The sequence below is a fragment of the Homo sapiens genome, chromosome 3 (genome assembly GCF_000001405.40).
Source record: "Homo sapiens chromosome 3, GRCh38.p14 Primary Assembly".
NCBI lineage: Eukaryota > Metazoa > Chordata > Mammalia > Primates > Hominidae > Homo > Homo sapiens.
The window spans coordinates 155,020,631-156,103,390 of NC_000003.12; the positions used below are offsets into that span (position 1 = coordinate 155,020,631).

Consider the following 1,082,760-nt stretch of genomic DNA (forward strand, 5'->3'; position numbering starts at 1 on the left):
GGCTTTAAAATAAAACTGGAGCTATATGGAAAAAGAAAGAGTGAGAGAGAAAGAGAGGGAGAAGGAGAGAGGGAAGGAGAAGAGATAGAGAAGGAGGGAGGGAGAAAAGGAGACTTTAAATTAGCTTAACAAGGTGTGGCTGGGAGTGGGCTTACGCCTGTAATCCCAGCACTTTGGGAGGCCGAGACAGGCAGATCACCTGAGGTCAGGAGTTTGAAACTAGCTTGGCCAACATGGTGAAACCTCGTCTCTACTAAAAATAAAAATTAGCCAGGCATGGTGGCACATGCCTGTAATCCCAGCTACTGGGGAGGCTGAGGCAGGATAATCACTTGAACCTCAGAGGCAGAGGCTGCAGTGAGCTGAAATCGTGCCACTGCACTCCAGCCTGTACGACAGAGCGAGACTCTGTCTCAAAAAAACAAAACAAAACAAAAAACAGGGTGCATGCTAAGACACCCCACTTCAAATAGTGTTTTTCGAGGTGTCTCAGCCAGTTCGGGCTACTATAACTGGCTGAGTATCATAGGCTGGGTGGCTTAAACAATTAAAATTTATTTATCACAGTTCTGGAGCCTGAGAAGTCCAAGATCAAAGTGCCTATGGATCCAGTGACTGCCATCTTTTCATTCTACGCTCACATGGTGGAGAGTAGAAGGAGAGGAAGCAAGCTCTTGTCACATGCATCCGTGTGACGAGACCACCAACAGGCTTTGTGTGAGCAACAAGGCTGTTTATTTCACCTGGGTGCAGGTGGGCTGAGTCCGAAAAAGGAGTCAGCAAAGGGTGGTGGGATTATCATTAGTTCTTACAGGTTTGGGATAGGCATACAAAGTACATTCTCAAGGGCAGTGAGAATATTACAAAGTAACTTCTTAAGGGCGGGCAAGAATATATCATATCAGTTAGGGTGGGGCAGGAACAAATCACAATGGTGGAATGTCATCAGTTAAGGCTATTTTCACTTATTTTGTGGATCTCCAGTTGCTTCAGGCCATCTGGATGTATACGTGCAGGTCACAGGGGATATGATAGCTTAGCTTGGGCTCAGAGGCCTGACAGCTCTCACATCTCTCTTCTTATAAGGGCACTGCCTTAGTCCCTTTGGGTTCCTATCACAAAATGCCTGAAACTGGGTAGCATATAAACAACAGAAATTTTCATCGCACACTTCTGGAGGCTGGGAAGTTAAAGATCAAGGCTCTGGCAGATTCGATGTCTCATGAAGGCTCATTTTCTGGTTCATAAATGATGACTTCTCACTGTGTCTTCACATGGTGAAAAGAGGGAGGCAGTTCTCTGGGTTCTCTTTTATAAGGGTACTAATCCCAATTATGAGAGTTAAGTCTCACAAAGACCCCACTTCTCAATATCATCCCCAAAGCCCCACCTCCCAATACCATCATCTTGAGGGCTGGCATTTCAACATATAAACTTGGAGGTTGGGGCGGGGGGCACAAATATTTAGACCATAGCAGGCACTAATCTCAACAATCAGGGCTCTACACTCATGACCTTATTACCTACTAAAGGTCCCACCTCCTAATATGAACATCTTAGGAGTTAGAATTTCAACATATGAATATTTGAGGGACAGAAACATTCAGGCCAAAGCACAGAGTCTTTTCCATGGAGCCTTACAAATCAGGGAAGGAGTCAAATACAGACTTCAGCCCCCAAATCCATATCTGCCCCTCAGTTTTACATCTTCAATATTTTTAGTTTCTGGATAAGATTTTTTCTTTTAAAAAATGCCTTAGATTAAAAATAAACATAAAAGAGTGAAACTACTACCATAAAGTATGTTATACCAGGAAATTCTTGAGAGAGATTTGCTGAAGACTGCTGATAGAAAAGGTCAGGATCACAGAAAGTGGACTATTCTCTGCCTTCTCTCAGCATCTAGGCTTCAGGTTGTAAAGAAGCTTGGGAAAGAGAGCAGAGCTAAAGCAAAGAAAACGAACATGTTCTTTAGGGAAATGTGTAACTGAACTTGGAGTTGAGGTGGTCTGGCTGATGAGCCAGGGCTGGAAGTAGCAACAAAGAAAAGCCCTCTTCCAAAGACCATTCAAACTTTTATTTGTGGAAGTGAGTGTGCTGTGCAGTGAGTTTACAACTTCAGAGGACACCGAGACAAGAACACAAAGGCATTCTTGGAAATAACTCAGAAAACAAGAGTTGAGAATATGTGGAATGTAGTGGGAATACAAAAGCCTTGTAGTTTTTAGTATTGGGAACAGTGGTGTGGCCTCCTTCCGGAGTGATATACATGCTTTCATCCACAGTTCCTGTCTCATAAGTCCCATAGCCTTTGTTATAATGTTGAGATGCCTTAGGCCTCAGAAACAGGCCTCAGAAGACAGGATCTCTCTCTCTCTGACCCTCCCCTGCCCTCCTTTTATGTGCCTGAGGCAGGACTATAATCTGATTTTGGGTCATAAGACCCTCATTCCAGAGAACCTTCTGCCCCATACCCTGGAAGAAGGATTGCTCCACAGACATGCCAAGAAGAATCTGGACAGGCCTTGCTGGGTTTTCCCACTCTGCCTGTTTGTACTAAATTATACCTTTTTGTCCAATCACATTTCTACATGATTGTCAATCATGCTTATCCAATGAAGTCTTCATAAAAGATCCAAGAAGACAGGGTTTGGGGGCTTCTGGATAGCTGAACACGTGGAGGTTTATAAGAAACCAAACAAGAATTTATCCATGTGCCGGGAGGGTGGTGCACCCCAACTCCACAAGGACAAAAGCCTCTGTGTCCAGGATCCTTCCAGACCTCACCCTTGCATCTCTTCATCTGGGTATTTATTTGTATCATTTAAAATATCTTTGTAATAAACTGGTAAATATAAGTTTCCCTGAGTTCTGTGAGCCACTCTAACAAACTAATTGAACCCCAAGAGACGGCTGTAGGAACCCCAGTGGAAGCTGATTGGTCAGAAATTCTGGAGCTTGGACTTGTGACTGGTGTCTGAACTGGGTGGGGGAAGTCTTGGGGACTGAGTCCTCAACCTAGGGATCCAAGGCTATCTCCAGGTAGTGTCAGAATTGAATTAGAGGAAACCCAGCTGGTGTCCTCTGCTTCATGTGTGGGGAAAAACCCACATACATTCGGTCACAGAAGTCTGTGTCAAGGCCAGGTGCAGTGGCTCACGCCTGTAATCCCAACACTTTGGGAGGCTGAGGTGGGCAGATCACTTGGGGTCAGGAGTTCAAGACCAGCCTGGGTAACATGGTGAAACCCTGTCTCTACTCCAAATACAAAAATTAGTTGGGCATAGTGGCGGGCCCCTGTAATCCCAGCTACTCGGGAGGCTGAGGCAGGAGAATCTCTTGAACCCAGGAAGTGGAGGTTGCAATGAGCCGAGATGGCACCATTGCCCTGGGCAACAAGAGTGAAATTCCATCTCCAAAAAAAAAAAAGAAGTATGTGTCAGTTGTTGTAGTGAGAGCAGAAAAAAAACACCCAGTGAGTGTTGTTTTTTCCACATTCCTACTGAGTATGACGAATGGTTGTTGATGGTTATCACTGGAGATTGAAAACTGGGATTCCTTTTTCACCAGGAATTGGTGCCTACCATGGCTGGGGATACACAGTGATGGATTTGTGACTTGCTCCTCTGAAAGCTGGCCCAAGGGTGTACAGCATATGAATGTGGGGGAGTTTACACTACACACGCTCTTGGCTGTAAGTAGTTGAGTTTCATTTTTTAAATTTATTACTAACTGCTTAACTTTAGTTGAAGCCTGAGAATCTTATCTACACTGATATAATTTATGCTGTTAGCATTTCACTTTATGCAGCTCTTAATCCACTCCCATGCCCCAACTTGATGCTTAATTTGGTGTATGTATTGATTTATGTTGTTTTCACAAGAATAATAAATAGAGCTGGCAGTCTGAAGAGAGGACAATAAAGTTGTAAATAAAGGAGGGGAGTAATGCCATTCAACCTTAACTTTATATATTGATATCATTCCACTTTTTCTGCTATATTATAACTGATATTATCAACATGTGTCTATTTTATTGATACTTTTTGCACTGATCTTGCCCTGATTTGGTCATTTTTGGTGAACAATTTTAGAAATAAGAGCATAACATAGAAAAAGGGACATCTGTCGTAGAGATACATTTCCTATAAAGGTGCATACTTATGTGCACATAAAATTATATATGAATGCAGAAAATGTCTACAATGAAAAATAAAAATGGTCCTGCCTATGGTAGAATTACTGCTGCAGGAAGTAGAGGGGAATTGGGGTGATATCTTTGGAAGCATAGGAAGGACCATCAAACAACTCAAAACCATGCCACATGAAAAATAGCTGAAAAAGTGTGATTTTTTCAACTTGGAGAAAATAGACCCACTGAACTTAATAGCTGTCTCCAAATATGTGAAGTCTGTCTCGCAGAAAGATCAGGCTTGTTAGGTAGGGCCCCAGGGGCAGATAATGAGGGATGCATCTTCCTGAAAGGTGGAGCAGAGTATCTGCAACACTCAAACCTCTTACTCTGGCTCTGAGAGGAAAAACACCACCCAGGGTGCAGCCCAGCCTTTGCCACTATATGCCTGCCAATGGGGAGGACACATCTACTCAGCCAACTGTGCCAGTGACCAGAGATAAACTCTGATGGGTTTGTGCTTTATTCTTCTAAAATTGGTGTCAGGGTGCACAGTAAATGAATTCTGGAGAACTAGGGGAAATTTGTAGGCAAAAGTAGAGACAAAGTATGGATCACTTTGGGAGGCCGAGGTGGGTGGATCACTTGAGGTTAGGAATTCGAGACCAGCCTGGTCAGCAAAGTGAAACCCCATCTCTACAAAAATACAAAAATTAGCTGGGCATCGTGGCAGGCACCTGTAATCCCAGCTACTCAGGAGGCTGAACCAGGAGAATCACTTGAACCCAGGAGGCAGAGGTTGCGGTGAGCCGAGATAGTGCCATTGCACTCCAGCCTGGGAGACAGAGCGAGACCCTGTCTCAAAAAAAAAAAAAAGTAGAGACAAAGTAGATACCAAGTGGTATCAGATTTTTTCTTTCTTTCTTTCTTTTTTTTTTTTTTTTTTTTTGAGACAGAGTTTCACTCTGTCGCCCAGGCTGGAGTGCAATGGCACGATCTCGGCTCACTGCAACCTCTGCCTCTTGGATTCAAGCAATTCTCTCCTGCCTCAGCCTCCCAAGTAGCTGGGATTACAGGTGCCCGCCACCATACCCAGCTAATTTTTATATTTTTAGTAGAGATGGGGTTTCACCATGTTGGCCAGGCTGGTCTTGAACTCCTGACCTCAAGTTATCTGCCTGGTATCAGATTTTTGCAGACTAAAAGATATCAGGTATCAGGTTTTAGCAAACCATAGAAATATTAATAATCCTAAAAAAAAGCCAAACACAGAAAGAAAGTACAGATTCTGCCCCTCTTTTGCCAGTGTAGCCATGGACATTCTAACAGCAGTTACATTGATCTGTTCTGCTATAGGCATGCTCCATGCATTTCCCTTGGGAAACTGAAGCAAACAGGATTGAATGCTTAGGGTTTGTTTGTTTGTTGGGGTAGGGGGGTGGGTGGAGTTGTTTTAAGGAACACTCCCAGCTCAGTGTCCATTTATCTATTCATTGAGGCCCTCACAACTTGTCAGTCAGGAAACTCAAATGGGTTAAAAAAATGAACTCTGGAGCCAAGGTGCTAGGGTTTAAATCCCACTTCTACCACTGAATGGCTTTTTTTATTGTTATTATCACTAGTCCCTCAAGGTCAAAGACAGAGTTAGATCACTACTTCCCTGTAAGAAAAATAAGCCTTGGCTGAGCGCAGTGGCTCACACCTGTAATCCCAGCACTTTGGGAGGCCGAGGTGGGTGGATCACCTGAAGTTAGGAATTCAAGACCAGCTTGGGCAACATGGTGAAATCCCGTCTCTACTAAAATTGCAAAAATTAGCTGGGTGTGGTGGCGCGTGCCTTTCATCCCAGCTACTTGGGAGCCTGAGGCATAAGAATCGCTTGAACCCCACAGGCAGAGGTTGTACTGAGCCGAGATCATGTCACTGGACTCCAGACTGGGTGACAGTGAGACTCTGTCCCATTCCCCCCACCTCCCCCAGAAAAGCAAGCAAGAAAGAAAAAGAAGCCTCTTAAGTAATACCCTCATCCAGCTATCCTAGTATCTGAGTGTGATTCTTCATAAATAAAGCTGTAGAAACACAAATGTCCAGAAGCAGGTTGATGATGTTTCCTAACCTCTTTTTCCTTTATGTCTTTAAACAAAACAAGAGTTTACAATAGATTTGCTACTTTATTCTGTCTATCTACTCAGACAGTAATAATAATTTTAACAAGCATTGATTCAAATATTAAATTACCCAATAGATCTATTTAGCCTGGGTATTTTGCAAGCACCTCAATTTCAACATCCCAGAAACTGAAGTCTCAAGCTTCTCTTTGCATTTCTAATATTTGTCAATATACTTAGACATTTCCAAAATCATTTTTGGTTTGGCAGTGCTACCCTGCTAAATTTTTCTCAAATCCATCTCTTCCTTGGACTCATTTCAGAACTGCCCTGAGTCAGGGCTTCTTGATATATTGCCTGGATTCCTGCTCTAATCTCTCAATGCTTCCTGTCTCTCTCTTCTCTTGTACGTAACACTTCCCTCATCTACACAACCATAAGGAAGAGCTCTCTAAAATGCAGATCTGATCTTACACTCCTATTTCCTGTAAAGTCTAAAGCCCTGGGCAAGGTTTTTATGGTTCTTCAAGGTTCCAATTTATCTTTCTAGTCCTGCTCACTCCCTGCTGTGCTTGTTCAGCCTTAAAGGCTATTAGCGGATTTCTCCCAACCACCTTCCCTGCCCTCAGCACATACAGAGTGCCAGGGCCCTTCTGGGCCTTTGCTCATGCTACTTGCTTTATCTGAGTGCTCTTCCTCCTTTCCCTGATCTGAAAACCTCTATTCAATCTTAAAGGCCCAGCTCAAATATTACTGTTGTTAAATTTCTTTGTGTTAGGATTTCTTCTATAGAATCCCTTAACAGTAGGCTTAGATAGAATTTTAGCATTTTAATAGCATTAAAGGTATAACTGGCTAAAAGGCAACAGATTAAAAACACACAAATAGTTTACTCTGACAATGAGATTAGGTGCTTTTTAAACTATATGATTTATAGTTTTATGCATTTTAACCTTCACAGCTAGCCCAATCCTAAGCACATAATAGATACTCAAAAAGTTTGTTGACTGAATAAATGAAATAAATCTTTTACCTCAAATATATTAATATTTTTACTTTTCATCAGCACAATCAAATAGAGATGTACTTTTTTGCCTTGTATTATCTGTTTACTAATTTCTAGCAATCTATTCATGCATGGGTAAATGTAACCCTAAAGAGAGAATTCTGCCTTCTTTTTAAAATGGGAATGGACTCAGTGAAAGGAAAGGGGTGAGGACCATCATTTATTCATTCATTTGATGCCTATTATCATGCACCTTTCTAGGCTCTGGAGATTTAGTGAAACAGACAACATTTCTACTCTCCAGGATCTTCTCTTCTATAAAGATAGGACAGAAGAGAAACAAGTAAACAGACAAATAAGTTAATTGTGTTTAGTGATAAGGACTAAGAGAACCATAAAATGGATTAATGTGGCACAACCTAATTAGAAATGGGGAATACATGAGATTGGGTGGTTACCTTGCCAATGAAGTGAGAGCTGCATGTTGAAAGGAGCCAGCCATGTAATAATCTGGGAATAGAGAGGACAGTTAGGGTAAAGCCTAAGGACAGGAGTGAGGAAAAGGCAGGAGGCAATGTGGCTGCTCATTATTAGCAAGGGGATCACCTGGTGTAGCAGATGCTGTACTACCTGCTTTCCACATTTCTACGTTTATGTCTGATTATATCTTCAGAAGGCTAGCCACACTTTATAGATGGAGGAACAGATCATCAGAGCAAGATAGCAGACTTTTCCAAGTCTTGTATCTTGGAAATGAAAGGTGTAATTATTCTAAATGAATTCTGACTGTCTCAGAAGTTTAGGATCAAACGTCAGGCTAAAGTAAAATGATTTTTGGTAGCATTACATCTTTATTGTCAATTGAAATGTCAACCTAAAGTAATCAAAAGGGTCAGCATTTATTTTTAAAAAGAATTCATTCCAGTCTAAATTTGCCTCTCTTGGACTTCTAGGGGTTTCTTTTTGTTACTTACAAGTTAGTTTGGGCTACAAAGACTTAATTTTAGTGTTTGAAATTTGATTTGGGGAAGTACAGCAAATATCAAAGGTTTAAAACACTTCATATCAAAACAGAATCACAGGTTATGGTAAAATAAGTCAATCATTTAGCCAAAGTGATCATGTAAAGGTTTCACAAAAAGCAAAAACTTTTAATCTTTGATAGAAAGGAGATCAAAGTTATTAAACAAAGTCCTAATAAACACAACATGAGACCAACAGAATCTGTCTCTTCCTTTGTCCAAATTTTTGCAGTTCATGCAAAAGGGAAGCACAATTTTTCTTACTATTTCTTGTTAATACTACACAAAAAGGAGGAAACCAAATTTTACTTTTGTATTAGTGTATTATCAATACTAAAGCCAATTTTAATAAAACCTTAAAAACAAATCCATCCAATCTCAACCAACTTTGACCATATAAGAGTTTCATAAACCTTTTATAACTTCTTAAAAAATTTTTTTCTATTTATTCCTTTCTCCAATATTTTAGGTCCTTTTAGTTTTATTTATATCATAGTCCTTTAATTTAAATAACCTCTTAAACTAGACAAATTAATTTTTTACTAAAAAACCACATTTTTATGTTTTTGTTTTTTCTAAAGATAAATCTTTTTTATATTTGCATCAAGACTATTTTTCCCGTATCTAGTATTTAATTACACATAAAATTAATTTAGCTCAAGCCAAGTCAAGCAAGTATCAAAAGTATAACAAAATGAACAGTTTTAGGACCTTAAAATATCTATTAGAAACAGTGTAACCCTGTCTGAGCAGTAGACCCTGGCAAAATGTATGAATTATATTTAATACTAACAATTCTGAAGACATTTACATGTTATTTTGGCAACAATTTTAAAACTAGTTCTACTTGCCAAAGAATACTAAAATCATGTGAACGAAAAGGCATTTGAGTTAGTTTCTATTTTTCTGATAAAATACTTAAGTACTTAATTTTCCTCTAAGCCAATTAATTAAAGTTCTTTCCCACATTTTGATAGTGAAATATCACATACTCATGACACATATAAATATATAGACATATAGGCACACAGACAGAAATAGATCTTATGCCTTTAGAATATTCTTCATTTACCAATTTTTAAATAGTTTTTCTCTCCCTTTAGACTATTGAGGCCTAAGCAATTGTTAGTTAGGCAATCCTCAATTTGCATGCCCAAAGACATGACTTTTAGGTGAACATTTACATCCCAAAGGCACAGAAATTAGATCTAAACGCCATTATTTGTTCAGACAAAAAAGGGAATAGGTAAAGATTCAATCAAGATAAAATGGTTGAGAAAAGTGTCTTAAGAATGGTAAATTATATAAACTTTAAGCCAATGTCTTCCTCACTGTAAAAGTTTCTAGTGGTTTAGGTACAGGAGGGAGATGCCCTTACAAATGGAGATTTTCTTTGTAAGTATAATTTTTTCTTTTATATAGAATTTCAAAATAGCCAGCTAAATCCCAGAAAGTCATATTTTGGAGACCAATCTACACTTAGGTGGTCTTTTCAACTTTGCTTGTTTTGTTTTTGTTGTTGTTGTTGTTGTTAGATTATTGACTTCAGGGTGTAGCCCTTTAATCGATAGGGCAAAGAAAGCATTTTCTGTATCTGTACTCAGTGTAGATAGCTCCGAAAAGAAACAAGAATACTTTGCCTGAAGTCCTATCTTTTATAAACACTTTATCCAGCTTTTTTTTTTCTAGTTTAAACCAAGAGTATTTTTTCACAAACCAATACATCTTAACAAAGTTTATGACTTAACTGATAATAAGCTAGGCATCTCCAAAGAGGTGCCAAGCAATCCTCACAAGATATAGGATCACCCCAAAGACAGCTCAAAGAAAGAAAAGTTTTGCTAGCTGCAAATGGAATACATGTCACATTTCTGTCTGGCTGTATTTTCTACGATCTCAGCTTGTCAGCTAAGTGCCTATGCATGAAGGTCCAAAAGCCTTGTATGCCCCACAGATGGAGAGACCGGATGTGAAAATCTGTCCATGGAAGAGGAAAAAAAATCAATAATAAATGGTTACTCCAAAAGATCAAGAGTCATATGAATAATTTAAAACAAATAAGACTGGTTCCCTGATAGGGAATTCATCCTGGGTCACAGTCATAGCAGCACAGAATCTTAGCCATAGACTGCAGTTTGGAATGATTTTCTTTAAGTCCTACAGGGGATCCAAAGAGGGAACTTTGAGATGTAAAGGATTTTAACTTGTTTCAGCTGTAATGTTGCTTAGCTAATCCCTTGAATGTTAACATTTTACAGACATGTTAAGCTTTACATCTTTAAGAGCAGGGTATTTAAAGGGTATCATCTGATATTAGGTCAATAAATCATAAGTGTCATTTATTAATTCCAGTTTAGAAAAAAAATTGTTGGATCTGTATTTTATAATTTCAGTAGTTTCATTTTCATTCTGTAGCAACTCTGTTCCCTCTGGTCCAAATTTAAATACATTTTCCCCTTTTGAGAGAAAGAAAATTGTGCAATATGGAATTCCAAAAATTTGCCTAAGAGATGTGTGGGAGTTGAGGGAACAAGCAGAAAGAGGTAAGTTCAGATCATAGAGGAAGAAGAAGGAGTAGTTGGAAATAAAAGGGAGAAAACTTTGAATGTCTTTTTAAATTTAGAAATAGTTTTAGGCAATCTCTTGTAAAGAAATGACTTTATCAGAATGTCTTTTAGAAGCTTCTAAGTACCATTGAAAAATAGCTCTCTAGGTTGTTTTGTTTTTATTTTATAGCCAGCTTTTGCTTTTTGTTTGTTTTGTATTGTTTTGTTTTTGAGACAGAGTTTCGCTCTTGTCGCCCAGGCTGAAGTGCAGTGGCAAGATCTTGGCTCACTGCAACCTCTGCCTCCCGGGTTCAAGTGATTCTCCTGCCTCAGCCTCCCAAGTAGCTGGGATTACAGGTGCCCACCACCACACCCGGCTACTTTTTTGTATTTTTAGTAGAGACGGGATTTTGCCATGTTTGGCAGGCCGGTCTCGAATTCCTGACCTCAGATCATCCGTCCGCTTTGGCCTCCCAAAGTGCTGGGATAACAGGCATGAGCCATCGCACCCGGCCACCAGCTTTTGTTTTTAATTAAACATGCAGATAAACTAATGTAGCTATTTCCAAGGTACCCCATTTTCACTATTTTAGTTTGGGGTCTTCACAGCTTAAGTAAAACCATTTTTCTAGATATTGATGTGAGGTAACACCATAAATATTATACATAAATCTCACTGTAGTTTTTAAAGATAGATCTCTCCTTTAGAGGTACGATAGTCCATAATTTAGATTTTCCTTTTGAATGACCAAAAAGATCTTGTAGGAGAAATTTTGTTCATTTAAGGAGAAAGATTAGATTTGTCAATTGAATCAAGCTTCAGAATCTGACCAGTTTTAAAGATTACAAATTTTCCCTTAAGCCACAATTATTTCACTTTTTGTTTTTAAAAAGAAGTTGTTTCTCCTTGACCAAATTTCATACAACAGAAAATGTTGCAAACTCTAACAAGAAAGACATTCAAAACCTCAGTAAAAAGTAAAAATCCCAAATCTGCAGTCAGCAAAATCTCTAGAAAATAACCAATGAAACTCCTATCTTAAAAGCAGAGCTTCAATTCCAACTCCATTGACTGTGAATTAGGTTGCTTGAATACAGTCTGAATCTCAAATCAAAATCAGGGAGATTTGAAATCTGAAAGGAGCCTCAACAGATGCCCACTGGCTCTGGCAAGGTCAGATGAACAAAAACCATTCGTGCTGGGATCAAGTCTCTAATTGTGGGCAAAATGACAGGGATCACAGGAGGCTTGCTTCTGGTCCCCCTGGGTCACCAAAATGTCAACCTAAAATAATCAAAAGGGTCAGAATCTAGTTTAAAGAGAGTTTATTCAAACACAAAGTTCGAGGATAGACTATACAAGAAAAAGAGATTACAAAAAATGGAAGCCAATGTTTTGAAGCACAGAAGTTTGGAATCACTTATATAGACAAAGCTAGAGAAGTTTAACAGAATTTCAACCTCTTTCTATGTAAGGCTTAATGCATAGTTACAATGATCTAATTAGCTGAGGTGGTCTTTTTCTTTTGGGAAAGGCATATTTAACATTCCATACTAAAGATGTAACTGTCATGGAATCTTGTGTGGCATCTGGTCTGAGTTAGGTACAGGGCAATAAAGGAGAAAGTTAATCTATAAAAAAGACCTGTGATTGGAAGAGGGGAGATCTGGTTTCTGTCTCTTTTAGTCATTTACAGAACAAGAACATTAAAGAAGAGAGTTAAGCTATAACCTAAGAAGCAGAATTGCAAACATGCTATGTGACTCAGGCTCCAGGGCTTAACTTCCTCTTTGGCACCATAAATTTAGAGTGTCCTGAAATTTTGTTCTATTTCATAATAAACTGCTGTGAACATGATAAGAAGAAAATACAGTGAAATCCCTTAATATATTGCTGACGTTAGAATAGACAATATTGCCCACCTTCAAGTTTAAATCTATTATATTAAGCTTTTCTTTATTTGCAAGTTATATGTTTCAAAAACTGTTTTCTATTCATTCAAAACTATGGTGGAAACTATGTAACAAGCTTCATTATAATGGAATTTTAATAGATCAAGTGAAAATGCCTATTGTTATAAATACTAATAAAGTTAAAACTCATGGTTAGATGAGAATATCAACTACTTGAATTTTTTACAGTTTAAAGATAAAATAAGAGAGACTTCAATGTTAAAAGGCAACATTTGTTGGCTAAACATTGCTTCCTATTTGATGTTAAAACAGTCTATCAGTTCTTCAAGGCTGAACTAGCAGATTAAACAAATAAGAAAATGCATCCACCAAGCAATTGAGGGCATGTCAAAAGAGCAGGCAGTTTGTAGTGAATACAATGAACAGATATACCTATGTTTTATTAAAAAAAAATGTAGTCCATCAGGGGTCAGTAACCACCAAAAGCCTAATTAAAATGTTGATAAAAATCCCATATAACTTTCTTCCCTTGGACCAGAATAAACTTGAGGCAATATAGAATTCAATTACACCTACACTGGGAGACATTCCTTAAACCTAAGATACCAACAGATTCAAAATTAGCGTATTATCTCAATTAATATATGCAGCACACTAGGTCAATTGCCTTAAGAAATTAGGCCACAGATTTTTAAAATGTACACAGGGAAAAAGACTACCTCCAAAGTCATTTCTAAGAAGCATGCCTTCCTCCTCAACTTAACAGTAAGATGTGAGTTTTGAAGACCTGATCTGTATACAAGATTAAAATAGAAATCCTTTACCTATATAGCAAGTACCAGAGCACTGTAGCCACAGTTCACAAAGAGGATTTGGGTGGGTGTGTTCTCTGACCATCAAAGAAACTTACCACCAGTTCATTTCTGAGTCCCAGAATGTGCTTTGGTTGTTTTCTGAGATTTATTTTCCCTCCAAGTATGCTTTTTCTGCCCAAGTGGAGATTCCCTGGCAATAATAAATAATTTCCTTTATACCTAAAAACCTCATTAGAAATACAGACCATAGTTATCAACTTGATTTTAGGAGCAAGAGGTTAGAAGTGATGTTTTCCTGGCCTTGTGCAGTCTGTCTAACTTTAGAAGAGGTACAGAGCCTTATTAACAAGGAAGAAAACAATTTACAGGGTTTTTTGAACATGGCTTCAATATCTGTGATTGATTAGATTTCAGAAGGTTAAGAGGGAATATGATGCAATTGAGATTTTTATAAAGCACAAATGAAGGAAAACTGGGTGTTTCATTTTGAAATAAACCCCCTAGGGTCTTAATAAAATATCTAGCAGTCATTACTCGATATACTCACTGCCTCTTCTGCCCCTTCCTAACAAAACTGGAAGAAGTTTAAAGAACTTTAACATTTTACCCCATGGGTCCATGTCTGTTAGTCAGTTTGGAAATAAAGCATAAAAAATAATGAAAGAAAGTTTGAATTTACATCCAGGATAACAAACAAGTTTCATATTTCCTGACAAATTCAATCAATTAGTGGTGGTGCCTGGAGTTCTGTGTTGAGCAGAATGGCGAAGTACATTGGTTCAGTGAGAAAGCCACAATGGATTATTTATGTTTACCATCGACTCAGGAAGGGAATGTACCAGCACTCATACTATGCACTTGCTAAATCTGATAAAGACATTCAAAGAAATAATGGAGATGGAATGTTTATTTTAGAAATCACGATGGAGAAAAAATAAAACTTTCATACCAAAAAGGGAGAAAAGGAAAAATACGTGTGTGTGTGTTTTCCATGTAATGCTTCTAGAGTAAAGCCATTCATATATTCCTTAAGTACATATTTATTTAGTACTTATTTAATATTAATAATACTATAATGTCTATAATATAAATATAAAATATTTCATATTTAATGTACTTACCTATAAAGCACATTAAATATAAAATGTAAATTATATATTATATATAAATAATAAAATAATAAATATGTATTAAGTGCATCATTCCAAGGTGATAGAGATATGATAGGAAACAAATTTCCCACCCTATTATCATCCATGTGATGAAAAATCAAGAAAGCAATTGAACAAGTTAAGATATTCTGGGAGTTATAATGGCTGAGAATTTTTTTAAAGCAAAGAAAGTGAACAGAGATTATGGAGGGAGTGATTTCATATGAAATGGTCAGGGAAGGCTTCTTTAAGAAGGTGGCATTTGAAGAGAACCTGAAAGAAGTTAGTGGAAGGGCTGTGTAGATATATGGGGGGCAGGTACCCAGTTCAGGAAGGAGTGATTTGGGAGTATCCTTGACATGTTTAAGTTCAGCGTAGCTGGCCTGTAGAGAACATTAGGGAAAGTGGAAGAGATAAGGTGAGAGAAGTGGAGGGGAGAGGCTGCACCGGGGAGCAGATGATGAGGGACCTAGCTTCATTGGCCATTGTAAGAGAGGTGTCTCTTATTTTGAAACAGAAAGTTGCCAGTGGAGAGTTCTGAGCAGAGCAATGACATGGATAACTTGGCTGCTGTTGAGAAAAACTGTGGCATAAAAGGGAAAGGGTCAAAAATAAAAGAAAATACACCACTCAGGAGGGTGCTGCAATAATCCAGGCAAAAATGATGGTACCTTGAACCAGTATAGTTGTGGTGGAGGTGATGAGAAGGGATCATATTCAGAATATTTTGAAGGTAAAGCAGATGGAATTTACTAATGCATTGGAGGTGAGATATGAGAGAAAGAGAAGATTCCAGGAAGACTCCAATATTTATGGCCTGTGCAACTAGTAAAATAGATATGTCATATGTTGTGATAAGCAGAATTGTGAGAGCAGCATTTTCAGTGAAATCACTACTTAATCTTTGAATCTGTTAGATTCTTTTTAATGTTTTAAATCAACTTCGTTAGATATAATTCACAATCAATAAAATACACCAATTTAAAATGTTCAGTTTGAGAAGTTTTGACAGTTTTACGCTTTTATGTAACCATCACTGGAATCAAGATATAGAGTTTTTTTTATTAACCCCAACATTTGTCTTGAGTCCTGTCCCAGTCAATTACCCAGCCATCACAGGCTCCAGGCAACAACTGATCTGATTTTTGTCCCTATACCTTTAATTGGTCTCTTCTAGCATTTCATATACATGTGATCATACAGTATGTAATTCTTTGGGTTGACTTCTTTCACTCAGAGTAATATTTTCAAGATTTTATATATATTATGCATATCAGTAGTTCATTTCTTTTATTATTTTTTATTATTGAGTTGTAAGAGTTCTTTCTATATCCTGATATTACTCCCTTGTCAAATAATGTGTAACAAATATTTTCTCCTAGTCTGTGGCTTGTCTTTTCTTTTGAATAGTAGAACTTTTAATTTTGTTAAAGTTTGATTAATCAAATTTCTTCTATAGTTTGTGTATTTAATTTTCAAAAATTTTTTTACCTATCCTAAGGTTGTAAAACCTTTCTCCTATGCCTTTTTCTAGAAGATTTACAGTTTTAGTTTTAAGTTTAGCTCTATGATTCATTTCAAGTTAGTTTTTGTATATGGTGTGAAGCTTATTTTTTTCCAAATGAATATCTTCTCCAGCACAATTTTTTGAAAATAATTTACTTTCCCCATTGAATTGCCTTGGCACCTTTTTAAAAAGTCCTTTGACCATAGATGTCAAGGTGTATTACTGGACTCTATTCTGCTGAAGTCATCTATATGTGTGTTTGTCAGGCAGTACTGCGCTGTCCTGAAGACTATAGCTTTATAGCAAGACTTGCTTTGACCCTCTAGTAAGTGGCAATGACTTATTGTTTTTACTAATACCTGGGTTTCCTTACCATCCATTGATTGTCTTCTCAGCTCTTTTACTATTTAAATGCATTAAGTTCTCTTTATTGTAAATACTGGAAGTGGTTTATGTTTTTTAGGTTAAATCTGATAAATAGAAATTCTCACAAAATTGCTCGGTAGGTACTAGCAATTTTAATTATCCTCACTTTAGAGGAGGAAATTGAACTACAAAGAAATTGAGTAATTTGCCCCTGTTGGAAGAGACACAAAATGGTGGGGGCAAGATTCAAAGCCAGGCAGTCTAGCTCCAGAGCTTGTGCCTCTAACTTCTGCTCTCCTGCTGAAGACATCATTGTACAGATGATATTCAAACTGAGTGAAATCACAGAGAACGGGGGTAGGAAGAGGTCAGTAGACTGAGCCCAGGGGAACTCAATTGTTTAGGGCTCAGAAAGATGAGGAAGAACTAAGGAAGGAGGCTGTAAAGAAGCAATGAGTGAAGGAAGACAACCGTGAGAAGGAATTGTCCCAGAAACCAGTGAAGAAAGTGTTTCAAGAGAAAGGACATAATAAACTATGCCAAATGCTGCTAGAAGGTCAAGTTATGTGAGCACTGGGGAAACATTGGATTTGGCAACAGAGGTCATTGATGTTCTTGATAGGACCAGTTTTGGTAGAATTGTGGGAGAAGAGTTAGCCCAATTAGAGTGAATTCAAGAGTGAATAAAAAGAGAGGAAATGGAGACAATGAGTATACACCACTCTTTAGCTGCGTGTGTGTTGGGGAATGGGTGAGAGCTGTGGGTAGGAAGGGGAGAGATGAAGTCAGGTATGTGTAATGAAACAGATAGTCTAATGAAAGAGAAAATATTGATGATGTAAACGTTGGAGACAGAAAACCACACACTTTGAAGTGTTTCCAAACACGTAGTTTGCTACCTAGTGCCATATGTTTTTCAGTGATAAGAACATGGAGTGTAATTCCCCTTCCCACAAGAATGTCACCTCACCTATATCAGATCTACATATGTGAGTTATTGGCCTCAACTACCAGACTCCAAAATGCTTGTAAACCCAAGGTTTTGGACAAACATATTGAGAGCTTAGGCCATGGCAGGACTACACTCTGTCAGCTGCCTCTCTGAAGACCAAGAGCCCAGGCTGTGGCAGGACTACTCTCTGCCAGCTTTAAGCTACTCTCTGAAGCCTTGCCCACCAACCCTGGCTCTGCTCACTAGTGTCTAGGACCTTGCTGGTCATTGCGGATCCACACTGTGTTTATCAAACTGTCTCTTCCAAGAACCTTTCATAGAAAGGTACACCTCAAACTTTGATTAGATTTTCGATCTACAGAGGCTTGTTTCTATCCTTATTGAGCAACTAGACTTTAATAATTGGACTCTAAATGAAATTAGAACTCACTCATGATGTGGTTAATGTACAGTAGTTACTGTTTATCCTTGAGGAATATGCTCCAAGACCCCCAGTGGACTCCTAAAACTGCAGATAGTACTGAACCCTGTGTACACTATGCACAAACTTCTTTTTTCTTCTTTACAATTTCGTGTATAGAAGACTCATGCTTACCATAGATCTTAGCAACCTCAGCATACATTTTTTTTCTTTCCTTATTAAGTTGACAACTTTCCCCTTTTCACTTAAAGGTAGCACTTTACGGCCTCTCTTTTGAATATCTGGGTTGTCTACAATCACTACTCCTTTGCTTTGGGGCATTATCAAGTAAAATACAGGTATCTCATTTGTTGAGTGTATTCCCTGTGATATTCATTCTCATTATTCTCCTCCATTTGAGCATTGTGTGGAGGAATAAAAAAGAACCTCATTGTATGGCAACAAACCATGTGATTCATAAAACCATACTGTGATCTTCTTATTTTAACCACACAAAACACCCCAATTTGGGCAGGACCCAAATTCATGCAGAGACAAATGAGGAAGGGGGCCAGACCCAGTGCCAAGAGGCAGAGTCAAGTGCAAGAGGAGGAAAAATAGCCCATTCGTAATGGTGGAATAAGGCAGAGGATATAGGAGCAAGGTGGTTTGACAGACGATGTGGTGGGAAGGTGTGAAAGTCCTCCTCTAGTGGCTTCTATTTTCTTGGGAAAATAAGAAGTTAGATCATCAGTTGAGAGTGAAGAGAAGCAAGAAAGTTGTGGAGGCTTAACTAAAGTGGAAAAGGTATGAATTAGGAGACTGGAAATTAAATAGGTCAGGGGTATATTGTAGAATTGCGCAGTGGCAGCATTAGAGACCTGTTTGGGTTAAAAATTGCAAATTTAACTGAGATTCAGTCAGCTGATACTGAATAAGTACCCTTCATTTTCTAAATAGCCACTTTTTTTTTCTAATAACATAGTTGGAAAAGAATAGTAAGGCAGATCTTTGAATTTTAAAAACTGACCAAAGGAATCTCCATAAAATTTGCCAATTAATCATAGTAGTGTATCAAAGATAATTTTCTGATTTTGTTAATTTCACTGCAATTATGTAAGAGAATTCCTGGATTTTAGAAAACAAACAATGAAGCATTTAGAGGAAAAAGGGATAATCATGTGTGCAGCTTACTCTTAAATGATTTAGAAAAAAAAGTAAGTATAAAATGAAATATATGTATATTTTTTCTTCCCAGTTTCATTAAGATATAATTAACAAATGAAAATTATCTATATTTATGGTACACAACATGATGTTTTGATGTGTGTACACATTTTGAAATGACTAAATCTAACTGATTAATATAATTTTGAAATAAAGATAAAATTTTTTTAACAAAATGAGCATGTAAAAAATAAAAGTCAGGGGAATATATCCCTTATGGCATTGGGTACTTTAAACTCTGCTATACTGAGAGAAACAAAGTAAGACAAATCATACTAAAAACAAAGGAGATGAACAAACAAAGTGGGTTTTTTCCAAGGCCAGCTGGATAAATTCGTACACAGACTAATCAGTCTGTATAGAGGGTTGTGGAAAGGAGAGGTTGATTGGCTTAATGCAAGATTTCTCACCTTTAGCACTCTTGACATTTTATGGTCAGGTAATTCTCTGTTGTGAAGGTTGTCTGTGCATTGTAGGTCAGATGGTTAGCATCATCTCTGGCCGCTACCTACTACACAACAGTAGCAAACCCTCTCAAGTTGTCACAACCAAACATGTGCCCAGACATTTTCAAACATTCCTTGAAACAATACCACCCCAGGTGAGAACTGATGCCTGAACAGACACTTGCCTATGATGTCTATATTTGGAATTTTAGAAGCTAGGATTAAATATATGTTTACATATATATACATACATAAATACACGCACATATATATAAAATACACAAACATATGTATTTATGTATATATAATATATTTACATATTATGCATTATGTGTATGCATGTAATATATAGAAAGGGAGATAGAGAAAGACTGAGACAGAGAGAGAGTGAAAAAGGACAGTACAGTAGATGTAATAAATGTTAATATTTGGAAAAATATGGGTTGAAAGTATCCAGGATTTGTTTATACTATTTTCGAAAATTTTTCATAAGTTCAAAATAATATCAAAAAAAGACTGGCCTATATTTGAAATGAAATGCATCTGGAAAACTACTAAAGTCTTATATTGTATTATCTTGATTCTCCCATATAACCTTATAATGTCATGATTCAGAAATTTTAAGAAACTATTACTCAAAATTTATATTTGAGAAAAAAGTCAAGGCAAGGCTGATGGTAGTTTGTTTTTAATTTGTGGCTCAAACCATTAGAGAAAATCTGTCACTGAGACATAAATTTCTATTACGAAGAAAGAACATGGATATACTGGTTGTTATAAAGACTCTCTCTATATGTACATTTTCCTCAGGACTCTCCCACACAACAGAGAACATCTTTCTCAAGACAAAATTCTAGGAACCATCCTTGATTCTTCTCCCTCACCCTCCACATCTAGTTCTTCAGTAAGTCTGTTGATTTGATCCCTCATATCCCTACTGAACCCCTCCATTCTCTTTGTCTCTATAATCATCAGTCTGGTCCATGTCACCATGTCACTCCCCTGTAGACCTGTTTTCATTATTGCCCCTTCCCCCAATCCATCTACACAGCAACTAAAGTCATCTATTTAATATCACTCTTGTTTAAATGCTTAAATATTCAGATGTGCTAGAATTTTACAACATTTCACCTGTAGTCAACGATAATGTATGATTCACTTAAAAATTTGTTAAAAGGGTGGATTTCATGTTAGGTGTTATTACCGTAATAAACTAAAATTAACAAAGAAAAGAAAGCTATGTGGCATTAAAGCTGGTTTACATCTTTAAAAAATCTATTAAAATAAATTTTTAAAGAAAAGGATTTTTCCATAAGATTAATAAAGCTAATAAGAAAGAGCAATCAAGACATGCAATTGCCACTTTAATCTTGAAGATGGTGGTTCATATTTTCTTGCAGGGTATTTAGAGCATAGCATCTTACCCAAATCCCTTTTGGAAGTTGTCGTAAAACTCCAGGGTCTCTGTTTAAATAGAAGTGCACAATGAAGTGGCTTAGAGAAATTAACAAAAACAATGAAGGAGTTCAATTTTAATAGAAGATAAAGAGCTAGAGTGGAGAGAAAGGCAAAAGATGAAAACTTTAAATTCTTATGTACCATATCTTAAATATCAAAGACCCAAGATCTGTATATGAACCTAAGTTACTGAAAGTTATGGTCATTTAGAGACAGAAAAGGAGATTGTCAGTAGCACGGTAATATCTCAAATCTGGGAAGAAAACTCTAAATATTTCTAAGCTTTTATTGAATCACAAAGAAACTTTCTTGAGATCGAACTTTGTCATTTTATAAAAACTCTATTTAGCCTTTAAAGATTATTTTAACAAAAGAATATTTCAATTTAGGGTTTTACAGAAATTAGCCAAATGGAGATGGCTGTCTTAATGACCACGTTTTCTTCCATTTTCACTGAGATAATGTGCACAAACACTCAGGAACTCAGAGTTTTCCCAATGCCTCTTTCAAATTTTCACATTGTGTAGATTCTGAACAATTGTTGCAAACTAGTTCCTGACAATTTTTATAATGGAATTTCTTCCATCAGCTGGGTCAACTGTTTCTGTGTGTCTAGCTAATTACTTTTTTATTTTAAGTGATATGGACCCACAATTTAACAAAACCAGTAAGACAGAAACATATAATGAAAAGAAAATGTCTTTTCCTATGTCATGCCCAGTCTTTCTCCTGAAAGGTAAGCAATTGAGAAGAGTTTCTTATAGATCCATCAGGGAGTAGAAGAAAGATAGGCACACGCATGTACACACATGTTTATACATATGTGCATAACATTTTGCACAAATTGCACTATATGCCAAAGACTGTTTGAATCTTTACATTTTTCAATTTGAATAACTTGCTAAGTTACCTTTCAAGGAGGTTGTGTATTTTATTTTCCTACCAGTAGTGTATGAATGTATCTATTTTTTCATGCCCTCCCCACCATTGGATGTTAACAAATGTTTTGAATTGTGTTAATCTGAAAAGTGAAAAATATCACTTTGCTTTCACTGACTTTATTTAATTATGAATGAAAGTATCTTTTCATGTTTTTGACCCTTTACATTTCTTTTTCTGTCAAGTGTTTATCATCTTTGCCTATTTTCTGCTACATTTTATCTTAAGAGGCCATTCAAGTAAACCCCATGTAAATTTAGAAAAATTACCAATAGTAGGTTTTATATATATATATATATATATATATATATATATATATATGTATATATATATATATATATCACATTTGTAAGTATAGAAAAATCACCATTTGTAGGTTATGAACACTTTTCCAAGATACTCACATTTTTTTGTTTTTTTAATTTTGTTTTTTACAAAATTATGCTTAGAGTCTTTTTATGGTATAATTTTCAACATTTTATACCTGTTTCTTTATGGCTTTGGTGTTTTGTGCCCTGCTTAGAAGGTCCTCCCTGTGACAAAATTTATGTATAAGTTTATCCAACTTTTCTTACAGTAATTTTATAATGCTATTTTAAAATTTTTGATATAGCCAGATATTATTTTAATATTAGTATTAGACAGAAATCAACTTTAGTTTTCCAAACTTCTAGCAAATTTTTGCAGTATTACTTATGAACCTCTTTTTCTTTCTTTCTTTTTTTTTTTTGAGACGGAGTTTCTCTCTTGTTGCCCAGGCTGGAATGCAATGGTGCGATCTTGGCTCACTGCAACCTCCACCTCCCAGGTTCAAGCGATTCTCCTGCCTCAGTCTTCCCAAGTAGCTGGGATTACAGGCATGCACCACCACGCCCGGCCAATTATGTATTTTTAGTAGAGATGGGGTTTCTCCATGTTGGTCAGGCTGGTCTCGAACTCCCAACCTCAGGTGATCCACCCGCCTTGGCCTCACGAAGTGCTGGGATTACAGGTGTGAGCCACTGCGTCCAGCCTTATGAATCTATTTTTCTTCACCCATTTGCCACCTTCATAATATATTAATTTCCCATAAATAGTTGTATCTATTACTGGACCTTTTATTATGTTTCCTATATATAATTATTTTATAGTACCAAATTCTTTTAATATTTTTACTTGATTAGACGTTCTATTATCTGATAGACAAGTCTTCTGCTGTCACTTTTCTGTTTCAAAATTGTCCTTGCTATACTTACATGTTTACTTTTACGAATTTACTCTGTTAGTATTTTGTCTGATTCATCCCCAAAAGCTTTTGCTATTTTAATGAGACTGATGAACTTTAATTAATTTAGCATTAATTGCTAGCTTTGCAATGTTGACTTTACCTATTCATAAGCCAGCTTCCATTTTATCAATCTCAATGAAGTTAAAAATGTAGTCATAACAGTTTTATAAATTTTATACATTCCTCATTAAGTATTTCTCTTTTATAACTATTATATGTTGAATATTTTCTTCCTTTTTCTTTTTTTTTTTTTTTTTTTTTTTGAGACAGGGGGTCTTGCTCTGTCACTCTGGCTGGAGTGCAGTTGTGCAATTTCAGGTCACTGCAACCTCTGCCTGCCGGGTTCAAGCAATTCTCCTGCCTCAGCTTCTGGAGTAGCTGGCATTACAGGTGCACGCCAGGACACCTGGCTAATTTTTGTATTATTAGTACAGATGGGATTTCAATATATTGGCCAGGCTGGTCTTGAACTCCTGATCTCAGACGATCCACCTGCCTCGGCCTCCCAGAGTACTGGGAGATTACAGGTGTGAGCCACCACACTCAGCTTTTGTTTTTCTAACATTTATTGTTTACTGCTAGAGCAGCTTCTTTACTGTTGAGAAAGATTATATATTATTATTGCTTTTTTAAATTTTTATTTATTTATTTTGAGACAGAGTCTCGCTGTTGTTGCCCAGGCTGGAGTGCAATGGCACAATCTCAGCTCATGCAACTTCTGCCTCCCGGGTTCAAGCGATTCTCCTGCCTCAGCCTCCTGAGTATCTTCTTAATTGGAATGTTTATAGTGTTTCTCCATTAAGCAGTTTCATTATGCTGGATTTTTGTCAAATATATTCAACATCTATTGGGTTGGGATATTTTCCCCCTGTTAGTCCAATATTATGAAAAATTATATTAGTTAATTTTCTAGCATGTAAATATAGTTGCATTCTTAGGATGAACTGCACTTGACGAAGAAGTAGAATTTATTAATTGATCCACTTAATGCTATTTACAAATGTTTTAAATACATGCATATTAATAGTGTAAGTGAGCTTGGTCTGCAATTTTTTTTTTTTTTGGTGGGAAGTCAAATTTTAGTATCTTTTTCTGCTCAAATATGTAGTTGAAAGCTTTTCTTCTTTCTCTGTTCACTGAGATACTTTAAATCGGGTTGGAATTATCCATGAATTATCATTGTCCATGAAACCCTTTAAACTGATTTTTCAGAAAGTAGTCCTTCTATCTTTTCTGCAAATTTGGTTTGATTTCTTCTTTATAAAAAGACTTTTTTTTTTTTTTCAGACGGAGTCTCGCTCTGTCGCCAGGCTGGAGTGCAATGGCACGGTCTTGGCTCACTGCAATCTCTGTCTCCTGGGTTCAGACGATTCCCCTGCCTCAGCCTCCTGAGTAGCTGGGACTACAGGTGCCTGCCACCACACCTGGCTAATTTTTGTATTTTAGTGGAGACAGGGTTTCTCCATGTTGGCCGGGATGGTCTCCATCTCCTGACCTCATGATCCGCCCACCTCAGCCTCCCAAAGTTCTGGGATTACAGGTGTGAGCCACCACGCCTGGCCTATAAAAATACTTTTAAGTATTTTTAAGTATAAATGTCTAGGTAGTTGTGGTTTGGATCTTTCAAAATTAATTATCTTTTTTTTTTTTTTTGGTTTTGAGACGGAGATTCACTCTGTCACCCAGGCTGGTATCAGTAGGCTCTGTGGTGATCATCTCTTTTTTATTCTTGATCTTGATGGTTTATCTCCTTGTCTTCTTGATCACTACCTGAGAGTGTCAATTTTGTTGGTCTTTTCAATGAATCAGTCTTTGGTTTTGTTCATTTTCTCTAGTCTGTTTTCCATTTTGTTGATTTCTGTTCTTATCTTTAATATTTTCTTCAACTGACTGTGTATAGTTTGCTTTTTTTTTTAGCTTCTTAAGGTGGGATATTAGGCATTGACTTGAAATATTTCTTCTTTTCTAATATGAACATTTAAAAGTATGAGTTTCCCTCTAAGGATAGTATTAGATTTATCTGTTCATTATAATTCAGTCAAAAGTATTTTCTGATTTTCTGTATTCTCTGTGATATTCTTTGAGTTCATCCTATTTGGAGTTTGCTGAGCTTCTACAGTCTATAAGTTTATGTCTTTCACCAAATTTGGGGAATTTTAGCCGGATTTTCTTCAACTAGCTTTTGTGCCTCTATCTCTTGCACCAACTCTCTAAGACTCCTATCCATGTATGTTAGACTTTTTAATATTGTCCTATGTGTCCCTGAGAGCTGAGAGTTTTTTCCAACTTGTTTTCTCTTTATTCTTCAGGTTGGGTAATTTCTTTCAACTTATCTTAAAGTTTACTGACTGGTTCCTCTGTCATCTCCTTGCAGCTTGTGAACCTAACTATCCAGTAAGACTTTTAAAATTTGAATATATTATACAATCTTGTGCCACATAATGACATTTCAATCATCAACAGATTGCATATATGAGGGTGGCCCATAAGATGATAATGGAGATAAAATTTCCCATTGCTGGCCGGGAGTGATGGCTCATGCCTGTAATCCCAGCACTTTGGGAGGCCAAGGTGGGTGGATTGCCTGATGTCAGGAGTTCAAGACCAGCCTGGCCAACATGGTGAAACCCCATCTCTACTAAAAATACAAAAAAATTAGGTGGGCGTGGTGGTGGGCACCTGTAATCCCAGTTACTTAGGAGGCCGAGGCAGGAGAATCGCTTGAACCCAGGAGGCAGAGGTTTCAGTGAGCTGAGATCACGCCACTGCCCTCCAGCCTGGGCTACAAGAGTGAGACTTTGTCTCAAAAAAAGAAAAAGAAAAACAGTTTCTACTGCCTAGTGACATTTTGATTATCCTGACCCTGTGTAGGCCTAGGGTTAATATGTGTGTTTGTGTGTTAATTTTTAACAAAAAAGTTTAAAAAGTAAAAATAAGTAAACAGTTGTAAAAATAGAAAAAAGTTTAGAGGATAAGGTTCTAAAGAAAAATAATTTTTGTACAATTGTACAATGTTTTGTGTTTTAAGCTAAATGTTATTACAAAAGAGTCAGATAATTTTAATTTAAAAGTTTATAAAGTAGAAAAGTTACAGTAAGCTAAGGTTTATTACTGAAGAAAGAAACTTGTTTTATATAACTTTAGTGTGTACAGTGATTATAAAGTCTACAGTAATGTACAGTAATGTCCTAGGCCTTCACATTCACTCACCACTCACTCACTGACTCACCTAGAGAAATTTTCAGTTCTGCAAGTTCCATTCAAGGTATGTATCCTATACAGGTATTCCATTTATTATCCTTTATACCATATTTTCACTAGACCTTTCCTATGGTTATATATGTGTAGCTAAATAAATACTTTCCATTGTTTTACCACTGTCTATAGTATGTAATAGAGTATTTTACCACTGTCTATAGTATTTAATAGAGTAACATGCTGTGCAGGTGGTAACCTAGGAGCAACAGGCTATCCTATATGGCCTAGGTGTGTAGTAAGCTGTATCATCTAGGTTTGTGTAAGTACACTCTATGGTATTCACACAACAACAAAAATCACCTAACAACACATTTCCCAGAACATATCCTTGTTGTTAAGCAATGCATAATAGTACTTATCACCTCTAAAATTTCTATTTGGTTCTTTTTAAAAAGACAAGTCTCTACATGTCTCATGAGACTTTCTCTCATTTCATTTTTTTCAGGAGTGTTCGCTCTACAACATGTTGCCTTAGTTATATTAGCTGCATTAAAGTATCTGATAGTTCCAATATCTAGGAGGATCTCAAGGATGACAGGAGTTCATTGTCTTTTCTCCTGACGATTAGACACATGTTCTTGGTTCTCTGTATGTAGGATAATTTTTTTTTATTGTATCCTTAACATTGTAAAAGATGGATTGGGTAGACTATGGTTTCTGTTTTAAGTATCTGTAGAAGCCAGTCCGATTCAGGCAGTATGATCTGTCTCATTTCTGTAGGTGGTAATTTGAATTTCAGTTCCATGTTCGGAGCCTTTGTTAATCTGTTGTAGGTGTTGCTCATGTATTTATGGTTCATGGATTAGTATGAGGGTGTTTTGAGTAGTCTAGTTATCATTTCAGTTATTTTATCCATTATTTAGGTCTTTCCTGAGTAGGCTTTATTCCAGGGGGCATTATTCCTGAGTTAAAGCAAGAGATTTGTGCATGGAGATCAAAGCTCCGTCCCATTTTGAAACCTCTGTTATGTGCTAATTTGGTCTGACTTGTACATGCATAGATAGGAGTTAGGCAGAAACCTGTGTAGGATCACATACAGAATTAGAAAACTTCTCTAATTTTCTCCTTCCTAAGAATTTCCCCCTAACTCACTTCAGCTTGTAAAGTCCCCTTTTCCTGGTTTCTATGGGGCCTGCTCTTAGAGCAGAGTCACAAAGGAAAAATCAATTAACAAATAAATGGGAAACTCACTCAATATGGAACATGTCATTCAGTTTTTGCTCTCTTCTACAATCTGTCTTCTTTTGTTTCTTTTCAGTGTAATTCAGAATTTTTGTTTGTTGTTCAGAGTTTAGTATTGGGAGAAATGGGTTGTAGTAGGATTATTTTCTGAGATTTTGGCATTTGTTTAATGATACCTTTTGTACTTAAATGACAACAAATCTTGAATTTTTTTTATTAATTCATTTCATCAGAGCTCTAGAGACTTTGTGTCACTGTAAAATTAGAGGGAGTCTGAAACTACCTGCATACCGTTTTTTTACACCTGGATCCTCATAAAATTCTTTGTCCTTGAAGTTTAGAGTAGATTATTCTTGATGATGAACATTCTTCATCAGTTTTTCTTAGTACATGGTAGGCCTCTTGATCTGTGGTTTCAGTTCTTCCTTTTCATGTAAAAATACTCATTATTTTGTCTTTGAATATTTTTCTCTATTCTAGTGCTTGGTTTATCTTATCCATGCATACTGAAGGTCTTCATATAGAATTATTGTTTGCTTTCCATATCTTTTACATTGCCTCTAATTGTTTTAATCTCTGTCCCTTTCATATCAAATCACTGTTATTATCTCAAACCTTCCCTCCATTTCAAAAACTCTGTTTTTAACATGTTTAACTTATTCATTAGTTCTGTGTTAAGCACCCCCAGTTTGGTGCCTTAGCCCTGAAATCTCCCATTTTATTTCTTTCTATTGCTTCATTATTTTATTTTTTATTTCAATTTTACTGAATGTATGTTCTTCTTAATTCTTCTGTGTTCAGATCTCTCATGTATGTATAGTGAATTGAATAGTGTTACCCCAAAATTTACGTCTGGAAACTCAGAATATTACCTTATTTAGAAATAGTCTTTCCAGATGTATTTAAGATAATAATTGAGATAAGATTATGCCGGATTAGGATGCACCCCATGTCCCAAGAGAGTACCCTTATAAGAAACGGAAAAGGTCAAACAGAAATACCTAGAGAACAAAGCCATGTAAAGATCAATGTACAGACTGGAGTGATACATCCACGAGCCAAAGAATGCCAAGGATTGCCAGAAACCACCAGAGGCTAGGAGAGAGGTACAGAAGAGAGGAAGTAGCTTTGGAATTGGGAAATGAGTAGAGGCTGGAAGAATTTTTAAGCCACTTTATAGAAAAAAAAGTTTAGATTGCCTTGAAGAGATGCTTGGTGGAAATATGAATGTTAAAGGCAATTCTGCTGAGGGCTCAGATAGAATTAAGGAACATGGTAGAGAGATCTTCTATCATCTTAGTATATCTATCTATCTATCTATCTATCTATCTATCTATCTATCTATCTATATATAGAGAGAGAACAGAATGTTGGTAGAAATATAAGTAAAAGGATGTTTCTGGTGTGATCTCAGAAGGAAATGAGAGGTATGTCATCAAAAAATGGAAGAAAGAAAATTCTCATTATAAGGTGACAGAAATTGTTTTTACCTTATTTTGTTATTTTCTTTTAACTTTTGTTTAAGGTTCAGGGGTACACTTGCAAGTTTGTTATATACATACACTCATGTCACAAGGGTTTGGTGTACAGATTATTTCATCACCCAGGTACTAAGCACGGTACCCAAAAGGTATTTTTTCTGATCTCGTTCCTCCTCCGAACCTTCACTTCCAAGTAGACCCCAGTATCTAGCATTCTCCTCTTTGTGTCCATGTGTTCTGGTTCTTTAGCTCCCAGTTGTAAGTGAGAACATGTCATATTTGGTTTTCTCTTCCTGCATTAGTTTGCTTAGGATAATGGCCTCTAGCTCTATTCATGTTGCTGCAAAGGACACGATTTCATTCTTTTTTATGGCTGCGTAGTATTCCATGTTGTATATATACCACATTTTCTTTATTGAGTCTACCATTAATGGGCATTTAGGTTGATTCTGTGTCTTTGCTATTATAAATAGTTTTGTGATGAACATATGCATGCATGTGTCTTTATGATAGAATAATCTATATTCCTTTGGTTATATACCCAATAATGGGATTGCTGGATTGAATGGTAATTCTGTTTAGTTCTTTAAGGAATTGCCACATTGCTTTCCATGATGACTGAATTGATTAACACTCCCACCAGCAGTGTGTAAGTATTCCCTTTTCCCTGCAACCTTGCCAGTATGTTATTTTTTGACTTTTTAATAATAACCATTCTGACTCACGTGAGATAGTATGTCATCACGGTTTTGATTTACATTTCTCTAATGATTAGTGATGTTGGGCATTTTTTCATATGCTTCTTGGTTGCATGTATGTTTTCTTTTGAAAAAATGTTTGTTGATGTCTTTGCCCACTTTTTAATGGGGTTGTTTGGTTTTTGCTTGTAAATTTGTTTAAGTTCCTTATAGACTCTGGATATTAGAACACTGTCAGATGTATAGTTTGTAAATATTTTACCCTATTCTCTAGTTGTCTGTTTACTCTGTTAATAGTTTATTTTGCTGTGCAGAAGCTCTTTAGTTTAATTCAATCCCACTTGTCAACATTTGCTTGTGTTGCAACTGCTTTTGGGGTCTTCATCATGAAATTTTTGCCGGTTCCTATGAGGTGACAGAAATCTTGAGTGAATTGTGTTCTATAGTTGGGCAGAAAGCAAAACACATAAGTGATTAACTTGGATGTTTGAGCTGAGGATATTTCTAAGCAAAGTGTGGGAGGTTCAGCCTTATTTATCTTTGCCGCTCGTAGAAAAATGTGGCAGAAAAGACATAAATTGAGGAAGAAACTGTTAAGCAAAAGAAACCAGAGTTTGATGATTTGGAAAATTCTCAGCCTATCAGGTAGTATGCTCTAGAAGTAAGAACAAACATCCTGAACAATATTTTGCTGAAAAGATTACATGTGTAACTCAATAATCAGATCAACCTTCTCAGCAGAAGCCAAAAATTTAGATGACATTATTCAAGAAAATGTCTGTAGAGGACTCTTGTCCAATAGCATGGACTGCTGTGAATTCCATGGGAAACCAACAAGGCTTTTCAGAATGCTACACTAGCAGAAACACTATGTGATAGTTTATTTTCACACTGCTGTAAAGACATACCTGAAACTGGGTAATTTATAAAGGAAAGAGGTTTAATTGACTCACAATTCTGCGTGGCAAAGGAGGCCTCAAGAAACTTACAATCATAGTGGAAAGCAAAACAGGCACATCTTACAGGTGAGAGGCAGGTGAGAGAAGTGAGTGCCAAGCAAAGGGGACGCTCCTTATAAAACCATCAGATCTCATTAGAACTGACTCACTATCATGAGAACAGTGTGAGGGTAACTGCCCCCATGATTTAATTACCTCCCATAGGGTCCCTCCCATGACACATGGGTATTATGGGAACTACAATTCAAGATGAGATTTTGGTGGGGATACAAAGCCTAACCATATCATTCCGTCTCTGACCAAATCTCATGTCCTCACATTTCAAAACACAATCATGCCTTCCCAACAGCCTCCCAAAGTCTTAACTCATTCCAGCATTAACTCAAAAGTCCTAGTCTGAAGTCTTATCTGAGACAAGGCAAGTCCCTTCCGCCTATGAGCCAGTAAAATTAAGAGCAAATTAGTTACTTCCTAGATACAATGATGGTTCAGGCATTGGATAAATACACCTGTTCCAAATAAGATAAATTGGCCAAAACAAAGGGGTTATACGCCCCATACAAATCTGAAATCAATAGGGCCGTTATTAAAACTTAATGCTCCAAAATAATCTCCTTTGACTCCACATCTCATATCCAGGTCATGCTGATGTAAGAGGTGGGCTTCCACAGCCCTGGTCAGTTTCACCTGTGGCTTTCCAGGGTACAGTCCCGCATCCTGGCTGTTTTCACAAGCTGGCATTGAGTGCCTGTGGCTTTTCCAGGTGCAGAATGTAAGCTGTCAGTGTATCTCCCATTCTGGGATCTGGAAGACGGTGGCCCTCTTCTCACAGCTCTACTGAGCAGTGTCTCTGTGGGGACTTTCTGTGGGAGCTCCAACCCCACATTTCCCTTCTGCACTGCCCTAGAAGAGGTTCTCCATGTGCACACCTCTGCCTGGATATCCTGGCATTTCTGTCCATCCTCTGAAATCTAGGCAGAGGTTCTCAAAGCTCAATCCTTGTCTTTTGTGCACCTGCAGGACAAACACCAGGTGGAAGCTGCCAAGGCTTGGGGCTTACACCCTCTGAAGCAATGACCTGAGCTGTATCTTGGCCCCTTTTAGCCACAGCTGGAGCTGAAGTAGCTGGGATGTGGGGCACCACGTATTGAGGCTGCACAGGGCAGGGGGGCCCTGGGTCCAGCCCACAAAACCATTTTTTCCTCCTAGGCCTCTGGGCCTGTGATAGAAGGGGCTGTCATGAAGGCCTTTGGCATGTCGTGGAGACATTTTCCCCATTGTCTTGGTGATTAACATTCAGCTCCTCATTACTTATGCAAATTACTGCAGCAGGCTTAAATTTCTCCCCCAGAAAATGGGTTTTCCTTTTCTATTGTATCATCAGGCTGCAAATTTTCCAAACTTTTATGCTCTGCCTTCTGTTGAATGCTTCGGTGCTTAGAAATTTCTTCTGCCAGATACTCTAAATCATCTCTCTCAAGTTCAAAGTTCCACAGATCTCTAGGGCAGGAGCAAAATGCCACTAGTCTCTTTGCACAGCAAGAGTGATCTTTACTCCAGTTCCCAACAAGTTCCTCATTGCCATTTGAGACCACCTTGGCCTAGATTTTGCTGTTGATATTACTATCAGCATTTTGGTTAAAGCCATTCAACAAGTCACTGGGAAGTTCCAAACTTTCCCACATTTTCCTGTCTTCTTCCGAGCCCACCAAACGGTTCCAGTCTCTGCCCATTACACAGTTCCAAAGTCACTTCTGAATTTTTGGGTATCTTCACAGCAGCACCCATTCTCTGTGGTACCAATTTACTGTTTTAGTCTGTTTTCATGCCGCTTTAAAGACATACTCAAGACTGGGTAATTTGTAAAGAAAAGAGGTTTAATTGACACAGTTCCACATGTCTAGGGAGGCCTCAGGAAACTTACAATCATGGCAGAAGATGAAACAGGCACGTCTTCCATGGTGGCAGGTGAGATAAGTTAGTACAGAGTGAAGGAGAAGCCCCTTATAAAACCATCAGATCTCTTGAGTACTTATTCACTATGAGGAGAACAGCATGAAGATAACTGTCCCAGTTATTCAATTACCTCCCATAGAGTCCCTCCCATGACTTGTGGGGATTATGGGAATTACAATTCAAGATGAGCTTTGGGTGGGAGTGCAGCCAAACCTTATCACACTACCAGCCTGGACTGAAAGGGGCAGAGAGAAGACAAAATGAAGGAAGGCCACCAGATTTCTGGGATTCTAGCAAGAAATGGGCTGATAGAGCTATTCAGTCACAAATATTTGTTCATCTTTAAGAGAAAGGAAGAATTACTCTGAGGGCAGAACCACAGATACAAATATAAAGGCCAGAGACAGCAGGATGACTACCATGGGCCCAGAAAACAGAGGATCAAGCCTCAGAGGATTATTTTCAGACCTTGAGCTGAATGCAGTTTGTCCTGCCAATTTTTGCACTTGCTTCAAACCAGTAACCCTTTTATAACTTCCAATTTCTCCCTATGGAAATGAAAATGTTTATCCTATGCGTGTCCCAGTGGTCCACAGATGGAGAGGATTGCTAAGAATTGCCAGCAATCACCAGAAGCTGTTCTCCAGAACTGTGAGAGAATAAATTTATGTTGTTGTGTTACCCAGTTTGTGGTAATTTATTTCAGCAGCCCTAGTACACTAGTACAGTGTAGAATTAACTTTTATTTCTTTCGTATTATTTTCCTATATGATGGATTTCAACTATTGGATTTTTTGGGACTATGTTTCCTTCTTTAATCGTTTTTATTTTAGTGCTTTTTATGTAGGCTTTATGCCATTCCTTTTTCCTTTAATTATTTTTCATTTGTTCTATTAAGACCTTCTGTTTGCTCCTAGATAATTTTGGAACATTCTTCCTCTCATGTTACTGAGAGGAATTTTTTATTCTTCACACCTTCAATATGAGTATTTTTATATTTCTGATTTAGCATGAAGAGGAAGAGTGAAGTCAGGCTATGGACAATCACGGATAGATTACTTTGCCTGTGCACTCTCCCATATAATTTTGTTAAAAACTCACTGTATAAGAAAAATGGCTAGACTGGGTGCAGTGGCTCACTCCTGCAATCCCAGCACTTTGGGAGGCCAAGGCCTGAGGATCACCAAGGTCAGGAGTTCGAGGTCAGGAGGTCATGGCGAAATCCTGTATCTACAAAAAATACAGAAATTAGTTGGGCATAGTGGCTCACCCCTGTAGTCCTAGCTACTCAGAAGGCTGAGGCTGGAGAATTGCTTGAACCCAGGAGGCGGAGGTTGCAGTGAGCCAAGATCACACCATTGCACTCTTGCCTGGGCAACAAGAGTGAAACTCTGTCTCAAAAACCAAAACAAGCAAACAAAACAAAACAAAAGGCTAAAGACTTCAGTGAGACCTCACAAGAGCATATCCAAATGGCCAATTAACATATGACTAAAAAACACTGAGTTTCCAAGGATCTAGAACAATCCTAAATGTCATTGATTGCTGGCATAAATTAGTTAACCACCTTGAAAAATTGTTTGGAGCATCTATCTATATGTATGGTAATATATCATGTGTTTGCTCTATGAACCAGCAATTAAACTTCTAGATGAATACTCAACAGAGGGGTATTTATGTGTTCACAAAAAGACATGTAAAATATGTTCATAGCATTTCCAAACTGAAAGCTGATCAAAGAACTCAACTGTAAAATGGAAAAAAAACGATTATATGCTCACACAATGGAATACATACAGTAGTAAGAGTGGACAAACTAAAACTACACACAACAATATGCTAAATCTCACAAACATAATATTGAGCAAAAAAGAGATTTAAAAAATCTATTGTATTGACCAGGCATGGTGGCTCATGCCTCTAATCCCAGCACTTTGGGAGGCCAAGGCAGACGGATCACTTGAGGTTAGGAGTTCAAGACCAGCCTGGTCAACATGGTGAAACCCCGTCTCTGCAAAAATATAAAAATTAGCCAGGCATAGTGGCGTGTGCCTGTAATCTCAGCTACTCAGGAGGCTGAGGCAGGAGAATGGCTTGAACCAGGGAGGTAGAGATTGCAGTGAGTCCAGATCATGTCGTTGCACTCCAGCCTGGAGGACAGAGCAAGACACCGTCTCAAAAAAAAAAAAAACTTTTATATAATTCCACCATTTACATAAATTTCAAAACCAGGCAGAACTAATCTGTGAAATTAAAAGTTAGGATAATGTTTATTCTCGGGAGAGATGGATAATGACTAGAAAGGAGCCCAAAGAGGTCCCTGAGGCACTAGCCGTGTTCTGTTACCTGAAGTGATTGCCAGTTATGCAGGCGTTTAAACTTTGTGAATATTAATTGAGATGTATACTTACGACTTATTCATTTTTCTAATTGTATGCTATGACTCAACATTATAGGGTTGAATTATAGGGTTTTTGTATTATTTTAAGTTCAGTGCCTTTAATTTACTCCTTCAGGTTAGGCCATTGTTTGTTTGTTTGTTTTTACTTTAACTGCTCTTAGGATGTAGCTCCTCAATTCACTTACCATCACTCACCAACTGCCACTATCCACCCCATCCCACCCAATTTTTCTTCTCTGTTTTTTAACTACAAATTGTTGGTTCATAGAAAGGGAAATTGAATTCTACCTGCAGCACTCCAAATGCCTCTTCCCTCAGATAATGTTGTTTTATTTCCTCTTCTAGCATCCTTTTTTTAAATTTTATTATTATTATACTTTAAGTTTTAGGGTACATATGCACAATGTGCAGGTTAGTTACATATGTATACATGTGCCATGCTGGTGTGCTGCACCCATTAACTCGTCATTTAGCATTAGGTATATCTCCTAAAGCTATCCCTCCCCCCTCCCCACACCGCACAACAGTCCCCAGAGTGTGATGTTCCCCTTCCTGTGTCCATGTGTTCTCACTGTTCAGTTCCCACCTATGAGTGAGAATATGCAGTGTTTGGTTTTTTGTTCTTGCGATAGTTTACTGAGATGATGATTTCCAATTTCATCCATGTCCCTACAAAGGACATGAACTCATCATTTTTTATGGCTGCATAGTATTCCGTGGTGTATATGTGCCACATTTTCTTAATCCAGTCTATCATTGTTGGACATTTGGGTTGGTTCCAAGTCTTTGCTATTGTGAATAGTGCCGCAATAAACATACGTGTGCGTGTGTCTTTATAGCAGCATGATTTATAGTCCTTTGGGGATATACCCAGTAATGGGATGGCTGGGTCAAATGGTATTTCTAGTTCTAGATCCCTGAGGAATCGCCACACTGTCTTCCACAATGGTTGAACTAGTTTACAGTCCCACCAACAGTGTAAAAGTCTGATCTTTGACAAACCTGAGAAAAACAAGCAATGGGGAAAGGAGTCCCTATTTAATAAATGGTGTTGGGAAAACTGGCTAGCCATATGTAGAAAGCTGAAACTGGATCCCTTCCTTACACCTTATACAAAAATTAATTCAAGTTGGATTAAAGACTTAAACGTTAGACCTAAAACCATAAAAACCCTAGAAGAAAACCTAGGCATTACCATTCAGGACATAGGCATGGGCAAGGACTTCATGTCTAACACACCAAAAGCAATGGCAATAAAAGCCAAAACTGACAAATGGACTCTAATTAAACTAAAGAGCTTCTGCACAGCAAAAGAAACTACCATCAGAGTGAACAAGCAACCTACAAAATGGGAGAAAATTTTCGCAACCTACTCATCTGACAAAGGGCTAATATCCAGAATCTACAATGAACTCAAACAAATTTACAAGAAAAAAACAAACAGCCCCATCAAAAAGTGGGCAAAGAACATGAACAGACACTTCTCAAAAGAAGACATTTATGCAGCCAAAAAACACATGAAAAAATGCTCATCATCACTGGCCATCAGAGAAATGCAAATCAAAACCACAATGAGATACCATCTCACACCAGTTAGAATGGCAATCATTAAAAAGTCAGGAAACAACAGGTGCTGGAGAGGATGTGGAGAAATAGCATCCTTTATACTAGATCTCTAAACAGTTTTAAAGATCAATTGGTTTAGATGATTGTCATCATTTTTCAGACTTCTTTACTCAGCTTGTCCCACTGTAGTGAGCTCTGGTAGACTTGCCAGCCTCTGGTGCATTGGTAGGGAGTGAGTTACATTTTATACTCTCAGAGTGTTTGGTGTGTTTTCCCCAAGCTGACCAGACACTTCTGGCATTCATTTTTTTTTTTTTTTTCTAAATTGTGGTGACTTTGAGAGGGCAGGGAAGAGAGAAGTAAAGGGAATGGAGATCAGCGACATTTTTTAGGATCTAATTCATCTCCTCTCCCCATACTGCTTACAGGATGAATGGAGGAGGAAATCTTCACTATGCCTGTCATATTTTGCCTCTCTTTCCCTGTCTTGCTTATATATCTATGTATTTGATTCTTGCTGCCATACTAAATTATTCTTTTGTACATCTTATAGTTGTTGTTTTAAACTTATTATTTATTTATTTTGGAAGAGAAAGGTCTATCATACAACTTTTTTCCACTATCTTTTCCCAGAAAGCACAGGACAAGTTTCTCTAAAAGCTACTATATATTCGAAGGTACACCAGTAGAGAGTCTACACAAAAACAAACAAACAAACAAAAACAAGACAAAAATAAACCTTGTATTAACCCCTGTAAATAATGATAAAAATAATAAATTCATACAGCAAGTCAAAAATTTTAATGAAGACTCACGCAATATTTGACCCAAGGTGTTAAATAGTAGAATTCGATCAGTTCAGGTCCAGAAGTAGGATGAACATCTCCCTCTTCTCAAAAGACAATTAAGCACTGCGTATTTTCTCCTTGAAGGCAATGACAGTGTCCTATTTACTCTTCACTCCCCTACCCCTACCACTAAGACTCTGGACAAAGTCCAGTTCTAAATAAATATTTGTAATTGAATAAATTAATGGATGAATGAGAATGTAATCTTAACAAATAAAATATAAACATAGCACGTTAATGTTAGAAAAAAGAGAAAAACAGAAAATGTCTCTTTACCATTCCCTTATACTTTTTAAAACAATTTGCTAGCATTGTGCCAAAGAACAAATAAGCATTTAACTTAATAATTAGGAAAAGAAAAGCCTAAGGAAAAAATATTAAAAAAGGCAACATTGGAATTGAATGTATAATAAATAAGTAAATAAGTTGAGAAAACCATAAACTGACTCTCAAATGAACAAAGAAATAGATTTTAAGCCTCACCAGGAAAGGATTGAAAACTAAAGCTCCACATTGATATATTTGAAAAATCCGAATATTTTACCAATAGTAAATGTAATTTCCTAGTAAAACACCCATTTCCAAAACTGCTTCATGAAGAAGAAGAATCTGTGAACTTGTCAAAGTATTCTCTCACACAAGGCACAGGTTCCAAATGATTTCATAACTGAGTTATTTTAAATTCTCAAGGAATAAAAAATTCTTCTTCCTCTTAACTATTTCCGGATTATGGAAAAAGAAGGATTGGCCAGGTGTGGTGGCTCATGCCTGTAATCCCAGCACTGTGGGAGGCCAAGGTGAGAGAGGTCAGGAGTTTGAGACCAGCCTGGCCAACATGGCAAAACTCTGTCTTTACTAAAAATACAAAAAATTACCCAGGCATGCTGGTGTACGCCTGTAATCCCAGCTATTCAAGGGGCTGAGGCTGGAGAATCGCTTGAACCCGGCGGGCAGAGGTTGCAGTCAGTGAGCCGAGATCACACCACTGCACTCCAACTTGGGCTACAGAGCAAAATTCTGTCTCAAAAAAAAAAAAAAAAAAAAAAAGGAAGGATCACTTTTAAGTGCACTTTATAAGGTTAGCATATTGATATCAAAACCTGCCCAGAATGACATCAAAAAAGCTGATATTTATAAAGAGCTTTCTGTATACCAAGAACATTGTAAGTGTTCTAGAAATTTCAATCTATTTATTCCACAAATACTTACGAGACTGAGCATTTCTCTCATCTTACAGATAAGAAAACTTAGGGAAGTTAAATAACTTCTCCAGGATTCCACAATTAGTAAACGGTGGGACAGAGATGGAACCTAGGTAACTTGCATCGAGGAGACAAGCTATTAACCACTATATTTTATGTTTCCCATAGAAAATAGAAACTATCGGCCTATTTCATTTATGAATGATGATGCCACCATCTGAGATAATTTACTAGAAAGTTTATTTCAAAAGTATATTAAATGAAAAAAAGAAAACACATCTACATCATGATGAAAGTAGGGTTTACTCAAGAAAATTAAAAATAGATTAATAGTATAAGAACTATATAATTCTTAAATTGCCATCTGAATTTTATATAGTCTAATCAATCAGAAAAGATATACATACACATATGTGTAACAGAAATTATCATTACTCATAACATAATAAACACACAAATAAAATGAAAAAAATTAAACAATATGAGAATTCGGTACAAGGGTTGCTGAGTAGATTTTGTTGGGCAGGCAACTAAACCCAGAGTCTCCAAGTAGGAGTTGTTAATCAGTTGATTACTCTTTTGAACAGTAACAATAAGGGTAGAGGGTGACCACAAATACTTTACTTGCCACTTAAAATTACTTTGGCCTACTAAGTCATAGATTACTGACTTTAGGAATAGATCTTCATACCTGCCCTTTGGGAGACTGGGAACAAGAATAACATGCTGAGAGGTTGCAGCAAAATTATGATTTCACAGCTGTGAGACAGCCACTTTGATCTGCAAATGTCCTCCCTTTGGGCTTGCTGAAAGCTGAAACCCCATTATTAAAGATCCTTCTTGCTGGCTGGAAGTTTTCATACTGTGTTAAATGAAATGCTTATGGTTAAGATGGTTTACTAACTTTCAAAAGGCATTTCTACCTTAGGACAGGTAATTAAGGGTAAATATATTGGTTTTTCTGGTCCTTAGTTTACTCATTTGTAAAATGAAGCAGTTTGAACAAGATAATTTAAATTTTCTTCCATATCTAACACTTCACGATCCTAGAGTCCTCACAGTCTTCCCTGTAAGTAGGTGCTTACTGTTGTGATGGAGCAGAAGTTCTGAGACCCTGATGATACCAAGAAGGAGCAAAATGGTGAGAGTGGGGAGATGTAAGGACAAGATTCAGGGAGGGTGTCTCACTTTAGGCTGCAATAACAGAATACCATTTCTCACCTCAAAGAATTGCCGCAATAAATATTTTGTGGCTTAACAAACGTGTTTCTCACAGTTCTGGAGGGTGGAAGTCTGTAATCACAGTGCCAGCATGGTCAGGTTCTTAGTGAGGGCCCTTTTTTCCTGTTTATGTTCTCACCTGGATTTCCTTGGTGAGTACCTGCAGAGAGGCAGAGAGAGAGAGAGAGAGAGAGAGAGAGAGTGAGAGAGAGAGAGCACTTTTGCTCTATTCTCTTTCTCTTCTTATAAGGACACAATCCCATCATGGAGGTTCCACCCTCATAACCTCACTTAATTACCTTCGTAAGACCCCACCTCCTAACAATATCCCTTTGGAGTTTTGGTTTCACTGTACTAATTTTGGGTGGATGCAAACATCAGTTAGAGGGCTAAAGACAAATTCTAAATCTTTCAGAACTTTGAAGTGTATACATTATCAAATGATCATTTGCATGTAACACTTTTAAAAATTGTATCAAGTTAAAAGCAGCTGTATAAATTAAAAGTATCGCCGGGCGGGCGCGGTGGCTCACGCCTGTAATCCCAGCACTTTGGGAGGCCGAGGTGGGCAGATCACGAGGTCTGGAGATAGAGACCATCCTGGCTAACATGGTGAAACCCGTCTCTACTAAAAATACAAAAAATTAGCTGGGCGTGGTGGCAGGAGCCTGTAGTCCCAGCTACTTGGGAGGCTGAGGCAGGAGAATGGCGTGAACCAGGGAGGCGGAGCTTGCAGTGAGCCGAGATGGCGCCACTGCACTCCAACCTGGGCGACAGAGCGAGGCTCCATCTCAAAAAAAAAAAAAAAAAAAAGGTATCAAGCATTATTCATTCAGCTTTATTCTGGGACAGGAAGTGACAGAGGGGAAAGCTAAAACTTTTAACAACCACATTACAAACCTGTATTTGTTATTGATGTATAGAAATAAAATTAATTTTTTGGTGACTTTGTATAACTCAACCTTACTAGATTTACTTATTAATTCTAACAATTTATCTGTAGGTTTTTTTTTTTTTTTTTTGAGACAGAGTCTTGCTCTGTTGCCGAGGCTGGAGTGCAGTGGCACAGTCTTGGCTCACTGCAAACTCTGCCTCATGGATTCAGGCCATTCTTGTGCCTCAGCCTCCTGAGTAGCTGGGATTACAGGCACCTGCCACACTCTCAGTTAATTCTTGTATTTTCGGTAGACACAGGGTTTTGCCGTGTTGGCCAGGCTGGTTTCGAACTCCTGGCCTCAAGTGATCTGTCCGCCTCAGCCTCCCAAAGTGCTGGGATTACAGGCGTGAGCCACCGTGCCAGGCCAGTTGTCTACTCTGTATGTTCTTTTACATTTTCTAGGTACATATCATATTATTTGCAAATAACAGCAGTTTTATTTTCTCCTTTCCAAACCCTTTAACATTTTTATTTCTATGTATTGTGCTTATCACCCTAGCTAGGATTTCTTATTCAAAGTTGAATAGGAAGGGTGCTAAATAGTATACTTGCCTCATCCTTGCCATTGTAATTCTATTGTTTTACATATTTAATATTAATTTATATGTATCTATCTACTTACCTTTGCATTGTTCTTTCTGAAATTTCACCTGCATTCTTTTCTATCTGCAAGAATACCCCTTAATATTTCTCTTGGTTTGGATCTGTTGCTAACAAATGCTATTTAGTTTATCTTTATCCTTCAAAAACATATTTTTTCAAAGCTTTAAAGGCTATCTTTTTATTGTCTTTGGACATTCATTCTTCCTGTTGGAAATTCAGCTACCAGCCTTATTTTTAGTTCTATGAGTTCAAGATTGTTCTTCCTTCATTACCAACAAGAGGCAAATGTAATGCTCTGTGAAGAAATATAATATCAAACTAAACTTAGAATTATTTCACAATATTTTACATACAATTTCCAACATTCAGTCAAAAATAACAAGGCACATGAGAATAAAAAAGAACAGAAACAAAACTTTGGGGAAACAATAGGCAATAGAACCAGGCAAGTATCCAGAAGTAATGATATTATTAGAAATATATTTTAAAATAATTATGTTTATTATGTTCTGAGACATAAAAGACAAGCTTGAAAATATTGACACACAAATGGAAACTTTAAAAAGGAAAGAATTGACTGGGCGCAGTGGCTCACACCTGTTATCCGAGGCCCACGGATCACAAGGTCAGGAGTTCGAGACCACCCTGGCCAACATGGTGAAACCCTGTCTCTACTAAAAATACAAAAATTAGCTGGGCATGGTGGCACATGCCTGTAATCCCAGCTACTCGGAAGGCTGAGGCAGGAGAATCACTGAACCCGGGAGGTGGAGGTTGCAGTGAGCCGAGATAGTGCCACTGCACTCCAGCTTGGGACAGACTGAGACTCCATCTCAAAAAAAAAAAAAAAAAGAAAGGAAAGAACTACGTCAAAACTAAATATGTAATTAATGACCTTATTAATTATATAAATATATGTTATATATTTATGTTATATAATTATGTTATATATTTATGTTGTATAATTATATATATTATATACTTTGTAATATATATTATTTATATATTATATAATAATATACATATGTATATTATTATATATTATATAATAATATACATATAATGTATATTATTTATATATTATAATATATACATATTATATAAAGATATAATATATCATTTATAATATATATAAATATATAATTATATAATGTATATTATATTTATATATATTTATATATAAATATATATTTCATATATATTTTATATTTTATATTTTATTCATAATAAAAATATTATATATTTTTATTTAATATATTTATTTAATAAATATATTTTTATTATTTTATATATATATATTTAAATATATATATTTAAATATATATATTAAAAATATATATTTAAATAATATATTTATTTAATAAATATAATATATTTTATTAATATATATAATAAATATATTATATTTGATTATATAATATATAATATATTATATTTGATTATATATTATATTTGATTATATAACATATTATATATTATATTATATTATATTATATTATATTATATTATATTATATTATATATACCATTGCTTTCTTCCCCCAAATGAGCCTTTTCCTCCTCTGCACCTTTTCCCAAAAAGATGCCTGCATATAGGGGAAGAAAGGGTTTATATGGTCTCTTGGTAATGGGAAAAAGCAAGCTGTTATGAACTGAACTGTTTTGCCCTCAAATTCATATGTTGAAGCCCTAACTCTCAATGTGACTGTATTTGGGAGATGGGGGCTTTACAGAGGTAATCAAGGTTAAATGTGGTGGTATGGGTGGTAGTTTAATCTGATAGGACTAATCCTCATAAGAAGTGAAAGAGAAGGCCCAGCATGGTGGCTCATGCCTGTAATCTCAGCACTTTGGGAGGCCGAGGTGAGTGGATCACCTGAGGTCAGGAGTTAGAGACCAGCCTGGCCAACATGGCAAACTCTGTCTCTACTAAAAATGCAAAAATTAGCCGGGCATGGGGCAGGCACCTGTAATCCCAGGTAGTCGGGAGGCTGAGACAGGAGAATCGCTTGAACCTGGGAGGTGGAGGTTGCAGTGAGCCGAGATCCTGCCACTGTACTTCAGCCTGGGCAACAGAGTGAGACTCTGTCTCAAAAAAAAATTATACATATATAATATAACAAATATATGTATATATGTAAGCACTGTTCTAACCCTCTGATTTGCAAAATATTCAATAATGAAGGCACAAGAGAAGACGGCCATGCAGCCGCAAAGTCAGAGATTGGGAGATTCATTAAGTGAGGCTAAGGAAAAAAGGTTTGTTTCATTTCTCTTGTTGATTCTGAGGCATATACGAAATGTGTGAAATAATGAGGACTATCACACACTGTTTGTGTGTATGTTATTTATTAAACTGCACATATCACATTGTATTTAGGTAACTCAATTATGTTGATGAGACTCTTCTGAATACTCTTTCACTCCTGCATGCCTTTGAACATACTGTTACCTTCACTTGGAAAATCTTTCCCCTCAATCTACTTAATGAGCTCCTAGATATGTTCTTAATTTTCCAGGGATACTGCAACAAAGTGCAACTGGTGCTTAGAACAAGAAAAATATATTGCCTCACCAGTCCGGAGATTAGAAGTCTGAAATCAATGTGCTGGCAGAGCTGTGCTCTAAGATTTTCTAGGGGAGAATCCTTCCTTGACTCTTCTAGCTTCTGGTGTTTGTCAACAACCTTTGGTGTCCTTTGGCTTGTAGGTGCATCACTCAATCTTTGCTTCTGTTATCACATGGCCATATTATCCCCGACTAAATTAGTGTCTCTGTTTCTGTGTGTCTTCTCTTCATCTTAGAAGGACACCAGTCATACTGCATAAGGGTCATCCTACTCCAGTATGACCTTTTCTTAGCTAATTCCATCTGTGACAATCCTGTTTCCAAATTAGAGTACATTCTGTGGTTGCAGGAAGGACATGAATTTTGCAAGGACTCTATTCAACCCAGTAAAGTATCCTTTGGCACTTTCCTCAAAGACAGTCTCATTTCTGAAGTGTGTGTGTGAGTGTGTGTTTCTTTTAACTAACCACTTTGGACATTCTTTCATCAAGGCACATATAGCTGTAGCTACTGTTTCTCTCTCTTCCTCTCTCCCTTACTAGACTAAGACTTAAGAAAAGGGAATATTCTATTTATCTCTATGTCTTAAGGACCTACCAGAATGGCTAGCATATGTGTGTACTTAGAAAATATTTATGAAATAAAATGAATAAATTACCCTTCCCTGAAGTCCTAAAGACTACAGATATAAAGACAAATGGAGACACCTCCCCCAGCACGAGCTACAGAAAAGTGGAACAGGATATAGTCACATTCAGCCTTCAACAAAGAGCAGCTTATAGTTATCTTTAACTTTTCTTGAAATCTATATAAATAAGGTGAAATTTTGTCTCTTTATCTGCTAGTACATAACAACAAAAAAAGTTGCATGATAAATTCTTAGCAAGCACAAAGGTTAAGTTTTGGATTGCCTAACTTAAAACATGAGTGAGATGACTTATGCTCATGTGGAGCCCTGGGAGGTGCCTTAAATAGACAGGCAGTCAGTCACCCTCCAGAGCAGGCTGAGCTGAGGTAAAGTGAGAGGGTGGTGACTAATTAGAAGCATTTCATACATAATATGACACTGTGGTCATAAAAGACAGTGCTTTCAAATATGGACTCAAGTTGTAGATATATACACTGATGTTCCAAATTGTTGTAGTTGCTGTGCAGTGGAGCTACTTCTCACATAGGCAGTTCCATGAACTGCCTTTCAGGGTGAATAGGACAGGGATTTAATTATTTAAGTAATTCAGGAGTGTTTCACTATTCACTTAGCAGAGCGAAGGGCTATTAGACCAGGAAGACAATTCTAGATGTCGTCTAGTCCAATTTTCATTTTATATAGAAATGAAGCTAAGGTTTACAGTTTAAATAAATATTCTACAGTCCACAAATTAATTTTTAAAGAGCATTTAATGACAGAAAATTAGCATTTTATAGTACTAGTTTAAGTATGTAACATTATGACAATGTAATTTAAAAAATGTGTATGAGCTTAGAAAAAGATTGAAAGACTATACAGTAAAAGGAAATAATCACAGATGTGAATATGCATGATTATTGCCCTCTTTGTATTTTTTTGAAGTTTCCTGTTTTCTATAAATAAGTAATATGAGTTGCTCTAGTTGATTCCAGGGCTGGTTTCCTTAAACTTCTTTGCTCACTCTCTCCTTGCCTGCTCATTGCCATCTCCTCAACCCAATAGTGGAGGCACCTCCTTGTAAACCCTAGTTTTCCATGGAGTGAGTATCGTCGTTTGAAAGTAATTGAGCTAAATATTAAATAATTTTTCCCCAAATTGAGTCATTTGTGTATTATGGTAATAACTTTTGATGAATCTGAATATCAATTGAATATTACTTATGTAATGTGTTTTCTATCAATAAACTCACTTCCTTTAACTAAAATACATGGTGTAATGACATTTTATATTGCTGTCACTGGATGACTGATTGAAAATCTATGTCACTTACTGAAAAAGTAAGTACAATGAAAAAATTCTAGCTTGGTACTCTCATCTGCTGAAAGCCTGAGACTAAGGACTGCTCTCTGTTGAGAAAAGTGATCAGCTATTACTACAGAGATGTTACACAAATATAATTTCCAAGATGAGACTTTTTTCTTGACCTAAGTGAATCTAAAGAGAAGTCAAAATAGAATACCATTCTTACAGTGAGATTTATCCTTATATAATAACTCTGTATACCCCTACAACCATCTCACCTCCTAACATTAGAACGCATAGCATGTTTTAGAACTCACCGATTTAGAGACTATAAAGGAACCATGAGTAATAAGGCAGAATATTTAGGTTGGATTCATATAATGTATTTTCTGGATGTAGATAATGTTGAAGAAAGCTATGCTTTCCTTGTGCTTGCAAAAGATTCTCCCAGAGACTTTATTTGTAGTTATTATTCCAACAATTATTTGGGAGAAAACACAGGCAATTTGAAAAAAAAAAAAAAACACCTCTCATTCAAAGATAAAATAGATTTTTGTATGTTTTAAAAATTTATATAACAGATTTAGCTTTTGCAATTTATTTTCCTTTTTTTTTTTTTTTTTTTTTTTTTTGGGAGACTGAGTCTCACTCCATCACCCAGGCTGGAGTGCAGTGGCACCATCTTGGCTCACTGCAAACTCCACCTCCCAGGTTCAAACGATTCTCCTGCCTCAGCCTCCTGAGTATCTGGGATTACAGGTGCGTGCCACCATGCCTGGCTAATTTTTGTATTTTTAGTGGAGACAGGGTTTCACCGTGTTGGTCAGGCTGGTCTTGAACTCCTGACCTCGTGATCTGCCCACCTCGGCCTCCCAAAGTGCTGGGATTACAGGCATGAGCCACTGTGCCCGGCCCTTATTTTCCTTTTGAAATACTTTCAAACACTTCACCAAAAAAGATATATGGATAACAAATAGACACATGAAAAGACACTTAACATCATTAGTCATTAAGGAAATGCAAATTAAGACCATAATACACCATCATACACCAATTACAATGGCTAAAACTAAAAAGATTGACTGTACCAAGAGTTAACAAGAATGTAGGGCAAATGGAATGCTTATACAGTACTGGTGTGAAAAATGCTACAACCACTTTGGAAAATAGTTTGGCAGTTTGTTAAATAGTTAAACATTACTGCCACAGGATTCGGCTATTGCACTCCTAGATATTTACCTAGGAAAAGTGAAAGCATATGTTCATGTAAAGACTTAAAAATGAATTTTCACAGAAGCTTTATGTGTAATAGCCCCAAGCTATAAATTAAACAAATTTCTATCAACAAGGGAATTGATAAACAAACTAAGGGATATCCATTCAATGGAATACTATTCAATAATAAACAAAAGAATGAACTAATGCTACTATGTGAATGAATATCAGCATAATTATGCTGAATGTAAAAAGGCAAAAAAAGAGTGTATACTGTGTAATTACATCTATATAAAATTCTAGAAAATGCAAACTAGTATACAAACGGTATAGTAACAGAGAGGCAATCAATGGTTGCCTAAGAATAAGAGATAGGTGGGGAAGAGCAGCAGGGAGACATCACCAAGGCACAAGAGGTACTTTTAGAAGGTGACGGATAACTTTATTATCTTGATTGGATGACTCTTTCATGGGCATATACATAATAAATGTCACATTTTATTAAATTATACACTTAAATATGTGCAGTTTATTGTTATGTCAATTACGCATTAATAAAGCTGTTGAAGCCAAAATAATTCCTCCCAAAACTTGAATATTTTAGGCTGGTCTGACACGGTGTCACTGGTGTCATGATATCAGCTACATTTTTTTGTTTCTATACTTTTAACTACATTTCACATTCTAACAGGCCTAGCATAGCATGTGCTAAAGTAGCACAAGTTTTATTAAATTAGGCTTAGCAGGCATAAAATCTGAAAATACAGAATTTTGCAGACCTAGAGAGTTATTGAAAGTTTTTGAACATCTGAGTGAGTAAAATATTCTGAGTTTCTATTTAATCGACCAGGAAATAATGTGAACAATGAATTGAGATCAAGAAAAGATGAAATAGTGTCTTTCTAAGGATAATGTTCAAAATGTTAGTATAATAATCCAGGGAAAATAAGAGAATAGAATTTCTGCTGCCTAATGTTGGCTTTGGAAATAAAGTGTAGGGAAAAAGATTCAAGAGATCCTGTGGAGTTGATAATGCTGAGATTTGTAAATTCATTGTTTGTTGGGGAATAATAAAGGACTCATCGAAGGCCACTGGGATGTGTCAAGCCTAGATGAACTGGAACAAGGCTGAGCCTGTAAAGTATATAGGTTTCACGAGAGCATGGGTTTGTGAAGCATTCTACAAATGAAAGGAAAAGGGGGGAATATGTTGGACTAATTTTTGTAGGTTTGGGAGTTGTCTGCCATGAGATCAAAGCTGAAATAATGATATGGATAAAAACAGTCAAGGAAGAAATTCTAGAAAGAGAGAGATGAAAAGAGAAGAAATGATGCTTTATTTAGTAGGCAAATGGAGGACAAAGAGGAGGGAGAGACCAGTACAATGTTGTAGAAGCTAAGAGAACTGAAAGTTCAAGAAATAGATGTATTAAAGATTAAGAAATGTCATCAGGCTAGAAATAACAGAGAAAATTAAAGATGCTTTCAGTGAGAGGGATGAAAGAATTGATCAGCTCGTGGCAACTCAGAGTTGAGAGAGGTTTGTTAAGGCCCAGGATGACTGAGCTCACAAGTGAATGACTTGGAAGGAAGATGAAAATCCCAGTAATTGAAGAGCACTAACCTGGCCCTTTTTCTTTGAGACACCTTCAAATAATATTATTCGTATCATTCCTTGTTATAATGTGAAATTTTGCCTTAGCAATTTATTCATGATATTACAGGAAGAGAAACATTGTACTTTATGGAGAACCCTTCTTATTTTATTAACACCTACTTAAATAGTGACTGGAGAAATTAATATCACCCTGAGTTCCTAGGCAGGAAGAAACTCACTGGGTTTCAAATGAGTAAAAAGCAATACCATCAGATTAATGGACTAGGAATAGGCTCCATTACCTTCAGCTATTTTAATATCCTAGTACTCAACAAGAATGTGACTCCCTTGCCCTTGTCCATGTGATGTTGGTTAACGTCAGCAGAAGGACCTTATTGAGAACTGCCTCCCTACCCAGCCCCAGAAGCAACAGGAAATGGGTATGACCAGAGGGAACAGGAAGAGATTGTTTTCCTTTTGGAATGTAACTGCCGCCTCTACCAATAACCACTAGATAAGACAGGTGGACGATGCAAACAGACAACAACTCTCCTATAAGAATATAGTTAGTGTGATTGAGACAAAAGCAAGACAATCATATTGTTTAATGTTTTTGGAGCTATTTTTCAATTATATACAATATTGCACTAGTCAAATGGGCTCTCTTAACACTTTTATTTCTTTAATTTTTCTGGCCTAGTTTTAAAATTTATGGTGCATTAATGTGCATTGAATAAGCTTTTGTGAAATAACATCCTAAATCACTATACTTGAAAAGATTTCTTACATTAAAAGCATCTTGTGACAAGGAGCAGTTCGTTTCTTTAGGATTTGACTTTGAGATATTTTAAACAGTATAATGAAAGTATACACCAGAAGCCACTATGTACATACATCTGCATAAACAGATCAGGATGAGTTTTTAAAAGTGTTCTTTTTGCTTGGACTTAAAGGATCTAGGTAAATGCAATAATCTGACTTGGTAAGAATGCTTGTGGTAAGAATGACCAGCTGATGAAAAGGATTAAGAATGATGGGGTTCAAGATAAGCTTTATCTTTGCAAAAGGATTGGTACGGTATAAAGCATAAATAAATAAAGCATGGAACATAAAAGTCTAAAATTTAGATATTTCTATTTCACCTGGCACTTTTCCTGGAAGCATTAAGGATCCAAGAGAAGTTGGGAATTGATTACATTTTGAATATGATTTTTTCAAGTTAAGACATATACTTTCCCACTCAGGAGTTGCTTAGAAGACGCATTTCTTCACCTTGCTTGTCCTAGTTTTGATTATCTGGAATCCGCACCTCTGCCAAACATCAGAGTCAGAAAGAACCAGAGATTTAAAGGTTAATCATGCCAAAATTGAGCAGATGTCCCCCTGAGAAAAATCTGGGGTGTTTGGGTTTATTCCTGTGGCTGCTGCTGTGTAGTATTCAATACCCTGCTCTCGCCCCCAGAGTCAGGGCCACAGCTGTCCACAGGAAATGCATCAGAGAGGTCTAATGTGAATGAATCATATGCACATGTTCCTTGGTATGTGGTGATGGGCATACCAAGGGCTCAAAATCAGCCCTCCCTCCAGGCCAGAATTGGTTCCAGGCTTGTGAATGCAAACTATCCACACAAGTTGTGCTGTGAAACTACCCTCCTTTCCCGTTTCTCTGCGTATTGCCAGTAAAGGAATTTTAGTGTGTTGCTGGGATGAAACACATAATCATCTGGGAGACATGAGGGGATAAGCATATCTCTGTAACTGAGCTTAGTCACATCCTCATACGCGTAGCACGTGCAGCATGTTAGGGAGGGACTTTCCTGCCCGACCGTATCAGCACATGGAACAGTTTAGCCAGGGAATAGGCCCAATTCTATGTTTTGAAATTTAATTTTCAGTCACTCAGCTGTAGTCAATTGAAAAACTGCTTAGTGAGTGACTGTTTTCAAATAATCATTTGGTAATTATAGGGTATTTTTTCTTGAATGAAATTTGGAGGTATAATATTTCTGAGTCGTATTTCTCCCATCATCACAATTAATTATTGCATTTGGCATGTAACAAATATTTAGATGTTTTACCAAATTGTCAGGAGTGGCAAATATCTCATTGTATGACAGTAATGCTACAATTTCAACAAGATGTCCATCATCCTATCCACAACTCACCACCACCACCACTATCAAATGTTCCCTATCTCAATGAAGTGACAGATCTATCCAGTTGCCTGATACTGTAGGAGTCATTCTGGATTCTTTCTACTTTACTTTCAATATGAAAAAGTCGCTAAGTCCTATGGATTTTACCTCAAAAATCTCTCCAATTGCCTTAGATCACTTATTTATTTTTAAAATATCTCTCATAAGAATCACTGTCGGCCGGGCGCGGTGGCTCACGCCTGTAATCCCAGCACTTTGGGAGGCCGAGGCGGGTGGATCATGAGGTCAGGAGATAGAGACCATCCTGGCTAACAAGGTGAAACCCCGTCTCTACTAAAAATACAAGAAATTAGCCGGGCGCGGTGGCGGGCGCCTGTAGTCCCAGCTACTGGGGAGGCTGAGGCAGGAGAATGGCATGAACCCGGGAAGCGGAGCTTGCAGTGAGCCGAGATTGCGCCACTGCAGTCCGCAGTCCGGCCTGGGCGACAGAGCGAGACTCCGTCTCAAAAAAAAAAAAAAAAAAAAAAAAAGAATCACTGTCCTAGCCCTTTAACAGATCTCCTTGCCTCCATCCTTTCCCATCCTCCTCATTCCCATCAATGCAACACAGGCATTATAACGGACACTCCGACTTTATTGCTCCACTGCACAAAATTCCACCATGCCAAAAAGAGTAAACACTTTTCCATCACATGCAAATCTACTGTAAATGCTTGTTTGCATTTTTCTTACCCACTAAACTGTGGATTCCCTGATTACATAATCATTACATCTTCTGTTTTCTTTGTATCTATAATATTCTACACAGAGTTTTCTTGCTTTTTCATTCAACATTATTTTTCTCATTTGCTTAGCTGCAACTGGTTATTTTGTATTCTGTGTAGTTTAGCTGCAGTTGGTTTGTTTGTTTGGTTGGTTGGTTTGTTGGTTTGTTTAGGGCAGTTGGTTATTTTGTATTCTGTGCAGTATTCTATTTTATGAATGTATTACAGTTATCTATCCATTCTCCTATCAATGGACTTTTGTATTGTTTCTACTTTTTTGAAAATTATTATAGACCATGCTGCTACAGAATCTTGCACATATCTGCAGGTTTTTTCTGAGACTGCACCTAAAGGTAAATTTGTTGGGCTGTAAGTCATGTGTTTCTTTAAAAATTCTGGATAATATAAATGTTTTCTAAAATTGTTTACCAAAGTTTACCAAAGTTTAGTTTTTTAAAAACTATGTTGGCCTCTCAAAACTTTTATTAGCCTATAAAATGTAATGTTTAGAGTTATCGTTTCCTTGGAAATCAATAGGATCTCTGCTGGAAAAAGTTCATTTGCATGGTTTTAAACAAGAATCATTTGTATTGTTATGTTTCCTACAAATTACTAAACTAATCCATTTTTATCACTACCGGTTTCCAACAAGGGCAAATTTTTCCGAGTTGTGGAATAGCTTGGTCAATGAAAAGTCAACCGAAGGTGCATATCCCAATAGAATCACATAATCTCTGGAGGATCTACTAGCCAGGGATCTGCAAACTACAACCAGTCAGCTAAATCCAATAGAGGTCAGTGGCCCATTTCCGAGCCTACAAGTTAAAAATGATCTTACATTTTTAAGAACAAACAGACATTAAAATGAAGAATAAATAGAAACGACCACAGCACAGGAGATGTGCAGTCTCATTAATTAATAAGTAAATGCCAGCTAAAACTCCAAATAAAACCAAGTCTTACTCACCTGACTTCTTATACACCACTAATAGAAATATCAATTTAGACACTAATCAGTGCATGAAGTCTACTAAGCCTTGTGCACCACATTAATTTGCTGTAAATAGAATGTTTTAAACAATAGTAGTGGGTAATAATAAAACACAATGACATTAATTTTAGAAAAGAGTATCAATTTGTACAATCTGCCAGAAGAGGAAAAAAAAGTGTCCTTGTAAAGAACAAAACCAATTATTGGCTGTCTTTTCAGTAGAATTCTGGCCATTTATTATCTGTATCAAGCCAGATAATAAATGTTTTAGGCTTTAAGGATGATTTAAGTCTCTGTTGCATATTCTTTTCTTGCCTTTTTTTTTACAATGCTTTTTTAAGGATATATCTATATATTTATACCAATGCCTATCTGTCTATCTATCTATAGGACTGTAGATGGGTCTTTTAAGGTTGTGTTTTCTCATGTTTTTCTCTTGTAAAAACGCAATTAATTTTTTAATATTGATCTTTTATCCAACAATCATATTACTGTCTTATAAATATGAGTAATATTTTGTAGATTACTTTGGTTTTTCAGTATTGATGATCATACTACATAATTTACCAATATTTAATTAGTTATTTCTTCTTTTCTATTGACTTCTCTTCATCTCTCCTTCCTTTTCCTCTCTCTCTCTCTCTCTCTTTTCCAACTACACCATCCAGGCCTTCTAACACAATACTTACTACTGAACTCATATTTAATTTTAATTTGAAGGTAAAAGAAAACTATCTCTGGTCATTTTTATGTACTACTGCATTCAGTTTACTTTCTTAGGATTTGTTGTTTTCTTTTTCTAACTTTCTAAGTTATATGCTCACCTCATTAAATTTTAGCTTTTTCACTCCAAAATAAAATTATTTAAGGCTACAAATTTTCTGCTATTGATAGATACCTCAATTGACATATATTGATAAGAAATATTTTTATTGCATTCAGTTATAGGTTTCTTCACTTCCGTTATGATTTGCTCTTGCTCTTTGATTTATGTGTGTGTGTGTGTTTCCTTTCTTTCTTTCTTTTTTTTTTGAGACAGAGTCTCACTCTGTCACCCAGGCTGGAGTGCAGTGGCATGACCTCAGCTCACTGCAATCTCCGCTTCCCACATTCAAGCGATTCTCCTACCTCAGCCTCCTGAGTAGCTGGGATTACAAGCACGTGCCACGACACCCATCAGATTTTTGTATTTTTAGCAGAGGGGAGGTTTCTCCATGTTGGCCAGGCTGGTCTCGAACTCCTGACCTCAAGTGATCCTCCCGCCTCAGCTTCCCAAAGTGCTGGGATTACAGGCATGAGTTACCACACCTGGCCAATTTATGTGTTATTTTAAGGTGTTTGTGTGCATTGTTTAACAATTTCTAGATATATATGTGGTTTTATATTTATTTAATCATGTTAAGGTCCAAAAATGTGTTATGAAAAGTCTTTGAGATTCACTGTAGCTTATTTAATAGTTTGGCATATAATCAATGTTTATAAATATTCCATAGGTGCTTAAAAAAATATACAGTCTCCAATTCTTGGGTGAAATGTTCTATATATTTCTATTGGATTATCTTTTAATATTGTTATCCAGATCTTCTATATCCTTACTGATTTGTGCACTTGACATATCAAATATTGAGAAAGGTGTATTAAAATCACCCATTAACATGGGTGATTTTACCCTTTTAATTCTTATATTATTTTTTGTAGTATTTACTTAAAATTTATGATACTAGATGTAATCAAGCTTAGAATTTTATCAATGTTATCAGCCTGCTGAATTGATTAATCTCTTTTTTTGGTAAAATTTTAGTTTTATTACAACTTTACTATACCAGCAATCCTTCACTTATATTTGTTTGATATATTTTTTGAACTATTTTACTTTCAACTATGCTATAGCCTTATGTTTTAAGTGTGTCTCTTTTAAACAGAAGACAGCTGAATTTTGTTTATTTGTTTGTTTTATGCCAATCTGTGTCTTCTAACTGGAGAATTTGGTCCAATTATATTTATTGCAATTAATATATTTTGATTTATTTCTAGCATTTTATGTTATACTTCCTATATGTTCTTCTCTAATACTTTTTATTTTTCTGTCCTCCTTTAGATTGACTTATGTTTAATTTTGTTTTTTCTTTCTGCAAAACTTGACCTTATGCACTCTATTTTTATCTTTTTTGTGGTTGTATTAGTACTTTTTACATACATAATTAACCTAATAAAGTCTAAAGTATATAATTAATCAATATCATTATCCTTCTTTCCAACAACATAAGTAAGGACTTCATTTTATTTATTTAGCCAGGGTCTCACTATGTTGCTCAGGCTGGTCTCAAACTTGGGCTCAAGTGATTTTCCTGCCTCAGCCTCCTGAGTAGCTGGGACTACAGGTGCACACCACCAGGCCTGATTGAGTAAAGACTTCAGAGTGCTTTAATTCTAATTAAACTCTCCCAGCTTACACACCCCGTTGTCTGGTTTTTTAGTTGATCTTTTTTATCACCATTCTTTTATTTTTGTTAATGTTTGCTTAGATTTATTTATGTTGTTACTATATTCTTTGCTTATCATTCTTTCTCACATATCAGATCTTCCATAAACTATTATTTTGCTTCCTAAATTCATTCTCAAGAAGTTCCTTTGGTTACAGTCAGTGGTGGGAAGTTTTTCAATTTTTATTTTGAACAGTCTAGCTTGGACTACTTTACCATAGATCTTTAACTTGGAAATACTCAGGCTACACAATTAGTATAAATTCTATTCCTACATCCATTTGAAGTCTGGCCAAATCATGAATTCTTACAGAAAGTTTTTGTTGTAAGTTTACCAGCCTGAGTCAGGACTGAAAAAAGCAAGTATATCTATGTTTCTTGTGGAAGAGTAGGGGTGAGGAGTCGGAGTTGGGGCTGAGTTTCATTTTTTGTTAGCCCACATTTTCACTTTGCCCTGGACTACACTTTGTATGAAGTCCCTTGGCACTTGCAAGTCCTGTTAAAGTGAAAGCTCTAGGTCGCTTAAGTCCAGTGAGGCCTCTTGAAATGGATAGATACCACCAGGACAGCTACTGTTTTCAGCACTCACATATCCTTCTTGATTTTTTTGTCGGTATTACAAGAAAGACATCTTGATCCAGACCCCAAAAGAGGGTTCTTGGACCTCTTGCAAGAAAGAATTCAGAATGAATCCATAAAGTGAAATCAAGTTTATTAGGAAAGTAAAGGAATAAAGAATGGCTACTCTATAGGCACAGCAGCAGCATAGGCGGCTTGACTGAGTAAACTTACAGTTATTTCTTCATTATATGCCAAACAAGGGGTAGATTATTCATGAGTTTTCAGGGAAAGGGGCAGAGATTTCCTGGAACTGAGGGTCCCTCCCCTTTTTAAACTATATAGGTTAACTTCTGGATGTTGCTATAGCATTTGTAAACTGTCATAGCACTGGTGGTAGTGTCTTTTAGCATGCTAATACATTAAAATTTACATATAATGAGCAGTGAGGACCACCAGCGGTCACTTTCATGGCCATCTTGGTTTTGGTAGGTTTTGGCTGGCTTCTTTACAGTATCCTGTTTCATCAGCACAGTCTTTCTGACCTATACCTTGTGCCAACCGACCTCCTACATCATCGTATGACTAAGAAGGTCTCACCTCCTGGGAATTCAGCCCAGCAGGTCTCAGCCTTATTTTACCCGGCCCCTATTCAAGATGGAGTTGCTCTGGTCCAAATGCCTCTGACAGCTCTCTTTGTTTTTGGCTTCTAAGATTTTCTTTTACTTGCCTGCTGGCTCAATGGTGCATATAAAAATGCACTATAGCATTTTTAAAGGACTTAAAAAAATTCATCAAGCATTTGTGTCACACACAGTGGTTTTTAAGGATCCATTCTGCAAACTGCTAGAACCAATGCATTCCATTCTTAATAACTTATGTATGGCCACCAGGAGGGCTACTTTCTCCTCCATTCCTATAAGTGGCCAAACTGAGTGATCTTGGACCACCTCAGTAAGCCTCAGTTGTCTAAATTTACTTACTGTAAATAGTTGGGGACTCTTTAAGATCCCTTAAAAAAATTATCTCAAACTTGCACAAACTTCTGGGAGGAGATTTAGCATTCTTGATTTAAAAACAAACAAACAAACAACAACAACAAAAACCCTAAGTTTCTAATCAACTTTAATGAAATCAAGATATTGTAAGGGAGATGTGGGTAGTCCAAGCTACTTAAGAGGCTGAGGCTGAAGGATTGCTTGAGCCCAGAGTTAGAGACCAGCCTGGGCAACACAGTCAGACCCTCATCTAAACAAAAAAAAACGAACAACAGCAACAACAACAAAAAACAGAAAGAAAAGAGAAAAAGAAAAAAATATTTGTTCTGGGAAACCAGTTACCAATCCATACTGTCGACTATCAGCTGAAAGTCAGAGTCTAAAATTAACTCTAAGTAGGCATTTTTTTTTTCTTTTGTCATACATTTTAAGTAAATCCTTTTTTTTCCTTTAAAAGAGTCCTCACCGCCAGGCATGATTGCTAACACCTGTAATTCCAGCACTTTGGGAGACCGAGGTGTGTAGATCACTTGAGGCCAGGAGTTTGAGACCAGCCTGGCCAATATGGAGAAACCCCGAAAGTAAAAGTACACACACACACACACACACACACACACACACACGCAAGCAAAATTAGCTCGGTGTGGTGGTGCGTGCCTGTATTTCCAGTTGCTCAGGAGGCTGAGGCAGGAGAATCGCTTGAACCCAGGAGGCAGAGATCACACCACTGCACTCCAGCCTGGGCGACAGCACGAGACTCTGTAGGAAAAAAAAATTCCAGTTGAGATGCTTTCCAGGGCGCTAGTCAAGCCCCGCATGCTTATTTGTGGGAGTGAAAACACCAATATTTCGGGATTGTTGTGAGGACTAAATAGTGTCTGTAAGATGCACAGAGAAAGCGTAAATAGACGTCAATAGCACTTGTTAGGTCTACACACTCCATTTTTCCTCTATATTAATCGAATTATTTAAAGATTGGTTAGCTTTTTGGGGAAATGTCTCTCCATTGTATTCCACTTATTAGGATGAACTACCTTTTCTCCTTGCTTTTCAGCTTTCTCTGCTATGAAAAAGATGGAAAATTTTTTAGCACAAGGGGACTCTTCTCAAGCAGCAAATCATTTTGATATTAAAAACAGATAATTGCAAACCCAGTTTTATTTCAGTATGAATTCCGCAGTGGAGTGTGAATATGTGTGTGTATGTGTGTGTGTGTGTGTGTGTGTGTGTGTGTGTAATTACCTGTGATTCAAAAGAGGAAAGGGATCAGTATTAAAGGTACTTGTACACTGGAAGCAAAAAAAAAAGGAAGTTTAGTTCCTCTGAGCTCCTTGGCAATTATAGCTGCTAAAGGTAGCTTTTACAAAGAAACTGCCTTTGTGCCTAAAGTATTTATTTCCTTGTTTGTATTTACCCCTTTGAGGAGGAATCGCTGTGTCTTGAGTGAAAGGGGTACGCTGCTTGCTTGCATTAAACTGTGAGGGTCCAGGCGCATTACGGCTGATTTCAGTAGGTAGAGCAGACACACTTTAGTTTATTTTTCTCTTTCTCACTCCCCACCCTCAACCTCCGATGTACACACGTTTTAAGATTCCCTGAAGTCAGGAGGTGGGAGCGGAGAGTTTCAGTTCAGATCTTGACATGAGAGTACTTCGACCAAGGAAAAGAAAGGGAAGAAAGAGGGAAGCGGGGTGGAGAAAGCAGGAGCAAGGAAGGAAAGAAGGAAACGGGGAGGGAGAGTAAGAAAAAAGAAAACGAAGGAGGGAGGGAGAGAGGACATTTAAATGAAGAAGGAAGGAAGCTTGGATTCAGGGAGGAAAGGGAGCGGGAAAGAGAGCGAAAGAAGAGCGTGAGAAGAGGCAAGCATTATAGTCTCCGGTCCACAGGGGAGAGATGGAGCCCCCTCAGGACTAGAGAATCCCGAAGAGCCCGTGTATTGTTTTCTTGAAAGCCCCGAAGCTAAGCAATTCTAAAAATGTTTAGCAAAGCCCTTTTGGGAATGGTGAGATGGGGGGTGGGGAGGATGGGACATTTTCATTGCCACCGCCCGCCCCCCGTCTCCCCGGCCCCCTCACATGAAGTGACTGGATTTGGGAGACCTAGCGGAAACCTTCAGGTCACCCAGGGAACTGCTCCTCTCTCTGGTCCTGCAGCGGCGAGGCGGGGTAGGGGGTGGGGGGGGTGGGCCGTGAGAGCGCCGAGACGCGCGGGGCGCGGAGATGTGCAAGTGGCGAAGCTTGACCGAGAGCAGGCTGGAGCAGCCGCCCAACTCCTGGCGCGGGATCTGCTGAGGGGTCACGGTGAGTCTCTGTGGGTGCGGGTCGGAGGGATGCCCAGGTGCCTCGTCGCCCCACGGCCCGGGCGGAGGCGGGTCCGGAACCTCCCCCAAGTCCGGCCTCAGCCTGGAGCCCGCGCGCCTTGGGCGGATGCACGGACTGAGAGGCGCTTGGCTGGGCTCTCAGCCCGCCACTGCCACCCGGCCCCGTGCGCTCATTGGTCGGGATGTGTCGGCTCAGCAGCCTCCAACTTCTCCCGAATCCCACTGGTGAGTCCCAGGAGAGCGAGCTGAGGGAGAAAGGTCCAAAGGGCGCGAGCGCCCAGGGCGCTGGGAGCCCGTGGGACGGGCACGGGGAGGGCAGAGCCAGCCGAGGGGAGCGGCTGCCGGGAGGTGCGCTGAGCAGGGTCCGCAGCTAAGGTCCAGCGCGATCCGAGCGCCCAGGACCCTGCGGCCGTGGAGGAGGCGTGCCCTGGGAAGGAGCCGCTACTGGGACCTGAAGAGTGAGGGGAGGGAGAGGGGCCCAGAGGGTGACCTGGAGGAGGGCTCTGGAAGTCACGTCAGGTTGGCTCTTCAGGTTCATTTCCATAGTTCCCTGCGGCCTCTGCCTTGGGGAGTTATGTTTTGTTACCGAGATCCGCGCTACCAGATTGCACCGGGGCTGATTTGGGGGCTGGGAATTTGCCATTCTGCTGTACAGACACTGATTTTTTTTTCTTCTTTTTAAAAAGCAAGGTTTGTTTTCATTTTGGTTTCTGTCGGATTTTCTCATTTGTAACTCACTTTTCTATTTTTACTTTTCTTAACCGGAAGATCTTTTCATTATCCCACCTCTTCATCTTGCTTTTAACCTGATTTCCTATTATATAATTAATGCTTAAATCTCACAAGGGTTGGTCGGTGCGGGGCTGGTGTGTCCTTTTGTAGATGAAAGTTTAAGACCTCTTAACTGGTTTCAGTCTATTTGTCTGGTTTCAAAATAAGGGTAATTGCAACCAAATATCCCTCTTTAGCTTCTCGATCAAGTCGATTCCTCCCCCATATATGATTCAAATGGCAATTTTATTAAACTGAAAACTAGTACCTGACTTGCAGCGTCAGCATTTGGAAAGTGCTTGTCGGCAAATCGACTGTATGAAGGCGTGTAGCTTCATCCCCTGCCATTTTTGTGGGTTCTAGCACTTTAAAAAATTGTCTGGTAATTTCTTGGACTTAACCCTGTGTCTTTGGTTGTAGAGCAGCACTAACCAGGGGAGTAATATGGTTGGCACTTCGTGTCCAGAACTCCGTATTTCAGGCTGGGAAACACCTAATTAATGTCTGGGAAACAAGAAGATGATTTATCCTGAGTACCTCTGTCCTCAGCTTCTGCAGACACAGTTTAAATATGGAAACTGTTTCTCCTTCTTCCTGTGCCTCAGTTTCCATAGAACAAACTGTAATTGCATAGCACAGCTTCAGGAACCTGCAGATATAAGTTAATGTTATAATGTGCAGTGAAGATGAAAACTGCTTAGCTAAGTCTAAGTCTGTAAGTCAATGAGATTTCCTTTTTAACAAATCAGTTATCCAGGTTTCCTGCTTTGACTGTCTGATATAGTAATGCTTATGCTCAACTGGTATAAGAATTGCTGCTTTACATTGCTTTGAAATTAAGCTTACACTTAAAATAGTAATTTATTCTGTTGGTAATATTGTCGAGCTGAAGTTTGCAGGTTCTTGTTATCTTAGACCTCCTAATTCTCTATTCTCGTCTGTGGCAGTGTCCACTTTTCCGTTTAAACTTTTTATTTAACACATCTTCAGTTGAAGTGAAATATTTTAAGAATACAGGTATGTTTTTGCGTACCCTGCTTTATATGGGACTATAAGCCTCAACTTGGTATTTTTTTTTTTTTTGTATTCTTTTGTTTACTTGTCCCCCTTACTCTTCTCTATGGGATTGGGTGTGGTTAAGTTGGATATTCAGGTATTTGGGGTTTAGTCATATGTTCCACAGTGAGATTCCAGATACTGTCCCCTGATGTCTTAAAGAAAAATTGTGAACCTTCCAGAATTAACTGGAAATGAACGACAAAGTTAATTAGGAGATTAAACTTGCATCATTTCTGCTTTTGCTCAATGCTTTTGAAAAAAGGCTACTAAGAGCAAAAGACTTCCTTTAAGAATTTACAGGGCATTTACAAGAGGGGGAGATGGAGGAAGACTTTGCAGGTGATTCAAAGATTATATTGTTTTGATGCAGCTTCTGTCACTGTCTTCATTTCTCTGTAACTGTTTCTGCAAACTTGGGTGCTGACCCATTAAGAGCCCAGCTGCTTCAGTACCCAGTCTCAAGGGTAAGGAGGAGAAGCCAAGGGAAAGTAACTTACAGGGAGAAAGAAATGCTTATCCACTAGCTTTACTACACCACAAGGCATGGAGTTTCCACAGAGCACCTGTAATTTAACCCTGAGGCTGCCCTGGTTCACCCCTTCGCTTTACTTTACAGGGACACTGACTGTCATTTCTAAGGAAGAACTAAGAAAAAAAAAAGTCCTTTTATACCAGTAAAACATTTCTCTACATTGTCTTCTGACATATGCGGGGGGAACAATATTCAGGAAAGGGAAATACTTTAGCAAATGTGCTTAACATTCAGGTGTTCTTTAGGACAGTCATGAAACATGGGGAGACTGGGAGAATTATTATTGTTTACCTCTCTGTAAAGTGTCCAGAGTATTATTAAATTTGTTCCCCTCTTTCCTTTGCCCAACCAATACACTATTAAAATAGGACTACAATCAATGCAATTCCATATCATAACCCCAGGGGTGGTGAGACTAAGCCAGCATGCCTTACATAACCATTAAGTAAGACATTTTAACATTCAGGTACATTACATTCCACTTTTATTTAGCAGACACGGTTTTCATTGTGTAATAAAATATTTTTATTTGATAGTCTGTCCTTGCTTATAGCCTCATGTAATCAAGGGGACAGCATGTTTAAGACTTTGTATCCAGAACTTTAAGGTCTAGCTGTGGTTCGCTTATTAATAATTCACTGGGAAGGTTAATTTCTAGTTTTCTGCTGGGTCTCCCAGACCATACTTCAAATGTAGAATATGTTTCTTCTTTCTCCTATGCCTCAGTTTCCACAAAACACACCCTTAGAGAATTGTGTGTGTTCAACAAAGATCTTTAACTATAAGAGCATTTCTGAGCCGCCACTTCATCCTGGGACCAAATTCTAAGAGCAATTTGTATTGAGCTATAAACAGCTAATCTGCTAGTTTAAGATGTTCTTTTATACAGTCATGCAGAAAAATGGAAATTGTGTGTTCTAATCCTTGGAGACTGGCTGATAAAGTGTCACTAGGCCCCTGATGAAATTTAATATTTAGGCTTATATCCCCTTAATTTTCCCCCTAAATTTCTACAGTACGCTTTTACTGCATGATGATACAGCTTTATTTTGAACAGTGACCAAATGTGTTCTTTACAAAGAATATTGACGAGTTGTGTAGTCTTGAACACGTTGCCTGACTTCTCTGTGCCCCAGTTTCCTAATTCTTTATTCTATTCTGTGGCAGTGTCCACTTTTTGGTTTAAAGTTTTTAACACATCTCCAGTTGAGGTGAAAGATTTTAGGAATACAGGTATGTTTTTGCATACCCTGCTTTATACAGGACTACAAGTATCAACTTGGTAACTTTTTGTACTATTTTGTTTACTTATCCCCCTTACTCCCCTCTTAAATGGGATTGGGCGTGGTTAGGTTGGATATTCAGGTATCTTTTGGTACAGTGAGTGACCATTTTCAGAATGTTGTCTAACCAGTTAATAGATACTGGTATCAGTAGTAGTAGTAATTTTGAACTGTAAAAATAAAGGTTGTTTTTATGACTAAAATAAACTACTTCATGTGTTCATTCGTTTTGCTGTTTATCTATATTAATATTTCAAATTATTGCTTAGTCAAAACCTCAAGGTATTAGTCACTGGTTTTTGAGCTTATAAAGGAAGCCACTGGAGCAAGATATAAAATTAACCATTGATGTTAGTCCAGAGTTCAAAAGGGTGAGTTTAAAACTTTCTTAATGATGGTACAGCAATTATTTGCTTATAAACTGCTGAATTAATCCTACTTGAGTATTTAACCAAGTCTTACTGTCTAATTTTGCTGAGATTTTCAGTGATATACCAAAGCAAAACAAAACAAAACAACAGCAACAAAAAACAAAAGGTTGTGACTGAGACCTGTCAAATTCATTTGGCTCTATATACTTTGCATTCAGCAACAAAATTTTGACTTCTCAACAGCAAAAATGTATTTCTATTTTAAAATAACTGAGCCTTTTACTTTTATCCAGCCACATTAAGCATTTGGACATTTTCTTTTTTATTTATTTGTTTTTCATTATTAGTATTTTCATTTTTTGCAGATTTTAGGTGATGGGCAAGTCAGAAAGTCAGATGGATATAACTGATATCAACACTCCAAAGCCAAAGAAGAAACAGCGATGGACTCCACTGGAGATCAGCCTCTCGGTCCTTGTCCTGCTCCTCACCATCATAGCTGTGACAATGATCGCACTCTATGCAACCTACGATGGTGAGTTACTCCCACACCTGTGCATCCATAAGTGCAAAAGAGAAGGAAATCTTCCTCCATGCTTTTACCATCTATCCAACGAATGTGTTAAGGATAGAGGCACTTAAAGACTGACAAAGAGATTCATTTATAAAATGTAACATCAATATGTCAAAATAATTAACTTTGAAGTACGGTGCCTTTTATGTTTGAGCTAAGTTATTAATTGCAAGTATATTTAGTGCGCTCACGCTTACTTATGAGGAATCTAAAGTATGGTTTTATTTGATTAAAATATACACAATTTTATGGCCAGCTTTAGTAATAGTCATTAGTCAACTTTTGTTGTGTCATTGAAATTCTAAACGGCTTCACAGGAATTTAACAAATTTAATTTGAGTCTTGGAAGTTTTTTACAACAAGGATGAAAAAAGATTGATTGTTTAATGGTTAAAAAAATGATTACCAAGCAAAAACAACTGATTATTTCAATTTAATAGGCCTGGGGCTTCGTTGGTAGAGAAGATATAATAACACATTTTTCTTCATAATCAAAATTTTAAATTTAGATTTTACTTATTTTATTTTCTTATATTTTTTCTAACCACTGACAATGATATATAATGTTCAGTTTTTAGTTCTTGCTTTAAGAAATTGCTTATTTAATTGGCAGTTTTTAAAAGAACAAAAGAAAAATAGAAATTTAAAAATTTGTGTTGCCAATATTTATGTATATTCTCTCCTTTTTCTAGATGGTATTTGCAAGTCATCAGACTGCATAAAATCAGGTAAGAAATGGTTTTTACGTGTAATAGTTATACAACTGATGTATAATATTTAAAATTAAATGCTAATCTTAATTTGCTTTGTTTACACTTTTATTCATTGTAGATCAATTATTTATGTGTCTGGCTCTATAATCAATGGAAATAAAAATATATTTAAGTAGTAGATTAATTAACTTGTTTACTCTGAAAAATATATTACTATTTTCAGCCCTGGGCTGTATAGCAGGGCAATAGAAAACTATATCGCTATTTGTATGGAGCTTGCCATGTAGTTGAAGAAAGAAAATGAACACATATGAAATGGTAAGTTTCGTATCATTGTGTTAAATGTCTCAGTGCACCTCACTAGGTGGGTGAGAAGAAGGGAGTGAGATGTAGGCATGTAAATCTAGGTGGAGAAGTTAAAATCTGGGAAGAAATTTCATTTTATTTATTTTTTTTATTTTTTATATTTTGAGACAGAGTCTCGCTCTGTCGCCCAAGCTGGAGTGCAGTGGCGTGATCTCGGCTGACTGCAATCTCCGCCTCCCGGGTTCTAGCAATTCTCCTGCCTCAGCCTCCCAAGTAGCTGGGACTACAGGTACCCACCACCACGCCTGGCTAATTCTGTATTTTTGGTAGAGACGGGGTTTCACCATATTGATCAGGCTGGTTTCGAACTCCTGCCCTCAGGTGATCTGCCCCCCTCGGCCTCACAAAGTGCTGGGATTACAGGCGTGAGCCACCGCACCCAGCCTTAAATTTGGGAAGAACCTTGAAGCAGGGCTAGAATTTAGATGTGGCGGTGCAGAAGAGGGAATTCCAAACACAAAAGAAAGAAACTATGTTATTGAGAAGTAGTAAAAGTGTACGCTTGATAGAAGGACACATTATGGAGAACCTTGAAATCCATGTTTAGCCTTGATATTGTAATACAGGAGAAACAGATATTTTTGAACAGAGGAGTGATCAGGCCAAAGGTGAAAGATGATTCTGCGAATGTGAGGTTGACTGGATTGAGTGAAAAGGAGGGCAGGCAGGTGGGGGCTGCTTCTGTACTCCAAGTGTAAGCTGAAGAGGTTGGCCTGTGGTGAGAGAAGAGTACTATTGAGATAATGGGGAGGGAGAATTGGGTGACTCAGTAGAACTGACTTGCTAAATAAAATGAATGAATTGAGAATGATGCCAAGTTTTAAAACCCAAGGGACTAAAGAGAATGGAGGCAGCCCACACAGAAATAGAGAGGTTATGAGGTGGATGTGGATGTGTTTGGTCTAAGATGAAAATAGACAGGAGGAAGGTAGAGATGAGGTTTAAGAAGCTGGAATTTGGATTTGAGATCTGTCAGTTTAGGAGTGATAGTGGAAGCCTTGGAAGTATTTGAGTTCTCAAAAGAAGAGAAGAGGTTCAAGGGCTAAACTTAAGAAGAGGTTCAAGGGCTAAACAACATCAATGATTAGAAGAGAAGAAAAATAAGTCAGAGCAGAAAACAGAGAAGTGTATGAAGCTATATAAATCCCATCAATTGGAGTGTGGTGAAAATGGGAGTATTTCTTCTTTCTTCAAGAAAAAGGAAGGTGGTAGCTGAGGGCAGCACCTGGGATATGAACACAATATTTGTGTCCTTTAACAAGAGATTCTAAACCTCCTTTCTAACATCTATGTGTCTTATAAGAAATAAATAAACTGTTCCAAATAATTTTAACCATTTTCTGCTGGATATTTTTAATTTTATTTATTTATTTATTTGAGGCAGGATCTTGCTCTGTCACCCAGGCTGGAGTGCAGTATTGTGATCACAGCTTACTGCAGCCTTGATCTCCTGGGCTCAAGGCATCCTCCTGCCTGAGCCTCCTGAGTAGCTGGGACTATAGGCACCTGCCACCATTCCTGGCTAGGTTGTGGGTTTTTTGTTTTTTTTGTTTTTTTTTGTTTTTTTTTTTTGTAGAGACAGGGTCTCACTATGTTGCCCAAGCTTGGTCTTGAACTCCTGAGATCAAGCAGTCCTCCTACTTGTCTTCCCAAAGTGCTGGGATTACAGGCATGAGCCACTGCACCCAGTCTTGGATATTCTTTACTTGGATTTTTGTTATTCACTGAACTTTGCAAAAAAATGACGGGAAAATATCTGGCAATTCTAGGTTATAGTCTAATATCCTGAATCTGTGCCCTTTGGTTTTTTTTTTTTTTTGTATCGTTTTTTGATGGATTTTTTTGCTCTGGGTCACAAGAGCAATGACTAGACACCCTGAGATGTGATGTGGGGAGCGTGAGGGAGACTTGATTTAGATGTTAGCCATTTGCTGCTCGACATAGTAAGTTTTTCCCAAAAACGAAGTTTCTTTATTCCCCAGGGAAATGGCTGCACAGGTACCTTGGCTGGGGGATCTCCGTGGTCATGTGCAAAAGTCAGCATGTGCCCAAGTTGTCAAAGTTAACGTTTACTTCCTCCCCAGATCCTCCTATGCTTCCTCTCTCTACCAGCTACCCTATTATATGCTCAGGCTGTCCTGTTTCGGGAAACTTCCACTTACATATTGACTACTAAGGGTTAATTCCTCTGTCTTTAATACACTTGACATGTCTCTTTGGTATCTTAATCTATAGATTCTCTCTTCTCTCACTATTTTTCCTTTTTCTCTTCTTTTCCTTGAATTTTATTTTCGAAGAAACTGGATTTTTTGACTAGGTAGGTGTATTTCTATAAACGACAAGTGATTTTGCCTCAGAGATCTAGGCAGGTTTTTCCTCCCAAGGAGCAATGTGACATTCAGAATCTGGAATCTTAAATGTGACTTAATGTTTAGAGATAGGATTTTTAAATAGTGTTTGGCAAGTCTCAACTCACTAAAATGTATTTAACCTGTATCCTTTAATTGTAGCTTAGAAATCAAACCAAATGTAAAACACCTTGCAGGATGTATCTTGGCAGAGAAATGTATACAATAGAAATAACTTCAGTGGTAAACAAGGTTGCTGTATAGCTGTATATTTTTCTTCATTCTGCTCTGTTGGTTCACAAGCCATTAGAATACTTGTTCACATTGGTAGTTACTATTCTTCCTAGGAGAATAAATAAGATGACACACACCCTCATGGATACACTCTGCATACTCATAAACACACACACTCGTGCGCGCACACACACACACACACACAGTCTTCTGCTGGTTAGGAAATCTTTTCTGCCACAGAAAAATACAACTATTTCTTTTAGAAGTTGTTGCAAATTAGGAAAACCCTAGAGGAAATCTTGGACAAAAGCAAGTATTAAAGAAGAGTGGCCAGAGTAGAGTAGATGGAAAGAAAAAGAAATGTGAAAAGAGAAGGCTGGGCACGGTGGCTCACGCCTGTAATCCCAGCACTTTGGGAGGCTGAGGCGGGCAGATCACCTGAGGTCGAGAGTTCAAGACCAGCCTGACCAACATGGAGAAAACCCATCTCTACTAAAAATACAAAATTAGCCGGGTGTGGTGGCGCATGCCTGTAATTCCAGCTACTCAGGAGGCTGAGGCAGGAGAATTGCTTGAACCCAGGAGGTGGAGGTTGCAGTGAGCTGAGATTGCGCCATTGCACTACAGCCTGGGCAACAAGACTGAAACTCCATCTCAAAAAAAAAAAAAAAAGAAAAGAAAGAAATATGAAAAGAGAGATGTTGAAAAAATATAAAATATCTTACCAGCAAGTCTATAGGTCACTTTAAGAGAGTGGGTGGGTTCAAACCTGAGCTCAGAAATTCTTGAGAATGGGAAAAGCAAGTATTGACACTCAGGGTGCTTACATTATATGAAAGATGGCCCCAACTTGAACCTTTCTTCCAGTGGAAGGGAATGTCATAGCAAATGTACTTATCTTTGATTCTTTGAAGTCAAGGAATACAGAAGTCAAGCCATACCAAGACAGAAGTAAAATATTGCAGAAGGCTGTTTCAAATCTGTTTGGTGTTACATATTTAAAATCTGAGCATCTAGGATTTAAATATTTATGATGTACATAAAATGATGTTTATGTATACTTTAAATTAACTTGCCTATATGTGTAATGCATCAGTATGAAAGATTACACCAGACCTAAAGTAAAACAAATACCACTTAAGAAATAACAACTTAAGGCAGGGATCAAAATGCTTCAAAGTATTATTCATCGCTTATTTACCCTATAAGGTCATCAAAAACTTAGAGTTATAAAACTTGTATGTGATTTTGCAGACTTTTCCGTGTAAGTCTGAATCCTGAAACTGATTTCCATTGCATTGTAACCTCCCTAACTTAGATTTCAAGGAATCTTGTGCTTTAAATCAGGGTTTCTCAACTCAATCACTATTGATATTTTTGTGCTAGATAATTCTTCGTTGTGGATGCTATTCTGTGTATTATAGGATATTTAGTAGCATCCCTGGCCTCTACCAACTAGATGTCCAGTAGCAGTCCTCTCCTAGTTGTGACAACCAAAAAATGTCTCTAGCCATTACTAAATGTCCCCTGCAGGCAGCACGGTCACTTATGACTGGGTACCACTGGTTTAAACGGTCTCAAGATGTTATCAATGCTTCCCTCTTAACGGTAGGCAGGATAATGGCCTCTCAAAGATATTCACACCCAATTCCCAGAGCCTCTGAATATGTTGCCTTATATGGCAACATGCCTGTAATCCCAGCACTTTGGGAGGCCAAGGCGGGTGGATCACTTGAGGTCGGGAGTTGAAGACCAGCCTGGCCTACATGGTGAAACCCCATCTCTGCTAAAAATACAAAAATCCAGGCATGGTAGCACGCGCCTATAATCCCAGAGGGAGGAGAATTGCTTGAACCCAGGAGGCAGAGGTTGAAGCGAGCCAAGATTGCACGACTGCACTCCAGCCTGGAAGACAGCGCAAGACTCTATCTCCAAAAAAAAGAAAAAGACAACAGAGAATTGAGGGGTCTGCAGAAGCATATGTTAGAAGTGTGGTCCTAAATTATCCAGAGGCCAGAGAAGCCAAGCTAAGACGTGATCAATACAGTTTACAAGAGAAAGTGGGACCACCTCCACCTGTATAGTCATGCAGGTTGTACACTGCATATTTGTCGATGGCAGCCTTGACAGACAGGCTTGTGGAACATCAAGACCTGGATGAAACACCTCTCAGAACTGTCCACTCCTTTTATTTTAATTCTGCACATACCAAGAAAACTTTTGATGATTACTTAATTATTAATACAAGGAGAGGTGGCATTCTGTTACTTGAAAGATATTTTCATCATGGTGAGATAATGCACAGCGGTCCCCTTCTTATCCTCTGAGGATCCCCCAAGACCTCAGTGGATGTCTGACACTGGACTGAACCCTATATATGCTATATTTTTTCTGTATACATACCTATGATAAAGTTTAATTTATAAATTAGACAAAGATTAATAACAATAATTAATAAAAAATAAAACGATTATAATATTATTCCAGCATCACTATTCTTATGGTTTGGGGCCATTATTAAGTAAAATAGGGTTACTTGAACACAAACACCATCATCCTGCAACAGTTGATATGATAATAATGGAGAAGGCTCCTTCGTGACTTTCATCATGCTACTCAGAATGGTGCGTGATTTAAGACATATGAGTTGTCTGTTTCTGGAATTTTCTATTTAATATATTGGACTGTAGTTGACCATGGGTAACAAACCATGGAAAGTGAAACCACAGATATGGGGGAGACTACTGTACGCACATACTGATTTAATCAGATTTGTGTGCTTTGAGCTATGACCCTGGAACTGAAATGAAGCTTGCAAATGTCTGCAAGGGCCAGATCATGGTGATGCCCTAGGTGATGCATCTTGGCAACAGCTAGCCTTCTCCTGGCTGTCACAAGGCATCTCTGCCTTCTTGCCTGTTAACACCTTGAAACCTCCATGAAGGAAAACAGCACAATTAGGTAAATACAGGAAGGACTGATGGCTAACTCATGGGGGCTACTGGCCCTGTAGCAGCCTTTTAGTGTAGGAAATGAGGCTATTTCATTATGTAGTTAAGTTTGGAAAAAATCCTTCATGGAATAAGAAAGCAGCAGACATCTTAGTAGGAAGACCACTGAAGCACACCTTTGTTAATTTAAATGTGGCATGTGGCAATTTGCTTTGTGTGGCTTCCCTGGCACAATTCTCGTGAAAATTGTGTAGGGATATTACCTTACATTTATCCAGTCAAAATTAGCATCTGTCAATCAGATCCTTTCCAAGAAAGGGAATCAGTTATATCATAAATACACAAATATATAACATGTGTTTTTTACCCTCCAGGGAAACTTTAAGCAAGTAGTACACCATCATTTTTTAATGAATGGTCAAGAAATTGAAAACATATATAAGTTGAGTTAAGCAGTTAAAGGGAAAGACAATTAGCAATGCCTGGTAAGCTAAGTGGTACTCCAAAGGTTTATTTTATAGCTACAGAAATTATCTACATGTAGAGGGGGTGGATACAAACTAGCTTAGACTGGGGTGAGAATCCTGGTTTGACATTTAACATTTTAGAATAAGAGATATAGAAAGATTCCTCTGTAGTTGAAGGATCCTGTTTTGTCCTACTCATAAGCAAATCCATGGGGTAGCAAGGTGCTTTCTGGTAAGCCTTTGATATGATATGAAGCTCAAGTTGATAAAACAGATTAATTGAAGGAAATTGAAAAATACGCAATTTAAAAAACCATAAGGAGAATGTTGCACAAGCTTTTGAATCCTGTAAATTTTCATTCTTTAAGACCATTCAGAAAAGGAGATTTTGTCGGGGGCCAGTGGTGGCTTGTTTTGATCCTATTTCTGAACCAGCTGAAAACTAGAATACGTTCTTTCTGTTCAAAACATCCTAGATGGGCCACATATTAGTCAGGCCTTCTCCAGAGAACAGAACCAATGGTATATGTATATAAAGTCTCAGTATCCAAAGGCCCAAGAACCTGGAGTTCTGATGTCTAAGAACAGGAGAAGGTGGATGTCCCAGTTCCAGAAGAAACAGAGGATTTCCCCTCCCTCTGCCTCTTGTTTTATCTAGGCCCTCAACAGATTGGATGATGCTCAGCCACAATGGTGGTAGAGTGTGGATCTTCTCTACTCAGTCCACTGATTCAAATGCCACTCTTTTCCATAAACATCCTCACGGATGCACCCAGAAATAATGCTTTAGAAATAATGCTTTATCAGCTATCTGGATATCTCTTAACCTGGTCAAGCTGATACCTAAAATTAACCACCACAGGCTACAGTGAAAAAGATAGTTCCAACTGTGAGTGAGGATGCGGAGAAACTGAACCATCATACATTAATGGTGGGAATGTAAATTTTAGTACATCTGGATCAACATGTTAGAAACATTTTGAAAAACAGTTTGATAATTTTTACAAAATGTTAAATATATACTTTCCATACAACCCAGCAATTCTACTCCTAGGTGTTACTTAAAATAAATGAAAACACATATCCTCACAAGGACTTCATTACAGCATAATGCTGTTTTTATAAATAATTTATAAAAGCCAAAATATGGAAATATCCCAAATATGTATTAACAGGTGAATAAACAAAATGCCATATAGCTATAAACTACGATACCACACAGCAATAAAAAGGAGCAAACTACTGTTATGTGCAATGGTGTAGATAAACATCAAAAACATTATGCTGAGTGAAATAAGCCAGACACAAACTGCATATTGTAAAATTCAATTTATATGAAATTTCTATAAGAAGCAAAACTATAGGGGCAGAAGACAAATATTGGTTGCCTGAGGCTGGAGATGAAGCAGGGATTGGCTGCAAATGGGCATAAGGGGACTTCTTGGGGTAATGGAAGTGTTCTAAAATTGGACTGTGACAAATTCTCAGCTTTTTGGCTAAAGATCAAGTGTAAATTGGATTGTGGTGATGGTTGCACAACTGTGTAAATTTACCAAAAATTAATCGGGTGAATTTTATGGTATACAAATTAATAACCCAAAGCCGTTAAAAAAAAAAAAGCAAACAAAAATTCACCTTCATTCTTTCCCCCATCTCTCCAATGTCCATTTTTACATAGTTATCTCATGTTTTGATCTTATGCTTGCTATTGTATGTTGAGTCCATTGAGCTCCATTTTTGCAGTTTAAATGATTATATGTAGTTTTCAATGTAGTTTTCAAATCTTCACTAAATAAACTCAAGCTTTTTAGTTTGAGTGAGCCTCTATTATTTAATTATATTAGCAATATATTGACGAAAAGTCTCTGGAAATAGTAAATCAACTGGGAAGTTAAAATTATTTCAGGATTAGGTGTTGGAAGTCCTGTTTTCACCCCCTGGGGTTTCACTTACAGAGGAAGTCAAAGACATATGTGTCCAGGTGTACCAGCCATCTGGATCAAAGCCAGACCACTTGGTCTACCACAGAGCAGTTAGCAGTTCCTGCTTCTGGAAAAATGTGTTGGTTTTTCACACAGGTGCTGCGAGATGTTTTCCTTTTCACCTTAACTGATAGAAAGTCAAGAGCCAGGACGGGCGTTTTGGCTCACGTCTATAATCCCAGCACTTTGGGAGGCCGAGGCAGGTGGCTCACGAGGTCAGGAGTTCAAGACCAGCCTGGCCAAGATGGTGAAACTCTGCCTCTACTAAAAATACAAAAACTATCTGGGCATGGTGGTGGACGCCTGTAATTCCAGCTACTCGGGAGGCTGAGGCACAAGAATTGCTTGAACCCAGGAGGTGGAGTTTGCAGTGAGCTGAGATCTTGCCACTGCACTCCAGCCTGGGCGACAGAGTGAGACTCTGTCTAAAAAAAAAAAAAAAAGATTGAAAAAAAGAAAAAAGAAAAAGTCAAGAACCAAATTTGAATTTAACTTGAAATTGTAGGACTTCTTTGTATAAACTTGCTTCATCAGCTTTATTCCTATTCCTCTTTTCTTTCTCATACAATGTATATTAGTTTATTTTATGTATCCCTCTAAGGCCACTTTGAATTATTTTAGGAAGAATGTAGGTTAATAATCAGATGAATAGAATATAAATTCCAACAACTGATATGTGCAGGAGAAGGGCTGTTAAATTATAAACTTTATTTCAAAGAGATGCAAGTGTTATGAGTAACGGAGGCACAATTTTTGGAAGCTTACTGCTTCTTTTTCCACTAAGCCAACTTTTAGCATGGGAGATCTGGGATGTAAGTTTTGGCCACATCCTGTGTGATTGGTATGAGATCCTAATTAAGTCAGTTCAGCTTTCTGCATTTCATTTTCATTATCTACAAAATTGGAATTGAAAGTGTCTCATTTTACAGGGAAACAGCAAAGACTAACGACAGCCTATTTCATGTTACACGCCCTTCAGGGAGATGCACCATAGGTATAATGCACAGATAGGATTCATAGACATCTTATTTCATGAAAATTGCAAATGCACTATTTAAAATTTTTTATTGAGAATCAAATAAAAATCAAATCAAAAGGCGAACAGTGTATTTTTAAAGAGGAAGTTGTAGCCAGAAACAGAGAGAAAGAAAAAAGAGAATGTGGTACATTTTACATATTCTCAAATAAAAATGTGTCATCCTTTATGAACAACATTTGATTTGATTGCTGTGCTCTGTCTTAGTATGGGGGTGACAGTTCAGGCTTTGAATCAATTAGAATGAGCACAATCAGAAATGAACACTTGAATCTGTGTTTCCTGTAAAGAAAAGCCTACCATCAGGGACACCTTAGTTTGTAAACCTAGCTAATCTGCACTCACCCTTGCCAGTACCCCTTTTCTCACCTCTGATTAATCCCTTGAAGTAAGTAAGTCAGAGGTCTGCATCAGGAGAATGACTAGATCCTTGGTATTCAATGCGTGGTCCATGGACCAACAACAGCAGCAGCCACTGAGAATGTGCAAAAATGCAGTCTCGGGCTCCGCCTCAGACCTACTGAATCTGTGGCTGCACTTTCAGTAGCCTCTTCAGGTGATCTGCAAAATAAGGTTGAGAAGCACTGAGGAATAGTGATTTTCAAATATGGCTGCTTATTACAATGATTTGGGAAGCTTTTGAAATGTACCCATACTACTAAACCTTCCATTCTTCCTGGGCACACAAAGTTTCCATTTCTTCAGTGGAGTAGTTTCTGTTATGTGTTAGGAGGAAAAGCAATTTAAGTAAATGAATAGATGTTAAGGGGTATAGGAATTGCCTGGATATTTGCATTTTTAAAAGAAGGTACATATTGACCAACTGATTGCTTTAACAGGTTCAATTTCAGACTGTGTGCTCAGTGAAGACTTTAAGTTAGAGAGGAGTGAAGACTTTAAGTCAGAGAGGAGAGACACTGAGCCTGATTTTCTGCTTATCGTGGACAAGCTGAACCTGGAATATCTTCCTAAATTTCCCCAGTGTAATGCAGGCATGCTATTTCTGTAGAGACATTAGAACAACTTTTTGCCTCTTCCATTCATTCATTTATTGATTTATCTATTCATTAGTTAATTAATTTTATTTTTTATTTTTTTTAGAGGCAGGGTCTCCTTATGTTGCCCAGGTTGACCTCAACCTCTTGGGCTCAAGCAATCCACACGCCTCAGCCTCCCAAGCAGCTAGAACAACAGGCACATGCCACCATACCTGGCATTCATTTTTTTTTCCACAAAAGCATTAATCAAGCAGCTTCTAAACATTGAACACTAGACATTGGAAATATGAACTAAAATACCCCCTGCCGTCAGGAAAATGAAAACCTGGTCAGTGTGACAGACATAAACAACATTACCATATGGTTTGATAAGTGCTATGATGGTGATAAGATTTGTGTGCTACAGGTGCCCTGAGAGAGGAGCACCTAAACCAGAGCGGGTCTGGGAGTGGGCAGCTAAAGTGATAGCAATGAGGCCGGGAAAGCAGTCGCACTTCACCAGCTAAGTTCTGAAGGATAATTGAATTGCCCAACCAGTGGGAGCAGAGGAGAGCATGTGCATAGTCTGTATGCAAGATGGAGGCAAGAGCTCAGGAAGTTTAGGACCTACTAGTGGTTCATGATGGCTGGGATGTAGAAGCTAGCAAGACTTGATACTAGAGAAGTAACCAGGGCCCAGGTCACACAGGGTCTTATATGCCATGATAAATGGGTTGCATTATCTCCCGAAGTCTACAGAAAATGAATAAAATTAAAATGCCGCAGGGGACATCTAAGGGATTTTAAATAGGGATGTGTGACATTGTCAAGATTGGCTGCTGTCTAGCTCAAGCCTGGTAAAGTGGAGGCAAAGATTTACCCAAACAAAGGAATAACATTTTGGTGCCCCTGGTGTGTGAGAGAGCTTGGCAATATTGAGAAACTGAAAGAATATCTGTAAGGCTATCATAGAGGGTGTGTATGAAGATATGAGAGTGGAGGCAAGGAGAAGTGTTCACTATTGGCAAAAGAAATAAGCAGGAATTGGATTTTGTAGTCTGTGTTAAAGTGAATGCACTTCCTTCTAGTAGCGGTGGGAGGTCACAGAAGGAAGGGTTTTAAATGACGCATGACTTTATCAGAATTATTGAGAAAGATCACTGAATAGAAATAAAGAATGGCTGTGGGCAGGAAATTGGGCTACTGCACTTATTTGGATGAGTATTATGGTTGCCTGGATTTGAATGGCAACAGTTTTTATTGTTGTTGCTGTTGTTTGTTTGTTTGTTTGTTTTGAGACAGGGTCTCACTCTGTCACCCAGGCTGGAGTTCAATGGCACAATCACAGCTCACTGTAGCCTCAACTTCCCCAGACTCAGGCGATCCTCCCACCTCAGCCTCCTGAGTAGCTGGGATTACAGGCATGCACCACCACACCCCGTTAAGTTTTGTAATTTTCTGTAGAGATGGAGTTTCACCATGTTGCCCAGGCTAAGAAATGGACAGATTTGAGAAATATTTACTGGGAAGTAGAATTCATAAGGCACAATGTTTCTGTAAATAGGTGAGGTTGTGAAAAGGAAGTGAGGAAAAGGTAACTCAAGTTTCTGGCTTGGTAAATTGGGTGATAAGTCAGCTGTTCACCAAGCTAGGGAGCACTGAAGCAGAGCTTATTGGGTAATAGGCTGGGACCAATGCAGTGAAGAGTTCACTGTGAGATAGTTTAAATTTGAGATACTGGTACATATTCGATGTGGTAGAATTCAGGGAAGATGGTGTTGGAAATAAAGATTCGGGGGTCATCAGCATGTGGATGATATGGTTGAGATTTCTTAGGGAGGAAATGGAGAAGAGAACCCAGAATTGCATCACATAAAGCAACATTTAAAAATGAGAAGAGGAAGAAACTCCAAAAGAAACCGAGAAGTAATCAGAGAGGTAGAAGGAAAATCAGCGAAGTGTAAAATCACCAAAGCAAATGGAGGAGCAGCTGTCCAAAATTAGAGAGTGATCATTGGAATTAAGCACAGCTGAGAGGTTGAGTAGGCTAAATGTTGAAAGCAGAAAGGAAGACATTGAAGATTCAGGTGAAGATCAGGTGGAAAATTGATGGATTTTGTCCAGAGGAAGTAAAAGAGGATGTATATCCAGAGAAAAGAATATAGGATGATTCCGAGATAAAGGATGGCCTCCTCCTCCCCCTTTTATTTAATACTAGGGAGAAAGAAGCCAAGATGGCTGAAATGCAAACATGTTTGGAAGCTAGGAGGGACAGGAAGTTGAATGGGTCATCATCCAGTTGCCTTTGTGAAGTAACAAACAAAAATCTCCGCCTGGGAGTGAGCTGGTAGAGAAAGTAAGTAAGGAGAGTATGAAGACTGGAAAGTGTCCATGTGAGGAGTGGGCCATGCACACAGAACTGATGGCTCTGTTGAAATGGAAGGCTATAACTTGAAATGGCATTAAACCAGGCAGTTGTGGGGTTTCTCCAGCATCACCGATAATGGCTTCAACAGATATTGTCAGCACTGTTTTAGATGCTAAGGATACTTAGCACCTAAACGCAGAGTGAGCAACACAATGTCCCTGCTTACAGGAGCTTACAGCAGTAAAGGAGACAGTAAATAAACACACACACATATAAAAAAACATTATTAGATAGACTAGAGTTGGAAGGGAAAAGGAAGGCAGCTGGATCAATTCAGGGTAGGCTCATTTGCAGGGGGCAAGGGAATGAAATACTTTGGTGAGATGATGGTTTCAGGGATGGCACCACAGGATGTACACTGGACAGAAGATATAAAAGAAAAGTAAAGTAAAAAATAGAGTGGCTGGCTGGGCGCAGTGGCTCACGGCTGTAATCCCAGCACTTTGGGAGGCCAAGGCAGGCGAATCACCAGGTCAGGAGATCAAGACCATCCTGGCCAACGTGGTGAAACCCCATCTCTACTAAAAATACAAAAAAATTAGCTGGGCGTGGTGGTGCCCGCCTGTAGTCCCAGCTACTCGGGAGGCTGAGGCAGGAGTATCACTTGAACCCAGGAGGTGGAGGTTGCAATGAGCCAAGATCGCACCACTGCACTCCGGCCTGGGCGGCAGAGTGAGATTCTGTCTCAAAAAAAAAAAAGAGTGGCCATGGGGTGAGAGTTTTCAGTGAAGTCGAGGAACAGGTGTAGAGGGAATAAAGAAATGAAACAAACAAACAAACAAAAAACACTTCTAAGAATCAGAAGATTCTTATTGGAGAGGGGGGTTACTCGAGATGAAGATTTCAGAGGTACAACTGTTCTGGGTGATGAGAACATTAAGATGTCGTCATGAAAATGTGTAGACTAATGTGAAGTGAAGGTGAAAGTTAGGAGAGTTCAGATGGTCAAGAAATTCTTAAGCTAGAGTGTAGCAGAGGTTGTCCACAGGGTCTCTGATGTTACATATCAAGATGGTAGAACTTATGTGGAAGGGCAGACTGCACAAAGTGCCAGAGTCTTAAACAAGCAGAGATGAATGCCTCTGGAGTCAGTAGAAGACAGAGATAAAGTAGGTGAGGCGGGGATGGTTGACTGGCAGAAGCTTAAATAAGCAGAGTGGACAGTAAGGATTTGGCTATTGCACCAAGTGATAACAGAAAACTAGTTTTGCTTTTCCATGTTGGGGCAAGGTGGAGGGATATGCCACCTGATGGGATTAGTTCATATGGATTAGTATTTTCAGTACACGTGTTGTCATATGTAATTATCACTCAAAAGGGTAAGCAGCAACTAATAAGAAGAGGTGCTGGAGGGCCACCTGTCTGGCATATAGTGTGGGATTCCATTTGATACAATTACAAATGAATTCATTTTTACTCATTTTTATCTTTTCACTATCCTAGATAAAAACTCAAAATGAATCAATGAGTTCTTATCTTAAAACAATATGTTCTGTTTAAACATTTCTCAGCGGTATAATCTTCCTTTAATCTTACATTTCTTCAATCCAGAGGAGTCCAACTACAGTGCCTTCACCGTGAAGCTAATGAAAAGGGAGTTGGTCCACTGTGTAGACTAGACTAGATGATTGCGAAGTTAAATTGAAGTAATTGAGCAGGTACCCAATAGCCAGCAGCGGATTTGTTTCTCTGTTCTTGATGCTTAAGTAAAAACAAGCAAGCCAAGTATTAAATGGTGGAGCTCCTGACAACACAGCTTCATAAAAAAGAAACTGCTTGACTCAAGGAGTGTGTCCTTGCGATAGTTTGCCGAGAATGATGGTTTCCAGCTTCATCCATGTCCCTACAAAGGACATGAACTCATCCTTTTTATGGCTGCATAGTATTCCATGGTGTATATGTGCCACATTTTCTTAATCCAGTCTATCATTGTTGGACATTTGGGTTGGTTCCAAGTCTTTGCTATTGTGAGTAGTGCTGCAATAAACATACATGTGCATGTGTCTTTATAGCAGCATGATTTATATTCCTTTGGGTATATACCCAGTAATGGGATGGCTGGGTCAAATGGTATTTCTAGTTCAAGAAAACCGAGGCAATACCATTCAGGACATAGGCATGGGCAAGGACTTCATGTCTAAAACACCAAAAGCAATGGCCACAAAAGCCAAAATTGACAAATGGGATCTAATTAAACTAAAGAGCTTCTGCGCAGCAAAAGAAACTACCATCAGAGTGAACAGGCAACCTACAGAATGGGAGAAAAGTTTTGCAATTTACTCATCTGACAAAGGGCTAGTATTCAGAATCTACAAAGAACTCCAACAAATTTACAAGAAAAAAACAAGCAACCCCATCAAAAAGTGGGCAAAGGATATGAACAGACACTTCTCAAAAGAAGACATTTATGCATCCGACAGACACATGAAAAAATGCTCATCATCACTGGCCATCAGAGAAATGCAAATCAAAACCACAATGAGATATCATCTCACACCAGTTAGAATGGCGATCATTAAAAAGTCAAGAAACAACAGGTGCTGGAGAGGATGTGGAGAAATAGGAACACTTTTACACTGTTGGTGGGAGTGTAAACTAGTTCAGCCATTGTGGAAGACAGTGTGGTGATTCCTCAGAGAAATAATTTTAATAATGTTTGAGTGAATCAAATATACAAATAGTATTGTGATGCAGTGTACCCACAATCATTAACTCAACTATGAATTACTCAAAGCACTGTAGATAATAGTCTAGCAAGGATCTGACAATATGTTGAGAAGAAATGATGCACATGAAACCTTGAAAGTCACCTTAAAGAAACTCATATCATGCAAATATGAATATTTTAATAGCTACTATAAAATAGTAGAGCTGAGTGCTGTGGCACACACCTGTAGTCCAGCTACTCAGGAGGCTGAGGCAGCAGGATCACTTGAGCCCAGGAGTTGGAGATTAGCCTGGGCAATGTGGCAAGACCCCATCTTCAATAAATAAATAAATAACTTAGTAGCAATTGGTGCTATGAAACTTTTTGATGTAGCTTGGATATTTGTCCTCGCCCAAATCTCATGTTGAATTAATCCTCAGTGTTGGAGGTGGGGCCTGGTGGGAGGTATTTGGATCATGGGGGCAGATCCCTAATGACTTGGCCCTGTCTTTGCAATAGTGAGTGAGTTTTCATGAGATCTGGTTGCTTATAAGTGTGTGGAACCCCCCCACCCACTCTCTTCCTCCCGTTCTTGCCACGTGAGATGCCTGCTCCTCCTTCACGTTCTCTCATAAGTAAAAGCTCCCTGAGGCCTCCCAAAAAGCAGATGCTGGTGTTATGCTTCCTGTACAGCCTGCAGAGCCATGAGCCAATTAAACCTCTTTTCTTTATAAATTACTCAGTCTCAGGCATTTCTTTATGGCATTGCAAGAACAGCCTAATACATTTTGCATGGTGCATATCAACTATGGTAATAAAGTGAAAACAAAGAAGTGGGAAGCTTTGAAAAGTTGACAAATTGGTTGAGTACCATATGGAACTCCAGCTGTAGGATCAGTCCCATTCCAGGCCCAGGCACTCACTGGGGCCAAGGTCAGTAGCTCAAACATTCCACTTCCAGTCAGCCCTACTCTTGGTGATCTGCCTCTGACCCCAGCTCTAGTAAATGGGTTTCTGCCTTCTCCCATAGGGATTTCACTCCTGGCTCATTCCCCACTTCTGGAAAATGAGTTTCTTTTTTTCTTTTCTGTCTTCTGGGACTGAAATCTAGCTTAGCTCTTAACCTCATGACCTTTTGCCAGACCACGGAGAACTGAAGTTTCCTTGGATCAACACACACCATCTGCTGGTTATAGCTCCCTCCTCACAGCTGCCGTGGGTGCCCTCCCTGTGTGACTTATTTCTGTTGCTTGTAGCTGAGAACTTCTTCTGTTGATGGTCCTTTATAGTTTAACTAAACCGGGATTCAGTCTCACTGGGCTAGTCAAACCACTTCTACCAGAGCCCAGTTTATGTGAATGATGAATGTTTTACATGGAAAAAAAATGTTTCTTCATTTACTGAGGAAGGAGCACCTTCACTGATTTTGTATGCCAACACAGACAGCGAAGGATCCTGCTTGTCCTTCACCTATCAGCCATCACACCTATTAGGAGGGGGGAATTGGTCTTTTGTTTTGTTTATTTAGTAAAAGGAAATCTAATTATATATTAAAAGTTAAAAAAATTTTAGATCCTGCCTACATGACTTTAAAATGAGCAATAAAAGTCATTTTTTATTCAGGGATAGTAACAGGAAAAAGAAGCTAGTATCAGAATGTTTTAAGATTCCGATACAGTGCATATGCAGGTTTTAGTTTACAAATAGCAGATGGTGATGATTTACTATAAGAAGGTGTAATTAATTGAGAATGAAGGATCCTTTTGGAGTGTCCATTATGGGCTAGTCATTGTGCTAGGCGTAGGAATTAGAATCCTTTCCCTGGGTGGGGGTATACTTAAAATTATTGCTTTTGTATTCTATGGATTACCTTGAAATACCCTTTGAGTCATTTCTCAAAAATTGTGCATATCATACCGATCTGATAACTCATTGCACTGTTGATCTGAGGCTTCATCCCCTCACCTAACCACATGGTCATCCATTTTGCAGTCCACAAGAGCCCTTCCTGGATTCATGGAAAGAACTTGCTCTCACTTGGGCTTGAGAAAGCATAAGTCAACTTGGCAGGGCATGTGTTAACAAGATGATTTAGAACTTTGCGACCAGCCAGAACCATAAAGACAGCTTGTAATAAAAGTAAAGCTGTTCTCATGAGATGCCCATGATGAGGGCTTCTAGGGCAAGGCTGCTGTTTCTTGCTACCTCAGCAAGAATGAGGTCTCTTTCCCATGATCATTTCCCTCCCCTTCACTGGGCAGGGTGACAAAGACCAGGCCTCTGCTCCCACCAGTCAACAACAGGCAGGGCTCCCAGCATGCCGAAACCTTGAGAGCTACCTCTTCCTCCTTTATCCCTTCTTCAGAGGGTAGCCTACCTGTCCACACCGGCAGAGAGTCACTCTGCATGTCAGTCCTCTTTCGGTTGCCTCTTTTGTCAAAAACGTCACCTACTTTCACTGCCTGGGACACAGCTCAGAACCTGACTCAAATATTTGTTGAATGGCCAACGGAATGAATGAATTGCCCTCTCTCCTCTACCTTCAACTGGTAGCTCCCCCTTCATTCCCAGAGCATCCTATACGCTTTACCTATAACTCATATCCCACTTGTTATTAGTTGTTCAATGTCTGGTTTTTGTCCACTAAAATGTAAGTTTTGACTGTTTCTATTTTATTCATTATTCTATTTCTAGCACCCAGCAATGTGTAAGTTACCAATAAATATTGATTGAATAAATATACTCTCAGGTTCCTTACCTTGAAGTCACAAAACTATTGATGCCTATGCAAGGTGACTTGTAAGCATACCTAATACACAAATATAGCTGCCTCAAGGAAACGTTTTCAGTCTAGCTAGGTCCTGCTTATGTCAGATTTCTCAGTTCAGTATTTCTGTATCAAGCCTCCTAGGTTTAGCCCCTTTCTATCTGATCCATCTTCTTTGCTAGCAATAAAGTCAATTACGCTCTTCTCAGTTGTCTAATTCACCTTGCTAATTCTACCCTCCTAAGCTAGAACTAGGTTAATGAGGAAACAGTTTCCGGATGTGTTTCTATTTCCCACTATTTTTCTGTTTAAGGGAAAATTTCAACTAATTTTCTACTTGGGTGTAAGCATTTCCAGCTCTCTAGGAGCAAAGTCTCTATCAGTCTGGTTTTTCTTTTCCAACTGTGGTTTGTTCTGAATTCCTCCCTTCTCAATAATTTATTTCTTCTCTCTTTTAACACTCTGTGTTCTTCTTCTCTTGAACACCATTATTTAGCTAAGTGTTGCTGTTCTTCAACAACCACCATCCTCTAAAACTCCTCTGTCCCTGCTCACTTCATTCATAACACACAAATTCAAATTCCTAGCCAGCTCACGCATACATGCATAAACTCACTTATGGAAGGACATTACAAGAGACTCCTTACCTCTAGGTTAGGAGGAGCTTTACTTATCAACTGAATACAGTAGGAGCTTTACTTGTCAACTGAACACTGAGTAAGTTTGAGAATTGAAAATGAGACCTGAGCATCACAAAACAACCTTTCATATCTAGATATAGTTACCATCTAGGAGTTCACGTGCATTATAAAAGAAATGGTCTTGTTTAAGATGAAACCCTGCAAGCTCTGTGAGGGCAGGGATTATGTCTGTTTATCACACCATGGTATGTTCAGTTCCTAAGAGTGTCGGGTATATAGAGGCCGTCAATATTTGTTGAAATTAAATGAAAAGTTTCAGTCTTTTCATGCTTCACAAGAAGAAAATCTTTTGGAGAAAGCCAATGATTTAACATAATCTTCTGGATCTTCTATGACAGAAAATAGCTATTTAATCCGTAAAAAATATAAACATATGGAGCCAAATACTGCCTTGTGCCAATCAAATGTTTGGTTTATTAATAGTTACTAAATTTATTAGTGCTCTCTAGAAAAGAGCCTTTTTAGAATTTGATTTCATTTTAGGCAGCATTCGAGAAGCACTGTCGACTCAGCTTTCCTCTGGCTGTTGTCTTTTTGTACCACTCCCTAACCAAAATTGATGCAAAGGCAGGATGCTTTGAGTTACTCTCAGTAATCACATATTATTGAAGTCAGCTGGTTATTCTTGACAGACAATATGATCCAAAATAACACAATGTTTAAACAGAAGGAACATGGGTGTGGACCCCCATTGCTCCCTCTTCAGAGATGTCTGCCAGGGTCCAGGGAACTTGGGATCTACCTGAAGAGTGTTACTAAGGGAACAATGTAGCCTTTTCATGACCTTCTATAGCTTTAGTTTAAAAAAGGAACATTATCATCATTTGCTAACATTACAATCAACAGCAGATCTGATAACTCATTTTAAGTGATATATTGTATTTAAATTACAGTATAATCCCTAATAGCTTTTTGCCAGCAGAGTCTTTCAGGATTCAAAATGCAAATTGCACCTGAAAAAGAAAAATTATTTTTAGACTTATGGCACTTTAACTTAACTGTAACACAGTTAGAATACTTTTTATTATTATTATTATTAATAGAATATGTTTCGGTTGCGAATTCTGGAGGAATCCCTACTGGAAAATAATTGCCAGTCCTCCCTTGGCTGTGAGCCATTCATTGAAATGGACTATGAGATAAGACTGAAGAATTTCACTAATTTCGGGAGTGCCAACTGAAGTTTATTATTGTGAATCCATTAGACATGAGATTTCTGTGATTATCTCAATGAGTTCTAAAATCCAGGTCCAAATGAGGTGGAAAAATTTTATATGACTATATACATGTTATAGAGCAATTAATATTTTAATTGGGTGTCAAGAAAAGCAGTGGTTGCTCTATAACTTAATTTGGGTTCCTCTGCCTCTCTGTAGAGTTTCTGAAAATTTTTAAATGTCATTTGGAGTTAAGGCAGAATGATACTGTGGAAAAAGCATCAGCTTAAAATTAGACCTAGGCTCAGCTTTAGTTGAATTCCTTAAATTTACATTGGTGACGTTGAGTTTGTAACCACCCCATACCTAGATTTTCTTAAAATAGGAGTAATATGTCCTACTTTATAAAGCAGTTCTAAGGAAGAAAAATGATTAGAACCCAAGGCAGTTTCACATAGTATAAGATCCCAGACGCTGGCCACCAGGTTTCTTGAGTTCAAACCCACTGCATTATCCTTTGCCAACTATGTGAACTTGGGCACAAATCACTTACCGTCAATTTCTATATTTGGAAAATGGGGACACAAATATAGTTACCATACAAGGTTAAAAGAAAACAAACATTAAAGAAAGCATTTAAAAAACAGCCATCATGAAGTTGGCACTTGGCGTTTGACATATGTCAAGTGTTGGCTTCTATTGTTATTATTATTATTACATTTAAGCGTCTTTGGCTAAACCTAAATGAAAATCCTATAATTTACATTGTATATTTAAATCTGATAGTGAATTTATCTGATAGCAAATGGATTCTAGGTTGATTATTCATATGCTTGTGCCTACGTGTGTGTATGCATATTTGTTGTATGTATAAGACCTATGGATTTAAGATAAATTAGTCACATGTATATATGAAATATAGTTATAAACTAATTACTCCCCAAACTAGAACAGCAAAAATAGGTCTCCTTACTTAAGAGTACAGCTGTACAGAGTAAATTCACTATGCTTGGAAACTTCTTTCATATCTATTTGTGTAAGTCTGCAGCTAGTTTCTGAACAGTTGTATAGTGATGGTTTCATGGTACTCACCAATTAGACAAGTATAAGTCATGACCTTGGCTTTCTTGGAACGTAACCAGTGGTTGACAGGGAGTGTTTGAGTTAAATGATAAACTAGCAGTCCAGTTTACACTCAGCATCTGGTATCCCCCACTCTCCATCTTTCTTCAACCAAGGCATCACAAAAGCAATTTGGGGGCAGGCATTTTCATTTAAAAATGGAGAGTGGATTGTGGAAGCATCCTGAGTGTTTGTAATGAAAGCCATTTGGTTTTTATTAGCATTAGAGTCTACGTGCTTGCTAGTTTTCAGTCATTTTCTCTTCAAAAATGGTTCCCCAGATTCCAGTTTTCACATTGCTGCCTTTTGAATTGAATCCTTTGTGACCCGTTGTGATTACATTGCATTTTCCTTGTGTTCTTTTAAAAAGTTCTGACTTTCTCTGAATTGTGGTTGGGGGGATGGTGGGAGGAGGGTGGCAGCAAGGGAATAGGGTCACTTGTACTTTTAGAATGTTGTCAAAAGAGATTTTTAAATTGTCAAAAATTGCCTAGAAGTAATATCAAGCTTAGTGTCTGCTAATAAAGCAAGGATTTACAACAGAAGGTTCGGTCAGAAATGGGTGTCCTAAGGTCTTTACAAAAGAGCATTTGCTCCTGGGTTCCCCAACATTTCTCTGACCTCTGTTGGACAATTCTAGAACAGTTATAAATCAGGCTAATTATAATGATGTTAGGATACTGGTGTTGTGTGTTTGGGGTTAGGAAGCTGAGAGCTTAGGCAATTTGAAGACAACAAGCTGAAAACAGCTTTGTTCATATACCATTCCCTAAACATTAATTCAGTGCAGATTAAGAATAGTCAATGGAGGGACCGGGCGTGGTGGCTCATGCCTATAATCCCAGCACTTTGGGAGACTGAGGCGGGTGGATCACGAGGTCAGGAGTTTGAGACCAGCCTGGCCAACATGGTGAAACCCCGTCTCTACTAAAATACAAAAATTAGCCTGGCGTGGCAGTGGGTGCCTGTAATCCCAGCTACTTGGGAGGCTGAGGCAGGAGAATTGCTTGAACCTGGGAGGTGGAGGTTGCAGTGAGCCGAGATCGTGCCATTGCACTCCAGCCTAGGCAACAGAATGAGACTCTGTCTCAAAAAAAAAAAAAAAAAAGGAATAGTCAACGGAGGAATTTTGTCATGGCACTGGGGGTATATATGTGGTATGTATGTTGTAAATAGATGCCTAACCTATTTAAAACGTGGCTAATTTATAGTGACCAAGAGTTTTTAAAATAGAGTAGTAATTGAGAAAGAAATGGTTTGTATCTTTTTCCCACTTAATTTTCTTTCCTGTTTTGTACATTTTTCTAGATGCTTCAAAAAGACCCAAAGAAAAGAGGAATATAAGCACAGTCATTACTCATTATTTGTGGATTCTCTGTTTGCTAATTCACCTACTCCCTAAAATGTATTTATTACCCCCAAATCACTATTTGCAGCTCTCTCACAGTCATTTACAGACATGCACAGACTGGTGAAAAAACTTTGAGTCTTTCTACACACATGTACTCAGCTGAGATTGAACAAGGGAACTATAGACAAGGATCCTTTTTGTAGTCCATTTAGTCAACGTTTTTTGCATTTTTGTGCTTTTTAATGATGATTTCACTGTTAAAATGCTCCACAACCATAGTGTGGAAGTGCTATGTAGTGTTTTGAAGCACAAGAAGGCTGTGATATGCCTTACAGAGAAAATATGAGCAATGGATAAACATCGTTCAGGCATCAGTTATAGTGCTGTTGGTGTGAGTTAAATGTTAGTGCATCAACAAAATATATTAAATAAGGTGTCTTTAAACAGAAACACACATAAAACAAGGCTATGTATTAATCATCTGTGTGTCCAGAAGCCCACAGGAACCTAACCTTGTATTTCCCCTAGGGTCAATGATTCAGTATTCACTAATTCAGTGTAGTAGGGACTTTATATAGAACAAAACTCATATAAATAACTAGAATAAACCACACTTGTTTTTTAATTCCTGTGAAATAATTCATATGGGAAACCATCAAAGACCTGCTAAGTAATGATGAACATTAAAAAAATTAAACTGGGCCGGGTGTGGTGGCTCTTGCCTGTAATCCCAGCACTTTGGGAGGCCGAGGCGGGTGGATTACCTGAGGTCAGGAGTTCGAGATCAGCCTGGCCAACATGGGGAAACCCCGTCTCTACTGAAAACACAAAAATTAGCCAAGCATGGTGGCGGGTGCCTGTAATCCCAGCTACTTGGGAGGCTGAGGCAGGAGAATCGCTTGAACCCGGGAGGCAGAGGTTGCAGTGAGCAGATATCGCGCCATTGCACTGCAGCCTGGGGGACAAGAGTGAGACTTCATCTCAAAAAAAAAAAAAACAAATTAAACCCATATAATAGTACTACAGCACAAAACTTTATGCTATCTATTTTGTTCATTTGCTGTTTGTGACTATCATATTTATGTCAACTTTACCCTGTTTTATTGACAAGTACCCAGGAGCACTTGAAAATGTAGAAATTCCTTTAAACCCTCCCCCCTCCACCAGAAAACAAGCCTCCAGGGAATGCACATATATAAATATTAAGATAGTTGTTGTGTATAGTGCCCAAAATCCTATTTTCAGTTAGCAAACTATTGGTAATGTTGGAAAGCAAGGCATCCAGATAAGAAAGGGGAGATCTTGTGGCTTGGAGGCCATTCAAAGGCAGACTTAAGGTTGCGTCTTCTTAAGGGAGACATGTAGTGGGGGTCCCGTGTAACTGGAATTTCACCATGTCTAATCGTGTCTAGCAGACCAATGGAATGCTGTGCCTCAAGTTTCTTCTGAGAGGCCTATGAGCCTCATGAGATATCAACAAAAATGTTTCTTGGCCATCAGAAGAGAGAAGTGATTTTGAATATAGTATAGTTTTTGCTATTATAATCACTCCAAAACCAGGCCTGTTGGTGCTTGTGGTTCTTGAGAGAGGAGGCCATGGGGGGTGAAATTCAAGAGACCTGTTTACCTATAGGCACAAGAGCCCTCCTCAAGACTTGAGACAATGAAAGATGAGGAAGGGAGGTATTTTCCCTGCATCATCCAGCTTCAGCACCCAGCGGGAACTGGATCATGGGTGGTGTCTGGGTAGGAGGCTGTGGAGGCTAAAGTCAGTGGAGCAGAGTGGAAGCCTTGGGGTCGTGGGCTTATGCATGAGACACATGTGAGGTTCCGTGCAACACTTTACCAGCCAATTATAAGGGACTGAAGTCACTGCAAAACATAGGTTGCCATGATGTAAGCCCATTTGCATTTGCAGACTGAAAAGGCAAAAGGAAATATTCCTGATTCAAGTAAGTATGGGACTATACTTTTTTGATATTGGATCTGTTGGTCCTCATTTCTATGTTTCTCGATTGTCTAATGTGGTGGTTCCCCCTGACTGCACATTAGACCCACTCTAGAAAACCTTAAAAAAATGTCTGGACCCCCTCCAAAGATTCTGACTGAATTGATCAGGAGTAGAATTCTGGGCATCCGTGTGTCTAAAAGGCTTCTCAGATGATTCACATGTTTAGCCAGGGTTGACAAGTACTGTCCTAAAACATATTTCTGAGATTTTTCACACTCCATTTTCCAATGTGCTCCAAAGATAGCTTAGGCAGGAACCCTGCTACATGGCCACTTCAAAAAGATGCACCCCTGCATGGGCCTTTGAGTGCATCCACCTAGCGTGGCCTCCATGCCACTTCCCTGTCTGGTTACTCCACTATAAAAAATTCATCCGCGGACTCTCCAAGTCCTCAAGCTGTACATTGTCCTGCCTTTGTCCCAACAAGAATTGTTGGTGATAAGTCCGACAGTGGAGAGGCTGTGGCTGCAGAGTGGCAGGAAAGAGAGTAAGTAAAGGAGAAGACAGGACAAAGGAAGAGTAAAAGGGTACTTGAAAAGGACTGGAAAGGAGGGCCCTGCAAGGTGCTGCTTCTCACGTGCTCCCCACCAGCCTTCTGCATTCAAAGCAGGGAGGGAAGAGTGTGGGCTCAGAGCCATACATGCTTAAGTGCAAGCCTTGGGGCCCCATAATTTACTAGCTGCTTGATCTTGGAAAAATTACTTAATCTTGTACAGCTAAAAAGTGGTGGAGCTCTGGGATTCAGAACTGGTCTGTCTGGGTTAAAAGAGCCCAAACGTTTTTCCCAGCGTATACTACATCTCCCAATCCATACACACACAATAGACTTTTCAGTGAGGAATACAGTAATTAATAACTTCCCAGATGGTAGTTGAACTTGCTTTTAAATTCCTATAGTCAAATAAGTTGGGAGAATGTTACAAGAAGATTAGTTAGAAAGAAAATGGTGTCATTTATTATCAGCTCGAAACATTCAGAATTGTCATTTGTAAGAAATAAGCTCATTATTAATAGAAGATTACTTCTCTTGTCTTTGTGTGACCATTTTCTTAAATTAAAAATAACTTTTTTCCCTTACTGCAAAAGTAATGCATGTTCATCTAATACAAATTGGAAAATAAAGGTAAGCAAATAATACAAAATTAAACACACTCTTAATCCCTCCGCCCAGATCTAACTGCTGTAAATATGTTAGTATATATCCTTCTAGATTTTCTGTGCTTTTATACAGATTTTAAAAAATCATAGTATATGCTCTTTCACTTTACAATATCTGGTCAACAACATTCCATGTCAATACATTTGCCTTTACTACATTATTTTTTATATCTGCTTATTAAGGTGAACAATTTAGTCTGATTTTAAACCACATTTGTTTACTCAGATGTCAGAGATCCACAGATAAGGAAACATCTGAAGAGCCCAGGTGTGGCTATGTGGAGAGGTTGAGTAATTCAAAACAAAGTACAAAACATAAAAACAATTACGACCAGTTTGACAGTTGTACGTCTGTTTCCTACGGCCTTCTACCCACAAGTCTACCGCTGACTTCAAAGAAAAGTCAGCACAGAGGAGGTCCAGAGGATAAGGTGCAAAACGAGAATCAAACCCACGATAAGAGATTAAAGGAAGGTTGATCAAAGACCCAGCATAAAAGTGCTAGCCCGTGACTTGCCTTGGCCCATGGCCCCAAAATATTCATCAGAACAGAGAGCGCTCTTTGAAGTGATTGGATGCATCCATGCTCAGACAAGCTCGGTGGTCAAAGGGAAATTTTAAAGAGTGGCCCTGGAAGGAGTTAGCAAAGTTGCCTCTTCCTCTCTCTGCTCTGCACATCCCTCACAAACTGAATGTTATTTCTTTGGTTTGTTGTGCAGATGCAAGTAATTTAACTGTACTTTTTGCCCCCTGGGAGATGTGGGAAGTACAGTTGCTTTTACAGGATGGAGAATTTGCACTCATGATCAGAGAACTGAAACTTCCAGCCATCCTTTTTATTCAGAGTGTTTAAGGACCGGTGGTATTTCCAAATAGGCAGTAGGGCTTGTTCATGCTCTGCTTGTTCATTCTGCTTGTTCATTAATTGTTCACTACTTTTCTGAGTAGAGTTCATTGCTCTGTGATGTCGTGACAGAAGCTTTCATTTCCCCAGAAAGAGGAAGAAAACAGAAGTGCCCCCTCCAAATGGCATAGCCTTCACAACATTCAGTTTAAATGTTTTTAAGTATCTTAAAAGAGAAGAGTTATATATTGCTAAGTGTGTTCTTAGAATGTCTGTAGTTAGCACTTCTTTCAGGCTCTAGTTTTCTGGTTTTTCACTTTACATAATAATCCTCTATGTATTTAGGATCTTTATTTTTCACCTTTCCCGTTACCATATTTTTATTTCCTTCAAAATTCGAGGGAATTGCTTTTTCTCTCTACCTTTTTTAGATCAGTTTCCTAGTCTTTAACTGAGGTGTTAAAGTTGGAGTTTTTACTGGCAAGTCTTGACTGAGCACAGTGTTAGGCTCTGTGAGAGAGAATATGCATTTTCTATTTTCACAGAGCCACAGTCCAGGTGAGGAGATAATGAATTTGCATGCGAAAAATGAATATGTTGTGAGCTGATACAGACTTTTGTCAGGCCAGTCTTTCATAAAGAAGTATTTGGAATGGGCTTTGAAAATGCCTGAAATTCCAAAATGAAATAATATGAAATAATATTTATTAGTACGTATAGGGGCTGGGTAACATGCTCAAAGTTACAGAGGCAGAAAACCATAAGGTGTCTCACAGAAACTGAATATACTCATTTAACTGTGACAGATGGCTCATGCGAGAAAGTAGCAAAGGAGAAGCTTCATTCGTTCTATTAGTGTTAGAATGTGCTATGGAATCTGGATTTTATTATGATTGCAAAAGGATGGTATTGAAAACTTTGGAGTGGAAAATGACATTCTGAAGTATTTTGAGAATATGAATCTGCCTGTGGAGTACAGAATGGACATAGGTAAGAAGAGGCCTGGGGCCACAACTTTGTCAAAAGGGCACAAATAGAGTCTGAGAGAAAGAGGGTTTGAGACAGAATGGAAACAATGGGAAAGATGGAATGGACTCTGGAGGCAATGAACTGAGAACGGATCTGACCTCTGTGGCAAGGGGAGAGGAGGTGAGTGATGGGCTGTAAGAGAAGGTGGTAAGAAGACTCATAGATGATTCAGTCACACATAACCATAATTGCACCCCTGTTACCTAGGTGCTAGGTGATACAAAGAGATTAATCACATCAACAAAATGGTTAGGTAGACAGAGTAGGTATTTACAATGAAAAACTCAAAGTAGTCTCACATTGAAGACAGAGTGAGGCAATGAGCTCTCAGGAGTCAAGAGAAATATTCCTTGAAGTTTGGAGTCACAGAAGCATCAGGGAAGAGATGGAACATGAGCTGAATGTTGAATGATGGGTAGAATTTGGAAAGAATGACAGGGGCAATCAAAGCTGTGGGATGAGGAGGTTAAAGCAAAGACACAGGACTAAGAAAACACAAGGAGTGTTTGTGACACATTGACGAGGGCCATCTGGTTGGAACAGAGTTTGCATAAACCACCAAAAGAGGAAAAGGGGAAGGTAGGGTGATACGTTTATTCTGGTAAAGGTTTAGACACCAAGCTAAAGATTTTATTTTTATTTCTGAGATAGTCTCTCTCTGTCACCCAGGCTGGAGTGCAGTGGCGCTGTCTTGGTTCACTGCAACCTCCACCTCCCGAGTTCAAGCTATTCTCCTGCTTTAGCCTCCTGAGTAGCTGGGACTACAGGTGCCTGCCACCATGGGCAGCTAATTTTTGTATTTTTAGTAGAGTTGGTGTTTCATCATGTTGGCCAGGCTGGTATTGGACTCCCAAAGTGCTGGAATTACAGGCGTGAGCCACTGTGCCCTGCCAAGCTTTTATAATTTAACCTGGGAAATGTCAAGCCACTGACATTTTTCAGCAAGGTTGTGGCCAGTGTCAAAGAGTCTTTCGGGAAGTTTGGTTTGTGGAAGATGTGTAGAATATATCAAGATGAAGAACTGGGTGACTTCTAGTCAAAAAGGAATGATGATATAAACCAGGTACCAATCAGAATGAGAGGTATGGAAGAGGGGCAAAGGAATTACCAGTAAACCAAGGGGAAATAGAAATACAGTTTTACCCAAAGTTTCAAATCCAGGAGGCTATGATAGCAACTGTGCTGTATACTAAGGCATACAACTCATGAGATGACTGGTTTGGTAACAGTCCTGAGCGTTTTGTTTTAAAGAGCTGGGTCCTGAGGTTCCAGACAAGCAAACATGCCAAAAAAGTGGTTCAATGGGGGGGCTTGAGGCTCAGCTGGAAACCATGTTTACCATACCAAGTTTAAAAAATCCACACAGCTCAGCAATTGTTTGAAGTTTTTAATTAATTAATTAATTCATAAAGTGAAGTATTTTCAAAAGCTCATCTGAGAGCTTATATTCTCTTGATACAGATGAATTCTCAATTGCTCTTTTGTTTTCATTGCAAAACAGTTCAACTTGTATGAGACTCAAAGTGGGGAGGGCAGGAGCAGAATTTTCTCTGTTCCGGGTATAGACATTATGGGTATTGGGCCATATTCTCCTCTTCGTTGGTAATAATTCCTATTTTATACATCTTTCTATCAATTGCAGCTCCTACCAGAGTCAACGTCTTGATTGTAAATACTCAGTGTTGGTTGATTTGCATTTTCATCATAGTCCTGAAAGATAAAAGTGGACCTAAGAAAAACTAATAAGCTTACAGCCAGTTTTATAATGACAGACTCTATATAAACAAATGCAAATTGGATGTCAAATTTGAATTACAAAATTTATTTGAGCAAGGTCCAGGAAGTAATAACAGTGTCTTCAGATCTTTTCTAAAATGATAAAAATTCATTAACAATCTTCCATGGCTTGGAGTCTCAGAGACTTTCAAAAGTCACAGCACTTTGAAGAGCAGAGTTGGCAACTAAAGTTATCAGAGTGAAGAATGGCATGCTAACCTCAGGTGCAGGATGGCCAACTCAAAGTAGACCTCTATTCTTTGTTCTTCTGAGATAGGAACTAGCCAGAAACTTAGTTATTCAGGGGTGGGGTGGGAAGGCTGTGGGACCCAGGGTGGAAGGACCCACACAGTTCAAAATAAAACGAACCAACTATAGTGAAGGAAAAGAGAACTATACACAGATAGTATTCCTCATCCCCCTGAATTGACTTATATAAAAAAGAAAACGGAGCATCCGACAAATTGATGCAATCAAAAGGGAGCAATAAGCCTTTTTCTCCTTTTAAGCCTCTTAAGAAATAAACCCATCATTTTATCTAGTGTTTTCTCTGCTCTTGCAGCTGCTCGACTGATCCAAAACATGGATGCCACCACTGAGCCTTGTACAGACTTTTTCAAATATGCTTGCGGAGGCTGGTTGAAACGTAATGTCATTCCCGAGACCAGCTCCCGTTACGGCAACTTTGACATTTTAAGAGATGAACTAGAAGTCGTTTTGAAAGGTTAGTAGAGATTGTGTCTGTGCATCAAAGATTTCTCTCTTAATATGTTCATTTTTTAAATATACAATTGTTAGCCATTACAAGGAATGTCACAGAAGATTAAAAAGTTAATAATCCTTCCAGGATTTGTGTACCACCACCAAGTCACTCTGATAGTGGCAGACACTGAAATTAATGTGTTGACATCTCTTAGCATTCCTGCTTTCATTTGTAGGTATGCAAATAATAAAGCGGTATCATCTCTAGAGATGGCAGGTTTGGTTTTTTGTTTGTTTGTTTGTTTGTTTTTTGAGATGGAGTTTTGCTCTTGTCACCCAGGCTGGAGTGCAATGGTGCTATCTCGGCTCACTGCAACTTCTGCCTCCCAGATTTAAGCAATTCTCCTGCCTCAGCCTCCCAAGTAGCTGGGATTGTAGGCACCTGCCATTACACCCAGCTAATTTTTGTATTTTTAGTAGGGACGGGGTTTCACCATGTTGGCCAAGCTGGTCTTGAACTGACCTCAGGTGATCCACCAGCCTTGGCCTCCCAAAGTGCTGGGATTACAGGTGTGAGCCACTATGCCCAGCCAAGATGGTAGTTTTATGCCATTTTACAGAAGAAAAAAAATTAAATGATTGGCACAGAAACCTACTTCTGTAGTCTCCCTACCCAAACCCTGTGTTAAAGTTACTGTAAGATGTTACTAAGATTTGCCTTCCCAGCACAGGTATATTCTAACCTGGCTAAGACTGTCTCCCTGAGAAGTTAAGAAATCTAGCCAAGTCCCTCCTATCCTTTGTTCTCTGTTCTCCCCTCTTCTAGAAGTTATTTTGTAGAAGAACAATTTTTGCTACTTTTTAACATTGAAACAAGTAGGACAATTCAATTCATTCATTTGGAGCATGAACGGTACAGTCACACAAAGATAATTATTTTCCAGCCATCAAAAAGACTATTCATACTAAATTCCAAATTCCTCTGTGTTATTGTTTTTTTTTAATCTCAATTTCAAGAAAAGTAACTGTTACCTATGGCAGAGCCGTATGCATCACTGTTCATAAAAAAAAAAAAAAGATAATCTAGTCAAAAGGACTTTCATCTAAATTGGCTGATTAAACTGACTCCCAGTTCTGTGCTAGGAATGATAATCTGGTAAGGGGTTTGGTTTTTCCTATAATGTTTTGGAACTGGGGGGAGGAAATGAATGTACCTCCAGAAAAGCAAGGTTTTTTTTTAACTGAACCCACTTTGCAAATGTTAATTACTGCAAATGAGCAATTATGTTTGCATAGTGCAAATGAGCAATTATGTTGATGCATTTTATTAAATGTCCTATTTCAGATGTCCTTCAAGAACCCAAAACTGAAGATATAGTAGCAGTGCAGAAAGCAAAAGCATTGTACAGGTCTTGTATAAATGAATGTAAGTGCTCTTCATTTGATTTCATTAGGAGTATATATATATATATATTGGTGCCAAACTATGCCTAGATTTCTAATTGAATTTATGTTTGTTGTTTCCAAAAGCTGCTATTGATAGCAGAGGTGGAGAACCTCTACTCAAACTGTTACCAGACATATATGGGTGGCCAGTAGCAACAGAAAACTGGGAGCAAAAATATGGTAAGGCAATTTTCCTACTAAAAAAGAAATTTCCATGTAAAATCTATGTTATAATATCATTAGTGAACTAAAGCTTCTAAAGATATATTTTATCTTTTATTGCTTTAGGTGCTTCTTGGACAGCTGAAAAAGCTATTGCACAACTGAATTCTAAATATGGGAAAAAAGTCCTTATTAATTTGTTTGTTGGCACTGATGATAAGAATTCTGTGAATCATGTAATTCATGTAAGTTTGTGTGTCAAATAACTAAAGTTACCTTTAAATTGTAATAAAACTTCCACATACATTGTTGTTATTGATATTTAGAAATAATGCTATTTTCAATTGAATTGAATAAGCAAGGAGGTAGTATATCCATGCTCTGTCCCTAATACCTGGAGTTCCAATTTTGAAAGTATTTTCTTAATGCTGTTTTCGACATTCACCCCTTGCTTCTGCTACCTCTGTTTTAGATACCTCTCCCTTCACAAAACAAATGATAAGAAGGGCTCCAGGCCCCTCCTATTCAGAAAAAGTTCCTAATTTCTTTGTATAGTACTTGAAAGGAGCATGCTTTCGTTTATAGAAGTAATGCAGGTCTAGAAACCAAAAAATAATAATTGCTTTCAAAAAGAACACAGAAAAGGGATTTTAAACATCATTTTTTTCCTCACTAAAGAGTATCTGTACTTTTTTCTCAACTAAAGGTAAATAAAATGCCTTTCTTTTAAAATGGATTTATTGTATTTTTACAAATGTAAACAATTTGATTTAGGTGTCACCTAAGACTAGATTAATGACTATGTTTGGAATGTACTGAAAAATATAAAGAGTTTTTCTTTCTTCCTTTTTTTTTTTGTTTTTTTTTTTTTTTGGTTTCCTGTGTAAGAAATTATACAAAAAATTGCAGGCTACTGAATCACCTAATCATATCTGTGTCACTATTGCATAAATCTTTATGGTCGTTTTTGTTAAAATCATGAAAGGAATTGAACCCAAATCTCCTGCAGTGGGCTCTCTCTCTTCTGAAACTTTCTCCTTGCAGGATCACCTTGAGGACCAGGGGGTGGGGAAGGATCAGGGCCCTTCATGTGGAGATATCTTCTGGCTCTTTCCATACCAGTTCTTTGGGTTATGTTTTCTTTTCTATTGGCCTAGGCTCTCCACAGCTGCTAGGATTCTCTCTTTAACCCAGAAATGCTCTGTTTGGCCTCCACACTCATGTTGCCATGCAGTGAGTAGGAAACAATCTTGCAAAGCTGCAGTATGCCCAGATAGCTCCCACTTGGGTATTAAACATGGACCAGACACGTTAGCGCAAAACTGAGTTTCCTCTTTCACACCCTTAACTGCTATCTGGGTCTACTGAGGTTCTTCTGAGCAGAGCAGCTTTGAGGAGAACCAAGGAGAAGTCGCCTCCATTCCCTTAGGGTAGAGAATCTTAAAAAACATTTTCTGGCACAAGTTACATTAGCTAAAAGATTCTGGAGTTACCTTAGAGGTTTTCCACTTCTCCCCTTCTCCCCATCCATCCAAATCAACTTGAAGAATATTAACCCACTCCCACCAATGAAAGGGGATCCCAACTAAGGGTGGAAGCAGATGAGAATGTTCCCAGGGGAGCACATTAGAATCTCAGGAAGCTGAGAAATCTGTGAATATGTAATTTAGAAATTTCCACGTCCTAGAATCTAACATGTTTTTGTTCACTTGCACCTTCTGCTCTGCATTAAAAATCCCTCCTAGTAAATCTTTTGTTCACTTTCTTTTGTTTTCCTTAAATATCTGCAGCACAGTCCTCCAGATTATCTAACTGCCCGTTAGTATAACACTTACAAGTAGTGTAGAAAGCATTTCCTAACTAGGTATTTATTGAGTGTCTGATGGTCACCCCATAAACAGCAAGAGTAGGATCTTTCACATACATAGATAGACATGCTTGTATTTTTCAAACTTTTCTATATTCACTGAATGATTTATTTTCTTTTATGTATATTTTTTATAGATTGACCAACCTCGACTTGGCCTCCCTTCTAGAGATTACTATGAATGCACTGGAATCTATAAAGAGGTAAAAAGAAAAAAAATAATCAAAACCAAACTACAAAATGATCTGGTGTAAACCTACAAGTAATGAAAAAGATAAAGCCAAATTAAATTTAGCCCTCTGATGTTTTTCATTCATGACAGGGACTTAAAATCACACATAATAGTGAGCTGTCTTTGATAGAATGAACATTCTCAATAGAATGAATGAAGGTATTTTACAAAACTAGGAAACTTGAAATTCCTTATTTGTATCTTGGTTTTTAGTATTTAAAACATATGATCGATTTTGAAAAGTTAATTTAAAATATTTTAATCCACCTGTAAACTGCATTATTTAAAAAATGAAAAGATTTATCATGGTCTAGGGTGGTGCTGGTGAGGACCAGAGGGTCAGTGAGAGATACACTCTGCAGCATCCTTCTGGAACCATCTGATTTGACTGTCAGAGAACTATGCAGGTAGTGACATTGGGCTCAGACAAACTTTTGCAGCTACCTTGTGACTCTAACATTGGCCAGGTAGCCAGTGGGCATCATATCCCATAGTGGACGTTTGGATGTTCTGGAGTGCTTTCTTATTGTCTCACAACCTTGCCTCCCTTGGGCTGATGTTCACGTGCTCTTTTTTTTTTTTTTTTTTTATTATACTTTAAGTTTTAGGGTACATGTGCACATTGTGCAGGTTAGTTACATATGTATACATGTGCCATGCTGGTGCGCTGCACCCACTAACTCGTCATCTAGCATTAGGTATATCTCCCAATGCTATCCCTCCCCCCTCCCCCCACCCCACCACAGTCCCCAGAGTGTGATATTCCCCTTCCTGTGTCCATGTGATCTCATTGTTCAATTCCCACCTATGAGTGAGAATATGCGGTGTTTGGTTTTTTGTTCTTGCGATAGTTTACTGAGAATGATTTCCAATTTCATCCATGTCCCTACAAAGGACATGAACTCATCATTTTTTATGGCTGCATAGTATTCCATGGTGTATATGTGCCACATTTTCTTAATCCAGTCTATCATTGTTGGACATTTGGGTTGGTTCCAAGTCTTTGCTATTGTGAATAATGCCGCAATAAACATACATGTGCATGTGTCTTTATAGCAGCATGATTTATAGTCATTTGGGTATATACCCAGTAATGGGATGGCTGGGTCAAATGGTATTTCTAGTTCTAGATCCCTGAGGAATCGCCACACTGACTTCCACAATGGATGAACTAGTTTACAGTCCCACCAACAGTGTAAAAGTGTTCCTATTTCTCCACATCCTCTCCAGCACCTGTTGTTTCCTGACTTTTTAATGATTGCCATTCTAACTGGTGTGAGATGGTATCTCATTGTGGTTTTGATTTGCATTTCTCTGATGGCCAGTGATGATGAGCATTTTTTCATGTGTTTTTTGGCTGCATAAATGTCTTCTTTTGAGAAGTGTCTGTTCATGTCCTTCGCCCACTTTTTGATGGGGTTGTTTGTTTTTTTCTTGTAAATTTGTTTAAGTTCATTGTAGATTCTGGATATTAGCCCTTTGTCAGATGAGTAGGTTGCGAAAATTTTCTCCCATTTTGTAAGTTGCCTGTTCACTCTGATGGTAGTTTCTTTTGCTGTGCAGAAGCTCTTTAGTTTAATTAGATCCCATTTGTCAATTTTGGCTTTTGTTGCCATTGCTTTTGGTGTTTTGGACATGAAGTCCTTGCCCATGCCTATGTCCTGAATGGTCATGCCTAGGTTTTCTTCTAGGGTTTTTATGGTTTTAGGTCTAACGTTTAAATCTTTAATCCATCTTGAATTGATTTTTGTATAAGGTGTAAAGAAGGGATCCAGTTTCAGCTTCCTACATATGGCTAGCCAGTTTTCCCAGCACCATTTATTAAATAGGGAATCCTTTCCCCATTGCTTGTTTTTCTCAGGTTTGTCAAAGATCAGATAGTTGTAGGTATGCGGCATTATTTCTGAGGGCTCTGTTCTGTTCCATTGATCTATATCTCTGTTTTGGTACCAGTACCATGCTGTTTTGGTTACTGTAGCCTTGTAGTATAGTTTGAAGTCAGGTAGTGTGATGCCTCCAGCTTTGTTCTTTTGGCTTAGGATTGACTTGGCAATGCGGGCTCTTTTTTGGTTCCATATGAACTTTAAAGTAGTTTTTTCCAATTCTGTGAAGAAAGTCATTGGTAGCTTGATGGGGATGGCATTGAATCTGTAAATTACCTTGGGCAGTATGGCCATTTTCACGATATTGATTCTTCCTACCCATGAGCATGAAATGTTCTTCCATTTGTTTGTATCCTCTTTTATTTCCTTGAGCAGTGGTTTGTAGTTCTCCTTGAAGAGGTCCTTCACATCCCTTGTAAGTTGGATTCCTAGGTATTTTATTCTCTTTGAAGCAATTGTGAATGGGAGTTCACTCATGATTTGGCTCTCTGTTTGTCTGTTATTGGTGTATAAGAATGCTTGTGATTTTTGTACATTGATTTTGTATCCTGAGACTTTGCTGAAGTTGCTTATCAGCTTAAGGAGATTTTGGGCTGAGACAATGGGGTTTTCTAGATATACAATCATGTCTTCTGCAAACAGGGACAATTTGACTTCCTCTTTTCCTAATTGGATACCCTTTATTTCCTTCTCTTGCCTAATTGCCCTGGCCAGAACTTCCAACACTATGTTGAATAGGAGTGGTGAGAGAGGACATCCCTGTCTTGTGCCAGTTTTCAAAGGGAATGCTTCCAGTTTTTGCCCATTCAGTATGATATTGGCTGTGGGTTTGTCATAGATAGCTCTTATTATTTTGAAATACGTCCCATCAATACCTAATTTCTTGAGAGTTTTTAGCATGAAGGGTTGTTGAATTTTGTCAAAGGCCTTTTCTGCATCTATTGAGATAATCATGTGGTTTTTGTCTTTGGCTCTGTTTATATGCTGGATTACATTTATTGATTTGCGTATATTGAACCAGCCTTGCATCCCAGGGATGAAGCCCACTTGATCATGGTGGATAAGCTTTTTGATGTGCTGCTGGATTCGGTTTGCCAGTATTTTATTGAGGATTTTTGCATCAATGTTCATCAAGGATATTGGTCTAAAATTCTCTTTTTTGGTTGTGTCTCTGCCCAGCTTTGGTATCAGAATGATGCTGGCCTCATAAAATGAGTTAGGGAGGATTCCCTCTTTTTCTATTGATTGGAATAGTTTCAGAAGGAATGGTACCAGTTCTTCCTTGTACCTCTGGTAGAATTCGGCTGTGAATCCATCTGGTCCTGGACTCTTTTTGGTTGGTAAACTATTGATTATTGCCACAATTTCAGCTCCTGTTATTGGTCTATTCAGAGATTCAACTTCTTCCTGGTTTAGTCTTGGGAGAGTGTATGTGTCGAGGAATTTATCCATTTCTTCTAGATTTTCTAGTTTATTTGCGTAGAGGTGTTTATAGTATTCTCTGATGGTAGTTTGTATTTCTGTAGGATCGGTGGTGATATCCCCTTTATCATTTTTTATTGTGTCTATTTGATTCTTCTCTCTTTTTTTCTTTATTAGTCTTACTAGCGGTCTATCAATTTTGTTGATCCTTTCAAAAAACCAGCTCCTGGATTCATTAATTTTTTGAAGGGTTTTTTGTGTCTCTATTTCCTTCAGTTCTGCTCTGATTTTAGTTATTTCTTGCCTTCTGCTAGCTTTTGAATGTGTTTGCTCTTGCTTTTCTAGTTCTTTTAATTGTGATGTTAGGGTGTCAATTTTGGATCTTTCCTGCTTTCTCTTGTGGGCATTTAGTGCTATAAATTTCCCTCTACACACTGCTTTGAATGCATCCCAGAGATTCTGGTATGTTGTGTCTTTGTTCTCGTTGGTTTCAAAGAACATCTTTATTTCTGCCTTCATTTCGTTATGTACCCAGTAGTCATTCAGGAGCAGGTTGTTCAGTTTCCATGTAGTTGAGCGGCTTTGAGTGAGATTCTTAATCCTGAGTTCTAGTTTGATTGCACTGTGGTCTGAGAGATAGTTTTTTATAATTTCTGTTCTTTTACATTTGCTGAGGAGAGCTTTACTTCCAACTATGTGGTCAATTTTGGAATAGGTGTGGTGTGGTGCTGAAAAAAATGTATATTCTGTTGATTTGGGGTGGAGAGTTCTGTAGATGTCTATTAGGTCCGCTTGGTGCAGAGCTGAGTTCAATTCCTGGGTATCCTTGTTGACTTTCTGTCTCGTTGATGTGTCTAATGTTGACAGTGGGGTGTTAAAGTCTCCCATTATTAATGCGTGGGAGTCTAAGTCTCTTTGTAGGTCACTCAGGACTTGCTTTATGAATCTGGGTGCTCCTGTATTGGGTGCATATATATTTAGGATAGTTAGCTCTTCTTGTTGAATTGATCCCTTTACCATTATGTAATGGCCTTCTTTGTCTCTTTTGATCTTTGTTGGTTTAAAGTCTGTTTTATCAGAGACTAGGATTGCAACCCCTGCCTTTTTTTGTTTTCCATTTGCTTGGTAGATCTTCCTCCATCCTTTTATTTTGAGCCTATGTGTGTCTCTGCATGTGAGATGGGTTTCCTGAATACAGCACACTGATGGGTCTTGACTGTTTATCCAATTTGCCAGTCTGTGTCTTTTAATTGGAGCATTTAGTCCATTTACATTTAAAGTTAATATTGTTATGTGTGAATTTGATCCTGTCATTATGATGTTAGCTGGTGATTTTGCTCGTTAGTTGATGCAGTTTCTTCCTAGTCTCGATGGTCTTTACATTTTGGCATGATTTTGCAGCGGCTGGTACCGGTTGTTCCTTTCCATGTTTAGCACTTCCTTCAGGAGCTCTTTTAGGGCAGGCCTGGTGGTGACAAAATCTCTCAGCATTTGCTTGTCTGTAAAGTATTTTATTTCTCCTTCACTTATGAAGCTTAGTTTGGCTGGATATGAAATTCTGGGTTGAAAATTCTTTTCTTTAAGAATGTTGAATACTGGCCCCCACTCTCTTCTGGCTTGTAGGGTTTCTGCCGAGAGATCCGTTGTTAGTCTGATGGGCTTCCCTTTGAGGGTAACCCGACCTTTCTCTCTAGCTGCCCTTAACATTTTTTCCTTCATTTCAACTTTGGTGAATCTGACAATTATGTGTCTTGGAGTTGCTCTTCTCGAGGAGTATCTTTGTGGCGTTCTCTGTATTTCCTGAATCTGAACGTTGGCCTGCCTTGCTAGATTGGGGAAGTTCTCCTGGATAATATCCTGCAGAGTGTTTTCCAACTTGGTTCCATTCTCCCCATCACTTTCAGGTATACCAATCAGACGTAGATTTGGTGTTTTCACATAGTCCCATATTTCTTGGAGGCTTTGCTCATTTCTTTTTATTCGTTTTTCTCTAAACTTCCCTTCTCGCTTCATTTCATTCATTTCATCTTCCATTGCTGATACCCTTTCTTCCAGTTGATCGCATCAGCTCCTGAGGCTTCTGCATTCTTCACGTAGTTCTCAAGCCTTGGTTTTCAGCTCCATCAGCTCCTTTAAGCACTTCTCTGTATTGGTTATTCTAGTTATACATTCTTCTAAATTTTTTTGAAAGTTTTCAACTTCTTTGCCTTTGGTTTGAATGTCCTCCTGTAGCTCAGAGTAATTTGATCGTCTGAAGCCTTCTTCTCTCAGCTCGTCAAAGTCATTCTCCATCCAGCTTTGTTCCGTTGCTGGTGAGGAACTGCGTTCCTTTGGAGGAGGAGAGACGCTCTGCGTTTTAGAGTTTCCAGTTTTTCTGTTCTGTTTTTTCCCCATCTTTGTGCTTTTATCTACTTTTGGTCTTTGATGATGATGATGTACAGATGGGTTTTTGGTGTGGATGTCCTTTCTGTTTGTTAGTTTTCCTTCTAACAGACAGGACCCTCAGCTGCAGGTCTGTTGGAATACCCTGCCGTGTGAGGTGTCAGTGTGCCCCTGCTGGGGGGTGCCTCCCAGTTAGGCTGCTCGGGGGTCAGGGGTCAGGGACCCACTTGAGGAGGCAGTCTGCCGGTTCTCAGATCTCCAGCTGTGTGCTGGGAGAACCACTGCTCTCTTCAAAGCTGTCAGACAGGGACATTTAAGTCTGCAGAGGTTACTGCTGTCTTTTTGTTTGTCTGTGCCCTGCCCCCAGAGGTGGAGCCTATAGTGGCAGGCAGGCCTCCTTGAGCTGTGGTGGACTCCACCCAGTTCGAGCTTCCGGGCTGCTTTGTTTACCTAAGCAAGCCTGGGCAATGGCAGGCGCCCCTCCCCCAGCCTCGCTGCCGCCTTGCAGTTTGATCTCAGACTGCTGTGCTAGCAATCAGCGAGATTCCGTGGGCGTAGGACCCTCCGAGCCAGGTGTGGGATATAGTCTCGTGGTGCGCCGTTTTTAAGCCGGTCTGAAAAGCGCAATATTCGGGTGGGAGTGACCCGATTTTCCAGGTGCGTCCGTCACCCCTTTCTTTGACTTGGAAAGGGAACTCCCTGACCCCTTGCGCTTCCCAGGTGAGGCAATGCCTCGCCCTGCTTCGGCTCACGCACGGTGCGTGCACCCACTGGCCTGCGCCCACTGTCTGGGACTCCCTAGTGAGATGAACCCGGTACCTCAGATGGAAATGCGGAAATCACCCATCTTCTGCGTTGCTCACGCTGGGAGCTGTAGACTGGAGCTGTTCCTATTCGGCCAACTTGGCTCCTCCTCCTTTTTTTTTTTTTTTTTTTTTTTTTTTTGAGACAGAGTCTTGCTCTGTCCTGTCACCCAGGCTAGAGTGCAGTGGCGCAATCTTGGGTCACTGCAACCTCCGCCTCCCTGGTTCAAGCAATTCTCCCAGCCTCGGCCTCCTGAGTACCTGGGATTACAGGTGCCCGCCACCGCGCCCAGCTAATTTTTGTATTTTTAGTAGAGACGGGGTTTCACCATTTTGGCCAGTGTGGTCTCGAACTCCTGACTTTGTGGTCCACCTGCCTCGGCCCCCTAAAGTGCTGGGATTACAGATGTGAGCCACCACACCTGGCCCATGTGCTTTTCTTACAGAAAGTAAGGAACAGCAGGAGACAAAACTAATAATCTTACACGTTATTAGATATTGGGGAAAGGTGTTGGTTCTACAAAGGTTTGTCTTATAATTATTTTGTAGCTCAAAAGTAAGTTATCTTTGATGATCCTAATGGCTCACAGTGTAGTGATGTGACTAAAATTACATTTTAGTTAAAATTACTAGCTAAATATGTTTATGATTGGCATTTATTTTGCCAAATTATGAAGTTCGAATAACATGGAATGAATTCACTGTAAGGTATCTTTTTGAATGACTACACAACACTGAAATGAAGAAAAAGATATATCATCAAAGGCCACAATTAATAGCACAGATAAATACATGGGTATGGGATATTTGAGTTCAGTACAATCTAGTTGCTGTGTGGGGTACAGCTACTGGCTTTAAGAGCAATGCAGCTGCTTTCTGTTACAGATTTGAAAGTGATTGAGGAATTTTGGTTCACTATTGTACATTTTTATCACCATGAACTGGGATGCTTTTCATATTTAGGATTGTGTTCTTATATCAAATTTTTCAAATCCTATGATACATATTTTTTTTACATTTTAATTCTGATATCAAGGTATACCTGGCAGTCGATGTATATATTTAAGGCAGTAAAAGCTTTTTTTTTTTCATTGTTAAGATGTTGCATTTTTGCATTTTATACTCAATGCTATCCCATAATCTCAAACAGGTCACAAACTGGCAGTCTTTGGCTTGAATCTGATATAGAAGCATTTTTGTTTAACCTGTAGTGTTTTTTTTTAAATTTTGAATTAGTTGTCAATATTTTTCAAAATTGAAAGATTTCATTTGAGAATCCAGATTTCTTAGTAAGTCAGTAGAATTTGAGCCCCTAGCTTGCATTCTTATATGGCAGCAATTGACCAGAGTGGTGTTGTGGTTGCTCCTTTTAGAAAGGGCATTTATTGGCTGGGCGCAGTGGCTCATGCCTGTAATCTCTGCACTTTGGGAGGCCAAGGCGGGTGGATCACCTGAGGTCGGGAGATCGAGACCAGCCTGACCACCATGGAGAAACCCCATCTCTACTAAAAATACAAAATTAGCCGGGCGTGGTTCTGCATGCCTGTAATCCCAGCTACTTGGGAACTTGGGAGGCTGAGGCAGGAGAATCGCTTGAACCCAGGAGATAAAGGTTGCAGTGAGCCAAGATCGTGCCATTGGACTCCAGCCTGGGCAACAAGAGCGAAACTCCATCTCAAAAAAAAAAAAAAAAAAGAAAGGGCATTTGTTCTCCAGGTTTGAACAGTTTTGAACAGTCCTCATCAACATGATTCATCGATTTATATTGACTTATCGGCTCCTGTAGGCACTTGATTTTGCATATTAGTCTGGTCTTGGCTAAGCCACAGCAGTAAAAACACAAATACAGTAGCTCAAACAAGAAAAAGTTTACTTCTGTCTGTCATGCCAGTCTGGAAGTAGGCAGGCCATCCAGATGAGGCAGGAAGCTCTGCTCCATGGGAATGTCTGGGAGCCGGCTTTCTTTGATTTTTTGCTCTAACATCAACCTCCTCTGGTGTTTTTCTTAGTCTATTTGGTCAAAGTTGGTTCACCAGTGCCCTATTCACATGTCAGGCCACAGGAAGAAGAAAAGAGAGAAAGTGGTAGACAAATAGTTAACCTTTATGTAAATGGCGCAGAACTTGCATACATTCCGTTGCTTAAAACATTGTCATGTGGCCACAACTAAATATAAAGGAGGCAGGAAAATGTAGTCTTGAGCAGTGGCCATGTCTGTGTCTTGTTAAAACTTGGTTGGCAGAGAGGAAGGTCGTATCATTTAAAAGATGAGGAGTACATATACCAATGTCATTTAGCATACTCTGCCACAGTTTACATCCACTGATCTAGGGAATACTGTATTTGTGATCAAATAACACAGTGGTGATCAAATCTAGAATCAGTAATATGTTTATAGAGTTTATGAGTGAGAAATCTGAGTCTCAGAAGTTTGCTGTCAACACTCAGCAGAACAGTAGTATAGTGGCAAACTTTGGTCCTTCTCTCTTCTTCATTCTACTACATTATTACAATTTCTTAAGAGTTGGTACTTCATACTAGTAGAGTTCTTTGAATGAGCAAATGATAGAAGAAACTAACCTGCACTGGCACTTACAGCCCGGAAGTTATTCTCAGCTTAATTAGGTGCTCTTCAACGATCTGAATCAGACTAGCAAACACGCAGCATGCTTGCTGCCTTGCTCCTCTTCCATAACTATGTACTTTTGGTGACATCCTTCTTTCCTGCTAACCTGAGATCTCAGAATTCTTCTTAAGGTAGTGCTTCAAGCTGTAAGCAATCTCCTTTCAGTGGAAGGGAGTTGCATAAAAATAAAAGTTACATGTCATCCCAGAAATGGGTAATTATCTGAATATTTCTGCACCCTCTCCCTTTTTTTAAATCCATTCTTTTGGGCATGGGGGTGAGAGCGTGTGTAGTTACAGTAAGAATTCCAATGTTACCCTTATTTTTCCCATGATATTTTCTACTCTCTCCTAATCCCTACCACCTGCAATCCCTCAGTTTCCCCTGCATTTCTGGCAAAATTCTAGTTTTTCCACTACTCTGCTATCTTTGAAAGATGTCAACCACCTTAAGTATTTCTGTCTTGTGTCTTATTGCTTCATGAACAAAAAATGGTGCGAAGTGTAGAATAACAAGTTTACCTTCAGTAGAGGAGTTATAAATCTGGAAGGAATGTTAATGTCAGTGTATCATTGGCCTTCAATGATTTTCTCCCTTATAGGCTTTTATATATGCTTTTCCCTTTGCCTAGAACTTGCCCCCCACACACACCACCTGCCTACACTCTTTCCTCTAATATAGTTTTCCTAGCACCCAGGTTTCTGTATACTTCTTATTTAATGTCTTTTTTTTTCTATAAAACTGTAAATGAAGTGGAAGCAATGCTGTGTCTCATTGCCCTTTGCTCTTTTTCTAATACCTACCAAAGTTTCTGGCCCTTAAATACTACAGAATCAGCAAATGAATGATTGAGGGGGAAGATAGCAGGGAAGAGAGGAAACAAAAGAAAGAAGAACCCAATCTTTTGGAAGCCCTCCTTGTTTCCTTCCCTTGATTCCGGGAAACATGAGCTCTAGGGCATCAATAGCTAATAGCATACATTTCTTTAGCATTTTACAAACTCTGTGTTCTCTTTTCTCTTTTCAATCCCCAGTTACTTCTTTGCTAAACTCAGTTTGCCTGAGGTATATTTATACAATCAATGGGTATCATACATTTGCAGTTTACATTATTTTATTGGAAATAATCAAGAGAAGTTTTGAGAATTGGCATAGGGTCACCAACTTTTTTTGTCAAAGAAAGATGGTCTTAGACCAGAGAGGTCTGGCTTCCTTGCCCGTCGCTTTAGCCTATAATTTTAAAACTTTAGTGTGGGGTCTACCTTCTGCAGATATGCCTCAGAGGCTGAGGATCACAGAGGGTCACATTCCCTCTTCAGTCAAAAGTACTCTAATCGTAGGTCTCCTTTATCAGATTATTAACTCAGCCTGTTTCCCCAGGTCTTCTTTGATCCTTCCTTCCAGGATATCCAGGTCATCCAGAGGTATCATCTCCCATAATCTTAAAACCAAACTTCTTATCGACTATGAAAATAGCCCCCACAATTACTAAGAAGATCATTTCACTTTATAGAAGTCATTTTTTTTTTGCTTTGGATACCCTCATAATGGAATTTTTGTATTGTAATATTTGATTATTATTATAATCTAGAAAGGGAAAGTGATAGAGAACAGTTGCATCATCTCAGAAAGGGGCCCACATTCACCGTGTCTGCTCTTCCTAACAAACTGTTCTCAAGATGTTCTCATCAAGGAGCTTCTTGTGCTATATCTTTGTTAAAGAGATGGAGCCTGAGTTCTGAGGTATTCTGATTATCTGAAGAGATTACTTAATGACACAATGCTATCTCAAAGAACAGAAGTAGGGAGATTCAAGACAATTCTATTCCTTACAGAGGTACAAATTTCTATGCTAGGAAAACAATACGAAAGATACACATGGCCCATAAACATAACCATTCCCATTCACAAAATTTGTAAGTGAAACCAACCAGCAACCTCATGTGAGAATGTTCTTCTATATTGATTCACTGAGAGAAATGAGGACCTTAATTTTCTTAAGAAATCACCCACCTTCAGAAGAGTCTGAACTCTGTATTGGGGGTGAATTGGAATTGGTCTCAAAGCTTCCCTTTCTCTACCTTCTTAGCTTTTCAAGAGCAATTGTTATCTTACTTTGTTGTCCTTCATAAGGAAATCTGAAGATTAGGAATCCAAAATATTTGAGCATAATTACATAATAGATATGTTTATGCTCTGTACTGATGTTTGCCTGAGAAGGAGCAATAAGTGAGGTTAGTGGTTTCCAACTCTAAGGACTACTTTGTGTGTGCCAATTACAGGGCTCTGTGCAGAAACACCTCACATGTACACACACTTCAAAAGCCACTATGATTTATTTTTACTTGTGCATTTATACATCCACAAAACATTTCTTTGAGTAGAGCATTTCAGGTCTAAAAGAAAAGTAAGAAAACCACTCAGGCTAGAGTTTGAGAGCATAAGGAGGCGGGAAAGGAACTGGAGAGTAGAAGCTACAGGGTATACTGCTGCAGGGCATGGCTAGGGAGAAGAAGCCAGAGTTATAAAGAAGTGTAGAGCCTTCACAAAATCTGAGGTTCATAAAAATAGAGACATTTTAGGGATGAGGATAGAGGACTTGGAACATGGGCACAATGGACTGAAGCCAGAAAGCGATGACCCAGAGTCTGTGCTCCTAGATCAGAAAAGCCAGGAGAAGTCTCCAAATTATATGTACCTGGGAAAGAACACAAGCTGAGATTGGCTATCCTGTAGATGAGCAGGTGCAAGCTGGAACTGGGATTAAACAAGAGGGGATTTTCTTTGTCCACCTACCCAATGTACAAGCTGAGAGAAACTGTTCAGGACTTGAGCTAAGAATAGAAGTTCCGAGGAAATAGGAAGTGAGAGAAACTTAATATATTTACAATTTAACTTCATTTTTTTTTAATTCAACAGATCTTCATTGAGCTTATGCTATGTGACAGATACTTTTCTAGGCAGTAGACATTCCAAGGAAACAAGGTCCTTGTTCTCATGGAACTCATGTTCTAATGGGAAGAGATAGACAATAAATAACCAAGTAAATAATTTAAGGAAATGAGACAAATTGTGAGTGTTATAAAGAAAATAAATCAAGGTGATAGAATAATAAGTGACTGGGGTAAGGCATGGGTGATTCAATTTGGCTTGCTGAAACCATCTCTGGCTGTTGTTTGTAGAATGTGTTTTAATGGAAGCAGAAAGATCAGAGAAGGCCACATGGTAATTCATGTGAAAGATAACGATGGACTCAGATGGCAGCAAGTCAGATAGAGAAATCTGAGCAGACCTAAGATAATCTTGTGTAGGTGGCTCTATCATTATAGGGAAACAGTTTGTGTACTTTAAACTGCTCGGCCAATATGTGCCTCAGTGATACGTGGCGGAGCTTGTCTCACTGCATAACACAGCTATGACATGATAAGACAGGCCCTGCAAGGGAAACTGCTGACCTCACTTTGTCCTTTCTGGGTACCAAGTGACTAATAGTCAGAAGGTTTCACTCAGTTCAGTAATCTGTGTTTAAGAAAACAAAAGGGGGCTTTTAAACATGAGATTTAGTGAATATGACAGAGAATTTTTGAGATCAACTGAACTCAGTTTGTAAAAAGAGCTAGATTCAGCCCCCCAAGCATGGAATAAACCTTGGAAGTTATGCAAGAAGTTGTACAAATCTTCAGGTTCTTATTGATAACCTGATGAAAGCCCCAAACAGTCCCTATGCTGGTCCAAGTTTGGGTCCTCTTAGGTCCCACGTTCCTCCTGCTCTAGCGTCCTGCTCCACTGGGGGCTATTTTTTATTTCCAGTGCCCAGAAATGGCTGTGTGACTATATGTTTGCAGTCTGTTGGAGGGAAGCAGGTCTCTCTGCTAACAACTGCACACTAGCTGACATGCTGCTTAAATTGAGAAATGTTTCTAAGCTTTTTTGGTAGGAAATAATCTTTCCTGCTTAGTCTCCCTCTGTGTTCCCCCAGCAAACTTCTTGTGTAGCATTATTAAATATTCCCCAACATCAGTGGCCAAGAATGACACAATTCTGTGACTCCTCAGTCACTTCATGCTCCACATTAAGTGGAGTTTCTTCCTAGAATGGGGAAGGCAGAACATTGGTAAGAGCTAGGTGTCTCAGAATCTTTGGAAATAAAATCCCTGATCCATAGGTAGTTGGCTCGCTAGGTTACCCAGATATCAATCTGACAGGACAGTTTTCTGTTCCTCCCTGGGTCTTGATTGTCATTCATTAGGAATGAAATTAAAGTTTGAAGGACAGTAGTCAAATGGCATTCATTTGCTCTCTTCCTCTTTGGCAAATCTAACAAACATCAGGCTTTTTCCAGGCAGGAAGAGCCTCATTTCTAAAGAGCCAATTTATAAATATCATTACCTGATTCTGCAAAATGAAGATAGTCCTAACTAGAGTAACTATCCATGGTGTTGGGTGTTAGTAAATATCATCTCATTGGTAGTGTGTGATTTTAAAACCCACAAAACTGCTATTATATGGATTTTATCTAACTGTTTAAAACCGATGATCACCTTTGAAACTACTGTTACGAGTACTAGGACTTACAATTTTTTTTTTAAGAAAAGCTACATAAATGTTTTGGTGGATTCTTCTTCACGTAAACAATCATTGATTTGCTATCTCAGAGCTTCAAGAAATCTACCTTATGACTGTCAAAAATGAGAGCTGACTCTGGCCTCTGTTGTAATAACTAATTGCTCTCTCAGTCACACACACACAAAATTAAATTTGGGTTTAAAAAGTATCCTGGCCAATCTACTTTTTAAGTGTTAAAATACATGTTGATTTGCCTGACGTGGTGGCTCATGCTTGTATTCCCAGCACTTTGGGACTCAGAGGTGGTGGATCACCTGGGGTCAGGAGTTCAAGACCAGCCTGACCAACGTAGTGAAACCCCGTCTCTACTAAATACAAAAAATTAGCCGGGCATGGTGGCACATGCCTATAATCCCAGCTAAGGCAGGAGAATCACTTGAACCCAGGACGCGGAGGTTGCAGTGAGCCGAGATTGCACCATTGCACTCCACCCTGGGCAACAAGAGCAAACCCCGTCTAAAAAAAAAAAAAAAAAAAAAAAATATATATATATATATATGTATAAAGTTTCTTCCCAAATCATGACAATTATCATCATTTCACATTTTCCATATCTGGAAGTATCATAATAAAGAAAATTAAAACCTTAAGGTAGAATCACATCTCGTACAATGGATTTAGCACGGCAGTAACCTTAAGTTCTGACACCAGATAAATTTGGAAGTCAGGAAAGATAGTCATGATACTAAGACATATGTTTTAATCAGTTACATTGGAGTAGTTACCAGGTAATGGAATTCATTAAAAGAAGTGGTATATTCCATGTAGCTATATTAAATACTCGAGCATCCCAGAAGCTAGTGATACTATATGCTTCCAGTTTTCTGAGAAACTTGACCAGTTTAGCAGACTAGAAGCATCATCCAAAGTTCTTGTGCTTGCCTTATATCAAAGTTCTATAGTCTTTAAATACATCGGTAAGGATAAAGAGACTGGAGCAGAATCAGTTTGCTGAGTCAACAAAGTGCCCAAGATGATTACTGTTATTGTTTTCTCACCTCATCAACAAAAAGCATCCCATATATATATATGTATATACACCATATATATGTATATATACACACCATATATATACACACACCATATATATATATATATATATATATACCATACATATATAGTGTGTGTATATATATGGTGTGTATATATACATATATATGGTGTATATATATATGTGTATATATATGGTGTGTATATATATATGGTATATATATATTTTCCAATATCAATTTTCCAATATCAATCTACTGAGATATATCTCAGTAGATTGATATTGGAAAATTCGAACTACCATTTTGTTTATAGTCAGTAGTAATACCCTGCTAAAGGTCGATTGATTTATATGCTTTGGGAATACAGTTAATTCAAAACACTGCATGCTTGTACTTTGGAATAGTTGGTCCCATGAGGTATGAACTCAGACATACTCGTTTACTTCAAAGTGAAACAAAAATTCTGATTACCTTAAATAGAAAAAAATTGAGTTGCTGAGAATATACGTAAAATTGTCTTTTCATTTCTGTTACTTTAGTGATTAGAGTTTTTTAAAAATATAATTTCAAGTTTTATTTTAGATTCAGGGGGTACATGTGTAGTTTTGTTACATGGATATATTGCATGGTACTGAGGTTTAGAATATGAATGACCCCATCACTGAGGTAGTGAGCATAGTACCCAATAGTTAGTGTTTCAACCCTTGCTCCACTCTCTCCCTCCACCCTCTATTAATCCTCAGCATCTATTATTGCCATCTCTATGTCCTTAAATGCCCAACATTTAGCTCCTACTTATAAATGAGAACATGTGGTATTTGGTTTTCTCTTCCTGCATTAATTCACTTAGGATAATGACCTCCAGCTGCATCCATGTTGCTGCAAAGGACATGATTTCATTCTTTTTTATGGCTGCATAGTATTCCAGGGTGTATATGTACCACATTTTCTTTATCCAGTCTACCATTGATGATTCTCTAGGTTGATTCTACGTTTTTGCTATTGTGAGTAGTGCTGTGATTAACAAATGAGTGCATAAGTCTTTGGTAGAATGACTTATTTTCTTTTGGGTATATATCCAATAATGAGATTTCTGGGTCAAATGGTAGTTCTATTTTAAGTTCTTTGAGAAATCTCCAAACTGCTTTCTGTAGAGGCTAAACTAGTTTGCATTTTCACCACAGTGTATAAGTGTTCCCTTTTCTCTGTAGCCTCACCAGCATCTGTTCATTTTTGACTTTTGATAATAGCCATTCCAACTGGTGTGAGATGGTATTTCATCGTGGTTTAGATTTATATATCTCTGATGATTAGCTATGTTTAATGTTGTCTCGTACATTTGTTGACCACTTGTATGTTTTCTTTTGAGAAGTGTCTGTTCCTGTCTTTTCCTACTTTTTAATGGGGCTATTTGTTTTTTGCTTGTTGAATTGTTTAAGTTTCTTGTAGATTCTGGATATTAGACTTTTCTTGGATGCCTAGTTTGGGAATGTTTTCTCCCATTCTGTAGGTTGTCTGTTTACTATGTTCATAGTTTCTTTTGCTGTGGCAGAAGCTATTTAATTTAATTAGGTCCCACTTGTCAATATTTGTTTTTGTTGCAATTCCTTTTGAGGACTTAGTGATAAACTCTTTCCCAAGGCTGGCATCCAGAAAGGTATTTCCTATTTTGTTCTAGGACACTTAGAGTTTGAAGTCTTACATTTAAATCTTTAATCCATCTTGAGGTAATTTTTGTGTATGATGAAAGTTAGGGGTCCCATTTTATTCTTCTGCATATGACTAGCCAGTTACCCTAGCACCATTTTTGAATAGGGAGTCCTTTCCCTGTTGCTTATTTTTGTCAACTTTGTCACAGATCAGATGGCTGTAGGTGTGCTGCTTTACTTCTGTGTTCTCTATCCTGTTCCATTGGTCTGTGTGTCTATTTGTGTACCCAGACCATGCTGTTTTGACTACTGCAGCATTATAGTATAATTTGAAGTCAGGTAATGTGATGCCTCCAGTCTTGTTCTTGTTGCTTAGGATTACTTTGGCCATTTGGGCTCTTTTTTGGTTTTATATGAATTTTAGAATTGTTTTTTCTAATTCTGTGAAAAATGACATTGGTAGTTTGATAAAAAGAGTGTTGAATCTGTATATTACTTTGGGCAGTATGGCCATTTGATGATACTGATTCTTCCAGTCCATAAGCATGAAATATTTTTGTTTGTTTGCTTCCTCTATGATTTCTTTCAGCAATGTTTTGTAGTTCTCCTTGTAGAAATATTTCATCTCCTTAGTCAGATATACTCTTAGATATTTATGTAATGTGTATGTGTGTGTGCCTATTGCAAATGAGATTGTGTTCTTGATTTGGCTCTCAGCTTGAACATTATTGGTAAATAGATATGCCACCAATTTTTATTCATGGATTTTGTATCCTGAAATTTTTGTGAAGTTGTTTATGAGTTCCAGGAGCCCTTTGGCAGAGTCTTCAGGATTTTCTAGGTATAGAATCATATCATTAGTGAAAAGAGAGAGTTTGACTTCTTTTCCTATTTGGATGCCTTCTCTTTCGTTCTTTTGCCTGATTGATTGATCTAGGTAGGACTTCCAGTACTGTGCTGAATAGGAGTGGGGAGAATGGACGTCTTTGTCGTGTTTCTGTTCTCAAGGGGAATGCTTCCACATTTTGCCTATCCAGTATGATGTTGGCTGTGGGTTTGTTATGGATAGTTCTTATTATTTTGAGGTATGTTTCTGCAATGCCTAGTTTACTAAGGGTTTTTATTATGAAAGGACATTGGGTTTTATTGAGACTTTTCCCACATCTATTGAGATAGCCCAATGGTATTTGTTTTTAATTCTGTTGATGTGGTGAAATTGATTAGGATCTTAATGCAGATTCACAGATGAAAAATTGTTCTATTGAGTAGCAAATCCATGGATAGCAATCACAGCTAGATAGTCACAGCATTACAGAGTATCCATGAAAAGAACTGTTTACTTAGCATTTAGTAAAAGTCATAGAATACCAGTATATAAACCTCTGGACTTACAAATTGATAATAATTTTGTACATTTTTCTTAAGTTCTTGCTTGATCGAATATTTCTATTTTCCTATTAGTTTTAGGTTTGATTAATGGATCACTGTAAATTCAGATGCACCTTTGCACTCACAGTGAATATATGGATGTTCCTTCCACTTCTAATTGTTCCATAAGGATGTAAAATATTCTTAAAACTGTGAAAATGTTAAAGCACATTATAGCACACTTTATAGCCTTTCTTTGTATTTACCCTGCAAACAAGTCTTTGAAGCATAGAAATCTCACCTATCCATAATCACAATTGACTGCTTTACTAAATTTTAAAATGAGGTGGAATCGTAATGTATTTTAATTGCTAATAGGTAATAATGGCTAATAAATAGCAATTGGTTCAAACCTAACAAAAGTGGGACTCCATTTCCTAGTGTTCTTGCCACTGTGAACTTGAATGAGGCATTTATATATTCTGTAAAAGGTTAGTAATACAACTATTCTATAGTTTACTTTTGCAAATTAAGATGTATGTGAAGATAAAATATAAATAATTTGAGTTATCAGAAGAAAACTAATATCTAAATCTATGGTATCGTATAGTGAAATTTTACAGTAACAGGAGCTATTTATGGAATTAACTAAAACCTACAGGTGTGTGTTGGTGGAGCTCCTGACAACACAGCTTCATAAAAAAGAAACTGCTTGACTCAAGGAGACAGATAAAAAGAAGTGTGATTATATTATATGAGTTTGTGGTCATTTTTCCATGAATAGTTGAGAAAATGACTATGAAAAAGAGATTTGGTAAAGAAATGTATTATTATGGCTGAGCATGGTGGCTCACGCCTGTAATCCCAGCACTTTGGGAGGCCAAGGCAGGCGGATCACAATGTCAGGAGTTTCAGACCAGCCTGGCCAACATAGTGAAATCCTGTCTCTACTGAAAATACAAAAAATTAGCTGGGTGTGGTGGTGGGCGCCTGTACTCCCAGCTACTTGGGAGGCTGAGGCATGAGAATTGCTTGAACCATAGAGATGTAGGTTGCAGTGAGCTAAGACAGCACCACTGCACTCCAGCCCAGGCGACAGTGTGAGACTCTGTCTCAATGAAAAGTAAAATAAAATAAAAAAAGAAATGTATTATTATTCAGCGAAAAAATTAGTATATGTTATTGCTTATCAAGTGTTTTGCAACTCATTCTAATCAAGGCAAAATAACTTTATTGAAAATTGAAAATTACAGTCTCCATAACCAAGTGGTTATACATTACTTAGTACTTTCAAAGTGATACCTCATTGCTCTCCTTTAAGCTCTTATTCAAAGATATATTGACTGTCTAAGAATCTGTGCAGGTCATTTCTTTAAATACTTAGAAAAGGATTTTTATTTTACTAAGGTTATCTATTACCAAAAATTAATATTGAAATGAAAATAAATTTTAAGTACCATGATGAATATTTAGAGCTACTCCAACAGTTTAGTGCTATTTTTTTCTTGCAGGCTTGTACAGCATATGTGGATTTTATGATTTCTGTGGCCAGATTGATTCGTCAGGAAGAAAGATTGCCCATCGATGAAAACCAGCTTGCTTTGGAAATGAATAAAGTTATGGAATTGGAAAAAGAAATTGCCAATGTAAAACACATTTTTTTTTCTGATACACTGAATAATGTCAACCGCTTTTTTTCTTTCCCCTCTCTATCATACTTTAAGAGTAAAAGGTACAGCACTTTAACCAAGTAGTAAAAATGCATGGCTTGGTAATAGATCATTGACTTCAAAAGGACCTTTGAAACTAAAGAATTTTATAGTAAACTGGGTTCCTGACATTTAAAAGACACACTAAATTGGACAAATATTAAACTAGAAACACTTAATTGCCTTTTATAAGTGGATTCCATCAGAATTCTACCATTTACAGTCAAACTGTTGTTAGATGCCCTTCAGACTCAGAGCAAATGCAAAGCTGTTTTAGTTTTGATATGTATAGAATATTACTTTATTTTAAAGTTTAAAGTGATCACAGAGATTGTCTCTATTTCTTTGCTAAGAAGTATTAACCCCTGAACATAGCCATGTGGCAATGTGATACTACTGAGTTCAAATTGTCAGGCTGCTGAGCTGACGGAGGGTAAGACAATAATTTTGCAACAAAGCCCAAGGAGTGTATTCCTGAATTTCTTCTGGCTCTAGATCAACCCTTGGAGTCTGAGTTGGCACTTTCTTCCCTGATGATTCTTTGATAGGGCACTGCAGTCTCAAGTGAGTGAACTCTGAGTCTAAGCAGCATCCAGGTTACTGATTAAACCCATCGTCAGAGTCAGTCTAGGACCCACAGAGTTCTCTTTGTCATTGCAAACGACAACCTGCATCCCTGACTCCCTATCTGCTTGCCCCTGCCATCTAAGCTCATCAGAATCTTGAAGAGTTAAGATCATGGAGGGCAATTTTAGCTTTCCTGGGGCTACGTGAAACCAAAAATCTCCTATCAGAACCAGGGTGTTCTTGGAGCTGCCACTGAATGAATGGCATTTGAATGGGTTACATGTGGTTCTGTGTTGGAAACAGACTTGCTAGAGGAGAAATGTTTCCTGCTCTGGGTTTTTGCCACTTGCACCTTCCCAGACCATGCGCTCCTTTGACCAGCATCAGCTCTGTAGTGTTGTGTCTTACCTCAGCATTATGTGTCTATATTCTCACTCTTGTATTAGATTCTTGTATTAGATTGGCATGAGGCCTTAGACGTCTTTGAATCATTTATGCATCTCTAACAAAATCCAGCATAGTATTGCACAAAGGACATGCTCAATAAATAATTGTTTTCAGTAAATGAATAGGTAAGTGACCTAAAGGGGAAACTGGAGCCATTGTCACTGAGAAATAATTCCAATTTTAAACCTTTACCTTTTGTCTCTTCTCACTTAAAATTGCTTTTACTCATTTCAGCCACTAGTTGGGGAGTTGTTATTGCAATTTTTCTTTTTAATTCAGTGAAAGAAATAAAATTGGATGCTGCTGGTCTGGCAGGATAGGAGAACAGTCACAAAGGTCCATGATGTTGCCATTCTCAGATAACTTGCAACCAAATTGTGCTCTGTACTAGGAAGTTTCTCTGTTACTTGCGATAAATTCTTATAGAAACTCTTGCACCTTTTTTTCCTTGCTGAATTTTAACTAGGACACCGAATGGTAATGGTGAAGATGGGAGAGAGAGTATTTAAGAGAGAAATTGGAGATGACTATATCAAAGAAAGTTAAAATATGAAACATTCACAGACACAACTGAACTGGCCATTAGCCATAGCTCATAAATATTGCTTATATGGCTTGGCAGTTGTCAAAATATAGACAGATTTTTTAAAAATTTTAAACTTGACCCCACAGCCAAATCTCAATAATTCTTACTACTTCTACTCCAAAAATCTCTTACATTTCACTTTTTTTGAAATGACAAAACAAATTACAAAAACAAGTACAGAATAGGACTTAAATTATGTTGTACCTATCCTATATTTTTACCCTCATATGTAGTTATATTTTTCTAAAGAATTCTTAATTCTAAAATAATGATTAAAAATTAAATCCATAGGCTACGGCTAAACCTGAAGATCGAAATGATCCAATGCTTCTGTATAACAAGATGACATTGGCCCAGATCCAAAATAACTTTTCACTAGAGATCAATGGGAAGGTAAGTGGTAAGTTTTTTGTGCTCTCTTATTGTGCCGTTTTCTAAATTATAACATTGAAATACTCTTTCTAAAATTCGTCAAGTTTTTATTTATTGAAGTAAATGGGACTTCAATTCCTTTTTTTTTTTTTTTTTTTTTTTTGAGACAGGGTCTCACTCTGTTGCCCAGGCTGGAGTACAGTGACACAATCTTGGCTCACTGTAACGTCCACCTCCCAGGCTCAAGCGATTCTCCTGCCTCAGCCTCCCAAGTAGCTGGGACTACAGGCATGCACCACCACACCTGGCTAATTCTTGTATTTTTAGTAGAGATGAGGTTTGGCCAATCTGGTCTCGAACCCCTGAGCTCGAGTGATCTGCCGGCCACAGCCTCCCAAAGTGTTAGCCACAGGTGTGAGCCACCACTCTTAGCTGGTAAAATTCCTTTTAAGGCAGCTATACAATAATACTAGAAACTCCCATAGGAAGGGGTTTGAAAAATACTAAAACTGAAAATCTTTCTGAGAGGCCATTATGTAGTCATCAGACTTGGACAGTCACACAATAAAAGCACTAGATTTCCTTTTAACTCCAAAAAAGGATAATTTATTCATAGAACTTCCCGTGTTCTCATCAAGGCCATCTACAGAGGTGTTCAGAACAATAATTCAGAAATAGGACACAAATAAAAAGAAAAGCTCTCTCATAGATTCCATTTATAAACAGCAGTTGACTTCTTTTTCCTTACCTAGTATCCAATAATCTCTTTTTGTGGCTATGCATTTATTCTCGTGTATTAGTTGATGCACACAGCCAAGAGATGAAGCAATATCCATGGGAAAACCTACAAACTACCACATTCAGCGATGACATTCTCTTTGGCACTAATTCTAGTTAACAAGGACTTTTCCAAAGGCATAAACTATTGAGTTAGACATCTTACATAGAATTTTTTAATATAATAAGTGTTTAATAAATACGTTTTGAAAGAATGACCTAAACCACCAAAGGAAATGAAGAAAATTGTATAGCATAGCACCCTATACTCAGTAAGTGATGTGTGCTTGTGTCTGTGTGTGTAAAATACAACCTAAGATATTGATAGTCTTAAACATTATCAATTCCCATTTAGAAAGACAAGATTTCATCTTTTGGCAACTCCGTACTTAGCTTCTGAAGTATAAACATGGCATGCCTGTAGACCCAATATCGATAATTGAAAAGATGCTGTTTTCTTTGACTTCATAACATCACTGTACCACTGCTATAACAGTATATTTTCATCTATAATAGGATTTCCACTGAGATGTGTTACTGTGTTTGAATGAATTGTTTATTAATACCCACTTTTAAAAGCTAAACACTTTACACACATTTCCATTTTTGCATAAACCAAAAAAGCTTTATTTTTAAATTTAAATTTAAATTATATTTTTATTTTCTGTATTGGTTAGACAAAGAAGATGACATTAAGCCTAATTTCTAGGTATATGTTCCTTAAGCTTAAAGGCTTTGTTTTCGCTCTTAAATGGTTGGCTTAATTATGCTAGGTAAATAATCATGTTGCAGAACTAGTTTTTATTTAAAAACTGATTGAAACAATTGAGGAAGAATCCCAAGTGAATATCAAACTGATCCAACCCTCTAACTATAACTGAATCTTGGACCCAAGAAGAGAAATCCACAATTTCTGAATGTTTCATGCCTGCTTTTTTCCAGCCATTCAGCTGGTTGAATTTCACAAATGAAATCATGTCAACTGTGAATATTAGTATTACAAATGAGGAAGATGTGGTTGTTTATGCTCCAGAATATTTAACCAAACTTAAGCCCATTCTTACCAAATATTCTGCCAGGTAGGTATGTCACAGTCCCCATGTCCTCAAAGTTTGCATTTCATATCACTCTTCAGAAGCTTTGCAGCCTCATCTTTTCTGTTGCTGGGCGGTGGTTTTTTTTATACAGAGATCTTCAAAATTTAATGTCCTGGAGATTCATAATGGATCTTGTAAGCAGCCTCAGCCGAACCTACAAGGAGTCCAGAAATGCTTTCCGCAAGGTGAAGAAAAAATCTCTCTTTTCTTAAGACTTAAAGCATAAAGTGATACATGGTTATGAAGGCTTACCATGTACACTGCTAGGACATGGTGAACTTTGCAAAGGGACAAAATGCCAAAGTTCGTTATCTTGCACATATTTAGGACATGTTGCTGAGGAAGATAAATCTTCATGGGCTTTACCATCTTATGATGGTCTATGTGGCACGATGATTGCATTGTCCTGTAAGGAGTTACATTTGGTTATTTAACCAGTTCATGAAAGAATACTGTCTGGATTTTTTGTTGTTGTTACTGTGTTAAAAGTAATTTCGGGGTTATCTATTTTAATTAATTTGATTTTCAGGTGCTCATTGCACACTGGACATATACACAGATGGACAATATTGATGTGGGCAGTCTATTGAAAGTACCCCTACCTGGAGTTAAATAAGACCTTTTCTTAGCCTATACCTATATTATTTAAACAATCACTGTTTTGGTACTATGGTGAGGGGAGTAGGCAGTAGGGATTGAGGAAGGAGAGACTCCAGCAAACATGTTAGTTGGAGTCTTGGAAAGAAAATAACGTGGACTGATTAAAATTTCTAGTTTTTATCCTTAAAAAGAAAATGTAGACATCTTTTTAAAATTAAAGAATGCAAAAATGTATTGTGCTAAATCTCCCTTACTTAGGTTATCCTGTTATTCTTAAATTTATACACATACAGGTTCTGTAAGTACTCAGAGTTCAGCTAAAACCTTGAAAAGCAGTAATGTGTTTTCTCATATACCATATTTCCCCCATTACATTTATTGAATATGACTTCACATTTATGTTTGTGCAGTGGTTACAGTGTTGTATGTTTTTCTAACGCTTTCTACAATGATATTAAGTTGTAATAGCAAAAAGTTCTACTGGGGCATCTACTGAAAATATGCCTAGTTTTCAGATCATATATAAGTAAACAATCCATTTGGATTACATTTCATCATAGGCTAGGAACATGGGCCTTGTGAGGAGAAGTGATGAATATTTCAAGAACTTAGATGAGACATTTGTGAAATGTGTGCTCTTAACATGCTCCAGACCTTTCCTTCTGGTCAAATGCCATTTCCTTTTTCTTTTCCGTAGGCCCTTTATGGTACAACCTCAGAAACAGCAACTTGGAGACGTTGTGCAAACTATGTCAATGGGAATATGGAAAATGCTGTGGGGAGGCTTTATGTGGAAGCAGCATTTGCTGGAGAGAGTAAACATGTGGTAATGTTTTCAGAATAATACACTGTCAGTTATACAGGACACTATCAGTTTGTTCACACTGATGAGCAATTACAGTTCTCCATCATTTGGCTAAAATTTTATTAATTTAGGCAGAGAACCTCTGAATCATAATATGCCATTGTTTCCCAATAAATCTTCCCTTGCCTTCCCCAAGAGTCTAGTTATGTTTCTGCTCCTAATACTGTCTAGTCTGAAACCAACTCACCATTTTCCAGAAGCAGTGTATTTGGAGTACCCAGTAACATGTTCTATTGATATAGTCATTTATAAACTCTTCTATTATCAAAATTGCCCCCAAATTAGTATTTTCTTAAAAACATAGAAAGTAAAACAGGATTTATTTGGAGTATAAGAAATGTGCTTTATTTTTCATTGTTAGGAAAATGAAGACAGTGGAACTTAATGGTATGGTGAAAGAATTTATTGAAATGCTACTTTATGCTTAGCTAAACCACTAATGGTAATGACAGCCCTAATATTTTACATTAGTTCTTCCAGTATGATAGTGAAACCATTATATTCTGAAAATGATTTTTACCTTAATGCATATATTAAGACCTATTTAATCAAGAGTGTCGATAATAGCAATATTGCTTTTAAAATATAATGGTCCCATATATCTGTTAGCTTAGGTCACAGTTTGTCTATAAATTTACGTTTATTAACATATTAAGTCATACAAAGATAGCATGTAGCTCTATTTTTAAAAATCTGTGTTACAAAGAATGAATTAATGACCTATATTTGTCTTCTGTTCTGATTTGAGGTCGAGGATTTGATTGCACAGATCCGAGAAGTTTTTATTCAGACTTTAGATGACCTCACTTGGATGGATGCCGAGACAAAAAAGAGAGCTGAAGAAAAGGTAAAGAGCAGACAGCTAACTAGCAAAGAAAAATCTTTGCTAGTATAGGAAAAATTAACTTTAAAAACATTTAGAAAAAAATATAATCAAAGATTGCATAAAAACTTGTAAGCTCCTTCAATATGTAGTGTTTCCAGAAAGAGTTTTTGTGGATAAAGATATATTTCTACAATTTTAATCTTTTATCTCTGCAACCAATACTCTAGCAAGGTGAAAATATTAAGTTTCTGTTCAAGCAAATGTAAGGTGGTGCACTATTGGTGCATTATAAGATCTATAATTAAAGAGATGTTGAAGAAGCTTTTTTATAACTATTCATGCCCACCCATAATGTGCAGCTTTTATTGAGACTTTTACTGAGTTTCATAAGAATAGGTCTAAGATTTCTCAGGAAATCTTAGGTTTAAATTTACTGTGATCATTTGTCTTTATAATTATATAATAACTAGGGGGAACATGTCCTGTGAAAACTGTTAACATGCTTTATGAGCAACATTCACATGCATCCTGACTAATCTCTGTAGTTAGGTTGGCAGAAAAAGCAGACGATTTGGATTGATAGAGGAGACAATAATAAATGTATTTTAATAAGATAATCAACCTTGGTCTAGTTTTCTTTTAGAATTAAATCACATGGAAGGACTATCTTTTTTCAGCTCTCAAAGAGCCCTGAGTGGGTTAGGCCTAGAACCTCTGCCCCCAGTATTGCTATCTTTCCATCACTCTGGCCAGCTCTTCAGACATTCAGGTTGGATTTGCTCCTTTCATGTCACAGCTGTGCATGACATGGCTCTGCTTGGTAAAGCCAGTTGGATTGTTCTGGATCGGCATTTCCAAAGTGGTGTCACAAAATACTGGACATGCAAGTTATTCCACAAGAGGCTCATGGTCAAAAGAGTTTGGTGAACACTTCTTGTAGGAAGGCTTCCCTCATCTCACCCTAGGCTGGGTTACATGCTCCTAGGGTGTGATTTTATTATCATACGTGGGAGTTAATATTTATTTCACTGCTTATCATTGCTGTTTACAATAAGCTCTTTATGGTTGGGGGCAGGGGGGCAGAAAATACTGCCTAGCATTATATCCTCAGCCCTTTATAACATACCTGGCCCTTGGTAGACCCTTGAAATATATTGAGTGAGTAAATTGATAAATTAATTTCCCATCCTGGATATTTATAATAACTTATGATTCTAACCTTATAATCTAACCCATTTTTAATTGTAAGAAGTCCTGCAATAAAGAAACTTGCTTAATGTTTTTGCGACAGCATTTACCCGAAGTAATTCACAATAATTTTTTTGTGTGTTTACTACCTTATACTTTCTGTAGAATTTGTATCCTTTAGAACACTCTTTAAGGAAATGTCTTACAGTAAATAAAGTATCATTAAGTGGGGGCTGGATTGTCATGACTGATGGCAAACCTACAAGAAAATGGGTTTGGCCTCAGTGACTTCAGTGATACATATGAGGCCTGATCCACTGACTGGGGAAATCCTGGGCTCATGTGACAGATTTGTAATAAAACTGCATCCATTTGATGGGAAACCATGTAACTCAGAGATACAGGCTAAACCCCCCATGAAAAATTTAAATTAATTAAATTATTTAAGAGTGATACGAAGTGGTAAAATCAAAAGTCAAGTATCATTGAGAAAATCAAGAGAGAAATAAAATAAAAATAGAAATAACAAGTAGTAAACAAGTGATAATGAAATAATAAAATAAGTAAAATAAACCATTTTAAAATAATTAAAAATGAACTTTAGAAGTAGTGATAAATAGGCCAGGTGCAGTGGCTCCCTGGTGTAATCCCAGCACTTTGGGAGGCCGAGGCAGGCAGATTGCTTGAGCCCAGGAGTTTGAGACTAGCCTGGGCAACGTGGTGAAATGCTGTCTCTACAAAAAATACAAAAATTATCTGGGCATGGTGGTGCATGCCTGTAGTCCCAGCTATTTGGGAGGCTGAAATGGGAAGATCACTTGAGCCCAGGAGGTGGAGATTGCAGTGAGCCCTGATTGTGCCACTGCACTTCAGCCTGGGCAACAGAGCAAGACCTTGTCTCAAAAGAAAAAAAAAAAAGATAGTAGTAAATACATAATAAATATGAGCTGGAATAACAAGGAAAACCTCGTTTTCCACTTAACTAATTAATGTCATTTATTGAACTTGAGAAGATAGGTACACTGACTTTGGAGAATAAAGGAGAACATAAAAACTCCAGGAACCAATATTTAGGACTAGTATTAGCAGTAAACCTATAAGCCCATATCTGTTTTCTCAGTCAAATCAATGAGGCAGAAAGGTAATTATAACCTGCTGGAATGGAAGCTGTAAATATTACTTCTTCTAAAAAATTGAAAAAAAAAGCTTTGAGAGAAAAAGTTCATAAAAGTACAAAATATGTGGAACAATGAGTTTTGTCAGTTTTTATGTTGGTTTTCTTGAGAAAGCTGCAGCCTATAAGGATAAGGCATTAGAAACTCAATTTCAGACCTGATTTTCATTTATTCTTGAACCTCCCAGGAAAGAGCCATTGCAAAGATCTCTGTTTAAGTATGTCAGACACTCATTTTATGAACAGTATGGATCAAGTTATTCAATTGCTAGTCATGGGCAGATTATAAATTTGTATCTGAAAGTTATATAATCATCTTCACATTCAATATTATAATTTTCATAGGCCTTAGCAATTAAAGAAAGGATCGGCTATCCTGATGACATTGTTTCAAATGATAACAAACTGAATAATGAGTACCTCGAGGTAAGTCTCTATAAAATAGACTCTGGACTACTGATACTTAGGGCTGGTAGTAGTGTCATTTTTAGCTATGGGGTGCCTGAAATTATATGAAGTAGCCTGAAACCACAGGTTGTATTATATAAAGCCTTCAACGCTGGTGCCAGAATGATATTTGTTTTAGCCTTTTTGTTTTCATTAGCCAGGACTATATTTGGTTATTGTTCATTTGGTTTCCATATATTCCATTTTAAGAACCGTAAGTAAAATCTGGTGTCCTTTAAAGAGTATCAAGGAAGGGATAGACATCAAGGTGGTGAACAACAGGCAGGCTTCTTATCACATTTTACACAGGCTTCGAGTTTCCCTCCACCTTCTAAGTTTTCCTCTACTGGAAAAACCAATTCATGCCTACTGTATTTTAAAAACAAAACAAAACAAACCCTGATATTTGAGAACTGAAAACTATTTTGTTCTGCCCTGGTAATGTAACAGTTAAAAGAGCAGAGAGTTGCTTAAAGTCACTGCAGTGCTGATTTCAGACTCAACTGAAAGTCTTGCTGCTAACTCTGCAGTCACCACAACTACATGATACCCTGATGACAGCGAGGTGATCCTTGCCCAGGTCCTGGGATGACAGTGATTCCTCATTCATTGATTACTAGTCTAGCATGGGGATTTGCAAACCATACTGCCTTCTTCTCTCTTTCCATTTGCAGAAGAAACTTGACTTTTTCTTTTAAATGAGCTGGTTATAGCTTGCAAGACCCAGGGGTCCTTATAGCAGGAGCATAGTGGCTACGAACACAGACTCAAAACCAAGTTCCTTGATTCCAGATCCCAGTTCCACCACTCATTTAAACTTGGTCGAGTGACTAAACTATATCTCAGTTTCCTTGACTTTAAAATGGGGATAGGAGCCCTTAGTTCATCGGTATTAAATGAACATAATATTAGATTCTATTAGTATAATAGAATTAAATGAGTATAATGTAAAATTTAAAGTACTTAGAATAGTACTTGGCACATGGTAAGTACTAAAGAAGAATGTGCTATTATCCACATGTGTTATGTGAAGATTAATGTCATTAATGTGAGGTTTGTTTGACACTTGGTTTCATTTGATTATTATAAAATAATACACTGAATTTGTGATTTGGCTGGAATACTGACCTGTGATATACTAATAGAATTAGGTTAACTGGAACTACATCCTTTTTTGGTAAGTTTTTTAATGCTCTCTTTTAACTTTATTGACTGATATAATTTAAGAAAATCCCTATGTTTTTAGCAAAAATTTAGAAGATACCGGTTTTAATATTTCTTCCCAAATCTTCTTTATAATACAGTTGAACTACAAAGAAGATGAATACTTCGAGAACATAATTCAAAATTTGAAATTCAGCCAAAGTAAACAACTGAAGAAGCTCCGAGAAAAGGTGGACAAAGATGAGTGCGTATATTCTCATTTCTAATGTGATCATCTAGAAGCAGGTCTTTCCCTCCTTTCTTTGTTGGATTAAGTGAAAGAGCCTCAGTTAGAAAAATATTAAAAAGTACAAAGTCCTCTTTTTATTGAGAACTTCTAAAAGCATCTAATTATGGTATACTAAAGATATGGATCAAGACTTTAACCAGATTAAAATACCTTTCTCATTAAGGTATCCTCAAATTTACATGTCTTTAGTTTCGTCTTATGTCATTGCCTATCAGCTCAATTTATTTGTGAACAAGATTCTCAAAAACCTTAGCTTAAGTAAGCCAATTCATAGCTCCTTTAAGCCTTCTCTTAGGCCTTACTCTGTGTCCAGAATTTTCTTCTGCTGACAGCCCCACCTTTTTTCTATCAGTCAATCCCACAACTCCATCCCCTTCATAGATAGTTAATGTAAGACTTTTCTAACCCTGTGGTAGTCAAATAGGAGATACTAGGAACCATTCTTATTCACAGTCTTCTTATGCTCTTAATCTCTGCTTATTAGTGACATTAGTATTTCCTAATAACTATTAGTTTAGATTTTATTTTTTCTATTAAATAGATATAACTAACATATTTATCAGCATATGTGTTTATGCACCGAAATTCCTAGAACCACTTATGTTGACTTTTTCTCCCTAGGCTCTTAGCCCCTAGACAACAGGGGCTATTCCTTTTGACCATAAAGTCTCAGCATCTAGCATACTGAAGAATCTCAGTTAAAACAAAATTAATGAGTGAGTGAGCAAGTGAAAAATAAATATACTAACTTGATTTGTGTGGTAACTAACACAGTAACATGCCAAAGAGGTGCTTGTTTCATTCATGCATTCATTTATCCTTTCATGCATTTATTAACATTTTGGAACACGAAGTCCAGGTGTCATTGGGTACTGGGAGAATCAAAGGTGAACTTTGATTACATTACAAGAGCAGAAGGTAGACAAGACATGGTGTAATAAACTGCACCACCAAGAGGGAAATGTCGTGCCAAGCAAAGTACAAAGTGCTGTGGGCTTATTTGATGATAAGACTGTTCTGTTCTCAGTAAACCAAGTACAGGTTGGACAAAACTGCTAATGGAAATGCCAGTGCATTTTAATCCTTACTCAACATGTTGAACTCTTGCAACACTGACGTGTCCTGAAAGAGAGAGCAACTCTTTTGCTGACTTCTAAGTTCATATTGGAACAAATATTGTGTTATCTGATGCTAAAAATGGGATTGCAAATATTATAGAATGTTTAGTGTCCCATCTGGGAAAGAAAGAGAGTGAATACACATGCTTGGCATTATAATCAAGTTACCATATCCTGTCTCTTGAAACACACAAAAAGTTATGCAAAATAATTATCTGGGTGAATTTATGATCTGAGAAATTTCTTATAAGTCTGTATATTTGTATTTCTTTAAAAATAGACATACTAAGATTTAATAATTGTTAGCACTATAAAATATCTATAGACAAATACTGTCAAATATTATTTCTGAAATGGCCAAATTAACCAGTACCCATAGGACATCAGGAAATTTCTTCATAATTCTAGAAATAGTTGTTGAATTATTGCTTGATGTTTTCTTTTGAGGTTAACGTAGTGCCAGTTTCATAATCATTTTGTCATATAATTTACACTGTTCATTCCCTTTCATCATATGGGCTGATTTTCTCTGCATTCTTCTCTTTTTAAGATAGATAATCAAAAGCCAAAAGTGTATACAATATTTTAATGAATGAATGGTCAATAGCACACATGCTTCAGTAGTACTTTTTGGTCCTCCCCATGAGCTTCTGATGATCACAAATGCAATATGAATTCTAAGGTCTTCTCTGCTATATGGAGCCAGCTTTCCTTTCTTTCCTATAGTCTGCCTGTATACCAGATACAAAGGTTCAAAACTCTAGCTGCACATGATAATCACCTGGGGAACATTTTAAAAAACACTGATTCCCCAGCTCAAGCACCCTAGAATGTGATGTAATTGTTCTGTAGCTGGAACCCAGATACTGGTATTCTTTTTAAGTACCACCCACCAAGTGAGAACCCCTGAGTTAGTGTTATTTCCCTTTTGTGTGATATCATTCCTGTTCATATTCAATTTTATGGAATTTTTCACAAGATGATGCCTTTAATTTGGCAATTTAGGTTTAAAATTTATTTTTATCTTCCAAAATAATCAGAAACCCTCTGACAGTAATTGCATCAAATCATTAAGACTGAGCCCTATAGGATACAACATGATCGAAGCTCCTCTCATTTTATTAAGGTTTCTTGCAGGGAAAGTTACTGACTTATTTTGAACCTGCTTAATAGTAATAAAGTTGGCTGGACATGGTGGCTCAGGCCTGTAATCGCGCCACTGCAGTCCAGCCTGGGCGACAGAGCAAGAATCCGTCTAAAAAAAAAAATGTAATAAAGTCATTACTCTTTTTTCTTTTCTCTTTTTGTGGAGCACCAAGTTCAAGTCCTTGCTGTGTATGTTTAGACAGATAATTTCTGTTGCTTCTACTTGTCCACATAGCCCGTAGTTACATCTTAGAGAATTACATTTTCAGATGCTCAAGATCCTCACTCCCAAAGTCTTGAAAGAGAAATATGTGTGCATACCCAAAACTGAAGGGACAGAGTTGAGACTTTTGTAGGGTTGTATTGTAGGGCACTTCAGAGAAATGATGATGCATTAAATTTTCAAGACAGCAACTAATGTAAATGAATTCAATTAGCCAAATAGTAAACTTCTAGACACTTTTTTCCCCCAATTCACATGCTCTCACTGGGCAAACTCATTTTACTTCTCGACATCTTCTATCATCATCATGTCAGCTGAATATTTGTATTTGACTCAGATCCATTTACTAAGATTCAAATCCAAATGTCTACATGCTTATGAAACATCTCCATGTAGATGTCTTATTGACCCTAAAAACACAGCATTTGTCATTTAGGCAAAAAATAATATCTGCCCATTTTCTAAAAACCTCCATTTTACTGCTACCAAGACAGAAACCAAGGACTCATTTTAATCATCCTAGACTTATCCCTTTCTGTTATTCCTGACATCTACAGTGATAGTTAATTCAAATCTCCATTTTAAAAAAAAAGTCTGCATCCACCAGCTGCTATTTAAATATTACGTAGGAATGGGAAGAGGGGATCTCTAGCTCACCATTCCCATGGTCACTTCTGTAATTCAGACATTTCTCACTGTTCATTGACTCATCTCAATTATTATCCTACTTTTTTTACCAACCACCTTCTATATCTTCAGTTTATCCTCCACACTACTACCTTAGAGATTTTTTTGAAGACACAAATTGGCATTTTATTTCCTGATGAAAACACTTCAGTGTATCCCTGTTGCCTGTCTCATGATGTGTGACTGTTTTGAAGAGAACCAAGGCTCTTCATACCCCACACTAGCACTCCAGAGTTCCTTCACATTCACCCTACACCTCACCATTGTCCAAAGCTCCAACCATATGAATTACTTCCAAATCCTTTCTCTGTCTTTCTTACATCCTTGTCTCTTACCCTGGACCACCCTTTATGCCCTGGTTCATCTAACAGAAACCTACACATGATTTGATTAAACTTTAAGTGTCACCTCCTTCCTCACAGCACCCCATTGCATATTTCTCTTCACCTTGGGCTGTTCTACACTTTGCACATTTTGGTCAAAGTACCAGTACATTTTACTACGTTTAGTTGGACTAGCCCCTATTGAAAGCAAAAACCAGATATTTGTGTCACCAGAGCTTAAACACTAATGAACAGAATGTAGCTCTTTATGAATGTTTATGGGAAGAATAAATGATAAAATTGCCAATTTGTAATAATGATAATAAAACTAACTCAGCTGCTAAAATAAAAATGGTCACATCTGGCTGGGCCCAGTGGCTCACGCCTATAATCCTAGCACTTTGGGAGGTCAAGGTGGGCGGATCACTTGAGGTCAGGAGTTTGAGACCAGCCTGGGCAACATGGTGAAACCTCGTCTCTACTGAAAATACAAAAATTAGCCAGGCATGGTGCCATGCAGCTGTAATGCCAGCTACTCAGGAGGCTGAGGCAAGAAAATCACTTGAACCCAGGAGGTGGAGGTTGCAGTGAGCCAATATTTTACCACTGCACTCTAGCCTGAGCGACAGAGAGACACTCCGTCTCAAAGAAAAAAAAAAAATGGTCACATCCAAACATTTCACTATCATGGCTGGGGAAGATACACAACATCATCTTTAACAAATTCAAGAAATTGAGGAAGTCAGGAAGTCTGCATGTGAGACACCCAAGTTAATAATTTAGCTAAAAGGGCCTCCCTCTGCTCTTATGAGTGGCTGGCACCTGCAAAGGACAGGGATTTACTTTTTTTTTTTTTTTTAAGACGGAGTCTCACTCTGTCACCCAGGTTGGAGTGCAGTGACACCATCTCGGCTCCCACCTCCCAGGTTCAAGCGATTCTCCTGCCCCAGCCTCCCGAGTAGCTGGAATTACAGGTGTGCACCACCATGCCCAGCTAATTTTTGTAGTTTTAGTAGAGACGGGGCTTCACCATGTTGGCCAGGCTGGTCTCGAACTCCTGACCTCAGGTGATCCACCCACCTTGGCCTTCTAAAGCGATTTAAATTTTAAAAGCTCTTGATTCATGTGGTTTCTGATGCCTAGTATGTGTTTCCAAAATCATCTCAAACATTATGTCTTTTAAGGATTTTGCGCCAGTTTGTAAAGAATTTTAAACATGTCATTATAACATAGAAATAGTGCTGAATCGGGAATATAATACCCTTTGGTTACTTAACAATATTTCTAAAATATTTACTTCTAGTAACATGAATTTTCATTTAGAGTTCATAGAGCAAACATGAATCTCTAAAGAAAAAGATGTACAAGAACAAAACAAAATGAGTCTCTTGTTTTTAGACTTGATGTTATTTTGTTAGTTTCTCAGGACAGAACTTCCTGTGATATAATTGTGATGGGTGTTGCTAGTGTTTGTGAATCATAACTGTTGAGCCCTGGAGTTAACTTTTTATAAAGTACAAAGAGGAATCTCATTGGTGCATCTCTCTTGCTGTTCTGCATCAAAATGAAAGCATACTGACATTGACAGGAGCCAAGTCAATAAACATTTATTGAGCAGCTAGCTTGTGCAGAGCACTGTGCTAAACAAAATAGATGACAAAGAGGAGAACAAGATGTTGCCCTTTACTCGGGAGTCTATGATCTTAAGGGGCAGATGATTAAAAATTAAATCTGATGAAAGGCGGGGTTTGGTTGCTGCTATTACCAGGAAACAAAGTGCTAGAACAGCACTTTTTTCAAACCACAAAGCTTTACTTATTAGTAAAACACAATTTTTCAAACCACAATTAAACCTTTACTTATTAGTAAAACATTCTCTGGAATCAATATGTCAGCATTTAAATTAATATTGAGGTGAGCAGAGGATTCACAAAAAACAAAACAAAAATGATTGGCTCATTTCTGTCTGCCCCTTGGTTGCTTCAAGCATGGTGTTTTTTTTCTAATCTGGTGCAATTGGATGGTGGCACACCTCTGAAATAAGTGGAACCCCTAAAGCTGGCAGCTCAACATCTGTGACTCCGTGGTGCATATAGAAAGTTCCTGAAAGGCCAGCACCACCAAAAATGGCAGAGCAGTTGGCACCCTGGGAAGTGACACTGTAGTTTTGCCACTGCAATGAGTGCCTAATACTCTTTTAGTGTTCCAGTTCTGCCATTCACAACCTGTGGCCTTTTAAAAGCCCTGTGGTTTCCTTATTTATAAAATGAGTAGGCTGTGCTAGACTGTAGAATGTGTCTGAGGTTCTTTCTGGCACTAAAATTCTGTGGACCTTACTGTGAAGTTTTCATAAGAGCCAGGAAGTTTTCCTCCTTGGCTTCTCCGCATCAAATGACCCAAGAGAAAAAAACACATTCTTGAGTGGCAGAGAAGTACCTCGCTTCTTTCTAAAATATCCCTTCTGATTTTTCCACTTCACTAATGTTTCTAGAACCAACCTTCTTTCTAACTAAGTTCTGTATAGTTCAACTTGAGTATCAAAGGAAAAATAATTATGCAGAAATTATATGGGTAAATATGATGGCCCAGCAGTGGAAAGTTGATAGTCTCTCGAGGGTGGGCAGGCGGAGCACCGGACACTTGAGACAAATGACTCTCCATAAATGTAGACGGAGATGATTTGTAAAAAGGACTATTTGACTCAGCAAGTATTAGCCAGAAAGAAGAGATACACTAAACTTGAACAAATCAGTTTAATTTCCCAAGGCAGTATCTGCCATGGCATCCTCATGTTTTGCACATGTTGTAACAGATGAAAATTTTAGATTTTTACGTTTTATGCTTCCATTAAGCCAACAGAGTCTTTGCAGATTTTCATTGTGTTTTGGGGTTGTTAGCAAAATGTGTTCTATTGGCAAAAAGATTTCTGCTTTTTAGTCAGCATTTGATGAGGGATTCTGTTTTGTTTCGTTTTGTTTTGTTTTCCAGAGGGGGAAGGGGAATTAGAAAAGGAAGCCGAATAATTTAAAGGCTGAAATTTTAGGTAGTTCTTTTTTAAAAACAAAACGAAACAAAAATATCATCTTCAAACAACACAATTAAAAGGTCCTAAACTTCCATTTAAACTGAAAGAACTTTGCAAAAGAATTCTGATACATTTATTTCAGTGTCATCTCTTGAAAGGACAACATTCAACGGTGCACAGTTTCTGACAGCCACCACTCTCTATGACGTGCATAGCAATGGTGCCCTCTGCCCTCCTAGAGTCACAGGATGAAATGGGTCAGCACTCTGGGAGCTTGGAGGACCCAATGCTATACCAAGGCCCAAATAGCCAAGTGCCTACTATGCTCCCACCACTGGTCTTAGCCTTAGGATTCAATTAAGAACAAAACATGGAATATTCTTGCCTTCATGGAATTACCTTCTAATGAGCTAGGTAGACAATAGTCTTATGTCAAGTTATGTAAGTACTGAGGGTTATACAGTATGGAACAGGTTTCAGTTCTTTCCTGGAAGTTCTCAGAATTACTTTAAATCAGGAGAAAAGTCACCAAAGAAAATTCTGACAGAAATGATCCACCCACCCAAGTGTCTCCAAAATTAGGAATCTCTCCGAAATAAAGCATACCAAGTGTGTATGCACATATATGTGCATGTACACATATATAAGGTTAGCAAAGACTAAAAAGATTGTGCCTTGTTGCCAAACAGAACTACACACAAACAACTGGTAACATCTAGGAAAACAGTAGTAATTTTCCATTACCTTTTGTTGAAAGAGAAGTGGCTTCTCCCAGTTTAGTGTCAAAATCAGAGTCCTAGCCTCAGACAGATTCAGGTAAGTCACCCAGAGTACTTCAGTTATGTTAACAACCATATGCAACAATAGAAGTTCTTTGGTCCTACTGTGCTTTTGCCTTTGGGTAAAAAGTTACACTTATGGATCATTGGGAAGAGCCTGTGCTGTGGAGTCAGGGGGTGAGGGGAGTAGACCTGAGTCAGAATTCCTGCTTTGCCTCCTAACCTCTGAACCTAGAATTTTTCCTTTATAATCTGGTGATAATGACTTCACTTTTGTCCTGCATGGTTGTGTTCTACGTTGTATAATGCACCTAGAACATAACTTAGGTGCTCATTAAATAGTAACCAGTGTGACACAGTAGTAAGAAATGGTCATCTTCATTTTTAAAGAGGATGGCAAGAAAATGGCATTAATCCCTGTAATGAAATTTTGTGTATGGTGCAGATCAACAGCTTAGGAGTAGGAGATTTGATTGGAAGGTGAGCAGGTTCCTATTCTTCTTAGTTTAAATATAATTTTCCCAGTTATATAACGTAGTTTGTAGGTGTATTAGGAAAGAGATTAATAACCATATTGTGCCTCAGTTTCTATACCTGCAAATATATGGATGGTTTGAAAGATGAATAAAAGTATACAGAAAACTTCGAAGTCTTGATGAGAGAATATTGATAATTGTAAAGGATTAGAGTGATTATTGTGATTACAAGGTAAGAATTCTTTCCACCCAGGCGACTGGAGGAAGACACAGAAAATCTATCGTATTGCACTGCTGATTTCAAAGGAGTTGCTTTGAGACTACTAAATGCTGAGAAATTGAACACTGGCAGTACCGGCTCACTAACAATTTTGTTGTTTTCAGTTTTTAAGTTACACAAGAGTGGGTGAAAAAAATTTATTCTAGGTGCTTTTGCAATCTAGTGGGCTTATAATACCCAAAAGGCTATAGGATCAGTCTGTTGTCTTCTGCTTTTCTTCCCAGCTATAAAAATTATTTCTGCACACTTTCATCAGCACTAAGCTTCTTCAGGGCAATAAGAGATAGAAGAGAAACACCTGGTTCCTCTGTCAGGTATATTTCAGTTCTATTCCCCACCCACATTGTTAGCTCAGCTTTGAGGGCCATACTGCTTCTAGTGGCCCCTCTTTGTTTTACTGCCAAATGCCCCCAAACGAGAATAAGCTTACCTGACAAAATTACATCTCATAAATTAAAAATAAGGTTTCTTCCTTCCTGCTTCCCCACTCTTCACTTTATACCACATACATGCCCACATTTGTATGCATACAGACCACCAGAGGAAGGATGAGAAATGGAAGAACAGTGGTTCATCTCTAAAGTCTGATACTGCTCTGTGGAGGCTGTTAGTGTTTGGCCTCCACACTTTAAAGGTATCTTCAGGTAACCTACACTATCTATTATTTTAGGGGCAAGAATCACCACCATTTCACTTTCTCTTTGTGAATTTTCTCTTCTCTGTGCTGCCAGTCAGCATCAAATTTGGACTGCATTCCAACCAAAAGAACTTACAGTTTTTGTTACATCACTGTTTAGTTGGCCCTGTTAATTTAGTTTTTATATTAACATTGAGATATTTTGTGATTGATCACAAATATTAGACATTCAGTCTATAGTTGTTATCATCACCTTATTTAAGATGTAATGATCTAATCACAGTACTTCCAGAGGTTCTGATTATTACCAGGGACAAAATGTCCTGTGCTTTTGGTAATTCCCAGACTGGTTTGAGGGCACATCAAGAAAGATCTCAAAGAAGAAAAGGCAAATACTACACACTAGTGCTGTGTAAACCCAACCACCATAATTCTAATTTTATTTGAATGTTTGGTGGTCATAAATAGCTACCTATTTTCTTTAAGGTATAATTCACAGTGGACATTTTAATATGCAAAACTCTCCCTGCTGGAAATTTGCAAACATAAATCAAAATGCAGTCTTAAAGCCCTCAATGTAATGTAACAGAAGAGCAGAAAAGCACTAAAACAAAAGGTATGACATTTATTTTTACAAAAGCAATAGACACAAGATGGATAATATATAAACTTCATTCGTGTCCTACTTTTGTGATCTATTGTTATCTGAAACATTAATTTCATATATCCTGTTCCTCTCCTCTGTAATCACAGTTTAAAAACAACTTGGATTGGCACCTTTTCTATTTCAATATTAGGATTTTTGACTAGTCCAGAGCCAAAAAATATGCAACTGTTATTTGTAATTACCTGTAAAACCCATGTAGAATTCACTGTCACTAAACCAGAAGTTCGCAATTGAGAAACTGAACCCTAAAACCACTGGGACCTAGATACCTGTTAAATTAACTTTTATAGCAGTTAAAACTTTAATAACTATAAGCTGTTTACCTAAAAAATTTGCTGCCACGTTTGCTATGAAAATGTCGAGGACACATCAGAATTACCTTTCAGAAGTCATGCAAGGAACAATGTTTCCCCCTAGGAGTAGTAAGAGCACATTTTCCATTTTGACTTTCTTGCCAGACAGCTTGGAATCGTATCTGAACCTGAATTATAGTAACTGTCTGAATATATATAAACATAGTCATAATATATTTCCTAATCATGATTTTTGTTTATTTTCTTTTATAATACTTCGTAGTCACGTCAACGCAATCTATTTGTTCTACATCGTTTCTGATCTCTCAATTTTAGTCTAATATCCCTGGGTTTACACATACATGTTTTTCTTGTGAGTCAACACAAATTATGTGGGAAGCAAATAGAGTTTAATTAAAATAAATAAAATTATATTGTTGTAATCATCAACCTGCAAGAAATACTAAAATACTGATGACTCGGCTGTAATGAAATTAAGGAGGACTGATATTATCAGTCCCCCCCCATCCTGTTTAAAAATGCTTTCTCGATTTAAAACAACAGCAGTAACAAACTAAGGAAGAAACATGTTGATCAATCATTCTTCCCCATCTCCAAGCTTTTTTTCTTCCTAAAGAAAAATTAACAGAAATGTTAACTAAATTTTTTTAAGTCCCAAATCCTTTATATAAAAAGTCTTGATAAGTTGTTGTAGACAAAACCCATTCTTAGAATTTATCAGTCAGTTGTTATATATTGCCCTGTGCTAGTTATTTTTAAGAGATCAAAATAAAATTCACTTCTGACAGCCCAAAATAGTTACTGACATTGTAACTAAAGCAACATTGTAACTAAAGCCTACTTTGTACAGCTCACCTGGCAGAGCAGGGTCTAGAAACAGTTCTGATGTAACCTAATTGTGCTAATTACTGTACACCCCTTCTGTGAGTAGGATAATTGTCATACTAACAGTTGCCATGAAAGTAGAACAACTGCAGTGAAGCCATTAGATGATGATCTCTGACTACCTTAAATGTATGCATGTATGCTGACATTTAAGAGGTTATCTGAAGTCAAGCAGTATCCATTTTTCCAATGAGCAAGTAACGATATATGTAGTAGTCTACTAAGATGAGAACTTTAGTCCTGTTGCGCAAAATTTCTGAACACATGATTATTAATATGCAGTCTTCATAACATCTGAGCAGAGAGACATGGGAACTTTGGCTCCTATCCTCATCCCTCAAATTATCATCTGGGAGCCATTTTTTTCCATTTTTTCATTCAGCCTATAGTTATTTATGCATTTTTCTCATCTCCTCAACTAAACTAGAGTCTCCTGAAGTCAGGAACTGTATTTTATAAAATCTCTGGGTTCTATACAGAGCCTTAGACATGGTATAGACAGACAGACAGACCGACAAATCTACTTAAGAATGACCTGGGTTTCATTTTAAAGTCATACAAAAATATATCTTTGCTCAATTAGCTGGAATGTTGTATTTTTTGAAAACACTTTTAAATGGCAATAATCAGAGACATATTACTCTAAGACAACTACTTGAGATATCTTAGTTCCCAAAAAGGTTCTTTGTAAACCAGGAATTAACTATTTTTAATATACTTGGATCTGAAGTTTTAATGACCCACACTTCAGTATTCTGTCAACTGCTCCAGAATCGTTGTCATAGTTACCTAGTATCAGGAACATAAAGCTAAATAAATTTCAATACAATCTTAACCCATTGCAATTTCTGAAGTGATACATTTTAATAGGTTTTGCAACATCAGAGGCCTCCATAAAAATCCATGCAAATAAAATAAAAGATTACAGACTTGAATATATGCTGATGTTTTTCAAGAAATAGAAATGCTTTCAAATGAGCTCTCACCTAGTGAACTAATTTTAATTTGTTGATCATGTTTCAAACAGAAAGTTAAGATTCATCTAGGAATGGTAATAATGCTTTAATTGTGTGAGTGGGTTGAATCAGATAATGCAGTATCATTTGTAAAGAGTTCTTATGTTTTCTACAGGTGGATAAGTGGAGCAGCTGTAGTCAATGCATTTTACTCTTCAGGAAGAAATCAGATAGGTAAGGTGTATTCTTAAATAATTATTTAATATTTCTCTATCGTTCCCAACCTGTAGTGCATTGTATGACCAATTACAATACCTCTAAACAAGCACAGCTGAGGCTGAGTTATTGCTCTATTGAATGCATTTCTTGAAAGTAAATGCATCCGTGTACCTTCTTTCACTATAGTGGGAAAATTCAGATTGGTACAAATCACGTTAAGTAGTTTTGTTTCTTTTACAATATTCTTATTTATATCTAAAATGGTTTATCTTATTTCTAAATATTTTTATTTTATTTCTAAGTACCTTTTTTAAAGTCCCTTGAATATATCTATATAAAGTCATATTGACTTTAAGACTCATTAAGCATTAGCTTCTTAAAGTGGTTTAAGGTTTCAAGAGCCAACTTTTCACAGATCCAGTCCTCCTGGCAATTCTGTATGCTGGCTCTGTGAGAGATGATCCTATTCTATGTCATCTTCATTCAGGAAGGCTCCAAGGGGTTTAGAAAGTTGGAATCTCAATTATATTCGATTGAATCGTATGAAATTGTATTTACCTAGCCACAATTGATCAAAAAAGAAAAAATTTCGTAAGTTCGCTTATAGTATTATTACAGACATATATATACATTAACACATGAATAAGTTATCATATATGATGAATAACTGAATGACATAATATGACAAAAATATTTTCTTCTTCTTGGGAAGGCCTGGACATCTTTGAACATACATTGGCTCACATATATCACTTATCACATACATTGGCTCATTTTTTTTCAGGGGGTTTTTAGCATTAGAAAGGTACTCAACTGATTCAGTACTGCCAGAAATATTCTAAACAAATAGTAGAGCAAGCTTCTGCAGGTGCACTCAGTTCTCCAGGTACACTCAGTCCTGCCCTTCATTTCTAAACGTGGTCTAGAATTAAGAGAGATGATAATCTCAGCATTATTCTAAACCATTCTTCTTATAGCTCAGAGTCTGTTGTAAGCCTCATTTTTATTGAATTCTATTACCAATTAGATTAGAAATTATAAAAAATCTTACAAGATATTTATCATTGGCTAAAAAAAAACTAACCTTAAAATAAATTGTATATTTTTAGGTTAAAGTTTGATTATACCTTTCCCCGTTGCTTTCAAGTCTAAAAAGAGTTAGGTTAAGAAGTTATCTACAGTTTCTTCTAGTATTTTTATGATTTCTATTTTTGGAGTAAAACCTGAATCCATCTGGAATTTACGTTGGTACATGACCTGAAACTGAATTATATAAAGTAACCAGAAAAGACTGTTTTGTATAACATATAAATAATAAGTAAGATATGTTTACTTGGCTTAAAATTACTTAGCTCAAAGTCTAAGCTAATGCTTTCTGGCTAGGGAAATGATTACCCAAACCCATACCAGAACGTGCTTAATAATCAACTCCTCAGAACCTTTGCAGTCAGTCCTTTATAATATATTATTTGAAACCATTCAAATCTTGTTTTAAAATGCCTTTATCTCTAGAGAGTCTTCACTTTGAAGCCCTCTTTTTAATATTCAGTAGTTCTGTCAGTGTCTAGTTCATTTGGTACTGAGACAAACGTAATAATTAACTTTCAATGGAATCCCAAGTCAAAGCAAGGCAACTTAGACTCCTTAGTGCTGCATTAGAGCAGAATAAGGGATGCAGCTTCATTTCAGTCCAGCCCAGGGAGGACCCTGGATCCTATCGGAGCTCATGCTGGTGCATCCTCAGTAGGACCACTCTGGCATGTTCAGTCCTTCAGCCCTTCTCTAGAGTAGGCTCAGGCATTTATGCCAAGCAGGACCTTGTTTGATTCTGAATTACCCCAAGCCCCTGGAGGTGGCTCCAAATTGGCCCACTTCAGGGATTCCCCGATCAGAGAAGAGCTGAAAATATTTTCATTTTGAGTATAATGTCTTGAAACCAAAGAAGCACACAGAAAAAGGAAAAAGAAGGTAAAAGTGGCCCAATAGTGGTCTATTTCACAAAATAAACAATAATCCTCTGGTAAATCAAGAATTAGCTATAATAACAATTCTGAATATATAAAAAAGACCTTTTCCAAGATCCTTAAAATAAGGATCCAATGGAAATATAAAATAAGAAAACTTGTTAACCTCTTTTCATATGCTTGCCTGGTTCTTGAACAGCAGAAGAAGGGAAATCCTTGAAATGTACACTTTTTTTCTTTCACAATTTAAATCTTCAAAGTGGGGATTGTCTTAACTAAAAATAGTTGAAGAGTCAAATCTCCATCTTTTTTCTTGATAGGAATGTTTATGTGGGCTGGGTGTGGTGGCTCATGTCTGTAATCTCAGCACTTTGGGAGGCTAAGGTGGGTGGATCACCTGAGGTCAAGAGTTCGAGACCAGCCTGGCCAACATGGTGAAACCCCATCTCTACTAAAAATACAAAAATTAGCCCAGTGTGGTGGTGGGTGCCTGTAATCCCAGCTACTCGGAAGGCTGAGGCACGAGAATCGCTTGAACCCAGGAGGCAGAGGTTGCAATGAGCTGAGATCATGCCACTGTACTCCAGCCTGGGTGACAAAACAAAACTCTGTCTCAAAAAAAAAAAAAAAAAAAGAAAGAAAAAGAAATGTGTATGTGTATATAAATACACACATACCTACCTATATACATGTCTTCTGCAACACTGTCTTAATGGATTTGGGATAATGTCCATTATAAAATTAGGGTTGGTATAGAGTAATATGTGCCACGTAAGTGAGCCCCTCCCTCCATACACACACATAGACATACAAATACTCCAAATTAGACTGCATACACTTTCTCACGGGATTGGTCATTTTATGTTGTTATGTTAAAAAAAGAACTTGTTTTGTTATATAGAGACTTACTCATATCAATAATTTCTACTTCTTAATTCAGTTTTCACCATTTTGTTAGAACTCACACATGTAGGCTACATTCCAATTTGTATGCATTCCTACTCTTCATATCAACAAAAAAGTCAATTTCCAAGAAAGAAGGCAAACTAAAAGTGCTTAATCCACTGTTCCTCTTCCTTGCATGTTTACTTCATGGAGCTCTAGAAGGCCCCTGTGCCATGACATTAGGAAAGCTGCGCTTCAATGTTTTGTCATATGGTTCTCTGTAAGTTCTAGGTGCTGTTCAGTCATCTTATTAAACCTTAAAATCGCAGTCAAGGAAATAATTTAGTGTATTCTCCTTTTTCATTAAAATTGCAGAAAGGATCTTTTAAATCAATTTTTTTAATTTCTCAAATGTGTAAGTTCTTCAGTGTGTTCAGTCTGTGTCGACTATAAATACCTTGAGATAGTTAAATTTTCTAAATTGCCTTATTTATTCTTAGGAGTTTTATTTTCAGACTTGAAAATTAAGACTGTTTCCAAACATATTGTTACTCCATTTAATATAAAAAGAATGTTTAGACTATGCATGGTGGCTCATGCCTGTAATCCCAGTAGTTTGGAAAGCTGAGGTAGGCTGATTACTTGAGCTCAGGAGTTGATACCAGCCTGGGCAACACTGTAAAACCCCATCTCTACCAAAAACTACAAAAAATTAACTGGGCATGGTGGTGCATGCCTGTGGTCTCAGCTACTTGAGAGGCTGAGGTGGGAGGATTTCCTGAGCCTGAAAGGTGGAGGTTGCAGTAAGCTGAGGTCACACCACTGCACTTCAGCCTGGGTGACAGAGTAAGACCCTGTTTCAAAAAAAAAAAAAAAAAGAATGTTTAATTATTTTCCACCAAAAAAATTACTTAATTGCTGCCTTAGGCTACATATGAAATATTCTAAAATTGAATTGCTAGCAGCCTTCAGAAAATAAACCACAGAAGTTGTGCTGGGGAGGCAAAAACAGGGGGAAGAGGAGACATGGTCTTTTGCTTCATGGCCCAATGACTTATTTAATTAACTAACTTGTTGACAATCATGAACATAAAAAATGCACAACTAAGCAGTTGGTTATAAACAACAGTTGTGATGCCTACTAGGTAACAGCAATAAGGCTAGTGGGGAAAATCCTCCTTACAGAGATTTAGCTGACAAAGTAAAAGGGGAGGTCATAATTAGCAAAGTTGAACTTGAAGACTAATATTTAATAAGAACCATAAAATCTTATCACTTGCCTGAAGAATGGCATATCAGGGTATGATTAAAGCAGCAGGATCTTTGTAGTTAATATTTAGTCTTGATAGCACATTTCATAACAGCATTTTATATAATGGGTGGATTTTAATCAAAGTACATAGTGTGGGAGATAGTATTCACTTTAACTTAATAAAGTACTGCACATAATTTTTATACTTTAAGGTAAAAATAAGTTCATGGCTCCATTTAGCTCAGGCTGCTACACGTGAGGTATAACTTTCATAAAAATTCTCTAAAGACAAAAGTACTTTTTTGTTGTCGTGTCATTTGAATGTTATGGCAACTTTCCAAATTTTTGTAGAGGTCTGGGGAGCAATTAAATTGCTCAGATGCTTTTTGAAGTCTTCTCTGTAAATATCTAATATTTATCCCTGAAGCCCATGCAAGGTTATACTGTGTTCAGCCCACCTGAAAGACAAAGAAATAACATGTGCTACTCTGTGTTAACTAGATCTTAAATTTCTTAAGGTCAGGGCCCTTGTTTTATTTTCTTAATGTCCTGCATAGCAATGACCCAGGGCTTTGCACTTAATAGGTATTGATACTGAAGGGTTTTTTTTTAATTACAGAAAGTAACGTTTCAGTTATTCAGTGGATGCTAGAGTTTTAAGCCATTAAAGATAGAATTACTAAACTATGAACATTTAATTAATTTAATTTTAATTTCTTTCTAAGGTCAAAGATTAGTTACCTCCAAATAACATGACCCAAAATTTGATTAAACAGGGGAAATATATTCCAAGGGAAGATACTCTCCATCTTTTATTAGTATTTAAGACACATTATTAGTATATTTCAGAAATAGTGAAATATATTTCATGAGAGTATATATTATAAGAGGATACTGGAATGGGGCAGGGAAGGGGAGGGTATGATGGAGGTGGAGAGGTGGGAGAGGACCCTGGGGCCATAGGCCAGAAAGATGTGTTTAGCTAGAGAGCAATGGTAAGCCTTCCAAAGATTTTTAGCAGGAGAATGATGATGCCCAGAGTTGTCTTTAATCTGGCTACAGGATAGATTCAGAGAGTAGATTAGATTTAGAATAGATTGTAGTTGTGTGAGACAGAAAGTGGGAGACTGATTAGGAAATTAAGTCATTCCTGAGACAAGGAATGAGAGTATGTGTAAACAGTAATACTGACAGGAGAAGATAAAGATGCTCCTGAAAGCTACCTCACCCAGCCTCTGCCTAAGCAGACTTGTAAAAGACTGTAAAAGAAAGGAGGCATCTAAGATAAGTAGAAACATTTACTTTTGCTGATAGAGACCCTTCAAGGGCCATTAGCAGAAATAATACAAAGACTGAGGGCCTAGAGGGGAAAATGAATTTGATGTTTGATGCATTAAATATAACACATTTGTGAGACATCTGAATGGAGAAAGTTAGCAAGTTAATGCAGATGTCAGAGTAGACATACTGAAAACTACAATTCATTTATTTATTCACTAAACTCTGTAGGACACATTAGTAAGTTAGGGTGATCATTCATTTATTTATCATTGATTATTCATTGATTCAGCACATTTCCTGAGCCCTGATTATGTTCCAGGTACTATTCTAGTTTTAGGCATTGTTCAATTTTAGGCATTTAGATAATGAACTAGAAAAATGTATGAAATTAAAAAATAAACAAATATATGTACAGACACAGAAATCTCTGCTCTCAAAGGGCTAATATTTGAGGAGCTGGGGTAGGATTAGGGCAGACAAGAAAAGGAAGGACTGTGATCATAAAGAAATAAATAGAATATGAGGTAGTCATAAGTGCCTTGATGAAAATAAGGTAAGGTTATGTGATTGAGGTATACCTTCAATTGAGTGGCAATACTTATTTAAGATATTATTGTAGATGGATACAATTTCTGCAATAACATTAAAAATAATATTGGTGTTACTGAGTAACTATTTCTTCCAAATATTTATAAGGCAGAAAGGACCTTCTGAATGAAGGTTATAACTTCCCTTTGCTTCAAACTCCTTACAGCACAAAACAATCTTGGATTGTAAAGTGAATCGTGATGATAAATCATAGTTTATAGCACCACTCCAAGGTGAACTCTGTTGTCATCCATAATAAAATGCCTGCATTGGTTTCTATTACAGAAGGTTTTTGTATATAACTAAGTGAAACTGACATAGTGAACAGCAGCTTAGCAAGCACAAAGCCAACCCCAAGCCTGCCATCACTGAATAATGCCATGGTGGCATGCGCCTGTAGTCCCAGCTACTCCTGAGGAGGGAGGACTGTCTCTAAGAAAATAAAAATTTTAAAAACTTATGCCACAAATAATCTCTAACTATCTTCTCTCCTTGTAGTCTTCCCAGCCGGCATTCTGCAGCCCCCCTTCTTTAGTGCCCAGCAGTCCAACTCATTGAACTATGGGGGCATCGGCATGGTCATAGGACACGAAATCACCCATGGCTTCGATGACAATGGTAAAGTGCAGTTGACATTTTCCTTTGGCTGAGGTATATGCTCATAAATTTGATTAAGAGTTATTATAATTTATTACTACAAAGCTACATTTATTCAAACATGTATCATTTCTCTAATTTTCACCACACTTTCAATTTTCCCTTTAAATTGTTGCTTAAAGAGATCAGAAAATTCTCATAGTGAGTTAAGCAATGTGTGCTTTACACTCTGGCAGAATGAAGTAAATATTCCCATTGGGAAAATACTATGGTGTTTGTCAGCGGCAGTGATAATACTAGGTCTTAGTTTCCTGGTTGTATATGACGTATCTTGTCATACTCTTAAAGGACAGGCTGCATGTCTATGTCTTAAAATCAGATGTAAAATCAGAAAATATTGCCTCTCCAAGAGCTCAAAAGACTCTTAAGCTGCTTAAGAGACCTTTTTTTTTTCGTCTTGTACCTACTACCTAGTTCAAGTCTTTGCAAACAGTTAGGCACTTAAATGCCACCCTAAATGGAAAAATCAATTTAGAGTTTCAATCAAAGCTGAATTCCTGAGAGGAATAAAGACGTGAAATATGTAAAGAGGTGATAGTTCAATCTATGACAAATTTCATTCACAAATGGAAAGTAGAGAACAATAGAGAGAAAATACTTAATCCCCATTTTAGAGAGCCAGAGAAAGAAAAAGAGACAGAAATGTTAGAATTCTTAAAAAGACTTACTAAGTGTCTATTAACTCAAACTATGCAACAGTCTTTACAGGTAGGTTCTAATACTGTTTCTGTTTTCCAAGTGGAAAAAAATAAAAACACATGAAAGATTTGCCCAAAGGTAACAAAGATAGGAACTGGTAGAACCAGAAGGTGAATTCAAGTAGGTTGGCTACATAGCCCTTTTCTTAATCACTACGTCATAGGCAAATATGAAAAAGATGGTAATATTGTGTCAAAACACATGATACATATAAATGCAATTGGAGCTCAAAAGGGAGAAAGATCGATGTAGTTTGTGGTTGGCAAGGAAGCTGTAGGAGAAAAAGACTTTTTTTGTGTGCTTGAAGTAGAGGGAAACTATGAGTCCACAGTGTCCTATGAAGGGTCCAGGAATATAAAAATGCCAGAATAAAAATGTTGGCCATTTTAAAAATCTCAAAATATCAAACTAAACAGACTTGGGTCAGGTAAAAACCATTCAACAGAACAAGGCATAACTTCAAGAATATTTTGTCTGGCGGCCTCTTCTGAGATATCAAGAGCCAAATGGGTGAAATGTCTGGGTCAATGCTGAGAAGCATTAGCAAAGAAAGCTCTGGCAGTCCAGGCTTTGCCAACTCTGTGATGAGGAGGGATGACAGTCTCTCTCATCGTCTGCCTAATTTAATGTTCTGTCACACAGCAGTATTTCAGTCCTTGCACTTTGAATTAAACATATCTTATAATTCTTGTTGCAATGAGTTCCCATTTTACTTAAATAAATATATTATAGGCAGAAACTTTAACAAAGATGGAGACCTCGTTGACTGGTGGACTCAACAGTCTGCAAGTAACTTTAAGGAGCAATCCCAGTGCATGGTGTATCAGTATGGAAACTTTTCCTGGGACCTGGCAGGTGGACAGCACGTATGTCATTAGCATTCTCTTGAAAAGTTTTAGACATGTTCAATCTTAAGTGTATTATTGGTGGTTTCTTTTTTTAACAATCCTAATAAAGTGTCTTTTTTAACAGCTTAATGGAATTAATACACTGGGAGAAAACATTGCTGATAATGGAGGTCTTGGTCAAGCATACAGAGTAAGTAAAAAAGATTTTCTTTCCATTTTAGTGATTTAGAGTGTTTCTCATATTTAATAATTCATTTAAAACCTTTTGCAAAAAAAGAAACTCATATAAGCAGTAAATGATGAATAGAAAATGGAAAAAAATATGAGAAGAAAGAGTGGTGAATATGCTAACCATAAGGGTCAATACATTGATGTGACGGAGCTGAACACTTAAGTTTGCAAAGAGCCAAGAAGAAGAGAAAATATGGAATATTATATCAGCTGAAATGAGGAGAGAGCAGGTTCACAAAGGAGGCAACATTTTTCTAAGAAATAATCTCTGGAATAATTTTTTTAGAAGAAATGTCCCATAAGAAGGATTATTTCAGGGTCTTTGACCAATATAAGAAACAGGACCTTCAGTTTTGTAGCAGGTGAAGTAGCATTTGGGAACAAAAATCAATGTAAACCACAGGCATATTAAACCATAGTTCATATATGATACAGTAAGGGACTGACGTGATATGGTTCCAGCACATGGCCTTGTAGTCAACCACACTATTATACACAGAGGACTATTAACAGTGGAGCATCCGTTAGAATCCCATTTAGCCTTCCATTCATTCTTGCATTCAATACATATTCATTGAGGCTTAATAGGTTTGGCAGTATTCAAAGAGCTGGAGATAAAGCAATGAATGCTTTATGAAAGGTCATTATTTGAGGATCTGAGCAAGGGTTAAAAAATAGTCTGGTGGATGCCATGTGCATAAGAAAAAGCAGGGAATTTCATAAAAGGGTGGAGGAATGATGGTCTAGGAAGCAACAAAAAGGAATGAAGATGATTTTGAGTGTTTTTCTCAACTATGAAGTAGCCCATATGTAGGAGAAAGAGCAGCATCTACTTGAGATGTCACAAGGAACAACTTGTTCCTAGGCTAGAACTAGGCTTCTCTAAGACAAGGATGGATGGAATGATCAGTGGAGTGAATGAGGATGTAGAATCATTTGTTCATTATAGAAATGTTTGGATTAGAGTGGAGGAGGTGAACATCAATGGTTGGATCAGGGAAGAGGAAGCACCAGAGAAGTGGAGAAAGAGGTGACTGATGGGGCCTGCAGTTTGTCAGTGACCAAAGATGATCAGAGTGTGAAGCTTGGGAGATTAAGTCAGCTACAAGGTTTCCAAAAGAATGAGTCCAACCAGTTCCAGGGACATGGGAGATTGCTGCTACTTTGAATGTTTAGTAATTTTTTTGTTCGATGCCAGACATTATGCATTTTACCTCTTTTTTTTGAGATGGAGTCTCATTCTGTCGCCCAGGCTGGAATGCAGTGGCACGAACTCGGCTCACTGCAGCCTCTACCTCCTGGGTTCAAGCAATTCTCCTGCCTCAGCCTCCCAAGAATTGGGATTACAGGCATGTGCCACCACACCTGGCTAATTTTTGTATTTGTAGTAGAGATGGGATTTCGCCATGTTGGCCAGGCTGGTCTCAAACTCCTGACATCAAGCGATCCACCTGCCTTGGCCTCCTAAAGTGCTGGGAACACAGGTGTGAGCCACTGTGCCTGACCGCATTTTACCTCTTTGGGTCTGGATGTTCTTTTGTTCCTGTAAATATTCTTGAGCTTTATTCTAGGATACAGTTAAATTCCTTGAAAATGGTTTGATCTTTTTGGGTCTTCCTTTTGTAACTTTTATTGGTTGGGATGGGGACAGTGTTCAGTCTAGGGACATTATTCTCAACTGCTGAGATAAGAATCTACTCTGTGAATCTTGGGGATTTCCATTCTTGTCCTGTGTAAGTACCATAAATTATTATCTCTAATCCTTTTGAGATATTGTTTTCCTAGCATTGGGTATTTTGCTCACACACATCTTCAGATCAAGACTAAGCTGAATGCTTGAGGATGACCATCTGTAATCTCTGAGGTTCTCTTTTTGTGTAGCTTTCTCCTCTTTAGTAACCTGTTCTTGGTGTCCCTGAACTCTCAGCTCCTTATCCTCAACTCAAGGAGTACCCCCAGCTCTGACTGGTTTGCTCCTATGATATGGCCTGAAAACTCTCAGGACAATAAGCTCAGCAGTCATGGGACTCACTGAGAGTAAAGTTTAACATCTCTCAGGGGTCATTCTCCTTTTGCCTGATGTTCAGTGTTATGCAAACCATTGTTTTAAATATTTTGTTCATCATTTAGTTGTTTCCACAAGAAGTTAAATCCAGTCCCTATCATTCCATCTTGGCTGAAAGTGGAAGGCATTGGCACTCAATATTCCCATGGTGATTCTAATACACAGCCAGATTGAGAATCACTGCTATAAAATCCAGCCAAAGTTGGGATTGATAGTACTCCCATGGAGAACCTCACCTAGAGCAAGTACAGAATTGTTAATGATGAAGCAAATTACAATTGTGCAAATATTTTATTACACTTTGAAAATATGTAAATTCTTAACGTGTAATGCCTTGCCCCCCTGCTAGATTGCGAGCTCTCTAAGAGGGAGCAGGTGCAAGCCTTTCCCATATCCCCAGCATCTTTACATAGTAGAGGTTCAATAAGTCTATGTTGACGGTAAGTGGAAGAAATGAAATATATTTTCTGCTCATCTAGTTGGTCACATTCCTTTGTATTAAATTGGAAATGACACATCTCAGAACGTTTATTATGAATTCGTTTTAAAAGTTTATTTAGTAGAGGAAAACTCATTTTTTTCAGTAGCATAAATCTTTAAGAATTAAGAGGATTTTCTGACATTCAAATTACCTAAATATTTTCCTTCAAATGTACCTGAGGCTCAGTCCATTTTGTCCTGTCTTCAAAAGACCAGAATAGTTGCATTTTATTATCCTCAGACTCATTGGAGACTAGGCCTCTAAGGGATCTCAAGAGAATCCTTTGACTTGGCAAGAATCACTCGATCTTAGTCTGGTGAGTCTATTTTGCTAAGATAGTAGTAACTAAGTTAAATGTAGCAATTGCAGACTTCCTTGGCAATTCATTTGTCCTGACTGGTCTTATTCATCAATTTATAAAACAACATTTAGATAAGTTTTTCATCACTTATTTAGGTCATCCATTCATTCAGTTGACATTTATTGATCACTTGACATATGCCAGGCTCTTGTCATCTACTATTCAGTAGCTTCTTCTTTTCAAAGCATTTGTAAATAAATTTGATTTGTCTTTCTAATCCATAAAATAGTTGTAGGTTACCATAACTAAATGTATTATCAGGGTGATTTTAACATAAAATGTTAATTACTTGGTGGCATGATCTTTTACATAGGTTTATATATAACCTTAGGAATTAATATTATTGTTTTTCTATTTTATCAACTGCCTAGGCCTATCAGAATTATATTAAAAAGAATGGCGAAGAAAAATTACTTCCTGGACTTGACCTAAATCACAAACAACTATTTTTCTTGAACTTTGCACAGGTATTGTGTCTTTCTTGATTGATAGATATGAAAACCATTTTGAGTTATAATTTCACAGTAAGTTAGATGTCACATGCTGAGTTCCCTTGTTTTACAGAGCATTTGACTTGATTCACTTTCATTGTTTATAATAGACTGTTGGATCATATTAATGATAAATAACTATGTTCCTGGTTGCCTTTCATTGAACATTATTTGAAGAGCGAATGGTTGAGGAATGCAGAATTCCAATTTAATTTTTCTCCTTCCCCTCAACTTGCTCAAACAAATAATCCTTGATTGAACCTGAGTACATGCTTTGCTTTTCCTATTCCTATCTCTAGGTGTGGTGTGGAACCTATAGGCCAGAGTATGCGGTTAACTCCATTAAAACAGATGTGCACAGTCCAGGCAATTTCAGGTGCGTGGATATGAACAGCAATCAAGGTGCTCTTATATTGGGTCCATTGCTTCCACATTTGGAATTTAGACTTTTCTAACTCTGATTCTTTTACATTTGGAAATTCAGTGCTTTTTTTTTTTTTTGAGAGTCAAAGGTAGGATCGAGAGAACACATCGGAGCATTCTACATAAGCATAGCCTTGGCCACTCTCTTTCTTAGAATCTACAATAATTATAATTCCTTAGAATCTACGAGGCTCAGGGCTTGATCTATTCCAACAAAGATGTCGCCTCAGAACAGTGGCTCAATTTAAAGCTAGAACAAAGATATTTCTAAGAGGCTGTGAATGGTTTAGGCCCAGACCCAATGAGCTCCAACTTGCAAAGAAAAATTTCAATATAAAGGAAACTTTCTACTAATTAGAGGTTCTTCAATATGGAATAACATTATTCCCAAAGCTTCAGGAGAGAGTACATTGAAGCACAGCCCATCAAGGATGTGAGAGAAAAATGCTCTACAGAGTAGAAAACTGAGCTAGAAGAAGTTAAAGTTCTTCCCAAATTAGAAAATCAAAGAGAACAATGATTGAAGAGAGTCACTCCAACCAACATTTGAATGTTAAATCATAGATCCTATGTATTTGTTTAAGAACTGAATTCCTAATGCTACCCCTTTCCCATGTACTAGAACACTTAGTCACTCATTTGCTGATCAACAACACCTCTCAGGCAAGAAAGTTAAAAAAAAAAACCTAAAAATTTTGTAGGGTAGTTGGAAAATGAAATTTGAGAACAAAAGAGAACTAATGGGCTAAATTTCAAAAGCTCTACATAAAATGAATGTAAGCATACTGCCCAGATCATTTACTCCTGGGAAAAAACACATTCGATTATGGAGAAAAACACATTTAATTATGAAGCAATAAAGTAGTTCATTTAAAAATTAAAGAATTTATTCAGCTTGCTAGTATCATCGTTGTCATCATCATCATCATCATCATCATCATCTAGTATTTGCCCTAACATTTCTTTCAATATTCATTCACTCAATAACTGCTTATGGTATGCCTATTATCTCTGTAATCCAAGCTAAATTTAGTTCTGCTAAGATATTCAAATTAACTGCTTTATAGGTAATGAGCAACAAAAGTGACTGGATTAATTCCCATTGTGGTTTATTCAAAAAACTTTTAGTTTTAATTTTTTTAAAGTTGTCTTTTTCCTTACTAAAGTGAACTTAAGCTTTGAGGTAAGAAACACTTGAGTTCCAACCATGGCTTCACCATTTACTAGCTGTTAATGTAACCTCTGTACCTCAGTTTCTTGATATGTAAAATAAGGATTAAATTATCATGAGAGTTGCTAGAGGATTAACGTTAATATAAATGAAGAGCCTATTTTGTGTGTGTGTGTTTGAAAGTCCATACTAGGATTATTTGTAGACAAGAGGTATGAACAGAATAAGAATTCTTATGCATTTTGTAATAGTTCCCTATCAGTCAAGGCTTTTTTGGTGCTCATTTCTTATGTTCTGCACATTTCAGAATGTTAGTAACTGATCAGCAGTTAAGTAAAACGTACATAAGTATATAACTGTTTTCTAGCTCCAATTTTAAACTGAAAACAATATTTTGCTATAAATTAGTTAAATTATTTGTATCTTTAAGTCTTTATTGTTGTTCTGGTTCCAAAGATCCCTCATCGACTATTTTTCATTCATAACAACAGAAGCGTGTGTGTGTGTGTGTGTGTGTGTGTGTGTGTGTGTGTGTGTGTGTGTGTGTGTGAAGGGTAAATGGAATGGGTAAATGGAATGCCAACCTTTTGTCAAGGAAATTATTGTTTTCTCTGGAGGTAAGGAGATTTTCTTGGCAAAAGGTTGAGCTTACATTTAGTTTTGGAAACAGGCCACTTCCTGGCTGTACAAAGTAAAACATATTTTTTAAAAAAACTTTAAAAATTAATAGATATCGAGTTGCTATTTAAGAATTGTGCTTGGTGGTTATATAGAAATATTTCTGAATTAGAGAGAGATTTGTAACCTTATGTTTAAATAGCCATAGTATTAAAACAAAAGGCAAAATACACTTGATACAAAGCTGCATCATAAAACCATATTTGCTATGTCTAACCTATTGTTGTTTTATTCTTCCTGACTAAAGCTTTATTTATGTACTTTAAAATAAACTTTAGAAGTTAAGGTATAAGAATCTAATTCTAAGGATAGCAGCTAGCATTTATAAGCTCATAAAAACCACCATGCAACCTAATTTGTCAAGGGTTTGCCCTGCATATCTCCATAAACTAAAACATAAGTCATAAAAACCTAGGTGAATTTCAGTAATATTATTGTAATACCTAGTATATCTACCATCCTCAGAGAATGAGAGGTTGCAAATTAAGTTTTGATAGGTAAAGTTTGTCTCTTTTAAGTATTAACATTTTTATCTTAACCACTGGATTAAAAATTATCTATTAAAAACACATTTCTACCTTCCTGCCTTAAAACAATATCCTGAAAAAAAAAGCCTAACCTTTTTTAAAATTTTGATGACACAGACTACTTTATGATTATTAGTTATGGTTTTACTGTTTATTAATTTAGTCTGTGGAGCTATTTATTCTTATACCAATTGTGATGCTTTTTGACTTATTTTGGGTTTTTATTAGGGTTTTTCTGTGTGTTTGTTTCTTTCCTAGTTTTCTTTCCTATTATTGTATTGCCTGCCTTTAGTTCCCTAATTCCTCCATTTTGATTAGCTCAGAAAACATTTTGTTAAATTTAAATGGTATTTAATCCAAAAACATTCTTCTTTTAATAGTCTAGAAATTGAATCTATAATTTAAATATTGACTTCATTTTGGAAATCCAGTTTTTGGTTAGCCATCTATAGTCATTTCAGGGAATATTTATTATAATATTTATATGTAATCTATAAATATGTTTCTAAAATTATTTAGCTGTAATTTTCTATATAATATGTAAGGGTCTGATAATTTTGTAAAGCAAGTCCAAATAGACAAAATGATTTAGGTGCTTAGATTACTCAACATTATCTTCCAGTCAGGAAGAAAGGGCACTTTTAGAACTGACACCACTATCAAAGCAAGAAATGTTTCTCACAGCTTAATTTCTAATATTTTGAAGGAATATTTTGTCTAGTGTTTTATATAGACATGTCAACTAATATGGCTATTTTGTTCCTTCATAACTCTGTAATTTAGCATGCTAATAAGCCCTCTTTGAAATTCTTCTGTTTCTTCCATTTCCCTTCAATATTAGCATTGGTTCCTGATATTTATAGATATCAATATAGATTTTAGTGAGTTTTGCAGAATTTCTGTTAGCCCCTCCAATCTTTAGCTGATAACTAGAAATCTATTACAGCATTTATTTATTTATGACTGTATAGCAGAACATACACTCATCAATATGACTTTGCTTTGAAAGAATCATAAAAATTAGTTAATGATGAAGATTGGATACCTTATTCCTGAATGAAGGCAGTTAACTATGTAGCCAAGTCATTCATTTACAAGAATTAACAAAAGGTTGTCTGAGGACCCATTAATTGCAAACAGTAATTCAGAAGTCCAATTGTAGTAGGCAGGAATAGTCAGATAGGATATAAAGTCCATTCTTGGTCCCAATGCCAAATCTCTTAGATGTTTTTAATGCAAGTAACTGTTTGCCAAGGGAATAAACATCAGCAGTACAATAAGTTATTTTACATAATAAAGTAAAAATTTCAAGTAAATCACCTTAAGAAATAATTAATAAAAGCTTTATTATCTTCTGTTATTAGAAACACAAGCACACAGTTTTGTAAAGCATGAAAATCATGTACATATCTTCTAATAACAGAGGATAATTCATGTAATGTGATCTCACTCTTAGAAAAAAAGTGTTTTATTAATAATGGATTCACTTTTCAAAATAGATTATCTAGGCCTGGCACAGTCACTCACACTTGTTAATTCCAGCACTTTGGGAGGCCAAGGAGGGAGGATCACTTGAGCTCAGGAGTTCAAGACCAGCTTGGGTGACATAGTGGGACCTCGTCTCTATTAAAAACAAAAAAATTACCCAGGCATGCTGGTACATGCCTGTAGTTCCAGCTACTTGGGAGGCTGAGGCAGGAGGATTGCTTGAACCCAGGAGGTCAAGGCTGCAGTGAGCTGTGATCGTGCCTCTACACTCCAACCTGAGTGACAGAGCGAGACCCTGTCTCAGAAAAAATAGATGATCTATTCAAAGATTTGATGTCATAAACACCAAATGTTAACTAAGAAAGTAAGTGAAGCCCTAGTGTGTTGTTGATCTATTCAGGATCAAATTAGGTAGAGTCTTTGGATGGAAAGAGGATGGGCAGAATGGGCATGGAGAGCTGAGTGCACACCAGGCTGAGTATTTCTGCAGTGCCCACTCTCTGCGGTGTTATCTGAAGACGTTTCTTTCTTTTAGGTGTTTTTTGTTTGTTGTTTTAACTTAATTTTGAGATTTATAAATATAAATCCTAAAAATACTTTTTAAGAAAAATATAGAATTAAGTCGTGGGTTTGGACATTATTACCGAAGTACTTGTTCCCATATGATAAAATCTAAGAAAAAATCCTTTGGAAAAAATTAATAAAATAAAAACAAAAACATGCAGCTCTTCCAGTCAGTGATGCTGATGGCTTACCCTGTCAACCAGGGAGCTTGCTCCCTAGTGTGAGGAATGCCCAGGATGACAGGATGACTGTCTTTAGCCAGTAGCTAGGCATCCTGAATTGGGAAGAAGGTTGCATTAATGAATCAAAGCTCCTCTCTAACATAAAGAATCCTTGAGTCCCGCAACCTGAAAGACTAAAGACCAATGCAAATTCCTAATTTCTAAGCTCTTTTAATTCCTACATAAACAGTCACTTTTGACTACATTATAGAAGTGATTTTTTTTTGGCTCATGAACAATGGAAATTTGTTTCTCACAGTTCTGGAGACCGGAAGTCTAAGATCAGGGTGCCAGCATGATCAGGTTCTGGTGAGGGCCATCTTCTGGTTTGCAGACTGCAGACTTCTCCTTGTACTCTCACATGGTCCAAATAGTGAATTTGTTTTTCAATATTTCAGATGTAAGAAATGGACATTTGTTTTTTTCAATCAAATTAAGCCAAACTCTGAGCTCTTAGACCAAGCTAGGAGATGAGCCATTTACTTTCAGTGGTTTTTCAACGTACTCTTTCAGGGTTATTCAGGAATCTGATATCATCACACAGGCATAGAAATTAGAGAATAGCCTCCATCTTCAGCCCACCGTGGTCACTGCTGAGATCCCTACAGTCCAAATGCTCCAGCTGGAGTCAGTGGTTCCATTTCCTTCCAATGCTCATGAGCTCCAGAGCCTCCACTCTTCATGTCCAGGTTCTCCAACAACCACACGCCATGCTATCAGAGGGCCTCTCGGGGCCTTGCTCAGAGCAGGAAGCATCTTCTTGTCATTCACACAACCTGCCATTACTGGAACCTACCCCATTCTTGGGAAGGCCAATCATCTCCCTGACAAGTGGACTAATATATAAATTCCCCAGCTTCTGACTCCACTTCACCTCAACCCTCCCACACCAGGAGATTATTTTTCGTCTTTAAGACTCATCTAGGAATCCTAAAAAACAAACAACCAGAAAAGATTACATCCTCCATGAAAGATAGGAGAGTTGTGGTGGAGAGGGATAGAGAAGTTAGTTGATGCGTTGATGGGTGACATATTAGAAAGTCAGACTTACAAAAAATCCATATGGATCTCTCTTTTCTGGAATGAGGAAAGGGAAAGAAAATGCTTTCTTTCTCTTCCAGTTGGTCCATAATATCAAACAAACAACAGAAACACTAAGTCGTGTTTTTCTTCCTAATACCCTATTGCTTCTCTACAGGTAATCACTGTGACCAACCAGGTCACAGGTTAATTCATTCAGTATGTACTGAGTCCTGTGCTGGACTTTGGGGGTGCAGCAGTGAGCAAGACATACACAGTACAGCATCTTCCCTCAGCATCTGTGGGGGTTTGGTTCCAGGCTCCCTGCAGATATCAAAATTTGTGGATGCTCAACTCCTTGATATAAATGGTGTAGTATTTGCATATAACCTATACACCTTCTCCCTCCTATACTTTGTCACCTCTAGATTACTTATAATACCTAATACAATGTAAATGCTATGTAAATATTTGTTATACTGTATTCTTTAGGGATTAATGATAAGAAAAGTAAGTCCATACGTTCAGTAGACAAAATATTTCCCCCACATATGTTCAGCCGCATTTGGTTGAATCCACAGATGTGGAACTCAAGGATACAAAGGCTGTATTTTGCCCTCATAGAAATTAGTCTAGTGGGTGTGTCAGGAAGTAAAAAAGGAGAACAAATCATTGTAAATGTGGTAAGTGCTTTGATAGGGATAGTCCCTGTAAGAGGAGTTAGTTTAGATGGCATTCAAAGAAGGGGGCCAAGGAAGGAATATTTAAGCAAAGGCATGAAGGCTGAGGAGTTAGCCATGTACTGACTGGTGAGTAACTTTCCAGGGAGTAGGGTCTGCAGGTAGCAGGAAGCTCTGAAGAGGGACAGGGTTTGGCTGGTTTGAGGAACTGAAGGTAGGTCAGCATAGTTTGAGCCTAAGGAGGAACAGGAAGAGAAATGTACCACGAGGAGGCTAGAGAGGAGACTGGAGCCATCAGGAGGACATTGGAAGCCATGGACAGGAGTTTAGATTTCCTTCAAGTCCATGGAAGGTTTTAAATCTGAGATTATGGAATCTGATTTAAATTTTACAGATCATTCTGACTGTGGTGTGGAGAATGGTTGGAGGAGAGAGAAGTCCTAAGATGTACACACAGTAGTACACCTGCCACGTAGGGAGAATTCCATAAATCAAAATGGACTCACCTGTCATTTGTGCCTAGTCCTTCCAAACCAGTCCACTTGTCTCTGGGCCCCTCCTCCCAACCCAAGCAAACGTGGTAGGCTGGCCTTAGCAGGAGGAGAAGGGAAGGAGGTGGTTCAGGGTTCAGGGTGGGTGTGAAAACATCACCTCTGCATCAATGTACTGACCCATCTCTCCCCTCAAACACTGCTAGGTGCAGATAGTGAGTTGGACTGTGTTGTTTTTGCCCACTGGGGTCAGAGATAAGAGGAAAATGGCATTTTGCCAGCCCTTTCCAGTTATTCAAGCTGAATCCAGCTTCTGATATTTAAGGAGCCCTTTTGGAAAAAAGGAAAATAATCCTCTATAAAAGCAACAAAAAATATCTATTTAAAGTCTATTATATTTAAGTCATTATGTGAGCCCTTTCAAGACATAGTGAGAAATCATGATTATATTCTTTGACCAAACTCTTATTATAATACAACTCCAAATACCTGCATTTTCAAATGTGAATTATTCATGTTTTACAAACACATATAATGCTTATAAATTATTAACTCTCCATGACAACCTTAAGATGCATGTTCTATTGTGCAGAAACCAAGGCACAAAGAAGCTTCATAAGCAGGATTCAAGCCATGTAGTCTGTCTCCCAAATTGCTTTTAACTCCTGTTCTTTGTTACTTCTCCATTTAAAAATTCTGTTAATGAGAAGGCACTGACTCATTGTACCAGGTTATTTTAAGTTTAACTTTAAATTCCAAATTCATTCACTTGACCTGCAGAGGGAAATGCTTCAGGGCTCCAGTGTGGTATGGACGTGAGTATCAAATGCTGACGGTGACTTTTTTTGTTTGTTTCAAAGGATTATTGGGACTTTGCAGAACTCTGCAGAGTTTTCAGAAGCCTTTCACTGCCGCAAGAATTCATACATGAATCCAGAAAAGAAGTGCCGGGTTTGGTGATCTTCAAAAGAAGCATTGCAGCCCTTGGCTAGACTTGCCAACACCACAGAAATGGGGAATTCTCTAATCGAAAGAAAATGGGCCCTAGGGGTCACTGTACTGACTTGAGGGTGATTAACAGAGAGGGCACCATCACAATACAGATAACATTAGGTTGTCCTAGAAAGGGTGTGGAGGGAGGAAGGGGGTCTAAGGTCTATCAAGTCAATCATTTCTCACTGTGTACATAATGCTTAATTTCTAAAGATAATATTACTGTTTATTTCTGTTTCTCATATGGTCTACCAGTTTGCTGATGTCCCTAGAAAACAATGCAAAACCTTTGAGGTAGACCAGGATTTCTAATCAAAAGGGAAAAGAAGATGTTGAAGAATACAGTTAGGCACCAGAAGAACAGTAGGTGACACTATAGTTTAAAACACATTGCCTAACTACTAGTTTTTACTTTTATTTGCAACATTTACAGTCCTTCAAAATCCTTCCAAAGAATTCTTATACACATTGGGGCCTTGGAGCTTACATAGTTTTAAACTCATTTTTGCCATACATCAGTTATTCATTCTGTGATCATTTATTTTAAGCACTCTTAAAGCAAAAAATGAATGTCTAAAATTGTTTTTTGTTGTACCTGCTTTGACTGATGCTGAGATTCTTCAGGCTTCCTGCAATTTTCTAAGCAATTTCTTGCTCTATCTCTCAAAACTTGGTATTTTTCAGAGATTTATATAAATGTAAAAATAATAATTTTTATATTTAATTATTAACTACATTTATGAGTAACTATTATTATAGGTAATCAATGAATATTGAAGTTTCAGCTTAAAATAAACAGTTGTGAACCAAGATCTATAAAGCGATATACAGATGAAAATTTGAGACTATTTAAACTTATAAATCATATTGATGAAAAGATTTAAGCACAAACTTTAGGGTAAAAATTGCCATTGGACAGTTGTCTAGAGATATATATACTTGTGGTTTTCAAATTGGACTTTCAAAATTAAATCTGTCCCTGAGAGTGTCTCTGATAAAAGGGCAAATCTGCACCTATGTAGCTCTGCATCTCCTGTCTTTTCAGGTTTGTCATCAGATGGAAATATTTTGATAATAAATTGAAATTGTGAACTCATTGCTCCCTAAGACTGTGACAACTGTCTAACTTTAGAAGTGCATTTCTGAATAGAAATGGGAGGCCTCTGATGGACCTTCTAGAATTATAAGTCACAAAGAGTTCTGGAAAAGAACTGTTTACTGCTTGATAGGAATTCATCTTTTGAGGCTTCTGTTCCTCTCTTTTCCTGTTGTATTGACTATTTTCGTTCATTACTTGATTAAGATTTTACAAAAGAGGAGCACTTCCAAAATTCTTATTTTTCCTAACAAAAGATGAAAGCAGGGAATTTCTATCTAAATGATGAGTATTAGTTCCCTGTCTCTTGAAAAATGCCCATTTGCCTTTAAAAAAAAAAGTTACAGAAATACTATAACATATGTACATAAATTGCATAAAGCATAAGTATACAGTTCAATAAACTTAACTTTAACTGAACAATGGCCCTGTAGCCAGCACCTGTAAGAAACAGAGCAGTACCAGCGCTCTAAAAGCACCTCCTTGTCACTTTATTACTCCCAGAACAACAACTATCCTGACTTCTAATATCATTCACTAGCTTTGCCTGGTTTTGTCTTTTATGCAGATAGAATCAATCAGTATGTATTCTTTTGTGCCTGGCTTCTTTCTCTCAGCCTTACATTTGTGAGATTCCTCTGTATTGTGCTGATTGTGGATCTTTTCATTCTCATTGCAGAATAATGTTCTATTGTGGGACTTATTACAATTTGTTCATCCTATTGTTGATGGGCACTTGAGAACTTTCCATTTTGGCGCTATTACAAATAGTGCAACTATGAATGTACTGCATGTTACCATCTTACTTGAGCCTTTAATGGACTTATTTCTTCAAATCCTTCCAAAAATTATTATAAGCATTGAAATTATAGTTTCAAGCCAACTGTGGATACCCTTACCCTTTCCTCCTTTATCACAACCACCGTTACAAGTATACTTATATTTCCCTAAAATACATTTAAAACTTACCTAAGTGACATTTGTAGTTGGAGTAATAGGAGCTTCCAGCTCTAATAAAACAGCTGTCTCTAACTTATTTTATTTCCATCATGTCAGAGCAGGTGAAGAGCCAGAAGTGAAGAGTGACTAGTACAAATTATAAAAAGCCACTAGACTCTTCACTGTTAGCTTTTTAAAACATTAGGCTCCCATCCCTATGGAGGAACAACTCTCCAGTGCCTGGATCCCCTCTGTCTACAAATATAAGATTTTCTGGGCCTAAAGGATAGATCAAAGTCAAAAATAGCAATGCCTCCCTATCCCTCACACATCCAGACATCATGAATTTTACATGGTACTCTTGTTGAGTTCTGTAGAGCCTTCTGATGTCTCTAAAGCACTACCGATTCTTTGGAGTTGTCACATCAGATAAGACATATCTCTAATTCCATCCATAAATCCAGTTCTACTATGGCTGAGTTCTGGTCAAAGAAAGAAAGTTTAGAAGCTGAGACACAAAGGGTTGGGAGCTGATGAAACTCACAAATGATGGTAGGAAGAAGCTCTCGACAATACCCGTTGGCAAGGAGTCTGCCTCCATGCTGCAGTGTTCGAGTGGATTGTAGGTGCAAGATGGAAAGGATTGTAGGTGCAAGCTGTCCAGAGAAAAGAGTCCTTGTTCCAGCCCTATTCTGCCACTCCTGACAGGGTGACCTTGGGTATTTGCAATATTCCTTTGGGCCTCTGCTTCTCTCACCTAAAAAAAGAGAATTAGATTATATTGGTGGTTCTCAGCAAGAGAAGGAGTATGTGTCCAATGCTGCCTTCCCATGAATCTGTCTCCCAGTTATGAATCAGTGGGCAGGATAAACTGAAAACTCCCATTTACGTGTCTGAATCGAGTGAGACAAAATTTTAGTCCAAATAACAAGTACCAAAGTTTTATCAAGTTTGGGTCTGTGCTGCTGTTACTGTTAACCATTTAAGTGGGGCAAAACCTTGCTAATTTTCTCAAAAGCATTTATCATTCTTGTTGCCACAGCTGGAGCTCTCAAACTAAAAGACATTTGTTATTTTGGAAAGAAGAAAGACTCTATTCTCAAAGTTTCCTAATCAGAAATTTTTATCAGTTTCCAGTCTCAAAAATACAAAATAAAAACAAACGTTTTTAATACTATTGCTTTTATGCCTAGTCAACTCTGTTCCAAACTGCCAACTCCTGTGTAAATCTCTACCCCATTTATTTCTTGAAAAATATTAAGATTAAATGGAGCTTTTATCTCTGTAGTCTTGCATTTCCCACTAGCTTCAAATTGAATTTTTAGAAAATGAATGATATAAGCTTTGTATCCATTATGTCCTTGTTTTCCCCACCCTTTTTCAAAGATCACCATGACTTTCTGATTGGATTTTTTTTCAAAAGTGAAATGGCCATCAAATGTTATATGGAGTCACTAGCATAATCAGATGACTTAGGCAAAAGCCAAAAGTAAGTGTCTTTATCCACAGTCTCTAGTCTGAAGAAGTTGACCATTTGGTTGGTCAAGTGGACAGAGGAGTCACATCTGACTGGTGGTCAAACTGGCACATGTTTATCGCATTCTAATCTTTTATCTAACAATGGTTTCTTAATTTCTGCTTCTTTGTATTTTGCATTTCCTCTAAAACAGTGAGAAACACTACTTTCACTTTCAACCTCATAGACAAAATGTTGTGCTTCTATTTTGCTTGACAAAACAGATCTTCTCAGTTGTACAAAGGAAGTCTGGCAGAAAAATAATCATTGGCTCTTGCCAGAAATAATGATGAGTTTCCAACTTGGGGAAGTATAGAAAGACTGGAAAGACTAATATTTATGATAAATGTTTATACTCTGGATTTTCCTTCTACCCAGAAACTGACAATTTTGCGGGTATTAGGCATATTAGCATCCCATTTCACTCTTATAAATACACTTGATAGAATCTCCAATCTGACATTTATGCTATATCCAGGAAGACAAATGGAGCCAAGTATCTGTATTATCGTTTTACCTTGGTGTAAATCCTTCTTACATGCTATGAATGCTCTATGTCCTCTGACATACTGCATCAAAGATGTAATGCTAAGACGTATGGCAGCTTTATAACACCAAAGAAATAGGGATTCAAACACTAACTAGGGCTGGGTGCAGTGCCTCACACCTGTAATCCCAGCACTTTGGGAGTCTGAGGCAGGAAGATTGCTTGAGCCCAGGAGTTCAAGACCAGCATGGGTAACACAAGGAAACCCCATCTCTACAAAAAGTAAAATACAAAATTAGCCAGGCATAGTGGCACATGCCTGTGACCCCAGCTACTCGAGAGGCTGAGGTGGAAGGATCGCTTAAGCCCAGGAGGTCAAAGCTGCAATGAGCCATGATTATGCCACTGCACTCTAGCCTAGGCAACAGAGCAAGACTGTCTCAAAAAAAAAACAAAAAATAAACAGAAAACCTGACCAGCAGAAAATATTTAGATGTAGTAAATGAAAATAGAAAAAGGACACAATGTTGAGTATGCATTATCATATCAACTATGTTAAAATATTATTCCATAGAAAAAGAGTTGGAAGAATATATGGCAAAAATTAACCAGGGCTATCTCTGGGTGGTAGTATTATAAGCAGTTCTTATTTTCCTTTTTTGGTTTTCTACATTTTAAGTTTTTCTGTGATAGGAAAATGTTACTCTTAAAAAGTCATTTTAAAAATATTATTTGGAAAGAAAAAGAAAAGGAATATGAAAGGGAGGGGAGTGAGGGGGAAATTGACCCAAAAAGAAAAATATAATTTCCCTAAATAAAAGGGTTGTTAATTCTTTTTAGGACCTATTCAATTTGATGTCTCAGGCAACTTAGACCCAAGGAACCTGGTGAAGTAGATTTTGGTCAAGAGCTTGCTGCCTCCAGGACAGGCCAGATCTGTTTATAAAGTAACTTTGACACACACTGTATAACACAGAATGGAGGAAGTTGCTGGACCTTCCTCTGGTACTTAAAGTGCTTCTGTGAGAACAAAGCATGTAATCTAGAGGAGGTTTTGGGCTTTTTCCTGAAAATGCTAAAAGGTTGACTGACCCAGCCACACTCTCCCACCTGGTCCTCCGCACCTCCCCAACCCGCCCCAAACCCCAGCATTTGCCAAACCCTGACCCAGATGAGGATACAGTGTATGGCTGTGAAAGACAAACCAGTAGATTATGTGGTAATTAGATCTAAATGCTTCACCTGGTAGGCACCACAATTCACCTTGTGGTCAGATGCTAAAATTTAGAGGTTGAATAGGGAGGAAAGAGCAGGATACAGCTAATCCCAGGTGACTCACTGCTTAAATATGCTTAAATTTGGTAAGACTTTAGTTGCAAATGTGAAAGTCAGAATCACTCTAAGTAAGCCAAAACTAGAGATTTTTTTGACCTGCCTTACCAAATATGGGGTGAGTGTGAATAACTGGGCCTTCTTTCCCTGTCTACTTTATTGTTGCAGACTTGCTTTCTCTAAAGTCAAGTCATGATGGTCAGCCACACTCAGGCTCAGAGATTCTCCATTTCCTCTCCAAGAGAAGGATAGATTTCTTATCACAATACACATTTGACAAATCCTAGAGAAAAACCGATTGGCTTATTTTAGAAACATGCCCGCCCCTGTGGATAATGCATGAGGAATTGGGGAGGTTGTAGAATTATGATCTTTCATCTCCTATGGAGCCAAAGAAGGACAATTTCTCAAAAGAAGAAAAGCACCATTCCTAGAAGAAGAAGGAAAAGAAAAAGACATTCAAAACACCAGTAATTACCAGATGATTCTCAAAAGCTTCACAAAACATTTCGGGTTGGATTATATTGTGCATATTACTCTTAGAATAAATGTTATCTTAATTTTCATTTTGATCAAAAAGAAGACATTATATAGTTTAGTTAGATTTAATATTTAAGAAAATGAAGTTATTAATAAAGAAGGATGGGAAGGAAGAACAATGATACTTACTATTTATTGTGAGCCGGGCACATAATTTAAGTTGTTTGCATAAAGTGTTCATTTAATATAGCTAACCTGTGAGGTTAATATTAGTACTCCCATTTCTTTCCTTTTTTTTCTTTTTTTTTTTTTTTTTTGAGACGGAGATTTGCTCTTTCCCCCAGGCTGGAGTGCAGTGGCATGATCTCGGCTCACTACAACCTCTGCCTTCCAGTTTCAAGCAATTCTCCTGCCTCAGCCTCCCGAGTAGCTGGGATTACAGGCACCTACCATCACACCTGGCTAATTTTTGTATTTTTAGTAGAGGCAGGGTTTCACCATGTTGGCCAGGCTGGTCTTGAATTCCTGACCTCGTGATCCCAAAGTTCTGGGATTACAGGTGTGAGCCACTCTGCCCAGCCAGTACCCCCATTTCATGGATGGTGAATTTAAGTTTCAGAGAGTGTAACTGACTTATCCAGATTCACACAGAAAATGACAAGACCAGGGACTAAACCAAGTTATATTGAAGTGCAAAGTCTATGTAAATTTACTATCAAATCTGTACCTCACTATAAAATGCACTTAATCCTATCAAAATCAACTCATTGGCTGGGCAAGGTGGCTCATGCTTGTAATCCCAGCACTTTGGGAGGCCGAGGCAGGAGGATCACAAGGTCAGGAGATCAAGACCATCCTGGCTAACATGGTGAAACCCCATCTCTACTAAAAACACAAAAAATTAGCTGGGCATGGCAGCCATCACCTGTAGTCCCAGCTACTTGGGAGGCTGAGGCAGGAGAATGGCATGAACCCAGGAGGCGGAGCTTGCAGTGAGCCGAGATTGTGCCACTGCATTCCAGCCTGGGTGGCAGAGCGAGACTCCATCTCACAAAAAAAAAAAATCTACTTATTATTTATAGCTAATAATTCCCAAAACATATATCTTTTTAGAAAAATGAATGAAATGAAAAGTAGTATATTACTTATATGTCTCCTATTTTAAAAGAAATAATACACATTATCAAGTATTTTAAGTAATTCTATCAATAAACATTTATTAATCATCTGATACGTTCAAGATACTATATTGGAAACACAAAGTTAGAAAAGAAAAGCAAGATAAAGCAATATTGTTTAGCCAGTACTGTACTTCTCTAATACATGTGTTCACTTATTCACTGGTGAAACATTGAGCATTATTTATGTGTGGTGCACTATACCAGATCCATTAGAAGATAAATGAAAACAATTGTCCTTTTAATATAGTAGAGACATGAAAAATGTACACAAACATATTACACAGCTAAACATGACATGCCAAGAGATATAGAGAAAACAAAATTTGAAAATTGAGGAGAATTTCCTTTCCTATCATGGTAAAGACATCCTGGATGGGATAGAATGTAATTTGCATTTGACAATATGGCTGGGATTTTGGCAATTAAATCAGGACATAAGGAAATATTTTGGCCTAAAGGTATCTCACATGCAAAATTAGATAACAAAATAGTAAGAACCCCATAATTACTCTGTAGCAATGCTAAATCTGAAAGAACATAGCAGTGGGACGTATGCACTCTGAATCTGTTGACACAGTTATTCATTATTTACAGTTGCCTTTTTGATGCCTGTACCAAGAAAAGCCTTCCTTATGTATTTGAACATCTTATGCTACTCTCAAAGTTTATTCATGATGTGAAAAATGCCTTAAGCATTTCTTGGCATTTTGCTAGAAGCGTGATAGGATAACATTTCATCCTATTCCCAAGAATGTAGAACTCTGCTTTTATTTCAGCCCTGTTGCTAATTCATTGCACTGAGCAAATAACTAACTTCTCTGCATTTCTATTGTCTCAGAATTAAAATCATAGTTAGGATCAAGGCCTTGTGAAAATCAGAAGGCAGACAGGCAGAATTTTGCAAACCACACTTCTGGAGAATGGTGAGAGATATCAGAGTGCCCAGGAACTAGAGAACAGTGTTGTGAAACTTCTGAATCCAGAGAGAGTCAGATAGACCTAGGGACACAGAAAGTCAAAGCAAAGACCCTCCAAATGTCTATAAGCATTTGGCTCCTCAATTTCCTCCTCTGCAAAATGGTCATAATCACTTGCACCTCTCTGGGAAGGGTACTGTACCAGTTGCCAATAAATTATATTTGCAACTGCATTAAAATTTAAGACTTTTATTCTTACCTCTGACTTTTCCCCAGCATTAATTAAGCTCTATGGATCTTTAAAAATCAGGGCTTTGGGCTAAAAGACCAGGATTTTATTTTTTGTTTTTTTACCATATTACCTTTCATGTTGCTTTCAGTGAATCACTTGCTTGATCCCTTTTGAATCATTTTTCTCACTAGACACTCTTGAAACAGAAAAGGCACAAAAAGTGCAATCCTTTAAATAGTAAGAGATTTCTTCAAAAGTTGAAAGAGCAAAAGCAGGAACATACTCAAAACAAAATTGAAGTGGTTTTTGTTTTCTTTTGTTGTTTTTGTTATTGTTGTTTGTTTTTGTTTTTGAGACAGAGTCTTGCTCTTTCACCCAGGCTGGAGTGCAGTGTTGCGATCTTGGCTCACAGCAACCTCTGCCTCCCAGGTTCAAGCAATTCTTCTGCCTCACCCTCAGCTGGGATTACAGGTGTGCACCATCACGCCCGGTAATTTCTGTATTTTTAGTAGAGACAGGTTTTCACTATGTTGGCCAAGCTGGTTCTCAAACTCCTGACCTCAAGTGATCTGCCCACCTCGGCCTCCCAAAGTGCTGGGATTACAGGTGTAAGCCAAGCGCCCGGTCCAAAATTGAAGTTTTGTGCAAGATGATAATTTTGGGGAAAACAGTTTATAGCATTATGCAGATATCTTCACTTTGCTCAGAAAATGTCATTGGCCCGGAGACCTCAGGAAAGCTATTTAACGCCTCTGAAACTTAGTTTGCTCAGAAAGGAACTATTAAAACGTAAACACATTTTTGCCATTTAGGTGTGTTGTAGGCAGAATAATGGTCCCCCAAGGATGTTCATATGCTAATTCCCAAAAGTTATGAATATGTCAGAGTATATTGCAAAGGGGAACTAAAGGTTGCAGATGGAATAAAGGTTGCTAATCAGCTGGCATTAAGAAGATGAGAGTAGGCTGGATTACGCAGGTGGATAATAACCCAATGTAATAAGGGTTCTTCAAAGCGGAAGAGGTAAGCGAAAGAGAAAGTCAGAGTGACGTGATGTGAGGAGGGCTTGACCTGCTCTTGCTGATTTTGAGGATGGAAAAGAAGGGTCACAGGCCAAGGAATAAAGGCAGCTTCTAGAGGCTGAAAAAGGCAAGGAAATTGATTCTCTTCTGGAGCCCACAGAAAGGACCACAGTCCTTCTGACACCATTGTTTGGCTGAGTGAGACCATGTCAGATTTCTGACCTACGGAACTGTAAGATAAGTTTGTGTTGTTTGGGGACCACTAAGTTTATGGTAATTTGTTATAGCAGCTATAGAAAACACATAGAATAAGTAATTATTTAGCAAATAATACTTCGGAATTATTTAAACCTTTTGAAAAGAATTCTAATCTCAGATATTCCAGTGGTAAAGTATGTGCAACTATAAAAATTTCATCTCAAACTACTTACTATTCTTCACTTACCTGTTTTTAAATGGTGACTTTAGGGATACAACATCAATTTGAGATAACTAGAGATGAGTTGGTATTATTTTAAACTAAAATTAGTGATCATAATTGATTCACTCATGCAAAGACTAAAACATTGGCCTTTATAAAATAAACATAATTCATCATACAGAGGTTAGGTATTTGGCAATTAACAAGCCTTGCCTCTCACCCGCCTTTCATCACAGCATGCAAACTAACTAACCACTGAGAGGACCTTCCCTGTATAAGCACTAATATGTCAGGAAAACATTTATGGCTTTATCCACTAAAGTAGCTAAAATATAAATTGTTTAGGCAACGCTTTGAGAAAATAGAAACTCGGGACCGTAGAAATACAAATCATAAGGCAGCCTTCAGATTTTACTGCACTTGGCACACTGCATTTTCCTGAAAGTTATGTATTATTTTTACCTTAGGCAAGCTAATAATGAATTGCTCTGTTCTAAGGAACTTCTGCACTTCAGCTTTAAAGAGCATGTCATTAAAAATATATATTCCAAATGCTTAAGCATTATGAATAAAGAAGGATGGTCACACTGGCAAGTGTGTGCTGTCCTTGGTAACAACATAAAGAATATTGCTGGTTTTTAAGTGTACAGCATCTATAAGTTCTATATTTACATTGCTCAGGGCTTCCTCAACCTTTGAGTTCTATAGATAGCAAAGTACATGAAAAAAGCCCAGCCCACAATGTGCTGGAGCCAGCCTCAACAGTTCATGAGAGCTGATTGTTAAATTTTCAGAAATCCCATGAGCTAGCTGATGTCATACTGGTAGCTTGAAATCAGCCAACACTAGAAGTCAGGTTAGGTTGGCTTATTTTTCCTGGAGAATCAACTGTTCAGCATTTGCACTTTACAAAGGCAATTTACAGTCCAGGAAGTGAAACCAGGGCCATCATCTAAAGCATATACAATCTATGGGACTTCTTACCTTAGTTAAAGTAGACTTGCATATTTGTAGCTTTTCAGACAGATGGCTATAATTTTCTTATTCTTATAGAATTGGTATGCTAAAGGAACCTTCCAACAGATGAAAGTCAAGTATCTTGAGGAAGAAGTGCCTTTTTCTACTTCACACAATGGCAATATGTGTGCTAATGCTAACCTGAGGGGTTAACCTAAGTCAGTGCTAGAGACTGAATGTTTATGTCCCCTAAATTCATGTGAAACCTAATTCCTAAAGAGGCAATATTATAAGGTGGCACCTTTGGGAGGTGATTACATCAAGAGAGTGGAACCTCCATGTTTGAGATTAGTGTCCTAGTAAAAGAGACCCCAGAGAGATCCCTGGCCCTTTCTGCCATATGGGGAAACAGTGAAAAGACAGCCATCCATGAATCAGGATGAAGGCCCTCACCAGACACTGAATCTACTGGTGCTGTGATCTTGGACTTTCCAGCCTCCAGAACTGTGAGAAATTTCTGTTGTTTCTAAGCTACTTAATCTACAATTTTCTATAGTAGTAGCCTGAACTGACTTAAGATTATCAGAATAAATAGAATATGATATAGGATTCAATAATGATCAAAGTGATGGAGGAATCAAATGAAGAAATTACATTTACCTATGAATATTTGCAAAGTCTTTAGTAAAATGTGTCATTGAGGTAGGTTTTAAAGATGGAGAGATTTTTTTTTTCCCCAAGAGTGAATGGTAGGATGGGAATTCCAAGAGAAGAATACAACCTGAATCAACATTCGTAATTGGGACAGTTCTTCGAGTCAGTTGGGTTATCTCAAACTAACCAGACAAAAGAGTTATTTTTCAAGGTAGTTCAGAGCCAAACTGGGGGCATCTAGAATTCAAACTAAGAAGTTTTAATTTTGGAAGTGCATTTGAAATTTTAAAGCCATATTTTCTGCCAAAAAGAGGATTGTGCTAACATGAAAATAGAGACCTGGTAGACAACACAAAAGCAGACTTCATGTCTGTTTTTTACCATTGAAACTTCAGGGCTTGTTACAGCACCAGGCATATTTTAGCACTCTTTCTTTTTTTCTGTTTGGGAACTAAAAGGTGAGTTTATGCTATTGTCCTTAATTATTCTACCACAAAACACACCTGTTGAAATATCTTCAGCATATCCAACTAAGCCAACCCCCGAACCATCTCTTGAGTCATTTTATAAAACGATGTTTGTATCCTTTCCTCTGGTAAAACATCTTGCCAGATTAAAATGCTAAGAAACAAAATTAATGATAAGAAGAACATAATTAGAAAAATTGTTGACAAAAGGCTAGAACACGAGAAACTTGCTTAATTGTATGATTCTCATTCTGTCACGGAGCTGTGAATCAGCAGCAGCAAATGGTACTCAAAGTGAGATCAAGGCAGAAAAGAAACTGTAGTTGAATGAAATGAGATACTTTAGTGAAGAGGCCCATTTTATTTCAGCCTCAAGATTGCCTGTTCCTGAATAGAAAGGGTGCTACACTGGCACCCTTCCCTCTTCTGGGAATCCTGGCAAATCAATGACAGGACAAGTATGGTGGGGCAGTAAGGTAACTGGCTTGAATCTCTACCTGATGAGGGCTCAAGCACTAGAGGGAACAGATCAAGAGCACTAACTGTGAGGTCCGTATATATAAAACAATAAACAGAGATGGTAGAGAAAGTGTCACAGTAAATGTCAAACAGTCTGTCTTAACTCGCATCATCATGTAGAGACAAATTCCAGGCCCTCTTAAGCTTCTCTCAAATATTTCTGAGAGTCCTACATGGCCCACACGTAAGTCCCATATACAACCAGGTTTAGGACCCTTGACTGCTAAAGAATTCCCTGCTCCCCAGCTCCAGTCTTCTACAAAGATTTCCTCTGTTAATGCCAATTCCTAATGCAGCAGCTATGCTCCAGTGTCCACAAAGGGGGCTACTGCTGCCAATCCACACCAAAGGGACAGCCACAGCTACCTACCCCTAGTAACATATCTCTGAGCATGCTGATGCCAGACATTGATGGCATTGTCATCTGACCCAAGGGCACTATCTCTTGTTACTGCCAAAGATTGCAGCATAGAATCTTTCCATTGCATCAACTACTAGATGATTGAAAGCTCATGTTCCCACATCTGACAGATTTTTATGGGGGGAGGGGAACATATCTCTGTCTATCATGTTTATTTGCCTGTTTGCTGACTTCTTCACGTGGGACTCAAATTTGAACTTATGGTGGCATTCCAAGTGACAGATAATGCAGTGAGCTTAGAATCTTTTCCTTCCCAAACCAAACTTTTGAATTTCAACTCACTTCCCTTAGGTTAAATTATCTCCTATGAGGCTCCTCACTTCATTCTAAAATTCCTATTGAGATGCCTCAGCCCCTAGACAGGGCTGATACTCAGCTGGTATGTGCCTAGGTAAGTGTGCCATCCATCCACAGCTGGCACCCATTCTGATTGACTGGTGTTAAATATTCTGGCTAGTCCCTTATCTCCAGGCCTACCTCAGCCCTAGGGTAAACACAGTGGAGGCTCACAGAACGGTACTTTTAAAAATATCAAAGGAAAATGTTTTCCATGCCTTAGTTTCTTAATAGTGGGAAAAATATAAGATTGCTACATCATATTAAAGGTATTGACTGTTATTTGAGGAGATGTCAGTGCTTCTCACTTACAGATGAATACACTGCAGCGTAGTACAGAATATGACAAAACAGATTCCTTCTGATACTGAAGCATAACCTAAAGGTCCCAAAGTGGTTTGTCAGGTAAAAAACTACTAATTGTGTCTCAGCATCCATTCTCTTCTTTTTTTCTTCATCACAGAATTCCCCAGTTTTATCTGAGCACATAGCCAACCTGGCTAGAGACTACATTTTCCAGCCAGGAGTGGACATGTGATTAGAATATGAGATGAAGCTATATATACTACCTGGGTCACATCATTTAGAAATGAAGTTGCCGGAACTGCAAGGTGCAGTCTGGACTTGACAAATGTGGGGCTGATGAGGCAGCCTCAAGCTGGGATGGTAAAGTAACAGGATAGAAAAAACCTGGGTCACTGGTCACTCTCACTGTTGACGTATTCTGGACTGTTGAGAGAGAAACAAACTCCTATCTTGTATGAGTTTGACTTGTTAACTTTGAGTTTTTTTGTTTTTGTTTTTTTGATGGAGAAGGAATGTCTCTTTGTTACAGCAACTTAGTCTGTGTGCTGACAAATGCAAACAACTATCAGTCTCTGGAAGAAATAAACAAATGTTTGAATATGTGTATAGGAGTGACCAGAGAAATGCATGATAGAACACCAGGGACTGTGTAGTCAACATGGAAATAATATCTATTGGGAAGAAAAACTGTAGGCCTAAACTTTAGATTTAGATGCTAAAAGCTACATGACAGTCTGGAAATCTACCCCATTCGGGGTTTAAAGACAAAATAGAATTATGTTAAAGTCATTTCTTAATGATGTCCTCTATAGCCACTTCTCTCATATGACCTTCCAGCCAATCATAGGAAAATGAATGAATGAGTTAAATGTTTAAAGTTGTTGGATTTGTTGGGGGCAATTAATACTGGCTACTAAAACACACACTCCCAAAATTTAAAAACAAAATAAAAGTTTTGTTCTCCCTCACACAAAGTCCTATGTAACTAGGCAGGTTTCCTGGAAGGTTCTTCTCTAACCTGTGACTCCACTTTCTGGGCTCCTTCTAGTTTTTTTGTTTTTAAAACAGGATCTTGCTCTGTTACCCAAGCTGGAGTGCAGTGGCATGATCACGGCTCACTGCAGCCTCGACATCCAGGGCTCAAGCAATCCTCCTACCTAACCCCCAAGTAGCTGGGACCCAGGCATGTGCCACCACACCTGGGTAATTTTTAATTTTTTGTAGAGACAGTTTTCCCTATGTTACCTAGGCTGGTCTGGAACTCCTGAGCTCAAACAATCCTCCTGCGTTGGCCTCCCAGAATGCTGGGATTACAGGTGTGAGCCACTGTGCCCACCTTCTAGTATTTTTACTTACCAACTTGAAATTATTTTCTTCCCAACACGTCACTGGAGGGGGGCGGTAGAGAGGGAGCCTGGGGAAGACACGGAGCACATTGAGCCTGGACCTAGAAGCGAGGGCCCAAATTTTCACATGCACTTCATTGATCAGAATTAGTCACATTCAAGACTGGGAAAGGTAGGGAGTTCATAAATATTCATATATGTTCTGTCTCTTCCACAGCAGTTATTTTGACTGCTCTAAAAAGCAACATCCTTAAACATTGGTTGTAATTTATTGTCCTTCTAACTGCTGCTCTCTGCACTTCTGCACTGCAGTTCTGTAACTGCTGCTCTCTGCGGTTAAGTACGCCCTTAAGTGTAGTGTCTAACATATGCCAGAGTTAGGAAGGATCCAGAACAGTCCTCATTCTGCAATGTTAGTCCTAATTTTATGGGAATTAAGAGATTAAAATTTATTTTCTCATTTCATTTGAGATCCTTGGTGAAATGCTGAAATTGCATTCTTAGTTCCAACGCAGAGTTTAGTTGGCCTTATCAAGATATAGCTATAAACTGTTGTGTGATGGGCCAGGAGATGGATGTGTGCACTCACTCAGGCTGTGTCCTTAACTGGCTGAGCAGATTTGGGAGAGTCACCCTCTCTGGACTCCATGTCCTCATCTGGGAGCCAATAAGCAAGCAAAACACTGAAACTGGAGAGGATGGTGTGGAACTAGGTGATTACTGAGGTGTCTGTTCCACTTAATATTCAGTGGATCTCTAATTTAAAATTTTATGTCTTAGAAACCAGGGCTTTTGAAGAGCTTCCTAGACCTTGTGCATTTTCACTTTTAGATGCTCTATTCCTATTTCATACTAAACATTGAAATGTACACAGATCCCACATGAAATATGGTTTATGTATAACTATACAAAAGTTTTCATATGTTGGAGGCAATAACCTTTTCAAGTCTAAACTTTTTTACTGATGTTAACACTGTGCCTAGAGGGCTTAATGATACATTGATCCTCCAAAGAACCATTCTCCAGATTCTCACAAAATGGGTTTCAGTACAGCTCAGTGTGTTCCACAGTGCAGAACTCCTACAAAATGGAACAGATGTTAAAACACTTTATCCCTAAGAAACAGTGACCACACAAGTCACTACCCTCACTTGGGAAAACAAGAGAGGCTAGAACAAGTATTGGCAGAAAGGCCAACCTAATGTGACAAATAGACCCAAAGCTATTTGAGCAATGTGGGCCCACAGCCTGATGGCTTGTACACACTCTCAGAACATGACTGTGGAGAAACTGGGTGTATTTAAAACAGTTTAAAGATTTGCAAGGAAATTTTATATTGTGTGGGAACATTATTTACAGTAGTTGAGCTGCAAGAAAATGGGGAACAGATACCGTAAAAATTAAAAATTACACGGGTTATTAGCCTAAATGGTCTCTGACCTGAACAAATTCAGCAGGCTGAATGCTTTCTACCAAAGATTAGGCAGCTTGCTCAATCAATATGCCACGCTACCCTTCCCGGAGAGAATTGTTGCTAATGTGTAGATTGGCTGTATTACCCAGAAGGGCAATCCAGCTGGAGACATTGCTGAGGGACCTGTGAAAAGAGCAACACTTCTTCAAAAGGACTTTCTCTCCAGGGACCTTCTGCCTCTGAGCTGAGAGCAGGAAAATCATGGCCTGTAAAGCTGCCTCAGCCTAGCCATGCAAGTACCCGCTTACACTCTTCCCTTCCTAGGATTCTATCTCTTCCCTGATGAGTCATCTTGGGGGTCAGTGCAGATAATCTGAACTGATGAAGACTTTGACAATCCAAGAAATTCTTGTTAATAGGCTTAGTGACATGCAATGTCAAAATAAGATCACATTTGTGGCCATGCAGTCTTCCAAAATGTCTATCAACACTGGTTAATCTGGTGGCTAATAGGCTTATGTATCACTTAGGTCTTCAAAAGGAAGATAGAGACTGCTTCTTTCTTGACACTAATAAAACTGGGTATTTGTGCAATAAGTGCCTGCAAGATACCAGCTTTATTAAGAAATATAAAACAGACATAATAATCCCTTTGTTTGTTTGAATGCCTGTGACTTATGAACCTTGAAGAACAAACTTAGAATTACTTGACATTCCCAGCTTTGAACATTGAGATGACTTTTTTTTTTTAATTCTAAGATCATAAATAAACTTGTCATATAAGGCCAGTATTAAAATTTAGTGAAAAATATTTAAAAACCATGGCTTATTCTGAAATCAACTGAATTTGGCAAGTATCTCACTAATTACAAACCTTTTGTAATTTGGAGTTAGGCCAAGCCATTAAGATAGTCTATACAAAACAGTCCAGGCTAATAATGGAGTAACCCAAAAATTAAGATGAACCCAAAAAGAGGAGACCAGCTGCCTAACCCGGAAGTTAATAAAAACTGAAATCAAATGGTAAGAATAGCCAGTGGAATGGTCGAAGCACGTCAAGATGACTATTTACAGACAAAGAAGGAACCCTGCAAAAAAGGGAAAGAATTCAAGTTTCCTGAGCTAATGAAGTCTATTTCAAACAATTCAAGTATAAATCATAGAAAATCTCATTTAAAACCAACATTTAACTTTAATTTGATGGAGGTAGGTAAAAGTAGAAAATCTATGCCCCATTTGTAAGCATACATGGAAAAATTGACAATTAAGAATGTAAATAATCATTTATTATTTTTTTTTTACTAACAACTTCAAAAGGAAAGAAAAGAGAATTGGAAGTAAGGAGATCAGTCCTGAAAAAAACCATGACCTTGAGCAAGTTATTCATCTTCACATGCTTCCATTTCTCATCTAAGTTGAGGGACTTGGACTAGATGATGTTTATAATCTGTTCCAGCTCCAACATTGTTTTTCATGAAAACACTTTTGAAGTCTCAGCATGACTAAATAAAGGGAGTGATACGTTACTGTGAAGAATAAGAACAAGAGCCTGAGGGGAGCACATGCTTGCCTTATTTCTTACCATTGAATTAGGTCCATCATGCCTAAATTCAATGCTCTCTCCTAATTTCCGTAACAGGGCATTGTTACTTGTGCCTGCTAAACAACATGGCTGCCTTCAGGATATTGTACAAACTCCCCTACTCATTTTTCAATGTGCTCTGCTTTGAGGTGTATTTTTCATGGGATACCCACAACAAAAATATTTACCTTTGCCTTATCACAATAATCATGGTTTATTTTTTTTCTCCATCGGGACCAGTTCTAAGGCATTTAATGAAGTGGGTCCTTGGAGCCTTCCCTCTTTGCCCATAGCTTTGATAGCATCCTTTCCTCAAGTTCCCTACCTTTGGCTTCCCCAGCCCTCACATCCAGGAACCTACCTGTGGGGGCAGTTCTCCACATACAGAAGCACAGGCTTCCCAAGGGAGGAAAAGACAAGCTTTTCAAGGGCAGACACCCACACTGATCGCAATGCCTGGCACAGGATAGGAGCTTAATAAATACTAAGTAAACGATTCAAAGCATTTTGGACCTAACAACTCTGATCTCATATTTTCTCAAGACTATTCACTTATCTAATAAACAGCCCCACCCCTCGAGAGCCATTGGATGCTCATATGTTCATGTCACAGTCTCCTAGGTCAGAGGAAAGCATTTGAAAAGGAACTGCTGAGACCAAATGCTTTTACTCTAAATTCCAGGACTCAGAATAGGAAGTGGAAGAGCAATTCAGAATTCTTCAGGTTTTATAATATATATTGTCCATACTGCAACCTCATCCTTCAGTGACTTATCTTTAAAAATTACAGTATGAAGATATAAAATTTTCACTTATTTAAAGTCACTAGTATGGGCAATTTTAAGACTTAATGGACAGAATGAAGAAGAATGGAAAAAGGAGCAGAAGAAAAGGGAAGTCCTTGTTTTGAGCTCTGCTAAATTACAGATACACTTCTGGGTACTTACCTAGGGTGTCTCATTTAAGCCTCGAGCTATTAGATCTTCCCTTTACAAAGAAAACGAGGTTTGCTGAAGTTGGTTTGCTCAAACACGATTACTTAGCTGGAAAAATAGCAGAGCGAGGACTGAAATCTAGCTCTTTTGTTGTTGTTGCTATTTATCTCTTTCAAAAAAGCTTTTCCATTTGTGCTTGACTCAGGTATAACATAGCAATCAAAGGAATCACAGTAAATCTGTATTCCCACAGCTCATGAAGCATTCAGTTTCTCTCCACTAGACCTTGTACTACCCTGTCCCTTCAGGGCCTAACTCAACATTCCCAAGAAATTTCTACTTCTTATTCACCTTACTTTACACTATTGTTTGACAATAATATGCAACTGTTATGATTTAAATTGTGTCCCTCCAAAAGATGTTGAAGTCCTAACCCACAGTACTTGTGAATGTGACCATGTTTGGAAATAGAATCTTTGCAGATAAGGCGAGGTCATTAGGTAGCCCCTAATCCAGTATAACTTGTGTCATTATAAGAAGGGGAAATTTGAGGCCGGGTGCAGTGGCTCACGCCTGTAATCCCAGCACTTTGGGAGGCCGAGAGGGGGCGGACCACAAGGTCAGGAGTTCGAGACCAGCCTGACCAACATGGTGAAACACCATCTCTACTAAAAATACAAAAATTAGCTGAGCGTGGTGGCATGCACCTGTAATCCCAGCTACTTGGGAGGCTGAGGCAGAAGAATCTCTTGAACCCGGGAGACGGAGTTTGCAGTGAGCTGAGATCATGCCATTGCACTCCAGCCTAGGAGACAGAACGAGACTCCATCTCAAAAAATAAATAGAAGGGGAAATTTGGACACCAAGACAGACATGCAGGGAGAATGCCCATGTGAAGATGAAGGCAGAGACTGGGAAACCAAGTCAGGAAACACCAAAGACTGTCAGCAAACCACCAGAAGAAGCTAGGCGAGAGGCATGGAACAGATGCTTCCTCACAGCCTTGCTGACACCTTGAACTTGGACTTCTAGCTTCCAGAACCTGAGATAATTTTCTGTTGTTTAGGCCACCATGTTTGGTGTACAGCAGCCCCAGGAAATTAAGACAGCCATCATTTAGTAAACACTAAGACATGGGGCAAAAGCAAATAGCTGCAAATTACATAACACAAAATTATTCAGAAAAATAAAAAATTCAGAAGGCAAAAGTAATACAATATTTGATCGATATTTACTCTACTCTGATCACTACTGTATTTAGAAAATGAGGCCATCAGACATAAGCAAGTATTTTAATTACATGAATTGCTTACAATATAAAAGCTTTTAGTCTGATAAGTGATTTTAATGCTTCCTAGAACTGTATTTTCCAAGATTCAAGCATATGATATTGACAAATGTATTTTTAATTCACAGAGGAAATTGATATTGCTCAGAAACCGAAAGATGTTTAACTAATACAACTCAGTCATAAATTTCAGCTCAGTGCAGGCAGGTCGTGATTTTGGTGATCCAAGGAGTGAACAGTGACAGGCTTCCTAGATACCTTTTCTTAGAACCTTCAGCACTAGCCTCCAACAGCCCAATCCTGGTCATGCTTTCATATGCATTTCTAGTTTGCTTTAAAAAAGCACAAAGGGAATAGAATTCAAACAGTGTGGAAAATAAGATTGTGTTTTACTCAACCCAATTCAATTCGTTGGCAAATATTGAACTTCATTTGTGAGTTACACAGAAAATTGCCAGAGAGTTGAGATAACTGTGTTTCCACTGTGTATCACATAAGGTTAGTTGGCACCAAGAAAAGAAAAAGAGAACACGATCGTAGCTTATATAGATCAGCACATTCTGTAGGTATTTTTCATCAGTCATCAAACACCATATTTTTTCTGGCCCCAGCTCATTGGAATACATTATTCAAGAAACTATTTAAAAATTAACTGAGCAACTATTAAATTTTTATTTGTTCAACAAATACTTATTTTGCTTCTAGTGTGGGCCAGGCACTGTCCTAGGACACCATGGTAAACAGAACTGATATAATTTCTGCCCTCATAAAAACTACCCTTGAGCTCTTGTGTTTGGTACAAAGGGAGTGCTTATAAAATGTAATATTCCAACAAGAACTTTATGGTGTATTGTAACAGCCAGCCCTACATGGATCTCTCAATTGACAGTATAATATACAACACAGGATTAATGACCCAATAGTGACATTAATAATTATATCTTAGTTAAGTAAAGAAGATTATTGTTTGAAACAGACTCCTGTTGCTTTCCTGCCTGGAACCCCCTTCTTCTAGGAAGTGGCCCATTCCCCATTCGACATCCATAACTAAAGCAGAGGCAGCTATGTTTCAATGTGACCCTGCCCCCAAGACTATACACATCACCTACAATCATTGCTGATGTAACATGGATTGTGATAACTGCTAAGATTGAAGTGAAACTCAGAAGCAGCTAAAGTTTTCCTGTCCCTTGAAATCTAGAGAAGATTGACATAAATCCCTTTTTTTTTCCTTGACTAATGAGCACCTGCAGCCTTGACTTTCTGCTCTGTCAACTTCTTATTTTTAACTCTATGCCTTTTTAGTGTATATTTATTTCCACTACTTTTAAACCAAATATGCCTCTCCAAAATAAATAAAATAACTACATTTTCATGAGGCTTTTGAATGTGCGGCATACTTCACTGAAAGCTTTAGAAATACAGATGGGATGCACAATATAAGGATACAAATGCCCTGAAATTAAGTATTGACATCCCTGTTGTAAGTCTTTAAGCTGCTCTGCCGTGTTAGTCAACTATTTTTGCCCAGTCTCCTCTACCCGCTAATTTCTATTCATTTCTCATTCACAATCATTGGACCATTTATTTTGTTGCCGGAACTTTTGCTAATATGTTACTTATTTTGGGGATTATGAAGACCTTTTCCCAAACAAAGGTGATTTCTTTCCTAAGAATAATTCTGTTACCTGGTAATGAGATTTTTTTTTTTACTCCACTACAGACTATTTATCAAGTACTTTAGGAAAATATGAAAAGGAAACAGTCATGTTGAGAAGGTTTAAGTGAGGAAGCAACAGTTAATTGGGTTTTCAAGGATTAACAAGCTTCTTCAGGCTCATTCAAAAATGAGATCAGGGGTGTGCTGAGTGGAACACATAACATAAGAAAGCATAGAGCAATGTAAGAATACAGAGCAGGGGCCAGGAGCCTTAAGTGATAGTCCAGGCATCTCCCAAGTAGAACTCCAGGACAAATTGAAAAGGTGCTTTGTAGTGAGAGAGGGAGAGCTCTATAAAATGGTCTTGAAAGAAACATAGATGAATGCATAGAAGTACAGCTTTATTATGGATCCCCAAAAGTTTTTGCTCATCATGAAATGAAGAATCTTTGTTTCAAGATATCAGCTTTAGAACTTTGTATCGATTCAATGACACACGTTAGATACTTAGTATGTGATAGGCACACTGTTAAGAATTGGTGATACAAGATAAATAAATGCTCTGAAAGCTAATGTACTGGGAAGAATCTAGTGCAAAACTTCCTACCCAGGGTACTAGGAAGGATATAACACCTGTATCTGTAAATGCTTCAAGATATTGATCTCTTCAGTCTTTGGGACAACTAGGAGGAAACTGGAGTAGCCAGAATCTATATCTGTTTCCAGCCACAAGCACACCTTCTCGTTGACATCAATGTGCAATGCAAACATCTCATGCTGTGGATGCGGTTAAGAAGCACTGGCAGAGAATTATGTTGCCATTGCGCAAGTCCAGATGAGCTGAATGAGGCTGCAGCTGTGGTGATGGCAAAGCACACATGGACTTGGGAGCTACTTATGAGGCAGAATCAACAGATGTTGCTAATTGAGTTCTTGTGGGAGGTAAGGATGAAGGAGAGGACAATGGATTCAGCACGAGAGGTATTTAGAAGGAGGGGTTTCTACAATATGCCATCCATCAGGGAGGAGTAGAGAAAAGTTTGGAGAATTTAAAATGGTTGAACCTGGTTCCTGGGGGAGAGATTTTATAGCCCAGAACTGGTGAGAAGTTCTGAATTGCAATCATTTGTTTTCTTTAAACTTTTCCCTTGAACCTCCCTAAAATATGAACTGACATAGTCTTAGCAATATCTCAGAAGGGGACATCAGAATTGGAAGTTTTTGTTTGTTTGTTTGTTTTTTGGGTTTCTTTTTTTTTTTTTTTTTTTTTAAGACAGAGACTTGCTCTGTTGCCCAGGCTGGAGTGCAGTGGCGCAATCTCGGCTCACTGTAAGCTCCACCTCCTAGGTTCACACTATTATCCTGCCTCAGCCTCCCGAGTAGCTGGGACTACAGGCGCCCGCCACCATGCCCAAATTTTTGTAGTTTTAGTAGAGACGGGGTTTCACCATGTTAGCCAGGATGGTCTCGATCTTCTGACCTCGTGATCCGCCCGCCTTGTCCTGCCAAAGTGCTGGCATTACAGGCATGAGCCACCGTGCCCTGCCAGAATTGGGTTTTTTATAGGACTTTCAGGTCGAAGCTCAAGTTGTTTAAGGTGAGGGTGGGGCTTTCAAAGTGAGGAACTGATTGGGATTCAGCAGAGTCTGTGACATAATAGTTTAAGATTGGTGGGTCCAGCAAGGCAAGGGTCTTAAGACCAAACTTGATATGTAAACCGTGATAAGCAAGAATTTGCCCAGATGAGCAGATTGTTGTCTCCAATTAGTTGATATGTAGGAATTCCCTGAAACAAATAGAAAAGTTATTTATTGGTTAGAGTATTTCTTCCCAAGACAAAATTTTCCTGAAACAAACAACAAAATCATGTTGACTTAGATTGTCTATAGTTTTGTTGTCATAGACAGTCTCAGTTATCACTCTCAACTTTCTAAAAAATGTTGTTTTATGTCTACATCCAACTAGGATGAAACTTAGCTACTATGTCTAGTTACCAGAACCTCCCCATCCACCTAAGACAAGAAATCCCTCAAGTAAATCCTGAGTAAACACACCCACCTCTACTCCACTCCTGGCTGTGAACATGAATTTTTGCAGTAAGGTAATGACTAAGTGCTTTGTAAGTGATGGTGTGGACTGAAGACACAAAGGAAATTAAAGACAGCAGGTTTTTTTGTTTTGTTTTGTTTGAGATGGAGTTTTGCTCTTGCTGCCCAGGCTGGAGTGCAATGGCACGATCTCAGCTCACTGCAACTTCTGCCTCCCAGGTTGAAGCCATTCTCCTGCCTCAGCCTCCCAAGTAGCTGGGATTACAGGTGCCTGCCACCACACCCAGCTAATTTGCGATTCATTTTTCACAGAGACAAGGTTTTTCCATGTTAGCCAGGCTGGTCTTGAACTCCTGACCTCAGATGATCCACTGGCCTCAGCCTCCCAAAGTGCTGGGATTACAGGCGTAAGCCACTGTGCCCGGCCAAAGACAGCAGGTTTTAAGGGCTGTCGTTTTAACAGGTTGCAAGGCTGCTAGAGAAAATTATATAATATAGACTGCATGGTTCCCAACACCACATGAGCTCTCAAAGCTATCTGGAATCTTTCTATATTTTCTTAATAGGTTTATTTCTCATTTTCCATGAGAGGAATTTCATGCATTCTCCAGTTTCCTCATAACTCTAAATTGACTATCCCCTTTTACTCTCAGCATATGACCTTGGTTACTACTTCAAAGATAAAAGAGAATCAAGTGGATTTAGACTCAAGTTGAGTTACTGCCATCTAAGTTAAAACTTACTGTCAGGTGTGGTGACCCACACCTGTAATCCAAGCACTTTGGGAGCCCAAGGCAGGAGGATTGCTTGAGTCTAGGAGTTTGAGACCAGCCTGGGTAACTCAGTAGACCCCATCTGTATAAAAAGTAAAAACAAATAAACAGTTAAAATTTACAAGTATCTGCATTTATCCTTTTCTACTTCTCTCCTATTGAATTGGAGGAGATAGCATTCCTCCTTCTTTATCTGAAGCTTGCTTATCTCCTCAAGTGCATTGTTCTATTCATTATCTCCACACCTCCATGTATACTCCTTTTCTTCTTAATTGAATCTCTGTCTTCTGGTTATCTTTTTGCCAGTTTGCCACTTCTTTCAATTTCTTCTTCAGCTACTTAATCCTTTGACTATTTTGTAAATACTTGTCCTCCTCACAGTTCTGTCCAAAAGTGTCTTTTCTTCTTATTCTCTGTGCTCTTCTTTCATAATCTTCTCTCTATGTATGCCTTGAACTGTCAACTGGAACTCTCAACTTTATGTCATCTATATAGTTGTCTCTCTAGAGCTCTACTCTACACATTTGAACATACATGTTTAATTGGCTATTGTCCTTTCATATGAAACTCAATATGTCTAAAATGGAACCAGATACTTTTCCCTTGGAATCTGCCTCTCTTCATATCTTTGAGAATGATGCTATCATTCATGCCATTACACCCAGTACCTGGCTGTCTTTTTTACTCCTTTTCTGTCATCAATTCCCGTATTCAGTCAATCACTAAATTCTGAATTCTATGGAATTTAATATCTCCTACATGTCTGCATGTCACCATTTCACTGACTCTTCCCTAGTTTAAGCCAATATTACATGGGTTGCTGCAATCACCTTTCATTATCCATTCTTATCCCTTCTAATCTATTCTACAATGCAGTCCTGCATATAACTCTTAATGTCTCTTTGTTTCTCTTTGATAAGCTGCATAATTCTAACCAGAGTTTATTAGGCATTATTTGATCTTTTCTGAATAATTTCTTTTTTAGCCACAAGCTTTTGTGGTGTTCATATATATATATATATATAGAATATCACATATATATATATATATATAGACATCCAGGACAATGTTATAGCAAACATCCAGTGCAGTGCAGATGGTCAATAATATTTGTTGAATAAATAGTTGAATAATGAAATCCTATATTTTTTGATCTCTTTAGATGGCTCTACTCTCTGATATTCTCTTACCTTAAAGAAAATCTAGGACAGGTAATCTAGGACAGGTCTAACCCCTCAAAGAAGTTACAGCTCTTTCATCCTAACATGTCTTCCATATTGGTATCTCAACTCAAAGCGTTTTCTGTAAAAGGATCTGGCTGATCTCCCAGATATCAATGTTTAAATCAAGGCAAGGTCTAGCTTCTCTCTGTCTTCATTTTTCTCACTGTCATCCCTCAGCAGTTTGTCCCACCCTCTTTTTTTTCTTTTCTAGTGCTTCTGGATTTTGTATTTTTTAATTTTTACTTTTATGAAGTTAAATCTGTGCATCACGTAGAAAGTCAAATAGCTTCACAAAACTTGTTAAGAAAAACAGCAATTTCCAGCCCTCTAGCCTATTTCCCACACTCCAGAGCAACCACTTACAAAATTTTTAGCTTTCTAAATGGCATGTTTGAACTGCTACTTTTTGACATTTTATTTTTGACCATTATCTATTGATTTCCCACCATGGAAGAAGAGAATTAACTCTTAAACACACACACACACCCCATTACACACCTGTACACTTCCTTTCCCCCTCTTCTCCAATAGTCAAACTCTTTCCACAATTGAGTCATGTAGTCAGCTCAGAGAACTTTTCCTTCCCTGCATATAGTTTTGCTTCCATGGAGTTAGTAATTTTCTTGCTTTAAAATTTGTTTGGTTTCCTATATACTCCTGATTAGTTCAACCCCAAACTCTCCACTAATTGTCTAAAGCTCCTCTCTATACTTTGCAGTAGATATTATACCAATTTCATCTACTGGAAGAAATTTCTCATGGAGTTTTCCTCCCTAGTTTATTCTAGATGGATTGCACCTTGTTCTCAGTGCAGAATATTTGCCCAAGAATCCTTTTTTCTATCATCATGGAGATTCTTCCTGGCTCTTGTTTCTCCATGTTTACCTTGAATACACTTAACCCGGGAAATAAAAAAATAACCTGGGAAGCTAAAAAACCCTGATGCCTAGGTTTCCTCACAGACCGATTAACTCAGAACATTTTGAGACAGAATGCATCATAGCACTGCAGTCAATTCCAATGAATAGCTAACGATAAAAACCACTAGTCCATCTAAATCTTTCTTTGGGTACTTTCTAATTTTGGTGGAGCACATCCTCCAGAAGCTCTGAGAAAGAACACATAAGAGCAAATTTAGATACTTTGCTTTTCTGAACATGCTTTTATTTTATTCTCCACTTGACTTATAACTTAACTAATGTAGAATTCATACTGAAAAATATTTTTTTTTCTCCAAAGTTGTGATGGCATTGCTCCACTGTCTTCTAGCTTTCAACGATACTTTTGAGAAATTGGAAGACATTCTGATTCCTGATCTTTTGCATATAATCTGTGTTTTTCTCTCCCGATGTTGATGGGATCTTTCTCTTGCCTCAGTATTCTAAAAAATGTTTTAATGATTGCCATAGTATGGGTCTATTTTTACCAATTTTCTTGCATATTCATAGCCCCTTCTAATCTTGTAACTTGAGTCTTTTAATTCAGGGAAATTTTCATAAATTTCTCCATTAATGACGACTTCTTCTTCTTCTTCTTCTTCTTCTTTTCTCTCTCTCTCTCTCTTTAATTCTGGAACTCATTTTTTAGACGCTGGATCTTCTTAATCAATACTCTTCTTGACTCCTATACTGTTATTTTCTCTCCTAGTTTCCATTTCTTTTTCTTTCTTTTCTTTTTTTCTTCTTTGAGACAAGATCTGGATCTGTCACCCAGGCTTGAATGCGGTGGTATGATCGTGGGTCAGTGCAGCCTTGACCTTCTGGGCTCAAGCAGTCCTACCACCTGTAAACCAAAAAGTATCTGAGACAGGTCTCAGTCAATTTACTTTATTTTCCCAATGTTAAGGACATGCCTGGAGGAAAGGAACACAGAATCACAAAAACAGTTTGTAGTCTGTGCCTTTCTCCAAAGATGATTGAGGACTTCAGTATTTAAAGGGGAAAAGTGAGCTGAGGGGAAAGAGGGAGGTATGGTTACACTACTGAATCCACATGTTGCAGGAGAAAAGGTGCAGTTGGGGAAAAGTCAATTGTGTATTCATCTGGCACTCAGTAAATTGGCAGTTTACATTACATAAGGTGAACATAGAGTAGCTACCTGTGGAGATATCTAACCTTTTTTCTGTAACTATCTGCTTAGGAACAAAATGAAAGGCAGTTTCTTGCATGACTCAGCTTTCAGCTTAATTTTTACCTCTTGGCACAGTGAATTGAGGTCCTGAGATTTTATTTTCCTTTCACACACCTCAGCCTCCTGGGTAGCTTGGATGATAGACGTGCACCACCTGCCTGGCTCTCAGTTTCCATTTCTAAGTCTTTTTGGTCTATATTATGGGGTGTTGTGTCCTCTCTCCCCTCCCACCCCTATTCATATGTTGAAGTCCTAACCCTAAGTACCTCAGAAGGTGGTATTTGAAGATAGTGTCTTTAAAGAGGTAATAAAGTTAAAAGGAGGTCATTAGGGTGGGTTTAATCTGATATGACTAGTGTCTTTATAAGAAGGGAAATTTGGACACAATCACACACAGTGGAGGGGGTGGGGATGCCATCTGAACATGAAGATAACCACCTACAAGCCAAGGGGAGAAGCCTTCAAAGGAACCAAGCTTCTTGACACCGTGGTCTCAGACTTCGAGCCAGATCTGTGAGAAAATAAATTTCTATTACTTAAGCAACCCAGTCTGTGGCACTTTGTTATTGCAGCCATAGCAAACGAATACAGTTTGCTTTTCAGGACTTTTCTCAACTTGATTTCCCAACATTAATCTTAAATTTTTCTTATATTCACTTTCACATTTTTTATGTTTAAGGTTCTTTTTTGTTCTCTGAATGTTCCTTTTGCAATAGCATCTTGCTCATGTTTCAAGGATACGATATCTTTTCCTGTCTCACCCAGGATGTTTATGGTAGTTTTCCTCTTCATTTTTTCATGTTTCTGCATAGTTTTGGTTTCCTCTAAGTTATCTATTTTGTGTATATGTGTTTGTTTTAGTTTTTGTCTTTCATGGTAACAGTTTTCTTCAGGTATCTGATTGTCTGCTCATATTTAAGAGTAAGGCTATTTTTTTAAAAAAAGCTGATTTGACAGTCTGCCTGGTAGATGGGGGTTATTGACTATGGTCTCATGCCCTTTGTTCTTTAACCCAAGGGGTTGAAAACTGACAACCCACAGGCTGAGTCTGAAACAAACGTGTTTGTGTTTTGTTTTTCAAGTAGATTTGGATTCCTTTAAGTAAGTATGTTACGTTTAACTACCCATCAACCCCACAAATGCTTTTTGATTGCAACTAATTTAAGGTTTAAAACTTTTACCTAACTTTTTTTTTCTTTTATTATAGAGACAGGGCCTTACTATGTTGCCCAGGCTGGTCTGAAACTCCTGGTTTCAAGTGATCCTTCCACCTTGGCCTCCCTGAGTGCTGGGATTACAGCCATGAGCCACCACACCAAACCCCTAACATTTTTTTCTACCAGTCAAAATCTTCCTTATTCTTTTTTTTTTTTTTTTTTTTTATACTTTAAGTTTTAGGGTACATGTGCACATTGTGCAGGTTAGTTACATATGTATACATGTGCCATGCTGGTGCGCTGCACTCACTAACTCGTCATCTAGCATTAGGTATATCTCCCAGTGCTATCCCTCCCCTCTCCCCCCACCCCACAACAGTCCCCAGAGTGTGATATTCCCCTTCCTGTGTCCATGTGATCTCATTGTTCAATTCCCACCTATGAGTGAGAATATGCGGTGTTTGGTTTTTTGTTCTTGCGATAGTTTACTGAGAATGATGATTTCCAATTTCATCCATGTCCCTACAAAGGACATGAACTCATCATTTTTATGGCTGCATAGTATTCCATGGTGTCTATGTGCCACATTTTCTTAATCCAGTCTATCATTGTTGGACATTTGGGTTGGTTCCAAGTCTTTGCTATTGTGAATAATGTCGCAATAAACATACATGTGCATGTGTCTTTATAGCAGCATGATTTATAGTCCTTTGGGGATATACCCAGTAATGGGATGGCTGGGTCAAATGGTATTTCTAGTTCTAGATCCCTGAGGAATCGCCACACTGACTTCCACAATGGTTGAACTAGTTTACAGTCCCACCAACAGTGTAAAAGTGTTCCTATTTCTCCACATCCTCTCCAGCACCTGTTGTTTCCTGACTTTTTAATGATTGCCATTCTAACTGGTGTGAGATGGTATCTCATCGTGGTTTTGATTTGCATTTCTCTGATGGCCAGTGATGATGAGCATTTTTTCATGTGTTTTTTGGCTGCATAAATGTCTTCTTTTGAGAAGTGTCTGTTCATGTCCTTCGCCCACTTTTTGATGGGGTTGTTTGTTTTTTTCTTGTAAATTTGTTTGAGTTCATTGTAGATTCTGGATATTAGCCCTTTGTCAGATGAGTAGGTTGCGAAAATTTTCTCCCATTTTGTAGGTTGCCTGTTCACTCTGATGGTAGTTTCTTTTACTGTGCCTACTCTGGGCCCCACCAAGTTTCATATCCCCATTAGAGCCCTCACCACAGTCTTCCTCATTGTGCGAGATATTTGATGTGTATGTGGGACACTCCATAAGACTACGCATATTGTCTTCTTTGAAGAAAGGACTCTTTTAGGCATATTATTATCTCATACAGTAGCTTTGGTAAATGCTCAATAAAAGGTTTCTTGAAAACCTTCGTGCTCAATCGGGCAGGGGTTGAAGGAAGGAAAAGACAAGGGAGCATAATTTGATTATCTTCCTAGAATGCAACTGCTTGAGTATTTGATTATTAAAATTAGGAACTACAGTTTTTCCACCTAATTAAGCAGCATGCCGGCCAAATGACAATGTGGCTTTAATATACTTTCAGATGATCACACAGATTATAATCTGTTTCACATGATAGAACATTTCTCATGCTGGAACAACAGAAAGAAGGAAAAACAAAGCCACAACATATCTAAGTGAAGAAATATTTCTGCATTTGAAAAGGCAGTTTTTCCTCATTTGTGATTATCTGCTCTTTCAGAACTCAAAGCAGCTAAAGCATAAATCTTGGCACATCTGCCAAGGTGTCTATGTCAAGAAATCATAGTTTGTGGTAAATGTTTTGAAAGCAGTTTTCAGGTATCTGAGGCCTTAGCATTTCTGCTACTTTTGTTTCACTCTGGCCTTAATTATAAAGTATCTTTCATGTTCCTAAGAAGCATGGATTTTTGCCACGCATTGCATCCATTTCCATTTAAAGCTCCAGGACACAATCCACATTCTCCCATCCATTACTGAACTAGGCTTTTTCTTTTTTATTCAGCTACTCATGCTAGCCCAATTAAGCAAGATTAGCTAACTCTTTGTTCCTATTAATCTTTCCCTCCCACGATGATTTGAACATTGTCGTTTTTTAATTATTGAGAAAGCCCTGGGAGTTACCAAATATAGACTCATTCATGTGAACAGTAAACAAAGTATGTTTGGATTCACACAAATTTATGACTCTGGAAAGACCATGAAGAACCAGATGGATTTTAAGCACTGTATCTCCAAGTACTACTCTTAAACTGGATATGGTGATTAAGGGCAGACTGTGGTACAGGTGGCCTGGATTCCCATCTAGCTACTGCTACATACAACTGGGTGGCCTTGGGAATTATTTAGCCTCTCTATAAGCCCCAGACACCATCAGTGAAATGGACAAAATAATTGCATCTACTTCAGAAGATTTTTGTGAAGATCAAACAGAATAATATGCTTGGCACACCTTCTGCAAATATTAGTTGCTTTTTTTTAATTAATGAGAGCAACAAGGCTGAAACAGGGTATCATACAAATTAACTGAAAGAATAATTGTACATAGTTGTAGAAATGTGTTAGACTTCTATACCTGCCAAATACAAAGCTAAAATAAATGTGTTGAATTAAATAAAAATATTCAGAACTTTATGTTTAAACAAATAATTTTTAATACAACATCTGGGAACAAGAGTTATAAAGGAATTGGCAGCAGATGACTTCTAATTCTTTTATTTTTATAATGACAACCTTACAAGTAAAGCAATAAACTGCCAGGTCAAAACCAGTTTTTCAAGAATCTTTTGTTTTCATTACAAACTTAAATTTAATGGGTCCAAAATTCAAATGTCCCCTGCCTCCCAACAGTGTATATCATGGCTCAGTGCAGAGTCAGCCCACTCAGAGTAAGGGGCCCAGCTGAAAATGACAAAGGCCACTGATAACCCAAACTGGACAAAGCAATAAAACTTTGCCTAAGAGAGAATTTGCTTAACAGCTGTTATTTTGGGAGGGGTGAGTGGGGGTCAGGGTTAAAAAAAAAAAGGAATATTTTGAAGGTGGGTGTACTTTACAAAATGTACTTTGCTTTCTGTGTGTTCATTTTGTTTGGTCAAATTTGGTGGTGAGTTTACATATACCATATGCAACAACCTGTGTTGGTTTTCCTAAGTATTGGGATAAACTACTTTATTAAATTAAATCTGAATTAGTTTTTCCTTAACTGTCATTCCCAGAATATTGTTCCTCAACTATTAATAAATATACTAGAAGAAAGTATAATAGCAGAAATAAATTTAAAATAGAGATGTTTACTATGTGTATTTATCAGTACATCCAGTGTTTTACATTAGCACACAAAAAACTCTAACATAGTCTGTAGTGCGGCTGGGTACAGTGGCTCACGCCTATAGTCTCAGCACTTTGGGAGGCCGAGGAGGGCAGATCACGAGGTCAGGAGTTCGAGACCAGCCTGACCAACATGGTGAAACCCCATCTTTACTAAAAATACAAAAATTAGCTGGGTGTGGTGGCGGGTGCCTGTAATCCCAGGTACTCGGGAGGCTGAGGCAGGAGAATCGCTCGAACCCAGGAGGCAGAGGTTGCAGTGAGCCGAGATCGCGCCATTGCACTTCAGCCTGGCAGATAGAGCAAGACTCCATCTCAAAAAAAAAAAAAAAAAAGATAGTATACTCTATAGTGAAGAAGTCTATTTTGGTTTCCTTAATCCAGGAATTATTTGAGGCCGAAATCCATTTTTCCCAGCACACCTTTTAGCATTTTAGGAAACACAGTTTGCAGAATTCCAATTTGGGTATACATTGTTTACATTTGGGCAGGGCCTACCTTGCAATTCATTGAAAAGCTGTCAGGCTGAAAACTGTCAGGGTTCTACATATTAAGATAATAATAATCATTATGATAATAATTAATGATAATAATAATTAGGGAAAATGCTTCTTCCTCACCCCCTACCTTTTTTCCCATGAGGAGGATTTCTCTTCAATACCTCTGGCCTCTTGTCCCACCCTTGACTCCTTCCCTTGGGGAAGAGCTTTTATTAGGGAACAGCCGTTGGCCAATGTTTCTCAGTAGAGTAGAAGTTATGTATCAAAAGTGGAAGCAATAAAAGACATCAAGCCTCTTCTCTTTCCTCTGCATCTGGACCAAGGGTAATTAGTAACCTGGATTAAGTGCGCCTCTAAAGCAAAATTTCCCTCAGGTAAGCTGTTCCAAGCCTGATAATGGGATAGGCACTTAGCAAGCCCATTTTGTTGGTCAAACTAAGTTGTGTCTTGCAACCTAGCCCTTATCATTGATAATGGTGATATTTTAGTTCTCCTTGGAATAATTCTAATTTAACTGGTTCAGAAATTGGGCAACAAAATGAGGTATTATTTTGGGCCTCCTTTCAAAACCTCAATAGCATGTATCATTAATTCTGCATGATCCTTTTAGTGCATTATCTCATTTAATCCTCACAACAACCTATAAAGGTAGACACTAGTATATCCTTATTTTACAAATGAGAAAATTGAAAGAAAGGTTAAGTAACTTACCAGAGGTGACTGATTTTGTCATTCATATAACATGCAAATTATTTAATTGTACTATAACTAGTGCATCTTATAGGATTTTTTTTTTTTACCTCTCAATTCCTCCTCTCTTGCATATATTGATCTATAAGGCCAATCTCAGTTATATGGAATGATGAAGACAGAAAACGTAACCTTGGTCAATGAGTAAGATATTCTAGTAAGGTCTAAATCAGAAATTTCAAATGGACAGCAGCCCACAGATATGTTTCATTTGGCTCCCAAACTGTTAAAGATTTGTATTAGTTATTAATATAAAATATAAATTTAGAGCTTTTCTCAAAAAATGTAAAGATCTGGGTAGCAATGAGCTGGAGCTGAAGAGCTGTTGTCCCCTTTGGATGGGGCATATGCAGCACAGTCACCTTGGGCCCCACTGTGTCACTTGGCTTAACTACTTTGCCTCTATGTGCTCTTGTAAACATTCAATTTGCAGCCCTGGTGCCAGCTAGGTGGCCTCCTACTCCTACCCATTCATTCCTGTAGAATATCAGGGCCATTGCAAGAATTCTGGAGGCTGGATGTCAATGTCTGTGACCAGGCCACTAACTGAATAGTAGGTGTCTTGATGTGCAACAGCTGAGCTATGAGTGGCAGCTCTTCAGAATGGTGCACCATTCAATGTGGGTGCTCATTTCAATCCCTTAAGCAAAAAAGTTCAAGTTGCACCCTGTAGAGACTTCAGGCAGTGAGAAGAGCAGTTGGACTGTCCGGGGTCTGTGTCCACTACACACTTGGTCTGGATCTGCTTTAGGTATAGGATATCTGTGTAAATGTTCTTAAATTATGAGCTCCTGGCCAGGCGTGGTGACTCACACCTGTAATCCCAGCACTTTGAGAGGCTGAGGTGGATCACCTGAGATCAGAAGTTCGAAACCATCCTGGCCAACATGGCAAGACCCTGTCTCTACTAAAAATACAAAAATTAGCCAGACATGGTGGTGCATGCCTGTAATCCCAGCTACTCAGGAGGCTGAGGTAGGAGAATTGCTTGAACCCAGGAGGCGGAGGTTGTGGTGAGCCAAGATCGTGCCACTGCACTCCAGCCTGGGTGACAGAGTGAGACTCTATCTCAAAAAAAAAAAAAAAAATTATGAGCTTCTTGGGCACTAAATATGTTGTGAAACTATTGCCCTTGAGCCTTCTATATTTTCACCTCCCACAGTGACTTTTCTTTCTGTATCAGTGTCTTTTACGCAGTAGTTGCTTAGTAAAGGTTTGTTGAATGAGCAAATGAATAGATAGATTGTGAATTCTAGAGGTGGATTATTGTCCCTCCCTTAAGAAATGTTTATTTGAACAAGTGATAAATACCTCACTGAGGTCTCTTTCCGCCCAGTTGTTAGGATCTGTTCCTCATTCTCATCATCATCTCATCACCAGGATGAGCAAAGCCTTTTCCCATTAAGGTTAGGTATTACCTCTTCCAGGGGATTTTACATTCAAAGGATTCTATAATAGTAACATGAAAAATCTGTCTCCTTTTGTAGGGATATCAAGCATCAGAAAGCAGGTAGTCAACATTTGTATTTGTGGGGCAGCCTGAAGTCCTTCAGGATACCTTTCTCACTCTAAAATCAGGTTTTATGAACCTGAATTTAAAAGCAAAAAAAAAAAATTTAAGTGCAGATTTTCAAAAAAACATGACATATTTAAACATGCACAATCACAAAATCACAGTATATTAGCTGGAGTTGAAAATAACGTTAGAATAAAATCACCAATGCAATTTTCTGTCAGGGAGATCATTGCATTGAAATGCCACCTGTGCCTGAATATTGTAAATATCAATTTGTGGAATGGCTGTACAATGTTAAGTACAGTGCGTTCTTGAAAAAGCTGATCATTGAAAAGTTAACATTGAATTTTAATAAGAGAAATACTTAAATTGTTCTTTAGTGTAACATAAACCTGTTGGAGAGGCATGTTCTGGGAGTAATGGCAAAGTGACACCATTTTTTTTAATTTAAGTTTTGGAATACATGTGCAGAACGTGCAGGTTTGTTACATAGGTATACGTGTGCCATGGTGGTTTGCTGCACCTATCAACCCGTCATCTAGGTTTTAAGCCCCGCATGCATTAGGTTTTTGTCCTAATGCTCTCCCTCCCCATGCCACTGACCCCCCAACAGGTCCCGGTGTGTGATGTTCCCCTCCCTGTGTCAATGTGTTCTCATTGTTCAACTCCCACTTATGAGTGAGAACATGCAGTGTTTGGTTTTCTCTTCCTGTGTTAGTTTGCTGAGAATGACGGTTTCCTGCTTCATCCATGTCCCTGCAAAGGACATGAACTCATCCTTTTTTATGGCTGCATAGTATTCCATGACGGCAAAGTAACACCTTTTTAAATTTTTACTTTCTGATTAAGAATATTCACTCCCACTTTACCAGAATTGGCTTACATTAATTATTTGATTGGGCTGAAAGGTTATATGCAAATCTTTAACAGTCATGTGATTAGAAATGCCTCCCAAGCTGCCAAAGGTGCTGAAATAATCTAAGTAACTCAAACCAGAGATTTTTTATCTTGGGATTTCTTAAGGAATGTGCCATTCAGGACATTCAAATATTCAGTGAATAACTTTCTCAAATGTTACTGAAGTACTTACTGAGAGCCATTTTAAAGTTGGAAATAGGCTGGGTGTGGTGGCTCACACCTGTAATCCCAGCACTTTGGGAGGCTGAGGCAGGAGAATAGCTTCAGCCCAGGATTTGAAGACCAGCCTGAGAAATACAGTGAGACCCAGTCTCTAAAAAAAATGTAAAACTTAGCCAGGCTTGGTGGCACTCACCTGTAGTCCCAGATGCTCAGGAGGCTGAGATGGGAGGATTGCTTGAGCCCAGGAGTTTAAGACCTCCTCTCCACAAAAAGAAATTTAAAAATTAGGCAAGCATAGTGGTGTGCACCTGTAGTTCCAGCTATTCAGGAGGTTGAGGCAGGAGGATTGCCTGAGCCTGGGACACTGAGGCTGCAGTGAACTATGAGTGGGCGATTGCACTCACCTGGGCAACAGTGAAACCCCATCTTTAAATTTTTTTTAAAAAAAATTCTTAAATAAAGTTGAAAATATCATAATAGTAATTAACACAAACATGGGGTTTGAATAGCATTATTTTAAAGTGCACTAGACTTGGACAGCTAAAGAAAAACAGCTGGGCAGTTCCTAAAGGTTAAAGGCCCGGGAAATTTAAAGAAATTTGTTATTCCATCTTCCTTTAATAGAGGGAAAATCAGCCTCAAATAAGCATTCAGCTAAGGATCTAATTAGTCGCCTGGGACTATACTGAGCACTGGCAACTGAAGAGAGCATGGGTAGAGTGTTCCCATCACCAGGTAGCCCCCTACTTACAGTCAGGGCAGACATTAGCTAACCCAACCAGCCTTTCCAACACTCTTCTCACTTCCTGCTTCTACTACAAAGGCTGGCAAAGCTAAATACTCACTTTCTTGACCCACCCCACCTTGCATTTAGGAACAGCCAAGTGACACAGTTTAGACCAATGAGGCAACAGCAAGTGTTGTCTAGGATTTGGGCAAAGTTATTTTTTTAAATCTTTTTCTTATAAAAGCAATGGTTGCAACCATTTTCTCCTTTTCATTTCCCTTGTCTGGGGCTTTGGAAGCAATTTTGTGACATTGAATCTCCTAAGCAATGCCAGAGGCTCCTTCCTCGTGGTTACAGCACTGTGAAAATATTTATTTGCAGCTAAAATACATGGTTGAAGAATAGTAACACCTTTTCTTTGCGGTTTTTAGCCTATTTGAAATAACATTTCAGTAGATGGATTTCTCTGTCTCGGGGGAAAAAAGTAGTCTTTCAACATACTGCTTGAGGTAGCATGGCTGGTCCCGCTCTCACCCTGGAAAAATGCATCTGAAGGTCCCTGCAGTTCATTCATTACACAATCTTCTTCAGGAGTTTTCCTCTTGTGGTTGGTGTGCGATTTTCTATAGTTCCCTTCACTTTCATCTGAACAAAATGTTATTTTGATTTATGACATTATTCATCTGAGATCTGCCCATTCTTGCTTTTTCACAGAGGCTTTATCATATTTTTTTATATCTTAGATAGGAAATATAGTCCTCTGATTCATAATGAAACAGTATAGAAATTAATACAGTAAAAAGTCTTCTTCTCATTGTTAGGTCCAAGTGTTAAAAAATATTGTCAGATATTCCTCTTTTCAGTAAAACTATTAGCCACATGGTAATTGCAAAACAAAGAAAAAGATGTCTCAAGCCTACCAATCCCTGAATCCAATTTGCTCCCCTTATCCTCAACCATTTTATTAGTTTCTTATTTATCACAGAGATTTTTGTTTAGTTTCAAGATGTTTATTTTGAAAAATACACTTGTTTATATGTATGCATCTTTATATCTAGTAGCTAGTCAGTATTAATTCTTTGTCATATCCTGTAGGTTGACAGTATTTAGTTGATACCAATTCTCTTTTAGACCTCATGCCCAACACTTCTTTTCTTTTTTTTTTATTTCCAACTTATATCTTAAGTTCAGGGATACATGTGCAGGATGTGCAGATTTGTTACATGGGTAAACGTATCACAGAGATTTTAAATTCAAATACAAGATAATGCGAATGTGCACTCTTCTCTCTTTCCTACACAAAGGTTAGCCTACACATGTTGCTGTGAACCTTGCTTTCTTTGTGTAACCATATATCTTGGAGCCATTCCATATCCGTGCATGGTGTCCACATGTTTCTAGTGACAAAGTAGTACTCCCGTTCTTGAATGTCCGTGAGCTACTTAACCTGTCTTCTTTTGCTGGACACTTGGACCATTTCCAACAAACACTGCTGTAACAACCTCATACATACATCATCTTGCACGAGGGAGGGAATATTCATAGGATAAATACCCAGAAGTGACCTTGCTAAGTCAAAGGGTAAATGCAGAAAGGGGTCCCGATCCAGACCCCAAGGGGTTCTTGGATCTTGTACAAGAAAGAATTCAAGGCAAATTCAGAGCAAAGTGAAAGCAAGTTTATTAAGAAAATAAAGGAATAAAAGAATGACTACTTCATAGGCAGAGCAGCCCCGAGGGCAGCTGATTGCCCATTTTTATGGTTATTTCCTGACTGTATGCTAAAGAAGGGGTGGGTTATTCATGCCTCCCCCTTTTAGACCATATAGGGCAACTTCCTTTCATTGCCATGGCATTTGTAAATTGTCATGTCACTGGTGGGAGTGTAGCAGTGAGGATGACCAGAGGTCACTTTGGTTGCCATCTTGGTTTTGGTGGGTTTTAGCTGGCTCCTTTACTGCAATCTGTTTTATCAGCAAGGTCTTTATGACCTGTATCTTGTATTGACTTCCTATGTCATCCTGTGACTTAGAATGCCTAATGATCTGGGAATGCAGCTCAGCAGGTCTTAGCCTAATTTTATGTAGCCCCTATTCAAGATGGCATTGCCCTGGTGCAAATGCTTCTGACAGTTGTAATTCTGATCATTGGTGTCAAATTGCTCTCTAAAGGAGTTGTACCAATTTATATTCCCACTAGCAACATATGAATGTACCTGAAGGGAAACTTTTAGATTTTACCAATTCACTATGTGAGAGACGGTATCTTGATATAGTTTTAATTTGGATTTATTTTATTATGAGGAATAAACATTTTTTTAATGTAATTTCATTTCATTTTACATTCTGGGATACATTTGCAGGACATGCAGGTTTGTTACATCGGTAAACGTGTGCAATGGTGGTTTGCTGCACCTATCAATCCATCACCTAGGTGTTAAGCCCCACATTCATTAGCTATTTATCCTGATGCTCTCCCTCCCCCATCCCCCACAACAGGCCCCAGTGTGTGTTTTTCCTCTCCCTGTGTCCATGTGTTCCCATTGTTCAGCTCCCACTTACTAGTGAGAACATGTGGTGTTTGGTTTTCTGTTCCTGTGTTAGTTTGCTGAGGATAATGGCTTTCTGCTCCATCCATGTCCCTGCAGAGGAGATGATCCCATTCCTTTTTATGGCTGCATAGTATTCCATGGTGTTTATGTACCACATTTTCTTTATCCAGCCTATCATTAATGGGCATTTGGGTTGATTCTATGTCTCTGCTATGTGAATAGTGCTGCAACAAGCATATACGTGTTTGTGTCTTTATAATATAGAATTATTCATATTCCTCTGGGTATATACCCATATTGGGATTGGTGGACCAAATGCTATTTCTGGTTCTAGGTCTTTGAGGAATCACCACACTGTCTTCCACAATGATTAAACTAATTTACATTCCCACCAACAGTGTAAACGCATTCCTATTTCTTCACAGCCTCACCAGCATCTGTTGTTTCTTGACTTTTTAATAATCACCCTTCTGACTGGCATGAGATGGTATGTCATTGTGGTTTTGATTTACATTTCTCTAATAATCAATGATGTTAAGCTTTTTATCATACGTTTTTTGACCATATAAATGTGTTCTTTGGAGACATGTCTGTTCATGTCCTTTGCCTAGTTTTTAATGGGGTTGTTTGGTTTTTTTTTTCTTGTAAATTTGTTTAACTTCCTTATAGATTCTGGATATTAGACCTTTGTCAGATGGATAGATTGCAAAAATTTTTTCCCATTCTCTAGGTTGTCTGTTCACTCCGATGACAGTTTCTTTTACTTGCAGAAACTCGAGTTTAATTAGATCCTGTTTGTCAATTTTTGCTTTTGTTGCAATTGCTTTTGACACTTTCATCATGAAATCTTTGCCCATGCCTGTGGGAACTACAATTCAAGATGAGATCTGGGGGGGACACAGCCAAACCATATCAAATGGGGAAAGGATTCCCTATTTCATAACTAGTGCTGGGAGAACAGGCTAGCCATATGCAGAAAACTGAAACTAGACACCACTTCCTTATCCCTTATACAAAAATTAACTCAAGATCGATTAAAGACTTAAATGTAAAACCCCCCAAAATCCTAGAAGAATATCTAGGCAATACCATTCAGGACATAGGCAGGGGAAAGATTTGTCAAAGATCAGATGGACGTAGATGTGTAGTCTTATTTCTGAGATCTCTATTCTGTTCCATTGGTCTGTGTCTGTTTTGTACCAGTACCATGCTGTTTTGGTAACTGTAGCCTTGTAGTATAATTTGAAGTCAAGTAGTATGATGCCTCCAGTTTTGGTCTTTTTGCTTAGGATTGTCTTGGCTATACTGGCTCTTTTTTGGTTCCATATGAATTTCAAAATAGTTTTTCCTAATTCTGTGAAGAATGTTAATGGTAGTTTAATGGGAATAGCATTGAATCTTATAAATTACTTTGGTCAGTATGGCTGTTTTCATATTGATTTTTCCTATCCATGAGCATGGAATGTTTTCTGTTTGTTAGTGTCGTCTCCTATTTCCTTGAGCAGTGGTTTGTATTTCTTCTTGAAGAGCTCCTTCACTTCCCTTGTTAGCTGTATTCCTAGGTATTTTATTCTCTTTATAGGAATTGTGAATGGGAGTTCCTTCATGATTTCGTTCTCTGCTTGCCTATTATTGGTGTATAGAAATGCTTGTGATTTTTGTACATTGATTTTGTATCCTGAGACTTTGCTGAAGTTGCTTATCAGCTTAAGAAGCTTTTGGGCTGAGATGATGAGGTTTTCTAGATATAGGATTATGTCATCTGAAAAGAGAGACAGTTTGACTTCCTCTCTTCCTATTTGAATACATTTATTTCTTTCTCTTGCCTGATTGACCTGGCCAGAATTTCCAATAATATGTTGAATAGGAGTGGTGAGAGAGGGCATCCTTGTCTTGTGCTGGTTTTCAAGGGGAATGCTTCCAGTTTTTACCCATTCAGTATGATATTGGGTATGGGTTTGTCATAAATGGCTCTTATTGTTTTGAGTTATGATCCTTCAATACCTAGTTTATTCAGAGTTTTTAACATGAAGGGGTGTTGAATTTTATCGAAAGCCTTTTCTGTGCCTATTGAGATAACATGTGATTTTTGTCTTTAGTTCCATTTATGTGATGAATTACATTTATTGATTTGTGTATATTGAACCAGCCTTGCATCCTGGCGATGAAGCTGACTTGATTGTGGTGGATAAGCAGTTTTTTTGTTTATTTGTTTGTCGTATGTGTGTGTGTGCTGCTGCTGAATTTGGTTTGCCAGTATTTTATTATTTTATTGAGGATTTTTGCATTGATGTTCATCAGGGACATTGACCTGAAGTTTTCCTTTTTTGTTGTATCTCTGCCAGGTTTTGGTATCAGGATGATGCTGGCCTCATAAAATGAGTTACAGAGAAGTCCATTCTTTTCAACTGTTTGGAATAGTTTCAGAAGGAATGGTACCAGCTCCTCTTTGTACCTCTGAAAGAATTCAGCTGTAAATCTGTCTGGTCCTGGTCTTTTTTTTTTTTTGGTTGGTAGGCTATATATTACTGTCTCCACTTCAGAACTTGTTATTGGTCTATTCAGGGATTCAGCTTCTTCCTGGTTCAGTCTTGGGCGGGTATATGTGTCCAGGAATTTATCCTTTTCTTCTAGCTTTCCTAGTTTAATTGCATAGGGGTGTTTATAGTATTCTCTGATGGTCGTTTGTATTTCTGAGGGGTCACTGGTGATATCCCCTTTATCACTTTTTATTGTGTCTATTTGACTCTTCTCTCTTTTCTTCTTTGTTAGTCTAGCTAGTGGTCTATTTTGTTAATTTTTTCAAAAAAACCAGCTCCCGGATTCATTGACTTTTTTTTAAGGTTTTTTTGTGTCTCTATATCCTTCAGTTCTGCTCTGATCTTGCTTATTTCTTGTCATATGCTAGCTTTGGGGTTTGTTTGCCCTTGGTTCTTTAGTTCCTTTATTAACAGTTGTGATGTTAGGGTGTCAATTTGCTATCTTTCTAGCTTTTTGATGTGGACATTTAGTGCTATAAATTAACTCTGCTTTAGCTGTGTCCCAAGAGATTCTGATACGTTGTCTCTTTGTTCTCATTGGTTTCAAAGAACTTCTTGATTTCTGTCTTAATTTCATTATTTACCCAGGAGTCATTCAGGAGCAGGTTGTTCAACTTCCATCTAGCTGTGTAGTTTTGAGTGAGTTTCTTAATCTTGAATTCTAGTTTGATTGTGCTGTGGTCTGAAAGACTGTTTGTTATGATATCAGTTCTTTTGCATTTGCTGAAGAGTGTTTTACTTCTAATTATGTGATTGATTTTAGAGTAAGCGCGATGTGCTGCTGAGAAGAATGTATATCTATTGTTTTGTGGTGGAGAGTTCTGTAGATATATATGAGGTCCACTTAATCCAGAGCTGAGTTCAAGTCCTGAATATCCTTGTTAATTTTCTGTCTTGATGATCTGTCTAATATTGACAGTGGGGTCTTACAGTCTCCCACTATTATTGTGTGGGAGTCTAAGCCTCTAAGTCTCTAAGAACTTGTTTTATGAATCCAGGTGCTCCTGTATTGGGTACATATATATTTAGGAAAGTTAGCTCTTCTTGTTAAATTGATCCCTTTACCTTTATGTAATGCCCTTCTTTGTCTTTTTTCATCTTTGTTGGTTTAAAGTCTGTTTTATCAGAAAGTACAATTGCAACCCCTGCTTTTTTCTGCTTTCCATTTGCTTGGTGGATTTTCCTCAATCCCTTTATTTTGAGCCTATGTGTGTTTTTGCATGTGAGATGGGTCTCTTGAATACAGCACACTGATGGATAGAGTCTTAACTCTATCCAGCTTGCCATTCTGTGTCTTTTAATTGGGGCATTTAGCCCATTTACATTTAAGATTAATATTACGTATGAATTTCATTCTGTCATCATGTGCTGGCTGTTTATTTTGCAGACGTGTTGATGTAGTTGCTTCATAGTGTCATTGGTATTTGTACCTCAGTGTGTTTTTGCAGTGGCTGGTAATGGTTTTTCCTTTCCACATTTAGTGCTTCCTTCAGGAGCTCTTGCAAGGCAGGCCTGGTGGTGATGAATTCCCTCAGCATTTGCTTGTCTGAAAGGGATTTTATTTCTCCTTCACTTATAAAGCTTAGTTTGGCTAGATATAAAATTCTAGGTTGAACATTCTTTTCTTTAAGAATGTTGAATATTGGCCCCCAAACTCTTCTGGCTTGTAGGGTTTCCACTGAGAGGTCTGCTGCTAGTCTGATGGGCTTCCCTTTGTAGGTGACCTGGCCTTTTTCTCTGGCTGCCCCTAACATTTTTCCCTTCATTTCGACCTTGGAGAATCTGAGAATTTTTGTCTTGGGGTTGATCTTCTCATGATGTATCTTACTGGGGTTCTCTGGACTTCCTGAATTTGAATGTTGGCCTGTCTTGTTAGCTTGGGAAGTTCTCCTGGATGATATCCTGAAGTTAATTTTCCAACTTGGTTCCATTCTTCCTGTCTTCTCATCTCTTTCAGGTACCCCAATCAGTCATACATTCAGTCTTATTTACATAATCCCATAGTCCTTGGAGGTTTTGTTCATTCCTTTTTCTTATTTTTTCTCTGATCTTGTCTGCCTTTCTTATTTCAGCAAGATAGTCTTTGGGCTCTGAAATTCTTTCCTCTGCTTGATCTATGCAGTTATTGATACTTGTGGTTGCATTGTGAAGTTCCTGTGTTGTGTTTTTCAGCTCCATCAGGTAATTTATGTTTCTCTCTAAACTCGTTATTCTGGTTAACAGCTCCTGTAATGTTTTATTGTGGTTCTTAGCTTCTTTGCATTGGGTTAGAACATGCTCCTTTAGCTTAGCAAAGTTCATTATTACTCACTTTCTGAAGCCTACTTCTGTCAATTCATCCATTTGAGCCTCCACCCAGTTCTGTGCCCCTGCTGGAGAGATGTTGTGATCGTTTGGAGGAAAAGAGGCACTCTGGCTTTTTGAGTTTTCAGCATTTTTTTGTTGATTCTTTTACATTCATCGAAAGTTTCCCCAGCTTCGATCTTTGAGGCTGCTGATCTTTGGATGGAGTTTTTGTGGGGATTATTTTATTGATGCTGTTGTTGTTGCTTTCTGTTTTTTTTTTACTTTTAAGTCGGGGCCCTCTTCCCTAGGACTGCTGCGGTTTGCTGGGGGTCCACTCCAGACCCTATTCACCTGGGTCCCTCCTGCACCTGGAGGTGTCACCAGTAGAGACTGCAGAACAGCAAAGATGGCTGCCTGCTTTTCCCTCTGGGATCTCTGTCCCAGAACAGCACCAACCTGATGATAGCAGGAATGCTCCTGTATAAGGTGTCTGGCCTTCCCTGTTGGGGGGCTCTCACCCAGTCAGGAGGCACAGGATCTAGGACTTGCTTAATGAAGCACTCTGGCTGCCCCTTGGCAGACAGTGTGCGCTGCACTGGGGGCAATTCCACTTGTCCAAACTGCCTGGATTCCTCAGAGCCAGCAGGGGGAAAAGCTAAGTTTGCTGATGCATGGAGACTGCAGCTGCTCCTTTCCCCAGGGGCTCAGTCCCAGGGACATCAGAGTTCTGTCCCTAAAACTCGGGCTGGAGTTGCTGAAACTCCTGCAGGGATGCCCTGCCCAGTGAGGAGGGATGGGTCAGGGTCTGGCCTAAAGAGGTAGTCTGGCCATGATCTGCCACAGCTACTGAGCTGCACTGTGAGGAATTCCTCCTGGTTCTAAACCACCCAGTATCCCTGGGACCGGCAGGGGATAAATGGCAGATTGGAGCTGCAATGATGGCTGCCACCCCTCCCCTGGGGAGCTCAGTTGTCTTAGGCAGCAGGCAGCCACAGTGATGATGGCGGCCCCAACCCCCGGGACCTCAGTAGTCTTAGGCAGTCTCCAACCAAGTGGCCACTGAGAATCTGCACAGCTCTGTGCTTGGGACGCAAGGCCCTGGTGGCTTGGGCTCACGAGGGGGATTCCTGATCTGCAAGTTGCACAGATCTGTGGAAAAAGCATGGTTTCCCAGGCAGGGTAGCATGATCACTCACCACCTCCCTTGGCTGAGGGTGGGAGCTCCCTTGTCCCATGTGATTCCTAGGTGGACCGTGGCACCACCCTGCTTTTCCTCACTCTTCTTGGCTTGTGCCAACTGCCTAGTCAGTCGCAATGAGAGAACCTTGATACCTCAGTTATCAGTGCAGAATTCACTCGCCGTTTTCATTCTTCTCAGAGGGAGCTTCCAACCACAGCTGTTTCTATTCGGCCATCTTGGCCTCTCCCTGAATAAACATCTTTTCATACATTTTAAGGGCCATTTATATTTATTTTTTCTATATCTGTTCATTTATTTTGTTAATTTTTAAAAATTATATATACTTTTTAATTTAAAGAAGCTCTATACACATTAGGGTTATTAATTCTCATTTATAAATAAATAGGATTTTTCCCCAGTTTGTTCTTTGTTTTTTAAACATATTTCTGGTGAGTTTTTTTTTGGGGGGGGGATCATACAGAGATTTTTGGGTTTTACTTAGTTTATCTTTCATGGCATCTGAAATTTGAGTCATGGGAAGACCTTTCTTGTTCAAGTCTTATAACCTATTTAATGTTCTTTCAGTAATTATATGGTTTCATTTTTTTATACTTAAATATTTGATCCATTTAAAATTTATACCAGTAGACAATGTGAGAGATTAAACTTATTTTTTTCCAGTTAGTTACACAATTATATCAATACCTATTACTGAGAAGTCCATATTTTTAGGGTCTTTAAATCTGAACTTTAAATGTTGGGCTAAATGTAGTAGAGTTTCATTATTTTCTAAGTTAAAATTCATAAAAGAAAGGGGTTAGGTACCTATTGGTTTGTACACAATCCACTTAAAGACAAGAATGAAAAATTTAATTTTGCTCTTGAGATCCTGTCTTTAAATAAATAGACTGGAATTGGTATAGAAAGTTATGCAAGAAAAATGTTAGATCATGTTAAAGGAATATTGCTGTGGCTTTTTATTATTTTCCTTTTACAGATTTAAGGCAAGTGATTAGCAAAGATTATACACGGGACTCAAAGGAAAATAGTGTACTTAATTATAAGTGAATGAACAACCTAAAATGTAATTTGATACAATTCTGGCTCAATGACATTTCCAGACCCCAACTTTAATTTAATTTATCAAAATATTAGGAGCTGGGACTAGGATATCTATTTTTATGACAAGTTCCCAGATGATCGTAATAAAGGGGGCCCACATATCTAGGAACCTCTGACTTCTGGCCTGAAAAAAGAAAGGTCAGAAGCCAAGTTTAGAACTACAGAGCTAGAAGAAATGTGAAAACATGATCCAGCCCAACCCATTGTCTTTATTCTAATTAAAGGATACAAATATGTCTAGTATCCAAAAGTCTCAGTAATCCACAAATGCCATCACAAGCTCAATTTCAAACTCATGAGCCCAACAAGCTTAAAATACCAGCAATTATTCGCTCAGATTTCTTCAATTTGGGCAGACCTTGGTGGGAAAGACTCATTTTTGTTCCACATGGTATTGATTGGGAACATTCATGCAACTCCTATTGGGATTAGAAAGCCCAAGCTGGCTTCTCTCCATGTGGCTTCATCATTCAACAGTCCAGCCCAATCTTCTTCCACGGTGGCTGGATACCAAGAGCAAGTACTGCAAGAAGGAGTAAAGAAAAGCTGATGGTCCTCTCAAGAGCTTGGACTGGAACTGGCAAGGCGTCACTTCCACCATATTCTATTAGTTAAAACAAATCATAAGACCAGCCCAGATTCAAGAGAAGGAGAAAGAACCTCCACCTCTCAAAAACTCTGTGGCCATCATAACTTATTAATGGCCTTCCTTTAAAGTTGGGCCACTCCCCCCTTCTTTAAACACCAGCCTCCATACACTATATTCTCTCAGGACAAGCCTACTATGATTTCTTGATGGACCTAAACTTGCAAAACAAAGATTTCCAGACCTTGAAAGACAAAAACCTGCTAACACAATCTACCTGCCTTCCTCTAAGCAAGGAAGTCTGCAATTCTGGACAGAGGCTTCTTATGAGAGAGAAGTTTCCTTTTGGAAATGAAAAAACAGCAGCAAAAAGTCAAGAAATTTATTATTTCAGTAACTTCCCCAGTTATGGTCATATTCGTTTTTAAATATAGTCTCCTTCAAATTCTCTTTTGTAATTTGGTATAGATACAGGAAAACAAAACCTAATGATGTTTATAAAGTCATATTTTGATAGTTTCAACCTCATTGATATTCAAACAGACTCTATCATACCTTTTAAAAGCAGCGTAAAAATAATTGAGTTGGCCCTTAACTCCTCCCCTCCTTAGTGTTTAAGAAAAATGTATGGGTAGTCATTAGTACAGAAATTTAGCTCAAAATAGCTCAAGCAAAAAGGAAACTTCTTGGTTCCTAAGTCTGGGAAATTAGGGTTAGGTCTGATTTCAAGTGTGGCTGGATATAGGTGTTTAAACATTGCCATCACAGCCCTTCATTTCCATTCTCTTGGCTATAGTTGTCAATCAGCTGGCTTCATTCCCTCCTGCATGACAGGAGCTTCCTCTATGTAACTGGAAAGATAGTTGCCAGCAGCCTAACATCATTTTCTTCAAGCTCAGCCACTCCCAGGAAAAAATAACTTCTCTTCCCACCCTAATAACACTCCCAGGGAAGTCTTTAATTTTACTATTTAGGTGACATGTTCACCTTTGGAGGGTAGTGTAGTAGAGAGAATAGTGACTCCCTGAAGATGTCCACATTCTAATCTCTACAACCTATGAATTTGTTAGTTTACACAGCAAAAGGGACTTTGCAGATGTGATTAAATTAAAGACCTTGAGATGGGAAGATTATCCTGGATTATCTAGGTGGATCCAATATAATCACAAGGGTCCTTATGAGAAAAATGCAGGAGACATCAAAAAGAGTAGGTGACATGATAATGGATATAGAGACAGAGATTTTGTAGTGATGTACTTTGAAGATGAAAGAATGAGGCCCAAGCCAAGGATACAGATGGTCTGTAGAGGCAGGAAAAGCCAAGGAAACAGATTCTCTGCTACAGCCTCCAGAAGAGACCAGCTGACACCTAGAGTTTAGCCCAGTAAAGCTGATTTTAGACTCCAGCCTCTAGAACTATAAAAGAATACATTTGTATTTTCTTAAGCCACTAAGTTTGTGGTGATTTGTTACCGCAACATAAAAAGTAATCAAGGGGTTTCCTGCTTTGGGCTCAGTTTAGTTTTCAAGCTTTGATCTCTAGTCAAGGAAGAGGGTAGAGTTGGCCGGGGATGGTGGAAGTGGGAATACATGATTGATGGTATAGCCAAGACCCAGAAATTCAGGCCACATAAAATCTCCCCACAGTGAAATTCCTTTGTCATAAGAGGAAATAGATAGGAAAGAAGTCTTAATAAATAAAATTAACAAGGAAACAACTCCACAAACAATAATTACTGTAGTCTAATGCTACTCAAAAGTAAAAATGCTGAATCAGGTGGAAGAGAAGAAGTAAGCAAGGAAAGGACATTAGAGCTTACAACTGGGCTGAATAGTCAATAATTCATAGCTGCAACGGCAAATGTTTTCCAGCTCTAATGTCCTGAAAGACAGAGAATTGTGAAGATAAGCACATGTCTTAGAAACAGTAATATCTAGACTCAAATCTACTGCTAAGAGCTGGTACTTTTATCATGGTTTTCGACAACAAAGTGAAAGGGCTGGTTCTTCATAAACTCTTCCACAAAGAATCCCTAGTGTCATAGAAGAGAAGTGAATGAATGGACACAGAGAATCTGGGAGCTTCACAAGGAACCCTATGCCCGTGAAAATTTTCTTCATTTAAAATTCAGACAATTTGTTCTAATATAAAAATAATATATTAAAGTCCTGTAAGTTAAATTACTTTTTTCTGTTCTCAAATATTTGAGTTAATTGATGCTCCAGAAAGGTTTACCAGCTTTACTCTAGCTTCAGATATTCTGATTTCTATGACTTATGTGGCATGCATACCCCAATTATGGTACTAGGATCAGGTCCCTGCTAGACTTCCAATTCTGAGACAATCATCATAGGTCTGCTGTCTCCATTGTCACTCACCTGGCACATGAGATGGGAGAAGCATTATCAGCAACAGTAAGAGCTTAATTGGGTTGATGAAGAAGCTGCTGCCAGGCTTCCATCAGAAGATACTTCAGAGCAACACAAAGGAAGGGTTGAAGGTTTTGTGGTTTTAAAATATGCCTGCAGCTTCTTCAACACTCCTCCCATTAAGTTCTAGTGTTCTATAGCACTGGAGGATAACTATAGTTAACATATATTTTATATAGTTTCAAATAGAGAGATGGAGGATATTGAATGTTACCAACACAAAGAAATGATAAATGTTTGAGGTGATGGAAATGCTAATTACCCTGATATGATCACTGCACATTGTATGTATCAAAACATCTCTATGTACCCCACAAATATGTATAATTATTATGTACCAATTAAAAAAACAAAATGGAAAAAAGTAGATTCTATGTCTCCTTCCACCAAAACAGGGCAAGTCTTTATAAGAAATTATAGAACTTCTGAAGCTAAGTTAGAAAAGGCAATACAGCTTCCACCTGGCTCTCTCCTTCTTGGAATGCTTGCCTTTGGTACCCAGCTGCCATAGTGTGAGGAAATCCAAGCCACATGGAGAGGTAGCATATAATGTTCTAGCTAATGCCCCCCACTAAGATTTCTGCTAATAGCCAGCATTCACTGCCAGATATGTAAGTGAGGAAGCCTTTGAGAGGATTCCAGTAGCAGTAATTGTTGAGAAAGCCTTTGAGATGACTCCAGACCCAGTCACTGCCTGATTGCACCCACAGAGAGACCTTGAGCAAGAACAGCCTAACTTAGTCCAGTCAGCTTACAGAACCAAGAGAGGTAATAATAAATTGTTGTTGTTTTACACCACTAAGTTTATGCAGCAATAGATGTCCAAAACAAGGGTAATATCTGTAGGACTGAATCCCTGGATAGGGAAAAGGATGCAATATGCAGCTCAGGTAACATAATCTTCACATGTCTGGGGCCCAGATTTTACCACAGTACCTCTGATGCCACGTTCCATGTTGGATTGCAATGTGTCTGTTTACTTCTCCAACCCCTGTCTGGAAGATGGTAGATATGTTATAAATGTACAGGGGAAAGGGAGTGGGAAGATGGAAGAGGCTGGGATCTGACCCCAAATCATGAGAACAACAATCCCAGTAATCTGCTAAAATCTTTTATAGTTGAATTTGATGAACAGCTCCAAGTAGCGCAATGTGGCCTGGAGGTGCTGGTGGTAATGCCACCAACACCATCACTTACCAATAGAATGGCCATGTTACTTCATATCCCAAGGGACATTTCTCACATTGGGATATAGGAAACAATCTATGGGATTATATATATATGTATACGTATATATATATATGTATGTATATATGTGTGTGTATATATACATATATATACACACACATATATATACACACACACATACATACATATATATATATATCTTCTAGGAGTATCAATTGCACTTTAATTGTTCACTTTACACATTTTTATTGAAGATCTATCATATTCTAGACACAAGGGTATGCAATCTAACATAAAATTTTATATTAAACACAAATGTATCATGGAGAAGACAAAATTACCGTGAATTTTTTAGAAACAGACAAAAAGTATTCATCCTCGCAGTGGTATCATACTAATTTCCTGGCACATCAGAGGTAGGCGTGCACTCTCCTCAGTGGTTAAGGGTGCAGAGTATAAGAAATCTTCATTTGGGAGGCATAGCATTAGGAGAAATACCTAATGTAAACGACGAGTTGATGGGTGCAGCAAACCAACATGGCACATGTATACCTATGTAACGAACCTGCACATTGTGCACACGTGCCCCAGAACTTAAAGTATAATAAAGAAAAAGAAATTTTCATTTAAAATATTAACAAAAATGCTTTTGTTATAATGTCTTCCTGTACCATAGGTCAAAAATTGGTAGCCTAAGGCCTAATCTGCAGATGTGTCTTATATGAACCACAGAGTAATTTGTTTCATTACAACTTGAATTGGTGGCCAATATTTAAGACTCAGGGGTTTCATTTGCTATGTTGACTTTCTGGCTTCTTGTGGAAACAAACAAACAAAAAAAAACTGAAAGAGCTATCATCCTTGAGACCACATCCTCATGTGACCACAACAGCTGGTGCTGGGCTTCTGCGTCCCCATTCGGATTAAAGACCTGGTCCCAGTAGCCCTGTCTACACCACCAACCAGACCTGTGGCCTACTTCTCTTGTCCATGCTACCTGCCTGGCCCTAGGAAATATTGGAATGTGTGCCCCTGTTCCAGACTGACACTGAACCACTTGGGTCCTTTTCTAGTACTTAACACTGTCTTCTCTAACTTCAATGTTTCAAATTTTCAAGACACTAGTCTTCACAGTCAAATCCAGAAATTGAGCCTTATCTGCCCAAGTCACAAATCAGAGAACCACAGAGCTGGAATGGACCCGCCTTTCTGATCATGGTGTAGGATTCTGAAGGCTGCCACATAATCACAGGGATCAGAAAGAGCCCCAAGTTCACCTGAGTGACACTTGAGGAAAGAGTCAGGATTAAAATATACATCTTCCCCAAATACAGAGTCCCAGGAAAATCAGGCAAAGAGAGATTAAAAGAAGGTTAGACCAGGTTATTTTAGAGCATTCACTCTTATCACAGGGCACAGACTCCATCCCACAGTTGGGAAAGGGGAAAAGAGGATCCCAAATGTCTTTAGATTCTGGCAAGAATAAGTGGGCGTAGCCTCTTCACTAAGACAAGCAGGAAAATGGATCCCAAATTTCCATAGCACTCTGTGTGTGTGGTTGTCACTGTATCCACCTCAGGGACAGTGAACATTCACCATGAGTCATGGTTTTGTTTTCTGGGCTCAGTAGCCTGTGGTCTGGCAGGAATCGAGGTCTGTGATTTTGCAACAGCTGTTCGTGTCACCTGGAAAGGCAACTGAGCAAGCAATGGGATAATTTTTATCAGCTCATGAGCACTGGCTTTGCCTGCCAAAAGGCCATGTTTCTCAGCTAGAAAATTATATTCATATCTGGAACCAGTATAGAGTCTTAAATGCCTTAAATGCCAGGATCTAAATTCTTACTTTATGCTACATAGTCCTAAATTATTCTCATAGTCTCGAATTCAAATTTAAGGCATACTAACTCCTAAAGGTCATGGCTATAACATATTTTCAGATGTTACCATAACTTGGAGAGAATCTTCAGCAAATAGGGTGGAGATGAAGGCTCATTCTATCTCTTTAACTTAAAATTACTTTCTTAAAATGACTTTCTGATGGCATCAGGGAGCAGCCGTCCTGTTCTCTATTTAGGACTTTAATACATAAACTTCTCTCAAGCAACTGTTCCAAGCTCGTTCATGTCACCTTTTAGCTCTGGTCTTTCCAGATCTCATTTTTGGCCCATCTTCTGGGCAAGTCTCCCTAGCCCATGATCTTGCATTTGCCTTTCTCTGGGCCCCTTCCAGCTTCTCTATGGAGAGAGGCACAATGTCCTTTGGACTGCAGCCAAGGGAGAAACACTGACTCCATGATGACCATAGGCACTGACTGTTCCCTGAAAACAGCACATAGCAGTGACAGAAGGATGCCAGGGGGACTGCTCATTCCCTTCCTGCTGTGGGAACCTCTATTAACGTGTGTGGGATAATAAAACCAGCTACTTTTATCAGCAGATGTCACATAAAAACTGACCAACATACTTAACTAGCAGGTCAAAGATCTGAGCCATAGTCAAGTTCTGAAAAATGATTAAGTGAAAATCTAACAAATCTGTCAGTAACACTAATTGGAAACTCATCAAGATTTTCTAATCTAAATGCCCTCAAAATAACATTATTATTTTGAAAGCAGTCTGATGGTGACAGGGAGGTTTCAAGGCAAAAAGTATTTACATGTGTGGAATATGAGAGGAGAGTGGAGTGAAATATTTTATTTAGGTCATTATCTAATAAGATTATCTGTCTGCTGTTTCCAGATTCAAAGATAGTGTCAACAGAAAATTATAGATACAATATATTGCAGTCCATGTGTGTGGTTGTCATTTTTTGATATGCAATCATCTACTTTTAATACTGCTTCTTGGTCTCATCCACTCTGGGCCTGTTATTGCAAAGTACTGACTCCAACACTAATAATTCTTTTTCTTTTTCTAATTACTGTCACTATTTTTTTTTTTTACTTTTATTTTAGGTGCAGGGGCACATGTGCAGGTTTGTTGTATAGGTAAATTGTGTGTTGCAGGGATTTGGTGTACAGACTATTTCATCACCCATGTATTCAGCATAGTACCCGAGGGGTTTTCCAATCCTCGCCCTCCTCCCACCTTCCACCATCAAGTAGGCCCAGATGTCTGATGTTCCCTTTTTTGTGTCCATATGTACTCAGTGTTTAGCTCCCACTTATAAAAAAGAACATGCAATATTTGGTTTTCTGTTCCCATGTTAGTTTACTTAGCATGATGGCCTCTAGCTCCATCCATGTTGCTGTGTAAGACATGCTCTCATTCTTTTCACAGTTGCATAGTATTCCATGGCATGTAAGTACCACATTTTCTTTATCCAGTTTACCACTGATGGGCATTTGAGTTGATTCCATGTCTTTGCTATTGTAAATAGTGCTGCAATGAACATACACATGCATATGTCTTTATGGCAGGAAAATTTATATTCCTTTGGATATAAACCCAATAATGGGATTGATGAGTCAAATGATAGTTCTGTTTTTAGTGCTTTGAGAAATCACCTGAGTGCTTTCCACAATAGCTGTACTAATTTACGTTCCCACCAGCAGTGCATATGCACTCCCTTTTCTCCACAACCTCATCAATATATGTTCTTTTTTGACTTTTTATAGTAGTCATTCTGACTGGCATGAGATGGTATGCTATGGTGGTTTTGATGTGCATTTCTCTAATGATTAGTGATGCTGAGCATTTATTCATATGCTGTTGGCCACATATAAGTCTTCTTCTGAAAAGTGTTCATGCCCTTTGCCCACTTTTAATGGAGTTGTTTGTTTTCTGCTTGTAAATTTGTTTAAGTTCTTTATAGATTCTGGATATTAAACCTTTGTTGGATGCATAGTTTGCAAATATTTTCACCCATTCTATAGCTTGTTTTCTGTTTCTGTTGATACGGAAATATTCTGTTGATGCTTTCTTTCACTGTGCAGAAGCTCTTTGTCAATTTTTGTTTTTATTGCAATTGCTCTTGGCATCCTCATCATGCAATCTTTGCCAGGTCCTGTGTCCAAAATGGTATTTCCTAGGTTACCCTCCAGGATTTTTATAGTTTTACATTTTACATTTAAGTCTTCAATCCATTTGAATTACTTTTTGTATATGGTGGCGGGGTGAGGTTTCAGAAAGGGTCCAGTTTCAAACTTCTGCATATGGCTAGCTAGTTATCCCAGCACCATTTATTGACTCGGGAGTCCCCATTGCTTTTGTTTTCAATTTTGTTGAAGATCAGATGGTTGTAGGTCTGACATTATTCCTGGGCTCTCTATTCTGTTCCACTGGTCTATGTGTCTGTTTTTGTACCAGTACAATGCTGTTTTGATTACTATAGACTTGTAATATAGTATGAAGTCGGGTAACGTGATACCTCCCGCTTTCTTCTTTTTGCTTAGGATTACCCTGGCTATTCAGGCTCTTTTTGGGTTCAATATGAATTTTTAATTTTTTTCTAATTCTGTGAAGAATGTCACTGGTAGTTTGATAGGAATAGCATTGAATCTGTAAATTGCTTGCGCAGTATGGCCATTTTGATGATATTGATTCTTCCTATCCATGGAATATTTTTCCGTTTGTTTGTGCCATCTCTGATTTCTTTGACCTGTGTTTTATAATTCTCATTGTAGAGATCTTTCTCCTCCCTGCTTAGCTGTATTCCTATGTATTTTATTCTTTTTGTGGCTATTGTGAATAGGATCGCATTTTTGATTTGGCTCTCAGCTTGGATGTTGTTGGTGTAGGAATGCTACTGACTTTTGTACATTGATTTTGTATACTGAAACTTTGCTGAAGTTGTTTATCAGATGAAAGATCTTTTGGGAAAAGACTGGGGTTTTCCAAGTATGGAATCACATTATTTGCAAACAGAAATTGTTTGTCTTCCTCTCCTTCTATTTGGATGTCTTTTATTTCTTTCTCTTGCCTGATTGCTCTGGCTAAGACTTCCAGTACTATGTTGAATAGTAGTAGTGAGAGAAGGCATCCTTATCTTATTCCAGTTTTCAAGGAGAATGCTCCCACCTTTTGCCCATTCAGTATAATGTTGGCTGTAGGTTTGCCATAGATGGCTCCTATTATTTTCAAGCATGTTCCATCAATGTCTAGTTTGTTCAGGGTTTTTAACATGAAGGGATGCTGAATTTTATCAAAAGCCTTTTTTGCATCTATTGAGATGGTCATGTGATTTTGTTTTTAGTTCTGTTTATGTAATGAATCACATTTATTCATTCGCATATGTTGAACCAACCTTGCATCCCAGGGATAAAGCCTACATGACTGTGGTGGGATAGCTTTTTGATATTCTGCTGAATTCTGTTTACTATTATTTTGTTGAGTATTTTTGCATCTATGTTCATCAGGGATATTGGCCTGAAATTTTTGTTGTTATTGTTGTGTCTCTGTCAGGTTTAGGTATCAGGATGATGCTGGCCTCATAGAATGAGTTGAGGAGGTTTCCTATCTGCACAATTTTTTGGAATAGTTTCAGTAGGAATGGTACCAGCTCTTCTTTACACATCTGGTAGCATTTAGCTGTGAATCCATCTGGTCCTAGGCATTTTCTCATTAGTACACTTTTTATTCAATTTCAGAACTCATTATTAATCTGTTCAGGGATTTAATTTCTTTCTGGTTCAGTCTGGAGAGGTTGTATGTTGCCTGGAATTTATCAATTTCTTCTAGGTTTTCTAATTTGTGTGCACAGAGGTGTTCAAAGTAGTCTCTGAGAGTTTTCCATATATCTGTGGGGTGAGTGGTAACATCACCTTTGTCATTTATGACTATGTTCATTTAGTTTTTCTCTCTTTTTTTCTTTATTAGTCTAGCTAGAGGTCTACCTGAGTTATTATTTAAAAGCCAACTTCTAGATTCATTGATCTTTTGTATTTTTTTTGTGTCTCAATTTCCTTCAATTCAGCTCTGATTTTGGTTATTTCTTATCTTCTGCTAGCTTTGGGTCTGGCTTCCTCTCATTTCTCTAGTTCCTCTAGTTGTGATATTAGGTTGTTAATTTGAGATCTTTCTAACTTTTCAACGTGTGCTATAAACTTCCCTCTTAACACTGTTTTGTCTGTGTCCCTAAGATTCTGTTATCTTGTAATTTTGTTCTCATTAGTTTCAAATAATTTGATTTCTGCTTTAATTTCATTATTTAATTTCATTATTTACCAAGAAGTCATTCAGGAATACATTGTTCAACTTTCATGTAATTGTATGGTTTTGAGCAATTTAGCATTTGTTTTTATTGTGCTGTGGTCTGAGAGTCTGGTTAATATGATTTGGGTTTTTTTAAATTTGCTGAGGATTGTTTTATGCCGGATTGTGTGGTTGATTTTAGAGTATGTGCCATGTGCAGATGAGAAGAATTCTGTTGTTTTGGGGTGGGGAATTCTGTAGATGTCTATTAGTTCTATTTGGTCAAGTGTCAAGTCAAGTCCTAATTATCTTTGTTGTTATCTGTCTGATTCTGTCAGTGGAGTTTTAAAGTTCCTCACTGTTATTGTGTAGTTAATCGAAGTCTCTTCATAGGTCACTAAGAACTTGCTCTATAAATCTGAGTGCTCCTATGTTGGGTGTGTATATATTTAGGATAGGTCTTCTTATTGAATTGAGCCCTTTACCATTATGTAATTCCCTTTCTTTTTTTTTTTTTGTCTTTTTTGTTCTTTGTTGGTTTAAAGTCTGCTTTGTCTGCAATTAGAATAGTAACCCCTGCTTTTTACTGTTTTCCATTTGCTTGGTAGATTTTTCTCCATCCTTTACTTTGAGTCTATTGATTTGATTGCATGTGAGATGGGTATCTTGAAGAGAGCATATCGTTGGGTTTTGCTTCTTTATCCAACTTGTCCCTCTGTGTCTTAATAGGGGCATTTAGCCTGTTGACATTCAAGGTTAGTATTGATATGTGCAGATTTGATCCTGTCATTGTTTTGTTAGCTGGTTATTAGGCAGATTTGTTGGTGTGCTTGCTTTATAGTGTCACTGGTCTATCTATTTAAGTGTGTTTTTGTAATGGCCAGTAATGGTCTTTCCCTTCCATATTTAGCACCTCCTCTGTACCACTTGTAAGGCAGGTCTGATGTCAAAGAATTCCCTTAGCATTTGCTTGTCTGAAAAATATCTTATTTCGCCTTAGCTTATGAAGCTTAGTTTGGCTAAATATGAAATTCTTGGTTGGAAATTCTTTTTTTAAGAATGCTGAATATAGGCCTCCAATATTTTCTAGTTTGTAAGGTTTCTGCAGAAAGATCTGATGTTAGTCTGATTGGGTTCCCTTTGTAGGTGACCCGCCCCTTCTCTGTAGCCACCTTCAACATTTTTTCTTGCATTTTGACCTTGGAGAATCTGATAATTGTATCTTGGGGATGGTCTTCTTGTGTAGTATTTCACAAGTGTTCACTGAATTTCCTGAATTTGAATGTTGGCCTCTCTTGCAAAGTTGAGGAAATGTTCATGAGTGATATCCTGAAATACGTTTTCCAGTTTGCTTGCTTTTTCTTCCTCCCTTTCAGGGACGCCAATTAGTCGTATCTCAGGTCTCCTTACATAATCCCATATTTCTCAGAGGTTTTGTTCTCTCTTCTTTATTGTTTGTTCTTTATTTTTGTCTGACTGAGTTATTTCAGAGAGCTAGTCTTCAAGCTCTGAGATTCTTTCTTTAGCTTGTTTGAGTCTGCTGTTAATATTTGCAGCTGCATTCTAAAATCCTTAAAGTGAGTTTTTCAGCTCTATCGGATTAGTTTTGGTCTTTCTTTAAATGACCATTTCATCTTTCATCTCCTGTATCATTTCACTGTATTCCTTAGAATTCTTGGATTGGGTTTTGACTTTCTTCTGAATTTTGATGATCTTCATTTCTATCCATATTCTGAATTATATTTCTGTCACGTCAGCCATTTCAGCCTGGTTAAGAACCATTGCTAGGGAACTAGTGCAGTTGTTTAGAGGTAAGAAGACACTCTAGCTTTTTGAGTTGCCAAAGTTCTTGTGCTATTTTTTTCTCATCTTTGTGGGCTGATGTTCCTTCAATCTTTGAAGTTGCTGTCCTTTGGATTTTTTTTTTAATCCTCTTTGACATCCTTGGGAGTTTAATTATGGTATAAGGTAAGTTCAGTTAACTGGCTTCATTTCTGGAAGATTTTAGGGAGCAAAGCCTCAGCTCGGAACTCCTGAGATGCATACTCTAACTTTTAGGGGCTGGTATCAGGCCCCTGGCTTTGTTCTGTGACCCCCTCAAGGTTAGGATCCTGCTGCCCTGGAGAGGCCAAGGTGTTCCCAGACTGCTGGTCACAACACTCCAATAGGTGGTGCCATCCAAAGCACTTTTTTGGGCACTGGCAGCAAGATCCATCCTCATTCTAATGTGCCATCAGCAGTGACAGCACACTGGTGTACATGCTCATAGACTGAGGCAGGGCACTGATTGCCACAGAGGTGCTGGCCTCTGTGTGGGCATTCACAGTGGTGGTAGTGGTGGTGGCATGGCAAGGGGTACAGGAGCTACCAGCATCTATGTGGCCAGCAGCAGTGTCAGTGTGGAGGTGGGGCTTTGGCAGGCACAGGGCTGATGTTCTCTGTGCATGCAATTGCACCAGCAGCAATGGCAGCTCAGGACAGGAAATAGGGCTGCTGGTCTCCTTTTGTGCATTCCCCATTGACAATGGTGTCACGGTAGGAGGGTAGGGTCCATTCATGGCAGCAGCAGTGGCATGCTGGAGTGCACATGCACACATGCGCCAGCGGGGAAGAGGAGGCAAAGTATGCATTCCCCCCAATCAAGTAATGTGGGGGTTAGCTGTGGGCGAGTGCATGCCAGCAAAATGCATGGGGGAGGCTGTGGTATGGGGGAGATGGGTGGGCTAGCACAGGTCAGCAGGGCCTGTTCTGCTGGAGATCTCCAATGGTCAGGCATGGTCTGCCAGTGCAGGAGCTATGATGCAGTTCCCTCAGAGGCACCCTGGCTGGGCATCCAAGGCTGCAGTACAAGCAGGTGCACCCAGGCTGGGGCCCCGGAAGAGGCCAGCAGACAGGGGTGCACTTAGGTCAGATTGGCCCCATTCCATGGGCATGATCATCCTGCTATATTCTGATCCAACAGTTCATGTAAGGCTAAAGTATCCTAGGGAAGCAAGGCAACCCTTGAGGGATAGGTGCTTCTGGCCATGATCTGCTGTAGACATTGCTTCACAAAACCCTCTGAGCTCCATACCGGCTGGAATTCTGCTCCTACTACCTCTCTAAGCAGCTCTCCCTGCCAACTCAAGTGTCCATGAGGGATGTGGGGTCTCCTGCTGCCAGATTTCCAGAGGTCCATGGTGAGAGCAGGTTGCTCCTTGCCTGCTCAACTCACCCTTTCCCCAGGAGTTATTGGGGGCCAGGAATGAGTCCCCATGTGTGGGAGCCCAGTCTAGTGTTCCCAGCCTCCTTGCCCTTCAGCCCAGCATCTGTGTTCTCCCTCCATTTATTTTCAATGCCTTCTCTGAAGATCTGTTTGGAATGCACCAGTCCTCTGGATTTCCTGGTCCCTTGGTGGCAGATGTTCTTTCCCACTGTGTCTAGTCAGCCATCTTGCCTCCCTCACATTTCCATGGTCAGAAGCTTAACCAGATCTTCTGATCAATGTCCCAAAGGCTGTAATCAACATCTGAGGTACGAAGGTCTTCTTCCAAGCTCACCTGGGCTGGGCTGTCTGCTCCCCATTTCAATGCTAGGTGCCACAGGCTCAGGGCCTCTTGGGCTCTGGGAGGAGACGCAGTGGAAGACAAGGCCATTATGAGGTCACACCAGAGTCGCCTAGCACTGTTGCCACCTCATGGTCTCCAGCATCCAAGGAGAGTGTGGGCAGCTGGAGCCAGGTCCTCCTCCTCCTCCTTCTCCTCTTCTTCCTCCTTCGTTTCTTCCTTTCCTCCTCCACCTGCCTATTGCAGAGCAGCAGAAAGCAAAGGAGCTAGAAAAGGGTGAAATCAATTCTTTTTCTGTAACCTTTTTGCTTTGCTTTTATTAAGTTCTTAAGGCTTTTGGTCTTGAGTCCTAGATAAGATGCAAATAATTCTGAAGGGATCATAACTTTTAATATTATCAGTGGATATTTAAGAAAAAAATAAAACCATAAGATAGACTGATAGATAGTAGAGAATAAAAAGAAGATTCAGGAGAGGCCATGGGGAGGCAAAGGAAGAGAAAGGAGTGGAGAGTGTGCATGAGTGTGTGTGAGTGTGTGTGTGTATGAGTGCATGTGAGAGAGAGAGGGTGGGGGAGGGAGGGAGAGAGAGAGTGAGAGAGGGAGAAAGAGTGGAAATTCTAGAAAGAAATTGCCTCTTCTTCTGTTCAACTACTTCACTGTTTTGTCAAAAGTTAGCACTGCCTCTAAGGTCTCCTGCAACTCACCCACCCACCCCTCTTACTCCATGGTATTCAACTTCTAAACTAAGAGGAAAGCCCGAGCTAGAGGTCCTATGCATCAATCAGGGAAGAGATATTGAGAAGAATAAACAGAGAAACTGTAAGTGCCTGAACACTACATAAGGACAATGAATAATTGCTTGGTTCTAAGACGGGCCTGGCCTGAACAGATCAGGCCACAGTTAGCCTGTTCCCAGGACACTTGGCGGTCATTAGTCCCAGAAAAGGAATCATTGCATTTGATCCTATGAGAAGCCAAGCATGCTTTCCTGATGAAACAGCATGCCAGCAGATTAGGATATTGCTCTGAGGCAAAAGGGAACATATGGAAACTATCCTGAGAAGGATATAAAGTAATAATTACCCGACAGATTGACCCAGACAACGTAATCATTGTGGGGCCAATGTAGAAAAAGAGCATTTTATTAATATAATTTTTCTTTTTCTTTAACACAGCTAGTCATTCTTTTCAAATTATGCTGCATGGGTCCAACAAAAAGCAGCAGAAGAAATATTTGCTTTTGATTAAATGCATTGTTGGTTTCCTTAGAAAACGAAATTATCTGCAAAACATAATACATTTTAGTTGATTTACAGAAATTACCTCAAAAATGAAGCTCAAGAGAATTTCACACCAGGAATCTCAACTTTTTAAAGAAGAAAGAATAGACAAGAGTTGAAAAATCTTCTCCATAGTATCGTATGTCTGGAAAAACTTAGCACTTTTAAGAAAAAATGGCATGAATAAAACAATGGTATTAGTACTCCTTTTTTGGAAAAACATATTCACATGTATGATTTGGAGAGAACATTTGCTTTTGTCAAATGTGTCAGAGCCCTTCATTGGGTGCACTGATACTACTCATCTCAGCCTTCATGGCAGAATGATTTCTAGTAGAATCATGCCTATGCCAACCAACATTAAGGAGTTATGTGAGTTCCCTTAACATTAGCATATTTCTCTCCCTTAGGAAAGGGTATAGATGAGAGTGAATGCTAAAAAGAAGGAACCATGACACATAAACCAGACCATATGCTTGGCTCTCACTTAGAATGAATCAGAATAGTTGGAGCAATAGCACAGGCATTTGCTAAGTACCCATGCCCACTGGTCTACCAAAAACTGGTTCTCTCCAAATCACAAATGTGTATATGTTTTTCAAAAAAAAAAAGAAGACTAATACCATTGTTTTATTCATGCCATTTTTCTTAAAAATGTTAAGTTTCACCAGACATACAATATTGTGAAGAATATTTTTCAACTCGTGTCTATCCTTTCTTCTTTAAAAAGTTGAGATTCCTGGTATAAAATTCTTCTGAACTTTATTTTTGAGGTAATTTCTGTAAATAAACTAAAATGTATTATGTTTTGCAGGTATTTTTTCTCTCAACTAAAACATCCATTTTAATCAATATTTGGCAAGAAAATATATACCTGTTTCATCTTCACTGGTTATTTCCATAAACTGGAAAGAAGGACTGTCTAAATGGTAGTTATGTCCCATGAGATGTTTAAGCAAAAGGGAAAATTATACAAAAAAGAATGCCATATTTTGTCTGCGCCACCAGAATGACAATAAAAATTTATCATGCTAGAAAGTAATGCCGTGGTATCCAAACAGCAGCTGCTGAGATGTTGGTCCATACTGAGGGACCACAGCCTTTGCCTCCATGAATTCAGATGCCATCTTGTCCTTGGACTCCAAACCAAATGACATTGTTTAGACTGTACCCTAGAACCAGATATCCCTAAGAAGGCAAATTATTTGGAGAGACCTACCAAGGATTCTTATCTACTTTGGTCAGTGTTACTCAGTTTGACATTGAGTATTGCAGGGCGCTAAACAGAATTTACTTCAAGATGACTAAGGGAGCTCAGGTATTTGAATTCAGAGGGAAGAGCCACTTTATGGTGGCATCCAAAAACAAAGTAGATTCCTTGATGTAGGCTCACGCAAAATCCAACAAAATAAAAACTGGGAAACACCAGTTAAAGTATATGAATGGCTTTGATCTAACTAGCAGAAGAAGTAAACTCAGTAAGCATTTGTTATTTTAAAATGCTGAGTCACAGGTTAAAGAATGGTTTAGATAAACTCATGGTTTGTGGATTCATAATATAACCTTAAGAAAAGATGGTGATACTTAGTATACATTTTGTGGTTGATGTCAACAAGGTTAGTAATATCCTTCTGTAAAACAGGACTTGTTTCTTAGAACTGCAAAAGGACTGAAAGGTCATATAGTTCAATCTCCTAATTTTAGAGAGAGAGAAAACAAAAAGGCCTTTAGAGGCTAAGACTTGAATAAGATCCCACAGCGAGCTAATGACTCAAACTAGGTGCCAGACCAAGACACCGATTCTCAGTACTAGTACTTTTCTCCAGACCAGTATTTCCCAAATTGTGTACCTCAAATTTCTTGGTTTGATTACACACACACACACAAACACACATACACACACACCCTTATCTATCTATATATTTATATATATGTATATCTCCTTTCTTAGTGATTCACAAAGCACATTATCATATTAAAAATTCTGAGTAATCTTTCAGTAAAGAAATCTGTTTAACTTTACTAAGCTCAACTTTTCCCAAACTTATTTGACCATGAAGCCCTTTTTGCCACTCAGTAATTAATTAACATCTCATGAAACTAAATCAGGAAATGTCTGCATCAAAACCTCATTTGTATTTGTAATTATTCTATTTGGTCCACTGGTTCATTTTTTTCAACCTGGTTAATGCAAGCTAGAAATATGAGCAGCAAATAAAAATAGATTCTTAAATAAAACCCCAACAGTTTCATTCATTCAACCAACTCATCACAGTAACAGTGAAATCCCAAGGTTACATGTACATAGACCAGCTGCATGGCACAGAGCCAACGGTGATCTCTATATTTTTGCACATTTGCAAATCAGTAAAGCATTGGCCCACTTTTTTCAAAGGCAGATGGCCATAAAATTAGATGTATACCAACTGATTTAAGAAAATTTTCTTTGACACTTACAGACTTTTTTTGTATAAAACAGAAAGTGAGTATCCCATACAACAGAATTATGTCTGTAGATTTTTGTTGAATCAAGAGTACACTTAGCTTTAGCGGTGAATCTTTATCTCTAAATAAAATGGAAGGAGATTCAAGCCAATATCTTATAGAGAGTTATAAAAGCTTCATTCTATTTTAAAACCTATTCATCAGTTTCCGTGGCATTGTCATTTCACCTTTGTGAAATGAGAATATTAGGCTGTCAAACTGGTATGGAAATTCTAAAATTCTTAAGTGTTTATATAATCTTCTGGCTTAAGAAAACAGATCTGGAAAGGCATCATTTGCGCTTGTCAAATGCGGCAGAGCCTTCTCATGCTACTCATCTCATTCCTCATGGCAGAATGATTTCTAGTAGAATCATGCATATGCCAACCAACATTGAGGAGTCATCTGATTTCCCTTGAGATTAGCATATATTTCTCTCTCTCCCTTTCTCTTTCTCTCTCTTTCTCTCTCTCTCTCACACATACACACACACACACACACACACACACACAGACACACACACACACATGCGCCTGGAAGGTACTTGACAGACTCTAATGATTAATTTTATGTGCCAACTTAACTAGATCAAGGGGTGCCCACATCGCTGGCAAAACATTATTTCTGGGTATGTCTGTGAGGTTGTTTCTGGAAGACTTTAGCATTTTAATAAGTAGACTGAATAAAGAAGATCCATCCTCTTTGGATGGATGTGTCAGGCATCATCTAATCCATTAAGAGTCTGAATATAACAGAAAGGTAGAGAAAGAGCTAATTTTCTCTCTACCCCGCCCCTCCCTTCCTTGAGCTGGGACATCCAACTTCTCTTGCCCTCAGACATCAGTGCCCCTGGTTCTTGGGCCTTTGGACTCCAAGATTTACACTGGTACCTCCTTTCTTGATTTTCAGGCCTTTCCCTAACCCTCCTGGTTCTCGGTCCTTCAGCCTTGAACTGGGAGGTAAACTATCAATTCCCCTGGCTCTCAGGCCTTCAGACTTGGAGTACATTACACCATTGGCTTTCCTCGTTCACCAGCTTGTAGATGGCATATCATGGGATTTCTCAGCCTCCATAATCTTGTGAGCAAACTTCCATAATGTGTGTGTGTGTGTGTGTGTGTGTGTGTGGTGTGTGTATGTACACATATCCTATTGATTCTGTTCTCTAGAGAACACTGACTGATACAGACTTTGGTACTGATGGTGGTTCTTAAAGAAACAGAATTTCTTTTCTGTTTTTCTGAATTGATTTTGGGGTTCCCAGGATTGGCTCTCTACACTAATTAGATTTTAAAATGCTAATGACTCTCTTTCCAGTAGTGAAAAAAAAAAGGCACTGACAGTCTATGGCATGATCTGGTTATAGAGATATGCAAAATATCTGCCTTGGATACTCCTATTCAACCACTCATAAGAAGTAAGGAACTGGGTACTCTGTTAACCTTCTCAGATGGAGGCACAAGACTTATTTTGTGATTGGCTGAATTACAACACAAGCTGAAGTCTCAGCTTCACAGAGTGTCTACTATTGTAGTGAGGATAGTCATTGGGAATAAATAGGATCCTGTAAGTTGAGATGGGGACATATGGAAAAACACTAATGAAGTTGGGAACATTGAGTCCTAAATTCGGGTAAATCTGCTTTGCCAGTGGAAGAGGTCTCTTCACCCCCAGAAAAAGCAGCCTCCCCACTGTCCCCCAGTTGTATCAACCTATCTGCCTCCATCTGAGGGGACTGAACCTGCATTGCCTGAGGAAATGATAATGGCCTCCTGTAAGGCAGTTCCCATTCAAGACAATATCAATTCTCCTCAGGGCCCACTCCTACCACCCCTTTTTGATTCTAGAGCTATAACTAGACTCAAGTCCCAGCAGACTCATGAGGAGGTATACTACACTCCAAAAGAACTACTTGTGTTTTCTACTTTATACAAGCAGAAATCCAGGGAACCCTTATGGGAATGGATATTAAGGGTTTGAGATAATGGTAGAAGGAGCATAAAATTGGATGAGGCTGAGTTCATTGATATAGACCCACCAAGCAGAGATTCTGCATTTACTGATACTGCTCAGAGACTAAGAAAGGGCTCTATCTGTCTGGTGGTTGGTTGCCTGAAACATGGTTCAAAAGACAGCCCACCTGCCTAATCTCCTCTGCTTTAATGTAGAGGAAGGGATTCAAAGGCTTAGAGAAATTGGAATGTCAGAGTGGATTTGTCATTTAAGACCTAGCTTTTACTAAATTTATTTTGAGAAATAAATGTGTGAGGGGATCCCTAGCATCCTTGGAGACATCCATGATGGTTCTTCTCTGTAGGCCAGACCCTAGAGTGTGAACTGCAGTCACTCAATTGGAAAACCTAAATGCAAAGGAAGTAATTGAATCCCGTGTCAGTACTCAACAGCCAGAGGCAAGGTGGCCATAGTTACCACAAAGGACAATGGCAACCAGAATAGTCTGATTCTCAGAGAACTATGAGGACAGCTAGTTAATAATGTGTTCCTAGAAGTGAAATAGATAGGAAGCCTACTAAATTCTTACTTGATCTGTATAAGCAGATAGTGAACAAAAGTCTAACTCATAAAGACAGAGAGTCTCAGCCCTTCAATTAACTCCCAGACTTGAGCTAGTTCGCAGACCTAGAACTCCTTGAATGAGGAGAGACCGGGTCCCTGCTAAGGAAGAACCCTGGTACACTACCAAAATTTCATACTGTTAATTTTTCTCTCAGCTTTCCCTAAAGGGACCCATGGCCTCTTAAAAAAGTAACTGTGCATTGAAGAAAAAGAAATAATCAGAACTTTGAATAACTGCTGGACAATGGTTCTGAACTAAAGTTGACCTTTGAATGATGTGGAGTCCGAGGTGCTGATCTCTGCACAATTGAAAATCAGCACAAAACTTTTGACTCCCCAAAAGCTTAACTACTAGTGGCCTACTGTTAACCAGAGGCCTTACCAAAACATAATCAATTAACAAATATTTTGTATGTGATATGTATCATATACTGTATTCTCACAATAAAGCTAGAAAATATGTTATTAAGAAAAATCAAAAGGAAGAGAAAATATATTTACTATTCATTTAAGTAGGAGTGGCTTATCATAAAGGCCTTCATCCTCATCATCTTCATGTCAAGTAGGCTGAGCAGGAGGAGGAAGAAGAGCAAGTTGGTATTGCTAACTTAGAGGCAGAGGCAGAAGAGGGAGAGGAGGTAGAAGGGGAGGCAGGAGAGGCTGTCATACTTGGTGTAACTTTGAGGAAATACATTGTAATTTCTGACATTTTTTGCTTTTTCAACTCTCTAAAAATGTTTCTATATGGCACCAAACCTTCTTTCACTATTTGTTTTAGGTTCAATGCCCATAAGATTCCATGTCATAAAAGAAATCAAAAGCAATCTTGAATAATCAGAATGCTTCTGCCAGATTGTCTCATATAAATTTGTTTGTTGGCATTGCTTCTTCTATGTCTTCTTCCTCATTGCCTGGCAGTGATCAAGTCATCTTTTGTTAATTTTTCTGGTGTGTCTATTCATGCTTGAATTTCTTCAAAATCTATATTTTGAAAGCCTTCTTTACCCATCATCTTTTTGCCTGATCCACAATCTCTTTCATGGTTTCCTTGATTGGCTCTGTTGTAAATCCTGTAAAGTCATGCACACCTTGACAGTTTTCTCCAGCAGGAATTTATTTCAGGCTTGATGGCTTTTGTGGCTTTTTCTATAAAAATGATTGCATCTTTAATGGAGTGATCCTTCCAGACTTTAATGATGTTCTCTTTGTCATAAGTTATCTTTCATAGTGTTGACAATTCTTCCATAGAGTAGCATGTGGGATGAACCTTAAAAGTCTTTATGACACTGTGACCTAGAGACTGACTTAGAGATGTTGTCTTTGGAGGCGAGTAGACCACTTTGACACCTTCATTGTTGAACTCATTGGATTGTGAGTGGCCAAGAGCATTGTCTAATATCAAAAGAACTTTCAGACTTCAAGGACAAATCATCAATGGAACCAATCCAGAAAAAGAGTTCTTGTTGTCTAGGTCTTCTTGTTGTACAACCAAAGGCTGACAGCTGGTGTTTACTTTTTCCCTTTAAGGCTTGAGGGTTAGTGGCTTTCTAGATAAGGTAGTCTTGATTATAAACTCCACTTCATTTACACAAAACAGTAGAGTTAGCCTATTCCTCCTTGCCTTAAATCCTGGTTCTTATCTTTCTTACTAATACATGTCCTTTGTGGCTTTTTTTTTTCTACAATAGGACTTTTGGTCTGCATTTAAAAGCTGTTCAGGCAGATATCCTTTTCTCTTCAGTGATTTTCGTAATGACTTCTGGGAACTTGTCTGCTGCCTCTTGGTTGGCAGAAGCTGCTTTTTCTGTTATCCTGACTTTTTTTAAAAACCAAACTGTTTCTAAAATTATCAAACCATCCTTTGCTGGCTTAATTTCTCCAGCTTTAGTTCCTTCACCTTTGCTTTAAATTGTCATGTAATGACTTTGCTTTTTCTGAAATCATATTAGAGTTCATAGATATGCCTTTCTTGTAGCAATCCTGCATCCACATAAAAACTACATTTTCAATACAAGATAAAAGGGTTTTTTTCTTTTTTTGAGATGGAGTTTTGCTCTTGTTGCGCAGGCTGGAGTGCAATGGCACGATCTTGGCTCATTGCAACCTCCACCTCCCGTGTTCAAGTGATTCTCCTGCCTCAGCCTCCTGAGTAGCTGGGATTACAGGCACGCACCACCAACCCCGGCTAATTTTGTATTTTTAGTAGAGATGGGGTTTCTCCATGTTGGTTAGACTTGTCTCAAACTGCCGACCTCAGGTTATCCATCCGCCTCGGCCTCCCAAAGTGCTGGCATTACAGGCATGAGCCACTGCACCCAGCCGAAAAATGTGCAAGGGTTTTATGCAAGCTGAAGTAGCTGCAGCAAGGGCTTTATGAATTCTTTCTCTTTTCTTCTCTCTCTCTCTCTTTACAATGGTTCTTACACTTGATTCATTTATCTTGAAATGATGAACAACCACAGCTGCAGAACTCAATCTATGGTACATATCAAGTAATTACATTTTTCTTGTAATGTTATGACTTTTTTCTGTATCCTAGTAGCACTTCCAGCATCACTACTGGCCCTTTTTTGAGTCCCATGGTGTTATTCAAGGTTTGCAGTATTGCGCTAAACACAATGAATAACAGGAGAAAACTGTGAGACATCATTTTTTACTGCAATATGCAATTTACTGGAGAGATGAACTGCTTATTTGGTGAGGATTAGTATTATATGGTGTTTTAACAAGATACAATACTTGAGCTTGCCACAATAGCAATAGGAGGTGGCTACAAAATTATTACAGTAGTACAGTGTATGCTACAGTTAATATTATGCAGTTATAATGTAATACTGCATCTTTATATTTATTTACATTTCTCTCAACTGCTAGTGGCACCAAGTACTGTGTATCTGTGCATAAGTTTAACTTTTTGTAATAGATCTGTATATATTTTATGGTAGTAAATGATAAAGTATACTAGCATCTACATATATTTTATGAATTCATGACATACTTACATTTTTCTTAATTTTTTTTCTTTTTGAGATGGAGTCTTGCTCTGTTGCCCAGGCTGGAGTGCAGTGGTACGATCTTGGCTCACTGCAGCCCAGCCTCCTGGTTTCAAGAGATTTTCCTGCCTCAGCCTCCTGAGTAGCTGGGATTACAGACACATGCCAGCATGCCCAGCTAATTTTTGTATTTTTAGCAGAGACGGGGTTTCACCACATTGACCAGGCTGGTCTCGAACTCCTGACCTCAAGTGACCCACCCACCTCAGCCTCCCGTAGTGCTGGGATTACAGTCTTCAGCCACCATGCTCAGGCTATTTATTAATTTTTTAAAAATATTTCCAGTCTATGTAGTTCATCTGCAAGTTTTTTTCAAATTGTTGCAAAAACATTTTTAATGCATTTGTTGAAAAAAATCCACATATAGGTGGATTTGTGTAGTTCAAATTCATATTATTCAAGGGTCAACTGTATATTGATTCTGGGAGACCCATAATGTCAGTCCAGTCAGAGCAGGTAGAGGCTTACAGAGGTCAGGTGATCAATGTAGTTTCAGCTTAAATCTGTCTCACAGTGGATTTGGTGGGTCCCAGAACCCATCCTGTGGTTATTTCTTCAAATCCAGACTGCATAATTGGAACAAACATACTTAGCCGCTGGTAGAGTCCCCAGATTGGTTTTCTTACCTATTATGGGGCGAAAGGCCAAAGAGAAGCCATTAGAACTGTTTCTACCTAGGAAAATGGTAAATCAAAAGAAATATGGTATTCTTGGGGGATTGCAAAGATTAGTGCCACCATTAAAGACTTGAAAGATGCAGGGCTGGTGATTCCCACCACATCCTCCTATAATCCCTCCATTTGACCTGTACAGAAGACAGTTGACAGATCTTGGAGAATTATTGTCAGCTTAACTACGTGATGATTCCAATTGCAGCTAGTATGCCAGATGTAGTTTCATTGCTAGACCAAAATAACACATCCCCCTTGGTATCTGGTATGCAGCTATTGACATGACAAGTGACTTTTTCTCTATACTTGTCCATAAAGCTCATCAGAAGTAGTTTGGTTTCAGCTGGCAAGTCAGTAACCCACCTTCTCTTTTCTACCTTGGGAGATTGGGGGTATATCAACTCTCCAGCCCTATGTCATAATATAGTTTGCAGGGATCTTGATTGTCTTTCCTTTCCACAACATATCACTCTGGTCCACTATATTGATGACATTCTGCTGATTGGACCTAGTGCGTGGGAGGCAGCAACTACTCTAGACTTATTGGTAAGGCATTTGCATTGTCAGAGGATAGGAAATAAACCTGACTAAAATTCAGCAGCCTTTACCTCTGTTAAATTTCTAGGGATTGAGTGGTATGAGGCATGTCAAGATATCTCTTCTAAGATGGATAAATTGTTGTACCCAGCCTCATCTACAATAAAAAAAGAGGCACGATGCTTAGTGGGCCTGCTAGGACTTTGGAAGCAACATATTTCCCATTTTAGTGTGTTACTCTAGTGTACTTCCCAACTGACCTACAAAGCTGCTAGTTTCTAGTGGGGTCTTGAACAAAAAGAAGGTTCTGAAAGGTCCAGGCTGCTGTGCAAGCAGCTCTGCCTCTTGGGCCATATGCATCCTTATCTTTAAGCACCATTGTTGCTTAAAGTGTCAGTGGTAGATTAGGATGCTGTTTGGAGCCTTTAGCAGGCCTCCATAGGTAAACTGCAGATCAGGCCTTCAGGTTTTTGGAACAAGGCCCTCCCATCATCTGCAGATAACTACTCTCCTTTTGAGTAATAGCTCTTTTCCTGTTACTGGGTCTTAATAGAAACTGAATGGTTAACCATGGGCCACCATGAGTCCAAGGAACCCAAACTACCTTTGATGAACTGGGTGTTAGATGACCCACTAAGTCATAAAGTTAGGTATGCACAGCAAAACTGCATTATCAAATGGAAGTGGTGTATATGTGATTGGGCCCAAGTAGGCCCTGAAGGCACAAGTTAAGTTACATGAGGAAGTGGTCCAAATATTCATGGTCCCCACTCCTGCTACACTGCCTGCACCTGTGTCCTGTACCTATGGCCTCATGGGGATTTCCCTACAATAAGTTAACAGAGGAAGAGAAAACTTGGGCCTAGTTTATAGATTTCTCTGCATAATACACCGGTGCTATCTGAAAGTGGACAACTTCAGCATTACAGCCCCTTTCTGGGACATCCCTGAAAGACGGTGGAGAAGAAAAATGCCCCCCACCCCTGTGGGCAGAACTTCTGGCAGTGCATCTGGTTGTGTACTTCGCTTGGAAGGAGAAACAGCCAGATGTGTGATTATATATTGATTATATACCGATTCATGGGCTGCAACCACTGGTCGGGCTGGATGAAACTTGGAAGGAACATAATTGGAAAGCTGGTGATAACAAAATTGGAGGAAGAGGTATGTGAATAGACTTCTCTGAATGGGCAAAGAAAATGTAAAGATATTTGTGACTCGTGTGAATGCTCACTAAAGGGTAACCCCAGCAGGATAGGATTTTAACAATCAAGATAGGATGACTCATTCTGTGGATACCAGCCAGCTTCTTTCCTCAGCCACTCCTGTCATCACCCAATGGGCTCATGAAGAAAGTGGCCATGTTGGTTGCGATGGAAGCTATGCATGGGCTCAGCCACACAGACTTCCACTGACCAAGGTGGATCTGGTTACAGCCACCATTGAGTGCTCAATCTGCCAGCAGCTGAGACTCTGATATGGTACAATTTCCCAGCGTGATCAGCCAGATACCTGGTGGCAGGCTGATTACATTGAACTGCTTATATACTGTGGAAAGGACAGCATTGTGTCCTTATTAAAATAAACACTCTGGATACAGATTTTTCCTTCCCTGCATGCAATGCTTCTGTGAACACTACCATCCCTGGACTTACAGAATAACTTATCATCATGGTATTCTTCATATCATTGCTTTTGACCAAAGAACTCACTTCAAAGCCAAAGAAGGGCAGCAATAGCACTTGTGCTCATAGGATTCACTGATCTTGCTGGAGTAGCTGGCTTGGTAGAACAGTGGAATGGCCTTTTGAAGACTCCATGCCAGCTAGGTGGCAATACCTTGTAGGGCTAGGGGAAGGTTCTCCAAAAGTCTGGGTATGCTCTGAATCAGTCTCCAATATATGGTGCTGTTTCTCCAATAGCTAAGATACATGAGTCCAGGAATCAAAGGATGGAAAAGGAAATGACACCGCTTACTATTACCCCTAATGGTCCACTAGCAAAACGTTTGCTTCCTGTCCCATGACTTTATCCTCTGCTGGCCTAGAGGTCTTAGTTCTAGAGAGAGGAATGCTTCTACCAGGAGACACAACAATTCTATTGAACTAAAACTTAAGACTGCCACGCAGCAACTTTGGGCTTCTCATGCCTCTGAGTCAACAGGCCAAGAAGGGAGTTACAGTGCTGCCTGGGGTGATTACTCTGGGATACCAAGGAAAAATTGACTACCACTGCACAATGGAGGTAAAGAAGAGTATGTCTGGAATACAGGTAATACCTTAGGGCATCTCTTAATATTACCCCACCCTGTGATTAAGGTCAATGAAAAATACAGCAACCCAATCCAGGGGGAACCCTTCAAGAACAAAAGTTTGGATCACCCCAACAGATAAAGGACCATAGCCAGATAAGGTTCTTGCTGAAGGCAAAGAATATACAGAATGAGTAGAAGAAGGAAGTTATAAATACTAGCTGTGACCACAGGACAAGTTGAAGAAATAAGGATTATAATCGTCATAATTATTTTCCTCTTATTTTGTTATGAATGCATTTCTGTATATATGTGTATATCTATATATACATATTTAAGCAAATATCTTTGCTTTATTTCTTCTCTTATTCCCTAATTATGTAACATAAGATGTATTCACTTTATATCAGCATTTAAATATTGCAAATTTTACATCATATTACTTAAATTACAGGATATCAAGAGAAGAGTAAACATCATTCAAAGACTTTACTACCTCTTCTGGGGAAGGGATTAATGAATTTTTAGCTATACATAGGATAGTTGTATTTGTTAGGTAGAATTATAACCTCATCGTTGTGTTTATTTTGAGATCAAATATGGTTTAAGGAGATGCTTAAGGATACCAAGTCGACAAGGGATGGACTTGTGATGTTTAATTTTATGTGTCAACTTGACTGGGCTAATGGATGTCCATATAGCTAGTAGAATATGATTTCTAGGTATATCCATGAGGGTGTCTCCAGAAGACATTAGCATTTAATTCAGTGGACCGAATAAAGAAGATTCACCCTCATCAGTGTGGGTAGGCATCTTCCAATCATTGTGGGCCTAGATAAAATAAAAAGGTGGAGCAAAGGTGAATTGTCTTTTTCTCTGAGCTAGGACATACATCTTCCTCCTACTTTCAGATATCAGAGTTCCTGATTCTCAGACCTTCTTCCACCCACACTCTCAGTTCTCAGGCCTTTGACCTCAGACTGGGAGTTACGTCACCAGCTACACTAGAGTCAGGTCTTTGAACTCAGACAGAATTACGCTACTGACTTCCCTGGTTCTCCAGCCTGAAAATGGCATGTCATGAGATTTCACAGCCACCACAATCTCATGAGCCAAATCCCATAATAAATCTCCTCATATGTATCTATATATATCCTATTTGTTTTTTCCCTAACTAATATACAGCCCCTTGGGCTTAAAATGTATTAGGACATTTTAATGAACTAGTGTGTTAAAATCTACTAGTAAATTAGTACCTTTAGTAATTTTAGGAGCCTTAAATGCCAGCCTAGGCAAGATTCTGCCCAAGCTTCCTCTGTTAGCAATCTGTATTCATTTTAATTCCCCATAGTTCATTCCTCTTGAGAGAACTGCTAAGTTAAATAGAAAAGTACCTAAACTCGTGTGATTATTGAAGTCTAATACTGCCAAATTGCACCCCATGGGATAATTTAAGAGGAAATTACATTTTTATCTCCAATCAATGGACCAATGTTATGGCTTATTTTATAACAACAATTCTTTTGCCTTTGCTTATCTTTTGAGTCGATATTTTTAGACTGAGGTGGAAAAGACTGTTTGCTGTAATCTTACCCTTAATATTGCTTTTTTTATGTTTCCATACATATAATTTGTGCTGTGAGAATTAGAGGATAATAAGTTTATTAGTAGGCAGTAATTTTCTCTACAGTTTCATAAGAAATGTTTTGAGTTTCAAAGGATTTATAGAATTTACAGCAATTGTCTTTGAGGAGTGAATTCCCTCTGTCTGCTTCATAGAATAGCTGAGATCAACCTTGATTGCCTTTTAAGTCGAGTAAATTGGAGGACAGGCTGCCCAGTATCTTAGTTCTTCTAAGACTGCTTGCAAACCAGAAAGTGTGAACAGTGTGATGACGAATGCTCTTAAGACCAGGTAAAAGTGAAGTTCTTCAAACTAATTTATTCTTTTGGAACTAATAAATTAGAATATTTCTCAATAGAGGCGTTGAGTTTAACCATGTCTAAATAATGAATACAAGTTTGGTAATATTTTTACTGTTTTCTGCTATAAAAGACAGTTATAAAAGTACTAATTTCTATTGCAACTGTGAGAGGTATATTATTTGATTCAATAGTTTTGAGATGATGTCCCTACATTTTTAAATACCTGATATTCTTCCTACTTGTATTCAGTATCTATTTCAAAATTACATCTCCATTTTAAAGCATAATCTTTCCAAGTCAGAGCTATTCTGTTTCACTCTGCTTTTTTTTTTTTTTTTTTTTTTTGAGTTGGAGTCTCACCCTGTCACCTAGGCTGGAGTGCAATGGCATGATCTTGGCTCACCGCAACCTCTGCCTCCCAGGTTCAAGCAATTCTCCTGCCTCAGCTTCCCGAGTAGCTGGGATTACAGGTGTATGCCACCATATCCGGCTAATTTTTTGTATCTTTGGTAGAGACGGAGTTTCACCATGTTGGCTGGGCTGGTCTGGAACTCCTGACCTCGTGATCTGCCCACCTTGGCCTCCCAAAGTACTGGGATTATAGGCATAAGCCACCACACCCAGCCTTCTATTTCACTCTTACTAAGCAGCTAAAATCTACTCTTTCTAACTCACTCTCTGCTTCATGTCCCTTTTCTCTACAATTTCTTAATGTTGGATAATGCCGGGACTCAATTGTCAAACATTATGAGCTGCTTCTCTGTCTACACTTACTCCTTTGGTTAGCTCATTGGGGCATCAAATGCTATCTTTATACTAGTAGCTCCCAAATTTATAGTTTCAGTTCAGTCTTCACTCCAAAATTCCAAACTCTTATATCCAAATTCCTAGTCAACAGGTCTACCTGTATTTCTAATAAAAATCTAAAACTTACCATGTACAAGACTGAGTTAATATTTTTGAGGATATTCCTACATTTTTAAATACCTGATATTCTTCCTACTGGTATTCTGTATCCATTATAAAATTACATCTCCATTTTAAGAAAGACCTCACTCTGAAATTCCAAACTCTTAGTCAGCAGTTCTACTTGTATTTCTATAATGATAAAAATCTAATATTTACCATGCCCAAGACTTAATTCTTGCAAAAGCTGCTTGACCTAAGCCTTCCTCTTCTCACTTGTTGTCAGCTTTGTTCTTTCAAGTGTCAAAACCTTAAGTCATCCTGGACTCCTCTCTTTCTCTTACTTTACACCCAATCTAACTTGAAATTGATTTGGCTCTATCATCAAAATTGATCCAGATATCACTATGAACTTATGTTTATTTTAATATATTTAATATATTAAATATATAAAATATATTGTAATATATTAAATATATAAAATTGTAATAATGTAATACAATATATTACTATATATATTACAATATATATATTATGTATATATACACACAGAGAGGTGAATACATAAATAAACATAGTTGCATATATGCATAAAGTGGTAGGTGGAAGAATGCCCCCTCTCCAAATATATTTGCATCCTCATCTTGGGCAAATGTGAATATATTACTTTATGTGACAAAAGGGACTTTGCAGATGTGATTAAGTTAAGAGCCTTGAGATGGGGAGATTAACCTGGATTATCTGGGTGGGCCCAACGTAATCACAATGGTCCTTAAAAGAGTCAGAGGAGAAGCGATAACAAAAGCAGAGTGTCAGAATGATGCAATGGTGATTTGAAGATGCCTCTGATGCTGGCTTTGAAATGGAAGAAAGTGTCTGAGTCAAGGAATGAAATCTTTAAAGGATGGAAAAGGCAAGGAAACAGATTCTCTCTTAGAGCCTCCAGAAGTAATGCAATCCTGCCAATATCTTGATTTTAGCCCACTGAAATTCATTTCAGATGCTTGACCTCCAGAACTGTAAGCTGATAAATTGGTATGGTTTTAAGCCACTAAGTTTGTGGTAATTTGTTACAGAGCATAGGAAACTAACATACTTGGGTTAGTAATATGTATTTATTTCCTAGCTGTGTCTGCTGAGACAGGTCTAGAGGTAATGACATCCCACTAGCAGCAAGTCTACCTACTGTCCAGATCTTACTTTCTAAATATCATCCTTCAACAAAAGGTACCAGGGCTTCTTTGGAAAATCACTGATTCTAGGGTTGTTGCAGGGAAAAATGTAAGAGAAGCCTGGAGCATTTTGTAGTGCTAGAAAGTAGGGAAGTGCTCCAAAGAATGGGGGGCCAGGGAGGCGGGTACATCAAAAAGAAACGGGAGAAAATCAGAGTTGCCAATGACCAAAGCTAGAACAATTTGACCAAATAAATAAATAAATAACGATAGCATTGGATTTAACCCAAAAGAAAGTTAAATACGTGAGTTCAGACTGATATAAATAAATTATAAAATACATATACCAGAGAGAAGGGACAAATCCTTCTTACAGAAGAATTTCAATTAATTTATGTTGAAGGATTGAGGGAAATAGAAAATCACTAATAGAACACCACAATAATTTCCACAGGCAAGATCCATCAATTCATGTAAAACTTAAAGAGAAATATGTTATTTGCATAGCTTCAAAGTATCTCCCCCAAAATATTTATTAATTACTATAGTGATTTTATTATATGTCCACAAATTCTTTGATATTTCTCCCTCTAGGAGTTCAAGCTTAACTCCCAACCCCTTGAGTGTGGGCTAGACTTAGTGACCTGCTTCTAAGGAATAGAGTATGGAAAGAGGAAAATAGCAACATTACAGGAGAGAAACCTGAAAGCAACTTAACCAAGTGATCACAGAATCACTGGTAATAACTCTTGTTGATATCATGTGCCCCCAATACAGTATGATGAAAAGACCCATCATCTCGGTGATATTTATCCTCAAAATCTATAATCTTACAACAATTATGAGAAAATATAGACAAACCCAATTTGAAAGGAAGCAAGTCTACAAGATACTTAACCAGTACTTTACAAAAGTGACAAGGTCACAAAAGACAGCACAAGACTGAGAAACTCACAGATTGGAGGAAGCCAAAGAGACATCATGGCTGAGATCATGGTGGTGGAACCCTGGTTTGGATCCTGGAACAGAAAAAAAGAACACTAAGTGGAAAAACTGATGAAATATAAATAACATAATAAAAATCTATAATTTAATTAATGGTATTGTACGACTATTAATCTCTTAAGTTTTAAAAAATGGACCATTATTATGTAAGATATTAACGTCAGGGGAAGCTAGGTAAAGGTTACTTGGGAACTCTCTGCAACTTTTCTAAAATTATTTTGGATGGGTGTGGTGGCTCATTCCCCCTGTAATCTCAACACTTTAGAAGGAAAGGGCAGCAGGATTGCTTGAGGTCAAGAGTTCAGCCTTGGCAATGTAGAAAGACCCCATCTTTACAAAAACGTAAAAATAAAAAATAGCCAGCATGATGGCACCTTCCAGTAGTCCTAGCTACTCAGGAGGCATAGCCAGGAAGATTGCTTGAACACAGGAGTTTGAGGCTGCAAGGTGCTAGAATTGCACCACTGTACTGCAGCCTGGGAAACAGAGGCAGACACTGTCTCAAAAAAAAAAAAAAAAAGAAAGAAAGAAACAGAAAAGAAAAGAAATAGAAAAAATACTTCGAAATACATAGTTAAAAAAATCTAAAATTTGACCACTTTTCGCCAATAAAATTGCCTCTTTGGTACAAGCCACCATGATCTTTCTTCTGGTTTATTTCAATAGCTTCCTTGCAGGTCTCTGCTCTGTGCTCCTCACCCACCACCTGTAAGTCTTAAATCTACTCTCGACAAACCAAGTAGAGTTATTCCTTTAAAATGTAAATCAAATTATTTAAGTCTTTTGCTCAAAACCCTGAGCTGGCTCCCTATTTCCATCAAAGCAAAAGCCAAAATCCTTATGGTGACACACAAGTCCCTGATGATTATTTTTCTCCCATGGTTGCTTTAACCTCATTTCCTACCACCACAGACCTCATTCTCTGGGTTCCCACATGCTGGCCTCCTTGCTATTCCTGGAAAATACAGACACATAGGCCTTGGATCCATTTGCTCCCATGGCCTGGAGCATATATTCAGATATCTTCCTGGCCCACTCCCTTACCTTCTTTCCTAGACAAAGATTTTTATATTGTGAAGAGACCCAAACCTCTGTAATCCAAATCTCCCAATGCTTTGCTAACTTTTCTCCTTCTCAAAGCACATTTAGTGTTTTCCGTAAATTGGGGTTTTTCCTTTCATGATAATTGTTTGCTATTTGTTTCTCCTGATTAGAGTGTAAATTGCCCTCCATGGGAGAAGGAATCTTTGTCTTTTTTTTAATCCACTGATAATCCCAAGTACCTAGAACAGTATCTGGCACATGGGAAATGCATAACAAATTGTTAAATTGAGTTTAAACTGACACATTAAGGTCCCTAGGGTATGGAACAACCTTCAAGTGGTGTCAGAATACCTAGAAACTTTCATATAATTTTTTTCTTTTTCAGTCCATGTGCATTTAAATAGAGCCAACACCTCAGGCTGACAGTGACCAACATTCCTGGTTTACCCCAAAATGAGGCATTTCCAGGAAATATATAAGTTCAGTCTTTGCAAGGGATGCCGCACCAGCCAGTGGGGCATTTAGACAGTAACCCCAAAGAAGGATGTCTCAGGAAATTGTTCCATGGCTCAATACTTTAGGAAAATGCTCCATCTTGCACCCATCATCTCTATAGCCACCAGAGAAAGGGATCATTAAATGCCAGTTCAGAGGATATAACCAGAGAATTGTGCCTAACCCAAATCCTGTTTATTTAAAAAAATTAATATATAGCATTTTAAATACAGAGATTTCACATTAAAGAGAAGATATTTTCAGTTTCTCTTGAAAAATGGGAAGATCTGGTAATGCTGGTCTCAAGTTCTTCCATGCCAAAAATTGCTTCCAAATCTTCAGTCTCCACCTAGCCAGTTTTACTCTTTTCCTCACCTGAGCCCTGACAACATTTGAATTCATAACTCAAACTTTAGCTGAAAGGCAGAACAGAAAAAAAATGCTTTAGGAATGAATTCATATTTTGGATCCACAATTAGTAAATTTTTTAGATAAATGTTTAGAGTTTTATCTACCTGACGTTTGAAAATACCAGAGAATTTCACTGATATTACAATATAAAGATATGAGTTTTAAAACATATAGATTATGTTGTTTAAAGGAAACCAATAAAAGAGAGCCTATACCTAAATCTTTAATTTTATAGTTATAGTTTTTAGAAGCCCAGAATAAATAATGTTTTTAAGCTAGAAAGAAAGAAATGTCTATTTTTTCAGTATGTCTCTTTTTGAGGAAAAGGAAAGGGGGAATTTATGCTAACCAGAAAGTTATTATCTTCTCTTGGAAGGGGAAACACACCTAGAAATGTCATTTTCTTTTCTATGAATTGGATGAAAGGAAATCAGTAACACTTGCATTACTTATATTAACTTTTTATCCAAAAATCCAAGAGTCCTGCAAAATGGTGCTCTTAGATCAAAAAGGTATATATTATGTTAGTTTCTCTACCTCTTCATGTTTTAATTTCTTTTCAATTGGCAGCTGTCTTGGATTTGCTCTTGCATATATTTCTTAGCTTAATGCTAAGTGAAATCAGATGAGGAAATAAAATCAAGTCATCATAAAAAGATCTCAAAACCTGCATAAGTCTTTAAACCTTGTCAGAAACCCTACTTTGATTTTCTAAAGTCCAACTCAAAGCAAATAATTTTATCTTACTATACATTTTCATTTTCTTTTATTTACTCTGAGGTTCATATTTATCTAGAAATATATGCAATTCTAGCAATCAGAATTAAATAGTATCCCTATTTATTCAATACAAATCATTTTCTTGAGATAGGCTTTAAATAGATTTCCTTAGTGTAATAGACAACAGTATAAACTGAAGGCTGTAGTATAAACATGTCTGTTTTGTTTTACCATACAATATTCTTTTAAATATGAGTTTCAATAGATTTAAGCAGGAAGGAATACACTCTTCATTTGTTAACACAGTTGTCACTATTCTCTATTTTCTTACATTGGTTTTATATTACCTATGCCACCTTGTTGGCCCCAAAGACTTGTGAGTTTATGACTTATGAATTATCGATGAATGTAGCTACTTGGTATTCACCACAACTAAATTAAAATGAGATTCAGAAAGAGTAAAACCTATCTGTAATTTTTAACTTAAAAAGAAATCCACGGATTTCAAGAAACAGATTTTGTCAAGTTTTTATAGACACATGACTGTGCTGAGATGATATTTTAGGAAAAGTTAGGGAGGTCACTTGGAAACAGTGTGTATTGGTCAGGGTTCTCCAAAGGCACAGAACAAATAGGATGGATGGATGGGTGGATGAATGGATGGATGGATGGATGGATGAAGAGATAGAGAGATACAGAGAGACAGAGAGACAATACAGAGATAGAGGGAGAAAGAGAGAGATGGGAGTGATTTATTAGGAGAATTGGCTCACTTAATTATGGAGGTTGAAAGCTCCCACAACAGGCCACCTGCAAACTGGGCAACTTGGGATGTTGGCAGCATGGCTCAGTCCAAGTTTGAAAGCTTTAGAAGCAAGGAAGCCAGTGGTGTAATGCTCAGTCCAAAGCTGAAGGCCTGAGAACCTGGAGGTGCCATTGGCATACATTATGGACTCCAAAGGCCCAAGAGTCTGGAGTTCTGATGTCAGAAAAAAAAAGTGTCCTGGCTCCAGGTGAAAGAGAAATCCTTTCCTCTTTTTGCTCTATCTGGCCCCCAGCCAACTGGATGGTGCCTGCCCACATTTTGAGAGAGGATCTTTCCTGCTCAATCCACTGACTTACACACCAATCTCCTCAGGAAATGCCCTCACAGACTCACCCAGAAGTAATGCTTTAGCTATCTAGGTATTCCTTATGCAGTCAAGTTGACATAAGATTAATCATGACACAGTGGGTCTCAACCTTGAGCATCAAAATCATCTGAAGAACTTGTCAAAACATGATTGCTGCGCTCTACCCCCAGAGTTTCTTATTCAATAGGCCTGGAGCCCAAGTATTTGCATTTCTAACAAGTTCCAAGGTGATGTCAATGCTACTTGTCTAGGGAACAAACTTTGAGAACCTATGAAATAAGAAATACTCAGGGACTTTTAAAAGAAGGAAACTTCTTTGTCAAATTTATTTTTCAAGACACACATGCATACCCATACAGATTTTTTCTTTATAAAATGATTGAAAATCTTTTAGATAGAACTTAGTGTCTGTGTAGCTGCCCAAATCTCACATCAAATTGTAATCCCCAATGTTGGAGGTGGGGCCTGGTGGGAGGTGATTGGGTCATGGAGGTGGATTTCCCCTTTGGTGCTGCTCTCGTGGAAATGAGTTATCTCAAGGTCTGGTTGTTTAAACATGTGTGGCAGCTCCCCTGTCTCTCTCTCTTCCTCCTGCTCTGGCCATGTGAAGATAAGCCTGTTTCCCCTTCACCTTCTGCCATGATTGTAAGCTTCCTGAGGCCTCCCCAGCCATGCTTCCTATACAGCCTGTGGAACTGGGAGCCAATTAAACCTCTTTTCTTTGTAAATTACCCAGTCTCATGTATTTCTTTATAGCAGTATGAGAACGGACTAGTACACTTAGAGCAAAAATATCAGTAGCAAATTACTGAGAATCAATAAATAAGATTTAGAGTGACTTCAGGAGATGGGTTAGAAAGGTGGTTTGAGGGAGTAAGTTTTACAAATACGGAGTATGCTGACTTTAGATAAACCAAACTCTACCTAGACATTTCTGGACAAAGACGGGGTTTGGGACACTGACAAAGATGATTCATACAACACAGACCTTTGGTCTGGTTGGGACAAAAACATTTTTATCAACTTGCTAGTAAGAAAAAAAATTGTGTTAACCCACCTCTGTTATGATCTTTTATTAAATGATGGCCAAACATGAAAAAATAAAGCACGACACACAGAATAGTTTTGTCAAAAGTTAATTAACTGCAACAAGATTGATGATTACTGAGCCTTCATGTTTTCATTGTTGTTCAAGTCCTTCCCCAGGCAGTGACCAACTCAATATGCCATCTATCCCAAAGGCAGAGGAATTCTGCCAGATTTTCCAGGGCCAAATATTGAGTAGGATTTTTCTTTACTGTTTTCTTAGACTAAGACAATTAACCAGAAGGACATTAATGCTTTCATTAGCTGGAATATGGTCTTCTTTAAAAAAAAAAAAAAGGAAGAAATTTTAGTTGATAATAGTTAAGCAAAATTGTTTTAGGCAGTAAGTTTAAAATGCTTCTCGGTAGCTAAATTTCTTAAAGTGACATCAGAAGAAAACATGGACATGGTTTAAAATATAACACTTGAGCTTTTCCTACACTTGACCGTGGGTCTGCCTTTCTCGAGATAATGCACCACAGAGCCTTGTTTTCTCCCTTGACTCTCCTTTGTTCCTATTACCTGACATATTTACACACCACACCACACCACACCACTTTTGTTTCTCAAAAGTTGTCACTATCAGTGGCAATGAAGTTATAAGGATTAATGAACTGTAGCTGCTGCTAACGCTGTTGCTGTTGTTGTTTTTAAACTTCTTTGGATTCCTGGATAAGAGTCACCACTGGAATACCCACTGATTTTATTTTCTCTTTTGTCTAACATGAGTTTATTTAGATGTGGATTTTTAAAAAAACTATATGAACGAATTACCTTTGTGAGTATTCTTGCATCATACCTAAATGAGGGGCTGTGACTCAAAGCCTCTAAACTTGAAGTATTTTTAAGTTATAACTTTCTAGATATGTGCACCAGACAACCCCCAACGTGAGACTTTTAGAGCTCTCACATCATCTTCACTATATGCCCACCTGCAGTTCACACTCAATCAAGATTGATAGGAAAATAATATACCTCCCTTAGTCTTACTTTAAAAAGGAGAAGAAGAAAGCTATTGAGCACCTCACACCAAGTAGAGCTGCTGACAGAGCTTTAAGTATGTGAAGATATAGTCTAATCAGATATAAAAATGTAAGCAACATAGAGAAGTACAACAACATAAATTAGATCTAAACAATTTCTTATAGGAGTACCATGCTTTCACCCTTTCTATCAGGCTTAAATATATACCACTGTGAGATGGCATATGCAAAAACAGGAGACTATACAATATAATGCATTTATAACATAGTGATTAATATAACATGGTGATTAATGGAGCCTAGTGAATCTCCAGGCTCAAAAGGAGCCTTGCTGGATTCAAGTCTGACACTGACAAACTGTGTGTCTGGCGCTTCTTATTTGACGTCTCTGAACCCCAGTTCTCTCATCTTTAAATGGAGATTATAATCACACCTACTTAAAGGGGACAGCATGAAAGTTAAATGAGATAACACATGCAAAATGCTTACAGCAATACCTCGCACATGCTTCAGAGACCTGGATCAAGAATTCAACTTCTGCTGAGCAAGTGACCAGCTGAGAAACTCTGGGCAAGTGAGCCTCCATAAGTCTCATCTCGTACATCTGGATATACCTACCTTTCATAAGAAACAAGTGAGATAACATATAAGAAAACACTTTTACAACTGTAACGTGCACCCTATTTTATAAATACATTGAAATCATTTTGGATTGATACCCACTGAGCGGCTAGTACCGCTTAGTGATTACCTCTGGGAAAGAGAGTAGAATTGAAGATAGGTAAAGGGCATTTGAGCTTTTTACTTCATGCTGTATTGTTTAAAATTTTCAGGGAGATGAAGTTCATTTATTACACATGTATCTTTTAATAATAGAATCCTCTTCATATGTTATTGTTATTATGGAGAACTATGCAAGAATCTAAAAACTTTAACATCCAGGGATTGTAGTCTTCTTTCCAGCACCTGTGTGAATATCTCTGTACAGTACTTACAACATAAAACCTCTCAATTCACTATCTGTATCTGCAGATACAGGGAAAGGTTTAAAGTTCCATGTCCTTTTGCTTCTTAGAGAAAGCTCACATTGAGCCAAAATTTAAAAGCTGGAATGAGCCAGTTAAATGAATTTGGGTTTTGGGAAAGGGGATGACGTATATTAGGGTCAAAAGGGGCTCCTATCTAAAACAGAACATGAAACACTGGCTTGAAGCTAGAAATGGAAGCAGGCAATCCAAATATATTTGGCTAAGAACCTTAGTTTCTATGACACAGAGATCTTTATAAGTCAAGGGACAATATGAGACATGATGAAAATTATGATAATAATGACTACAATGATCTCTTACATTAGTTGTAAGATAATATATGATAATATATGTAATTATGATAATAATGATTCAAATAATCTCTCACAGTCTCTGAGCACAGTGTCTAGCACCTATTGAATACTTTTATTGAGCATTCAGTAGGTGCTAGACACTGTGCTAAGAGCTTCACACACTTGATGCATCTCATGAGGCTGTTTTGTTAAAGGTAAATCTCAGGTATTCATTCATTCACTTGACATATATCTATTGGACATCTTCCTGTCATACATAGTGAATTCTACATTGTCACATATGCTACACGAAAATAACTTCCAATCTAGTGTGAAGGTGCAGAGGGAAAAAGGTCTCAGGAGGAACAAAAACCCTGGTTATGTGTGACTGTGTGCACATGAAGGTATAGGTGGTGAAGGAAATCTTTACCAAGATGGTAATATCTGCAAAAGAAATAATCATCAGAGTAAACAGAAAACCCACAGAATGGGAGAAAATATTTGCAAACTATGCATCTGACAAAGGACTAATATCCAGAATCTACAAGGAACACAAATCAGCAAGAAAAAAACAAACCCATCAAAAAGTAGGCAAATGACATGAATAGATATTTCTCGGAAGAAGATATACAAATGGCAAACAAACATGAAAAAATGTTCAACTTCACTAATCATTAGGGAAATGTAAATTAAAACCACAAAGATATCACCTTACTCCTACAGGAATTGCTGTTATTCAAAAGCCAACAAACAATAGATAAGTATATATATCGGTGTGGATGTGGTAAAAAAGGACCACTTTGTACACTGCTGGTGAAAATGTAAATTAGTACAACCTCTATGGAAAACAGTATGGAGATGTCTTAAAGAACTAAAAGTAGATCTACCATTTGATCCAGCAATTTCACTACTGCATATCTACCCAAAGAATAAGAAATCATTATGTCAAAAAGACACCTGCATGCATATGTTTATTGCAGCACAATTCACAATTGCAAAGATATGGAACCAACCTAAGTGCCCATTGACTAACGAGTAGATAAAGAAAATGTGGCATATATACACCATGGAATACTACTCAGCCATAAAACAGAACAAAATAATGTCTTTTGCGCAACTTGGATGAAGCTGGAGGCCATTATTCTAAGTGAATGGAAAACCAAATACCGTATGTTCTCATTTACAAGTGGGAGCTAAGCTATAGATACACAAAGGTGTACAAAGTGATATAATGGATTTTGGAGACTCAGAAGGGGGAGGTTTGAGGGGGTGTGAGGGATAAAAAATACATATTGGGTGCAATATGCACTACTTGAATGACTGGTGCACTAACACCTCAGATTTTACCACTATACAATTCATCCACGCAACCCAAAACCACTTGTACTTCAAATGCTATTGAAATGAAGAAAAAAGTTTAAAGAAGATAATGTCTGAAAACACTGAATCCTTCAAATTGTTGATCAGTTCACTGGTTTTGAAATCAGCTGGGTGGAGGAAGACCTGCATTTTGTTTTAAATGATCACTGAGCCCACCTGTTTGCATCAGGAGACTCTGAGAATCCAGACATGTTGCTTGAGTGGAAGTGTGATCCAAACATTTTTGCCAACCTGATGGAGCAAATAAACCCAAGCCTTCTTGCAAAAACCTGAGGAGCCTCCTGGGAGAGCTTAACTTTGTCAAAAAAGGAGCCAGGCACGATAAGCTTCATGTAGTGATTCTGAGTTCAGTGTGGCAAGTGCCACTTGAGTTCGTCTGGCCCTGCCATGGATGTATGTCTGGGTTCTAGGGAGAGAGTAGGATAAGAAAAAAACATTGAAGGGATTATTAGCTAAGCTCTGAGGAGGGGACACAAGAGCCAGAAAACTTTAAATTATCATTATTAAGGTGATCCCATTACTCCCCAGGGGCTACTGGGATCAACAAAGTGTCGGTTACAATAAATGAGAGTAGGAAAAGAAATGAGAGAGAATAGCAAATAATAAGAACAAAACACACAAAAAAAAACAAAATTGAATAAATCTGGCCACATGCTTGAAGAGGCAATAGTAGTCTGACCCAAAGCCATCTATCCATCGAGTTGACACCATTATTGTATGCTTGTACCTTTAGCAAGATAAATGAGGAATATGCACAATGTCTATAACATGCTGATGAGATTATGCTTATTAGACTAAGAGACTGTGTTTTCTAAGTCAAAATGCATCCTACTCTGAGGACACCTCACATGATAGGGATGAGATAAAATGCGTAAGGTACTAGTTTAGGGGTTTTGAGCACATCAATATGCAAACCACCAAAAAGTCTATTTCCATTTGCTCTCCACTTCTAGACCAATTTCACAGGCAATTTTGTTGGTTATTATTGTAATCTATAACAACTAAAAATGGTTTCTCCATGACCCTCTTTCACTCAGCATCAAGATTCCAATCAATATCCTATTTCCCCTAATATTCATAGGAATAAGTTCCAAAAAAGAACTTCGTTAGATACATATCTGTGTCATTTGGAATTTATAAGGGTCTGTGTGCCCAGCCCAAGAAAATGATTGAAAATATACTTAAATCTATCATAATGACCAAAGTCCTAATCCCTAGAATAGACCTGCCCTTCCAAGAAAATCACAGGTCTGTGCTCACCCATAATTTGTTGAGATAATTTATAGAAAATTGCAAACCCATCTCACTTTTGCAAAACTAAGAAACACGTTTAAAAGAGAGTGGAATAAAAATAAAACGTTCATTCTTCTCATTCTCTGAGAAATTACCTACTCAAAATATTATTCTGCTTTCGATGTTCTTTTCTTTTCCTCTACAGAAACTTTGGGCTAATGTATATTTATGTCTTAAGCAGGACTCCCCAGCCTGTCCAAAACAGAAAAGAAAGAAAAAGGAGGAAGAAATATTTGAGAAACTACAATAAGCAAAAATAAGGGTTTTGAGTACATATAAATAGAAAATGTCTTTGCAAAATAAAAGAGAAATTTATTTTATAAGATCTATAAATATATTTTACTTGAATATGTTACTTCTGTTTATGCATGGGAATCTCTCCTCTAGGATTTTGTCCTCTAGGGAGTTTTCTGTGCTCTACCAGGCTTGGTAGCTCATGAGGCAATTCATTAGACATTTCAAAATTCATTGCAATTTATCTCTTTCTCCAGGCACAGAGAGAAATACAAAACTTTCTTCAAGAGGTCTTTATATTTCATATTCTAATACAGGATACACAAAGAGTAATCTTTCTCAGCTCTGACATCTGGTATATTTTTAACCATAGGCATCAATGAAACAAAAAAAAAGTTTGAGAAACAGTCAACTCACTATAATCACCTTCTCAAATATTTATATGTGCAGTTTGACAGAATGTAAGCTAAAGATTCTGGAAACTTAAAAACATGCAAGAATCTATGCCTGGTGAAATCTATGTGCCGTTACCTACCTGAACCTATTGTTTGCAGACTACTAATCGTTTATTTGAGATATCCGATCCAATTTTAATTGCCCACAACAACATCTTTAGAGTCTAAAGTTAAAACATTGACATAATGTATTCAAGAATATCATAAGGGGAAAGTGAATTAATCATACATTTGATGCATATTTATTAGTTGCCTATTTTGAACCATATTCTGTAAGTCAGGAAGATGAAAAATGAATTCACCTATAAAAAGCTTTAAATGGAATGGGCAAAATATGAATCACATACATGAAAGCATTAGTGATATGGTTTGGCTCTGTATCCCCACCCAAATCTGATCTGGAATTGTAATCCCCGTGTGTCAAGGGAGGGACCTGGTGGGAGATGACTGGATCATGGGGTGGTTCTCCCATGCTGTTCTCCTGATAGTGAAGGAGTTCTCATCAGATCCGATGGTTTAAAAGTGGCAGTTTCCCCTCCACTCTCTCTCTGTCTCTCCTGCCAACTTGTGAAGATGTGCCTTGCTTCCCCTTTGCCTTCTGCCATAATTGTAAGTTTCCTGAGGCCTCCCTGGCCATGCAAAACTGTGAGTCAATTAAACCTCTTTTCATCATAAATTACCTAGTCTCAGTAGTATCTTTATAGCAGTGTGAAAACAGACTAATACAATTAGTGACAAATTAATATTATATATTTTCATTATACTTTGTGTAATTACAAAATACAATGTAATATTATGCAATGCAATAAACTGCTAATTTTTTCTTGCAGCGATAAACAGAAAAGTGGTTAGGACTTACCAACACAAGCTGCCATGGATCATTGTCTATCTGTATCGGAAATTAATGCTTACACGTGCATATGCATTATATGTGTGTTTTTCAAATTTCTGTGATAATAATAAGTCACCTGGGGAACTGGTTTTTCTTGTAATAGGCCCTTTTAAGACATACTGAAATGAATTTGCAGAGGAACTGGATAATCTGCATTTTTAACAAATGACTCCTTTGATTCAGATTAGGCAGGTTTAGAAAACACTGCAATCTACAATGCCATGACAATATTATTATTCCCGTGTTATAGTTGAAAAAACTAAGGTTAGAGAGATTAATTAACTACTCCAAGGACTTCCAAGTTAGGAGAAAGCAATCTGACTTCCAAAACTTTTGTTCTTTTCACCGTACTAAGCTTTCTTTGTTCTCTGAGAAAATAATTAGGTGAGATGTAGAAAAATGGAAATAAAATGCTTATAGAAAAATTTATTTCTATTGCTGCTTAAAAACAATGTTATAGAAAAAAAAAACGTGAAGATGGCAGATAGGAGGCAGGACTAGCTTGCAGCTTTCACTTGGACAGGCAGAGCAGCGTGTGGAGACTCACATTGTGAACTTTTGCTCCAAGAACTACCGCAGGAGCATATCAGGAAAGCCAAGAGAATCCACAGACTCTTTGAAAGAACTGGATCACCATGGCAGGCTCCCCGAGACACCGAAAAACTGTAAGTCAGCTTGCTTTCTCAGCAGGGAGGCTCGTGGTCTAGGGCAAGTTCTCAGCCCTGGTCACCAGCTGCCTGGAAGTAGACATGGTGCTGTTGGTGGGGCACGGTGGGAGTGAGACCAGCCTTTAGGACTGTGGCTGTGTGGGAGTGGAGTGAGGCCTGTGACTGCAGCTTTCCCCCACTTCCCTGGCAACCTGTATGACTCAGCAGAGGCAGCCCTAATTCCCCTAGAAATATTACTCCTTTGGACTGGGAACAAAACCCCATCCCCCACAGCAGCCACAGCAAACCCCACCCAAGGAGACATTGAGCTCAGGCATGCCTATCCCTGCCCCAACCTGGTGGTCTTTCTCTACCGGGCCTGGTAGCCAAAGACAAAGGTCATAATCACTTGGGAGCTCTATGGCCCTGCCCATCACCTGAGAAACCTGAAGGCTTAACCAGGCCTCCCTGGGGCAAGTTTGCATCCTCCCTATGGGAATGCAGCTATGTACTCTTCAAAGTGCCACCTCCTGGCTGCAAGCCAACCAACACAAAACCAGCATACTAAACAAAAACACAACTGAGAACCCCCACAGGGTTCTCCACCAGAGCAGGTGCTGGTATCCACAGCTGCAAGACCTGAAGATGGATCTCATCACAGGATTCTTTGCAGACACTCCTCAGTATCAGTCCAGAGCCTGGTAGCTCGGTAGCTCACTGGGGACTAGACCCAGAAGAGCAAAAACAATCACTACAGTTTGGCTCTCAGGAAGCCCCATTCCTTGGGGAAGGGAGAGAACAACACATCAAAGCAGCACTCCATGGGACAAAAGACTCTGAACAGCAGCCCTTGAATCCCAGATCTTCCCTCTGGCATAGCCTACCCAAATGAGAAGGAACAAGGAAAACAATTCTGGTAATATGATAAAGCAAGGTTCTTTCATACCCCCAAAAGATCATACCAGATCACCAGCAATGGATCCAAACCAAGAAAAAATATCTTAATTGCCAGAAAAGGAATTCAGAAGGTCGATTTTTAAGCTAATCAAGGAGGCACCAGAGAGAGGTGAAGTTCAACCTAAAGAAATCAAAAACATGATACAGGATATGAAAGGAAAATTCTTCAGTGAAATAGATAGCATAAATAAAAAACAATCACAACTTTTGGAAATCAAAGACACTCTTAGAGAAATGCAAAGTGCACTGGAAACTCTCAGGAATAGAATTGAACAAGCAGAAGAAAGAATTTCAGATCTTGAAGACAAGGCTTTCAAATTAACCCGATCCATCAAAGACAAAGAGAAAATAATTTTAAAAAATGAATAAAGTCTCCAAGAAGTTTGGAACTATGTTAAATATCCAAACCTAAGAATAATTGGTATTCCTGAGGAGGAGGAGAAATCTAAGTTTGGAAAACATATTTGAGGGAATAATCAAGGAAAACTTCCCAGCCTTGCTAGAGATCTAGACATGCAAATATGAGAAGCTCAAAGAACATGTAGGAAATTCATTGCAAAAAGATCACTGCCCAGGTACAGTGTCATCAGGTTATCCAAAGTCAGGATGAAAGAAAGAATCTTAAGAGCTATGAGGCAAAAGTGTAGGTAACCTATAAAGGAAAACCTTTCAAATTAACAGCAAATTTCTCAGCAGAAACCCTACAAGCTAGAAGGGATTGGGGTTCTATTTCTAGCCACCTTAAACAAAACAATTATCAGTCAAGAATTTTGTATCTAGTGAAACTAAGCTTCATAAAAGAAAGAAAGATACAGTCTTTTCCAGACAAACAAATGCTGAGAGAATTCACTACTACCAAGCCAGCACTACAAGAACTGCTAAAAGGTCTAAATCTTGAAACAAATCCTCAAAATACACCAAAAAAAAAAAAAAAAAAACTCCTTAAAGCATAAATCTCACAGGACCTACATAACAATAATACAATGAAAATAAAGGTATTCAGGCAACAAATAGCAGGATTAATAGAATAGTACCTCACATCTCAATACTAACATTGAATGTAAATGGTCTAAATGTTCCACTTGAAAGATACAGAATTGCAGAATGAATAAGAATTCATCAACCAAGTTTCTGCTGCCTTCAGGAGACTCACCTAACACATACAAACTCACATAAAAAGGTAAAGGGGTGGAAAAAGATATTCCATGCAAATGGACATCAAAAGCAAGCAGGAGTAGCTATTCTTATATCAGACAAAACAAATTTTAAAGCAACAGCAGTTAAAAAAGACAAAGGGGCCGGGTGTGGTGGCTCACACCTGTAATCCCAGCACTTTGAGAGGCCAAGGCAGGCAGATCACCTGAGGTCAGAAGTTTGAGGCCAGCCTGGCCAACATGGTAAAACCCACTCTCTACTAAATATACAAAAATTAGCCAGGCATAGTGGCAGGCACCTGTAATCCCAGCTACTCGGGAGGCTGAGGCATGAGAATCACTTGAACCCAGGAGGCAGCAAGCCAAGATTGCATCATTGCACTCCAGCCTCAGCAACAAGAGTGAAACTTCATCTCAAAAAACCAAAAAAAAAACAAACAATAACAACAAAAAAAAACAAAAACAAAGAGGGACATCATATAATGATAAAAGGACTAGTCCAACAGGAAAATATCACAATTCTAAATATATATGTACCTAACACTGGAGCTCCCAAATTTATAAAACAATTATTACTAGACCTAAGAAATGAGATAGTTGGCAACCCAATAATAGCAGGGGACTTTAATACATGACTGACAGCACTTTAATACATGACTGACAGCACTAGACTGGTCATCAAGACAGAAAGTCAACAAAGAAAGAACTGACCTAAACTATATCCTACAACAAATGAACTTAACAGATATTTACAGAATATTCTACCTGACAACTGCAGAATATACATTCTATTCATCAGCACATGGAGTATTCTCCAAGATAGATAATATGACAGGCCACAAAACAAGTCTCAGTAAATTTGAGAAAATCAAAATTATATCAAGTATTCCTTCAAACCACAGTGGAATAAAATTGGAAATCAACTCCAAAAGGAACCCTCAAAACCATGCAAATACATGGAAATTAAATAATCTGCTCCTGAATGATCACTGGGTCCGCAATAAAATCAAGATAGAAATTAAAGAATTTTTTGAACCGAATGATAATAGTGGCACAACCTATCAAAACCTCTGGGATACAGCAAAAGTGGTGCTAAGAGGAAAGTTTATAGCATTAGATGCCTACATCAAAAAGTCTGAAAGAGCACAAATAGACAATCTAAGGTCAAACCTCATGGAACTGGAGAAACAAGAACAATTCAAACCCAAACCCAGTGGAAGAAAATAAATAAAGAAGATCAGAGCAGAACTAAATGAAATTGAAACAAAAAAATACAAAAGTAATGAAACAAAAAGCTGATTCTTTGAAAAGATAAATAAAATTAATAGATCATTAGCAAGATTAACCAAGAAAAGAGAGAAGATCCAAATAAGCTCAATTAGAAATGAAATGGGAAGTAGTATGACTGATACCACAGAAATACAAAAGATTATTCAAGGCTACTATGAATACCTGTATGCACACAAACCAGAAAACCTAGAGGAGATGGATAAATTCCTGAAAATATACAACCCTTCTAGATTAAACTAGGAAGATATAGAATCTCTGAACAGACCAATAATTTCATGCGCATCCGTGTGAAGAGACCACCAAATAGGCTTTGTGTCAGCAACAAGGCTGTTTATTTCACCTGGGTGCAGGCGGGCTGAGTCTGAAAAAAGAGTCAGCGAAGGGAGATAGGGGTGGGGTTGTTTTATAAGATTTGGGTAGGTAAAGGAAAATTACAGTCAAAGGGGGGTTGTTCTCTGGCAGGCAGGAGTAGTGGGTGGGGTCACAAGGTGCTCAGTGGGGGAGCTTTTGAGCCAGGATGAGCCAGGAGAAGGAATTTCACAAGGTAATGTCATCAGTTAAGGCAGGAACAGGCCATTTTCACTTTTTTGTCATTCTTCAGTTACTTCAGGCCATCTGGATGTATACATGCAGGTCACAGAGGATATGATGGCTTAGCTTGGGCTCAGAGGCCTGACATTCCTGTCTTCTTATATTAATAAGAAAAATAAAATGAAATAGTGGTAAAGTGTTGGGGCAGCGAAAATTTTGGGGGTTGGTATGGAGAGATAATGGGCGATGTTTCTCAGGGCTGCTTGGAGCAGGATTAGGGGCGGCGTGGGAGCCTAGAGTGGGAGAGATTAAGCTGAAGGAAGATTTTGTGGTAAGGGGTGATATTGTGGGGTTGTTAGAAGAAACATTTGTCCTATAGAATTATTGGTGATGGCCTGGATACAGTTTTGTATGAATTGAAAAACTAAATGGAATAAGACAAGGAGAAAAACAGGTTTGAAAGGACTAAGAATTGGGAGGACCTAGGACATCTAATTAGAGAGTGCCTAAGGAGGTTCAGCATAGCCCTGCCAGCAAAGATTATTTATTTATTTTAAGAGGGAGTTAAGAGTGGCGGTTTGGGGATAGCACCAGGCGATAACAGCTGTGATGGCTTGGAGAAACAGTGTAAGCCGGCAGTGTAAACAAGAGCAGGGCATTTAGGAGTAGTTGAGAATGGTGAATAGGAGTATGACTAGACAGAAGATAGCAGGGATGACAAGTTTTTTGGGGCACAGTCCAAGTTGGTCTGGTGTCTGGAATGAGACTGGGGCCTAATAAAAAGGAGCATCTACACAGGAGCTCAAATGGGCTGTACCCTGTAGCATTCCAAGGACAGGCCTGAATTCTGAGAAGGGCAAGTGGTAAAAGTATTGTCCAGTTCTTTTTAAGTTGGTGGCTGAGCTTGATGAGGTGTGTTTTTAAAAGACCATTAGTCAGTTCTACCTTTCCTGAAGATTGAGGACGGTAAGGGATATAAAGATTTCACTGAATACCAAGAACCTGAAAAAACTGCGTGGGTGATTTGACTAATAAAGGCTGGTCCGTTATCAGACTGTATAGAGGTGGGAAGGCTAAACTGAGGAATTATGTCTGACAGAAGGGAAGAAATGACCACAGTGGCCTTCTCAGACCTTGTGGGAAAGGCCTCTACCTATCCAGTGAAAGTGTCTACCTAGATTAAGAGGTATTTTAGTTTTCTGACTCGGGGCATGTGAGTAAAGTCAATTTGTCAGTCCTGGGCAGGGGCAAATCCCTGAGCTTGATGTGTAGGAAAGGGAGGAGGCCTGAACAATCCTTGAGGGGTAGTAGAATAGCAGGTGGAACACTGAGAAGTGATTTCCTTGAGGATAGATTTCCATGATGGAAAGGAAATGAGAGGTTCTAAGAGACAGGCTAGCGGCTTGTAACCTACATGGAAGAGGTTATGAAATGATGACAGAATAAAATGGGCCTGTGAGGCTGGAAGGAGATATTTTCCTTGGTCTAAGAACCATTTGCCTTGTGTGGGAAGAGATTGATAAGTAGAAGGTTCAGCGGAGGAGTAGGTGGGAGTGACTGATGTGAAGGAGAAAAACTGGCCATGAGGGACAGATGTTGGAACACTAGCTGCTTGTCTAGCCACCTTATCAGCATAAGCGTTGCCTAGAGCAATGGGATCTGACGCCTTTTGATGGCCTTTGCAGTGAATGACTCCAGCTACTTTTGGAAGTAAAGCGGCCTTGAGCAGAGTTTTTATTAAAGAGGCATTAAAGACGGAGGACCCTTGTGTAGTGAGGAAACCTCTTTCAGCCTATATAACAGCATGGTGGTGCAGAATATGGAAGGCATATTTAGAGTCAGTATAAATATTGATGCATAGTCCTTTTGCAAGAGTGAGGGCCTGAGTTAAGGCAACTAGTTCGGCTTGCTGAGAGGTAGTGGAGGGGGGCAGAGTGATAGCCTCGATGATAGATGTGGAAGATACTATTCGCATAGCCTGCCTTTGCTGGTGAGTGGCAATTAGGCCTGGTGGAACTGCCATCAATAAACCAAATGTGATCAGGGTGAGGAACAGGGAAGAAGGAAATATGGGGAAATGGGGTGAATGTCAGGTGGATCAGAGAGATGCAGTCATGAGGGTCAGGTGTGGTATCTGGAATAATGTGGGAGGCTGGATTGAAGTCTGAGCCAGGAACAATGGTAATTGTGGGAGACTCAACAAAGAGTGAGTATAGCTGAAGGAGCCAGGGAGCAGAAAGTATATGCATCAGGTGTGAGGAAGAAAATAGATTTAGGAAGTTATGAGAGCTGTAGACAGTGAATTGAGCATAGTTTGTGATTTTGAGGGCCTCTAAAAGTATTAGGGTGGCCACAGCCACTGCACAGAGACATGATGACCAGCCTAAAACAGTAAGGTCAAGTTGTATGGACAAAAAGGCTACAGGACGCGATCCCGGTCCTTGTGTAAGAATTCTGACTACACAGCCCTGCACTTCAGCTGTGTGTAATGAAAAAGGTTGGGATGAGTCAGGGAGAGCTAGGATGGGGGCAGTCTCTAAAGCTGTCTTCAAGGAATGGAAAGAGGAGTGGGGAAAGGATTTAGAATCTATGGGGTCAGCTAGGTTTCCTTTTGTGAGTTTATATAATGGTTTTGTTAGGATGGCAAAAGCAGGTATCTAAAGTCGAAAGTATCTAACCATGCTTAGGAAGGAAAGGAGTTGTTGTTTTGTAGAAGGTATTGGGGTTTGAGAGATCAGTCGGACACGATCAGCAGGGAGAGCACATGTGTTTTTATGAGAATTATGCCGAGATAGGTAACAGATGAGGAAGAAATTTAGTCTTGACTGAAGTAATGGGGGCTGTCTGTGAGGCCTTGCGGCAGTACAGCCCAGGTAATTTGCTGAGCCTGATGGGTGTCTGCATCAGTCCAAGTGAAAGTGAAGAGAGGCTGGGATGAAGGGTGCAAAGGAATAGTAAAGAAAGCATGTTTGAGATCCAGAACAGAATAATGGGTTGTGGAGGGAGGTATTGAGGATAGGAGAATATATGGGTTTGGCACCATGGTGTGGATAGGCAAAACAATTTGGTTGATAAGGTGCAGATCCTGAAATAACCTATAAGCCTCATCTGGTTTTAGGACAGGTAAAATGGGGGAATTGTAGGGAGAGTTTATAGGCTTTAAAAGGCCATGCTGTAGCAGGCGAGTGATAACAGACTTTAATCCTTCTAAAGTGTGCTGTGGGATGGGATATTGGCATTGAGCAGGGTAAGGGTGATTAGGTTTTAATGGGATGGTAAGGGGTGCATGATCGGTCGCTAAGGAGGGAGTAGAGATGTCTTATACTTGTGGGTTAAGGTGGGGAGATACAAGGGGAGGATGTGAGGGAGGCTTTGAACTGGAGGAAAAGGCGGCAATGAGGTGTGGCTGTAGCCCAGGAATAGTCAGGGAAGCAGATAAGTTTGTTAAAGTGTCTCAGCCTAATAAGGGAACTGGGCAGGTGGGGATAACTAAAAAGGAGTGCTTAAAAGAGTATTGTCTAAGTTGGCACCAGAGTTGGGGAGTTTTAAGAGGTTTAGAAGCCTGGCCGTCAATACCCACAATAGTTATGGAGGCAAAGGAAACAGGCCTTTGAAAAGAAGGTAATGTGGAGTGGGTAGGCTCCATATTGATTAAGAAGGGGATGGACTTACCCTCCACTGTAAGAGTTACCGAAAGTGTCTGTGATGGTCCTGTAGGCTTCCAAGGTGATTGAGCAGCATCAGTCTTCAGGTGCTAAGCCAAGAAGATCTGGGAAGGAGTCAGTCAGAGAGCCTTGGGCCAGAGTTCCAGGGGCTCTGGAAGTGGCTGCCGGGAGAGTTGGATGGTCCAGTTTCCAGTGGGGTCCTACACAGATGGGACATGGCTTAGGAGGAATCCCAGGACGTGGGCATTCCTTGGCCTGGTGGCCAGATTTCTGGCACTTGTAGCAAGCTCCTGGGGGAGGCAGGCCTGGAGGAATGCCTGGCCGTGGGGTTTAGGCATTTGGAAGTTCCTGTGTGCTGGAGATGTGTATGGGGTTTCTCTCACAGTGGAGGCAAGGAATTGCAACTCAGAAATATGTTGCTACTTGGCTGCCTGTACTCTATTATTGTACACCTTGAAGGTGAGGTTAACTAAGTCCTGTTGTGGGGTTTGAGGGCTGGAATTTAATTTTTGGAGCTTTATTTAATGTCGGGAGCAGATTGGGTAATAAAATAAAATGCATATTGAGAATGAGATGGCCTTCTGACCTTTCAAGATCTAGGGCTGTAAAGTGTCTTAGGGTTGCTGCTAAACGGGCCATGAACTGAGCTGAGTTTTTCATATTTGATGAAAAAGAGCCTAAACACTAACTGATTTGGGAGAGGTCAGAGAAAGAAAAAGGAGCATTAACATTGACTATGCCTTTAGCTCCAGCCACCTTTTTAAGAGGAAATTGCTGGGCAGGTGGTGGAATGAAACTGTAAGCCGGACTGGGTGTGAGGAGGGGAGGTGATAAAAGGATTATAGGGTGTAGGAGCAGAGGCTGAGGAAGAATTAGGACCTAGCTCAGCCTGGTGAGGAGGGGAGAGGTCAGATGGGTCTGTAGAAAAGGAAGATTAGAAAGACTCAGCGATGCTTGGGGTTGGGACGGAGGGGACAGGTGGGAGGGAAAGAAGGAAGATTTGGGGCGAGTTGCATTGGGAACAGAGACTAGGGAGGGACCGATGTGTAAAAGAATGCCTGGATGTCAGGCACCTCAGACCATTTGCCTATTTTACAACAAGAATTATTCAGATCTTGTAGGATGGAAAAATCAAAAGCACCGTTTTCCGGCTATTTGGAACCACTGTCAAGTTTGTATTGAGGTCAAGCAGCATTGCAGAAGAAAATAAGGTATTTAGGTTTTAGGTCATGTGTGAGTTAAAGATGTTTTAGACTTTTAAGAACACAGGCTAAGGGAGAAGAAGGGGAAATGGAGGGCGGAAGCTTGCCCATAGTGAAGGAGGCAAGCCCAGAGAAAAGAGAGAGTAGAGACATGGAGAGAAGGGGTGGGGGTGCTTGTCCCCCAGGAAAGTGGAGAAGGGATAGAGACACGGAGAGAAGGGGTCAGGGGGTTCTTGCCCTCTAGAAAAGTGGAGAAGGGGTAGAGACATGGAAAGAAGGCGTCGGGGGGTTCTTGCCCTCCAAGAAAAGCGGAGAAGGGGTAGAGACATGGAGAGAAGGGGTTGGGGGGGGTTCTTGCCCCCCAGAAAAGTGGTACTTGCCACTAAGGATGAAGGACCAAGGCAGGCATTCCCAAGTGGTCAGACACCTCTGAAATGTGGGTGAATAATCAGGTAGGCGTCCCCGCAATGATTAAATACCAAGGGAAGACTGTCTTCCCAAGTCCGTGACCAGCACCGGAGTTTTGGGTCCACGGATAAAACTCATATCTTGTCTCTACAAGAAAAGGAAAGGAACTGAAATTAAGAGAAGGGAGAAATTGAAGTTTGGTGCCAAGATTGAAAGGACAAAGAGGTTGAGGGATAGTGAGAGAGGTTGGAGAAGAGAGTAAAAAGAGGCCGCTTACCTTATTTAAAATTGGTGTGATGTTCCTTGGGCTGGTCAGTCTGAGGACCTGAGGTCGTAGGTGGATCTTTCTCATGGAGCAAAGAGCAGAAGGACAGGGGATTGATCTCCCAAGGGAGGTCCCCTGATCTGAGTCACAGCACCAAATTTCACACTCATCTATGTGAGGAGACCACCAAACAGGCTTTGTGTGAGCAACAAGGCTGTTTATTTCACCTGGGTGCAGGCGGGCTGAGTCCGAAAAGAAAGTCAGCGAAGGGAGATGGGTTGGGGCCGTTTTATAAGATTTGGGTAGGTAAAGGAAAATTACAGTCAAAGGGGGGTTGTTCTCTGGCGGGCAGGAGTGGGGGGTGGGTCACAAGGTGCTCAGCAGGCGAGCTTTTGAGCCAGGATGAGCCAGGAGAAGGAATTTCACATGGTAATGTCATCAGTTAAGGCAGGAACAGGCCATTTTCACTTCTTTTGTCATTCTTCAGTTACTTCAGGCCATCTGGATGTACACATGCAGGTCACAGGGGATATGATGGCTTAGCTTGGGCTCAGAGGTCTGACAAATAACAAGCAGTGAGATTGAAATGGTAATTTTAAAATTGCCAACAAAAAAAGTCCAGGATCAGATGGATTCACAGCTGAATTCTGTCAGATATTCAAAGAAGAATTAGTACCAATCCTTTTCGATAGAGAAAAAGGGAATCTGCCCTAAATCATTCTATGAAGCCAGTATCACCCTGATACCAAGACCACAAAAGGACATAACAACAACAACAACAACAACAAAAACTACAGATCAATATCCTTGATGAACATAGATGCTAAAATTCTCAACAAAATACTAGCGGACTGAATCTAACAGCATAGCAAAAAGATAATCCACTGTAATCTATTTGGTTTTATCCCAGGGATGCAGGGATGGTTCAACATATATAAGTCAATAAATATGAATCACCACAGAAACAGAATTTTTTTAATCACATAATCATCTCAATAGATGCAGAAAAAGCATTTGACAAAATCTAGCATCCTTTATGATTAAAACCCTCAGCAAAATTGGCATAGAAGGGACATACTTCTATTGGCATAGAAGGGACATACATACAAAATTGGCATAGAAGGGCTTAAGGTAATAAAAGCCATCTATGACAAACCACAGCCAACATTATACCGAATGGGGCAAAGTCGAAAGCATTTCCCCTGAGAACTGGAACAAGACAAGGATGCCCACTTTCATCACTTCTATTCAACATAGTACTGGAAGTCCTGGCTAGAGCAATCAGACAAGAGAAAGAAATAAAGGGCATCCAAATCAATAAAGATGAAGTCAAACTGTCACTGTTTGCTGATGATATAATTGTATATCTAGAAAACCATAAAGACTCATCCAAAAAGCTCCTAGAACTGGTAAGTAAATTCAGCGAAGTTTCAGGATACAAAATTAATGTGCACAAGTCAGTAGTTCTGCTATACACCAACAGTGATCAAACTGAGAATCAAATCAAGAACTCAACCCCTTTCACAAAAGCTGCAAAAACAATAAAATACGTAGGAATATATCTAACCAAGGAGGTGAAAGACCTCTACAAGGAAAACTACAAAACACTGCTGAAAGAAATCATGGATGACACAAAACAAATGGAAACGCATCCCATACTCATAGATGGGTAGAATCAATATTGTGTAAATGACCATATTGCCAAAAGCAACCTACAAATTCAATGCAATTCCCATCAAAATACCACTGAGGCTGGAGAATAGTGCCTGGAGGCAGGGAACATAAGGCCGATCCAGGCTGACTTCCTAGAATTAAATCAAATGGAAGCACTTCAGCAATGACAGGAATGTGAATGGTTTTGTAACTTCACTCCATCCTCTCCACTTACACCATTTACACTTTGTAACTTCACATTCATCGTCTCCATTTACATAGATCATACACACCAAGTAACATCCTCTCCATTTACATAGGGTGCATTCTGAGTAAATGACTTTGTAACTTCACTTCATTCTCTTCATTTACACAGAGCATGCACAAAGTAACCAGTGGGAAAACTCTAGAGAGTATTGAAACCCCAGAAAATTCTGTAACCAGGTCTCTTGAGCCCCTCTGCTTAGGCCCACTCCCACCCTGTGGAATGTACTTTCATTTTCAATAAATCTCTGCTTTTGCTTTCCTTGCTTTGTTTTTGCATTTTGTCCAATTCTTTGTTCAAGACGCCAAGAATCTGGACACCCTCCATGAGTAATACCATCATCATTCTTCACAGAGGTAGAAAAAAGATCCTAAAATTCATATGGAACCAAAAAAGAGGCCACAGAGTCTTGCTTTTTGCAAGACTAAGCAAAAAGAAAAAAATGTGGAGGCATCACATTACATGACTTCAAGCTAAACTATAAGGCCATAGTCACCAAAACAGCATGGGACTGGTATAAAAATAGACACATAGACCAATGGAACAGAATAAAGAACTCAGAAAGAAAGCCAAATACTTAGAGCCAACTGATCTTCAACAAAGCAAACAAAAACATAAGGTGAGTGTCAAGTGCATCCGTGTGAAGAGACCGCCAAACAGACTCTGTGTGAGCAACAAGGCTGTTTATTCACTTGGGTGCAAGTGGACTGAGTCTGAAAAAAGAGTCAGCAAAGGGAGATAGGAGAGGGGCAGCTTTATAGGGCTTGGGTAGGCAGTGGAAATTTACAGTTAAATGTGGTTATCTATTGTTAGCAGGAGAGGCGGTTACAAGGTGCGTGGTGGAGAGATCACGGGACTCATTGTCCAGGAGAAGAATGTCACAGGGTGGATTGATCAGTTGGGGCAGGGCAGGAACAAGTCATAATGATAGAATGTCATAAGGTGGGTTAATTAGTTAAGGCAGGAACTGGCTGTTTTACTTCTTTGTGGTTTTTTGGCTGCTCCAGACTTCTTGGTTCCTGCAGGCCACCTGGATGTATATGTGCAGGTCACAAGGGTTATAATGGCTGAGCTTCGGCTCAGAGGCCTGACATTCCTGTCTTTTTATTTATAAAATATAAAGTTATAAGAGAAGATAAAGAAAATGAAAGTTTTTACTGAGGGTTATTGGGGTAGGGGCGATGTTTCTCAGGGCTGCTTCAAGCATGACTTAGGGGTGGCATGGGCACCTAAAGAAACTTTAATTTTATAGCAAGTTGGTCTAGAAAGTTTTTGAGTACAATTTTATGTGGTTAACAAGGCATCAGTCAGCATATTTTTGAGTTTGGAATTGTCCTAATAGAAAAATTTTTTAAAAATAGCAATTAAGCATAATACCTTTAAGGTAGGTGGCAGTGAGTTTTTTAGGCCAAGGAAGGAATAATGTTTTACATACGAAAGCTTTTTGTCCCCATTTCCCATCGTATGATAGGATTCCCTGTTGTTAAGCCAACGATCTATTATATCACGCTTTTTCCATAGGTGTGAGTGGAGGTCTGAATGGAGAAGTTTAATAGTTCTGATTGCAGATCCTATGCAGGAGAGATAATAAGTAAAATAATCTTTGTCTCCTGGATTAAGCTGAGGAAGAATGAAATTTCCATGATCTAAGAACCACTTGCCCTGAGTTGGAAAAGACTGGTAGAGCAGGTTTTCAGAAGAGGAGTAGGTGGAGGTGATAGAGAAGAAAGAAAAATACTGGCCTTTTGGAGTGAGGGCTGGAATATTTGCGGGTGTGGAGGCATTTACTTTCTTTTGCTGTCCTGTCGGCATAGGCATTTCCTTTAGCAATAAGATCAGTTGGTTCCTGATGATCTTTCCAATGAATGACCCCAGCCTTGGCAGGCAGGAGAGCAGCCTTAAGGAGGGCCTTCATTAGAGAGGCATTGATAATGGAAGAGCCTTGTGTGGTGAGAAAACCTCTTTCAGCCCAAATGGCAGCATGGTTATGGAGGATGTGGAAAGCATATCTGCAGTCAGTGTAAATGTTAATGTACATTCCTTTGGCAAGAGAGAGCACACGAGTTAAAGCACTCAGTTCAGCTGGTCGGGAAGTAGTGGAGGGAGGAAGTGCAGTAGCTTCGATAATAGAGGTGTGGGACACAACAGCATCACCAGATTTAGCTGGCAAGAATTGGTTGGGTTTAGAAGAAATGCCCTCAATAAACCAAGTGTGGTCTGGGTTTGGGATTGGAAAAATAGAAATATGAGGAAAGGGGGAAGATGCTATGTGTATTAGGGAGATACAGTCATGTGGCTCAGGACTTGTGCTGGGTGCTAAGTGAGAAGCTGGGTTGAAATGGGGCCCATGGGTAATAGTTACTGTTGGGGTTTCAATAAAGAGTAAATAGAGCTGGAGGAGTCGAGGGGCAGACAGCAAGTGTGAAAGGTGTGAGGAGAATATTAATGCTTGAAGGTTGTGAGAACTGTAGAGGGTAAGTGGAGCATAGCTTGTGATTTTGAGGGCCTCTAGAAGTATTAAAGCGGCAGCTGCCACCGCACGTAGACATCAGGGCCAGCCTAGAACTGTAAGGTCAAGTTGTTTGGATAGAAAGGCTACAGGTCGTGGGCCTGGCTCCTGTGTGAGAACTCCAGCAGCACAGCCTTGTATTTCAGCTGTGTGTAAGGAAAAAGGTTGGGATAAGTCAGGGAGTGCTAGTGTGGGAGCTGTTTCTAGGGCCTTTTTGAGAGAATGAGAGGAAGAATGGGTAAAGGACTTAGGGTCTATGGGATCAGCTAAATCACCTGTAATCGCAGCACTTTGGGAGGCTGAGGCAGGCAAATTGCTTGAGGCAAGATGTTTGAGACCAGCCTGGCCAATATGACGAAACCCCTTCTCTACTAAAAATACAAAAAGTAGCCGGGCGTGGTAGTGCATGCCTGTAATCCCAGCTTCTTAGGAAGCTGAGGCACGAGAATTGCTTAAACCCAGGAGGCAGAGGTTGCAATGAGCCGAGATCATGCCACTGCAGTCCAGCCTGGGCAACAGAGCAAGACTCTCCCTCAAAAAAAAAAAGATTTCTGGGAAAACTGAAGATCTCTGTGTTTCAGAGGAAGTTGTGCACATATTTGAGCAAGAAATGAGCTAGTCTATAGCTTCAGTGAGCTAAAGAAAAGGACCAGTGCATGTGGAGAAAAATACTCCAGACTAAAGAAAGGAAAGTTACTCTGACAAACATAGGACATAGATTGCCACGATATTTTGTCTTCTAACCCTGTCTGTTTAAAAACCAAAGAAATCAAAAAAGCTGACTGGTAATGCCAAGTTGTGTCAGTAGAAAGAAGTAATAGAAACACCCAGTCTTCCGTTAGAGAAAACGTTTCCATTAAAATCAGAACTGTAATATGATCTAACAATCCCACTACTTGATATATATCCAGAGGAAATAAAAGCAGTATGTCAAAAAGACATCTATACTCCCATGTTTATTGCAGCATTATTCACAATAGCCATGATATAAAATCACCCAAAGTGTCTGTCAGCAGGTGAATGGATAAAGAAAATGTGGTATATATACACAATGGTATGTTATTCAGCCTTGAAGAAAATTTTGTAATTTTTGACAACATGGATGAACCTAGAAGACATTACGCTAAGTGAAATAAACCAGGTGCAGAAAGATAAATACCAAATTATCTCACTTATATGGGGATTTTAAATGAAAATTGAACTCATAGAAGCAGAGAATAAAACGGTGGTTGCCAGGGTCTGAGGGAGGAGTGGGTGGGGATTGAAGATGTTGGTCAAAGGATACAAAATTTTAGTTAGACGGGAGAAATAAGTTCAGAAGATCTATTGCACAATGCAGTGATTATAATTAATAACAATGTATCATATACTTAAAAATTTCTAAGAGAGTAGTTTTTGTTGTTGTTGTTGTTGTTTTAGAGATGGGGTCTTGCTATGTTGCCCAGGCCGCAGTGCAGTGGCTATTCACAGGCATGAACATAATGCATTGAAGGCTTAAATTCCTGGCCTCAAGTGGTCTTCTCGCCTCAGCCTCCTAAGTAGCTACGACCTATGGGCATGTGCCATTGACTGGGGCAAGAGAGTAGACTTTGATGTTCTCACCACAAAGGGATGATAAGTATGCAAGGTAACATATATGTTAATTAATTTGATTTAGTCATTCCATAATTTATACATATATTGAAATATGTACACCCTAAATATATACATTTTTTGTCCATTAAAATAAATGAATAAATAACAATTTTTTTTAAAAGGGTAAAAAGAAAAACTGGTCTTTATCTAGAAAGAAAGCTTAAACATGAGGACATGTCTTTAACTCCAGGTAAAACTGGAGCCAAGTTGTGAAGAAGCCTAAAGGCTTCAGAAAGTAGGAAACACTTAAGGAGTTACTTAACCCAAGGTGTCTTTTCTATAGATATCAAGAGGTCCATAAACACCTTGAAATAGTATCTGCAATGTTTTTTGAATGTTTGGTTTCTGGGAGAGTTTATAGCTTTCACAGATTTCTCATTAAAGTCTATAGCACAAAAAGAGCTCAAGTAAATGAAGAGATCATCTTTCTAATTATCTCAAGAAGATTTTTTTTCAAAAGTGGCTGGTCTTGAATCCCTGACAAACCTGTATAAGCATCAGACAAAAGGATTCAAGGCAGTGGTGTGCTGGTAAATGTTTAGGAGCTGGCGATTTAGCAAAACAAATCCTAATATATAGCATTTGTTGATTTTTGTGGTGTACATACTCCACCATGGCCAGTTTCAAGCTACAGATGAGACACTGACTAATACAAAATTCCTGAAGATATTAACAATCAGCTTCGAGAAGCCTGTAGGAGTCAACTGCAGCAAGACCTCTGATTGAAGGTGAGTTAGTTTTTGTCAGGTCTGGAGAAAACTTAAATTAGGGCAAGTCATTAATGAAATGAGTTGAGCCTGATTTTGTGTACATTTTCTGCTTAAATTTTGTAAATATTTCTCTAAATATATTTAAGAAGCATTTTTGAAGTGTTTAGCCAAGTTTAAAAGATCAGAATCAATGAATAGAGCAAAAGCTTTTTCTAATTTTTTCATAAAAGGATTAATTTATGTAGAGAAATTAATCAAATGGAAGATAGCGTGAAAGTTATGAGGAATAAATCAACTCCCTTCTAAACAGCAGTTCTCAAAATACAGATCCCAAGGCAGCAGCAGCAGCGTCACCTGAAAACTTGTTAGAAATTAAATTCGCAGGCTCCCACCCCAGATCTGAATCAGAAACTCTGAGAATGATGTCCAGCTATCTGTGCTTTAACAAGTTCTCCAGAGGATACTGATGTGCACTAAAGTCTGAGCACCACTTCTCTAAAACAATGGTTCTTAAATTTTAGTGTGCCCAAGGATCCCTGGAGGAATTTGTTAAAATGCAGATTTCTGGACCCAGTGCACACCTGCTGAATCAGACTCTCCCAGGGTGAGGTTCAGGAACAGCACTGTGTTTTATTTTGTGTAATTTTGCTCACTTGTATTAATTACACTTTGCAACACAGAGTCACCGGGAGGAAAAAGGAAACTTCTTATAAAAATGTTTAAATATTCACAAAAGTAGAATAAAGAGTATAATAAATCCTTATGAGATCACCATTCATCTTAAGCAAATGTCAACATTTTGCCTGTCTTATTTAATGTTCCCCACTTCATTTTTTAGCTTTTTTTAAAGTTTTTATATAGTTTCAGTTTTATAATTTAGTTTTATAGTTTTAGTTTTTCTATAGGAATATTTTAAGATAATATTTTAAGGTAAAGGTATCCTAATATCTAACCAGCAATTATTTCAGTATTGTCTCTAACAGGTAAGAGTCTTTTCTATTGCCAAGTCATTATTATAGTGTCTTAGTCCATTTCGTGTTGCTAAAAGAAATACCTGAGGCTGGGTGATCTATAAAGAAAAGAGGTTTAATAAGCTCATTCCACAGGCTGTATAAGAAGCATGGTGTTGACATCTTGCTCAGCTTATGGTGAGGCTTTTGTGCTGAGTCAAAACATGGCAGAGGTCAACAGGTAAGCGGCCAAGTGTGAAGAGGGGCCAAGCCCAAGGGGCATTCTCGCTTCATAACAACCCACTTTCTAAGGAGCCATCCTAGTCTCTAGGGAGTGAGAACTCTCTCATTACCAAGAGAAAGGCACCAAGCCTTTAGGAGGGATCCATTCCTGTGACCCAAACATCTGCCACTAGGCCCCGCCTCCCAAAATTGCCACTCTGGGAATTAAATTTCAATATGAGATTTGGTGGAGAAAAACAAACCATATTCAAATCCTAACATGTAATGTTTAGAATAAATAACAATTCCTTAATATCTTTATCACAGACATGCAAAAATGTGTCTTTTGTAGTTGATTCATATATTGCATTTGTTGGCTATCCTTTTAAGTCTCTTTTATTCTGTAATAGTTTCTCCTTTCCCACTTCACTTTTTTTTTTTTTTTTTTTGAGATGGAGTCTCACTCTGTCACTAGACTGGAGTGCAGTGGTGTGATCTCAGCTCACTGCAACCTCCAGCTCCTTGGTTCAAGCAATTCTCCTGCCTCAGCCTCCCGAGTAGCTGGGATTACAGGCATGCACCACCACGCCCAACTGATTTTTGTGTTTTTAGAAGAGATGGGGTTTCACCATGTTGGTCAGGATGGTCTCAATCTCCTGACCTTGTGATCCGCCCACCTCGGCCTCCCAAAGTGCTGGGATTACAGGCGTGAGCCACTGCGCCGGCCCCCACCTCACTTCTTAATGTTAGCTATTTGTTGGAAAAACCAGATCATGTATCCTTTATAATTTTCCACACTTTGGACTTGGCAGAATATATCCTCATGATTTTCTTTAAAGTAGCCTTGTAGATTGATCCAGAAACTTGTTCTGCTTCAGGTTCACTTGTTTTGGCAAGAATACTTCATAGGTGGTACTCTGTACTTTCTACCATATCCTATCAGGAGAAACACAATGTTGAGTTGCAATAGTTTTGGTGATGTTAAATTGATCAGTGGGTGCAGGTATAATCAGACTAATCCATTCAGTATGAAATTGCAAATTACACTGTACATTTTCTGTCCCAGACTAGGGCAGGGATCCCTGCCTCCTTTGAGTGGAGACTGGACTTACAGACTGGACTCCTTCCTCCCAGGCTTTTCCAGTGGACAGAGTTTGAATAGACTTTTTGTTTTAGAAGAAAAAGAATTAGTTTATACTGATATTTGCAATTCAGATTTAATATCACCAATTATTTACTTGAATTTATGCTGATGATATGAATTCAAACCAACCATATCAATATTACCATGAACAAAAAGACTACTGAATGTGGTTAAGATTTTTATCCCATAAGAGGTGTACAGTCAAATATGCTGTTATAAAGATGTATGAAATATGTCTTTTCTCTGTGTGGTTATGCCACAACTTGATATACTCTCATATTTGCTTTAGTTTGTTTTCAATTTTGAGAAATTATTTTTTTCTTTTTAACTTATAAAATAGTTATATGATTCCAAAAATAAGAACTATAAAACAAGGCATATTCAGAGATATCTAGCCTCCATTTGTTTCTCCTCAGTTTCAATATTCTAATTTCAACAAATACATGTACACATTGGTATAGCCCCTTCTTCTCTCATATAAAAGGTAGCATACATTGTCCTATACCTGGCTTCTTCACTTAACACTTTTGTCCTGGAGATCTCTTCATATCAGTATCTAAAAGTCCTTTTCATTCCTTTTTACAACTGCGTAAGTACTACATTATGTAGACATACCACAGTTTATTCAGTTAATCCCCTATTAATAGATATTTGGCTTATTTCCAGGTTTTTGCTAAACAAATTATGCCAGAATAAATAGCCTTGTATATGAGCCATTTTGTATTTTTGCTCATGTACCTGTGGAAATTGCCATATTCCTAGAAGAGGGATAGCTAAGTCAAAAATTAAATATATATGTAATTTTGATAGATATGTACTGCCAAACATCCCGCAAAATGTACCATTTTGAATTCCCAAAGACAATGTATGAGAATGCCTAATTGCACACAGTCTTACCAACTCATATGTTGTCAAACATCTTTATTTTTTTCCCATCTGATAAGTGAGCAACAATTCCTCAGTGTAGTTTTAATTACATTTCTCTTTTTGTGAACAAGAGATTAAGTAAGTGTACTTTTACATTATATGTTCTCTGAATTGTCTGTTTTTATCTCTAGCCCATTTTCTTTCTTTTTTTTTTTTTTTTTTTTTTTTTTTGTAGAGATGGGGTCTCTCTCTGTCGCCTAGGAAGGTCTCCAATTTCTGGGCTCAAAGGATCCTCACAAAGTGCTGGGATTACAGGCATGAGCCACCTTGCACAGCCTCAGCCCACTTTCTCTATAGTTTTTTCCAGAGGGAAGGGGGGATAATTTTTTGTAATGTGATTAAATTTATCAAACTTTTTTTAATGACATGCATTTTTCATCACAGCTAAACATTTTTCTCACTCAGAATATAGAGAAATTCACTCATAATTTCTTATTGTCCTGAAGAAATTCTTATGCATACCAAAGTGCCAGTTTATGATCCAAGTTTGTAAAGTGATGTCAAACATTGCATTGTTTAACATGAGACATTTAATAATCAGTCATGTTCATAGTTTTCTTAATTCTTCTAAATGATGTCAATCTGATATCTTCTTGCCTGAAAGACAAAACATTCCATTAGTAAAATAGAAAAGATTGTTTCTGGAGTAATTTAGACTATAAATAAACATTCAATTATTAAAACCCTTACCTTTCTAAGAGAAGACAACATAAATCATTATGATGCAGCCCACAATCCAGCCAATCAGGAGAAGAATAGGAACCAGAAGGTGTGAAAATGTAGACCCCGCTTTAAAATAAACCGTAGAAAACAGATTATATTGGTCATTTTCATATTAAATTTTCTGTGTCAAGAGAATAAAAGGAATTTGGTAACATTAAGAAAAAAGCATACACTCTCTAGTTATACCCATACATAATTATTTTTTCTTTTCTACAGAGAATACGTGAGACTGTCATAAACCCTGGGTATTTTGAATCAAACCATGGGTCTTTTACTGTTATGTGACCTTTGGCAATTCTGGGCTTGAACTTTCCTACTGGTAAAATATGAATAATGAAACTTGTGCTCTCTACCTCCTGGAATAGTTTTGAACATCAAATGACATAACATATGTGCAAAGCTTTGTAAACTCTAACCACCGTGTGTGTTTAGTGTATACAGAACACATTCATGCATTTGTGCAATAACATATACAGCAGCTATTTATATAAAAAACAATCTAATACAACTCTGAGGCAATTCCCACTAAAGTAAATAATTATAACACAAGGAAAGGTATTGAGAACTGTCCTTGGCCTCAATAGCTGAATGTAATTTTAAATATCACAGGGAAAAGGAAAGTATCATACATTATGTAACCATTCTTGACTACAGAAAAGAATTTCTATTGTTTAAAAATTGTTCAGTATAACAACCAGCACTGAACCTGAATCAATGGGCAGTAATAATCCAACACACACATAAATGGCGTTTGTTATATATGATTCCTTCTGTGCCTCCTATTTGTACTCTTACCTGTAAAAAGCAATTTATACAAGTATCTTTTTTAAAGTATGCACTGCATGTAACTCTTGTTCTTTCAAGCAAACATACACAGGCATACACACAGAAATCCACACCTACATCACACAAAAAGATTTAGAAAGAGCGCAGAAAAACATTCTATGGAATTAATGTCCCTGTGTTAAGGACTCAGATATATTCTTAACTGCAAAGCATAATTAGATCTTATGCCATTAGTTAAAAGAGAGAATGCATATTCTTAGCAATTATACTCCTATTACAATTTCCATCACTTTAAAATGTGAAATTTTTAAAAATGCTATTAAAATAAAATCATCAGGAGATGAGACACATTTAAAATTAGAAGACACTTTTATAAAAGCAAACTTTCTGAAGTTGAAATAAATTTTAATACTTTAAATCAATTTTTCCAAGAATGCTAGAGTCTCTCTTAACTGACAAAATTCAACATGCTTTTCTTGTTTCTCCATCTCACTGTGACCTTGTATAAGGCATTAAGCACTAAATGGAAAACTCTTCTCTTTACTTGACATGTGGTATTGCTTAAGGATAAAGCAAACAACATGAGTTGCCCTTTACTCTCATTTGGACGAAAGCCTTTTTATGAATTAAGGTACCATTACAATGGAAGTACATAGCAGTAATTTTTTTGAACTGTCTAGGTATGTGGCTTTATATTTTTCCCAATTTCAAAGAATTTGAAAATTAATATTAACCCTTTAATTGTGCATTTATATTTTATACATGCATATTTTAATAAAATTTACATATCACAAAGCCCTAAAAGTATCTCATTATTTACTTTCCTTGTAAAATAGTACCAGTAGCACTAACTGTGCATTTTAACACCCAAAGTATACATTCCATTGTTTTTTTAACACTAATGTTTTCAACTTTACTAATACCTGTGGAATTGTTTGGAAGTAGAAATACGTAAGAGCACAACATACTTTGCATATGTCACTTACATTACTAGCACAAATAAGAACAAAACATCTCTTAAACATGAAGTGTAATTCTAAAATGCTTCTCTCTTGTCCAGTTCTGAGCATATCAAAGTAGTTACAGCTGGAAGTGTTCTTGAGGACACTGTGCTCTGGAAAAGACTGTCCAGGTTAAACACCTGGTGCCACCACTCTTTAGCGATCATGAACAAGTTACTAAACTGCTGTGTCTCCATTTTCTTATCTATAAAATGGGGATGATGATGATATGCATATTTCACAAGGTCATTGTCAAGATTCAAAGCAAAAATTCCTGTTTAATATTTAAAAACCATTTCTTAGATACAGTATATATTCAACTTTTTGACAAATTGGAATCAATTATTTTATATAACTATAAAATATAAATACAAAAAAATGTTTAAAAACCAGAAAAAAGTTAGATGTGGAACAAAAATTTTAGGTGTGGAATAGATGCCTGAGCCCAATATTCTCATTTTACTGTCAGAAAACAGACTCAGAGAGGTATAGGGACTTCTGCAAACTCACATAGCCATTTACTAGCAGGTCTGACACAGAACTTAACTGTCTTCAATTCTGGCTCAGAATTGAAATCAGGAGAACTGATTTCTAACTCACCTTTCAAAATAAGTATTAACAAAATTAAGCTCTTTTCCTTTGTTGATCATTTTAAAATTATTCATAACCTATAGACCTGATCCATAGATTACATAATTAATGCATTTTTGCAGCCACACTAACATATATGGTTAATGGTCATTTAGCATAGATATCACATTTTTTAGAGTGACTGGGAAACACCAAGAAACATAAATGAACCAAAGTCAAGAAGCCTTTTTTTTTTTTTTGCCAAGAGAATCCTATGCCTTAAATCTTACCTTTTTCAGCCATTATTCCTGTTGGTGGGTGGCTAGGTCAGGCCACGCTTACCTCTTTCTTTTGTTATCCAGCGTCTCTTTGAACTTTAAATAGAGAGAAATCTGAAGATTGCGGCAGCTGCCCGTCTCCTGGCTGCCAATTGTCTGCAGAGTGATGTAAGTCATGGGAAAGCAGAACTCCTCTGGCTCTTTATTCTATTATTATGGAGGAAACGAGGGGCTACATGACCTAAACAATTAGGTAAGCTGAATTATCCTAATGCAGATATTCGCAGGTTTTTAATTTGCACCATGCCTTTAGGTAACATGAAGAAAATGTTCTATAAAGAAGGTGTACAGAGGAAAAACAACATTCCACCTATACAAGTGCTATCAAGGAGAAGGGTGATATATTAGAAAGAAAGGATTTTGATGTTGGAGAGACTTGGGTTCAAATTCCAGCTCTTTCTGTAATGAAAGCCAAGTTGCTTAACCTGGGAATCAGCTTCTTTAGTTTTAAAATGAGGATAATAATACCTACTCATGGGAGTCGCATAAAGATGAAATGAAAGTCTGTATGAAATGTAGACAGTTCTTTATTACTTTACAGGTGGAAAACATAAAATGAAATGGTGCCCCTTTCTTTGAACTATTCTAAAACAAAAAGTGTTAATATAAATGTACTAGAAACTAAAACAATACAGACGTCGCCTAGAATTTTTAGGAAGCAGTCATAAGCTTGTTGTTTTTATTAGCAATGTATAAAAATAGGACATTTCATTTTTCAAAGTCCAAACTGGTTTATGTAACTGACCTAGACTATTCTCTATATTCTCATTGGAATAACTTTAAATTGGGGATCTGGCTGGAAAAGTTTTGCAGAGTGACCCTGTGAGCATCTTCCCAAAAAAAATTTGACATAAGATTAAGACCTGTAAAGGCAGGTCTGGCCTGATCAAATTTATCTCCACAGAGTTCCAAGAGTGATATTGCCTTGCAAATGACCATGTTCCATCACTGCTCAAAAATCCACCAATAGTTCTTCATCTCCTAGACAATAAAAATCCCAACTCTTTGTTTAGACACCTAAAAACCCTTATTTCTCTACTCTTCCATTTGCAGTGATAACTTCAGTGACACTGAACTCCTTGCTATTATATGAATTCAGAATCCTCCCACTCTCACAGGCAAGAAGAACATTTGACTTTCTACCTCAAATAATGTACCTATAGATTAGAGTGTGCAGCCAAGAATCTGGCACATTTATATCATTTATGTCAAGTTGTCATCTCTCTCCTCAGTCTCTCTCTCAATATATTATTTAATATTGAAAAAATGTCTGGCTATGTCAGGTAAGCAGAAAAACTACGTATTGTTTATGCAACAAAATCCCTTGCTTACCTGGCAAAGTTGGGTATTTTTTTCAATATTAAATAATAATACGTTAAACAAAGGTTAACTGAGGCCAAAAGAGAGAGAAGAAATAAAAATGTTATTGATCTCATTTAAATATAAAAAATGTTAATTCAGTAAGTTCAAATGAACACTAATTATCTTAAGGAAAAAAATGATATTTAAAACAAACAGTGTGGTACCCACAAAGAGCACAAACATACATAATAAAATAAAATAATTTGCCTGAAACATATGAAAAGGTTTCTACATTTTAAATACTCATTTCCATTTCAATTATATTAAGCTTTCTTCTTGACATGAAATTGACTATTATTAACATTATTGCTGTCAATTTGGAGTTTGAGGAGGGATTAGTTTATAATTCATCATTTATTTTCCTTACTTTTCTATGGAAAGAAGAAGAGAAAAAACTAACTTAATCAACATGAATTTCTCAGACTTCAGAAAAGAATTCAACCTAGAATCTCATTTCCTTGGTTATATCATCAGTAAATTTTTTAAAAAATATAAGTTTTATAATATTTAATCAGGAAAGGATGTTTTATTCATTAATAGACTGGTTTCACTTTGAGCTTATAAACCCAAGGGCCTATATTTGACCGTTTTCTAATCTTTCTCTTAGGACATACTAATTAGGAACATTTTCTACTTTTTTACTTTACATACTGTCTTAAACATTTAGCTCTCAAATCCCTTATTCTCAAGGTGACATTAGATTCTTCAGAGATATGTGAGCCGAAAAATTTAAATATTTGGTTTTTCTTTAAAATATTTAAGAATTCTTCACTTTTCAAATATTTTTCACTACTAATGTCTGGAATTATAGTACATAGACCTGACCATGGTGGATGCTCATGGATCTTTGCTTCATGGCTGGCTGACTGGGTAGGTGGATGTAATAAGTGCAGTATAAGGTAGCTTAGTTTGCACTCTAAACAAAGGTTTACTTATGGCAATACCTAAAAGAGTAATAAGAAATAAAATGATCTTAACTATACTCTAGCCTTATAATATATGCATATATAGATAATACAGTGTATTTAATTACCAGTAACATTAGAATAATCTATAAATAAGAATATAAACAAATAAAAGAAAGTGACATCTGCAAAAATAGAGGAGTGGGGGACTCCAAAATATCTTTCCTTCATAAGAGCACCAAGAAAGCCATCTAAAATTTTTGAATCAATTTTTAAGAATTGTAGAAATTAACCAAGGACTTACAGCAACTGGGGGAGCTGGAATCTAGGTAAGAACAGCAAGAGTTTTGTGATGTTTTAATTTGGCCTATTCTCATCTCCCCCATCTCCAGCTTTGTAGCAGCCTTAAACAATATCCCAAAATCTCAGTGAAAACTAGCAGACTAGCAGCCACCAGAGGAGACAGAGCAGAACAGAACTCTTTCAAAGTCTCAGTTTCAGAGAACAGTAATTATTTAAACTGTCTGGTGGTTCTCCCAAAGACCTCACCTGCAAGGCTGTCTTTATTTGATAAGACTCAGAACTTCCACTGTGTGAAAAGTACCCACTCCCAGGGCATTTGTTGAAAACAATTAGAGGCAATTGTTTAACATCACAGCTGCCTAGGTAACAGAGTGAACAATAGGCTAACTAAAAAGCTTAAAAGGAGAATCTAGGGAATGAGATGTCAATAGGGGTTTGAAAAGTTTCACATATCCTTAAGAATCTAGAAGGCTACATGCATATGTTCAGCTATGGGCATGACCTCATGGCTGTGGGTATGCTTAGGAAAGACCTGAAAAGGCCCTAAGCTTTCACCTCTGGCTAACCTTGAGGCTCAAAATGGAAAGCAAATGGTAAGGCAGTTGTCAACTGCCTGGCTGAGTGTTAAAGGCATACCTCAACACATACACAGAGCCCATCATTAAAGTCTGGAAGGCATACTAGTTATAGGCATTTAAAGAAATCATTGTCCAATCATTAGTTGATAACTAATCTAATTGAGCAAAAATTTTAGTGGTCACATACAACAAAGAATGCAAATTGTACACAATCAGTTCAGAATAATAACAACAACAAACAGCAATGACAACAAACTCTTGGGAGGAGGTAGAATCTGATTTAAGAGTTGACATTATTTAAAACTACTAACTTTCAACAAAAAAAAGTTATGAGATATGCAAAGGAACAAAAATGTATGCCCATACAAAGGGATAAAAAAACTATCAAAAATAACTATTTCTGAGAAGGTCTATAAATTAGACTGACTAACAAAGACTTTATGTCAGCTATTTTAAGTATTTTCAAATAACTAAAAAAAGCAAAAGAATGCCATCTCAGCAAAGACAATATCAGTAGCCAGATAAATACTATTTTTAAAAGAGCAAACAAATTCTGAAGTTGAAAGGTGCAATGACTGAAATGAAAATTTTACTAGAGGCTCAACAGCAGATTGAGCAGGCAGATGAAAGAATCAGTTAATTTGAAGGCAGTTTGATTGAGATTATCCTGTACAAGAAACAAGAAGAAAAAATAATAATGAATATGGCCTTAGAGATCTGTGGGACACCATCAAGCATATCAACATATGCATAATTAGAGTCCTAAAAGAAGAAGAGAAAGGGCAGAAAAAATATTTGAATAAATCATGGCCAAAAGCTTCCCAAATTTGTGAAAAATGTTAACGTACATATTCAAGAAGCTCAATTAATTCTAGGTAGAATAAACCCAAAGAGACCAATACCTAGACACAAAATAACGGTCAAGAACCAAAGACAGGTTGGGTGCAGTGGCTCATGCCTATAATCCTAGCACTTTGGAAGGTGGAGGCAGGTAGATCACTTGATGTCAGGAGTTGAGACCAGCCTTGTCAACACGATGAAATCCCATCTCTACTAAAAATACAAAAATGAGCCAGGTGTGGTGGTACACACCTGTAATCCCAGCTACTCAGGAAGCTGAGGCACAAAAATCACTTGAACCTGGGAGGTGGTCATTGCAGTGAGCCAAGATCACACCACTGCACTCCAGCCTGGGCAACAGAGTGAGACTCTATCAAAAAAAAAGAAAGAAAGAAAGAAAGAAAGAAAGAAAGAAAGAAAGAAAGAAAGAAAGAAAGAAAGAAAAGAAACAAACACAAAGAGAAAATCTTGAAAGCATCAAAAGAGAAATAACTAACTCACTATATGCAAGGGATACTCAATAAGATTAACAGCTGATTTCTCAATAAAAGACATGAAGCTCAGAAGGCAGTGTTATGACATTCAAAGAAAAAATATTGTTAGCCAAAAATTCTATAACAAGCAAGACAATCTTCAAAAAGTAAATAAAAAAATTATGACATTCTCAGTTAAGCAAAAACTGAGATAATTTGTTGCTAGCAAAGCTACCCTGCAATAAATACTAAAAGGAGTCCCTTCAGAATTAAATAAGAGGACACTAGACAGTAACTAAAATCCACATGAAAAAATAAAGAATATCTCTACAGGTAACTACATAGAAAAATATGATAAATGTATTTTTTGTTTGTAACTCTTTTTTCCTCCTAATTTAAAAGACAACTGCAATAATTATAAATCTGTATTGGTGACACTCAATATATAATAATGTAATTTAAATTAAAATGACAACACAAAAAAGGGAATGGAGCTCTATAAAAGCAAAGATGTTGTGAACTACTAAAACTAAGTTGGTATTAATCAAAACCAGATGGTTATAAATTAAAATAATCACTGTAATCCCTAGGGCAACCACCAAGAAAATAACTCCAAAAAAAAGACAGCAGAAGAAATTACAAAATAATTAAAATGATATACTAGAAAATATCAATTAACACAAAACAAGACAGTAATGAAGAAATAAAGAAACAAAAAGATGGCATACATAAAACAAATAGTAATTGTAAATCCTACTTTACAAATAGTTACATTTAAATGGATTAACCACTCCAAATACAAGATAAGAATGGCAGAATGGATTTTTAAAAGTAATTCAACTATAAGCTATCTGTAAGAGACAGTTTAGATTCAAAGACACAAATAGGTTGAGAGCAAAAAGATGTAAAAATACATGTCATGCAAATTATAATCAAAAGAGACATGGAGTAACTGTATTAATATTAGATGGAATTGATTTTTTTTTCTTTGAGATGGAGTCTCACTCTGTTGCCCAGGCTGGAGTGCAGTGGCACGATCTCGGCTCACTGCAAGCTCTGCCTCCCTGGTTCACACCAATCTCCTGCCTCAGCCTCCTGAGTAGCTGGGACTACAGGCACCTGCCACCATGCCTGGTTAATTTTTTTTTTTTTGTATTTTTAGTAGAGATGGGGTTTTACTGTGTTAGCCAGGATGGTCTTGATCTCCTGACCTCATGATCCACCCACCTCAGCCTTCCAAAGTGCTGGGATTACAGGCATGAGCCATCACACCCAGCCTAGATGGAATAGATTTTAAGAAAAAAATGTACTGGCAACAAAGAAATATATTTTCTAATGATAAAATAATCAATTATAAACATATACGTACCTAAAAACAGAGCCCCAAAATACATGAAGACTGACAAAATTGAAGCAAATAGGCAATTCAACAATAATGGTTGAATGAATATACTGCTTATAATAATGGACAGAAAAACTAGACAGACTATCAGCAATAGGGAACTTGAACAACACTATAAGCCAACTGGACCTAATATGCATTTATTGAATACAATAATAAACAGTAACACAATACACATTATTTAGAAGAAAATTTGGCAAATTCACAATTATATGAAATTAAACAACATTCTCATCAAAAAGGGGAACAAGGGATGAGCCAGAACAAGGTTTGTGTTTATGATGGATCTAACTAGTGTAGTTTTGACAGGTTGGATGAAACTTTTCCATATTATCAACTTTTGTTGACTAAGTTGTGTGAAGGAATTTGTGTTCAAAGTCCCATAGGATTCAGCAAATTGCAGTAGAATGTATTGAGAAATGTAGTAGTCCATTCTCATATTGCTATAAAAAGCTACCTGAGACTGGGTAATTTATGAAGAAAAGAGGTTTATTCAACTCACAGTTCTGCAGGCTGTATTGGAATCATAGCTGAGTAGGCCTCAGGAAACTTACAATCATGATGGAAGGTGAAGGGGAAGCAGACACATCTTCACATGTTGGAGCAAGAAAGAGGGAGCAAAGGGAGAAGTGCTATACACTTTTAAATAACTCACAAGAACAGCAACGGGGAAGTCTAGTCCCATGATCCAGTCACCTCTCACCAAGCCCCTCCTCCAACACTGAGGATTACAATTCAACGTGAGATTTGGATAGGGACACAGAGCCAAGTCATACCAAGCAAGGTTTATTTGGTCTGAGATGTCCAAATATAAAATGTATTGGGATTAATGAATAAGAGACAACAAAATATCACAGACTATGGCCAGACACAGTGTCTCATACCTGTAATCCCAGAATTTTGGGAGCCTGAGGTGGGTGGATCACTTAAGCTGAGGAGTTTGAGACCAGCCTGGGCAACATGGCAAAACCCCATCTCTGCAAAAAATTTAAAAATTAACTGGGCTTGGTGGTGTGCACACCTATAGTCCCAGCCACGGGGAGGCTAAGGTGGCGGGATCACCTGTGATCAGGGGGTCGACCAGCCTGGGCAACAGAGTGAAACCCTGTCTCAAAAAAAAGAAAAAAAAAAGGAAGTCACAGACTACCTGATCTTCCTCCCTGGAGACTCCTCTTTGCATTTCAGAGCAAAAAAGTGTGGCTCAAAACAAAAGGCAGCACTATATTGTGGCAGGAACAGGGACTTAGGATCAAGTTTGAATGTCAGGTCTGATAATAGCTGTATGAACTTAAGTGGTCACACAAGCTGAGTCTATTTCTTCATTTGGAAAATGATAAGCATAGCATACAGAATTAGAGATAAACATATACAAAATTCTCAGCACCAGCCTAACACGAAGTAGGTTCCCAATGCATGGTAGTTGTTATCATTAAGCCATGATAAACAGGGATAAAGAGGAAGGAGAAGCAACATCTACAAAGAACCAGATATCCCCCTCTGCATGCTTCCAAGATCATTTTGAGGGTCATCTAAGAGGGACCATATCTACTGATCATCAGGCCAGGACATAAGGGGGGATGTGGGAGTCCATTTTTCAACTCCCTGCTCATTCCTGAATCTGTTATTGAGCAATTAATGCTGTGTTCAGTTATATAGATTGAAAATTGGAGAGGGTGGTGGAAGGAGGGAGAGCATTAGGAAAAATAGCTAATGGATGCTGGGCTTAATACCTAGGTGACGGGATGGTTTGTGCACAAATCAACATGTAACAAACCTGCACATCCTGCACATGTACCCCTGAACTTAAAATAAAAATAAAAGTTGAAGAAAAAAAAACAAAATGATGTTGCTAAAAATTTAAATTTGCATGATCTAATACCTGTATGTGAATTTGCAAAAATGTGAGCCAGAAAAAAACTTACGATAATCATGATATCATATTATTAAGTATTATATATTGTACTACATAAAATTATGACACCAAAAATATTATTTTTACAATTTGTAAGTTTATGTTACTAATTTATCTTGTCTATACCTATTACATTTTGAAATTCACTGAATATTTTTAAAGGAAAAAGCTTTATATTTTAGTATATTTAATGTACTTTTTGTTTTTTTTTAACAAAGAGCCCCATATTTTTCTTTTGCACTGAGCCCTGCAAATTTTGTACCAAATCCTGATTCCTTCCATAAGGGAAGGAGAGAGCAGGGTGGTAAGAAGTCTGGGCCATCCACATCCCTTTCTCCCTCAATTCCTTTAACCATAGCATCTCTCTGTCAAATGTAACCCCTGAATGTGCCATGCCATGTATCATATATAACTCTTGAATGCATTATGCCATCATGTATGATATATAACCCCTGAACACACCATGCCATGTATGATATATAACCTCTGAACACACTAAGTCATGTATGATATGGCATCATATTTTGGGGTCATGGTGCTAAAAAGTTTAGAAACCTCCCATCTAGTCCAATCACACACATAGGAGGGAACAAACTAATGCATAGGAAGGTGAGGTGATTTTTCTAACGTCAGAATTTGTCTGAAAACAACCTCCCACCACCATGCTGCTTTCTTGGTATCCATGACTTCAACCTGGTGATATGATATGTTCAGGAGTTGAATCTAACACATAGCATGGTGTGTTTGGGGTTATATATGATACACGACATGAGGTGTTCAGGGATTATATACGAAATCCCTTTTTCTGGAACCCAGTTTGAAGATCCCTATTATTACCCTACTTTAAGCATAAAAGTTGAAAAAGTTTGGCGAGGGTATGCCCAAAAGTGAGCATTAATTTATCTATTTCTTATTCTAAAAGATATTACCTAATCTTAAAGCCATTTGCAAAGCAGGTAATAAAATATGCTTTCAACCTAAATTTTTCTATTTCCCTAATATTTTAATGTTGATAAAGACAGACATAAAAATAGAGTGTTGTCTCAGTGTCATTCTTACCATAGTGCTCATGTTCTTCGAGTCTGGTATCAGCAATCTCCTCTAAAGCAGAAACAAAAAGTGTTACTACTTCAGATAGATGTTTATTGACTGAGTTGGATGATTTCATCCTCCAGAGAATCTTTGTGCTTCAGAGAAGTCTTGGCTGTGAAAAAGAATTATTTGCAAAGACCTGATAGATTCCAACATTCTTAAAAATACAAACTAACTCATTGCTGAGTCATAACAAAGGGTTGAGTACAAGGTCTGTGGAGTCACAGAGACTGAGGTTCAAATCGCTGCTCCACTAGCTAATATTTGTGGGAACAGGTTACTGTCACAAAAAATTTCTCCAAACTTGGAAGTAAGGGAAAAAAGGTGGGAACAGAGCTTTTCAATATCATATGGGGACAAAGGTCCCCCAGGATTGTCTAGACCTGTAATTAGTTCATCTCATTTTCACTATTGATTAAAGGTCTCGTACTTAAGGAATTTACTGATTAATTTGCAGGGTTTTGTCCAGTAGAGATGCAAATAATTTCCAACCAATGGAACAGACAATGTAAAATATTAATGGCCTGTTAAACATTAACCAGTTTTACATCTAGCTCAGCAATTTTATCTTAACATTTCTTTGTCAAGCTGCCAATAACTGCCATCACTTCTTAAATGCTCTTTGAACTGATTATGACATCTTACTTGTTCCCTCATTAATTAATTAGTTCAATAAAATATTTGACATATGTCCCTTTTATATTTACCTGAGAGTTATTATTTTATCCTTTTGAAAATTATACCCTAACACGACTTAACTCTCTTTACCTCTGTTTCTCTATCTGTAAAATGGAAAAGACCTACTTTTTAAGGTTTCTGTGAGAATTAAGAGACAAGATATGTAAGACACTTAGCACAGAACCTGTTCCAAGTAAATGCACATGAGGCCTTAAGCTTTCAATGTAAATCTAAAGAGAGTATTTAAGGCATCTGAAATCGGGATTGGAGTCCAGTTTATCACTGTTCACCTTCAGCTTCTTTCCTAAACACTCACATACACTAGATTTTACAAACTTGCCTGAAACAACTTCTCCTTTTTTACAATGACATTCTTTAAAATCTTATTTGCTGATTCTTTGCTAATTATATACCTCACACCTCATGGAAATAATGTCCAATGAGAACTACATGTAAGTGGCAGAGCTAGGTGACCTTTGTCACTGGAAGCTTTCCAGTATTTCTCAGGCAGGCATATGGTTTAAAAAGCCCACAATACTGTCAATCAAGTAAATGTAAACCAAAAGATAGAGAAGGTTTTTCTCAGAAACTATGCATCAGCATTTCCATATTCAAATGGTAAAATTATTCAAGATGTTTAAAAGGGTGACATCAAAGATGACATTTTCAACAAAAGATATGCTAAAGAAATAAATCCAGTTGTAAACACATTCTGTCAACTGTTTTCTTTAATGTGTGCCCCTCCCTGAGAGCTCTCAAAACTAGAAAGTCCTCATATATTTGAATTTCTAGTGTTTCCCTTTTGCCACCAAAATACATATACTCCTTCTCACCCCCATTCCCCAAATAAAAGCAGCCTCAAATTTACCTATCAGAGTCCAGGTATACCTTAAAGACTGAGGAAGCCTAGCTAATTCTCTCCACATGCTGACAAAGTTTCTACTGCTTGAAGCTCAGGTGAGTCCCCAGGAACCCCAGTTTTTTGAAACTGTACACGGAATAGCAGAATGACACTTCTCCCAACACCCATTCTGTGCGGTCTTTGAAAAATATAAATCCAGGGTCAAGTAACTAAAAAAACACAGAAGACAAATAGCTAAGTAATAGCACTTTATAAACTACTCAGAACTCCTGAATAAACTGTTGTAAAATCCTAAAGTTGTTAGCTATAAAGCAGCAACTTAACAACAAAAAAAAAGTCAAAGGAACAAAAAAAGTTAACAAACAACTTAACAGAACAAACAACAACTTAACAAAAAAAAAGTCAAATCACCATGCTTGAAGAACAGAACTGCCCTTGGCCTGCACAACATGTTCTTTGTTACAAGGACTACTTTGTTCTTCCAGCTCTTTGGATGCGTGTGTAGTTCCTGGACCTGTGCTTGCCTCATAGCCAACATGGCCCCTGCTAGTAGGAAAGCAGTGGCCCAGCACAGTGCTCTCAGGGACTGGGGTTCCAGAGTTCCTCCTTAGCCTCACGAGTCAGAACATCAGGAGACACCATAGAACCTGGAAGAGTCATTCCAGGGGCAACTCTGTCTACACCCAACCCTTCTCATCTGCATCCTGGTTCCTGAAACTGTTATAATAAGAGACAAAATCTCTCATTCTGTAGATAATGTTATAACTTACAGATCTTCAGTTTTGTCTTTATTGTATACTAAATTTCTCTACATATTAGAGTCTATTTTCCAACATTTTATTATGAAATTTTCAAGCATACAGCAATGTTGAGATAATTTTATATAATTACATAATTTTTCATATATGCAACCCTCTAGCCATCTTATTTTCTGATTCTTTTATTTGTTTCTAAATGAATTACAGATAGCAGCATACTTCTCTCCAAATACTTTAGTATACATATCATTAGATTAGACTCCAATAATTTTTTTCGATTTTTTTCTTTCAAGAGAAACTATATACAATGAAATGTACAAATCTTAACTGTACATTCACTGAATTTCACAAAGTGAAATTACATCTTTATAACCCAAACTCCTATCAAGATATAAAACTGCTGGAAACCATCATTCTCAGCAAACTAACACAGGAGCAGAAAATCATACACCACATGTTCTCACTCATAAGTGGGAGGTGAACAATGAGAACACATGGACACAGGGAGGGGAACATCACACACCGGGGCCTGTAGTGGGGGTGAGGGGCAAGAGGAGGAATAGCATTAGGAGAAATACCTAATGTAGATGACCGGTTGATGGGTGCAGCAAACCACCATGGCATATGTATACCTACATAACAAACCTGCACGTTCTGAACATGTATCCCAGAACCTAAAGTATAATAAAAAATGAAAAAATAAAAGATATGAAAATACCCTAAGAAAAAAGGTATAAAACTGAATCTATTTCTTTGGGTTGCCAGCTTTTAACCAATGACCTGTCTTTTCATGCCCTAGTAACACTGTGTTTTAAATATTTCAGCTTTAAAATATGTTTCATAATCTGGGGCCAGGAGCAATGGCTCAGCCCTGTAATCCCAACACTTTGGGAACCCTAGGGGGGCGGATCACTTGACGTCAGGAGGTCAAGACCAGCCTGGGCAACATGGCAAAACCCCATCTCTACTAAAAGTACAAAAATTAGCCAAGACATGGGGCGAAACCCCATCTCTACTAAAAATACAAAAATTAGCCAAGGCTGAGGCTGAGGCAGGAGAATCACTTGAACCTTGGAGGCGGAGGTTGCACTGAGCTGAGATCTTGCTGCTGCGCTCCAGCCTGGGCGACAGAGACAAAAATGAATAAATACAATAATAAAATCTGTATGCCTTGTTCCTTTTATTATTCTTATTTTCATAATGATTTTGGCTATTCTGGCATGTTTAACTTTCCTTTTCAATTTTCAAATCAAGTTATTTAATCCCCATCCCCACCCCTCACAGAAAAGAAGGTGAAGGAGGAGGAAGTGGAGAAGGAAGAAGACTCCTGTTATTAATTCTAACTAACTTGCATGAAGTGTAGAGATTAATTTAGGAATGAGTAAAATGTTGTGATATTCAGTCTACCTTTCCAAGAACCGGAAATGCCTTGCCATTTAGTCAAGCCTTCTTTGACGTCCCTCAATCATGTGTCAGAACTTCCTTCATAAAACTCTTGCACATTTCTTATCAAGTTTATTCTCTTTTAAAATTATTTTTGGTGGTTATTATGTTTTTCGCATCATACTTTTTAAAATGTTTTAAATTATATTTTAAATTTTTGTGGGTACATGGTAGGTATATATGCCATCATACTTTTTTATATGGATTCTGTATACAGATAACAAATTTGATTATGGTCATTAGGAATTTTTCAGTTGGTTCTCTTGGGTTTTGATATATACAATCCTTATCTACAAACAATAATTTTATCGCCTCCTTTCCAATTTCCATATCTCTTTTTTTCCTTTTTTATCATAGCATCAGCTTGTACTGATAGACGAATGCTTTCATTAGGGAGGCATTAGTGCTTTTAACAACTTTTATCTATCTCCTTATAGTCAATGATCTCTAAATATACTAAATGACCTTCCTCTTCTGAGATGGTTTTATCAATTTACCTTTTTCTAATATTATTCCACTTCAGTTTAGTTGAACAGAGTCAATTATTCCCATTTCCTCTATATTTGTGGTAATTTTTCTATTCTTGTTTCTTATTTTGTGTAATTGTGCTTTGCTTGTTTTAACTAGTTTTTCTTTCCTCTGTTTTTATTTTTATTTTTATTTCAATAGGTTTTTGGGGAGCAGGTGGTGTTTGGTTACATGGATAAGCTCTTTAGTGGTGATTCCCGAGTTCTTCATACACTGTACCCAATGTGTAGTCTTTTATCCCTTGCCACCCCCACTTTTTCCCCCAAGTCCCCAAAGTCCAATGTATCATTCTTATACTCTTGAGTCCTCATAGCTTAGCTTCTACATAGGAGTGAGAACGCACAATGCTTGGTTTTCCATTCCTGAGTTACTTCACTTAGAATAATAGTCTCTAATTCCATCCAGGTTGCTGCAAATGCCATTATTTCATTCCTTTTTATGGCTGAGTAGTATTTCATGGTGTATATATTTTATATATATATACACACACACACACATACACGTATATATGTATATATATACGTACGTATATACATATATACACATATAGGTATATGTGTATATATACATATATATACATATATACATATATACGTATGTATATATAATACATGTGTATATATATACACGTATATGTGTGTATATATGTATATATACATATACGTATATATACGTATATACACATATGTGTGTATATATACTATATATGTATATATATACACATATATATACTTTTCTTTATCCACTCATTCATTGATGGGCATTTGGGCTGGTTCCATATTTTTGCAATTACAAATTGTGCTGTTATAAACGTGTGTGCAAGTATCTTTTTCACTTAATGACTTTTTCCTCTGGGTAGAGTAGTGGGATTGCTGGATCAAATGGTAGATCTTTAAGGAATATCCTCACTCTTTTCCACAGTGGTTGTACTAGTTTACATTCCCACCAGCTGTGTAAAAGTGTCCTGTTTTCACCACATCCATGCCAACACCTATTTTTTTTTTTATTTTTTGATTATGGCCATTCTTACAGGAGTGAGGTGGTATCGCATTGTGGTTTTGATTTGCATTTCCCTGATTATTAGTGATGTTGAGCATTTTTCCATATGCTTGTTGGCCATTTGTATATCTTCTTTTCAGAACTGTCTATTCAAGTCTTTAGCCAACTTTTTGGTGGGATTTTTTGTTGTTGTTTGTTTTGTTTTGTTTTTACTTGATGATTTGTTTGAGTTCCTTGTAGATTCTGGATATTAGTCCTTTGTCAGCTGTATAAATTGTGAAGGTTTTCTCCTACTTTGGGGGTTGTCTGCTTTAACTAATTTTTGAAAACTAGCTCTTGAATGTATTTCTTAGTTTCTTGGTTTTTCTGTTTACATTCCATTAATGTTTGCTTTTATTTTTATTTGTTCTTTAATTTTTCTTAGGCTTAATTTCTTGTTCTTTGTCTAGTTTTTAAAATGTGATGCTTAATTTATTTGTTCTCATCTGTTCTTGTTTATCTGTGAAAACATTTAGGGTTATATATTTTTTCTCAGAACACAGCATTAGCTGTATCTCTTGAGTTCTAACATGTAATAATTTAATTAATGGTATTTTCTAGATATTCTGACCTTTAAAGTTTGATTTTCTCTTTAATCAAGAAATTGTTTAAGAGAATTTTTAAATTTCCAAGTGGTGCTGGGCACAGTGGCTCACATCTGTAATCCCAGCATTTTGGGAGGCCGAGGTGGGCAGATCACCTGAGGCCAGGAGTTTGAGACCAGCCTGGCCAACCTGGCGAAACCCCATCTCTACCAGAAATACAAAAAATTAGCCAGGCGTGGTGGCAGGAGCCTATAATCCCAGCTACTTGGGAGGTTGAGGCAGGAGAATCACTTGAACCTGGGAGGCAGAGGTTGCAGTGAGCCAAGATCGAGCCATTGCACTCCAGCCTGGGCAACAAGAGCAAAACTCCATCTCAAAAAAACAAATAAATAAAATAAATTTCCAGGCGGTATTTTGCTTTTTAAGATGATTCCACCAGCACAGTGGCTCATACCTGTAATACCAGCTAATGGGGGCGTATCGCTTGAGCCCAGGAGTTTGGGACCAACGTGGGCAACATAGTAAAACTCCGTCTTTAAAAAACGTTGTTTTTAATTAGCTGGGCATGGTGGCACATGCCTGTGGTCCAAGCTACACAGGAAACTGAGGCGGGAGGATTGTTTGAGCCAAGGAAGTTGAGGCTGCAGTGAGTCGTGATTGCGTCACTGACCTCCAGCCTGGGTGAAAAAGCAAGACTGTCTCAAAAATAAAATAAAATAAATCACAGAGTAAAATGTTTTATAGAAGAAAGATTTTAATGTAAAATATTATGTATTTATGAATCTGTTCAGGGACTTTTGTTTCCTCTATGTTGGAGCTTTTCTTTTTGGCACGATCATGGCTCGTTGTGTTGGAGTTTTATTTATAAAGTATGCCTATATAATGTGTGCACATGTATATATGCATATGTTTTAAATACATTTTTAACTAATATGCATTAACTACTATGCCCTAACATTGTATTTGTTACACAAATACATTGACTAGTTTATTCCTTAATTATTGTCCATTATAATAGAAGACCAAATCTCAGAGAGATTTGTAACGATGTTACAAAAAGCAGAAAATGTATCATACAGTGTTTTATTATCAATGGATTTGTCCAGATTTTTAATGAATATGTTGCCCACTCGACTTTTGCGAAGTGATGGTTCACACTGAGACCACATGATGCGTACTGGCTTCCCGTTTATAAAATCAAAATTCATGGTGTCCAAAGCAAAGCGCACTCCACATCCGCTGGCTGCTGGAAGTTCACATACTCGTAGCCCAAGCAGCGGCAGGTAATCAGGTCCCTACAGACCCGGATGGAGAGGATAGGCCCGGCCACGCTGAGCTTAGAGCATCGCCTCGGTCACGTCGGGGTGGAGGTCCCCCACGTAGAGCGAGGCCATGGGGTAGCTGGGGGCGCTGGGGTTCATCTCGGCACGGCTGCCCGCAGGGCCACAGGCCGCCACCTTTCCGTGACAGGAGGAGAGCGAGTGCCGGGGCCGGGGCCGGAGCCGATGGGAGGGAGTCGGGGCAAGCGCAGAGAGACAAAAATAATCCAGAATGGAAAACTCAGTGGCCGCAGGACTGGGTAGATCTGCTGCCGCTGGCTGCCAGCTGCAGGCTGGGAGTGAAGGTGGTGGTGTCGGGTCCAGGCAGCGGGAAGGCCTTGATCTCTTGGTTCCTTCTTGGAGCTGCTAATGGGCTGCAGCGGGCGGGTCGGTCTCGGCTGCTTCACCGGGTTATTTTATAAAAGAGGAAGAAAAAAAAAAAGTCTCCTGAGGGGGAGAGGCGAATTTTTTGTAAAATCAGGGAGGGGGGTGTTGTTAAACGATTTTTTTAGATTTTTATTTTTTATTTTTTAATAATAAATGTGTGTTCCAAGCGCACACTCCGCACTCTCAGCACTAACCGTGGGGTAGAAGGGCCCACAGGTGAATTTTAAAGGAGGATCCTCCATCAGATATGCACTGCTGGCTCAAATCAGCATGTCCCCTCAACCAGTCTCCTCTGGAATGCACTTGGATTTAATCCACTCCAACCATAGTGTTTCTACTTTGAACTTATAGTCACACCAGTGTCTCATTCCTTTGACGGGATTATTGTATTATCTGTGTATGCATATGCCTCTATACCACTGGATTAAAGCTCCTAAAAAAGCAAGGATACTGCCTTCTTTATGTTTGTATTACCAAGCATCCAACTCTGTAATGTTTCTTCCCAACAAGCAGGGGCTACCCAGGCCAGTGATCACGTGGGGCACAGAGTGAGTGCAAAGTACCTTAAACCTCTGGGGTGGCTGGCATGAAAGATCAGATGTCAGGTGCAGAGACCTGAGGATGCTAACACTGAAGCCAGATAAATAGTCCAAACACCATACTGTCGAGTCCACAGGTTGAGATGGGAAAGCGGGAACAAGTGGAGCAGGAGAGAAGGTAGGCACAGGGAAAGTGGGTTAAGACCCAGAAATGCCAAAGTAAAATCAGACATTTGTACATCATCAGACAAGCATATTTCATACAATTCCCATAATAAAGCCTTTTAAATGCCACCAGTTCCTTTGTGGCTCTCTTGCCATCTTTGTCTGTACAGAAGTATTTATTCAATTATTTCAAGGATTTTTCCTATTTCATAAAAAATAAGTGGGAAATGGAAAACTGCAGTGCACCTTATTGTAGTAAAAAGAGCACAGATCTGGCCCGGTGCTGTGGCTCACGCCTGTAATCCCAGCACTTTGGGAGGCAGAAGCGGGCGAATCACGAGGTCTGGAGATCGAGACTACGGTGAAACCTCGTCACTACTAAAAACACAAAAAATTAGCCGGGAGCAGTGGCGGGCGCCTGTAGTCCCAGCTACTCGGGAGGCTGAGGCAGGAGAATGGCGTGAACCCGGGAGGCGGCGCTTGCAGTGAGCCGAGATCACGCCACTGCACTAAGACTCCGTCTCAAAAAAAAAAAAAAAAAAAAAAGCACAGATCTTATAAAATTGTTACACAGATGAAAGTCATTCTATGTGCTTTACATGCTAACTCTTCAGCTTCCATCTAGGGTTCACTGTACTTAAGCTAATTCAAGTGTAAGTTTGACTTTGAAGGAAAAATATAAAGTTGTAAAACATAAAAATTGCTGCAACAGCATCTTCAAAATGTGCTACTGAATGCAACGGTAACTATATAATTTAATCTTTCTGGTTTGCTTGTATTACAAATCTCCTTATAATATGTAAATATGTTGTTCAACTTTCAGACATTTGACTTTCAAACAGATTTTTTCAGAAACTCATTATATAAAAAAGTGGGAGACGCTCTGGTATAAAACTTTTAAAAATAGTAAATATTACTGTATAAGTAGGCTAGTGGTCCTCAGTGGCAGTTTTGCCCCAAAGGGGATATTTGAAATGTCTGGAGACATTTTTGATTGTCATGGCTGGGGAAGGTGGAGCAATTGACATCTGTTGAATACAGGCCAGGGAAGCTGCTCAGCATCCTACAATAAACAGCACAGCCCCCAAAACAAGGATATACCTAGTCCAATATGTCAATAGTGCTGAGGTTGAGAAACCCTGATGCAGGTAAAATACAAGCTGTAAAATACAAACAACCCTACCATCTCTGTGACTTAACACACCAGAAGTTTATTATCCCTGTAATAATCCTATGTGGGTTGGCAGTGAGGGTCTCTGCTCTTTATATACATACAGGAATCTAGGTTTTATCTATCCAGTGCCCCCCTGACAAACCATAGGGCTTCAGAATCTTCCACCAGATCTTTCTGGAAAGTCAAGAAAGAAAAGAGGCCTTTAGAGAAACGCATGGGAGACCTTTTGGGCTCTTGCTGGAGGTGGTATCAATTCTACCCACATTCCATTGTACACAAGTCAGTCACATGCCTGTATCTAATGCCAAGGGAGGCAAGGAAATGTAGTCTAGCTGTTTGTCCAAAATGGGGAAACAAGTTTGATGAGTATCTACCCAGTCTCTGCCACCATTTCTTAGTTGTCTTTGTGTTTAACAAAATGCTTTGCTCACAGGTGCTCAATAACTGTAAATTAACAATATTAATTAATACAAAAAATTTTTCATTAATACAAAACAATATTGTCTTTTTTAAAAAATATGAACTAGAATCTGAAACTAACATTTAATATGAGGTCACCTGCAAATTTTATTTTAAGCAATACATGTCTTACTAAAATGAAATATGGTAATATGATAACCAGATTTTTGAGCACTATGTTTAAAATACAAGTATATATCATTTGATGTTTATTTCATATTTTGTGTTTTCAAACTCTTACCTATATTAGCTAACATAACCTATGTTTCTTATCTAATTTAAAAATTTCTTCTTTGTAAATTTTTAAGTGCTCAAATTTTAAAATATAAAGCATGTAGCATTTTACACAAACAGCAAAATTACAATTTTTGTAAAATTAATGTGCAATTAGATATTGACTTTCTACATACTATTCTTACAAGGAAGAGAGACAAAACAGCAACCATAACCAACAGAATAATGTTGTAAGTATTTTGACCTTTTGACATCTTTAGAGTTATTTTTAAAGCAATTGCTTCCACGTGCCCCCTTCTTTAAAAAAAAGAAAAAGAAAACAAAGGCTAACATATAAATGGTGAGTCTTGCATCATATCCCTAATATCAGCAATCTGGCATTTCCAGGTCCAAATGAACGTTTATTTCTAAAAGGAAGAAAAATAAAATTTTAATACCATCAGAGGGTAAATCTAATTACCAGGCAACCACCTTTTTAACCAACTATATTGACATTGTTCTGAAATTAACAATTGGATTTAGTTTAGCAATGAATAGCATTGGATAGATTAAATACAACCAGATTCAACAACTTCAATTCCGTGTCTCCCTTCATTCCTTTCTAAATTCCCAAGTTCCTCTCACTAATGGACTGCTTATGATATGCTAAGGAGTCCATCAACAGTATAGAGTAAGGGTAGAGATAGAATGTGATCATGATGAAATTGCTGCATTCCATTGCAGAGGTGATAAAAATGCAGGGCACCTCATAAATATTTCTGACCCATTTGCTTAGAGGAATGGAAGTATTTATGGTTAGGAAATCTCTGGCTATAAAAAAGCATTCCAGTTTATTCTATGCTATCAAGTAGCCTTTTGTTAAAGTAGAGTTTTATAGGTAAGTTATTACTGGGAAACCTGCCTTTGGAACATTAGTAATGCAATAAATTCTGTCCAGCCCATCTAGGCTATTTTGGGAATAACTATGTCTAAATGAGCCAAATACATTTCACCAAAGATATTATATTATATTCAGAGGCCTATGTATGATCTTCTTGGTCCTTGTCTTTTTGAGATTAGTAATGGTAGAAATATTCATGATAGTTTTTTTATTTAAAGAATTTTAATCAAAATATGACACAAAAAATTACCTAAACAAAGATTTGTAGTTAAATCAAGGAAGTTAACTGATCTTAATTACCCATAAAATCACATTGTAGCTCATGAAAATAGCATGTGGGATTCATGAAAATATTTTCCTATCTTGAATTCTTTGGTATGAAGTTTAAATCATATGTTTTCAAAATTGTATGGGCATTCTGAAATCTATATATGGTGTATTTCTGGTTTGCTTTCAAATTAGGCTATAAACTCATTGGCATAAGGGATTGAGTACAAGAGGCAGTTCGCCTTTGAAGTCAGATGTCTTGGGTTTCAGTAATGGCTCTGCCACTTAATAGCTGTGTGGCCTTGGGTAAATTACACAGCAATCCTGTGCCCGTCTCTCCTGCATTATAAAAGGACAATAAAAATACATATTTTAGAAGATTAAGTTATTGCAAATAATGTTCTTAGAGTAATATCTGGCACATAGTAAGCCCCCAATAAGTGTTTGCTACTATTATGGTTATTTTCCTTCTGTATGTTCCCACACACAGCATTCAGCAGATTATTGGCCCTAAAGGAGGCACTTGGTATATATTTACTGAATAAATCAGTGATAGCGTATCTTGCATGGTTATCTCACTTCCATGAGACACATGGTAGTATACTAGTATGGGAAGTGGGAGGGACTGGGAATCAGAGAGAACCAATAATCCAGTTTATTAGAAATATATGGCTACAAAGCTTCCAAAGAAAAAAAAATTGACATATAGCCTTTTCTAACTAATTAAGTTTTGTTTTTTTCTTCCGTTAAATGAAGACAAGAATATTCTTATGAGATCATTGTAAAAATTAGGAACAATATATGGTGAGCATTGGCAAAAATATTTGGCACTCAATAAATGATAGTTACCACTAACTTGTGCAGGCTGACACTATAAAGAATGACAGCACTGACTACAAATATGATTCCCTCACTCCACTACATTTGTAAATGTCTACCCAGTACAAGGCAATGTGCTGGTGACTGGGAATGGAAAGATAAAAAGACATGATTTCTGTGTCTCATACTATGTTGAGAAGTAAGATTTTTTTAAGGTGATAAAATACATAATTTTATACAGAAGCATAAATTTTCTTTTTATCTTTTTTTTTTAACTTTTTTTTTTTTTTGTAATTGCAGAGATGGGGTTTCACCATTTTGCCCAGGTCGGTCTTGAACTCCTGAGCTCAAGTGATCCGCCTTCTTTAGCCTCCCAAAGTGCTGGGATTACAGGCATGAGCCACTGTGCATGGCCTAGAAGCATAAATGATTTAAAGTGACCCAAGAATAAGTAGAAGGCAGAAATATAGATCAATAACCATATTGTAGTAGACCATGGCCAGGCCTGTTTCATCAAAACCTTGTGTAGGTACAATAGTACAGTAAAAAATTTCAAACTGGGTTATATTATTAGATGCTCTATAGATGCTAGATGCCTCAGTGGTACTAAGTGGTATTCGAAATTTTGTAAATCTGGTACCAAGAAGATGGTAACATGGTTTAAAATTGAAATGTATCCTTTTTTAGTATAGGCCCCTATGTGCTGATATGTACCCACCTACATTCCCCCAGCACATAAGGTGTTATCAGGCAGTCAGCTGCCAGGGGCAGCTTCTTCAACATAGTAGACCCTTTCCTCCATGTGGACTACTGAGGCCTCCAGACAGCAGCATGCCTGCATGGGAAACAAGGACAGTGCCAGAAAGCCCAATTCACTCACACCACCACGAATCCTTGAGTCCATGAATCGGTAAGTGAATCCATGAATCTTTGCATCCACTCAATTGCTTGTTTGCTGGTTAAAAAGTCAAAACACAGAGAAATGATTTTGCTTAAGAAAGTTGTGTTGCTCAAAATATAATTCTCATCAATCCTCAAGTGCAGGACAGCTTATATCGTCTGGCTCATCTTATCGTAGAAGAAACTGAAAGAAGTACAAATTATTTGCATATTATAGCAATTTTCAATGCACTGAAAAAAAAATCTAAAGTTTTGAATTCCATTTACAAAGCTAGAAAGCCTCAAAAATATTATGCTCAAAAAACAAAACTGTAGGTCAGCATTTTCAAAACAGATCCACAAACCTTTTTCAGATAGATGTTAATGAATGGCCACATAAAAAAAGATTTTGTGATCTAACAATTTAGATCAATGCTACCCACGATAGCCCTTTCTTGAAGACTCATAATACATTTTTATATAAAAGGTTTTGAGAAGTCCTACAGTAAACAAGCAATTTAACAAAGAATTTCCCAAACTTATTTGACTCTAAGCTCTCACTCTCTTTTTTATGCCCCATAACATTTTCTGCAACCAAAGAAAACACAGTGGAAAAATAATAACCAAATCAATTTGGAAACATATCAGATTTCATCAGGACAACAGAAATAGGCAATATTTCCTGCTTCTAAATATTAATAATGAATATGTAACACCTCATAAATCTGACAAATACTTAGGTGATTCTTCCATTTATTCATTCATATATTGGATTATCATTTAGCTCTTTCAAGGAGTGTATTATTCCCTTAAATATCAGCATTAATGCAATTTATATTTATGTTTGGTTTTTCTTCATTGGCTCTGAGAGACACAAGTGAAATGTGGAAGAGCTGGAATTGGTCTCAGAGAAAAACGTTGATCAACCTAGGTTAGAGAAGGTAAGAAATAACAATTATTTTCTGAAACTTCTAACCAGAGTCCCCTGATATTTAATGTTCAAGTGGAAGCATAGATTGAATAGAACAGGCTTCCAAGAAAGATTATGGGAGCCTAGTAAAATTCTTTTAAAAGGCTACTCTCTGAACTCTATAAATAGTATGTGTGTCTCACATGCTATTTGAACACTTGGCTCTTTTTTCCCATGCCATAGCCATGGTGCCTTTTTGCCAGGTTCATGATGGCAGGGCAGGCTTTAACTGCAACTGCTTTCATGTAGCCTTCAAAGTGGGTGTTAATGACACAGTATTCTTTGCCCCAGTCTGAACATCATGACTCTAATACTATCAATTCATACAGATGTCTGGCATTTGATAAAGGAAAGCATCTATTATACAAACTATATGGGGCTAAAACATCTTGGGTTTGGAATAATCCAAATTAAAGGTGTCAAATATTACATTCGATGTACAAAAATTTTGGGAGCTTCAGTTTAAAATAAATTTTTAAATGCATCTTTATTTCAATTCTGCCTAGCCATGATTTTGGTTCATAAGAGAAAGTTATGCATTCTTTCATTTACTAGAGAAATAGAATTACTATTCAATTGGTATATATACATAACAATTGAAATTTCAGGCTGTCATTTTGATGTAAAATCTATTTTGTTTGCTAATTTCTAAATCTTGTAAGAGATCATAATACTAAAACCCCAACATCTCTTTAAAAGCCAGATATCATTTATCTCAGTTGAATATCTTTTTTGGCTTGGTTAAAAGGTGGACAAAAGTTACCAAGTTCAATTATGACCTAAAAAAACTCCAAATATTTACAAAATAGAAAAATGGACTTTTCATACTAAGTCCAGGGCATGGATGCATGAACTGGTACTAATTAACACCAGCTTAGGCTATCTCTTTGAAAGTTTCATTTTTTTTATGTTTGTCATTTGAATCACAACAATGAAAAAATAAATAATTAATCATAAGACAAAAATCCAGTTACGTATGTGTTCAGCTACATGAATTATTTCTTATGGAACCAAGGTCAAGCATTTTAATTTTTCATTCTAATGAGGATAAGAAAGGCAAGTGAGCTAAATCATACATAGACATGATTAAAAGAGGCAAGGATTATTATACTGAGCAGTATCTTGTAATTGTTTAAAGACTAGTCCGATATGATGTCAAAAGAGGGAATTAGGGTTTTCTTTTTTTTGTTTTTCGTTTTGTTTTGTTTTTGAGATGGAGACTTGCTCTGTCACCCAGGCTGGGGTACAGTAGCACGATCTCGGCTCACTGCAACCTCCACCTCCCGAGTTCAAGCAGTTCTCTTCCTCAGCCTCCCAAGTAGCTGGGATTACAGGTGTCTGCCACCACCCCTGGCTAATTTTTGTGCATTTTTAGTAGAGAAGGGGTTTCACCATTTTGGCCAGGCTGGTCTTGAACTCCTGACCTCGTGATCTACCCGCCTTGGCCTCCCAAAATACTGGGATTACAGGCGTAAGCCACAGCGCCCGGCCTGGGAATGAGGTTTTAAAGATACTTGCAATAAGTAAAAGGAGTTATTTTTACCCAGAATTATAAAATTACACCTATGTATTTTTTTTTAAGGTACTAGACACAGAGTGAAAAATACAAACACTTAATATAATGGATTAAGATTCTGGGCAGCCAACACTCACTTTTTTAGAAGAGTTCATCTTACTAAGGATCCAATGTAGACAGTAGAGAAGATGCTTACAACATTAAATGGGAAAAGGGTCCTGTCTTTGGTCTGTCCCTGCAAAACAGAGGCTTAAGCTGAGATTAGCCTGCAAGGAGGCTTACTGGGAAGGGCTCTAGGGAACAATACCTGTGAGGTAGAAATGAAAGCAGGACTGAGTAGAGAGGAAAAGGGTGAATGATGATTGGCAGTGACCAATCATCATTGGCTGAGCTTCCATGAATTGTATGGAAAGCCATAGAAGAGGGATGGCCCCTCAGAGTTGTCCAAACATGTGGCAAGGGAACCAGGCCTTTGTACCTCCACACTGACCAGTCAAGTGGATCGTACTCACAAGGGGATAGAAACTGAGCCAAGACCACCCCTTTTGTCCAAGAGCAGTGCCTGAGGAAGGACTCAGCTATGAACAGTCAGCATGCAGCACTCAGGGCAGCTGGTGGAACAAAGGGGTCCTGGGTGGTGTATAGAGCATCCACTGCAAGTCCCTGGAGTGGAGACTGTTACTAATAGGTAATATTGAGCTGCAAGAATTCCTGACATTAGTAAAATGCAGTGAGAACTTCATTTTATGCTTGTCTACTCAGGTAAAATCCAAAGAAGAGAACGCATCAGGACAAAAAAATAAAAGCTGTAGTATAAGTTCCAGAAAAACAAAAATAGGTGTAATGCAATTCCAAGATAACTGACATCTGCAGAAGTCTCACATTAGGTATGTGTTTAGATTCTCTCCCTCCCATGCATATACATTCCCTCCCATGCATATGCATTATAGACCTTGTGATCCTTAAGTCAAGAAAATTTAGTCCAGCAATACTCCTGGTCAGAGAAATATGACATCACACTCACAAACAAACATCAAATGAAGAACTCTCCATGCTCTCTCTCATTCGGGCCAGAACAAAAACCACACACTTGCAGATAAGTAATATGAATGTGGAGGGGCTTTGGCTTAGCAACAGCATTTTATTTCCCCTATTATTGTGTTGGCTGCTGAAAAGATCCCAAACACCTAATTCAAATAAAATGTAAAATGTTTGCTCCTTGCTTCTTATTTCTCATTGTCTTCACTGCATTTCAACTGGAATGTTCTGCCACCATCTCAAACTTAAAATGGCCCATGCCAGCCTCCTCACCAAATTTACTCAGAGAGTTTTTCAAATTAACAAACTGTAATACAGACAAGATAGATGCATGGTGCTCTAGGTTGCATATCCACCAAAACAAATCTGAAAAGCAGAAAATAATTAATTGTTCTTGAGTCAAAGGTACAAAATGTTAGAAATTATATTGATTTTTCTCCAGTTTTATTGAGGTATACTTGACAAATAAAAATTGTATATATTTAAGGTATGCAATGTGACTTTCTGAGATATGTATACATGTATACATTGTAAAATGATTACCACAATCAAGCTAATTAACATACCCATTATCACACGTAATTACCATTTTGTGTGTGTGGTGAGAACACTTAAGATAAACTTTCTTAGCAAATTTTCAAATATAAAATAGAGTATTATTCATTATAGTCAGCATACTGTACATTAGATCACCAGAACTTCTTCATCCCATGTAACTGAACCTTCGGACATTTTCGTCATTATTTCCCAATTTCCCCACCCACCTCCTGGCTCCCAGCAACCACCATTCCACTCTCTGAGTTTAGCATGTTTAGATTCCATATAAAAGTAAGATCATGCAATGTTTGTCTTTCTGTCTCTGGCTTATTCACTTGGCATAATGTCCTCCCAGGTTAATCCATGTTGTCAAAAATGGTAGGATTTCCTTTTTTTTAGGCTGAATACACACACACCCCCCCCCCCCACATTTTTAATCCATTCATCTGTTGATGAACACGTAGGTTGTTTCCAATATATCTTGGCTATTGTGAATAATGCTGCAATGAACATGGGTGTGCAGATATGTCTTTGAGATACTGATTTTATTTCCTTTGGATATACCACCCAGAAGTGGGATTCCTGGCTTGTATGCTAATTCTGTTTTTATTTTATTTTATTTTATTTTATTTTATTTTATTTTATTTTATTTTATTTTATTTTTTGAAACATGTTCTCATTCTGTCACCCAGGCTGGAGTGCACAGTGGTGTAAACACCATTCACTGCAGCCTCAACCTCCCGCCTCAGCCTGCCAAGTAGCTGGGAGAACAGGCTCACACCACCACATCCAGCTAATTTTTTTTTTTTCTTGGTGGAGATGGGGTCTTGTCATGTTGCCCAGGCTGGCCTGGAACTCCTGGACTCAAGTGATCCTCCCAACTAGGCCTCCCAAAAGGCTGGGATTACAGGCCTGAGCCACTGCACCTGGCTTATTTTTAAGTTTTTGAGGAATCGCCATACAATTTTTCCTTAATAGCTGTACCAATTTACATTCCCACCCCAGTGTTCAAAGGCTCCCTTTTCTCCACAGCCTCACTTGTTTTGTCCTTTAGATAATAGCCATCCTAATAGGTGTGAAGCGATAGCCCACTGGAGGTTTGAATCATGTTTCTCTGACGATTAGTGATGTTGAGCACCTTTTCATATACCTGTTGGCCATTTGTATGTTTTCTTTTGAGAAATGTCTATTCAGGTTCTCAGTTCATTTTTCAATCTGGTTGTTTTGTTTTTTGCTATTGAGTTGTTTTCATTCCTTATATGTTTGGGATATCAGTTCCTTGTCAGATAAACAATTTGCACATATTCTCTCCCGTTCTGTCAGCTGCCTTTCAATTGATTTTTAGTGACACACAGTTTTTAAGTAGAAGCATAGGTGAAAAATAAATTATGCATTTTTTCTCAACCAGAAACTTTTTCTTTTTTCAAGGCTAATATACACAGATGGTTTCAGAATCATTCATACCTAAAATATATTGAACAAGCTATGATGCATAAAACACACAGTTTCATAGCAAGAAAGAATCTTAGATAACCTATTTCAACCTACCCATTTTACAGATAAGGAAGGGAGGCCAGAAATGGAAGTCACTCAGCAATGGACTTAGAGTTAATTAGTAGCCATTGCCACACAGAAGCCAACTCTCAAAACAGTGTTTTTTGTACAACAATAAGCTCCATTCACATTTCAGGAAGTTTCAGTGTGTCCTTGTTTTCTATCATCACTGCAATTAATTAATATTTAATCTGATAGGAGATTGTGATTCCTAATGTCCTGTTCAATAGTAATGTTAAATGTTTAAGCTGCTTTAGCTTTTGGAATACAATACAGAAAACTGTGGTGAGATTTTATATCTTGGATAAACCTTGTTCCATATTTTGTATAAGTCATAAAGCTGGGAAATGTGGTTACCTGGTCACAAAAGTTAAATGCATTGAATATACGTTCTTTACGTAGGCCCCAGACCCATGGAAAAGAGCTGATCCCATGAGACTCCAGTGCTGAGGGAAGTGGCAGCTCTAATAACCTCCAACAATGTTCTGCCTGGAAAGAGGTTTGCAACTTAAAAGGATGCATGGCCTAAAGCCAGCACTGATCACATAGCATGAAAAAATTAAAACCAGGATCTAGTTTCAAATTCTGAAAGGCATTTTAAATGACTGGCTGACCCTGCATTGTAATTTTCATTATTGTTTTCCTACTTCATTCAGAACAGGATTTTGTATTGGGATTTTAAAAGGAATACAAGTAGAAAAAAATCCATAACCATACATCCTCCCAGCCTCTAAAAGTTCTCTTTATTTATTACTTTTGGCTTTTATTCTGGATCTTACAAGGAAAAATTATGTGTATATATATATACACACACACACATATATGTGTATATATATATACACGTACGTATGTGTATATATATATATATGTGTATATATATATACACATACATATATATCCTCTCACATTTCACATTTTATCCTCATTTCCAGACATGATACACTGTTGGCTAACATATTTTCTATATTATCAATAGCAGATTAGCTTATTCCTTGCCTATGAAGGGCAAGTTAAAAGTTCAATGTTAGTAAGAGTCGGTTCACCCTTCACCCTGATCTGTGACCCTAGACAGTGTTCCAGAACCTAACTATCCCTCTAATAAAAAACAATAGGAAAACCCCATGCAAGAGTGAATGGCCTCCTAACACTACTGGAAAATATCTCCAATGACATATGTTCATCTAGAGGCTAGCAGCACCTTCTTTACACACAACAGGCAGTAACACTGACAATTTCTTTAAAACCAGCTGCATTCCATGCCTTTCCCTGGACCCTGGGAATGCAGCAAGGAGAAAGTTAGACCCAGTCCCTGCCTTCTTAGAACTGCATTCTAAATTCTGCTTCTTCCAGCAAGTCTGTTGAAAATTTCAGATAATCTTGATTTCTTTCTTCTCTGAGCTTCTGTAGCACTTAGAATCTGTAACTGAATATAAGACCACTTTATACTGGAATTTTATGTGTTTCACTTTTACTCATTCAGGCAACACTAATCTCCTTTTCCCAATGAGATTATAAATGCCTTGAAATCAAGGAATTTTTTAATTTTCTGTTATACTTAATGCTTAACACAAGAGTGGTCACTCCGATTTAATGTTGCCTTTTTGTTGCTGTTGAGCAGCTAAAAAAATTACAGGTAAAAAAGACTAAGCAATTTTAAATACAATTTTGAGAACTTTGAATAACACAAACTAGTAAGTAATATATTCATACATAAATATTTAATTCACAATCTCTCTATAGTATTAAATGAAAAGCAAATTCTTATCACTGTATACGCATAGGAAAAAGAGACAGATACCAAAATAGTACGTTAAATCATATGAAATTGTGAGTTTTGTTGTCTAGTAGGTCCATACGGTTAAACACAATATAAATTCAGCTTGGTTATAGGTGGAATTAAATTTTCTTCATATTTTAAGGTACTTTATTTTCCTATAGTAAACATTTATTTTTAATTAGAAAAACAATTTAAAATTACTCTGATTTGTTAAATACACTAATAAGGCACTCTTTTTTGAAATCTGTGAAAAGATGATTTGTCCACAGCAAGTCTGACATCTAGCCTTCTAAAGACTTGGTGGGATTTGCTGCATTAGATCCAGCACAACTGTCCTTGACAAGGTGACTATTTGGTGTCTAACACCCTCTAGTGAGCGGATTGCGAACACTCAGTTTATTCTTGTAATTACACTTGAAAACAGAGGACCTCTCCAATTGATGCCAGCATTGTTACTAATGGTTTTTAGTTGCAGAAAATTATGATTATGAGTGTGAATTTCTAAAGGAGCTCAGTTTTCATTTTTTTGTGAGTCAAATGAGTCCAGTGTTTCTATTATTAATAGATACAGCCTTTACCTTCAATTCAATTTGAATTGCAAAGACTCAAGATAAAGAATGGTATAACATTTAAGGACATCAGGATTAACTGGATTATCTACCACCCTTCTAATTTCAATGCAACCAGTCTGTATTACCTATGGCACATGCCACAGGGATAATGCCCACGTGACTGACAGGAACAACCAAGTACATAGCCTAGAACAGGAGAGCTGGGGGTGATCATTAAATGCTACACAATGGAGCTGGGGCCTGTGCCACATGGCTTTCAACGTTAATATTTATTCAGAAATTGGATAAATGTCATTCATTTATATAAATTCAATATAGCCAGTTGGTTCTTTGCACTTTAATTTTTACTCTTCCTTTGAACTAATGCTGTGAGTTTAGATTTATTGTGCAAATTTCAATTTGATGAATTAAATAAATAAATGAACATTTAAAGATATGTATTCATTTACAATCTGAACCTCACTCAGTCCTAAATTTAGTATCCATTACTTTCTGAGGTTGAATTTCTTCTGGTAAAGACCTTTTGTTAGCACCATTCCCAGGGTAATTCCCCTTTCCCCCAAGAAGATCCCAAGCAGCAACTCTTCCTATCTCTTGTTTCTCTTTAAACTGGGAGGGTTCTTTGTAATACAAGCTGCAGGCTGAAACCATCTCACCTTACCTACTTGTATTGGTTCAACACATATTTACTATAGTGCTATTGTAAAAATCTGGATCAATATTCTAGTTCTGAGCAATTATCCTGTAAATCCTGCCAGGTGATGAGAATAAATAGGATGCCGATCACCCAGAGGTTTCCTTTTGGGGAAAGTAAGACCGAGGGAGCTAACCAAATCCAAGCCCCATGCACCCAAATCTTAGCAAGCATAACTATAGCCACCAGTTATCTGGGTGTGTCACAAGACATTCTTTCCTCTCTCTTGGAGGACGCAGTTCCACGGCTTCACCTTAGCATTCGGCTTATGATAAGGAGTCCATGCAACCCCTCCAAGACACATTTTTGTCCCAAACTCTATTCCAAGCTTCGGGTCAAAGCCCTAGGAAAGAAAACTGGATCTAAGGGATCCAGAGGTAGACGATAACAGAGGTTAAAAGGCACAGTGCAGGTGAACATGGCTAATTCCTATTGATTAAGCCAAGCCTCCCATTTCATGGATAAAGGTAATGCTAGTATCCATGGCATAAATGAGGTCTAGGGAACTCCAAGGCTACTGACAGTAGGGGGGGATAGAGACATAGGTGAGAGTGGATAATTCCTATTCTCTAGGCCCTCCCTGCTTCATGGGTGCAGGCCTCTTTGGCACCCATGGGTGGTGGCTGCCAAGGTCGCCAGGACCCAGGGATGCAAGGAAGAAAGAGGGCGCTCTTCCTTCTTTCCCTCACGTACCCCAGGTATTTGCTAGGAAAAGAAGGGAACAAGGGATGTCTGCTCCCCTCTTTCTAGATGGGTAGCCATTCATCTTCAGTCTATACCCCTTTCAAATGCATCCTGAACCCCTTTGAAATAACACCTTCTTTTTTCCTTTCTCCTCCTCTGTCCTCTCTCCACTGATAGGTAACTGTGTCTCCATACTATAGAACACTCCCCTCAGATGCATCCTCCAAACTGGAAAGAGTTAATTTCCCAAACCTTAAACTGGTGGATTTAGGATTGGGCTCAGGGGAAGAGAACCCAGAAGCCCAGCATGCTGGCAAAAACGCAAAGGTTTTTTACCAGTCAGGCTTTTAGCCTCCCTCTCCCTGTGCAAACTGGTAAAAGGCCTCGGGATTTTTTAGCTGTCCTTACCCCTCCCATTTCCCAAAATGAAAATGCTTGTTCATTTTGATACATGTTTTCTAATAATCAGGTTTGTCTCTTTTTGCCCTCAGGCCATCAAACTCCAAATGGTCATGCAACTGGAGCCTTGGATGATGGCCCCTTCTATTGGGGACCTTTAGATAGGCCGCTGAGAGAGATCTATTTTTCCCAAAACAGCACCCCCTGTCAGCAGGAAGCAGTTAAGATCCATCTTCATCCTCATCCTTATTTTAATGGCAGTTAGATGTACTTCTTTAGAGTGCGGGAACCAGACAGCCAAGCATAAAGGGGTCCCTGGAGAAACTCCAACCGGCATGCACACTAGGAGGAGTGCACACTGGGGCGGAGCCTCGGGAAGTTCAAGCGTTTGCAGTGGAGAGGACCTGGCCCCTCCTCTTCCTGGTTAGTACCTGGGATTCAAGCTGTGAGGCAGGAAGCCAGCTAGCAGGACTTTCGGTTTTCTGAGACTCCCCGTTTTCTTTTCTTTTCTTTTCTTTTTTTCGCTTTACACCCGGTAAACCCTGCCCTTCTCATCCTTCAAAGTGTCTGTGAGCCTAATCTGTTATGGTCGTGTGACAAGGACCCTGTTTTCAGCTGAGCTAAGAACAGTTTTACAATACTATTGGAAGTAATTCAGGGTGCTTTTTGCTGTATCTGATACAAAGATAATTAAATTGTTTTTAAAATGAGAAATTAACCTAGGATAGCTGGTAATTTAGAAAAGGAATTCTTGTCTGTGTGTAAGCAACTCTAAAGTAGAATAGAATGCATTAAGCCCCCTCCACACCCCCACCCCACCTCCACAGGTGCAAGTGACGGCCATAGAGCATGAGGAGGGAGTGGTGCTGTCATTCACAAGTGACTTTGGGGGGGAGCTGGCACTCCAGCTGGATCTTAAACAATGACCCAGCTCAAAATCTTTTCTCTGCCCATCCCCACTCCCACTCGCCCCTGCACCAACCTTCTCTGCCCTCTCAAATGCTTCCTTTTTTTCTTACTTGAAATTATAGTGTTATCTAACCAAACTGGGGTCTGCTGGCCCAGAGTAGTAAGACCAGATATCCCCACCGAGGTTTGCACCAGAGAAAGGAAGGCATTTATTTGCAGGATGCCAAGCAAGGAGGATCAGGCAGTTAACGTGCAAGTCCCAACCTCCCCAGTGGCTAGCAGGCAAGGGTTTTTAAAGGCCGGGGTAGATTTCAAGAAAGCAGAAGTCATAGGAGATTACATATTGATTTTGGCCTAAAAGCATGACCTAGAAGTTCTCTCAAAGCAGTTCAAGATTTTCTTTTATTTCCGTGCTTGTCCCCCTTCCCCAGCAGACCCCTAAGAGGGTGTCCCTAATCTGTCTAAAGGAAAAGAGAAAAAGAACGGCCGGACGCAGTGGCTCATGCCTGAAATCCCAGCACTTTGGGAGGCTGAGGCAGGCGGATCACCTGAGGTCAGGAGTTCGAGACCAGCCTGGGCAACATGGCGAAACTCCGTCTCTAGTAAAAATACAAATATTAGCCAGGCATGGTAGCGGGTGCCTGTAATCCCAGCTACTCAGGAGGCTGAGGCAGGAGAATTGCTTGAACACAGGAGCCAGAGGTTGCAGTGAGCTGAGATCACACCACTGCACTCCAGCTTGGGTGACAGAGACTCCGTCTCAATAAATAAAAAAATACATGAAAAAATGACAAGAAAAAGAACAAAAAAGGCAGGAGCCAGGAGAATAGAGAAAAAAAACAAAGTGTGTTCAGGGAGACGGGTAAAAAGCTCACACTTCAGGACTCTGGGGCAACAGAAACCCGTTGCAGGTTCCCCTTTTGATGTGTAGTTTGGTGAAGGTCCAGAGGCAAGGGTATTGGGCATGTAAAACATACTTCTGCCAAGACATTTATGTGCGTATGACTCAAGTCAAGCACAGTCCTTCTTTCTGCCAAGCTGTGGTGCAAGAAAGAGCTTCCTCTACCCTCATGATACCATAGGGTCTCCCAGCCCAAGGAAGAGGCAATACTTCCTAGGTTATCCCAGCAAATTCAAAGCTAAGAGCTCAGGTGCATTTGGTTTGGATCATAACATTTCAGGTATGTTGAGAGAACAGGAAAGGACTCACCCTTCGTAAAACAGGAAATAGCATGGATTTTTTTCTTCAATGTCTCTAATAATCTTCTGTTGTGTTAGGTAAAAGATAGGGTGGAGTAGATCTAAGGGAACCATCCCTCAAGGGTCCAGTCCCACTTTACACCCTTACATAACAGCAGAAACCCAAAAGGACCAAAGCATGCAGGGAACAAGCCAGTAGCTTTTTCTACTACCTTATTCATACCCCCTCCTGCTCCCTGGTCCCCTGCCTCTGGAAGATAACCAGGGCCTGTGTCCCCTCCACTCTCCAAGCTCTCAAACTCTGCCCTCCAGAAAGGCTTGGACTTAATCCTCTGATTACTATCCAGGTGTAAACACCCCCACCCACAAAAAAAAAAATTCTAAGCCCCACAACCAACTAAATGGATGCCTCCTCTCCGCCAAGGGGATTTCAAAGATTAGTTAAAACTAATTTTAATTAGTTTTAATTAGATTAAAAACAGTAGTTCAGGCCACAATGGGAAGGGGAGTGGGACAGGCCTCATTATTTTCTCCTGCCTTTGGAATTCAGACAGAACCGACCAGCATTAACAGCAAAACAGAGATCTTAAGACTGACATAACAGACTCTTTGTAGAATAAGATAGCGAATTCCAACCTAAGTCTAGCATAGCATCATATGACAAATAGCAGGCCCTGAAAGTATCAAAGTATTTTATCCCAAAATATATTTCTTTGACATATTTTGAAATAGCCCTGCAAAGCTGCCTCTTGTGGGGAAAATCTACATTCTGTAGAAAATCCCCTTCCCTTTCTAGGTCTTTTCCTAATCCAGGAGAGGTTTAACTAAGAGTCTGGCACCTTTAAATTCTGGTGAGAGACATTTACCATCTATTCTCTCTGAAGCCTGCTACCTGGAAGCTTCATTTATATAACAAGAACCTTGATCTCCACATTCTCTTATCTTAACCCAGACACTCCTTTCTATTGATTCCACATTTTTAGACAATAACTTAAGTCTTTCAACCACTTGCCAATCAGAAAATCTTTGACTCCACCTATGACCTGTAAAGCCCACCCCCACCTCTACTTCAAGTTGTCCCACCTTTTCCTACCAAACCACTGTACACCTTACATGTATTGTTACATGTATTGATTGATGTCTGCCTGTAACTTCTGTCCCCCTAAAATGTATAAAATCAAATGCAACCCAACAAACTTGGGCACGTGTTCTCAGTACCTCTTGAGACTGTGCCTCAAGCCATGGTCACTCACATTTGGCTCAGAATAAGGCTTCAAATATTTTACAGAGTTTGGCTTTTTTCATCAACACAGGTGTCATTTAATCTCAGTTCCTTGGTTTCCTTACCTGTAGAATATATACCTTAAAGAAATGTCAAGAGGAATACATGAGACAATGTTTATAAATTCAGTGATAGACCGTACTGTATGTCAATGATTTTTAAGTGAGGTGTCCTGTATACATTTAGGAAATGTTGTCTAGCACACAACCATTCTTTAGTCCCATCTCCACCATCACCTTAGAGTTGCTGTGTTTTATGCTATTATGTAAGTTAAGCATTAACATGGGTGAAAATGATTTATAAAATGTAAAAACCTATGCAAATGTGATATTGCTAATAGTTTATGTACTGTGAGGTGTTACTCTTCCTAAGGGATATTTGCATTTTATTTGGAGACAAAAATCTTAAGCTAAAATTGATGCCTAATAAAGTTGGAAATTTACACGCCAGTCTAACATGTTGGGGAAAGAAAATGCAGGAAGGGTGGATGATCTCCTCAGTGTCCCCTCAAAACATTCTAGGTAGGAAGAGTAAATAGACTTTATAACTCTCTATATATAAAAGCAACACAGAGTGGCAACACAGGCCCTGGAGGTCTGGAACAGGGCCATGATATATGCAATGAAGAATTAGATACCTTCTGAAAAACAACTCCTGCTTTGCTCTTGAGCTCCAGGAGGGAAGGAATGCTTGGCCATGGAGCACCAAGAAACCATGAATCCAGAGCTTATCACCATGTGCTTGGTACTATCAGAGCTACCAAATCAGAAACAGAGTTTGTTTCTAGAAAAGGAACTCTGGTCTGTGTGTAAGTAATTAGAGGGTTACTTGGAGAGATAGACGAGTTAGTTGCAGAGACAGATGGGTCCAAACAATTCCTCATAAAAATAGGATGCTACACTTGATCTTAGTCAAAAGGCCAAGAGGTAATTACGTTTGTCAATGTAGGTTCATAAGTTATAACAAATGTACTACTTTGTAGAGGTGTTGATGGTGTGGGAGGCTGTGCGTTTGCAGGGGCTGAGGGCGTTTGGGAACTCTCTGTACCTTCTGCTCAATTTTGCTTTGAACCTTAACTGTTCTAAAAAATAGGCTTTTTTGTTAGATTTACAAATTAGTCTTTGTGCATCTCAGGCCCCCTTGTATCTCCAGCATCACACCCGTAGGCACGCGTGTGCAGGCACCCTCATAATCTCAATCACAGGGTGCTGAGCCTGCTTCCCTCTCAGATTTGCTCTCCCCTCAGGCAATTGGGAAGGGATGATGCACTTTGAGTTTAAGGATCAGAATAATTCACTATCAAAGCATCCAAATTTTATACCAGAAGTGTAGTCTGGGGAGGCCAGAGAAGAGATGCAGCTGAAAAAGAATCACATGACTGGAGAGGGGCAGACCCAGCTGAAATCCATGCCTCCTTATTCCTGCCACCCCACACACCACACTGCAGCCTGGTGGCATCTGGTATTTAGTCTTGGGTCTAGGGCAAATACGAGTGCCAGCGGAATTAGTCATATAAGCTGTTTGAAGGTGAGGGGCTTCAGTAAATTATGCCTATTTGGAGTTAATGCAGTACTGATTCCAGCAGATAGCAATGAAGGACTTCCTAATTCCTACACAAGGTTGAGAAACCCAGTATAAGCTCTTAAATCATAAAATGGTTTTTGTTCTGATCTAATATAAATAGTTTTGTTCTGATCTAACTTTTTTACAGTATCATTGTTCAGGTACAAGAAAAAAAATAAGGCCCTGGTCCTTCCCTTCTGAATGACATTTTTCCCTCTTTGACAATAAAAGATCTGAAATTCAAGTTTATTAATTCATTTGACAAAAATGTGTTCTGCTCTTGTCTGAGCAGGCTCAGAGGAGGCTGCTGTGGGAGGATATTGAGGACAACAGGACATGATGTCCCATCAGATAAAAACTGAAGAGTCTGGTTTATCCATGCAGATACATTCAAAAACAGTTCAACAACCAGATTTTCAAGATAATGGGTTTTTAACAAGACTTGCTTACTTTTGACTCTAAATCTGAAGACTTAACAAAATCATGAAGGTGACTGGATTATGCAATTCTCAGATCTGGCTGAGTTTTTTCAAAACCCTCATCCAGATATTTTGAATTACTAGACCAAAATAGGGGCTGAGATATATCTAGTTTTAATCTCCCCAGTGAATTTCATAAATGTGCTGTCAGGTTTGGGATCTTCTGATGATCTTTGATGTCTCTTCCAATACCAAGGGCCCTTGCTACTGTGAAACACCTTCCAGGGCAACAGAACCAACTCGTACTGGGCCGCTTATCTGCTCAGCTGAAGCCAGAGCGGAGAGTCATGAGAGTCATGAAAGCAGTATATTTGAAAATAAACATGGGCTTTTTATTCTGCACATAGATCTTGAAATGTATAATGTATACACATGTGTATACAAACATTAGTAATATATATCAACCAAAGGTGGTAATCAATATGAAGATTAGAAAATGCTATCGATGCCATTTCCAAAAGTGATCCACTATTTCAGTCTTTCAGAAACCAACATATGGAGCAAATTAATTTTTGAGGAAACACCAACATTTATCATTATCAAACAGAAATCAACATGACACATAATATTGTTCATCTGTTTCACTTGTAAGCCATGAGAACACTGAGAATTGGCATATATTCCATTTTCAGAGAGCCAATTTAAGTCCCAACCAGACAGCACAAAGCTCTGTAACTTACATGGAAATATTTATTAAAACAGTCAAGGGTAACACGCTTAAGGATGAAAGTAACCCTACAGATGATACCTTCTTGTCATCTGCTCATAGCCATATTCCCCTGGATCTGTGCTTGTCAATTCAAGATTGCTAAGTTCCAATAAGTTATTTGTTTGTTTTGATGGAAATACCTGGGATTCTTTTGATAGGGAGCTTGGGACTGTTTGTTTCAGAAATAAAAATAATAATGTACTACTATTAATTATTAGTAGATTTCTTTTTACATGTAAATCCTCAAAGAATCCACTTCAGGAATATGCTGTATTTATGTAGATTTTAGGGTAATAGTCTTCAGCTCTGATGTTCTCCTTCCAGTTCTTGTACCCATCTCTATCAGTACCATCAGTACCATTCTCTTTTTTTTCTTTTCTTTTTTTTTTTTTTTGAGACGGAGTCTCACTCTGTCACCCAGGCTGGAGTGCAGTGGCGTCATCTCAGCTCACTGCAACCTCCCCCTCCTGGGTTCAAGTGATTCTCCTGCCTCAGCCTCCCAAGTAGCTGGGACTACAGGCCTGCCACCACGCCCAGCTAATTTTTGTATTTTTAGTAGAGACAGGGTTTGACCATATTGGCCAGGCTAGTCTCGAACTCCTAACCTTGCGATCTGCCTGCCTCAGCCTCCCAAAGTGTTGGGATTACAGGCATGAGCCACCGCACCTGGCCAGTACCATTCTGTTGATATTTGCTCTATATTCTTAATTTGTGATAATTTATTTATTTTTGTTTTGTTGTTTTATGTGAGGCATTTCCTGGTAGACAACTGTTCACAGGCTGTGTCCTCTCCCCAGATTAAACAAAAGGGACTGTTAGATACAGAATCTTAGTTGAGATTGATGCTCAAAGATCTGAGGTGCCTTCCCTTAGGGGAAGGAGATATGAGAAATACATAGAGTCCATTTTGTCTGGGAACCCACCAACTGAGCATTTACCCGGCCCCTGAATTTATAACTGAGATAGGAGTATTTAGTCAATTTCATAGTCAGTGGTTATAATGTCAACATTGCGTCCTTGGCATGTGGAGTAAGGGGTGTCATGGTGGGGAAGGTCAGATTGAAGCCTCTGAAACTGCTCCCCTCAAATTAAAAAACGTTACATCATATACTAAGGGCAGAGGGATGGCAAAAGTCAATGCTACCCTTAAGGATCTAAAGGATTCAGGGGTGGTAGTCTTTGTGTTATCTTCATTTAATTTTCCAGTGTGGTCCCTGAAGAAACCAGATGGATTCTAGAATAGACTATTGAAAACACAATCATGTAGTAGCCCCAGTTGCATCTGCTGTGCCAGGCATGGTGTTTTTCTAGAGCAGATTAATACAGCCTCAGGTACAAAGGTATGCAGCCACTGACTTGTAAAATATGTTTTTTTTTTCTATTCTAGTCAGAAAAGTGTGTCAAAAATAGTTTGCAGTCACATGAAACAGGCAGCACTATACTTTTACAATTTGCCCCAGAGCTGCGTTAACTCCCGTGTTTCTGGCTGGAATATATTACAAAGACATCTGGACCACCTGGACATCCAACAGAGAATCACAGTGACGCATTGCATACATGTCATTATGCTAATTTATCCGGATGAGTAAGAAGTCTAGCAGGCTGGAGGTCTTAGTAAGACTCATGCACTAAAGAGAGTTGAAGATAAGACTTATGAAGATTCAAAGGGCTACATCAGAAAACATTTGGGGGTCCAGTGGTGAGGGGCATGCCAGTAGATCTTCAAATAAAAGACAAGTTATTGCATCTCACACCTTCTATCCTGAAGTAAGGAGCTCAATGCCCTAAAGTTCTGAATGTGGAATATTCCACACCTGAAAATACTCCTCTAGCCTATCTACCAGGTGACACAAAAGGCTGCTGAACTTGAGTGAGGCCAGGGGAAGAAGAAAGCTCTGCAAGAGCTCCAGGCTGTGGCGGTGCAAGTAGCCCTGACACTTGGGCCTTCAGCCAGAAATCCTTATAGTGTTCAAGATTCTAGTAGCGAGAAAGATGCTATGTGTAATGTGTGGTAAGCTCCAGTGAAGAATGACAGTAAAGCACTGAGGGTCTGGAGCTGGGCCGGGCCATATGCAGTGAATTATTAGACACCTTTTGAAAAACAACTCCTGCTTTGTTCTTGAACTCCAGAAGAGAAGTATTTCTTGGCCATGGGACACCAAGCACCCATGCATCCAAAACGTATCAGCATGAACTTGATCCTATCAGACCTACCAAATCATAATGTCCAGTGCGCCCAGCAGCAATTCATCAAAAGATAAAAATAAACAAGATCAGAGGGCCATTAAAAGTGAACAAGGCTGGGCGCAGTGGCTCATGCCTATAATCTCAACACTTTGGGAGGCCGAGGTGGGAGGATCACTTGAGGTCAGGAGTTCAAGACCAATTTGGCCAATATGGTGAAACCCCATCTCTACTAAAAATACAAAAATTAGCTGGGCATGATGGCACATGCCTGTAGTCCCAGCTACTTGGGAGGCTGAGGCAGGAGAATCACTTGAACCTGGGAGGCGGAGGCTGCAGTGAGCTGAAATGGCACCACAGCACTCCAGCCTGGGTGACAGAGCAAGACTCTGGCTCAAAAAAATAAAGGAAAGGAAATGAACAAGATCAGAGGCCCTAAGCAGGTGCTTGAACAGGTAGCTCAGACACCCTTGTCAAGCACCATGCCATTTCAGCTCAAACCTACAGCCATGTGGGTAATCACTTAGGTGCAGCTGACAGTAGGTTGGTTCAGTAGGTGGTACAAGATGAAAGTGGATAGTAGCTCTGTTGTAGCCTCACTCATATAAGTCCTCGAAAGAACAGTTTCAGATATTCTGGATGTCATCAGAACCAGAAAATAATCTGGCCCATGGAAGTTCGACACTGGCCACACCTGACCCACATTGAAATGATTTATTTTTCAAGTGACTGAGAACCACAATCATTGTCACAGGTGTTCATTATCCAGCAGATGCTATCTTTTTTATATTAACTGGCAACCTGGAAGCCAGGCAGCTGAGCTACCCTCAAGCTAATAGCAATTGATGTTTTTCAGAATCCCAAATCTCTTCAGTTTCTAATATTATCATCTTTATCTGCTGAGGGTATAAGGCTTTTATGTTGGTTCACTGCCCATCAAAAACAAAATGAGTTTTGCCAGAAGCCCACAGGCAGCCTAGGATGCACACACATCCCTAGCAATTCACAGGAACAAATGCAAAGCCTCTTCCCATGTTAATTACATTAAGATGAAGAAGATCTAGCTGCCACTTAAAACAAGAAACTCAAAAAGGAACCTGAAAAGTGGTAAACAAAGAGACTTTATTCGTTTTGTAAAACGTATTCAGAAAAGGAATTACATTTTAGATAGAAGAAAATAAATGCATAGTCATTTCAATTACACCATTTTTAGGAAACCAGCCCAACACCTACTTTTATACCATCTAACCAACTTCATTAGGTTTCTGGTTATAACTTTATTTTGCTGCCACCTTTTTGGAATAATCACTTTTCAAACAGAATCATACTGGCATGTAACACGCTGCTTTGTGACATGGCCCTTACTCCGCTGCAGCACTTTGTGCCAAGTCTGACATGTGCTGCTTCTCCTGGCTAACTCATCTTATCTGAACCTGACAGAAACTGAACAAAACCTTTCTGTTTCCTGTCCAGGAAGCGGTGCACACCACAAGGCCAAATCATTCTGCTTTCTTAATCCTGCCTTCACTTAGCATATGGTAAGAAACAAGACAGCTTTACTGAACTGACTCTGAGCAAAATTGTCAACCAGTTCGAGAGAAATTTATAGCTGAATAGAATCATGGAATTCACCCAGAATAATCCTTATATTTTGCAAATTGATAGCCTGATTCTTAAGGAATGGATAAGACTTCTTCTGCAAGGCTACTCAGCCACAGAGTAGAAAATACCAGAAGGAGTGTCATTATAGCAATGCATTCGGCCAAAAAGAAGTCATCAGCTGAATAAGCCAGATTGCCCTAGAAATCCACCCTCCCAATTACTGCATCCCACACAGCCTTACTTTTTTTCTCTTGTCACTGACTCTCTGCTCTATCTTTGCATCTCCCTAGCTGGTTCCAGTTGTTTCTTCTGGCATGTGGTATCAGTTAGGGTCTGGTTAAGAGAAAAGCAATCATGCTAGTATTTTAAAAAGGGGGTATTTAATTCAGCGATTTGGCTGTACTGTTGGTAGAATGCTGAAAGAGCAAAAAACAGCACACCAAAATAACCCAAAGATTAGAAAATGCAGGAAGCAGCTACAACCCCATGTGAGGGAATGATAAGAAAACAAATGGTGTCACCAGAGTCTCAGAGAAGAGCTCCTCATGAGGCAGGAGCGCCAGCAGCCATGGCTCCAGCTTTCAGCTGGCAGCTCATGGCTGGTGCCTACATCTATAAAGAAATTGCCACTTGGTTGTTGCTGGACAAATCATTCCAATAGGAGGTATATACTACTGTTAAAGAAAATAGATTGTGAAAAGAAACCATTTTATAGCATGTATGGAGGAAAAGATAACTGTTTTCTCCTTCTATACTCTCAACATTCAACACAGACCATTTCTGGTCATCAAAATATGTGGGTTTTTCCCAAAGCAAGCAATTCTCCAACACCTGCTGAGTGTCCTACAATTCAATCCAATTCTGACACTAACCAGAATTAGTGCAGACCCTACAGCTTAAAGGCTTAGTTACATAAGACTGCATCCCAAGGTCAGATGCAAATTGCAACTAGTAGGTTCTCAGGTTACCCACAATTTCTGTCCAACTTGCCTAAAAATCAAAGGTTCCCACGGTCCCCTTCTCAGGTTCAGTCATTTCTGGAGCAGCTCACAGAGCTCAGGAAAGCACTTTACTTAAATCACCCCCATTATAAGAAGACACAACTCAGGAACAACCACATGGAAGAGACATGTACTACCAAGTATGAGGGAAGGGGTGCGGAGCTTCCAAGCCATCCCCAGCTTACCACCCTCCACGTGTTCAGCAACCCAGAAGCTCTCTGAACCCATCCTTTTGGGTTTTTACAGAAGCTTCATTACGTAGGTATGATTGATTAAATCATCGGTCATTGGTGATCAACTCAACCTTCAGCCCTTTCCCCTTCCCCAGATGTTGGGATAGGGGTAGAGGCTGCTGAAAGTGCCAACTATCTCACCACATGGTTGATTCCCCTGGCAACCAGCCCTCCATCCTGAGGCTATCTAGAAGCCTCCAGGCAACGGTCATCTCAATAACATACAAAAAGAGACTTATCAATTAAGAGATCCCAAGGGCTTTAGGAGTTATGTGCTAGGAAAAGAGACAAAGACCAAATATATATTTCTTATTATAAATCACAATATTGTGTAGCAACTGAAAGTCTTGTTATGCTAATAAAAGATCATTTTATGTGTTCATTAAAGCCAGACTCTTAAGGATATATATTAAACAAAATTTTGTAGCCTGGTTCGAATTATCACATGTGATTAAAAGTAATTTTCTGGCTCAGCACAGTGGCTCATGCCTGTAAATCCAGCACTTTGGGAGGCCTCAGTGGGTGGATCACATGAGGCCAGGAGTTCGAGACCAGCCTGGCCAACATGGCAAAACCTCATCTCTACTAAAAATACAAAAATTAGCAGGGTGTGGTGGTGCACGCCTGCAATCCTAGATACTTAGGAGGCTGAGGCACGAGAGTCGCTTGAACCCCGAAAGTGGAGGTTGCAGTGAGCTGAGATTGTGCCACTGCACTGAAGCCTGGGCAACAGAGAAAGACTCTGTCTCAAAAAATAAATAAATAAAATAAATAAAATAAAAGTAATTTTCTTTAAAAAAAATAGTTCTTTAAAAATATTTTGTAATTAAGACTGCTCACTGAGTGAGATTGGACTTTTTTCAATCCCAACTTGTTTGAATTATTCAGGTTCTAGCCAAGAGCAATAAATCAAAACCACTATATTTATATTTACTGTGTTTGGCATCATCCACCATAAATATATAGTAATTTGACTTATAATTGCTTTTGTCATTGCCTCAAGTTTTACTAACAGTAATCATTGCTACTATTTATTGAGTCAATTATGAACCAACTAAGTTATAAAAATCTCATTTAATCATGACAACTTTTCCATGAAGTATCATTATTCCCATTTTGAGATGAAGAAGCAGTTCCAAACATTTCCGTGACTTAAATTCACAGATTTTTTTTTCAGGGGTTACTGTATAATTTGTAATATTTATCTCTGTCCTTTGTGCTATTAGAGAGACAAAAATGAATTATATAAACAAATAATCCAAAAAACCCATAGCAATAAAAACTATCCAAAATGGAGCATAGGAAACATTTTTATTATAGGTGTAGCATCTGCATCTGCTAATTCCATCATCTCAGTAGTTTCTGCATCTGTTTCTATTGATTGAATTTTCTCCTGGTTATAGCTTTTATTTTTCTGCTTGTTTGCATGCCTGCTGTTACAGGTTGAATTTTGTCCCCCAGAAAAATATGTGTTGAAGTCCTAACCCCTGATACCTCAGAATGTGAACTTATTTTGAAATAGGTTTGTTGCAATCCTATTTAGCTGCAAGCTAAGGAACTCCAAGGATTGATGGCCACCAGCAGAGGCTAGGAAGTGGCAAGGAAGGATTTTACACAGAGTATCAGGGAGCATGGCCCTGCGGACACCTTGATTTCACACTTCTGGCCTCCAGAACTGTAAGATAAATTTCTGTGGTTTTTAAGCAACCCATTTTGTGGTACTTTGTTACAACAGCCCCAGGAAATAAATATACCTGTCCATTTGGGTTGGATGTTGCACATTGTAAATTTTGTGTTTTGGGGTGCTGGATTTTGTCATATTCCATTAAGGAGTATTGGACTTTGTTCTAGCATGCAGAACATGTTACTTAGAATTGTTACTTAGAAACAGTTTTCTCCTTTTGAAACTTGCTTTTAAATTTCATCAGGATGGGTCATAACAACTGTCTAGGGTGAGTTTAGCCCTGCTACTAAGGTAAACACCTTTCTTTGAGTTCTGCTCTAGGCCCAGATCTTACAGGTTTCCCCCACTCTGGCTAACAGGAATATGAACTATTTCCAGCCCAAAGTGAGCTCCAGAAATCTTTTGCTTTCTGAGGGTCTTTTTCTGGCCTTGAGTAGTTTCTTCTCACCCCTCCATAGACCAGTACTCAGCCAAAGACTAGAGAAGACCTGTGTGCACTTCTTGGGAACTCTCCATATAGCTCCTTCTTCTCTGGAATTCTGTCCAGCAAATTCTAAGAACCTATTCTCCCAGAATTCCAATTTCCATCTCTTCAACTCCACAAGACTTCTGGAATCTGTTTTGGTCTCCCTCTTAGCACTGTAGCCTGAAGTAGCCTTTATATGATAAGCTAGGTCAGTTGCGGGACTCATCTTACTGATTGTTTTAGTCTTACAAATCACGGTCCTTCACTGCCTCTTATCCAATGCCTGGAAAGCTTCGTTGCATGTATTCTGCAGGGCTTTTCTTTTTTTTAATGTTGGAAAATAAATGAATCCAGTTCCTGTTATATCATCAAAGGTGGAAGGAAAGTATGTTGTTTATTTTTTCAGTAAACAAGAATATGATGTTTTGAAAAGTTACATTTTTTTTCCTTCTTTGTATCTGGAGGGCACACCTTTCTACTCTACGGTAATGTGTAATATATAATGTGTCCTTTTGGTACCAATAGATTTGCTGTCAAGCCTCCAAGAAAGAGAAATCTAAAAACTGAAACAGAGCCTGGCAGATCAGACCCAAGGAACCCCAATCTCAATAAACATCTTGTGTCATTGATGACTATTAGATGCAAACTGGTTACAGAAACCACATTCTGCTTTTTAAGTGATTTCATCAGCCAAGCAGAATGACAGGCTTCCAAACTAGTCAAGAAGTACAAACCTTGTGATTCCCATCTTTGAAACAACCTTGGCTTTCTCAGTGCCATGGTGGGCCCTGGGGCAGGATTTGGGAGAGTGAAAACAGAGAGTATTCAGATGACAATTCAAAGCAGATTTCTTGTGTGATGTGGTGTGTGGTGTGATAATTAGAAACCAGGAAATTCACTTAAGAGTAAATTGGGGAAAAGCACCACTCTCTACTAAACACATGCTAAATTTTATAACTTTATAAACTTTATAAACATGCCAAACTTTATAAACATGCATGCCAAACTCTAAAAGCTGAGATTTTAATAGCAATTTATAAATTACAAAACATTACCACATGTATTTATTTTCTTCAAACCATCCACAGTCTTCTATTTCTCAGCTGATGATAATTCTATTTTCCATATGCTCAAGCCAAAAGCCTTGGGTTCATCATTGGCTCCTCTTTCTCTCTTACACACCCTTCCTATCCAATCCATCAGCAAATCAAGTAAGGTCTAACTATAAAATAGAAGTAGATGCAACCAGTCCTCAACACCCCCACTGATCTGAGTGACTGTCATCTCTCCCTTGAATTCCTTCAATAGCCTCCTAACTACTGATCCTCCTTCTAATCCAGCTCTCCATGATTAGTCTCAATATAACAATGAGAATGGTCCTAATATAAGTCAGATCATATCACTCCTCCACTCTGAACACTGCAGTGGCTCCCAATTTCTCTCAGAGGAAAAGACAAAGTTCTTATAATAGCCTATAAGACACTACAAGGGCCAACTACCCTTTCCTCAAACTTGATTTTCCTTGCTATGATCTACCTTTTTTAAATTCTATAAATACTCTCACTCTCTACCATTACACCATGTAATTTGGTTATTTCAAACTGCAATCTAGTCTAGCAAGCCAGCAGCATTGCTTGGTAAGATGTTGATACACATTCTCTCAATTAATGCATGTGGCAAGAACAAGTATACCCACTGGTGCTAACTAACCTTAGCCTATATGGTCATGTACAACTCTTGTTTTTGGTGGATAGCAATAATCTATGGAGCAATTTGAGGTTAGTTAGGGTGAGCTACAGCCCCACACTCTTATAACAAAAGCAAAGCTGACATGCATACAGATATGTGTCGACCAAACATTAGTAAGCAGCCAAAAACAGCTCTCATAAAATGTGTGAAGCTTCAAAGAGTTCCAACTGCCTGGATCTCTTTTAGGTTTCCTGAGAAGTTCACTTGAGGTGGACAAAACAACATTCCAGAGGCAAGATTCTATTAGTTTTGCAAACAGCATCAAGCAACCAGGATCCTCTTAAACCAATGGGACAAGGGATCATTTACAGATTGAGCGTAGGGTGTCTTCCCTAAGGACATAGGCTACAGGCTTCCTCAGGTTTTGTACCTTGTTCATGCAAGGGAAAGGGTGCAGCCAATCTCTATATCTGTACTATTTACATTTCACAAAAGAGAAGCCATTTCTGACATTCATTATATAGTCAACAGGTCCCCATTTTAATCAATAATAACACAGTTCTGACATTCAGTTTCCTAATTACCATAGTCTTGGTTTGATCAAGAAACAATAACAAAGCTTATGGTAACATCTGGCATGGGACTACTATATTCTAGTAACTGATTACCCCTGTGGTGTGAATTCTTCACTAGCGCAAATCTCTGCCCCTAGATTTAAAGTTTGAAGTAACTAGTACACACCAATTTAACAATATCTGCAGGGAATATATTAGATTAGAGATCTTGCAGCACATAGCAGTGAGTTAACAGACACCTTGACAAAAAGTATAGTGCCTCCTGTGTTCACTAGGACAAGCATCAAGGCAGAGTAATTTTTTAAAAGAATTTTCTTTTTCTCTTTTTTTTCTTTTTACAGCCACACTATTGATCAATTCCTGGCATCACATAACATGCATGTGGTAGACATCGGAAATCCAATCATGAAGAATTGGAAGGACAGGAATGTCATATCAAAATTTCATAAGTGTGAGTAGTGCCCATCTCCCCACCAAAAACTTTATCTCTGTGGGCAAAAGTGAAGAAAAAGAAAATGGCCTCTTTACAAAATCAGAAAATTTCTGAGCTAGAACATGTAGAGTAGGGGCAATCAGAATCTCATATGTCAATTACTGTTATACTTTTTAAATGCCTTTTTCCCTTGGTGTTTTATAACTTGAATGATTCTGTTGTAAATGTAGAATAATTAACTTTTCTGTTTAAAAAAGTAGGCCGGGCACAGTGGCTCACGCCTGTAATCCCAGCACTTTGGGAGTCCAAGGCGGGCAGATCACCTAAAGTCAGGAGTTCGAGAACAGCCTGGCTAACATGGCAAAATCCCATCTCTAGTAAAAATACAGAAATTAGCCGGGCATGGTGGTGTGTGCCTGTAGTCCCAGAGACTCAGGAGGCTGGGGCAGGAGAATCACATGAGCCTAGGAGGTGGAGGTTGCAGTGAGCCAAGATCGTGCCCTTGCATTCCAGCCTGGGTGACAGAGCAAGACTCCATCTCAAAAAATAAAATAAAGTAAAATAAAAATAAAAAGCAATAATATGTACCTCATAAATATATACAACTATGTACCACAAAAGTTAAAAATAAAAAATTTAAAAGAAAAAAGCAATGTTTGTAGTAAAAATACTAGATTAAAAATATTCTTTTCATGTTTTTTCATTTTTCATTTTTATGTTTTCATTGTTTCATTTTTATGTTTGCTAAAATGTCTGAGCAAATAGAAACATCAGATAAGTTAGATGTGTATTTCACTGCAAAAATTATTCATTGTATTGAGTCAACAATATTCCCCACAGAAAATTCTGCCAAGCACTATCAATTTTAAAAATATTGTTCTATCAAGCCATGCATTATCCAGGAAGAGTTGTAAAAAGATAAAATCTTTCTCGATTTTTTATTGGGTTTTGCCAAGCCATATTTCTAATGTCTATGTCCTTCAGATCACAAGCTCTCTAAAGTAAGCTATTTTTCTAAAGATGTTGAATTGTGTTATAGAAAAGCTATCGGGTTTTTCCAAATTTTTAGTTACTGATGAACAAAAACAAAAGATATATTGATTCTGGCATGGCAAAAGTGGGGTTTTTGTTGTTTTTTTTTTTTTTTTTTAAATGCTGCTGTTCTTGGAGAAGGTAAGATTTTGGCTGGGCCTGAGAGGGTTACTAGTATCTGGCTCACGGGAGAGAGGCAGTAGCCATTTCTAGTGAGAGCCAAGCAAAAGTTTGTCATGGAGACCAGAAGGAACTTTGTTAGAAGTGAGAGAGAGGGTAGAGGAGGAGGGTGAGGAGGAGGAGGGGCTACCAATGAGGCCGCTGAGGAAAATCAACTTGGCTAAACAAAGGTGGACAAGCTAAGAAGCAAAGTTATTTAGGGCATGAACAAAGCAGGCGTACTAAAAAAGGAGAAATCTTAAAACTGCTAAATTTAGCTGGGTTTTTGCCAACCAAAATTCTATAAAGGGGCTATTTTCATGTCAACGCAGATATAACTTACATCTTTTATGTATGAGTGATGTTTTTATTTTGAATTATATAAGGTGAGGAGTGAGGGGTTTGTTACAATGTCATCTCCTTAGTCCCCAGAGCCACCAAAGGTATTATGTGGGCTCTATATGGGACTCCAGAGAATAAACCTTATAAAGGTAATATGAAAAAATGCACTGACATGGCAGGAGAAAGAAAACAGAGTCTTGCAAAGATTTAATTGGGCAATGCTGTACAAGGTGAAGGGAGCACAGTGAGAATCAGCATCCAGGTGTGAAGCGGGGGGGAACTGCCAAAAACAACACCTCAGGGATATGTTGAAAAGTATTTTATTTTTCATTACAAAAACACAGTGTGGAAAGTAACATAATTCACTTTCCATTCTATTTTTGTATGGTAAAATTATCATATTTATGGAAGTTAATTGTGACTAAATCTGTTAATATTGTTTGTTAGATATTATACCTATAATAACATCAAATCTTATAAAACATGCCAATCTATCTATCTGTTGAAAGAGATGCTGATTAAATTACTGAAATTACCAATATCAATGTGTCTTTTTTAATAGCTTTGAGATATAGTTCACATACCATCCAATTCATTCATTTTTAAAATTAAAAAATAATAATTTTAATTTTATTTTTCACAGCTTTATTGAAGTATAATTACCAAATAAAAATTGTAATGTTTAAGACCTAAAACCATAAAAACCCTAGAAGAAAACCTAGGCAATACCATTCAGGACATAGGCATAGGAAAAGACTTCATGACTAAAACACCAAAAGCAATGACAACAAAAGCCAGAATTGACAAATGAGATCTAATTAAACTAAAGAGCTTCTGCACAACAAAAGAAACTATCATTAGAGTGAACAGGCAATCTACAGAATAGGAGAAAATTTTTGCAATCTACCCATCTGACAAAGGGCTAATATTCAGAATCTACAAAGAACTTAAACAAATTTACAAGAAAAAAACAAGCAACCCCATCAAAAAGTGGGTGAAGAATATAAGCAGACACTTCTGCAAGAAGACATTTATGCAGCCAACAAACATATGAAAAAAAGCTCATCATCACCGGTCATTAGAGAAATGCAAATCAAAACCACAATGAGATACTATCTCATGCCAGTTAGAATGGCGATCTTTAAAAAGTCAGGAAACAATAGATGCTGGAAAGGATGTGGAGAAATAGGAACGCTTTTACACTATTGATGGGAGTGTAAATTAGTTCAACCACTGTGGAAGACAGTGTGGAAATTCCTAAAGGATCTAGAACCAGAAATACCATTTGACGCAGCAATCCCATTACTGGGTATATACCCAAAGGATTACAAATCATTCTACTATAAAGACAGATGCACACATATGTTTATTGCAGCACTGTTCACAATAGCAAAGACTTGGAACCATCCCAAATGCCCATCAGTGATAGACTAGATATGGAGAAATAGGAACACTTTTACACTGTTGGTGGGAGTGTAAATTAGTTCAACCATTGTGGAAGACAGTGTGGTGATTCCTCAAGGATCTAGAACTAGAAATACCATTTGGCCCAGCAATCCTATTACTGGGTATATACCCAAAAAATTATAAATCATTCTACTACAAAGACACATGCACACATATGTTTATTGCAGCACTGTTCACAATAGCAAAGTTTTGGAACCAACCCAAATGCCCATCAATGATAGACTGGATAAGGAAAATGTGGCACATATACACCATGGAATACTATGCAGCCATAAAAAATGATGAGTTCATGTCCTTTGCAGGGACATGGATGAAGCTGGAAACCATCATTCTCAGAAAACTAACACAGGAACAGAAAACCAAACACTGCATGTTCTCACTCATAAGTGGGAGTTGAACAATGAGAACATGTGGACAAAGGGAGGGGAACATCACACACCAGGGCCTGTCAGAGGATGGGGGGCTAGGGGAGGGATAGCATTAGGAGAAATACCTAATGTAGATGACAGGTTGATTGGTGCAGCAAACCACCATGGCACGTGTATACATATGTAACAAAGCTGCACGTTCTGCACATGTATCCCAGAACTTAAAGTATAATAAAAAAAAATTTTTAACATAAACATTTAAAGTGTCCAGCATGATGACTTGATATATGTATATATTATGAAATGATTACCACAGCCAAGCTAATTAATATACTTATCACCTCGCATGGTGACATTTCTTTGTGTGTGTGGTGAGAACACTTAAGAGCTACTATCTTAGCAAATTTCAATTATACAATGCAGCATTATTAACTGTGGCCGCTGTGCTGTATGTTAGACCCTGAACTTATTCATCATATAACTGAAAGTTTGCACTCTTTCACCAACATCTTCCCACTTCCTTGCCACCCCCACATTCCTCAGCCCCTGGTAACCTCCATCCTACTCTCTGCTTCTGTGAGTTCAACTTTTTAGATTCCACATATAAATGAGATAATGCAGGATTTTATTTTCGGTGTCATGTCTGGCTTATTTCACTTAGCAAAATGTTCTCCAGGTTTATCCATGCTGTTGCAAATGGCCAATTTCCTTCTTTTTATGGTTAATACCCCATTGTATATGCATATGCCACATATTCTTTACTCATTCATCTGTTGGTGGACACAAGTTGTTTCCATATCTTGGCTATTGCGAATAAAACTGCAATGAACATGGGAGTGTGATTATCTAGTCAAAATACTGATTTCATTTCCTTTGGATATATACCCAGAAGTAGATGGCTGGATTATACGGTAGTTTTATTTTTAATTTTTTGAGCAACCTCCATACTGTTTACCATAATAGCTGTACTAATTTACATTCCCACCAATAGCATATAAGGGTCTTTTCTCCACATTCCCCCCAACACTTGCTATTCTTTTTCTTTTTGACAATAGCATCCTAATAGGTATGAAGCGACTGCTCATTGTGGATAGGTTTGCATTCTCCTGATCATCAGTGATGTTGAGCACCTTTCATATACCTGTTGGCCATTCATATGTTTTCTTTTGAGAAATGTCTATACAGGTCTTCAGTCCATTTTCAAATCAGTTTATTTTGTTTTTTGCTATTGAGTTGTTTTAGTTCCTTATATATTTGGAGTATTAATTCCTTATCATATATACAGTTTGCAGATATTTTCTCCCGTTCTGTAAGTTACTTTTTGGTTGATTTTTTTATGACACTATTTTTGGATAGAAGTGTAGGTAAAATATAAATCATGCATTTTTCCTTATACAGAAATCTACTCTTTTTTCAAAACTAATACATACAGATGGTTTCAGAATCATCCATACCTAAAATATATTGAACAATTTATTATACATGAAGCATACAGTTTCACAGCAAGAAAGCATTTTAGATCATGCATTTCAACCTACCCACTTTACACATAAGAAAAGAAAGGCCAGAAATGGGAAGTCACTCAACACGGAACCCATCTCTCCAAACAGTGTTCTTTGTGCAAAAATAAATTCCATTCACATTTTAGGACATTTCAGTGTGTTCTTGTTTTCTGCCATCACTGCAATTAATTAATGTGATAGGAGATTGTGGTTTCTAATGTCCTGTTCAACATTAATGTTAAATGTTTAAGCTGCTTTAGCTTTTGGGGTACAATACAGAAAACTGTTTCCAGATATTCTATCTTGGATAAACCTGGTTATATATTTTACATAACCCATAAAGTTGGAAAATATGGTTACCTGATTATAAAACTTCAATGCACGAATATAAGTTCTTCACCTAGGCCCCAGACCCATGGAAAAGAGCTAACTCCACAAGATGCATCTGCGGAGGGAATTGGCAGCTCTAATAGTCTCCAGCAATGTTCTGCCTGGCAAGAGGTTTCCATTCATCCTAAGAGGATGAATGGCCTAAAGCCAGCACTGATCATACAGCATGAAAAAAAAATAACCAGAATATAGTTTCAAATTCTGTAAGGCATTTTAAATTATTGGCTAACGCTGCATTATAATTATCCTTGTCACTTTCCTACTTTATTCAGAATAGGATTTTGTGTTAGAATTTTGGAAGAAAATACAGGGGAAAAAAATCTGTAATTACACATTTTCCTGACTCCTAAAAGTTCTCATTACTTTTTAAATTCAGATCCTCTGCCCATTTTTAAAAGAGTTATTTGAGGTATTTTTAATTGGGTTGTTTGAGTTATCTTTATATTTTGGATATTAACACATGTCTAGTTAATTTTGTGCTGCTCCAACAGAATACTACAAACTAAACAATTTATAATGAAGAGAAATTTATTTACTAATGGTTCTGGAGCCTGGGAAGTCCAAGATTGAGGAGCCAGCATATAATGAGGCCCTTCTTGCTACATCATCCAATGGCAGAAAAAAAAAGAGAGGTGGGGAGAGAGAGAGAGAGAGAGAGAGAGAGAGAGAGAGAGAGAGGGAATGGGGGTCGAAGTCATTCTTTTATAAAGAACTCACTCCCACAGTAACAAACCCACTCCTACAACAATGGCATTAATCCATTAATGAGGGCAGAGCCCTCATAGCCTAATCATTTCTCATTTCGCCTTACCTCTGAACACTGTTGCATTGGGGATTAAGTTTTCAATACGTTGGGGACACATTCAAATCATAGCATTCTTTCCCACTCCCCCAACATTCATATCTTTCTCACATGCATTCATATCTTTCTCACATGCAAAATATATTTAGCTTATCCCAATAGCTCCAAAGTCTTAGTTCCATTACCAACTCAAAAGTTCAAACTCTAGAGTCTCATCTAAATCAGATATGGGTGAGACTCAGGGCATGATTCATCCTGAGATAAATTCCTCTCCAGCAGTGAGCCTGTGAAATTAAAGTTATCTACTTCTAAACACAATGGTGAGAAGGTATAGGATATGCATTCCCATCCCAAAAAGGAGAAATAGGCAAGAAAAAAAGATAATTGGTCCCTAGTATGTCCAAAACTCAACAAGGTGAACAATATTAAATCTTAAGGCTCCAGAATGATCTCCTTTGATCCATGTCCCACCTTCTGGGCACCTTGTGGCAGGTGTTGGGCCCCAAAGGCCTTGCAGAGCCCTGCTCTCATGGCTTTTTTGGTGTCCATTCTCATGGGTTGGAGTCCCATGCCTACTGCTCCCCCAGGCTGGCATTTCACTCTTGTAGCTCTACAGTTCTGGGGCCTCAGGGGTGGTCCCAGCTGTACCACTCCACTAGGCATTGCCATAGTGGGAACTTGCTGTGGTGGTTCCACCCCTATGTCCCCGAGGCTCTCTGAGACATTCTTAGAAATCTAGGTGGAGGCTACCCTGGCTCCACAACTTGTGTATTCTGCAGACTCTGCAGAGTCAACACCACATGGACATTGCCACAGCATGTGGCTTGTGCCCTCTGGAGTGGTGGTGTGAGCCACACCTGGGCCTCCTTGAGCCATGGCTAGGGTCACCAAGGGGTGCTTCACTAGAATACAGAGAGCAAAGCCTCAATGTAGCCCTGGGTAGCAAGCCCCTTCTGTCTTCAAGGCCCTAACCTTCTGAGCCTGTGATTAGAAGGGCAGCCTCAAAGATCTCTGAAATTCCCCAGAGTCATTCTCCCACTGTCCTGATGAAAACATTCGAACCACAGCAACCCTTTATCAAATATATGATTGACAAATATTCTCTCCCATTCAGTAGGTGCCTATTCATTTTGCTGATTGTTTCCTTGGCTGTGCAGAAGCTTGTTAGTTTGATGTAGTCCCAATTGCTTATTTTTGCTTTACTTACATGTGCTTTTGGTGTCATATTCAAAAAGATTATCAATATCAATGTCAAAGAGCTTTTTCCCTATGTTTTCTTCTCAAAGTTTTATAGTTTCAGGTTTTACATTTAAGTTTTTAATCTATTTTGGGTTAATTTTTTATATGGTATAAGATAAGGATCCAATATCATGCTTTTACATGTGTGTGATATTTGCTTTATATAGTTAGATGCTTTCCAATGTTAAGTGCATATATTTTTACAATTTTTATATTCTCTTGATGAATCTGTCCCTTGTATCATTACATAATGACCTTCTTTATCTCCTGTGACAGATTTTGAATAAAAGTCTATTTTGTCTGATATAAGTTTAGCCACCTTAACTCTCTTTTTGTTGCCATTTGCATGAAATATCTTTTGCTGTCTCTTCACTTTTATCTTATTTGTGTCCTTAAAGTTAAAGTGAGTCTCTTACAGTTGACATATATTGGTAGATCTTATTTTTTTTAAAATCCATTCAGCTACTCTGTCTTTTTTGATTTGAGAACTTAATGCATTTACATTTAAAATAATTATTAATAGGTAAGTAATTCCTATTACCATCTTTTTCTGACTTTTTTTTGTACTACCTTTGTTTCCTTCTTCCTTTCTTGCTGTTTTCCTGTCTGATTTGTGGATATTTTTTGTAGTAGTATGCTTTAATTTCTTTCTCTTTCTCTTTTCTGTATCTACTACATGTTTTTTTCTTTGTCATTACCAAGAGGCTTACATAAAATATCTTATAGTCATAACAGTTTATTTTAAGCTAATAATTACTCCAGTTCAGTTGCCTATAAAAATTCTACACACTTACTTCTTCTATGCACACATTTTGTGCATAGACACATTTTGATGTCACACTTTAAATCTTTTTATATTAAGTATTCATTAACAAACTATTGTAGCAATAGTTATTTTTAAAACGTTTTAAATTTTTATACTAGAGTTAAAAGTGACTCATGTATCAACATTACAGTATTAGAGTATGTAACAACAATACATTTAAGTTTAACAGAGAGTTTTTAACTTTCATATATTTTCATTGCTGTTATTTAACATTCTTTTGTTTTGACTTAAAGATGTTCCTTTGTCATTTTGTATAAGGCAGGCCTAGTGGTGATGAACCCCCTACAAACAACAAATGTTTATTTGTCACAGTTTTGGAGTCTCAGAAGTCCAAGAGCAAAGCCCTGGCAGACTCAGTGTCTAGTGAGCTCCTTATTCTTGGTTCATAGACGGCACCTTCTTGCCATCTATGAATGGAGAAAGGGATGAATGGAGAGGGATGGAGAAAGGGATGAATGATCTCTCTTGGGCCTCTTTTATAAAGACACTAACCCCATTCATGAGAGCTCTGCCCTGATGACCTAATCAGTTCCTAAATACCCCACCTCCTAATGCAATTATCTGGGGGTTAGGATTTCAACATATTAATCGGTGGGGGGGGGGGACACATTCAGATTATACAGACTATTAAAAATAATGCTGTAATAAACATTCATGCACAAGTTTTTCTGTGGACATATGTTTCCATTTCTCTTGGGTATATACCTAGGAGTAGAATTTCTGGGTCATATTGTAACTCTGTATTTAATCATTTGAGAAAGTACCAGACTGTTTTCCAAAATGGCTGCACCATTCTACAGTCCCACCAACAGTATATGCAAGTTCTGATCTCTCCACATCCTCACCAATGCTTGTTATTATTTGACTTTTTAATTTTAGTTATCCATAGCTATGAAGTACTGTCTCTTGGTTTTTTATTTGCATTTTCCTAATGGCTAATTATGTCAAGCATCTTTTCATGTGCTTATTCACCATTTATATATCTTCCTTGGAGAAATGTCTATTCAGATTCTTTGTCCATTTTTAATTGGATTATTCAATTTTTCATTATTGAGTTTTACAAGTTCTTTATATATTGTGGATACCTAACCCTTATGAGATATATGACTTGCAATCTTGGAAGTATTTTCTCTCATTCTGTGGGTTTCCATTTCACTTTCTTGATGGTGACCTTTGAAACACAAAAGTTTTAAATTTTGATGAAGTCCTATTTATCTATTTTTTCCTTGATTGCCTGTGTTTTTGGTGTCAGATTTAAGAATCCTTTGCCAAATCCAAGGTCATGAAGGTCTTCTTCTAAGAGTTTTATAGTGTTAGCATTTATATTTTGGTGTTTGATTCATTGTGAGTCAATTTTGTGTATGGTATGAGGTAAGAGTTCAACTTCTGTATTTTGCACGTGGCTCTCTGGTTGTCCCAACTCCTTTCATTGAAATGAATTTTTTTTCCCCACTGAATGGTCTTGGCATCTTTCTCAAAAATTAGTTAGATGTATGGGCTTATTTCTGGATTCTCAATTTTATTTTAGTAATCTGTATATCTGTCCTTGTGTCATTACCACATTGTCTTGATTACCATTGTTTTGTAGTAATTTTGAATTCAGGAAATACGAGTCTTCCAACTTTGTTTTTTTACAAGATTGTTTTGTATATTCTGGTTTCTTTACAATTCCATATGAATTTTAAAATTATCTTGCCCATTTCTACAAAGAATTTGACTTTTTTTTTTTTTTTTTTTGACGGAGTCTCACTTTGTTGCACAGGCTGGAGTGCAGTGGTGCAATCTTGGCTCAATGCAAGTTCTGCCTTGGTTTCAAGAGATTCTTGTACTTCAGCCTCTGGAGTAGCTGAGACTACAAGTGTGCACCACAATGCTCGGCTAATTTTTGTATTTTTTTAGTAGAGATGGATGTTGCCATGTTGGCCAGGATGGTCTCGAACTCCTGACCTCAAGTGATCCTCCTGCCTAGGCCTCCCAAAGTGCTGGGATTATAGGCGTTAGCCACCATGCCCAGCCAGAATTTGACTTCTTTCCTGAAATAAATAAGTAGCTAATAAAATGCATTCCACCTTAACACTTGAAAGATATTTTAGGCCAGGTATGGTGGCTCACACCTATAGTCTCAACACTCTGAGAGGCCGAGGTGGGAGGATTGCTTGAGCTATGGAGTTTGAGACCAGCCTGGACAGCATAGTGAGACCCCCATCTACAAAACAAAACAAAACAAGATAGCTGGGCATGGTAGTTTGCACCTGTGATCATAGCTACTCAGGAGGCTGAGGTGGGAGGATAGCTTGAGCCCAGGAGTTCAAGGCTACAAGTGAGCTATGATCATGCCACTGCACTCCAGCCTGTGCAACAGAGCAAGACCCTGTTTCCAAAAAAAAAAAAAAGGCAAAAAAGACACACACCATATTTTAAAGTCAGGCAATTAGGCAGAGCAGATACTTAATATATTTAGCAAGAGCACATAAGAAAATGGAAAACATTTTTAAAATCTGTCAGCCAGGCAGTATTATCAGAAAATTCAACCTTGTTTGTGTTCCTGAAAAAGGAATTAACTCTTAGACAATAAAGGAAGCATATCCAGGTCCTAGGTTAAATAATGGGAATGATTTCTACTATGTTAATGAGGAGATACTCATCACTTACTCCGATGCCCTAAATCCAGTCTTCCTACATAGGTCTAATACATGTAGAGTGGATAGCTCATTTAGAAATGCTTACTCTCCTTGCTGGTTGGTGAAAAGGGTCTTAGAGTAATGATTGGGCTTATTTTGTTTGGGTTTTTTAAATTTAGTGTAGTAAATTTGCATTCCAAAAAGAGAACACTAAGTTTTGAAGAGGCTGATAGCTTTAGAAAATTAATGTTTTCTTGGCTTCTGACTGAGCTGGTTTATATCAATTTTGTATAAATATGTATTATAGTTGGGTAAAATATTAATATGTCCTGAAAGGAAGGTCTCTAAATACTAAACGAGTTTTTCCTAGCTCATTTTACTCAGAAATTTCCAGAAACACTAAATTCTAAAATATCTCAATGATATACCTTGCTTTTTTTTTAGTATCAGTGAAAGCATTCAACTATAGTCTAACCCCTCTCTTCATTCCACAACATGTACCCAAACAGTAATTCCTCAAAGGATGAAAGTAATCCATGTACATAAAAACCAATGAGAATAGAAGAGGTTTATGTCATCTATTCAATAAAAAATCACAAATGTAAATGGTTGTTTTGATTATTTCTATTCTTTTCCTCTAAATTCTTATTCCAAGAATACATTTACTTCGATACAGAAAGTGGACATTTATTCTTGCAGCCTTAGAATCACTTTTACTTTTTCTCCAGGAAAGTAAAACTGCAAGTGATTTCTGCTTTTTGCAAGAGTAGTTTTCTGACAATAAGTGTAAAACACGTTTGACTTTTTATTTTATGCTCCTCACCAGGGCTGGACATTTATGACCAAGACATGCTACAAGGCTACAATGACAGCTCACCCTGTAGCCACTTAAATCAGCAGCAACATAACGTTGACAAATGATTCTAATCATTCCAAGTCACTAACACAGATATTAGCACAAATAGATGCTTAAGGAAGATTCTACTGCAGATTTTTCTGTCGATACTCTTCAAGGAGCAGGTAGAGACTACTCAAATCATACATTTAGCCATTTCCAAAAATAACTAGCATTTCTCTCATTTTATGCCACTAGATGGCACAGCTATACCTAAATAAACCAAGGAATTTGTATAAAGGAGGAAATTGAATCTCAGGTTAAAATAAGCCTTGTCGAGTTGACACATCCATGACATCTGAAACACAAAAAAATGGGGAGTGCTGGAAAACCATGATCCCTTTGACTATTAGAAAATGATTTGGGAAATTATAATTTGGAGCCATAGTACAGTTTATTCATTTCCTAGGGCTTGTTACATTACTACGAGTGGCTTAAAACGCAAAAATTCATTATCTCACAGTTTGGAGGCTAGAAGCCAGAAACCAAGGTGGTTTTGTTTTGTTTTGTTTTATTTTGTTTTGTTTTTACTTCCTGAGGCTTTACAAAAGAATCTGTTCCATACCCCTAATTGGGTGCAGGACACGCTGCTTCCAAATATGGCACCTTGGCATTTGAGAAAACAGCAGAAACAGGAAAGTCACTCTTACATTCCCACTTTCTCCCTGAGGCAGATCATAAGAGCCCAGTTTGAGAGATGCCCTCCTTATACCCAGAAGAAAGAAAAGTCCTTATCTCTGAAGACACAGGAACACAGAGAAGAATCTGAACAAATGGGTTTTGCTAAGTTTTCCCCCAATTTATCATCCTTAGATGGCACGTTTTTATCCAACCGTACTTCTCTACTACTGTCTACTTCTCCAACAACTTAGCATTAAAAATAACCTGTTTATTTGGGCCTTTATTTCTTAATGCTCCTGTGCCATGTAAAGCTCATATCAAATTAGTGTGTATCCTTTTCTCTTGTTCATCTGTCTTTTGTTATAGGGTCTTCAGCCATGAAGCAAGCAATTGGCAAAGAAAAGCAATCTTTTTTCCCCTTCTTCTAGCTTCCGGTCATTTCCAGTAATCCTTGGCATTCCTTGGCTTGTAGACCCATCACTCCAATCTGCCTCTGTCTTCATGTGCTATTCTCCTTCATGTGTCTTTATGTCACCACATAGCCTTCTTACAAGGACACCAGCCATTGTGTTTAAAGCCTACTCTAATCTAGTATGACTTCATGTTAACTAATTATATTTGCAATGACCTTATTTCCAAATAAGGTCACATTCTGACGTTCCAGCTGGACATGAGTTTGGGGTAACACCATCCTGTTCAGTACTCAGTGCAACACCCAAGCTGTGTAGACAGGTTTGGAGCCTGGCTGCATCAGTGCTGAGCAGTGAGACTCATGGACAAGTTACGTAACCTGCCTAAGCACTATGTTTTCATCTTAAAAAATAAATAATAATAGAAAAATAATAATAATAGTAACAATATTTGCCTTGTAGCACTGTTGTGAGAATTAAATGAGGTAATGCTTGCAATGAGCTTAGTGTCAGACACATAGTAAGTGCTCAATAAGTATTAGTTATTATTATTGTTATTGTTACTGCAATTCAAAAACAAGGATTCTTGCCCTATGTTTCACACCAGAGCCTGAAATAGAAAGCTCCCTAGTAGTATATCCAAATTTTGATTAAATGATGAAGAGGGAAAAATGCATCTCCTGAAAAACAGTCTTCTGTTTCTGTACCTTTTCTCCTCCAGGAAAGGACACTAGAGCCCCTGTGTCTTCATTTTTTTTCTATCATGTATACCTTAATTTTACTGGGTCTATTTTCCAAAAAGGATTTCCAATGGTAATGTCCTTGTGTTCTCTCCCTGCCTCCTCTGGTTCTGAACATGCCATAGGAAAGGTCTTTACCCAGAAGATCTGAGGAACAAAGTTCAGCAGTGTTTCAGTAAGTGGGTGACAAGGGAAGGACAAAGTGCAGCTGGCTGTCCAACCTGATGCAGAACCAGCTCAGGACAGACAAGCCAAGTCTTGCCCAAGGACATGGAAGGGGAGGAATGGGCTGGGGCTTGAGCAGGACAGGAGAGGTTGTGACAAAACAATCACCCTTAGGGGCTGAAACCAGAAGTGGATCTGGTGGACAAAAGTAATGCTTCAGAGGAAGGAGCCCTCCAAGGCCCTCCGGAAGAATGGAGGTTAGGGACAACCTGAGAATCAGCCAGTTGGAAGGAGCATGGCTTTCAGAAAGAAATGGGTACTAAAGAAGCAATAAGTGATAAGTAAAGTCTCTTTCCAGAGCCCCCAGGATCAGTGGAGACCCAGGCTCTGAGACTCTCCATGCAGACGCCCCGTGGACACCTCTACTTTCATACCTTTAAAGCAGACCCATCTGCCCTACCCTCAGAGATCTGCTCGGGTTCTGCTTCCCTTTCTCAGAGAAGTTCTCACCAAGTCCCCAGGCTCACCAGCCAGAAGCCAGGGGTCATCTAGGACCCATCCCTTGTCCTCATGTCCCATGTCCTGTGGGTTTGACAACTTCTGAGTTGGTTGAATCCATCACCTCTGCCTCTGCCTCTTCCCCGTTGCCTGCAGAATACAGTCTTGGGCATAGAACACAAGGCTTCCATACTCTGAGCCCTGTCTACCTTTCCAATTCCACGTTCCTGTTTCTCCACAGCCCCATCAAACTCCCTCTGTGGTGAACATAAGTGATTGCTGAGTGAATACATGAAAGAATAAATGCATCATTACAAACAGGAAGAGTTTTGACATTTCCTAAGGGGTAAGATATATGTTTACGAATATTTTGCTGTCAAATTCTACCTTTTAATAAAAGACTGTGGGGTTTTCTTATTAGATGGACAGTTCATTGTGAATTGAAAGTGGTCCTATCCACTGTGAGAGTACAGATTGCATCTTTTTCAGCCCTCACATAATAATATTTTCAATATTATTTATTGAATGGCGAGATCTAAACTCTCAGGAGGTAGGGACTTCAAGTTTTCCTCCAAGGCTGCGTCTTTGGCTTGGGTCCTGATAATCATCTTATATGTGGTAGAAGCAGAAATGACTAATATGGATTAATACTCCCTGCTCCTACAGGAAGGTGCCCAAGGCAGGCAACTCTAACCTAGTGGCAGGAGCTAGGAGAAGGAACTGAGGGCCAGAACAGAAACAACACGTGAAGGAAGGAGACAGGCAGGGAGCAGGTGGGGAGCTAAGAGAGCTAAAGTTGATGCATGGATAGATAGAGTCTGTGGCAAAAGCCCAAGAAGCAAATATCAGATGGGATAAGTCAGGTAAGATATTAAGACATCAGAGGCTAGGTGTGGTGGCTCATGTCTGTAATACCAGAACTTTGGGAGGCTGAGGTAGTCAGATTGCTTAAGCCCAGGAGTTTGAGACCAGCCTGGGCAACACAGCAAAACACCATCTCTACAAAAAATACAAAAAAATTAGCCAGGTTTGGTGACACATGCCTGTAGTCCCAGCTACTCAAGAGGCTGCGGTTGGAAGATTGCTTGAGCCCAAGAGGTCGAGGCTGCAGTGAGCCATGATTGCACCACTGCATTCCAGCCTGGGTGACAGGGCGAGACCCTGTCTTCTGGGGAGTGGGGAAGGGCAGAAGACCTCAGAAAGAAGTTAAGGTGCTGGACTCCACAAGGCAGAGGTAGACAGTTCCCACGAGTGCTCTGTATGGGTCTTGTTAGGGACTGGATTGTGCCTTCCCACCCCAAATTCATATGTTGAAACCCTAGCCCCAGTGTGATGATGATGCAGGATGTCTCCTTAACCCTTTTGTGGAACTTCTGACAGGGGTGTCCCGTTTACTCAGCCCACGGTGCTCAACCCTTCACCAGAGGGAGCATGTGAGCAAATGAGTACAGGAACTGGCTAGCTGCTTTAGTGCTGGCAGGAGCGAACTTTGTGCAGGCCCTACTGCAGCATCCAGATGGGGATGCCTGTGATCCCAAAGCATCAGAGCGCATGTTACAATGCTCTCTTTGCCCCGCCATTCACAGACAGCAATGTGTTATTAGCTCAGTGGGCCCTTTGCCTTGTCATGTGGGGCAGCTGCTCTCCACCAGCAAGAGCAAATGGCCAGTGTGACAGCCTTTTTGGGTACCCACACGTGGTGGGTAGTGAACTCTTGTCTGATGCCCAAAAAGAATAAGGTCATGTGGATGAATTGAAGGATGGTGGATGAGAAGAATTTTAATGAGTGATGAAAGCAGGTCTCAGTGGAGAGGGGAGCTGGAAAGAAGCAGGAAGAGCAGGTCGCTCTTCCCTGAAGTTGAGTTGCCTCCCTGCCTTTCTCCTCCAAAGTCAAGTTGCCTCTCCCCAACATCCAGCCACTTCTCCTCTCTACCAGCCAAGTCTGGGGTATTTACAGGCACAGGATGGAGGGTGGGGCAGGTCACAGGTAGTTTTGGAAAAGGCAGCATTTGTTTGGTAAAAAGACATTATTCAGAAAGAAACAACCAGGGGAGAGTGGGTGCACAGGAATAGAAGTTCTCACTTTGGGTCACGGGTTTCAGGCTACTTTTGGTTTGAAGGTGGGGTTTCCACTTAGGACAGGGTCTTTAGGCAGGTAATTTTGGTGACCAGGTCATAAAGATGGAGGACTAATCTGACAGGACTGGTATTTTATAAGAAGAGGAGGAAATGCCAGAGATCACTCGCTCTCTCTCTATCCCAGGTGCGCAAAGTAAAGGCTAAGTGAGGATACAGTGAGAAGGTGGCTGTAATGTTGTGATATAATAAGAAATATATATTTGGCTTTTGTCCCCGGTTTTTAGAACAGAGTTTTTAAAATCCTTGGAACTTCCTAAGTGATTAGGGTAAGAGGAATATCTTTTGTTATTCATAATAAGCCTCTTTTAACCATACCTGAGTTTATGCTAAGGAGGTGACCCTGGGAGAATGAGAGCTGGTTGTCAGGGGAACCAACCACACAATTATGGGGTTAGAACATTCAGCTGTACCCCCTAATCTCCAGGAAAGAAAGAGGGGCTAGGTAGGGATCAAGTTAATCACCAGTGGCCAATACAGTCATGTGTCACAAAACAACATTTTGGTCAATATCAGTCCACAAGATTATAATACCATATATTTACTGTACCTTTTCTACGTTTAGATCTACAAATAGTCATTCTGTTATAGCTGCCTACAGTACAAACATCCTATATAGGTTTGTAGCCTATAAGCAATAGGCAATACCGTATAGCCTAGGTGTGCAGTAGGCTATACCACCTAGATTTGCCTAAGTACACTCTATAATGTTTGCTCAAAGACAGAATTGTCTGGTATTTCTCAAAATGTATCCACAATGCCTGACTGTAATTTAATCAATTATGCCTACTTAACGAAGCCTCCACAAAAACCCTAAACAATGGAGATTGCAGAGCTTCTGGGTCAATGAATATATCCATGTGCTGAGAGGGTGATGCACCCCAACTCAAAGGGACAGAAATGCCTATGCTCAGGACCCTTGCAGATCTCAGAGAACTCTTCACTTGGTTGGTAAGCTGTATGTTTTGTAATATCGTTTATAGTAAACCAGTGAACATAAGTGTTTTTCTGAATTTTGTGAGCTCTTCTAGCAAATTATCAAGCCCAAGAGGAGGGCCAAGGGAGGGCCTGATTTGTAGCCAAATTGGACAGAAGTGTGGGTTACCTGGAGACCCACTACTTGTGATTGGAATCTGAAGTGAGGAGCAGGCTGGTGGGACTGAGCCCTTAACCTATGGGATCTGCTCCTGGCAGAGCAGAATCAACTCCTGGTATTAATGTCAGAATTGAGTTAAATTTTAGGAAACCTAGTTGGACTAGAGAATTGCTGGAGTGGAAAGCCGTACATTTTGTGTCAAAAGAAGTGTTGTGTGAGTAGAGAAAGCTTTTTTTTTTCCTTTTATAAGCTTTCTGAAATTTAATTGAGTTAAATTGTAGGACAACCAGAAAATTGAAGAATTGCTTAGTGTGAAAAACCCACACATTTGGTGTCAAAAGAAATATTGTCTATGTAGATAAACAAATTTTTCCTTTTAGCAGCCATTTGCAAGTCAACAGACAGCCCTCACCAGAAACCAAATTTGCTGGCACCTTGATCTTGGACCTGTAGTCTCCAGAACTGTGAGAAAATAGATTTCTCTCAGTAGATCTATAGATTTAAGCCACCCAGTCCCTGCCATTTGTAATGGCAGCCCAAGCAGAGTAATGTAGGTCTCTTTTGAAGGACCATGTTCTGCCCCCTCTGGTAAGTAGCACTCTCATCCTCCTGCAGAAGATGCACAGTGTGGTGCCTGCAGAAGACAGCCCTTGATACACACACACACACACACACACACACACACACGTGATAAACCAAGCAAACTGAGAGGATGTATCCTGGAATTGTGCTTATGTGAGCCAACAATAAGGCCGATCTCTCTGTGGAAGAATTATTTAGGGACCTCAAAAAGCAGAGCATTAATGCAGTGACTTGTGTAGTTCAAGAACTGAGAAACATCAAGATGGTTATATTGTCCCAAACGACTGATTTCTGAGTGTCAGTCTAGGTTCTTACTTGTTGTTCACCAACTTTCTGTCTGATCTATACTGTGCTGCTTCTACTTCAAGACAGTCTGAGCTCCATGAACATAGGGCTTCTTGGTTCCATTGATGCTTCACTTTAAGGATTTGGAAAATTAGGACCACAGTGAAACCAGACATCTCTGGATCTCTGGCATGTCTGATAAATGCATAAACTCCTTCCATCTTCTTTCTTTTTACAACAAATGGTCTTTAACAGAATTATTGATTATACTCCATAAAGATCCAACTAGGAAAATCATTTCCTCCAATCAATCTTTTTTGTTTTCTCCCCATTACCTGAAAAGCATTTATTTATATTTCTGCTAAAAGTTAATGAAGGCTGTCTTAGTCCCTTCAGGCTGCCATAACAAAATGCCATAAACTGGGTGGCTCATAAACAACAGAAATTTATTTCTCACAGTTCCAGAGGCTGAGAAGTCCAAGATCAAGGCCCTGGCAGACTGAGTGTCTGATGAAGGTCTTCCTCCTCATAGATGGCATCTTGCTGTGTCCTCACATGGTGAAAGAGTGAAGAGATCCCTCTGGCCTCTTTTATAATGGCACTGTCCCATTCTTTAGAGCTCTGCCCTCATGACCCAATCACTTTCTAGTACCATCACCTTGGGGTTAAAATTTTAACACATGAATCTGAGGAGCACATAAACACTCAGTTTATTGTAAAGCCAGATACCAAAACATTTTTGAAAACTGTTTTATCAGTAAACTTACAAGCTAATGTCTGCCCAACAAACATCCCAACGATGTGCACACATGAAGTGATCCTGCAGTTAAACTCCATGAATGGAGAAGACTGGATACAATTTTCCCTCTCCCTGAGAGTAGTGACAGTGCTTTGATTTTTTGCCACTACTAAAAGCAATTATGTTTTCTGTTTAAATCCATTGAGATCCATCCTTCAATGATCCTGTATTGTTGCAGAAATTTTGCATCACTAATACAGAGTGTTTTCGACAATTGGCTTTTGTGTTCCAGGTAGACACTTGTAAAGAAAATCAAAAATATTTTACCTAAAAATACACTTCTTTGAAATATTTTGAGAAGGCTATTCAGAGGGCCTGCAGACAGGAATAGCTCTGAAAAGCTGCCTTTTGTGGAGAAGATTTGCATCCGTAGAGAAAAATCTACATTAATTATATAGAAAACTTAGCTTTCTCTGAATCCCTCCCCCTTATCTGGATCTAGGAAAAATTAACTCAATCACAGACCACTGTCTATTCTTTCTGAGAGGTGGGTTTTCATCCACTTAATAATACCACCTTTGCCCCATGCCTTTCTTCCTCTCTACCTCCCATAACCTGTCTTGCCATTCTCCAAATGCCTGTTCTTACTATAACCTCAAAATGGTATAAAAATGTCAGCCATCTGGCTCTTTCTTTGAGTTTTCACATTTTGTACAACTCTTGCACATATTAATAAATTTCGCATGCCTTTTCTCCTATTCATTTCCCTTTTGTCAGCTGATTTTCAGCAAACCTTCAGAGGGTGAAGGAGAAATTTTCCCTTGGATCCTACAGTTTTGGTGACCATGGCAGGACAACCAGATTAGGAGAAAATCATTTATACAGACTAGTCTCAGGTGTAGTGACTCTGGTGTATGTTTTGGTATGAATATTCATATTGTTTGATCCTTTCCTCCCAGAAATAGTCTTTATTTTTTTCCTTTGTCTCTGTCTTTCTGTGTCATTTGTCATAAAGTACCTCTTGTCCAATATTATGTCCTTGAGACCTTAACTTGTGACTGAATGGGACCGCTCTCTTTTGGTGTCCACCATCTAGGAGTGTAACTTTTGATTCACAGCCAGTGGCCAATGTGAAAGTAAAACAGGAAAAGTTCCTTTATCCCCCTAGCATGGTGTGCGATGGGTGTGTGGCTCAGTTCTTTGGTGCCCCACTGCTCAAACCTCTAGCAGGAGTATGCAGACTTGCCAATCATGGGGATCTGACCCCATGGCAGCAGCTGGGGGTGAATGTTTACCGCTGAAGTCCCAGTGGGCATGTGTTACAGGGTGCTCTTTCAGTTTAGCCATCCATAGGTGGCTTGTGTTGATCAGCTCAATTAAACCCCTGCCTTATCGCAAGGACAGAATGCTTTCCATATCCTGGGGTTTCTTGCCTTGGCATACTGGAAGAATTGGATCGCACGTGGGCTTGGAGAATCAATGCAAGACTTTATTGAGTGGAAATAGCAGTCAGTAAATGGGGGAGCTAGAAGGGAGACGGAGTAGGAAGATGGTTTTGCCCTGGAGTCAAGCTGCTCAGTGGCTGGGCTCTCCTTCTGCCCTGTCCAAACTCTGCGGCACTGGTGGATGGCCTGTCAGCTGGATGGCATCTGTTGGTGTGTTCTTTCACCAGTGCGTTCCTCTCAATATCCAGCCACTTGTGTCTTCTTCCACTGGTGTGTTCCTCTTGACGTCCACCTGCTTGTGTGCATGTCTGTTAGGGTCTTGGGGGTTTTATAGGCACAGGATGGGGACATGGTGGGCCAGGATGGTCTTGGGAAATGCAACTTTTGGGCACGAAAACAGAAATGCCTGTCCTCATCTAGGCCCATGGTCATAGGCTGGAGGTGAAGCCCTGGCCAGGGACCCAGACTTCTCTACCCAGTACTTCCCTGCCCGCACCCCCCCATATCAAAAGGACTGGGAATCTCTAGACACATAAGATATTAAGCAGCACACTCTTTGTTCAGAATGTGCCAAGCTCTCAGGGGAGTTTGTATTAATAAGAATTCCCATCCATAGGCTGGGTGCAGTGGCTCATGCCTGTAATCCGAGCACTTTGGGAGGCTTAGGTGGGTGGATCACCTGAGATCAGGAGTTCAAGACCAGCCTGGCCAACATGGCAAAACCCTGTCTCTATGAAAAATGCAAAAATTAGACAGGTGTGGTGGCATGCACCTGTAATCCCAGCTACTTGGGAGGCAGAGGCAGGAGAATCGCTTGAACCCAGGAGGCAGAGGTTGCAGTGAGCTGAGATTGCACCACTGCACTCCAGCCTGGGTGACAGAGGGAGACTCTGTCTCAGAAAAGAAAGAATTCCCACCCATGAGGGGCTTTTGTTGTCTCAATCCTTGTTGCCTGATTAGGCCTGGGAAAGTCCAATCCCAGGGGGGTATACCCAGTGTCACAAATTAACAAGCCTGTGACTGGCAAGCCCCCACAAATTTGTGGGATACTAGAGGCACCATACATATGCACAGACATCATCCTTAACCATCTGTGGAAGGAGAGTCTTTTGTTATTTAACTTATTTCTGGGAGTAAATTTTTGAGGGTTTCATATGATGCTGCATCTTCTGCACCCATTTTTAAAACGCCACTTATGTCCATGGTGTTCCTTCCATTAAAAATGTCTGTTGGCTTGAGTCGCTTATGAAATAAACAAAAGGACTATATTTAAAAGAAAACTTTTTAGAGAGCTCTTATCTTAAATAGCCATCTTATTGGTATCTATGAAAAAATACAAAAGAAATATAGCCTTTAAAATTCTATTGGCAAGATTCCAAAATGGCAGAAATCAGATTTAAAACAAAGTTAAAACCCTGTGTATACACACACTGCCTGCTTTGGATTCCCTGTGGGATATGCAAAAAGGGCAATCCAGCCTGTATTCTAGTGGCGAGGATTCCATGCTTTCACATCCACTGCCCAGGTTTGATTCCCAGACGGAGAACCAGTCCCTTAGAGATGTAAGTCCTTTAACCCAGGAGGTAAAAAGAAACATTTATAAGTAAGGAGAGCAAAGATCACCTAGTGACCATCAAGCAGGCCATTAAGAGACAAAAAGAAAAATTCCTTATTTGAGGAATTTAGAAGTAATTAGACTTCCCTATTATCTAAAGTCAGCACCTGGTTCCAGGCCTCTTTTCAACTTAAAATTTACAGGAAACTAGAATGTCTATACACCTCCAGAATGCATGCATGCCGAACTGCCAAACTCATTGTGCAATCCTTACCGACATTAAGGCACCAAGATGTCTACAAATGTAATCGTTTATCATGCAAATTACCCTTCAGCTTCCGCTTTAAGGTCTCTAAACACCTCTAAAGAAAAAGCCACCATGCTGTGCTCAGTCCTCTCTTGCTGAGGCCCCCCGCTGCACTCTTCTGCAGCGTTCCTTCTTTCTAAAAAATATTTCTGTTTTCAAACCCATACCGTTGTCAGTAAATTCTTACCAACCCACAAGTCAACCACTTTCCAATGCCAGGGCTCTGACACCTCGCCCAGCAATAAGAATTAGTTTGGATTACTTATTTTGAATTTATATTTGTGTGACTCTTGACTTTCTGATGTACTCATTTCTTATTGATTCTTTTCCCTTTCCCTTCCATGGATGGCTATTGTTTTCCTGTTTGTCTCTAAGTCTCTTTTTTTTTCATCTAGTAGCTGCTAGACCCAGGGGGTAATTCTGGGTCTTGTGAGGACTGCTTTTTTACACGTTTTTGGAGATGCCTCATGCATCCTTGGTTAAGGTTTTCGTTCTCAGTCACTGGGAAATTACCTTTGGTTTAAAAGAAAAGACAAAAAGTTCAAAAGCCAGGAATATTGGCTTTGTTCTGGCTAAAACTGATAATGAGAGATTCAAAAGATTCTTTGAATTCTATGAGCAAAAGTCAGCTTAAGCAAAGCTGATACTCAGATTATACATATTTTTAGACATTTCTGTTCTCCTTTGGATCCCATTTCTCCCATGGGGATTTTTTTGATCCAACTGAAACCTCTTTTTAATTGTACGTGCGTTCCTTCTGCTTGTTTCCTTTTTTGGCAAGATTTTTGCTTAAAAAGATGTAAAATTTAATTGGCCTTTTTTTGAAAGTTTGAGATCTCCCCACACTGGCTCCTCTAGGACTCATTCTTCCACTTGCTCCTACCCCTGTTTTTGCTATGATCTTCCATTCATTTCCCCTTAATCATTGATATGTGCCCCTTCAAGCCCCTACTTTCTTCATCTGGTGGTCAATGGATGAAAAATTACTAAGAGGAAATATGAGAGTCTTGGTTGTCACATAAAAGAATCTGAAAGAAACTTCTAGTAACTCTCATACCTCTTTGAGAAAGAGAGCTAAGGTATCACTGGCCCCTTTTTAGGTCCTCTGTCTTCCTCACAGAACCCAAAGAGTCATGAGTGGGTCTGGCCCTGTTTGTTAATGGGCTCTGGCGTGAGCAATAATCCAGTTAAGAAACGGAAACTAAGTTTAAAGGCCACCTATCAAACTAAATATCCAAAGTACAACCTTCTGGCCTTCAGCTGGCTATTTTAAAACTCTTGGTAAAAGAAATGTTTATTTATAAAGAGAATCTCAATTTGTAAGGGTCTCTCTCTCTCCCTCTCTCTGCAACTAAACCACTAGAAACTTTTACAATGGGAAAGGCATTGACTTAAAAGTTTACATAACAAATCTTACCTTTGTCTAAAGTAGTTTTTCTGGCTGTCTTGCCTTAACTTAACTGAGCCTTACCTATGTCATTCTCTGTCTTGGCAAATAATGTTTAGATCTAAGTTCTGTATCTTTGAGATATAAATGTTCCACCTTATTTCACCTAAGAGTCAGTACAGATTTAGGACTGCCTAGCTAACAATTGCTTAGGGCAATGAAACAGGTAATCAGAAGGTTGATGGTATGAATGGGGGAAAGAAACTATTTGGAAACTGGCTAATGAAAGATATAAGATCTGCTTCTGTCTATGTGTCCATATGTCTGTCTATGTATCTTATGTGTATGTAATATTTCTATGTGATCTGAGATATTATCTGGTAAATAAAGCTAGTTTTAAAATTTTTGGTAAAATAAAATAGTGTATTCAGAATTGTCAGTATTAAATATAATTCAGACATTTTTGCCTGAGTCTATTGGTCAGATAGGTTTATGCTGTTTGTGTCACATGTTTTAAGGTCATAAAACTGCTACTTCTATAATGTTTTTGGTACTTGCTTGATTTGTCTGTAAGCTAAAGCTGTGAGGGCTGGCTGGTGGGCCCCTCTGAAGTGTCGCACACATCTTGCTGTAAGCATATATCTTTGGGTTTGAGCCTTTGGATTCTAGAGTCTGGATAGGTGACTATGGTGAAGCTTGAGGATATATGTGTGTTCAGAGAACCTAGGCCACCAGCTGTCACCTTCACAGCTCTGTCCACTGTCCTGGGTTCTACACTTGGAGTTTGAATCCAGGATTCAGATGAGCCCTGCCCTTCATAGCCATCCTGGGTGCATGTGGGTACTCAGGACCCAGAACAGCTAGGGAGGACATTAGGAATGGTACCTGTGTCATCATTTCAAAATTCTTTTTAGTAATTTAAAATCTTAAAACCATGTTTTGTTAAATTAAGTAATAGAATCATAAAATGTCTGAGTCATTTCTAAGTCAAAATACTTAACCATGAAATATTGAACATAACTTTAAGTTATATACTTTGAGATCTTATTTTTATATTGTATAGAAAAGCTAAATATTTTTCCTGGGTGATGTTGGTAGAAAATAGGAAAAAAAAGAAAAGCTAAATGCATTTTGTATCAGTTAATAAACAAAATATTGAGGAAACATATCTATCTAAAAATTATGAAATGGCATTTATCTACAAACATATAAAATGGTTCAAAATTACTTATGTGTTAGGTTTTCACTAGAAATTAGACTTACTAAAAGTTAAAAATCAAATTAGTATATGTAATTAAAACTATTAATATAAGAGAAATAATTTATATACAACATGTATAGAAAAGCAAGATATGCTTTTGGTAGAAAAAGTTACAAAGGCATGAGGATGTATGTTTGATGAGAAAAAAATAATTTTGTCTAGTTTAGAGGTTATTTAAAGGCTATTTCTATGGTATCATACTCTTATAGGAAATGAAGGGAGAAGTCACATAGATAAAACTAGATACATATACAAAGTTGGAGGAAAAATAATTTCAAAATCTTATGTGGTTAAACTGACTAAAATTAAACACATTTATTGTAAGGATGTTTTGAGTCTTAAGATAAAAATTACCCTAATGCAAAACTAGAATTTGGCTTTCTCTTTTGAACAAGATTTTTACATAGTATTAATAAGAATAGAAGAATTTGGCTCACCTTTTGAATAAACTGCAAAAAAGAAAAAAATAGACAAAGTAGAGAGAGAAACAGATTCTGTGTGTTTCATGCTATTTTTATCAGGTCTTTTGATTATTTAGAAAACTGAGCATCCTCTTTATCAATCTGTAAAAGCTATTGCTTTGTTAAATTTTTAAATTATTACTCTGGTTAAATAAACTACTATTATTTCCACAGTGACATGTGATCCTATTTTTATGAGATATTTTAAACCTTTTATATATTTGACAGGCTTCAAAAATCAAAATTTAAATTCTAAATTAAGTTTTTTTTAAGCTCAAACTAACTTTGGGATGTTGTAGAGGGCCCTGGAGGCATTCAAAAGAGAGATAATAGACAGGCTTATTTGATATGTTAAATTATACCGGAAGCATTATCAAATAAGAAATGTTTCACCTTCTTTGAGTTATATTTGTATAAATGTGTTGTTAATATGTGTTCCAAAATTGTATGAGATTCCTAGAAATCTGGTACGTTAAATTATTGTAGGTCACAGAAAACAACCAAATTTATTTCTTAATTGAATATTTAACTATGGCCATTTTAACTTTTGAGATCCACAGTAAATTGCTGTATTCTGATACATTTATTCTAAAAAGCTTTTTGCAAATCCTAAAATTTTGTGTTTTCAAGGAGGTTCAGGAAAAAGACTACAATGAGTACTCTTAAATACAGGTTTCTGACAACTTTGAGATCATACCATTGCACAGAGTAAAAATTTCAAAAACTCTAATTAAAAAAACCTAGATTCATAAAATTACTAACCTAACATCAAGCAGAAAAGAATTAATTACATGTGACTAAACTAATGAAGAACTGAAATAATTGTTTTTAATTTTTTTTGTTGAAACGTTGCTGATTCTTTTTTGTTTTCCAGAGTCAAGAAAACTTATTTTTTTCTTTTAAGCTATTTATAGCTTGCATAAATTAGGTAAAGTATACTTTTGTGAGCAAAATTGAAACATTTAGCTTTCTCTATCTGATCCCCCCAGAATTCAAAAACTATTTGTGAATATTCTCATTTTACACAATATGTTTATCTTCATAAGTTCAGTAAGAATCTGTTTCTTTTGTAACAGGAAACACAGTTGGACACACTGATTATTTTAACCAATGCTTTGACCTAAATGTTCTATTTTCAGTTGTGACCAGATGGCTTAGAGGAATAGATTTCACTTTTTAAAGCCAATAGACTTTTAAAAAGACTGGCCTAGTACCTTTTCTTTAAAGTTCCCTTATAAGATTCCTGATTTTGCAGTAAGTAAAGAATAACACTTTTTGACAGGCTCAGGAAATTCAAGATATTTGGGGCCCTCAAGAAGAAAGGAATTCTCTCAATTCATGCAGGAATTGCAGACACAGTATTTAGCTTGGCTCCTAAGCCTCAAGAAAAATTTTGAAGTCTAATCTGAAGTTCCTTATGAGAAAGTTTCAGCAAAGCCATCTTAAAAAGAGCCCACATGGCCAATCGCTATTGTTCCTGCACTTTATGCAAATAATCAGGCCAAGTATAAGACTAAAACTTATTTTGTAAATAAATTGGTCTTCTTTTCATTTATCCTTGATAGAATGGGGGACTGGAGAGAGAAAAATTATGTTTCAAAAAAACTGATAGTATACTTGTTATTAAATTCCAGCTCATTGAGTTTTTTTGTTTGTTTGTTTTCTTTTTGAGATAGGGTCTTGCTCTGTCATCCAGGCTGGGCTCAAGGGATCTTCCCACTTCAGCCTCTCAAGTAGCTGGGACAACAGGCACATGCTGCAATGCCTGGCTGACTTTGATTATTTTCTGTACAAATGCAGTCTCACTATATTGTCCAGACTGGGCTTGAACACCTGGGCTCAAGCGATTCTCCTGCCTCAGCTTCCCAAAGTGTTGGGATTTACAGGTGTGAGCCACCATGCCCAGCCTCACTGGGTTTTTGAGGTTTCATTACTGACCTCCAATCTGTACTTAGTCCTAAATTTTTAGTCCTCTCCAATATCTGACGGTGACTCTCCAGACTAACATTTTTAATTTTTCTCCTGCCCTCTGACTTAAAGTTATTAGAAATCACAATTATGCTCTTCTTAAGCCCTACAAACTGAAGCTAGACAACTTGGTATAAATTTTGAGAGAAATCATCACAGTAACTTATATACAAACAGTCTTTATGCCTGTTGATGTATAGACTACTAAAAAAAGTTCATGGGAATACCTGATTTAAACTACAATACAGGAAAATCTGTCAGATGGCCACTGCCTGCCCACTCCAAATGAAGATGCTTCAAAGACTCTAGGAAATCTAGTTTATAGACTATGCCAGACATTTTTTGTTTTCCTTTTGTTTCCATAGAAATGCCTCTTATTAAAGATCTGTTTGCCTGCATTATATACAGAGGCCTAGCTTTGACAGCACATCTGGAAAACCACCTCCTGAAACAGGACACAGCTGTAAAGGAGCTAATCTATTCTCAGGACTAAGAGACTGATTCAAGAAGATACAGGCTGCTTGTTCCAATCCATGTTTTTTTCCTTCTCCTTTACCAATTTTTATCTCACAACCTTTAACCCAAATCTCTCCATAATTACCAATCCTACTTTTGATATGTGAATATTTCACCCCAAAATATACTTCTTTGACATATTTCAAGAAGGCTATTCAGAAGGCTTGCAGACAGGAATAGCCCTGAAAAGTTGCCTTTTGTGGAGGAGATTTGCATTTGTAGAGAAAAATCTATATTACTGAAATAAATAGCCAGGCTTTCTCTGAGGTGCTCCCTCTTCTCCAGGTCTAGGAAAAATTAACTCGACCACACGCTACTATCTATTCTTTCTGAGAGCTGCTCCCTGTGAGGTTTCATCTACATAATAAGACCAACTTTGTTAGCATGACTTTGCTCTCTCTCCCTCCCATAGCCTGTCTTGTCATACTTCAAGCCTCTATTCTTTCTGTAACCTCAAGATGATATAAAAGCATCAACCACCTGGCCCTTTCCTTGAGTTCGCATATTTCGTATGGCTAATGTGCACACATGTTCACGTTAATACATTTTGTACATCTTCTCTTCTATTAATCTGCCTTTGGTCAGTTAATTTTCAGCAAACCTTCAGAGAGTGAAGGGAATGTTTTCCATTGGCCCCTACACTTGCACCAAAATGATTAGCCTACCATTTCATAAACTTTAAAAGATGCCACTTGGTGCCCGTACTTAACATGGAAGTCTGTCACTCTAAAACACAGTTTGGGATACATTTACCATAGAATTAAACCACTAAATTTGGGTGGTGGGGGGAGTGTCAAGATAATTTCTATAGGCTAAGGGATTAGAATACGGGATCTGTGGGCCCCAGTGTATAGATGCCAGTGTGAGGATCGGAAGCCTTAGAATTTGGCAGTAGCCCAGGCACTGACTGACCTTGCTACATGACCTTGGACAAGCCTCCATTTCTTTAACTACAGAGTTTTTGAATAATTATTTAACATAATCAAATAATTGTTGAATCTCAGTTTACTATTTATAGCAAATTAGTTAAAATTATGCTAAAAAATAAAAACAATATTTTCTGGACATTTATCTTTGGGATTAAAAAAACACGTACTAAAAAATTTTATCTTTTTATCCAGTCATAGAAAGTTGAGAAAATTGGACATATCTGTTCATTTGAACTAAACTGTATTACATAAGCCTGTGTGCTAGCAATATGTGGGATTCTGGAGTGCACACTCTCCTCAAACCACCAGGGATCATTATTTGAGCTGTTTGGCAAAGACTAGAACAAGCTGGCTCTAATGCAGAATGTCAAGTGGCAATGTTTCTTGGTGTCCCAAAATTGTGCCAAAGGCCCAAAGCCAAGGACAAAGGCACTAAGGAGTCTTTCTTAGTACAGAGAGCTAACAACATCTGTCTGCAGCTGGAGCCAAGGGGGGACCTTAAGACTGACTGAATCAATCTGGCATCTGATGACATGCCACTCTGGACTCAAGATAATACAGGAGGAGGGAAGGGAGTCTGTAAATTGCAGGGAGTGCAGCCTCCATGGTGAGACACTAGGCCTTCCCTGTGAGAGACAGCAAGTGCTTACTGTCCCCAAAGTCAAATGAAGTGGGACAGGGCACACACTGATCAGTAGTTTGTGGAACTAGTACAACAAACTTTCAATATATGAGAAAACTCATAGTCCTTTTGATAAGCAGAGTAGATAGAAATGCAACTTTATGGACAAAAGACATGCTAATTGTAGACTATACAGGCATTCCTGGTGGGTGTGGAGAAAAGGTGAAGGACATACCAACCCTTGCAGGGGTGGGCCAAACAGGACATAGTCATTTCTAGCCCACTTTCTTACTTATAAAATGCAGAACTTTTATTGAGTAGTTTCTAGAATCCCTTTCAGCTTTCTGAGTTTATAATTAGATATAAAAAGTGGACTGCTCAGTGGTGAAGTTTGTGGTGTCTAGAGAGGAAGGCAGCCTCCTACTCTACAGATGGGTTGCCTCTTACCGCCCACCTCCAACTTCCCGATGGCCCAAGCATCAGAAGGTGTTTACCAGCAAGTTGCTTAGAACATGGAGCCCAGAAAAGTGTGGAGATTTACCAGTGTTGCATCGCTAGTTAATGAGCTTTTTCAATAAACTGGTTCTCCTAAGTGCCTGTCCAGAGCTGAACCTTAATCAGATGCAGAGTCATGATGACACTCCCAAGAGACATGCCCCCTGCCATAATCTCATCCAGCTGCTATGGGATCAAGGGCTGCAATTTCAGTGGCCACTGCCCCTCCTGGGCTATTTGATTTGCTATTTGTTGACATTGTGGTCCTGGTCTTGTTCTCCTTCCTCTACCACTATTCTTTCCTCCCATCCTTCTACAATTCGCCAGCCCCTCTCAAATATTTGATAATAATATTCTCTGTAACATTTTACAGTTGACCACATGCTAGTGCCTAAGATCATGTTATCTAAATTCCACCATAGATTCATGTTGTGGTTATGGACAGCTGTACTGACTCCTTTTACAAAGGAGTGTATTGAGAAGGAGAAAGGCACCCTACAAGGGGCAAGGCTAGTAAATGGCAGAAGTGGGCACACATTCCCAGTGTTTGCCCTCCCATCTATGTTCTTATCCACTCTTTAAGACTAGATTTTTTGAAATAAGAAACTGTACTTTGTTACAGAAAATAGAGTTTTTGTGCTTAAAATCCAAACTATGTTGGTGTTGGATCTTTGACCTTCCAAATCCACCTAATAATGATTTGCACTCTGACTGCAACCTCACTGCTGTTGTCCTCATTCACTTACATCTGCTGGAGTGGCGGGTGTTTTTGTTGTGTGTGTGTGTTTGGTTTGTTCCCATTGCTTCAGGCAGTTCCTAACACTTAGGAGAGGTTCAAGAAATATCAGTTGAATGAGTGAACAAATCAACCAGCATTAAAAAAACCACTATGCACTCTTTTAGAGTTGAAAACATAGCTGAAGGCATGCCTCCTTGTGAAAAGTTATTTTTAAATAAAATAGAATCATTCTAACAGATTAACTTAAACCTAATGGAGAATTGTGATTTTTGTCGAGAAGATGTTTGGCTTCTTTTTTGTTTTCCCTCTTTCCCAAAACACTGCTAGAATTGACTGACAGAACCCCTTCTCAGTACTAGCCTGAAGGTGAACTGAGAATGTAGGAATTTGTTAATACTTGAGTGTGTCTGTGTGTGTGTGCATACATGCACACACAGGCACACTTCATAAAGGAAAGAGAGGAGGGGAGGTGATAGACAAGCAAGAATAGGAAGGAAAAACCCCAGGAAGCAGCCTCCCAGCATTTTGCCACTTAAAGAAGTTGATATGAAGCAAGTAAATTCAGGGAAGCTTTGGTTCTATTGCCAATGGGACAGATTCCAGGATGACAAGGAAGAGTCTCAGAAGGCTGAACTACTAGATGCCATTTGGCCAATGGTCTGGATGCTCACATTTCTCACAAAGCTCTCATCTGGAACTGCCTCAAGTGTCTTCCTCTGTATATCATATAAGCAATTATTCTAACTTTGTTGCATAAATTGATTCAGGGGCAAAACTTCTCAGAGCATTGCACTGCTGATTCCTCATGAAGCGTGAACAAAAGTCTCTTGGCCTAAGAGATATTTACAAAAGACATTTCAATAGCATGGGGTTCAGTCAACTGAAAATGAATACATCCGACTGAATTTTAAAATCATTTGATAAAAATAGTTGGATTTGAATATAAACACACCTGTCTCATCTCATTCATTCATTCATTTGGTAAGCTCCTATTTTGTTCTGGGTCATTTATTTTTCATCCTCTTCCCACCCCCCGCCCACCCAATTTGAGGGACAGTGATATGCAAATGAAGAGAGCTGCCTAGCTCCTGGCACTCTCTGATGAAGGACATACTGGGCCTGTCATTGGGAGCATAGCAGACTCTAAGAGTTAAATACCTCCACCTAATCACTGCAGAGTCTGCCTTCCAGCCAAGATCACCTTGGAGAGGTTAGCCGAGCTTCGAAAGAATGAGATAAGACTGCCATTTTTAGATTATTGAACAGCACAGTTATTATTTTAGAGCTTTGTTTAGGATATGTTGAAGCAACATATCATAACATCTAATATTTACACAGCACTTTCCCAGAGATGTAAACTATTGGTCAAAATACCAACTTTGGCTTACTCTCAGGCTTTTGTTGAGCCCACTCAGTATTTTTTTAATTAAATTAGTTGCCATCATTTAAGATTTGGGCAACTTTACATAAAAATCTGGATTTCCAGTTTCTCTTAAGAAACCATAAGACTTTCTCATTATTAGGCCCTTGTTTCTTCATTAAACAAAATCTCTGGAATTGAATGGCAGCCGCCCTTTTTAGATGGGGCATGGCAAATCTAGTTCACCACAGCCCCTGCCACTCTCTATTGTCTTACACACAACCCATTACAAGTCATTTATATTATCTGCCTGCACCATTTGAATCTGTAACTTCTGCTTTTCACTCAACATACTATTTCTGAAAATGTTATTTTTATTTCTGATTGGGTATCCGTGTATATTTGTTATTAATTTTGAAACATTATGCATCTGTGAACAATGTATCAGTTAAAAAATTCACAATTAGTGTCTTTAACTTTTACCTTCAGTCTCTAGGTATATAATTAGGGTTTTGAATGGTATTTCTTATCTCAGATTTTTTTATTTAAGTGCCAGTGCTGAAGACAATCAGTGGTAATATTCTCCTTCTGAAAGAGGAGATGTTTGACTCATTCTGTGGGAATTACTAAAAGATACATAAGGTATCCCGTAAGCCTTCACTTACTTCCTTGTCTTATGTAAGGAAAAGAGCAGAATCCAGAGGAATATCATCAAAATAAAAAGGGCTGGAGAGGGAGATTTTGCACCCTCCCACCCCAAACGAAGGAAGGGGGAACTTAAAGAGCATCTCTTAGAAAGCTTAGGGATGCCAGCAGAGAGGAGAGCCTGGCATCAATCTCCCTATCTGGAGAGTCTTTGCCTTCTGAAGGATCAGCTTCCTGCCAAGGCCAGATCCCCTCCTGACTACAAGATGCCAGCATTTTTTACTATTATATATATTCAGCTACATCCTGAAGGAAAGAGGGTCTCAGTTCCAGCATTTCAAGAAAAAGGCCTGATATTTACTCCTATTGAACTAACTAAGGCACACTCCAGCCCTGAGCCAATGACTGCGGAGAGGGGAGGAGTGGAGAGGTGGAGGCAGCAATGGCCTCAGTCAGTCAGAGTCCATCACTCTCAAGCATTGAGCCTTGGGAGTAGGGAGGTACAAATGAATACAAATAAATTGGAAGGCGGATGTGAATTGAGTAGGTAATCAATATTTGTTCTATATAGAAGCAAGTAAAGATGGTTAAGTAAGAGTGGCATGATTGGATTTGTGTTTTTGAAAAGTCCTTTTGGCTGCAGTGTGAAGTTTTAAATGGAGGAATGGGTATCTTTTCTATAAATGAAGCCTTTGCTATATTTGAGAGTAAAATATTGGCCTTTAGTATATACCTGGTCCTTATACACATGTAAAAACTGGAAACAGTCAAAAAATGAAGGCAAACATTTTCTGACATTGTCAAACATCTCTAAATATTGTTGATGTGCCTTCAGCCTATTAAAACCACTGTTCTGAAAATTACACTGTCAACACGAATGTAATTTCCCATCTGAAGAACACTGAGAATAGGTTTGGGTCATAACTGTATCTACAAAATTTGACTTGTTTTCCAAAGAAATAAATTTCTTAGCTTCTATTTGCACCTAAGTACATACACATTCACACACCCTCACATACACACTCATGCACTCACATGTACTGACACAGACACACACAATCACATACTCACACTCTCATGCACACACATACACTCCCTTTTTTCCTTTCTTTTTAAATTTTTATTTTAGATTCAGGGGGTACATGTGCACATTTGTTACATGAGTATGTTTCATAATGGTACTGACTGGGCTTCTAGCGTAACTGTCACCCAAATATCGAACACTGTGTCCAATAGGTAAATTTTTCAACCCTCATTTCCCTCCCACTCTTCCACCTTTTGGAGTCCTCAGTGTCTATGATTTCCACCTTTGTGTACATGTGTACCCATTGTTTAGCTCCCACTTATAAATGAGAACATGCAATATTTGATTTTCTGTTTCTGAGTTAGTTCACTTGGAATTATGGCTTCATTCATGTTGCTGCAAAGGACATGATTTCACTCTTTTTTATGGCTGCACAGTATTCCATGGCATATTTATACACATTTTCTTTATCCAATCAACCATTGATGGACCCTTGGGTTGGTTCCATAACTTTGCTATTGTGAATAGTGCTGCAATAAACTTATAAGTGCTGGTGTCTTTTTATATAAAGATTTCTCTTCCTTTTGGTAGATAGTAGGATACACACTCTTTTATATACACACATCACGGCATTTTAATATGCCAAACTCAGGGTGAAGAGCACCATTCATTACTCTGTAGGACTCAGAATGGAAGAAAAAAATGATGAATATTTATTTGGGTTCAGTTTTTTAAATCTTGCCAGCTTACTTTTATATTCAAGAAGAGAAGAGAGATCAGTCTGGGTTTGGGGATTCAGGTCTCGGAAATTTCCATCTTCATTACACATTCTAACTGTCTGGGGAAAGGCACTTTGCACATTTCTGCTTTAGCCTGCTCAGTCGGCCTGCAAAAGCTAGAGTCTGTAAAAGAGAAGACATCATCAACTTTCTTGGACTCCAAACTGGAAAAAAAATTTAAACCTATATTTATGCTATTATATTAAAACAAGAAAGGTAGGGATAATACCATGTTAGTAATAAAAATAATGGAACAACAAGTGAAGTAGGATGTGGCAGCATCTGAAGTTTAGCCTGGGGCAACTCGGACAACTTAAGTTTTAGCCCCAGCTCTGCCACTATCAGAGGAGATTGGGCGCGTTCAGGGTAGTATGGCCATAGACACTGCCAGTAACTATCTAAGACACTTTGGTTGAGTCCCTTGAACTTTTTGAGTCCAATTTTTAAATTCCATGATTACAGAAGTCCTTTTCAGATTCAAAGTCTTACTAATGTAATTGGGTAATAATGGGGTAGGTCGATTTTCTTTGAAGAGTTTGACCATATCCAGTTCCTAGCAATTGCATGCTCTAGGTAGCCACACACCAGTACTGGAAGACTAGTTGCGGAAATATCTGAAGCACAAATTCAGACCCCTCTCTCTCTGCTATGCTTTTCTTTCTGGGAAGCCTGTGCCCACACACTGAGGGGAGGTTAGAAACAAGGAAATGTGGTAGGGCATCTGTACGACTGGTCCCTTCCCAGGGATGAAAGTGAAAAACAGCCACAGCAGCATCTGTCCTTCAAGACTGACTGCATCCTGCTCAGTGCCAGGTAAAAAGATGTTTTGTGTGAACAAATAAGACACACTTCTTTTTTTTTTTTTTGAGACGGAGTTTTGTTCTTGTTGCCCGGGCTGGAGTGCAATGGTGCGATCTCGGCTCACTGCAAGCTCCGCCTCCCAGGTTCAAGCAATTCTCCTGCCTCAACCTCCCAAGTAGCTGGGATTATAGGCACCTGCCACCATGTTCGGCTAATTTTTGTATTTTTAGTAGAGATGGGATTTCACCATGTTGGCCAGACTAGTCTCAAACTCCTGACCTCAAGTGATCCACCTGCCTTGACCTCCCAAAGTGCTGGGATTACAGGCGTGAGCCACTGCACCCGGCCTAAGGCACATTCTTATTACTGTTGGAATTTTGATTTTGATTTGACTTTGTCACTCTTGATTTTTTTTTTTTGCACTGACTTGAATAAAATTTAGCAGGTTAAACATGATGATGTCAAATAGCAATATAGCTCAGTTTTCAGTTCCAAACCTAGAAAAACCTGAGAAGTAGGAAACACATGTGTGTGAGTGTGGGGTCCCTCCACCTTTACTCCAACACCAAGTCTCCTCAGTGACCCCAGATTCTCAGGGTTTTCCACAATAGCACTCCATAATGGCAAAAACCTCAGAAGCCTTTGCCCTTTTGTCCCTTTCAAAACCCAGGTGTCCCATGTTTCTATTTGCCAGAAAAGCCATTATAAGATGGATGTCCCCATATTTAACTTGTGCAAATTGAATTATACACAGTTAAAAATAGAAAATACATATTTCCATAACCACAAGCTAAGTACCTCTTCTAATGTTCAATAGAAGTGGAGTCGTCTTTTGCAACTCTGGAGGAAAAACTGTTGTGTGAGGTTTAGAAATAGGCAACGGTATCCACAGAAAAACCAGCCCAATGTATTTATGGACCCAGCACCATGCAACTCATGTGTAACTCAAGGTAAAAATTTAACATGTAATAAAAGCTTTATATCCTGCCCATTAGAAGTTATTTTTCTATTTTAACAGGGCTCCTCAGTACAAAACTGGAGTTAATATAATTTTCATTACCTACAGGATAAGTGACCACAATTTTTATTATATTAACCACAGGATTAGTGACTATAGCAATATGGCCCCACCTGCCTCATCTCCCTCCCTACAGGCCTGGACTCCAGCCCCTCTGGTCTTTTTCATTCTGAAACCTACCCTATGCTCTCTAATTTTCTGACTTTCTCCATTAAAACAATATAAACTCATGAAACTCTGAGTTCAAAAAATATGAAGCAGCAACATGCAATTATATAAATATTCATTTTCTAGACTTTTATGTACATAAGACATAAAATCATTCCATATAAACAATTATATTTATTCCCTTATTTTTCCCTTAATGCTATAGCATAAGCACTTCCCCATAACATTACATTCTCTTTGTAAAAATCATTTAAACAGGCTGTGTGACAGCCCATCCTATGACTATTTGGCATGGTACTTAGGTGTTCCCTTATGGTGTCAAGCATTTCAGTTGTTTCCATTTTCCACTGTGGTAATGTGTACTGAGCATATGCACTTTATGCCTCTCTGCTGTCTAGTTGCTGCCTGCCTGTCACATCTTTCCCTCTGCTCTCTGCCTGGCAAACTCCCACTTACACATCAAATCCCAACTCAAGTGTCACCTGTTCTCCGTACTAACCTATTCTGTAACTAAGGTCCCCAGGGTTAGTTACTTTCTATTTTGGGTTTTCACATCACTTTGAGTAAATCTCCACTACAGTACCTTTGACAATGTGTAATATTAACATGTTGGAACAATTCTTCCACCAAAACGTGAGCTTCCTGACTGTAGAATCATGTCTTTTTCATCTTTCTAACCATGTCATCTAGCACAGTGCCTGACATGTAGTGAGTGGGCAATAAACATATGCTGAATTAAAGCATTTCAGGCATTTCACCAGGATCTTCGGGTCCCAGTGCTAACTTTTCCAGAACTCTCCAATTGTAGCATTCATAAATTATTTCCATTCATTTTTTCTTCCATCCATGCTAGAGGCCTGGTTGGTAGGAATAATTTGATAGATAATAGAAAAGCAAATTATGTATTCCAGAGAAAGAAATCTAGTTCGTAATGAAAGCACCAAACCAGTAATCAAAATTTGCACTAACTACTTCTTGGGTGAAATCAAATGAAGTTTTGTCATTAAAAATGTCAAATCTGTAAAACTTTTCTTAGACCCTGGAAACTACTAGAAACACAGAAATGGCATTTTAGTGTGAGTTCAAAAAAGGTCTCCTGACCCTGTCTTCATCCATCAGGCTGCTGTAACATATTACCTTAGATTGGGTAATTTATCAATATAAATTTATTGCTCACAGTTCTGGAAGCTGAGAAGTCCAAGATCAAGGTGCCAGCGGATTTGGTGTCTGGTGAAGACTCTGTGCCTCACATGGCAGAAGGGGCGTGGCATCTCCCTTCAACCTCTTTTATAAGAGCACTAATCCCATCCCCACCCTCTTGATTGAATCATCCCCTAAAAGCCACATGTCCTAATACTATTGCATCGGGGTTAAGTTTCAACCTTCGAATTTTGGGAGATGCCAGCATTCAGGCTGTAGCACACCCAGCTCCACTATCTGCTTCGCTCTTGCTCCCTGATGGCTCTCGATCATGTTCTTGTTCATTTTTTGTGCGCTCTCATCCAAAGCCTGGGGCTATTTTACAGCCAGTATTAGTGGCCGACATTTAGGAAGTAATTATTTCTGACTTACATATAAATGGCCTTTATCATTGCTTTCTAAATTTGCCTGTGAGGTGTTCATTCTGGGGGTTCTCACAAAGGGAAAAATTATAAGTTTCACTTAAATCAGAAACACTGCTTATCTCTATAAATTTTACGTATGCAGATAACTTTGAGTTCCACTAAGAAAGATAAATGTATATAACACTAGGTAAAAGAGTGTTCTGGTAGTGGTACTATGGTCTTTCTTTTATGTATTAATTTACTTTTTTCCAGCTTTATTGAGATATTATTGACAAATAAAAATTATATACACTCAAGGAGTACAATGTAATGATTCCTTACAAAATGTGTAAGGAAGATTGTGTAAGGATTACCACAGTCAAATAAATTATGGGTTTGTTTGTTTGTTTGTTTGTTTGTTTGTTTGTTTGTTTTGAGACAAAGTCTTTCTCTGTCACCCAGGCTGGAGTGCAGTGGCGTGACCTTGGCTCACTGCAACCTCCGCCTCCCAGGTTCAAATGATTCTCCTGCCTCAGCCTCCCAAGTAGTTGGGATTACAGGTGCACGCCACCATGCCCAGCTGATTTTTGTACTTTTGGTGGAGACGGGGTTTCGCCATGTTGGCCAGGCTGGTGTCTTGGCCTCAAGTGATCTGCCCATCTCGACCTCCCAGAGTGCTGGGATTACAGGCGTGAGCCACCACGCCAGTCCCTATTTTTTTTTTTTAGAAAGAAAAATATATAAAGACAATTTAAGTAAGAAAAGGAAAAAGAAGAAGGGAAGGGAGACCCAAACACCAGATCCCCCAGTGTTTTTGTTTTAAATAAGCCATGAAAATATGTAGACACAGGGATGGAAATGATGGCACTTAAAAAGAAGGGGATAGACAGGTGTATTATCTATGCTCCATCTCAAAGTCCACCTCTTGCACATAACCTGCCTTGAAACTCCAACCCGAAGGAGTCTCTCCTCTTGATGATAGCCATTTATTTTAGCAAATTGTTTATAAATGGCCCTTTCCATTTCACATTTTAAAAGTTATTACTGTCTTTCAACTCATTTTAACTTTCTCTGAAAAGGACTCCACCCTCTGTTTGAGTCCCTTGTTGAACCTGGCAAGTTCTGAGCACATACATAGTAGAAACTTCAAAAATTTTAATACACTCTTTAATCCCAGAAAAGCTTCATATTGTTAAAATGCTTCCCAAAAATCTCACAAAGAAAGGTGGTGGGCTGAATTGTGTCCCTCCAAATTTCATATGTTGAAGCCCTAACCCCCAGTTCCTTAGAACTTAAACTGTATTTGGAGATAGGGCCTTTAAAGAGGTAATTAAGCTAAAATGAGGCCATTAGTGTGGGGCCTAACCCAATATGGCTGGTGTCCTTGTAAGAAGGGAAGATTAGGACACAGACATACCCAGAGAGAAGACCATGTGAAAACAGAGGAAGAAGACAGTCATCTACAGCCAAGGAGACAGATCTCAGAAAAACCAATTCTGCCAGCACCTTGATCTTGGACTTGTAGCCTCCAGAACTGTGAGAAAATGAATTTCTGTTGCTTGAGCTACCCAGTCTGTGGTACTTGGTGATGTCAACCCTAGAAAACTAATACAGAGGGCTTTACCTTCCATTAATTTGATTAATAAATAGTGAGAAATTTGTAATTAACAAAATAAACTGATTCATGAAATCTCATTTGTTTGCCTTATAAATTTTTTCTTCCTTCATAAAGAGAATGTTCCAAAATTCAAACTTCTTAACCTCAAACCTCAAGACATTTGCAATTTCAAATCTATTTACTAGTCTATGTCTATTTGAAAACTTATTATGAAAATAAACTATTAACTGGTTCTAGTATGGCTTTAGTTCTGTGCTTATTTATTTCTAAAAGTCAGAAGGTAAGGAAGGTAGAGGGAAAGAGGTGGAAGGTGAATCTTTTGCATGTAGAGTGCCTTCAAATTGAGACTGCCCTTTGCTTTTCCCATGACCTGTATAACCAACCCCTATCCCCACCCCTCACCTACCACTCCCTCATGTGGAGCAAAAGCCAGTGTCTAAATCTGTGGCCATTTTGGCCCCAGGTTGAGGTGTGGCTCTATTACAGAGTTGTCTAGCTTTCCAGACAATGACTTTCCAGATCTACCAAACTTCTCTCAGGCTTTCCCAGAAGCTATGGCTTTACACTACTGTTCTCAGTTAAGGAGTGCCTGCTTCCACCAGTACCTTCCAGGGCCACACGGAACCCACTTACCACCATTCAAGGTGAGCTCACACTATGACAGCCTAGGACAAGGATCTTTCTCTACACAGACATTGACTGGTTAATTTAACATGATCTTCAAGCAAGTAACACAGTAGGAACTTCATGCACTAGTATACTATCTGGAGGGAAAAAAGAAAATTTTTCCTCAAATTCCAAAAAAAAAAAAAAAAAAAAAAAAGGCATAGGCAGAAAGGCAGTCCAGCCAATCCATAGAGACTATAGTAAATATCACTCATAAAACTCAAATGTGCTGCAATAAATCACAGAGTGCTTTACTTTTTCAGTCACATGATATTCTTCATACTCACTTCTGTTTTCACAGAACCCTAATGGAAAGCAGCACAAAGAGGGCCTGTGACAGGGGTGGTCACCTCTCTGTTCCAATACACATGCCAGTAAACATGGGAAACAGCACCCTCTTCCCTACAAAACTAAACTATTTCAAGAGAACCATAATGATGGTCCGTCGTCCTCCAGTAAGGTACGAATGTGTCCAAGTTACCATCTTATCTTGGTAAAAACCAAAATAAACTTAATGTTTTCATTCATAATCCCACTTATGGGATTTAACCTTAGGAATTAAGGTCAATTAATTAAGAAAAAAATTCAAGAGAAAAGACAGATTACGAAACGATTCAGCATTATTGACTATCTGGAAGTAGGAAAAATTGTTATGCAAAGCAAGATATTTATACTTTAGGATGTTATAGACTGATTTTTGGAGCCATACAGAGCAAATACAGTGGATATTGCCTTGGAATAAATCAAAGTGTAGAAAGATTTGACAGAATTTCCCATGCATATGCTAGGAAGAAGGAGCTGCTATGCCCTACACCACACTTAAGTGGAAAACACTAACTTTTACAGGTAGATGATAAACATTTTTATCGGCAAATTTGTTAAAAGTTTTTATACATTTTTATGAACTTATGTAACATATATAAGTTTTATATAAGCTTTTACATATGAATGATAACAGTCTTGTCAGAAAAAAGCAGGGCCCAGAAAAGGCTGGAGATAGCAGGTTGCCAGGATCCCATAAGGAAAGTGGGGACCAAACGGCAGCCACAAACATGTTGACATCTGGGCAGGACACTGGGAATGTAGGCCCAATAAAGAGCAAAGGAAGCCACGTGGTGGCGCTGCAGCGCCAGCTGGGCCACATAGGATCCCAATGACCAGCCCAGCCCATCAGGAAGCTGACATGGGACTGTGAAAAAGGACTGGAAAGAAATGGAGAAAATAAAGACAATTGGTTTGGCAGTGTAATAAGATTATCAATCCATTTTTCCCTTTAGAAATTTGTATTGATATCATTGTACAATAAATATTCCAAACATATATTTTAATAGACTTTTAAACAGTGTCATACACTGGTTGATGGGACAGCACAAAACACCATGCATATATTTATGGTATGAATAGAAAGGGGCCCCCAGCAGCAGGGATGTTCCAGGTATTCAGTGACCAGGAAACAGTCGTGTTTTCATTTATCAGCAGTTTTAATATCTCCTGGCTCCCTCCTTTTCCACGGCACAGTGTCAGGGAAAATCACTACTTCACAAACCCTGCATCTCCTTTTGCCATTCACCCAACTGTGCCACAATCTCTGATTTTAATGTAGTCCTTTGTCAAATTCACATAGCTTCCTCTCCTTCCAATTCTTAGGCCAAACTGTGTGGTAGCAAGTTCCTTTCATGTCCTTCCTTTTGTAGAATTCCTTTGGCAAAGTCCAAAGCATATCTCATGGCCATGAGTGTCAAGTGTTGGTTCTTGCTGACTTAAATAGTCCCCTGTCCTTCTCTGAAAATACCTTGACATGAAAATGAAGAAGAATTCAATGAAGTTCGTCCTAGGTTTTATGGTAATAGCATGAACTCTGGGAGAATGGCCATACAGCCAGGACCATCATTGCCTTAGAGCATCTGCTAATATTAAAATTAATAAAATGCATACAAATTATTCATTCAATAAATATTCATTGAGACCTGCCATGGGAACTGAGTAGTGACAGAGCTGGGACCAGGATCCTAGTCTCCTTGCTCAACAGATCCTGCCCTTACCCCAAGGTGCCCTGTGTGAGTACTGACTGTGGGCAAATCTCTCTTCTAAGCCTGGAAGAATAGGAAGGTTTGCACTCTGCAAATTTATAGTCAATTTCACAGCATAAAGTTCCCTGTTATTCTTCAAAAAGGCAGCTTCACAACTCTCCCTGGAGTCTGTACTTCCCAATATGATCACCCCTCAACCCCGTACATGTACCCATACCTCTATTTGCTTTTTATTTCCATATATTTAGCTACAACTAAAAAGCTCTCCTTTTGAGGGAATGTTTTCAGCAATTGTGCTGCCTTCTTTGAACTTGTTTCTCCTAATCCAGCAGCCTGTTTCTCTTCCCCACTGTGAAATTGACTAAAAACAGCAAGAAGCTGACGGGTTTTTATAGAGAGACTGGACATAGCATTAATGTCTGAGATTTTTCCCCCTTTTAATACAAGACATTTTCCAGTGCATCTTTATTATTATTATCATTATTCATCAAAAGCTTTTTTATCCAAAAAGATAATTCAGACCTAGAAACTTTGTTCAACCAATTGTTCTCAAGTGGTGCTCTCCTGGGGAGTGAATTATATCCTAAATATAACAGTAAAACATTTTATTGAAGAATAGAGTAAGTAAAACATATTCTGGTTTTCTTTGCTCATTTGAGTTTATTCAACTCACAGCACTTTTTTTTTTCTTTTGGTGAGAATTTGCAGGCTATTTACCCTGTTTTGCTCAGTGAGAAAGAAAAATACAGGAAGGGCCGCAGAGCTTTAAAAATAGCATCAATGGCAGAAGTAAACACAAACCCAGGGAGTTGTCTTATTCAACTTCATATTCACCATTAAAGAAAAATTATTCATGACACCAGTGAAAGATGATAAGGCAGACTTTTTTCAGGACCATCATGATAGGCGTAGGGACCACTGCAATGGGATATTGCAATAGGGAAGAGAGATTGGGCTCAACTCTGAAGATAGCAAAGAAAAAGTGGGAATGTATACCCAAAGTGGGGGGAAGGTGGTCAGTGGGTGAAAAATTACTAAGAAGAAACAATAGGAGTAAAGAGGTTAACCTAACTGGGTTCTTGCTGAAGGCAGGCCAGGGCGGTCAGACATCACCCAGGAGGATGATGGAGGATAAGGAACCTGGTCAGGTAGTGAGGGTGATCAGATATCGAGGATTAACATTAAACTGACTCGACAGGATTCTTGGTAAAATTAGACAATACAGAGATAAAAAAGGAAGCCCAAAGGTCAGGACCTAATTGAGAAGAGAGTTCAGAGGAGCCTGATTAGAGTTTGGTTAAGGAGAGAATCTTTCACCATCAAGCCAAGCACAATACCCAGCACACAGCAGGCACTCAATAAGTGTTTGCCAAATAAAGAAATGAGTGACTGGATCCTGTGCCCCAGAACCAGCCCTTTCCTTGAAGCATGTCTGGGCAGAGGGTCTTAGTCAACAGCCTTGCTGCATTGTGGCCTTGGCCCACTGAGGAGAGCAGAGGGTGTATTTTAAAACAGAGGTATTTTAAAAAACATCTCACTCCACAACTTGCGCCCACTTCAGAGTCAACCTCAAGAGGACTCTGTCTGCACATGAGATGAGAGTCCTCTAAAAGCTAGGTCCAAAGAAGCTTCCCAGGTCCCCTCTGGAGTTTCAGAGGCCAGGAGTTCACAGCGCTACCACTGGGGTCTGAGATGAAGAATCTTATGAAAACCCCAAAGTCAAGCCATTGACTTTCCCCTGAAACAGGCTCTACCTTTTGTGTTTCCCAATATCAGACACTTGCTTGTGCATCCTAGGGGTACCCCTTCCATCAACACTGAACTTCCCACTGTTCCATGAACACCTCCATGCTTTTGTGAGTGCTGTTTCCTGGGGCTAGAATCTTCTTGCACCAATATATTACTTGGAAAACTACTCATCCTTCAAGAACCTGCTTACAAGTCATCTGCACTGGTAAACACTCCCCACTTACCAGAGTTGGGTGAGCATCCAGAGAACTTTGTTCAGGAGTTCAAATAGCACTTGCAATTTATCTACTAGCTTTTCTGTCACCTTTTGACTGTGACTGCTTCCCTTCAAGTGGTTCTCAAACCTACAGAAACATCAAAATCACCTGGGAGATTGGGTGCGGTGGCTCACACCTATAATCTCAGCACTTTGTGAGGCCAAGGCAAGGGGATCACTTGAGCCCAGGAGTTTGAGACCAGCCTGGACAAATGGTGAGAGCCCCATCTCTACAGAAAATTTAAAAATTATCTAGGTGTGGTGGCATGTACCTGTAGTCCCAGCTACTCTGGAGGCGGAGGCAAGAGGAGTGCTTGAGCCCAGGAGGATGAGGCTGCAGTAAGCCATGATCACACCTGCACTCCAGCCTGAGTGGCAGAGTAGACTCTATCTCTCCAAAACAAAAACAAAAACAAAAACAAACAATCAAACAAAAAAACCCTGGATACTCTTGAAATATAGATGCCTAGGCTTCACATCTGGAGTTTCTGATGCAATAAGTCTAGAGTGGAACCAGGGATACTGAATTTCTAATAGCTCCCAAGATGATTCTGGAAATCAGCCCTGTGTGGGAGTCTCGTCTAGAAAATAGAGACTGTGCTTTGTTCAGGTTGCTCATCCAGCCTGTGGCACAGCATGGGCATGGAGTAGGAGATCTATCTTTGCTTGTTAGGTAGGAGTATAAGTAAGTGGATGGACAGATGTCCGGCAGACGTTGAGGGAAAGAGCTGCATTCTGAATCACTATAAGACTGAGAGGACATGAAAGAGAGATTCTAAATTTAGTTCAGATCCTCTGGGAGTGGGCAGCAGAACTGAACCCCATCCTCTGCTCCAAAGAACCTTGGCTAGTCTAAGGAGCAAACCGTCTGCATTTAATTTCTGGCAGATTCTCTCCTTTCCCTCTGCATTTTTTCCCCATCTCTTCCTGCCTCCTCAAAGGCACTTATAAGTAGCTACCCAGTCTCAGCCAAGTCCCAGATCAGACATCATCAAGTTCTGAGGTACTGCAGGACACAAGCCACAGACTTGAATAATGTGGCCAAACACCCAGGCAAGGGCCTGGAATGTGTCTCATTAATGGAGGTCCAGCTCTCCAAAAGTCCTAATGAGATCTCTGAGCAAATCCTGGGCAGGGAATCCAACCAAACATAAAAGTCAGTTTCAGAAAGGTGAGAAAAACCTTGAGTTGGGATGCATGTGGCTGGCTTCCCACTGCACAGAAAAGAGAATCGACCCTCAACCCTGGAGGCGTTATCTTGGTTGGTGGCAGCAGTGCTTTGCTGGTTCCCCTCCTTGCTCCCCTGCTGTCTGACAGCATTTGGAGCCCCTCTGGTGCTCTCCTTGAGAGCCATTAGAATCCATAATTTAAACACAAGAGCGTTTTTGATAGAAAAAGGAGTAATGCTTGATTTAATTTTATTGCCATCGGTTTCACTGGGAAAAGGGAAGTGGGGAGGGGAGGGGAGGCCGCACTTCTTCCCCACAAGCAATGACATCTGCTGCTGGCGGGGAAAATGCCCAGAGCGGTGCCTTTCCATGCAATTACTCCTGGGCATAAAAAGAAAAACAACCTTCTTTTCCTTCCCAATCTGCCAGTCTCTTCCGAATCTCTGGAAACAAGCTCTCTTCGATTGGGCAATTTGACAGGCTGTCCTGCTACAAACATCAGCTGTCACAGGCATAATGCAACAAGAAGGGAAGGCTCTAGGGCCAAGCAGAAGTAGTCAGGACAGCTCAAATGTAGCCAGCAAAGGGAATCTCCGGGTAAGCATGATGGAGTGCCTCAGATGGGTCTCGAGAGTCTGCCTATATTTCAATGTCTGTTTTCACATGGAGAATTCATGGGTTACACACAAATCTCATCTCCTTGAAAAAACAAGAACAAGAAGGGAGCAAAAAATAGATGGATGCATCTAAACCAATGTCATTGAAATTCTTAATCAAATAAAGTCATAAAAATCACTGTACCGTCCAAAGGTCCCCAGCTCGTACCCTCCCTGACACTCTTTCAATTTAGCCATGAGGAGGGTGTAGGTCTCCTGTAGGGAGAGAGCCAGGTAACTTCTCCCACTGCCTTGCCAAACTGCAGACCCTACAGTGGTCTGGTCAGGGCCACACATCCCGCTGGAAAGTCAATTTGGACTTCACTAAGTACATCATATTCCAAAGTGAAAGGATGAATTGTGGTGTGGCATGAGACAGTGAGCAAGTCCTTCAGTGGTTTGTGCAGACGTATGTACTGAAGGCCACACAAGCTGTCTGCCAGACCCACTTCCTGCTCTGGGATTCCAGCCACACTCACCTGGTTAACTATTTGGTACCACACCACCCTGCTACAGCTGCTTGGACCAGGGAGGCATGCCTGCCTGAAAAATAGCCTAGGAAGAGGCTTGCCTCAAGTAGAGCCGCCAAACAGGCACAATTGTGACCTAATTGAGCTGATCAGATCTCATTGCTTAGATGATTTGAGAGTCCAGCATTAAAAAAAAAAAAATAGCAATTGTTAGAGGAAATAAAAACATCCTCTTTACCAACAGGCAGAAAAAGTTCATATCAAATCACCAGAGTACCAAAAAATTATTTTGTAAAGAATTAATACTTGTTTTATTTTGAAAAGCATTAAAATAATCATCACAGGGAAAAAATTAAAACTTTTTCTAGACATATATTTTTTCTTAATATCTGTTTAATCTCTGCTGCATATTTTTAAATGTTATTTTATTATGGTAAGAAAATGACATGAGATCTACTTTCTTAATTAATGTTTAAGTGTACGATACATTGTCATTTACTTTAGGTACAATGTGGTACACCAGATCTCTAGAGCTTACTCATCTTGCTTAACTGAAACTTTATCGGCATTTATTTTGAAATTCGAGAGAGGGAGGAGAGAGTAGCCTATAGATACTCTGGTCTAAATGTCTTGATCTAAGCCTGAAAAAGTACACAGAGAGGGAGCAAGAATAGAAGCCAGGAGTAGGAGAGAAGGAGAATATTGAGCTACCAGAAGACCAGAGCAGCAGCAGTCAGAAACTCTCTGAGCCTCCATGGTGAGCAGGGAGCAGAGAAAGGGGACTCAGACGCCTGCTTCTGAGACACCTGCCTGAATTCCCGTGGTGCCCCAGAGCTGCTGCTGTGGCTTGGTGGTCTAAGCTTCCCTTACCCCCATGTTGCCTTGCTGCAAACTCCTACTTCCTAAACTTCAGTTTGTCTTTGCTTCTTGAAACCTAAAAAAGCCTAACTAAGGCCTCAATCATACTAGCAAATAAAAGAAATTCATTCAGATATTATTACCAAAGCCAAAGGTCAGGTACTTTAAAGGGAATGGACAGGATATCATGATTTGTGTGGTTCAACTGAGAAGCTTAATCCAACAAGAGCTTCAAGATGGAAGATAGACTTTGCAGAAGAACATGGAGTAAATTCAGAAGACAGACACGAGGATGAACATATGCAAACCATGTCCTAAGCAGGCAACCTCCGGGGAGTTAGGGATGTACAGCCTGCAGAATAGAAAACTCATGAGGCTCATGATAGATGATGTCAAGTGGAAGAAGGGCTGGAATTGTTTCATGTGCCAAAGATAGAAGAATATGGGAGTAAAGGTTTTAGTTCAATGTTAGGAAAAGCTTTCCAAAAATCTGAACTTCATGAGAAGATGGGGTGAGTTGTTTGTCAATGAAAGTGTTCAAGGAGAAACTCAGTTTTTAGACTCTCAATTTAGGTAAGATTCAATTAGAAATATCGCGTTCATTGTGATAAGAAAAGATAATACAAGGTAAAGAACCCTAAAGTTGAAAATTAAGTGAATGCAGCAACAAGTCAAATATATTGAACAAACTTGTAGCTAATCTGAGATTGATAAATGGTAATCTTCAGACTGCTGGGGTGAAAATATTCTTGCCTAGAAATTCTGCATTTATTGGACTTGGGGATATTGTCATTATTCTTTTATTGCCATCGAGGTGGACAATCACTATCTGTCTTTATTTAGCCTTAACAAATCAAATAAGAGAATGTTTTATGCATCAAATTTTTTTTAGTTATCAGTTGATAAAATCAAGGGATAGAATATTAGAAGAAACCCTTGGAAATCTAGGACAATCTGACATGATCGCATGATTATTTTTCTCTTCTTCAGGGAACAAATGAAATTTAATAGACTATAACCATTATTCATAAGTTACAAGAATGTCTATGTGCCTTTTTTTTCCAGAAGATAAATATATTGAGGGAGGAGAAAATGTAATACCTGCCAAATATCTTTCTCAAAGCTCTTTCTTAGAAGACTCTGCTGACTTCCTCTCTATAGTTCTTCTAGAGAAGAGAAATAATCTCATCTCCTATTGACCTGAATGAGCTGAGAGGGTTACTATTAATGGATACAATAGACTTGAAACTTCTGCTCTGAAGGGAGATGTAAAAAATAATCAGCCTACCTCTCTGCAACTACTGTTCCCTGCAGGAACAGCCACTTCATTTCTGCCAAAGATTTGAGGACTACAAGCAAAACCTTTCTACTACATCCCATCACTAAGCAAGTTCTGCCACCTTGGGTTGCAAGACTATTCAGATCTTCTTAAAACCTTACTTTTGGCAGAAAGCTGGAAGGAAAGTAGATAATATAAGAATATTTCTTAGGATTGTTTTTGATAGTGAAGAAAAGGACAACACAATTTTTGGACTTAGAGTCCTAAAATGTCCATCTCATTGCAAGGAAAAAATATCAATAACTTCTAACACTGGTGTCAGGGACATCCCTAATTTTGGAAAAGTCCCATGATACTTTATTTGGTAGGAGACTGGACTAATAATTGCTGTTTCCTTGCATCTCCAAAGCATCACACATGTGCTTATGCAGCTAACTTTATATATAACAGCTGAAATAATATTTCATGCAAATGTTCTAAGTATAGGAAAGGAAATGCAATGAGAACAGCTTCAGCATTTCCAAAGGGAAAATTGATCTTTAGCACTTGATGTGCAATCAAACACTGAAATGATTTTTTTCACTTGATAACTTTCCAGCAGGAATCCTGACATAATGTTTAAGAGCCTCCACTGTTGCTGAATTTTAACCTTCCTTTAAAAATATGAATAGAACTTTGTTTGCTAATTCAAATCTGAAAACAATTTGAAAGGTATTTCATTTGTTTATATGCTCTAGAATTTTAAGCATGTTCAAATTAAGTAAATAGGAAAAAAAATGTATCTAGCTTGTTTGCTTTATTCAGCCATACCCATTATGGTAAAAAAAAACTCTTCAGGAAATTGGCCAGGCGCAGTGGCCCACTCCTGTAATCCCAGCACTTTGGGAGGCTGAGGCGACAGATCACTTGAGGTCAGGAGTTCAAGATCAGCCTGGCCAACATGGTGAAATTCTGTTTCTACTAAAAATACAAAAATTAGCCGGGCATGGTGGTGCATGCCTGTAGTCCCAGCTACTCGGGAGGCTGAGGCAGGAGAATTGAGTGAACCTGGGAGGTGGAGGCTGCAGTGGGCCAAGACTGTACCATTGCACTCCAGCCTAGGCAACAGAGCGAGGCTGTTCCAAAAAAAAAAAAAAAAAAATTCTTAAGGAAAATAATACAAAAAGAAAAACACAGTTTGAAACTAACGTCACAGGGAAGAATGATCTTTAATCCTAAATAAGTTCAGTTTTAAAAGGAAAATAATGAAAACACTAGCTTAAAAGCAAAACAAGATTTAAGAGATAGAAATGCAGTGGGGACTACTCTGCATTAAAAATGACTAGACTATTTCATTTAATGCAAGACAGATGTGATGCTTACGCAAACCATTAGAAGTTGCCTGGAATATATTCAATTCTAAGAAATGCAATAATACATGCTGTGTGATGCATCATGCAAAACTTCTGAAAATAAAATAGGAGAGACAAAACAAATTTGAGTTTTGAAATAAAAGAAAAATGAGATGTAACATCTTTGATAGAAGTGCTTTTAATAATGGCACTTTGAAGTCTGTATTGAAAAGAATGTAAGCAAATCCATGTTCTTTTGGAATGTGTATGCCCATCTAAGAGATCCTAGCAAGCTCACTGTATCCAATGGCACAGAAAGGGTGTCTGTCCCAAAGCCAGGCTGGAGAGGAACAGTGTTTATGACTTCCTATCTTCCAGCCCCATGGAGTTGCCTTGGTGACATTCCTCTCATACTGACCTGCTCTCCCAAAATACAACAAGCCAGATGCCTGTGGGTTTGGGTGTGTCTAATTGAGCCACACTGAGCACCAAATGACCTGGAAATGTCTAATCCTGCTTTTGTCAGAACAAATTACTGGGTTACTCTCGTGTTCCTCTGCAGACTAATTTATGATTCAATACGAAGTCCTGTGCAAAGCTTTGGGCCAAGGCTGCTGCCTACTTCACTCCCTGCATGCAGAGATCTGGACATGCTACTCTGATGTGAAGGGCATCCAGTCTGAAATGGTGGGATTAATAAGAGAACCATCAAATGAAACACTGCAAGAGTCCTGCAATGAGGTGTGCATTTTGTGCCTTTTGTGCCTCAAAAGATTCTTTTCTGGAAAGAGAGCCCTGGTAATTTGCTCTCTACAAATTACCCTCTGCAATATTGCTACTGAGTCCATGTTCCATGCCATGGTGGTGAGCACTAACCTCACAACTCTAATATTTTTTGTATCAAATTATGTTTATTGCATAAACAATTCACTAGGGTACAGGGCTCACAGAAAGAAACTTGAAAATCACATTTGAGCTAAAGATATATTGGTGTCTGCTAGAACAGGCTCAGCCCCTCTAAGCTCCCTCTCAACTCACCACTCTACCACGGGGCCCTGAAAGAGCACAGGATGCTGGTTCTAAGTACTTAGGGAATTTCTCTAGACTGCACTATCAACTGCACTCAAACAGTCTGGAGACTATTGTACTCAACACCCTCCATCTGAAGTCCAAAAGGAAAATAATTACCTAGCAATCAGAGGCAACTGACTCCAAATGTGAAAAGTATGGTAGATTTAATTACATCCAATTTAAGGATTTCTGGCCAGGCACGGTGGCTCACGCCTTTAATTCTAGCATTTTGGGAGGCTGAGGAGGGTGGATCACTTGAGGCGAGGAGTTCCAGACCACCCTGGCCATCATGGTGAAACCCTGTCTCTACTAAAAATACAAAAATTAGCCAGGCATGGTGGCGCACGCCTGTAATCCCAGCTACTCAGAAGGCTGAGGCAGGGGAATGGCTTGAACTCGGGAGGCGGAGGTTGCAGTTAGCCGAGATTGCACCACTGCACTCCAGCCTGGGAGACAGAGCGAGAAAAAAAAAAAAGAAAGAAAGAAAAAGAAAAAAAAATTAAGGATTTATATTTAATAAAGAACACCATGGCAAATTTAATGAATGGAAATGGACTTAGGAAGATATATGCTACATATTAACAAGTGATATTAATCTTAGATATTACTTAATATATACAATGAATAAATCAATAAACAAAAAAATGCTCACATTTTAGCATTATGTTTTGTTGTTTTCCTTTTGGACTTCACATGGAGAGTGTAGAGTATAATATTCTCCAGATTCAGGCTGTCTGTCATCATTAATCTATGCAAAGCCCTTCTCTTGTTTTATTTCTGTATTTTCCTCATCATAACCCACCAACACTCCTACTTCCCATCCGTGGCCCCAAAGGCATTAATTCTAATATAATTAATATATATTTTTATATATTAATATATATTCTTGGATTATATATATATGTCCTGAAAAAGATATGTGAAAGTGATTTCAATTTATATAAATAGCATTGAGCTATATATGTCCTTTAGTTTCCTCCCATTTTATTCAAAACTATATGTAACTATATATCTGTATATATAGATATATATATCTCACTGCATCTACATAGATAAAATATCGTTGCTTCTGACTGCTAGATAGTGTTCCATGACTTGCATCCAGCACTTACTACTAAGTACAGCCATATTGCTCTTCAGGATTGTTCCTTTACAGTCCAGGAGTGATGCAAGAGAATTCCTGTTTGCTCATAATTGGTATTATCCAACTTTCTAACTTTTCCCAATCTCATTGTTGTAAACTGGTGTCTTGTTATTCCTTTCATTTGCATTTCTCCAATTACTGCTGAAATTGGACATCTCTTCACATGTGTGATACCCATTTATATTTCTCCTTCTGTAGATAGCTTATTCATTTCTTGTGACCATTGTCTTTCATTTATTGATTTGTTCATTGTATGTATTCAGTAATATCTAAGATTAATATCACATGTTAATATATAGTATATATCTTCCGAAGTCCATTTCCATTCTGTTAAATTTACCCAAGGTGTTCTTTATTAAATAGAAATCCTTAATTTTGATGTAGTTAAATGTACCATAGTTTTCACATTATTTTTGCACTTTTTGCATTATGCTTAAGATAATCTCCACTACAACATCCCAAGAAATTTTTATTAGAATTATATTAAATTTCTAGATTAACTCAGGTATAATTTTTATCTTTACAACATTCATCCTGTCATGAATATGTTACAGCTCTCCAATTATTCAGGTCTTCTTTTATGTCTTTCATAGGGTTTAAACAATTTTCGTATCATAACAATTTTCCCTATTCTTTGTAGGTTATTCCTATTTTATAATTCTTATTGTAATTATGAATAATGTCTGTTTTCCTATGGCATTTTCTATTAAATTATTGCTATGGCAGACTTTTCAAAGTTTATTTTAACTAGAAAACTTCCAACTCTCTTATTGTATTAAGAGTTTGTTTGTTTATTGTGTTTTCTATGCAGATGATTATTTTATCTGCAAATAATGGCAAGTTTGTTCCTCCTTTGAATCCTTCTATTTCTCATTTCTATTCCTTGTCTTTCTGCACTAGCCAGGACCTTTAGTTCTTTATAGAACAGTAACCAGTGCTGACATGACAAATTCTTGTTTGGTTCCTGATCTAAAGAGAGTGAATTTAGTTTCTCCATCAAATATGATGTTATCTGTAGGGTTTTTGTACATAATATTTATGAAGTTAAGGGAGTTTCCTTCATGTCTTAGTTTACCGAGAAGTGCTTTTCCTAATTAATAGGTATTAAAATTTGTCAAATTCTATCTATTAATGTGAGTTTCAACAGTAGATTTTTCTGATTTTAGAAGTTTTTAAAAATTTTTAATTAAAATTTACTCTTAAGTTTTTTCTGATTTTAAGTTTCTGACTGATTTTAAGTCATGTAATTTCTGGGACAAATGCTACTAGATCATAGTATATATTTACATATATTTTAATTTTACTTTAAGTTCCAGGATACATGTGCAGAACATGAAGGTTTGTTACATAGGTATACATGTGCCATGGTGGTTTGCTGCTCCTATTTACCCATCCTCTAATTTTCCTTCCCTCGACCCCCACTCCCCACAGGCCTGGGTATGTGTTGTTCCCCTCCTTGTGTCCATGTGTTCTCATTGTTCAACTCCCACTTATGAGTGAGAACATGTGGTGTTTGATTTTCTGTTCCTGTGTTAGTTTGCTGAGAATGATGGTCTCCTGCTTCATCCATGTCCCTGCAAAGGGCATGAACTCATCCTTTTTCATGACTGCATAGTATTCCATTGTGTATATGTGCCACATTTTCTTTATCCAGTCTATCATTGATAGGCATTTGGATTCGTTCCAGCCCTATTGTAAATAGTTCTGCAATGAACATATGTGTGCTTGTGTCTTTATAGTAGAATGATTTATATTCCTTTGGATATATACCCAGTAATGGGACTGCTGGGTCAAATGGAATTTCTGGTTCTACATCCTTGAGGAATCACCGTACTGTCTTCCACAATGGTTGAACTAATTTACATTCCCATGAATAGTGTAAAAGTGTTCCTTTTTCTCCACATCCTCTCCAGCATCTATTGTTTCTTGACTTTTTAATAATCACCATTCTGATCAGCATAAGATGGTATCTCATTGTGGTTTTGATTTGCATTTCTCTAATGATCAGTGATGTTGAGCTTTTTTTCATATGTTTGTTGGCTGCATAAATGTCTTCTTTTGAGAAGTGTCTGTTCATATCCTTTGCCCACTTCTTGATGGGGTTGTTTGTTTTTTTCTTGTAAATTTGTTTAAGTTCCTTATAAATTCTGGATATTAGACTTCTGTCAGATGGGTAGATTGCAAAAATTTTCTCCCATTCTGTAGGTTGCCTGTTCACTCTGATGATAGCTTCTTTTGCTGTGCAGAAGTTCTTTGGTTTAATTAGATCCCATTTGTCAATGTTAGCTTTTGTTGCAATTGCTCTGGCATTTTCATCATGAAGTATTTGCCCGTGCCTGATCGTAGTATATTTCTATAATACAGTTGACCCTTGAACAACCTGGGAGTTAGGGGTGCTAACCCTCGTGCAGTTGAAAATCTGCCTACAGGCTGGGTGCGGTGGCTCACGACTGTAATCCCAGCACTTTGGGAGGCCGAGGCAGGCAGATCACGAGATCAGGAGATTGAGACAATCCTGGGTAATGCAGTGAAACCCTGTCTCTACTAAAAAATAGAAAAAATTAGCCAGGCGTGGTGGCACGTACCTGTAGTCCCAGCTACTCGGGAGGCTGAGGCAGGCAGATCACGAGATCAGGAGATTGAGACAATCCTGGCTAATGCAGTGAAACCCTGTCTCTACTAAAAAATAGAAAAAATTAGCCAGGTGTGGTGGCACGTACCTGTAGTCCCAGCTACTCGGGAGGCTGAGGCAGGAGAATTGCTTGAATCTGGGAGGCGGAGGTTGCAGTGAGCCAAGATCGCACCACTGCACTCTAGCCTGGGTGACAGAGCAAGAATCCATCTCAAAAAAAAAAAAAAAAGAAAATCTGCATATAACTTTTGACTCCCCAAAATCTTAACTACTAATAGCCTACTATTGACCAAAAGCCTTGCAAATAACATAAAAAGTTGATTAACACATGTTTGATATGTTATATGTATTATATATTGCATTGTTACAATAAAGTAAGCCAGGGAAAATAAAATGTTATTAAGAAAATCATAAGGAAGAAAAAAGATTTATTATTCATTAAGCGAAAGTGGATCATCATAAAGGTCATCGCCTTTGTTGTCTTCGTGCTGAGTAGACTGAGAAGGAGGAAGAGGAGGGATTGGTCTTGCTGTCTCAATGGTGGCAGAGGCAGAAGAAAATCTGCATATAAATGGACCCACTTGATTCAAATGTGTTGTTCAAGGGTCAGCTGTATATTGGTTGGCTCTCATTATCTAATATTTTACGTAAGAATCTTCTCTGTCATAAATAAAATGAACTTAAAATTTTCTTTTGTTGTACTGACTTGGTTTTACAAATCAAGGTTATACTAGCCTCAGAAATGACTAGAATTGCTTTTATTCTTTTCTATTTTCCGAAGCAATTTACTTGGATAAAAATTTCTAATTAATAAATTAAATAATTTGCTTCCTGAAATTCTATGAGAACCCATCCTCCAAAACCATCTAGATTGAAACTTTTCCTATGAAATTAGGATAATTTCTATTTCAATCTTTTTCATATTAGTGGCTATTAATCCATTTGGAGTTTCTATTTTTAAATCTGAGATTAATGGTTGCTTATAATTTTACTATTTTATGCCAGACATGGTGGCTCATGCCTGTAATCCCAACAGTTTGGGAGACCCAGGAGGGTGGATCACCTGAGGTCAGGAGTTCGAGACCAGCCTGGCCAACATGGTGAAACCCCATCTCTACTAAAGATACAAAAAAATTAGCTGGGCGTGGGGGCGCATGCCTGTAATCCCTGCTACTCAGGAGGCTGAGGCAGGAGAATCACTTGAACCTGGGAGACAGAGGTTGCAGTGAGCTGAGCTCGCGCCACTGCAATCCAGCCTGGGTGACAGAATGAGATTCTGCTTCCAAAAAAAAAAAAAAAGTTGCTATTTTAAAATTTCTTTTACTTCTGATCATTTCCCCTTTCACTGAATGTTTTATTTGCATATTCTCTTTTATCTTTGATTAATCTTGTCAAAGATTTGTCTAATATTAATAATTATTTTAAAAACCATTTTTTGGAAGTTTTCAATTTGATCTCTATTTTAGTATTTATTATTTATTTTCTTCATTTTTCTTTCTTATTTGTTTTTTTTCTATCTTGTAAAATAGAATATTTATTTTCTATTCTATAGATCAAAGCTGTACATTTTCATCTGCATATTGATTTAGTTCTGTCCAATAAATCTTGACCTTTACGACCTTCATCTATTTTTAGTTTTCTTTCTGCATAGTTTTGTTTTAAATATTTCTGTCATAGAAACATATTTCTCTAATCTGAGAGTTTCTTTTGACTGGTGCAGCCTGGTTACATTTATTGTAATTACAACAGAATTTACTTAATCCTATTTTAAGATTTATTTAATCTTATTTTATGTTTTCAATGTATCATATATTTTTGGAGGTTTTATACTCCATTGCTAATTTTCATTGAATAAATCAATATATTTTTCTGATGGTTTGAAAGTTACACATTGCGGGTCAAGCGTGGGGGCTCACGCCTGTAATCCCACCACTTTCAGATACTGAGGCAGGTGGATTGCTTGATTGCCCCACTGCACTCCAGCCTGAGTGACAGAGTGAGACTTTGTCTCAAAAAGAAAAAAAAAAAAGAAAAAGAAAAGAAAAGAAAGTTACACATTCTGGAGTTAACAGCTGTACTGGTGTCTCTTTGATTTCATCATTTTCTGACTGTAGTAGAAGCCAGTTCCTAGCTAACTCAGCTCTGTCATATGGTTCTAGGAAGTTTTTCCTGAAAGTTCAACTTTGAAGCTGTTTCAGCAACCTTCCCAATAACTGAGCAACCTATAGCCCTTAAAAATCCCTTTTTATTTAAACTAGCTTGAGTGGACTCTGTTATGCAACCAAAGTCTTTACTTGGTCAGAAAGATAGTTTTCATCTCAATTCCTTTAATGAATATTCATCCATTTGGGATTTCTGTGTTTAAATACAAGTGATATTTGCTTATAATTTTATTCTTTTAAAATCTCTTCTATTTATAATTATTCTTTTCATAGTATATTTTGTTTATTTACATGTTCTCTTTTATTTTTGGTAAGTCTTGTCGAAGACTTGTCTAATCAGCATCCTAACAAGTATCTTAGCATGTTCTCATATCCTTCTGATATCTTTATTACTATCTTGTAAATATATTACTATCATCAATAGCTTTAGTTCTATTTTTTTTTTTTTTTTTTTTCTGAGATGGAGTTTCACTTTGTTGTCCAGGCTGGAGTGCAGTGGCACAATCTCAGCTCCCTGCAACCTCTGCCTCCTGGATTCAAGTGATTCTCCCACCTCAGCCTCCCAAGTAGCTGGGATTACAGGCACCTATTCCCAGCTAATTTCTATATTTTTAGTAGAGATGGGGTTTTACCATGTTGGCCAGGCTGGTATCCAACTCCTGATCACAGGTGATCGATCCATCCACCTTGGCCTCCCAAAGTGCTGGGATTACAGACATGAGCCACAGCACCCGGCCTAGTTCTAAATTTGTAATGGTTTTTTTTTCCTTATATGTTATTTATCTGCTACCACAACAATCTAAGTAATAAACACACAAAAAATCTCAGTGCCATACAAAAATAAACATTCAGTTTTGCTCACAAGTCTATGAAGTTAGCTGAGCAGATCTACTGATCTGACCTGGGATGGGTAAGGCACACTCATTCATCTGAGATTAGCTACAGGTCAGCTAGAAGTCTTCCAATATCTTGACTGCCTCCTTTACATGTTTGGAGCCTACCTGGGACAACTGGGCTGACTCAGCTCTGCCTGACATGATCTATAGTCTTCCAATACACTACAGTGGACTTGTTTTTGTGGTGGTAGAGAGGGTGCAGAGGTATTCAGGCCCCCTGAAGCTTTGGCTTAGAACTGGCATACCATCACTTTTTGCCACATTCTAATGGTCAAAGCAAGTCACAAAGCCAACCCAGATTCAAAGGGTGAGAAAGTAGACCCTACTTCTTGATTAGAGGAACTGCAAAGTCACATTGCAAAAGCCACAGACACAGAGAGGGGTGGGAAGTCAGGGTTACCCTTACAATCACTCCATTGTTTCAGTTATCTACTGCTTTGTAACAAAGCACCCCAAAATATAGCAGCCTAGGATAAAACCTTATTATTATCTCTTATGATTCTACATTATGGCCAGATTTAGATAAGCAGTTCTCACTTGGGTCTTTAATTCAGTTGCAGCCAGATGATGGCTGGGGCTGAAGTCATCAGAAGGCTCAATGCAACAGAGCATCCACGACAGTTCCCTTAGCCACATGTCTGGTGGCCTCAGCTGAGATGACTGAAATATCTGGGGACTGGCTTCCACGTGGCCTGTCCACGTTGCTAGTTTGGACAGTTTCAGCATAACAGTCTCAGGATATTCAAAATTCTTACATGGCTGCTTGTTTTCACCACAGTAAGCATTCCAAGATCCCAGCCCCAAAAGTCACACAGTGTCTCTTCTGCCACACTCTACTGCTTACACAGGGCCAGCACTGATTCAATAGAAAAGACTGCATGAAGCTTTGGACACTGGAAGGTATTCGTGGGCATCATACATAGGTATGTGTGTAATATCATGTGTGTGTGATACCATCTTCAGCTTAGGTTCTGAATTTGTAGTTAATTTTTATTCTTTCCGATATAAATAAATATATGTGTACATGATGCTGTTTTGTAGACAATATATTTTACTTATTTCCTATATCTACTGAAGTATTGAGTTTACTTTCCTTCTTGTCAGACTATGTATTTCTTTAAACAGTTCTCAAAGTGGATGTTTTTGAGGCTTTGCATGACTAAGAATATCGTTATTTCTTACTCACATTTAATTTTTTGAAGTTCCCTTTCTTCAATACTTTGCATCCAGTGTTGCTATTGAAACACTTCTCTAAGTGATTATACTAAGTTTTCCTTATTATATACTTTATCCACTCCCTTCTAATGCACACCCTCAAGTGATGTCACCCCTCAAGGAACCTATATTTCCTGCGCAGGCTCTCTTCTTTTCCAACAGCTGCCTCAGTGATAACCCAGTTCTTGAAGTGGACAATGGAGAAAGGAGGCAGCATCCAGGCTCCAGCTCAAGGCTGCACCTGCTTTTATCCACCCCTACTCATGCCCAGACCACAAGCTTCATAGTATCCTGCAGTCTCCAGTTAAGAGCTGGCCCTGCCACTGTCCTCGTCACAGTGGCTGTGGGAAAGGCAATGTCTCACTCAGGGAAAGATGGGGCACAACAAGAACACCTCCCAGGCTGCTTCCATTCCAAGCTACCTTCAGTATCAACCTCCATCATTTACCCTCTCCCCACATCTATCATTTACCTTCTCCCCACAACCATCACCTCCACCTCCTCAGGCTGTTCTCACAATGTCGGTTCTGATATATGACATCACTCCTCTTGGCTCCAGGTCATCCTCAGAGCAGAGATCATGTTATTTTGCCATCTGATCAGAAACTACATGTCCCATGACCCAGAGTCTTCAATTCATTTTAAGATAACACAATATCGTATTAAAATGTAGGGTTGAAATTAGAACATGCCAAACTTAAGAACATATTTGAAATGAGTTTTGTTTTCAGTAAACTCTAAAAATTTTCATTAGATGTTTTACTTTATATAATTACCTAGTTTTAAAAACTGAAGTAAAATGAATAAAGCAGCATTTGTTATACATGATAATTTTCTAAGATTGTTTAATCAATAAAGAATAAAAAAGTACCATTACAAATGTATTGATCTTGGTAAAACAGAAGAACACAAATGTCTTGTTATAAACTGTTGGATGCATTCCCTTGTTTCCCTTGTTCCAGAACATTTGGCATTCTTTGTCAACTAGTACATAAAAGAATAGAAAAGCAAATGTCTCTCATATTTCCTTTACACTACTATATTAATAAATCAGAAAGATAGTCCACTAGAAAGAATAAATGGCTTCAATTATAAGCCATATATAAGTAATGGATCTGGCCATGCATGAGAAAACAGTTTTTCCTTTTATACTCACGCCATTCTCAATATCTCACTTCTGACACCAGATCTATGGTGTTTTTCCCACTTGATCTATTATCCAACACCAGCTGGGTGTTTAACAATTCAATTCCCATTCTGACACTATCTCAAGTTAGTGCAGAACTCACAGGTTAAGGACCTCCCACAAGACTCTACCCCTACTGCAGATGCCAATGATAAGTAGTAGGTTTCCTGATTACCCACAACTCCTGTACAACTTGGCTACAAACTGGAAGTTCTGAGACCTCCTTGGGCTCGATAGTTTGCTAGAGCAACTCACAGAACACAGAGAAACACTTGTGTTTCCTGGCTTATTATATAATAATGGATATGATAAAGAATACAGATAAACAGCCAGATGAAGGTTCTTGGGGCAAGGTCTGCAGGGTCCCAAGCACAGCAGCTTCTATTGCCATGGAGTAGGGGTATGCCACCTTCTGGCATATGGATGTGTTCACCACCCTAAGAATTCCTCAAACCCTGTCATTTGGGGATTTTGAAGGGGCTTCATCATGTAGACATGATCAATTATTAACTAAATCTTCAACTCCTCTTACCTCTTCAGAGTAGGGGGTTGGGGTTGAAAGTTCCAGGCTTCTAATTATGGCTTGGTCTTTCTGGTGACTAGTCCCCATGCAGGAGCCCACCAAAAGTGGCTCTCATCACCCTGAAAATTCCAAGGTATTTAGGAGCTCCGTATCACGAATTGGGTAAAAGGCAAAAAAATGAGAACAAAAGATGCACCTAGCATCCCTATCACTCAGGAAATAACCAATGTTTAGGAGCTCTGGCCAGGAGCGGAGAACAAGACCAATATACACATATGTCTTATTACATCAAAAAATCACAGGCTAAAAGCAAAGTTTTCTTGTTTTGTTCAACCTATGTCAATCTTTGAAGTCACTCACAGTTGAACATTTTAATTTTCTTGTTTCAAGTGCTATCTATAAATTTTATTATTTTCAATATTGAATATTTCTATTTGTTAAATTCACTCAAATCACAGCCCTCTTGCTGTTCAGGGTTTTTTTGTTTTGTTATTGTTCTTTCTTTTCATGTAATAAATGATTTGTTAAGGTCATCATTTTTGCTTGTGACTTTATTTTGAAACCTTTTTTGCAGTTGAAAGTACATATTTTTGGCTGATATTGAATTGGGAGCACACAAACCAAGCACAACATTATGGTCTTTCTCTCCATATTCTTAAATATAAGAATGTATATAAATATTTATATCTTTGTGTTCTAAGAGTTTGGCATGTATAGCAGTACTTTTGCCATCTGTTTATTTTGGATGTTATTGACATGAATCTACAGTAAAAAATTCACCAATGGAATCTCTTCTATTAGTACATTTTTCAACTGAAATACCATACATATACTTGAAGAACATTCTTGAACTGCTACATTTGAAATACTTTCTTTCCACCTTACCTGAACTTTTAGAAAAATTTCTTTCTTTTTTTCTTTTTCTTTTCTTTTTTTTTTTTTTTTTTTTTTTTTTTTTGAGAGAGAGTCTCATTCTGTCGCCCAGTCTGGAGTGCAGTGGCGTGATCTCAGCTCACTGCAACCTCTGCCTCAGCCTCCCAAGCAGTTGGGATTACAGGCGCCCGCTACCAAGCCCGGCTAATTTTTTTGTATTTTTAGTAGAGACGGGGTTTCACCATGTGGGCCAGGCTGGCCTTGAACTCCTGACCTTAGGTAATCCACCCACCTCAGCCTCCCAAGATTACAGGTGTGAGCCACTGTGCCCAGCCTAAGAATTTCTTAAGCATGGGTTTTGAAGGAGACCTTCAAAAGCAATAGCGTAGTTCATGACTATTGCATTCCTTCAATTTTTTTTTTTTTTTTTTTTTTGAGACAGGGTCTCTCTCTGTTGCCCAGGCTGGAGTGCAGTGGTGCGATCTTGGTTCACTGCAACCTCTGCCTCCTGGGTTCAAGCAATTCTCCTACCTCAGTCTCCTGACTAGCTGGGACTACAGGCGCCCCACCATGCCCAGCTAATTTTTTGTGTTTTAAGCAGAGATGGCATTTTGTCATGTTGGCCAAGCTGGTCTTGAACTCCCAGCATCAAGTGATCCACCCACCTCAGCCTCCTAAAGTGCTAGGGTTAGAGGTGTAAGCCACCATGCCTGGCCTGTATTCCTTCGATTTTTGAATTATTTTCTTGTTTGATTTGAAAACTTTGGGTGGATTGAGAGATTCTTTTTTTGTTCAAACCAAAATACAACACTTATTTCTAAAACAAAGCAGCATTGGCACATTGAGGTTCGGAGGCTGATCCTTAGATGCAGTTACTGTAAGTCAAATAGCAATTTCATTATCAAATTCTGCAGAATTGATACTTTTTCTGGGGTAGGTCTGCCTTGGCACTGAAAATGCTAAAAACAATTGTAGACGTTGTTTTTGAAATTTTGTTTGTTTGTCTTATTTTGTTTTTAAGAAAAATCTGAAAGTCATTTTTCTCAAAGGGCCCCAAATGCCTCCTAAAAACACAATTCCTCTAGCAGAGGCCTGACTCTGCTGAATGATAACAGCCCTCTGCCCATTCATCATACAGACCTGAAATAAGGGGAGTCCACTTCTCACTTGGGCAAATGAGGGGAGTCCACTCCTCACCAGGGCAACAGCCAGGCCCTCTGGTGCTAAGAAAGGCAGGATGCAGAGAGCAAGAAGGAAGAAAGTGGGCCCAGCCCCTGCACTCTGAGCCTGCCCAGCCCTTGTGGTAGGTGTTGCTTTATTTGAATGGTTTTTGGTTCCAGAGCCCACTTTTACTCTTAGCTTCCTGCTTGCTACCTTCCTGGCTTCAGCTATGCCCACTCCATTTTCATACTCCATCTTAGTACCTCGAAGAATCAGCCATGTTCAATACCCCAGGCCTGTGCCCTGCCCTAGAGGGAAGGAGACACTTAACGAACTGTGAAGTATAGCCATCATGTTCTCATGAACCTTTTTTGGTAGCTGAGCATGAAAATGCCTCACCATTTGGTGGGAAGACTGAAGAGAGGCAAATTCATTCCTACAAAGAATATGACCTGGCTAAGGTCCAAGATGCTATGGCCATTAAGTTAAATGAGAGGTGGGGAGTAACCATCTGTTAGCTGTGCAAAGTAAATAAAAAGCAGACATCTGGGGAGACAGGTGATAGGGTGGAAATGAAGGTGAACTGAAATGCAGGAGGGTTATGTGTAGCCTTAGCTTTGCTGACCATAGTATCAGTGTGACTTTGGGGAAGGTCACTAAACCTCACAGGACCTTAGTTTCCTCAGCAGCACATCAAGAGCATGGAACTGGACGACTATCAAGGTAGTTACAAACCCAAAAGATTTTTCTTGACCCCAGTCGACCTGTCCAGCTAATGTGGACACACATTAAGTACAGCCTTTGCTCATAATAGGGATTCAATATGCTAAACTGAAGGTCCAAGGGCAATCTAATTAAGCAGACAGTGGGCTGTGGCTATTTCTGATGCCTACAACGCCCTTCAAAACTGTCCTTTGGTCTACTCAGCCTTGCCCTTAGCTATCAGTGTGTTAGCATCCTTTGCTGACTTACAGAGAACAACAGCTACACAAGTGTTAAAATTCCTTGTCACCCTTGCCGGATAATATTCTTACTGAGGAGTCAACATATTCTGTGCTACGTCCAGAAAGTTTTTTGTTTCATTTGGTGTATTTGTAAGCTCAAATGAAGTCCTTTGTCCTCAAAAGTATTTCTTATAAATTTTGGTAATGAATTCAGATGGTGGCCAAGGGGCAAAGAAGAGTCATATCTTAAAACTGAATGGTGATAAGCACCTCAATCCTCACTTCAGATGAAAAGGTCAAAAGTTTTCTCTCAACAATTCCTGCAGTACTTTCATTAGTGTGAACACTTACACAAACAAAAATTATTTTCTCTCAAATAAAAAGGTATTAAGTATCATAAATTCATGTCTCTTCTTAATAAGTTATTCACTGAGGATTCACTCACCGAAAAAGAAAACTGCTATTAATTTATAAGGCAAAGAATATTACTTTGACCCAAGTTATGGGCTCCGAAACTGAATACACATCACAAATGTGAAAATAAGTAATTGAAAATCTAAGCTGTTGGAATCCTAAATTATTCTGAGCCTTAAAGAGTGTGATTATGGGACCTAGGTCATGTGACAAGCAGCTGTAACCTAGGCAGCTATAATCAAGGTGCTATAACTTTTGTTTCTCTGATTACATATTAGCTTTCCTCCTTACCTACATTATTTTGTAAAATGTTGCAAATGACTAAAGGGTACCAGGAAAAACCCCTACCCTCTTCACCGTTAATCTTCATCATAGATTAACTTCCCTCTTTCCTTTCTTACACGAAGGCTTCATGGCTACCATATTGTCTTAAGATGAAATGTTAAATACACTTTTTCTAATTAAAAAGGAAATGAAAACAAGCTATACAGAAAAGAAAGGCCATATGGAAAAGAGAACAAAATGTAACTAATTAAATTGTTGTAACTTGTAAAACCAGCCTCACATAGAAAATGTTATAATCTCACTAAACTTCTTTGTTTTCTGCTTGTATAAGTAAGAAGTTAACTTTGGAGCACTGACCCCATTTTTCTGGAGTCTTTGCCTCCCAGATGACCATTCCCAGCTTTTCACTTGAATAAACTCTTTAAACTAGATTCTGATCCTTTCAGTTATTTCAGGTGGACAGAAAAAAATAAAATATTGAATTGGATTACAATAACAGCTCCTCTCATTTTCTATTGACCTAAATGGCTGATGCTGTGGAAACAGTGTGATTTCTATTCTATATTAATAAGTCAATAGCTTGAAGTGACATTAAAAGTAAAAGCATTTGTTTTGTTAATTTATTTTACTACAAAAAACACTGAACAAAATCAAAATAAAAGAAGAACATCCTATGAAGTGAAATTGCCTCTGTTTGCTGATGACATGATCTTATATATAGAAAATCCTAAAGACTCTTAAAAAAAAAACCTATTACAACTGATCATGAATTCAGTGAAGTTGCAGGATACAAAATCAACTTAGAAAAATCAGTACCATTTCTATATACTATCTGAAAAAGAAATTGAGAAAGCAATCCCATTTACAACAGCAACAAAAAATAAAATACTTAGAAGTAAATTTAACCAAGGGAGTGAAAGACCTGTATAATGAAAACTATAAAACATTGTTGAAAGAAAGTAAAGATGGAATAAATACATAGAAAGATATCCCATGTTCATAAATTGGAAGAATTAATATTTTTAAAATGTCCATATTGCCTCAAGTGATCTACAAATCCAATGCAATCCCTATCAAAACTCCAATGTCATTCTTCACAGAAATAAAAAACATAATTCTAAAACTTGTATGAAATCACACAAAAAAACTTAGCCAAAACAATCTTGACCAAAAAGAACAAAACTAGAGGCTTTACAGTACTGGATTTCAAAATACATTACAAAACTATAGTAATCAAAACATAGTGGTACTGACATAAAAACAGACACATTAACCAATGGAATAGGATAGAGATTCCAAAATAAACCCACAAACCTATATTCAGTTAGTATTCAACAAAGGTGCCAAGAACACACAATGAGGAAATGATCAACACCTCCAATCATCAGAAAAATGTATATTAAAATTACAATGAGATGTCACCTCACATGTGTTAGATAGGCTATTATAAAAAAGATGAAAGATAACACATGTTGGTGAGTATGTGGAGAAAAGATAAACCTTATACACAGTTCATATTGTTCATTAGTACAGCCATTTTGGAAAATAATATGAAGGTTTCTCAAAAATTAATAATAGAAGTACTGTATGATCCAGCCATCCTGTTAGTAGCATTGCTTTTTCCTTTTTTCTTTGTCTTCTCTCTGGTTATTGAATGTTCGGTTTAATTGAGACTTTTCCAATATGTATGAATCAGCACCAGTTCATGTGCTATTTTAAATACACTGGAATAATGGCATGCAGTGCTAGGTGCACTATAGTTAGCACACAATACATGGTTAAGTAAGAGTGAATCAGCTTTTGACAGTTATAGAGGAATTTTTACAGTCATGCCAGTAATATATAAATAATGAAAAAAATACTAAAAGTGAAAAAATAAGAAATAAAGAAGGAAATCAATATTGATTTAGGCTTTGTGGCTGGTGTTGTACTAGGCCTTTTCATCTGTAATGACTTCAATTTAGACTTACAACAGCCCTGTGAGGTAGGCAGGCTACTGTAAAGCTTTTAGAGATGAAGAAATGCACACTCAGAAAGGCCAAATCACTTGCCTAAAGTTGCACATTTTATAAGTAACAGAATCAGAATCTCAACCCAAGCCCCATTAACTCCAGAGGCCAAACTGTAAACAATAAGTAACTGAATAGACAAATTGGAAAATTATTTTGAAGGCACAGGCATTTAAAGAATTTCAATAAGGTCAAAACCACACAATTGATTACAATATATTTTATATTATTCTGACATATCTGTGCAATAAATATTTAAATGGAGACAATAAACAGAACTTTGGATTTTGGTTTAAATTAGAAGAATGTACCCATATTTCCTCCAGGCCCAGCTGAAACCTCCTCCCTTAGTCAAGCAATGAGTGCAGACCTGGTAGTCTATTCAGAGAGGTTACTCAATCCTGTCTGGATTGAATAATGAGAATTGAGGCCGATAGATTACAAAAGCACACAGCCAAGTCATCACTATAACAGGCGTACTTTATGATTTTGAGAAATATACTAAACATTTGGGCTGTTCAAGGCCTACTCCTCTTTCATCGTGCTTCTAAGTAAGTCAGAAATACTGGTCCTAGAGTATCTCCTTCCCAGAGGATTCCTTGGGTTGAAGACCAGGTGTATTCATCTGCTTGAGCTGCTATAACACAATACCTTAGACTGGGGTGACTTAAACCACAGACATTTATTTCTCATAGTTTAGAGGCTGGGAAGCCCAAGATGAAGGTGATTGTCAATTCAGTTCTTGGTGAGAGCTCCCTTCCTCACTTGCAGATGGCCACCTTCTCACTGTGTCCACACAGGGCACACAGAGAACGATATCTCTCTATTTCTCTTCCTATAAAGTGACTAATCTCATCATGACGGCCCCACTCTCATGACTTTGGGAGGTAATCTAACCCTCATTACCTCCCAAAGGCCCCGTTTCTAAATACCAACACATTGGGGTTGAGGGCTTCAAGATATGAATTTGGGAGAGGACACAATTTAGTCCATAATACCAGGTGATGCTAAAATCTTGGGGGACTTACAAATTTTTCCTTTCTCAAATTATCCTATCTCATGATTCTTGCTTATTTTCACCTTTTCTTTCAATGTAAGTGAGGTACTGCTTTTAATTAGGCTTCACTAAGAGGCAGGATCTCATAACTTCTCAAATCATGTACTTCAATCAATTCAGAGATCAGGGAAAATATCAGTGGCCCAGAGCAGGTAATTTATCATATTCTATATAGTTGAGATTTAAGTTGACTGTCTGTCAAGGGGTGTGTGCAATCCCTGTGAGAAATTCAGGTTTATGAGAAACCTTGCTTTTAAATAATGAAGTGGATGTGAGAACTGAGCTTTTATATCTCATTGCTGGAGCTGATGATGAGTGTGGTGGAGCAGCTCAGGAGCTGTTGCTGCTGTACAATGCGGTGCAGTGGACAGCACCTAGGTTCCAGCCGCACTTCTGCAACATATTAGCTGTGTGACCTCAGGCAAGTCACTTCACTCTCCTGAGTCTGTTTCCTTTGCAAATAGCAATGATGATAAAAGAGACAAATACAAATACTGCAGGTGTGGAACAGATAACACCTAATCATTTTAAGGTGCTGTTACTGCAATGATCACACCTGACACTCACTATCTGGAAATAGTTTAAGGCCTTGGTTTCCCAGGTACCCTAAAATTGGCATTCCAGAGCTGTTTGGTAGGAGCATCAATATTTTCCCCTTGCTTTGTGCCTGTGGCCCTAGGCTCCCTTAAGATCCTAAATATGATGACCTAAGATAAGAATGTCCCTATAACAGAGCACTTCTCTAAACTCAGTCATGTCTGACATGTCACTTTGCAGACTCTGTTATCAGGGGACTTGTTTAGCCTTTTTATCTTCAAAGCAAAATGTTCTTAAAGGGTTTACTCTTTAATGGTAGCAAAACAAACCACTCTTCAGCCTCTTCTAAATGGTGAGGGTATCTGGTCAGATGTAAAGAGAGGGAAAGATTAATTTAAAGAGAACCCTTCCCTTCTGACTCTAGCTGCCTTGTGTCTTAATCAGGGTCACTCGAGCAATCAGTCCACAAAAAATGGAATAACCTGTCTTAGAAAATTTGTTTCTAACAGAAAGCCAGCTACTACCAGTTTAGAGAAATTAGCTGAAGTGAGAGGTAAACTCTATGAATATGCAGGATAGAAAATGATTGAAATGAAACCTATGATGTTGGCCAAATCTGCAGACAACTTGCCTGTGCTCAGGAGACACTGCACTACCTATAGGGCAGGCCTAGAGGAAAGGCCGGTAGGAAGTGGAGAGGCACTGCTGGGGGGCAGGGAGACATGACATCTCAGGATGTGGAAATGGAAAGGGAAGGCAAACTCTCACTATGGATAAGCGGAGCATCTGGTTCAGAAACAAAATATACAAACAAATCTTAAGAATGGTCTGAGAAAGTGATCAAGCAGTTAGAGCTCCAGAAAGAGATTCCACTAAACAGCTAAGATTATTCCAGGACTGCAGAGTCGGCCTCCAGCCCTGCTCAGTGGCCTTCTACACAGAAAATGGCATATTGTCATGGATTGAATTGTGTCTCTCCCAAATTCCTATGCTGAAGTTTTAACCCCTAGTACCTTAGGATGTGATTATTTTTGGAGATAGCGTCTTTAAAGAGGTAATTAAGGTGAAGTGAGGTCATAAGTGTGGGAACCTAATCCAATATGACTGGTGTTTTTTAGAAGCCAAGGAAAAGACACCAGAGATCTGCACAGGCAGGAAAAAGACCATGTGAGAATATAGTGAGAAGGCAGCCATCTGCAAACCAGGGAGAGGCCTCAGGAGAATCCAGACCTGCTGACACCCTGATCTTGGACTTCTAGTCTCCAGAACTGTGAAAAATAAATTTCTGTTGTTTGAGCCACCCAGTCTGTGGGATTTTGCTATGGCAGCCCTAACAGACTAATGTATATATGCAGTGGGAACTAATCCCAAATCAAAAAGATCATGCATACAAGAAATAGTTAATATTTTATTTTTCTACAGCTCTATTACAAGTAATTTCAGAACCTCAAACTGCTACCTTCCCTACCACAGGCAGTGTACGATTTAATGTCAGTCTACCCTGGATTCCCTCATTACCTAGGCATGGGGAAGGGAGAGCTCCCTATCTGTCTCTTGGGCATTATGGAGCAATGTTTGTCCTTCAGATGGGTCCTTAAGTTTGGGAATCTCTGTGATGCTGCAATAGTCCTATTGGCCTAGATTTACCATTACGTGGTTTTATTTTCTGTGGTCATGTTGGGGCTCAGAAACCGATACTCCATAACATATGGCACAGCAACATGCCACACTGAACAAGAAGCCTCAAGGTCTCTCTGAATTCCCCACAACCACTACTATCTATACACTTTTCCTAAGAAGTTGAAGTTCTTTTATAGGCCTAATGTCCAGACCCACCAACGAGAACAGTTGTTTTTTCTTCCCTTCCCTATAAGACCAAGAATGTAACCACACCTGAATAGATCCTTTCACTGTCAAAGACAACTATTACAAGTTAATCTCCATTCCTAGATCTACTCATTCACGCTAATAATCCCCTCAGAATAATTCCTCTTTCTCCCCTTCTATAACCTGTTTTGCCAGGATGGTGTATAAACTTCCGTCCCTCACTGGGAGGTTGTATTCTTTCTGAAGGATCCTATGTATACACGTTAAATAAATTTGTATACCTTTTCTCCTATTAATCTGCATCTTGTCTGTGATTTTTCAGCAAACTTTCAGAGGGCCAAGGGGAAAGTTATCCCTTGACCCACACTGTCACACCATCTTCCCTTAACACTGCAGGAAAAAAGGCCTGGGACTCTACTGCTTACGTAGGATTTCAGGATACTCTCCACAGTATAGTAGGAAACTCAGCCATGGGCTTATCATCCTTTCATACCCTAATTATAACTGCAGGCTGGAGTGTCAAGCATGGCTACTTAAAATAAGGGCAATGACTGACTATACTGCCATTGTCCGATGGGTTCTTCCTGACTGCTGCACAGACAAAATCAATCCACTGAGACCACAGCATTGCAGAGGAGGAAGAGATTAACTGACAGGAGGTCAGCCCACTCAGGAGAGCTGAAGCTATTCCTCAAATCAGTCTCCCTAAGGGCAGCTGACTCGGGTTTTTGTGGGCAGTTTGGTAGGTAGAGGGCTAGGGAGTGGGTGCTGCTGATTGGTTGGAGATAAAATCACAGGGGTGTGGAAAATGATCCTCATGCTCTTTGTCTGCCTCTAGGTGGGGCCACAGGACCCGTTGAGTCAGGAGTCAGGAGTCCACGTGGAGTCAGTCTGAGAAACATCTCAAAAAAACAATCTTAGGTTTTATAATAGTGATGCTATCTATAGGAGCAATTGGGAAGGTCACAAATCTTGTGACCTCTGGCCACAGGACCCCTGAACAGTAAGGAATTATAGAAACTATGCTTACATCTTAGCAGAGTTTAGACCCCTCTCATAATCCTATTCTTGTGGTCTTTCATTAGTCTAATAAAGGTAATTTTTGGTCCCTAGGCGAGAAGGGGTTTAGTTTTAGGGAGAGACTATTATCATCCTTGCTTTTACGTTAGAGTGTAAATTAAATTCCTCCTAAAGTTAGCTTGGCCTATGCCCAGGAATGACCAAGGATAGCCTGGAGGTCAGAAGCAAGATGAAGTCAACTAACATTTCTCTTACTGTCATAATTTTGCAAAGGCAGTTTCTATACATATGCGCTTGCACATACACACACACACACACACACACACACACACACACACACACAAAATGGTAACTATGTAGAGAAAATGGATATGTTAATTTAGCTTGACTGTGTATGTCAAAACATCAAGTTGTACCCCATAAATGCATATCATGTTTATATGTCAATCAATAATAAAAATAAATAATAATAAATATAATAGTAATAATAAATAAAATTCTAAGCCCCTCAACTGACAAAATGGACTCCCTCTTAGCCAAGGGGTCTCCAGAGAAACCTTGAAAACTAAGTTCTCAGCAATGACAGAATGGGAGGTTAGATGCGCCTTGGTATACCCCGTCCCTCACTAACTGCCATGAGGCTTTCTTCCCTAAGGGCTAAACAAAAACCAGCCCTTTTGAAAGACTCCACCATTGATAGCAACCAACTGCCTGACACTGCCCCTCTGTTTTATGGTTTCAACAGCACAACTGAGCAGCATTTCTTTCTGATAAGAGACTACCATTGGTAGATAGTAGTCTCAAAGATTGGTAGTCTCTTATCTTATGTTTGCTGAGGATTTGCATATCCTCTGCTTCGCCTTTTGACGGAGAGGGCTGAAAACTCCACACCCAGGTGAAGCTAATCCTGCTATTATTTGTACATGGGACGCATGATATTCATGACTTCTCCTGCAGCTCATTGAATAAGTATATTTAGCCACCCTGCTCAGCATAAATTCCTGTTCCCTTTGCCCCTCCTTTGAAGTGCCTGTTTCCAGCTTCTGGCTAGAAGCTGTGCTTCCCAGCCTGTCATAATGTCCATCCTGCAGCCTGCAATCCTTTATGAAAAATAAAGCTCTCCTTTCAAAGTTTATGAACTTATAATTCTTCAGTCAATACAATGATATCTCCATTTAAAAAAAAATAAGGACAACGACTCTTATTGGCTTTGAATTCCTACAATGGCATCACTTGGAAGCTCGTCAGAATTGTAGACTCTCAGACTCTAACCCACAGTCAGAAACTGCAGTTTAACCATATTCCCAGGGGATTTTTTAAATGCACATTAAAGTTTGAGAGGCAGTGGGCTAGGGAAATGATTCTCAAACTGTAGCAGGAATCAGAATCACCTGGAGGCCTTGCTGAATTACAAGGGCTTGGTCCACTCCCCTAGACTCTGATTCAGCTGGTCTCAGGTAGGGCCTGAGTGATCGTCATGCTGCTAGTCTGAGGACCACAATTTGAGTAGAATTGGTATGGAGTGTATAAAAGTATGTTAGTGTTTTATAAGTTAAGAGACCCTGGGTAACTTTTCCTGATTATCTTATTATGACTTGAGGCAGATCTGTCATAACATTTGTAGAGCAAGAATATCAAAGGAGACCCACACACCATTTGTATAAACATTTAAAAGTTATGAACCAGGCTGCAAAAAAATAGAGGGTTTAAATTTTTGTTGTTGTTGTTGTTTGTTTTTTTAAGGCAGGGTCTCACTGTTGCACAGGCTGGAGTGCAGTGGCTCAATCTCGGCTCACTGCAGCCTCGACCTCCTGAGCTCAAGCAATCCTCCCATCTCAGCCTCCCGAATAGCTGGGACCACAGGTGTGTGCCACCATGCCCAGCTAGTTTTTGTATTTTTTGTAGAGAAGGGATTTGCCCTGTTGCCCAGGCTGGTCTTGAATTCCTGGCTCAAGCAATCTGCCCACCTCAGCCTCCCAAAGTGCTGGGATTACAGGCATGAGCCACTGCACTCAGCCTTAAAATGTCTTATTCTCTATCTTGGCAAATACACCTCCAGGATGATGTGAAACATCATGCTTAAATGTGGAATTCTCAGGAATCTTCAGAATTTCATATACCTCGTTGTTCATGATCTGCCCCCTTTCTCCTCCTACTCCCACGACCCTATCCAGGGAAAAGACTCAGGAAGTGGGCTCAGAGCCTTTTGGGCAAGGAATTCCAGTGTCTTAGGCACCCAGAGGAATGGGCCCGGAAGGGGAAGCCTCTTGTGTGGCATGTCACTTGGCTTCATAGGCTCCTTGCATATAGGGAGGAGTGAAGCCAGAGAAGAGCCAGATGGGGCCCATTAAAGTGCAGGACACAGAGCAAGTCTCACCACAGTCATGTCTAAGAACAAGCAGATTGGAAGTCTTGGGGAAGTCTGTGATTTTCTGATCATATTCTGGAAGTCATGAGACTATTTAGTGCCCCCTAACAAGTTTATAAGATAAAATGCAACCATTGACCTACTAAGTTCTATGACTCTTCATCTAGTTCCTAGACCAGAGGCACCAGCTTCTTAAGGGCTGGATGTTTACGTTCCCTCAAAATTCATATGCTGGGGACTTTGGGAAGCAACTAGAGTTAGATAAGGTCATGAGAGTGGCCCCTGATGGGATTAGTGCCCTTAATAAAAGAGATAACAGACAGCTTGTGTTCACATACACTCTGTCCCTTTCTCTTTCTCATGTGAGGACAGAGTGGCTGTCTGGAAGCAAGAAAGACAGCCCACACCAGCAAAGATCAAGGTGCTGGATCTTGGACTTCCCATTTTCAAAAACTGTAGGAAAATGACTTTCTGTTGTTTAAGCCACCAAACTATGGTATTTTGTTATGGCTGCCCAAGTCAACTAACACAAACATTAGCTGGGGACTTGCTAGAAAGGCAAATTCCCTGGCCCACACTAGACCTACGGAATAAGAAACTCTGGGATAGGGCCCCAGTAATGTAATTCTGATACATGTTTCCATTGTTCAAAGAACAATTTTTTATTCTTCTATGTTCCCCCATCAGGAACAACTTGGAGAATATTTTTCATAAGAATTCAGCTTTGGACTCCTTATAGCTGAAAATACTACCTGCTCCATTATCAGCAGGATCTCTCCATTTCCCATCAAGTTCATGAATACAAAACGAGACTGCTGATATAATGTGTGTTAAATTGTTGTACCTGATTAAAAATACCAAAAAAATCGATCAATGTGCTCTATCTGTAAGAATTTTCAGATGCATCCTTTTGTTTGAAATAAAATGTCTTTTCATATTTTTATCTCTTTTAAAATTACAGTGATAAGACCTTAGAAAAGGGTTGCTAAAAAGCACATTTTAGAAAGACACATTTCTTTGATTTAAATTCAAATTTATATTCATGTAGGCATAAATATCACAAGGGGATATGACAACCATTTATTGCTTCAACCTCTTTCCTCAGCTTCTTGTGAAAATCATGTCTCCATAGTAATATTTAAATATAAAGAGATGAGAAGGAGATTTAATATAAAAATAATAATTAGCACTTGGATTTAAGCAATCATAGCATGCTGAAACCTCATATGTGCCCCATGAGAAGAGCTAGAAAAGAAAGTCATATGTCTTAATCTACTTGTGAGTGCCTCTTTATATACCTCATGTTACATTCAACCATCACAGCATATTGAGGTTAGTAGCATTATCCCATTTTGCAAATGAAAAAAAGGTAGACTCAGGCAGCATAGGTATCTTTCTGAGAGCAATTTGGTTAGCAAATAGTGGCTATGGGATCTGAACCAAGAGTGTCTAGCTCCAAAGAAATTCTCTATTTTCCCAGAACATCACAATGCCCTCTTAAACTTGAGAAAAAATGCATTATGATCTTACAGCCTGACCTTCTCCGGGGAAACTTTGCAATATTGCAGTTACATAGTTCAGACCCTATTAATTTTTGCTACACTTGCTATAAGAACTTTCTAAAGAATATCCCACTCTCTAGTCCAAGTTTGTCTATGTACCACTGCTAGAATTAGTTCTCCGAAAAGTAAGATTAATCATGTTCTCCCTCCAGTAAAATCCTCACCTCGGCCTTCAAGATTTAGCTCAAACTCTTTAGTGTGACACAGAAGGTCTTTCCCAGTTTATCGTCTGCCTACATGGTAAATCCTACCACCTCTCATGACTCCACTCCTACTGGCAGCCTGTGCTCTACCCTTAATGAGCCACTTCTATTCCTGTTTGGATCATGCATCTTGCCTTTCCACCATCTGTCCCAAGGTTTCGCGGACCCCTGAAATGCTCCGAGTGCCTTTCTTGACTCTTTTCACTTAACTACTTCCTAGCTGTCCTTCCAGGCCAACTTGTAGGATCACTTGTGCTCACTTGTGCTGCATGGTAACCTTCAGAGTCTGATTTGAGTCTGTCTCTTGGTGTCTTCTGATTCCTTCTATCAGGGCACTTAGGGCATGTTGGAACTGTTTATTTTTACAAATGCTTTGCCCCAGCCCATGCCAGCCCAACATCAATAACTAAATGGGCTGTGGTTTTCTGGCACTGGCCCACTCAGGCAGGACTACTTGGATCTTGAAATCCCCCTCCCACGTTTGTAGAAATCCTCATGAATAAGTGTCTTCGCCTGCACCAGCTACTGAAATCTTGCCTGGAGACTATAGTTATTCATCACTTAACAATGGGAATACATTCTAGGAAATTAGTCATTAGATGGTCATCATTGTGTAGTCATCATAGAGTGTACTTACACAAACCTAGACAGCAAACACCACCACACCCCTGGGCTATATGGTATAACCTATTGCTCCTAGGCTATGAACCTGTACGGCGTGTTACTGTACTGAATATTGTAGACGAATGTAACACAGTGGTAAGTATTTGTGCATCTAAACATATCTAAACATTGAAAAGATATGGTAGGAAGACAGTGTTATAATCTTATGGGACCACTATTATATATGCAGTCAGTTGTTGACTGAAACATTGTTACGCAGCGCATGACTGCATCTGGTTGACCTTGTTGAGCTACTTTTAGTAGTACTTGAGTAGTAGTTAGCTACTACTACTACCTGCCACTGCTGCTGAGCCTGCTAGCACCCTTTACCCTCCGTGCCCTTCCTCAAGTGTGACTCAATCCACACTGGACCAAACATCCTGCTCCATCTACCTGAGATTTTTGCATAGAAACAGTTCCTTCTGTTCTATTTTATTTTTCCCTTATAGCTACCACTCTCTGCAAAGTTTCAGGTATCCAGAAGGTAATGAGACAGGGGCACGATTCTGTTCTCAAAGTAATCCTTCCACTGTGATGACTGAGGCCATAAATTTGGGCATAGCTTGCCCTGACTCTGTCTTGTAGTAGAAGTTCTTCTCAGGCAGGCTCCTCATTTCCACATGCAAATAGACCCTATGTGGTCCTATACCACCAATATTCCCTTGCCCGGAAAGTTTCAAGTCCCAGAAATAAATTCAGTTTAGGCTCAAACTGGTACCCCCACTACTCTCTCACCCACAATCCTAGGCACAGGTGAAAAACAATCCAATAGGACATAGATGTTATTTCTCTAAAAATTGAAGGTGCTACCATCATTGAATCTTTCACAGACTGAAAAAAAAATGCTCATCTTCCAGATCCTCCTTTTTGGTAAGAGAGAATATTCAAGGAGCTCTTGTTGTTCAAGACTCTACATAGATGTGGGCCCTGGACTGGGTTTTTGTCAGTTTTCACCATCAATTTTCTCGCTTCTGCCAGCCATGGCAACCTAATCTGCAAAAGGACAGGGATAACAAACGGGCTGATGAAACTCTGAAGCTGAACATAGTGAGGCACTATGGTGGTCACATAGTGGTTAAATCTCTCTGGGAAAATGTTGTACACATACAGCTTAAAATCCCCCTGATCCTGACAGTTCACTTAGACTGCTTATTTTTTGGCAGACCTGATCTGGTCTCCTAGAAAAGACACATAAGAATTTGGCCAATGCTTTCCAAATTAGTCTGCTTTTTAAAGAAGAGGGTGCATATCATTAAAGTCCTTTCTTTCCTTTCAGAAGTGTCACTTTGCTAGATCCAGAGCATTCTAACCTGATGAATGTCTATCTTGGGGAATCATAAAGCAGAAAGTTCTACTCTGTAGCCTAAAAACAGTTTATCTAGCTAGTCAATTGGTGGTAGTCCACCTGTCTAGTAACCACTGGCTAAAAGTGAGGCTGAAGAACTCTGTGGCAGGACTCAGTAAGGAGAAAGCCTATTTTCCCCAGGAATGGGAGGCCAACGTCTGGCTCTTGGAAAAACAAGCACATCTCTGGTGCTAGGAGTGTAGCTGTTGCCATGGCACCCAGCCAGACAAAGCTTTAGATGCTGCGGAAGCTCCACAGAGACCAGGTCCTCAGAGCTGACAGCAATAGTAAAATGCAGTCACTGATTATATATTAAAACAACAAGAAAACCCCCTCTGACATGCTGCAGATGGCTCTTGATAAGAGCAGAGCTGCTGTGGATAAATTTCATTTTTATCATGTAAAACTTCACAATGTTGGGTCATGTCTGGGGCAACCAAACCCAATTTATGGAACACTGAGAGTATATACCTTCTTTGCTTGTCCCTACAGCATAAATTGTAATTCTGCTTTTTTTTTTTTTTTAACCTTTGGCACATTAGGTTACTACCATTTATTTTCATGGTATGATCTTTCTATTTGTCCAACTCCCTTCTTTAACAGATGATAATATCCATGTTCCATGATGTATATTATCTTGTCCAAGTTCAAGTGGCCAGTAAAGAAGCCAGGATTTGGCCAGGGGCGGTGGCTCACGCCTGTAATCCCAGCACTTTGGGCAGATCACGAGGTCAAGAGTTCGAGACCAGCCTGGCCAACATGATGAAACCCCGTCTCTACTAAGAATACAAAAATTAGCCGGGCATGGTGGCACATGACTATAATCCCAGCTACTCGGGAAGCTGAGGCAGGAGAATCACTTGAACCCAGGAGGCAGAGGTTGCAGTGAGCCGAGATCACACCACTGTACTGTAGCCTGGGCAACAAAGCAAGACTCCAACTTGGGGAAAAAAAAAAGAGCCAGAATTTGAACCCAGGTCTTTCTGACTGCAAATAAAACCCATGCTTTTCTCCAGTAGTCCGTATTGCTTCCTTGGGCTAGCAGAAACTATATTATGTCCTGACTCAGTTAGGAAGGATTTTGGCTGCAGATAGCAAAGACAACAATAAAAACTAAGAGTTTATAAACTACAAAGAAATTAAACCTGGATATAGGTTATCACAAAACTGGTTCAAAAATAACAAAGGGTCAGGACCCGGGTCAGTGTCTCTGCAACTGTCATGACCTTCCTCATAGGATCACAACATGGTTATTACAGATGCAGGCATCAGTTCTACATGAGCATGTCCAAAGCCTGGATTCATGTAAAGCTGCATGGTAAGAAGAGAAAGGAAAAAGAGCTATCATGATGATATGCTCTCTCCTTTTATCCAGGAGCAAAGTCCTTTCCAGAATCCTCCCAGTTGACTTTCTCTTAAGTCTCACTGGACAGAACAAGTTTCCATAGAAAACTTGATATTGTTTGGCTGTGTCCCTATCCAAATCTCACCTTGAATTGTAATAATTCCCATGTGTCAAGGGTGGGACCAGGTGGAGATAATTAAATCATGGTTAGAGTTTCCCCCTCACTGTTCTTGTGGTAGTGAATAAGTCTCAAAAGTTCTGACAGTTTTATAAATAAATGTTCCCCTGCACAAGCTCTTTTGCCTGCTACCATGGAAGACATGACTTTGTTCATTTGCCTTCAGCTATGATTGTGAGGCCTCTCCAGCCATGTGGAACTATGAGTCAATTAAACCTCTTTCCTTTATAAATTACTCAGTCTCAGGTATGTCTTTATTAGCAAAGTGAGAACAGACTAATATACAACTCTAGCTGCAAGGGAGGCTAAGAAAGAGCATTTGGCCTTTCTCAGCTGCTATAATTGAAGGTAGTTAAGAAGGACGTGAATTGGGAATGACCATTATGTAGCCAAATAAAAGTGTTTGCCACACATCCTCACAGTCTCCAGGGAACCATTGCTATATGGCAAGTTTTTGGTTTAGTGCTCATAATATTTCCCAGCATTACTCTAAGAGCCTCCTAACTAATGTTCCCTGTCCATAGTCTACCCTTTAGTGGAAAGATTTGGCTAAAATCCAACTTGTCTTATTAATACCCTGAAGCGGGTTCTGTCACAGAACCCAACTAACCACCGAGGCATTTAATACACAAGCACTTTGAGAACAGTTGTTTAAATTTTCTATTCTGTGCACAAATGGAAAATATTTCCAATAAAAACATAGCAGAAGAACCCTTTGTCTTTCTTTCCCTCCCTCCCCCATCCCCAACCATTCTTGCCAAGTCATACAAACTCTCCATATAATCTAAGTCCCAGATGAACCTAAAATGCTGTATTTTGTCTGGAGGAAGAAATGAACGCACACACTCGATGCTAAAATAAAGAGTAAGATTTTAAATTCCTTACAGACTTACAAATTGACTACATGGAAACAGAGGTTTTTTTCCTTCCTTTCTCTTTAATCATTTCAGTCTGGTTGCTGGTTTTCAAATTTATTGACTTGGAAAATTAAGACTTTCCTATGCGATATTTCATGCTTCTCACTTCATAAAGTCACTGCCCATTTGATTTAAAGACCCAGACTCATACCACTTCATTCTAAAAGGTATGGGACATTTGAATTTATTTTTTATCCACAAACAATTAGCATTTCAAACTCCAGGAGGAGCCACTCACATTGTTTTGTGTAAGTGGAGCCCCCTAGACCCACCCTGGAACTGTGCAGTAGAAGTCCTGACAATAGCTGCTCTGAGAAACAGCAAATATATACCTATTAGTTTGAGCACTAGTCCTCACAATATCTGTGCTCACAGTAATGAGAGAGTCTCTTCTGCTGTTCCTGGAGCACATATGTGAAGGTCATGCATAGAAATGTTTGTCCTGGGAGTCCAGGCTGAGTGCACCCTGAACAGAGCACTCTCTCTTTCAGCCTTTGTAAAGTGATGCCTAGCTCTTATTTTTAAATGACAAAGGGAAGGCAATCCCAGTGTTTGAAGCTCTTCTCCCATCCTAGAGAAGAAACAGGACAGAATAAGGGAATAAGGACTTGGTGAGTGACAGAGGCCAGTGTCAAGAAAAAGACTGAGCAGAACTGGGTGGTAAAGAGCTGCTGCTGGGTCTCTAAGAGAAAAATACAGATCAGGTTATTTTTCAGACAGAAAATGCGTCAATTTGGGGGAGACTGAGTGGAGTGTATTGGAACAGAGAATCGAAACTCCAGCAGTAGGATTAATCCATGGGGAACTCGATTTAGCAGAAGAGAGCAGACACAGAATTTTGATCATGCTATTCATTCATTCACCAAAAATACCTTATGTATCTACTGTGTCAGGCATTGTGCCTGAGGGATTCATCAGTGGAGGCAGACGTGGTCCTTCCCCCCAGGAAGCTTACAGTCCTATGAGCAAGGCTAACATTAAATTATCACACAAATAAGTGTGTGATCTGAAGTATGATAAGCATTATAAAAGAAAAATACATGGCACAAGAAAATGAGAAACAAAGGAGGCATAACCAGACCAAGGATTCAGGCAGCGTCCCCAGGAAAATGATCTTTAAGCCCTTGAAGGATAAGTAGGGTCCTGGGAAGTGAAGAAGTAGAGAAGCATTCTAGGCGAGGGGACAGCACATTGGGAGGCCCTGAGTGTGGAAGAACTTGGCACATTTGAGGCCAGAAAGGAGTCCATGTGAGTGAAGAATGTCACCAGAGAGCTCAGACTGACAACCTGAAATAATCAAAAGGCTCAGAATCCAATTTTAAAGAGCTTATTAAGGCAAAAAGCTGAGAATGACCATCCAGGAGACACAGACCCCAGAGAAATGGGTCATAGCTTCAAAGTTAAAAGTTAAGATCTTGCTAATATAGGCAGAAAACAAAGAAGTTTAGTAGGATCATAACATTTCTATACATGGTTGGTTTATGAGTTACAACAATTCAGTTAGTTTGTTTTCTTGTCCATACAGCTTGTTTTCTTTGCAGCTGGTTTTTATTTCCTTTCCAGTTTAAAAGAGTGTGTTTAACATTTTATCTTAAGACCATGTGATAGCCATGACGTCTTTGTGTGAGAAAGGTAAGAGGGAAATTCATCTGTAATGCAAATCAACAGTAAAGAGGAAAGGGGTCTTCCCTGGAACGCCTCAGTTATTTACAACATTCCTCAAAACAAGGTAAATAAGGAAGAAGGCATATCTGTAATGACAGAAGCAAAGGGTATAGCTGCCTGCTTAACTCTGCTTAACTCTTTGACTCTGACTTGGGTACTATAATTATATTCCTTTAAGGCTCAAACTACTGTAATGTTCTTTAAACAGGAAATCAATAAAAGTAGGCAAAGAACATGAACAGACACTTCTCAAAAGAAGATACACAAGTGGCCCACAAACATATGAAAAAAATGTCCAACACGACTAATCATTAGAGAAGTGCAAATCAAAACCACAATGAGAGATCATCTTCCATCTGTCAGAATGGCTTTTTTAAAAAAAGTCAAAAAATAACAGATGCTGGTGAGGTTGTGGAGAGAAGGGGACACTTATATACTGTTGGTGGGATATAAATTAGTCTAGCCACTGTGGAGAGCGTTTGGAGATTTCTCAAAGAACTGTGAATTGAATTACTATTCAACCCAACAATTCCATTACTGGGTATTTCCCAGCGGAAAATAAATCATTCCACTAAGAGGACACATGCAACTTTATGTTTATCACAGCACTATTCACAATAGCAAAAACATGAAATCAACCCAGGAGCCCATCAACAGTGGATTGGACAAAGAAAAATGTGGTATATGTACACAATGGAATACTATTCAACCATAAAAAAGAATTAAATCATGTCCTTTGCAGCAACATGGGTGGAGTTGGAGGCCATTACTTTAAGCAAACTAACACAGAAACAGAAAACCAAATACCACATATTCTCACTTATGAGTGAGAGCTAAACATTGGATATACATGGACATAAAAATGAGAACAATGGACACTGGGGATTACTAGCAGGGGAGACAAAGAGGGAAGCAAGAGCTGAAAAACTACCTATTGAATACTATCTCACTACTTGGATGATGGGTTAAGTCATACCCCAAACCTCAGCATCACACAATAACAAACCTGCACATGTACCCCTAGATTCTAAGAAAGTTGAAAAAGAAAAAAGAAGAAATAGAAAAGTATTTTGCAGTTTCAACAGCTTAGATGTTGACTTACTTATTTTCATGGCCATAATGTACAGGGATTTCTACAGAGAGCCCCCCTTTCAGGTCCTGAACTTCAGTTCTGAGTCACATCTATTGCAAAAGTGTCACACTGTTCGGCTCAACAACTACAGTGCAAGCGCAGGAAGTCACTTTCCTTTGAGGTCACTGGTCCCCGCCCTGAACCCTTAGCAGCTTATAAATTTATTCGCAAAAGTAATTCAGAGGTATTAGTGGAGGAAGCACCAGGTAACAGTAGACCAATGGCTTTCAAATTGTTGACATTTGGGGCACTGTGTCAGATTACTGGGGTCTCTCTTAACTCACACATTGGCAGCTGCCAAGCCCACCAAGTAGGGGGGCTGGAGGAAAGGGCTGCCAGGCTTATGTCACACCAAAACAGCAGCTGCTCCACAAAGAGCTCTCTTTCCTGGTTGCAGACTAGTAACAGCCCAAGGCAGTCTTGCCTGTGGCTTTACAATCTCTTTGACTTTGTTTCCTAATATTTGGGAATGGGAACAATTTCCACAATGTGAGGTCTCAGAATTATAAATGTTCCAGTTACCTGTTACCTGTTTCATTGCAAGCTCTCCTCGGCTCACAAGACAGGAGATAAGAACTGGTACAAGGAAGCTGCCATCCAGGGCAGGATAAGAGGGGTGACTAAGCTAGTCACCCTGCAGAAGACAGCAGCCTTCTGCAGTCTCTCATTTGCATTGCAAACCCAGACCCTGCAGCACGAGCAGCCAATTGGGAATAAAGGTCCCCAGGGCTAGAGGTTGTCATACTCCATCAAGCAAATAGGTGCAAAAGTTTGTTCATTCCTTGCATTGTAAAATCCAGGAATAGGCTTGGAATTCAAGGGGCCAGACAAAATTTTCTCTGAACTAACTTCTACTAAAATGCTAATGTGAAACTAAATGGAATTCTTCAGATATGTGAGGCTGCTCCAGGACTCTCCAGAAGAGCCTTGGGCAAAATAGACAGTGGATGGCACAACTCTAGCCTTACCTTAAAAGACATTAAACAAAAACTAAAATCAAAAAGGACTCAGTAATGACAGCCTAAATATACAGATGGACAATGGACAGACCACATATAAAATAGAATTCTGACCCACAACCTGCAGCCAACAGCCCAGGAAACCAGCCCATTATCTACATTAACCAGCCTAGAAAACCAGCCTGCTATCAATAACTCAAACTTATGTGAAGTCAGATAACTATCTCTGGTAAAATTCAGGGAACTGAACAATAATCCCTATAGTAATTAGCCCCAAATGGCCAGGACTTGATTAATAATGACAACTTTCCTAGTTTTTGTTCCTGCTTCCAACTTAGAACCAACCAGAGAAAGCCAGATATGCACCCCTAACCAATCACGCAGGATACCTGCCTACATTTTCCCCCTGCCAACAGCCTCAATCAGGGAATAACTAAAGCTCCCCTGCTTTCTGTTACCAGAAAAGGGTCCTGATCCAGACCCCAATAGAGGGTTCTTGGATCTCACACAAGAAAGAATTCAGTGCGAGTCCATAAAGTAAAGTGAAAGCAAGTTTATTAAGAAAGTAAAGGAATAAAGAATGGCTACTCCATAGGCAGAGCAGCTCCCAGGGCTGCTGGTTGCCCATTTTTATGGTTATTTCTTGATTATATGTTAAACGGGTGGATTATTCATGTCTCCCCTTTTTAGACAATATAGGGTAACTTCCTGACATTGCCATGGCATTTGTAAACTGTCATGGCACTGGTGGGAGTGTAGCAGTGAGGATGATCAGAGGTCACTCCATTGCCATCTTGGTTTTTGTGGGTTTTAACTGGCTTCTTTATTGCAATCTGTTTTATCAGCAAAGTCCTTATGACCTGTATCTTGTGCTGACCTCCTATCTCATCCCATGACTTAGAATGCCTAACTGCCTGCGAATGCAGACTAGCAGGTCTTAGCCTTATTTTACCTAGCCCCTATTCAAGGTAAAGCTGCTCTGGTTCAAATGCCTATGACATTTCCACTGTAAAACTTTCCCACTCTGCTGCCTGCTTTTGAGTCTCTGCCAAGACATAAGGGATGGCAGCTGACTCCCTTGATATAACAAGCTGGATAATAGCCTTTGCTTGTTCTCATTTGACTGGTCTTTGTTTATTTCCAAAACACGGTTCCATCACTTGTTGAGCACCTGATCTATCTCTAATCTCTGGACCTCAGCTTCTTCTTCTATAGGGGTTAATACTGCTAACCTCTGCCTCTCCCATAGTATTGTGAGGAAGAAACAAGTGCTTTGTAAACTAAAGCACTGAAGCAATATAAGTTATTACTTTGGATGTTGATAAGGCTCAGGATACATCATCCCAAAAGATGACCATTGGATACCAGGATATACCACCCCAAAATATGCATCTCTGGCATAATGTTTATTTTGAGAAACAGAAGACACAGGAAAGGCTCTGAAACAGTAGCCCTTTTGTAAGAGAAATTTACAACCACAAAGGAAATCTCCATTTTTAAGGATATCTTCTGTGTACTTTCCAGAAAGAGAAGAATGACTGAATCACTAGAGACTTTTATTAATGAAGAAAACATCTTAAATCTGACATTTTTCTGCCTTTAGAAAGCATCTTAAGGACTTAAATCTGCATAACAAACCTTTCCCTGTTTTCCATGCTTTTTCTGGTCATTTCATTTCAACGAGGCCTTTATTCACACCTTTCTTTCTTTTTCCAGAGAATGACGGGATTTAAGCCTGAAGTATAAATTCTTGGAGATCTAGAGATTCACTCATTCATCTGTGTTATCTCTTACATATATAGGGTGCATACATATTCTTAAACATTTTTGTTTTGCTTTGTTTTTGTTAATCTGTCTTTTGTTACAGGGATCTGTCCCAACTAAGAACTATGGGGAGTAGAGATAAAATTATTTTTTCTCCCCTAAAACATCAGTGTTGCTCTTCCACTACTCTCTTCTGCCCTCTTCCTTCCTCCTCTCTTTTAGAATATTCTGGTCTTGGTTCAGCACTTCAATTTGAATATACAAAACATGTGGGAAGGAACATAAATGTATAAATTTAAAATTTCAGAAATAGAGACATGTAGTGATGCAGGATTTTCGCTCCTTAGCTCAGCTACATCTGGGTTCTTGTCTCATGACAAGGAAGAATTAGGCATGTGGACACCAGAGAGTGAGTGGAGTAGAATTTATTAAGCATAAGGAAAGCTCTCAGCAAAAAGAGGGGTCCTGAAAGCAGGTTGCTGGTTGCCCCCTTCACAGTTAAATACCAGGGTTTAAGGCGTGAATTCCTAGTGGCTTCAACCCATCCTTCCAGTGCACATGTGGGCCCTTAGACTGATCCATTCCATATTGATTTATTTCCCTTACTGCACATGTGTTAAGGAATGGAATTTTCAACTGCAGGCATGTTTCAGGCAAGTCTCCTGTGCAAGTTCCCTTATCTGCACAAAACATCTAGTGTAAGCACTTGTGAGGCATGTTGGAGGTTCTCCAGGGACCCGTCCCTTACTGTCTGCCTAAAGCAAGCTGTCTAACTCCTTTCATTAGTACTTTACTGTAATGCCTCTTAGCCCCTCTTCCTATCCTGCCCCCCTCCACCTAAGCTTCTTTTCTATTTGGGACCTTGAGTTTCTCTTTTCCTCTTTCTCTCTCCTTTCATTCCTCGTTGTTGGTAGTTTCTATTCTCTAATGCTAGATTGAAGATTTTAAAATTATAAAAGTCTGCAAAGTTTTCCCCATTTGAGGACAAATCTCAGTCTGGTAGGTCTGAGAGCATCTTAAAAGAAATACAGTTTCATTATTTCCAAGAATAAAAAGGTAACACTGGTTGAAAGGGGAATAAGAAAGTCTTGTGTGCTTTAATGGATCAGAGTTGTAATTAGCTTATTCATTATTTGGATGAAAAGTCAGGCTCACAAATAGATGAGCATTTCCCTTGTTTGTGCTCTTAATTCCATCAGCAAACCTTATTCTCTTAGATGTGATGCATAATATCCCATTACAGAGTAATATTCATCAAAAAAATTAATCCCAGGGTCTCCTATAATAGCAAATATTAATCCCTGGGACTTGCCCAGGGCTTTGTTGACATGATTGCAATAAATCTTCCAAGCATAATAACTGTTAGAAGAAGGCAAATATGAAAGAAAAATTTCTAAAAGTAGCCTAAGATGGCTGCAGTTTGGACATATAGACAACAGAAATAAGGCCTATGCATTAAAGCTGAGCTCTCGCCTGCAAGGCTGGAGTCTGTCAAATATTTCACTGGCATGTACTGATTACTACTTTGCCTATCAGATGAAGCACAAAGTAAGGATAGAGCTAATCATTCGTCTCCAAATCCTAAGATGCCTACATACTCATTAACATTTTACTTTATATAAGCTTGCTTTATCTTATGTACGACATCACTGAGCACCAATTAGAACTATAAACATGTCACCTTTGCTTCAGTGCCTCCTTCTCCTATTTCTATGTATCAGAACATATAAATACTGTGCCTCATGTAGGCAACCCTGGGACACATTCTTGGTTTGTGCTGAATCTGTGTTCCTGGGCTATTAGTTTTCAATCTTGGCTCAAACTAAAATTAACTTTAAATTTTTGTAGGTGTATAATGCCTGTTATTTAACCATTCAGCCAACATAACTTTGTATAGTAGATGTCATTGGGGCAGCCAGGTCTGCCTTGCTTTTGTGGGTCTAGAGTGATGATTCCTGTGCAGGGGTTCTCAACCCTGAGTACACATCAGAATCATCTGGAGGGTTTGCTAAAATACACATTGCTCCTACACTCCGAAACCATCTTTACAAAAATTATGACAGTGAAAGAACTTTGACCTCCGTTTTGCTTCTAACTTCTAAGCTGCCCTTGCTTATTCCTGGGCATAGGACTGTCTGACTACAGGAGGAATTTAGTTTATAACTTAACTTTGAAACAAAGATGATAACAGCCTCTTCCCCAAACAAACCCCCTTTTTGTTTAGGAATCAGACTTCCTCTGTAAAACTAACAAATTAGCCACAAATTTAGAAATTATGGCTCAGGAGTCATTCAGCCGGAAGCCACAAGATTCCTAACCTCCCCAATTGCTCCTATGGATAACATCACTACTATAAATCTTAAGATTGGATTGGTGTTCGAGGTGTTTTTCAGCTTATTGGTGTCACCCAGACAAATAAACTGGCTCATCTGGTCTCATGGCCCCCACCCAGCAACTGACTCAGCACAAGAAGACAAGCTCCAACTCCCTATTTTTATCCCTGACTCAACTGATCATCATTCCTCATTCCCTAGCTTCTTGTCCGCCAAAATATTCTTAAAAAAATTCTAGCCTACGAATTTTCAGGGAAGCTGATTTGAGTAATAACAAAGCTCCAGTCTACCATTTAGTCAGCTCTGCATTTAGTAAACTCTTTCTCTATTGCGATAATGCTGTCTCAGTAAATCAGCTTTTCTGGGCAGCAGGCAAAATGAAGCCATCAGGTCATTACAACTCCCACCTCTCAAATTTTGAGTCAGTAGGGGTGTGGAGCCTGATGATTTGGATTTCTAAAAGGTTCTCAGGTGCTGCTTCTGATCCAGGGACTAGGCAATGAGAACCCCTGCCTTAAAGGATTGGAACTAACTTGAGCCCAGATGAAGCAACCCTCCTCCACTGATACACGCTACCAAGTTATGGGATTTCTTACCTGGACCAAGCTTCTTATCCTTAGAATACAAGAGATAGCCAAAACTTAGTTCACACTAAGGTACAAATAACTGGCATTAGCTCTTACCAGAGCCTACCTTGAGAGGTTTGAGGGGAGAATGCTATGAGTGAGTCAGCTGAAATGGCAGGGCCAAAGGGGCAGAGAAAGGGGGTGGTGCACACTGAAACTGAGTCTACACCATTTTGTCTAGCCCCAGCTAGCTTTCTCTACAAAAGAGGGTCTCCCCACAAGGAAATGCTGGTTTCTATCATCCTTAGATGGTAAGTGAAGTGGCTTACTCCTAAAATCTTAGCACTTCGGGGGGCTGAGGCAGATGGATCACTTTGAGCTCATGAGTTCAAGACCAGCCTGGCCAACATGGTGAAACTCCATCTTTACAAAAAAGACAAAAATTAGCCAGGCATTGGTGGTACATGCCTGTAGTCTCAGCTATTCAGGATGCTGAGGCTGGAGAATTGCTTGAGCCCAGGAAGTGGAGGTTGCAGTGGGCCAAGATTGCATGTCCAGACTGGGTGACAGAGTGAGACCCTGTCTCAAAAAATAAAAAAATGGAAAAAATAAATAAATGGGAAAGACAAGGTGTATTAAATTATCCTGGATCCTTTGTGCCCCAACCCGCTAGTCACCTATAATCATTTCTTGTACTGGAGAGTTCTTACAGTTTGACTTTAGTTTCTTACATTGTAACATTTAAATCAGAAAGGATGGAAGTCATATTTAAAAACTGGTATGTTTTAATTTAGATGTCAAATGAACTGGACAGATTGGTATCAGTCAACTTGACCTGGAGCTCCAATAAGGCTTTGGTTCCTAAATATCACTAAATTGCATGCACTGAGCATGATAAAGCATTCATTAGGTTCCCACTTCTCTGAGCAGGTCTGAGGGATACCTAAGAAAGAAATAAGCTCTTGCTCATACGATAACTTGGGATAGAAGGAACTGTGAGGAGGATGATTCAACAGGCTTGGAGAAAAGTAAGGAACTCAGAAGAGAGCTGAGTCCAGGAAAGACACCCACCTGTGGTGGTGCATTTCTTGCCTGTTCAGATGATGAGTTGAAGTCCCTCTTGATTTCCTTGACTTCCTTAGTAAGACAACCAAGCAATCAAAATATGTGGGGTCAGAGACAAGTCTGGCCCCAAGTGGCACTATAGGGGCATAGGGTAGCTGGAGAGCAGTGGTTGTATGGGAGATGCAGAAAGTTTCTACCTCAGGACACTTTCTCCAGTTTCAGGGCTTTATAACAACTTTCAACGTAATGTGTGGATATGATAGTTGTCAAGACAATGATGAAAGAGTTTAAAAATGAACGCAAGACTTTCTATTGTAGATTTATTCTATTTCTTCAAGTTCTTTGATTCATTTGTAAGTTGGCTAATAGTGGAATAAAAATAGATGCTATTATATAAGCGTCAATTGTAGGTTGATTATCTGGGATGCCCAAGCTAGTGGTGAAAAGAGCACAATTTCTGAGCCAAATAGCAAGAATGTAATTGCCTCTAGAAAGAATTTTGTTGAAAATGTAGGTAAGCAGATCCTAATGAGTCAAATCTAGATTGGTATAGACTTGATTTTCCTGTGGATATATTTAACTGTGGTAATTGTAATTATTACCAATACAGACACACAATAGTTTTTCTATTGTGCTTATGTAAAATAATTTTGCACATAATGAAGTGCAATTACAAGGGCATGGTCATGAAAAATACAGCAATATTTCTATAATAGGAGAAGCTGCATTTTGAAACTATGGTTGGAATGGGTGAACCATTATGGCACAAGGGAGTTTAACCAATCAATCAATTTGACAAAGTTGTATAATAACTTTTAGTAATAATTCATCTGCTTAAAAAAAGTCATAGTGTTATTGAAGGCAATTTTAAAGAATTTGATTTTCAAGGGGCTGGGTGTTTTGCTGTTTCAAGTGTTTTGAGTACTTAAGCTTTCACAAAGGTTGGTTCTTGAAATATTTTATATCGTAGAGGGCATACTTCTTGCTTTGAGGCAAATACTTCTCTGATTATAAATATTATTAGTATTCCTGCTACTACTGAAATAAATCACCCTATAGATGAGACAGCATTTCATGCCGAATAAGCATGTAGAGTCTAGATAGGCTGAGCATTGACACAGCATGATAGAAAGACTATGTTGTGTTAAATTAACACCTCAAAGTACCTTTATAAGGTGGGCCTTTGGATCATGTAGCATATGGTGTATATTCTGAAAATAATGGAAATCAATCCACAAAGCCACCTATTCTTATAGATAAGACATAGTAGAAATGGGAAAAAATACTATAATATATATTGTGATGATTAATTTTACATGTCCACTTGGCTAGGCCACAGTACCCAGATATTTGGTCAAACTTCTGGATGCTGCTATGAAGATATTTTTAAAATGAGATTAACATTTATATCAGTAGACTTTGAATAAAGCAGATTATCCCGCATAATGTTGGTGGACCTCATCCAATCAGTTGAAGGCCTTATGAAAAAGACAGTGGTCTCCAAAGAAAGATGAAATTCTGGAAGCCACTGCCTTTGGACTAGAGCTGCAATATCACCTCTTCTTTGAGGCTCCATCTGTCAGCTTGTAGAGTAAGGGAGGCCAGCAGGTTGGAAACTCAGGCAGGAGTTAATGCTGCAGTTCACAGGCAGAATTTCTTCTTCTACAGGTGCCATAAATGTGTTTAATATAGTTGCTGCCTCAGCATCCATTTTTAGACCTGACATGAATGTTTTGAAACCCAGTTGTGCTCGGTCACCTTTGGCCTGTTAAAAATTTGTTTGTGGTATAGACCGCTTGTTCCTCATCTCACTGACCCAAAACCCAACACATCCTGCTGCTCCTGACCACAATAAACCTAATGGTCAATACTAGAGTTATAAAAATTTAAGTTCCCCACTTCTTGTGTGTTTTCTTTAAACTAGCCAATTCACATACTCTGCCGAAAAGTCTACGAGATAATGCTCATGGACCTCAGTAAAGGCATAATCCCGCAGGTCCTCTCACTGTCTCTTGCTCCGCACTCGCTGGCTGAGCTCCCTGCCACCTCTAGACTTCCCATCAGCTCCCCATTGGCACCCCTAGCCTTTCTTGGTTTTGTAAGTAATGAATCTCTTCTGTTTCATGAATGGTTTCACCACCTCATTGTGTCTCACCTGACTGACACATCCAAACCTAATTTTCTCCCATCCTAGGCTCTCCTGCAGAATGGCTGTCTTGGCTTATGGCTGCTCTCAACAGAGAGACCTCAAAACTAAATTGTAAAGAAACCATAACAATAAAAATTACAACAGAAAACCTCAGTTTTTGCTCTTAAAGGCTTCTAACTGATTGGATAAAGCCCACTCACATTATCAAGGGCAATCCCCTTTACTTAAAGTCAACTTGATTGTAAATGTTAACCAAAAAATATCTTCACAGCAACACCTAGATTAGTGTTTGATGAAATAACCGGGGACTATAGACTAGCCAAGTTGACACACAAAACTAACCATCACACCCTCCAACATAATAGGAAACTAAAGCCTACTAAGGCTTATTGTATATCTGGCAGTAATTGTATTTCTTCTATGTAAATTAGCTAGTCAGCTGAAAATTGTTACCCTTATTGGCAAAACAATAATTAGCGTAGCAGATGGGAAGTATGCTATTGTGTCTAGGACTGTTTCTATGGCAAATGTATGATATGCTCATACAATATATCCTACAAATCCAACTGATGGTGTTGCTCATGTTATTTCTATATAGCCAAAGGATTATCTTGGTTCCTGAATAATATGCTAAACAAAAATTTTCCAAATCTACATAAAATTAGAATAAATCCTTTTGTAATTTCTAAGAATCAGAATAAATATTGATATGAAACTGAGTCTTCGCTCTCACTTGATCAAAGAAAACATGTTAATTAGCACAATTGTTATAGCTTAAAGTACTGGGAGCGACAATTAATACATAGCAATTAATACATAGTATATAAAAATGAAAATGGTGTCTTGTTTGGGCTATACCAGATGGTCTTATGTTAACAATTGTGGTAATAAAATTAATGGCATCTGAAATGAGAAATACTTGCTAAGTGAAGGGAGAAGGTAGTTAAGTACTTAGGTGCCTGCATATACTAGGTTGCTAGCTAATGCAGGTACATTCTTCATCCTGTTCCAGCTCTTCAGACCGTTAAGAAGAAACTCAAAGGATGAAACTTTATTCCAGTAGGTGAAAAGGCACAAGGCCTTTCTGCAATTCTGTAGGCATCACAAAAAGCCAGCCTTAAGGAATTTATGCAAAATTATTTAGGTGAAAATAATCTGCCAAGGAAGCTCTACTTTGAACCAGCATTATCCCCTGCCTTCTGTCAGTGCCATCTCACATTCCAGGTACATCTGTCCTCAAGAATCAGAGTGAGGTTGTGGCTCACTCTGCAGCCAGGAGTGTGCCTCCAAACATTGAGCAACCGGCTCTGTGCCTCCAAACCTACTCAGCTCTTCTACTCACCTCAAACTGCTCCAGCCACTTCCTGAAGGGGCCACTTAGAATCATCTAGGGGGCATTTTCAAGCCAATCCCTCTTTCTGCTTCAAGATCTAGGGGCCAGGTGGGGATTTAAAACACTTGAATTTTTATTAATCTCCCACCTTGAGAACAAACGCTGGGTTCAACTCTACTAACAGAACAAGTTATCTTCATGGGTCTTCGAGAAGATTACAGGTTGGGAACCCAAGGTTATAGCTGGAGATCTTTGGCATACCCACTGGTATATTAACCAGATATCAAGGCCTTTCATGATCTGGTATCTTCCTACATTTCTGACATCCTCTCTCATCACTATTTTCCACTCCTTTTCTCACACTTTACTTAAGTAGGACCAAGGACTCTACTCATGTTCCCAACAATCACATCATGCTTATCCCCTGACACTCACACTTTTAACATGCCATTTCCAATAACCAGAAAGCATTTTCCCTCTTTGACATCTTGGATAGTCCATCCTTGTTCTTCAAGCCCCAGCTTGATGAAAGCTGTGAAGTCTTCCCTGCCCTGTCCTGGCATAAGTAACTACTTCCTTGCCTGTGTTTCTACATCATCACACCATTGTACTGCTAGATTTGCCCACATCTGTCACCCACCTGGTAAACATCCTAATGGCAGAAGCCATATCCCAACCATATTTGTATGCCTTAATCTTTTAATCTCCTATCACAAGACCTGGCATAGAGCAGGTACCCAATAAATGCTTGTTGAGAAAATAATTAAAGATTATAATCCTCAACCGTATGTGTGGTGTTTGTCACAGTGGCCAATTCCATTCCCTTCTGCTTTCCTCCCCTCTCCACCCCACGGGGTCACCTGTAACAGAATTGAAAAGAACAAGGATACAAGTCTTTTCCACTGGAAATCTATCCAGACTCAGATAGCTCCCCTCCTAGATGATTTACAGACCTTCCTTTGAGGGTAAGCCTTGTCTCCCTGAGGCAGGACCAAAATGCACTGCACTTCATTTGCCTTTTTTTCCTCAAGGGTTCCCTTCCACAAGTTATACTTTGAAGTTTTACCCATTTCTGGCACTACCTGCAAGCAAACCAGGAGGGCACTTGGCAACCAACTTGGTGCCCTCTTCATTCCTCACAAGGCTATGGAGCTGTTCTATAAACCAAGCCCTTCCACAGGCTGGCTTGGGAATGCCTTTCTGTTACTTGTGTGAAGATCTCTGTACTTTTCAAAGCTGTTTCACATGTAGCATTTCATTTGACCATCACATCGCAATGCAAAATAAGCAGAGTAGATCCAGTAGTCCCACTTTTCAGATGCTGATGAAGAGATACCAAGAATTCCCAGCCACTAGGTTAGGACCCTAACCGAAAATAGACCTCAGATCCTGAGACACCTAGTCCCTTGCCCCACACACGATACCATATCAATACATTCCAAACGATTTCTAAGATCATCTTATCCAGTACAAGCTAACTCAGCTAACCATTTCCTGTACTAGTCCAAGGAATGCCCCGCTCAGGAAGCAACACTAGCAGCAGAGTTGGTGAGCTAAGCTAGAAATACTAGTTTTAAAAAGTAACAACTGGAAGTCCATTGTTAGATATTGCTGGAATTGGGATGTGAGTATACTGAAAATATTTTTTATTTTTCTTCAGTTAAAAATTTCATGCTCTAGAGCCCTAGGGTTTAAAATTTTTTTCTTTCATTTACCTAATATCTGTCAAATGGCATATTGTTTCAGGAGACCAGCAGAGGTTCTATATTTCAGCTGCCAACAAAGGGCATTCTGAGGCACCAGCTCCCAGCTCAGAACCTCTATTCTGAGATGTTAAAAGGTAGCTGAAGAAGAGAAAGGGTGATCTTTTTTTCCCCAGGAAGCCATAGTACAGTTTATTTTCCTACAGTCTATTCTGCCTCAAACTCTCTCTCGCTCTCTCTTTCAATTTTAGTTCTTAAAGGAAAATCATCTTATCCCATTCAAGATGAAATTAGAGGGATGCTTCTTCAAAGAACACTAATGAATGACTGACATTGTCAGGGAAAAGTTAAATACTCTAATGACCTTTCCCTTGTTTTTGGCAAGAATTCATCTTTAAAGAAAAGAAGTATGGGCTTTGCAAAGCTGAAGTGATTTGTCTTATTTCTCCAAGGTGAAGTGACCCACACCATTTCATCATTCCAGACTAGCCATTATGTGAGGTTTCAAAATGAAATGTGATTGCTGAAAGCTAAAAATCAAACATACCACAATGAAAAGTCATATTCAATTTTTTTATCCTTCTCATTTGCATTTTTCCATCCTTCCTGTTTACATCTTCTTCAGCTTGCCAGAATGAGACTATTTTATAAAACCAAGTGTTTAGATGTGGGCCTGTCTGCCACAATGTCCCTGTATATGGAAAAGGACTGGTAGGAAAATCTCAAATATTTTCCTTATCACCCTCCTACCCCCACCTTACACATCTCAGAACCCTGACTCTGTTCCTTAGGAATGGACAGAGCCTAAATTTTGTTTTCCTAGTAACCATAATCCTTTGTAAAAATCACTTTTAAAACATTGAGAAGGACAAGAGTCAATTTGCCTACTCCAAAGTTCTATAGATTTCCCAACATTCTGCCTAATTTATTGCATTTTACAACTTTCTTACACAATATAGAACTTCATATACACTTTTTTGCTTCTTCCCTTTTATTCCTGGATAACTTCTTTAGACTCAGTTTACATATGATGTAAGACGGTGCTCTCTATTTGTCCTCCGATGGAATGCTCTGCAGAGGCTGAGCATCTGAAGGCCAAGGTTTGAGTCCTAGTTTTTCTTCTCATTAGCTTATAACTTCGGGAAAAAAAAAAGGGAGAACTTAAGCTCACTCAGTCTGAGTGTTCTTATCTATAAAATATGGACAATAATAATACCTTCTTCATTGTGCTTTAAGGTGATTCAATGATATAATTCATGTGAAACCCTTAAGATAATGCCTTGGATTTGATAAATGTCCAATAATGCCAGTTATTAATATAGTTGTTATTATAAACTTACGTTATGTTGTAATTTATGTTTGTATCTGTACCCCCTTACTATACCACATACTCTTTAAGAACAGGGAATATGACTTTCAGGCCTGGAAAATTATGCTTATAAAAATATAAAAATTATGTCAAGCAAAGTATCTTGCACAGAGTGGGCCTTCAAAATATAATAAAGAATGAATGATGAAAGAGATCAGGTTTAGTGGGGTATCCATGACAGAGTTGTGTTACCTAAACCTAACCAGGTCTCAGCACAAAGCTTTAAGACCACCCCAAAAGCTCTGAGAAATTCAAGGCACTCAGAGGCTCAAGAGGTATTTGTACCAACTCTGTGACTCACATCATAAACACAATAAAAACTACATAGTTAAAATTATGGACTGTAAGGTCAGAAACTTGAAACTTATCTCTGCGACTTAATTGTTACTTGACTTTAAATTCCGCAAGCCAGTTTTTTCATCTATAGAATGTTAATAAGTATACTACTACTTCATTGATTTGTTACGGGAATTAAGAAAAATAATTCACCAGTAGTACTTAGCATAATTCTTGGTATATAATAAGTGGTCAATAAATAAAGTTCACTGGCAATGAAAAAAAGTATTTTCCATAATTTTAATATTATCTCTTTTCATTCTTTTTCTCCTCTCCTTTTGAGATTCTACTTAAATATATGTTAGATCTTTTCATTAACTCCCACATATTTTCTTTTCTTTTTAGAGATGAGGTCTTGGTATGTTGCCCAGGCTGGACTGCAGTGGTTATTCACAGATGTGATCTCATTACTAATCAACACAAGAGTTTTGACTTGCTCCATTTCCGACTTGACCAGTTCACACCTCCTTAGTCAACCTGGCAGTCCCCACTCCCGGGAGGTCACCATATTGATCCTGAACTCAGCGCAGATACCTGTTTGGCATAACACAATACAGCCCAGAACCCTGGACTCAAGCGATCCTCCTGCCTCCCAAGTAGTTAGGACTATAGGTACACTTTGCCACACTCAGTGAGACCCATATATTTCTAAAACTTGTCTCTGTATTTTCAATTCTGTTTTCTGTATATGTTTCAGTTTGAAAATATTTTATAGACCTATCTTCAGCCTATTCCATTTTATGAGACTTCTCCCTCTACACTACTGAGTAGATCCTCATTCTATTAAGACCTTAAAGTGAGGGAATTTTTCTAGTGTGTTTTTCAGAAGTTCAATTTTGAGAACACCAAGAAATAAGCTCTGGAAAAATATATCTCATTTAATTTCTCTTACTTTTTATTACATGGATTATTATTCCTATCTGGAATTCAACGTTTTTCTCTTCTTTATTATTTTGGTTTCAATTTTCTCTATGCTATCAAATTTATTTGTGGGCCTGCTTTTAAAACCAAGACTAGATATCTCGATAGATGCAGAAAAGGCCTTTGACAAAATTCAACAACACTTCATGCTAAAAACTCTCAATAAATTAGGTATTGATGGGACATATTTCAAAATAATAAGAGCTATCTATGACAAACCCACAGCCAATATCATACTGAATGGGAAAAAACTGGAAGCATTCCCTTTGAAAACTGGCACAAGACAGGGATGCCCTCTCTCACCACTAATATTCAACATAGTGTTGGAAGTGCTGGCCAGGGCAATTAGGCAGGAGAAGGAAATAAAGGGTATTCAATTAGGAAAAGAGGAAGTCAAATTGTCCCTGTTTGCAGATGACATGATTGTATATCTAGAAAACCCCATTGTCTCAGCCCAAAATCTCCTTCAGCTGATAAGCAACTTCAGCAAAGTCTCAGGATACAAAATCAATGTGCAAAAATCACAAGCATTCTTATACACGAATAACAGACAAACAGAGAGCCAAATCATGAGTGAACTCCCATTCACAATTGCTTCAAAGAGAATAAAATACCTAGGAATCCAACTTACAAGGGATGTGAAGGACCTCTTCAAGGAGAACTACAAACTGCTGCTCAATGAAATAAAAGAGGATACAAACAAATGGAAGAACATTCCATGCTCATGGGTAGGAAGAATCAATATCGTGAAAATGGCCATACTGCCCAAGGTAATTTACAGATTCAATGCCATCCTCATCAAGCTACCAATGCCTTTCTTCACCGAATTGGAAAAAACTACTTTAAAGTTCATATGGAACCAAAAAAGAGCCCACATTGCCAAGTCAATCCTAAGCCAAAAGAACAAAGCTGGAGGCATCACATTACCTGACTTCAAACTATACTACAAGGCTACAGTAACCAAAACAGCATGGTACTGGTACCAAAACAGAGATATAGATCAATGGAACAGAACAGAGCCCTCAGAAATAACGCCGCATATCTAAAACTATCTGATCTTTGACAAACCTGAGAAAAACAAGCAATGGGGAAAGGATTCCCTATTTAATAAATGGTGCTGGGAAAACTGGCTAGCCATATGTAGAAAGCTGAAACTGGATCCCTTCCTTACACCTTATACAAAAATCAATTCAAGATGGATTAAAGACTTAAACGTTAGACCTAAAACCATAAAAACCCTAGAAGAAAACCTAGGCATTACCATTCAGGACATAGGCATGGGCAAGGACTTCATGTCTAAAACACCAAAAGCAGTGGCAACAAAAGCCAAAATTGACAAATGGGATCTAATTAAACTAAAGAGCTTCTGCACAGCAAAAGAAACTACCATCAGAGTGAACAGGCAACCTACAAAATGGGAGAAAAGTTTTGCAACCTACTCATCTGACAAAGGGCTAATATCCAGAATCTACAATGAACTCAAACAAATATACAAGAAAAAAACAAACAACCCCATCAAAAAGTGGGTGAAGGACATGAACAGACACTTCTCAAAAGAAGACATTTATGCAGCCAAAAAACACATGAAAAAATGCTCACCATCACTGGCCATCAGAGAAATGCAAATCAAAACCACAATGAGATACCATCTCACACCAGTTAGAATGGCAATCATTAAAAAGTCAGGAAACAACAGGTGCTGGAGAGGACGTGGAGAGGTAGGAACACTTTTACACTGTTGGTGGGACTGTAAACTAGTTCAACCATTGTGGAAGTCAGTGTGGCGATTCCTCAGGGATCTAGAACTAGAGATACCATTTGACCCAGCCATCCCATTACTGGGTATATACCCAAAGGACTATAAATCTTGCTGCTATAAAGACACATGCACACGTATGTTTATTGCGGCATTATTCACAATAGCAAAGGCTTGGAACCAAGCCAAATGTCCAACAATGATAGACTGGATTAAGAAAATGTGGCACATATACACCATGGAATACTATGCAGCCATAAAAAATGATGAGTTCATGTCCTTTGTAAGGACATGGATGAAATTGGAAATCATCATTCTCAGTAAACTATCGCAAGAACAAAAAACCAAACACCGCATATTTTCTCTCATAGGTGGGAATTGAACAATGAGATCACATGGACACAGGAAGGGGAACATCACACTCTGGGGACTGTTGTGGGGTGGGGGGAGGGGGGAGGGATAGCATTGGGAGATATACCTAATGCTAGATGACGAGTTAGTGGGTGCAGCACACCAGCATGGCACATGTATACATACTTAACTAACCTGCACAATGTGCACATGTACCCTAAAACTTAAAGTATAATAAAAAAAAATAAATTAAAAAAATAATAATAAAATTAAAAAAAAAAAAAGAATATCTAAGGCAAAAAAAAAAAAACAAAACCAAGACTAGATATTCACCACCAGCATCAGGAGCTTCTGTTATAACCAATAGAAAATCTGGATAATATGGGTAAGAAAGCTAAGCATTTTTCAGTATACTTAAGAGCTATAGTAGGAATATTTTGACCCCCCACTCCCAAAAAAAAAAAAAATCACGCCTACGTTTCTTTCTGGGAATGGTGAGAAAGATCCAGTATCATCTAAGAGAAGAAAGAAAGAAACATCGCATGAGAATTAACAGAATTAATTCATCTTCAACTTCAAACATAGTATTAAGTGTGTATTATAAAAAGCTAAAAACCAAGAAACAAAACCTTCTATGCTTTTAAAAATGTAACATTGGAACAGCCAAATATCATTTAAACTCTTCTGGATGAAGAGTTTTAGTGATATGTAAAAATTTATAAACCTGGGACATGAGAAAGTATAAAGCCTGCATCTTTGGGTTATTGATATTCTGAATAGAAATAAGTTCATTCCAGGCAAATAAATATGGGAAGGCCACTACAGAAGTGTTTCATATTCATTTAAGTAATTACTCCTCCTTAAGGAAAATAGCTTACAACTGTAATGAGACAGTGAGGGAACTCATGCAAGTTAAAATGCCTTCAAGTACAACCAATAGCCTGGGGAACCCAGAGAAGGAAGACATGTGCTTAGAAACTATCCAGCCTGGCAACCCTTAGGAAACGGTTCCAGAAATAGGAACGTTTTGGCCCCTTCAACTGTTCTAACAAGGACTGCAGCAACTCATCTGCTGCCATTGCCAACCACAGCACCCAACCTAGAAAAATGTGGCAGTCTCTGAGAAGAAACTTAAAACTAGAGGTAGAGTTGGGAGGGAGTTTGGAAAATGAGCAGAAATAACTACATAGAGAAAAATATGAGTAAATACAGTACAATTCTCTCATCAATGGCTCATCAAGAACCAAAAATAGTCCTCCCCCCATAGTTTTCTATTAATGGACTACAAAGTCCCTTTAATATTAATAGTAATCATTCTTTTCAGATTGTATTTGAGAAGAAAATGAGTAACTTGTTTCAGAATTCCTAGGAAAATTTTCTGACTTTCATCTCTTCAATACTGTCTGCTCCATTTTTTGCTTTCTGCCACTAAACAAAGCAGGTTAAGCATTAACTGAGAAATGAGAAAACTTCCTCAAGCATTCCCAGCATAGTGTCATGAGACCCTTGCAAATCCAAAAGAATGTCAATGTTTCCATCTATGTAAGTGGGCATTTAAAAGGAAGAAAAATTAATGAGAAGGAATTTATTAAGTATGTTCATAAGCACAGACATTTTTGCACAAAATGAACAAGCAAATAAAACTCTGATCGCCTTATCAAACAGAGGCAAGAATGGCTAGACTCAGATTATTTTTCCTGGGATGAAAGATTTCTAAGCAAGTAACACGGTTTTGTTTACTATTGTTGACTATGGGAGATTCTGAAAAGGGCAGTCACTGAAACAAGCTAGGTAGCACAATATCAACTCCATTATCTGTAGCCATTTGAATTTTTATTTTCACTAAAAGTTATTTCATTCTCTGCCCGCCCCACTCCTATCACAACAGACCTGGTACTAATACCTCCATAGCTCCTTTTTTGCTCTTTGATGCAATGAAATTAGTTGTTCCAGAATATTTTGCATGACTAACAAGAAAGAAATTGAATAAAATATTGTAATTCACAAATCTCACTTGGCAAAATGACGTGCATATGAATCAACATTTTTGGTGAAGGCCCCCAAATCCTTTTAGTCACTCACTGAATTCACTCAGTGTTCCACGTATGAATACATTCAGAGTAATAATGTATTTCCAAAGTGCCTCATTTAACAACGATAGTTAAAAAATAATAATTCAGCAAGTAATTGCAATGTTAAGCCTCATTCAAATCTTCAAGGCAGAGACGTAGGGATCAGTCATAATCTCTTTCTCCTAAAGCTATCAAGGTGAAAGCCTAAAGGAGAAAAGCACCCAGCCTCTAGACATATAAATGATGTCATTCTGCTCAAAAAAGGACTGTTAACACACATGCACATTCATAAACATTTTAGAAGACAGTGCAATAAAATGAACAGACCCTGAACAGTGCTTTGGAGTAGGGAATATCTAAACTTGAATCCAAGCTCTCACCATGGTCAAATCACTCTTAACCTTGGTTCAATCATTTAACTGGCCGGGCGCGGGGGCTCAAGCCTGTAATCCCAGCATTTTGGGAGGCCAAGGCAGGCAGATCACGAAGTCAGGAGATCGAGACCATCCTGGCTAACACGGTGAAACCCTGTCTCTACTAAAGATACCAAAAATTAGCCAGGCATGGTGGGGGGAGCCTGCAGTCCCAGCTACTCGGGAGGCTGAGGCAAGAGATGGCGTGAACCCGGGAGGCGGAGCTTGCAGTGAGCCAAGATCGCGCCACTGCACTCCAGCCTGGGTGACAGAGCAGACTCCATCTCAAAAAAAAAAAATTTTTTTTAAATAAATCATTTAACCTTGTCAAACTTCAAGTCCTTCAACTGGAAAATGGAGGTAATAATAGCTACCTCCTGGAGTTTTGCAAGGATTACTATGGCATTATACATATATGAACATCCAATGGCAGTCATCACAACTTTTCATCTCCACCTATAACAGGTTAGCAAGCAAGAATAAAATAACTGTAACTCAAAAAATGTCTCTTAAATTATATATGGTCTTTCAAACCATATGCCCTCTGCCTTGTGGAAAAAAAGGGGATACATACGTTCCCTAAAGAGCAAATGGAAAGGGTAGGACAGTAAAGTCTAGATACAAACTGTTTTACTGTTAGCTCACCAGACATATAGAGTCTAAAAGAATATATAAAACAATTTCCTGAGATTTGACTTCTTACTGGAGTGAGACCTTAGTTCTCAGCTCTTGGCACACCCACATAGCCAGCACCTTAGAGACGGAAGAGAAACCTCCTCTCCCTTGGACATCTGACTCCATCTTTATCTTCACGAAGCCTCTTTAGACCATAAAGAAGTTCCTTTTTATTTTTGCACCTTTAGAATCATGCCTTTCTGTGTGCAAATAATCATCTCTTTACCCATCAAATATCATCTTGGTAGTTCTTAGGCAGAGTGTTCTGGGAGGTAGAGGAGAGGAAGGGCAGAGGGAAAGAGGTTTTCATAGATGCAACATGTCCTCACAAGATGCACTATCTTTTTGATGATGAGCACTTTCATGCTGCACAGAAATCCTATATCTCCAATGTGTTCTTTTAATTTTTTAAAACTCTTCTATTCACTGAAATCCAACATGTTCTTATGCATTTTTCAACCAGTAAGAAAAAAAGAAGAGAGCCACCCTGCCATGTCCCCCTCCATGAAAACTTCCCAATCCTCACAAAGGCCAATATCCCTCCTTAACTCCAGTGAGGTGTCTCCACACATACTTTGGCTACATTACTCAGTCTTTAGGCTTGTCACAGTTAGTTTCCAAGACCAACAGCTTATGCACAGCTGAGAATTGCCCTTTACCACCAGCACTTCTGTTGCCATGGGCACACACACCATGAGTCCCCTCCCTACTTCCAGGATACCATTTGCAGTCCCATCTGATCGCTGCTGGCTCCAAACTTAAATTTTTACAAGTGGTGCTCTTCCTTCTTTTTTAGGAATAGTAGACATCACACCACACATCTGAGAGAAGGAACCAGTGAACCCCCAAGCTCCCAACTTTAAGGGTCACCAGACTCTCATGCTCCCACTGCCCATCTCTCCCTACTTCTAGCTAGATTAACCTCCTCATGGGATATATGATCAGCCTCCTGACAAGTGGTAGGTCCTCTCCCCACCAGTTCCCAGAGGAAGAGCAGAGAACATATCGAGCCCTGGCTTTGTCCAATATTCAAACAAACTTTATAAACTTGATGGTATATTAGCTGGCCTTTTATTAATCTGAATGCTGGGTTCAAATCACATTTAGTGCACATTGATTCATTATTCTGGCTTACTGATGCCTCTGTAGGTGATAATGGACTAGTACTAGACTTTTTAATCCCAAACAATTGAAACTCTTTTGCTGGTAAATAGCTTTCAAAATTTCTTCCTTGATCAGAATAGACCCAAGAGAGAAATAACTAAATTCTTATAATTTGTTTTTCCTGAACTTGCATGGTATGTGGGAAAGGGAGTGGGGTGGGAAGAGGGCAAACAGTTATTTGCCACCAATATATTACGAAGGATTCAGATGTCTAGTCTTCAAAGAAAAAAGTCAACATGGACTAATTTTAGGGGTTTGCTGATTGAATGTTTTCTAGATGGGCTGCCTTTGAGAAACATACTTTCCTTGAGTGCAGCAGACCTAGCGGGTTCATTTTGTCACCACAGTCTCCACCGTCATAAGCAGAATAACTGCCCTAAGTACCTTCAGTATTCCCTTCCTCTCCAAGTGGCTTGAGTCATCATGCAACACCCTGGGTCCCAGAGGGCACTATTTCCAAATGCCCCCATAGCCCATGTATGGTGCACTCAACAACTTTATACAACACCACGTTTCTCGGACCCTCCTGATTCTGGAAAAGCCAGGTAACTTCTCTGCTGCTGGGTTTACTTTCCCCCTTTCTCTTCTGCCCACAGCTCTGAGGCTTCTCATTAAGAGTTTGCCCACCTCTTTCCCACAGTGGGAGTGGGGAGGATCCTTGCCTGACAAAATTTCTGAACGGAATTGGATATCTCTCCAAGGCTGAACCACGCTGTGAGCCATGCTGTCTTCCTGATGGTTGTCTTTCTCTAATCTTTCTCAATCAGAAGTGTTTGCTAACAACAATTTATCTAAATGAACCTGAAACTGGGTGACTTAAACAACAGAAATGTATTATCTCACAGTTCTGGAGCTAGAAGTCTGAGATCAAGGTGTCAACAGGTTGCTTCCTCTTGAGGTCAGTGAGGGAAGGATCTGTTCCAGACCCCTCTCCTTGGCTTATAGCTGATCATCTCCCTGGGTCTTTTTACATTGTTTCCCCTCTATGTGTATCTATCTGAGTCCAAATTTCCCATTTGCATAAGGACACAATCTTATTCTATTAGGGAATCTTGCATGATACCACTATACCAATGGCACCATTCATATTAGATTATGGCCCACGTTAATGACTTCATTTTAACTTGTTTACTCCTGTGAAGAAAGATGCTATCTCCAAATAAGGTCACATTCTGAGGTACTGAGGGTTAGGACAACACATATTTTTTTTGTGGGATTGGGGGGAATATGCATACAATTCAACCCCTACCTTGGCCAATTCATAAACTGTTCAGGAGCCCCTACACTAATGCATCATCTTGTTACAAAACTAAGACTCAACTAGTAATTAGAAAAAACTTTGTCTAGATGGTATGTTGCTGCTCAACCAACAACAACAAAACAACAAATGTACTCCCCACTTCCACATACACCCCACTTATTCGCTGATCTCTTCAATTATACAGTCTGTAAACATGATTTATTACCAATTTCTGTATTTGATGTGCATTCTCTGGCATCTTTTTTTTTTTTCTTTTTCTTTTATTTTTTTTATTTTGAGACAGAGTCTCGCTCTGTCACCAGGCTGGAGTGCAGTGGCGTGATCTTGGCTCACTGCAACCTCTGCCTCCAGGTTCAAGCAATTCTCCTGCCTCAGCCTCCCGAGTAGCTGGGACTACAGGTGCATGCCACAATGCCCCGCTAATTTTTGTATTTTTAGTAGAGATGGGGTTTCACCATGTTGGCCCAGATGGTCTCGATCTCTTGACCTCGTGATCCACCCACCTCAGCCTCCCAAAGTGCTGGATTATAGGCCTGGCCTGGCATCTTAAAGCTCAAGATTCAAATGGATAATTTAAAAAATGTTCTTAGTGTTTTTGTATTATATTTTTTTATATTGTGTGCAATTATGGAAATATTTTTAAAATTTGTTATCTCTAATGAATTCACAATATATGCAGAAAAAGTTGCTAGAGTGAATAAAGTTGCATAGAAAGTGACTTGTCCACTTGCCAACATTTTTCTGTTTTGCATTGCCTGGGCAGTTACCAACTTGCTTTTGTATTCAAGCAAGACGAAGAAATTACCATTCATGCATTTACCCATTTTTGCTCAGGGCTCAAACAGGGTACCACATTAGTAACTTTTAAAGAAATGATTAGCGAAAGTTGAAAATTTTCACCTACTATAGAAGCTGTCCTTTGTATCAGACAAATCAAACCAAACAAGATTTAAGGCTTTTAGAAAGAGTATTGGTTTCATATATATTTGAAATTTCAGAATCACATCTGCCTCTCAGGCCCAGAGTCTATTTAAGAAACTACAATCACTTTTTTTGTTTTCAGTTTTCAAAGCTTGATACAACCTAAATACTGTTTTTTTATCCAAAATCCAGTCTTAGGAAGGTACTATCTTTTTATAAAGGTCTAAATACTCTTTTATTTTCATATATAAACATGAAGATAATTCTGGAGATTTCCCTAAATAAAACCCAATGTGAACAATCAATGCTGAGAGGCAACCTGAGCTTTTCTTCTCTCATTGTTCCTTTTTATTTTGCAGAAAACTCTGAAGCATTTAGTCACCTAACCTATTGAAGAAGGGTGAGCTCACCTGGGCCTTGAGTACCTGAATCAAGTCAACTTTAGAAGATGAAACTGGGGGGAAAGGGGAGATACCCAAGAGAATGTGTCATACTCAGTAATAAGTAAGGTAGCTTGTTAATATCCACTATCAGTTTTGGGTATAGGTGACTAATATCCTTCTACACTGCCATTATTGAACTTAATGTCTACTTTCAGAAATGTATCCTAGGTGATCTCCCAGCCTATTCCTCCACTCTGAATATTTCAGTCTCAATATACAAAAGGGTTTGATCCCTTTGAACATGCAGCAGGCATAGACGTGTCTGGAACATGAGGTACAAATCTGAGAAACTAACAGTCCAGCTTACCTGATTCCTAAAGAACAACCCCCATTTCTATCCCCACATCTCTATGTCTGGGTTCCCCAACCCCAGCTTCCATCTTGCCTGTTTTTCCTGGGTTAACCTAATGGACACAATTATTAGCATCTCCATAGTCTGAAATTTGTAAATTAATGTGCATCAGTATCTGCTCTGGAAAGCTGTGGATGATGCATCAGTATTTAGCAGTTACATCAAGCAATTTAGTCACCTAGATTTGTGATTTGGTTGGTGGCCTTTCAGATGGGATGTCTGGCAGTAGGAAGATACCTCCTCCTGGATCATGGCTCAGCTGGCTCTGAGTTCCCACTTTAATTTCTGGCTTAGTGGAAGCTAGGAAGTGATTCAGTGGAAGTGAAATTGAATCTCAAAGCATTTCCTAAATAAGCAGGTGTCCTTTTTTGGTTGAGGCAGACTCTGGCTCCCTAAGGCAGACAGAGGGGATACAAAGTATATTCCTACTGTTTTCAGGCTGTCTTTGTTTCCGGAGTAAAAGATGGAATAGAATTTTTTTTCCTCAGTCTAGCACCACTTAGTAAATTTCTTTCCAGTTTATTATAATTATTTTTAAGTTTTAGCTTTTGATAGCATTGCAAGTCTTTTTTTCCTTTTGCTGTCACAAGCAATTTAACTGAGAGCTGTTAGACCACTGTCATTTGAAACAGGCATCTCTGCTACCATCTACCATCTGTTTAACTGTTATTAAAGTCTCAGATAATGTGTATGATTCTAAAATACACAGTAGTAAGTTATTTTGTGTTCATTTATCTGCCTAGAGTCTGAGAAGTTGATTCTTTGAAAAATAAGCCAAGTTGTAGTTTATCTTTCAGGAGGGAAAATTTTCTTGGTCAATCTCCAGCCTTCTACTTATTTGTAGTCTACCGTTTTGATTATGAGTTCTGGAAAACTCTGTATAACAGAAACTTCTCTTAAATTGTTATGAATTGTTACATAAGAGCCACGATTTCTCATCTGATCCTTCAAATAGATGTTCCCAGGAAGTTGCTTGATATTGGATTTCAAGAAATACTCTATTTCCTCAGGAATTGGTATGTTGTGATTAAATACAACTCTGCCGTCGGTGATTGTGATTCAGACTCCCACATGGTGGGGATTCAGTGAGTTGTGTTTCAACAGCATAGTGATTTGGGGCACATGTTTTATAATCCTATACATGGACAGTGAGAATATTGTTGCTGTGTGTGGCAGACACGTGGTATTGATTGCTGATTCTGAACACAGCAGCCATTCTCCTACCCCTTTTTCTAAGCTGACAGAACCTGACTTTCATGAGTGAGGCTGCAAATGTCAGATGCCCCCTTGCAGCTAGAGGTAGGCATATGACCCAGTTCTGACTAGTGAAGCATAATTGGAAGTCTATTGAGAGGCTCTTAGGAAAGATTCTCTTCCTTGATAAAGAGTCAGGGTGGGAGAAGAGAAGCTCCACAGCACCTGATTAGAAAAAAGAGGCAGAGAGACCCCAACCCTCTCTTCCTGCCTATGAATATTGATGTGAGAAGAAGTGGTATTTGGAGCTACTGGAGTCATTATGTGACAAAAAGATGTCCTTAGCAAGTAAGGGATGGCACTCAAGCCACTGAAACACCCCTGGACTTATCTCCCTCCAAACCTTGCAGTAGTTATTCCCTGTAGTTACCGATATCCTGTTCTTCTCTACTCCTGGACACACAGGGACACAGCATTTCTCCACCAAAGCATGGCTCCATGACTCGGTAGATGAAATGAAATGTTGCCAGAAGCGTCGTGTGCTATCTCGTGTTTGACTCTCTACCTGCTCTTCCCCTGCAGTAGTAATCGTGGGAGCATGTATATTTACGGAGGTGTCATAAGATCAAACAGCCTGGAAGGAAGAGCCAATGCCTGAAAAACAGCTGCTGTGACGAGCTGCCTGAACCCTCAGCCAACTTTGTTACTTTGTGTGAGTAAGAAATTAACTTCTGTTGTGTTAAGCCACTGGTGGGGGTTGTTTGTTACCATAGCATAAAGTAGTTTATCATGCCTGATACAATCTGTATTCTTTTAAGCCATTTATAATTGGTAGGCTCCTCCATGTAGCTGAAAACATCCTAATTCATACTATACACAGCATTTGACATGAAAACAACTTTCCTGTAAAATGAGACATTTGCCTTCATGGCAAAATAAATATCGACTACTTTTGCTTGCCAAGATGCCAATCTCTTTCTAGAAACAGCATCCCAATCTTACTTAAGGAAACCACTGCAGCAGACATGGCCATGCTCTGCCCATGTCTTCTCAGCACTTGCTTCTACTCACAGAAGATTGCTGTCACTGCAAACTCCTGTGTCTCTGCTTGAGAACTTTCGTCTGGTTGCAATAGAACACTCATCTCACACACAGGACAAGCCAAAAGTGCCCAGGAGTTAATGCCCAGAAGCCCCCAGCAAATTGTGTAAATAATAGATAATGTTGAAAAATATCCTAGCTTCCTCACTTCTGGGTTGAGATAACTCTGATGTGTGTTCTAGATTGTCTCCCTGTGGAATAAAGCTCCAATTGCTCATTGTGGGAACTGCTTTGATAACACATCCTTTATTGGCTTCTCTTCCTTCCCTGCCTCTCTTCTCCACTCCCCTACTGAGGTTTTCTAGGATCATATCCAAAATAAACCACTTGTTCTTGAAACCTTGTTTCAGAGTCTGCTCTGGGGGAACCCAAACCAAGACGTCATTCTCTCCAAGGGGAACCAATCTTTTTGGGACTGGCAGTTAAGTTAGATTACTTGCTCTGTCTTTAATATTTGGATCTTGAACAGAATCCCACAAAGACTATCTTTAGGGAGATAGACGCTTTTCAAAGGGTCTGCTTGTTAGTTCCTTCTTTATGGATTCCTGCAGTTCTTTTTGATACTTCTTTTCTGAGCCAGATTTTTGGTTTCTCTTCCATTCTATTAGTTACCTTATATCCCTTCAATACATTCCTTTTGGGATGAAATAGCTAGAATTTCTTCCTGTGGCTTGCAGTAAAAGAAAACAATGAATTTAAACAACACATTAAACCTCTTTCAGATATAAAGACTGATATAAATGAATGAGTTATAAAATGTATAAGAGCACTAAATGCTATATTTTAATTATTCACGAAATCAAATCCATAGGAGTCACTTTAAAATGTCAATGTTTTCATGTTTCTTTATATTTCATTTGAAATAGTGTCTCTAGCCAGTGAAAATGTCTTTACAGCATTTCAATACAATGCCCATGAACAATTATTGATCTGGAAGGGTAAAATAACTTGGTAGTGGTGGGACGGGTCATTGTGGTTGTTGTTGTTTTATTTTGTTTTGTTTTTATCTGGGGTGGTTACTAAGTTTCCATTATCTAGTGTAGTACTTTTAATTAAACATTTTTAAGATAAAAAAACTTTTTAAGGCATTTCTATGCGAAGAAACCTGGATTGCTATAATAATAGAGAAAATTTGTTTATTTATACAAACCTTACATACCTAACCATGAGGATTCATACAGCAAAGCTGTTTAAATATGATTTAAAGAAGATCCCCTAATGCCCAAATCTATGACAAGTTGAGTAACAAAATTAATAATGAGAATAATGGACTATAACCCCCAAAATAAAAAATATATATTGATGAGTCCATACTGATACCAATCATTCAAGAAATAAATAAGAGAATTCAAATTAATAAATATAGAAGAAATAACAGAAATATAAAATCATCATTTGATAACATTACAGTAATAATTACCTCAATCAAGAATCATTAATAGGTAAGGGTGTGATGAAAAACAGGATATTTACATGGTCTCAATTATCTTGCCACGAGAAATTTACCAAATACAAAGAGGAAAATAATGTTAAGTGAAGAAAATTTGAAAGACTGCCTTATCCAAGTGATCTAAGTTAACATCACTAGTAATTAGACAAAATGTCATTATGTGCCTCCTGATTTGATGTGTTTAGAAGGTGTGATGGTTCATTTTATGTGTCAACTTAACAGGGCCATGTAGTGCCCAGATATTTAGCTAAACATTACTTATGGGAATGTCTATGTGGGTATTTCTTGATGAGGTTAACATTTGAATTAGTAAACTGAATAAAGCAGATTTCCATCTGCAATGTGTGCGGGCCTCTTTCCATTTTTTGGAGGCCTGAATGGACTAAAAGTATTCTGTTGGTGCAAAGTAATCATGGTTTTTGCCATTAAAAGTAATGGCAAAATACTTTTGCACCAACCTAATATAAGTGAGAAAGAATGTTTTCTCTCTTCCTGTCTTCAAACTGTGACAGAAGTCTTCTGCTTTTGGGCCTAAATTCAGACTGAATCTTACATCATTGGCTTTCCTGGTTCTCAGACCTTCACTGTCAGACTGGAACCAACACTATCAGCTCACTTGCTTCTCAGGCCTTCCTACTCAAACTGGAATGTATGTACCATCAGCTCTTCTGCCGGGACTTCTCAGTCCCCATAATCACATCAGCCCATTCCTTATAATAAATCTCTCTCAATCCCTCTCTCTCTGTCTCTCTCTCACACACACATACATTCTCTCTCTCTATCTCCTACTGGCCCTATGTATTAGTCTGTTTTCATGTTGCTGATAAAGACATACCCAAGACTGGGAAGAAAAAGAGGTTTAATCGGACTTACAAGTTCCACATGACTGGGGAGGCCTCAGAATCATGATAGGAGGAGAAAGGCACTTCTTACACGGTGGCAGCAAGAGAAAATGAGGAAGATGCAAAAGCAAAAATCCTTGATAAAACCATCAATCTCGTAAGACTTATTCACTACCATGAGAACAGTATGGGGGAATTGCCCCATGCTTCAAATTATCTCCCACTGGGTCCCTCCCACAACACATGGGAATTATGGGAGTATAATTCAAGGTGAGATTTGGGTGGGGACACAGAGCCAAACCATATCACCCTGTTTCTTTGGAGAACCCTGGTTAACATAGATGATTTTGTTATCAGGAGTAATTGGTTCTGGGGCTTCTAGAATTGAGAGTCTAATCTGATTGGATTTAAAGACACTAATGACTCTATCTTCAGTAGTAAAAAGAGCACTGTTAGTTAGGGTTATCAAGTGGAGATATTTAGGGTACCTTTATGGCCAGATCAAGTATGGCTTGATCTGAAGGAAGTACAAGAAGGAAGGAGCTGGGTGACTATGTATATAATACTTTTGAACATTTTGGGGAGTCTAATAAATGTAATGACATTAGATGGTTGTTCCTGATGTCAATGGGCAAAATGATGAAATAAGGATGAGCTCTGGGATTCAAATTCCCACCTCAAGTGCCACATAAATGACCTCAAAACATCTATGTATGCTATGAAGGAGACCCTTATCTCCTATAATACAAGGCTGAGATTGCTGAAAATTAAATGCAGAGTATCCCATTCTGTGACTAACTGAAATATATTGCAAGTTGAACTCCCAGCCTCACAAGGTATCTACTATTAAAATGAGGATATCGATCAGGAAATAAGTTGGATCCTGTAAGTTAAAGTGGGTACATGTGGGAAGACTCTGATAATGCTGGTGATAGTGAGCCCCTAAATTCTGATGAAGCTTATTTTCCAATAGAAGAGCCCTCCTCACACCCAGTGGAAGCAGCATTACATCAGGTGTATGGAATTTTGCCAACAAGGCATAATCTGAATTAAATCTTAACACTCTTCAGAAGTGTCAAGACCATGAAAGACAAAGGCTAAGGAACTTTCACAGATGGAAGGAAATCAAGAAGATATGTCAATTAAATGCAATGTGGGATCCTGGATTGGAATCTAGGCCAGAAAAAGGATATTAGTGGGATACATGGTATAATTTAAATAGAGACCATAAATAAGTTAATATTATTGTATAGTGCTAACTTCCTGATTCTGATCATTTTACTGTGGTTTTTTGAGATGAAACATTTGGGGGAACTGGGTGAAGGATATGCAGGAATTATTTGTACTATTTTTGAAACTGTTTACCAAGTCTTCATTTCAAAATGAAAAGTTCAAAAATGAAAAAATAAATTCAAAACATTACTTAAAGTAAATCATATAAACTTGCATTAAAATACAACGCAAAATGACTACTTATTCAATGCATAAATGTCTGGAATTCAGAATAAAGAACTGATTAATGAAGAGAATGGGAGTATTAAGAAAAATGTAACTGGAACCAAGTGAAGGATTTTGACATGAGTTATTTTGTTTCTATATAAATTTCTGATTAATAATTAGAAATTAATAATTTCTGATTAATAATTAGAAATTAATAATTTATGATTAATTTCTGATAATAAATTATAAATATGTATTTATCTATAGATAAATATAGATATTCTATTTCTTCTAATAAATATGCATCTTTCTGCAAATTAAAAATAGAAATTTCTCTCTATCTTTATAAGTAGAAAAGGATGGATACAGGGAGGGAATTATGCATAAGTCAGAAAGGTCTGTGGGAAAAAAATTAAAATTGTACTCCAGAGAAAAGAATAAGTCAGCCTAGTGGTTATACAATAATTAAATGGAAAGAAGATATAATAGTATGCCATAAGATAACCATAATAGTGATATAGTATAGCAGCAAAAATTTGAGCATTTACTATGTGCCAACTTCTACTAATTAAGAACTTTATGTATTAATTCATATAATCTTCATGTTATTGAGCAAATGGGCTTGCTATCTGATGTACACAGAAGCCAATACCATGGCACCAGCTTTTGAGAAAAGAAAGGTTTTACTGCAAATCAGCCAGCAAGGAGTTGGGCTCAAATCTGTCTCCCTGATTTGGAATCTAATGAAAGTTTTTCAGCCTGAGCAACATGACAAAACAGCATCTCAACAAAAAAATACAAAAATTAGCTGGACGTAGTGGTGCTACTTGGGGGACTGAGGCAGGAGGATCATTAGATCCCAGGAGGTCTAGGCTGCAGTGAGCCATGATTGTGCCACTCCACTCCAACCTGAGTGACAGAACAAGACCCCATCTTAAATAAATAAATAAATAAGAAAAAAAGAAAAAAGAAAGTTACAAGGGATCAGAGGGCAAAGAAAAGGATTTAGGAATGTTGACTTGGCATGGGTCTGATTGGACAGTTTCAAATTTGACCATTTATGGTAAGGTGTATTGAGGCAGATTTTAGCCCCAGCTCTTCAGGGCCAAGAGACCCTTTGCTTTTGAAAGAGTCCTAGTGTTCAGGTTCCAGTCATGTCTCAGTCTTTTTGGTTTCCAGGGAAGGAATCATTGGTTCAAGATGTTGTTAGAAGTCAAAGCTTTTTTTAATTATGTCTTCCTGGACTACATGACTTGTAGTTTTCCTCTGCTATACCTACAAGGTAACTCGACATTTTGTTATCAACAGAGTAGGCCCAGTTTGGGCTGGTCCCCCTGTTACACATAAAAGATGAGGTGGGTCATTATTCCCATTTTACAGGTCATAATAAGATATAAAGGAAAAGGGATTTGAATGCAAGCACTTTGGCAAAGAGGTGAAGCTTCTAACCACTAGTCTATAGTACCACCTTGAATTTGCAAGAAAGGATAAAACCAACTAGTTTTCTTTTCTCCTGAGAGATGAAGTTTCTAATTTACAATACTATTATGTGTTAATATAATTAATACCCATAAATAGGATATTTGTGTCACCGGAATGTGATGAACTAGGGAAGGTGAGGCTCTCAGGGAGGAATTGGAGGAAGGGAAGGGGGTGGTGAGAAGGAGCCGACCCTGGGATGCAGAAGCCACAACCCTCACCCTGCCACTGGTTGCAGCTCCCCCAGAGGCAAGGGCTCTCAAGGGGACTGGAGTGAACTACTCCTGCCACACAGATGCTGTCTTGTCCCCAAGATGGTCCCTACATGTGGCATGATTAGAAAATAGTCTTTCAGGTAGAATTTGATCTGAACTGGCATTGGTCCTAAATTAGCACCTGGGAGGAGGGTCAGCAGAGAATGGTAGATAAATGCTCCTAAGTGTGCATTTAAATTTTAAAAACAGCTTCAATTAGTATATTCTGCGTTCAGAAAATGTGGACACCAACATTCACTACTCACTGAAGTTAATTGAGCAAGAAAAATAACATGAAAGCATTTGAGAAATATTGGTTCTGGGAACAGAATTTGCAAATGAATTTAGGGTAGGGTCAACTGGAAAGCATACAGAAGCCAGGGAGGTAATGGATTATAACTGAGTAAAACAGGCAAAGCTGTTTCTTTTGAAGAGGCTTTGTTTCCTAATTAAGCACACAGAATATTCTTTACTTCTACAAAGAAATACACTTTCTCCAATTTTGTTTTTAAACCCATAGGCTATCTTTTCTTTTCCTGGCTTTGTTGGAGAGTTACACACAGAGAAATAGTTCTTGCCTGCAGGACTTTCAGTGATGAAAGCACAATCACAAATGAGGACTGATAAGCCCTAATAATGAGGGTGACAAGGACTACTAGGTGGAGAAGTGAAGCTGGAACATGCACGCCCATTCATGAGCACAGGCTCTGTGTGCCTGCAACTGGGTTCTTACCACGCAGAATGTGGGCCAGTGTTGTCTGCCCTGTCGATTGTTCAAGACAGGCTAAAAGTCCACATTTTATATGAAATACCTTGAAATTCTGATGTTGACTTAAAACTTTTCAAACTATGTGCTGACCTCCTTCTCAAAATACTTTCGTCTCTTTCTCTATGATACTCCCCTGAATGTCCTCCTTCTTTACCGTATCCTCCTCTTCTGATCATCATTTAAATAGGGGTGTCCAATCTTTTGGCTTCCCTGGGCCACACTGCAAGAAAGGTAACTGTCTTGGGCCACACATAAAATACACTAACACTAATGATAGCTAATGAGCTAAAAAAAAAAAAAAAAATCTCATAATGGTTTAAGAAAGTTTACAAATTTGTGTTGGGCCACATTCAAAGCCATCCTGGGCTGCCTTTAGCCCACAGGCCATGGGTTGGACAAGTTTGATCTAAAACAAAGGTGCCCAAATCCTCTTTTCTGCTCTATTTACATTCCCTACCTGGGCAACCTCACTTGATCCCATGGCGTTAAGCCTATTTCCAGCCCTTATTTCTGCCCCTGACTCCAGACTGTCAACTAGACATCTCCAAAAGGAGGTCTAATGGGAATCTCAAATTAACATACCCAGAGGAAACTCAGATTCCTCCCTGAACCACTCATACCTTCTCTTCTCCATTTCAGGAAATGGAACTACCATCCGCCAAGATATTCAAGAGAGAAAAAAATACATTTTCTGCATAAATGGTGAAATCTTTTGTTTCCTTCCCACTCCTTAGTAGACCCTTTCAACCCCTTTCCCACCTTTTTCACCTGGAAAATTTCTACTCATCCTTCACAAATCAATTTGAGCATCATCGCTGCCTCCAGGCAAGGTGGCCACATAATTTGGGTGGCCCAGTGCAAAATAAAAAACGAAAATCTCACAGGTGGAATTCAACATATCCCTTCCACAGGAGGTCATCCCAATCCAAAATATTTAGACTTTGCACAGGGAAACACTTGGCATCTGATTTGGGAACAGGCGAGAAGTCCCTGCTGATCCAAACACGGCTGTTGCTCTGCCAGCCAAGGCAGAAACAACTGCTGCCTTGCGTTGCCCCGGACACTGTGGCGCACAAACCTGAGCTTGACCCTCCATGCTTCTACACTGTGGCCCCTGCTGGGGAAAAAGAGTGATGGCCAAACCTGACCTTGAACCTCCATGCTTCTATGCTGTGGCCTCTGCTGGGAAAAAGGAGGATGATGGCCTCCTCCTGCCCTAGAGTTCTAGCAGGCTGTAAATGGGCCAGGGAGGAGGGAGGCAGCCAAAAGTGAATAGCACAAGATGAGCAGAGGCTTCAAGTGCCCATCATGTGCTCCATTGTCCCATTGGACTTCATTTACAAAACACAAATTCAAAGATGAAACTAAAAATTTCAAAAGGGGGCCACAGAGCATTAAGCCCCAAGCACTAACAATTCTGAGGGTAAGGCCCTAAGCTACCTGATTGCATGCCTCTGTAGTTGGTCCTGCCTCCAGAAAATTTTCCCTGACCAGGCCCCTCAAACCAAGCTAGCTGCCCCTTTCTGTTCTTCCTATTTAACCCATGCTTGCCTTTGTCGCTGCACTTAGTACATTATATTAATATTATCTATTTATGTGTATGTTTCACAAAATATTTTATAACTTCATAAGGTCAAGGAATTCGGTTAAATCTTTTTTCTCCAATTTCTAAATCTTAATACTATATTAAAATTGCTTCTTCATATGTCTTTGATAAGTGTTAAATATGCTGACTGAGCTGGATGCATTTTATGTGCCAAGCCAGATCTGCTTGGCCCCACCAATACCATCACCCCCATCAATGTCACCCTTGCTTCCCCGCCAGAGCAGCCTCAGCAATAGATCACACCTCACCCATGGCTATTACATCCAAACTTCTGTGGCACTGCCACCACCAACTGAGGAGTTCCCGTGCACAGCTCCAAATGACAAAGGGAGATCTTCATAATCTGCCAGAGGGGACCCAGAGAGGCTCCAGCTTCCTCAGGGATAGATTAGAAAGTGTGGGTAAGGCCGGGGACAGTGTCTCATGCCTGTAGTCCCGGCACTCTGGGAGGCCAAGGCAGGCAGATCACTTGAGGTCAGGAGTTCAAGACCACCCTGGCCAACATGGTGAAACCCCATCTCTACCAAAAATACAAAAATTAGTGGGGCGTAGTAGTGCATGCCTGTAATTCCAGCTACTAAGGAGGCTGAGGCAGGAGAATCACTTGAACCTGGGAGGCGGAGGTTGCCGTGAGCCAAGATTGCACCACTGCACTCCAGCCTGGGGAACAGAGCAAGACTCCATGTCAAAAAAAAAAAAAAAAAGAAAGAAAGAAGAAAGAAAGAAAGAAAGAAGGAAGGAAGGAAGGAAGGAAGGAAGGAAGGAAGGAAGGAAGGAAGGAAGGAAGGAAGGAAGGAAGGAAAGAAAGAAAGAAAGAAAGAAAGAAAGAAAGAAAGAAAGAAAGAGAAAGAAGAGAGAGAAATAAGAAAGAGAAAGAAAGAAAAAGAAAAAGAAAGAAAGAGAAAAAGAAAGAAAGAAAGAAAGAAAGGAAGAAAGAAAGAAACCATGTTTAGAAAGAGAAAGAAAGAAAAAAAGTGTGGGTAAACTGGAAATGTGGACTTCAAATAGTTAAGTCCCATGGAGGCAGATTTCAACAATGCAAGACAAGAGATAGAAAAAAGTCAGCAGATACATTGTCTATTATTTCTTCCCCTAACGGACTGCTCTGAGATGCGATGGTTTTATTTGACCTCTCTGGAAATGTCTTAAAAGACGGGACAACCAGCTATTTTGTTCTGAAGGCATGGTTACCTTGGTATTATAATACTCTACCTTGTATTTTCCTACCCTCTTTCTTTACTGCACTCTTTTCCCCCTTACTCTTGCTTCCCTAGGGTTGTACCTCCATAAAACAGTAGCACAAAAGCTATCCCCTTCTGCTGTCTACTCCAAGAAACCAACGCTGAGAAAACTGGTTCCAGAGTGGGATAGTTAGTAATAACAACGGGCAAGCTGTGACATTAGAATTACTAAAGCTCTTATTTGTGGCTAATTGGGATAAGGTGGGGGTTTAAGGTAAGTCTTTGAATATTAAGTTGTCGCTGCAATTTACCAATATAAGGATGATGATAATTATAGGACTTTGGCAGTGGTTAGATACTTATGATGACATTGAAATCCTTGATAGGTAGTATGAGGCAGCTAATTGCTATTTTAAGGCATTCTGTGACCATGTTTGATCTATGGCAGGTGGTGGGACCAGATCATAAATGTATCAAACAAGAACCAGAGAAACACCTGTATGGGTAAATCTTGAGGGTGTTAGACCAGGGAAGTAGAATTAAGGCTGAAGAGGAAAATATTTATTAGAGTGTATAACTCAACCATAATTTCGAATTTCATGTCTAACAAGGACACCAGTCCTAGCAGTTTGCTGAGATGACTCCTCGAAGCCTGGATTCACAATGTAAATTAAATTGAGTGAAAATGTAAAGTAAATTGAGTTAAAATGTTGGAACCTCTTTGGCAGAGTAATTGAGAAAGGGGTCAGAGGCTCAAGAAAGGGGGACTATTAGAATAAAGACACTGAATCCCCCAGCTGTTTATATTTTCCAGGAGGGCCTGAGTACCAGCATCACTGAGAACCCACAGTTGGTTGTCCTGTCAGGCCAGGGTTGACTCTAATAGCAATGGGGATATGGGGAGTTGATCAAGGCAGAGCCCAGGTGGATGTAATGACCATAATGAGCAGCATGGCCAGAGGGGCAGTGAAGGTGCCTTGTCCCAAAGTGATGTTTTATTATAGCTAAGAAATGATGATTTTCCCAAAGATGACACAGACAAGCAGCCATCTACAGCAGTGGTTATCAAAGTGTGGACCTGAGATCAGCAGCATTAGCACCATCTGGGAACTTGTTTGAAATGAAAATTCTTGAGCCTCATCTCAGCTACTGATGCAGAAATTCTGGGGATGTGGCCCAGCAATCTGTGTTTTAACTAGCTCTCTAGGTGGTTGAGATGCACACTAAAGTTTAAGAATCATTGAACCAGCGTTTTGATTTGTACAATCAGAAATAATAGAGAACTGATGAACATAGGATGATGCTGGACAGTATAATGGACAGTTGCAATTTCTAGTTACTAGATCTAAGTCAGCTCACAGATCTAGAACCCAGTGATTGAAAGGAAAGCTTGTTCCTCACAATGTCACACAAGCATGACATTTATTTCTTTAATCCTTGCCCAAATTTGCCAAAATATGTACTGGACAGACAAAAAGTCTAGGTATTCTCACAGTTGGCACCAATACCAGGGGACACAAAACACCACCACCATTGTCTTGTAGTTGGAAATGGAGTATTATCAGTATCAGATTATAAATGGGATTTGGGCTCAAGTCCATCTTACAATGGGTCCAATAGATATAAGGACCCATTCTGTTACTTCTCTAGTCTCTGAATGTCTAATGGGATAGATATACTTAGAAGTTGGCCCTTAGTTTCCTGACCTGAGTTAAGGGACTTTATGATAGAAAGGAGCAGTGTTAGCCCCCCCTCCAGGCCAAGATAGTTAATCAGAAGCAATATCTCCTCCCAAGATGAACTGCAGAAATTAGTACCAACAAAGACTTAAAGGATTCATGGATGGCAATTCCCATTGTATCCCTAGTCATTTCATCTATCTGGTCTCTGCAAACATACACACAAATACACAAAGATAGATGATAGATGATAGATAGATAGATAGATATAGAAGATAGATAGATAGATAGATAGATAGATAGATAGATAGATAGATAGATAGATAGATAGTGGTGGGTGCTAGTGGGCTACTGCAAATTCAACCAGGTGGTATCCACAATTGCAGCTTCTGTGCTAGATATAATTTTTCTTTTTAAGAGTATACCAGTCTAACCTCTGGCACTTAGTTTGTGTCTATTATTTTGCTGTATGCTTTATTCCTGACTTTCATCAGTAGGGAAAATCAAAAGCAGCTCACCTTTACATTTGTAAGGACAGCAGTAAATCTTCACGGCCTTGCCCTGGGTCTGTGTTAATTCTACTGTCTATAATGGTATGTTTTGTAATGATCTCTATCATCTTCATATGTCACAGCACATTATGCTAGTCTTCTATATTGATTGACATTTTTCTAATTGGACCTAATAAAGAGAATAGATCAATCAACTTGAATGTCCTGATAAGATACAGACATATCACAAGTTAGACCATAAGTACCTAATGATTAAGGGGCCTGCAACACCAGTGAGATTTTTAGGGACCCAGAGATCTAGAGCATGCAGGGACATATCCTGTGAGGTAAAACCTGAGAGCATGACTATGGTCCACCATGTAACTGCAGTTGGAGCTACCCATCATGAGCATGGTCTTAATAGAAACGCCCAGAAAAAGGTTGAGAAGCACAGGAGCAAACTATTATATGAAGAAAATGGTACTTTTAAGAAAAGACTCAAGTAGTCCAGAAGACACACACAAAAAATGTGATTTGTTTGCCCAGACCTTCAGATCACCTACCTGTTTGGCTCTGGTGTCACTCCCTCAACTCATACTTATGGCCTCATGGGAAATCCTCTATAACCAACTGATGGAGAAGGGAAGACCTTGAGTCAATTCAAAGAGAGTGTGGTATGATATGTTGAGGTTCTCCAGAAAGGGACCACTACCTCCATACAGTTCCTCTCCGGAGTGACCCTAAAGAATAAGCACAGCCACAAGGAGGCTCTTGACAATCAGGTAGATAGGATGACCTATTTTCTGAATATCAGCCAGCCCCCTCCTTTGGTCAATCCAATGCTTGCATGATGATGGGCTCATAAACAAAGTGGCCATAGTATCAGGCTCAGATCCTATGTATGGATTGGAAAAGCAAGGGCTCTGGGAACCAAAAGGTGGAACTAGGACCACCCTTCTCACAATTATTCCAAATGAAGCATTCAAAATGTGTACTTTCTGTTCCTACGATCTTATATCTGCTGTGTTAGTGATCCTCATTCCCAGGCAGTATTGCTTCTTAGAGGACACATTGTGTTCCACTGAACTGGAAATTGCAACTATGTTGATCCATGCCAGTAGATAAGCAAGAAAAGAATTACTGTACTTACTAGTTTAACAAACCCTGATTGCTATGAGAGGTTGGGGTTGTTGCTACCACAATGGGGGCAGAGAGGAGTACATCTGGAGTGCAGCACTCACTGAGGCACCTCGTGGCGACTCTGTGACCAGTGAAACTTGTAAATGGGCACCTGCAGCAACTATTATGTGACAGAGGAAAACAACTGACGGTTGACATCCATTAGGGATTAAGCAGCTGACTACTGACTGAAGATGTGGGAAATAAGAATAGGTGAGAGACAACAGAGATGGTGAGTATCAGCTATGACCCTGAACCAGCTGCAGCAGTGGAGTGCAGCTTGATTTGCCCATCTTTAAATGTTGTTTAGGGGATTGAAACTGACCACGATCTGGAAGGACTGGCCTTGCCCCTCCCTTCTTGAGGAAATAGTGAAAAATATCTTGTTCTCGTACAACATTTGGTATATACTAATATGCAAGAAAATAGAATTAGTGCAAGAGATGCAGCATATCAGACCCAGGTTATGTATCACACCAGCTCCTCTCATCCCTACCCACCCCATCCCACTCAAAGTCAACCGTTTGCATTGTTTCAGCTACTCAGCTACTCGCACAGTGGTTAAGTCCCAGCTACTGTTGCTGCTGCCACTGTCACTGACACCATACACTGAGGAGTCCCCACATGCAGCCCCAGCTGGCATGGAGAGACTAGTGCACTGCACCCCAGGGTTCTGGCTCCCCAGTGGATGCCTGGAGGGATTGTGTAACACAACCTGGAAATACAGGAAGTGAGTGCCTTTTAGGGTAGACTTCACCACTAAAAGAAAGTAGATAGGAAAGATATCAGAAGATCTCTCATCCTTCCCTACAGCGAACTTCTCTCAGAGGCAGTCTTTTCGTATGGCTACTCTGGAGACATCCTGTAAATCCAGTTATCTAGCTGGTTTTGTTGTAAAGCTATGGTCAGCTCAGTAACTCATCCCTTTGTATTTCCTCTCCTGTCTCTGCCTCAATTCTCTATTACTGTCATTCTTGCTTCTTTGGGAATGCACTCCCACCCCCCAGTGAAATAGGTACTTCAGTCAAAAGAAAAAGTGGATAATTCATGTATGTCATATATACAGCAACAAAACTTTCTCTCTTATATTTTCAACTACCATAGGTGATATGTTTCTAATTGTTCGGACATTTAGAACAAAACCAATATATTTTATCTCAGCACCTCTACCAGGTGCTAAGTCTGATAATAAAGATAAGTCCTTATTATCATAACACTAACACCCAGCTGAGTACCTAGCCCAGACTAGATGTTAACTATATGTTTATTAAACTCTTCAGAAAAGGCAATGGTGTGTAGGGGAAAGAGGACTAACGTAGGAGTTGGAATAACCTTGCTCAGCTACTTCTTATCCCTCATGACCTTGGGCAAATCACAAGTTCAATGAGACTCATTTCTGGAATCTATGAAGTGGGGGTAACATCATCTCCTCACAAAATTGTCATAAGGTCTAGATGAGATGCACTATGTACAAAAGTCTCTTTATATTACAGAATCCTATACAAATATCAGTTACTCTTACACATGGCAAATGACTAGTCACTAAATTAAAAGCGAGAGGAAAAAAATGGACTGGATGGAAACCGAGAAATGAGAGAACCAAAGAGAAATATAAAAAGATAAATTTAGTCATCACCACACACACAAAAAATGGAACAAGATCCTGTGCTTCTTCCTCCTTCTAGGCATACAGCAAACTGGGATAGTAGACTGTTTACTCTCACATTTTCCCTAAGTTCCCTGATTCATCAGTTTATCAGATGTTTACTGAATGCACATGGGTACCAGGCTTTGAGCTAGGGAAAAGGGACAAGGCATGGTCATGCCCTTAGGGAAGTCTAGGTCTAGTGGAGAAGGCAGACATGTGAAGAGATCCCTACAATGAAGTGGAACCCAGGGTTTCACAGGTGCATTGGAGGTCCTCAAATGAGATTGTGTAATTCTTGATGGGTTGGAGACAATAAAGGAAGAGGAGATGATGATCAGGAAAGGCTCCCTAGGGAAAGAGATCTTCCAGGATGCATCTTGAAGAATGCATTGGGCAAAAGAGGAAAGGGCAATCTAAGGCAGAGGAAGCCAGGCTGCAGAAACACAAATCAAAGACTCTCTATGCAAGCTTATGGAACCTTATTCTGTAAGTTGTGGAGAACCACTAAAAATTTTTAAGTGGAAAAGGTGGGTTGATTATATTTATATTCAGAAGCTTTGCTTCTGTCCTCTGTGGATATAGCACTGCTGCAGGCAACTCCCCCAGCCACTTGTTACTGTTCAGTCTTAAAACATGCCCTGAAGCCTCTAGGAAAGGAGTCAAATGAGAAAACTTTGAAATTTTACAGGTTTGCTCTAGGTAGATTTTGCAGAGACTAGGTACTTCCTGGATTCTGCAGTTCTATTAAAAAAAAAATCAGGAAGTCTGTTAGTATCTTGATTGAGACCTCACTTGTGTGAGTGCCTTGTGACCGAATGAGTCCCTTTTCCATCCCTCCTGATAAGTGAAACCCTGATGAATCCAAAGCTTTTATTAAAATTTAAGCTTTACTACTGCCTCTTCCTTATTAGGCAATCTCCAAATGATAATTGTAAAATTGCTTCCTCTTCTCTTCCAATGTCCTATTAGTAGAATAATACTACATGTAAGAGTGACAGCCGGGCACGGTGGCTCATGCCTATAATCCCAGCACTTTGGGAGGCCAAGGCAGGTGGATCACAAGGTCAGGAGATCGAGACCATACTGGCTAACACAGTGAAACCCCGTCTCTACTAAAAATACAAAAATTAGCTAGGCGTGGCAGCGTGTGCCTGTAGTCCCAGCTGCTGGGGAGGCTGAGGCAGGAGAATGGTGTGAACCTGGGAGGTGGAGCTTGCAATGAGCCGAGATCATGCCAATGCACTCCAGGCTGGGTGACAGAGTGAGACTCTGTCTCAAAAAAAAAAAAAAAAAAGAGTGACAGACACACATGGGCACTAGAGGGATTGGTCTGATAAACCACCACTTTGTCCCAGTCATTTATCTTATGACTAGATCTCCTCAAGGCAGAGTTAACATCCAAATGTAAATATAAAGGAGAAGGAAGAGTGGGGAGGACTGTCTTACATCTAGGATACAAGCTCAGCCACAGCAGATGGTACCACTCAGAGTCATGAGACCCCTGTTCCAAACACTAGCTTCCAGATGACATTCTAGACATACCCTGGGCTAGAGGGAACCTGCTGCCTTGAAGGAAAGGACCAGTACCAGCAGCATTCATCGCCTGCTAACTGAAGAGTACTTGGACCCCAAATGAACAGCAGCGATACCTAGGTATTATGTCAAGGGCCTTGGGTGAGCCTCTGAGACTTGCCGGCTTTAGGTAAAATTCAGAGCATTACCAGCTGTGGTGGCTATGGGCAAACTCCTTCTGCTTGAGAAAGGCGAGGGAAAAGTAAAAGGGACTCTCTCTTGCATCTTATGTACCAGCAAGGCCACAGGGAGATACAGCACCAAGCAGGTTCTTGGGGTTCCCAATTCTAGAACTTGACTCTTAGACAGCATTTCTGGACCTGCCCTGGGCCAGAGGGGAGCCCAGTGCCCTAAAGAGGGACTCACAGGCCAGGCAGCATTCATAACAAACTGACTTAAGAGACCCTTCGGGCTTAAGGGAACATTGGTGGTAGTCTGACAGTACTCCTCATGGCCTGGGGTGGCAGTGGCTACAAGGTGAGGCTCCTCTGCCTTTGGAAAAAGGAGGGAAGAGGAGTGGGAAGGACTGCATCTTGTGGTTTCAGTGCCAATGCAGCCACAATACAACAGAACACCGGATAGATTTCTGAGGTTTTTGACTCCAGTTCCTGACTCCTGGAAGGCACCTCTGGGCCCACCTAGGGTCTATGAGATTTCACCGCCCTGAAAGGTGGGACCCAGGCATGGTTGGCTTTGCCACTTGCTGACTGTAGAGCCCCAGGGCCTTCAGCAAACATAGGCAGTAGCCAGGGAGTGGTCACAGTAGGCCTTAGGTGAGACTCAGCACTGTGCAGGCTTTGGATCTGACCCAGTGCAGTCATAGCAGTGGTGACTACAGGGGTGGTCTTCACCCCCAGGTTTACGTGGCTTAGAACAGAGGAGAGAGAGAGAGAAACTCTGTATGTCAGAAGAAAGTAAGGGAAAAGAACAAGAGTCTTTGCCAGGTAATTCAGAGAATTCTCCTGGATCTTGTCCAAAATCATCAAGGTGGTACCTCTATGAGTCTGCAAGAACCACACTGTTACTAGGCTTGGAGTGCCCTCTAAAGCAGACACAGCTGAGATCACAACACTCAAATTCTTTCAAATACCTAGAAAACCTTTCCAAGAAGGATGCCTACAAATAAGCTCAGACAGTGAAGACTGCAATAAATACCTGATTTTTCAATGCTCAGACACTGAAGAACATCTACTAGCATCAACACCATCCAGGAAAACATTACCTCACCAGAGGAATTAAATAAGCCACCAGGGACCAATCCTGTAGAAACAGAGATATGTGACCTGTCAGACAGAGAATTCAAAATAGCTGTCTTGAGGAAACTCAAAGAAGTTCAACATAACACAGAGAAGGAATTCAGAATTCTATTAGATAAACATAACAAAGAGATTGAAATAATTTAGAAAAATCAAGCAGAAATTCTGGAGCTGAAAAATGCAATTGACATACCAAAGAATGCATCAGAGTTCTTTAATTGTGGACTTGATCAAGCAGACAAAAGAATTAGTGAGTTTGAAGACAGGCTATTTGAAAATATATAGTCAGAGGAGAAAAAAATTATAAAAAACAATGAAGAATGCCTACAGGATCTAGAAAATAGCCTCAAAAGGGCTAATCTAACAGTTATTGGCCTTAAAGAAGCGGTAGAGAAAGAGATAGGGGGTAGAAAGTTTATTCAAAGGCATAAAAACAGAACTTCCTAAACCTAGAGAAATATATCAATATCCAAATACAAAAGGTTATAGAACACCAAGCAGATTTAACCCAAAGAAGACTACCTCAAGCCACTTAATAATTAAACTCCCAAAAGTCAAGGATAAAGAAAGATCTTCAGTAGAAGTCTTCTGACCAAAAAAAAAAAATAAAAAAGATAAAGAAAGGATCCTAGACCAGGTGCGGTGGCTCACGCCTGTAATCCCAGCACTTTGGACGGCTAAGGTGGGTGGGTCACCTGGGCTCAAGAGTTCGAGACCAGCCTGGCCAACATGGTGAAACCCCATCTCTACTGAAAATACAAAAATTAGCTGGACGTGGTGGTGCGCACCTGTAATCCCAGCTACTTTGGAGGCTGAGGAAGGAGAATCACTTAAACCTGGGAGGCAGAGGTTGCAGTGAGCCAAGATCATGCCATTGCACTCCAGCATGGGTGATAAGAACAAAACTCTGTCTCAAAAAAAAAAAAAATCCTAAAAGCAGCAAGAGAAAATAAATAACATACAATAGAGTTACAATACATCTGGCTGCAGACTTTTCAGTGGAAACCTCACAGTCCAGGAGAGAGAGGCATGACATATTTAAAGTGCTAAAGGAAAAAGAAACTCTTACCCTAAAATAGTATAACTGGCAAAAATATCTTTCAAACATGAAGGAGAAATAAAGACTTGCCCAGACAAACAAAAGCTGATGGACTTCCTCAATACCAGACTTGTCCTATAAGAAATGTTAAAGGGAATACTTCAGTCAGAAAGAAAAGGACATTAATGAGAAATAAATAATCATCCGAAGGCACAAAACTCACTGGTAATAGTAAGTACAGAGAAAAACACAGAGCATTATAACACCATAACTGTGTTTTGTAAACTACTCTTATCCTAAGTGGAAAGACTAAATGAGGAACCAATCAATAATACCTAAAACACCTTTTCAAGACATAGTCAGTACAATAAGATATAAATAAAAATGACAAAAAGTTAAAAAGTGGGGGTATGAAGTTAAAGCATAAAGTTTTCATTAGTTTTCCTTTTGCTTGTTTGTTTATGCAAATAATGTTGCTATCAGGTTAAAATAATGGGTTATAAGATAGTATTTGCAAGCCTCATGGTAACCTCAAAGCAAAAGACATACGAAGAATACACAAAAAAATAAAAAGCAAGAAACTAAATCATATCACCAGAGAAAATCACCTTTACTAGGGGAAGACAGAAAGGAAAGAAAGTAGGAAGAGAAGACCACAAAACAACCAGAAAACGAACAACAAAATGGGAGGAGTAAGTCCTAAAAATGACATTGAATGTACTTGGGCTAAATTCTCCAAAAGACAGACTGGCTGAATAATGAAAAACAAGACCCACTGATCTGCTGTCTACAAGAAACACACTTCACCTACACGGACACACATAGACTGAAAATAAACGGATGGAAAAAGGCATTCCATGCTAATGGAAACCAAAAAAGAGCAGGAGTCACTATACTTACATCAGACAAAATAGATTTCAAGACAAAAACTATAAGAAGAGACAAAGAAGGTCATTCCATAATGACAAAGGGGTCAATTCAGCAAGAAGATATAACAATTTTAAACATATATATAACAAATTTAAACATATATGTTTAAACACTTAACAAAGGAGCACCCAGATATATAAAGCAAATGTTATTAGAGGTAAAGAGAGAGCTAGGCCCCAATACAATAGTAGTGGGAGACATCAACACTCCACTTTCAGCATTAGACAGATCTTCCAGATAGAAAATCAACAAAGAAACATGAGACTTAATCCGCACTACAGACAAAATAGATCTAACAGGTATTTACAGAACATTTCATCCAAGAGCTGCAGAATCCACATTCTTTTCCTTAGCACATGGGTCATTCTCAAGGACAGACCATATGTTAGGTCACAAAACAAGTCTTAAAACATTTTTAAAAATTGGAATAATAGGGGGAGGAGCCAAGATGGCCGAATAGGAACAGCTCCGGTCTACAGCTCCCAACGTGAGCGACGCAGAAGACGGGTGATTTCTGCATTTCCATCTGAGGTACCGGGTTCATCTCACTAGGGAGTTACAGACAGTGGGCACAGGTCAGTGGGTGTGCGCACCGTGTGCGAGCCGAAGCAGGGCGAGGCATTGCCTCACTTGGGAAGCGCAAGGGGTCAGGGAGTGCCCTTTCCGAGTCAAAGAAAGGGGTGATGGACACACCTGGAAAATCAGGTCACTCCCACCCGAATACTGCGCTTTTCGGACCGGCCTAAAAAACGGTGCACCACGAGATTATATCCCGCACCTGGCTCGGAGGGTCCTACGCCCATGGAGTCTCGCTGATTGCTAGCACAGCAGTCTGAGATCAAACTGCAAGGCGGCAGCGAGGCTGGGGGAGGGGCGCCCGCCATTGCCCAGGCTTGCTTAGGTAAACAAAGCAGCCAGGAAGCTCAAACTGGGTGGAGCCCACCACAGCTCAAGGAGGCCTGCCTGCATCTGTAGGCTCCACCTCTGGGGGCAGGGCACAGACAAACAAAAAGACAGCAGTAACCTCTGCAGACTTAAATGTCCCTGTCTGACAGCTTTGAAGAGAGCAGTGGTTCTCCCAGCACGCAGCTGGAGATCTGAGAACGGGCAGACTGCCTCCTCAAGTGGGTCCCTGACCCCTGACCCCTGAGCAGCCTAACTGGGAGGCACCCCCCAGCAGGGGCACACTGACACCTCACACGGCAGGGTATTCCAATAGACCTGCAGCTGAGGGTCCTGTCTGTTAGAAGGAAAACTAACAAACAGAAAGGACATCCACACCAAAAACCCATCTGTACATCATCATCATCAAAGACCAAAAGTAGATAAAACCACAAAGATAGGGAAAAAACAGAACAGAAAAACTGGAAACTCTAAAACGCAGAACGCCTCTCCTCCTCCAAAGGAACGCAGTTCCTCACCAGCAACGGAACAAAGCTGGATGGAGAATGACTTTGACGAGCTGAGAGAAGAAGGCTTCAGACGATCAAATTACTCTGAGCTACGGGATGACATTCAAACCAAAGGCAAAGAAGTTGAAAACTTTGAAAAAAATTTAGAAGAATGTATAACTAGAATAACCAATACAGAGAAGTGCTTAAAGGAGCTGATGGAGCTGAAAACCAAGGCTCGAGAACTACGTGAAGAATACAGAAGCCTTAGGAGCCGATGCGATCAACTGGAAGAAAGGGTATCAGCGATAGAAGATGAAATGAATGAAATGAAGCGAGAAGGGAAGTTTAGAGAAAAAAGAATAAAAAGAAACGAGTAAAGCCTCCAAGAAATATGGGACTATGTGAAAAGACCAAATCTACATCTGATTGGTGTACCTGAAAGTGATGGGGAGAATGGAACCAAGTTGGAAAACACTCTGCAGGATATTATCCAGGAGAACTTCCCCAATCTACCAAGGCAGGCCAACGTTCAGATTCAGGAAATACAGAAAACGCCACAAAGATACTCCTCGAGAAGAGCAACTCCAAGACACATAATTGTCAGATTCACCAAAGTTCAAATGAAGGAAAAAATGTTAAGGGCAGCCAGAGAGAAAGGTCGGGTTACCCTCAAAGGGAAGCCCACCAGACTAACAGCGGATCTCTCGGCAGAAACCCTACAAGCCAGAAGAGAGTGGGGGCCAATATTCAACATTCTTAAAGAAAAGAATTTTCAACCCAGAATTTCATATCCAGCCAAACTAAGCTTCATAAGTGAAGGAGAAATAAAATAATTTACAAACAAGCAAATGCTGAGAGATTTTGTCACCACCAGGCCTGCCCTAAAAGAGCTCCTGAAGGAAGCGCTAAACATGGAAAGGAACAACCAGTACCAGCTACTGCAAAATCATGCCAAAATGTAAAGACCATCGAGACTAGGAAGAAAGTGCATCAACTAACGAGCAAAATAACCAGCTAACATCATAATGACAGGATCAAATTCACACATAACAATATTAACTTTAAATATAAATGGACTAAATGCTCCAATTAAAAGACACAGACTGGCAAATTGGATAAACAGTCAAGACCCATCAGTGTGCTGTATTCAGGAAACCCATCTCACGTGCAGACACACACATAGGCTCAAAATAAAAGGATGGAGGAAGACCTACCAAGCAAATGGAAAACAAAAAAAGGCAGGGGTTGCAATCCTAGTCTCTGATAAAACAGACTTTAAACCAACAAACATCAAAAGAGACCAAGAAGGCCATTACATAATGGTAAAGGGATCAATTCAACAAGAAGAGCTAACTATCCTAAATATATATGCGCCCAATACAGGAGCACCCAGATTCATAAAGCAAGTCCTGAGTGACCTACAAAGAGACTTAGACTCCCACACATTAATAATGGGAGACTTTAACACCCCACTGTCAACATTAGACAGATCAACGAGACAGAAAGTCAACAAGGATACCCAGGAATTGAACTCAGCTCTGCACCAAGCAGACCTAATAGACATCTACAGAACTCTCCACCCCAAATCAACAGAATATACATTTTTTTCAGCACCACACCACACCTATTCCAAAATTGACCACATACTTGGAAGTAAAGCTCTCCTCAGCAAATGTAAAAGAACAGAAATTATAACAAACTATCTCTCAGACCACAGTGCAATCAAACTAGAACTCAGGATTAAGAATCTCACTCAAAATCGCTCAACTACATGGAAACTGAACAACCTGCTCATGAATAACTACTGGATACATAACGAAATGAAGGCAGAAATAAAGATGTTCTTTGAAACCAACGAGAACAAAGACACAACATACCAGAATCTCTGGGATGCATTCAAAGCAGTGTGTAGAGTGAAATTTATAGCACTAAATGCCCACAAGAGAAAGCAGGAAAGATCCAAAATTGACACCCCAACATCACAATTAAAAGAACTAGAAAAGCAAGAGCAAACGCATTCAAAAGCTAGCAGAAGGCAAGAAATAACTGAAATCAGAGCAGAACTGAAGGAAATAGAGACACAAAAAACCCTTCGAAAAATTAATGAATCCAGGAGCTGGTTTTTTGAAAGGATCAACAAAATTGATAGACCACTAGCAAGACTAATAAAGAAAAAAAGAGAGAAGAATCAAATAGACACAATAAAAAATGATAAAGGGGATATCACCACCGATCCCACAGAAATACAAACTACCATCAGAGAATACTACAAACAACTCTACACAAATAAACTAGAAAATCTAGAAGACATGGATAAATTCCTCGACACATACACCCTCCCAAGACTAAACCAGGAAGAAGTTGAATCTCTGAATAGATCAATAACAGGAGCTCAAATTGTGGCAAAAATCAATAGTTTACCAACCAAAAAGAGTCCAGGACCAGATGGATTCACAGCCGAATTCTACCAGAGGTACAAGGAGGAACTGGTACCATTCCTTCTGAAACTATTCCAATCAATAGAAAAAGAGGGAATCCTCCCTAACTCATTTTATGAGGCCAGCATCATCCTGATACCAAAGCCGGGCAGAGACAAAACCAAAAAAGAGAATTTTAGACCAATATCCTTGATGAACATTGATGCAAAAATCCTCAATAAAATACTGGCAAAACGAATCCAGCAGCACATCAAAAAGCTTATCCACCATGATCAAGTGGGCTTCATCCCTGGGATGCAAGGCTGGTTCAATATACGTAAATCAATAAATGTAATCCAGCATATAAACAGAGCCAAAGACAAAAACCACATGATTATCTCAATAGATGCAGAAAAAGCCTTTGACAAAATTCAACAACCCTTCATACTAAAAACTCTCAATAAATTAGGTATTGATGGGACGTATTTCAAAATAATAAGAGCTATCTATGACAAACCCACAGCCAATATCATACTGAATGGGCAAAAACTGGAAGCATTCCCTTTGAAAACTGGCACAAGACAGGGATGCCCTCTCTCACCACTCCTATTCAACATAGTGTTGGAAGTTCTGGCCAGGGCAATTAGGCAGGAGAAGGAAATAAAGGGTATTCAATTAGGAAAAGAGGAAGTCAAATTGTCCCTGTTTGCAGATGACATGATTGTATATCTAGAAAACCCCATTGTCTCAGCCCAAAATCTCCTTCAGCTGATAAGCAACTTCAGCAAAGTCTCAGGATACAAAATCAATGTACAAAAATCACAAGCATTCTTATACACCAATAACAGACAGAGAGCCAAATCATGAGTGACCTCCCATTCACAATTGCTTCAAAGAGAATAAAATACCTAGGAATCCAACTTACAAGGGACGTGAAGGACCTCTTCAAGGAGAACTACAAACTGCTGCTCAAGGAAATAAAAGAGGATACAAACAAACGGAAGAACATTCCATGCTCATGGGTAGGAAGAATCAATATCGTGAAAATGGCCATACTGCCCAAGGTAATTTACAGATTCAATGCCATCCCCATCAAGCTACCAATGACTTTCTTCACAGAATTGGAAAAAACTACTTTAAAGTTCATATGGAACCAAAAAAGAGCCCGCATCGCCAAGGAAATCCTAAGCCAAAAGAACAAAGCTGGAGGCATCACACTCCCTGACTTCAAACTATACTACAAGGCTACAGTAACCAAAACAGCATGGTACTGGTACCAAAACAGAGATATAGATCAATGGAACAGAACAGAGCCCTCAGAAATAACACCACATATCTACAACTATCTGATCTTTGACAAACCTGAGAAAAACAAGCAATGGGGAAAGGATTCCCTATTTAATAAATGGTGCTGGGAAAACTGGCTAGCCATATGTAGAAAGCTGAAACTGGATCCCTTCCTTACACTTTATACAAAAATCAATTCAAGATGGATTAAAGACTTAAACGTTAGACCTAAAACCATAAAAACCCTAGAAGAAAACCTAGGCATTACCATTCAGGACATAGGCATGGGCAAGGACTTCATGTCTAAAACACCAAAAGCAGTGGCAACAAAAGCCAACATTGACAAATGGGATCTAATTAAACTAAAGAGCTTCTGCACAGCAAAAGAAACTACCATCAGAGTGAACAGGCAACCTACAAAATGGGAGAAAAGTTTTGCAACCTACTCATCTGACAAAGGGCTAATATCCAGAATCTACAATGAACTCAAACAAATTTACAAGAAAAAAACAAACAACCCCATCAAAAAGTGGGCGAAGGACATGAACAGACACTTCTCAAAAGAAGACATTTATGCAGCCAAAAAACACATGAAAAAATGCTCATCATCACTGGCCATCAGAGAAATGCAAATCAAAACCACAATGAGATACTATCTCACACCAGTTAGAATGGCAATCATTAGAAAGTCAGGAAACAACAGGTGCTGGAGAGGATGTGGAGAAATAGGAACACTTTTACACTGTTGGTGGGACTGTAAACTAGTTCAACCATTGTGGAAGTCAGTGTGGCGATTCCTCAGGGATCTAGAACTAGAAATACCATTTGACCCAGCCATCCCATTACTGGGTATATACCCAAAGGACTATAAATCATGCTGCTATAAAGACACATGCACACGTATGTTTATTGCAGCATTATTCACAATAGCAAAGACTTGGAACCAACCCAAATGTCCATCAATGATAGACTGGATTAAGAAAATGTGGCACATATACACCATGGAATACTATGCAGCCATAAAAAATGATGAGTTCATGTCCTTTGTAGGGACATGGATGAAATTGGAAACCATCATTCTCAGTAAACTATCGCAAGAACAAAAAACCAAACACCGCATATTCTCACTCATAGGTGGGAGTTGAACAATGAGATCACATGGACACAGGAAGGGGAATATCACACTCTGGGGACTGTGGTGGGGTGGGGGGAGGGGGGAGGGATAGCATTGGGAGATATACCTAATGCTAGATGACGAGTTAGTGGGTGCAGTGCACCAGCATGGCACATGTATACATATGTAACTAACCTGCACAATGTGCACATGTACCCTAAAACTTAAAGTATTAAAAAAAAAAAAAGACAAAAAAATGGAATAATATCAAGCATCTTCTCTGAGCACAATGCAATAAAACTAAAAATTAATAATGAGAAATTTTGGAAACTATACAAATACATGGAAATTAAACAATATGTTCCTGAATAACCACTGGTTCAAAAAGAAATTAAGAAGAAAATTTTAAAATTTCTACAGGATCTAGAAAACGATAATGGAAATATAACTTACCAAAACCTACAGGATACAGCAAAAGCAGCACTCAGAGGGAAGTCTAGAGCTATAAGTGCCTACATTTAAAAAGAGGAAAAACTTCAAATAAACAATCTAACAATGCATCTTAAAGAACCAGAAAAGCAAAGGAAACCAAACCCAAAATTAGTAGAAAAAAATAAATAATAAAGATCAGAGCACAAATAAACAACATTAGAGTGGGAAAAATTACAAAGGATCAATAAAACAAAAAGTTAGTGTTTTCTAATGTAAACAAAATTGACAAACCTTTAGCCAGACTAAGAAAAAAGAGAGAAGATCCAAATAAATAAAATGAGAAATGAAAAAAGAGACATTACAACTGATATTGCAGCAATTCGAAGGACCATTAGTGGCTACCATGAGCAACTACATGCCAATAAATTGGAAAATCTAGAAGAAATTGACAAATTTCTAGATATATAAAACCTACCAAGATTGAACCAGGAAGAAATCCAAAACCCAAACAAATTGATAACAAGTAATGAGATCAAAGCTGTAATAAAAAAGTCTCTCAGTAGAGAAAAGCCTGCAAACTGATGGCTTCACTGCTGAATTCTACCAAACATTTAAAGAATGACTTACACCAATCCTACTCAAACTATTCCAGAAAATAGAGGAAGAAGGAACACTTCCAAACTCTTTCTATGAAGCCAGTATTACCTTGACACAAAAACCAGAAAAAGACACAAAAAAAGAAAATGACAGGCCAATATCTGTGATGAATATTGATGCAAAAATCCGTAACAAAATACTAGCAAACCAATTCAGCAATACATTAGAAAGATCATTCATTATGACTAAGTGGGATTTATCACCCATGGATGGTCCAACATATGCAAATCAATCAGTATGATACATCATATCAATAGAATAAAGAATAAAAAACATATGATAATTTCAATTGATGCTGAAAAAGTATTTGATAAAATTTAACATCCCTTTATGATAAAACTGAGGCTAGAAGGAACATACCTCAAAGTAATAAAAGTCATATACAACAGACCCACAGCTAGTATCATATTGAATGGGGGAAAAACTGGAAAGCCTTTCCTCTAAGATCTGGAACATGATGAGGGTGCCCACTGTCACCATTGTTATTCACCATAGTACTGAAAGTTCTAGCTAGAGCAATCAGACAAGAGAAAGATATAAAGGGCATCCAAATTGAAAAGGAAGAAGTCAAATTATCCTTGTTTAAGGATGATATGATCTTATATTTAGAAAAAACTAAAGACTCCACAAGAAAATTAGTAGAACTGATAAACAAATTCAGCAAAGTTGCAGGATACAAAATCAACATACAAAAATCAGTAGCATTTCAATATGTCAACAGTGAACAATGTGAAAAAAATTAAAGTAATCCTATTTACAATAGCCACATATTAAGCTCTCTATAATGAAAACTATAAAACACTGATGAAGGAAATTGAAAAGGACACCGAACAATGAAAAATATTCCATATTCATGGATTGGAAGACTCAATGTCATTAAAATATCCACACTACCCAAAGCAATCTACAGATTCGATGCAATCCCTATCAAAATACCAATGACATTCTTCACAGAAACAGAAAAAATAATCCTAAAATTTATATGGAACCACAAAAGACCCAGAGTAGCCAAAGGTATCCTAAGCAAAAAGAACAAACCCAGAGGAATCACATTACCTGACTTCAAATTATATTACAGAGCTATAGTAACCAAAACAGCATGGTACTGGCATGAAAACAGACACACAGATCAATGGAACACAATAGAAAATGCAGAAACAAATCCACACACCTACAGTGAACTCATTTTCAACAAAAGTGCCAAGAACATATGCTAAGGAAAAGACAGTCTCTTCAATAAGCAGTACTGGGAAAACTGGGTATCTATATACAAGATAAAGAAAATAGACCCCTACCTCTCGCCATATACAAAAATCAAATTAAAATGAATTAAAGACAAATCTAAGATGTTAAGCTATAAAATGACTACAAGAAAATATTGGAAATTTCCAGGACATTGGTCTAGGCAAAATTTTTTTGAGAAATACCCACAAGCACGGGCAACCAAAGCAAAAACAGACAAATGGGATCACATCAAGTTAAAAGGCTTCTGCACAGCAAAGGAAACAATGAACAAAGTGAAGAGACAACACACAGAATGGGAGAAAATATTTGCAAATGACCCCTCTGACAAGGGATTAGTAACCAGAATATATAAGGAACTCAAACAACTCTATAGAAAAAAATCTAATAATCTGATCAAAAAATGGGCAACAGATTTTAATAGACATTTCTCAAAAGAAGACATACAAATGGAAAACAGGCATATGAAAAGGTGCTCAACATCATTGATCATCAGAGAAATGCAAATCAAAACTACAATGAGATATCATCTCACCCCAGTTAAAATGGCTTTTATCCAAAAGACAGGCAAAATCAAATGCTGATGAGGATGTGGAGAAAAGGGAACCATTGTACACTGTTGGTGGGAATATAAATTAGCATAACTACTATGGAGAACAGTTTGGAAGTGCCTCAAAAAACTAAAAATTGAGCTATCATATGATCCAGCAATACCACTTCTAGGTATATACCCAAAAGAAAGGAAATCATTATATCAAAGAGATCTCTGCACTCCTATGTGTGTTGCAGCACTGCTTACCTTAGCTAAGATTTGGAAGCAACCTAAGTGTCTATCAATAGATGAATGGATAAAGAAAATGTGGTACATATACACAATGGAGTACTATTCAGCCATAAAAAGAATGAGATCGTCATTTACAACAACATGGATGGAACTGGAGATCATTAGGTTAAGTGAAATAAGCCAGACACAGAAAAACAAACATTGCATGTTCTCACTTATTTGTGGGATCTAAAAATCAAAACAATTGAATTCATGGATATAGAGAGTAGGATAGTTACATAGGCTGGGAAGTGTAGTGGGAGACTGGGAGTAGGGAGGTGAAGATGGCTAATTAATACAAAAAAAATAGAAAGAATGAATAAGACCTACTATGTGATAGCACAACAGGATGACTATAGTCAATAATAACTTAACTGTATATTTTAAAATAAAGAGTGTAATTGGATTGTTCGTAAGTCAATGGGTAAGTCAAAGGATAAATGCTTGAGGAAATGGATACTCCATTCTCCATGATGTGCTTATTTCACATTGCATGCCTATATCAAAACATCTCATGTACTCCATACATATATGCACCTACTGTGTACCCACACAAATTAAATAATAAAAAAATTTAAAAAGGAAGAGGATTTAAATTCAATATTAACCAAGAAATAATATGTGTTTTTTGTTTTTTTTAAAGGGAAAGCATCAGCTAAATGAATGTGCTAATGGATTACACTTAATGTAATTAAGCTTATTTAATTAAATTAATAATTACTCTGAGCCTCAGTTTTTTCATGTGTGAAATGAACTTGATTTAATCCCAGTCCATTATCAAATTTGCTTATCAAATATTTCCATTTAAGAACTTTAAGGAGCAAAGGAAAATGAGTATTTCCTGGGACAGCCAGAAGTACTGTGCATCCAACCTATTTTCTTCTTTTGGGAGGGGGGTACATATGATAATTTAGTACATTCATATAATTTATAAAGAACAAATCACTGTACCTGGGATATCTAACACCTTAAATATTTGTCTTTTCTTTGTGCTAGAAACATTCCCAACCTATTTTCTGAAATTGCTTGTATTTCACTTCCCACAATTTTGGGGATCTCATAATTCTAGTCCATAAAATGTCAGTGTTTACCCTAAAGGAACAAAACAAAACAAATGTAAACTCCTGGATTTGTTTTAGAACAAAGATACCGTCAAATCCTAAAGGGCAGCTAAATTCTATTCTTTGGCAAGTGAATTTTAACAGCTGTACAGCATGTCAATCCCTTCTAAAACAAGGATACCTTAAAAACAAACCAAGGTCTAAGGATAGAATTAGGAGATTCAGAACTCCCAAGAAAACAAAAATGCCTTGGGCTCACTAAGGGCATAGAAATGGTCACTTACCCTTTCATCATTACACATCAGCCCCCAACCAGACTCCCAGTGCCTGTCCAGAAAATAAAGGACCCCCAACCTTGGGGAAAAGCTCAGAGTTGGGGACCAAGGGAACCAGGGACCAAGTGTTCTCCTCTGCACTCTTCCCTCACATTGCAAAGCTTCAGACAATTTCACTTGCCAAACATAACCTCTCACTTGCCTTCCCCACGTAGCTCCCCCACCCACGACCACCACCACCACCACCACTACCACCGCTTCCCTCCCACCACCCACCACCACAACCAGTTCAGAAGGCTTATTTTTAAACTTGCAATAGCAATGCCAAATGCAAGGAAACTCATTACATTTGATTTTCTTTCAAGTCGCCTCACAAATATGCTCTTTAAAGCATAAGGAAAACACTCAGAGACATAAATTGCTGCTTAAAACTGTCCTCTGTGATAGCTTTCTATTTTGTCGCAAACACATGGAAAGGATGTCAGAGTGCTGAGTGCTTTAACTCAATAGTCATCATATGAATTTCAATTGTAAAAAAAGTTCACCAAGTGTTTAAAAATGTGTTTTAATTATATTTTCATGAATTCCAGGAAGAACATCATTGCAGTTAATGTTACAAAAAAAAAAAACAAAGAGGGACATCTGAACATGCAATAAAAAAGTGAATTCACAGTGAAAATAATGCATGTCAGTACTAAAATAGAGTTGCTTGGTTCCCTGAAGGAAAAGGGTTTCTTCTAATTATCTGTTCACTTGGATTTTATTATGAGAAAATATTCTGTGAAAGCTTTGGGGAAGTTTTCAATTTGTGCTACTATTATCATTAGAGTCTGATGGAAGTCCCTCATTCTGAAAGCCGTTGTTCGCAGTCTGTAATTCAATCAGAAAATTCAAAAGTACAACAGGTAGTTTGGCAACTCGCTTCTTGTTACATACAAAGCCATTAGCAAAAATATGTAACAAAATTTATGTAAAACAAACAATTTTGTCCTTATGTACAAAAGACAGCCTTCTTCCTCACACCCTCACGGCCTATTCCAAAAAGTGGGAAGGGCATGGGGAGCAGCTATCCATCCCCTTTCAACTCTCATTATGGGTGGGATAAGAACATCCTAAAAGGCAAGGTAACTATTTTAAAGTTTTTAAAACTGAGTTATAAAAATGCATCTGGGCTTCTGAACAAAGAGGGAAACATAGGAAAAATGATAACAGATTAAAGTAAGGAATTCATCCCTTTGTCGTTTGCAAAGTCTCTTAATCAACTCAACAGTTAGAGAGTAAAAATGACTACATTTGTGACTGCAATCTGAGGACACAGTAAAGGACATCTTGGTGAAACACACACACATTATAACCCGAGCTGCTGAGGAGTTTCACATCTAGGGCATGCACATATTTCATACTGATACAGTTTACAACAACTCAAGGGAGAAAGATCATAATAGGTACATGGGAAATGTCACCAAATCTATATACAAACGCATTAACAGGGAGAACACATGAAGTCAAAGGGAGACCCAAATACAAGTTTAAAAATACATTTGAAAATCATTCCAAAGCCAAGGAACTTATTTACTGAAAACTCTGACATTCTACAGAATACCTTGAAAACCTTAAGAATGCAGTTTTAAATAATTCACAGTCTCAAAAGAAAATAAATTTCTGGTTTATCATCACTGCTTGGCTCAGTCTGCAAAACAGAATTATCTGAACAAAACTGGTCAACGTGGCCATAGTGAAGAGCCGTGCATGCCCCCTCTGGGATGCCCCGGCCTTCAAGGCCACCCCCTTTCGTGTTCTTCAGGTAGCCTGCGATGTAGGAGCCGGTGGAGTGGCGATTCACTGCAGGGGTGGGTGCTGAGGGTTTGTTTCTAAGAACCACTCCTGCCCCATTGCTGGGGTTTGGAACTTTCTGCTTGTTGGCTTCCTGTTTCTCCTTGGCACGACTAGCAATATTGCGCACTCTGCTCTGACTTCTGGATGACAACTTCCTGACCAGTGCCCGGGGGAGCTGATTGGCATCCTGCTTTGAATATAGCACTTGGCAGTTGTCTTCCTGGTCAAAGGACACAAGCTTCCGAAGCTGCTCGGTCAGGGCATCTATAGGCTCTAACGACTTTGTCTTCACAGTCACGCCCTTCTTGTCTCTAATGCCAGTTGTAACAAAACTCTTACTAATACACTGGTACTTGCTCTCAAAATTGCAGGCAATGTCCTCTGATGTTAAGTCCCCCAGACTTTTGGATTTGCAAGGACTAGGCAGTTTCAGAGCAGGCAAAGGAAGATGTGCCAACTGCTTGGGTACAGGGACATGCATATCTTGAGCACTAGATTGCTGGGGCACACAGGTCTGGAACATTTTTGCATCTGAATCTGAGAAATGATTATGCACAAAGCCAGCACCCTGATAGGCTAGATAAGAAATACTTTGAGTTTTGACATCTTGAATATTGTTGAATATTTCAGGGACAGAAGGGCGGAGGGTCTCTTTACAGTAGCCGTTTCTCAAACCTCTTTGAAAGTGTTCTACCACACCCTGATTGTACTTGAGTTTTAAAGGAGAAGCAAGTTGACTTGTGCCCTCTCTCCTATATTCACAGGTTGTTAGAGAAAGATTTTCTGATTCTCCATCAATTTCCACAAGGCTGCTCTCCCCAGAATTGAAACAGAGAGTGGGATCAGCTATTACATCCTCCAGGGTCAAATCAGGGGAAGAGGCAGGGCTGCAGCTCTTCAGTGTTTCCCAGTCTTCTCCCTTGGTAGGACTTTTTGGTAACCAGCCACGAGAAGTATTAGGGGATCCAGGCAGGTTGCTTTCTAAGGCCGCTGTCTTGGCCTTACTAGAAAGGTCATCATCTGGTTTGGTTTTAGAGATGGGAGTGCAGGTAGTTTCATAAACTGTGTTCGTTGCATGTTTGGTGGTCTCAGAACTCGAGAGTGCTATCAGCTCCGGAGATGAGCACAGGAAGGAAGACTTGGATTTTCCCTTGCAAAAACCATGCTTGATGGGCATTTTTAGGCCCAGGCTAGGCAAGGGACAATGGCCTGACATCACACTGGTATTATGAAGATGAGAAACAACTGTGAGAGCCTGATTGTTGGTCTCATCAAACTGGCCAATCAGGGCTGAGATGGAACTGCCCGGCTCATTCTCATTTGTTAAAGTGACATTGTCAATAAGATGGGAAATTACACTCTCCTGCAGAATTGCAGTTGAATGTAGGTCAGGTATGTCAGAACAGAGCATGGAGACGTCTGACAAAGAAAAGGATGTTGCAGCTCGGCCCTTACCCCTATTACCTTCCAGGTTCTTAATTTCTAGGTTGCTATGAGAAAGGACGCTTCCTGACAAGATGCTTTTCCCTTCCACAAAGTCCTCAGGATTACCCTTTTCCTTGATTTTCACACCATGCAGATCTTGTGTGGGGTTAACTACAGGATCGGGAGCCAAATGCTGCTTTGGGGAGAGAGACTTGCTGGGACAGGGGTTTTCCTGGCAATTGCTTGTGGCATTTGATGTGGTTCTCCCACCCCTAGGACTTGACATGCCCAGCTGTTCTCCTGTGACTGACATGTGGGCAGTAGATACAATGGTGTCCCCTTGGCTGGTATCTTTGTGGAGCAGAGCACTGGAGGAGGATGATAACTTTTTGTTGAAATTTAGAAAATGTGGATCTTTTATACTTGCTTTCCCTTTTCTTCTGCCATCTTTATCTTCTGCTGAAGGAGACAAACAATATTTTAGGTGACATCTATCACTTTATGTAGGACCTGCAAACACTCATGTTGTCTTCGGACAGACAAATGGAGAATGTAAATCTGTTACACTGTGACAGAATATAATTATGGATTGCATAGGTTTGCAACAAAGTGTCTGTGTGATGAATAAATGGTAAAATATATTTATAGGAATTTCACTGGAGCTTCCCTTTGAATATCTATTACATCTGCTAAGGATGTAATATTCATTGTCAAAAAAATGTCAATGAGTTACCATACTTTTACAGTGAGGATTACCTTAAGTTGTTTCCTATTCAGATTTGTACTACACAGAAGCATGGCAATAGAAACAGAACAAGACAGCTCTGTTAAACAAAGCATTGTGGTACCTGTAAGCAAGATACTATAAGCTTTCAAAGTTATACATGTATTAGTTAAAACAAAAAAAGAAGAAAAGAAGAAAAACATAATAATATCATTTTCAAAACATTTTGGGAGCATATTTAATTTAGTCAATTAATTTCTAAAATAATTGGAAGGTGCAATAAATGCATTAAAATATCAATATCTGTTGAGTTAAAATGTAAAGATAAAAATTGGTCATCAATTCCATGTCATTGCTAATATCTAATTTTTTGTTAATCATATATTTCTTTTTAATACACAAATTTCATATTGCATCCTTCCCTAAAAGTGGCAGTAAGTTGTCAGGCACAGTAAAGGAAAACCATAAAAACACAATTCACAGTAATTTGGGATAGCCCATCATGGTTAGTATACTGCTAGGAGAGTATGAGGTATTCAATTCTTCATCAGATTATTTTAATAATTTAATGCTTTCAGAGTCATGATATATAAGAAAAAGAACTTGTTCAACTTGTTATTAAATAGTTTCCAAACTAAAAATATTCATCATAAAAATTTTGAAAACCTCAAAAAATTATAAAGAAAAAATTAAATACCATATGATGTTACCACTGAGACAGCCACTGTAAGATTTTGCAGAGGAACAGAATAATATATAGAATTTTGTAGTCTGCTTTTTCTGTACTTAATGCAACATAACTATGTATTGTTTTATATTTACCGAAACTTTAATACACATGACTAATTTATATAACTGTTTTTTAAAAGTAGACAAGAAACATTACCTCAAAATTGCTTTCTAACTCACCTTAATGGTATTAACATCTTAACTGTGGCATTAACAGATAGAACCAATTTCTACTGAATATAGCTTTATTTTTCCCAAAGATGGGGTTTTAAAATACATTTTAAGGCACATGTTTTATCTCTTCTCTGACACTGCTCTTAGCAAAATTTCAAGCTTTTAAATGTTCTTTTTCTCCTTCAAATAAACCACTGAAGAATATCTTGTAACAAAAATCAATACAAGTAAAATGGTGTTTGTGGGAAAAGAGAGCACTGAAATTAGACCATTTGATAAAAGTTAAAAGAATAATTTTGCTAAAGGAAATCAGTACCACATTTTACTTGTCTGAGATGATTCTGATTTAATTAAAACATATTTGTTGCAGAGATATCAAATGCACACAGTTTTGGCGCTTAAATTTACCCCCAGATAGGATGGGTTGGGAGTCACCAACATCAGTCAAAAATTCTCTGGCACACTGCAAGGCGGTCTTCACTCTTTATTGAGCTCCTGATATGAGTCAATGATACACTCAAATTAAGGAAAAAGACAGGCAGCACCTGGTCCCTATGCTTGTGGAGCCCACAACCGTGCTGAAGCTGCAGGCACACCTCTATCTCTGTCAGCATCCAAGGATCAGGGAAGTGAGGCCACAGGAAAACACTGCCTGAGCCACATCTTGAGAAAAAAGATTTGCCTGTTTTTGAAAAAGGTGGCTCGTTTTTAACATCTGGCTTTCTTTCTCCATAAACATTTCCAATCATGGAAATGTGTTATATGGTAAGAAAAGTAATACAACTATATTCACCCTCAAAACAAATCAGTAAATATGGCACTCATTTGGAAAATCAATATTTCAAATCCTATTTTGCAGGTTTCATCTTCCTCTCTGTGCCATCACACCTAATGGCTCCCCTATCCCTCACTGTCAATTTCAGATGTTGATATTATGAAGCTCTTGGTGAGGAGGAAATGGATCTACCTGGCCCCCAAAGTTTAAAATCTTCTGGTCTGGAAGATCACATTACAAAGTATTTATTTTTCAGTATATTTTACTTTGACTACAGAATGTCAGCCACTTCATAATGGTAAACAGGGACTGACATGCAGCCTAGAAGGGTTTATTCTCAGAGAAACTTAAAGCATCTTACCTAGAGAGTTTTCTTTTCCTTCAATGTCTTTTGCTGTTTCAGATACAGGCAGCGACAAAGCTCCCAGAAGGTTTCTGTCAACAGGCATAGAGACAGGGCGTGCTTGCAAACTGCGTGTGGTCCTCCTCAGCACGCCATCTTGATCTCTTGTGGCCTCGGACACAGAATCCTTTATCTCCACCATTTCTTGGAAGCCCATTTTGCTCTTTTTCCTGCCTTTGGCTGGGGCGCTAGCTGTGCGTCGCAGAATTCTATCTCCAATGGATCGCTTCCGTACATAATGGGAATTGTTTTCTGAAGAACTGTGCCTAGGATTCTTATTGAACAGTCCCTTCAGACCCTGGAGTTGTCTGTTCTGAAGACACAAAAGAACCAACCACAAGTTAAGCAAATGCCATCACATCAACAACTTGCCTTGAAAATGACAGCTCCATGAAAAATGAATATAAACCAAAATCGTACAGCCATTGAAATATATTCAAACCAAGAAAGCAGCAGCTCACAGCATGTTTGCACAACTTCATGCACATCTTATCAACCTTACTTTGCAAGGACTTCAGCCTTCCATTCTTACATCAAGCTTTCCCAGAAGTTTCCTACCCAGAGATGACAAAGTGGTAGGAAAAGTCTCCACAGCTCATAGACTGCTATGAACTTCAGGCGCCTTAAAGCAACAGATGCATGTTTCAAAGTGGTAAGCAGGAAGATGGAGTGATATGAAAAAGCATGCTGCCATAACCACTTAAAAAGAAATATGCCAGCCAGAACAAAGCACCATGCTGAGAAACTACCTTTGTAGCTCCTAGAAAGTGCAATATAGTATAACTGGGGTTGAGTATTAAAGGGCTCCACTGTAAAGGAAAAAAACAAAACACAACAAAACACAATTGGGGCTCATTGAAGAGGGTGTCACAAGTAAACACAAAAGAAAAAATGCATACATGTCTATAAACCCTTTCTCTTAGTTTTGGGGATTTTTAGTCTTATGCTCATTCATTGTTCAACCAATATCCACTACACTGTGATGTGTGGATCCCAACCCGAACACATCTTGAAAGGAATAAAGAGTATGACTCATAAATGGACATTTATTTAGCAGAGAAGATGGAGGTGATATAGAACACTTTCAGATTTTAATTTATTTCTGGCTCAAGTTTGTTTTTTTTTTTTTTTTTTTTTTGAGACGGAGTCTCGCTCTGTCGCCCAGGCCGGACTGCGGACTGCAGTGGCGCAATCTCGGCTCACTGCAAGCTCCGCTTCCCGGGTTCACGCCATTCTCCTGCCTCAGCCTCCCGAGTAGCTGGGACTACAGGCGCCGGCCACCGCGCCCGGCTAATTTTTTGTATTTTTAGTAGAGACGGGGTTTCACCTTGTTAGCCAGGATGGTCTCGATCTCCTGACCTCATGATCCACCCGCCTCGGCCTCCCAAAGTGCTGGGATTACAGGCGTGAGCCACCGCGCCTGGCCCTGGCTCAAGTTTTAAACAAATTCAGAATGTAATTGTTTCCCTCAATGTGATAAATGCTAGAGATAATCTGTAGTTAACCTGGGATTCCTAGAATTCAAGAATCATTTTTGAATTATTTACATTTGTGTCTACTTAGATGAGAGGCAAGACCCCAACAAGCAGCACAAACAGAAATCCAGGACTAAACACAGGAAGTTATGGTATAAAACTTCACGAGTCTTAGAAATTAGGATCCTTACCCCCACCTCCACGCCCTTGCTGACAGATATGAAAATAAACTTTACACTCCCTAATTCATGCTGAAATGGTCCATTCCTTATTAGTTAGGTTGTAGTCATAATAACATTAATATTAGCCAACATTTCTGAGCATTTACTGCGTACCAGGCAGCTTTCTAAGGATAAGATATATATTTATTTATGAGATAGGTATTATTTTTATCCCACATTCACAGATGAGGAAGCTTCCAGCTATACAGATTTTCTGGCAAAGAGCACGGGACATTTCTAGGCCCCATTCAATGCTTTAACAGTCCCTCCAAATCCCGTGTGGTCCTGAAAATTCATACTGGTAACCAAGTCCCCAATTACTTGACATGACCAGAGGACAACCTATTGATTTGTAAACCTCAAATGAGTTCTATAACCAAGACAACAGCATCAGGAAAGAACTAGAATGCATTTACATGGTCGCCTTTTCAGTCCTATAGGTAGCTTTAAAATCCATTCACAATTTTTAGATTTTCAGTTAAAAACATTGGTACCAAATGAATGTAGCCTGCCTAGAAGTCGCTGGGATCACAGCCCAGTTAGTACAGGTAACTCATCAACCATCTGAGACACTGCATTTCCCACTGAGGCCAGTTGAGTCTTTTTAAGGATTAAAATAAAACTCAACATTTAACTATATCTTCATTGTTTTAGCCCAACAGATTACTGCCTGAGAGAATAATAGTTTTCTCAATTCTATTAAGCCCAGAGAGGGCCCCTGTATAGAAGAAATGAGTACACACCTTAAATAGTGAAAAGAGTACAGGTGGATCAGGACATGACTGGAATAGCAGACTGGGCTTGCTGGGCCTCCTTAGAGTTTTTGGTTCAAGAACAGTTTGTCAAAATTTACATTCCTATTATGCAATTAATCAGTAGCATTGTTAAGGACCATATTAATGTATATGACTTTAAATCCTATGATCTTTCTCACCTTTCCATAGATTTCATTGATGGTTATGTGTACAAATATGGATGCTTCTGTCAGTCCTTCCAAATAGACATGCCGGTAGCCTGATAAAAGGAAAGAGAGTCGTTTCTTTTTAGTTGAACTTGCATTTGGCTTTCTCATGGGTGCAACAAAATTAAGTATCTGACTTGACTGTAGTTCTTTTTTTTTTTGAGACAGAGTGTTGCTCTGTTGCCCAGGCTGGAATGCAGTGGCATGATCTTGGCTCACTGCAAACCCCGCCTCCTGGGTTCAAGCAATTCTCCTGCCTCGGCTTCCCGAATAGCTGGGATTACAGGCATGCACCACCACACCCGGCTAATTTTTTATTTTTAGTAGGGACGGGGTTTCTCCATGTTGGTCAGGCTGGTCTCGAACTCCTGACCTTAGGTGATCCTCCCACCTCGGCCTCCCAGAGTGCTGGGATTACAGGTGTGAGCCACTGCACCCAGCCCAACTATACTCCTTTACATTTTACAAAGTTTGTTAAAAGTCACATTTATTACATGACACATATTTTATCACGTATGCTATTATGTAAGTAACATATCATATATTACGTCTTCCAAATAAAAAGGAATGGTCAGTCTAGAGAGAAAAGGCCAGCTCATACCTACCAGGCACTAAGCTGCTGAAGGTCACAGTTCTTTGTCCAACAAAGTCTCGTCCAATGGGATCGTGATCCCACACAAGGAACCGAACCAAAGCTATTTCTGGCATGTGTACTGTAAATGTCAGTGTTTCTTCCCACACAGGGTTAAATCCTCAGAGAAATAGGAAAAGAAAAATCAGAAAAGCAAAGGACTTGGCTGAAAATGAGTTGGCAGCAACATCTGCAAAGCAGACGGTGAAAATTGCTTGCAATGGTTATTAAACTCATGAAGACAACTAAGCCACACTCAAGGATGCCTTACTGGAATAAAGCCTCGAAATTTACCCCCTTGCTAGAAAATAATTGGTAAGAAAATTGCCTGTAAATTATCACATCAAATCTATTAATCTTTGATGCCTAACTGTATTGTAGAGAAGCTCTTTAGTATTCAGAATGCTTCAATAAGTTAAAAAATTATCTATAGTAGTGATCTAAGAATAATGTTTTAGACAAAACAATAAAGAATGATATCCTCTCCCAACAGAATTATGCTTCTCATGCACCAAAGATCCTGCTGCTGTAATAACCACCAACAACCATTTTATAAGGTGCATTTGCAGGTTTCAACTCCTATTGTACATACATCCTCTTATTTCTTATAGCAATTCTCTAAGTTTTTTTTAGAGGATGTTTAGAGTTTTTAGAGTAGAGCAGGGTTTTGGTTTTTGTTTCTTTCTAATTAAAAAATATATATTACTGACTTTCAAAAATATATTACTTTCAAAAACTGTACAAGTAACACTCATCTTTTAAAGTAGGGAATATCAGTATTTATAAGACATTTTGTAGTTGAGAAAATTGATGTTCATAGACAATAATGTGCCCAAGGCCACACAAGGCCTTATAGTTAGTGACAGGGTCAAATTAGACCATGCACTATTGATTCCCAGTAGCTTCTCACGAAGCAAGACCTTACTGCATGAATGATGGCATATTTTCACAGCTACTGAAAAATAAGTTAATAAGGTATATAATTCACCTCAAATACTAAAATGCAAAAATACATTTACTTGGTAAAATTCTCTCCAATAAAATAACTATAAAAGTTGTTAAAAATTCAAGTACTCCATAAGTTTCTGTTTTTCTTCCTTTCTAAAAATGAAAATAAGTGTTTAAAAATGTATGCATTTCGGAGGTATCAACCACTTAACCCTATCAAAAAGCCTCGAGCTAATGAAATAATTATGAGCTGAAAAATCACTGAGATACCTCTCTTGAATCAGAGAAGATCTTTTTGTTGACTTAGTGATGACCTCTCAATTATTTCTGAGACTAAAAAAAGAAAGAAGAATCTATTGAACATCGGTGGGAAAATGCAATTTGAGAAGGTTTCTTTCTGTGTACATGTTTTTCCTAAGTTATAGGTTTGCCCTACTCTGAAACTGTAGTGTTCCTTCAGGGACTCCTTGTGAACCCTTAATTTCTCAAATTAATGATTGTGCTTCAAATGTATTTTACAGTATTAATCACAAGAGATTGAGGAAAAATAGGTATACAATAATGTTTGTGAAATGTATGAACAAACAAATTTTAAAAGATTACAAATAAAAAGACATGAGGCTTGGGTAAAGAAAAATTTCTTTATATTATGGCGAAAATATAAGAAGAATGCTGCCCCTCCAATCGTATGTAAATATTCAAGAAGTAAACTCGCCAGACTATATTGTGCTTGCCTTTAGAGTTTTACATGCTCCAGAAAAAGTGAGAAATTATCAAGACACATAGGCTTCACAAATGAGAGCTTTGAGAAAACGCATGTCATAAAAATACAATATAAACATATAATGGAGGCATTTCCTCAGTGAATTTTTAACCCAATTCTTTAAAATATCATTTACTCTTTTTACTAGAAAAAAAATTTCCTTTAAAAGCAAAAGTCTAGAGAGCCTAGATTACAATACCATAAAAATAAGCCACGCATCAATTCCACAGTTACTTAGTTTTATGTGTTGAAAAGCTTTTAACATAAACTCAGATGGGAGTTACGGATTTTAGAGATTTCTTGCTCTTCTACATAGACACTTTTTTTAGTGTAAATTCTATTTCTAGACCATCTTCATTAAAAAGTGAACACAGATTACCATCTTACCATTGTCATCTACCACACGGGTTTGATCTTTACAACAATCTACTGGCAATCCAATAATTTCAACTTCAACAAAAGGGTCAATGATCTATTAAGTAAAGAGAAAGTACTATTACAAATAACATATTTCTATACATATGTTAATTAATCTGAGAATATTGGCCAAAATGTCTACATTTCGACAGCAACTGATTTTACAAGGTGCTTAGTAAGAAAAAGAAATGGTACTAGGTGTGGTGGATTCAGATATATGAGACAAGTATAAAAAATATTAAATTACTGTTTGCTAGTATTTATTAACGCCAACAACTTTACCCACTGAACCTACAACTTTAGTTCAGGGCAAATACCAAACAGAACTGAGATGTTTTGCCCATGCACAAATGCTGAGAGCAGCTGTATCTATAATAGTCAAACACTGGAAACAACCTAAATTTCTATCATGAGTAGGATGGATAATTGTGGAATATACGTTTTTTGTTTTTTGTTATTTTGTTTTTTGAGATAGGGTCTTACTCTGTAGCTCAGGTCGGAGTGCAGTGGCATGATCTTAGCTCATGGCAGCCTCCACCTCCCAGGTTTAAGCCATCCTCCCACCTCAGCCTCCCGAGTAGCTGGGACTATAGGATTGTGCACCACACCTGGCTAATTTTGGTAATTTTTGTAGAGATGGGGTTTTGCCATGTTGTCCAGGCTGGTCTCAAACTCCTGAGCTCAGGCAATCTGCCCACCTCAGCCTCTCAAAGTGCTGGGATTATAAATGTGAGCCACCGTGCCTGGTCAGAAGTATGTGTTCAATGAATACTCTCAACAATGAGAAAAGAATAAAGTTCTCCTATATAACATAACGTTGAGCAAGCCAGACATAAAAGAGTACCTACTCTAAGAGTCCATTTATATAAAGTTTAGGAATAGACAAAATTTGTCTGCTGTGATAGGGGTTGGTGTTTGCTATGAGAGGCAGTGGGGAGGGTAGATATTGACTGGGAAGGTGGACAGGAGCCTTCTAGGGATTCTGGATATACTCTGCCTTGATCTGGGTGGCATAATAATTAATCAAGCTATGCATGTTTGATTCTTATACTTTAATTCCCATCCTCTCCTCTAGGGGGAAATATCTTGTATTGTTGGTCATCTGTAGACTCTCCTTTCTGGTACCAGTTCTGGGCGACGAACAATGAAGGAATAAAACCCAAAGAATCTAGAAAGAGCTGACCTAAGAAAGTCTAAAGCAGAGAAAGTAGACTTCTTAAAGCATTTATGGCGGTACCAAATTGTAGAGCTCTGTGATTTCCTTCCTTAAGATCCAAAAATGATGGTTTAATAGGCGGGAGTGACAAAGAACCTGAAGTAATGGATCAGCTCTGAGAGGAAGGGCATGAGCATAGGAGAAGCTGCTATATAGCGAGAAAACAGAAGCCAAGAAGGTATAATGGAAACAATGGGCTAAGAGCTCTGGAAAGAAAAAAGACTGTGGCCGCAGATGAAGACATTTTAAAATCACGCGACACAGGTACAGCAGATGATAATAAGAATCAGCACATGGCCAAGGAGCAGGTGGCTGATGTGCAGCAGGGAGGAGCATTGCAGGAGGACAGGAATGTGAGGTTATATTATTAACGGAACATTGCCTTTCTAGGTTAAGATATACTCTTAGGTGTTGTTCTGTTAATAATATAATTGTCTTTGCACTCCAATTTTAGCAATGCTAGTGTCAACCTTAAATTGTGAATTCAATTGTGTGCTCTTATGCCTTCAAAATAGATGATGGACAGCAGTACAGCAAGAACTGTGTGACTTACCAATAAATCAGTTAATGTCTGATAAGCTGAGGTCAGTGCTCAGTTATGAACACACATACATCTCTGAAGACATTTCGGATAAAATGTAAATGCACTAAGATAATCACATAATTAACCACTTAGACACGTAGTCATAGGCAACTTACCTCGCCTCGATCTCCAAACATGGAGTCTGGAGGTTTGGGGAGTTGCTGTCCACTGATAACTTTCAGGATGAGCTGCTTTTTGGGGTTGGCAGGAAGAGGGTCACCAGAGAAAGGGTTGAAAGTACCTAGGCCAAGTAAAGTATAAGTTGGTAACATAAGAAGAAACACACACGCATGCACAGCTTAAGCTTGTAAACAAAGAAACAAACAAACAAAAACAAATGCTGAATTACATGATCACATAACTATCAGTGTGGCATAGCTGTGGTTTTCATTAGAAACCATGTTGCCAAAGGCCAGTGGAGTGGGCCAACTTAAAGCAAGTGTTTGCAATGCAATGATCAACTGTGGAATGAAGGAAGAGAAGCATTTTATTTGAACACCAACAGTGTAAAAAGAAGAACAATTATGTCAGATTCAAATAATTTTCTAACCTAAACTATCTCAGGCATGAGTGAATATAACAAACAGAAAGAAGACTTGAAATTAAGTAAACAGCAGAGCAAGAAAATGTGCAAAGTGTAAAATCTTGAAGATAATCCTGTCAACAACTTTTTTATCTGAATTGTTATATATGTAATTTGGAAATTTTAAAAATAATTTTAATGAGCAGAACCAAAAGAAAGTGTTGTTTGATCTAACACATTATCCTTTTTTTGCTTTGTTTTGTTTCTTTTGAGATGGAGTCTCACTCTGTCACCCAGGCTGGAGTGCAGTGGTGTGATCTTGGCTCACTGCAACCTCTGCCTCCTGGGTTCCAGCGATTCTCCTACCTCAACTTCCCAAGTAGCTGGGACTACAGGCACGCACCACTATGCCCAGCTAATTCTGATTTTCAGTAGAGACGGCGTTTTACCATGTTGGCCAGGCTGGTCTCAAACTCCTGACCTCAGGTGATCCGCCCACCTTGACCTCACAAAGTGCTGGAATTACAGGCGTCAGCCCCCATGCCCAGCCTATCCTTTCTCTTTTGTTAGCACTGTTTTGTAATTGGACTACACTGAGTAAAAGGGCTTGATAAAATTGTTTCAGGTGGAATTGAAGCTTCCCAGCAGGTCACAGACTCACATTACTTAAGATAGTTTCTGAAAGATTGGGCTCAGACCTTAAAAAGCAGTCCAGCTTATATGGGGCACTGGATTTCAAGTGATAACCCAATGCTATCCATGTCCCTCTTTCACACACGACCTCTCAAGATAACATTCTAAACATCACGGCTAACCAAATATTAAGTAGTGGTGACAAGAATTCTAATTCACATTCAAACACCTTAACCTATCTTTTTGAAAAAAAAAAGTTGAAAAACTCTGGGGTATCACACTTTCTAAACAGCTTCCTTAATAAAGGTTGCCTGCATTTAGACTATGAAATTAACACACACCTGCATTTATGACTATGAAATTAATACACACCTTTGCACATTTGCTGGGGTTTGAGGACATAGCCACAATTGCCATTTGCCTTGAATTTGGCTCGGTTTAACTGCATCATTCGTCCTTCAGATTGATAATTCAGTGCCACTGTGCAAGTTGAAAGTGGGAGAGAATTAGGCAAGATGGTGGCATAGTGAGAATATACAGAGAACCACTCCTTCCCAAGGAATACACACCTAGCTGGCAGCCTGCGTTCCAGTAGGGGAGAGGGTTGAAGTTACTGGAATCAATGCGGTAGGCAGAGGGGTAAATCCTCGTGAGTTGCTTTTGATTATAAATCATGAACTGCTCTGATTTTTGCTGAACAACCTGATGTGCTCTTGTTTCACTGAATGATAACACATTTCCTGTGGTTCCTGGCAGTTTTTAATCGAGAAAAAAGGAAGTGAGAACTACAGCAAAGAAAACACCACGCACAGAAGACTTTATAATAATGTCAGATTATACCAATAGCAAAAAGCAGAGCACTAGAGAGTGGATTCAACCAGAGTAGAGGCAGCTCCTCAACAGAAAAGACCCATAACATTCCATTCATAGGGTTCTTTTGCCATTTTGAGGCCAAATCAGAGCTGTGTGTCTTGCTCAAGTAGCTGTCTATTTCTGGGTCCCCTGTTCTCCCTAAGAATTCAATCATACCGCTAATTTATGCCTATCTGGCTAGCATGAAAAGAACAGGTAGAAAAAATAACTTAAACAGAATATATTTGCCAAATATATAGACAACCATGGATAAATAAAACTAGATAGCTTCTTCCTGATAACAGGAAGACATTCATTGAAGGCACTCATCTAAAAGGCACACAAGTAAAACATGTATTACTAGTAACATCCAGGATCCAAGAAAATAAAGGAAAATGAACAATTATAAAAATAAAAAGTTGAGTTTTAAAGTTGCTTTGAATAGAACTATGGAACAAGTCAAAACCTATTTGGGAGAAAGGAATAATAATGGAGAAAAAGAGGTCAAAAGCATTATAAAGGAATAAAAGTTTTAAGAACAAAGACAGACATTCACCTAGCCACGCATATAAACTATGGAACAAAGTAAAGGAAGGTAAAAGTACATGAAGCCTGTACTAAAGTTTCTGCCAGCACAATCATCAGGAGGGGTCAATCTAGACTCACAGAAGCTGCAAATTTGGGGGTCATAATGGAGTAAAGCTCCAAACATTTAATATTCCACTCTTGTCTCCAATCCCACCTTTTGTACCATATCTACAAAGCCCCCGCTATTTCCACTCCTTCACCAAGAACCCATACCCTATCCCCAAAATGGCCGCCCATATGTCATTTGAACATGCTGGAAAAGACCAGCCCAGATAAAAAGACCCAAAGTTACCCAGAATCTCATTCTTATTCAGCCCTAATAAGCTGAGTGTGTCTGAGCCCAGACAGAGAGATGTGGTCCATGAAACCAAAGAGTTGAACTGTATATGGTCTCGCTTTGCCAGCTGGGCCTGAGTCATATCTAGACTCTGCATGTTTATTAACACACAGTTTCCCAGGGCCCCTGTGGTCCTCAGGGTTGTACACCCTTAGATGTTAGATGCTGCCCAACTGACAATGATACTCCCGAGTTAGAAGAGTCAGGAATACAAACTGTGGCAAAGAAATGAGAGGATTACAGTTTTTAATGTGATGATGTTTCTAGTTTAGACCCTTTCCTTAAAGATACATGTTCATATATTTTTTATTGGCATAACCTATTAACACAGTTTACATATCTCAAGCATACTAATATTGAACTTAATTGCAGATTTTGATGAGGGATGTTTTAAACATTATAGGAGAAAATATCTTTTTGACAAGCCTAATTCAGATAGAATAGGACTATAATCACTACTACTGTTTTGTCTGTCTCTCTACATAAATATGCACATCACAATATCATTGATACGACCTTGCTAATTAGGCACATATCAATTAGTATATTAATAGAGTTGAGTTGTATCACATTAGGATAAGCCATGCATTCATTATCTAGTTTTCATTTTGTGGCTGGCAAAAAAATTAAAAAGACAAAAACAGCTGAAGTTCCAGAGCTAAATAGTACTCAAGATTAATTTCCATTAAGTTAATAGGATTATGTTTTCCAAGCCATTTATTGGAAATTTTTATTCCCTAAACCAAATATACCTTTAACTTAATGCAATCATTCCCTGAGTTTATTTTTGAGCTAAGGGCAATTGTTGTAAGAGTGTGTTGCTCAGTTGCTGAGAATCCTACAGGTTCTCATGCTCTCACATGTGAAATTCATTTAAATCTTGTATAATTGTTACCATTTGAAGAAGGAATCAAGGCCAAAGGGAAGAAATCTTTCTGCAAATAGAAAAAGATACATTTGTGGAGTGGGGGCTGGGCAGGGGGAGATGGGAGGGAAGAATCCTGGAGGTTTGTGAGGACACAATGTTGTTTTCCCTTCACTAAAACTTGTTGAGAAATTTGGAGGTCCTGATTTACATTTCGGTTCCACTAAAATTAAAATTAGATGAAAAGCCACATGACAGTAGGTTTTTTTTCTGTAAGCATTCAGTAACTAAATGAAATAGAAGATAAAGGAGACAAGAGTAACTAGCAGGAAAGCCAAGGATATGAATAGATGTGACTAGAATTTCTCAGCTCCGTGTGGCAACTGATAGGTAAAAAACAGTGACGGAGAGAATGCTACTGAGATTTCTGCTCTTTTTGTTAAAACTTCAATCTGGATTAAGCTATTTTCACCCAAGTCAAAACTTTCATTGAGAAAATATAGGGCTTTTCAAGGTGTGATTTTAGCCAATTAATTTCTTCTTTTGGTCATTCGCATTTGGAATGGCCATCTGTGACCTGGTCCTCAAGCCGGGCCTGGACTTCACAGTTCAAGTGTTGCAGGAAGATCTTGCCCTGAGGCACTTGTCTTTGTATAGTAATAAAGTCCTCTTTGGCCCTGTGGGAACTTTCTCTGGCCTCTGGTCAATCAGGCAACCACAGTAATCAGTAGAACCCTCCATGTGAACTCAACACTATAGCAGCAGTGAGTTTCCTGACACTCAAATTGGTTTCTACATAGTCCCAAAAATGTGTGTTGATAATGGGATTAACAAAAATTCATTAACAATTGAAAAAGAAAGGTCAAGAATGTTTATTCAGAGCAGAATGAGAAAACTCTCCATCCTTACCGTCATCCACAATGTCCTGAGCGGCCACGGAGTTTGTGTACACAACCAAATCAGAGAGTTCTCGGCAGAGCTTCATGGTTTTCCTTCGGCGACCCAATCTGTGAAGTACCCACAGAGGATGCATGACATTTTGGAGTTGAAAGAGGTTTGGGTTCTTGGTTATCCCACTTTCCTTATTTAAGACAATGATTTAATAGGGAATACCTGCCCCAGGTCCTAAGGGAGCCAGGATTGGCACCCAAGTGTGCTTCCTAGTTCAGTGCTCTTTCCACCACAAAATCCTACTACAGTAGTCCCCCCTTATCCTCACTTTCCCTTTCCAGAGTTTCATTTGCCCATAGTTAACCATGGTCTAAAAATATTAAGTGGAAATTTCAGAAATAAACAATTCATGAGATTTTTTTTCTTTTTTTGAGACAGAGTCTCTCTCTGTTGCCCAAGCTGCAGTGCAGTGGCGCATTCTTGGTTCACTGCAACCTCTGCCTCCCAGGTTCAAGTGATTCTCCTGCCTCAGCCTCCCGAGTAGCTGGGACTACAGGTGCACACCACCACGCCAGCTAATTTTTTGTAATTTTAGCAGTGAAAGGGTTTCACCATGTTGGCCAGGCTGGTCTCAAACTCCTGACCTCAAGTGATCCACCTGCATTGGCCTCCCAAAATGCTAGGATTACAGACGCAAGCCACAGCACCTGGCCATGAGTTTTAAATTGTATGCCATTCTTAGTAGCATGATGAAATCTTGTGAGGTCCTGCTCCGTCCCACTCTGGACATGAGTCATCCCTTTGTCCAGCATATCCATGATGTATGTGTCATCTGGTAGACATCTTCTTATGTGACTGACTGTGGAGTGGAGGTTTTGCAGTGCTTATGTTCAAGTAACTCTTATTTTACTTAATAATGGCCCTAAAGTGCGGGAGTAGTAATGCTGGCAATTCAGATATGCCAAAGAGATGCTGCAAAGCACTTCCTTGAAGTGAAAAGGTGAAAATGTTTGACTTAATAAGGAAAGAGAAAAACAACATATATATAGGGTTCACTACCATCTGTGGTTTCAGGCATCCACTGCAGTCATTTCTCATGATGACGTGGGGACTATTGTAATGTGGTTTTATTCACTGCTCTGCCAGGAATCACAGCCTCTTCTCATGCATTTGTGAGTTCTGCTGTGGAAGGCTGGATTCCCACTGTGACCCAGTTAGGGAGTAACACCAGAGTTCATCAGGGAACTACATGGCCTTTGCAGGGAGGAGACCAGGGCTAAAATGGAACAGAAACACTGCATAGTGGGTAGCGGGCCACAAGAATTATACACCTAAAGGGAAATATGCCAAATTTCCATAGTGATTATTGGAGAGATGTAATTACAAAGGATGTTTACTTTCTTCTTTATACTTTTTCTATATTCTCTAGCTTTCTTAAAACAAACATTCATTACTTTATCTAGTGCTGTTTTTATCTTAGATATTTTAATAGTTTTCTCTCTCCTACAAACCACTCATAGGATCTCCTCTGCAACCTTACAAATTGTACCACCACTCTCTTCTGCAGTCAAGTCCTCCACAGACCATCACATTCCCCTCACACACACACTTTTTCTTATGGGAAACAACTACCAAAAACAAACCTAAACTTTAGTGTTCAATTAAACTTTATACTTAAGCTCCAACAGAATATCTATACATAAAATAGTAACTAATTAGGAAGGGCAGAGGAGATGTATGTGGTCCGTACTCTAGGCAACAGAAATAACATGTGTTATTGTCTGCCTTTTCGGTTATAAGTATCATAGTGGGTGTGAAGAGGTATTCCATTGTAGTTTTGATTTATATCTCCCTAATGTCCAACAATGTTGAGCACATTTTCATGTGTTTATTGGCCATTTGTATATCTTCTTTTTGTGAGGTTTCTTTTCGATAGTTAGATGTTCCCCTATAGGAGAAAAGTGGGTAAGTGAGGGGAATGTGATGGTCTGCTGAGAACTTTACTGTGGTAAAAATCAATAGAAAAAAGAACGCATGTTCCTTCTTTACCATATAATTAGGAAATTCTATAGCCACTGGTGAAAATCTGATTTTGTGAAGGCTAATGATTATAAATCGGTGTGAAGTCATGCCTAGAAATTATAAGTAAAACTCTAAGACATTCCGTGATATGGAGAAATTCTACAGAAAATTAACTCTTTTTATTCCTCATCCTAGAGGTGCATTAGGTTACTAAAGTCCCAAAAGGACATCATCATAGATGCTCAGGCCCTGATATCTATTATGGGAAAATCTATAGTTGACACTAAGCAGCATGCAAAATGATTTCATGTGATAACTGTATTGATGTCTCCTTTGCACACATTAAGATTATTGTAGCTTTCCTCAAACACTGCCTTTTCCCTGGCTATATGTGTCAGAGTTAAGCCTTTCTCAAACTTACATATGACAACAGTCACAGCAGAAGTCTCCCAGCAGGTGATCCTATTATTTTCTCTTTATCCTTTACTGTAACTATATATTCAATTTTCTGTTCCCTAGAGTAGGGACCACACACATCTCCTCTGCCCTTCTAATTAGTTACTATTTTATGTATACATATTCTGTTGGAGCTCAAATATAAAGTTTAATTGAACACTAAAGTTTTATTCCTACAGGGCTTCTATGCTTCTAATTTCAAATAATTTCATTTTTCAATAAAGGCAAAAGTGTGTATATGTATCCATATCTATCTAATATATATAATTTATATTTCTTTGTGAAAGTTATGGTATAAATAAACTGCCAGGAACTCCTGTAATGAATCATGTGTCACGATTTGGATTCTGAAAATATGGTCATGTTACTTATCATAAATACTACTGGCAATAAAGCAAACAAACAAACAAAAAAGAACTTTTTTTGAATACTTATTTAATCAGGCCAGGGCTTACAGGGCTAATTAGTTTAATTCCTTTAATCCTTACAATGACTCTAAGAGACAGATACAATGAGGAGCCAAACTTGTCGCATGTTAAAGTTGGTAACTGGAGGAACAAGAATTTGAAATCTGGCTGATTTCAGATTCCTGGCTCCTAACATGGGCTTAGCATCCATCTTCTTTAGTCTCTTGTGACGGTCTTTGTATTAGTTCATGTGCTCCCTCCCTCTTCTCTGAAGATACCTTTTACTTGACAACTGCTGCAGCTAACATTTATAAAGAGCTCATTATGTGCCAGGCACAGAGCTGAGTTCCCTACATAAATTATCATTTCATATCCAGCTGTTCTTCACATGTTCGACAGCACAGAATACTTTCCTTGTGATCCAATTCTCTAGACATGTACAAGAAAAATGACTAAGCTGACAAGGATGGAGGGGCCTCAGGAGTGTGAGTAGGAAACATGGAGATGCTTTCTTACCTGTACAGCTGGCCACCCTCCTTGCCAGTACTCTGCTGTGTGTCTTCCTCATCATCAGTACTGTAAGATTTAGACCGTGATTTTGTAGTTTTCTGCCAGAAAAATCAAAACAAACTTAACAAACTCATTGTATCAAGTATATTTACAACATGCAGAGAATGAGCTGGGCTTTAAAATGCACATGTGCACAAACATAACTTGGAGGGAGAAAATGACCAAATATTGCAGCTTGCTTCAGCATTAATAACAAGCCTATCTAAGGCCATAATTATATTAAAATATTAATACAAAACTGAGAGTTTCATGCTCAGAAACTGACTTCGGAGACACATAAAGTTGATGTATCAGAAAGACTTTATTAGTCATGCATTTTGAAGGTTTCTACTAGGGGTAGAGTCAAAGTTGCAGTATCTATGTAAATGATTATAAGGGACAAAATGCCCTTTTGTATAGGAAGCTCACTATTAATAAACTGTAAAAGGCACATTTGGTTTTTTAAGAAAGGACATGTAGTAACTTTTAAAAAAATAAATAACTACCATTTCTGCTTTTGATCAGTATGCACTCAAATGATCATCTAAATCAAATTTCCCTTTTGAGATTTTGACCCATTTTCATTTCTAGCAGCAGGAAAAAAAATTGCTACCCACAGAATACAGGCTGAAAGGCTCCAGGTCTAATCTGGTGTCTTTTGGACAGATCAGCTGTTTCACAATAAAACTTTTTTGGGATGGTATGATTTCATCCCCACCAATTTGGAGATAGTCCCAGTATTTAGGCAACACAGACCTCAACAATACAAATGATGGGCCGGGCGTGGTGGCTCGCGCCTGTAATCCCAGCACTTTGGGGGGCTGAGGTGGGTGGATCACCTGAGGTCACAAGTTCAAGACCAGCCTGGCCAAAAAATGGTGAAACCTCATCTCTACTAAAAATACAAAAATTAGCTGGGCGTGGTGGCAGGTGCCTATAATCCCAGCTACTTGGGAGGTGGAGGCAGAAGAATCGCTTGAACCCAGGAGGTGGAGGTTGCAGCGAGCCGAGATCCCACCATTGTACTCCAGCCTGGACAACAAGAGCAAAACTCCATCTCTAAATAAATAAATAAACAATACAAATGATGGGGAAGGACCACCCCAATAATTGCCGAAAACCTTGCCATCGAAAATGCAGTGTCTACAAACAAAGGTAAGATGTTTAGACAGAGAACCCTGGACATCAGGAATGTGGCTTAGAAAGGGAAAGGGTCTCCATCCCCAAATTACCATAGGACCATGCCACCTTCTAGATTTTCTCATGCTTCTCCTAAACCCCCCCAAAAATCAAACAAGCTACACTGTTGGCATAAACACACTCAACTTCTCTCTATTTCAGTGACAGTAAGATGCCAGTTTGGTTTGGAAACTTCTCCGGCATTATTTATGCCTTGAGTACCTCAGCTTGCAGGTATGGAAGCCCTACCATTTGATGATCTCATGTTCCGTCTTTCACCAGGCTGGTAAACTGGCTAACCTCACTAGCTTCCTATTGGATCTTTAGAAAGAGTGTGGCAAGAACATCTATTTCAAAGGATTATTGTTGTGATGGTTAAATAAATGGCACAGAAAGTCATTCTGTAATCTATATAACATTACCTTTCCATTTAAAATACTGTCAATATTTATTAAAATAATCTATAAATAGTCTAATGGACAACAATTTATTCTTATAACTTGAGGTATGATAAATTTTAGTTAGGTGAAGTACTCCCTAAAACATCTACTTTGAAAGACTATTTTAATTGTAATGACAAGTTGCAATCCAGAAATGAAATATTCTCTAATTCCACATAGTTAGTAATTTGAGTTATACAGTAATAAATGTCTTTTTAAGAATCATTTTTACTATAAAATGCAAAAATTAGAAATAAGAAATGAATCACCAATGACAGATAACATTCAGAGAATGATATATTTTCTGGACATACAGTTTTGACACATCTTTTCATGGTTATCATACCATAGAATCTACTTCTCATCTTACTTTTTCATTTAATGTTTCACAGGTCGAGCTCTTCCGAGGGATCATCTTTTAATGGCTGCATCATTGTCCATTATGTGAATGATTCACGGATTACTTACACAGTCTTTGGAGGTGAACATTTTGGTTGTTTTCAATATTTTGTGATAATGACTAATCTGACTAGCCTACTAACAAATTATCTCACTGACGGGCAGGAAATTCTAAATATGACATTCCTTAAAGTAGAAGAAATGGCCTTACAGAAACCTCACGTATAATGTAAAGTTCTCCATCTAATAATTGAATTCTTATGTAAGTTTTACTGACAAACAGCTAATCTGTCCAGAAGACACCAGATTAGTGTAACATCTTTTTTCACTATTTTATTGAAGTGTAACATACAGTTGGGACAGTACACTGGTCATAAGTGTGCAGGTTGATGTCTTTCACAAATCAAAACCACACATACGACGAAATAGAATATTATCTGTCCCCCAAAAGCCTTCTGATCCTCCAATTCTGTCATTCCTTTCTCTGTGAAGGTAATAACTATTCTGATGTCTACTCTATAGGGTTTCTTTTGCCTGGTTTTGAATTTAATATTGATGGAATAAAACTGTATGTACTCTCTTGGGTCTGGTTTATTTTGCTCAACATCATGTTTATAAAGATCATATTATTGCATATAGTTGTAATTTTGTCATTTTCTTAGTTGTTAACTATTCTCTTATATGAATACACCACAATTTTTACTCATTCTATTATCAATGGACATTTGTACTTTTTCCTCTTTGTACTATTACCAATCTCAATATAAGTATTGTTACTTCTGTCTTTTTTTTTTTTTTCTGTAGATGGAGTTTCACTCTTGTTGCCCAGGCTGGAGTGCAGTGGTGCAATCTCGCCTCACTGCAACCTCTGCCTCCTGGGTTCAAGCAGTTCTCATGCCTTAGCCTCCTGAGTAGCTGGGATTACAGGCACACACCACCACACCTGGCTAATTTTTGTATTTTTAGTAGAGACAGTGTTTGGCCATGTTGGCCAGGCTGGTTTTGAACACCTGACCTCAGGTGATCCACCCACCAAGGCCTCCCAAAGTGCTGGGATTACAGGTGTGAGCCACCACGCCTGGCCTATTTCTGTCTTTTGACATATACCTAACAATAGAACTGCTAAGTCATAGTACATAGTGCAGCTTTAGCAGATACTGTGAAATAGTGGGCCAAAGTACTTGCACAAATGTGCACAACCATAAGTAGTGTTTGAGAATTCAACTGCTTCATCCTCACTAACATTTGGTTCTTGCCATCTTTTAATGTTACCTGTTGTGGCGGGCATATATGGAATCACATAGTCATTTTAAATTGTGTTTCCCAGATGACTGACGGGTGAATTCCTTTTCTTTATTAGCAATTTGGATATCTTCTTTTGTGAACTGCCTGTTTAAGTGTTTTGCCCATCTTTTAGAAATTAAGTTGCCTATCTTTTTATTGATTTATAGAAGCTATTTATATATTCAGGATAGAATATATAATACACATACCAGTTTTAATAACACATACCCATTATGTATTGGATATGTATATTTAAGATGTTAAATACAGTTTTTTGGATATATTATTGGATATATGTATTCAAAATATTCTTTCCCAGTATGCAACTTGCTTTTTGATACTGTTGATGCGTAGAAGTTCTTAACTTTTAAAGTAGTTTAAATATCAATCTTTTCCTTTGCTGACGTGCTGGTTAAGAAATCTTCAGTTATTCCAAGGTCATGATGATATTCTCCTGTTATCTTCCAGAATCTTTAAATTAACTGAAGTATGCATAGTTATTACTCTTAATTCATACCTTATGTTTTCCAAAGTTGGTCATGAGGGATCGTCCATGTGATTTCTTTCCACTTTCCTTTACATCTGGACTCTGAATAAATAAAGGCATAATATAACTATTTATCTTCTTTGCTTTTGTCTTTTTCCTTAGTTCTGGTGGAATAGCAAGGGGGCCCTCTTTTCTCTTCTGTTTGCCTCTAGGTGAGAAACAAGCAGACTCCACTCATTTCCTCCTGCTCCACACTCCACTACCACAAAGGTGGCTCTGCCTGCCTTGGAAAGGGAAATATTGGCATGGAGAGATGGATGCCAGCCAGGACGCAGCAGCTGCCTGCACCTTCCCAAAGCTGAGGTCAAGGGCTCTCAGCAGTGTGCAGGTGTGCTGGCCCTCATGGTGCCTGTTCACCAGGCTCTCCACAGCACAGGATGTGTTCTTTTAAATGTTCTGAGTGGGGTTAAGTCATTTTCAGTTAAGTAGGGATTCAGTTTTGGAAAATGACCAAAAGTCATTAGCAGCCAATTCTATTGAATAAAGAAAGTGGATCACATTGACTAAACAGTGCTATGTGGGATTTTAAAACATTATAAATAAATAAAATCCAAGGATATCTATGAGATAATAGATTGTTTTTGTTTAAAGTAAACCAAGCAAAGTTTATGTGTTCGTTGAAATAATTCCCTCTGTGATGAGCACTGGAAAGAGGTATTGTAGCCTCTGAATTTTTCCTCACATAGGTTAATTTTCCAGTTAGAGATACTGGGCCAACTCTCTTTCCTGGAGCCTATGTCTCATTAGGTAACAGAAAGTCCACCTGCTAAGAGAGTTTAAACTCTTATTCATTTGTCATCCTTAAAAATATGTTAGGTGGTTCATTACTAATAACATGGTATAAGGAGAGACCAGTAGGCCCTACCTGACCAAGACTCCAGCTAAACAGAGAAGAAGCAGGTAACCACATAAATGGAATAAATGTGGGTGAGAAAAAACAGTTAAAGCCAAAAGGTTGGGAAGGGGATCTGTATATGCCCATAGATGCTAATCAAAGATGCAAGTAGGGGTAGGAAGAGATTGGGTGGAGTCCAAGAACTGGTTGGGGAAAGAGCAGTTCAAAAAATGCTGGAGGAGTAATGGTGAGGGGTTTACAAGGTGATTGATGTTAGGTAACTGTTAACTGATTCATACATGTTTATTGCTTTTGGAGATCTATTAATGCGGATCATTAACTGTTCAAAAACTGTGGAATTAAGAAGGCAGCTGGATGTGATCATAGACATAGCACTGCTCTCCAAGTCAGAAGACCCAGTTCTGCCAACAAGTAGCTACATTTCCTTTAGCAAGCCTCTTCTCTTGGTCCGCTTTTTTTTTTTTTTTAATCTGTGAAATGGACCAATTAATCTGTGAGTTCCTCTCTATTTCTAGTAGGGACTATGCCATTTATTATCCAAAACAGGACCTTTTAAGAATAAAATGGGATACTTTTAATAATTATGCTGGGACAACAGGTATAAAGCACGGCTGTCACAGGCAAATTGAGGTATATGGTCACCCTATTTAGTAGGAACCTATTATACCCTAAGGATAATGCTAATTGCATTACATATATTCTCATTTACTATGCATAACCAACCCTGGGAATAAGTATAATTAAATTCCAATTTTACAGAAAAGGAAAGCAGAAATACAGAAAGTTAGATTATATGCCCAAAGTTACAAAGCTTGTTGGTGATAAAACAGGATTCTGTCTAGCTACAAGTCCTCTCTCTGGCTTCCTTCCACTTCTCCAACATTTTCTATCCCATTCTCACTCTCTTTTTTTTTTTTTTTTTTTATTATACTTTAAGTTTTAGGGTACATGTGCACATTGTGCAGGTTAGTTACATATGTATACATGTGCCATGCTGGTGCGCTGCACCCACTAACGTGTCAACTAGCATTAAGTATATCTCCCAATGTTATCCCTCCCCCCTCCCCCCACCCCACCACAGTCCCCAGAGTGTGATATTCCCCTTCCTGTGTCCATGTGATCTCATTGTTCAATTCCCACCTATGAGTGAGAATATGCGGTGTTTGGTTTTTTGTTCTTGCGATAGTTTACTGAGAATGATGGTTTCCAATTTCATCCATGTCCCTACAAAGGACATGAACTCGTCATTTTTTATGGCTGCATAGTATTCCATGGTGTATATGTGCCACATTTTCTTAATCCAGTCTATCATTGTTGGATATTTGGGTTGGTTCCAAGTCTTTGCTATTGTGAATAGTGCCGCAATAAACATACGTGTGCATGTGTCTTTATAGCAGCATGATTTATAGTCCTTTGGGTATATACCCAGTAATGGGATGGCTGGGTCAAATGGTATTTCTAGTTCTAGATCCCTGAGGAATCGCCACACTGACTTCCACAATGGTTGAACTAGTTTACAGTCCCACCAACAGTGTAAAAGTGTTCCTATTTCTCCACATCCTCTCCAGCACCTGTTGTTTCCTGACTTTTTAATGATTGCCATTCTAACTGGTGTGAGATGATATCTCATAGTGGTTTTGATTTGCATTTCTCTGATGGCCAGTGATGATGAGCATTTTTTCATGTGTTTTTTGGCTGCATAAATGTCTTCTTTTGAGAAGTGTCTGTTCATGTCCTTTGCCCACTTTTTGATGGGGTTGTTTGTTTTTTTCTTGTAAATTTGTTTGAGTTCATTGTAGATTCTGGATATTAGCCCTTTGTCAGATGAGTAGGTTGCGAAAATTTTCTCCCATGTTGTAGGTTGCCTGTTCACTCTGATGGTAGTTTCTTTTGCTGTGCAGAAGCTCTTTAGTTTAATTAGATCCCATTTGTCAATTTTGGCTTTTGTTGCCATTGCTTTTGGTGTTTTGGACATGAAGTCCTTGCCCACGCCTATGTCCTGAATGGTAATGCCTAGGTTTTCTTCTAGGGTTTTTATGGTTTTAGGTCTAACGTTTAAATCTTTAATCCATCTTGAATTGATTTTTGTATAAGGTGTAAGGAAGGGATCCAGTTTCAGCTTTCTACATATGGCTAGCCAGTTTTCCCAGCACCATTTATTAAATAGGGAATCCTTTCCCCATTGCTTGTTTTTCTCAGGTTTGTCAAAGATCAGATAGTTGTAGATATGTGGCATTATTTCTGAGGGCTCTGTTCTGTTCCATTGATCTATATCTCTGTTTTGGTACCAGTACCATGCTGTTTTGGTTACTGTAGCCTTGTAGTATAGTTTGAAGTCAGGTAGTGTGATGCCTCCAGCTTTGTTCTTTTGGCTTAGGATTGACTTGGCGATGCGGGCTCTTTTTTGGTTCCATATGAACTTTAAAGTAGTTTTTTCCAATTCTGTGAAGAAAGTCATTGGTAGCTTGATGGGGATGGCATTGAATCTGTAAATTACCTTGGGCAGTATGGCCATTTTCACGATATTGATTCTTCCTACCCATGAGCATGGAATGTTCTTCCATTTGTTTGTGTCCTCTTTTATTTCCTTGAGCAGTGGTTTGTAGTTCTCCTTGAAGAGGTCCTTCACATCCCTTGTAAGTTGGATTCCTAGGTATTTTATTCTCTTTGAAGCAATTGTGAATGGGAGTTCACTCATGATTTGGCTCTCTGTTTGTCTGTTGTTGGTGTATAAGAATGCTTGTGATTTTTGTACATTGATTTTGTATCCTGAGACTTTGCTGAAGTTGCTTATCAGCTTAAGGAGATTTTGGGCTGAGATGATGGGGTTTTCTAGATAAACAATCATGTCGTCTGCAAACAGGGACAATTTGACTTCCTCTTTTCCTAATTGAATACCCTTTATTTCCTTCTCCTGCCTGATTGCCCTGGCCAGAACTTCCAACACTATGTTGAATAGGAGCGGTGAGAGAGGGCATCCCTGTCTTGTGCCAGTTTTCAAAGGGAATGCTTCCAGTTTTTGCCCATTCAGTATGATATTGGCTGTGGGTTTGTCATAGATAGCTCTTATTATTTTGAAATACGTCCCATCAATACCTAATTTATTGAGAGTTTTTAGCATGAAGCTTGTTGAATTTTGTCAAAGGCTTTTTCTGCATCTATTGAGATAATCATGTGGTTTTTGTCTTTGGCTCTGTTTATATGCTGGATTACATTTATTGATTTGCGTATATTGAACCAGCCTTGCATCCCAGGGATGAAGCCCACTTGATCATGATGGATAAGCTTTTTGATGTGCTGCTGGATTCGGTTTGCCAGTATTTTATTGAGGATTTTTGCATCAATGTTCATCAAGGATATTGGTCTAAAATTCTCTTTTTTGGTTGTGTCTCTGCCCGGCTTTGGTATCAGAATGATGCTGGCCTCATAAAATGAGTTAGGGAGGATTCCCTCTTTTTCTATTGATTGGAATAGTTTCAGAAGGAATGGTACCAGTTCCTCCTTGTACCTCTGGTAGAATTCGGCTGTGAATCCATCTGGTCCTGGACTCTTTTTGGTTGGTAAACTATTGATTATTGCCACAATTTCAGAGCCTCTTATTGGTCTATTCAGAGATTCAACTTCTTCCTGTTTTAGTCTTGGGAGAGTGTATGTGTCGAGGAATGTATCCATTTCTTCTAGATTTTCTAGTTTATTTGCGTAGAGGTGTTTGTAGTATTCTCTTATGGTAGTTTGCATTTCTGTGCGATCAGTGGTGATATCCCCTTTATCATTTTTTATTGTGTCTATTTGATTCTTCTCTCTTTTTTTCTTTATTAGTCTTGCTAGCGGTCTATCAATTTTGTTGATCCTTTCAAAAAACCAGCTCCTGGATTCTTTGATTTTTTGAAGGGTTTTTTGTGTCTCTATTTCCTTCAGTTCTGCTCTGATTTTAGTTATTTCTTGCCTTCTGCTAGCTTTTGAATGTGTTTGCTCTTGCTTTTCTAGTTCTTTTAATTGTGATGTTAGGGTGTCAATTTTGGATCTTTCCTGCTTTCTCTTGTGGGCATTTAGTGCTATAAATTTCCCTCTACACACTGCTTTGAATGCGTCCCAGAGATTCTGGTATGTGGTGTCTTTGTTCTCGTTGGTTTCAAAGAACATCTTTATTTCTGCCTTCATTTCGTTATGTACCCAGTAGTCATTCAGGAGCAGGTTGTTCAGTTTCCATGTAGTTGAGCGGCTTTGAGTGAGATTCTTAATCCTGAGTTCTAGTTTGATTGCACTGTGGTCTGAGAGATAGTTTGTTATAATTTCTGTTCTTTTACATTTGCTGAGGAGAGCTTTACTTCCAACTATGTGGTCAATTTTGGAATAGGTGTGGTGTGGTGCTGAAAAAAATGTATATTCTGTTGATTTGGGGTGGAGAGTTCTGTAGATGTCTATTAGGTCTGCTTGGTGCAGAGCTGAGTTCAATTCCTGGGTATCCTTGTTGACTTTCTGTCTCGTTGATCTGTCTAATGTTGACAGTGGGGTGTTAAAGTCTCCCATTATTAATGTGTGGGAGTCTAAGTCTCTTTGTAGGTCACTCAGGACTTGCTTTATGAATCTGGGTGCTCCTGTATTGGGTGCATAAATATTTAGGATAGTTAGCTCCTCTTGTTGAATTGATCCCTTTAGCATTATGTAATGGCCTTCTTTGTCTCTTTTGATCTTTGTTGGTTTAAAGTCTGTTTTATCAGAGACTAGAATTGCAACCCCTGCCTTTTTTTGTTTTCCATTGGCTTGGTGGATCTTCCTCCATCCTTTTATTTTGAGCCTATGTGTGTCTCTGCACGTGAGATGGGTTTCCTGAATACAGCACACTGATGGGTCTTGACTGTTTATCCAACTTGCCAGTCTGTGTCTTTTAATTGCAGAATTTAGTCCATTTATATTTAAAGTTAATATTGTTATGTGTGAATTTGATCCTGTCATTATGATGTTAGCTGGTGATTTTGCTCATTAGTTGATGCAGTTTCTTCCTAGTCTCGATGGTCTTTACATTTTGGCATGATTTTGCAGCGGCTGGTACCGGTTGTTCCTTTCCATGTTTAGCGCTTCCTTCAGGAGCTCTTTTAGGGCAGGCCTGGTGGTGACAAAATCTCTCAGCATTTGCTTGTCTATAAAGTATTTTATTTCTCCTTCACTTATGAAGCTTAGTTTGGCTGGATATGAAATTCTGGGTTGAAAATTCTTTTCTTTAAGAATGTTGAATATTGGCCCCCACTCTCTTCTGGCTTGTAGGGTTTCTGCCGAGAGATCCGCTGTTAGTCTGATGGGCTTTCGTTTGAGGGTAACCCGACCTTTCCCTCTGGCTGCCCTTAACATTTTTTCCTTCATTTCAACTTTGGTGAATCTGACAATTATGTGTCTTGGAGTTGCTCTTCTCGAGGAGTATCTTTGTGGCGTTCTCTGTATTTCCTGAATCTGAACATTGGCCTGCCTTGCTAGATTGGGGAAGTTCTCCTGGATAATATCCTGCAGAGTGTTTTCCAACTTGGTTCCATTCTCCACATCACTTTCAGGTACACCAATCATACGTAGATTTGGTCTTTTCACATAGTCCCATATTTCTTGGAGGCTTTGCTCATTTCTTTTTATTCTTTTTTCTCTAAACTTCCCTTCTCGCTTCATTTCATTCATTTCATCTTCCATTGCTGATACCCTTTCTTCCAGTTGATCGCATCGGCTCCTGAGGCTTCTGCATTCTTCACGTAGTTCTCGAGCCTTGCTTTTCAGCTCCATCAGCTCCTTTAAGCACTTCTCTGTATTGGTTATTCTAGTTATACATTCTTCTAAATTTTTTCAAAGTTTTCAACTTCTTTGCCTTTGGTTTGAATGTCTTCCCGTAGCTCAGAGTAATTTGATCGTCTGAAGCCTTCTTCTCTCAGCTCGTCAAAATCATTCTCCATCCAGCTTTGTTCCGTTGCTGGTGAGGAACTGTGTTCCTTTGGAGGAGGAGAGGCGCTCTGCGTTTTAGAGTTTCCAGTTTTTCTGTTCTGTTTTTTCCCCATCTTTGTGGTTTTATCTACTTTTGGTCTTTGATGATGGTGATGTACAGATGGGTTTTCGGTGTAGATGTCCTTTCTGGTTGTTAGTTTTCCTTCTAACAGACAGGACCCTCAGCTGCAGGTCTGTTGGAATACCCTGTGTGAGGTGTCAGTGTGCCCCTGCTGGGGGGTGCCTCCCAGTTAGGCTGCTCGGGGGTCAGGGGTCAGGGACCCACTTGAGGAGGCAGTCTGCCCGTTCTCAGATCTCCAGCTGCGTGCTGGGAGAACCACTGCTCTCTTCAAAGCTGTCAGACAGGGACACTTAAGTCTGCAGAGGTTACTGCTGTCTGTTTGTTTGTCTGTGCCCTGCCCCCAGAGGTGGAGCCTACAGAGGCAGGCAGGCCTCCTTGAGTTGTGGTGGGCTCCACCCAGTTCGAGCTTCCAGGCTGCTTTGTTTACCTAAGCAAGCCTGGGCAATGGCGGGCGCCCCTCCCCCAGCCTCATTGCCGCCTTGCAGTTTGATCTCAGACTGCTGTGTTAGCAATCAGCGAGATTCCGTGGGCGTAGGACCCTCTGAGCCAGGTGTGGGATATAGTCTCGTGGTGCGCCGTTTCTTAAGCCGGTCTGAAAAGCGCAATATTCAGGTGGGAGTGACCCGATTTTCCAGGTGCGTCCGTCACCCCTTTCTTTGACTCGGAAAGGGAACTCCCTGACCCCTTGCGCTTCCCAGGTGAGGCAATGCCTCGCCCTCCCATTCTCACTCTCTTTATGTAGGAAACAGATATCTACAAATACCTATCACCAACTTTGACCTCTCCCTGAGCACCGGCACATCTTTCACTGAATTATTGAGTAAGACATTGTCCTAGGAACTTGGCATATACATAACGACAAGAGCAAACAAGAGAGATGCAGACTCTCTCCCTACTGGGCTTGCAGTCTAATCGTAGACACAAAAGATTACAACACACTGTCATAAGACTATAATGGGGAAAGCTTAGGGCACTGTGGGATGGCACAGGGAGACCATCTACCTGGATTTGAGGATTAAGAACTTCCAAGGGGACATGACACAAAAGCTGAAGCCTAAAGGTGAGTACAAGTTATCTATGTGAAATGGGGAAGACGAAGTGTACTATGGCCAAGAAAACAGCCAATATGAAAGCCATGTGGTAAGAGCACGGTACCAGGAAATGAAGAAAGTGGAGGTGTGCACGTGTGGACTCCTACACATGCACACTCTGTGGGTGTCACCGCTAGGAGCCAGAACAGAAAGGAAGGATCTTATGGGCTATTATCTCTGAATTTGAGCTTTATCCTCCAAACTATGAGGAGCCCTGAGATGGTTGAAGACAGGAGAGTGACATGACCAGATGCACATTTCTGAACTATCACTATGGCAGTGGTGTGAATGAGACATTAAGCAGGGCAGCTGAGAGCTTAGGAACTTGTTAAGGTTATTCAGGCAGCAGCAGTTCAGATATAAAGAAAGCAGCAGATTCCAGAACTCTTAAGAACCATTTCCTGTGACTACTAAGTTCTTCCAGCCTGAAGGCAAATTTCATTTTTACTTTTCTTCAGAGCTCCGCAGGAAAAAGACAGGACAAGTAGAAACCAGTCCTGCACTGTTAATTGACGGTCCAGAAAAGTAGAAGCTGGAGTGACGTGCTGCCCAGAGCCATACTCAGCACATTCTCAGCTTTGGATTTAAACCGACATATGTATCTGGCACAGAGGGCCTCGTCTCAACAGTAACTTGCCTTTGCTTGCCCAGTGAACCAAAACCATATTTTTAAAACATAGCAGTGTTAAAAACCTCAAAAATAAGTAAAAAGGAGATGAGTTTTGCTACACTACCTCTCAAAAATTTTTGGTTCTCTTACCACTTTACCTGATGGAGAAATTGTCATTAGGATCTCTTCAGTGAAAGCAAAAGATAGAAGGGCTTAATTTGTTTCTTCCAAAATATCCAAGCCTTATGGTTGCATTTCCAATGAGAATAATCTAGGATGGGGCAAAGACTTCTCCAAACGCATAAGGGAAGTAACTGGCCCAGATAAGCCAATGAGAGTTCACCAAGGACAAGAAGCAGAATCAAGATGGGCTAAACAAGTCTGATCTTACAGGCACTTGTGGTGTTGAAAATAAATGGCTGGAGGCGAGGAGGGTGGAAAGATTGTTACTATTCATAGAAATTATTAAGAAAATCCAGAATTACATGGTAAACTATAAGGGCAGTAATGCTGTCATTGACCTTTTGGTTGTCTCCCCAGTATTCCATCTGCCCCTCTAACATGCAGTTTGAGAGGAGCTAACCTTGACAAGAGCTTCAGAGGTAAGTTCTCACTGGCATTAGCAAGCCAATATTATCCTATACTCTGGCCAAGTACTGTTTCAGGAAGGACACTTACCCATGGCCACTATGATTAGCTTGGGGGTAGGCACATGAACTAGGTTAACAAAACTCTCGTTTGTTAGTTGGGGCAAATATGCTGTCTCAATCTCTCTGGATATGGACCAAGAAACATGTAACTCATGGGGCTATTGGCAGTTATCTCGCAACCATCATAGACAGGAGAACCAGACTTGAGATGACACTGATGGCATGATAGGTAGAGCAAAAAAATAGAGCTACAATGACACCACTGAGCCTTGGGATTAAATCCACCCCATAGGCCATTCTACAAATAAATTTGCCGCTTACCAACATCTTCTTCATCATTGAAGCCATTTTGTATTAGGATTTCTAAGTTTAGAAACTAAATGGGCCTGAGGAACAGCCTGGCAGTTGGATGGCTAGACTTGTATAGGGTCCAGAGGGCAACCATCAATGCAGAGTGATCACTTAGGATCCAAGGGCGGTCACCCCCATATGATCTTCCTTCTGCCTGAAGAGCCCTCAGCCCTGAAAAACAGGTGGTAAGTAGCAGGGAAGGCAGACATCTAATGAATGTGGAGAGGTGGGAGTGTAAGGGACACAGTGGGCTGAAACTTCTTCCCTCACCTGAGCATGCATTAGGAAGATGAGTCTGGAAACACTGGGCTTTGTCCTGAGGGTCCAAGTGGAGCAGTATTTGAGTCATTTCTACCTCCACCCAATCCACTTTTAACTATTTCTCATATCATTTTGCAATAAGAGATTTTCATTTCTCAAGCAAAATGAGGACAGAAATAGAAGAAGTTGGAGGAGCATTTCACAAATGATTAGAAACAAAGTATGAGATGCTTTTTTTTTCCTGTTGAAGGATAAGTACAAGAGGGAATCAGATACCTGCTTCAGGTGTGCATTTAAGCCTTCATGCGTGGCCTTCAGTAGTGCCCGCACTGTGAAACTATCAGGATCTTCTTTATCTCGAATTTGAGATTCTTTTAACAGTGACTCCAGTTTTTTCCTTATGAAAGATTCCACCTGATGCTCAGTGGTCCCATTACTCTGCAAAGAATTAAGTAACACAAATGATTTCCTTAAGAAACACACCGAATTAGAATATACCCTTTGATCAAGCCACAATTGCTTCTATAATTTCACTTCTCTCAATTACTTGTAAGAAATTAAGCTCAAGTTCATTGTACCATCTCAGTCTTCCCTCCTCCACAAATCCTTTAATAATAAGGATTACTATTTATTAAGAACTAATTCTCTGCCAGCTACTCTTCATGTGACTGCATTCAGTCCTCAGGAACCTTATAAGTATTATTATCATTTCCATTTCAGTGATATAGAATCTGATGCTTAGAGAGAAATCAAGTAAGTTGTTCCTGGTTACATAGCTAGCAAATAACTGAAGCAGGATTCAAACTCAGGACTCCAAAGCCCTTCCCCCTATGCTTATGCTATTTGATGCTTTTAACAGATAAAAGGCCAGGGAAAGTTTTTGGAAACTAAGTTTTCTAAACCTACATAAATAAATTAGAACAAAAATATGCTATTAAAATAAAACTACTTTTTTCACTGAGGAGAAAAGAATGCTATGGAAATTTCAGGAGTTGAGGATTATTGTGAGATATATTTCCTTACTATTTCCAATCCCATTGTATAGTTAGGGGGAACCCCAATTATTACCTCAGCCATGATTTGTCATTACAATTACTTTAAGATCACAACAAATTTCAAGGGGTTTGGATATCAGAGCTATGACCTGTCCAGATGATGACTCACAGAATTTTGAGGTGATCATGGGATATAGATTCTCTCAAAGTCCTGCTTAGCACAGCTTTTCGGCCATTTGTTCTGCTTGAAACCAATGGCCCCAGCCTCCGTTCATAGCTCTTCTGCTCTTCCAGTGCACCTACCTCTCCCTGTTTCCAATACCTTTCCATAAATTCTTCAACCACTTGCTAAAGACCAACCCCCCAAAGGGAGGAAAGGGATACTCCTTCACAAGAGCAATTCCCACATTCTTCACGAAAAGTTTAAGGCTGTTCTTCCATTTGCAAATCTATTTCTAAGAGGTCATTATATGTGGACTCTGCATAATGGGTAGCTTTCCAATAATGCATTCATTTTCACAAAATCCTGTAAGAGCAAAGCAATTATAAATGCCCTAAGGAAAAATTTCAAAAATCTATACCAGGATAGGTTATTGAATTTCCCTGTATCACTATCACATGCATTAATATCTTTAACATGCCCAATTAATGAGGCACTCCACTTCCCTGGAGACCTCCAGGTCCAGAAGGAGATGCAAGGATGAAAAAAGAGTTGGCTCTTAACATCAGAAGGGAACACCCTCCTGTCATGCTAGAAAAGGCATGTCCCCAAATATTCTACCCTGGTCATCAGAGATGCCCACAAAAGCACAGACAACCAATACAACAGAGTTTCTGATAAGGAACACGGCATTACTACCTGAGTGACTGAGAAGGCCCCACAAAAGAGGTGGGAAGTGATTGTAACTCATTGTAACTGAGATTTCAACAGTGATGGAAAGAAGGGCTTTCCTGCCAACCACAGTTCTAGCAAAGGATTTACATGAATTAAGAATGTTCTGTAAATGCAAAGAACACATGAGTTTTCCTAGAGTTCATGGAGTAGGGTAGTGGCAGATAAAGAACTTTGGAGAGCGGAGGGACTTGAAAGCAAGAGGTATGGAGCTGCTAAGAGAGTCTTTGAGTGAACAAGTCCTTGGGTAGCAACTCTAGAAACAGTATTAATCTGGCAGCGTATGCCAAAAGAGGAAGTGTGTCTGCAGATGAAACATCAGGCACACTGGGCCCCAGTGCAGGTACTAAGTGCCTAGGCCAATGTGCTGGGGGTAGTTAATAAAGTTGAGAGATAGTTTGGGAACAAAACTCATTTTGTATTAAAAAAAAAACCATGTATTGTGTTTCTGCTGTGCCAGGTGAGAAGTATTAAAGAGGAATACCCCCCACTGTCACAGAGCCCTCAGTGTCATTGAGAAGGCCAACACATCCCTGGATAATTACACAAGCAGGAACAAGTAGAGAGGGGTAGCATATGCACACAGAGGAGGCGCAACTTGTCCAGCCTTGGGGAATCGGGGGACAATTCCAGGAGCATAAGAAACCTGAGTCAAGCCTTAAAAGATAAGTATATTAGTTTCCTGTGACTTGGCCAGGTGCCATGGCTCATGTCTGTAATCCCAGCACTTTGGGAGGCCAAACTGGGAGGATCGCTTGAGTCCAGGAGTTTGATATCAGCCTGGGCAACATAATGAGACCCTGTCTCTACAAAAATTTACAAAATTAGCTGGGCATGGTGGCATGCACCTGTAGCCCTAGCTACTTGGGAGGCTGAGGTGGAAGGATCCCATGAGCCCAAGAGTTTGAGGCTGCAGTGAGCTATGATCATGCCACATCACTCCAGCCTGAGCCACAGAGCGAAGCCCTGTCTCTAAAAAATAATAATAAAATAAAGTTTCCTGTGACCAATTTAACAAATTGCTACAAACCTGATATCTTAAAACAATAGAAATGTACTTATTTTCTCACACGTCTGGAGGCCAAAAGTATGAAGTCTAGGTGTTGGCAGGGCTACACTCCCTCTGAAAGCTCTAGGGGAGGATCCTTCCTTGCCTCTTCCAGCTTATGGTGGCCCTATGTATTCCTTGGCTTGTGGCAGCATCACTCCAATTTCTGTCTCTGTCTTTATATGGTCTTCTCATGCATGTCTCACCCATCTGTTTGTGTCTTCTCTTCTTATGAGGACATTGTCATTGGATTTAGGGCCCACGTGGTTAACCCAGGATTATATTATCTTGAAGTCCTTAACTTAATTACATCCGCAAAGACCCTTTTTCCAAATAAGCTCACATACATAAGTACCACGGATTAAGACTTGAACCTATCTTTCAGTGGCCACAAATGAACCCACTGTAATGACTAACAGCTGATCATCTGGCAAAGAGTAGGGGGACAGCATTTCAATGTGAGGAAAAGCATGGAGAAAACAAAAAGTATCAAAAGAACCAGTAATCATATGAGCAAGGAGAAATGAGCCACAGGGAAATACAGAAAAAGCAACTAAGATTGTACACAGTAGTCCCCCTTTATGCATGGGAGATACATCAAAAAATCCTCATTGGATGCTGAAAACCATGGATAGTCCTGACCCCTATGTATGCTGTGTTTTTTCCCATATAGTAATGGGTGGATACACTGGACAAAGGGATGATTCACATCCCACGTGGGGTGGAGTAGACAGTGCAAGATTTCATCACACTTCTCAGAATGGTGCACAATTCACAACTTACAAATTGTTTATTATAGAATTTTTCAATCAATATTTTGGGCCATGATTGACTGCAGGAAGCAAACCCACAAATAAGGGGGAGACTGTATTGTACTAAGGCTCCCAAAGCACTGTCATGTAAAGATACTTCATTTGAGCTGCTGAACCCTGTTTAAGGCAAACACTAGGGCTAGCCAATTTTTTCTCATAATGACACAGGCAGAAAGGTTCAGCCACTCAACCAAACACACAGGCCTATGAAAATGGCTGAATTGCAGCTTGAACCTCCTAAGACTTCCCATTCAAGACTGTGGCTATTTTTCCATACAATGCAGCAGCCATCCCTCTTATATTGTTACAGAAAAAGAGAAAAGAGAAATTCTTGAGTCAAAGTAACCATGCACAGGTTCATATTTTAAAAAGCCATTATTTCTATCATGGAACCAGGGAAATACATCATCACAATCCCTCTGGGAAAAACAATTTCACTTAAGGTCAGAAGCAAATCCAAGAAAAGAACTCCACGTCTCTAACCCCCAACGCATTTGATCAAGACCCAGGGCCCAAAGGAGTGTGCATTTGCTGCGAGGACAAAAAAAAAGAAAGCATTTAAGAGCACCTAGGGTATCCAGTATCACACAGAATGCTCCAAATGAGCATCCATTTCCTTCTCTCACTCAGGGCCTCACAAAGAGGCAGAGACTTCAAGTAAGGAGAAGATCTGTGGCCATAACACCAAGTCACTTTCACTGTCAGCAAGGAAAGGCTCAAAATACAAAGCCAGAGCCGATCCAGAGCTGGTAAAATAAAGAATGCTTAACACAAAAGCTATAATTATTCACTTCACATCCTCCAAATACTGGGAGCTGCTAAAGGAATGATATCTCTGCCTGTTGATCTTTTTCTGCTCTGTGATTTACTGCACAAGAAAATTGGCAGCTGTGAAGAACAAATAAATGTGTGGCTGAGGTTTCATTAATATATTATCATTCAGCCCTGGAATCCAATAGCACTACTGAAAGGAAGCTAAGACAGACACTTGACCTCGAGACCTATCAGGCACCATGCACCTGCAGCAGGGACCACAGCTGAAAGCCATATGTATCTTGCTCTTTTGTTCTCTGGGCCAATGGGTGAGAAAGGACGCTGCAGCTGGGGGCTGGGGGAGAGCAGTCATTTCATATGGTGGGTAGTTTCCACCAGAGAAGTAATCAGGGTTCTCAATTCCCTTTTTTGAGAGATAAATCTGATCTAGGAATCCCTCTACCACAAGTAAATAAATTAAACATATTCTCATTTTGTCTCCAGCATGAAGCTAAATCATCGCTGAATATGCAGAAGGATGCCCCAAACCACAACCATCATTCCAGACTGGGAAGATCCAGGAAAGGGGAGAAATTGGGTGCTGCTCCTTGAAAGGAACCTTCCAAACAGTGGGCTCTACCTGCACTACACATTGCAATCACCAGCAGAGTGCTCAGAAATCCCAGGCCATGCCCCAGACCCATGTATCAGAATCTCTGGGCCAAGACCCAGACACTGCGGTTTTTGAAAGCTACCCATCATTCCAATATGTGGCCAGAGTTGAGGAACTTTGCATTAAAAAAAAAAAGGCAAAAAAGTTGAGGACCTTTGCTTTAAAAAAAAAAAAAAAAAAGGCAAAAAACTAAAAACTGAAGTATTTCAACATCCCCCCAATTTTTTTTTCCTTTGGCTAAAGTCCAAAGATGGGAAGAATAATATATTGCTGCCCTTTCTGAGTGCCTTACTGCTTTCCAAGCTGTAAGACCTGAAGGTCTTGGCTGAAGAACAGCTGCTTCTCAGCCATTCAAGCCTGTGTGTTTACTCCTGTCCTCTACCATCTCCTGCCTGCTCCTTTAGCTCACTTAACAACATATTCTTCTGTTCAAGGACCAGTCATATCCATGTATTAGAAACAACTAGAATCTTCCAGGGAGATTCCAAGTCACCTTTATCATTCTCTACCCCTTGTCGCCAGGATGTACTAGCATGCCCAGCACCTGGGCTTTTTGACTCAATGAATGCTTTCAACAGCAAGACCTTGTAACCTCAAGAGGTAACTCATGCTGTCTTTGAGTGCTGGTATGTTTTAAACGAACAAGATTCATAATCCTTTTTAGGATAGCTCAAAGCATAAAAGGAATGATAGGAAAAAAGATGAGGGAGGAAAATTATTAAAGTGTTTAGTGAGAGATATACACATGCAGACTGGATAATGGTTTTAGAATATAAGACAAAAATTGCTACATGTCACTGCACCAGGACTCCTTTAGAACTTGCTGGAAGGCTTGGTGTTTATGGGATCAGCTTTACGTAGGAGATACAGAGCTAATGTTTATGCCCAAGAAGCTGGCAAAACAGATTTAGAGAGCACAAGATAAAAGACACTGCATAACTCAGCAGAAGCAGAAAAAAATTAATGAAGTTAAAATACAGAGGTGGAAAGTGTGTAGAGCACACTGACATTAGAAGACCCATAAAGATGAATAATGGTGACTTCGCCTCACAGAATCAAATCTGTTAGATTACTACTCTGTGGTTGAAAGGAACTTGTCCTCTGTGTCTCTGAGTTGTATGATTCTTGGGTCACTGAACACACTGGCTTTACCTTGTGGCTTACCCATTGTGAGCCAGATTTTCTCTATGGCTGGAGCCACAAAATAATATGTGGTAGAAGCTTAAAAGATTCAGTTAATTCAACAACAGAAGCATTTATTACATAAGAAAAAAACTTAACAGTATGGCTTAAACCGCTAGCTTAAAAGTAACAGGAGTCTTGTCCTCCTGCTCTGCATCTAACTCCAGGGTGGTGCCGGGAGAGCCTCAAATCCCGCTTCTGGCCTTTGCGCTTGGGGTTCTTTCTGCCTGGAACATTCCTCCTCAGGTATCAGCATGGCTAACTCTTCACTTCTTTCAGGCCTTTGTTCAAATGCATCTTCCCTGTGAGGCCTTTCGTTGACATCCCATCTAAAATTTCAATAGATCCCTTACATATACACATGCATAAGTGTGCACACATGCACACAGACACACACACACTTTTTTCCTTTAGCACTGATCACTGTCTAGTACACTATATATTTTACTTATTTGTCTTATTTCTTGTCTATCCTCCTCTTCTCCCATTGATGTGTAAACTTCACAAAGGCAATGATTTTTGTCTATTTTGTTACTGATATATCCTCCAATACCTACAACAATGATGAGCACATGTCCAACAGGAGATGTTTAATAAAAGTTTATTGAATGTACAAATGAATCTTACATGACCTCATGAGAGTTGGTGTTCCAGTGTAAATGAATGCAAAGTTAAAATGTGTATTTATTGCAATAATTCAGATATAAATCTAACCACATTCTCTCAACTTAAAACTGAGGTTAAGAGCTTCCTCTAAGATAATTATTGGTTCATATAAACTATCCAAAGTACACCCTCTTTTGCAGAAATATGATCAGATATTCAGTTTCTCAGGGAATTTATTATAAATTCACCAGTCAGGGCATTTGAGCCCTCTGCCAACAATAGGACTATAAATGGTCTGATTACAAGATAATACTTTGCCTTTCTAAACACGGCATTGCCTTTTCTCAGAAAAGCTCAAAAATAGCAAAAAACAATTTGAAATATTTCTCCAATGTTGATTTACTTCTTTTCTCTTCCAAAATATAACAAAGAGATGCCTATAAACATTTACAGTTAAGGTGCTCTACTTTCACTTAGGGCCAAACCAAAGAATCCAAATGAAAGATCATATCTAACTCCATGGAATCATGTTCCAAACCATCTCCTGATGTGGGTTTCCAGAAATCAACTACTCTTAGTAAAGAAAAGAGGAATCCAGTTGGATACTCCAATTTGTTCCCATAAGACTACAGCTTACTATTTTTTGCATAACTACATATATTTAACTTAGGAAGTTGGAGAGCTCACTGGCATCAGAAGAAAAATGAAATAGCTGAGTGAATAATGATAGATCTACACTATGGCTGGCAACCAAGAGATCTAGAAAACAAGATGCAAAATGATAAAAAATCAGAGACAAAAATCTGGTTTATAAAGTAATGCTAAAAAAAAAGCTAAATTATCCATAATCATAATTAATTATAAAAAATAAATACCTAGAGGAGAAAAAAGCAACTATTTAAAATATTAACTGTATAATGACACCTCAAGCATAGTTTTCAATCATGTAACTCTATTTAGATTTTCTGTAACCATAGCCCTATTAATTAATGGTATTTAATTTTGCTAACATAAACTATTAAAAGGCAAGAGAAGAATACAGATAGTAACTTTTCCTTTTCACTTCAAGCTGAATCTTCTCCATTTGGCCCATTTAAAGGGCATTAAAGCCAAGAAAGAAGTGTCTACTGAGACATCAGCTCTCATTAAGCTCTTGTCCCCTTTGAAAATAATGCCAGCTCATTTTCACAACTACAGGAAAGCCAACACAGAATTATCTGAGAGTGGACTGTTGTTAACAATGTAATAACTGAATTCAGGGCAATGGTGTAAATTACAAGAATTTATACAAAATTTCTCTCTCTTTTTTTTTTTTTTTTTTAGAGGGTAGAATCATAGTCCTGATGTCTAGAGGACTAACCTTTTCTGTAGAAATAAAATTCTATACCAAACTATCATCCCTGTGTGCTCCTCTCAGGTTGCTGTGTTACTCTAGCAATCACATGAGTTATAGAGTTACAGAAAGAAGCGATGAGGCATCTTTTTAAGTCTTATATTTCCCTCAGGTTTGTATTTCCCTTGGATCACCTGGCTAAATGATGCTTTTCTTTTTTTGCGGGGGGGGTGGGGTGTGGGGTTGGAGGTGGGGACGGAGTCTCGCTCTGTCGCCCAGGCTGGAGTTCAGTGGCGCGATCTCGGCTCACTGCAAGCTCCGCCTCCCAGGTTCACGCCATTTTCCCGCCTCAGCCTCCGGAGTAGCTAGGACTACAGGCGCCCACCACCACGCCCGGCTAATTTTTTTTGTATTTTTAGTAGAGACGGGGTTTCACCATGTTAGCCAGGATGGTCTCGATCTCCTGACCTCGTGATCTGCCCGCCTCGGCCTCCCAAAGTGCTGGGATTACAGGCGTGAGCCACCGCGCCAGGCCTAAATGATGCTTTTCTACAAAGGAGGCTCCTTCATCTAGAAAAGGGGGCTGACACACCAAGTGAGTAACAAACTATTCCATGCCACTTTATTGAAGACTTGACAAATTAAAGATTTAGCCAAGAGGTCCATGTCTGGAAGGGCTTGGAAATCCCTCTGGTCCAAGGTACATTTTCTTAAAGAGGGCATGGGCATCCCAGAGAAGCAGGTCCACGTGCAGGTGGGGTTCCTCCAGCCAGCCTTGACAGGGAGCATGGGGGGCTGCTAGCACGAGGTAGGGAAGGCAATGCTAAAAGTAAAGCCAGCTTTTATTATCAAAGACAGTAACATTTCCAACTACAATTTGATTTTTGAATTTGTAATAGGAAATTTATCCCTGGAGAGAGGGTTGAATGAATTAATCACTAAAATTCCTTCCAACACTCAGACACAAGAATCCTTGACTCATTCATTCAACAAACATTTGAATGTCTATGTGCCAGCAAATAAAGTAATTTTCAATGAATATCCTTTCTACACCACAGCCACCATAATTGTGAGGCCTCCAACACAGTAGCAACTTGGAACTCCATTTTAATACAGCATATCAAGGATAAAAAATATGGTCATGCCTGCAACTTACATAATGGAGCTTGAATTTGCACTCGTCTTCAATTTCATCTGCACTGTCCTCATCAGAAACTTCCCCTTCCTCTGCATCATCCCCAAGGTGATAAGGCAACTTCTTACCCTGAAATGGAACAAAACATCCCATTTAAAAATGAGAATAAATTCACAATAGCCAAAAGGTGGAAGTAACCCAAGCATCCATTGATGGATGAGAGGATAAACAAAACGTGTATGTACATACAATGGAATCTTAGCCTTTAAGAAGAAGGAAATTCTGATACATATTACAAAATGAAGGAACCTTGAAGGTATTATGCTGATTGAAATAAGCTAGACATAAAAGAAAGTGTATTGTATGATTCCATTTATATCAAATTCATAGAGACAGAAAGTAAAATGGTGATGGCAAAGGGCTGAAGGTAGGAGGGTATCGGGAGTTGTTGCTGAATGGGTATAGAGTTTCAGTTTTACAAGATGAAGAGTTTTGGAGATTGGCTGCACACAATGGGAATGTATTTAATACTACTGAACACACTTTAAAAAGGGTTTATTGTATACATTTAAAAATAGTTAAGATGTTAGGTAGATTTTAGGTCACATGTATTTTACTACAATTAAAAATCATTTTTGAAAAGTAAAAACTGAAAATAAAATGTTGTATCATTAAGCTAATCATTACTTCAGACTGACTAGAAAGCAGACAGTCTGAATTAGGGGCAAAATAAGGGGGAGTGGAGACTTTCAAAAAAGGGAAGTCTTATTACTTTCAATTAAGTAGAATTAATTAGAGATACTATAGTTTGAAAAATCAAACCAGGCTTCTATTCAAAAATAGATGACTTGGAACCTGGAGCCAGGCCCAGTGGCTCACACCTGTAATCCCAGCACTTTGGGAGGCTGAGATGGGAAGATCACTTGACCCTAGGATTTCAAGACCAGCCTAGGCAAAAAAATAAGCCTCTGTCTCTACAAAAAATAAAAAAATTTGCTAGGCATGGTAGCATGTGCCTATGATCCCAGCTACACAGGAGGTTGAGGCAGGAGGATGACTTGAGTCCAGGAGGTTGAGGCTGCAGTGAATCATGTTTGTACCACTGCACTCCAGCCTGGGTGACAAAGTGAGAATCCCCCTCCACCAAAAAACAAGATGACTTGGCTGGGCACAAAAGCTCATCCCTGTAATCCCAACACTCCAGGAGGCCAAGGCAGGAGGATTGCTTGAGGCTAAGAGTTTGAGAACAGCCTGGGCAACATAGTAAGACCCCATTTCTATTTTTATTAAAAAGTGAAAGAATAGATGACTCTTCACAACAAACTACCATTCCATCCCATTATGTACAACTGCTATGGTGTGAATGCTGGTGTCCCCCAAAATCCATGTATTAGAACCTAATACCTCACCCATATGATAGTATTAAGAGGTGAGGCATTTGGGAAGTGATTAAGTCATGAGGGCTCCAACGAGCTCCCTTGCCCCTTCTGTCACGTGAGGACAAATAGTAGGTACTATCTATGAGAAACAGGCCCTCACCAGACGCCAAATCTGCCATCACCTTAATCTTGGACTTCCCAGCATCTAGATCCACGAGCAATGAATTCTGTTGTTTACAAGTTGCCCAGTCCAAGGTGGTTTTGTTATAGCAGCTCAAAGGAACTAAGACAACAACAAGCATGCTAATATCCCTCAGAGCAGCTTATTCACCTAAGCAGGTTACATGTGTCCTTAACACTTATGCCTCACTTTGCATTTCACAAGCCCCTCTTTCACAGACAATGCAGCGAGACTCCTGCCCAGCTTGAGCACCTCCCCCAGGACCAGGCCACTCTTGACTTACCTAACAACACACTTTAAAAATGAGGGGCTTTTTGACAGGGAACATTCTTATAAGATATTAAGACAGTTAAGTTATAGAATTATATATATAATATTATCTCAGTGATTAAAAAACAGCAAAAAAGTCTAAAAATAAATATGGTCAATTGTTAAGGGTAATTATCTCTTTATAACAGTACTATGAGGGAAATTTACATTCTCCTTTCCTGCATTTCCCAAATTATATTCAAAAACAGTAAATGTAAACTAAAAAGGACAGCAGGGGGTAAGGCCCAGGGGTCTGAGAAAGGCTTCGAGGGCAGCTATCTGTATTAGCAAGGCTTTTTACTACAGGCAGAAAGGAATATTTATTACCAAAATATTGAATTGCTTCCAGAATCAGAGGGTGGGAGGTGGAACAAAACCAGGCTCTGAGGCTAAGAGGCCAAGGCGACTGCAGTAGGCAGCCTCTAAATAATAGTACCAATGTCTCCTGTCTCAGTATTCACACCCTTCTGCAATCCCCTCCCTTTGAGCGTGGCCTGGACCTAGTGCCCGACATCTAATGAACTGAGTACAGCAAAAGTGATGGGAGGTTACTTATCAGATCAGGTTATAGAAACACTATACCTTCTTGCTTGCTTGCTTCTCCAAACTTCTCTCCTTTCCTGGAGCTCTCTCTCTCTCTCTCTCTTCTTTCTCTCTCTCTCTTTCTCTCTCTCTCTTCTGTCTCTCTCTCTCTCTCTTTTTCTCTCTCTCTTCTCTCTTTCTCTCTTCTTTCTCTCTCTCTCATACACACACACACACACACACACACACACACACACACACACACTGGTGTCGTGAGCTGTGCTATGGAGAGACCCACATGGCAGGGAGGTGAGAGAGGCCTCAGTAGCCAACAGCCTGAAAGGAACTGAAATGTGCCAACAACAACCACTAAAGGAATCTCGGAAGCAGAGCTTCCCTCAGTTCAGCTGTGAGATGACTGCAGCCCCAGAGGACACCTTAATTACAGCCTCAAGAGAGACCCTGAGCAGAGGACCCAGCTAAGCCACACCCAGGTTCCTGACCTACAGGGACTGTGGAATATTCAATGTTTGTTTTAAGCTGTCAAATGTTGGGGTAATTTGCTATGCAGCAATAGATACCTAACGTAAGCACCAACCAAAATCATGGGGCAGAACAAATCCACTGAAGATACCATTTCCAACACAACTAAGCACAGAGATAGTGGCTTTCACTCCATCATCCACGCAATGGACATCAGGAACTACTGCCAGAAGTGCTGTCATGGGCCCTAAAGGTAGCTGCCAGCATGTCCACCCTACTCCCTCCACCCACCAGGATGGGTTCAACTTGGTCCCACTTTCCTACTGTAGTTTCTGCTTCAATGTCTGGGACAGGTTCACTTGATTGGTGGCTTCTAGATGGGGGGCCCATATCCCAGTTCTAAGAAAGGCTGCAAAAGCAAACTTTGAGCTCCTCTAAGGGGATCTCTTAAAACATAGGGATGGAGACTTCCTTAAACATGGAAGGATGTTCACATGCCTGACAGCCAAAATAATGATAAATTTCTAAATATCATCCCAGGCTGATCTCTAAACTCAAGCTTCAATGACTTTAAGTATTCCTGCTCTGCACAGCACTATTACCCCTTTCAGAATTCTGGATCCCCCCTTACCCGCTTCCTCCCTCCATAGGGCTACCAGCTTAGTCATATTTTCGGAGAAATGTCTTTCTCAGTTTTCCTACACCTTCCTTGATACCCAAAGCTCTTGACCTTGAGTCCTTATCACTAGTGACAATTTCAAAGCTGGGTAAATCATTTATATAATGAAAGCATAATCTACATTAAGAATCTAAACAATTGGGATTTAGGCAAATATTTTCTTCAACTTACAGAAGGGAATTTGTAAGATTAAAAAGTTGGGGCCAGCTGGGCATGGTGGCTCACACCTGTAACCCCAGCCCTTTGGGAGGCCGAGGGAGATTGGTGGATCACCTGAGGTCACGAGTTCAAGGCCAGCCTGGGCAACATGGTGAAACCCCGTCTCTACTAAAAATACAAAAATTAGCCAGGCGTGGTGGTAAGCACTTGTAATCCCAGCTACTCGGGAGGCTGAGGCAGGAGAATCGCTTGAACCTGGGAGGCAGAAGTTGCAGTGAGCCAAGATCGTCCCACTGCACTCCAGCCTGGGTGACAGAGTGACACTCCGTTTCAAAAAAAAAAAAAAAATGTTGGGGCCAGGCACAGTGGCTCCTGCCTGTAATCCCAGAACTTTGGGAGGCCAAGGAGGACAGATCACCTGACATCAGGAGTTCAAGACCAGTCTGGGCAACATGGTGAAACCTCATCTGTACTAAAAATACAAAAATTAGCCAGGCATGGTGGCAGGCACCTGTAATCCCAGCTATTCAGGAGGCTGAGGCAGGAGAATTGCTTGAACCCAGGAGGCGGAGGTTGCAGTGAGTTGAGGTTGCACCATTGTACTCCAGCCTGGGCGACAGAGCGAGACTCCGTCTCCCCACCAAAAAAAAAAAAAAAAAAAAGTTGGGATCTAATTTGTGTATCATTAATAACAAGGCAGCTCAGAATCAAAGCATTTATTTCTGTATATTATTTTAGGTCCTATTGATATAGAAAGCTCCTAAAAATCAGTTTTTCTATTTTTCTTTATTTTAGGAACATTTGTAGAGTAGTTATAATATGGCAGCACCAGAAATAAGGTACTCAATTAAGAGGTGATCAGACATACTCAGAAACAAGCTATCAAGATATCAACTTTCTTCACTTATTCAGAATCTGCTTTGTTTTAGGTACCATGGCAGACAGCAAGATGAAACTGTACACAAGACATTTAAAATGTAGTGATAGCAATTCCCTCTTTTGAAACAGCATAAAATAGAATAAAAACCAACATATGTTTTTAAATGTTCTACAGAATAGAAATAAATATGAAAAATAACATCACCAAGAAAAGAATAATAATAATCCTCAACTGATATGCATCACTGATACCACTGACTAGAAAGGAAAGTGTAACTGTGATGAGCAGGTGGTGCTGAGCAGGTAAGGACACAGAACTAAGCTTCAATTCCCCTTCATCTGAGGGTGGCATGAGGTGAGGGAACAAAAAGAAGAAGCTGCCTCTCAGAGTATTCATAAGACAGGTTAATTTTCAGTCCTTTAAAAATCTAATTAAAAGACCTGGCATTATCAGAGCCCTATTTTTGGTCAGCTTTTTCCAGGCTGGCAAATATTTTATACAGGCAGATAGGGAGAAAAACAATGCAAATGAACACTGTTTTTCAAGGCCTCTTTTCAATGGTGTTACTCCAAAGGAAAATTATAAAATAAATTTAGATAGCACTTTATATGGCTAACTAATTTAACTGTGGTCCAATGTTGATGTAAATGAAGAATGATCCAGGTGTCTTCCAGAGGTCCCTTTCTGATCTACATATATTTCATGCAGAAGTTACACTCTAGAATTAATTTGTCTATGGTATATGGAAATATTGCTAGAGACTGGACTGGAAGCATGGTCACTTCTCAGCTTCAAGATATCTGGCTGCACAGCCCCAGGAGAATGCAAACAACTCCGCGATTCACATCTGTAAAAGCAGGAACCTTGAACCACACAGCTAAAGTTATTTCAGCAAAAAGAGTCTATCGAAAATTACTATTTGTTTTTTTTTTTCATAAGCAACGTTTTATTTACAGGCATACCTTAGAATTATTATGAGTGTGGTTTCAGATCACTGCAATAAAATGAATATCACAATAAAGAGAGGCACACGGATTTTTTGGTCTCCCAGTGAATATAAAAGTTACAATTGTGCTATACTGTAGCCTATTAAGTGTGCAATAGTATTACGTCTAAAAAAAGTACATACGTTAATTTAAAATATTTAATGCTATAAAAAGCTAATGATCATCTGAACCTTTGGCAAATTGTAATCATTTTGCTGGCGGAGGGTCTTGTTTCGATGTGGATAGCTGCTGACTGATCAGGGTGGTGGTTGCTGAAGGTTAGGTGACTGTGGCAATTTGCTTCTTTTTTGTTTTGTTTTGTTTTGTTTTGAGATGCAGTTTTGCTCTTGTTGCCCAGGCTGGAGTGCAATGGCACGACCTCGGCTCACTGCAACCTCCGCCCCCCGGGTTCAAGCGATTCTCCTGCCTCAGCCTCCCAAGTAGCTGGGATTACAGGCATGCACCACCATGCCCAGCTAATTTTGTATTTTTTAGTAGAGATGGGGTTTTACCATGTTGGTCAGGCTGGTCTTGAACTCCTGACCTCAAGTGATCCACCCGCCTTGGCCTCCCAAGGCATTAGCCACCACACCTGGCCAGCAATTTCTTAAATAGGACAAAAACTAAGTTTGCTCCATTGATTGACTCTTCCTTTCACAAAAGATTTCTCTGCAGCATGTGATGCTGTTTAACAGCATTTTACCTACAGTAGAACTTCTGGCAAAATTGGAGTAAATGCTCTCAATCCTTCCTAATGCTTTATCAACTAAGGTTTTGTACACCTCAAGAACCCACTTGCTTTGCTTATTCATATAAGTAATTCCTCATCTATTTAAGTTTAATCATGAGATTGCAGCAATCTTCAGGCTCCACTTCTTTTTTTTTTTTTTGAGATGGAGTCTCGCTCTGTCGCCCAGGCTGGAGTGCAGTGGTGCGATCTGCAAGCTCCGCCTCCCGGGTTCACACCATTCTCCTGCCTCAGCCTCCTGAGTAGCTGGGACTACAGGTGCCTGCCACCACACCTGGCTAATTTTTTTGTATTTTTAGTAGAGACGGGGTTTCACTGTGTTAGCCAGGCTGGTCTCCATCTCCTGACCTCATGATCTGCCCACCTCGGTCTCCCACAGGCTCCACTTCTAGTTCTCTTGTTATTTCTAACACATCTACAGTGACTTTCTCCACTGAAGTCTTGAACCCCTCAACGTCATCCATCAGGATTGGAATCATCTTCTTCTAAACTCCTGCTAATAATCTGTTGACCTCCTCAAAAAAAATCGCAAATGTTCTTAATGGCATTTAGAATGGTGAATCCTTTCTAGAAGGTTTTCAATTTAGTTTACCCAGACTTATCAAAGGAATCACTATTTATGGCAGTTATAGGCTTACAAAGTATATTTCTTAAATAATAAGACTTGAAAGTCAAAATTATACATAGAACAACGAGCTACAGAATAGATGTTGTGTAGCAGGCATGAAAACAACATTAATCTACTTATACATCTCATTAGAGTTCTTGGGTGACCAGGTGCATTGTCAATGAGCAGTAATATTTTGAAAGGAATCTTTTTTCCTGAGCAGTAGGTCTCAATAGTGGGCTTAAAATATTCAGTAAACCATGCTGTAAAAATATGTGCTGTCATCAGGCTTTGTTATTCCATTTACACAGTGCAGGCAGAGTAGATTTAGCATAATTCTTAAGAGCCTAGGGGATGAAAAATGAGCACTGGCTTCAACTTAAAGTCATTAGCTGCATTAGTCTCTAACAAGAGACTCAGCCTGTTCTTGACGCTTTGAAGGCAGGCAATGACTCCTCTGCAGCTATTAAAGTCCCAGATGGCATCATCTCCCAATATAAGGCTGTTTTGTTTACATTGAAAATCTGTTGTTTAGGCTGGGCACAGTGGCTCACGCCTGTAATCCCAGCACTTTGGGAGGCCAAGGCAGGCAAATCACCTGAGGCCAGGAGTTCGAGACCAGCCTGGCCAACATGATGAAACCCCATGTCTACTAAAAATACAAAAATTAGCTGGGCGTGGTGGCACGTGCCTGTAATCCCAGCTACTTGGGAAGCTGAGGCAGGAGAATCACTTGAACCCAGGAGGTAGAAGTTGTAGTGACCCAAGATGGCGCCACTGCACTCCAACCTGGGTGACAGAGTGATACTCCATCTCCAAAACCAAAAAGAAATCTGTTGTTTAGTGTAGCCACCTTCATCAATTATCTTAGCTAAACCTTCTAGATCCCTTGCTGCAGCTTCTCCACCAACACTTGCTGCTTCACCTTGCACTTTTATGTTATGGAGATGGATTCTTGCCTTAAACTTCATATACCAAACTCTGCTAGCTCCAGACTTTTCTTCTGCAGCTTCCTCACCTCTCTCAGCCTTCACAAAATTTAAGAGAGTTGCTCTGGATTGGGCTTTGGCTTAACGGAATGTTGTAGCTGGTTTGATCATTTATCCAGACCACTCAAACTTTCTCTCTATCAGCAATAAGTTAAGGCTATTTTGCTTTCCTATCATTGTGTGTTTACTGAAGTAGCACTTTTAATTTTCTTCAAGAATTTTTCTTTTGCATTCACAAAATGGCTAACTCTTGGGCACAAGAGGCCCAGCTTTCAGCCTGTCTTGTCTTTTAACACATCTTCCTCACTAAGCTTAATCATTTGTAGTTTTTGATTGAAAGTGAGAGAAATGTGGAGATGCCAGAGGAAAATGGCATCCAGGAGGCAGGACTAACTTGCAGCTCCCACTCGGACAATGGAAGAGCATGTGAAGACTCGCATCGTGAACTTGTGCTACAAGAACTACTGCAGGAACATACCAGGAAAACCAAAAGAATTCACAGACCCTTTGAAGGAAGCAGACTGCTGTTCCAAGCTCTGTGAGACAGCTGAAAAACTGTGAGTGGCCAAAGTGTGAGGAGGGAAGATCCACCCTCGAAAACACATCCTCACTGGGGAATCTGAAATTCTAGATCACAGGTGATATGGTTTGGCTGTGTCCCCACCCAAATCTCATCTTGAACTGTAATCCCCATAATACCCACGTGACTAGGGAGAAATCTGGGGGGAGGTGATTGGACTATGGGGGCAGATACCCCATGCTGTTTTTGTGATAGTGAATGAGTTCTCACAGGATCTGATGACTTTATAAAGGGCTCTTCCCACTTCACACTCACTCTTCTCTCTCCTGCCATCTTCTGAAGAAGGTGACTGTTTCCTCTTCACCTTCTGCCATGATTGTAAGTTTCATGAAGCCTCCTAGCCATGCTTCCTGCTAAGCCTGAGAAACTGTGAGTCAATTAAACCTCTTTCCTCTATAATTACCCAGTCTCAGGTATTTCTTTATAGCAGTGTGAAAACTGACTAATACAGTAGATTGGTACTGCAGAGAGTCGGGTACTGCTATACAGATACTTGAAACTGTGGAATTGACTTTGGAACTAGGTAACAGACAGAGGTTGGAACAGTTTGGAGGGCTCAGAAGAAGATAGGAAGATATGGGAAGGTTTGGGGCTTCCTAGAACTTGTTGAATGGTTTTGACCAAAATGCTGATGGTGATGTGAACAAAGAAGTCCAGGTTGAGGTGGTCTCAGATGGAGATGAGGAACTTTTTGGGAACTGGAGCAAAGATCAGTCTTGCTATGCTTTAGCAAAGAGACTGGTGGCATTTTGCCCCTGCCCTAGAGATCTGTGCAACTTTCAACTTGAGAGAGATGATCTGAAATTGGAACTTATGTTTAAAAGGGAAGCAGAGCATAAAAGTTTGGAAAATTTGCAGCCTGATGATGTGATAGAAAAGAAAAATCCAGCTGGGCATGGTGGCTCATGCCTGTAATCCCAGCACTTTGGGAGGCCAAGGCAGGTGGGTCACCTGGGGTCAGGAGTTTGAGACCAGCCTGACCAACATGGTGAAACCCCGTTTCTACTAAAAGTACAAAATTAGCCAGGCATGGTGGCACATGCCTGTAATCCCAGCTACTTGGGAGGCTGAGGCAGGAGAATTGCTTGAACTCAGGAGGCGGAGGTTGCAGTAAGCTGAGATCATGCCACTGCATTCCAGCCTGGGCAACAAGAGTGAAACTCCATCTCAAAATAAAAAAGAAAGAAAAGAAAAACCCATTTTCTGGGGAGAAATTCAAGCTAGCTGCAGAAATTTGCATAAGTAAAATGGAGCTGAATGTTAGTCACCAAGACAATGGGGAAAATGTCTACAGGACATGTCAGTAACCTTCATGGCAGCCCCTCCCATCACAGACCCAGAGGCCTAGGTAGAAAAAATGCTTTCATGGGCCAAGCCCAGGGCCCTGCTACTGCTCTGTGCAGCCTTGGGACTTGGTACTCTACAACCTAGCCATGGCTAAAAGGGGCCAACATTCAGCTCAGGCCATTGCTTCAGAGGGTGTAAGCTCCAAGCCTTGGAAGTTTCCACATGGTGTTGAGCCTGCAGGTGCACAGAAGTCAAGAACTGAGGTTTGGGAACCTCTGCCTAGATTTCAAAGGATGTATGGAAACACCTGGATGCCTAGGCAGAAGTATGCTACAGGGGTGGAGCCCTCAAGGCAGTATGGAAGAGAAATGTGGAGTTGGAGGCCCCATACAAAATCCCCACTGGACCACTGTGTAGTAAAGCTGTGAAAAGAGGGCCACCGTCCTCCAGACCCCAGAATGATAGATCCACTGACAGCTTGCACTGTGTGCCTGGAAAGGATGAAGACACTCAATGCCAGCCTGTGAAAGCAGCTGGGAGGGGTGTTGTACCCTGCAAAGCCACAGGAGTGGAGCCACCCAAGACCATAGGAGCTCACCTCTTGCATCAGCATGACCTGGATCTGAGACATAGAATCAAAGGAGATTATATTGGAGCTTTAAGATTTAATGAGTGCCCTGTTGGATTTTGGACTTGCATGGAGCCTGTATCTCCTTTGTTTTGGCCGATGTCTCCTTTTTGGAATGGGAGCATTTATCCAATGCCTGTACCCCCATTGGATCTTTGAAGTAACGAACTTGCTTTTGATTTTACAGGCTCCTAGGCAGAAGGGACTTCCCTCGTCTCAGATGAGACTTTGGACTTGGACTTTTGGGTTAAGCCTGGAAAGAGTTAAGACTTTGGGGGACTGTTGGAAAGACATGACTGTGTTTTGAAATGTGAGGACATGAGATGTGGGAGCAGCCAGGAGCAGAATGATATGGTTTGGCTGTGTTCCCACCCAAATATCATCTTGAATCATAATCCTCATAATACCCACATTTCTTGGGAGAGACCTGGTGGGAGGTAATTGGATCATGGGGGCAGTTTCCCCATGCTGTTCTCATGATAGTGAGTTCTTATGAGATCTGATGGTTTTATAACAGGCTCTTCTCCCTTCACTGTTCACCCTTCTCTCTCCTGCCACCTTGTGAAGAAGGTGCCTGCTTCCTTTTTGCCCTCTGCCATGATTGTAAGTTTCATGAGGCTTCCTAGACATGCTTCCTGTTAAGCCTGTGAAACTGTGAGTCAATTAAACCTCTTTTTATAATTTCTCTGTGTCAGGTATTTCTTTATAGCAGTATGACAACAGACTAATAAAATGAGAGAAGGATTTGGCCTTACCAAGAGCTGAAACAAATTTAGAGAGCTGAGCAAAATATAAAGGTAGAAGAAACAGCAGGAAGAGCCCTGTGGGCACACCCAGTACCCAGGGAAACCACTTCTGACTGTCTCACAGGGGCCTTTGGGGAGGCTACCAGTAGAACTGGGGAAAGAATACAGGGAGAAGGAAACTTTGAGATGAACTTTGTAATAATTACAACCAAGCGTAAACATTTATGGGCAGAATCTGGGGGCAGTGACGGGAGCAAACAGGAAGTGCAGATAGGAGCACAGAGGCCATGGCAGGTGGGGAGAGGTGGGGCCTGAAAGGCCAGCTTGCTTTCTCAGTGGGGAGGCTTGTAGCCTGGGGCAAGATCTCAGCCCTACTCATGAGCTGCCTGGATATAAACTCGGTGCTGGTGGTGGGAATGAGACTGGCCTTGCTGGCTGAGTGGGAACTAGGTGAGGCCTGTCACTGCCAGCTTTCCCCACTTCCCTGGTGACCTGTATGATGCAGCAGAGGCAGCCATAATCCCCCTGGGAACATAACTCCATTGGACTGAGAACCACACTCCCAGCCCCTACAGCAGCGACAGCAAACCCTGCTCAAGAAGAGTCTGAGCTTAGACACGCCTGACCCTGCATCCAACTGATGGTCTTTCTCTACCCACCGTGGTAGCTGAAGACAAAAGACATAATCTCTTGGGAGCTCTATGGCCCTGCCCATTGGCTGAGAAACCCAAATATGTATCCAGGTGACCTTAGGGCAAGCTTGTATCAGCTGATGATCTCTTAAAAGTGCTACCTTCTGGCTGGAGGATAACCAACAACTAGCACAACCAGCATTCGAGAAAACCAGCACACTAAACAAAACAACCAAGGACCCTCACAGAGTCTACTTCACTCCCCTGCTACCTCCACCAGAACAGGTCTCCATGGCTGAGAGACCTGAAGACAGATCACTTAACAGGACTCTTTGCAGATATTCCTGAGTACCAGGCTGGAGCCTGGTAGCCCCACTGGGTGGCTAGACCCAGACAAGCAATAACAATCACTACAGTCCAGCTATCAGGAAGTCCCATGCCTAGAGGAAGTGGGAGGGCACCACATAAGAAGACCACCCTGTGGGACAAAAGAATCTGAACAGCAGCCTTTGAATACCAGATCTTCCCTCTGACGTAGTCTACCCAAATGAAAAGGAACCAGAAAAACAATTCTGGCAATATGAAAAAGCAAGTTTCTTTAACACCCTCAAAAGATCACAATATCTCACCAAGAAAGGATCCAAACCAAGAAGAAATCCCTGACTTGCCAGCAAAAGCATTCAGAAGGTTGATAATTAAGCTACTCAAGGATGCACCAGAGACAGGTGGAAAACAATTTAAAGAAATTCAAAAGTAATGCAGACTATGGATGAAAAAATATCCAGAGAAATAGACGGCATCAATACAAAACAATCACAACTTCTAAAAATAAAAGATACTCTTAGAGAAATGCAAAATACACTGGAAAGTTTCAACAAAAGAATCAAACAAGTAGAAGAAAGAACTTCAGAGCTTGAAGACAAGGCTTTTGAATTAACCCAATCTGACAAAGACAAAGAAAAAAGAATTAAAAAAAGAACAAAGCCTGGAAGAAGTTTGGGATTATGTTAAATGAACAAACCTAAGAATACTTGGTGTTCCCCAGGAAGAAGAGAAATCTCACAGTGTGGAAAACCTATTTGAGGGAATAATTGAGGAAAATTTCCCTGGCTTTGCTGGAGATCTATACATCCAAATACAAGAAGCTCAAAGAACACCTAGAAAATTCATCACAAAAAGATCATCACCTAGACACATAGTCATCAGGTTATCTAAAGTCAAGATGAAGGAAAGAATCTTAACAGCTGTGAGGCAAAAGCATTAGGTAGTCTATAAAGAAAAACCTATAAGATTAAAAGCAGATTTCTCAGCCAAAATCCTACAAGCTAGAAAGGAATGGGGTCCTATCTTCAGCCTCCTTAAAATAATTATCAGCCAAGAAATCTTGTGTCCAGCAAAACTAGGCTTGATAAATAAGGGAAAGATAAAGTCCTTTTCAGACACACGCAATAATCCAATTTCAGATCATAGGCAACAAAAATGCTGAGAGAATTCGCCACTACCAAGCTAGCACTACAAAAAAAAAAAAAACCAAAAAAAAAAAAAAAAAAAAAAAAAAAAAAACCTAAAAGGAGTGCTAAATCTTGAAAGAAAACCTCAAAATACACCGAAATAAAACCTCCATAAAGCATAAGTCCCACAGGGCCTATAAAACAATACAATGAAGAAAAAAAAAAGTATTCAGGCAAAAAAAACTAGCAAAATGAATCTAATAGTACCTTATCTCTCAAAACAAATTTTGAATGTAGATGGTCTAAATGCTCCACTTAAAAGGCACAGAATGGCAGAATGAATAAGAATTCACCAACCAAATATCTGCTGTCTTCAAAAAACTCACATAAGATATAAGGACTCATAAACTTAAAGTAAAGGGGTAGAAGAAGATATTTCATGCAAATGGACAAAAAAAGTGGGCAGGAGCAGCTATCCTTATATCAGACAAAACAAACTTTAAAGCAACAGCAGTTAAAAAAAACAAAGAGGGACACTATACCATGATAAAAGAACTAGTCCAGCAGGAAAATATCACAATCCTAAATATATATTCACCTAACACTGGAGCTCCCAAATTTATAAAACAGTTACTACTAGACCTAAGAAATAATGTAGACAGCAACACAATAATAGTGAGAGAATTCAATACTCCACTAACAGCACTAGACAGGTCATCAAGACAGAAAGTCAACAAAGAAACAATGGACTTAAACTATACCCTAGAACAAATAGACTTAGCAGATATTTACAGAATATTCTACCCAACAACTGCAGAATATATATTCTATTAATTAGGACAGGAAACATTCTCCAAGACAGACCATATGACAGGCCACAAAACAAGTCTCAACGAATTTAAGAAAATCATAATTATAGCAAGTACTCTCTAGGATCACGGTGGAATAAAATTGGAAATGGACTCCAAAAGGAACCCCACAAAACGTGCAAATACATATAAATTAAATAATCTGCTCCTGAATAATTGTTGCGTCAACAATGAAATCAAGACGGAAACTTAAAAATTCCTTGAACTGAACGATAATAGTGACACAACCTTTCAAAATCTCTGGGATACAGCAAAGTGATGCTAAGAGGAAAGTTCATAGCATTAAATGCCTATGTCAAAAGTCTGAAAGAGGACAAACAGATAATCTTAGGTCACACCTCAAGGAACTAGAGAAACAAAAACAAGCCAACCCCAAATTCAGCAGAAGAAAAGAAATAACAAAGATCAGAGCAGAACTAAATGAAATTGAAACAACAACAAAAAATACAAAAGATAAATGAAACAAAAACCTGGTTCTTTGAAAAGATAAACAAAATTGATAGACCATTTGCAAGATTAACCAACAAAAGAAGAGAGAAGATCCAAATAAGCTCAATTAGAAACAAAATGAGAGATATTACAACCGATATCACAGAAATACAAAAGTTCATTCAAGGATACTATGAACACCTTTACATGCACAAACTAGAAAACCTAGAGGAGATGGGTAAGTTCCTGGAAATATACAATCCTCGGAGGTTAAACCAGGAAGAAACAGAAACTCTGAACAAACCAACAACAAGCAGTCCGACTGAAATGCTAATAAAAAAAATTGCCAACAACAACAAAAAATGTCCAGGACCAGATGGATTCACGGCTTAATTCTATCAGACATGCAAAGAACTGGTACCAAATCTATTGAAACTATTCCAAAAGATGAGAAAGAAAGAATCCCCCCTAAATCATGCTATGAAGCCAGTATCACCCTAACACCAAAACCAGAAAAGGACATAACAAAAAAAAAAGAAAATTACAGACCAATATCGCTAATGAACATAGACGCAAAAATCCTCAACCAAATACTAGCTAATTGAATCCAACAGCATATCAAAAAGATAATCCACCGTGATCGAGTGGGTTTCATACCAAGGATGCAGGGATGGTTTCACATGTACAAGTCAATAAATGTGATATACCACATAAACAGAATCAAAAACAAAAATCACATGATCATCTCAATAGATGCAGAAAAAGCATTTAACAAAATCCAGCATCTCTTTATGATTAAAACCCTCAGCAAAATCGGCATAGAAGGGACATACCTTAAGGTAATAAAAGCCATCTATGACAAACCCACAGCCAACATTATACTGAACAGGGAAAAGCTGAAAGCATTCCCCCTGAGAACTAGAACAAGACAAGGATGCCCACTTTCACCACTTCTGTTCAACATAGTACTGGAAATCCTAGCCAAGGCAATCAGACAAGCGAAAGAAATAAAGGGCTTCCAAATGTGTAAAGAGGAAGTCAAATTGTTGCTGTTCGCTGATGATATGGTTGTATACCTAGAAAACCCTAAAGGCTCATCCAAAAAGCTCCTAGATCTGATAAATGAATTCAGTAAAGTTTCAGGATACAAGATCAACATACACAAATCAATAGCACTGCTATATACCAACAACAACCAAGCTCAACCCCTTTTACAATAGCTGCAAAAAATAAAACAAAATACTTAGGAAGATACCTAAACAAAGAGGTGAAAGATATCTACAAGGAAAACTACAAAACACTGCTGAAAGAAATCATAGATGACACAAACAAATGGAAACACATTCCATGCTCAAGGATGGGTAGAATCAATATTGTGAAAATAACCATACTGCCAAAAGCAATCTATAAATTCTATGTAATCCCTATCAAAATACCATCATCATTCCTCACAAAACTGGAAAAAAAATCCTAAAATTCATATGGAACTAAAAGAGGGCCCGCATACCCAAGGCAAGACTAAGCAAAAAGAACAAATTTGGACGCATAACATTACCTGACTTCAAAGTATAATATAAGACCATAGTCACCAAAACAGCATGGTACTGGTATATAAAAATAGGCACATAGACCAATGGAACAGAATAGAGAACCCAGAAAGAAAGCCAAATACTTACAGTGAACTGATCTTTGACAAAGCAAACAAAAACATAAAGTGGAGAAAGGACACCATATTCAACAAATAGTACTGGAATATTGGCAAAGCACATGTAGAAGAATGAAACTGGATCCTCATCTCTCACCTTCTACAAAAATCAACTCAAGATGGATCTGAGACTTAAATATAACACCTGAAACCATATACATTCTAAAAGTTAACACTGGAAAAACCCCTTCTAGACATTGGCTGAGGCAAAGACTTCATGACTAAGAACCCAAGAGTGAATGTAACAAAAACAAAGATAAAGAGATGGGACTTAATTAAACTAAAAAGCTTCTGCATAGCAAAAGAAATAATCAGTGGAGTAAACAGACAACTCACAGAGTGGGAGAGAATCTTCACAAACTATGTATCTGACAAAGGACTAATATCTACAATCTACAAGGAACTCAAACAAATCAGGAAGAAAAAGACAAATAATACCATCAAAAAGTAGGCTAAGGACATGAATAGACAATTCTCAAAAAAAGATATACAAATGGTCAACAAACATATGAAAAAATGCTCAACATCACTAATAATCAGGGAAATGCAAATCAAAACCACAATGCAATACCAACTTACTCCTGCAAGAATGGCCATAATCAAAAAATCAAAAAATAACAGATGTTGGCATAGATGTGGTGAAAACAGAACACTTTTACACTGCTGGAGGGAATGGAAACTAGTACAACCATTATGGAAAACAGTGGAGATTCCTTAAAGAACTAAAAGTAAATATTTTCCTCTTGGTAGATACCACTCCTGCATCTCTACCAAGAGGCAAAGAAGTCATTATATGAGAAAGACACTTGTACACATATTTTTAGCAGCACAAGTCACAATTGCAAAGATATGGAAACAGCCCAAATGCCCATCAATCAACGAGTGGATAAAGAAAATGTGGTATACATATATACACCGTGGAATACTACTCAGCCATAAAAAGAATGAAATATGGCATTTGCAGCAACCTAGATGGAACTGGAGACCATTATTCTAAGTGAAGTAACTCAGGAATGGAAAACAAAACATATGTTCTCACTTATAAGTGGGAGCTAAGCTATGAGGGCACAAAGGCACAAGAATGATATAATAGACTTTGGGGACTCGGGTGAAAGAGTGGGAGGGGGCAAGGGATAAAAGACTGCTCACTGGGTACAGTGTACATTGCTGAGGTGACAGGTGCACCAAAATCTCAGAAATCACCACTAAAAAACTTATCCATGTAACCAAACACTACCTGTTCCCACAAAACCTACTGAAATTAATAAATATTTTTTAAAAAGTAAGAGACATGTGAGTTGCCTTTCACTTGGACACTTGGAGGCCATTGTAGGGTTATCAACTGGCTTAATTTCCATACTGTTATGTCTTAGGAAACAGGGAGAACTGAGGAGTGGGAGAGAGATGGGGAATCAGGTGGTTCATGGAGCAGTTAGTACACACACAACACTTATCAATTAAGTTTGCCATCTTATATAGGCAGGGATTATGCCTCCCAAGAACAATTGCAATAGTAGCATTAAAGATCACCGATCACAGATCACCACAACAGATACAATAATAATGAAAAAGTTTTAAATAGAGCAAGAATTACCAAAATGTGACACAGAGACACAAAGTGAGCCCATACTTTTGGAAAAACAGTGCCGAAAGACTTGCTTGACATAGAGTTGCCACAAACCTTCAATTTGTTACACACACACACACTCACACAAAATGCAGTGTCTGTGAAATGCAATAAAGTAAAATACAATAAAATGAACTTTGCTGGTGGGGGAGCCAAGATGGCCGAATAGGAACAGCTCCGGGTCTACAGCTCCCAGCATGAGCAACGCAGAAGACCGGTGATTTCTGCACTTCCATCTGAGGTACCGGGTTCATCTCACTAGGGAGTGCCAGACAGTGGGCGCAGGACAGTGGGTGCAGTGCACCATGCGCGAGCCGAAGCAGGGCAAGGCATTGCCTCAATCGGGAAGCGCAAGGGGTCAGGGAGTTCCCTTTCCCAGTCAAAGAAAGGGGTGACAGACGGCACCTGGAAAATCGGGTCACTCCCACCCCAATACTGCGCTTTTCCGACGGGCTTAAAAAACGGCGCACCAGGAGATTATATCCCGCACCTGGCTCGGAGGGTCCTACGCCCATGGAGTCTCGCCGATTGCTAGCACAGCAGTCTGAGATCAAACTGCAAGGCAGCAGCGAGGCTGGGGGAGGGGAGCCCGCCATTGCCCAGGCTTGCTTAGGTAAACAAAGCAGCCTGGAAGCTCGAACTGGGTGGAGCCCACCACAGCTTAAGAAGGCCTGCCTGCCTCTGTAGGCTCCACCTCTGGGGGCAGGGCACAGACAAACAAAAAGACAGCAGTAACTTCTGCAGACTTAAATGTCCCCGTCTGACAGCTTTGAAGAGAGCAGTGGTTCTCCCAGCACGCAGCTGGAGATCTGAGAACAGGCAGACTGTCTCCTCAAGTGGGTCCCTGACCCCTGACCCCCAAGCAGCCTAACTGGGAGGCACCCCCCAGTAGGGGCAGACTGACACCTCACACAGCCGGGTACTCCTCTGAGACAAAACTTCCAGAGAAACAACCAGACAGCAGCATTTGCGGTTCACGAAAATCTGCTGTTCTGCAGCCACTGCTGCTGGTACCCAGGCAAACAGGGTCTGGAGTGGACCTCTAGCAAACTCCAACAGACCTGCAGCTGAGGGTCCTGTCTGTTAGAAGGAAAACTAACAAACAGAAAGGACATCCACACCAAAAACCCATCTGTACATCACCATCATCAAAGACCAAAAGTAGATAAAACCACAAAGATGGGGAAAAAACAGAGCAGAAAAACTGGAAACTCTAAAAAGCAGAGCACCTTTCCTCCTCCAAAGGAACGCAGCTCCTCACCAGCAACGGAACAAAGCTGGATGGACAATGACTTTGCCGAGTTGAGAGAACAAGGCTTCAGATGATCAAACTACTCCAAGCTACAGGAGGAAATTCAAACCAAAGGCAAAGAAGTTGAAAACTTTGAAAAAAATTTAGACGAATGTATAACTAGAAGAACCAATACAGAGAAGTACTTAAAGGAGCCGATGGAGCTGAAAGCCAAGGCTCAAGAACTACATGAAGAATGCAGAAGCCTCAGGAGCCGATGCAATCAATTTGAAGAAAGGGTATCAGTGACAGAAGATGAAATGAATGAAATGAAGCGAGAAGGGAAGTTTAGAGGAAAAAGAATAAAAAGAAATGAACAAAGCCTCCAAGAAATATGGGACTATGTGAAAAGACCAAATCTACGTCTGATTGGTGTACCTGAAAGTGACGGGGAGAATGGAACCAAGTTGGAAAACACTCTGCAGGATATTATCCAGGAGAACTTCCCCAGTCTAGCAAGGCAGGCCAACATTCAGATTCAGGAAATACAGAGAACGCCATAAAGATACTCCTCGAGAAAAGCAACTACAAGACACATAATTGTCAGATTCACCAAAGTTGAAATGACGGAAAAAATGTTAAGGGCAGCCAGAGAGAAAGGTCGGGTTACCCACAAAGGGAAGCCCATCAGACTAACAGCGGATCTCTCGGCAGAAACTCTACAAGCCAGAAGAGAGTGGGGGCCAATATTCAACATTCTTAAAGAAAAGAATTTTCAACCCAGAATTTCATATCCAGCCAAACTAAGCTTCATAAGTGAAGGAGAAATAAAATACTTTACAGACAAGCAAATGCTGAGAGATTTTGTCACCACCAGGCCTGCCCTAAAAGAGCTCCTGAAGGAAGCGCTAAACATGGAAAGGAACAACCAGTACCAGCCACTGCAAAATCATGCCAAATTGTAAAGACCATCGAGGCTAGGAAGAAACTGCATCAACTAACGAGCAAATAACCAGCTAACATCATAATGACAGGATCAAATTCACACATAACAATATTAACTTTAAATTAAATGGACTAAATGCTCCAATTAAAAGACACAGACTGGCAAATTGGATAAACAGTCAAGACCCATCAGTGTGCTGTATTCAGGAAACCCATCTCACGTGCAGACACACACATAGGCTCAAAATAAAAGGTTGGAGGAAGATCTACCAAGCAAATGGAAAACAAAAAAAGGCAGAGGTTGCAATCCTAGTCTCTGATAAAACAGATTTTAAACCAACAAAGATCAAAAGAGACAAAGAAGGCCATTACATAATGGTAAAGGGACCAATTCAACAAGAAGAGCTAACTATCCTAAATATATATGCACCCAATACAGGAGCACCCAGATTCATAAAGCAAGTCCTGAGTGACCTACAAAGAGACTTAGACTCCCACACATTAACATTGGGAGACTTTAACACCCCACTGTCAACATTAGACAGATCAACGAGACAGAAAGTTAACAAGGATATCCAGGAATTGAAGTCAGCTCTGCACCAAGCGGACCTAATAGACATCTACAGAACTCTCCACCTCAAATCAACAGAATATAAATTTTTTTCAGCACCACACCACACCTATTCCAAAATTGACCACATACTTGGAAGTAAAGCTCTCCTCAGCAAATGTAAAAGATCAGAAATTATAACAAACTGTCTCTCAGACCACAGTGCAATCAAACTAGAACTCAGGATTAAGAAACTCACTCAAAACCACTCAACTACATGGAAACTGAACAACCTGCTCCTGAATGACTACTGGGTACATAACGAAATGAAGGCAGAAATAAAGATGTTCTTTGAAACCAACGAGAATAAAGACACAACATACCAGAATCTCTGGGACACATTCAAAGCAGTGTGTAGAGGGAAATTTATAGCACTAAATGCCCATAAGAGAAAGCAGGAAAGATCCAAAATTGACACCCTAACATCACAATTAAAAGAACTAGAAAAGCAAGAGCAAACACATTCAAAAGCTAGCAGAAGGCAAGAAATAACTAAAATCAGAGCAGAACTGAAGGAAATAGAGACACAAAAAACCCTTCAAAAAATTAATGAATCCAGGAGCTGGTTTTTTGAAAAGATCAACAAAATTGATAGACCGCTAGCAAGACTAATAAAGAAGAAAAGAGAGAAGAATCAAATAGACGCAATAAAAAATGATAAAGGGGATATCACCACTGATCCCACAGAAATACAAACTACCATCAGAGAATACTACAAACACCTCTACGCAAATAAACTAGAAAATCTAGAAGAAATGGATAAATTCCTCGACACATACACCCTCCCAAGACTAAACCAGGAAGAAGTTGACTCTCTGAATAGACCAATAACAGGCTCTGAAATTGTGTCAATAATCAATAGCTTACCAACCAAAAAGAGTCCAGGACCAGATGGATTCAAAGCCGAATTCTACCAGAGGTACAAGGAGGAACTGGTACCATTCCTTCTGAAACTATTCCAATCAATAGAAAAAGAGGGAATCCTCCCTAACTCATTTTATGAGGCCAGCATCATCCTGATACCAAAGCCGGGCAGAGACAAAACCAAAAAAGAGAATTTTAGACCAATATCCTTGATGAACATCAATGCAAAAATTCTCAATAAAATACTGGCAAACCGAATCCAGCAGCACATCAAAAAGCTTATCCACCATGATCAAGTGGGCTTCATCCCTGGGATGCAAGGCTGGTTCAATATATGCAAATCAATAAATGTAATCCAGCATATAAACAGAACCAAAGACAAAAACCACATGATTATCTCAATAGATGCAGAAAAGGCCTTTGACAAAATTCAACAAGCTTCATGCTAAAAACTCTCAATAAAGTAGGTATTGATGGGACATATCTCAAAATAATAACAGCTATCTATGACAAACCCACAGCCAATATCATACTGAATGGGCAAAAACTGGAAGCATTCCCTTTGAAAACTGGCACAAGACAGGGATGCCCTCTCTCACCACTCCTATTCAACATAGTGTTGGAAGTTCTGGCCAGGGCAATTAGGCAGAAGAAGGAAATAAAGGGTATTCAATTAGGAAAAGAGGAAGTCAAATGGTCCCTGTTTGCAGATGACATGTTTGTATATCTAGAAAACCCCATTGTCTCAGCCCAAAATCTCCTTAAGCTGATAAGCAACTTCAGCAAAGTCTCAGGATACAAAATCAATGTACAAAAATCACAAGCATTCCTATACACCAATAACAGACAAACAGAGAGCCAAATCATGAGTGACCTCCCATTCACAATTGCTTCAAAGAGAATAAAATACCTAGGAATCCAACTTACAAGGGACATGAAAGACCTCTTCAAGAAGAACTACAAACCACTGCTCAAGGAAATTAAAGAGGATACAAACAAATGGAAGAACATTCCATGCTCATGGGTAGGAAGAATCAATATCATAAAAATGGCCATACTGCCCAAGGTAATTTATAGATTCAATGCCATCCCCATCAAGCTACCAATGACTTTCTTCACAGAATTGGAAAAAACTACTTTAAAGTTCATATGGAACCAAAAAAGAGCCTGCAACGCCAAGTCAATCCTAAGCCAAAAGAACAAGGCTGGAGGCATCACGCTGCCTGACTTCAAACTATACTACAAGGCTACAGTAACCAAAACAGCATGGTACTGGTACCAAAACAGAGATATAGATCAATGGAACAGAACAGAGCCCTCAGAAATAACGCCCCATGTCTACAACTATCTGATCTTTGACAAACCTGAGAAAAACAAGCAATGGGGAAAGGATTCCCTATTTAATAAATGGTGCTGGGAAAACTGGCTAGCCATATGAAGAAAGCTGAAACTGGATCCCTTCCTTACACCTTATACAAAAATCAATTCAAGATGGATTAAAGACTTAAACGTTAGACCTAAAACCATAAAAACCCTAGAAGAAAACCTAGGCATTACCATTCAGGACATAGGCATGGGCAAGGACTTCATGTCTAAAACACCAAAAGCAGTGGCAACAAAAGCCAAAATTGACAAATGGGATCTAATTAAACTAAAGAGCTTCTGCACAGCAAAAGAAACTACCATCAGAGTGAACAGGCAACCTACAAAATGGGAGAAAAGTTTTGCAACCTACTCATCTGACAAAGGGCTAATATCCAGAATCTACAATGAACTCAAACAAATTTACAAGAAAAAAACAAACAACCCCATCAAAAAGTGGGTGAAGGACATGAACAGACACTTCTCAAAAGAAGACATTTATGCAGCCAAAAAACACATGAAAAAATGCTCACCATCACTAGCCATCAGAGAAATGCAAATCAAAACCACAGTGAGATACCATCTCACACCAGTTAGAATGGCAATCATTAAAAAGTCAGGAAACAACAGGTGCTGGAGAGGATGTGGAGAAATAGGAACACTTTTACACTGTTGGTGGGACTGTAAACTAGTTCAACCATTGTGGAAGTCAGTGTGGCGATTCCTCAGGGATCTATAACTAGAAATACCATTTGACCCACCAATCCCATTACTGGGTATATACCCAAACGACTATAAATCATGCTGCTATAAAGACACATGCACATGTATGTTTACTGTGGCATTATTCACAATAGCAAAGGCTTGGAACCAACTCAAATGTCCAAGAATGATAGACTGGATTAAGAAAATGTGGCACATATACAACATAGAATACTATGCAGCCATAAAAAATGATGAGTTCATGTCCTTTGTAGGGACATGGATGAAATTGGAAATCATCATTCTCAGTAAACTATCGCAAGAACAAAAAACCAAACACCGCATATTCTCACTCATAGGTGGGAATTGAACAACGAGAACACATGGACACAGGAAGGGGACATCACACTCTGGGGACTGTTGTGGGGTGGGGGGAGGGGGGAGGGATAGCTTTAGGAGATATACCTAATGCTAAATGACGAGTTAATGGGTGCAGCACACCAGCATGGCACATGTATACATATGTAACTAACCTGCACATTGTGGACATATACCCTAAAACTTAAAGTATAATAATAATAAAATAAAAATAAATTTAAAAAATGAACTTTGCCTGTATTTTATCAGAAAATTTACACATATATAAATGTGTATGCATGCATGATTGGAACATATGTGTGTAACAGTTGTAATAATAAACAACTTGTCAATCTCCAAAGTGGTAAGTAGTCATAGACATCCTGCCTTTTCAATCAGAGATTGCTCTGATAGTAAAGGAACACAATAAATCAGTTGCCTTGTTTTTGCTTTAAATGGGGTTGCGCTGGTCCGCAGATCCAGGCAGCTCCTTAATGTCTAAACAACATTACTACTAGCAAATGGATCTCAGATGCTCTTGAAATACTTGCAGTTCACATTGTTGCCACCCTTTCCCATGAGTGCCTCAGACTTTCTGCCTCTGATTCATCCTGATGCCATAAGCCCTGGGATATTCTGTGTCAAATAACTCAAAGCCCAGTTATGCAAAGGAGACTCAATTAGTCCACATTAAATATCCACTGTGAGTTCCACTGTCCAAAGGAGAAAGATTTCAATCAAATGAATTTATTCTGCATTTAACATCCTGACTGCTGACTAAAGAATATTTAGGAAGTAGAAACATTTACAAGGTTATAAAGATGACATTTCATTTTCTAACCCACAAATCAATTTTTACTATAAAAGTTTGCTTTAGCAAGACTTGGGCAAATTGGCCTTCATGTTATCTCTTGCATTATGTGGAGCTTTTATTCAAAATACCTTTATGCATATAAATGCCTAGCAACACCTTTTTGATGTATTCAGAATCTATAATTTTATTTAATTGGTAGAAAACAGGTTTTGACCAATTCTAAGAATGAATATGTTCCATCTTTTCCATGTGCTGCTCTCCCTTAAAGCCCCAGTTGAAGTCCTGCCATGAAATTACATTGCCTCCTTGACTTTCCTGCTCCTCCTATATATTTGTTTTTTCATACACACCTCTTTTAAGTAAAATATAACCCAGTTTGAATTTTAATACCCTATTGCTTTCCTTTACATTTTTAATCACAAAATGATGTGGCCACCCAAGGTGGTTTTAGTACAAACACACAAAATTCACTGGAAATAAGTAAAACCACAAAGTCAGTGATCTGAAAACTGAAAGAACTGTCTTTCTGGCTATTCTTTGCATGAATAATATTTATTGTAGTAAGCTTCCTCTCTCAGAAAATCTGTTTATGAAATGTCATTCTGTTCACCTACTGCTCTTTCACACGTACATGAGTCCTGTGGGGCATTATTATGTCTGTGCCTGTGTTCCTCTTTGAAGTGAGCTCTTCTCACTTGCATAACCAAGACTGATCAACCATGAAGCTTTTTGTTTTTTTTGGTTTTTTTGACAGACAGTTATTGGAGCTTGAAATGGGAGAAAAAGTCTGAAAGAACTGCTTTCAGATATGGATACAAGGAGCCTTCTCCTTTCCTGAACCTCACGCTCCTACACACACATTTCTCTCTAGTGTGAACTATTACAGACTAAAATATCAAACATTTGGCTTACAGTATTGATGTTTCCACTTCATAAGTACAAATCTCAGAATATGTGCTCACTCAACAATAAGCTTCTTCTGAAGACACGACTATAAAAAAATTGGAATAAGGCGCATACATAGATCTAGACAATCCTTCATATATTGATTCTAATTATTATTCTCCCTTGAAACCCATTTTTATTCTTTAAGGGAGGGCAGGCTTAGCTGATAATGAATGTCTTTTATTGCATTACTTGAAGTAATTACCTTCACTAGAATTTTGCCTTTCAAACTTTGAGGGCTTGGAAGCTGCTTGCACTCCCCTGTATCAACAGATGACAGGTCCAGTTTGTCTCCGAATATTCCTTTCAGGTACTGAGCAATCTTCCTTTGCTGCTGGATACTGCAGTGATTCTCGATAGACAATATAACAGGAAACCTGAGAAAAGAGCAACACAGTCCAGAGGCGTCAGGTGCAGGCAACTCACAGGGACTTTTGAAAATGATTCAGTATTCACTGTGTTGTTACAATCCTAGTGACAGTATTTGCGATACTGATGATGGTTAAAATGCTTCTAAAATGAGAAAGATTAGAAATGCATTTAAAAAATTCCTCTGAGCAAATATACTTTGCTAAGCATAATGGATGAACAAAATACCAATCCACATGGGATGGCTTTTCTAATATTTTGCATCAGGAAACAATGGTAGATATATTATGTTTCTTTTAAAAGAAGAGAAAATTTTAAAAGAGATGAGAAGTCTAAAGAAAGTAAACTCATATAATGTAATTTTGTCTTATTTATTCAAAAGTCTAACAGCTTCTAAGAGACCACTGAATGTCATTAAATGAAGCTATTGACTCTAAAATATATAATTAACCCCCACCTTGAAAATTATGATTGAGGATAAAATAACATAAGGGAATTCTGTGTTTTATAGCATCCTACGTCGCACATTTCAAAATCACTTTGATAGAATTATATACTAGTCTTTGTCAAAAAATAAAAATAAAAACCAGCCAAGCATTCATTCTACACCAGCACTCAGGTTTCTGCACAGAAAACATGAGATCCATGTAAATAATTACCTAAAGGAGTTGGTGGCTAAGGCAGAAAGGAGATCAGGGCTGATTACATGATTTTACTCCTCTCTCAACCTTATTTTTTCCTCAGAATAAGAAATTATTTCAAATTCAGGTTCATTGACTTTTTTCTAGTTTTCCGTTACATGTCTTCAGACATAATAGGCAATATATTTAAATCACCTAATATATCAACATATACCAATATTTAAATCACCTAATATATCAATGTGCAGAAAAACTTTTTCCAGGCTTTCATGACAAGCACAAGTTCCACAATACGGGCTATGACCGCCAGACCTACCTTCTCTCCTCATTAGTAAAACCTGATGCTGTGGGCCATCTTACAGATGAGCCTTTGTGGCTGAGGTAGGTTTCCTTACTCGACTACAATCTGTTTGCTATTCATTTCTTCACATAGGTTTTACCCTAAAGTGCTAGAAGAGGGAAAAGCAACAGCAACAACAAACTGACAACCCTGAGTTGTCCTGCAGTCACATCAGGGAGTTTTAACAAGGAATTTTCACATTGTCAATTCATTTACAAAAAATCTATTAGTGGCAGGGAGTGGTGGCTCATGCCTGTAATCCCAGCACTTTGGGAGGCCGAAGCAGGCAGATCACTTGAGGCCAGGAGTTCGAGACCAGCCTGGGCAATATAGTGAAACACTGTCTCTACTAAAAATACAAAAATTAGCCAGGCATTGTGGCACGTGCCGGTAATCCCAGATACTCAGGAGGCTGAGGCAAGAGAATCGCTTGAACCCAGGAGGCGGAGGTTGCAGTGAGCTGAGATCATGCCACTGCACTCCAGCATGGGCGACAGAGCAAGGCTGCCTCAGAAAAAAAAAAAAAAAAAAAAAAAAAAAAAAAAAAAAGCCTAATTAGTGCTTGATGATGTTTAGTGTAAAGCTGTGCTTCTCAACAGGGAACGAGGCAATTATTCCCCCCAGTACAGGAGACGCTTGTCAATATCTGAAGACATTTTTGGTGGTCACACTTCAGGGGTGCTATTGGCACATAATGAATAGAAGCTGAGGATGTTGCTTTCCACCCTACGCTGCACAGGACAGCTCTCTACCAAAAAAAAAAAAAAAAAAAAAAAATTATCAGTACACAATGTCATTAGTGCCAAGGTTGAGAAACCCTGATATAAAGATGCAACCAAAGTTAAGAAAGGAGAGGAAAAGGCTGAACTTTTAAAATGTACTAAACAAGTTTATTAACTCTTTTAATTTGAAGTGCTTTTCTTCTAAGAGTTCCCAAACTTGAAGTAAATTGTCAAATCACCAGAGGATCTTCCAAGATACATAGGTGGCAGGCCTTCTCAACACCCTACTTCATACATTGGGAAATAAAGGCAAAATTACTTCACCCATTTGGCTAGGACCTGTAGAAATCAGGGTTGTAAAGACCCATTAGAATGCAGTGTTCAAGATTCTTCCACGTGGGAGGCATCATAAACTAAATCTGCTATACAGCAAGTGTGTCTTATTAGAAAAGCATTTTTAACCTCATGTTTAATTAATGAGAAGACCAAATATTGGAAATTTTAAAGGCTACTAACTTCTAAAAAATTAATTTTACACAATTGTAATTTTAATTTGTTTCCTTTAATTCAAAAATCCTTTCTTGAATAGCTGGTATACTGAAGGTACCTGCTAGGCAACAAAAATGAATACAAAATAATAAGAGATTGCTCATATTTTCAGTGAGTTCACAGTCTTACAGATGTAAAAGAAGGCAAGTAACCAACCAATTGCAAGAGGGTGCTATATGATATGACAGAAATATGTGCAGGGTGCTAAATACAGAGAAAATATGGAGAAAAAGAAGATTTAAATCAGCTGGTGGTATTAGTAACTTGTTGGAGGGACAATACTTAAACGGCCTTGTAGAATAAGCAACAATTAATCAGATAGACTAACGGGGAAGGTTGTTCCAGGCAGAGAGAACAGCATACGTAAGAGTGGGGAGTTGAGAAAGAGCCAGGCTCAATAGGGAAGCTGAAAGACAGTCATTGAAGGCAGAATCCTAAATCTCTGTGGAATAATGGTGGAAGATGATAGTGGAAGACAAGGGAGATGCCAGACCTTAAGGGATATGAAGACATGCCTGTGTATTGAGAGAGCTTCTGACAGGCTTTAAGACAAGAATTGAATCACCATGCTCATATTTCAGAAAGAAAATTATAGCACCAGTGTTGAGGATGAACCAAAGGGGAAATAAAAATGAACAGGAGGCAATGGAGTCAAAAGATAACTTGGGAAGTAGAATTGCCAAGAATTGGTTGAGTCTAGAATGACTCCCAGTTTCTGGCTGAGGCCAGTGCTGCCCCTAACTATTAATAAGAGGAAATGGAGCGAGAATCAAGAGGAAGTTTGGCAGAATGAGATGCTGAGTTCCCCTTGGGGAGTAAGCTCCTTAATGGCAGGAGTCTTATCTTCTGCTCACTGTTGTGGCTCCCCACACCTATGGGATACTCAGATGAATATTCACTGAGGATTTTTATTTTTATTTTTATTTTTCTGAGATGGAGTCTCACTCTGTCACCCAGGCTGGAGTGCAGTGGTGCAATCTCAGCTCACTACAACCTCCACCTTCTGGGTTCAAGCAAATCTCATGCCTCAGCCTCCCAAGTAGCTGGGATTACAGATGTGTACCACTACATCCACCTAATACTTGTATTTTTTTAGTAGAGACAGGGCTTCGCCATGTTGACCAGGCTGGTCTCAAACTCCTGGCCTCACGTGATCCACCCTCCTCAGCCTCCCAAAGTGCTACAGGAGCCACCGTGCCCGGCCTCACTGAGTATGTTTCAACATGGGCCTAGAACTTGAGGGGAAAGTTCTGGACATAGAATTTGATAAATATCCAGAAAGTGATCTAGGGCAAAACCTTAGAAAACAGTTAACCATTAGAGGAATGAGGAAATAGATTAACAGAAGACTGCAGTACAAAAAAAAGAGATTGAGAAGCAACGAGAGCAATGGAGGGGAGAATGATATAATGGAAACCAAAAAAGGCAAGTAGTGGGGAGGAAATATTCAACACTGTCAAATGACAAGGAGAGGGTCAAGTAACATAAGGACTCCAGACACCTCAGTGTATAGATAAGACATCCATCATGATCAGAACCCACTAATTATGTACACAGTAACCTATGTTTCCAGATTTTATGGACACTCTACACCCTGGATTTAGAAATTTAGAGGTCACTATTTGCAAGAATGTCTTTAAGGAGGCATATTGAGAAAGAATGGGACAAGGAATAAATGCAGCATGAGAAAGTACAAACGGGAAGGCCACATTATTTGTTCACAATGTTTTGCTGAGAAGGAGGGAGAAAACTAGTCTAGCAAAGAGGGCAGTGTAGAGTCCAAGGAAGAGGATGTGGTTTTGTAGCTACGTTACATCAGGCAATGCTCCATGCGGGAGGCTACCGCTTAGCTCACAGGTGCTGCTTTACTTACTCATTCTTCACAAAGGCATGCTTGTTGATGGTCTCCACAACATCTCTGAAGAGAATTTTTGAAGTGAGAGTGTAACCATGATGTACTACTGGCTCTCCATCTGGGCCATCCCAACAGTCAACTGCCAAAAACAGAACTTTATATCAACAACCCAAAGTCTCTGGTGTTTATTAATATTTCTGGAAATACCAGACACATATTAAGTCCATTATCTGAAATTATACCCATTTCAATCCTGACAAAGACGTGACACAGACACAGAAATCGGTGTTCTGGCATATTTATCAGAACAAGGAATTAAAGAATTGCTTTTCCTCAAGACACAATGATTTGGTTTTGAGTGTGGTTAAAAAGATGTCATATTCTTAAACAGCTCAGAATTCACCAAAAACTCATTAGAACTTATCTAAATCCAGTCAAGTGTGCCCAAGGATAGGGAGATTTCTTGAAAGGTCATTTACCCAATTTCACTTCTTCTTCTTCTTCTTCTTCAGGTTATGAAGGTCTTTTAGAAAGTCACAGTGTCCTTCCCAAATCAATAATATAGTTTTCATTATTGTTCACTTAGGCTCACAATGTTTTCATTAGATTGATTTTCATTTCATTAATACTACAGTAGTTATAAAATAACATCAACTTCCTAAGTTCAAATCCTCGAGCGCTGCCAAGATTTATGTGAATTTGGGCAAATAACTTAATCATTTGAAGACTTGTTTTCCCCATCTAGAAAAGGAGAGTAATAGCACTTACATCATAAATTTGAGTGACAGTTAAATATATGTAAAGTAGCTTGTAACACTGCATGGCATATAGTAACTATGATTGTTATTGATACTATTAATATTGCTCTCTACCCACACAATCTCATTAGCTCTCAGCTGGAGAAAGACAGTAGGTTTTTCACCATGCCCCTCTGACTAAGAATTTGCTTTCTCTTGTTTTTATATTTTGCCCCCAGGCTAATTCCTCAAAACACTACTTTCACCTCATTGCTCCTTTGCTCAAAAGCCTACTTGGTGCATAGCACAGCATCCAACACAGAGAAGTAAGTAGTCTGTAAATATATGCTAAATGGATTAATAAATATCTTACCTCATACAATAGCTCTTGCGTGCTTACCTCCAACGCCCCTGTCTCTTGTGCTAGAGCCTGGCTAATCATTCACTAACCCTGTTTCTTCTTTTATCGAGGGAACACAGCTGGACTCTATTTCCTAGCCTTCCTTTGCAGGAGGATGTGGCCAGTGAAATGTGGGCAGAAAGTATGTGCACCACTTCCAGGTATGGTTGACAGAAACCTGCTGCCTTACATAATCATTCGTCTTCTTTCCTCTTCTGCTGTGACTTTAGAAGTGGTGAAGATGGCACAGCCACAAGATGGAAAAAGACAAAACTGCTTGAGAGATTCACCCACTAGGAACACCTATTTTGAACTTGACATAATCAAGAAATAAACTTCAGTTGTTTTAAGGCACAGGAAATTTGAAGTTTTATTGTTAAAAGGACAATGTTGCCTTAATTACCATGCTAGCTCCTGTCTGACAATTCAATCTTACTTTCTCCTACACCCAAGCTCACAGGCTTGTTCTTCTGGTTAGGCAAATTTTCTCACACACATTCCCACCTCCATGTGTCTTTTCTTCTTTCTTTAAAGTCAACTGACATATCCCCTTCTCATTTTGCTTACCTAAATCCTAATCAAGGCAAAACTAGGATCCCCCACAGAACCTCGCTAGCCCACAGGATCTCTCTTTTCCTTATGGCAAGAGGTCATCATCTCAAACACCACCAAAAGCCTAGCAGTTAATATAAATAAGTGCAGCGGCTCAATGGGAAATGTGTGCCTGAATGAGATAACTACTTACTGTTAATCATTACTAAGTAGGAATGAGAACCTTGGTTGCCAGAACTTCTGAGGAAACTAAAATGTCTAGATTTTATTGCTGTGAATTTTCCCAATTTTTAAATACTGGCAATTAATCCATTTTTAAAACTACAATATGGGTCAAACATAAACATTTCTGCAAGCTGAATTTGCATAATGGAATGCTGATTGAAAGTCTGCCTTTAGAGTTCGAGACCGGCCTGGCCAACATGGTGAAACCCCTTCTCCGCTAAAAATACAAAAATTAGCTGTGTGTGGTGGCGGATGCCTGTAATCCCAGCTACTCAGGAGGCTGAGGCAGGAGAATCGCTTGAACCCGGGAGGTGGAGGATGCAGTGAGTCGAGCTCGTGACATTGCAACTCCAGCCTGGGCAACAAGAGTGAAACTCCGTCTCAAAATAAAAGAAACTCTGCCTTTAATTAGGACCACACAGTTGTGAACCACATATGTTCTCTATTTTAGTAGCACCTTCCCCTATATGTGTGTTTTGTGTATTACCCCAGGAGATATCTCTGTTTTTCTTTTAAAATATTCAAAATGCTCACCATAATTACAATGTGATTGTAATGGTTAATTTTTCATGTCAATGAGGCTTGGCTATGATGTTCAGTTATTTGGTCAAACACCAGTCTATATGTTCTGTGAAGATATTTTAAAAATAGGATTAACATTTAAATCAGTAGGCTTTGGGTAAAGCCGATTATGCTCCACAATGTGAGTGGGCCTCGCCCAGTCAGCTGAGAGCCTTAAGAGCAAAGACTGAGGTTACCCTTCAAGGATAAATTCTCAACACTGCAACACAGAAACTGCCTGAATTCCAGCCTGCTGGCCAGCTCTACAGATTTCAGATTTGCCAACACCCACAAGCATGAGAGTCAATTCCTTAAAAATCAGACAACGAATCTCAATCTCTTGCTTTCTCTACATATCTTATTGGTTCTGTTTCTCTGCAGAACCCCGACTAATACAGCTATCTATATTAATCCACTAAACACTGGCTGTTCAAATATCCCTATGGGAAAAAAATAGAAAAAATAAAAGAAGAAAAAACATTCACAGTTGATACCACAGGAATGCTAAAAACAATGTTTAAGGATAAAATGCTGTTAAGAAAACCAAAGGTTCTGAGATACTATCAGAGAGTGTCTACTATTCCTTGGGGCCTGCAAATGAGGTCATATGTATCAACAACATCTTCTCACAAGAGAAGCGTCATCCATATTTTTCCATGTACTTGACAGTCTTTAATTTGTCTCTGGAAATAATTATGGAAAAAACTTAACAGGTGTTTCAAATAATATATAATTTTAACAATTTTTACCCTGTTTTGTGGTCCCTTCTTGGAGAAGAAAGAGCATAACAGGATTCTTCATAAAGGAACTAATAGCTTTTCCAAAAGAATGCAAAGGCGACAAAGCAATACCTTGCCCGACTTGCTTATGGTGTCTACATCAAAAATTAAAACTACACGAGTCATGAAAGAAGGCACTCTTTGGCTAGTATTTACAACATAGGCAGAATATTCATAACTGAGGATAGGAGGTTCTCCTAATGTTCAATTTTTATATCTAATTCCATCACTTGTCTGTGAGATGAAGATAACAACATTCCCAAATGGTACTGGCATCTTAATATGTGGCATTCGTGGCCAGGTTCAAATGGCAGTGAAGTTTCCTGTAAGTGCTAATGCTGTAAATGGGAATGTTGGCAAGGTAGAAATCCTCTGTCCAATTCCCCTGCTCATAAAAGAGCCGGGGCCCATTTTTCAATCAGGTTACACACTATGGAACCCCAAAAGCAAAGCAACTCCAACAAAGATTTAGCCATTCTGAAGGCCAAATAGCTAACATGACAGCTTTTCATAATGGAGCTTAAAGACGTTCCACCCTGATAGCACTCCCAGAGATAACTGGAGAAGTCATAAACCGATTACAACAGCAATGCAACATCAGTCCCATAATGAGAATGAAAATCCCCTGGACAGAACATCCATATTTATTAAGCAACTCAGGCTGAAAATCAAGCGAATAAAAGGCCATGTAAAAATGTTATCCATTTGATTTGCTGACAAGCCCACCTCACCAAAAAGACTTATTGCTCTTCCTCAAGACACTGTGTACATATCCTGACTAAGGACATTATTGCAGCTGAACTAATGGAGATGGAAAACATAACATTACCAAAATAGAAGCTTGAAAGTAGAGAGAACCTCCAGGTCACAATAGTGTGAAAATACTGTAGAATCATTCTTCTCCATCTCTCAAGTGCTACACTTAGCAAAAGCTGCTTCAGAAAACAGCTGTGGGACCTGAAATTTTCAACCCATGACCGGCTACATTCTATAAATTGTGTTCTTTAAATTCTAACTGCAGCTGTTTAAGAATAAAAATACCTTCATCTGGCCACATGGCAGATAAAATGCCACTAGGTATACAGCAGTACCCCTTTATCCTCGGGAGATAAATTCTAAGGCTCCCGGTAGATGCCTGAAACTGCAAAGTACTGAACCTTATACATACACCCTTGTTTTTTTCCTACATATACATACCTATAATAAAGTTTAGTTTATAGATTAGGTCAGTAAGATATTCACAATAACTAATAGTAAAACAGAACAATTATACTGCAATAAAAGTTATGTGAATGTGGTTTCTCTCTCAAGATATTTTACTGTATCACCTTTCCTCTTGTGGTGAAGAAGGGACAGAGTAGGACGGTGTGAGATTTCATCACACTACTTAGAATGGTACACAACTTAAAACTTATATGTTGTTTCTCTCTGGAATTTCTATTTAATATTTTCGGGGTGCAGCTGACCATGGCTAACTGAAACCATGGAAAATGAAACCGCAGATAAGAGGAGACTACTATACACACACTGGTGTCTCTGTGCCCAAGCTTCAAATGTGGACTAAGGTCTTCAAATCACAGGACTGACAGATATTGTTAGGAGGACCACAGAGATCATGTCACCAAATGCTAAGCCTTCAGGAACATCTAAATATTTAGGTGGTAGGCCTAATCACAAATGAAGCAAATTCCTCCTTTTAATGCCAACCTCTCCTCTATGTTGTGCTCCTCACTTTCTCTGGCCATCCTTATATGACATGACAGCCTCATTCAATTCCTTAGGGCTGGTCATGTCATTCAATGCTTGCTCCTCCAAAAACACACAGACTTTCTGGAGAACAGTGCAATTCAAGAGTCAGACCAACCTGAGTTCAAATCCCAGCTTCCAAGCTTCCTAACCTCGGGAACTTAAGCCATTTATTTAACTATGAGTTGAATCTCTTAAGAAGAGATTATTCCCTCTTTCTTGGTGGTGTTATAAGAATTAAATGAGAATGCACGGAAAACACTTAGCCAGGACCTGGTCCACTAAAGTTGCTAAAATCATAGTAGGTCCTCTTTTCCTTCCTACAATACATTCAAATCCAAGGTGACAACCACTATTTCCAATAAGAAATAGGTCAAACACACAAAAACAAAATGAACAAACAAATACAAAGAAATAGGTCAAATGCAAAGCTGGCCAAGTCTCTGAGATAAATATAATTATTCTCCTCAAGAAAAACATTCCAGAAATAGTAGTTCAACTTCTATTGTCCAGTTATAGATTATTCTAATAATAAGAACTTTAAGCCAAATACTAGGGAAAGAATTTACTGATGCAAGCTGGTGAGGAAGATATTTGGGAGCATATAAAAAATTACATATCCTTCAAAATTATACCATAGCTGTGCATAGCCTCGTTTGTACAAGTATCTGGAGAAGGTAACCTTTTGGACATACAGAGCCAAGTAGCTTCTTTATATTACAGCAGCGACTGGAAAACAGGAAGTAAGAAGGTACAAGAGAAGGCTCTTGTTCAATGTCATCTACTGCACACAATTTCCAAAAGCTCCCATTTTAGAATTAAAAGACTACTGGAAAAGCAACAACTAAAAATCATGTGTACTTTATCATGAATTATCTTAATCAGATAACTTTCCTTCTTAATACCCCAAACAAAGCTGGAGGTTTAGAAGTTTTGAGTCGGTATAAGGAATTAATGACAGAAACATGGTTAGGCTTGGGTAGGATACTGATTTTGGACAGGTAAACCAAAAAGAGAAGCCTAGGTATCTGAAAGAACTGAAAAGCAAAAGAAATAGAGCAGAAGAGACAGAATTAACAAAGTTGTAAAATTGTCTAGAGTTGACTGTCACTTCATGGAGTCACTAAAAGTCATTTTCTGTACTTGAACCTCCAAGAAAATGTCACTATTTACAATGATAGGCAACCATCAGTGTGAATCCAATGAGGCTGTGTGCTCAGGGCATCTCTATGCATGCCAGACATGAAAACTTGTTGAGTGCTAAGCAAACAAAGGGCTGAATAATGGCTGAGAGCAGAATGTCACCTTGAGACATCTTACTGCTTGAAAGGATTTTCTTCCTCTTAATATTTTATAGCATCTTCATTATTCAGTTGTTTAAGCTACTCAATTGTTAATCACTATTGCTGGTATGTACTCTCTGCAACTATTGCAAAAATACTATTGAACGACTAAATTTACAGAGCATTCAATTTGTAGTCATCCTAATGTTTCTGTATGCAGGTAGTTTTTAATACCTGCCCATTTTTTAAGCATGTTGATTTACCTTAATAACATTACTGTCACTTTTGTAGCAGAAAATTCAAGCTAGAAACTATCTGACAAAGAAAGGCCCTTCCAGTTAAGCAGTCTTATCTCATTGTCCTACTGCTTTATTCATTGCCCTGCACTTTCCACCATGCCTAGGAAAACCAGTCATCCCACTGCTGACTCCCAGCACATTCCCCACCAAAATCAAAAGACAATTCCCTGTGACTCATGGCATCTCCATTCAATCATAAACCAACTCCCTTTTATCTTCAGACTCCCTTTGGAATTCTCCTCAACCTCCTTACCCTGGCTAAGCACCAGCTTACCTTCGAGGGCACTACTTCCTTTCTCCAAGGATGCTCTTTTGTATAAATCACAGAAGATTTAGATATAAACCAAAAGGCATTATCTATGCCTTTACTGCTACTTTTAAATGATTGTTCTTCTACACTCATTAAAAAATCTCTCCTCTTTTGAAGCTTATTCTATCCAGCTATACCTTTCTGGCATCTTCTAATCACCTTTTCTTTTTTTTTTAATTATTATTTCTTATTATTATTATACTTTAAGTTTTAGGGTACATGTGCACATTGTGCAGGTTAGTTACATATGTATACATGTGCCATGCTGGTGCGCTGCACCCACTAACTCATCATCTAGCATTAGGTATATCTCCCAGTGCTATCCCTCCCCCCCTCCCCCCACCCCACAACAGTCCCCAGAGTGTGATGTTCCCCTTCCTGTGTCCATGTGCTCTCATTGTTCAATTCCCACCTATGAGTGAGAATATGCGGAGTTTGGTTTTTTGTTCTTGCGATAGTTTCCTGAGAATGATGATTTCCAATTTCATCCATGTCCCTACAAAGGACATGAACTCATCATTTTTTATGGCTGCATAGTATTCCATGGTGTATATGTGCCACATTTTCTTAATCCAGTCTATCATTGTTGGACATTTGGGTTGGTTCCAAGCCTTTGCTATTGTGAATAATGCCGCAATAAACATACGTGTGCATGTGTCTTTATAGCAGCATGATTTATAGTCCTTTGGGCATATACCCAGTAATGGGATGGCTGGGTCAAATGGTATTTCTAGTTCTAGATCCCTGAGGAATCGCCACACTGACTTCCACAATGGTTGAACTAGTTTACAGTCCCACCAACAGTGTAAAAGTGTTCCTATTTCTCCACATCCTCTCCAGTACTTTTTTTTTGATGGAATCTCATTCTGTTGCCCAGGCTGGAGTGCAAAGGCATGATCTCGGCTCACTGCAACCTCTGCCTCCTGGGTTCAAGTGATTCTCCTGCCTCAGCCTCCTGAGCAGCTGGGACTACAGGTGCATGCCACCATGCCCGGATAATTCTTGCAGTTTTAGTAGAGATGCGGTTTCACCATGTTGGCCAGGCTGGTCTCAAACTCCTGACCTCAAGCCTCAGCCTGTCTCAGCCTCCTAAAGTGCTGGGATTACAGGCATGAGCCACTGCGCCTGGCCACATTGTTTTTATACTTAAGTGTCTGGTTTATAGTTTTAATCTCCAATCTGCTCCTGTCTGCATACTTTGTAAATTAAAACACCATGTAGCCATCTATTTAATCCCTTAGCACTGACCTCCTCCAGGCCAATAATCCCTTGCTTCACTCTGTTTCCATGATGCTCACCCATGACACAATCTGGAAATTGTCACCTGTGACTAAATCCCATTGCAATGACAGCTCTGTTCTCATTTTCTTAAAGTGTGATGACAACTTTCCACATTTTTCTATTTATTTGAGTCTTCTAGTCTCTTAATCTTATTTTATGGCCCCCTATCCACTTCGCTTCCTTTCCTAGAACCATGGAGCCCCTGTCAGTTACTTATAAGAGCTCTCACCAATACCTTGAAGATATTTAATATGATCTAGAAATCCCGAGACTTGGATCAATTCCATAATCTGTCTTCACTACTTCTCTAAGCAGATGAGTACTGCTGGGGATGGGATCAAAGGGAGTCTAAGCATCCAGATTTTGAATCAGTAAAGACTGTTTTTGAAATCAGCTTGGGCTTCCCTGACTTACCTTGTCAATTCCTTTCCCATTCTCTGATGACTTCTTTAACAATTTGCTGATTTTAAGCCCTGTGGCCAATCTCCACTCACTTTATACTGAGTGGATGATGTTCTCTCCTACTTCTCTGAGAAAACAGGCATGCGCCCTTTCAAAAATCTCTTGTCCCCTTTATTCCACCTGAAAACAAACCTATATTATTTCCCCCACTTCCAAGTCTCAAAGTTGCCCCCCAGCCTATATCATCAAACATTTGGATGCAGAAAAATGCCCAGTCACCAATCGACAGCAGGTAACCAACTGCCCACTAACATATCACCAACCTACATAGCAAAGGCCACCAACAATTCCCTGCTGTCAAATACAACTAAATTGGATACTTAGTTTTATTTTATTTTTCTGTTCCCTGTGGCATTTCTGGCTATTCCTTTCTAACCCTTTCATCCTTTAGATCCAAGTACTCCTGTTCTCTGCACTGGCCTTGCTGGCTCCCCTTGTGCTCCCTACTCCTAATCGTTGTATTGCTGAAGTCCTCAGGCCTCTTCCTCTTTTCCCCTTCTCTCTGTAAGTGATCTTGTACACTTCCATGATTTTAACTACCACATACCAAGTTCAGCATTTTGGAATCCTTATCTTGCCCAGACTCTTCATTAAGTTCAGACATTGTTATCCAAATGACTGATAAAGATGTCCACATACATGTTACAAAATCAATCTAAATTCAGCAGATGGAAAACTGGACTCATTTAGACTCTTGTTCTCAGATTCCCTATAGTATGGAGTGGCACCATCCACCTTCTAGCTCTCCCCTTCGTTCCTTTTATTCTTTTCTCTCACCAGTTTCCACTAAGTTTACCTCTTCAATACTGCATCCTTAACATCATCTCTTTCTCACTTAGTCCAAGATTTTGGAATCCTCCCTTGGATTCACTGTGATAGCCTTCCCACCAACTTCCTGCTTCCAGTTTCACCTCCCTTCTCCCTCCACAAACACACATGTCAAAAAAAAAAAAAAACTTTTAAAATTATCCTTTCACACTGTTGCCCAAATAATCTTTCTCAACTGCAAATCTGATCATATCACTATAGATATTAAAACCTTTCACTGGCCCCTCATTACCAAAAACTAAAATGAAATTCCTCACCATAGCACTCAAAACCCTTTACAGCTGACCCTCAGCTCCCTTCCTAGCCTAACTGATTTCTCATCACATTTTACCTCGCACTTCATTCTCTATACCACCACTTCTATACCATTGTATATCAACCAACCGGTGAAATTTTCACATTGTTTCTCTCTCTCTGTCTCTCTCTCTCTCTCACAGGTGGGGTCTCACTGTGTTGCTCAGACTGGAATGCAATAGCTATTCACAGGCACAATCACAGCACACTGCAGCTTTGAACTCCTGGTCCCAAGCAATCCTCCCACCTCAGCCTCCCAGGTAGCTAAAACTATAGGTGTACAATACCATGCCTGGTTTATATTATTTTATAAAAAAAATGTTCATCCCTTCTACTAGACTGTGAACTCCCTGAAGACAGAATTCATATTTTACTTACTCCTGTATACTCACCACCTGGAACCCACTAGAAGTTTAATAAATGTTGGCTAATTGATAGACCATGAAGTATCCTAAAAACAAAGAGCTTGGCCAGGCGCGGGGGCTCACACCTGTAATCCCAGCACTTCGGGAGGCTGAGGTGGGTGGATCATGAGGTCAGAGATCGAGGCCATCCTGGCCAACATGGTGAAACCCCGTCTCTACTAAAAATACAAAAAAAATTAGTTGGGTGTGGTGGTGTGCACCTGTAATCCCAGCTACTTGGGAGGCTGAGGAAGGAGAATCGCTTGAACCTGGGAGGTGGAGATTGCACTGAGCCTAGATCGTGCCACTACACTCCATCCTGGTGACAGAGCGAGACTCCATCTCAAAAAAAATAAAAAATTAAAAAATTAAAAAATAAAAACAAAGAGCTCTCCTGAACTATTTTTGCAATTGTATAATTAAAAATATCTTTCTAGGAAGACTTTAATTTTCATCATAATTTCTCAGCAACTAACGGTATGCTTCACAACTGCTAACACAGATCTCTTTCTCCCAATTGAACAATAAGGAGCCAGAGAGAATTATGAGTTAAGATTGACTTTACAATGAGCAGAAAAGTAGTACTAATTAGTGTGAGAGTGTGTTTTAGGTCTCCATTCTTTATACTAGACTCGACAGACTGATTAAAGGACAGGGTCACCCATACACACCGGAGCTCAGAAAAAGTGCACGTACCTTCCACACAGCGACAGCCCTCTTGCAGCACCCGTGCATACATATCCACTTTGGACTGAGAAAGGAGCTGGTCTCCAGTCAGGTATGTATTGTGAGAGGAAGCAATGTAGTAGTTGCAGAGGGGCTGATCCATGTCTTGGTACACTTCATGGTGCAATGGGTTAAATATGTCACAGGCAGGACTACGCATGAAGTTCGTGAAGCCTTTGGAAGAAAGAGAGTGACTTACTACAGCTTTCAAAGCATATATACTTAATGGCTCTAAGAGGGGCAAAAGGGGTCAAAAAATGTTCATAATGATTATCTTATTTACCCTCAGGATGGCATTTGTGGGGAAAACTGGAGCAATGAGAGATTTGCTTGAGGTCAATAGTATGGTTTAGATATTTGTTCCACCCAAATCTCATGTTGAAATATAATCCCCTATGTTGGAGGTGGGCCCTGGTGGGAGGTGTATGGATCATGGGGGTGGACCCCTCAAGGCTTGGTGCTGTCTTTGCAGTAGCGCATGAGTTCTCCTGAGATCTGTTTGTTTAAAAGTATATGGCTCTCTCCACTCCACTCTCTCTCCTGCTCCAGCTCAAGCCACGTGACCTGTTTCCTCCCACTTCACCTTCTACCATGAGTAAAAGCTCCCTCCAGCCTCCCCAGAGAAGCCAAGCAGATGCTGGCACCATGCTTCTGGTACAACCTGTAGAATGTGAGCCAATTAAAACTCTTCTTTATAAATTACCTAGCCTCGGGTATTTCTTTCTTTCTTTCCTTCTTTATTTTATTTTATTTATTTATTTTTTTTTTTGAGATGGAGTCTTGCTTTGTCGCCCAGGCTGGAGTGCAATGGCACGATCTTGGCTCACTGCAACCTCCGCCTCCCAGGTTCAAGAGATTCTCCAGCCTCAGCCTTCTGAGTAGCTGGGACTACAGGCATGCGCCACTGCGTGTAGCTAATTTTTTTGCATTTTTAGTAGAGATGGGGTTTCACCATGTTGGCCAGGCTGGTCTTGAATTCCTGACCTCATGTGATCTGCCCGCCTCGGCTTCCCAAAGTGCTGAGATTACAGGCGTGAGCCACTGTGCCCGGCCAGGTATTTCCTAATGGCAACACAAGAACAGCCTAATACAGTCAAATAGACAGTGTCAAAAAATGAAATGTGACTTTTAGGAATAGCCTTTTAAATATAACCTAATATATATATACATATATATATGTATATATACATATATATGTATATATACATATATACACATACATATATACACATATATACACATATATATACACATACATATATACACATATATACGTATATATACACATATATATACATATATATACGTATATATACACATATATATACATATATACATATATATACGTATATATACACATATATATACATATATACATATATATACGTATATATACACATATATATACATATATATACACACATATATATATGTGTGTATATATATGTTGACTTTTTAAGAATTTTGACTAGGTAGAGGAGGGGCCAAGCTGTTTAGTGATGACTGAACTCAAGCTATGCTTATGCAGTGTGACTGATGCCATGTTAAAACCATAGTGATACCAAGAGGTACCCTGAACAACCAGCAATTGATAGGTTATTACGTTCATCTGAAAAACAGTAAAGTCAGTGCCATAGTTAAGGTAGTAAGCCAAAAGTTAAACACTGTCTAAATTCAGGGTGTGATTGACAACCAAATTGGTTTGAAAAAATGCTGCTAATGGCTGGCACATTTTATAACTTTGAAATAGTCCTTTAAGATTATTTAGAAAACCCTATCAGTTTTTTTACAATCTTTCAAAATATAATGCCTGGGTCAAAGAGGTTTTCACTAATATAACAAATAAATACATGGATGACTCACAAGTACCTAAATAGAATAATTATTAGGGTAAATTATTTCAAGTTTTCAAAAATCATTTGGTATAATTATATTTGTAAATATCCTCAGAGACTTAATTTCTTCATGCCAACTTTTATGTCCATAACTTAGGAAACCAGGTTTAATTCCATCTTTTCAGGCCTCACCAAAGAAAAGATTCATTTCTTAGCACAGAAAAGGCCCAAGTTAGTTTATCATCTCTGGTTGTTTTTAAAACAGTTTTTAATGATATAAGATTTTATTTTATTTTATTATTTTATTTTTTGAGACAGAGTCTCACTCTGTCACCCAGGTTGAAATGCAGTGGCACGGTCTCGGCTCACTGCAACCTCCACCTCCCAGGCTCAAGGGACTCTCGTGCCTCAGTTTCCTGAGTAGCTGGGATTACAGGCATGCGCCACCATGCCCAGCTAATTTTTGTATTTTTAGTAGAGATGGGGTTTCACCATGTTGGCCAGGCTGGTCTCAAACTCCTGGCCTCAAGTGATCCCCCTCCCTCAGCCTCCCAAAGTGCTGATTACAGGTGTGAGCCACCACACCCGGCTAATGATCTAAGATTTTAAATTATTCCTCTTCACTTTAATTACCTACCACCACAGGAAGTAAATAGATGGTATTAAACCCCCCTTGTTCACACTGATCTGGGAGCAGAAGAAATGAGGGGGCCAACGGTCAAAATTGGTGAGATAAACCATGGCTTTGCATGCTCTTATAGGCAGCTGGTCTTTCATTAAAGATCATCTGCTCTGCCTGAAAGATCCTCCTCTTGGGTGGCAGCCTACATAGTATTTCTTTACATATTTTAAATACATATACATACATGTAGCTATATTTCTGCCATATTATTTACGTCTAACATTTCAGGAGCTAGATTCTGGGTATATAACTGTGGGCAAATTATTTAACTTATTTGAGCCTCACTTCCTCAACTAAAAAATGAAGTCATTGTATTAATGAGATTTGTGGTTCCAACAGCTTCTGCAAAGCTACCAATTAGGAAATACAGTCAGTTGCTACCATTTTAAAGGAAACATGGCAAGTCACTAGTCTCAGGGATAACTTATTTTAGGACTGAATTTCCCTTCATGAAATTATCAGGCTAATTTCCAAAAATTAGCCAGTTGAGAAAAGCCCAAATATGTCATGGCATCCATCACACGTGGTGGTACCAGGTAGACTTGCTTGAAGTGGAAAATGCTTATGGGCATTGCAAAAGTAAGACAAATAGCAACATCATGGTCTTTGCTTTGCAGGAAAATATATGTGTGTTGTAGATTTTGTTTGAATTATTTATTAATATAATCCCATGGATATGTCCTGATTTCTTTTCCTAAAAACTTTTGCTGGAATTTAACTTAACAGGCTGAATCAAGAAATGAGAAATAAAGAATATTGGTTATTTTACCTTCTATGCCAAGAACATTTTTCACCTTATTTTCTTCTGAAACTTCAAACTTCTTTATGATGTCAAGACAATAGTCCGTTGTCACATTATTCATCTAAGAAAAACAGAATACTAGTAGAGTACCTGCAATTTCATAAACTATGTTCCTCCACAGTAGAAAGACATTTACTGATTTTGCATTCTTCACACCGTACAAAGTACCTAAATGAGCATTGTTTGGGGTTATTAGTGTCACAGCTATTTTATCTTTGGAGAATGACCATGATTCAATCTTCCTATGCATTTTTTAGATTGAATCAGCAAAAATAGCCCTTCAACTATTAGACAAATGTTCTCTGTGAAGAAATGAAATAAAATCAGTTATCAATGTGAATCCATTGCCAAAAATACACTCACTATAAGCTAGCAGCTATCTGCAAAAATTAACGTTTCCTACACAAGCACTAAAGTTTGCTGATCATAAATATATGTAGAAAAAGAATGATTCCCTACCAAAACAGAATGTTTCTAAGTAAATGTACCTCTGTGTGTGTGTGTGTGTGTGTGTGTGTGTTTGTATCCATACAACCATCCACTGAGCAGAGCAGTCTGCCATGGTAATACAGGAACACAAAGGTTAGCAAGAGGAAATAAAAATGAAAAGCTAGGTGAGGTAGCTAGCATAACAACTCTGGAGCTAGACTGCTTGCGTTCAAATCACCTAGTTTATATTATTAATAGTGTGACATTGAAGAGGTTACTTACCTTTTCTGTGGCTACCTGATAGTGGAGTGATAAGGATTAAATGAATTGATATTTGCAAAAACATTGTGTGGCACCAAAAAGGCAGTATATGCTATTTATTAATATTAATATTATTGAGTCAGTCTCAAATTTGCTACATGAACAATATATGCTGAGTGTCACTGGGAAAGGTAAACTCTTCAGAAATAATTTCTTTAATTAAACAGCAACATTAAGAATGTGATATTTTGATCAAAAATCCATTTAGTCCCACAATCTAACATTGACATTTTAAAATATTAATGAATAATTATAGAGGAAGCTAATTTTGTGAGCTAGTATTTCATATTTTAATTATATTTTCTCAAATATTCCATTTTTGTTTAGGTTTAATACTTACATTTTAATAAAATCTAGTTTTTCTAAACAGTCTATTTAAACTGGGGGTGAAGCACTGCTGTATGGCTGTTTTTTGTCAGTTCAAAAGAACACACAATGATTTCTTTCTTTTCAAACTAGCATGGTGGCTGATGCATCCTTTGAGTAAATTTTATAATTCTTATTCTATTTAGGGGCCCATATTACCAGAAACCACCTGAAAGTATTATAAATAAATGAAACTGCAATACCTCCAAGGAACTCTACTGACCCAGGCAGGCTTTGAGCAGCTCATTAATTTGTCTGCTGTGAGCTAGAGAGATTTGGCACATGCAGTCTAAAGATAAATAATTTTTCACAAAATAAAATGAACCAAATTGATAACAATTTTACATGCCGTGTGAAGACTAAGTTCACTTTGCAATTATTTTGTTTATAAGCCCATTTGTTCAGAAATGTAGAGGTCTTAAACTGGACTCAGGTAGACTACCAGAAGCCCATGAATCTTAACAAAAGCAATGAAGAAACAACAAAACAACTAATTCACTGAGATGATGGAGCTAACTGCAGGTGAGCAGAGAATATGTTACTAATTCAGGATACAGTGAAGACTTTTATAACCAAAAACATCATATTTGAAAATATTCATTGAATTAGCAAAAATATTAGTAAGCATTCTGTGAAGTTCACAAATTTCTGGCCACCGTAGAAGAATTAATGGGAAAAAATAATCTACTTTCTACCAAAATTGAGGTATTAAGGATTGACTCTTTGCAAAATACAGTAAAACCCCATAATAATGAGAATTGAAATGTAAGAGTCAATCGACTCCCAACCTTCCCCATCCCCTGATCTCATTTAATTAATCTCCCAACAGCAAAATCCTGCATTTTACGTAATTGAGTTTTTTAAGACTTCATTTAAGTTATAAGTTTATTGTATGACTGAAGGTTCAACATAGGTTAATGCTCTTTACTGTCCTTCTTCACCCTGTTTTGCTTCCTATTTGACAGAGCTGATAGAGAGAAATAGGAATTTCTCCCTACTCTAACCCTGTTTCCTATGGAGTTCACTTGACAGTTTTGTTTGTCATTGAACATCTGAGTCACTTGCTGTCTCCAATACTGAATATTGTTCTTTCTACAGGCAACTGGTGCTAAAAGAAGAACTTAAGATAAAATGTGATTATTTTAATAATGACTCTACATTTATATAATGCTGTCAATGTGCAGTAAAGAGCTTTTACACACACAATCTTAAATAATTCTTACAATAGTCTTGTAAATTTAGTGTTTTTATCCCTGCCTTGTAGATAGAAAAATTAATGTTGAGAGAGGTTAATTAAACATCACCATCAAAGTCACAAAACTGTAAGAGGCAGAACCAAAGATCAAATTTGGACCTTCTTGACTTCAAGTCCAAAGCACTTTCTTGTATAACTATTCTCTGGGCATTTTTCTTTATTTCTATTGAAAAATTAAAATGCTTACTTTTAAAACTGATAGGTGTTTTTAATTTCAATATAACTGAAACTCCTAAATCATTTCTTTACTTCAAATCAATTATTACAATTTAACTTATTTTATTATTCAAGATTAGACTCCATTCTCTTTTCCTTTATTTACTGTAGTTCTTTAGTCTCATCCAGAAGAGAAAAGACTCACTGGTCCTCACATTAAAGGACAACTAATTTCAGATAAACAAGTTGTAGAAACTAGTCATAGATCTATAAAATACCCATATTCTGACACTACCTATTTATCCTCAGACTTCCTGTAAGTTTTTTAGCAAAACTTTCCCTGTGAATGAAAATTTAAAACAAAGTCAGAAGGGGTAAACAATTATATTTCTTATGGCTATGATTCTCAACAACACCAAGTGTAAAATCAATGTATCATTTGCAAAAATTCTAATATTGCTAAACCTTACTAGCTTATTTTTATCAAAGGGTTATATTTGTAACTAAATAAGTCAAAACTAAGATCTTTATAACTAAAACCAGAAGTCCCCCGCCTATACCCAGAATCACTCCCCAAAGTCAATAATGCCAATATTTCTAGATATTTCTTTTGAAATCGGTCTTTATATATATATTTGGAGATGGAGTCTTGCCCTGTCACCCAGGCTGGGGAGCAGGGACCTCACTGCAACCTCTGCTTACCGCGTTCAAGCAATTCTCCTGCCTCAGCCTCCCATGTAGCTGGGATTACTGGCACACGCCACCATGCCCTGCTCATTTTGTATTTTAGTAGAAACAGGGTTTCACCATGTTGGCCAGGTTGGTCTCGAACTCCTGACCTCAGGTGATCTGCCCACCTCGGCCTCCCAAAGTACTGGGATTACAGGTGTGAGCCACCGCACCCGGCCATCTTTCTATTCCTAATTATTGTATTTATAATGCTATATTGTACACTTTAAAAATTATTGACTTCTTACTGTGTTAGATATTAAGTTAGATCTTTAACATAATAATAAGATCTTCTGGATCTGCAGATCTGCCTCTCTGCCTGTCCTCTCAGCATAATTATATCATCCAGTTTTTATGAAATATATGGTGTTTAAATTATTCCAAGTATGCGAATGTTGAACAATGCTGAATCCGTTGTACACTGTGATTGTGTTTCCTTTCTCACAGAACATTTTTTATGATTACTTGCTGACATTCCTACTCATTTGGTTAACTTTTAATGTACCTATCACAAATTCTTCCCAATGACTCTAATGGTCTCTCAAGTTCCACATAATCAAAGGCAACAGATAATCCATGAATTGTGCTTTTTTTCTCCCTACAAAAGTTCTCCTTCTTTCCTTCTGGTTGGGTTCTGGAACTGTATTCAGCTTTTGCTCTGACTTTACTCTGTCACTCTTGTGAAAGAGCTCTCAGGAAGTAAATTATTTATTTCCCTCATGTGTTTTTGTGTGTGCTCTGGTGTATTTGTCTTTTATTCCACACACACATTTGTTTGACAGTTTTTGGCAGAAAATTCTAGGTTGAATCATTGCTCTCACGATTTTTGGCTTCCAGAACTGCTGTTGAGAAATCTGATGCCATTCTGATTCCAGTCCTTTTCACAGGACCAGTTGTTGTTTGCTAATTAGTTTAGTTTAGTTTTCTCTTTTTACAAGCACTCAGGGTTCCACTTTATCCTTGGCACTGTGAAATTTCACTCTGATTTGCCTCTTTGTGGATCTTTATACTGAGGTTGGCCCTCGTTTGGGTTTGTCAGTCTAGAGAATCTTACCTTTCCATGCTAATAAATTTTTTGTATTATTTATTTGATAAGTTTCTCCCTTCTATTTTCTCTTATTTTTTTCTATTTCTTTTTTGTTTGTTCTTCTCATGCTTTTAATTTCCAAGAGATTTTTTTTTTCTCTGAATCTTCTTTTCTCGTGGCATCCTTTTATTTCTTAAGAGACAGGTCCTCATTCTGTCACCCAGACTGGAGTGCAGTGGCACAGTCATGGCGCACTGCAGCCTCCAAATCCTGGAATCAAGTGATCCTCCTTCCTCAGCATCCCATGTAGTGGGGACTACAGCCACACACCACTGCACCTGGCTGATTTTTTTATTTTTATTTTTATTCTTATTTTTATTTTGTAGAGACAGGGTGTAGCTATGTTGCCCAGGCTGGTCTCGAACTCCTGGCCTCAAGCAATCTTCCCACCTTGGCCTCCCAATGTGCTGGAATTTTAAGCAAGAGCCACTGTGCCCAATCTGTCATAGCATCTTGCTCTTGCTTTATGGCAACAATATTTGAATCATTCTGATAACATTAACAATAATTTTTAAAGTTTCCTCCTCCTTGCATTACCTCTGTTTCCTCCAAGTTTATTGTCTCTATTTATTTGCTTTAGTAGTCTCTGTTCTTTATAGCAGAGGATTTCCTCAAACATTGGTAAGCCTTGGTTATTTAAAACCAATAACCTGGGAACTGAGTATTGGAAGAGGGCTATGGTTTTCACATCTCAATGCATAGATGGTCACTAACCCTTGCATTCATTCTCTACTTCTGTGAAACAAACCACCCCATAACCTAGAAACTTAAAACAACGACTGTTTATTTGATAACAATTGTGTAGGGTGGCAAGTCAGACTGGGTTCAGTTGGATGGTTATTCTGCTGTTCTCATTTAGAGTTCTTCATGTGACTACAGGCATCTGGTTACTTGCCAGATGGTACAAGATGGCCTCACCCACATGTCTGTGGTTGGTGCTGGCTGTTGGCTGGGCCTCTTTCTCTATGTAGTCTCTCATCCCCAAGGAAACTCACCTGGTTTCCTCACATGATAGTCCCACAGTTCCAACAGGGTGAGGATGAAATCTTCAAGACTCCCTGAGGCCTAGGCTCCAGAACCTGTACATCAGTCCTACCACAATTTATTAATCAAAGCAAGTCATTAAACTGGCACAGATTGAAGAAGCAGGAAAATAGAATTCAATTCTTGGTGGAAGGAGTGGCAAAGGTGCATTGCAAAGACACATATGTACAGGAATATGGCAGTTATTATAGCCATCTTCATAATCCCCATGTTTTCCATATAGTACCCACACTCAGCCGTGTGTGGCATCACTTAGTCAAATCCTCTTACCTCTTTTTTTTTAGATAGAGTCTCACTCTGTTGCCCAGGCTGGAGTGCAGTGGCACAATCTCAGCCAAATGCAACCTCCACCTCCAGGGTTCAAGCGATTCTCCTGCCTCAGCCTCCCGAGTAGCTGGGACTACAAGCATGCATCACCACGCCCAGATAATTTTTTGCATTTTTAGTGGAGACGGGGTTTCACCATATTGGCCAGGCTGGTCTCAAACTCCTGACCTCAAGTGATCTGCCTGCCTCGGCCTCCCAAAGTACTGGGATTACAGGAGTAAGCCACCATACCCAGCCCCCCTTACCTCTTACATACAGTTTTATGCCAGGGTAGAGAAGGGACAGTTGCCCTGCTACAAGGGTTGGAGGAGAAAATCTGAAGCCCTAACCATATCTTAAACAGACTTTCAACCAATGCTTGTTTTCAACCCCTCTTTTCCTCTTTTCAGGAATATCATGTAACTAACATCAATTTTTGAGCTTATCAGGGGCTTCCCCTGGGCAAATGGAGTTGCTTCGAGGCTTCTCACTCTATGAGATTGAATTTCAGTGCTCTGGGGTCTCCTTTAAATCAGACAAGTTTTAAAATTTTGTTGCTCCTCTCCTGTTCTCTTTGTATCTGTGGTTTTACAGAGGGGGATTGTCTTTACTGTATTTTGGGGTAATTTCAAGAGGGAGTGAAGAAACACCTCTAAATGAATGGTCAGTTCATATTCAACTGAATAAGACAACCACGGTAACTATTAACCTCCTCAAACTAGCTACCTCTAATTCATCCTAAAACGAAACCACACATTTCACAGCATTTGAATAGACGATTTCACAGAAAATGTTATCTGGGAAATATAGCCAATGCAGCAAAAATATTGCAAGATATAATTACTCTGAGTGATCTCTCAACTGCTTTAATTGTGAATAATTAAGAAAAATCAGCCAGGCATGGTGGCTCATGCCTGTATTCCCAGCACTTTGGGAGGCCAAGGTGGGCGGATCACTTGAGGTCAGGAGTTCGAGGCCAGCCTTGCCAACGTGGTGAAACCCCATCTCTACTAAAAACACAAAAATCAGCCAGGTATGGTGGCGGGCACCTACAATCCCAGCTTCTTGGGAGACTGAGGCAGGAGAATCGCTTGAACCCAGCAGTCAGAGGTTGCAGTGAGCCGAGACAGCACCACTGCACTCCAGCCTGTGTGACAGAGCAAGACCCCATCTAAAAAAAAAATAAATAAATAAAAAGAAAAATGATACAGAAATTCAGGAAAACACCTCAAAGGAATGCTTTTATATGAGGAAGGTGCAAAAAAGATAAAGATACATTATCACCAGAATGGGATAGTTACAAGCAAAAGAGACTATAATTATTTCTCATGAGAGAGAAGATTAGAATGATTAGAATGACCATAACTCTTACCAAACCATTCTGGATTCAATGAAGGGTAAGGAAGGGAGAGGGCACATATGATTCCTATAATTGGATCAGAATGATCAAAGAAACATTTTACCAGAAAGAATAAAGGGGCTAAAGGTGCAATTTTCAGAGCTACTACACGGGTAATGTATAGATCTATATCAGATTACAATAAGGAGATGGCCCTGTAGCAGGGAAACAGGAAATCTCTGAAAATCCTCTTGGAATTAACTATCCACATGCATATTTCAGATGAAACATTTATATAAACAGAAACCTACTTTTGACTTACAATAAAGGTAGCCTTTGCTCTTAGATAACAGCTAGCAGAAAATTTTAAATTTTTTAAGTTATTTCATTTTAGAGACAGAGTCTTGCTCTGTGGCCCAGGCACAATCATAGCTCACTGCAGCCTGGAACTCCCAGGCTCAAGCAGTCCTCCCACCTCCACCCCGCAAGTAGCTGGGACTAAGGGCAAGCACCACCACACCCAACTAATTTTTGTTTAAGAGAAGGGGTCTCACTATATTGTTCAGACTGATCTTGAACTCCAGGGCTCAAGTGATCCTCCTGCCTGCCCCCGTAGCTGGGATTACAGGGGCAAACCACTGGGCCTGGCTAGGAGGATTTTCCAACTATATAAAGGCGCTTCAATGTTCCTGCCTTCTCTTCCTTCTTCCTCAATCCATAAGAAACAAAAAAATATAAAGAACATAGGGGCTTGCTAAGAAAGGTTGCCAAGGGGATGGGAAAATGAAATCAAATTGTCACTCCAGAACCAAAACACTAAAAAGGATGGAACAAAAAAAACACTCAGCTCCAGTGCCAAGAAATGGATAGGAACTCTGGAGGAGATGTAGGTGGTTGTTTGGCAAATATGAGGTTGGGGTGGGTGGGGAATGAAACAAAGCAAAACAAAACAAAACAAAACAAAAACTCTCAATCAACTCTAGTAAATACTTCGGAACCACAGATTAGTGGATATCTGTGATCCTTTATCTGTAGATGAAAGGAAGAGAAGAAAGAGAAATCTCAGCCAGGTAATTTCTGGCTATACTGGCACTTCCTCATGGTTATAAAAGATAGTGAGAATTCCCTTGGCACAGCCGTGTTTTAAGAATGAAAGTCCTAATCAAACAGCAATTGGACCTGTCAAAGGCATAAATTCAATCTTCTGAGAGCTTCAGTAAAATAAAAATCTGACCCACAGGCCAATATTTGATTTCATAAAACCCTTGACAGCATATGTGGCCAGCAGTGATATTTCATTTCACAACTGAGTAAACCTATAAAAGTTGAATATCCTGGTGTCTGCACCAATCTTATGTTATCAGAAGCTAATGAATTACTGTGACACACATCATCAAATTGCCTCAAATTTGTGCCATTGTGAAAATCCAGTTTTGAAACTCAAAACCCCACGAAACTCTTGACTAACGACTCTTTCTACACAGTTAGATTGTGTCCAATCTAATAAAATAAATCTTAACACTATTTTAAAGAATGTTGAAATGCACAACTTTACAACAATTTTTAAATACAGAGCTATTTTCTTAGGATGAATTATTAAAGTAAAATGGTTTGGCCAAAGTTTTATCAATTATATTAAATGTTATAGATTGTAAAACTACTCCAGTATCATTCTATAATTTCACCAGAAATAGAAGAGATGGACACTACGTTTGGTGGCATATTTTTTAATCTTTACTAATACGATGGGAAAGAAATTGTCTCCTAGCCTAGATAGCATGGTGAGACCCTGTCTCTAAAACAGATTATTAAAAATTAGCTGGGTGTGATGATACACACCTGTAGTCCCAACTACTCAGGAGGCTGAGGCAGGAAGATTGCTTGAGCTCAGGAGTTGGAGTTTATACGATCCATGATCGCACCCACTGCACTCCAGCCTGGGTGACAGAGACCCTGTCTCTAAAAAATAAATAACTTGGTTTTATTTCAGATTTTTGAATTACTAATAAAGGGTGAACATTTTCATAGGTTTATTGACTTTGTATGATTTTGTAAAGGTTTCAAGTGTTTTACTCATTTTTCCATTGTTTTTTTTTTCCTCAATGGTCTAGGAAAGTACTTGCCACATTAAGGAAATTCACTATTTCTCTCTTTTGTATGTTACAAATATTTTCCTACTCTGCCCTTTAATTTTGTGGTGCTTAATAAAGTGGACCACATATAAACAAAGTTTCAGTACATTAAAATTTTCCTTTGTGATTTTTACCTCTTGATGTATGATCACTTTTTTTATAATTTTATAGATTTCTTTTGAGTCATGCTCATATGTAAGTAGCTTCAAGCTAATTTAGAAAATTAAACTATATACAGTTAATCATCTGCCAGGAACAAATGTCACAGAATTCTGGCTTCTGTTTTCCCTAACTAAAATTTACTGGCAGAATGTCAACAAAACTAAAATGAGAGAAGAAACACATGCCCCTTAGCAAGTGACATCCAGTATTGCTATTCAAATGAACTGGGGTAATTCCACTAGCCTGAATGAATTTGAAGTCAGTAGTTTATACCTTTTAACTTTAATTCCTCACATTGCCACACTTCTGAATATCTTGGGCAAAGGACTTTCCTGTTCATCATTGCAATGTTCAATTTGACACTGTGAGATAGGAAAGGCAGGTATCATCTCCCTTTGCATGGATCAGGAAACCAAGGCTCAGAAACAATCATGATTGATTCTCCAACCACTAAAGCTTGCAGTGTGTGGAATGCAGGTGTTTTGGACTCCTGGTCTAATGTTCTTTCCAGTACACTATGAGAGTTCTGCAAGTAAGGATGGAGAAGTAGTTATATAACAGACTCCACAGAGGAGTAAAGATGTAGAAAGGATGTATCCTCTAAGGGAAAATATAGACATTTCTATTACCCAATTCCCTTTTTCTACCTGTCTTACGGCTAACATTGTTAATAAAGAATCTCTGCCTTTGCCAAACTATCAAACTACTTAAAATAACTAATTTTGACAAAGCATTTTGCTAATAACACTATCTGTTTAATTCTTAAGAAAGCAACAACAAAATTCATAAAAGTGAATCTGTTATTTCTAAAACATATGTGATTATGATACTAAGGTAAAGTAAAATATTAAGTAGGTATTAGAAAGTTATCTAATCACATGGTTGGTTGCTGGCTACCAGCCCCTATCCTGAAACTATCCAGGGGCCCAACAATAGTTACCTCATTAGCATGAACTCAGATATGATGAAAAGGGGTTCATTATAAATAATCAAAGATACTTCTCAGGAAATTCTAAGAGTTTAGGAGCTCTGTGCCAGGAACTGGAACAAAGACCAAATGTATGTTTTATTATATCACACTATGACAGACTTGGAGTGGGAGGGTATAAGAGAAGTAATTTGGAAGAAAATTCTAACCATGTACAGATTTGATGCAGTTTAGTACACGGTATCCTAAAATATTGCACCCTAGCATTTGTGGAAAACAGCAGAAAAGGAAAGGTATCTCCGGCCTTCCCCCCAGCCCTTCCACCCATAAAACCTAGGAAGAATTTTCTGAGCTTCCCCTGAAGCAGACCATACGACCCTCATTAAAGTGACCATCAGCACCTTCCCAATACCCAGAGGAAAGGAGCAAAAGACACAGAGGTGCCAAGAAAAGTGTGAACAAACACGCCTTACTAAATTCCCCATTTACTGCCATTAGATCATAACCTTGTCCTCTAAACATATTTCTCCATGACTGTCCACTCTTCATCAAACTAGCATAAGAAATACACAGGTTTGCCTAACTCTCTGGGTCTTCAGTGCCTTATAAAGTCTCCTCTGTGTTATTAAAAACTTATTAGATAAATTTGTATGTTTTTCTCTTGTTAATCGGTCTTTTGTTATAAGTGCCTCTGCCATGCCCTAGCGATGGGTGTGGAAAAGACACTTCCCCTCACCTATGGAATTTTACAGTCAAGTATATGTGCGGATACTTGCCCACTAGGAATCTCACATTGCTCCTTGGAAATGGCTAGATCTGTGCAGCTAATAAACCAGGCAATGCACTAGGAAGTTACATCCACATCTCATTTAATTCTCACTCTACTCTTGCAAGGGCAATATTACTATCAAAACCATTTTATAAGTCACAAAGTCAAGGATGAAAAGTTAATGTGATCAAGTTGCAAGGTAAGCAAGGTTGTGTATCCAGTCCTGCTCACTCCTATTCCACCACACAGTCTAGTAATTTTTAAAACTTCCATGCCAAATGAAGTGTTAATCTGCTTGAAAAGAGGTGATTAGCATTACTGATGAAGACGATAAGAGAAACACATTATCAGAAAACATGTTTAATGCATTTAACTTTGGGAGTTTGAAAGAGACATCAAGAAAGGCATTAAAACTGGTTCCTACTTGGGTATTGCCTGCTACCTCTCAAATAAAAGCTAATAGTGTGGTGCTAGTGGTTGGTTCTTTAGTGGCATTTAAATAGAATAGATATCCACCTGGAATTACTGAGGGAAAACCAGTCTGTCTGCCTGTCAGTCTCTGTCTCTGTCTGTCTGTCTGTGTCTGTCTCTGTCTGTCTGTCTCTCTTTCTCTCTCTCTCTCTCTCACACACACACAGACACATACACACACATGCAGAGGCAATAAACAACAGAAAAACAGGACAGAATTCATACAGATTTTTCTGTATTTTAAAGAGCATTTCAAAGTTCAAAAAATACAATTCAAAAACAAACATGGAAAAACATTCATCCCTGCTATCAAAAAATGTTAATCAAACCAACATTAACTTATCATTCTATAGCTACCATATTAGCACTAAAAGTGATCCATTTAATAACTAATCATTTGTTCACTGTTTTGTTAATTATAAACTGAAACAAATCTTTTATATAGCATTATGGAGATATGTTTCAAAAGCCATGAAAATATTTTATCCAATGGCTCAATAATAAGTAAATAATTCAGAAAAAACATATACATGGATTTTGTTCACCAAATACTTTGTACTTTTTTCATTCTTGCTAAAGCAAAACATTGAAGACTCTGATCACCAAATTAATCTCACATTTAAAAAATTCAAATATGGCATTTAAATGCTATAAAATGTTAATATAAATAAGGGTAGATTTTGAATCAGTGAGACTTTTTGCCATTTATGAATCTATAAGCAGCATTTACTAGCTCAAATTATGAATGTCAAATAGTTTTTAGACTACACCAAGAGTAACATAATTTTCCAGGTTATGTAGGAGAAAATTAAAGAAAGTTAAAAGAATTGACTCTCAAATGAAAATCACTTCACAAATTCAATTTAATTCAAATTAGCACTAAAACTAAGTGAGCATGATTTCATGTATATTAACAATGTATTACTAATTAATATTTTTAGTATCTTTACAAAGGTACTTCTTCTAAAGAAGTAACATTTCCAGAAAAAAAATACGGCACGATAATTGTAATAAATTTTATTCTACCTCAAAAAGGAAAAATCCAGCAAACGTTAAAAAGCATGTTGTTTTACTTCTTCACATTCTCTTTCCTTTTATCATAGACTCTCAAAATCATAAAGTATCAAAAAAAGGTCTTTATTTTGAGCTTTCTGAGGGTAGGTTTTGTCCACTACAAAAACTTAGCACAATACCTAGGAAATATAGTATCTATTCATACAAGGAAATGAATTAATCTGAAATGTTACTAATCCAAGCACCCACCCATATTTCAATCTCATTAATAGCGTCTCAAATCCTTGTTAACACCTTCAAGGAAGAAAACACAATTGTCAAAGTCATCCAGCACATCTTTGGTCAGCTATACTTCTTAAGAGCTAGTGGAAATTTATCTCTCTGATATTCAGATATTAATCCAATGTTTAATTCACTGGGGTTCTGTGGTAGAATTTTATCCTGGTTCACATAAAGTCCTTGCAATATCCAGATCCAGACTGAAAGAAGGGATCAAATTAGGTGACCCAACTTTTCCACTCAGATATATATTCAACAGACTTGACAACGTATGTCCACACAAAAACCTGTACATGAATGTTCACAGCAGCGTTATTCGTAACAGCCCCCAAAAAGCAAATGACCCAAATTTCCATCAACTGATGAATATATAAACAAAATGTGGTATAGTCATACAACGATATATTATTTGGCAATAAGAAGAAATGAAATACTGATAATGCTACAACATGAATGAATCTTGAAAACATTACGCCAAATGAAAGAAGCCAGTCACAAAGGTCACATATATGATTCCCTTTATATGAAATGTCCAGAACAGATAACAGACAAATCAATAGAGACAGAAATATTAGTTGCCACAGCATGCTTGGAAGAGAGAAATGGAGAATAATTGCTAATAGGTTTGGGGTTTCTTCTTGGGGTGCCGAAAATGTTCTGAAATTAGATAGTGGTTATAGTTGCACAACTCTTTTTTCCTTTTTTTTTTTTTTGAGACGGAGTTTCACTTTTGTCACACAGGCTGCAGTGCAATGACGCTATCTCGGCTCACCACAACCTCCGCCTCTTGGGTTCGTTCAAGCATTCTCCCGTCTCAGCCTCCCGAATAGCTGGGATTATAGGCATGTGCCACCACACCTGGCTAATTTTGTATTTTTAGTAGAGACCGGGTTTCTCCATGTTGGTCAGGCTGGTCAGAACTCCCGACCACAGGTGATCTGCCCGCCTCAGTCTCCCAAAGTGCTGGGATTACAGGTGTAAGCCACCGTGCCCAGCCCTTTTTTTTTTTCTTTTTCTTTTCTTTCTTTTTTTTTTTTTTTTTTTTTTTTGAGGTGGAGTCTCGCTCTGCCGCCCAGGCTGGAGTGCAGGGGCTCAATCTCAGCTCACTACAACCTCCACCTCCTGGGTTCAAGCAATTCTCCCTGCCTCAGACTCCCAAGTAGCTGAGATTACAGGGGTTCGCCACCACAGCCAGCTAATTTTTGTATTTTTAGTAGAGACTGGGTTTCGCCATGTTGGCTAGGCTTGTCTCAAACTCCTGACCTCAGGTGATCCACCCGCCTCAGCCTCCCAAAGTGCTGGGATTACAGGCATGAGACACCGTGCCTGGCCAATAGTTGCACAACTCTGTTGATACACTAAAAAACACTTAAATGTATACTTTAAAAATGGTGAATTTTATGGTATGTGAATAATATCTCAATAAAGCCTTTATTAAAAAATTGGAAAGTGTTCAAGCACAAGCTGGCTGATTATTTGTGTGAGTACTGTAGAAAGAATTATTTCTACTGATTATTGTACTATATAGTCCAAATATTTGATGATTTTTTACAATTTCAACAGAGCTAAATGCCGCTGACTTAAAATGAACAAAGGAGTTAAGCAGCTCTTTATATTAAGACGATTGGTCCATTAAGAGAATTAAAAGTAAACCTCATCAACTGCACAAAACCAAAGCCTCCTCTCAAGAAGTCTAATATAAAAGGTTAAAAAATTTGAATAAAACATTCATTTATTCCTCTACTTTAGTGAGAAACAGACTTTGAGGAGATATTTAAAAAGCAGACTGAGAAGTTAGCTTTGCTGACCATAATTCAGCCTATATAATATTAAGATTAAAACACCTTATTTTAAACATACTTAGAGATTCTCTTTGCTAATCAGGACCTAATTTACTTAGCCTTTTCACATGATCAAATGGCAATTTACTATCAGAATTACCAATGACCTACCACAATAGTAGTTAAGAATTATGCCATAGTTAAATATCTAGCTATTTTATTAGTATAAATATAAATTTATATTTAAAATAAATAAATTTGACTAAATTTATACTAATATGAATTTATACTAATATATAGTATAAATTTAAACTAATATTAATACATCATAGTATTAGTATAAAGAAAGTATTACCATTGTATTAAAATATTAACATTCATTTCTTTGTGGGAAAATAGGCATATCTGTACTCAATACATTTAAGATTAAGAATTATATAACCCAGTGTTCAAGTTATCACTTCCTGTCTTAAAAGCTGCTAGAAACTGTTTTAAATGACTCATAGATAAGATTTTTGTGAACTAGTGATATTTACCACCTTTGCAAAATTCAAAGTATACCTATATTTAACCCCAAAAGAAAGACATATCTTTCATGAGTACTTTTAAGTAAACTTTCATTTTAACAGTCTAATGATACCTTTTGCTCCACCTTCAAAAACTGAGCCAGTTCTTCCACAGTTAGGTGATCTTTCTTGTCACTGTAGCTCAAAAGTAACAAATAAAGGTCTCGTCTCAAAGACATCATTTTGTAAAAAACACAGAACTCTTCAAATGTCAAAGTTCCCTGATTCTCATCTGTGTCGGCTTCCTGAAAAGGGCATAGAGAAAATAAAGTAATATGAAAGTTAGAAATAGGAAATTCAGTACTGGGAAATAATATTTACTATAAAAGAGCTAGTACACAAATCCCAAGAGGTGAGCACACATTCTCTTCGAGCACACATTCTCTTCAAGCACACATGGAACATTATAAAGCAACCACATATTTGGCCAGAAAGTTTCAACAAATTATAAGGAATCAACCTCACACAAACCAATTGTTCTGACCACTGTAAATTTATAAATCAACAAAGAAACCTTAAAAAAAAAAAAACCTGTAGAAACAATACAATTCTAGATAGGAAATAAAACATATGGAAGTGAAAAATACACTACATATTAAAACTTATAAAATAACATTAGAAACTTGAAGTCTTAAATTACTAGAGAGCAAAGATTTTAAAAAGAAGTTAATAATTCAACTCAAAAAATGTGAAACAAAATTAAGCGAGGAAAATAAATTATAAACAAAAGCAAAAAGTAATAAAATAGAAAACAAACAGCTGTAACATACACGTGAGAAAGAAAACCAAAGCCCGATTTCTAAAGAACCAATAAAAATGAGAAATCTTGAAAAAGACTAATCAAGAACAAAAGAAAGAAGATATATTTAACACTTGAGAAAAATAACAGTCTCTCATTGGTTTCTGAACTGTAATCCAATCAAATGTAATTTTTACCTATGAGAGAATCTCTCTTAATTCTCCAAAGATAGAGTTGATGCTCTTAAAGCCATGGGCATCCTTGGTAACTCCCTGCTTTCCCTCCGTAGAAAAGTCTAAACAATCCATCTGGATTGATTTCTTGTTAAAATTGTTTCTAGTAATTATTGAGCATGAAGCTTCCATCATATGCCTTACTTACAGGTTGGCTGAATTATTCATAAAACCATAAAACTATTGGGGATAAATAATAAGCAACTGACCCACTTATGTGCTCTTCTTCATTCTAAGTGAACACAATTCTAAGTAAACAAAAACAGACAGGGAATGAACGGCATTTTGAAATGCATAGAATTTGTGAAGTACACTCAACTGTTATATGGTATTAAACAAAGCTTTGAAAGTCAAAGTGGTCATTAAAATCTTTTTAAAATTTTGCTAACTTTGGGTCAATTATGAACAAATGCTTCCAAATTTTACTTTCAATAATTACCCAAGAAATCATGATTTGTATAGGTACAGACTTTGTCCCCCCCCTTTAGGATTGGCCTCTTACATTGAATCAGCAGCTACCTCTTCAATGCTGTGATCAGCTCCTGTGCAAATGAACAGACAGGAGGTGGGGCTCACAGCAGGGCAAAAGTGAGATGACACGGAATACCAGAAACATGGCAAACCTTCCCATATGTTTAAAGATAATTCATTTGCCCTCCAAAGTCCCTCACTCCATCTCTCAGGTTCCCTATACAGCAAATCTCATTCCTTCCTCCTCTTCCCATTCTCTCATGCTGTTCTCCAGTGCAATGGGACTCAGTTTCCCACAATGCAAACCATCTCCAACCAAGAACAGGGCCACCCTTAAAAGGGTCACAGAACAGAGCCAGCCTCTGTCTTCCATTTATTGTTGCAACACATACCCCATGTTGTCTCTGCTCTTACCACCTCTAAGAACAAGTACAAACATTAAACATCATATTGCCCTCCTATGCTTATTTTTACATGTACAAAGTATCACCTAGAAAATCATTGCAAAACATGGATTATGCACGCAACTTATCTTCAAATAATAGCCTGTTACAAATTAATACTCTAGTAATTTCTAATAGCCTAACATTGTCTTTGCCCTGACTTAAACTTAAGAGAGCTCACTTCGGTACTCAGGTAAGGATTAAATGCAGTCCTAGCTGGATGCCACAGAATAAGTCTGGGCCCAAGAATTTTTCTCAATGACTCATCAACAGGGAAAGAGCCTTTCATCTAACCAACAAGGAGTTGAATGAAATTCTGGAGAGCTCCCTAAATGGCAGGAGTGAATTGCCCTCCTAATCCTCATGGATACTAAATCCTGAACTCCTCAGAAACAAAATACAGAGCTCTTGAGGTTTTAGACAAGGGCTATTTTTTGTCATGTTACTTAGTCTTTATTCTGATCCTCACAAGAGCCCTGCGAAGTAGGCAAATGAGGTATTACTGTCCTCTCAAAGGGACTGGAGCAAGTTTCCTCCATTATTTGTCAGGAAAACAGCAACGATAACAAAAAAGCGTTTTAGGAAGTGAAATTTTGGACGAATGTTAAATTTATAAAGTCTTTTTACTTGAAACAAAATCATTTCTTCATCAAAGAAAAATAAAACAGTACAGAGCACATATATTAGCTTCCAACAAAACAAAATAGCTTTTTAATATACCTAAGTATGTTAATAACCTCTGTGTATTTTATATAAGGCCAGTGAAATTGTGAAAACTTACCTGAAACATTTGTCTGACTTTTCTTCGGGGCAGATTAACATTCAGTTTATGCATCAGCTGATGTATCTCTTCAATATTCAGCAAGCCGTCACCATTCTTATCAGCTTCCTCAAAGGTCTGCTTCACCCATGTGCAGAAAGGTCAAAGAAAACACCTGTGCTCTCATCAAAATTAAAAACTGCTCTCTCACAGAATACTCGCAAAGACATTTATCAGTAACACAGAACTTGAGAAGAAATTATTTTGAGGAGCCCCTGCAATCCATAGGCTCTGATGAGCTACTAATAATGATGACAATAACAATGACAACAACAAACCAGGAATGGAAGGGAAACACATAAAGGGGGTAAGGGGGTTCCCGGCTGGGTGCAGTGGCTCATGCCTATAATCTCAACACTTTGTGAGGCTGAGGCAGGTGGATCACCTGAGGTCAGGAGTTTGAGACCAGCCTGGCCAACATGGTGAAACCCTGTCTCTACTAAAAATACAAAAATTAGCTAGGCATGGTGGCAGGCGCCTGTAATCCCAGCAACTTGTGAGGCTGAGGCAGGAGAACTGCTTGAACCCGGGAGGTGGAGGTTGCAGTGAGCCAAGATTGCTCTCCAGCCTGGGTGACAAGAATGAAACTCTGTCTCAAAAGAAAAAAAAGGGGCGGGGGGTGGTTCCCTCCATTGCGAAATGAGAGTTAAACCAAATTATTTTGAGCATCTTTAATTCAGACATTCTTATTCAATCTTATCCAAATTAAATATCAAATCTATTATTGCAAAACACTATATCACTATCCTAAATGGAAGGAGTGAATTACCCTCCTAATCCTCATGGATACTAAAACCTCATGGATACTAAAAGCTACATTACTGGTTCTAATTTCACTCTAGCAAGAAAATGACACCTTAATTCACACCTCCAATAGCAAACTCCATAAACATAAATATTTCTATATGACTTTAAACGTTATCCCTTTTTGCTTTTCATTTTCTGACCAGTTTTTCTCAGTTATGCTGCCATGTTCATAACACAAATCTTGTGTCCCTATTAGTTCTCATTCACAAGGTTAGAGTTCTTCGTTTATGAGGCATACAGATGGCATGTAGCAGGAATGGCCCAGTATTACATCTCTCTGACACTTTCTGTTTAAGAATCTCTTTATGATGAAACCCCAAATATCATAAATATAGGGCTTATCTTCTCCTATGCCCTTTTACCTACTATCTTTTTACCTTCACAATACCCCATGGTACATGATCTTTTCAATTCTCTTTTCTCTGTCCCACTCAGACATTTAGCAAATTAGACCATCTAGTTCAATCTCATCATTGTTCAGATAAGGACATAAAATGAGAGGAGAGAGAGAAATCTGATAAAAATTAGTATGAGAACCAGGTCTCAACCCAGGTCTTTTGTACCTGATTTAGCACACTCTTCTACACATAAGGTCTGTCTCTACACCACGCTTCTCTTCCTATTACTGGCTTTGATGGTTCTCACTTAATTGGCCCAAATTTCTAAATCACGGGCAGGTAATGTGAAGTACAAACATAATGTGCTAGGAGGTGCCCTCAAAGCTCAGGTATGAGATTAAGTGACTGAGAATTAGAAGCTGAGTTTAGATACAAAAGGTTTACATCATGTGAACTGAAATTTTAAAAGATCCTCAGTGGGAGGAGCCTTGGGTTGCTTTACATAGTGAGAATGCAGATGAAATGGTAACACAGGAATTGAAAATTCCCAGTTAACTTTTAGCAAAGGATTTTTTCAAATGGATGATTCATAGTTGTTGAGGGGTAGGTTACAAAAGGCAAGTACTGCGTGCATATTTAGAAAACCAATTAAACTTCAATATTGAAGGGTAATGGAGAGGAAAAGAATAAGGTGATAGATAGAAAGAAACCAGAGAATCAAAGTAAGCTAAAGGTATAGTTTTAAAAACCAAGAAATGGGAGAATGAATGTATATCAGAGGAGAGGGTACAGCATATTTCCATTTCTATGCGATTCAAATTATGACTGTAGAAGATTATACCTCAGAAAGTAAAAACAACTAGAAAGGTAAGGTATTATGTCTTCTAAAATTAAGTAGAGGATATTTTCAGATCGCCTTACTTCATATTTTGTAAATACCTTATTTCATATTTTTTCCCTTTAAAACTTTTAAAATAACTAGCCCAGCTCTTTCTAGTTCAATTTTTCCTTATAGACTTGTCAGGACCTCATTTTATATGACCCCTGGAAGTTAAGGGAGGTCCAGATCTGGGGGGAAAGTAACCGAAGAACCAAAAGGGTGAAACATTTGGCCCAATCACTAATAAGTGCCTGAGTCTCATTTTCTTCTGTTTTCAAGGCACGCAGCACCCACTTCGGGCTTTCAACTATGGACACTACTCTATGCCCCACAAAGTACATGGCTGGAGTTCAAAGAAGTGACAAAAGGAGTCTGACGGCAGTAATATTTTTATCCTTTTACTCTATAATTCTTTATCAAATATAATTCTTTATCGAAGCCTCTCAAAGTCTTCTCCAGAGAAGAGGCAGGGACAGCCAAACCCTAAGCATGTGTGTATTCTGCAGATACAAACATTTAGGATAAGCCTGTGTCTGTCTGCAAAGCCTTTAGCACCAACACGGAAATCGGCCTTGATTATTGGTTTAGGGAACTGGTAAAGTAAAAACAGAGGCAGAATCAAACCAAGAAATGTACAGTAGTCCTAATTCTACTGCTTACTTGGCCTTGTGACAGTGGGTTACTCATATCACCTCCTGGAGCCTCCATTTCTTCACCTACAATATCAAGGAGCACAACTTTTAACCTTGAAATCCCTTCCAACTCTAAGATTCCATAAATGAAAAAACCATTCTTTCCAGTAACGGTCCACATAGTATACAACTCCAGGTAAAAATGTCCTGATATCTTAAAGATGTTCTTCATAATTAAGATATGAGTGTCCAATAAAGCCCTGAATTAATAATTTATAGCCACACCATAATAATTTTAAAAAGAGAAACAGTCATTCCTCAGAGAAAATCTGGGTGAGACTGAATGTGAAGTAATGATCTAGGATTTTCTATCAAGAGACTGTAGGAGCATGCAAAGCATTGAATGATCCTATCTAGCACAGGGGAGGGCAAACTTTTCTGTAAAGGGCCTGATAGTGAATATTTTAAGTTTTGCAGGACATTTGCTCTCAGCTGCAACTATTCCACTCTGTCACTGTTATGAGAAAGCAGCCATACAGATATAAATGAATGAACACGGTTGTGTTCCAATAAACCTTTATTGGAATTTCAGAAATTCCAATAAAACCTTTATTAAAATTTCAGAACCCTGAAATTCTAATTTCAAGTAATTTTCACAGGTCACAAAATGTTTTTCTTTTGATTTTTTTTAACCATTTAAAACCCATTCTTAGCTCAGGAGTCCACGCAAAAATCCTCCTGGATTGGGAGTGGGCCAGATTTGCCCAGCAGTTTGACGGGGGAAGAATAAGGTCTGGATTTATAACATACATAACAGGTGGCCTAAAGCCTTCTGGAAGTAATAATTTCCCTCATGGGGTCAAGAGATAAGGTGGGGAAAACATGAAGGAGAATGGTCTGATAGAGAAAAATGCTGAGCCTAAGTGCCAGAACCATCATCTTTGCATACAGATCTGCTGAGTATTCAGACTTTCATTTATCTGAATAGGAAAGCTAAAGATTTGCCACTCTTTACCTCTTTTTAGCAATGACAGCAGTACCTATTACTTGTAAACTGCTTATTAAGTGCTAGGCAGTGTTCTAAGGACTATATATAATCAACTGATCTTAACACACCTCTATATGGCAGACACTGTCATTATCATCATCACCATGTTGCAGATAAAAGACTTGAAGGCAAAAGAACATAAGTAATTCATCCAAATTTGCATAGCACAGGCAGAGTGGGGGCTGGACCGCAGGCAGTGCAGCACCAGGGTCTGATCCCTAATGACACTGGATTTCTTCTAGTAAGTATGAGTACTGCATCATGGCCATCACTCAGCATGGCCATACTGCAGAAATAAGTTACGCTCTAGACTGGATGGATTTTCTCATGCAGCCATTTAATTTCATTATTCTCATTTTTCATTCACAGTTGAAATTTTCAGTCCTAAGTGAAATCTAATAATGAACATCCCAAATCTGTTCTCTTCATTAATGTAGTTACATGTTTATCAAATTAAGGATGTGATCCCATTATTAAGATACTATCTAGGCCAGGTGCGGTGGCTCACGCCTGTAATCCCAGCACTTTGGGAGGCCGAGGTGGGAGGATCACGAGGTCAGGAGATAGAGACCATCCTAGCTAACACGGTGAAACCCCGTCTCTACTAAAAATACAAAAAATTAGCCGGGCGTGGTGGCGGGCGCCTGTAGTCCCAGCTACTCGGGAGGCTGAGGCAGGAGAATGGCGTAAACAGATGAGGTGGAGCTTGCAGTGAGCCGAGATCCTGCCACTGCACTCCAGCCTGGGCGACAGAGCCAGACTCCATCTCAAAAAAAAAAAAAATACAAAAAATTAGCCTGGCGTGGTGGCGGGCACCTGTAGTCCCAGCTACTCAGGAGCCTGAGGCAGGAGAATGGCGTGAACCCAGGAGGCGGAGCTTGCAGTGAGCCAAGATCACACCACTGCACTCCAGCCTGGGTGACAGAGCGAGACTCCGCCTCAAACAAACAAACAAACAAACAAAATTATCTAAAACCCTATTAAATTCTGACAAATATGTATGAAAATGATTCCCTGACTCAAAATAACCTTTCTCATTTTTCACTTCAGCTTTCTCTTTACTATTCATCAATTTATTATTTCTCTTTTATTCCTTCACTGACACAAAAATCAACTGCTTCTATATTTCTTATAAAATTGTTTCTCTGTGTAGTGCCACAGTACACCTGCTTTCTGGACAGTATATTTTCAGAATACGGATCCCATAGACTATGAAAACTTTCAAGTGCCAGTAAACGTGGACAATCAGGTTCGAAAACTTTTAACCAACAAAGCAAAAAGATGATTTATGCCCATCTCTAACTCATCTCTTTCAAGGATTATGAGAGAGACTTCTATAAGTGACTTGCAGCTATGGAATGCTGTGAACTTGTCCTAGTTAACTGGATGAGGCTAGAAGCTTCTGGATTTGGTTGCTTCCCCATGGCCACTGCTCTTCCTTCTTTGCTACACAACCTTGATTTTGTTCAGGTACCCAAAAGCCATGTACTTTAATGATGAGTGGGAACTGGATGGGGGCGGGGGTGTAAATCTTGGTTTGATGCAACTGTCCTCAAAGTATAGTCCTGGAGGTCCCCATAAACATGAGGTTCCCCCCTTTTCCAACTACATGTCTGTGTGAGGCCAGATTTTCTTCGTGTACTTCAATCAAAACAACGTATCGCAACAGACTGAATGCAGAAGCAGATAAGAGAACCCATGTGTTCTATTGCCAGACATTAAAGAGATTTGTAAAACAGTGAAGCAATACTGTTTTTCTAACGTGTTTTGCTTTGAAAAAATACTTGTTATAAAAATATTAACATGCAACAGAGTTTATTATTATTATAAATAAACACATTTTTATGTCTCACATTTAATCTCTAATATGACAAGTATCAATAAATAGGTCCCACATAAACAAAAGCTCTTTAGAATCTTCAGGGTTTTTTTGTTAGTTTTTTGTTTTTGAGACAGGGTCTTGGTAGCTCACCGCTGCCTCCAACTCCTGGGCTTAGGCAATCTTCCCACCTCAGCCACCTGAGTAGCCGGCACTACAGGCATGTGTCACCACACCTGGCTAATCTTTTTAATTGTTTGTAAAGATGGGGTCTCACTATTTTGCCGAGACTGGTCTCAAACTCCTGGCCTCAAGTGATCCTTCCCCCTCAGCCTCCTAAAGTGCTGTGATTCCAGCCAGGAGCCATGCACCCAGCCTAAGTCTTCAGTTTTTAAGAGTGAAAAAAAGAGAGAGATCAAAGTTTAATTATGTCAGTTAATTTCTCCTGCAAGAGATTGGTTTAGGAATGAGGCAGCAATAGTAATTTTGGGAAATGATGAGAAGTTGTCTTTTGGGGGATTTCTGGGAAGTTTTTCTTTTCTCTTTTAAAAAAAAAAAAAAAAAAAAAGATTCGTGGCCAAGCCTGGTGGCTTACGCCTGTAATCCCAGCACTTTGGGAGGCTGAGGTGAGCAGATCACGAGGTCAGGAGATCAAGACCATCCTGGCTAACAGGGTGAAATGCTGCTCTACTAAAAATACAAAAAAAAAAAAAAAAAATTAGCGGGGCATGGTGGCAGGCACCTGTAATCCCAGCTACTCAGGAGGCTGAGGCAGGAGAATTGCTTGAACCCAGGAGGCAGAGGTTGCAGTGAGCCGAGATTGTGCCACTGCACTCCAGCCTGGACGACAGAGCAAGACTCCATCTCCAAAAAAAAAAAAAAAATTGTGAGAAGAAACTCTACTACCTCTGTTTAGGGCTGTGTTTAGAGATACTGCCTAAAGCTGCAGCAGTTCTCTCTGACCAAAGGGCAGTCGGCTGCAAGACGAAGCCAACACGGTGAGAATGGCAGGACCTGGGTCTCTGATGACATCACTGAACCAGTGAAGTAGCTGCCCCTGGAACTGCCCCATCTCAGGTCTCTTGTTTATGAGAAAATTAATATTCTTTATTGTTTAAGGCACTGTTAGTACGGTTTCTGATACTTGTACCAGAAAACATTCAGTATTTTTGGTTGGTTGTTGTTTACCAAATGTTAAAGAGTTAGAAATCAAACCAACAGATTTAAGCACAGAAAGTTAAATCCTGTTTGTGTTTTGTTCATTTCTAAATCCCAGTTGCCTTTATCTGCATGCTGTGAATATTGATGAAAACCTCATGGCTCATCAACTCAGACTTTTCACACTGTCAAGATCCTTTCATGAGCTGAATTATTTCCATTCTTTTCCAGCAATACTCTGGGTGAAGGATTATAGCCAGAGCAGCACAAATATATCACCAACCCCTGCGAAAAAAATTAGGGCACACATTCTAATGACGGCAAGGGAGTAGCGCTACTCCCTGCAAGGACAGAGACACCTGTATTTTAAGGCCATTCAAAAGGTGAAGAAGGGAATCAAGGGAGTCAACTAGCCTTATACCCTCACTTTACAGATAAGGAAACTGAGGCCAGAAAGGCCTTGCTATATGCCCAGTCAATCCCAGCAAGAAGGATGCCTGCAGACCAACTCCATTAATCATTTATCTTGTCAGCACTGCAGGACCACAAGCATGGGTTTAATCAAGAATGAGACTTAGATTCCAGTTTCTCAAGCAATTAAGAGAGGGTAAATATTAGTAAGTAAAAAATAACTTCCCCTTTGGTATCAATCAGTTCAATTTCCAAACTGTAAGTTAGAAAGAGAAAAAGCAGGAAGGAGCTCAGTGCCCAGTATCTAATCGCAACTCACAAAGTATTTGTTAAACTAAACTGACTTTATAACAAAGTAGGATTTTCTCTAATCCAAATCAGTGTTTTCCCAGTTACAGTTAATGAATATGCCTATGATTTAAAAGAGGCAATGATACTTAATGGGCACTTTCCCTCTCTTAGGAAACTTGAGGCTGTATTTGGAGACCTCTGATTGTGGAGCTAGATTCGGTCTCTTTAAAGAATTTTGCTCCTGAGTTCATACAAGCTTAAGTGTCCATACATTTCATGCGTTCATTTATTTGGAGTGAGAGTCAGGAGGGGAGAAGACGGTGTGAGGGGTAAAGAAAGAGAAAGGAAAATTATGGGAAAAATTAAAACATAGTCTAATCCTTACTTCACAAATGCACACACGCATACACAGAGAGCAAGAGAGAGCTGAAAATAAAGTTCTAGAAAGGATATTGGTCATGGGTCCTCTGCCTTTTGGCAAGGGAGTCTTCATCACTGATGCCAGCCATCAGGTACTTGAGGCCTGTGATCCAGGTGCGGGCCTCCTCGGGGTTGGAGGTGATGAGGTCCAGGGACTCCATGTGGTTGCCATGGTAGATGGTGAAGCAGCAGCTGGGGTCGAAGTTCCCCTCAGCTTGTCTGTGGAATATTTCAGACTGCCGGCCCTCAGTCACTTTGTAAATGGAATCAATAAGTACTGTGAGGAAAATGAGATACACACAGTTATACAGCAGGCAAAGATACTTCTTTACATGCACTAAGAAACAAGAAAAGCAAAATCATTTTAAATATTAAAAATAAGTATGAGGCTGGGTGCTCACGCTTGTAATCCTAGCAGTTTGGGAGGTCGAGGTGGACAGATTGCCTGAGCTCAGGAGTTCGAGACCAGCCTGGGCAACATGGTGAAACCCCGTCTCTGCTAAAATAAAAAAAAAATTGGCCGGGCACGGTGGCGGGTGCCTGTAGTCCTAGCTACTCAGGAGGCTGAGGCAGGAGAATTGCTCGAACCTGGGAGGCGGAGGTTGCAGTGAGCCAAGATCGTGCCACTGCACAACAGCCTGGGTGACAGAGCAAGATTCCATCTCCAAAAAAAAATAAATAAGTAAGTATGAAAAAATTCACTGCCTGCAAGTTGTGGTTTCAGGTTAAATGTGAAACCCAGGCCCTGTTTTTTCCCACTAGAAACCTTCTCTGCATAACACTTGTGCTGCCTGAGCTGTCTTGACAACATTCTCCTAAGGCAATAATTCAGGACGTGTTGAAATTTGTAGTAAAAAAAAAATAGATATGTCAATTGAAGCAAAAAGACTGGTAGAAAAGGTGGCAATGACTATGTCAAATTTGTAGTTTACATATTTGTAGAAAATATGCAAAGACCTAGAGTGGACTTTGGTGTTTTGCAACATGCATAAGAAGATCGTTAGAAAACTGAAAGGAAAAAGAATTTCTGACAATCAAATAGCTGAGCTACATGGAACTGGCATTCCTAGAGAAAATGCCATAGGGCTAAGGTGGTGAAGGCAGAGCAGAGCTTGGAGAAGTGGAGAGGAACAAGCTGACACCTGAGGAGAGGCAGAAACAGATATAGAAAGATAAGGCCCATTCCAGGGATGCTGAGCAGGCCGCTTATGGTGGATTGGAAAGCTCAACAGGGAGAATAATGGGAGATAAAACTGGAAAGGTAGACAATGGCTAGATTGTGGAGTGGCTGGAATCACAGAGATTAGCATTATTTAGTTAGCAGAGCAAATATGAAGGTTTGGATCACTGAAGCACAGGGCAAGAAGGATAATTTCAGACTAATAAATTATTTTTGGTCTGTGTGCTTGTTTATTTTTCAGTAGGAATCAGAAGTTTGTATATCCTATTGATTATTTATATACACCATCTACCCCTCACTTCTGCCTTAATGGCAGGGTCCCAATTTTCTTCTGGTATCAACTCATTTCCCACATGACTCACAGGGAAATGAGCCTATGCTCAGCCCAAGGTTCTGCCACCTTTGTACTCTGGGACTTGCATCAGTGGCCCCCAGGTTCTCAGGCCTTCAACCTTGGACTTGGAATTATACCATCATCTCCCCTGCTTCTCAGGCCTTTGGACTCAAACTGAGCTACACCAACAGCTTCCCTGGTTCTCCAGCTTGCAGATGACCTATCATGTGACTTCTTGGCCTTCATAATCACATGAGCCAATTCTACTAAGTCCTCTCTCATACATCTATGTATCTATCTATCTATCTATCTATCCTATTGATTGTGTTTCTCTAGGGAAAGCTGACTAATATAGTGTGAGGGAAAGAAGCTTTAAGTAGGAGTCACATCAAAATGACTTTACTTGATAAATTTAAATGGTGTTGTTAATTCATTAATCACTTAATAGTGTTCAGAATATGACAATACATTTTAAAGCCCATTAGCTTTATAATGTCCCTCACCTTTTATAGGAATGTAAAACATCTCAGGCTGTAAAACCATATATTCCAACTAAATATATATATATATATATCATGTCTCCAACACAGGGGAAGTATTAGCATTTACAGCATTCATGGACAAGAAAACTTTTATGGATTTAAATTCCCCAAAGATGGTCATTATTCTGCCTCTCAATATCCAAAATCAACTATCTCCAAACTTATAAAAGTATAAAACTTCCACAGATCTGAAGCTTCAAGAGCCCACTCAGTATAACCCGTGTGTTACTATGTCCAGCCAAGCAAAGAATTCAAAGATTTGTTTTACTTTTTGCCTTCTCACTCTTCCTAGAGGGTCGCCATCGGAGGCGTGTCCGGTGCTCATCCAGGTAAAAGAGGCGGACAAGCCCTTTGGTTCCACGTTTCAGCTTGATCATCTGTGTCCCGGACTGCATCACACTCATGCATCTTTCAACTGCAAAAGAAATTAGAGTGTATCCAGCTATCACACAATGCACAGGCATACTGGTGTCCAGGTTTTAGAGTCAAATAAAACCTCTGATTCACCTGCAAAGACTCCAAGGACCAGAACAAATTTGGTAGAGGTAATCTGAAAAGTGAGTTGTTAAGGAATTGATTCAACAGGCTTAAGTCAGTAAAAAGCCTTACTAACAGAAAAAAAAAAAAAAAAATCTACTTCCAGGTAAATAATGCAATACTTCATAGGGCTATCTTCTGTTCTGTTTTTTGGTATGAGACTTAAGACCATTTGATACTTGGATTTATGTTCTTAAAGTAAGTTCTCAGACATGATAAGTCTTGTGAGTTTTTATAGAACCAATTATAAAAGTATCTTATAATAATGCTTTAAATGCAATCAACAGAAACAAGATTGGCAAAATGCTGACTGTTGTTAAAATGGGATAATGATTACATATGAATTCATGTTACATATTTGTGATGTTTGAAAATAGCTAAATAAATTTCTGTAAATGTAATCAGAAAAAAATCAAGTTTTCACAGTTGAACATAAAACACTTGCTGATGCATTAAACTGCTAAGATAACCCTTCTAGAAGAATAACTTGTTGAATGAATCCAGGTAATATCCAAATCACTTATAGTCCAAGTTAAAGTTGTCATTTAAATCCACTCTGCTTTGAGACAAATCTTGCTGGATATAGGAATCTGTTATTTTTGCCTGTTTCCCCTTGTTTGGTAATGGTGCCCCAACTTTTCCTTTAGAAACATCCTCTACCATTTTGTGTGCCTTTGATGGCCTGCCAATCACCCCAGTGAAAGAGTAGACACACCTGACTTAAGCTTGGAGCAAATCTGACTCCCTCCCAAGAACATAAATCCTGAGCATATCATTGCTTGAAAACAGAACTGAACCATTCAACAACTGAGATACTCCTAGTTGGCTACTCTAAGATGTGACAGTTGTCATAATTCTTATTCTTCCTAAGACTGACAAATGATCCCATTTTCCCCTTGATTCTGCAAGTTATCCAGTACCCTTCCAAATATTTTTTTATTATATCAACCAGAAATAGCTTTTATTTCACAAAGATTACCAACTAATATACAGACTTATGTATAAACCATTAGAGCACTCAAAATACCTAGTTCTGAGTACCTACCTTATCAAGCAGTATGCTGTTAGAAACAACAGATAAAAGAAACACAATAAACAAACCTCAGCAACATTAGACTTCTGCTTTTTTGGCTAAATATTTTATCTTAACTAGGAAAGATAATCTCATCCAACACCTTAACATTGTATGCATAGGGTGCCTATTAAAGGTCACTTCAACATAACAAATGTTCACAATTTACTCCATGAAGTCTTTCCTTTCCTCAAAGAAATCAAGGAGGAACTGCAAAAAATTAAGTATAGTTTCAGGATTCAATACTACAAAGAAGATGAAGTATAGGTTGCGTTTACTCATTTTATCTGACATATCAAATTCCCAAATAATAAAATATTACTTAAGAAGGCTGGGCGCGGTGGCTCATGACTGTAATCCCAGCACTTTGGGAGGCCGAGGCGGGTGGATCACCTGAGGTCAGGAGCTCGAGACCAGCCTGGCCAACATGGTGAAACCCCATCTCTACTAAAAATACAAAAATTAGCCAGGCGTGGTGGCAGGCACCTGTAATCTCAGGTATTTGGGAGGTTAAGGCAGGAGAATTGCTTGAACCCGGGAGAAGGAGGTTGCAGTGAGGTGAGATCACGCCATTGCACTCCAGCCTGGGCAACAGGAGCAAAACTTTGCCTCAAAAAAAAAAAATTACTTAAAATAAACACACAAACTTGAAATGCTCACTTTAAAGCACAGAACAAAAGTTGAGATTGAGTTTGATATAAATTAGTATATTCGGCCACCACTGAGCATCACTCTTTTAGGCAATGAAAGCTACATAGTTGAATTCTTGACAGCCACATTAACCATCTCACACGAGGAATTAAAGGTTCAAGACAAAACCACCAAATCAAACCAACCAAGCCAAAATTCCCAGAAAAGCCTATTAGAACTTCACTGACCACTGACAATAGATCATATCAATAAACAGATGTTTATAGACAAACTCCCTGTTCCAGGCACAAGACTATTTCATAAGGTGAAGCAAAGAACAAGGAGACTTTGCCTTTGACCTTAAAGAGTGTAAATTTTAAGAGAACAAAACATCTATACAGGATACTTATTAATGGCAATTCAGAGCTGTGGTGAAGAATACAGTCTGTTTCCAGCTTGGGGTAGAATTCCAGATCTGCCACTTACTAACTGTATGACTACATACAGCTAGTAACTCATTTCCTTATCTATAAAATGGGAATAATTATCTACTTCCTGAATTGAAGTAAGGATTGAATGAGTTAATTCATGTAAAGTACTGAAAACAGTAGCTGGCACATCCGAAACACCAAAAATGGTAGCTATTTGTAACAGACTGAATGTGTATTTACGTCCCCAAAGACCTAACCCTCAGTGTGATAGTATTTGGAGATGGGTCTTTTGAGTGGTAATTAGAAACAGATGAGGTCATGCAAGTGGGGCCCCATGATCTCTCTCTCTCTCTCTCTTTCCCTCTCTTTCTCTCTCCACCCGCCCCCCTCCCCATATGAAGATACAGCAAGAAGGTAGCCATCTACCTTTTTCAAGCCAGGAAAAGAGTCCTCACCAGGAAGTGAATCTGTTGGGACTCTGATCTTAGACTTTTCAGCATCCAGCATTGTGAGTAATAAATGTCTGTTGTTTAAGCTACCCAGTCTATAGTATTTTGTTACAGTAATTCAAGCTAAGACACTGCTATAGTTTTATTGTTATTGAAATAGTTAAAAATAAATGCCCAGTCAGAAGTAAATACAGAAATACTATGGGAGGCCAAAGAAAAAGAGAATAGAGTAGGCTGGAATGGGGAGAAATGTAGTAATAAGACACCATCAATGAAGACTTGGGTATAGGAAAGGGTATGAGTTAAGAATGATCAGAAGAAAAGAGAAAAGATGAGCCTCTATCTTTGGAAGAGTGACTCAAAAGGGAATTGACAGAATGTATGATTCCATGAGCTAGATAAAACCAGGTTGTGGGGGGACTGGGGATGCTGGTTAAGACTTTGATCCACCAGCAATGAGAGGCTCACTAGATATATCTGTTCAAAGGATTGGCTGGCTAAAAAATATAATTTAGGAAGATGTTTCCTTGAGAAGAGAGAATAAAACAAATTGTTTAAGCCAGAGTGGAAAACCGAGTTAACTATATTATCAGAGATCTAACAGCAAGGACTGCCTATGTATCTGACACAGGAAAACAAATTGTTTACGCCAGAGTGGAAAACTGAGTTAACTATACTATCAGAGATCTAACAGCAAGGACTGCCTATGTATCTGACACAGGGTCCTCTGTTTTGTTCACAATCCCTTTCTTTCCTTTCTCAGCTCCTTTTCCTTTCCCTGAAATGGAACTGCCATGGCTATAACAGCTCAACATTTTAACAGGAACGGTATATCTGCACATTGTTTTAGCATAAAATCATATAAATCATATAATATGATTTCTATGAGACCCTGAGTCTGAAACAATAGGCTTCTTAAATTGTTTATGTAGCTGCTTTATGCTTTCTACCTGATTGCTCCCTATCACACAGAAAAGCCATTTGGATAGAGGTAAATTGAAAAATCAAGTCCACTGAAATCTTGAGAGTCATCTAACTTACTTTTCCCTTTCCCAAACAAGATAGTTGACAATGCCTTGTAATTACAAAGCTAACCAGAGATAACTGGTTAGCACCCTCAATAACTCTTTGCAACTCATTCCAGTGGGCAAAAGTCACCAACAATACATACAAAATATTCTTCCAGTCTCATCTAGATCATTTACGTGTCAGCACAAGCCACTTTCTTCCTATTCTGCCTCCAACAGAAATGATTAACAGCAGTTACCACCCCTAAAAATCATTGTCCACCCATGCTCTATTGGTAGATTCCATAAAAGAGAATAAGAATGGCTTTGCCACAGGTAAACAAGGGAAGAGTTCTAGTGGCTTAGAATGATTTAACTTCATCACACACATTTCCAGTATTGAAGGTTCTCTGAGAAAAGTCTGCAAATGCAGGTTACAAATTCTGGCAGCTGCCAATATGTTCACCATCCCTTTAATTCTACATTCTCCTTTATGGTACGCTTAAGATAGCTAAAAAAAAAAAAAAAAAAGTTTATTTGGATACAATGCAGCAACATCTACCAGCCCATCACACAGCACAAATATTGTTTGTATCTGTTATGCTCTAGACCTTCACACTTGTATAAAAATGTGTTGCACTGGTTGAAATTGTGATATTTAAGCCATTTGGCACTCTGCTTCTTTCATTTGTATTATAACAGCTTTCCATGTTTCTACAGAGTCTTAATAATTATCATTTTAATGGCTGCCTAACAGAGTAGCATAAATATTTAAAGAGCAGAACAGATGAGTCGAAGACTATATTCCTAACTTTATTACATAGCTAGAGTTTTAAAACTCTTAATAGAGTCCCATCGATAAAAGAAAAGGCATAATAATGTGGTCTACAAGGTCTTTTTTTTTAGACGGAGTCTCGCTCTGTAGCCCAGGCTGGAGTGCAGTGGCGTGATCTCGGCTCACTGCAAGCTCCGCCTCCCGGGTTCACGCCATTCTCCTGCCTCAGCCTCCCGAGTAGCTGGGACTACAGGCACACGCCACCACGCCCGGCCAATTTTTTTTGTATTTTTTAGTAGAGACAGGGTTTCACCGTGTTAGCCAGTATGGTCTTGACCTCCTGACCTCGTGATCCACCCGCCTTGGCCTCCCAAAGTGCTGGGATTACAGGCGTGAGCCACCGCACCTGGCCTACAGGGTATTAAATAATTCAATTTTTTAAAATAATTAAAGTCAATCCTTTCTGCCACAAGCAGTTTAATATAAGTAAATTTCCTTAGGGGCTATAAGGTCACTAAATCCCTCAAGCAGAAAATGTTGTAAAAAATACATACTTTGGATTTGAAGTAACATATTAATATCATTTATGTTATATATGTGTATATCACTTGGCAATATACATATATAATACATATATACATATATATGATTAGTATATGTCATTTGGATATATATACACATATATGATTACTATATATCATTTGGAGGAAGGTTCCCAAGATTTCAACCAAGTATGTATGACATCTAAGAAGGTTTAATTCTTCCAATTATGTTTGAATCAGAAATAATCACATTCTGTTAGGAATGTCATACATGCCACCTGATGCTGATTTTTTTTTACAGTTTTACTGAGGTGTCATTGATATGCAGTAAAATTCAACTGTTTTAAATGTACAATTCACTGACTTCAGTTTATTTACAGAGTTGTGTGACAGTCTAATCACACAACATTTCCATTATCCCTCATGCCCATTTGCAGTCACTCCCCATTTTCACCACAGTCCTGGACAACCACTGACCTACTTTCTATCTCAATAAATGGGCCCTTCCTGGATAGTTCATGTAAATAAAATCATATAATATGCAGTCTTTTGTGCTTGGCCTTTCACTAAGCATAATGTTTTTGAGTTTTCTATGATGACTATGTTGTTTCTTATCTTTTCCTTCCTCCAGCCCCGCCACATCATGCTAAACTCTTCCACTGGCACTTCGGGTAAAAATTACCCTGAATAGGAGACAGGTTGAGTAAAATAAACAATGGAGTACTATGTAAGTGTAAAAGATAATGAGGAAGATCTCTATGAACTGATATGGAGTAACTTCCAGGAGGTTTCAATAAGACAAAGTATGAATAGGTAAATATAGTATGATATCTTTTGTGTAAGAAAAGAATGGGAAATGTTTTAAATATACAAATACCTGCTTATCATTACAAAAACGAACCCAAGAAGGATAAATCAGATAACAATGGCCCTGTTACCTATAAGAATGACAGAAAATCGAGTAGAAAGGATAAGAAAGGGAATGACACTACTCTTAGTATCCCACATACTTAAATCAGTAAGAGTAGGAAGGGGAACAAAACAGAAAGTAACACAGTCCTGCACCTCTTAAGGGTGAGGATACATTCTGAGAAATGTGTCATTAGGGGAGTTTGTCATTGTGTGAACATCATAGTGTATTCACACAGACCTAGATTGCATAGCCTATTGCACGTCTAGGCTGTATGGTATAACCTACTGCTCCTAGGCTACAAACCTGTACAACATGCTACTGTACTGAATACTATAGGCAATTGTAACATAATGGTAAATATTTGTGTATCTAAACACAGAAAAGGTACAATAAAAATATGGTATTATAATCTCACAGGAACCACTGTCATATATGTGGTCCATTATTTACTGAAATGTCAGTATGTGGCACATGACTATAAATATATAAACAGAAAGCAATCTACACACACACACATATATACATATTTGTGCATGTATATTTGCATGTTTGTGTATATGTGTATGTTTTTATATACCTGCATATATTTCCTTGTTCTAGCCTTTGAAAGGACCAACAGGCAAAATCACTTCTAGCAGTAATATGCACACTTGGTGCTCTGATCACTCTTTGCTACAAAAGAACCTTGAGACAGATTTTCACATACAGAATCATGACCATTCGCCGAGATTAGGGTCATACAAGAATATCACTTGCACTCTTTTGTGAACACATCTATTCTGGGACACTGATCATTGAACTGTGAATTAGCAGGCACAAAAACAACAACAACAAAAAAAAAAGTCCAGGTCCTTTGCAAGACAATCTTTTTAGTAAAAAGGTACATAAAAAATGTGAACTGATTTCCTGCCAGCTTCCACAGATTAGAGTAAATCTGAGTAATTGAAAGAGATTAGCTTCTGAAAACAATTTCATTTCTATGTGGAAAAAGTGCAAAATGATGCAGGTAATGTTTGTCAAAAAGTAAGGAAAGGGAGATTTCCTAAAACCATCAGGGCAGAAGTAAAGGGTATGTTTGTTTAATTCTCAGCACAAACCCAACACCTATTTTGGGACTTGGTACATAGCAGGTGCTGAGAGATCTAGTTTATGGCATGGCAGCTTGATAACAGCATCTGCCCACAGTTTTGTGGGCACAAAGAAGGGAGCAAACAGAGTTCTGGTCTGGGCTCTGTCACTGGCTGTGTGAACTTCAGAAGGTAACTGAATATCCTACTTTCCTCAACCTAAAAAGGCATTTTTCTCTATGTTCTGTGAGTTTATAAAACAGCTGATCTAGCTTCCATAAATGTTATTTTATCTTTCAATGAGAAAAAATTCCAGTTCTTCTGAAAGCTTTTTAGAATAATTTTAAAGAAAGAAACTGATTAACATCTGGGTGTCTTACTACAGACATGATTTTTTTTTAATGATCTCTATATAAAACATAACTGCTTGGCTGTGTGTGGTGGCTGACACCTGTAATCCCAGCACTTTAGAAGGCCAAGGTGAGAGGATCACTTGTGCCCACAAGTTCGAGACCAGCCAGGACCACATAGGGAGACCTGGTCTCTACAAAAAATTTAAAAAATTAACCAGGTCTCGTGGCACAAACCTAGAGTCCCAGCTACTCAGGAGGCTAAGACGAGAGGCTCTCTTGAGCCCAGGAGGTTGAGGCTGCGGTGAGCTGTGATTGCACCATTGCACCCCAGCCTGGGAGATAGAGCAAGACCCTAGACTCAATCAATCAATCAATAAAATATTAAGTGAAGCCATTATCTGTGAAGAGCAGTGTATATAAATAAATATATATATAAACTAATTATTATAGTTTATTCATATAAAACTGCTCTTCACAGCAAATGGCTTCACTTAAAAAGCTATTCCTTGCCAGTAGTAAAGCCTTAAAGTCAAATAATACAAGCTTATGAATAAATGTGCTTACAAACAACCATGGAGTGATTCACTCTTACTAAGTCATGATTCTTCCCAGTAAAGAACAAACAATGTAGAGTTTGTTAATTTTTTTTCATTGCCTAAATCATTCCTGTGGAGAAGACAAGATTATTTAAAAGGCTTTTAAAAACTAATTGGTTAACAGTTTGAAAATTGTTTGCGAACGTTGCATGTACATAGTCAATATGTTTATAAACTTGATAAATACAAATGAGGAGAATTCGGTCAAAGAAAGGGTGAAAGGAATTCATCAGTAGTTTGTTAAATGTCAGACCTTTTTCTATTTGTATTAAACCCTTCCACATAACACTTTCTTTTTTAATGATGTCTATTTTATGTGTAACAATTGTGTCTGTTCCATGTTTTCCATACTCATGGAAAACAAAAGGAAATACTAAAAATTCATAACAATATAGTGGCAAGTAGGGTCACCAGAGCCACTCAGAGAAAGGAGACCCTAAACTCTGGCCAGCGAAAGGTAAGAATTTCCTGCTAGCCGGGCTTCTGGCCATTCTCTGTGCAAACTGGTTAAGAGAATGATAAAAATCACTGTTTGCCTCCTCTGCAAGGTTTTAATTAATGAGAAAAAGGATTAGTGTGACAAGTCTTAGATTGTAGCGAATCTGGTGTACTTTGTGCTCTGAATTTGTCTCTCTTTGCCATTCTGTCATGGACGGCATTCCACTGGATAAAACGCAGGTCTAGGTCTCCCGCCATTCAAGTTGGCCCAGCAGACTGGTCAGTTATAAACTTTGCTTTGGGTCCCTGAAACAAAAACTGAATGAGGTTTCCCTCTTGTTTTATGTCCTGGGGAGCATGACCCTGTGACCCTGTAGAGGTACTCTCTCTTTGTCTCCACCACGTGGAGGGTGGGAATTTTCAGGTTCACATCGGTGACTAGTCTGAAAGGAGTCAACACACTCTTAGTCCAAATGTGTCAAGCCCTTGGGTGAGTTTTGTCTTAAAAGGTCTCATGCTACCATAAGCCCATTTCTGAGAGTAAATTCTTGGGGATCATGGAAATGCCTACTCTACCCCCTCTCTAGAAATATTTCTTGCTTGTATGATTTTAAAAAATAAAAAAATAAAAATCTGAAAAATTACCATTTGACTTTAAAGAACTTTTGGATTGAGTTGCTATTAGAACTAAGTACACTATTAAAACAAAAAGGACTTTAGCAATCTCTTATTCTCAATAATTTTTTAAAGGTTTAAATTAAAAGAAGGATGCATTATAATGTCATCATTAGCCTTAAAAATCATCTTAAGCAGTTAAAATCCTTTTCAAGCCCGAAAATGCCTGCTCTAGGCTCCTTCTGGGAAAAATAATGGCAATTGCCCCATGCTACAGCTCGGTAGCAAAGGCTTTGCCCTTTTGCAATGGCAGCCCGAGTTCAACTGCTGGCTTAGAGAATGAGTTCTTTCTGGTCTGTTGTTTGTGTGACCTTTGCCATTTATTGATTTTTTTTCTCTCCATGAACAACTTCTAACTTCCTGTGTTGAATTTTCCCTTCTCTGAGCTACCTTTGGGGTGATTCTAGATCTTGTAAAAACAACTCGCCCTCCCTTTGGAGACACCTCATGTATCTGTGGCTAAGTCATAACCTAAGTTAAGGCTTACTGGTTTCACTTGGGAAAATATCTTCGTGGGAGGGAAAAAAAAAAGAAGGCTTAAAAGCCAAGGGTGTCAGCTATTTGTCCCAGCTCTAGCTGGTAAAAAGAGATTTTAAAGAATTTTTTTTTAAGAAAAAAGAGCTCTAGAATTAAAAGTCAGCTTAATTAAAAACAGATATCAAAGCTATACGTATATTCAAAAGGGCTTTATGCTTTTTTTTCTTCTTGAATCTTGTTTTTTGAGGAAAAAAAGTTTTCTTCTCAGTCCATTGAATTGTTTCTCCATTTACTTCTTCTTGCTACCCTTGATGCCCACAAGTGAGGACCTAAGGTAATTTCTGACAGCCTGGGACTCCTTAGGAAAAACAGAGGAGGAGACCCCGTTTTAGGAAAAAACTCTGTTTTCCTCATGGAACCCCAAGAACTGTAAATGGACAGATCTGCTCAAAATCTAAGACTTCGCTCTGTTTTGCATTGCATCACTTGATCTTTTTTACTTTGGGGAGCATCAAAAATAACTCCACATTATGAGGAAACTTTCAGCCTTGGTGTGTAATAGCTAGGTAAGAAATATACTTTTAGAGATATAGTTTATGCTTGGTATATAATTAGCTACGTAGGAAATATACTTTTACTATTGCTCTGTAGTAGTAACCATTCACTCTAAGTGGCAGTTGCTTATAGTGAATGGTTATTACCACAGGAAAATACTCCTTTCTTTGCACATTTAGATAAGAAAAACATGCTCTTGGGCATGAAGAAGGTATTGAATGGGGGAATAGGCTGATAATAGAGTCAGCTGATTGCCATTGGGTTGCCCACCAGCCTTGGAAAAATGCCTTTGCAACAAGATACACTGTGGAAGCACTGTAATGCCTCATCCAGTTGAGTTCCCAACTTTTAGAGAACCTAGGATTCAATATATAAATGGGATCTTTAATCCCTGGTGATCTGTTTTACCTTCCAGTTGTGCCTGCTTATTATGCCCTAGAAACTGACTTCTTCCTCACCCTGTTCCTTAAAAGGCTTCACCCTAAAGCCAATAATACAATTTAAAAATTTACATCTTTAAAGAAATCTCCATGTGTAACAGTGTCTGCTTTTCCTGGACAAAATGGTGTGAACTTTAAGTCACACCATTTTTTCTTGGTTTAAATAAAATGTAAATCCTCTATCTTGTTTGATCTAAGAGTTGCCCTCTTAAAAATGCAAATTTAGAGTTGCCCAGCTGACCACTGTTTAGGGCAGGAAGCAAGTAATCAAGAGACTGATGGTCTAAAATGCGAAAGAGAAACTTAAAAACTGGCAAATAAAAAATGTATTACTCTAACAGATCTACTTCTGTTTGTCTGTGTATTTATATGCGTTGCCTGTATGATATTTATATAAAAGAGCCCTAATAAATTGGCTTAAAGAAAAATAAGTACTTAAATAATATATTTTGTCAAAAAAATAAAAAAACATGAATGCATTTTAGTTTTTTTATTATAGTAATCTTTGGTAAATAAATACAATGTTTATTTGTTTTTTTTTCTTTTGAGACAGCTTGTCACCCAGGCTGGAGTGCACTGGTGTGATCACGGCTCACTGCAGCCTCAACCTCCCTGGGCTCAGATGATCCTTCCACCTTAGCCTTCTGAGTGCTGGGAGTAGAGGTGCATGCCACCACACCTGGCTAATTTTTGTATTTTTTCATAAAAACAGGGTTTCACCATGTTGGCCAGGCTGGTCTCAAACTCCTGGGCTCAAGCGATCTGCCTGCCTCAGCCTCCCAGAGTGCTAGGATTACAGGCATAAGCCTCTGTTTTATTTAAAGATTATTAATAAAAATATCTTCAAAATATAGGCATTTGGGAAGAAAAATGGCAGAGAGAAGTCAGGACTAAGATGCAGCTACCATTTGGATGGACAGGACAGAGTATGGAGACTCACACTGTGAAATTCTGCTCCAAGAACCACTGCAGGAATGTGCCAGGAAGAGAAAGAGTTCACAGATCCTGTGGAAGAAACAGCTCACTCTGTAAATTCCACGAGACAGCAAAAAAACTGAGTTCCCAAAGTATAAGAGGAGAAAACCTTCCTTTGAACTTGAAAACTTTCAGGTTCCCCTGGGGAACCTGAAAATCCAGATTATAGGAGAAGGAATTAACCTTACCTAGAGCTGAAATGGATTTAGGGAGCCAAGTGAAATATTAAAGTAGAAGAAGCAGCAGGAACAGCCCTGTAGGCACTCCCAGTCACCAGCTCCAGGCTAGGGAAGCCATTCTTGACTTTATCTAACAGGGGTCCTTGGGGAAGGGATCCCACAGGACTAGGGAGGGGGTCACAAGGTGAAAGAAGCTTCTAGCTGAACTTTATAATAATTTCGACTGAGCATGAACTTTCTTGAGCAGAATCTGGAGGGACAAACAGAAATTGCTGCAGGAGCCATGGCTGACAGTGTGAGCAGGCAGGGAGGGGTGAGGCCTGAAAGCTGTGCTTGCCTTCTCAACAAGGAGGCTTGAAGCCTGGGGCAAGGTCTGAGCCTGGTGCATAGACTGCCTGCATATAAACTGCACGAAGCTGCATGGGAGCTGAGTGAGGCCTGTCACTGCTAGTTTCCCCCCACTTCCCTAGAAACCAGCTCACTAGCTTCATGGAAGCTGTGTGAGGCCCGTCACTGCCAGCTTTCCCCCACTTCTCTGGAAACCTGTATGCGCAGTGAGGCAGCCGTAATTACTCTTGGAACATAATTCCATCGGCCATCCCACACAGCAGCCTCAGCAACTCCCACCCAAGGAGAGTCTGAGCTCAGACCCGCCTGATCCTGCCCCCATCGGATGGTATTTCTGTGCCTGCCCAGGTAGCTGAACACAAAAGACATAAAGTCTTGGAAACTTTATGGCCCTGCCCATCGCCTGAGAAACCAGAATATTTATCCTGGCCAACTTAGAGCAAGCTTATATCCTCTTTCTACTACAGCAGCTCGTGCTCTCTTGAAAGTGCCACCTCCTGACTGGAGGTCAACCAACTCAAGCAATTACAGCAACTCAAGACAGAATAACTCTGCTCCCAGGAAAGGGAAAACAATAGCAAATTCCATCTCATGCAACATACTGGCTAACCAGAGGTCCTGAGTATGTCCACATGACAATTTCACTGCCACCAAAACCAGCATTCAAGAAAATCAGTGCACTAAACAAAACTACAAGCAACAAATCTCACAGAGTCTACTTCATTCCCTTGCCACCTCCACCAAAGCAGGGCTGGTATCCACAGCTAGGAGACATGAAGATGCCTGACATCACAGGACTCTTCGCAGACTTTCCCCAGCACCAGCCCAGAGCCTGATGCCCCACTGGGTGGCTAGACCCAGAAGAGCAATAAGAATCACTGCAGTTCAACTCTCAGGAAGCCCCATCCCTGGAGGAAGCAGGAGAACACCACATCAAGCAATCGCCCCATGGGAAAAAAGAATCTGGACAGCAGCCCTTGAATCGCAGATCTTTCCAATGAAATAGTCTACCCAAAGGAGAAAGAACCAAAAAAGTAATTCTGGTACTATGACAAAAAAAGATTCTATAGTACCCTCAAAAGATCACACTAGTTCCCAGCAATGGATCCAAACCAAGAACAAATCTGTGAATTGCCAGAAAAAAAGAATTCATAAGGTAGGTCTATTATTAAGCTACTCAAGAAGATACCAGAGAAAGGTGAAAAACAAAGAAATTAAGAAAATAATAAAGGATATGAATGAAAAATTTGCCAGACAAATATATATAATAAAGTAAAAACAAACACAACTTCTGGAAATGAAAGACACTTAGAGAAATACAAAATACACCAGAAAGTTTCAACAATAGACTAGAACAAGTAGAAGAAAAAACTTCAGAGCTCAAAGACAAGGGTTTTAAATTAACACAATCTGACAAAGATAAGGAAAAAAGAATTTTAAAAAAGAACAAAGCTTCCAAGTAATTTGGAATTATGTTAAATGACTAACCCTAAGAATAATTGGTATTCCTGAGCAAGAAGATAAATCTAAAAGTTTGAAAAACATATTTGAGGGAACAATCATGGAAAACTTCCCTGGCCTCACTAGAGAGCTAGACATCCAAATATAAGAAGCTCAAAGAACACCCAGGAAATTAACTGCAAAAAGACCATCACCACTGGGTGCGGTGGATCACAGCTATAATCCCAGCACTTTAGAAGGCCAAGGCGGGCGGATCACCTGAGGTCAGGAGATTGAGACCATCCTGGCTAACATGGTGAAACCCCATTTCTAATAAAAATACAAAAAATTGGCCGGGCATGGTTGCACATGCCTATAATCCCAGCTACTCAGGAGACTGAGGCAGGAGAATCGCTTGAACCTGGGAGGCAGAGGTTGCGGTGAGCCAAGATTGTGCCATTGCACTCCAGCCTGGGCAACAAGAGCAAAACTGCGTCTGGAGAAAAAAAAAAAAAAAAAAAAAAAAACCATCACCTAGGCACATTGTCAACAGATTATCTAAAGCAAAGGTGAAGAAAAGAATCTTAAGAGCTGTGAGGAAAAACCGTCAGGTAACGTGCAAAGGAAAACCTATCAGATTAACAGAAGATTTCTCAGCAGAAACCCTATAAGCTAGTAGAAACTGGGACCCTATCTTTGGCCTCCTCAAACAAGATAATTATCAGCCAAGAATATTGTAATCCAGCAAAACTAAGATCCATAAATGAAGGGGAAATAAAGTCTTTTTCAAACAAATGCTGACAGAATTCACCACTACCACACCAGCACTACAAGAACTGCTAAAAGGAGCTCTAAAACTTGAAACAAAACCTCAAAATACACCAAAACAGAAGCTCCTTAAAGCATAACTCTCACAGGGCCTACAAAAAAAACAACACAATTAAAAAAAAACACAAGGAATTCAGAAAACTAGCATGATGAATATAACAGTACATCACTTTCAATACTAATGTTGAATATAAATGGCCTAAATGCTCCACTTGAAAGATACAGGATGGCAGAATGAATAAAAATCCACCAACCAAGTATCTGCTGGTTTTAAGAGACTTACTTAACACATAAGGACACATGTAAACTTAAGGTAGAGGGGTAGAAAAAGGTATTCCATGCAAATGAACACCAAAAGCATGCAGAAGTAGCTATTCTTATATCAGACAAAACAAACTTTAAAGCAAAAACAGTTTAAAAAGACAAAGAGGGCCAGGCACGGCTCACACCTGTAATCCCAGCACTTTGGGAGGCAGATCACCTGAGGTCAGGAGTTCAAGACTAGCCTGGATAACATGGCAAACCCCCTCTCTATTAAAAATACAAAAATTAGCCAGGCATCGTGGTGGAGTCCTGTAATCCCAGCTACTCAGGAGGCTGAGGCAGGGAGAATTGCTTGAACCTGGGAGGCGGAGGTTGCAGTGAGCCGAGATCAGGCCACTGCGCTCCAGCCTGGGTGACAGAGCAAGACTCCGTCTCAAAAAAATAAATAAATACAAATAAAAAAACAAAAAGGAATGTTAAATAATGATAAAAGGATTAGTCCAACAGAAAAATATCACAATCCTAAATATATATCTTCCTAAAACTGTAGCTCTCAAATTTATTAAACAATTACTACTAGACTTAAGAAACTGATGAACAACAACACAATAATACTGTGGGACTTCAATCCTCCACTGACAGCACTAGACAGGTCATCAAGACAGAAAGTCAACAAAAAAACAATGGACTTAAACTACACCCTAGAACAAATGGAACAGATATTTACAGAACATCTTACCCAACAACTGCAAAATATGCATTTTTTTCTTCAGCACATGGAACATTCTCCAAGACAGATTATATGATAGGTCATGAAAAAAGTCTCAACAAATTTAACAAAATAAAAATTATACCATGTATCCTTTAAACCACAATGGAATAAAATTGGAAATTAACTCCAAAAGAAACGCTCAAAACTATACAAATACATAGAAATTAAATAATCTGCTCCAGAATGAATTTTGAGTCAACAATAAAATCCAGGTGGAAATTTAAAAATTATTTGAACTGAACAATAGGAGTGACACAACCTATCAAAACTGCTGAGATACAGTAAAAGCAGTGTTAAGAGGAAACTTTGGCCAGGCATGGTGGCTCATGCCTGTAATCCCAGTACTTTGGGATGCTGAGGCGGGCAGATCACCTGAGGTCAAGAGTTCATGAACAGCCTGGCCAATGTGGTGAAACTTCGTCTCTACTAAAAAATAAAATAAAATAAAATAAATTAGCCAGGCATAGTGGCAGGTGCCTGTAATCCCAGCCACTCGGGAGGCTGAGGCAAAAGAATCACTTAAACCTGGGAGGTGGAAGTTGCAGTGAGCCAAGATCGTGCCATTGCATTCCAGCCTAGGCAACAAGAGTGAAACTCTGTCTCAAAAAAAAAAAAAAAAGAAGAGGAAACTTCATAGCATTAAATGCCTATATCAAAAAGTCTGAAAGAGGACAAAAAGACAATCTAAGGTCACACCTCAAGGAACTTGAGAAACAAGAACAAACTAAACCCAAACCCAGCAGAAGAAAAGAAAAAGAAATAACCAAGATCAGAGCAGAACTAAATGAAACTAAAACTAACAAACAACAAAAAAAAAAGATAAATGAACAAAAAGCTGGTTCTTTGAAATGATAAACAAAATTGATAGACCATTATCAAGATTAACCAAGAAAAAAAGAGAGGGCTGGGCTTGGTGGCTCATGCCTATAATCCCAGTACTTCGGGAGGCCGAGGCAGGCAGATCACCTGAGGTTGGGAGTTCGAGATCAGTGACTAACATGGAGCAAACCCGTCTCTACTAAAAATACAAAATTAGCCGGGCGTGGTGGTGCATGCCTGTAATCCCAGCTACTTGGAGGGCTGAGACAGGAGAATCGCTTGAACCTGGGAGGCAGAGGTTGCAGTGAGCCAAGATTGTGCCATTGCACTCTGGCCTGGGCAACAAGAGTGAAACTGTGTATTAAAAAAAAAAAAAAAAAGAAAAGATCCAAATAAGCTCAATTAGAAACAAAACGAGAGATATTACAATCAATAATACAGAAATACAAAAGATCATTCAAGGTTCCCATGAACAACTTAACACACACAAGCTAGAAAACCTAGAGGAGATGGATAAGTTTCTAGAAATATACAACCCTCCTAGATTAAACAAGAAAGAAATGGAAACTCTGAACAGACCAATAACAAGCAGTGAGAATGAAACAGTAATTTAAAAATTGCCAGCAAAAAAATGTCCAGGACCAGATGGATTCACAGCTGAATTCTATCAGACATTCAAAGAAGAACTGGTACCAATCCTATTGACACTATTCCAAAAGATAGAGAAAGAGGGAATCCTCCCTAAATCATGCTATGAAGCCAGTATCACCCAATACCAAAACAAGGAAAGGACATAACACCAACAACAAAAAAAAACAGACCAATATCTCTGAAGAATATAGATGCAAAAATCCTCAACAAAATACTAGCTAATCGAATCCAACAGCATATCAAAAAGATAATCCACCATGAACAAGTGGGTTTCATACCAGGAATGCAAGGATACTTTAACACACACAAGTCAATAAATATGTTACACCACATGAACAGAACTAAAAACAAAAATCATATGATCATCTCAACAGACACAGAAAAAGTGTTTGACAAAATCCAGCATCCTTTATGATTAAAACCCTCAGCAAAACTGCCGTAGAAGGGACATACCTCAAGGGAATAAAACCTATCTATGACAAATGCACAGACAACATATACTGAATAAGGAAAACTTGAAAGCATTCTTCCTGAAAACTGGAACGAGACAAGGATGACCACTCCCACCACTTCTGTTCAACATAGTACTACTGAAGTCCTAGTCAGAGCAATCAAACGAGAAAAAAATAAAGGGCATCCAAATCCGTAAAGAGGAAGTTGAACTGTCATTGTTCGCCAACGATATTTTATCCCTAGAAAACCCTAAAGACACACCCAAAATGCTCCCAGATCTGATAAGTTAATTTGGTAAAGTTTCAGAATACAAAATCAATGTACACAAATCAGTAGCACTGCTATACACCAACAACAACCAAGCTGAGAATCAAATCAATAACTCAACCCCTTTTACAATAGCTGAAAATAAATAGAATACTTAAAAATATACCTAACCAAGGAGGTGAAAGATCTCTACAAGAAAAACTACAAAACATTGCTGAAAGAAATCATAGATGACACAAACAAATGGAAACACATTCCATGCTCATGGACAGGTAGAATCAATATTGTGAAAATGACCATGCTGCCAAAAGCAATCTACAAGTTCAACGCAATGCCCATCAAAATACCATCATTTTTTTCACAGAACTAGAAAAAAAAATCCTAAAACTCATATGGAACCAAAAAAGAGCCCACATAACAAAAGCAAGACTAAGTAGAAAGAACAAATCTGGAGGCATCACATTACCCAACTTCAAACTATACTACAAGGAGATAGTTACCAAAACAGCATAGTACTGATATAAAAACAGGCACACAGACCAATAGAACAGAATAGAGAACTAAGACTAAGTAAAAAGAACAAATCTGGAGGCATCACATTACCCAACTTCAAACTATACTACAAGACTATAGTTACCAAAACAGCATAGTACTGGCATAAAAATAGGCACATAGACCAATGGAACAGAATAGAGAACCCAGAAAGAAAGCCAAATATTTACAGCCAACTGACCTTCAACTAAGCAAACAAAAGCATAAAGTGGAGAAAGGCCACCCTATTCAACAAATAGTGCTGGGATAATTGGCAAGCCACATGTAGAAGAATGAAACTGGATCCTCATTTCTCATCTTATACAAAAATCAACTCAAGATGGATCTAAGACTTAAATCTAAGACCTGAAACCATAAATATTCTAGAAGATAACATCAGAAAAACCCTTCCAGTCATTGGCTTAAGCAAAGACTTCATGACCAGGAACCCAAAAGCAAATGCAATGAAAACAAAGATAAATAGATGGGACCTAACTAAACTAAAAAGCTTCTGCACAGCAGAAGAAATAATCAGCAGAGTAAATGGAAAACCCAAAAAGTGGGAGAAAATCTTCACAAACTATGAATCCAACGAAGGACTAATATCCAGAATCTACAAGGAATTCAAACAAATCAGCAAGAAAAAAACAAAAAATCCTATCAAAAAGTGGGTAAGGACATGAAAAGGCAATCCTCAAAAGAAGATATACAAATGGACAACAAACATATGAAAAAGTGCTCAACATGACTAATCATCAGAGAAATGCAAATCAAAACCACAATGCGATACCACCTTACTCCTGCAAGAATTGCCATAATCAAAAAATCAAAAAATACTAAGTGTTGGCATGGATGTTGTGAACAGGGAACAGTTCTACCCTGCTGGTTGGAATGTAAACTAGTACAACCACTATAGAAAACAGTGTGGAGATTCCTTAAAGAACAAAAAGTAGATCTACCAGTTGATCCAGCAATCCCACTACTGGATGTCTACCCAGAGAAATAGAAGTCATTATATGAAAAAGACACATGCATACACATGTTTACAGCAGTACAATTCACAATTGCAAAAATATGGAACCAGCCCAAATGCCCATCAACGAACAAGTGGATAAAGAAAATGTAATACTGTCCAGTCATAAAAGGAAATGAAATAATGGCATTCACAGCAACCTGAATGGAGCTGGAGACCATTATTCTAAGTGAAGTAACTCAGAAATGAAAAACCAAACATTATATGTTCTCACTTACAAGTGGGAGCTAAACTATGAGGACACAAAGGCATAAGAATGATATAATGGACCTTGGGGACTCAGGGGGAGGGTTGGGATGGGGGTGAAGGATAAAAGACTGCACATTGGGTACAGTGTATACTGCTTGGGTGACAGATGCACCAAAATCTCAGCAATCACCACTAAAGAACTTACACATGTAACCAAAAACCACCTGTTCCCTAAATATTATTAAAATTTTAAAAATTAGACATTTGGTCTAAATTAGACAGGTAAGATACTACTGTCCTTACTAGATGCTTTAAAGTCATAAACTGCTTCTATGGCTTTTGATAATTGTTCAACTTGCTTGCTTTAGAGCCATTGGATTCTAGGTAAGGCCTAGAGACATTTGGAGTTAGCCATATCCCCTAGCTATGCTAGAAAGAGTCCGACATTATCTGTGGTTCTGCCCTGTATCCTACACTCTACACCTGATACATAATTAAAATTACTTACACTAAAAATAAAAATCATGCATTTTTAGTAGAAAGGTATGGAAATTATAGTTTCTTCTAAGAGAAAGTAATTCTGTCTAATTTAGAGGGTTTAAGCATTGTTTTAAGATAGAAAAGAATAAAACTGAAAGTTTAAGCAAGGTGTAGGAGGTTTGTAAAAGATTAATCTTACAAAGAAAAATTTGTGTGTGAGCAAGACGACTAAAATTAAAATGGCATCATTTAGTTTTTCCATAAATTAAACATTAGCACTGATGCAGGGCCAGAACCTGAGCCCATGTGTCAGAATAACAGAGTTCTCTTGGAGCATTGATCTGCTCTTTAACAGAAAATTGTAAAAGGTTATAAAAGGTTTATTAAAGTCTTCTTTTATGATTAAACTTGTTTAAATTAGATTTACATATAAAATTTTATTAAAATTAGCTTTAGCATTACTATATTACTGCAAAGAAAAAAGTTTGGTTTACCTTTGATCAAGATTTCTGCTTGCCTACAGGAAAAGGGGACAGAGAAGAGACAGATTCAGCTGGCCTCAAACTGTCTTTATTGGGTCTTGTTATTTGGAAAGCTGTCTCCTCTCTATAAAATAATAAAGGATTTTTGCTTTTTTGAAATCTTTGAGTTAATCACTTTGGCTAAATAAATAAACTGTGGTCTTAATTTTGTGATATCAAGTGTTTTAAACCTTTGATATGTGACAAACTTTCCAAAATCAAATTCTAAATTAGCTTTTTTTAACCTGATTAACCCTGTTAGATATTAGTTCCCCTAGAATCCAAAAGAAACATATTCAGTTTAATATAATTAATTTAATTTAAATCACATGGAAAACATTGTCAAGTATAAAATAGTGCTTAATTTTATTTGGGTTATATCCATATAAATGTGTTATTAATATAGTTTTCAAAATTGTAATTCTGTCAATATATTATCAGTAATAATTATTATCATTATGTGCCACTGGCATAACCAAATTTACTTGTCAATTGTGTCTTTAACTGTGACTGTCCTAAGACTTTTGTCATCCACAGACAATTGTCCTGTTTGATCCTTTTCAGAGGATGGTTTATAATTAGCTATAGGACTCTGACAGGCACTCTTGAATGCAGGCCTCTGATAACTTTGGTGACTGGGCCATTAGAATAGAGAAAAAATCTTCCAAGATTCTCTTGGAGAGCTACTATGTTCAAAAATATCAAGCAGAAAAGGAGTTAATTGCATGGACTGAACCAATACAACATTAAAATAATCTTTCTATGACTTTTTGCTTGAAACTTTGCTGATCCTTTGGTTTTTCAGTCAAGAAAACTTGTTTTTTCTTTTGAGCTATTTACAGCTTTTAACAATGAAGTATACTCCTGTGAGCAAAATTTGGAGAATGTTTCTTTCTCTCTACCTGGTTTCTCCAGAATTTGGAAACTATTTGTGAGTATTCTTAAATTATGGCAATATAGTCATTTGCATAAGTACAATAAGAATCTGTTTTATAGGAGCACAGTTGGAGACGCTGGTTACTTTACCAAGGCTTTGACTGAAATGGCATTCTTTTAAATAGAAACAGACTGCTTTAAGGAATCAGAGGTGATTTATAGAGCCAATAAAATCCCTTGAAAAAACTGGTCCTCACATACCTTCTCTACCCAGTCCCTGTACAGGAGTCCTAACCTGTGGTAAGTAAAGAATGCCACTTTCTAACAAGCCCAGGAGCCCCAAGTTAACTTTGGACCTCCATAGGAGAGGAATTCATCCAATTCATACAGGTATTTGCAGGCACAAATAAATCCATGGATGGGTTCAAGGCTTTAGAAGGTCTAATCTGAGACTCCTTATGGAAAAAGTTCTAAGAATGCCAATTTGAAAGAGAGCTTATATGACAAATAATTATTCTTGTTGCATTTTATATAACTAATCAGGCCAAATATAAGACTAAAACTTATTTTTGCAAACAAATTGGTTCTACCATGATTTGTCTTGGATAAAAATGAGAGAATGGAGAAAGATTATAATACACCTATTGTTAGATTCTAGTCTTGTCTCGTTTTTGAGGTTTTTTTTAATATGTATTATTTTCTACAGTTTGGACTGAATCTTAAATCTTTTCTGGATTACAAGTCTTCAAACTAACATTTTCAAAATATCACCCATTTTTCTGACTAAAGCTCAATAGAATTGCTACTACCTCTTTCCTGAGGCCCTATAGGCTAAAACGTATTTCTTACGATACAGGCAAGAAGAAAATGTCAAACAGCCACCGTCCTCCTCTTCTGTAACTAAGACGTTTTGAGTTTAACGTCTGGATAGACTGTTAAAGAATGGAGCTCTCCATTCTTTAACAATAAAATTTCTACCATTAACATTTGTTTTTCTTGTTTCCATAGAAATGCCTCTTACTAAAAGTCTGTTTGCCTTACATTTCAGACAACAGGAGATTCATTTTCCAGCCTATTTACTTAAATTCCCAATGGTATCTGATCTTCTTTTTATTTTTAGACAGGGCTCTGGCTCTGTTGCCCAGGCTAGAGGGCAGTGGCACCATAGGGCTCACTGCAGCCTTGACCTCCTGGGCTCAGGTGATCCTCCCACCTCAGCTTCCTGAGGAGCTTCCTGAGGGGAAGAAGTGCTGAACAATTGCTTTACAGCCTTTTTGCCACAGGCCAGACCACCAAGTGGCCCATTACCCAAGATAACCATTGCAACCAGATAATGCTGACCTGCACACCCTGTCCCTCTTTGATTTGCCCAACTCAGCCTGCATACCCTGCCCCTGATATCAATTCCCATACTTTGCCCAAGAAAAAAGCCCTATTGGCTCTTTTTGGAGAGTCAGTCAGGGAATTTTTTCACTCTTTCTCATGCTGCCTCCCTTATATTTGGGCAAAAGCTCCAATGAAGGCTTGTCTGGGAAAACTCTTTTAGCCTCATGTCAATTTCTATTACACTGAGAGCCCCCAGAACTTATAGTTGGTAACACCTCTATAGGATACTTACACAGTACATTACACATTCTAAACACAGAGTAAGTATTTGTTAAGGTTGTTATTGTCTAATTCATTTCTTAAAGTCACTGTACACTTTATACTCTATAGTGTACAGTACAGGAGTAGTGTACAGGGCAGTGTACAGTACAGGAGTAGTGTACAGGGCAGTGTACAGTACAGGAGTCCATCTACCTCCTTTGTTCAACTGCATTGTAAAAGGGAGTGCCTATTCCATACTCCAACAAATTCATATACCCCCAGTAGCTCCCAGTTCTTATACTTGAGCCATTATTTCCTTCACCAACATAAAGCTGATTCTTTTTCAAAACAAAAACAGAAAAAGTAAAAAAAAAAAAAAAGAAGAAAAAGAAAGCAAATTGATTTCATGCAAATTGTCCTAATTTTATCCAGAGAGTTCCAAATCCCCTGTTGCTTTAAGGCTTTCTAAGGGGCAAGAGTCAAAACAGAAAATGGAAGAAGAGATCACATTTTCCCTGAAAAACAAAGCCATACTCCCTACCCCCATCCAAAGCCTCTGTTGCCCTCAGGCCTAAAGAATCCAAGGGACTAAAAGCTTCAGAGACCACCTGCTATGCTGAAGCAGGCCTGACAACTTCCAACCACAGACAGTTGGAAATCAAGTTGTGTGGCATTTAAAGTAAGCACCTTATTTCTATGGCAGATGTTTTTGTCAAAAAAAAAAAATCCATCCTATAAACAAAAATAGAACTCTGTGTGGTAAGGAAAATGCCTGGGAGAATCCCCTCAGGTTTACTTTTCAAAAATCATTTGTCCTCATCCAAACCTTTGTCCTAATATCATAAGCTTCCTTTAAAAAAATTAAATAACATAAACATTGCTGAGTAACTAAGTGTTCATCACAGCCTATTTATGGCATTTTGATTGGAGTTGTTATCCCAAATCAGTGTACTACAGATTTCAAAATCGTTTTTAAAAAATAGTAGAAAAATCTAAATATGGAAGATGAAAAACACTGAAAACTTCTTATAATCAAAGTATGCATAGATAATAAGAGCAGATGTGTTACAACATTTTCTAAATAGTCAATCCCAAAAAAGAAAAAAAGGCCAGCATTAAACTATAACCCTCTGCATAAAAGATTTATTAAGTCTGAATTCAGAAATAGTTACACATACTAACGTATGCACGTACATCTGCCACACACTTCCTGAGCAGCACCAGGTAGACCATACAACAAGAATAAGCAAGGCTGAGATTACCCTATGATTGGTGTGGTTTTTCAAGTAAAGCATGGGAAGTGTACAATAATTGACAAGGAACAGGAAAAAATGTCATGGAGAACAAGGTAGTGTCAGGGATGGATTGAAAGAGAAGAGTAAAAATTGTATCACACAATGGTGGCAGGGACATGAAGACACAACTGAAAGCAAAACTTTTGAGGGTAAAGAAGACAGCCATCAAGAAAGAACCAAAGTAAGAAAGAGCTGCAACCGTGGGGAAAGTGGGAGTTGTATAAGAAAGATGATGACCCACCGCAGCTCAGCAAGGCCACTGCGGCCAGACTGCCTCTCCAGATTCCTCCTCTCTGGGCAGGCCATCTCTGAAAAAAAGGCAGTAGCCCCAGTCAGGGACTTACAGATAAAAGCCCCATCTCCCTGGGACAGAGCACCTGGGGGAAGGGGCAGCTGTGGGCGCAGCTTCAGCAGACTTAAACGTCCCTACCTGACAGCCCTGAAGAGAGCAGCAGATCTCCCAGCACAGTGTTTGAACTCTGATAAGGGACAGACTGCCTCCTCAAGTGGGTCCCTGACCCCCATGTATCCTGACTGGAAGACACCTCCCAGTAGGGGCTGACAGACAACTCATACAGGATAGCCCTGGCTCGCATCTGGCGGGTGCCCCTCTGGGACAAAGCTTCCAGAGGAAGGAACAGGCTGCAATCTTTGCTGTTCTGCAGCCTCCACTGGTGATACCCAGGCAACAGGGTCTGGAGTGGACCTCCAGCAAACTCCAGCAGACCTGCAGCAGAGGGGCCTGACTGTTAGAAGGAAAACTAACAAACAGAAAGGAATAGTATGAACATCAACAAAAAGGACATCCACTCAGAGACCCCATCCGAAGGTCACTAACATCAAAGACTAAAGGTAGATAAATACATGAACAGGGGGAGAAACCAGCGCAAAACGACTGAAAATTCCAAAAACCAAAATGCCTCTTCTCCAAAGGATCACAACTCCTCACCAGCAAGGGAACAAAACTGGATGGAGAATGAGTTTGACGAATTGACAGAAGTAGGCTTCAGAAGGTGAGTAATAACAAACCCCTCCAAGCTAAAGGAGCATGTTCTAAATCAATGCAAGGAAGCTAAGAACCTTGAAAAAAGGTTAGACGAATTGCTAACTAGAATAATCAGTTTAAAGAAGAACACAAATTACCTGATTGAGCTGAAAAACACAGCACAAGAACTTCGTGAAGCATACACAAGTATCAATAGCCGAATCGATAAAGCAGAAGAAAGGATATCAGAGATTGAAGATCAACTCAATGAAATAAAGCAAGAAGACAAGATTAGAGAAAAAAGAGTGAAAAGAAACAAACAAAGCCTCCAAGAAATACGGGACTATGTAAAAAGACCAAATCTATGTTTGATTGGTGTATCTGAAAGTGACGGGGAGAATGGAACCAAGTTGGAAAACAATCCTCAGGATATTATCCAGGAGAACCTCCCCAAACTAGCAAGACAGGCCAGCATTCAAATTCAGGAAATACAGAGAACACCACAAAGATAATCCTCAAGAAGAACAACCCAAAGACACATAATCGTCAGATTCACCAAGGTTGAAATGAAGCAAAAAATGTTAAGGGCAGCCAGAGAGAAAAGTCAGGTTACCCACAAAGGGAAGCCCATCAGACTGACAGCAGATCTCTCTGCAGAAACCCTACAAGACAGAACAGAGTGGGGGCCAATATTCAACATTCCTAAAAAAAGAATTTTCAATCCAGAATTTCCAATCCAGCCAAACTAAGCTTCATAAGCAAAAGAGAAATAAAATCCTTTACAGACAAGCAAATGCTGAGAGATTTTGTCACCACCAGGCCTGTCTTACAAGAGCTCCTGAAGGAAACACTAGACATGGAAAAGAACAACCAGTACCAGCCACTGCAAAAACATACCACATGGTAAACACCATCAACACTATTAAGAAACTGCATCAACTAACGGGCAAAATAAACAGCTAGCATTATGATGACAGGATCAAATTCACACATAACAATATTAACCTTAAATGTAAATGGGCTAAATGCCCCCAGTTAAAGACACAGACTGGCAAATTGGATACTGAGTCAAGACCCATTGGTGTGCTGTATTCAGGAGACCCATCTCACATGCAAAAGACACACATAGGCTCAAAATAAAGAAATGGAGGAATATTTTCCAAGCAAATGGAAAGCAAAAAAAAAAAAGCAGGGGTTGCAATCCTAGTCTTCAATAAAACAGACTTTAAACCAACAAAGATCAAAAGAGACAAGGGCATTACATAATGGTAAAGGGATCAATGCAACAAGAAGAGCTATCTATCCTAAATATATATGCACTCAACACAGGAGCACTCAGATTCATAAAGCAAGTTCTTATAGACCTACAAAGAGACTTACACTCCCACAGAATAACAGTGGGAGACTTTAACACCTCACTGTCAATATTAGACAGATCAATGACACAGAAAATAAACAAGTGTATCCAGGGCGTGAACTCAGCTCTGGAACCAGCAGACCTAATAGACATCTACAGAACTCTCCACCCCAAATCGACAGAATATATATTCTTCTCAGGAACACATCGCACTTATTCTAAAATTGACCATATAATTGGAAGTAAAACACTCTTCAGCAAATGCAAAAGAACAGAAATCAAAACAAACAGTCTCTCAGACCACAGTGCAATCAAATTAGAACTCAGGATTAAGAAACTCCCTCAAAACCACACAACTACATGGAAACTGAATCCTGAATGACTACTGGGTAAATAACAAAATTAAGGGAAAAATAAATATGTTCTTTGAAACCAATGAGAACAAAGACAAAACATACCAGAATCTCTGGGACACATTTAAAGCAGTGTGTAGAGGGAAATTTACAGCATGAAATGCCTACAAGAGAAAGCAAGAAAGATCTAAAATCGATACCCTAACATCACAATTAAAAGAACTAGAGAAGCAAGAGCAAACAAATTCAAAAGCTAGCAGAAGACAAGAAATAACTAAGATTAGAGCAGAACTGAAGGAGATAGAGACATGAAAAACCCTTCAAAAAAAACCAATGAATCCAGGAGCTGGTTTTTTGAAAAGATGAACACAATAGATAGACCACTAGCCAGACTAATAAAGAAGAAAAGAAAGAAGAATCAAATAGACGTAATAAAAAATGATAAAGGGGAGATCACCAACAATCCCACAGAAATACAAACTACATCAGAGAATACTATGAACACCTCTATGCAAATAAACTAGAAAATCTAGAAGAAATGGATAAATTCCAGGACACATACACCCTCACAAGACTAAACCAGGAAGAAGGCGATTCCCTGAATAGACCACTAACAAGTTCTGAAATTGAGGCAGTAATTAATAGCCTAAAAATATCCGAGGACCAGACAGATTCACAGTCGAATTCTACCAGAGGTACAAAGAGGAGCTGGTACCATTCCTTCTGAAACTATTCCAAACAATAGAAAAAGAGCGAATCCTCCCTAACTCATTTTACGAGGCCAGCATTATCCTGATACCAAAACCTGGCAGAGACACAACAAAAAAAGAAAATTTCAGGCCCATATCCCTGATGAACATTGATGCGAACACCTTCAATAAAATACTGGCAAACCGAATCCAACAGCACATCAAAAAGCTTATCCACTACAATCAAGACAGCTTCATCCCTGGGATGCAAGGCTGGTTCAACATACGCAAATCAATAAATGTAATCCATCACATAAACAGAACCAATGACAAAAACGACATGATTATCTCAACAGATGCAGAAAAGGCCTTTGACAAAATTCAACAGCACTTCATGCTAAAAACTCTCAATAAACTAGGTATTGATGGGACGTAGCTCAAAATAATAAGAGCTACTTATGACAAACCCACAGCTAATATCATACTGAATGGGCAAAAACTGGAAGCATTCCCTTTGAAAACCAGCAAAAGACAAGGATGCCCTCTCTCACCACTCCTATTCAACATAGTATTGGAAGTTCTGGCCAGGGCAATCAGGCAGGAGAAAGAAATAAAGGGTATCAATTAGGAAAAGAGGGAGTCAAATTGTCTCTGTTTGCAGATGACATGATTATATATTTAGAAAACCCCATTGTCTCAGCCCAAAATCTCCTTAAGCTGATAAACAACTTCAGCAAAGTCTCAGGATACAAAATCAATGTGCAAAAATCACAAGCATTCCTATACACGAATAACAGAGAGCCAAACCATGAGTGAACTCCCATTCACAATTGCTACAAGGAGAATAAAATACCTAGAAATACAACTTACAAGGGATGTGAAGGACCTCTTCAAGGAGAACTACAAACCACCGCTCAAGGAAATAAGACAGGATACAAACAAATGGAAAAACATTCCATGCTCACGGATAGGAAGAATCAATATCGTGAAAATGGCCATACTGCCCAAAGTAATTTATAGATTCAATGCTCTCCCCATCAAGCTACCACTGACTTTCTTCACAGAATTGGAAAAAAACTACCTTAAATTTCATATGGAACAACAAAAGAGCCTGCATAGCTAAGACAATCCTAAAAAAAAGAACAAAGCTGGAGGCATCATGGTACCTGACTTCAAACTATACTGCAAGCCTACAGTAACCAAAACAACATGGTACTGGTACCAAAACAGATATATAGACCAATGGAACAGAATAGAGACCTCAGAAATAACACCGCATATCTACAACCATCTGATCTTTGACAAACCTGACAAAAACAAACAATGGGGAAAGGATTCCTTATTTAATAAGTGGTGTTGGGAAAATTGGCTAGCCATAAGCAGAATGCTGAAATTGGATCCCTACCTTACATTTTATACAAAAATTAACTCAAGATGGATTAAAGACTTAAACGTAAGATCTAAAACCATAAAAACGCTAGAAAAAAACCTAGGCAATAACATCCAGGACATAGGCATGGGCAAAGACTTCATGACTAAAACACCAAAAGCAATGACAACAAAAGCCAAAATTGACAAATGAGATCTAATTAAACAAAAGAGCTTCTACACAGCAAAAGAAACTATCATCAGAATGAACAAGCAACCTAAAGAATGAGAGAAAATTTTTGCAACCTATCCATCTGACAAAGAATCTACAAAGAATTTAAACAAATTTACAAGAAAAAAACAACCCCATCAAAAAGTGGGCAAAGGATATTAACAGACACTTCTCAAAAGAAGACATTTATGCAGCCAAAAAGCATGAAAAAAAGCTCATCATCACTGGTCATTAGAGAAATGCAAATCAAGACCACAATGGGATACCATCTCATGCCAGTTAGAATGGCGATCATTAAAAAACAGATCAGGAAACAACAGATGCTGGAGAGGATGTGGAGAAATAGGAATGCTTTTACACTGTTGGTGGGAGTGTAAATTGGTTCAACCATTGTGGAAGACAGTGTGGTGATTCCTCAAGGATCTAGAACTAGAAATACCATTTGACCCAGCAATTCCATTACTGGGTATATACCCAAAGGATTATAAATCATTCTACTATAGATACATGAACATGTATGCTTACTGTGGCACTTTTCACAATAGCAAAGACTTGGAACCAACCCAAATGCCCATCAGTGATAGACTGGATAAAGAAAATGTGGCACATATACAGCATGGAATACTATGCAGCCATAAAAAGGATGAGTTCATGTTGTTTGCAGGGACATGGATGAAGCTGGAAACCATCATTCTCAGCAAACTAACACAGGAACAGAAAACCAAACACTGCATGTTCTCATTCGTAAGTGGGAGCTGAACAATGAGAACACATGGACACAGTGGGGTGGGGGCATCACAAAAAAAAAAAAGAAAGATGATTAATATCTGACAGCCACCTCAGAAGCCCCCAATGTCAGAAACACAGGACACTGGAAGGGTGTCTCATTGACACTGGTAGGTCAATGAAATAAGACACATATTTCAATTTCAATCACTATAGTCTATACAATTTTAAACACATAAGTACTGCCATATAACTAACTCGGTCCTCCTAGAAGCCATTCCAGAGTAGAATTTCACACTTCCTCTAATGTGGGAAAAGACAGAAATCCTAACGGAAAAAGATGGTAAGTGGCTGGGCGCTGTGGCTCATGCCTGTAACCCCAGCCCTTTGGGAGGCCAAGGCGGGTGGTTCACGAGGTCAGGAGATCGAGACCATCCTGGCTAAAACGGTGAGACCCCATCTCTACTAAAAATACAAAAAATTAGCCGGGCGTGGTGGTGGGCGCCTGTAGTCCCAGCTACTCAGGAGGCTGAAGCAGGAGAATGGCATGAACCCGGGAGGCAGAGCTTGCAGTGAGCCGAGATCGTGCCACTGCACTCCAGCCTGGGCCACAGAGCGAGACTCCGTCTCAAAAAAAAAAAAAAAAAAAAAAAAAAAAAAAGGAAAAAGATGATAAGTTTAACTACTTGCAAAAATATCTATATAAACCATTCAAAACAATAGGCTAGGAGAACATATCTACAAGAATATCTAATAAATAAAGGTTTAATATCCCATTACATAAAGGGTTCCTGCAAGTCAATAAAAAAGACAATCCAATTAAAAAACAGCCAAAAGGAAATGAAAAGACAATTCACAGAAGTAACCAATAAACATGAGGAAGAAAATACCCTTACTCATGGTTAAAAACTTAAAAGTCAAAGTAAATAATGTCACATGATATGCAAAATTTTTCATGTTAAAAAGCCATTGTGGATGAAGTTAGGAGGCTAATACCAAGATTATGAATTAGCGACGTTATTTGAATCAACTTGGCAATATCTATCTAAATTTAAAACAAACATGCATTTTGACCTTGCAAGCATAATACCAAGGATTTGTCCTGCAGAGATACTGACATAATGAAGCAAAGATATCCACACAGTTAATTACAGATACATAGCTGTTCACTGCCACCCTGTTTGTAATGGTTTAAAAACAAATTGAAGTAGGCCAGGTGTGGTGGCTCATGCCTGTAATCCCAGCACTTTGGGAGGCCGAGGCAGGCCGATCACGAGGTTAGGAGATCGAGACCATCCTGGCTAACATGGTGAAACCCCGTCTCTACCAAAAATACAAAAAAAAAATTAGCCCGGCGTGGTGGCGGGTGCCTGTAGTACCAACTACTTGGGAGGCTGAGGTGGGAGAATGGCATGAATCCGGGAGGCAGAGCTTGCAGTGAGCCGAGATTGTGCCACTGCACTTCAGATTGGACGACAGAGCAAGACTCCACCTCAAAAAAAAAAAAACAAATTGAAAAAAATCTAAATGTCCATGGGGCTCAATTAAATAAATGGTGGGTTAACCATATATTATGATGTGATTAAAAAGAATATCATAAATCTAATTTTGCCAAAAAAAGTTATCGGAGATTTTTTTTTTTTTTTTGAGACAGAATCTCACTCCATCGCCCAGGCTGGAGTGCAGTGGCACAATCTTGGCTCACTGCAACCTCCACCTCCTGAGTTCAAGTGATTCTCTTGCCTCAGCCTCCACAGTAGCTGGGATTACAGGCACCCACCACCACGCCTGGCTAATTTTGTAATTTTAGCAGAGGCAGGGTTTCGCCATGTTGGCCAGGTTGATCTCGAACTCCTGACCTCAAGTGATCCACCCCCTTCGGGCTCCCAAAATGCTGGGATTACAGGTGTGAGCCACCACTCCCGGGCTTAAGACACATTTTTATGTGAACAAAAAAGTTACAAAACTACAGATAGAACATGATTCTATTTGAGTTATTTCATGTATATACATAAATATACACTATATAAAAAGGGGTTCAGGGATACACCACCCCAAAGTATGGCACATTGACCTTTGAGGAAATATCAGAAGCAGGAATGACTCTCTGACCTCTCCCACCCTTCTCCCCTGAAGCAGGTCATAAAAGAATTACCTGACCTTCCTGTAACATAGGATGTAAGACTTTCATTCCAAAAGTGCCTTCCCTATGCCCAGGAAAAAAAAAAAAAAAAAAAAATCCTTATCCTCGAAGACACAGAGACACCAAGAGGAATCTGAGCAAACAAGCCTTGCTAAGTTCCCCTCAGCTTACCAATATTTGATCATATCCTTTTGCCATCCCATCATTCTTCTGCCCAACTGTACATAAAAATACACAGGTTTCCCCATGCTTTGGATCTTCACCTCTCTTTTTTTTTTTTTTTTTGAGTTGGGGGAGGGGCTTCTTCATTCTTAAGGCTCCTGTGTCACATAAAACTTACATTAAATAAATTTGTATGCTTTTCTCTTGTTAATTTGTATTTTGTTATAGGAGTCTCAGCTATGAACTTAGTGGTGGGTAAGGAAAGATATCTTTTCTCTTCTACAATAGGCTTGGAAATTTCTAGAATTTGTGGAAAGGAAATGGTATTTAAAGAGAAAGGGATGAGAGTAAATCCCACCTTAAAACCTTGTTGAGGCGTTTTCTTGTCTTTGCCATGAGCAAATATTGTTTTGAAAGTTTTAAAACATATATATGGGAGATGTTATATTCACTTTAAAATTCCATATAATTTGCAAGAGCTATCAAAATAAAATAATTGTCATTGCAACTCTGCCAACTGCAAGCCCAATAAAGCAAAAGAACACTGAACAACCTGGATTTAAATCCTGGAGTCACTTCTCAGTCACATTACCTTCTTTTCTACTTACTTAGTTAACTCTGAGCCAGTTTCTTCACATTTTAAGAGAATCGTGGTGAAGATTAAATGAAATAACATGTAAAGAGTGTCTTGCTCAATTTTGCATACACATTAGGCTTTCAACAAATACTAGTTTCTTTCCATTTTTTCTGAATGACATCAGAGCTCAGAAAATGCAGCGGCTCAAAGTAGTGGCAGATTCTCAGTTATCTGAAATTCTACAGCAGGACAATAAAACTGCTTCCAAATGTTGAAGGAATTTGCGTTTCTACACCATCCTAAGCAATGTGGCCTAATCCCATGGCATTAATTCCAATCCACACACAGATAACTCCAAATGTAAATCTCAAGCCCCATCCTTTGCCTTCAGTTCCAGACTTGCTCGTATAACTGCTGAAGATGACAAGCATTAATAAGATCTTAAACATCACATAAATCTTAAACCTGCTTTTCTTCAGCCTCTCCATCTCAGTAAATGGTTCCAGCATCCCCTAATTATTTAAAATCCAAACCAAAGATTCATGATTGTTTCCTTTCTCCATCCTTCACAGTCTTGACTCTCCATTTGCAATAACCCACATCTGCCATTTGTCTCCATCAATCTGGTGACCCCCTTTCTCAATGTCACAGCCAATATGGTATTTTTAAATGGTCAAGTAGACGTCTCAAATACTCCAGCAACCTCCCACTGGGAGCGTAATTAATCCCAAACTCCTCGCCAGGGGCCTGCATGGTCTCTTTCCAGCCTCTCCCTCCTGCCCTTCTTTCCAAAGATCACTAGACTCTGCACAGTTCCCCAGCACACTTTGCACTCGCTGTACTCGCTGTTTCTTTTCCCTGAAATACTTGCTTCTCAGCTATGTGTATGCCTTACTCCTTTTTTATATTCAGGTGAAGATTAAGTAATTTAAAGGGACAAGTCCTGTCCACCCAATCTAAAGCAGCCTCCTAGTTAACTACTATTAACAGTCATTTTCTTCATTTCCTGTCACTGTTCACTAAAATGTAAGCTCCGTAAGGACAGAAATGTTTTATCATCCCATGATTTTCTGTGCCTAGACGAATGCCTGCCACACAGCAGTAACTACATACATTTTTGTTCACTGGACTAATGAATTGGTGGTTCAACAAACAGATCTAAAGGAGATCCCCAACTCTTGTTGGTTGCCTTTTAAAAAATTAAAGAGTATTTTAAGAATAAAAGCAGAGACTGATTTGTGGTTATCTCAGAGCCAGTGAATTTTAGCATTTAAAGCTAAGATCTGATGAAGAGCCAACACAAATGGTAAAAAATGATAATGGTTAGCTTAGATTTTAATCGATTTGTGTTACTTGTGCTAATACCAAAGAACTTGATTTGAAAGTGTTTTATTAGATCAATCAGAATATAGTGGAGTCACCCAGCTGGCTGCAAACTTATCCAGTCAAAATATCTTCCAGAACTTCAAGTTTCAAAATAGATAAACTTCCTAAATCAGGTCTTTGGGCTGCCTGCAAGAGTCTGCCATATTTTAGGCTCCTCTAGTTTTCTGAGAATTAACCCTTCCTTTGGCATATACCGTCTACATTTTCTTCTTTCTGACTCCGGCACTGTAGTTAATCACACAAAGGTGAGGCTCTTAACACTAAATCTGTATATTTGTTTACATTATGAGAAACAGAGAAAAGACTTTATACAAAAATGGTGGCAACTATGATTGATTCTGGCTTAGAGGGTTAAGGATAATTCATATTCTTCTTTATTCTCTTCCCTGTTTTCCAATAAACAAGTAACATTTTACAAATAAATACAGTTTTTAAAAACTTCTTAAACTAGTACCTAATATCCTATGTACCCAAAAGGAATAAGAACTAAAAAAGAGACTTGAAAATTAAAAGACAGACACTAAACTTCTTTCATATGATTGAAGAAATTTTTGGAATTTAAGATATTCTTTTATGGCTCACCACAGAAACTACTTCTAATTTTTAATTTTTTAGGGAAAAATTTATTATTCTTAAAAGTTGTTTATCTAACCCTAAAATTCTGATCCAAATTTATTATTAAAAATCAAACTGGTCCACATTTAAGTCACCTTTGCCTGACTTACAGCCACAGCAATGCATTAAGGGAACAAAATTCTCGGTATTTTGGTAATTTCACAGGACCACGGCAGTAGACTCAGAGTAGATGCTTGACAAATAATAAAATACAAGCCTTAAATATGAGATGGCACTCTTGCATATTACTGATTATATTATTAATGCTAACATCACTAGGATCCTAGTGTAATGCTAGGATCATTGCCAAGTTTAAGTACACTGTGTTTAAATATGATGCATGCACTTGAAGCAGTAGAACCTCAATTCAACAAAAAGCACTGAGGCAGCATACTTGTCAACATCCGGGAGATGTAGGAGCTTTGCCTGGACTCCGGCTCTCCCAGACGTGGGTCACTACAACATTCAGTACAGGAATGAACAATGTATCGAACTGTTATCCTGTAAGGCTGCTTCCCTGAAGGATTGTTCACAGAGGAAAATTATGTCGCAATCTGCATGCTATTTTGAATTTTCATAACTGATTCAGCACTCCAATTGCTGATAAGTACCGTAATCAGAAATCTTTTTCCTCCCACAGAACAAGAACAATTCAAACATCAGAATTTATCCCCACAATCCAGATCTGAAAAATGAAAAAGCAACAACTAGACCTACATCTTCTTTAAATCTCAAAGAAACATTTGCTCTGTGCAAGACAGTGCTATTCTAATGATAGAGGAAACTTCTGATGAATAATGCAGAAGCACCTGTGGACATTTAGGCACTAGTGGCCATTTAAATGCTCTTTCCCTACGTGAACAAGTGACCACAAGAACTCCTTTTTTTTTTTTTTTTTGTCTTGAAGCACTTGACTCAGAAACATAAAAATAGTCAAGATTGGTTTAACTGAAATCACACTTCTGTGTGATCTGTATGCATCCTTTCTTTTGTTCCAGAAATGTGAGGATCCAAGGTTTTAAACCTAAGCCAGTCTGGCCAGCTTGACTCATCCAGGACATCTTTCAGTAGTTTCACAGTGGCCATCAGCTCTGTCAGACACCGGACATGGCTTGAAAGGGCCATGTCAGCAAGTGATCATTATTGTGTCTGAAAAGAGCTGTGCTTGATGGCTGAAATATTACAACTACCAAAAAGCTACAAGTGGAAACTCCATAGAATCAGCTCATTTGTAGTCACAGAATACTCTATTCCTACCCACTTTCACACACGCTACTCCCTATATCTCCATATCAAGAAAAAAGTCCTGTCTTCTTTAAGTCAATTACCATGCTTTAATCCAGAATTTGGAATTATTCAGGGAAACCAAATCAAGTATCTATTACCTTCTAGAGCCATCATCATATCCATGAACAAATCAGCTGTAAAGCGGTTTATCTTTGGGGATTAAATACTTTCCAGTCCAAAATGCAGTTTTTAAAATGCAATTTTTGCCTTCTCTTCTGTATTGAGATGACTAGGCCTATGTCAATTTAACTGTGTCTCTATAAAGTCATGCAAATGTAGGCACTTTAAAATGACTGCTCACAAAAAAATTGTTAAGAGCTCTGCTTAAAAATCTTGCAAATAAAAAAAACAGTTCCTCATACAATTTTTCTAAATGGTGGTGAGGGAGTGTTCTTAAAGTTATATCCTGATTTATGGAAATCTTTTATTAGTAAACTAAAGAGGATGGTCTGCACATGATCTGTAATATTATTATTATGAATGCTCATGGCAATTACATTAGAGAAGTAATCCTCATTTGAATTTCTGATATTAATAAAAAGCTCATTTCCAACTTGCCAAATTCCCAGGCTATGCTGATCTCCAAAGCCTATCCCACTTAGACACACACACACACATCAAAATTCTTTTCTGAAAAAGAAAAATCACTTTCCCTCCTACTACTAACATTGCCAATGAGGTCAGTGGTTGACCATAACGTATTTCCAGATTTTTCCCTTCCCTGAGTGTGAAGAACTCAAGTTTTTCTCTTTTTACCATGATAAATCCTATTGCAGGGGCTGGAGGTGAGACAGTCAGGAGACGTTTTAGATCATGAGGAGGGTCACCCTGGAGGGGAGAAAGGGGGCTACAGCTCCCATTGCTGAGGGCACCAAGACCTACCTACTTGTTAGATCCCCACCTTCTCAAATGTATCATAGTCCAAGCATGGAGATGCTCTAAGAGGCTATGCAGTTTCGAGGTCATAATCTTATTTTGATTATTGTATATCTGCTTCTGCACTGGTAATATGCTCCTTGAAACAGTTTAGTTTTCTTCAAAAAAAAAAAAACCTACTCTTTCCTGTTTCCTTCACTGTTTCTTTCAGCACTTATTATATAACATCACACACACACACACACACACACACACACACACACAAACATAAACACACCTACTTGCATTATTATTTCCGTCTCTCCTGCTGGAATGTAAGTTCCATGAGGGTAAGAATTTTTATATGCTTTTATTACTGCTATATCTCCCATACCTGCCAGTGTTTGGCAAGAGGTAAATGCTAAGTAGTTGATGAATAAATCAAAAGATAAATTATAGCAGAAACTCCATGGTGGGCCAGGTGCGCTGGCCCACGCCTATAATGCCAACACTTTGGGAGGTTGAGAGGGGGCAGATCACTTGAGGCCGGGAGTTCGAGATCAGCCTGGCCAACATGGCCAACCCCATCTCTACTAAACTACAAAAATTAGCCGGGTATGGTGGTGCATGCCTGTAATCCCAGCTACTCAGGAGGCTGAGGCACGAGAACCACTTGAAGCCAGTAGGCAGAGTTTGCAATGAGCCGCACCACTGCACTCCTCCCTCAGCAACAGAGCGAGACTCTGTCTCAAAAAACAAACAAACAAAACAACTCCATGGTGAAGCATTCCTGACTCCATCTTTTTTTTTAACTTAAAGGTATTATAGGCTGCAATCCACGTCTCCTCTAAATTCCTTTGAGTTGTTCTAACAGCATCAATAACTAAGCCTAAAGCAGACTCCCTACTGCTTACCATCCACGGGTGCCAAGAAAACTTGCATTTCAATATCAAGTTAATTTAACTGTGAAAATAATTTCATGTATCCTTCCAAAATAATCACCCTAATTTCTTCAAGTCAAAACAACTCAGAAAATAAGATGTTTGTGACCAAAAGAGGGCTGTAAGAGCCTGGCCTTCACAGCCCCTCCAACCAAGAAACAGCAGCAGCGTGTTGCTCTGTTACACCTGTGCCCTTAGAAAAGGTTCAGACTGTGCTTAACTGCGCTGCCTACTGGTAACCATCAAATGAGGAATAAGCATTGCGCAAGGTAGTTTTGGGGGAAAAGCCTCTTTTCCCCCAAATCAATAGCATTACCCTTCCCATTTTCCCAGAGGCCTCACTGTGGTGAGTGGGACTGAAACCATGGGGCTTCAGGTCACCATGACCAACAGAGGGCAATGGAGCTGGTTGCTGAGCACTTACAGGACAGTGGGGACTAAATGAAGACTGAAGGATCCACCCATAAGGGGGCCAGAGGTTCCCTCACTGTCTAGAACAACTGGCTGAAGCCTGGCTCTGGGCTCCAGAGGCTGGAGAAAACTGCTTCTCTCAGAACTGCTGCTTAAGTAAGCAGGGCCCAGGAGGCATGAGAAAGTAAACCCAGCCCCTCTACCAAAAGCCAAACCAAGCCTCATGCCAGAAAGCTCACAGAAAGAAAGGGAGAACTGCGGGCAGAGAAAGGTGTTCAGGGACCAGCTATGTTCTTAAAGTTGTATTTCTTTAAATGACAGAGTGGAGGACTGGATACCTGGGTGATTCCTATACTATTCTTTGACTTGGCTATACAGTTGAAATGTTCCATATGGCAAGAGTGGTTCATGGGTAAAAGCGTGAACTATGAAGGCTGTGGGTCTTGGAAAAGATAGTTAACTTCCCTGGACTGGACTCACTTCCTTCATCTGTAACTGGGCATGATAATGTTGTCTGTTTGATGGGACTGTGGTGAGGATTCAATGAATTAATGTAAGAAAAGTGCTGAGGACAATCTCTAACACATAATAATGGCAGACTCAACGTGTCATTCATTTCTTAATTAAAAAAAAAAAAACTAAAATCTCTCAGCTCTATTGCCAGCTACACTCACTCATATGACCTCATTCAGCCCCCATCTCTTTTTCCTTTCCATCTACTTGTCACAAACTCCAGCACCCAAAATGCCTAGTCATAGTTCTTTTTATACTCATAGGTACTTCTCAAGCCCTGCAGCTTGCATCTCCTCCATCTGGACATTTCAGTAAACTTTCAAGGCTGAAAGCAGAGCACTGAGGAATTAAAAAAGACTGTGCAACCCCTCAGCCACAGCCTCCAATGGTTACTGATGATCCATAACCTACAGCCTGCTCTGAGAGGACTATGCACATTGTGCACTTGCCTCAAGACTCAAAACAAGATTCAGACTTGATTTAACCTACCCCTTCTGAAGGTTAGAAATATCCCATATCTCAAAACAAAGGCAGTCTTTACAGCTGCAGTACACCTTATTTTTGTGACATATGCTTCTTCTTAAACATTTGGCTCACTGAGCAAATCCTACAGAGATCAGTTCATTCCTTCTAGTAGTCTTTTTGCTTGCAAGTCTAAGAGCTGCCACCTGATGAAAAGCCATGCCTTGCGGTAGAGCATTGCATGGGAAATTGATTCTTAAACATCTAATTAATTACTGATTTTCCTTAAAAATTGAACTCCTTATTAAAATATCATATATGCTTTGAATGATTGCAAATTACTGTTTAGATACTTTTGGCTGCAAATAAGAGAACGACAAATTGCTTAAAAGATAAAGAATTTTTAAATCCCATATAAGAAATTTGGAAGGCAGTAAAATTAGTTTATTTAGCAATTGAATAATTCATTGAAAATCCAAGTTTCTTCCATGTTTCTACTCTAATCATCATAAACGCATAGGTTGACAGATGGCTGTAGCAGCTCCAGGCATCATAGCCTCAAATCATTTCATCGTATCTTTTTTAAGAGGAAAGAAAACTTTTTCAAAAGTGCCCCAACTTCCCCAACTTCCCTCACATCTCACTGGCCAGCATTGTGTCACTTGTTCCTACCTACTCCAATCATTCAGCAGGAAACTGGAATAACCAATGTGATCAAGATTCACCCAGGACTAGGCAGATAACCTAGACTTCCCTGGAATAGGATTAACCTGTTGAGGCGCTGTTTTAAAAAAAGGGAAAATGTAGTCAATGTTTTGTTGTTGTTGCTGTTGTTGTTGTTTTTATTGTTGCTATTAGGGAAAAAAGTGAATATAGCAAATTTAAATCAAGATATCATTTTGGGAAATTTTTTAAGGGGAAGCTTCTAGGTGCTATTTAACTTTTTCAACTACAACTAAGTAGTTAGATTTTGTAGGCCAGGCGCGGTGGCTCTCGCCTGTAATCCCAGCACTTTGGGAGGCTGAGGCGGGTGGATTACCTGAGGTCAAGAGTTCAAGACCAGCTGGCTAACATGGAGAAACCCCGTTTCTACTAAAAATACAAAAAAATAGCTGGGTGTGGTGGCTCACACCTGTAATCCCAGCTACTCAGGAGGCTGAGGCAGGAGAATCACTTGAACCCGGAGTGGAGGTTGCAGTGAACCGAGATCACGCCATTGCACCCCAGCTTGGGCAACAAGAGTGAAACTCCATCTCAAAAAAAAAAAAATTAGATTTTGTGTCTCAGCGTGATTCCATGCCAATCTGCAAACTATTTGTGATGAGTACAAAATGAGATAAGTATGCTTATCTCACATAAGTGTAGATATATTGAAAAAAATTAGAAAACTTTTATAACAATTAGATAGTCTAATTTTATATTTGTTAAATCTAATAAAACTTTGGAGCTTATATTTTTTATGTCTCGGTTTTTTACTTTTAGTAATTGATTTTTACTGTAGTCCACAAAATTATCAGTCTGTAATGGACTGGAAATTGGAACAACAACAAAACAGTCATTCACTAGAGATAGATCACCCTATCCAACTTCTCTAATTTTTGTGTAAATTATATACTTTTAGAACAGCTTAAAGCTCAGCAGCTTTTCCCCCCAAACTGATTGGACCGTAAGCCTTTGACAGCTAAAGATACAGTCTGAACATTGTAAACTATACCTGGATGCAGAAATTATATTAAAAAATAAAACTGACTAGGATAAATTAATGAGCCCTCAGTCAGAGGTCCATTTCCCTGTGGACTACTCAGTGCCAGAAGAGGCTAAACCCTTAACTTTGGCCAGCCCCTGGGCACAACATCAAGTAAAAAGGAATTCGAAAGTTCTATATGACTTTGGCCAGGCCAGCATTATTAGAAAAACATGGTAGGTCCTGTCCTAATAAAAGATGAGAAAAGTCCTAAGGATGAGCAAAATAAAATGCCATGTAGATAAGGATCCATATCTGTAGATAAGGAATCGATTCAAAGTTCATATTATTTTTTCCTCGAAGTGGGAAAATATTACCTACATTCAATTAGCACTTTTGCCCTTTTGCTATGGAAAATGCGTTTTGTGAGTAGTCCCTTATCATTTTTATTTCCTCAGACAGCAAATTAATTCTTATACTTCTCTACAGAGGACAGGACAAACTTGTAGTTAATATTGAAGATTAGGAAATGACCTTAGCCACAATTATCATACATCAATAACACTTTCCCAAAACCCAAGAAAGAACCTCTCACCTACTTTAGTATGTTTACTCAGTGGATTTAAAGTAACCTTTCAAATCACCAACTGCAAAGACAACATTCCACCTCAAAATGTATTCAAAGTGGGCTCTTGAATTGCGCTTTTATGGAATTAACCTACCATCTTCTTATGAAAAAGTCACCTGACATCCCTGGGTGCACTAGCCAGTGCACAAAGGAAGCAAGGGGTTCAACAGTTAGGAAGACAGTTTGCACACGATCTGCACATGTTTACCGTCAAATCAAAGCTTGATGATAAACATCACTCAGCTTTGGCACATCTACTGATGGCATTTGTTGGTGGATTATGCTTTCTTCCCCTTATTTATTTCACAATGGTTATCATGGCACAGCTTTCCAAATGATGTTTTTAAGTGTTCAGTTGTAAGAATGCAAGTTCAAGTATGCTTTCTTCCTCACTACAAGAGAATATGATTTCAAATATTCAACAAATTGGTTTACCTAATGGTCTCTTTGGAGGGGTCTCCCACTATTCTACTACCCACTATCACCCCAATAAATACTCTAGTGATATAACCCCTTCAACAGTTATCATCATTGAACTTTAAAAACATAACACCATATACCTTTAACCATGTACATGTTCCCCACCAGTTTCCACAAAGAGCTAAATTTAAGCCTGCTATAAGAGAGAATCGAAATTTGGTTTGCTTTCTTTTAGACTCTGCTACATAGACTTTAAACATGCAGAAGAGCTGACTTTGCCAACAAAGCTCATCCTTCTTTTTTCCAAAGCAGCCAGCTGTGACTTCATTTTGGATTTAGGCTATGATTTTTCTGATTTTTCTCTTTGCATGTGAATGTTTATTTGTGAAGTCTTGAACTTCAAGCTACTTCCAACTCTAGAAATGATTTGGGCAAGCTGCCATGTTTATAATCTTAGAGCCTCCAGCTTCCCAGATAATACAAACTCTCTTGTTATTTAATTAATGTCAAACTCATAATGTCATGCAACATTGCTGTTAGATTTCTATTTTTCTAACATGTCTATTCTCCTAGTTACTCCTAACTAGAATGAGTAAACCTTCTGAATAAATCAGAGACATCTTTACAGGCAAATGATTAAAGGGTTTGACTGCCTGCCATAATATTGGAACAAGATCTGGGGGAAAATATTAATGAATAAAGGATTATAACCCTGGACAAGCAAGCAAATGTAGCTTAAATATATAACAGTTTCCCCCAAAAAGTAAACTGGACTTTATACTATATATAATTATATTATATTCCATGCATCTCTATATTACAGCACCTTAAACAGTGTAGATAACTAGTAAATATCGGTTAAATAAATGAGTAAATGAAAAAAATTGACAAGATATACCACCTTGTTGGAAAGATAGGTTCTTGGCTGCCTTAAGCTTCCCATAAATAAACCAGGGGCCAGGGGTGGTGCTCACACCGGTAATGTCAGCACTTTGGGAGGCCAACGCGGGAAGATCACTTGAGCCCAGGAGTTCGAGACCAGCCTGGGAAAAATGGTGAAACCTTGTCTCCACAAAAAATAAAAAATACTTAGCCTGGAGTGGTGGTGCAAGCCTATGGTCCCAGCTGCAGAGGAGGCTTAGGCAGGAGGATCACTTGAGCCCAGGAGGTTAAGGCTGCAGTGGGGCACGTTCATGTAACTGCATTCCAGGCTGGGCTACAGAGCAAAACCCTGTCTCAAAAAATAAATAAATAAGCAATGTATATGGCAATCACAGTCCTCGGTACCAAAGACCAAACTCCAAGCCTATATGAAGACATCTGATGTTATAGTCATTGGAAAATGAAAAGGGAAGGAGTGGGCTAAGGGGAGCAACAAAAGGTTGACTGTGTTTTCTTCTGGCAGTCTGCTTTCACAGCCAGTACTATGCCTGTGGCCATCTCCCAGGCTCAGGAGAGCCTATCTTACTCTAGCCCATCAGATTCACTTTCCCGGGAACTGGAAATAGAACCTTGATATGGTTTGCATTTGTGTCCCTGACTAAATCTCATGTCAAATTATAATCCCTAGTGTTGGAGGAGGGGCCTGGTGGGAGGTGACTGAGTCATGGGGGTGGATATCCCCCCCTGCTGTTCTCAGGATAGTGAGTGAGTTCTCACGAGATCTGGTTGTTTAAATATGTGTGGTACCTCCAGCTTCTCTTTCTTCCTCCTGCTCCAGCCATGTAAGACATGCTTCCTTCTTCTTTGCCTTCTGTCGTGATTGTAAGCTTTCTGAGGCCTCCTCAGCCATGCTTTCTGTACAGCCTGCAGAACTGTGAGTCTTTATAAATTACCCATTCTCAGGTACTCCTTTATAGCAATGTGAGAACGGACTTATACAAACCTCTATCTCTGCTGATCACTTGTGGGAAAGACATCTAAACAAGTGAGCTACAGGGTGGCCATTTCCAAACATGCCAAAGCAGAGACAGTCCACAGAGAAAGAGAATGAGGCAGATGGCAGGGAGAGCCACGGAGGTCAGAGCTGGGCAGGAAGGCCTGCCTGTGCTCCCAGTTCACCTCTTGTGAACCCTGGTCATCCTTGAATTCCTTGAGATGACTCAATATCCAAGATGTCTGGGTGATAAAATGGCAGGGTGGAAGAAAAACTAAAATGAGAGTGAGTGAATGTAATAATTGTTCAGACTTCCTTTGAGGGCTCTGTGAGCCACTGAACGTTTTAAGCAGAGTGACCCACGATGGGATACTCATCTTTACAATCAGCACCCTGGCTGAAAGTAGAGAATGGGTTAGAATGGAGGAAGATTGCAATTAGGAGGCTTTTGTGGTCCTTTAACAGCCTATTGTCCCAGGGAAGTATCTGTTGCTCATGTGTAATGCTGCCTACTAGCATAATTTAAATACATAGGCTATTTCTCTTCAAAAGGGCATATTTTATGTAACATCTCTAACCATTACATGAAAACTCATTCTTTGTCACCAGCATCAGTTAATTATTAGATTATTGGCCCAAAACCTCCATGATTATATAATATATATTAGGACTAGAAGTTAAGTCACCAGAGAGTTTCCAATATTTAATAGTGCCATATTTCAGAAATGCCCAGGGAGAATATCAGTCCACTACTCCGCTAGCATGGTATCCAACATTTCTTCCTTAATGTTGTAGATCCTTTCCTAAGCCTGTCAAAGTAAATTTCAACGAACGAATTCATAACATAACATTTGTGGTAGCAGATATTTTGCTAATTTCACAAAATCTTTCTAAATCCTTTAAGGTTTGCGACTCACTACACTTCTGATTATAAATGAATATTAAGCTAGCTAAAAAGAAGTAGAGTGCAAATTAGGTACTGAAATGGAGACTATCATGGCTCTGCAATAAGAAAGAATTTAGCTTTCTACAATTACTTGAGCCCTATAGCCTCCGTGTCACCTGGAATACATGTTTAATACTGATTTTCAACGTTAAAAAAAAAAAAAGTCACAAAAACAAACTCCTTTTAACACTGTTTCACTGGCCCTAGTATTTACAATTTTTTTAAATTAAAAATCTTGATAATTCAAGTTTTCCTATAACCTGTCTTTATAGATTTTTTTTTTAGATTTAAATGGTCATAAGTGTTATACTACCTCATATTTCTCTCTGTATGATAAGCCCAAATATTCCTTAACTGTGTTTGATCTACTTTGTGGTCAAAATTTGGGGGATAGGAGAGAGGTCCTCATCAAAACTCAAGATCAGCAAAAGCTGAGGAATTTTATCAACACCAGACCTGTCATATAAGAAATATTAAAGGGAGTTCTTCAATCTGCAAAAAAAGGATGTTAACAAGCAAGAAGAAATTATCTGAAAATGAGTAGAATTGGAATGTTCCTAACACAAAGAATGACAAATGTTTAAGGTGACAAATATCCAAGTACCCTGATTTGATCATTACACATTGTATGCCTGTATCAAAATATTATATGTACCCCATAAATATGTACAACTGTTATGTATCCAAACAAATAAAAAATTTTTAATTTTTTTTAAACTTTTTAAAATCTCAAGTTTAGGGCACCTGGATCCTATCAATTGAAAACTTATACTAAAACCTCAAAAAAAACCCAAAGGCTTTCCTGGCAGAGAAGTTATTAAACACTAGTCAGAAATTAATCCTGTTTAATCAGTCAAAAACCTAAATAAGACCACTAATGCTAAGATTCACCAGCTGCAGAAGGTTGGCATACTAAAAAATGGATCAAGAGTAATTGTTCCCAGTTGTAAGAAATAGTGAATGCATTAATATAATAATAAAAAAAGAATAGCTAAATCTGCCTAGCATTTAATAGGTACTCACAATGCAGTATTCACAGTGCTTTGCATGCTTGGAGTCATTTAATAATCTAAACAACCCTATGAGGTATGTGCTATTATTATCCCTATTTTACAACAGAAGCTACCAAGGCATAAATAAGCTAAGTAACTTCCCCACGGTCACACAGCCTGTAAGTGGTGGAGTAAGATTTCAGCATCCACATTCTGAACTACTTCCCAAGGCTTAGATGTTACTTTAAATTAAAAATCACTGCATTCTTTAGTATAATGAAAGTAGAAAGCAAAAACCACTCAGGATAAATTGCAGACTCTCCCACACTGTCTCCACCATCACCTTCACTGAAAGAAGTTTAAGGGGCTCCACTTGTGATTGTTAATTTTATGGGTCAACTTGACTGGGCCACAGGATGCCAAGATATCTGATTAAACATAATTTGTGGGTGTGTCTGTGAGGGTAGTTCCAAAAGAGATTAGCATTTGAATTGGTAGATAGAGTAAAGCAGATTGCGCTCTCCAATGTGTATGGGCATCATCCAATCTGTGGAGGGCCCAAATAGAACAAAAAGGCAGAGGAAGGTTGAACTGGCTCTCTGCTACATAGACTTTAAACATGCAGAAGAGCTGACTTTGCCAACAAAGCTCATCCTTCTTTTTTCCAAAGCAGCCAGCTGTGACTTCATTTTGGATTTAGGCTATGATTTTTCTGATTTTTCTCTTTGCATGTGAATGTTTATTTGTGAAGTCTTGAACTTCCTGATATCCATGTCTTTGGGTAGTGTCCTCCTACATTGAATTAGACAGTCTATGTAACCAATGGAGTATGACAAAAGTGACAGCAGGACTTCCAAAGCTAGGTCATAATGGGCCTTGCAGCTTCCAACTTGTTTTTTGGTTGGTTTTTTGTTTGTTTATTTGTTTTTTGGAAAGGGAGTCTCACTTTGTCACCAGGCTGGAGTGTAGTGGCATGATCTTGGCTCACTGCAACCTCCGCCTCCTGAGTTCAAGCAATTTTCCTGCCTCAGCCTCCTGAGTAGCTGGGATTACAGGCACCTGCCACCATGCCCAACTAATTTTTTTATTTTTAGTAGAGGCGGGGTTTCACCATGTTGGCCAGGCTGGTCTCGAACTCCTGACCTCCAGTGGTCCACCCACCTCGGCCTTCCAAAGTGCTGGGATTACAGACATGAGCCACCAAACCTGGCCCCAACTTGGTTACTTAGATCACTATGCTCTGGGGTTAGCCAGTCACCATGTTGTGTGGACACTCAAGCAGCCCTGTGGAGACATTCACATGAAGAAGAACTGAAGCCTCCTGCCAGCATCAACTTGAAAGTAAGCAGATGGTGCAGTCTCAGCTGATCTGACTATATACTCATGACATACCCTGAGATAGAATCACCTAACCCAAGCATTCTGAATTCCTGACTCACAGAAACTATAAGTGATAACAACCAGTTATTAATTTTAGGGTAATTTGTTGTCAGAAATAGGTAATAAAATTGTCTGTGTGTCTGCTGGCATTGGCATTAACTTTTCAGAGTGCCTTGATATCGTAACATAGTTCCCCTGAAATTCATCTTTAACTGTTCAAAATCATTCCATTAGTTATATTCCACATTTCCATTTCATTGGACCTGCCAGTGTGATGCCTCAGCATGTACGCTCCATGAGAGCAGGGATCATGTCTGGTGTTGCCCATCATTGTATTTCCCAGTGTATCCAACAGTACCTGGCACATGTTCAGTAAATATTTGCTGAATAAATAAACAAATAAACGTATGATTGGAGAATAAAGAATGAGTGGCAACCAAGTGCTTCGGTCTACTTCATTGAGTAATTTTTCTTCTCTTCTTTCTTTCTTAGTCAATCCCATCCAACCAGTGGCAAGTTCTACTCCAGAGATCCTGCCCAGTCCCTGATTGTTATGATATGGTGAAATGCAGGCCCAGAAAAGAAAAGCAACTTGAGGTCACATCCTGAATTAATTTCTGTGGCTGGATCACACACTGGAAAAAACAGTCACTGGAATGAAGAGAGCCAATAATATCAACAGACAGGTATACATACAGAGGCAGTACCTTGTAGTGCAGAAAAGGAAAAAACATTACATGGGAAAAATGAAGGAATATGAAGGGTGGTGTTACATTCTCCAACACCCCAGAACCACAGCTCCAACCTCTTTTTGTTTGTAGTCTCTGGAGCTCAGAGCTATTTAATCTCCAATTTGAGAAATTATTGAAGTGAGTATAAGAAGTTTAAAAGTACTGATTCCAGAGGCCGAGTGTGGTGATTCATGCCTGTAATCCCAGAACTTAGGGAGGCCAAGGCAGGCAGATCACTTGAGGTCAGGAGTTCAAGACCAGCCTGGCCTACATGGCGAAACCCCCTCGCTACTAAAAATACAAAAATTAGCCAGGCATAGTGGCAGGTGCCTGTAGTCCCAACTACTCGGGAGGCTAAGGCAGGAGAATCACTTGAACCTGGGAGGCGGAAGTTGCAGAGAGCTGAGGTCGCTTCACTGCACTCCAGCCTAGGCAACAGAACGAGGCTCCACCTCAAAAATAAAATAAAATAAATAAAATAAAAATAAAAGTACTAATTCCAAAAAGCATGCAGTTAAAGAAACAATTTTTTGAAGGAGAAGGATAAGAATTTCCAAGAAAGGAAATTCAAATATTGATTTTATGCTGTCATGTTTATACTTATAATTACTGTCTCTGAATCTGAACAAGTGAAAAATATTAACATCCTGATATTCTCCTCTTCTGTTGATAAGAACAGGCTCCTTTTTTAGAAATCAAATCTGAGCCACTGTGGCGGCAGTGACATTCAGCCAGTAGAACTCCTGTAAATGTTCCTGTCTGAATAAAGATGGGCATCAAGGGGTTACAGCAAAATTTCTTTTTTACTTATTCTTGGTGAGATATAGCTACTTCATTTACACAGTACTTCCTAATTTTCAAAGCCCCTTCTCATACATGATCTCAACTCACACAATCCTACGAGACAGAATAGAGAGGGAATATTGAGGTATTTCCCCAAAGCCCAAAATCCTGATGTCCAATTGCCCCTAGATATCTCCAGCCAAATATCCCAGTACCCCCAAGATACTCTGAACTCAGTATGTCTAAAACCAAATTCTCCATGACCCTCACCTTTTTTGTTTTTAAAGAAATGGAGTTTTACTATGTTGCCCAGGCTACAGCACTGTGGCTATTCACAGGCACAATCACGGCACACTGCAGTCTCAAACTCCCAGTCTCAATCAATCCTCCTGCCTTAGCCTCCTAAGTAGCTGGGAATACAGGCGTGCACCACTGATCCTGGCATAGCCTCACCTTTTTATAGGTACCTGGGATTTGTTTTACTCCTAGTATAAGACACATAGTCACAGAAATCACTAGTCATGAAGGAAGGAGTTATTTGTTGTTGCTTTTTGGTTTTTGTTTGGGACAGGGTCTTGCTCTGTTGCCTAGGCTAGAATGCAGTGGCACGATCACAGCTTACTGCAGCCTCAACCTCCCAGGCTCAAGCGATTGATTCTTCCACCTCAGCCTCCCAAATAGCTAGGACTACAGGCACATGCCACCATGCCCAGCTTTTTTCTTTTTTTTCAGTAGTGACCAGGTCTCACTATGTTGTCCAGGCTTGAACTCCAGTCCTCCTGCCTCAGCCTCCCAAAGTGCTGGGAGAAGTTTTTTAAACTCACAGTTCCCTAGAAACAGGAGGGATGGCAAGACAATATGGAGAGCAGGTGGCCACACAGAGAACCACCAAGGCCAGTCAGGAGGTAAAGGGAATGGGATAAGGGCAAAATGCAGGCAAATGTTTTCATTGTTTTCCAAAGCAAAGAACTAGTGAGGCAGGTTAAGCAGACTTGGGATTGACTAGTTTGAATAATTTTAGCAGGATCTGGGGGGAAAGGTGCTATACTTAGATGTCTGGTATCTGGCCCTGGAGTGATTAGGCAGGTGGATGGTGGCCCAGGTTTGAGAGACTGATAAAGGACATGGTGAGGGTATGGGCTATAGATTTGTTGGTTTGCATGTGAAAGGTGTGTTTCTGGAGAGCTGTTTACGATCTCTAGAAATCAGCTAACCCTGAGAGAGGCAGTTCCTCCAGGATCAACAAGGCCCCAGATGTGAAAGCATTAGGATACAAAAAAATAAAAAGAAATGGTTATACACCCACCTACATATGAAACCCTCTTGGCTTCAGGCTCAAGCCTGGATGACATCACCAACCACCCACTGGCCGAAGCCTCCCCTTCTCCTTCCTGAACTTCGCCCCCTCTGTCCTCACTGTTCAGTCCTTCAGCACTCACCTTAGCTGTCACCATAACTTCTGAAATGACATCCGGAACAGCGACCAGCTAGTGTCACAGTTCTGTCTCACCCCACCCTTTCTCAGCACTGCCGACCATAATGTGCAACTCCAGCCTCCTCATTCCCACACTCAAATCCTTTGCAGACTCTTGTTTTATCTTTAAAAAGTATGTGAAATTACACATTCAACTCCATAATGAGAGTTCCCTAAAGTCCTTGAGTAAAACTGCCCTTCTAGGAATAACCTTCTTTTTATCCTGATACTTCTCTAAATGACTTAGAGGGTAAAGTCACCACCATTTGGAAAACACAGGCCTAAAGCAGAGAACTGAAACTCCTTTGCCTGGTCTATGAAGCCCTCCTTGAACCTCCTCCCTAACGAGTCAGCTTATTTCCCACACAACCTGCCTCCTGCCCCAAGCTCACGCTCTCTATACTCTGAAAAGATAAACCCATAAACATATCATGCTGGGTTTGGATAAAATAGCTAAATAAAGCAATGAAGCACAAGGAACATTACAATACATACCTGTGGTTGTTTTAAAATATATTCACAAATTCTTGGACACTCCTTTCACTGGGAGATGAAGTCCAATTCCCCACCCCATGGACACAGCTAGCCTTTGTGACTCCTATCTAACAAATAGAATGCATCAGCAGAACAAACACTGATAGAGAACCTAGACTTGTTGCAGCTGCACAAAATTAACCACCACCTTCCTTTTTGATTTCCAACTCTCTTCTCAGAGAGTGAAACAATTTTGTATCAATGTCGTATCATGCAGGGCCAACCCACTTGCTTTTCCTATTCAGTAAGCTGAGGATACAAAAGCATAGCTAATGAAAAATGCATGTATTCTTAACCTGAGAGTCAATAAGGAAAGTGAATGTGGTCTTCTACCATAAAAACAAGCATTTGTCCTCTTAACGTTTTAAAGAATTCCCTACACACACTTTAATATTCCCAGGATGAAAGACGCTTGACTGCCTCATTCAATAGTAATTTAATAAGAATGTTTCTGGGGACAGCACTATCAAGCAGAAGACACACTTCCTCAACCTCTTTCTCCTAAACTTGCAGAATCTGTTACACCAAAAGACACAATGAACAGGAAATTGCATTTTCTTTGCAGATCAACAAAGCAGCCAAGTTAGATCAGACAGAAAAAAGATCCACAAAGAGCATTAGGAAAAAATACAGAGTCTGAAGACCCCTGGCAAAGCAATGCCCAGATGACTTTTGATATGAAAAAGGTTTTAACTTATGACTGGAAAATACTTAATTCTGTCCTTCACCCTCACTCTAAAACTTAACAAGACTTTTTCAAAAGTCTTTAAAAATAATAAAATTAATTTTTTTAAACTTCTGAAACAAAAAGAAATGATTGTACAATGGTAAAACAAAGTAAATATCATTCCTTTTATTCACTCAAGCAGCTGTAAGCATCAATAGAATATTCATGCAGCACTCCCTAAGAATTTCTGATCCTAATGCATAGCTAGATTCTTAAATCCTGTGCACTTTACCTGCTTTCTTCCCTTTCCCTGGTATTTACTGCCCCCACTATATGCAGTAGAGGAATTCTGGTAGAGGTCCTGAAAGAAGCAATTTGTGTTTCAACCTGCTGTATTTATCCAAAGGCAATAAAACTGAATTTGTACAAGTTTTCCAATTGAAAACTCAGAAGACTTGAAAATTTAACTCTTGGATCAAACAGGGGAGAAAAGCATAATGTAACTGTAATATAGTCATCTTAAAATCCCCCAGCTCTAGGGGTAGCCAGACTATGCCCACAAGGTCAGAGCTCAGGAATTTAAATTCTTCACAGTCCCCAGGGAACAATAGTAGTAGTATTGGAGATTTCCTGATGTCCAGCTTCAATCCTCTTACATTCATCAAATCAGGTTGAAGACAAAGAAACAAATAAAAACAGGCAGAAGAACCATCACCACAAGATGTTAGGGCCTTGGGAAGGAAAAGCAGTCCTAAAAGGGCAACTTTACGGACAGATGGGACCATTTATAGCCTCAGTATGTTTACGAGCTTCTGGTCTTGACGTCCTCCCTGGAAAAAAGACTCTTCCCCTTTACAAAGGCCTACTCCCCTGGTGAACATGCAACTTCCATCAAGGAGAAAGGCCGGGTCACATTTAAATTTCCCTACGTGCCTCAGTTATTCATATGTTCTCTCTTTCAGCAAATAAATCGTGAGCATCTACTGTGTATGAGAAGTATTTCTAGGTACTGAGAATACAATAATGAGTGTGACAGACAGAATGCCTGTCTTCATTAAGCAGGGGTGATGGACATGAAACAACAAATTAGACAACAAAGCATTTCATAATATTTGCCCTAAGTACCATGGTAAGGCACAGCAGGATATAAAGAGAAAGCAAATGACAGAGGACCTGGCACAGGCTTGGCTGTCAGAGAAGGCTTCTCAGTGGAGGTGGCTGATAATCTGAGCTCTGAGGCTGAGCAACCATCAGCCAGGGAAAAGCAGGGGCAGAGCCGGCCATAAGGCAGGACCAGCATTGCCAGAGTGCTGTGACAATGCCCAGGGAGGGGAGGCAGGGCCAACGACATAGGCCTCTTAGGCCATGTTAGCGATCTTGGTTTCCATCCTGAGAGCAACAAAAATCCACTGAAGGCTTTTAAGCAAGGAGGTAACCTGATGAGGCTGGCCTTTTCTAAAAGTAAGCCTGGCTGTGGCTTGGGGGACAGTCTGGAGGGCAAGAGGGGGGCTCAGAGGGCAATTCGAGAAACCCAGGCACACAAGGAGTGACTGAGACCAGGGCAGTACTGAGATATGTAGGCTCATAATTTGGGCCCTGCTCAACCAGTAACCATTAAATATCTCCTCAACATTGATTTAGACATGCCTGAAGCTGCTAGAGGAAAGTGAGGCAAGGAAGCCCTTGAGCATCAATTCCAGACTCGCCTCCACTACCCTATATAATTCTGTTTCGGCCCTAAAATAATAACCTGATCACGAAACAAACCATGCTACTCAGCAGACCTTGTTCCCTTAGAAGGAGGTCTAGGGACCATCTGACAGGCATGTACCCTTCAGGCAGGGTGTGCACACCCCAAGTAGCACCATGCACAACCTATGCTACACCTCAGAGCAGCCCTGCCATTGCAAGGGAGGGGTCTCACTTCTCCATCTTGTATTTCTAGTCATTTCAGTTCCCCCCCATATCACACAGCACCCTGGGACAGGCAGCTGACCCATCTTTAATCTGACTCTGATTTGGACTGTGATGATGGTAGTGGGAATTGGGAAAAAGAGAACCATTCAAAGCCCAGTAAGAAGTAGAATTAATGGCCGGGCGCGGTGGCTCACACCTGTAATCCCAGCACTTTGGGAGGCTGAGGTGGGTGGATCATGAGGTCAGAAGATTGAGACCTTCCTGGTTAACACTGTGAAACTCTGTCTCTACTAAAAATACAAAAAATTAGCCAGGCGCGGTGATGGGCGCCTGCAGTCCCAGCTGCTGGGGAGGCTGAGACAGGAGAATGGCATGAACCCGGGAGGCGGAGCTTGCAGTGAGCCGAGATAGCGCCACTGCACTCCAGCCTGGGCGACAGAGTGAGACTCCTTCTCAAAAAAAAAAGAAGTAGAATTAACAAGACTCGGGGAGTGAGTGCTTACAGGCACAGGGAGGCGTGAGGGAGGAGAGGGTCACACTTCTGCAACTTCCAGTGGTCTTCCACAAACAGCCCCCCCAAACCCCCAAATAAAACAGTCATGAAACTAATAAAAATGTGTACAGCTTTATAGCTTATGCTATTTTACTCTCATTATATCATGTGACTGTCACAACAGTCCTATGAGATGTGATAGGTATAATCCTTGTTTCAGAAGTAAAATTTCCAGCAATGACACAATTAGTACACACAGGAAAATACCCAAACGAAGAACTTCCAAATCCAAATCCATGCCCTTGCTACTAAAATGCATTATCTGTATATGATACAATAATCTAATAGTGTCATAAACAAGCACCAGCAACTTGTATTACCCCTGAGAACATGCCAGGAGAGATCATTACTGGCAGATCTAGTAGGAATCGCTATGACCAGGCGGCCAGAGGCCTCTCAAAGAAAATGTTACTTGGGAGTCTAGAATTAGCCTCAAGTCACTGAACTGGAATAAGCCTTAAGTCACCTTTAAACCACAGAGAAAATGACAAAACATACCATGAATGAAGTAGGAAATTAAGAGAAAGTAGTTGAATACATTCATAACATATGTGACGCACATTATACCTACCTCATATTCAATGAGCTATTATGAATCAAGAAAAAGATAAATCAGTATTAAAATGATTACAGGATATAGACTATGTGTAGAAGAAGAAATTACCAATAAACATGAAAAGATGCTCAACAATGCTAGTGTTTAAAGAAATGCAGATTTATGGGAGGCCGAGGCGGGTGGATTACCTGAGGTCAGGAGTTCGAGACTAGCCTGGCCAACATGGCAAAACCCCATCTCTACTAAAAATATAAAAATTAGCCATGCATGGTGGCAGGTGCCTGCAGTCCCAGCTACTAGGGAGGGTCAGGCAGGAGAATCGCTTGAATCTGGAAGGCGGAGGTTGCAGTGAGTCAAGATCACATCATTGTACTCCAGCCTGGGCAACAGAGCGAGACTCCGTCTCAAAAAAAAAAAAATGCAGATTTAAACAATAATATTCAACTGTTGGCTGGATTTAAAAGGCTGACATTACCCAGTGTTGGCTAGAGTAAACAGGCTTTCTCATAGACTAGGGGGAAAAATGTAGCACCATTTATCAAAATTTCAAATGTTCTTACTCTGAAAGTCTGCAACTTCAGCTCTTGAAGTTTACACACTGCACAAGGATTCAAAGGCATATGTAAATGAATGCCTGTTATAGCATTATTTGTAGAGCAAAAAACTTAAATGTCCATCAGAACTAATTACTTAAATCATGGTACAGTCATGGTATTATATTAAAAACTATGCAGTTGTTTAAGAGTAAGACAGATATAAGTTAGGAAAGAAATACACCAAACTGTCAAACTGTCAATTGTAATATCTACAGAGGGGAATAGCAAGTTGGGGGGTTGGAGGGGGTGGCGTGGAGGAGTATGACTCAAAAGAGAACTTTTATATTTTATTTCACATACTTCTATAGTATTAAATTTTCCCAAGGATGGGCATAGATTAATATTACAATTTTTAAAAACTAGTAAGAATGTTGTATTATGAAAAAAATAAAACTCTGGAGCTTAATGTTCCTGAGCAAATGAACTGCAATGTAAACATGCTCTACTCTTATTTACTTTGTTTCCAGATAGCTTTCTGTTTCAATATGAAGTTACTTACCACCACCTGATCTCTCATGAAACATTAATATAGGGGATCCCTAATTCCTTCTTTCAATTTTATTGATAGGCAAATTAGATGTTCCAATTATTTTCTCTGAAGTACTATTTCTAAAATCAGTCCTCAGAGACAGTAAATTCTTACCCAGGATAAACTAAAAGAAAACCTAAATATCAATCAGCTTCCATTTTTCAAGTCCTAACTTCCTAGGCTTTCTTCCATCCAGGAATCTGTAAAACTATGTAAGTTCTGCCTCAGAGTCTTTGGACCCATGCCGTTAGCTATGCAAAGCAAGCTTATTAATTTGACTTTCTTGGCAGATACACTGTTCGAATCATCTGAAATGAGCAAGAGGACACAGCAAAGCCCTTGGCAAAGATTTTAGCATTTATTTGACTTTACACCTAACACTACCTCTCATTTTTCCAAGTATTCCTGGAGAGTTTTGACAGTGGGAAGCCCGTTAACTTTAATCACTCATGCTACTGGACCCCTCAAACAGCTGTTCACATTTTTTTGAGCACCATGTTAAATTCCTAGATCTGATCATTTTGTAGCTTGCACTGTATTTGCACAGTATCATTTATCTAATGGACACGAAGAAGCCAGCATCACATAGACAGCCAGACTAAGATTATTATCCACCAGAGTTCTCTAGAGTCAGTAGGACAAATCTGACTCAATCTGACATCCAGTCACAATAGGTTAGAATCCCTGTTTAGGTTAGCAAAGGAAGAACTTTCTGTTTTGTTTTTTTGCGTGTGTGTGTGGGACCTTGTTGAACACATTCGCATTTTATGAGCCCACTTTGAACATAGCACTACATTTTCAAGATCATTTATTCATCAAACGCTTAGTACTAGGTTTCATCTACCATTTATAGAATGCTTATTACATGCAGGAAGAGTTTTAAATGCCTCATCTCATTTACTTGTTCTCCTCACTGCTGCTTTCAGACCACTGATTCCTCCTCACACCTATGAACAAAGCACAAGCCATTGGCTCTGACACCTGCTACCTCGCCTCAAAGGAGTCATAACCCACCCTCTCAGGCACTCACCCTCATCCGCTGATGATTTCTGCACCAAGCCCCACTTCTATTCTGCCATCATCCCTGGCAACATGAACTTGAAATTGGCTGATACACTACACTTTGGCAGTTTTATTCCTGGACCACTTCACTTGCAATAATCTGTCCTCCACCTACCTCAGCCTCCCACTTTAATAGTCCCACCTAAGACCTCTAATTATACAATGCCACTAATTGCATAATTCCCAAAATCTCCACTTCCAGATTTCCACTAGTCTACAAGACTACTGCCACGTGGGTGGGTGGGTAATTTACATACATTGCTGGAAGATATATAGATACAGATACAGATATAGATGTAGATAGATATAGATATAGATATAGATATAGATATAGATATAGATATAGATATAGATATAGATATAGATATAGATATATAGATATAGATGATGCAGTCTCACTGTGTTGCCCAGGCTGGTCTCAAACTCCTGGCCTCAAGCAATTTTCCAGCCTTGACCTCCCATGGGCTGGGATTACATGCATTGGCTACTACACCTGACTTGACCACCTAGTTTTTGTTTCGTTTTGTTTTCTTCCCTTCCTCTGGTGTCCCAATTATTTCACCTTATTGGGAGGTCCAAATCATTGGCTTTATTTGAACTGTCCAAATGCCTTCCTTATGGCCCTCTTTACCCAGTGTTGGTTCCACAGTCTCACACATGCACTCAATTCCTTCACCCCGCATTCCCTTACCCATGTTAGTTCCTATTCTCCACATCCTTTATGCCTGCACAAAACAAGGGAACAAAGCTCATTTTAAATATATACCCTCACTTTTCAAATAGGCCCTCATTTCCCTTGTCAGTTCATTTCATCACATCCAAAATGACTTCTACACAACTTTTCTCTTCAAATCTCCAATATCCTTCCCACTCTTCACTGATAACTTTGCTTCTAATTTCACCAATAGAAGAAATAGGTAGAAAAATTCCTCATTCCAACTACCATCTTCACCTATGCCTGTACACTCCACTTCTTCACTCTCCTACATCATCAATTTATTTTTTCTCTGCTGGATTATTCATAAGAATCTTCAAATATGCTGTCAAAACTACCTTAAAAAATTATGTTCCCTGATCCTATATCCCTCCCTAGTGACCACTCCATGTCTGCATATATCTTTAAGGAAAAACTCAAAAAAAATTGTCTGTCTCCATTTCTTCCCCTTCCTCTCTCTTTTGAATCAATTCCAACCAGGCTTTTGTCTCCACCTCTCCACTGAAACCAGGCTGATCTAGCATGCCCATGACCTCCATGTTGCCAAATCCAATGGTCATTTCTCAGTGCTCATTTTACTCAACTCCGCAGCAGCATTTCACCCAGCTGAACATACCCTTCTCCTTGAAACTCTTCCCTCCCATGGCTCCTGGGACATCATATTCCCTGGTGTTTCTCATGTCATATTGGGCAATCCTCCTTGGTTTACTTTGTTGGATAATCCTCCTTTCCTGAGATAAATCTGGAGGAGCCCAGGACTCAGCCTATGACCTTCTTCTTTCTCTCACTCTTTAGTGATCCTAGCAAGTACCATGATTTTAAATACGTGATGATTCCCTAATGTATATCTACAAAGCTACAACCTCTCTCCTGAGGTCAAGAATTGAATATTCAAACTTCCTGTCAATGTCTCTACCTGTACATCTAATCGATATCTCAGTCTTAACATATCAAAAGAAGAACTCTTGTCCCCCACTCATACACACATAAACCATTTTCTTCCTCTCTCGGGCCTCTCCATCTCAGAAATGTTGCCACCATCACCATTTATCCTGCAAGAATCTCTTTCACACTCCACATCTGACCAATCAGGAAGTCACATCAAGTCAACTCTCAAAACATATTCTAAGTCTGACCACTTCTCATAACTTCCCCAGCTTCTGCTCCAGTCCAGACCACCATCATTTCATGTAATAATATCATGACTGGTCTCCCTGTCTCCTCTCATCTCATAGTAAGTCCATCCTCCATGGTGCAGTCTAAGAGGTCCCTTAAAGAGAATCCTACCATTGCCCCACTTAATATTTTGCAATGGCTTCCAATTACCCTTAGGAAAAACTCTAAATCCCATGGTCTGACCACTGGCTGCTTCTCTGACTCATCTTCTACCATTCCATTCTTTGTATCATCGACTTTGCTTCCACTGCCCTGGCCTCCTTGCTATTACTTAAATACACCATTCCTGACCCTGTCACAGGGCCTTTGCACTTGCTCTGTTCTCTTCCTGAACACTCTGCCTTTAGATGTTATATGGTTCACTCCCTCACTTTATCCAGGCTTCTACTCAAATATCACCTCTTATAAAGGTCTTCTTGGATTCTTCTACCTAAAATATTCCCCAGCTAGGTGTGGTGGCTCATGCCTGTAATCTCAGCACTCTGGGAGGCCAAGTCAGGAGGATCAATTGAGCCTGGGAGTTCAAGACCAGCCTGAGCAATATGGCAAAGCCCCGTCTCTACCAAAAATTTAAAAATTAGCCGAGCATGGTGGCACATGCCTGTAGTCCCAGTTACTCGGGAGGTTAGAACGATCATTCAAGCCCAGGAGGTTGAGGCTGCATGATTGCCATGATTGCCCACTGCACTCTGGCCTGGGTAACAGAGCAAGAAACTTGTGAGAAAAAAAAAAAGAAGAAGAAGAAGAAGAGAAAATATTCCCCTTTAGTCGCTATTTGTGTTTCACATCTTTATTTTATTGGATCAGTCTTGCACTTTCAGAATTCTCGCAGATAACAGCAGCTGCCTGAATCCAAATCTCTCCATACATTCACCATGGAAGCCCAAATAAAGCCTTCCATCCATAACTAGGGGGTCAGACAATACTACAAACTTCCATGTACATATAAGTGATAAAATAAACAGCATAACCCAGCATAGCCAACCCTAGAATCGGACATCACCTGCATGGAAAAGAGAAGGGGGTAGTGGGGACTTAGGAGTGGTAGAAAACAAAAATCTCTTCCAAAAAGAAAGGGTCCCACCCAAAAAGCTAGTAAACCAAAGAAAGCATTCAGAAAAGAATTAAAGATGAAATTTTAAAAGAAATAAAATTATTAAATACATTTTAAAATGCAAATTCTTTGGAGAAAAATCAATAAAACAGATTACAAAATACTAGCAAAACTACCCAAGGAAGAAAAGAATGAGAAAGCACAAATAAATAAGAAACTTCAAAAGAGAAAGAACCATTGAAACAGCAGATACGTTTAAAAGATAATCTTCTACTGACTCAACGAAATAAATTTGAAAATCTAAATAAAAGGGATAATTTCCTAAAAAGATATACTTTCCTCCTACTTCACCCCAAAACAGATAGTAATAGTTCAATTTTCATAGAAGGAATAGAGAAAATTACCCCCCCCCAAATAAAAACTACCACCACAAAGAAGCACCAGACCAATGTGATTTAATGGGTGAAATTCTACCAAAGCTTCAAAGGATAGATCATCCTTATGCTGCTTATATTGTTCCAGAGCATAGAAAAAGAAGCATAAACTGCTAAATTATTTTCATGAAGCAGATATAATACTGATATCTAAACTTTATTTCATAAAAGATTATACTCAAAACTATATACAACCCTCACTTATGAATATTTACACACATATAAAACTAACAGCAAATAAAATATTATTTCATTAACCAGTGAAATTTTTTCAGGAATGAGAAAATGTTTCCTTCTTAGACAATTCATTAATGTAATTCACCATTTCACCAGATATAAGAAGAAAAATCATATGATTATCTTCAGAAATACTAAAAGGGCTTTCAAATTCCATGCCACTCCTAACTTCCAAAAGCATTCAATAAAATAGAAATTAGCGGTTATTTCCTTGTGAGTATGTGTGTGCCTGTGTGAATTCCTCAGACATAAAGTCAGCATCTTAATAGAAAAACACCAGAGGCATTCAACTAAGGTCAGGAATAAGGCAAGGATGCCCACTGTCTCCATCTAACATTGTATTAGAAGAGGCATTAGACAATGTAATCAGATAAGAAAAAAACAATCAAAGGCATGAGAATTGAAAGGGAAATAAAATTATAACTATTTTTAGGTTATGTAACCATATAACCTATAAAACCCAAGATAATCAAAGATAAAAATTTTAAAAATTTAGTAAGGTAGAAAGTTATAAAATTCACATACTAAAATAAATAGCCTGCATGCAATAACACAGTAACCAGCTAGAAAATATAATGGGAGAGAAGATTCTCATATATGAGTAACAACAAGGACAAGTTTAAAAAAAAAAAAAAAAAGTTTCTGCAACTAAATAAGCTGATTCTTAAGTTAAAAAAAAATGTAAGAATAGGTCAGAAAAGAGACTTCTGCTTCCAACCAAGATGAGTAACCCACATGAAACAAACAGAATATATGAACAACAGTTTTCAAGGCTTTGGAGTCAAGCAATGAAGAACAGTGATCTCTGAGAGACAGGAACCAAATGAAGTAGGCCTATGGTTGCCTCAGCTTACTGCCTGGAGAGATTTTCCAGACTATAAAACAGAAAAGGGGAACCTAGGAAGAGATCAGTGGTCTCTGTCAGTTGAGAAGACAAGGCTGGGAGTCTAGGGAGGCCAAGACAACTACAGTTCACAGGACAGGTTACTGGAGAGGAAACAGCTGCCTAGAGAAGAGCTCCGGAGATAGATGCGGACTCTAGCATTCGGCTGAGTACTAATTAGTGCATATATGTGAGAAAACCACCCACAGCGAGATTGGGACCACCATAAGGAGGAAACACTAGTCAGAGGTCACAGTTTAACTTTATAATAATAATCTATTATTTCCAAAATATTTATTGAATCAGAAAATCTGAAACTACGCTTATTGAGAAAGAGCTAAGATATTCCCAAACATTCCGCATTATTTACGCTTTAAACTTTACCAATAAAATACAAAGGGATTCATATAGTAAACAATACCTTGCTTTCTTATCTTGCAAGATGGCAGGTGAAAACTTTAAAAGGCTGGATACTAAGAAGAGACTGGAAGCCAAGAAAGCTGATACTAGTGGCAAAGTGAAAAAGGGTAAGTCAAGGTGAAAAAGGCTAAGTCAAGGCGAAAAAGTCCAAGAAGAGGAAACTCCAGTGCAGCCGAAATCCTGTCCTGATCAGAGGAACTGGCAGATATTCCCTGTCTACTGTGTATTCCAGAAAGGCCAGATACAAGAGGAGGTACTCGCCACTAAATTCAAGATTGAAAAGGAAAAGGAAAAGGTTCATGCAACTGTTACAAAACCGGTTGGTGGTGACAAGGATGGTGGTACCCAGGTGGTTAAACTCTGCAAAATGCATAGATATTATCCTACCGAAGATGTGCCTCGAAAGCTGTTGAGCCACAGCAAAAAGCCCTCAGTCAGCACAGAGGAAACTGCGAGGCAACATCACTCTTGGGACCGTTCTGATCATCCTCCCTGGGCACCACACAGGCAAGAGGGTGGCTTTCCTGAAGCAGCTGGGCAGTGGCTTGTTACTTGTGACTGGATCTCTAGTTCTCAATCAAGTTCCTCTGTGAGGAGCACACCAGAAATTTGTCATCACCACCTCCACAAAAATTGATATCAGCAATGTGAGAATCCCAAAACATCTCACTGATACCAACCTCAAGAAGCAGCAGCTGCGGAAGCCCAGACACGGGAAGGTGAGATCTCCAACACAGAAAAAGAGAAATACGAGATTACAGAACGGTGCAAGTTTGATTAGAAAGATGTGGACTTGCACATTTTACTAAAATAATCAAAGCTGATCCATGTTTGCCCTGACGAATAGAGTTTATCCCCACAAATTGGTGCTCTAAATTTCTTACCAAAAACCTAATTAAATAACTGATTTTAAAAAAAAAGAATATTCCTTAAAAAATAAAATTTACTTTTAAAAAAGTTTATTTCTCTAGTCAATCTCTATTCACTTTTGATGCAACTACTTCAGTAACTGAAATAGTTGATGACAAGTTAACTCAATGGTCAAATATTCCTACCGACAAGTATGCCTTTCACATTTGGAAAGAAGTAGTCACACATATAATTGTACTCTTTGTCCCTGGCTGCCTGCCAAAAGCAATCACAGTTCAATATTACAGCTTCTCCTTCACAAGTAATTAAGAAGTTAATCTTACTTAGAAAACGTAATTATCCAGCAGACCATAGCACCAACTTAACTGGTTGACATGAGTGAAATCTCAAAGACAAAGGAGCCATACCACATTCAAAGACAAAATCAAAATTGTCTTCTTAGCTGCCACATCATCACTGTTTGGAGATGTGTGAAGCCCATCACAACCCATCAGTAACGGGGAACCAAGACATCTCAGCTTCTTTAAAACACCAAGAAGCAATGGGGCTGAAGGACACTGGGCACAGTTAAATTCCTAGTTCGTCAGGACAAGAGATGATGTCTTAATAACTAAGGAGACTTCCCAAGCTCAAAACTTCAGAATATTCCTTCACTGCTCTGACCACAGGCCAGGCGTGAGATGTCTATTCACTTCTTTTTTTTTTTTTTTTTTTTTTTTTTTTTTTTTTTTTTTTTCCGAGATAGGGTTTCACTCTGTCACCCAGGCTGGAGCACAGTGGCATGATCACGGCTCACTGCCTGAACCTCCTGCATTCAAGCAATCCTCCCTGTTCAGCCTCCAGAGCAGCTCAGAGTACAGACTAATGCCATCAGGTCTGGCTCATTTTTGTTTTTGTTTTTGGTTTTTTGTTTTGAGATAGACTCTCTGTTGCCCAGGCTGGAGTGCAGTAGCATGATCTCGGCTCACTGCAACTCCACCTCCCAGGTTCAAGCGATTCTCCTGCCTCAGCCTCCCGAGTAGCTGGGATGACAGGCGCCCACCACCATGCCCAGCTAATTTTTGTATTTTTAGTAGAGATGGGGTTTCACCATGTTGGCCAGGCTGGTCTTGAACTCCTGACCTCAGGTGATCCAGCCACCTCGGCCTCCCAAAGGACTGGGATTACAGGTGTGAGCCACTGCGCTCAGCTAATTTTTGTAATTTTTTTAGAGATGGAGTCTCACTATGTTGGCCAGGATAGACTCGAACTCCTGGGCTCAAGCAATCCACCACCTTCAGCCTCCAAAAGCATTGGGATTACAAGCATAAGCCACCACGCCCAGCTGTCTATTCACTTCTAATAATTTCCTAACATCAGTCGATCATTAGAAAAAGAGAAGTTCTGCTTAATTTGACACTGGCATATCAAGTGCCTGCTATGTTATATGTTAACTTGGAAAGAATCATTACCTATATTCATGAGTGGGGGAGCCAGATGTCTTCTAGAATGGATGGATCTCCTGACAAGGCACCCATACCTGAATTATGAACGTGGCTGCCCACTCTCTGTGGCAGTCCTCCGTGCCTAACAGGCTGAACACAATTGAAAGTCGGACTTTTCCTAATACAGCAGAGCCACGGCCTGCCTGGATATAACATCTTTTGGGAAACTATATTCTTTTCAAAAGTCAACAGCCACTTTTACCAACCTATTCTCTCTCCAAGATGGCTCTCAGAGCAAATTCTGAAATTCTTAAGAATACTGCATACACTGAAGGCATTTGAAATTGAGATGGAAGCAGCAGGCCAACTCCAAGGCTATTTCCAGTCAACCCCTGTAGGTCTTACACAATAAAGACTTTTTGGTGGTTAGTATACCTTAGAAACTTGCTGTGTGCACAGTTCCATTCTGGAGAATACAGAGATTGACAAAGGCAGACAGCACCATTTTTGCCCCTGAAAAACATATACTTCATCCTAATATCCTAATTTTAAAGTGATCTAACTACAGCTGCTCCTGAACTTTAGCTGAATAATTTCAATTACTACAGGAGTTGGGGGTAGGGGGTTTGCCCTAAAATAACTTTTCTATCCATCTACCCATATCAGTCTCTAGAGTTTTGCCTCATCTTCTGTGCATTGGGATTTTACATTATCAAAAGAAAATCAACATGCCCCTTTTTTAAAAAAGAAAAATCCCTTGTTGAAAAAGAAATTGACAATTTTCCTTTTCCTATGTATCTCAGGATGAGTGACTCCCCTAGAGTGACTTCATAGGTAATTGAATTTCATATGAAATTTACCAAATAACAAAGGTCTGATATACTCTACAGATCATTCCATATAGCTGAAATACCTATCTGCCTGCCTGAGGCTTTTAAACAAAATGCCACATGAAGAACTGGCATATTTAGAATAGGGAAGTATTGTCCTCTGCCAAATTTGTCAGCATTGCCCATAGCAGAGGTGGACAGGAAACATTTCAAATACCATATATGATACCTTCCCTGGTGGTCTAGTGGTTAGGATTCGGCACTCTCATATACCATATAAGAGGCAAACAATCAACTTTTTCAACAACTTTGTAGTTCACATAGCACAACCTTATTGATTTTTGGCTAAGGCAATGAAAGGGTTCTGTGCTCAGACCAGAGAGATAGAGAGCAGGGAGAGAGAGAGAGGTTGAACAGAGCACTGAGTCCAGGGTTACTTACACTGGGTCACAGAGCAACCCTAGCTGGAGGGTAACAAGGCATATTTTGATTAGCCCATCTATAAGCCAGGTTCTGAAGACACACTGAACCCAGGAGGGAGTCTCAAAGGCTACTGGCTCTTTATCAAAGCCAACTCATAGCTCAGATTCTGAGCCTTGGTTCTAATTGCTAGCATCCCATCCCCCCATACCTGAACCTTTCACTTGCCTTACCAAATCCTTCAGTGCCTTCATTTCCTTCTGTCACTCATAAAAAGAACAAGCTTTGAAGCAGAAATGTTTGGGGGAAAAACAGCAACCTGTACCAGCTATAAAATAAACACATCTCCAGACCTCTGAATAAAGAAGGGGAAAAAAAGTGTCTGGCAGGGTCTCTCCCCCTTTCCTCTCTGATACTAGATTTTTATTTCCCACCTCATTCATATAAAAAAGATAACCCACAGAGTTATGCACCAAACTGTGAGCAAAAATGAATACAGTTAGGGTTGTGGTCTGCTCTCTGTTCATTTGGTAATTTCCATAAGCAAGCTCAGAGCACTCAGGTAGTTAGTTTTCTTTTCTAAAGCTAAGGAGCTAATCTTAAGCAAATAGGCACTTCCTACTTCTTCAAGCATTTGACTCAACTAGAGACAGTACATAAACACAGTGTTTGGTAATGTTGTAATGGTATCTGATAACACTCTAGAAACACCTCTTAATGAATCAGCAGAATCTACCTGAGTTAGGGCTGTCACCTTCCATATTCTGGTTAGGGGCCCATCACCCACATAGTTCAATGAAAGGCCTTGAAGGTATTGCTTTAACAAGCTCATGATGAGGACACTCACTAGAACTAGAGAAGCTATTGCCATGATCTGAAAACTGTATATGAGCTAGGCACGGTGGCTCTTGCCTATAATCCAACACTTTGGGAGGCCAAGGTGGGAGAATCCTTTGAGGCCAAGAGTTCAAGATCAGCCTTAGCAACAGACTGAGACCCTGTCTGCACACACACAAAAAAAATATTTAATTAAAAAATTAGCTAGTCATAGTGGTGCACACCTGTAGTTCCAGCTACTTGGGTGGCTGAAGTAGGAGAATAGTTTGAGCCCAGGAGTTAGAGGTGGCAGTGAGCTATAATCGCACCACTGCACTCCAGCCTAGGTGACAGAGTGACACCGTCTCTAAAAAAAAATTAAAAATAAAAATAAAACCTATATATGTATATATACAAGTTTTTTTTTTTTAATCTTAAGCCTAAAATAAGAGACTAAAATAAGAGGCCAAAGAGAATGGAGACACATTGCAACCAAATACCCCCAGCCCCAGTGGGATCTCTAAATTTTTCTTAGATTATTATTGCCTTTCAGGTTTATGTATTTCTTTTTTTGTTTTGTTTTTTTAGATGGAGTCTCACTCTGTCGTCCTGACTGGAGTGCAGTGGCGCAATCTCAGCTCACTGCAACCTCCACCTCCCAGGTTCAAGTGATTCTCATCCCTCAGCCTCCAAGTAGCTGGGATTACAGGCGACAACCACCACGCCCGGCTACTTTTTGTATTTTTAGTAGAGATGGGGTTTCGCCATGTTGGCCAGGCTGGTCTTGAACTCCTGACCTCAGGTAATCCGCCCACCTTGGCCTCCCAAAATTCTGGGATTACAGACTGGAGCCACCACTCCCAGTTCAGGTTTATGTATTTCTTACCTTTCTTCTTTTTTGGCTATAATTTAAAAAAGTATTAAATCTTTTCTTCTGATTGAAAAATCTCCAATGTTTTATAAATAAACAATCATGGTGTGCCAGCTCCATCGTAGGACACTAGTGCAGATTATAAGGATGCCAAGTGGAATGAGACACTGTCCCTGTTATGTAAATCTCCTAGGAGAAACACACTCTGATATTTTCAATAGTTAAATTCTAGAAAGGTTTTCTGGCTAAGTTCATATCTTGTGTTTTCTACATCCTCTTAAAATCTTACTATTTAAAATATAAAGACAAAAGAGCAATCTACAAAAATCTATGTATATCTCTTTTGTAACCTGTGATTTAATCAATTTAGACAACTGCCTTTGGTTAGATTTGGGTAACTAAGAATATGCATGGAGAAGCAAATCCTGACCTAATTCTATCACTAACTAACTGCTGAAACCTTTTGCTCTCTTTCCGCTTTTGCTCCTTTCTCCCACTTTCCATAAGCCAGTCAAAGTATTCAAGCTCCACATTATTCTAGCTGTAGAGACTTCTGCTCCAGATATTAATGTCTATAAAAATATTATCTCCCAGCAAAACCTTCCCTGTCTCTCAAAAGTAGGAAACATTTACCCATTCCTTTTGTATCTTCTCCCACTTAGTTGTGTGTGCCTCACGCAGGGGCTATGGCTTATTTACCCAGCTATCCTTTGCACACAGTATAATGCAAGATGCATAACAGCTACTAAGCAGTCAATAAACATTAGCTCCATGAACTTCCCCTCCAACATTTAGCTTAATATCTCTACATGCTAAATGCTGAATTTGTACTGATTGGCTGATATAAACTCTTAATTTGCCAATCATTAGAGGAAAAGCATTACTATCAAGTTTGCACCACTATTGTTTAGGCTATTATGTCTTCAAACTATTATAGCAAAATTCAGGCTATGCAACAAGCAGAAGCAAACATTAATGAGACAGTGCACTTGTGATACCAAAGCATTCCTCAGCCAACTGTCTTTTACTCTGCCTTTTACTCCCTGCTATAATCATTCAGTTAATATTTGCTAACCGATGAGTTGAATAGTGATGCATCATAAACAGTCTGATGACAGTACCAATTATAAAGACAAGAAAGGACCATGTGTTTATGTTCAGAAAAGAAACTGGCAAAGGCAGCATAGTAGAGGGGATTCAGCTGGGACTGAACTCAGGGTGCCTGATTATCTTGGCTAGTTCGCTATTCCACAAGTGTAAAGAAACCTATGGTGCTCATCCACCCTAGTGGAAAAGCATCTTTCCTACTGAAATTACCTTCCAGCTGCATAATGTCTGAACTATAGGGCTCTAAAAAGAGATTTCAACCCTTCGGTCAAGACTCCCTGAGCACCTGCTGTAACTCAGGTTCTATAATAAACAATAAAAGAATAAGATCTCAGACACTCACAGTCTAGTCTAAATGCTGGCAAACATTTTTTGTATAAAGCCAGATAGTAAATGTTTTAGGCTGTGTGGTCCATACAGCCTCTGTGGCAATCACTTTTGCATGCAGAGCAAAAGCAGCGTTAGAAAATATGTACACTATTAAATATGGCTATGTTTGGGTTGTAGTCTGCTTTATATACAAAATCAGGCAACTGACTGAATTTGGCCCACAGGGCGTAGTTTGCCAACTCTTGGTATTCAGGTACATTTTTTTAAATTGCAAAACAGTGAGCTGTATGTTGATGAAAGCTTCCCCTTGCATTTGCATAACATTTCATAATTTATGAAGCTATTTCATATATATTAGCTCAAAATTTAATCCCTCATACCAACCCTTTAAAATAGGTAGGTCTTATTATCTTCATTTTATAAATAAGAAAACTAAGGCTCAAATAAATTAATTTCCTTAAGTCATCATATAGGTAGAGATGGAGCTAAGATTTGAGCTTCCACCTTACAGGCGTAGATTACTAAATGCTCACCAAAACTTACTTCCTCTTCCTCCAGTGCACACAGACCGACTGCATTTTCCAGACTCCTTTGCAGTTGGGTGTGGCCATGTGATTAGGTTCTGGCCAGTGGAATTTGGGCATTGCCCTTTAAAACTTCCTCATAAAAACTGGCTAACATGATCCTCTGCTTTCTTTTCTCCTTCCATTTGGCCAGAGGAGGTACTCCTAGGGTAATCTTTTGGGTAACATGTTGACAACAGCAGAACCACAAGACAGAAGCAGCCTGGGCCGCTGAATCATCTCTTGGAAGAGAGCCACTCAAGCAGGAACACTTGTATTAGACTGGGAAAGCAGTAAGAAATGTGTATTAAGCCACTGAGATAGCTTTATCTGCATATTACTTTAGCTAATAGAGCCTGTGCCCAGGTCCAGTGTTGTTTGCATTCAACTATAGCCAAGATGCAAAGGATGAGTTTACCAGGCCAATGAGACAGAAGAGATCATATTTCAGAAGGGGACATTCAGGCAAAGCAAAGAGTGCTTTCAAGAAAGAAGAAATTGTTCTACATGGTTAAATAGTAAACTAGCAAGGTAGTGGAAGGAGAGGAGGCAAAGATAAGCACTGGGAAAGACCTGTGCCAACACTGCGGTAAAAGGACTTGGAGAGAACAAGAGACAGCAATTAGATCTGCCTCTAGCACACTCAATCTAAGGAAGAAGAGGCTGGAGGCAGGGAGACCACCCCTAGAGTCTGATCAGCCCCGGCCTCACCAGAGCAGAGCTGTGAGCCGGCAAAATATTTTCTTTATGTACCCTGATTTTTAAATAAATCTGATTTTTTCCAATTATAAATGTAATATATGATAATTACAAATGTATAAAGAAGTATGAAGAAGAAAATAAATCACAAATAATCTCATACTCAAAGATAACCAGTATTAATATTTCAGAGCATAAACTTCTGAGCTCATTTTACCTTTCTCTTTAGCAGATATGTTTAGGCATGAAGAAAAATGGAAATGTAAGATAATATTTTCAATTGACTATAACTATCAGCATCTTCTCATATCAATCACCATAGATATTCACATACTATTAGTAGCCTTGTGCACACAGTATAGATGTGCTATCATTTTTTAAAATCAATTGTCTACTAGTATATATTTAGGTTGCTCCCTTTTTCTTGCTATTACAAAAATTATTGCAATAAACTTACTTATACATTTATCTTCGTGCAAATGTACAAGCAATTTGACAGGACTAATTTCTGAGCCAAAGAGTTTTTCTACTGTCAAATTGCCCTCCAGAGAGATGGTACTAATTCAGATTCCCACTAGTGGTGTATAAAAGTGCCAATTTTCCCACACTTTTGGTGACATTGAATGTCATCTTTTTTTTCCTTTTAATTCTTTGGCAATCTGGTAAGGCAAAAACATATATATCTATCTCATTCTTTTAATTTTTGAAAACACAGTTACTCAAGTTTTTAGTTCTCTTCTTTGTATTTTAAAATATTCTCTCTGGTCTATGGATGATCCTAAACATATATTTATTATCTTTAAAGTTACAGTGTGTTTAATTTATACAACTGGGCTAAGTGAATAGAAGCAGAGTCATTTTTGGATTTGAAAGACTTAGTGTGAAAGAAGTTAACACAAATAATCACATGTTAATTCTCCTCAAGGGGTATCAAGGATGGTGGGTGAATTAGCATTGTCAGAATTGAGTAGATAATCTATTTCTGCTTTTATGTGCTCTAAATAACAAGCCAGGTACTCATTAAAATTAGCTAAGGATTTGTTTAAGTTATTGCTTCTTTGGTGTTTTTCACACCTTTATCATATGCTTGACTTATCTTTGGTTTTGGTTATATACTAGCTAGGGCAAAGGGTAAATATACAAGGAAGCTTAGAGAAAAAATATAAGTAGAAAACTAATATAGGTTGTCAAACCTGAGAAAAAGGAAATGATGAGACACAGATGAGGTGTGTGTGTGTGTGTGTGTGTGTGTGTGTGTGTGTGCATGTGTGTGTAAGACAGATACTAAAATGAGCAGGCATGTATTATTAGGACATATATTCCAAGGTAACATTTATTAAAGGCCTATGTACCAAGCACTGGACAAGACTTGTTATCCACATTATTTTATCTGATCCTCACAACTCTTTGAAGTGCACAGAATCCATATTTTTTAAATGAAAATGCCCAAAATCCATATTTTTAAATTGTGTGCCAGAGAAATTGACCAAGGGATTAGCCAAAAGCTCAGCCACTATTAGAACTTTCGCTTGTCTTTTGCTATAATTTTATTCCAAATTCCATACTCTCCCCCACTGTACACTAAAAAAATCCTGGATTAGAATTTCCAGTGCTCTCCCTGACACCAGTGTTCCTCTTCTCTCATGTAGGGGTACAAAGAAACAAATAAATGATAAAGTAAAAAGGGGAATGGGTTGCATGTGAGAATAAGGGATGGTCCCAGCAACTTTAATAAAGGAATAAGAAAATAAATTATCTATTGAGTATATGAGAAATTAAATTGAAGGGAATGTAACCTTAGAATAGTGTCAGAAAAGTCAGGAATAAATAAGTTCAGGATAAAGAAGTAGCACAATAAAATAATGGCATGAAAAAACACACATATTTGTAAAATGAAAATATTTCTAAAATGAAAAATAATAACTAGAAACCACATAATTATAAAACTGATTGGCTCAACTGAGAAATATTATGTCCAGCCCCTTAATCTTAACCTGCTGTTAAAGGAACACTTTCTCCATTGTGTTAATATTCTTAATAATCACATGCCAACTTCCCCACCACTTTTTAAATGCAGTAACCAAAACTGAACCCTTTCATCAAAAGAGTCACGTTGGCCAAGCGCGATGGCACATGCCTGTAATCCCAGCACTTTGGGAGGCTGAGGGGGGTGGATCACCTGAAGTCAAGAGTTCAAGACCAGCCTGGCCAACATGGCGAAACCCCATCTCTACTTAAAAAAAAAAAAAAAAAAAAAAAATACAAAAATTAGCCAGGAGTGGTGGCGTGTGCCTGTAATCCCAGCTACTCAGGAGGCTAAGGCAGGATAATTGCTTGAACCCAGGAGGCAGAGCTTGCAATGAGCCAAGTTTGCACCACTGCACTCCAGCCTGGGTGACAGAGCAAGACTCCATCTCAAAAAAAAAAAAAAAAAAAAAAAGAGTCACATCACCCAGCAAATACAAAGAGAATGCTAGTCAGGAACTGCTAACACTATTTGCAGTAACAATCAACAAGTTGAGAACTTTCATCTGTTTGTTGCTCTCTGTGAACCTCATCGGGGCTTCTGCCAAGCCTGCCAATATTTGCTTCACTTTGCTTTGTTTCTGTTCTTAATAACACTTACCCGAGCTTAGAACAAGAAAAAGCACTGGACTTAGAAAGATCCCCTAGCCCAACACAAGAGGTAGACAACTGACTCCAAGGTCTGACAGTTAATTCAGGTCAAAGCCAGATACAATCAACCATTGATTCTTATCTTCGTGGGCATGCATGGGGTTTTATAAACCAAATATATTCTAAATTGTATTTCTATGTAAAAAATAAGACGAATTGAGAAAACTAGGGAAAAGATGTCTAAAAACAGAAAGGACAACTGTGGAGAGATTACAACAAATAGGAGAGGGTGAGGGTTCAGAGGGGAAAATAAGAAACGTGAGCCTAGGCTGGGTGCGGTGGCTCACACCTGTAATCCCAGCACTTTGGGAGGCCAAGGCGGACAGATCACCTGAGGTCGGGAGTTCAAGACCAGCCTGGCCAACATGGTGAAACCTTGTCTCTACTAAAAATACAAAAATTAGCCAGGTATGGTGGCACACGCCTGTAATCCTGCTACTTAGGAAGCTGAGGCAGGAGAATTGCCTGAGCCCAGGAGACAGAGGTTGCAGTGAGCCAAGATCACGCCACTGCACTCCTGCCTGAACCTCAGAGAGAGACTCAGTCTAAAAGAAAAAGAAAAAGAAAAGCGAGACTAAAGAGTAGAATGGGATGGCTTCATTCTTCATCCATTGTATTCTTCCTTTGTCCCCTTGTGCATAACTGGGGACATAAATGGTGTAACTCCTTTCTGTTTACATGTGTGTGTGCATGTATGTACTACATGTACTGACATCTCTGGAAAAACACAAATCCACATGCCAAAATATCAACCACAGTTATGCCCGAGGAGTGGGCATCACCACTTGCTTTCATCCACTACTTCTTCAGAAAAAAAAAAAAAGGCATACATTTGTGGTCAAAAACAGTAAGTAGTAATGAGAGAATATGAAATAAGTTGAGAATGACTATACACAAAGATTAAATAGAGAACTGGCTAAGCACATTTTTTTAAATAAAATAAGAAACTTGAAGGCCAGGCACAATGGCTCATGCCTGTAATCCCAGCATTCTGGGAGGCTAATGCAGGAAGATCACTTCAAGCCAGGAGTTCAAAACCAGCATGGGCAACATACTGAGACCCCATCTCTAAAAAAATACAAAAATTAGCCAGACATGGTGGCATGCACCTGTAGTCCCAGCTACTCGAGAGGCTAAGGTGAGAGGTTCATTTGAGCCCAGGAGGTCAAGGCTACAGTGAGCCAAGATTGTGCCACTGCACTCTAGCTTGGACAACAAAATTTGTATGTTCTTATTCTCTCATTTTCTTAGTTAATTTTCTGGCCTTTTCATTTTTAAAACCATCAGTGAGAACATAAGAAAATAAGTTAGTAAATAAAAGGAATACAAAAATGAGAAAATAAGGAAGGTATAATATCATTGAAATTAAGATTAAAACCTCAAAATCAGAAAAATACTCATGGTGTGAGAGGCACCTGTTTACTAAGTCCAACTGAAGACCTGTCTCCTGTTCATACTGTTCATATTTCAACAAGTAGAAATAGGAAGGTGGAGATATGAAATGGCTCACACGATGTATAGTCTTCGTTCTCTTTTGTTGATCACATAAAAGTTTAATTTCTTTATGAGACCTACATCAATGGCGTAACTCCTTTCTGTTTACATGTGTGTGTGCATGTATGTACTACATGTACCAACACCTCTGGAAAGACACAAATCCACATGCCAAAATATCAACCATGGTTATGTCCAAGGAGTGGGAAAGGCAAGAAGAAAGTTCATTTTAGCATTTGATATAAATCAAGATTGCTTGTTTTTTTAAAACAGTCCTTGGGTATAACCTTAGACATTCAAAATAAAACAAAGAAAAAAGATTATCAAGGGCAAATGATGAGCTCAGACATAAAGATGAAATGCAAAGAGAAATTATAAAAGAGGAATGAAATTGTCCTTTAAAGCTGCCTTTTATTTCATTTCTTCTTTTCTCATTTGATTTTATTTCACCATCTGGGGAAAGAGGGTTGCCTCAGAGCCCTGCTTGTATATTTTCTCAAGTTTTATCTTTATACATCCTCCCTGATAAAACTGAAAATATTCACATGGATTTTAAAGAAAAGCAAGAAGCAAGAGGTCACTGGATTAGACGAAAACCTTATGTAACACACATATGCAACCATGACTTATTCTTTAAACAGATCGATAGAAATAATCATTCACCTTTCTTTAGAGAGACAGCTGAAGTAACTCTAGCTCACTCATGGTAGCTTCTGTTTTGCTGACAAGTAATTAGAGACAGTTACAGATCATTTGTCAAAACTTCAATGGGTAGGGTTCATGGCCCTGATCTGAACCAATTTCTCAAGCAGATGACAAGACCCTTTCCCTTGGGCTGTGTAATCTATCTTTCATAGCATTTCTAGACTCTTTTTCCCAAAATACCACTTTTACATCACCCATATACTCCAAAACTTACCATGTTCTCACCTTGCTCTTTAGATCCAGCACAAACTCCTCAGGGAGATATTAAAAACACGGCTAACCATTCTTACCCCACTGCTTCCCTGTGCCAAACCCTGTGTAACCTACCATACTGTTCCCCTTTCCATCTCGCACTCAGGAAGTATATATTTGCAGGCCCATTTATTCCAAGGAATATCAGGCCAACCTGTCGGCTGGGGAAAGGCATATGCACAAAGGAGGAGATGTTAAATGGAGATGTCTTCATAGAGACAGAGAACCTTTTACAAAAACAGGCAATCGATTGCTTCCTGCCTATGTATCTTACCACCTCTAACAAAGTAATAACATTTCTAAGAGAGGGAACAGAGCTGCAAGTCCAGGTTCCAAAGTCAGCCAGCAGGATTCAAATGTCAGCTCTACCAGTTACAGCTGACCTAGAGCAAGTTCTTTTCTCTCTCTGCACCTCAGATTCCTTGCCTCTAAAATGAATATAACTATATGCACTTCACAGAGTTATGATGAAGATTGCTAGTTGCCAAAATTAGTAGTAGGTACTCGATTTTTTTTCTAATGAATTTGATCCCAACATTTGCTATAGAAAACTATAGAATCTGTCCTTTTCCTCTGATGCTATGTTCTGAAGCAGTAACCCTAATCAAAATAACTTAGGCGGTTACTTTGATGAGCATTTATATAGTCACAATAATGTAAATGTAAGTAATCACAGTAATGTGAACTTTGTTTATTGATATTAAACTTTTAAAGTCAATCTATGATCAAAACATAGGAGGAGTGATTCTGAGTATAGAAAAAGAATGAAAAAATAATTATACTAAGAGAAGTTAGGAGGGATAAAAGAGGCAAAGGTTTGGCAAAGGGAGAGTGATGGTCACTAGGTAGAGTAATCCAGCTGGCAGAGCAGGAAACCAAAATGTAAGTGAATTGTTAAAACTACAGGGATAACCAATACAGTAACCAAAGAGGACATGGGGCAATATAAGTGAGCTATTTCTCATCTATCATAGAAGAAAATCAATAATTAATATCAAAAGTTGAGAAATCAATAAGTGGCAGTGTAAGTGCATCAGTTGGAGATATAAAAGTAACACTAAAACCCTACAAAAAGGAAAGTAAAAGAGTTAAAAGTAATTTATTTGGAAAGAGGCGAAGAAGGCTGAGAAAAAACTGTATTTTTCGTTAATAGTTCTATAATATTGTGTTTAAATTTTTCAACTTTTTAAATTAACAAGGCGTAACAAAAAACTCTATTCACAATACCGACTAAAATCATAAAAATAAACCTACCAGGAAATGTGAACAACCTACATGAAGAAAGCTCTAAATCTTGACTGATATAATAGAAGGACCTAAGAGAAAACGTAAAATATGATGAATCCTACTGTGTTCCTGAAAGGGGGAATCAATGTCTTAAAGTTGGCAGTTCTCCTGAGTTAATCTATAAATGTAATGTAATTCCAACCAAAACCCCAACTAAGTGACTTCTGGAACTAGACAGGCAGTTCTAAAATTTATCTGGAATACAAAATACATGAAAAGAGCCAAAAATTTCTGACTAAGAACAATAAGGGAGAACTTGCCCTCACAGATAATTCAGAAATAAACTAACAGCTCTGTAGAACAGACTAAAGCACACAACATTACAGGTATCACCTTCTTCATTAAATAGGGAAACAGCCATATTCCACAATGTGAAACACCAAGAAATGGCCACAGACCTTCCTGCCCTAATGTTACATTTGGACTGATTATGCAAGCAATATGACAACATTCAAACCAAATTCCTACAACCTAGGAAAAGTTGAGGAGGGGTTCTCTAACTTCTTGGAGAAATCATTTTTTGTTTGCCATAAAAGAATAGGATACTCATAATTAGGCACAATTCTGTCTAGTGGACAAGAGGTCACGACCTTACTAAGAACAGAAGTGTTAAATTTCTTATCAGGCAATGACTTTCTTGTAACTAATTTATCCCAAATACAAGGCAGTGACTGAATAACAAGTGTATGCAGAAAAAGCAGCAGTTATGAATTCTACAGCAGCTTTGATCAGGGGCAAAGGACACCAATGTGGACTTGAGAGCCTAATGTTTTCTTATGAAAGATCATCTTAGCTAAGAAACTTGAATAAAGACCATTGTTTCCTCAACTATTTACTGCAACAGCTTTCTGGTCTCCAGTGCTCCAGCCTCACCCGTTCCACCATCAGTCTCCAAACTGTTGTCAGAGAGCTCTTTCTAAAACTCAAATCTGATTATTCTCTCCCCAGCTTAAAACCTTCTGTTGCCTTTTTTTTTTTTTTTTTTTTTTTTTTGGTAATAATGTCTAAATTTCTTAACCTGGATTACCAGGTCTTTATTATAACACCTGGTCCTTGCTACTCCTTCAGCTTCAACCCTTGCTTATACACCTGACATCATCCTCATCATATTTCAAGGCTCAGTTCAAATGTCACCTCCAGAAATCCTTTGCTGACTTCTCCATACTCAGGTACCACTGGAATGTTCCTCTATTACAGTATTACTGTTATTACAGTAATATAAGCATGTTTGTGCACTATACCAGAAGTTACTACAAGAGAGCTAAGTTCTTTTTATTCATCTTCATATCCCCAACCAGCACCTTGTAGATAAAGCACATGGTCTATCTCTATTAATTGTACCCATTAATGATTAGCAGTTGAGAATTCCACAAGAAGCTCTCCATTTTCCTCCCTAAAAAAAACAGCCTGTACAAAGGATTCAAATGACATAGCATGAGCAAAATCACAAATATCTAAATGTAGCAACTTCTAAAAGAAAAAAATCTGTATGACTGAGAAGGGTAGATACAGCTCTCATGATCTGGGAATTGGATGGCTCAATTCCAGCCACAGATCTGTTACACGTCTTCAAGAAAATTATGCAGTCTCCCTATGACTATTTTTTCTTCTTATAAAAGAATGAGATTGCTATGGTTTCTTCCTGCTCAGAAATCTAGGACTCGCTCTTACGTTGACATCTACCCTTCCATCAGGCATTCGTACACAGCATGCACACTGCTGGCATGTAGGCTATACTAGGCCATGGGGGAAATTAGTAGCAGATGGTACCAAAGTTCTAGGTCAAAGTGTATTTACTGTCATCCCAGAACAAATATGATTTCTTTTCATTAAAGTATATGAAATATACATTATCCTTATTTGTACAACTATACCATCTTACATATCTGGGGTCCTTTTCTATCTTTCAAATGCTTTCAGAGACCAGTAATTCTTACAACAACCTTGTGAGGTAAGCAAGAAAGTAGTATTATCTCTTCTTACTAAAAAGGAAATTGAGGTTCAGAGACACAACAAGATGATAAAAACACCTTCCTTACATGCCTCAAGCTTGCTCCTGCTTCTAGTTTTATGTTGCAGTTCAGGTCCCTACGTCTTCTCAGTGTTGTTCAGAATCACTAAGATGAGCTTTAGTGCATTACATGAAATTCTAAGGTAAACAACAACAATAACAATAATTTCCTAATTATATACACAAATACAAAATATAGGAGCAAACATGGGCTTTATACTTCATGGTCTTCCTGCCTCCGAATAAACATTCCTCAACTTTGTACTCCAGTCAATTGAAGCCACTCCACTAATGTTACTGTTTAACAATGCAACTCAGATTTCATGATATTTCAGAATCTATCAATTTCACACACTCAGATATAGAGTTGATCTGCATAATTCAAGATGTTCCTTTTAAAATTGATCTGGAAATCAGAAGAAAGATTTTTTGAAAAATAGTCTTGCTACCAACTGAAATGATTTTAATACCAAGATGGCTAGTCAGTAATGAAAATTTTTCATTCAGCAGAATAAAATCACTAAGATAAATAATAGAAAATCTATTAAATAAAATATGAAATATTTGCTCAATGAAAAATCTCTGGTAAGACATCTGTATGTGAAAACATCTACCTTGAAACAAGACACCTTACATTCATCAACTTTGAAAGCTTATATGAGTAGGAAAATTATATCAAATTTCCACTATGTTTAAGAATTAAAGCTCTATTTTAAATTTAAAGATCATCTTATGTGGTAAAGGTAATAGAAGTCACTTTCATCATTACTTCCATAATGTGTAAAGCAAGACGACCCTGATAGTATGCTGTGCAGTTCAATTTACTCCTACATTCTGCATACATAAGAGTTTCCAAACATATTATAAGACAAAACTCTAAATGGAAATCCTTCTGACAAACTGCATGTTAAGTAAGCCAAATCCTTCCCTATTTCTGTATGAAAGCTTCTTCCCAGGCTTAGAAAACTCAGGTATACTCAAGAAAATCTCAACCATGGTACAATTTATGTTTTGAATAAAAAGCAAACATCAATGCTGGTACTGGGAACATGGCACATTAAAGCTGAAACCATAAACTAGCAACAATCTCCAGACAGGCTTTCAGATCAGCATTGATGGGATAAAGTTACATTTGAGTAGACGCATATGAATAACCTGAAATGACAGACAAATTTCAGTTTGAAGGTAACTTTAGAAGACATTTCTTGACATGTCATTTATTCTGTCTGACCAGGAAGGAATAATTCTTATAATTCAAGAACAATCTCCATAGATTTTCAATTTCTAATCTCCTAACTCATACTTTAAGATGTTTTTCTCATGCTCCTGGAGCTGACAGGCTGTAAGAACATGATACATGGATCCTGCCTCCATTTTATCTGTGCTAAATACTTCTGCCATTCTATTTTATAGAGCTAATTATTTTTACTATCCCTGACTAGTTTTAATTGATACAAATTGGGAATCATTCTCTCCAGATTATTGTAGAAAGTTAAAATATAGCTTTATTCATCATTATTCAAACTGAACAAGACTTGACAATGTTTCAGTTAAAACCTACTGTTCATAAATGTCAGACAAATGAAATTTTTAGGCATGTCTGTATCCTGACTTATAACCTAAGAATACAAATTATTTTCTCACTGACCATTTTAATATAATGATATACTTTCAGTTTGCCAGCATGCAAATTCTACTCTTATAAAAGTCTACATTTATACGAAAAAAACACTTCTGCCTAAACAAAAATACTTTGTTACCTCATTTCATACTGAAATATAATAAATATGTTCTGAAGAATTCAAATAAATATTTAACTTAACTAAACATGAAATAAAATAAATGTTTACCATCTTTTACTAGGACTATTACACTTACCTTAAAATTAGTAGTATGAGTCTTACCTTTTTCTGGACTTAAGTTTTTATACACTTCAAGGTCTGCCATTAAATTTAATACTATTACACATTATTGGCAAGAGCAGTACAATTTCTCTCTAAAGGCAAAGCCTTTTCCTGATACACATTTCCAAAAAGGGTGGGGGGAAAAAAGGCAAAGAAATCCTTAGCAGCCCCCAGAACTTGGCTCATGCTGCCCTTTATGGCATGATGAGATCTTCACAATTCAGGCTTTATAGTGTGGAGAAAATAAATCCATGAGATATGATTATAGAACTTTGTCCCAAAGTGAAAAGCACAGCCAGATAAGCACGCTGGAAGCATCTGCTCGGGGCTGCCGCTATTGTGGGAATGCAGGCGCTGTGGCTACTTTGGGTATGAGACATGCATGCTTCGTGCAGCGCGTTAAAGCCCTCAAGGCATTATGCACATTTAATGTCTGGGAAGTGTAGGTCTTTATCCATCAAAGAAACCCTCCTCACCTTCAGAGGTCATTGAGAAACACTGATTACCGTGGGAGTGACGCAGACTGAATACAGAAAATGAACATGCACACACAGAGACACAGAAGCACACACACAGACACACACTCTCAGAAGCAAACATCACTCCATCGGAGGCAAACACAATCCATTAAGAAATAAGCTACGACTGCCCTATAGGCTACTTTTGTGCAAGTCAGGTTAAGTGCATATTCAAAGCGTTGAGGGTTTTCCTTGTTTTTTTGTCCTGATTTTATTCACACACAAACATAGCAATGATCACAGAAAAGACTGGAATGTTTCCAACTTAGAAGGAATGAGGTTACAGTTTGAAAACACTTACTCGGTGGAGGCTATTTCTCATGTTTAAAAAAAAAATCACATGCCTGTGGACGTGGACAAGGTAGACAGCATGAATGGGTCTAAAAAAGTCAGTTTTTAGTGAATGAAACCACACATTATTATAGTGCAATTTTCCCTAAAGTCTATGTAAACATTATTTGCAACTTTATTCAACTTCTTTGAAGAGATAGGTAGACAGACAGACACATAAGCAGATACAGTAGCAATTTACAGTAGTCTTGCATTGAGGCATTGTAACTAAGCCTCTCATCCTGAGTATTAACTCTCTCATTCCAGCATTCCCTTTCTAATATCGACCCTATTGCCATTTTCTTCTCCCAGCTTCAGCTGTCCCTCACCCACCTGTGGCCCTTAGGACTCCCAGCATCTCCCATTCTGCATATACCAGTGTCAGGCCCTTTAGGCAATTCCCACCAGGGCCACCCAGCCTAGATTGCTAACTCATCCCTTGATTCCAAGGTGCCAAGCTCTATCCCAGATCCAATTCACCTGTGTCCCAATTTGCACATCCCCTGCCCCAAATTGCAAACTACACTATTTACTTTCAAATACTCTAGGGAAACTTGGATTTCAAAGGTATATGTGGGCACACACAATTAAATACATGATGAAAATATCCTTCTTGCAAGATTCAATCTACCATACATACATACATCACTATACAAAATAGCCATTAAGAGTTTAGGAGCCTATCTGCCTAGGTTCAAAGACTGACTCTGCCACCAACTAGCTGTGAGACTTTGGGCAATTTACTTAAATTCTCTGCTCCTCCATTTCCTTATTTGTACAGTGGGCATAGTAATAGTTTCTACTTCAAAATGTTATTGCAGTAATTAATTTAATACACATAAAGTGCTTAGAATCACAATTATATATTATTATTGTTTTACTATTATTAATCTTGAAATTCTTTACATCAACCCAGGAAAGGAGTGGACTTCATTGCTTAATCTGAATTAATTAGTGGTCCGAACACAAGATGGCACCCCAAAATGTGACATATCTGAGAAATACCCATTCCTGCTAAATAATCCAAGTATTTAATACTCCCAGATAATTTTATACAAAAAGACAATGGTGTTTTCTTAACACAAAATTGGTAACACCAAGTAACGAATATCTCGTTCCTTTGTCTGCCCAGAACCAAACATGCCCAAAAAGCAAGAGGCATCTTGGGTTTATCTCTTGCTCGGTCCTGAAAAGAGGTGAAGACCAAAGCACTCCCAGCTCCCAAGAAGTTTTGGAAAGGCTTCCTTCCAAAGATCCCCCTCCCCACTCCAATCTGGGGTCAAGAAAGAGGAAGGGGACAAACTTTTTATGTGCTCACTTTACCCACTGGGAGTCTTGCTCATAATAAGTTTTTCATCCCTCTCACCTCTTGCTCCTGAAGCCCCAGGCTCCTCCCTGAAAAGGCTGACATGCAGGATTGGATATGGAGCCCAACCACACAAGCACATGGCAGGTTTATTCTGAGTGGCTCTGGGGCACCGTTGAGGGCCAAGCCACTTACCCAGGGGGAGCACATAGCAGCTTCATAGGGCAGGTGGGCAAGCTTTTAAAAAGCAGCCATGGCCCATAAGTGTCTGTTTGACCACAAAGGAGCACTCACAGATTTTTGAGAGCCTAGAGATATCTACTTATTATTAAATATCCAATTCTTCAGCAGTAGCAAATAACCTCCTATGCAGCCCATTCAAAAGAATCATAAAACTTATAAACACCTATCCTGAAGTTGGCAGAGACACTGAATGAATAACCACATCTCTGAAATCACTCCCCTGTATTCTCCCAACAGAAGGTCATGTACGATGTCAAAACTAGGCCAACAGACTTTGGGGACAATGGTGCTTCCTCTGATGGGTCACCTCAACAACCTTACAGCCTTAGAATCTTTAATTTCTTAACTGGAACCCTCATTTGAAAAGTCTGGGCCTTTTCCAGATTCGTTCTAGCATAGTACTTGGCATACAGTAGGTACCTTATAGACCCTCATCAACTTTCTCCATTTTTAATCATTAGACCTAACATGGAATTACCTTCACCAATCAGGTGAAAAATAAAAAACAATATTTCTGAGTTCAGCTTCTAAATTTACAATCAGTGAAGGACTTTACACCTCATCTGACAGCATTTCCCTCATCTTTCACACCTGAGTTCTACTTCTGATTTCTTAAAGAAACATCATAAAGTGTAATAGGTAAAAGCAATGGTTTCCATGGAAGATGGAGAAAGATGTAAGCCCCAGCCTCTTCCTTGATTCACTGCCTGGCCTTGGGTCAGTTATGGGTAGGGTTGTCATATAAAACAAGACACCCAGTTAAATTCGGATTTCAGAGAAACAACAAATAATTTTCAGTATAAGTATGTCCCATGATATACTGTATTTTTTCTTGCTAAATATTTTCTGTATTTTTTTCCTGTATTTTTACTTGCTGTAATATTCCTGTATTTTTTCTTGCTAAATCTGACAACACAATGGGGGTGGTGGGGAGGGCTGGTGCTCTCTAAACCTGTAAGCCTAAATATCCTCCCCTGGCAATGGCAGTACCTACCTCAGAGGGCACTGCTGAAGAGTAAATGGGTGGTAGAGGCCAAGGGCCTAGCCCCAGTGGCTGGAAAAATAAATACTCCATAAATAGAAGCTAATGCAGTAAGTGAATGGCCACTCCAATCACTGGCTTGATATAACTTCATTTAACCAAGTCTCAATGTTTAAAATGTTCTATACAACCCTCCCCCCACACCCCAACCTCACCAGTCATATAATTCTAAACTGAGATAAACTCGGAGTGAAAACATGGTGCATATCTGCCCTTAGGGCTCACAAGTCCAATCAGAAAACCTACTGACGCAAACCTAGGAACCATGTCACTTAATGAAACATTATTATAAAAGCTACCATTTACCAGACACCACTATGCAAATATTATCTTCCCTAATCTTCATGAAAATTCTGCAAGGAGATATATTAGTATCCACATTTTAAAGGTAAGAAAACTGAGATTCAAGTCTGAGAAGATGTCCAAGATCACACGGCTGTGATGAACCAGAATTCAAACCCAAGCTGACTCCAGATTTGGGCCCTTTCCCCTGGCTCTGTGCTTTAGGTCCTGGAAACCATGTCTAAAGTTTTAGGCCTGATATCGAAATTCCTCATGTTTTTTTCCCAGCTAGAAAATATTCCCACACAATGCCAGAAGCTGTTAGTGTCTCTGGCATAGAAACACAGAAATGCTTTAAAAAATAAATAAATAAATAAAAATAGTCGGCTGGGCGCGGTGGCTCACGCCTGTAATCCCAGCACATTGGGAGGCTGAGGAGGGCAGATCACAAGGTCAGGAGTTTGAGACCAGCCTGACCAACATGGTGAAACCCCATCTCTACTAAAAATACAAAAATTAGCCGAGTGTGGTGGCGTGAACCTGTAGTCCCAGCTACTCAGGAGGCTGAGGCAGGAGAATTGCTTGAACCCGGGAGGCAGAGGTTGCAGTGAGCCGAGATCATGCCACTGCACTCCAGCCTGGGTGACAGAGCGAGATTCTGTCTCAAAAAAAAAAGTCAGTAAAGCCATAGTATCACATTAACTTAAAGCATATTCACAGTTTTCATCACAAAATGGAAAGTAGGGGAAAAGCAAGTATAGGGTGCAGCTTCGCCATTGAGAGCCTCCAGTCACACCCAGCTACCACTTCCTAAGACCTATCCCACATACAGGTACCTCAATTAAGGGGAGGATCTCACAGGAACTTTCATACTCTGCTGTTAAGTTGTACATTGAGAGCATAAACTGTAACAAACTTAATGAAGTCATCAGGCAAGATGCAGCAAGATTTGTAAAAATGGTTATGCTTATTTTAGTCAATAATCATTGCTGCTAGAAAGCTACCATAAGGAAATCATCAGAAATATAAAAATCTATATAGAAGGAAGTATCCTTTCCTTAACATTTGTTATAATAATTAATAACTCTCAACTGTCTAATTGTCTACCAAAAAGGGAATGATTGACTTAAATATACATTCACATTTTGGAATACTGTCTAACCATTAACGATGTCTGTAAGACATTGCAATTACCTGGAGAATGTTTGACATACTAAGTGAAAAAAGGAGGATACAAACTAACTACTAATTAAAGGAAAAAAGGAGATACAAACTAACTACTAATGTTACTTTAAATACGTAAAATATAGAATATAGACATATAGAATAAATCCTATAAAAACATATGAAAAAAATGTTATCAGAGGTTATCCACAGCTATCTCTAGGTGTTTTACTTTCTTCTTTATATGTTACTATATTTTGATTATTTAGAACCAGCATTTATTTCTTTTATACTCAGAAAAAAATAACATTATTTTTTAAAAGTGTAGCCAGTTTAGTAACACTAAACTTAGAAAAAGAATATAATCTCTTCCCACTAATATAATATGGAAAACTTGCTTTGAGGCTTACTAACATTTATGAAGCACTTTACTATGTTCCAGATACTGTTCCTAGCATTGCACATGCCTTATTTAATCCTTACAATGCCCTTTTGAGTAGATTAGGTACAACCATTTCTCTAGTCTCAAATGTGGAACCTGAGGCAAAAAGCACTTACATAACTTCCCCAAGATGGCACAGCAAGTCTGTGATAGACCTGGGCTTTGAATCTCCACAGAATGTCTCTAGAATCAGTGATCTTCACCAGATAAGGTAATACGGAGATCTTGAGTCACTTATTGCCTTCAGTCTCTCTTTTTTTATCTGAATGTCTCACAGAACAATGAACAGAGCAACCAGAGCTTAATTCCTTTTAGGAAATTTCACTGTGCACTCAACTACAGAGGAAACCCAAAATCATTGCTATAAGTTATATATCAAAATCACCAATGTAGCTATGCAAACACATGAAACCTCAACAAGAATTTTCCAATCTACATGCAACCCCAAAGGGCTAGATGCAGGGAAACTCCCAAGTGGATGGTCCAGGAAGATGTTCCCAGGATGAGCAAGCACATTTCCTTTCCATAAAATAGGGGGGTTTTTTACTACCACTGAGGCATTGTCCTGTCTGAACCCCTGCTTAGTCTTAAGCTGTTCCAGAGTACTCTGGAGACAATGGGCACTAATCTTTCATCAAAATCCCTTGACCACTCAGTCATCCTTACTCAGCTAGCTGTCCTGGGCAATATCTGGTTCTGAAGCAGAGGGTAGCACTATCCATTATTTGGCCTGTGCAAATCACAGAAATAAAAAATGAACTAACTGAAGGGTTAGACTTTAGCCTCTGAGTGTCTGCTAATAATCTATGGGACAAACTGGAAATATGCTTTCAGTTTTTATTTACAATGGACTCAACTCACTAAAGATGTAGTCAATGCAAACTTTGAGTTAAATGAATGAGAGAAGGTAGAGATCATTTATCAATTCAAACAAGCCCAGCATAGTTCATGCCTTTGGCCTATTCATCATCAGTACATTTGAGGAAATTGCTATTATATGAAGCTCAGAAAGCCCCATCAGGATTGCTTCAGAAAATTGCTGCAACTTTTATATTAAACCCCAAGGAACAAAATGGAATGCTACTCTGAGTTCATATACAAAGGAAAAGGCACTTCACAAACAAAAGTGTATGCAATGTACCTAAATGCTCAATTAAGGTAGTAATTACAATCTCATCAATCCTATGTGATGCTTTATAAACTCTACACCTTACGAAGTCCTCTAGGAACACATACCCCACATGAGCCTGACAGCAACTACAGGAAGGCAGAGAGGCAGAATTATCATTCTGCATTTGCAAAAGAGGAAGCTGAGCCTCAGCAGCTCCCTATGAATGTGCCCAAGATCACAAAATTAGTCAGTGGAAAAACTGGGCTTTCTAATCCAAACACAGTGCTCTTTCCCCACACCAGGCAAACATGCTTAAAATATTATTGCCAGCAAGAATTGCTAGACAACAGGATAACAGAGTATAACCAAACACTTAAATTGCAAACCCAGTGTATTACAAAAATTTTAGCTGAGAAGAGATGAAGACCTGTAGGGGAGCAGGTTTCCATCCAATGCTTGCTGAATAAATGCTGAGAATAGCCTACACAAGTGTTTTACTCAGAGAGCAGGCTTATTGTGAATGTTTATTCATCACTGGAGAGATATAACTCTATATTCTAATGAGACAGAACATGTCCTATAGATCACACACACTTGTCAAATAAACCAGTTTGGATCTCTCCTGCATTAAAAACCTGACATGCATCAGTGGACAGTAATTGCTACACATTTTTAAGCATCTGAATCTCAAAACAAACTGAGTATAACCCATATTTAATTTTGCTATGTTCCACAGGACAGAGATGAGCCACTCATTAGCCTGACTGCCTCTTTGAACGCTGCCTGCTTGATGACTTATTGATCTCCCCTTCGAGACTCTTGGTTTTCATTATTTTTTGAAAGACTTGATTGTTTATTGGTCATGTCACTTTAAATTTTATAGGTTAGCATAAAAATTTGTAGGCACATCACTGTCAGCTTGATGAAGATGTCAATATAATTGAAAATAAAATCTCTCATAGACTCAGAACTTGATTTCAACTTGAGCAATCCATGAAAATAACCAAGACCTCGTGGGCAAGATTTTATACACAGGTGCTATAAGAAACCCAGGAGCTTGCAGCCAGGGAACACTAAAGCACACTGAACTATCTTTGGTAATGACTCAGAAAATGTAAAATTCTGATTGACATTTGGGTGCCATGAACTCATATCCAGCTATAAATAAAAGTACCCAGACTTTGTAAATCAGCATCAGCTATTTGAGCAGCTACCATCAGTGCTGATCAGTGTTAATCATAACATTAACAGAGGAGAATTAACTAGAGATAGGTAGTCACACGGGAATCTCTCATGGTTGTTGACAGTGACATATATTAAAACAAATATCTGTCCTGAGGACTGAAGCTTTAATTAAATTCTCAAAACTTACTTAGTCATATATTCAAACTCCCCTACAGTACTTGGGATGCACTTTCCCCTGAACAGAAGCCCCTTTACCTCCTTCCTTGGGAGGTGGAGCTGGATGACTAGAGTGGAAATGTCCAGAATAAATCCTAAGTGCTTGTATTCTCCAGCACTCCAGCTAAATGAGGACTGTTTGGTTGTATAATAACCACACTTGGACGTACCTGATATCTTAATACAGGATATTTTATCATGCCTTAATCTGCCATCTCTGAGTCTAATAAAAGGTAAATGATATTATCTGCCCAGGCATGGCTTGACTTACAGCCAATCAAATAGGGATTACAATACATGCATTCAAATAGGAGATACGCATGGTCATCATAACGCAAACCCCCTACCCCCTTATCCAGCAATACTGAGCCCTGGGACACTACATATACAGACTGGTCCCATAAGGAAAGCAAACATAGAGATAACCATAAATTGGGGGAAGCGGGTAGAGAGGAGAAGATGATTCTAGATTATTGAACACAACAGCCACATCTCTGGGAAGTCTCTTCAGGCCACCCAAACTCAAAGGCCTGACTAAAGAGAGTTCAAACTTCGAGGCTGCCTCAGAACCACCAGGTCACTTCAACCTGAGCAGAATTCAGGGTTGTTTGCTCTGTACAACCAGAGACTCTCCTGAGAACAGGAAACGGGTCTCCAAGGGAGCGGGATGGCCATAAACTCCTGAAGGACTGGAAGGGGAATGCCTCCTCTGAAAATCTAACCCTGTAATGTCTGAGGAAGACATTTTATTAAAAAAAAAGATGACCTTTAGAGAAAGGATGCCCTTAAATGGTTGAGGCAGGGAGACCTCACTCCTCTTTCTAAAAGAAAACCAAGGAAAGAGATTGTACTGGCTCCTCCGGTAACAATTTTCAATACGTTACAGCTCACAGTACTATCACAACAGTCTAAATTCCTAAACTAAATTACTCTACAGAAATGAAAAATCAACTCCTTTGTCTCTCCCTTGATGAAAGAGAAAGTAGCTCTTCTCCACAACTTCAGCAGTACAATTTTACACATACTAATAGTTTTTGCAGTGTCTCCTTACCTCTTTAGCCTTTCTTCTCATATTATTTCCCCCTAACAGTACTGATTTATTAATTTTGCATTCTGCCTAAGACAACAGAAAAATAGACACAGAAACAAGGAGGAACATAATGTAAATTCCTTGAGAGCTAGAACAATGAATGTCTTGCTCCCTGATGTATCTCCAGGGCCTAGAACGGACCAGAAGAGTAGTGAGTACCAGGAAGGCCTGAGCACAGAAGACCCACCCAGATCCAAACTCAGATTCTGGATAGTTTTCCAATTGTCGGAAGACACTGGGCATAAAGCAAGACTCAGATCCCAAAGGATAACAGAGGGACTCCAAAAGCTGGGAACATGAAGAAAACCAGTTGCTCAATTGTGAGATACGGTAAGGGTAAGTGAGGGGATGATGGCATGTAGCCTTTTCTCTACAAATCAGGGAGAAGATTAAGGTGGCAGCTACTAATGGACAGTTCCCTTGGATGAAAATTATCAACTTATTAAAATTTTCCAAATGGCCTTCTGGTTAACACTTCAGCCTAGTGATTTAGGAAGAGAGAGAGCAACTGTGGTACCAAGGGAAGGCAGAGCTCCTTAGGAGAAAAAGAGAAAGGACAAGTCAATTCCAAATCCAGAAATAATTTAACTCAGTGGAAGAAGAGTTAAGGGGCATAAAGTAGTTGGAGACGATGTGACAGTCAACAGATAAGCAATCAAAAAGACTTCAATTCAAATCCTGGTTCTACCAGTAACTTAACAATCCAAGCCAAGCTATTTTAAATCTCTCTAAGCCTCAGTTTCCCCATCCTCAGCAATATCTATAATAACAGATGCAAAAGTTCCTAGCCCAGCATATAAGTGCTTTAAGCAGGATGAGCTACATAATCTGCTGGCCCTGTATGAAATGAAAACATGGAGACTTTTCCCCCTCAATTATAAAGAATTTCAAAATGGCAACAGCAAAGCATTAAACCAAGCACAGGGCCCTTCTAAGTCACAAACACACAAGAGGCTTGGCTCTAACCCTAAGAACTTGGTAGGATTTACAAAAATATTTTTCTCCATGTTTTTTACTTTCCTCTCCCAGGTTCATTTCCCTGTAGAGACCAGTTGAAAAAACATCTTTCAGAAACCAAGGACATTAAAGGGACTTATGAATGTTAAATTTACTTAAGTTGATAATTATACCATGGGGCAAAGGGCCATGAGGTATGCAACTTATTCTCAAATTATTCAGAAAAAATAATCGTGTGTGCGTGCATGCATGCGTGTGTGTGTATAGAAAGAGAGTGTACAAGTACACAATGATAAAGCAAACTGGATAAAAGTTAACATAACATAAAGTCCCATGTGTGGTTGAGGGGAAGAAGAGGGAAGGAAGTGCAAAGAGGGGCAAGACTGTAATGTAAGCTCCTTACAGACAGGGGCCATTTGTAGTTTGTCAACTGTAGATCCCCAGCATAGAATCTAAGTCAATAAATATTTAAAGCATGAAGGCAAAAAGGGAGCAATATCCCTTGTTCAAACTAGCTTGGGGAATAAGGACCCATGGAAGGGACAAATGATTGATTGTTATGGCAGTGCTTGGGAATCAGCAAGCTGCTCTACTTAGAATGAGACCAAGGAATTTTTGAAGCTGTGGACATGAACACACGGTGTGGCATGGTAGGTACCTCACAATGCACCCATATTGCTCAGGGACTCAGTTGTCACCACTTTCTAACAGTTAGGTTAGGTTTAGACCCACCTTCAGCCCATCACTGAACCTTTCCCAGCCTCAGCATCCTCACTGATCAAAAGTGAGATGTTACTGATTCATCAATCAAATACTTACCAGGCATCTCCCATATGCAAGGCTCTAAAGTCACATTCCCTATTCTCTAGAGCTCTCATTCTAGAAGGGGTCTCAGAAACTGGTGGCATTAAATATTTTCTTGAGGTCCTTGAAGTCTTTCCCAGTTCTGAAAATTCTATACAAAAACTTGGGGCTTTCTATTTAAAAAAATGAACATGAACCTTATAGTATAACCACTCTCTAAAATACTCGCAGTAAATGTATACTCTCCTAAAGGTGAAAGTGTACTAGAAATGCCCCTTGTTTATTAACTTAAAATAATCTGTACACATAAGGCAATAAAATGCTTGACAGCATATATAATAAAGCCTTCTGTCAATAGTCAAATTAGTTTTGGCTGCCAAAATTCTTGCTCCTTGATAAGTCACTCAAATAGCAAGAATTTCAAAAATGTAGCAAAGCTCTTTTGCTAGAAAAGACATTATGGAAGATAGAAATACTTTAAAAGCAATAAATTTATCAATGAGAGAAATAATGCTGAAGTATAGATTAATGATTAGTATTAAAATAAAAACATCAAAAGTATTTTAATTTTCTGCTTCAATAGTCCTCCTCATTCATAGTCGACTAGCACAAAAATGGTTTCAAAAGCTAATTTTGTTAAAGACCTTGGAAAAAAGAAAAAAGAATTGCTCCTTCATGAATACTAAAGATGATAAAATAGGAAACCAATAACATTTTATCACTTTATATAAATTAATCTAATTTAGAAATAATTTAGTACTATGATTTATGCAGAACTTGTTCTCTAGCTAAGAGAAAATTTTACATTACTAGTATCAGAAACATGGTGCCTACAGTTGCTAGACATTAAATGTCTACACTGATTTATATAATTTAGGAGAAATGGTAAGGGATAAGGAAGCAAAAATATAATCAGAGACCAAAATAAGAGACCTATGAGAATATTATTTCCCAGATGGGTTCTTAGAAGCTCAAGCAAGAGTATATATGTATTAAAAATGGTCTCAACAGGCTGCAAGTTGACATACTGAGACTAAGTATTTGTCTTTAAAAAATAACCATCCTCCTGTCACTGACTGATATAATTCCCAAGGATCGGAACACTATTATTTTTCTGGCAGATACACAGGGCAACTGCTTTAAAGGGTTAGCTTCCACAACTAAAGGTCATTCACCTATGGTTTTGCAGAGCAGCAACTCTAAAACCTTTCTCCTAAGAAATGAAAAATGTCTAAACATCCTTTGGATTCACAGAGTCAACACTACTACCTAGTAAATTACCATACAGTGAAATCCTTACTGGATCTAAATGCTACATGGATTATGTTACATTATTTGTAAAGTTCAGCACCTGGCTCCCCACAGAGAGTTAATAATCATTTTTACCTATGAAGACACAAAAAGAAGTCAGTTGGATGCCACTAGGCAAGGAGAGCCCTGTCTCATACAGCCCTGCTGCCATCAATGATGGGAAACCAGGACCTCAGCCCTTTAGCAGCTCCAAAGTGAATACTTCCAGACTTACCTGGCCAACACACAGAGGCCCTGAAATGCTTTCACATAAAATTCCTTTTATGTCACAATATTCCAATGCCATAAATATCTAGCCATTTTTGATAATCAGAAAATGCAGTGATTTACAAGATTTATCCCACAGAAAATCCACTTAGCATTTCATAATACTTAGTTCAGATCATAAAGGCCAGTTGAGTTGGAATGACAGAATACTGGCTTTTAGAATTAACCCCCAGGAGCAAGATGGCAGAACAGAAGCCTACACCATTCATCCCCACTGCTGGGACACCAAATTTTAACAGCTATCTGCACACAGAAAAGCACCATCACAGGAACCAAAAATAAGGTAACAGCTCAGCCACAGTGGGGTAGAGCAAAAACCAGGTTCTTAGGGTCCCTGAGTCCAGGCCTAGGCTTTTGGACAGCATTTCCAGACCCGCCCTGGGCCAGAAGGGAGTCCACTGCCTTGAAGGGTGGGTCCCAGGCCTGTCAGCATTCACCACTGCTGATGGAAGAGCCCTTGGACTTTAAGTGAACACAGACAGGGGCCTAGCAGAAAGCCCCCATGGACCAGTGGTAGCGGGTGGCCACAGAGAAAGGCTCCTCTGCCTGTGGAAAGGGGAGGGAAGAGCAGGAAGAACTTTGTATTGTGGCCTGAGTGCCAGCTTAGCCGCTGTAGAATAGAACATCAGGTAAATTGCTAAAGTTTTTTACTTCAATCCCTGGCTCCCAGACAGCATCGCTGGACATGCCTGGGGCCGGGGGGGATCTTGCCATCCTGAAGGGAAGGGCCTAGGGCAAGTCCCAGTCAGTGCCATGCTGGCTTCAGGTCTCACCCAGCACAGTCCCAGTGGTTGTGATTACAGGGGTGCTTGCATCACCACCCTCCCAGCTCCCCAGTGGCTCAGCAAAGAAAAAGAGAGACTCTATATGTTTGGGAAAAGTAAGGGAAAAAGAACAGGAGTCTGCCTGGTAATCTAGAAAATTCTTCCAGATCTTATCTAAGACCACCAAGGTGATAACTCTACGAGTCTGAAAAAAACACAGCATTATTGGACTTGGGACCCAAGTCTCTTTTAATACCTGAAAGTCTTTCCAAGAAGAACAGGCACAAACAAGTTTAGACCGTGAAGACTACAATAAACACCTAACTCTTCAATGCCCAAACACCAAAGAACATCTACCAGCATCAGCATCATCCAAGAAAACATGACCTTACCAAATAAACTAAATAAGCCACCAGGGACCAATTCTGGAGAAACAGAGATATATGACCTTTCACATAGAGAATTCAAAATGGCTGTTTTGAGGAAAAGTCAGAGAAATTCAAGATAACACAGAGAAGGAACTCAGAATTCTATCAGATATACTTTAAAAGAAGGTTGAAATAATTAAAAAGAACCAGCAGAAATTCTAGAGTTGAAAAATACAGTTGACGTGATGAAGAATCTTTTAATAGCAGAATTGATCAAGCAGAAGAAAGGATTAGTGAGCTTAAAGACAGGCTATTTGAAAACACATAGTCAGAGGAGAAAAACAGAAAAAAGAATAACAAGCAATGAAGCACACCTATAGGATCTAAAAAATAGCCTCAAAAGGGCAAATCTAAAAGTTATTGGCCTTAAAGAGGAAGTAGAGAGACAGAAGTAGAAAGTTTATTCAAAGAGATAATATCAGAGAAATTCCTAAACCTAGGAAAAGATATCAACATTCAAGTACAAGAAGGTTAAGGAACACAAAGCAGATTTAACCCAAATAAGACTATCTCAAAGCATTTAATAATCAAACTCCCAAAGGTCAAGGATGAAGAAAGGATCCTAAAAGCAGCAAGAGAAAAAAAAGAATAAAAAAAAAAAAAAGAAAAGAACATACAATGCAGCGCCAATACGTCTTGCAGCAGACTTTTCAGTGGGAACCTTACAAGCCAGGAGAGAGTAGCATGACATATTTAAAGTGTTGACAGAAAAAACTTTTACCTTAGAATTAACTTTGCCACTAGCTGGTTGCTATCAATATGTACCAGTCACTTACCTTCTCATCTATAAAAGGAGAGTGGTTTTACTCAGAGGTTTATAATTCACAAAAAGGGTAAGGAATAACAGATTATTCTGAAATATAATGAAAGCTAAGGACTTTGTTCAAAGGAAGAGGATGCACAAATGTACATGCATATCTACATAGAGTATCTAGCATAATGTTTGCAAAAATTTCATAAGTGTCCTGAAGCCTGGCTATGGGTTTTGCTCAGAATCCCTTAATCAGAGGGCTCCCCTAGTCCTTGCTATTATAGATCAGGGTATTACGTATATCCTTGACTATATCTTCATATGTTTTAGACACAGAGATTCAAATTTTTAAGCCCATTGTACAAAGAAAATTACCTGCCAATTCATAGCCCTCATGTTTCCTCCTTGGGAATCTGAGTATCAGGATACTGCTGGGGGTCTTGGTCATCAGCTGTGCTCCTTACACACAAGTTTCCAACCTCTCAATGCTTTGTATGATGAAAAACAGTTCTCTTCTCCCTCACACCCATCCTTTTTCCATGTGCTCCTTGGAGAATAGGACAAATTCCTCACTCCAGAGGACTAATACCCAAGCCCGGTGGTCTCCTAAAGCAATGCTGCTCATACTTAATCATCTGAGGACCTTGTTAAAATGCAGATTCTGGCTCAGAAGTTCCCTGGTGGGGCTGAGAGTCTGCATTTTTAACAAGCTCCCAGGGACCACTCCAGTGGACACCAACTCTTAGCCCTCACCCCTAGTTCCTCAGCCCCCTCCCCACACTCAGCCTAAGGGCAACTCACACTGTGTCTCTAGAAGTTCTCTAGTAGCCTTTGAAGAAAGGGTGTTACAGCTCTTTTAAAACACAAACCCACCCCCTCAGCAGCTTTAAAAGAAACAAGTTTGTGTAATGCATTGCTGTGTCACAATAGTGGAAAAACCCTGGATTTGAGAGTCTGACAAACCTAGGTTTGAACTCCATAATCTAACAATGTGACTTGTGGCAAATTGTGATTTCTGTGAGTTTCATCTGTAAAATAGTCTTGTTGAGAGACTTAAAAGAGGTAATGCTACTCCAAAGACAACCTTGACTTAGCATCAACCTAACATTTCCTAATGATCCCTCAAGAATATTCTAACATAGAGTCCACCAATTCCTCCCGACAAGGTCTAAACTCAGTTATAGCAACAACCGTCTCAAATTCCTCTTTGTGTTCCCCTTAAGATCCTATATGCAAAGCCGGAGATATTGTGCAAAACAAGAGCAATCTGAGAAGGCAAGGTTTCTTCTTCACAACTCTGAGACTTCTAGGAATAACACAGAGAACCTGAGCATCAGTTTTCTCACATGTAGCGTAACAGAGGTAGAGCAGATATCTACAGGGACTGACACAGCTTGCCTTCCACAACAAAATGCACAGGGGTCTCTAAGTCTCTGGATACCACTTAGTTTTCCAAAGTAGACAAATAAACACAATTCTAGTTAATATTTAAGGTTGCATCTGATATACTCCAAATGATGGCATTGTTCTCTCAATTCCTGCATTTCATATTTCTTTCTGTGCCAATTCTTCAAATTATCCTACTGTGAACTGTGTAGTTCTCATCATAGATTAATCAAAACAAAACACTATTAATATGTTCTTTGTTATCTGTTGTTAAGGACCTTCCCAAAGTATTTCTACTTATCATCAGAAGACCGTGTACAACATTGTGAGGTCAATTAGTGCTCAAAGAATCGCTTGAACCCAGGAGGTGGAGGTTGCAGTGAGCCAAGATTGCACCACTGCACTCCAACCTGGCAACAGAGCGAGACTCTGTCTAAAAAAAAAAAAAAATTAGTGCTCAAAGGTATATCTTTGTATCATGATATCATGTATCAATATATCTGTTGATATATTGGTAGTAAAGTTAAGGCAAATCACATTTTAAGGACACTAAGAAAGCCTATTAAAGGAAATATGAAATAAATTTGTTACAAAAAAGGAAAATAACCATATGAAGGTCAGCATATCACTTCCCCCTTCCTCTCTGCAAATAGTCTATAAAGTCAAGATTTTCATGTACCACTTTTGCCCAAACTAGTGTACAATTATATGCTGTATTAAATCAGTAAACTCATACCTGATTTTGTGTACTGATCAAATCAATACTTTAGTCAACCAACAACTTCAATGCAGTGATTTTTATCCCTCCCATGTCATCAAAATCACCTGAAGATAGATAAATATACAGATAAAGAATGAATGAATGAATGGATGGATGGATGGATGGATGGATGGAAACATCTGGGTCCCATGTTCCAGAGATGATTTACCTGGGCTTGGGTTGAGTCCAACCATCATTGTTTTTGTTTTGTTTTGTTTTGTTTTAACTTGGTAGCTGGGCACTTACCACAGCAACATCTTGTTCCGTACTGTTGCCTGCTTCTTGGGAATACCTTGCTTTTCCTACTCTCTCCCGTAGCTGCCTGTGGTTATCACAGCAAGGATTCTCTGAGCCTCATTCTCCTCATTAGCGAAATGAGGATAATATTAGTCCCTCCAATCATTAGCAATTTTTTTTTTTTTGAGATGAGTCTCGCTCTGTCGCCCAGGCTAGAGTGCAGTGGCGCCATCTCCGCTCACTGCAAGCTCCGCCTTCCTGGTTCACGCCATTCTCCTGCCTCAGCCTCCTCAGAATAGCTGGGATCTCCTGCCTCAGAGTAGCTGGGACTACAGGCGCACGCTGCCACGCCCGGCTAAGTTTTTGTATTTTTAGTAGAGACGGGGTTTCACCGTGTTAACCAGGATGGTCTCGATCTCCTGACCTCGTGATCTGCCCGCCTCGGCCTCCCAAAGTGCTGGGATTACAGGCGTGCGCCCGGCCTAATCATCAGCATTTTTTAAAAAGCACCCTAGCAGATTCAAATGTATAACCAGATATGAGAATCACTACTTAGTCAATGGTTTTTAAATCACTTTAAGAAAGCACAGACTTGCCGGGCGCGGTGGCTCACGCCTGTAATCCCAGCACTTTGGGAGGCCGAGGCGGGTGGATCATGAGGTCAGGAGATCGAGACCATCCTGGCTAACAAGGTGAAACCCCGTCTCTACTAAAAATACAAAAAATTAGCCGGGCGCGGTGGCGGGCGCCTGTAGTCCCAGCTACTCGGGAGGCTGAGGCAGGAGAATGGCGTGAACCCGGGAAGCGGAGCTTGCAGTGAGCCGAGATTGCGCCACTGCAGTCCGCAGTCCGACCTGGGCGACAGAGCGAGACTCCGTCTCAAAAAAAAAAAAAAAAAAAAAAAAGAAAGCACAGACTTAAAACACATTATTGAGATTATAGACTATTTTTCCCATCTTTACTCTTTTCTATGCTTTCCAAATTTTCTACAGTGAACCTGTGTTGCTATCATCAGAAAAAATAAAGTGAAAAAATATTTTTAAAGAAAAACAGCAGCGGCTGGATGTGGTGGCTCATGCCTGTAATCCCAACACTTTGGGAGGCCAAGGAGGGTGGATCACCTGGGGTCATGAGTTCGAGACCAGCCTGGTCAACATGGTGAAACCCCGTCTCAACTAAAAATACAAAAATTAACCAGGCATGGTGGTGTGCACCTGTAATCCCAGCTCCTTGAGAGGCTGAGGCAGGGGAATCACTTGAACCCGGGAGGCAGAGGTTGCAGTAAGCCAAGATGGGGCCATCGCACTCCAGCCTGGGCCTCAGGAGCGAAACTCTGTCTTAAAAAAAAAAGAAAGAAAGAAAAGAAAAGAAAAACAGCAGCTACAAATTCCCAAGCATAGATGATTCTTCTATATTTTCCTGCTTAATTTATATTCAAATACTGTATTTCTATCCATGTCCTTCTTTTTTAATGCTCCCCCTTCCCTGCCCTTCAAGATTCAGTATAAAATAGACTATCATCACAGAAAATAACCATTATCAAATTCATGAATTCAATAGTTCTGTTGAGAAAATATGTATTGGTCATATTGTAGGTGGGTTTTCAACCCACCAAAATCTAATTGGCTGCCCACTAGAATCACATGAAGAGTTCTAACAATTTCCCCATACCCTGGCCACACCCCAGACCAAAAAATCAGAGCCTCTGAGCTGGGACCCAGGAAATAGTTTGGTTTTATTTTTGTTTTTGTTTTATCCCCAGGTGATTCCAATGCACAGCCAAGGCTGGGAACCATTGATTTAAAGCATTAATTACTTACAAGTCTCCACATCTAGAGATGATAAGCTTCTACTTAGCTTAAAAACACAATACCGTGAAATTCTCACATTGGCACAATTTTAAAGAATGGTCATTTGTAGAAATGCATTGATGTTCAATTTCAGGTTGGCAGGGAGTAAAACTACGACACTAAACAATAAATGTGTTCCCTGTTCTTCTTTTAATTGAGCATAAGCCACCATCCTTTACATTTCAATAGGAGAAATTCTAAAAACACTTATACGTCAGTCACATATGCTGACAAACAGACAAAAACATTTTCACAGATTCTATATTTATCCTACCCAGAGAGGTGTTTACTTCTCAGAGTGATCTTGCTACCTATAAGTCAGGAATGGACTCTCATAGTGCCTGAGATTCTTAGAGGAAAGGCCTAGGTGCTGACCATTTTTCTTGTTTGTGAAGCTGAAATAAAAGTGCATCTTCTTAACTTTTAAAGAAGTCCTATGCTGTTTGATTATTCTCCTCATGTACCCCAACCCCAGGCCTCTTTTCTTCCTCTCTTACTGAGAAAGCTAGTGCTTTTTTTTTTTTTTTTTTAATGCAGGTCTATTCTGTGCTCTCTGCAGTAAGAATTACCCCACAGACAACACTTACTTCTGGACTGGAGATTTTCAGACACAAGCAGCAGAGAATTTTAATAGTATGCAAACAACTGCAATTAAACAGCTTTACTAATAGTGCTATTTTAAAGAGAGAAACCTTCAGTTTTAAAGTCAGATAAAATACATATGTATGTATAACCAACATGGAAAGTCTACAATGAACTCAAAAAGCCTTTTGAAATTACTTTAAGAAATTATTTTAAAGAAATGGTTTTGTCCTTGCCCATTTCAAGGCATTATGCATTTGTAATATACAGTCTTTTCTAAGGCACACTTGGATTCTCATTGGTCTTCTTTTCCTTCTTCATCTCAGCAAGGATGGTTTATGAGTATTTTTTTTCTGGGTTTCCTAAGGCAAAATTCTGAGTAAAGGCAAGAAGAGAGTTTACAGTCAGAGAACTGATGCATTTCACAGCACAAAGATTAAAAATCAAACTCAACAGAGAGTGCAAAAATAGTGAAACCGCTCTTATCTCCCCTATTAAATAAAATATAGAAATTCATTCAGCAATATTTTATTGAGCACCTACTATATGCAACGCATTGCACTGTGTGCTGCAGATAGAAGTCAGAACAGTCTCTGCTCTCCTGGACCTTGGGTTGGAGAGACAGAAATGAAAGTAGTAATCACACAATTAATTGTTTTATTACAGTAATGATAACACAATGAAGCAGCAAAATGAAGCAGCAATGCACAGTGACCGGAGATCATAAAACAGGACCTGACCTGGTCTGAGTAGTCAGAAAAGGCTTCTCCTTTGAGAGGACTTTTACTCTGGGATTGAAAGGATGTGTTCGAAGTTGGCTAAGTGAAGAAGCAGTGAGTTTTGTGGGCAAGGAATGCAAACGTCAGTGTTTCTGGGGTGCAAAGAGAAGGGAAAGGGTGAGATAAGGTTGGCAAGGCAGATGGGTACCAGGGCAGGAAGGAATTCTGCTCCACACATCTTGAGTCTGAGGACCTGGAGAGCATCTGTGGAGCCATCAGGTAGGCAGATGGACATCTGAGTATTCGGCATAGAGGGAAGGTCAAAGCCATGAACACACTTTTGGAGTTAGCATAGACATGGGAACTGAAGCCGTGGGAGTAGGTGAAGCTGCTCCACACTAGGCTAGAGGCTTTAAATTAAAAATCTGAATATTCCTTTGAAACCAACAATTTACTCTTGAAATAACCCCAAACATATTTGCTGAAAGGAATGAGCCCTAAGAAAATATAAAACATGTCACAGATCTCTATGGGGATGACTTCATCCACGTGGTAAGAAGGGACAAACTGCAGTTTTTCAACTTTCTTTTGATAGATAGGAGATTGGAGGGTTTCATGATTACAAACACAATCACTAATTATTACTGGATCCAAGGAAAAAAATCTAGATCTTTTGCATAACTAAATTAAACAATTATGTTGCCCTAGAAGAACCCTGAATCTACTCATGGAAAGATTTTTCATCCTCCCATCAATTTCTGTGCATACATTAGAAACAGAGTGGGAAAGACAATTGGGAAAATGAGAGAGCAGAGGAAAACTAATTGTAATTATGGAAATGCAGCTTCAAGAACAAAGGCTTAAATTTGTAACACAGGTCTAAGGGGAAATAATTCTCAGAAGTAACCACTTAAAACATGAAAGGTCTGCAAATCTGAAGGAAAAAATGACGGTTTATTATACACATTATTTCTTCTTTCTAATTAATTAGAAAATTACCAATTCCAATTGCCAATTAGAAAATTGGTATTCCCAAGCATAAAGGAATAAAACAATCAAGGGCCTTTCTGCCTGGCTGGACTCTCAATGGCCACAGGTTTATGAGAAAGAGTTGGAGAATCTCATGGAAAAAGCCATCCAAGGCTTTCACTTGGCAGCAATAGGCTTGTTTCAGAAAATTGAAAGCTAAAGCTTCAAAGAATGAACACTGTCACTTCTCATCCACCTGGGCTTCCCATACATCCAGATCTCCAATTTGCCATTTAAAGAGCACCTTTTCATCCCCTCCATCGTTGCAGAAGATAAATGACCTTGCATAGAAAGCATGACAGAGAGATCACAGTGGGTTCAGTTACTCAGAAAAATCCCTTCATTGAATTAGATTCCCGATGAGGAATAGAGGCTGATACACCTCAACATGGATTTTTATACATACAGATCATTGCTTGGGTCTGATCAATCCAGCTACATAATGCTGCAAAAAGCAAACAGAATAAAGAACACCAGTAGCTTTAGGGAAATTAAGTCGCCCTAATCTAAAATGTTAGTGAACAAGGACCTGCCTAGAGTGACTCTAGGAGTCCAAGGAGAGCTGTCAGTGGTTGGGGGGCCGGGATTCCATCCATCAAAATCACATTACCTGAGCCGCTGTTAGGCGTATAATATCGTCAATGCCCAGGGTGGCAGAGATGGCACTCTGAGGAGTGAAACTGGAGGAAACACCCCTCACCCCCAGAAAGAAGCAGGGGAAGAGCTACAAAAGAATGACTGAAGAGATTGCTTAAGTTGGTAACATAGGGGAGCAGCCCCTACAGTGTGAGAAGAGACTGTCATCAGCAGGTCTGAGAAGAGCAAGGGGCAACTTCACACCCCATTCCATCTTTCAAGTCCTTTCAGTCTGTAGAGCTCCACATGAAGAAATACGGAGAGAAGAGAAAGGGCAGGAGCCAGACAGTTGCCCCAGTGTCCTCAGGGGCACAGGAAGCTGTGCTCTAGCCAGAGGAAACTGACAGCAGAGAAGGCATGAGGCTGAAGCAAGATGGCAGGTCCTCTCAGGAGGGTCCTTGGTAACAGAGGGAGCCAGGATAAAACTGAGAATCTACAGAAGATGGAAGCAGAGGGAGTCTGGATCACCTCACCGCTGCTGACATACAACAGGGACATGTGAGACAAAAAGCCTTTGCTCTCTCTTCTTTGTACCAAAATCTGTGGAACAGGGCCTTGAATTCTCCTTCAAGGGGAAGGAGTATAGCAGAGACAAAGGAACTCCCACCCTCAACCACCAACAGCCAGGCCAGCGGGTAAGAGGGCTTAATGAATTTGAGATTAAAATTTTAAAATGGACTGGACACTTAATAGCCAAAATTAGCCAGAAAGTAATAGAACCTATCCAAGATGCTACAATGGGACAAAGTATTTTCTGAAGCATTCACTGAAGCATATATGCTACACTAAGTTGAGAATGCTCAATAAACCAGTTACAAATGGAATGCTCATCATAAAGACCAAAAAAATGAAAGAACTTTAGATTTTAAAATATAAATAAATAGCATTCACTGAGAGGCTTTCATTGAGAATTTTTTGTATCTCCAAGACATCAAAGAAGAGTATATGTTCCCAAAAGGTCATAGAACAAGTATATTTCATACCAGCTCACATTAAAGGTTTTTTCCTTTGTGTTCTAAACTAGACATAAATATCCTCTTTTGTAAGGCCTGAATGGATGGCTATGATTTCCCTCAGACAGGGGAAGAAGAAAAGGAGATAAATCAATGTGGTCAGTTAACTCACAGCAAATTCTCCAATTAGCCTGTGTTTAAAAGTAGGGTGAGTAGGGGAGGTAGACAATCTCGCATTTCTTAAAATTTTAGTGCTTAGAAACTTAGAGGTCATTTTCCATAAATGCCAGCATTTTGCTGATATGGAAAACTTAGTCCCAAAGAGAACAACTCACCCAGAGTAACTCAGCCAGTGGGAACCCCTACAAAGTGTCACACCTGGGTCAGGCCATGCTTCCCTCTGTCTAAATCTTCACCACCTGCAAGATACACCTGAACATCATAGGCCTGAAAGGATACCTGCCCTGATGCTTTCTGCTTTGGTGGCCATCAATGGGAGGTAGAGAGCCTTTTGGGTGGGGCCAATAAAAGAAATCTACCTGGCAACGCTGCTTCCAGAATTAGTTCTATTATAATTTATAAAACTTAAATGAATGAAATATATTTTCTCCCTTAAGGCCTATCTTCTTTTTTTTTTTTTTTAACTCTTCCTCTCAATTTGTCTTTGAAATTTTTCCCTGGTCCTCTCTAATAATTTAATGATAATATTTTTAATCTTTTATCTTTTTTTTTTTTGAGACAGTTTTGCTCTTGTTGCCCAGGCTGGAGTGCAGTGGCGCCATCTCGGCTCACTGCAACCTCCACCTCCCAGGTTCAAACGACTCTCTTGCCTCAGCCTCCCAAGTAGCTGGGATTACAGGCATCCACTCCCACACCCAGCTAATTTTTTGTATTTTTAATAGAGACAGGGTTTCGCCATGTTGGCCAGGCTGGTCTCAAACTCCTGACCTCAGGTGATCCACCTGCCTCGGCCTCCCAAAGTGCTGGGATTACAGGCGTGAACCACTGCGCCCAGCCTGATACTTTTAATCTTAATGATGTTCATGAAATCTTGATTGTCATTGCAATAATAGGAATTCTATGTGCACAGGTATTTTCTGGACCTAGAAAAGGAGACTTATAAAGTTATGGCTGGAAAAGCTAGGCTTTGATTCAGTAAAGAAATGCTACTCTAACATAAAATCTAGTGATGCCCCACAAACCTAAAGCAGGCAGGCTGCCAAAGTCTAATAAACTGGCTGAAATCAATTGGAACCCTAATTCACTTTTGCATAATTTCATTCTCCTTGCATATTTTCCAGTCAGGATCTGGAATTCTTCTCTTTTCTTCCAGTGCAGATGGAACTCCAGTGAGGGAGAGCTTTTCACTCTTCATTTTTGAATATAATCACATTTGTCCTGAAAGCTTGTGTGTCAGTCCTAGATATTGGTCTCTCCATGGTCAGGAGAAACCTGTGACCATTCACACACACACACACACACACACACACCACTACCTCTCTCCCCTAAAGGGAAATGCAGCATTTTGCCAGTGCAACACTAACTACAAAGTTTACAGTCCAAAAAGAAATCTTATCTTCTCTTCAATGCCATCTTGCCAGCCTTTCATTCTCATACCCCCGGCCTGAAGAACACTTCCATCTATCATACACCTATCTTGATGTTTGACTACACAGAGACCTCACACCTTGCTGCTATAAGGGAACTTTACAATCTGGCAAAATCCTCACCTGAAAGACAGGGAAACTGAGGGCCCCAGAAGTGACATGAGGCTACACAAGTTAGTTGTTAAACTTGGATTAGAACTAGTCTTCAGGATCCCGTTTCAGCCTACTTTCCATTACAAACTAGCAGTCAAGTTTCTACCCTCACATCACCAACTAGGTCTGTGGCCAGGAAGGGGAGGCTGGATAAAAAGTAATCCTTTAATTAATTAACTAAGTCAATTAGTTTTATTAAAATGTAGTTCTGAGGCAAAGTAAAAGTATTAACATATATATAAGGCAACTTCTTGAAAAGGCATACTGCATAAATATTTAATAAGAGAATTACCCTTAATTTTATCCCTAGATAGTAAAAGATACTCCTAATTCAGTCCAAAATGTTTCTAGTTTAGATTTGTAATGGTTATTCCGAAATATTCATTTAACAACATGATGGCAACAAAAACAAATTTTCCCATAAGAAGTTGAGATGATAACCTAATAACTTACAGGAAAGCAATTAATACTTTTTCCAATAGTACAATTATAACTAGCAGTATGTGAAGACAAACATTAAGTCACTTAGTAAGGAGCTCAAATGTTTGGAAAGGCTTATGTGCATAAGAAATTGCATGTGCATATTAATTGCAAATACACTCATTATTGGTTAAGAATCAAGACTGCATCCCAGGTCAGAAAAAAAAATACTGCAATTCACTGAAAGCAGGAGAAACAGCTGAAGGTATAGGCAATTTTCAAATCAGGATAAATCATGAAGGTATAAGCCATTAAGACAGGGTTCATACCGCACCAAACATTCTTTGCTCAAGATTTTTTTCTATTGCAAACATATCAGAAGAATAAAAGTCAAGTAGGGGAAGATCCCAGAGATTAGCTTCTCTGATAGGTGCAAATTCCTTTGGGTTTTTCCTAAAAATCCAGGCAAAAGACAGACAAGAGGGAAATACAAAAATTCATCATTCCTAACAAGGTTTCTCTCATCGCTGGACATAGTAGTCAATTCAACCAGTTCATTTCCGTTAAGCACTATTTCCCAACCTTTCCAGATATTTCATTCCTGCCTCTGAAATGTGAAGATGAAATAGTAGGTAGATAAAAGGCCGGACATAAGCAGACTCTTAACAGTAGGTTTAACAGTCTCTTTCTCTTTGGGTTCTGGGATTGTGGGTAATATTCTAAATTGTTTCCAATGAGAATATACCACCTCTATAATCAGAAAATGAGGCTATGAATATGGTTTATGAACTGTGAAACTACACAAATGTTACATTTTTATTTTTGCTGCTATTGACCATTTTAGAGTTCTCATTTTAACATAGCTCTTTTATCCTGGCAACACTGCTGAAGTTTGTCTGTAGAAAGAGACCCTGGCTGGCATAATTTATACATCCAAGTCTGCTTATTCCAAAAGTCTATTATTCTGCACGGGAAATGGTTCTTTTCCATTTATGGAAGAAGTTTTGTTTCTTTTTGTTTTGGTTGATTTTGTTATGTAAGGAGAGTTATCAACAAAAACAAGGAGAAGCCAAAGTGAATAAGCAAAAGTGTGGTCAGTAAATGTTCAAGAAGCCCAAGAGAAATCTGACATTTCCTACTCAACATGTCCTGTCCCTTTCTTTTCTCAGAAATGTTCTGAAATCCTCTACAAAGACATTACCACTAGAGCTCCCTTGGTTTAAAATATCCCAAGACTTCTCACAATTCTTCCTTAAGTCAAGTAAGTTCCTATGTTAACAGATTCATTTTCAGCAGAGGTAGAAGAAGAGCAAAAGGCATCTTTCTTTCCTGAATTACAATATATCCTGAGGCAAGGAAATCCAAAATGATATTTTACACTATCAGAAATATATAAAGCTATTGCTGTATTATAAATGAATAGAATCATTGTTCTAATCGGAGTTGATTCTTTTAATCTTGGGAGGATTTAATATCTCTAAATCCTTTCGAAAGAGTAATTCTTGAATGTAAGAAGTAACCAATTCATATTTTAAGTGTTATACTGCCCCCTTGTGTATCTTGTGTTTAGTGAAAAGGGAGCTCAGACAATACAGTAATTGTAATTCTCAGAAATACTTCAGTGGAATCTGAGTTTAGAACTAGAAACAGCCTCAAAAATCATTGAGACCAGCATGCTCATTTCACAGAAAAGAGAACTGAGTTCCTGAAAGATTACGTAACTTGTCCAAGACCGTACACTGCTAGTCAACAACAGAGCAAATACTGTTATATAGAACTTAAGCCTCAGAATGTTAATTTTTTTTTTAATTAAAACGGAGATGGCAGCCTGAAAGAAGAAAAAACAGTGAGGTGTTGGAATTAGGCAGATCAGGATTTGAATTTTAGGTCACCATTTTACAATCTCCACAAGCTTTAGTTACCCCATTCATAAAATGGGTTGAATAATAGCTATAGCAAAGTCCTTGAAAGGATTCCGTATGACAATGTTAATGGTCATCAAGCCCTTAGCATAAGTATCTGCAATATAGTAATAAACTAATTGGTAATACGACTATAAAAATACATAGAAAAAATTTTAAATGATTATAGCCTTTGAGATCTCTGAATAAAGGCATTCTAAAATAATGAAAATAATAATGAGTTTAAGGCACTTAAATCTAAATTCTTTAAAAACTGGCACAAAATAAAGCTTGAAAAAATAAACCTAGTTCTTCTAACTCCCGTGATTTTTCTATTATCATATTTACTATTTTTTAATACGAATAAATTTGCAACAGAACAATACATAAATCAAACACTGCATGAGAGATAAAGCAATGAACAGGACCCTTGGCTGAGGCTAGAGAAAAGCAACGCAGAACCTCAGTGCCACAGGGTCAAGTCGCCATTCCCACGCCTCCTCTGCTAAGGGCACTTCACCACTGGAATGTCAAGAGAACCAACCTGGAAAGGTGGAGGCAGAAATTTTCATGCTGACATTGCTAATACCTAATTAGTTACATCAACTTGGGCAGTTATTTCATCTCTGTTTCTCTTTCTTCATCTGTAAAATGAAATCACTCTCTACTTTACAAGGGCTTTTAGTGAGGTTGTATAATGAACGTTGAAAAAACACTATAAACACCAAAGTGCTTAATAAAGTAAGGTTAAATTTGTTATCTTAAACTTAGTTTAAAGCAATAATAAACATTAAGTCTGTCATCAAATTGGGGAAGACTTCAGAACAATCTTAGAAAGGTGAAAGCAGCTTAGATTATAGGATTCTGTTAAAGAGCACTCCACTCCCCCTGAAATCTCTCTGTTCCCTCTACAATTCCACAGGCCTCTGATAGAGATTACTCCAAAAATTCTGGCACCACATAAGTCTTTGGCTTTTAAATCAGTTTCACCCTGGGGTATCTTGACAGCAGGATTGACAGAGCTTATCCCTGACTGTATACCACAAAACAAACAGATACCAGCAGGGTAAAGGCAATTTGTCTTAGTTTGCCATGAAAATGACTAATATTGATTACTCTCTGATTCACAGCTGCAGTCCTCCACCCTGATAGTAACGGTTTAGTGCTGCAAACTCTTCTGTTCTGTTGTTATATGGGACATAATATATAGATAAGTCTGAAAGCCCTAAAGGACAGCAATAAAAGTGGGTGGACTTCTCTTCAATAAGTGTCTAAAGCAGGTGGCCACAAGCACCCTCTAACATCTCAATTTGGAAGGCCATGCTATGCTGGTAATAAGCATTGACTGGTGATCCACAAATATTAACTGAACAATTATATGGCCCTCACCCAAAATAATTACAAACATCAGAAAGGGATATTACTGGAGTTGACAGTGTGGTAGAAGAGGAAAGGCACTGGTACCAACTACCCTACGAAATAGAAAGAGATAACACTATTATAGTCGTTGAGGTGGGGCCCATTCCTTACAAGTGGAGATAGTAAGTGCAATGGGACTTCTTGGGTAATTATTCATAAACAAGTTAACTCAAGCTCTTGGTTCCATCCAACAATTATACCATATTTGCATCTAGAGTGCTAGAATAAAAGTCCTGTCAGAAACAAAATAAAAGATCCAACTACATAAATACAAGAGACAGCTTACCATGAAACACACTGTTGTCCACCAGAAAATGCCTGCGGTACTGCACACAGTTCCTTTTTTCCAAGTTCCAGTAACTCATTGTCAGAAGATTTCTGGCACAGCATCAAAACCAAATTGCCCTGTCAAGGGAAACAGAATGAGACAAAAATGAAGAAAACGGCAGCCACACGCTCACACTGGTAGCATAATGCCATCGGTTGCCCAGCATTACGGGGCAACATATACGGCATACAACTTCTCCACACATGGAGCTGGAATCCCCCAGGCCCTAAGAAATTTCTCACAAGTCTTCCCAGGGTCTAGAATGACATTTAGCATATCAAAACAGTAACTTTTTCAAACCACCTTTCAGGGCTCAATGTTACCCATCTCCAGGGGAAATAAACCTACCATCAGAGAGCAGGTTTCAGGACCAGTATATGTGCTCCCAGCCTCACTCCTAGTAGTCCAAGATCCAAACTAGTCAACACTGGTAACATTTCAGGAAATTTCAGTTGCAGGTGGGGAGGCAACTAACAGGAACGAAGCTATCATTCCCAATTCCTGAATTTTGTGTCAGTACAGCATCCATGTGGCCATGAATGAGCCAAGCACATTAATAAAATGTGCCTCCCTCTTTTTGGTTCATTGCTGGTGTCCATTTAGGACTGCTAGGGCCTGGATCTGCCCAGGCTGAACTCATTGATGTAACTAGAGCTGGGCACAGGCCTCAGCAAGGTAAACTAGCAGTGCCTGCTCCTACATAAGACTTGCTCCATCACAGACACAGAGAAACACAATGCTAGCTAGAGCAACAACTTGAAAAGCAGAGATCTGAGTCGATGAATTAAATTCCTCCAAAAGCTGACGTGCATAACCCTGAACAAGGCCTCCTTTGTTCACAGGATTTGGCTAAAGCAACTTTTCAGAATTCCAACCTCCTTTCTGTTCACAGAATAAAGCCAGGCAAAACCAAGCAAGGCTGGCATGAAGCAAAACCCACAGGTGGAAAACAATTTGTCATCTCTCCTACTAAAACCACCTAGAATTTTGTAAACGTATCCCAGGATAAAATCAGTCACTTAGTGAAAAAAATATATATTATCAGAGTGTTGTCTATTCATTAATGGAACAATTGGTGAAGGCTCCTGAAGCTTTTGTCAGAGCTTCTCCTTGGCTCCCTATGGCCCAACCTTAACCCACAACACCAGGGATTTTACCTAATTCCTGCCTATCCTGCCTTTTCTCTGGCTCCGTGCTGGACTGGCCACTTCCTCTTGCCTCATACCCACCTGGCTAATCTGACTGCTTATCCTACTCCCTAAGGCTGAGGGAGTCTTACTACTGTATGGAACTGACTACAAAATACAATAGAATATAGCTAATTATGAAAACAACCCAACCTCTGCCCTCTCCCCAGCCAATACTATATACTACAAAGTTCTCTTCTTTAGAAAGTATTTTTAGTTATACAAATAATGCAGTTATATATGTTCATTATTTTTAATAATGTGCATTTGTTTATAGTTAGCAAAATATATTCACATACATGATGCTCATTTGTCCCTTATTAATCTTCTGAGGTGAGTACTCTTCTCTCCTTCTACAACATTAAAGAAGATGACAAGGTGTTAGAGATTAACTGATTCACCCAATGCTGCTAGGAAAAAATAGTAATGAGACTTGAAGTCATATCTTCATATTCCAAAGTCAAGCCATAATAGCAACTAGGACTTTATGAAGTGAGGTCGTTTAAAAAATACAATCTGGGCTGCGCGCAGTGGCTCACGCCTGTAATCCCAGCACTTTGGGAGGCCAAGGCGGATGGATCACGAGGTCCAGAGATCGAGCCCAGCCTGGCCAACATAGTGAAATCCCATCTCTACTAAAAATACAAAAATTAGCTGGGTATGGTGGCACGCACCTGTAGTCCCAGCTATTCGGGAGGCTAAGGCAGGAGAATCACTTGAACCCAGGAGGCAGAGGTTGCAGTGAGGTGAGACAGCGCCACTGCACTCCAGCCTGGTGACAGAACAAGACTCTATCTCAAAAAAAAAAAAAAAAAAAAAAAAAAATCTGCTGGCCAGGTGCAGTGGCTCACGCCTGTAATCCCAGCACTTTGGGAGGCCAAGGTGGGTGGATCATGAGGTCAGGAGTTTGAAATCAGCCTGGCCAATTGGTGAAACCGTGTCTCTACTAAAAATACAAAAAATTAGGCCAGGTGCGGTGGCTCACACCTGTAATCCCAGCACTTTGGGAGGCCGAGGTGGGCAGATCACGAGGTCAGGAGTTCCAGACCAGCCTGACCAACATGGTGAAATCCCATCTCTACTAAAAATACAAAAATTAGCCGGGCATGGTGGCACACACCTATAATCCCATCTACTCAGGAGGCTGAGGCAGGAGAATCACTTGAACCCAGGAGGCGGAGGTTGCAGTGAGCTGAGATCCTGCCACTGCACTCCGGCCTGGGCGACAAAGACTCCGTCTCAAAAAAAAAAAAAAAATCTGCAAATTATTATACATTCCTCCCCTCAAAAGGTAGAATCTAAATTCACCTTCCCTTGAGTATGGGCTGGACTCAGTGACTCGTTTCTAACAATAAAATCAGCTGGAAATGATGCTATGAGTCTTCCAAGATGAGGTCACAAGAAGGATACCACTTCTGCCTGGTTCCCTATCTCTCAAGATGCTTGCATTGGAACCCAGCTACCACACTGTAAGGAAGCCCAGATTTAAGTGTTCTAGCTCACAGGCCCAGCTAGCCCCTCACCCAACAGCCAGCATCAGCCACAGACATGTGCTATATTGAATGTTTGTGTCTGCCCCAAATTCCTATGGTGAAATCTAATGCCCCCCAATGTGATAGTATTAGGAGGTGGGACCTTTAGTCTCCACCCTTATGATTAGGATTAGGTCCCTTATAGAAGAGACCCTAGAGAGCTAGCCCTACCCTTCCACCATATGAGAACACAGCAAGAAGTCAGCAGTCTGCAATCCAGGAAAGGGCCCTCACAAGACATCAAATCTGCCAATGCCTTGATCTTAGACTTCCCAGCCTCCAGAATTGTGAGAAATAAATTTCTGTTATTTATAAGCTACCCAGTTTATGGCATTGTTATAGCAGCCCAAAATGAACTAAGACAACATGAGAATAAATGAATCTACAGATGATTCTAACCCCAAGTATTTCAGATGAGGCCACAGATACTGATGAGAAGAAATAAGCCATCCCTCTGTGCCTCACATGTATTTTTGACCTATAGAAACAGCGAAAGACAAGGCCGGGCACAGTGGCTCACGCCTGTAATCCCAACACTTTGGGGGGCCAAAGTGGGTGGGTCACCTGAGGTCAAGAGTTCAAAACCAGCCTGGCCAACAAGGCAAAACTCCGTCTCTACTAAAAATAGAAAAATTAGCCAGGCGTGGGGGTGGGCGCCTGTAATCCCAGCTACTCGGGAGGCTGAGGCAGGAGAATCACATGGCCAAGACCATGCCACTGCACTCCAGCCTGGGCAACAAGAACAAAACTCCATCTCAAAAAAAAAAACGGTGAAAGATAATAGATAATTATTATTTTAAGACAAAAGATGTGGGGTAATTTGTTACATAGCAATAGATAATGTAACATATAATACATGTAACATCCTCTCAGAGGATGATCATCCAATCAGAGTTGAGACCTTCAACACTTTCGGGACAGAAGCACAAACCTACAGACATATATGTAATATTCACATACTTGGACATTAGCTCACATCAATGGCCCAGGCTTTCCAGCTTCCAGATCTTTTTGCTTTTCTTTAAGGGCTGGGTAACATGCCACTGCCTTCATGAAATGCCCCCAGGAATCTCTCCCTCCAGTTTACCTAAAATTCTTTCATGCACTGAACTCCCATAATCCTGTTTCCCAGTTACTGAGAACCTACTATGCATTAGGAACATTGATAAGACTTTACATCAGTGAGCCTCAACCTTGACTACACATTAGAATCATCTGGGAAGCTTAAGACTCCTGACTCCCAAGTTACACCCAGGCCAATTACATCAGAATCTCTAGGGGTGGGATTCAGGCATCAGCAGGAGACTAATGAAAAGATGCTCTCCCTTCGGCCTTCAGATTTAGAGATAATGGAGGTGGAGATAATAAATAGAGTTAGTAGGCCTGGGGCAAGGGAAGAGAGCTGTGCGATAAGCCTCATTTTAGCTTCCACCAGATTCAGAAGAGCCAGGCCCTAGGGCTCACTAAAGGGATTCAAGTGAAAGGGATGTTAGACTTCAACTAAGACAAACCTCTCATGGTGTAGCCAGAAGGAAACTGAGGCCCAGAAAGGATGTGTGGCTTGCAAGATAACACCTCTAGCTGGAAGATGATAAACTGATGGGAAACCCAGCCTCAGCAGTTCCAAAGCAGGTTGAGTCTTTCATGGCCCCGTTTGTGTGAACACAGTAGGTAAAAACAACTACTGAAGTATACTACATTCATTTATTTTTTAGACAATTTATATTACATTAGAGATGTATTTCCCCTGCATCTTGTATCCAGTTTGAAGTTGTTTGGTCAATATTCAGGCAAGGATGGTTTTAAATTGATCACCTTTTTTTTCTTTTCAACTTGCTTTTAAGACTTACAAAATATTCCACCTCCTAAGAGGTCTAGGTAATATAATATGTTACACATTCAGAACTCGATAAGCATTTACATCTTATAAATAGAACCTGCAGATTTACGCTCTTTATTAAACATACAGATTAATTATGGTACCATACAAAATAGTCTCATTGCCCTAAAGTCTGCTATGCTCTGCATTCTCCCTCCCTCCCCCTTAGCCCCTGACGAGCACTGATAATTTTTACTGTCTCTATAGTTTTGCCTTTTCCGGGATGTCTTATGGTTGGAATCACACAGTACATAGCCTTTTCCAATTGGCTTCTCTCACTTGGTGATATGCATTTAATGTTCTACGTCTTTTCATGGCTTGAGAGCTCATTTCATCCTAGCACTAAATAATATTCCATTGTCTGGATGTGCCACAGTTTATTTATCCACTGAGCTACTGATGAACATCTTAGTTGCTTCCAAATTTTGAAATTTATAAATACAGATCCTGCAAACATCCATGTGCAAGTTTTTGTGTGGATATAAGTTTTTAACTCATTTGGGTAATACCAAGGAGGGTGACTGCTGGACTGTGTGGTAAGAGTATGTTTAGTTTGTAAGAAACAGCCAAGCTATCTTCTAAAGTATAAGATATTTTGTATCATTTTGCATTGCTGCCAGCAATAAATGATAGTTCCTGTTGCTCTACATCTTTGCCAGCATTTGGTGTTACAAGTGTTCTGGATTTTGGCCTTTCTAATAGCTGTGTGGTGGTACTCATTGCTGTTTTAATTTCTACTTTGCTAATGATCTATATGAAGCACCTTTTCATATGCTTGTTTGCCAGTAGTATATCTTCTTCAGTGAGGTGTCATTCATTCATCCATTCATTCATTCATTTATTTATTTTGAGACAGGGTCTCACTCTGTCACTCAGGCCGAAGTACAGTGGCATAATCAAGGCTCAACTGCAGCCTCGACCTCCAGGGCTCAAGCAATCCTTCCATCTCAACCTCCTGAGTAGCTGGGACCACCAGCGTGAACCACCATGTCTGGCTAATTTTTTGACTTTTTGCAGAGACAGGGTCCCATTACGTTGCCCAGGCTGGTCTCAAACTTCTGGGTTCAAGGGATCTTCCTGCCTCAGCTTCCCAAAGTACTGGGATTACAGATGCCAGCCATCATTCCTGGCCTTTTTAAAAATTTTAATCAGGTTGTTTACTTATTGTCAAGCTTTAAGAAGTGTTTGGTTGGTTGGTTGGTTGGTTTCATTTTTGTTTTGAGACGCAGTCTCACTCCGTCACCCAGGCTGGGGTGCACTAGTGCCATCTTGGCTCACTGCAGCCTCCGTCTCCCAGGTTCAAGCAATTCTTCTGCCTCGGCCTCCCGACTAGCAGGGACTACAGGCACACGCCACCACACCTGGCGAATTTTTGTATTTTTTTAGTAGAGACGGGATTTCACTATGTTGACCAGGCTGGTCTCAAACTCTTGGCCTCAAGTGATCTGCCCACCTCAGCCTCCCAAAGTTCTGGGATTATAGACATGAAGCACTGCACCCGGCCTAAGTTTTAAGAGTTTTAAAAAAATGTATTTTGGACAAGAGTCCTTTATCAGATACATCTCTTGCAAATATCTTCTCCCAGACTGTGACTTGTCACTAACAGTGTCTTTTGTGGAGCAAAAATTTTTAATTTTAATAAAATCCAGCTTATCAATGAAAAAAAATTAGATTCTGAATCCTTACAATGATTCAAAACATAATTGACAGTGAATAAGGAACACCATATAAGGAAATAACTGATTGTTATTAAAACTAGTTCTATGGCTGGGTGCGGTGGCCCATGCCTGTAATCCCAGCACTTTGGGAGGCCGAGGTGGGCAGATCACTTGAGGTCAGGAGTTTGAGACCAGCCTGGTCAACATGGTGAAACCCCATCTCTACTAAAAATATAAAAATTAGCCAGTCGTGTTAGCATGCACCTGTAATCGCAGCTACTCAGGAGGCTGAGGAAGGAGAATGGCTTGAACCCGGGAGGCAGAGGTTGCAGTGAGCTGAGATCGTGCCACTATACTCCAGCCTGGGCAACAGAGCAAAAAACTCTGTCTCAAAAAAAAAAAAAAACTAGTTTTAAAATATAGCTGCATGTTTACAAACTTGAAAAGCATAGAAAAAACTAAAAAAAAAAAATGTTCAATGTGATATTACTTATCCCCTAAAGACAATGACCATGGGCACTGTGGTCTTTTTTTTTTTTTTTTTAACACAAATTAGATATTATAAGTCTACTTCTTTTGCTTAATAACTACTAATATGTTGCAACCCTCTAGGTATATCAACAAATATACTTCTACAGAACATAAATGTGATTTGAAAAAGAAATTTTAATGGACTCTACTCAAAGACACCAAACACAAAAAATCCTAATGCAAAAATAATAAATAAACAGAGCCATGTAAGTGTGTAGAGGACTCATGCAGCAAATGGACTAAAAGTATAGCTTAAAAGTTAAAAATGCTCCTAAGCTCATTTTATAAGTGATAAGTAACTTTTGTAATCTTGTAAAATCATGTAAAAATCATGTAAAATTTCTTTATTCCTGACATTTTTAGTTGTAGTTAACACGACCAAAATTGTCAATACCAAACAAGTCATATGTGGCAGTAGGGACACCACCAATGAAGAATATTAGAAATTCAAGGATGGCACTTTTAACTAAGAAAAGTGGGAAGTACTTTGAGTAATAATCATTTGTCAATACTTTTAAAACTCGACAATGAAAAAAAAAATCCTTCACACCCACACCCACTTACTAGAATTAAAGCTCCCTTTAAGAAAACTCCACCACAGTGGACATCTGCTGATTTTTCGCTCCTCTAGAAATAGCACCCCAGTTTTCCTCTGGGAAAATCCTTCTCCCACTCTCTGTTCAAAAGATTCAGGTGCTGTCAGCTTCATCCTCTGATTCAGGTAGGCATGTGGCTTAGGTTGCAAATCAGAGTATTGCATCCACTAGGCCACAGTATAGGAGATCCACACGGCCTGTTTCAGATCACTCAGAGTAAGGCACAGATTTCTGTTTGAACTCTTGGGGGAAAAAAAACTTCCTTTTCAGTTTTACTTGAAGTTGCAAGGTCTAAGCTTCAAGACCTAAAGTTCCTGGCCACCATCCTGTCAATATAGTGGAAAAATTTGTGGAGATTGGATCCAACCCAGAGAAATGGAAACAAACCAAGTCGTGGTAATATCATTTGCCACACCTGAAGCTAGATCTGTCCTTGCACCTTTTAATTAAATAAGCCAGTACATTCTCTTTTTTGTTTTATTTAGTTTTGTGTAAGCCACATTGAGTTGGGTTTTCTGTCACTTGCACCTAGAGTCCCAACTGATGAAATACGTCAGCATAGCAAAATGTAAAGAGGACCCATCTGGCCATCATGAGCTCTCTATTCTGGTTTCAGTTCTAACAACCAACTCACAGGGGACCTTGGGCAAGTTTTTAACAAGTCCTCTCTGAGTTCAAAAATATGACTCAATATTTTCTTTCTTGGGCTTTCCCTAGGGATGTGATGCATTCAAGCCCTTTGTCCTGGCTGAAAAGGATTCCCCCAGACTATCTGAAGGTGTATTTAAGCAAAGCAAAACACAAAACCTTTTCTTCAGCTTTAGAATTCCTTTAGCTATTTTCAAATGTGACGCAAATCTATATTGCTGCTTTAACCTGAGTTTTATGAAACACTACAGATTTGTTCAAGCCACTTGAATGGCTTAAAAGACAAATTATCCCAGTTCATATATGGAAATCAGAATTATAATACTGTGCTAAAAAGAAAAAAAAAGGTAAATCTTTAAAAGATAACTTTAATTAGCCAGGAGAGGTAGCAGATGCCTGTAATCCCAGCTCCTCGGGAGGCTGAGGCAGGAGAATTTCTTGAACCGAAGAGACGGAGGTAGCAGTAAGCTGAGGTGGCACTATTGCACTCCAGCCTGGGTGGGACAGCGATACTCTGTCACTAAATAAATAAATAAATAAATAAATAACTTTATGGGAAGAAGGGGCCCTTTTTTTTTTCTAAGTAGAGGAATTTGTCTATTACACCCTGACTGCCGTCTCCACCTCTTTCTCTCTACTTTATCACCACCAGAGCCCAATCTCCTTCAGTATCCTTTTCCATAAAAACCAATACTCCCTTTACATTCCTTATTAATAATATATTATTTGTAAATCACTTCATGATTTACACAATTTTCCATTTATATCTTGTCTTTAAAAAAAAAAAAGCCCTTACAATAGCCCTGTGAGTTCCACATTATTAACAAATAAGACTAAATGGAAACAGCAGGTTGCAAACCCACATCTCCTGACTCCAAATCCACTGTCCCCAGTCCAGAGCAACACTCCACATCCAGCACCAGTTCCTCCCTGACATTCCGCTTCCCTATAAAAAGAACCTAGAGTTGAATTACTCAGGACAGACAAGACTCTAATTCTTCCCACATCCACCATTCACCCCAACTCTACTATGAACCAAGGAGAAGAGACAGGAGGAGACAACTAAATGAAACATTACTTATTCAAAAAATGCATACCTTGTCCCTCCAGCAGGAGCCTCTGGAGTGTATAGATTAGAGATGATCAGAGCAAAGTGTCACTCCTTTGGGTATAAGATGGTGGATGGCTACTTTGAAATGAAATTTGAGTGAGCTACTTGGACCAAGTTCAGAAACACCAAGACCAAGTTTACTTGCAAGATATCATGGTAAAAACTGTCTGAGAGGTGTGTGTGTTCTCCAAATTGCTAACAGCATTTGGAGAATGTTGGAATGGGAAGAAAATCTGGCCAGAAATTAAAATGTAATGCACACGCCTGCCTCCTTGGTGGAAAAGGAATTACTAGTTCATGGGACATAGTAAGGTATCAAGGGACAATGGACAAACACCTGACTGGAAGTCAAAAACCCAGAGCTGCAGCCCAATCCTGCCTCTTACTAACACTGTGTTTCAGGGTCAATCTCTTCACAACCCTGTGCTTCAGCTGCCTCATCTATGTCACAAAAAGGGATGGCAGTGAATGAGATGTTCTTCAAAGTATTTCCAATTTTAATACTCAATATTCTATTAATAAGGATTATGGAAAACTCCTCCCTAATATCCCAATCCATTCATCTTTTATTATAAATTAAAATAACCCTGAAAAACCACAAAATGAACTGTCAGGTATCAGTTGTGTAGCATTTAACTTACATGGAGAAGTGCTCATTTCCTTCTTCTTAAGCCTTGCTGAGAGATAAAAGGCAAAATTAATAAGCTCTGACAGTAATATTCATAAAACAACAAGCACTTAGGAACAGGAAGGCATAGAAAAACAGGTCTCAAAACTATATCCTGTACTTCGGCCTCTGACATAACGTATGTTTGGGAATTTTGCACCCAGGTATCCCTAAAACTTGAGAATTGAAACTAAATCCAGTTAAAAACTAAGATTTCAAACAAAGTTGCTCCTTTCTCATTTCTCCATTAATTTTAAGACAAAGTAAGAGAATTACACAGGGCAGGGATGGGGTGGGAGGGGCCAGGGATCCTCTTCTCTGGCCCAGCCCCAAACTGACAGCTTCTAAAGCAGTTCAGAAGCCTGGGTCAGGTCCAGAGGGCTCCCATGTCACCCGCCACCCAGCAGATGGCCTTCCCCACCATCAGCCCCTCCCCTACTTCCCGCAGGTTTCTAAGCACCACCAAACTGGTTGTTAAAGGCCTCTGCAAACAGCCTAATTCCACAGCCTAGCCCCCTCCCAGCTATGTACACAAAGGGAAAGAAATAAAAGGGTACTTTGTTCATTTTTTAAGGCTCACAGGAGACACCACTAAATCCCAAGTTCCTGGTGTGTTTTCTTTTCTCTAATGCAATCAGGAGCTGAAAATGCTCTGAGCTAGTTAAGCAATGAGGCGCAATCGACCCTCCAAAGACACCCGGGATGCTGCATTTGAAAGGGCTGGTTTAGAGTATATAATATGTATCCAGAGCTTGAAGGAGTCCTCTTCTGTTTTTTATGCATTACTGGACTTGAATTGCTCATGTTTTATGATTTTTACATGTATGTTCCCAAGCAAGGCTGGCCTATAACTTCCATTTCTCATATTGCTCTCAAAAGGCTTTTATATCGAAGTTATCATAGCTTTACAAAATGAGTTTCTATTTCCTGGAAGAATTAGGTTGCTAGTAAAACCAGTTGAGCCTGAACTTTCCTTTAAGAAGAAATATTTGACTACTGGTTTATTTTATTTATAAATTACAGCATTATTCAGGCTTTCTATTTTTTCTAAGTCAGTTTTGGTAAGTTATATTTGTCTAGATATTTATTCATTTTCTCTAAGCTTTCAAATGTTTTAGCATGAAGTTGTTCATAATATTATTCATATAATTTTAATATCTACAACATCTATTCTCTGAATCCTGATATGGCTTATTTGTGCCTCTCTTATTTTTAAATCAATCTCACCAGGTATTTGTCAATATTGCTAGCTTTTACAGTAATCTCCATTGAATAACATGGAATTATTACTATCATTTCCTTCCATCTGCTTTCTTTTTTTTTGAGACAGAGTCTCACTCTGTCATCCAAGCTGGTGGGCAGTGTCACAATCACAGCTCACGGCAACCTCTGCCTCCCAGGGTCAAGCAATGATTGTCCCACCTCAGCCTCCCGAGTAGCTGGGACCACAGGCATGCGCCAACACACCCAACTAATTTTTGTATTTTTTGTAGAGACAGGATTTCGTCAGGTTGCCCAGCCTGGTCTGGAACTCCTGAGCTCAAGTGATCTGCCTGCCTCAGCCTCCCAAAGTGCTATGTTTATAGGAATGAGCCACCACATCTGGCCTCTTTTTTTTTTTTTTTTTTTTTTAAGAGACAGAGTAACACTCTGTTGTCCAGGCTGGAGTGCAGTGGCATGATCATGGCTCACTGCAGCCTCAACCTCCTAGGATTAAGGGATCCTCATGCCTCAGCCTTCCAAGTAACTAGAACTACAGGTGTACACCACCATGCCCAGCTAATTTTTTGTGGAAACAGGGTCTCACTGTGTTGCCCAAGCTAGTCTAGAACTCCTGGCCTAAGCAATCCTCCCACCTCAGCTTCCCAAACTGCCAGGATTATAGGCCTGAGCCACTGCACTTAGCCTTCCATTTGTTTTCTTTGGGCCTATTTTGCATCTTTTTCTAACCTTCTAATTTCAACGTTTAACTGTTTTCAGGTTTTCATCTTTTTAAATATAAGTAATTAAGGTTAAGCATGTGTTAGCTACTTCCCCAACCCCCAAGTTTTGACTCATAGTATTTTTGTTATCATTCAGTTAAAAATATTTTCTGAATACTATTACAGCTTCTTTTTAAACCCAAGATTATTTTGAAACACATTTCTACAACTATTCATAGTAATCTTTTGGTTATAGTTTCTAGTTTAATTCCACTGTGGTCAGAGATTTAGTCTGTATGACACTAATCCTTTGATAATTACAACTTGCTTGATGACATAGTTTGAGGTCACTTTCCATAAATGTTCTAGTGTGTTTGAAAAGAATGTGTATTCTGAAGTTAGGAGGTGTGATCTTCATGTCTATCAGCTCAAACTTATTAGTTACTTCATTCAAATCTTGTGTGTTAGGCCATTCTTGCATTGGCATAAATACCTGAGACTGGCTAATTTATAAGAAAAGAGGTTTGATTAGCTCATGGTTCTGCAGGCTGTACAGGAAGTATGGCACCAGATCTGCTTCTGGGTAGGCCCCAGGAAGCTTTTACTAATGGTGGAAGATAAAGTGGGAGCAGGCATCTGACATGGCAGGAGCAGGAGCAAGAGAATACGATGGGGGGTGCCACACTTTGCAACAACCAGATCTCACAAGAACTCACTTACTATCGTGAGGACAGCACCAAGGCATGACAGCACCATGTCATCCTTCCCCATGACCCAAACACCTCCCACCAGGCCCCAACTCCAACACTGCAAATTACAAGTGAACATGAGATTTGGCCGGGACATGTATTCAAACTATATCATTCAGCCCTTGGCCCCCCAAATCTCATGTCCTCCTTATATTGCAAAATACAATAATGTCTTCCCAACAGTCTCCCAAAGTCTTAACTCATTCCAGCATGAACCTAGTCAAAAGTCCGAAGTCCAAGGTCTCATCTGGAAATGAGTTCCTTCCACCTATGAGCCTGTAAAACCAAAGCAAGTTCTCTACTTCCAAGTTACAGGGGTGGTACCAGCATTAAGAAAACATTCTTGTTCCAAAAGGCAGAAATTGACCAAAAGAAAGGGGCCACAGGCCCCATGCAAGCTCAAAACCCAGCAGGGCAGTCATCAAATCTTAAAGCTCCAAAGTAATTTCCTTTGACTCCATGACCCACATTCAGGGAACATTGGTGCAAGAAGTGGGCTCCCAAGACCTTGGGCAGCACTGCCTCTATGGCTTTGCAGTGTTCAGCCTCTGCAGCTGCTGTTACAGGTTGCTGGGAGCCTGTGGCTTTTCCTGGAGCAGTATACAAGCTGCCTGTGGCTTTACCATTCTGGGGTCTGGAAGACAGTTGGCCCCCTTCCCACAGTTCCACTAGGCAGTGCCCTGGTGGGGACAGTGTGTGGAAGCTCCATCCCCACATTTCCCTTCCATACTGCCCTAGTAGAGGTTCTCTGTGAGGGCTCTGTCCCTGCAGCAGGCTTCTGCCTGGGCATCCAGACTTTCTTGTAAATCCTGTGATATCTAGGGGGAGGCTACCAAGCCTCATTCACTCTTGCACTCTGCACACCTACAGGCTTAATTCCACATGGAAGCCACCAAAGCTTATGGCTTGAAATCTCTGAAGCAGCAGTCCAAGCTGTATCTGAGGCTCTTTGAGCAGAGGCTAATGCCGGAGCAGCCGGGATGCAGGGGGCAGTGTCCCAAGACTGCACAGAACAGCAGGGCCCTGGACCTGGCCCACAAAACTCTTCAGTCCTACTAGGTCTCAGGGCCTGTGATGAGAGGGGCTGCGGTCTTAGATATCTGATATGCTTCAAGGCTCTTCTACCCTTGTCTTGGCAATTAGCACTTGGCTCCCTTTCAGTTATGAAAATATCTCCGGCAAGGTGTTGCTCCCCAACCTGCTTGAATTCCTCTCCCAAAAAAAGTGTTTTCTTTCTCTACCACAAGGCCAGGCTGTGAATTTTCCACACTCTTAAGCTCTGCTTGCTATTTAAATGTAAATTCCAACTTTAAGTCATTTATTTGCTCCCACTTCTGAGCATAGGCTGTTAGAAGCAGCCAGGTCACAACTTGAACAATACTGCCCAGAAATTCATTCCACCAAATACCCTAGATCATCACTCTGAAGTTAAAGTGTCTATAGATCCCTAGGGCATGAACAGAATGCAGCCAAATTTTTTTCCTAAGGCATAACATGCATAACCTTTACTCCAGCTCCCAGTAAGTTCCTCATTTCCATCTGAGACCTCTTTAGCTTGAACTTCACTGTCCATATCACTATTACCATTTTGGTCACAACAATTTAACCAGTCTTTAAGAAGTTCCAAATTTTCCATCATCTTCCTTCCTTCTTCTGAGCCCTCTAAACTCTTTAAACCTCTGCCTGTTACCCAGTTCCTAAGCTGCTTCCACATTTTCAGGTGAAATACCCCATATTGCTATAGCAATACTGCACTCTCAGAACCAATTTTCTGTGTTAGGCCATTCTTGCATTGCTATAAAGAAATACCTCAGATTGGGTAATTTATAAGAGGTTTAATTGGCTATGGTTCTGAAGGATGTACAGGAAGCATGGCACCAGCATCCGCATCTAGGGAGGTCACAAGAAACTCTTACTCATGGTGGAAGGTGAAGCAAAAGCAGGTGTCTCACATGGCAGAAACAGGAGCAAGAGGGTGAGTGCGGGGGGGAGGTGCCACAATTTACAACAACCAGATCTTTCGAGATGTCACTTACTATTGCAAGGACATCACCAAGCCATGAGGGATGACCCAAATACCTCCCACCAGACCTTAACTCTAACATTGGGGATTACAATTCAACATTATATTTGGCAGGAACATATATTCAAACTATATCATCTTGTATGTTAGCAGATATTTTCCCCATTTTACCAAGTACTGAGGAAGTATATTAAAATCTCACCAGAAATATATGTATTTATCATTGTTCTCTCAATTTTTTGCTGAATATATTTTGAAGTCATGTTATTTCATGACTATATATTTCAAATATATTTGAAGTCATATTATCCCTAGATGCATGGAAGTTTTTTTTCCAAAAGTTTTTTGGAAAACAAGTGTTGTTTGGTTGCACGAATCAGTTCTTTAGTGGTGATTTCTGAGATTTTGGTGCACCCATCACCTGAGCAGAGTACACTGTACCCAATGTGTAGTGTAGTCTTTTATCCCTCACCCTCCTTCTACCCTTTCCCCTGAGTCCCCAAAGTCCATAGTATCATTCTTATGCTTTTGAATCCTCAAAGCTTAGCTCCCACTATGAGTGAGAACATATGATGTTTGGTTTTCCATTGCTGAATTACTTCACTTAGAATAATGTTCTCCACAATGAGAACACTTGGACACAGGAAGGGGAACATCACACACCGGGGCCTGTTGTGGGGTTGGGGGAGGGGGAAGGGATAGCATTAGGAGATATACCTAATGTAAATGACGAGTTAATGGGTGCAGCACACCAACATGGCACATGTATACATATGTAACAAACCTGCACGTTGTGCACATGTACCCTAGAACTTAAAGTATAATAAAAAAATTAATTAATTAAAAAAAAGAATAAGCAAATCCAATATATGATAATAAAAACTGGAAGAGAGGTTGCTTGTGGAGTGAATTAGGGGATTTGAACTGTTGTACTTTTTGGTAGACATTATTATGTCATGTGCTTTTTTGAAATATAGCTTGTAGCACTTTTGTTTTAGTAAAAAAAAAAAAGAATAATGTTCTCCAAATCCATCCAGGTTGCTGTAAATGCCATTATTTCATTCCTCTTTATGGCTGAGTAGTATTCCATGGTATAAATATACTACATTGTCTTCTTTTATTTTTTTTTTCCAGACAGACTCTCACTCTGTCTGGAGTGCAGTGGCGCAATCTTGGCTCACTGCAACTTCCGCCTCTCGAGCTCAAGCAATTCTCCTGTCTCAGCTTCCCGAGTAGCTGGGATTACAGTCATGCGCCACCATGCCCGGCTAATTTTTGTATTTTTAGTAGAGATGAGGTTTCACCATATTAGTCAAGCTGGTCTTGAACTCCTGACCTCATGATCCACCCGCCTCAGCTTCCCAAAGTGCTGGGATTACAGGCGTGAGCTACCATGCCTGGCCTACATTTTCTTTATCCACTCATTGATTGATGGGCATTTGGGCTGTTTCAATATTTTTGCATTTGTGAATTATGCTGCTATAAACATGTGTGGTCAAGTATCTTTTTCATATAATGAATTCTTTTGCTCTGGGTTCATACCCAGTAGTGGGATTGCTGGATCAAATAGTAGATCTACTTTTGGTTCTTTAAGAAATCTCCACACTATTTTCCACAGTGGTTGTATTAGTTTACATTCCCACCAACAGTGTAAAAGTATTCCCTTTTCACCACATCCACACTGACATCTATTATTTTTTTATTTTTTTATTATTGCTGTTCTTGCAGGAGTAAGGTGGTATTGCATTGTGGTTTTGATTTGCATTTCCCTGATCATTAGTGACAGTGAGCATTTTTTCATATGTTTGTTGCCCATTTGTATATCTTCTTTTGAGAATTGTCTATTCATGTCCTTAGCCCACTTTTTGATGGGATTATTTGTTTTTTTCTTGATGATTTATTTGAGTTCCTTGTGGATTCTGGATAATTTGTCCTTTGTCAGAGATATAGATTGTGAAGATTTTCTCCCACTCGGTGAGTTGTCTGTTTACCCTGCTGATTATTTCTTTTGCTGTGCAGAAGCTTTTTAGTTTAATTAAGTCCCATCTATTTATATTTCTTTTTGTTGCATTTGCTTTTGGGTTCTTGGTCATGAAGTCTTTGCCTAAGCCAATGTCTAGAAGGGTTTTTCCAATGTTATCTTCCAGAATTTGTAAAGTTTCAGGTCTTAGATTTAAGTCTTTGATCCATCTTCAGTTGATTTTTATATAAGGTGAAAGAGAAGCATCCAGTTTCATTCTTCTACATGTGGTTTGACATTTATTCCAGCACCATTTGGTGAATAGGGTGTCCTTTCCCCATGTTTTGTTTGCTTTGTTGAAGATCAGTTGGCTGTATATATTTGGCTTTCTTTCTGGGTTCTCTATTCTGCTCCATTGGTCTATGTGCCTATTTTCATACCAGTGCCGTGCTGTTTTGGTGACTATGGCCTTGTAGTATAGCTTGAAGTCAGGTAATAGGATGCCTCCAGATTTGTTCTTTTTGCTAAGTCTTGCTTTGGCTATGTGGGCTTTTTTATGGTTTCATATAAGTTTTAGGATTGTTTTTTCTAGTTCTAAGAATGATGGTGGTATGTTGATGGGAATTGCATTAAATCAGTAGATTGCTTTTGGCAGTATGGTCATTTTCACAGTATTGATTCTACCCATCCATAAGCCTGGAATGTGTTTCCATTTGTTTGTGTTTTCTGTAATTTCTTTCAGCAGTGTTTTGTTATTTTCCTTGCAGAGGTCCTTTACTTCCTTAGTTAGGTATATTCCTAAATTGGTTTTTTTTCCAGCTATTGTAACAGGGGTTGAGTTCTTGATTTGATTCTCAGCTTGGTCGCTGTTCATGTATAGCAGAGCTACTGATTTGTGTACATTAATTTTGTATCCTGAAACTTGGCTGAATTTATCAGTTATAGGAGCTTTTTGGATGAGTATTTAGGATTTTCTAGGTGTACAATCATATCATCGGCAAAAAACCACAGTTAGACTTCCTCTTTACCAACATGGATACCCTTTATTTCTTTCTCTTGTCTAATTGCTCTGGCTAGGATTTCCAGTACTATGCTGAATAAAAGTGGTAAAAGTGGGCCGGGCACAGTAGCTGATGCTTGTAATCCCAGCACTTTGGGAAGCCAAGGTGGGCTGATCACCTGAAGTCGGGAGTTCAAGACCAGCCTGGCCAACATGGTGAAACCTCATCTCTACTAAAAATACAAAATTAGCCGGGCATGGTGGCACATGCCTGTAATCTCAGCTACTCGGGAGGCTGAAGCAGGAGAACTGCTTGAACCTGGGAGATGGAGGTTGTACTGAGCCGAGATCGTGGCACTGCCCTGCAGCCTGGGCAAAAGAGTGAGACTCTGTCTCAAAAAAAATAAAGAAGTGGTGAAAGTGGGCATCCTTGTCTTGTTCCCATTCTGAGGAGGAAGGCTTTTGATTTTTCTCCATTCAGTATAATGGTGGCTGTGGGTTTGTCGTAGATGTCTTTTTTTTTTCTTTTTGAGATGGAGTTTCGCTCCTGTTGCCCAGGCTGGAGTGCAATGACGTGATCTCGGCTCACCGCAACCTCTGCCTCCCGGGTTCAAGCAATTCTCCTGCTTTAGCCTCCTGAGTAGCTGGGATTAAGGCACGCACCACCACGCCCAGCTAATTTTGTATTTTCAGTAGAGACGGGATTTCTCCATGTTGGTCAGGCTGGTCTGGAACTCCTGACCTCAGGTGATCAACCCACCCTGGCCTCCCAAAGTGCTGGGATTACAGGCGTGAGCCACTGTGCCTGGCCTAGATGTCCTGTTATTACCTTAATGTATGTCCCTTCTATGGCAATTTTGCTGAGGGTCTTAATCATAAAAGAATGCTGGATTTTGTCAAATGCTTTTTCTGAGTCTATTGAGATAATCATGTGATTTTTGTTTTTAATTCTGTTTATGTGGTGTATCATATTCATTGATTTGCACATGTGAAACCATCCCTGCATCCCTAGTATGAAACCCGCTTGATCATGGTGGATTATCTTTTTGATATGCTGTTGGATTTGGTTAGCTAGTATTTTGTTGAGGAATTTTGCATCTATGTTCATCAAGGATATTGGTCTGTGATTTTCTTTTTTTGGTATGTCTTTTCCTGGTTTGGGTATTAGGGTGATAATGGCTTCATAGAATGATTTAGGGAGGATTCCCTCTTTCTCTAGCTTTTGGAATGGTGTCAATAGGATTGGTGCCAATTCTTCTTTGAATGTCTGATAGAATTCAGCTGTGAATCCATCTGGTCCTGGACTTTTCTTGTTGGCAATTTTTTTTACTACCATTTCAATCTTGCTATTTGTTATTGGTCTGTTCAGAGTTTCTATTTCTTCCTAGTTTAATCTAGGAGGATTGTATAGTTCCAGGAATTTATCCATCTTCTCTAGGTTTTCTAGTTTATGCACATAAAGGTGTTCATAGTAGCCTTGAATGATCTTTTGTATTTCTGTGGTATCAGTTGTAATATCTCCCATTTCATCTCTAATTGAGTTTATTTAGATCATCTCTCTCCATAGCAGCCTTGAATGATCTTTTGTATTTCTGTGGTATCAGTTGTAACATCTCCCATTTCATCTCTAATTGAGCTTATTTGAATCATCTCTCTTCTTTTATTGGTTAATCTCACTATTGGTCTATCAATTTTGTTTATCTTTTCAAAGAAACAGCTTTTTGTTTCATTTACCTTTTTTATTGTTTTTTGTTTTGTTTTGTTCTGTTTCCATTTCATTTCCTTCTGCTCTGATCTTCATTATTCCTTTTCTTCTGCTGGGTTTGGGTTGGTTTGTTCCTGTTTCTCTAGCTCCTTGAGGTGTGACCTTAGATTGTCTATTTGTGCTCTTTCAGACTTTTTGATTTAGGTATTTAATGCTATGAACTTTCCTCTTAGCATTGCCTTTGTTGTATCCCAAAGGTTTTGATAGGTTGTGTCATTATTATCATTCAGTTCAAATAATTTTTTAATTGCCATCTTGGACCAAGCATGGTGGCTCATGCTTAAAATCCCAGCATTTTGGGATGCCAAGCCAGGTGGATCACAAGGTCAGGAGTTTGAGACCAGCCTGGCCAACATGGTGAAACCCTGGCTCTACTAAAAACACAAAAATTAGCTGGGCATGGTCACAGGTGCCTGTAATCCCAGCTACTCAGGAGGCTGAGGCAGAAGAATCGCTTGAACCCAGGAGGTGGAGGTTGCAGTGAGCAGAAATTGAGCCACTGCACTCTAGCCTGGGTGACAGAGCTAAACTCCATCTCAAAAAAAAAAAAAAAAAAAAAATTCCATCTTGATTTCATTGTTGACCCAACAACCATTCAGGTGCAGGTTATTTAATTTCCATGTATTTGCATGGTTTTGAGGCTTGCTTTTGGAGTGGATATCCAATTTTATTCCACTGTGGTCTGAGAGACTACTTGCTATAATTTCAATTTTCTTAAATTTGTTGAGACTTATTTTGTGGCCTATTATATGGTTTATCTTAAAGAATGTCCTATGTGCTGAGTATATTCTCCAGTTATTGGGAAGAATATTCTGTAAATATCTGTTAAGTCTGTTTGTTCTGTTAAGTCTGTTTGTTCTAAGTCCATCTTTTTGTTGTTGACTTTCTGTCTTAATGACCTGTCTAGGTGCTGTCAGTGGAGTATTACAGTCCTCCATTATTATTGTGTTGCCATCTACCTTATTTCTTAGGTCTAGTAGTAATTGTTTTATAAATTTGGGAGCTCCAGTGTCAGGTGCATATATATTTAGAATTGTGACATTTTCCTGTTGGACTAATTCTTTTATCATTGTATAATGTCCCTCTTTGTCTTTTTTAACTGCTGTTGCTTTAAAGTTTGTTTTATCTGATATAACAGTAGCTACTCTTGCTTGCTTTTGGTGTCCATTTGCATAGAATATCTTTTTTCACCCCTTTACCTTAAGTTTATGTGAGTCGTTCTGTGTTAGGTGAGTCTCTTGAAGGCAGGGGATAGTTAGTTTGTGAATTCTTATCATTCTGCCATTCTGTATATTTTAAGTGGAGCATTTAGGCCATTTACATTCAATGTTAGTATTGAGATGTGAGGTACTATTCTATTCATCATGGTATTTGTTGCCTGAATACCTTGGGGGGTTTTGTGTGTGTGTGTGTGTGTGTGTGTGTGTGTGTGTGTGTGTAATTGTTATATATGTCCTGTGAGATTTATGCTTTAAGAAGGTTCTGTTTTGCTGTATTTCAAGGATTTGTTTCAAAATTTAGAGCTCCTTTTAGCAGTTCTTACTGTGCAGGCTTAGTAGTTGTGAATTTTCTCAGCATTTGTTTGTCTGAAAAAGACTGTATCTTTCCTTCATTTATGAAGCTTAGTTTTGCTGGATACAAAATTCTTGCCTGATAATTGTTTTGTTTAAGGAGGCTAAAGATAGGACCCCAATCCCTTCTAGCTTATAGGGTTTCTGCTGACAAATCTGCTGTTAATCTGATAGGCTTTGACCCCAATCCCTTCTAGTTTATAGGGTTTCTGCTGAGAAATCTACTGTTAATCTGATAGGCTTTTCTTTATAGGCTACCTGAAGATGCATATGTAAGTATTTTATCTTTCTGATAAGTTGAGACTTTTTAACCAATTGACCCTCTTTATCTCTAAAAATGCTTTTTGCAATTTAAAGCCTATTTTGTCTTATGTCAAAATTGCCAGCTTCTTTTGGTTTTTAGTCACCTATTTCCCTTTCTATTATTTTACTTTTAAACATTCTGTATCCTTATATTTTAGACACTTTTTTTTTTTTTTGAGACAGAGTCTCACTCTGTCCCCCAGGCTGGAGTACGATAGTGCGATCTCAGCTCACTGCAACCTCCACCTCCCACGTTCAAGCAATTCTCCTACCTCATCCTCCAGAGTAGCTGGGATTACAGATGCATGCCCGGCTAATTTTTGTATTTTTAGTAGAGACGGGGTTTCACCACGTTGGCCGGGCTGGTCTTGAACTCCTGACCTCAGGTGATCTGCCCGCCTCAGCCTCCCAAAGTACAGGGATTACAGGCATGAGACATCACTCCCAGCCTGGACATTTCTGTTATAAGTAGCATATAGCTGAATTCTTCATCCACTCTAACAATCTTTGGTTCCTTTAGATTATGATTAGTGATACAATGGAATTTATTTCAACATCATATTTTGTGCTTGCTATTTGTCTTGCCTATTCTCTACTTTTTTCTCAGCTCCCTTGATTTCCTTGAGGTTATTTTTCTCATTTAATTTTTCTCCATTAGCTAGGAAGTTATCCATTATTTTCCTAATTTTTAGTAGTTGCCCTAGACATTTTAACATGCATACTTTGCTTATCGAAGTCTCAATAATCATTATCTCTAATCTCTTCCCAAACTATACAAGAATTTTAGAGCACATTAACTCCTTTTGCTTCTCCAACTTATGTTACTAGTTCCCACTGAATATATCATTATTACCTTATATAGTCAATACGTGTTTTAACTTAAACTTTCTTTGGTCTTCATTATTTCTTGTTTTTAAGATCCTTTATCTGGAAATAATTTTCTTCTACCTCAAGTGTTACTCTTTTAGTGAAGATCTGCTGGAACAAATTCTTTAGGTTTTTGTGCATCTGAAAGGCCTTTATTGTGTCCCTGTTTTTTAAAGATTGTTTTTTAATGAAAATAGAATCCTAGGGTGACAGTTAATTTCCCACAGTACATGAAAGATAATATTCTATTGTCTTCTGGCTTCTATTGTTACATTGTCAGGATAATTTGTCATGTCTTTGAAGCTAAGCTTAAGATCCTCTCTTTATCTTTTGTGTTCTGCAGTTTAATTATATTTTGTCTATGTGTGGATTTCTTTTTACTTACTCTGTCTGGAATTCATATGACTTCATCAATATGTCAAGTGATGCTTTTTATTGATCCTTGAAAATTCTCAGCCATTATCTCTTTAAATGTTGCCTTTTCCAATTTTCTTTCCTCTCTTCTTTTTCTGTAGCAATAATTAAAATTTTGTTCAGATTCTTTTTTTTTTTTTTTGAGACGGGGTCTTCACCCTGTTGCCCAGGCTGGAGTGCAGTGGTGTGATCTTGGCTCACTGCAACCTCTGCCTCCCAGGTTCAAGTGATTCTCCTGCCTCAGCCTCCTGAGTAGCTGGGATTACAGGCACGCGCCATCCCACCCGGCTAATTTTTTTTCTTTTTTCTTTTTTTTTTTTTTTGTATTTTTAGTAGAGACACGGTTTCACCACGTTGGCCAGGATGGTCTCGAACTCCTGACACTGTAAGCCACCTGCCTCAGCCTCTCAAAGTGCTGGGAATACAGGCGTGAGCCACTGCGCCCGGCTCAAATTCTTTTGATTAATTTTCTATGCAGCTTGGATTTACCTATTCATAAATTCATTCACTCTCTTATTTTTAATTATTACATTTTTATTTTTTCAAGTTGTATTTGGTTATTTTTTAAATGAGCTTGGAAAAATAAAAATAAAAAAATAAAATGAGCTTGGTTAGTCCTCATAGTTTCTTATCTTAAGCTCGTATCTTGTGTTTAGGGGAGGTTTTTTATTCTGTTTTTGGTTTTACAGACATGCTCATTTGCCTTTTAATTTCATTGGCAGAAATTCTCTGTAGTCTGAGATAAAAAATAGATTTCACCAAAAAAGGAAAAAAAAATGGGTTCTGCTCAGTACCAGCAACACTTCCAATGTACGAAATCCTTTTTTTTTTTTTTGAGATGGAGTCTCATTCTTTTGTCCAGGCTGGAGTGCAGTGGCACAATCTCGGCTCACTGCAACCTCCCCCTCCTGGGCTCAAGCGATTCTCCTGCCTCAGCCTCCTGCGTAGCTGAAATTACAAGTGTGTGCCACCACGCCCAGCTAATTTTTGTATTTTTATTAGAGACAGGGTTTCACCATGTTAGCCAGGCTGGTCTCAAACTCCTGACCTCAAGTGATCCGCCCGTCTCGGCCTCCCAAAGTGCTGGGATCACAGGTGTGAGCCACCGAGCCCGGCCCAATGTATGAAATCTTTAAACCAAATCTGCATCTTGAGGTTTTCCTGACTTCATAGGTATTGTAAATTCCAGATGCATACCTGTATTAGAGCTGGTTTACAATCACAAATTCTCAGGACCAAGAAATCAGGCACCTGCTCTACACCAGTGATAGGTGATCTTCCTTACAGACTTCTTAAGTTAGAAAGAAAATACGGTGATTTTGTTTCTTTTTTTTTTTTCTAATTCACACTTACATTAAAGCAGAAGCCTTTTGAAATCCCAGCTTTATAACCAAAAGGCCCCTTCTCAGATGTCTCACTCTCTTGTCCCTTATGCCTTCTGGCAATGAAAACTGAAATTCAAGTTAACCCAGTTTGGCAAATGTCCTCAAGGCAAATCCAGCTTCAGTGCTCAACTGAACCCTCTTCACTGAGCTTTTGGCATGAGTATTCATTACTTTCTTACTGGTTCATTGCATTTAGGAAAATGATTTTTCTATTTTATCCAGAATTTTTAAATGGTATCAGCGGGGGGCGAGGGTGTGTTGCTAAGAAGAGAGCTGACCCCTGGTAATTCATATTCAGAGCCACAGATCCATGCAGTTTGACAGCCAAATCAGGACCTGAGCCAGCCCAAAACATATTAACTCAGGGCCTGCCACTTTGTAATAACTGCTGATATTTTTTTCGCACTTCCTATGGCCAAGTATCATGATAAGCATTTTGCAAGTATTATTTTATTTAGTCCTTTCGACTATCCAAAGGGCTAGGTATAATTATTATCCCTTTTGTTCTGATAGAGAAACTGAAGCACAGTAAGGTTAAGTAATTACCCAAGGTCCCACAACCATCAAGCAACAGCACTAGGATTTGAACTCAAAAAATCTAACTCTAAAGATTTCCTTCTTAAGATATGTGTAATTTTGCTTCCTAACAAATCATGAATAAAACAGAGGGAGAGAGAGAGAAAGACAACAAGACAGAGCCCTACTAAGTATGGCAGAGCCAGTAGTAGATCCAGACTTCCTAACCTCAGTCCTTTCTACCTCCCTATTCTCATATCAGGATGGGCATACTTCCATTTTTATAGATATATATGCCTTCATTTTAAAAGTGGGCACACAATACTGATTGGAAATTAAGACCATATTAAAAAACATCTAAAGGAATGAATATTTGGTAATTAGATTTCAACTCTCAGTGGCCATCAATCTGGAACTCTAGCCCAATGTTAACATATTTGATTGCATCTGAAGATGTTTCTTGATGACATACAAACAGCAGATTTATTTTACAATTCTTATTTAATCAACTTGTGCGTAGGTCTAACATCCAAAAATTCCTTGGCTTATGCTAATTGTCTCTAAACCAGTGATTTCCACACTTTTTAAATAGTGGAAATGGATTTCAGAATATGTCTGCTCACGATTCCTTCATACATAAGGATGTCCAAAATTCAGTCTAAGAAAAGGCATCCCCCAAAGAAGGACAGAGCTGCCAGTCTCCCCAATTCATCTTATCCTCTCTTCTGTCTTCTTCTCCATCCACCAGTGAGTGAAGGGAGCTTATAGCAGGGAATGTGTCCAATTTTCATCTTTGCCTGTCCTCCCTACCCCTTCTACCCAGCAATAAGGAGTGCAGCTCCAAGAGATCTGCCTTGTGATGCCAATCCAAACTCCAAACATCATCTCTCCTCCTTTCAACCACACAGCAGGGTAAGTGGGGGATCTGTGCCCAAAAATACAGAAAAAAGTTCCTGGAGAGTGGGATGTTGCAGCCAGATGTCAAAGGATGAGTAGGTTTAAAAGAGGGAGGAGAATATGGGAGGGTTGCATGGGAAGGACATTTTAGTAGGAAGGAACAGTAGATGCTCAAATCTCTGTTCCTGGTTATAAAAGGAAAATTACTAAAGAATATTATTAATATGCTATCTAAATATAATGTGATATAATAAAGAACATATAAGGAAATTGGGCCAGGCACAGTGGCTCACGCCTGTAATTCCAACACTTTAGGAGGCTGAGGTGGCAGATGGCTTGAGCCCAGCAGTTCAAGACCAGCCTAAGTGACATGGTGAAACCCCATCTCCTCTAGTAAAAATTCAAATGTTATCTGGGCAAGGTGGTGCACACCTTGTAGTTCCAGCTACTCAGGATGGAGTGGGAGGATCACTTGAGCCCAGGAGGCAGAGGTTGCAGTGAGCAAGAGATCATGCCACTGTACTCCCGCGTGGGTGACACAGCAAGACTCCATCTCAAAAAAAAAAAAAAAAGAATGCTTAACCATAAATTATTCAGAATATAAGTCCTGAGAATGGCCTCTCTTTAGAAGGATAATAGTCATAATAAAAATTATAGTTTTATAAAGATTTTAACCTAAGATACTGGTGGTAAAATTAAGAATTAAAGTTTTATTTCTCTAAAGGCAGCAGAGATGGGTTCTTAATCCTCTAACAGGTCAATAAAGAGCCTCTACTATATGAAGATATAAGAATATCAGAAATTACAAGACAGGAATTCAAAAGGTCCTCAAGGAAATAGAGAAGGAGATGGGATATGAAACCTGATTTGTTCATAAGAATTCTCAAGCTCAAAAGAGCATCAAAAATGATTAGTTTTTTTTTTTTCTTTTTTGAGACCGTCTTGCTCTTTCACCCAGGCGGGAGTGCAGTGGGGTAACCTTGGCTCACTACAACCTCCGCCTCCTGGGTTTAAGTGATTCTCATGTCTCAGCCTCCCAAGTAGCTGGGACTACAGGCGCCCGCACCACGCCCAGCTAATTTTCGTATTTTTAGTAGAGACAGGGTTTCACCATGTTGGCCAGGCTGGTCTCGAACTCCTGGCATTGGGTGACCCACCCACCTTGGCCTTCCAAAGTGCTGAGATTACAGGTGTGAGCCACCATGCCCAGCTGCAACCTAATTGTTGATTGATCTGCTTAATTTATAGTATATCCATACAGTGGGAAATATGCAGCCATTAAATAAGTAAACAAATAAAAGAAGAGCGAGATGGCAAAATAAATAACTTCACAAGAGCTAAGGAAACCAGGTAAGAGATCATGAGATCATAGCACCTAAGGGTAGCACAGAAATAAGAAACCACATTGAAAAGGGTAGGAAGGACAGTTTTACATTACCCAGGTCACCCATGCTTTAACCACAGGCAGCACAGTGTGGAGAGATACCCTCTGCTTGGGGGAAGAAGATGGAGGTGAATAATGGACATTGCCTTACACCCTAATGCCAGGCCCAACCCAGTAAAATCCAGAACCAAGAGGGCCTGCACAATTCCAGACTCCAGACCGGTAACCATGGACTGAGCCTCCAGGCCTACCCTGGCACCATGCCAGATCCCACAGCCCTAGGCTCCAGACCTGCCTGGTGGACTTGTTCTCCAGGTTTGCTCCATTGCCAGGTTTACCTCAAAGGCCACAGACTCCAGGCTAGCCAAGTGGCACCAGGATACAGATTTGCTTCCATCCCAGGCCAGCCTCTGCAGACTTAGGCTCTAGGCCAACCCTAGGGCCATGCCAGCCCCCATGGACTTAGGCTCCAGGCCCATCCCGTTGGACCTAGGTACCAGACTCATCACAGCAGCTGGCCAGCACCTGCAGACTCAGGCTCAAGGCCTATTCCAGTGACAGGTCTGCCTCTGTGGATCCAGACTCAAGTCCAATTCCCACAAACAACAAACTCCAAGTCTACCCTCATGCACCTAGGCAGCAGGCTAACCCTCATGGACCCAATCAACAGGTCCACGCCAGTGGATCCAAGCTCCTGGCTCAACCCTGAAGATTCAGATGCAACGTCTGCCCACCTACTGACCCAGGCATCAAGCCAGCCTGCCCATGAACCCCAAGAGCAAGACCACCCACACAGCACACCAGATGGCCTGCCCAGAATCTTTGGAAGGGCTGACTGATAAAAGGCTTTCCCACACAAAGTCAGTCTACAAAGACTGGAATAAATCCCTACTTCTTCAAAAGCACAGGCACCAACCCACAGCCACAAACATCAAGAATAGTCAGGGCAGCCGGATGCTGTGGCTCATGTCTGTAATCCTAGCACTTTAGAAAGTCAAGGCAAGCATATAACTTGAATTCAGGAGTTCAAGAGCAGCCTGGTCAACATGGCAAAACCCCATCTCTGCAGAAAATACAAAAATTAGCCAAGCATGGCGGCACACACCTATAGTCCCAGCTACTTCGAGGGCTGAGGTGGCAGGATCACTTGATCACTTGAGGTTAAGGCTGCAATGAGCCAAGATTGTGCCACTGCACTCTATCCAGCCTGGGTGACAAACAGAGACCCTGTCTCAAAAAAAAAAAAAAAAAAAAAGTCAGGGAAACATGACACCTCCAACTGAACAAAATAAAACACTACTAACCAACTCTAAAGAAAAAAAAGATGTATGAACTGCGTGACAAAGAATACATTATCAATGTTTATAGGAACCTCAACAAACTTCAAGAAAATACATAGAAATAATTCAAAAAAATTAGGAAAACAATAAATGACCAAAACAAGAAAATTAACAAAAATATTAAAAATCATTTTAAAAGTCAAATTCTGGAGCTGAAGGATGCAATGAACCAAATTTAAAAATGCAAGTGTCAACAGCAGAATTGATCAAGAAGAAGAAAGTATCTGTGAACTTGAAGACAGGTTATTTGAAAATATTATATATAGAAAACCCTAAAGACTATTACTAGATACAATTAGAACTAATAGATGAGGCCGGGTGCAGTGGCTCACGCCTGTAATCCCAGCACTTTGGGAGGCCGAGGCGGGTGGATCACGAGGTCAGGAGATCAAGACCATCCTGGCTAACACAGTGAAACCCAGTCTGGAAAAAAAAAAAAAAGAACTAATAAACTAATTCAGTAAAGTTGCAGGATACAAAATCAAAACTAAAAAATCAGTTATGGCTGGGTATGGTGGTTCATGACTGTAATCCTAGCACTTTGGGAAGCTGAGGCAGGCGAATCACCCGAGGTCAGGAGTTTGAGACCAGCCTAGCCAAAGTAATGAAACCCCATCTCCACTAAAAATACAAAAGTTATCTGTGCATGGTGGTGCATGCCTGTAGTCCCAGCTACTCAGGAGGCTGAGGCAGGAGAATCACTTGAATTCAGGAGGTGGATGTTGCAGTGAGCTGAGATTGTACCACTGCACTCCAGCCTGGGTGACAGGGTGAGACTGCATCTCAAAAAAAAAAAAAAAAAAAAAAATCAGTTATGTTTCTAAACACAGAATAAATCCTCTGAGGAAAAAAAATCAAGAAAATAATCCCATTTACAATAGCTACAAAAAAAATACGTAGGAATAAATTTAACCAAGGAGGTGAAAAACTTGCATACTGAAAACCACAAAACACTGATGAAATAAATTAAAGAAAACACGAACAAAGGGAAAGATATCCTGTGTTCATAAATTGGAAGAATTAATATTAAAATGTCCATATTACTCAAAGCAATCTACATATTCAATGTAATTCCTATCAAAATTCCAATGACAGTTTTCACAGAAATAGAAAAAAAGAAAAACACCTAAAATTCATATGGAACCACAAAAGATCCTGAATAGAGAAAGCAATCTTGAACAAATAGAACAAAGCTAGAAGCATCATGCTACCTGATTTCAAAATATACCACACAAAGCTATAGTATTCAAAACAGCATGGTCCCAGCATAAAAACAGACACAGAGAACTATGGAACAGAACAGAGAGCCCAGAAATAAACCTACACCCTTGTGGTCAATTGATTTTCAACAAAGGTGCCATGAACACACAATGGGGAAAGAACAGTCTCTTCGATAAATAGGTTGAGGAAAACTGGATATCCACATGCAGAAGAATAAGATTAGACCATTTTCTCTACCACATACAAAATCAACTCAAAATAGATTAAAGATTTAAATGTAAAACTTGAAACTATAAAACTACTAGAAGTAAACAGGAGAAAAGCTCCATGACATTCTCTGAGCAATGATTTTTTGGATATGACCCCAAAAGCACAATAAACAAAAGCAAAAATAGACAAATGAGATTGCTTCAAACTAAAAAAGAGAATGAATAAAGAGACGACCTGTGGAATGGGAAAAATATTTGCAAACCATACATCTGATAAGGGGTTAATATTCAAAATACAAAAGGAACTCAAAGAACTCAACTGCCAGAAAACAAATAACCTGATCTGAAGATAGGCAAAGGACCTAGATAGATATTTCTTAAAAGACAACATACAAATGGCCAACAGGTATACATATATATATATATATATATATATATATATATATATATATATATGCACTCAACATCACTAGTCATCAGGAAAGTGCAAATTAAAATCACAATGAGATTTCACTTCATATCAGTTAGAATGGCTATTATCAAAAAGACAAAAAGTAAGTGCTGGCAAGGATATGGAAAAAAGGAAATCCTTGTGCACTGCTGGTGAGAATGTAAATTAATACGGCATGGAGGTTCCTCGAAAAATCAAAAATAGGACAGGCACAGTGTCTCATGTTTGTAATCCCAAGACTTCGGGAGGCCAAGGTGGGAGGATCACTTGAGCCCAGGAGTTCAAGATCAGCCCAGGCAACATAGTGAGACCTGGTCTCTATTAAAAATAAAAATAAATAGACAGTCATAGTGGCATGTGCCTGTACTCCCAGCTACTCAGGAGACTGAGGTGGGAGGATTGCTTGAGCCCATGAGGTCAAGACTGCAGTGAGCCATGATCGCACCATTGTACTCCAGACTGGGCAACAGAGTGAGACCCTATCTCAAAATAAAATTAAATTAAATTTTAAGAAATTAAAAATAGAACTACTATATGATCTAGCAATTTCACTACTGGGTATGTATCCAAAGAAAATGAAATCAGTATGTCAAAGAATTATCTTCACTCACATGTTCACTACAGCATTGTTCAGAATAGCGAAGTTATGGAATCTGACCTAAGTGTCCATCAGTAGATGAAGGGATAAAGAAAATGTGGTATATATATATACACACAGTAGCATTCTTTTCTTTTTCTTTTTTTTTTTTTTTTGAGACAGAGTCTCGCTCTGTCGCCCAGGCTGGAGTGCAGTGGTGCAATCTCGGCTCACTGCAACCTCCGCCTCCCAGGTTCACGCCATTCTCCTGCCTCAGCCTCCCCAGTAGCTGGGACTACAGGCACCCGCCACCACGCCCGGCTAATTTTTTTGTATTTTTAGTAGTGACGGGGTTTCACCATATTAGCCAGGATGGTCTCGATCTCCTGACCTTGTGATCCTCCCGCCTTGGCCTCCCAAAGTGCTGGGATTACAGGCGTGAGCCACCGCGCCCAGCCTATACACAGTAGCATTCTATTCACCCTTTAAAAAGAAGGAAATCCTATCATTTGCAACATGGATGAACCTGGAGGACATTATGGTAAATGAAGTAAGTCAGACACAGAAAGACAAATACCACATGATCTCATATGTAAAATCTAAAAAAGTTGAACTCATAGAAGGAAAGAGTAGAATGGTAGTTACCAGGGACTGCGATGTGACTGGGTGGCGGGTGGGGAAGATGCTGGTCAAAGGATACAAAATTTTGGTTAGATAGGGGGAAGAAGTTCAAGAGTCTATTGTACAACATGATGACTATCATTAATAACAATGTATTTTATTCTTAAAAAATTGATAAGGAGCTGGGTGCAGTGGCTCACGCCTGTAATCCCAACACTTTGGGAGGCCAAGGCAGGTGGATCACCTGAGGTCAGGAGTTCGAGACCAGCCTGGCCAACATAGTGAAACCCCATCTCTACTAAAAATACAAAAATTAGCCGGGCGTGGTGGCAGGCACCTGTAATCCCAGCTACTTGGGAGGCTGAGGCAGGAGAATCGCTTGAACCCAGAAGGCAGAGGTTGCAGTGAGCCAAGATCGCACCACTGCACTCCAGCCTGGGTGACAGAGCGAGACTCCATCTCAAAAAAAAAAAAAAAACTGATAAGGGTAGATTTTCAGTGTTCTTACAGCAAAAAAGAAAAAGATAAAAAAAGTATGTGAGGTATTACATAAATTAGCTCGATTTACCCATTCTGCAATGTATACATATTTCAAAACATGTATATAATTTTTGTCAATTAAAGAAAATAAATAGTTTAAGGAAGCTCTTATATGCTGATATATAATGATACACAAAATATGTTACGTCTGAAAAAACACACAAGAAACTAATAACACTTTTCTACGGGAGGAAAAACTGAATGGCTGAGGAACAGAGATGTGGGAGGTAATTTTTCCCTAAACGCCCTTGTAAGCTTCTAAAATGTGTAATCATGAAAATATAAGATCTATCCAGTTATTCTTTCCCAAAGAATAAAATTAATACACTAATGAGAAGAATTCTATGAGAAAACGTACACCTTTAATTTAGTTCACCAGATCGGAAGTGAGGACTTTTCAACAATATGTTGGGAATTGGTCCTGATTCAGGTTTTTGCTTTTGACTGAAACTTGGAAACTAAATAACAGATTTCACATTTCTCTCTTTTGACAAAAGAAAAAGAAGTTAGTAAACAGTTTATGTTCTCTCTCTTCCAAGACTGTATTTTAGTGATTTACCCAGTAAATAGAAAAATACTTTCAATCCAAAACCTATTTAAAAGGAGAAAAGTTGTGGTTTAGAGTAGAACATTTGTGTACAAGCCTTTTCTCTTTTTCCATTTAAGAAGAAAAGATTCCTGTGACATTCACATTCAGACAAGGCTCAGGAAAATTCAGGAATAATCACACTACAGTGATTTCTCTTTGGGGAACAAAAGCAATGGGCAAAAAAATAAGAAAAAGAAACTTTCCAGCCTTCACTCCATAAACACACTGCCTGCAAAAGACAGGTTCAGCTGCTCAGTAGTCAGACGAGTCTGATTCCCACCGGTCCCCTGAGCCAGGTTGCAGCCAATAGTGATGCTTTATGAGAGGAAAGAAAACTATTAAAAATTGCAAAACCTCTCCCGCCCTGTTATCGAAATCCAGAAGACCTTAGAGAACACTAGTTTTAAAAATTATAAAATGCAATGAGGCTTATGAAGAAAGTAAGACAGATAATTGCTTTTCTTTTCTTTAAAATTGCTTCCCAGTCTCCTATTTCTACCAGTTAGGAGCTAAGAGACAGTCGTTTATTTATTCATTTATTATTGAAACCCATATATTCTCTTTTTCTTTCTTTGTTTTTATTTTTTCTTTCATTTTATGTATTAAGTTGAAAGCTTCAAAATTCAAAAGGCATAAAAGAGTATACAGGCCGGGCACAGTGGCTCATGCCTGTAACCTCAGCACTTTGGGAGGCCGAAGCGGCTGGATTGCCTGAGCTCAGGAGTTCGAGACCAGCCTGGGCAACACGGTGAAACCCCGTCTCTACTAAAATACAAAAGAAATTAGCCGGGCGTGGTGGCGCACGTCTGTAGTCCCAGCTACTCCCGAGGCTGAGGCAGGAGAATCGCATGAATCCGGAAAGCGGAGGTTGCAGTGAGCCGAGATCACGCCACTGCACTCCAGCCTGGGTGACAGAGCAAGCCTCCGTCTCAAAAAAAAAAAAAAAAAAGAGTATATGGTGAATTGTTTACCTCTGACTTCTGTCCCTTAGTAATCAACTTCTTAATTCTTGTGTATCCTTCTGAAGATTTTTTTCTTTTTTCTTTGTTGAGACAGGGTCTCAATCTATCACCCAGGCTGGAGTGCAGTGGCAGGATCACAGCTCACTGCAACATCAACCTCCTGGGTTCAAACAATCCTCCCACCTCGGCCTCCCAAAGTGCAGGGATTACAAGCGTGAGCCACCATGCCCTGCCCTCCTAGAGATATTATGTATGTGTAAAAGAAAAGGTGGTTCCCCCTCAAATATAAATTAAAAAATCAGAGGGTCTTCACATAACCCTAACTCCTTATATTAACACATTACTGTTCTATGAAGCAATCTCTTCTTTAAAAAATAAATTTTCAATACCTCCTATATCACTCAAAGATAAGAAAGAGCTATTTGGCAAAAAGAAATAGGATGTCTGGAGAACTACATTGCATATGATTTTATAGCAAATCAACTCACTGAATTTCTGGTCCAGGATTCTGACCTGAAAAACCTGTGTAGATCTTCCAAGTTCCCAGCAGAAATAATTCTGCAGAAGTTTTATTAGCACTCCATGCAGATCTAAGGTCCAGAAGCCTCTTCAACTTAATTGAAGAGGGAGAGAAGAGGGAAGTGGGAAGCTGAATTCAAATGTTTGGTTCTTGTGGACTAGCAACAAGGAAGTGAAGACAGATGAAAGAGAAACCTTGAGTGCCTTGGATCAGTTAATCAGTAACTCACTGACGCTGGCACTAAACTAGATCCCGCTGACATCCAGTGGCAATTGACCGGGTAAGGCTAGACAAGTTTGTAAGTCTCTTGCTCAGTGCAAAAGAACCAGCCACAGAGAGAAGAGGCTGCTTGGAGAATAAGCTACAGAAAACAACTAAAGAGCAAAACCCAGAGAGCCCTCCAGGGACCTGTGTGGTGTCTGAGGCAGAGGCTGAATTCCAAGACAGAGTCCAGCACCCACTTTTTTTGAAACCCTTAGCATTTTCTTCTAGCCTGGAGTCAGGTACTAGGGAAGAAAGAAGACCCAGAAGAAGGGTGTGCTTTTTAAGGTGTGGTGCGCTATTAAGAATGCTGGACTGCCGGGAGTAGTGGCTCGTGCCTGTAATCTCAACACTTTGGGAGGTAGAGGTCGGAGGATTGCTTGAGCACAGGAGTTCGAGACCAGCCTGGAAATATAGTGAGACCCTGTCTCTACAAAATTTCTTTTAAAAATTAGCGGGGCGGGGCGCAGTGGCTCACGCCTGTAATTCCAGCACTGCGGGAGGCCGAGGCAGGCGGGTCACGAGGTCAGGAGATCAAGACCAGCCTGGCTAACACGGTGAAACCCTGTCTCTACTAAAAATACAAAAAAAAAATTAGTTGGGCGTGCTGGCGGGTGCCTATAATGCCAGCTACTAGGGAGGTTGAGGCAGGAGAATCGCTTGAAACCGGGAGGCGGAGGTTGCAGTGAGCCGAGATCCCCCCACTGCACTCCAGCCTGGACAACAGAGCGAGACTCCACCTCCAAAAAAAAAAAAAAATAGCATAACATGGTGGCACACGCCCGTAGTCCCAGCTACTCAGGAGGCTGAGGGGCAAGGACCTCTTGAGCCCTGGAGGTGGAGGCTGCAGTGAACCAAGATCGTGCCAGTGACAGAGGGAGACCCTGTCTCAAAAAAATATACAAAAATAAAAGCATGCTAGACTTAGGTGTCTTAGGTATCCATCGCAACTCAGCCACCAATTGGCTGTGTGAACGATGACATTCCTGAGCCCAGTTTCTTTATGCTGAAACCAGCTCAAAAATACTGCAAATCTAAAACCAGCTCAGTACAAGCCAGTTGCAACTTCCCAGTACCACAGCAGTTTTAGGAGCACCAAAACTCCAGCTTCTGGAATAACTTAAGACATTTTCAGCAACTGTCCAAGGCAATTCTCATCTCCAGTTTGAAAAACATTGCAAAACACTACCCGGTCCATTCTAGCAGTAAATCTATCAATACTACCTCAAGAAAAATAATCGGGCAACATTTAGATAAAACCAACATCTAAATCTTAGGATGTCAGAAAGCACACATTAAAATCATGAGGAATCCTCTTAGACCCACCACAAGATGGCAACAATCCAGAAGTGGTAAGTGAGCAAGTCGATGTGGAAAAATCTCTACAGCACATAACCTAAACACCACTTCCAAAAACATAGCCCACATCGTTTATAAACAAAGTCGTGAATGTTTTCTGGAACCAGACCTGAATTTACAACCTCCTAAACTCCATGTAGGGAATGCAGTTTCTTTACTCTCCAGACAGCTTATCAGAAACTCTCTACCTGTCTATACTTTGCATAAATGGTGAATTTGAAAATAAAAGTAACCCAGCGTTTGTCACAAATTTCCCGCCTATTACCACTGCATTCCTGAGTAGTAATAGGATGTAACAGAACATGGAGGCAGACAGACGTGGGTTCAAATTCCAAGTCTGTTCCACGTTCGTCTGTCCCATGTTACATCTTAGGCAAGAAACTAACCTCTCTGAACCTCATCAGTAACATAGGATAAGAATTCCTGCCTCTCTTGATTATTGTGTATTATAAAAAGACATAAAATAAGTGCCATCACGTTAGGAATACATTAATGTTCACTTCCTCCTTTTCTTCCAGAATCCTTTAAAATATTTACAGAACAATAAATAACCAGAAAAACTATCCCCCCTTATGGTAAATCCCAATCATGCCAAAATTCCTCAGACCAAAATAGATACCAAATGAAAAACAGCTTTTTTGTACTTAGACATAGCGTGTGTACCATATGTGTTCTCATGATACACACATGCTTATAAAAAGATATTGTCAGAAGGTAACCACTGTTGGCTAGGTGCGATGACTCAGGCCTGTAATCCCAGCACTTTGGGAGGCCAAGGCAGGCGGATCATCTGAGGTCAGGAGTTCGAGACCAGTCTGGCCAACATGGCAAAACCCCATCTCTACTAAAAATACAAAAATTAGCCGGGCATGATGGCGGGCGCCTGTAATCCCAGTTACTCAGGAGGCTGAGGCAGGAGAATCACTTGAACCCAGGAGGTAGAGGTTGCAGTGAGCCAAGATCTACTGCACTCTAGCCTGGGTGATAGAGAGAGACTCTGTCTCAAAAAAAAAAAAAAAAAAGAAGAAGAAGAAGGTAACCACTGTTAATTCTACCCAACAATATTAGGTTAAATCATATGACATTGCTGATGTTTGACCACCTTATATTTACAACTATAGCAGTTTCATATAGTTGGAAATAGCAAATCTAGGGCAAGGATTCGAGGCCAGGAGCAGTGGTTCATAACTGTAATCCCAGCACCTTGAGAGGCCGAGGAGGGAGGATCACTTGAGCCCAGGAGTTCAAAACTACCCTGAGCAACATAGTGAGACCTCATGTCTAAAATTAAAAATCGTATTTAAAAAATAAAGCAAGGATTCAATATCTGTCTGCCCTCCCTAGATTTCCTGAAAACAACAAGATCATTAGAAATCAGTAACTCTGCGTTGTCATCCCCATTCTGCCATTTATTAGCTGTGTGACTTTTAAGAAAATCATTTAGCAACTTTGGGCCCTGGCTTCCAGATTTATACGATACATATGGTAGATTTATCTTTTTCTGCTCTGTAATTTAATGACTATAATAAGGCATAGGCACTTAGGTTAGTGCCACCAAAATACATAGCTGGTAAGAACATTTTAAACTTAGCTATCCACGTTATCTTGGTTGTCCCTTCTGCATCTATCCTGCCCTCTTCCACTACGAAGCACAGAAGACAGAGATCTTGATGATAATAAAATAAAGCTGTGTAAACTTCTTCACAGGCTTCTTAAAATGCACTTCTAATTTGGCACACCCTACCACAGCAGTACTGGATTTCTCCTTAAACAAAAATGGTCACGGGTGTCAAAGAGATGTGAGTGAGTGTCCACTGAACTGTGTCTAAATGATTTTCCTTGTGACCAAAGCCAGCCTGGAATAAGCCCCTGCTAGTGAGAAGAGAGAACATGCTTCCCAGGCCGAGGAGGCATTGTTCAAAGTAATGAGTTCTGCACCACTTGGTCCACAATTCACAGCTGAGTCTGATTTTCCTAGACAAAGAGCAATAACCAAATGGAGGATGCTCTTCAGCAAGCTTCCCTGGGTTTATCATTGTTTTTAGACTCATGAGGTGGTGAAGGAAAGATGAGAGTTTCCCTAACCGTCTATGTCCTAGGAATGACAAGAGGAGATGTTTGTCAACCCTGGTCAACATTATGCCAGGATTTTGTCATGGCTGTAATGGATTTCAAGAGTTTAAATTCACTAAAAATGTCTAGAAATTATTCCATCTCAAAAGTTAAATGTTTAAATACTCTATTGTATTCCTTTTATCCTTTTATCATAATTTTATATCCTCTTTTTTTTTTTTTTTTTTTTGTTCAGGGAAAAAATAGTTATGATCCTTCAGGCATGCAGACCAACATTCTTAGAAGGAAGCTGCAGAAGGTTCATTATGTCATGAAACACAGAGCCAGAACAAAGGATTACTGAATCACTCACCTTATCTTCATCTAAGAAACCTGAGAATTACAAGGTTTCTGTTTCTTCTAAACTCTGTGCTGCACTTGCCAAGACTACAAGTTTTAGAGTAGAGTTTGTACTTCAAAAATGTAAGCAAATAGGTGCACATAATGCTTCCTATCCTAGATGTACAGCCTTATCTAAATTACTCAGTTTCAGCATTTGTTTCTGAATCTGCAAGTCTGAGTGATTAGCACCAAATCAATCGTTCTCCTTAAGAGTACCAAAGGTAGTATCTTCACTCTGAACGTCTGAAGTGGTATTAGAATTATTTCAGGACTCACAGCTCTTAGTTCATTCAGAACAGAAATCTGGATTTATTCATCTTGCCTTATATATAATACGTTCTCAATAAACATTTGTTGACTAAGTGAATAAATTAAGTAAAAAACATTTCGTTAAGAATTTTCACAGTATTTTACATTATGGCACCCTAACAAGGAGCACTTTTATCATATTCTATGTTTATAATACTAGCCCTATATCTGAAAGACTGATTTTTAAAATAAATTTAATTGAAGTTGATGATGTGGGAAAATATATCAAACGGAAGCAATAACTTTAAACAGATTTTATTGCAAATCTGGTGCCACTATAAATCCTCGCTCTGCCCATCAACCTTCCCTCTCTTTGTCTCCTTCCCATTGCCTCTCCCCAGCCTCCCCCAGGTACTCCCAGTCTCATTATCCCATGATCTGTTAAAACTGCAGTTTACCTCCTGGAACCAGCAGAAACACATGTCACTGAGAATTAGGGAATTGGAGCCAGTTACAAGCCACCAAATAGGGTCACAAAGTATCTGAACCTGAAAATTAAGAGTTTTTCTATTTTGCTAAACATGAGAAAAGGGGAAAAACTCAGTTGGACTTATTTTTAAACATTTGAGCTAGATGGATTGCACAATGTTAAGAATTTATGACAAATGAGATGGGAGACAACTTTAACAGCATGTTACTCGCTAATCATTTGAAAAGTGGTATGTTTGATTTCATTTGCTGATGGTGGGAGGATATTATCTTAAAACATCTACCACAAATAAACACTTGCTATTCTTGAAAACAAATTGCTTGAAACTGGTATGTAGCGAGACAGTACTCACGTATTACTTCATCCAAGGTATTTTATGCCACACTTTATCCCAAGAAGAATAACTCCATTTTAAATTTGTATTAGCATTTATGTTAATTCTAACCAATGTTAAATAGCAACTAGGTACCAATCATGCTGCCAAATATTGATGCAGTTTAAGAAAAATAAGCAAGAAGCTACCGCTCCTTCTACATACCCCTTAAGATGTGTACTTTTGCCAAATGCTAGGCTGTATGTAAACAAACGGATTTTAAAAGAGGGGATAGGGCTGTCAAGATTCACAATTTTATGAAAATGAAAATGATTCTCATCTGCTGGGCGCGGTGGCTCACGCCTGTGATCCCCACACTTTGGGAGGCAGAGGTGGGTGGATCACCTGAGGTCAGGAGTTCCAGACCAGCCTGGCCAATATGGTGAAACCCCGTCTCTACTAAAAATACAAAAAATAGCTGGGCGTGGTGGCGGGAGCCTGTAATCCCAGATACTCGGGAGGCTGAGGCAAGAGAATAGCTTGAACCCAGGAGGCGGAGGTTGCAGTGAGCCGAGATCGCACCACTGCACTCCAGCCTGGGCGACAGAGCCAGACTCCGTCTCAAAAAAGAAAAAAAGAAAAAGAAAATGACCAGCTTGAGAAAACTGGCTTCTGTTAAGGCTTCTTGAAGCATTCTCTGCAGAAGACTTTAACCCCAAAGGTGACCAAAACGCTGAGGCAACTGAAAAAAACTACCGCCTCTTCTGGGAAATCCTTTGTTTCTTTTCATTGGCATTATACTCTGGTCCCTTTTGCAGAGCATCTCCTTGTCATAAACATGCCAATAAACAGGACATGGGTGCTGCTGGGTTGTACAAGCTCTGCTCTTCACCTGGGTTAGGAGGCACAGATTTGTTCTTGTAACGCTCGAGAACAATCACTTCACTGAATTTTCTAACTCCTTACCAGGAAGTAAATGTTTTATTCGTCTCCCCTTTTCGGGACAGAGGGGGATTTCAATTGCTGCCCTAATAACTAATCTCTCACCATTTTCTTCTGTCCGTGATCAAAACGGTAACAAGGGAAGGGAAAAGTTGGGTTTTTTTTTTTAATTTAGTTGGTTATTGCTTTAATGCTGAACTCTCAACGTCAAAATGTGATCACAAATTGATTCGCAGAAGGAAACAAATAGAAAAAGCCTCGGGAAGGAGGGGAGAGGGCGTCGCAGACGCTCAACAGGGAACTGGGTTTAGGGGCTCGCGGGGTGGCGTCTCGGACCCGCAGCTCAGTCGCCAAGGAAACGCCGCGCAGGCGCAGAGCGTGCCGCCGCGGGGCCGGGGTTTGCCTCCACCACCCCGCGCCGCTCGGGCGCTCTTGGTTCTTCCCAGGAAAGGGCAATGGAGTATATCCTCCTCGCGCTGAGCACACCTAGTCTCTAAGAGGTCCTGAGCAGGGTCACCGGGCGCAGGAAAAGCTGTGAGACTCCCCAAGTGTAACGGACGCTGCACTCCCCTTGCTGGGAAACGCGGACCTGCTCTCCTGGCGGCGTCTGGCGGTCAGAGAGAGGGTCCCGGGACCCCGCGTGAGGGTGAAGCATCCTGCAGCGAGGCTGGACCTTCCACCGGGCGAAACGCCACCCACCACCACCGCAAGGGACCCGAGAGTTACATTATTTCGCGGACACACACACCCACCCTCATCCTTCTGAATTATGGGACCCTGAAGAGCGGCCGTGGCCAGTTCCCCGCACGGGGCCTTAGGGGATCCCCACGCACAGCACTCACAGTCCTAAACAGGCGTGTGCCGGCTGTGGCTGCCGAGAAAGGAACTTGGGCCACCTGCTCACTCGCTCATCGGACTGGCGTACCAGTTCTCTTTTTCCTGCACACCCCCTTCTCTCCTGGGCCCCTTCTTCCCCCGAAAGCACTGACCTCCTCAGCTTTGAGTGTTCAGTAGCTGAAGGACTCCTCGGAGTCCGTGGCACAAGGAGCCACCTCCGAAGTGCTGGGGTGATGAGTTATTGGCCCCTGTGACTCCAACTCCAAACCCCTGCCAAGGGCCAGAAAAGCCCCCCTAGAAGAGCACTTCTCCCCACTAGCCAGCAGAAGCCCCAGACGAGCGGGGAAGAGCAGGGCGCCGCCGCCACAACCTGCTTTCTCATTCAAATCCTCACGCTCACACAGGAGCCCCCCTCCCTCTCGGCCCCGCAGCTTCCGAGGAAATCAGGAACTGGAGTTGCGGAGAGCGGACTGGAGCGCCTGCTGCCTCCTCTGGCCCGGGCGGGATGGGTGTACGGAACCCTAGGGCTGCACGTGGAACCCCAAGGCTGCACCTGGAACCCTTGGCTTACACTCTCCTGCGGGGCTCCCCGCTTGGCAAGGGCCAGAAGCACTGGGAATGAAGTACTTTTACTCCCCCGCAAGTTTCAAAAGTTTCGAAACCCAGGGTAACCCCTCGGGGCTGTAGCCAGAGGGCCTCGGTGGTGGGGGGTAAAGGAGTTGGAGAAACAAAGTTGGAAGTGAAGGGCGCAGGGAATGGGAACTGCGTGCAACTTGCACCAAAGTGAAAAGTGTTCTCAAACGTCCGTCTTACCTCCTTTAAAAAAAAAAAATTTCTAAGAATATAGCATCTGTCGATGCCGCAAATTAAAGAGATCTACTCTGAGTGAATGGGAACTGCGTGCAACTTGCACCAAAGTAAAAAGTGTTCTCAAACGCCCGTCTTACCTCCTTTAAAAAAAAAAAATTTCTAAGAATATAGCATCTGTCGATGCCGCAAATTAAAGAGATCTACTCTGAGTGAAGTGCAACTAAAATTGAGAGCGTGTAAATGGTAACACTTTGCTTTTATTTACCCCCAGTCTCTTCATTTGGAAATGCTACTCCTTGGCATTAACAGGCCACTTATTCACTTAGATCCGTTTAGTGGCTGGTTGACTCAAGCGGGCAACCTGCCGGGAGTAAGAAGGCGGCGGTGGCAGAGGAAAGCTTGCACGAAGCAGGCACTCAAGTGTTGATGAAACGATGAAATCTACTGAATGCACTGAAAGGATGAGTGACCAGCTTGGGGCGGATGCTGGAACCGCCGCTGGCCTAGACGGCCGCGGTGTGATCCGGCTTCTGGATTCCAGGATTTACATTTATCAGCCTTCATTCAACCTGCCCTATTGTTAGTTCAAAGCCTGGCTGGGAAGGAGTGGGGACGCAGCTCTTCACTCACCTTTCAGTTTAAAATAATCCTCCAATAAGAATGTCCTAGGAAAGCTGGCAGCATGGGGTTGGCAGGGATTTTCTGGGCTTAGTGACAACATAAACTAAAGTCATTTTCTTTTTTCATGCGTGAATTTGCCCAGGAAGTTACAAACGAGTAAGTTACAAATGAGTGCCTGAGATTGGAGCTCAGGGCCTTGGCTGCCTGTTCTCTTTGACAGACAGTGTGGAGGGTGGTAGCACTGTGACCTCTCAGCGCAAGATCTAGGGTTTCACCTTTTCATCCCACTTAGCCGATACCATAGAAACAACCCATTTGTATTATTCAATTCAACAGAGGCAATTACAATGTCACAGCAAAGCACCATGGGCAAGAAGAAACTTTGTCCTGAAAACAATCCTAGACTCTCAGAAAAAAGAAAAAAGCCACCAGAATACCCACTTGAATTTCTTCCTGCCAATAGTACCAGGAAGAAATCAATTTGGAAAAAATGTAGGTAAGGTCCTTTGCCTCTATAGAAAGAAACCTCCCCAAATTTACTTGTTTTTGTTTTTGTTTTTTTGCATGCCCATACACAAGCCTCAATTTATAAGAAATTAAGTCATTAACCCTCTGCCTCCAAACTGCTTTATATTTTGTAAACAAGCTTGTTGGAGATTTGTTTTGCTGGTAACCTCCATGGTGAATAGAAAAGCCAAAAAAAAAAAAAAAAAAAAAAAAACCACCAAGATAATCCCTCAACAGCAGCAGTTCACCCCCTAACCTCCGGTGTTTGTCTTTCTTGAGTCTGAAAAAATGCAGATGCACATGTTGAAATAAACTCAGACACAAAGTTCATAATAAGAGCACTTGTTTGCTATGCATTCTTTATTTTGATAGTTTTAATCAACTCCCATAATTTTGTAAACTTTTAAATTTTTAAATTGTGTGATATTTCAAACCTACCAAAAACAGGATATATACCATGTAATACTCCTGCTCCCCCCAGCCCTTCTTTTTTAAATAAAGCATTACAGATATAGCTAAACCCCAACTCCTGACTCGTTACCCCCACCCCTTCCCAAAGGTAATAATTCTGAAGTTGGTATGAATCATAATTATGCATGTTCTTAAATGTTTAGGACATTTATACATCCATAATCTTTTAATGTAGCTTTTCTCTCCAAGTCGTTTTAACATTATTTATCTGAGAAAAATCACTAAAACAATTAATTAATTAATTGGAGAAAATCACTAAAAACAAGAAAATGTGTTACATTGCTAAGTTTTTAGAAGCAGGACAGAACTATTTTTCCTGCTTGTGACAATCAGAGTATGGAATAATAACAAAGGGATTAGACAGTGGGTAATAAGCAGCCTCTCTAGGTTACACAAACTCTTCCATGGTTACCAAAGAATAAATAGAAAAACAAAACAAATAATACCCTCCTCTTTCACTGGTTAAAGGGGAACTGGAGAAAATGAGATCTTCATTAAAACTTCTTTGGGCAGGTAAGACAAACATCCTACATGGTAGTAAAGTACCTTTTCTAGAGGATCTCTTGGTCATGCAAGCTATGATCTTTTAGTAAGGATTTACCACTTTTCCAAGTATAAAGAACTCCTGCTGGTAGCTCAATACAAGGTTGAAATCCGCCTGGCTGAAAAGTCTGGGGTTGAATTAGCCCTGCCTCTTCAAGCACAGGGACATCCATCTGTACAGTAGTTACAAAAATCTTTTGCTGTGATTCTTTGACTTAATGTCCTCCCAGCATTAAAAGTGCTAAGAAAGCATCAATTTTTCTTAAATGCCATTGAATGGTGAAAGGCATCCTTCCCAACCCCCACCCTCTTCATTTCCTAAGCGATGACTCTCATTAATTATACTGGCACACCACTGCCCAGCCTCCCTTCTAAATAGCTGCCAGATTTCTACATATCATCTCTGCCTTGATACAGAATGTGCACTGACACCAGGATCACAGAAAATCCTGTAAGAGGTGCCTGATACACAGTAAAATGATTGATGTGCCTTGTGGTGAGCCTGCTGTGCTGCGTATCGTAGGGGGTTTCTTAGAAAACTGCACTGGGAATTTCTGTGTTGGAAAAAGATTTTTCTAGCTGTGCAAAAATTGTGCTTCCAGTTGCAAAAAGAGCCATTTATTTAAGGTGTTCAAATTTAAACAGCAACCATCTTGAGTTATATCCACGAGCAAGAGAGGAAAGGAGATAAATGTTCCCTATTTTAATCAATGCACCAAGTTAAGAAAACCATTGACCAAAAAAGCGTATCAAGGAAGAGGCACTCCTCTTTCAACACATATTTCTTTAGTACTTGCCATGTACCAGGCACTGCTCTAGGTGGTAAGCCTTAGCTGGAATATAGATAGCACTCCTGAAGTAGAGCGTAGTACCTGTCTTTATGGCCCTACTCTACAAATTGGTCACGGCTTTTAGGTACAAATAACAAAACCCCTTATCAAACCAGCTTGAGTAAAAAAAGCTGATGTATTGACTCCCACTTTAAGATAGGGGGAAGGATAAGGACTTCAGAAACGGTGGGAGTCTAGCAATTCAGAATCAGCATTTCTCTTGTTAAAGAAAAAATTAGTCAGTGTTAAAGCATGGTAAGGAAGGCTTTATCCAGCACGATCGAAATCGGCACAGGGACTACTGCAAGGAGCTCATGCAGAATACAGCATAGGCAGCTTGGAATTTATAGACAAAGAACAGATGGGGTTGCTGGATGAAAAATCACTAAGAGGAAACATCAGGAATATGAGGAACTCTAGCTAACCCGACATAACTGGATTCTTGCTGAACACAGGCCAGGGAGATCAGACATGACCTGGGCAATAGTGGAGGATGAGGGATCTGATCAGATATTGAGAATGATCAGATATGGAGAGTGGGGGTTCTTGCTAAACTGACTTGGCAGAACTCTTTTCTAAAACTGAGTTTTACAAGAAAACGCACATATGGGCCCAGGAGAAGGCTCAGAAGCATGACTAATGTTTGTTTGGCCAAGCAAGGAATTTTTGTCACTCTCACACTTTCACCTTTGCTCCTACTATTTCCCTGTCTCTGCTTTTCTCAGTGTTTTGATCCTATTCTCTCCTATTCCATATGAGCTTTCTGTACAAGCTGGGGGTGGGGAGAGCATGACTAGAGACAGCTCCAGGTTTCAATCGTCTCAGCTAGAGAGGCCTTTTTGCTTTTACCATCTGTAAATAAGATGGTAGGAAAGGATTCGAACTGACCTGACTTAGGTCATGTGTCCATCCATAGGTCAATTACTGTGGACAACAATAAGTAGAGTATATGTGTGGCCAGATCCTGATTATACACACACCCTTATGGCCAGGAAGGCGGGGTATTATAAGTAGCAGCCCATCAGAACTGCTTGGAACCAGGGAGGATTTGTTCCCAAGATGAAAGGGGCTGGTCCTACCAAGTGAAGGCAGGAAGAGATTCTGGCAAATAAAAAGAATAGATATGGGCTGGGCACGGTGGCTCACACCTGTAATACCAGCACTCTGGGAGGCTGAGGCGGGTGGATCATGAGGTCAGGAGTTCGAGACCAGCCTGGCTAATATGGTAAAACCCCGTCTCTACTAAAAATACAAAAATTAGCCAAGCATGGTGGCAGGCACCTGTAATCCCAGCTACTCGGGAGGCTGTGGCAGAGAATTGCTTGAACCCGGGAGGCAGAGGTTGCAGTGAGCCAAGATCGCGCCACTGCACTCCAGCCTGGGTGACAGAGCGAGACTCCGTCTCAAAAAAAAAAAAAAGAATAGATGTTCCCTAGGCTGCCCTCTCTTAAATCTGCTGCCAAAGAAAGAAACACCTTTATACTGATTCATATGTATATGACTTAATCTACAAAGTAGATCAGAAGAGGAATTTCCTAAATCCATCATGGGAGACTGAGGAGAGAGGAGTAGTAATGGCCAACTGTAAGTTCTACCAATCTTTCCCTCCCCAGCTGAAGAAGCATGTGTCCCCATGTGGGGCCAACTGACAGGAGCTGGAGATGGGGAGGAAGGAACATAACCAGGATAGCTGATCTCTGAAAGAGTTGTTTTGTTTTGTGTTTTTGATTTTTTTTATCATGGAAGTGTTTATATATACACGAAAGTAGAATAGTATAATAAAACCCTATGTATTAGTCGCTGTGTTTCAACAATTGTTAATATTTTGACAACTTTATCCAGGAATATGGAGATTCTCTGAAATACTTAAATTCATAAACTAACACATTTTTGCAGTACTATGATGCTGGTTACTGAAAGAAATGCATGCCTCTTATGGTAAATTATATAAGACCAGTGTATGCAAAGCCCTTAGCAAAATGCCTGCTACAAAATGAGCTCTCAAATATGCCAATTATTTTTACTGTTAACATTTGAAACCTATTTAAACTTTTATTTATTTATTTATTTATTTATTATTTTGTGTGTGAGACGGAGTTTTGCTCTTGTTCCCTAGGCTGGAGTGCAACTGCGCGATCTCCACTCACTGCAACCTTCCCCTCACGGGTTAAAGTGATTCTCCTGCATCAGCCTCCCAAGTAGCTGGGATTACAGGCATGCGCCACCATGCCTGGCTAATTTTGTATTTTTAGTAGAGACGGGGTTTCACCATGTTGGCCAGGTGAACTCCTGACCTCAGGTGATCTGCTCACCTTGGCCTCCCAAAGTCCTGGGATTACAGGCCTGAGCCACAAGTCTACAAATGGAAATGTTTTGGCATACAGAGGAAAATAATGTTGGGTTTTTTTTGTTTTGTTTTGTTTTGTTTTGAGACAGAGTCTTGCTCTGTCACCCAGGCTGGAGTGCAGTGGTGCGATCTTGGTTCACTGCAACCTCTGCCTCCCAGGCTCAAGCAATTCTCCTGCCTCAGCCTTCAGAGTAGCTGGGATTACAGGCGCCCGCCACCGTGCCTGGCTAATTTTTGTGTTTTTTAGTAGAGACGGGGTTTCACCATGTTGGTCAGGCTGGTCTCGAACTCCTGACCTCAGGTGATCCACCCACCTCGGCCTCCCAAAGTACTGGGATCATAGGCATGAGCTACGGCATCCAGCCGAAAATAATGTTTTTTAAGAGATGGGGCTCTCACTATGTTGCCCAGGCTGGACTCTTAACTGCTGGGCTCAAGGAATCCTCCTGCCTCAGCTTCCTGAGTAGCTGAAACTACAGGTGTTCTGCTGGAAAATAACTTTTTAAGGCTAAACTCTGATTTTTCATTTCTTACCAACAGACTATAACTTTTTTTTAATGACTTATTTTTAAATGGCAGCTGTTTACATTTTTTCTATAACAAGCCTATATAGCTGGGCGCGGTGGCTCACACCTATAATCCCAGCACTTTGGGAGGCCAAGGCGGGCGGATCACGAGGTCAGGAGATCGAGACCCTCCTGGCTAACATGGTGAAACCCTGTCTCTACTAAAAATACAAAAAAAAAATTAGCCGGGTGTGGTGGCACATGCCTGTAATCCCAGCTACTCGGGAGGCTGAGGCAGGAGAATCGCTTGAACCTGGGAGGCGGAGGTTGCGGTGAGCCAAGATGGTGCCATTGCACTCCAGCCTGGGCAACAAGAGTGAAACTCCATCTCAAAAAAAAAAAAAAGCCTATGTAACTGTTTTCCCCTTTTATCTGGAAAGGTCAAAAATATTATAAGCAATAAGCAAATGCACATTTCACCTTACAAATAAGGAGAAAACATGAGCTAAATTGTTAAACTGAGGAATGAGCCTGGACTACATATCAGAATTCTAAATAATAGGTCCCCACTTTACTGCCTTGGCAAAATACTTCATCCTGTGAATGCTGGGTGAAGGGAAAATAGCATAGCTGTGCCTAAGTTAATTTTATTCAACAAAGATTTTCTTAACTTCAGTTATACTTTTTGGGAGATTTTAGTTCGCAAAATCGGGTGAACACTTTCTAAAAGGCAGTAAGTGTGCTAATTAAAGTGAACTTTCCCCATTTTCTATTTTTCTCCAACTTGTTTGATTGTTTATTTCTCCTGTGGTGGGAAGGGGAATGAAGTAGTTGGAGGAAACAATAGTGTCAGAGAAGGAGAGAGCCCCTTTTCCTCCTTCCTAAGAGCTTCACAACTCAGCTCTGTGCATTTTGTTTCCAGAAAGACCTCCCACAGAGCCAATATCTGCAACTTTCAAGATGGTCAAAGCTTGCTCACCAAGACAGACCTTTAATTGAAGTTTCTTTATTCAGCCTTAGAAGTAATACTGAAACTATGAGGCTACATATTTCCCTCATGGAATATACTGGGTTCCCCCTCCAATACTATTGTTAAAAAATTCTGTAGAATTCAATAATATAATTAAAAGAATCTGAAGCACCATTTTTATAGACATTGAACAAAAGTTTAGAAAGACAAGCAAACTGAATTGTAGACAGAAAATGAGGAAAGACACTGGTGAAAGAGTTACAGTGCAAATTCTAAAGTTTTGAAAGACGGGGGACATTGTGGGGGGAGGCAATTTACACCACCAGGAAAACTCTTCTATTTCCCTACCAGTTGGAATTCTAATGGGGTGTGCACTCTCTTACTAACACCTGTTTATTTTTAACCAGAAAACAAATGGTTGGATTTTTCTGTACAAACAGAGCAAAAGTTTTTCTGCACCTCAAAATTTGTATTTAGTTTTTGTTTCACTTATTTGCATAATTAAACTAGCTACATATTAAGAGGGCTTGCTTTGTCCAAAATAAATGTCTCCCTTTTTAAACTTGACAAGTTTACAAAATGTTCTCTCAGATCATTTCAGCAAATTAATCTTCACGGTGTAGGCTGATGGGATGCATGGGGGAAATTCTGACTGAAAAAAAAAGGTCCTGGTCAAAATGACAAGGCAGCACTGTGATGGGCCATTCATTTATTCTTTCATTCATTTATTTAACAAATATTTAGAGAGTTCCCTATATGAGCAAGAAACAGGGCTAAATCCTGCTGTGGAAGGAGCAGAAATGATCCAAAATTCAGTAAGTATGGTTTGAATTATAAAGTCTAATATACCTTGGACTAGAGAGAAGAGACATGTAAATAAATAATTACAATACAATGTAACAAGGGCTAAAATAGATAGGTGTACGGTGTTGCAGAACAGAAGAGGGCGCTAATTACTCAATTTCATTGCTAGTTACACAGAAATAAAGTGTTTTGATAACCAAAACAAAGCAGAAAATGGAAGTAATGATCCCAATGCCTGAATTTTTAAAAAACCTCATTTCTGTCTGAATTACTCACTGTCTTCACTTGAGTTCTAGATATCATCAGGCTGGCCGGGCGTGGTTGCTCACGCCTGTAATCCCAGTACTTTGGGAACCCGAAGCAGGCGGATGAGGTCAGGAGTTTGAGACCAGCCCGACCAACATAGTGAAACCCTGTGTCTATTAAAAATTAAAAAATTAGCTGGGTGTGGTGGCGTGCACCTGTGGTTCCAGTTACTAGGAAGGCTGAGGCAAGAGAATGGCTTGAACCCAGGAGACGGAGGTTGCAGTGAGCCGAGATTGCACCACTGCACTCCAGCCTGGGTGACAGAGCAAGATTCTGTCTAAAAAAGTAAAAAAAAAAAAAAAGAAAGAAAGAAAAGAAATCATCAGCCTTCTTCCAAAGAGTGTGCTAGAAAATGAGATCTTCTGTACCGACTTTTAGTAACCGATAATGTCATATTTTTGCATTGCAAACCAGTGCATACATTCATGCATACATTTATGCAGTGCAAACCAGTGCATAAATATATATATTTATAACAAAAAATTAACAAAACAATACTTATCTTTGCTATGTTCAATGCATTCTGATACATTTTATCCTGTTCTGTTCCTTTATCTTAATTGCTGGTGGCAACCCATTAAATTGATATCACATCTCACTAATAGGCAGAGCCTACAATTGAAAAACAGTGTTTGGGCCGGGTGCAATGGCTCACACCTGCAATCCCAGCACTTTGGGAGGCTGAGGCAGGCAGATCATGAGGACAGGGGTTCAAGACCAGCCTGGCCAATATGTTGAAACCCGGTCTTTAATAAAAATACAAAAAAAAAGTAGCCAGGCCTGGTGGCACGCATCTGTAGTATCAGCTACTCGGGAGGCTGAGGCAGGAGAATTGCTTGAATCCAGAAGGCGGAGGTTGCAGTGAGCCGAGATTGTGCCACTGCACTCCAGCCTGGGTGACAGAGTGAGACTCTGTCTCAAAAAAAAGAAAAACAGTGTTTGGTCAGGTGCAGTGGCTCACCTCTGTAATCCCAACATTTTAGGAGGTCAAGGCCAGCAGATCGCTTGAGCCCAGGAATTCAAGACCAGCCTGGACAACATGGCAAAACCCGTGTCTACAAAAAACATAAAAAAAATAGCTGGACATGGTGGTGCTGGTGCTGGTGCGCACCTGTACTCAGCTATTCAGGAGGCTGAGGTGGGAGGATCACTTGAGCCCTGGAGGCAGAGGTTGCAGTGCATTTAGATCATGCCACTGTACTCCAGCTTGGGCAACAGAGCAAGACCCTGCCTCAAAAAAAAAAGGAAAACAATGTTCCAATGTGTTCATTAAAAATGAACAAGAAGCAAAGCAGTAATACTCAGAACAGAACCAAGTGAGATCAGAAGATCCCCAAAGACCTACATCCTGCCCAGTAAATTGGTAAATCTCATAACCATATAAGATTAAGTCTCTGGAAGAATAAAAGTCCTGTGATTCTCAACCCTTTAGCCATCCCTGGGCTTCTCAACCCGTATCAACAGGAAGAGGTGTCCAGATCTCAAAAGGTGGATCTGCTCCAATGGCTATTTTTGAAGAGGCCATGGAGGATAAGGATGATCTTACAGAGAACAGAACTGAGGCACCCAGATGGTATGACCAAGAAACGCACACAACTAGGACCAGGAGCTATCATTATTCCTCTCCAGCAGGATAAGACAGAGCTGTGGACTACTGACATTCTATTTTCCCTTGCATTATATAGTGGATGCATTGACATTTGAACTAAGGCTTCCAGATCATGAGGAACTACCTCTAGACCTGACCAAAAGGGAATACCTCTCAGAGATCCCAAACAAGTGGATGGGCTTTTTGGATTGTAATTGGGTAATCCCACCCACTTACTTACTAGATAAAGCCTACCTTTTTTCCAGAAGTATAATAATGAACTCAAGTCATCAGTATCTCGTTAAAATACCACCTCATCATAATTTGCAAAATGTTAAAATATCTAGCTAATTAATGATACCTTTCCTGATTTTCCATCATTAATATCATTTTTTAATTTTAATATTTAATAGTTTGATGTAATTTTAATGGGAGGAATGCAAGTTAAAGGAATGAGCTCAAATTGCCACCTTGAAAAAGAAAATATAGTTTGTTCATTTAAAAAGCACTTTAACTATTTTACTGTTAAATTTCTGTTCTTAACCTTTTTTTTTTCTTTTTGAGACAAAGTCTTGCTCTGTCGCCCAGGCTGGAGTGCAGTGGCGCAACAATCTCAGCTCACTGCAACCTACGCCTCCTGGGTTCAAGCAATTCTCCTGTCTCAGCCTTGCAAGTAACTGGGATTACAGGCGCCCACCATCATGCCCGGGTAATTTTTGTATTTTTAGTAGAGACAGGGTTTCGCCATGTTGGCCAGGCTGGTCTCGAACTCCTGACCTTAGGTGATCCGCCCGCCTCAGCCTCCCAGAGTGCTGGGATTACAGCTGTGAACCACCTCGCCCAGCTTTGTTCTTAACCCATTTTAGTTTTTTGTTTGTTTGGTTGTTTGTTTTTAGACAGAGTCTCTCTTTCACCCAGGCTGGTGTGCAGTGGCATGATTTCGGCTCACTGCAACCTCCACCTCCCCAGTTCAAGTGATTCTCCTGCTTCAGCCTCCCGAGTAGCTGGGATTACAGGTGCCCGCTACCACATCCGGCTAATTTTTATATTTTTAGTAGAGACAGAGTTTCACCATGTTGGCCAGGCTGGTCTCAAACTCCTGACCTCAGGTGATCCACCCACCTTGACCTCCCAAAGTGCTAGGATTACAGGCATGAGCCACTGTACCCGGCCTTAACCATTTTAATTTTAATCTCGAGGTTTTTTCTTCAGCCTTTTCATATTAATAAATTTGTATTACTTTCTCCCTGTGATTTGCCTTCATAGAAATAGCTGCCTTGGTGGCCGGGCGCGGTGGTTCATGCCTGTAATCCCAGGACTTTGGGAAGCCGAGGTGGGTGGATCACCTGAAGTCAAGAGTTAGAGACCAGCCTGACCAAGATGGAGAAACCCCATCTCTACTAAAAATACAAAATTAGCTAGGCATGGTGGCACATGCCTGTAATCCCAGCTACTCAGGAGGCTGAGTCAGGAGAATCACTTGAACTCGGGAGGCGGAGGTTGAGGTAAGCCGAGATTGTGCCATTGCACTCCAGCCTGGGCAACAAGAGTGAAACTCCGTCTCAAAAAAAAAAAGAAATAGCTGCCTTGGTAGTGACTTTAGAGAAGCTCCATATCATGAAGAAACCATCTCCTAGGAAACCAGCTCCTCCTCAACTATCCCAGCCGTGTAGCCAGTCCCTTAGTATAACTGTCATTTCTTTTTTCTTTTTTTTTTTTTTGAGAAGGAGTCTCCCTCTGTCACCCAGGCTGGAGTGCAGTGGTGCCATCTCAGCTCACTGCAACCTCCGCCTCCTGAATTCAAGCAATTCTCCTGCCTCAGCCTCTGGAGTAGCTGGGACTACAGGCGCCCGCCACCACGCCCAGCTAATTTTTTTATTTTTAGTAGATACGGGGTTTCATCATGTTGGCCAGGCTGGTCTCGAACTCCTGACCTCAAGTGATCTGCCCACCTCGGTCTCCCAAAGTGCTGGGATTACAGGCGTGAGTCGCTATGCCTAGCCCTGTCATCTCTTTTAATGGTGGCTAAGCAATACTGTTTCTGTTGCTGCCCTGAACGTCTGGAACACTGCTGTTTCTTGGCTTCTCGAACCACGTAGTCTCTTTATGTCAATGTGTTACCAGGAAGTGTGGGAATCCTCAGTTCTAGTCTAACTTGGAAGAAATAATTCAGCCAAGATACGCATAGCAAGGGTTAAGTAGCAGAGTTTATTGAAGGAAGATAAAGTATATTCCTAGAAAGGAGTGAAAAACAGCTCTAGGTTGCTTCAGCTGGAAAAACAGTAGTAGTAATGTTTAAGTAAAGAGACAGTACATGCTGAAATAAGAAGCCAGCAGCAGGCCGGGTGCAGTGGTTTACACCTGTAATCCCAGCACTCTGGGAGGCCGAGGCAGGTGGACCACTTGAGGTCAGGAGTTCAAGACCAGCCTGGCCAACATGGTGAAACCCTGCTTCTACTAAAAATACAAAAATGTAGCTGGGTGTGGTGGTACGTGCCTGAGGTCCCAGCTACTCGGGAGGCTGACGCAGGAGAATCAGTTGAACCCAGTAGGCAGAGTTTGTAGGGAACTAAAATTGTGCCACTGCACTCCAGCCTGAGTGACAGAGCAAGACTCTGTGTAAAACAACAACAACAACAACAAAAAAAAGCCAGCAGCAGCTAGTGCTGGAGGATTCTCTTTACGCGAATCTTACATGATTATTCACAAAGGGGCATGAGGGGAATGTTACTCGCAAGCATGTTTCAGGAGGTCTCCTTGGGCATGCACGCTCTGTGGTTGTACATGCTGGTACACATGTCGCATGTCTCATTAGCATTTAAAATCTCCACCCAGGGGTGTGTTTTTTACTATTATAATGAACAAAAGGCTACTCTAGGGTGAGTTTTTGGAGGAGTGCACATGCTCATCAGCAGGGAAAGTTTCTACCATGGTTATCTCTGGCTTGGGCCTTATACGTACCCTTTAGGAACGGAGGAGACCAACCATAAGGCCAGAAGTAGCCAGTGTAGCCACTGGGTTTTTTTTGTTGTTGTTGTTTTTGTTTTGTTTTTGCTGACTGTGAGTGGGCAGTGCTGATTATTAGTGGGCAGCATCTCCAGGACTTCTTTTCTCAGAGGAGCTCCATTGCCTGCTCATTTCTGGCTATCTGCCTACTTTAACAAATGGTAGCCAGCACATATAACCACTGGATTTGGGACAAACTGTGTCAACAATATGCCCCTTGACAGCACATACAGTTTAATTACCCAAGGGAGGGTCTTATAGCTCAAAGATGCAGTCCTTACATTGTTGAGGAGCCAAATGATGCTGGAGCAATTCAGAAGAGGATAAAACTCTTGCATAACATTATCTGCCTGCCTCAGGTGCAGTTAATTCTTTTTTCCTTTTTTTTGAGATGGAATCTTGCTCTGTCACCCAGGCTGGAGTGCAATGGCACCATCTTGGCTCATTGCAACCTCCACCTCCCAGGTTCAAGCAGTTCTCTGCCTCAGTCTCCCAAGTAGCTGGGACTACAGGCACCTGCCACCACGCCCGGCTAATTTTTGTATTTTTATTAGAGACAGGGTTTTACCATGTTGGCAAGGCTGGTCTCGAACTCCTAACCTCAAGTGATCTGCCTGCCTCAGCCTCCCAAAGTGCTGGGATTACAGGCATGAGCCACCATGCCCGGCACAGTTAATTCTCTAAAAGCAGGTTTGCAAGTGTATTAGGTTGGTGTGAGGTACTGACTGGGATCTCTACTAGACTCTAGGAGTTACCAGATATAGCAGGCATAACAGCAGCACTGTTGGGATCCATGGCTCTAATTTTCCTTTGAGCCAAGTTTTAAGAAGACAGTATTTCAGGCAGCAGTATCCTCAGATTTCCCAGTGGCGGGAAAAGTCAAGCTGATTTAGGTTTCACAAGTACCAGCTATGAGAAGAGGTCTGGGAGTAAGGAGGAGTGGAAAAGTTAGAGTCTACAGAGCAGCAAGCATCCCTTCCCTTTCCTGTTCAAATGGGGGAGGAGATTTGACATTAACACTTCCCTTCCATTTTTACAAGGCGAGGGCATTACATATCCCACTATCCTGGGAAATCATGATTGTCTCTCCTGAAATTTGCTAAGCTACTGGACCTGCCAGCACTTCATTTTCCTGAGACAAGAAGAAAGAGGCATCATTTAAGAAGTGAGGCAAGAGAGAGGAAGTGCCTGGATAAGAGCCGACATTCCCATCACTTAGTGTAAGAGTACATATGTTTCCGGCCAGGTGCAGTGGCTCATGCCTGTAATCCCAGCATTTTGGGAGGCTCAGGTGGGCAGATCCCCTGAGGTTAGGAGTTCAAGACCAGCCTGGCCAACATGGTGAAAACCCATCTCTACTAAAACTAAAAAAAATTAGCCAGGTGTGGTGGCACGCACCTGTAATCCCAGCTGCTCGGGAGGTTGAGGCAGGAGAAACACTTGAACCCGGGAGGTAAAGGTTGCAGTGAGCCGAGATCGTGCCACTGCACTCCTGCCTGGGTGACAGAGTGAGACTCCACCTCGAGGAAAAAAAAAAGTATGAATGGAAAATGAAAAACCCCAAAAAAGGAAACATAAATTAAAAAGAGACTGAAAAGGACCAAAAAATCCAATCCTTTAGAAATAAAGAACTAAATTCATTTGATAGAAACATATTTTAAAAGCAAGGAAGTCTAGATACCCAAGGTACCAAAAGAAAAGAAGCCCGAAAGGAAAACAAAGTGGCCATGGACCCTGTTGTTTTAAAGACAAGATTGTAGGGGAAAATTGTAATGTATTTTCCTCACTCATTGCAAGGTTCATGACTGACATCCCTCATAAAAGACAGATTAACAAGAGAAAAACCTATAAAAAATTTATTTAATATAAATTTTACATGACACAAGAGCCATCAGAAATGAGGACTCAAAAACCCAGGGAAAACTATGTATATTTATGGACGATCATGCAGAGGACAAATGAGTATGACCTAATGGTATTAAACTTGGGGGAGCTGGCTGGGCACGGTGGCTCACACCTGTAATCCTAGCACTTTGGGAGGCAGAGGCAGGCAGATCACCTGAGGTCAGGGGTTCGAGCAGCCTGGCCAACATGGCAAAACCCTGTCTCTACTAAAAATACAAAAATTAGCCAGGCATGGTGGCACATGCCTGTAATCCCAGCTATTTGGGAGGCTGAAGAAGGAGAATCGCTTGAACCCAGGAGGCGGAGGTTGCAGTGAACCAGGATTGCGCCATTGCACTCCAGCCTGGGTGACACAGCAAGATCCCATCTCAAAAATAAAAATACATAAATAAATAAAGTTGGGGGAGCAAGGCCTATTTGTTCAGATTCTTCTTGGCCTCTGGGGATAGAACAGGCTCCCTCTGAAATGACAGTCTTTTGATCTACTTTCAAGAGAGGCAGGTCAGAGAATTCTTTTATGGCCAGCTTCAGGAAAGAAAGGTGGCAGAAGGTCAGAGAGTGACTTTCCTGCTTCTGCAGTGTTCTCAATTTCCTTCAACTTAAAATACTCAGTATGCCAAGGTGCCACATTTTGGGGTGTCATGTTCTGAGCCCCAATAAGACCAAGAAGTAGTAAATCCTCTATTTAAGAAAGGCAAAGAGCATGGGCTTTGGTCTGATATCCAGCCTAACAGGGACGTTTTACTTTTTCAGATGGCCCTGTTATAACCATCCCAGTGACAAAGATCTAGCTTTTCTAAAATTACCCAGTTCAGCTTGCCCTTGGGTTATCCAACAAGCTGGTCTACAATACTAACCAGAGACAAGCTGAAAAAGTGAGTGCTGGCCCAGAAAAAAGCTGCCAACCAATGGAAATTCTCCACCCAAGAATACATGACCTTCACGTAGGTGTTAATACTGCCACCGTCTAAGTGGAGTACAAGAATAGTCAGCAATGGTGACTGCGCATGAGAGGAGACCCCTTGATCTGCATTTCTTATTGCTCATCTTGTCCACAAAATCAGGGTTCCCTACTACATCATCAAGGGAAAAGTTAGATGAAGTCACAGGATGACCTACATCAGTCTCACTTTTATACGGCTTAACTGGAAAGATAGTAGTATGCTGGCTGAGCTGGTAGAGGCCATCAGAACTAACTACAGTGATAACTATTGTAAGATCTGACATCACTGGAAGACAATTACTTAGGCCCAAATTCTGTAATTCACAATGCCAAGTTGGAAAAGAAAAAGGCTCAAGAGCTTGCCACAAAACTAGTTTAAATATACTCTGTTAACTTCATGTAAATAAAAATAAAACATCCCCTTAAAACAAAAAGCTATTGAGGCATAGAAATCAGGAAATAAAAACTAGGATGTGACTTCCTATCCTATCCCAAAGAAAGGTAATGAAATAAAACCATATTCACACAAAAAATCTTTGGAATATTTGGGACCTCACTGAAAATGAATGTTTAATTTCTAAAGGTTGCAAAATCCATTTTCTTATGTTCTAAGAAGGAGTCAGGGCCGGGCACAGTTGCTCATGCCTATAATCCCAGCACTTTGGGAGGCCGAGGCAGGCGGATCACGACGTCAAGAGTATGGAGACCATCCTGGCCAACATGGTGAAACCTCGTCTCTACTAAAAATACAAACATTAGCTAGGCATGGTGGCTTGTGCCTGTAGTCCCAGCTACTTGGGAGGCTGAGGCAGGAGAATTGCTTGAATCTGGGAAGGGAGAGGTTGCAGTGAGACAAGATTGTGACCCTGTACTCCAGCCTGGCAACAGGGCAAGACTCCATCTCAAAAAAAAAAAAAAAAAAAAAGGAGTCAGGCAGCAGCAGCATTATACTTCTCATTCTGTGCTATTGACTCTAACAGGAGTCAACTATCTGGACTAGATGATAAGTCTGACTTTTCTTAGTATCATAAACCATTAAAAATAACTTGTATAGACTTTGTGGGTGTAAGTGGATTACTGCTGGCCTGGCGAAAGAAGCTTACACTGTCAAGATGATTTTATCAGCAAGTTTGTGTGTGTCAAATCCTAGAGCCAACTTAAATTGGCTTTAAATGTTTTTTTTAATTGCTATCTCAAATAACAAGAAATTGGAAAGCAGGGCAGTTCAAGCATTGGCTACTTCAAGGGCTCAACAATGACAGGCATCTCAGTTTTTTCTATCCTCTGTGCTGCCATCCTCAGTACATTGTTTGTTTGTTTGTTTTGTTTGTTTTTGAGACAGAGGCTCACTGTCACCCAGGCAGGAGTGCAGTGGCACGATCTTGGCTCACTGCAAACTCCACCTCCCAGATTGAAGCGATTCTCCTGCCTCAGCCTCCCAAGTAGCTGGGATTACAGGTGTGACCCACCACATCTGGTTAATTTTGTATTTTTAGTAGAGACGGGGTTTCACCATGTTGGCCAGGCTGGTCATTGGTCTCGAACTCCTGACTTCAAGTGATCCACCCGCCTCAGCCTCCCAAAGTGCTGGGATTACAGACTTGAGCCACCATACCCAGCTAGTACATTGTTTTTGTCCTCCAGATTAGCCCCCTCATCTAACAACAGGTAGAAATTAGCCATTCTTTATTACAAGGAATGGTCTAAGAGACCCTGTCCCCAAATTCACAAGCAATTAGAAAGCAATTAGGAGAAAAAAGCTACTTTGGACATAAAGCATAAAGAATTCCTTTATTATAAATAGTGAAAGGTAATAAAACTGGAAACATAAACACATATCTTTTCTAAACAAAAATTCAATATGGCAATACAAAACTTAGCCAGGCTTGGTGGGAGCTCCTGTAATCCCAGGTACTTGGGAGGCTCAGGCAGGAGAATCACTTGAATCCAGGAGGCGGAGGTTGCAGTGAACCAAGATAACGCCACTGCACTCCTGCCTGGGTGACAAGAGCGAAACTCCATGTCAAAACAAAAAAAGCCGGGCTTGGTAGCTCACGCCTGTAATCCCAGCACTTTAGGATGCCAAGGTGGGTAGATCATCTGAAGTCAAGAGTTTGAGACCAGCCTGACCAACATGGAGAAACCCCGTCTCTACTAAAAATGCAAAATTAGCCGGGCATGGTGGTGCATGCCTGTAATCCCAGCTACTCAGGAGGCTGAGGCAGGAGAATCGCTTGAACCCAGGAAGCAGGAGGTTGCAGTGAGCCAAGATCACGCCATTGCACTCCAGCCTGGGCAACAAGAGCGAAACGCCTTCTCAAAACAAACAAACAAAAAATTCAATATGGCAGCCCAAAATAACTAAAAACAACATAGTGGGTGAAGAGTTAAACTTTCTCTTCACACATTAGCACTATATATGTAAATCATTCAGCCTGGTAACTTCTCATAAAGTGTTTCATCCTTCCTAAAATCATATTACATTAATTATAATTTGTTTAAATTAATTCTGACATTATGCTTATAATAATCATCTCTTTTTAATATTTAAATACCATTGGACTAACACTTTGATCATTTGGCAAAACTTCCATTTTGATTCAATGAAAAACGTCCATATATTTACATATTTCACTCTTTGGAGAAGGTTACCTCTAGATTTCTTGACCGTTTCACCCTTTTCTACGAAAGTTTATGCGACTTATAAGTTCTCTGAACTTCAGTATTAAGGAGCAGTTGTTCATGTTGTCTTTCCATATTTCATAAGTCCTTTTAAGTTTTTCATAATAACTTTCTTTTTTCAAGCTGAAATCTGATCCTGTTGTTTTTAAAAAACTGTCCTTTTTCCATATTTCTCTCCAGGAATCTTTGAATTTTTCTAAGTAACTTTCTTTTTCAGAGTCTTCCTTCCATATTCCTTCTCCTTTTTTTAAGGCTGTTAATTCAGCTTTAAGTAAGTTTCTGTGAACTGTCCAGTAGATTTTAGAATCATATTTAAGCCCTTTAACAAGAACAGTTTTGCCAAGGCCTCTTCTCAAAATTTCTTCATTCAGATTCACGCTGAAATATCCACCCTTGAATTTAAAAATAATACAAACCAATTATTTAAGATAATTGTTGTTATACCCATCACATCTTATTTACCTTAAAAATCAGTCATTCAACAATTTTAGTCCTCCAAAGAAAAGGCAAAAATGGTCCCCAAGGCTCCCCCAAAACAGCTCTTGCGAAATCCAAGGATTTTTATTACTAGAAGAGACCCTTGCTCAAAATCAGTTGATTCTTTTATAACATGGAATTCTCCACAGACTCACTGTTCTCCTAATCCGAAGAGGTGAGGAAGCAATAAAGTATGAAAAATGTGTTTTTGGTCTGTTGGTGGTTCTGTGGAGGGGAAGTGGGACACCCAAGATAGGCAGAGTGACAGTAGGACCAGCAAAAGAAACTAAGAGATGAAGAGAAACTAAACTAAAAGTAGCCAAATGCAAAATGAACTGAATCATCACTGAACTGTTAAATTAGGTTCAGAATTCCAGTGTTTTGGACAGCACTGGCAAGTAAATACATTTTTAAAAGACTTCCCTCAAAATAATTAACATAAAAATAGTCTTGGCCATTGAGTCTTCATCCTACAGGAAATTTTATTCATGGAATACCTCACCTCCTAATGAAACTGGATAAATGGGATTTTTTTTTTTCATTAATTTACGGTATAAAGGAGATCCTGGCGGGGCGCGGTGGCTCATGCCTGTAATCCTAACACTTTGGGAGGCCGAGGCGGGCAGATCACAAGGTCAGGAGTTCGAGACCAGCCTGGCCAACATGGTGAAACACCACCTCTGCTAAAAAAAAAACACAAAAATTAGCCGGGTGCGATGGCAGGTGCCTGTAATCCCAGCCACTCAGAAGGCTGAGGCAGGAGAATTGCTTGAACCCAGGAGGCAGAGGTTGCAGTGAGCCGAGATCACACCACTGCACTCAAGCCTGGGTGACAGAGCAAGACTCCATCTCGGGAAAATAAATAAATAAATAAAAGGAGATCCTGCCTAGATATTTCTACAATCCTTGTGGGATTTTAATCTTAACAAAGTGTTAATAAAATTTTGTTCCTTCAAATTGAGAAATTTTTAGTACATGATAACAGTTATAAAGCAATTATCATATTTTTCTAAATCTTTCAAATCTTATAAGCTCATTCCCTTGAACCAAACTCAGTATAATTAAAATTCCACCTCACACGTTAGCAAAATTCAAACAGGAGAAGTAAATTATCACTCTATGTGTATAGCATAGTTTGGTCACCCAGGAAGCAAGATAAAATAAAGATATGCTTATAAGATGAAGTAAATGTAGGCTCAGGAGCCAGGAAGAGTTGGGTTTGGATACAGGCTTTTCTTCCAGGTTACCCTGACCAAGACAATCAGTTTCCCTAAAAGTCCTACCTGAAAGTGGGAATAAAAGCAACAACCTGTAGAGTGGTTCTGAAGATAAGTAACATAATATAAGCATGGCACCTTAACTCAGTGTCTGACACATGTTGACCCTCAAAATATACATAATTGATTGCTACCTTTATCATCGTCATAATCATCTCCTTTTTTTTGGTAATTATACTCTTTAACTTAAAAGCTAATATTTTTGTAAGGCCTTTAGGATGTTTTATACAACTTTGTATTATTAACTTACTTTTTTTGTTTTGTATTGTTTTGTTTTGTTTTTTTGAAGCGGAGTCTCACTCTGTCACCCAGGCTGGAGTGCAGTGGCACGATCTCGGCTTACTGTAACCTCCGCCTCCAGGGTTCAAGTGATTCTCTTGCCTCAACCTCCTGAGTAGCTGGGATTCCAGGCACCCGGCACCATGCCCAGCTTATTTTTGTATTTTTAGTAGTGATGGGGTTTCACCAAATTGGCCAGGCTGGTCTCAAACTCCTCACCTCAAGTGAACTGCTGGCCTCGGCCTCCCAAAGTGCTGGGATTACAGGCATGAGCCACTATGCCCAGCCTTTATTAACTTACTTTTAAACTTACTTTTAAAATACAAGATACTTCAATCAATTAGTTTTAGATAATTCTTATTTTGAAAGTACTGAATATCATCTGGACATGCAAAAATTAATGAATTTCATTAAGCTTTCTATTAATATTTCAAAAAGCTTTTAAGAATTAAAATGGTTAAAATTCTAATCATCTTATTTTATTTACAAGAAGGGGTCTCTCTCTATCGCCCAGGTTGGAGTACATTGGTGCGATCATAGCTCATTGCAGTCTCGACTGCGTAGGCTGAAGCGTTCCTCCCACCTCAGCCTCCTGAGTTGCTGGGATTATAGGCACAAGCGACTGTACCCTCATAATTATAATTTTAAAAGCTGAATATCATAGTATGATCAAGGTATGAAAACCTATCTGATGGCCCACCAAAAAAATCTGGAGTAAGGCACATGCACATCCTGGGATGCAGGACAGTGATTCAGCAACAAAGATGAAACTGTCACTTCCAGTTATACAATGGCTATGGCCAATCATAAAGGTAAGAAAACTCTGAGGCAACATCTTTAGATGACTCATCACTGATCAGAACTAGTACTTAAGAATGTTCAACTTTACAGTTCAAAGATTTATACACTTAGACCTATCAACAACATATTGGACCAGACTAAGCAAACCGTCAGAAAACACCCTGGCTGTTTGTAGTTTCCAGCTAACAAGCCTCACTCAGCAAGTGGTTTATAGTAACAAGCATGATGTAATATACCCATACATAAATAAATATATAATGATACTGCCTAAATTAGCAATGCCCAGAGTCATTAGTAATTTGAAGTTTATGGCCACAGTGGCTCATGCCTGTAATGCCAGCACTTTGGGAGGCTGAGGCAGGCAGATCACCTGAGGTCAGGAGTTCGAGACCTGCCTGGCCAACATGGCAAAACCTCATCTCTACTAAAAATACAAAAAATTAGCCAGGTGTGGTGGTGTGCACCTGTAGTCCCAGCTACTTGGGAGGCTGAAGCAGGAGAATTGCTTAAACCTGGGAGGCAGAGATTGCAGTGAGCCAAGATCATGCCGCTGCACTCCAGCCTGGGCAACAGAGTGAGACTCTGTTTCAAAAAATAATAATCATAAACAATAGGCCAGGCGCAGTGGCTCATGCCTGAATCCCAGCACTTTGGGAGGCCAAGGTGGGCAGATCACAAGGTCAAGAGATCGAGACCATCCTGGCCAACATGGTGAAACCCCATCTCTACTAAAAATACAAAAATTAGCTGGGTGTGGCGGCGCCCATGTGTAGTCCCAGCTACTCAGGAGGCTGAGGCAGAAGAATCACTTGAACCTGAGAGGCAGAGGTTGCAGTGGCCGAGATCGTGCCACTGCACTCCAGCCTGGCAACAGAGAGAGACTCCATCTAAAAAATAATAATAATAAATAATAATTTGAAGTTTTTCTTTTTTCTTAATTTTATTTTTTCTATATTAAACATATATTACATATGTAACTAAAATAAAATTTGTATACAAGACACCTATGCATAATCACTATCAGTAGCAGTTTAAAAGGCAAAAAAAAGTCAGTCCCATTATATATCCAAAGTTCTAATTAAATAAGTGTTTACATATAAGTAATAAGAAGAATAAGATATTGCTAGTTATTTCTTCACATTGCTTACCTTACTCACCAGAAGATAGCAAAAGAGTGCTGAATTCTCCTTTCCAAGAAGTTGGAACCATAGTAATTGGGAAGGTTTTAGCTCTTTTTGTAACCATGCCTTCCCAGTTTCAGCGAGTTCTACTCCAGCCAACTTAACCAGCAAAGCACCACGTGGCTCTTCTAAAAAGGTTAGGTAGAAAAGAGTTTAGCTTTAACAGCATGTTGCAAAAGCAAATTCCAGTCAGTTGGCCTCCAACAAACAAACAAATATATTATGTTTATTTATAAATACCCAGTCTCTCTAACTGTAGACCCATTTATTTCTATATTCAAGTTTTCTTTTAAAACAATACAAGTATATATAACACAGTAATTTCAAAAACTCATTTTTTTTTCTTTTTTCTTTTTGAAACAGGGTCTCACTCTGTCACCTAGGCTGGAGTACAGTGGCGCAATCTCAGTTCACTGCAATCTCTGCCTCCCAGGTTCAAGCGATTCTCGTGCCTCAACCTCCTGAGTAGCTGGGATTACAGGCATGCACCACCATGCCCAGCTGATTGTTGCATTTTTAGTAGAGACAGGGTCTCGTTATGTTGGCCAAGCTGGTCTCGAACCCCTAGCCTCAAGTGATCCACCCACCTCGGCCTCCCAAAGTGCTGGGATTACAGGCGTGAGTCACCACGCCCAGCCTTCAAAAACCCATTTCAGTAAGCTTCAGAACAAGTAGTGAGATTTAACCAATTTAACCTTCTTTTTTCAACCTCCCATGCTTATTTTTACACATACACACATAAAGCTATAGGCCTTCAGTTTAATAATATGGGCTATTACCACCAAAAGAACCACAGAAACTGCTTTTTCACTTAACTTATTGAAGATATCTTCCAATCTCAACAAATATTGATCTACATCAACACTGTTATGCTTATACATTTTGCAAAACTGACTTCTAGACAGGATTTTATCAATTGATATTCTAAGTAGCATAATATGAAGAAGACCTGTTTACCCAAACCCTTGATAGAATTTTAACCAATGTAATTTTAATAACAAGATTTTACTTTAGATAAAATTTATAACTTTCCAAAAAGGGATAACAGCTGACAAAAAAAACTTAATGTCTTTAAAAAAATTATACACTTAACATACATTAAGCTCTTACATAATGGTTGAAAATATAAAGTTACATCCATCTATTCTCCAGGAAAGAAATAATACTTTAGTTCAAGAAGATATCCTAGAACACTGTTATATTATTTGATAAAAAAATAAATTTTATTAGGATATGGGCTTCTTAAAACCTGTCCTAGAATTTTAGTTTGAGAAGCACCAAAAGCTATAAGCAATTGTACTACTGCACTCCAGCCTAGGCTACAGGGCAAGAACTTATCTCAAAATAAAGAAGGTCAGGTGCAGTGCCTCACTCCTGTAATCCCAGCACTTTGGGAGGCCAAGGTGGGTGGATCACCTGAGGTCAGGAGTTCAAGATCAGTCTGGCCAACATGGTGAAACCCCATCTCTACTAAAAATACAAAAATTAAGGCCAGGTGTGGTGGCTCACACCTGTAATCCCAGCACTTTGGGAGGCTGAGGCAGGTGGATCACCTGAGGTTAGGAATTCGAGACAAGCCTGACCAACATGGTGAAACCCTGTCTCTACTAAAAATACGAAATTAGCCAGGCATGGTGGCACATGCCTGTAATCTCAGCTACTTTGGAGGCTGAGGCAGGAGACGTGCTTGAATTTGGGAGGCGGAAGTTGCGGTGAGCCAAGATCGTGCCATTGCACTCCAGCCTGGGCAACAAGAGCAAAACTCCCTCTCAAAAAAAAAAAAAAAAAATACAAAAATTAGCTGGGCATGGTGGTGCGTGCCTGTAATCCCAGCTACTCAGGAGGCTGAGGCACGAGAATCACTTCAATCTAGGAGGCAGAAGCTGAAGTGAGCCAAGATCGCACCACTGCACTCCAGCCTGGGCAATAGAGTGAGACTGTTTCAAAAAAAAAAAAAAAAAAGAAGAAGAAGAAAAAGGTATTTGTAGAATGATCATACTTTTACAAAAACTTTGTTACAATAATACACAAATTAGATTAAGGCAGTATATCCAACAAAGATTAAATTATGTCAAATCATTAGTACATAATGAGTTACAGAAAGCCTGAAAATTCTGAGGTCCCTCTCCAATCCTGTAATGTTGCCAACACCACCAATCCTCTTCCAGTAAGACATGCTGATAGCAGCAGGAGGCAGTCAAATTCCCAGGAAAATAGGGGCAGGTGCCCGGTGAAACCTGACCTTCAAACCAAAGACAGTTTAAAGCCCAAAAACCAAGCTGCAAGTCTCAGATAAATCCATGGAGTGGATAGAGAGCCTCTCTTCTTATTTGGTGCTCTTTCCTCTGATTGATCCCCAACCTCCACCTATTTTACATATAGCTACCCTTCCCTAATTGGTTTTTGCACTGTCATGCCCATCTTTTAGTGGTGCACATTTTTAGCCTTTTTTGCATACTCACAAACCAATCAGCGTGCACTCACCCATTCTGAGCCTAAAAAGCCCCAAACTCAACCACACTTTGAAACTGCCCGTCTTTGGGCAGGAGACTACCTGACTTCAGGTGGCGGGGGTTGGGTTGCACAACTCAGGTTCCCTCTCTGCTGAGAGCTGTTTTATCACTCAACAAAACTCTTTGCCTTGCTCACCCACCAGTGATCAGCTAACCTCATTCTTCTTGGATGTGGGACAAGAATTGAGACCCACTGAACAGCACGTGCAAATGAGCACAGGGTCCAGACCAGGGTGCAAGCCAAGTGCAGCCCACCAGGCCAAGTGGGCAGAATACCTCCTGTAGCAAGCCCGGGGCCAAGCAAGGTCCAGGCAGGGGCATCACCAGCTGTGGATGTCTCTGGCGAAGCAGAGCCAAAAAAATCCTGTGTCAACCCCATAGTCTTTGAGACCAAAGCTTTTGGGACCAAAAACTTGAAGTGGATGGTCCATTAATCTAATGAAACACTATCAACCTAAATATTAATATCCTAATTATTTACTTGACAAAGGTCATTGCATTCCTTTAAATTAGCAAATTCCCCATTGAGTATTTAAAATATAATATGATCAACAAGAATTTAAAAATAAATCTTCCAGAAACAAATTGATTTTTTGAAAAAGCAAGTGTTACCTTTATTTTTTATCTTTTTGAGATGCAGTTTCTTTCTTGTCACCCAGGCTGAAGTGCAATGGTGCAATCTTGGCTCACTACAACCTCTGCCTCAAGTGATTCTCCTGCCTCAGCCTCCTGAGTAGCTGGAATTACAAGCGCATGCCACCACACTCCCGCCACCACACCCAGCTAATTTTGTATTTTTAGTAGAAAGGGGGTTTTGCCGTATTTGCCAGGCTGGTCTTGAACTCCTGACCTCAAGTTATCTGCCCACCTCGGTCTCCCAAAGTGCTGGGATTACAGGCATGAACCACTGTGTGTGTGTGTGTGTGTGTGTGTGTGTGTTGAGACATAGTTTTGCTCTGCCACTGTGTGTGTGTGTGTGTGTGTGTGTGTGTGTGTGTGTGTTGAGACATAGTTTTGCTCTGCCACCCAGGCTGGAGGACAGTGTGTGTGTGTGTGTATGTGGTGTGTGGAGACATGGTTTTGCTCTGCCACCCAGGCTGGAGTGCAGTGGCATGATCATGGCTCACTGTAGCCTCAACCTCCCAGGCTCAAGCGATCCTCCCATATCAGCCTCGCAAGTAACCAGGGCAACAGGCACACGCCATCGGGCCCAGCTAATTTTGTTGTTTATTTGTTTGTTTTTTGAAATCAGCTCTCACTTCTGTCACCAAGGCTGGAGTGCAGTGTCACAATCTTGACTCACTGCAACCTCTGCTTCCTGGGCTTAAGCAATGCTCTCGCCTCAGCCTCCCAAGTATCTGTGACTACAGGCCTGCATCACCACACTCAGCTAATCTTTGTATTTTTTGTAGAGACAGGGTTTCACCATGTAGGCCAGGCTGGACTCAAGCGATCCACCTGCTTCAGCCTCCCAAAGTGCTGGATTACAGGTATGAGCCATTGCTAATTTAAATTTTTTGTGTGTGGAGACAGGGTTTCACAATGTTGCCAGGGCTGGTCTCAAATTCTTGGGCTCAAGGGATCCTCCTGCTACAGCCTCTCAAAGTGTTGGAAATACAGGCATGAGCCACCACACCTGGTCTTTGATTTCTAATCTATGAATTTTTTAGTTTTGTGTTACTGTGACGTGAATCCCTCTATCTTCTGAGCCCTTCAATAAATCTTTTATACAAACATCAAAAATAAATAAGTAAATAAAACCCAATTCATAACAGATGGGATGACACAGTACATGCTGGTTAGGAGGGGAGAACAACTTAGGCTCCAGTGGAGTACTCCAAGAGTACTCTATCAAAAAGGTAGAACTTGGCCAGGTGCAGTGGCTCAGCCTTTAATCCCAGCACTTTGGAAGGTAGAGGTGGGCCGATGTCTTAAACCCAGAAGTTCAAGAAGGGCAAGGGCAACACAGCAAGACCCCCTTTCTACAAAAAAAACTTAAAAATTAGTGGACATGATGGTGCACTTCTGTAGTCCTAACTGCTTAGGAGGCTGAGGCAAGAGGATAGCTTCAGCTTGAAAGGAGGAGGCTGCAATGAACCATGATCGCACCACTGCACTCCAGCCTGGGTGACAGAGCAAGACCCAGTCTCAAAATCAATCAATAAATACAAAGTGGGACTTGGATGTTTCAAATAAACAGAGAAGCAGAAGGCAGTAGAGAGTGACTATGTCAAGTAAGGGAAGGATCATGATTATCTAGAAAACCTACAGACATGAGATGAAAACTGAAGCAAACCCCAACTAGGGATACTGTTATATTTGTGCCTCATGAGATGGGTGGGAAACTCTGTGGCTAAATATTTTTGAGGTTTTTAGAGAGATAGGATATAATACAAAAACTGATTTTTTTGTAAACAACTCTAGATCTACAAAATACTATCAGTGGATTCATGACAATGTACAACTTCATGAGACACATGAAGTTGTATGACAGCAGAATCATCTACACCTGTGTCAAAAACTTTTTTTTTTTTTTTACCATCAGGGATGAGAAGCTTTGAATAATTTCCTCACTAGACTGCAGGTTTTATGACTACCGTAGGCATGTGCCCATTTTCTTTGCTGCTGTACTGAGACAGTAGCAATAGCACAGGCATTCAGTAATAATTGGAGGAATGAAGTATTCTAAATGTTTCAGTTCATAAAATTTTTAGGCTCTGTGTGTGTGTGTGTGTGTGTGTGTGTGTGTGTGTGTGTGCCTCCTCATTCATACATACCAAAAATAAGACAGCCGAAGGGATAGGTGGCACAGAATTGTCATTAGGAAGGAGTCTTAGAAATCATAACTTTCTTGTTTGATGGTGGTGGGAACCACAGACCAAAAGTAGAAACAGAACACAGCTCCACACACCAATCTGTGTTCTACTACACCATGCAGCCTCTACTACTATGTTGAGTCATTTGAACCAAACCTTCTTAGTAAGAGTGAGCTCCATTTTTAGGACCTGGATCTTAGCCCTCCTCAGAAATAGAATAAACATCTATTTCTATTACATAAACCAAGAAGTAAAAATAGTGAGAGGAACACAGGAGCTTTTAATTAACTATTTTAAAATGAAGACTATGCTCTAGCAACTTATTGTAACATTCAAAATGGTGTTTGGTTAGCAACTTTCTAGCTCTAAAACAATTTTACAGGTAAATAGGTTTCATGTCTGAAAGTGCAAAATGATCTTTTTCACATAAGCAGTTTATGTTAGTCATAAAACAGGCATTAGCACTATCATGACATTTGTAGCGGTTAATATCTGTTGAGAGGTATAAGACATTTAACATCTGTTTCTTTAACTTCTACATGTCTATAGAACATGCAGTTCTGAACTAAGTGATGGAAAATCTGTTTTCTAGCTTTGATTTCATCATCATTAGCTAGATGGCATTTAATCTCTATAGAAAATATTAAAATAACTGGAGGAGAAAAGTGGGAATTTAAGGACTTCTAAGGCTCCCTTAGGCTCTAAAATTCAGATTCTATGTACCAAATTACATAAATACTTTATTATTTGTGTGAGATCCCTTAATATAAAAATCATACATGGCAATTACAGTGCTGTGGCATTGCATGATTTCAGGAGGCAGATTTCTATGGAATATCACCCCTGTAGACATGCAATGCATAGCCTGGACAACCACAGGTGATGATCTGGCTGGCTAAGCTCTAACGAGTCATTACTATCAGATAGGAGAGATTTAAATTATTACAGCAACTGAGAAGCTAAAGGACCTGTGAAGTGTAAATCCTGCTTAGAGCTGAGATGGCCAAAGGCCATCCTTGGTAATCTCTCTTCAGGGAGCAACACTCATTAAAACTGTATAAGTTCTCTTTGGTTTATTAAAAGAATTAATGGTATCAAGTATGTTTGGGGGGGAAAATCAATCTTGTTCCTTTACAGTTGTACATTATTGAACAGAGTGATATTCGTTCAACTCGGGATTTTAAAAAAGCAAGAACTCCTTTCTTCATAAAATCAGAATATTAAGAAGGGCCATAAATAGAATTAAATTAATTCATTTGACAAATTTTACCAAGTCTCTATTGGCTAATAAGTCTTTTTCTAGGGACTTTGAATACCAAAATAAAAAGGAAAAACTCCTTGCCCATCAGGGGCTCACAGTTCAGTAAGGAATATAAACCTAAATACATAATAGCAGAAAAAGGTGAATAAGTACTATAATTGCAGTGTATTATAAATTGTTGTGGGGTATAGCAAAGAAAGAGGCTAATGCAGCTTGGCAGTTAAGGAGGCTTCACAGAAGAGCTGACAGTTGAGCCAGATTCTGAAGAATCAATTGATGTTCAACAGAGGCCAAGATACTCCAAGCAAAGAACCAGGCCCAGGGTTATGAGAATGCATATAAGCAGCAGGAAGGTCTGTGTGTCTGGGTGCTTTGATGTGAAGCAAGGAGAAATGGGAATTGCAGCAGGAAAGTGGCATCTTACACCAAACCTGTCCAGTCTGCAGCCTGTGGGCCACATGCAGCCCAGGATGGCTTTGAATATGTCCCAACACAAATTTGTAAACTTTCTTAAAACGTTATGATATTGTTTTGCTTTTTTTTTTTTTTTTTTTTTAGCTCATCAGCTATCATTAGTGTATTTAATGTGTGGCCCAAGAAAATTTTTCTTCTTCCAATGTGGCCCAGGGAAGCCAAAAGATTGGATACCCCTGTCTTACACCCTTCCTCCCTGTGCCTCAATCACAGGAGTCTTGGTATGTCTTGTCAAAAGCATCATGCTCTTTCTCACCTATCCTCTTTCTAGCTAGCCTCCTCTTAATTCTTCAGGTCCCTGATTAAATAACAACTCCTCAATGAGGCCTTCTCTGACTACTCTATATGTATAGATTCCATACTGCCATCCCCAAGACCACCCAGAATTATCCTAGTATCCTGCTCCTTTTCTTCATAGCTCTTAGGACAACTTTTCATTTGTTTGTTGTCTATCTCGCACCTAGACTATAAGCTTCAAGGGTTAAAAGAGCTTTGTTTTACCCAACATTGTACAATTAGCTTAGGTTCTAGACCATAATAGGTGCTCAACATTTGTGAAATGAATGAATGATTGAATAGTTCAATTTAAAAAGCAGTGAAGGGGCAGGGTGTGGTGGCTCAGGCCTGTAATCCCAGCACTTTTGGAGGCCGAGGTGGGCGGATCACCTGAAGTCAGAAGTCCAAGACCAGCCTGACCAACATGGAGAAACCCCATCTCTACTAAAAATACAAAATTAGCTGGGCGTGGTGGTGCATGACTGTAATCCTAGCTACTCAGGAGGCTGAGGCAGGAGAATTGCTTGAACCTGGGAGGCGGAGGTTGCAGTGAGCCGAAATTGCACCATTGCACTCCAGCCTGGCAACAAAAGTGAAACTCTGTCTCAAAAAAAAAAAAAAGGAACGAAAGAAGAAAGGAAATCTGAGCCAAATTAAGCACCTCCCACCTCCTTATATATAAAGCCAAGAATTGAGACTTTCTCATGGACAATGGAGAGTTATTAGGAATTAAAATGACTTTTTTTTGCTATTTTATAAATAACTTCTAATAAAAGAAGACCACAATAGTTAGTTTCATTAATCTTGTACCTTACTTACTTCTCAATGAAGCTATAATAGGTAAAGTAATAGGTATATGTTCAATTTCTAAACCATTCTCAGTTATTCGGCGTAATCGTCCACGTAGTTTAACATTTCTTCTTATAAATTCTACTGGAATATCCGAAGAGCTTGTAAATTTTGATGTCTATTGATTTACAGGGAGAAAAATATAACCACTTATTATTATTGTCATCTCAAAATTTAAAATGTCAAATTATCAAAACATTTCACAAGAGTACATAACCATGAACATTTTAAAATTTAGTTCCTAATTTTATATTACTTTAATATGATTTAATCAAAAGTGTTTATGGAAACATTATTTACAAATCATTATTCACCATTTTCAAGCCAACCACATAAAGACATTAAACAGACTCCTAACTTCTAAAAGCTTATAACCTCAAAATATGACACAATTCATCAAAAGACATTGAGTATCTATCTATGCCTGGCACCACACAAATCTGGTTAAACAGTCTCTAGCTTGTTCCACATAAGTACAATCTATTCATGCATATACTGACGGGAAAACTTAAACAAAGCTCAGTCAAATTAAGTTAGAACCTTAACCAACCAGGTTTTTTTACTATCATTTTTTTATCTTGTAGGAGAAAAGGCACATTTAAAAAAGAAAAACGAAAAAAAGGCCAACATTAGGACTGTACTACAATCCCTAACACTTAGGTGATATCCTGGAATCAATCAACACTTTATGCCTATTTTTTCCACGTTAACAATACCATAAGCTTTGTTCATAATTATGGCTAGTTAAGAGGCTCACATAACAGAAGGAAAAGCCAGGCACGATGGCTTATGCCTATAATCCCAGCACTTTGGGAGGCTTAGGTTGGAGGGTTACTTGAGGCCAGAAGTTTGAGACCAGCCTGGGCAACAATAGCAAGATACCATCTCCACAAAAAAATGTAAAAATCAGCTGGGCATGGTAACACAGAACAGGAGGGTCACTTGAGCCCAGGAGTTTAAGGTTACAGTGAGCCATAATAGCACCACTACACTCCAGCCTGGGTGACAGAGCGAGAACCTGACTCTGTCAAAAAAAAAAAAAAAAAAAAAAAAAGAATAAATTAGTACCCAACTTCCTATGACAGTAAGGTTGAACTGAAGATTTTTATAACCAAGAATAGTGTAGGAGACAAACCCAGAATGTGGAATATACTATAGAATAAATCACTTGGTTTTCCCAACAAATCAATGGCATTGGAAAAAAAGGGTGGCAAGATACTATAAAATAAATGAGATTTAAGAAATAAATAAAATATATAGACTATTTGAATAGATCATCTATTTTTAAAAATCATAGTGACAATTGGCCGGGCATGGTGGCTCATGCCTGTAATCCTAGCACTTTTGGAGGCCGAGGCGGGAGGATCACCTGAGGTCAGGAGTTCGAGACCAGCCTCAACATGGAGAAACCTCATCTCTACTAAAAATACAAAATTAGTCGGGCGTGGTGGTGCATGCCTGTAATCCCAGCTACTTGGGAGGCTGAGGCAGGAGAACTGCTTGAGCCTGGGAGGCGGAGGTTGCAGTGAGCCAAGATCGCACCATTGCACTCCAGCCTGGGCAACAAGAGCGAAACTCTGTCTAAAAAAAAAATTAAAAAAAAAATCATAGTGACAATCAAGATCTGAATACAGACTGGGTATTAGATGATTCTAAGAGATTATTGTTAATTTTATTAGCTGTGATAATATTAAAGGACAAACTAACATTACAGATCTTTTTTTTTTTTAGACAGGGTCTCGCTCTGTGGCCCAGGCTGCAGCTCAGTGGCATAATCCTGGCTCACTGTAGCCTCGACCTCCTGGGCTCAAGTAATCCTCCGGCCTCAGCCCCCCAAGTAGGACTACAGGTGTGCACCACTACACCTGGTTAATTTTTAAATTTTTTGTATAGATGGGGTCTTTATTTGTCACCCAGGCTGATCTCAAATTCCTGGGCTCAAACAATCCTCCTGCCTCATGAATTTTGATGTCATAAACTAGGAAGTACATATCATCACCTTCTTGCCAAAATGCTTAGGCTGAATCTCACAAGGCAAGAAACAAATTCAGATTATAGAACATATTACAAGACAACTGGCTTGGACTCTAAAAATGTCAGCATCATGAAAGAAAAAAATTGTTTTTAAGTAGGGGTAATGGCCAGATGCGATGGTTCATACCTGTAATCCCAGCATTTTGGGAGGCCGAGGAGGACAGATCATGAGGTCAATAGATGGAGACCATCCTGGCCAACATGGTGAAACTCCATTTCTACTAAAAATACAAAAATTAGCTGGGCATGGTGGTGCGTACTTGTAGTCCCAGCTACACAGGAGGCTCAGGCAGGAGAATCGCTTGAACCTGGGAGGTGGAGGTTGCAGTGAGCTGAGATCGTGCCACTGCACTCCAGCCTGAGTGAAACTCCATTTCAAAAAAAAAAAAAAAAAAAAAACAAGTAGGGGTAATATTCTTGATTAAAGGAGTCTAATGAGACATAACAAGTAAATATAATGCATGATCCTTGTTTGAATGTTGGATTGGGAAAAAAACAATAAAGGACCTTTTTTAGAAAATACATCTGAATATGAACTTTATTTTATGTAAGATTGGTGCAGAAATGTTAAATTTATTAGATGTGCTAATATTAATGTGGGTATGTAGGAAAAATCCTTGCTCTTAGGAAGTACGCTATGAAGTATTTATGGATGATGTCTCATGATGTCTGCAACTTGCTTTGAATTGGTTTCACAAAGGAAGAGAGAATACAACTGTAGCAAAATGTTAACAACTGGTGAATCTAGGTGAAAGGAAAATGAATGTGACAAAATTTTTTAGGAGAAAAAGTTGGGAGGAAAAAGATTCTGGATCTACTGTCAATATTCACTCAAGAATGTGAAATATGCAGAATATAAATGAAAGAGAGGAGAAATGCTAAATCAAACCACAAAGAATTTGAATCACAGGACAAAGTTGCTTATGACAAGTTTATGGGAAAAACAGAGAAATACAGATTAAATATGCACATAGTCAGATGGTTCCCAACATGGTTTACTGAAAACACTAAGGGAATACCAATGAATTAATCAATGTCAATAGAAAGTGGTACTCTAGGGGTAATCTATGGAACTCTGACCTCCAGTTTAATATGATCATGAATGACTTGAATGATAGCATGAGGAACAAACATCAGAATGGCTGGTTGTTTGGAAGGATATGACTGCTGGAAGTCAGGATAAGTATTCAAAAAGATTCTGACAACCAGAATAATGAACTAAATTGTAAAGACTCCTCCTGTACTCCCCAAAACTAATGAAGGATGGGAGAGAACAAATTAATACCTATAGTGCTTATATGGGTGATATTTAGAGATTTTAGGGAACTGTGAACTCAAAATGAGTAAAAGTATAACATTGCTGCTAAAAACAAACACACAAAAACAGAAAAAGTGCAACCTGGTCTCCTCACCACCAAAAAAAGTTCAACCTAAGGTAACGCTTTTAGGAACAAAATCTAGAGCAAGAGAAGTGAGAGACAGATTGTCCTAAAGCAGGACCTAAGGAGAATATATTGCACTACTCTGGGATCTTTTTTCTTTTTTTTTGAGACAGAGTCTCGCTCTGTTGCCCAGGCTGGAGTGCAGTGGCATGATCTCGGCTCACTACAATCTCTGCCTCCCGGGTTCAGGCAATTCTCCTGCTGCAGCCTCCTGAGTAGCTGGGATTACAGGCATGTGTCACCACACCCAGCTAATTTTTATATTTTAAGTAGAGACAAGGTTTCGCCATGTTGGCCAGGCTGGTCTCAAACTCCTGACCTCATGTGATCCGCCTGCCTCAGCCTCCCAAAGCGCTGGGATTACAGGCGTGAGCCACCGTGCCCAGCCATGAGATCATATTTCATAAAAGGCTTTAACAAACTGGAGCAAAGCCAGAAGAAGGGCAAAAAAAAAATAGGCACCTGGAAACCATATCACCCAGGAGAACTGACAGTACTTTGCCCAGGGAAAGAAAGAGTTAAAAGAAGTAGGATGGCCAATAAAGATGTCTTCAACTACTAAAAGTGCATCCTTTTTAATTCTGGTGTGTTTTCTTACAATATATGCAAGAAGGTCAAAGAGTGCCTTAATGTTTGGAGTTTTATAAATTATTAAGAAGCTGAAGGAGAAAATCAAAGGAGCACCAATGTTCCTGCTCTCAAGGAGCTCACAGTGTATGTGAGAAAGATTCCATTGCATCCATTTATTTTATATCCCACAACAACACAAAGCTCAAAGCTGTGCTTCTGTAACACAGCAGGGACTATTTGGAAGACGAACAAAAAATATACATAAAACAACCAGAATATAAGTGTAGAGCAATACATGAATAGGTTTAAAATAAATTATATATCAAAGGGGACAGAAAGGGATAGATCCAAAGGATAAGAACAGATAAGGAGGCTGTCTTTACAGGAAGTAAATCCCGAGCTTGTGACAAACACAACCTACACTCTAGGAGAGGCAGAAAGATGATGCTGCTACAAGGATGCTGTGTCTAAGCTTCAGACGGTGAAGAAGATGTCCTAAAGGCAAAAAAATAAATGCTGGAAGCATCCTGGTAAAGACAAAGAAAATAAGGGTTTCAAATTCAAGACATAAATTTGAAATCCAGCTCTGCCATTTACTAGCTGGATGATCTTGTGAAAATTGTTTACCTCCTTTAAGTATCTACTTTGTCATCTATAAAAATCAACCTTGATCAAAAGATTATTATAAGCATTAAATGAAATTATGTTTATAAAGTGCTGGCACAATGCCAAACTCAATAATCTTCTTTTATTTTTTAAATATAAAATTTGCAATTATCAACCAGTAACTGAAGGAATATAAGAACTTGATAAATAAACTCTCAGAGGGAAGAAAATCAGCAATACAAAAAGAACACTGAAGCATGACTAACACAATATCCATTGCTAAATCCCTTCTTCTTTGCCACCATGCATTTTAGGGATGGGAAAGCTAAATGGTCACTCTCCCTGCATCCTTTCCAGGTAGAGGTGGCTATGTGACAGAGGATGTAAACAAAATTCTGCTGAAGGCTTCTGGGAAAAACGCTTTCCTGACAAAGGAAAAGTTGTGGTTGGTACTGTCCTTTTCCTCCATTTCCTGCCTTGATCATGAATATGGTATTTGGAGCTACAAAAGGCATCCTATGCAATAAGAAAAGTCCAAAAAACTACATAGACTTAAGCCCTTATGTCACTGAGGCAAGGAACCACTGCCAGCAGCCTACCTCTAGACTTCTTTTTTTTTTTTTTTTGAGACGGAGTCTCGCTCTGTCGCCCAGGTGGGACTGCGGACTGCAGTGGCGCAATCTCGGCTCACTGCAAGCTCCGCTTCCCGGGTTCACGCCATTCTCCTGCCTCAGCCTCCCGAGTAGCTGGGACTACAGGCGTCCGCCACCGCGCCCGGCTAATTTTTTTTTTTGTATTTTTTTTTAGTAGAGACGGGGTTTCACCTTGTTAGCCAGGATGGTCTCGATCTCCTGACCTCATGATCCACCCGCCTCGGCCTCCCAATAGACTTCTTATGACTTGAGAAAAATAAACCCCTTACATGGTGAAGCTGCTGTTACTTGGGGTTTCTCTTACTTGCAGCCAAACTCATCTGTAACACAACAAATATTTTTGTTTGCTTGTTTTTGTTTTAATCACTTAATGTTTCAATGTTCTCTTCCTAGCACCTAGCTTGCCCTTCTCATCACTAGTAAGTCACTATTACTTAAAAATAGTGGGCCAGGGCTGGGCGCAGTGGCTCACACCTGTAATCCCAGCACTTTGGGAGGCCAAGGCAGGCAGATCACAAGATCAGGAGATCGAGACTATCCTGGCTAACACGGTGAAACCCCATCTCTACTAAAAATACAAAAAATTAGCCGGGTGTGGTGGCACATGCCTGTAGTCCCAGCTACTTGGGAGGCTGAGGCAGGAGAATTGTTTGAACCCAGGAGCCAGAGTTTGCAGTGAGCCAAAATCGCACCACTGCACTCCAGCCTGGGTGACAGAGTGAGACTCTATCTCAAAAAAAAAAAAAAAAAAAAAATAGTGGGCCGGGTGCGGTGGCTCATGCCTGTAATCCCAGCACTTTGGGAGGCTGAGACAGGCAGATCACCAGGTCAGGGATCAAGACCATCCTGGCTAACACGGTGAAACCCCGTCTCTACTAAAAATACAAAAAATTAGCCGGGTGTGGTGGCATGTGCTTGTAGTCCCAGCTACTCAGGAGGCTGAGGCAGGAGAACTGCTTGAACCCAGGAGCCAGAGGTTGCAGTGAGCCAACATGGCGAAACCCCATCTCTACTAAAAATACAAAATTAGCCAGGTGTGGTGGTGGACTCATGTAATCCCAGCTACTCAGCAGGCTGAGCCGAGATCATGCCAATGCACTCCAGCCTGGGCGACAAAGCAAGACTCCGTCTAAAAAAAAAAAAAAAAGATAAATTATTGAGTCTGCGGAACAGAAAGAAAAAAAAAGATTGAAGAAAAGGGAACAGGGCCTAAGGAATCTATGGAACACCATTAAATGAACCAACATATGCACTAGAGGAGTCCCAGAAGAAAAAGAGAAACAAGCAGGAGAGAAACTATTTGAAAAAAAAAACCATGACTGAAAACTTCCCAAGTTTGATGAAACAGACAAATATAAACATCCAAAAAGCTCAACAAACTCCAAGTAGGATGCACTCAAAAAGACTCAGGCCAAGATATTAGCAAACTGAATAAAGACAAAGAAAAAACTTTGAAAGCAGCAAGAAAGAAGCAATTTGTCACATAAAAGGATCCTTAATAAGATTATCTGCAGATCTCTCATCAGAAACTTTGGAGGCTATAAGGTAGTGGACTGATATATTCAAAGTGCTAAAAGCAAGAAAACTATAAACCAAGAATATTATATCCAGCAAAACTGACCCTCAGAAGTGAAGAATTCAAGACATTTCCGGATAAATACAAGCCAAGAAAGTTTGTTACCACAGACTTGCCCTGCAAGAAATGCTAAAACTAGTGCTACAGGTTGCAATGAAAGGACACTAGACAGTAACTTGAAGCCATATGAAGAGATAAAGATCTTGGTAAAAGTAAATACATGAGCAATTATAAACACTAATATTATTGTAACAACAGTTTGTAACTCCACTTTTTGTTTTCCACATAATTTAAGAGACTACAGGTTGAGCATCCCTAAACCACAAATCTGAAATCTGAACTGCTCCAAAATCTGAAACTTTTTGAGTGCCAACCTGACACCAAAAGTGGAAAATTCCACACCAGAAAAATAAAAAAATCTGCCATTATTTGTTATTGTTCTTGTTTAACAGCCAATACTGGTATCCTGATGATGCTACTGTCCTGCTCAGTTAAATGCTTTTGGTCCCAAGCATCTTGGATAAGGGATACTCAACCCATTCTACATTTTTTTTTTTTTTTGAGATGGAGTCTCGTTCTGTCACCCAGGCTGGAATGCAGTGGCACAATCTCGGCTCACTGCAACCTCCGTCTCCTGGGTTCAAGCAGTTCTCCTGCCTCAGCCTCCCGAGTAGCTGGGATTACAGGCGTGTGCCACCACACTCAGCTACTTTTTGTATTTTTAGTAGAGACACGTTTTCGCCATGTTGGCCAGGCTGGTCTTGAACTCCTGACCTCAGGTGATCCACCCACCTCATCCACCCAAAGGGTTGGGATTACAGGCATGAGCCACCGCACCCAGCAAACCTGTACTACATTTTTTTTTTTTTTTTGGAGATGGAGTCTCGCTCTGTTGCCCAGGCTGGAGTGCAGTGGCACGATCTTGGCTCACTGAAATTTCTGCTTCCCAGGTTCAAGGGATTCTCCTGCCTCAGCCTACCAAGTAGCTGGGACTACAGGCACACGCTGCCACGCCTGGCTAAGTTTTTGTATTGTAGTAGAGACAGGGTTTCACTGTGTTGCCCAGGCAGGTCTCAAACTCCTGAGCTCAGGCAATCTGCCCGCTTTGGCCTCCCAAAGTGCTAGCATTACAGGCATAAGCCACCTCACCAGGCCTGTACTACATTTTTAAAAGAGACAATAATTAGTTTAAAACTTAGTATTATTGTAACTTTGGTTTTTAAGTCCATATTTTGTTTTCTACATAATTTTAAAGACTCAGATATTTTAAAAATTATTAGTTTATGGGTTTTTTTGTTTTGTTTTGTTTTGTTTGGGGTTTTTTTTTTGTTTTTTTTGAGACAGAGTTTCGCTCTTGTTGCCCAGGCTGGAGTGCAATGGCACAGTCTTGGCTCACCACAACCTCCGCCTCCCGGGTTCAACCGATTCTCCTGCCTCAGCCTCCCAAGTAGCTGGGATTACAGGCATGTGCCACCAGGCCCAGCTAATTTTGTATTTTTAGTAGAGATGGGTTTCTCCTTGTTGGTCAAGCTGGTCAAGAACTCCCAACCTCAGGTGATCCTCCTGCCTCAGCCTCCCAAAGTGCTGGGATTACAGGTGTGAGCCACCGCGCCCAGCCTAGTTTATGCTTTTTTTATATCCACAATGTACAAAAATGCGATTCTGTGATATCAAGAACTGAAAGGAGTGGGGATGATGTTCAAAAGGAGTAGTTTTTGTATTTTATTGAGGTTAAGTTGGTATGAATTTAAATTAGAGTGTTATAACTTTAGGATGTTAATGGTAACCTAGAACAAATAGTTATGCAATACACAGAAAAGGAAATAATATAAAATTAAAACACTTCAGCTGGGCGTGGTGGCTCATGTCTGTAATCCCAGCACTTTGGCAGGCCAAGGCAGGTGGATCACTTGAGGCCAGGAGTTCGAGACCAGCCTGGCCAACATGGTGAAACCCTGTCTCTACAAATCAAACAAAAATTAGCTAGGTGTGGCAGTGAGTACCTGTAATCCCAGGTACTTCGGAGGCTGAGGCAGGAGAATCACCTGAATCCGGGAGGTGCCGAGATGGCACCACTGCACTCCAGCCTGGGTGAGAGAGTAAGACTCTGTCTCAAAAAAAATAAAATAAAATAAAATAATTAATTAAATAAATAAAATAAAAAATTATACAAAATACAAAAACACAGTAATGCAGGAAATGAGGGACAAAAAAACCTATAAGGCATATAGAAAACAGATGGCAAAATGACAGAAGTCCCTCCTTATCATTAATTACTTTAAATGGTAATGAGTTAAAGTCTCCAATAGAAAGAGAGAGATCAGCCTAATTTATTTAAAAATTATCATTCAACCATATGCAGTCTACAGGGGATACACTTTAAATCCAAACAAATAGGTTGAAAGTGAAAGGATGGAAAAAAATATTCCATGCAAATAATAACCAAACAAGAGCAGGGGTACCTAAACCAATATCAGAAAAACTAGACTTTAAATCAAAAAAAGTTACAACAGAAAAAAAAGGACATTATATATTAATAAAATATTCAAAAAAAGCAAGAAGCCATAATAATTATAAATATTTATGTACCAAATAACAGACCAGCAAAAATGGTGAGAGTTGAAGGGAGAAATAGATAATTTTGCAATAACAGAGACAACACCCCACTCTCATAATGAATAGAATAGCCAGACAGAAGATAAGTAAGGAAAAAGAGGACTTAAATAATAAAATAAATCGCTTAGATCTAACAAACATATACAGAATACTCTACCCAATGACAACAGAATATATATTATTCTCAAATGTACATGGAACAGTCTCCAAGATAGACCATTTGTTAGGCCACAAATTAAGTCTTAGTAAATTATGAAAGACAGATGTCATACAAAGTATCTTCTCTGAACACAACAGGATGAAGTTATAAATAAATAACAGAAGAAAAAATTTGCAAATCTGTGGCAATTAAATGCACTCAAACAGCCAATATATCAAAAAACAATCACAAGGAAAATTTAAAAGTACTTAGAGACCAATAAAAATTAAAACACACCATGCCAAAACTGACAGAATATAGTGAAAGCAGTGCTAAGGGAGAAATGTGTAACTGTAAATGCTTAACTAAGAAAGAAGAAAAAGAAAAATAGTCCAGATGCAGTGGCTCATGCCTGTAATCCCAGCACTTTGGGAGGTCTAGGTGGGCAGATCACTTGAGCTCAGGAGTTTGAGACAATTCTGGGCAACATGCCAAAACCCTGTCTACTAAAAAAATACAAAACATTAGCCAGGTGTGGTGGCACACACCTGTAGTCCTAGCTGCTCAGGAGCCTGAGGTGGGAGAATCACCTGAGACAGAGAAGTCAAGACTGCAGTGAGCCATGGTAGTGCCACTGCACTCCAGCCTGTCTCAGAAAGGAAAAGGGAAAGGAAAGGAAAAAGGAAAAGGAAAGGAAAAAGGGAAGGAAAGGAAAAAGGGAAGGAAAGGAAAAAGGGAAGGGGAAATGGGAAAGGAGAAAGGGAAGGGGAGGGAGAAGGGAAGGGAAAGAAAAGAAGAAGGAAAGATTGATCTCAAATCAAAAACCTAACTTTATAATTTAAGGAAATGGGGGGAAAAGGCCACACTAAACCCAAAGCTAGCAGAAGAAAGGAAATACTAAATATGAGAGTGCAGACAGGAAGGAGAAAAACAATAGAGAAAAATTAATGAAACTAAAAGTTGGTTCTTCAAAAAACAATAAAGCTGACAAATCTTTAGCTAAATGGACTAAAAAAAGAGAGAAAGGACTAAAATTCCTAAGTCAGAAATAAAAGTGGGGACATTACTACAAATTCTACAGAAATGAAAAGAACTATAAAAGAGTACTATGAACCACTGTACGCTAACAAATTGGATAACATAGATGAAATGGATAAATTCATAGAAACAAAAAACCAGGCCAGGCACAGTGGCTCACGTCTGTAATCCCAGCACTTTGGGAGGCCAAGGCAGGCGGATCATCTGAGGTCAGGAGTTTGAGACCAACCTGGCCAACGTGGCGAAACCCCATCTCTACTAAAAATACAAAAAAAAATTAGCTGAGCATGGTGGCAGGTGCCTGTAATCCCAGCTACTCAGGAGGCTGAGGCAGAAGAATCACTTGAACCTGGGAGGCAGAGGTTGCAGTGAGCTGAGATTGTGCCACTGCACTCCAGCCTGGGCAACAGTGCAAGACTCTGTCTCAAAAAAATAAATAAATAAATAACCTTCCAGGATGGAATCATGAAGAAAGTAAAAATCCAAATCCAAGTAGAACTAAAACTGTTAAGAAAGTTAAATCATTAATCAAAAATCTCCCAACAAAAGGAAGCCCTGGATCTGACAGCATCACTGGTCAATTCTACCATGGATTTAAAAGGGGACTAACACCAATCCTTCTCAAACTTTTCCCAAAAATTAAAGAGAAGAGAATACTTCCTAACTCAGTCTATGAGGCCAGCATTACCCTGATACCAAAGCCAGACAAAGACACTGCAAGAAAACTATAGACCAGTATCTGTCATAAACATTGACGAAGAAATTCTCTACTAAATCATAGAAAACCAGATTCAGCCACTCTTTTCTTTGTTGAAACAGGGTCTCACTCTGTTACCCAGACTGGAGTGCGGTGGCTTGATCATGGCTCAATGTAGCCTTGACCTGCTGGGCTCAATCGATCCTCCCACCTCAGCCTCCTGAGCAGCTGAGACCACAGGTATGCTTTTTTTTTTTTTTTTTTTGGAGACAGAGTCTTGCTCTGTCACCCAGGCTGGAGTGCAGTGGCATGATCTCGGCTCACTGTGCAACCTCTGCCTCCCGGGTTCAAGCAATTCTCCTGCCTCAGCCTCCCCCGTAGCTGGGACTACAGGTGCACGCTGCCATGCCCAGCTAAGTTTTTGTATTTTAGTAGAGACGGGGTTTCACTGTGTTGCCCAGGCTGGTCTCAAACTCCTGAGCTCAGGCAATCCGTCTGCCTCAGCCTCCCAAAGTGCTATGATTACAGGCGTGAGCCACTGTGCCCAGCCGTATGCCCAGCTAATTTGTTTTATCTATTTATTTTTTTTTTTTGTAGAGATGGGGTCTCTCTATGTTGCCCAAGCTGGCCTTGAACTCCTGGGTTCAAGTGATCCTCCCACCTCAGCCTCCCAAAGTGCTGGGATTACAAGTTTAAGCCACCACACACAGTCTTTCAGCCACATATTTAAAGGATTATACATTATAACTTAGTGGGATTTATTCCTGAAATGCAAGAATGATCCAACATATAAAAATCAACCAGTATAGGCCGGGCGCGGTGGCTCATGCCTGTAATCCCAGCACTTTGGGAGGCCGAGGCGGGCGGATCATGAGGTCAGCAGATCAAGACCATCCTGGTTAACACGGTGAAACCCCGTCTCTACTAAAAATACAAAAAATTAGCCGGGCGTGGTGGCGGGCGCCTGTAGTCCCAGCTACTGGGGAGGCTGAGCCAGGAGAATGGCGTGAACCTGGGAGGCGGAGCTTACAGTGAGCCGAGATTGTGCCACTGCACTCCAGCCTGGGCGACAGAGCGAGACTCCGTCTCAAAAAAAAAAAGGATAAAATAAAAATAAAAAGATCAACCAGTATAATACACTGCATTAATAGAATAAATTAAAAAAACACATGGTTACCTCAACTGATATAGAAAAAAACCTTTGACAAAATTCAATATTCCTTCATGATAACACTTAAGAAACTAAGAATAGAAGGCAACTACTTCAACATACTAAGGTCACATATGAAAAAACCATATTCGGCTGGGCGCAGTGGCTCATGCCTATAATCCTAGCACTTTGGGAGGCTGAGGCAGGTGGATCACGAGGTCAAGAGATCGAGACCATCCTGGCCAACATAGTGAAACCCTGTCTCTACTAAAAATACAAAAATTAGCTGGCTGTGGTGGCACAGCCTGTAATCCCAGCTACTCAGGAGGCTGAGGCAGGAGAATTGCTTGAACCCGGGATGCAGAGGTTGCAGTGAGCCGAAATCGCAGCCACCACACTCCAGTCTGGGCAACAGTGAGACTCCATCAAAAAAAAAAAAAAGAAAGAAAAAACCATAGTGAACATTATACTCAATGATGAAAAACTGAAAGCTTTTCCTCTAAGATCAGGAACAAGTCAAGGATGTCCACTCTCACCACCTCTATTCAACAGAGTACTACTGGATGTCTTAGCCAGAGCACCAGAGCACATAGACAAGAGAGAAAAAAGGCATCTAAAATAGAATAGAAGAATTTAAATACCTCTGTTCACAGATTATACGATCTTATATGTAGAAAACTCTAGAAAAACTATTAGAACTAACACACAAATTCAACCAAGTAAAAGAATACAAAGTTAACACACAAAAATCAGTTGCATTTCTAACATTAACAACAAACAATCTGAAAAGGACATTATGAAAGCAATTCCATTGGCCAGGTGTGGTGGCTCACGCCTGTAATCCCAGCACTTTGGGAGGCCAAGGTGGGTGGATCACGAGGTCAGGAGTTTGAGACCAGCCTGACCAACATGGTGAAACCCCGTCTCTACTAAAAATACAAAAATTAGCCAGGCGTGGTGGCAGGCGCTTGTAATCCTAGCTACTCAGGAGGCTGAGGCAGGAGAATTGCTTGAATCCAGGAGGTGGAGGTTGCAGTGAGCCAAGATTGCGCCATGGCACTCCAGCCTGGGCAACAGAGTGAGACTCTGTCTCAAAAAAAAAAAAAAAAGCAATTCCATTTATAATAACATCACAAAGAATAAAATAATTAGGAATTAACCAGGACAGTGAAAGACGCATACAATAAAACTACAAAACATTGCTAAAAGAAATTAGAGAAGATGTAAATGAAAAGACATCCCATGTTTATGGACTGGAAAATTTAATATTGTTTAAATGTCAATATTACACAAAGTTATCTATAGATTCAATACAATCCCTATCAAAATCCCAATGACTTTTTTTTTTCAGAAATAGGAAAATCCATCCTCAAATTCATGTGGAATCACAAGGGATCTCAAATACCCAAAATAATTTTGAGAAAGAAGAACAAAATTAGAAGACTCACACTTCCTGATTTCAAAACATATTTAGAAGCTACAGTAATCAAAACAGGGTAGTACTGGCATAAAGATAGACATACAGATCAATGGAACAGAGAGGCCAGGAATAAATGCTCACATATACAATTAAATGATTTTCAACAAGGGTGCCAACACCACTCAATGGGGAAAAGACAGGCTTTTCAAAAATGGTGCTGGGAGGCTGGGCCTGTAATCCCAGCACTTTGGGAGGCCAAGGTGGGTGGATAACTTGAGACCAGGAGTTTGAGACCAGCCTGGCCAACACAGTGAAACCCCATCTGTACCAAAAAATACAAAAATTAGCCGGATGTAGTGGCGCATGCCTGTAGTCCCAGCTACTGGGGAGGCTGAGGCATGAGAATCACTTGAACCCGGGAGGCAGAAGTTGCAGTGAGCCGAGATCATACAACTGCACTCCAGTCTGGGTGACAGAGTGAAACTCTGTCTCAAAAAAAAAAAAAAAAAAAAAAAAAATTGGTGCTGAGAAAACGGAATATTCACATGCAAAAAAGAAAAAAAAAAAAAAGGTCAGGCCCTTATCTAACACTATATAAAAAAATTAACTTGATAGAGCAAAGACCCAAACTCAAGAGCTAAAACTATAAAACTCCTTAAAAAAAAATATAGGGCAAAAGCTTCATGACAGTGGATTTGCCCATGATTTCTTAGATGTGACACCAAAGGCACAGGCAACAATTAAAAAAAGAAAAAGAAAAACAGGGCAGAGAAAAATGGCTGAATCATGGATCATCCTCCCCACAGGAATACCAATTGAACAACTATCCACACAAGAAAGCACCTTCATAAGAACCAAAAATCAGGTGAGCAATCGTTTCTTAACACTGAATAGAACAGAAAAGACAGTCTTCAACTGCTGATGCAACCCCTCCCCCATCCCTTTGCAGCAGCTGCGTGGCATGGAGGGAGAATCTATGCACTTGGATGGGGGAGAGTACATTGATTATGGGATTTTGCATTAGAACTCAGTGCTGCCTGTTACAGCAGAAAGCAACATCAGATAAAACTGAGCCGGGGCCCACAGAGGAAGTATTTAGACCAGCCCTAGCCAGAAGGGAATCATTCATGCCAGCAGTCACAACCTGAGGTCCTTCAAGCCTCACCACCACGGGATAATGTATTCTGGGGTCCTAAATAAACTTGAAAGGCAGTCTAGACCACAAGGCCTGCAATTCCTAGGCAAATCCTGGTGCCGTGTTGGCTCAAAGCCAGAGAACTTGGGGAATACATGACCCAGTGAGACATCAATGAGGGTGGCCAAGTGAATACTTGTGCCCCACCTCTCTCCTAACCCCAGGTAGCATGGCTCACAGCCCCAGGAGAGATTCCTTCCTTCTACCTGAGGAGAGGAAAAGGAAGAGTAAACAGAATTCTGTCTTGCAACTTGGAAACCAGCTCAGCTATAGTAGGATAAGGCACTAGGCAGAGGACGAAGACTCCCATTTCAGGCCCTAGCTCATAGATGACATTTCTAGATACACCCTGGGCCACAAAGCAACCCACTACCTTGAAGAGAAGAACCCAGTCCTGGCAGGATTCATCACTTCCTGACTCTAGAGCCCTTGGGTCTTGAATAACCAACAGCAATACTCACGCAATACCCGCTGTGGGCCTTGGGTAAGATTGAGAGATGTGCTGACTTCAGGTGTGACTCAGCACATTACCAGCTGTGATGGCTATGGTGAGGGACTCCTTCTACTTGAGAAAAGGAGGAGGAAGACTAAGGGGACATTGTTATGCAGCTTAGGTATCAGCTTTGCCACAATGGGGTAAAGCACCACATGGCCTCTTGGGGTCCCCAAGTCCAGGCTTAGGCTCTTGGACACCATTTCTGGATCTGCCCTGGGCCAGTGGGGAGACCACTTCCCTGATGGGAGAGTCCCAGGACTGGCAGCATTCACTACAAGCTGACTGAAGAACCCTCAGGCCTTGAATGAATATCAGTGGTAGCCAGGCAGTATTTGCCGCAGGCCTGGGATGGTGGTGGCCCCAGGGAGAGACTCTTCTGCTTGTGGAAAGGGGAGGGAAGAGTGGAAAGGACTGTCTTGTGGCTTAGGTCCCAGCTCAGCCACAGTAGCATATAGCAGCACCAGGTAGATTTTGAAGATTCACTACTCCAGGCCCTGGCTCCCGGATGACACCTCTGGACCTATCTGAGACTGGGAGAAGTCACCACCCAGAAGAGAAGGACACAAGCCTGGTTGGCTTCACCACCTACTGATTCTGGAGCCCTAGGATCTTCAGCAAACACAGGTAGTGACAAGGCAGCGGTTACCATGGGCCCTGGGAGAGACGCAGTGCTGTGTTGGCTTCAGGTCTGACCAAATACAATCCCAGTGTTGGCCACAGTGGTGATTATGTCACCCCTCCTCCAGCTCCAGGCACCTTGACACAGACAGAGAGACTCTACTTTTCTGGGAGAAAGAAAGGGGAAGAACAAGAGTCTCTGCCTGGTAATCCAGAGAATTTTTGCAGATCTTATCCAAGATGGTACATCTATTAGACTGTAAGAGCCACAGCGTTACTGGGCTTGGGATGCCCCCTAATACAAATATGGCTGCAGTGACCAAAAACTTAGATGACAACACCCAAGTGCATTCAAATACCTGGAAATCCTTCCAGAGAAGGACAGGTCCACACAAATCCAGACTATGAAGACTATAATAAATACCGAAATCTTCAATGCCCAGACCTCAATATCCACAAGCATCAAGAATATACATGAAAACATGACCTCACCAAAAAAAACTAAATAAGGTACCAGTCACCAATCCTGCAGAGACAGAGATATGTGACCTTTTGAAGAGAATATTCGAAATGGCTGTTTTGAGGAAACCTAATAAAATTCAAGACAACACAGTGAAAGAACTCAGAATCCTACCAGATAAACTTAACAAAGAGAGAAACAGTTAAAAAGAATCAACCAGAAACTCTGGAGCTGAAAAATGCAATTGACATATTGAAGAATGCATCAGAGTCTCTAAACAGCAGAACTGATCAAGCAGAAGAAAGAATTAGCAAGTCTGAGGACAGGCTATTTGAAAATACACAGTCAGAGGAGAAAAAAATAAAAAAGAATCAAACACTCTTACAGGATCTAGAAAATAGCCTCAAAGGGGCTAATCTAAGAGTTATTGGCCTTGAAAAAGAGGCAGAGAGATAGGGGTAGAAAGTTTAGTCAAAGGGATAATAACAGAGAACGTACAAAATCTAGAGAAAGATACTGATATTCAAGTACAAGAAGGTTATGGAACACCAAGCAGATTTAACCGAAAGACGATCACTACAACACAGTTAATAATCAAACTCTTAAAGGTCAAGGATAAAAAGAATCCTAAAAGCAGCAAGAGAAAAGAAACAAATAGCATACAATGGCACTCCAATACATCTGGCAGCAGACTTTTCAGTGAAATCCTTACAAGCCAGGCGAGAGTGACATGGCATAAAGTGCTGAAGAAAAGAAAATATATATGTGGCAAAAAAAAAAAAACCTGTAATTACTTTTGCACCAACCTAACAAAATAGTATAGCCAGTCAAACACGAAGGAGAAATACTCTCCTAGACAAACAAAAGCTGAGGGACTTCCTCAACACCAGACATGTCCTGCAAGAAATGTTAAAGTGAGTGCTTCAATCTGATTAAAAAAAAAAGAAAGAAAAAAAACGGATGTTAATGAGCAATAAGAAATCACCTGAAGGTACAAAACTCACTGGTAACAGAAAGTACAAAGAAAAACATGGGATATTATAACACTGTAATTGTGGTATGTAAACTACTGTATCTTGAGTAGAAAGGCCAGGCGCAGTGACTCACACCTGTAATCTCAGCACTTTGGGAGGCCGAGGAGGGCAGATAACTGAAGGTTAGGGGTCCAAGACCAGCCTGGCCAACATAGCGAAACCCCGTCTCTACTAAAAATACAAAAATTAGCCGGGCATGGTGGTGCCTGCCTGTAGTCCCAGCTACTCGGGAGGCTAAGGCAGGAGAATCTCTTGAACCTGAGAGGCAGAGTTTGCAGTGAGCCGAGATCGCACCACTGCACTCCACCCTGGGAGACAGAGTGAGACTCTGACTCAAAAAAAAAAAAAAAAAACTAAAAAAACTAAAAAAACTAAAACAGCTTTTCTAGACATAGACAGTATAATAAGATATAAATAGAGACATAAAGTTTAAAAGTCAGAGACAAAGTATAGAGTTTTTTTATTAATTTTGTCTTTGCTTCAGTGTTAGTTTGCTTGGTGGTGTTTTGTTTTTTTGTTTTTTTTGAGACAGAGTCTCACTCAGTCTGGCCCAGGCTGGAGTGCAGTGGTGCAACCTCAGCTCACTGCAGCAGCTGCCTCCTGGGTTCAAGTGATTCTCCTGTTAGCCTCCCAAGTAGCTGGGATTACAGGTGTGCCCCATCACACCTAGCTAATTTTGTATTTTTAGTAGAAACAGAGTTTCACCATGTTGGCCAGGCTGGTCTCAAACTCCTGACCTCAGGTGATCCACCTGCCTCGGCCTCCCAAAGTGCTGGGATTATAGGTGTGAGCCACTGCACCCGGCCTAGTTTGCTTGTTTATGCAATCAATGTTGTCATCGGTTTAAAATAACAGGTGATAAGATATTTGCAAGCCTCATGGTAACCTCCAATCAAAGAACATATAACTGATATACAAAAAATAAAAAGCAAAAAACTGAAACATCACAAGAGAAAATCATCTTTAGTAAGAGGAAGATAGGAAGGATGGAAAAAAGGAAGAGAAGACCACAAAACTAACAGAAAAAAAAAATTTTTTAATGACAGGAGTAAGTCATTACTTATCAATAATAACAATGTAAATGAACTAAACTCTCCAAAAGACATAGAGTAGCTGAATGGATTAAAAAAACAAGACCCAACAATCTTTTGCCTACAGGAAACATACTTCTCTTAATAAAGATACACATAGATTGAAAATAAAGAAATAGAAAAAGATACTCCATGCAAACAGAAACTGCAGAAGAGCAGCAGTAGCTATATTTATGGCAGATTTACAGACAAAATAGATTTTAAGATAAAATAGATTTCAAGACAAAAATTATAAAAAGAGACAAAGAAGGTCATTATATAATGATAAAGGGGTCAATTCAGCAAGAGGATACAACAATTATAAATATATATGCAGCCAACACTGCAGCACCAAGATATACAGAGCAATTAATATTAGAGCTAGAGCTAAAGAGATAGGTCCCAATATAATAATAGCTGGAGACGTGAACACCCCACTTTCATCTTCCAGATAGAAAATCAACAAAGAAACATCAAACTTAATCTGCACGATAGACCAAATGGACGTAGGATATTCATAGAACATTTCATCCAATGGCTGAAGAATATACATTCTTCTCCTTAGCACATGGATCATTCTCAAGGATAGACTATATGTTAGGTCAAAAAACAAGTCTTAAAAAATTTCAAGCCGTGTGCGGTGGCTCACACCTGTAATCCCAGCACTTTGGGAGGCCGAGGTGGATAGACCACCTGAGTTCGGGAATTCAAGACCAGGTTGGCCAACATGGCAAAACCCTGTCTCTACTAAAAATACAAAAATTAGCCAGACGTGGTGGTGCATGCCTGTAATCCCAGCTGATCAGGAGGCTGAGGCAGGAAAATTGCTTGAACCCAGGAGGCGGAGGTTGGAGTGAGCCGAGAGCGTGCCACTGCACTCCAGCCTGGGTAACAGAGCAAGACTTCATCTCAAAAATAAATAATTAAAAATAAAAATTTCAAAAAAATCAAAATTATATCAAATATCTTCTCTGACTACAATGGAATACAACTAGAAATCTATAACAAGAGGAATCTTGGAAACTATACAAACACATGGAAATTAAACAATGTGCTCCTGAATGACCACTGAGTCAACAAAAAGATTAAGAAAGAAATTTAAAAATTTCTTGAATCAAATGGTAATGAAGGCTGGGAGCGGTGGCTTACACCTGTAATTCCAGCACTTTAGGAGGCCAAGGCGGGCAGATCACCTGAGGTCAGGAATTCAAGACCAGCCTGGCCAACACAGTGAAACCCTGTCTCTACTAAAAATACAAAAATTAGCCAGATGTGGTGGTGCATGCCTGTAATCCCAGCTAATCAGGAGGCTGAGGCAGAAGAATTGCTTGAACCCAGGAAGCAAAGGTTGCAGTGAGCCAAGATCATGCCACTGCACTCCAGCCTGGGCAACAAAGCAAGACTCCATCTAAAAAAATAATAATAATAATAATGAAAACACAACATATCAACACCCATGGGATACAGCAAAAGCAATATTAAAAGGAAATTTTATAGCTATAAGCACCTACATCAAAAAAGTAGAAAAGCAAACAGGAATCCATTTAAAAGAATTAGAAAAGCAAGAGCAAACCAAACCCAAAATTAGTAGAAGAAAAAAATAATAAAGATTGGAGCAAAAATAAATGAAATTGCAGTGAAGGAATACAAAAGATTAGGGATATGAAAAGTTGCTTTTTTGAAAAGATAAACAAAGCCGACAAACCTTTAGCCAGACTAAGAAAAGAAGAGAGGAGACTCAAATAAATAAAATCAGAAATGAAAAAGGAGACATTACAACCAATACCACAAAAATTCAAAAGATTATTAGAGGCTACTATGAACAACTATATGCCAATAAGTTGGAAAACCTAGAGAAATAGATAATTCCTAGACATGTACAACCTACCAATATTGTAACATGAAGAAATCCAAAACCTGAACAGATCAACAAGTAATGAAAACAAAGCCATAATAAAAAGTAATGATATCAAAGCTGTAATAAAAACTCTGCCAGCAATGAACAGCCCAAGACTCAATGACTTCATTGCTGAATTTTACCAAACGTTTAAGAGAAAAATAAATACCAATCCTACTCAAATGATTCAAAAAATAGAGGAAGAGGGAATACTTCCAAACTCATTCTACAAGGCTAGTATTACCCTGATACCAAAACCAGACAAAGACACATCAAAAAAGAAAACTACAAGTCAATATCCCTGATGAACATTAATGCAAAAATCCTCAAAGAAATACCTACAAATCAAATTCAACAACATATTAAAAAGATCTTTGACCAAGTGGGATTTATCCCAGGGATGCAAGGATGGTTCAACATACATAAATCAATCGATGTGATACATCATATTGACAAAATGAAGGACAGGCCTGGCATGGTGGCTCATGACTGTAATCCCAGTACTTTGGGAGGCCAAGGCAGGCAGATCACCTGAAGTCAGGAGTTCGAGACTAGCCTGGTCAACATGGCAAAACCCCGCCTCTACTAAAAATACAAAAATTAGCCAGGCGTGGTGGTGGGTGCCTGTAATTCCAGCTACTTGGGAGGCTGAAGAGAATTGCTTGAACCTGGAGGTGGAGGTTGCAGTAGCCGGGGTCACACCACTGCACTCTAGCCTGGGTGACAGAGAGAGACTCCATCTCAAAGAAAAGACAAAAGCCATACAAACATGAACATTTCAATAGATGCTGAAAAAGCATTGGATAAAATCAACATTCCTTCATGATAAAACCCTCACAAAATGCTACAGAAGGAACATACGTCAACACAATAAAAGCCATACACAACAGACCCGCAGCCCTAGTATCACACTGAATGGGGAAAAACTGAAAGCCTTTCCTCTATGATCTAGACTATGACAAGGATGCCCACTTTCACCACTGTTATTCAATATAGTATTAGAAGTCCTAGCTAGAGCACTCAGACAAAAGAAAGAAATAAAGAGCATCTGAACTGCAAAAAAAGAAGTTAAATTTTTCTTGTTTGCAGATGATATGATCTGTATTCGAAAAAACCTAAAGACTCCACCAAAAGACTATTGGAACTGATAAATAAATTCAGTACAGTTGCAGGATACAATATCAATATATAAAAATCAGTGGCATTTCTACATGCCAACAGTGAACAATCTGAAAAAGAAATCAAGAAAGTAATCCCGTTTACAATATCTGGAAATAAAATTAAATACCTAGGAATTAATTTACCCAAAGAAGTGAAAGATTTCTACATCGAAAACTATAATACACTGGCTGGGCACAGTGGCTCATGCCTGTAATCCCAGCACTTTGGGAGGCCGAGGTGGGCAGATCACTTGAGACCAGGAGTTCAAGACCAGCCTGGCCAATATAGTGAAACCCTGTCTCTACTAAAAATACAAAAATTAGCCGGGCATGGTGGCACATGCCTGTAATCCCAGCTACTTGGGAGGCTGAGGCATGAGAATTGCTTGAACCTAGGAGGTGGAGGTTTCAGTGAGCCAAGATTGTACCACTGCACTCCAGCTTGAGTGACAGGGCAAGTGTCTGTCTCAAAGAAAAAAAAAAAAAAGGCTATAAAACACTAATGAAATAAATTGAAAAGGGTACAAACAATGAGAAAATTTTCCATGTTCATGGGTGGATTGGAAGAATCAATATTGTTAACATGCCCATATTACCCAAAGCAATCTACAGATTCAATGCAATCCCTATCAAAATACCAATGGCATTCTTCACAGAAACAGAAAAAACAATCCTCAAATTTCTATGGAGCCATAAAAGACCCAGAATAGCCAAAGTTATCCTGAGTATAATGAACAAAACTGGAACAATCACATTACTTGACTTCAAATTATAAGAGCTATAGTAACTAAAATGGCATGGTACTGGCATAAAAACAGACACATAGACCAATGGAACAGAATAGAGAACCCACAAACAAATCCATACATCTACAGTGAACTCATTTTCAACAAAGGTGCCAAGAACATAAGTTGGAGAAAGGGCAGTCTCTTTGATAACTGATGCTGGGAATACTGGATATCCATACGCAAAAGAATGAAGCTAGACCTCTCTCTCTCATCATATACAAAAATAAAATCAAAATGCATTAAAGACTTAAATCTAAGACCTCAAACTATAACTCTCCTACAAGAAAACATTGGGGAAACTCTCCAGGACATTGGACTGAGCAAAGATTTCTTGAAAAATACCCCATAAGCACAGGCAACCAAAGAAAAAATAGACAAACAGGATCATATCAAGTTAAAAAGCTTCTGCACCACAAAGGAAACGATTACCAAAGTGAAGAGACAACCCACAGAACAGGAGAAAATATGTGCAAACCATCCATCTGACAAGGAATTAATAACCAGATTATATAAAGAGCTCAAGCAACTCTACAGGAAAAAAAATCTAACGATCTCATTTAAAAATGGTCACGAGATGTCAATAGGCATTTCTCAAAAGAAGACATACAAATGGCAAACAGGTACATGAAAAGGTGCTCAACATCACTGATCATCAGAGAAATGCAAATCAAAACTACAATAGGATATCATCTCATCCCAATTAAAATGGCTTTTATCCAAAAGATAGGCAATAACAAACGCTGGCAAGGATGAAAAGGAAACCTTCGTACACTGTTGGTGAAAAATGTAAATTATTACAACCGTTATGGAGAACAGTTTGGAGGCCCCACAAAAAACTAAAAATAGAAGTACCATATGATCCAGCAATTCCACTATTAGATATATACCAAAAGAAAGGAAATCCGTATATCAAAGAGATACCTTTAATCCCATGCTTATCACAGCACTATTCACAATAGCCATGATTTGGAAGCAACCTAAGTGTCCATCAACAGACGAATGGATAAAGAAAATGTGGGCTGGGTGCAGTGGACCATGTCTGTAATCCCAGCACTTTGGGAGGCCAAGGCAGGCAGATCACTTGAGCCCAGGAGCTGGAGATCAGCCTGGGTAACATGGCAAAACCCTGTCTCTCCAAAAAGTACAAAAATTAGCTGGGCATGGTGGCTCACACCTGTGGTCCCAGCTACTCAGGAGGCTGACATGAGAGGATCGCTTGAGCCCGCAAGACCAAGGCTGCAGTGAGTCATGATCACACCACTGCACTCAACCTGGGTGACAGAGTGAGACCTTGTCTCAAAAAAGAAAAAAGAAAATATGGTACATATACATGGTAGAATACTATTCATCCTTAAACAGAACTGTTGTTTCCAACACCATGGATGGAATGGAGGTCATTATGTTAAGTGAAGTAAGCCAAGCAGAGAGAGACAAACTTTGCATGTTCTCACTTATTTGAGGGAACTAAAAAATTTAAAAATTGAATTCATGGAGACAGAGAGTAGAATAATGGTTGCCAGAACCTGGGAAGGGTAGCTGGGGATGAGCAAGAAGTGGGGTTGGTTAATGGGTATGAAAATATAATTAAATAGAATGAATAAGATCTAGTATTTGGTAGCACAACAGGGTGACTACAGTCAACAATAATTTATTGTACATTTTAAAATAACTAAAGGAACATAATTGGATTGTTTGCAACACGAAAGAAGAAATGCTTGAGGTGATGAATACCCTATTTACTCTGATGTGATTATTATGGACTGTATGCCTGTATCAAAATATCTCATGTACCCCATGAATATATACACCTAGTATGTACTCACAAAAATTAAAATGAAAAAAGGAAAACATAGACAAATTGGACTTCATAAAAATTTAAAACTTGCACATCAATGAGCACTCTCAACAGAGATTAGAAAAAGTAAACACATAGGTGGGGTGCAGTGGCTCATGTCTGTAATCCCAGCACTCTGGGAGGCTAAGATGGGAGAACTGCTTGAGGACAAGAGTTCAAGACCAGCCTGGGCAGCACAAAGAGGCGCCATTGCTACAGAAAAATTAAAAATTAGCCAGGCATGGTGGCAGGTGCCTTTAGTCCTAACTACTCAGGAAGCTGAGGCATGAGGATGAGGATCACTTGAGGCTAAGAGGTTGAGGCTGCAATGAGCCATGATCATGCCAGTGCACTCTAGCCTGGTCAACAGAGTGAGACCTTATCTCCAAAAAAAAAAAAAAAAAAAAAAAAAAAAAAAGGCAACATACAGAATGGATGTGAGAAAATATTTGCAAATCATTTATCTAATCAGGGACTCAGAATGTACAGAACTCCTAAAATTCAACAACAAAAAAACAAACAACCCCATTCAAAAAGGGGCAAAAGAGCTGAACAGATATTTACACAAAAGCATATATGAAGGGCCAATAACCACATGAAAAGATGCTCAACATCACTAATCATTAGAAAAATGCAAATCAAAACCACAATAAGATACTACCTCAAACTCATTAGGATGACTACTAACAAAAAACCAGAAAATAATAACTGTTAGTAAGGATGTGCTGAAATTGAAACTCTTGTGCATTGTTAGTGGTAACATAAAATAGTACAGCCACTGTAAAAAACAGTATGGCAGTTACTCAAAAAATTAAAAATAGGACGGGTGTTGTTATCCCAGCACTTTGGAAGACCAAGGCCGGTGTATCACTTGAGGTCAAGAGTTCGAGACCAGCCTGACCAACATGGTAAAACCCTGTCTCTACCAAAAATACAAAACAATTAGGTGTGGTGGCAGGCGCCTGTAATCTCAGCTACTCAGGAGGCTGAGGCAGGAGAATTGCTTGAACCCAGGAGGTGGAAGTTACAGTGAGCCAAGATCACACCACTTCACTCCTTCCTGGGCGACAGAGTGAGACTCTGTCCAAAAAAAAAAAAAAAAAAAATTAAAAACACAATGACCATCTAATCCACTTCTGGGTATATAACTGAATCTCAAAATAACTAAAAGTAGGATCTCAAAGAGATATTTGTATATGCATGTTCATAGCAGCATTATTCACGACAGCTAAAACATGGAAGCAACCCAAGTGTCCATCAACAAATGAACAGAAAAGCAAAATGTGATATACACTTACAATGGAATATTGTCAGTCTTAAAAAGGACAAAAATTATGATATATGCAACAACATGGATGAATCTTAGTAATACCAGGCTAAGTGAAAAAAGCCAGTCACAAAAAAATACCATATAATGCCACTTACATGAGATATCTAGAATGGTCAAAATCATGGAGACAGAAAATGGAACGATAGATGCCAGGGGATGAGGGGAAAGGGAAGTTGGAGTTATTGTTTTTTTGTTTTGTTTTGTTTTGTTGTTTGAGACAGAGTTTCACTCTTGTTGCCCAGGCTGGAATGCAGTGACACGGTTTCAGCTCACTGCAACCTCTGCCTCCCAGGTTCAAGTGATTCTCGTGCCTCAGCCTCCTGAGTAGCTGGGATTACAGGTGCCTGCCACCACACCTGGCTAATTGTTTGTATTTTTAGTAGAGACAGGGTTTCATCATGTTGGCCAGGCTGGTCTCGAACTCCTGACCTCAGGTGATCCACTCGCCTCAGCCTCCTGAAGTGCTGGGATTACAGGCATAAGCCACCGCCCCGCCCCCTGGAGTTGTTTAATGGGCATAGAAAAAATATTATGTCTTATGCTACCAATAAAACATTATTGAAAGAAATAAGAAAATGTGCTAACTGGAAGCATAAATTATTGAGTGCTAAGGGACATAATTCAACTGTGGTCTAAATCAAAAAGCACCACAAGAAAACACTTTAAGATATTCTACAGTGTTTGAAATGCAAATTTAGTGATTATAACATTCTAGCAAACTAAATCCTTTTCAGATTCCTTTTTAAGCATGAAAAAAAGTGATTATGGAAATATAAACCACGCAATTACTTTCTGTAAAATCCTGTGGATGTGTTATATTTAAACCAAGACCTTAAAATATGTTCATTGTTCTAAAATACTATTTAAAAGCTACCAATACGAGTAACAATATGATACACTGTTTGAGATAAAAATTGTCTGAAATGGAAATAAACTACCTACGGCTTGTTGTAATGTCTTTTTCATTTTTTAACTTACCAGTCGAATGCTTCTCAAAAGTAACATTATTCCAGCTATGGCCATTCCAGTGCTGATGTTCTACAGAAAGAGATTTAAGGGTTAACCCTCACTAATTATTAGTCACAATAATGAAAGCACTAATTAGAAGGTAGAAAAAAAGAAGACTGTCCTCTCTATATCTAATGTGTATAAACAATGTATGTCTTTCAAATAAAGGCCCACTTCTTCAAAAACTGTCCACTCGTTCATTATGATGAATTCTTTTAACTTTTATAGTACTCAAATTCTTTCCCAATCTGGCACACAGAGACATTTATATATATATTTAAACATATATACATACATGTATATGTAAACATATACACACACATATACACACCCACCCACCCCAATACACAGATACATATATGTATATAGTATTGGATTGTTCTCTACTGATCGTATTATTTAACTATCAGTTCCATCAATATATGAACTGGTCTAGTACTTCCTATACAGTACCCATAGTAATTAGTATAACCTTGCATCCATAGTAGGAATTTAAGTATTTAGTAGAAAATTTTATCACTAAACCTTAATATACAGCACTTGGCAGATGTGGGTAAATGGCTAGGGAATATTAAGCGATGTTTTTAAAGTGTTTCATTTAAACTGGGGTAGGCCTAAAGGAGTTAATGAAAAATTAAGAATCCTGCAACTCTCTCAAAAAGAGTAATAATCTAACACACTTTCCTTCCATCAATACAACTAGGTATATAAGAAATGAGATTGGCTGGGCATGGTGGCTCACACCTGTAATCCCAACACTTTGGGAGGCCGAGGCAGGCAGATCACAAGGCCAGGAGATCGAGACCATCCTGACTAAAACGGTGAAACCTCGTCTCTACTAAAAATACAAAAAATTAGCCGGGCGTGGTGGTGGGCGCCTGTAGTCCCAGCTACTCAGGAGGCTAAGGCAGGAGAATCGTTTGAATCGGGGAGGCAGAGGTTGCAGTGAGCCGAGATCGTGCCACTGCACTCCAGCCTGGGTAACAGAGTGAGACTCAGTCTCAAAAAAAAAAAAAAAAAAAAAGAAATGAGATTGAGGCCAGGTGTGGTGCCTCACGCCTGTAATCTCAGCACTTGGGGAGGCCGAGGCGGGTGGATCACTTGAGGTCAGGAGTTTGAGACCAGCCTGGCCAACATGGTGAAACCTCGTCTCTACTAAAAATACAAAAAACTAGCTGGACGTGGTAGCACACATCTGTAATTCCAGCCACTCAGGAGGCTGAGGCACGAGAATCGCTAGAACCCAGGAGGTGGAGGTTGCAGTGAGCCGAGATTGTGCCACTGCACTCCAGCCTGGGCGACAGAGTGAGACTCTGTCTCAAAGGAAAAAAGAGGCCGGCGCAGTGGCTCATGCCTGTAATTCCAGCACTTTGGGAGGCCAAGGCGGGCAGATCACCTGAGGTCAGGAGTTCGAGACCAGCCTGGCCAACATGGTGAAACCCCATCTCTACTAAAAATACAAAAATTAGCCAGGCTTGGTGGCAGGCACCTGTAATCCCAGCTACTCAGGAGGGTGAGGCAGGACAATCACTTGAACCTGGGAGGCAGAGGTTGCAGTGAGCCGAGATCACACCATTGCACTCCAGCCTGGGGGACAAGTGCAAGACTTGGTCTAAAAAAAAAGAAAAAGGAAATGAGATTGAAAATATGCACAAAGGTACATACTCTGGGTTCTGTGATTGGATTATTTGTAATATTATAACTATGTTCTAATTTACACAACTTCCTCCCATAATCCTTCTGAAGTCATTTTTTAATTTGAAATAACCCATGCATCTATTACTGCTTAACTGGAAGAAATGAGTTTTCACCAATTAACACATATATTATTTACCATTCAATGATGCTACAAATATTTATCTAGCACTTACTAAGTAGCAGGCATTACTCTAAGAACTGGGGCTACAATGATGAGTGAAAACAGGCATGGCTTTGGACTTTGTGCTGCTTGGCTGTAGAGCATTTGCAAAGTTATCTTACTCAACTTTCCAGTATTATTTTTTAAAGTTAATGATTCCTTCTGAAAACATTTTCTTCACTTGGCTTCTAGAACACCTGGCTGTCTTGACTTTTTTACTACCTCACTGTCTGCTTCTTCTTAGTCTTTGCTGACCTCCTCTTTACTCCCCAGATTCTCAATGTTATAATCCCCCAAATTCTAGGGCTTCTTCAGTAGCTTTTCTCACTTGCTCTGAGATGTTATTCAAGCCCACGGCTTTAAATGCTACTTAAGGTTTATGCAGGTCATTCCCAATGTTCTATGTCAGGTTCTGATCTCCCTTCAACACCGGACCCCATATCCAGTTGCCAAGGACAGCATCTACAATTCTGCTTAGAAGTCTAATAATGATCTCCAAATTTGCACATCTCCATGTACGTGTCCAAAAAGTTCTCTAGATTTTCCCCAATAAATCATTTATTCCAACTCCTTCTCCTTATCAGCAACTATTACCAGCCTCCTTGGACCTCTTTCTTTGTACCTCACACCCAAACAATTCATATCACCACAATTCTGTGTCTTAGCCACAACCCTCTCTTGCCTGGTGGCCTAACATGTCCCTCTCTTGCTTCAACTCCAGAGGCTTAGTGCTTCACTTAAAAAAAAAAAAAAAAAAAAAGGCAGGGCACCAGTGGCTGATGCCTACAATCCCAGTGCTTTGGGAGGCCGAGGCGGGCAGATCTCTTGAGACCAGGAGTTCAAGGCCAGCCTGGGCAACACAGGAAGACCTTGCCTCTACAAACAAAAAACAAATTAGCCTGGTGTGGTGACAAGTGCCTGTAGCCCTAGCTACTCGGGAGCCTGAGGTGGGAGGATTGCTTAAGCCCAGGAAGTGGAGACTGCAACGAGACATAATGGTGCCACTGCACTCCAGGCGTGACAGAGGGAGACCCTGTCTCAAAAAAAAGAAATCTATTCGGGAGGCTGAGGTGGGAGATCACTTGAGGCCAGGAGTTGGAGGACAGCCTGGACAACATAGCAAGACTCCCAGTCTCTAACTCTAAAAGAAAGTAGTCGATGGGGTAGCGCACGCAACCTGTGGTTCCAGCTACTCGGGAGGCTGAAGTGGGAGGATCTTTTCGGCCGAAGTGGGTGGAGCAGCAGCAGTGAGCTATGATCGTGCCACTGCACTCCAGCTTGGGCCAGAGAGGAATACCGTGTCCCTAAAAAATAAAATTAAAAATAAATAAAAATTAGAAATGCTCTCTCCCAAGGCGTACAGGACTTCCCTGCTCTTCCTCGGTCTCCTCTCTGGGCCCTCCCCAAATGCTCTAATGGACCAGGTGGCATCCCCGAGCTGGGCTGCGTCTCACCCTTTGAGGTGCCCCCTACAGCCCAGCAAGGATCCAGAACAGTCCTTGTAATAATGAGGCCGAACTGGCCCCCTGGCCCGCCCCCGGCCCTCTGCAGCCCCGCACACACGACACTCGCGATGTCGCCCTCTCGAGCTCATTCCCCCGCAGTTTTCTGTCGCTCCCCGGCCCCGGCGGGATCCACGCCTGAGGCCTCACGTTGTTCTCAGGGTCGCTCTGTGCCGCCCCGCGCCCACCACCCGCCCAGACTGCGTGGCCCCAGTACCCGGACTAGGCGCAGGTGGTCGTCTGCCCACTGCGAGATCCGAGCCACGACGTTGGGCTCCATTCCGTCCTTGTCGGCAGACGGCGAGCCGGTGGCCGCGGGCTGCCCCGCCATGTTCCCGGCCTCCTGCGAGCGGCCCTGAGCTCCTCCGGCTGGCGGCAGGGGGCGCCGCTCACCTCGGGAAGGCGGCGGGGTCCCCTTCCCCGCGGACCGGGGTGGCCCCGCGACCTGCAGTCGCCAGTGGGCGGGCCCCAGATATCAGACGTCTTAACAGTGCCCCAACCGCTTTTATGCAGGGTGATTCCACGATGCAGGAGATCTCTGAGCAGCACTGTGGGGGCTGAAGCATTCCCTATCAAGCTAGTAGGATGATTGTCAGCTGGTGACTTCAATTCACTCAGCTGCAACGTGGTTTTCGCAGGTGCCACACAAGGAAGGAAATTGAAGTAATTCATTCCTTCCACCTGCTCCCAAGGAACAGCATATGCATATTTTTTAACCAAATACGACCTGTCCTTGAAACCTATGCATATTTCTTATATTCAAATTGTGCTTTAAAGTTTTAAGAGCTGCTCTGAAAGCCTAATATCACATGCTCTAAATCTTTGAGCTGTTAGAAAACAGTAGTTAATACATTTTAAATAAAACAAAAATTAGATACAGAGCAGTGCAAATAATATGGTAACATTTATGTAATAAAAATATATATTGAGGCCGGGTGTGGTGGCTCCTGCCTGTAATACCAACACTTTGGGAGGCCGAGGCGGGCGGATTACTTGAGGTCAGGGGTTCGAGACCAGCCTGGCCCACATGGCGAAATTCCGTCTCTACTGAAAATACAAAAATTAGCTGAACCTGGTGGTATGCGCCTATAATCCCAGCTACTCAAGAGGCTGAGGCAGGAGAATCGCTTGAACCTGGGAAGCGGAGGTTGCAGTGAGCCAAGATCGTGCCACTACACTCCAGCCTGGGTAACAGAGCAAGACTCCATCTAAAAAAATAAATAAATACTAAATACTATACAAGAAACTAGTAACAGTGACTACCCCGGGAAACGGAAGGTAGGAAAGGGCAAGAGGTTTCACAATCTGCCACCTCTAATAAACATTTTTCAGTGATAGAAATGTCCTGTAGCTTCATGTGGGTATTGCCTGCATGAAATGTGGCTACTGAAATCAAGGAACTGAATTTTTAACTTTATTAATTTTAATTAATTTAGTCACATATGGCTAGTGGCTATTATATTGGAGAGTGCAATTATACTACTGGAGTTTTTTTTTTTTTTTTACTTTATGCAAATATTACCTTTAAAAGTCAAAACAGACTATGTTGTATTCCTAACAATACATATTATGAGTGGTGGCTTCAAGGAGTGTATTGTCTCTGTGTTATAGCCAATAGAAAGTAAATAACAGCCGGGCGTGGTGGCTTACGCCTGTAATCCCAGCACTTTGGGAGGCTGAGGAGGTTGAATCATGAGATCAGGAGATCGAGACCATCCTGGCTAACACAGTGAAACCCCATCTCTACTAAAAATACAAAAAATTAGCCAGTCGTGGTGGCATGCGCCTGTAGTCCCAGCTACTCAGGAGACTGAGGCAGAAGAATCGCTTGAACCCAGGAGGCAGAGGTTGCAGTGAACCAAGATCGCACCACTGCACTCCAGCCTGGGCCACAGAGCAAGACTCTTGTCTCAATAAAAAGAAAAGACAAGAAAGTAAGTAAATAAGAATCGTTGACACTTGGGTCTTGCTTGCTATGCGCCAGGTATTGTTCTAGGTGCTTCTCAGACATTAACTCCCTTCATCCTCCCAGCAACTCATGAGGTAGGCACTATTATTAATCCCAGTTTTACAGAGCAAGTATGCACAGAATGATTAAGGCAGTAGCTAAGGTCACCTAGCCAAGAAGTGATAAACTGGGATGTTGTGCAGGCATTCAACTCAGCCAGTTGGCTCACTCTGTGCAGTTAACCACAACACTGTCTCTTATACAGGCAATTGGCCAAATCACAAAAATACCTACAAATTTCCATCAAGGGTGGAACACAAATGATATTGGGGAAAATCCATCTACAAAGATACATATTAATCCATAATCACTATTTCAAATAAAAATATCTCTGTGTTACTAGATTTAAAATAAATTTAGTTAATAAAAGGAAAGGAAGTGTGGATTTCTTAGGCAATCATTTGCCTAACATTACTCCTTTTGGTTTTCCAATGTCCCATACCTCTTCTCTCCTATCTGCTAGCATTTTCAGTGTCCTAGTTGAAGACAGGTTAGTCCATTCTGCCTACTTTCCATCCCAAAGTCTTTCTTAATATTTCAGATGTCAGCCACCTGGACATCTCTAAGTCCTCTAAATGTCTTTAAGTCTCCTTCAATAATGTTTCAGCATCACCTCACTATGCATTGATGTGAGAAATCTAGTGCTTGTTCCAGGACTTCTGCAGATTAATCAGAGACTTATGCTCCTGAGTTAGATCCACCAAGGCACACTGTTCCTTTTCCTGCTGGTAATTTCTGAAAACTCACTGAATAAGATGATTACATGACCTCAACAGAGAGATATACATGAAAAGCCACACTTAGATTCACTGCCCCATCCCTTAATTTCCTACAATACCATGAACATATCTGTAATAGACTCTTACTGAATGTTTGAAATTAATGAGGTGGAATTATCATTTAAAAAATTGATTGGAGGGCTGGGCATGGTGGCTCATGCCTGTAATCCCAGCACGTTAGGAGGCCAAGGCTGGCAGATCACCTGAGGTCAGGAGTTCGAGACCAGCCTGACCAATATGGAGAAATCCCATCTCTACTAAAAAATACAAAAAAATTAGCCAAGTGTGGTGGCGCATGCCTGTAATCCCAGCTACTCAGGAGGCTGTGGCAGGATAATTGCTTGAACCCGGGAGTCAGAGGTTGCAGTGAGCTGAGATCGCACCATTACATTCCAGCCTGGGCAACAAGAACAAAACTCCGTCTCAAAAAAAAAAAAAATGATTGGATACTAATGTAAGTGTTCCCAGAGACCAAAGAAAAAGAAAAAAGTTGAATATTTCATGAGAATCTCACCCCAGTTTCTAGCCTTGGTTCCCAGTTTCAAAGTCAACCATTCTATTTTTCTTACACAACATACCTCAGGATCAGATGAGGTCATGATTTCCTTGCTCTTCAAACTATTATCATTTTTTCATCCTCTTCAGGATTTCATTGGGGCTGTGATCTTGTGATTTCCTATGACTCCCTCTTATTCACTGAAGATTTTACATCTGACTTAAAGACTTTATCTTCATCTGAATTCCTCTCATTGTTCTCATCTCTTAGTTGTTTGACTGTCATGCCCAGTGACCTTTTCTTCTTCCCCACTTCAGCCATCCACTTCTATAGTCACACCTTGGAACTTTTCCTCACTAGAAATTACCATATCCACAATCACAGTGCTAACACCTCACTCTCCTGAAACAACTTTCAGTTCTTCTGGCTCACTTGTAAAAATACCCATTACAAATAATCCTTTGAGTTAATTGAGATGCCAGTCCACTGAACCACCATGATCTATTCATCACCTCCCTCTAGAATTCAGTTGCTGTATTACCCAGCTTAGACTCAATAGTTTATCCTTACAATTACTCCTTTGAAAGCTTTCTGACCTCTCATCTTCCTCTGCCTCTTTTGCACTTGCCTGGCAAAACCCCAACATGGGACTATACCCAACTTCTACCAGTTAGAGTAAGATATGGTGAGATCTTCAGCTTTTTAAAAGAGAAGCTGGGGCTGGGAGCGCTGGCTCACGCCTGTAATCCCAGCAATTTGGGAGGCCGAGGAGGGCAGATCACCTGAGGTCAGGAGTTAGAGACCAGCCTGACCAACATGGAGAAACCCCACCTCTACTAAAAATACAAAAATTAGCTGGGTATGGTGTGGGGTGCCTATAATCCCGGCTACTTGCGAGGCTGAGGCAGGAGAATCCCTTGCACCTGGGAGGCAGAGGTTGCGGTGAGCCGAGATCGCACCATTGCACTCCAGCCTGGGCAACAAGAGCGAAACTCCGTCTCAAAAAAAAAAAGAAAAGAAAACAAAAGCTGGAAATCTAGATTTTTATATGAAATCTCCCTGTTTTAAAACTAAAATTAAGGGTTGGCACCATACTGCACTAAGTATGGATATGCCCTGAGGCAGAAACTACATTCTTTTAGTCTGTTACCTCTGCTTTAAGGGTACTCCATTGCTCAAGACCGGCCTGACCAACAGGTGAAACCCCAACTTTACTAAAAATACAAAATTATCAGGGCATGGTGGCAAATGCCTGTAGTCCCAGCTACTCAGGAAGCTGAGGCAGGAGAATCGCTTGAACCTGGGAGGCAGAGGTTACAGTGAGCCAAGATGCGCCATTGCACTCCAGCCTGGGCAACAACAGCAAGACTCCCGTCTCAAAATAAATAAATAAATAAATAAAAGTCGGGGGGTACTCCATTGTTCTTTAGGTAAAATCAAAAGTCCTCAGGTTCACACGCAAGGCCCTGCATGATCTAGACCCTGCCTGTCTCTCCAAGCTCATCTTTCCTACTCCCTACTTCATTCATTATGCCTCAAACATACTGACCTTTTCTCTGTTCTTCACAATGTTAGATTCACCCCTGTCTGAAAGCCTTTACACTCACTGGTCCCTCAGCCTAGAATACCCTGATCCTTCTACCTTTACGTTTTCCTACAGCCCCTCACAACCATCACCAAGCTGCCTCATTATCCTTCATATCTCATTTTAAACATCATATCCACAAGAAGTGTTTTCTAGCACTCTCTCAAGTAAGTCTGCACCATCCATAACACAAATTTATAATTTTAGGATTGATTTATGCTTTTTTTCCCCCTTTCTCCCCCACTATAGAACAGGGACTGTGTCTTTTTACTATGTCTCTCTGTCTATGACTTAAGACCCAGTGCTGAGCATAGTTCCTGATACATAGGAGACTCTAAGTATTAGCCGAATGAAAGAGATATTTTCAATTATCTAAACTGCAAAGTGTCTACCATCCTTCCTTCTCTTCTAAGATAAGTCTATTTCTGTCCTCATCCTCTTCCCTTCCATTCCCTTCCATTCTCTACAGCCATTAGAGAGAGCAGAGGTAGTAACTTGAATCCACACTAAGAATTAAAGAGTACCAGTAAAGGTAACTAAACAGATAAATATAAAATACAGTATAAATGTTTTTGTTTATAGTTCTTTCCTTCTCCTATATGATCTAAAGGGCAACTGGAATAAAACCATAATCATAAAACTGTGTAGATGGGCTTATAATAAAGATATAATTTGAATGGCAATAATAGCTCAAAGGATTGGGGGAGGGAACAGCTATATTGGAGCGAAGTTTTTGTATCTATTAAAATTAAGTTGATATTAATCTGAACTAGATTATTTTAAGACAAGGTGTTAATTGCAAACATTAGAGTAACCACTAAGAAAATAACTCACTCTATAATTACCAGAGTAACCACTAAGGAAATAACTCACAAAATTGTCATCACTAGAGCAACCACTAAGAAAACAACTCACAAAACCACTAAGAAAAGGAAAAGAAGGCCGGGCTCGGTGGCTCACGCCTGTAATACCAGCAGTTTGGGAGGCCAAGGCAGATGGATCACGAGGTCAGGAGTTCAAGACCAGCCTGGCCAAGATAGTGAAACCCCATCTCTACTAAAAATACAAAAATTAGCCAGGCCTGGTGGTGGGCACCTGTAATCCCAGCTACTCAGGAGGCTGAGGCAGAGAATTGCTTGAACCCGGGAGGAAGAGGTTGCAGTAAGCGTAGATGGCACCACTGCACTCCGGCCTGGGCAGCAGAGTGAGACTCTGTCTCAATAAAAAAAAAAAAAAAAGGAAAAGAAATAGAAAGGTAATTAATTTGGCCTATTAGAAAATATCTTTTAACACAAAGGAAGGCAATAAGCCACAAACACTGTCCCCCTTGTCAGGGAGCAGAAGTTTATGATCCCTACGAATACTATCGTTAACCTATCTTCAGCAACTCTATTTTTGCCTCACTGGGTATTTCTTATTCTCCTTCCTCTACTAACACATACATGGTTATCTCTCCCATACAACCTTCTAAAAAACTACTGTAAAAATTGATTATATGGATTGGAATAACTTCTGTCACACTCAACTAAATCAGAATCAAGGGACCAGGGGTAAAAAGCCCCAAGGCACAAAGCAGTTCCTCTAGGAAGTGTATGGCAGCCTCTCCTTAGCTTCTGAAACGGCGTATTATAACCTTAAGACTAGTTTTATCTAATAGCTGCCAAAACAACCTGAGACTAAGTAATTGCAGTTTTTGACATTACTTTCAATGGCAATTACTTTTACCTACCGCCCTCACTCACCCATCAGAGCTTGCCAGCTCCCAAAAGACTTCGCCAGCACCAGTTAACTCTTTCAAAACATTTTATGTTTCATTTCTCTTTCCCAATAAAACCTCAACATATTCCTTTTTTTTTTTTTTTGACATTCTGAAGACCATTCTGGTCTGTTCTTATGCCCCAAATTGCAATTCTATTTTTATCTATATTCCCGAATAAAACCTTTTGCTTAGAGATTCATTTCTATATTTTATGTTGACACTATAATTGGTCTAGTCATTGTCATCCCTATCAAGCAAAATTATCATGCCAGACCACCTAATGGGCTGCTAGCTGATCTATAAACTGGCTATCGTCTGTCAGGGGCTCACCCCTCCAGCACAATCAGCTTGGATCACTATGACAAGGCTAAGTGGCCAAGAACATGGCCACTTAATCTTTTTTTTTTTTTTAGACCGCGTTTCGCTCTTGTTGCCCAAGCTGGAATGCAATGGCGCGATCTCAGCTCACTGCAACCTCCGCCTCCTGGGTTCCAGCGATTCTCCTGCCTCAGCCTCCTGAGTAGCTAAGATTACAGGCACACCCCACCACGCCCGGCTAATTTTTTGTATTTTTAGTAGAAACAGGGTTTCACCATGTTAACCAGTTAGCCAGGTTGGTCTTGAACTCCTGACCTCAGATGATCCGCCTGCCTCGGCCTCCCAAAGTGCTGGGATTACAGGTATGAGCCACCACTCCAGGCCAATCTTAAGAAAAGATTAATCTTAATCTTAATCTTAAGAAAAGATTAATCTTAATCTTAATCTTAAGAAAAGATTAATCTTAATCTTAATCTTAAGAAAAGATTAATCTTAATCTTAATCTTAAGAAAAGATTAATCTTAATCTTAATCTTAAGAAAAGATTAATCTTAATCTTAAGAAAAGATTAATCTTAATCTTAAGAAGAGATTGATCTTAATCTTAATCTTAAGAAAAGAATGATCTTAATCTTAATCTTAAGAAAAGATTGATCTTAATCTTAAGAAAAGATTTATCTTAATCTTAATCTTAAGAAAAGATTGATCTTAATCTTAAGAAAAGATTAATCTTAATCTTAATCTTAAGAAAAAGTTAATCTTAAGAAAAAGTTAGAGTTGCTTTGCTCAGCCTGGGGCTCTCAGCACGTCATTTGTCCTCAGAAGTGAGTGTAACACATATATAGAAGATACAACCTCCTTTCCAAGGTCTTCTAGACAAAATTAATCAGTCTCCTTAGTTCTCTCATTGCCCTTTCTTTGCTCAGCAAATTATGAACCTCTAAAGGGCGAAGATATGTGAAGAAATTTATGTTCTTTGTACAACGTGCACTTTACAGAAAAGATAATCAATGTGTTGAATCAAAGTAAGATACAAAGATCTTCCCACCATGGCTTCACAGTGTGTTGAGATTATAGGTGTGAGCCACCATGCCCAGCCTCTATTTCTTTTTTTTTTTTTTTTCAGACGGAGTCTCGCTCTGTTGCCCAGGCTGGAGTGCAGTGGCGCGATCTCGGCTCACTGCAAGCTCCACCCCCTGTGGTTCACGCCATTCTCCTGCCTCAGCCTCCCAAGTAGCTGGGACTACAGGGGCCTGCCACCACGCCCGGCTAATTTTTTGTATTTTTAGTAGAGACGGGGTTTCAGCGTGTTAGCCAGGATGGTCTTGATCTCCTGACCTGGTGATCTGCCCGCCTTGGCCTCCCAAAGTGCTGGGATTACAGGCATGAGCCACAGCGCCCGGCCTCATTTTTCAGGTTTCAAGAGCATCAAATACAAAGAATGACTGGGAAATTCCAGATTAAGGAAAACTAAAGAAACATAAAAACTAAATATAATTTGTAATCCTAGATTAGATTCTATACTTAGCAAGAATCTAATTGGGTCTATCATCAAAATTTGAATGGGGTTTGTAAATTAAATGATAAAAATGTGTGAATACGAATTTCCTAAATCTGGGGGTTGTACTGTGGTTACATAGGAGAGTGTTCTTGTTTTTTGAAAATGCATGGAGTATTAAGGGATAATTAAGAGATTACAGGAGCTCCATTGGTGCAATGTATTCTGAATAATTGTGAAAAATAGTTCTGAAAAAATTATGTGTTTATATGTATGGCTAGATAGATAAAGACAAAAAGAGGATAAGGAATATGGGGTAAAATACAAAAATTAGGATATCCACATGTAGTCTTGATACTATTTTTGCCATTTTATTATGTTTCTAAATTTTTGTTTGTTTGTTTGGAGACAGGGTCTCGCTCTGTCGGTCAGGCTGGAGTGCAGTGGTGCCATCACAGCTCACTGTAGTCGACCTCCTGGGCTCAAGTGATCCTCCCGCCTCCATTTCTCCAGTAGCTGGGACTACAGGGGTGTGCCACCAAACCCGGCTAATTTTTTAATATTTTGTACAGACAATGTCCTGCCATGTTGCTCAGGCTGGTCTCAAATTCTTGGGCTCAAGGAATCTTCCCACATCAGCCTCCCAAAATGCTGGCATTATAGGCGTGAGCCATAGCACCTGGCCTCCACATAGTTTTAATGGAAAACAATATGGAAAGGGAAGGTGGTTGGAGATATACTTATTATTGAAGCTGAGTAATGGGTTATATAACATAGATTTTAAGTCAGGGCTGGCCTTTGCTCTTTCTTTGCCCCTGGTAATCTCTAAACCCTCAGCATATCCTGCCTGATAAGAATGTCCTTTATCTTGAGAATTTGGATCACACAAACTCATTTACAGTGGAGGCTTTGAGTCTTGGGATATCAGTTTGACCTCCAGAGGAGCTAGAGACTGAGTTCAGCTATGTAGTCAGTCAAGCATGATGTCTGAATAAAAACTGTGGACACCAAAGCTTGGGGGAGCTTTCCTGGTTGGCACTGCTCCATGTGTCTTGTCACACATCATTGCTGTGAGGGGTCAATGTTGTCCATGACTCTACAGGGAGAGGACAACTGGAATCTCCACCTTTAGAACCCTTCTGGCCTCTGCCCTATGCATAGATCAAGTCTCCAAATCAGTGCTAGATCCTTTGCAGATTTTAATCTGTATCCTTTCCCTGTAACCCACCATTACCATGAGTATAACAGCTTTAAATGAGTTCTGAGTCGTTTTAACAAATTATCACACCTGAGGGTGGTCTTAGGCTCCCCTGAACTCTGCAGTTTGTGTCAGAAGTATTGGCGGTCTTGCGGACTGTTCTATTTAACTCTTCATGGGCCCATTGTTACCCTACTTTTATATGTTCAAATTTTTCCATAATAAAGTGTTAACAGGCTGGGCACAGTGGCTCACGCCTGTAATCCCAGCACTTTGGGAGGCCGAGGCAGGCAGATCACCTTAGGTCAGGAGTTCAAAACCAGCCTGGCCAACATGGTGAAACCCCCGCCTTCACTAAAAATACAAAAATTAGCTGGGTGTGCTGGCAAGTGCCTGTAATCCTTGCTACTCAGCAGGCTGAGGCAGGAGAATCGCTTGAACCTGGGAGGCGGAGGTTGCAGTGAGCCAAGATCACGCCATTGCACTCCAGCCTGGGCAACAAGAGTGAAACTCCGTCTCAGAAAAAAAAAAAAAAAAAAAAAAAAAAAAAAAAAAAAGTTGGGCCGGGCGCGGTGGCTCACGCCTGTAATCCCAGCACTTTGGGAGGCCGAGGCGGGCGGATCACGAGGTCAGGAGATCAAGACCGTCCTGGCTAACACGGTGAAACCCCGTCTCTACTAAAAATACAAAAAAATTAGCTGGGCGAGGTGGCGGGCGCCTCTAGTCCCAGCTACTCGGGAGGCTGAGGCAGGAGAATGGCGTGAACCCCAGGGGGCAGAGCCTGCAGTGAGCCGAGATCATGCCACTGCGCTCCAGCCTGGGCGACAGCGAGACTCCGTCTCAAAAAAAAAAAGTTAACAAATAATTTTTTAAAAATATTCCTTATCCTACAGAAGTCAATTCAAAACACAATATTGTAGCTCAGTTGTATTCTTACTGATATGAATGAGATTGGTGTATTAGACTCACCTGTGAAGTTTAATTTTGTTCTCCAAAATTACACGTCCAAATAATGTGCATATGTCCGTGGATGCACACATGCATATACGTGTGTTAAGGGCATCAAATACAAAGGACGACTTGGAAACTGTTCCAGAGAGAAGTTATCTGAAGTAACTCTTATAACCTAATATGTTTTCTTGAGTGGTAAACAGACAGTGAAACAGCTAGTCCTTCAGGGATTACAAATAATTAGGCATGCTTTCAGGAGTGAATGTCTTATCTTGTCTCATCACCACAGAAATACCTTTGAGATCAATTGTTCTAGAATCTCTTGCTCCCATACTCCTGGCCTCAAGTGATCCACCCACCTTGGCTTCCCAAAGTGCTGGGATTATAGGCATGAGCCATCTCGCCCAGCCCCCTTGTGCTATATCTAGAGGGCCAAGTACAATGGCTAAATCTTTCGAACACTAAGACTTCCCTCTTAGAAATTCTTTTTTTTTTTTTTTTGATATGGAGTTTCACGGTTGTTGCCCAGGCTAGAGTGCAATGGCGCGATCCCGACTCACTGCAATCTCCGCCTCCTGGGTTCAAGCGATTCTCCTGCCTCAGCTTCCTGAGTAGCTGGGATTACAGGCATGCACCAACATGTCCGGCTAATTTTTTTGTATTTTTAGTAGAGATGGGGTTTCTCCATGTAGGTCAGGCTGATCTCGAACTTCTGACGACCTCAGGTGATCTGCCCACCTGGCCTCCCGAAGTGCTGGGATTACAGGCGTGAGCCACCACACCCAGCACCCTCTTGAAAATTCTAAGAATTGCTGGAAAAGTCAGAAAACTAGGCTGACTAGTTCACCTACAGATCTCCAGATTATACTACCTAAACTCTAAACTCAGGCTTGATTCATTTCCAGTTGATTCCTTCCCACTTATCCGTATCTCAAACCTCTTCTGTCCTTTCAGTTGAATCTTATCCTTCATTTTCTTTCTGACCTTATACTTACTTATATCAAAATACCTACCCAATTTTTTTTTTTTTTTTTTAGATGAAGTCTTGCTGTGTCGCCAGGCTGGAGTACAGTGGCACAATCTCGGCTCACAGCAACCTCTGCCTCCTGGATTCAAGCAATTCTGCTTCAGCCTCCTGCGTAGCTGGGATTACAGGTGCACACCACCACACCCAGCTAATTTTTTGTATTTTTAAACAAGGTTTTGTCATGTTGGCCAGGCTGGTCTCAAACTCCTAACCTCAGGTGATCCACCTGCCTCGGCCGCCCAAAGTGCTGGGATTACAAGTGTGAGCCACTGTGCCCCTCCCCTACCCCAAATTAATTTCAACCTCTTTCCCCTCTCCATCAACATTTTCTTACACGTCCTCGCATGTTCTCCCCATCTCCAGGTTCAGAGGATATGTCTCATTTGGTTAAAATTCTTATCCTAGACAAGCAATTATATTCAATAAAAGGCTACTTTCAAAAGTATTTCAGCTGGGCGCAGTGTAATCCTAGCACTTTGGGAGCTGAGACGGGTGGATCACTTGAGGTCAGGAGTTAGAGACAAGTCTGGCCAACATGGTGAAACCCTGTCTCTAGTAAAAATACAAAAATTAGCCAAAAATCTCTTGAACCCGGGAGGCAGAGGTTGCAGCAAGCCGAGATTATGCCACTGCACTCCAGAATGGGCAACAGAGCGAGACTCTATCACAAAAAAAAAAAAAAAAAAAAAAAAAGTATTTCAAGCATAGGATGCGCCATGAACCAAGGGATATAAACAGGAAACTGGAGTATTAGTCCAAGAATTAGAGCTCCAACTATCCCATAAGGAACTGTCATTATTTGAGAATTTTAATTGCACAAATGGTTCAGAATAGAATAATGTTGAGCTATGAGGTGTAATGAGTGAGACGGTTATGGGAGCACAGCATTAGTGATTTAGTGGTATAAGTGTGAACCTTAGTTGGAATCTGATTCTGTTAAGCAGTCTGACCTTGAACAAATCACATACTTTCTCCACCTTACCTCCAATTTCATTTTATTAGAAATTGGCAGTGGAAGAAGTCATCATTAAAAATCAATGCTTATAAACCGAAAAATTTACAAGCATTTGTAAAATGCAAAATTTACAAGCTTTTGCATACTTTGGCAATATATAGATGATGACCCATGGACCAATTTCTCAGTGCAAGGCAGTATTTGATCAGCAATTATAAAAAATTGAGTTAGAACTAGAAATAAATGAATTTAAGAAGTAAAAATCTGACTTTTTCTTTTATCTTAAGTTAATAACTTAATAAAAATGTTCAAAAAACTGTAAAAGTGTTAATTTGAAATAGTTTCATTTCATTAAAAAAAAAAAACCACCACCAACCCAGAGTGTTTCTTTCTGCTTTTGTAATAATTTACATTTCCTGACTTGCAGGGTGTGATTTCTTCCAATTTTTGCATTAACTCACAGATTGCTACTAAAATAAAATTTTCTCTACTCATAGAAGTGGACTTTTTAAAAATTATCACCTTAACTTGAATTATTTGGATAATTTGCCCCATTTAGACTAGGAGAAAGCATCCAAGTTTTTAATATCACAGGCCTCTTGACCATAATGTAATGAAAAAGTGAGTTAACTAGAATACAACTCCAATAAACATCAGATAAAATGTCTATATTTGTATTGTGCTGAAAGTAGACACAAAGGCTCTGGAGCAGGAACAGACTTAATTATTACTTAAATTCTCTTTGGGAAGGATCTTACCCTTTGGAATATAAGTGTATATCTCTAAAGAGAAGACTAGTGTCTCCATAATTACAGCAACCAGAGATGTCTTCACGGTCCCAGGTCTCATCGCCCCTTGAAATGAGCGTACTGGAGAAATAAATATCTCTGTGTAATGGAATGAACTGTGCTCCTCAAAATTTATATGTTAAAGCCCTAAACACCCAATTACTGTATTTGGAATTAGGATCTTTCAGGGGATAATCAAGGCTAAGTGAGCTCATAAGGGTAGGCCCCTAAGCCCACAGGACTGGAGGAAATATCAAAGATGAATGCACACAGTGGAAGGGTTATGTGAGGACACAGCGAGAAAGTGGCTGTTTCCAAATGAAGAAGAGAGGCTTCAGGCTGGGTGCAGTGGCTCATGCCTGTAATCCTAGCACTTTGGGAGGCCAAGACAGGAGGATCATTTGAAGTCAGGAGTTCAAGCCCAGCCTGGCCAACATGGTGAAACTCTGTCTCTACTAAAAATACAAAATTAGCTGGGTGTGGTGGCCGGCACCTATAATCCCAGCTACTTGGGAGGCTGAGGAAGGAGAATTGCTTGAACTTGGGAGGCAGAGGTTACAGTGAGCCGAGATCAAGCCATTGCACTCCAGCTTGGGCAACAGAGTGAGACTGTGTCTCAAAAAAAAAAAAAAAAAAAGAAATTCTTCAAAATTGTTAACAGCAAAGAAGCCCATACCCAAACACAACTGCTTTAAAACTAACAGATTTTGTAATAAAAGTTCCCAGTAAAATTCCTTTTTTTTTTTTTTTTGAGATGGAGTTTCACTTTTGATGCCCAGGCTGGAGTGCAGCGGCGTAATCTCAGCTCACTGCAACCTCCACCTCCCAGATTCAAACGATTCTCCTGCCTCAGCCTCCCAAGTAGCAGGGATTACAGGTGCCTGCCAAAACTCCTAGCTAATTTTTATATTTTTAGTAGAGACAGGGTTTCACCATGTTGACTAGGCTCATCTCAAACTCCTGACCTCAGGTGATCCACCCGCGTTGACCTCCCACAGTACTGGGATTACAGGTGTGAGCCACTGCACCTGGCCGAAATTCTTAATAATTCCAAATAAAGAAACAGCGCCATGCTTCTACCTGCTCTCCTCTTTGTCCAGACATTTTTTTTTTTTTTTTTTTGAGAAGAGGTTTCACCATGTTGGTCAGGTTGGTCTCAAACTCCTGACCTCGTGATCCACCCACCTTGGCCTCCCAAAGTGCTGGGATTACAGGCATGAGCCACCTCGCCTGGCCCTTTATCTTTTATTAATAGTCTGGGTGGTGGCTCATGCCTGTAATCCCCTGAACTTTGGGAGGCTGAGGCAGGTGGATCACCTGAAGTCAGGAGTTGGAGACCAGCCTGGCCAACATGATGAAACCCCATCTCTACTAAAAGTACAAAAAATTAGCTGGGCGTGGTGGCGCGCACCTGCAATCCCAGCTACTCCGGAGGCTGGGGCAGGAGAATCACTTGAACACGGGAGCCGGAGGTTGCAGTGAGCCGAGATCGTGCCATTGCACTCCAGCCTGAGTGACAGAGTGACTGTCTCAAAAAAAAAAGAAAAAAAAAAAGAAAAAAAATTAACTAAAAAAATAATTGAGGATGGCTTCATAAATAAAGAAAACAAAAGATTTGTTAGTAAGTGTAAGTTACTTGAAATTACTGCAGTTGGTTCTAATTGTGCCAATCTACTGTAATTTTAACAAGACTAATTTGAAAGTAAATTTAGCTACTACTTAATAAAAATGAAAACAAGATATTTCATTAATGTTTTATTTTTTAGAGAATCACTTTAAGCAATTAAATAACCATTTATCTAAAACACTGGATAATTTATTTCAAATATATTCCAAATACTTAAACACTGCATAAATATTAAGGTTTAACACACATCTTTTAATAAATTAACCAAATATAACTAACAGTTCAGATATACTCAAAACACACCACACAAAACTATCAAGGCTAATGCTAGATATTCCAAAAGTGGTAACAGAAATGATTGTGTGCTGTGTATCTCTAATTCAAACTTGGACATGGGCACAATAATTTCATAAAGATCTCAACAATGACAGCTTTCAACATTGAGTATTTTTTCCAATTTTACACTAATTCTTGCAAAGGCAACATCTGGGGACAACAATAGATATAGACTCACCAATATAATTTGACAGTGGTAATTTATCAATTTACCAAATATGCCACTTCCTTTTTTTTTTTGAGACAGAGTTTCGCTCTTGCACCCAGGCTGGAGTGCGATGGTGCGATCTCGGCTCACCGCAACCCCTGCCTCCCGGGTTCAAGCGATTCTCCTGCCTCAGCCTCCCGAGTAGATGGGATTACAGACCTGGGCCACCACACCCGGCTAATTTTGTATTTTTAGTAGAGATGGGGTTTCTCCATGTGGGTCAGGCCGGTCTTCAACTCCTGACCTCAAGTGATCTGCCTGCCTTGGCCTCCCAAAGTGCTGGGATTACAGACGTGAGCCACTGGACCCGGCCGCATTTTTTTTTTTTTTTTTTAATTGAGACTGAGTCTCACTCTATTGCCCAGGCTGGAGAATAGTAGCACAATCTCGGCTCACTGCAACATCCCTCTCTCAGGTTCAACCGATTCTCCTGCCTCAGCCTCCCAAGTAGCTGGGATTACAGGTGCCCACCACCATGCCCGGCTAATTTCTGTATTTGCAGTAGAGACAGGGTTTCACCATGTTGGCCAGGCTGGTCTCAAACTCCTGACCTCAAGTGATTCTCCTGCCTAAGCCTCCCAAACTAATGGGACTACAGGTGTAAGCCAACACACCTGGTTCAAATATGCCACTTTCTTAAATATCAAATTTTTTTCCAATCTTATATTTCTCTAATTTTATAGGGGCAGGTGATAAAAAAATTTCAATTTCACTAACTCTGACTACAAAATTAAACTTTTCCAACATTTAAGATCATTTCAAGGAAAATAAGAATAGGCTTTAATATTTACATTAGTGATTGATTAATTGTAGCTGACTGGGGTATTCAATTTTAGAAATTTAAGATAATTCCCGCCAGGTGCAGTGGCTCACACCTGCAATCCCAGCACTTTGGGAGGCCGAGGCAGGCAGATCACGAGGTCAGGAGTTTGAGACCAGCCTGACCAACATGGTGAAACCCCGTCTATACTATACAAAAAAATTAGCCAGGTGTGGTGGAAGGCACCTGTAATCCCAGCTAATGGAGAGGCTGAGGAAGGAGAATCACTTGAACCCAGCAGGCAGAGGGTGCAGGGAGTCATGCCACTGCACTCCAGCCTGGGCGACAGAGCAAGACTCCATCTCAAAAAAAAAAAAAAAAAGAAATTTAAGATAACTCCCTAAGGATTGTACCTGTACCTTGTGCATTTCAGTCATGCCATTTAATCATTATTCTTCACATAAAATTGTTATAAAGTTATATTGTCTATATTGACAATAAAAAACTATTAAACTGTAGCAACCTTTTTCTAAATGAGTCAAGACTTCTTATGAGCTATGCAAATTAATATTGCTGATATTTAAATATGATCTCTTTCATTACACATTTGGGCAAAATTTTTTTAGAGTAAAGGTGATTAGTCATAGAACTTTCTTTCTTTTTCTTTCCTTTTTAATTAAAAATAGAGATGCAGTCTCCCTGGTCTCGATCTCCTGAGCTCAAGCAATACTCCTACCTTGGCATCCCAAAGTGTTGGGATTAAAGGTATGAGCCACTACACCCAGCCCATAGACTTTTCATTTACTATATAAAGTCTTTTTCTCCTACAAAATATCCATTCTCCTTCCCCAAAATAAACAAGGCTCCTTAAAGGCAATCTTTATAATCCATAGTCAAATAAAAGTTTTTATTCACTTAAGCAGGAGGGAATGAGTTCAGCACATTAATTAGTCTGCCCTGCTATAAGACCTGCCTCTTCCAAAACAGAATTCCAATAAGGAAAATAAGCTATCCATGCTGATTCTACCTTGCTAGCAAATTGGGGAAGTAACATGAAGACTCTAATAGTGGTTTGACTGGTAGAAAATGAAAGAGCTCTCAGTCCCAAACCAAATGGTGATTACATAAAAAATTTGGCATTGTCAAATCAGGCAGATACAATCTAAAGTAAAAAGAGCCAGCAGCGGTGGCTCACGCCTGTAATCCCAGCACTTTAGGAGGCCAAGGCGGGAAGATCACCTAAGGTCAGGAGTTTGAGATCAGCCTGGCCAACATGGCAAAACCCCATCTCGACCAAAAATACAAAAATAAGCTGGGCGTAGTAGTGCACATCTGTAGTCCCAGCTACTTGGAAGGCTGAGGCAGGAGAATCGCTTGAACCCGGGAGGCGGAGGTTGCAGTGAGCAGCTTGGGCAACAGAGCCAGACTCCATCTCAAAAAAATAATAAAATAAAATAAAGTAAAAAGAACATGGTCTGCAGTAGGTGTTTTTGTTTTGTTTTTGTTTGTTTGTTTTTGAAACGGAGTCTCGCTCTGTCGCCCAGGCTGAAGTGTAGTGGCGCAATCTCAACTCACTGCAAGCTCCGCCTCCCGGGCTCAAGCAATTCTCCTGCCTCAGCCTCCCTAGTAGCTGGGATTACAGTCGTGTGCCACCCTATGCCTGGCTAATTTTTGTATTTTTAGTAGAGACGGCGTTTCACCATGTTGGCCAGGCTGGTCTCAAACTCCTGACCTCAAGTGATCCACCCACCTCGGCCTCCCAAAGGGTTGGGATTACAGGCGTGAGCCACCATGCCCAGCCTGCAATAGGTATTCAAAATCCTCCCTAAGAGAAAATAATTGTGCCTCGCTATCTACCAAAGACATTGGTTAAAAAAAAGTCTCAGCAGTTACAATGTACAGTATCACCTTCCCTTCTGTAACCAAAATACTTATTAAATATATGAATGCTAGTTATCAGATTATTTTAAAAGTTTATTTTCTTTCTCTAATAATAAGGTAAAATACATTTTGGAAATCTGCATGGAATGTTCCCAACAAGTTATTTCATTTTAGCAGGGTCTATGACATACAGCTTTAGTCATTCTTTCAATTACTTGGAACCACAGAATTCTCCAAAATACAAAAATTAAATTTTCAGCTTTTATATCAAATAATGGTCTCAACCATTTAATACAAAGCAACATACTTTCTCAGGTTTCTGTTAATAAGGCAAAATAAAAGTCACTCAGAAAAAAAAGGTTAAATCATGAAGATTTCTCTTTTGTAGGATATAATTCACCCCTGTGGTTTCTCTTCTACCATTAATGTCTTATCTACTCTAATTCCTTCAAAGTTTCAAGTTCAATACAGTATAACATATGCAGAGATTTTATAGTTTTTATCATAGATTTTTTTTTTCAACATTGTTTTCAGGATGTTTTAAACACTTTCACAACTATTACCTCAGATTTGTGATTATGGCTTATAGTACGGTCTACTTTCAAAACCATGATTTTTGGATCATGGCCCATCCAAGATTTTACTCTGTTCAGAAAAAGAAAAAAAATTACATATCCAGAGTTTCACAAGCAATTCAGGGGTTTTTCCCACAGACATCAAAAACCTTGCAATAAAGGGGTGAAATCCAAAAATTACTTTCGATTTCAAAGGTTTAATATTTTTAAAAAATTGAGAAATCTATTTAAGGTGTTGAATAAACTTTTTATGACTTATCAGGCAAAATTAAAATATTTATCATGGGCAGGGCACGGTGGCTTACACCTGTAATCCCAGCATTTTGAGAGGTCAAGGCTGGACGACTGCTTGAAGCTATGAGATTGGGACTAGCCTGGAAAATATAGCGGACCCCACCTCTATAAAAAATTATTATTTTTTATTAGCTGGGCATAGTGCTGTGTGCCTGTAGTCCTAGCTACCAGAGAGGCTGAGGTGGAAAGATCCTTTTTTGTTGTTGAGACAGGGTCTCACTCTGTCACCCAGACAGGAATGTAGTACCACAATCACTGCTTACTGAAGCCTTGACCTCCTGGGTTCAAGTAACCCTCCCGCCTAAGCTTCCCAAGTAGCTGGGACTACTGGTGTGTACCACCATGCCTGGATAATTAAAAAAAAAAAAGAAGTCATAAAGACAGGTTCTTATTATATTGACCAGGTTGGTCTTGAACTCTTGACCTCAAGTGATCCTCCTGCCTTGGCCTCCTAAAGTGTTGTGATTACAGGTGTGAGCCACAGCATCCAGCCTAAGGAAGATCCCTTGAGCCTAGGAATTTGAGGCTGCAGTGAGCTATGATTGCATCACTGTACTCCAGCTTGGGCAAAAGTGAGACCATGTCTCTAAAAAATAATAATAAAATAAAATAAAGTATTTACAATGGAAGGAATCTGTGGTGTTACTTTTAGGTAATCTCAGAAGAACTTTTCAAACTCAGATGTATATATGCGGCAACCAATGTGCATATGGAGATACTGACATAGAGAGAAAAATGTTCAATCTAATATTAGCCAGTAAACATATGATGCATTAACTGGAGGAGTTAAAAGTCCATACTTGAAGGTACTGTTTAATTTATCAGGATCAATCAATCAAGAAAAACACCCACAACATAAAAACAGGGTGGTATATTTTAGTACTACTGATTTATAATAAACAGATCCTCAGATTTAGGCAGATCATTTTTAAATGCCATTAGTGATCAATGTATGCAACACAGTTGCACATAGCTATTAACAAGTTATTTTGACATGCATTACATACATGTATTCAAATTAACTATAATTTTTTGTGCTTATTTCTAGAGCAAATTAATTAAATGGCTTTCACCTTAAAGGCTTAAAATGTTTTAAAACTTCAAGTCATTAAAGATGTACTGACATTAAAACTATGTTTGAAGGCTGGGCGCAGTGGCTCATGCCTGTAATCCCAGCACTTTGGGAGGCCGAGGCGGGTGGATCACTTGAGGTCAGGAGTTCAAGACCAGCCTGGCCAACATGGTGAAACCCCATCTCTACTAAAAATACAAAAATTAGCCGGGTGTGGTGGTGTGCGCCTGTAGTCCCAGCTACTCAGAGGACTGGGGCAGGAGAATCACTTGAACCCAGGAGGCAGAGGTTGCAGTGAGCCGAGATTGCACCACTGTACTCCAGCCTGGGTGACAAAGTGAGACTCTGTCTCAATTAAAAAAAAAAAAAACTATGTTTGAAAGTATATATAATTTGTAATAATATACACGGGAAGAAATAAAAGGTTATTATGGCAATCTGAGTTTCTTAATCCAAAAATTAAAAATCAAAACACATTTCATATGTAAGAGTTAAGTGGTTTTTTTTCTTTATTCAAGTAATCATTTAGACTCTAATACATGATAATGGACAACCATGTGACAAAGTACTGTAGTGTATGGTTTGGTGTAGCCTCCTTGCCTCTAGGATGGGATTTTTTCCAGGTGATTCTTCAGGATCTGACATCGATGCCCAACACAGGCTTTCCAATGGCAATGCATGAGTTCTAGAGGTCACTGCCCCATCTTTCTTCAGGTGCTGTGTGCCATTTTCTCCCACCCATTTTATCCTCCATTACTTATAAAAACCCCACTCTAAAATTCAACCTATGTTATAAAATTAACAAAATCAGGAGTTAGTACACATTTTTCCACAATGATAAAATTAAGACTCATAATGTACTATCTTGTTTCGTCTAACTTTTGGAGGATTTATATAATCTCTAAAGAGTCAGAGTAATACATAACACAAAACATGCAAAGAACCTTATCACTGGGTGTATGTAATACGCTGGGAATTGCTAAAGTACTCAAAAGCTTAATTTTCTTGGAATAGCAACTGTCCACTGAAAACTATAGTATTCAAACAAAAGGTTATGTGTTAATACATGAAAATACAGTACCTGATTTGGCATAAATTGTGAGATCTTTTTCACTAGTAAAGTGCTTAATTAAGAAACATTTTTCCACTATTAGATTTAATTTGTCAAAGGCACAAAATATCTTTGTCTCTCTCTTTAAAGTATTAGTTTTTTAAATTATGGTACTGCCCATTTAAATTTTACTTAATCAGAAAGCTTTACTGTTTTTTTCTCTCAGCAATTAAAAAAAAACTACTTGAAGAAAAACATTTAATTTTTATTTTCAAAATGTTGCCATAAACATACATACAACACTGAATTTGATCCCCTCCATTGGCTGTCTGTGTGCCAGGAAGCACTTGTGACAGAAAACATATATAAGCTTAGGGTAAAAGTTTATAAGGAATCAAAATATCTTCCAAAAAGAGGGGGTAGGGGCAAGAGGAATCAATAAGTTTAAAAATCATAACTTTCATTTTATAAAAAATAGTTTGAATAATTTTCTTATAAATCTTTAATGCTTACAAAAGCAGGAAATACATTTAAAATAGTCTTTTTAACACAGATTCATTTGTACAATGTGGTCATAAGAAAAATAACTAAAATGACATTTCAGTAGTCTATATTCTTTTCTCAGCAAATTCCACATAAAATTTAACTAATTTACAATTCAAAATAAGATTTTAACTGCCAACAATGTCAGACTAGTTGTGGTTAGTACCTGAATATCAAGCTCTTCTCCATTTTATATATTGTACCAAAATTTTAAATACAGCTCAGCAGTGATAGGTACTAATAACAATACCTGACTACATGGTTACCACCCGTGACTACTGCATTGCAGCTTAAAACATGCTTTGGTCAGTAAATTTAAAAGATATACATCAAATAACAAGGCCAGAAAAGTTGTTTTAGAATTTCCTGACCTTAAGTAAACTTTAAATACATTGACAAGGCAAAAAAAAAATATGATCAAATATACAGAAAGGTTTCTATTTTTTCAACCATTTGGCATTTTATATTATTAATTTCGCTGTTTAAAATAATATTTTATACTCCTGTGCACTGATTATCATTGCTCTCCGAATTAAAACTAAACTACAATTACCTTGCTAGAATGTCCAGTAGCATATATATTAATTGTTCCTTTTGCATTTCCACGAAGATGATCCTTCATCCTGTAACTTTTTAAATTTTGGACCAAGAAAGAACCACCAACCAAATCCAATGAAAACACAAATAATGGACTCCACATAATAACCATCCAGGGCTGTAACACATGAGCCACCCAGTTTTTTGCAAAGCTGTAAAAATAAAACTATAATAAATACTCCACAATTTCAAAATGAAAGTATTTAGCAATTAACATGCTTCTACTTTATAAAGAATAAAAATATATTTTTCTTAAAACATTTCAGTATTTCACTGAATTCCAATGACAAAATATGTTAATGTATCTTAATCTCTCTAATGCTACTAACAGGATTAAAAACAATTTTCAGTTCTTGCTGTAAACAATACTCATTTTCTTTTTTGAGACACGGTCTCACTTGTGGCCCCGGCTGAAATGCAGTGGTGTGATAATGGCTCACTGCGGTCTCTGGCTCCTGGGCTCAAGCAATCCTCCCACCTCAGCCTTGTGAGTAGATAAGACCACAGGCGTGCACCACCATGCCCCATTAATTTCTACATTTTTTGTAGAGATGGTGCTTCACCATGTGGCCCAGGGTGGTCTTGAACTCCTGGGCTCAAGCAATCTGCCTGCTTCAGCCTCTCAAAATGCTGGAATTACGGGTGTGAGCCACCATACCCAGCCGAATATGTTTTTTTTTTTTTTTTTTTTTTAAGAGACGGAGTCTTGTTCTGTCGCCCAGGCTGGAGTACAGGGGCGCGATCTCAGCTCACTGCAACCTCCGCCTCCCAGTTCTAGCAATTCTCCTGTCTCAGCCTCCTGAGTAGTTGGGACTACAGGCACACACCACCCCGCCCGGCTAATTTTTTGTATTTTAGTAGAGATGGGGTTTCACCGTGTTGCCCAGGCTGGTGTCAAACTCCTGAGCTCAGGCAATCCACCCGCCTTAGCCTCCCAAAGTGCTAAGAATACAGGCGTGAGCCACTGCACCTGGCCCGATTATCTATTTTCACGATGCAGCTTTCACATTCGGAAATGTGAAGAAATTTCCAGTCCATCTACTCTAGAAGTAGACAAATACCACTTTGAAAGAATTTATCAACAAACCACTCACTATACAGGTTTAGTTATCACTGTTATAGGAATAGCCAATGGACATTCCCTTTTTCTATCACTACAAAACTTAAGCTATTAATTATGCATTTATATAGTGCCTGCTGTGTAGGACAGTGATCGTCAAGGTGGGGGAAAGAGAGATCGCCTCTCCTTTACTGAGAAACGCCTTTAAGGGAACTAGTCTTGCTGATTTGAATGATTATAACCCTCAGCCTTGATGTGAAAGAAAATATATATGTAGATTTCTAAACCAGAACCTATGGACAGATATGATTTTTAAAAAAGATATAGTACTTCTAGAGACAAAACAAAGATATTAATATCTTAGTATTAGCTTAATGTTATCTAAAATTAAAACATACTTACCTCAACAGCATCAGGTGTTCGACAATTCTGGTTTGATGCTCCTACACACTCTTTTACTGTGAGGGGATCTACAAGCCAAAGAGCTACTGTAGAAGGCCAGTTTCCTCCCAGATTGGACACGGTATTTAAAAGGGTCATGTATGTTCCTCCAATAAGTGGATCACTAACCTTTGCATTGAAAGCCATTATAGAAACATACATGCTGTACACTGTAACCTACGGAAAAATGTAAAACATCTTTAGTATGATTATAAAGCTTATAAAGCTACAGTCTAAATTAAGAACATCAAAGTCATAAACCTGAAATTAATTTTCATGGTATTTATTGAACTCAATTCAACAAATACTTATCAAGCACCTACTATAGGCCAGGCTTTAAGATCACAGCAATACAGGCCGGGCGCGGTGGCTCATGCCTGTAATTCCAGCACTTTGGGAGGCCAAGGCGGGCGGATCACAAGGTCAGGAGATCGAGACCATCCTGGCTAACACGGTGAAACCCTGTCTCTACTGAAAAATACAAAAAAAAAAAAAAAATAGCCGGATGTGGTGGCAGGCGCCTGTAGTCCCAGCTACTTGGGAGGCTGAGGCAGGAGAATGGCGTGAACCCGGGAGGCGGAGCTTGCAGTGAGCTGAGATCGCACCACTGCACTCCAGCCTGGGCGACAGAGGGAGACTCAGTCTCAAAAAAAATAAATAAATAAAAATAAATAAATAAAAAAAAAGATCCCAGCAATACAAAGATGTGACCTTGGTCCTTCTGTGACATTGAAGAATTTATTCTAGGCTGGAAAATGGGGAATAAATAATTATAAATACAGGAAGTACTGTAAATAGAAGTGCACACATTGTGTTACTGGGGCATAAAGATAAATGAGAGATTAATTCTACCACAAGTAGTCAAGAAAGACTCCACGGAGAAAATGTTAGATGAGGTGGCACTAAAGGATACATAATGCATACAGCAAAATGCAAAACCTCATATTTGTACTGTACCTAAATATGTATCATATATTGCATGTGTATATATACATATTTATATGTATGCATTTATTACATATATAAATACTCAAATATTTAAAGAAATAGGAATATATATATTTTTCTCCTACATATACACAAGAAAAGTATTTCAAAATTTATGTGACAAACTGGAGAAAAACATCCTTAAGAGGCAAAAAGTACTTAAAAGGCAAGAATTAACCTTTAATTTAGAAAGATGGAAACAAACTGTGTTTCAATAATGGTATTCCTTTGAATAGTGTTTTTGGGGGTGTTCACAGAAAAAGGAGTTCCAAAGTCAAATAAGACTGAAAGACACTAACTTACACAAAATTGAAAAGGTTCCTTTCATTGTATGCCTTTTGAAATATTTACAACATACACTCCTTGAGGGCAGGGATTTGGGCATGATTTATTAAGTTATATTTCAGTACTCAGAATGGTTTCTGGCAGGGAATAGGTGTTCACTTAATATTTGTTGAAGAAGCTGGGTGCGGTGGCTCACACCTATAATCCCAGCACTTTGGAAGGCCGAGGTGGGCGGATCACCTGAGGTCAGGAGTTCAAGACCAGCCTGGCCAATGTGGTAAAACCCGTCTCTACTAAAAATACAAAAATCAGCTGGGTGAGGTGGTGCTCATCTGTAATCCCAGCTACTTGGGAGGCAGAAGCAGGAGAATCACTTGAACCCGGGAGGTGGAGGTATCACAGTGAGCCGAGATTGTGCCACTGCACTCCAGCCTGGGCAACAGAGTGAGACTCTGTCTCAAAAAAAAAAAAAAAAAAAAAAAAAAAAAAAAAATTTGTTGAAGGAATCATTAAGGCACTACTTACAGAAGGCTTATGTCATACATCATTTCTCGAATTTATTTGGTCTTGTACCTTTTTTCCCCCATAAAGCATCTGGTTATCTGAGTTTCAGTGATTACACTTCAGGAAATTCTCAAATGAAATCCAAAGCTAAATAAATACTTTTTTTGGGCTATAACATACCGACAGAAATACTGAAGCATTGACTAGTTAAAGTATTTCTTTAACCTTCTATTACATATCTAGCCTTAACTAAGCATGTGCAAAACAGAAAAAAAAATTATATTTGACAGTTTGGCCTCAATAATTTTATAAGCATAGAATTTAGTCTGACAGGATCCACTACAGATTTCTCCTAAATGATTTACTGTATGCACAAAACTACTGAGATTACCTGGTAGTCATATTTTTACGTTTCAGTTAAAAATTAATTCATACATTAGCAAATATAACTTTCAAAGGATATAAGCTAGAAAAATCCAAAGTGACTCAGAAATATGCATTAGCAATAACTGCAGTTAAGTCCCAAAGGTTACTTCTGGGCCTTTGCCATTTACTTGAATCACTTGCATCCAGAACAAAAAAATCTCATTCTGGGCCAGGCGCGGTGGCTCATGCCTGTAATCCCAGCACTCTGGGAGGCTGAGGCGGGTGGATCACCTGAGGTTGGGAGTTCTAGACCAGCCTAACCAACATGGAGAAACCCCGTCTCTACTAAAAAAATACAAAATGAGCCGGGCATGGTGGTACATGCCTGTAATCCCAGCTACTTGGAGGCTGAGGCAGGAGAATTGCTTGAACCCTGGAGGCGGAGGTTGCGGTGACCTGAGATCGTGCCATTGCACTCCAGCCTGGGCAACAAGAACAAAACTCTGTCTCAAAAAAAAAAAATCTCATTCTGCAACAGCAGCTTAGGCTAGAGCAAAGTGGGGATTCCTTCTTTTAAGGATTACAAACATATTTAACAAAGAAAGAAAAAGCAGCTTGACACAGCTTTCAAAATCATAAAGAATAAGTCAAAACTTTCAATATAGAAGCTAAGCCAGGGCCGGGTATGGTGGCTCATGCCTGTAATCCCAGCACTTTGGGAGGCCGAGGTGGGCGGATCACTTGAGGTCAGGAATTCAAGACCAGCCTGGCCAATATGGTGAAACTCTGTCTCTACTAAAAATACAGATAATTAGCCGGGCGTGGGCAGTGGGCAAGCAAGCCAGACTCTGTCTCAAAAAAAAAAAAAAAAAAAAAAAAAGCAGAAGCTAAGCCAGAAACTAAGACCAATACTATTTCTCAATACTTTCAGAAAGAAAAGATATTAGGAATTCAAGAAAGAATGAACTGAAACCTAGGGATAAACTGAGAAATATTTAGCAAGAGTAGAATTTGCTGGCTTTGGAATCAATTCTAAAATGTAACAAATACTTGTTGAATAATTTTTTTTTTAATGAATGAATGAATAAGAAAGTCTCTTTCAGCCGGGCGCAGTGGCTTGCACCTGCATTCCCAGCATTTTGGGAGGCTGAGACAGGTGGATCACAAAGTCAGGAGTCAAGACCAGCCTGGCCAATATAGTGGAACCCTATCTCTACTAAAAATACAAAAATTAGCCAGGCGTGGTGGCACGTGCCTGTAATCCTAGCTACTCAGGAGGCTGAGGCAGGAGAAATGCTTGAACCTAGGAGGTGGAGGTTGCAGTGAGCCGAGACTGCACCACTGCACCCCAGCCTGGGTGACAGAGCAAGACTTCATCTTGGGAAAAAAATAAATAAATAAATAAAAAAGTCTCTTTCTATGAACAGCAGAACTCATTAAGTGAAAAGTCATAAAGTTTAAAGCGCACCATCAATAATTTCTTCAGTGTCAGATTCATGCTTAAAATTTATTATCATTATTTTAAGACAACTGTAGAAAGCTGTCTTCCTTATTTTACACAGAACAGTTTATTTCCTGAGAAAACCACTGCAAGCTTACCTGATGTAAAGCATAACTCAGCAGGACTACGATATAGTAATATATAGGGAATCCCCCTTGATGTTCTACTTTAGGAGTCCACCAAACCAGTAGGGCATATTCTAACCCAAGCAATAATCTATAGAGAAAGAAACATTGAGTTGACTTCCATTTTAGCTTAAATAACAACAACAACAAAAACAGAAATCCGTGTGCCTACCATATGAAAGAAGCTGTATCTAAACCTGTTAGGAGGTTAAAAAGATAAAAGTGCATATAAATAATATTGAAAAAAGATGCTTTTCAAATCTTTTTCCATATATATAATTCTACGCTCAGATATTAGTGGTATTGATGAATGTTCCTCATTTTACCCTTTCTTATTTAGTAAGGTTTTATTTCATTTTTACCTGTAGGGCATGGCTTTGTAAAATGTGTTTAATGGCTGGGGACCTGCAGTGTATTTGCTGATAATCAGAGGCAGTATTATCTGCAAAGGAACCATTGGAACTGCCAATAAGGCTAAATGTTCTTTGGGTACTCCCTCTTCTACCAATTTCAGTCCTGTTACAGCATCTGCTGCTGAAAAACCAATCTGCAATATAAAAACAAAAAAGTATTTTAATTCGTGACTTATGAAATATTTTCCTCCATGCATATGTAAGTTCTTCAAGAACCTCAATTTTATTACTGACCCATGACAGTTACAAGTGAGCATCATATTATTATACCTGGTACAACAGTCAAGTTATACGAGGTACATTTTGCCTTATGGTTTTCTAATAATATTAAGTGAAAACAACTGAAAATTCAGTACTGGTAGGGATGGTAGATGGCTATAAATACAACTAAATTTCCACTTCAAAAAGTCCAATGTGTTATAGTAAACGGGGTCAAAAATCCAAATTTACCAATTTGAAAGTTTTAGGTTTAAAAGAACTTAAGCCTTTAATTGACCCAAATCAATCTGGTTAAAATGAAGCATAACTGCCAATATATATATACATTTTTAATGATTTCTGACTGACCATAATAAAATTTCCTAAGTTCATCTAATGTTTCAAAAGTAATTCTGGGAAAACGTATCTGAGAGATTGAATAAAATGAAAGGGATAAAGTATAGTTAGATTAATTCTTTAAAACAGCACAAAAAAGAGTAAGAATTAAATTAAGATTATTTAGATAGCCTCAAAGTATCTCCCCATGAGTCAGTTTTTAATTACAAAAGAAAAAATAGTACTTTTACAATAGATTAGCAAAGCAATTAAAGTTAAAAACAGCAGTTAAAGGGATAAAGAGACATGATATGGCTTTCAGTATAATTCCCTGCAGACATCAAAACATTACTTCTTTGATCTTCCTGTCTTATATACCTGAATAACCTCAACCCAAACAAGAAGAAACATGAGAGAAATGTAACTAGAAGCCCATTCTACAGCATAATTGGCCTGTATTCTTCAAAAATGTCAAGGATATTAAGGACAATGAAAGGCCATACCAACTGAATGCAATGTGTGATCCTAGATTAGATCCCCAACAAGAAAAAAATTAAAGTTATAAGGACTGTTATTGTGTAAAATTTGGATATGGACTATAATTAGACAATAATATTATATCAATTTAAAATTTCCCAATATTGAGTTGTGGTTTTGTAAGCAGAAAACTTGTTCTTAGGAAATACATACTTAAGGTACTTATGGATAAAAGTGCATAATGTGTACAAATTACTCTAAAGTATTTCAGAAGACATATGTAATGGATATACATAGAAAGAGAACATCTACAGAATAAGGAAAGTGTAGCTAAACGTTAATAATTAGATAATCTGGATAAAGGATATAAAGGAGTTCTACTAATACATTTTCAAGAAGTGTGAAGTTATATCGATACAGTAGGCAGAAAGAAATTATTTAGGCAGATAGTGAGGGCAAAAGAGACCTCGGCAGAGCTTCCCTTCTAACAAAAAGCGGCCCCCAAAATCATTTCTTTTCTAACGAAGAGCAGCCTGAAAAACTTGAGTTGCAAACATAGATAAGCAAGCTGGAAGCTTGCACGGGGGAATGCCAGCAGCTGAACCAACAGAAAAGGGCTACCTGGGAGCCAGGCATGTCCACCATGAAAGCTCCACCTTCTCTTTTTTGTTAGCATGTGTACAGTAAAAAAATGGGCAACATGGTGCAGCTCAGGCAGAGAACCTGCCTGCATGATAAAAAATTAGGGTGGGGGCTGCCAGAAATTCATGCCCTATATAAATGGTGCACCTGGACCTTACCGGTTTTTCATGCCCTATTTAAAACAGACACTGCCTCCCCACTAGCTCATCTAAAAAACCCCTTGCATTTCACCACAGATCTGGCAACACATTTTTCCAGGACACCTCTCTGTAGCACAGAGCTATTCTCTCTCTCACCTACTAAACTTCTGCTGTTAACCTCACTCTTTGTGTGTCCACGTCCTTGATCTCTGTGGCTGTGAGACAGCAAACCTCAGGTACTACCCTAGACCACAAGGCCACTTCAATATCACACAATTTTTTTTTTTTTAAAGAAATTATAAGGCCAGACGCGGTGGCTCATGCCTGTAATTCCAGCACTTTGGGAGGCCAAGGTGGGTGGATCACGAGGTCAGGAGATTTGAGACCATCCTGGCCAACATGGTGAAACCCCATCTCCACTAAAAATACAAAAACTAGCCAGGTGTGGTGGTATACGCCTGTAGTCCCAGCTACTCAGGAGGCTGAGGCAGCAGAATCGCTTGAACCTGGGAGGTGGAAGTTGCAGTGAGCCAAGATCGCGCCACTGCACTCCAGCCTGGTGACAGAGTGAGACTCTGTCAAAAAAAAAAAAAAAAAAAAAAAAAAAAAAAAAGGAAAGAAAGAAAAAAAGAAAGAAAGAAAAATTATAAATAGTATACACGGTAACTTCTTGGAATAGAGCCAAAGAAAATTTCACCATAAAAAAAATTAAAGGTAACATATATTTCACTTAAGTCCAGAAAATAATTTCACTTACATTTTACTCATTCCCTTTGTAAAAATAAGACATACAAACTGACTTTAATGTTTAATCTTAAAATGTTAAAAAAGTCTTAAAAGTTATATAGTAGGAGATATTTGTAATACACATATCTAATAAAAGACTCAAATTCAAAATATATTTTAAAAAGTTTGGTCTGGCACAGTGGCTCATGCCTGTAAGCACAGCACTTTGGGAGGATGAGGCGGGAGGATTGCTTCAGCCCAGAAGCTCAAGACCAGTCTGGACATCATAGTAAGAACTCTTTTCTACAAAATATTTTTTTTAATTTACTGGGCGTGGTGGTGGCACATGCCTGTACTTGGGTGACTGAGGTTGGAGGATCACTTGAGCCCAGGAGGTCAGGGCTGCAATGAGCTGTGATGGTGCCACTGCACTCCAGCCTAGGTGACAGAGACCTCATCTCAAACAACGAAATCTAAACAGAAACAACAACTTTACAAATTTAAAGAAAAGGGCAACTTTGGATATTCAAATGGTCAATAATCACATGAAAAGATGCTCAATTTCTTTTGTCATTAGGGAAATTCAAATTATGGCAATAACAAGATGCCATTACACAACCACCAGAAAGGCTAAAATTAAAAAGATGATATACACCAGGTGCAGTGGCTCACGCCTGTAATCCTAGCACTTTGGGAGGCCAAGGTGGGTGGATCACAAGGTCAGGAGATCGAGACCATCCTGGCTAGGTGAAACCCCGTCTCTACTAAAAATACACAAAATTAGCTGGGCGTGGTGGTGGGTGCCTGTAGTCCCAGCTACTTGGGAGGCTGAGGCAGGAGAATGGTGTGAACCCAGGAGGCAGAGCTTGCAGTGAGCCGAGATCGCGCCACTGCACTCCAGCCTGGGGGACAGAGCGAGACTCCGTCTCAAAAAAAAAAAAAAAAAAAAAGATAATATATGTGTTTTCAAGGATGTGAAACTCCTTAAAATCAGAACTCTCTTACACTGCTGGTGGTAGGGAAAATTGGAACAACCACTTTGGAAAACTATTTGGCAGTACAAAATACTATGCATCTTCTATGAACCAGCAATTCTATTCCTATATATTTACCAATGAGAAATGTGCACCTATCTTCACCAAAAGTCACGTATGTGAATGTTTGTAGAAACACTACACATAATAGCTCTAAAAATCTGTTGATAGAATGGATAAATTGTGGCATATCCATACAACGGAATACTATACAGTAATGAGATAAACAAACTATTGCTATAAATAAAAATATGGATAAATTCCACAAATATAATATTAAGCAAAAGAACATATGCATCAAACATAAAAATATATATTGTATAGTCCATTAATATATAATTCAAAAGGAAAGAAAATTAATCTGTAGTATTAAAAGTTAGGAGATATGTTATTAGGGGGGAAGTTTAAAAGAAGAAAACAGTATTATAGACTTTGTAATTGAAGTACCTCCTTATATATTGCTGGAGACAGTATAAATTAGTATAACCTTTTGAAAAGCAATTCAGCAATCATATTACATTCATTGACCCACTAATTGCCTGCTTAATAATCTATTGGCTGGCCAGGTGCAGTGGCTCACACCTGTAATCCCAGCACTTTGGGAAGGCCGAGGTGGGCAGATCACCTGAGGTCGGGAGTTCGAGACTAGCCTGACAAACATGGAGAAACCCTGTCCCTACTAAAAATACAAAATTAGCCGGGCATGGTGGTGCACGCCTGTAATCCCAGCTACTTGGGAGGCTGAGGCAGGAGAATCTCTTGAACCCCGGAGGCAGGGGTTGTGGTGAGCTGAGATCATGCCATTGCACTCCAGCCTGGGCAACAAGAGCAAAAATCCATCTCAAAAAAAAAAACTTAAAAAAAAAAAATCTATTGGCCAGCCTGTATAGCAAAATGAGACCCCCATCTCTACAGAAAATGTAAAAATTAGCTGGGTGGGTCAGGCGTGGTGGCTCACGCCTATAATCCCAGCACTTTGGGAGGCAAAGGCGGGCAGATTGCCTGAGCTCAGGAGTTCGAGACCAGCCTGACCAAAATGGTAAAACCCTGTCTCTACCAAAAATACAAAAATTAGCCGGGTGTGGTGGTGCACACCTGTAATCCCAGCTACTCCGGAGGCTGAGGCAGGAGAATTGCTTGAACCCGGGAGGAGGAGGTTGCAGTGAGCAGAGATCCCACCACTGCACTCCAGCTTGGGCAACAGAGAGAGACTCTGTCTCAAAAAAAAAAAAAAAAAAAATTAGCTGGGTGAGGTGGCAAGCAGCTATAGTTCTAACTACTTGAGAGGCTGAGGTGGGAGTCTGGCTTAAGCACAGGAGTTTGAGATTACACTGAGTTATGACCATGCCACAGCACTCCAGTCTAGACGACAGAGCAAGACCTCATCTTAAAAAAAATAAAAAATAGGCCGGGTGCGGTGGCTCACGCCTGTAATACTAGCACTTTGGGAGGCTGAGGTGAACAGATCACCCACCTGAGGTCAGTAGTTCAAGACCAGCCTGGCCAACATGGTGAAACTCTGTCTCTACTAAAAATACAAAAATTAGGCCAGGTGCAGTGGCTCACACCTGTAATCCCAGCACTTTGGGAGGCCGAGACGGGCAGATCACCTGAAGTCGGGAGTTTGACACCAGCCTGATCAACATGGAGAAACCCCATCTCTACTAAAAATAAAAATGAAAATAAAAATAATTAGCCAGGCATGGTGGTGCATGCCTGTAGTCCCAGCTACTCAGGAGGCTGAGGCAGGAAAATCGCTTGAATCCAGGAGGCAGAGGATGCAGTGAGCCAAGATCATGCCATTGCACTCCAGCCTGGGAAACAAGTGAAACTCCGCCTCAAAAAAAAAAAAAAAAAAAAAAAAAAATTAACCATTTCACTCCAGCCTGGGCAACAAAGCGAGACTCTGTCTCAAAAAAAAAAAAAAAAAAAAAAAAAGTCTACTGGAAGGAAATATCCAGAAAATCACAGACTTATGCACAAAAATATTTGCTAGTGCATTTTTATAATTTAAAAACATAAGCAAAATAGACAACAGAAAAATGAGATTACGGAAAATTTAAATTTAACACACTAACTATATCATGTAGCTACTAACAAGTATGTTTTCAAATATGTAATGCTATAGAAATGTTTGGTATAAGACAAAGAGAAGATAAAAAATTATATATGATTCAATTTCACTTTTAAAGTAAATAAATAAGTAGGCCGGGCATGGTGGCTCACACATGTAATCCCAGGACTTCGGGAGTCTAGGCAGGTGGATCACTTGAGGTCAGGAGTTTGAGACCAGCCTGGCCGACATAGTGAAACCCCGTCTCTTCTAAGAATACAAAACTTAGCTGGGTATGATGGTGTGTGCCTGTAATCCCAGCTACTCGGGAGGCTGAGGCAGAATTGTTTGAACAAGGGAGGCAGAGGTTGCAGTGAGCAGAGATCGCGCCACTGTACTCCAGCCTAGGCAACAGAGTGAGACTCAGTCTCAAAATAAAATAAAATAAAGTATATGAGTAAATAAATATATGAAGTATACGTATACACACATACATGCACACACACATATATAGGGAAAAAAGGGAGTTTCAAAGGAAATATACCAAGAAGGTCAATACTGTTTTTTTTTAATTAATTTATTTATTTATTTTGGGGATGGAGTCTCACTCTGTCACCCAGGCTGGAGTGCAGTGCGTGATCTCGGCTCACTGCAACCTCCGCCTCCCGGGTTCCAGCGATTCTCCTGCCTCATCCTCCCGAGTAGCTGGGCTTACAGGCGCCTGGCACCACACCCAGCTAATTTTTGTATTTTTAGTAAAGACGGGGTTTCACCATGTTGGCCAGGCTGGTCTCGAACTCCTGGCCTCAAGTGATCAGCCCACCTTGGCCTCCCAAAGTGCTGGGATTAAAGGCGTGAGCCACCACCTCCAGCAAATACTGTTTATCTTAAATGAAAAATTATTAAATCATATAATTAGATAATATTGTTTGGCCAGGTGGGTGGATCACCTGAGGTCAGTAGTTCAAGAACGGCCTGGTCAACAGGGTGAAACCCTCTCTTCATTAAAAGTACAAAAAAATTGCCAGGCGCGGTGGCTCATGCCTGTAATCCCAGCACTTTGGGAGGCCAAGGATAGATCACCTGAGGTCAGGAGTTCAAGACCAGCCTGACCTACATGGAGAAACCCCATCTCTACTAAAAATACAAAATTAGCTGGGCCTGGTGGCATGTGCCTGTAATCCCAGCTACTTGGGAGGCTGAGGCAGGAGAACCGCTTGAACCCGGGAGGTGGAGGTTGCAGTAAGCCGAGATAGGGCCATTGCACTCCAGCCTGGGCAATAAGAGTGAAACTCCATCTCAAAATAAACAAATACAAAAAAATTAGCTGGGCATGGTGGTGCACACTGTGGTCCCAGCTGCCCGGGAGACTGAGGCAGGAGAATCGCTTGAACCCAGGAGGCAGAGGTTGCAGTGAGCTGAGATTGTGCCACTGCTCCCAGCCTGGGTGACAGAGCGAGACTTTGTCTCAAAAAAAATATATATATATATTGTTATGCTCCTTGAACTTTTCATATTTTCTGAACTTTCCATTCTTTTTTTTTTTCTTGAGACCCCTGTCTCAAGAGAAAGACAGACCCCTGGCTCTGTTGCCCAGGCTGGAGTGCAGAGGCATAGCCATGGCTCACTGCAAACTCCACCTCCCAGGCTCAAGCTGTCTTCCTACTTCAGCTTCCCAAGCAGCTAGCACTCCAGGCACATGCCACCATACCCAGATAGTTTTTTTATTTTTTGTTTTGCCATATTCAGGCTGGTCTTGAACTCCTGAGCTCAAGAGATCCTCCTACCTTGGCTTCCCAAAGTGCTGGGATCACAGGCATGAGCCAGCACATCTGGCCTTCTTTCTATCATTAAGAGGAAAAAACACTCACTATTTAAAATGAAAACAATGAGGCTAATGGTTCCTTCAAAACTGTCAAAAGATAGGTGCAAAGTGTTTATATACATAGATTTAAGTATATAAAATGAAAATCCTATAAGATTGCAGATTTCAGAAATATTAACTCCAACACTAGCAATAGTTCACTGTAACAAAATATACTTACCTTATTCTAGCCTAACATGTTAAAAATATTTTTAGAACTATAAAATTGAGACACCTTAATATAGAATAAAAGTCACCAGTAATCCCCGTTTCTCGTATAATTTTCCTTTCAGTACTTAAATAATTCAATGGATTTTTAAAAAATTGACTTCTAATACTCATATACTTCTATATCTTTTTATTTATTTATTTATTTATTTATTATTTTGAGACAGAGTCTCGCTCTGTCGCTCCAGCTAGAGTGCCGTGGTGCTATCTCGGCTCACTGCAACCTCTACGTCCTGGGTTCAAGTGATTCTCCTGCCTCAGTCTCCCAAGTAGCTGGGACTAAAGGCACGTGCCACCATGACCGGCTGATTCTTGTATTTTTAGTAGAGACAAGGTTTCACCATGTTAGCCAGGCTGGTCTTGAACTCCTGACCTCCGGTAATCCACCTGCCTCGGCCTCCCAAAGTGCTGAGATTACAGGCTTGAGCCACCACACCTGGCCCTATATCTTTTTACGTCACACTCTTAGTAAATAATTGTATTACTACAACATTAAATGTATACTCATTATAAGAAGACAGAGCTATTGATTTTTAAAGATATTAATCTCCATTCCAAGCATTAATATCATTAAGGTTCACATTTACTAACAGTTCTCCAATGGACATAATTCTTTACAATACTCCAAGACATTTAGCTTACTTTAAAATTAAAGTTGATATCATTACATCTTTTCAAATACATTTAATAAACAGAAAATATTGTTTTTCATTGTTAAATTCTAATGGTAGTGGAAAGGGACCTGTGATATGAAAAAGGCATTGTAAGTATTCCATGATATTGATACTTATAAGAAAATGATAAATTTGATTTATAAATCTCTTACCTTTGCAGTTAGAATCAGAAGGCAAAATGTCAGAACTGCTGGCATTTTTATAATTGCAAAAAGCAGCTTGTAAGTATCTGTGATCCCTTGTGTTTCTTCTTTTACTACTGATACTTCGTTTTCTTTTTTCAGAAGGGCAACCAATGTTGTTGTTATTAAAAATACAGTTCCCCAGAAAAAAAGGAAATCTGAAAATGTTTTAAATCTATAATTAATTTTTAAAATTACATAATTTCATTGATACTAAATAATTCTATATACAATAACTTTCAATTAAAATGTTATTTAAAAAATTAGCCAAGTACAGGTGCTCATGCCTGTAATCCTAGCACTTTGGGAGGCCAAGGTGGGAGGATTACTTGAACTCAGAAATTCAAGACCAGCCTGGGCAACATAGTGGGACCCTATCCCTACAAAAAATAAGAAATTAGCCAGGCTTGGTGGTGCACATCTGTAGTCCCAGCCACCTGGGAGGCTGAGGACTACCTGAGCCCAGGAAGTGGAGGCTGCAGTGAGCTGTGATTGTACCACTGCACTCTGGCATGGCCAATAGAGTGAGACCTTGTCTAAAAAAAAAAAAAAAAAAAAAAAGTCAACATTTAGGTACCTCTTTATTATATTCAAGGCATTGTACCAGGCACAGCAAATGAACAAAACAGTCCTGACTCTTAAACGTAGAGACCCAAAATAGGTGACAACAACAACCAAAAAGGCAGGGGGTGGTGAGACATTACATTTAGTGTACAACTGAGTTGAATGAACAAAAGCCTATCATGTCACTTTATTCAAGGAAAGTGCTAGGGGTGGGAAATGATTTTCATATCCCCTAAGATCCATCAGTTACATTTCTTATATACCCAAGCCTTTTCAGTTCTTTATTAAATTTGACAACAGGTGATTATTTACATCAGATTTTCTACCTTATATTTTTAAACTTTCTAATGCTTTCAATCTGTTTAAGAATAACCTTCTCATCTCAATAATATGATATAAAAGGCATTTGCTCACACTCGTAGGTGCAGAATGAGGACCCATGAAGAGTACTGTCTGGGTTGTTTCAGTGAAAGATAGTTGAGCCATTAGCTATCACCTTGAACAAATTTAGTGGAGGGAGTAAATAATGGTCTGGAAGATTCTGCTAAACAGCTAAAAATAATAGTAATAATGGAGGTATCATTTATTGAGTGCATACAACGTGACAAAAATATGCTAAGCATTTTACATGTATCAACTCCTTTACTTCTACAGCCCAATAGATCCTTTACTTCACCAGCCCAAATTTACAGGTGAACAAACTAAGGCTTAGGGAAGTCAAGCTGTCCAAGTTACATTCTAAGTCAGTGGTAAAATTGTGATTTCACACCTTATAAGTACAACTAATTTCAAAACTTGTATCTCATTAACCACCCTGAGAATTGCATTTCAGTTTGCCACTAGAAAACTTATTAGATAACCCTGTCTCAGTTTCTTCATCTGTAAAAGAAGATTTGGCTAGAAAATCCTTGCATTATAGCTCAAACATTCTAGACTTGTGCTCCATTTTAGATGCTTTTACTTTTTATTTTATGGTGTATGTGGCACAACTGATCAAGGACCCTAAGTCACCTCTTCTCAAAAACAATTAGAATATTCTTCAGTCAGGGTTTTTCCTTAGATTGAATCTTGCTCTTGCTGCTGTGCTCACTGAAGGTGATCACTACAGTTTGAACCTCACTTACGAGGCAGAAAGACAGCATTATTTGTTTAGATCAATTTCGCCTTGGTATTTAAATATTCCTTTCTTATATGTTATCTCATTTGATTCTCATAGCAAACAGGATAGGCTAAGCATGTGTTATTATTAAATACAGACGAGGAAAAGAAACTCAGAATACTTAAATATTTACCAAAGGTAAAAATCACTAAGAGGCAGAGGCAGAGGCAGAACTTGAATCTCAACCTCCTGAAGTTGAGTCTTACATTCTTTTCATAATTTTACACTGCCTACATAAAGGTATATATATATATATATATATATATATATATATTTTTTTTTTTTTTTTTTTTTTTTTTTTTGAGACGGAGTCTCACTCTTGTCAGGCTGGTGTGCAGTGGTGCAATCTCAGCTTACTGCAACCTCCACCTCTCGGGTTCAAGTGATTCTCCTGCCTCGGCCTCTGTAGTAGCTGAGATTACAGGCATGTGTGCCACTTTACCCAGCTAATTTTTGTATTTTCAGTAGAGACGGGGTTTCACCATGTTAGCCAGGCTGGTCTCGAACTCCTGACCTCAAATGATCTGTCTGCCTTGGCCTCCCAAAGAGCCAGGATCACGGGTGTGAGCCACCACGCCCAGTATAAAATAACATCTTAACATAATTTCTAGCATTTTGGAATCTGGTTCGAAAGGAATGAACAATAATGTATTAATAACATTATCCTTATAAGTGAGGCTAATGTCCACTTTTTTTTAAGTAATAAATGTTTAATCAAATAATTTTACATATTATTAACAGCATTCACTTGGCATGTCCACTATTTTTGCATTCTTAATTCCATCTGCAAAATGAGATGAATAATGACTTCTTTAGAGTTTCACGTACAATACTATTCTCATTGAGCAGGGTTTTGGTCATCATCTGTTTTAAAACAGTTGTTTAACAAGCCCTGAAAAAAAAATAATTTTCACTGTCACCAAAATTCCAATTAATGTTAAGCGAAAAGTAAAAGTTTTCCAGTTATATAAGACTTAAGTAGTTCCATTTTTCTAGGCAAAAGAATTGTAAATTTGTTTAGCATAGTCTACCAATTTTAATAAACACAGTCCATCTAAAATTTAAATTCCTTGATACCAATACCAAGAGAAAAAAGAAGAAGAAACTACACAGGTTTCAGCAATGTTTGCAGATAAGATTATTTCTTTTTTTCTTTTTTTGAGACAGGGTCTCACTCTGTCACCCAAGCTGCAGTGCAGTGGTGCAAACTTGGCTCACTGCAGCCTTGACCTCCTAGGCTCAAGTGATCCTTTTGCCTCAGCCTCCCAAAATGTTGAGATTACAGGTGTGAGCCACGGTACCCAGACAAGGATATTTCTAATTTCTTTGTGCTTTGAGGAGAAAATACATAAAAAGAAGGAAGTAGTGACAATGGGTCAGTCACAAAGCCCTAATTCAAAGGGTTTCCATCTCTCGCACATGCAGAAGAATGAAAAAGCCAATAGTTCAGAGAGGCCAGGAAATATATTAAGAAGTTTTATGAACACAATTATCACAAATCAGACCAATGTTGATAGATGATAGCCAGTAGTCTTATTAGACTTATTAACATTGCTTTGATGCTAGAGACATCCATAGCCTGTTATGCCAACAACCATAAAGAAACATTACTACCAAAAACATGGAAATATTTCATTATTAACATTTTGGTTAATTTTGATTTATGTATTTTATCATTATTACCAAAAATATGGAAATATTTCATTATTAATATTTTGGTTAATTTTGATTTGTGTATTTTATAAACTTAAGCATACATGGTATATAAATGTATGATCAAGATATCAAAGCTGATGTTCAAGTTTCATAAACATGATTTCCGAGTAAAGACCTAAAAAACAGACTAAATATTCTGAAGTGGCTGCAAGATCTTGTCCAGTGCTTTCACGAATGCAGAAATTAAGAGCATGTAACAATTCATTAGTAACCAATAAAGGTACAATAGCTCGCACCTGAGTGTCTATTATAAGATCTGGGAAAAAACAGAGGACATCTCATTTAAATCCCAAAATCACTTTCCAAGATAGGCATTATTACTCCTACTTTATATACAAGGAAACAGAATCACAAGCCAGAAAGTGCCAGAAATGGCATTCAAACTGCGGTCTAGTTCTAAAGCAAGAAATGTTTTCCATTATGTCATCCAGATACTCAGATACACCCACAGCAAGTAAGCTCTCTTTTCTATCAACTGGACACCACTGAGAAAAAAGGTTCATATTTTAGCTCCAACCATGAGGTCTGGAACATAGATATTTTCCCACACTTCCTTTTTTTTTTTTTTTTGAGACTGAGTTTCGCTCTTTTTGCCCAGGCTGGAGTGCAATGGCACAATCTCAGCTCACCGCAACCTCCACCTCCCAGGTTCAAGTGATTCTCCTGCCTCAGCCTCCCAAGTAGCTGGGATTATAGGCATGCACCACTACCCCAGCTAATTTTTGTATTTTTAGTAGAGACGGGGTTTCTCCATGTTGGTCAGGCTGGTCTTGAACTCCTGACCTCAGGTGATCCACCCACCTCGGCCTCCCAAAGTGCTGGGATTACAGGCATGAGCCACCGTGCCTGGCTCCCTCACTTCTTTAAACTGACTACTTGTATTCCCCCTTCTCACCTCTGTCTCCCCATATGGTGATATGCCAAAGGAAATTCAAATGCACAGGATAAACAAACTTGGTGTGTCTTCCTAAAGAATTCATTTTATTCAATAAATTATAGGGAGATTACTTTAATGAGAATAAATAGGCTGGGCGTGGTGGCTCATGCCTGTAATCCCAGCACTTTGGAAGTCAGAGGCAGGTGGATCACTTGAGGTCAGGAGTTCAAGACCAGCCTTGCCAACATGGTGAAACCCTGTCTCTACTAAAAATACAAAAAGTAACCAGGCATGGTGGCACATGCCTGTAATCCCAGCTACTTGGGAATCTGAGGCATGAGAATCGCTTGAATCCAGGAGGCAGAGGTTGCAGCGAGCCGAGATTGTGCCACTACACTCCAGCCTGGATGACATGGCAAGACGCTGTCTCAAAAAAATAAAAAAGGAATACAGTTTGTTTTTCTGAGAATGTAGGGTAACATTTTAAGCCTAGACATGAATGCTAAAGAATGTATTATAGCCTATGTAAGAATACCTGGTCTATCTAGAAATGGGTCAATTAGTCTTTTCCAAATTCTAACAGGCATTTTGAGTCATATAAATTATGTGTTCTGAAAGCAGGACAAAGAAATTTGTCATCAGGTAGGAATTAATAGTCCTGCTTTCTAATTTAAAGCATCAATGTCGCTGGGCACGGTGGCTCATGCTTGTAATCCCAGCACTTTGGGAAGCTGAGGTGGGCGGATCACCTGAGGTCAGGAGTTCGAGACCAGCCTGACCAACATGGTGAAACCCCATCTCTACTAAAAATACAAAAAAAATTAGGTGGGCATTGTGGCGTGTGCCTGTAATCCCAGCTACTTGGGAGGCTGAGGCAGGAGAATCGCTTGAACCTGGGAGGCAGAAGTTGCAGTGAGCCGAGATCACGCCACTGCACTCCAGCCTGGGTGACAAGTGCAAAACTCCGTCTCAAAAAATAAATAAATAAATAAATAAATAAATAAATAAAGCATCAATGTCTTACAAATACTGTTTTTATTGTCATTAGTTTGGTTAGATTCATACTTATAGCATCAACTTTTTCAAAGCAACACTTTCTCTCATTTATTCCTGTATGTGCGTGCCTATTTATAAACAAACTGATTTATAAACTCTAATATCTTTAGCTTCCTTCTCTGTCATTAAACCGTCTTGCTCCCTGCTCCTAAACCCAAATACACTGCTCCCTATTCCAATCACTTCTAATTGTTACTACTGCTGCTAGAGGAGAGGGCCTCAATTACCAGTTTACAGGCTAGATCTGGCCTGAAGACATAGATTAGATAGATGACAGATAGAGAGATGATAGATGAGACAGATTTTTTTAAAGATGGGTCTTGCTATGTTGCCCAGGCTGCAGTGCAGTGGTTATTCACAGACACTATTATAACGCATTGCAGCCTCGAACTCCTGGCCTCAAATGATCTTCCCATCTCAGCCTGTCAAGTGGCAGGAACTACAGATGCGTGCCACTGTGCTCAGCTAAAGACATGTTTTTATATGAGCCTAAGAAGTGTTTGTAAAATTAGGAAATAAAAAAGGAATTTCTAGTTTCTCTTGAATATGCCTAAGATCTAGCAATCTTGCCGGGCATGGTGGCTCCCACCTGTAATCCAAGCACTTTGGGAGGCCGAGGCAGGCAGATCACAAGGTCAGGGGATTGAGACCATCCTGGCTAACATGGTGCAACCCTGTCTCTACTAAAAATACAAAAAATTAGCAGGGCATGGTGGTGGGCGCCTGTAGTCCCAGCTACTCGGGAGGCTGAGGCAGGAGAATGGTGTGAACCCTGGAGGTGGAGCTTGCAGTGAGCAGAGATCGCACCACTGCATTCCAGCCTGGGCAACAAAGTGAGACTCTGTCTCAACAACAACAAAAAAAGAAGATCTAGCAATCTTGGGATCCTATTGTCACAAAACTACAACTTACTAGAGTTGACGCTCCTCACCTTTAGAGGGGCATGGATTTCTCAAATTATCTCTGTCCCCTCCAACTCAGATGACTCATTTACATTATCTATCTACCCAATATATTCCATCTCCATTTATCTGTAACAATCAAAACTGTTAATTACAGATAGTATTTCATTTATTTTTTATTTATTTATATTTTTGGAGATGCAGTCTTGCTCTGTCACCCAGGCTGGAGTGCAGTGGTGTGATCTCGGCTTACTGCAGCCTCCACCTCCCCAGTTCAAGTGATTCTAGTGCCTTAGCCTCCCTGAGTAGCTGGGATCACAGGTATGCGCCACCACACCCGGCTAATTTTTTGTATTTTTAGTAGAGCTGGGGTTTCACCATGTTGCCCAGAGTGGTCTTGAACTTCTGAGCTCAAGCAATCTGCCCACCTCAGCCTCCCAAAGTGCTAGGATTACAGGTGTGAGCCGCTGCACCTGGCCAGAACATATTTTAGAATTAAAAAAAGAAAACAATTACGCTTCCTTTTAATACTCAGATTTTCTAAACATTGCCTCAGTGTTTAGCTCCTCTTTAATCACCTAAGCAATTATATTTCCATCATATAATTCTTCCTGTGCTATATAACTTTTTCAAAACCACTGGTTTTTCTTATCCTATTAATAAGTTCCAGAAAGAACAATGTTATAAATGTGGTATGTTCAGTCATAAAAAGGAGAATGAAACTATAGGAATTCTAACTTTCAACTAAAATGTTTGAACCAGAAACAGCAGTCCACTACAGATATAAACAGTTGAATTAAAAAGTAAGCTAGTTATAGAATCTACTGCAGAACAAAGTTCAAATTCCACAGGAAAAAAAAAAAAAGGGGCAATTCAAAATAACAAGTGACAGCCAGGCACAGTGGCTCACACTTGTAATCCCAGCACTTTGGGAAGCCGAGGTGAGCAGATCACTTGAGGTCAGGAGTTCAAGACCAGCCTGGCCAACATGGCGAAACCCCATCTCTACCAAAAATACAAAAATTAGCCAGGCATGGTGGCACACGCTTATAATCCCAGCTACTAGGGAGGCTGAGGCAGCAGAATAGCTTGAGCCCTGGAGGGGGAAGTTGCAGTGAGCTGAGATCATACCACTGCACTCTACCCTGGGCGACAGAGCGAGACTCCATCTCAGAATAATAATAATAATAATAATAATAATAATAATAATAATAATAATAACAATTCACTGCCTAGAAATACTCTGTGAATGCATACTGTCTGTTATCAGTTTGTTGCTTTTTTCTTTTTTGAGATGGAGTCTTTCTCTGTCGCCCAGGCTGGAGTGCAGTGGCGCGATCTCAGCTCACTGCAACCTCCGCCTCCCAGGTTGAAGCGATTCCCCTGCCTCAGCCTCCTGAGTAGCTGAGACTACAGGTGCATGCCATCACACCGGGCTAATTTTTGTATTTTTAGAAGAGACAAGGTTTCACCATGTTGGCCAGGATGGTCTTGATCTCCTGACCTTGTGATCCTCCTGCCTTGGCCTCCCAAAGTGTTGGGATTACAGGCGTGAGCCAACGCGCCCAGCCAGTTTGTTGCTTTTTATGTGTCTGCTTTTCATTTTGTCCTGAGACTGCTGTTTATATCACCACAGAGGATTAAGGAGATGATGTTACTTAAGATGAGAAAGCCTCAGTGAAATCAAGGTTTAAGAGGCCATGGAAACTAAATTGCTAATTAGCTAAATTGGAACTTTCTCTTAATGTAAGAGTGATTGGTAAAACATCATTCCAGAGAATAATGTTATGAGTTCAAGAGTTATTATATTTATACTCCCTTAGCCACAACTGTTCCCTAATGGATCAAAATTATGCCACTGGATTTTAATTTACACTGACTTATTCTTTTTTTTTTTTTGAGATGGAGCCTTGCTCTGCCGCCTAGACTGGAATGCAATGGTGCGATCTCGGTTCACTGCAACCTCTGCTTCCTGGGTTCAAGCGATTCTCCCCACCCAGCCTCCTGAGTAGCTGGGATTACAAGTGAATGCCACCACTTCCACCTAATTTTTGTATTTTTAATAGAGAAGGGGTTTTGCCATGTTGGCCAGGTTGGTCTCAAACTCCTGATCTCAGGTGATCTGTCCACCTCAGCCTCCCAAAGTGCTGGGATTACAGGCGTGAGCCACTGCACCAGCCTTGACTTCTTTATTTTAATTTTATTTTTAATTAATTAATTTATTTTGGCTGGGCGCAGTGGCTTACGCCTGTAATCCCAACACTTTGGGAGGCCGAGGTGGGCGGATCACAAGATCAGGAGATCGAGACCATCCTGGCCAACACAGTGAAACCTTGTCTGTACTAAAAATACAAAAATTAGCTGGGTGTGGTGGCACATGCCTGTAATCCCACTACTCAGGAGGCTGAGGCAGGAGAATGGCTTGAACTAGAGAAGTGGAAATCGCAGTGAGCTGAGGTCCTGCCACTGCACTCCAGTCTAGTGTCAGAGGGAGACTCCATATAAAAAATACATATATATAATTTTAAGACAGGGTTGCACTCTGTTGACCAGGCTGGGGTGCAATGATTGGATCATAGCTCACTGAAGCCACAATCTCCCGGGCTGAAGCAATCCTCCTGCCTCAGCCTCCTGAGTAGCTAGGGTTACAGGCCTTCGCAAAACACCCAGCTATTTTTTTTTTTTTTTTAATTTTTAGTAGAGATGAGGTCTTGCTGTATTGCCCAAGCTGGCTCTACCTCCTCAGCTCAAGCAGTCCTCCCACCTCAGACTCCCAAAGTGCTGGGATAACAGGTGTGAGCCACTGTGCCCAGTCGTGACTTATTTTTTATTTTATTTATTTATTTATTTTTGAGACAGAGTCTCAAAAATGGGGTTTCGCCATGCTGGCCAGGCTGGTCTCAAACTCCTGACCTCAAGTGATCCTCCCACCTCAGCCTCCCAAAGTGCTGGGATTACAGGTGTGAGCCACTGTGCCCGGCCAGCAGTGAATTATTCATAAAGCAGGAGTGGAACCCCAGAACACTGAGACAAATCTACCTGGGTGCAAAGCAATTATCTCTCAACCAAACAACTGAGGAAAAAGTACTATCACCATCATTTCACCAGTAATAGTGGCTCACTCATTAGCAGTTTGAGGAGGTGTACATAAGGTTAGATGTCTGTGAGAATAAGATTGCAGGAAAATAGTGTAGTTGTGACACCTCCTACCACCACCACATACCTGGACATTTACTCTACTGTGAATTTCCAAGGTAGCACAGAAGCTGAGAAGTTCAGTTGCTTAAATTTCAAAACAGAATCCCCTAAATTCATCATCACTGACAGAATGAAGAATTTCACTATATTCCTGACATTGTTATTCCTGATATTGGTCATTTTACTTGTTTTCTAGTTGTTACAAAAGTTAAAAACAAACAAACAAACAAAAAAGCTTAGGCCAGGTGGGGTGGTTCACACTTATAATTCCCAGTACTTTGGGAGGCCAAGGAGGGGGAGAATCACCTGAGGCCAGGAGTTCAAGACCAGCCTGGCCAACATAGTGAGACAGCCCCCCCGACCCCCAACTATCTCAATTAAAAAAAAGAAGAAAAAAGAAAAAAGAGAAAAACTTACATGTGTTTTACTCATGCAGAGAAACAGGGAAATTTTTTAGAACTTACCCTCCATTACTTACAGGACAAACTTTAAACTCTTTTCCCATAGTAATTAAAGAAAATCTTACTAATTTAGTCACAGCCTTTCTCAGCACGATTTCCCAAACCCAGTTCCACAATTTAGGCAATGTCCTGTACTTTTTTGTACTTTCCTGCCTCAGTGCACTTTTACTTTGTGTTGTGCATTCTGGTGTGCCATTTCCTGGCCTCGTGGAATCTTATTCAAGAACAAAGTCAAATGTTATCTGCAATGTGAAGCCTGACTCCCAAAGGCAGTTACTAACTGGCAACTCTGAACTCTCCTAAAATGTTCATCTTCCTTATTTCTTGAGTGCAGAACTCTGCCTTATTCATTAGAGGCCTTAGAATCCCGTCCCTTAGCTGGTTCAATAATGTTTGAACGAATAAACCCTGTTCCATTCACTAGAAGGCTGGATTCTGGGTACAACGGTAGGGGTAGAAATGGATTAGAAAGTATAGAGCTAGAAACCTAAAACCAACAAGACAAAAGGAAAAATGTGAACCATATGAGCCACACTTTTTAAAAGTGTGCATTTGTGTATTAAGCAAGTGGCATGAATCCCTGGACTCGGTTGTGTTATTTGATGGGTTGCCTCTCCCTGTTAACCGCATAGTGATCATTTGATTGCTCTAATATCATTCATTTTGGCTTTAATATTTCAAAGAAGCTCATTTGGACGAAACAGAAAACTTACCTTGAGTTATCTCCCATACAATGATTTCCAGTAAATTAATGAGCTTCCCTCCAACGTCACACACTCTTTCAAAAGGATAAATAAACCTAACACCATAATAGCTTAAATACACTACCTGAAAGAGTAACGATTCCTCTGGGTTGAGGCTGAAACCGCAAATATTTGTTACAAAAGTCGGCAGATTCAAGGGCCAAAAACAAAACATTGCCCAAAAAGTAACCCGCTGTTTGGCCCACCGAATTGCAAGTAGAAGCATAACCCACATTTTCCCTGGATAACATAGTTAACGCCCAACCATCGACGGCAATGTCCTGAGTGGCGGCCAAGAATTCAAACAAAAAGAACGCCACAGTGAGAGCAATCACGTCGGGTGTTCTGTCATCGGTATTCCCAAGCAAACGGTCCACCTGAGTGGATAAATAGATCATGAAGAGTCCTAGTATATACTGTGTCGGGACAAGCCAAGATTTGCGACGACCGAAGTTCTTAACGTAGACCGCATCAACCAACGGGGCCCAGAGTAATTTGAGACTGAAGGGCCAAAAGACAAAACTGAAGAAAGCTTGGTCTGTATAGCTAACATTTTTGCTTTGCAAAATGAGTGGGATGCTTCCCGCCAAGCCCAGGGGAATACCCTGAAGCACGTAAAGAAAGAGTAGTAGCAAAATGCTGCTTAGTTCGGCCCGGAAGCTCTGTGGGGCTTTTAAGAAGTCGCCAGTGCCGGTATCCCCCAGAAGAGCTTCTCTGTCCCCTTCCCGGCCCGCTGAGTCCAAATGACTGTCATCCCAACCGCCTGGCGGCAGGGGACCGCTCTTCATATCCAGAGAGTGACTGAAATTCCCTGGCCGCCGTTGCCGGCTGCTGTCCTTGTGGGAGATGGTGGGTGACATATCAGAGACGATGCAGAGCCCCGTCTGTGGGGGGCCGAGGCTGAGCGTTTTGGATCCGTCCAGTCCCAGGTCCAAGGCTGTCGCGCTGGACCAGGGTTTCGGTGGTTCACGGGATGGTGGCAGGGCTCAGAGCGATAAGGGCACTTCTTACTGCAGCCCGGAGTGCTGAAGCCGGGAGCCAGTCCTCTGGCTAGAGGCCCAGAGGATGCCTGGATAGGTGCCCCCTGGAACGGCGTCAAAGAGCCTGAAGGAGACCCCCGGGCAGCAGCGCCGGGCTCGAGGCTGGAGGTGTGTGCCGTGGTGCCAGGATGGAAACCAGCTCCTACCTGCGGCGGGATCGAACGGCTGGTCTCCCGACCCAACACCTCCAGCTCTCGCTGCTATCAATGCGGCAGAGAGCACTTTCTCTACAGGACTCCAGAAAAAGCATATAACTTCCTGCCTCGCGCTTCAGGAAGTGGTCCCAGTCTCTAACAGGTCCCTTCCCAGCCTCCAGAGCAAGCCAATCAGGGACACGCTCTCGTGGCCCAGTTCGGAAACAATGCTTGGTGGGAACCTGCAATCTTGGCTGCCGGAACCTTCGGGGAGGATTAACGCCGGCGCACCGTGCGGCCGGGGCGGGGCGCCGCCCAAACTCAGGCCCTGTGACAGCGACTGTGGCGGTCTGGAAAGCGTGGGCCTCGGTCATTGGGCACGAGCGGTCACGTGACAGCGGGTTCCTCCAGGCCAGCGCTGGTGGTTGAGTGATGTAATCACGTGGGGTCTGAAGTCTTCGTGGGTGTAGGTTTCTTCGTTATGCTGACGACAGGCAGTGCCCGAACTCTAGGCTGGGAGTTGTGCCATGCTGCTGCTTTCGTGGGCTGACCAGAAAAGGGTAGAAGGATTGACGTTTACGAAGTTTTTGAATCAGGAGGCAAGGTCGCCTTGTGCCCCCAAAAGGATAGAAAAAGGCCTGGCAAACTGGAGAATCGCGTCCTTACGGTGCCTACATATTTATAGTACGAATTAAACTGCTCAAGGGGTGCTAGGTTTGTCTGCAGTCCGTTTCTCCCTCATGGTGGAAGACGCGTGGGGAAACTTGGTAACCAACTCTAATTACATTGGTGATTGGAAGACTCGTTACATCCTGTTTTTATGTTGCAATAAAACGTCTTGTGGCCGGGCGCGGTGGCTCACGCCTGTAATCCCAGCACTTTGGAAGGCCGAGGCGGGCGGATCACCTGAGATTGGGAGTTCAAGATCAGCCTGACCAACAAGGAGAAACCCGTCTCTACTAAGAGACGTACAGGAATTTGAGAATCTGATTAATTTTTTTTCTGCTCTCTCACCTCTGGCAGAAAGATTATTATTTTTTTTTCTTTTGAGAGGAATCTCACACTGTCGCCTGGGCTGGTGTTCAGTAGGGCCATCTCGGCTCGCTGCAGCCTCCACCTCCCGGGTTCAAGCGATTCTCCTGCCTCAGCCTCCCGAGTAGCTGGGACTACAGGCACGCGCCACCACGCCCGGCTAATTTTTGTATTTTTAGTAGAGACGGGGTTTCACTATGTTGGCCAGGCTGGTCTCGAACTCCTGACCTCGTGATCCGCCTGCCTCGGCCTCCCAAAGTGCTGGGATTACAAACGTAATGGCAGGCTAGGCACAGTGGCTCACGCCTATAATCCCAGAACTTTGGGAGGCCGAGGCGGGTGGATCACGAGGTCAAGAGATTGAGACCATCCTGGCCAACACGGTGAAACCCCGTCTCTACTAAAAATACAAAAAATTAGCTCGGCCTGGTGGCGCGCGCCTGTAGCCCCAGCTACTTGGGAGGCTGAGACAGGAGACTCGCTTGAACCTGGGAGGCGGAGGTTGCAGTGAACCGGGATCGTGCCACTGCAATCCAACCTGGCGACAGAGTGAGACTCCGTCTGGAAAAAAAAAAAAAAGGCAACTGTAAAGTCCTCTAATCTTTGTTAAGTAGAAGAATAGATTGCAGAAAAGAACAGTGTTGGCCGGGCGCGGTGGCTCACACCTGTAATCCCAACACTTTGAGAGGCTGAGGCGGGCAGATCACTTGAGGTCAGGGGTTCAAGACAAGCCTGGCCAATATGGTGAAACCCTGTCTCTACTAAAAATACAAAAATCAGCTGGGTGTGGTGGCTCATGCCTGTAGTCCCAGATACTCGGGAGGCTGGGGCTGGAGAATCGTTTGAACCCGGGAGGCGGAGGTTGCAGTGAGCCGAGATCATGCCATTGCACTCCAGTCTGGGTGTTAAAGAAAAGAACGGTGTCATTTAAGTCCAATCAAGATTAAACCAAAACAACCATGAGTGGGATTTATATTGTGCTGGATTCAAACCCTGGCTCTAACAGTAGTTGTGCCTTGGACAGATTACTTAACCTAAGCCTCCATTTTGATGAAAATTAAAATAGAGTTCATAACATCTATTTCAGAGAGTTGTGGGAGTTAAAGGAAGCAGCCAATAAAGCCATTCACAATCAGTAGGTGTTTTTTTTTTTTCCAAAAAAAAAGGAAATACTTGATGAGTTTGTATGTCTTGTGTTTGATTTTTTCCCCTTCTTTAATTTGAAATAATTATAGATTCACAGGAAATTGCAAATATAGCAGAGTCCCATATACCCTTCACCCACCTTCCTCTGATCATTGCCTCTTACGTGATTATAGTACAATATTAAAACCAGGAAACTGACATCTGTAAAATATTGTTAACCAGACCACAGGCTTTATTCCAATTTCACCAGTTTTTACATGCACTAGCTTGTGTGTGTGTGTGTGTGTCCTGTGTTACCCTTTCATAGTGCTATCCCTTATAGTACTACATATTAATAGTTGCACCAGTCCACTGTCCTCCTCCCTGTTCTTTGGCAATCACTAATTTGTTCTCCACGGCTATACTTACGTCCTTTCAAGAATATTATAAAAGTGGAATCATATAGTATGCAACTTTGGGGATCAACTTTTTTTTTCATCCACCAAAATGTCCTTGAGATCCATTTAAGATGGTAATATATCAGTATCAATGTATGTCCGTCTTTCTTTTAAATCACAGAGTATTAGTCCATTGTATAGATACCAAATCAGTTTTGAGTTTTTTTCATTTTTTTTTTTTCTTTTTTGAGATGGAGTTTCGCTCTGTCGCCCAGGCTGGAGTGCAACAGTGTGATCTCGGCTCACTGCAACCTCCACCTCCCGGGTTCAAGTGATTCTCCTGCCTCAGCCTCCTGAGTAGCTGGGACTACAGGTGTGTGCTACCGTGTCCCGCCACATCAGTTTTTAAATAAGGAATCTTCTTGGAAATAATTGATTTCTCCCTACATATAAGAATGATTCCCCTTTAGTGGTTCAATTATCTTCCTATCAAATGTTAAATCTTTAGATCTATGCAGGCAAGAGTTACAAACAATAGGAAAAATGACTGGAGGCAAATATCAGGAAAAGTGTTTTTCATGTTACCCCAATTCAATGTGTATGCATTATTAAAGTGATAAGGTGGGCCAGGGGCAATGGCTTATGCCTGTAATCTCAACACTTTGGGAGGCCAAGGCAGGTGGATCACTTGAGGTCAGGAGTTCAAGACCAGTGTGGCCAAGATGGTAAAACCCTGTCTCTACTAAAAATACAAAAATTATCTGGGTGTGGTGGTGAATGCCTGTAATCCCACCTACTTGGGAGGCTGAGGTAGGAGAATCGCTTGAACCTGGGAGGTGGTGGTTGCAGTGAGCCAAGACTGTGCCACTGCACTCCAGTCTGGGCAACACAGTGAGAAGAGAATCCTCCAGCCCCAAGGTGAGCCACCCCTGCTAATGCTAAATAAAGAGTAGAGACAAGTATTCGTTGCTAAGCCATGCCCAAATTGCTGTTGTCTTCTTAGAAGACTTAGTGGTAGTATCTTTCCAACACAAACTAAGACATTTCTCTACAAACCTGGGAACACCACCCCCACCAGGCCCTCAGTGTCCCTCAGCAAATGTGGAACAAATGTCACTATCACTATGAAAACAAAACTGATACCGCATGGGACCTTCAGCCCATACTGTCATGAATAGCTGTTTTTGTTTTTTGTTTTTGTTTTTTTTGCATTTTCAACTCCCCTAACTCACTTCAGTTAATATCATTTCCCCTTTCTTTTGGAATACTGGTGTTCCCTGATTGATGTGTTTTGGGGAAGCTGGTGAAACTGCCAAATATAAAACCCTTCTGGTGGTCGCCATGATCCTTTCTTGCTTTTTTTTTTTTTCCTTGTCCCTTTATAGGTATCCTGTGTTTTCCAGTTGAAAGCTTGTGAAAATTCGCTTTATCCTTGAAGTTCAGAATTTTCACCAGGATGTATGAAGGTATGTATTGTATAATACATATATGTTTTTCTATTAATCTTGTTCAACATTTATTAGGTCTTTTTTAACAAAGTTTCAAATCTTTCTTGATTTTAGAGAAATTTTCCTTAATAATATCTTTGCTTTTTCATTTTTTCCTCTTCATTAATTCCCCCTAAAAGTCCTAGTAAACTTATATTTTGTTTACTGGAATTACCCCTTAAGCTTTTTCTCATAACTTTCCTTTTTCTTTTTACTCTATGTTCTTAGAAACTTCCAAACTAGGTCCTTCAAAAACAAATTGAAATTGCACAGTTAAAATTTCTGCATTTCAAAATACATAAGAGTTTTATCTCAAAAAACAAACAAACAACTATAAAAAAACTATGGCCGGGCGGTGGCTCACGCCTGTAATCCCAGCACTTTGGGAGGCCGAGGCGGGCGGATCACGAGGTCAGGAGATCGAGACCATCCCGGCTAAAACGGTGAAACCCCGTCTCTACTAAAAATACAAAAAATTAGCCGGGCGTAGTGGCGGGCGCCTGTAGTCCCAGCTACTTGGGAGGCTGAGGCAGGAGAATGGCGTGAACCCGGGAGGCGGAGCTTGCAGTGAGCTGAGATCCCGCCACTGCACTCCAGCCTGGGCGACAGAGCGAGACTCCGTCTCAAACAAACAAACAAACAAACTATTTGCATGGGGATTGGTGGTCATGGAGGCTTGAATTTAAAATGGCAGATTATCAAAGACTATTGAAGCTTGGTGATAGGTACACTAAGGGTTCATATGAGACCATTCTGTTTATTTTGTACATATTTAAAATTCTCCATAAAGGAAAATGAGAACAAAAACAACAACAAAAACCTCAAAACAGGCCGGGCATGGTGGCTCACGCCCGTAATTCCAGCATTTTGGGAGGGTGAGGTGGGTGGATCACCTGAGGTCAGGAGTTTGAGACCAGCCTGGCTAACATGGTGAAACCCCATCTCTACTAAAAATACAAAATTAGCTGGGCATGGTGGCGCATGCCTGTAAACTCAGATACTTAGGAGGCTGAGGCAGGAGAATTATTTTTATTTTTATTTTTTTGAGATGGGGTCTTGCTCTGTCACCCAGGCTGGAGTACAGTGGCGTGATCTTGGCTCACTGCACCTCCTCCACCTTCTGGGTTCAAGCGATTCTCCTGCCTCAGCCTCCTGAGTAGCTGGGATTACAGGTGCGTGCCACCACACCCGGCTAATATTTGCATTTGTAGTAGAGATGAGGTTTTATCATGTTGGCCAGGCTGGTCTCGAACTCCTGACCTCAGGTGATCCACCCACCTTGGCCTCCCAAAGTGCTGAGATTACAGGCATGAGCCACCATGTCCGGCCGGCAGGAGAATTATTGAACTCAGGAGACGGAGGTTGCAGTGAGCCGAGATCACGCCGTTGCACTCCAGCCTGGGCAACAAGAGCAATATTCCATCTCAAAAAACAAACAAACAAATTGGTTAACCACCGCTATTAATGCTGCTATTCAGTCTGTTTCAGAAACAAAACAAAACTGAAAGAGAGAATTTTACTGGAAGGATATTGATGGCCTCCCAGAATCAGTGGAAGGCCAGGACACCTGGCTTAGCAAAAACACAAAAATCAAGGTGACAATATATTAGGAATTACAGCAATAATCTTCAAGAACATTTTTCAAAAAACTACTCCACTGCCACGCCTGTGATGTCTTTGCTTCGTTTTTCTAGGCTCTGTTACAAAAATTAATACCACCATCTAGTGGACCCTTCATATACCTATGTCTGATTGTAGATTTCTTCTCTGGTTTTCCAGTCATTTCACTGAGATCTGAACTGTATCTTCTATATATTCCTGAGAATTTTAAAATTGTTTATTTTTGAGGTGGGAATCAGGTTTATTGAGGTATAATTTATATCCAGTAAAATTGGCCCTTTTTAGTGTACAGTTCTATGAGTTTGTTTTTTGTGTGTTTTTTGTTTTGTTTTGTTTTTGAGACAGAGTCTTGCTCTGTCACCCAGGTTGGAGTACAGTGGCGTGATCTTGGCTCACTGCAATCTTCACCTCCTGGGTTCAGGCAATTCTCCTGCCTCAGCCTCTTGAGTAGCTGGGATTACAGGCGCCTGCCACCACATCTGACAAATTTTGTATTTTTGGTAGAGACTGGATTTCACCATGTTAGCCAGACTGGTCTTGAACTCCTGACCTCAGGTGATCCACCCACCTTGGCCTCCCAAAGTGCTGGCATTACAGGTGTGACCCACGGCACCTGGCCTTTTGTTTTCTTTTGAGACAGAGTCTCGCTGTGTTGCCCAGGCTGGAGTACAGTGATGCAATCTTGGCTCACTGCAACTTCTGTCTCCCAGGTTCAAGCGAGTCTCCTGCCCCAATCTTCTGAGTAGCTGAGACTACAGGTGCATGACACCACACCTGGCTAATTTTTGTATTTTTAGTGGATATGGGGTTTCGCCATGTTGGCCAGGCTAGTCTTGAACTCCTGACCTCAAGTGATCTGCCTGCCTTGGCCCCCAAAGTGCTGGGATTACAGACGTGAGCGACCATGCCCGGCCCTATGAGGTTTTTGGGTGTTTTGTTTTGTTTTTTTAATTTCCATAGGTTTAGGCTAGGCACGGTGGTTCACGCCTGTAATCCCAGCACTTTGGGAGGCCGAGGCGTGTAGATCACTTGAGATCAGGAGTTCTAGACCAGCCTGGCCAACATGATGAAACCCCATCTCTACTAAAAATATAAACATTAGCCAAGCATGGTGGCGCACACCTGTAATCCCAGCTACTTGAGAGGCTTAGGCGGGAGGATTGCTTGAACCCGGGAGATGGAGGTTATAGTGAGCCAAGATCGCACCACTACACTCACAGCCTGGGCTACAGAGCAGGACTCAGTCTCAAAAAATATATATTTTTTTATAGGTTTTTGGGGGAATGAGTGGTGTTTGGTTACATGAATAAGATGTTTAGTGATAATTTCTGAGATTTTGGCGTACCCATCACCCGGTTCTATGAGTTTTAACAAATAGATAGTTATAGAACCACCACCACAATCAAGATATGGAATAGGTCCGTCAACTCCAAAAAGTACATACCCTTGTGCCCATCTGAAGTCAACCTCTCCACCCATTCCCCAACCTCTGGTAACCACCGATCTATTTTCTCTCCCTATAGCTTTGCTTTTTCCAAAATATCATGTAAATGGAATCATACAAAATGTAGCTTTTGAGTGTGTCTTCTTTCAGTCAGCATAATGCATTGAGATTCATTGATATCATTGTCCCGCATCCCCACCTCCTTCTTTTTTTCTCCCCAGTAATATTCCATTGTATGGATATGCCAGAGTGTATTTATCTACTGACCAGTTGAAGAACATTTGGATTGTTTCCCATTTTTTGTATGAGTAATGTCACTATAAACATTTGCATACAGGTTTTTGTGTAAACATATCTTTTCATCTCTCTTGGGCAAATACCTAGGAATAGGATTGTTAGGTCTTATTGATACCAGTGGGTTAGGGAGGTCCCCAAATGCTGGTGGGGCCTCAACCCCAACCAGTGTCCAGGCTCTTGACACCTTCCCAAGAAGCAATTCAAGGATTAGTTGGAAGATAATGAAAGTGAAACCGTCAGTGCAAGATTATAACTGAGACAGAGAAAGAGATCTAACCTGACCAACTCCATCTTGCCTCTGACCATCAAGCTGTCCTAGTTCATTCCTGGGCATGGGACAAACTAGCTTTAGGAAGAACTTAGTTTATAGTTTATAGTTTGAGGCACAGATGATAACAGCCTTTTCCCAAAACAAATCCCCTTCTTGCCTGGGGACTAGACTGCCTTTGTAGGACTAACATATTAGTCAAAAGATTATAAATTATGGTTTAGGAGTCATGCAGCTGGAGGCTACAAGATTCTGACACTCCCTAAATCGCTCCTGGGGATAAAAATCACTATTATAGGCTGGTGTGATGGCTTATGCCTGTAATCTCAGCACTTTCGGAGGCCGAGGTGGGCAAATCACCTGAGGTTGGGAGTTTGAGACCAGCCTGACCAACATGGAGAAACCCTGTCTCTACTAAAAATACAAAATTAGCCAAGTGTGGTGGCACATGCCTGTAACCCCAGCTACTTGAGAGGCTGAGGCAGGAGAATCACTTGAACCCAGGAAGCTGAGGTTGTGGTGAGCCGAGATGGCACCACTGCACTCCAGCCTGGGCAACAAGAGCGAAAGTCTGTCTCAAAAAAAAAAAAAAAAAAGAAAGAAAGAAAGAAAAGAAAGAAATCACTATTATAAAACCTAAGACCAGTGCTTGGGATATTTTGTAGACCCTGTCCTCGATGGATCAGCTGGCACCACCCAGATGGATAAACTGGCTCATCTGATCTTGTGGCCCCCATCCAGGAAGTGACTCAGTGTAAGAAGACAGCTTCAACTCCCTATGATTTCATCTCTGACCAATCAGCACTCTCGGCTCACTGGCTTCCTCCAACCCACCAATTTGTTCTTTTTTTTTTTGAGACCAAGTCTCACCTGTCGCCCAGGCTGGAGTGCAGTGGCGTGATCTCTGCTCACAGCAACCTCCGCCTCCTAGGTTCAAGCAATTCTCCTGCCCCAGCCTCCCGAGTAGCTGGGATTACAGGTGTGCGACTCCATGCCCGGCTAACTTTTGCATTTTTAGTAGAGACAGGGTTTCACCATGTTGGTCAGGCTGGTCTCAAACTTCTGACCTCGTGACCCACCCGCCTCGGCCTCCCAAAGTGCTGGGATTACAGGCATGGGCCACTGCGCCCAGCCAATTTGTTCTTAAAAACTCTGATCCCTGAATGCTTAGGGAGACTGATTTGAGCAGTAATAAAACTCTGGTCTCCCACACAGCCGGCTCTGTGTGAATTACTCTCTCTCTATGGCAATTCCCATCTTGATAGATTGGCTCTGTCTAGGCAGCGGGCAAGGTGAACCCATTGGGCGGTTATAAAAGTATGGAGGTTTATTGCAAAGAGAAAATTACATATTCAAGAAAGGGGAGTGTGAACATACTCGAGAGTGACACAGCCCGATTTGAGGTTTTTATCTTTACGGATTTCTTTAACCAAGGAATGGAATATTCATGAAGAATCCTGGAAAAAGGTGGAGATTTCTCAGAAATGTGGTGCCATCCATTTTTTAACCAAATATGGGACTGTCATGGCACTGGTGGGTGTGTGATTTAGTACGTTAATAAGCATATAATTAGGTCCTAGGTGAAACCTAGGTCAAATCCAGCGCCATGTTGTGTCCTGTCAGCCTTAGCGAGTTTGGCCCACACCCCGGTTTTTAGAATCTTATCAGCTTCTACCTTATGTAGCTATTTTAACAGATTTTTTCCTTGTTAGTTACGTGAAACTGCTGCCTGGAATTATTAAATTTTTCTGCAACCACCTTGTATTATTCCTGTCTCATTTTCCCCTCTCAGAGATGACTACCTTTTATTTTTCAGGATTGATGAGGGAGGAGGTCAATCTTATGTATTTACTTTCTGTTGAATGGGGCATTGGCCCTGCCTATTGAGGGTATGGAAATCTCTGGCTGCTTGGTCTGAGGGTCCCAAGGGTGGATCATCAGGAGAGTCTGAATATGAGGCAGGGATTGGCTGCAATCTTTGTATGACCATTATTTAGGCATTGAACTGCGGCAACCTAGAAGACACAGACTACAAGGAGGTTAAACAAGCAAGGACCAAAAATTAGTAGTAACAAGATAGTTATTAAAGATCCTAGGAAAGGTAGGAACTATGTCACACTTGGTAGGTATCCTTTAATGAAGTCCCAGATGGTTCGAGTAGTGGAGCTATTGAAATTATGCAGCCAGGTAGCCTGTTGGTAAATATTTTGAATTTGTAGTTTAACTAATACTAGTTTAACTAGTTTAATATTAGTTTAATTAATTTGTAGTTTAACTAATTGAGTTGTTAATATAAGAACAATAGGTGTGGTTTATTATTGTGCAAACCCCTCTTTGTTCAGATAAAACCTCTTTTTTTTTTTTTTTTTTTTTGAGACGGAATCTCACTCTGTCCCCAAGCCTGGAGTGCAATGGTATGATCTCAGCTCACTGCAACCTCCGCCTCCTGGATTCAAGCAATTCCCCTGCCTCAGCCTCCCAAGTAGCTGGGACTACAGGCGCGTGCCACCACGCCCGGCTAATTTTTTGTATTTTAGTAGAGACGGGGTTTCACCATGTTGGTCGTGGCTGGTCTCGAACTCCTGATCTTGTGGTCTGCCCGCCTCAGCCTTCCAAAGTGCTGGGATTGCAGGCATGAGCCACCGCGCCCGACCCAAAACCTCTTGTTTATTTGACCATTTAAGTGGTTTATGCTCTGGCCTTGTTAGGGCTTTATACAACTGCTTAGGAATGAGCCCAAATCCTGGGATCCAAATTCTGTAAAATCCTGCCATATTCAGGAAAGTTCTGAGTTTTTTTTGTTTGCTCGTTAAAGTTCTGTTTTTTAAGATAGTCTCTTTTTCGCCTGATGGACAAGGTTCAATATCCTGGGCTTAGGAGGTACTCCAGATATTTTACTTTCAGTTTAGAAATCTGGGCCTTGAGGCTGGGCACAGTCGCCCACACCTGTAATCCCAACACTCTGGGAGGCCGAGGCCTGCGGCTCACCTGAGGTCAGGAGTTTGAGACCAGCATGGCCAACATGGTGAAACCCTGTCTCTACTAAAAATACAAAAAATTAGCCTAGTGAGGTGGTGTGTGCCTATAGTCCCAGCTACTCCAGAGGCTCAGGTAGGAGGATCGCTTGAACCAGGGCAAGGGAGGTTGCAGTGGGCTGAGATCACATCACCGCACTCCAGCCTGGGTAACAGAGCGAGACTCTGTCTAAAAAAAAAAAAAAAAAAGAGGCCAGGAGCGGTGGCTCACGCCTGTAATCCCAGCACTTTGGGAGGCCGAGGCTGGCGGATCACCTGAGGTCGGGAGTTCAAGACCAGCCTGACCAACATGGTGATACCCTGTCTCTACTAAAAATACAAAAAATTAGCCAGGCATGATGGTGGGTGCCTGTAATCCCAGCTGCCTGGGAGGCTGAGGCAGGAGAATTGCTTGAGCCCAAGAGTTGGAGGTTGCAGTGAGCTGAGATCGTGCCACTGTACTCCAGCCTGGACGACAGAGTGAGACTCCGTCCAAAAAAAAAAGAAAAGAAAAAGAAAATTTTCCCAGTGATGCTTGTGCCTTTTGAGATTGGTTAAGTATACTTGGAATGTTTAACAAACAATATAAAGGCTAGAACCAGTTAGCTTGGTTTGAATCTCAGTTCTGTGGTTTACTACCTATGTGGGCTCAGGCCTCAGGCTAGTTAATTTCTCTGTTTTCTCAATCATAAAAGGGTGACAAGAGTATAGTAATATCTAGGCCAGGCACGGTGGCTCAGGCCTGTAATCCCAGCACTTTGGGAGGTTGAGGAAGGTGGCTCACCCGAGGTCAGGAGTTCGAGACTAGCTTGGCCAACATGTTGAAACCCTATCTCTACTACAAATACAAAATTAGCCAGGCATGGTGATGCACGCCTGTAGTCCCATCTATTTGGGAGGCTGAGGCAGGAGAATTGCTTGAACCCTGGAGGTGGAGGTGGCAGTGAGTCGAGATTGCGCCACTGCATTCCAGCCTGGGCAACAGAGCGAGACTCCATCTCAAAAACAAAACAAAACAAAAACAAAAACAAAAAAAGTAGAAGGTGGCAAGTATTAATGAAGAGGAAAGGGTTATGGGATCACAAGAGGAGGAGACATGTAACCCAAGACTTCAGAGTTGTGGGGAGGGAATCAGAAATACTCCACACAGAAGATATTTATGTACAAAAGGCCCACGTCAAGACAGAACATGTCATGTTTATGGAGTTGAAGCAGTTTAATATGGCTAGAGAGTAGAGTGATGGGGGCAGTGGTAAGAGAGCAGGCTGCAAGGTAAACAAGGGCTAGCCAAACCTCCAAGTGCCTAATAAGAAATGCTAGAAGTTTGGAGTTCTTCCTGAGAGCTGTGGGGAGCCATAAAATGATCACATTTGTATTTTAGAATGGTTGTCTTCAATTAAAAAAAAGTTTTTGCTGGGCACAGTGGCTCATGCTTGTAATCCCAACACTTTGGGAGGCCAAGGCGGGTGGATCACTTGAGGTCAGGAGTTTGAGACCAGGTTGGCCAACATGGCAAAGCCCCATCTTCACTAAAAATACAAAAAAATTAGCCAGACATAGCGGTGCACAGGTGTAATCCCAGCTACACAGGAGGCTGAGGCAGGAGAATCACTTGAACCCAGGAGGTGGAGGGTGCGGTGAGCCAAGTTCGCACCATTGCACTCCAGCCTGGGTGGCAAGAGCGAGACTCTGTCTCAAAAAAAAAAAAAAAAAAAATTAGCCAGGCATGGTGCTGCGCACCTGTAATTCCAGCTACTTGGGAGGCTGAGGCAGAAGAATGGCTTGTACCCAGGACGCAGAGGTTGCAGTGAGCCGAGATTGTGCCACTGCACTCTAGCCTAGGCAACAGAGTGAGATTCTGTCCACCCCCCAAAAAAAAAAAAAAAATCTCACATACTCACATACTGCCCTAAAAGAATTTTGCAAAACTGTGTACCTCCTTCCACATCTTAACAACTAATATTTCTCATAAGTTTAAAAGCTAATTTTTTGTTAATGGGAGGTTGAAAATATTAAACATTTTGAAAGATGAAATAAGGTAACCATGTATTATTCCTGAAATACATATTTTATGACATGATACATACCAAATCTGAAACATTGTATGAAATTTCTATCTGTGGGTTTTAGCAACTGTATTTTGAAAAAATGTATTGGTCCTAGAAATCATACAATTGCATTTAAAGGACTCAACATCACTGTTCTATGCTGCCTACGTTTTTTGAATTCAAGGCAACTTTGTCCCTTAACAAAAATATTTATATGACAGGTAAAGAAGGAAGACCTTGTAGGTTTAAGCTGCCTCAATGTATCATTAAAAGAGACTTCCATTCAGCAGGCATGGATCTACAGGAACAACAACAACAAAAAAAGATTTCCAGACTTCTGCTTCTGTCAAAGAGGAGGTAACAGGGATTGGATTTACCCTCCTGCCTGAAACAAACAAAAAAACTCAGACAAAATATATGAAACAGGGCCGGGCACAGTGGCTCATGCCTGTAATCCCAGCACTTTGGGAGGCTGAGGCGGGAAGATCACTTGAGGTCAGAGTTCGAGACCAGCCTGGCCAACATGGTGAAACGCGGTCTCTACTAGTAATACAAAAATTAGCTGGGTGTGGTGGCACACATCTGTAATCCCAGCTACTCGGGAGGCTGAGGCAGGAGAATTGCTTGAGCCCAGGAGGTAGAGATTGCAGTAAGCCAAGATTGCACCATTGCACTTCAGCCTAGGCGACAAGAGTGAAACTCCATCTCAAAACAAATAAACAAAAAAAGCAATGACTGTAATTTAACACATTCAAAAACTGAAAAAAGAAAAACTATATAGTCATTTGAATAGCCACAGAGAAAGCATTTGACAGCATCCATTCTTGACCAAAACTCTCAGCAAAATAGGAACAGAAGGAAACTTCCTCAACTTGATAAAGGGCATCTATGAAAACCTACAGGTTATTGGTGAGAGACTGAATGTTTTCTCCCTAATAAGTGTCAGTGAGTAGCCAGGTATGATGGTTGGGGGGGGCCTGTAATCCCAGCTACTCGGGAGGCTGAGGCAGGAGAATTGCTTGAACCCAGGAGGTGGAGGTTGCAGTGAGCTGAGATTGTGCCACTGCACTCCAGCCTGGGCAACAAGGGCGAAACTCCATCTAAAAAAAAAAAGAAAAATAAAAAGTGAGTGTCAATAAGAAGTTTGGGAAAGAAGTTTTGTTTTGAACTTGTTGAGTTTGGGGCCTAATATGACACTGACAATTGAACTGAGGATGAATATAGTTATCTGGGTCTGGAGCACAGAACAGAGTTGTTAAAACATAGAGCATATTAAGGGTATTTTAACAAGTCCGTATTTTATTTATTTATTTATTTTGAGGTGGAGTTTCACTCTTGTTGCCCAGGCTGGAATGCAGTGGCACGATCTTGGCTCACTGCAACCTCCACCTCCCAGGTTCAAGAATTCTCCTGCCTCAGCCTCCCAAGTAGCTGGATTACAGGTGTCCACCACCACACCTGGCTAATTTTTTGTATTTTTAAGTAGAGACAGGGTTTCACCATGTTGGCCAAGCTGGTCTCGAACTCCTGACCTCAGGTGATCCACCTGCCTTGGCCTGTCAAAGTGCTGGGATTACAGGTGTGAGCCACCGCACCTGGCCAACAAGTCTGTATTTTTAAACAAGTGCTCCAAGGAAGAGTAAGATGAGAAAAGGATTAGGAATAGAAATACTGAAGAAATCCAACACTTAAAGCTCCTGAAGGCCAGACATAGGAAAAGGAGCTAGCAAAGGCAACCAAGAGCAATCACAGAGATAAAAAGACAACTTTTTGGTGCATTTTAAGGAAAATCCAGTTTCAACAAAGAGGGATGGGTCAATAGAGTCAGAAGCTAAAGAAGAAAGAATATCAGGATCCTATATTGTGTGCATGCCAACATTCTTAGCCATTAAGCACAGGTGACCACTAGAATTTATTTATTTATTTGTTTATTTTGAGATGGAGTTTCGCTGTTGTCACCCAGGCTGGTGTGCAATGGCATGATCTTGGCTCCCTGCAACCTCCACCTCCCGGGTTCAAGCGATTCTCCTGCCTCAGCCTCCCGAGTAGCTGGGATTATAGGCGCATGCCACCACGCCTGGCTAATTTTTGTATTTTTAGTAGAGACAGGTTTCATGATGTTGGCCAGCCTGTTCTGGAACTCTGACCTCAGGTAATCCACCCGCCTAGGCCTCCCAAAGTGCTGGGATTACAGGTGTGAGCCACCACGCCCAGCCTAGAATATATTTAAACTAAGCATTGTTTAAGATAGATGGGACTTAGCCAATCCTTAATGCCAGTATATCACATCACATTCCACTCCATTAGGGGTGGATGTTTATGTAAGTTGAGGTTCTCCTATTGGTTACTGCACTCTTCTTTAGATTGTGCATACAGACCTACCCAGAGAAGCCAGTATCCATGGCTTTGGAGAGTTCAAATATTCAATTTTCCGTTCAAAAAAAGGTAAGCGAAATACTTAAGTCTCAGGCCCACTAGGACCTTAAGCCTTTCGTTTTTGTAAATATTTCACTAATAAACTGTCTACACTTTCCCAGATTGGGCAGGCCTTACATTCTATATATACTGAGAGGCACATTATCTCACTAAGCCTCAATTTCCTCATTTGTAAAAAGGATAAGAACATCAATCCTACCTTACTACTTTCACGGGATTGGTTAAAGTTAGCTTTTAAAGTATTTTCTCACTCTGGCTCCTTAATACCCTAGCTACAGTCTGACACAAGAATGACTGCAGCAAAATGTTGGCTGTATTATAATAAAAATATTTGTGGAAAGGCTTTGTTAGCTGGAAGCCATCTCAAGTATTATTCTTTATACCCCAATCTCGATTTAGGCCTCTAGGTAACCAAATTCAAAGTAACACCTCATCATCATGATGGTTGCCAAGGGGTAGGTGGAGGGACTGCAGCCCCTTCCCCACAAACAATTCCAATAAAAACACTGTTGTGCAAACAGAGCTTCACGACCAGTTCCCTGGGCCAGCTGCTCACCAGATTACCACTCCCAAACTCCCTTTTCTTTGGAAATACTGCACCTGCTGTATTTGTGGGGAGCTGTATAACTTTTGAAGTATCTAAGTGATCAGTTCCTACAATGACATCCTTGAGATATGGCCACGGAACTTTCCAAAGCAGCCTTGGCCTCCTTCATGTCCAGCAACCTGAGATAAGGCCACGCCACCGGCTAAGAGTTCCGCCAGGGGCCCAGCTCTCAGGAGGCCTCTTCGGTGCCGCCAGCCTCCCGAAGTCATCCAAGGTAGCAGGCAAATCCGGCAGCAGCAAACTAGCTCGGATTCGGCTTCGGTTTTTCTCCTGGCCGGCGCCACAGGCCCCTCCTCCGGGGCGGGCTCCTCGGTGCGAGGGCAGGAGGGGCGGAGCCGGTGGATGCCGCGGGCTCCTCCTCCCAAGGGCGGGCCGCGGGAGACCCGGCCGGCTTTGCCGGCGGGGACCGGGCTGGGGGCGGGGCCGGGCGCCGCGAGCCCCTCCTCTCGAGGGCCGGCCGGTTTGGCGGCGGCTGCGGAGGGTATCTGAGGCTCGGCTGCCAAGCCGAACGGGCTCTGGCTCCTCCCAGTGGCCGGCCGGGGCGGAAGCAGGAGGCGGGGGCAGCGTGCGCGCTGCTGGTCTTCTCTCCCGCGGCGCTGGGGCCCGCGCTCCGCTGCTGTTGCTCCATTCGGCGCTTTTCTGGCGGCTGGCTCCTCTCCGCTGCCGGCTGCTCCTCGACCAGGCCTCCTTCTCAACCTCAGCCCGCGGCGCCGACCCTTCCGGCACCCTCCCGCCCCGTCTCGTACTGTCGCCGTCACCGCCGCGGCTCCGGCCCTGGCCCCGATGGCTCTGTGCAACGGAGACTCCAAGGTCAGCGTGGGGGTCCCTGCAGCACCGCATCCCGGCGGAGGCGAGGCTCCCGGACCGGGGAGCCACCCCGCGAGGCCCTTCCCCACCCCCTTCCCCCAGCCCGTCCGCGCAGCCCTGCGCCCCGGGCAGCCACGCGTCGTAGAGTCCCTGGTCGGGGCCTGTGGCATGTTTTATCTCGGGAGCGGCGATGCTTTGTTGATCTTGTCTGCGTGTCGAGGTCCGGGCGTCGGGGAGGGCATCAGCTCCCCGCGGCCGCGTCGCTGGCCCCCGCCTCCCCCGCGCCGCTGTGGGGCGCAGAGCCCGCGAGCGCGGCGCGAGGGTGGGGGTAGGGCGGCGAGCGGGCTTGTGTGTCTGCGTGTCGGGGTGGGGGCTTCCTCGGCTCCCACCCCGTCCCTCTGGGAGGCTGGGGGCCCGTTGTGGCGATCCCGGGGCCCGCCGAAGGCAGGGCAGGGTCGGGGCCTCCTGTGCGGCGTTGGAGCTGGGCCGGCCTCTGGTCTTCCCGCCACCCCGTTTCCCGCCTGCCCTCGGCGAGGCCCGCTCCATTCCCCCCGCCAGCCTTGGGCTCCGCGGCGGTTAGGCCGGTTCTGGACGAACCCCTCGGAGCTGCACTGTCTTCCCCCTCCCCCAACGCCCCTGCAGGCCCGCGTGAGGGCTGGTGGCCCCAGGGTCGCGCACTCCGTTCTCCCTCCCCGCTTCCTTCTCAGAGAGGAAAGGGTGTGTGTCCAGGTCCCGCCCCCGTCCAGCTTGCTCCCTGTCGAGCTTGCTGGTTTGCGGGGTAACCCGCTTCCCCGCCTTTGGGGTCCCTCCCCGGGACGCGAGCCGTGCCAGCTCGCCCGAGGCCTGGGCAGTCCGGAGTTCCGGAGTGCTGGAAAAGTTGCCGCCTTGACGTACCCGGCGGGGAGAGCACGTTTGACCGCTGCTGCTCATCTCTCCTCCAACTCACTTTTCTTAGACCGTTCCTCTTACTTTCGTCCCGCTTTTGAATTGGGCACCTTCGCTTTCACCTCTGTATTAAAATTTTCATTGGCCTGGAGTTCTTTCTGACCTTCACTAAGTCAGTTTTGCCAGCGGGAAACCGTGCAGTTTTGAATTGCGATTTACTTCATTAAGATACACCTCCTCTGTACGCTGTTGAGGGCCTAGCTTTAGGAAAAAACTTAATTAAATTTCATTCGGGGGGTGGGATTGTATACTTCGAGGTGGATTTGGTGCTCTACGTCAGATAGTAGTGCCTTGTTCAGGCAGAATTTTAACATTCTTTTTAAAAGGTGCTGCTCAAGGGTCACATCTTAGGAGGTCCTCTTGAATGGTTGCTTAGCACCCGGTAATCATTCAAAAAGTATTTGTCGAACAATGAGTAAAAGATTATAAGGTAGCTGATTTTAACTCTTTTAAACCAAGGCACCAGTGGTGCTTAGGTCCAGGGAGCTGTTAAGACACACAAACCTTTAGTTTCTGACCTAAGGAGCAAATGTAAACCCCATTGTCCAGCTCTTTCCCGATTACTAGTCGACTTGCAAAGCATTTTTCTGCCTAGTTTTGAGTCTTACAACTCATTGGAAAGATTCATCTTTATGCTGATAGATGAAATAACTGGTGTTAGAAGGACTGAAATTTAATTTATGGGCTTTGAAAAATATATAGTGCATTTGAGAGGAGTATTTTCACAAAACTAAGTGACAGAAAAGTATAAGATTTGTTTCCAGAGTATATAAGAGGATTTTTCTTTTTCCTAACTGGTATTTTTTCTTTGTTTTGCTCTAGTTGGAATGACAAAGATAATCTTATCAGTTTGCTATATTTGAGCCTAGGGTGAATTAATTTTATTTCAAGGTTCTTTATGTTTTATAGCATAATTAAACATTTTAAAAACTATGTTAACAATTAGTTGTGGACTGAATTGGAAGCATTTTCAAGAGGAACATCTGGAGAATTAATATATTTCATCAAATCTATGATTATTGTATGTACCCCTGAGGAAGAAAGTCCTGACAAACCATAACATGCCAGTGATCATAAACATTTTAAGTAAAGAGATATTAAATATGGGGAAATACCTTATATCACCTACTTTATTATGCATATTTCTAAGAGGCCCACCTGGAAATAAGTAGGAGTCTTATTTTCCATAGCCTACCACTGAACCACCTTTCCCTTGGGAGGAAAGGCTTACTTTGTACATTGATTGGGCCTTGGCTGTGTGTATCTTAGTTCATAAATTAAAAGTTGGGCAAGAGCTGGTTTTGATTCCTGTTTCTGGTACATTTCAGTTATCAGGATTTTCTAAAACGGCGTTTTTGCATGATAGAAACTGGAGAGGGGCCTAAAAGCTATGAAAGCATTTGGGTTATTTTAATTATTTTTTATACACAATATTTTATTTAATTTTTAATTTATATTATTTTTTTGAGACAGGATCTTGCTCTGTCACCCAAGCTGGAGTGCAGTGGTGTGATCACAGCTCACTGCTGCCTTGACTTCTTTAGCCTCCTGAGTAGCTGGAAGTACAGGCGTGGATCACCCCGCCCTGCTAATTTTTATTTTTTGTAGAGACAGTTCTCGCTGTGTTGCTCAGGCTGGTCTGGAACTCCTGGGCTCAAGCTATCCTCCCACTTTAGCGTCCCAAAGTGCTGGGATTACAGTAGTGAGCCACTGTGCCTGGCCAGTATTTTATTTATTTAAATTTTTTATTTCCGTATGTTATTGGGGAGCAGGTGTCGTTAGGTTACATGAGTAAGTTCTTTTTTTTTTTTTTGAGATGGAGTCTAGCTCTGTCGCCCAGGCTGGAGTGCAGTGGTGTGATCTCGGCTCACTGCAAGCTCTGCCTCCTAGGTTCACGCAGTTCTCCTGCCTCAGCCTCCCAAGTAGCTGGAACTACAGGCGCCCGCCACCATGCCTAGCTAATTTTTTTGTATTTTTAGTAGAGACAGGGTTTCACTGTGTTAGCCAGGATGGTCTTGATCTCCTGGCCTCGTGATCCACCTGCCTCAGCCTCCCAAAGTGCTGGGATTACAGGCGTGAGCCACCATGCCCAGCCATGAGCAAATTCTTTAGTGGTGATTTGTGAGATTTTGGTGCACCCATCACCCGAACGGTATACACAACACCCAGTATGTAGTCTTTTATCCCTCACCCGCTTCCTACCCTTTCCCCCTGAGTCTCCAAAGTCCATTGTGTCATTCTTATGCCTTTGCATCCTCACAGCATAGGTGATCAGCTTTTCTTTAAAAACTTTTTATTATGGCAGGGGTGTATTTGACATAGTAACTTGAGTTTTATTAAGGCAGCATTATCAGAGTAATGCTTTGGGTGACTTGTCAAGTTTCCTACTCTTTTCCCCTGTCTAAGGGTGAAACTCTTGGTTGGAGTAAAGGTGGTACCTGTCCTATCATTGAGAGGTTATGACTAGGTTATATCATACTTGGATGAAAGATGTTTTATAAACTCTCCCTTAGTGATTGCATGTGATACAGAATCTTTAATGGCATTTAATAATGTTAATTTTAAGTTTGGAATTTCCAAATTTAAGATTTTGAATGGAATGGGAATATAACTTGGGATTTTTATCTGGGATGTACTGAGAATTAAACAACTATATCACCTTTTGTCACAACTTAGTAAATTTTTTTCTTAGATAAAAGTTAGATTTTTCAGATTTTATTCCGTTAGGATATTCATTTAGAGTGGAAGAACTGCTGCAGACAAAAGGAATGGTTTTTAGTGTAGTGTGTTCTTAGACCTGAAAGGTTTTGAAATTCCTCCAGGAATCTCGGATGACATTGCCTTTAGCGTGGGCCAACTTGTCACTTAAGGAAAATAATTCAGTCTTTTAAGAATTTTTACAAAAAGTATAGACTTGTCTTATACTTGTACAAATGTATTTGATACTTTTTTAAGGTTAATGAATTACATTCCAAAGGATGTTGTTTGAAGTAATGAATAATTATTTGCTACCCAGAATAATCAAATTTTGCTGTTGTAGTACATTCTTAAACTTTGTTTTCTTTTTTTTTTTTTTTTTTTTTTTTGAGACAGAGTCTGGCTCTGTTGCCCAGGCTGGAGTACAGTGGCATGATCTCGGCTCACTGCAATGTCCGCCTCCCTGGTTCAAGTGATCCTTGTGTGATCCTTGTACCTCAGCCACCCGAGTAGCTGGGATTACAGGCGTGTGCCACCACATACGGCTAATTTTATATTTTTAGTAGAGACAGGGTTTCACCATGTTGGCCAGGCTGGTCTCTAACCCTTGACCTCAAGTGAGTCGCTCACCTTGGCCTCCCAAAGTCGTGGGATTACAAGTGTGAACCACTGTGCCTGGCCTTAAATCCTGTGTTTTGTTTTGTTTGTTTTTGAGACAAAGTCTTGCTCTGTCACCCAGGCTGGAGTGCAGTGGCATGATCTCCCCTCATTGCAACCTCCGCCTCCCAGGCTCAAGGAATTCTCCTGACTCAGCCTCCTGAGTAGCTGGGACTAAATGCGCATGCCGCCGTGCCTGGCTAACTTTTGTATTTTTAGTAGAGATGGGGTTTCACCATGTTGCCCAGGCTGGTCTCGAACTCCTGGGCTCAGGTGATCCACCGGCCTCACCTCCCAAAGTGCTAAGATGATAGGCGTGAGCCATTGTGTCCGGCCCTGGCCTTAAACTTTGTTTTTATGCCTCTTTCTAACCTAAACCATATTTAGATGCTGAAAATGAATGAAAGTGTCAGGGTTAATGCATAATTCTGAAGCACTTTGTGAATCAACAGAAAAATAATTGTTTCATAGAATTTTAAATCTTTGTGTGGCATATACAATTCTGGGTTGCGTAGAATATTATTTTTTTCATGCTTATTGTGGAATAGAGATGCTTCTGTATTTGCTCAAGAAGGACGGTGGTTAAAAAAATTGCTTTATTATAGTAAAAACATAACAGTCAATTGGTTTTCTTGTTGGTGGACCCTTGCTATGGCTTCAGGTTCATGGTTTTGAGGACCTAGGAGATTATATAGTTAAGTCTATACACTCATTAAGATTGTTATAATGTGAAAGGGAATAAGATCTCTAAACTGGGGCACATGAGCATAAAAAAAGAAGGTGTGGAAAATTTAAATTTATAATAATTGCTGCAAAATAAAATATTACATACAAAAAAATTGTAGATTTACACAATACAATTAGTAAGTAAATGGCAAAACTCCTGTGGCAAGAGTGTTCAGATTACTGTCTTCTGTACATTATACACAGGGACATATAACATCTCTTTCCTGCATGTGTTACACAAATACCCCATATTTCCCAGTGACCCAGCTTATAATGGCCTCGAGGCTCCTGTGCATCTTGCAAGGTGAGGAGTGGCTGTAACACAACTGGGAGGTACACTGAGTAGCCGGCAGGAATAGCAACTTCAGATATTTCTCCTGTCATCACCCAAGACTAGATAGAGTTAGCTATCCTTAATTGCCTGTGTCCAAGAGTACTTGATTTTATTAGAAAAGAGTAAGGAAGGATGTGTTACCAGTATTTGGCATTCAGACTGAACGAGAAGTTAAAAATGAGAACTGTTTACTATGCTTGCAACCCACACAACACTAGACAAAGCCATAGCCGAAGGTGGTATTAGATATAAGGTGAAAGTTTAACAAACCCGTCCTATTTTACTTTAAGGCAGTTATTCATAGTATGTTGTTAAAAAGAAAAATCTGAGACAAATGTTAAGCTGGGTGGGATATCGGACTAACAGATGTACATCAGGAGAGTCCTGGGCAGACTGGACCATATGGTCACTCCATTTATAGAGCACATATTGTTCTGAGTTTGGCTCTGATTTCTCCCCAGTGATGTGTATTTAAAATTTGGCTAAAATTTAAGTCTAGTGTGTATACATTAGCATTATTTTTCTGAGTTAATTATATAATAAGAGTATTATTCTAAAATTCTTGAAAACTGAGTGTCATTAATTACCTGTGTTTTAAAAGTGGTGTGAGCCAGCAGCACTGAACCTGACCCTAAGGTAAAATAATCTTCTCTAGTCTGCCATAACACTTGCAAGGGATGTTTCCCAAACCTTTAAAGCTGCCTGGACATGTGAAGTTTTCTGTTTAGTTACTCCCGTTTGTCACTGGAAAAACAGTAACCTTTTAATCTCAAAACTCACAGCGGTCCATGTAAATTTAATTTCTACCTCATTTGCAATTTGGAGAACGAGTCTCAGTAATTCTTCTGAATCCTATTATGAATGTAAATTTAGGACTCCAGATTTCTAAAATTCTGCTTTGGACAAATTTTGGATCAACGATCTCTGATTAATTTGGGAAATTTTAGATGAACAAAAGTACCTGTAGATATATCATTATTTTGATGTTATTGGTAGCAGTAGAACTTCATTATACTTATTATTTGGCAAGCAAATTAAAAGAAATTTTAGTCAACATCCATGTCCTCAATCTGGATTCTACCATTTACTTTTCCTAAAAAAATTTTTATAACAGCTTTATTGAGATATAATTGACATACCATGTACTCTGCTTAAAGTATCCAACCCCATAGTTCTTAGTGTATTCACAGATTTGTACAACCATCACCCCCCATTTGTACAGTCAAAAAAACATTCTCATCCCTCCTCCCAAAAAAAAACCTCTACCCTTCAGCAAGGGTCCCCATTTTCCTGCAACCACCGCTCCCTCCCAGTCCTAGTCAACCACAAATTCATTTTCTGTCTGTAGATTTGCCAATTGTCTTAGTCTGTTGGGGCCGCTAAAACAAAATACCAGAAACTGAGTGGCTTATGAACAACAAAAATTTCTCACAATTCTGAACGCTGAGAAGTTCAAAATCAAGGGACCTGCAGATTCAGTGCCTGGTGAGGGCCCACTTCCTGGGTCATAGAAGTGCTTGATGCTGTGTCCTCACCTTGGGGCCTTTTTTTTTTTTTTTTTTGAGACAGAGTCTCGCTAGTACAGTGGCGCGATCTCAGCTCACTGCAACCTCCACCTCCTGGATTCAAGCCATTCTTCTTCTTCAGCCTCCCGAGTAGCTGGGCATGCGCCACCATGCCCAGCTAATTTTTGTATTTTTAGTAGCAACGGGGTTTTGCTATGTTGACCAGGCTGGTCATGAGCTCCTGACCTCAGGTGATCCGCCTGCCTTGGCCTCCCAAAGTGTTAGAATTACAGGCATGAGCCACCGTGCCCAGCCCCTAGGGCCTCTTTTATAAGGGTACTAATCCTATCCGTGTGGGCTCTGCCCTCATGCTCTAACCACCTCCCAAAGACCTCACCTCTTAATATTATCACATTGGTGATTAGGTTTCAACATATGAATTTTAGGGGGACACAAACATTCAGACCGTAGCACCTATTTTGGACATTTTGTGACTAGAATCTTAAAATATATGGTGTTTTGTGGCTTTCACTTAGCATAATGCTTTCAAGGTTCATCTTGTAGCATGTATAAGTACTTTATTCCTTTTTATTACCTGCTAATATTCCATTGTATGTATACCACCTTATATTTATCCACTTATCAGTTGATGAACATTGGGTTGTTTTCACTCTGAATATTATGAATAATGCTGCCATGGACATTTCTGTATAAGTTTTTATCTAGACAAAAGTTTTCATGCTCTTGAGTATAAACCTAGGAGTGGAATTTCTGGGTCATAGAGTGACTCCGTTTAACCTTTTAGTGAACTGTCAGACTGTTTTCCAAAGCAGCTGCAACATTTTATATTTTTGTCTGCTGTGTGGCAGTTTATGTCAGGATTCTCCAGAAAAACAGTAGGCTATAGATAGAGAAATAGATAATAGATATATATATAGAGAGATATATGAGAGGAAATTTGTTAGGGGAATTGGCTGACGCGATTATGGAGGCTGAGAAGTCCCACGATAGACTGTCTGCAGGCTGGAGAACCTACCAAGCTGGTAGCATTACTTAGTGTAAGTCCAAAGACCTGAGAATCGGGAGTCCATGGTGTAATTCTCAGTGTGAGTCTGAAGGCCTGAGAACCTTGGTGGGAGAGGGATGGGGGGAGGGTGATGGGAGAGTGGCTGCTGGTGCAAGTCCTGGAATCCGAAGGCCATATCCTGAAATTCTTATATACAAGGGCAGAAGGTGTCCTAGCTCCAGAAGGGAGATAATTTGACTTTCCCCTGCCTTGACTTTGTTCTGCCCTAGCCTCAGCTATTGGATAATGCCTGCTCACATTGGATGAGGGTGGATCTTCCTTTCTGTGTCTACTGATTCAAATGCCAGTCTCTCCTGGAAACACCCTCAGAGACATACCCAGAAATAATCCTTTACTAGCTATCTGGGTATTATTAGTCTGGTCAAGTTCGTACCTGAAATTAGCCATCACAATTTCTCCACATCCTTTTCTGCACTTGTCTTTTTTTTTTTTTTTTTTTTTCCTGAGACAGAGTCTCTGTCGCCCAGGCTGGACTGCAGTGGTGCTATCTCAGCTCACTGCAACCTCCACCTCCCCAGTTCAAACGATTCTCCCACCTCAGCCTCCCAAGTAGCTGGGATTACAGGCATGCGCCACCACACTGGCTAATTTTTGTACTTTTAGTAGAGTTGAAGTTTTCCCACGTTGGTCAGGCTGGCCTCGAACTCCTGATCTCAGGTGATCTGCCTGCCTTGGCCTCTCAAAGTGCTGGGATTACAGGCATGAGCTACCACGCCTGACCCACTTGTCTTTTTGATTATAGCCATCAGAGTAGCTGTGAAGTGGGATCTCATTTTGGCTATGATTTGCATTTCCCTAATGACTGGTTATGTGCATTTTTTCATGTGCTTATTGGCCATTTCTGTATTTTCTTTGGAGAAATGTCTGTTCAGGTCTTTTTTGCCCTTTTTTTTTTTTTTTTTTGAGGCGGAGTCTCGCACTGTTCCCCGGGCTGGAGTGCAGTGGTGTGATCTCAGCTCACTGCAACCTCCACCTCCTGGGTTCAAGCAATTCTCCTGCCTCAGCCTCCTGAGTAGCTGGGATTTCAGGCGCCTGCCACCATGCCCAGCTAATTCTTTTGCCCATTTTAAAATTGGATTATTTTTCTTTTTTATTGAGTTTTAAGAGTTTTTTTTTTTTAAGTCTAGAGATGTTTCTTATCAATATGATTTGCGATTATTTTCTGCCATTCTGTAGATTATCTTTTTACACTTTCTTAATGGTGTTCTTTGAAGCACCAAAACCTTTAATTTTGAGGCTTAATTTATTTCTTCTTTTGTCACTTTTGTTTTTGGTGTCATCTAAAAAACTGTTGGCCTCATTCAATACATATCACAAAGATTTGTGTAATTACCTATGTTTTCTTATAAAAGTTTTGTAGTTTTTGCTCTTATTTATGTCTTTGTTTCATTTTGAGATAATTTTTGTATCTTTTCTAAGGTGGGTTTAATCTGACTTAGGGTTTTTTAACAGACTGGCTCTTAGATTTGGATGATTGTTGGCCTTGTTATTGACCATGGCAGAGCTTGACCATGAGTGCCCCTGAAGGCTGAGGGTAACAGTTGCTCATTGTGGTAGTATCTTTTTGTATCAGTTTTGTATCTTTAGTGTCAGTTTGTGGAGAGAGGTGGTAGTTTAAAAAACTCACTAATAGGTGTTTTGTTTTGCTTGTTTTTATTGTGGTAAAATGTACATGCAGTGAAGTGCATAGATCTTTAAGTATGTAGTTGAGTTTTGACATATATATGTACTCATGTAACCATCACCCCAATCAAGATATAGAACATTTCTGTCACTCACAACATTCCCTTGAACAATAAATAGAATCAGAAGCACTCTGGATTTAACAAAGTTGTTTTTAAAAAATGCAAACTTGGTATTGGTGCAGTATTTTTAAGTTAAAACTTTTTTCAGTTATTAAGAAAATCTCTGTCGGTTTGTCTGTTAGGCATATTATCTTGCCTAAGGTGGTACATCTTGGGTTAACCACGTCTGGCTCTCTAGAGGTTAATAGTGCTTCTCAGTGGTTTCTTTTCTCTGATGTCTTTCCTTCATTAGTTACCCTCTTATTAAAAAGAAAAAAATAAGTGTGCGTTTGTATTTTAATGTCTAAAGCCAAAGAATCAGTGTAATGTTTATCATAAAGACAAAGTCACCGAGAGATGACCATAATTATAGACATTTGGTACAGTTTTACTTACATTCTTATGTATTTCTGTTAGCAAAGGCAGAATCAAAATATGTTATTAATATTTATTGTATATATTTATGGGGTACAATGTGATGTTTTGACAAAGTATGTTAATAATTAAGAGCCTGCTATGGATGCTTTGATATTAGTTTTTTTTTTTTTTTTTTTTTTTTTGAGACGGAGTTTTGCTATTGTTGCCCAGGGCGGAATGCAATGGCATGATCTCGGCTCACCACAACCTCTGCATCCCGGGTTCAAGCGATTCTCCTGCTTCAGCCTCCCAAGTAGCTGGGATTACAGGCGTGTGCCACCATGCCCGGCTAATTTTGTATTTTTAGTACAGACAGGGTTTCTCCATGTTGGTCAGGCTGGTCTCAAACTCCCAACCTTAGGTGATCTGCCCTCCTTGGCTTCCCAAAGTGCTGGGGTTACAGGCGTGAGCCACTGCTCCTGGCTTGATATTAGTTTTTTAAATGTTACTTAAGCTGGTGGTAGAAACATCTTCACAAAGGCATATGATGATACTAATTTTTAAAATTGTACTGTGGCATTTCAGTTAGCTATTGCCACGGTAATGGTAATTAACAATCACAAAATGTAAGTGGCATACAAACATAAGCACTTATTTTTTGTTCGTGAGTTTGTGGGTCAGCTGACATTGCTCAGCTCCACTTGATCTTGTCCTTTTCCTGAGACTAGTACACTCATGATGTTCTCATGGTGGCAGAAGTCTAAGAGGCAAGTAGAAACATTAAGACTGCTTAAAGCAGCAGGGCCTGGTGGCTCACACCTGCAATCCCAGCACTTTGGGAGGCTGAGGTGGGTATATCACTTGAGCTCAGGAGTTTAGAACAGCCTGGGCAACATGAGGAAATCCTGTCTCTACTAAAAATACAGAACATTAGCCAGGCATGGTGGTGCATGCATGGGTGGTCCCAGCCACCTGGGAGACTGAGCTGGGAGGATTGCTTGAGCCTGGGAAGCAGAGGTTGCAGTGAGCTGAGGTCGCACCACCGCACTCCAACCTGGGTGACAGAGTGAGACCCTGTCTGAAAAAAAATAAAAATAAATGAAGACTGATTAAGACTTGGTGTACTATGACTTCTGCCCTCATTATATTGGCCAAAGCAAGTCTTGTGCTTGAGCCCAGTGACAAAGGTGAGGAAGTATGTTCTATCTATAATAGGACAAGCTGCAGACTTAAGTGATAAAATCATGGATACAGGGAATGATGAAGAATTAGGGCCAACGATGTTATATATGGAAAATTGAAAACATTTGCATAAGTACAGTGAAGAATATAATGATCCCTCAGGTCCCTATCCAGTTCAGCAGTTATCAACATGTGACCAGTCTTTCATTCATGTTTATGTAGTGCATCACAGTAAGAGAGTTACATATGTCTGGTTGTCTGTTTTTGTATGTTAAGCTGCATTAGTTGATTCAGATGTTACCAGCTTATCCGTCATTATCAGGTTTCTCATTAACCTTTTACTTAATGGTTTTAATAGCCACCGTTCAGTGCTTATCAAACATCTGCAATGAAGACCATTTAAAAAACATTTCCAGTACTGAGGACTGCTACTTTTGTAAAATACAGTAAATTTCTAGACAAATGAAAATTTAAAATCCAATATATTTTAAAAGCCCCCAATTTTTATTATAGATGCAACAGAAATAAAATTACTTTGTCAACTTGTTATGCAAATTTATGGATGCTTATATAAAACTTATGGATTCTTTTTTTGTCATGAACTGGTAACAGTTTGCTTAAAAACGTTCCTTCACTAACTATGTGGTTACCCTGGTAAAGTCAGAATACATGCTTGATTCATTCTCATTATTAATACTATTTTACCAATTTTGTAAATAGTTTTTTCAGATTTTATTCATTATTTCCAATGGTGCAATTAATGTATGCTGTATAATAGAAAGGGTCGTATGTAGAAAAGAGACTGGGTTTATGAAGTACAGAAACATCTTGAAAAATAGACCACATACTACCACATACTAAATACTTGTGAAATTGTGACACTCTATTACTTGAAGTTTAATTTTTTTTCTTTTTCTGTTTGAGACAGAGTCTCACTCTGTCGCCCAGGCTGGAGTGCAGTGGCACTATCTCAGCTCACTGCAGCTTCTGCCTCCTAGGTTCAAGCCATTCTCATGCCTCAGGCTCCCGAGTAACTAAAACTGTAGGTGTGCGCCACCACGCCTAGCTAATTTTTTTTGTATTTTTAGTAGAGATGGGGTTTCACCATGTTGCCCAGGCTGGTCTCAAACTCCTGAGCTCAAGTGATCCACTCGCCTCAGTCTTCCAAAGTGCTAGGATTACAGGCATGAGCCACTGTGCCTAGCCTAATTTATTTCTTAAGGAAAAAAAATGTATAAATGTGTTAATATTTTAGGAATAGTGATCACGTGATAATCAAAATTGAGAGTGTTCACAAATTCAGTATATTTAGAAAAATACAGCCCTTTGATTATCTTTCATCTCTTCATAAAAACTGTCTCGTATTTTAAGGTCATCTTTATTAGTACATTGATAGTATGGGGAGACAAACTGAAGAGAACGAGTCAGAGTTTGGGTATCCATCTGTATTGTTTTCATTTCTTCGCTTCTTTGCAAGATGCCTTTGGTTCTTCATGCAAACAGGCTATACATGTGCACATACTTAAAATCACCTTCAAAAGTAATTTTTGTTAAAATACTAGATCTCAGTCTCCTCAGGAATGCAGAGTGAGTCAAGACAACTAAAGGTGAATGTAAGAAAAAACCCAAGGAGTTTAACAGAACAACTAATCAGACTGAACATAGTTCAGAACTTTTCCTTCTAATATTTTGATAGTTTGACAACAGTTTTTACTGAATGTTTACCCTTTTCAAAATTGTGTATGTTGCCAGCTTTAGGAAACAAGCAGGTTGATTCGGGCTGATTGATACTGGTTTAAACCTACGCAAAGATAACCTTGTTCCTCAGTTGGCTAATGCTTGTTATTGAATAGAAAAACTAGCTATAATAAAGATTTTAATCTTTATTATATTAATAATATATTAATATTAAAAGGATTTAAATATCATGAGGCAGGCTGGGCATGGTGGTTAACACCTGTAATCCCAGCACTTTGGGAGGCTGAGGCGGGTGGATCACCTGAGGTCAGGAGTTCAAGACCAACCTGGCCAACATGGTGAAACCCCGTCTCTACTAAAAATACAAAAATTAGCTGGGCATGGTGGTGCACTCCTGTAATCCCAGCTACTTGGGAGGTTGAGGCAGGACAATCACTTGAACCTGGGAGGCAGAGGTTGCAGTGAGCCAAGATCGCACCACTGCACTCCACCCTGGGCAACAGAGCGAGACTCTGCCTCCAGAAAAAAAAAAAAAAGAAAAAAAAATCACGAGGCAAAGAACAGTATACTTTCATTTTAGTCAACAGTGCCAACTTTTCGTAGTTATTTGAGAACTGGTCACATACGTATATTGTGTCAACAAAATAGTATTGCCTTAACTTTCTGGAAAGACAAGTCTTAGGATAATTGAAACTCGAGGGGAAAATTGGCGTTGTTTTCAAAGGTTAAAAAATCAGATTAGAAATTGTGGCCCTGGACCAACTTTAAATTTCCCCTCAAATTAGAAGAAAAAGATAATAGAGAATTGTTCTATTTTCTTACCCCTAGTGTTCATAATGTGCAGATTACATACAGTAGAACTGTATTCAGTTTACCTGAGAAGATAGAATTCATCAACCCAATTCCATGATTAGGGTATGTGTATGGGGTTCTGGCTGTCTTTAGGTGGGTGCTAGAACTGGTAACTAAGTTGAAGCTAAATTGCTTTTTAGTTCATTGATTTAGATAGTACATTCAGCTGTTCATTATATTCTGGGAAGGTGCCCACATGAACTTGAAAGGAGCTATTGGCCCCTTGTAGATAGGGTAGAAGAGAGTCTGGACTACTTTGAAAATCTAAGAGATGTGTTTGGTTAGCAAAAGAAGATGAAGCTGCAGTCAGAGGTACAAACTGGTTCAGTTAAGGAGGAAAAATAATTGAATTTGAAACAATATACGTAACACGTAGAAACTAAATAGTCTTTAATGAATACCTACTAGCTTGAAATCTCATTAGGGAAAAGAGTTTTTTCAATGTATGAAGTTATTAACCAAGAGCAGTGAAAAGCTGACATAACATATGTCAGTAGAGACTTGTATTTCCCAAATCTATCGAACATTGAAAACTTAAACATAGTAATTTATTGAAGGCACTCCCATAGAATCCTATCTGTTGTGTACTCAGATTAAAGGAGGTAGTGAAAATGAACTCAGATGAATTAAGTGATTGAAATTTTTGTTTATATTTAATATCTACACATTTGTTAATATAAGACTAATGGAACAAAAGTTAGTGATCATAATTTAGGCAACATGAAACAGTTGGTAATTGGTAAACATTGTTTATATGACCAAATGTAGATCTAATATTGTACATTATTGCATCAGGGTATGTCTTGTGACTTCCAGATTTTTCTCAGGTATAAACACAGTTTTCTAAAGGCATTTTATACATTTGTTACCTAAAATGAACAACTGTGTAACTGTCAGCTATACCTAGAATTTTTTATCAGAAGTATTTTAGATTTTGGATTTTGGAGTATTTGTATTATACTTACTGTTTGAGTGCCACTAATCCAAAAATCCAAAATGTTTCAGATTTTTGGATTAAGGATGTTTAACCTGTATATAGAAAGAGACTTATTTAGACAAACTTGAAAGACTCATGTACTACTTACACATAGGGTTTTGTTTTGTTTTGTTCTATGTTTTGAGAGAATCTCGCTCTGTCACAGCCCAGGCTGGAGTGCAGTGGCATGATCTTGGCTCACTGCAGCTTCCGCCTCATGGGTTCAAGTGATTCTAGTGCCTCAGCCTCCGGTGTAGCTGGGATTACAGACATGTGCTACCATGCCTGGCTAATTTTTCTATTTTTAGTAGAGATGAGGTTTTGCCACGTTGCCCAGGCTGGTCTCAAACTCCTGGCCTCAAGTGATCCTCCCATCTCAGCCTCCCAAAGTGCTGGGATTACAGGTGTGAGCTATGGCGCTCAGCCTTCAGTTGGTTTTTAAATGTTTTGCTGACTAAAATATTAAGGGATTGCACTTGTCCATTCATAATTGTAGGAATAATAAGTTGCTACACTTTTCTAGGGATCTTACTCAACTGTTCACAGAATACATAGAGAAATGGCAAACTTGGTGAGTTATATAAAAATCTAGCATGTCTGGCTGAGTGCGGTAGCTCACACCTGTAATCCCAGCACTTTGGGAGGCCGAGGCGGGTGGATCATGAGGTCAGGTGTTTGAGACCAGCCCAGCCAACATAGTGAAACCCCGTCTCTACTAAAAATATGAAAAATTAGCCGGGCGTGGTGGCAGGTGCCTGTAATCCCAGCTCATCGGAAGGCTGAGGCAAGAGAATTGCAGTGAGCTGAGAGGTTGCAGTGAGCTGAGATCGCGCCACTGCACTCTAGCCCGGGCTACAGTACAAGAGTCCATCTCAAAAAAAAAAAAAAAAAAATCTAGCATGTCTATTCCTGATGACTTTTTTTTTTTTTTTTTTTTTTTTTTTGACACAGAGTCTTGCTCTGTCACCCAGGCTGGAGTGCAGTGATGTGATCTCCACTCACTGGGTTTCATCATGTTAGCCAGGTTGGTCTCGATCTCCTGACCTTGTGATCCACCCGCCTCAGCCTCCCAAAGTGCTGGGATTACAGGCGTGAGCCACCGTGCCCGGCCTCCTGATGACTTAGCTGGGCTCACCTCTGTTTCTTCCCTTGAAGCCTTGGGATGTCTTCCTGTTCTATGAGAAATTCCTTGAGACACACTGGGAATCCCTTTCCCTTAAGGAAAAGCTTTTCTGCAACTTTATGTGACTCAATATGAATTAACATAATATTAACAATGGCAATGATAGTTGTGTCATTGGACTAGTGGAATTTTAAGATATTAATATTTAAGATATATTGTAATTTCAGAGATGCGTGGCTTCTTTCACTTGGCAAGTTTGAAATGATTCATTTATGTTTTGGGGATTTTTCAGCCAGAAAGGACAGCATACCACTCTGGAGCAATAGAGAATTTTAAAAGAGCAGTTTGGCTAAAGAGTAGGCCAGGTTCTTATAGGTCTTGGGAAATATTTTGAGCTTTATTGAACAGTCTAAGGGGAAGTCACTGTAAGGTTTTGAGCAAAGGAAGATTTGAATCTGATTTTTTTTTTCTTTCTTTTAAGCACACTGGCATGTTATCCAAACTCAGTATCACCAGTAATGGAACAAAATGACATTGTGTCTTTGCATTGTATCATATCAAGAGGAGGCATGATAACATTACCAATGTAAATTTCTTGTCAAATGTTTATCTAGAATCTGATCATGATACAACAAAGAGATCCAGTGTGGGACATTCTACAAAAAGCTGGTCTGATCTTTAAAAAAGGTCAATGCCATAAAAGACTATAAAAAGGTGAGGAGGTGAATAGTTGAAGGAGACAATGTATGACAATGTGTGTACTGTGTGTGTGGTCCTTGATAGATTATGGAATTTTTTAAAAACCATAAACACCTTGTTTTTGACAATTGGGGAAACTTATATGTAGATAATTATCAATGTTAACTTTCTTGGATGTGATAATGATATTGTAGTTACATAGGAGATTGTCCCTGTTTGTAGGAGATGCATGCTGAAAAGGTTTTGGGGGAGTGAAAGGTATACAGTTTAAGTCGTTCAGGTGGAAAAAGTGTATGTAGATGGAAATAAAGCAAATACAGCAAAATGTTACTGATCATTGATATAGATGAAGAGTGGTGTTTATTGTACCAAACTTTCAACTTTTCTTTAGGTTAAAAAATTTAAAAATAAAAAGGGATAGGGTAGAACAACAGAACTACAGAGTCTTACTTTTTGATTTAACATTTTAGTTTAGGTTCCAACTTCATTCAGTGTTATGTGAGATGATGGCCTCTTATGAAAAACCTCAGTAAAATTGACCAACATTCCTTTATTTTAATTATTAAAAATTTTTTTTAAGAGATAGGGTCTTGCTGCATTGCCCAGACTAGTCTCCAATTCCTGGGCTCAAGTAATCCCCCCTCCTTAGCCTAAAAAATTATGTGTGCTTTTAATCTAAAATACCCAAAGGCTTTTTTTTTTTTTTTTTAATCCAGTAATTTTGTTGGAGTATGTTTTAGGGTTGGTCGTTCTGAGTTCATAGACTAATTTTGATTCATGTTCTCTCTTGCCTTGTGTAATTTTAAAAGTATCTTTTAGCTACTATAGAAATAGTACATTCTAGTTTTGAGCTGAGGATGTCTTTCTTGCTTATTCTCATAGAGACATCATTCTGTTCTTTATTCCCTCTATTTTTTATTTTTATTTTTTTGAGACAGGATCTCACTCTGTCACCCAGGCTGGAGTGCAGTGGCATGATTATGACTCACTGTGGCCTCAACCTCCTGGGCTCCTCTCACCTCTGCCTCCCGAGTAGCTAGGACCACAGGCACGTGCACCCACTCCCAGCTAATTTTTTTTTTTTTTTTTGAGATGGAGTTTCACTCTTATTCAGGCTGGGGTGCAATGGTGTGATCTCAGCTCGCTGCAACCTTCACCTCCAAGGTTTGAGCAATTCTCCTGCCTCAGCCTCCCAAGTAGCTGGGATCACAGGCATGCACCACCACACCCAGATAATTTTGTATTTTTAGTAGAAATGGGGTTTTACCACGTTAGCCAGGCTGGTCTCGAACTCCTGACCTCAGATGCTTCACCCTCTTTGGCCTCCCAAAGTGCTGGGATTACAGGTGTGAGCCACGGCACCTGGCCTAATTTTTGTATTTTTTGTAGAGACAGGATTTCTTTATGTTACCCAGGCTGGTCTCGAACTCATGGGCTCAAGCGATCTGCCTCCCTCCACTACCGCCTCCCAAAGTGCTGGTATTACAGGCTTTAGTCACAGGGACCTGGCCTCCCTTTTTTTTACTTTTAGTAACTTTGTATGGGATTTAACTTCTATACTTTGTTTCCTTTTTATGTGAATTTAGTTTTCCTCAACTTTTAGAAGGAAGCTAGTCAAGATAACGTTTCTAACTTCATACAACTTCCTCTTCTGTTAAAAAATTATGGCACTTGTTTCCTAAGAATTCCTGGCTCTGTCCCTGTGCCCCATGTTAGTCTGTTCCTTCTCCCTTTTTCCTGTCCTGTTAGTTTTGGTCATCTCCCAGCAGTGGCTCTTCATAGCAGGCCCTCTCCTGGAAAGGATCTCTGACTGGTTAGTGTCAAGGGTTCATGGGGGTTAAACTCTCCTGGCCCCTTTATGTCTTACCTTGGGTTCCCTGCCACTTGTGTACTATTGGTGTGGGCAAACCTCCTCCTAGCGCGCTGCGGTTCTCTAATTGGGTGCTGTGCCTTCTGGGTCGTACCTCTTGGGTGTTGGGAATTCTCCTGTTTTCAGGTCCTTTAATAAGGCTGGATTGCTTCCCACGTAGGTGCTGTAGCACTAGGGTTTGTGGCTGTGGTAGTTTGTCACCACCAACTTGTATTTTGGGGTTCTTGTAAATGTCTTTGCTATCTAGTTGTTCAGTAATTATGTGGGATCCAAGAAAATCACAAAACATTTCCATAAACATTTCCATCTCCACTTTTCCAGAATCTGCTAGATCTTCTTACCCTATTCTTAAAGAGTTTGCTGTATATGGTTTAATTTTTTCCTTAATATTTTTTCTTGATATCTTAAAATATATCTATGAATATTGCTTATTTTATTATGATGCACTCAGGGCAGTGAGGGATATTCACCTTAAGTCTTTAGGCATTTGTCTTTTTAATAGCTTTATGTAAATAGATATGGTAGATTTTTCTATCTTGTGATGCTGAATTTTATTTGTCTCTGCATTGATGTGACTAAGTTTCTTTTTTCTCATTAGGATGGTTTTTCTAATATCTCGAATCTAATTATCAAACTTTACAACTGTGTGTGAAGTGTGAGCAAATAAATGCCAGGTTTTGAGGGAGAGGAACTTTGCTTTTACTAGTGGGAGCCTTTTTGTTTTCTCCTGAATTGTCAAAGCTGTGACAGTTGCTGCATAGGCAAGGTCATACCCACAGTAGAAGGAAATAGGGCAAGGATTCAGTTTCTTCAGTAATCTCTTGTGTCACAGAATTGAACATTTATTGCTAAGGAAACAGGAAAATTCTTTTAAAATACATTTTTTGAGTAAAGATTAGTTTACTTAAATAAATACAGGCAGTCCTTGCTATGCAGGATAAGTAAAACAGCTAAAAATAATAATGCAAGCTGAAACCATGCAAAGCAATTTTAATAGTCAGTGGGAAAATTACAATTGTTTTGTGATCTTTAAAAATTTTTGTTAAATCACTAAAAACTTTTGTCAATTACAAAAGTGTAGGGAAATAAAAAAATAGTAAAACTACTGTTTACTACAGTATAATTTAAAATACTAGGAACATTGAGAATTAAAGTATTTTATTTCTTTGTAAAAAGCTTATCAATAGTAGTTTAAACAGCACTTCTCTGTGTCGTTTCTGTGCCTTGGTTGCTTCCAACATTTTATCCTTTGCAGTTTTAATGTCATGAAATATCTCCTAGAGTTGCTTTAATGTGAAGTATTTTCCTGGAGTCACTTCCTTTGGGACGTTGCCATTCTTTCCATCACAACCAGTTTCCTCACTGATGTTGGTAAGTTCTGTGGCTGTATATCTAGAGGCTCTCAAACCCTGTCAGCCTTGCCACAGTCAGCATTTTCTTCTGTAACTCCATATATTCAAATTTCACTCCAGCATTATCACTTTTCATTTCTTTGCTGCATTTTCATCTTTGTTGGCCAGCCCCGTTTGGATTATCTGTATTTGTAAAAAGTCCTTTGGGGTTTATCAGTGTAAGACAGGCAACACACTGCACTCTGGCTGTTTGTTGTCCATTGACCAATCACCAATAGAATGAAAGAAGGGAGGTGATTGGTCACTGATCCTGATGTTCATCTGTTATTTACATGGTGGTTTGTGGACTGAAGAGCTGGCAATGAAGTTTGTCCTTTATATAATTACTCACAGTAATGTATGATAACTGAAATTTGAGCCATGTTGTTGGGGACTGGTAATTAACTAAACCTTGGTATAAACCATGGTAATTGAAATTTGTGCATATTAGGATTATGCAAGGCAGGAACTCTGCCTGTAATGTAAAAAAGCATACTTAGATTTGGTAAAAATGGTAAAGATAATAATGGGACTGAGTCTGAGAAATTTATGCAATAATGTAGTGTTTAAAAATATTTTTTAAAAAGTTAAGATTAAGGAATTATAGAGAAAATCCATGAAGGGGTGTGTGTATGTGTATACATTAATACTAAGGGTAAAGGTCTGAAAGGACAAAGTTGTAGTTTGTTCTGTGATTTCACTTTTCTACGGTATTGAATATTCATATGACCAGAACCTTCATTTCTATGACCTGAGTAATTTCTTCTGGCACCGGATTGGCTCCCTCTCACAAATCCTCCTCTGTAGATGACTGATTTGTTTGTTACTTTTTTTTTTTTTTTTTTTGAGATGGAGTTTTGCTCTTGTTGCCCAGGCTGAAGTGCAATGGCGTGATCTTGGCTCACGGCAACTTCCGCCTCCTGGGTTCAAGTGATTCTCCTGCCTCAGCCTCCCGAGTAGCTGGGATTATAGGTGCCCACCACAATGCCTGGCTAATTTTGTGTTTTTAGTAGAGGCAGGGTTTTTCCATGTTGGTCAGGCTGGTCTTGAACTCCTGACCTCAGGTGATCCACCTGCCTCGGCCTCCCAAAGTGCTGCGATTACAGCTGTGAGCCACCATGCCTGAACGCTTGTTCGTTTTTGCAGCAGACGGAATAGTGGTGTTGTAGGTTAGGCCTGCATTTATTTTTTGCAGATAAATGGAGAAGGGAGGAATGGTGGAAAAGATTACACAAGTGGCTAAAGGACTGACTTAAGGTTTTTATCTGCAAATTTTACAACTAGAGGGAGAAAACCTCCCTAAATATGTTTATTGTAAACATTTAGGACATATTGAAGAGTATAAAGAAATAAAAATATAAAATCACTTATAGTTCCATTACTTAGATGAACTACTTCATCACTCTTAATATTTTGGTGTATGGCCAGCCATACTCTTCCTTTTTTATACATGCATACAGACTTTTGCACTTTTATATAAGACACATTGAAGTGGCATTATACTGTACATGCTTCCTATAAGTGGATTTCCAGGGTACACACAAACTTTTAAAGCGTTTCTTTATGTAAAATTTAAAATATACAAACAAACAAAAAAGCAAACAAAAAAAACCCCCAGGATAGAAACCAGACGAGTACAATGAACTTAATGTACCTATCACCCAACTTCAGTGATTTCAGTACACGGGCAGTCTTGTTTCATCCATAGCCACCTACTTTTGCATTATTTTGAAGCATCTTCCAGGTAAGTATTTTGGTATATTTCAGTTAAAAACTTGACATTTTGCCAAATTAACCTTTCAGAAAAGTGTTATCCATGTATACCTGACAGCAATCAGATTTAAAAAGTCTTTTTATTTTTATTTATTTTTGAGACAGAATTTTGCTCTTGTTGCCCAGGCTGGAGTGCAATGGCATGATATCAGCTCACTGCAACCTCCGCCTCCGGGGTTCAAGCGATTCTCCTGCCTCAGCCTCCCCAGTAGCTGGGATTACAGTGCCCGCCACCATGCCCAACTAATTTTTTGTATTTTTAGTAGAGACAGGATTTCACCATGTTGGCCAGGCTGGTCTTGAACTCGTGACCTCAGGTAATCCACCTGCCTTGGCCTCCCAAAGTGCTGGGATTACAGGCGTGAGCCACCGCGCCCGGCCTAAAAGGCCTTTTAAAAATCTTAGTGTTATGAGTTAGATGCATATATATCATTTTCCTCAGATAATACAAAAAAAATCCTAACAGTGAATTTGGCCATGCTTATACTCTAGTGTCAAACTTCTAGTTTCCCCATCAGTATATATCCCTCATAAAAATGTTGTGCCTATTGATAGGGTGACCGAATAACTTATTGTCCAAACTGGGACACTTTGAGATTGAAAGGATGCACTGTTAATAATAATGCCCATGTAATAAACATAAACCAGGACTATATTTTGGCGCAGCTGGATTGTGTGCTCATCCTACCATTAGATCATGCATGTAAGATATATATACACATGATCACTATATTACATAGTCAATAAGTGGTAAGATTTATTAAGTTTAAGTGTTTAATATATGCCCATGCATGGATATATATTAAAATCTTCCCTTTAAAAGGGGTATTTTGAATTGGTAACTCAGAAAGTCCTAAGTTTTCATTCCTATGTGTTTTTGGAGCTGACAGTGATCATTAATTTTTTTTTAAGTACTGTAGCTTTAATTTTCATAATTAAGACTTTGTATTTGTATTGATATTTGCAGCTGGAGAATGCTGGAGGAGACCTTAAGGATGGCCACCACCACTATGAAGGAGCTGTTGTCATTCTGGATGCTGGTGCTCAGTACGGGAAAGTCATAGACCGAAGAGTGAGGGAACTGTTCGTGCAGTCTGAAATTTTCCCCTTGGAAACACCAGCATTTGCTATAAAGGAACAAGGATTCCGGTAGACTTTTCACTAATCTTTTCATGAGGAGATTGAACTTAGATTGTGGAATATTTTATTATTAATTTTCTTGAGCACTGAATTTTTCTACGAAAATAAGATATGGAATGGTTTTATGAGAAATTTCCCATGGCTCTGATTTGGGGAGAAAAAGGAAAAATTTAAGCTTTCAGTTTAAAAAGATTAATTTTAATTGTACAGTTAAAAGAACTTATCATTTGAGTATTTTATGTTTTATAGGATTTGTGGGTCAGAGTTAGATGTAGCTGTTGTGGCCATTCATTCATTTACTTAAAAGCATTTCATCAAAGGAAAGTAGGAAGTTGGCTAGAATACTCCAAAGAGAAGAAATCTGTGTACAATAAGTGTTTTTGCTTCCTATCCCAATAGACTAGTTTCTAAAGTATGGAGATTTCTTAAATCTAATATATGGGCTAATTTTGACAGCTTGTACCCTTAGAACTAGTCAAAATAACAGCCAGCTTATGTAGTTTCTTCCTTTAACAACTATTTTTGGTTAATGTCATGCTTTCTTTTTTTTTGAGGCGGAGTCTCACTTGGTTACCCAGGCTGAAGTGCAGCGGCACGATTTTGGCTCACTGCAACCTCCACCTCCCAGGTTCAGGTGATGCTCCTGCCTCAGCCTCTCGAGTAGCTGGAAGTACAGGCGGATGCCACCACACCTGGCTAATTTTTGTATTTTTAGTACAGAACGGGTTTCACCATGTTGTCCAGGCTGGTCTCGAACTCCTGACTTCAGGTGATCCACCTACCTAGGTCTCCCATAGTGCTGGGATTACCGGCGTGAGCCACCGTGCCCGGCCAGTGTCATGCTTTTTAATGCTTTTTTTTTTATTGTTGTTTTTTCTTAGATTAAGACTGTTACGTAGAAGCAAGCAACTGTAGTTTATGTCCTTAATTGGCTCTTAAACTCTAATATTAGATGTACTATGCTTCTCCCAAAATTTAAAATTTTATTTTTCTTAAAAGAATTGTCTTTCCAGTGTGAAAGTGGTTAAAAGAACTTTTAAAGACTTCACAGACATGTGTGCATTATCCTGTGTTTTGTTGGTTCTGAAGTAGAGTGAATTAGAAATTATAAAAGGCGGGCTTAAATTTAACTCTGCTCTGGTGTTAGGATACAGATAACAAATGACTCTTTTAAACTATGGAATTTTAGAGTAATAAGGGACCCTTGAGTTTATCTAATTCAGCTGATTTTATTTACCAGCAAGAACTAGTTTTTTAGAGGGATCAAAAAACTCTGTGATAAATCTGAATGCCTCTCTGTCAAATCAGAGCTCCATCATTCCCCTCACCCAAAACAAACAAAAAATCCCCAGCAAACTAACAGACTAAACAGATACTAGAATAGGATAGCTGAATACTTGGCAAGAGAAATCTAATGGTGTTTCATGTCACTTGATCATAAACAGTGTCTAGGTTCAGCTTGTACCTAGAATTTCCCTTATGTAGTAGGAGAATAGAAACTATACTGCTGTGGCTTTTATTACTGTAATCCTTTCTGTAGAAATAACTATTTGACCACCCCTTTTCTAGAACATTTTGTGACATGAGAGACATCTTAACCTACCTATTTTTATTTTTTTTTTATTATTTTTTTGAGATGGAGTCTCACTCTGTCGCTCAGGCTGGAATGCAGTGGTGCGATCTTGGCTCACTGCAGCCTCTGCCTCGCAGGTTCAACCTGGCAGATTCTCCTGCCTCAGCCTCCGGAGTAGCTGGGATTACAGGCATGTGCTGCCATGCCTGGTTAATTTTTTTATTTTTAGGAGAGATGAGGTTTCGCCATGTTGGCCAGTCTGGTCTTGAACTCCTGAGCTAAGGTAATCTGCCCGTTTCAGCCTCCCAAAGTGCTGGGATTACAGGCTTGAGCCACCCCTCGCGGCCCACCTATTTTTAGAAGCTTGATCTGCCTGATACATAAAATTGGTATTTGGAATGAATTACGGCTTATTGGGCCTTGTGATTGCAGGTTACTTTCAGAATAGCAGGATAGAAATGGAAGGCTCAAAGAGTGATTAGCTTTTAAAGATTTGTTGAAATAAGACTTTCTTAATTGGTTTAAGTACTACTTGAGTTTTATCCTTAACTAAGTCCATGACTTTTTTGTTTTTTTAATAGCACTAAGAATCTTATATCCTAGAGTTCTTTAGCAGATTAAGGGGTACTGGGCAGTCCCATGGTGGTTATCCTTTGTGAAACTAAATATAATATAATAGAATCTAGAGGTCTTGATTATTCAGTATGTGTTTTATAGAATTTTAGCTTCTGTTTTTTTTGTTTTTGTTTTTGTTTTTTTTTTTTGAGACGGAGTCTCGCTCTGTCACCCAGGCTGGAGTGCAGTGGTGTGATCTCTGCTCACTGCAAGCTCCGCCTCCCAGGTTCACACCATTCTCCTGCCTCAGCCTCCTAAGTGGCTGGGACTACAGGTGCCCACCACCATGCCCGGCTAATTTTTTGTATTTTTAGTAGAGACAGGGTTTTGCCATGTTAGCCAGGATGGTCTCGATCTCCTGACCTCGTGATCCACGCACCTCGGCCTCCCAAAGTGCTGGGATTACAGGTGTGAGCCACCATGCCTGGCGTTAGCTTCTGTATTTTTAAGGAGTTAGGTTATAGATCTACCCTTAGGGGTAACCCCATCCCCCTTTAGAATTGTTATCTTAAATATCATTTTTATCATCTGAGTAGCTTGTCTTCCATCTCTCTTTTGCAGGACACACACTAACAAATGTTTACCACATCTCAGGTTGCCCATACAAAGTTCAAAAGGTGCTTTTGAGCTCATTGAAGTTGCTGTTTTTTTAAAAAATGATCTAGCTTGCTGAGTATTTTTTTTTTCTCTCACTGTTTTGGTTTTTATTTTTTTAAATTTTTTGTAGACATGGGGTTTTGCCACATTGCCCAGGCTGGTCTCGAGCTCCTGGGCTCAAGCAATCTGCCCGTCTCTGTTTCCCAAAGTGCTGTGATTACAGGTTTGAGCATCCATGCCCAGCCTTACTGAGATTTTTTTTTTTTTTTTTTTTTTTATAAATTTGACTTATGTTGTATTGTTCTTCTGGATGTATTATAAATCTAGCAATATACTTTGTATATTTTTATATGACAGGGAATCACTATTTAAAAAGTGTGTTGCAGTCCAAATTTGTAAGTAAGTTTTTATTAGATTTTACAATGCCTTTTTCTTTGAAATACAGATAAGTCAGATTTATCTGCAAACTCAAAGTGAGTTAGAGAGTACCTTAAATTGAATAAAGGGCCTAAGTATACCTTCATTGTGTGAGTGGGCATGTGTGGCAAACTGGAGAGCATGTGCAGCTTGAAGGTGCAAGCCACTTTATGATTCCAATTGGTTGTAGTTATGCAGGAGTGAAGGCCCAGTGTTTCCAGATTTTTTTTTCCCTGAAGAAATTCCAGAAATCTGAATTTTTGTGAAATTCTTGATATTAAAATGTTTAAGTTTTTTTGAGTGAATACTCATGGCCAGTGTAGATGTATTAGTGGCCAGGAGAGGAACATAGGCCTCAGTTTGCAGTTTTCCCTTATTATAGTAGTTTGACTCCCAAGTTAACCCATGCTCTGCAAATTATAAGATAGCTAAATTATACTACTGACCTGATTTCTGAGAGCAGGGCATGTGGGGGCAGAAGTGTTACTAGCTCCCTTTCCTGGGCTCAGGGAAAATTGTTGGGGATGGTGGATGCTGTAAACAGGCAAAGTTGGGTAATGTATACTTTCTATTCTGCCGTCTTTTGTTGTAGAGTATTTTGCTCTGAGCCATCCAGGGCCTTCATAATACCTTCAGTTGTTGTTCTTTGACCTGCTAGGCTCTGAGAAGACCTGTATTTTCACCATCTCTAGAATTCTTACGTACTTCTTCCATTGATAAGGAAACAAGTAAAACAAATCCATGCTAAGTATCACAGATAGAAACATTGGTATTATCTATTTGGAAGTTTGTGCTTATTAACAAGTAAATGCTGAATTGATAGACTTCTAAACATTGCAGTAAAGTACAGTAAAAATAATTAAACCACGTAGGATGACAATTCGCTGTGATATAATTAGAATTTGCTACATTCTACCAAAAACAACGCAATTTCTGGATCTGTGTTGTTTCCCTCAGTGGTACAAGGGAGAGAGGGCATAGACCTTGTATAAAAATTAACAGAGATTCTTCACTGATTGTTCCTTAAATCACAGTGCTATTATCATCTCTGGAGGACCTAATTCTGTGTATGCTGAAGATGCTCCCTGGTTTGATCCAGCAATATTCACTATTGGCAAGCCTGTTCTTGGAATTTGCTATGGTATGCAGGTATGTCAGCAAATTTGTTTTGAAAGCTTACTTATATTTTATTCTGTTTGTGAGTCATACTGTATTAGTATTTTCTCTCTTTAGGATATTTAGGATACTTAGTTGGATGAGATAACTTGTGCATGTTACAACTATGTGAATTGCCACACTAGTATGGCAGAACTGGCCTGATAGGGAATCTATTTTCAAAGTAGTAAGTACACTGTTTCATGTAACAAAACACTATCCATTTAAAAAAACCTTGGACATGCAAATTTACATAAAATTTTCAGAAATAGTACATAGAGCTCCTGTATACCTTTACCCAGTACTCCAGTTGTTGACATTTTTGAACCATTTGAAAGTTGCACACGTGATGCCCTGTTACTTATATTTCCTAAATATTAGGACACTCTTACTGCATAACCACAGTACAACTATCCAGGTCAGAAAAGTTAACATTTACTCATTGTTAGAATCTAATCCACAGACTCCTTCACATTTCACAGTTTGTCTCATTAATATCCCTTATAGGCCACAGATCAGTCAGGACTATGTGTTGTTTTTAGTTGTTGTTTCTTTAGACTCTTTCAGTCTGAAATAGTTCCTCAGTGTTTCCTTCTCTTTCATGAGCTTGAAAGTATTTTTAAAAAGTACGTGTTAATTATTTTGTAGAACATTTCCCAACTTTGGTTTCTGTGATGATTCCTCATTGTTAGATTCAGGTTATGAACTTTTGGCAGGAGTATCACAGAATTGGTGCTGTGCTTCTCAGAGCATCTTATCAGGAGGCACACGGTGTGGATTTGTGGCATGACAGGTGATGTTAACTTGGATTATTTGGGTAAGATGGTATCTGTCGGGTGTCTCCATTGTAACATTAATTAATAAGTATATGTGCCTTGGTTTTATATCAAAAGTAAGAATAGGCCAGGCGTGGTGGCTCATGTCTGTAATCTTAGCACTTTGGGAGGCCGAGGCGGGTGGATCACCTGAAGTCAGGAGTTCGAGACCAGCCTGACCAACATGGGGAAACCCTGTCTCTATTAAAAATAACAAAAGTTTGGCCAGGCGCAGTGGCTCACGCCTGTGATCCCAGCACTTTGGGAGGCCGAGGCGGGTGGATCACCTGAGGTCGGGAGTTCGAGACCAGCCTGACCAACATGGAGAAACCCCCGTCTCTACTAAAAATACAAAATTAGCTGGGCGTGGTGGCGCATGACTGTAATCCCAGCTCCTTGGGAGGCTGAGGCAGGAGAATCACTTAAACCTGGGAGGCGGAGGTTGCGGTGAGTGGAGATCATGCCGTTGCACTCCAGCCTCAGTGACAAGAGCAAAACTCCTTCTCAAAAAAAAAAAGTAAGAATAAGTAGGGACTTACTGAGATCTTGAGATAAGATACTCTTCTTTTCTTTTTTTTTTTTCAATTACTTTGTTTTTAGAGGGGTTTTAGGTTCACAGCAAAATTAAGAAGGTATAGAAATATCTTATATACCTCCAACCTCTACACATGCATAGCTTCTTCCATTATCAACATCCCACACCAGAGTGATACATTTGATATAACTGATGAACCTACATCAACACATCATTATTCCCAAAGTCCTTAGTTTAGATTAGTGTTCATTCTTGATTTTTGTACATTCTATTGTTTTGGACAAATGTATAATGACATATATCTACCATTGTAGTATTATACATTTTCGACTGCCCAATCCTTTGTGCTTTACCTGTTCATCCCCCATATCCTGGCAACCACTGATATTTTTTTATCGTCTTTATAGTTTTGCCTTTTTCAGCATGTCATGTAGGTGGAATCATACAGTATGTAGCCTTTTCAGATTGGCTTCTTTCACTTAGTAATGTGCATTTAAAGTTCTTCCATGTCTTTTCAGTCTGGGTAGCTAATTTCTTTTTAGCACTGAATAATATTCCATTGTATGGAGGTATCACAGTTCATTCACTCATTCAGTAAGTGACAGTTTACTTATTCATCTACTAACGTCTTGGTGACTTCCAAGTTTTGGTAATTATGAATAAAGGTGCTATGAACATCCATGTACAGGTTTTTGTGTGGACATAAATGTTCAGCTTTTTCAGTATATTCTAAGGAGAGTAATTACTAAGTTGTTAAGAGTATGTTTAGTTTTGTAAGAAACTGCCAAAACTGTGTTCCAAAGTGGGTGTACAATTTTGCATTTTACAGTAAAAGCCTCTTCTTTCCTTTCAAAGTTCTTTGAAAAGTGTTTGATTATGAGTTTGACTTGGCAAAAAGAAAGATTTTTTTCCATCTAGTAGTCTTAGAAGAGCCTGCACCCTGATTGAGTTGAATATTGGATATTGGCTGGCTTCTTTTTTTTTTTTGTCCCAAGGTGTAATATATTTATATAATTTATTGATTTTCTTTGTCAGAGTACTCAGTGTTAATCATATAGCACAACTTATAGTTATATTAAATGGTTGTTAGTATATTGAGAGGCTTTGTAACATTTCCTAAGGAAGAATCTCACAAGATATATTTTTAAGGCCTACTTATAGTGAAATACGTCTGAAAAATGCTCCTTTAATTTAAGAGATAATGGCTTAGTGTTTCCCCATTATGTCAGTTTCCTGATATAATTATAAGGCCAAATTGTTCTGTCATTCACTAGGATGTTTTATAGCCAAAGCCAGGCCTGCTGATGTTAAATGCATAACAATTTTTGCCTTTATTATCAGCTGAACTTTTGTAGTAAGATAATGGGATATGCTGATCTTGGTTATTTGGGCAGAATTTGTCCTTCCATAAAATAATGATATAGATGATGCCGTCTAGCTAACGTGTGTTTGTAAAGGACTGCCACTTAGTGACTAGGTTGGGTAATTTTAGGACCTAAGTGTATACCTTTGCCCCCCATGACATTCTGAAATTTGAGCAATTTCAGTGTCTTATATACCATCTTTTCCCACTAACTGGACTCTCCTGTCAGAGGCTTTCTAATTGCTTCCTGGTGATTCTTTGCTTTAGAAGAAAAATGTCTATACTGCTCCCTTTATATCTCTTAACTGATTTACATCCCCCAGCCTAAAAAATAGAATATTGGTAGAGCTTTTGAAACTTTGTATGTCTCCATTCACATTCTTCTCTTCCTATCAGAGGTGACCAACTTTCCTGAATTTTGTTATTCATTCCCTTTCTTTTTTTTATGGCTTTATGCATATGTTTATATTCCTAAATAATATATTAGTTTTGCCGATTGACCTATATATAAGTGAAGTCATACTACCTGTATTATTTTCAACTTTGGTTTTGAGATTCATTCATGTTAGTACATTTTATTGTAAATTATTCATTTTCACTATTGAATTTGTTTGAATATAGCATGTTACTTTTACATTCCAGTGTTCATAATGTTGGCTTTCTAGTTTCTTTCTATTATAGACAATATTGCCATGAATATTTTTTTACTTGTTTTCTGGTGTTATACATACACAAAATTTTCTCTAGGGTAACTGGCCGTAGGAATGCTGGGTCATAATGTACATTTTCAGCTTCACTAGGTAAATGATATTTTTTCCCTCAGTTTATGTTCCCACAGCAATATATAAAAAATCTTCTGCTCTATATCCCTGCCAACCCTTGACATGATTAGATTTTTTTTTTTTGTATTTTCTTATCTGCAAAGGTATTAAATGGGGGTCACGTTGTAGTCTTAAAGTTAATTTTCCTTGTTATTGTAAGATTCATACGTTTATTTGCCATTTGTGTTTACTATAGACACTTGTTCATTTTTATATTAAATTGTCTTTGTTATTGTGTTGTGGGAGCCTTTATATATTCTGGATACTAAACTTTTCCCAACTATATATATTGCAGATACCTTCTGGATTGTGACTTGTCTCTTCACTCTTTATGGTTTCACTTGGCTTCTTTATATACTCCCACAAGATTTTGTCAAATTATTTTTATTGGGCAGAATTTCCTTCCCTTTCTCCCTTCCCAATCTAAAACTTATAAAACTTTGACATATAAGAAAGATAAGAGGAGATGATCTGATTAGGTGGTAGACCTGGAGTACTATATGGCTTTCTTTGAGGCAGTTAGAACCTTGGGGTTTATCCAGGAATCCATACTGGCCACATACTTTGCTAGGGCCCTTGGGCTGTGAAGAGACCTGAAGACATGGAGGAGAGAACATAGTCTATTTTGATAATCACTTTAGTTTGAATGGACTGGAGTAGGAAATGAGGGGGAAGGTGAATCCAAAAATTAGACAAGGGCCAAGTAAGGAAGTCTTGTGTTTAATATAAGGAACTTGGATTTTATCCTGTAGACCAGGCATCAGTAAGCTATGGCCTATAGACCAAATCTGGCCTACCACCTGTTTTTGCATGACCTGCAAGCAAAGAATGATTTTTTACATTGTTAAATGATTGGGAAATTGAATAAAAATTATATTTTGTGATGTGTGAAAAATAAAATTCAAGTCTGTGTCCATGATAAGGTTTTATTGCAACAGTCACACCCATTTCTTTGTAAGTATTGTCTATGGATGCTTTTGAGCTGCAGTGGCAAGAGCTAAATAGTTGCTACAGACACAGTAGGGCCTGCAGAGGCCAATATTTTTCTCTGGCCCTTTAAGAAAATTTACCAACCCTTGCTGTAGATGCTAGAGGGCTAATGAAGAATTTAATCATAGACTAACACAATCATCTTTATATTGTAGTAGCTAACATTGGTAGGTCTCTAGAATATTGCTGGAAGATGGGCAAGACTAGAGTCAAGGGAAATGATTAGACTGTAGCAATGTTTCTTAAATTGCATATTAGTTAATGTGCTACAGAAGAGAGTTTTGTTTTTGAGTCTTTAGTTTGACAAATACTGTGTTAAACAAGTGCTAGCAGGTGTCTTTACTGCTGGAGTGAGTTCAAACCTTTATTGTGGGACAGTTTACTGTGAATGCCTAAGAGGAGAATGTAGAGGGCACCATTTGCTAATGGTTTTGAAGAATATGCTACTCTGAGTTATAAGAATGAACATTTATTTAAGTCATCTGTCTTATTTTCTGTCAGGGGATGGGTCAACCTGCATTACACATTGTTAAGGCAGATATCTTCTGATATCTGTTGTGGAACAGATGCACTAAGATGAGTGGGAGTGTTTATATCACTGCAGATCTAATGTTTGCAAAAATCTTCTGTATATTTATCTGATATGGGAAGTTTGGAGCATGTAAATGATAAATAAGAAAAGAAGATTGATTAACAGTGGAGGTGCTGAATTGAAGAGACCATTTGAAATCAGTCGATAAGCGTATGGGACTTGAACAGATGAGCTTAACTGAAAGGCCAGATTTTCTTGCTTATCCCATCTCTATAGCACAGCCTTCGGCAGGCTTTCAGACTGTTCCTTTGGAGCCAAAGACTAAATAGCTTGGAAAAATGTATTGTCTAATTCTTGTTCTGGTACAAGGTTCTTGTTGTCTGCTGTATCTTTTTCTAAACTCAGAATACCTTTTAAAATGCTTTTAAATCAAACTCAGGTGTAAGTAATTAAGATATCTCTATTTTTAAGCAGATGAATTCATTAAAGTACACTAAGTGGAAAATCTGCCAGTGTTTGACAGAAATTAACTGCAGGTCAAATTTTGAATCCAATTTTGTTTTATAACAATGCCTGTTAATAACTGTATAGTTATATATAACAATACCAAATGGTCTACATTTATTAAACTCCTTTTATTTTGGGGATACAGGTATATCAGGTATTCTGAAAAGAAATAATATAAATTATTAAATCAGTATAACAAAATGGGTATTTTTCTTTTGATTTCTATTAACATTAATTTTTTTCTTTGAACAGATGATGAATAAGGTATTTGGAGGTACTGTGCACAAAAAAAGTGTCAGAGAAGATGGAGTTTTCAACATTAGTGTGGATAATACATGTTCATTATTCAGGTATTACATTTTTAGATGAATAAGAACAATAGTAATTAACTAATTTAAAGTTGATACTATTATTTTTAACAATTGGAGATTCTATAATTCATAAACAAAATTAAGGGTATAGTAGTGACCACAAGTGTAATTGTCATATTTGCCTTCCAGTTGAGTGTCAAGACAGTGTGGGTTGGTGGTGATGTTAATAGGGAATAAGGAAGGTATTTAAGAAATTTGAAAACGCCTGTGCAGTTGTGGAACCCTACTTGGAATCGTATATTGTGATACCAACATTTGTATTTTCCCTTTTCACTCTTTGATCTGTTTTTAAAGATTATTATTTTTCTTTTTCTTTTTTTTTTTTCGAGACGGAGTCTCCCTCTGCCACCTGGGCTGGAGTGCAGTGGCACCATCTCAGCTCACTGCAACGTCCGCCTCCTGGGTTCAAGCGATTCTTCTGCCTCAGCCTCCCGAGTAGCTGGGACTACAGGCATGAACCACCACGCCCGGCTAATTTTTGTATTTTTAGTAGAGACAGGGTGTCACTATATTGGCCAGATTAGTCTCAAACTCCTAGACCTCGTGATCTGTCCACCTCGGCCTCCCAAAGTGCTGGGATTACAGGTGTGAGCCACTGCACCCTGCCGAAGATTATTATTTTTCAAAGGAAGATTAATAAAAAAGCCAAGGTTGCTCAAAATAATTTTTTAAACTGAAGTTACTCATTGTCAAAATGAGTTTGAAATCCAGTGCTTGTTCAGCTTCATAATGGAGAGGTGTTGACACTTACATTCATCCTTATTTCATGTGACTCATCTTGAGAAACATTTCAGGAATCTTGTATGTGATATACCAGAAGAAGCTTTAAACATAAAGATTTGGTTAAGATTTGACATTTTTCTGTCTTTCTAGTTCTAAAATTCTGGGACTCTATCACAACCTATACTATTCCTAAACAACAATGTCAACAACAAACCCCAAAATATCTTTTTGACATTAATGTACTTTATCTTCTTGCTTTATTTTTAATTTACATTTTTATTCCTTAGTATTATTTATTATTTATTTTGTAATTTAATTTAATTTTTTTTTTGAGACGGAGTCTCACTCTGTCGCACGCCCAGGCTGGAGTGCAGTGGCAAGATCTCGACTCACTGCAACCTCCACCTCCCGGGTTCAAGTGATTCTCCCACCTCAGTCTCCCAAGTAAGTGGGATTACAGGCAAAATTTTTTGTGTTTTTAGTAGAGACGGAGTTTCACCATATTGGCCAGGCTGGTCTTGAACTCCCGATCTCAGGTGATCTGCCTCGGCCTCCGAAAGTGCTGGGATTACAGGCATGAGCCACCGCGCCTGGCCGTTCCTTATTATTATTTAATATCGAGTTCTTAGTCAGATTTTCCATAACGTAAACAGTATATTTTTATGGTTGATTTGTTTGAATCAGGGTCCAGAGAAAGTGTACACATTACATTTGATTAATGTTACTTAAGTCTCTTAAGTAACACTTACTTAACTAAGTTTCATTAATTTGTTTGGCACTAGAGGTCCACATTGGTACTGGGTTGTAATTGTTTCTAGGACTTTCAGATAACAGAGTTGGGCAGTACCTAGTCTTTTAGAATTGGGAAACAGAATCATTAGTGTATACTTATTTCCAGTTAAAATGAAAGATTATAGGGTTTTTACCTAACTCTTTTGATTTTGTATCTCCCTACTCTTAAGCTGAAAATGTTGATTACTAATTATTTGTTTTAACCTACAGTATGCCTGTATCTATATTGTACTTACAGTTACAGGATAACAGTTTCAGTACTAAGTCCTATTACTACTTACATAAGACTACCGAATGAAGTGTTAAGGTCTTTGAAATACCTCTGTTCTTAACATAAATCTCAACAGATATATAATGTTGAAATTATTGTTCTGTAATCTCTTGAAATTATTCCTGTGTGTCTGGTTATACTACCAACTTCATATATTTATTTGTTCTAGTTTCCTTCCAATTTTTATGGATTGCCTTTTTTAAGGTCTAAGGTTTTTTATTGGCTTTATTTGTAATGGACATAATATTTGAATTCTAGCAGTATTCCATTGTCACTTTTTTTTTTTCTGTTTTTCTAATCATGTATGGCAAGCTTGTGTTTCTAAAACAAAAGAACCCATGAATCATGTTTTTAATTAAGATATTTGTGTGTTTTATTTTTTGTATGTTTAGGGGCCTTCAGAAGGAAGAAGTTGTTTTGCTTACACATGGAGATAGTGTAGACAAAGTAGCTGATGGATTCAAGGTTGTGGCACGTTCTGGAAACATAGTAGCAGGTGAAAATTCTAAAAATTTTGCAGAGTTCATTTAAAAAACTTTATCTGAAGAGTAAGCATATGCTTCTGTATGAGGTACTCTTTGATTTTTCCTTTTTCTTCTGATTTTTCTTCTCTTTTTTTTAAAGATAATAATGAATGTAGGATTAACTGTTATGAAGGGAATTTAATAATAGGAGGATTATCCAGAAGTCTCTCACTTACTGGTTTACTGGTTTGCTTTGAAATACGTTGAAAAATGTTCATCCTAATATAAGCTTTTCAAACATAAAACACTATACTTTTGTAACTCAGGAAAAATTTGAGAACTCGCTGTCTTCATACTATACTATATTCAGAGTTACTTGTCTTTTATTCCTTTCTTAGGTGTACATAGCCCATAGCACCCAAATAAGTACTCAAGACATTTCCCTGAACCAGGGTTGGCAAACTGTGACTTGTGGGTCAAATCTAGTCTTTTGCCTTTTTTTAATGTCCAGGAGCTAAGAATGATTTTTACATTATTAAAGGGTTATAATAAAATACAGGGACTGTGTATGTTGCACAGAGCCCAAACTATTTACTCTCTAGTCCTTTGCAGAAAGTTTGCTGACCCATGCTCTTAAACCATTTTGTTCTCTAATTTTTTGAGGAAGGGGAATTGACTTTCTGGCTGTTTGGGGTTTTGACTTGCTTACCTGAATAATGTAAATGGTCACTAATATTCCTGGAAGTTAGTAAAAGAAAAAGGTGGGTTTATCACTAAAGTTCTCTTTGAGATACCACACCTAAATAATAAGTTGAAAAAAAGATTTGTCATGGACATGCTGAATTTAGTAATCTGCCTGCTGTTACTTAACAGACATTAGCATAATGTATGCTAATATGTTAGCATAGGAATGCCCAAGAATGGTTTTATACTAAAAGTTTTTTACTTCATAAAAAAAGATCAACAGTGGTAGATAAGCTTGTGTATTTTTATTCATCCAACAAACATTCGAGTACCTATTATGTGTCATGCACAGTTCTAGGTGTCAAGGATTTAGCAATGAATAAAATAGGCCAGGTGCGGTGGCTCTCACCTATAATTCCAGCACCTTGGGAGACTGGAAAGTGGATAGCTTGAGGCCAGGAGTTCAATCCAGCCTGGGCACCATAGTGAGACCCCATCTCTACATAAAAATAATTTTAAAAAAATTAGCCAGGTGTGGTGATGCACATTTGCAGTCCTAGCTACTCAGGAGGCTGAGGTGGGAGAATCATTTGGCCCTAAGAGATCATGACTGCGGTGAGCTGTGGTTGTGCCCCTACACTCCATCCTGGGCAACAGAGCAAGACCCTCTCTCCTAAGAAGAAAACAAAACCCAAAACCAATATAGCAAAAATGCTTGTTTAACACTGGAAAAAGGGAAAGTAAACAATAAAGAAATACAGAATATGTCAGAATCAGATAGTGTTTACATTGAAAAAATGGGGGAAGAGGGTATTCTGGAATATGTGTGATTAGGGTTGTTGCAATTTTATAGGCTATTCAGGGAAGGCATTCCTATAAGATGACATTGGACATGAAGAAAATAAGTGCTAACCTTTTTGGATATTTGGGGAAAGAGGAAACAGCAGTACAGAGATCCTGGGTGGGGACCATATTTGAGGAGCAGCAGGAATCCATGTGGTTGGAGCAGAGTAAGCATGGTGGGGAGAGTGAAAGAAGGTGAAATTAGAGAGGTAGTTGGATGCCAGAACACAGGACCTTTGGGCCACTGCAATACTTTGGCTTTACTCATAGTGAGGTGGGGTTTTAAGTGAAGGAGAGATGTGATCTAATTTAAGGATTAAGCTGTGATGAGGAGAAAAGATACAGGGTGAAAGAGAAGCAAGAAGACAAGCTAGGAATTTATTGTAGTAATCAGGAGAGAGACAGCGTTGTCAGGATCAGGATAGTAGTGATAGATGCAGGAGGAAGATAAAGGGGAGGGTACCTGGAGAATCTCCCACCAGCCTGCCTACTGGGAGAACAGGGTGGGGCCACAGGAAGTTCTCACCCTTTGCAGGAGGGAGGAGCCTGGCCTTTCCTGTTCCTGTGTGGTGACCTCGGATTCAATCTGTGAGATGGGGGCCTGTTAACAGGAAGCCTTCTCACTTTGCTGAGAGTTTTTTTCCCTTTTTCTCAATAAATTCCATTCCCCCTTACCCTTCAAAGTGTCTGCGTGCCTAACTTTTCCTGGTCATGTGAAAAGAACCCGGTTTTTTCTACAGCAGTAGAAGAGGAAGTTGTTAGGACCAGGGTGGCAGAGATAGAAGTTGTCAGGACTAGGGTGATAGAGGTAGACATTGTTAGGAGTGATTGGATTCCACTGTTTTGAAGGCAGAGACAGAGGATTTGCTGTTAGATTGAATATGGAGTGGGGAAGAAAAAGTAGAATCAAGTTTTAGCTCCCAAGTTTTTTTGCCTGAGGAACCAAAAGGAAGATGTTTCTATTTACCTGATTGGAAAGACCTCAGGAGTTTGAGTTTGCATATTAAATTCAAGATGGTTTATTAAACATCAAAACAAAGGTGCTGAGTAGGCAGTTGTATATATGAGCCTGGACTTTAGAGGAGAAAACTGGGCTGGAGGTATAAATTTGGGGGTTTACCAGCATACAGACAGAATTTTAAGGTGATGAGAGTATGAGATCTCTTAGAATATTTAGAAAAGAGATTTAAGGGCTGAGGACTGAGTAACTTCCATGTGTAGAGGTGGGCAAGATGAAGAGGAACCAGCAAAGAGATTCAGAAGGAATAGACAGTAAAATAAGTGAACCAAGAGAGTGGTATGCTGAGAGCCAAATAAAGTGTGAAGTACTGTGGTATAGTAGAATGAGTATGAGTTTGGGAGCCTGTCAGGCCTGATTTAGTTACTTAATTACCTGAGAGTTCATACAAGTTTCTTGATATCTCAGAGCCATAAAATAGGAGTAACACATGCACATGTAAAATACCTAGCCTAACATCTATTGCCCCATAGGTAATATTTGCCAGAAACACATTTGTCAAGTAGTTGAATATATTTTTGTGGTTAATAGTAGTCAAGAAAGAAACAGTATATTCTGACAAGTCTAATATATGAGATTCTTTTAATATAAGAACTTGGTAGCTGTACAATGCATTTGAAAGCCATGTGCAACTGAGAACCAAAATTGAATTATCAATGCACTAGATAGACAAGGCAACTGAAGTAACTTGGGTGGAGAGGTGAGAATACTGTGAAACAATCTCTATGTGGGACTTAATGTACGTCCTATACCTCATTAATTGCTGTGTCAAGAAAGACCTTTATAAAGAAAGGTTATAGCAATGTAGTTTTTGTCTTTGTTATGTATTTCCTATTCCTATAGCTAAAAATCTACTGAGACATACCAGTTTTAACATTTATAGAGGAAGAAGGCTGGGTGCAGTGGCGCACACCTGTAATCCCAGCACTTTGGGAGGCCGAGGCAGGAGGATTACTTGAGCCCAGGAGTTCAACAGGCAACAAGATAAAACCCCATCTCTTCAAAATATTTAAAAATTAGCTGAGTGTGGTGGCATGCACCTGTTGTTCCAGCTACTCAGGAGGCTGAGGTGGAAGGATCACTTGAGCCCAGGAGATCGAGACTATAGTGAGCTATGATTACACCTCTGCACTCCAGCCTGGGTGACAGAGCAGTAAATACCCTGTCTAAAAAATAAAATAAAATAGGCCGGGCGCAGTGGCTCACGCCTGTAATCCCAGCACTTTGGGAGGCTGAGATGGGCGGATTACAAGGTCAGGAGATCAAGACCAGCCTGGCCAATATGGTGAAACCCTGTCTCTACTAAAAATATAAAAGAAATAAGCCGAGCGTGGTGGCACACACCTGTTGTTCCAGCTACTCGGGAGGCTGAGGCAGAAGAATAGTTTGGACATGGAAGGCAGAGGTGACAAGTGAGCCAAGATCGCACCGCTGCACTCCAGCCTGGGCAACAGAGCGAGACTCCGTCTCAAAACAAAACAAAACAAAAAACAAACAAACAAATAAAATTGGCTGGGAGCAGTGGCTCATGCCTGTAATCCTAGCACTTTGGGAGGCTGAGGCAGGTGGATCACTTGAGGCCAGGAGTTTGAGGCCACCAGGCCAACATAGTGAAACCCTATCTCTACTAGAAATACAAAAAATCAGCTGGGCGTGGTGGCACACGCCTGTAATGCCAGCTACTTGGGAGCCTGAGGCATGAGAATTGCTTGAACCCAGGAGGCAGAGGTTGCAGTGAGCCGAGATCATGCCACTGCACTCCAGCCTGAGCGACAGAGCAAGACTCTGTCTCAAAAAAAAAAAAAAAAAAAAAATGAAACCATAGAGGCAGAGATTGTGAGAAATTAATTGTGGTTATTGCTTGAGTCTTTTCAGCATGAAAAAATTTTAATTTGTGACTATTTTCTCTATAAAGGCATAGCAAATGAATCTAAAAAGTTATATGGAGCACAGTTCCACCCTGAAGTTGGCCTTACAGAAAATGGAAAAGTAATACTGAAGAATTTCCTTTATGATATAGCTGGATGCAGTGGAACCTTCACCGTGCAGAACAGAGAACTTGAGTGTATTCGAGAGATCAAAGAGAGAGTAGGCACGTCAAAAGTTTTGGTAAGCAAATTATTATCTGGAAGTCTACAAATTTATATCAATAATATTGGAATCCAGGAGTTAGAGTCCTCAACACAGCCCTTAAATGTTCTACAGTTTTAGAGTGCTTTTCCAGTTACCATACATATCTTTGGTATAAATAGCACTTTTAGATAAAGATTTAAGCCAATAGTGTTTATTTTCTTTTTGCTTGTTTTGCTCATTTTGATTTTTCATTTTACCCCGTAGGTTTTACTCAGTGGTGGAGTAGACTCAACAGTTTGTACAGCTTTGCTAAATCGTGCTTTGAACCAAGAACAAGTCATTGCTGTGCACATTGATAATGGCTTTATGAGAAAACGAGAAAGCCAGTCTGTTGAAGAGGCCCTCAAAAAGCTTGGAATTCAGGTCAAAGGTATTGAAGAACCTCAGAAAAGTTAACTTACATGTTAGGACTTGTTTAATCAAATCTAGTCTTATGGTTTAAATGAGCACAATTACAGTTTTCTCAGTATGCTCAAGGTTGAAAATGTTTTTTATTTTTACAATTACCTCTGGTGTAAGAGAGGTCTCAGTATAAATTTTTAAACTATTGATTCTGCTAATTTAATACATAGATTGATAAATTAACATTTTCTAGCTACTGTTCAGTTCTCTTCTAGTCATTCACTTTTAAAATTATCTTTTCCTGGCCAGGCGCGGTGGCTCACGCCTATAATCCCAGCACTTAGGGAGATCAAGGTGGGTGGATCACCTGAGGTCAGGAGTTTTGAGATCAGCCTGGCCAACATGATGAAACCCCATCTCTACTAAAAATACAAAAAATTAGCCAGTCTTGGTGGTGGGCGCCTGTGATCCCAGCTACTCGAGAGGCTGAGGCAGGAGAATCACTTGAACCTGGGAGGTGGAGGCTGCAGTAAGCAGAGATCATGCCACTGCACTCCAGCCTGGGCAACAAGAGCGAAACTCCATCTCAAAAAAAAAAAAAAAAGAAATTATCTTTTCCCACTCTATTTAATGATATTTATGTACGAGGCTACCCAAGCCCTCCTCAGGTATGGGTATACAGATTATTTTGCAAACAGAAAAGCTTATTGTGGGAGAGGTAAAGATTCTATACTTTTTTTTTAAAGGGCCACTAGTAAACTTCTTAGTCCTTAATAACATTTACTTTTGTAGATACCTTTTATACTTTTTAAAAACAAGGTGCAATTGATAGTTATAATGAAATGAGGTCAGTAGTTTAATGATAAAAGTTATTGTACATATTATGGAATTAATTGGAATTGATACCAAAAGGCTGAATAAAATGAAGACTTGTAGGTAAGTATGATGTGAACATGAGTCTATTTTTTTGAAACTTCTCTAAAATAACAGTAAAAGCATAAAACAGTGTAATACCTTAAGGATGTGGGATAGAGGAGATGACAGAAGACAGATGGTTTCAATAAAGTGTTGGAAAGTGGAAAGCAGATGGGTAAAGGTGGATTTTCTCTGTTTAAGCTAGGGGGGTCTCTCCCAACATCCTGGGAAGGTCCCCAATGGTATCTTCACATGGTGATAGGTTTTTGTGAAATTTGCAAGATATTTTGATAATTTGTAGTTGTTTATTTTCTTTCAACTCTGACTTGTTTTCTGTTAGGTGGTGCTGGAATAGCTGTGGGCATTTTGAAATCAGGCTAAGACAAAGATGAGCTGGGGATGTGCTTAGTATGGGTTTAGTGGTATATATGTGATTTGCAATTATTTCTGTGTATAGTTAAGTACTTGTTAGCCATCCCAGTATAACTTAAGATTTTTAGTATCTTATTTGTTATTCTGGTTCTTGAAGGAGTCCTTCAAATTGTAAAACTTGGATCTGTCCCTGGTAACTGACATAGCAGAATGGAGGAATTCACAACCTTGGGGTGGGGTGGGAAGGAAGCCAATAAAAAGCAAGCTGATTTGTGCTGTAGACTTCTGGGGAGGCTCAGGAATTTGAAGCATTGGGTTCTTTTTGGGACATTGGTCTCTGGGTTAGCCTAAAACAGGGATTAGTTAAAAATCTGAGAAGCAGATCCTTTTCCTTAGCACAGGAGCAAACTGTGCTCTCCTTCCCCATCAGAACACTGTGGATGTATTCTCTAGAGGGGCTAAACGAGAGGTTCTGGGCTTGAGCCTACTAATACCAGGCATAGTTGAGGGTGGAGGTAAGACTCTACATTAAGAACAGGATTAAGTAAAATTCTCTATGCTGAATGGTGATTCCCTCTTCCTACCACTTCCTCTGTTTAACTGCCAGAATGCCAATAGGCAGGAGAGTAGATATGTCTTCTCTGGGTAGTTGACCAGGTACAGGAAAGACCTACAAATTCACTGGCTTTTCCACAATGAAATAGCCAGCTGCCTTGTCATCTTACGGTGAAGGCCTCCAGTAGCTAAGTTTTATTAGCAAATAGAGATCTTAGTTTTTAGTTTCTTGTCATTAAATAAAAAGCCAAGGATTGTTAAATGTATGTTCATAAATATTAGTTTTACAAGACACTAGGGTGTGATTCCAACAGCTTTGACTCCGTTTAGGAGCCGGTGCTTTTGACTTCTTTGGGGCTAAGCTTCTTGCTGTGGCTTCTGCTTGTTGCTCTGGTGAAGCACTGAAGAGAGGGAAAACAATCAGCATAAATTTTTTTTTTTTTTTTGAGACAGAGTCTTGTTCTGTTGCCCAGGGCAGAATGCAGTGGCACAACCTCGGCTCACTGCAACCTCTGCCTCCCAGGTTTAAGCAATTCTCTTGCCTCAGCCTCTGAGTAGCTGGGATTGCAGACATGTGCCACTACGCCCCACTAATTTTTGTGTTTTTAGTAGAGATGTGGTTTTGCCATTTTGGCCAGGCTGGTCTCACACTGCTGACCTCAAGTGATCCACCCAACTTGGCCTCCCAAAGTGCTGGTATTACAGGTGTGAGCCACCGTGCCGGCCCTAATCAGCATAATTTGTGATGTCATGGCCCTAGATCTAAATGCCAGGAGATTCTCACAGAAACAAAATTTAATGAGTGCCTGTATCTGAATTCTGTTACTCAGGATTTATTGATAGTTCTTTTTCTTTTCTTATTTTTTTTTTGGGGATGGAGTCTCTCTCTGTCACCCAGGCTGGAGTGCAGTGGCACAATCTCTGCTCACTGCAAGCTCCGCCTCCCGGGTTCACACCATTCTCCTGCCTCGGCTTCCCAAGTAGCTGGGACTACAGGCACCCGTCACCACACCCAGCTAATTTTTTGTATTTTTAGTAGTGATGGGATTTCACCATGTTAGCCAGGATGGTCTTGATCTCCTGACCTCGTGATCCACCTGTCTCGGCCTCCCAAAGTGCTGGGATTATAGGCATGAGCCACCGGGCCCGGCCAATAATTCTTGAATATTGATAGTTTATTGAAATTTGTAGGCAGATTTAGGGGAGATCAAAGGACTGCTCTTCAGACTGGGAAAGAAATAGCTTTTCTTTCTGTATTTTGACTTGTTATTTTTGATTAAAAAACATGTTATACCAATTTAAAACGCTTCTCCCCTTTCCTCCAGTGATAAATGCTGCTCATTCTTTCTACAATGGAACAACAACCCTACCAATATCAGATGAAGATAGAACCCCACGGAAAAGAATTAGCAAAACGTTAAATATGACCACAAGTCCTGAAGAGAAAAGAAAAATCATTGGGGATACTTTTGTTAAGGTACCTTTGTTTTTAATATCCTCAACATGTACTATTTTTGATGTGAATCTTAGTATTTGTTTTTCCTTGTCACTATATCAAATAACCAAATTAGCTAATTTTAATCCTTTTTCTTATGTGGCTGAGAGTTTTATTGTATATTGTCATTATATTGACCAGTAGAAACTGTTTTATGTTTTTTTGTTGTTGTTTGGTTTTTTTTTTGTTTTTTTGAGACAGAGTCTTGCTGTGTCACCAGGCTGGGCTGGAGTGCAGTTGCACGATCTCGGCTCGCTGCAACCTCTGCCTTCTGGGTTCAAGTGATTCTCCTGCCTCAGCCTCCTAAGTAGCTGGGACTACAGGGGTGCACCATCATGCCCAGCTAATTTTTGTACTTTTAGTAGAGACGGGGGTTTCACCATGTTGGCCAGGTTGGTCCGGATCTCCTGACCTCATGATCCGCCCGCCTCAGCCTCCCGAACTTCTGGGATTACAGGTGTGAGCCACTATGCCCAGCCAACTGTTTTATGTTTTAATAAACATGTTTGCCTACATTGCCAGGCTATTATTTTAAGAATAGATGTCTTTAAGAGTAGATGTATTCAGCTTATCATAGACTTTAATTCATTGATTATCTCAATGGCTAATTTCAAGCTCTTGAATGGAATGTTCACATACCTTTGTTTTTGTTTTTTTTTTTTTTTGGAGGCGGAGTTTTGTTCTTGTCACTCAGGCTGGAGTACAATGGAGCGATCTTGGCTCACGGCAACTTTCACCTGCTGGGTTCAAGCGATTCTCCTGCCTCAGCCTCCCGAGTAGCTGGGATTACAGGCATGCACCACCATGCCCAGCTAATTTTTTTCTTTTTTTGAGATGGAGTCTCACTCTGCCGCCCAGGCTGGAGTGTAGTGGTGCAATCTTGGCTCACTGCAAACTTTGCCTCCAGGGTTCAAGCGATTCTCCTGCCTCAACTTCCTGAGTAGCTGGGATTACAGGCGTGTGCCACCATGCCCGGCTAGTTTTTGTATTTTTAGTAGAGACGGGGTTTCACCATGTTAGTCAGGCTGGTCTCAAACTCCTGACCTTGTGATCTGCCTGCCTTGCCTCCCAAAGTGCTGGGATTACAGGCGTGAGCCACCACACCTGGCCACTAATTTTGTATATTTAGTAGAGATGGTGTTTCATCATGTTGGCCAGGCTGGTCTCGAACTCCTGGCCTCAAGTGATCCACCCCACTCAGCCTCCCAAAGTGCTGGGATTACAGGCGTGAGCCACTGTGTTTGGCCTCATGTACCTTTTTGAATCGTGTTAGAGGACATGTTCATTAAGGAGTTTATTTTGGAGATTGGTGGATTTTATTTTCTGATCAGTATTTCTAAAGGACTCTAAGAGATTTAGCTGAAAGTATAAACTTTTGCTTTTAAAAAAAGTTATCTCTTACAAGGCTGTTTTACTCCTGTTGATTATAGATTGCCAATGAAGTAATTGGAGAAATGAACTTGAAACCAGAGGAGGTTTTCCTTGCCCAAGGTACTTTACGGCCTGATCTAATTGAAAGTGCATCCCTTGTTGCAAGTGGCAAAGCTGAACTCATCAAAACCCATCACAATGACACAGAGCTCATCAGAAAGTTGAGAGAGGAGGTAAAAGTTTATGAAAACTTTTTCATAAAGTAGATACATGGAAAGTCTTCCATTCTTCCCTCCTCTTCCCTCTAATATTCACAGAATTGCATAACCATCACCACATCTAATTTTAGAACATTTTCCTTACCCTAAAAAGGAACCTTATACCCATTAGCAGTCACTCCTCGTTCTACCTGTTGTTGTCATTGTCATCCTGCCCCCACCCCCCAGCTCCTCCTTTCCTCCTTTCTTGCCAGCCCTAGGCAATTACCAACCACTAATTTATTTTCTGTCTCTATAGATTTGCTTATTTTGGGCATTTTATATAAATGGAATGGTACAATATGTGGTCTTTTATGACTGGCTTCTTTTACTTACCGTAATGTTTTCAAGGTTCATCCATGTTGCTGCATGTATCAGAACTTTATTCCTATTTATTGCCAGATAATATTCCATCTTATGGGTATAATGCATTGTATTTATCCTTTGATCAGCTGATGGGCTTTTGGGTTATTTCCACTTTTTGGCTGTTATAAGTAATGCCGCCATGAATACTGGTCATAAGTTTTTGTGGATATGTGTTTTTATTTCTTTTGGTATATGCCTGGGAGTAGAATTGCTAGGTCTTAAGGTTTAACATTTTGATGAATTGCCAAACTATTATTTAAAATGATGATACAATTTTACATTCGCACTAGCAATCTATGAGATTCAAATTTTTCCACATCCTCACCAAGACTTGTTGTTATCTCTTTTCTTATTGTAAAAAACACATAACATAAAGCTTACCATCTTAACTCTGATTTTTTTTTTTTTTTGAGACAGAGTCTCACTCTATTGCCCAAGCTGGAGAGCAGTCATGCGACCTCGGCTCACTGCAACCTCTGCCTCCCGGTTCAAGAGATTCTGCTGCCTCAGCCTCTCAAGTAGCTGGGATTACAGGCATGCGCCACGAGGCCCGGCTAATTTTGTATTTTTAGTAGAGATGGGGTTTCACTATGTTGGCCAGGCTGGTCTTCAACTCCTGACCTCAGGTGATCCGCCTGCCTCTGCCTCCCAAAGTGCTGGGATTACAGGTGTGAGCCACTGCATCCAGCCTCATCTTAACTATTTTTAAGTATATAGTTCAGTAGTGTTAGGTGTATTCACATTGTTGTAAAACAGATCTTCAGAACTTTTCATCTTGCAAAACAAACTCTATACCCGTTAAAAAACAACTCTCCCTTTTTTCTGGCCCCCACCCTCTGGTAACCACCATTCTGCTTTCTGTTTCTATGTTTCACTACTTTAAATACCTCATATAGGTGGAATCATACAGTATTGCCTTTTTGTGACTTGCTTATTTCACTTAGCATAATGTCCTTAAGGTTCATTCATGTTGTAGCATGTGACAGAATTTCCTTCTTTTTTAAGACTGAAAAATGGGCCAGGCACAGTGGCTCATGCCTAGCGCTTTGGGAGGCTGAGGCGGGTGGATCACCTGGGGTCGGGAGTTTGAGACCAGCCTGGTCAACATGATGAAACCCCGTCTTTACTAAGAATACAAAAATTAGCCAGGCGTGATGGCGGGCATCTATAATGCCAGCTCCTTGGGAGGCTGAGGCAGGAGAATGGCTTGAACCCTGGAGGCGGAGGTTGCAATGAGCCAAGACTGCCATTGCACTCTAGCCTGGGCAACAAGAGTGAAACTCTGTCTCAAAAAAACAAACAAACAAACAAAACAGACTGAGTAATGTACTACTATATGTATATAACACATTTTGCCTATCCATTTTTGTTTATCTTTTGGATATATGCCCAGAATTGGGATTGCTGGATCATATGGTAGTTCTCTTTTTAATTTTTTTGAGGAACTTATTGTCCATAGCAATTGCACCATTTTACAATCTAACCAAAAGTACATAATGACTCCAATTTTTCCAAATGCTTACAATTTGTTATTTTCTATTTTTTTATGGTTGTGTTATCTGACTTTTAAAAATTTTAGTCATCTGGCTCAGCACAGTGGCTCATGCCTATAATCCCAGCACTTTGGGAGGCTGAGGCAGGTGGATCACTTGAAGCCAGGAATTTGAGACCAGCCTGGCCAACATGGTGAAACCCTGTATCTACTAAAAATACAAAAAAATTAGCCAGGTTTGGTGGTGCATGCCTGTAGTCCCAGCTACTCTGGAGGCTGAGGCAGGAGAATTGCTTGAACCTGGGAGGCAGAGGTTGCAGTGAGCCAAGATTATGCCACTGCACTCCCGCCTGAGCGACAGAGCGAGACTCTGTCTTAAAAAAAAGTAAATAAAAATGTTAGTCATCCTAGTGTATATGAAGTGGTATATCTCATTTTGATTTGCATTTCCCTAATAGCTAATGATGTTGAGCATTTTTTCATGTTCTTGCTTATTGGCCATTTGTGTATCTTGGAGAAATGTCTATTCGTATCCTTTGCTCCTTTTTTTAAAAAATAATTTTAAGTTCGAGGATATAAGTGTAGGTTTGTTACATAGGTAAACTTGTGTCATAGGGGTTTGTTATACAGATTATTTCATCACCCAGGTATTAGGCCTAGTACCCATTAGCTTTGCTTATTTTTTAATTGACTTATTTATTTTTTTATTATTGAGTTGTAAATGTTCTTTATATATTCTGGTTACAAGTCTTTTATCAGATATACGACTTGCAAATGTCTTCTCTAGTTCTGTGAGTTGTCTTCATTTTCTCAATGATAACATTTGGAGAATTATAATTTTGGAACACTAGTATATTTTCTAATTGCTTTGTATTCTAATGAGAATTAGATCAGAGATGATGGATTGGTTTACCCTGATTTATTTATATTTAAAAAGCTTATGTTTAAAATGTGCTTCAAAGAGAAATAATACCCATAAGATATTCGTCTAATTCCTTATAGGCACTTAGGAACAAATACTTTAAAAGATGCATTTTTAGTAATAATCTGTTAGTCTAAGAAAAGTGGTAACAGGAAAAGCCAATAATTTATTACGCTTTGTTTTCCATGTCATCTTGGTTACTAGTTTATATTGGTTGGCTTCTTTCCTCCCTGTAGGGAAAAGTAATAGAACCTCTGAAAGATTTTCATAAAGATGAAGTGAGAATTTTGGGCAGAGAACTTGGACTTCCAGAAGAGTTAGTTTCCAGGCATCCATTTCCAGGTAAAAATTAGAACTGAATTTTGTTTGATTCATCTTTAGACCTTCATGTTGAAGAAAAATCAATTCAGACAATTCTGAAATAATCTGTCATCTCAGGGAATATGTAACATGAGAGAAAGGAAAGGATGGTTAGGGAATAATTGAAATCTTTTGAGTATCTACTGTATTTACTTCATTTTATTAAATACTCATTTTCCATTGTATCTGCATTTAAGTGTTACATTATCCTTGGGAGTCTGGCATCTGATGTTGCCATCAGATGAGAAAACCAAGACATAAAGATATTTTAATAATATTGCCACACAGTCCTAGTAGTAGAGCTAGGATTTGTTATATTATTTGTACCATACCGCAGTGCGTTCCATGGAAGATGTGAGGATTTAAATTTAGCTCTTTAAAATCCTTGTCCTATGTCTGACTTGTTTGAATGGATGAACCACTTATTCTGTGCAGAGAATTCCTGGCACAATGTAACTAATTCCTGAACAAATAATACTTCATTTGCTGTCATATAGAAAAAAATTAGAGGTGATACTTGTTTAAAGTTAGGACTGCAAGTCTTAACCTGTTTTTGTTACTAGTTCTTGAGAGGTTGGGCAAGTCTGTACATCAGGTTCTAGCTCACTGTAATAGTGATTAGGGGATGATTTGGGAGAATGACCTAATTGAATTGAAAAGCATAATAATAGCCAACATTTCTTAAGTACTTTCTATGTGCTAGGCACTCTGCTAAATACATTTTATTGTCTTATTTAATCTTCACAGTGGAAACTACTATTATCCTGTTTTACAGATGAAGAAACTTAGGGACAGCGACTAATTTGCCAAAAGTTATGCAGATTGAAAGGAGTGGAGCCAGAATGATATCCCCAATAATTTTTATCTCAGAGTTTATACTCTTAATGATCATATTGGCTCCATAAACAGCTTTACACATGTATAACCTATGTGGTGATTAGCACTTGTTCTCAAATCAAGTAATCAGATTGAGATCTTTAGTCCCTAACCTGCATGCCGGCGAAGAATGGTCTGTGGACCGGTGTGGTGGCTCATGCCTGTAACCCTGAGTCTACTAAAAATAGAAAAATTAGCCAGGTGTGGTGGCATGTGCCTGTAATTCTAGCTACTCGGGAGGCTGAGGCAGGAGAATCGCTTGAACCCGGGAGGCAGAGGTTGCAGTGAGACAAGATTACACCACAGCACTCCAACCTGGGCAACAGAGCATGACTCCATCTTAAAAAAAAAAAAAAAGAAAAAAAAAAAAGAAAAGAATGATCTGTGAATGTAATGGAGGGAAGCCAAGTGTTCTATGTCCTTGGTCATTATTTCATCTAGACTCACTTGATGTTTTAAAAATCTATTTTGTATGTTGAGTTTTCTATTATGTAAGACTTCATTGGCAAAAATGGTTTTACTGCTTTAAAAACTATCTTAAGTATGCTGTTTATTCTAAAGGTAAAGAATGGACTAGGGAATTAATTGGACATAGCTGAGGTTTTGCCTATAACTAGGCATCTCAAGTGATGCCTTTTCTGTTGTAGTAAAGCAGCAGGATCCAGTTTTCCATAGATCTATGCACACCTTGTGTTTTTATCAACTTTTAAGTATTTGGTAAAATAGAGGTTGGGTACAGTGGCTCATGCCTGTAATTCCAGCACTTTGGGAGGCCTAGGCAGGCAGATCACTTGAGGTCAGGAGTTCCAGACCAGCCTGGCCAACGCGGTGAAACCCGATCTCTACTAAAAATACAAAAAATTAGCTGGGCATGGTGGTGCATGCCTGTACTAGGTACACTGGTGGCTGCTAGGGGAGGGTAAGGCAGGAGAATCTCTTGAACCTGGGAGGTGGAAGTTGCAGTGAGCTGAGATCGTGCCACTGCCCTCCAGCCTGGGTGACAGAATGAGAGTCTGTCAAAATAAAATAGAAATACCAGTTCACATTTTTTGGTATTAAAAACTCACATTATTTATTAGATTATGTGTATATTTTAACAGTATAATACCATTCCTAAAATTAGATTGATAGTTGAAGCTGGATGATAAGTAAGGTAGTTAATTATACTGTCCTCTTTATGTATATGTTGGAAAATTCCCTTATTAAAAACTTTGGATGAGCACATATGTTATAAACTAAAAATATTTACTGGATAATTTTGTGATACTTAATACATGGACTGTAAAAATAGGATAGGCCAAGTGCAGTCAGTGGCTCATGCCTGTAATTTCAGCATTTCCAGAAGCCGAGCTTCTGGAGTTCAAGACCAGCCTGAACAGCATAGTGAAACCCCTATCTTTACTGAAAAAATTAGCCAGGCATGGCTGCCGGTGCTTGTAATCCAAGCTATTTAGGAGGCTGAGGTGGGAAGACTGCTTGAGCTCAGGAATTTGAGGCTGCAGTGAGCAATAATTGCACCACTGCACTCTAGCCTTGGTGACAGAGCAAGACTCTATCTCTTAAAAAAAGGGAGATAGGAATGATAGGGAGAGAATTAAACATACTGTCTTATTTGAGCCTCACAATGGAAACTATGATAGTATTACCCTGTTTTATAGATGAAGAAACTTAGGGACAGAGATTAATATGCCAAAAAGTTATGCAGACTAAAACGTATGCATAATTTAAATGTTGCAGCATTCTAAATGTTACAACATTTTTAGAATGTTGAAGCATTCTAAAAAATGCTGAGTTGAATGGGAAACTAATAGCTACATTTGGATACTTATGATGGGCAGATGGATTTTAATTTTGGAAAGGTTTTATGTTTTGAAACTAGTGGCATTTTTATATTAGATTTTTATATTAGAAATATAACATTAATGTTAAATACTATTATTACTCCTACCTTTAGGTCCTGGCCTGGCAATCAGAGTAATATGTGCTGAAGAACCTTATATTTGTAAGGACTTTCCTGAAACCAACAATATTTTGAAAATAGTAGCTGATTTTTCTGCAAGTGTTAAAAAGGTAATATTTGATACAGCTAATCATTACAAGAAATTGAACGGATTCTTATTATATACCAGCATTTATAATGAATTTTTTAGGGTTTTATTATTTGAAAATTTGGTGTAATATAACCTTTGAAATGACTGTGGAGAAAATATTCCACAGATATTCTTATATGCATATTTTTCTTTCCAGCCAAACAAGACTGGATATCCTGAGTCTCTAAAAATGTCAGATAAAGTATTTTAAAGCACTCTTTTATGTGTATTTCAAGATAGTAAGGGAAATCCTTTGAGTCAGGAATTTATTGGGAGCATCATTTCAAGAAACCAAAGCTGTCTGCTCCTCTGAGGACAGCTACTAATCCTTTGTGGTCTAGGATTTGGGTTTTTACAATTTCATTCATGTACAGGTGTCTGAGTATGAGACTGGGTCCAAGAAGGGCCAGAGATTGGATCAGATATCTTCACACTATGCAACCCTTTAGCTCCAAATTGAAGATGAATGGAAAAATTCCCCAGTCTACTTTATTCTACAGATTTGGGGTTTTAATTTATGTAATGTGTGTGGTCTGAAAATTGCAACGAAATAATTTTAAAGTGGATCTGGGTTGGTAGTGCTTATGGGAGTTAGGCAAGGAAAAATGCAGATTCTCTTTAGAATATCTTCACCTAGGTCCCAAAGGATTCTCATAGATAGATTTCCAACAAATATGAGGTTATAATAAAAAATACAAATCACATATAGAAGTATGGCACCATGAATGAGAAAGGAAAAAACTGTCAGAACAAGACCCTCAAGACTTTACTGGAATTAACAAGCAATATGTAAAGTAAATAGAAATAAGCTATTCATAATAAGAATAATGTATAAGAGACTACTAAAAATAACTGGGCAGATTTGAAAATAATCTAAGTTCTGGGAATGAAAATAATAACTGAAAAACAGCTGAAAGAGAGAATTAATGAACTAAAAGAAAGTTGTTTAGAGATTATCCAGAAATTAGGACAAATCATCATAAAGAAAATATGGGTAGAAAAGGTTAAGATGGAAGGATAAGGCAAGTGCTAACATATGTCCAGAAGGAAATAATAGAAAAAAATGTATTAATTCCTCCACACTGGTAAAAGACATGATGGCTCAGATTCAGGAAATGTAACACATCTCAAGCAGAATAAAGGGAAAGAATTTGACACCTAGTAAGCACATCTTAGAGAAATTAAAGACTGCCAAAGACAGAGCAGCTGCGGAGAACAGATCAATTACCTACCCAGGAAATTATACTGAAACAGTAAAGGCAAGACTTCAAAATACCAAGAGAAAATAATTAACTGTAGTGAACAGCTAAACTGTCTTTTAAAAACAAGGGCAAAATAAAGTTATTTCGAGATTAAATAGAATTTACTACCAACAGTCCCTTACTGAAGAAACTAAAGGCAATGATTTTCAACCCTGGCTGTATGTTAGAATCATCTGGGGAAGCTTTTGAAGTATACTATTCTTGACATATAGCCCTAGAATTTAATTGGTCTGAGATGGGACCTGGGCATTCCAAGTAATTTGTGCAGTTAAGGTTGAGAACCATTGTTTTTTTTTTTGTTTGTTTGTTTTTTGAGATGGAGTTTTGCTCTTGTTGCCCAGGCTGGAGTGCAATGGCACGATCTTGGCTCACTGCAACCTCCGCCTCCCAGGTTTAAGCGATTCTCCTGCCTCAGCCTCCCGAGTAGCTGGGATTACAGGCATGTGCCATCACGCTTGGCTAATTTTGTATTTTTAGTTGAGACGGGGTTTCTCCATGTTGGTCAGGCTAGTCTCAAACTCCCGACCTCAGGTGATCACCCGCCTCGGCCTCCCAAAGTGCTGGGATTACAGGCGTGAGCCACTGGGCCCGGCTGAGAACCATTGTTTTAAAGAACTGACTTGAGGAGAAGCAGCAGGATGCCAGGAGAAAGTCATGAGATACAAGAAGGAATGCTAAGCAAGGAAAATGGTAAATGACTAAAACTGAAACAAACATGGACTGTATAAAATGATAAAAATGATTATAAAATCGAGAGTAGAGGTAAAAATGATATCTACTTGTTCTTGTTTATTAGAAAATGTGTAACAATGTTTAGCTGAAGTAACATGTAAGCCACAAAGGGATTGATTTGAGCTAAGGAATTCAAAGATGTCTGTGTTATTTGCCAGAAGGACAGAAGATTGATTATCTTTTAAGTATCCTTGTTAACACTTAAGGACAACTACTGCAAGAATAGAAATAGAGGATTTAACTTCAAAACCGGTAAAGAGGAAATAAATGAGCTGGGAGAAATCACCAGTTCAAAAGACAGCAAGAAAGGAGTAAGAGTAAAAAATGGGTTAAATAGATAATTACAGAAAAAGATTGTAGAATGAAATTCAACTATATTGATAACCTATAATTAATTAAAAGGACTATAACATTCCTAGTTAAGACATAGACAGTCAAACTAGATTGAAAACTAAAATCTGCTTAGTATAGAATAGTAGACATGAAAGGTATAGTCTATTCACAACAGGCATTACTAATACCTAGGGATAGTAGGAGTGAAAATTAAAGAATGGAAAAACATATACCAGGTAAATAAAAAAAAAGAAATGGCTAAAGCTATATTAATTTCAGACAAAACTGACTTTATGGCAAAAAGCATTAAGATAATATTTGACTCAGATAAGGTGCATCACTTGCTGGTGACAGGGTACTAAAGCCTGAATGTATGTAAATATAATCTGCATTTCTTATCCTAAGACTTCTTCATAGTCCTAGCCCTCAGGTGTGAATTTCTGGCATAGTGCATAGCACACACAACTCAAGGAGATACCAAATACAATCCACTGCTAAAAACCAGTAAAATACATAAGATAGTAGTAGATAATAAAAGAGTGAATACCTTATTTCTTAAAACTGAAAAAATGCCTCTTTGGTTTTTCTCAGCCACATACCCTATTACAGAGAGTCAAAGCCTGCACAACAGAAGAGGATCAGGAGAAGCTGATGCAAATTACCAGTCTGCATTCACTGAATGCCTTCTTGCTGCCAATTAAAACTGTAGGTGTGCAGGTGAGTTGTGTGAATTCATTCACCAGTGATATACTTTTTTTTTTTTTTCTTTTCTTGAGACGGAGTCTCACTGTGTTGCCCAGGCTGGAGCGCAGTGGCGTGATCTCAGCTCATTGCAACCTCCGCCTCCTGGGTTCAAGCACTCTTTCTACTAATCTTGAAATAAGGATTACTTAGGAAAATGAAATATGTGAGTATATATACCAAGTTTAGAGAAATAAGGTAATTTTTTATAGAATGTTTAGGGAGTGAATAGTTAATGGAACTAAATAGTCAGGCTGAGATTTTGTAGTTTTGGAACATCTATGAACTCTAACCAAAGGTAAATATTGAAAGCAACCCTTTCCTATAGGGTTGGCATGCTTACTTCTGCCTTGTAGGGCAGGGATCAAGAGGTCATTTATCCTAGGTGTGAAATATACTGTGGTTTTAGAAGTCTTTAACTGCAGGAAGGCCTCCAGATGAGTAAGTTACACCATTTAGGTGTTGTTCTCAGCTTGTGTATTCCCTGTACTAGGGAACACATTCTACTGATGTTGTGTTTATTCTGCCTTTCTAGTTGTAAAAGAACATGAGAATAATATAGTTCTCAATTATAAAATGCTACTTGCAAAATGACTAATAACTAATAAGATAGTATGTTAATTTCTCCTCTTTTTTCTGGAGACAGGGTCTTGCCCTGTCGCCCAGGCTGGAGTGCAGTGATGTGATCATGGCGTACTGTAGCCCTGAATTCCTGGGTTCAAGCGACCCTACTACCTCAGCTTCCCAAGTAGCTGGGACTACAGGCAAGCACCATCATGCCTGGCTAATTTTTAAATTTTTTTGTAGAGATAGGGTCTCCCTGTGTTGCTCAGGCTGGCTTTGAAATTCTGGCCTCAAGTGATCCTTCACTTTGGCCTCCCAAAGTGTTAGGATTGGAAGCATGAGACACTGTACCCGGCCTTCTTTATATGATCCTCAAATGAGTTTTTGGGGAGCAAAAGTGTGGGAGGGTAGGGAAGAGAAAGGTTATTTTCTTCTATTTCAAGTTTGTGGTTAAATGGAGACACTAGAAGAGGTGTCAGTAGTTCAACTCGAAAATGGTATAAGTGCCAGTTATTGGGTTAATGTGTTTATAATGTCCTCTTACAGTAAAATTATGTGTAGAATATACATATGTAACTAACCTGCACATTGTGCACATGTACCCTAAAACTTAAAGTATAATAATAAAAAAATAAAAAATAAAAAAAAAGAAATTCTGTTTCAGAGATTATTCTTCTAAAACCTAATAAGCATTTTTTCTAAATATATGAATCTGTCAGTTTAAATTCCCCTTTGCTCTGAATTCATGCAGTTCTGCCTGTAAATAAAACAAGATAAAAATTGATTGTTGCCAGGCGCAGTGGTTCATGCCTGTAATCCCAGCACTTTGGGAGGCTGAGGCAGGCGGATCACCTGAGGTTGGAAGTTCAAGAGCAGCCTGACCAACATGCAGAAACCCCATCTCTACTAATTAGCCGGGTGTGGTGGTGCATGCCTGTAATCCCAGCTAGTCGGGAGGCTGAGGCAGGAGAATTGCTTGAACCCAGGAGGCGGAGGTTGCGGTGGGCCAAGATTGCGCCATTGCACTCCAGCCTGGGCAACAAGAGTGAAACTCCTTCTTAAAAAAAAAAAAAAATTGATTGTTATTTTTAAAGTAAACTAAAATATTTTATTTCATGAAAGTGATAGAGCCAGCTATTGGGTTAAGGAACTCTTGCCTTCTTTTTAAAGGCCAAATGTTGTAAGCTGCTTATGTTGTTTTAAAATCACTATTGAAATAACCTTACTTGGAGTTACTGATACTTTCTTTCAGTGGTTTATGGATTATCTCATTCATACATAAATTTATTTTGAAATTTGCAATGATACTTACAGGCAGTATTACCCTAATATATAAAAATAGAATTGTGGACAGGTTATTTAATTCTTAAAAGTTTCTGAGTTTTAAGTAGATTTGTTATAGAGAACTTCAACGTCTGTGTGCTAACTGCTGCTACAAAGGGAGTTGAAATAGTTCCCCACTCTTCTTTTTAGAGAAGTGTTACAAAAAATAGATACTTGAGATAATCTGATGAATGAGTGATTTCTTTCTTGAAAATGAAACTTATTCAGGCTCTACTACTTTTCCCACCAAAATAAAATTTTCTTTTGTTATTGGATAACTGACTTTAGTCTCTTACCCTTTGAAGCTTAGACCCTTGCAAGCCCAGATAAAAATGATGGTTCATAGTTAGTATAACAATGCATTTTATTTTCTAAATACCAAAGTAAACCGTATTTGTAAAAAATGAAAATACATTAAAAAAAATTCTTTGTATTTCTACTCTCCAGTTAAGTTTTGTATGTGTCTTTCCAGAAACACTTTAAAAAGAAAATAAAAGAGGGGATTTGGGGTACACATTGTCAACTTTTTTCTTTTAACTGAACATCATGAACTTACCTTTCTGTGCCTTTCCAAGTAGATGGTTCTTAACTGTTCCCTCATATTCTATGCATACCATCATTTATTTAACTATTCTTCTAACCAATGGGCATTTAAACTGTTCTGTTTTTTATTATTATAGGCATCCCATCAGTTATCCATGTATTTATGTAGGATCATTTTATGTGCATGTGCATTTTACACTTTTTTTTTTTTTTTTTTTTTTTTTGAGATGGAGTCTTGCTCTGTCACCCAGGCTGGAGCACAGTGGCTTGATCTCAGCTCATGGCAACCTCCACCTACCAGGTTCAAACGATTCTCCTGTTGCAGCCTCCTGTGTAGCTGGGGTTACAGGCACACGCCGCCATACCTGGATAATTTTTTGTATTTTAGTAGAGACGGGGTTTCACCACGTTGCCCAGGTTGGTCTCGAACTCCTGAGCTCAGGCAATCCACCCGCCTCGGCCTCCCAAAAGTGCTAGGATTACAGGCATGAGCTACCACGCCCAGCCCATTTTACACTTTTATAGATGCTATCACATTAGCATTCACATATGTTGAATTTTCACATTCTTAGTACCTGCCACTTTGGGCATTAGGTACTTCTCTAATCTGTTACTTTTTAAAATTGCTTTTCATAAAAAAAGCAAATTACTTGGATTAAACAGGACACAGGAAAAGAGAATAAATTATCAGTTTTATTTACTTATTTTAAAATTAACTTTTTTTTTTTATTATACTTTAAGTTTTAGGGTACATGTGCACATTGTGCAGGTTAGTTACATATGTATACATGTGCCATGCTGGTGCACCGCACCCACTAACTCGTCATTTAGCATTAGGTATATCTCCCAATGCTATCCCTCCCCCCTCCCCCCACCCCACCACAGTCCCCAGAGTGTGATATTCCCCTTCCTGTGTCCATGTGATCTCATTGTTCAATTCCCACCTATGAGTGAGAATATGCGGTGTTTGGTTTTTTGTTCTTGCGATAGTTTACTGAGAATGATGATTTCCAATTTCATCCATGTCCTTACAAAGGACATGAACTCATCATTTTTTATGGCTGCATAGTATTCCATGGTGTATATGTGCCACATTTTCTTAATCCAGTCTGTCATTGTTGGACATTTGGGTTGGTTCCAAGTCTTTGCTATTGTGAATAATGCCGCAATAAACATATGTGTGCATGTGTCTTTATAGCAGCATGATTTATAGTCGTTTGGGTATATACCCAGTAATGGGATGGCTGGGTCAAATGGTATTTCTAGCTCTAGATCCCTGAGGAATCGCCACACTGATTTCCACAATGGTTGAACTAGTTTACAGTCCCACCAACAGTGTAAAAGTGTTCCTATTTCTCCACATCCTCTCCAGCACCTGTTGTTTCCTGACTTTTTAATGATTGCCATTCTAACTGGTGTGAGATGGTATCTCATAGTGGTTTTGATTTGCATTTCTCTGATGGCCAGTGATGATGAGCATTTTTTCATGTGTTTTTTGGCTGCATAAATGTCTTCTTTTGAGAAGTATTGATGGGACATATCTCAAAATAATAAGAGCTATCTATGACAAACCCACAGCCAATATCATATTGAATGGGCAAAAACTGGAAGCATTCCCTTTGAAAACTGGCACAAGACAGGGATGCCCTCTCTCACCACTCCTATTCAACATAGTGTTGGAAGTTCTGGCCAGGGCAATTAGGCAGGAGAAGGAAATAAAGGGTATTCAATTAGGAAAAGAGGAAGTCAAGTTGTCCCTGTTTGCAGACAACATGATTGTATATCTAGAAAACCCCACTGTCTCAGCCCAAAATCTCCTTAAGCTGATAAGCAACTTCAGCAAAGTCTCAGGATACAAAATCAATGTACAAAAATCACAAGCATTCTTATACACCAACAACAGACAAACAGAGAGCCAAATCATGAGTGAACTCCCATTCACAATTGCTTCAAAGAGAATAAAATACCTAGGAATCCAACTTACAAGGGATGTGAAGGACCTCTTCAAGGAGAACTACAAACCACTGCTCAAGGAAATAAAAGAGGATACAAACAAATGGAAGAACATTCCATGCTCATGGGTAGGAAGAATCAATATCGTGAAAATGGCCATACTGCCCAAGGTAATTTACAGATTCAGTGCCATCCCCATCAAGCTACCAATGACTTTCTTCACAGAATTGGAAAAAACTAAAGTTCATATGGAACCAAAAAAGAGCCCGCATCGCCAAGTCAATCCTAAGCCAAAAGAACAAAGCTGGAGGCATCACACTACCTGACTTCAAACTATACTACAACGCTACAGTAACCAAAACAGCATGGTACTGGTACCAAAACAGAGATATAGATCAATGGAACAGAACAGAGCCCTCAGAAATAACGCCACATACCTACAACTATCTGATCTTTGACAAACCTGAGAAAAACAAGCAATGGGGAAAGGATTCCCTATTTAATAAACGGTGCTGGGAAAACTGGCTAGCCATATGTAGAAAGCTGAAACTGGATCCCTTCCTTACACCTTATACAAAAATCAATTCAAGATGGATTAAAGATTTAAACGTTAGACCTAAAACCATAAAAACCCTAGAAGAAAACCTAGGCATTACCATTCAGGACATAGGCATGGGCAAGGACTTCATGTCCAAAACACCAAAAGCAATGGCAACAAAAGCCAAAATTGACAAATGGGATCTAATTAAACTAAAGAGCTTCTGCACAGCAAAAGAAACTACCATCAGAGTGAACAGGCAACCTACAAAATGGAAGAAAATTTTCGCAACCTACTTATCTGACAAAGGGCTAATATCCAGAATCTACAGTGAACTCAAACAAATTTACAAGAACAAAACAAACAACCCCATAAAATTAACTTTTAAGCTGATACTTAAACACGTTGATAAGTAAATGTTTATGAATTGTTTTTGTCTCCCACTTAAGAATTCTTTATCCACTCAAAAAACACAGGCAGATCTTGTCTGCCAAATTATAATTTTTCATAATTTTATTTTATTTTTTTGAGATGGGGTCTTACTCTGTTGCCCAGGCTAGAGTACAGTGGCATGATCACTGCTCACGATAGCCTCGACCTCGTTGGGCTCAGGTGATCCTCCTATCTCAGCTTCCTGAGTAGCAGGGACTACAGGTGCATGCCACCACACTGCCCAGCTAATTTTTGTATATTTTGTAGAGACAGGGTGTTGCCATGTTGTCCAGGCTGGTCTCAAACTTCTGGGCTCAACTGACCCACCCACCTCGGCCTCCCAAAGTGCTAGGATTATAGGTGTGAGCTTCTGTACCTGGCCTTGTCTGCCAAATTAAATATGCTGGTTATCCACAGTTGTGCAGGTAATGGGAATGTTGAATACTTTTTTTTTTTTTGAGACAGAGTTTCACTCTGTCACCCAGGCTGGAGTGCAGTGATACGATCTCTCAGCTCACTGCAACCTCCACCTCCCAGGATCAAGCAGTTCTCCTGCCTCAGCCTCCCGAGTAGCTGGGACTACAGGTTCATGCCACCATGCCTGGCTAATTTTTGTATTTTTAGTAGAGATGGGGTTTCATCATGTTGGCCAGGCTGGTCTTGAACTCATGACCTCAGGTGATCTGCCCACCTCGGCCTCCCAAAGTGCTGGGATTACAGGCATGAACCACTGTGCCCAGCCTAAATTCTTGATATTACCATGATACTTTATGTATGTCTTAGCTGATTCAGGTAGGATTTAATATGGGATTTTAATTTGGAATTTATTTATACCATTAAAGAAGCATTTAGTATATACTTTCATTCAAAATTTCCAAAAATCCATTAATAATGTCACCATGCATAAGATATTTTTCAATGCATCTTTTCTTTTTTTTTTAAAAAAAAAAAAAAGCTTTGTCAAGTTAAACTGGTGTATCTTTTGACTATTAAAAATTATTGATTATCTTTTTATTTTCAGGGTGACTGTCGTTCCTACAGTTACGTGTGTGGAATCTCCAGTAAAGATGAACCTGACTGGGAATCACTTATTTTTCTGGCTAGGCTTATACCTCGCATGTGTCACAACGTTAACAGGTGTGTTTCACAGGAGCTAGGGTGGGGGCTTGTGTAATGGAAGGATGTATTTCTTAAGGGCTTTCAATTAATGGAAGACCAAAAGGCTCAAATGTAGATATAGGTAGGTCATGTAGATAAGAGTAAATGGCTGTGTTTGTAATTCAAATATGCACATAGGTTGCAGTTAAGTAGATATTTAATATTATCTTGTGTTTTGACTCTTCATCACAATGTAGTCATCTGTTAAAAATTATTTAAAGGAGAAAGATTTTTATTTTAGTGTAAAATATTAAAGGCAGCTGTAAAACATCTTCTAAATTAGTGGTTTATATTAGCTGTTGGTTTTATGGTAACATGTTTTATTCCAGAAGGATTGAAAAAAGTATGTCCAGGTTACAGAATTACAAATAAAGTAACACACACACACACACACACACACACACACACACACACCCCTACAAAACAAACAACCCCCACTCCAAACAAAAATGGAGACTTGGTTAATTTAGTAGTAACCCCAAGGAAAAAAATCAAAGAAAAGAAATAGGCATGTGCCAGATAGCATTAAAATAGTTACATTTAAATATATAATTTACATTTAGATTAATTTCCCTTTAATTTGCATATTAACTTCTTACATTGGATATATCAACAGCTGATTTATAATCTATTTCTAATCCTCAATTTCATCGTACCATATATAGTTCAAAAATTCACTTATTTTGTACTAGATTGCTAATTAAATGTTCTTACTTCACAGTTATTCTCTCTGTTCAGTTTTCTTCATGGGTGTTAGGCAGTTAACAACCAAAAAGAATTACTTGAGGTTTCATTTTACTCAAATTGCTGCAGAAATCAGAAGCTTACCTTTTAATGTTAAGCTAGCAGAGTCTGTATAGTTCGAGATAAGGAGTTACAGGGAAGCCATGTTTTTACCGATGGGAACATGCTCATTCAAAGGCTTACTCAAATGAACTGAAAACCGTCAAATACAGAAGCATCTTTAAAATGCTGAAAAATAGAATTATTACTATCTTCAATAATGGGGGCCAGGCATGGTGGCTCACGCCTGTAATCCCACCACTTTGAGAGGCCAAGGCGAGTGGATCACTTGAGCCCAGGAGTTTGAGACCAGCCTGGGCAACATGGTGAAACTCCATCTCTACAAAAAATACAAAAATTAGCCAGGCATGGTGGTGTGTGCCTGTAGTCCCAGCTACTCGGGAGGCTGAGGCAGAAGAATGGTGTGAACCCGGGAGACAGAGCTTGCAGTGAGCTGAGATTGCACCACTGCACTCAAGCCTGGGCGACAGAGCGAGACTTCATCTCAAAAAAAGGAAAAAGAAAAAAAAAAGAATCTTGGTGAACTTTAGATTTATTTGCTGGGGTCTTTTTGATGAATTGGAGTTTAAAAATATTCTTCCCTGTTTGCCGGTTTTTTTCCTAATTTGGATAAGGGAATCTTTGTACAGGGAGGGACTGTTCCAGTTTTACTGTCATATATAGTGTGGGTAAATACCTGTCCCAGTACACTCTAGTGATTACTTTTGTTTGTAAGAAATGAGAAGGTGAAAAGAGCAGGTTCATGGCATTCTCTTAACTTTCTCCTGTAAAGATCTTTTATGAACTTTAGGAACTGTATTGTTTAGAAAAATTATAACTTACTGTCTATACGTGGGACAAAAACCTTGCTTCTGTTGTAGTATGTTTGGAAGGAGACAATAAAGTAGTTGGTGATACCGGTGGTTTTGTGCTAATATGGTTTTCTATTGTGTATTTTACCTAAGTACATATTAAGAAAAGAAGAAAAAACATTAAACTTTACCATGATAGTTTCCGGGGAGATTTATTTTCTTTGCTAAAAACAGGACTAACGAAAAGTGAATAGGGAGAACTAGCTAAGTGGCACTCATATCTCTACCCTGATTCCCTCTTGTTTTCTGGGTGAAGATTGTGAAACAGATCCCTTCAAACCAGTGGCCAGCTACACTTCAAGTTGTTAAAATTGTCTGATTCTAATTTCCTCAAGTTATGTTCCAAACTGTACTCTCATTAACTCAAGATATTTGTGGTGTATCTTCATGTCTTTCAAACAGACATTTATATAAAACACTAATGAATCATTTTTTTGGAAGGAAGTAGTAGGATACTAAGTCCTATTTCAATGGCCTTTTTAATGAAGTGCAAATGAGAATCTCTCTAGAATGATTGTTTCTCAAGTAGAGAAAAAAAGATGAGTTTACTAATTTTGGGAAATTCACTGTAGTTTCCTCTTGGAGATTTCCAGTGCATGTTAGCATAGTATATTAATAGTTTCTGAAGTCTTGTCATAAAGACACCTATTTTTAAATTTTAATTGTGTATTTGTTTCCTAGGACTACCCATAACAAATCACCACAAACTAGGAGGCTTAAAACAACAGACATTTATTCTCTCACAGTTTAGGAGGCCAGAAGTCTGAATTCAGTGTTGGCAGGGTCATATTCTCTCTGAAGACTCTAGGGGAGGATCCTTCCTTGCTTCTTCCTACTATCGAGTGGTGGCAGCATAGTCCAGTCTGTCTTTGTGTTCACATGACCCTCATTCCCCTGTGGGTATCTGTGTATCCAAATTTCCCAGCACTTGGAAGGATACCAGTCATTGGATTAGAGCCCATCCTAATCCAGTATTACTTCATTTTAACTTGATTACATTTGCAAAGACCCTTTTTCTCCCCAGAGATTCTGGGTGGGCATGAAGTTTTGGGGATACTCTTCGACCCAGTACATTAAGTGAAAAGAGAGTTGTAATAATCACTTATATCTTTGCACATTCTGAGATACAGAATATTCCAGAGAACACACTTTGAGGAAAACACGTAGAACACAGACCTTCCTATAATCTTATATCTTGTCCTATCCATCTGGGGAGTTGAAGTGGGCAGGAGAAGGGCCTGAAACTAAGTGGGAAATGGAAAGAATGTTACTGTTCTAAGTGCCTTGCTTCTCATACTAAAATGTAATTTCTACATTTGAAATGTAATTGCTGTATTATTTTTACCTCTTTGTTTCCAGAGTTGTTTATATATTTGGCCCACCAGTTAAAGAACCTCCTACAGATGTTACTCCCACTTTCTTGACAACAGGGGTGCTCAGTACTTTACGCCAAGCTGATTTTGAGGCCCATAACATTCTCAGGGAGTCTGGTAAGTTGCTCATGTTTTTGATTACTACCCTCTGAAACTAGTTTTTGGAAGCTTGATATTAAGAGTAGGAGGATGTGGCTTTTGCTTTTTAGATGCTTTTGTTTTTATTATTTAAATCTTTGAATGTTCTATGATGTTGCTTTTTTTTCTTGAGACGGAGTCTGTCTTGCTCTGTCGCCCAGGCTGGAGTGCAGTGGCACAATCTTGGTTCACTTCAGCCTCTGCCTCCTGTTACAAGTGATTCTCCTGCCTCAGCCTCCCGAGTAGCTGGGATTACAGGCACCCGCCACCACACCTGGCTAGTTTTTTGTATTTTTAGTAGAGATAGGGTTTTGCCATTTTGGCCAGCTGATCTCGAACTCCTAACCTCATGTGATCAGGTCAGGAGTCAGGTCAGGCCAGCCTTGGCCTCCCAGAGTGTTGGGATTACAGGCGTGAGCCACTGCACCTGGCCTATAATGTTGCTTCTAAATAAAATATATTCCCCTTTGTGGCCATTTGTGGACATGCACAGAGCAGCAGAAAATTTGAATTTCCAGACTTAGATGTTCCCAGCTGAGTTTGAACAAGGTGACGCTATGCCTTCTTGTTTTCAGCTCTCATAATGTGAACAAGTCTTTTTCATGGTCTCCTTGATGCTATATCTTTTGCATTTTTATGTCTTTTGTTGGTGATTTTGCTGTTTAAAATGGATCTCAACTATAGTGTTGAAGTGCTGTCTGGGTTCCTAAGCACAGGAATGCTGTGATGTACCTTACAGAGAAAATCTGTGTGTTAGATAAACTTCATTCAGGCATGAGTTAAAGAGCTACTGATTGTCAGTTCAGTGTTAATGAATCTATAATAAATATTAAATACAGTGTCTTAAATCAGAAACACATAAAACAAGGTTATATATTAATCAGTTGATGAAAATATTACAACCAGAGGCTTGCAGGAACCTAACCCTCCATTTCCCCTGGGAGAAATGGTTCAGTATTCGCTAATTCGTTGTTTGCAGTGTAGAATATAACTATACTGCAAATTATAATAGAGAATAATGAGACTGGACTGTTTCTGTTTACAGCACATCAGTGAAACATCACTGATGTGATCAAATTCTGTTTTTTGCATTTGTGATTAAGTCCATTTAAAATGCTCTGCGAGTAGCTGAAATCAATGCATGATGACAGTCTTAACTACGCTGTGTGTGTATATGTGATTTCAGATATTGCCTGGGAGGATTTAATTGAACTGAGTTAGAGTGCTTTTCTATGGTGTGGTGATTGGTTCTACATATACCTTTCTCTAGGGTATGCTGGGAAAATCAGCCAGATGCCGGTGATTTTGACACCATTACATTTTGATCGGGACCCACTTCAAAAGCAGCCTTCATGCCAGAGATCTGTGGTTATTCGAACCTTTATTACTAGTGACTTCATGACTGGTATACCTGCAACACCTGGCAATGAGATCCCTGTAGAGGTAATTTATATATTTTTTTCTAATGCACGTTCTCAGTACCTCTTACATTTTATAATATGGTGAATGGAATAGGCTATGCCAGTGCTGTATTTCTTATGTTGGTTTTCTGTTCATAAGATAGGCTTTTTTTTTTAAATTTTCACATATTTGATTAATACACTGGGGCAGAAAAAGGCTTTAAATTATATATGCTCTCCAATTGTGTGATTACTGTATAAAAAGTAATTGATTATAATTTTATCTAATCCTGCCAATTTCTACTTTACAAACAGTATTCCCCAAATAAAAAAGAAAACTCTAGGAGTGAAGAAGAGTTTGTTAGAAATAAGGATGCAATTTGATAGCTTTATGGCCAGACACCCAAGAATTGCCTAAATGTTCTCCCTACTACCAATTCCAACTCAATTTTTGATCCTTCTTTGTCTTCACCAGAACATTCCAAAGGAGCTACTTGCATAATAGCAAGTGAAAATCAAAGTGAGACTCTATTAGTTGGGCCACTGCCTCCAGTGCACTAACACGAAGCTGTCGTGATAGCTAGGTAGATGGGTTGGTTCGGAACGTGGCTTAGAGTCATTTTTCTCTTAGGCTCAAATTTGTCAAATTTGACAAGTGAGCAGGCTATCCTCTCCTGTATACTTGATAATGATTATTACAGTGTACTCTGTGCCACCTTGGTGGCCCTTAGAGTTGTATGTTTAAGCTGCAGATAATTTGCAGAGCATTGGCTGAAACACATAAAATCACATGCTTGGATGCCACAGCAATGTCAAATCGCTATATGTTCTTAAGCACTTGTGGCTCAGTCACAAACACAACTTGCAGACTAGCACCTGTTTGTGGATCACACTTTGAGTAGTACTGAGTTTAAGTCACTAATATTTTAAACCTTAATAACTTACACCTATCCCTGCAGAGGGGAATAGGTTCATTATATAAGATTAATCAGAAACCATCCCATATACATGGAGGACAATAGTGAAAATAGTCAAATTTTAATTTCAAATTACAAATGTAAGCCCTCTAGGACTGCTGGACATGCAGTGGATGCTGACTTTTCTCTATAATTTTTTTTAATAGGTGGTATTAAAGATGGTCACTGAGATTAAGAAGATTCCTGGTATTTCTCGAATTATGTATGACTTAACATCAAAGCCCCCAGGAACTACTGAGTGGGAGTAATAAACTTCTTGTTCTATTAAAGTACCGTGTGCAGTTTAAATTGATTAGAAATCATTCCCATTATTGACATGCAGTACTGTGAAAAGAGTTACTGGAGCAGCTACATCACATCTGAGTTCTCCACAGCAAAAATCTACGGCTTAAGAGCTGAGTTGGGGATAACCAAAAGGGACTGAAGAGTTTGTACGGGTAAATAATCAAAGCACCATTGCCTACACTCAGACAGATTGATACTGCTTTTGCCTTTGCCTCACTTATTCTTTATGTATAAATTCACTGTTGATGTCTCTGTGAATATGTATGAAGGTGGGTGAATTTGGGGGTAATTATGGGCTTCTGTCTCCTTACCAGTTTCTAAGAACTGTTAGAAACGCCCATTATTTACCAGTGTTACTTACTACTTATATATACTTTTTGGAGAATCAGTTTTCTTATAAGTAATCTTATTTCTCCAAAGGGTGAAAAAGAGATGAACATATCAGATAAAGGTATAGGTGGGCTATTCCAGCCACTTTTGAAGGACACTGAGGGTATAAAATGTAAGCTACCATAAGATGGAAAAGCACCAGGAATTTGTTGATGTACTTTTGAATTTTATTTCACAGCCTTGGGAGGAAGAAACTATGAGTGGTCTCAGATGTCTATGAATGGTCTTAAAATGTTTTCAAACCATGTTCCACATAGATGCCATGTTATTCAATGTCAGCTTGTTTATTAGTAAGGAGCTTTATCCTCCTAGCCTTATATTACCAGCCCCCCACAGCCTTGCATAGAAAGTTTCTGTTATCTCCTTAGAAGAAACTGGCTCAATGACGTTTCTGGTGTAGTGCAGATAGAGGTCAAGAGGAGCATTTTCATCTCTTCTTTTGCTGGTCAGAGAAACGGTTCTGAGATCACAGAAGCTATGATGCATACCTACAGCTTACAAAAGGGAGAGGAAAAATGTTTATATCATCTAGTAAACAGTTGTAAAATGAGCTTTTAAATCTAATCTATAGACATATTATTCATTGCTCAGACACCTGTGAACAGTCTTGATACATGCAAGATGTTTGCCAAACTTTGTAATCCTTTCTACTAGCTATAAGAGAGGATTTAAGAACTGGTGTAGGACTTGTTGCCATCACCACCAGTTTCTAACAGATCTTTTATAACATTCACATAAGTACTGTAGACAGTAGTAGACTTAAACTCTCCGTTTCTCTCAGTATTTTAGCTAAGAATGTTACCATATTTTTCTCTTAACAATTCCATCTCAGGTTGCTGCTGCTTGTCTAGTTTAAAAGGTCAGATCTATTAATCAGGAATGAAATTTTATTTGGGATTCAGTGTTAGACAAACAACAAAATGATGCGTGGCAGAAGTCATCTTTTTATTCTGGCTGGTCCAGGGAACAAGAAAACTGCTGCTGGACCAGCAAGGGAAGAGTTTCTGTCTGTCTTAACAGAAATCTGTCCCCAAGACAAAGGGGTACTTGACTCCTACAAAACTTAAAGGGTACATTCTCTATCTGATGAGGAGGTACTCATTATGGCCTTCTGGAAAGAGGCTATGTTAGTGATCTGGTCTTTACAGATTTAGAGTCATGTTATTTGAAAGCTAGAATAGACAACCTATAAAATGCTTACCAACATGTGTCAGTACACGTTTATGTTTATATGAAAAAAAATTTCTAGCCACAGTGTCTTATGATTTTGTATTGAAGCAAACAGTAGGAATTTTGGAAAAATAGAGAGTAAGAATGTGTGTTCTATGGAACACTGCTCCACTGAGAAGGTCCATGTAAAAAGGATTAGGTGGTCATATAAGTTTGGGGAACATAAGCTCACTTGTCCTTTCCTGGAGATTCATGGTATATAATATTCAAAGCTCTGAGAAATTCTGAAGTTAAAAACAATTGTTAAATTCTGCTTAAATTAGTGTTTTCCTGATATTTGTTTTTTGAACACCTTTTATATAATCCCTTCTAATATATACTTAGTATATACTTAATATAATATTGGGAAAATTGTTACTCCAAAGCACATCTTGACATGACATAGTTTCTTAAAAATCCAAATTTTCTGGAACTCAGAAATTTCCTAATATTTAGCACACTGTCTTCTTTTGCACAGCACTTTTTGCTTTGTGCCATATAGCATTACTCTGTACCTTCACAGTATTTCATCTGAGCCACTGAGGAAAGTTAAAGGTTGCACTTCCATTTTACAGTTAAGAAAACAAGCTCACCTTAGGCATGGTTACTTAATTAATTTCAGAATTAAATTTCAGGTTTCCTTAGTCCAGATTGTCCTGATGTGTATTCTGACACCTAAAATTATATAAACATTTATGGGATGCTTATTTTACTAAGACTAGAATGGTGGCTACCTGGCTAATAACATTCATCATTGGTTATTCTGGGCATATCATGACTTTATTCCCGTTGCTTACCATCTACCTGGGACACATCTCTCTTTGATTAAATATATTCTTTTTCTTTGTACTTTTTAGGTAGACAGAGAATGTAGATCATTGAAAGCATTATTTATTCCTAAGATTGGCAGGCACAGAATCATTTTTAAGAACCAAATACCCAGTCCTGCCTTAAAGGCCACATCTATGATCATCAGCTCTGTTAGAAATAACAGCCTGGCATAATTCCTAAATACAAGTCTGTAGATATATCCAGGAGATAGGGTTACACTGTTTTCTAACCTTTTTTAAATCCCTTAATCTTGAGGTAAACTGCATGCATTTAGTCAAACAAGCATCATAAAATTTGTTTCCTCACTGTTTGGGCTTAACCTCCTGATAGCCTGTTTTACTGAATAACTTGACCCTAACCTGTAGAGAATAAGAGCATTCAAATTAGGAAGGCAGGACTATCCATCTTTAGTGCTTTTCCTGCCGTTAAACAACAATGTGAACTTGGTCAAGTCATTTCTGTTCTTTATCTGTGACATGAGGTAACTGTATTAAATTTTCAGCATCAAATCCAGCTATAAATTTGTATTTTGTAAACAAGAGAAAGTAAAGCAGGAGACAGAATGGAGAAGCTGGATAGTGTTTTTTTTTTTTTTTTTTAAGGTTCTTTTATCATCAGATATGACACAAAGGGAAACATCAAAATGCACCGTAAAGTTAAATCCTAGTTACCTTTTTTTGAAGCTGTTGGCAAGGTTTGACCACTTGGGGCATCTTCTGCTGTGAGATGACACTTGAAAAACACCCATCAAAGTTTTCCTGGTAGGAATCTCTCTTTACTGCGTGTTTTTTTGAAAAGCTGACAGAGAATATGCTTTGGCTTTGACACTAATGAAGTCACCCATCATCAATTACATACAGCTAATTGTTGGGAGCTAGAGCTAGAATCCAAGCTTTCTGATTCTCTGCATGGAAGAGGAAATGCTCTAGGGCCCTTCAGGGCAAATCTTAAAAGGAAGTTCTTGGCCGGGCGCGGTGGCTCATGCCTGTAATCCCAGCACTTTGGGAGGCCGAGGTGGGTGGATCACGAGATCAGGAGATCGAGACCATCTTGGCTAACACGGTGAAACCCCATCTCTACTAAAAATACAACAAATTAGCTGGGCGCGGTGGCGGGTGCCTGTAGTCCCAGCTACTCGGGAGGCTGAGGCAGGAGAATGGCCTGAACCCAGGAGGCGGAGCTTGCAGTGAGCTGAGATAGTGCCACTGCACTCCGGCCTGGTGAAAGAGCGAGACTCAGTCTCAAAAAAAAAAAAAAAAGGAAGTTCTTAGTGTGTAATTGACCATCAGGGATAAATGGGCTTCAAAAGTGTTAATTGTCTCCTTACTTACAGTGAGTTTCTAGAGATAGCCCTGTCTTTCAGAAATTCTCTGACATCTGCTTGCGCAATGTTATAACCACTTTCCCACACTACTCCCCTCCAGAAATCTCATTGATATGTGGCGAGGACACGCCTTAGCTATCACCCCAATGGATGCTTCTTTCATTGACCCAAATCCAGAATGTAATGGGGAACTGAATACAAGTTGGATGTCTCCACCCTTGGAAAGCACATCTTTTGTTCTTACTGAAGTAGTTTAACACCACCAGATGATCAAGGGATCAGGGTATCTTTCTGGTATCTTTTTAATCACTGAAGGACTTTGACAGCAGTAATGGTGGCATTGTTGACTCTTAAATTTCTGAACGTTTCACTTAATGGCAAGTGAAGAGATATAGAATCCCCCAAAGAGTGTCAAGATGCTAACTTCCAACCCTATTTTTATGTACTGAAGAGGCCTCAGTGTCTCACTGAACTCTAACCTTTTTGTCAGTGTTCCTCAACACTGGATGCGTATTATTACATAACCTGAGGAGTTAAAAAATACAATAACCAGATGTCCAATTAAATAAAATTAGAATCTGGAGGAGGTAGAACTCAAGCATTTACAGTTTTGTTTTGTTTTTTTTTTAAGACAGAGTCTCGCTCTGTCCCCAAGTGCAGTGGCACAATCTCGGCTCACTGCAAGCTCCGCTTCGTGGGTTCACGCCATTCTCCTGCCTCAGTCTCCCGAGTAGCTGGGACTACAGGCGCCCGCCACTACGCCCGGCTAATTTTTTTGTACTTTTTAGTAGAGACAGGGTTTCACTGTGTTATACAGGATGGTCTCGATCTCCCGACCTCATGATCCGCCCGCCTCGGCCTCTCAGAGTGCTGGGATTACAGGCGTGAGCCACCACGCCCGGCAAGCATTTACAGTTTTAAATCTCCCAGTCAGAATAAATTCTTATTGAGGGCCATACCTAGCCTGTCTTCATCAAACTCATAGGTGAATCTTTGTCAAACCTATAGGAGAGAGATGCAGGCCATAGAGATGGTCTTGCTGAAGGTCTTATAGCTAAATTAGTTCAGATCCAGGAACCAGATTCTGGAACTGATTGCACCTATATTATGTTGTGTGTCAGACACTCCCAGGACCTGTTTGGTAATAATTAGGACAGCTGACATACTTGTTGCTAATTTTGAGATCTGGGCAACAACTGTGTAGGCTGTTCTTTCAACCTCTTTCTTCTTACTTCTTTACTTTTCCTTCAGAGAGGAGAAAGCCACCCCTGTGCTATAGCCACCGCTCCAATTCTGACTCTAGCTAGGTCATGAAACAGACTGAGCTATTATTGCATCAACACATAAATCCTGTCATTTGGGTATTATTCTTTAGAGAACTAGAGATTACCTAGCTGCAACCTAAGTTTCCTGAATTAGAATCATTTGAGCAGCACCATCTTAATTGGCTCATTAACATATTTGTGACCAGGCACAGTGGCGCATGCCTGTAATCCCAGCACTTTGGGAGGCCGAGGCGGGCGGATCTCTTGAGGTCAGGAGTTTGAGACCAGCGTGGCCAACATGGTGAAACCCCATTTCTACTAAAAATGTAAAAATTAGCTGGGCTTGGTGGCGCGCGCCTGTAATCCCAGCTACTCGGAAGGCTGAGGTGTGAGAATCACTTAAACCCGGGAGATGGAGGTTGCAGTGAGCAGAGATTGCGCCACTGCACTCCAGCCTAGGTGACAAGAATGAGACTCCGTCTTAAAACAAAAACAACATATTTGTTCACTTTTGAACCCTGTGGTGTCTTTTAACTTTGTTAAGGGCCCTTGGTTAGCAAAATTATGAAAGTTTAGGAAATTTGGCTATTGAGTATATTAAGTACAACTACAAAATCCTCTGAGTTCTCCAGGAAGCCTAAACCTTGAGCAGTATCTTATTCAAGTGGAGTATATATCTTCAAGAATACAGATTTTTAAGGTAAGTAGTTTTTCGTCTTTGCATCTCCTAAGACCATTGTTAACAACCTTGATATTAAACGAAGAAGTGAATGTAAACCTCCTTTTGAACATATTTTTTATAAAGAAATATTTTGTTAATTGGAGTAAGTAGTATTGTTATGAAATCACTGTGTAATTGTTAATTGTAAACTGCAATGTCTATTTTGTGTTGTAACAATGTTGCCATAAAATAGCTTTGCTAAATGTGAAATGACTTTAATCCCTTTTGTCTTCAATATACTTCATAAAGGAGGAAATGATGATTTACACAATTTGTCATGAAGCTTCCGTGTTTATGAGAAATTCCAAGAAGTAAGAGCCAAGAGGACAGATATTATCAGAATATGGGACATAAGAAATTGCATATAGTGTCAAGGGTTTCTATATAACAACTTAATTTATTTCCCTTGCATATATAGTAGGGGTTAACATTTTGCTCAATGTTAACGGGGGACATAATGGACATAAAACATTGGATAGCTTTTTATTTAAATGAGCTAAAGGTGTGCGTATACACATGCACTTATAAAATTAAAGTCATATATGTATATACACACAGACTTATGTGACTTATTGCATATTCATTTACGTTTGACCAAATCTTTTGTCAATTTCTCAAGAACAAATTAACCTTTATTTAATACATAAATCAGGTCCTTTTAAGTGTTTGGAACTATGTTATCAGAGTTGATTAAACCCATCAAAGTAAATGTACTAGTGAGTCATCAATATGAAGATTAGAAGAAGTAATCACTTTGAGAAACTGAATTCCATAGTTACTTTCAGGCAGTCATATTACTGTGGTTTGTTTCCCTTCAAGTCAGTGCCCTTGCCTGGCCTTCTGTTATCTGAGAAGAGTGTATTTGAGACAACTATATTTTGAAAATTTTTTTACCGTTTTAGCATAATTCATAACAAAAGTATTAGGTTTCTAATCTCGAACTCCTATATTTCAAAACTGACATTCTGTCTCTTAATACTCCTTTTATCAAAAGCTATATTAAGCACCACACAGCTGTTTTTGTTTTTGCTTTTTGTTTTTTTGGTAGATTATTAGTGAGTTATTCTAATGAATTTATATAGATTATAAGAAAAGCAGCTAGGAATCTTATGTTAACCTCACTTTTCAAGTAGTGTGTCAAATTCTAACCATTAATTCCTTTTTTTATATTTCAGAATGCCATTCCATATGTATATATTACTGTTCTTTTAGGTAATATGAAACCTGCCAAAACATTCTTTTTTAAAAAATAACATTATTAGAGAAAACTTTTTAAAATTCCCACTTAATTTGGCTACATAAATGGTGTGGAAAACACGAACCTTTTGTCAAGATGTCTTTATCTAATTGCATTAGGATGATTGATACTCTGAATAAGAAGAAAGTTTCAGTGGACTAAAAATGTATCTGGCTAAGTAAGAAAATCTCATCTTTTGATTCTTTTGGAAAACAACTTCTATTTTATCATGAGTAGTAGTGAGGATATAATAGATTGAACTGCTTATTTATAGTGCTTATTTTGTTTATGGGAGAGTACCAAGAATTATGTATATCATTACTATTAGGTGTTCAACGACCTTTTTAAAATTATTGTGAAAATGCTCAAGCAGGCTGGGCAAGGTGGCTCACACCTGTAATCCCAGCACTTTGGGAGGCCGAGGTGGGTGGATCACGAGGTCAGGAGATCGAGACCATCCTGGCTAACCCGGTGAAACCCCGTCTCTACTAAAAATACAAAATATTAGCCGGGCGTGGTGGCGGGCGCCTGTAGTCCCAGCTACTTGGGAGGCTGAGGCAGGAGAATGGCGTGAACCCCAGGGGGCAGAGCCTGCAGTGAGCCGAGATCGCGCCACTGCACTCCAGCCTGGGCGACAGAACGAGACTCCATCTTAAAAAAAAAAAAAAAAGAAAATGCTCAAGCATACACAAAAGTAGAATAATGCAATTAGCACACCCCAATATTCCTATTACTCAGACTCAAGAATTAGAATAACATGATTTCTTAGTGACTGAATTCGCCATATAGCACACGGTTGAGATTTCCGAAAAGTTGGCAATAAGTACCCAGGGATTTTTTGTTTTTTTCAGATGGAGTCTTGCTCTGTTGCCCAGGCTGGAGTGCAGTGGTGTGATCCTGGCTCACTGCAGCCTCCACCTCCCAGGTTCAAGCGATTCTCCTGCCTCAGTCTCCCAAGTAGCTGGAACTACAGGTGCACGCCACCACTCCAGGCTAATTTTTGTATTTTTGGTAGAGATGGGGTTTCGCCATGTTGGCCAAGCTGGTCTCAAACTCCTGGTCTCAAGTGATCTACCTGTCTCAGCCTTCCAAAGTGCTGGGATTACAGGCATGAGCCACTGTGCCTGGCCAGTACCCAGAGATTTTTTTAAAGAAATGAGATGGCTTAGATAATTCATTTACTTAATTTAATGCTTATGCTGCTGTCCTGGCCTATTTTCTGTTAGATTTTGCTTAAAGAGAAACTTAAAGATTCATCATTGAATAAGATACATTTTGAATGGCATTTTTTACTTGTGTTTTCTTTTTCTGGTCAGGCTGCTAGAGTACCTGATGTGAATTTAGTATAGAGGTTCCCAAACTTTCTCCTTTGACAGTTCCCTTAGTAATTTTAGTAGTGTCCCTAGGCCAAAATAAGTAACAGTTCCATTTATTAATAGTTATGAAACAACTTAAAAATATGCTAACAACATAGCCATTTGAAAAAATATTATATGTAAATGAAAAAATTCATTCTTTTCATTCTTAAACTATGAATGGGATATATGCATCTGTTGAGCACTGTATAGCTTATCAAATCACTGCCATCTTTGTTTTGTTTCATGCTGATTTTTGCACCATACATGTTTTTAATCACAGCCACTGAAAACCCAGCCAGCTTTGTAAACATGACATCATTAAATGGAATGTAGCATGATGCTGTGTTGAAAACTGACCACAAGCTAATAGTTCACTTTGTGTCTATGTGAGTTTGTTACAGTGGCTTGGAGTTGCCTTGGTGCACGGTTTGAGAACCGTGGTGTCTGATTATTGTGATTTTTTTTCTTTTCTCAATTTTTCTTAACTTTAAAGGATATATCTTAAAATATATATGTGTCCTTGGGTGGCTGCAGTGGCTCATGCCTACTGTAGTCCCAGCACTTTGGGAGGCTAAAGCAGGTAGATCGTTTGAGCACAGGAATTCAAGACCAGCCTGGGCAACATGGCGAAACCCCATCTCTACAAAAAAACACAAATATTAGCCAGGTGTGCACCTCTAGTCCCAGCTACTTGGGAGACCGAGGCGGGAGAATCACTTGAGCCCAGGATGTCACAGCTGCAGTGAGCTGTGATCGTGTCAACTGCACTCCAGCCCGGGTGAGAGAACGAGACCTTGTCTCAAAATATATATATATATCTCCTTAATATTGAAAGTGTTGTCTTTTCTGTTTTGACATTTAAGAGTTGGAATATTTTACAAAAATATAGATACTTAAGAATCTTATTGCATCTTCGTGGCGTAGAGGTACAGACATCCCATATATTTCTTAAAGTAGACATGTATAGAATGTCCCTAGATCCACATTTAAAGCCTACTTAAATTCACTTTGGAGCTAGCTTTGTCAGGTAACTGGTATTACTACAGAGATTTAAAACTATCTCATACCTTTTAGACCATTATGATAGAAGTGAATATTCTAATATACTGGATTTAGAAAAGGCCAGATATGCTATTTACAGTTGTGTTACTATATTGGTTTCCCTTTGTAAAGTAAGGGGAAATGGTCACCACATGTATTTTTAAATTTTTCCTGTTAAGTAAACAATAATGGCCATCCTTTGGATATGTTTAAGTTTAGAGATGTCGTTCAGTAAGGCAGAGAGGGAATCAGCATTGCTCACATTAGTTTGGAAATAAGTTGAACTTCAAAAGCTTACTAAAGAAGTGTAACTATCTTTATATTTTCATCTTTGTGTGATTTCTTTACCCTGAATTTCAGAAGACCATTATAGAAAATGTAAAAATTTGATCTCTGAGAAATAGGAATGAGGCATCTTCAGAGTATCAGTGACATAAAAGTAAGATTCCTAGTTGAGTTAGGTATAATCTTGGGAATCTGTTTTATCTAATATTTGTTCTAGTGTGTTGGAATATTCACTCACAACATATAGGTCTAAATCTGTTGGTAAAACATTGGCCTAAAATCCAGTATCTTATTTCTGACTGACTCCATGTAGCCTTGTAACCCTGGGTAAGGCAACAATCTCCTTGGCACCATGTCACTCATGTAATGTAGGAATAATACTGCCTCTGTGGGTCAAGTGAAAGAATGTGTAAGGAATTGATTTACCAGTATATTAAGTATAAAAATATGTATGAGAATATGCTTTATGTATAAAATAAGCGTAATCTCATTTAAAACATGGCAGTGCAGATGAAACGAGTGCTGTAGGATTAATAATCTCATTGTGCTCAATTAGTTGGGGCAAATCCGATAAATTTAGACTATGACAGAGTCCCAGATTTTGAAGATGCTGTGGGGTCACTTGCTTTGAACTATATGGGGCTTATACTTGCATCATTATGAAATGTATGCCACATGATATTAACCCTAACAGAACAGTACACAGACTCCTGTCTCCTAATCTCCAACCTTGCATGCTATTCTCCATGCTATCATATTTTAATTTACAATTCAAACAGAATCTGCCAAGGCACAGATTGTCTATGTAGAGTTCTGAAAACAAACAAACAAAACAGCATTGCACTTAGGGCTGTAACAGAAAAGGCTGAAGCTATACATAGGGAAAAAATATAAGTGGGTTTCCTTTTTGGTGATGTGAAGTGTGAAGCCAAGGATGCAGGCTAAGTCCTGCCCACGTTCAGCTTCTTCACTTAGGTGTCTAATACTTGGAATTCTACTATTAGACATTTATTCCTTTGATGTAAACCTTGCCCTCTTCTTGCAGGTCTCTTAAAAAGCAGAAACTGCCAGGTGCAGTGGCTCATGCCTGTAATCCTAGCACTTTGGGAGGCTGAGGCGGACGGATTGCCTGAGTTCAGGAGATGGAGACCAGCCTGAGCAACATGAGGAAACCCCATCTCTACTAAAAATATAAAAAATTAGCCAGGCATGGTGGCGTGTGCCTGTAATCCCAGCTACTCGGGAAGCTGAGTCATTAGAATTGCTTGAACCTGGGAGGCAGAGGTTGCAATGAGCTGGGATTGTGCCACAGCACTCCAGCCTGGGTGACTGTCTCAAAAAAAAAAGAAAAGAAAAGAAAAAATACATAAAAGTAAAAAGCAGAAACTCCTTAAAGAGATCACTTTAGTGATCACTTAAAGTGATCAACTCCTTATAGATTTGATCACTAATACCTCACTGTAAATAAGGTTGTTCATTTATTCAGTTTTTACATTTTATGAACCAGGCTCTGAGAGTTCAAAGACAAGTAAATTACTGACCTTGACTTGAAAAATGTTTAGTTTAGTTTAGCTTGGGCTTGGCATAGTGGCTGACATCTGTAATCCCAGCACTTTGTAAGGCCGAGACAGAAGGATTGCTTGGGGCCAGGAATTCGAGACCAACCTGGACAACATAGTGAGTCCTTTTGTGTGTACAAAAATTAAAATATCCAGGCATGGTTATGCGCACCTGTGGTCCCAGCTACTTCGGAGGCTGAGGTGGAAGGATCACTTAAGCCTGGGAGATTGAGGCTACAGTAAGCCTGTTCACACCACTATACTCCAGCTTGGGCGACAGCAAGACCCTGTCTTAAAAAATAAATAAAAATAAACTAGGGGATTCTGAAACACTGAGTTATATAGGGGCATGAGAACTAAAAAAATCAGAGTGAGTCTTGAGAGGCCGTGTTGGCACTGTGCAAGGTGAGGTTATGAGTAAGCAGGGTAAGGTGGTCAAGTGAGAGCAGAAGAGATACATAGGAAGGGGCAAGGGATTCCGGGAGGAAGGGGATGGTGGTGGGAGAAAGATTTCTTGCCACCAGAAGACATCGTGGTAATGTGGGCTTTGTTGTTCTTACCTCTCCTAGGGCTGTGACAGTCTAGTGTTAACTGGTGTGCTTCTCCAGACAGGGAATTACTGCGAAATTGTCTGCAATGCAATTCCCGGATCCACTTGCCCCAGGACTCAGTCCTGTCAGCATTGGAGAGGAGTGGCAAGAGCAATATTTGTTCTTTCTGGGAGGCTCACATGTAATCACTTGGGGCACCAGAGTACAGGGTGCTGGGCTGGTGGATTCCAATCACGATTCCTGTGATGGGTAGGAACTTGGCATTATTATCCAAAAGAACCAAGCCAGAGAGCAAAGGATCCACAGATGAAGGAATGTAAGTTGACGTTAAATGAGGCTGCAAGTGTTGAAAATGTGCGTGACAGAAGGAAAAAATCTGAGTTCAGTTTTGCAGTTTAGGATAATCAAACTCATCATCCTGGTTTAATAGTTAAGAAATAATGTTAAGGTTTACCTGAGTTCTCTTAGCACAAGAGTTAAACACCTCCCAAATCTCCACCTCCTCCAGTGCACCCCTCCCCCACACCCTCCCCGACCCCCTTGCTCTAGTGAGGCACAAAACCTTCCCTGCTTTATTTCTGATTCTACCTGGGAAGAAGTTTCTATTTTAATTGGTTCCTTTTCTTCATCTTTTAGTAAAAAGCCAGCCTGCCTCCATTTAAAATAAATTTGCAGCACCAATATCTGGGGGAAAATAAGTGAAGTCAGGTTTCGTGTTTTTGTTTTCTTTCTTTCTTTCTTTCTTTTTTTTTTTTTTTTGTATTCTTTTAGATCTTTGTGGTTTCCTAGGAAAAACAAAAATAGGGTATATGAATTGGTGAAGTGCAAGCTGTTGAAGCTAGCATAGTATGACTTGGTCCAATTATAAGTTTAAAGTGCGTTTTGGTATCTATCCATCTGAAAGCTATGCAGGCCTAATTATGCCCCGTGCCCTCTGTCTTCTTACTGCCTAGCTATTGAACTACTCCTTTGTCACTGAGAAGGAAAGGCATGAAAACACAAGCTATAGTTGATTCTTGAACAGCATGGGTGTGAACTGCGTGGGTTCACATATCCCCGGATTTTTTTCAACCAAATGTGGATGGAGAAACAGCATTTTCAGGATATGAAACCTATGGAGGGAGGATTGGCTTTTCATATACCCAGATTCTTCAGGGCTTACTGGAGGACCTGAGTATGCGTGGATTTTGGAATACACGGGAGTCCTGGAACCTTACATACACAAGGGTTGACTATAGTTTTATTTCCTTTTTTTTTTTTTTTTTTTGAGATGGAGTCTCGCTCCGTCGTCCAGGCTGGAGTGCAGTGGCGCGATCTCAGCTCACTGCAAGCTCCGCCTCCCGGGTTCACGCCATTCTCCTGCCTCAGCCACCCGAGTAGGTGGGACTACAGGCGCCCGCCACTGCCCCTGGCTAATTTTTTGTATTTTTGGTAGAGGCGGGGTTTCACCGTGGTCTTGATCTCCTGACCTCGTGATCCGCCCGCCTTGGCCTCGCAAAGTGCTGGGATTACAGGCGTGAGCCACCGCGCCCGGCCTAGTTTTATTTCTTGATAACTTCAGCCCAGACATAGTGTGAGTGGGGGAGGAAATACACTATCGGCCTCAAGGTTATTTGAGGCTTATCTCTAGTTCTTTCAGATTTCTAAAACATGGGAATTGGTAAGGACCCAGGAAAAGCGTTTAGTTTTATCCCATAGGGCAACTAAGTTTCCAGCAGTGGAAAGATTGCACTCTGGTTAAAGCTGGAGCTGCAAAGAAAACTCCCGTCTTGGGACTCCTGCCTGGGAGCACTTACCACCATATTAGACTGCCTGCTGGCCTGCCCTGAGGATCCTAATGGTCAGGGTAGACTTCCCCCAGCCCCCTCCTAGCACATTTGAGAGCAAATACCTTTTTCCATTGGTCAGTCTTGTCTATGTCTTGGGTCATTGCTATATTGTTTATATGCCTTTGCTTCTCCTTCCCCCCATCAAGTTCACTTTAAAAATAAACTCATTCTGCTTCTTTCTTAGAAAGACCAGCGTCCTTTTAGCAGACAAACATCACCTGAAAAAGTTTTTCTTCCCCCTTCAAGCTAATCTGTATCAGATCATAGGGACTGATTTTTCAAACTTAGAGGTCTTTTAGAAAGCAGAGTTCTAAAAAGAGTTTTAGAACTTTTAAAGTGTTCTTATTCTAACTTTTTAAGTGTTTGAAGAAAAGAGCAATTTAATGCCTTCAGAAGCTAATTCATTTACTTATTTAACCAACATTTGAATTCCCACTCCGTGCTTCAGTCACCTCATTATACTGAAACAGAAGAGAGTCATAATGAAGTTCTCAGATACTTTGATTCTGCTTTAGACAGAGCTATGGAGGGAGTGATGTTTCCTTTATTAACTCATGCAGCTTTTTGATGAGGCCTCCTGGGATCTCAGTAGCGGGCCTGGATGAGACAGAGATAAGCCTCCAACATGAGGGCAGGCTCAGCTTCCATAATTAGGGTTATAGAGAGGCAGTGTGCTTTGGTGGCTAAAAGAACGAACTGTAGAGTCAGACAGGCCTGGGTGCATTACTGTGTGGTACATTTATAACAGTTAAGGAACTCATATTTGTGCATTAGTAACCAGGCACATTTTATTAATAGTTCACTAGATTTTTCCTAATGTCCTTTTTCTGTTCTAGGATCCCATCCAGGACACTACATTACATTTAATTTTCATGTCTCTTCAGTCTCCCCTTGTCTGTAACAATTTCTAAGACTTGTTTATAATGACCTTGACAGTTTTGTTTAGTACTGAAGTGGCGTGGACATCATTTGTCTGGGTAAATACCTGAGGTTGGTTGTCTCATGCCAAGGAAATTGAAGACTTAGACACACAAGGAGTGGTTTTAGGAGCAGAGGTTCAATAGGCAAAAGTAAGAGAAAGGAGTATAGCTCTCCCTCCTGCAGAGAGGGGGGTGCCTGAGTGGGACTTCTGGTCCGCAGCTGAGTGCACAAGATTTTATAGACTGGCTTGAGGAGGCAGTGTCTATAGGACCCAAAGATTGGTTGGACCAGGTGTGATGTTTACATAGCACACAAAGAAGCTGTCCACCCACCCTAATCTTTTTATTATGCAAATGTGTTTTCTACCTGGCTGGCTCCATGTTGTCTGCTCCTTACTGTACACATGGTTGGCAAAGAAGAGGGAAGATGGAGCTGCCATGTTGAACATGCCTAACCCCCACATAGCCTTTTCCTATTGGTACAGCTGCCAGCATTCACCCATGCAAGCTTCCAGCTTGCTTATCTGTGTCTGCAGCTTGATTTTTACAGGCTATTCTTTGTTTTGTGACAGCTTTTCATTAAAAGGAAAACCTTACCGAGGACTTCCTTACCCTCACTATCTACCTAAGTAATTTCTTTTTACTTCCTATATCAGTACTGGTCAGGTACTTTGTTGAATGCGCCTTGTTTTGTTTTCTTTTTAATAATTTTATTGCGATAGAATTTACATAACAGAATTCACCCATTTAAGGTGTACAATTCAATGGTTTTAAGTATATTCACAGAGCTGTGCAACCATTGCCACCATCAATTGTAGAACATTTTCTTTTTTAAAAGATATATCACAATTTGTTTATTCACCAACTGATCGACATCTGGGTTGCTTCTAATTAGGGGCTGTGATGAAAAGAGTTGCTATTGTAATTGCCCATTGGGTTTACCTTGCCTGCTGCCTACACAGAGCCAATTTATCAAGACAGGGGAATTGCAATAGAGAAAGAGTAATTTACACAGAGCCAGCTGTGCAGGAGACCAGAGGTTTTTTATTACTCAAATCAGTCTCCCAGAGCATTTGGGGGTCAGAGTTTTTAAGGATTATTTGGTGGGTAGGGGGACCAGCGAGTTGGGAGTACTAATTGGTTGGTTCAGAGATGAAATTATAGGGAGTTGAAGCTGTCTTCTTGGGTTGAGTCAATTTTTGTGTGGGGGCTACAAGATCAGATGAGCCAGTTGATGTATCTGGGTGGTGCCAGCTGATCCATCAAGTGCAGGGTGTGCAAAATATCTCTTGGGAGCAGTTTAGAGAGGTCAGAATCCTGTAGCCTCCAGCTGTGTGACTCCTAAACCATAATTTCTAATCTTTTGGATAATTTGTTAGTCCTACAAAGGCAATCTAGTCCCTAGGCAAGAAGGAGGTCTCCTTATTTTTATTTATTTATTTATTTATTTTTTGAGACAGAGTCTCGTTCTGTTGCCCAGGCTGGAGTACAGTGGCGCGATCTTGGCTCTGCAAGCTCCACCTCCCAGGTTCACGCCATTTTTCCCGCCTCAGCCTGCCAAGTAGCTGGGACTACAGGTGCCTGCCACCACACCTGGCTAATTTTTTTTTTTTTTTTTTTGTATTTTTAGTAGAGACGGGGTTTCACCATATTAGCCAGGATGGTCTCGATCTCCTGACCTCGTGATCCGCCCGCCTCGGCCTCCCAAAGTGCTGGGATTACATCATCTTTGTTTTAAACTCTAAATTAAGTTCCTCGCAAAGTTAGTTTGCCCTATGCCCAGGAATGAACAAGGACAGCTTGGAGGTTAGAAGCAAGATGGAGTTGGTTAGGTCAGATCTCTTTCGCTGTCACAGTTATAATTTTGCAATGGTAGTTTCACTATGACGTTGTAGAAGCTTTCATGGATATATTCATTCATTTATCTTGGGCACATTCTTAGGAGTGAAATTGCTGTGATATATGTTTAACTTTTTAAACATTATCCAGTATAATTCTTATTTTATTTATTTTTTTCTTTCTAAATTTTATTTTAGGTTTGGGGGTACATGTGCAGGTTTGTTACATGGGTAAATTACGTGCTGTGGGGGTTTGGTGTACAGATTATTTTGTCACCCAGGTAATAAGCATGGTACCTGATACATAGTTTTTTGATTCTCTCTCCTCCCACCCTCTACCCTCAAGTAGGCCCTGGTGTCTGTTGTTTCCTTCTTAGTGTCCATGTGTACTCAGTGTTTAGCTCCCACTTATAAGTGAGAACCTGCAGTATTTGATTTTCTGCTCCTGCCTTAATTCACTTAGGATAATGGCCTCCAGCTCCATTCATGTTACTTCTGGGGACATGATTTCATTCTTATTTATGGCTGTGTAGTATTCCATGGTGTACATGTACCACATTTTCATTATCCAGTTCATGGGCATTTAGGTTGATTCTGTGTCTTTGCTACTGTAAATAGTGCTGTGATGAACATATGCATGCATGTGTCTTTATGGTAGAACAATTTATATTTCTTTGGGTGTATACCCAGTAATGGGATTGCTGGGTCAAATTGTAATTCTGTTTTAAGTTCTTTGAGAAATCTCCAAACTGCTTTCCACAGACGCTGAACTAATTTACACTCCCATCAGCATAAGTATTCTCTTTACTCCATAACCTTGCTACTATCTGTTATTTTTTGGACTTTTTAATAATAGCCATCCTGATGGTGTGAGATGGTATCTCATTGTGGCTTTTTTTTTTTTTTTTTTTTTTTTTGAGACAGAGTCTTGCTCTGTCACCCAGGCTGGAGTTCAGTGGCACGATCTCAGCTCATTGCAACCTCCGCCTCCTGGGTTCGATGCCATTCTTCTGCCTCAGCCTCCTGAGTAGCTGGTACTACAGATGCCTGCCACCATGCCCGGCTAATTTTTTTGTATTTTTAGTAAAGACGGGTTTCACTGTGTTAGCCAGGATGGTCTCCATCTTCTGACCTCATGATCTGCCCACCTTGGCCTCCCAAAGTGCTGGGATTACAGGCGTGAGCCACTGTGCCCAGCCTCATTGTGGTTTTGATATGCATTTTACTAATGATTAGTAAGCTGTTGAGTATTTTTTCATGTGCTTCTTGGCCATGTGTATATCTTCTTTTGAAGTGTCTGTTCATGTCCTTTGCCTGTTTTTTAATGGGGTTATTTGTTTTTTGCTTGTTGACTTAAGTTCCTTATAGATTTTGGATATTAGACCTTTGTTGGATGTATATTGCAAATATGTTCTCCCATTCTGTAGGTGTCTGTTTTCTCTGTTAATAATTTCTTTTGCTGTGCAGGGGCTCTTTAGTTTCATTAAGTCCCATTTGTCAATTTTTGTTTTTGTTGCAATTGCTTTTGGAGTCTTCATCATGAAATTTTTCCCAGGGCCTATGTCCAGAAAGGCATTTCCTAGGTTTTCTTTTAGGGGTTTTTTTTTTTTTTTTTTTTTTTTTTTTGAGACAGGGTCTCACTCTGTCCCCCAGGATGGAGTGCAGTGGTGCAATCTCGGCTCACTGCAGCCTCTACCTCCTGGGTTCAAGCAATTCTCATGCCTCAGCCTCCCGAGTAGCTGGGATTACAGGTGTGCGCCACTATGCCTGGCTATTTTTTGTATTTTTAGTAGAGATGGTGTTTCGCTATGTTGGTCAGGCTGGTCTCGAACTCCTGGCCTTAAGTGATTTGTCTGCCTCGGCCTCCCAAAGTTCTAGGATTACAGGTGTGAGCCACTGCGCCCAGCGTAATTTTTTATATGATGAAAAGAAGGGGTCCACTTTCAATCTTCTGCATATGGCTAGCCAGTTATCCCAGCACCATTTATTGAATAAGGAGTCCATTTTCCATTGCTTGTTTTTGTCAACTTTGTCAAAGATCAAATGGTACGTGTACAGCTTTATCTCTAGGTTCTTTATTCTGTTCCATTGGTCTGTGGGTCTGTTTTTGTACCAATACCATGCTGTTTTCGTTATTGCAGTCTTGTAGTATAGTTTGAAGTTGGGTAGTATGATGCCTGCTTTTATTCTTTTTGCTTAGGATTACTTTGGCTATTCAGGCTCTTTCTTGGTTCTATATGAATTTTAGAATAGTTTTTTTCTAATTCTGTGAAAAATGTCATTGGTAATTTGATAGAAATAGCACTGAATCTATAAATTGCTTTGGGCACTGTGGCCATTTTAACAATATTGATTTTTCCTATCAATGAGCATGGAATATTTTTCCATTTGATTGTGTCACCTCTGATATCTTTTGGCAATATTTTGTAATTCTCATTATAGAGATAATTGTACAACAGTTTTATCACCGCTAAAAAAAAAACTTCAGTAATAAGACTGACCACTTGAAAAAAATAAAAATAAATAAATAAAAAGAAACTCCCTACCCATTAGTGGTTATTCTCAGTTTCCCCTCAAACTTCCCTGCCCTAGGCAACCACGAATCTACTTTCTGTCTCTATGGTTTTTAGGGCTAGGGCAGAAGATTGTCTATTCTGGACATTTCATACACATGCAATGAGATATTATGTAGTCTTTTGTGACTGCTGTCACTGAGCATGCTTTCATTGTTTATCCACATTATAGATTGTACCAGTATTTCATTTACTTTTATTGCCAAATAATATTTCCTCAATTTTGGTTTGCATGATATTTCTTTCAGAATGAAGTTATGGATTTTGTGAGGAAAACCACAGAGGTGAAGTGCCTTCATGATGTCATTTCAGGAGGAACATGCTATCTCTGTGACTTGGCACTGGTGATGTTAACCTTGACTACCAGGCCAAGGTAGTGTTGGCCAGGTTCCTTCACTGTAAATTTACTTATTCTTTCCTTTCTATACTCTACTCTTTGGAAGCAATTGGGGGAAGAGAGTGGAAGGTGGGAGTATCTACATGAAGTAGAGTTCTGTACAGGAGATTTGGCTCTTTTCTCCCATTCAGTCATTTGTTTAGACCAGTATGTACTCATGGATATTTATTTTATTATACTTTGGGACTATGTTATTTATTTTGCTGTTGAAAGTGTTCCGGCTTTGGCCACTGGGAGCTCTTTTAGGTTGGCACCTTTGTCGCTTTGACATGTCTGATCTTTTTTTCTTTTTGTAAAGCCTTTCTTTCTGTCATATTCTAGGTTCACCTTATATATTCCCTGCCCCAGCCCTAAAATCAGCCACTTCTTCAAAGAGCTCTGGTTTCTTTTGGAGAATGGTATAGAAACCAAGATCTAGCAGCTTGTTGCTACTGGGGTGTGTGTTGCTGCCTCCAGGCCCTCTCAGTGGACAAGCTAGGAAATATGAGTGTATATTAGCCCATGTGTATACACATGATTCTAATTGTTTTGATATCTATTTAACTGTGTCTATCTTAAGGTAAACATGGCTTTGAAGTAACGTCACTTTTAAATAAACACATTGTGAGATGGGCAGACACCTCAAGAGAGGTTTAGTGTTTAAACGCTGTGGCCTCTTAACACAGGATAGGACTGTTCGTTCCATAAATGGAAACACAGTTCCAAAGAATCCTCCACCTGATATAACCTATGCATTTCACACTCAGCTGTAAAGGCACTGTGATTCTCCTCATTGGGAGAGAACTCCCATCACACCATGGGCTCCTGTTCTCAGGGTCTCCAGTGGGGTGTCTCTTCTAGGTGCAAATTCTCAGAGTCCGATAACCTGAGACAGCAGCATATTGGTTAAATGAATTAAAGTACATCCATGTAATAGATTATGAAAATTGATGTGATAGAAAATTGTAATCGCAAGAAGATACTTTTGGTATATGAAACATTATGTAGTAGTTAAGCTTATTTCTACAAAAATATGCATATGAAAAAATTTTAAGGATGTTCATTAAAATGTTTTTGGTGAGTTACCACAGGATAATGAAATTAGAGAATATTCCAATTTTCCCCCCTTTTTGGTTTGAATTTTCTAAATTCCCCACAACACATGCTACTTTCATAGGAGAAAAAAAAATATTCCCCAAGTGATACTCCTCTGAGTATCATTTTTATTTTTATTTTTTTTGAGATAGAGCCTTTCTCTGTCGCCCAGGCTGGAATGCAGTGGCACAATCTCGGCCCACTGCAACCTCCACCTCCTGGTTCAAGCAATCCTCCCACCTCAGCTTCCCTAGTAGCTGGGATTACAGGTACATGCCACTATACCTGGCTAATTTTTTTGTGTTTTTTAGTAGAGATGGGGTTTTACCATGTTGGCCAGGCTGGTCTCAAACTCCTGACTTCAAGTCATCCACCTGCCTCAGCCTCCCAAAGTGCTGGGATAACAGGTGTGAGCCACCGTGCTCGGCCAACTAACAGCACTTTAAACGCTAATTTTGTTTAACCAGTACCTGAAGAAACCAGGAATAGGACTTTTAGATAAAATTAATGGTTTAAAAGTGATTTGCAGGGCCTTGGGGACATGTGAAAGGGAAGTCTTGATAAAAGCAAAAGATTTTGGTACTTGGCAAGGGGCTTTCTTGAAAGCCCAAGAAAAAGTGAAAACACTACAGAAAAGCAGTTGCCTACCAGGAAACCCCAATCTTGTGGTTTGACTTAATGACCTTGTTGGACCAGGTGTTTTGAACTAAATAGTTCTCGGGAAGCTGGGCACCTTGTAAGGTGAAACGAGCTCCATGTTACCTAACTTGTATAAGTAAATCCACAACTGGAAGTCACGCCACTAGGGACCTGCATTAGAGAGGGGAAAACCATGAGTTATCTGCCTGCAGGAGAGACAGCTCAGGCCTCCAGGAGACTTGAACATGCATTCTGTAGCAGGTAAACAGTGACTCTTGAAAGGTGCACATAATTGGAAATGGATGTGTTTGTGAGGGGGTGGGGAGCGATGGTGTACACCTAACGATATACTACAACACTAATTGTTTTATCTTTGGTTAGTTTGTTTCTTGACTTTTAATATTGGGTCACTGTCAATAATTAACATGTGATTAATAGTTACCCTAACCAGAGAAATTTATTTAGAAAAACACAAACTGGTTTACATTGATCTAAATTCATTGTAAGCTTCAGCAAACTTTCTTTCCCAGATATCAAAATTTGTTGTCACATGAGAGTTAAAGGGAAAAAGCTTTCATAGTTTCTCAAGCTATTTAAAAAATTCCATAGTTTTTGCTTCTGGCTCTCCTAACTTTTTTAGGTTTTGTTTTCATGATAACATTTTATTCAAGATTTAAATATTATTAGCCAGGCATGGTGGCAGGCACCTGTAGTCCCAGCTAGTCAGGAGGCTGAGGCAGGAGAATCGCTTGAACCTGGGAGGCGAAGGTTGCAGTGAGCCGAGATCGTACCACTACACTCTATCCTGGGCAACAAGAGTGAAACTCTGTCTCAAAAAAAAAAAAAAAGATTTAAATATTAAATTTCTTAAATCATAAATTTCAACTGAGCACTCAAGAACAAGTGCTAGAAAACTTGGAGACTAGTAAAGATGGGATTGGATAGATCTTCTAGGTCCCATCTAATCTCCATCATAGTGAACTGGAGGACTGAATGAACCAGTGGTTAAGGGAAACAGAAAAGGTTGAACCCAAAGAAGATGAAGCATGGCTAAATGACTCTACCACGCAGTAGATACGGCCTCAGACAAACTTACTTAACCTCATATAACCTCACAGCTCTGTCAAGTAGGTGTTATTATTTTCATCCCCAGTTTGCAGATGACAAACAGGCAATGAGGGCAAAGCCTTTAGAATACAGCTTGGGCTATAGAAAGTTCTACATAAGTGTCGTTTAAATAAATGCACACAAAAAGGTAATTGGTAGAAAAATTTAATGAGCCAATTGAGACCATACTGTGTCTGTGACCTTGTCCGTGCCTCAAAACTCTGCTTGTGAATCTTACAGCCTCTAAGGAGCAAAGATGGTTGATGTCAAGTTATTTTCCAGACTGATAAATTTAGATCCTCAGCTGCTTCTTGATGACTGGATACTGCACATTTTTATAAACGTAGGCTTAAAGGAATTCCAAGTTTGGCAACTAGTGCTGCAGGAGATGAGAAGAGAGGATAAACTATCCCTCATATGTGATATCTACCCTGGCTTCATATAAGCTGGCTCACGTATATAGACAAAAATGTAATGTACTTTCCAAAGTATTTTGTAACAACATTTGGCTGGGCGTAGTGGCTCACGCCTGTAATCCCAGTACTTTGGGAGGCCGAGGTGGGCGGATCGCTTGAAGTCAGAAGTTCGAGACCAGCCTGGCCAAGATGATGAAACCCCATCTCTACTAAAAATACAAAAATTAGCTGGGTGTGGTGGTGCGTGCCTGTAATCCCAGCTACTCTGGAGGCTGAAGCAGGAGAATAGCTTGAACCCGGGAGGCAGAGATTGCAGTGAGCATAGATCACACCACTGCACTCCAGCCTGGGCAACAGAGGGAGACTCCATCACAAACAAACACACAAAAAGTATTTTGTAACAATATTCTAGAAGCTAGGGGATTGCAGGACAAGGGTATTGTTCTATGAAATTTAACTCCTGGTTTGTAAAATCTAAAAAGCCATTTTCTCTAGTCCACAGTGTGTGTATATATATTTAACTGAAAATTCGGAAAATAGGGAATTTGAGGAAAGTTTCTGCTGCTATATATTAATATGTATTTTATATATATATTAATAAGTATATTTAAAATATACTTATTATACTTTCGGTTCTGGGATACATGTGTAGAACGTGCAGGTTTGTTACATAGGTATATATGTCCCATGGTGGTTTGCTGCACCCATCAACCTGTCATCTACATTAGATATTTCTCCTAATGCTATCCCTCCCCTAGCCCCTGACCCTGTGACAGGCTCCGGTGTGTGATGTTCCCCTCCCTGTGTCCATGTGTTCTCATTGTTCAACTCCCACTTATGAGTAAGAACATGCAGTGTTTGGTTTTCTGTTCTTGTATTAGTTTGCTGAGAATGATGGTTTCCAGCTTCATCCATGTTCCTGTAAAGGACATGACCTCATCCTTTTTTATGGCTGCATAGTATTCTATGGTGTATATGTGCCACGTTTTCTTTGTCCAATCTGTCATCGATGGGCATTTGGGTTGGTTCCAAGTTTTTGCTATTGTGAATAGTGCCGCAATAAACATACGTGTGCATGTGTTTTATAGTAGAATGATTTATAATCCTTTGGGTGTATACCCAGTAATGGGATTGCTGGGTCAAATGGTATTTCCAGTTCTAGATCCTTGAGGAATTGCCACACTGCCTTCCACAGTGGTTGAACTAATTTACACTCCCAACAGTGTAAAAGCGTTCCCATTTCTCCACATCCTCTTCGGCACCTGTTGTTTCCTGACTTTTTAATGATTGCCATTCTAACTGGCGTGAGATGGTATCTCATTGTGGTTTTGATTTGCATTTCACTAATGACCAGTGATGATGAGCTTTTTTTCTTTTTTTTTTTTTAATTTTTTTTATTTATTTAATTTTTTTTATTTTTTATTTTTTATTGATCATTCTTGGGTGTTTCTCGCAGAGGGGGATTTGGCAGGGTCATAGGACAATAGTGGAAGGAAGGTCAGCAGATAAACAAGTGAACAAAGGTCTCTGGTTTTCCTAGGCAGAGGACCCTGCGGCCTTCCGCAGTGTTTGTGTCCCTGGGTACTTGAGATTAGGGAGTGGTGATGACTCTTAACGAGCATGCTGCCTTCAAGCATGTGTTTAACAAAGCACATCTTGCACTGCCCTTAATCCATTTAACCCTGAGTGGACACAGCACATGTTTCAGAGAGCACCGGGTTGGGGGTAAGGTCATAGATCAACAGCATCCCAAGGCAGAAGAATTTTTCTTAGTACAGAACAAAATGGAGTCTCCTATGTCTACTTCTTTCTACACAGACACAGCAACAATCTGATTTCTCTATCTTTTCCGCACATTTCCCCCTTTTCTATTCGACAAAACCGCCATCGTCATCATGGCCCGTTCTCAATGAGCTGTTGGGTACACCTCCCAGACGGGGTGGCGGCCGGGCAGAGGGGCTCCTCACTTCCCAGAAGGGGTGGCTGGGCAGAGGCGCCCCCCACCTCCCGGAAGGGGCAGTGGCCAGGTGGAGGCTGCCCCCCGCCTCCCTCCCGGATGGGGCGGATGAGCTTTTTTTCATATGTTTGTTGGTCACATAAATGTAAACTTGGCAAATTTACTCATATTTTTGGACTTTTGAAAGCTGAGCTGTTTTATTTCAGAAAATGTATTTCGAAATGAATTATCAATACCGTGTCCATTGAGCTTCTGAAAGTGTAAACATTTTATGTCTCTTCCTTTATCCCTCACTATTTCTCCCTGTTTCTCACTCTTTTGACTGTCTTCCCTATGCATTCCAGAGAAATGATGTCTGTTTTGACAATACTTTAATATATTTATTGATAAGTGTGTTTCTTGGTCTTAATTCTATTAGTACATTTCACAATTCTCTTTATAAAAGAAAACTGTTCAGTTGACCTTAATTCTACATTTCCATAAGTTTCCATAATGATTCATAGACATGCAGATCCTTGATTTAGATAATGATGATTATGAAGGAATGTTCTTAAAGAAAACAGGGTAGGAAAAAAAAATCTCATTGTCCACAGAAAAATGGCCAAATACAGTAAGGTTCATTTATAATCAAGTATACATGTAGCTGTTTAAAGTAATACAAATTTCCATGGGCTGATGTAAAAATGTATAACAATCATATTTATATTTGAAAAAATATGTAAATGCCTAGGAAAAAACCATAAACTTTATAAAGTAGTTATCTTTGGGGTGGATGAGTAGAAGAGATAAGGAAATTGGGGCTTTAACATTTTACTTTGTATTCTATATGATAGAACCTTTAAGAGAATAAATTAATATGTTATTTCTATTTCTGTATTACTTTTAAAGTCCACAGTAGTAATACAATGTTTCTGGCTTTTTGTGTAGACGGACAGAATATGGCACAATGGAAGAAAAGTTTGTCTTCCACTTGAAATTCTTTTTCCCACCCCTTTTTCTGAGCACATGTGTCACTTTTCTCCACTGGCCTGTAGCTTCTGCAGATCTTCTATTGTGATGTGAATACTTCAGATTTATTGCTTCATTTTCTACCATCAAAATTTTACCTGCCCATGTCTCTTTCTCCTGAAGCTTTCCTCCCATTAAATGAAAATGGGAACTTAGTATCAACAAAAAGCTACCTCAAAAGCCTTTTGGAAACAGAGTGTCAATCAATAATATATTAAAGAATATCTTTGTATGTTTCCTGGTAATGCTAAAAATTATGAACTTTCCTCAACCCATTTAAAAATTCCATGTAACATGAATGGCTGCTTTAGGCTGCACCAGGTTGGTATTTTGTGATGCTCCAGCTGGCTCAGCTACACCCACAACTTAAGTACAGATAGAGAATCTCCTCTCTGACTCCACACCCTGCAGTGTTTTAAAAATGGAGATGCAGGAAGAGAAAAGAAAAATATGATAACGATTCATGGTATTGAAAATGGAATGAGAAAGGGCAAGAAGCCAAGAGAAAAACACTGTGTCAGACATGGAAGAGAGCCGAAGAAACAAAAATACATTTCCAGGTCCTTACCCAGTGTGGGCACTAACACACTGATTCTCTTGAACTTCCCTGTGTGTAAAGGCTTCCTGGTGTAACCACACCACCACTAGATGTGGGATGGTGTGAGTCATTTGCACTTATAATGCCTGGGAGCTGGGTGGCCAGGTCTCTGAGCATAGGCAATTCAACATTTTTACTCCAGGAATGGCAACCTCTGGTAAGTTGACCTCGAAATGTGGGGTGGGAATCAAACCTGCGGCCCTTCAGAGACTCTAGGCTGTGGGAAGTGGCTCTCACAGCTGCCCTCCTACCCTGCTCTCCTTGGCCTTTCTCCATAGCAGACTCACTTCCCCAACTTCAGGGATGAGATCCCTGGTAGTTAAATCTTTGGTTATCTGATCCTTCCTCACTCTGCCATTCCTTCTTAATTCCTCTTAAAAGCTTGATGTCCATCTTACTAGCGGTTTACTATTGTACTCTCCCAAGTGTTAGTCCCAAGCAATGACCCACAGAGCAGAGAGAGAGTCTTACTTACATTTTATAGCCAGTACTTACCTTGACATATAGTGAACACTCCATGATTGTTAAAAGAAGGAAGAAAAAAAAAAAAAAGGAAGGCAGGAGTGGAGGAGAAAGAGAAATTTATTTTTGTTTCTTTGGCTCTCTTCCATGTCTGACTGACACAGTGTTTTTCTCTTGCCTCCTTGCCCTTTCTCATTCCATTTTCAATACCACTAATCTTTACCATATTTTTCTTTTCTCTCTCTGTATCTCCATTTTTCTTTTTATTCTCAGTGTTTACTTCAACTCCATTTGTTTGAAGCTGCTTCTTTCTGTGCAATAAACCCTTGCTATGTCTCACCCTATTACCTTAAAACAAATTGTTTTTAAGCTATAAGAAGCAGACCACATGGAAAATATCATTTGACCAACCACAGGGGCAGGGCCCACAGCAACTCAATAGGTTGAAGAAACTAGTTCTTTCCTAACCTTGTTCTTTTGAATCTAATTGGCCATATAGGTTTTGTCCTAACCCAATTTCTCTTTAGGCTTCTCTCTAGTCACCCTAAAGCTTTTCCAACTACCATCAACAAAGAAACTAACATTTTAGGGTACCAGATCCTTACCCACTGTGGGCACTAACTAGCTGGTCCCTATAAATAATTGGTCATCCAAGTTTGGCCCACTATTTGATGCCAGTCTCATTAGTTATCCTAAAGCTCTTCCAATTACCATCAACAAAGGGACCAACATTTTCCGGTACCCTGTTCCTCATTCAATGTGGACATAACCAGGCTTATCCCTATGGATAAAAATTTATCAAGTTTTGTCTTATCAAATATTTTGTAAGACAATGAAGAGTGCCAGTTTCCCCAATTCAACAGTAACCTTAAAACATTTCCAGTTATCATCCACAAAGGAACTAACATTTTCTAGCTCATCCCTATTAACTAAGATTGGTTACTGAGGTTTTGTACTGCCACAATTTCATTCCACATACCTCAGTAGTCTCTTTTACACTCCTGCAATTAACAGTAATAGGTGAGCCAACATTTTCTAGGGTCCAGTCCTCAATAATGTGGGCCCCACCTGGCTCTCTGGATTCAAGTATGCCATTTTAAGGCAACCTCAGGCACAGTTCTTAGTCCAGTTAAGATCCTAGTTCTCTACAAGGACTTCCTGCCCAACACCATGGCTTCATTATATTCCTTATATTCCTATTCATGCTCAGAAATCAACCCACCAATGTTGACACTTGTCAGTCCAGTGTTTCTGGACCTAGTTTGGATGATTCCAATCTTCTGGGCATCCTCCCAATTGTCCCAGAGGTGATACTCAATAAGGGGTAAAACTAGGACCCTTGTTAGGTACCCATCATCTGGCAGTTTCTCTTTCTCTTTGTTACCCCATTGTTTTCTTATCTCACTGCTTTCTTAGCTCATTGTTTTTGACACTCTTGTAACTTTCCCTCCCTTTGCCTTCATAGGTTTCAGAAGTGACACCAGAGAATCTTTCCCATTACAGTGAAAAGAATGCCAGTTTCTCTAATTCAACAGAACAGTTCCTGATGTTCTGATCCCAGACTTAGAAGGAAGTAGCCATCTCTCCACAAATTAGTCTGGGACTACTTCATGCTTTAGCTGTTTCTTATGGTTCTCTAACAGCCATATGTCTTATTCTATCCTTCTCCACCATCCCCTTTGTCTTCTGTTTATCATGAGTAAAGGCAAAATTCAGACACTTCATCTATCTTTCCTGGCCCAGCCTACTGCTGCTGAGTCCACAATTATCCTATGGCCCTTCCTTTCCACAAAGCTATCTCAGATGCCTGGGAAGCTCTGCCTTCTTAAAGGGGAGAGGGGGACCCTAAGATTCTGGAGCACCAGCCCGCATGTCCTAAGGCTGGCAACACTTTTCCTCCTGGGGAGAGGGGAGCTCCTTAACCACATTATGTGTGCTGTCTCTCTCTCTCGCTCTCTTTTTTTTTTTTTTTTTTTTTTTTTAATGTCTCAATACCCAGCTCAGGCCTCAGAATTTTTCTTCCCTGCTTAGAGAAGAGACACCTAGTGCTATGGTTTACATCTGTGTCTCCACCCAAATCTCAGTTGAAATGTAATCCCTAATGTTAGAAGTGAGGCCTGGTGGGAGGTGACTGGATCATGGGGGTGGATCCTTCATGAATGGGTGAGCACCATCCCTTTGGTGCTGTTCTCATGAAAGAGTTCTCATAAGATCTGGTTGTTTAAAAATATGTGGCACCTTTCCCCTCTCTCTCTTCCTGCTGCTCCAGCCGTGTAAGATGTGCCAGCTTCCCCTTTGCCTTCTGCCATGATTATAAGTTTCCTGAGGCCTCCTCCATAGCAGAAGTTGCTATGCTTCCTGTACAGCCTGCAGAACCATGAGCCAAATAAACCTCTTTTCTTTATAAATTACCCACTCTTGGGTATTTCTTTATAGCAATGCAAAAATGGACAAATAAATACCTAGGAATCTCAGATCTCACAGGTAACGTTCTTCTACGTCAGTCAGAGCTAAAGCAGCTTGGGTATGGAACTGACCATTAATATACCTACACCCAGATGGTGAAGTGAATTGAGATTAGAGTATTTTGAAATGAATTCCATGAATCTCCTTCCTCTGGAACAGTTTTAATTGCAGTCTGTGGGTCTTGGCCAGCCACACTCCATCTAGTTCCAACCACCTTCATCAGCCCAAACCTTATAACATTTCTTAGTTGGATATGCTGCTCCCTTATAAACTGTTGATTAAAAAGAAATCAATCTCTGCCTCTTCTGTTGTTCCAATAGGAAAGATGGGAAGGACACTCACTAGAGGTATTGAGACCTGAGATACTTCCATTCCAAAGCCTGTAGTGTCAAGTGCAGTCCCGGAAGATGATTATAGGATAGGCTTACAGTACCCTCTGAGATGACTCTCTCCTGGAAAAGTTGGTTTTCCACACATGGGTCAGTTTTCAGTTTCCAGGGTGAAGCACTTTTCTGGCTGCGAGGTTCCAGCAGAACCCACAGCTCTGTATCCACCTCTACACTCGCATGGCTGGGGCAATTCTTGACAGGTTCCACAGCAGTGGTCCTCATCTAAGCTCCCTCAGAGAGTGTGTTCAGGCTCTTCCTGATTGGTGTTAGGGACCAGACATCTTTTAAATTTTCCTTTAAGCTCTCCTTTTGCTGTTCTCTGAGCCAGTAAATTAAAAAATTTAAAAGATGACTGGTCTCCAGATTATCCTTGCCTCTATGGAACTCTCCTATCCCCAGAGATATGCTCCAGATTCCATAGGATACAGCTCAAGAAAACAATTATGGAATACTAGAGTCTACAGTGGCCTCCAAGGTGTGAGAATTTGGAGGTCATTCAGCCAATCACCAACTCTACTCAGTTCTACCCTCTTGGTCTATTTACTTTTCCATCCCTCTTTTTTTTCATCTTGGGTGTAGAATCCCATAGGCAATCACCCAAAATGAGTGGTTCCTTTGAACGCATACATTTTTTATTCAAAGTTATTCTTCATTATGCTGTGTAATTTTGTAATAGTGTGAAAAGAAGGTTCTTATATAGTATTAAATGAAAAAACCCAATATTATATTCACCCTATCATCATGTCTGTATAAAAATGTGGATGCTGTTGGAGCAGATCTAGAAAGAAATACAAAACTGAACCAGGTGATATGTTAGGAAAGTGGGTTTGTGAGTGATTGTATAATAGTACAAACTGATTACGCTTTTCTTTTTTGATTATGATTTCTTTTCTTTTCTTTTCTTTTTCTTTTTCCTTTTCTTTTCAAGACAGGGCCTTGCTTTGTTGTCCAGGTTAGAATGCAGTGTCATGATTATAGCTCACTGCCGCCTTGAACTCCTGGGCTTAAGTGATCCTCCCGCCTCAGCCTCCTGAGTAGCTAGAACTATAAGCATGTACCACCTGGCTAATTCTTTAATTTTTTTCTAGAGACAGGGTCTTGCTTTGTTGCCCAGGCTGGTATTGAAATCCTGAACTCAAGTGATCCTCCTGTCTCAGTCCCCCAAAGTGCTGGGATTAAAGACGTGAGCCACCAATCCTGGCCTGCTACAAAATCATATACAGCATAATCAGAAAATAAAATGGAAATAAGGGGAGAAGAAATTGGAACAAAAGGAGAAGGAGGTTGGAACTGTTGGCTAAGGTCTTGTAATTACTGCAGCTCTACAGATCCAGTGAACGACGGTAGAGCCACGAAGTAGAAAGAGCACAGGACCTGGCATCAGAAGGTAGGAATCTGAGCCCCAGCTAAGTGAGAAACAAGAAGGCAGCTCCTGACAGCTGTCAGCTGGGAGCTGGCCTGGCATGGGGTACTCTTGTTGAATGTAAACAATTTCACACAACACCAATATCTGATAAGGTCATTGTGTGTCCACAACAATGGGAGACAAAGGACCACACTTATAATCATGCCTGGGTGCTGACAAAAATAGAACATTGTACAAAATGCAAAAATACTAAACATCCCCTCACCTGGCTCACATGAGTGATCACTGCTTCTCTACCCATTACAGTATTAGCCCTGGCCTGCTAAATAAGAATTATCCAGATATCCAAGTATAGAATTGCTCCCATTATGTGAGAGCACCCAGTCCAGAAAAAACAAAACACAATGTGCTTCATCAATACAAGCCCAAATCACAAAATAAGCACTTGCTAAGAAAGTTTTATAAAAGGTCCCATGGCTTTCCATTCTTACAAGTATGTCATTAAACCCAGTTTTCTTCAGTTACAGGTGTGTTCTTGGCCATCTTTGGCTGCATTTTGCTTGCTGTAGGTTCTTTTTTCTTTTTCTTTTTTTTAGACAGAGTCACTTTGTTGCCTAGGCTGGAGTGCAATGGCGTGATCATGGTTCACTGCAGCCTTGACCTCCTGGGCTCAAGCAATCATCCTCAGCCCCCTGAGTAGCTGGGACTATAGGCATGTGCCACCACACCCAGCTAATTTTTAAATTTTTTGCAGAAGTGGGGTCTCACTTTGTTGCCCAGGCTTGTCTTGAAATTCTTGCTTCAAGCTCTCCTCCTTCCTTGGCCTCTCAAAGTGGTGGGATTACAGAAGTGAGCCACTTCAGCTGGCCTGCGCTGGGTTCTTGAGCAAAGCATTCAAACTTGCCATTCTTTGCTTTGATCTAGTCAGTGGAAAAGAAGATAATCTCTGGAAGAGAAAATAAGAAATTGCATGTGTAGTACACTGTACACCCTACAATGTTACCTACCCTTTACTTCCAGTTCTCTGAAAGCATAATGTTCTCTCAATTGCCTGGCTCTGCACATGCTGCCACTGCTCCCTCTGCTTGGAAAAACATTCCCTCAGCTGCCTATAAAACTGCTACTCATACTTTGGCTGTAGGTGCTGGGAATATTAGTGTATTAATTTCCTATTGCTATTGTAACAAGTTGCTACAAATTTAGTGCCTTAAAGTAACACAAATTTACTATCTTACAATCGTGGAGGTCAGAAGTCTGAAATGAGTTTCAATGGGCTAAAATGAAGGTGTTAATAGGGCTGTATGCCTTCTGGAGGCCCTAGGGGAGATCCATTCCCTTCCTATTCTAGCTTCTGGAGGTTGCCCGCATTCCTTGGCTTGTTGCCCCTTTATTTTCCAAGCCAGCAGCAGCCAGTTTAATCTTTCTCACATGTTGCTGAGGGTGCTATTTTTTTTTTACTGGGTGGCCATATAAGTCCTCTCTGATTGGGTGGTATGTGAACCAGGACCTGAGTGAAGTGAGGAAAGAGAGCTGCATGCATATCTTGGGAGGAAAGGTTTCTGGCATGGAGGATGGGGAGAGCTGCAGGAGCCACGTCAGGCAAGTAGCTGAGTAGGCCACATGCAAGCATGCTACTTATTTCTGAGTGCTTACCAGCAAGCCGACTGGAGGTTAATTTCTCAGGATCAGTTTCCTTGGTGCACTCTCCTAGCAAAGCAAAGCTTCACACTTCTCTGGAATCTATTCCACCAACCCCCAGCCAGGCTGTAAACCCCCAGAAGTGGGACTGTTTTGTTTACTGTTGCATTTCAAAAGGTCAGCATGGTGCCTAGGCTCTCCATACATGTCTGTTGTACAAATGGGAGACTATACTGATTCAATTTAGTGTAACCAGGCTTGAGGCAGAAATGGAACTGCTCTGGATGGGTTTGGATTTGAAATAGGCATGTGCCTCCTGATGTCTGTGAGACAGGTGGGAAGGGCTCCCTGGCAAAACTCCAGTTGCCTGTGCACAGGAAGGAGTGCACACTGGGGTGGAACACAGAAGTTCATGCCCTTTGCAGCAAGAGGAGGAGCCTGGCCCCTCCTCTTCCTGGGTAGAACCTGGAATTCAAACTGTGAGGCCGGAAGTGCACCAGCAGGGACTGGCTTTGCAGGGGGTCCCTGTTTACCTTTTTTTCCCTTTTCACCCAGTAAAACTCTGCTTTACTCACCTTTCAGATTGTCTGCGAGTCTAAATTTTCATGGCCATGTGACAAAGACCCTGTCTTTAGCTGAACTAAGGAGAAGTCCCGCAACATTTGGAGGATCAACTTTGATCTGTCTGGATGAGGAGAAGGGCCCTAGGACTTAGGTAGAAGACAGTGGGTGGGCCTGAGGGGTGCTGTGGCCAGAAGCCGTGCTAAGGAACTGCCAGTCTCACTGGTGCCTGAGGTGGTAGCACAATAGCAGCAACATTGGTTAAGAGAGGAGCAGGAATGGCTGCAGCCACAAAAATGGCAGCCACCTCGTGGTGGGGAGGCAGCCCTGTTAGCCATGGTGGCAGGGCTGGCAGCCAGAGGCACCATCCCAGACTCCATTCCAAAAACATAAGAGATGGTCACAGATAAAGAGGGCTGAGGCGACAAGTGGTGAGAGTCCCCCATTATGGAACAGAAGAGCCAATGGGTAGACTCCTGCATTCAGGCTGGTGGGGGTCAGCAAAAAGCTATAGACTTTGTCATTTTGTCTTAATTGCACCTTGAGATTACTGGTGGTGAGAAAGAACTCATTACATGAATAAGATATGTCACAACCAGACTCAACAATGGGATCCTCCCTGTGACAGCCTACAAATTCCCCAGGCTTCATTGCTGGGAGAGGTCACTTGGTGAAAGCATATCTTATTATTCTAGTCTCTGCCCCCCACAACCCCTTCCCTCCCTCCTGTCCTTCCTTCTTTCCTTCCTTTTTTTCTTTCCCTCTTTCACTCAACCCACTGGCATGCTGAAGCTGGCTCTCGCAGCTGGCAAGAGCCGACTGTGCACATCTTTCTCCAACCCTATGCTCAGGGATGTCATATTGGTAGCTGGAAATTGGCTACCAATTGGTAGAGCTGTAAGGGGGAAAATGCAGTATTAGTATGGCCCCAGAACCAGGTTACCTCCATTTGAATCCTGGTTTTGCCACTGCTAGCTTTGGTATGTCAGTGAAGTTGCTTAATCCTTCTGTGCCTCAACTTCTTCAGCAGTTTAGTAGGGATAATAATAATATCTGTTTTGGGGCAAGTTTTGGTGAGTAAATGAGTTAATATGTGTAAAGTGCTTGGAATAGGGCATGGCACGTAGAAAGCACAGATACTGTTCCAGGTGCTGTGAGAGCTAGTGTTTGCTAGCGGTCATTTCATATTTTCACCTTATAATGAATACATTTCAGAATTTCAGCTGCTGGAAGCCTACTCCCAACAATGGTTGGAGATGACGGGCTCTGCTTGTATATGTGAATTCCTGGTCCCTGTACACAACATATGTGCCTCTTGTCCCTTCTTGACACATTTCTTTCCCCAACATTGAGGAAGATGCATGGCATGGGCATTTTTTGAGCCCTGCCACTGGTCGGCACATCCTGTAATTGCCCTGGCACCCCTGAGGCACCCTTGGCCTTCAGAGCTCTTAGAATGGGGCAGATGGCTGCCAACATCTGTACGAATATCTGCTGAACATTTGCTTCCTGCTTTCCATACAACAGGCTAAGATATACTTAGAATGATCTTCTTTTAAAAGAAGGGAGCCTGTACTCTGTTTAGAAGGGTAAGTCCAATATCCAGGTCAGCCTTGTTTTATTGTGGAACCCAAATTATTTTATTATGAAATTATAGGGAGTAAATGGTATACAGGAAAAAGCACTGAACTAAAAGTCAGCTTAATCCTGAAAGTTTAATTCTTGAGTCTTGGTTCTGTCATTCCTTGTGTATTTGACCAGAATTTGACCAGAATGTAAGTATTTGGTAGTTGAATTAACCCAGATTATCTTAAAGGGCTCTTTCCCTTAGGACATGTTTTTAGGAAAATCACATAAGTGGAATATTCTCGTTCCTTCAGTCAGACTCATTTAAATTCAGGATGCAAAACAATTTACAACAAAAATAAGAAATATTTCTTGTAAGGAAGCCTTAGATGGTAGCCCATTATTTATGCAGCCAGTGAGTTATGAAGATTTGAAGCTATCGTGGAGTGATAAAGGTTAGTCTCTTAGTCCCTGAGTCTGGAGGGAAGGGACACACTTGCTGGGAGTATTGGGTTTGATCGTTCCGGGCAAAGCCTAGTGACAGTGGTCAGAAGATCATTTGATAAAAGAGGAATTGAGCTGAAACGTCTCTCCCTTGAAGAAATTCTGGTACAGAATAGGTGCAAAAACCTGATCTTTAAACATTCAAATTATACAGTCAGTGGGTCCCAATTGGGGGACAGTTCTTACAGAGACATTGATTGTGACCCATGGTCCGGAGCCCTTGGAAGCTTAAAAGAGGCAGTGGGCAATATTCTGTGAGCTTTCTCTTTCGTTAATGCAAACAATTTCCTTCTCAGCTTTTTCTTCTTTCACTTCTGGAGTCCAAGTCATTATGTCTGTATTGTTTCTCCTTTCCGTCCACTTTTTCCTTCCCTCTCCTCTCTATCCCCTCTCTGCCTGCAGTTACTCATTATTGTTAATATGGTGCTAGTTTCTTTGAGTTATTTGGTGACCTGAGTTAGTAACAGTTGGCCTTTGTACAATTAGCATCTTTGTTAGTTTGCTAGAGCTGCTGTACCAAAATGCCTCAGGCTGGGTGGCTTAAACAACAGAAATTTATTGCCTTACAGCTCTGGAGGTCAGAAGTCCAGGGTCAAGTGTAGGCAGGGTTGGTTCCTTTTGAGGGCTGTGGGGAAGAATCTGTTCCATGCTGCTCCTCTAGTTTCTGGTGCTTTGCTGGAACTTTTCAGCATTCCTGGTCTTGTGGATGCATCACCTCAATCTCTGCCTTCATCTGCACATGGCATTCTCTCTGTGTGCATGTTTATCTCTGTGTTCAAATTTCCCCTTTTTATGAGGACACAGTGATATTGGATAAGGGCCCACCCCAATGATCTAATTTTAACTTAATTACCTCTGTAAAGATCACATTTTCAAATAAAGTCACATTTTGTGGTACTGGGGAGGGATGAAGACTTCAACATATCTTTCTGCAGGGAGACACAATTCAACCCATAACAGCATCTAAGGGAATATCTGTGCAGCAAATAGATGTCTAAATTGTTCAATAAAGTAACTACAAATGTTACTGAGCATTTCCTATGGGCTGTGTAAATGTATGAGATATATATGTTATCTCATTTACTTGTTAAAAAAATGAGATAGATACTACTGTGAACTTCGTTTTACAGTTGAAGGGTGTGAGGCCTTGAATAAGTGATTTGCCCAAGGCAACACATGTGTTACCTACCAATACCATGTTTCAAGCTTAGAACTGTCTAATTCCAGCATCTGAACTTGTAGGCACATGCATAGTGCTTCCAGAATAGACCACTGAGCCTGTCAAAGAAAAATGTCCCATGCTCCTTACTTAATTTTTAAAAAGTAAAATCTATTTTTCCCTTTCTCCATTTCTGCTAGTAAAGTTGAGACCTGCTTTCCCCTCTATTATTTTGTTTATTAAGGTGTTCTTTTTTTTTTCTTTTTTTTTTTTTGAGACAGAGTCTCGTTCTTGTCACCCAGGCTGGAGTGCAGTGGTGTGATCTCGGCTCACTGCAACCTCCACCTCCCAGGTTCAAGTGATTCTCTTGCTGCAGCCTCCTGACTAGCTGGGATTACAGGCGTGCAGCACCACACCTGGCTAATTTTGTATTTTTAGTAGAGATGGGGTTTCGCCGTGTTGGCCAGGCTGGTCTCGAACTCTTGACCTCAGGTGATCCCCTCCTAGGCCTCCCAAAGTGCTGGGATTACAGGCTTGAGCCACTGCACCCATCCTAAGGTATTCTTTTGATGGATTTTGGTAACTGTACAAAATCATGTAGCCACCACCATAACCTAGACACAGAAGAGGTTCCTTATCCTAAAAAGTTTCCTCCTGGCCCTTTACAATTGAAGCTTGCCCACCACTACCCCTAGACCCAGACTACCAATCAGTGTTTTGTCTTTATAGTTTCCTACAAACTGTTTTGCTTTATAATGATAAAGTCCTAAAAAGAGCAAGTCTTTGTTAGTAACCAAAAGAGTCTGAGAAAGAGATGAAGAAGAAGTCTTCTCTTACAGTTCCAATGGGAGGAATAACTTTCGTGCATTAAAACTCGTTAAAATAATCTGATACGATAAGAGTTAATTTGCTAATATTCACGATATTATTAATTTTTCTTTTCTAATGTAAAATGGAGACTTGTAAGAACAGTCGTTATTGCTCATTTTTCTAACCTTAGTGCTTAAACACAATGTCAACACAGGACAGACGCTCAATAATTATTAATTCCATTAATGAATGAATGGGAATTAATGTTGAAGATCTTCCTATCTTTAAAGGAGCCAGATAGGAATCACTAGATTCTCTAAGGCTTTTTCTCTTTTTTGCCCCTGAAGAACTGGGAGTTTATAAGGAGTAAGAAAGTTCAGTTTATCATGCAAGTCATTTGCCTGGAAATTGAAAATACATACTTTGTTTTACATCAGAGGCTCTTAAACTTTTTTGGTCTCAGGACCAATTTATGCTCTTTTTTTTAAAAAAAAATATTTTAAGTTCTAGGATACATGTGCAGGACATGCAGTTTTGTTATGTAGGTAAACATGTGTCATGGTGGTTTGCCGCACCTATCAACCCATCACCTAGGTATTAAGCCCCGCATGCATTAGTTATTTATCCTGATGCTCTCCCTCCCCTTATCCCTCCAACAGGCCCCAGTGTGTGTTGTTCCCCTCCCTGTGTCCATGTGTTCTCATTGTTCAGCTCCCATTTATAAATGAGAACATGTGGTGTTTGGTTTTCCATTCCTTTGTTTAGTCTGCTTCCAGCTCCATCCATGTCCCTGTGAAGGACGTGATCTCATTCCTTTTTATGGGTGCATAGTATTCTATGGTGTATATGTACCATATTTTCTTTATCCAGTCTATCATTGATGGGCATTTGTGTTGATTCCATGTCTTTGCTATTGTGAATTGTGCTGCAATGAACATACATGTGCATTTATCTTCACACTCTTAAAAGTAATTGAGAGCTCCAAAGACATTTTGTTTATGTGGGTTACATCCAGCAATATTTACTCTCTTAGAAATTAAATGAGTAGTTATAAAACTGTTTAGCTGTTAATTCACTTTAAAAAGCAATAAAGCCATTACATGTTAACATAAATAATAGTTTTTCATTAAAAATAATGATTTTCCCAAATAAAAATAAATTTACCAACAAGGGAGTTATTGTTATACATTTTTACAAATCATGAGGTATTAGAAAACAGATTCTCACCTCTTCTGAATTCAGTTTATTGTGATGTGTTGTTTTGGTTCAAATATATGAAGAAAATGCAACCTAACAGAAATATGGAGGTGGAGGAGGCTGAGGCAGGACAATCCCGGGAGGGAGGAGAACCCGGGAGGGAGGAGAACCCGGGAGGTGGAGGCTGCAGCAAGCTAAGATCACACCACTGCACTCTAGCCTGGGCGACAGAGCGAGACTTAGTCTCGAAAACAGAAAAGAAATATGGAGGTGAAAAAATGAGGGTTATTTTAGTGGCCTTTTCAATTAATTGTGGGTATTCTTTTTTGATACTATATCAAAACTTGGCAAAGCTTGGTAGTTTCTTAAATGTTGGTTGTGATGTAGAATTTGAAATCGTATCATTGGCCTTTTCCTACTCTGTTACTTTAAAATTAATTGGTCTATTTTGCAGTTTGAATTGACGTTTTAACATCATGCATTGGTCATTTGGAAAATATTGGTTTGCTGAGTTATACAGATCATCTAAATGTGGCACAGTTCATTTTACAACATAAGAAAATTATATTTGTTAGGCAGGCCACGGGTGGCTCACGCCTGTAATCCCGGCACTTTGGGAGGCTGAGGTGGGTGGATCACAAGATCAGGAGATCGAGACCATCCTGGCTAACACGGTGAAACCCCGTCTCTACTAAAAATACAAAAAAAAAAAAAATTACCCGGGCGTGGTGGCGGGCGCCTGTAGTCCCAGCTACTCGGGAGGCTGAGGCAGGAGAACTACGTGAACCCGGGAGGCAGAGCTTGCAGTGAGCTGAGATCGCACCACTGCACTCCAGCCTGGGTGACAGAGCGAGACTCCGTCTCAAAAAAAAAAAAAAAAGAAAATTACATTTGTTAATATCAGCACTGATCTCATCAGAGAAGCCTTTGAGTATTGGGAAACTTTTCAAGTTCCTGGTAGCAGTTACAAGTTCTAAAAAATTCTAATTTCAACTTTAAATTTTGAATTGTATGATTAGGAACAAACACTGTCAGTTGTTTTCCTTGAAGTGATGGGCTCACTTAGTTCATTTTTGAGAGAATGTCTACCAAATACCCAAATCTAAATGGCCTAGTTTATCTGTCAGCTATTCTTTCAAGTAAAAATAGTATTCCATGGGAAAAGCAGTTCAGCTTGCAAAGCAAACAATCGCACAAGTACTTTTCCTCGAGATAACTATCAAAGTTGGATATGAAGCTGAAGGCTTCCATGTGTAGTTCTCATTTCATCCCACAGAATATTAAAAATACATGGACTAAACGGGTGAGATACAATAAAATGTGATAGTTTTTACTGCTTCATCAAAGACATTTGTAAGTGAAACTGGCTCCTAGGCCTCATGCCTCACTCCCTGCTAGTGCATGCTGGTGAAGAGTGCAGCAGCTACTGGCATAGTTTGCTCCTACACTGATTTATGCCAAGCCACCAATAGTTTCATCCACCATTGCTGTTACACCACCAGTGCAAATGTCAACACAATTAAAAATGCAAATAATGTTTTAGTGTTATTGTGGACATAGTTTTGACCTCACAAAATTTCTGAAAGGGTCTTGGGGCCTCCTAGGAATCTGAAAACCACATTTTAAGAACTACTCATCCAATGGAAACAGCAAAAACCAGAGTGAGCCTCTAATCAAACAATATGTTCTCAAGCCAGTAACACACGTGATATATGCACCTGTTTACTTGTACAAGATAATGTCATAGGTGATGGGCTACAGCATTATATAAAGAAGACATATTAAAATTCTCAGAAAACAGAGAAGAGTCACCTTATAACCATAAAAAATGTGATCAATTGAAGAAGAATTTTCAAAGGAAAAACAAGAACTTCTTACTTTATCAGTGGTTCTTAAAACCCTCAGCAATAAAAATTCAGGTTACAAGTAACAATGATATGTTTCAAGAGTCAGGCCGGGCGTGGTGGCTTACGCCTGTAATCCCAGCACTTCGGGAGGCCGAGGTGGGTGGATCACCTGAGAGGTCAGGAGTTCATGACCAGCCTGGCCAACATGGTGAAACCCCGTCTCTACTAAAAATACAAATTAGCCAGGCATGGTCGTGGGCACCTGTAATCCCAGCTACTCAAGAGGCTGAGGCAGGAGAATTGCTTGAACCTGGGAGGTGGAGGTTGCAGTGAGCCGAGATCATGCCACTGCACTCCAGCCTGGGCAACAAGAGTGAAATTCCATCTCAAAAATAAATAAATAAATAAATAAATTAAATAAAAATAAAGAGTCTTATATAGTGAAAGATTGAGGAGTTGCCATTCTTCATGAGGATCTTTCAGAACTCAACTTCAGCTTGAATTTTCTCAGGTCCAGGCTATTGTCAATCAGAAGTCAATCTGATATTTGATTATATACAAACATAGCATAGATATAAGTTACATGACATAAAAATAAAATAAACACTGATAAACCCACCATCTAGTTTAGAGCTGGAACTTGGGCAGTGCCCCTTAACCCATCCATATTCTTCTCTCCCGTTCTGTCCCTCTGCCTTCCCCACCAGAGGGAGACATTATCCTAAATTTTGGATTATTATCCTTTTGCTTTAAAAAAATAGTTATATCACGTATATATTGGTCATTAAATCATATTTCATTGGCTTTTGTGATTTATAAATGGTTTTTGTACTGTATGTAGTTTTGTAAAACATGTTTTTTCAATTCACTGTATATTTCTATGATTTATCCATGTTGTTGCGTATAGCTGTGATCCACTCATTTGCATTGCTGTACAGTATTTCATTGTATGAATATACCACAATGTACTTATCTGTTCTCCTGTCAGTGGTCATTTGAGTGTTCCCAGTTCCTTGCTATCATAAACAACGGTGATGTAAAAATAATTGTACATGTCTCTTGGTACATATGTGTGAGAGTTTCTGTTGGGTATATAGAAGGGGTAGAATTGCTGGGTTGTAAGATACACACATACTTACCTGTACATGATAATCTCAAATTATCTTCTAAAGTTTTTGTACTAACTTTAGTTCCATGTAGGAATGTATAGGAGTACAGCGATTTCCACTGGTCGACTTCCTTCCCGATACTTGCTACTGTCATTTAATCTAGTTGGTGTAGAATGGTGTCTTGATGTGATTTCACTTTTTATTTTCTGGGGAAGGTTAAACGTCTTTCTACATGTATATTCGCCATTCTTGCTCCTCTTCCTTGAAATACCTATTCATATCTTTTGCACATCTTCCTATTTAACATTTTTCTTATTAATTTGTAGTTCTTTGTGCATTCTTGGTATTGATTATTTGTCTGATATCGTCATGTGTTGCTTAACAATGAGGGTATGTTCTGAGAGATGCATTGTTAGGTGATGTTGTATTTATATGAAGATCATAGAGTGTATTTACACAAACCTAGATGGCATAGCCTGACTATACTTATACCCAGGCTATGTGGTAAACTTTCTTCTTGGCTACAAATCTATACAGCATTTTACTGTACTGAATACTGTAGGCAATTGTAACACAATGCTAAGTATTTGTGTATCTAAGCATATCTAAATATAGAAAAAAAAATAAAGATAAAAGATAACAAATGGTACACCTGTGTAGGGCACTTAGCATGAATGGAGCTTGCAGGACTAGAAGTAGCTGTGGCTGAGTGAGTGAGTAAGTGAGTAGTGAATGAATGAGAAGGTCTAGGACATTACTGTATACTACTGTAGACTTTAGCAACACTGTACACTTAAACATTTTTGTTAAAAACTGAGACACAAACACACGCATTAGCCTAGGCCTACACAGGGTCAGGATCATTCCTATCACTGTTTTCCACCTCTATATCTTTTCCCACTGGAAGGTCTTCAGGAGCAACAATATGCATGGAGCTGTCATCTCTTATGATAACAATGCCTTCTTCTGTAATACCTCCTGAAGTCCCTGCTGGAGGCTCTTCTTGAGGAAGTGTTACTCTTTTCCAAAATATGTCTATGGTGGTTTGCTTGGTTTGTTTCTTTTATTCGTCATAGATTTGCTTGTAAGCAGATAATGCACCATGAACTTTCTTCTCTATTAATGAAAACCTTTTCGTTTGATGTCCATGTTTTCAGACTTTTTAAAGAGCTTATTGAGGTCTGCAAAAGCTCCTGCTAAGCCCTATACTGTGAGTTTTCTCTTTTTTTCTTTTTCTTTTTTTTTCTTCTACAGTTCCCTTTTCTCTTGGCTCTTCTTCAGCTATGTATTCCTAGGTGACAAGAATTTTTCAGCTTCATTATAATCATATAGCATCATTATCATATATGCGGTTCATCGTTGACCAAAAAGCCATTATGTGGTGCATGACTGTACATGTGTTGCTAATGTATTTTCCCAGTTTGTGGCTTGTTTGTTCACTTTTAAAGTTATCAATGTTTGGTTTTATGGACAGGACTATTTTTTTGTTATTGTTGACAGTCTTTATCCTGAGGTCATAATGTGTTCTCCTTTTAATCATCTGGCTGAGGTCTGCCATACAGAGTTGAACTGAAGCAATGGTTGAGGATATAGTAGCTGCTGTGTTATTATAGCTTGGGCTGCCATAACAAAACACCACAGACCGTGTGGCTTAAGCAACAGAAGGGTTTTTTTTGTTATTGTTGTTTGTTTGTTTTTGAGATGGAGTTTCTCTCTTGATGCCCAGGCTAGAGTGCAGTGGCATGATCTTGACTCACTGCAACCTCCACCTTCCAGGTTCAAGCAATTCTCCTGCCTCAGCCTCCTGAGTAGCTGAGACTACAGGCACACACCACCACACCTGGCTGATTTTTATATATTTAGCAGAGATGGGGTTTCACCATGTTGGCCAGGCTGGTCTTGAACTCCTGACCTCAGGTGATCCACCCGTCTTGGCCTCCCAGAGTGTTGGGATTACAGGTGTGAGCCACCATGCCTGGCCCAGAAATTTATTTTCTAACACATCTGTAGGCTACAAGTCTCAATTTGAGGTGCTGGCAAATTCAGTTTCTTGTAAGGATTCTCTTCCTTACTTGCAGACAGCCACCTTCTTGCTGTGTCCTTATCTGGCCTCTTCTTAGTGTGCACAGAGGGAGAGTGAACTCTGGGGTTTCTTCCTATTCTTAGAAGGATGTCAGTTTTATAGGATTAAGGCCCCACTCTATGACCTCACTAATCTTTATTACCTTCTTATAGGTCCTATCTCTGAATACAATCACATTGGGAGTTAGGGCTTCAAAATGTGAGTTTGTGGCAGGGGTCGGGGGCGGGAGGGGTGTAAACAATTCAGTCCATAACAGATTCTATCTTTATTTGTTCTTTGAAGAGAATCCTTTTATCACTAAGAATTAAGTTTGTGCTTGATATCTTTTATCAATGCGAGCAAGTTCTCTTTCCTAGTTTATTTTAGGAATAAGTCATGTCTGCATGTTTAATTTTGTCAAATGCTTTTTCTGCATCTATTTAAATGAGTATATGTAAGTTTTCTCTCCTTTAATCTGTGAACATGAAAAATACATTTGTAGATTTTCTAGGGTTAAACTACCCCTGAATTTCTGTTATAAACCAAACTTGGTCAAGATATGTCATTGTTTTTGTGCCCTACTGGATGTGTTGTGTCAATATTTTGTTTAGGAGTTTTTCATTTATGTTTATAAGTGAGATTGGCTTGTAATACTTCTTTCTCATATTGTACTTGTCTTTTTTCATGTTGAGTTTTTACTTACCTGATAGAATACATTAGGGGAGTATGCTCTCTTTTTTTCTTTTCTGGAAGAGGCCTTATGGTACAGTGATAAGGAGCATGAATTCCTAAGGTGCAAGAATGTGTGCTGATGGGTCATATAGCTGTAATTCCAAGGTACGGTGAGAGTAACTTGGGGTGAGGCCAGTGGGCTTATGTTACCCAAACTTAAATTCTTTTACAGAAATACCTGTATGATGATGTCATCAAGTTAAAAGCTAGAAAAAATAATGTGTTCTTAAGCCCTTAAATAGTCAAGTTCTATTCACTGTTGAAGGATACTACTGGCTACGATCCCAATGGCCTAAATTTTCTCAATATTTCCATTTTTATCACGAATGTGGACTATTATAAACCTTAGAAATGTCACTGTAAAAATGTAAACATGATCTAGTATCCATATAAAATGGCTATAGAATGTAAAAATACTTACTCTAATAACTGGATGCCCACAGAATACCCTCACTCCTCAGGAGGCCAGATGGGAAATAAAGGAGAATTTTCAGAAATGCAAATTCAAGAAAAAACCTCACAGATATTTAACTTCACTTGCATGAGATTTCCCTTGTGTTACCCTGTGTTTCTCTGGCTGTCTAAGAGAAACCAAAATTGTGTTTGTTGGCAAGATTGTCCTGAGCTTTAGGACTAAGTAGATGTTGGGGGTAGTATTGTAAGTTGCTTTACTAGTGTTTCCGGGCTTCACTTTCACTGTGTCTCTTGCTCCTTTACTTTAGAGGGTGACAAATGCAACAAGGGGAAACTTTACTCTCTGTTGTCAGGAACAGATGTTGGAGTATTCAGAGCTGTAATTGGCTATGTTTTTTTTTCTCCCCAGATTTCTTCCATCTTATAATTTTGAATGAAGCTCAAAGGGAAGCTGCACTATAAAGCTAAAACTTTGAAACTCAAAGATTCCAAAGGGAGATGTTTCAGACTTGTGTATATTTTTACACTTAAAAACCCCATGCTGGGCATGGTGGCTCACACTTGTAATCCCAGCACTTTGGGAGGCTGAGGCAGGTGGATCACGAGGTCAGGAGTTCGAGACCAGCCTGACCAACATGGTGAAACCCTGTCTCAACTAAAAAATACAAAAATTAGCCAGGCATGGTGGCATGTGCCTGCCTGTAGTCCCAGCTACTCGAGGGCTGAGGCAGAAGAATCACTTGAACCTGGGAGGCAGAGGTTGCAGTGAGCCGAGATCGCTCCACTGCACTCCAACCTGGGCAACAGAGCGAGACTCCATCTCAAAAGAAAAAAAAAAAAAAAAAAAAACCCAAATAACAGGACTCTTGCCATGTTCTCAAACTCAGAGATTCTTTCCTCAGTTGTGCCTAATCTACAAATGAACCCATATAAGGCATTCTTTCTTTCCATTACAGTGTTTTTGATCTCTAACAATTTTTAAATTTTTTCTTAAAATTTCTGTCTCTCTGCCTTCATTACCTAGCTGTTCTTACATGTTGCCTTCTTTTCCATTAGAACTCTTTGCTTATTAATACAGTTGTTTAATTTTTATTTATCTATTTTTTTGAGATGGAGTTTCATTCTTGTTGTCCAAGCTGGAGTGCAATGGTGCTGTCTCAGCTCACTGCAACCTCTGCCTCCCGGGTTCAAGTGATTCTCCTGCCTCAGCCTCCCGAGTAGCTGGGATTACAGGTGCCTGCCACCATGCCCAGCTAATTTTTTTTTTTTTTTTGCATTTTTAGTAGAGACGGGGTTTAACCATGTTGGCCAGGCTAGTCTCAAACTCCTGGCTTCGGGTGATCCACCTGCCTCAGCCTCCCAAAATGCTGGGATTACAGGTGTGAACCACCACACCCAGCCAATCACAGTTGCTTTAAATTCACAGTCTGATAATTCCAATATCCCTGCCACATGTGAGTCTGCTTTAGATGCTTGCTCTCTCTTCAAACTGTGTTTTTTGCCTTTTAGTATGCCTTGTAATTTTTTTTTGAAAGCCAGACATGATGGACTGGGTGAAAGTAGCTCTGGTAAATAGTCCTTTAGTGATGTGGTGATAAGGTGTGGGGAAAAAGGAGGCATTCTGTAGTTCTATGATTGGGTTTCAGTCTTTTAGTGAGCCTTTAACTTTAAACTGTGAACTTCGCATATGTTTCTCATTTCCCCCAGAGCCACCATCTTAGGTGGGCTAGGATGGCTAGAAGGAGCTGGAGTTGGATATATTCCTTCCCCTAGGTGGGTTTCACTCTGATAAAACTCCAGTAGGTTAGGCTGTGATAAAATAGTTTCTCCTGAGGGAAGTTCTTGTTAAGAAGAACAGAATGCTGTGGCATATTTCAAGGTTATCTTTCCCCGCCCCCTATTGGAAGCACAAGGGGATTTTCCCTTGATATTCACTGTAAGAACCTGGTGGAGCTCCAGGAGTGAACACTGACAAAAGTGTGAGGCCTTTCTAAAGTTTTAAACCTCAGTCTTATCTATTCTGAGCCTCTAGCATTTCCTCAATTATAATTCAGGTTTCCCTACCTTGGCACTGGTTCCTGAAGAGGTTTCTGCTCTGTTAAGTTGCAATTCTCTGTACCTGTTACTCTCTCCAAATTTTGAGGAAGTGGTTTGCTCTGGAACTTCTTTTCTCTGATGGATCTAAGAAGAGTTGTTGATTTTTCCATTTGTTCAGTTTTTTTACTTGTTATTAGGATGGAATGGTGACTTCCAAGTTTCTTACATGCTGGACTGAAAACCAGAAGTTAGTTCTTCACAGAGGTCTTTAAAGTAAAGAACCTTAAGGTTAACTCACTCCTAAGTTCTCAAAACACTTTTCAGATTTTAAAAATAGTGTTCTTAGTAGTCTGGTGGAGAGACTCCTTGGTATTTGGAGGCAGAGAGGTAATACAATAGTAATTGTATTTATTAAAATAGATAATGTCAAAGCCAAACCAAATCGAACCATTGACTGCATTTGAGAGAATTAGCCAGAGAACATAAAGCACTATGCATTGTTTGGAAGAAAATTTATGTGTCCAAAATATAAAGTATTATGGATTTGTTGCAGTAAATTTCATCGGTCAGTTTAGGCTAAGTTATGTTGTGGTGACAAACAGCCTTAAGATCTCAATAGCTTGTGACAACCAAGGTGTATTTTTCACTCATGCTCCATATTGATTGCAAGTCAGTGGAGGCTTTGCTCCCTGTCATCTTTATTATGCAACTCAGCTTGAAGAAGTGGGCTCCCCCGAGACATGCCAGTCAAAGGAAAAGAGAAGCTTTTGTTCCAAAGAGGAACACAGCACCTCTACTCACATTTCTTGTCCCAAAGCATGCCATCTGCATTCAATGGAGTGGGGATGAATACACAACAGGAAAGGGAAGTAGAAGTCACATGGCCAAGCATGACATCAGTGTGGTGGAAAGTATAGTCTTCCCACCAAAAGGGGTATCAGATATTTTGAATATTAATACAATTTGCCATGTAGTGTCTACCAAGTTCCTCCCTAGTTTATTGTAAATTGGCTATTTAGAATTTTCTTATCCAAGACTTTCCAGGACTGTGATCACTACTGTGAGAAGTTTTTTTTTTTGTTTTTTTGAGATAGAGTTCCACTCTGTCACCCAGGCTGGGGTGCAGTGGTACTATCTTGGCTCACTGCTACTTCCGCCCCCCAGGTTCAAGCGATTCTCCTGCCTCAGTCTCCCAAGTAGCTGGAATTACAGGCGCCCGCCACTGCGCCTGGCTAATTTCTGTGTTTTTAGTGGAGACGGGGTTTCGCCATGTTGGCCGGGCTGGTCTTGAACTCCTGACCTCAAGTAATCCACCCGCCTTGGCCTCCCAAAGTGCTAGGCTTACAGGCATGAGCCACAGCGCCCAGCCTGTGCAAAGTTTTTATTGGCCACGTCCATACCTACTTTGATGTTGAGTTCCCTTACATTCATTTTTCTAGAGGATAAGGGGACAAAGGAACTTCTCAGATAAATGTTTTTGTGAGGAGCTCTTGGGTCTTTGATGCAATTGAAGACACAGCAGTTACTCTCAAGGTACTCACAGCCTCATTTTCTAAACAATGCCTCTCCAGGAAGTCCTTGGTGTAAGCATATGTTCCTGGAGTCTGCATTGTGAGACAGATGGCAGAAAAATGACTCCTCTTTTATTCCCATTGATTTTGGTTCTTGAGAAACATGTGGTTACCCCTGTTGCTATGAGGTAGTATTATTGTAATAATAAATGTGCTGATAGAATTATGGTCCATTATTTAACCTGTGTGAAGATGGGGATAAAACTGCTAAATGGGCAGGATTAGGAACAAGTTAGGTATAGATAAGCCATATTAAATAAATGTAGAAACAATATAAAGCAGTGAAAGCAAAAACCCTTGTTTAATAACTAGACTACAAGGCATCAAAAGTCAGGTCAACGTATGAAAGAAAAATCTTGCAACTCAAAGGAAAAAAGCTGGCAGCTCACAGGACAAGTCTGGGTCACATTATGTTTTGTTTGAACAGCACCATGTTTTAAATATCAGGAGATGTTACATACAAAAGAATTCAACTTCTGGCTTCTCTTGAAAAATTTGTCATTGTTTACTAATATTCCTAACTGATTTACTTTTCTCTCCCATCCTCCCTCCCTTCCTCCCTCCCTCCCTGCCTCCCTTCCTTCCTTCCTTGCTTTCTTGCTTTCATCTTGCTTTGTTGCCCAGGGTGGAGTTTAGTGGCATGATCCCAGCCTACTGCAACCTCCACCTCCCGCGTTCAAGTGATTCTCCTGCCTCAGCCTCCCGAGTAGCTGGGATTACAGGTGCTTGCCACCACACCTGGATAATTTTTGTATTTTTAGGAGAGATGGGGTTTCACCATATTGGTCAGGCTGGTCTTGAACTCCTGACCTCAAGTGATCTGCCCACCTCAGCCTCCCAAAGTGCTGGGATTACAGGCATGAGCCACTGTGCCCAGCCTACTCTTGTTTCTTTGAGAGGTAGCATGAATCTCCAGTTCTCCACATAACATGTAGGTGGATTAAAAACTTTAATATGAAAAGTAAAACTTTATAGTTTATGGAAGAAAATACAGGATGCTGTCTGAGGACAGTCTAATTACACAAGACTCGAAGTAGTAGATACTATAAATTAAAAATTTATTTTCATCAAAATTAAGAATTCTTATTTAACAAAGTTCATCATAGACAAACAACCTACAGGGAAACAGATTGGAAAAGCTATTTTCAATGTATAAAACCAACAAACTATTTAGAATATTCAGGGAATTCTAGCATACAATTCTAACTTGCAGCAAGAAAAAGTCAGAAAACACAGAATATTAATAAGTAGTTAACAGAAAGGGAAACTTATGTAAGCATTATATCTCTTAAGTGAATGTAATACGAAAAATGAATTTAGAATAAATTAACTCAATTTTCTCAGAATCCGGTTGACAAAAATGAAGTCAGGTAATGTCAAATACTGGCCAAAGATGTGAGGACATGAGAATCCTCATCTATGGCTGGTGGAAGTATAAATAGTCATTACAGTGAGCCATTTTAGCAGTGCAAAGTTAAATTAAGAATACATAGTGTTCAGCCTGCTTCCGGACGGGCGAGGAGACTTGTGGTCTGGTTCTGGGACTTCCCTAATAGCATGGCGCCTAAACGCCAGTCTCCACTCCAGCCTCAAAAGAAGAAACCAAGACCACCTCCTGCTCTGTGACCGGAGGAGACATCGGCCTCTGCAGGCTTGCTGAAGAAGGGAGAAAAAGAACAGCAAGAAGCGATTGAACACATTGATGAAGTACAAAATGAAACAGACAGACTTAATGAACAAGCCAGTGAGGAGATTTTGAAAGTAGAACAGAAATATAACAAACTCCGCCAACCATTTTTTCAGAAGAGGTCAGAATTGATCGCCAAAATCCCAAATTTTTGGGTAACAACATTTGTCAGCCATCCACAAGTGTCTGCACTGCTTGGGGAGGAAGACGAAGAGGCACTGCATTATTTGACCAGAGTTGAAGTGACAGAATTTGAAGATATTAAATCAGGTTACAGAATAGATTTTTATTTTGATGAAAATCCTTACTTTGAAAATAAAGTTCTCTCCAAAGAATTTCTTCTGAATGAGAGTGGTGATCCATCTTCGAAGTCCACCGAAATCAAATGGAAATCTGGAAAGGATTTGACGAAACGTTCAAGTCAAACACAGAATAAAGCCAGCAGGAAGAGGCAGCATGAGGAACCAGAGAGCTTCTTTACCTGGTTTACTGACCATTCTGATGCAGGTGCTGATGAGTTAGGAGAGGTCATCAAAGATGATATCTGGCCAAACCCATTACAGTACTACTTGGTTCCCGATATGGATGATGAAGAAGGAGAAGGAGAAGAAGATGATGATGATGATGAAGAGGAGGAAGGATTAGAAGATATTGATGAATAAGGGGATGAGGATGAAGGTGAAGAAGATGAAGATAATGATGAAGGGGAGGAAGGAGAGGAGGATGAAGGAGAAGATGACTAAATAGAACACTGATGGATTCCAACCTTCCTTTTTTTAAATTTTCTCCAGTTCCTGGGAGCAAGTTGCAGTCTTTTTTTTTTTTTTTTTTTTTTCCCTCTTGTGCTCTGTCACCCTGTTCTTGAGGTCTCTTTTCTCTGCTCCATGGTTCTCAACTTATTTGGGGGGAAATACCTTGAGCAGAATACAATGGGAAAAGAGTCTCTACCCCTTTCTGTTCGAAGTTCATTTTTATCCCTTCCTGTCTGAACAAAAACTGTATGGAATCAACACCACCGAGCTCTGTGGGAAAAAAGAAAAACCTGCTCCCTTCGCTCTGCTAGAAGCTGGAGGGTGCTAGGCCCCTGTGTAGTAGTGCATAGAATTCTAGCTTTCTTCCTCCTTTCTCTGTATATTGGGCTCAGAGAGTACACTGTGTCTCTATGTGAATATGGACAGTTAGCATTTACCAATATGTATCTGTCTACTTTCTCTTGTTTAAAAAAAGAAAAAAAAAACTTAAAAAAATGGGGTTATAGAAGGTCAGCAAAGGGTTGGTTTGAGATGTTTGGGTGGGTTAAGTGGGCATTTTGACAACATGGCTTCTCCTTTGGCATGTTTAATTGTGATATTTGACAGACATCCTTGCAGTTTAAGATGACACTTTTAAAATAAATTGTCTCCTAATGATGACTTGAGCCCTGCCACTCAATGGGAGAATCAGCAGAACCTGTAGGATCTTATTTGGAATTGACATTCTCTATTGTAATTTTGTTCCTGTTTATTTTTAAATTTTCTTTTTGTTTCACTGGAAAGGAAAGATGATGCTCAGTTTTAAACATTAAAAGTGTACAAGTTGCTTTGTTACAATAAAACTAAATGTGTACACACACACAAAAAAAAGAATACATAAATACCATGCCTAGAAATTCTATGCCTGGAGAAATGTCAACATCTGGAGAATCACTCGCATAGAGTTTTACAAAAAGATGTCCTCAAACAGACACATGATAATGTTCATAGCAGTATGACTTGAACTAGCAAAGATCTGAAATTACACAGGTGTCCATCTCTAGAGAAATGTACAAATAAAACATGGTACATATATTTAAAGGAATATTATGCAGCAGACAGATGCTCCATATAAATAAGGTTTATATATTGCAATGTAAATATATGCATCAAAATAAATATGCATGAAAGATGGTTTGAAAATCAAAGTTTAAATATAGTAGAGTGGGTGTCTATACCTGGAAAGAGATTGGGATTGGAAGGAGGAATAAAGAAAATTAACATAAAACAAATTGAAATAGAATACAATAGCCTTGCAGGGGCCACCAATGATCGCATACTGTGAATTCAGGAATATTATACATTCAGTTCTGTAAACCTAAAGTTATAAAAGACTTCAACTAAAAAAAAAAAAAAAAAAGAGCTACTACACTAGTCTCCTGTTACCTGCAGGGGATATGTTCCAAGTCTCCCAGCAGATGTCTGAAACCTTGGATAGTACTAAACCCTGTATATACAGTCATACCTTGCTTTACAATGGGGATACATTCAGAGAAATGCATCATTAAGCAATTGCATCATTGCATGAACATAACAGAGTGTACTTACACAATCCTAGATGTCAGAGCCCACTACACACCTAGGCTATATGGTATAGCCCATAGCTCCTAGATTACAAAACTGTATAGCATGTTACTGTACTGAATACTGTAGGCAATTTTAGCACAATGGTAAGTATTTGTGTATCTAAACATTTCTAAACATAGAAAAGATCCAGTAAAAAATATGGTATATATTCTTATGGGACCAGCATAGTATGTTTGGTCTGTCATTGACTGAAACATCTTTATGGGGTGCATAACTGTACTATGCTTTTTCCTATACATACATACTTATGATAAACTTTAATTTATAAATTAGGCACAGAAAGAGATTAACATCAGTAACTAATAATAAAATGGAACAATTATAACAATATATTGTAATAAAAGTTATGTGAATGTGGTCTGTCTCTCAAAATACCTTGTAATGTACTTATCCTTCTTCTTTTTTTTTTTTTTTAGACAGAGTCTTGCTCTGTCACCAGTACAGTGACACAATCTGGGCTCACTACAACCTCTGCCTCCTGGGTTCAAGCGATTCTCCTCTGTCAGCCTCCCCAGTAGCTGGGATTACAGGCACAAGCCACCATGCCTGGCTAATTTTTGTATTTTTAGTAGAGACAGGGTTTTGCCAGGTTGGCCAGGCTGGCCTCAAACTCCGGGCCTCAAGCGATCCACCTGCCTTATCCTCCCAAGGTGTTGGGATTACAGGCATGAGCCACCATGCCTGGCCTTATCCTTCTTATTGTGATGAAGAGGGAACAGAGTGGAATGACATGAGATTTTATCATGGTACTCAGAACGGTATACAATTTAAAACTGTGAATTGTTTATTTCTTGAGTTTTTCATTTAATATTTTCAGACTGTGGCTCACCACAGGTAACTAAAACTAAAGAAAGCAAAATCATAGGTAAGTCAGGGATTACTATATTTCTTTACATTTTGGCCAAAGACAACTCCTCTAGTTATTTTTTTCAAACTTGTGAAGATGGAATAAATCCCATTGTTAGGCCTGATCTGAGCTCTCCAATGCCAAACACTAATCTAGTAGTTGCAGTTTCCTGTTACCCAGGGACATATTTGTGGTCTTCCTATTTTGTTGTTTTCAGTGTGTTAATCATCTCCACTCAAAATCCTCCTGAATGAAACTGTTGGATGACCTACACCACCTTTGCCTAAAAAGTGTGTTTCTGGAAAGCCAGAGGGAAAACTCCTGCAAATGAGCCACCCTAGTGCTGCTGGATTTGAAGAGGCAGATGGTGGTTGGATTTTACAAGGCCCCTTTGTTCTCTTTCTTCATTTTCTGCCTGTTTTTACATGAATTGACTTTGTGCAGATCTAGCCAAGTGTGTGAAGCACCTTCGAGGAGGTGCGTTAATGATAAGCTGAAATCTGGGTCACTAAAGAGTTTTACCGCCTTTCATTTGCAGAGTCTGAGAAGCCCCTTCTGGCCTTTACCATATGAAAGTTTTACAGCAACTGTAATATTTAGAGAAAACACACACAAAGGATGGGAATGGAAGCCTCGGCAGTCTTCTCAGCAGAGGGCCTCCCAGCAGACTGGATTTATTGGACTTTTCATTTTCCCTCACCATTTGGATTTTCAAAGACTTTTTATTAGTTCAGCCTTTAAAGCAGAAAAAATCAGCCAATTTGTTACAAACCACTGCAGCTTCAGTCCCCTGAAGCCAAGAACAACCGCTCAGCTCTTCCAACTTGGCTGCAAAGCAACATCTGTTAAGTCTCCTGTGCTCACCTCCCCAGCCAAAGAGACGTCACACCTGCAGTGCTGGGATTTTGTGAAAAAAATGGAAATAGCGTATTGTATACATCTTTTTTTCCAATATCTTTTGCTTTATGTTAATGCTTCTAGTTCAGGAGTGTCTGAAGTATTTCACAATGCTTAACAGAGCAAGGTTTGTCCCTTAGTTTTGGGTCATTTGTTAATTCTGTAAGTATTTGCTGAGCATATGTGTAAGACACGTGGCTCTAATTCCCACCAGGTAGTTGTTAGGTTGGCCTCTTCCTTTTGTGATGAGATCTTGTGTTTGTATTTTTTCTTTGGACTGCTCTGATCATGGTTCTATCAGATAAACAAATGCTGGAAATTAGTTGCCAGTCTGGTCAATTTGTTAGGTGGCTTTTCAAATTGTTACACAGGGAGTTGATGTTCTTGGAAACAGAAGGAAGAAGTATGGGTGCCTTATGAACCATTAGGTTTCAGTAAATAGCACCTGCTTTTCACACCACGCTGGGGTAAGGCATAGAATGAGGCATAGCATAGATATGGTATAGCATACCTGGTGGTGTAGGTCATCCAGCAGTTATGTGCAGGAGGATTTTGAGTGGAGATGATCAGCACACTGAAAACAACAAAATAGGAAGACCACAAATGTGTCTCTGGGTAATAATATACTATAGTATAGTGGGTGGATCTTAGATTCACCTGAAATCTTAAGCATCAACTGCATTTTCTAGCCTTGGGATCATGGGTGTCTCAAATTTCTGAGCTCGAGTTTACTGAAAGTAATAGGAACGTTTGTGCTTGCAGTTGCTGAAAAAAAATTAAGTGAGCTACTGTAGGTGCTCATTAAATGTTGGCCTTTGCTTATGGCCACCTAAGAGGAAAATAAAGGAAGTAGAAAGCTCAGTTCTAGTATTCAGAAGCTGGCAGTTCAGTTAGGGAGGTGAGACACAGACTCTACATAAAACCACCAGAGTAAATGCCTCTGAGACAAAACTGAAATGGCATGAGTTAACATATTCTGTCCCCTCATCACCGCCAGTTCTGGAAATGAAAGACTGACTTTTCTTTAAAAAATATGTTTATGGGCCAGGCGCAATGGCTTACGCATGTAATCCTAGCACTTTGAGAGGCTGAGGTGGGCAGATCACGAGGTCAAGAGTTCGAGACAAGCCTGGCCAACATGGTGAAACCCCGACTCTACTAAAAATGCAAAAATTAGCCAGGCATGGTGGCGTGTGCCTGTAGTCCCCGCTACTTGGGAGGCTGAGGCCAAGAATCTCTTGAACCCGGGAGGTGGAGGTTTCAGTGAGCCGAGATGGTGCCTGGGTGACAGAGCAAGACTCTATCTCAAAAAAAAAAAAATGTGTTTATGCTTTTTTTTTTTTTTTTTTTTTTTGAGACAGGGTCTCGCTGTCTCACCCAGACTGGAGTGCTGTGGCACAATCATGGCTCACTGCAGCCTCAAACTTGGGGGCTGAAGCAATTCTCCCACCTCAGCCTCTGGAGTTGCTGGGACCACAGGTGCACGCCACCATGCCTGGCTAATTTTTAAAATTTTTTTTGTAGAGATGGGATCTCCCTATGTTTCCCAGGCTGATCTTGAACTCCTGGGCTCAACTGATCCTCCTGCCTCGGCCTCCCAAAAACCTGGGATTACAGGCATGAGCCACTATGCCCAGCTGTGTGTTTACGCTTGATGTCCAGAAAGCTTTTTATAAAGCAAAAACCCTTCTCTTTAGAGGAAATCAAATGCTTGGGTTTTAAATTAGGCTCAAACATACATCCTCACAAATGTGCACACAAATATTATAGTGACTTTAAGGCTCCATTAGGATGTTCAGCTGAGAGTTGTGCAAATGTTTGATCCATCTGGTGACAGCTCATAGAATGTGTTATTTCCAATGTTTGCAAATAACAATCTAAATAGAAATATGCTTGAAGATATTCTGTTAATGTGTATGCACTGAAAAGCAATTTCCTTTCCATATTATATATTAAAAGAATTGAAACCCTCCCTTGTATTTGCAATTGTATAAATGTCTTCATGCTATTTAAGGTGCAGGTCATGGCAGGAGAGCGTGAACGTGTCATTTGATAGTTCTTGGTCAATGCGGGTATAGTCTCTAGCAGTGGTCTTTTTTTGAAGTATTTCAAATTTTCATTGGTTTTATGCCAGCGAGTGGAAAAAGTAAGGGCTTTGCAGCTAGTGAGACTTAGGTTCTAATACATATCCTTTGGAACAAGGTGTTCAAAATTTGCTGGGATAATGATGGTGACATTTGCATAGGAGACATGGAATCTTCTGCTATCAAGGATTAAGACCTTTTCCTTCGCATGTTAACTGCTATTAAAACATCTCTGGGGAGCCGAGCGTGGTGGCTCACGCCTGTAATCCCAGCACTTTGGGAGGCTGAGGCGGGTGGATCACGAGGTCAGGAGATCGAGACCATCCTGGCTAACATGGTGAAATCCCGTCTCTACTAAAAATACAAAAAATTAGCCGGGCGTGGTGGCGGGCGCCTGTAGTCCCAGCTGCTAGGGAGGCTGAGGCAAGAGAATGGCATGAACCCGGAAGGCGGAGCTTGCAGTGAGCCGAGATTGTGCCACTGCACTCCAGCCTGGGTGACAGAGCGACACTCCGTCTCAAAAACAAAGCAAAACAAAACAAAAAAAACTCTGATGATTGAAACTGTTATTAAATGGAAAGCAGTGTAAAAAAGGCCACTTGAGACCTCCCCGGGGGGGATTTACTAGAAAGGCGAACCCCAGTGCCATGCCAGTGCCTCGGATATCTTGGGCGAAGGAGACAGCTTTGGATGCAGCTTGTGTCTGAAGCTGGAATCTGAAAGCTTATTCTTAGGCAGTGAGCTTAGCAATGTTTTGGAGGAAGTCTGAATGACCAACTGGGGTGTCTGTTGACTTTACATCTCACAAAGTTTCTGGTCTCATACATGGGGTAGTGTAGCTGCAGGTTGTTAGGTTAATTAGTTTCTAGGGGCCGTTGTGCTATTCTGAAGCCTCATGAGCTTTATTCCATTTGTGAAATTGGGGGAGGGATGTGGAGGTTGGAGGGTTAAGGGCTGGGAATAAGGTGAATCCTGGTGTGGTGCTAGCTAAAGAGGGGGACTGATGGAGTGTTAAAGGAGTCAGGGATTGGAGATGTCTGATCCCTCGTCTTCTTGGAGAAGCAATTAAATTAATTAATAGCATTGTTGGAACTTGTTCTGTCATGAGTTCTGATTTTCTCTATAGTCTTGAACTCCTGGGCTCAACTGATCCTCCTGCCTCGGCCTCCCAAAGAGCTGGGATTACACTTTCTCCTAGGTTCATACATACATCTCATTAAATGTACATACATCTCATTCATCATCTCATTAAAAATGAGATGATGTATGTATGAACCTAGGAGAAAGAAAAAGGAGTAAGTTATTTGACTAGCCTTCCACTTAATGTGGAACTGCCCGTTGCTCAGGTGTCAGTGGCCACTATTCCTGAACCCATGTGCATTCCAATCGAGCTGCCCCTCTGGGAGCTCCTGCATCACTCAGTGTATTTTTTGAGGAGATAAATGTAAACTTTTGGCCTTTTCATTGATCACTTTCCCTGTGTTAGATTGTTCTCAGGGGTAGAGAATTCAGAACTCTACATGGCGTTGCTCACAACTTTCTGAATGAACTCAGGCAAATCTCAACCTTAAAGAATGTTGAGCACAAAAACATTAATTTTACCTGCTTTAGATGTTTGATGCTAAATTAAAGTGAGAAAATGCATATGAAAGTGCATTGCAATATGACTCTTTATTAGACATGGAAGGACACAGAACATGCAGAGGGAAGCATTTTTAAGCATTACTAGAAGACCAGAATCAAATTTAATATTCCCTTAAAGTAAATAAGTATTTATACATTAAAGCCCACCAATGAAGGACCATCAGGAACACATTTATTGTAGTACGAAGAAATTATACTTATTTTTCTTGCTGTTGCAAGACTGAAAGCACCTTAAATAAATGATGAGGAGTTGGAAGAAGCTTGTCATAGTATGTGAGTGTGTGCTGGATGATTCAAGGGAGGATTGAGGAGGTGGGGAGCAATTCTGAATTGGATGTTTCAGGAAGCAGGAGCAATTTTGTGACTGAATATCGTAATGATTTTTATCTATAAGATAGAAGGACGACAGTGGTTTTCCTTGGTGAGGTAAAGGAGAAGCAGTCACTCATGTTAGACAGAAGAGGGGGCTGTTTTACTATTTTTGTGATTTCAGAGTGGCCTTATCTGTGTCTCATTCCAAATACGGGCTTGGAATGGACTTGTTTAGACATTGTTTCTATTCTGTGATTGTGGTTTATATGCAATTGGAAATATTATGGCCTAGTTGCCAGCAGGTCTGCTTTTCATTTTCTTGCCTGGTTTCAGGTATGAATATTTGCTTTATCCCCTTTTCTGGAAGGCAAAGAAAGAAGTCATATTCTAGAAGGGGGCCAAGCCTGAGCACTAAGATAGAGGGTCTCCACCTGGGCTTTGGAGATTAGTAAAGGATAAGAATTAAGTTACAAGAGCAAAATGGTAAACGAGTAACGGTAAATGCTCAAGGAGTGAAGCATACCAGAGAAGGTGCATGGGAGATGGCCCTGAAGAGGCTGAGTGTAGCTCCTCCTGCAGGTGTGTTTTTACACAGGTACGCATAAGGAGCACATAGGTTCTTATGAGAACCACACAGATACATATAAGGAGCCCACGAGTATGTACAAGGAGCACACAGGTATGAATAAGGAGGCCACAGGCACTTCTAAGGAACACATGGGTACACGTAAGGAGGCCATAAAAGGTGAATAGAATTTTTGTTTTCTGACTTCAAATGTAACAACTAGACTCCCACCTCAATGCCAAAGTTTTAATTTTACCTCCATATTACCTTCCTGTGATTCCTTACTTATAGTTTTTACCTATATATGTAATGTTCATTTTAATCTTTAACATTGGTTACTTTTGGGAAGTGATACCAAAGTGTTTAGGGAGGCGTCATCACTCTGCTTTATATACTTATACATTGTTTAAACTTTATGGGCTAATTTATTTATAATTAAATTAGTACATTAAAAACAAAAAAGAAACAATTTAATAGTGGTGGTGGTGGAGGATCATGTGATTTTTTTTTGGTGATGTTCTCTGAAGGATGATTTTCTAATTAATCTGTTTTTTTTGAAGGGAAATTCAAAATTCCCCCTTATGAAGGGGGTGGTGTAGGTGTCTTGGATCTGTTGAAAAGACAGTTTTGAGGAGAATTATGATTATGATTATGATAAAATTATGATTCTAATACAAGTGTAAAATGAAAAATGTAAATGAATTTTATTTAATTCGTTAATTAATGGGAACCAGTAATATGTACAAACAATCCAGGAGAATTCAAAGATCAGACCCATATATTGGCAATGAGGAATGCTGAAATGAATTTGCTTAATAAATGCAAAACTGGCTTCTTGGAAAAAAATGGATGTCATTTTGCACTTCTCCCTGGCAAAATTCATTTGCAGTCTGTGAACAGGAGTCATTTGCATTGCTGGCAGTGACCTATGTTTACAGAGTTGTCTGGTTGCAAGATGCACCACTGGACAAGACACCCAGTAATCTTATTTGCCCATTTCAAAGTTTTCAACACTTTTTCCTGCCAGCTCAGAATAACATTTGTTAAAATTCAGTCATTCCTCACCGGGCGCAGTGGCTCACGCCTGTAATCCCAGCACTTTGGAAGGCTGAGGTGGGCAGATGTCTTGAGGTCAGGAGTTGAGGCCACCCTGGCCAACATGGCGAAAGCCTGTCTCTACTAAAAATACAAAAATTAGCTGAGTGTGGTGGCAGGCGCCTGTAGTCCCTGCTAGTTGGGAGGTTGAGGTGGGAGAATTGCTTGAACCCAGGAAGCAGAGGCTGTAGCAAGCCAAAATCGCGCCACTGCACTCCAGCCTGGGTGACAGAGTGAGACTTCCTCTCAAAAAAAAAAAAAAAAAAAAAAAATTCAGTCATTCCTGCCTAATACCTGTACTTAAGATTACATACATAAAAAGAGAAAATGGGCCAAGTGCGGTGGCTCACGCCTGTAATCCCAACACTTCGGGAGGCCAAGGTGGGCGGATCATGAGGTCAGGGGTTCAAGACCAGCCTGGCCAACATGGTAAAACCCCATCTCTACTAAAAATACAAAAAATTAGCCAGGCATGGTGGCACGCGCCTGTAGTCCCAGCTACTCGGGAGGCTGAGGCAGGAGAATGGCGTGAACCTGGGAGGTGGAGCTTGCAGTGAGCTGAGATCGCGCCACTGCACTCCAGCCTGGGTGACAATTGAAGACTCCATCTCAAAAAAAAAAAAAAAAAAAAAGAAAAGAAAAGAAAATGGAGAATATTAAATGAAATAATAAATTGATTATTTGTTATAATTTTATTCTGATGTTTATTTCTGTTGATAAGTGACCAATCCAAAATGATTGTAAAAGAAAAATTTCACTGACTTCAAGGATGTTAATGACATAATTATCAGCAAATAGTTTTAAATTTGCTTGTATTTTCTCTTTTTATACTTTAAGTTCTGGGATACATGTGCAGAACGTGCAGGTTTGTTACATAGGTATACACGTGCCATGGTGGTTTGCTGCACCCATCAACCCATCATCTACATTAGGTATTTCTATAATGCTATCCCTTACCTATCCGTTCAATCCCCAATGGGCCCTGGAGTTCCACTCCATGTGTCCATGTGTTCTCATTGTTCAACTCCCATTTATGAATGAGATCGTGCCATGTTTGGTTTTCTGTTCTTGTGTTAGTTTGCTGAGAATGATGGCTTCCAGCTTCATCCATGTCCCTGGAAAGGACATGAACTCATCCTTTTTTATGGCTGCATAGTATTCTATGGTGTAAATGTGCCACATTTTCTTTATCTGGTCTATCATTGATGAGCATTTGGGTTGGTTCTAAGTCTTTGCTATTGTGAACAGTGCTGCAATAAACATACGTGTGCATGTGTCTTTGTAGTGGAATGATTTATAATCCTTTGGGTATATGCTCAGCAATGAGATTGCTGGGCCAAATGGTATTACTGGTTCTACATCCTTGAGGAATTGCCACACTGTCTTCTGCAATGGTTGAACTAATTTACACTCCCACCAACAGTGTAAAGGCATTCCTATTTTTCCACATCCTCTCCAGCATCTGTTGTTTCGTGACTTTTTAATGATCACCATTCTAACTGGCATGAGATGGTATCTCATTGTGGTTTTGATTTGCGTTTCTCTAGTGACCAGTGATGATGAGCTTTTTTTCATATGTTTGCGGGCTGCATAAATGTCTTCTTTTGAGAAGTGTCTGTTCATATCCTTCACCCACTTTTTGATGGGGCTATTTTTTTCTTGTACATTTGTTTAAGTTCCTTGTAGATTCTGGATGTTAGACCTTTGTCAGATGGCAAAAACTTTCTCCCATTCTGTAGGTTGCCTGTTCACTCTGATGATAATTTCTTTTGCTGTGCAGAAGCTCTTTAGTTTAATTAGATCCCATTAGTCAATTTTGGCTTTTGTTTCCATTGCTTTTGGTGTCTTAGTCATGAAGTCTTTGCCCGTGCCTATGTCCTGAATGGTATTGCCTAGATTTTCTTCTAGGGTTTTTATGGTTTTAGGTCATATGTTTAGGTCTTTAATCCATCTTGAGTTAATTTTTGTATAAGGTGTAAGGAAGAGGTCCAGTTTCAGTTTTCTGCATATGGCTAGCCAGTTTTCCAAACACCATTTATTAAATAGACAGTGGTTTCCCCATTGCTTGTTTTTGTCAGGTTTGTCGAAGATCAGATGGTTGTAGATGTGTGGCATTATATCTGAGGCCTCTGTTCTGTTACATTGGTTTATATATCTGTTTTGGTACCAGTACCATGCTGTTTTGGTTATTGTAGGCTTGTAATATAGTTTGAAGTCAGGTAGTGTGATGCCTCCAGCTTTGTTCTTTTGGCTTAGGATTGTCTTGGCTATATGGGCTCTTTTTTGTTTCCATATGAAATTTAAAGTAGTTTTTTTCTAATTCTGTGAAGAAAGTCAATGGTAGCTTGATGAGGATAGCATTGAATCTACAAATTACTTTGGGCAGTATGGCCATTTTCATGATATTGATTCTTCCTATTTATGAGCATGGAATGTTCTTCCATTTGTTTGTGTCCTCCTTTATTTCCTTGAGCAGTGGTTTGTAGTTCTCCTTGAAGAGATCCTTCACATCCCTTGTAAGTTGGATTCCTAGGTATTTTATTCTCTTTGTAGCAACTGTGAATGGGAATTCACTCATGATTTGGCTGTTTGGCTGTTTGTCTATTATTGGTGTATAGGAATGCTTTAATTTTTGCACATTGATTTTGTATCCTGAGACTTTGCTGAAGTTGCTTATCAGCTTAAGGAGATTTTGGGCTGAGATGATGGAGTTTTCTAAATATATGATCATGTCATCTGCAAACAGAGACAACTTCACTTCCTCTCTTCCTATTTGAATACCCTTTATTTCTTTCTCTTGCCTGATTGCCCTGGCCAGAACTTCCAATACTATGTTGAATAGGAGTGGTGAGACAGAGCATCCTTGTCTTGTGCTAGTTTTCAAAGGGAATGCTTCCAGCTTTTGCCCATTCAGTATGATATTGATTGTAGGTTTTCCATAAATAGCTCTTATTATTTTGAGATATGTTCCATCAGTATGTAGTTTATTGAGAGTTTTTAGCATGAAAGGGCTTTGAATTTTATCGAAGGCCTTTTCTGCCTCTGTTGAGATAATCATGTGGTTTTCGTCATTGGTTCTGTTTATGTGATGGATTACATTTATTGATTTGCGTGTGTTGAACCCACCTTACATCCCAGGGATGAAGCCGATTGATCATGGTGGATAAGCTTTTTAATGTGCAGCTGGATTTGGTTTGCTGGTATTTTTTGGAGGATTTTTGCATCGATGTTCATCAGGGATATTGGCCTGAAATTTTCTTTTTTTGTTGTGCCTCTGCCAGGTTTTGGTATCAGGAGATGCTGGCCTCATAAAATGAGTTAGGGAGGAGTCTCTCTTTCTCTATTGTTTGGAATAGTTTCGGAAGGAATGGTACCAGCGCCTCTTTGTACCTCTGGTAGAAATAGGCTGTGAATCTGTCTGGTCCCGCGATTTTTTTGGTTGGTAGGCTATTAATTACTGCCTCAATTTCAGAACTTGTTATTGGTTTATTCAGGGATTCGACTTCTTCTTGGTTTAGTCTTGGGAGGGTGTATGTGCCCAGGAATTTATCCATTTCTTCTAGGTTTTCTAGTTTATTTGTGTAGAGGTGTTTATAGTATTCTCTGACGGTAGTTTGTATTTCTGTGGGATTAGTGGTGATCTCCCCTTTATCCTTTTTTATTGTGTCTATTTGATTCTTCTCTCTTTTCTTCTTTATTAGTCTGGCTAGCAGTCTATCTATTTTGTTAATCTTTTCAAAAAATCAGCTCCTGGATTCATTGATTTTTTGAAGGGTTTTTCATTTCTCTTATCTCCTCCAGTTCTGCTCTGGTCTTAGTTATTAGTTGTCTTCTGCTACATTTTGAATTTGTTTGCTCCTGCTTCTCTAGTTCTTTTAATTGTGATGTTAGGGTGTTGATTTTAGGTCTTTCCTGCTTTCTCCTGTGGGCATTTAGTGCTATAAATTTCCCGCTAAACACTGGTTTAGCTGTGTCCCAGAGATTCTGGTACGTTGTGTCTTTGTTCTCACTGGTTTCAAATAATGTATTTATTTCTACCTTAATTTTATTATTTACCCAGTGGTCATTCAGGAGCAGGTTGTTCAGTTTCCATGTAGTTGTGCAGTTTTGAGTGAGTTTCCTAATCTTGAGTTTTAATTTGATGGCACTGTGGTCTGACAGACTGTTTGTTATGATTTCCATTCTTTTGCATTTGCTGAGGAGTGTTTTACTTCCAATTATATGGTTGATTTTAGAATAAGTGCTATGTGGTGGTGAGAAGAATGTATATTCTGTTGATTTGAGGTAAAGAGTTCGGTAGATGTCCTTTAGGTCTGCTTGGTCCAGAGCTGAGTTCAAGTCCTGAATATACTTGTTGATTTTCTGTCTTCTTGATCTAATATTAACAATGGGATGTTAAAGTCTCCCACTATTATTGTGTGGGAGACTAAGTCTCTTTGTAGGTCTCTAAGAACTTGCTTTATAAATCTAGGTGTTCCTGTATTGGGTGCATATATATTTAGTATAGTTAACCCTTCTTGTTGCATTGATCCCTTTACCATTATGTAATGCCCTTCTTGGTCTTTTTTAATCTTTGCTGGTTTAAATTCTGTTTTATCAGAGACTAGGATTGCAAACCCTGCTTTTTCTTTTCTTTTCTTTTTTTTTTTTTTTTTTGGCTTTCCATTATTTTGGTAAATCTATCTTCCACCATCCCTTTAATTTGAGCCTATGCATGTCTTTGCACGTGAGATGGGTCTTCTGAATACAACACACCAATGGGTCTTGACTCTTTATCCAGTTTGCCACTCTGTGCCTTTTAATTGGGGCATTTAGCCCGTTTACATTTAAGGTTACTATTGTTATGTGTGAGTTTGATCCTGTCATTATGATGCTAGCTGGTTATTTTGGCCATTAGTTGATGCAGTTTCTTCATAGTTTCGATGGTCCTTACATTTTGGTTTGTTTTTGCAGTGGCTGGTACTGGCTTTTCCTTTCCGTATTTAGTGCTTCCTTCAGGAGCTCTTGTAAGTCAGGCCTGGTGGTGACAAAATCCCTCAGCATTTGCTTGTCTGGAAAGGATTGCATTTCTCCTTCGTGTATGAAGCTTAGTTTGGCTGGATATGAGATTCTGGGTTGAAAATTATTTTCTTTAAAATGTTGAATATTGGCCCCCACTCTCTTCTGGTGTGTAGGGTTTCTGCAGAGCAATCTACTGTTAGTCTGATGAGCTTCCCTTTGTGGGTAACTCAACCATTCTCTCTGGCTGCCCTTAACATTTTTTCCTTCATTTCAACCTTGGTGAATCTGACGATTATGTGTCTTGGAGTGCCTCTTTGCAAGGAGTATCTTAGTGGTGTTCTCTGTATTTCCTGAATTTGAATGTTGGCCTGTCTCGCTAGGTTGAGGAAGTTCTCCTGGATAACATCCTGAAGTGTGTTTTCCAACTTGGTTCCATTCTCCCCATCACTGTCAGGTACACCAGTCAAACGTAGGTTTGGTCTTTTCACATCGTCCCGTATTTCTTGGAATCTGTGTTCATTCCTTTTCATCCTTCTTTCTCTAATCTTGTCTTCACGCTTTATTTCATTGATTTGATATTGAATCTCTGATATCCTTTCTTCCACTTGATTGATTCAACTATTGATACTTGTATATTCTTCACGAAGTTCTTGTGCTGTGTTTTTCAGCTCCATCAGGTCATTTATTTTCTTCTCTAAACTGGTTATTCTAGTTAGCAATTCCTCTAACCTTTTTTCAAGGTTCTTAGCTTCTTTGCAATGGGTTAGAATATGTTCCTTTAGCTTGGAGGAGTTTGTTATTACCCATCTTCTGAAGCCTACTTCTGTCAATTCTTCAAACTCATTCTCCGTGCAGTGTTGTCCCCTTCCTGGTAAGGAGTTGTGATTTTTTTTTGAGGAGAAGAGGCATTCTGGTTTTTGGAATTTTCAGCCTTTTTGCACTGGTTTTTCCTCATCTTCATAGATTTATCTACCTTTGGTTTTTGATGTTTGTGACCTTTGGATGGGGTTTTTGTGTGGATGTCTTTTTTGTTGATGTTGATGCTATTGCTTTCTGTTTGTTAGTTTTCCTTCTAACAGTCAGGACCCTCTGCTGGAGGTCTGCTGGAGTTTGCTGGGGTTCCACTCCAGACACTCTTTGCCTGGGTCTCACCTGTGGAGGCTGCAGAACAGCAAAGATTGCTGCCTGCTCCTTCCTCTGGAAGCTTCATCCCAGGGAGGCACCCACCAGATGCCAGTGGCAGCTCTGCTGTATAAGGTGTCTGTCGACCCCTGCTGGGAGGTGTCTCCCAGCAGGAGGCATGGGGGTCAGGGACCCACTTGAGGAGGCAGTCTGTCCTTTAGCAGAGCTGTCCTTTAGCAGCTGCTTGATCCACTGCTCTCTTTAGCGCCGGCAGGCAGGAACGTTTAAGTCTGCTGAAGCTGCACCCACAGCTGCCCCTTCCCTCAGGTGCTCTGTTCCAGGGAGATGGGAGTTTTATCTATAAGCCCCTGACTGGGGCTGCTAACTTTTTTTCAGAGATGCTCTGCCAGAGAAGAGGAATCTAGAGAGGCAGTCTGGCTAGAGCGGCTTTGCTGAGCTGTGGTGGGCTCTGCCCAGTTCTAACTTCCCAGTGGCCTTGTTTACACTGTGAGGGGAAAACTGCCTACTCAAGCCTCAGTAATGGTGGACGCCCCTCCCCGCACCAAGCTCAGCCATCTAGGTCGACTTCACAATACTGTGCTGGCAGCGAGAATTTCAAGCCAGTGGATCTTAGCTTGCTGGGATCTATGGGGGTGGGATCTGCTGAGCTAGACCACTTAGCTCCCTGGCTTTAGCCCCCTTTCCAGGGGAGTGAATGGTTCTTTCTCCCTGGCATTCCAGGTGCAACAAGGGTATGAAAAAAACTTCTGCAGCTCACTTGGTGTCTGCCTAAATGGCTGCCCAGTTTTGTGCTTGAAACCCAGGGCCCTGTTGGTGTAGGCACCTGAGGGAATCTCCTGGTTTGAGGGTTGCAAACACCGTGGGAAAAGTGTAGTATCTGGACCAGAATGCACTATTCCTCACAGCACAGTCCCTCATGGCTTCCCTTGGCTAGAGGAGGGAGTTCCCCAACCCCTTGCGCTTCCTGGGTGAGGCGATGCCCCACCCTGCTTCAGCTTGCCCTCCATGGGCTGTACCCACTGTCTAACCAGTCCCAATGAGATGAGCTGGGTACCCCAGTTGGAAATGCAGAAATCACCCACCTTCTGCATTGATCTCGCTGGGAGCCGCAGACTGGAGCTGTTCCTATTCGGCCATCTTGCCAGCCACCCTAAATTTGCTTATGTTTTCTTTCTTTTCTTCTCATTTCCTTTCCTTTCTTTTCTTTCCTTCTCACTTCCTTTCCTTTCTTTCCTTTTTTTCTCTTTTCTTTTCTTTTCTTTCTTTTCTTTTTGAGACAGAATCTCACTCTGTCACCCAGACTGGAGTGCAGTGGTGTGATCTTGGCTTACTGCAACCTCTGCCTCCTGGATTCAAGCGATTCTTCTGCCTCAGCCTCCCAAGTAGGTGGGACTACAGGCACGCACCACCATGCCCATCTAATTTTTGTATTTTTAGTAGAGATGAGGTTTTACCATATTGACCAGGCTGGTGTCAAACTCCTGACCTTGTGATCTGCCTACCTCAGCCTCCCAAAGTGCTGGGATTACAGGTGTGAGCCACCACACCCAGCCCTATTTGCTTGTATTTTCTATTTTATTTTTTGGGATAGGCAGAGAATATCTATTATGATAAACAGGATAATATACAAAAAAACTGCTCAACTTCTTTTTAATGATGACTTCCTCCTTTATTGAATTGGGCATGTTTTTCAGGGAAAAGTGGATTTACTACCCATTAAAATAAATGAACATTCTTATCTCACCTTATTCACTTAACCAGAAGAATTTCATTCCTTTCCTAGATCTGAAGATTATCCACATATATTTGCTTGGGTCTTTTTTAAGTTAGCGCACACACACGCATACACAAACCATTCTCCTAATGGAAGAAACTGTAGAATTTTTTATCCAGTTGCAACCCGAGGGGTAAGCTGTGGGGTGGGAAGTGGAGCTGTTGAGGAGAGGTGAGTAGGGAGGGAGTCATAAAATAACACTTGTACCCAGCTGATCACTTTGAAAAAAATATCAAGAGATCCGATTTGTCACCTTTGCTTTTCCTGTTCCTTCCTTGTTATTTATTTGCTATTTTTTTATGTCACTGCAAGGCATGCATATTGGGTGCTCTAATGTTTGTGTCTATAGTAAAAAATTAATGAAATCTTATTTGGAAAAGAAAAATTATAAATTTGGGAAAGGGATGAGAGAAAATGGGTAGAAGAGAGATTTCATAATTTCTTCAGAGAGGAGCACTAGCCACTCTTCCCCCACTCCAAACCAAACCAAATAAATGTATTACCAAAGCACATTGCAGAAAGAAATCTCTGCATTCCCCCTGATTATGGAAATTTGAAATAAAGTATAAAAGACATATTTGAGTTAGTATCAGTTAGATTCTTCCCTTTGTTTATTCGCTGCACGGAGACAGTACCCCTATGTCCCAGCATTGGGTGGTGGGGTGGGGGCAGGGAGGAGCAGTAAAGTGTTTTTTTTCAAGTCCTGTCTTTGAAAGCATTTGCTTAGCTTTGAAAGAGTCCAAAGTTTCAGAAAGCTTTTGTTTGTTAGATGGGATTTTGTTCCCACTTCCTCAAATGTAGATTTTGCTAAACCAAAACAGGCAGTGTTAATTCTGAAGACAGAGACCCTCCAGGGAATAGCTCTGCCTCTGGATCTAAATGCTATGAAGTCTCACTAATTTGAGCTCCACACATTCTTAATTGCATAGAGACTAGTCTGACGTTTGCTCTGCAAACTCTTCTTTCGTAGAAGGTGAAGATTAACACTATAGATAAGACTCTGGTAATATCTGGGGTGGTAGTGCCTTATATTTATAAAAGCAACTATATTCCAAGCATCTTAGAAGTATCATTTAGATATTTAGTTAAATTAAACACATATGTATTATTTAGACCGACAGGCTCTGAGAGGAAAAGGGAAATTTTTGCATTCTGGTGTGGATCATTGGAGTTGCAAATCCGGCTTATTTTGAATATCTCTCTCAACGGTAGTTTAAATGAATGAACCAATGAAGAAAGGAATATTGCAGCACAATTTGAATTCCTATATGTATCTCACTAAATTTAATAAAATTTCTTTTATGACCAAAATCTCTCCATAATGGTAGTTTCTAAAGAGTTATAGTTGTTTCAAGGTATAGTTGTGTGATAGCATTTTGTTTTTCAGCAAGCGTTTATTGAGAGGACAGGACTATAAACCAGGTAAGTGTTTTAGCTTGTTTTGCTGAACTGTGTTTGAACAACCAGATAAATTACTTTAACCAGGTTTCAAAGTGCTTCTGATTCATTCAGAAGTGACTATTAAGCCACAGTAATCAGCTGTTACTAAACACGTGACAGTTGTATATAGAAAACTACGTACTGACAATGGCACTTACTGAAGTATTAAAAGAGACATTTTCAATGTTAATAAGACATTTAGTATTAAATAGACCATTTAAAATGTGGAAATAGCTTTTTAGATATATTTTCTGGTTGATTTGAAGAGATTGTGGGCCAAGTGCGGTGGCTTATGCCTATAATCCCAGCATTTTGGGAGGCCGAGGTGGGTGGATCACCTGAGGTGAGGTCAGGAGTTCAAGATCAGCCTGGCCAACCTAGCAAAACCCTGCCTCTACTAAAAATACAAAAATTAGCCAGGTATGGTGGCTTGCACCTGTAGTCTCATCTACTTGGGAGGCTGAGGCAGGAGAATTGCTTGAACCTGGGAGGCGGAGGCTGCAATGAGCTGAGATTGTGCCACTGCACTTCAGCCTGAGCGACAGAGTGAGATTCGATTTCAAAAAAAAAAAAAAAAGGGAGAGATTGTGTATATGTGTGTATGTGACAGACCCTAAATTTTCTCCTAACATTTGATTAAGTTGATTTAACTATGCCCTTTTTCAGAAAGGAAGAATCCACTCTCCAGGGTCTTAATGAAGCCTGCCCAGTGCAACATTGCCATCCAGTGTTAGGCATCTCAGCAATGATCTTCTGCAAGGGGATCTAAAAAGCTGGAGGCAGAATTTTGTGGTTTTGTAACAAAATAAAATAATAGGCATCCTTTCTTTGTTTAGTGCTCTTTTTTTGCACATGAAATTTAATAATTTAAATGAATGACTACCTTAGTAGCTAAGGGACAAAGAAACACCACTAATTTCTAATGTTAGCTAGGCACTTCATTGTATACTAGCAACTATGTTGAGTGCTACACCTGCTTTATCTTATTTAAGCATCATAACAAGCTCACTGTTATCTATTTTTTTTCACATAAGAGGATACTCAAGTGTACAATAGTTAAGTGACATATCTAAGGCTGGACAGTTAGTGAGTGGTAGAGCCATGCTTCAAACCCTAGAGAGAGAGCCTAACACTTAATTACTGCTATTATTAGAAACTGATATTCTTGAAATAATTACTAATATATTTGCCCCTTGGTAATTAAAAACAAGAAAACTTCTGTAGTCCTTCTAGCATAAGGGCCAGATTATGAAGGCTTTAGTGCTAAGGAAGGGAAAAGATATCTACATGGAGCAAAGACACTCATGGAGTTGGTAAGAAAGAGGCTATTACATAGGAAAGTTGCTTACAGAAGGAAAGGGAAAGTAAACAGAAAGTCCTGGTGCTGGGAAAAGGGGGGAAGTTGAGAAAGGGAGGAGGGCCAGGTAAGAATTTCCTAGTTCTCCATGTCCTTAGGGTTGAGCATGTGGCAAGTGTGGTTAAACATCCAAACAGGTTTGGGGCTGTCAGAGACTCTCCACGCTGGAGAGATTGCAACAAGTTGAGGGAAGCCATAGGTTTTTTGTGGCACCTTATTGAACATGGTGCCATCCTATGGGCTCGGTTCAGAAGTGATGTTGGAGAGAGGTGTTTCCGTAGATGGGCCTAAACTAGTTCCCCTATTCCCCATGGCCTGAACCATGGTGCAGTGGAGACTCACAGGTACTTGCAGGCTGTGTGTGATTAGAAAGGAACATGGAAACTGAGAGGACTGGTAGGCTAGAAGAAGCCTGCAGTCATGGAAAAAGGAGGTCACAGAGTGAAGGGGCCTTGTACGTGAAGTCATGACTAGAGATCTACAATCTTTTTTTTGGGGGGGGGTTTCTATTATTTTACTTTTTTATGAAGGTAAATTATTTTAATTTTATAAAAGTAAATTATTTTAATTTTAATTTATTATTATTATACTGTAAGTTCTGGGGTATGTGTGCACAACATGTGGTTTGTTACATAGGTATACATGTGCCATGTTGGTTTGCTGCACCCATCAACTCGTCATTTACATTAGGTATTTCTCCTAATGCTATCCCTTCCCCAGCCCCCTACCCCCTGACAGGCCCTGGTGTGGGATGTTCCCCTCCTTGTGTCCATGTGTTCTCATTGTTCAACTCTCACTTATGAGTGGATAGGAGTGGCGAGAGAGGGGATGCTTGTCTTCGGTGCTCTATACATTCAGAGAAACTTCTCTAGTAACAAACTGTAGAAATGATCCCTGAAAGTATAGTCTAGATATCTACAATCTTGTCAATGTCTATCAACATGGTAGCTGTGACAATGACCAAACGAATTGAGGCCGGCAAGGACACAGAATGTGGCACATGGACCAGAGGCTCTTCCCCACATTGTAGTAAGCTTTCCATGGGACTCAGAGGAAGGGAGAATTGGACGGGGAAGTTCCTTAAGAGGAGAGAAACCACTGTTATGAAGAGTATAAATCTGAATTACATTGACTCTTTATCTGAAGACAGTATTTAGAAAGAGATGCTGTTACCCTTCTTTAGCAGAATCAAGTGTTCCTCCTTGATATGGTTTGGCTCTGTGTCCCCACTCAAATCTCATCTCCAACTATGCCCCACGTGTCAAGGGAGGTAGGTGATTGGATCATGGGGGCGGTTTCCCGTATGCTGTTCTCATGATAGTGAGTAGGAGCTCTCATGAGATCTGATGGTTTTATAAGTGGCAGTTTCCCCTGTTCTTCTCTCTTCTGCCATCTTGTGAAGAAGGTGCTTGCTTCCCCTTAGCATTCCCCCATGGTTGTGTTAGTAAGTTTCCTGAGGCCTCCACAGCCATGTGGAACTGTGAGTCAATTAAGCCTCTTTACTTTATAAATTACCCAGTCTCAGGTATTTCTTTATAGCAGTGTGAAAACAGACGAATACACTCCCCAACACCATTTCAACTGTACCTTGATGATCATCAGCAGGACTGTAGTCAGAGCCAGCTGCAGCAAGATGGGGACAATTGTAGAAAATAAAGTTGCATTTAGTGCACTTTGGAATTATTACAAATTCTTATTCTGCCACATCATAATAGTGTTTAACACAAATATTGTAAGTCACTTCTGGCAAGTTGAGCAGTAACCTACCTTTTTTTTTTTTGAGACAGAGTTTCACTCTGTTGCCCATGCTGGAGTGCAATGGCACGATCTCAGCTCATGCAACCTCTGCCTCCTGGATTCAAGTTGTGAGCAACCCATCACACCCAACCTGGTTTTCTTAACGCATTAAAAAAAGATCTGAGAGGCTATAAGTGGATAGGACAATCAGTATTCTTTATGCTATTCTTTTTATTTGTTTATTTCATCTTCAGTGAGCCAAAGGCTTCATTGTTTTTATAATAATAAAGGAGAAAGATCAATAAAAGAAACTTAAGCTTCTTTTTATTTGTTTATTTCATCTTCAGTGAGCCAAAGGCTTCATTGTTTTTATAATAATAAAGGAGAAAGATCAATAAAAGAAACTTAAGCAATGAAAGGAACGATAAGAAAATACAAGGAAAGGATCTGGAGTTTTTAAGAGCCTGAGTGGATTCTATGATTTCTTAATTTCTAATTTATATGCATCCAGCTTCTCCTGTACTATTTGTTCCACAATGTTTTTGAGAACATTTCCATCTTGTAAATTGGTTGAAAATGAGTATTTCTAATCACTGGTTCCCATTTTTATAGCTTTTGTATGTACTATAAATACTATATAATAACCTCTACTACTATATTTATGTGCCATAAGACAAAGTTCTTGCCTAGAAATGATCACTTAGATGGTGAGAATCAGTAAAACTAAGTAAAATAATTGGAAAATGAGGCAATCTGCAATAAAATGTTGAGTTACACATCTTGGATTTTAAGGGAATGATATGTGGTGGTTCATAAAACCATAAACATAGCTTTCCATGTGCTTAGATTATTTATCCACATCAGCATCTCCAACTGTGAGTTCAAAATATACCAATTAACAATAACATTAGTAGCAATGATAACAGTACTATTAGAATAAAAGTATCTTATATTCCACAGTATAAGTGTCTCATTGTTCAGCAACCCTTACAAAAACCATGTGCAGTAAAAATACTTCACTATTATTTATACTTTACACATGAAGAAGCTGGAGCTCAGAAAAGTTTAGCAATATGATCAAGGTCACAAAGCTCCTTAGTGACTTAGATGACTTTTCTATTTAGTGACCTGCCCATGGGAGGTACAGATATCCGAGATCCCCATCTATCTCTAAGAATCAAAGATAAAGAGAATCACCAGTAGCTCCCCTACTCCACTGGGGATTTCCAGTGAAGAGGAAAATGTGGCAAGAAATTTCTGAGTGACACCTGCTCAAAGCTCAAGGAAATTTCTTGCTGAGTTCATTGCTGTGATGCCTGACACTGGATGGCAGTGTTGCACTGGGCAGAATTCACTAAGTGCCTAAGGGTCACGCAGGTCCATTTGTTTTTTGTTTTGTTTTGCTTTTAATTGTATATATTTAAGGTGCACAATTTTTTTTTATATCAGTCCATTTGTTTTTAGAAGTAGGTTACTGTTGGCCGGGTGCTGTGGCTCATGCCTGTAATCCCAGCACTTTGGGAAGCCAAGCCAGGAGGATCGCTTGAGGTCAAGAGTTCGAGACCAGCCTGGCCAACATGGTGAAACCCTGTCTCTAATAAAAATACAAAAATTAGTTGGGCGTGGTGGCACATGCCTGTAATTCCAGCTACTCAGGAGGCTGAGGCACGAGAATCACTTGAACCCGAGAGATGGAGGTTGCAGTGAGCCTAGATTGCGGCACTGCATTCCAGCCTGGGTGATGAAGAAAACCAAACCACACCTATTAGTCTGAAACTTATCAGAATCTATATAACCAGTTTCTTCCTGTGGGCATATAGGTTGTTTCCTGCTGGCATGTTATTGGATATCCAAGTTGATCCCCACTAGCCCCTTTTGTTGGATGTTAGGTTATTTACAACTCATTACTATTGTATTACCTTTAGCTGCTGTAACAGATTACCACAAATTTATTGGCTTAAAGCAACACAAATTTATTCTTTTACAGCTCTGGAGATCAGTTTCTGAAATCAGTTTCATTCGGCTAAAGTCAAGATGTCAGTAAAACTAGTTTCATATGGAGGCTATGAGGGGAGAATCCAACTACGTGCCTTTTCCAGTTTGGAGAGGCTGCCAACATCCCAGACTCTGCTTTCCTCACATTTTCTTCTCTTCTCTGTAGTATCTCTCTCTGTTTCCCTTCTATAAGGACACTTGTGATTTCATCTTCGAGCCCACTTGTATAATCCTGGTTAATCTCCTCATTTTAAAGTCTTTAACTTAATTACATCTGTAGATTTTCTTTTTGCCACAGAATATAACATATTCCCAGGTTTCAGAGATGAAGACATGGACACCTTGAGGGGCCATTATTCAAACTGCAACAACCATTATAAACAGGTCCAATAGGTATGAACAGGTACAACCGATTGGAGGAAAATACTAGAAAAAAAGGAAGGAAAATATTTTCTCCAAATCCTGAACATTTTGTAAAGAGTTATAAAAATGTTTAAAGACACAAGAATAGTTGTAAAACTGCCCAAATTTCTAATACTGCCTAAAATAGGGACTAGTGATATTCATTTCAATCAAGACATTTCAACCAATTTGAAGTCTTGAACGATGTTTTCCATCAAATAAACTAAAGTCCACCATGAAAGAATAAAGGCAGGCAAATCATGTAGGCCATGGGGAGCTGCATATCTCAGGATGTGAGTCTCAGAGAAAGTGAAAAGGGACCTGAGACATGAAGGAAAAGAAGTGAATCAGGGATGGGGCACAAGGGAGAAAGCCCCTGACACAGAGAATGTGCAGTGTATGGGGGTGAGGACAGACCTGGAGATAAAAGAGAGCATCACATATTTAAAGAACCAAAGGCAGGTTTATGGCGGATAGTGTATTTTGTGGTGGCAATGGGAGGGGGTGCTGCCAAAGAGGCAACTGGTTACTTAACTAGGGGCTGGATCAAGATGGACCTTGTAAGACCTATTGTGGGTGGATTTGACCTAAGGCAGTTGAAGAGCCTTTGCAAATGATCTGAGTCTTCTGATACATAAACTTAATATTAAGATGGCAACACTTCCAAAACTTGTGTTGATCAACTTGTGTAGATCAACTTGTGTTGATCTACAGATTCAACACGATCTCTGTCAGACTCCTAAGCTGGCTGAGGATTTCCAGAAATTGACAAGCTGATCCTGAAATGCACATGGAAATGGAAAAGACCTGGAATTGTTTAAACACTTTTGAAAAAGAATAAAATTGGAGGACTTACATTTCCTGATTTCAAAAATCACAACAAAACTACAGTAATGGAGGCAGCACAACACTGGCAAAAGGATAGACATATAGACCAGTGGAATAGAATTGAGATTATAAATCCTTACATTGGAAGTCAATTTATTTTTGTCAGGGATGCCACAATAATTCAATTCAATGTTGAAAATAATAGTTTTTCCAACCAATGGTGCAGAGACAGTTGGTTATTTATCAGAAAAGGAAAAAAAGGGAAAAAAGAAGTTAGGCTTTACCTTATGTCACACACAAAAATTAACTCAAAATAGATCATAATCCTAGATGTGAGAATTACAATTTGAAAACATCTAGAAGAAAGCATATAGCGGCCGGGCGCAGTGGCTCACGCCTGTAATCCCAGCACTTTGGGAGGCCGAGGTGGGCGGATCACGAGGTCAGGAGATCGAGACCATCCTGGGTAACATAGTGAAACCCTGTCTCTACTAAAAAAAAAAAAAACAACAACAACAAAAAAACAAAAATTAGCTGGGTGTGGTGGCACATGCCTGTAATCCCAGCTACTCGGGAGGCTGAGGCAGGAGAATCGCTTGAACCCAGGAGGCGGAGGTTGCAGTGAGCTGAGATTGTGTTACTGCACTCCAGCCTGGCAACAAACCTAGACTCCATCTCAAAAAAAAAAAAAAAAATCAGAAAGCATATAGCTTTCTCGGAGTCATTAGCTGTAAGGGAGGTGCCAATCAAGACCACAATGAGATACCACTTTATAAGCACTAGAAGGGTTATAATAAAACAGGAGAATAACAAGTGGTGGTAAGGATGTAGAGAAATTGGAACCCTCATACGTTACTAATGGGAATGTAAAATAGTGGAGCCACTTTAGGAAACACTTTGGCAGTTTCTCAAAATGTTAAACATAGAGTTACCATGTGACTTACCAATTTTACTCCTGAATGTGGGAGAATATATGTTTATATGAAAATCAAAATGTTGAAAACATATGTTTACACAAATACATGTATAAGAATGTTCATAGCAACATTGTTCATAACAGCCAAAGAGTGAAAACAATCCAAATCTTCATTAACAGATAAATGGATAAATAAAATCTGGTGTATCCATACAATGGAATATTATTTGGCAATAAAAAGAAATCAATAAAAAGGAAGAAGGCACCGATACGTAGTAAAACATGAACAAACTGAAAATGCCATGTTAAATGAGATAAGCCAGTATAATGACCACATATTTTATAATTTCATTTATATAAATGTCCAGAATAGGAAATCTTTACCAACAGAAAAGTAGATTAGTGGTTATCTAGGGCTCGGGGTGGTAGTGGACAGAAAGGGGAATGATTCTCTATTCCAAAATTAGTCCATGGTGATAGTTGCAACTCTTTAAGTATACTAAAACCCATTAAATTGTACTTTTCAATTGGGTAAATTTTATGGTGTATAAATTATATCTCAATAAAGATTTTTTAAAATGAAGTACTAATATATACTACAACATGAATAAACTTTAAACTATTATGCTGTATCAATAAACCAGACACAAAACTCCCATATATTGTGTAATTCCATTTAAATAAAATGTCCAGAATGGACAAAACTACCAAGACAGAAAGTAGAGTAAGTGGTTTCCTAAGGCTTGGAGTGAGGGACGAATGGGACATAATTTTCCTTTTCATGATGATGAAAGTGTTCTAAAATTAGATTGCGGCGATGATTGCATAACTCTGTAAATATACTAAAACAATATTGAATTGCGCATCCTAAATGGGTCTGGTGTGTGGTATGTAAATTATATCTCAATAAACTGTAAAAAATGTAAAAAGTGGTCTGGAGATTGATGTGGTCACTTCCTTTCAGTGTTGGAATAGATTAAAAGGGAAGATTGGAGGCAGGCAGGCATACTTAATTTTTTAAGTGAGAATTACAGCTGGCCAGTTTTCTTTATTTCAAATTTTTTAAACAATAGATGTTTATTCTCTACAAGGCTGTGATTATAACAGTTTTCCAGCTTTAGTCAATTGCTTACCATCTTCACTATTTTTGTTGCAGCCGCAGCACACTATAGCTCTGTAACATGTGATGCTTCCAAGGAGAAAGAGGATGCTGTAGGTTCTGTATGGTAAGAGTTGCTGTTTTTGAGTCAGCTGATATTGAGGTAGGAGATTAATCAGGCTGTCAAATTGTTTTCCTGAAAATAGATGCAGCAGACGAGGTAGTAACCTGTGGCTTTCTCAATTCAGCAAGGTAGCTGTTTAAAGATTTTTATGCCTGCAGTGTCTGAGTGTCTTTCTCCTTTGCTATAATTGAGGGCTTTCTCTGTTTAGACACACAGGGGCTCTTCTGTAACAAGTGACTAGTACTGATGTGTTAAAAAATCCAAAAGCCTACTTTTTACACACCCCGAGGCCTCTCATGAATAACTTGAATATCATAATAACAACGCACTTATGAAAGTTGATTTATTTTTAGTCTTTTTTTCTTCTCGCAATAAAGATACAGGCAAGCCATAATGTCATAATGTCACAAAATTCATATTATAGGTAAACATTTTTTAACTGTTGGAGACATACATCTAAAAAACCACAGTTGACTCTTGAACAACATGGGGGTTGGGGTGTTGACCCCCTCCCCTGTGCAGTTGGGAATTTGTGTATAACTTTTGACTCCCCCAAAACTTAACTACTAATAGCCTACTGTTGACTGGAAGCCTAACCGATAACATGAACACTCAATGAACACATATTTAGTATACATATTAGATAGTGTATTCTTACAATAAAGTAAGCTAGAGAAAAGAAAATGTTACTAAGAAAATCATAAGGAAGAAAAAATATGTTTACTATGTATTAAGTTGAAGTGAATCATTATAAAGGTCTTCATCCTTGTCATTGTCACACTGAGTAGGCTGAGGAGGAGGAGGAAGAGGAGGTCTTGCTGTCTTGGGGTGACAGAGGCAGAAGAAAATCCACGTGAAAGTGGATCCATGCAGTTCAAACCCATGTTGTTTAAGGGTCAGCTGTAATATACATTTTGCCAAGTAAAAACAGCAATTTAAATACATGTAACTAGGTGTTATGTTCATTTCTTGACTGGGTAGGATGGCTCTGCATAGGAAATAAAACAAAGTAGACTAGTGTGTTTGTTCATCTGCTGGTATGGCATGAGCATTACCTAGGATTCCAAGTAACATAGAGAAATATAAAAGTCAAATGACATCTGACAAACTGTGCCTGACCAAATGACTGTGACCCAGCTGTAGGTGCACTGGGATGGCTGTAATGCCCCAGTTTCTCAGAAGCACTCAGCAGTGTCTATCTGCAGTAGATTTGGGGCTTGAGCTTTTCCTGGAAACCGTATAACAGCCTTTAAATATTCTTAGCCTTCGTTAATAATATGGATCCAGAGTCTTTAGGAGCTCAGGTGTTTTCTTTTGCTTGAAGGTGAAGACAAGTCTGGACAGAATGTGTTATTGTTCCTGGAAGGAAGCCTAACTTTCACCAGGGTCCTTGGAGAGCCACAAGGATCAAACATGTCTGGGGGAGTGAGGTGAAAACATACAGCTCGTAGTCTCAGGCCTAGTCTTGGAGTGGACACATGGGATTAAACGCCCATGGCCTTTTGCACCGACATTCACCTGGTGTTTTTTGCCTTGATCAGGGGTCCTTGAAGTCAGAGTCATGTGAAAATGGTAATTAGGTTCAAAGTATTATTGAGAAAACCATTTCACCTTGACAGTCAATGAAACAATTTGCTGCTGCTTGCTCTGGCAGCACACTATTAAGCTATCATTGAATCTGAGCCCTGGAATTGCTCACTCAGAACCATAACATTGCTGACTCTGTTAGGACCCTTAAGAAAAAAAGCTGTTTAGTCTGAAGCTCCCTACTTGGTGATGAGGGGCCCGAGGTCCAAGAGATGGAGAGAGGATCACACAGTGAAAAGGCCACACCTCTAATTCCTGCTCTTGGACTTGGCCATGTCCTTTCTGTCTACCCCTAGGCCTCTGAAAGGATATGAGCTTTGGTGTCTGCACTTTAACATATGCTGCATCTGTGAGCTCATGATTCTTCATTTGTAAAGTGAACAAAACAAAACCAGCCACAGAGTGTGACGAGGTGTGAATTATCCATCACCGTGCATGCAATAAAGACCTTCTGCCTAAGAGCATGCGTGTTATTTTTCCTATGCTTTGTCTCATCTCTGATGAGTCCTACTACATTTGGAAGATGTAATCACCATGGCCCTGGTAAAATATACTATCATCCCGGGAATTACAAAAGCACTGGACACCAGATGCTGCTGCCCAAATCAGAAACCTCATCAACACTGAATTTAGTTCCTGACCTACAGGAATAATAAAGTATGTGAAAACAATTTGTAAAATGTAAAATGCAGTAAAAATGCTAGCTTTTTGTTCTTATTAATATAACATAAAATCATCTATTTTAATGATTTTTTTATAGGCCTGAGCACAGTTTTTCTTTTTTTACTAGAGGATTAAGACAAATCAGCTTTGGTGATAAACATGCCTTTGTGCAAGGGTAGCCCTTGACAACAAGAGAGAATTGCTCAGAAACAGCTGCCTTCTGGTAAGAAAGAGAGATCACAAATGAGGGAGGAATAGTTCCAAATAGGTCTGAGAAAAGCCATGGACTAAACCCTTACAGCTCAAGAGAGGGATTCTCAGGCTGTTAAGGAGGTGTAGTCTATCACCCAGAGTGTCCTTTTATTTGGATGTAACCAAATTCTGAAGAGGTTCCTCTGGGAATCAGTCTTTCCTTTAAGACTTGTCAGCATCATTTTGAAAGCCTGAGGGTGGAACCTGTGGAGCATCCACACTTTAGAAAACTGAGACTTGTGAGACATTTGACAGACTGTGATGTCACTCAGTCAGGGCCCAGGGCTATGTCATCTGCTAGCTCACTTGTGAAGGCAGATGGCTATGGGAAGACTGAAGCATGGGCCTAGGATTTCACCAGCAAGTAGTAATGGGAGACCCTTTTTTGGGATTTCCCAGGTCAGGTGGAGATTACACTTAGACAACAAATAGGAAATCCTTCAGTGAGGATAAGGTGAAGGAGATGACCTTCCTGTGGAAGGGGAGGTGGGTCCCAGCTGACTGGTAATGTTAATAATATCAGCGTGGTGAATATGTGGGGAGTATAATTGTGTTGTAGAACAGATGGGGAATGTAGAAAAGTGTAAAGATGAAAAATTAAAATCACATAATATAGCACTGAAAAGCACTGCATGACTGTCATTTTGAACTGGAAACGAACACAGAAACATGAAAATGATTGGTTTGTTAAGGCAGTGGGAAAGGTAATTTTTTTCCTTTCTTTTGACATCTGGTTTGCAATGGTTTCTTTTAGTTCTTTTAATGGAAACATATAGGTGAAAGACAGCTATAAAATATTGCTAAATTTTAGAAATGTAGAATGCCATTTTGTTTGTTGCTTTTAAAATTGGTTATCCTCACTTAAAGCATATTGTGAACTTTTCCCTAATGCATAAACATTTGTCCAAAATATGATTTAAATGGCTCCTTTGCATTACATCACGTGAATAAATCATAATTGATTTAAAAATTCCCCATTGTGTACATTTAGTTTGCTGCCTTTTTACTATTATAAATCAAACTGTAGTCGATATCCTTATACATCATGTTTGTGTGGATCTTAATTGCTTCCTTGAGATAAATACTTTGAAGTAAAATCACATGATCAAAGGGTATACAGATTTTTCATATATTGGTGGATTGTGTTCTGAAAATATTTCTGTGAATTTATACTCTGAGGGGAAATGTTTGAGAGGCGCAAAGAGCAAGACGAGGGACCAGGAATCCATGGTGAGTTGACCTGGAGAAAGACTGGGGGACACCTCTAGGAGAGGCCTGGCAAGAAAGGGAGGAGAAGGAGCTCTCAGGAAGAAACCCAGGGACATAAGCCTCACCAGTGACAAACACAGCAATGTGAGCTGAGGGCAACACTTCGCCTTAAAGTGTAGATTAAAGAAAATGATGCATACAAAAAATGTTCATTGACCTCTTACGGGCTTTACAAAAGTTTCTAAGGTAGTTTATTATCCCCTAGTCACAGAGGCAGGAAGGGAGGCACAGAAATTAAGTAAGTTTCCTACCACCACGCTAATGAAAGTGGCAGAACACAGACAAAAAATGATGTATGCCATTCCAAATCTCATGGTTTTCCACTCAACTTTTTCTATACTCTGAAGGAGAGAGGTTGGCCTGATGTCACCTTTTTTATACTCTGTGATGAAGCAGGATGCCCTTCCTCACCTTTGGGGCAAGAGAAGCTCCCACAAGAGAGGCCGAAGTGAGAATGATTGAAGCTGACATATGTTAAACAAGAAAGGAACAATTTCTAGAAAATGAAATGACTCTTTTAAATGCAAAACCCACTATTATATTATTATATATTATTTCTAGGTATAAAAGAGGCTTTTATGAGTCTCTTTTCAAAAGGATTGCTTAGCTCCTAGTCCAGATCCATAAATTGCAAGCGAGTGCGAGGTTCTCTGACTGATTGAGACATGACAATTATATAGCAAATAGCAGCAAGCGGAGTCCCCTGGGATGAGGCACAGTCACTGTAAAGCTCTATCAAGGTGCCTCATTAAAACTTGTATAATTTCAACACTGGTCACTTCCCCCAAACTCACCTTATTAAAATGGTCGCCAGAGGAAATGCTTGGTTCTAGAATTTCTTGCATTTTTATGGGCTGAATTGGGCTCTGAAGCCAAAGAAGAGAAAGAAGAAGAACGGACCTGCCGGTTGCTGGGCAAGTGTGTAGATGCCGAAAACCATTCCCTTGTTATTGGAGGACTGTTTCCTATTGACTCCAGGACCATCCCAGCAAATGAGTCTATTTTGGAGCCAGCATCAGCAAAATGTGAAGGGTAAGCCATTCTTTTAGCTTTCTTTTTACATCAGTTGCAGGTGGTGGGTGTAGGGGGTTAGAGTCTGGAACTGGCACCCGTGATACTAGCCTGGACCCCGACCCTATCTCTTTGATGCAGGATAGGTACTTCCTGTTACTAGGCCTCAGTTTCCCTTAGGTGGACATTCTAGGATTATTTAGAAACTGGAAAAGCTTGGTCTCAAGTGGGTCATTTTCCACTTCTGTATCTGAGACAGAAAAAAAAGTGGATTTTATATGATGCAGAACATTGCTCCTCAGAGGGTGGTCTGTGGGCCAGCAGCATCAGTTTCACCCAAGACTGTTAGAAATGTAAAATCTCAGGCTACATTCCCAGACCTGTTGAATCAGGATCTGCATTTGAACAAGACCTCCTGGTGATTCATGTACACATTAAGATCTGAGAAGCCCTAATGCAGAGTTGCAGTGTTGCAGGTTTATTATTCATTGTTATAGACTAAACTCTCATCAAGTGAAAATACACAGTGTGGGAACACTAACTTATTTCTGAGCTACTGTTAATGGCAAGATTCTTTCAGCTGCTGTGAGGGTTCTGCCCTGCACTCCCCTAACTCCAAGTTGTCATGTAAAGAAATGGGATCCATGACTGATAATCAGAATTTGCTAGTAATCCATTATAATAAAGGCAAACATGTGTTAGATCACCCCCCAACTTCAGCTATAAAAAGAACACTAGAAATTAAAAATAAAACATTTATCCACCATTCTATGCGCATAACAAAGCAGATCTTTTCATTTTCCTATATGCTTTCTTAGCCCTTTATAAAAATGCATCCATAATTTGTGCATAGTTGTGACCACAGCACAGACACAATTTTATATTTAGCATTTTATATTGTGTAGGAAGCATTTCTATGATGCTGCGTGGCTATTAAAATTGTAAATGCATATTGTAAAAAAATTTAAATAATTTCTTACACATTAAATCTTTGCTAATTACAGCTACTGTCCTTTGATTATATTTTATGCCCCATATTTGAGATACCATTAGTGGATGGAACAACCATAATGTTGTTGGCAGAAAGGATTGTAATCAGTCTCTACTTATCTTTTTCCTAGATCTTTTAATTCTTTTCTTACTGTGAAGCAAAAAGAAGAAAGATAAGAAAGGCTTTTGTTTACAGCTACATTATGGTAGACTCAGTTCATTATTTATCATAGTTTTTCTCTTCTTCAATCCTTAATAACATAAAATGAAAACGTAAAGTTTGGCAAAATATATGCCCTAATATTTCATAAACAGAATCATTTAATTTGTTGTCTGTTCTGCATTGGAACTTCTGAAGGTTATTTTCCTAGAAGGTTAAATGGAAAAGCCAATATACATGTTTTAAAATTAAACTCCACTCCTCCTCATTAAAAATAATTTGACATATACATTGTGGTTGCAATAGTGATGAGAAGTAACTACATCCCATTTTGAAAATAATTCACTTATCAGGAATATTTTGGGATTTGCATAATCAATACCATCAGGATTTGAGTGGCTACTGCTTGGCTTTACAATATGCATTTTATATATGTGTACATGAAAGAAAATACAATGTGCTTTTAATAAGTTAATAAGTGATATAAGACAAACCTACCCAATACAGGTATGTAAAACAAATAGTAGTTGCAGGAGTTAGGAACTGTGAAAACAGGCAAAGTACCAAATTTCTAAGCTGTGACTTCTTGTTTATTGTCAGGAAGAAGTGGAGAGTAAGATACAAGAGAGCACTAAGAGCACCACAGCCTTTAAGTTGGCTTTTAGTCCTAAAAATTCTACAGTTTATTGGCAAGTGACAGGGGCAGACAGTGACTATTAGTTATTCACCCAAAAGGATGAGTTATTTTTCAGTTGGTCCTTCTTGCTATAAGGGAATGGAAATGTGGGGAAGGTAGACAGAGAGGGGAGGACAGGACATTTTTGAAGAGAATTTAGGGAGAGAGCTTGCCTGATGAACTACCATAGTGGAAGATCAGAAGAGTCAGAGAATAGTACAAGAGGCAGAGGCATTTGGAATGACAAACAAGAAAGTGGTAAGTGCTAAGAGTTGAGAAAGAGAAAGATAAAAATGTATTGTATGGAAACAATAAGATTTACCTTCTTCAGAAAGTTGTAAGGAGTTGGCTCTGTTTTCTCTCATATTTTGAGAGATCACATATAAAGTTTTTCTCTTGAAAATATAACAAGTAAGAAAATGGAAGAAAGCCAGTTTGTCCCATAGGATGGAGGCCAGGAATGGGTACAGCTTCAATATTCACCCAGAAGGGGATATCTGGGAGCAGGAAACAGAAAAGGTCGACACTGAGGCCAGAGAGTCAGCAGGGCCTGTGGAGATGAGGGCCTGAGCTCAGAACCTGCCTCAGAGAGGTATCAGTAAGCTGATTTTAACCTCTTCATAAAATTGTGAGAAAATAAGCAATAGCATTTATTCACTTCATGTATTTGTTATTTGATTTTCTTGACACTCTGGACATTAAGAAAATTTAAAAAAAAATTGGATCTGGGCCTGTTTTTCTGGGATGAAGCTCTTGGGAAGAGAATGTTTCTTCAGTGCTAACTCATTCTTAGGTACAGAAGACATCCCATTTAATCTTAAAAACAGCTGGTTGTAGGGACATGGATGAAGCTGGAAACCATCATTCTCAGCAAACTATCGCAAGGACAAAAAACCAAACACCGCATGTTCTCACTCATAGGTGGGAATTGAACAATGAGAACACTTGGACACAGGAAGGGGAACATCACACACCGGGGCCTGTTTTGGGGTCGGGGAAGGGGGGAGGGATAGCATTAGGAGATATATCTAATGCAAATGATGAGTTAATGGGTGCAGCACACCAACATGGCACATGTATACATCTGTAACAAATCTGCATGTTGTGCACATGTACCCTAGAACTTAAAGTATAATAAAAAAAGTATATATATATATATATATATATATATAAACAGCTGGTTGAAGATGTTATGTCCACATTTCAGATGAGGAAACTAAGGCTCAAGAAAGTTAAATGGCTTACACAGGTCACATGGAAAGCATAGGGCAGAGTTGTGGGTTTATTTCAGGCTCTCAGAATCAGCCAAGTGTTTTGCATGTCCACCTTAAGAATATTTTCCAAATGGATAAATGCTCCTTGAAAAAAGGATTCTGGGTTCGGATAAAATTGGGTAACTACCAAGACATCATAAAACATTTAGGATACGACAAGCATTGTGAATGTCTAAGAAAGGGCTAAGCATGCAGCACTTTCCAAATTTATTTGATATCATAACTCTTCATTTGGGGAACTCTGCACTGCCTCACATTGCCTCACGTGTAGAAAGTTGGTTTAGTTGGTGCATGTGCAAGTGCAATGAGCTGTACAGAGGAGGTAGGTAGTAGAAGCAGTAAAGCAAGTTGTCTCTACAATAGACAGGAGTTCTGGGGTATATCAGAGCTCTTTGGGACACAAAGAGCACCTGCCATCAGGATTCCATCACAATAGAAGAGAAGGAGTGGAAGATGAGTTAGTGGTTGGGGTCTGCAGGGCAGATTTCACAAAAGGATGAACTAAGCTGAGTGGTCTCCCATTTCTAAAATTTCTATTTCTTTCCATTTCTAAAATAGCTTCTATTTCTTTGCTGAGACTTGTATTTTTACATTTGCTTTAAGAGGGTTTTCCCTTACCTTATGGAACAGTGTTGTAATAGCTGCTTCAAAATCTACGTCTGATCATTTGGCAGCCCAGTCATCTCAGGGTTGGTGTCTACTGATTGCCTCTTCTCTTAAAAGTGGTTGCATGTGGTCCGGGCAATCTAAAAAGCCAGTTCCTGGTTCTCAATGTGGATCCGTTTTGCAAGGGTGCAAGGCATTGTGTGTATTCTGCTTGTCTCCAAGCTTGATTTGTCTGAAACCCAAATTGCTCATCTTTGTGTTATAAGACTCAAATGTTCTTCAGCATTTTAATGAATCCATCCTAAATATATGTTATGAATATCAGAAACATTTCATGTCTTAAAAGTTTTTGATATAGTTCTTCAAAATTAGAGCCTATATAATTCATTTTCACGTATAGGAGTCAACTGTTTCCTCCCATCTCTACCTCAGTGTTTTCTGAGCCTCTCTACTCCTCCACGAGACGCAACTTCTCCAGTGGGAGAGTTCTCACAGGAGGCCTGGCCTACAAGGTACTTAGCAGCCAGGCTGAGCCTAAGCTGGATAATTTGACTTTGGCATTGTTAACCTTCACCTATAACTGATATAGAAATTCAAGTTGGAGTTTGGAGAAATTTCATTCTGAAACCCACAATTTTAACAATAGGCTAATTTTGGCCAGCCATCAGTTAAAGTATGGCCAGACTTTAACTATGACTTTAACTGATCTTAAATATGGCCAGAGAGGAAGATTTGCTATTATTTGGAAAACGTTGCTTAGAAAAGAGAAAGGCAGCAAAATGGAAGGAGGAAGGGAGTATTTTAATTTTGTTTTCATTAATCTAAACAAAGGTAGGACATAGAGAAATTTCCTGAGGAAAAAATGTATGCATTGTATAATAATACTGTGAATATCATAATGGAAATCAATGAATCGAAGAAAAATCACCCCAAATTCCACCTTTCCAGTAATTATCTTGTGCTCATTTAAAAAAATTTCCCTGTTAATCCTTATCCAAATGTTAGTATAATTTATACATGTAGTTTTAATTATAGTATGGAAACAACTTTGCATACTGCACGTTTCACAATATTATACGTATACTGCCATGTAATTTCTCTAATAGTTTTAAAATAATGAAAAACGTTTCCATCATGTAAGTTCTTTCCAGTTTTTCAATATTATAAATAATTCTGTAATGAACAATTGGGGCATATTGCTTTTTCCTTTGGGAAAAACAGTTTGTTCAAATAAATTTTCATGGATGGAGGAATTACAGCCAGTGCATATTTTTCTAGTTCTTGAAATGTATTGCTATTCTAGTTTAAAAATGATATTGCTATATTTATTTCAAAAATGTATATTGCCATTAGTGTAAATTTGGAAACTAAGTATCTTAGGATGATAAAGCCCTTCATGTTCTGGCACCTTCTGGTTTTCCAGTTTCCCCTTTCATTGTGCCACAGCCACTCCCACCCTGTCTCTTCCAAACATACTGGTCTTTGCATTCCTTGAATGTGACATGTTCTCTTGTTGTAACGCCGTCGGGCATGCTGTTTGCAGCACTCTTCCCCTGTTCTTCTGTCGTCCTTTAAGCCTCAGCTTGGCTGTTAATTCCTTCAGAGCTGGGTGCCCCTTCTTTGTATTTCATAGCTCCCAGGCTTAACCCATCACTGTTTTTATCATTTTGTGCTGAAACTGCTTGGCTACTTTTCTATTTCTTTGCTTAGACAATGCTGTGTTTATCTTGTTCCCGACTGTATTTACAGTGTCTATCACCAGAGGAACTCAATAACTACATATTAAATGAAAAACGAAACAAAACTAAAAACCCAATTAAAGAAACATGGAGAAAAATTCCACCCTGCCAACAGGGCTATTTGCTATCACATATTAAATTTAAAAAGTACTTATTGAATAGAAGACATAGAGTTAGATACTATAGCCACAGAAGATTGTAAGGAAAGAAGGTCTTGGGGAAATTGCTCTCAAATAGGTTAAGATTTGGTTAACACTGGGAAGATAGAGTTTGCAATTAAATGTTAAATGTTTTTCTTAATGGAGAAGGAATTAAAAAGTAAATGTGGTGATGGACTGCAAGAGAAATACATTCCCCTTTTAGTGGCTAGGAAATGGAAAGGGGGAGGTATTTTATTTATGGTTATATCTAGGAGTGGTAGGAAAAAGACATCTTCAATTAAAAACCTCTTAACGTTAACAATGAAATTACGGATAGAAAAATTATTGTAATTGGAGTCATAGTATATATAAATTTTATGTACTGCTTTTAGGTGCTCCTAGCATAAGTATTTCCTTGTATTTACATAACTTTTATAATTATAATTAATGTCCAGAAAAAAGCAAAAGAAGGTAAGTAGGAGAGAGAGGAGACTCATACGACACCAGGGACTTCCAATTAATGGGGAAAATGTATTGAGGGATTATTGGAGGCCCTGTTTGGTGGATAGAATTATGAATATAAGAATATTTTTGTGAAAAGATATAGGAGTTTAAAGAGATTATAGCATATGAAAGATATACAGAGTGAGAAAACATCCAAAAATTGTACTTTTCAGCCCAAATCAATCAACAATGAATATGATTCATACTTGAATCTTTCAAGTTTGTAATATCATTTAAGAAAAACTAACATACTCAGAAAAGTGAGGTGCCCGCTGATGTTCTGGCAAAATGCTTTAAAAGCTGCTTTTCCCCTCAAAGATCCACCTAATCACCTACAAAGTCTATTTCTTTTTCAGGTTTAACTTTCAGAGATTCCGCTGGATGAAAGCCATGATCCACATGATCAAGGAGATTAATAAGAGGAAGGATATTTTGCCCAACATCACTCTGGGCTATCAGATCTTTGATACCTGTTTTACCATCTCCAAATCAGTGGAAGCAGTCTTGGTATTTCTTACAGGGCAGGAAGAAAACAGGCCCAATTTTAGAAACAGCACTGGAGCATTTCCGGCAGGAATTGTTGGAGCAGGTGGATCATTCTTATCAGTTCCTGCTTCAAGAATTCTAGGGTTATATTATTTGCCTCAGGTATCTCCGATTATTGTGCTGGGTACTAACTTAAAAAACAACAACAACACAAACCATGCTTGTGGAAACTGCAGCAGATAGCAAGGTGCTCAGGTGAGGTTGAGTTAAGTTGCAGAGACAAACAGGGATGGTGGTGATGCTGCTGTCCCTAATTACTATGTTCAGTCAGGCCTTAGCAAGTGTGAATTGATGTCTACTTAGAGGCGACTTGAGACTCTTCTACGTCCCTTGGCATGCTACTTTAATTTTTGGCTTGAGATTGTGACCCAGTGATTTGTTTTTTGACAACTCACTAGTCATAATACTCTATAGCACTGTGTGGAGCACAGTGTAGGTGATCAATAAATATGTGTTGGTTGGTCAATTGATGGTATAAGAAACTCACTTTGTTTCTTGCCTATATTAATGCTTATTATTCATGACCGTTTTGATTCATGCACTAACATGCTGAAGCGGGCCTGGGAATTATGCAAGATGGCTAGGGTTTTGAGGATGCTAACTTTACAGGTTATTTTAAATTCGGAGACAATGACACATTTCAACATAAGAAGAGATTATTTTAGGAAAAATTGATTATTAAGGAAATATAAATATAGCTCTATCATTGTTTCTAAGGATGGATCATTATAGTATCAGTTGTCATGACTTATTAATGTGAATGATGATAAGCTTATTTGTGTTGCTGAAGTAATGAAAATTTGAAATAATTGTATAAAGTAGCATTTCCAGAGTATTTCTTATAAAACTGCATATACGGATGTAGAGGGAAGAGGAAAGTACTGAGAAAAAGAACCAAGAAGAGAGGTTGGGTGACACAACTGACACCTTAGGTGTGGGCTTCGTGCAGCTCAAACTGCTGCTGCTGTGAGCTCTGTCTTCCAGGTACTGGCTGGAAACCTCTAGATAGATTTTCTCATTAAACGCTTGTAGTAAATATCCAACAAAGGTAAAAGAAATCTGTATGATGAACATTTTCACATTTGTTATCTCATTGAATACATTGAGCAATCTTAAAATGTAGATTTCATTACCCTGATTTCACTTATAGGGAATCTGAAGTTCAGAAGGTTTAAGTAACTTCTCTAAGATCTCACAGTGATAAAATATATATCCAGAATTAGATATCAGGTGTCTCTGCTTCTTAAATAAGATTATTTCCTACATAGGGCTTCCAATGTTGCTGCTTGCATGGTTCCAAAGAAGAATGTAAACTTTAGCCTTTGGAGTGAAAATAGGACATGGGGTAGAAGAAACAGGAAACAAGAATATTCTGGCACTCATGAAGAAATTGACAATCTTGAGCTATGGAATTATAATATGGGCGATCCTATTGAAGGTGGTGTGTTAATGTTATATCATGAGATGGGAATGTGATGGGATAGGGAAAAATGTGTCCATATGTTCTTAACTGTAGGGTCATTGAGGTTGAGGGTAAGCTACAGTGGAAATGCATATAAAGTGGTGAGGAATTCATGATCATTTGACCTCTATTCTTAAATTCCCACTATTGGAAAATACATACAGAGATCACTGGCAAAATGGGAAAAAGTGTCTCTTCATTTATCTAGACAAATGCCTATAAAATTAGGGCTTCCATCTCTGTTGGATGACAGGGCTTAGATGCGAGGCTAAAGTGGTGCTTTCTACCACCTTTCTCAAGTTAAGTCTTGGGATCTACATACTCATAAGTTTTTCTCCTGGCAGAGAAAAACAAGGAAAGAAAAGTGGTGATAGGAGGGAGGGAAGGGAGGTGGAAGACGAGGGGTGGGGGGAGAGAGAGAGAGAGAGAGAGATAAGAATTGGGCTTGCCAAATGGATTGTGGGTCTACTCACTCCATCATCCATGTGGATGAGAAGTAAAATCTAAGGAAGAGCCTGGATGGCTTGATTCACTCCCCTTGTCTGTGGGGTGCATAGAGAAAAAAGCAAATGGCCTCCTTTTCACTGCTGTGATCCCACTTGTGAAAAGTAGGGCATTGAATGTTGTATTAATAATCAGCTCCTCCGATTTCCTTGGGGTATGAGGAAGTGGATTTGAAAGAGTCCATAGGGAGGCCCAAAGTGTTCCCTCCAACACTCTACCCTCCCATCCACTGAGCAAGGAAAGGACCAGAAATCCTTTTGTCTAAAGAAAGATGTGAAAATAAAGGGAGAAGAACTGTTAAGTTCCCTCCCTCCCCAATAAAAATATTCTGAAAATGTGTAATTTGAGATTTGGCTATTGCTTTCTAATAGCTGCATGAATATTTTCAATAGTAGGTGGGCTATACCTCTACCTGCGTGATTCTTAGTGACAAATACCAGTTTCCATCTTATCTTCGTGTAATAGCCAGCGATAAGATCCAGTCGAAGGCTGTGGTAAAACGTATCCAACACTTTCACTTTCTCACTCTGTCGCCCAGGCTGGAGTGCAGTGGCGCCATCCTGGCTCATGGCAACCTCTGCCTCCCAGGTTCAAACAATCCTCCTACCTCAGCCTCCTGAGTAGCTGGGATTACAGGTGTGTGCCACCATGCCAGACTAATTTTTGTATTTTTAGTAGAGACAGGGTTTTGCCATGTTGCCCAGGCTGGTCTCGAATTCCTGGCCTCAAATTATCTGACTGCTTCGGCCTCCCAAAGTGCTGGGATTACAGGTGTGAGCCACTGTGCCTGGCCCAGTACTATAGAGCTTTGGATAATCCAGTTCCATATTTACTTCCGGATGAACTGTAGAGTTACAGTAAATCGATAGGGTAGTGAAAAAGAATTGGCAATTTCATCTTCCATGTGACTCTCAGAATGGAAGAACCAGGAAAAGTGAGAGAGATGAAAGTGACGTCAGCATAGCCAGAGAATGCTTTTTGTTTGCTGACACAGGACTTTCTTTTGGAGGAAAGGGTGTCTTTTTTCATCCTGTTTATTTTTCACGTATCTTCCCTCTTGAGCTCAGATCTGAGATCCCCAAACAGTCTTCCAAATCATGCTGGGAAAGCATCTAAAAATAAGTGAAAAAAAGCCTCAAGATTTCTGAGTTCCTATGCTGTACCAGACACCTATGAGATCTTTGTCTGTCAGACTATTCCTCTCTGCTTTCTATGTGTAGCAATAAACATCTATAGACTTATACATGCTCACAAAAGAATATAGATATGCACACATACACAGTAGTTTATTGGTCTATCTTTAAGCAGCATTTGAATATATTTTGGGTAGATGTAAAAATAGCCACTTGTCAGTGTTTACCACTGTAGGGGCCAGAGCTCTCTGCAGCATTTTATGCCTTTGATCTAGAACCTGCTCTGCCCAATACAGTAGTGCTTAACCACAGATAGGTTGTTTTTTGTTTGTTTGTTTTTGTTTTTTTTAGACGGAGTCTCGCTCTGTTGCCATGCTGGAGTATAGTGGTGAGATCTCGGCTCACTGCCACCTCTGCCTCCTGGGTTCAAGCAATTCTCCTGCCTCAGCCCCCCTAGTAGCTGGGACTACAGGCGCACACCACCACGCTCAGCTAATTTTTGTATTTTTAGTAGAGACGGGTTTTCACCATGTTAGCCAGGATGGTCTTGATCTCTCAATCTCGTGATCCACCCGCCTCGGCCTCCCAAAGTGCTGGGATTACAGGTGTGAACCACCACGCCCGGCCACAGACAGCTTTAAAATGCAAATTAATTAAAATAAAATAAAAGGAAAATTCAGCTCTTAGTCACATTAACTACATTTCAAGTGTTCAATATCCACATGTAGCTAGGAGCTACCATATAGAACAACAGAGATATGTAACACTTCTGTCATTGCAGAAAGGACAGAGCTGCCCTAAGTCTAGGCTATAAGCCATCTTATGTGGCCCAGAGCTCTCTCAGAATGGTGAGCTACTTGATGAATGGGCTTGAGACTTCACTTTTGTATTCTTTTTGGTAGGTATATAGTAGGTCCCCAATATACCGTTTTACATGAAAAGGAAGATGTTATTCTTTGCATATACATGGTTCAAAGAATGCTTGCTCTACTGAAAATTGACAGAAAAATAGTAAAATCTAATAGTAGATTTTTCTTTTAATAATCTTCATTAGGGTATAGTAATTTATTTTTCTTATCTTTTACTATAAAATTGGGATTGTTTGTATAATGAAATTGCTTCAAATGTAATTCAATACAAATTTACTAAGCATCTACTATAAATCCAACTCTGGGTTAAACATTGCAAAAATAAGGCCACTGCCCCTAATTAACTGAGCAAATATTTGTTGAGAACAGTAGCATATGTGCATAGGAACTGCGGATACGTCAGTGTGCAAAACAGAACAAATCCCAGCCTAATGGGATTAACATTTCAATGGAAGGAAGTAGGCAACAAACAAGACAAATAGAGACATTATACTGTATCTTAAAGGATGTTAATGTCAGGGAGAAACAAATAGCAGGACTGAGATAGGGAGTGCTGTGGGAGTGTTGCACTGAAATTCCATATAGCGTAGTCAGGGAAGGCCTCGCTAGAGTGACATTTGAACAGAAATTCAAATGAAAGTGTGTTCATGCATTATCTAGGGGAAGAATATTTCCAGCACAGGGAACAGCACCTTCTAAACCCTGAGGCGCGTGTGGCTGGCACTTTGGAGGAACAGAAAAGAAGTCAATGTGGCTGGAAAGAGTGAAAGAGAGGGAGAGCAGGAAAGGAGGTGAGAGAGGTTAGAGAGGGACAGATCATGCAGGGCCCTGTTGGCTTTTGAAGGACTTTGGTTTTCACACTGAGTGAGAAGGGAAACCCTGAAAATCTTGACAGAGGAGGGCCATGATCTGACTCAGGTATCATTGTTTGCCATACTGCAAATCAGTGGAAGGAGTGGGGTGGAGGGGCAAGAACAGAACCAAGGAGACTGTTAAAAGACCATAAAATCATCCAAAATAATGAAGGTAGCTTGGCCCAGGATAGATGTGATGGAGGTGGCAAAAAGTCATTAGATTCTGGATATCTTATGGATATCTTATAGGTAGAAGACATCAAATCTGCTGACGGATTGGACCTGGAAGTGTTACATGAAACAATTAGAGGACAATACAAATAATGATTTAAGTCATAATGGTAAACTGAGTCTGGTGGTTGGTGAGAAGGTGGACTTGAGTGGAAGAGAGGGTCCATACAGGCAAGTAATATCAGGTTGGAGATGATGGATAGGAATGGTGGTGTTGATGACAGAAATGAGGAATAGGGTTTATGGGATAGTTTTGTACGTGTTGAACTTGAGGTGATGGTGGAATCTTAATGTAGGAACATATGGGAAGTTTAGAATATGGAATTAAATAGAGATCAGGTGGGAAAGGTTGGTGTTAGAGATCAAAATTTGGGAGTACTTCTATAGAGATACTGGTTGAAGACAAGAGAATGAAGGACCTGCTTTACAGTAAGAGAGAAAACCAGAGGACCAAGGACCAAACCCAGGACCCAAGGGAAGCCAAGGTAGCTTGCGTTTCAAAGAGGGGCTGATCAAAAGTGTCAAGTATTGAAGAAAGCTGAAGGAAAATGTGGCCAGAGGAAAATCTCTCAGACATGGCAAGAAGAGTTTTAGTGAGGTGAGTGAGTTGGCAGCTAGATCACAGAGGTTGAGAAGGGAAGGAATACTGAGAAATGGAACAAAAAGGTATCAGCTCATTGTTAATGATACTAATGGGCCAGGTGCCGTGGCTCGCGCCTGTAATCCCAGCACTTTGGGAGGCCGAGGCAGGTGGATCACAAGGTCAGAAATTCGAGACCATCTTGGCTAACACGGTGAAACCCCGTTTCTACTAAAAATACAAAAAATTAGCTGGGTGTGGTGGTGGGCACCTGTAGTCCCAGCTACTCGGGAGGCTGAGGCAGGAGAATGGCATGAACCCGGGAGGCGGAGCTTGCAGTGAGCCGAGATGGTGCCACTGCACTCCAGCCTGGGCAACAGAGGAAAAAAAAATGATAATAGTAATCATAAGGTAATATCGAGAGTTCTTTCCAGAAGACTGGATCAGAGCAAGGAATTCTAGTTCATTCTGTGATGATTTTATTGTTCATCTTTCAGAATTTGAGAATGCCTTGCTATCACTCCTTCCTGTAATAGCTACTCCTTAAGGTGCATTTAAAATATGATTTTACAGATACATATGTATAAAACATATAAGAAGCTTATCTATTGTGTATACATACTTCTGTAATGTTATGTACCATAACCTAGCTCAGAGATTGGTAATATTTTCTATGTTATTTAATTCAGATTTACTCTGGAAAACTCAACATATGAAAATTCTGATTTCTAAAATAAATATAAGTGTAATCATGCATCTTCCAAAATGATTCTTTGCTTAATGGAAAAGCATTTTGTTTCTTAAACAGGAAACTCCCTAATGGATTAAGAAACAAACTATTTACAAACCTTGCATTTATTCTGGGTTTCAAGGTACACATCCATGTAGAATGTAAAAGGAGGCCTGTGTTTACTACTGAGATTTTGAAATTCGTTTAGCAAGAAAATATTTCAATGCTATGCCTTGTCTGCTTTTCCTTTTGCCCTCCCCATTTTTCTGATAAATCAGATCTTTCACTGTTCTTTTCTACTGACCCTTCATGACACAGCTTTGATTTTAAGACTACTTTGGGATGACCTTGCAGAGGGAAAATATTTTTTAGGCTTTCAAGATGATTCTTGGAATCATAGGTCCTTCACAAGCAGGAACAGACCTGTCAAATGATCTCATCCCCAGAGTCCTGTAGGCATGGAGCCTGGTCTGGATCCCCAAGGTTAGAAAGAAGAGGCTTAGAATTAGCTTTGCATTTCTAGACTTAACACCGAGACTCTCCTTTAGCAAAATTCTTCTCTACGTTCTCCATGTTGTTATTTTCTTTGTTCATTATCTTCACTCAGGCATCCTGGGTTTCCCAGGAAATCGCAAAGCTTCCATGGAAATTCAAATGGAAACTTTCTCAGCCTCATGAGTACTAGAGACAAAGGGCTTTGTTAATACATCATGTTTGTCTTTGCTAGCTTCCCCATTCAGTGTGTACTGATGTGTGTCCTCCTGGGACTCGGAAGGGGATTCGTTCAGAGGGAACCAATATGCTGCTTTGACTCCATCCCATGTGCTGATGGACACGTGTCACGGAAACCAGGTTGAGATGGTAATTTCTTCATTGATATGAGGATGCTATTAGATCAAACATGTTTTTGCAAAGAAGGCCTAAGGAGCCTTCTTTATAAATAGGTATGAATAACTTATAACAAAAATAATTAAAATCCATCAAATTATTGGATGTTTTGTGCACTGTGAAAAAAACATAGTATTGTGTTTCAGTTCTAAAGCTGCTACAGTTGGGAAAATACCTACAACCTTGAAGTTAATAGAGGAAAATGCAAAATAAAATATATGAAATGTGAAATATGAGTAGGATTCATAAAAAATATTTAAAATTATTTGTTTCTGAAATAAATTAAATGCTAGTTATATTCATAATTGGAAGACAGGGGACTTATAGTACTATGTTTTATTGAATTAGCTCTAATTTGGAGTTATAAGATCTAAAATTTCATCTCTAAAGGCAATTGGCTTAAGGTCATAAGTACTCAAAGTTTGTAAGACATATGATTTCTGTAACTACTGCTCTATGAATTCTTCACTATGGCCTGCCAAATTGCTGCTCTTTATGACCAGAATTTTAATTGGGTTTAGTGTGCTCGGTCTTGTGAAACATGTTGGAGCAGGTTTATTTTTATCTCTACCTTCTGTTAAAGATAACACAAAGTGTACTTGTCTTTTGTCAAATGGCCCTCAATAGCAATTCTTTTCTTTTTTTTTTTTTTTTTGAGACGGAGTCTCGCTCTGTCGCCCAGGCGGGACTGCGGACTGCAGTGGCGCAATCTCGGCTCACTGCAAGCTCCGCTTCCCGGGTTCACGCCATTCTCCTGCCTCAGCCTCCCGAGTAGCTGGGACTACAGGCGCCCGCCACCGCGCCCGGCTAATTTTTTTTGTATTTTTAGTAGAGACGGGGTTTCACCTTGTTAGCCAGGATGGTCTCGATCTCCTGACCTCATGATCCACCCGCCTCGGCCTCCCAAAGCAATTCTTTATAAAAGAATTTTGAGGGCCAGGCGCAGTGGCTCACGCCTGTAATCCCAGCACTTTAGGAGGCCGAGGAGGGCGGACACGAGGTCAGGAGATTGAGACCATCCTGGCTAACACGGTGAAACCCCGTTCTCTACTAAAAAAATACAAAAAATTACCGGGCGCGGTGGCAGGCGCCTGTGTCCCAGCTACTCGGGAGGCTGAGGCAGAAGAATGGTGTGAACTCGAGAGGCGGAGCTTGCATTGAGCTGAGATGGCGCCACTGCACTCCAGCTTGAGCGACAGAGCGAGACTCCGTCTCGGGAAAAAAAAAAAAAAATTGAGAATGTATCATTTTCCCAAAATGGAAAACAAGAACTATGTAACCTGAACAACTCCTTGGACCCTACACAGCCCAGTCTCTGCATAGAGTTACATCCAGGGAAGTCCAGTACAGCAGTTAAAAGTGATTAAACAGGAATTGCAATCTTTCCTGCATCTTTCAAAGAACATTAAAGAGATCAATTTCACAGTCTACTATAAACTCATATCAAATAGCCTTTTCTTATGTTCTGACATTCTCCCTTAGAGCCTCCACCCAGCTAAATGCTCTAAACCTTCTCAGTAAGCACCATGTAGGTTCTTTTCCTTCTCCTTCCCCTTACCCATCTTCTTCTCTTTCTCCTTTTGTCTTTCTCCTCCTCCTCCTTCTCCCCCTCCTCCTCTTCTTCCCTTCCTCCTTTTTCCTCCTCCTCTCCCTCCTCCCCTTCCTCCTCCCTCCTCCTCCTCCTTCTTCTTCTTCTTCTTCTTCCTCTCCTTCTTGTCTTCCTCCTCCTCCTTCTTCTTCCTTCTTCTCTTTCTTCTTCTCCTCCTGCTCTTTCTTCTTCTTCCTCGTTCTCCTCCTCCTTCCTCTTCCTCCCCCTCCTTCTTCTTCTCTTTCTTCCTCCTTCCTCCTCCTCCTCCCCCCTCCTGCTTCCTCCTCCTCCTCCTTCTTCTTATTCTTCCTTCTTCTCTTTCTTCTTCTCCTCCTCCTTCTTCTGCTTCTTCCTTGTTTTCTTCTTCTTCCTCCTCCTCTTTCTCCCCCTCCTCCTCCACTGATGCCCCTTCCCTTCCCTTCCCTTCCCTTCCCTTCCCTTCCCTCCCCTCCCCTCCCCTCCCCTCCCCTTCCCTTCCCTCTGAGTCGGAGTCTTGCACTGTCGCCCAGGCTGGAGTGCAGTGGCACCATCTTGGCTCACTGCAAACTCAGCCTCCTGGGCTCAAGTAATCCTCCCACCTCAGCCTCCCAAGTAACTGGGACTACAGGCACACACTATCACTCCCGGCTGATTTTTTGTATTATTTGGCAGAGACAAGGTTTTGCCATGTTGCCCAGGCTGGTCTCGAACTCCTGGGCTCAAGTGATCCACCCACCTCAGCCTCCCAAAGTGCTGGGATTACAGGCCTGGGCCACTGTACCCAGCCTTGTTTTCCTTCTTATCCTCAGTTACTCTCTACCTATTCCTTCAAATCTGCATCTGGGGGGTGAAGAAGGGAAAAGCTCTGAGTAAGCAAAGACAAAATTCTCTTTCATAAGGGTGATATTGAATGAAAGACAGAAAACATTTGTATTTTAATCAACCTTATTCCTGTTACAATTCTCTCAATTGTTTTGCCTCAGTAGCTTTAATTTTTTTTTTTTTTACTTTTTTTTTCATTTGTGGATTGTTTTTGGGTTTACGAGGATACATACCACTCTTCTCAATTAGCTAACTGGAGTAGTAAGAAAGAAGCTTGTTACTGGAAAAGGCCAATGCAGAAAAGCCTGAAACTGAGAAGCGAGACTGACTTTCCAAAACTGAAAATAATTCTCAATCTGTAACATTATCTGTACACTCTAAGGTCATTTTATCACTATTTCTTTTGAGATATTATATATTCTATACAAAGGGATTTTCAACAAGTCCCCACTCTAGAACTATGAGGGCTCTGGGATATTCACAGTGGAAGGGGACAATTGGATTTCTTTACAGTCAATTCTCTGTTCTTCGTTCAATAGGTGAAAGGGAGTGTGAACAATGTGGTGAAGACTATTGGTCAAATGCACAAAAGAGCGAGTGTGTGCTGAAAGAGGTGGAATACCTTGCTTATGATGAGGCCCTGGGATTCACACTTGTCATTCTTTCTGTCTTTGGGGCATTTGTGGTCTTGGCAGTCACAGCTGTGTATGTGATACACAGGCACACTCCCCTGGTGAACGCCAGTGACTGGCAGCTGGGCTTTCTCATTCAGGTTTCTCTGATCATCATGCTGCTGTCGTCCATGCTTTTCATTGACAAGCCACACAACTGGTCCTGCATGGCTGGCCAGGTCACTCTGGCACTGGGCTTTTCTCTTTGCCTGTCTTGCCTTCTTGGAAAGACTAGTTCACTGTTTTTAGCCTACAGAATTTCCAAATCCAAAACTCAACTTACATCCATGCACCCCCTTTATCGGAAAATCATTGTGCTAATCTCTGTTCTAGCGGAGATTGGCATATGTACAGCCTACTTGATATTGGAACCTCCCATGGTATACAAGAACATGGAATCTCAAAATACAAAGATCATTCTGGGATGCAATGAAATTTCCATAGAGTTTTTGTACTCGATGTTTGGAATTGATGCCTTCTTAGCCTTGCTATGCTTTCTTACAACTTTTGTGGCTCGCCAGTTACCAGATAATTACTATGAAGGAAAATGCATCACCTTTGGGATGCTTGTCTTTTTCATCATTTGGATGTCTTTTGTCCCTGTTTATTTGAGCACCAAAGGCAAGTTCAAAATGGCTGTGGAAATATTTGCAATCTTGGCATCCAGCCATGGCTTGTTGGGTTGTATATTTGCTCCTAAGTGCCTCATTATTTTGCTGAGGCCAGAGAGGAACACCAGTGAAATTGTTTGTGGAAGAGTCTCCACCACAGATAATTGCATCCAACTGACCTCAGCTTTTGTGAGCAGTGAGCTTAACAATACCACAGTGTCAACTGTTCTGGATGACAGAGTTTTGATTTACATGTGTCCTTTGAAGCTGCAATGATGATGTGGTTCAACATTCCCTTTCAGGATGCTCCTACAGCAGCTGCCTAATACTCTCAGGTAACATTGAGGATTTGGGTTCTGGTGGTGTAGTCTTAGCATGGTATATCAAATCTTGTACTGTAAGATAGCATTTAGCATGAATCAGAATACCTTTTACTATTGAAATTAAAAACTATTTTATTCAAGCATTTCAAAATACTTTGGTGTAAGGACTGTGTAGTAGAGGATATGGTAGGAGCCAGTTATCTAAAATGATAGATAAGGCTGGGTGTGGTGGCTCACGCCTGTAATCCCACCACTTTGGGACACCAAGGTGGATGAATCACTTGAGGTCAGGAGTTCAAGGCCAGCCTGGGCAACATGGTGAAACCCTGTCTCTACTAAAAATACAAAAATTAGCAAGGAGTGGCAGTGCATCCCTGTAGTCCCAGATACTTAGGAGGCTGAGGTGAGAGGATCACTTAAACCTGGGAGGTGGAAGTTGCAGTGAGCCGAGATCGCACCACTGCACTCCAGCCTGGGTGACAGAGAGAGACACCATCTCAATTAAAAAAAAAAAAGACAAAAAATTTAGCTCGTGAATGTTCTCGTTCTTATATCATGGATGTCTGATCTAGAAATTTACCTAAAACAAAATCACTTAGTGGGGACCAAGAGAGACATTTTGTTCTACATTCTGTTAATGTATCTCTGAAATACACAGCTTTTCTCTGATTGAGGTAAGAATTATAGCCCATGGAGCAGGGGGTTTGGAAGATAATTCATGTTTCAAAGGACTCTGTGACATACAGAGAATATTGAAGGAATTGTGATGTCAACAAAACTCAGTTTTTTTCTTGAACACATATGGAAGTAAAGTTTCTCCCAGAGAGAAGGCAAGTCTACAAATCTATCTGCTACAGATTTTCCTGGGGGAGAATATGTGGTAAAGTACCTGAGTTTTAAAACATCCTTCTGCTTGAAAAAGAAAAACAAAGGGAATTAAGAGTTGGCAAAGCAATTATTAAGTAGATTATACAGCGAAGACATGAATAGCAAAAAAACAGATGTTTACCTAGAGCAGTATTACAATGCAAGATTCTTTTAGGATAAATTGAGTGATAGATACTTGCCCTCTGATTATGTAGAGTTACCTGGAATTTAATTTCCATGTGAAAATGTTATAAAATATTTTCAGTCTTTTTCTAGATATGAAACTTTGAAAATGACCTATATACATTTATGTGTATATGAACATGTGTGGAAAAATAAAATTTATAGAAATGCCGATAAATAAAAAATGCATGTGTATATTTAACTCTAGAAGTCTGACAGGATCAGAAAGAACTCTCTCTTCAAGATAACTTGATGCTTGTGAATTTCAGTTAAGAAAGCTGGGCAGAGATTCCTGGAGGCTCATGGGAGCAGAAAGTGAAAGTGTGATGACTAGTTTAGCAGGACAAGTCTGTTGGGAACTTATTTACTGATTTTTTTTAAAAGAATGATCATTCTAGACCAGGCAAAGGGAATGAGCTTCCTATAATTTAAATAGTGAGTTTACCTCAAGGTTCAGCAAAGCTTAAAATGATCCCTTTATTGAAGAGCCAGTGGTAGTCCCAGGAATTTCTGGGCAAGCATCTATTCACACATCCATCTCCCAGCACTTCTACAGCCCTTAGAATTGTTAGAGGAGAGCCTATATCACAGCATGAAGAATGGGGAAACTGCTTTCTTTGGCCCTTCATTTGATCCAAGGAGGAACACTGGAAAAGAAAGAATGCTTTGTCAAAGTATGGAGCAATAGGAAAATGAGAATCCGTGAGTTAATATCTTATTCAGGTATACATTCAGCTTGAGTATTCTCAATGATTTACCTTGAGATTATTAACAAAAGCTAAAAGATGGCTCATGTCTAGTGACTTTGTTTACTTTTATCTTCAAAATATTTTAATATCAGGGTAATCCTCTTCTTTTTTGAGTTGTTGATTATTGAACATATAGTCTCTAAAAAGATAATTCCAGAAGTCCATTTGGGTAATATCAAAGACTCCATTATCTCCTTTCATTTAGCATGGCTTAGTAATACTGTCTTGTCAGACTTGTGTTCTTTGGATTTTTTTTTTTTTTTGATCAGCAATAGGTTTGGGAAATTAGAGAAAATAAATGTCATTGAAAACAAAATATCAACTGAACTTGCATGTTTAACGTTAATATTTACTTATACAACTTTACAATTTTAAGATACAATTTTCATCAAAATAGCTTGAAGTTATCACTTGTTGATTTGGTACTCATGTATTGTTACAGAAACTGGCTTATGGCAGTTAAAATGAATAATATATGATTGTCAAAGGATGATGGTCTAATTTGTAGTATTGTTTTATTCTTTGTACTTAATTACTTATTAAAATATTTCCCATAAATGGAAAAATATTTTCTCTTTGGATGAATGCATCATGTAAAAGTCATTTCTAGTGAACAAACAATGACTCTCTATTGGCACATGTTGCTTTGTAAGAGAATCTCATTTAGAAGTTGCTAGTGACACTCCCTGCTGTGGATGAGCACTTGCTGGTAACTACATACTGGGCCTTGGGGAGCAGCTCAGAATTAGTTTCAGGTGTTGCATCAAAATTATGTAGTTGCTGGCTTGGGGAGTAGTATAAAGATTAACTGCTTGAAAAAAAAAAGGATACTTTATTCAGGGCTGACATACACACATGCAGGATTGAGCTCTTTTGGTAAACGAGATGTTTACCAGGGCTGCTCAAACCCACCCCATGAGATTAATTCTTTGCATTAAGGCAAAGATATTTCCTGATAGAAAGTGAATATACTTTCAAAAAGGATAAGATATTCCCACTGCCAGGTTAATATCCTTAAAACTCTGCTCTGATCTCATCTCTTCCCTGCTCATCAAATCCCAGTGGTTTTCCACTATCTACAGCATGAGTTTAGCTGTCATAGTCTGACATTCAAAACTCTCAAAACACTTTTCCATTTTCTATGTTCAACAGTTGTCACCTGCCACCTTCCTGCCCATATCCTTTTAACACAATTCAACAGCACTCCTGCAATTTCTGAAACTCACCTCTTATTTTTTAGATTTCACACTAGTCACATCGTTCCCTTTATCCTCGAATGCTCTAATAGCACTTCATCCCTTCCTGCCTCTCTCCCTCCCTCATTCCTTTCCCTCTCTGCTTTCTCCCTTCCCTCCTTAAGGGCTTGATGTACACCAGACTCAAAGTTAGACATAGAAGATACACAAAGATGAGACATTGTTCCCCATCTCCAGGTGCTTGCCATCTTTTGGGGTGATAGGCAATAAACCAATTACACTATGATGTGATAAAGCTGTGATTGTGGCAGCATAGAGGAAAGGCAGGGCGAGTTAAGATCAAGGAAGGCTTCCTGGGTGAGGTGTCACTTGAACAAATTCCAGAAGGACAAGAAAGAACTAGCCATATTGAGAGGTGACAGCATGCTGGCAGCCCTGCAGCCCTCGCTCGCTCTCGGTGCCTCCTCGGCCTTGGCGCCCACTCTGGCCGTGCTTGAGGAGCCCTTCAGCCCACCGCTGCACTGTGGGAGTCCCTTTCTGGGCTGGCCAAGGCCGGAGCCTGCTCCCACAGCTTGTGGGGAGGTGTGGAGGGAGAGGCGCGGGCGGGAACCGGGGCCGCGCGCGGAGCTTGTGGGCCAGCGCGAGTTCCGGGTGGGCGTGGGCTCGGCGGGCCCGGCACTCGGAGCGGCCAGCCGGCCTGCAAGCCCCGGGGCAGTGAGGGGCTTAGCACCTGGGCCAGCAGCTGCTGTGCTTGATTTCTCGCTGGGCCTTAGCTGCCTCCCTGCGGGGCAGGGCTGGGGACCTGCAGCCCACCATGCCTGAGCCTCCCCAACCCCACTGTGGGCTCCTGCGTGGCCCGAGCCTCCCCGACAAGTGCTGCCCCCTGCTCCACGGCGCCCAGTCCCATCGACCACCCAAGGGCTGAGGAGTGCCGGCGCACAGCAGGCAGCTCCACCTGCGGCCCCGGTGGGAGATCCACTGAGTGAAGCCAGCTGGGCGCCTGAGTCTGGTGGGGACTTGGAGAACCTTTATGTCTAGCTAAGGGATTGTAAATACAACAATCGGCACTCTGTGTCTAGCTCAAGGTTTGTGAATGCACCAATCAGCACCCTGTGTCTAGCTCAGGGTTTGTGAATGCACCAACTGACACTCTGTATCTAGCTACTCTGGTGGGGACTTGGAGAACCTTTGTGTCCACACTCTGTATCTAGCTAATCTATTGGGGATGTGGAGAACTTTTGTGTCTAGCTCAGGGATTGTAAGCGCACCAATCAGCACCCTGTCAAAACGGACCAATCAGCTCTGTGTGAAACAGACCAATCGGCTTTCTGTAAAATGGACCAATCAGCAGGATGTGGGTGGGGCCAGGTAAGAGAATAAAAGCAGGCTGCCTGAGCTAGCAGCGGCAATGTGTTGGGGTCGCTTTCTACACCGTGGACACTTTGCTCATTTGCTCTTTGCAATGAATCTTGCTACTGCTCACTCTTTGGGTCAACACTGCCTTTTTGAGCTATAACAGCGACTGCAAAGATCTGCAGCTTCACTCCTGAAGCTAGCGAGACCGCAAACCTACCGGGAGGAACGAACAACTCCAGACGTGCTGCCTTAAGAGCCCGTAACACTCACCGCTAAGGTCTGCAGCTTCACTCCTGAGCCAGCGAGACCACAAACCCACCAGAAGGAATAAACTCTGAACACATCCGAATGTCAGGAGAAACAAACTCCAGACACGCCGCCTTTAAGAACTGTAACACTCACTGCGAGGGTCCGCGGCTTCATTCTTGAAGTCAGTGAGACCAAGAACCCACCAATTCGGGACACAATATGAAAGGAAGACTAACGTTTGCACTCCACCTAACCTACTACTTGGAGCATGGTAAGTGTCAGCTTCCCATCCTCTTCTGTTTGTTTTGGGATTGTTTTTGTTTGTTTTTTGTTTCCCGCTTCCTTTTTTAAAAAATGAAGCATTGTAGGACTTTATCTGTGACTCTTTCATGTCACTGACCATTTTCTGCCGCATACTAGGCTTATTTACTTTCCTCTCCTGGGTCTACCTCTACATTATAAATTATTTCACGAAGGGAACTTGAAATCTATTTAGGTATGCATCTATCTGTCATCTATCCATCTTTCTTTGTGGCCTTTACATATAGAATATAACTTGCACTTAATTGGCACCTAATCTTTTTATATGAAATTTTTTTAAACTTTTAGGTTCAGGGGCATGCGTGCAGGTTTGTTACATAGGTAAACTCATGTTGCAGGGGCTTGTTGTACAGATTGTTTCATCACCCAGGTACTAAGCCTAGTACACAATAGTTACTTTTTCTGCTCTTCTCCCTCCTTTCACCCTCCACCTTCAAGGAGGCCCCAGTGTCTGTTGTTCCCTTATTTTTGTCCATGAGTTCTCATCATTTAGCTCCCACTTGTAAGTAAGAGCATGCAGTATTTGGTTTTCTGTTCCTGTGTTAATTTGCTAAGGTTAATGGTCTCCAACTCCATCCATGTTCCTGCAAAAGACATGATGTAGTCCTTTTTTATGGCCACGTAGTAGTCAGTGGTATATATGTACCACATTTTCTTTATCCAGTCTATCATTGATGGGCATTTAGGTTGATTCCATGTCTTTGCTGTTGTGAGTAGTGATGCAGTAAACATACGCATGCACGTGTCTTTGTTATGGAATGATTTATATTCCTGTGGGTATATACCCAGTAATGGGATTGCTGAGTTGAATGGTAGTCCTCTTTTTAGCTCTTCAAGGAATTGCTACACTGCTTTCTGCAATACTTAAACTAACTTATATTCCCACCAACAGTATATAAGTGTTTCCTTTTCTCTGCAACTTTGCCAGCATCTGTTATTTTATTTTATTAAATTTTAAGTTCAGGGGTACATGTGTAGGTTTGTTATATAGGTAAACTTGTGTCATGGGGGTTTGTTGCACAGATTATTTTGTCACCCAGGTATTAAGCCTAGTACCCATTAGTTATTTTTCCTGATCCTCTCACTCCTCCTACCCTTCACTCTCCAACAGGCCCTAGTGTGTGTTGTTCCGCTCTATATGTCCATGTATTCTCATCATTTATTCCCACTTATAAGCGAGAACATATATTACTTGGTTTTCTGTTCTTGTTTCAGTTTGCTGAGGATAATGGCCTCCAGCTCCATTCATGTTCCTGCAAAAGACATGATCTTGTTCTTTTTTAGGTCTGCATACTATTCCACAGTGTGTATGTACCACTTTTTTTTTTTTTTCTTTTCCCCGGGTCACAGAACCAATTCATTCACCCGGCGGCACCACTGCTGTCATTTCAGCTTCTGGCCACTGGGAGGCGCTGCTCGAAAGGGTTTGCCCTGAGACTCCGAGAAGAAGCTGCGGGAAGGACAGCAGGGGTCCTGGGGTTTTAGTCTCTGGCCCAGGATTTATGTGTCCATAACCAAAGGAAGCACAGTCTGCACCCAGCTCTCATCCCATCGGAGCTGCTGCGACTCCCGCAGGTTCTTCCGGAACTGGTTTAGCTTGCCCTCAGGATCAGGAAAGTTTGAGAAAAGCATCTGCAGCTGAGCTGCCAGTTCCTCTGAGTCCTCAAAGACCAAGCTGTTTTCTTCATGTTTCACCAGCTCATGTAAACACTTGAAGTTCACAGCACACACAGGCAAACAGCACCCGAACATGTCCACCACCTTCATGGGCAGGTCCAGGCCACTGGAGGACGTGTGCAGACAGACACCCAGGTCCACCGACCCTAGAAGCAGGGGGTAGTCCTCGGCCTCCAGCCAGGGGGTGCAGACCTGGATGTGCTGGAAATGCTTCTGGTGGATGAGGTGGCTGTAATACTCCCTCAGAGGCCATTTGCCTGTTATCACACAGACGAGAGAAGGAAGGTTGTGTTCGTCAAGAGTCAGTTGCTCAAACTTTTCTAAAGCTGCCAGCAGGATGGAGAAGTCTTCGTCCTCTCAAGTGTTCCATGGGTCGTGCAGACCTGTCCAGCCTGTGCTGCTGACCAGCAGGGCTGGCCGCTCATGGAGACGCATCACCAGCCCGCTCCCAGCATCCCGCTTCATGAAGGCCGACCGCTCCTGGCTGGGTCCTCAGGTTCTGAGCGGGCCCTGAACGGAGAGTGCGTGCTGCCCAGCTTCATGAAGAGTCGGTGCTGCAGGTCCAGAGGTGTCTCTTGAAAGAAAGATGCCGGCTTGTCATAGATGGTCACAGCCTCAGGATAGCTGGGTTCTTGGCCATTCTTGCAGTGGTTTTCAAGGGTGAAAAAAGGAGTTTCAGCAAGACAGCTAACGTCTGGAGGAGTGAGCCAGGAAGTGTCTGTAGGCTTCCTCTAGAGAGCACTCTGGGCTGGTGGGCGTGAGGACTCCAGTTTTCATGTGCGTCCGTGTGAAGAGACCACCAAACAGGCTTTGTGTGAGCAATAAAGCTGTTTCTTTCACATGGGTGCAGGCCGGCTGAGTCAGATTTAAAATTGGTGAGATGTTCCTTGGGCTGGTGGGTCTGAGGACCTGAGGTTGTAAGTGGATCATTTTCATGGAGCAAAGAACAGGAGGACATGGGATTGATCTCCCAAGGGAGGTCCCCTGATCCAAGTCATGGCACCAAATTTCATGCATGTCTGTGTGAAGAGACCACCAAACAGGCTTTGTATGAGCAACATGGCCGTTTATTTCACCTGGGTGCAGGCGGGCTGAGTCTGAAAAGAGAGTCAGCCTGTACCACTTTTTTTTAATCCAATCTATCATTGATGGACTTTTAGGTTAATTCCATGTCTTTGCTATTGTAAATAGTGTGTAATTAACACATGAATACATGTGTCTTTATAATAGAACAACTTATTTTCCTTTGGGTATATACCCAGTAATGGGATTGCTGGGTCAAATAGCATTTCTATTTTTAGGTCTTTGAGGATTTGCCACAGTGTCTTCCACAATGGCTGAACTAATTTACACTCCCACCAACAGTGTATAAACATTCCTTTTTCTCTAAACCTCTCCAGCATCTCTTATTTTTTGACTTTTAAATAGTAGCTATTCTGATTGGTGTGAGATGGTATCCCATTGTGGTTTTGACTTGCATTTTTCTAATCAGTGATGTTGAGTTTTCTTTCACGTTTGTTGGCTGCATGTAGCTTCTTTTGAAAAATGTCTGTTCATGTACTTTCCCCACTTTTTAATGGGGTTGTTTGTCTTTTTCTTGTAAATTTGTTTAAGTTCCTTATAGATGCTTAATAATAGACCTTTGTGAAATGCATAGTTTGCAAAAATGTTCTCACATTCTGTAGGTTGTCTGCTTACTCTGTTGACAGTTTCCTTTGCTGTGAAGAAGCTCTGTGGTTTAATTAGATCCCATTTGTCAATTTTTACTTTTGTTACAATTGCTTTAGGCATCTTCATAATGAAATCTTTGCCTATGCCTATGTCCTGAGTGGTATTGCCTAGATTGTCTTCTAGGGTTTTTACAGTTTTGGGTTTTACATTTAAGTCTTTAATCCATCTCGGGTTAATTTTTATTTATGGTATAAGGAAGGGATCCCGTTTCAATCTTATGCATATGGCTAGCCAGTTAATCCCAGCACCATTTATTGAATAGGGAATCCTTCCCCCATTGCTTGTTTTTGTCTGGTTTGTTGAAGATCAGATAGTTGTAGGTGTGCAGCCTTATTTCTGGGTTCTCTATTCTGTTCCATTGGTCTATGTATCTGTTTTTGTACCAATTCCATGCTATTTTGATTACTGTAGCCCTGTTGTGGCATAGTTTCAAGTCAGGTAGTGTGATGCCTCCACCTTTGTTCTTTTTGTTTAGGATTGCCTTGGTTATTTGGGCTCTTTTTTTGGTTCCATATGATTTTTTTTTTTTTTTTTTTTTTTTGAGACGGAGTCTCACTCTGTTGCCCTAGCTGGAGTGCAGTGGTGTGATCTCAGCTCACCGCCGTCTCAGCTCACTGCAACCTCCGCCTCTTGGGTTCAAGTGATTCTCCTGCCTCAGCCTCCCAAGTAGCTGGAATTACAGTCGCCCACTACCACACTCAGCTAATTTTTGTATTTTAGTAGAGACAGGGTTTCATCATGTTGGCCAAGCTGGTCTCTAACTTCTGACCTCAAGTGATCCTTCTGCCTCGGCCTCCCAAAGTGCTGTGATCACAGGCATGAGCCACCGTGCCCAGCCCCATATGAATTTTAAAAGTTTTTTCCAGTCCTGTGAAGAATCCCAGTGGTAGTTTAATAGAAATAGCAGTGAATCTATAAATTGCTTTGTGCAGTATGGCCATTTTTATATTGATTCTTTCTATTCATGAGTATGAAATGCTTTTCCATTTGTTTGTGTTAATCTCTAATTTATTTGAGAATGTTTTGGAGTTCTCCTTGTAGAGATCTTTTCCCGCCCTAGTTAGCTGTATTCCTAGGTATTTTATTCTTTTTGTGGCAGCTGTGAATGGGATTGTGTCCCTAATTTGGCTCCCGGCTTGACTGTTGTTGGTGTATAGGAATGCTAGTAATTTTTACACATTGATTTTGTATTCTGAGACTTCGCTGAAGTTGTCTATCAGCTTAAGAGGCTTTGGGTGAGACTACAGGGTTTTCTAGACATAGGATCATGTCATCTGCAAACAGGGATAGTTTGACTTCCTCTCTTCCTACCTGGATGCCTTTATTTTATTTTCTTCCCTGATTGCCCTGGACAGAACTTCCAATATTATGTTGAATAGGAGGACATCCTTACCTTGTGCGAGTTCTCAAGGGGAATGGTTCTAGCTTTTGCCCATTCAGTGTGATGTTGGCTGTGGGTTTGTCATAGATGGCTCTTATTATTTTGAGGTATGCTCCTTCAGTACTTATTTTACAGAGAGTTTTAAACATGAAGCCATGTTGAATTTTACCAAAAGCCTTTTTTTTGCATTTATTGGGATAATCATGTGGTTTTTGTCTTCAGTTCTGTTTATGTGATGAATCATATTTATTGATTTGTGTTTGTTGAACTAACCTTGCATCTCAGGGTTAAAGCCTACTTGATCATGGTGGATAAGCTTTTTCATGTGCTGCTAATTTCAGTTTGCCAGTATTTTGTTGAGGATTTTTGCATCAGTGTTCACCAAGGATTTGGGGTTAAAGTTTTCTTTTTCTTTTTTGTATCTCTGCCAGGTTTTGGTTTCAGGATGAGGATTTGTTAATTTTTTGACTTTTTTTTTTTTTTTTTTTTTTTTTGAGACAGTCTCACTCTGTCGCCCAGGCTGGAGTGCAATGACGTGATCTCAGGTCACTGCAATCTCTGCCTCCCGGGTTCAAGCCATTCTCCTGCCTCAGCCTCCTGAGTAGCTGGGACTACAGGCGCCCACTACCACATCCGGCTAATTTTTGTATTTTTAGTAGAGATGGGGTTTCACCACGTTGGTCAGGCGGGTCTCGAACTCCTGGCTTCAGGTGATCCACCCATCTCAGCCTCCCAAAGTGCTGGGATTACAGGCGTAAGCCACCATGCCTGGCCTTTTTTTAATGATAGCCATTCTGACTGGTGTGAGATTGTAACTCATTGTGGTTTCGATTTGCATTTCTGTAATGATCAGTGATGTTGAACTTGTTTTCATATGCTTGTTGGCCACATGTATGTCTTCTTTTGAAAAGTGTCTGTTAGGCGGGGTGTGATGGCTCACGCCTGTAATCCCAGCAGTTTGGGAGGCCGAGGCGAGTGGATTTCCTGAGGTCAGGAGTTCGAGACCAGCCTGGCAACATGGTGAAACCCTGTCTCTACTAAATATACAAAAATTAGCTGGGAATGGTGGTGGGCACCTGTAATCCCAGCTACTTGGGAGGCTGAGACAGAAGAATCGCTTGAACCTGGGAGGTGGAGGTTGCAGTGAGCCAAGACCATGCCATTGCACTCCAGCCTGGGCAAGAAGAGCGAAACTCCATCTCAAAAAATAATAAATAAATAAATAAATAAATAAATAAATAAATAAAAGTGTCTATTCATGTCACCTGCCCACTTTTTAATGGGGTTGTTTTTGTTTTTTTTTCTTGTAAATTTGTTTCAGTTCCTTGTAAGATGCTGGATATTAGACCTTTGTTGGATGCATAGTTTGCAAAACTTTTCTCTCATTCTGCAGGTTTTCTGTTTATTCTATTGATAGTTTCGTTTGCTGTGCAGAAGCTCTTTAGTTTAATTAAATCTCATTTGTCAATTTTTCCTTTTGCTGCAATTGCTTTTGGCATCTTTGTCATAAAATTTTTGTCCGTTCCTATGTTCAAAATGGTGTTGCCTAGGTGGTACCCAATCTTTTTAATAGATGATGAATAAAGTTATAAAAATAGCTAACCACTCATGTAGCAAGGCATAGGGACAATGTGTCAACATAAGATGAGGAAGAAAGGCTTCGGGTCTGGAGCACAGCAGGGATGGAGGAAGGTGTAAAGAACCTGTTTTCAAGATAGTAGGGGCTAGCTTCAGAGTAACAGGCATTTCCATTGAGGAAAGAGGATGGAGAGTGGACTAAAAAGAAGGAGGCCAGTTGAAATGGAAGAGTGAAGTCTTGAAAAGTTTTTCCATCATATTCATTTAATTATTTTCCCATAATATTTTCTACTCCTTATGTTTGCATTTTTGAATAAAAAAGACTTTTCTCATTCCCCCTACTCCGATCTCCCACACACAGTGCCCTCACTTTTGAGCTGCCATTGTAAACAGCAGCTCTTTCAAATATCTACAGGCAGAATAAGTAGCTACAATTTCAAAGTAGAATTATTAACAATTTATCTAAACAATCTTGCTAAAATTCACATATTTACGTTTTTAGGGGATTATTATTTATTTCCCCTGATAGTTTTTGGAAAACCAATTTGGATACAAAAAGGATAATGCGAAAATCTAAATAGACCAGTTATATTTAAGGCAGGTTAACTTTTGGAACAAACAATCTCTAAGTCTTAGAGGCTTAGCAGGTAACACTTTACACACACTAAGACTAATGCTGGTGTTACTGGTCAGGCTACTTTCCTTGACAGCCCTCCTCTAGGCAGTGACTCAGGGAGTCTGTTGGATGTTGTCTATTCGCCCCTTCTCTGCCTTCCCCTCTCTGTTCTATCACCTCTATGGACTGCATCACATAAACTCCTTTGCCTGTAGCTTCCAGTGGGTTTTGCCAAAGGGAGGCACTAATAGGAGACTGGAGGTGAGAGAAGAGACCCACTCAGGTCTTTGTTGTTTCACTCATGGCTCATTTCTCTATCTGTGGCCACTCTCCCATGGCTACAGCTCTTACTAGGTGACATGTATGTGAATCCCTCCCCTTCTCCTTCCAGACTTGGGTGTGATAACACCTTCCTACTGTTCCTGGCCCTGGGTTTTTCACCATCCTCTGTTAAATCCTGTCACTTTGCCCACTCATTTCAATAGTTCCTTCTTTAAACTGTCTTATTTTTTGGGTGCCCCAGCTATTTACTGCTGGCGTCCTAACTCATAGAGTGATCCAAATTATTTTCGTTTTATGATACTGCTGTCCTTGATGCAAGCCATACATAGTTCCTGCTAAAGGGGAAGAGGACCCGTGAGGTCGTCTGAAATGAAAGTGTGAAGTCTTGGGGAAGAGAACATGAGCATGTAAGATACTCAGCCACCAAGGCCCATAAAGTGACACAGATCATTTTTGTTCACATTCTATTGGCCAGAAGTCATCACATGGCCCCTTTTTAAGGCAAGAGAGCTGGTAAATGTGGCCCCTGGTTAAGAAGCCATATTCATCAACAATTCCATATTATGAAAAGGGAACATGAATCTTCAGTGATCAGTTAGCCATCCAGAGAATAAAATCAAATAGCCTAAAATAGACAGCGGTATTCATAGAAAGTTTTAAATAATGTACATAAAAAATAAGGACATGTGACAATTGAAGACATAGGGAGATATGTGGAAGATTTTGGAAAGATGGCAGCAGTCATACAGTCGTTGAACCTACCAGAACACCACTCCCCAATAGAGTAACCAGAATAGCAAGGCCAAAACCCCATGAAAGGTATTTACATCATGACTAGGTGATACGATATCCCCATGTACACCTACATGCTACCAGGTAGGAGCAAAAGCTACAAGATCTGTGTAGTATCAGAAATGATGTGGGAGGAAGTAGAAAGAAGTTAGAGGTACTCCTGATACTGTGAGAGCTTGGAAAACCCCACAGCTGCCATCAGGCAATCACTGGAAGCTCAGCAGGCCATTCTGAGCTCAGCAGCAGAAAACTGCTGAAAGAATAGGAAATAGGGTAAGGCTAAATAAAAATGCAATGTCAATTGTCACTTTAAAAAGTTACTTGTGGTATTCACTGAAGAAGAACATGTGTGTATATTCACTTCCTTGGAGTGAATTTGCTGAGTCATGGGGTATATCTGTCTATCTACCCCATGACTCAGCCAATTCACTCCAAGGAATATACCTAACTAAATATACCTAACTAAACTATGCCTGTATGTGTACCAAAAAGATGAATACTAGAAGATTTGCAGCAGCATTAAACTACTCAGATGTCCATCAACAGTAGAATGGATCGATAAACTGACATATACTCACTCAATGCAATAGTGTACAGCAATAAGAATGAATGGGCTGCTTTGTAGAGAAAAGAGTATGGGGTGGTAAGATTGGAAGCCGGGAAGTGATTTGGAAATTGGTAGTGATTACTGTCATCTAGGTAATAGCTCATGATGGCTTGGCTGGGAACAGAGCTCTCAACAATTTGGGGTGAGTTTAACCGTCACATCAGATTTGCTGGCATCCTTTAGACATCTGACACTTGCACATTTGAAGCACATGTTCAAATAAAAGGGTACACATTAGAAAGCTACAAATTTAAAAACCTAACATCACTTCCCAAAATAATCCTATCGAGAGATGACAATGTGTTAGCAGCCCTCGCTCACTCTCAGTGCCTCCTTGGCCTTGGCGTCTGCTCTGGCCACACTTGAGGAGCCCTTCAGCCTGCCAGTGCACTGTGGGAGCCCCTCTCTGGGCTGGTGGAGGCTGGAGCCAGCTCCCTTGGCTTGCGGGGAGGTGTGGAGGGAGAGGCGCTGGTGGGAACTGGGGCTGCGGGCAGTGCTCGCAGGCCAGCACGAGTTCCGGGTGGGCGCAGGCTCAGTGGGCCCCACAGTCAGAGCGGCCGGCCCCTGGGCAGTGAGGGGCTTAGCACCTGGGCCAGCAGCTGCAGAGGGTGCGCCGGGTCCCCCAGCACTGCCAGCCCGCCGGCACTGTGCTTGAATTCTCACTGGGCCTCAGCTGCCTCCCCACGGGGCAGGGCTTGGTTCCTGTACCCCACCATGTTGTCCCCTCTGCCTAGCTCCTCTGCACCACCTCCCCTGCCCCCTCTCTCCCCCACTTCCCTCTTCCCCTCTCCCCACCCCCCACTCCTGCTCTCCCCCCTCCCCCTGCCCCCCACAACCTCCCCCTCCCCCTCCCCCTTTTTCTTTCTCTCCCCCCCGCCACCCCACCCTCCTCCCCCGCCACCCCACCTCCTCCCCTGCCACCCCACCCCCACCCTCCCCTCCATGGGCTCCCACACAGCTCGAGCCTACCTGACCAGCGCCGCCCTCTGCTCCACGGCGCCTGGTCCCATCTACCACCCAAGGGCTGAGGTGTGCAGGTGCGTGGTGTGGGACTGGTGGGCAGCTCCATCCATGGCCCAGGCACTGGATCCACTAGGCAAAGCCAGCTGGGCTCCTGAGTCGGGTGGGGTCTTGGAGAACTTTTATGTCTAGCTGGAGGATTGTATATGCACCAATCAGCACTCTGTGTCTAGCTCGGGGTTTGTGGATGCACCAATCAGCACTTTGTGTCTAGCTCAAGGTTTGTAAATGCACCAATCAGCACCCTGTGTCTAACTCAAGGTTTGTAAATGCACCAATCAGTGCTCTGCATTTAGCTAACCTAGTGGGGACTTGGACAACTTTTGTGTCTAGTTAAAGGATTGTAAATGCACCAATCAGTACTCTGTGTCTAGCTCAAGGTTTGTAAATGCATCAATCAGTGCTCTGTGTCTAGTTAATCTAGTGGGGACTTGGAGAACTTTTATGTCTAGCTAGAGGATTGTAAACACACCAATCAGCACCCTGTCAAAACAGACCAATCAGCTCTCTGTAAAACGGACCAATCAGCAGGATGTGGGTGGGGTCAGATAAGGGAATAAAAGCAGGCTGCCCCAGCCTGCAGCAGAAACCCATTCGGGTTCCTTTCCATGCCATGGAAGCTTTGTTCTTTCGCCCTTTGCAGTAAATCTTGCTGCTGTTCACTCTTTGGGTCTGCACCCACCTTTAAGAGCTGTAACACTTACCGCGAAGGTCTGCACGTTCACTCCTGAAGCCAGCAAGACCACGAACCCACCGGAAGGAACGAATAACTCCAGACGCGCAGCCTTTAAGAGCTGTAACACTTACCGCGAAGGTCTGTGGCTTCACTCCTGAAGTCAGCAAGACCATGAACCTACTAGAAGGAAGAAACTCCGGACACATCTGAACATTTGAAGGAACAAACTCTGGACACGCCATCTTTAAGAACTGTAACACTCACTGTGAGGGTCCACGGCTTCACTCTTGAAGTCAGTGAGACCACAAACTTATCAAAAGGAAGAAACTCTGGACGCATCTGAACATCTGAAGGAACAAACTCCGGACACATCTGAACATCTGAGGGAACAAACTCCGGACACACCATCTTTAAGAACTGTAACACTCATGCGAGGGTCCGCGGCTTCATTCTTGAAGTCAGCGAGACCAAGAACCCACCAATTCCGGACACACTATTACATTGTACTAGCTTCTACTGCCCTTTGTATTTCTGATTAATAAGGAAATCCTTTAACTTGATAAAGCCACCTGGGTAGAAAATGATTTTGTCAGTGATTGCCTGAGCTTGCTAGTAGTTGAAAAACATAAATAAAACTTTCTTGCTTCTTCTTTCCCATTTAAGTTTAGAGTGAGTAAACAAACCTTTTTCCTTTCTGTCTTTATTTTGTTTAGTAGTGCTTTTACAAGTGCTGTTGGAGAAGACAGCCATATTCTAGGAGGTGTCAAGAGAATAAAAATGGATATGGGATGCAAATGCTGTTTCTGTTCTTTAAAAAGCAACTAGCTAACCCAGAAACCATTGCTTGGTACACATGTGTGTGAAACAGACACAATCTCTTTGGGTCATTTATTGATATGGTGAGATGCAAAGCAAAGAAATTAGAGTTATCGCTTAACCAGCACCTGGCCTTTTCTTCCTCCCTAAATCAACCTTGATTTCTAATTTTTATCTAACTTTATCTTTGAAGTTTCTCTTCATGATGCTCCCATTTTTGGGGTGGAGTATATTGATTTATAGGTCAAGCACATGAGTTTCTTAAGGCAAAGCACAAATTACTTACTACTTGATTGTTGTTTTGTTGTTGTTTTTGTCTTTGCCTTACTAACTTCAGTTTAAAAGTAAATCTTTCCACAGTGTAAAGTAGACTGACAGACTGGCCAGCATCCTCAGTGATGGTCTTGATTGGGAAGACAAACGCAAGGTGATTTAGTGTCGTAGTCTCAGAACTGGTTGGAGAAGGTAGAGCAAAATGGCTAATAACAATGATTTTAGAAAAACAATGGCTTGGTGCTGATTGTGTACTTTCTTGCTGTGTAATCTCAGGTCAATTACTTTACCTCTCTAAGCACTAAGCCTGGCACATAGTAAACATTCAACAACTGTTAGCTAGTTACACTAGTTGTAACAAAGAGAATTTAACTATTAGCTATTAGTATTGTTATTAGTAGTTGCACCTATGTGTATTTATCCCAGCCCCATGGATTGAGCATTTTATTTTATTATTTGAGACAAAGTTTCACTTTGTTGCCCAGGCTGGAGTGCAGTGGCACGATCTCGGCTCCCTGCAACCTCTGCCTCCTTGGTTCAAGCAATTCTCGTGCCTCAGCCTCCTGAGCAGCTGGGATTACAGGTGCCTGCCACCAGGCCTGGCTGATTTTTTATATTTTAGTAGATACAGGGTTTCACCATGTTGCCCAGGCTGGTCTCGAACTCCTGAGCTCGGGGAATCCACCCAGCTCGGCTTCCCAAAGTGCTAGGATTACAGGCGTGAGCCGCCGTGGAACTGGGCATTTTAAACCCCAGTGGGACAATGAGCCCTTCTTTATTTCCTATGAGTGTTAGTGGCACTTTTGGACCATATAGTTCCAGAAATCAGAAACCTGGGAACCATCGTTAACAATTCTTTTTCCTTCCACTGTCACCTCCATTCTCCTTCCAAACTCCACATGTGGCACATGCACAACAGCCAGCGAATTATCTGCTAATTGCTGTCAATTCCAGCTTTGATTTGGCTCCCAGACTAGCTTTTTCCTCTTTATTCACCCCACCCATCAGCAACCTTGGCCCCAGCATTGTTGTTTCTCTTATCTTGGTTCTCTCTCTCTCTCTCTCTCTTTGTTTTGTTTTTAGAAACAAAGTCTCACTCTGTCACCCAGGCTGGAGTGCAGTGGCACAATCATAGCTCATTGCAGCCTTGAACTCCTGGGCTGCAGTGAGCTATGATTGTGCCACTAAGATGGGAGGGCTCAAGTGATCCTCCTACCTCAGCCTCCTGAGTAGCTGGGACTACAGGCAATTGCCATTGTTCCTGGCTTACCCTGGTACTCTCTGTAACACTCATCTCTCTCTATTAGATATACACATTTTAGGCCGGGTGAGGTGGCTCACGCCTGTAATCCCAGCACTTTGGGAGGCTGAGGAAGGTGGGTCACGAAGTCAGGAGATCGAGACCATCCTGGCTAACATGCTGAAACCCCATCTCTACTAAACAAAATACAAAAAGTTAGCCAGATGTGGTGGCGGGCGCCTGTAGTCCCAGCTACTTGGGAGGCTGAGCAGGAAAATGGCATGAACCCGGGAGGCGGAGGTTGCAGTAAGCCGAGATCGTGCCACTGCACTCCAGCCTGGGTGACAGAGTGAGACTCCGTCTCAAAAAAAAAAAAAAAAAAAAAAAAGATATATACATTTTTTTTTCTCTACTGTTTACTGCTGTATTCCCAGTACCTAGAATGGTGCCTGGAGAATGTTAAATGCACTTAAATATTACCTGTTGAATGAAGGAATGAATGTAGAGAGGAAAGGAATGAAAGAATAAATGCCAAGGCTACTCCCCTCTTTTAGGCCAATATCACATGCATTTGGATTTCTGCAGTCATCTCCTAAGGGTCTACCTGTCTCCAGGCTTGCTTTCTACCTTTTATTTTTTGCACTGTAGCCAGAGTTGTCTTTCTAAGAGGCATATCTAATTTTGCTACTTCCTGGCTAAATTCCCTAGCAGCCTTTGACCACTCTGCCCTTGTTCCTTATTTATCTTTCTTTCCTGGCACTCTTCTCTGACCTTTTGTGGCTTCCCTTCCCTCCAGCTACATTATTTACCATTCCCTGAACTCATCTCCTTTGAGAAAAGGTGGCTTCTTCTTCCTGGAATATTCCTCCTTTCCCTGTGCCTCTTTGGTCAGCTACCTTCCTCCAGCCATTAAAGACTCAAGGAACATATCACTTCTCTGTGGAAGCTTTCTGATCAACCTCTGTTGACTAAGTTGGCATTAGGCACCTTTCTTGGTGTTACCGTAGCACTCTGGCTCCATTGATGACAGCATTTACCATTTTGTGTTGTAGTGGCCTTTGGAAGGGAGCACCTTGAGCTCAGTGTGCTCTATATTGTACGTCTCTGCATTTCTTATTCCTCGCGGAAAGACTGACATGTGATAAGTGCTTAACCAATGCTTTCTGAATGTCACTATACCATATCAGGTGACTGCTGAACTGGGAGGTCAGTGTTTTGGGTCAGTGTAATCAAGATACAGATGGAACTGTACACGATTAGTTTTTGTTCATTTTTAAAGTTTCTAGGCAGTACTGGCATGGAGTTGTATATTAGTCCGAGGTGGTGGTTTTATTGAAGCTTTTTCAAATATGGCCATGCTGTCTAATAAATGCCATATAAAGGCTACTTTAAACACCATTACAGAATCTGAGATAACTTGCTTCTAGAGAAACAGTCTTTAGCCTGTGGACAGAGCCACCATAAGCCACAGCTCCCCACCATGGTCAACACAGCATGCTGCTGGCTTAGAGCTTTCCATCCACTGGTGCAGGTCATGACAGGTAAAGCTGACTTAATGTAACCACCAAGAGCCAAATGCCTTGCCTAACCACCACAGCACAAGGTTCATGGACACATTTCCTGGCCCTATTGAATGCCTCTCTGCCTAAATATTTTGCTCTCCCCCAATTCCATGCCTTTGCTCAATTTTTGGTGTGGAATTTTCAATTCCAAACCCATGAAATGTTGCAGTCATTGAGAATGCACCAAACAAATTATATCCTTCTTTTCCTCCTGGGTGTATAACAAAATAGAACAAAAGTCAAAGATTATCAAATGGGAGGCCAAAACGCCATCTTTATTGTGATAAACACTGAGTTGAAGCTGTAGCTTATTGTGAGAATCAAGTGGGTTTCCTGAATCTGATCCCAAGAATGAAGTAGCCTCACCCAGTCAGAGGTGATGCAGGACTCGGCAGGTCTCCTCATAATGAAGATGGGACGTCAGAAAGCAAGGGAACGCTCCCATACCCTGTGGGCAGCTCACGTCTGAAGAAAATGCTGGACAAGGTGTCTGGCTCAGCTGTGTCACTCCACTTCCCCTTAGGCGTTGGTAAAGCAGTGGAGGCAGGCCAAGGTTGTTACCCTACTTGAGCTCCCTCACTATGGAAGGAGTGAAGAGTGGGAAGAAGTGTTCCCACCCTGCACCACACACATAATAAGGGCTGAAATCACTTTTATGACTTAATCAATAAAACATAGATTAGGAGGTGCTACTGTCCCACAATAGGATTTGCTCCTTTGAGTTCCTATACTTGCCTGCTGTACTGGAACACATATGGATGATAATTTTTCACTAGTAAAGAGAAGACTGGGTGAATCATTTATGGATGGCTTATAATGAACTCTAATGATGGTCACATAAAATGTCTGCTGTATTTCTTGCCTGTATTGTAATGCTACCCATCGCATTACAAATTGAAGAAATAGCCATTAAATTGACTCAATTTATTTTCAAACTGTAATCCCTTTCAGACTTCTAAGTTAAAGTCCAGTAATGGATACATTACTTTGACCTTAAGGCATTAATGTTGCATTTTAAAAGCTGGCTAATATGGGTCCATGTGATGTCTGTCAGATTTAGAAGGTTGATCACTTAATAATGTCATGGTCCCTATCACTATACAGTATCAAATGTTCTGCTGAACTGGAGGCTGGTGTTTTGGGTCAGTGTAACCAAGATACAGAGAGAAGTGATGAGGATAGCTGACCTTTCAGAAAGTCTTAGGATCTGTGATGTAAAACTGTGCCAGCTTACAGGTTTACTTACCCACGGCTCCCAAAGAAAGTACAGGGGTAGTGAAAAAGAGGGAAACACCATGCCTCTCTATTTGCCTATTTATGGCTGGTGGCCATTTCCACAGCAGAGTGGCATATAAAATCTAAGGTTGGGCCAGGTGACTCCTGAGGTCCATTTTGGCTGTTAATGGCAAGCGTTAGGAGGATTCCACTGTTGAGTTTAAAAAGCCACCAAGTCCTTGCTCTGTGCTTGATGTGACCCAGTGGTGAAGTCTATTGCCTACCTAAGGAAGGAGAACGGGGAAAGGAAAATGGAGAGATGAGAGGGTGTGGAAGAATGAGGAAATGGCCTCATCTTGAGGAGTTCACATCTAAGCTAAGGAAACAGACAGATGCACACAGTCATTTGAAGAAGACCAAATGTTTGGTCAGTAAAAGAGACAGTTTAAGGACATATAAAATACCTTGGTCACAGCACTTACCATCTCTGAGACTTCTTTCTGTATCTCTACATCCTCATTTGCTATCAATACCTATCTTATGGAATTAAGAAAGGGTTATATGACATGATGCTTACAAGTTTCTTACTGCAGTGGCTGGCCCATAATAATACCTTTATGAATGCTGGGTTTCAAAAATAATACTACCAGACTTGCATCCTTACATTGCTGTCAAACAGTGTGCCTGGATCATGTTTTCCTTGGTCCTTGAAGAAAAGTTTTATTGCGTTGACATTTAATGTTACAAGCATTTTGTACAGAGTTGGCATGAGAGACATTTACTTTCCCCAAAAACAGGGTTTTGCATTCTTCTATAAACACCTGAGCGATAAATTCTTCCAACTCTAGAAGTCAAAGGGAAGAGGATATGAAAAGGAAACTCACAAAAGAAAAAATACAAACAGCTAGTGAATACAGGAAAAAAGTAAAGATAACATTAGTGAATAAAAACTGAAACATCAATGAGACATGATTTTCACGGATCCTATTGTAAAGATTGAAATAGTAATTCTCAGTATAAAAGGGAGAAATGGGCCTTCTTATATTGGTTTAGGTAAAAATTGGTTCAAACTTTCTGGAAAAAAAACTTGATGATATGTATCAAGTAGTCTAAGGTTTTTCTTGGTTCTAATCCAACAATTTCACCAATAGAAATTTATCCTTTCCCTGAGCTTAGGAGTTCGAGACCAGCCTGGGCAACATGGTGAAACCCCATCTCTACTAAAATACAAAAGAAAATTAGCTAGACGTGGTGGCGTGTGCCTGTAGTCCCAGCTACTCAGGAGGCTGAGGCAGGAGAATTGTTTGAACCTGGGAGGAGGAGGTTGTGGTGAGCCGAGATCGTGCCACTGCACTCCAGCCTGGGCAACAGAGAAAGACTCCATCTCTTCAAAACAAAACAAAACAAAAAACAAGTCGTGTGTGTGAAAAAAACCTGTCTTCAGCATTGTTCTTATTTGCTGTTTCCTCCCCCAAACATGTTTAAATCTCAAAGATAGGATGTTCGTTAAATAAATTATGGTATGCAAATACAGTGAAATACTATACGTGTATTTTAAGAACTATTCAATGGTGAAATGCTTTCTTGATATGTTACATGAAAAAGATCGAGGGGTAATTGAGATTTCATTAACAGTCTGTACTGGAAAATGACACTCATAATTAAGATTCCAATTATGTGGAAAAATGTTCATAATATGTCATGTAGTTACGAAAATGGGTTACACAATCACAGGACAATTGTAATTTTACATAAAAGTATATTTTCTATGATACTGGAACTATACACATCAGATGTGAAAAATGATTACTTTTGGAAGCTGGCATTATGTATGATTTAAATTTCATTATTTGTGTTTTTCTGTATTTACTGATTTCTCTTTTAAAATATGGTTTTAATTACACAAGTAATAACACATATTCTCTGTAATAAAATATTGAAACAAAACAGAAGTACATACTAAAAAGTGAAAGTCTGTCTTCCGTTGCACTTCCCCTAAGTTCCCCAAACACTGATGCCCTCTTTAGAGAAATGACTATAGTTTTGAGGTATGTTTCCAGAACCCTTTCTAGGGAGTTCAGGAGCTTCAAGCTGCTGAACACTCTCAGCCATTTATCCTGGGCTCTTTTGCATGTAGCACTCTACTGAATGCCGGGCTCCTCTGAGAGGCTGTCAGTGTCCTCTGGCTACACTCAGGGAATAGGGACTCCCTGGGAGTTCTTCTGACCCTCTCTACCCTTCTTTCCCCTCCATTTTAATGACCCTGAGAACATCTAATTGTGTGCCTGTTTCTTCTCTGTTTCTCTCCTCCTCTCAGTCAGCCATACTCCTCCTTTTGAATTCTCTTTACCTTTGGATTTTGAAAATGTTATGCTTAACTTGCTGAGCCTTGGTTTCTAAGGAATTTTTAGGATAATAGAATTCATTCTCAATAAATCTTGGCTTTCAAGACTTTTTTCCCTCCCTCCCTCCCTCCCTTTCTCCCTCCTTCCTTCCCTCCCTGCCTCTCTCTGCCTTCCTGCTTCCTCTCTTTCTGCCATAGACTAAAACATCTTTATGTATAAGTCCTCTGCCTAACACTGACTCCTTTCATTTTGTATTTTCACTAAAACAACTTTCAGCCTCTAGCTGAATTGGGAGAAGGTCAAATATAAGGAGGGCAAAAGACAGAAGGATACAGTAACATATTTCTAAAAATTTCTTATCAAACTATAGATTTAAAAAAGTTACACTGTACATGCAGAGTTTTTAGGTCAGATTTATTGAGGTCTGATTTATGGTTAGTAAAATTTACCCCTTTTAGGTGTATAGTTGATGATCCTGGTCAAATACATACAGCTCTGTAATCAAGACTACAACCAAGATATAGAACGTTTCATCACCCAAACCCTTCCTTAGTGCCACTTTGTAGTGTCTCTTCCCCTAACCCTTGTCTCTGGCAACCATTGATGTGATCTAGTTTCACTTCTAGAATGTTACATAAGTTACAGTGTGTAATTTTTTGAATCTGGCTTCTTTCACTTAGCACAATGCTTTTGAGATATATCCACATTGTGTATCAGTAGTTCAATCTATCACCAAGTAGTATATTTTATGAACATACAACAATTTGTTTATCCATTTACCAGCTGATGGACATTTGGGTTGTTTTTAGTTTTTGGCAATTATAGATAAAGCTACTATAAACATTCATGTATAGTCGTTTTTGTTTTTGTTTTTGTTTTTGAGACAAGGACTCACTTTGTTGCCCAGGCGGAAAGGCAGTGGCAGGATCATAGCTCAATGCAGCTTCAAACTCCTGGGCTCAAGTGATCATCCTGCCTCAGCCTTCTGAGTAGCTGGGACTACAGGTGAGAGACAACATACCAGGCTCAACATTTACATATATTCTTTCTCCAGACACATATTTTCATTTCTCTTAAGTAAATATCTAGAAGTGGGATTGCTGGCTAGTATAAGTGTATGATTCAGTTAAAAATATACTAAATTTTTTTTTCCATAGTGGTTGTACCATTTTGCATTACCACTAGCAATATGAGAGTTTCAGTTACTCCACATTTGAACTAGCCCTTGGTATTGTCAGTTTTTTCTTTCATTTTTCCTTTAAAAAAAAAAAATCCTAGCTTTTCTACTAAGTGTGTAGTGGTATCTCATGGCAGTATTAATTTGTACTTCTCTTATTTTTTATGATATTGAGCATCGTGTTGTGTATTTATCTGTCATTGGTATCTTTTCTTGGTGAAGTGTCTGTTTAAATCAATGCCCACTTTAAAAATTTTGTTTGTTTCTTATAATTGAATTTTAAAAGTTTTAAAAATATATTTTAGATACAAGTCCTTTATGTGTTTTGTGAATATTTTCTTCCATTCAGTAGCTTGTCTTTCACTTTTTTGGCAATGCTTTCCAAAGAGCAGTAGTCCTTAATATTAATGAAGTCCAATTTAGTAAAATTTTTTCGTTTATAGCTCATGCTTTTTGTATCATATCTAAGAAAGCTTTGCCTTGCCCGTGGTTGTGAGCAATTTTTTCTCTTCTTCTCTTCTCTTCTTCTGGTTTCTCCTAGAAGCTTTATAGTTTTAGATTTTGCACTTAGGTGTATGACCATATTGAGTTAATTTTTGTATCTATGTGGTAAAGTTTATGTTCAAGTTTTTGCATATAGAGGATCAATCGTTCAAGCACTATTTATTGAAGAGACAGTCTTTTCTCTATTGTATTACCTTGGGCCTTTGTCAAAATTTGATTGACATGTAGGTTAATTTCCAGACTCTTTATTCTGTTCTGTTAATCTACATGCCCTTGTGCCAATACCACATTCTCTTGATTATTATAGCATTATAAGATGTCTTGAAATCAGGTGGTGAGAGTCCTCAAACTTTCTTTCTCCAAAAATTGTATTCTAAGTCCTTTGCTTTTCTCTACAAATTTTAGTCATCTAGTCAATTTCTACCAAAAAAGGGCTGAAATTTTTATTGGGATTGCATTAAATTGATAAATCACATTGAAGAGAATTGATCTTTTAACAGTATATTGGGTTATCCTACCTATGAGCACATACCTTCATCCATTTATTTAGGTGTTCTTCAATTTTTTTCATCATTGTTTTGTGATTTTTAGCATTCAAAGAGTGCACATATTTTAAGTTTATCCCTAAGTATTTTATGATTTTTAATGCTATTATAGATGGCATTTTATTTAAAATTTAAGTTTCCAAATTTTTATGGCTAATTTATAGAAACAAAATTGATTTGTGTTCTGACTTGTATTTTTCAGCTTTGCTAAACTTATAATTCTATTAGAATTTTTTAAAAAATTATACTTTAAGTCCTGGGATACATGTACAGAACATGTAGGCTTGTTACATACATGTGCCATGGTGGTTTGCTGCACCCCTCAACCCGTCATCTACATTAGGTGTTTCTCCTAATGCTATCACTCCCCTTGCCCTCCACCCCCGACAGGCCCTGGTGTGTGATGTTCCCCTCCCTGTGCACATATGTTTTCATTGTTCAACTCCCACTTATGAATGAGAATATGCGGTGTTTGGTTTTCTGTTCCTGTGTTAGTTTGCTGGGAATGATGGTTTCCAGCTTCATCCACGTCCCTGCAAATGACATGAACTTATTCCTTTTTATGGCTGCACAGTATTCCATGGTATGTATGTGCCACGTTTTCTTTATCCAGTCTAACATTGATGGGCATTTTGGTTGGTTCCAAGTCTTTGCTATTGTGAATAGTGCCACAATAAGCACATGTGTTCATGTGTCTTTATAGTAGAATGATTTATAATCCTTTGGGGGTATATACCAGTAATGGGATGGCTGTGTCAAATGGTATTTCTAGTTCTAGATCCTTGGGGAATCGCCACACTGTCTTCCATAATGGTTGAACTAATTTACACTCCCAACCAACAGTGTAAAAGCATTCCTATCTCTCCATATCCTCTACAGCATCTGTTGTTTCCTGACTTTTTAATGATCATCATTTTAACTGGCGTGAGATGGTATCTCATTGTGGTTTTGATTTGCATTTCTCTAATAACCAGTGATGATGAGCTTTTTTTTCACATTTGTTAGCCACGTAAATGTCTTCTTTTGAAAAGTACCTGTTCATTGGGAGGCTGAGGTAGGCAGATCATGAGGTCCGGAGATTGAGACCATCTTGGCTAACAGGGTGAAACCCCATCTCTACTAAAAATACAAAACAAATTAGCCAGGCGTGGTGGCAGGCACCTGTAGTCCCAGCTACTTGGGAGGCTGAGGCAGGAGAATGGCGTGAACCTGGGAGGTGGAGCTTGCAGTGAGCCAAGCCGAGATCGTGTCACTGTACTCCAGCCTGGGCGACAGAGCAAGACTCCGTCTCAAAAAAAAAATAATAATAAATAAATAAAGTATCTGTTCATATCCTTCGCCTGCTTTTAGATGGGGTTGTTTGTTTTTTTTCTTGTAAATTTGTTTAAGTTCCTTGTAGATTCTGGATGTTAGACCTTTGTCAGATGGATAGATTCCAAAAATTTTCTACCATTCTGTAGGTTGCCTGTTCACTCTGATTATAGTTTCTTTTGCTGTGCAGAAGCTCTTTAGTTTAATTAGATCTCATTGTCAATTTTGGCTTTTGTTGCCATTGCTTTTGGTGTTTTAGTCATGAAATCTTTGCCCATGCCTATGTCCTGAATGGTATTGCCTAGGTTTTCTTCTAGGGTTTTTATGGTCTTAGGTCATACATTTAAATCTTTAATCCATCTTGAGTTAATTTTTGTGTAAGTTGTAAAGAAAAGGTCTAGTTTAAATTTTTTCTGCATATGGCTAGCCAGTTTTCCCAATACCGTTTCTTAAATAGGGAATCCTTTCCCCAATGCTTGCTTTTGTCAGGTTTGTCAAAGATCAGATGGTTGTAGATGTATAATGTTATTTCCGAGGCCTCTGTTCTGTTCCATTGGTCTATATATCCGTTTTGGTACCAGTACCATGCTGTTTTGGTTACTGTAGCCTTGTAGTACAGTTTGAAGTCAGGTAGCATGATGCCTCAGGGTTTGTTCTTTTTGCTTAGGATTGTCTTGGCTATATGGGCTCTTTTTGTTTTCATGTGAAATTTAAAGTAGTTTTTCCTAATTCTGTGAAGAAAGTCAATGGTAGATTGATGGGAATAGCATCGAATCTATAAATTATTTTGGGCAGTATGGCCATTTTGACGATATTGACTTTTCCTATCCATGAGCATGGAATGTTTTCTCATTTGTTTTTGTCCTCTCTTATTTCCTTGAGCAGTGGTTTGTAGTTCTCCTTGAAGAGGGCCTTCACGTCCCTTGTAAGTTGGATTCCTAGGTATTTTATTCTCTTTGTAGCAATTGTGAATTGGGAGTTCATTCATGATTTGGCTCTCTGTTTGTCTGTTATTGGTGTATAGGAGTGCTTGTGATGTTCGCACATTGATTTTGTATCCAGAGACTTTGCTGAAGTTGCTTATCAGCTTAAGGAGATTTTGGGCTGAGACGATGGAGTTTTCTAAATTACAATCATGTCATCTGCAGACAGAGACAATTTCACTGCCTCTCTTCCTATTTGAATACCCTTTATTTCTTTCTCTTGCCTGATTGCCCTGGCCAGAACTTCCAATACTATGTTGAATAGGAGTGGTGAGAGAGGGCAGCTTGGCTTGTGCCAGTTTTCAAAGGGAATGCTCCCAGTTTTTGCCCATTCAGTATGATATTGGCAGTGGGTTTGTCATAAATAGCTCTTACTATTTTGAGATATGTTCCATCAATAATTATTTTATTGAGAGTTTTTAGCATAAAGGGTGTGGAATTTTATCAAAGGCCTTTTCTGCATCTATTGGGATAATCATGTGGTTTTTGTCATTGGTTCTGTTTATGTAATAGATTATGTTTATTGATTTGCATATGTTGGACCAGCCTTGCATCCCAGGGATGAAGCCAACTTGATCGTGGTGAATAAGCTTTTTAATGTGCTGCTGGATTCTGTTTGCCAGTATTTTATTGAGGATTTTCACATTGATGTTCATCAGGGATATTGGCCTGAAATTTTCTTTTTGTGTCTCTGCCAGGTTTTGGTATCAGGATGATGCTGGCCTCATAAAGTGAGTTAGGGAGAATTCCCTCTTTTTCTATTGTTTGGAATAGTTTCAGAAGGAGTGGTACCAGCTCCTCTTTGTACCTCTGGTAGAATTCAGATGTGAATCTTTCTGGGCCTGGGCTTTTTTCGGTTGGTAGGCTATTAATTACTGCCTCAATTTCAGAAATTGTTATTTGTCTATTCAGGGGTCCAACTTCTTCCTGGTTTAGTCTTGGGAGGGTGTATGTGTCCAGGAATTTATCCATTTCTTCTAAATTTTCTAGTTTATTTGCATAGAGGTGTTTATAGTGTTCTCTGATGGTAGTTTGTATTTCTGTGGAATCAGTGGTGATATCCCCTCTATCATTTTTTATTGTGTCTATTTGATTCTTCTCTCTTTCCTTTATTAGTCTGGCTAGTGGTGTATCTATTTTGTTAATCTTTAAAAAAAACAGCTCCTGGATTTATGGATTTTTGAAGGGTTTTTCATGCCTCTATCTCCTCCAGTTCTGCTCTAATCTTAGTTACTTCTTGTCTTCTGCTAGCTTTAGAACTTGTTTGCTCTTGTTTCTCTATTTCTTATAATTGTGGATGTTAGGGTGTTGATTTTAGATCTTTCCCACTTTCTCCTGTGGAGATTTGGTGCTATATATTTTCTTCTAAACACTGGTTTAGCTGTGTCCCAGACATTCTGGTATGTTGTGTCTTTGCTCTTACTGGCTTCAAAGAACTTATTTATTTCTGCTTTAATTTTGTTATTTACTCAGTAGTCATTCAGGAGCAGGTTGTTCAGTTTCCATGTAGTTGTGCGGTTTGAGTGAGTTTCTTAAACCTGAGTTGTAATTTGATTGTACTGTGGTGTGAGAGATTGTTTGTTATGATTTCTGTTCTTTTGCATTTGCTGAGGAGTATTTTACTTCCAATTATGTGGTCAATTTTAGTATAAGTGCTATGTGGTGCTGAGAAGGATGTATATTCTGTTGATTTGAGGTGGAGAGTTCTGTAGATGTCTTTGTTAATTTTCTGTCTTGTTTATCTGTCTAATATTGACAGTGGGGTGTTAAAGTCTCTCACTATTATTGTGTGGGAGTCTAAGTCACACTGTTGGTCTCTAAGAACTTGCTTTATGAATCTGGGTGCTCCTGTATTTGGTGCATATATATTTAGGATAGTTAGCTCTTCTTGTTGCATTGATCCCTTTACCATTATGTAATGCCCTTCTTGGTCTTTTTTGATCTTTGTTGGCTTAAAGTCTGTTTTATCAGAGACTAGGTTTGCAACCACTGCTTTTTTTTTTTTTTTTTTTGCTTTCCATTTGCTTGGTAAATATTCCTCCATTCCTTTATTTTGAGCCTGTGTGTGTCTTTGCATATGAGATGGGTCTCCTGACTACAGCACACCAATGGGTCTTGACTATCCAATTTGCCAGTTGGTGCCTTTTAATTGGAACATTCAGCCCATTTACATTTAAGGTTAATATTGTTATTTGTGAATTTGATCCTGTCATTATGATGTTAGCTAGTTATTTTGCCCTTTAGTTGACGCAGTTTCTTCATAGTATCGATGGTCTTTACATTTTGGTTTGTTCTTGCAGTGTCTGGTACTGGTTTTTCCTTTCCATATTTAGTGGTTCCTTCAGGAGCTCTTGTAAGTCAGGCCTGGTGATGACAAAATCCCTCACCATTTGCTTGTCTGGAAAGGATTTTATTTCTCCTTCGCTTATGAAGCTTAGTTTGGCTGGATATGAAATTCTGGGTTGAAAATTCTTTTCTTTAAGAATGTTGAATATTGGCCTCCACTCTCCTCTGGCTTGTAGGCTTTCTGCCAAGAGATCCACTGTTAGTTTGATGGGCTTCCCTTTGTGGGTAACCTGACCTTTCTCTCTGGCTGCCCTTAACGTTGTTTCCTTCATTTCAACCTCGGTGAATCTGACGATTTTATGTGTCTTGGAGTTGCTCTTCTTGAGGAGTATTTTTGTGGTGTTCTCTGTATTTCCTGAATTTGAATACTGGCCTGTCTTGCTAGGTTGGGGAAGTTCTCCTGGATAATAACCTGAAGTGTGTTTTCCAACTTGGTTCCATTCTCCCCATCACTTTCAGGTACACCAGTCAAACATAGATTTGGTCTTTTCACATTGTCCCATATTTGTTGGAGGCTTTGTTTGTTCCTTTTCATTCTTTTTTTCTCTAATCTTGTCTTCATGCTTTATTTCATTAAGTTGATCTTCAGTCTCTGATATCCTTTCTTCTGCTTATCGATTCAGCTATTGATACTTGTGTATTCTTCACGAAGTTCTTGTGCTATGTTTTTCAGCTCCATCAGGTCATTTATGTTCTTCTCTAAACTGGTTATTCTAGTTAGCAATTCTTCTAACCCTTTACCAAGGTTCTTAGCTTCCTTGCATTGGGTTAGAACATGCTCCTTTAGCTCGGAGGAGTTTGTTATTACCCACCTTCTGAAGCCTACTTCTGTCAATTCATCAAACTCATTGTCTGTCCAGCTTTGTTCCCTTGCTGGCAAGGAGTCGTGATCCTTTGGAGGAGAAGAAGCATTCTGGTTTTTGAAATTTTCAGCCTTTTTGCACTGGTTTTCCTCATCTTTGTGATTTATCTACCTTTAGTCTTTGCTGTTGGTGAACTTCAGATGGAGTTTTTGCATTGTCATCCTTTTTGTTGATGTTGATGTTATTGTTTTCTTCTTGTCAGTTTTCCTTCTAACAGTCAGGCCCTTCTTCTGCAGGTCTGCTAAAGTTTGCTGGGGTTCCACTCCAGACCCTGTTTGCCTGGGTATCACCAGCGGAGGCTGCAGAACAGCAAAGATTGCTGCCTGCTCCTTCCTCTGGAAGCTTCGTCCCAGAGGGGCACCCGCCAGATGCCAGCTGAAGCTCTCCTGTATGAGGTGTCTGTCGACCCCTGCTGGGAGGTATCTCTTTCTCAGGAGGCATGGGGGTCAGGGACCCATTTGAGGAGGCAATCTGTCCCTTAGCAGAGCTCGAGCGCTGTGCTGGGAGATCCACTGCTCTCTCCAGTGGCAGGCAGAATTGTTTGAGTCTACTGAAACTGCACCCACAGCCGCCCCTTTCCCCCAGGTGCTCTGTCCCAGGGAGATGGAGTTTTATCTATAAGCCCCTGACTGGGGCTGCTGCCTTTCTTTCAGAGATGCCCTGCCCAGAGAGGAGGAATATAGAGAGGCAGTCTGGCTACAGTGGCTTTGTGGCACTGCCATTTGTTCTGCCCAGTCCAAACTTCCTGGCAGCTTTGTTTACACTGTGAAGGGAAAACCACCTACTCAAGCCTCATTAATGCTGGACACTTCTCCCCACACCAAGCTCGAGCATCCCAGGTCCACTTCAGACTACTGTGCTGGCAGCGAGTATTTCAAGCCAATGGATCTTATATGGGGGTGGGATCTGCTGAGCAAGGCCACTTGGCTCCCTGGCTTCAGCCCCGTTTCCAGGGGGAGTGAATGGTTCTGCCTCGCTGGGGTTCCAGGGGCCATTGAGGTGAAAAAACAAACAAGCAAACAAACAAACAAACAAAAACTCCCACAGCTAGCTCAGTGTCTTCCTAAACTGCCATCCAGTTTTGTGCTTGAAACCCAGGGCCCTTGTGGTGTAGTCATCTGAGGGAATCTGGTCTGTAGGCTGTGAATACTGTGGGAAAAGCATAGCATCTGGGCCGGAGTGCACCATCCCTCATGGCGTGGTCCCTCACGGCTTCCCTTGGCTAGGTGGGTGAGTTTCCCAACCCCTTGTGCTTCCTTCCTGGGTGAGGTGATGCCCTATCCTGCTTCAACTCGCCCTCCGTGGGCTGCACCCACTGTGTAACTAGTCCCCGTGAGATGAACTGGGTCCCTCAGTTGGCAATGCAGAAATAACATGCCTCCTTCCTTGGTTTTGCTGGGAGCTGCAGACCGGAGCTGTTCCTTTTCGGTCATCTTGCCCGGAAAATCTCTTATCAGAAATTTTGTAGGTTGTTTGGGACTTTCTTTGTAGACAGTCATTCTTTATTTCTAATCTTTTATTTTATCTTTTTGCTGTTTCTTACTGATGAAGCCCTTTAATACAATATATAATAAATATACAATAAGAGTAGTAAGAGCAGACATCCTCAATATGACTATTATTACTCTTTTAAATTATTGTCACTTTATTTATTTATTTATTTATTTATTTATTTATTTATTGAGACAGGGTCTTGCTCTGTCAGCCAGGCTGTAGTGCAGTGGCATGATCATGGCTCACTGCAGCCTTGACTTCCTGGGCTCAAGAGATCCTCCCACTTCAACCTCCTGCGTAGCTGGGACCACAGGCAAGCACCACCATGGCTGGCTAATTTTTTATTGTTTGTAGAGATAGGGTCTCCTTATGTTGCCCAGGCTGGTCTTAAACTCCTGGTTTCAAGTGATCCTTCTGCTTTAGCCTTCCCAAATGCTGGGATTACAGGCATGAACCATGACGACGCCCAGCTATTGTCACTTTAGTGGATGAAAATGGTGAATTATTGTTAGCATTTGAATATTCCTGGTTACTAGTGAAGTTGAATATATGTATTAACCATGGTAATGCACTGCATAATGATGTTTTGGTCAAGGATGAACTGTATATTAGACAGTAGCCCTGTAAGATTATAATGGATCTGAAAAGTTCCTTTTACCTAGTGACATAATGTCTTAGTGCAACACATTATCTTTTCTATGTTTAGATACACAAATACTTACCATTATGTTATAATTGCCTACAATATTCAGTATAGTAATATGCTTTCCAGATTTGTAGCCTAGGAGCAATAGGCTATGCCCTACAGCCTAAGTGTACAGTAGGCAATACCATCTAGGTTTGTGTAAGTATACTCTGTGAGATTCACACAATAACAAAATTGCCTAATGACACATTTCTTACAATGTACCCCTGTTGTTAATGTTACTGAATATCAGTGGTTTGGTCTAGGTCCTGCTGCTGGCTGCACAGCAAGCCAATGACTGAGACAAGTATTGCCAAGGAAGAAGGCTTTATTGGGTGCTGCAGTCGAGGAGATGGGAGATCAGTCTCAAATCCATCTCCCTGACCGACTAAAATTAGGGCTTTATATAGCAGGGAAGAAATATAACAATGTATTGGAAAACAGGAACTAGAGAAGTGTAAGGAAACAAAATGAGGGGTCTGGCATCTCATTGGATGCAGTGATCTGGTGAGTTTCAGTTCTTTGATACTTTTTGAGAAGCCTGGGGGGTCCTTTCTTGAGGAAGGAACTCAGATAAAACAAACGTAAGCTTTAAGACCAGAGGGTCAGTTTCTATGTTTATCCAAAATAACTGTCTGTGTGAGGGGTCTCCAACTCCCACACTGTGGACCAGTACCAGCCATTGGCCTGTTAGGAACCAGGCTGCACAGTAGGAGGTGAGCAGAAGGCAAGCCAGTATTACTGCCTGAGCTCCACCTCCTGTCCTGTCAACAGTGGCATTAGATTCTCATAGGAGAGAATCTAGCAAACCCTATTGTGAACTGCACATGCTAGGGGTCTAGGTTGCTTAATCCTTATGAGAATCTAAAAATACATTTAATGTGCTTGAGTCATCCTAAAACCATCCCTCCACCTCCACCCCAACCCCTTCAACCCCCCTTCCTGTCTGTGGAAAGATTGTCTTCCACAAAATCAGTCCCTGGTGCTAAAAAGGTTGGGGACTGCTGGTCTATGGTACTATTGAGGTTGTTTTCATTAAGCGATAAATGACTATATTTGTATTTTTTGATAATTACCTCCATATATCCTTTGTAAATTTTTACATTGGTTATTTAGTTGCTCTTATTTGATTTGTAAGTAATCTCTAGGTAATGAAGTTATTAATCTTGTGTATGTTGCAACTATTTTCTCCCAGTATGTTACTCATCTTAATTTAATATGGTGGGCTTCAGGGTATAGAAATTTTAAATATTGTAGAGTCACGTGTGTCAGGTTTTTTTTCTTTTATGATTTCTGGGTCTGTAGCTCACTTAAGAGGGCCTTTTTCACTCCAAGGCAATACAAATATTATATTTTTTCTTTTATATTTTTGCTTTTCAACATTTAGTTTTTTAATCCATCTGGAATTGCTCTTTCTGCATGGTGTGTGAAAGATGTAGCTTTATAATTATATAAATGGCTTACCAGTTGTTCCAACACTCATTTAATTAAATCTCATACTTTTTTCACTTCTTTGAGATGCCATATTTATCTTTTACCAAATGTTCATATATTAATGATCATGTTTTTGGATATTGACTTTTGTCCTTTTGAGGGACAGGATTCCTCCTGTGGTGGAATTCTACTATGGCAGTTTCTGCAGAGGGGCTCGTTCAACATTTAATCCAGTTCCTTTCAAATGTGAGAAGGCTAAAAGCTACACTGCACAACTTCTCTTGCAGTTGCAGTTCTGTTTGAGATTTAATATTTGGAAGGAGAAAATGGAACACAGTGTTTTGGAGGCTGCTCTTTGCCATCTGCTGGCAAGCACAGAGGAGGATGCATTTGAGTTTTCTATCACAGCTGTGGCGGAGGTGCCCTTGTCTGGCTCCACCTTGATACGGATTGTGACAAACGGGAGGCATTATGCAGCCAGTAACTTCCTGATTCTTCGAGGCGCAGCTGCTCTCTTGGTGGCCTGATTGAGGCTTTGGGAGATGTTCCTGGAAACTCAGCCTAAGTTCTGTTTTGTTCGCTTTCCCAATGGTTCTGGAACTGTACTTCATATCTAGAATTATTCTTCTTATGCTAATTAGATAGATTCTGTTTTCTGAAAATGAGCACTGACACAATACATCTGTCATCATGTTTATTTTTTGCCAGAAAGTTCTGATTAGGCTGGGCACAGTGGCTCATGCCTGTAATCTCAGCACTTTGGGAGGCCAAGGCGAGAGAATTGCTTGAAGCCAGAAGTCTGAGAGCAGCCTGGCCAATATAATGAGACCTTGTCTGTATAAATAAAGTGAATTAACTGGGAAAGTTGATGGGCAACTGTAGTCCCAGCTACTTGGGAGGCTGAGGCAGGAGGATTGCTTGAGCCCAGGAGTTTGAGGCTGCAGTGAGCTATGATTGTGCCACTGCACTCCAACCTGGGCAACAGAGCAAGACCTCATCTCTTAAAAAAATTCTTGTTATTCTAAAGTTTTTCTAAACTGATAAATTTTTAAATTATTTAGTTAGGTTCTATTTTAAGAAATATTGTTTGGTATTTAAGTGCCATTGCATTACATTTAAGATTAAATTTGTGGAACTCATATCCTTCAAGTAGAAAAACTTTTTACCCAAAATATAGTACTGAGAGGTGACAGCACGCTGGCAGCCCTTGCTCACTCTCGGCGCCTCCTCTGCCTGGGCTCCTGCTTTGGCAGCACTTGAGGAGCCCTTCAGCCCGCCACTGCACTGTGGGAGCCCCTTTCTGGGCTGGTCAAGGCCAGAGTCGGCTCCCTCAGCTTGCAGGGAGGTGTGGAGGGAGAGGCGCGGGCGGGAACCGGGGCTGCGGGCGGTGCTTGCGGGCCAGCGCAAGTTCCAGGTGAGTGTGGGTTCAGCGGGCCTGCACTCAGAGTGGCTGACTGGCCCCGCCGGCCCCAGTTAGTGAGGGGCTTAGCACCTGGGCCAGCAGCTGCTGTGCTTAATTTCTTGCCGGGCCTTAGCTGCCTCCCCATGGGGCAGGGCTGGGGACCTGCAGCCCGCCATGCCTGAGCCTCCCCTCCCTGCGTGGGCTCCTGCACAGCCTGAGCCTCTCTGACGAGTGCCGCCCCCTGCTCCACGGTGCCCAGTCCCATCGACCACCCAAGGGCTGAGGAGTGTGGGCACACGGCGCGGGACTGGCAGGCAGCTCCACCTGTGGCCCCGTTGCGGGATCACTGGGTAAAGCCAGCTGGGCTCCTGACTCGGGTGGGGACTTGGAGGAGAACCTTTATGTTTAGCTAAGGGATTGTAAATACACCAATCAGCACCCTGTGTCTAGCTCAGGGTTTATGAATGCACCAATCGACACTCTGTATCCAGCTACTCTGGTGGGGACTTGGAGAACCTTTATGTCTAGCTAAGGGATTGTAAATACACCAATCGGCACTCTGTATCTAGCTCAGGGTTTGTAAACACACCAATCAGCACCCTGTGCCTAGCTCAGGGTTTGTGAATGCATCAATCGACACTCTGTATCTAGCTACTCTGGTGGGGACTTGGAGAACCTTTGTGTCCACACTCTGTATCTAGCTAATCTATTGGGGACGTGGAGAACTTTTGTGTCTAGCTCAGGGATTGTAAGCACACCAATCAGCACCCTGTCAAAACAGACCACTGGGCTCTCTGTAAAATGGACCAATCGGCAGGATGTGGGTGGGGCCAGATAAGATAATAAAAGCAGGCTGCTGGAGCCAGCAGTGACAACCCGCTTGGGTCCCCCTCCACACTGTGGAAGCTTTGTTCTTTCGCTCTTTGCAATAAATCTTGCTGCTGCTCACTCTTTGGGTCCACACTGCCTTTATGAGCTGTAACACTCACCACAAAGGTCTGCAGCTTCACTCCTGAAGCCAGCGAGACCACGAACCCACCGGGAGGAAAGAACAACTCCAGACACACCGCCTTAAGAGCTGTTAACACTCACCGCGAAGGTCCACAGGTTCACTCCTGAGCCAGTGAGACCACAAACCCCACCAGAAGGAAGAAACTCCGAACACATCCAAACATCAGAAGGAACAAACTCCGGACACGCCACCTTTAAGAACTGTAACACTCACTGTGAGGGTCTGCGGCTTCATTCTTGAAGTCAGTGAGACCAAGAACCACCAATTCCGGACACAGTATGCCTACTTATTAATGTCTCTACAACTTCTTCAACTTCAAAGTATTATAACTTTCTTCATTTGTGTCTTGCACATTTTATGTTGAGTTTATTATTAGGTATTTTAAAGCTTTGGTTATTATTGTGAACAGCAATTTTTCCTTATATTTTTCTAAGTGATTTTTATTAATATCTTAATTGAAGTTAAATTGGTATAATAAAGAGACCCCAAGTAGAATGAAGGATCAAGTAAGGTAGAAGTTTATTGCTTTTTCACAAAACATTCTAGCTGGCCTAGGACCAGGTTCCATGAAGCTATTTGTGGACCCAGGTTCCTCCCGTCTTTTTGCTCTATCATTTTCTAGGGTGTTATTCTCATTCACATGGCTAAATCTGAGTTGCTGCTTTGTGCATTTTAACTCCAGTTTAGGGATTGAAATGCACCCTAAAATGTCCAAGCCCAGTTAAAAAGTCCAGGGCCAGACATGTCTTTTTGATTAAATGATATAGAAGTAGCCTGTATAATTTCCTCTTGGAATCCAATAGTGAGAAATTAGGCACATGGCCATAGCTAGCCATAAGAGACTTTGGGAATTGTAGTCTGTAGCTGGGTTGCTCTCAGCAGTTAAAATTCTATTCATGGGAGAAATGAATGGCGAGAAATAATTTGAGTGGCAACCCTCCTAGAAATAATCCCTAAGACTAAGACTTGGGTGGGGAAGAGGAACTTATTTGGGAGGAGATTCCAGGAGGCAATGCGAAGCAATAGGAAAGAAACAGAGGGTAGGAAACCAATATGAGTACATCTGTGAGTGGGATACTGCTTAGACAGCTGGGGCTCACCTCCCTTGGGAACACTCTGATAAACTGTGTAGAACACCTCTCAGAATTGATATACAAAGGAGAAGAAAAGCTCAGGTATTTATCCATGAACTCCCATTCCTTACTGGTTAAATGTGGCTCCTGGGGCATCAACTTCTGTGGCCTGACTGGTCCGTGGCAGAGAGCATCCTAAGGCAGACAGGCACAGGAAGCCATTGGCATTGTCCAGAGCAGTCAACAGAGGTCCTCCCGAGAGGGCCAAGAGGATGAGGATAGTGCAATAGCAGCATTTGCGACAGTCAATGGGGGCAGCACACCTTTCCTGTAAAGGGCCAGATAGTATTTTAGGCTTTGTAGGCCATATCGTTTCTGTCACAACTACTCAAATTTGCAACTGTAGAGTGAAAGCTGCCATAGACAATATGTAATATAAATAAACATGGCTGTGTTCTGATTACACTTTATTTCTGGACACTAATATGTTGATTTCATATACTTTTCACAGGTCACAAAATATTATTTTGTTTTTTATTTTTGTGCATACATAGTACATGTATATATTTATAGGGTACATAAGATACAAGCATATAATGTGTAATAATCACATCACATTAGGGTAAACAAAATATCCATCACCTCAAGTATTAATCCTTTCTTTGTGTTACAAACAACCTATTTATACTCTTCTAGTTATTTAAAAATGTACAATAAATTGTTGTTGACTGTAGTCACCCTGTTGTGCTATCAAATACTAGGTCTTACTTATTCTATCTAACTATATTTCTGTACCCATTAACCATCCCCAGTCTGCCCCCACCCCCAGGCTCACTACCCTTACCAGCCTCTGGTAACCGTCATTCTATGCTCTATCTCCATGAGTTCAACTGTAATTTTTAGCTTCCACAAATAAGTGAGAACATGTGAAGCTTGTCTTTCTGTGCCTGGCTTATTTCGCTTAACATAATGACCTCTAGTTCCATCCATGTTATTGCAAATGACAGGATCTCATTCTTTTTTATGGCTGAATAGTACTCCATTGTGTATGTGTACTACATTTTCTTTATCTATTCATCTATTGATAGACACTTAAGTTGCTTCCAAATATTGGCTATTGTGAATAGTGCTGCGATAAACATGGGAGTGCAGATATCTCCTTGATATATTGCTTTTTAAAAATATTTTTTCCTTTTGAGTATATACCTAGCAGTGGGATTGCTGGATCACATGGTAGCTCTATTTTTAGTTATTTGAGGAACCTTCAAACTGTTCTCCATAGTGGTTGTACTTACTTATATTCCCACCAACAATGTATGAGAGTTTCCTTTTCTCCACATTCTCACCAGCATTTGTTATTGCCTGTCTTTTCGATAAAAGCCATTCTATGAGATGATATCTCATTGCAGTTTTGATTTGCATTTTCTGATGATCAATGATGTTGAGCACCCTTTCATATACTTGCTTGTCATTTTTATGTCTTCTTTTGAGAAATGTCTATTCAGATCTTTTGCCCATTTTTTAAATGGGATTATTAGATTTTTTCCTATAGAGTTGTTTGAGCTCCTCATATAGTCTGGTTATTAATCCCTTCTCAGATGGGTAGTTTGCAAATATTTTCTCCTATTCTGTAGGTTGTCTCTTCACTTTGTTGATTGTTTCCTTTGCTGTGCAGAGAAGCTTTTTAACTTGATATGATCCCATTTGTCTATTTTTGCATTGGTTGCCTGTACCTGTGAGGTATTGCTCAAGAAGTCTTTGCTCACTCCAGTGTCCTGGAGAGTTCCCCCCAGTGTTTTCTTTTAGTAGTTTCATAGTTTGAGATCTTAGATTTAAGTCTCTAATCCATTTTGATTATATGGCAAGAGATAGGGGTCTAGTTTCATTGTTCTGCATATGCATATCCAGTTTTCCCAGCACCATTTCTTGAAAAGATTGTACTTTCCCTAATACATGTTCTTGGAGCCTTTGTCAAAAATGAGTTCACTGTAGATGTATGAATTCATTTCTGGGCTCTCTATTCTGTTTCACTGACCTATGTGTCTGTTTTTATGCCAGTACTATGCCGTTTTGGTCACTGTAGCTCTGTAGTATGACTTGAAGTCAGGTAATATGATTCCTTCAGTTTTGTTCTTTTTGCTTAGGATTGTTTTAGCTATTCTGGGTCTTTTGTGGTTCCACATAAATTTTAGGATTGTTTTTTCTGTTTCTGTGAAGAATGTCTTTGGTATTTTGATAGAGATTGCATTGGTATTTTGATTGTAGATTGCTTTGGGGAGTATGGACATTTTAACAATATTGGTTCTTCCAATTTATGAACATGGAATATCTTTCCATTTTTTTTGTGTCCTCTTCAATTTCTTGCATCTATGTTTTATAGTTTGTGTTGTAGAGTTCTTTCACTTCTTTGGTTAATTCCTAGGTGTTTAATTTTATTTGCAGCTATTGTAAATGGGATGACTTTCTTGATTTCTTTTTCAGATTGTTTGCTGTCGGCATATAAAAAATGCTACTGATTTTTATATGCTGATTTTGTATCCTGCAACTTTACTAAATTTATCACTTCTAATAGTTTTTTTGTAGAGTCTTTATATTCTTCCAAATATTAAGTCATATCATTTATGAACAAGGATAATTTGACTTTTTAATGTGTTGCTGAATTCAGTTTGCTAGTATTTGGTTGAGGACTTTTGCATAAATGTTCATCAGGGATATTGGCCTGTAGTCTTTATTTTTATTTTTATTTTTTAATGTTTCTTTGTCTGGTTTTGGTATCAGGGTCATACTGGCCTCATAGAATAAGTTTGAAAGTATGTTCTCCTCTGTTTTTCAGAATAGTTTGAGTAGGATTGATATTAGTTCTTTAAATGTTTGGTAAAATTCAGCAGTGAGGCCATTAGGTCCTGGGCTCTTCTTTGCTGGGAGACTTTTTATTATGGTTCGATCTCATTATTTGTTATTGATCTGTTCAGGTTTTGGATTTCTTCATTGTTTAATCTTGGTAGGTTGTATGTGTCTAGGAATTTATCCATTTCTTCTAGGTTTTCCAATTTATTGATGTACAGTTGCTCAAAGTAGCCTCTAATGATCCTTTGCATTTCTGTGGTATCAGTTACAACATCTCCTTTTATGTCTCTGATTTTATGTATTTTGGTCTTCTCTCTTTTTTTTCTTAATTAGTCTGGCCAAGGGTGTGTTGATTTTATCTTTTAAAAAAACTAATTGTTTGGGGTTGGTCTTTTGTATTGTTTTCTTTATTTTAATTTCATTTATTTCTGCACTGATCTTTATTATTTCTTTTCTTCTATTAATTTTGGGTTTGGATTGCTCTTCCTTTTCTAGTACTTTAAGATGCATTGTGAGGTTGTTTATTTGAAGTTCTTCTACTTTTTAAATATTGGCACTTAGTATCTATAACCTTTCCTCTTAGTTGTGCTTTTGGTGTATCCCATACATTTTGGTGTCTTTTGTTTCCATTATTATTTGTTTCAAGAAATTTTAAAATTTCCTTCTTGATTTCTTCATTAACCTACTAATCATTCAAGAGCATATTGTTTAATTTTCATTTGTTAATTTCCAAAATTCCTGTTGTTACTGACTTCTAGTTTCATTCCGTTGTGGTCAGAGAAGATACCTGATATAATTTTAATGATTTTTGGATTTTTTAAAGGCTTGTTTTGTGGGCTAACATATAGCGTCTATCCTCGAGAATGATCCATGTGCTGAGGAGAAAAATGTGTGTTCTGCAGCCATTAAATGAAATGTTCTGTAAATATCGATCAGGTCTATTTGGTCTATAGTGCAGATTAAGTCTGATGTTTCTTTGCTGATTTTCTGTCTGGGAGATCTGTCCAATGCTGAAAGTGGGATGCTGCAGTCTTATTGTATTGTATTGTATTAGGGTCTCTCTCTCTTTAATAATACTTGCTTTGTGTATCTTGCTGCTCCGGTGTTGGGTGGAGTGCCATATACTGACACTCAAGTCACAAGACAAAGTCCTTCGTACCCTTCCCTCCCCTTTCCAGAAGCAGAGGAGTCTCTCTATGGCTACCGCCAAACAAGGTGCACAGCTAGTTCTACCTGACTATTGGTTATGTCCATTTGATTCCCCAAGGCTCTTCAGTCAGCTTGTGGTGAATGCTGCCAGGCCTGGGGCTCTGTTTTCTGGCCATTAAACTCTCTTCTGGCCTTGGACCAGAAGAGGTCCTGGAATCATGGACCCTAGGAGCCCTCTTGGTGCTGTACCCCTCTGTGGCTGAGCTTGTGCCTAAGCTGTGAGAGAAAGTCCTCCTGACTCTTCTCTCTCCTTTTATCAAGGGGAATGACTCCCTCTCATACATACAATATGTATGTATTTTATCCATGTACAATACAACATACATATACAATTATATGTATGTTAAAATTCTAGAAGTAAACCTTCTGGGTTTATATCGTACACTTTAATTTTGAAAATATGGCCAAATTCTTCTAAATAAATATTGTGCATTTTATGCTACTATCAGCAATGTGTTGATATATATATACAAAATTATATATATATATATATATATAAGAAAAGTCACTGTAGCATTATTTATGATAGTTAAAGAATTGTAAACCAGCCAAATACCCATCATATTTAAATATTAATAATTTATTATGTCAGCCATATTGTGGAATATTATGTAGCTATAAAAAGAGTAAAACAGATCCATGATAATAATAAAAATAACAAGTGGAATGTTTGTTAAAGGACAAATAAAAATGGCATCTGTTTGTATCTTTCGGGAGGGGAATTTATTGGCTGGAGGATAGAGTGGGAGAAAGACGTAATTATTATAATGTATACTTTTGTTTCATCTTTTCTACCAATGCATACATTATCTATTTTACTACTGTTAATAAAATCTAAGTCCGTAAAACATCTGTGAGTGTTGAAAATTTTAATGCAGATTTTGTAAAGAGATTTACTAGACTAGTCTTTGCATATTTCTTGGTAAGATTTAAGAAGAATCCTCCAAAGAGACTTTGGTTCTCCTCCCAAAGTTCTTTTTCACTGTCAGTTCCCAAAGCGTTCTTTCACAGACCTTTCCCCACTGGCCTGTCTTGCCTTCTGAATCTCTTAATCTCCTCTCCTCTTCTCACATGGTATTTGATTAAAATATTTCAATATTAAAATACTTCCAGATAAACCCATAGAGAGAGTTTTTTTGGAAAAAATAAACCATACAGGTGTGCTCTGTTTTGAGTAACTGGTGTTTCTCAGCAAAGGACTTAAAACTCAAAGCAGTAGTTGGAAAGCGTTGCACATCTCAAATTTGCATGGGAAGACAGAGGGCTGAGTCACCTTGCCTTATGATTAAAGGGAGCCGAGTGATTAGCTTTCTCAGGACATTTCTATGCCAGTTATTAAAATATTGTCTTTAAGATCCAAAACTATCACTTTCAGGTACACCAATCAAACGTAGATTTGGTCTTTTCACATAGTCCCATATTTCAGAATGGGAGAAAATTTTTGCAATCTATCCATCTGACAAAGGGCTAATATCCAGAATCTACAAGGAACTTAAACAAATTTACAAGAAAAAAACAACCCCATCAAAAAATGGGCAAGGGATATGAACAGACATTTCTCAAAAGAAGACATTTATGCAGCCAACAAACATGAAAAAATGCTCATCATCACTGGTCATTAGAGAAATGCAAATCAAAACCACAATGAGATACCATCTCATGCCAGTTAGAATGATGATCATGAAAAAGTCAGGAAACAACAGATGCTGGAGAGGTTGTGGAAAAATAGGAACGCTTTTACACTGTTGGTGGGAGTGTAAATTAGTTTAACCATTGTAGAAGACAGTGTGGCTATTCCTCAAGGATCTAGAACTGGAAATACCATTTGACCCAGCAATTCCATTACTGGGCTTATACCCAAAGGATTATAAATCATTCTATGATAAAGACACATGTACATGTATGTTTACTGTGGCACTATTCACAATAGCAAAGACTTGGAAACAACACAAATGTCCATGAATGACAGACTGGATAAAGAAAATGTGGCACATATACACCATGGAATACTATGCAGCCATAAGAAAGGATGAGTTCATGTACTTTGCAAGGATGAAGCTGGAAACCATCATTCTCAGCAAACTATCACAAGATCAGAAAACCAAACACGGCATGTTCTCACTCATAAGTGGGAGTTGAACAATGAGAACACATGGGCACAGGGAGGGGAACATCAGACACAGGGGCCTGTTAGCGGGTGGGGGGCTAGGGGAGGGATAACATTAGGAGAAATACCTAATGTAGGTGATGGGTTGATGGGTGCAGCAAACCACCAGGGCATGTGTATACTTATGTAACAAAACTGCATGTTCTGCACTTGTAACCCAGAACTTAAAGTGTATATATATATGTATAAATACATATATATACACACATATAGAGTGTATATATGTATGTGTATATATATGTGTATATATATGTATGTGTATGTGTATGTATATATGTATGTGTATATATATGTATGTGTATATATGTATGTATATATGTATGTGTATATATATGTATGTGTATATATGTATGTATATATGTATGTGTATATATGTGTGTGTGTGTATATATATATATATATGATCCCAAACCATGCTTGTTTGCTCTATGACACTGGGGCTGGGACTGCTAACCCCATTTCTGCTTTGCTAGCTGGCTTTCTGCTAGACTCTGTCATTAGGGGATGCCTGGTAGTTGGAGAAGGGAGAAAGACTTGCTTTCTTGCTTTCTGATTCTGAGAACATCATCCTAGCAACACATCTTTACCCTGGCAAGGAGAGTTTATTCCCTTAGTAGCAGTTGAGTTCAGTTTGCAGTTTTTCTAATACAAGCAAACCCAGTTTTATTTTATGCTCTCAGAGACACCAGTACCAGCTGGCTGATATCCCTAACTTGAGATCTGGGTGCTGTGAGTCTCATCTCTGAACTCAGGGGCACTAGCAGCAGCCAGCAGTACTTACTCCTCAGAGGCATAAGGCTCAGCTCCAAGAAGCCCCTCCTCTAATCGTCTACATATTAATAATTCCAACCTCTTCCCTTCATACCCTTAAGGCCTCCAGGTGGCAGCTTCTTACTGCGTTTGCTTCCTTTAAGAGTGCTTGCTTTCTCTAAAACAATTTTTCAGTATCGAGTTAACAATTTTTTTTTTTTTTTTTTTGAGACGGAGTCTCGCTCTGTCGCCCAGGATGGAGTGCAGTGGCCTGATCTCGGCTCACTGCAAGCTCCACCTTCCTGGGTTCATGCCATTCTCCTGCCTCAGCCTCCTGAGTAGCTGGGACTACAGGCACCAGGCACCACGCCCAGCTAATTTTTTGTATTTTTAGTAGAGACGAGGTTCACCATGATGGCCTTGATTTCCTGACCTCATGATCCACCCGCCTCGGCCTCCCAAAATGCTGGGATTACAGGCGTGAGCCAACGCGCCCGGCCGAGTTAACAATTATTTACATTAAATTCTCTCTGCTGAAATAACTAGTGAAACTAGTCCCTCACTGGTACAGCAGTAGTGGTGTGTCCAGGATCTGAAAGTAGAAAGGATGAAATGTAGGTTCTCACTGTGTTCTGCAAATAGTGTGAAGAATCCTATGTGAAACGTCCTCTCCATAAACTGTGTATAGTTGACATAGAAAGGAACAAATTCCTTAAAGAAGATAGTGCTGCTGTTTTTGTAATGTCTCACTCCATTTTAGAGATACCACAATTTTCTAGTTTTCCCACCATGGCAGGGGTCCCTCTCTTTCAGTCTGTGTTGCAGACTCCTCTCCACTCTCCACAACCTATAGTGGTGGAGTACTTAGCACTAAACCACTTTCTCTTTTCTATGTATTCTGTTTCCTTAGGTGTTTTTATCCTGTTCTGTGGCTTTACGTACCATATGCATACCAGTATCACCCAAATCTGTATCTTTAAACTCTCTAGAATTCCGGTAATAGATATCCATCTACCTACTTAGCATTTCCACTTGCATGTGCAGCTAAACTTTTGCATGTCCAGAATATTTCTCTTGACTTCCATCCTCTCAAACCCTTTGCCCACCATCTTTTCCTTCCAAGTATAATTACCCTGTTGCTCAAGCTAAAAACTCATGTGTCATTCTTGATTCCTCTTGTTCATCCACATCACACAGCCAATTCATCAGAAAGTTCTGTCTGTGATGTCTCTGAAACACATCTGATATCCAGCCCCCTCTCTCCATCTTACTTGCCGTCACCTGAGTCCAAGGCACCATGACCTCTATTCTGGACAGCCACAGTAACCTTCTGTTGGCATCCCTGCTCCATTAATGTCTCCTAATAGTCTTTCCCATATAGTAGTCTGAGAGCTAATAGCCTACTCATGCCTTCTCTTCCTTAAAACCCTTCCACAGCTTCTCACCACTCACAGAATCAGATCCAAACTTTTTTCTGTAGCCTAAAAAGTCCTCATGATCTGGACTTTGCCCAACACTTTGTCTTCTCAGATCATTCTCTAGTCGTTTCTTGTTTCTTAAATATGTCAACTTTATTCTTGCTTTTATTCTTTGCATTTGCTCTTCCTGTTCCTGAGATGTTTTTTCTCCATCTTTTCCCAGGGAGAAAAATATCTCATATTTTAGGTTTCAAGTCAAATGTCATTCCCTCAGAGTGGCCTTCCTTAACTACTAAGTTACAATCCTTCCCCATCCCAAGGGTTTCCAGCATCCTGCTATTTCCTTCATAGGAACTTCTATCCTCTGATATTATGTTGTTTACTTAAGTATGTTATAATTGTTTCCTTATATATATTCTTATTTTTATGTTGCCTGTCTTCCCTTTACCAGAAAGAAGGCAGAATATTGTCTGCCTTGTTCACTATTCTATCTCCAGCACCTAGAACAATGTCTGGCATATAAAATGCACCTAATAAATATTTAATGAGTTAATAAATTTAGACCAGAAAATTGGTAGATTTCAAATATCAAAAAAGACCCTCCTACCACAAATCCAGACACTATCTTTGGGGATTTGCACTAATCTTACAAAAGTAGTTATTAATTATCCTACTTTTGGATGAGAAAATGGAGTCTCAAAAGACTTAAGTATCTCAAGTAACTTACACAACTTTACCAATCTTATAAACAACAGAATTGGGGTTTAAATTCTGTTTCTGACTCCTAAACCTGGGCTCTATTCCCTCTGCCCTATAACAACTATGATATTTTAAAGGTGAAGAAGAGTCATTGACAAGGTATATCTATTCTGATGTTACACAATGTATAAACTAAGGGTGTATAATTATGAGGGCTAAACATTTCTTAGAAATAGTGGTACTATAATTTTCATATAGCAAGTGAAAACTAATAGAAATTGGTGATGAAGGATGCTTTATTCACTCTGTGAGAATGATCAGCAGCATGCATTCTGGGGAGTCAGGAGACGTAGGTTCTATTTCTGGCTCCGAGGCTAATTAGCTCCATGACTTTGGGTATGCCCATGACCTCACCGTATTTCATTTCTCTTGTCTGTAAGGTGAGGGAGACAGTTTTCTGGGACTTCTAACACACACACACACACACACACACACACACACACACACCACGCAGAATGTAGTATTGTAATTTGGCAATTCTGTATATGATATAAAAATGAACCACCTTAGCTTATCCCATTCAGACAATGGGAATCGTCTAAATATAAGTCAAATAATAAAGAAATGAAGGCATAGACTCACTATTCTTCCATTAAAATGTTAGTATTGCCACACGAAAGCCTATTTTTATAATTTATGATGTGTGTTCTAAAAAGAAATTTGAAAAAAAAATTAAGTAATGTAACAGTCTTTTTTTAAAGCTTGAGCTAGCTAGCTTGAGGGTGAAATGATTCCTTAAGGTCTGTTGTTTAGGAATGATTTATTATTAACATTGAAAAACAGAGGATTCTGTTTTCTTTTCTGTTACTTGCATAATGGAAGGAGGGCCTATTGGGAGATTAACCCAATTAGGTGAATGAAGTAAGACATCCTGTTTATTTTTCCTTGAATTATTTCTAAAAGGAAGCACTTGATTAAATACTCTCCATTTTGTGGCTTTGTAATTCAGCTATTATTTGGGGGAGATATTAGAAAGTTTGAGAAAAATGACTCAATCAGTTAATTAAAAGGAATAGTCACACTAAAAATTAAACTCTATGAAATCTTTGTGCATTAGTTAAGCTTCTGGGGGACCCTTGACATTCTCATGGATTTAGGGATCCCCAAAACCTGTGACTGCTGTAGAACACAGATAGTAAAGATGCTGCTTCTCTTCCCCCAAGGATGCTACTTCTCCCTTCCACCTTCAAGGGAGATAGTGGAAGAGAGAAGGGCAGAATTTCAGTAGAAAGGGCCCTGGGCTGGGACTTGGCAGTCCTGAATTCCTGTTCTACCTTTGCCAGGGATCTGCTGTTACTTTGGGCAAATGACCACCTTTCTCTGGGCCTTATCTGTAAAAGGAAAACGAAAGCAAAATACCCCTGAGACTCTGGCTGAGTCTACTAGTCTATGATTTTAGAGACAAATTTTGAGGACTTGTGTGGTCCATAGAGACTGGATAAAGGTGAGGGTGTTTGAAGGAGCTGCCTCAATAGAGGGCCATGATGAGTGAGGAATATTTGAAACTGAAAAGATGGAGAGCCCACCACTGTGGAGTCTTCTGATGGCTGTGCAAGGTCCCCACTCACACACAGGCCCACGCTGCAGGGCTACCTTTGGTTGGCTTTGTGCTCCAGATATATAAGGCTGTCTGCGGTGATTCTAACTGAGACCTGTCTAGGCTTTTCCAGGGAAGTCAAGAGAGGGTTTTAATCTGACACAGGCTATTGGCCAATTGGCTTTGCAGATCTTGTTCTGGGAGTAGCAGAACAAGAACCAGATCTCCCAGGGGCAGAGATACTAATTTTTGAAGCAGTTATATTTAATAACGTAAGACCTCCTGGGACAGAATCTGATACAAGATGTTATTTATTCCTCTTTTACAATCCAAAGTATCACATTGTTCTAGGTCAAAACTTGTCTTTATTTTCCTCCTGATTTTAATGCAGATGATATCTAATATTTAGTAGTCTTTAAGAATCCTGCCTATCAAGGAGAGAAAGAGAAAAAAGGACTATACATAGAACACCTTAGCTCACACATTTTCAAATTACATTTTTATGGGGGTGTTGATGCAGTGAAACTAAGTATTCAGATAATTATACCATCCATTTTAGATTTTTAATACAATTGTTATAGTATAGTTAGTTCTGTTGAAGAGTCCTGGACCTTGGGGCCTTTCAGAGACTTTCTAATCCATGGTATGCTGGCAAGCTGGCTCTCTAAAAACAAAAGTCCACATTTATAGCATCTGCTGATCTCTGTGGTGTAAATACTTTCACCATAGCAAATATCAAAGTATCAATGTGACATTACTGAATGTGGAATTGGGGGAGGAGATGCACAGAAGTGGCTCTTGTGGTCTGGTAGGAGCTGGTTTCAGCACACCCCTAATCATTGTCAATCAACAGATACACAGTTGCTGAGGATGCGAGGATGATGTAGGCTTATTAATGGAGGATACCTGAAAACCCCACAGGATTTAGGGAGTGGGCAGCTTCTAGGAAAAGGACTGCAGGAAAATACAGAATCGGAATGCAATCAAAATGAAAGCTGCAAGACTGAGCAAACCTGAGTTTCTGGGCCTAGACCTGCTAAATACCATCTCAGCTAGTAGACAGATGAATGGAATCAACCTTCTGAGAAACAGATGTCAGTATGCATCATATTTGACACAGGATGAAGGTGGTGTCCCAATCGGTGGAAAAGAGGCATATATATTAATCCCATATTATACATATTTATAATATATGTTGAATATACTTAAATGTATATTTATTTATACCTTTCATATTCACATACCATTATGTGACAATTATAATAATTAATATGGCTTGTAAGTTTCTGTTTTCTCTGAGAATAGAAAATGTAATCTGGTTACTACTAGGTAATTCAGTCACTTTTCATATAAACTCAATCTCTTAGGGATTTTATTCCCTCTACTTTTCCTTCACACTGGGACCATAAACTTCTCTCAGGCATGGGCATGGCCTCGGGGGATAGAGGCCCGGATCTAAGCTCATCCTCTGTCCTGTTGGCTTCATTATGATGGAGTTTGCACTGCCAGTCTGGGTGATTGATTTATCTGTCCACAGCATCTGCTCCATGTGTCCCTGGCTGAGGAAGCTATGCTCTGTCCTCCCAGAAACAGTGACTCTTCCATGAGGGGTGCTGTCCCTCTTTTGACTCGGGCCAGCCTCACTGCAGCCGGCACCCGGCCTGGCTGTCCATCGCACAGCCCCTGCTGCAGGCCGCCCTTGCCGTAACAGCAGCGAGCCCTCAGCAGGCACGCTGGCCTTTGATTCTCAGATCTTTTCAGCACATCCCTCAGAAGCCAATGGAAGGTAACCAAATCTCTTTTTCACCCCATCAGGAGCATTTGTGGGGGATGCTATGCTTAAACTGACAGTACTGCCATTTCTACTCTACTGTGGCTGCCCCAAGTGGCTCTGGGCACTGCAAACCTGAATCCTTGGAGAGTTTGCTGTTTGCAGACTTAAGTAAGCTTCTATCTCGCCACTCATTTTTTTTTGAGGTGGAGTTTCACTCTCCTTGCCCAGGCTGGAGTAAAATGGCGTGATCTTGGCTCACTGCAACTTCCGCCTCCCGGGTTCAAGTGATTCTCCTGCCTCAGCCTCCCGAGTAGCTGGGATTACAGGCATGTGCCACCACATCTGGCTAATTTTGTATTTTTAGTAGAGATGGGGTTTCACCATGTTGGCCGGGCTGGTCCCAAACTCCTGACCTCAGGTGATCTGCCCACCTCGGCCTCCCAAAGTGCTAGGATTACAGAGGCAAGCCACCATGCCCGGCCATATCTTGATACTCTTGTGATTGTCTTCGAGCTCCTCCCAGTTCAGAAAAACTTCCTATTTCCATCCTTATGAGATCTCTCTGGTGCTTCTCTGCTTTCTGGTTCATGATTTAAAATCCTGTGCCCCAAGTCTTTCAGGCTTTTGCTCTTTGAACCCAAAGCTTTTACCTCTTGAAATATTCAGCTCTTAAAAAATCTAAAGGACTTTGCCTTCAAGATTGCTGCTTCCACTCTGAATTTATAGAGCTTACTTTTGTATTCAAAGACAAGAATTTGGATATTTTTTATCATTTTGTTTGTATTTATCTGTTTTGAAATCCTTTCTTGCTTGGTGCAGTAAGCCAACATGAATTTTAGGTGTCAAAAAAAAAAAAAAACTGTGCAAAGCATAAAGATCACAGAGGTGATTTAAAATGTTTGATCCCAGGATAAGAAACGGTTTTCTAACTTAAAAGCAATAGAAAAAAATCACAGGAAAAATAGCAATAGTTTTGATTACATCAAAACTAAACTTTTTAGTGTTAAGAAAGCACATAATATTGAACTAAAAAAATAATAGGCTGGGAAGTCCATTACCCAAATATGAGAGACAAATGATTAATATACTTAATATATAAAGATTCATAAAAATCAGTTATAAACACAAATGCCCCATAAAATAAATATGCAGAGCACATAAACATAAGAAGAGATACTAATGACTAATAAAATCTTAAATATGCAAATTAGGAGAATAAATATGTTAAAAATATTTAGGTACATTCTCATATTGCTAAAATGTGTGCAAATTGATATAATTCTTTCTGGAAGGCAAATTGAAGCCAGGATCTTTGAAAAAATTCAGGCCAGGTACAGTGGCTCACGTTTGCAATCCTAGTATTTTGGGAGGCCAAAATACTTGGCTTGAGCCAAGGAGTTTGAGACCAGCTTGGGCAACATAATGAGACCCCATCTCTACGAAAAATAGAAAAAATTAGCTGGGCATCGTGGTGCTTGCCTGTAGGTGCAGTTACTCAGGAAGCTGAGGCAGGAGGATCGCTTGATCCTCCCCAGGGAAGTCAAGGCTGTAGTGAGCTGTGATTTCACCACTGCACAACTCCAGCTTGGGTGACAGAGTGAGACCCTGTCTCAAAAAAAAAAAAAATTCAAACTCTTTAATTTTGGAATTCTACTTCTAGGAATTTGGAAGTTAAAAAAAAAGATGGATATAAGGTAAAAATAAAAAGTTGGTGAGATAATAGTTCATAAATATGGAACATTCATTTGCAGAATATTATATAACTGTTAACATATTTCTAGAGTTTAAATGACTACTTTTCGGTAGAGAAAAGAAGAATGAATGGTCATATATTGCTTTTGTAATTAGAAAAAAAGTATTATTAAGCTAAGGACAGACAACTGTACCTTTTGGGTAAACTTTGAAGAAGTTTCTATAAAATGCTATTTTCTTTCAATATTCTAGTGATTAGACTATTTAGCTCTCTGTCAATAAGATAACCTCTATAATCTATAAGCATAAAATAATACAAGCTGTGAACAATGGTACTTAAAATTACATGGGTGAGAAGATTTCAAAAAATGTTAAAAATGAACACCTTTTAAAATATAAATCTTTGACATCTGAAAGAACGGTCTCAAATCTTCAGCAAGCTATCGAGTGACCCCATCTATCTGTCAAATTGAGCAGCATTTGTGTTTTGCTTTACCCTTTACAAGACATGTGTGCGCTCATGGTATCATTTCTTTGTTAATCCTCACAACACTCTGGGGCAGGAATAACTGTTATCATTCTTCAATGTACCAGTAGAAAGCTGGCTCAGGGGTCAAGTAACTTGTCAAAGGACCAAAACACCTCTTAGGTGTAGAAACATGATTCAAATCTTAGCCTCCTCGTAGGGAATCCCCAGCTCACTCCACTGCACCATGTAGCTTCTCTACAGCTTTCCAGTAACCCAGTAGAGTCCTGGCAACAAAACAGAAGTGTTAAAAAGAAACATTTTTACAAGATTTTTCAGATTTGAAGCTCCGTTTTAACTTTTGAGAATGTGATGCCATCTGGAAGTGGTATCCCATTTTAAAGCTGAGACAGTGATTCATGATTTCCTGACCCATATATACTGTTTACTAGTTTTATTTTTCCTTCTTCCAAGACATTTTCTACAGACAGGAGACAGATGGCTGAAACACTGTAACATCCAAGGCTGCTTCATTGCACGACTCCAGGAGCTCCTTTCACATCATAAACTGTGTGAAGGGCACTGTCTGGAATTGTGCAGTGCCTAGCCTGTGCAGCTGTACATGGCCCTCTGCCTTTTGTTGAGGTACTCAGCTCAGGTAGTGTTAGTTCTGAAGATGGTGGCCAGCATAGGAATCTGAATCATCACATCCTGAATTTCACTCCATCTACTATAGCCATAGCACCCTCTCTAAGGCCTAGGTGATATATATAGCACAGAAGATACTCTAAGAAAACAAATATTTGATTATTAGCCAAGCTACAACTCTCTTCCCCTAACTCAGTGGTTTTCAACCCTGGGCACACTGGCAATGTCTAGAGACACTTTGGGTTGTCACAACTGAGGATCTTGTAGGTAGAATCCAGGGTTGCTACTAAACATTCCAAAGGGCATAGGATAGCCCCCTCACAACAAAGAATTAACTGGATCAAACTGTCCTTATTAATGCAGAGCCCTAAATGGACACCCTTTCTGATGAGTTGGGCTGATCCATGTGTGAAATCTTGAGGATTTTCTTGGTTCTTTCAGTCAGGTCTGGAATAGGAACAGCTTAGGGGCTCTTTTCCCTTAAGTCCACACTCGATAGTTTCCTCTTGAAAATTTTCCATTCCCTTTGTGAGAAAAAGAAGTAGAGGTCCTTCCTGCAGAGAGCTTATCTAAATCATTCACCCAATGCCTTTTTTCCCTGTAAGGTTTGATGTAGCAAACTCCTTAGGGCAGAAAAAGCACATGGCTGGAGTAGAAGTGATGGCCTTGAGCATGCCCTGAGAGTTCTCTCTACTTTCATCCCTGAGGCACTTCCGCAGGGGGAGAAGAAGGCATGCACTCCTGTAAGGAGATGGAGAACCTGACCTGAAGCAGGTCCTTGACATATCTGTTGCTCCTCTAGTTTTATCTAAAAAATATATGTGAATTTTTATTCTAGTCTGTAATATATCCATGTTAACTTTTATAAAATTGTTTTAAATTATCAGATACTTTCCACATTTTGTTTCTCTAAGCCTTTGAATAAAATGAAAACTCCATGAACATGCATGTATTTACCCTGTTGCTTTGCTTGTATAACCATCTAGAGTTTTTCTCCATGGCCCTTCTTCTGGGGGCTTGGCAAAAGGTCCTTGGACCTTGAACTCCTAAAGGATCCTAGTTGTAAGAATCTGAGGACTCCTAGACCAAGCCAAAGTGGTGATCACAGGCATAGAGGTGTCGAGCACAGATGAAGGTCTGGCCTGTGTATGTGTCTTAAGGAGGATCAATTTCAGCATCTCTGCTCTGCATACAGGAGCCATGAACTAGATTGTGTATCATATGAAAGAGAGGAGCCTGAGAGAGCCACTTCCAACAAGGTCTAGCCAACAGACACTCAGGATGGGACTGAGAAGTTTTGACTTCAATGATTCCTCTGGTCCTGAGAAGTGGGAGGCAAACTAAAGTAGAAGCTACTAGACAGGGGCAAGGGATGCAGCTTGTGGAAAGACATACAGTTTGTGGCAAGCATTACAGCACTGGGTAAAGCTACAGGACTGTGTTCCTTTTGAGGTGTTTTCAAGTACAGCTGCTCTATTAGGAATCCATGATATAAGGAGAATATTATAAGCCTCGTAGTGACATTCCAGGGTCTAGACTGAGATAGATATGGATTTGAATTCTGATTCTGCCACTTACTGGCTCTGCAACTTCAAGTTATTTTGTGTCCCACAGACTCAGTTTCTCATCTATAGAATGTGAATAATGGTAATACGACATTTCTATTTATTTATTTATTTTTATTTATTTATTTTTTTTGAGACAGAGTCTTGCTCTGTTGACCAGGCTGGAGTGCAATGGCGTGATCTTGCCTCACTGTGGCCTCTACCTCCCTGGTTCAAGTGATTCTCCTGCCTCAGCCTCCCAAATAGCTGGGATTACAGGCACCCGCCATCATGCCTAATTTTTGTCTTTTTGTAGAGACTAGAGATGTATTTTTGTAGAGACTAGAGATGGGGTTTCATCATGTTGGCCAGGCTGCTCTTGAACTCCTGACCTCAGGTGATCTGCCCACCTCAGCCTCCCAAAGTGCTGGGATTACAGGCGTGAATCATTGCGCCTGGCTATATTTCTTAAGGTGTTTCTCCCTATCACTGGTGGGTAATGCTTCTCAGATCTTCTTCTCAGCTCTTCTCTCTGATATCTCATTTGGAAACTGATACTTTGATGACATATGTTGGGTGGGCGCAGTTCTGTCTTTTAAAAAATATCTTTATTCAATCCAGATGATGAATTTATCTGCTTGGATCACGTAAAGGGGACTGGGTGGTATTCATAATCAAAGCTTGAACATCTCTGTGGGTCTGCAGCCTTCTCTCTTCCTGGAAAGGTTAGAGAAGAAACGAATTCAAATTTCTAAATTTAAATCTGCCTGTCCTCATTATAGTGCTGAGTGGTGAGTGGGTCATTTCCTCACAGGGTATCAATGTCAAATGGCTTTTTGAAAGAACATTGAGAGATTTCTTCTTGAGTAGTCTAGTGTAAAATAGACTGATAGTCTATTTTTTTATAAGTGGACAGACTCTTCTATTTGAACACCTCTCATTCTTTTAAATATTTGGAGTACAAACTAGACTTACGTACTTTAATCAATAACATGTCCTTTGAGGTTAGTGATTATACAGAATGAAGTTTCATTGTACCAATTTTTGGATTGGAGATCATGAAGTCAATGAGAAGACACATCAGCATTCCACTCAGTGCTTTCTCACTAAAATCCAGTTTGGAATTCACCAAAAAAGCTTTTCTGAAATAATTATAAATGACTATAAATACATTAAGGTGATGAAACAAGCTATCTCTTTGGAAAAGAGCAAAGAATAAATTAGTAAAGAACTATCTTAAAATATCAACAAAGAGAATTAAAGTATTATGCTTCTCATTTTCCTTTGCTTTTTTTTCTCCAGTTTTTGTGATTGTTTAATGCCTTTTCAGCTTTAGATACTTCAGATTAAAGAAATTACTGTCTGTATTATTTCTTCTGATTCCTTGACATATTTCTCTGGGTTTCATTCCAGGAATCCTTCATTGTGAAAAGGAAAATTTGACACTATCAAAACAGAATATCAACAACATTCATTTAATTTATTTATCTCAAATTACTAAACATTTATGTGGATTCAGAGTTGCTTTGTTAAATTTGGTCTCTGAAATGTAATACTGGTCTAGGGAATCAGAAGTTTACAAGAATTGTGTAAACTTCACATGTATTAACACACTTTTGTCCTCTAAAAAGGATCCACATCAAGTTCCCAAGAATCAACAGCAGTGGCCCCCAACCTTTTTGGCACCAGGGACTGGTTTCTTGGAAGATAATTTTTCCACAGACCAGGGTGGTGGGGATGGTTTCGGGATAATTCAAGCATATTACATTTATTGTGCACTTTATTTCTGTTATTATTACATTGTAATATATAATGAAATAATTATATAACTCACCATAATAAAGAATAAATGAGAACTCTGAGCTTGTTTTCCTGCAACTAGACAGCCATCAGGGGCTGATGGGAGACAGTGACAGATCATCAGACGTTAGGTTCTCATAAGGAGCATTCAACCTAGATCCCTTGCATGCGCAATTCACAAAAGGGATTGTGCTCCTATGCGAATGCTGCCACTGCTGATCTGACAGGAAGCAGAGCTGAGGTGGTAATGTGAGCAATGGGGGGCAACTGTAAATACAGATGAAGCTTCACTGGCTTGCCTGCCGCTCACCTCCTGCTGTGTGACCTCGTTCCTTACAGGCCAGGTACTGGTTCCAGGGGGTTGGGGACCCCTGGTCAACGGTAGCTGTTGCCTGGCTGCTAGAGCAAAAGTCCGGAGTCCAGCTCACTCATGCTTTCCTTCTGCATTTGCAATTTTTTTTTTCTCCTCTTTCTCTAGCCTATTTAAGCCATCACCTTCTGCCCAATGTCTTAGCCTTCAAACCTTATAGTAGTAAACATTGCCTTCTGCTTTCCTGTCTTTCTACCAACCCAATTAGTCACCAAGCCCAGTGTTACCATCAAATATCTGTCTAAATAACAACTATATTAGAGACCATTCCTGTGAACAAAAAGTTTCAAAGTTCCATATTGCTTACACAATAATGACCCAACTTGTTTGCCTGACATTGTGAGATCTCCCTTTATTCACCCTAGCCTACCTTTGGCTTTATGTCTAATTTACTTTATGCTCCCAGGAAACTAAGATTATAGAGGTTTCCTGATTATATCCACTGCTAACTCGTGCCAATTTCTACCGTTTAATTTAAATTACTTTAAATTTAAAAAACTATACAGCAACACATGATGATTTTAGAAAACATGGAAAATGTAGATGAGCAAAATGAAAAAAATAAATCAAATTCCAGAGATAATCATTGCCAACATTTTGCTGTACTCTCTTTCAGACTTTTATCTATGCATACTTTATACATATGTAGATTTATAAAAATAGAATTTTACTACATATACTATAATCTGATGTTCAATGACTATATCATTGAACATAATTCCATCCTTATACTTTCCTATCTTGTCTATCAAAGTATTGATGTGTAAAGATATGATCTCCTATTTTGGTCACTTGTTTTTAATTTACTTTTTTTATAATTTAAAATAATGCTTCTATAAACTTTCTTGTAGCTAATCTTTTGCACACATTCTTAATTAATATTTTTGGATAATTCCTACTAGTGAGATTGTTTCTCTAATATCTTTAATGTTTTCTTATCACTCCTATTTTCAAATCTTAATAATTTCTATTTTTCTTCTTTGGGCCCCTTGTGACTTCATTCCATTTTTATGAAAGTTTGAAAATTAAGCTCAGACCTAGTAATCTAAGAAAGGATTGGACCAGAGTTAAGGACAAGATAGGAATGACTTTCCACCTCTTAGAGCTCATAATCCTTATTAATTTTAACCAGAATTACACGAGCTAACAACAAAACTTACTTTTTAGATGGTTTATATTGAGTTGGCCCTGCATCTCCTCATTTCTTTTTTTTTTTCTTATTATATTTTAAGTTCTGGGGTACATGTGCAGAACGTGCAGGTTTGTTACATAGGTATACACGTGCCATGGTGGTTTTCTGCACCCATCAACCCGTCATCTACATTAGGTATTTCTCCTAATGCTATTTCTCCCCTAGCCCCCCACCCCATGACAGGCCCCAGTGTGTGATGTTCCCCTCCCTGTGTCCATGTGTTCTCATTGTTCAACTCCCACTTAGGAGTGAGAACATGCGGTGTTTGGTTTTCTGATCTTGTGTTAGTTTGCTGAGAATGATGGTCTCCAGCTTCATCCATGTCCCGGCAAAGAACATGAACTCATCCTTTTTTATGGCTGCATAGTATTCCATGGTGTATATGTGCCACATTTTCTTTATCCAATCTATCATTCATGGACATTTGGGCTGGTTCCAAGTCCTCGCTATTGTGAACAGTGCCGCAATAAACATACCTGTGCCTGTATCTTTATAGATTTGTAATCCTTTGGGTATATACCCTTTTTACTGAATCAGCTCAGTCACTTTCCACAGAGCTATGGATCAAGTTTAAGTTTTGTTATGGTGACATAAACTTTATACATTTAGGTTTGCCTGGGTAGCTTCCAGAGGCTGTTTTTTCAAAGAGATATTTGGTCTATCATTCAGGTAATCTTCCACTGATTGGCTGTTAATTTTATTCTGTCCTATGTAATGAAAAAACATTTATTAAGCCTCTTCGGTGTAGATGGCTTTGTGTTAGGTGATGAATAGGACGGTTTCTCCCGAGGAGCTCATGGTTTAGCAGGGGAGATGGACTTGTAAATACCCAGATTCCTTCACTGTGACATGTGCAGCAACAGAATCATGTGCAAGGTAGAGGAGCTAGTAACTCTTTCTAGAGGGGTCAGGGAAGTTGTCCTAGAAGAGGTAACAACTGAGTTGTATTTTTGTAAGATAAACAGGGATTCCACAGGTGATTGTGCAGCAGGAAGGGTGGGGAAGAGAGAGCGCACTATTTTCAAATGTGATGGAGCCCAGAAAAACATGGTATATTTAGGAAACCATATGCAGAGTGGTATGACTAGAAAATTTGCTATGGGGAGAGGAAAGGAGTGATGAACCTGGAGGGGAGGATAGTGATTAGGTCAGGAATAGCCTTGGGCTATTGTGCCCTTAGACTTGACTCTGGATGTGTTAAACCCCTGACTTGATGAGATGGGTGTTTTAGAAAGATATACAGCAACGGGGTGCCTGGATTACAGGAGGAAGATATTGGAAACAAGGAGACCAGTTAGGAGACCATTGTAATTACTCATGAAAGAAATTAAGAAGATGGAGACAGGAGAGTGATAATGGCATAAAAGAAGAGATGCCCAGGGTGCTGGACCAGGTCAGGGGCCTTGGGGGTTGAATGGCACAGGGCTGAGAGAGGACTTAAAAATACAGAATGCTTGAATGATCCAAGAGAGTTTAGTGGAGGAACCAAAACTGAGAAAACTGAGAGTCAGTTATTCTAAAAGAGGCACCAACAGGAAAAATATGAGTAGGGAGCAAAAGCTACATGAGATACAACAGGCTAGGCCCTAGGAACAGCAAAGAATATTCCAGAGATATGAAAAAAATCAACAGATTTTCTAAGTAGAGCAAACAAATAACATTAACAGAATATTCACAAATAGACCACAAAGTAAAATTTTCCTCCAACCCGAAAATCTGGTAAAATCCCAGCAAAAGAGAAGTCCTGGAGGGGGAAAAAAAATGCTGAATTGATTTCAAGTAATTATGAACTGAATGTGAAAATCTCATTTAGAATAACATGTTCAAATTTCATGGGCAGCTCTAATAGGCACTAAACACTTCCCCTATTTTACTGGCTTTTTGTTCCTGGCAGGGAGGAATGTGTATACTTGTCCATATCCTTTACTGGAGAAAGTAGGCAAAAATGTGTTATTTATAGATGCTGAAAACCATCCTTCTAAGTAATAATATTTAGCAGTTGTTCTCTGTTTGACAGGAATCTTTTACCTCCTTTGGTTTGGACTATGTTCTAGTTATGCAATGCCATGGAACAAATCACTTCAAGACTTAGTGGCTAAAGACACCCATATTTTACTTATGAATCTGTAACTAGCCAGGGCTTGGGGGGAGCACCCTGTCTCTGAGCCACCTGATATCAGCTTTGGCAGCTGAAGGTGGGGGAATGAAATTATTTGAATGTTCCCTACTCATGTGTTTGGTGGTTGATGCAAACAACCGAGGTCTGGAACAATTGGTGCCCTATGGCCATCTCTGTCTATTTCTATATGATTTCCCCAGTAGGGTGGCTTCAGAGTAGCCAGATTTTTTTCACATGTTGATTGGAGACTCCCAAGACATGTCCTTCAAGAGAGAGAAAAAGCTAGGAGGGAGCTGTGTTGCTTTTCTAACCTACCTCAGAAGATACTAAGTGTCTCTTTTGCTACATTCAAGTTATTAGAAATGATTTGCCAAAGCCAGCCCACATCAAGGAGGGAGAATTAGACTCCATCTTCTGTGGGAAGAGTATCAAATGATTTGTTTTAAAACCACAGCAGTCTGGATGAATAGTTTGCAGGAAGTCAAATGATCCCTCTCCTCCAGGAGACCTATCATTGTAGCCATAGTTTGGTTGTATACTCTTTATTTTAGGGATTTCTACCAGAGACCTTTTTTTGATTCCATTCTCTTATTTGATTTTCACCTAATCCAATCTTCCCAAGTTCAGGTCTCTGTGACTTTTGATGGGCCCAGAGCCACATGGTATAGTAGAAAGCAGTGGTGTTCAGAGTCAGAAGGACCTGATTAGTAACCTCCTGATCTCAAGTCTGCTGTTGACTTGCTGTGATCACCTTGTGACTCAGATAAGCTTTCCACAGCAGGTGGTATTAATTCAGACCACAAATAGTGTAGTTTTTCTTTTAATTAAAATAACCATAAGATTTATGTGTGGAACAGTTAACAAACTTTATTGAGCTCTTCTTACATGCAAAATGCTATGCTGGGATCTATGGATGTACAAAGACTGGCCTGAGGGAAAGTAGAGGCTGGTGTTTAGCAATAAGTGGAGACACTTTGTAGACGGAGGTCAATAGTATGCTTAGACCTGGGCCACCAGGGCTTTTGCCCCAGGCTCCATGCCATCCACTGTCCTTCCCCCAAACCCCAGCCTCAGGGACTCCTGTGCTCTGAAGTCTCTTCGTCAAAGTTTTCTAAGTGCCTTTCTGGTGCTTAGAACTTGCCAGGGCTGGCAGTGCCATCTGGGCAGGGTGCTCTGAACCCAAATGAGGCCCAGTGTAGGCCCTGGCCTTCCTTTCTCACCTTCAGGGTGCTCTCTGACTCTTCACACTCTCACTTCTCCTATTTGTGCGGTTGACCAGTTGTCTCACAGGAGCTTCAGGACTCACACCTATGGGGTTATTTCCCTCCATTTCTCAGTTCTAGAAGGGCATCCTGGCAAGCAGATAGCTTCCACTGGATGGCATGGTATCTCTCTTATAGGACGCCATGAGATCAGGCCACCAGAATGATGCTGACATGTTGATTCTGAGGTCTGATAATTTTAATTTCTAACAAGTTTCCAGGCGATATTGATGCTTCTGGTCAGGAAAACACTTTGAGAACCGATGATTTTTTTGTGAAACTGTGTGTCTTGTGAATGGTTGTATTCTTTGTAATCCTTTGAGATATTTTGTTCTTACATTACTGAAATATTGGTAAAATGCCTAGCTCAAGAGCAATGCAGATCTAAAGTTTATCATCTAAACACCAAATGTACACAGTGATATTGATTCAGGCATTGAGAGGTGACAGCGTGCTGGCAGTCCTCACAGCCCTGGCTCGCTCTGGGCGCCTCCTCTGCCTGGGCTCCCACTTTGGCGGCACTTGAGGAGCCCTTCAGCCCGCCGCTGCACTGTGGGAGTCCCTTTCTGGGCTGGCCAAGGCCGGAGCTGGCTCCCTCAGCTTGTGAGGAGGTGTGGAGGGAGAGGCGTGGGTAGGAACCGGGGCTGCGCGTGGTGCTTGCGGTCCAGCGTGGGTTCCGGGTGGGCGTGGGCTCGGCGGACTCCGCACTCGGAGTGGCGGTGGGCCCCACCGGCCCCAGGCAGTGAGGGGCTTAGCACCTGGGCCAGCAGCTGCTGTGCTCAATTTCTCGCAGGGCCTTAGCTGCCTTCCCGCGGGGCAGGGCTCGGGACCTGCAGCCCGCCATGCCTGAGCCTCCCCCCCACTCCGTGGGCTCCTGTGCAGCCCGAGCCTCCCGGACGAGCACAGCCCCCTGCTCCACGGTGCCCAGTCCCATCGACCACCCAAGGGCTGAGGAGTGCGGGCGCACGGCACGGGACTGGCAGGCAGCTCCACCTGCGGCCCCGGTGAGGGATCCACTGAGTGAAGCCAGCTGGGCTCCTGAGTCTGGTGGGGACGTGGAGAACCTTTGTGTCTAGCTCGGGGATTGTAAATACACCAATCGGCACTCTGTATCTAGCCCCAGGTTTGTAAACACACCAATCAACACCCTGATTCAGGGTTCGTGAATGCACCAACCGACACTCTGTATCTAGCTACTCTGGTGGGGACTTGGAGAACCTTTGTGTGGACACTCTGTATCTAGCTAATCCGGTGGGGTTGTGGAGAACGTTTGTTTCTAGCTCAGGGATTGTAAATGCACCAATCAGTGCCCTGTCAGACCACTCGGCTCTACCAATCAGCAGCATGTGGGTGGGGCCAGATAAGAGAATAAACGCAGGCTGATGAGCCAGCAGTGGCAACCTGCTCGGGTCCCCTTCCACACTGTGGAAGCTTTGTTCTTTTGCTCTTTGCAATAGATCTTGCTGCTGCTCACTCTTTGGGTCCACACTGCCTTTATGAGATGTAACACTCACCGCGAAGGTCTGCAGCTTCACTCCTGAAGCCAGCGAGACCACGAACCCACCGGGAGGAAAGAACAACTCCAGACGTGCCACCTTAAGAGCCATAACACTCACCGCGAAGGTCCGCAGCTTCACTCCTGAGCCAGCGAGACCACGAACCCCACCAGAAGGAAGAAACTCCGAACACATCCAAACATCAGAAGGAACAAACTCCGGACACGCCACCTTTAAGAACTGTAACACTCACCGTGAGGGTCCGCGGCTTCATTCTTGAAGTCAGTAAGACCAAGAACCCACCAATTCCGGACACAGCATCATCCTCTAGAATACCTTTCTGTAAATGCCCTACCGGACTAATCTGTACTGTTGGTCACTACATAGTTAATGCAATGGTTTCTCATCCATGTGGCTCACATGAACACCAAGAAGGCCATTTGGCTTAAGGAGCAGAAAGGCAAATCTATAGCTCTGGTACTGCCTAATTCTTACTGTGGCTGAATACCACAGGAGTGGGTACGAATATCCCTTCCTTTATATATTGTTCCAAAATCTTTGGTGAAAATGAAATTTAAAAGAGTAAAATCTAATCCCATGTTTATTGAAGGAAGTAGTTCTTCAGAGGAGAATATAATGGATATTGGGGTTGGGGGATTGCTTTGGGAGTTTGGATTTTATAGAGGGGACTGATTATGGCCAGGATTCCTAAAGGGGCAGAGTCTGAAGTCTCCCAAAGATGACCAATAGGCCAAATGACTCATTAATAGATTTGGGAGTTTCTAAGGACATTTGTAGTTTCCATGATTGAAGACAGCAGGAGATCCTTAAAAATCAACATTTACTGCATAACCGGTGAGTGACAAGTCCACCCCAAGATGTGGGTTTTGCAGAACGAATAGGCCCCCAGGGACTCACATTATAGTATCCCTTTTCCTACATCTCCCATAAGCCACTAAGAAGCATTGATGAGCAGGGAGGGATCTAAAAAGGGTGTCAACCAGGCACCACAGAAATCAGAGAAGGGAGATGTGTGTAGGAAAAAATATTATAGAACATGGTAAGCGCTCCGAAACATTATCTTAGTTGGCTCCCAATTTCTATTTGGGAGAGAATATGATTCCTCCTTTAAAAATGGGGAAACTAAAGCGCAGAGACTTGCCCAAAATTATGCAGCTAGTATCACAGAGCCAGGATACAAATAATCTACACACATATGTTGTATATAGAAAGGTATATTAGGAACAGGTGATCTGTGTCAAATCATCACTCAATCATCTACTAGCTAAAGTCTAGTTACTGAATTTCTCTGAGTTCTTAGTTAACTCTTACACAAAATAGGGCTGTCTTATAGAAACCAGGTTTACGATGAAGAAGAGATAAGAAACAAAGTTACTAGTTTGGTGTTGGTCACATAGTAGATGCTAAAAAGACTGACTTCCTTCCCTTCCTGCCTCATCTCCCCCAAGATGGCTCCATGCTGGAGGCACAAAACAGATGTTTCTCTCAAACAAATTACTTTACTTTTCCAAGACTTAATTTCCTCACTTATAAAATAAAGATAATGGGGGCTATCTATTTTATAGAATTGTTGTATCATTTATTTTATTTTTTATTTTTTATTTTTTTGAGATAGAGTCTCATTCTGCCATCCAGGCTGGAGTACAGTGGCGTGATCTGTGCACTGCATCCTCCGCCTCCTGGGTTTAAGCGATTCTCCTGCCTCAGCCTCCCAAGTAGCTGAGATTACAGGTGTGTGCCACCACGCCTGGCTAATTTTTGCATTTTTAGTAGAGACAGGGTTTCACCATGTTAGCCGAGCTGGTCTTGAACTCCTGACCTCAAGTGATCCACACACCTTGGCCTCCCAAAGTACGGGGATTACAGGCATGAGCCATGGTGCCTGGCCTGTTGTGGCATTTAAATGAGATGATGCACATTAAGTACATAGAATAATGCATAGCACATGCCTAGTGCTCAATAAATGTTAGCTATCATTAATAATAACAGAAATGAACATTCAAGAATCTAGGGTTCTTGGAGTCAGAGGGACAATGTGCCTACTCTTTGATTCTGTGCCTTGCAACTGGCAGCCCTTTAAAGCTGAGTTGGGGAAGGCCCATGCCCGGGAGGAAGTCTGGAGGCCCCAGGGGGAAATTGGGCTGTTTGGATCACCCTGTTTTATCTCCTGTGCAGGGCATACAGCTCTTGCCAAGGAGATGGCAGGATTTTCTTTCAAATAAAACCGAATTTTGCATAGTCCTCAGAAGAATTTTTTCTTCTGTTGCTGAATAGAGCTTCTAGAGGGCTTTTTGCAGGAGTGAAGAGAATGAAATAGTTGACTTCTCTATCCCAGCTCCTGGTTTAATAATTAGACATTCCGGGAATAACTGCTTTGGCAGAAGTCAGCTACATTTTATTTTGACAGGGAGAGTCTTTTGTTTTCCCTTTTCTTCCTGTTCCGTCATACTCATGGAAGAAAGTATTCAGAAATTTGGAGTTTTTGTAACATATTTCACTGCTTAGGGCTATAATGTATGGTAAAATATTCCTTAAAGGTCACAGTGAGAAATATTTTATGGTGGAGAGATTATTGGAAAGACCAGCTTCCAGTATAACCCAGACAGTATCTACTTGGGATATCTTAAAATTAAAGCTATATTATAACTTCTTCAGATTTTTATTCTATCTTTGGAATGGGGAGCTAACACTGCAGAGTTTAAAAAAGGCAGGAGGGTGCAGGGCGTGGTGGCTCCTGCCTGTAACCTCAGCACTTTGGGAGGCTGAGATGGGTGAATTGCTTGAGCCCAGGAGTCTGACACCAGCCTGGGCAACATGGCAAAACCCTGCCTCTACAAAAAAAAAAAAATGCAAAAAATTAGCCGGGCGTGGTGGTGTATGCCTTGCCTGCAGCCCCAGCTACTCCAGAGGCTGAGGCAGGAAAGTCCTTTGAGCCCTGGAGGTCGAGCTACAGTGAGCCGTGATCATGCCACTGTACCCCAGCCTGGGTGACAGAGCAAGACCCTCTTTCAAAAACAAACAAACA

The 1,082,760-nt window shown here is 39.5% G+C and overlaps 6 protein-coding genes, 6 long non-coding RNA genes and 9 pseudogenes across 62 annotated transcripts, besides 37 other annotated features; 12 read left to right on the plus strand and 9 right to left on the minus strand.

Annotated features, from left to right (window-relative positions):
• MME (membrane metalloendopeptidase) lies at nt 3,572–163,099 on the plus strand. 11 transcript variants are annotated; one of them, NM_001354642.2, is made up of 23 exons: nt 3,572–3,694; nt 63,528–63,697; nt 64,429–64,464; nt 94,364–94,525; nt 95,849–95,929; nt 96,034–96,129; nt 96,238–96,356; nt 98,116–98,181; nt 117,472–117,606; nt 119,561–119,662; nt 121,361–121,497; nt 121,607–121,700; nt 122,813–122,941; nt 123,729–123,827; nt 126,514–126,594; nt 127,920–128,023; nt 139,760–139,818; nt 146,272–146,391; nt 147,862–147,995; nt 148,102–148,167; nt 151,487–151,582; nt 151,906–151,982; nt 159,730–163,074. In NM_001354642.2, the coding sequence occupies exons 2-23, from the start codon at nt 63,538–63,540 to the stop codon at nt 159,827–159,829; spliced, it is 2,253 nt and encodes a 750-aa protein (NP_001341571.1). In that variant the 5' UTR covers nt 3,572–3,694; nt 63,528–63,537; the 3' UTR covers nt 159,830–163,074. The 11 variants fall into 11 exon arrangements, with proteins under 11 accessions (NP_001341571.1, NP_000893.2, NP_009218.2 ...); NM_000902.5 differs by lacking the exon at nt 3,572–3,694 and adding an exon at nt 59,042–59,126; NM_007287.4 differs by lacking the exon at nt 3,572–3,694 and adding an exon at nt 59,240–59,371.
• Nucleotides 6,710–7,004: a silencer, noted in NCBI's record as "tiled region #12262; HepG2 Repressive non-DNase unmatched - State 24:Quies". NCBI's record gives its function as "represses a minimal TATA promoter and a strong SV40 promoter by Sharpr-MPRA in HepG2 cells {active_cell/tissue: HepG2}" and the evidence as "EXISTENCE:reporter gene assay evidence [ECO:0000049][PMID:27701403]".
• Nucleotides 103,584–104,340: an enhancer, noted in NCBI's record as "OCT4-NANOG-H3K27ac-H3K4me1 hESC enhancer chr3:154842003-154842759 (GRCh37/hg19 assembly coordinates)". NCBI's record gives its function as "activates a minimal SCP1, AML or CMV promoter by ChIP-STARR-seq in primed H9 embryonic stem cells {active_cell/tissue: H9 hESC(primed)}" and the evidence as "EXISTENCE:reporter gene assay evidence [ECO:0000049][PMID:30033119]".
• Nucleotides 104,341–105,096: an enhancer, noted in NCBI's record as "OCT4-NANOG-H3K27ac-H3K4me1 hESC enhancer chr3:154842760-154843515 (GRCh37/hg19 assembly coordinates)". NCBI's record gives its function as "activates a minimal SCP1, AML or CMV promoter by ChIP-STARR-seq in primed H9 embryonic stem cells {active_cell/tissue: H9 hESC(primed)}" and the evidence as "EXISTENCE:reporter gene assay evidence [ECO:0000049][PMID:30033119]".
• Nucleotides 158,455–158,686: a silencer, noted in NCBI's record as "fragment chr3:154896874-154897105 (GRCh37/hg19 assembly coordinates)". NCBI's record gives its function as "represses an EF-1alpha promoter that drives an FKBP-Casp9 reporter gene in an ReSE screen in HepG2 liver carcinoma cells {active_cell/tissue: HepG2}" and the evidence as "EXISTENCE:reporter gene assay evidence [ECO:0000049][PMID:32094911]".
• Nucleotides 158,930–159,224: an enhancer, noted in NCBI's record as "tiled region #4432; K562 Activating DNase matched - State 5:Enh". NCBI's record gives its function as "activates a minimal TATA promoter and a strong SV40 promoter by Sharpr-MPRA in K562 cells {active_cell/tissue: K562}" and the evidence as "EXISTENCE:reporter gene assay evidence [ECO:0000049][PMID:27701403]".
• Nucleotides 197,926–198,126: a silencer, noted in NCBI's record as "peak4871 fragment used in MPRA reporter construct". NCBI's record gives its function as "represses an SCP1 promoter by STARR-seq MPRAs in K562 erythroleukemia cells {active_cell/tissue: K562}" and the evidence as "EXISTENCE:reporter gene assay evidence [ECO:0000049][PMID:32103011]".
• On the plus strand, nt 220,315–222,494 carry LINC01487 (long intergenic non-protein coding RNA 1487). The gene is made up of 3 exons (NR_125399.1): nt 220,315–220,348; nt 220,848–220,995; nt 222,271–222,494. It is a non-coding gene; the product is annotated as a long intergenic non-protein coding RNA 1487 (long non-coding RNA).
• Nucleotides 261,201–261,743: an enhancer, noted in NCBI's record as "OCT4-NANOG hESC enhancer chr3:154999620-155000162 (GRCh37/hg19 assembly coordinates)". NCBI's record gives its function as "activates a minimal SCP1, AML or CMV promoter by ChIP-STARR-seq in naive H9 embryonic stem cells {active_cell/tissue: H9 hESC(naive)}" and the evidence as "EXISTENCE:reporter gene assay evidence [ECO:0000049][PMID:30033119]".
• STRIT1 (small transmembrane regulator of ion transport 1) lies at nt 269,597–273,053 on the minus strand. Its single transcript, NM_001352129.2, has 3 exons — nt 272,990–273,053; nt 270,310–270,408; nt 269,597–270,216 (listed from the first exon to the last, which is right to left on the minus strand). Exons 1-2 carry the CDS (start codon nt 273,000–273,002, stop codon nt 270,314–270,316), a joined length of 108 nt encoding a protein of 35 aa, NP_001339058.1. The 5' UTR covers nt 273,003–273,053; the 3' UTR covers nt 269,597–270,216; nt 270,310–270,313.
• On the minus strand, nt 288,797–289,375 carry PABPC1P10 (poly(A) binding protein cytoplasmic 1 pseudogene 10; annotated as a pseudogene).
• Nucleotides 294,841–298,303, plus strand: LOC105374172 (uncharacterized). The gene is made up of 3 exons (XR_924604.2): nt 294,841–294,909; nt 295,750–295,819; nt 298,127–298,303. It is a non-coding gene; the product is annotated as an uncharacterized LOC105374172 (long non-coding RNA).
• Nucleotides 342,170–342,848: an enhancer, noted in NCBI's record as "OCT4-NANOG-H3K27ac hESC enhancer chr3:155080589-155081267 (GRCh37/hg19 assembly coordinates)". NCBI's record gives its function as "activates a minimal SCP1, AML or CMV promoter by ChIP-STARR-seq in naive and primed H9 embryonic stem cells {active_cell/tissue: H9 hESC(naive and primed)}" and the evidence as "EXISTENCE:reporter gene assay evidence [ECO:0000049][PMID:30033119]".
• Nucleotides 342,849–343,526: an enhancer, noted in NCBI's record as "OCT4-NANOG hESC enhancer chr3:155081268-155081945 (GRCh37/hg19 assembly coordinates)". NCBI's record gives its function as "activates a minimal SCP1, AML or CMV promoter by ChIP-STARR-seq in naive H9 embryonic stem cells {active_cell/tissue: H9 hESC(naive)}" and the evidence as "EXISTENCE:reporter gene assay evidence [ECO:0000049][PMID:30033119]".
• Nucleotides 381,785–382,355, minus strand: DTWD1P2 (DTWD1 pseudogene 2; annotated as a pseudogene).
• Nucleotides 400,450–400,744: a silencer, noted in NCBI's record as "tiled region #3680; HepG2 Repressive DNase matched - State 13:Ctcf". NCBI's record gives its function as "represses a minimal TATA promoter and a strong SV40 promoter by Sharpr-MPRA in HepG2 cells {active_cell/tissue: HepG2}" and the evidence as "EXISTENCE:reporter gene assay evidence [ECO:0000049][PMID:27701403]".
• Nucleotides 400,450–401,057: a biological region, named in NCBI's record as "Sharpr-MPRA regulatory region 3680".
• Nucleotides 400,455–401,057: an enhancer, noted in NCBI's record as "NANOG-H3K27ac-H3K4me1 hESC enhancer chr3:155138874-155139476 (GRCh37/hg19 assembly coordinates)". NCBI's record gives its function as "activates a minimal SCP1, AML or CMV promoter by ChIP-STARR-seq in naive H9 embryonic stem cells {active_cell/tissue: H9 hESC(naive)}" and the evidence as "EXISTENCE:reporter gene assay evidence [ECO:0000049][PMID:30033119]".
• Nucleotides 401,058–401,659: an enhancer, noted in NCBI's record as "H3K27ac-H3K4me1 hESC enhancer chr3:155139477-155140078 (GRCh37/hg19 assembly coordinates)". NCBI's record gives its function as "activates a minimal SCP1, AML or CMV promoter by ChIP-STARR-seq in naive H9 embryonic stem cells {active_cell/tissue: H9 hESC(naive)}" and the evidence as "EXISTENCE:reporter gene assay evidence [ECO:0000049][PMID:30033119]".
• RN7SL715P (RNA, 7SL, cytoplasmic 715, pseudogene) lies at nt 416,908–417,193 on the minus strand (annotated as a pseudogene).
• Nucleotides 428,554–437,123, plus strand: PLCH1-AS1 (PLCH1 antisense RNA 1). Its single transcript, NR_046746.1, has 2 exons — nt 428,554–428,795; nt 436,058–437,123. It is a non-coding gene; the product is annotated as a PLCH1 antisense RNA 1 (long non-coding RNA).
• On the minus strand, nt 430,304–724,441 carry PLCH1 (phospholipase C eta 1). 20 transcript variants are annotated; one of them, NM_001349252.2, is made up of 25 exons: nt 724,210–724,441; nt 683,516–683,634; nt 575,602–575,748; nt 573,311–573,554; nt 565,435–565,564; nt 562,842–563,012; nt 547,601–547,694; nt 544,285–544,488; nt 533,446–533,566; nt 529,157–529,328; nt 503,267–503,374; nt 494,093–494,254; nt 483,925–483,996; nt 480,073–480,164; nt 476,690–476,787; nt 473,708–473,887; nt 473,511–473,618; nt 472,099–472,223; nt 470,154–470,238; nt 468,030–468,176; nt 467,398–467,477; nt 465,517–465,576; nt 464,726–465,080; nt 462,719–462,746; nt 459,251–462,418 (listed from the first exon to the last, which is right to left on the minus strand). In NM_001349252.2, exons 2-24 carry the CDS (start codon nt 683,592–683,594, stop codon nt 462,736–462,738), a joined length of 3,045 nt encoding a protein of 1,014 aa, NP_001336181.1. In that variant the 5' UTR covers nt 683,595–683,634; nt 724,210–724,441; the 3' UTR covers nt 459,251–462,418; nt 462,719–462,735. The 20 variants fall into 20 exon arrangements, with proteins under 20 accessions (XP_016861416.1, NP_001336181.1, XP_011510864.1 ...); XM_011512562.4 differs by lacking the exon at nt 462,719–462,746 and adding an exon at nt 705,912–706,035 and having other exon boundaries at nt 459,251–462,421; XM_017005927.2 differs by lacking the exons at nt 459,251–462,418; nt 462,719–462,746 and adding an exon at nt 430,304–441,115.
• On the plus strand, nt 465,173–466,491 carry PLCH1-AS2 (PLCH1 antisense RNA 2). Its single transcript, NR_146955.1, has 2 exons — nt 465,173–465,419; nt 466,331–466,491. It is a non-coding gene; the product is annotated as a PLCH1 antisense RNA 2 (long non-coding RNA).
• Nucleotides 474,942–475,051: a silencer, noted in NCBI's record as "silent region_14832". NCBI's record gives its function as "represses an Ori minimal core promoter by ATAC-STARR-seq in GM12878 lymphoblastoid cells {active_cell/tissue: GM12878}" and the evidence as "EXISTENCE:reporter gene assay evidence [ECO:0000049][PMID:35858748]".
• Nucleotides 491,500–492,156: an enhancer, noted in NCBI's record as "H3K27ac-H3K4me1 hESC enhancer chr3:155229919-155230575 (GRCh37/hg19 assembly coordinates)". NCBI's record gives its function as "activates a minimal SCP1, AML or CMV promoter by ChIP-STARR-seq in naive H9 embryonic stem cells {active_cell/tissue: H9 hESC(naive)}" and the evidence as "EXISTENCE:reporter gene assay evidence [ECO:0000049][PMID:30033119]".
• On the plus strand, nt 491,557–498,996 carry LOC124906297 (uncharacterized). 2 transcript variants are annotated; one of them, XR_007096137.1, is made up of 3 exons: nt 491,557–491,913; nt 493,095–493,156; nt 498,821–498,996. It is a non-coding gene; the product is annotated as an uncharacterized LOC124906297 (long non-coding RNA). The 2 variants fall into 2 exon arrangements; XR_007096138.1 differs by lacking the exon at nt 498,821–498,996 and adding an exon at nt 496,164–496,380.
• Nucleotides 597,675–598,201: an enhancer, noted in NCBI's record as "H3K27ac hESC enhancer chr3:155336094-155336620 (GRCh37/hg19 assembly coordinates)". NCBI's record gives its function as "activates a minimal SCP1, AML or CMV promoter by ChIP-STARR-seq in naive H9 embryonic stem cells {active_cell/tissue: H9 hESC(naive)}" and the evidence as "EXISTENCE:reporter gene assay evidence [ECO:0000049][PMID:30033119]".
• Nucleotides 598,202–598,726: an enhancer, noted in NCBI's record as "H3K27ac hESC enhancer chr3:155336621-155337145 (GRCh37/hg19 assembly coordinates)". NCBI's record gives its function as "activates a minimal SCP1, AML or CMV promoter by ChIP-STARR-seq in naive and primed H9 embryonic stem cells {active_cell/tissue: H9 hESC(naive and primed)}" and the evidence as "EXISTENCE:reporter gene assay evidence [ECO:0000049][PMID:30033119]".
• Nucleotides 598,811–599,355: an enhancer, noted in NCBI's record as "NANOG hESC enhancer chr3:155337230-155337774 (GRCh37/hg19 assembly coordinates)". NCBI's record gives its function as "activates a minimal SCP1, AML or CMV promoter by ChIP-STARR-seq in naive H9 embryonic stem cells {active_cell/tissue: H9 hESC(naive)}" and the evidence as "EXISTENCE:reporter gene assay evidence [ECO:0000049][PMID:30033119]".
• Nucleotides 637,113–638,014, plus strand: RPL6P7 (ribosomal protein L6 pseudogene 7; annotated as a pseudogene).
• Nucleotides 723,678–724,299: an enhancer, noted in NCBI's record as "H3K27ac-H3K4me1 hESC enhancer chr3:155462097-155462718 (GRCh37/hg19 assembly coordinates)". NCBI's record gives its function as "activates a minimal SCP1, AML or CMV promoter by ChIP-STARR-seq in naive H9 embryonic stem cells {active_cell/tissue: H9 hESC(naive)}" and the evidence as "EXISTENCE:reporter gene assay evidence [ECO:0000049][PMID:30033119]".
• Nucleotides 723,678–724,403: a biological region, named in NCBI's record as "H3K27ac-H3K4me1 hESC enhancer GRCh37_chr3:155462097-155462718".
• Nucleotides 724,194–724,403: an enhancer, noted in NCBI's record as "active region_20720". NCBI's record gives its function as "activates an Ori minimal core promoter by ATAC-STARR-seq in GM12878 lymphoblastoid cells {active_cell/tissue: GM12878}" and the evidence as "EXISTENCE:reporter gene assay evidence [ECO:0000049][PMID:35858748]".
• Nucleotides 739,932–740,593, plus strand: RPL7AP24 (ribosomal protein L7a pseudogene 24; annotated as a pseudogene).
• Nucleotides 741,987–785,648, minus strand: C3orf33 (chromosome 3 open reading frame 33). 3 transcript variants are annotated; one of them, NM_173657.3, is made up of 6 exons: nt 785,509–785,648; nt 784,967–785,093; nt 781,902–781,961; nt 755,071–755,218; nt 746,879–747,039; nt 741,987–743,288 (listed from the first exon to the last, which is right to left on the minus strand). In NM_173657.3, the coding sequence occupies exons 3-6, from the start codon at nt 781,944–781,946 to the stop codon at nt 742,887–742,889; spliced, it is 756 nt and encodes a 251-aa protein (NP_775928.1). In that variant the 5' UTR covers nt 781,947–781,961; nt 784,967–785,093; nt 785,509–785,648; the 3' UTR covers nt 741,987–742,886. The 3 variants fall into 3 exon arrangements, with proteins under 3 accessions (NP_775928.1, NP_001295158.1, XP_011511012.1); NM_001308229.2 differs by lacking the exon at nt 784,967–785,093; XM_011512710.3 differs by lacking the exons at nt 781,902–781,961; nt 784,967–785,093.
• Nucleotides 769,181–769,355: a silencer, noted in NCBI's record as "fragment chr3:155507600-155507774 (GRCh37/hg19 assembly coordinates)". NCBI's record gives its function as "represses an EF-1alpha promoter that drives an FKBP-Casp9 reporter gene in an ReSE screen in phorbol 12-myristate 13-acetate-treated (for megakaryocytic differentiation) K562 erythroleukemia cells {active_cell/tissue: K562(+PMA)}" and the evidence as "EXISTENCE:reporter gene assay evidence [ECO:0000049][PMID:32094911]".
• Nucleotides 770,228–771,427: an enhancer, noted in NCBI's record as "BRD4-independent group 4 enhancer chr3:155508647-155509846 (GRCh37/hg19 assembly coordinates)". NCBI's record gives its function as "activates an origin of replication core promoter dependent on BRD2, P300/CBP, MED14 and CDK7 cofactors, and independent of BRD4, by STARR-seq in HCT116 cells {active_cell/tissue: HCT116}" and the evidence as "EXISTENCE:reporter gene assay evidence [ECO:0000049][PMID:35650434]".
• Nucleotides 772,796–772,996: a silencer, noted in NCBI's record as "peak4874 fragment used in MPRA reporter construct". NCBI's record gives its function as "represses an SCP1 promoter by STARR-seq MPRAs in K562 erythroleukemia cells {active_cell/tissue: K562}" and the evidence as "EXISTENCE:reporter gene assay evidence [ECO:0000049][PMID:32103011]".
• Nucleotides 785,583–785,932: a silencer, noted in NCBI's record as "silent region_14833". NCBI's record gives its function as "represses an Ori minimal core promoter by ATAC-STARR-seq in GM12878 lymphoblastoid cells {active_cell/tissue: GM12878}" and the evidence as "EXISTENCE:reporter gene assay evidence [ECO:0000049][PMID:35858748]".
• SLC33A1 (solute carrier family 33 member 1) lies at nt 800,394–833,797 on the minus strand. 13 transcript variants are annotated; one of them, NM_001190992.2, is made up of 7 exons: nt 832,593–833,797; nt 821,802–821,989; nt 813,227–813,411; nt 812,838–812,955; nt 809,058–809,273; nt 807,552–807,747; nt 805,890–806,189 (listed from the first exon to the last, which is right to left on the minus strand). In NM_001190992.2, the coding sequence occupies exons 1-6, from the start codon at nt 833,365–833,367 to the stop codon at nt 807,580–807,582; spliced, it is 1,650 nt and encodes a 549-aa protein (NP_001177921.1). In that variant the 5' UTR covers nt 833,368–833,797; the 3' UTR covers nt 805,890–806,189; nt 807,552–807,579. The 13 variants fall into 13 exon arrangements, with proteins under 13 accessions (NP_004724.1, XP_016862952.1, XP_016862953.1 ...); XM_047449197.1 differs by having other exon boundaries at nt 832,478–833,797; NM_004733.4 differs by having other exon boundaries at nt 800,394–807,747.
• Nucleotides 833,385–833,454: an enhancer, noted in NCBI's record as "active region_20721". NCBI's record gives its function as "activates an Ori minimal core promoter by ATAC-STARR-seq in GM12878 lymphoblastoid cells {active_cell/tissue: GM12878}" and the evidence as "EXISTENCE:reporter gene assay evidence [ECO:0000049][PMID:35858748]".
• Nucleotides 833,825–834,384: an enhancer, noted in NCBI's record as "active region_20722". NCBI's record gives its function as "activates an Ori minimal core promoter by ATAC-STARR-seq in GM12878 lymphoblastoid cells {active_cell/tissue: GM12878}" and the evidence as "EXISTENCE:reporter gene assay evidence [ECO:0000049][PMID:35858748]".
• On the plus strand, nt 834,123–843,109 carry LOC105374174 (uncharacterized). 2 transcript variants are annotated; one of them, XR_924607.4, is made up of 3 exons: nt 834,123–834,448; nt 837,622–837,702; nt 842,018–843,109. It is a non-coding gene; the product is annotated as an uncharacterized LOC105374174 (long non-coding RNA). The 2 variants fall into 2 exon arrangements; XR_924608.4 differs by lacking the exon at nt 842,018–843,109 and adding an exon at nt 841,009–841,686.
• Nucleotides 837,348–837,447: an enhancer, noted in NCBI's record as "active region_20723". NCBI's record gives its function as "activates an Ori minimal core promoter by ATAC-STARR-seq in GM12878 lymphoblastoid cells {active_cell/tissue: GM12878}" and the evidence as "EXISTENCE:reporter gene assay evidence [ECO:0000049][PMID:35858748]".
• Nucleotides 842,042–842,101: an enhancer, noted in NCBI's record as "active region_20724". NCBI's record gives its function as "activates an Ori minimal core promoter by ATAC-STARR-seq in GM12878 lymphoblastoid cells {active_cell/tissue: GM12878}" and the evidence as "EXISTENCE:reporter gene assay evidence [ECO:0000049][PMID:35858748]".
• Nucleotides 848,800–923,390, plus strand: GMPS (guanine monophosphate synthase). Of its 6 annotated transcripts, none has more exons than XM_047449145.1 (18): nt 850,020–850,267; nt 866,802–866,901; nt 870,012–870,127; nt 872,888–873,069; nt 877,297–877,411; nt 883,233–883,330; nt 885,530–885,633; nt 890,062–890,255; nt 890,484–890,649; nt 893,789–893,940; nt 895,389–895,562; nt 898,603–898,708; nt 901,557–901,672; nt 904,611–904,736; nt 911,135–911,250; nt 914,286–914,416; nt 915,708–915,880; nt 916,961–923,390. In XM_047449145.1, exons 3-18 carry the CDS (start codon nt 870,122–870,124, stop codon nt 917,060–917,062), a joined length of 2,061 nt encoding a protein of 686 aa, XP_047305101.1. In that variant the 5' UTR covers nt 850,020–850,267; nt 866,802–866,901; nt 870,012–870,121; the 3' UTR covers nt 917,063–923,390. The 6 variants fall into 6 exon arrangements, with proteins under 6 accessions (XP_011511565.1, XP_047305101.1, XP_016862911.1 ...); XM_017007422.2 differs by having other exon boundaries at nt 870,038–870,127; XM_047449146.1 differs by lacking the exon at nt 870,012–870,127.
• Nucleotides 849,465–849,514: an enhancer, noted in NCBI's record as "active region_20725". NCBI's record gives its function as "activates an Ori minimal core promoter by ATAC-STARR-seq in GM12878 lymphoblastoid cells {active_cell/tissue: GM12878}" and the evidence as "EXISTENCE:reporter gene assay evidence [ECO:0000049][PMID:35858748]".
• Nucleotides 849,655–850,874: a silencer, noted in NCBI's record as "silent region_14834". NCBI's record gives its function as "represses an Ori minimal core promoter by ATAC-STARR-seq in GM12878 lymphoblastoid cells {active_cell/tissue: GM12878}" and the evidence as "EXISTENCE:reporter gene assay evidence [ECO:0000049][PMID:35858748]".
• Nucleotides 850,054–850,813: an enhancer, noted in NCBI's record as "H3K27ac hESC enhancer chr3:155588473-155589232 (GRCh37/hg19 assembly coordinates)". NCBI's record gives its function as "activates a minimal SCP1, AML or CMV promoter by ChIP-STARR-seq in primed H9 embryonic stem cells {active_cell/tissue: H9 hESC(primed)}" and the evidence as "EXISTENCE:reporter gene assay evidence [ECO:0000049][PMID:30033119]".
• Nucleotides 887,591–887,857: a silencer, noted in NCBI's record as "fragment chr3:155626010-155626276 (GRCh37/hg19 assembly coordinates)". NCBI's record gives its function as "represses an EF-1alpha promoter that drives an FKBP-Casp9 reporter gene in an ReSE screen in HepG2 liver carcinoma cells {active_cell/tissue: HepG2}" and the evidence as "EXISTENCE:reporter gene assay evidence [ECO:0000049][PMID:32094911]".
• Nucleotides 949,403–949,570: a silencer, noted in NCBI's record as "fragment chr3:155687822-155687989 (GRCh37/hg19 assembly coordinates)". NCBI's record gives its function as "represses an EF-1alpha promoter that drives an FKBP-Casp9 reporter gene in an ReSE screen in HepG2 liver carcinoma cells {active_cell/tissue: HepG2}" and the evidence as "EXISTENCE:reporter gene assay evidence [ECO:0000049][PMID:32094911]".
• Nucleotides 966,608–968,412, plus strand: SETP14 (SET pseudogene 14; annotated as a pseudogene).
• Nucleotides 988,171–988,250, minus strand: LOC124906383 (uncharacterized; annotated as a pseudogene).
• VN2R1P (vomeronasal 2 receptor 1 pseudogene) lies at nt 1,012,952–1,017,017 on the plus strand (annotated as a pseudogene).
• On the minus strand, nt 1,023,499–1,024,320 carry ALG1L15P (ALG1 like 15, pseudogene; annotated as a pseudogene).
• Nucleotides 1,066,506–1,067,007: an enhancer, noted in NCBI's record as "H3K4me1 hESC enhancer chr3:155804925-155805426 (GRCh37/hg19 assembly coordinates)". NCBI's record gives its function as "activates a minimal SCP1, AML or CMV promoter by ChIP-STARR-seq in primed H9 embryonic stem cells {active_cell/tissue: H9 hESC(primed)}" and the evidence as "EXISTENCE:reporter gene assay evidence [ECO:0000049][PMID:30033119]".
• Nucleotides 1,067,008–1,067,507: an enhancer, noted in NCBI's record as "H3K4me1 hESC enhancer chr3:155805427-155805926 (GRCh37/hg19 assembly coordinates)". NCBI's record gives its function as "activates a minimal SCP1, AML or CMV promoter by ChIP-STARR-seq in primed H9 embryonic stem cells {active_cell/tissue: H9 hESC(primed)}" and the evidence as "EXISTENCE:reporter gene assay evidence [ECO:0000049][PMID:30033119]".
• Nucleotides 1,073,237–1,073,764: an enhancer, noted in NCBI's record as "OCT4-NANOG hESC enhancer chr3:155811656-155812183 (GRCh37/hg19 assembly coordinates)". NCBI's record gives its function as "activates a minimal SCP1, AML or CMV promoter by ChIP-STARR-seq in primed H9 embryonic stem cells {active_cell/tissue: H9 hESC(primed)}" and the evidence as "EXISTENCE:reporter gene assay evidence [ECO:0000049][PMID:30033119]".

Excerpts from the sequence above, each read along its gene's own strand:
- MME (NM_001354642.2), top strand. The coding sequence starts at position 63,538 with ATGGGCAAGTCAGAAAGTCAGATGGATATAACTGATATCAACACTCCA. Across the intron at positions 123,828-126,513 it reads AAAAGAGAGCTGAAGAAAAG|GCCTTAGCAATTAAAGAAAG; the intron begins GTAAAGAGCAGA and ends TAATTTTCATAG. Across the intron at positions 146,392-147,861 it reads CCATGGCTTCGATGACAATG|GCAGAAACTTTAACAAAGAT; the intron begins GTAAAGTGCAGT and ends AATATATTATAG.
- PLCH1 (XM_005247238.2), bottom strand. The coding sequence starts at position 683,594 with ATGAGTTACTGGAACTTGGAAAAAAGGAACTGTGTGCAGTACCGCAGG. Across the intron at positions 547,695-562,841 it reads TTTTGAAGGTGGAGCAAAAG|ATGAATAATGTGACAACGGA; the intron begins GTATCATTAGAC and ends TGTTTTTCTTAG. Across the intron at positions 468,177-470,153 it reads CCGTGTGGTAGATGACAATG|GATTTAACCCTGTGTGGGAA; the intron begins GTAAGATGGTAA and ends TATTTCTCTGAG.
- C3orf33 (NM_001308229.2), bottom strand. The coding sequence starts at position 785,622 with ATGGCGGGGCAGCCCGCGGCCACCGGCTCGCCGTCTGCCGACAAGGAC. Across the intron at positions 781,962-785,508 it reads ACCACCTGCGCCTAGTCCGG|AACATCAGCACTGGAATGGC; the intron begins GTACTGGGGCCA and ends CTCTTTCTGTAG. Across the intron at positions 743,289-746,878 it reads GCTATCTTCTGGTGAGTAAG|GGTGGATATTTCAGCGTGAA; the intron begins GTAAGCAATGTG and ends TTTAAATTCAAG.
- SLC33A1 (NM_004733.4), bottom strand. The coding sequence starts at position 833,367 with ATGTCACCCACCATCTCCCACAAGGACAGCAGCCGGCAACGGCGGCCA. Across the intron at positions 813,412-821,801 it reads TTCTGATTCTAACTGCAAAG|ATTGGTTTTTCAGCAGCAGA; the intron begins GTAAGAGATTTA and ends TTTATATTGCAG. Across the intron at positions 809,274-812,837 it reads TGAGTTATGCTTTACATCAG|GTTACAGTGTACAGCATGTA; the intron begins GTAAGCTTGCAG and ends ATTTTTCCGTAG.
- GMPS (XM_011513263.3), top strand. The coding sequence starts at position 848,815 with ATGGCTTTGGAGAGTTCAAATATTCAATTTTCCGTTCAAAAAAAG. Across the intron at positions 901,673-904,610 it reads TTTCTGCAAGTGTTAAAAAG|CCACATACCCTATTACAGAG; the intron begins GTAATATTTGAT and ends GGTTTTTCTCAG. Across the intron at positions 914,417-915,707 it reads TAACATTCTCAGGGAGTCTG|GGTATGCTGGGAAAATCAGC; the intron begins GTAAGTTGCTCA and ends ACCTTTCTCTAG.